Here is a 1055572-nt window from a genome sequence, read left to right as displayed (position 1 = left end):
AACGGGTTGCGTGAAGGAGGTGCCACCAAGAAAAGAGCCAACTAAGTGGCGAAAGGAGTATTTGATAAGCCCAATAAAAGCCGAATGAACGCATTCCCTTAAGTTCTGCAAAGTGTTTTAATTATGCTTTGAGGTTAGGAGCTTATAATCTGGTATGGAGTCTAGTGGACCTGGTGCTCTGAAGGGTACACACGTAAGTATTCCGAATTTATGTGGCTTTGCAATTTATGTGCTGTGTACTTTGCATGCTGGGAGCTTTAGTATTTTGTGTTTGGTTTTCGGACTGCGAGAAATGCATTTTATGAATTTTTTATGGCCTTTAATGTGCACACACACCTGCCACGTGGCCCTTTGCCAGCATGTGTGTGTGTATGTATTTAGAGAGGGACATAAAATGAAAGGGACAGGCGAAGCAACACCTTTTATGAGCGTGAGTGTGTTGTATGCCACGGCATGGCACATAAAGCTCGTGGCGAAAATCTGCTCACGCCCCAGGACAGTATTTCATCCCGACCTGGCCTAATCCGTCGCCATGTGGATTTTGGCCGCAGAGTCTTCGCTTGACATGATATATTCGCCGGGTTGGGCGCTGAAAAAGTTTCCACCTGATTTATCTCTTTGGCGCAGCATCGAAACTTAAAGCAGTGGAGTTTGGTGCGTGCAACAATTGCCCACGCCCGCTCATTAATTTTTGGCCCGGACCAATGGTGCACGTATGTACATATGTATGGATTCATTATTATGCAACGACTGAATTTTTAAAAATAATGATGTCTGCCGTCGCGCTGGAGATGGCGCTGCAATAATGCGACAGGAATGCAATGCAGATCTGAAGTGCAGTTCGAGTGGATTGACGGACGGGAAAAGCAGAGGAAAAAGCGAAAAGCCTATATTTGCAACCAAAGGTATTAATTTTCCGTTAGCAAGAAGGTCGTGTTCATTGCCATTCGTGACCAGCTGATATAAATTGTTTAATTCTTCATAGCAAGCTGTCTAAAAGTTTGTATCCATTCTAGAAGCTAATCTTTTTAGAAGTATTTTCATTTGGATAAGACTTCATCTTCGTTTCATATTGAGCTTGCGCCACATTCCAGGAATCGCCTTCAACAATTCGCTCGAGCGAAATGCCATTTTGTTGATTGAACATTTTCAATCGACATTTTTTGCTGCGCTTGTTGCCTTTCCATTATTTTTGTTCCCCTCGCCGTGTAGTTGTCATTCAGTGAGCTGCAAAGTCAGCAGCATTTAAATTTCGCTCACGATTGTCTCCGGATGAGCAGTGCAGCGGATGAGCAGTGGGCGGAGGAGCAAACAGGCGGGGAAACAGGCGTGGAAACTGGCATGGAAGGAATATCGCGGATTGAAAATCAACGGATACGGAACGGATGCACGGGCACTCAGTGCTTGGTCCTCCGAGCCGGGGCACAACTCTTTCGCCTGCGCCGTTTTGTTGCCGCTGCAGCTGTCAGTTGGTGGAAAAACTGTCACTGCAATCAGATGCAATTAGAGCTTCCGGTGCCCCATCGCGGAAAAAGGCAAGGGAGTGGGCTGTGGGCTGGAAGTGGGGCACAGAAACAGGGAAAGTGATTGAGAAAGTGGCAAACTCGTTAGCTAAGAGACTTGCTTTCTTTCTTGGCAATGACTCCTTTGGCAGGTGTAAAAGTGGGCCTCGCACATTAAATAATTGCACAAATGTAATCAAGTTTTTGGCCGCTTTTCCTTTGAAAAATAAATGCCTTTTAAGTCGGCTGTAAAATGTGAGCTCCATTTAATGATCATCCCGCACAGTGGGTACAATTATACAATTTGTAAACCAAATATGTACATGCACTACAATAGGTTTGCTTTTTCATATAGTGAATTTTTCCCATTTTCGATAAACTAAATTTTCACGAATTAGCCGGGATTGTGATAACCCGATAACCCGGGTTTGCAGAAACCACATTTTGTGGCATTTGTCGTGTTCTGCGGTTGGATTTGTTGATGCTGCTGCTGATGGTGATGCTCCTGCGTGCGGACATGGCATCAAAAATTGGAATTCCCGTGAATAAATGCGATGCGAACGGACAGAGGGGCAATTGTAGAGCCTATTTGGCTTATGTTGGTGTTTGCAAAAACATTAATTAAAATTCTTGGCCGGCAGAGAGGAAAAACAATGGCGCCAGTCCATATTCCACACTATAATCCCTTCAATCTCAGCTGGATAAATATTAAATGAGCCAGTTCGGACTGGAGACTTGACTTTGTTGCGGCTCAGCAAAAATGAAATGTTTGGCATAAAAAATGCATAAATTATGCAAACCATTTAAGGGGCAAACAAGAAGGAAAAATCGAAAATGCCTCAACATTTTTGCCTCGGTCAAGGCTTTGAAAAATTGATGCCTCGCCCGGCCAGCCGAAAAGTCCAATGTGGAATGCTCCACCTCGCAGTGTGTGCGTCTAAATGGACATCTGGGCAGAAAGAAGACCCAAAGTGAAAGTCTCTTAACAGGGCTTTTAAAACTGCTGCCGCCCACTTCGTCCTGCTTGTTTGGGCCTATAAAATATTCATGCGTTTCATATACTATACTATACTATATATGTATGGTGGGTGTGGCGAAAGGGGGGAGCTTAAGTGACTTGGGTAAGTTGCCAGGCCTATGTCACAATAAAAGTCAGCAGGCTTTTCCGTGCCGTAATTAATGTAAATCCTCCTTTTACTTTCCTATGCCATACACCCCTTTCACCAAACACACTGCAATTTGGTTGTGTTCAATTTTCTGCCAGGTTTGATTCGAACCATTTTTGAATGCCTTTCTCGCACGCAACTTGTATTTAATTGATTAATACCCATGTTTATAAGCCACACGCATTTACATAACTTGGGTGTGGAAACACTTATCAAAAAAAGTCCAGGAGTATGCAGCAAAAAATGTGATGCAAGTAGTTCGACTTTCCCAACTCCCTAGTTCACCGCCAGAGGGCGCCTGTCATCCCTGCTCTCACTTTTTGCAGCCAGTAATTGATTTTCTGTTTACGCATAGCTCCACATTTGGGGCGCAGATGGAGGTGGGCGTGGTCGGGCAGCAAAGTTCCCTAGTCTGATGCTTCCGGTTACTTCTTGTTATTATATTTCATTTGCCGACAACTTTGTTTTGATGCCTGATTCCAACATGTCGTGAATAACCCAGCAACGCAGGTCAAAACCGGAAGGATTTAAGGCAAGGCTAGCGGATTGAATACCCAGTGAGTTAGTTGGGGCTAAGTTCAAAGATCTATCTGTTTTCAGAAGTGAAAAATATATGTCTTAGGTTCAGCATAACATATGGGTATTCAGCAAAAATAGAAAAAGAAATTAAAGAGCTTCTGAGCTGAGTTAATCTTGTATATCCGACTCTTTGCTCTAGTAATGGGTATGCGAGAAGTTTGCACTGCAACTTTTGCGATATTTTTGCTCGGTGGAAAGCCAGAGCGGGGATGACTTCTGCAGAAGGCGCAGGAGGGGCAGGAAGTCCGGCGGAGAGGAGGCACATGCCAACACTTGTTTTCTGTTAAGTGATTTAGGCCAAACTTTTGCACCCTCCCCTCGCTGTGTGCCATTCGAGCTTTTGGCATTTCGGGCTTAGACGTAGACGAGGGGAGCCTGATGGGTTCTTTCCCCGATGTTGCAGGTCCTTGTGTTGCGGTTCCGCCGTGGCTCGGTTATTTTCTGAAGCATCTTTTGAGTGGCTCAAAGGAAATTGAAATTGTTAACTGTGTGCGGGAAACTAGAAAAAAGTGCCAAACTGGTTTACAGACTGTCACGCATTGATGTATTGCCATCTTCATGTTCCAGGATTTTGGATTGATGACTCTGATAATGACAATTAAACAATGGAAACAATCAGTAATATATTAAGCAACCTAAGGTATAGTATATACCCATGATTATGTGTTCAACGCAACGTTTTGACATCGTAATCGACATTACCTGCGCATATCTATCCCGTTTGGATTGCACATGATATTCCGCCGAATTCCCTGCGAGGCAACTGACAAGTTTAGTTACTTTGCTCCTATCTGACAGCATTAAAACTGTCTCCTCGAATTCTGACTTGCAGGAAGAATTTCCCGGCCAAAGTTTGTCTGGGTAACCATATTACATGGATAACACCCACAAAACACTAGCAACATCACCAGCAGAAGGAGCAAAAGGATCAGGAGGAGGAGCGGCCGGAGGAGGAGCAGCACGCGAGAAATGTTTCGTGACAAAGAATTCCAAGAGTTGAAAAATAAAATGAGGTAGGGAAAATAAAAATAAAATAAAACAGAGGGAAGCCGCTGAAAACGAAGAAAATTGAGCTGGGTAAGAAAAACGTTTGCGAGACATAGTAAAGCGTGGCAAGTAGGAGAAACTTTGAAGTTTTATTAAAAATACACACCGCAACATTCCTCAAGAACTTTCGCACACGAAAACGTGAGATAATTTACTAGAAGCGAGCCGGACGAGGCAGCTCCACTCCGTTCCCTTGCACGTGGAAATGTGGAAATGTAGGAAAAGTGGAAAAGCGCACCCGAAAACCGGCAGCGAAGTGTCAAGTAGTTTGGATAAACTTTTGTGACAGCTCAATTTGGAAGGGAAAATGTGTGTAAGTCGGCACTCCAGCCAAGCTGCTCCTTTTGCCAGCAGCAAAATATTAGAATATTAATAGCCAGCCAGCTTTGCAGGGACATCTAATGAGCGGAAGTCCTTCTTTGCCGCGCACCAAAGTCCAAAGAATCCTTGACATGGGTGCTCATACAAAACGGGGAACTTAAGTCGCAAACTTCGGTCAACAAATCAGAAAATGAAAGCAGCTCATTGCCTGGACGCTAATCTGTTTTATAAGCAGATATAGCGAAACTAGTCACTTTAATACTTAAATACTTTAATTAAAAGAGAGAGAACTTTCTCTCGAAGGGCAAGCAAGTCAGCGTTGATGAGATGTATTATTAATAATTTACATAGTATTATTAGGAGTGACCCAGATCAAGTCGTCTATATACCAACGTGCTGAGCACAATGGGGAAACACCTCCGTAGGTAAAGTTAAACACAGCTGCAGAACGCAAGGATCCACAAACATGCACTTAACTAACCAGTTCCGCCCAGCCTTCCGATTTCCATCGCTCCACTTTGCCGGGCAAATGAACAAGATGTTGTGGTTATGGAAATTAGCTCAGGAGGATGACAAACACTGTGCGTGCCGAGATTTATGCCCCGATGTTGCCCGAAACTACTTCAGATGCAACTACATCGGACACATCCTGCGAAACGGGAGCACCGATTCAGGACGACAGCAAAGACAGAGACACATGGCCTGTGGTGACAGGCACAGGATGATGTCAGCCGGAGAGCAAACCCTCTGGCTAATTGGTATTTATTGCTGCTTAAATGCCCAAAACTTGTTGATACTTTTCACCTCGTATTTCAGGCACTCATCCATCCAGCCACTCGAAGTGAAACGCCCCCAAGATGGAGGAATCACCCCGCCACCGCCGCAGGAGGAGCAGCAGCCAATCGGAGATCGCCGGGCTATAATTAGGCGCAGAATCGCTAGACTCGCTCGACGATCTCGGGCAGGCACATATATTCATATGTTTCGGATTGGATTCTTCTGGGGAATGGTGGATGGGGGATGGGGGATGGGCATGGGATCTGGCGGAGCACTCTTTCGATTTTGAGGCTAATTTCAGTGGGCACACGACTTTGGCACGGTTTAGTATCGTCGCGACAATTATCGTAATTAACTCGTTTATGTGTTGTGTGCTAATCCAATTACCAAGTTCGCACAGGATGCCCCCATTTGCGGCAGGCGAACATAACACAAATTAATTCAATCAATCGGACAAATGAAGAATTGAGTTTAAAATTCGAAAAAATCAATTCTATTACCTTGAGTTCAATTTGTTGCAAATTAAAGTTAAAGAGTTCAACCTTCAGCTAGAAGTCGCGACGGATTTCCTAAACATGCTAAACTACCAGCAGCAATTGCATTCGCTGCCCGTCGGCAATCCGGGAAATTTTTACTACGGACCGATGTACCCATCTCACCAATCGCTTAACCTGGAGTCCGAGGACAAACTGGAGGATCGGGAAGAAAGTGGCAGGAGCCTGGACAAAATGCACAGATTCTCCGTGGACAATATCATGGAAATGAAGCACGACGCCTATTCCAAGGGAAAAATGGCCATGGAACTCAGTAGCAATTTCGGTGAGTTCAAAAACAACAATCTTGTGTTACCGATAAATAAAAAGACCGAAATGTGAATCCTTGGAATAAAAGCAAAACAAATCAATCATTTTGCTTTGAATTAAAGATAGCTAGTGCCTATATTTACATTATAAAAACGAGAGAGAGTCGAGATAAACGACTATTACATACCCAATACTCAGCTCAGGAAAGTGCGTGTTAGATGGAATGTTACTGCATTTGCATTTATAGTCCAAGAATGGTTGAATTACACCTTAAAAACCAAAATGAATACTGTTTTTTATTATTTTCCCTTTCTCTATCAAAAATAGTCACCATTCTCGAAATGTAATTAATCTGGGTGGAGCACAGACTCATTTAATTTTAAAAGCCTCTTAAATGGCATAGTTCACAGATGTGCTCAATTATGTGCAACAGAATACGTAATGCCACAGGAGTTTAGTTACATCTGCATTTGAGTTCTTCAACTTTATGAGGCTTACTGTGCCTAATTCATTAATTATAGATTCGTGCGAGTTGCGAGCCAAGAGAACTTATGACGTTATGCGCACAGCTGCCATAACTTTAGATATGCACAAATAGGTGCTACCGTATATTTGCGGTGGGAGAATTCATATAAATGTGTGGGGGCCGTGGGGCAACTCATGGATGACAATTAGGTGCCAGATGTGGGCGACATTCGCTCATTTCGCTGCTCCCAATGCCGCTGCAATGTCATCTCCGTGCATTTTTCCTGTTGCGGTTGCGGCTTTAACCCCCCAGTGCCCCCCCGTTGGCGCATTAACCCACCGGGAGGAAGCTGTCAACATATTGCTACTGGTTGGCAGCTCTGGCATAATTGCAGCGCAATCCTTGCCGAAAACGAAGATCTCACCGAAAAACGCAGAAGAACCGAAACTCTAGCAGTTCGTGTAAAGTTTTCCCCGTGCTTATACTTTTTTTGGGATTTTTTTCCGTGGCAGAGGAAACATTTCCGAGCCGACAACACTTCAACATTGTCAACATGACAAAACGTAATCAAAGCTGACATGATATTCCCTCAGTGGCCGCATGCCTTTGAAGCATCCGAGGCAGCGACTAGCTGCCACGACTATAATTTCCAAGTGGAGCATATAAAACGCCAGTCCCACTGTAACCAGTCCCAGACGCACGCACTCCACTGCCACTACTCCCCTTCCCTCCTCTGCCCCTCCTCGTTTATTTTCGTCGCTCCATCGGATTGTAACATGTGCCAGTTGCATCCAGGCACTCCAAGAAAATCAGTCTACCTGCCACATCAAAAATCGAATGAATCTGTGTTTATAGCAAAGAGATTTTTGTTCACTTTAAATATGATAAAATAAATAAGATTTCTTGACACAGATATCAAGCAAATATTTATTTGTAGTAGGAAGAACTTTTACTCCTCCATCGATTTCTCGCAGTGCAACTGCTCAGTCATTCTTCACCCCTTGCCGTCGCCGCTGTGGAAATCTGATTGAGGTTTCCCTTTCGATTTGTTGGTTTTTTATTAAGCCGCAACTGTTTTTTATCGCTCGTTGGCAATTCAAATTAAAGATCTTCCCTTCACTCACTGCCCCAAACTCCCCCTCCACTCCCCTGGGACATCAGTTGCCGATGCAGTTGCTCCCGTTTCCCACTATTCCGTGTACTTGGAGTGCTCCGAGCTGATCTACGATGCAGTTCCCAACTCCGTGGACAGCTCGGCTGACAAATTGAGACAAATGGCGTGGGTAGGAGGATATCTGATGGCGATGGGGATACTCACGGCGATGGCCACCCTGAAATTCCAGCGGGCTGCACGGCGGAGAAATCAGAAGCAATTTATCGATACAACCCTAAAAACTGAAACTCGGAGGAGAGTGTAATAGTCACTACATCCCATGCAGCCATGCAAAATAGAACCATAGTATATACTAATATAATGATTTCATTGGAAACTTTAGTTTTTCCCTTCGGCTTTTAGCTGAAATGCTTAATTTTTTCCTGGCATTCCGTCCAATTAGTTTGAAAATAGATAAATTCGAGGGAAAACGGCTTAAGTCTTTTGTAAATCGGTTTCCAAGCCAATTCTATGGAAAATCAATTAATGGCCGCCTGAAGCAGGGAGCCCGCTTATGACCGCTTAATGTCACAATTTCACTTTAATTAATAGATCGTAAATGTGCTAGCTCATGTTTGTTGGGCGACGAAATTAGTAGACAGCTGTCCGCCGATGTCGTCAAAAGATATTTTATGGCTCATGCCATTTGTTTATGGCCACCCCCCACCCCAAAGTCCCCTCTCCACTGCCCCAGCCGAAGGATCAAACGGAATGCAAAATTTTATGTGTTCACGACAAGCCATAAAAGTAAATTTCTAGCTGGCTGCCAAATTAATTGATATCCGTTGGCTCTTATCGATTATTTACGAGCGTTTTCCCCCGCTGTCCGTCAAAGAGATTTTGCATTCGCCCCTCGGGAAGAGGAAAACGCAAAAGTAAAAGTGAAAGTGAAAATTCCCAATTTAATGGCTCCCTGATTGCAGGCCCCACTGGCGCAGGATGCGGTGGCGGAGATCGGGCAGCTCCCTGCTCCGGAAATCTGCCGGCGGGTGGTGGCCACCACTCGAGGAAGCCGCGCCGCAATCGCACCACCTTCAGCTCCGCCCAACTGACGGCCTTGGAGAAGGTCTTCGAACGCACCCACTATCCGGATGCCTTTGTTCGCGAGGAGCTGGCCACCAAGGTGCATCTGAGCGAGGCCAGAGTTCAGGTGCGTTTTAATTGCATTGGTTAGCTGCGATACCTGTTTAAATATTAAATGTTCACCTAAGAGAGAGCCACACAGTATCTCAGTGTGTTGCAGATACATTCCAGCAGCTATCTGCTAACTCAGTTAACAATCCATTGCAGCTAATTCCCTTATCAATTACTTGGACGCCCGTTTCAGGTCTGGTTTCAGAATCGGCGTGCGAAATTCCGGCGGAACGAGCGGAGCGTGGGCTCCAGGCCACTTCTGGACACGGCTCCTCAGTTGGTGCCGGCGCCGATTAGCAATAATATGCACAAATATGCCAATATGCCACACCCACACCCACCGCCGCCACCGCCACCCGGCGCGTACGCCCTCAACTTTGGGCCACTGGAGCTGCGCTCGTGCCAGAACTATACGAACTGCTACGGGGGATTCGGATCGAGTGGTGCCAGCAGCAGTGGCGTCTGCTCCTTCTTCGGGGCCACCAACTACTGTGTGGCCGCCAATTATGCGAAGAACGCCTATCCGCCGCTGTGATGGCGCGGCTAGCTTTAATGGGCCCCACGAGGTTACTTCATGCATATGTATTTCAATTAGCCAAATTGCATTAATGCTTAAAAACGTATTACCTGACTAATATTTATACTTATACTTATGCCGACACAGATGCAGACACATTCACAGATACAGATACAGACACAGACACAGATACAGATGTGACGCACTGAAGGAGAAAACCCAATAAATAACATTTTCTAAGAAAACACGGGCAGTGTGTGTTTGACTGGGAGCTGTGTTTATTTTTTGGAAAATCTACTGCGCTTAAGGGCCAATAAACTACAATTTGCTAGGGCACAAACTGAACTGAAGAAAGATTGAACATAATCACGTTTGGATAACTCTTTCGATTGGATTATCTTGCGAGACACAAGCAATTAGCTTCTCGTCAATATGTGAAAGTTTTCCATTTACGAAACTGTCACTCAGGCGCTTGGATATGACGTGGCTTATTTAATTATTGACTTAGTAATACGATTTAATTAAAAATTCATAACCCCGCCGCACACTGGCAAAGCAGCTCGAGGCTTCCATTTGCATCTGCGAGTGTGTGTTATTTCACCCGCATGTGTTAATTTGTATAATAAAACTTAATTAAAGCCAAAACAAATAAACAAACGGATAAACAGTGGAGTGGAGAAGAGGGGAGAGGAGAGGGGCACAAGCAAGGGAAAACTTTTGCTTAGCCGCAAATGTTGGAAAAGCGAAGCCGCAATCAAAGTGGATTAAGATTGTGGAAATCTCGGTTTTCTAGGGCAATTAAAAGTACAGATTGCCATTCGGGGCACAATAGAATGTGCAGCAGTGCTCTCAAACGCATTCCCAAAAACTCAAGGGGCAGTGGCCACAGAAGCATCTTCCCCGATACTCCAGATCCCGGATCCGGATATACGGATACGTACGGATCCAGTCTAGCAGCTGGGAGGCTAACAAGTATGTAATATATTTAAATGCAAATAAAAATTCCCCTTTTATCCGCAGGCTAAACGAGATGGGAGTGAACTGAGCAGCCGGACGAAATGCGAAATGCAAATTAACATTCGGAATGTGGAACGGTTTGTGCTGCTAATTTGCATAAAGCGTTGGCGCTCCGAGCGTAAAACATTTTTACAATATTTACGAAATTGCAATAATGTTTGAAAAGCAGAACGTCGGCGGCGATGGAAAAATGCGTTTTGTCCCCTCTCTTTTTTTTTTTTTTTTTGCGGTGCGGCAAATTGTTTGCCGGCAAACGGACGACATTCCTGCTGACAGGCGAACATGTTGCAGAAGTCCTCCCCGAAAGGGAAATACAAATTTATGGGCCAAACAACAGGCTCCTGTCAAATCAAATGGCAAACGGAAATGCCGGACCAAACGGGCTCCTTATGCCAGCCAAGTGCGCCGTTATGGAACGGTGTATTATCCTTTTCGAAGGACACGAAGCGCTCCTCTTTCCTCTCCACGGAAAGCAGCTGAAGTGGACAGTTCAAATTAATCAAGGATCTGCCTTGTGTGGAGCACGGAACTCGCTTGCTCGTAAGAAAAGTATAAATACAATTGGACAACTGATAAATAATTAATAAGAGTGCAAATTTCACCACCGTTAATCAGTGGATACAGCAAAGCTGCCAGGGAGACGGTTGGAATCCCCCATGACGGGCTCTATAATTAGGTGATAATTTCTGCCTCTGTTAAAAAGCAATTATTTATAAGAGGCCTAATGAACGAGGCCTCCTCGCAGATGGAGTCTCTAAGTTTTGAGTCGCCCCCATGTGGCATAAAGTAGATGACACGGGCTACATTGTCAGATGAAAGGGAAACGCAATGCAAAGATCTTGGATGATGCAGGGGAGGATTCCGGTGACAGCTCCTTAAGTTCCATGCCGCCACGGGCACAAGATTTGTGTACCATCAACATCTTTCGGTTTGAGCCTGTCCAAATATGTCACACGATGATGGATACATCACTCGGATCATAAAAAAGGGGCACCATTGAAATCGAGAAGGGGAAATTAAAACTGAGGTAATAATCACACATGAGAAATACTATAAAAACAAGATTAACAAAACACTTTCCTTTGTCAACAAATTGTGTTTAGTTTATTTTAAAGTTACTAACCATAAAAAAATCAAATAATCATAGTTGAATTACGGACATACAATTTTTATTTCAGCTGTCACTGGAAATTTTCCGATGATTTAGAAACGATTTCTCCAGATGATATAGAAATTGTTTCTAGATCTCGCAAAATTTCAAATCACAACTCAGACAAAGGCTGTCAGAATGAGCTGTTCGATTTGGAAGAATATTGATATTGATTGGAACAGGTCCGTACTTTGATATCTTCATTTCCTTGATAAAGACTGTGATCATCAGAGCTTCGAAATCAGAAGGTCTTAAAGCCTTGTACGGATGTCTAACAACCTGACAGAAGTTCCATATCCCAGTAATACTGGCACCTTATGTCAAAAGAACCATTTTCAAACGAAATTGACTAGGATTGACTTCGATTGACTTGGACTGACTTGCTGGCTCACAACCGAGATGCCTTCCATTGCAGAATGGCGAACATTAGAAACGAGATGATCAGGCAGATGACCAGAGGGGAAGTTCCGAGCAGAAGACAAGCAGTTGAGTTGGTCTGAATGACGTTGTTCTCGTTGTTCGTGTAGTAGTAGCCCGACTGCGTATTCTCGGCATAGTTCCTGGCGCCACAGTGCGCCTTAAGCTCCGAGGTCATGTTCATGGCAATGGTGTAGCACTTGCGGTAGCTATAGCCGAAGAACAACTTCGTCAATTCGCCGTCCTTAGTCTCGCAATTTATTTTGTGCACATCCATCATCCAGAGGGTTCGGCAATCGCGGATTTCCGGGAAGCGGAAGGCAATGAGATAGCTGGAGTTCCGGCTGTCCAGCTTGAAGATACTGTAGGGATCCTTGGCGTTGATCAGCCGATTGCGATACTTCTTGGTCAGCGACTCCGGGACGCGGGACGAGCAGACGTGGGTCATTGAGTCCGTAAAAAAATTCCTGCAAAGCGTTTGAAAATCATCGGCTACCATCATTTTTCGCTGTACGATCACAACGGAAATTTTGAATAAGTTTTAGTCTTCTTTTTTTCTGCTGTCTGTACAAGTCTACTTTATGAATTTCTGATTCACGGCAATGTGACCTGCTAGCCAGACTTGAATAGATCTTCAGAACCGGATTGAACTCCAGCTGGTGGGATGGAGGTCGATATAATTGTTTGTTTACAAAAAACTGTTGGACAAACGTTTAGCATAAGTCAAGGTTAATTGGTTGACTTAGTCATTCTTCTGTAAATAAACATATCGCACTTACGCAGGTTTTTACAACTCCTCAAATGGATTATTATACTCATCATAATTGAACTCAAATATAAAAAAAAAACATCATTAATTGTTTAAAGTACTGGTGACAGACAGTTGATGGTTTGAAGTAGGTTATCAAAAATGAAATCTTGAATCGCAAATAGGCTCTTCAAATAAAATATCCCCTCGGGCAATGGAAAAAAATCAATTTAGAAAAACATTTCTTTTTTTTGTTGTTTGATGCAAAAAAAAGCAGCGAATGGAAACCCATTAATGACGGGCTTGATTAGCATAATGTATATTAAATGGAATACAAACTGTTTGTGACTAAGCGAATGTGATAGCCGAAAAACAAAGTCCGGCGAAATTGTATACCTATAATTATTCGAAATTGATGTTTGTATTTTATTGTATTTCATTTTATGCTAATACGAACGCGATACTCTGGCCGAGTGATTCCCAAAATCCCACAATAGATGCGTGAGTGTGCGGAAAGGTTAACCCCAAACTCCAAAACTGGTCTTCCCGAGGGGATGGTGATGGTGATGGGGATATTGTGTTTTCGATGCTTTTCGCTGGTTTTCGATGGTAGCGATTTATTAGAGAGAATGGAACCGGCACGCCAACACTTGACACCCAATTCCGTCAGAACCAGATGAGCAGGTTGTTGAACCAGGCGAATCCGTTTATATAATAGGCTGCCAGGCCGAAATCGATCAACAGTCCGAAACGGAAAGATCTAAAGTAAACAAGCCATCCAAGATGCGAGCTGCCATCGTGTTCGTCGTTGTGATTTTCGCACTCCTCAGTGTCCTGGAGGCCGTGCCCGCTCCCCAGTTCGGATACGGTGGCTACGGCGGATACCCCGGCTACGGCGGATTCGGAGGCGGATACCCCGGCTATGGCGGCTTCGGTGGCGGATTCCCCGGTGGCTTCAGGCGCGGCGGATTCGGCGGAGCCAGTGCCTCGGCCTCGTCCTCGGCCTCCGCTGGCGGTTTCGGCGGTGGTTTCTACGGATAGGAAGTCCAGAAGATGATTAAGCTTAAGCCTGTTCGATTCAAATAAACCAAATCAATATTCTTGTGACTCCAATATCTGTGGTGTGGTTTTTATGGGTGAGCATAGCAAAGTTAGCATTTGAAGTCAATGTTTACGTCTACAGAACAGAACACAAATATGTACAAGGTTTACGGGTGTAAAATTTTGGTTTTTGGAAGGAGTACAGACCCACTTGTTGGTGTATTGAACACATTTGAAAAACCGAATTCTGTGCGGTCGACATTTTGCTGCTGCAACAAGCATTTAAACGTTTTAAGCAGAGAATGCAGGGAACTTTCCGGCCCAGAAACGAACTTTCACTTGGCCAAAATGTTCGATTCGGCACAGCTGTGGCTCACATTCGCCTGAGCCGCAAGTAAATCAATGCAGAGGCCCTCGTCCTTTCCCTTCGTCGATGCCAAAGGATGCCAAAGTCAGGTCAAATCCACAGAATGTGCATCGAACTTGGTTCAACGACTTTGCGGCATCATTAAAAACTTTTGCCCGGCATCTTGAGCAGTCCTCAGTCCTTAGTCCTTAGTCCTCAGCCGGGGCTTCACTGGCCTGACTCCGGCATTTTGGTCGCACACATCTGGAGGACATCTTCTTATATTGTTATTTTTCAAATTTATGTCCTTCGGCCGAGGGCACCACAGGATGGGAAAAGGCCAGAGAATGCAAGTTAAGCTGAATAGCTTCTTTGCCTGTTGACGTTCACTCAAAGTTGCATTGATGGACGCGGCAGTTTGGTCCAGCTCGGGCTTTTCACCCGATCCACCGCCGTCCATTCGACGTCGCGGCTCTGGCACTGATGTTCATCCATTGTGTCCTGTGTGCGAGCTGTGTGTCCTGCGAGACCGGCGACTCGGATGCCTCTGTGGGTCGTGTGGCCACTGCACAATGCCCCCTGTTCTCTATGGCCTCCATTCATTGGAGCCCTGCAAGTCATGGGCATTCAAAGGCATAATATAATAACGCGGTTATGTCCTCCCAGCGATTTTATGATGCCCCATTGCTGCAGCGGCCGAGTCAGAATAATGATGACCACAGGAGTCACCAGGATATGTGCCTCTCAGTTGTGTGAGTAATGACACAGTTGGATGGTTCGTAAAATGAGATCTTCATCGCAGCCTCTATGATAACATTTAGTTTTCTTATTCTCTAGAGAAACCGCTTAAAAAACACACAAATGCAAAGGACAAAGGACATTTTCTAGGGTTATATTTGTCATTGAATGTGCTTTTTTGAGTGATTGAAATGATGTTGCGACCAAAATCAAACGGCTGTCTAATCCCAGCCAATTTACATGTGTGTGTGGCAATGGCAATGGCAATGCAAATCAAGGATTCTTTTCGGCAACACGTAAAGGGCGGTTCCAAGGATTTTCGTGCTGGAGTGGGGGCGGTATGAAGTGCAAACTGTTCGCCTAAAATATGTCAATCGGAATGTAAATCATTGCGTAATTTGCATTTTGAGCAAATCAGCTCCAATTCAAATTGCCGATGCCCGGTGCGTCAGCCCCTCCTCCCCCTCCCGAATCCCCCGCGAGCCCCAAATCCTTTGCCTCTGTTGCTGGCAACACGTGAGTTATGGCAACGATTTTGACAATTGTCAAGCGACGGGCCACGCCCACCTACCGAACGGGGCAAGGGGCGTAGAGGCGACGCATCCGTTACGTGCGTCTATATGTTTGCCGCTCGATTGGGGCCACATAAATCTTGGCTCTTGTTATCCAACATAATTGCGTTGACGTGCCTCGATGCGAATTTAAATCATGTTAATATCTATATTTATAGGGAAAGCCGCCAGAAGTCGCCTCACTTTGAATGGGCTCAGTATGTAGTCATCATTTTGGTTTGAAATATAAAATGCGTTATTAAACCAGTTCTGTTTTCTACGTTTACTATAAAACGATGGCAACTAAGATTTTTACAAATTCTTATCGAAATAAATCTATGTTACTCGATTAGTTGAAAGAGAGACATTGTTTTTCTGTAGCTTAATTATTTGTAGTTCCATTTCGATTTGACTATTTTTAATAAAAGGATTGCACGATAAGCCGATTGTAAAGGAAAATGGTTTTAAATTCCAGAAATGAAACAGTGCACAACTTGGATGCACGTTTTGCGTGCAGAAGGAATTAGATTTACATTCGGCGTTTGGTAGCAACGAATTTATTGCGAAAATTATGCTTTGATTTATTTTATTTCGTTTTATTTATGCCTCCCTTAACTCTAAACTCACCGGATTCACCTGCTGCCATTTCCAGCATTTCGCCACTGTGTTGTGTGCCTGTGTTTATGACGCAACTTTCATCACGTACAACGTAGAGCAGATGTACATACGCCAAAAAGTATGCAACAGCAAAACGTGATTTCGTTTTAAATTTCAACAGCGAGTGCTGTCAAAGCTGAATTTATTTGCTGAACGCATTCATTTGGAAATTATCGAATAGGAAATTATTGGCTGCCGCAGAACAGAACGATTTTGTTGCCCGGAAGGGTTTAAAATTATTTCGGGCCAGAAAATAGTTTCTTACAAACGCTTAAGTGACGTTCTTTAGTTAAGAGTGGTTCTAGCAAGGTGCAAACTTCTGTACAGCAACTACAATCACTTTCCCATAACTAAATGAAATTGCAGTAGAACTAGAATGTAATACAACACGCTGCTGATCATGGCAAACCACATGCTGCGATTGGCTTGGAAAAGCCCACAAGACCAGAGTTGCAACTTCGAACTATTCGAATAGATCACATAGGAGCTTATCTGAAATGAAAGTAGTTGCATTAGCATCTCAACAAGGAATAGCACCGAATGCAGATACCTCTTTTGTCCAGCCAACTTCACTCCAGGAGTGCTTGGCTGAATCGTGGTACTCCACCGCCACATCGCACATGTTATCGATGAGATAGTAGTCCAAGGAGCGCACTTGGTATTGGACACTGCCGTAAACGACCCAAAAGAAGGGCGTGGTGAGGTCGAAGGTGAACACAGCTCCCCAATAAGCCTGGATCACACCGATTACAAAGTGATCGAAGCGGGAGGCCAACATCTGGGGGGCGTAGATTTTGTTTATGTTGAGCGCCGTCTTGGTGAGGCAGGCATGGAGTAGCCAGAGATGCTGCAGCTCCCTGTGATTCCTAGGCGATTTCGATTTCACAATTTGGTCCAGACGCCTGTTGACGCAATCGAAGCCACGAGCAATGTGCCACAGGGCGAGAAAGTAGCCCATGGGCACCATTTCCAGAATATTGTTGGTATTACACATGAAAAAAAACCTGACCAGGTTAACCAAGGTTATCGCATCGCTCGAGTAGAACAGAAACAAGACGTCTGTGACGCACAGCCAAGACAGCGTGATGAACTTCACAAACAGAAGAATCCTCAAGGACCTTCCTACACCGCCTATGCCCTTAAAGCCGCATCGCTTCTCTTCTCGGAAAAGTGTTAGCAGCAGTGGTTGCATCTCCTTAAACGCTGTGTCGCGAAATCCTCGCGACAGGACTGTGTACACTATGACCAGGAAGGACACCACTTCCCTCACATTATTGGTGATCAGAATGAGCTGCGGAAAGGACCTTTTCTGCTGGAAAACCAATCGAATCTGCCACATTACGATGGGCAACATGATAAGCGTCACGATGTTGGCGATTAGAGCATAAGTCCGAGAAAATAGGGTACTATAAAACTTTCGATTGGAAAATTGCTGTGAGGTTATTCCAATTGCCAGCGAGTAGCGGAAATACAATTTAATCATCCAGTAAACCATGACGACGTCCTTTGTGCACTAGTTTGTGGAATGAACTGATGGCAAGTGCTTTGCTAATGAGCCCGCGTGCCCGATTTGATTGAAAGTAAGATAGAAATGCGAAAATGATACTGATACGAAGAGCATTACCCAAATGAATGAACTACAATACAAAGCTTAATTACTGAAAATCAAAAGAAACTGCAGCAGGAGCATAAAGTGACACAGAATGCCCTCGGCCATGTGGAGAAAACTGGTTCGATTTGGCAGATACATTCCGCAGAGCTTCAGATTCAGCTCCATACTCCTTCCGTATATGATAAATGCACCGAGCTGCCAATGAAATTAAATCGAGGTGTCAAAAGGACACCCGTATCATTGATCTCAAACCCTTAGAATTACGTACCTCTTTGCACATTCTACCCTCGATGACGGCGTCCATGGGTTTACTATGATAAGTACTCATAGTTTCGAGAAGGTAATCGATTATGAAAATTTCCAGACTGCGAACGCAGCAAATGAAGCTCAGAAAGTAGGTTGCTGCATTTGGAGGAGACGCCCTTTGTGGAATAGCAATGACCACGAAACAAAGGATGATGCAGTGCAAAAAGTATTCGAGTCGCATGGCCAGCAGTTGGAGACCGCAACTCCTTTTTAACCTCATCGAAATCCTTTCAAGATGGGCGTGCAATGCCCACAGGTGATGAATTTCCCTTATCTGTCTTCTTGTGAGTGGTTCTATGGCCGGAAGTAGATCCTCGATTCGCAGGTTGATGAACTCGTAGCCTCGTGTGATGTTCCAGAAGTACAGAAAGTGCAAGTAGACTCCCCCGATCATTATATTGAAAGCTGTGTTAATGGCTAGGTCGGCGAGCAGTTGTATGAAATTATAACTTCGTATTCTGGCGAAGATCAGAGTAGACACAAAGTGGCCGACCGAAGTCACGGCGACTACACATGTTTTCAGAAGTAATACTCTGCATAACTTGCTGCTCGTGCATTTTCCTGATCGCTGCATCTTGCGATTTAACTGGCTGTTTAATTGATAAAGACCTTTAAGCATTCTTTCCTCCTTATATCTGGAGATCAAAATAGACAATGTTACCGCATAAGTCGCACTATGCAGAACGAAAGGCGACATTAATATGAAGCGAGGCAGCAGTTCCACGTTTGAAATCAAGGTGGCATCCACCCACATGAAGAAAGGCAGTACAGCCAGTAGTATAATATTCACAAGCAGTCCATATGACCGCATCATCCTCGTTTGATGGAGTCTGCCATCCACGAATCTGTAGGATGTCATGCCGATTATCAGGGCGTATACGTTATATGCGGCAGTCAGTCTTCTCATATCTAAAGTATCCGCTGTCGTGTGAAGTTCGACGTAGACTAACACAGTGTAACTAAAAAAGTGGTAAGTTTAGACTAATAAAATTAAGGTGTCTTGAAATTGACTTAAGTGTAAAGCTGATAGCATCGATGCAGTCGTATGGTACACAATCATGACAGTCTGACGTTTCCAGTTTGCAGAACATGTTTTGAATGTCATTTTTATCTGGCAATAATCTTAATAGCTCAAATAAGCAGCAGTGTTCTGAAATCACTCGACCCAAAGTGTGTAGTAAAAAACGTCGGACTTACGGACTGCAAATTCATTGATAGTTATTCGCGGTACTAAAGACCACCTCGCATGACGAGATGAAACTGGAACAGCATGCTGGAGTGGACGATGATGGAGCCCACCATTTGCAACCATTTCCGCTTGTTGGCGGGATAGAGTCCGCAGACCAACAGGTCCAGTCGCGTGCTGCTCTCATAAATCAAGTAAGAACTCAGCTGAAAATGGGAATTAACTTTAGAAGGAAAGTTTACTAAATAAGACTTCATCTCAAGCCACCTCGTGGGACATGCTGCTTTCGGGGGCGAAGAACTTTGGCTGGATTTGGTACTCGCTGACCAGATCGCAGATATAGTCGTTCAGAAAGAAATCGAAACTCCGTGTCCAGTAAATTAGGGATCCGAAAACCTTTTCAAACGAGGGCTCCTGGTCGGTGGTCGAGTAAATCGTGCCTATGCAACCGTTGATTATGGAGTATATGAAGTAATCAAATCGCAGGGCAAGCATTTGGGGACCGTAGTGCTTGTTTATCCTGCGGGCTGTATAACTAAGATTTCTGTGCAGAGCCCACAGGCTGCGGAGTTCTTTTGACTTCCTCTTCGAGTCTATCGATTGGGAGGCGACAACCTCTTTCAGCTGCTGGTTGACAAAGTCATATCCCTTGGCTACGTGCCACAGCGAGATGAAGTAGAAGAATGTGGTGACAACCAGGATAGTTAGGGAAATGTTAACCAAGAGTCCATTGCAAAGATTGGACCAGCTTTGAGCTCTCCACTGGTAAATGAAAACCGTCAGAATGGAGGACAAGCACGAGTAGGTCAGTGTAAATGTTTTCAAGAAAAACATCCGTCGAAGTAGCGAGTTCATTTTCTTTCCCGTGCGCAACATTTCCCGATTCACTTGCAGCACAATGCGTTGCAAGTCCATCAGCATGGCGTCCCTGTAGCATCGCGAGATCAGGGTGTAGGCAATGGCAGCATAGTTGGTTGTAAACATGATGAACGGAGTGACCCTCATGTACGAAGGCATCCAATCCGCCGCACTCAATAGCTTGGCCGATTTCCAGAAAGCCCTCGGCAGCAAAGTCAAGCAGGTGGCATTTATAAGCAAGCAATATATCCGAGTAATCCGCGACTGCCTGAATTTTCCACCCATTGCTTCGTATGACGTCATGTCGATGAACACGGCGTATACGTTATACGCTTGACCTATCCGCTTCATTGTTGGTAACCGAATGGACCGCATTCGAAGGGTTTCGCAGTGCAACTAAAGTTGTTAGCTCGTATTTTCCATCGCAAAAATGGTAATTAGGAAAAGTGTTATTCCGCAGGGCGATCCAAATCAGCATGGTTATGACAACCAGCTTTGATGACCAGTTTTCCATTAAGATTGTTCTATTTTTGTATTGAAAGGGAAGTAATATGCTACTTAAAAAGACTCTTTAACTGTATTTAATATTAAAAAAAAAAAACATTTTATTCTCTACATATTTTATTCCTATTACACTTATCTACTCAGTGTCAAATCAAACTGAAGCAGCAATATGGCGTTGCATGCAACAACTCCCATCATTTTAAGCCACCTGGCTTTACTGGGCAAGTAGAGTCCACATACCTTCAAGTAGAGTCTCATGCTGCTCTCGTAGATCAGATTGATAAGGCTTTTAAAAGTGAGGAGTGCTATTTTTAGCAACATAAATTTACTACCTTAGCGGTTTGGTTCCACTTTAATAAACCCTTTTTTCTGCGCAACGATGCCCGATTAGACATGTTTGCACAAGCTCGAAGTTCAAAGCCGTGTCAAAACAAAAGGATTTGTATTTATGACCTTGTTTACCAAACCTTGTTCTCACCAACCCTTTTTTGACCTTTTGACCCAATGACAGGTATTAACTTAGATGATTGGGGGGCTAAATTCTACCTGGTTACTATATAAATACGTTGGATATCGGGATCAGCATATCATTCGTTATCAGCACCTCAAGAAGTAAACATACAAGAATGGAAAGTTCTCTGTCGTTTCTCCAAGTGAATCCTGCTTGCCTCATTCTCCTTGTACTGGGAATTTCACTGGTGGATTTTATGGTCAACAATTGGTCCTGCCCAAAAGAAGATTCATCCTGGCATCCTTCGACTTCTACTGTTTCCTCCAAGAAGAACAAAAAGTGCGGGAACGAGACTCCTTTGATCAGAAATTATGGATTACGACATCGCGCAAAACTTCTGGCTAGCGTAAAACGTCGACTCGAGCATCAGTTTTAAGATAACCATGTTGTAGATATAAGAAATAAGCAATAAGATGTATCAAATATGACAATAAAAAAATTATTACACCATATAAACCTTACTTTGAACTTATCGATTTTTACGCGGGCACTCGATATTTTTTCTTACAAGCGAGGGGCTGCCAGATGGCTTAGTTCTGTGGCAGTCTGGCGACGCTGACATTTTCTCTATGTTTTTAGTCAGCTAATTTTAAATTTGGAAATAAAAACAACATTTCACTGGCTCTTTATTTTCAGCTTCAAATATAGTATTTGGTATTTTAAAATAAAATATAAGCGAGTTATAGCTAGTTTTGATTAGCTATTTCTGCGAGTTCGAGTAGTAGAGCATCTCTAAGAATCAACTGGTGCCATCACTGTGGACGGTGGTTATTTCGCCGGTTTTTATGTTGAGGAATTTTCTAAAGTCACGTTTCCTGGCACCGCGCGGCATGTCCTGCTTCTCGCAAGTGATGAACCCGATAACGGGGCAGAACTCCTGGCAGGAGCGCGGCGATGACTACGACTACCACCTGGAGGTGGCCAACGCGGGATTCGGCGACATGCTGCACGACTGGGAGCGGAATCAGAAGTACTTTGCCGCACTTAGGAAGACCATAGCCGGAATGCGGGAGGCGGGCAGGGAGGTGCACGTGCTGGACATCGGCACGGGCACGGGAATCCTGTCGATGATGGCCTTGGCGGCAGGAGCGGATTCGGTGACCGCTTGCGAGGCCTTCCTGCCGATGGCCAATTGCGCTGAGAAGATTCTGGCGGCCAACGGAGCTGGCGACAAAGTGCGACTCATCCGAAAGCGGTCCACGGAGATCCAAGTGGGCGAGGATATGCCGCGAAAGGCCAATCTGCTAGTGGCCGAGCTGCTGGATACAGAACTGATTGGCGAGGGCGCCATCGGCATCTACAACCATGCCCACGCCGAACTGCTGACCGAGGACGCCCTCTGCATTCCCGCCCGTGCCAGATGCTACGCCCAGGTGGCGCAATCTCCGCTAGCTGCGCAGTGGAACAGCCTGAAAACGATTGCCAACTTGGACGGCGAACCTTTGCTGCACCCACCGGAGCAGCTGAAGAGCTGCCAAGGAGAGGCTGCGCTGCACGACGTCCAGCTGTCGCAGCTGCCAAGCTCCGCCTTCCGCCCGCTCACCGATCCTGTCGAGATCTTCCAGTTCGATTTCCAGCGCAAGCAGGAGCGGGAGAAGCAGCGTGCGAACCTACTAAAGCTGCAGTCCAAGCAACCTGGAGCCGCTGAGCTGGTCTTCTACTGGTGGGACATTCAGATGGACGATGGCGGCGAGATACTGCTCAGCTGTGCTCCTTACTGGGCGCATCCACAGCTGAAGGAGCTGGCGGCCGAGAAGGAAAAGGATCACCCGCTGCCCAATGTGGTGCCCTGGCGGGATCACTGGATGCAGGCCATCTACTACATACCCAAGCCCCTGCAACTGCTCGAGGCTGGTAAATCCTTCCACCTCAGCTGCCACCACGATGAGTACTCCCTCTGGTTCGATGCTCGCGAAGAGGCGCCCACGAAGAGCGTGCGGCGTCATACCTGCACCTGCGACCTGCACATGACCTACTCACGCAGTAGGATTGGCCAGCTCAACCAGTCCCCGCGAAACAAGCGCTACCTACGCTACCTGGAGGAAAGCATAGAGGCGGAGAAGTCGAATGTCCTGGTCCTCGGAAACGGCTGCCTGCTGGGACTGGCTAGCTCTGCTTTGGGTGCTGCGTCTGTGCTGCTCCACGAACCCCATCGCTTCTCGCGTAGATTACTCGAGTCGATTGTTAAGCACAACCAGCTGAAGAACGTCCAGTTCTTGGACAAGGTGGAGGAACTGGAGGACTCTCAGCTAGCTGCGCTCACTCACATTTTCGCTGAGCCCTACTTCCTCAATGCGATTCTGCCCTGGGACAACTTCTACTTTGGCACGCTGCTTACCAAAATCAAGGACAAGCTGCCAGATGGGGTAAAGATTTCGCCGTGCTCGGCGCGCATCTACGCTCTTCCCGTGGAGTTTCTGGATCTGCACAAGATTCGAGCGCCCGTTGGCAGCTGCGAGGGATTTGATCTGCGTCTGTTTGATGAAATGGTGGAGGTACGTCTGCAATTCCATATTAACTTGTTGATCAAATTTTAAAATGTTGATTATTTTTTTACTATCTTGCAGAGATCAGCAGAGCAAGCAGTGTCCCTGGTGGAGGCGCAGCCCCTCTGGGAATACCCCTGCCGCGCACTCTCAGAACCCCAGGAAGTCCTTAGTGTGGATTTTAGTAACTTTGGCCAAGAGCACAGCCTAAAGGGGAGCATTGAGCTGAAGCAGTAAGTGATTCGGAAATGTTATGTTATGCAAAGATTCAATTCTCATTCCTTTTCAGCAGCGGAGTTTGCAACGGAGTGGCCTTATGGGTGGACTGGCAGTTGGTGGAGGACAACAGCCCCAGATCCATTGTTAGTAGTGGTCCCAGTGAACCTGTCGTGCCCGGCGAGTTCGTGAAGTGGGACATGTTTGTGCGACAGGGTGTGCACTTTCCACGGAAACCCAAAGACGCTGCTACGCATCTCGAATGGAGCATGGATTTCAAGCCCCTGCTGGGTGAACTGAACTTCAGCTTTGGCCAGAAGAAGCTTTAACATTATACCATTTATTCACAATAATTTGGACAAATTACAAAGTGCAACGAACGTCAGGGCAAATAGAATGATTAAGTGAGCAAGAGGCATAGTCGCAGTCTAGTCCTTGGGAATCTCGTTCTCCATGCGGGTGAGGGTTATGTTCCTGTCCGTCTGCGAGGCGTTGGCCACCTTGGAGCCGAACTCGCCGCCCCGGAGACGCATGCGCAGATCCAGGGCCCTGATGTCCGTCATCAGCGAGTGCTGCTTGTTCTCCAGATCCACGTCGATTCGCTTGCCGTGCTCCTCCAGCAGACTGAAGTTGGTCTTGCTCTCGTCGATCTTGGCCTGCAGTCGGCGTCGTATCTCCCGCAGCTTCTCCACCTCCAAGCAGAGCATGTCGTGCGCCTGGTCCATGCACAGTTCCATGCCCGACCTCTGGGCACGGTTCTCCAGGCGTGTCTCGGCCAGCTTCAGTGCATCCGTCTTGTCACGCAACGCATTCTCCGAGGTGCGGATCTCGCACATCGCCCTCTCCATCTCCTCCTTCATCTTGAGCTGCTGCCACTCCAGTTCGTTCCTGGCCCGCTGCGTCTCAAAGATCCGCTTGCGGATGGTGTGCTCCGCCCGCTCCTGCTGCGACTGCAGCATGTTGCGCGCCTTTTCGCGGCACACGAACAAAGCCTCCCGGATGGCGTACGTGTCTGCCAGCTCATTCTCCGCCAGCAGCTTTATGTTCTTCACGTTCTCCAGCCACGTCTCGTAGGAACAGGAACTAAGTGATTGGTTAGTTATCCTAATGAGCTAAGAGACATACCATGTGTGACTTACTTCTTGGGATTCCTCGTGGGATCCGGCTTGTATGAGATATTGGCCGAGTTGCGATCGAGCGCCAGTTGCGAGTTGTCCAGCTGCACCGCCTCCACCTTGAACTCGATCTCCAGGCCGATCTTGAAGCGCACTTCCTCCAGACGATTGAGCTTCTCCCACGCCTTCTGGCATCGATCGGCCAGCAGGCGCTGGTTGTTCTCCAGCACGACCAGTTCGTTCTTGATCTCGGTGTCGGCCTCATCGTAGGTGATCTCCGATCCGAGGCGACCGTCCCTTATGGTCAGGCACTCGGCTATCACGGAAATCGGACCTGCCAACGCCTCCAGCTCCCGTTCCGTGGCATTTTTCTCCTCCTGCAGCATGAAGATCTCGCGCTCGATCTTCTCGAAGGACTTGGAAATGATATCCCGCCAGCGATTCAACTCGGAGATGCTGATGTACAAATCATAGATTATAAGTCGGGATATTAATCCCAATCTCAGATATGGACACTCACCGATCGGTCAGAGCTTCATTTGTCTCGTAGTTGGCCCAGTCGCCCTCGATCCGCGTCTCGTTCCTCAGGGATCGGGATGAGTGGCGGATGGCGAAGGCATCGGCCCTCCTGGCATCCGCCACATTCCGCATCTGGTTCACCCGGGCGTACCAGTCCGTCAGCGAAATGTGCTGGAGCGGCTTCTCCATCGTAACCACCGAACGGAAGGCCATTGTGTTTGCAAAAGTTTAGGTAAAACAGCAGGATTTATGCGTTAACAATTTCAGAAAGTGTGTGCTCCCAACTAGAACTCCCAAAGCGGAATGGAACGTTTTTCTCAAACATCGATTTCAAGTGGCTGTTTGTTTGGTCAACGAACACTAGATCTCCAAGGCGCTGGGGTCATTGTCAAGGACTACGGGATTGTAATTCCTAATCACATACTTCCCTAGTTACAAAAATAAGATAAATAGAATATAATAATAATAATAATATAATTAAGATTTGAACAGTGATTACTTAACGGCTTAAAGATACAGGTGAGAAGTACATTATAAATTCAAAAACATTTTAAACAGTTCTTCAACCTTTGTACCACTGTGCACAATGGCCTCTCCGCCTGGTGTTGAACTCAGCTACATCCCCAGCCAAGTTTCCCACCAAACACCCACACTAAAATCATCCTCTTGGTATTTTTCCGTGCGTACTTCGGTATTTTATCCCTAAAATCACTGCTGCGGTCACACTCCCGCACACACGTGTTTTTCTTTTCAAGCGTTTTGGTTGCCGCGTGTTAACGGACTCAATCACATTTCGTCGAAAGTTGTATTAAAAAGTGCAAGTACAGCAGCATAAAATGGGCAAACCAGGTGCGTAAAAGCATGCTCTAACGATGCGAATCGAAGCAGGCGACGATTTTGCTTCTGAAAGTCTCAAACTTAACCTCTGATTCAAACGAATTTCAAATGCGGATCTTTTCTATTGCAGGATTTAGTCCACGCGGCGGTGGCGGCGGCGGCGGAGGAGGAGGAGGTGGATTCCGTGGTCGTGGTGGCGGCGGCGGCGGAGGAGGCGGCGGATTTGGAGGCGGCCGTGGACGCGGTGGCGGCGGCGATCGCGGTGGCCGTGGAGGATTCGGTGGTGGCCGTGGAGGAGGTGGTCGCGGTGGTGGTGGCGGTCGTGGTGCCTTCGGAGGACGTGGCGGCGGCGGTGGTCGCGGTGGCGGCGGCCGTGGAGGCGGCGGTCGCGGCGGAGGAGGACGTGGTGGTGGTGCTGGCGGCTTCAAGGGCGGCAAGACCGTCACCATCGAGCCGCATCGTCACGAGGGAGTGTTCATTGCCCGCGGCAAGGAGGACGCTCTGGTCACCAGGAACTTTGTACCCGGCTCCGAAGTCTACGGCGAGAAGCGCATCTCCGTTGAGGTTTGTTGTTCTCTTTATTCACTTACCTTCCCTATTCCTAGCTTATGATGAGGTTGTGCAGGGGTACAGAACATGGCATCATGTGGCCATGAGCATCCTTGGCGGCCACCTGTGGCTGTGTGCACTCCAGGTGCACGTGAAGCAGTCGCGGTGCTCCAAGGGCTGCTTAGAATAATGCACAACTGAGGCGAATTCCCATCTATCTATCTTTATATCCCAAAACAAACAGAACCCAAACAAGTCCACCATTTTGAAAAGTGATTTGAAGCTACCTGATCAATCCCAACTACTCTGTATTTCACTCAACTTACTTCTTGTTTTCTGCTTTAATTTATAAGAAAGATCAATGGACTTAAATCTATTCTTCCCTTTGCAGACCAATGGCGAGAAAATTGAGTACCGCGTGTGGAACCCCTTCCGCTCCAAGTTGGCTGCCGCCGTTCTGGGTGGCGTCGAGCAGATTCACATGCCGCCGGGCTCTAAGGTTCTCTACCTGGGCGCCGCCTCCGGAACGACAGTCTCGCATGTGTCCGATGTGGTGGGACCCGAGGGTCTGGTCTACGCCGTGGAGTTCTCACACCGATCCGGTCGCGATCTGATCAACGTGGCCAAGAAGCGCACCAACATCATACCCATCATCGAGGACGCTCGCCATCCGCACAAGTACCGCATGCTGGTGGGCATGGTGGACACCATCTTCGCCGACGTTGCCCAGCCGGATCAGGGCCGCATTGTGGCGCTGAATGCCCAGCACTTCCTGAAGAACGGCGGACACTTTGTCATCTCGATCAAGGCCTCCTGCATCGACTCGACGGCGCAGCCCGAGGCGGTATTCGCTGCCGAGGTGAAGAAGATGCAGGCGGACAAGCTAAAGCCGCAGGAGCAGCTCACGCTGGAGCCCTACGAGAGAGACCACGCCGTCGTCGTTGGCGTCTACCGACCACCGCCCAAGCAGTGAGAAATCGTCTTCTGCTGGGTTTAGTTTTAAGGCTATTGTACTAATACAGACGAGTTGTATTAAGTTTCTTTTAAATATAAAACCATAGTTGTAAAGATAAATCAAAATGCACACTATTTTTGTAGCAGACGTACAAAATATACACAAAAACCAAATGCCAGTGTTACCCAAATGCAGTTCCTATGCAAGCTGAAGATCTTTACAGTCAATTTTTGTACAAACGTGGTTTTTCCGAGAGGTATTTCGGAAAGTTGCTGGGCGGGGCTAAACAAGTTTGTTTTTATCTTGCCCTTTTAGTGGATTTAGTCTGCATGTTTTCAAAACTCTGCATTCAGTTTGCAAGGGAAACAATACTTTAGTTGTGTGTATAAGAAAACTCTCTTGAAGCCCAATGTAATGCTTAACAAATATTATTAAGGTCAGCTATTAGTACACGCTGCAGCAAATGCACAATAAATAAAATAAAACAAGTGCCAAAAATAAAGAAAAAAAAAAGACTCCTGCGCTGCGGACAGGATTCGAACCTGCGCGGGTAGAACCCAATGGATTTCAAGTCCATCTCCTTAACCACTCGGACACCGCAACTGCTTTGCCCCGGTGGCAAAGTTCTTATTTGGTATGAAGCATAGGTTTCCGCACCCCCCTCATCTATCATGCGCAGGGATGACGAACCAATTATACGGACACGAACCAAGAACTATTGTCGGGGTGGTGTCTAGGCTCAAGCCATTCTTAATGAAAATTGGAGTTTCGTTTACGTGGCTAATGGAATTCATAAACATTATTAGCTTAACAAATAAATAAATACATTTTTTTTGGTTCTATTACTATTAATCTATCTATTATTTTTACTCACTTAAGCTAATTGTTTTCATGAAGAAGTATAAGCAAATGTCATCAATTAACCTGAAAATTGTGGCTTGATATTGAACAAAAAAATGCAACTGCATATTTATTTCTGCATTCAAATATCTAGCGATTTACTGGCATCCGTTTGCAGAAATGCAGATGCTTATCAGCATAGAATTATGCAGGGAGAGATATCAGGAACAAATGGAGCGGACTTCGATAAGGCTGCGGTGTCCGAGTGGTTAAGGAGATGGACTTGAAATCCATTGGGTTCTACCCGCACAGGTTCAAGTCCTGTCCGCAGCGATGTGTGGTTGTAACACTTTTTTTTTCGAATCAAGTTTAACTAGAGATATTTTTTCAGACCTTTTAAGAAAATATTTTGTGCAAATACTTGATTGAAACACTCATTTAATGTGTTCGTATCATTTAAATTACTTTATTCAGCTGTTTTGCAGCGATCTCAAAATATATGTAACAATATAGAGGCGTAGTGCATTCTTCTCTCAGTTGATGAAATACGACTTTAAGCTTAGCCTAGGAATTTCCCGTGCGGGCTTTTGAAGATTCTGCCTCGCGAGAGACACACAGATCATAATCATTTAAAGAGGACATTGGTTTTACTTTGCTCGTTAATCTTTAGTTCTTAACAACTAGGGTAAAATCATAATCGCGTTGATTCTTGAATAAATGTATATCACTGAACTGATCAGCGGCTCCTCGCTAGGACACCTACAACTTGGCGCGCTTCGGCACGCCGATGGCCTCCAAGACACCGCAGGTCTCCAGATGCTGGAACAGCGTCTGCAGATACTCCTCGCGATGCCGTATGTAGTGGGCGGCGTGCTGGGACCGCTCCCAGCACTTGAACGTAACCTTGATGTTCGCACGCTCCCAGTCCTCGCGCACGGCGTGGTTGGAGGACGGCGGACCGATGGGATCGTTGTCCGACACGAAGAACAGCGCCGGGGCCTTAAGCAGCGTGGAGTGGAACATCTGGCTGGAGCGCATGTAGTGGATGGTGGCCTGGTTGTGGAATGTCTTCAGGTGGTACAGCGTATAGTTGCGCAGGGCGCTCTGCATGCGCTCGTTCCTCGGGAAGATGGACTTGGGCACGCCCACCGGGATCTCGGTGATGTCGGCGGCGCTGTCCCACACCTGGCACACGAAGCGGTCCAGAATGCTGCCATAGCGATCCATGTCGCGCGACATCTGCAGCATGATCTCGCCCAACTGGTAGGCGCCCACGGAGAAGCCATGCATTACGATGGGCTCGTACGACTTGTTGTTCTCCAGGAATCGAATGGTCTCGGCGGCCACCACCTGGTAAGCAGGAAATGGATGCATTAGTGTTTGAATGACTAAACTTGGAATGTAAACTTTGATTCAGAAGTGCGGCTATTACCTGGGTTCCCTTGACCGGCCAGAGTAGCTGCCACGGCGTGATGTGCACCACCACCACGTCGAATCCCATCTCAGTGTAGATCTGGGCGTACTTCTTCAGATGCTTCTGCTTGGCCATCAGCCAGGCCATCATGAGGACCAGTGGGTTGCCAGTGGGCTTCTTGAAGGCCAGCGTCTTGGGATCCACCTCGACTTGGGTCTTGGTGCTGGTGTACAGGGTCATGTTCTTGGTAATATCCTGCGAGGATAAGTACCGGCGATTGTTCGACGGCGCCATGGCACTCTGAGTTCGGGAGAGACGGGCTATTAGTCATGTTCGGGCACAGCTGATGCGGGATGGTTAGTGCGTTGGGTGGGTAAAATGAAACTTTCGGAACAACAAACAACTTGGAGTGCAAGGCATACGTTTAGAATTCAATAACTGGGCAAATATGCATACGACTTCGATTCTCTCCGCTCTTTAAATGTGCGACCAAGCGACTACACCTGCGCTATTCCATGAACTAATCGCACTGCGAGTCAAAGTTTGGATAGGTCCAGTCACTACCTGAGCAGCTAACTGATAAGATAGGAAAGCTTAAGTGGTTAATATGGTCCGATCGGTTAGAGTCTGGCGGCAGATTAGCGCGGGCACCCAAATCCATGCAAATTAGGGGGAATACTTATATGAAGTATAAGCTCTGATTTATCCTCGGCAACAGCTGCTGACCTTGAAACTCACTCAACACGTTACAATCACCAACAGCTGTTTGTGATAAGATAAGGCCAGGTGTGTGTGCATTTGCTTATTTTATATGGAATCATGTTACCGCGATTGATATTCAATTACCACGATCACATTTCGAACTCTCAAACACTGTGATTTATGGGGAAATCAGAAGGGATTGTCCCTTGAATGGAACTTTTCGTTAATCCTAAACTATATGCATACCGTTTTCAGTGGCGAGTTATCAGAGGTTGCTTGTAGCAAGCACGAAGGCAAGTGACCAAATGAAGGAGGTGCAAAGGTTTTAGGTTATTTTCCCGCATTTCAGCAAGGCTAAGCCGACTGATAGCATTCTAAGTTCGAAGATAGCCCTGGAAAGTCTGACGATAAGCAGTTGCAATTTAGATTAGTGAAACATCATTGTGACCTAACAGTTTCCGCACTATTGAGTTAAACGAGGCTCACATAATTGAGACAAAGCGTGACTTAATGAAAGCGTGGAAAGAGCTGGAGAACACTTTCACTTTGGCTTGACACTTTGAACTTGACCGACCCCCAATCGCATGGCCACTCACTCGTTTCGCGCGATGATAGATCTTCAGCAGTATAATTGCCAATATGACCAGTAGTGTTATTTCAATTAGGAAGTCCATATCGAAGATAAAACTAAGCAGGTGCAACGACTTTGACCGACTGACTGATCCACATTATATAGCATATAGTCCAGCGATCCAGTGGAACGATCACGGATAGTTGAGCGGAATTGAGGCGAGCTTACATTCCCATTTCCCATGGAAGGTACATAGTTATTTCAGCTGCTGTGTGTGTATATGGAGGAATATGTTTTTTCTACTCTTTGCGGCATTGGTTTAAATTACATTGCGGCACTGGAAGCCTCAGTCCCCTGTGCGAAAGGTGAACTCTTAGTCTCGACTATAAGATACCACTTGAAATTTAATTTACCAGCATTCTTTTTATATTAAGGAAGTATTGTGCCCTAGTTTGTTGATAGCTAACACTAACCTTTATAGATGAGTGTATAAATATCTTTGAATCCGAAATACCCGGACTTAAGTTTCTACTTGGGTATCAACTTGCCGCCTAAAAATAAACACAGAACACGAACATTTGGCGGATCGAGCGAAAGCTTGGCATTGGGGCGCCATTATGGTTTGAATCGTGAAAAAAGCTGTGCCCCAGCTCAATTGAGCTTGCTGAATGCGAGGGTGGATCCAAAAGTGCGTCCCAGGATAAGGGCAGTAGTTCAATGGAACTGAATTATTGATGATATCACGTGCAGTCGGTAATTGTGTGTTTAGTTCAAGCGGTTAATGAGCCCTCACTAATTGCAAAACAACGATTAGAATATGTACATATGTTCACAAATATATACAAAGTAAGCTAAGCTTATCTGTACAAATCACCATTGCAGAGGAGGCGAGGTTAGGAGAGATTGGAAACCGAATCATTTGCCGGGTACAAAGTGCAGGGACTACAGTTTACTCAAGCATGCAAATTTCCAAAGTCACCAACTATTAAGTGCTTAAAATGAAGAAGCGAATTGGAGGTAATTAAAGGTTCAACCACAGATCAACAGATGTTCAATACAAGTTTGGACAACTATATTTAATCTTAGGCGGTTCAGGTTTATCTTATCCTTTTGTAAAGTACATACATATATATTTTTAGAATTACTTGCGTCGTGGAGATAATTTTGCTTTAGAAGAAGTAACTCAAGAAATAATGTCTTAATGTGAAGATAGAGCTGATTCAACGAGTATCTGAACCATAAGATCAAAGTTCGCAATAAGTTGAAGTGTGGCAGTTGTGTTTGATTAATCATACGAATAAGTAATGCAAAAACTGAAGAGATAAGTTTTGAGAGTCAGAATTTGGAGTGCATTCTAATGGAAATCTAGTCGCTGGAATCCACGTAACCAGAATCGATGGAGAACCAGTACCAACCAATATGCTTACATTTGGAGCCGGCTGCTGCTGCTGGTGGTGGCCCGTCTGCAGGCTCGAGAAGTTCCGCATCAGCGGGGGCTGGATGTATCCGGTCTGGGGAATCCGCTGGAGCAGTCCCTGCATCTGGCAGCCCCCGAAGAAGCTGTCCGCGTAGGCATTCTCGTACGGCACGGCTGCCCGGCTATTTTGCGCTGCTCGGGTGCGTTGGTAGAGTGGGAGTGTGGCGATGGCGGTGGGGATGGTGGGCAATGCAAAAGTTATAAATAAGTCGGTGAGATGCGGGAGGGCAGGGATTTACCACCGAATGATAGGCCCACGGCTAGAGTTGCGGCTGTCCGGCCGGCGAAGGGCAGACTCATCGATTTTCTGGCCGCCGTTGCGTAAAATGCAGTGCGGAAAAAGTGCGCAGCCATTGTGATGCGAATGCGGATGCGGAAAATTGCAGAAAACACTTTCACGGGCGGGCGGGCGAATCAGAATACTTTCACACAAGCGATTTGGACACAGACTGAAAAATGATTGGCAGTGGTTTCTTGCTTTTTCTCCTCTCATTTGCGTACTGCACACTCACACACACACAGGCACACACGCCCGAACGCACGCACACAGGCACAGGCCAATGCACACGGACTGAACTTTGTACCCAGTGCAGACGAGTCTCAATTTGTATTGTCAAATGGCCAGAATGCTAAATTGATCAAATTGAGATTCTGGGCTCGAATCTTGTTCCCAGGCGGTGCGTGTGTGCGTGAGGGTGTGTGCGGCGTATCTGTGTGCAACATCGATGATATTTTAATTGGCCAGCAGCTGAGCTGAATCGATGGCCGTAACACTTACGCTAACGTCGGGCTCCCGTGTTTCGATTTTTGTTTGCAAATAAATTCAATTCCGCCCCCAACCGCTACACAGTGAGACCGTTCGCGTTGAGTGCCAACGGTAAACTGGTATTCTGGCTTCCGATGGTATTTCATTATTTTATTTGGTATATTCTACACAGCGAGAAAGCTATAGAGACCGTTATTAGTGTCTTCTCTTCAAACCAAAAATGAAATACATCGGACATTGGCCTGGTATAATTGGCCGTGAAAAGATGCTTCTCTTATTCAGGAGCGAGCTGGCAACTCGCGTAGCTTCTCGGTGCGGTCCTCGTGGGTAATGATGACCTCCACGGCGCGCATGTTGGGCGTCAGGAAGTTCTCCAGGATCTCGGAGCCGCGCCGCGGCTTGCGATCGAAGGGGAAGCCCATGGCCTTGCGATCCGGATAGAGGCGGTCGCGCAGGCCGCAATAGGAAGCGGCGATGCTGCAGCCGCAATCTGCGACCGTCTGCTCAACCTGCAGGAGGAAGGAGTATTGGGATCAGGAGGTATCCGTAGTATACCCTAAAGACACCTTACCTTATCCTCTTCGTAGTTGGAAACCATGACAAAGAGCTCGAAGCGCAGACCCTCTGGCCGACCCTTCGGAATCAGCATGTGCTGGGGCCAGCCGCAGCCGCACAAGAAGTTCTGCAGCTCCTCCAGCTTTTCCAGGTTGCGGAAGGTGCGCTCGAACGGAATGGTGACACTCGACTCCGTGGAGTTCCGGGTGATCGTATGGCTGCCGGGAGGCATGGTAACCACGAACTTGTCCAGCTCCACCATCATCAGGCGCTGCTGCTCCAGCAGCATGGGTGCATTGCGATCATCCAGCTTGGGCGCCAGGAAGATGCGCACGTAGCCATACCGCGTGGCCTCGCTGGAGTTCTCCACCTTGATGGTGTAGCTGAATGCGTGGTGCTGCAGATGAGTGAACCGAGCGAGGACATGGCCGCGCGGCACGAAGTCAAGGCCACGGGACATGTCCACATCGGACTCCTGCCAGAAGGTGGTTAGCTTGTTCACCTGACCCTGGCTCTCCACCTGGATGCTCTCGACGCGAACGTCCGGAAAACAGAGCTCCTGCTTCTCATAGGGGGAAAGCAGGCGCTTGTGCTCCTGGAACATGTTGTCGATGAAGGCGTGCCACTTGTAGAAGATAGGATCGCGCATCGCGGTGGAGGCGTCACCCATCACGCCAGCGTACTCCAGGTGCTTGTTGGTCGGATCGTGGGAGTACGCAATGAGTATGTGTCCCATGTTGTGGAAGTCGCCGTACTGCAGATGGAAATAGACATGGGATGGGGATCTAGAGATTATCACTTAGATTCCTTACCAGCGTACTGTTAGGCGTCAGATCGGAGGCCTCGATGATGTTGCCCAGGATGTCGATGCCCTTCGAGTCATCCAGGACGATCTTTTCATTGTTCGTCTAAAAAATAACCAATTAGATGTTAAATGCATGTACTCCTGTACTCCTACCCCCACTCACATCCAAAACGTAGCCCTGATGAATGGCCTCGTAGATGCGTTCGCGCCAGCGCTTCATGTCGTCGATGCCCACCCTTAACTGGTTATTGGGCCGGTCCACGTCGCTCAGCCGGGTGTTGTCGAAGCGCGGAGGATACGCCCTGCTGGCCACCAGCGAGTCCATCTTGGGGAAGTAGCCCTCGGCAATGGGCTCGTCCAGGTTGTTGAACGACTGCACACGGGACATGTGGTTGCTCAGCCGCTCGGCATTGTAGCGGGCAATGATCTGCTGATGCATATAGTAGAACAGCTCGCCACGACGATCCTTGTCTACGATGCTGCGGTCGGACGCCTCGATGGGATAGACCAGATGCCAGTGCCAGTGGTGCAGGTTGACGCCCAGGTCCTCGCGGAAGTACCACAGCCGGTGCTCCACGTCGAGATCGGAGGCGGTGTACTTGACCGAACTGACGACGGGCAGGCGGGCGGCGGAGCGCTCCACCACAAAAGACTCCTCGCGCATGCTGCGAAGCATCTGCGAGTCGATGAAGCGATCCGGAAAGATCTGCGCGAAGGCGGGCAGTTCCAGGTCCTTGGTGTCCGGACGGTGGAGCAGGGCCACCGACAGGGCGTAGTTGAAGAGCACCGGATTGACGCGATCCCTGGCGTACACCGCCACGCTCTGCAGCTCATCCACGGTGGGCATTTTGGTGAAGACCTCGATCAGGTGGCTGGCCATCTTGCGGTGAGACGTCAGGAAGAGCGAGAACTGCTCCGAGCGGCCCAGTCTCATGGGGCTACTGAGATCCGGTATGGCGATCTCCTTGACCAGGACGTTCTTCTCGGACGCGCTGCTCACGCGCCGCTGGACCTTCTTGCACACCTGGTTGTAGCGATCGGTCACGTAGGAGTCGGGCACGTCAAAAACGGTGCCATTGCCGCCCTTGTCCATGAACACGGGCTCCGTGGGATGATCGAACAGCAGGAGCAGATTCTTCTTGTCAGCCATTTTCGGTGGATTCGTGCCTTGGAGGACGGACCTTTAGGGAGCAGTTGTGGATTCTCAACTGAAAGTCCCACCCAACTATCATCTCCTTTTATACCCAGCGAGCCGAGGAGCTGCAACCGAAATGCCCTATGGTTACATGGCGAACATCTCAAGTTCGTCAACCCCAAAAAACAATCTAAAATATTACTAATACATGGCTTTGCAACTTAAGATATTTAAACTATTGCCAAGCATTGAATCACAGACTTCCGAAAAATACATTTTTAAACGATAAGATGCTTCTGATTCATCCTAGTTTGTTGGAAACTTAACGAACAATGTAAGTTTCGGAATGTATTTGTAAGTTTAAATCGTATAATAGTCGGTTAACTACGTAAATAAGGCTTTTTTAATTTAAGTAGGTGACGTAGAAACGAAATAACGAAACAAAAATTATAGTAATTTTTTTTTTGTTTATTTAGTTTTCATAGAACAAGTGTAACTATGTATTTAATTTGATTTGTGCATTGTATTAAATTCATTCAATCGTCAATTGTTTCCAGTGTACGTCAGAATTAAGCTTATCTAGCAAACAGTATTTTGCAGCTAAGCCCCTGCGGTCACACTTATTCGTGGAACATCAGGAGAACGTAAACAAATGGAGCACGAGGTGGCTGTTTCAGGAGGGGATTCCTCGCAGGAGGAGATCACTGGCAGTTCGCCACTCAAGCCCTCCAAGAACACGGCCATCAAGTGCCTAAAGTGCGACAAGGTGTACATATTTCCGACCGACAAAGACGACTGCCTGGCGCATTTGTATTTGGAGCACCGACTGGTCATCGCCGATGTGGAGGATATAGCACTTCTGGAGGACTACCTCCAGTACTGGGAGAAGGAGTTTCAGAGTATGAGAATCAGCAACCCTACCCTTACCATTTGAAAAAAATAATCTCCTTTCAGCCCACGAATTTGAGCAATATTGCACCACAATGTTCTTGGATCAACTGCCCGATGGCAAGTACGCCAAGAACGAAAAATACTACCTGCTGTGTGACATCCTGCCCCAGGACTACGAGCTGCGGCGAAGGTTGAAGGAGAAGCGACTAAGTGAAGCCCTGGAGCGACATCAGTTCGAGCTAACCGACCGCAACTTCTCCAAGGAGTGCCTTTTCTGCAGGACCATCATCAAGGGATTGAGGGCGGACTATCTGGACCACCTGTTTGACAAGCACTTTCTGTTGGTTGGCAAGCCCGAGAAGCTGGTGTATGTGGACGAGCTGCTGGATCAGCTGGAGGAGAACCTGAATCGGCTAATGTGCCTCTACTGCGAGAAGATCTTCAGGGATCGCCCCACGCTCAAGGAGCACATGCGCAAGAAGGGCCACAAGCGGATCAATCCGAACCGAAGGGAGTACGACAAGTACTTCCTTATCAACTACAATCGTGTACCAACGGACCCCACGCCCCGGAAACAGCACCACCAAAAGCGAAGACGGGAAATGGCATCCGTGTCCACAGTCGCTGATCCTGAAACCGGCAGCGTGGACTTCGACAAGCACTTTGCCCGCCCCGATTCGGATGGCGAACACGATTCGGACTGGTCGGATTGGGCGGCTAATGGTGAGCCTAGCTCCATTAAGTGCCTGTATTGTCATCACCTCGGAGACAGCTTCACTGCCCTCAAGGAGCACATGCACGAGGTCCATCGCTTAGATTTCGAAAAGGCCACCAGTTCCCTGAACTTCTACCAACGCGTCAAGGTGGTCAACTACCTGCGTCGCCAAATGTGCCTGCTGCGCTGCGTAACCTGCGACCTGCAGTTCGGCGAGGAGGAGCTGCTCGCAGAGCACATGACACAAGAGTCTCACCACGGGATCGGCGAGAAGGAGAGCTGGGACAAGCCTGAGTTCTTCTTTCCGTACATCGAGAACGATGGTCTGCTGTGTGTACTGGATGATTGTGGAGGCGATGACCCAGAGGTCGATACGGTGCGCATCATCTCCGAAGACAGTCTGGCGCAGATCAACAAGGATGCGGAGCGGTTGTCCCTCGAGAATTTTAAGCTGTTGTAACTGAGATTTTTGTATTGTACAGTTTACGTTTAGAGGAAACTAAGTAAATAGCAATGGAATTTAAGTGTTTATTATATTTATAGATATGGATGCACTAAAAGGTGTATTAATTTATGCAAATAACTTTAAGCAGAGGAGCTAAATACTTTTTAAAATAATATATTTTATAGCCGCATAAGGGTTAATTCAGTCTGCTTAGCGAATGCAAGAACCACACCACTCAGCTAACGTTGCCACCTTTTCGTTGGACATCGATTGTTTTGCAGACTGACATCATTCCCATCGAACCGAACAAAATAAAGAGAAATTCAGCGAAAAATGGAGGCACTGGACATTCTGGAGAAGCGCATCGATGCCCTGACACGAGTCCTGGGTCCGGGCCAGGACTCTGAGGTGGGCGAGGGCGTGGTCGACGCCCTGTGCTCGGCACATGCCCTCCTGGGCGAAGCAACCACAGGAAGTGCTGCACTTCAGCAGTGCGTAAAGAGATCCGACGAGCTGGAGAAGTACCTGGACCCCAACTTTCTGGAGGAGCACCAGCAGGTGCGCTCCAAGGAGGTGTACCTGCACGCCGTGGCCCCCGAACTGCACACGCAGGCGGAGCAGCTGGAGAGGATTAAGCAGCTGGAACCGGCCCTAGGCGCGGAGTACTTCCGTAGCATTCCCGCCGAGTGTCTGGAGCAGCTAAAGGGCATCACGCAGAACAACGGGGAGTACGCGCAGCAGAGCGAACTCATCGAGGAGAGTCTGGTCCTGGCCATGAAGCGATATGGCGAGATCCAGGCGGGACTGCTGAGCTCCCTGGATGCTATGAGCGAGCGGTTGGACCAGGTAGAGGAGCGCATGGAGCAGAGGAAGCGGGCAGAGCTGAGCAAGGATGTCCCGCCCAAGGATTGAGCGCATATCGATCCAAAGACTGCTGAAAGTATTTTATACGACCCCGTTTCCAAATGCGTTCCCCTGCGAATCTGGTTCCACTTAAGGTAAAGGCCATGGATGTAACCTAGGTTCTATTGTAAAGTGTAATCGTAGCTAAATCCCGATTTGATTGGAACTGATTGAGAATCCGGGATATTAGATTTTCTAACCACTCCAACGTAAAGTGGCGCATGATGCTCTTTCAATTGTAAGTTTCATTTTTGAAAACTATTTAACTAAGCACAATAAACTATATTACAAATCTAATGAAATCCAATCAAAATCCTATCTTACAGAAGGAAAATGCTATTATGTGATTCTAGCACAATAGGGATTGATCATTGGCAGAATTTTTATTATCTATACAATGTATACAATTCGATGTGAATGTAGAAGGAAATAGTTACAAAATAATAATTTACCCGCGGAAACGCTCTTTCAACAGTAAATTTCCAATGCTAATGTTTATATTGTCCGGACAATAAGAAACTTAGCCAGAATTAAAAGTAGTTGGCGCATCACAAGCTGAATCCAATGGATATCCTCTTCACCAACATACAAGGCACAGTCTTGACTTTTCTTCTTCCCAAGAACAAAGTCCGGCGCTCCTAGAATCGGAGCTCGTTTCTAACTATCCTCTCGTATACGGCCGGGGTGAGGGGAGCATACACGCCATCCGGTTGTGCGTAGAAGAGTTCATCGTCGATGATCTCCGGATTGAAGCCCTGCTGCTGATGCTCCACCTTGCGCAGCTTGAAGGTGCCCGTCAAGTCGATTTTGCGCAGGAATCTGAGGAATTGCGGCCTGGCGTAGTTGGGCAGGGATTTGGCCAGTTCCACGCCCAGCTGGCTGACGTTGACCTCCCGAGTGGGATCGTAGATGGCTGCCATTCCTGCTCTGCCCTCAGTGTTGGGTATGCTTACGCCGTACACTATCACATCCTTGTAGCCAGCCAGATTGCTCAGCTGCGCCTCCACCTCGCTGGTGGAGACATTCTCACCCTTCCAGCGGAATGTGTCGCCGGTGCGATCTCTGAAGTACAGATAGCCCCGCTCATCGGCCACCAGCAGATCGCCCGAGATGAAGGCCATGTCGCCCTTGGAGAAGACATCGTGGACCACCTTCTTGGAGGAGGCCTTCTGGTCAACGTAGCCGAGGAACTCCCGGCAGGGATTACCCCGCACAATCTTTCCGACGAAGACGCCTGGCTCATCCGCCTCGCATCTCTCACACAGTCCTTGGCTGTTCCTCAAAGGCTCTCCCGTATGTGGATCTGCTTTTATGATCGAGATTGGGTAGATCTGCGGCAGTATGCGGGATATGAATCCAATGGCGCCAACTGTGCTGTCATTGTTCATGATGTTGGCATTGCCCTCAGTGGCTCCGTAGAACTCGCCCACTTTTCGGATCCCGAAGCGCTCCACGAACTGCGGCCAAATCTGTGGACGCAGTCCATTGCCGAACACCATTCGCACTTGGTGGTTCCGATCGTGAGGAGCCGATGGTGTGGCCAAGATGTAGCGCGCCATCTCCCCAATGTACTGTCCCACCTGGCAGAAAAATAAGGCACATTAATACAACATATTGGATGATCCAATAGCCAGTTACCGTGCATTGGAAGCGGGCACAGTCCGAAAAGTATCCGGAGGCGCTGAATTTCTTCCTTATGACCACGGTGGAGCCGAAGAGCAAGGCCTGGCCCATGCTCATCACTCCGCCAGCGGTGTGATATAGGGGTAAGGGAGTGTAGAACACATCCTGATCCTTGAAGCCAAGCGTGTAGTGAATGCCAGCAGCTATGAAGAAGTACCTGAAAGTGTAGGAATCGATGTACAGGAGGAACTTACTGCAGCTAGTGGGAAATCTTACCGAGAATGCGTGATGACGGCTGCCTTGGGCAAGCCCGTGGTGCCCGAGGTGTAGATGTAGACCAGCTTGTCGTGATGATCCGCCCGAGAAGCGCCGGCGGCCACCTTATCCTTGGCCGCCGTCTCCAGAAGGCCGTTCAACTGCTGGGCCAGTCCCTGGCTGAGGCCCTCGGAAGCCACCACCTCCTGGTTGGACTCGTCGTTGAACTGATACAGTCCCACGTGGGCGGGCAGATCCTTGGCTATATCCATCACGGCCGACCGGAAACTGGCGCCGTAAATGAGCGCCGTGCACTGGCCCACCGTAATGCTGTGCTGCAGTGAGGCTCCACGGAGGTTCGTGTTGATCAGCGGCGTGATCACGCCGATCTTGGATAGCCCAAGCCAGGTGGCCACGAATTCGGCGCGATTCTCGAGCAGCAGACCCACCACGTCGCCCTTTTTGTAGCCGTGGCTGTGGAACACGTTGGCCACCCGGTTCGAGTGCTCGTTCAGCTGGCGGAAGGTCCACTGCTGGGACTCACTGACAATGGCCAGCTTATCCGGCTGCCGGGCCACATTCGCCTCGAAGATGTCTCCGATGTTCAGGTTCTTGCGCTCCTGGCGCTTAATGAAGAGCAGCACACGGATGTAGGCAAAGAGGGCTCTAAGAAAATACATTTTTAAAAAACTCTGGAATTAAATCCCTAATCCTTGTTACTTACACAGTATCCCTGGGTGTGGTAACTGCTGCAATGTAGAACCAGCGCCATCCTGGACGCACCAGCAGTGTGGTTATTAAGGTGGCGTATAGGGTGGCCACTCCATACCAAGGCCCTTGGTAGTAGAGGATCAGACCGGAAATGGCGGTCAGGACAGGTGCTAGGATCCACTGAAGATAACGGCGGAAGTTGGATTTGGCAGGTGGTTTCAGGTTTTCCGGTTCGTTCATGGAAATGGATACCTACAAAGTCACAATATTAGTATATAACTAAGATGCATGTGTTTAGATTGCCGACTGAGAGAAGGAGAACAACGAATGCATCACCCATACGCCGCGTTAGCCCTCATAAGCGATACGGGTCTTAGATAGCAAATAGAATAGAACCCCCCAACCTGACACCTCCAGATGAAGTTGATTCAAAGCTTTTCCTGATCTTCAGCTAATTGCTTGTTGTTTAATTTGCACTTTAGCTACAGTAGTTCCATAACCCAAACCGCATCAATCAATTAGCACTTTATTTAAGCAATTTGCAAACAAACAAACCAAAACTGTGGAAAGCAAACACACAGAAAATATATAGAGTGGTATGTGGACAAACAAGATCTAGTGGCCAAAGCGGTGACCATTCCGGGCGGATGAAAGTTCTCGGAAGTGCATCAAGGCCTTCTTCTCGGCATCGGAGGCCAATCGGTTCGACAATCTGACCAGCACGCAGATGGTCAGCGCCGAGATGAGTCCCAGCATAAAGAACGCAACCTAGTTATGTGGTGCGATATATAGCATATAGTTCTATGATCTCTCTCTGTGTGTCCGTGGTCTTCAGATTACCTTGTGCCAAATGGTCAGTCGGTGCTGGTTGGCTTTCAGCCCGCCCTCCTCCACCAACGGACTATCGTCGGTGCCCGTCATCATGGTATTCAAATCTCAAGCTTAACTCTTTTGACCCTTAGCGCCTCAATGGTTCGGCTGTTTGTTTTTTGGCTTTGTTTATTTTTTTGTTAAACTGACAGTTGGTTCGCAGAAGTAATGTAACATTGAATTTTTAAACGATCAGATTTCATTTCTTGTTCCTATAGTTCAATAAGTATTTTAAGGAATCTAGTTCTCTGAAGAAACTTTGATGCCTCTCGATTGATGACTGGTTACTTCGTTAATACTACCTTAAGCTTTATTAAATGATCTTTTGCACTGAAAACTATTAAAGATGTGCACCCCAGGAAAAACAGACTTAGCTTAAAATCAGATCTTTCAACTCGTTTTCCCTCCTCAAACGCCATTTATTTCAATAACCTCCATTGAAAACCATTCCAAGTCACCCTGATCTTGACTTTCAAATGGTTTCTGACCAACTCCGCCGCAAGACATAGTTTAGGCTGCACTAATCTTTTATATAAAACCTGATTATGAGCTCTATCCGCACAGATGACCGATCGCATAATACTCGAGACCCAGACCTAGTCCCGGTTAAATCGGCGGGCCAAAAGTAAACTGGTTTCGGTTTTCAGCGGTGTCGATGTTCGTCGATGTTTGTTTCTGATGGCAACGTGAGTATTATTTTGTCGTCAGATAAGGTTCAGTTTGGCAGCGAGGGGTGGGGCGGGGCAGGGCCGGGGGATCCACCCATGGAACAACAAAGCGAATCAAGCGCGAAACCCCAAAAAAATGTACATATGTTGACCACGCTCGTGCGAGTAGGTGAGCATTCTCGTATGTTATTTACCTGTGGGGGGTTCAAGGCCGTCGAACTTGGGGCGGGCGCAGCTCCACCATTATCCGCCGCATCAGCACCACCTGTAGTGGCCGCAGCACCACCATCAACCACGCCAGCGGTGCACATTTTGATTGATTTCGGACTTAACAGCACATCTACAGAGGCTGCAATCTGATGTTGAGCTCGGTTTGGACTTCAATTACTGCGCTGCTCAGGAGGCTTTTATTAAGATTTCTGGGCGGTTGCACAAAGAAAAAGACATTTAAGAATTAATTGAATGTTGTAGACTTTTATTAATGTTTTATATTTTATATTAATATATCTTATATGCTTTACATGTTTGACTAAACATATTTCACATATATATGCTGTTTGATATAAAATTGCTGTTAACTGGGGGCTACAGCGCTCTAGTTTTTCTCAGTGCACTTTCGCAGCGAAATGATGGGTAATTAGGCGACATGCAGCACTCGGAAGGGGCAGGCGACCGACAACAGACAGCAAACAAAAAGAGAAAAGGCGAAAAAGCTGAGAAAAAGCCGAGGTAACGATGTGGGGAATTCGCAATTGTAGTGCTCAGGTGACACCAGCAGATGAGATGGAGAAAAATTGCCTTTTTTGACGCGGCCTGAATGATGCTGCGACGTTTTTGAGTTCAGCTTTTCAGCTATTCAGCGATCGTGGTCTCAAGGTGAGTTTTGGGGTCTGCTGCGGTTGTTTATGCGCGACGAATGGCAAAAGCCAAGTTGAGCGGTGCTACAGGTGGCCCATAAAGGCGTTAATGTATTTTAAACTCAGTTAATGGAAGAGGCAATTAAAGTGAGTTTAGCGTTGAGGAAGTTATTCGCGGCTTGGAGGATGGATTTAAATGGGAAATGGGCATTTGTTTGCTTGAAACGCGGTTACAAGTGGTTGAAGTAAATGAAGAATTCAAGAATTTAAAAACAAGTAAACGAAGTGAGTGAATAATATAAACCCAACAGATACAGATAATATATACAGCTAAGCTAATTGGCTTCAATAGAAACCCTGTTAAGCTAATGGCTCTTGTGTCAAACAATAATTCATTAAAATGCGTTTAGCCCATTTCCCTTTCGGCTTGTTCGCTAATTTGCCAATGCATAAACATGGCTTTTACTCAGCCTGCGGCTGGCTCAAAACTTAAGTTTCAGTCCTCGTGTTGCAAATTATTTTTTACAACATTTCGCCCATGCAAACATTTAGTGTAGCTACTTCATCACTGTGGTTTCTTTTGTTTTTGTTTTAGTTTTTGTGGCACACATATAGACGAACACATAAGATCGGCAGAGATCATTAAGAGATGCGGATGTTGGCGACGCTTCATCACTTTCACTGAAATCTTCTTCTCCTTTCTTTTGTTAAATTGCTTTGCCTTTTGTGGGTCCCCGCATCCCAAGCTCGGAACTTTCAGAGGATGGGGATTAAGAGATTCGAGATGAGATGTGGGATGCGATCAAATTGCGGCTGAAATTGCTGTTCACTCTATTAACTTGATGGATATATTGCACGCACAACCAGAATCGAAACAATCTTGCTCTCGAAGGTCGTTTTTGAGGTATAGCGACTTTATTTAAAATACTTGTTGGGTTCCGAGCTTTTAGGCAATATCTTATCACTGTCTTTAGTAAGGGCGATCAACAGTCACAAAAAGAGAATTATACATAAGACGCACTTGAATAATAATTTCACAATTGTCAATAAAGGTGGAGTCCTTAATATAGAAATATAAAGTTTACACTATCCAAGTTTCACTGTTTGGTGGATATTTTTTATCATTTAATTGAATCACTTTCTCGGATGTTTTTAACCTATATTTGTATAGAATTTTACTTGATGTTTTTTGCAGTTTGGTGCGAGCTTAAGTCGGAGTTTAAGCCAGCGACGTCTTTCGGCCAACAGCTTCGTTCAGCAACTGGGCCCAAAAAGCTAACTGCCTCTGGATCCGTTGTTGCCGGAGCTCCGTCGCCGTCGACGTCGACGTCGGTGGCAACAGGTCGCCGTCGCGAACACAGATACACACTGGCACAAAAAGCCAAGCTTCGGGTCGAAGCTCTGCTGCTGAGCCAAGTTAACAAGGTGCTGCAGCTGTTCTTGTTGTTGCTGGCCGGCTGAAATTGTCGGTTGCGATTCTGCTGTGTTTGCACGTGATTATGCCGCATGCAACATGTGTATTGTTTCAATTGCCGTGCCTCTTAAGCGAGTTTCCTTTGTGGCCATTAACATGTCAACAACCACAGAGCGTCAAGAATGTGGCCATAATGGAGTGGTGGGGCTGCAAGGGGGGGTGGGCGGTTGCAGTGGGTGGGCGCGGAGGAAGGTCGCGCGGAGTGGAGCGCGAATTTAATTCAAAACACGTGTCTCGTATTCGTACTCTCTTTGTGGCTGTTGCCCTCGGCTTCTGCTTTGCGATTCTTTCCCTCGCCTTTCTTTCTATGCATAAGTGCACTGGGAGAAATCAGCTAACTCTTCACATGCATTGTTGTTAACCCAATTACAAAGGTTATTGAGGCATCTAGCCTGATTAAAGTAAAGCTTAGTTAAACCCATTCTATTGCGCCAATTAAAACAGCATTAAACTGATAATAGCAACCACTTGTGGGCTAGTAATTTGAAATGTGTTTTTCGCGTGTATCTACACAGTGCACAAGTACATGTATCTTTGTACGCGCAATCGATGCGTTACCCCTATACCAACTCCTGCCCCCTCCCGCCGCGAAGTTCCGAGGCAAGTGCAACGCAACCGTTTATTAAATATAATTTTGCATGCTCATTTCTTTGGCTCCGATCGGTAGCCATGACTGGGCTTAATTGTTATAAACAGTCTGTGAGATAGATCCGCAGTACTATAGCTAAGCAGTTTGGCTTGGATCATTGCAACTAGGTCAATTGTAGGTTGCCCAATACTTTTGGGTTTCCAGCTGAATGACAGCTCAAAATACTGAAAGGCACTTTTATTTGCCCAGAGCTACATTTATATCTAATACAACAAGCTTTCATATCGTCTAATCATATTACAACAAAGCTGAACTCACTTCACGAGATTATCGTTGTGGTTAATGGCGCTAATAATGCGGGTATACGAACTCAAAGCTCTACTAAGGCAGTAATTGTATGAACTTCGACCTAAAGAGTAATTGAATTGAATCACGAGAAGTATCGCAATATCAAGAACCGCTAGATAGATTGGTAAATTAGAGGTTTAATAGCAAATCCAGAAATTCCCTTTCATGAAATGATTTTTTTATGGCCTAAATTCTGGATCAAAATGAAGCACTATGCATTCATAGCTTTATGTCCTTTACAAACTTGCCTTGTCCTTCGTCGGAACCACAATTTCATTGCCCATTCGGCTACCTGTGAGCCATAATTCATATCTGTCAACAGAAAGTTTCAAATGGCATTACATGGCTGTGGGAGCCCTAACAATTTTTATAGTTCCCGCCAATCAACAGCTCGTAGATACGCCAAGATACCAATAGCACCAGGCTCCAAAGATATGCCCGACATTCGATGGTCTTTTTCACACGTTTCCCAGCAGACATAAAGTGTCTGTGCAAAAAAGGCAGCCGCACATTTGTGCAGTTTATATATATACTATGCATTTTTTTATATATAGCCTGGAATATATTTTACCCTTCGGGGGCTTGCCCTTCGCCCTTCGCCCTCCGCCTTTCCCTCTGCTCCCTCTGTTCAGTACTTGAGAAGGGAACTTCTGCCTGCGCTTGTGGATTTTGTCAAGTGGATTTCTGTCGAGTCTTTGAGATCATTAAAACAACATCGTTAGGGCGTCCATAATGAAGTACTAAAGAGGAACCCAAGAAGCAATCCCTCGACGACCAAAAGAAGCAAGTCCCCGAAATGAAGAATTCAATTTCAAGGCGATATTTTATGGGTCTAATGATTAGTTCTAGAGACGCACTGTCGCCTCCTTCGACTGCGACTAACGCAAATCCAGCAGATACTTTCTCATCCGACGCTATATGGCGTATTGTGTTACGCCGCGCTCTGCGCATTTCATGGATTTGATGGATGCGGCCGTGAAAAGCGCGGCGTGGAAAACTCTCGTTCCAGCATCGACATCGATGCTCGTATCCATCAGCGGTGGCATGCATCATTTTTCGCCACCCAACCATTTATAAAGGGTATATAGGATGGGCTAGTGGTTCAAATGGATAAAGAAAATATATACATATATTAATTTATATATTAAAAGTTAGAAGGAAAATCATGCAGCTTTACAATATGTAATTTACTTAAAATATATATAATTATAGCAAAAATTGCGCGATAAAATCTTTGAGTTTCTTATGATATTTGCGCATCCGTTCGCTCCTTATCTATTTACCTGCAGGGTATGTCCGTATTCGACTCCATCCCTTACAATTGGAATTTTGTGTGTTCTGCCGCCATCGAATCTTGTTCTTCTCCATCCAAATGCCTATGTGTATGGCCGCCTTTGGGGACGCTCCCGCGCTGTCAGAAATTAATCTTTCCCTTTCGCCAGATGTTGCCTTCTGCCGGCTGCGGTTGGCCAAAGGAGGGACGCGGAGGAGGCAGGATCTTGGCGCAAAGTGTCAAGCGTTTACATCAGAGATGATCGGGTTCCCAGAACAAGGAATTCACCATTATTAATCTTTTCATTTTCCAACTTCACTCCTTTGTTATGCTGGATATAGAAAAGTATCTGGATATCGTACTCTTTTAGAAAGGATCAAGTGATTTGATATAGGATAGCTAGGATCACCTGCTATACCTTTCAGTTAGCCAGCTTGATTGGCAATAAGCTATCATATCTAGAATATATTTTATTAATTTGAAAGCAATTTCTCATCTTCGAAGGGATTTCCTAAACAATTTTCCCTTTGAATGCGACCACATTGATCTTGGACACACATCGTTTTGATCTTTGATCGCGATTTTCCTCGGCGGTTGGGAAAGCGTTTTACTTACTTCCTGAATGGTTTAGGGACTGGTGAGGGGTGGGGGGAGTCAACAGTGCTGCCTGCGGGCCACGTCACTAAAATGTTTTTATGTAAATAAACAAAAGTTTGGCTTCGGTTTTCCCTCCTCCGCCTTTGTTGTTGCAGCCCGAGATGTTCCTTTTTGGATGTAGACCGCCGTCGTTGTTGGGCTTTTTTATGGATTGTTTTTTGTTTATGGACAACTACAGTCGGGGGTGTGTGTGTGTCTGTGAGCAAGTTGCTTTTTATGTGCTGTGCGCATCTTCGGCTGAAAAAATAAAAAAGCAAAATATTTATGCGACCGATGCGAGGCCCAGCCCGTCCGTCCGTCCCTCCGTCCGGAATCGGATCCATTCCGGGATGGCAACGGGGCGGATGAGTGAGCGAGATGCCCGTAGTAGCGATCGGCTTTGTGCTACCCCTTTTTTCACGCCTCCAGGCAATTACTTCGAGTCGCATACCCTGCAAGTTCCACTGAACTTGTATATATGTATTCTTATGGCTTTTCATAGTATTCAATTTTTCATTCACTAGCTAAGCAGATCGTAGTTATTGACCAATCATTATATTTATATCTTACTCTTATTATAAATACATTTTAAGTTCATTTGTCAATATAAATATCTCAATTTAATAATAAATATGTACATTGAGCTAAGTGCTATATTAGGAGATGCGATTTTAAAGGGTAACTCTTCGTCGAACAAGTTGATCTCAAATTTTATTCACTTGTCTTTTTATGAACTTCCACGCACACACACAGCTGGGCCATAAACAAACATTTACGTACACATTAATATATGTATCTTGTAGATGCACATTCACTACATTAGCTGGGCTTTTTGTTATTGTTGCTGATGGACAGATCGGCCGACTTCATCATCGGTGGCCATTAGTCAGCGCTGTTCCCCCGTCCCTCCCCCTTACCGATCCCCCCTGAGATCCACTCCCCCATGGCATCTATGAACTTTGATCGCTGATTGATTGGCCAAATGCACTCGAAAATGCAGGCATCACCTCCACGAAAGAAGGCGCGCAGATCGATGATTTTAATTACTTGAGCCGTTGAGCAGTTTGCATATCTGGTTGTTGGTGCAATCGTTGCGTGAACCAGATGTTTTTGCCCAGGAATGGGGGTGCCGAGATGGGTGTGGCAAGGGGGGTTGGGAAACTGGCCAGAGGATCCATTCAAAAGTGACAATTCCATTACTGAATTTCTGTTACTCATAGAATGGTAAGCAGAAAATAAATATCTTATATAGCCGAATGTTAAGCTTTGCGTACCCCTTTATTGCCGATTCTACGCCCATGGAAACAGGACTGGGGCTGCCAGCTTCCCACTGGCAATCAATCAGCGGGGCACAAATGAGTCTGCGAATGGGTCACAACAATGCACTGGGATCTCCAAGTGGCCGGCAAGCGCTTCCGTTTCGTTTCCTCTCGTCTGTCTGTCTGTCTGGCTTTACTTTGAAATCGGAAACGCTTCGTATAATTTTTGGACACACCGTTTTGACTTTAACATGGACACGGACACGGTCATCTGCCCGTCTGGGAATGGCTAGGGGATCTCGAATGGGTAAGAGAATTCGCGGCTAAAAGCGGGTAAATCACATTTCTCAATTTTGCAAGGCATTCATTGGAATGCTAAAAGTAGCTTTAATGAAGTGTATTTATTCACAATTTGATTCATCGTTCATATCATCATAACATATTCGATTTAAGATTTAATATGGCTTTCAAGTGGAATGACGTTCTCAATATGATTTGTTTTTATCAATAGTCTTATATTCCATTGAACCAAATCGTTTGTAGGTATTTTTCCGCCTAATGCACTTGCAACCTTCTTCAAAGATATATTTCCCCATGACATTGGACTAAAAACTCAACCAAAAGTGGGGGAATTTCGGCTTTATTAAAGTATTAGTTCCAGTAACTGCAATTACAGAGTAGAGTTTCCGCAGAACATTGTTTTTGTTCAGCCCCCAAAAGGAAGAAATAGGGATCATATATGAAGGGAAGCACCTTGAGGATCCAAGTGGAGAACTGAAGTGAGTAGGGACACACAGCTACCTAAAATTGGGAGACACAAAACTGTCAACGCCCCCTCGCCGACTCATTCGACTCATTGGACTCCTTCGACTCATTGGACTCCTCCACTCTCATTCTCTTTCGACTGCATGTAATTCCAGGGGTTTTTTAAGAAGTACTGGAAGAGCGGCTCAAATGACAGGGGTCATAAATCCAGCGGCTAAATTTAGAACGTGCGGAGGGTGGAAGGATCGCCGCAGGACGAGTGAGCTCTGTGCCAGGGCCGAGGATCAGGGACCTAGAGCCATTGGCATTGCCTCTTTATGTGTGATTTTAACTAACTTCTTTTTTCGCAAGGCTAATTCCCACACATGGTAATCAATGGCATGTGCTATGCGCCAAGGGACTGCAAATCTAGCTGCGCAGCAAAAAGGACCTCATGCCAAGGGACAAACCGTTTTTCGATTATTTTCCCAACATATGTGTGGGCGAGCGACTCGAGTCGACGCGCAAATGAATTGAAAACAATGCCAGGATGCGTGTCCGTGTCCTTTGCCACTATTTTCCCTGCCCTCGCTGACTCTCGGAGGGAATAGGCGCCGCCAGTCCAGAAGATGTGGAATCTACCATTTACTTCGGCCTCTGCCATTCCGATTCATTCATCAGACATTCGAAAATGGGCGTTCTGGCAATACTCGTATAAATCAATTGTTCTTCAAGCCCATCTCTCTCTATCTCTCTGTTCTCATGATTTCTCTTTCATTTGTGTATAGTTTTCCGCCTTAATTAGATGCGGAAATTCTTTGGAAATTCGGCGTTTGTTATACGACTATTGCCAGGAATATAAAATGGTGATTCGGGTTTATTGATCTGGGCGGCCAGCTAGCCATTCTCTTGATTAATGGATTATTTGGACAAACAAGAGTTGGAAAAACATACTGATTCTCAAGAGCGTGCATTTAGTAACTAATGTGTACAAGGTATTCTTGCGTATTACAATTGTGTTGAAAGATGCATTGATTAGAAATCGTAAGATATATAATTCAAATGACAAACGGATGTAATTGTATATATTTGATATATTTGTACATATATATTATTTAGTGTAATGAATACACTTGAAATCATGGCAAATTTTAAGTAGTATGTTTCCTAGAAAATTTAAATTCTTATTTCTCACCGTTTACAATTTTTGTGGTTCTGAGTAATTCGATTGGCTTGGAAATAAATCAAAGATTTGTATACAGCATGTGCCGAAGTGCGGAGTAATAGAAAGTGTTAAGTGGATCATATCCCCACTTTTCCTATCTCTAAATTCCTTTTCAAGTTTGTTGGCTCGAAACGCATTATAATCTTTGTGGTACTTACCCCTAATATGTTTTAACACTTTGAAATGAGCACGCCCCAACCACACGAACACGACAACCTGTCAACATGGATGCGATATGCCAATTTAAGCAGATCTAAACACAAATCTAAATTTGTATCTACAGATACGAATGTGTTTGCATCTTTGGGAATATCCGAAATAAGCAGTGTACAATGTATGTGGAGCGGAGAGCACTTTCGAGCACCGGGAGCTGTCATTTAAAAAGCAATTAAGTCAACAACTGTGAACGAGAGCGATCTTGGCGATTTGAGGCCTTTGATGAGGAGGAGTCCGGTTCCAGGCCCCCGAAAGACGGCGACTAAATTATCTGACTGAGCTAATTATGAGCATTTTAAGCACGCATTTTGGCGACATAAATACTTTGCTCAACTATATATTCCGCTGCCCTGGTATACTTTGTAAACAGTTTTTATGTTTTCGAACATAAATCAACCGGATGTGGATGTGTTGCTCCATCGCGGGCCCGCGTATATGTATCTGTGTATGTATCCGTATCTGTTCGCTTCTTCCCATGAACAGCGAGTATCTAGAGGATGCAGTGTGCGCGTATCTCGCAGATACATAAAGTCCGTCCGTCCGTCTGTCTGTCTGTCTGTTGGCGGAATGACGTTACGCTCTAAGTATGTCGACGTCGCTTCGATTGTCTCCGCTCCGAAAAACAAAAGTCCAGATCTCGAGGGGACCGACCCCCCCAGCGAAGACATTTTCGCGCCCAATTTAGTGGGCCCCTCCAATCGAAAAGCGCGGCGGAGTGGAGCGCGATGAAATGAATTGAAATGCAAAATGGCGTCTGGTTTTGTTCATGGCGTTTCTTTGTTTCTTGGCTTGTTGGCTTTTTACAATTAATTTAGTTTAGACTATGACATTAAATAGGCATTAACAGTAGGTTTTAGGCTTAGACATCTAATCATCTAGTCGACACGTATATATGGAAAGCGTGACAGAGAATTGAAGAGTGAGAGCGCCAGGGCTCTGGAATTCACACGATAGTTGCTGCTGGAAGCCCCTTCCGGACAGGACTATAGCTATAGTGTCCTGATCCGCCGCTATGCCTTCTGGTGCTGCGCGTCGCCCTCCATGCGCCACACCCCGAACAGATAACTCAGCTTCTCGGGCGGGATGATGGGTGCTCCGTTGGCCTTGCGCAGGCACTTCAGATCGGCCTCGGCTCCATTGGCGGCGGCACTCAGGAGGGAGCTGGCTGATCCGTAGGCCGAGGGCGATCCCTGGGCCTCCAAGGCCTTCAGCAGGGATATATCACTCGAGCTGAGCATGCGGCACAGGAAGTCGATGTATCTGCAAGTTGGTGAAACAGAGTTCGATTAATTACGAGTTTCAATTCAATTTATCTAATTATAATTAAAGGCTTTCAAGTATTACAAAGAAGAAAACTTGGTCTTAGAAAGACATATTACCTTGTGGCAAGTTTGAGGGTCTGGATCTTGCTGAGCTTGTCGCTGGGCAGCGTGGGGATGATCTGCTGCAGGGACTTGAAGGCGTCGTTGAGGCTCTGGGTGCGCTGGCGCTCCCTCACATTGGCCATCACCCGCTGGTTGCTGAATTCGTCCGTCTCCTCCGTCTTGCTGGGCTTCCGCTTCAGCCGGCGACGTGGCTTGCGGAAGGCCTTTCCGCCGGCGTCGGATCCGTCCAGCAAGCTGCCGGCACTGCCATCATCCGCCAAGCAGGCGGGCGACATGACTCCTCCGTTGAGATCGCTCACTGAGCTCAGGGCATTGTGGCGGGCGTACTCCATGTCATCCCGATCCGAGCTGGAGTAGGCACTGCCGTTCAGCGAGTTGGCCGGCTCGTAGCCATCGAAACTTTGTCTGTAGGCGTTTTGGAAGTGCATCTGGGCGTGGCTTTGCTGGTGTGGCTGCTGCTGTTGCTGCTGCTGCGACTGCTGCTGCTGGTTGTTGTAGAGTGGCAGGAACACCTGGGCCTTGTGCTCGGGCAGCTCCTCGTCGGGGAAGTCGAAGTGGGATTGCGGAGAGGTGCACGTGCTCTGGACGCCAGGACAAGACTGAGCCGAGGCCACCTCGTCCACGGTGGTGGGCAAGTAATCCACATAGATCTGTTGCTGGTGCTGTTGCTGCTGCTGCTGTTGCTGGTGAATTAGCTTCTTGTGCTCGGGCTGCATGACCAGTGATCCCCCGGTTTGGCAGTCGTAGTCGCCACTGCTCCTGGCCCTCTTGCCGTGCTCGTTCCAGGAGGATCCGCTGCTGGTCTGGCCATCGAAGCCACTCGGATTGTTGCCGGAGCTGGTGGTGTTGCTGCTAGTGTTGTTGTTGTTCAGCTCCAGACTGGCGCTCTGGGCACTCTGGTTGCTGCTGGTGCTCAGGACCTCGTTGCTGGGTATGTTGTAGTCAGTGTCCTCCAGTTCGGTAATGCCATAGGCGGCGTACTCCGAGGGCAGTGGGGCGTACTGGGTATGCTGCTGCTGATGGTGCTGCTGGTGGTGCTGGTGGGCGTGGAGGTGCTGCTGCTGGTGCTGCAGCTGGTACCCGGACTGCATGTAGGCCTGCTGCTCCACCTGGATCAGCTTGATCACATTGTTCTGCAGCTCCATGATGTTGGGCAGTGTGGGCTTGTAGCTAATGTCCAGCAGCACTTTGGGCGAAACCGAGCGAGTGCTCATCATTTGATGTGATATTGCTGGGCTTTTTAGCGCACTTCTTCGTTAGGATTTGTTATATCTAACAGTATATTCTTATTTCGGAACTGTATAACTCCGTGGATATTCTTCACGCCCGCGCTTTGCTGGATCGATCTGCTCGCACGCACTGACGGAACGCAACTGACGCAGGATCCTTCCGGCCATTGCTCAAATTGACATTTTGCGGCTGCTCGACGGCCATTCGCTGCCGCCGCTCTATCGTCGTCCCGCTCGCTCGCTTGTCTTGCCATCCCGCTTCCACTCAATGGCGGAAGCTGCGGCATCGGCAGGTATGACGTCAGGCGGCGGGGGATTTCGATTTTCTCGAGCGGCAGCGGCGGCTGCAAAACGAAATACAGCAAATGCAAAGCTAAATTGAAGAGAGCCTTGACTCGGCGCTCTGGATTTTTCTTTTTCTCTTGGGTTATTCTTTGGGTTTTCTCTCGATCTGGGAAAATGCCTGGGAAATATGCGTGTTGGGATGCGGGACGTGGAATACGAGGGGAATTGTCGGCAATTTTTGAAATATTTTACATGTTGATTCAAAAAGGGGATTGAGAATGTCTTTGGATCGGCGGGAATTCATAGGACAGAGTTTCTAAGTTTTGAAAAAGTGCATTCAGAGTAATGATATATTTTGGTTATAACATGAAACCATATTCTGAAAATTTCATTTTGTTCTGCAATTCCCAGTCGAATATTTTGTAAATTTCTCGGAAAATTGTTGTTTGCAGCGATCGCTTAAGTTTAAAAAACTTTGAAAAATATGGAAAGAAGTTATATTATTTTTGTAACAAAAATTAAAGGCTTTTCTAATGAATTTCTCTCCAATGAAATTTATTTAGATGTAAGTATGCATAAATCGATAATAAGTTATATCTATCTGATTGCATATTTACCCAATCAACTTTGCTGTGCGTGGATTTTCCATGTCTATATGTTTTGGGATCGCAGGACTTTCCCAGGAAACAAGCCGAAATGTTTAGACGCTTGCCCATCGAAATCATTCCGCTATTATATAATCATCAGTTAGTTGCCAACCATCGTAAAGCGTGCAAATCCACAACCCTAACCGAGGGGAACTCCACGGAAAAGGTTTCATTATGCCTAATTAGTGAATTCCCACACACACGTACCGAGAAAATCGCAGGCGAATGCCGCTCGGAGCTCCGAAAATCCAGAAAAATACGAGCGAAAAGTCAAATTTCCGGATATAATTATCTGCCTGCCTGCCGCGGCCAGCAAAAATACCCGATTAATGCAGAGCGCGAACTTCCGCTGGAAAAAACCACGATCGAGGATCTCCGATCGCAGATCGCCGATCAGCCGGCTTAGGTAATAGCAAAACCCAGGTCTCGAAACGGTCCCCTTAGAAAAACCACCAACAGGGTTTTGCCCTGTCCCAAAACTACCTGGAGTTAGGAGCTTGGACATGATGAGCAATATGATTTACTGCCCTCAGCGCATTTACTATTATTGTAATAAAACAGAAAGTAATATAAGCTTAAACTATTGGTGGGTAATTAATGCAGAAATATACTTAAGTATGAGATAATTTTAAAGGTAAGAGGGAATTTCGTGCTCTTATTGGTCAAAAAGACAAAATAAATGTGGCCAACTTTTTGGATATAGTGTATAAATACATTTAAAGAAAGTAAATCTTAAGGCGCGCCTGAAAGTATGCCTTAAAATGTGTGTTTTAAATGCAATTTTAGATCATGCCTTAAAATTAGACATCTGTGAAGTAGCTCACGTGAATATAACTTAAGATAACTTAAGGACATGTATTTCTTGTTTCACTGAAAATATAAATTATTTTAGTAAATATATCTTGCCTTTATTTTCCTTGGCAGATGGCGCCACAGTGAGTGCAGCAATGCTGTAGATACAACCATTCAAAATGATCTTAATGTTCAAATTGGACACGCTGCAGTCACGTAGTTTATTGATTTCAATTCCGTTTACGAGCCCAAATCAAACGAAAAAAAAAACCAAATGAGAGAGAAGCTGGAAAAGGTATTTTGCGTATTACTTTTTTTCACGGATGCTGCTTCTGTTTTTCATCTCTTGTCGTTTTTTGCGGCTCTGCGTGGTGCGATTGCCAAACGATTTCCAAGCGGACCAACTTTCCATTTTGACAATGCTCTAATCCTGCCATCGCAAAAACCATGTGTGTGGCAGTGTTTGCGGAGCGTGAGAAGAAACTTTTGGTGCACGTAAATCTCGCTCGACAATCAATTAAAATTAAAATATTTTTTGCCTGCCGAGCGCGCAGCGTTGTCTACATATTCGAATTGACTTTTGATGATGTATCACGATTTATTGTTACCAAAAATGGTCGTCAAAGCGCGTGGAAAAGTGGATCAGGTAGTCTGGCGACGTCTAACGGGTTGGGTGCTGGGATCAAACGGGGCGGCGAGCGGTCGGCGGGCAAACTCCCACAGCTTTTGATCTTACAGTGGAAATACCCTACATCGGATAGGAATTCCTGCATCTGATCATGAGCTCTTTTTCATGCAGTCTAAAAACTGTCGGCTTGAGTATATACCTATGGATCTTAGTTGTATCCTAATTTATCCAAATTTTAATCTAAAGCATTTTAGAAGATTAATTATAATAATTAATTATCCTTTGAGTTCTCTTTTGAGTTGTGTTCAGATGAAATAGGATTTGATTTGAAAGTTCATTTCCAATTTATTACCCAAAACTCATTTAAAATTATAAATAATTCTTAGAAAAGGTTATATGTACACAAATAGATAAACATTGATTGTACTGTTTCCACCCTATAGTATGCAGACAGTACGGTTGATTAGCGCATACTAACTAGATTTAGCGAATTTCGACTGTGCTAAGCTGGCAAAAATCGTGTGCGATGCAGCCTCTGCGATTAGGAATAAGCCGCTTGATGGAAGCCGCGGCTGCTGTCAGCAAGTGCTCCAAAAAGTATCTTGCGCTTGTGTTAATTGCTCCCACTCACCGCACACACATGACCCACCTGCCCCACCCCGCGTTCAAGGGACCGTCAGCCAATGAAATCGCTGGCGCCAAACACCTACACTTTGAGCTTGTCAAGCTTCTGTCTGCGTGTGTGTGCTGCATGTTAATTAACAGCCAGCGCAAACACACACACCTACACGAGTGGCAAAAGCGCTCACACACACGCACACACTGGCGAACATGGGTGGGGGCTCTCACACACACCGGCGCGCGAGTGTTGGCCACCCAATAACATAAGCGCCAACTTGTCATTTTAGCCTAGCTCCACCTTAACTAAACAAACAAACAAAGTGGTGCACACACACCAGCAGACGCGCGCGCGAATGTCAAATGCGTGTGCGAGGTGTGGTGAATAGCGAGCGCCAAAGCTCACCACGCTCGGGGAGCCAAAGTTGGCGGTTAAAATTCGAAGAGCTCAGAGCAAGTTTGCTCCGCGCCGCGTTCAAACGTGCTACGTGCGGGAAACGCTTATTTCTCCTCGCTTTTAGCTCACATTCATGCTCAGTTGAATGGGAACAATAACAAGAATAGAGAATACAAGATTATGATATGATAATAAAATATTAGTTGACATATTCACTGCGCGTTCCATTCCGTTTCGTTCCGCTGCGCTTTTCCAACCGGCGTTTCTGCGCATGCGTGCGTGCTTGCACTGCGTGCTGCAACTTAGTGTTTGTGTTGGTGCGACGCTTTAAATGGCGTTTTAAGTGAAATTAAAATGACGGATGTGCTGTAATTTGCACACTCACGCTCGCTCGATAAATACAACAACAACAGCAGCAGCAGCAGCAACAACAACGAATGAAACCAAGAATCCAGAGGAATAAATAATAGCAAACACAACACAACCAACACACGCCGTTTGGTGGGGCGTTGTGTCCGTAGCATGTGCCTCAGTTGATCGAATTAAGTGCGAGTTTTATAGCGCCCGCGGGACCGGGAACTGCAATTGACTGCCCAACCGGAAATGCAAGCCCCCAACAACAAGTGTAACACCCCCGCCCAGGAAGCGTCGGCAATAAGTGCTAATAAGTGAGCCGCAGACTATAGCTAAAACCGGATGCAGGGCCACTAGTAATTGCCAATTTCAGTTATCACCCTGCCTCGTTCAATTGGAAAAATCTGTTGGTTTTCGGTGCTCAGTTTAATTTTTATTTTTTTTTTAGTCATGCTTAGGCGGCTCATCACATATTTGCCTAAGTAGCTAAGCAACTAAGTAATTTCGTCACGCACTGCGCGCGCTGCATTCGTTACCCCACAAAATGCGGCTTTTGCTTCTGCTACGGTGGCCCCCCTCCCCGCAAAGGGTAGCCCCCCGCCACCGAAACGCATAAACAAGCTGCAAATAAAAAAAGATAAAAATAAAACTAAATAATACAAAGAAGCGCAGAAGGTTAAAAAAAAGGGTAGACAACAAAAACTCAAGGTGCGTTGCACTCGTTTTGTCATTGATTCCGCGGATGCGAAATAGCATGCGGCAGTTGCAGGCAGAAAAGAGCACGGGCAACAGCTGCTGCGACAAAAGCCAGGCCAAAAGCAAAAGCAACGGCCAAAACCAAAACAGCGATTATTTCAGGCATCCGCCTCCACCTTCCCACCACCCCCTCCCTTTGAAGCCCGGTAACAGAAAACAGAAACCCTTGCTGCTGCCTGTCTTTTGTAACGTGGCCAGAACGTTGCCGGGCAATTATTATTTTGTAAGACGTTTTACAATTTAATGGTTTTCATGGTAAGTACACCGATGCGAACGCCAACGCCATATGCCATGTGCTCCCCTTTCTCGGCCACCTCTGCGACCCTGTCAGCCGAAAGTTTGTTTTGGCGACTCGCGGGTTACGGGGTCACGAAGGGGTCAAAAGGGGATTGCAGGGGAGCCGAGGGCAGGGTGCTCTGGCCAACACCAACCTGTTGCAATTCGACGCGAGGAGGGGCATTGTACGAATCTTAATTCCCTGTTTCTGCTTCTCTTTGCAGAATGGACTTGGATCCGACCCTCTGTCAGCAAAGGAGGTGAGTTCCCAGATTAACTATGGCGGTGGAGATAAGATCCGGGCGACCAGGAGAGGTTCACAATATAGTTCTATATACATACATATATGTATTTATATATCCAATGGTCAAAATTAGAGATCTTCTGCAGTTTAATTGCAACTGCACCCGAGTTATTTCGACGCAATCTTTTCCGCACCTAACTAATTGTTATTGGCTGCAATTTGTCTTCAATTTCAGTCAAGTACAGCTCATTAGGGCCCATCGGTTTCATGAGCCACAATTACCACCGAAAAAAAGCGTCCATCAATTAAGAGCGAGAAGAGTGAAATATTTTCATGTTAGCGATACACTTCGGCCATTCGAAATGGCAATTGCGTAGGAATTCCCAGTGGGCCAATTCGTTTGGTTGCCCCATAAAACCCATCCCATCCCAGTCCGTCCCATCAGTCGCCTCAAAGGCAAAAGCCGTCAGCGGAAAACGGGGAGCAGAATACCACATACCAAGCGTAAGACAATCCATAAAATTGAGTTCCATCGGATCCACGCGACGCTGGGGGAAATCGGAGCCAACTAATGTCCCGGCCATTCCCGATCGTTCTATCAATTGCGGCGCCTATGAGAAATTTCAGCACGTCCCAACACAAATTAGCAGATCGGAGGCTGCAGCGCCCCATAACAATATCATAAAGCAGCGGGTTTGGGGCAAGACGGGTGGATCGGCATCGGAATCGGAATCGGAATCTATATAACTATAAATCAGCGCGGGCAATTAGAGGGTAAAGTGAATGGGGGCCAAGAAATATAAATATAAATACCTTTGGACAGGGGCCAACATCAGTCGCATATCAATTGCAATCTCCAGCGTCGATCGCCGTCTCCCGTCTCCCATCTCCCATCTCGAATTCGATCTCGATTTCGATCTCGATCTGGATCTGGATGGAGATCCAGATATCGATCTCCGCTGCCGGCCAATGAAGTTGTTGTTGTCAATGTTGCGGTCCATACAGCGGACTGGAAGGAAACCCAAAAATGCCCCTCGGCTGCCATTCGACACAATCGAAGACAAACTATCTAATCTAATGCTGGCAATGAGCATTTGTTTGTTTAAATAACTGCATGGCAGTAAGCGGCGACAGCGGTAAACAACTGCTCACATCGCGTGGCCAAGTTCTGGGTGCTACCCCAACCCGATCCCCCCAATTGGGGGACCCCTCTTGGCCACTCGAGCTTCTTTTCGCCCACTCGCCACTGACATTTTTTCATAATTTGCGCTACAAGCCTGACAATTGTCGTTGTTGCCCACTGGGCACACACTCTGCACTCTGCATCCATGGATGCTGACTTGGTTGTTCGCCGTCCTGGTTGTCGGTTGTCCCCGCTGGTTGTTGGTGTTGCCGACGTTGTTCGCGACCGTGTTGTTGGCATCAGGCTGCCTGTCTGCCTGGCTACCCTGCAAGTTGGGTTAACCACGTTGACTGGTCAAAAGGATAACTGAGAACTGAGGTTGTGACAACTTGTATAGCATTATTGGACTGGTTGCCCTTTGAGCAGATTTAGCCAATATTCAAATAGGCAAAGAGTGATCTTTAGTTTCATAACCAAGCGATTAGTCATGGTCGAAAACACCCTTAAAATATTGTAATAGAGTAAGCCTCATTTAAATAATACTGCAAAGTGTTGGCTCCGACACCCCATCCCCCGCAAAAAATGCATATGCAGTGCCAAATTAAAATTTATCCATTTTATAGCGCTGCGGGCAGCTCATAACTGTTTCTTTGTTATTTTTCGCCGCTTTTAACTTTGTTTTTTATGTTATTTTTTTTTTTTGGTTTTTATTGCCGTTAGTTTATTGGCTAAAGATTTCGTAAGCACATGAAATGCGCAACAATTGCGGTTTTTCGGTTTCTTCCCACTTATCTGGCCCGATCTCCCATATGGAGTAAGCCAGATATCGACGGAAGTCATTTGCGGTGGTTCCAGCTAGATGAATTCAATAAGCAAACAGCTCCCAAGCACGCACACTCCACTTTAGTCCACTCCACACATTTCCCTAAAACCCCCCAGTGAACTCCACATGTTCTCGACCATCCAACACTTTCGCCCATCAACAACATTTTGTCAAACTTGATTAGCACTTGATTGGCCCGAGCAGAGCTTATGACTCTATTGTTCGACTGCATACATAATGGGCTATACTATACTATACTATATTGAATCTCCCCCGCCGCCCGGCGATAAACAATATTGATGACGATGTCGATAATCTTTAATTTCTTTTCGATCCACAGGCAGAGGGCCCTCCGGTTCAGGTTGAACCAGTTGATCTGAGCTTACGTTCGCCGCGCGGTAAGTTGCTAATTATACGCTATCTAAGTTGACTCAACCTGAACTCGCATGCCGACTGGGCCAAAAACAATTAATCAATGGAATGGCCGCCACAAGTTGATCACTTGAAAACAAAATCAGGTCATCGCCAGTTAGAAAACACCGAATGTCTAGAAAAATGAGGTACAAGACCAATTTGCATTTCTTCTCTAATGAAGTTCGACTCTTTTTGGGCCTAAAGTGCTCAAAAGGTGATCCCGGGAATACCAATGGTGGGTGGAGTGAAAGGTGAAAACAGTAAACACATTTCAATTATGGGGATCTTGCTCTCTTTGTATTATTATTATAGCAGAGAAATGTAGTGCAAAACTTAATCTACCTAAAACTAAGATTTCTATCTATGAGCAATAAAACTCTAGATAATAGGGAACAAAATCAAATATTGGCCAAAATTAATAACAATAACAAATACCTCCGCTCTAATCTATGATATTTCATCGGATCGTAAAAGAGATATTCTTGATGAGCAACAAATGGTGAGCAAACAAAATCCAGTCGATAGGTAAGACCGCAGGTCGTTGGGAACGATACGGAGATGTATGTTAAAGATTTCTATCAGCATTTATATCAACCTATGATCACACTCCTCCCATCAAGAAGACAAAACACTGAATTCCTCAGATCTCCTACGGCTTCCCCACTCCCACCGCCCGTGGATCGGGGGCCGAGATTATCCGGCTATCTCGCAGACAAGCTCGAACAAAGGGGGAGACAAAACGTTAGTCATTGCCTAATGCTCATCAGGCGGAGCCATTCATACGTGAAAGCCTGATGAGTATCGCCGTGCGATCATCAGCAGATCGGTTGTGGGCCCATTAGGCTCATGCTGATTCCGCTGCGAGTACCGCTCTATATCCGACGCCCAGGAACCTAGGAACCTGACCCACAACAAGTGGCTGTACATTTGGTGGGGGTAAGTTCGTGTTGGTTTTAGCCACTTGACCGATCGAGCGATCGCCCGACCAGCCAACCACCAACTGTTTGACCATTTGACCTTTGCCAGCCTTTCTCTTTGCCTCGATGTGTGCGAGATATGTGTGTGTGAGTGTTCGAAGTTAACAGCAACGCCCCGAAAACCCGAAAAAGCCACAAAAAGTTGACTAGATAAATAGATGGTTAGTTATACGGCGATCCCAGCCGTAGGGTGCCCAGCGGTACACCTAATTTAATTAAGAAGCCAGAGAGCTTACCTTAAATGGCTATACAGTAAGATTAACAGCTAAAACCCGAGCTCCACTCCGTCCATTAAAGATATCCAAGCTAGAGAGCTGGGCACGAAGCCGGAGCTAAGGCTCGAGCCGAAAGTCAAAAAGTTGTTGTTTCGCCGCGCATATTAATCAATTAGGCATGATATTAGTGAGGGCATCATTAATTTTGTCAATGCGCTCACCTGGCCACAATAGCTATTTGAGAAGCGCATAGAGAGACGGCGACACCAATCTCTCATGCTAATGGTTTATGGCGTGCTACCAAAGCGTCCACAGGTCCCCAGTTCCCCAGGTCCGCCGGTCCGCGGGTCCAGCGATCCACAGATCCGTGGCGAATGTGTTAAATAGCGTTAAAATTTGTAAAACAAACGGCACATAATGGTCCGGGCTAATTTCCAACCTTAACGGTCATCACACAGAAACTAAAGCCATGCCACCCGAGCCGAGATTTTTCGGCAAACATAAATTATGGGCTTAAAATAATTATGCAATTAGCCAGCGCAGCGATAGATAGCCTCAAATTGCCAATGAATGGAGGGCAAAGCGGCCAAAAGGCCCCAGAACGCCGGAGACAGTGCCAAATTCCCACCAACTCTAATTGCAGTGCCCAGAAGAGGTGAGAGCTGGTGAGCTGGGAAGCTGGAGCTGGAGCTGGAGCTGAAGCTGCAACTACAACTTGATTTATTTAAGCTACCCAAACAGCCCATAAATAAAGCTGTTGAACTAGCCACCATTCCAGGAGTGGGCAGAAGGGTGGAGCCCCAAGATCGGGCTGGAGAGTCTCCGAGCCGAGCCTGGGACATCCACGGTGCCTTGCCCACAAAAAAAAAAGCTGGTAAAAACAAAAAACACAGCCCAACATCGTACAATCCCACACCACCGCCGGAGCCACTGCTCCACTGCCGCACCACCAAACCACCGATCCACCAAACCACCTAACCACCGAGCGATCGGCCTCTCGCCACTCAGGGGCATAGGCTTTCCAGGTTAAGTAGATGCGGCGACACGCGGGTCGATCCAGCGAGCGAACGACCTTAAGACGAAGATCCCAGCCCGAACTGGGCGGCGGCGGAGCGAGAGCGGGAACGGGAGGGGATCCGACCAGGCGACGATGTTGGAGCATCCACGGCATCCATCGAATGATATGCAACATTTAGTGAAGTGCTCGAGTACCAAGCATCTTGGGCTGGGGCATATTGATGGCAAGGTGAAAATGTGACGGGCAGGTGGGCGCATTGGAAGCATTGGGGAATGGGTTTAGGAGAAAATGGGAACCGTGATCAAAGCACTATTGGATCGGTTAAATTCAGTGAACTATTTAGTAATCATATCTAGACTAAAGTGACGGATACAGGGCGGTAAATCAACCGGAGACTACCGAATAATATTATCATAACTCATTCCATTGGGCTTGTAATCTGTGGATGAAGGTGCTTAAATGGTTGGAATCTCTTAAGTTCATACTGACTGCCTAATAGATGCTACGATGACTACATTATAGAGAAACCTACCGTCTAATCCCATGCAATGTGTTCCCAATGCTGCACTTCATCGATTGCGATTCGGGGGGAATCTGGCTGGGGCTGCTGATTTGGCAAATGCATCTGCTGCTCCCTCAGCGATAGTCAACTGAAGCCAGATCTCATAATCGCTGGCGGCTCCCAGCGACCTGGAGATTGGAGACTCCACCAGCAGGCCTCGCCCAGATCCACGAGATCCACAAGATGCCCCAATCCCAGATCCCGCACAATGCGATTCCGGAAGGAGAGAAGCGGGGGGAGCTGCAGATACCCACATCCAAGCGGATGGGCGTGTGGACGGTCGGCGGTGATTGTTTTTTAATTATGCCTCGGCTGACACCCGGGCGGGTTGACCATTCGAGATGGGCAGATGGTCTGGGGATCGCGGCCTGGAACCCCAGTGAAACTGGGTGGAGACGACGAGCCTCCGTGTCTCTGGGCCTGGTTAACATGGCGCGTATGTAGCGCATCGAGTTGACTTGACTTGACTTGACTGAGTGACTGTGACTGGCTTTTGAGGTTATGTGAAAGGTCAAGTTCGTGATCGCATTCAAACATTTTTGCCAACCACTCATCTCGCTGCGCAGATCGGGCCCAGACCCCATAGACTATAGACCAGGCCCAGACCGCGGCCGAGGGGCTGAGGAACCGGGTGATCGGGGAACTGAGCCCAAGACCCGGGAGTAGAGTGCAAGGAACACGAGTGTGAGTCGCCGCCGCCGCCGCCGCCGAAAAAAGCAAAAATGTACAGACGGCCAGAAAGAGAGAAATACTCGACCCAAGCGACGTCGCATCGTAGAAAAATTGAAGATGAGCGTGCCACCACCACGCCACGATTCTGCCATTCCCGTCTCTGTCTCTGCGGGCCCCATCTCCATCTCCATCTCCCGCCCCATCCCCCATCCACAGTTCCAGCCCCAGCCCTATCCCCCATCGTAATCCCCATCTGGCGGAGATCCCGCCGCCGTAGCCCGCCACCCTCGCCGGAACCGAATTGAGTGAATGTAAACTGTGGTTTACTTGTTTCCAGCGTTGTCATAGTAATTTTTCTGCACTATAACAACGGCCAGCGTCGCCTCCAACAACATTGAAGTATACAATGCGAGAAACACCTCATTAAATAGCTAATATGTGTGTCATATCAGGATTTGAATCAAGAGGAATGGACTGGCACAATCAATGATCTTTGAAGCCTGGAATTTATTTCCACATAAATAATATTGAACTGTGATATGCTTTTTGAAAGTTAGAAGTCTTCCTAAGAACCTACTTAACAGCACTTTCTCTCAGTGTACAAGCTTTGGGGTGCTCTCGGATGTTCGGTGGCAGCACTAACCCGAAAACATTGAAACAAGCGGAGAAAAATGGAGATGCTGATGACACTGGAGACACGTTGTCTCTGGCAATCGTGCAACTGACACACCACCACCACCACCGACGGCACCACCAGCACCGCCAGATCCACCAGTACCACCGGCAACAAAATGCTAGACAGCATATGCCACACGAAGTTTTGAAAAGATTACACTGGACAACAGGCGAATGGAATGGGGTGCGGCCAGATGGAATTTGTGGGAGGGGAAGATGATTTGGCAATTGGTAATTGAAAGTTTATGCAAACACTAATTTCCAAACCCTAGGAAGAGACTCTACACAGAAAAAGACATTAGACATTTAAAGTTGATACTTTATAGATTCGTAAAATCGTTAACTGATTTATAAGAATCAATCGTATTGAAAGTAATGTTACCCAAGAACACATCTGCCTCACCGGCTACATTTGCCGCAAACTTATACTGTGGGGCTTTCAGAGGGCACCTGCTCTGGAGTGGAACACCCCCGATTCTCCGGGACCCCGAGGCTAATCGAAAGCCACTCAAGAAGTCCCTCCTCGGCCCGTTAAGCCCGGTGCCCTGCATCTGGGCGAGCATAAATCAAAGTGCCAACCGGAGGAGGAATCCAAACCTGTTGCACAGTGTTCTCCCGCGTGCGCATCTTCTCAGACCGAGTCAAAAAATGAATAAAAAAAAGGGGGGAAGAAAGAGGATCATGCGAAGAGATCCGACCGAAAAATATACAGCGAACAAGGAGGCAACAACCACGCAGTCGCAACATAACACAACTTCCATACCACACCACACCAGACTACATCCAAAGTAGATCCACGCTTTCGTGAGCAAACAATTCGAAAGCTGACAACGACTTGCAGTACGGAGTACGGAGATCTCGGCGACGATCGATTCGTGTTAGTCATCACAGTCAACGTGGCCCACACGAATCATAATGAGGCAAAAGGCTGGCCGGGCTGCTCCTCAAAACAGTGCCAGTGCCATTTATCGGATCGATAAGCCCCAAACGATTGCATCTAAGGATCTCGGCCAGCTGGAGCGATCCGCTGATGCTGATCCGGAGTTTCCCAAGATCTTTTCGTGTAGCTCATTAGCCTGGCAAGCTAATTTCGCAAGCGGCAGACAATGCCTGCAGTAAAAAATATCAAAGCACAACAAAAAACCGAGAAACGGAGCCAGGCTGGCTGCATATTTATTGGTCATAAGTGCGGTAAGCTCGCCGAAAGACAAACAAATAAACAAAACGAAGCGAAACAAACAATTCAGCATGCAAAAAATATTTGAAAATTTGTCTCCGACTCGAGTTGCATAGCAATCGCATATTAGCAATTTGCATTGTCTACTGGAGCACACTTGGCCCGCCGAAAGAGCTGAAAATGCGGCACTGGTTTACTTAACTCTACCTTTCCAATAGGTGTATGTTTTGGAATCCCCCTCCCAGCAGCCAGCCAGCCATCCAGTCATCCGCCCCCTTGGATTTCTGTTCGGAGCTGTGAAAAAGAATTCTTCGAGCAGCGTCTACAAGTCGTGCAACGGCAGCAGCTCGCTCTTCGTGTTTGGCAAACAAAAAAATTTGACTCATGACTTCGGGAGCAGCCAAACGAAAAAATAAAGCAGTACAAAAAGGCTAAGCGAAGTGAGGCCATACAACCCAACCACCCACCACCATTCACATCCTTTTTTGGCCTGGTCCTGGCCTGCTACACTTTTGGATTTGCTCAAATTAGTCCGTGCATGCGGCGGGGAATGTTTCTACAAATTAACGCCAATTTCGTATCACGTTATTAATAGTTAACCATTAAATTGACCGCCCCCAACTCAGATCATTATCTGTATCTGCATTCGGCGGCTAAGGCTAACAAGGCTAACCACAACGGCAGCAACAACAAAGCCATCCAACCGACCGCACTGTGATTCCTTTTGGCCAAAATTGGTCTTGTGGTCCGGCGGTGGCCCGAGTGCAGCTGTTGCCTGCCTGACTTTGCCTTGGCCAGCCAAGTAGCCAAGCAGCCAACGAGCGTCTTGCCTTAATTATCTGAAGGAGCTGGAAAAAAGTTTATACAAATATCTACATATAGACTAAATGCAGGATGCCTGCGAATATCAAAAGATTTTTTTATTTCGACGCGAACAGCTGCGCAGCGGCCGCGTCACCTTTGTTTACCGTATCGAGCGATAAGCTTGTTAACTGTTAACCAAATCTGTAGCGGCCGCTGCAATAAACATTGAAGCTGCCTGCTCCAACTTGGCGAGCCAACACACATGGAGAACGCCCACCAACCAGGCCGGGCCATCAACCATGGCCATGTGCACCCGGCTAATTCCTCAATGAACCCCGAGCGGCTAATTAAGTCCCAGATTCTATTAGAGATGCCAAAGGCCACGCTATCTGCCGATCTCGATGTGAAGGTGGCCTATCCTGAGAACTTTGGCTCTTATCCCGGAACGCGGATTTTATCGGGGGAGTGGGAATCGGCCTCCTAAACAGCAGACAAATTGGAAGCCCACAGAAAACAATGGGCTACTTAAAGGTTTTTATTATAAGTATTACATGCCCAAAGTAACTTTTACTTTTACCACATTGTTCTTGAAGTCATGAGAGTGTTTCGAATCCTTTGAAAAACTAGAAATGTTGGAATAGCCTTACATGAATAGCACGTAGCTTATGTACCTATTCATTAGATCACTTGCATCTCAGTGGTTTCTTATCGCCAAGACATCATCATCGTGTAATTGATATAAACTTATGGATCGATCAAGTTTTGTTCTCGCGATACACCTCTGAATACCTTAATTCGAATCATGCCATCGATGCCGTGTCAAGTGTCCATCGCTAAGTCATGTGTAAACTACCAACCGACGGCGACCTGGGCTGCAGCGATGCATTAAGATAAACAAATGCGGATCGAAGTCGGATAATGTCATGTAGCCATGTCATATGTTAGGCCAGGCAAAAAGCGCCAAACTGGAGCACTAAGTCAAGCAAAAAACCGACCGACCTGACAAAAGACAAAAAGCAGCGAACGGAGAGCGCGGAAAGGAAAACATTCTTATCGATTACACCTGAGACCTCAATCAATAAATTGATTGTTAGCGATCAGTTTAAGGCAGGCAGGCCATGCGGAGCTCCATCGTTCCATCGCATGTGCTCAGCATACAAAAGAGTTTTTCCTCGTCGCCGGTTGTTCGGCGTTGCTGGTGTTTCTGGCCATGGTTGTTGGGACTTGGCTGCTGCTGCTGCTGCTGCTGCTGCTGGTCGGCTCTTAAGATAAGCCGCCTGGCCTGCTGGCTGCCGAACGCTCTCCGGCGGAGGCCTGTTCTTCAGATTCGGCCAGGGTCTTAGCCAGATCTCTAGTCGCAGCTTCAGCCTGAGACCAAGACTGAGCCTGAGCCTGAGCCCGAGATCGCTGCATTGCGATAGGCCAGAGCAGCGTTTGGACCAGGTCCAAACGGACCAGCCAGCCGGCGTTGTTAGGAAGTCGTCGATGTCGTTTGCTGGTCTGTTTGTTTGTTTGCTGAGAGCACTGGTCGAAAAATAGTTAAAAGTAATATATTTTAAACAATATATTTAATCTGCTTATTGTGTTTTATTAATAAATATGACTGAGGATAAAGATCTAAAATACTTTTTGTACTAGGATCGGAAGTATAATCTTCACATACGCCGACATTTCCTAATTTCATATGTGTTTATAAGTTTTTAGAAACCTACAATAATATTGCCATTCTTTCCAATTTCCATTGCAACCTATAAATTATTGCTCCTATAGAAATTGACCCTTTTTTCGCACTGTGTAGCTCAGTTTTCGTCCATCGTCGCACACTGTTGTTGTTTCATTTCATTGGAGGCATAAAGCAAGATTTGTGTAAATGTCAGGTGGTAATAGTGACACTGTGCGCCACTTGATTGGTTTTACTTTGGCCAAGAGCCACAGGAAGGCTCCTCGTCCTCCTCATCCTCCTCCCATCTCTCTCTAACCGCTCTTTCTATCTCCCTCTCGCCGTGTGTGTGCCAATTTTTCGTTGTTGCTGCTTTTATGGTCGCAAGGTTGTTACGGTTCTCGGCGGTTGTTAGCATTTCTTTAATTGGCTCATTTTCGCGGCACATGTTCAGAAAATAAACAGAAGTCCAGCAAAAATTTATTGCAAATAAATTAAAACTTATATAAAAACGGAGAACTCCGCGGCAATCGCATCGCAGCCATCAATTAAACATGTAAATAGACTTCAGCGCACTTCAAGTCCCATGTGGCGTATGAGTAATGTCCGTGTGTTTTCGGTTGACAGTTTGTCTCGCTGGTTAAACGTAAAGAATTTGGCCGCCGGATTGGATTGTCAGCTAGAAGAATGGACTTTTAATGGTATTTAAGATTCGTGTGTCTTTGGGGATCGTTTTAGGTAAACTATTTGAGGCAATTGCAACATATGAGTCCTAGGATTGCGGAGCTATTTTTATCGGCCTTAATTTCATGTGTTTAATGGTATAGTATGTCTAAGTAGGCTGCTATATATATAGTTTTCTTATTTAAAAAGAAAAAAACATTTCCTTTGCCCAGTGACCTAAATTCGGGCTCTAACTGCATTTCAAGGCTGGGCTACCTCTATCGTTAACAAACTCTTGCCAGAAATCTTCGACTAACGTTTGCTGCCAACAGCCGATGATGCAGTGGCCAAATGGATGAAAATAAAAAAATAATAAAAGCGATTTGAGAGACGCCCACAGTACGCAGTCCCAGCGGCAACACCCTCACACCCAGCAGCAACATCTGCAGCAACTGCAACAACTGCAACATCAGCAGCAGATCGATTCCAACAACTACACTGCAAGTGGAGCCTTGGCAGTCGAGTTGTATTTGTGAATTGAAAGCACACGCTGCGTCATCAAAGTCATTAAACTGTCGACTGCTTACGGAAGTTTCGTTGTTGCACTTGGGTGCCTGGGTGTTGTTCGCTGTGTTGCTGTTGCTGTTGCTTTTTGGGTGTGGATCGCTCTTCTGCGTTTTGTAACTGATATGCGACAAAGGCAGCAGCAACAACAAGCACAGCACAGCGGCATGTGGGAGCATCCAGTTGAACACTGAAACAAATTACAAATATTATGATATTCCCTCTTATATAAAAAAGTATGATGTCGACATATTGATATTTAGAAATGAAGTGTTTCTAGTGAGTTGGTTATTGGTACAATTAGACAATGTTTTTCTGTCAGTGCCTTTTTATGTCACTGGAGGTGTAGGCGTAGGTGTAGAATGTGGCAAGCCACTCACTCAGTTGTGGCAGTCGGAAAAAGACCTCATACTTCTCGTTTCCTCACTCGCACCCGCGATCTGAGTCTGCAATTGGAAGCCAGCTTCAAGTGATTTGGAAAGAAATAATAAATGGGGAAATCCGAGGGGCTTCGATGATCGAAAGTGGGCTATACTCTAACAAAGCTATATACATACAGAGGTGGTCAAAAGTATTTACACAACGAGCTTTTTTTTCAATTAGTTGACAATTGAAAAAAAAGCTCGTTGTGTAAATACTTTTGACCACCTCTGTATATAAAATAACGCTTATAGAGAGTTTGTAGCGTCTGAAATTCCTACCGACATATTCTTACGTTTAATCGCTGTAAGATATTATAATTCAGAAGCTGAGCTTCTAATGCCGCATCGATTTGAAATCGCCTCGCAATAGTTGTTTATCACTTCGGTGAAGGGTATGAGCTTTTAATAAATGCGGCAAATACCCAGAGCAGCTCCGGGTTTGGTTCGTCTCCGACTTGGTTGTTTCGCCTCCCTTCGAGATCGGGTGTGTCTCCCAGCGGCGACAATTTCGCAATCCGCCAGTCAAAGGTGTGTTCTGCCCCGCTTTGCACGCGGTAAGCAAAATCCCCGCTTTGAGCCCCCTGGTTCTTCAATTCATTCACTCATTGCAGTCGGTGCATTTCAAACGTAGTCGGCGTTTAATGACACGCGCAATTCACTTCGCCCGGCCAATTTGCCAATTTGTCACCGAAAAGTAAAACCGCATCGGGAATTGCCAAATTCTGGATGAACAGCGAAGACGCAGGAGGAGCAGGAGGAGGAGGTGGCCCTCAGCCGCAGATCGTCATTCATTCGATTCGGGGAGTGTGACTTTGCTCTAATCGTGACTTTCACAATCAACCTTCAGAAAGGTTTTCGAAGGCGAAGACGACGACGAGTAGCGTGTACCAGGCGCAAAATGGGTTGCAGACGGGCAGCAAATGTGGCGGAGCAGCCAACGGGGGGAATAAACTAACAACTTTTCAAAGCGTTTACTTTGGCGCTTCATCGAATAATATTTCTCACGTTCTATTTCTTTGTTGCTGCTGCCGAGGCTGTTCCTCAATTTTTCCCCCGATCTCTGTTTTTGTTTATCGTCTGCTGGCACTGGCAGATTGACTGGGTGCAGGGCATCAATAGACGACAGGCCAGGTCGGATTGGTTTAGTTTATAATTCGATCGCCCATCTGCTTTCTCAGTCTTTTTGTGCCGCAGTAATTTTGATCGGCCAGATATTTCGGGGGAACTTTTTCACGACCGGCAATGGAATATGAAGCAAGAAAATTGTATTTCATGCATCGATCTTGTCAAGATTGTCATCGGAAGTGAAGAAAATTCTGGCCATGATCGATTCCAAGAAGTCAGTTTCGGGCTGGCAATTGTTGTGATTTCTGTAATGGGTAAAGGTGTCTATAAAAAATAAGTGACTTAATTATTACGCATCTGTTAAAAACTCTTTATCAGAATAGTGAATAGTTTCATTATGTATGTACATTTATAGAGTTAAAGAATTATCTTTATAACTTTAACCCACTGATTCCGCCCAGGTTAGCTTTTATAACCAATAACTGCGTGTTCCGAGAATCCTAAGATACTTTTATGGCAAGGATAAAAATCAGCCAATTCTGCCAAACTCCTTTATCCACAATTATAATTAATGGTAATGGGACATAAAAGCAAAGAGAGGGGAGGGGCGGCACGGAATCCTAAATCAATTTCCTGTCAGCCATCAACGAGTTTCATTCAAATTCCTGTGTCCACGACTCCGTGGGGATTTGGCCATGGAACAGAGAAAAGGAACTATGTAAATGCCTGCAATCTCCATTTGGCATTGCCGTTTGGCCATTCCCATTCATTAGGTGGCCATTTCAATTAAGCCATAAAAGCCAAATCTGAACTGAAGACCAATTTTCCAAATCCATCCCATTCGCAGTCGAACTGTACCCATTCCACGCCCCTTTTCCGCCCACTTTTCCCCTGTTCCCATCGTTTTTCCAGGCACAATGTTATTGCCTTTGCATGTTGGAAATCATAAAAATGTTAAATGACAAGCGGGCGCATGTTCATTTTAGCGTTGTCCGTCTGTAGTTGCAGTTGCTGCTGTTGTTGTCGTTGTCGTTGCTGTTGTGTTTGTTCGCATTGTCAAATTGCGATCAAAAACGCAACAAACGAAACATGCCACACGGAGCCCGGCCAGTCGGCATCGCAGCCTCTCGGACCAGCAGCATCATGAATCAAAGCCAAAAGCCTAGCCACCATCAAACACTCCTAACTTTTAGTGAGCAGCAACAACTTCCCCCCAAAAACAACAGACACAACAACCCGCGACAACCAGAATCAGCTGAATGCGTTTTAACGGCTACTTGTCTTTAGCTATTTATTGAAAGGATTTTCAACACTCGCACGGGGAGCCAAGGAGATACCTGACTCAAGAGGTCTCGTGCACTGGTAAAAATGGATGTCAATGGTCAAGTTGAAAATTCGTTCGATTAAATACAATTAGATGGCAAGTTAATGTTAACCAATTCAAGGATGTAAACTAAAGGCCATAAAAAACCATAAAAATAAATACAATTAAGTTAGTTAAGTTATTTCGTATTCAAGACTATTTTTGCAATTCGAACATCTCTTTTACTAAGCTTATTGGCCAACATTAACTCTCAGTGGCTCACTCCACTCAATCTGCGTTCGCTGCCTAAGTCTTTCGTTTGCTGCCTGCCAGTTGCTAGCGTCAGTCATTCATGCATTCAATCATTTAATTCAATTTGAAATTGTACAACAAGACGCACATTTGCGCCTGCCACATGTCCACAACCCCGAGACGGAGCCTCCGCTCCGAGACAGATCCAGACTGCGACTTGGACCAGGATTGGGATTGCTGCGGTAGTGGGACTCGAAATGGGAGCTGTGTGAGCCGGGCTGCTGAGCATTGATGCCACAGTGGGGCCGGGAAAAGACACACATTTGATTATGAAAAGCCTGCGTCTGCGTCTGCAACTGCAACTTTAGCTGCGTCTTGTGGCTGCAACCAAATCGATAAAAATAATTGGTTGGCTGTAGCTCAGCTGACTGCGACTGCAGCATCGTCGGCGACTTCGACTGCAACGTCGACTTTGCGCCAGCGCTCGAATTCTGTTGAATTTTCAGTTTGACATGGATTGCTGCTGTTGATCGGTTGGTCCCGATCAGGGATCACGTGGGGGGCTCGGGGGGACGACGACCATTACAACATGGACAGCAGACGTTGGCGGTTTTCCCACGTTCGTGAAAATATTTTTTCGCAAATTATTGGTAAAATAAAATTGTGCACATTTTGGTCTAACGATTTGAATGTGCGCGCTCTCTTACAAGGAAATTAAGGCTGGCGAATGGAGTAATGGAGTAATCCTAATGAAGCAATCCCCACAACTAACTACACACGGACACCATATAAATACGGCTGATGGATTTGATTGTGCAATCGGTGTGAGAAAACTCACTGATATGATATCGTTTGGCACTATAAATTCTTGCGATGTTTACGGACGTTCGAAAGTAAAAGTACAGTGGGTATAAGAGGAAAGGAGTATATTTGATTCAGGATTTTCCCTAATAATTGTGAAAGGTTTCGTTGAAAGGATCACCCTATCACATATCATGTCAGTTTATTAGAATGATAAGCTCTCGCTAAGTTCTACACCATTAAAAGATCTTGACTTGGTACATGATTCCAACCTTACACAATCCGGCAATTAGTTTCCTTATCATTAAGCACCATTTAAGCCGGTTTTAGCCTCTCCGCCCAACGCAAGTTGCGTAACAAGTGGTTTGCCCTAAATCATCTTGCAAATCTGCAGGCAAGAGAAACGAGCGAAAATTCCTGCGCAAATTACGCAAAAGCTGGGAAAACAAATGTGAGCAAATTTTTATTTACTTAACGTGTGTAGCTGGTGACAGTTGTCACGGCCGGTAAGTAAGGAGTCGCACTCCAGCGGCTTGCACTTTAAAAAATTAATTGCCGAGATTTATGAGCCAGTTAGTGGATCGAATCGGGTCCGCGGGCCTCAGTTAAGTTGTATCTGCAGATGCTAGTCCAAGTCCAAGTCGAAGTTGGAGTCGGAGTCGGAGTCGGAGTGGGATTCAGCGTCTTAGTTGGACTTGGAGTCGGAGTGCGTGCTCAGTCCGTTAGGAGTTTAGAGTTGAGAGCCTTATAAGGCTGCCGCGCTTTATGCATAAGCTGAACCACATTTTCCAGCCACTTCACACTTTTATCAGTTTAAAATATGAAGCGGCAAGCTATGGGAAAATCTTTTATAGACCAACCTCCTCGGAAGACGGAGTTACCATCGGGGCACTCGAAAAGAGCCCCGCAGTAGAAAAGAGCCGACAGTCAATTGTGTGAGGAGAAAAGATTTGCGAGCTCCGATAAAGCCGAATGCAGTTGGATGCACTCGTGAGATGATGACGATGCCCATGAAGGAAATGGAGGTGGAGCTGGAAGTTGGGAGTTGGAGCTGGGGGCTCTGTCTGGCTCTGCAGTCGGTTCGTTGAGAGAGTCGTTTCCCCCACAGCGATTTTTGATATCTCACCCCGGCCGCCTTTGCGGTTTGTGCCCCACTCTCTATAATTAGACAGTAAACAATGCCACAGACAAAAGGCATTGGGTGCTCGTTTGGGGCGTGGCCAATAGCTCATACCTCATACAACGCCAGACACACACAAGCACCGGTTCAAGCCAATGGGCAATCAAAATCAGCGACAAATTGTGCATTTTGTGGTCACAAATTGAGTTAACGCTGCCAAATTAGCGGCATGAATTTATCGCTCGGCCAACGGCCAACAACAAAACCAACTGGCCAAACGCAAGAGCAAAGTCGGAGCGGGATTCGATTCGGGTTCGGATCCGGACTCGGACTCGCAGCCAAGCTTTAATTAAGTCTTTACCAGGCCAGCCACTCGGGCAGCGGCAGCCGTTGTTACCACACACTGCGAGAAATTGCCCCGTTCCGAATCGATCCCATCCGTGGACAATTTTTCGGAAACTCCGGCCATCGTTAACCACACGATTTTCCGCTTTGGGCCATTAAGAGCTTAGAGACCATGGAAAATCGGCTTTGACAGTGACTGAGTGAAGTATTATGGAAATTAAGATGGGGTTTTCAGTGAGCAATTAATTAAGTCCAAGATTTTATCAAATTAAGAATGAGGGAGGGAAAACTATTGATTGTTTAAATAAGTATCTTTTATAAAGTAAACAATAAGTTCTTCATCATACCAATGAATACAAATCGAAAATGAAAGATTTTCTTTCAGTGCACGTCTGGGATAGCCAGCTCCATTTGAAATTGGGTGCACCACGGCCAGGCTGCTCGCTTAAATAAATAAATCTGCTCGGGTTGCTGCTGCTGCAGCTCACTGTGGCCAGCAACAATTGGCGCTCGCCTCTTGCCACCAATAAAAGATCGCAGCTCGCTGATTTGACAGGTGAACAATTTTGGGGTTGGGCAGTTTTGGGTCCGAGCTGCTAGCTGCGAGCTCCGAGCTGCGGCATGTGTCGCTGCCCCTCGTTGTTGCCGCTGCTGCTGTTCAGGTGCTGCTCAGGTGCCCACCCACCTGGCTTCGATTGGCGGTAACATTTGTTTTGCTCGCCAGATTATTTCAACAAACTGGTGACAACAAATTAATTTAAAAGATTGCCCAGATATCGGCTCGGTTTGTATTTTACTTACTTTGTTAGCCTCCTTAGCAGCAGCATCGGTGGGTGGTTGTTAGCTCAATTGATAACTGCAGGAAGATAGCTGGCAGCAGGGAGCTGGGAACTGGCAGATATTTTATGAATACTTTATGCTGGACTGTGGGAATGGCGGAAGATGGCAGTCCTGAGATTGCATCTCAGGCGATTTATACATCCTTTCTCAGGGTGGGTGTATTTCAACTTTTAATTGGTACTTGGGTATTATTTAATGGGAATCATATAAATATGATACCTTAACACTCTTCATCGTCAACAACTAGTGAGACAGTCTTCCGAATCAATTACAGCTTCATTGAATTACTAATCCCTTATAAGCCTGATCATTTCAATTCAATCATTTCCGCTACGGAATAACTCATCCCTTCTGTCATTCGCTAAGTCTCAATAAGCAAACTGTTGTGTTGTTTTCAAAACCACAAAACCAAAATTGATTGCACACTTCAAATACCATTGAAAAGGCGCATGACGGATGCGATCGGATCGAGCGTAGAGACAGCCCCAAATAAATATGGTCTGGCCGGGCCATAAATAAAGCGGAGCCAGCGAAAAATGTGCCGAAATCGAACATTGAACATCGATTTTGCAAGGTCAAACGGAGGAATCGAAACTGGCTGTGGGATCGCCTGTCTTTTTGGCCGCATCGAAGCTCCCAGCCCGCTGCTAACTGCTAACTGCTGGCTGCCCGGGCCCTTAAACTTTTCAAAAGTCAACAGCAGTTTAAACTCGTTTGCAAAACACTAACGGGCAAAACGCCTCAGTGCCCCCCGCCGTGCTCTACACTCAATTTGTTTGCCCAGCGGCATTGAGAATTGGAGTGTCAAACTTTCAGCTTTCGATGCACGCCAGGATCCCGGGACCAGGCCAAAACCCATGGTCGCCAACTGAAACAGAAACGATGCCACCACTACACAGAGAAATACTTTGATTATTCACTTTGAAAATATCTTATTTATGCCATTATTGCCAAAATGATGGTTACATTTTAAAAAGGACTAACTTTTGTTGTCCTGGTTCCTTTAAGTTGATTGTTGCATTTAAAGTTTCATTTGTGTTATTTGAATGTTATTTGAAGCAGTGAGCATTATAGATATTTAATTTCAACTGTTGCTACTCATTTTTCTCAGTGCATTCACTCAGAGCAGGAGGTACTACAGCGGAGGCTGGCTGCGATGGCTTCTTGCTGGTTTTGTATTGACATTAAATGAAATAATCTGCGATGATTGTGCATTAGTTGCAGTCGGATGCTGTCCCATGGCCAGGGACTGGGGTAATAGTTCTAGACTGCTTGCTGCCTCATGCAGTGAGTTCCGCGAGGGGACTGGGGGCACTGGGGTGGCGATGGGAGGATGAGAGGACGGTAGGATGACTGCTCGTGGAGCATCGCTGGGTCGTGGTTCCCATGGCATGATTTTGCATGAAATAATGTGGCGCACGAGTGGGCGGGCAGATCCGTGCGGGGGGCCACTTGTCGTGGAGCAGTCGTTTTGGCATTGCCAAAGATACAAAGCACAGTGGGGCAAAGGTTTTATCAGCATCAATCAGTTCGGAAGATAAATTCTATGGTACTGTTAATGGGTAAGTGACTTGTATGGAAGGGTATGATACATTTTAACTGAGATAGCTAACTTAATGGGAATGCGAAAGCGATTTTTGAATCGTTAGTAGCCATTGATTCTCAGCCCGATTTCAAAGCTCCATTAAGTTATTGGCAGTCCTTTATATTCTCATTTTGTAGCATACTTTTTCAAGAAATCATTAGGGGGCAGAACTGCTTGGGAATTTTAGAGAAACAGAGAAACATTTATTCCTATTTGAATTAAATGGACTGTAGCAAGTAACAATAATCTCAATAATCTTATAATTTTAATGGATTTTCTAATTATTTTTTTAAGGACCTGTATTAGCTTTTAGATCCACAGTACCGCAGGCTAGTGTCGCGGATTCGCTGTTACTTTTTGGGAGCTTCATTCAGGCGCTTGTCTTTCGGTTTCTGTTTCTGTATTTCTGCTCCGTTCGGCTTGGGGTTTTCCGTTTTTCTGTTTCTGTTTTCAGCCGCCAAATTTGCGATGAAACAGGAACCGTTAACTGCGGCAATTTGTGCCTTCTCCCTCACTCGCTTTCCGTCTCCCTCTGCGAGGTGTCTCTCAGTTAGTTTCCCACGTTATAATTCGTTAGATTGCCAATGCTTTTTTCGGAGTAGTCGGACTCCAGCACTCGGATTGCTTTAGTTTTGGGAGGCCCCAGTTTGTAGTTCTACCGCTGATTGACGGGGCTGAATTTCCATTTTAGTGCAATGGGCTTAGTACAATCATCCAATGTCTTTACTTAAACCAAGAACCTCAATATAGATTTTTCTAAAATTTGAAATAGTAAGTTTTTACAGGGTATTTCAAGCTTAGGACCACAGTTTCCCTCTTTTTTTGGGTGTTTTTCGGGAGGTTCCTGGGATTCCCAGGACTTGGGTTGACACTAGGACTGGTGGCCAGTGGAGTGGGAATTGCGTGAGGAGAGGCCTTTCTCTTTTCACCTCTCTATTTCTCGTCGCCCGTCTCGCTCTTTCTCCAGCATCACGTGCAGGCAATTATTTTATCAATCATTTAGGCGCTGCCACAGGTAAATGTTGTAGTTGCAAGCTCCTCTTCGCCTGGCCAGTCGTCTGGGTTTTTTTTTCTTTTTTTTTTTGCGTGGTGCTGCGGATCTTCAGTGGTGGTAGTGGTGGTGGTGCTGCTGCTGCGGTGGTGCTGGTGGTGCTCAAACAGCGAAAACGCATTTAATGTCTGCTTAGTGTGATTACGACGCATTAATGCCGTGCTCTGCAGCCAAATGGCCAACAAACGTCCAGGCATCTCCACCTTGTCTATACGTTTTGTTGCTATTTTTTGTTCGTGTTGTTGCTGTAGTATTTTTACTGTTTTACAGTCACCGGCCTCGTCTTCAACTTCTGCTGCTGCTGTTGTTGTTGTTGTTGCTGTTGTTATATGTGTGTTAACTTTCAAATAAATTAAACATGAAGCCGGGATCATTTATTTCACTCGCTCCACCTAGCCAACGTGCTGCACAGTGAGAAAAGTGTGGCCCTAAGGTTTATAGGATTTATACAAATTAATTCAAGTATTTAAGCAAAAGGAAAAATTTAAAAAACTTCATATAAGCTTAGCATAATGTCATAACTTGAGAGGCTTCATATTTTTCATATCACGGTATCACATACTTTATTTTCATATATATTTTCGGCTGTGTAAAACTAGCCAATATTACTAGTCGCTTGTTTGGGGCAAGCAGCAAGCTCATAAATACACTCGCACACACACACACACGCTCGGCGCAATGTTTCTTCATTTTCACATTAAATGTGCAATCCCCGACATTTGTTTGAATTAACACGCGGCAATTACCGCTCACCAAGCCAAGCTCGAACTCAAACTTGGACTCCAACTCTACGGCCAGCCCCAAAAAGCTGGGAGCTCGGCGATCCAATTATCCAAGCGCCAACTTCGACTCAACCTCGAAGTGAGCCTTCCCAGAAGCGGCTGGCGAGGATCGGACCGAGCTCCATTTGGTGATTTGAGGGGTTGTAAAAGTCGGTGCTTAACTGCACAATCGATCAATCCGCCAATAATGACCCGGCTGATTGGGGGGTGCTAATTCCTAGATAAATAACATTAATTAATATCGTAAACTTGGTTTATTCGCCATAAACGTGATTAGGCGGCTACCTAATGGGCCATATGCGGTGGAGATCAGTCATTATGATAAATAATTAAAAGCACCATAAAGGAATTACAATATTGAATGGACTAAGGACATGGACGCTTTCCATCGGCATGAAAAAGAATCATAAAAGTTACATATTATGATTGATACTTAACACTTTTACATGCTATTTAAGTTAATAATTTTATCCCTCTCCATCATTCGATTCCCACACAAGCTATTTAGATATTTTGAGTAAGACTTGCATTAGGTCCGCGCCTGCCAGCCCATCGATTCCGTATGCGCATCAATAAATCAATGAAATGCTGCATAAAATGATCATTTAATGCACCATCCGATTCGATTCGAGCCCAATCAGAATTCCCGTCCACCGCGTTTCATATATACACAGATATGTATATATAGATATATGGTTAAGTTGTGCCGACGCAGTGCAGCCGTAGAAAAAACCACTTAAACTGCTTTGCCGCTGTTTATCTCAGCCGGCAGACAAAGAAATGCATAAATTATTTCTCGCAGGCATTTTAAAGCGCCTGTTAGCCCAGTCGATTGCCCAGTGCAACTAGCAACTTGCGACTAGCAACTTGCAACTGGCAACTTGCAACCGATGGCCGAGAGCGACTCTGCCTACTTACTGGCCATTTAGAAAGCCTTCGCCTTCGCGGCCGTGTCCACGCTTTTGTCCATATTTGTACACAATTAGCAATGACACAAAAAAATAAAAAACGAAAAGGCCAGGGGAAAAACAGAACCGCGGCGGGCAAGTGGGGGGAAAAAAAAAGAAATACAAAATGCATACGTTAAGGAAACAAACTTCACACACCATAAATCGATTATCATTGCACACACACCCGTACAGACATACCGACACCATGGCGGGACACGCACACATATATAGGCATTAAATCAAATTGTGCATTTTACGCCTCGTCTGGTTTGTGCATAAATTTATTTATCGGCTTGTCCATCGACATTGGCTGCCGTCGCGTTATCGCACACGCATCCATGCCATCATCATTACCATCGGAATAATCGTCATTATCGGCGCAGCGATCGTCATCATCGTGATCGGCATTTGGTCATCGGACATCGGAGGACGGACGACGCGCATTGCGTATACGCCATGTGCGCGCGATCTGCTTGTGTCCGCTGTGCATGCATAAAATGTATAACAAAATTGTCATTAGCGCAATGCATTTGTTAAGCACTCACAGATCGGGGCGATAAGTGAAGGAACGGGGGCTCCTTTATCCAGCTCCTGACCATCCAGCATCCAGCATCCAGCCAGCCAGTCATCCGACCATCCGTGCAACCAAGCATCCAACCATCCATCCATCCATCAACGCCAGGAGAGAGAACACGCGCTGACAATCAATGGCGACAAGCGAAGCTGCCTGAAACGGGTCCGGTTTTGGTTTGCAGGCAGGCCAGCTATTTCACACCTTCGCAGTGGTCTACACTTGCAAAAATTGGGACTTGATCCTCATAATAGCGAGCAAATCATAGTTGTGGGTGAATGAAATCTTTTGTGGCTTGACTGATTGGTCAGGATAGGATTAGATTTAAGATTTTTAGTTTATGATTATAGTTACTTGTCATATATGAGTAGATTTTTCTCTGTGTGCATAAGCAGCTCTGGGATCCTGGCTCTTTGGCTTTTTTGGCCTGAACTGGGGGCTTGGTGTAAAATGCCTGCATGATTGGCATTGCTTTTGTATCTTCGGCCATGTCCGTGTGTCGTCGCCGGCTTATTGACAATGCGTCAGGCGTTTGCTCCGCCGGCGGTGGTCAGCTTTGATGACTCCAGTTGGCCAGTTAGCCTGTTAGCCTGTTAGCCCGTCCGCCAGTTGGCCAGTCTGCCAGTCTGGCAGCTGAACAGAGAGATGGAGCTCAGCTGCGACGGAGCGGTCTAAAAACTAGTTGCGTTGACATACCAATTAACTTGACAAATACATAATTGGTAGCAAAAACAATTAAATGTCCGCTTTTTGCTGGCTTTCTGCTACCGCCTTTTGATCAAGAACTCCATGCGTGGCATGCCCCTAAACACACGACTCTGATCGACCATTTCGCTGTCAGCTTATGAGTCTCAGAAATTCATTTAAATTTATCTAGTTGTCAGCGTTTTTCTACCATTGCTCTAAGATATTTGCACAATTTGCTCATAAAAAAGAAATCAACAAAAGCCAAAAACCAGCAAAAAACCTGTGGGAGTCGGGAGGATGAGGGGCTCCATTGGCTTGGGGGTTACCTCGAACTGGGGACCCGGGAGAGGGAGCAACGCTAACGAAGCGCCGCCAACGTCTTGCGATGCTGTTTGCTGATTTTCTTGTGGGCAGCCCTCGCTGACTGAGAATACCCTTTGGGATGGGAGAGTATTACGAATATGTCTTTAAGGATGATAAAGTGTTTATAGCTTAAAGAGAATTGCTTGAACCATATTCCCGACTACACAGGACTCAATTCCAAATACAAAGTAAGGTAGGCCACCTTCCAGTTTCACAGTTTTGATTTTAATCACTATATCAAGTCATAGATCTGCCAAAGTAAAGGGCATTACAGATTCGCCAGCTCAGACTTTGTTGACTTTACTGGGCTTATTTGAGCTGGCTCCTTTGGCAGGTGCAGTTTGCATTCGCTGTGTTGTTGCTCATTAGTTTTTTCCCTGCTGCCACGGAGTCTACGTCTGTTACCATTTTGGGCTGGCTGGGAATCGGGCGCTGGATTAGCAGGTAAGGTAAGGTAAGGTAGGCTAGCCGCCAAAAGGAAAATCGAAATGTTTTGCAGTGTGCAGTGTGGGAAAACTTTTATTTCAAGGTTCAAAAGACGCCCGCAGAGTGTGAAAAATGGCTGAAACAAAAAGCCAAAGTGGCTGGCGGAGGGTACGCTATAATGGTGGCGATTCCGACCGATTTTGACCGACCGACCGACCGACGGACGACTGCCCCCACGGCGTATGCGCAATGCCATAAATCCAATGTGACTCGTCGGTGGCCCAAAACGTATCGGAGTCAAAGTTGGTCAACTGATGTGGCTGTGGCCCAGAAAGCGAACGGTTCATGTGTGAAAATTGCTGACTGCAAGAGATGCAGACACGGACACGGATACGCAGCCATGTTGTTTCATAATTATAACTTAAATACGACAGTTTCGTATAAAAATCAACTAGTAAATCAACGTAAGCTCGCCTGGCAATTAACTGGCTAGAAACGTAACACACGTTGGATGTTAGTGGTGCTCGGTGCTTGGTGCTTGGTGCTTGGTGCTTGGTGGTGCCTTCTGGTGCTCTGGTGGTGCTTGGCCAAGCACGTCGCCAAGTTGAGCCCGGAATCGGACTTGGAGCCAAGTTGAGCTGCGCTGCCCAAGCCAGCCAAGCGAACTGTCAATTATAACCAATCGCACACCAAGTGCACATTAAACCCTATCAACTGTTTTTGTAATTTATTGTTCGCCTGGGTTTTTCTCTCTCCCCGACGCTCCTCATTTCTAAACTTGCAACTCTTGCAGTCGCATTTGGTGCGAGATCCGCATTGCACACTGCACACACACCGCACACGCTGGCACAGTGGGCTACGCACAGTGGGCTCCGCACAGTGGGCTACCTATTGGAAATGGAGACTATAAATTGGCTTGAAAAAGCTCTTAAGATGGTGAAAATATATCAAGAAATCTATTTAATGTCATAAGTTTTTTATATGTTTCTTTATTGCGATGGCGGATTTGATGATGATTTATGATTTATTAGGAGTTTTAAATATTTTTACTTCACTCTTTTAATTAAAAGATCATAAAATATAACATTACATTTATCCTATAGTGATGATAGCCTATTACAATTTACTACAAATATTTCCTGGCAATTGCACACATAATAATGTGTTCACATAATCTCAGCTCTCGTTTAATAAAGTTTCAAGTCTCAGACTGGAAAATTAGTTACTCCCAGTTCTGAGAAATGATCGACTAAATGTGGTTCCCTTACCCACTTACTTTCCACCACGGTTCCCTCTCTCCGGCGATGACTACTTTTCTTGGCTTGGTCTGGGGACGATCTGGCCTCATCATAATTATCGCCGACTGCGGCTGGGGCGGCACGTTCGACTACGCACACTAACGGAGGGGGCGGTCCGAAGGGGTAGAGGGGTAGGCGGATGGGGCGGTGAAGATGGGGGTTACCGGCTGCTCAACGTAAATCTAGCTAAGTCAAATGAGCAGTTTATGGCCACAGCGACGACCATTTGAAGACGCGCCAAAGGAGCCCGAGATGGAGGAGCCTGTCTATATAGCATCGCATCGCTTTGGATCCCATCGCATCGCATCGCATCGGATCGGATCTGCCGGGTGCCACTTGGGGGCAACATTCACTTTTTTTATTGCACCACTTTGGCAATAGGCACAAGTGTGATTTCAAATCTCTGGGTCGCCCGGTGCTTGGTGTTTTGGAGTTAGCTGTTTGTGGCCTGTTGCCTGCTGCCTGCTGAATGTTCCCTGTTGCCAAAGCCAAATTGGCAGAAATATGAAGTCAGCGTGTGCATTTCGGTAAAAGCGGTGATTACACACACACACACACATTCGGATGTATGGTATACCCGCGATTGGACAGGAGAATGGCCATTTGGGAGACGAGAAATATATGACAGCCGGCGAGTTGGCACATAATGCGCATTAGCATACGCCACCGTAGCATCCAGTTCCCTTCTCTCTCAAATCTTCACCGCCACAACTACTGCTGCACCGAACTTCCCTTTCCAGCAATTGCAAATGGGGCAAGCGGAAAAGACACAGAAACTGCAAATGCAACAGCAACAGCAAACAGCACTGTGGGCTGACGTTGATGGCCAGTTCAATTAAATGCCATCAATTTTAATAACGCGCCTGCCTGGGCTAACGGACCTCAACCCGGGGCCACTCTACCTGCCTCCCTCGAAACTACAGTCCAACTTCGGGAACAATGCCTCCCTATGGTCGAAGGTCCAGGCTAGAAACATGGTTAATGAAATAATGGTATTTTTAAGTGTTATCTAGAAAATATCGATGTCTGTCATCGAGATAATACAGTTTTGAAATCTTCAAACCACATAGCCCAAGGATTCACTTCTAATTGTTTTTATTACATGCTTTTAAACACCTTTTTGGATGCTAAGTGATTTTATCACATTTTATCGTTTGTGCAACAAAAGAGGGACGGTGTTTCACTTAGCCAGGTCCTACTGTGAGTCCGCTACCTTGGGCACTGTAACCCGGTGCTGGTGAAACAAAACGCTCGCTGGCATGGAAATTACAAATGCATCAAGCCAGGGCACACATGTGTAGACAGTCGCAAACGCACTTGAGGCACTTGAGGCTAAGAAACCAGCGGACCAACGGACCCCATTCTCTGCTTGGCCGGTCAGTTTAGGCCTGGTTCGGATGGTCTGGTTGCTGTTGTTTCTGTTGTTGGCCATGTGGCCCTCGGTCATGTGGAGTTTGCAGGCTTGACAAAGCACTTAAACCTGGGTCACTTGTACAGATCGCCGCGATCCCCTTTCGCCTGCCTTTTGTTTTGGCCACTGACAAACGAGCTGCAACGCCGAGAAGAGTGAAAATTGAATGTGCTTAGCAGGCCAAAAAATCGCTGGCTGACTTGGGGCAACGGGAATAAGCTTTAAATACTTTTTCAGCCTGGACTTTGGTTTTAATTTGTCAAACTTTCTGTTAAACGCTAACTAGTGCTGTGATTTGTTGGTACTCTTACTTCCTTCATAGTTTTGTAATATTACAAATCTTTAAATTGAATATATACCTTATTTTCACCGCCATGCTGGCAACTGAAAACCCCTAGTTCAAAAATTCAGTTAGGAAAGAAGCCTCGCAAATCTTAAGCCGCGACAAGTGGCCAAGTGGAGTGGCAAGCCTGGGCAAACTTCTGCGAGATTTCGGTTTGCTCAGCCGCGTGGAGCACCCTTCAAGCCGAGGGGAAGGTGGGGCCTTTGGGGACCGACGGCAGCAGCAGCTGCAGTTTGGCGGCAATTGATGTTGATGTCGCGGGCGCCAAAATCGACACACTTGTCCCAACTGCAACTGCAACTGGAACTGCAAATGCAACTGCAACTGGCAGCCGAAAGTGGCAGCAGTCGTCGTCTGGAGCGCGGAGTACAGGTTAAATGGATCACGACTGCACGGATTCGCTGTCCGTCTGAGTCGGAATCCGCCTCTTGGACACTCGTCTCCATCTCCATCTCCGTCTCCTACTTCGACTTCGCCTCTTGGAGTCTCCGTCCGTCCGTCGGCGCTGTCTGCTGGCCATAAAATACGCGACATGCAAACGTTTTTGATGCAATGAGGCGGTCGAACGAAATTAGGAAATTGTGTAAAGACTCCCGACTGACAGGCAAAAGTTTTCCCGGCCAGCTGGTTCCCTTTTTCTGCTCTTCAATTGGCATTACGCCGCATTCTAGCTTAGATTAGCAAAATTCATATTTATTGGTTAATAAATTCGGTTATTGTAGACATTTGCATATATTTGCAATAAGCATTCCTATCCTTGCATTCTACATAAAATCCAAATTTCTCAACAGAATTGCAGTACTCAACATAAGGAGGGTATCTTGATATTCGGCTTATTAAATTAGTTAGCCTGCCTTGTTTTTTGGTTGGTAGCTTGGCTCAGTTTGCGGTTCATTTACGAGGCTCATTAGGCATTGGCGGCCATAAAGTTGGCCCCGCCATTTGGCCATTTTGTTCACCGAATCTCAATGGGTTTTCTCAAGCACTCTAACTCTGTTTCCCCCCATTTTTCGCCCCGCAGCGAGCACTTCGCATGGGAGCAGCAGTAGCAGCTACAAATTCTCGTCGGCCAACAAGGCAGTTGGCTATAGCAATGGCAAGCCGGGCGGATCCTCCGGCTCGTCCTCGTCCTCGGGCTTCGGAGCGGGCTCAGCCGGATCCTCGTCGTTGGGAGCTTTTGCTGCCCAGCAGCAGCAACAACTGTATGCCTCCTCCGGAGTGTCCAAGTTGCCATTCTCGCCGTTCTTCGCGGCCTCGCCATTCTTTTTCACCTATCGACGGATCAGCGGAAGCGGAAGTGGAAACGGCACCGGAATTGTCAGCGTCAAGCAGGAGGACAACAACAACAGCTGCAGCTACAACAACGGTAGCAGCAGCGGCGGCGCAGGATCTGCGGCGAACAGCATGCAGGACTACGAGAGCAAGTTCTCGCTGCTGAGCCTGTTCAAGAATCCCTACAAGTTCGCCGGCGGAGATGGTCAGGCCTCGCGCAAGACCTCGCCCACTGGCAGCTCCAGCAAGTCCCTGGCCTCCAACTCCTCGCCGAGCTGGAAGAGCTACGCCGGATCAGCATCGCCCCACGCCGCCCTAAATCCCGCCTTCGGGGGCATGGCTCGGGGGGCGACGCGCAAGGATAGCAGCAGCTTCAGTGGGATTAACTTTGGAGGCGGCAGCTCCGCCTTCGGATTCACCACCTCCTCCGATTCGATGGCCAACGGCGGCTACAATGATCTCTCCAAGAACCGCAAGGTGCACAAGTGCGACACCGAAGGATGCGACAAGGTGTACACAAAGAGTTCGCATCTCAAGGCGCACAAAAGGACGCATACAGGTGAGTTTCAGTTTGACCAAAGCCATTTATACTTTAACTTAGTCAGTATGTAACCAAACTGTATTTATTAGTTATTCGATAACCTATTGACTAGCCTAATGAACTCCTCATCTCCGCCAGGTGAGAAGCCGTACGTGTGCACGTGGGAGGGCTGCATCTGGCGCTTCGCCCGGTCGGATGAGCTGACCCGGCACTACCGGAAGCACACGGGCGTGAAGCCCTTCCGCTGCCAGCTGTGCACCCGGAGCTTCAGTCGCTCGGACCACCTGTCGCTGCACATGCGCCGCCACTGAGGATTTGGAACTGCCGATCTGGCCATACACATACTCGTACCCGAACTACTCACATCCGAGAATACTCATCTGAGATGCTGTCGCGGAGCAGCTCTTGATTATTTATATGCACTCGAATCACTTCCATTGATCATTCACTGAGACCAGATATTCCATGTCGCCTAAGTAGCTCAATTTAGACCTTAAGAGGGCTCAAAGCCCAACTTAGATGTAGTTAGAGTGTAGTTTCGTGGCGGAAAGATTTGTAAAATTTTTCACATTTTAAGCCCAGAGACAATTGCCTTCAGAAGCCAAGTTAACAAAGTGGATTTTTACCTACTATACATAGACATATCTGCATAGTTAAATATATTCATACTACGGATAGTTTTGGATTGGTGCTAGCAACTTGCGTGTACATAGTTCTAGATAAACATATACAGCCCCTAGAGCGGTAAGATGAAATTTAACTAATTTTAGATCAAATTTTTATTGGTTATTAAGTAGAAAATTGTATACAGAAAAATAACAAAAGAGGCAAAACAATCCGAAAGCAAAGCAATATTTATATACATATATAGAAATACTCTCATCTGCAGGGTGTTTTCATCATTTTGTACTATACGCATATGGAGTGATAGTTGATGAGGATTTTTACTTACAGGGGATCGATGAGGGAAGTGTTTGATAGCGTCTTTTGATAAAACATTGATAGTTCGAAGCCTAAAGATACGATGCTCTTATAAAAAAGCTAAACCATGGGTGCCTTTAATTCTATAACATATTTGATAAAACTAAGATATTATTTTTAATTTCTTCTTCTGTTAATCCTATAAGTACATTTTTCACCATGTAGAAATATCTACGCATACGCTTTAAGCTGCCTTATAGCCACGCAACGCACTGTATTCCCTGGCGAACCCCAATAGCAATTTGCCTCATACCAACTGTCATCATAGATTTTAGCACACTCATAGACCAACATACACACAAAAGCAAACAAATTGTATTATTTTTTGAGAAATAAAAGAAAAGCGAATACTTTTTTGTACCAAACGAAGCCTTGGCCGTGCTCATTACGGGATGGCTGGCCAAATCCGCACTCCGAATCCAAGTCCGCCGAGCATTTTCATTTGAATGAAAAATCAATTGGCGCACAATGGGGCTGCGGTTAGCCCACAAGTGTGCCCCTGGGTTCCCCACACCGCCGTGCCCCACCGATGGAGATGTGTGGCAAGTTGTCAGCGACTGCCGGCCGCCTTTTGCTCTTGCTTTGGCTTTTGCTGTGCTTTGTGGCACGGCACGCACTCCCCGCCAATTGCAATTGTCCAGGGGAGCATTGTCGTCGTTTGTCGTCTTTTGCAACTTTGCAACGTACGACTGCGCGTTGTTTGCAATAATAAAGATGACAAATTTCTCGTCATTTGTAATTTCAATGCGAGAAGCCGGAGCTTTGGAGCCGCGGAGCTCTGGAGCCATGGAAGCTGGATCTTGGGCCTGGCTAATACGCATAACTGGTTGGCTAGATGCCGTCGTTGGTGGATGACACCTGCAGCGGAAATCAGTGCATGAATAACGCTCTCGGCCATTAAGGCACAATTGTGAAATATTACGCATACGCCATGGCAATTTATTGGTAAATTAATAACCGAATACAAGGCACCCGACAGTAGCGACTACCACCACTGCTACTGCCGTTTATATTTTTCTTCAGCTCTTGGTGGTGCTGCTGCCGTCACCGCGTTTAGCATAAAGGTTAGACAAATATAACAGACCGGTTTTTTGGGTTAATTAATATGCCTTGGGTCAGGTCACTATTGCGGCGACTAGCGCCGCTGCGATGCTGGAGGATTGGACTCGGATTGGATGGGCTCGGGAGGTCAGGTTTAATGACCCACACACATATGCAAATGAGAAAAAGTAAATAAAGTGAGAAGGTGCCTTAATTAACACTGATCGACGCTGCAAATGCCCTGGAGCTACCCATTGGTCAACTCTTTTGTGCCGATGTAATGGGGATTTACCCATGGGAAAAGCGGTAATGATACCAAGCGAAGTTGGTCGGGAAGGTAGCAGTGAGGTGGTGAGTAATAAATCAGTACAAGTATATCTTTCGACTTAGGATCATTTACTTTCATATTTACGTTGTGCAAGCGGCTATTAATTTCCGTTTCGAATAGCAATTTTAAATTTATTCGATTATAAACTATGTGGTGCCATAAAAACATTATGGTTCGCATATATTTAATGGGTCATCGTGCATGATTTGATCACATCGCGAATACCCCATGCCACCCAGTGCACAAATAGCAATCGAATACATTTAGATAAGCATTGAAATCGCAGCGCTGCTCATTAAAAACCAATAAAGTCGCGTTGCGATGCAGCCACCAAGCGCTGTCCATCAACCGGAGGAGGACGCGGATGAAGTGGAGGATGGGAATGCTACAGTCCATCTGGGAGCGGGATCCACATTCGAGTATGTGTGGATCAGGCTGTCGGCAGCTGTCCATCAGGCAAAGAGCGCTCCAATAACCAAATCGCCCGGCCAGCAATTGAAGGAGTCTAAAGTTGGGGATTTTCAGTTTGCAGCATCCATATCCACATGCACCTTTACACAGAGAATAATTTCTAAGCCTAGCTGATAAAAATGAGTATGGTATTATGCGCTAAAACTACATGGGGATCTCATCTATAAACATATGAGTCGTATAAATGTTTTACAATTTATATGCTAGTAGTAAAGGATATTTCCTTATATGCTCTACTGAAAAGATCAACAAATATTTCCGGTGCAGCTAGCCATCGACATCAAATTTAATTTATTGTTATGCCTTTCTGCTGCCTTTTGGCTGCTGCAGATGCCGTTTGGAGTGGCAGGAGGAGATGGAGATGGAGCTGGAGATGGAGCTGGAGCTGGTGCTGCTGCTGGTCCTGGAGCTGGAGCAGTGGCTGTTTGGAGCTGCTGGTCGTCAGGTCATGTGCAATTTATGAAACGGCTTTGCATTGGCCGCGGCCTGATTTTTGAGACACATTTGGATTTGGATGACTGTCGCAACGGCGGCAACTGCGGCAACTGCGGGTTGCTGCTGCTTCTGTCCGTTTGATTTGTGATCGATTGTGTGTCGTTAGTTTGCGACATGGGGCATGAAATCTTTGACACCTAACGGTAAACGAACGGGCCGCGAGACCTCGGATCACAGCAGTGGGTGCCCCCCTTTTGGGCCCTCCCCCTGAGCCCCTTTAATACCAACATCCCCCAGCCCCCCGCCATTAAATTGGAACGATGATGCCGGGGCAGCAGTTGTCAGTTGGCCAAAGTGTTTGGCAGTTTTGCCATTTATTTTACAGGTGAGTGAGCATAATGGACAGTTGCCCGTCGCAGCAGTCGCAGCAGTTGCAAGTTGCTGGTTGCCGGTTGCAAGTTGCCAGTTGCCAGTTGCCGGCTGGCGGTACATGCTGTGCGCTTTGGCTCAATTAAAAATGGAATCGTCTGGAGGAGGTCGCCTCATTTGACAATTGCCCGGTTCCCAAATACAGGCAAATAACCGTTTGAGCCTGTCTTCGCTTGGCCTTCTTCCGCCAACCGCCTCCCCATTTCTCCTGCCGCCCATTTCTTGGCGCTCGTATCGCTTCTATCTGGCTGTCGCTCGCAGTCCCATGTTTAATTTTGTTAAGCAAAAATGCTGGAAATTAAAATTCCCATCACACCATAAAACCCATAAATCATCTTTTATCTAAGCGAGTCTATCGGCGCATGTGAGCGCGCGCCAACTTCGGTTCGGGTTCGTTCAGGAAAAACGGCAGAAAACGTCCAGCGAACGTGGCTATATGCCTATATATATATAGATGCTGCCTGGACGCGATTGGGAACCTGCTCGGACCTCTCCTGCCTTAATGAGAATTTAATATTTTTCAATAAAAATTTGTAAAAGGCGCGTTAGCTGCTTGTCCGGCCTCGGAAGACTCCTCTCACCGAAACCCCCATTTCGGTGGGGGCGGTGGGCGGTGTGGTGGTGCGGCGGTGGGGTGGTGCACATTTGCCATGTGTGTCTTGGCTATTAACGCACTTTTGTTTGTGGGTACGAACCAGTGGGTATTTGGTATTGGGCATTGGCCATGGCCTGGCTAAGACCGCGCCGCGAGTGAATCTCTGGCCCGAAACGATGATGGCCGGCAGATGAGGAGGCAGAGGCGTCGGATGCTGCAAAGGGGCGGTGTGGATGTGGTGGTCTTTAAGTGGGTTCCAACTACTTTTATGATCCTGTACATACGGTGTTGTAATTACGGATATTATGTTTATATTTATTGTTTGTTTTGCAGTCACTGAAAGGAGGTTCTCATTAATAAAATCGGTAGGCGCGGAACTTCAAAAGCACATTCATTTTAATGTACTTTTAAAAGTCTATTTCGAATGCGTGTTTAGTTACAAATTAATGAGGAATATAATAAATGTGATTGTATATTTATAATAAACAACAACTACTTCGATCTTTGATGTAATCGAAACACTCAATGCTGAAACTTTTGGAAACTAATGAATTTGTTTATGTATTTGATGCTATAAAGCAGTATACTCTTAACCCTTCTTAGTTTAAAAACTCAGCCTCTGATACCTTTGCCTTTCTATTCTATGGATTGTGTACAGTGTGTATCCAGACCTCTAAGCAGTTATAGGCCCATTTTTCTTCTCAGATCCCAGATCTTGGCCCCCGACCCTCCTTACCAGTTGCACTTTCAGGCCCATTTCTTATGCCCCCACCAAAGGAGAAGTCCCTGCCCTTTGTGAGGCACTTATGGAATACGAAATTGGTAGCTGGGGCACAACTGAGCGTACGAGTATAAGCCAGGAGTGGGACTCGGCCAAGAGTGTCAATTGTCAGTGGCTGTCGCCGTTTAGCCGTCTTGGCTGGGTCGAGGCCTTCTGGGCCATACCACATACATACATGCCACATACTGCAAGTGGGCCTAAAACTGAAAACCCAGCCCATCGTCGGCGGCGCGTGCAGACGGTGAGCCTGTTTTAATATGCCAACAATGACAATCAGCTGTCACCTCTGGTGCGCCATGTGTCTAGAGTCTGGAGTCTAGACGCCAGACTGCAACCAAAAGAAATTGCATGCAACAAGCTGAGCGATTGTGGCAACAGCAGCAACAAATAAATATGTCATTTGGCTCATTATAAAGATAGCAAAAGTCTCTTTCTTCCTGACCAGAACCGAACTGAACTGAACTGAGCTTGCAACCAGCGAACAGCAACTAGCAACATGCAACATGCAGCATGCGGCGTGCGGCGTGCCCCCAGAGCTGCTGCGTCACATTTAAACGTTTAATGATAATTTATGAATGTTGTTGTTTTTTATTGCAACAACAATGCCGTAAACCAATAAATCTTAAGGATCACATAAATCTTGGCGCTAACTGAGACGGCGACTGCAGCGCCAGCCACATCAAAATCAGCAGCAGTCGCAGCAGCGGCGGCAACAACGTCCGCAAAACAGAGCAACTTGCACTCACAACTTGCCACAAGTCGCGGAGAACCATTGACCAATTGGCCAAAACTGATATACCCTAATGACCGAAACGCGCGCACAATTAACATGGCCATCAGGGAAGTAAAAGTTGCAACCCTTCGCCAAAAGAGCAGGAAACAAATTAACTTTTACAGGTGCAAGTACGGTGTGTCGTAAAAAAGCTTGAGGTAATTGTTTGGGGGGAATCAGTGGAATAAAATAACGAGTTATGCAATCACTCTGGTTTGTAAAGGGTCACTGCGAGATAAAATGATAATATGGTTTTATTTTCAGTAGTAGTTGTTTCAGCCAATACAACCCACCTACATTCCAACCAAATTAGCGAAGAATTTGGTGGCAGAACCACGATAGTTTCTATCGCTCTGAGGAGCAAGTTGGATCGCTGTACCCAAGCTACCCCATCTCTCTGAAGGATATAAACAATAATTTGGTTCACTTGATCAAACGGCGGGAGTTGCTATTGACAGCTGCAAAACCTTGACGTTGCTGCCTGGCTGGTGGTGCGTGGTTGCAGCGGTGCGATGTGGATGTGGCAGTGGCAGTGGCAGGGGATACGGATGTGGATGGGGGGATACCGATGTGGATGTGGATGTGGTGCAGTGTTGCAGTGGTGCACTCCTGCGGTGCCGGGCTTTGTGGTCCTCTAATGTGTTAATAGGAACCGTACGCCGTACGCGATGCGGCGACTGCGACTGCGGCGCTGGGGGAGATTGCTCAATTGTTTTTGCTTTTTAGAAAGGCCTCTGGTGTAGTAGGCTAATTTTTTTGCCCGCTCGCGAGTATTGGATTTAATTTAATTTTTGTGCTTTTCATGCTTCGTTAACATATTTTGCTTATAAGGATTTCCCGCGCGCAGCAAAAAGAAATCACAACTGATCAGTGAACATGCCGCCAGGCAGCAAATGTGGCCGCTGCGGCTTCATTGTTGCTGCAGGTGCATGTTGCCCCAACAATGCCATAAATTGTGACATTGGTTTTTGCTCTCCCCCTCCTCGCACTCACCCCTGGATTCCCCCAACTCCCGCTCCTCAAGAAGATATATGCACACACACACACATAGATACTCTGATCTGGTGACCAAGAGCAAAAACTTAAGCCTGGCTAATTCTTTTTTGTAGCCCAGACCGCTGCAGGGGCAAAAAGCTTAGAACGAGTTTTGGCATTTACGACTCACTCACTCTGGGATCTGGGATCTGCACCACCCCCTCCAGTGGAGCAGCCCCCCTCAGCCCCTCCTCGCAATCTGCGGCAGTGGCCAACTGCCACCGCCGCTTTTTTCTGTTCTCGTTGTTGTCGCTTGCCGCTTGCCGCATTATGTTGCTGCTTAATTGGTTATAAATTAATTAAACGTCGATTAATAATCCGGCTTCTTGTCAGTTAAAGCCGCCGTCCTCGCCGTCGACGGTTGGTTAGTTGTAGGTTCTGGGCTTGGGAACAAGAACGCTGCAGTGGTAGCCAAGGAACACTGTAAATTATATTTTAAAAAACGGCATTTAAAAAGATTATACAAGAGATTCCTGTAAATTAAATGAAGCTAGCGAGTTAAGCTATTAAGTGTATAAGCTACGAATTCAAAGTATAATCATCAGATTAAAATATGACTTCGTTCGGTGGTACCAATATTTTCTATCCGTGTACCAACTCGAGCCTCACACACACTCACGTGATGAGTTGGCAATAATGAACTTGTTGTTGTCGCCGGCTTGAACTTTGTGTAGAAGCCAGAACAGCAGCAGCAACACAAACAGCAACAACTTGAGCCACAGCAGCAACAAGAACTCATTAATGGGGCTGGACACCGAGTTGGAGCCGGAGTATCTGAGTATCTAAGTATCTGAGCACCCGACTAGCCGAGTATCCGAGTATCGATGACCATTTGGGCGTTTGGGTTCAGCAACTGCTGTCAGCCGCTTGTCAACGTTTCTTTTGCTCTTTGGCGAGGGGCTAACAAAAGGTTATGGGCCAGCAGCCGAGGGGAAGTACGAGAGTTTGCAGCTACCAATTCAATAATTGGAAACACATCGATGCCATAACTGAAATGTTTGCTGTGAGTGCGCGAACGAAGGAATTAAAATAAATTAATTATTCAGTGAAAAGCTGAGCACGAACATGGACTGGCTGCACCACTAGTAGCTGAATTGTAAATGAGTCGTTAGAGGAACCAGGGCAGATGATGAAATGAGCGATGCATTTATTTATGAAACAATTTGTATAGAATCTTGTTGAATTAAATAGGCGCCAAATAAGCGGTGAAAAGCGGAGCAAGAAAAGCATTCGGTGTAATTTGGTATCTATGGGGGAAGAAGTGAGAATCAGATAGATACATTTTCCAATCCCAGTGCCGCACTGAGTTACTAGCTGTGGAGAAAAGACTTTCAATTAAAGCAGTTCGTCACGCAGAATAGCTTTTCAAAATCTGTTATTCGCACTTTTTGTCCCTTAACTTTAATAGATTTTAACAACCAATGATATGGATTTACTTTACTGGTTGTATGTTTGATACAAAATTCCAAATGTCAACACATAATGATTTTTTGATTTATCATTTTAAGAGGATCGTTAGCGATCGTTCACATCAGGCTACAATAGATCCACCTGCTGTTTTGACTCTCACTATCTGGTTGGCCTTCCCATTTGTGTTTCCCCTCGAAACCGGCCACTTCACCCAATTTTCCCCCATAAGCTTGGCAGTACCTTCTGTTCTGGGGCTGACCCCCACCTTTACGCCACCATCATCATCATCGCCATCACCTGAGGCGAGTGGACACTCTAATCTGACAGGTATTTGATTTGGTTTACCAAATAGAGAGGGACGGCGAGAGGCGCGCTAGAGGGAGAGAGAATGCAAATATTTACACCCTATTGTTACTAGGTGCTCCGTGTATTTGTAGTTCATTTCAGCACTTCACAGGCACAGCCACATCCACTTCCACTCGAGGCGACATCCAAGTGATGCCTTTTGTTGATCGAGTGCTTGCCACGCACTTCACTCTCTCCGTCTCTGTCTTCGTCGTTGGTTCCGTCTCTTTCGCGCCAACTGCCGGACAACGGCGAACTGCTACAGATATTCCAATGCTACTTTACCGCTCACGAAAAGTGTTTTTCGACTGTCTTTCCCTTTATTTTTTGGGGCTTCGGTTTTTTTTTTGACTATTTGTTGGGCAGTGGCGATTAAATCACGGTCCAGCCCCAAAGAAGGCCACCGAAGATTTGAACACTGAGAGAAAGCGAAGGTGCCTTTCAGATTCCTCGAATTAACAACTAGACTTTTTCAAAAGCAAAACGAAAGGATGAACCTGTTCGATGGGAATAACATCAAACAAGTAGCGAGACAAATTTAGTCCGCATTATCAATGCAGATATTTTCCGCAGTGTACCTTCGGGAGTCGCCACCTTCCCCCAGCGGAGTATCTTTTGTGTGGGCAAGTCAAGTGCCGAATGGCCGAATGCTCTTCAACTCATTGTTAGCCCATAGACGGGTCGCGTAATGATCCAGAAAACCGAAAAGTCGGCGGCAAAAGCTTCTTTCTCACGTTAAGCGCCTGGACCTAGGCAATGGCCAAGTCCCATTCCGGGCCAGGCCAACAAGTGCCGGCCGTTCGGCGTCGCGATCAGGAGAAAACACGAGCTGTAAAACGTCAAAATATACGAGCACAGAGCGATTTAAACTGTCAACGCAGCCGTAAACATTGTCAGTGGCTGGCAGGCCAGGGAAAAGGGGCCTCTGGCCAAAACTGGAACCATGGAGCGCTCAGTGCGGCTACTTGTTGCCTCAAATTTGCTTATGAGCAGGCCAAAACCGAACTCCCGCGTCCACTCGCCTCGACTTCGCTCCGAAGTCTGTGGCCTGGTCTAATGTGGCTCGTAAATCCTGGCCAAAACGGCCGAACGGACATCGTGGCTGCCAGTGGTTGGTGTGGACCCGTTTTTGGCCCGACCTGATGGATGTTGTGATGCGGCCTGGGCGGCACTTGGCCAGATTTACGCCCCGCAATTAACGTTCTAATCGCCTCAATTTGTTTGGAGTGGCGGGGAGCAGGGATCTGGACCACAAAGCAGGCAGATAATCAACCAACAACATCGTACAAGTCAATTGAGAGTGTCAACCTGCTGATAATGCCGGCGACGATGGGAAATCTAACAATTAATTCATTGCTATGCATGCAATTAGTTAAAATATCTCTTTGATCCTGCCTATAAAGTGCTGTTTCCTGGGATATAAATATAAAATAATGTAAGTAACATTTAAGCCTAATTAGCTTTGATTTTTTGTGATTTCAAATAAGGCCACAATCCATATTAAGAAAGTTTTGTTAATAATGTATATCAGTACATAAATTAACAAATTGTGTTTGAGTAAGTTAAGTATCAATTTAAAAAAATAATTCTTGAAGGGAAATGAACAACAGAAAATTTAATTTTTTCATTTCCCATTTAAATTTTACAGTGGCGCCTTCCAACGCAATAACGTTCGGGTTTGGTACTACACAAATAAAACTCTACATTAATTTTACATCCTACGCGTAATATACATATGCTTAGTGGCGCCACTGTGTTAGAACTTGTGTTGCTATTTGATTTATTTATATCTATATTTTTTAAAATATTTGAAATAATTTTGATGAATTGGATTCGGAAATAAAACAAATTTATTGTTATATTAGTGCAGATCAACTTACCTAGGAGCTCTCATCTTTTTCATGGCACGGTCGACTGTGGCTGCTGTCTACCGCAAATCTACTAAATTATAATTTTCCACATTTGTTAAGCTTAATTTAAAAGCATACTACCGCACGAGAAACAATTGCGAAACTAAAAAAAATATATTCGCTGTATATGCGAAAGTTTCACAGACCTTGGTTTCAAGAACTTCAAGTGAGTGTAGTGTTATTATCAGGCCTGAAAGAAGAAAGATTATTCAAAATATAGCCAAAGTACAAATTCAATTCTTTTGCACTAAATTTCGGTAACAGCGCATTAACAGTGCTGCCCAACTGCCCATTAATTTCGAAACTGCACTTTAGTGAACTCGTTGCCGTTAGACAAATAAAAGTAAACTAAGCGCAAATACTTAAGAGGAGAATAAATGCCACGAGAGGAGTGTGTCCTTTGTCCTGCGTCCACTAAAACGAAGTAGCTGCTCCCCCCGCCAACGAGAAACAATTGACCTTTCGCCGTTTTCTGTTCTGGCGGGTTTTCCCTTTTTTGGCCTACTTGCCTGCGTGTGTGTGTGTGTGGGTGGGTGTGCTAAACTTTAAATTGTCCAATGCTACGTGCCCCGCATGCGGAGTTCATAAATCCAAGCGCTAAATGTAAACATCAACAGTTGCCCAGCAGCAGCAACAACGAGCAGGCGAAACACCAACAATGATGGCAAAAACTTGCAAAGTTCAAACACAAACTAATGCAGCAGCAAAGGCAGGAACAAAAGCCAAGCGAGCCGCGCCCACCCACCCAACGCCCCCCTCCCTCCCTTTGCCGACCACTTTCTGTCCTTTTGGCCAAGCCACTTTCACCGTTGTTGTTATTGTTGCCATTCCCGCACTGGTTATTGTTGTTGCTGGTGCTCCTAATGCGCGATATCGTAGTGTTTTCATGCGTGTGTGTATGCACTGGAAAAAATTACCTAAATTAAAACTAAAATTAAACATTATAAATAATTTATTGATGGAGTGACAAAAATGCTATCTTTAATAACAGCGTATCTAAACAACTGGTCTTAATCTCATATTGCGTTGGCAACTGCCTTCTCTTTTGGCCAAGTGCATTTCCGGCGTGAGTTTGCCTCTGTGTGTGTGTGTAGGTGTTAGCCGGTTGGAAGGAGCGTGCTCCTCTGGCTGGTCCGGTCATGGGTGGCAAGTAGAATAAAACAAACTTGAGTTTTGTTTTCGTTTGTCGTATAAGCAATGGCTTAAGCTTTCCCCTTGGCTACCGTCCCTCATCCTTAACCCGTAACGCATGTGGCCAGTGGTAATGACCTACCAGCAAACACACACGCACACACACATACGAGGCAGGACTCGTTGCATTTGCCAAGGGTTAAGTTTCGATAATTATGAATGCAAAAGTGGAGCACTGAAAGGAAGCAAGAGCTGTAAATGTGTGGCATGCATCACTTAAAGTTGTTTGCCTATTTCACTGGCTGCTTATATTGCCATCTGAGTTAAAATTTAATTGGTATGTGAAAATAAAAGTAGATGGGATTAAGAAACATCGCTTGAAAAGATATCAGTGATTAAGACATTCTAAACTATGTTGTATGAACTTGGGTAAACTAAGCAAATTGTAAAGCGTAAATTAGCCAGACACAACTTCCAATTAAATCGACTATCAACGTGAATTTAGACTCTATCTAATCTGCACATGAGTGGGTTAGATGAGTCCCAGTTCTGAAGTGGCCAATTCAATGAATTACGACCTTATCTGATCTACAGATAGGCAGACAATTTAATCTACAAGTGCTTTAAATCAAGTTGAACCACCCGATTAGTTTATACAAATCGTATTAATTCGGAGTGCTAAACATTCACATCACCTGTTTGGTTTGCAGCTACAATATTGTATAGTTTGTTTATAGTAAAGGCAGAGCATGAAATTATTATAAATGTGCATTAAAATTGTTCAAAATGTATTCTGTTTCACACAGCTATCTTTAATTGGCCAGGTTCAATAAAGAATATTTATAGTTGCAACGTTCTGCTGAATTAATATGAATTCCTTGATAGCTTTGTGCAAATTCCATTTTAATTGCCTCCTGCCCTGCTTTCGCTTGCATTTTATTTTGCACTACAATCATTTCCCAATTGACTGCTGAACCTCATATATAAATATATATATATATAAATATTTCCTTTGACTTGCACTACAATCGAATAGCCAAGTTAACAGGTGTCCACTCCCTCGATAGTGTCTTCATTGTGGCCAACTATTTATGGTTTCTGTCTGCGACTCGGCCGGGGAAACTCCTCCCCTCCCCCACTGGAATGCCCCTCGGGCAAACAACTCAAGGACGGCGGTGAATGGAAATCTCCGCCTAATTTGGACAGTGTTTACAGTAAATATGCAAACAGACCGCCAAATTGGCATATAGCAAACAAATCTGGGCGGAGTTGGGAGGCCAAAACAAAGGCAAGGACACGCGTGTAAATCCGGTTGACTTGAGCACGGAGTTGATTGTTGTTGTCGTTGGTGTTACTGCTATTGGCACTGGGCAAACATCGGCAATCAAATATTTCTCAATGCGACAAAAATGATTGGCAAAGTGGGGAGGGTAGCAAAGAAGTGCGGCAAGTGTATGCTTGGCTTCCTTGGCCAAATAGATAATCTGCAATCTTATCAAGCCAGCCCACTTCCTTCTTATTAAATTAATTGAAAGGCAAAGTGGCTAAGTGGCTAAGGCTACGGATTGGGATTACTTTCTGCCCATCAGTCGATGGTCAGCTTATCAGTTGCACATGGCCAGCGGGAAATACCTGTTGTTGCAGCCATTGCCGCATGTTGCTAGCCCGCCGGCAACATGTTGCTAGCGTGCGCACTCGGCCCGTTTGGATACTAGGCGCTCGGATTTCAGCTCGGCTCCACTCGCCGTCGTCATCGCCATCGCCATCCCCAGTCGCTGGCCGAGTGGCGCCGCTGCTTCTGGCGTTCAGTACGCTTCTGTCACTCGGTCGGCCAACAACACGGCGCGCTTGCTCCGCTCAGGTCCGCTCCACCGCCTCGATCCCGATCCCGATCTCGATCGCCATACCGCCAAGCAGCCGCTCGTCGGACCGCCCGCTGCAGTTGTCATTCGAAAGCGCGTCGCTCTCGGCGGCTCCAGACCAAAGTAATCAACCGAATTAAGACCAAAAGCAGTGCGACCAATGTATAAATAAACAGGGCAGAAAACCGGCTCTTGGTTTTGAATTCGCACAGGGCGACGATCTTGGAACGCAAGATCGCCACCGAGAGGCTCGTCCGACTGCATTCTTGCATCACGTGCAGCCAGCGGCGGCACGCCCTCTCGCCGCCCCCTGCCACTTTCAAGGCAACTGTTGCACAGCGAAAAAAAGCGTGGTGCGATCGGTGCACTTACTTTTTAGTTCAAACAAAAGTAATTGAGCTGTAAAAGCTGTAGTTTTGGATATATTTGATATATAGCGTTGATATATCCAGAAAGTTGATCTCACTGATCATATAGTAATGTAGTAAAATTGTAGTAAATCCAAATACCCAGTTCCATGTCTAACTCTTTGATTGGAGTTCCCAAGCTAATTTAAACATAAAAATTTGAAAGTTGCACATGTTTTTCTCTCTGTTTTCGATTGAAATCTCTTTTGAAGATCCGCGAACTTACAGTTCTTTGGACAGCCTGTCCGTTTCGCTCTCGCTCCTCCGTTAAGTGTTTTGTTTTCGTTGTTCAATCAGGGAGGCCCCCATATCATATCATATCATATCATGCTCTCCATTCCGACTGAAAACAGCTGCGAAAGCCTCGCTTTTGCATATGCGGAAGTGCAAAAGCGCGAGAATTGGCGGCGATATCAGTCGAAAGAGGTGCAAGTAGTACAAGTGCATCCATTGCAACCTGCTGCTAATCAAGAGTGCAAAACTATGCACATGTTAAAGTTTGATGGCGCGCATTGGCCTCTTTCAGACACTCTTATGCAACACCATAGATGGCCAAGTGCTTGTGCGCCAGCGAAAACCTTTCCGCGTGTTTACCTTTTCATGGCTTTCATCTGGCACGAAACCCTGACCTGTGCCAATTCCATTCGAGTCACTCATATTTTTCTTCAATCATTCGGACATCAACAAATGCCGAGAAATCGTGGAGGAGAGGCTTTGAAAAGTGTTTGTGTTGTGTTTATTTGCGTATCGTTTATTTATGGGCTATAAATGCATCTGTCGGAGAACTGTGAATGCACAATAGCTATTTGTGTTTACTTATTGGCATAAAAACATAAATGCCCACAAAACATAATCAAAGGCACAAACACACATTTTACCTGGCCAAATGCATGAAAATCAACAGCAATTTGTATCAGTTTTTTTCACTTAATTTTGCAAAAGAAATGGGACAGTGCAGTTACACATTTTTTTGCGATGTTTGCGCTTTTTGTGCAGTTTAATATTTTAATAATTATTGAAAAAAAAATATTAATTTTATTACGAATCCATACGTCGTCTATCATAGCTGCACAAATAAAAGAAAAACGTTTTAATCAAAGATAGTACCCAGCTTAATCAAATAGTCTACTAATAGAACGGATACTGGCGTACAATTTCGCTTAATAAAAAGATGCTCTTTTTAAGTTGCCAAAATCTCGCTAGAGAGCTAGAATTTCTTCAAAATAATAATGTTACTGTTAGCACCTCAACTCTTGCTTATATTTAAATGAATTTTACAATGATTTTACAACATGGTGTTTCGCATAATATTTACCTAGTTGGCCCAGTGTTTTGGCCAAACCACTCAACCCACTCGCTGTTTTCGCAAACTATACTTTGACCTGTCCACGCCACATTTGCAACGATAATTGGCAAAAAGAAAAGCAGAGATAGAAGCACCCACCCACTGGCAAAAAAAATATTAGAAGGAACCCCCAGTGAAACAGAGTGAATCCTACCCGAAATGAAAACAAGACAACCTCTGACGTTTCGCTTTCGCTTTTCTCCTCATCGCAGACATCTAATTTATTTTTAGATCAATTTTTGTTTCGCTTGGTCGTGATTTTATTTTTTGCGCTTTATTTTGCAGCTTTTATTTGTCATAGCATAGATTTTCCTTTACTGCGACTCGATCGGTCCATTAATAAGAAAATACGAAAGTCGGCTGGCCGTGTATCAGGCTATGAAAACAGCCGAAGCCTATAATTTGTCATAAGCATTTGCATTCAATACTTGTCATGATTCCCCATTAATTTTCATTTTTTCCACCATTTTTTATTTTTTTTTTCTGTGATTTTTCAGCCAAACCAGTTACAAGCACTTAACTGCCCTTGCGGAAACAATTGCATTGTAAACAGCCAGCAGAAATGCATCAAATGTGGAACCGCAACTGGAGCTGGACTCTTCTGGTTTTCTCGGGTAAGTGCCGAGTATATCGAAATGTGAACGATAGGGATTGGGAACGATGGGTTATCTGAGGGCCAAAATCTGACCAGATATGCCGCTTAAGATGGACGGAGAAAAGTTGGTCGAAAAATTTATGAAATGCCAATTTCACTTACGTTTAACTTTATTACCCCTGACGCACATTTGCAACTTTGTTGCAACTGACTGGCTGAACGGAGCTGCTTCTGCTGGCCAAGAGTCTCGGATTGCCTTTTAGCTTTCAGCTGGAGCACTATTTCAATGTTTCTGTTTGTTTGTTTATTTGTCTCTCACCCGCGCCCACTCGCCGCCCACTCTGGTCTCGGATTTCCAGCCCTGCTACTCCTCTCGACGGAGGTGGCCAATTCGGAGGAATGCGGCCAGGAGGAGTTCACCAAGTGCGCCGAACCACTTGATATGCTGCATTTAACGTCGGACTTCTCGATTGGCCCGGCCAAGAAGGAGGAACTGGAAAAACTTTGTCAGTAAGTGGCTTCACGGGCAAAATTCCCCCGTCGATCCGGACTCACTGCATCCGAATCCCAATCGCAATGCTACAAATGTTTGCTGTGTTCTGATGATCGATTTGGGTGTTTTGTGCTGCAACTTATTCATGAAAAATGAACTAGAAACCTAGTAACCTTTCCCCGAATCACTTAATTTCGCATTTTTAATGCACAATAACATTTTTAATTTGTTTTATTGCAATAACAATCTGTTTGTCTGTTCCCAGTGAGCTGCGCAAGGGCGTGAGGTGCATCCAGAGCTACACCCGGCGTTGCATGGATCTGCAGCAGAGGAATCAGTTCAACAAGCTCTACCACGGCACCAACCAGTTCATCAGGGATCTGTGCAACAAGGGCGCCTTCCAGGACGAGTACCTCAAGCACGTTCCCTGCTCCGAAATGGCCAAGAAGGAGTTCGAGGTGTGCTCCAACCGCTACCGGGAGACCATGGTGTTCCTCAAGCCCAACAAGAACCAGGAAAGCTCCGAGAACGGCACCCTGAACGAGAACATCAAGACCATTTGCTGGTGAGTGGAACCAATAGCAACCTAGCCCAAATGCTTATCAAATGCCTTGCCATGCTCTCTAATGAATATTTAAATCGATGCAATGCAGTTTTAAACAGGGTTTGTTGTGCTTTCAGAATGAAACGAATGTAATTGGCATGGAACGCAATTGAAAATTGTAATTGAAATGTTATATTGTGTCGGAGAACTTGCATTCATTCGAATGAAAGAGGGAATGTTTTGGCAGAGCCAGTTTTATTACTATTAAAAATATTATTTTTGCAACATTTTCGGGATTTATTTGCAACTCTTTAAATATCTTGCATTCGCATATTACTCAAGCTCCATCAACGAACTTGTGGATTGCTCGGAGGATGCTGCACGCAAGATCTGCGGCAACGAGGCGGCAAAGTTCACGCGTCAACTGGTGGACAAATATGCCAACAGCCTGACCAAGGTACGCGGAAAGAATGGACTCTTCCAGAAGCAATTAGTAACCGAATCTATCTTACAGATCTACTGCGAGGACTTCACCCGAAATCCGGGCATCTGCAGGGATGGCGAGGGCAATGGCTCCAGCCGGGCAGCTGGCAGTAGTTTGGGCCTCCTGCTCACAGGGACATTGCTCACACTGCTGGTCAGCAGAGGCAACAGATAGATGGCAGAGGCACAGCTGAGTGCACAAATCTAGAACCAGTCTTACCAGAACGGAGTTTCGAGAGAGGAGGAGAAGGATAAATAGTTAAGGTTTCCCCCATCACACCGAAAGAAGAATTCCACACGCTGTTGCATACTTCTGGCAGTCAGTTTAGGCCACAGAATCCCCGAGAGGTCGAAGGAGTAAGCTATACAGTAAAGTACACGTTAAGTATGTTATGTATACCAGTATGCATATACCATATATCTATAGGGAATATGAGAGCAGAGTCAGGCATGGCTACGATCGTATATATATGCGGATATGTGTGTTACTATATAGTGGATATAGGCTAGCTAGTTAGAATCAGTGTTGAGTGTGGCAGGCAGGTTAGTTGTTGTTGGCCTTACTTTCCAGTCGTCGTCGATCGTGCAATACTAGAGTTTCGTTGAGTTTGTTGAAGTTGTCCAGGCTTTAAGTGTAGGCATATTTTAGAGAATACCCCTAAGTTTCACAAATCGTTGTTAGCTGAAGTTAGAGCGCGCCCCACCCCACCCACCTCTGTTTACCGTAACACCAGGCAATGTCAAAAATCGATTGATCAGCTGATCTCTTGGAAACGCAAAGTCAGTTTTCGTTACTCACACACACACACACAGCACTAAGCGCACAAGAAAATACCCCGAGTGGATTTGCTCACATATCGGCAATAACTTTAGATTAACTAAAAGTGCATTTCTATGAATCAGGATTTTTAAATTATTTATAAACCTATTTAGTGGATAGCGTATATTTATTTCCCACACTGTAAATACCTTTAAATATATTCAAAATCGGAAATACATATACGAATAAATATTAGTTTAACTTAAAAATACACTCACACACACACACCTACTTACAAAAACTGTGAATATATATTATGATTAAAGAGTAACATTTATTTTAAGTAAAACACACACATGCATATGCAAGGAAAAACAATAAAAAATGAGAAAATAAATTAATGCAAAAAAGTGTGAAAGAGTGGCAAAATAAAGGGGCATGCGGCCAGAGGGGGTTATATTTTTGGAAACCGAAACAAGTAATACACTACGAATCGTATTAAAGAATATTTTCAGAATGTATGCCGACTTATAAAAGGTATGGTATGGTATATCCATTTAAGAGTACCGCATTTATTTAGGTGCTTAAAAGTTGGCAAAATATTACTACAACATACTTTAAACACCTTTTCAAAGTGAAAAACACCTGACAGGGAATAAATATGGAAATAACTAAACTTATCACTGAATACAGGGACGACACACATGGTGAGGGTATAAGGAGCCAGCGAGTGCCGTGCCAAAAATGCTTTTTACTGCAGGATAAAACCGAGCGCAGCCAAAAAGTATGCAACGCGACCCGTCCGGCGCCCAAAAGTATGCTGCGCAAATATGCCGGCTCTGGTCGCAGTTTACGAGAGGGGCGAAGAGCTGGTTAAGTTGGGGCCACCAGAAGGGTCGCCACCGTGGCGAGGAGGGGCCGGGGCTGACCTGCAGCACTGGGGCTGGCCATAATTTATGTTTATGTGGTGCGTTCATTAGACTAGCGGCGGCGACGACGCCGACATCGGTTGACTTCTCGCCTGGCAGCTAATTTATAAGGTCGACGATTGTTCAAGGACATAGGTGGGGTGTGGGGTGGTGTTGGTGTTGGGTGCAATAATTACAGTTATCGTGCATAGCCAGCAGCTGAATGTACCTTTGACACTCGAAATCAGGGCCAGACATTGATTTCGAAGTGATTTGGCAATGAAATCGAACTGATAAACAGGATAAACGCGTCTATGAAGCTTGATCAGCAGCAAAAATTGGCATCATAGAATACATTATGGCTTATTAAAAGAGTTTTGTTTTGAAATATGCTTTATTCTTCTTGAATGAGTTAAAAGTGCCCAATACATTTCATTTCTAATCATTTCCTTGCAATTAAAGAGATTTTAGCTTAGCTCTTCTAATATTTTTGCTTTGTAATTTGGCCAAAAGGAATATTTCCTTTCTGACCTAAAACTCCCCCTTCGGAGAACTCACATTCAGTACCAATTTATAGACATCTTTTGCAATCACATCTCGAAGTCGCATTCTATAAGAGACTATGTGAGGCATTTTTGGACTCTGGCCGAAATGCTTAACCAATCAATAACTGAGTTAAAAGGGGAAGTGACTGAGTGACTGAGTGACTGGGAGCCAGGTAGCCGCATCTCGATTGCAGCTCAAATATTTACGTTTCCATTTAGAGTGGGCCCAGATCGGAGGCAGGAGGAGGCTCTCAGATGCCGGGGGTCATTTTCAGCTTCATTTGTTGTGCAAATAGGCGAAATGCATTGCCATCGAGCACCTCACTCTGCATTAATTTGAAGTCATATTTTGCAGCTTGAGCAAACGGCTCTGGAGCGAACGGTGCGGTGAAAGCCGTTTGGCCATTTGGCCATTTGGCCATTTGATTGGTTTTATGCCATTTCATTTTTAGTTCTTAATTAATCGAAAATATCTTTGGGGAGCGCTGTGGCAGCAGCAGCCGGAGTGGTAGGATGCCAAACAAATTGACAGCCAGTTGCACTTTGCATTCATACGGGAAGTGTCGAGTGGCCCTTCCGCTTGCCGCACCTCCACCCTCGTCCTGGCGCTCCCTTATCCAGCTTTCATTCATTCACTGCCGCCCACGCAGCCCTTCACCCTTTTCGGCAATCCCGGCAGCTCTTTCACTCATGTTTAATCCTCTTTAAGCGGCAACAGAACGATTACATTTTGCTTTTTTTCCCAGTTTTAGCCACTGCAGGATGCCTTTGCTTTTATTTGCACATTGCCGCCGCGACTAATCTGCAATTATGTTTTACATAAAAATCCTATCGCATCCCATACAACAACTGGGTGCGAGTGAAAAGTTTTCAACAACTTTGTCCAAGCTTGATTGTTTTGCCTGCTGAGATTGTCGGCCAACACAAATATTAAACAACAGCAACACCAGAGGCAACACAGCGAATTAGCGAAGCTTTGCTTGGGACAACGCTGCGTATGCGTATTAAATTTTCAGTTTGAAACACATCAATGCGGAAAATAATCACAAAGCGCTGAGATAATTTTATAACAAAAAGGCAATGCAATATCCAATTACTAACAAAAAAGCAGCAGTTTTACAGCAATTTGTGCTTAGCTCCGGCTTAAAAATGTTATGTTTTTACTTACTATGAAGTACAGCATTTAGAATATCAGCGCATTAACTAAAAACCTAAAATATACCCTTTAAAAAAACCAACAATTTATGAAAAATGAGCACTCCTAAAAGCTGAGATTATGTTTTTGTCGATTATTCAATGAAATAGCCAAAAGTAAAAAGTAAAAACAAACAATATATAATATATAGATACAAACTCTATTTAAATCGCATAAAGAAGCCGTTTTTTTTCTGTTAATTAAAACAAATTAATGCGTCGCAAAGCCATTACCCAGAAGCTCAGCAGCACAATTAATGAAATCTGTTTGATTAAAGTGAATCAAAAATCAACAAACATACGCTTGCTGCCTGATTATAACGTCCCATTGACCTAAACTGAAATCACAATAATTATGGCATATGAAATTATTAACAGGAGTGGGATTAAACTCCAGTTAAGCGTATTAACTGTTGAACCTTCGGCTTAGTCCGCTACCACTGTTCTGGCCAAATACTAATATTTAATAACTGAGGACGAGCTCAAGTGGCCGAACTGAGAATCCAACCCCTCTTTGAGTGTTCGATGCATTTGGAAGCATTTATGTTTTGCTGCTCCCACATCGTATTCACTTTGAGTTATTTTCGTTTCTATTTCAATTGCAAGTCACTTGGAGAGATTAAATGGGCAACTTGCCCCCAGAACATCCATGGCCAATCCTTGCCGGCCTGAACACCCCATCCTGATGGCCATAAATGCGCTTGTGGTTGATAGGTGGTTTCCGAAGAGCTGCTGCAGGTGGAGTGGAGTGAAGTGGAATGGAGATGGAGGTGGAGAACGAGGCCGGTTTTAGCCAGCTACGTCAGCTGTTGGCCAGCTGGCTCCGGTTTCGAATGCATTTCGTACATGATAATCATGTTGGTTGCTGCAAGTTGCAACTCGCCACTGCAGCATGCGTTGCATTTGCAATTCCTGGCCATAAGGCCATATCCAATGGTCTACGGTCGATGGTCGATGGGCCTGTCTAGCAAAGGCCTGCTGTGGCTTGTCGTGGTGTGGTTTATGGCAACATCTTGTCCAATTTATTACCACTTTCATTTGGTAGCATAATAGGCAATGCACTCGCACGCACACACAAATGCACTCGGAGAAACGGAGTGGATAGTTGGTATTTCAATAAAATGCTTTGCTTTCTTATGCATTCTAATGCTTTGCTTGTTCTGCTTATCCTTAATACCTTTGTTTAAGATCTTACAATTCAAGGTCTTACTTAATTTTTCCCTCAGTGTACCGAACGCACTTGTGGCAAACGCTGCCAGTCTGCCAGCATACACATAACACATATCTATAACACGTAGCACTCAAAAATACTCAAACATTGAAATTGGAGTTCTAGTTTTTGGTTCTCGTCTCGTTTCTGCTTCATCAGTTACATGCTTTGAATAATTCAAGCGTGTTTTAGGCCTTGCCAGGCAAAATGTTTTCCGCCTTGTCAATCCCTTCTTCGGCCCGCCTGCATCTGAGCAGACCCATTCTGTCTGGCCACAAAGTTATTAAATTATTTTAAAATCAAACCATCCATCCATTGCACTGCGCAGCCACAAAGGCAGGCCTTTTGGCTTAGAAACCCAACATACACTTATGTTAAAAAACTGCCATTATGGCATATTATGCTAATTCAGACCTAGGCCAGCTAGGTTCAGCAGCCTTCCCAGCCTTTCAGCGGCTCTCCCCTCGCATTACGTATACGCCCCTCTGCCACATATCACGTATACGCAGTGCTCGACGCCAGCCATTTGTGGTGCATATCCCCAGGCGCCGCTGGCGAGCAAAAGAGACGCGGCTGTGGCCGACTGCTAAAAAACAGAACTCAAGTGTTGGAACGCAGCCCCCTTTGTGTCTTTTGTGGCCTTTTGCTGTTTGTTTGTCAACAGCAGCGACTGCCAACACTTGAGGGGGCGTGTCAGGCGTGTAGGCGCTTTTTAATTGCACTGAAAACAAAACGCTAAACACTTGTTGGCCGCCTGGATGGCTAGATGGCTAGATGGCTAGATGGCTGGATGGCTGGATGGCTCGTTGCCTGATGGCTGATGGCTGGCTGCCTTCCAGCTAGTTGTCGCGTGGCAAGTGGCGGGGTGTCAACCGAACTCTGCAAACAGAAAAGGCCCTGCCGCCGAGCAATTTGTGTTGCAGTTGCCGCCGACGATGTTGCCACTTTGATTGTGCACCATAACTGCGAGGCAGCTTCCATTGTGGAGCTTTTCGTTCCCTTTTTTCTATGTTTGCCAGCACTGCTGAAGTTTTGCTTTGATCGCATTGTAACATTTTGCGACAGTTTTAGATTGTAATGGGCTCCATGGGAGAAATGAGAATAAGAACAACTCTGAATTGATTCCGAGATTGCAAGTATGACTGGTGCAGTACACAAATTGATAACGACTTCAAAAGAACCAGAAAATGTGGAACTCCAGAAGAAAGCAGAACAAAACTAATACTACACAAAACTATATGAAATAAAATAAAGTTGCCAGTTAACAATAGTGCTGTAGTGTCGCATGTATATTCATGACAAAAATCGTATTCAAATTGAACAATGTCTATAAAATGAATTTTTGGCAAACAATACACTTTTAAAGATATTTATTAAATCAAATGGCTTTGGCTAGCGGACATGGCTGACATTTATAGCGAGTTAACATTTATAAAATGCATAACTGCCTGTTTTTTGGAACTTGTAATGCCATTGTGGCCATTACTAGGCGTTTGATTGACCTGAATTGATTGCCACATTTAATTACCCCGTTCGATCAGATAATGCAGTTAATTTTCAATTTTCCTCTTTTTCGCCCGCTGAGTTCGATTTATTGTGCGCTTCGTGGGGACAACATGTTTAATTAACGAACACAATGAAGGAGAGGCGCAACAACAGGAGTTTGTCACCGACTTTCGGTGAAATTTCTGACTCTCTGGTGACATTTGAAAAGTTTAAAATAATATAATTTTCGACGCTATATGGCAAACTAACAAGTTCGACCCGGAAGCTCAGCGATGGGCGCTGGCAACTGAGCGATGTGGGTGTTTTCGGGGCGTTTGTCTTAGCTAACTTTCCGCCCGGGAAAGGAGAAACTTTTTCGGCTGCACTGTTGCACCCACCCACACACACACGCGCGCACACACCCACACACACCCTCACTCACACACACGAAGATCTATTGTAAAATATGTAAGAAAGTTTCCTTGGCCTGGGTGGGAAAACGCTGCGTTTTCGGAAAAGCAGCAGCAGCATCGACGTTGTCTTTGGGGAAATTAAACATTTTCTATTTGAAAACTTTGCCGTGTGGGGGGTGGCATTTGAAGCGGTGGATTTTCCAAAGGTTCAAGAGCAACAGTTGCCTTTTGAACTGTTTCGGGTCGGTCACACTTTGGCACTGCGCTGGATTCCCTTTGTTCCACCAACAATTGCGGAAGTCATAATTTCTCAGCCGGCCAAGTTTCTGGTTTTTTGACAAATTTAGCTGCAAATTGCTGGCAAAACTTTAGTGCGGGCATTCGCTCCAGCTTAAAACTGGAATGGGTCTCCAGTCCCGTGCCCTCGGATCTAAATGTCAAGCGGCTTGCTGTCATAGGTGTTGCATATTTAATGCGCCGCCGCCGATGGCAACACACGCGGCACAGCAGCGCGGAGGAGCAGCTGCAGCCCCAGCACGGCGATTCGGACAAGTGCACCCAGAGTGCATGCAAATATTTTTGTCAACGATTGTTTTGCCGGCTCCCTCGATTCCGAGTGGCGAGCTGTGACTGCGGGGGCGGGAAAAGCGCGGGAAAAGCGCGGGAAAAGCGCGGGAAAAGTCCGGGAAAAGCGGGTCAGGGAGAAGGGAGCGAGGACGAGGACAGTGGTGACCCATGTTTTTGTTGTTGCCAACGGTTTGAGTAATTGTCGCTGGTGTGAAAATTGGCAACGATGCCATCGAGCTGGAAAAGGATTTACTGGGTTATGTATGAGCCAAAGGCTGATTGAGATGGAGGAGCAGCTGGATCGAGCTGGAAATGGCCATCGATGGACGTCTATGGCGTTAGCGATGTTGCCAAAACTGAAACATTCATTAGGCAGCAAAAAACAAAACCAATTGAGGTCATTTGAAAATTGGCCTTGCTTAGCCAATCTGTTGAAAATTATAAAATGTTGAGAAAGGCACTCTTGCTTTTAACATAATTAATTATTTTTTTTGAACATAACAGTTTTACAAGAGATCATGAATAGAACGTGAATATATCCAATTAACTAAAATAATTAAAGCCCCATATAAAGCGAACAAGCTTTCCTGATTTTGCGTAAATAAAATCAATTAAATAGAGCTAAAAAAAAAGCACACCCAAACAATATTTGACTACAAAAAGAGCCTGGCAAATGGTTTTTTACCAAAAAAAAAACGTAGATCCAGGGGCAAATTGAAAACACGATTCAGTCCGCCGAAAAAAACCCAATAAAATGGTAATAAAAAACCCAGCAACCAAAAATGATTTTCACATTGATAAAAATTAAATGCGATTCGGGGCGAACGCAATGCGATGTGTTGCATCTGCTGGGACATTATCAAATAATTCAGTTGTAATCCATTTTAATCCGCCTGCCTGGCTGCGAAACCGACCCACTTGACATGGCGAATCGTCAAAATGTTTGTTTACTTGCCCCATGCCCCATGCCCCATGCCCCCTGCCACTTTCCTCCATGAAAGTATTTATTTCGACATTTTGCTAAACATTGCCCAGATTTAAATCTGCATTCATGTAAAATTGCATAAATACATGCAAATATCGCTTGATGGAAATGTCCAGCTATATTTCAGTCACTCACTTTTTTTTACTCCGCGGGAATTATTCAAATATTTAAGCGGCTTAGTGTAATGGCTGGTGAGTTTTGTCTCAAATCGGAGGACGGGTGCAAAGCCGTTCTAAGCGAAAAGAATCGATGCGGCTGCTTAAATTATACTTTATAATTTGGGCATATATATGGATTACCAATTGAACGTATAATAGTTCGGTTTTATATTCAATCGATTGGCCAGGACGTATTTATCATTCAAAATGTTTCGAATGCCAATATGGATTGTAATACATTGTAATGTATATTATACTATATACTATATATTCTTATACTCATACAATACTATATATTCTTATATCACAAAACAGATTCTTCGAAAGTTAGATAAGAAGAGTATTCCAAAGCTATTTAGTTTAATTAACAACGAATCCTATAAAAAGAGGAGCACGCCCTCTACGAAAGTCAGTTGAAGAGAATGTTAGCCCCACTAATCCTCCTGCAGATTGCGGCTCTGCCTTGGTTGGCTCTCGGAGATCAGCGGATCATAAACGGAAACACTGTCAACATTAAGGATGCCCCGTGGCATGCCTCCATCATAGTCGATTCGAAGCTTAAGTGCGGTGGCGTCATTATCTCGAAGAACTACATCCTGACTGCCGCCAAGTGTGTGGATGGCTACAGTGCCAGGAGCATACAAGTCAGGTTGGGAACCAGCAGTTGCGGCACTGGTGGATCGAATGTCGGAATCTGCGAGGTCAAAGTTCATAGCCAGTACTCCAGCTGGCGCTTCGACAATAACCTGGCTCTATTGAAAACCTGCGAGCTACTCAAAACCACCGATGAAATAAAGCCAATTGAGAGGGCCAACAAAAAACCAGAAGATAATTCCCGAGCCAATGTTACTGGCTGCGGCGGCAGATCGGGCCATTTCCTCGACCTTATCATAGACAAGAGGATTATCAGCGGGATAGAAGAGAAGTGCTTCCAGCTGCCTGTCCACTTGTACGGCACTCAAGTGCGGATCCTTAGCCAAAAGCAGTGCGCCGCCGACTGGAAAGTCATACCGTTTTACTTACTCAAGGGAATCTCAGACCTGACCATCTGCACCAAGTCGCCGGGCAAGGGAGCCTGCTCCACAGACAGGGGTGCGCCGCTGGTCATCGACAACAAGCTCGATGTCTACGCAAATATCCTGCGGCACACGAACTGGCTGGACTCGAATACGAAGGATTAATGTCTTGCTGTGAATAGTTGAGTTTAATGATAATATTACCTTGCCTTCTGTATATATTTACTTAAGTTGAATTTGTAAGGCACAGAATAAAGAACATTGGCTAAAAGTGAGAAAAATTATAACATACCGTAAAGTAAAACAAATTAATTTGCTAGGCTTGGTCTCAATACTATACAATTTAAACAGCCTGCTATATCCACATTTATTTGGCATAATGCTTCTGCGAGCTCTACCGCTTCTCCTTGCACTCTTTGTCCTTTCCAAAAGCGACACTGATGCAGGTGAAGATTCAGAGGAGGACGACAGCGAAGACTGCAACAGGACGACGATTGGTGGCCATCCGGTGGACATAAGCACAGCGCCATGGATTGCTTCCATTTCGATCAAGCAAAAGGCCAAGTGCGACGGAGCGATATACAAACTGAGTTACATTGTGACAGCCGGGAAATGCGTGGATGGATTCCTGAACAAGGCGATCCGGGTACGAGTGGGTAGCACTACGCGCAGCGATGGAGTCATCGAAGTCGAAGTCTGCAACATTACAGTTCACGAAAAGTTCACCGGCCAGACAGTACTTCACAATCTGGCCATATTGAAGTTGTGCGAACCGCTCGAGGCCTCCAAAAAGATCCAGGCAATCCAGTTGGCCAACCAGCTTCCGGCTAATGGGGCCAAGGTCACGGCCAACGGCTGGGCCTCCTTCAGGTGGTGGGCAATGTATTGGAAGAAGTGTCTGGACGATGAAGCCTACATGCTGCAGAAGGCCGAGGTTAAGCTCTTTGGCCCCAGGCAGTGCACAGATCTGTGGGCGCAAAACAATTGGTCCAAAAAGAACTTCACAGAGGACCTGTTCTGCACCGAGAAGTTCGCTAAGGAGGCCTGCTCCTTGGCGATGGGATCACCTGTGGTCCACAACGGCAAACTGCTCGGCATTATAACGAAAGGCGGCTGTTCCGAGTATCCAGAAGTGAACATCAATCTTATCAGGTACAAGGACTGGCTGAATAATCACACCAAGTAAACTTAAGCAAATGTACGATAAACTGCGTTCTCCCAATTAATTGTTAAAAAATATTTTGTCTTCGAGCTATGACTATGTGCAGATTAGTGCGCAATACTTCCTGTTTTGATAGAGCTTCAAAGTGAAGTAAAGCCATCACTCAATTTGAGGTATGACTTTGCAGATAAGGAGTTCTAGCCTTGAAGACTACCTAACTTTTCCTATAAAAAGAGTCGCACATGCAGCTCCAAAAATCAGTTTTTTATAATGACTTGGAGTGTGTTTCCATTTCTGTTGGCGGCTCTCTTACGGCCGGTTCGTGGAGATCTGGATGCCCAAAGCCGCATCATTGGAGGATATGCTGTGGACATTGAAGATGCCCCGTACCAGGCGGAAGTGATAATAGATGGCACTGCTATATGCAGTGGGGCCATCATCACATCAGACACCATTCTCACGGCAGCTTCGTGTGTCCAGTCCTACAGTTCAATTGAAGTACGCGTGGGCACCAGCTCCCGCGATTATGATGAAACTGGATTCCTGCTCGACGTCTGTGAAATAATTGATCACCCGCAGTACAATTGCTGGCGCTTCGATAACAACCTGGCACTGTTGAAGTTGTGCGATCCGCTCAAGACCTCCGATGGTATCCAGCCCATCAGCATAGCAGAGGATGAGCCGGACGATGGTTCCTGGTGCACTGTTTCCGGCTGGGGATCCACCAGTTGGTGGGGCAGCTGGTGGGACAGGTGCTTCGGCAGTCTGCCAGACTATCTGCAGATGGCATGGGTCAGCGTCTACAACCGGGAGCAGTGCGCCGCGGATCGGGGTGTTTGGTTCGACCTCTGGGACAATGGCATCTCGTACCTTACCCTCTGCACTCAGTATGGCGCCGGAGGATGCTCCTACGATACGGGAGCTCCCTTGGTGAAAGATGGACAACTAGTGGGCATTCTATCCGAAGGCGGCTGCACCACCAAGCCAGATGTCTTCGCCAACGTACCTTGGTTCACAGGTTGGATAGCCGCGAACACCGAAGACGAGGATACAACCGATTCGACAAGTACTTCTATTGCTAGTAGTACCACTGTTGCTAGAACTACAGCTGCTACTGTACCTAGTACTGAACCCAGCACAGTACCTGTTACAGAACCTAGTACTGAACCTTCCACCAGTACCGTATCCAGTACCATATCTAGTACCTTGCCTAGTACAGTATCTAGTACTGAAGACATTACTGTACCGAGTACTTTAGTCAGTGCTGTGCCTACTACTATACCTAGTGCGGCACCTAGTACTACTGCACCGAGTTCTGTACCTAGTGCCGAACCGAGTTCTGTACCTAGTACCGAACCGAGTTCTGTACCTAGTACTGAACCGAGTTCTGTACCTAGTACTGAACCGAGTTCTGTACCTAGTACTGAACCGAGTTCTGTACCTAGTACTGAACCGAGTTCTGTACCTAGTACTGAATCGAGTTCTGTACCTAGTACTGAACCGACTACCATACTTTCTGCTGTACCCAGTACTGTGACGAGTACTATAGCGAGTACTGAACCCAGTACAGTACCTGGCAATGCCCCCAGTACTTTAGCCAGTACAATATCTAGTACTCCCGTTACTACGTTGAGTCCTTCGCCTAGCGTAACAACTACGATTATGACGGAAACTGCACCAATATCCACTGAAAGCCCTGATCCCGAGGGATAATAAAGATAGCCTAGAATAGTTAATGCCTTTAAATGTTTAACTTTAAGCTAACTAATTAACACTCCTAAATAAAAGAAACTGTGACATCAGCTTTCATGTCGAGCTTAGCTCGTTTTACCCTCGTGTGTTTTCCGTTCTTTCTGTCACCGAAACCACAATCCTTGGACTGCACTTCGAGTGTCTAAGGCAGTGTCTATGGAAATGTCACCTAAAAAAGCCCCTGGACATTTGCATTATTCATGCTGGTCAAGTCAAACAGAAGCAGAATGGAAGCACCTAAGCGCGGTATGACAAAACCGAAATACCCTTTAACAAAAAAATACGATAAAATTTTCCAGAAATGACATGGCAGTTGCAGATGGTCAAGATATATAGAAGCAAATCAGATAACCTCTGGTTAAGCGCTCCACCTTGAGTTGTTCAAGATAGGATTAGAGCCAAATGAGCTTGATAGAATTGCTTAAGTTAATTAAAGTTTATTTTTTGGTCGGCCAGCAAAAAGCCAGCGACAAATCGAGGGAGAAAAAGTTGCAGACTTCCTGCGGTGGCAGCTCGTGATGAAGAGTCCCCTCAGGCTGACACCATTTATAAAGCCGCCTGGCAGCTGGCTGCATCCATTTGTGGCAAGTGCAACCGCGTTCAGGTTTAGTTCGCCACGTTCGGGCTGGCAAAATCAAGATCTGGGGACATGGGGCTTACTTGGGCCAGGTTGGCTTGGAACTCGGAAGGAAAGGAAAATACTTTTAGTGCAAATTGAAAAGTTCACTCTGCTTAGACAAATATCTGCAGGAGTGGGCAGCTGCTCCAGATCCAGTGCTGATGCTCCTGCCTCAAGGACATCGACACGAAAGCCGTTCTGACCATTTATCAGAATGTTATTGGCCCAAAGACAAAAAAAAGGGATTCGAAGGGGCAGAAACGAACGCAAGGACATTCAGGAGAACGGAGACAACTGCAATAAAATGCAATGTTTCTATTACAGCGATTTACGTGCACAAACCAACGCCGAAAGACAGTGAAAACTCAATAATGAGAACTAACTTATTTATGGGAACTAAGGAAAGCTACATGTTTAAAGTGATAGCATGGAAATTAGGTATGATTTTTTAACACTTGAGCTGTGACAGTAGCAACTCGATAACTGAAACTTCTTGTAATTGAGAAATCAAAAAACTGAGTATTTAATTATCAGAACTAACTAACTAACGAACTTACTCTCAACTTAACTATTTTCTTCGCCATTGAGTTTTGTCCTCTTTGCGTTGCTTTCACTGTACCTCACGCTCCGGTCCACCCATTTAGCATCACCCCGCCGCGTGTGCAACATTTTTATGGCTTCTTGGACGAGCGAAATGCTCCGTTTTGGCCAAAGCAAACTTTTCGTGGGATGGTGGAGTCCCTCGCGCGGCGACTTTCCGTAGTTGTTAGTTGTTGGCGATTTCGGGTTGTTTGTTAACTAGCAGCAACTAGAAGATAAGCAGCCGAAATGTTGCTCTTGCCGCTGGTCAGATGCATTTATTTCTTTCATTCTTGTCGGGTGCATCCTTCGCATTCGCCTTTATTATTTGATTTTCCCTTTCTGAAAGCCATTTTAATTGCTGTTGAACTTGGTGTTTGGCAATTGGCCGGCAACGAAACGAAACAAAAGCCATTACGGCAAAAAGAGCAGGGCGGCAAATCGAAGCAATATATTTGATTTAACTTGTTTGCACAAAATAGTTTTGTTGGCCTTTTTACTTTGCAGCGCACAAATAAATTTGTTGACGCGCTTTGAAAACTATTTTGGGAATTGCGGAGATTTGTGGCGGAAAGTAGAATTATTATGGCCAACATTGCAACAATTTATGGCCCAGAGTTTTCAACGCTTGCAAGTCGATCGAAGTGCTTAAGAACAAAGTTTAATTAGCTGGCTGAGTATATATAGATTGAATGCCTAAATTAGTGCACATAATGAAAGTGTTTAAATTGTGATATTTATTCCGAAATAATGCGCTCTTTTTGTTCCGCCGCACGCAGGCGATTAAATATTTAAGCGCTTTTTGTTGCGCCCATTTTTTACCTCATTCATATATTATTTTAACCGAATTTTCATTTTCCAATTAAGCATAATATGTTTTTAATTCATGCACTTGCCTATTTAATTGAATTTGTTATGCAAAAGCGGTGCTCCTTTCATTCCCTCGTTTTTTTTTTTGCACTTTCGGCGGAACAATTAAATTCCCCCCTTTATTCGAAAGCCAAAAACGGGGCGAAAACATTTAAATTAGGATTAGTTGCGTGTGTGCGTGAGCTTTTAAATCAAAACACATGCAGCGCGTTGCCTTTCTGGCCATTCGGCATATGTCCTTTCGCCGCTGGAATATTGATTCGTCCTGCCGGAGGGGGGCACACACATAAATTAACATCCTAACAACATTTGTAACTGAGCAGTCGCCCGCTGGCCATTGCCCGTGCCCGTGCTCCACCCGCTTTCCGCTCCGGCTCCACCCGACTCCGAATCCCCTCGACCCCAAAATCCCCCCGGCGACTCCGGATCCCCGGACAATCAGAGACATTTGGCGGCGGGCACGTCGTCGCGCGCATTTTCAAATTATATTATTTCTGAATGGCTTTTTAGAAATTAATAATTACATATGACAACCATGTGCGCTGGCTACTGGGTGTGCGTGTGTGTGTGTTTGTGAGGGGGCGGGTGTTGGAGTGGGCGTGGCGGGACGGACGTGGCACTTAATTTTTTGCATTATCCAACTGTCAGCAGCCAGCGGCTTTAATGACCCTTTAAATTGGCAGTCGAACACTAAAAGGAAAACTGTAAAATTAAATTTTCAAAAATTGAGTACTAAGCAAAAGTGAAGACAAAACAAACTAACACCAAAACTTTTTGAATTTAAAATAAAATTATTAATTTAAGTTTTGAAATATAAATATATTTCTTTTCGCGTGCTTTCGTACTTCATTTCTTTTGACCTTTGAATATTTATTGGCTTTCTCGATTTTTACACTGATTGCTGGCTTTGGAATCTTCCTTTAGTTTACTTTGGTTGCTTCGGTTCCACTACTTTCTACTTCTTTCCTCCTCTTGGTGGCATCTTTTTTAGGTCCCCATACGCAGGACGATCCGGCAGGGAAAGCCAGGGAATGTGGAAAAACTTTGGGTCCCCGACTCCCCCATTATTAATTGCTAACGTGCGCTGATTTCTTTGGTACGCTTTTTGCGGCTCTCCATCTTCCGGTTTGTTATTTGTTGCCGGTCCGCTTTTGGCCAATGTTCAGTGCCATTTAACCCTTTCGCTGGCTCTGGCCGTCCGCCTGCCACGCCGCTTGTCTTGTCCATTTGGCTCGGCAGTGACATTCATGCACCGGCGAGCAAACCGGCGCCCCAGCAGATGAGCGAGGTCCTTGGCCAAAAGGGAGTTGGACCTGGTAGCGGCGGCTCAGAATGGCAATAAATCAATGCATGCTGTTCGGTTCGGTTCGCATCGGTACGGGACGGTCCTTAAAGTCTCTGGATTTTTGCGGAATTTAATGCACTCTGCAGACTCCGCCGCACTAATGACAAAACCATGTCAATCGGAAGCCATGGCAATGCGGTTGAGCTCCGTTGGCCCGTAATTAGCTGCCTTTTTCTGCGCTGCATTCGGCTATTGTTTTACCTTTGACTTTGACGAGGTCACCTGCTATGCTGTGGCACATGTGAGGTTTTATACAAATAATGCAACAAAGTGGCCAATAATCACCACTATAAATTAAATTATTTCTGTAAGCAGATTTAACAAGTTTATAATTGCATTATCTTACAAATTCAGTATTCAAACAATATTGTCTCTCTATTTGCACTGCAGTTGTGTTGAAACAAATGCTACAAACAATAATACATTATAAATTCTTAGTGTAAATACAGTTGAACAATGCAACTCCTGCAGAGAATGCAACTGCATCGGCAACTTAGTTACTTTCAGCGGTTGGGCCGCCATCGAATGGCGGATTGTGGTGCCAAGGCCAACAATGGGCCATCTCCGAAATATATTGGAAAAAACTGAAAAAGCCCAATGGCAAACACACCGAAGCGGTATGCGTGAAAGGAGGTCCTTTTCCGGCTGCAATAAATCTGCAAGGGAAGAAAGGGGGCGGGGCAGGATAAGTGGTGTTGCCTTACAAGTTGCCATGACATTGTCATGCATATGAAGTGCACGTACGCATACACTAAAAACAAGTAATTATTAATGCAATAAAAAATGCACAACTCTCTACCAGCTGCAATTCAGTTATAAATTTAAATAAATGAATGCAACTTAATATTTTACTCATACAATAAGAATTTACGAATGATTCAGCACTAACGTTCTTTATCCAAATATTAATCGAACTAGTTGCTCGCATTTTCTCTCGGTACATCTGCACATGCAGCTGTGTGCACAGCATAAATGCACACTCACACAGATACTCACGCACACCCGTGCACTATCTGGCTGGCTTTTAATTGCAGTTACAGTCGCAGTTGCCTTGGCTTTCTGGCCCTGTGTGTGTTTACAAGCTGCGCCAATTTCGCACAGCTATTAAATATATTTCCCACTGACCCCGTCGTCATGCCCCCTTATCAGCGAATTTGCTGCACAATTTAAGCCGTGATTGTTGCGGCCGCTGCGCTGCCGGCGACTCATTTTAATTTAATTCCTATTTAAATTCATGTCATCTATGCGCGAACAAACTTTCCGCCAACAAATTTTACGGCCAACACTCAGCGCAGCTAGCTGCTCTGGGCTTAATTACCCCTTGCTTATCAAAACATCTCGAGGACGAAGAAGCCGACGACAGTCGAGTTGCCTTAATGAATTATTTAATCTGCGCCCCCGACACGCCCCCTTCCTGAACGCCCCACCCCACCGCGTCCGCCGTCTCGTCTGCCACTTGGCGAAAATTTCTCGGTTCGGCTAACCAACATTTTTTGCGCCCGACTTGTCAACCCCATCAGCAAATAGAAAAAACCTGGATTGGAAAACTTGCTCGAATGTAATTGGGCCACCGAACAAGTGTATACACTAGGTTAGCTAATAAAGAAAAGCTAGAAAGCTTAGCACTTAATCAAGTGGTTTAGTCGCCACTTAACAAAGAAACATTTCATGTTCATATTTAATTTATAAGCTAACTGTGTGCAGCTTAAATATTTCCTTTAGTAACTTCTACTACTACGATTTGAAAATCAATATTTTAATTTTTAAACAAATTATAAACTTAAGGTTAACCCGTCTGGCCGCCCCTCAGCTAATAATCCCCAATCTAAGGTAAAAGGGAAAAATGCTTTAGCTAATGCAAATAGGCCACAGGATCTGGCCAACTTGCGGCTGGGGCTGCCATGGAGCCAACGAGCCAAGAAGCCAAGGAGGCTAATAAGTTAAACGACACCGTGACACAGTTACGACGGCACATATTAATGCCAAGGCGGCGTGCTGCCCGCCAAACTGGGATAACAGGATGCCAGGATCTGTGGGGATGTGGGGCATGGAGGCGGAGCAGGTCCTGGTGGCTGGTGCGGCTGAGTGAGCGTATTTGTTCACCTATTTGCCGCACAAATGAAGTTGAAAATAACTGTGAAATGAAGATGAAGTGCTTTAGTCAACAGGAGACGGGCCAGAAGGACATCCCAGACAGGCCGGCGCCTAAATGGAATGTAAATATTTGAGCAGCGGCACACAGCAGCCGTAGCCTTAACGGCTCGTCCTGCGGAAAAGAGTGAAGGCGGTGGGCGGAACCAAGGGGCGAAGCCTTCACCGCTGACTTGTTGGCAACTTAAGTGTCCGCGTGTGAGTGCCACCGCACATCTACATCCGTGCACGTCAGCTTAGTATATGCACAGAGAGAAATACAGTCGCAATGCATTCTAAGGTGCTTCCAATTCTTATTAAGCGACTCATATATGAGTTCTCTTATACAATATACTTCGCACTGATTTCTAGAGTGTACATCCACTCCCATTTTCTCTGCGTGCACCGGGTAATGTGTGACTGTGTTTAACTTGGCAACCGTATGTTTATTTTAGCGCTCTCCCGCCTGACAGCTTCGCTCCCCAAAAAGGCCTTAAGCGGCAAAACAATGGCCAGGAGAAGCCATTGAAGGACGACGTGCTCGCCGGCTGCAGGATCTGTTTGGGTGTTGGAAATTAAAGCCAATTAAAAGGTTGGAGATGTGTCTGGATGTGTGTGAAAGTGTGTGCAGCTCGACTCCAAGCTATTTTTTGGCATAAATCAAAACGAGCAGCGACTAGAAGGACTCTTGGCAGCGGCATAAGTATGAGTAAGTTCAAGGCAGAGCACTAATGCAATGTGGGCCCAAAGGAGGGCAACACTTTTGAGGCTAAGCTAAGAGGGTCGAGAGTTCTGGCTTAAATGTGAATGGCGTCTCTAACTGAGACTGAATGTCTGCAAAACCCTTCCAGCCAAGAACTTAATTAGTCCTAGAATATTCTCTCTAAGCAAACAGACGTCAATGCTAAATGCATCAGCAGAAATTAAGGAACTACTTTAAATGGAGCAGTTCAAGGAAAGTTTCTGAAGAACTAAAGGAGCAAATACGCTAAAGACCGTTGAATGGGATTCAGATTTCGGTAGCGGAAGGAGTGTTTTAAAAATAAACAAAATAATAAGAACTTACGTTCTCTAGGTAAACAACATTTAAAGTCCGCTTTCTGATGGATTAAAAAGAAGAGGACGTATCAATTTATTACTATTGATGGCTGGAATTGATTGCACCACTTGAGCTTCTATTCGTCAATTGTGCCACAGCAAAGCGGTTTATTTATTTTGAATGAAGAGACACTCAGCTGCAGGCAGACCACCTGCCCCACAGAGGAGTAAATAACCCACTTCTCTTGCACTTGCCTTCGGATCCCAGCATAATCTGCTCAGAATCAACTGGCAGTCTGTTTGAGAATCTTTTCAAATCGGCTGGAAAATCGCTTATGGACAAAAGTCTTCTCCGAGCTGCAGCTCCTGACAGAGTTTTCATTTAGCCACATTTAACGTCAATTGTTTTATGACTACCAGCAGCAGCAGGAAAGTCGGGAAAAACAAAGTCGGATAAAAGGGAAAAGACTGACATGCCGAAAAAAATAGGATGATTTATTCAACGCGAAGCGGTTAAAGGAGCAAGGATGAAAAAAAATCTTAAAAAAGAAGTACTAACTAAAAACTTAGCAGAGAGCGCAAAATTCGCTAAAGTTGCGTTTTCCTTGGCTTTTCCGTTTGGCTTTCCTCCGGCGCCAGTCTTTTGTGGAGTTTATCTTGCGGCCGTGGTTGTACTGCATCCACCTGAATTGGACCATGGACGTTGGACGACGGACCGTGGAGCAGGTGGCGGCTATTCAGATGGAGCCTGCTGCTGTGGTCACGCTTTTCTAAGCGTTTTCTTATCGGCCAGGGGGAGTGGCAAAGGCAATGGGGGGCCACCACGTGACCGCACGCTTTTCCAGATTTTTCACCATTTTCACTAAGATTTGCAGCATTTCGGCTGCGGCCTTTTGTTGCAGTCGCCTTTTAGCCTTTTCGCACACAGAAAAGTGCGGTGCCTAATGGGCAACTGTGCGGCTGAGTGGTTTGGCTTAGCGCCGAGTCCTTGACAAGGCTCTCGCTTTGTTTGTAATTAATAACACTCGATGCTCTTTCGGCTCAGCCGCACATTTCCATAATTAAAAGCAGGCAAATCCACGACCACGCCACCGCTTAAAGACTCAAGATTGCAGAGCGAGAACGCCTGCATTCCTGCTCGTAAAACGGGTTTAATTTCATGCAACTCGAAAGTGGCAATAAAGACGGGCCCGAGAATTCCGACACGCGCACACATTGCAGGTGCTTTGGGTTGGCTTCAAGGATTCTCGATTTCCTGGATGCTGGAGCCTGCGAGTCACAGGCCATCAAATGGCAATGAAGATGTCCAGGCATACCGTAGCACACTCTGTGTTCGTGCAACAGTTTTGCCATAGAAATCTTTCAATTTGCCTTCAGCTTTTCAGCTGTTCAGCTGTTCAGCTGGCCCGAACGGATAATGTGCCCAAGTGTCGGGCGCAAAAAAATAAACACTCAGGCGAAGAAAAGTCGAGAGAAATCGGTCAAAAAAAAGGAGAAAAAACAATGCGGGATGGGGTGGCAGCTCAATTGCAGGACAATCAGCACAATTGATTTCCCCAAAGTGCCCGCTTCCGGGCCCCTCTGGCAGCCCAGCATTAAAAGGATTTAATGCCATTTAAGCCAAACAATGTGAAGACAGCAGCAGAAAGCAGAAAATGTCAAAAGAGTCGGCGAACGAACCGGCGAATCAGCGATTCCACCCACCCTGACTTACGCCCCCTTTTGCAGTCGGCAAAAAGTTTATCAATAAAATAACTTGTCGGCGAGCGGACTCGGCAAGTCTTGAGAGCCTCGACTCTTCGACTCCTTGAATCCCTGACTGCCTGGCTGCCTGACTGCCTGACTCCATGACGCCCTGACTCCCCGACTCGCCGCCAAGTCAAGTCGAAAATTGCAGCAACTTTCTGACACAGAGAGCTCTCCCCGTCTCGCTCCCACCAGGACAACTGCCCCCCTTCCCCATCCCACCCCCCTCTGGCTCTGGCCAAGGGACTGCGTGCTGGTTTGTCAACATCCAAAGGACAATTCAAGTGCTGCAATCCTCGAGAAGTAACTTCAATTGCACTCATAGTTTCGGTCGTCGCACAAAATTGCCATATGACGTATACGCCATGTATGACAACGGCAAACCAACCTGATGTCTGATACCATCCGAGCCCCTCTCGCAGCCAACTTTCCGAATCTCTCAATTAGTGCAGCTTGTCGGGGGGCGTGGCAGGCTCATCCCCAGATGAAAATGAGTCTTCAAATTGGGGAGGGTCTATCGAGGTACTACCAAACCACTTTTGACAACCAGACCAATACCATGAGAAGATTTATACGCAAGTGTGCTCGAAAAGCCCTTTAAAGGCAATAGCAACATAGGGATGTGAAATAGATTGCAGAGTCTATGATGGATTTTTAAAAACATACCTCTTCGTTATTTCATATGAAAAACACGAAGTTAAACTTTAAGTTTCGTAAGATAACTTTCACCCTACGAAGGCAACAAATCTCTCTTTATTTTGTCACACAAATCCAGGTGAAAGCGGTCCGATAAATTATTTAATAAACATGGCCACGTGACTCTGACTGTGACCTTTTGCCGGCCACTTAGGAAGAGCAGGTGAGAAGGCGAGGGCCACCAATCCGAATGCTAATGACCAGTTCCGGCAACGACAGCAAGGACGGAACCAAGTGTCAGCCAAGTCGGACTTTCGTTGCACTCCTGGCTTTGGATTGCCTCAAGATGTCTGTTCTTTTATGCACGAGGACGTGCAACATTTTGTAGGCCTTTTGCCCAATTTGAAAAGGAGAGTGGAGAAAGGGGTAGCAGCCTCGCTGGGCGTTTCGGCAATTTGCAAGTTGACTCTCCGCCGGGTAAGTGGCGAATGTGAAATTGTTTCGCTAGTGGCAATAAAAATGAAGGCAGAACAAAGGCTGCCTGACAGCCGGGAGACAGCAGACGAGATGGCTATAAATGGCCCGGCTTTTCCCGCTCGCTACCCAGCACTTTCCACTTTTCCACTCACATGGCTGACTTAAACAAATGACTTTGGGTAACGTCCTTTTGCTTGTTTATGCATAAATTCTAAATAATCCTGAAAAGTGAAATGCGCCAAAATGCGCTGTGCTCTTTGCCACATTTCCGTAATGTTTGCCAGCCGGATTAGTTGACTCCGAGTGGGTTGGAACCTCTGCACTGCTTATTTCCTCTATCCGTCTCTGCTTAGCGGCCACGCCCCCGGCGCCTCCCGCAGATACTAAATATCCGTGGCATATGCGTAATATTGCTGCGTTATCAATTTATCCTGGCTGCTTTCCATCTCGTCCCCCCTCCCCCACTGAAATTTCCATTTTTCTCGTTTCAAATTCGTTTTGTTTTTTTGTTTTCTGCGAAAAATTCAAATTACGTCAAAAATATCAAGTGAACCGCAATTTTCGTGCTACAGCCATTATCCTTATTTGGTCTGTATATTCTGCAAAACCTGGTTCACGGCAAATTTTCAATCAATTGCTACTCTTTCAATTTCATGCATGAGAGCTGCCTAAAAGGTAAAATGCTAGTTGACCAGCCACCAAGCTGCCACCACCCTCTTCACCTGCCACCTGCCCCCCTCCCACAACCATCCCTCACTCACTCTCATCAGCCTTCCAAAAACGGAACACAAAGGGGGGGAATCTCCGCCCATTGTTGCGGCAACAATTGAGGTATTCAAAAACTTTTACGGCCCAGACGGAGATTGCCTTGCATTCGCCACCCCGAAACCCACTCGAACCGTTTATTGTTTTAATTTTACTCACAGGCCAGGCAGCAAAGGCATTTGCACATTGTTTACCACTTCGGCATTTGGCTTAGAGTGCACATTCGATGGTCCAAAGGGGGCGGGGGGATGGGCTTGAATGGATGGGCATGGGCGATGGGTGAAGCTCGCATGCCATAAGTGAAATTGACTGACGCCTGTGCGTATGCAACACAAAATTGCACACCTCGATGGCGAGCAATTAGTATTTTGCTTGTGAGCTTCTACAACCTTAAATGACCGGATAATTATCCCAACAATAGCGTTTGTTATTAACTATATTGATCAATATATACTATTTTAAATAGACTGCAACTAACTAGTAGTGTCATTTATGAGTTTTGGTTGCCCAATTACGTGGAAAGTCTGACAAGAGGTCATCCAAAGAAGCAATATCTATGGTTCCTAAGTTCCAAAAGTTTCAAAGTTTCAAGTAGACATACAGTTTTTTACATGTAAATATCTATACTATATCTAAACTGCAAGCTTTTTACCTGATTGTTCCGCATTCACAAGAGCATTAAATCTTATCCGTCTCACAAATTCATTGGCCTTTAAGTGACCACCTTAAAGGCATTGGCCATCAAGCATACATGCTGGCTAAATGGAGCCGAACGCTTGCAGCTGCCACGCCCCCCGAACCGTGCCCCGCCCCCGAGTCAATGAAGCCAAGGGCTGCTAGGCGTCCATGGGAAACTGGTATATTTTAGAAAATTTAGTGGCTGCAACTACGGCGTGTGCAACAATTTCTGCATTTCTCTATCGCAACGGTCAAGAAGTGGCCCGCAGCAAACAAAACGGGCAAATGGCAGTGGCTACAGCAGAAAGTTGTTAATTTTTCCGTAATGGGAAAAGTTTTTAATCTGGCTGGAAAAACCCGAAACAAACACATGCGAGGGCCCAATAAAATCAGGCTTTATGGTAACTTTGGCAGCAAATAAAACCTCAAATGGAGCGTCGAGTTAGCCAAAACCAAACGCAGCTGCAGCTGCATTAACAGCACCAACAACCGATGGGTTTGAAATAAAAAATGAAATTTTTGTGGCCATTTACAATTAACAGGGGGAGCCGGGTCGAAAACTAATTTGGCCAGCAACCTCATAATTAGTTATGCAACCCCGAAATTCGATTGGCAACCCATAAATAGTTGCCGTTGTTATCGCCGGTGTCATCAATAAGTGATAAACTTCAAACAAATTTGTCAAAATTAACTGTCACAACATTTACAAATTGCGGTTGCATGTTTGTTGCAGCTGTTGCACGTTGGCCGCCTGCCAGCAACATGTTGCTAGGGCAAACCACTTGAATGCAACACGAAGTGGCTAGAGTGTCAGACTACCAAAATTATTGGTCGGCTTTAAAACCGATAATCACAATTAAGATAATTAAGCAGCATCACATTTTGGGCGAGGCAATAAAATCGGAGGCATATTTACAGGTCGATAACATGTTTTTGTTTCATATAAATCAATAATATTTGCAAAATGTGAGTATAGATAATACAAGCTTGATTAAATTGAAAATAAATTACATTGTAAAAGGTCAATCTTCTTTTTGACGATTTATTTATGAGGTCAGTGCTCAGCGATTATGATAAAACATTATTTGCAAATAATATCCATATGTTTACAGTAATACCAAAGTAATAAAGCCACGATTTGTGCACTTGCCATTTATAATGCGGCTCCAACTGTAACTGCATGGCATCGAAAGCGGCCAAAACATTTGGCCCACGCTGAAGCAACTTGTTTTCATGTATAAGCCAAAGCGACACATATCAGCCACAAAAACTAATCAGCACGCGCTGTTGAGCTCGCTTCGGTTCGAAAGCGAATTGGGGCTTGAGTTTGCCTTTTTTATTTGAAAACTTCTTGAGAGCATAAATTTCAATCCCGCGAGATATTTTCAGCAGCTGCAAAGTTGGCCAACAACAGCTCGAAATTAAGCTGTGACAGAGGAGCTGGCCAGAACTGAAGTTCCAGCTCTCGGGAGCCGGGATCCCTTCCTTCCTGGCCCCACGGCCCCATGGCGAGCATAGCTGGCAAAGTATTAAAAGTGTCCAAATGATGATTGTTTCGGTTATGGCCAAGCCCTCGGTTTCAGTTCCAGTTTCACACCCGGCTAAGACCATCGAGCTCACTGGGAATTGCGCTGTCTGCGGTGTCTCCCTGACAAATGTCTTTCGTCTGGTTCCAGTTCTACTCCTTTGGCTTGACCTGCCCAGGACCTGGATTTATTTCAATTTGCCAAATTTGCCAAGTTAAAGCCGGCGATTCCTGCATGCGACTTGAATTTCACCCGTTCTCTGATAATTATGCTCCATATCGATTTCCATGCCGCCACTCAAGTGAGTGCAGCCGCAAGCAGTTGTTAATCATGCACAATGCAGCGAGGGTCGTTCCAAAAGTATTGTCAAGGATGTTAGTTCGTTAAACCATTCCGCATTATCGATAGTATCCTTTCTATCGATGAAAAGGATAGCGGGCGCCCTTAAATTCTTGAATGTATTTATTATTGCTACCGGAATTTGTTTACTTTGCGAGAAACGCAAAAAATGTTTTCAACAACAATTGAGGAATTTTTTCCATGCCCCATATTTATGGAAGCTGGTCCACGTACCGCACCCATGAAGTCAACGGCATCAGAGACAAGCGAGCACACAAAAAGCCGCGGAAAGCAATTATGCTTAAATTAAAACTCATTCATTTGGGGGGCGGAAGGGGTCGAGAAAAAATGGCAGAACCCATAGGAGTATTGTTTGTTTTATGAGTAATACATGCAAATGCCCGTGCAGATGAATGATAAATATGTGCGAACATGAAAATTCAATGCCAATGCCGAAATAAGTGAAAAATATATGTAATTCTCATATTTGGCTGGAGTTTTTCTCATTTTCCCTCACCAGAAATTGCTCAAATTCAACGGAAGCCGCGGCTACATGCTGTTTGTTCTATCCATTCCAGCCATTGTAAGCCTATTTGAAAACCGGTCCTTGCCGAGCAACAAAATCAATGGCTACGTTCGCTTGGCTTGCACGGCGTATGCTTGATTTGTCGCACATTACGCATACGCAATGACTTTCCGATTGCAGCCAATTAGATGCTGAAAAGATGCCTTAAAGTTTTCAGGGTGCCCCCAGCCCCGCTATGTATCATACACAGAATTTTGATTTGAAGTTGGGGCCATCATTTTGCTAGCTTTGTGTTTTGTTTGGGGTTTGTGCTGTTTGTTCTGCTGCTTCTACTTATGTTTTCCCTCCTTTTATTCCATTCTTTATTATGCAGTAAACTTTCTCGGCAGCCGAGCAAAGTTTTCTTCAAAAACGAAAAAAAAGGAAAATAATTTGTGAAAAAAGAAAGTTTTTGGCGACCATATCCAGGAGAGAGTACGTGACGGGTACCTTAGTCTAAATTCAATTTCATTGTGTTCCAAGAGTCTGCTGCTTGAAAGGGGATTGTAATGCATACTGCGTTGCCTAGTTACGAACAGCCTGCTGGGTCTGACTTCGCCCAGAGTGAATCATTACGGAATTGGCCTAATTAAGCACGGGTCAAAGGTCTCCAGGATATGCAGATCCACCTGAGCACAATGGGAATAAAACAAACGGGGCGAGTGGACAGAGTGTACAAACCTTTTGCCTGTGCTGACACTCTCGCCTTGGGGCCAGCATTATGGCTATCATAACTCAGCCCGTCAAGTCCTTCATCTTCATCGCGGTCTAAGCTGCACTTTGCCAGTTACTTTCCGTCCTCTTTTGTGTGCCTTTCCTCGGCATTTTTATGGCCGTGTCAGGCGAGACTTGTTTGTTGCTGCTCAACTATTTAATAATGTTGGCCACCGTGGCATGCACCCTGCCCACAGAACATCCAACAATGGAACAGGTCTGCCACCGTTCCGGCCGGGCCAAAGTTCATTTGCAAGTGTCTGGATAATGGGACAGCATGAGGTGTCTCTGCGATATACCCCTCCTCTTTAGCCACTTTAACTTACACACTTTAATGTTTCAATTAAGGTTACAAATAACATTTGAGATTTTAAAACACATATATTTTTTTTCCAATCCTTTTGGGATTCTTGCACATGATTTTTTACTGGGTACATCGACAGTCCTTTTCATTCTCTATAAGCTGTGCGATTTTTTCAGCAGGATCCTGCTGCCTGCAGGAGCGCATCCCGACTGCAATCCACTTTTGCACTTAGCAGGGATAACGTGCGGCTTTTTGTCAGGACACCAAAGAGGCGAGGGGAGGGGGGGAGGATGTCAGTTTCAGACAAAGGAGGACTACAGGTTGTCGCAAATATCACACCAACTTGTCATGTCCGAACAGTTGATGGTCGTGTCAGGCTGTTCCCGAGCCTCCACCTCCTCGTTACTGTTTTTGTGGCTCCAATAAGAAAGAGAAGGGTTTTCAAAAAGGGATTTTACAATAAAAAGTAATTTAGTAATTTAAAGGATTATAGAACTTGATTTAACTCAAGCTTGCTTTCTCGATTGGCCAAGATCCGTTCAAGAATGTACAAGCAGCCACGATGGATGGGCGTTAAGTGAATTTCAATGATTTTTATGATGGCTCATATCAGTTTGGCTCTTGGCCATTTGCCATTTCACCGCTAACAAGCATTGCTAATTGCACACACACACACACACACACACACGCCACACGCACACACACAGGCATATAATGAGCCGGTGGCCACAGAGCAAATCCGGGAATGAGGAAGCAGAAGGACCCAGGACTCCGCAGGACTAATGGCTCTCCGCTTCCGATGCCGCATCAGTGCAGTGCGCAGCACAAAAATTTGCAGCTTCTTTCGGCGTTGGCAAAAATTTAATTTAGAGCCAAAAACGTAACGCAGTCTGCACCCCTCCATCCGTATCCTCGGCTCCGTTCCTCCCCATTCCGCCATTCCTGCTGCACGTTGCACTGCACCCAGAAGGATCCGAAATGGGTCCCAGACTGCCACGCCCCCCTTGCCTTGCCGCTCTGCCGACAACGTAATTTATGGCATTCCAGGACGGCCTTTGGACACTGTAACCGCATTTCTTGTTGCCACGACTCCGGCTCCAACTGCCCGATCTCCTCCTCCTCCTCCTTCACTTCCACTTCCATTTCCACGGCCCCTGGACCATTGCCGTGTTTAGAGTTGTCCAGCACCCAATCGGTAATGGCCCAGGAAGGGGGAGGAGGAGCGGGGGATCTAGGGAAAGCCAACCAACTCCAAGGAAGGAAGGGAAGATAGCGGGAAGAGGCGGGAGGGAGCGGGCAGCCCCCGAAAATGCTGTGAAATTAAAAAATGTGCTGGCCAAAATTAACGAAAATGGGCTAAGGATTTCACCGGCAGTACCAGCATCAGTACCATTCCGGCAATCCCCCACCAAATGGGGGCTAAAATCGAGGTTTCGGGGGCAAGTGGTAACTTTTATCGCTGCCAGCGTACAAATGAAAACGTTGCTCATAAATGAGTAATTGATATTAAAGGTGTTAGATGCGTGACTGCGATATGGTGTTAAGTTAAGAAATCTTTAGAAGTTCAAAAGGTAGTTTAAAGGCAGGTCGGAAAAAAGAAATAAGAAGAACCATCCCTATTCAGTCAATGAAATGCTTGATATTGATATAGAACTTAAGGAAAAACTAAAATGCATAACTTTTGCCAGCGAAAACTAATCAGTAGATAATTGGTTATACATATATCGAAACAAAATCAAAAAGCAGTTTGCCACTTTAATTGGCAAGCTGCAGCAACAATTCCAATTAAATCCGAATGGGAACCCAAAGGAACCGCAGGGGGCAGTCCAGAAATAACTTAATTCGTTGGCAATGAGAAGTGAGGGGGGAAGGGGGGTATATAGAAAGGGCTAAATCTCACACCTCAAGTTTATAATTATGTGCATTTGATTCTCGCTCGCAGAACAAGCGAAAGTTTCCACCGCACAGAGCACACGCTTTTCCACACAGTTGCGTTTATCTGCCCCCGGTTTTCCGCTTTTCCACTTTTCGCAAATGGAGAAAAAGTTTAAATGTTTATTTAGTTGTTTATTTGTTTGCTAAGCTATGCTCGGCTATTTGTTGTTCAGTTGAGTGTGCAGTATTTGCGCTGTTACCTTTTTCAAACGCTGCTGCCCAGCAGTAGTTCTCCCGCTCCGTCCATTTTCCCTAATTTTCATCTATCTTTTCTTTCCGCGGCTTATTTGTTGTTGTGCAGCGGGGCAAAAACTAATTTTGAAGTCAATTAGAACAGTTTTTACATTTTTCTGGAACGGAAGGGATAAAAAAACGAAATATAAACGCTTAGTTGGAGACAAGTGGCGGGAATGGAATTAATTTGATGGCCAACAGGACTTGCCTTTAGATCAACGATCAAAGTAGAGTTCTGACATGGGTTTGGCTTATAGCTGATTTATCTTTTAAGTAACCCTATATAGCCCTATGACTAACTCCGTTTTGCTTTATAATGTTTTTTCCATGAGGAAGTGAATTCATTTCCTTAGAATTGAGTGAGTGTCTTACAGGTATGTACTTATATTAAAAAGAACCTCTAAGTTATCTTTTCAATATCTTATTCATGTGCGGTATCTACGATCAGTTTGGAATACGTAGATACAGATACACGAACTGCCAATATGGCTTATATTTGATGTACTTTACCGTTCTGCTCATGCTGCCTTATTTCCTGTGCTTATTGTCGATTTCCCGCCTGCTTTTGCAGCTAGCTTTGGCTCTTCCGCGCAGTTTTCCGCAATATTTGCCAGCAGCATCAGTCGAGTTTTTAGCGATTTATGATCCGAGAATGCGAGCTCCCAGCCGGCAATTGCAACGGATATAAACATTTCTCGCTGAACTCATTTCAGCCACACATCCACATGGGGAGTCGCGCGGTAGGGATGAGGATGGAATTTGGTGGGGAATAGGGCTGGGCCAATGCTTATGCCACTGCCTCATGATGTGGCACGTGTCGCTCTATATGCCACATACATATACGAGATGTATGTTTTTTATTTCGTGCGTCTGACTTGCCAAAGTCGCTGCAATCCAGCGTGCTTATGTTTCACTTTTCACAACATAAATCCCCGGTAGAAGCTCTAGCAGCTAAAGCCGCAGCTCAGGTATGGGACTCCGTGGAATAGAGCTGGCATAGTCAAGTCAAGATGCTTTGGCCCAACTCAAAACTCGAGACAAACTTCAGTTTGCCGAGCTATTTATTTAGATACTTGGCCAGGACCCCGTCTACCCACCAGCCCATCGGGTGGGGCTTTGAGCTACTGTAAAGGAACCCGAGCCATGCATTATCCTTATTATTGCCAACTGAATATCGGATGGTAGGGGGTGGGCAAAGGCTTATGCTCGCTTCTGCTCAGTTAGCAGATAAATATGGATATGCCCCCATCTTGTGCCAAGTCAAACGACAAAATCATGAGTTTTGAATTTCCTGCTGAGCAAAAAAACCCCGGTTTAACCCCGCCCTCCGCCCGGCGACTAAAGTATTATTTAATTCTTCACCCACCACTTTCCTTTGAGTTCTGCCGTTTTTTATTCCGCATTTACAAAGTAATGGGCGCGCGGGCATATTAAAAATTTTCTATATACATATTTAAGTGCATCTAGACTTGGTCAGTGGATAGTGGCTGGCTGGAATGGTGGTACCGTCAGAAACTTCGGAAATTATTACTTTGCTTTGTTTTGTTTTTGCCAGTCGACTGCCCCTGGCCGTGGCTTTGGTAGTAAAAAAGCGTTAGCGAGTAAGCCAATGCCCTGTAGGCCCGATAAGTCGGGGTCCTTGAGCACCTGTTAAGTCGGGAGTTAGTTTTGTCTGCCCACCACATTCGTGGTTCAAATATCTACTTACTCTTCTATCTAAAAAAATATTAAAATAAACTTCCCATTTGTAGATTTCAGAATAATTAAACGAAATTTCGCAGTTACACAGCTTCATTTTGAACCTTTGGCTTACAGCAACCGCATGCTAGAAACCAAGTTGATTACTTTAACTACCTAATATTCGTACTAGAGATTCCGCAAATATAACGCAATTTTGTGAGCCAGCTCGGTGGCAGTGTTTGCGAGGAAATCCCTCCTCGATCCCTTGGCAACACCGCACTACAAGTCCCCTTTCACCGACCTCCATCTGTTTCTGTGGCCTGCATTTCTACTTTTGCTCATTAATAACGTACCAAAAGAAAATAAGATACTCGGCGGCCAAGCCGGAGCAAACAAGTTGCAACAGCCACGGTGGCAGCAAATAAGTTACAACTATATATATTTATATGTATTTAGGGCAACAACACCGAGTTGACTGGCCACAAAAAGTTGAGCGGAAAACCAACTCAAAATTGAATTATGAATATTTAAAATGTTTTTAAGCATTGCGGCTGAGACGGCCACATCTCATCTTCATCTTGGGCAGCTGATGGAAATCCAATATGAATGGGATCTTAGACGCTCTCTATGCAAGATTTAAAAAAGCAGTATACATTTCTTAGACACATTAATATTTAGACAAAATAAACAATTTGAAACCACTTTTTAGCCTTGAAGACCTGAAGCAAAACGTTTGACTTATTTGTTGAACAACTCAATTGGATTAAAATCTCTTGAGATTATCTAAAAATGATTTATAACGTTGGTCTTGAAGTACATGATTTTAGGTATTAACTGTACGGCTGCATTTTGTGCAGCGAAATCTGCGGAAAGTTCAACGCCAGAGCAATTAATACGAAATGCGCTGGAAAGTATGCTCTAAAAAATGCCCATGCAGAGCAAGTAGGCAAGGCAAAGGACAAGGCTCAGGGCTGAGAGCACGAGCTCAGGGCTTAGAGAGGCTCCTGGCCAAGTAAATGTCAAGTTGGCATAAATAATTCACTGCTGCATGCAGCGTCAGCCGCTGTGGCAACATCATCAACATGCACAAACACTCGCTGCAGGTTGCATTGTCCTTGCAGCATGCCTCATAAATTCCGGCAAATGTCTGTCAGTCGCACACTCACTCATTCAGTCAGTCAGCCAGTCAGCCATTCAGTCGACAGTCAGTCAGGTCCGCTCGAGGTGAAAATCTTAGCACTAATGGCGCTGTTTTACATAATTGCCGTGACATTGTACAAATTTATTCAACTGCGACCTGCAACCTGCCAACTGAAGGCGACCTACCTGTGTGGCATGTGTGACCTCGAATAGGGACTTATGCATGTATGCGATACAGGCATACCCTTCACTTGAAATAAAAAGAGGAGGCACAAGGGGCTTAAAGAAAAACAGACTTCGGTATAGACAACGCAAGAGCATTTCGGTATTATTAGATGGGAAAATGCCCCCTTTACGATACGTTCAGAGAACTTGTCCTCTTTACAATAACATGAATTTATAACGAACGAATCTCTAAGCCTATTTAGGTGAATATCTTACATAAAAGTTGCAGCAACAAGTATGGCAAGGTAAATATGGTAGTATCAAAACAAACAAAAATTATATGACAATTCTCAGATGTATACCAAATATTTAGACTATTCGAAAACCTGAGAATAGTATGGGGTGCAGGATGAAAGTCAGGCAGACACACTAACTGACTTTGGACTGCTGCAATCTTGGACACTAAAGGGGAGCAGGAGTGACAATCTGCACATCAGTGAAAGCAAATAGTGGGCGGAAAGCATGCGACTCGGGCCCCACCGCTCACCTTTGACCCTTGCGAGTTTTGAACAATGGAAACAGTCAGAAGAACAGCAGGCAGTAGACGGCTTTTGTTCTCCCTTAAAATATAATAAGTCAACAGCAACACCGACAAGCGGCAAGGGCAAACAAAAGGGGCAACAAAGCACACAAATCCGGCGAAAGAGACACACCATGACTTTCTGGCCCCGCTGCATCGTTGTCACCTTGAGCTCTGGGTTATTGGGTTTTCGCACTCTCGTCCTGCGTCCTTTTGCAACATCCTCGGCACTGCTGTGCTTCGGAAAATGCAGCCGCACCTGCAACAGCAGGGGGTATATTGCTAGTTACAGCAAAGTACTGAAAGGAAAATAAATATTTGTATATCCATGGTTGATATTTTTAGGAACGACTAGTTTTTAACAAGCCTTTCGCAATGCCCTCTAAATAATCTACAGCAACGGCTCAAATGTTTGGGTTCCAAAAGTTGCCAGTCCTACACCAGCTAATCACATATTTGTGCCACTATGAACTATATGTTGCTCGATACTACATATATACTACTGAATGCAGACACCTCTTCACCTTCACAGCACTCAGGGCCAAAGGACTTTTATGCCACCCATATAGCTGAGCAAACAACTTTGACTTTGAATTTCTTGCCCAGAAGACTGGCAAACAGCCCCATATCATGTCCATTACGTCGGACCATATCACTTTGCTTTCGGATGCAGAGAGCCAAAGGCCAGGAGAGCACAAAAGTTGATAAATATTTGCTTTGTCAAAATATTTGTGCACACTTTCGAGAGCCAGGAAAAGCAGTGGAAAACTGGGCTGGGTCCGGACTCCGGAGGTGGGAAAACACTTTCACGCCTCAGTGGGGCTTCCTCTTTTTTGTTGTTTAGTTTTAATTGGGCCAATGCGATGGTGTCCATTGCGCACTCTAGTGGCTTTGAACCTTGTCAAAGTTTGACCTCCCCCCCCACCCCACTTTTGGCCCGCTTTAGCACCCCTTTAAGCCGCACTTTTCATTGCCATAAGCCATGTTTGATATTAATGTGCAGCTGTGTGCGTGCCAAGAAACATGATCTGCCACTCACTTTTCCCCTCGTGACCGCCGCCAGTTTGCAGTTTTTAGCCAAACTACTTGACCATGCCATTTGACAGTGCAGCACCACCTCGTGCCACGCCCCCTTGCCAGCGGCCGCCTCCCGAGGTATCGCGTATTTATTGTGCACGGCACATGCGGCGCTCGCATGTTACATTTTATGTTTGCCCAGACTTATTTGTGTGAGTTGGGTGTGTGAGCTGGATGTACGAGTGTGTGAGTGAGCATAAATTGCTGCCGGATGCACTGGCAAAAAAGAAGGAGCTTGTCATGCTTCCAAGCAATAATAATGGATGAGATACACAGAATCAACCGATACAAGTTACTGAAGAAAACTTAGCGGGGTAAAAGAGTTTGTACATTAAGTTTTAAAAGCACAAAGATTTGCGCGCAGTGCACGCCGTCTGGTGATTCGTGGGGTCGTGTGTTTAGTTTTCGGCCACGTGCCCCGCATAATAATAAGCGGCATTCGAGCCGCTGCAGTTGCAGTTGTAGCTGCGATGCCACAATGCCACAAAAGCTGCTCGCAGGATGCTCCTGCTGCAGGTTAAAAGCGCATTACAGCTGAACTTCATAAATTGCAGCCGCATTGGTTGGGCTACAGTGCTCACATGCCAAGCAGTTGGTTAAGCATTCCGGCCCCCAGCCCCACCGATTCTCCTGGCCAGGAGTCATTCTCATTGCAAATTCCAACTGAGCCTGCGTCTCAGGCCAAATGCAAATGCAAATTCATGCTTACAAAGGACACGCTGGGGACCCGAGGAGCACATGTCAAAGGAGCATGACAAAAGCCAAAAGGTACCCAAAGCTCATTAGTCGAATCCGGGGGTTGGAGCAGAAGGAGGTGTGGAAATAGCATTAAGCATTAAAACAGTTGGCACAAATCGACTTTAGATGGTGTGTGCCAAAATTTCAGTCAGCTCAAAGAAGCTCAAAGGCCTCAAAGCCACACATGATATGCCATTCGAATTTGACACGAAGTAAATGTGCGTTAAATGAGCACTAAATGGGATATAAGTCTGGAAAGCGGTTGGGCTTGAAAGCACACGAACTTCAGTGGGCATCTGTCATATATCATTGAAATTTGAATGCTAAACGGATTACTATTGTATATATCATTAGTGGTAACTGATAACCTGCTTCACCTAATTCCACAACTTAAGCACCGACAACAGAGTTAGAATTTTGCAGCCTGCACAGAAGGCCACAAGGACCAAGCCGAAGTGAATGCGCTTTCTGGTTACAAAGTCAGGTTGCCACGGCAACTGTCAATCGTTGATTGAAATGCCGGAGGATCCATTGCAGTGACTGGCGTAGACACACGTTATCGCGGGAAGAAACCCGATTCGATTCTTCGGCATCTCCTGCTAATTGACAGCACATCCGCATTTCAGAACGCAACCATTTCAGCAGCCCGTCCATCAGTCTATTCAGTATCTAAAACAAAGACCGGCTCTCCATTGAATTTATAATCAAGTTGACATTGCACATACAGCCGTACATTCGGGTGCATAAGTACGCGTGCCACACGGCGACCGCCGGTGAAGTGCGGTTATACGAAAATTAAAACTCGAACCCCAAAAACGGCGGACAGGAGGCCTTTTGTTTATGCTAGCCCGAAACATTTTCCAGTTGAAAGAGCCCACAATTACGCGCACAATGACACGCCCTCACTTGCATAATTGCGGCCTGATGGCGAGCAGTTTGTAAATGGCGCCGGGCTAACTGCAGATTTGTTCCGACCATTTGGCATATTTCTGAAACTGAATCTGAATCTGAATTTGAATTTGAATCGATGGAATCGGTGGAATCGGTAAAGTCGGTTGCCAGCGATGCGCTAATTTGAAATGCCACAAAGGCATTTTCCCAGCTTCGCCGTCTGGCTGCCAACCATTGATTGCAATTATTTTCAGGGCTAGGTCCGTAGATGGACGTAATTGCGACTCAATTGAAACATTAATTCGGTAACGCAATTGATTGGGCCAGCGCAAATCGAATTAGAGTCGATTAGACATCGCAACTTGATGTCCTCAAAAATATGAAGTCGCCGCTGACTTGGTACAAAATCCCCAAACGATTTAAGTGTCAAGTCGAGCGACTGTGCATTGGCGATTACTTATGGCTCTGTTGAACTGGGCGCAAGTGAACAACTGAGCGGGTGAATCGAAAGGGTTCACCCAGCTTTTCACTTTTGTTCCATTAAATATATATTAGATATTAGTTTGTCCACATTTTCACTTTTGTAGCTAATTACATTCACGGTTTCCGAACTTTCACATAAGTAGCAAATGTATCGCGCATCGAAATATACCCTTTAAATCAGCAGATCCTGGGTATTTTATGCAGGTAGGAGCGGAGAGCCGAAACCGTTAAAACCTCAAAAACCAAAACCGGAAATGCACTCTCCCGCGCTCAACACGCGTGCACACGCTGAGAGAATGGGAGAGCCACACACACACACATGCCACTACCGTTAATTTGCCGTTACAGACACAGACGACAGTGGCGCCAAAATGAATGCAATTAATTAAATTAGTGTTAAACGGGCAACTGCAGTCGCGCCCCAAATTGGAAATGGAAAATGAAAAAGCGATAGAGGAAAGTGCGCTTCTACAGAGATCGACGCGGCTTGGAGGCCGAACTGCCGAGAGAGCAGGCATTTTTTTATATCTGTCACTAGTTTTACGAACTTCAGTTAAACATAACGTAACTTCAAAAACTTCAGTTAATACCTATACCACTTCAAATTTAAACATCTTACTCGCAAATGGATAGAGTCTACGTGACTTTGCGAAGCCGAACGGTGATTTATCACCATCCAAAGAAAAGGGCATATAGACGCAATACCGCGCGAAACCAAGCGAATGAACTCCAAATTACTGGTAGTCTTGACGGTAGCGGTACAGATAACTCCAGCGGAGACTCAACCAAGTTTTCAGTTGCAGTCCAATTATCTGAAAATCTTGACGGTAGCAGTACAGATAATTCCAGCGGAGACTCAACCAAGTTTTCAGTTGCAGTCCAATTATCTGAAAATCTTGACGGTGGTGTTGCACATGATACCAGCGGAGACTCAACAGGTGCTCCCGTCTTTTATTTCGGTTGCTGATTGGAGAAATTCCATTGAATCGTCGGATCAAGGGTGTATCTAGCACTGGACTTTGACGTCTTGGGGTGAGAGAAAAGAAGAAAAATTCCATTAACTCCAGGTATAATTGCTCTGCTCAGCGAACTCAATTATTAACTTTCATGAATGGAGGGCAAATTTTACAAAATGCCATCTGCTGCGGCTGCACTTACGTTTCACTTTTTGCCCGTTCAATTTTTATTTTTAATTCGCCATCCCTCACAGGACATCCCGCCGCTATTTGCTTCGATTTTTTGCTTTATCGTAAATTGTATTAAACGTATATAATTAAGTTGGCCAACTGGAGGTAATAAATTATGACCCCGACCAATCCGAACATTTTTCCCGATCGCCAGCCGCCATTTCTGTTGCGACAGACAAATCGAATTAGCGACAAATGTGTTCATTTTTTTTAATGTTGCCAATTTAAGCTCATTTAAGCCCCGATGAAGGGCTTAAATGGCCGACGGAACCCGTGTTAAATGCTAATCTCTAACAGCTGTTCCATAAGTCAAGTGAAATGTCATGTGAGTAGCCAGCGAAAAAAAGGTTTTTACAGTCGACGTTCATCATGGCATGAATTACGGGGCGTCAAACTGTCAAGCACCCAAAACCCCCCAACCGCTCTACTTTTTTTATTTTCGTACCACCCACTTCAAGCAAGACAGATGAACTAGGGCTCTTTTCCCATAGAACAGCCTATATTTTCAGTGACTATTGCTATTCATAAAAATTGCTCAATTCCGCTGCCGTTTGCTGGTTTGCCGGGTTACTGTTTTTATTCGTCGTACCGTTGGCAGAGATTTTTCATGCAAACAAGTGATATTTTTGTTGACAACTACAGCCCCCCACCCCCTTCCTTCTGTTCCAGATAGTCGGGGGATAAAAAAACATGTATGCCTAACATGTTGGGCTGAAAAAGAGCAGACAGCGCAGCCAAAATGGGTTGAGTGGGTTGTTTATACTGCAGCACACTCAAAAACACAACCACCCACTAGGCCGACAACTGCCGCTAGTTCGAAAAATTTATGCCTAAAATTATGCAATGTCATGTGTGTGGACCACCAAAAAAGTATCTAAAAAATATTCGCAAATTTTGCGCATTTGGCAGAAATTTCCCGGCCATAAATTACTATTTGATTACATTTTTAGCCAGCAAACATATGTAAGAGCGCCAAAAAAAATAAGACCAATATTTAGCTGCAACTGCAGCACCAATTTGTGCAACAGATGCAACTTTTAAAACGAGAAAGACAAGGCATCAATTTATTCCAGTCAAGGCATACAATTTTAACAACATTTAATCATTGAAAGAGAACTTTGCTTTAATTAGTTCTTTGTTTTCGAATATTTTCAGCATTGTTCTTTTAAAAGGGCAACCAGAAATGGAAGCTACACGAAACTCCCTATTAATTTATCCACAAAGCGGTAGGTATTATTAATTTTAAACCTTTTCCAATTATTAATATAAATAATCTTTGATTTTCATGCCCAAGGTTGATGCTACTTCGCTGCATCTCTTGATCAACAAATCGTGGTGCATATATGGTTTTGATCAGTGATTAATGCAAACAATACTCTTGTTCTTTTCATTTTTATTATTTGCATTAGTTCGCTATCCTGAAACAAAACAATTAATTGCCGTTGAAAGCATGGACTTAACTTTATAAATAACTAGGTGGCTGCCACATAAATTTAACAGAAAGTTGACCTCTCACCTCAGCGCCGCAATGTATTCAACAAGTATTTGCATTCGCACGCCGCCGCTTGAAGCTTGTGATGCGATCCCATAAATTAAACTGGCTAAAACCGGAGAAAAGGAAGGCAAACGTCACCGAAACAGGAGGAAAAAATGCAGGGGATGGCCAGAGCAAACTCAGTCCGCAGAAGCCGCAAACATGCAAACCAAAAAAAGAGGCCACATGGGCGTAGTGAGGGGGATTCATTCCGGATGCCAGGGGGAGAACGAATGCAGCTCCAACTAAGCACGTGTCAAGAGTGCGGCCCAAGTTTTAATTTGCCGGAGGCGTCCACTAACATCGCATGGCCCGCATCACCACTGGAAGAACTGAAATGGATCTTGTTGTTTTATATTTTTTATCCGAAACCATACACCTTACACATTACATATTTAAAAATTTAAAAAATTACTTGAGCTTTTGCTGTTCACAATCCAAATCTTTATATGTTGTATAATGTATATATCTTTATATGTCTTTATATGTTGTTACTTTCATGTTGTTACGAATACATTGTACCAAATTTTTTTTTAAGATTATAATTTGTTAAGCTATACATTGTTAAATTAAACTGTGTTATTGACTTATTTGTAAAATAATATTTAATTTCATTTTTCTATTTCCTCTGTGCAGCAGCTGAAGGATCCCAATGTCTGGCGCTGAGCAACTGTCATTCCCGTTAGTCCCTTCATAGCTGGAGAGCAGAGCCGCCCTGATGCCTGACAATGTCATCAGTTGCAGCTGACGCAGCAGCAGTAGCAGCAGCAGCAGCAGCATCAGCCATAGCTGCAGCAGATATAGCATCAGTAGAAATCAGCAGTGGCAGCAGCAATTGCAGCTGAGTTGCAGGCAGGCAGCTTGTGCCGTCGCGCACGCATCGTCCGCTTTTTTAGGGTCTCTTGTAAATCTTGTTGGTGGGAAACTAAGGGGTAGCAGGCGGCATATTAGCACTCCCATGTGCCCTTTACTCCTGAATTTATAATAAAGAAATTGCGTTTTCGATTTAATGTTAGTTACTTAACATTTTCCAAATCTTTCATATATTATTTTTTGTAAGTGACCTAGAATTCCTCCGAATGCTGGATCTGCTGTTTTTAGCAAAGTATCTTGTGCGGAATGCCAGTGTGGTGTCTATGACAAGTGGACAAGTGGGTGTGACTTTCCACCGCTCCCATTCACTACACCCCCCATCCGCGTGAAGTCCTGAAGGGGCGGATAAAGCCAGGCTCGGCTGGACTCTGTCAGTTGGCCAGTCAGTCAACCAGTCATCCAGCCAGCCAGTCAGTCACTCAGTCCTTCAGTCCTCGGGGTCCTCAGCACTTCAGTCAGTCAGTTAGTGGGGATCCATTCACTCCTCCACTGCCATTGGAGTCCTCCACCGATGTCATCCGCTGCGTGTTGAATTGTGTTTTCGTTTGAGCTTGGTGCGGCGCTGATTGCCGCATGCCTCAATGACATTTCATTTATTAAGTGGGCGAGCCTTTCGCCAGTTTGCCTTTCTCTTTACCGATTTGTGCAACTCATCGGCGGCACCAATTAACTATGCAACAACATGCTGACGTCACCGGGAGCGGTGTAACGTTACCGTTACTGCTACCCATGCCCATACTGATAGCGATCGGCGGGAAAACGGAAACGGGCGTCGGAAAATCCTGAGAGTCATGTCGCCCGCCTTTGATTTGTTTTGCAGGCGAGTGTGTGAATGAATGTGTTACCTATATCCGCTACAAAAGAGCATTTGCATATCAAATGAATTGTAACGAGCATGAAACAAGCAAAAATAACATAGGTTCGGCCATTCCCATTCGTCGCCCACCATCCATCCACACGATCCCTTTTAGCCAGCTGAAATATAAATGTTAATCCTGGCGGCGTCAATTGCAAAACGTTCAACGTTGTTGACAGCCAACGGATGCACACAACCCAAGACCAGGACCTGCACCAGGCGCAGGATTCGGCAAAAAGGACACAGGACGAGGCAAAAACTCAAACACAACGAGCTGCACGGCGACAACGCTATGGCAATATCCGGTTCCGGTTGAAATATCCACATGATCATCATACTTCATTATACTATAATTCAACTTACTTGTGTTCATCGGAAAGGGCGAAATGATATATTTAGGAAATGTTCTTCATATTATTATGCATGTCTTCTAAATAAAGATCTGAACCATAAAAATGATGTAAAAACATTCCGTACCGCTCATAACTGCCTACAAATTAGGTGCAAATTTTTCTCTGTGTGGTATACTTGGGTCGGGCCAGTGTGTCAACGGGTTTTTAATTGATTTTCATGGCTGCAGTTTTTGATTGTGCTGATTGACGCATCAAATGAAGTGACTTCGTCCGGGAAAGGACAACGGGGCAGCCAGCACCAAGGACCTACGGTCATGTGTCTGGGCCATATCAGTGACGAGACAAACAGCACTGAGTCCGTTGTCCGGAGTCCGGAGAAGAGCACAGGGCACCAATGCCCGGGCAGTAATTAAATTTGTCAGCCGGGCCAAACGTTCAGCACTTTTCGACCTACCAACTGCACAACGTTGCGTATGCGTGATGCGATGAGCTGCAAAGGAGTTTGTGTGTGCGGCAAGGTGATGGATGGATGGTGGGGCGGGATGCGGGGGGCTTATTGCATTTTAATCAGTGCATTCAGTAAACTCATTGTTTATCCTCACGGCTGCCTTCTCTATTTGTCGGCGAATATGAATAAATGAACGAATGACTCGATGTATCAATGATTCAGTGATTGAATGCACGACACAAATGAATGAGCTTTGGCCACTAATGACCAGCCTCTGACGTCATTACTGTTTACTGTCCAAAGTCGGCGGTAGAAAAGTCAGGAGGAAATCTCTGAAATCGGAGACTCAATTTAAAAATCATTATGAGCGCACATTAAGCGTAAAAAATTAATGAGCAAGTTGCGTCAACAATGAGCTAGGATATCCTGTAAGTATATATACGTGTGTGTGTGTGTGCTGCAGGGAATCCAAGGTGCGTCCTCTGCCAACTGCATCATCCTCTGTTCAGCCCGGCTTCAGTTTCATAATGGTGGGAAAAAAGGAACAGAATAAAAACGCACCCACCCACACACAAGGAACAGCCGGAAAATGAGGAAGGAAATCTCCAATAGAAGAAGCCAGGCCAGAAATCCAAGCAGCAGGAGCAGTTGAAAGGGAAGGGTGGGGCGGCAGGTGCCCCCGAAGGAGCAGCCGCCCTGATAGGATGTCGACTTGAATGGCCGCAATGGCATGGGGTTTCGGTTAACGGTAATAGACGTGAGCCACTCGCCCAGGTCCTTGGAAAAAGCACGCCGAAAGCAGAGACCTTCCACGCAAATTTCCACGGGGGGAAAATTGCGAGGGCGAATTCCAGCAGATGCGAAAATCGAGATGAGGGAATTAACAGGAACCTCTTCTTTTCTTATCCGTTGCTTCTTTGAGCTGTTTGGGATTCCTTAGAACATTTCCCAGAAACTCTTAATGTATTTATTTATATTTGCTCCTTTTCGATATGGGTATCAATTAGGAATACTCTTTAAAAAATTTGATAGTATTTTCTTAATCGCAATCCAAAGGGGCAGTTCTGTTTGTAAATAAGTTATTATTAGTAAAAACTAAAAGGGAAATAGAGCCATCAAGCCAATTTTATTAAAGCGTACATAATTTGCCATGATTCCTTTGCTCGGATATAAATTGTATACCCAAGACCCTTGCACCCCCCTGGCAAACGCCTCTGTCTTGGCAGCCTCCGTTGGCACAAAGTCTACAACGTCGTTTACTTTGCCTAACAATATTTAGTTTGGCAACAAAAGTCGCAGGCCCACACCCCAAAGGACCCACACTCGCAGTGCCGCCAGGTGGGTTGGGGAAACTTGGGCTCCCGCCTCCTTGCCACTCCTCTAACAACTCATTTGGCACTCATCAGTAGGTCAGGGCATTGTTAATGCGACATATCCTTGAAATCCAGGACGAGATCCGTTTAAATTGTGCAGCTTTCCTTCGGTCGCTTCTAGGTCTCCGCCTCCAACTCAGTCCCCATCTCCATCTCCGTCTCCGGCTTATTCCGCATGCTTGTCACGTTGTCCGGCGCTGAAAGGAGACACCAAACGGGGGCCAGGCCAGAAGTTTTTTCCCTGCGTGCCCGGTCGGATCGGGAGCTCCGGAGTGAAAGGATGTGAGGATGGGGCTCTGACTGGGGCTGCTGAATATCTGCGTGCGTGTCTCCTGCTCTTTGTTGGTAATTACCTCAAGTTGGTCATTTGATGATGCGCAAATCCCGTCGAGCTGGCCGGAGCATTGAGCTGTGATTGCGGACGCAGGTGGAGTGTCCACCCCCTCAGTGGCTATGGGAATGATGGGCTACGTCCTGAATCCACAGGTGTGTGTGTGGCCCCAAGGCTAATTGCCGTTAAGTGCCTGGGCAATCCTCAAACGTTTGATATTTTCAACATAAATAATCCCAGTCAGTTGGGTATTCGTCTGGGGATTCGATTCTCACAGAGCTTTAAAGCATTTGTTGCACAGCGAGAAATGAGAAATGGATCAGAATGATGACGAGTATGGGTAGATTTAGGTTACTCATCGGTTTACAAACGCCTAATAAGTCTAAGTAAGATCTCGTAAATACATCTTCCAAAATACAGAAGAAAATTAGGATAGTAAATGAAGTCTTTAATGAGAATACGTAGAGGTATTCATTTTCCATTTTCGTTGGTCTGCAGAAACTGAAGTACTCGTATATCGTGCGACTCCTGTGTAGAAGCGGTAAAATAGTGTGTGGATTGGAGGAAGCCCGTCGGGGATTTGGCCACCACCGCATGGTCAAAGTGCTTTCGGTCGCTTGGACCACTTAAGCACAGCGCTTTGGCCATGCTGGCTATGGTCACAGCCCCCGGAAAACCCAGCCCCCTTGGTCCGCCCCATTGGGGTTGCTTTTTTGGCGGCAGCACGTGCAGGTGGAGCAGAGGCAGAGCTCCTGGTGGCGCCGCTGCATCACGACGCCCTGACATGGATGCGGACTAGCTGAAATGCAGCTAACGAACCGCAATTGCGGTCACATTTCATGAGAGCGCGCACGCCGCCCGCTGGACACTAAAACTCGCCCCAGGCGAACTCACACACACACAGGCACTCGAATGGACGAAGGACGAAACACAGGACGACTGATTCAATTTGCAGCCAGCGACAGGCTTTTAGTGCTCTCTCCCCAGTGCAGCCAGTCTGCCAGTCCACCCATATCCTGACCGCCCATGCTCCTCCTCCTGCGCGTTGAGCGCCTGTGGATATCATCAAAAATTAGCTTGTTTGACGGGACGGCTACTGAGGTGGCATCACGGAGCTGTTGGCCGGGCTGGTCTCCCCAACTCAATGAGCTCATGTGGCATTTTAATGCATGTGCACGAACTTCCGCTGGAAAGGTCAGTCCTGGCAAAGTTCACGGAGCAACAGGTGCATGGCTCTCCAATTAACCCGACTGAATTTAAAATGAGCTCAATGAAGCACTGGCGAGCAAAATAAAGAATGTCCCAATTATCTGAAGAATGACTGTGTAAACTGCATGTGGGTCATTAGCTAATTAACACAGCTATTTTGTTGAACATCACGTAAGTTAGCCTTCCTTTTTATTTATTTAAAACAAACATACACAGGGCATATACCAGCAGTTTTAGCTTATGAATGTCCCATCAATCTTAAAATAAAATAATAATCAACTGTAAAAAAAACTCTTGTATTCCTTAAACTTGTAGCACAGTGAAACCAAATTTAATGTGGAGTTCCTCCTCTCGCCCGAATTTCCTTCTGTTTTTTATACTAACTGCCTCATCACACTAAACATAATGAGCAAATTAGGCGATGGTTGGCAGGAGGAGTCGGTGGAAACTATTTGGGAGGCACCTGAGAAGGACATCACATTCAAAAAGATGCTGCAATAATTATGCAAATTTCAATTTGCTCCGTCTAGCCGGGACACGAACCTGCACTAGCAGCAGTGACACCTTTGGATGGCCGAGAAAACAAGGACGCAAACGAGGCGTCAGGACACGGGGCTCGAGCTCAATTTGCAGACGGCGTCGCTCTTTGAGAAACGTGCGAAAGGACCAAGTCGTGACTCCGCACCTCCACTGACCCCTTGACCCGCACGCAACTGCCCCAAGCCAACGGATAGCCACCACCCACACAAACGTAAGCGCATTTTAATGATCTCATTTATGCTAATCTGCAACGCTTGAATCTGTTCACGCACACAGACAGACGAAACCACAAGGGGTGTCGGGTGGCTGCCACCGGCTGGTAATGCTAATGAAGTCTAATTGAATTTCGGACACTTGACACGTCCCACAATCTCTGATCTCTTGTTGACGCGCTGCCAAGGACATATGTTGCATGAAACACAGAGTTTAAACCAGCTATTAAATGACTGGAGAGCAACAAAGGAGAGAATTAGAACATAAATACACCGAAGGTTATCATAGTTTAGCTATTAAAAAGAGGTTTCATATTGCAGGTTTGCAGCTATACTCACTTCCTTGTAATTGAATCCATTGCCTACTTTTAGGCGTCTTCAAGCGCTTGTGGCTGGTCAGGAACATTTATTCACTACCGTGCTGGCTACAGTTGGTGATCGGAGTTAACAACATTGGCAATCCACTGAGTGTGTGCCATAACATTTGTGAAGACATCAATGTCATTGTGCGAATAACTCGAGATACCGAACAGGATGAGCACCTCCTTTCCCAAATACATCACCCTTAGACCCAAAATGCCGCCACGTGTTGCGTTTTCGTGGACCGTTTCGGGAGGAACTTGCACACAAACTTGATTTGATTCTATAGTTCTTAGAAGCCTGTTTGCACATATCCTGGGATCTGTAAGTGTAGCGTTATTACTTAAAACTTGTATGCGGTCTGCAGTTTGGACGTAGTCAAACGATATGGGCGCACTAGACTTGGCCATTTCCTGATGCCTTTCTTTCAACAGCATACAGATTGGCTTCAATTGGCCTGCAGAAGAGAAAACCAAATATGAAAGTGTCGGTTGGAAAGTTTAAGAATGACTTACCCATGGCCACTGGTTGATTAATTCTGAGCAATGCTATGTCATTTTTGTTATCTTTCGAAAACTCTGGGGAAGCCGGGCAGAGATTTTGAAATACGTTATTCTCTTTACCATATCCGAAGTATTTAAAGCAATGCAGATGGGGTATACAAAGTCTGCGAAGAACACTTTTCAATATCTTCTGTTGGGCGATACATTTGTTCACGTACCATTGTAATCGATGCTTTCTGAGAGCTTAAGCAGCCCTATATCACTTTGGAGATGTTTTCCGGACTGTGAGGGAATCACTATGTTGCTGACCGTATACCAATGGGGCGATTTCGTCATTGTATTATAATCTGACTTTCTATTAAGGAATTATTTCACAGGAAAATCAACATAGTTTTAAAACCTTTTCATATCGTCACTAAAGTTTGTATTGGCATGACTTCTAAGAGCTCCATAGCATATTTAACATTCAAAGATACTCTCTGTGGAAATATATACTTATATATAACCCGTTACTAAATATGGGTCATACGCAAATGTGTGCATATAACTGTTTGTTCACACCATTTAAAAGCTATCAAATATATTTACGCAAAACCCCATTTAAATCGGACTTAAAGCGATTCGTGAATCGACCCACTGAATGCATTCACGTGACCAGTATCCGTATCTGAACGAGTATCTCTATCTGTGCGGCTCCATCTCGACGGATTCCAGCTGCTGTCCGGCGGAGTCAACATTTGCGTTTTTGCGGCTGCGGCGAGCATAAAATTTCCTATGCATTCCGACCGCATTGAAATTTTCTCGTAATATTTGATTTGATTTTTAAACAAAACGCTGCCCACGCCCAGTTAGAGTGCGACAGTGGGCACTGTCAAGTGACGAACGCTCGTCGGGCTGACATATTGACAAGGGACTGGAGACTGAGGATTGGGGGCGCTGGGCTTGGGCATTCCGCTTTTATTAGCATGCCAGTGTAGCAACAACAAATCAGAATTATTTGACAACGCAGCTAATTTACATGAGCGTGCAAGGGGAATCAATGGGGGGTTCTGTAGGTTGGTCAGTGAGGAGCTGATGCTCGTATCTCACATCCCGACAGCATGCGGCTTGTGTCTGCGGCTTCTTTCTGCGGCGTGGTCAGGATGGGATCTGGACCTGAAACTGGTATTAAACTGGAACTGACTCTGTCCATGGCCTCGTTGCCGAATCGTCGAACAGGATTTTAAGTGGGCAAAAAGTTTAAACCGCTTTCGACTTGCGTTCAATTTTATTTAATTACTTTGACGTAAATTTCGAAACTTTATCACCGATGCGGGAGGAGTGCATGCACATTAGTGTTAACCCTCTGCCAGCCATTTACTGAATTTACCTTCAAGGCGGGAGTTTCAAATTTAAACCCCTTGTAAAAATAAGCGGAGTGATAAACAATGTTTTATTAATTATTGCTTCAAAACTTTATATTTACAAAAAATGCCACACATTTACATTTTTTCGCGTAAATATGAATATTTAACGAGGAAATAAACAATAGCCCCTACTCTCAATTTATTACTGTGTCTTGAAAGTGAAAAATTCTCCGTTATATGCAGCTCTAGTCAAGCTTAAAAGCTTTCTTATCATGCCTTTCAGTACACACAAAGAACCAAAGAGATGCTTCAAGATCAATAATAACATTATATGTGGTATTATATACAGATCTAAAGCAAGATGAAGATGTTAATTTTTTTGTCTAAAATGGAATCGAAAAGTAATTTATATTTTTCTGTGTGTATTATTGGATGAAGAAGAGACTCTAGTCTGTGGACGCATAATCAGCATCACCATTGGGTTCGGCTGGAACAAAAGAGAGAGTGATTGGGGCGAAGCGCCCGATCAGCGAAAGCGTGACAAAGAAAAGCCCCTCCAGACACGCGATAATAACATACAAATGTTCGTATATGCTGCGGGAGTTTACACAGTTCCGATATGGATCCGAGCATACATATATCTATGTGTATATGTACATATGTATGCAAATTGGACAACCGGCACAGATAGTGTTCGGCGATAACAGGGCTGATTCCTATCTAAACTGTAACAGGTGCCCAGCAGACTCGAGAAACGCGATCCCCGCTCGGTCCCGAGATAAAATTGATTGATAAGGGGGGTTTTGGGTGTGTGTGCGAGGAGGGGGTGGGGGAATGGGTCGGTGGTGGGGTTCGGGAAGAACACAAAGCTCAAAAAGAGAGCTTCATACGGTGCAGGAAAGCTTCGTCACACAGTCAGTTCTGTGGTTCTTGCTCTCTTCGCGGCTCGAGTTTCAATTTAGTCAATTTACCGTTACCGTTACAGTTGCACTCGATGAGCGCCGCCGAACGAACAGCTGAAGGGGATCGCGACTACGATCGGTGTCGGGAGCCATGGAGCAGCCGAAGCGGGAGCCGCAGCCGAGCGACCTCCATTGGATCATCCTGGCTGCACGACGAGCTTGTAAGTTGGGGGGCCTCAGTTGTGGCTGGACCGCCGGTCGCGATCGATCTCTCTCCCGCTCCCGTTAATCGTGCTTTCTCTCGCTGCTTCGATCAGCGGGAACTCTCCCCACCCACGCCATGTGTTTTTGTTGTGAATGAAATCCCCCGTTCACTGTTGTTATAACTGTTTCTTTCCACCCTCTATCACCCACTAACGCCCATCGTTCTTTGTCTGTCATGCATCGACATAATGCGGAGAGTTCTTTTTGTTTCATCAATCGCCTCAACGGGAATGCCAATGATGAACTGCAGCAGCCGGGAGAGCATGAGCCCACTTCCGCTCTGCTGGATTACTGCAAACGGAAGGTGGGTGTGGTGTCATCATTGATCACCGATTACCTTTCACTCATGTCGTGGGAACTGACCAACCAAACAACGTCTCGCCATACAGTTCCTCCGTCCATACGTGGCCATCCTGACCCTCGTGGGCCTCAATCCCATCTCCACGGACATGTCCAGCATCCGTGCCTGCTGCAGCTATGTCCAGGCGCTGATGGTGCTCTTCGTCCTGCTTGTAGGATACCTCTTGCGGTATATTTGCGGGTACAGGTGAGTGCGCTATAAAAAATAATGACAGTGATTCAATAAAAACGAAAACTTTCGAATAGTAATTTATTGCATCATGTAAACTTAATTGCATTCATATACACATATATATGTATGTTTTCTTATCAATTGGTTTATTTACGGGAAATCCATTCCCAGCGTTTTTTTTTTTTTTTGGTTTATTTTGTAAGATTTTTTTTATAGCCCACAACCTTTACTTTCAGGGGCGATCGAGGCTTCACCAGCTACCGGGATATTCGACCCATAACCAATGGGACAGATGGCGGAGCTACCACCCCGAACACCATAGGAGAACTTCTGTTTGGGTTCATAGTGCCCAGTGGCTTTAACCTCTTGGCCTTCGTGTCGGCAGTGTTGGTATGCAAGGTGATCGACCACGAGCAGCTGCAGAACCTCATCGAGAGGGTTTTCCTGATGTCCGCCAAGCCGAAACGGCTCTGCCGAATGCTGTGGCTTTTTCTGGCCATTGCACTGGCCCTGTTGATTTCGCTATTCGGCTACGCCTGCTGTGTGGTGATGATGCAGCCCAGCCAGATCGTCAAGGTGTCATGGCTAGCGGAAATCCTAAGCGACTGGGAGATGTGGTTGCGAGTGGGTCTCTTGTTCACCATACTGCTGCAGGATCTGGTGGAGATTATCATACTGAGCAACTACTACATCGAGTGTTATTTGCTGCGGATGCATCTGGAAACGCTGTCGCACAAGCTGCTTATGCACTCCATCGACTCGCTGGATTGGATGAGGGAAGTCCTCGAATTCCGCAAGCTGCTGGAGCGCTTAAATCAGCACGTGTCTATTCCAGTGTGCTTCCTGATTGTAATGAATCTGGCGTACGCATTCGCGGGATTGGTGTACCTATTTAAGGACTTTGATTTCCATTACTGCGCCCTGAAGCTCGTCCTGCTAAACATTGCCAACGTGATGCTGTGGCTATTTCTGGGATTGCTGCCCTTTTTCGTGGCATCATCAGTGACTCGAGTGTGCCAGAATGCTCAAGCTAATGGACACCAGATACGGGTTCGTCCATTTGTTTACCACAATACCTCAGCGGAAGATCTCAACTCGACGCTGCTGTTCGCCGCCTCGCTGGACATGTCCGCCAAACTGTTTCGAATGCCCATCCAGCCAAACTACTTGTGCTTCGCCATCCTTGTGGTGGTCATTGTGATTCTCACGCTGGGCATGTGCCTAAATCTCACAGCACTGGGAAAAATATAATATAACTCGTTGTCATTTGTCTATAATAATTAAGAATTATAGTATTGTCTAGATTACAACTTGGCGACCTGACTCTCTGGCTGCTAAGCTATTTATTTACAGTTTATGGCTGCCGTCTACGAATTAGCTACTTATTGTTACTCTAAAGTTTAGTCTCAGTTGCGGTCTCGACTTCTCAGCCTACGAGTATGCACTTTGGTTTCAGATCGTGTTTGTCTCTTCCACACGAGTCCTTTAAGCTGCCTGCAATCCGGTCACGTCACCAGCCCAGCCACGGCGGATGATTAATCTTAGAGGGCGGGGTGAAGGTGAGGTTGACCGGTATGTTGATCAGGGCGTGCACCCTCTTCAGCCGCTGCAGCGTCGACCGGATGATGACGCCGTTCTTCCCGAGAAGAAAGCCGGCCGGTATGTTGGCGTCCTGTTGGGAGTTGTCATGTATCATCTCGATGTAGTGCTCAAACTCTGGAGAGCTGGGATTGTACTCAGTGATGATTGCAGCCAATGCGCCAGCTGCCTCCGCTCGAAGTGTCTTAGTAAGGAAGGAGCACTCCCTGAAAAATGGTAGATTGTTAGTTTATGAAGACAAGAATCAATAATTTGCAGTAGTTTTAAAAAACCTGAATAACTGATATGAAATATCAATATCGCTTTTCAGATCCGTTCATCTGTATTCTTATTGTAAAGAAAGGTGTCATTGGTACCAAAGGAAACTTAAAAGCCACAAGATTCGCAAACTTGATGGATTTAGTTTAAAAGACTTTAAACTGACACTCCGGACGCACGTAACCGGGTTCTGACATTTCTGATAAGAAGCATGGAACTATGGCTAAAGTTACACCTAGCGTCTTGGTATAGGTTCGTCTAAGACCACTGATAAAAAGTGGCCGTGGCTATGACCATCTTTTAATAGCGAAGATAAGCTGCGTAGAGATTCTAAAGGCTCTCACCCTCGATCAATGAGTGCGACTCCCCCATTGAGATCTCTGGCGTTCCGGATCTCCTGGCAAGCGCTGGGGGGATCTGTGATCACCAGCGGCACACCCTCCAACCGCTCCGAGAAGGCGGATCCAAAGTCCTTGGCCGGGCGCAGCCGGTACGTGTATTCCAGTTCCGAGGGGGACAGGATTTCAAAAAACACGTCACCCGCTATTATGTCCTGCGTTGTGATCGGTATCGATATCGTGGTGCTGGCTCTGATGGATCGGCTCAAACTGGCGGCAAGCACTAACCAGGCGATTAGCATTTTGGCCACGCACGCATAACTAATATAAATGTTTGTTGCAAAAAAAACAAACTAATTCCTATGGCGTTAGGGATGAACCGGCGGCAGGCAGTGCCGCTCTGGCGATACTATCGACCTTTCACAATACTTATTGGTATCGATGCAGGCATTAAGAGTTATTTTATTAAATTAGTACATTAATACACAGTAAATTAAAATAGTAAATAAATAGTAAACTAAATTATTATGACCTTTCCTAGGTAATAGCTTTTGAGGTAAATATAATTCATTAGTTCTTTTCTCCCCAAATATTAATAAGCAGGAATACCCTCTTCATAAGGCATATCGATATCACATAGATTTCATAAGCTCGTGTTGTCCAATATTAGTGATAATATAACAATAATATAAGTGTACTCAGCGTATTATTTGTGAGTGTCTTTAAAAATGTACACCACTATGAAATATCGATTTTTTGACATAGCCTGGTTCTTTTGGTAAATCGTTATACATATATGCATATAAAATATTTTCTTAGTTGTTACGTAATTTGAGTGCTTTTCTATCATTAGAGTATTACGTTTTCTCTTATGAAGTCTTCAGTTAGCTATTTTTTGCTAAGCACCCCTAATGTGCCAATCGATATCAAATTCTGCTAATGGTCAATTTCAAAGAGGTGAACGTATGTTGTGTCCGAAAAAATAAAATTAAACTGTTATTTGAATGTACTTCCTTATAAATTTAAGGATATATATTTCGATAGCCCTTTGCCAGGGGTACTCCTAACGACTGAGCCGATAAGTTGGAGTCCATCACCATGGACACACTGGTTACGTGTGGTCAAAAAGTGGCAAAATCGAGTTCGCAAAATTGGGTTATGTAGTGCCACCTAAATATGGAGGACACGAGACTAGAGCTAAACACGGAAAATGGGAAAGTAAAATGGAAATGTAGATTCTGTGATACAAAGCACGCCGAGTGGAAGTAGTACGACGCCAGCGCACTACACAATTCGAGTCTAACATTTCGCCTCAGCATCGCTTATCCTCGAACCAATGTGCACCGCGTGGAGTGTCAGTGTTGTATTCAAGCGTAGCCGAAGCAACTCTGGTGAGTAGTCGATACCACAGCAAATCGGTACTCATTCGCTCAGCGGCAGCCATTTTAACTTTTGGCGTCGAAAATACGGCGAGGAAATCTGAGGAAGCCGGAGATCCTGTTGGTCTGTGTGATTTTTTCGCATCCAGCGCAAGCAGTGTGTAGTGCTCGAGGGCCCGTGGTTACCAGTGAGTGTGTGAGGAAGTTGAGAAGTTGAGTTTAAGAAGCGGAGTCGGATTTGCGGATTAGTAGTCTAACCAAAACCGAAGCAAAGATGTCGATGTCTGCCACGTGCTACAAGTGCAACCGGCCGGGCCACTTTGCCCGGGACTGCAGTCTCGGCGGCGGCGGAGGTCCGGGCGGCGTTGGAGGAGGCGGTGGTGGCGGCGGCGGCGGTATGCGCGGCAACGATGGCGGCGGCATGCGTCGCAACCGCGAGAAGTGCTACAAATGCAACCAATTCGGGCACTTCGCACGTGCCTGCCCCGAGGAGGCCGAGCGCTGCTACCGCTGCAACGGCATCGGGCACATCTCGAAGGACTGCACCCAGGCGGACAACCCGACCTGCTACCGGTGCAACAAGACCGGACACTGGGTGCGCAACTGCCCGGAGGCCGTCAACGAACGTGGACCGACCAATGTGTCGTGCTACAAGTGCAACCGCGCAGGACACATCTCCAAGAACTGCCCGGAGACTTTGAAGACTTGCTACGGCTGCGGCAAGAGCGGACATCTGAGGCGCGAGTGCGACGAGAAGGGCGGACGGAACTAGGCGCCACCACCCACCCGTGGCACCTCACAAATGTAATCATCGAAGGAGGAATATGAGTAATAATTCAACACACGAAGAACAACCAGAAGAAGATGAAAACGAAAAAAAAAATTAAAAAAACGAAAAATCAATTTGCTACAACATTCACAAAGCCAGCCAACAGCAACAACATCTAGAAGCGATAGCAGCAGCACCCAAGTCAAGATCAACCCCTTCAAAATAAAGAACCCACAACCACATCCACATCCCTCCATTAACACATGCAGCATATGAATCCATAATCCTGAACATCATCCAGTAACCATCGCTGATTCCAAAAGCCGAGCCTGCAGCGCGGTGCCAACGTCCCGAGAACTGAAAGAAGACAAGAAGTATTGGCTTTCCGAGGGAAAGCCGCCAGAAGAGGAATCACGGAGGAAGAGGGCAAAGGAACCTCGAGCAGGGGTCGGAGGAGCAGAACCAGAAGACGATAGCCAACGGCAGCTGTGCAGCCGAGAGAGCAGATGACACCGACGACGAGGAAGAGGATGAGGTAGAAGATGAGGAAGAAGACAAGACGACCCAATTTGTAAGATGAGACTAAACCACAACAGCAACAACAAAAGAATTCACCAAGCAAACCACTTTACTATAATTATACCTATATGATTATGATTATGCTGCAAGTGTTTGAATTTACTAATTACATTATAACGAATGGAATGAAACTATATAAGATTATATAAAGAAAAATACCTTAAAGAATACTATTTAAAGCAAATGATCCTATTAGGAGTTCCACAGCCAGAAACAACCGAAAGAAAAACGTAAATAAAAATTATAAAAACCAATGAAAAAGCGAAGAATCAGGCGGCTAGAAGATCAGGCCACGTTACCACTCGACTCCACTCAACTCCACTCCATCCAGCTGCTGCCGGCGAGCCTTGGGAATTATCCAGGATCTAAGACTGCCCATCCAGTAACCAGTATCCCACCCCTATACCATCAACTCCATCCACATCCATACCATACCACACACCCATCAGCCAAGACGCCCGGCAAGATCTCTCAAGCGGGGTAGCATGCTATGTAGCTCATAGCTGTGGAGCCAAAGGGGGCAGCAAACAAGAACAGAGAAGCAGACAAATAACAAGAAGAGAACATCAACAATGGTAGACATACACGACGACTTTGAAAACGGAACGCAACGCAACGCTGGAGAGGATGAGCTAAGCGGTTAAAGAAGCAGACAAGCCAGCGGCACTCAGAACACTCAGTGGGCAGATGAAGAAGACAACGGCACACACACACCTTCAGTTCAGTTCAGTTGGACGGACGGGACACAAAAGATGCGAGACCGAAACCTACGTACGATGAAGGAAATGAAAATTCAAATATCACTGTGATTGTTTTTTAATTGTAAATTAAAATGCTGGAGCTGCTGATTTGAGACAAAAAAAAAATAATCCCGCACCATGTGTTATGTCTTTGGGGTAATTCTTCTAGGGTCTTCCATGGTAACATCCTTCATTAGCCCCCCTGCCAATTTAAGGCATCTCCGCCCCTGAGCGGGAGAGAGCGATCACCCGCTTTCGCACTCTCTCCTTCTCGCTCGCGCAACCAGTTTACCGGCGATTTCCACAACTGCAGCTGCGGGAACACATGGCGCAGGCAGCTGATGGCGATGGCTGGATGGGAATATGGGGCTGGGGCTGGGGGCTCTCTTTTCGCTTATGTGCTCACGCCGCTTTCTTTGCTCTCCTGCCCTGTTCTGTACTGTGTGCAGTTCGCGTACCAGCACACACAAACACACACACACATGCATGCGTACATACGCGCGCGCTAAGTGAATACATACGTATGGTATGTATGTACGTACAGCGTGCTGCGAGGTACAGTCGCCGCTAATGGTGAAAACTGGCTGTGCGAAAAGGCAGGCAGAGAGCAAGAGGAAGAGAGAGAGTGGGCTCGGGGTGGGGTGGCAACTTCAACTTTGCCGGCTGCACTTGGCAACAAGTCTGCAAGCGACTGCGACTCCAATTGAGGGTCAAGGTCAGCGCTCGCGCATCAGCTGCTGCGCATGTGTGACGACCACGACGGCGGCCGCAACGCGACGGTGGCTCCGTGAAAGCTGCGCTCCGAGTTTCTGGAGCCGCATGCGGATGGGCAAGAAGCAGAGAGCGGTTGGCAAGCCGGTTTGGCCACTTTTTGCGCTTCTCCATACTTAAGTGCGGTGCGATCGCGGGGCGTCCAAGTAAACGCCGCATTTAGTTAGGCCTACGAGGGGCGCTACAATAGTACTGCGCAGCTTACACTCATCTGCATATGTTTGGTGACCATATGTACAAATGTAACTCAAATTTAGTCATACTAAATGATTTTGGAAACTTAAGTTCTTTAAGCTCTCTTTTGTAACAATGAAAATACCGAATATTACTAATTATAGTAGTCGCAATGCCTGACAACTTTCGGCATTTCAATTGTAAATTCAAACATTAAATAGATCTCATTCCCAAAGTTAGACAAAATTGCTGGAAGTATCTTAAAAATTCAAAAAAATGTCCAAAAGCAACTGCAGTGACTGCACATGCCGTTTGGCCAACGAGGTGGGCCAGCTAAAGGGTGACTACTTTCAGTTTAGACAGGAGTTCCCTGAGATCCCTCATAACACAGACCGCATCCTATAGCCATCGTGAATGCCCAGAGCAGGACGCTCGCCAAGCTGGTCCGCCAGATGAAGGAAGGCTGCAAGAAGGACGAGGAGGCCAAGGAATCCACTTTGTGCGGCCTGAATCCCTGCCTGAAGTGCCTGCAGCCTGACATACTCTACCACCTGGGCCTGAATACGGAGACCACGGACTTTCCCAAGGTTTTTGGGGATGTGAGGGTTAGTCCTGACCATTATCTAGTAGCTATAAGTATGCTAAGTGTATCTTCGCACAAAGTTTGTTTGCATGGGAGGCACTCCGGGTCGGATGGAAAACTTTGCCTACTACGTGATGCAGGAGATCGGGCTGAAGATAAACGCGGCTACCAAGCTACGGAACATATCGGAGGCCGGCCAGCGATTTTCCTTGTTCAAGGTGGGTCCCGTGCTCTGCGCCAGCCACGGAATGGGTTGTCCGTCGATCTCCATCCTGCTGCACGAACTCATCAAAATGATGTACCACGCCAAGTGCAAGGACCCCGTCTTCATCAGAATCGGCACCAGCGGCGGCATTGGCGTTGAACCCGGCACCGTGATCATCTCCTCCGAGGCGATTGATGGCCGCTTAAATCCCGCCCACGAGATCCTTGTGCACGGCGCCAGTGTCCAGCATGCCAGCCAGCTGGATGAGAGTCTGGCCGATGAAATCAAGATGTGCCATGATCCCTGCAAGGACAGCTATGAGGCTGTCATCGGCCGGACTCTGTGTGCCCATGACTTTTACGAGGGCCAGTCGCGCCTAGATGGAGCCTTTTGCGAGTACACGCCCGAAATGAAGAAGTCCTACTTGGAGACGCTGCAGAGCCAGCAGGTGAAGAACATCGAGATGGAGAGCTTGGCCTTTGCCGCACTCACCAGTAGGGCCAACATCAGGGGCGCGGTCGTCTGTGTGGCCATCCTGAATCGCCTAAATGGGGATCAAGTGAGTTCATTGCAGTCCATTATCATAATGCTACCAACTAAAACCCCTACTAAGATCAAAACGTCCCATGATGTTTTGTCCAAATGGGAGAAGAGACCACAGGAGCTGGTGGCCCGCTATATACGCAAGGTTCTTTACCATAACGACGATGACGATGAGTCGGAGCAGCCGGAGGACGAGGCCGAAGCAGGAGCAGGTGGGGCCGGGGACACCCAAAAGGCGCCTGCAGAAGAAGCCGAGTAAGAAGTCCTTCGTATCTAGGGAAACGAATCTGCATTATTATTCAAAGTTTTGATCATTAAAGACATCTCTGGTTGTTCAGTTCAATGGTATATATTCTTTTATTTAATGTTCAATTACAATATTAGGAATTTATGCTACACAATTGATAGGTTTCTTCGGGTTTCATTTTTGGTTAGTACAGCTGTTGCAGAACCTTTGGATAGAGGCTAGGAGACTCGCTTAACGCTAAACTAGTCACGAAATGAGTACCAGTGGAAACCAGGACGAACTGCGCCCGGAGCTCTAATAGAATCACAAACAAAGTACACAATGCATGCGCATATATAGCTAATATTATCATAATCTGTATCTGTATTAAGTTACAATTTAAACTAAAACATGAGGTTCTGGTTCTATGGATTCCACTGTCCGCCCACCGTCACCATCTAAATCAACATACTGACGAAGATGGGCAGCCTTAAACCGATGCTCCACTACTTCTCCGACTTGTTGCGCGTTTTCATCTGGCCAGTGGCAGTTCCACCCTGGGATCTCTCCGATTTCCGGCTGCTCGAGCGGGGCAAGGTGGTGCAGCTAGCAGACATGGATTTGTCCTGCAATAGATCAAGAAAGTAGATCAAAGATTAGAGTCTGTAATTCGATCGGAGCGTCTAAAACAACATGCTGCAAATCCTTAAATCTGGGGGTTAGTAACGCAACTGTACAGAAAGATAATGCCATATTGGGGGCCATGGAAGTTAAAGGCGGAGCAGAAGTCGCCCGGCGGTGAGCGAAACATAACACGGGGATGATGAGAGCTTCGAAAGCGGGCTTGCGGCTGGGCTTACTTCAAATCTGTGTCTCTTTGGCCGCCAGCTGCTCATCCTCGGGCTGCTGCTGGCTGGGATTAGCTATGTTACGCAGCACATTAGCTTTGATATTCTTGAACAGTTGTCCGATACCTGACTTGCGTTCCACGCTACCCGTCGATGTCTGGCTGATGGCGTCCGGTTGGGGACTCAATGAGTGCTTCTTGGGTGGCAAGGGCGGTGGTGGAGCTCGTCCCTTACCATGGTTGGCCTTGGGCCGCAATGAGGGTGATGGTGAGGCTGACACAGAGGGCTCTGGTTCCAGTTGGGCACGGAAACTGTGCTTAATCTCCTCAAGAGTCTCGCGCATTTCACGCGGCGACATTGGACGTGGCCGCTCGGGCAGAAAAGGATCTGGAGCAGATGCAGAAGCGCTTAGAACCAGCAAAAATGGGTCTATCGGTGGATGGACATAGGGTTTGCTTTGGAAAGGTGATCCTGAATCAGTAGTTTCAGCAGATCCATTCGGAGTCTGGTTTTGACTTCTATCCTGGCTTAAATCTTTGATATTCTTAGCATCCACTTCATCTGAGACACATTTCTTTGGTTCTTCAAACAATGCATCTTCAAACGGCTCCTCTTCTATGGAATTATGCTGCCGCTCTTGGGGCAACAACTTTTCCTCTCTTGCGTAGTTAGCCACCACTTCACTTATGTGCTCCTCTATCAAAGGCAAGGCTTCAAAAAAGGCCTCATCTTCTGCATCATCGTTCACCTCCTTCACCACCTTTTCCAACTCCTGGGACTGGATGCTTTCAGAACTCTCCACAATTTTCAGTTCATGAGCTCCTGGAACTGAGCTCTTCCCTCGCACACCTTGAAAATACAGCTGGTTGTCTAAGTAGACCTCGTCTCTCATCTCTTCCAGCAACTGCTAACCAACACCAATCTCTAAACGGATTAAGATAGTTCCAAAAAGAAGGACTGAAATGATTCCTACCTCATTGCGTTTGGACTTGGCTCGAGCCTTGGAAGCGTTTGTCATGGAGGAGGTGCGACTGAGACCACTGACAGGTTCGGCGCTCGAGTAGCCAGAGCTGATGTCATCTTGGCTGCGAATGTTGTAGCTGGGGTGGATACGAAATAATGTGATGAGATAGCTTTATCGAATTTGGCGAATTAAAAACTTGAAATCGACAAAGGGGATTTCCCAAATATTGAGTTTCTTGTGGTACTACTGAATAATGACTCACTTGAAATCGCCGGCATTCTTGGCGGTCACATCCACCTCCGTAAAATACATGCCCGTGGAGTGGCGTGTTCCGCTGCCGGATCTGCCCACGGGCGTCTGATTTCTTGGCCTCAGGAGACGTGCGCCAGTGGCTGTGGAACGCATGACCACCGCCGACGATGTCATCGAGGACATCATCACGTCGTCCAGCTCGTCCTGCGTGCGATGCATATCCGGTTCGCTGAGATCGCTAAGGCTGTAGCTCCGCTTGATCGTCTGCACCAGATTGCCGCCTCCCTTCAGTGGATCAATGTTGTTAAGTGGTAGATCGTGGATGATGGAGCAGAGCACAAGAGTTGCCATTTGAATAATTTAATATTAACCACAACTAATCGGAAACTTAGGTGTAAACATTATTGGAACAAAAATATAAATGCTAGTGGGCGACAGTGTTAATGTGATGAAGTGTAAGTGTCTCGCTGAGTGTGTAAAATTCAATTGTTCGCTGAGTATCTGTATGCTTGATGGTAGCCATCTTCAGTAGGTTTCCACATCCACATCGGGCGTGGGTTCGCGCAGCTTGCGGCGGGAGCGGATCACATTGATGGTGCTGCTGGAGCTCTTGGCTCCCTCCATATCGTTCTGTTTCTGGCCGCGTTTGCCTGCAGCCTTGGCAGTGCTAGCAGCACGACGTGGTTGTGCCTTCCGGACGGGCAAGTCCCGGATACGGGCTGCTCCGGCATCGCCCAGGGGCTCATCATCGAGCTCCGCCTCCTCGCTAACTTCTCGAATAATCAGTCGCCTGGTCTCGGTCCTCGGCTCGTAGATCGTCTCCGTGTAGCTCTCGATGCTGCTCAAGGAACTGGCCCGCGGCAGCCAATTGTCCGTGCTGTCCATTGTGTCCTGGCCCCGGAACAGCTCATCGGCCGAATGGGAGTTCTGCAGGCCGCGTCCATGGCCAGATGGTGCCGTGGTCAGCGCGTAGGTCTAGCGGTAAGCGGGTTAGTGGCAATCGAGCGGTGCAGGCAGGTGCGTTTAGTTGGGATTTTGAGTTTTGTTTGGTGGGTTAAATGCAAAGAAACATAAGTGAAGAAACGAAAACGTTAATTAAAATAGAGGCAACGCAAAAGTCTCAAATTGAAATGAATTGCAGCTGGGTCAAATGAAGCACATACACACGCGTTCAAGAGATGTCTCATGCCCGGCATCTATTTATATTTGTATGCCCTACCCTAGGAGGCGATTCGGAATTGGAATTAGAATTGTGCAACTATGCAACTGGGCAGCTGGGAAGGCGACAACGGCGATGGCCGAGTGGAAGTGGCGGAATGCAAATGTGGAAACAAGGAGTGCCAGACAGATGTCTTGGGTACCAGCTACGCACAAAAGACTCCCATGGAGAACACAAATATATACCGAAAGAAGAAGTACTTTTACAAACGAGTTTCTTTGTCTTGAAACAAAGAAATGAAGCTACTTGCATGCTGAATTTCGATGGGAAATACCCTGCATACATAATTAGTTCCTATTACCTTATGCGATTCCAGCTACTTAATCATCCACGCACTATAAATACTCTTTGCCCAGAAATCCGAAAAATTAGCTTACGTTCTATGTACAAACAATAGGTAAATAAAAATATATTTTTTCCCTTTCCTATCCTGCATTTGCACAGATGTCTTTGTCAGTCAACAAAGAAAGCTCAAGTGTTCCTCCAGTCATCAGATGATTGACTCAGATTCTTTGTTGAAAATCGTCTTGAGTTAACCACAAGGAATGTGCAACTGAACCTGCTAAACAGATCACTTGCACCTTTCATTCAATGTTTTCTCTATTCTTTGACCTACATCAAGGGGCATTTGTTACCGACTGCATTAGTTCATCATTTGGTGGCTGCATTTCAGATGCCTTAAAAACTGTTGCAGTCCACAAGTGACTTGGCCCACATCTGCATTGTTTACAAACAGTTGTGAATTGCGGCGAGTATCTGGCATCTTTGGCATGGGTTTGTTTCAGATATTGTTTTTATTACATTATTTCAACATGATGATTTATCTTTCAGCGTGTATCACGTATAGTATATATAGTGAACGGGCTACACAAAGAGAAACACACTACAAACTAATCCAAAACAAACACGCAAATGGCACAAAAGAGCATTCCATTCTAAACGTTTAGACTAAATAATAATAAAAGTAAATGTAAAGAGAAGGCGATCAAATGATGAAGGCGATGATGTTGATGATTCTCCGACGAGGAGCTCCCCGCACTCGGCTGCAGATTCGCTGGCCAGTTGGCGATGATCAAGATGAGCACGCGAGAGTGTTGCGCAAATTTTCGAATATAGAACAGCAGAAGCTGATGTCTGTTTGCTGCTCACTTTATGCAACGACGCTGGAGGCGATCGAAAATGGCCAAATGAATGTGGTTACCGACTCGAGTGAGTGTGCGAGATTGTGGGTGAGTGTGTCAGTGGGGGCAGTGTGTGGTGTGTGAGTTGCGAACTGTGTGTGGGGAGGATTACCTTGATGGCCGTCTGCATGAGGACATTGGTGGCATAGTTTACTCCCTTGGAGCCCAGCTGCAGCACCGCCGAATAGCCCCGCTCTTTGGCCTGATTCACGTACTCGTCGATCTCCTGCACAATGAGAAGAAATTATGATGTACTGAGCGATCTATATATACACTCGAGTTCTCTGGTCCCACCTGTTCGTGGCGCGTCAACATCGGATGCACGAATTTGCGATACAAAGTCGAACTGCCCTTTGTGGCCGGCGAGAGGAGCCAGAACACCAGGGCCACCTTCACCTCGTAGTAGAACGGCAGCCAGGAGATGAATATGTCCGTGAATGTTTCTATGCATGTGAAAAATGCAAAGACAATCCAGTACATCATCCATTTAACCTGGGGCGAGAGAAGAGTGGACATTATAAACGCTTAAATCATCATTTTCGAGCTCAGTTCGCTACGTTTTCAAAATACGTGTTCAGATACTCACATATTCCTTGACATCCTTGGTCCTGACGGCCTTGTAGGAGGCATAGGCCGGGTACAGGGTGCCGCAGAACAATCTGAAAGCGGGAAAGAGTAAACTCTGGGCACAAGTGCGCGGCGCAAGGAATATGACAATCAGTGAGCAGATGCAGGCCGTGTTGAAGGAGAGGCATGGCAGAGGACAGCGCTGCAGCAGCTCCAGCATTCGGCCCAACGCATTAAGGTTCTGGACAACTTTGGGAGTAGTTGCGTTGGGCAGCGGAACACGCTCCTCCACTATGTAGGCACCCCCGTACTCATTCTCGGGAAAATCACTGTCCAGCGAGCTCAGCGAGTCGCCCAGCTGATAGAGCGGATATGGGGCCCGTTGCTGCTGCTGCTGTTGTGGGGCGTAGATAAACTTGGGATACACGGGTATCACGTCCTCTGGCTGATCCTCGAGCGAGTAACTGCGTCCGTAGACTGTGCCCGGCGGATGACGTAGGCGGCGGAGATTAGCTGGCCGCTGGTAGAAGAGCGGCGGCTCCTGCTGATAGATTGGCCTCATGGCAACGGGGATGCATTGCCCGCAGCGCGGATCGCAGATAGTTCCTGGCCGCTAGAACGCCGAGCAGAGACTGCCGTAGCTCGGCGTCTAACGCTCAGGCGGGAGGTCTATTAATAAATCCACGATCGGGTCTAGAGAGAACCAGCAATATAGGAGCACTCAATGTTTACACGGAGGAATGCGCCGCAGTTCCGAAAGTTGCGACAGAGGCGTTCAAGAAAGTAGCACATCAATCTCAAGATATTTGAATCTTTAAATAAGGAAGGATACTTTAGCGAGTAATGGAAGAAATCGCCTCGATTTTGTTACTTAGATGTATAAACTATGTCTATGAAAGTAAAGTTTGATTCGAATTTAAGGTGTATTGAAATAATGGAAAATTCCAACGGCGGAGCTAGACACTTGGCCGCGACTGTGCCACATTATGGGCAAGCGTCGAGTTGCCAATTCGACCGCGATCTATAAATATTGACAACAATAGCGGAGTCACAGAGAGTCGCCGGGTCGCCGACAGACTATATCCACATGTTCTGCACCCAAATCGGGCGAGGCTAGTGCGTTAGCCTCGGAAACCCAGAGCTCGGAAAGTTGCAACTCCAAATTAGGAGTTCAATTGAGGGTTACACACATATGCTGCGCACACTCGTGCACAAGTGAACGGTACTTTGCGACAGCTGATTAATAAACAAACAATGCGGCAATTGGCGAATCGAGGAAATGTACAAAACTCAGAAATCAGAAGCGTGACGCCCACACAATTAGGAAACGACGACGGGCTTCGTAGGTGCTTTTCTCGCTTTCGAAGGCCGAGCTTGAAAATTTAGTTTTGTTTTTTGGGGGTCAGCAGCTGCAGCGCTCTCACTCGCACTCACACTCACCTGCGTGGGCTATGAAGTCGGGGTTTGCTATAGTAATCGGTTATTACTCACATTATAAGCCGCGAAAACAGGCTGCTGATCATCTTGAGCGTCGCCTGGCTGCTCTAGGGGAAAACTGTAGGCTATTCAATCAGAGTCCACTCCGCTATCCTGGCCTCCTTTTCAACCCCAATTTTCACCTGGAATTTCCTTGACTTTTCCGTAAATTATGGGGTTTGGCGATACTTTTTGGGCAATATCGAAATTAAATTCACAGACTGTTGTTTAAGTCGATTTAAATTCCATTTACTTTTTGGTAACTGCAATTGAATTCGAAGGACTTCGCGATTAATTGGCTACGCAATTTTAAGCACCTTGTTGCGTCGCCTGTGGATAATTGCGAATCGCATGCTCGACTTCAACTACATGGCTTTGTGCTCAGTCGAAACAGCCGCGTCTTTGTGCCCCGCTTTGCAACTGCATTCGCATTGCCCGCGAACAAATCGCTTTTGTTTAATTCTCAGCAAACAAAAAGAAACGCTTGTAGGACAGAGACAGACGAACAACAACAAGGCTGCTGCGCTAGCGATGTGCTGAAATTTTCGTTCTCGCGCATACTGCCCAAACAAAATACCGCCTGGAAAAATACCAACAAAATGCAAATGCCATACGGTTGACCATAAGACTAAGACTAGATTGGTGAATAGTCAATTCAATCCAAGTTGGTTTCTTTTAGTTAACAGTTCATCAGTTATAGGAGAAAACTATTTTCAAATCAGATTTTATCCCATTTTCCTTTTAAATCATCTTAAGTTGCATCTAAGAAAACTACTCTGAAATCCATATCAGATTGTATTGTATATTTGTTTGGATATGTTGGGTTAACTATGGTGAATTTCCTGAAAGTGACCGTACTGCAAGTGGCGCGCTTTTTGTTTGCCAACGTTTCCAACGATCTCTACTCGCAGCCACACCATCCACTCGATTGGGAAATTGACAAACCGCACATAATTTGGCGAAATAAGAGCGAAAACAGACGAAAATGGCGCAGATTGCACCAGACTGCAAGGACACGCAGGTAAGCACAATTGCATAGCACTGAGATGTCAAACATTCCATTGGTTTTGGTTGCAGGACTTTCAATTCAAACTGCACCACAAGGTTGTTGCGTTCAAAAAATGCGGTGAGCCCCGCAGCAATGTGAACCTGCTGGCGGTCTCCAGCAGCCGGGGATTACTCTTTGCCGGGAGTCCAACGCAGCCGGAACTCAAAGGTAATGTAACTTGAGTTAGCTGGGTTAAAAATATAGATTTAACCTGGTTCTCCTTGCAGTGATCATTGTAAAGGATTTGGTCAATGCGAAGAGCACAGGCCAACAGCCGCAGGCGCGTCTGGTGACACTGCCCAGTATTCCGAATTACATTGCTTGCAACTCCGATGGTAACCTGCTGGCCGTGAATTACACCCAAAACGGCACCAGCCTGCTCAGCATATATGCGGTGATATCGTTCATGACCCCTGATGTTCGTCCTGTTTCCAGTATTCGCTTGGCCGCCGAGGATCACGTGTACAGCGTCCAGCTGCTCTGGAATCCAGTGCTGCCCAACAGCCTGGCCGTTGTTTTGAGCAACGGAGCGCTTGCGATGTATGCCCTGAAGGAGGGGGGACACGTTGAAATGCACTCGCTGAACAAGGATCAACAAGTTAAGTGCGGCTGCTGGTCGCCCAAGGGCAAACAGATCGCTCTTGGTTTTTCCGGCGGCACGGTAAAGCAGTTCAAGCCGGATCTGACTCTGGCCAAGCAGCTTTTGTGTCCTCCGAATATACATGATGCCCCCTTTGACACCATCGCTATACAGTGGCTGTCGACATTTCAGTTTGCAGTGATCTTTCTCCAGCATGGCGAGGACTGTAGCCCCTCGCTGTACATCCTAAATGCTCCCAAGGATGGTGCGCCCAGATACATACAGTACTATGACATCTGCTACAGCATTAACGGCCCCAGGAACGATCAGTTCGTATTTTGCCATGTGCCCCAGTGGAATCTGCTGCTCGTAGTCTCGGCTAATGGCGTGGAAGTGGGCATTATGGGATCAACCGAGGCTGGCGATTCACCAGCTTGGCAGCAGCTTACATTGCTGGATGAGGCACGCATTGAAATGCCCCTAAGTGAAGACAAGGATGAGACTTTTCCGCTGGGCTTTGCTTTTGACACTTCTACAACGCACCAGCTGACGATAAATGAGCAGAAGCTGCAGACTATGCCCATGGTGCATGTTTTGAGTTCGGATGGAATATTGCTCTCATTCAACTTTCTTAATATGCTGCCGACGGCGGTGTCTGTTTGTTCACCACCTCCTCCAGTGGCCGATACTTCTGGGCAGTTCAAGCCGTTGAATACGCTGCTTGCTAGTGAGGAAGAAGAGCAGCCGGCTTGGGCAGCCAGTCCGCCCACCAAGGCTCCTGCTCTAACTCCTGCTGCTTCCTCGGACATATCTTTTGCATTCCCACCGAATACCGTTACTTCAACCCCAGCTCCCTCGAAGGATAAGCAACCATCATTGTTTTCTGGCTTTGGAGCAGCTGCAGCTAAGGCACCTGCTTCGCAGCTATCTTTTGGAACTGCTCCGACTTCTAGTCCACTTTCGTTTGGTGCTCCAGCTACCAATGCAACCAAGCCAACAACACCATTTGGTGCTCCAGCTACCAATGCAGCCACGCCAACAACACCGTTTGGTGGATTTGGCACGCAGGCAACGACTACTGCCATGGGTAGTATGTTTTCTGCTTCAGGAGCAAATGCCTTTGGGGGAATGGCATTGAACAAACCGGCTGTTGCCAGTGTGACACCCCGAACAGCGGCACCAGGGTCAACAGCTCCCACAACTCCTTCTGCTTCTGCTCCAGCAAACAAACCACTGTACACGGTTCCTTCAACATTCACACCAGTGGACACAAAACCAGACACTTCAGCTCCACCATCAATTGCAGATGAAAGTCTTAAGCCTGACGACATAGAGCCTATTATCAAGGACATGATTGCCCTACAAATCGAAGCCTTTAGCCAGGATATCCAAAAGCAAAAGGAACAGACGAAGGAACTCTTCAAAGGCGTAATTACTGTTGGTCTTACTCTGATTCCTGTATCAAAGTTGTTATTCCGCAGATTGCAGCACCATCTGCTTTGAGGGCATACGCAAAGAGACTGGATGATCTTCAGGAGCTCAATGACCAAGCCAAGGATGTGGAGTTCGAGTTGGATGTACAGGGATTGCGACAGGGTCTTAATGAGGCATATGCCATCGTAGCAGAGTGTCGCGGGAAGCTGGAGATTTATAGAAAACCAGAGTGGGTAAATGACTTTAAATATATAAGCTAGTTTAAATCCGTAATTTTCGTTTAGGATTACGCGTTTAATGAACTCGAGCTCCTGTGATCCCTCTGGCCGTCGCATGCTAGCTCGTCTTCAGAGCTACGTGGCTGCCAATGAGGCCCAGCTGCGTCTTGCCCAGCAGCATGTCGATGTGCAGTGGGAACAGTTTCAGGATGTTGTGCGGCGCAATTCGAAGTCTCGCATGCACATGCCTTGCCTAGAGGGAATCTATCAACGACTGACAAGACTTCAAAACCTCACTTCTAACCAGCGAATTCTACAGAACAACATAAAGGCCAAACTTAAGGAGCGCGGATTGCTGCAGGCCGCTCTGCTCGACCAGGAGAAAAGTCGCACCCGCACCAACGAAGCGTTAGTAGAAGTTATTGTGACCTCTCTCTTTATGCGACTATAACTTTTTTGTTTAGAGTGGATACATTGGCCGACTCCATTCTCAAGATGAGTCTTAGCCAGGTAGTGGACTCTAATGCAGCCAAGCTCTCTCGAGAAAGACTACAAAAAATCCGTAATGTTGTCCAGCTGCAGAAGATCAATGTCATTTGTCCCCAGCGACCAGATCGAGTGGGGCTCAAGTCGGAGGTTATTTTGGAAACGAAACGAAGGGCGGAGCAAATTAAAAAAGCAGCAGCCAAACCTGCAACAGCCAACAAATACACCCAATCAGCAGTCGCTCCGCCTCCCACACCAAATTTTGCATCCACGCCAGCTGTCGCACCCATGCCACAAGCAAGTGTCACAGTGGCTCCTCCACTGCCTAAACCAATGCCATCTATACCGTCCCTTGTGGAAAAGCCTGGAGTGCCCACACATCCCACAACTCCAGCGGCTACGTCATTTTCCTTCAGCCAAAGCAGCCCGTTTGTGAATACATCTACTGTGACGCCAACGACAAATACTATGACTCCTGGCGAAGCTGCCAAGCCGGGTCTATCCATTTTCGGCGGCAGTACTAGTTCCAGCTTTAGTTTCGGCGGTGGTGCTGCCAAGTCGACGCTCTCATTCGGAGCAGGATCGCCAGCCGTGGCAGCTCCTACCCCAAAACCAAACCCGTTGGCAGCGGTCGAAAAACCAACACCAGAGCCGACTAAGCCCAAAGAGCAGAACGCAGCTATGACTCCTGGCGAAACTGCCAATCCGGGTCTATCCATTTTTGGCGGCATTACTAGTTCCAGCTTTAGTTTTGGCGGTGGTGCTACCAAGTCGACGCTCTCTTTCGGAGCAGGATCGCCAGCCGTGGCAGCTCCTACCCCAAAACCAAACCCGTTGGCAGCGGTCGAAAAACCAACACCAGAGCCGACTAAGCCCAAAGAGCAGAACGCAGCTCTAGAACTCAAGGCGGTGCAACCCGAAACAGAAGAGTCAAAAGTACCCCAAAAACCAAAGGCAGAGACGGAAAACAAATCCTTTGGATTTGGAGGATTTACAGGAACTGGAGATACTGCCGGAAATACTTCCAGCTCCCCGTTCAGCTTTGGCGGGCTCGGTTCATCTCTAGGTTTCGGTGGAACAGCCGCGGCTGTGCCGAAATCTGAACCTTCCAGCACGGCATCCACTAATGTAGCCACATCAGCTTCAACTGCACCGTTTGGCATCTTCTCGGCAGCTTTGGCAAAACCATCCAACTCTGAACCGATCACCACAGTGACTAGCAGCACAACCACCATCACCAGCAAACCCACGAATGTAATAGCTTCTAGCAGCTCAACTGATGCTCCTTCCGCGACCAACAACTCGGCTCCTATTGGAGGCCTATTTAGCTCTGTGAACATCTGCAAGCCCAACACTCCTGCAGGTAAGCTATGGTTTCTTTTATTAATATACCTTACGCATAAATGAATAAACGGCTATATTTGTCTTTTACTTTCCAGATAACACCAAACCAGCCAACATTTTTGGAGGCGGTTCGTCCGCTGGTAGCTTTTCATTTGGCGGAACGACTGATGCCTCAAAGGGATTATTCGGCAGTATCAAGTCGGTGACATCAGCCACAACAGCTCCCACAAGTGTGACGGAGGCGAACAACAAAACTGATCCTATTTCAACCCCCGCATTAACCATTTCAACTACTACTACTACGACGGCTGTATCAAGTCCAGCAGTAGTTTCTGCGGCAGTCACCGCAGCAATTCCGGCATCATCGAGCACAACGGTAACATCTAGCACTGCTGTTCCTGGCAGCGCGTTCTCCTTCTCAAACGCATTTAGCACTCTAAGTGCGGGAGGTGCTGTAGCTCCAACTACCACCGCTCCACCTCCCTTAACTGCCAACAGCCCCAGCTCTACATCTACAGGCAGTAATTCGTCGAATTCAGTGTTTGGTGGTGGCTTTGCAGCAGCAACATCAACAGCGGCTCCAGTGGCTAATCCCTTTCAGTCAGCTGCAAAAAGTCCAGTTTCGAGTGGAAACATTTTTGGCAGTATACCTAAGCCGGAGACCAGCGTTTTCGGAGGGGTTGCAACTGCTCCATCAAACACCACGGCTGCGGCAACACCAGCTGCACCACCAGTGGGTCTCTTTGCATCGGCCGCGATTAGTAACCCTTCGCCGTTTGGTAGTCCCACGACTAGTGCACCAGCCTCTGGCGTCAACATTTTTGGTCAGGCTGTTAAGCCAAGTGTCTTTGGTCAACCAGCACAAGCAGGCGATAGCGGAGGATCAATTTTTGGTGGCGGATCCGCCAGTACACCTTTTGGATCCAGCTCAATTTTTGGAGGAGGTAATACGCAGAGCGCCCCGGCTGCAGGAAGTACTTCAATTTTTGGCCAAAAAGTGTTTGGTCAATCATCAGCGGCTGCACCGGCAGAAGGTGGAAATATATTCTCCAATCCCGTCGGCAGTCCGCAAGCTTCTCCTTTTGGTGGCGGAGGAAACTCCATTTTCGGATCACCAGCAACAGCTTCGCCCGCATCTGGCGGATCGATCTTTGGCGGTGGCAGCAGCTCTGGTGGATTTGGCTCCTTCACGCAGACAACACCAGCTCAGGGGGGCTTCGGTGGTGGATTTGGACAGAGCGGAGGAGGATCTGTGGCGCAGACTGGTTTTGGCTCACCTCAAACCGCGCAGCAACAAACGACGACACCAGGTGGGTTTGGAGCCAAGCCCGTTTTCGGTGGATCCCCGGCTTTTGGGGCTAGCCCCACGTTTGGGGGAGGTGCCACCTTTGGCAGTCCGAAGGGATTTGGTGGATTTGGCGGTGCCAGCCCAGTAGCCTCCCCTCCACCCTTTGGTGCTGCTGCAAAGCCGGCACAGGGAAACATCTTTGAAACGTTGGGGGGACAGGAATCGGGACTCTCTTTCGGAAATCTAGCACAGACTGGAAACTCAAATGCACAGAAGCCAGCGTTTGGCGGGTAAGTTCGACAGACATACATACATATGCGTACTTATTTAAGTATTTCCCAGAATGTATACGACTAACGCGATCTTAAATTTTCCTATTTCAGATCGAGCTTCATGAATTATCGTTGAGTTCATAATAAATATGTTGCATAACTCAATAGTTTTGCTTGCTAATGAAATAAATGATTATTAAAATGTACAAAAAGTGTATTTTTTTTACTTCACGCGAAGAATGTGTACTGAACTTGATGATAAGGGTTTCTTTTTGTATGAAATACTTGCTATGGTACTCATGCTAAGGTTTCTACTTATTTCATTCGAACATCTCATGAGATGCAGACACGTTTGGCTTGGATTGCCTTCGTTTTTTGGTTCCTCAGCGATGTGGCTGCTTCGATCTTCTTGGAACCGCGCTGTGGAAACCATATCGCACTCAAAATCAGTGGCGGGTATAATGCCGCATTTCATCATTCTGCCTGGATGGCAGCTGTAAACAATAAGACACATTTTATCTGCGGCGGCACGCTGATTCATAAGCGTTTGTACATTTCAACGGAACAAGATTAATTAATAATACAAATATTTCTTTCTTAGGATTCGTTTTAACAGCTGCGCATTGCATACATGGCCAGGACGTCCTGTGAGTATAATTTGATTTACTGTGAAATTAAGATAATTCTCATTCCCGTCGTAACAGATCGGTTGGTTTGGGTGCCTACCATAAGAGTCATCCTGAAGTTCGGAGAGACGTCATAGAAAAACTAATGTTCGGCGGGCGTTCTTCTTTTGAAAATGACATTGGCCTGCTCAAGCTGTCCAGCAACGTAATCTTTAATGGCACGTGATTGATTAATTCGACCGCCCAGGAAGTGTTATAAACCATACATTACTATTTCCAGCCCATATTCGTCCAATCTGCATCGTTTTGAACCAGAGTCTGGCCAACCAAATGCGCAACGTGTCGACCTTCAAAGCCTTTGGATGGGGATTCTTACGCGGACGCAAGGAAACCGATATTCTCCAGACCATCACCCTTAAAAATTTTGATCGAAAAGAGTGCGAAGTGGATTTGTCAGTTTATCTCAGTGAGAAACAGCTATGCGCTGGTGCACCTCTCGGAGACACCTGTGAAGGCGATTCTGGTGGTCCGCTGACAAACAATGTGAATATTCGCGAAGTCGGCGATCGGGAAGTTCAGTTCGGGATCATCAGCGCTGGCAAAAGTACCTGCGATGGACTGGGAGTGTATGTCGATGTGATGAGCTATGCGGACTGGATTAAGACGACAATAGAAAGGCATTATACCGAGGATGAACCACAGTCATCACCCGTCCCCAAAATTAAACCCCAGCAGCAAGATGTGTTTTTGTACAACGACTGTGGCGGCGCCAACATTGCTGCGAATTTGAAGGCAGATATTTATGGACTCAATTTTCGGGCTCAGGGCATCTTCATAACACACCGTGCGTATTTCTGCATTCTTAGAAAGCAAAATGTTTGGCAATAACGATAATAATATTTTCCAGAGTTCGTGTTAACCAATGCAGAACGCTTGCCAAGGAACCCATCAAACTTGTAGGTGCTCTCGGAATGGTGCACTTTAAATCGAAACTAACAATGTATTTGAGTTAACCAACAGGAGGGTATTTGTGAAGGGAAGGACGCATTTCTACGAGGTGTATAGTGTGCTCAGCGTCTTACCGAACGATCAAAATGATGTAGCGTTGCTTAAGCTTAATCGCCCCGTGGCGACCCGTGGAAGCCCAGGTAACTTTTGATATTCATAGTTTATGTCGATCACTAAACTCTGGCTTCGCAGCCGGAATGAAACCCATATGTATGCTGGCGAATGTAGTAGACCAACAGAGGGCCGCGTCTACTCCACCCTTCACCATGTTCTTCGATGCGCCCACTCATAGACGCATATATGATGTCAGTGTGGCCCTTGGAAACCCTCACCAATGCTCAGAAAGAATCCAGAGACGAATTGAGTGGAATAAACTGTGCGTCGAACCTCCTAACAGAATGAGCCGCATTGGAAGCGGTAGCTACATACTGGGGAAGAAGGTAACGAACTCGGGGAAGATAATGTTGGTTCTGTTTGGTATCGTCAGTGATTCTTCAAATGGTGTGTACGTCTTCACAAACGTTATGAAGTTATCGGAATGGATTGCAAATGCAATTAGGATTAACTAACTTTAGAGATCAACTCGATATGCGCTAGCCGAACATATAATCCAAAAATTATATAATTAATAAATGCGACAGTTCATTTTGGATGTACTTAACTTTATTTATATGTACTTAATGCGTATATTTAATTTGATTAAATACAGTGACTATGTTTCTTTGCACATTTACGATAAGACAATGCGAAAACATTATGTATGCACGTACCTAACTGCAAAGCTTGCTATATAATTTTTAATTTTGTGTGATTTGTGTGGCTTGGATTTGTTTCTCGTTCTCGTTGCAAGAGCATTAATGCCTATTCAAAATATTTACAATTCACTAAGTTGTGGAATCATGCGTTCTGCGTTTTGTGGTAAAGCTTGCGCACCTGGAAACGCAGCTGCAGCGCAACTGCGTTATGGCAAAATCGAAACTAAGGAGAGGGCTCATAATGGAAACAAGAGTGCACAGATAAGAGTCGAATCGAGGTCAATTGGCTGCTTTTTAAACAAGGGTCAGCTTGGAATAATTCATTTAAGCACATTATGTATGGAAAAACCAAACAATTTTTGTGATTATTTTTAAAACTGTTGAGCGTTACGCATCCTTATCTTTAATAGACCAACGATCCAATTGACAAACTTAATATTTTGTTTGTGTGGGACGAAACGGAGTGGGGGTAGAACTTAAGGCGAGCATTAAATAATCGGATGTGTGTTTTGAGCTTTAGTGCTTCGGATCCTTGTTGTAGTCCACATAGACGCGTACCACCTCCCCGGAATACTTGCGCTGCGAGGGCATGAAGTAGAAGTCGGGCGTATCGGATCCACCGTTTTGTCGCGGATCGTCACGCGACCGGTCGTAGCCAGAGTCCCGATCGCGGTCCTGGCGCTGGCGCCGCTCCTCCTCCCTCTCTCGCTCGCGCTCCCTATCCCGGCTTCCTTGGCGCGCGGCCCGCCTGTCGTGGGTGTAGTAACCCGAGGGCTGCATGCTGGCCGGGCTCTGCTGGTACTGATGCGCCTGCCGCGGCAGGGAGTAGGCTCGCTCCGCATAGGAGCTCCGGGAATAGGGTGCTCCTCCGACGCTGCTCTCCTGGGTGACACGTCCGTTGCTCCGACTGGCGTTGCCATTGGAGCTTTTGCCCTGGCCGTTCGGACTCTCGTAGTACATCTGTGACTTGCTGGTGGGCGAATGGGACATGGGAAGTGTCGTCTGCTGGCTGCTCGTGGTCGACTGATGGCGGTTGCGAGCCTTCTCCTTGCCCGAGCTGCTGTTCGTAATGTTCTTCTCCTCCGTTTCGCCATAAGGGTCAAAGGCATAGTTGGTGTTGGAGGCGAACTCCTTCCAGGGTGAGTTTTGGATAAGTTTCTCCTGCAAGTACAATGAGATTTTAGCGTGATTTAGTTGAAATTTCGGTGGGTTTCCATCAATTAACTCAGCCAGTCAGCAATTGGTGTGGGAATTTCGGAATCGTTGGGTGAACCATGTACAACGCAGACAACAACATTTTATCATGAAATCTTTATCGGAAAATAATAGGGGTTCTTAACTGTTCTGCAAAGGTGCCATCGCTTAATCCGAAAATAAAATCCTAAAACCAAGATGCAGGAGGAGATTCTTTCAAAACAGAGTGTATGGTTAATATACGGTGAAGTGTTCTAGGGATCTAGCAGAGGATTTAGAGAGCAGAGGGTTTCAAAGATTCCAATTGCCCAACATTTTTGGGGTCTTTCATAGCACATATCAAATGCTGACTGGTCAAGAGAACCCGCACACAAATGAAGGGAAATGCAAATAGATGTTAATTAGATAGAACTGGAAACACAGAAATGGGTTAAGTAACAGTCGCAGAAAGAGAAGCAGTTCTGAGATTACCGTCCAGAGAGGCGGGGTGGTGGGTTAGGTGACAAGGTTAATACAACAACAGATACCACAGAAAATAAATAGAGTTTCAAATTACCGATTTAGTTATTGAATTTTGATAAACGCGGCACCTACGCAGACGCAGATACAGTACATGATCAAGAGGTTTCCGGTACTTAAACTAACTACAAGATGGGTTCGGTTCGGATTAACACGTAAATGCGCTTAAGGTAGTTGTAGCTGACGCTCGGTTTACAGGTGGATCGGGCAGTAGGGCAGTATGTCTAGGGCGTACATGTGATCTGATCTGATCTGATCTGAATTTAATTTGTAGAGTGAGTCTTTTATAGATCGCTAGAGGGCTGATAGTAGCGCTGGTGCTGTCGCTGTTGGTACATGCGCCACTCTTCGGGAATCACGTAAACCAGCTTTGAACGACACGGTTTCAATGGGGAAAGATTAATAAGAAAGGAATGAAAGAAGCCAATTCGACACTGAGAAGTAAAATCTTAAACTTACTGTCCACAACTACCGATTTTCTCTGTGTCGAAGAGGCTTATGCTGACCTTTTATGATCACTCATCACACATATCACTCACCTTCGTGTTCTTGCTCTTTCGCGATGTCTTCCAAATGGTGCAGAAGGCCTGGATCAAAGCGATGAGCACCAGGGCCGCAATCAGTCCCAGGACGATGTACAAACGTGTCTCGGAAAGATCGAAGAAGGAGAGCAGTGTCTCCTTGGCATTGGGCTCGGAGGAGCTCTTGTCTACACGAGAAACATAGTAGGTTAGCTCATGGGAGCATTGTATTGCACGCTTCAGATCTTACATTCCAATGCCTCAAAGTCCAAGAACTGAGGATCCACCGTTAGAGAGCCCACTCGACCGGTGGCAACCTGATCCTTCAGAGCCGAACGAATCACATCGGCGTTCTTCTGTGCTGCTGCCTCGCTGGTTTTGTCCACCTCGTTGGTCTCTAAGGCGTGCTTCTTCTCCACATCCGCCTTGTCGAACATGGCCTGGACCTTGGCCACCATGGTGCTGCCCTCCCTGATAAAACGTAAACCAATTAATCAACTTCTACTTTATGTATTATATTGATAAAACTTACTTCTCAAAGCCCAGAATCTCTGTTTTATAGTAACCAGTCAACGGACTTAGAATACCATTGAACGAATCCGAAATAGTTGCCGCCAGATTGTTGAACTCCACGGTTCCCGGCTTTGGCGCCTCATAGGATTCGCCCAGGTTCATCAGCTTAACGGCCACGGCGTAAACAAGACGGCTTGGAGCCGGAGTGCTGGTGCCCACAAAGACGGACTCCAGTTCTATTGAAGATCAGAATTAGTATAGCCATCTTTGTATCTTAATTGATCCCTTACCCTTGCCACAGGACTTAATGCAGACGCGCTGAGAAGAGATTGGAGGAACCTGCTCGTGTTTGCGGATCTTCTTGTTCACCACATTGAATGCACCGCCCAGAACCGGGAAGAATAGATAGAGGCAGTGGTCGTCCGTGAAGGACAAGTCCTGTTCGTCATTGCTGACCCGCTTGCGATTGAACTCCAGAATGGTCACACCCTTCTCAATGCGTCCTGATGCATTGTAGATGTCCTGGCGATCATCGAGTTTCGGCGGAGCGTAGCCTAGCACCCAGGTGTCCATGAGGAAGGGTCTTCCGCTGCGTCCGTCCACCCAGCCAATGATCGCATCCGTCTGCGACATACGCTGATCATCGCTGAAACCGATTCCCGTCCAGGTCTGCGTGTTCGACGTTTCAATGTGCCAACGCATCTCGTCACCCTTTCCGACCGTCTCCCAACTGGCGTAGTACTCGCAGGTGTGCTCCTGGGGAGAGCAGTTGGACGGATACTTCCAATGACCATAGCAATCGTTATCCAGCACATTGGTGCCCAGATCGTTCCGGTCTGTGCTCGTGGCTGACTTTTCTTTTTCTGTTCAAACATGGGTACAAGTTAGAAAAGTTGCAATTATATCTTTGAAATTAATATATACATTTTGAAATCTTTTTAAAGCCGAAATTTGTAGATTACTTACCGAAGAAATTGATCTGGGTGACTCCTCGCTGCATTTGGTGTCCGTGGTATTTTAGTTCATCCTGCTGATAGAAGTTTTTGACAGTTGCGGTCTGCGTTTCCAGCCCAGAGGCTGGCACATGCACATATGCTTCCGGCTCCTGACCCTTGGCCCAAATCACATGGGTGAGCGCATCGTCTAGAGTGTGATCGGTGGGCTCATTCGCAACCAGTTTTTTGCGGAAGATTATCGTGGTCACGCCATTCTCCTCAAAGCCCGTTCCCAAGGCCAGGTTTGACTTGCCGCCGAAGAACTCGTCGTTGTGGGGCGTCGATCGATCACGGCTGTAGTAGTCACCCACTCTGCTGGCCATTCCTCGGGCTGCTCCGATCACGATGTCCGTGCAGTCCATTCCATTGAAATCATGTCGTGGTGTGTAGGGGTTTAGACGGTATTTGGGTGAGTCTGTAAATCAATGAAGGATAATAGATTAATAGAGATATCCGGAGATCATTGATATGTTCGATCCTTACCAGCTTCACGACGTTGGCGATCTGACTTGGTGCTAACGCGATATGAAACACTTGTAGAAACTGAAGAGACACCCTTTTTGGCAAAATCTCCTGCAACTCTCTTGGATTTTGAACTCTGGGCCTCCGGCTCAGACTTCGGTTCCGGTTCGCTCTTGGGTTCCGGCTCGCTTGTTGGTTCCGGTTCGCTTGTGGGTTCCGGTTCACTTGTTGGTTCAGGTTCGCTCTTGGGTTCTGGTCCACTCTTTGGTTCAGGCTCGCTTGTCGGCTCTGGTTCGCTCTTGGGTTCCGGTTCACTCTTGGGTTCTGGTTCACTTTTGGGTTCCGGTTCGCTCTTGGGCTCAGGTTCGCTCTTGGGTTCCGGTTCGCTCTTGGGCTCAGGCTCGCTCTTGGGTTCCGGTTCGCTCTTAGGCTCAGGCTCACTTTGTGGCTCTGGTGCGGCCCTAAGCTCGGCTAATCGCTTAGGCTGTGGTTCGCTCTTGGGCTCCGGCTCACTCTTAGGCTCCGGTTCACTTTTTGGTTCGGGCTCACTTTTAGGCTCCGGCTCGCTCTTAGGTTCTGGTTCGCTTTGAGGTTCGGGCTCACTCTTGGGCTCCGGTTCACTCTTGGGTTCGGGTTCACTCTTAGGCTCCGGCTCGCTCTTGGGCTCTGGTTCGCTCTTGGGTTCCGGTTCACTCTTCGGTTCAGGTTCGCTTTTAGGTTCAGGTTCACTTTTAGGTTCCGGTTCGCTCTTAGGTTCAGGTTCGCTTTTAGGTTCGGGTTCACTCTTGGGTTCCGGTTCGCTCTTGGGCTCCGGTTCGCTCTTGGGTTCCGGAGCAGAGGCCTCCAATGTTGTGGTCAGATCTCCGATGTCCCGTATCAGCGGGAAGTTCTTGCACTCCGGTGTCATTCCACGTGGTCTCCAGCCCAGGCCGACCCAAGATGTACCATTGACCTTAAGTACCATCTCGATCTCCTTCTGTTCTTCAAGCAGCCTCCAGTAGACGTGGTAGTCAGGTGAGAGCTCCTTTTTGGAATACGAGGAGAGGTCGAGGCTTGTGCTCTTGTATGGCGACCGTTTGCTGCATCCAATACCGAACCAGCCGAAGTTGCAGTAGCATTGTTTCTTAGGCAGCGAGGTTCCACCCAGTTCCACGCACTTGCCCTGGACGCCGCAATCGGAGTCGGCAGAGCACTCATCCTTGTATTGGCATTGCGGGCCATAGAAGTTCTTGTCGCACTTGCACCGCGAGGGGAAGTATTTGCCATTGCCTGAACAGGTCTCCTTGAAGTCCTTTCGCAGCTTGATGTCCACATCGGCGCAGGACCAGAAGCGATAGCTGGTGGTCCATTCATCTGCCTGACGAAGCAGCCGCAGAGTGCAGTTATAGCATTCAAAGTCGTTCGGAATCTTCACTTGGTAAGACTGGGCACTATAAAGAGGAAGGTCATCTAATATCCCATAATAAAAAGTCCTCCGGATAATACTTACGTGACATCAGTGCTCACAAACTCGGAGTTGTTTACATGTGGCGTTAGGTCCAGTACAGGTCGATCGAGGGCATCCAAAAGTTGCAAACGAAAACCGCCCTGGAAAAGTGGATGATAATTATTAATATGGTTGCGCCAAAACAATGACTGAGAACTTGTGATGCGGTGTCGTGCAGTCAGGCAAACATGGGAATCTCGAGTCTCGGGGCTTGACTTTGACTGCGTGCATGTGAGGCAATCGTTCGAGAATGAATTCTCGGCTAATTAGCCCTTGCAGATGGAATAGGCACCCCAAGGGGCGTGTCGGCTCCCATTGCCGCAGATCCATCTTACCTTGTGCGCATAGGCCAAATGCCAGGTGACGTTGAACTGCGTGCCGGAGAGCAGCGATGTGCGGATGGAGCCTGAAATTAGGAAACCAGAGCGTGTTCAGTGGGCCGGTGATTACATGTGACAGTCGTCGAGTCGTCCACGGCCATCTATTTGCCCAGATCCCGTCACATAGATAATTAAATCCACTCCCCCTGGTATCGAACTGGTTCTGCATTGAAAGGCATCGAGTACACCTGCATCTTGTGTACCCAAACTCCCTCAGCAAATTGTGCATGACAGCCCAGCTGACGAGCTGGAATGCCAGTATGCACCAGGTAGATATAAGCACCCATATGTGCATAGACCCAGCCCCAACATCTTTGTGAGCCTGCCCAGACAAATTTCATACTCGTCTGTTGCATAAGAGCCATGCGGTAATCTTCGCTGACCAGCTGTGAAAAAGTAGAGGATGAATGGGGCTCTTCAAGAGGGCCAGCATGCACTAGCAAAAAAAAATACTAGCCTAGAGTTTTTCATCCATAAAACCGAAGGAATATTAATGAAATTCAGTGCGCATTCCCGCAGTTTTCAATGGAACTCTTGAGGAAGAACTATCCTACAGAGAGCTATCCTACAGATGCCTTACTGACCAACTTCACAAACATTTTTCTCTGTGTCCAGATGGACATGAGGAGCTATCAATGCCCAGCTCGCACATCGTTTGGCAGCCAATACACGGCGATCGAGTCGCTAATTGAGGCCATTAAACGTTTATAGCGAAGCTCGATCTCTGAAAGCGAAAGGAGGAGTGTCACTTTTCCGATGTCCCCGCGTTTGTCTTGGCCAATAAGGAAGCTGAAAATTATGATTACTGCTGCTGGCACGAGATCGCGCAGCCAGGTTAGCCAAACTCAAGGAGGCTGGGAACATAAAAACGGCTGACCACTTGAATCACTCGATAGCTGTTCAATGGTCGTGCGACTGGCAGTTGGTCATCCCAATATGGGCATAAAACGACATCTGAAGCGATGGACATGACGCCAAGTGGTTTTGTCTAACCCACGACTTAAAGCTCCTCTGACAACCACATTTTCTGTGTTCCTTTTTCAGGGTATTGGATGGTTCTGACTCTACATCGAAACCAGCTAACGCCATTTGTGGGTCAGAAGCTCGTTCTTGGCAACAAAACTCTTGGTTTCTATTGCGCAACCAGCGGAGGAAATCAGCTCCACTCAGCTGGAAACCAACTGGGCTTCCCTTGTTGGTTTTCTGGGCCACTGGGAAATGCAAATCAGTTTGAATCGAATGCGGATCAGTGCATTCTCAACATTTGATTGCACCTGACGGGCCGCAGACCTCACACAGCTTCCCATAACTCAGCCCGATTTCGCTTTGTTTTGACTCGAAACGGAAAGCGGCCAAACCAGATCGAGAAATGGGTTAAGCGACTATCGGTGGATAAATCAAGTGTTCCCATTAATAAATCGAAACAACAGACAAATTATGCTCGAAAAGGGGCGGCAAGCCATAGCTGCTCGGACCTGTATCTGAATCCGAATCGGAATCGCATCTGAATCCATCCATGCACCAAATTAGCAGGTGTTTTTCGGTTACTTTTTTCGTTTCCCATGGTTCGAACCGATCGTTCGAAGCTGCCTGGTCAATATGTTGTACGCCTTTTCGTGTTTCGCTTCTACTTCGTCATATTTCCCATGAGCAGGCCCGCGAAAGTTGTTCACCTTTGCGTTTTGTTTTTGGAGGCTGTTCAAATTTTGTATCTGTGTGCTGGTTGAGCTTGAACTCGCCGGCGACGTCTGGCCATTTCGAAAGTCCGTCCCGCTCGGCCGCTGGATTCAAATCGGTCGGGGCCGCCTTGACTGACCGCCCCATCTCCGGCGGAGATGCGCGTGAAATCGGTTTATAATTGATTGGAAACTTGGCTAATTTGATCATAAACTGAATTCCATCGATCGACGGAGGGAGGGGCTGTCGGGCTTAGTGCTGATTGAATTTCGGTGGCCTAATAGTGGTGTTTTTATAGGAAATAATATAATCATCATATTTATATCTTACCACTAACGGTTGGCCAAATCCTTTGCTTAGATGTGCGCCAATATAGAGAGCTACAAAGAGCAGCAGTTTTCTGGAACTCATCACTCTGGACTTGGGTGGATTAGAGCCCGGTGGGTATTTTTTAATGGGTGGCATTACATCATGCTCTCCCCCATCCGCTTCCTAGCGCTGCTCCCCCCGCAAGGCAATTTGCTGTTGTTGATAGAAGAATGTTCGCTTGCATGCATTCTAATTGCATGGGGCCAACTACAGGAGCAAGTGAGCAGAAAAGAAGAAATCAACAGCCAAATATGGTCGCCGCCTCTCACGAAGCCGCAAACAAAGACTTCCGCCTTGCGGACACTGTACTGTACAGGGTGCACTGCGAAAGGTTGACAAATACACTGCCAGACAGCGTTTGCCTCGGCTAACGAAGCGTTGCGCTTGCGCCGCGGAGGGCCATAAATTTCAGCATTTCTTGCCGCCACAAAGGGGGAGGGGCGTGCGCGGTGGCATAAGTAACGTGCCATAAAATTCATTTCGCTTTGGCAACCCTACACAGGCAGTTGGTTGCCACCGTTCGACGGCCGCAAACAAACCTGACCAAGTGGCTGACGTCTATGGCAGCTCCTGCAGTTGCACGGAGCACAAAACCTAAGTCATACGGAATGTTGAATCCGGAATAGATTGATTCGATTTAAGTAAATGCAATCGTCCAAAATCCAATTATAAGCAGGCGTTTTTTTGCACTGTGCACCATTTGCATTCCCTGTGCTGTAGCTACTGCTACTGTGGTCAAGGAGTTTCGCTTTAGTTAATTGCTCGTGACGTTGTCTCGGCCAGCCCCTTAGGAGGCCTCCGACCGACCCGCTCCGATCCAGCCCAATCCAATCCATTGCGATCCGATCCACTGCTCCACACTTGGCCCCACAGTCCACTCCACTTGCCGGTTGGTATTTATGGCTCCACATGCACTGGGGTGCAGATACATTGCAGTGTGTGAGCTCGTTCTGTGCTCGTGGAGCTGGAGCTACTTGTGCATTCCCCAGCAATATTACGTATACGTAGCGATGTCCGTGTCGACGGCTTAAATGTCATTTATGACCGGCGCTCTCATTGATATTCTGAATGGTTCACAATGCGGCATTTCGCTGCAGGATTTAGCCTAAAATATGAGCTCGGCCGCAGTTTGCAGTGATAAATGGGCATCGGTTTCTGTCGCGAGTCGCGACAACTGCGAAGATAAATCTCTTTCGGAGCTTATTGAATGTTGCTCAAGTCGGTGGCTGCGGTTGCTGCGATTGCGGCTGACTAATTGACATTTGCATTGAGCTGATTGCTCTTCTAATTATCGGAACCGATGTTGTGTCAACTCCATTGGATGGCTAGATGGCTGGAGTGCCGGATTGCCTAACCAATGCTCGCTGGCTGGCATCTGCCGACATGTGACACAAGAGGCGACCACAACTTGACCTCCATTCCAGCGCACTCAGCACGCCAGCAGACAATTACAAGCCATGAAGAAGAAACATGAAAACAAAGCCAAACCAAAACAAATCGTGTGCCAGCAGACACTGAGACAAAGGCTGTGGAAAAGAGTGTCAAACACGAACAAATTGAGATGGATTAGATTTGAGAGGCTGCAATGGATTCGAGAGGGGCCGGCGCAATGCAAACAAGATGCAAGACGCTGCGCAGAGGTCAGCAGTCAGTCAGTCGGTCCCCATTCCAATCCCTGCGTTTTTGTAGGCCAGTGAAACAGTTGCCAGTCGCCGATGATGATGGTGATAGAAAGGGCAGCAGCAGCAAAACAACCTCAGCCCCATTTGGTTGTCACTGTCGGTTGCAGATACATCTGCATGCAGCGACCCATCTGCAGATAGATCGTGGAACTAGATGAACTAGGTTTTAAACATTTAAAGCAGTTGTATTTGGATACATTACTGTAAATTGCAAATTTGTTTGCTGATCCTTCCTTATGGAAAGTTATTCTATCTATCACCATAGATAAAGTTGTCAACATTTTCGTCATGCCGTAATCGCGGATGGTGGCCGGAATAAGTCGCCACTCGCCAATCAACACGCTCTGCCCCCGGCGACTTCTGTGTGCCGTAATGCACAAGTGAAAGTTTTTCACTTGCAGCATGTTGCATTCCACTTTGCCTCTCGTCGGCGCATACATCATCATCAAGGCGGCCAGTGAGCTGGAGCGGCCCAAGCCGCAGTTGCAGTTGCAGTTGCCATGGCTAAGACCTGCTTTTTGGCCAGCTCGAGACGCGTTTGGCAAGCTGCAGCAAACAGAAATCAGCGAACAGCAGCCGCAGGCGAAGGCAAAAGTTGTCATGCCCCAAAATGGGTTAAACGTGCCGCCGTTGCCCACGTTGCGTATACGCAATGTGTGCGCGTATATATAATTAAAAAAGCGGGCAAAACAAAGCGAAATGAAACTGCAAACGAAATTGAAAACGAAAACAAAAATATGGGCAAAAGAGCTGCGCACAAAAATGTCGCTCAACGGGTTGTACACTCTGCAGTACACAATGTATGCACATTATTCGAGTGTGTGAGCCATACTTTATGGACATATCCATGGAAATTGATTTGGCATTTTGATGCGGCACACGTGTTCCAGTCGCCAGTTGCCGCCAGTTGCCAGTTGCCAATTACCGACCAACTCAAGGCAATTGTCGGCTCCGAGTGTCTATAATTGATATGCAAACAGTATCATTGGGACTATCCCAAAAACACAGACACACCGAAAAAGAGAGAAGAAAAACCCCCAGCCCCCTTGAAATCAAAGGTGTTATTTTAATTTATTTTCGAAAGTGCATAAGAGCTCGAAGACCCAACGATCATATCATAATCGTAATGCTCATAATTTGTGTGACCCAATTTATTTGCCCGCTGCACAGTGGATCCCCACTCACCTGCGAGCAAGTGAATGGCGGTCGAGTTGCTTCTCCCCGCTCGCGATATGCAAATTAATTGGTAACACTTTGCAGCAGAGTTAACAATAACAACAGCCAGCTGCATTGAGCAACATGTATGGCATATAAGTATAAGTATAACAATAACAATAACAACGGAGCATAAGCATATGCATATGCACATTATGCAAGCGAGTGCAGAAGCAAAAGTTTTCAGTTTTCAGCCGCAAACTGCACGTCTCTGAATTATGAATACATTTAGCCAGCGTGCAGTGCGTTTCACAGCTGTAAGTCATTAGCAGCCTCGCTCGAGTGACATGAATCGATATCATTTCCATGGATTCAAGGCCTCAGCTCGTGGAGCACTGTGGTTTGATACCATCTTAACATGCATCCAGTTTTGGACAGATTTTTAGACAAAATTATGAACGATCAGCTCTATATATTGTCATTTAAGGCATATGCTGCACAGCATTTCCGATCCATATCTAAACTCTTACTTAAGCTTATGAAACGCACTGTTTTCCTACAGCTGTATGTGTGAATTGAACGTGCTTGACCAATTACAGTCGGCAAACAAAGCGCACATAACCAGCCGTAATAAGCCATAATATTATATTCAAAGCGTGCCTGGCAGACGAGCTAGTAAGCCAACAAAAGTTGGCCAACAATTGGCAATTGGGAAATGCACTTTCTGAGCATCTGGGCCCGATTCAGCTGCCTTATTTCCCACGAACTACATTTTAATCACTTTTTATCGAGCTCATATAAGTTACCTGTATTGCAGCTTTGATGAAGTGATAAATATTTGTGTTTCGAATTAATGAAATAATTTTCGTGCCACATTTCTATGAATTTAGCACGGATTAACACATTCCAACTTATTTTTAGATTTATTAGATTTGCAGTAACAGACAGTTCGACTTATCTAAAGTATAGTGTTATAAGAGCAAAGCTTTTTAAAACGAAATACCACCAATCTAAGTGGATTTTCAAATTATTTATCAGTGTACTTTTACCCCCTTTTAGGCTATTCAAAATTCAGCAAACAAAACTCCCCGGAAAACACTCACCTTTCGGCATGCCACATGGCGCCTTCGTTCGCGCATTGTCCAAAAAGTCCAGGTTGAATTTGCGGGCAGGTGGATAGGTGAGGGCCACATGGGCCTCCGATCCCAGGTATCCGAGGTAGCAGCACCAGGTGGCGAGCAGCAGCAGGGCTCTTGCGGTCCAGGCGAATGGCGAATGTCTTGTGCTTTGTATAGACATTTTGTATAATTTATTTCTTTACAATTTTCGGCGATTGTCGGGGAGTTTCCTTTCGCATTAGCACCGCTCGGCGTGTTTATTGAAGCGCTTCTCTTTCTCTTCTTTTGTGCAATTGATTTTTACGGGGATTTTGGCGGTGTTTTGGAAATTATATAATTAATTTCGCCACAAATTGGACGCACATCTCAGCCGGCAACGGTTGACTCTGAAGGAGGGAAATAAACAGATATAGACAGATATTTATTAGCCAAGAATTGCAAAACTTTTGGGGACTGGAGCTGGAGTATCTGGCAGATGAATCTGTGAAAATGATTTCTTGCATTGGCCCAAACAATGACAAGGAAATTTCCCACAGGCCCATTAAAGTTTCTTTTCGCCGAAAGTGTCGAAAGATGCATACGTTTCTCTTTTATTTTCTCGCAGATTTCCAGTGTGACAGGCAGATACATCGAAGTGATCCTCGTGAAGTGCGGTTCAATGCTCGATCGGAATTAATATGTGGATATGTGTGGCTGTCCGACGCCTTCGACAGCGAGTGAAATCGAAGGTCTTGCCGCGTTCAACAAACTAATCAAAGCCAATGACAGCTGCCCCCAAAGCCGAGCCGAGCTCCAAAACTATGAGATACTTCGATACTTAGCTGCTTGGGCATTGCTCTTGGCGTTTCTAGAGCCAAAGTCCGCCAAAAAAGCTTGTCTAATGAAACGACATAAATCAGGGGACCGAGCTACCTGCTGTGGGATTGGTTTTATTTTTTCCTCGTGTGGCCCCCGGACTAAACGACAACAAATGGCGTTGAAATGGGCGTAAAAATGTGGCACGCTGGGGCCAATTGTTTGGATATGGAAAATGGTGCCACAGTTTTGACAAGCAAATTGCATGCTGCATGAAATCTCTGTTTTCTTGCCCCAAGATAAATCAACGACAATTGGTGTTAGTTGGTCTCGGGGTCTGGCCGATTGGCGAATATCTCCACGAATCTCCGCAATTGGGAACGGACAGCCTCTCCAGCTCGACCACCGCTCCACTCCGTGCGCCGTGCTCCACTTTTCCCAGTGACATCTCAGTTCAGTTAAGCAGCGGTGGCACCCAGTAATCACCGACTCATTGTCCAATGCCAGACCCCCAGAAATATCTGCTCAAGATGTATACATCCATATATATATAAACATTTTTATAAGCCATAACGGTGCGGCAACGACTTCCGAGGCGGCAGCTGACGCTTTGGGTGACCGCCTCGTTTGGTTTTGATTACTCTAGACCAAGCGAACCTGGCCAACAACTGTCTGGCATTGAGAGCAGCGGCACAATGGTAACAACATCAGCAACATCGACTGTGACGACCACATGGCTTGACATTGAAGTCGCCAAGCAAAACAAAATCGAAAAGCATGTAAAAAATGTTAATTAAGACTCGGCGCACACGAGCAAATGGAGTCGCATAAGTCGAGTATCTGGAGCAGACTGTGCAACTGGGCTAGAACTATGCGTTGAAGTACTAATTGGTAATTCAATGTCACACATAAATCTTATTTCGTATATATCTGATGGGCAAGCCAATGTAATTATAGCTCCGATAAAAGTAAGTTAGGTAAAACATAGCTCTAAAACATAGTTACGATATAAAACTAAGTACTATCCGCACAGCTTAACTTTAATCTCATTTTAGTTCATTAGCTAATGATAAGTAATCTCCGCAATCAGAAATTTGTCATGACCGTCTTAAAGTTTGACCCGCTTGGTGTTGAAATCGATCCGGGCTCTTTGTGCAATCCAATCTTCCCACATTTGAGGCAAAAGCAGACCAGTAAGTAAACTAATGGCGCCCAGCTGGAGACGCCGCTGCCAAGAAAAGTGGGCAACTCCGGGCTGGAAAACTGCGTGATGCCGAGCCAACTGACGGCTGGCCGGGCTGTCATGAGTTGGCCAAATCCGAGGTTCGTTACCCAACTGACTAAGGGAAATCGCTTGAGCCTGGAGTGGAAGTTAGAGCCGACTTAAGGGGCTCAGGTGAGCAATTACTTTAATTGAATTGCCTCTCGAGTGCTTTGCATTTCCACTAATTAGAACTGAGATGTAATTAACGAGCCGCTCGGCCGCAGAGCAAATGCCAAAGCGAAACAGATTCGAATGCAATTCACACGCCATTAAATTGAAGTCTTCAACGCGACTCGAGGCGAGACACTTCGGATGAAAAGAACACTTGACTCGGTTTCTACGACATATCGATTATGGCCAACCGAGCTGCGGACATAAACATTTGGCCACGCTACTCATGTTCGATTCACGGCGACAGCGAGTGGAAAAAATGCAGTCCAACTGGTTACGAAATATTCGAAAAGCTCATTCATGTTGGTCTTTAGATACGATTTTCAAAATACGCCAGCCACCGACGTTTGTATCTGAGTGCTGTAAATGTATCTGTGACTGAGTCGCCGTTGGTGTGAGTGTAGCTGGGCACCGGAAACCGGTTGCTGGCCCCAAAACAAAATATAGTCAACTATTAATGGATCGGCGATAAGTCGACGCTATCGGACCCCGGCCAAAGTCGGACTCTGGGGCGGCAAGTGTATCGCCTATGGCCGCTCCCAATAGACCCGAAATTAGAGCCCCCGATCTGCGGCACACTCTTGGCCAAATTCACTCCACTCGAATTATGCGCGAGCGCTCCATTTCCAGCCAGCCAAATTAGAGAATAACATGGCAGCCAGCAATTCGGCTGGATAAGTACAAAATGGCTAAGTAAAAGAGCCGAAATTGATTTTAAATGGGACCGAGTTGGCCATTGGCGATTGTGTAACCACTTAACGGCCGAGGGAGGGGGTAACAAGGAAGACAACATCGCACAGATTCGACAAACACATAACAGGCAGTAACAATTAAGTCAAGAGAGCTTGTTCTCAAGAACACAATCTCAAAACACTTCACCCATAAACAACACATAAAAACTTAATATGCACTATAGTTATAATAGAACTAAAGAAATTAATTTGCTTTATAGTTATTGTTATCAATGTGAAATACTTGCAAATGTTATTGTTCAATAAAATGAGGAATCCATTCCGAAAATGATTAGCATTCTGACTTTCGAATCGGACCGCACCACCCGGCGTATGGGTGATGTGTGGATTTTGGCCAGCGGCTGCTAACGGTCCATGTGACTGGCTACTCGATGGGAGCCACTCAGATCTGGCGGCTGTACGTATGGTGCGAAAATCATCTCGTCATGATGCTTATGCGAGTGCTGTTTCTTGTGCTGTTTGAGTTAAACATATCGTGTTTGGATTTCTATTTGCGCGAAATTTCTCAACTTTAATGTCACGCACCACGAATTCGCCACCGAACTTGGACGAGGAGTCGTCGTCGATAATATGTGATTGACAAACATGTGTGCCAAGTTGGCTCATTGTAATTACTTGAGTGCACAGAGAGAAATATTTCGCTAAAAGTGGTGCTCATTGATAGCAAGTTACTCTATTAAATGGCTACATATATGCATATAAAGAGAAGCAGAGACTCCTGGTTTTAAATTAAAAGTGCTAATGCTCATTAATCAATTCCATTGGCGGTGACATCTTCGGTTCGCAGTGAAAGTTGATTTGGTCGAATCCAAGTTTTTCATTGACTTGTGTTTATTTTCTATTTCACCTTCGATTTCGACTCGGATGCCGCGGAATGCAACCGAAGAAAAGCAAACACAAGCACCGCGCAAGCAAACAAACAGTCAATTTCGATGGTTTTCTATCAATTATGAAAATTAAGCCATCACCAAGTTGACAAATGATACCATCTTTGGCTCTGTCAAATACATGTATACCATTTCAGACCCCCACATTTCCGATACGTTGACATCGCGCCCAATTTCCGCTGATTAGCATAGTGGAACCGTGTAATCCCGTCCAACTGGTGCAGCCAGTTTGTCTCCGAGGGTCTTTCGCTTTCGGCTTTCGGCATAAGTATATCCGAAATTAAAATAATTCCATAGTTGGGCTCTGGATTTCTTCGACTTTCACAAGAACGGGCTACACGGGTTCCGAGGATCGGGGTCACCTGTGGGGTCAGGGTGAATCCAAGGGTTAAGCCGCGGCCAACTAGCTAACAAACAAACAAACAAGCGTTTATTTGCTGTCGCTTTATGGCCATTAAACTTGATCTCTAAACTGGCGAGAGCCATCCAAAGTACTTGTATCCGCAGCCGTAGCAAACTTTGCCTATAAGATCGTATTTCAAACTGCCAGCACCGAGATTAAATGATGGCCGTTTCGGCTGAGTGGGCCTTTGTTATTAGAAGGCAGACGGGCCAAGAGGTGCAGGAAAATCGCTGACAGCTTTATTATGTTTGTTTTTGTTTGCCCCTCACTTAGGCGGATTTAGCCACAAAGCAATTCAGATCTAAATGATACTTATTAGACTCAATGATAATTTGTGTATAAAAAGAAGAATTTACAATTCCTACATCAAGTAGGTTTGAGCTTCTTTGTCGGGCTTTTTAACATATATAATATATTATATATATACTTCCCATATCATTATTACTTTTAGAGCTTCGCTACAGAATGTATGATATCAACAGCTGCTGGACAACTATTTATAATATTTTTTAATTAAAAGTTACTTTATTTGGTTGTAAAATGACATTAAATCGCTAAAGCGAGGAATTGCCTACCGACTGCCTTTTGCACTAGCTAAAATTAAATTCACGACTTTACGTGGGCCATCAAAATTGATTCGATCGACTCGTAAATCGTATTTATAAACATTAAATCATTCGCGGGGCATTCAGACCGCCCTTCTCGCGGCTTCACTTTTGTGCAAATTCATCGCAGCGATTGGCGTCAGACGATCGCAATGACATCCCCGATTCACAATCGCAGTCGCATCCACCTGTTAATTTATTAATGAGTTGCAGAAACCGGTTCGAGGTTTACATAAATACCCGTGTATAATCTTTACAAAATTTGCCCGCAAGTCGTTAACGGCAAATGCTTCAAAACTCTCTTTTCTTGCTGAATCGCGAGAATAACTTTCGCAAAAAATCGATACGAAAAATTAATTTTCAGCAGAGGCATTTGTGTGTCATTTGGGGCGTGCTGGCCGAGTTTTATGAGTGCGCGAGCAATTGGCCAGCATAAGAAATTAGCATTAAAATCTAAGGTCAGTCCGCGAACGCCTTACGCATTCCAAAGTCAATTAAAGCCAGCTGTATACGAGCCGTGTTTGTTTGATTTTGTTACGGTCATTTTGCGTAATCCGATGTGCTATTATGACCGTTTACACGGACTGCTTACAGAAATGCGCGGCATTGAACGGCGCGCGGCTCAACTGGCGATCCACATGGGCCCAATACAAAAGACTTAGGCAACGAACGCGCAGCATCTCGACAGCTGGGGCAGCGTAAACAAAATGATAAAAACAATAAAAAATTCAACTAACTGCCATTATAAACAATTTGGCAAATGAATGCGAAATATTCGTTATAAAACTGGCACACATATATGGATATGGTATATGGTATGGCCGAAAGTGTTCAGGTTCGTTTCGAACAAGTGTACAAATTACAAATTGGTTTTCGTCCGACTTTGACAGTTCAAATTACTTCTGAAGAGTCAAGATGCGCTCCAAGGTTCCCCCACCTGTGCCGTGTATATGTTGTTACCAACCAGTTTGTTTAGCCGAGTGGACCCCACCCACCTCCTCGCCATCGAAACGACCATTAGACAAACCTGCCCGACGTCAACGGCGGCGAATCAGATTCTGATTCTGGTTTCGTTTGCCCTCGCGCATTCTCACTTTTTGATTTTTCTTTCGGTTTTTTGTTTTGGCCGATGGTGTTTTTGTTTTAAGCTGTTACTTTTCGGGGCTTATTGGCATTTTTTGTTTATTGGGCGATGGAATTCGCAGCGTGTAAGTATGTTAATAATAGCGCTTGATCCAAGTGCCAGCATATACGCTTTTAATGCCCCCAAAAATAGTATGGGGGACGAGGCTCAGGGAGAACCTGCGTGGTGTGGGTAGCCTGCCACAATCTCACACAGACTTGGCCGGGCTCATGTGCCTGTGTTAGACGTTAGATGTTGGTGGATGCCATCCGGTTTTGGCCTTTGCAGCTGCCAATGCTGCTCGGCTGCATTCCGGGCATGACTAAGAGAGCCGCGAGTCGCGGGAGTTATTACCCTCAAGGTCACTTCTGGCTAGGCTTCTGTTTCTCCGGCGGTCCAATCTCGGCATGACACGGCACTGTGTGGTCAAATCGATAGTGCGCATAAAAAATAGTACTCAGCAAGGTGATCATCATGGTTGGATGTGTGAATGTCGAAGAGATTTATCTTAAACATGCGATAATTTCTAGGCTATGTACTTCCTTTAAAATATTCCAAGTTCTTGTGTTGATTGTTTGAGATCCCTTACCAGCATATCATACGTAGGTAATATGATCAGTGCTCAGCCAAGTAAAACCATACGATTTAACTAATAGAAACCAATAACACTGATTTTTCTCCATGTATAGTACACCCAGCTCTATGCCTGATTGGCTTAGAGGGTCAGCCATTAGCCGGGAACTTAGCTAAGCGGCTTAAATGGAATGGAGACAAACAGTTATCGAGGTGATGAAAACAAAGGAGAATTAATTAGATTCCGCTGCTGGATAAGGTAGACTAATGAAAGCTAAGAAGTCGAAGTCGCCAACGGAGTTTGGAATACAGGTGACTCAGAGCGAGTTCGACGTTTCTTTTTATTTGCCTGTGATTAATGGACTTACAGAACGTATACGCGATTTCTGCGTTCATGCCATTCTTGGCCGACTCGCCCGGAATTGTTTTTTAGAAGTGATCTCATCTGCCGCCGCAGCTTCGGTTCTGGCAACCCACATCGATCTCCGCGGAACAATCCCAAAAAGCAGCTGTCAGCTGCCAAATGCTAATATGCAATAAATTATGCCTGCCACAGTGTGTGCCTATCATATCGAATGGAATCGAGTGTGTCTATAATTACAAAGGCTTCGTGGCGAATTTCACTTTTTTCCCTTCTTCCGCTGCGACATGTGCAGGGAATTCCAAAATAAGCGCCCGTGTGCATTGCCAATTCAGCGAGCATTCCTGCTGCTTCTCTTTCTTGGTCTTCCTGCAAGGCACATATCCACATAATTACACGTCGAGAAATTGTTTACCACTTAATAGGTAAAGCTTAAAATATTAGCAAGGCTATATCATTTAAAGGATTGTTTCCAAAACAACATTGCCTATTATGAAGCATACATATGGCTTACTGATCCATCCTATATAATTTTTCAAAATATGCTTGTATAAATGCATTCGAGTTCGAGGAGGATGCATTCCAAGGAAACTCACCTGAAGGAGGAGAACGAACTGGCAAATGCCAGTTAAGATGTGGGCGGCGATAAGTTACGAAAAACGCAGGCGCACAGCACTGCAAGATCCCAATCCGAATCGGAATCCAAAGCTAATCAAAAGTTGCAACACGCACGCGCTGCGTCGAGGGGCAACGGGGCGGATGGCGGATGGCGGATGAGGGTGGTGGAGAGCACGACACACGATCAAAGTCAAAACAATGCAGCCGCGGCACTTTAAACTCTTTTTTATTTGGTTTGTTCAGCGTTCTCCGCTGGGGATGCACACCGCGCAGTTGCAATTCCAATTGCAGCGGATTGCACCTACAGGTAGGTACGAGTACTGAGTACTTTACACACGGCGTTTGCCTTTGTGTGGGAGGTGGAGGTGATGTGTTAATCAATCAACGAGCGCGCATCGAAGGTACACTATTTGCCACATTGATTTGCTTACTGCTGGCGGATTTGTTCGTCTGTTACGATGTGTTTTTGATTTCTCGTATTTTGTTGCAACGGCTGTACGTGACTGCCGCGCACTTGCACAACGACCACAAAAATCCAGGGGATCCACGCTCCGGAAGGCACGAAAAATGCGACGACACCGCAAAGCGCAGCAGGAAATCGCAGACTCAAGCGCACCACACGTCCGCACTCCAGTGCGTCTCGATCGAAACTGAGGATTGGATCGGATGGGAGCGGATTGCAGGTGAGCCCCGAGCTCAGCGCTCTCACCTGAATGGTATTTTTGTTGATTTGGTCTTTTTACATTGTGGAGATAATATTAAATAAAATAATGCTTGGACGAATATGAATAATCAATTACATGGTAGCTTAGTGTGTAAAATGTGATTTTAATTTACTTTCTTCAGAATATTGAATCTGGTATTTTTATTCTTGATTTTTTGATTAGATCTTGTTACATTTTGAATAATATTATAAATAAATTATGGTACATTATTAGTAATTAGACACAATTATAATATAGTCTTGTAATTGGAATCTAGACTTAGGCTTAGAAGAGCTCCAATTTCGAAAATTGATTTAAAAATGTATAGAAAAACAAGACCGCTTCATTTTTGTTTAAGAGCCTACAATTTTTTTTCACTCTGCACTGCGATCGTTTCTCACCAGATCTGGCAACGCCGTGATTTCAGGGCCCCAACGTCGCTGATATGCTTTGAAATCATAAACATTTCAAAGTAATTAGTGATTTATTTTAAATATTTTTATTTTTTAAACTATCCTTTTTTGTTATATTACGACTCCTGGCTGTCAATTGCCCCACACGATGCTTTCGATCCAGTCCGTGTAGAGGTGGACTTTGGTATAGACACTCGGAAGTCCTTGGGAGCCACAAACCAACCCATATGAGACAATACCGATGACCTGCTTCAGGCACGGATAGAGCGGATGCTGGACGAATATGGGTCCGCCGGAGTCGCCGTTGCAGGTGTCCGCTTGGCTGGACATGGAGCCGGCACAGAACTGGGTGCGTGTGTCGATGCTGAAGCGCAGGCGCTTCTGGCACACCTCGTTGCTGAATCGCTGGAGGTTGACCTTCAGCAGGTGCGAGGACTTCACACCGTCCGCAGTAAATCCCCAGCCGGCGGCTGTGACCTGCTGAACATCGTTGCCGCTGTCTGGCGGAAGGCAAACTGCCGCCACATGGTCGTTGAACTCAGCCTCCCGATCCAGTTCCACCAGGGCAATATCGTTTTTAAAGCCCTGCTCTTCGTCTTCGGTATCATATCCGGGGTGGACCACATAGTTGACAACCCGAAAGTCCTGAACCAGAGCATCATCGTTGGTGCTGTTGTAGTCCAGCTCCCCCAGGCGAACTACAAATTTGGGCGAATCAAAGTTTGGGTCCAGTCGCTCGGCCTTCGATCTGACAATTGGAAGTACACAGATGGAAGGAGTATCGCTCAAGGGAATCCCAAGCTTACTTACTCATCCGTCTCCAGGCAATGCGCCGCAGTCAGTACGAATTTGGGATGCACCACGGATCCACCACAATCCCAATTGATGTCCGACTTGGACTTGTTGGGCCGATGAGTGCCGATTAGGGCCATGAAGGGGAACTCTTTACCGGATGCCTTTGTGCCGCCCACGATGAAGGGCGTGGATTGGCAGGCGGATCTCACCTCGTTGTACTGCTTGCACTCTGAAAAAAGTGAATTTTCAAATGCCATCAATCGAAGGGAATCGATGCAGTCACTCCTCACGCTTCTCAAAGGGCCTCGTCTGTTCGCCTGGCTTTAGATTCTGGTGATCCAGCGGTATGGGACAGCAGACAATGTCGTTGAACTCGTCGCAGTACTTGACTTCGGCTCCGATGAGGTGCTGGTTGTAGAATATCACCGGGCAGTCGGAGGGAGTCAGCTCCTTGCACTCGCCCGTTCCATTGTCGCAGTACTCGGCCACCACGCTGACTGAAGCAATCAGCAACAGGCTCTGGATTCCGGAAAGCGCATACATCGCAGTGCTCTGCGATCACAACTGAGAACGCCGCTCGGGGTGGACAAGATCAACAACTACAGGTTATCTTCGAAGAGCTTTAAGCTGTGCTTATTAAGCCAAGCTTTTGATCGTAAAGCTGGAGGGAGGACTTGGGCCGACAGCTGTGAATCCCACTGATAACAGTCGCAGGTGGCTTACAAAAAGTTCACTTAGTTTCTTACTTAACATATCTGAGAGCTGCTTACACATTCAATGGAAAATGAATAATGCAATAAGCGGTAAAATATAAGATAATACTACTTTAAATTAGGATTATGTCTTTAGGCTATGTCCACATAGTCTAATTGTGCCGCATGTTTTGCATGTGCTGATGCTGCTGCATGTGCTGCATGTACATTTGTTGCTGCTGGTTGATTTGCTGCTGCTGCTGCAGGTTGCCACCGCTGCCCAGGGGAACGCTGGTTGTTTGCACTGCGTTGATTTGTTGCTGCTGCATCTGTTGTTGCTGCTGCTGTTGTTGTTGCTGATGTGGTTGCTGCGGCTGCTGATGTGTTTGCTGTTGTTGCTGATGTGGTTGCTGCGGCTGCTGCTGATGTTGCGTTTGCATTGGGGACTGCGTTTGGCTGGTTATTGCATTATTGCTAGTATTGTCGTTGCTGAAATTGGAAAAGTTCTGTTGAAACCGAACTTGAGTTTGCATAAAAATGCCCTTACATCTTTTCTGTGTGAATATCCTCCAAGTTAAGGTGGGTTATGAACCGAAGGCGCATTTGCAGTAGGGGTCGTAGCCGCTTAATGATGGCTTCCGATTCGTTCTTAATGATATTACCCACATGAATATACTTAATGTGATAACTGAAATGATACAAGTACATTTGATTAGTACCCTTTCATGCGATTTTGAGGATATGCTTACAGGAAATCGCAGATCTGGTCCATGTACTGCAGGGGCTTCGGACCATGTTGCTTGTCCACAATCTCGAGAATTTCGTAAAGTAACACGGCAATGCCAGCCACAGCGTTCGGTTTTTCCAACTCGATTCGTTGCAGGAAGGGTCCAAAGACGTGACACAGATACAGCAATTGTTGTTCGGTTCGCACGCACGGCTTTAGCTTTTCCTTGAGGTACCTGGTCATTGCCGCCAGCTTAAAGGCGCCCATGTGATGGAACACTGAATGAGCTACTGCCAACACCACGGCGTAGGTCTTTTCCAGCATCGCCTCGCGCACTGTCTTGAAGTTAAACAACTCGAAAGCATTGAATCTGTAGGTCCAATTCAGCATATTGGGTGTGTTGAGCATATCCTGTAGGCGATCGTATATGCCACTCCAGTAGGGCTCCGGTAAGGCAGCCAGAACAATGCCTACAGCATTGATGTAGCTGTGAATGTCCTTTTGCGGAATAACCGCATACCCGCTTACTATAACATCAATGAGATTGCTGGCCACCAGTGGCGGTGCAACCGGCAGACCCAGCAGCTCCACGCAGGTCACATAGAGCGCATGGGTTGGCGCATTCGGGAACTCGTTAAACCGCCAGTCCGTGGAGTAAAATACATTCTTCCCACTAATTGCTGCAAAATACAAGGGGTTACGCATGAATATAGGAACACATCATAGTCTTTTCCCAAATCCTAGCTTACTGTCGGCAAGTCTCCTGATCAAACTCATATAGTAGCTCAATTCGGGGGTCCACAGCGAGTCTTGGCTTTGCAAATACACCTTATACGGCTCACTAACACTCCAGTTGGGCGGCCGAATCTCACTAAAGGCGCTGGTAATAGCGCCAACCTGGAACAACCAGTATATTAGACAAGGGAATATAATATTCTTAACAGCTCTTACAAGTTTCTTCTTTAGCGCAGGGCGGTCTCGTAAGATTCGTTCATAATAATGGAGAGTGTTGTACAGATAAGTTATAGGTCGATCTGCGATTCAAAAGGTAATTTAAAGTTATGAAAATCTTGAAAGCCACATGTAACATACCGTGAAACTTGTAGAGTATGCTTAGATGATCCAAAATGAAGCCCAATATCTGGTGGACATTTGTAATGGTAAGTTCGATAAATCTGTGTACCACTACATCCAGTACGGGAAGGAATCGCAGACAGACATTGCTGAAGTACACGGGCAGCGGAATCTGCGAAGCAGACTCATCCAAGGCGAATTTCTCTGGATACTTTTGATGGAATGACAAGTGTTTGTCCTGCCTGAAAAATAATAACAACTATGCCTTTGTGCTCTTAACAAAATTAAGTGTTCAACTTACCAGTTGCTCTGCTTCCAGTGATCAGGATTATTGTCCTTGCAGAACTCCTGAACACGATTTCTCAACTCGCTGGCTTTTAGCAAGAGCAGCTGGATTATGAGAAAGCAGACTTGAGCCTCGTTACCCTCGTGCGTTCGCAGAGCCAGGCAAAGCACAACCCTATCGATGGTCACAACGTTGAACTTCCAGATCATGTTGTTAATCGTGTCGACGCACTTGTGAATAAAGTCGCGGCCATCCGATGAGCTAGCCACCTCAGCCACCAAGTAGTCACAAAACTTGCGCAGGTGAGTGGACAAGGCTCTCGCGCTTATACCCTCCAATATTCTAAAAGCAAGTTATGGTCAGATAAAACGATTGAGTTCAAATCAAAATCTTACGCACTTGTAAGCCACTGGGCTTATGTTCTCCGTCTCCCAAATTATTTTGAACAGAAGGCAAAGGAATAAAGGATTCGTAGTTGGACGCAGAAAGTGCGCGATTATGTCATTCTCGTTGGTCATCGAGGTCCAGGTTCGATATTCCTCTTCCACGGCCTTCTTAAGCTGCTGCTTGTTCTCCGGAGGTTGGTTGTTCTGCGTAAAGTACTCGTTTAAGGCGGGAGGAAAGCAGGCTAGGGAATGCATGGGCCATGAGTGCGGCGTGTGCTGAATGATGTTGGAAAGGAAGTCCTTGCACCATCCCTGCATTTCATCGCCGCCACCATGCACGTGCATGGATCGAGCTAGCGTAAGGATAAGGACTCTGTTTAGCTCTTCGCTCTCATTAGACGCCACTGCTCCGGGAGATTTGTCATTGAAGTAACGCGAAAACTGCGGCTGAAACTCGGCGGATCCAATGCTGGTGATCAGACGCAGAGCAGTAGATTCAAAACTAAACAAAGGGGAGAGCTTAGTAAGATTTCTATACTCGACAAACTTATAACTTACCAGAGATTGAGCTGCATCTTGTTTGTCTGCGGCACGGAGGACAGAGAATGGAGAAGAGAAAGCAATTGGACCCGGTAGTGCGTAGGCACATGATGCAGCCGGTACGAAAACATCTCCATCAAGGTGTGCAGCATGGCCCACGCATGGTTCTTAAACACGGTCGGCATCAGTTGACCTTTAGGGAATTGAAAAAAAATCATAAGCATATAGTTTAATCAATTCAACAGGCTGTACTTACTCAGGAATCCCTTTATGCCCAGCGACTCGATTTCTGTATAAACCAAAAGTCTGGCATAAGTCTCCAGTAGCGCAGCCGCTGGAACTTGGCCCTTGGTTTGGGCCTGCTTTAGCATCTGAGTTACGAAGCTGTGGATTAACGACATCTTACTGTGCACCGTCAGGCTGTCCAGAACCGTGACCGAAAAAGTTACGGCTGGGATTTGGCCACCGTTTGGAGATTTTGAAGTGCCATTTAGGGCATCCAGCAGCAGACCCATGGGACGACCGAAGTACTCCTGATTCGTCGAGTATGCATTGCAGATGAGAATGATGCGGAAGTCGTTTCCGAGCGTCATGTTCATCATGGTGTTAGCGGTGACCAGGTGCTGCAGAAAGCTGGGAATTAAGCGGTTAGTATCTAAGCACTAAAGGAAGGTAGAGGAATTACTCGTAATGGTTTTTCAGTGCAATGGGCAATGGTCTGGTGATGTTCATGTTCTCCACTCGTGCCTTCTTCATCAGGTGAATCCACACGCAAATTGGTGCCATATGGCGAACCATCGAGGATTTATTGATATCTGGCAGCTTAAGAGGCTCTAGCTCGGGATAGAGTAGGTCAAACAACCTGAACACAGGCAAGAAATTGGTGATCTGAAAATAAAAGCGATTAAAAATAAGATCGATCAGGTAGAGAACAGGATCTTACAGGATTTTTCTGTATGCTCCCGGATATAAACTGCAACAGAATCCACATCAGTTGATCACGACCCTTGCGAAGTTCCAACTTGGACAGCTATAGGTGAAAAGTAGTTAATTACAATAAGTATTAGTTTGATCCACCATGGACCTACCTTTTCGTGCAGCGCCAACACTATGTGCATAAAGCTTACGAACTGGAAGAGCACAAAGTAAATTAGTTGTGAAGAGAGATGCAGCCACATCCACTCGTAGGGCGTGATCTGCTCGTCTGAGGAGTTAAAGCCACTCCCCGCAGAGCCATCATTCGCCTCCGTCATCTCCATGGCCTGCACTATGAGATTAACCAGCTGCTCTTCCAGAGCATTGTAGCGCTGCTTCTGATGCTTTTGCAGGTTCAGCATTTGAGAGACCATTTCCCTCGAGTACGGCTGCTCCAAAACGTATCGGAGTAGGGGCTTCTGCTCCTCGAGCAGCTCTGGCTCGTAAGGCAGGCTGCCCTTAAAGTTGAACTTAAGGGTGTTGTGGTCCAGCCGCCAGGAGTTCATCATGTGATCGGCGTAGCCGAAATGCTCTACGATGGGAAGCATACTGGCATGTCCAATGATCGAAACCATTTGTGCCGTGGTGCGGAACTCCTCGACAAAGTCCGTCATCAGCCGGTTCAGTTTCCAGTGGTAAGGAAACGGACGCATAATCTCGTTGGCAATGAAGTAGGCGGGCAGCAGGCAATTGTTGCGATCAAAGATGAAGCGCAGGATATCTTCAACGGCCAGAAGCTGTGGCATGTAGGTCACGTTGACGTTCAGCGGAAACCACTGGGCCTTGTCGCGGCACACCTTCATGATCTCGCGCACACCCTTGTAGTCCACCTGGACGATCACGCGCTTGATCAGCCGGAAGCTCTCGATCCAGAAGGTCCTGTGCTCGAAGTCCAGTTTCTCGCACATCAGCACCTTGTCGCACAGCATCCTGGCGGTGATCACGTGTGCATCCACCAGCTTCACCAGTGCCGCCATCAGCACTTTGATGTGATATCCGGAGGCACCGGCAGCACGCAACAGGTAGAGCCGAAGCACCTGCTCCCGATTCTCCTGCGCCACGTTCCCAAAGGCGGTGACTGAAACAGATAGTTATTACCAAGTTTCAAGTTCCAGCAGACGGATTTACCTACCCAAATCATTGGCGAAGCGGGTGGCTCGTTCTTGCTCGCTGTTTGGCTTGAATACAATGACGCTAACGAACGCCTCGTCAAGGGAGTCCACCTTCTGCGAAATGGAGAGCGTGAATGAGTTGGTGAGTTTTTGGAGGTGCAGGGTTTCACTATTACCAGAAACTCGTTGACGGTGTCTATAACTTGCGTTTCCATATCCATTTAAATTATTTTTCGCATATCCGACATCGCATAAACAAAAACTACCTGGGCACAGTGTGACCAAAGCGGGCTTAGCAAAGAATCTAAATGTTGCTTTTGCTGATAAGAAGAACTAGCTAAAGGATTAGCTTAAAAACGCCAGACAGGCAGCACTCACTGACTAGCCGGCATTTGAAGCATATGGTCTCATTGAGCAGAAAATTTTTTTAGAAACAAGTTGTTGATTTGATTTGTTGAAACGCACAAAAAGCATGAAAAAAGTACTGGTCACAGGCGGAACTGGGCTGGTGGGCAAGGCTCTGGAGGCAGTGATCAAGGAGCAGTCCCCAGAGGACGAGCAATGGTTTTTTGCAGGCTCTAAAGATGCAGATTTAACGTAAGTCATAAAGAAACTCAATTGAACGTATTCGAAAACAAATATCTCTACAGAAATCTGGCCGCCACGCAGGCACTCTTCGCCCGGGAGAAGCCCACGCATGTCATCCACCTGGCTGCAATGGTCGGAGGCCTGTTCCACAACATGAACAACAACCTGGACTTCCTGGTGAGCTCTAAGCCGAAATGATGATTACAAGACCCATTTCATGCGAATCCATTTCAGCGCAAAAACCTGCTCATCAACGACAATGTCCTGCAAACGGCATACGAGCAGGGCTGCGTCAAGGTGGTGTCCTGCCTGTCCACCTGCATTTTTCCGGACAAAACCAGCTACCCTATAGATGAGACCATGGTGCACAACGGGCCGCCGCACCCCTCCAACTATGGCTACTCCTACGCAAAGCGACTGATAGACGTGCAGAACCACGCCTACCACGATAAAGATGGCCGGCTGTTCACCTCGGTCATTCCGTGCAACATATTTGGTCCTCACGACAACTTTAAGCCAGAGGTCAGCCACGTCATTCCGGGCATAATCTATAGGATGCACCAGCTGGTTACGGAGAAAACTGACGTCCCCGAGAGGGACAAGGTGTTTACCGTTTTCGGAAGCGGCATGCCACTACGGCAGTTTGTATACTCCCTAGACCTGGCGGAGCTGATGATCTGGGTGCTCAGGAACTACGAAAGTGTTGAGCCCATCATCCTAAGCGCGGACGAAGTGCAGGAGGTTACCATCTTCGAGGTGGCTCAGGCCGTTGCAAAAGCATTTAATTTTAATGTAGGTTAAAAAGCGAACTTTGTGACAAGGCAAGAGATTAACTTGATTTCTTCCAGGGAAGACTGGTCTGTGATACGAGCAAGTCGGATGGACAGTACAAAAAGACGGCGTCTAATGCCAAGTTTCGCTCCCTTCTGCCAGACTACGCATTTACGGACTTTGAAACGGCAATCAACGCCTCGGTTAAGTGGTACAAAGAAAACTACGAGCAGGCCAGAAAGTAATTTAATATTCCATCCCCAACAAATGTAAATAGATAACCTATTTCCACAGAACTTTATGCGCGTTTAATGTCCAACAAAATAACAATACCTAGTGTGTCAGCTTAATCAGTCCAGGAGTCGCCGTATTGGTTCTTTCTTCCAGCGGGTTCACTTCGTGTCTGCTCCACGGGTCGCTGTTGAACGGGAACTGGTGGTTCGTAAGGTCGCGAGTATGGGCTCTGCTGGTGCTTCGAGTACTCTTCTCGGTTCCTTCGTCGCAGGTCCTCGTAAGACTGGCCCGGCTTAGACGGCTCCAAGGGCAACTCCGCCTCCAGCATCGAACCAGCTGCTGGGAAGGAGAATGCACAGAATCATAATAGAGAATGAGAAGCATTAGATGAGCTTACAGTCCAGGGTGGGGCGGTAGATGTCGTCTAGGCCGGACAAAGTAGGGCGCGATTCCGTGTCCAGATTGAGAGCAGTACTCCTCCCAGGCTGATACGCCTCATCGCTGTACACGTCCGCCGAGCTCGGCGAGAAGGGTGCCAGAGTGAAGGCCCTGCCCAGATTCTCGTCCGGTGTGATGGAGCTGATGACCCCGCCGCCCTGTCTCCGCTGGCGCAGCAGCTCGCCCAGATGGGAGTTGGGTAGGCGCATGATCTTCTCGGCACACTTCTGCTGGTAACTGAACTTGCCCACAAAGTAGCCCAGAATGACGCCCATCACGACCTTGGGCACGGCGCCGTACTTGACGTGTCCCTGCAAATAGCCGTTCTTGACGCCGAAGTAGGCCAGCAGGCCCAGTCCAGTGCCGAAGGGCAGGCTGCGCTGGAAGAATGACTCCGTGTTGCACTCACGTAACGCCTTCACCTCCTCCGCGGAAAACTGATAGTCCGCCTAAAAAAGATGCAAGCATTTGGGTGGTGACAGTTTAAAGACCGCAGAGCACTCACCAGGGGATGGGGAGCGTGCGGCGGAGGATGTTGAGAGCCATCGTTCAGCGGGGAGTCCATGCTGATACAATTTAATGTGGAATTTGTGAAATGTATAACGGACCAACTACCGGCGCAGCCGATTTGCCAACCCTGGTCGCCGGCGAAACGGGCCAGTGAGATCTGCACATCTCCAGAACTAGTGATGGTCGATCTATACACAATAGTTTCGATAGTGAATCTTTGTCTACTCCCTAAACTCGTTAAAAACCTTTTTCTTTAAAAAGTTAAAACTTAAAGAAAAAATAACATTCATTTATAGCGGATAGACTGGAATTTGTTGTCAATAAAAGTAAAACTAGGAATAGATTTAATTTTATCCTAGTAGTAAACAAGTCACATTTTGTAGAATGAAAAGTTTGCTCTGATTATCATTCATTTAATTTATACAAAATTTTATATCTTTATGTAAGTTCACCAAAACTATCAGCAGCGTCGACTATACGAGAAGCAGTTTGGATATATAAACCAAATTAATAATCGAATAAAATCAAAACCACCAGTCTACAAACGAATACACTTTTCAAAATTGACAGTAATTGGAGAACGCGTGCTTTGATAAGAGGTGGAAAGTCGCGCACCACCAGAACCAGGGATGCAACGCGCACGACGCGACGAGATTATGACATTTTCGCTGTCAAGTAAAGTTACAGCTGTCTCGTCTGCTGGCCGCGATCCTGAGCCTGCCCTTGTAATTTATTGAAATTTGTAGTTTTGGCAATGTTTTCCACCACCACACACTCCGTGGTAAGTGCTGCCCGATGGCAATACATTCATCCGCCCACCTGACTGTTCCATTTCTTCAACCCAACACTTGGAATCGGGGAACTGCGTGTGATGTGACAGCCCTACCTGTACCTAGGCAACTTCAGCAGAAAGCCGCACTACTACTCCGTTAATCGAACCAAGCTGCACGGGAGCGCGGGAGCTGCCCGGTTGCCCAAGTCCACGTCCACGTCCAGCCGGAGTCATGACCTAGTGCTCGACCTGCGGAACCTACTGAGCCGTTCGAGCGCCAGCATACAGGGCATGGTGGAGAGGGCGGCTCGACTGAATGGCATTCTCGACCGGCGGCTGGTCGATGATATGCTGGCCAAGGTGACGAGCATTCTGCCCTCCATGCGCGACGTCCGAGTCACGTTGGAGGAGCCGGCCACACAGATCGGTCGTGGCCAGCTGCAAAATTATCAGTTCGAAGTTTCGCTAACCGGTGCAGCGGGTGCCCTGCCCACAGGCGCCAATGTGTACGTATTCCAAATTACTTTTTGGAGACTCTGGTTAATCCTGGTTAATGTTTTCAGCAAGGTGATTCCAACTATTACGCCAGGTCTTCTTCGTCCGCTCTTCTCACAACAACAGCTGTAGGTATACGGAACGAATCTTCGAACTATATCTAAAGTGTAGCCCTTTATAGAAAGCAGATACGTGGCTTTAAGACGGATCGTTCCATTGAGGCAGAACAAAAGCGCAATCCCACAATGACCTCCCGACTAAAGAATGCTCTGGCCAACTCGCCCCAGCGTCTGGATGGGGACACACCCCTTCAGGCCGAAAAACTGAGACGGCTGCTGGCCAAATCCGAAGAGAACGGATTTAATAAAGGCGTAGGACGACAGGGTCTCTCAATTGTTAGCCGTACTAATGTTTTGTATTCTAGGAGAGTCTGAAGATTGCCTTTGCAGAGGGCTACTTGGCCGCCGCCAACTCGGAGGACTCTCCAAAATCAGGGAAAACTATGAAATATCTGAAGGTACGAGTTTAAATTCATTCAAAGTGTATCTTGATTACTTTGAAAACCACAGAAGGCCCTTGTCTTCTTTAGTGTTAAAAATAAATTCTAGTAATTGTCACGCAGACTTTGCAGACTATCGTCGTAATCGTCGTGTTCTTGGGCATTTTCCTGAGCTTCTTTACAACCTCCAACGGATCCGTGTTTCGGTGAGCCTCCACGTTATTAGTTTTGCTTAACCCATCTGATATGCCTTTCTTTCAGCAGCATACAACTGGGCAACCAGGTCGAGGTGGACCCGGAGGAGATCAACGTCACTTTTGAGGATGTCAAGGGTTGCGACGAAGCCAAGCAGGAGCTCAAGGAGGTCGTTGAATTCCTGAAGAGTCCCGAAAAGTTCTCGAACTTGGGCGGAAAGCTTCCAAAGGGAGTGCTCCTGGTTGGCCCGCCGGGTACTGGCAAAACACTGCTGGCCCGTGCCGTCGCCGGTGAAGCCAAGGTTCCTTTCTTCCATGCTGCCGGACCAGAGTTCGACGAGGTGCTCGTAGGCCAAGGAGCCAGGCGAGTGCGGGATCTGTTCAGTAAGTGAATTATTCAATTACCCAAAGTTCTCAACTAAACAAGAAAATAATCTTGCAGAGGCAGCAAAGGCTCGTGCCCCTTGTGTGATCTTCATCGACGAAATCGACTCGGTGGGCGCCAAGCGAACCAACTCTGTGCTGCATCCTTACGCCAATCAGACCATCAATCAGCTGCTCTCCGAGATGGATGGCTTCCATCAGAACGCTGGCGTCATTGTTTTGGGAGCCACCAATCGTCGCGACGATTTGGATCAGGCTCTGCTGCGTCCCGGTCGATTTGATGTAGAAGTCATGGTGTCGACGCCCGATTTCACTGGGCGTAAGGAGATATTGTCTTTGTATCTGACGAAGATTTTGCACGATGAAATTGACTTGGACATGCTGGCGCGCGGCACCTCTGGTTTTACAGGAGCGGATCTGGAAAACATGATCAACCAAGCGGCGTTAAGGTAAGGAATAACTTGTGTGGATTTATTCAATCACAATCCTTAAGAGCGGTACTAATAATTCTAACATTTTGGCAGAGCTGCCATCGATGGAGCCGAAACGGTCAGCATGAAGCATTTGGAAACGGCACGAGACAAAGTACTTATGGGACCCGAGCGAAAGGCTCGTCTGCCGGACGAGGAGGCCAACACCATAACCGCTTACCACGAGGGCGGCCATGCGATTGTGGCCTTCTACACCAAGGAGTCGCATCCGCTGCACAAGGTGACCATCATGCCCCGCGGACCCTCCCTTGGACACACCGCCTACATACCGGAGAAGGAGCGTTACCATGTCACAAAGGCGCAGCTGCTGGCCATGATGGACACCATGATGGGCGGTCGTGCTGCTGAGGAACTGGTCTTCGGCACGGACAAGATTACGTCGGGAGCCAGCAGTGATCTCAAGCAGGCAACCTCGATCGCCACGCATATGGTCAGGGACTGGGGCATGTCCGACAAGGTCGGTCTTCGCACCATCGAGGCATCAAAGGGTCTGGGCACCGGCGACACCCTTGGCCCCAACACCATTGAAGCCGTGGACGCGGAGATCAAGCGCATCCTCAGCGACAGTTACGAGCGGGCGAAGGCTATCCTGCGAAAACACACCAGGGAGCACAAAGCGCTTGCGGAGGCGCTTCTCAAGTACGAGACTCTTGACGCCGACGACATCAAGGCAATACTGAATGAAAGTCAGACGTAGTTCCCCCATCGGTGTGGTTTGATGGTGTTCAAGGATCCAATTGGAAGGCCGGGTTGGTCTGCCGCCGGACATTCAGCTAAACTGCTAAATATTTTTAGTTACAATATACATATATAAAAAACCGGAGAAAAAACCAAGCAAGAGCGAGACGCAGACGGACAGTTAAGAAATAAAATGTTACACATATTCAGTTATGTTTTCCATCATTCACGTTAGAATTAAATATTAGTTTGAGTAATAAATTAATTTGAAGTGGAATCCAAATATTGTTTGCGCGCCCATATCGATGTGACCAGACTACTGCAAACTTAAATAGAGACAATTTTCTAGAACTTAAATAATATATATTTTCAACAGTAAAGAAATTAATAACAAATATAGTTTGGATCTCATTTTTTTGTGGAATCCATTCCCTGCTCATCCATGTTAGTATTTTCCAATGTATATTTGACGTTTGCGGTATATTTGAACGGCTGCGTTGTGGTCACACTTTCTAGCTGTCGAATTTCCAATTCATGTTTTATTTTTTGCCGAATAAATTGAGATAATATTCTGAGAAAATGTGCGACTACAAGGTCTCGGAGCGGGCGTACGCCAAGTTGATATTCCACGCGGCGAAGTATCCACACCAGGCGGTCAACGGACTGTTGCTGGCCGAGAAGACCTCGAAGGGCTCTCTGGTGGAAATCGTGGATGCGATTCCGCTTTTCCACCAGTGCCTGTATGTCACCCCCATGGCGGAGGTGGCCCTCATGCTGGTAATTGGCAATTGCCCTTCCTAAACTCACTCCACGAGGGGCTCGGTGAATTCTAATCCGGACAGTAATGTGGTGCGCCCAATCATGGAACTAACATGGCTTCAATTTGTATCTAGATCCTCGCACCCTAGTTAAACACTCCGCTATCCAAAAGATATATAACAATTCTAATCTATTGCGGCTGCATAGTTATCCAATATTGTGCCTAGAACGGAAATGTTTGTGTTCCAAGCGATCTTTATTCAGTAAAATGTACCTTGTACCCCACGATGGTATGTTAATATTAGCATATCAAATTCGAAAACTAGTGTCACATCACTTTTACCCTGTTAGAAGTTTATGAGGCAGATTAAACCAGCCGTCTTAAAGCATTGAAGTTGTGAAGCATAAGCCGATAAGGTTGTGTACTAGTTAGTACCATTATTATATTAAAAAAATTTATAAAATAGGGTTTATAATGGCATGCCTACGAAAATACCGATTATAAACCTACCTACACTTTCAGATCGATGCCCACGCCGAACGGGAGGGTTTGGTAATCGCCGGCTACTACGCAGCGCCGGAGAACTTCTACGACAACCAGGTCGACAAGACCCCAGCCGCCAAGATAGCGGACAAGATCCAGGAGAACTTCAAGAACGCCTGCTTCATGGTGGTGGACAACAAGCTGATGACGCTGCAGCACGACCGAGCCGCCATCCAGGTATTCAACTGCCCCGGAGACTCCGGAGCAAGGTGGTCAAAGGCCAAGTTTACGCTCTCACAGGCGTCCGACACATTGGAAGGCGTGTCGCTGCTGCTGAAGCGCGGAGCCATGCGGGATTTGGTTGACTTCGACAACCATCTAGATAATCCGGACAAAAACTGGACCAACGACTTCCTGAATCAGCCGCTCAACGATCTGCAGAAACTGTACTAGTCGCCCGTTTCAAACGTACGTTTGTTTTAGTCTAGCAAAATCGCATTCGAGGGAACATGCCGGAATTTCAACCTTGCAATTTAATTTATTGTAATTACATTTGGATTTCAGTAATCTTTAGAATAATGCATATAAGTTAAATAACATTCAACTAATTAATAAATAATCAATTCTTTCATCATGTTTGAGTCAAAAGTTGTCTGCAGTCCGAGTCCGTCTGTTGGTGCACGTATTGTAATATCCGGTCCGGTTCTGTTCTGTTTATTGTGTTGAGTAAACCTAAGCGCGTTACAATTATCGTTAATAAATACAGATGAATAATATGTATATAATTTTGCTCTTGGTTTGTCTGGCTTGTAAATTGAAATATTTTACAATAATATTGTAATATCGCGATTGCTGATTATACATAGGTATACATAATACGTACTTATGTGGATATATCGGAGATCGAAAGTATCGCAAAAACGTTTATTTATATAATTTCAGTGTATTGTATATTTCCATATTATCTGATCGAACGCATAACGAACTCTTTACACCGTACACTAAACGTATAGGGGGCCGGGACAACGAATCACTGATCACGGATCTCTGATCACCAACGGGATGCCATCGTGAGCACCTTACTCGTATTTGATTTGCCAGTTATATGCTATATGCTTCTGTAGTTCTGTGTATGAGGAGTACGCTTTCGGTTTGTATATAATATCTTTTGCTGGATTGAGTTATGTCTCTGTTGGTTATTCTTCACCCAGTGTCCGCTGGAAGGGATGGGCAGGTGTGGGTGTGGCTGTGGTCGTGGGCATGACATGGGGGAATCTGTTCTACGTGGGGCGCCTTTTGATTATATCCTAGCTATACAAGAGCGCCTGAACACGCAAGCATAATCAGTATGTAAGAGTATGAGGCATACTTTGCTCGGACTCTTTCTCAGTCCACATCGTGATATATCTGGGTTGGTGTGTCTTGTGTTCCGTCACCACATGCTATGTTAGTTGATCTATAAGAATGCAATAGAGAAGTCATGTATCAGTGGGATGCTGTGAGGGAATGGCGAGGGAAGAACACCCAAACGAAAGATGCACTGCAATTTGGAAAACTCTAGTAGTGTACGATTCTATATGGACGTGTGCGAGTCTAAGTCTGTGTGATGGGCATGGAGCTGTCTAGGTGGAGGTGTCGTGGGTGCAGCGGTACGGGACGTATCTGTGTGTGCTGGGGATCGTGTCTAGAGTCGGTCTCCTCTGATATTTACCATTCCCGCGGACAGAGAGTTGATGGCCTCTTCCACCGTCGGCTTGTGTCGATCGATTTTAGATGAGTTTATGGGCGAGAAGTTGTCTACGATTGCAAGCGTGAACGAATACACATATACAGATAGATATAGAAACACAAAAAGCGATTTCAAAGCAAATCTCAAGTGCCAATTACCGAGATCACCACTCGAACTGGAGTCCGTAAAACTTGGTGTGCCCTCTGTCCATGTGGGAGTGGAGCCCTCACCTGAAGCGGGCGGGGTCCAGGCCAATCCGCCGCGGGATCCATACTGGCTGCTCGACGAGGTGTCCACCGCCAGTAATGTATCCAGATGTACTTCCGATACGCTGGTTAAACAATAAATCAATTTGTTACAAATGGGTATTTCCACTCAACGGCGGGATAGCTTAGATGGGGCTAAGAAACAGAAGCATTACTACCTGACAATATCCTCCTTGTAGGAGCCTCGATAGGCGGGTCCAATGTTCATCTTGCGATCCAGATAGTAGGACTGCTGGTGCTGCTGCGACTGCTGGTGATGGTGGTGATGATGATGCGACCGGCGCCCTATCGACGAGCTGCTGTTCTTGTTCGAGCTGTCCTCGGAGATGTCGTCAAAGGCGGGGGGAGGAGTCGAGCTGCATGAGGGCGTTGTGCCTAGCAATACAATGAGCAGAGCAAAATATACAACGGAATGAGTGGCAGAAGTAGACAGTAGTAGTAGAAAGTAGGTAGCTGGGTAATGGTGTAGTGTGGCTGGGTAAGCGAGGTGCAAGCGAGTAGCTAATCCCGTCCCTGTCCGCGTCCAGTCGATCCCTGAGTGCCGTCGCTCTCGGGTATCGTGGAGGGCGCTGCCTTTGGCGCTCGTCTCTTGCCCCGTCTGATCTGCTGTCCAGGAGGACTCCTCGCAGGCTCTACGACCGGCTCGGGAAGCGTCAGCTTGGGTAGCGGTCTTCTAGGGCGCTGTGTCGCCTCCAGTTCCCGTTTGACCTCCAGAAAAGCACTGACCGACTGCAGCAGATTATCCTCCTCCGGCTGGTTCTCGCAATCCTCGCCACCGAGTGCCAAATCCACGTAGTGAAAGTAGCGCTTTCGCCTCTGATGTCGCTGCAGCTTCTCTTGAATCCCTCGCCTAGGAGAATGCTGGCTGTGAATACTGCCCGATGATCGGGAACGTCCCGTACGATAGCTCTCCGCTCTGATCGGCGGAAAGCTGCGAACTATGGAGCCCACCGATGACCGATCACTGCGCGCCACAAAGCTGTTCTTGCGCTGGAAGATGTCCACGTGGTTGAGAAGCCGTGGCTGCTGGCGCCGGAAGCTACTCTCTGATCGAGCCGTGGAGTAGGCGGAGTGGAGGGAATCCCGACGCCGCAGCGAAGAACTTCTCAGTAGAGTAACCGTTGGGTCTGCCAGAGGAGCAGGCGGAGCAGATGGACCATATGGACCACTGTTCGGAGCATCGAAGAGATCATGCAGCTCCAACCAATCCTGGACATTGCTAGGCGAACGGCGATCCCCGAATCGCGGAATGCCCTCGTTCGCTGGGACCTGAAGGGTGTGGGTATGTGCTGGTGCCGGGTTGGGATTATTGGTGTGCGGTTCTGTACCTGGTGTCGTCCGATCCTGGGCATCCTTGCGCCGTGGCGAGCCGCGTGGCGGTACTGGCGGTGGCACTCGCGTCTTGAGATTACTGGCCGCCGAAGTACGCTGCTTGACGGGCGGAGGTGCCCGTTCGCTGGCGCCACTGGTGGTTGCTGGACCTAGGGCAGTTGCTCCTCTTTCGGCTCCACCAGCCGCTCCCGCTGGCGTGGGCTCGGTGGTGGGCGGCTTGGCTGGCTGGTGAATCTTGACACTGCTGTGCGAGTGCGAGGCGTGAACCGCTGAAGAAATTAAAATAGTATATAGTATAGCTTAATTTTTAGGGTGATTAACTTACGCCTAGAGGCCATCTCGTTGTCGCTGTCAATGGAACGCTGAATGGCCTTGGAAAGGCTTTTTCTCTTAGAAGGCGAATGCTTAAGCGCTGCAAAAATTATGGAAATGGAGTAAATAATTGCGGAACACATAAATTTGTTTCGATCAAAAGAAAAGGTTCAAAAAGCATAGCACTTCCAAAGCAACTATGCGAAGCCAAGAGCAATACGGTTGCCAGGATGCCAAGGATGCCAAGGATGCCGAGGATGCCAGGGATGTGAGGTCAACTAACGTGAGATTGAGAGGCATGCTTTGGCGTCCGTTTCGAAATCATATAAAACCAAGTGGTGAATACAAATCATCGTTAATAAACACTATAAAATACTCGATAAGAAAGGTGTAAGTAAAACTCAAGTGAGAGATAATCAAAAGTTAAGGGACATCGACCATTCGTTTGTTTACCTATGTAGCTGGTCACCAAGGTACGAAATTTTCTGTGATTCCCCTTGATCTCTGGGAGATCCACTATATGCGTACGTAAGTGTGGGTGATTGCATTCGAGACATGGCCATAAAAGAAAGCAGAGAACAGAGCGGTTGGTTGGTGGATATTGATTCGATGTAGAGATATGTAGGTATCTCCTCAAATCGGCGTCTACTCAGGCCAAGTGTACCATATTGCATTTTTGCTGCACATCGATCGATTAACCAACATTAGCAAGCTACGAGTGTCTAAATGGTGTTCGGTGTGTTCAAATGTAAATGGTGTGAAAGTGTCTATGGCTAACTATCTACTCAAAAATGTCGGAAACCGGAACCGGAACCGGAACTGAGTGCTTGCATAACTCGGCCAACTGCACACAAAAATGCCTTACAGTACGAGTACTTAGCCCGACTTCCACGACCGGTCCACTTACGGGAGGGTATCTTGCGGAACACGGTCTTGGCCATAAAGTTTTGGAATCTTTGAGCATAGAACGAGGGCCGGCAGACCGATACGGTTTCCTGCAAGAGTACATATCAGTGGCAAGTCCTTGCTAGAATCATCAGCCTTACCCCATCGTGTATGATGCTTTTGAATGTGTGCTCCAGCTTCTTCTTCAGCCTGTAGGATTGCAGGATGTCGATAATGCCGATGTAGAGCAGCAGGCGCTCGCCCTTCTCACTCCTTGCTGGAATGCCACCAGGTCTGGAATTGGGTTAGGTCGTCGCATGTAAGCTCGGAAATATATGGAACTGAAATGGAAGCACTCACGGCACATCCTCCTCGTCGTCGATGGGTTCACTCTCCGCCTGAATGCTCTCCATGGCCGTGGAGTGGGCAACCAGCCGCTGGCGATTCACTGACCTGTATGCCGCACTGGGTTAGATCTTTAGATTGCCCGAAGGCTTGGCAGCAAGCTGAGATACTCACTTATTCCTGCTGATGCCTGTGGCCGCATCGCCATCAAGGGGATCATCTCCATCTACATCGGAGTCCTCGGCCAGCGGAGCCCTGAGCGGTTTTCTCTGCTCACTCTGCTTCTCCTTTAGCGCCACGTCCAGATTGTGGACGCCGAGGAGTAGGGAGTAGTCCATGATCTTAAAGGACTCCAGGACCGTGCAGTCGCGTTGAATGGTCTTGATCAGCGCGGCGTAGGTCTCGGCCTCCAGGAATATGCCGTTGGGATGCTGCTCCATGAAGTCGAGGTCCTTGTACGTGGGCGACTTCTTGGCACGCTCCGCCTTGTTGGCCTTGCGCTTGAACGTGGAGCCCTTGAGGTCGTACTTGAGGTGCATCTTTACGGACGAGGGCAGGAGATTGTTCATGACCACCAGGCGAATATTTTTGGCATTGCTCGTCTGCAGGCAGTACAATCCGAAGAACTTTGGCAATAGCGTGCGCGGATTTTGATTTAGATTCATATAGTAACTGAAATGCACATAACACTTTTTAAATAGGTCTTCTGGCAAGTGTTGTTTTGGTCACCCACCCAGGCAGTAGTTTCTGTAAGAATTCACCCTCCTTGTGTTGCACCGTCTTTATGATGAACTCGTCGTCGGTCGTCAGGTAGAATATAGAGCCGGAAGCACCAGGATTGGACAGTTCCCGCAGCGGGGACGTGCACATGGACATCTGGAAGTATGGACCATCAGTATCTGCCGACTTGTAACGGTCGCCCACTCACCATAAAATCATCTGGCTGGATGCCAAACAGATCCCGAAAGTAGCGAAACGCTATGGGCGCGTAGATCTTGTATCTGAACTCGCTGTAGTGGTGGGCAGGTGTAAGGCTAGAACCCTCTGGTGGAAAGGTGATGCTCTCGATTTCCCAGAAGTCCATCATAAGTAGATCACGCTTGGGCTTCGAGGCCAGACTGCCGACCTGCGAAGGATATTTCAAGATTACTAAGTAGCTGCGAAAGCCAAGATATAATTATGATTTGTTTGCATTTGTGGGATTAAGGGAAATAATATTCTCATGTATTTAAAGCTATGCATGTTTCTTACAGTGTGCTGGATTCCCAGTTGGATGGAGCCCATGATCTGCGACGTCTGGATCTTTTTGTACGTAATCTCGCCGCCCTCGCCGACCCGTCTGTGGCCAATCTTGCGCTCCTTGTCCGCCTTGCTGGACGCTCGGTTCGGTCGGTTGCCCAGCTGGACGGATGAATGGTTGGTTAGTTGGTTGGTTGGTAAGGAAAGTAATTGACCCGATTAGTTTGGATGGGAGTGACCTCGAGGCCAAGGCGGATGTACTTACGTCGGGCGATGAGTTTCCCACATGGTCGGTGGAGGCTAAAGAAAGACGGACAGAGTTCATTATTAGGAGTCATGTTTAATTCAGGCCATGACGCAGTCGCCTGGTCAATCACCGCAACTTGAACTTGGACAGGACACTCTCCCTCCAGTCGCGTGTGACTTTCTTTTGTTATCAATCCCAAAATATAAATAGGAGCCGATGGAAGTCCGTCTGACAAGTGCGGGGGTGGATTCACACTCACGCTTCTTCCCTTCGCGCGAGACACATGCGCCAGGGGCATTTCCATTCGACAGTCATTGATTTTTTTCACGCTGCGAAAAGTGACGGGGCCTGTGGATAATAGTTACCATTGCTGGGCTCGGCCAGTTTGGCCTGTGACGCCGAGGAGCTGTCCATGTCGATGGTGTTGATGGTGTCGCCATCGCCGGAGGCCATCGTGCAGCTCCTGCTCTGCTATCCTATTCTCTTCTCTTCTCTGCACTCTTCCCACGACTAGGACTTCACTAGGACATGCTGGCTGGCTGGGATTGTGGACTTGGACTATTCGAGGGCTGCTTTCACGTTTTTCGATCCTCGGCGATTATCCAATCGAGTGGGCTAACTGGGTGGCAGGAACCTTGGCTCTCGTCTAGCGCTGGCGTCAACGTTTCTGCTGTCTACGGTGATGGTGATGTTGATGGCTCCTCTGCCACTGCTGTCATTTTCACTGCATACTCATAGGCACACTGGAAGGCTGGAAGGTCGGCAGGGCTGGAAGGGTGTGCGCAGGAACAGGCGCAGGGTTGCATTCACAGTCAGACGGTAAAGCGGAGCATCCGCACTGCTGTAAAATCCGCAAAAAGCAATGTTTATAAAGCATATTAGCCTTTGACTAGTGGCCAAAATAATAAAAATTTATGTTAACAAATATACTGTGTGATTTGTAACTCCCACATGATTAAAACGATATTTTAAAAGAAAAGTTTTTTTGAACCAATCCATAGATGTCATAAGCAAAAGTAATTGTGCTTTAATTAGTCCTGCGGAGACTTTTTTTTTATTATATTACTTGAGTCCAAGGTCTACAGTGTAATTTTACAATAAAAATACAATTTAAAATTTGTTTAGTTTTTTAGCAAAGAAAAACGACGACGAAGGCGGTTGGTTTAATGCACTTTTAATGTTTCTTTTCGTATTTTTTATTAGCGTTTCTGTACTCAATTAGACCTATACATCGTATATAACTATCATATATATTTTATTTATGTGGTAAATATATGAATACAAGAATTTCTTGTTATGCTTTACTGTTGTCCTTTTTGTCTTTATGGGTTCGTTTGCTTACGCATTGTGGTGTTTGTTTTTGTTTTGTGTTTCGTTATCCTTACAAATACATGCATGTACAAAATAAGCGCTTTTTTTTAAAAATACCGCAAAAAATTACGTTTATCCGTTAAAAGTCTATTAAAAATTAAGGAGTATCAAAGTTCCTAGTCCAAACATAAAAACGAATGTAGCCTACATAAAAAGGACACTACCAAACTAACTGCTTAGAGCTAAGGATGCGATGGACATGACTACGGCGACCGTTGTCCACTTGCGTTGTATAGTTGAGGCCTTATCTGTAAAGTAGAAAATATTATAATGATAACTTTAAAACTAGATTTTCTATGAGTTTTCGAGGTGGACGGAGAAATGGACAGATGTATATAATTTCAAACAAATCTAGCTTACTACTTCGATGATATGATGCATGAATGAATAACTTGTCCTTATAAGCAAAGTGTATCCAGGCTTACCTGTACTTACCATAGAAAATAGTCTCCCGGCGCTTGGTGTAGTTGGTGCCAACTAGGATGAACGCACAGGTGATCGGGGTGGGGGACTCGAGTTGATCTCTAGGAATGCGGGTGCGAACGGTCATGCTGTAGAGGCCACTGGGGTCCTGGTCCAACTGCGTCAGCACCGAGTCCAGTATGTGGGTGTCAAACCTGCGGAGGGAACGATTAGTTCCGTGCGCTATTCGATTTCAACGGCCCCAATGGCCGTTGACAGTGGATCCTCTTACATGACAGACAGCATGGGTTGCGGGAAGACGTGCTGGACCGCACACATGATGTCCACGTCCATACGCGAGCCGCTCATCCGCGCTTCCAGCATGAAATCCGATTCAGGAACTGTCGCAATCGGAGCGGATTGGACGAAGGGAGTGTGGTGTAGCCGGCAGACAGGAGCCAAAAGACAAAAAGTCGTGAGAATTAATCAAGTGTCAAACTAAACAACGAAACAAAACAATACCAAGCAAAACAGTGTCCCAAAGAAAAGCACAAAACAGCACAAACAAGCCGTGGTTCCGGACACCGCAGAGACTGCCACATGACACGCATGCAAATATGAAAGCGAATCACACGTGCCACACAGACGGCGCCCAGCACCTGCACTGGCAAAAAAACTACTGACCCTAGCATTTATGAGGGGACCTCGATTGGGCACGCTCTGACTAAGCCAATTACAGGTGTCCTACAGCACTGAAAACAAACTCAGCTACTAACTAAGATTAAAATATTCGAGCCACAGTTATAGTCAGTACTCTAGCTAGGAAAGTTGCTTTAAAAAAAAATATAAGGTAATATTAAATGGTCTTCAACACATCTTGAAATATAATAGAATATATATATATCCAGTGCGTTTTTTTTAATTTTAAATTTTAAATTAGAATGGCTTCGGCACAAAATGATATTCGAGAGAATGAATGCTAATAGTGGGGCGAATAAAGGCCAGCGCATTAGAGTAAGGCTTTCTCGGCTTTTGTTAATGGCTTTAAAGTACATAAATCATAATTTTTGTCTCCCTGTGTAAACACCGACCCGAGAACACCTATGCAAACACCCTGGTGGCGGGGGCCAAGTCAAGATGGGGGCGGGTGAGGGCAAGTGGGCAGGTTACCCGGCAGAACCAGAGGCAGAACCACCACCTTAGACCTTTCGACCCCCACCAGCACCTGCAAAATCCCCTTCCCAACCTGCTACCCATTCCCATTCCCATCGCCACCGCACATCTTTCACCGCCGATCCTTTTTCTTTGCGCTGTGGTCGTGACACCCACCGATTATTTGCAGGCGGGCACTCCGCTTATCCGTGGACTCGAAGGTCTGCACCGCACAGGTGTACTCCCCCGTCATGTTCCAGTCGGGATTCTTTATCGATATAACACCGGGACTGCCCTCCATAGTGAATATTTTGGTGTCTATCTTCGACTTCATGAAGCCCTACAGGCGCAAGAACAAGAACAAATCGAAGACAAAGACAGGGTTCGATTAATCTTAATTAATTCGGTGCGACCAAAGACCCCGAGTGACTCACCATGGCGAACCCCTTGACCGATGGTATCCACTGGTAGATGGAGTGGTTGTTGAACAGCCACTTGAGGACGAATCCCTGCTCCCGCGGCCCGATCTCCACCTCGCAGTCGAGCACCAGAGGATCGGGTTCGTGGTCCCGGAACAGCGTGTAGGTGCGTGGCACCCGCAGGTTGGTGATGCGCACCGAGTGGGTGACTGTGCGGAATGGAGGCGGAGTAGGAGGAGTACAGGATTAGTTTGGAGGAACCCGAAAAGGATGTATGCGGGAACTGCTCACCCGAGAGTAACGCGAGCACGGCCAGCAGGGTGGCGCGTAGCCCTCGTCCTCGCCAGCCCGCCATGACGGCCGACTAGTTTGCCCCGGCGTCGCTGGGCACTCCAGATCCTGTCGCTCGTGATCCTCCCGTTCCGCGGGGACGCGCCGTCGTTGTGCGTGGCAGTGAATACTTCTGTGGTGGTTGGACGTTTCTACTTATCGTGGTGTTGTCTGTTTTCGGCTTGTGCTTTTATGTGGATACATGGGGGCCTTTGGTTGCACTCATTATCACCAATCTCATCACAGCAGCGGAATGGCAGGGGGATGCTTTTTTCTGGGGATACGGGCACTGACTGGCACAAACTTTTCTCGGCCCAACGAGCTCAGCACCGCGGACGCAGCAGCTCCTCGCAGGACATCTCCCACTGCAAGTCGCAACTATGGCAATCTCCTTTTATGGCCCGGGCCATTTAAAGTTTTGCCCACACAGGACAGGACACTTTTTGTTAGCGAAAAATCGACTTTTTGCAGCCCACATACACGAACATCTACGGCTGCGATAGTGTGTGCGTGCGGAATGGAGTCCGCGGGGGCGAACTGTGCCAAAAGTGGAGTTCGTACTCTCGGCGTAGCGCGTGAGTTCTGCTGGCGGATACCAATAGTTGGTGTTGGTATCTTCGGCGGCACACTGTTGTCCCCCGCTGCCAGGCGCAGCTTTTCATGTTTTAACACTGGAAGCCAACGGGACGCTCGTGGGAGAGCGGAGCTTTCGTTTGGTAGCGCCGAACTCCACGGCGTTCTATGGCGGCACAACTGCGTCCTGCGCCAAATCAGCTGAGCGATGGTCACTGCGCAGGCGCTAAAGCTGAACTGATTTCCAGGCAGGGGTGCCACACCTGGACAGGTTTGCTGGGCGGTAAATTCAAATAACTCGGGGTGTTTTATTGAAAACAAAAGGTAACAAAACGTCAAAAAGGGTTCCCTTTAAGGACATTATTACAAGGAAGTGAGTGGCCACATCTACATCAACACACCTCTATTATAATTATAAAAATAATACAATATTACAGGTATCAATAAGGTTAAAAATTAATATTTAGTTAACACGTATTTCAGTACCTACCAGTCAAACATGTATGCCTTATACGTGTAAACTATTATTATGTTGTTGTTTATTCAATTTTCAATAACATCAGCAAAATTCTTATTCTAATTTATAGTTAATAGTGTTCCTCTTGCTTGGATGTGTTACAGTTACACGCAGACGCACACGCACACACATACACATGATTAGTACTTGCATGGTAGATATAGGTCTAGAACCTGGAGGAATCCCGAGTCCAGACCCCAAGAATTCGCGTTAAAAGTATGCTATAGACGTGCGATGCTTCAGATTTACATAGATATTACGCGCAGATATATGTATAGTACGTAAGTGGACTGGCAACTATAGCGTTGACTTCGATTTGGTCGCATTTAAAAACTCGTGTGCTGGCTCCTACATCCTACGGATACATCTACTGATCACTACTTGCTGCTCGGATTGGATTCCTGGGGGGTGCTGGTGGTGGTGTTAGTGGAGTGTTAAAACGTGCTTAGATCGAAACTGAAATCACCGTTCAATGGACTGTACACAAGCCAATTGGTACACGCGAGTAGGTATCCCGCCTAGTCGCTGGCCTCCTCCTGGCTGCCACCGCGATGCAGGTGATGGCCAATCAGCGTCTCGATGCGGAAATCCTTGGCGCTGCTCTGTTTGCTGGTCCGCAGGACCAGGGGCTCGCTATCGAAGCGTCTCCTTGGACTGGAGTCGGACGCCTCGGCAGAAGCCTCAAAGATCAGCGCATCCGGCGGCGCATCCAGGCGATTTGTACAGGCGCTGTCCACCGAGTCCGAGATATGTGAGTCCTCCTGCTCATTGCCGCTCTCCACGTCGATCTTGTCCTCGCAGGAGTCGTCATCTCCCTCGGCTTCCGCATCGGCCTCTGTGTCCGCATCGTCGTTGTACACATTAAGATCCATGTAACCACCGCCGACGGACAGTCGTTCTGCGTAATCCCTGTGGCCGGGAATGCCCGCAGCACTGGCCACAGTCGCCACATCGAAGGCGTAGGGGCTTTTGTACTTGGAGCCACGGCTGCTCTCGGATCCCCCGCCTACTCCTCCTCCGGAGCCACTGCTGTGCGGTAAAGCATCCAGGGCATCCGCTCCTCGAGCACGATTCATGAAGGGCAGCCGGTCGAACTTGTCCCCCGACTGACTTCCCTGGTAGAAGGATGCCTCGGCATTCGCAAAGAAGTTGAACTTCTTGTCCGCGCGCAGCGCTGAGTCAAAGACATCCGCCGGATTGTGGACTACGTCGAAGTCCCTGCTCCCATTAAAGTTGGGCACATTGAAGTGCACTGGCACGAGGGGCACGGGCTTGCGGATCCAAAATGGAGACAGCGTGCCAAAGACCGCCGGAAACGAAAAGCGTTGCATGGTGGGAGCCCGTTTGTAGCGCTTCCGCCGGCGCAGGAAACTGCCGTTGTCGAACATGTCCTCAGCCAGCGGGTCCAGCGTCCAGAAGTTGCCCTTTCCGGGATTTCCCGGTTCGCGGGGCACCTTTATGAAGCAGTCGTTCAGGCTGAGATTGTGCCGGATGGAGTTCTGCCAGGCGGGGAATTTGTCCTTGTAGTATGGAAAGCTACAAGTAAATTGCACAAGTTATTTAACTTTTTTTTGATGATTTTTTTGGAAGAATTTGTAAGCTTGTCTAGATCACTTATATTGCAATAACTAAATAAAATATCACATTTTATAATTTATATTATTTGAAATTTGGTAAAAGCACTGAATGTCTCTTCTTTTCTTTGTTTTCAATTTAAATTTAAATTTTAAATTAAATAAGAATACTACAATCGTCTTTACAAATAACTCATTTCATGCTCCTTTTTTTCTGATGTTTACATAACTTTTTTTAACTTGTAAAAAGTCGAACTATTTGTTCTCCATTCAAGAATATTAACTTTCTGGTAACATATTGAAGCCTAATAGAAACACTCACCGCGACATGATGAAATCGCAGATCCCGCTGAGCGTGAGCTTCTTGTGCGGCGACTGGAGAATGGCCATAGTGATTAGGGCTATGTAGGAGTATGGTGGCTTTACCAGGGGACCACCCGAGGATCCCGAGCCGTCTCCGTTGCCGCCGGCGGCACCACTTCCGCCCATGGACGACGGCTCGATGTCGCTGTCGTCGCAGCCCATAGACATGGCATCTGCGGCGGCAGCCCGCGAGGAGGCACTGCATCCGAGTCCGTTGCCGCCGGAGGATCCGCCTCTGGAACTTTTGATGAGCGGCGGCGAGAGGGAGACGCTGTCGTGCAGAGTGTGCATGGGATCCGTGCTGGTGTGCATGTCTTAGCGGGTATACACTGTAGTCTATTTGAGTCCGCGAATCGAACTCACTTAATTTAGAGGACGCAACACTGTTATTTAACTATTTTGCTCAGGAACTGTGTTCGTTTTGGCGTTTCACTTGCTTCACTTGGCATTTGCATATGCTTTTCGATTCAACTTGGAATTTGATATTTTCTTTTTTGTTTCCGCTTCCGTTAACCGTTTGCTGTCACCGTCGTTTCCGGTTTAGCTGCCAGGATAAACTGTACATATGGCCAGCAGTGGTGTGGAAAGTGGAAAGTTGGCTAGCGCCTAGTCCGTCGTCGTGTCCGTTGAAGGCGGAATCCGCTGGCCAAATGTTAACTGAATCGCAACGAAAACGAAAATCTTCTCGCCCAAAATGTTTTTCTACATAACTCAAACATTTATTTATGAAAAACCGCTGCCATTGCCGCTGCCGCTGACGTTTCCCTGAGCTTTTGTGTCGCCGTTGCTGTGTTTTCGTATCTCGAATAACTGTGATTCTACTGCCGACGTCGCCGTCGGCGCGGGCAGAGCATCCTGACGGCATCCTGGCAGCATCCTGGCTGCGCCCCGACAGCATCGCAGCAGTGGAAGAGAGAGCAAGAGAGCCCGGCCAGACCTCTCTTTCTAGCGGGGGATGGGTTGATATGCTGCGAACCAATCTATGCGAACTCGCTCGTGCCATCCCTCTCCCACTCGCTGCGAGTCCTTACAAAATGGTGGAGAGCCCTGGCTGTAAATGCGATATTTGTGTTTTCCTCTCTCCAAGCGGCGGCAAATTGGCAGCGACTGCAGAAGCCAACGCACGCGGTGGTGCGGGGGGATAAACATTTTGCGCAAATTTAGATACCTTTTGCCGCTTTGACGTCGTGGCTCTTAATAATGTTTCATTATGTCAGCCACATGGAGGCAGGCGTCCTTTTCCCCCGCGACCCTCCCTCGTCCGCGCCCTCGCCTGGCCACCATCCACTCTGCTCCTCTGCCCCAAATGTTATGCTTCAAATGTTGGCATTTTTATGTGCGAATGTTTTTCTAACCGTATGTCGACGTTTCTTGGTTTCTCTCGGGCTCGCAATCTCATTCCCAGCCCTCTGCTCCTATGCACAGAAAGAAAAAAGGCATAGAATCTAATTATGTGTTTGATAAAAATTCTAAATTCCACATATACTACTTAAGTTAAGTAACGAAGTTATAGCGCCTTTTCTTTACAGTTAGATTAGTATAATGGATTTTTATTGGATACATTTAATTGGTTTTTTCGAAGAACGATTAAATTAAATATATAATAGTACATAATTAATACATCTTAAAAAACTAAAAATTCAATGAACAGTTATGTCATTTTAGCAATGCAAAAAAATACCGAAATAAAATATAAAGTTACACCAATACAGTACGTAATACGTATTATATAGAGAATATTGGGTTTCTTTCCGTATATTTTATTTGGGTGTGGAAGTGAGAGGGAATTGAAAGCGCCATTTTCGCCAACATCCTCAGAGCGCATTGGGGGCTACTAGAGTAAGAGAGAGAGAGCAGTAGAGTGGGTGGTGGGGAGGGGGCTGGACGTACATGTGTTTGCTGCATTTGTACTTGTATCCAAGTGAGTTTTGTACTATTTCTCTTTTTCATTTTCGCTGTTTTTGTTCTCCAGTTGTTAGACATTGTTGTTGTAGCCATTGTTGTTGTTCGGCATTCAGTGTTTGGAGCCTTCCCTTTTCAAATTAAACATTCAGTAGTCACTTTTATTTGTTGTACTTTGTTCAAATTAGTTTTCCAGTTTTGCGGAAGTTACCCACACACAGCCAAACACTCACTCACACACACAGATGCATGGAAACAGACACAAATACAATAAGGGCCGCCATCTTCGCATTCAGGACAATATTGATGTCGCTTCTTTCACTCTTGGCATCGTTTTCATTATTCTATTTTAGCTTTGCCACCCCCAAATCCCCATTTCCCAATTCCTTCCCCCTTTTACCCATTGTTACACTTACGAATCAATGATTTTTTGGCCAGATTTTTAGGGGCGTGGCATCGGCCATCGGTATGTATCTTTATCCCGCTTAGTAGTGTTGGTATTATCAGGGGGCATAAATAGAAGGGTGTATATACTTACATGGGGTCTTTTCCGCTCTGCCTGCTCCACAATTTCGAGGCGGAAAATTTATTGAGGCTTTTCCTTGTCTTTTTATGAGCAAACAGAACATTTCATTGCAGCCAAATGAAATTGGTCGGACACAAAATGTAATCAAGTTTTTCGAAGCTCACGCTTAAAATGTTTCGGAACTTTATAAACAGGTAAATCAAGCAAAAACGTACCCAATTACTGGAAAATGCTAATTGAAAATGAATATTTATTTCAAATATTTAAGTCTTTATTGCATGTATACTCTCTAGTAACAACAATTGGTAGTTAATTCCGACTAGAGTCAGCATTCATATATGTGTAACTGTATCGGTAGAATGGTTAACAACAATATAGCTCACCATGCATAGAGGATAATCTATCTATAGCACCCAGTGCTCCTCAAAAACTTTAGCCCACTTTATCCCCCGCGAGTTGCTTCTAGTATATCGAAAATATTTGCTCTTTCAATCCACTTTTCATTACTTATCCGCCTGCTCAATAGTTTCCATGGCAATTAAACGATTCCAACTAGGCACATCCGACCCCGCCTCCTGCAGCCACTATCCCGGGCCAATCCGTGGTCACAGCCGTATCCATGTTCCCTGTCAGACAACGGTTAATCGCCGCCTTAGCACGGCAGGAGTCCGGACGAAGGACTCGGGCGGCCAGTTGAGCGTAAGGATGCGGTGCATTGAAGCTTTCGCAGGGGAACAATTAACTTATGGCCAAACAATAACGCCGAGGAATGCACGCTGACAGGAACCAGCCACCAGGAGCACATCCTGCTCAGCCTCACCGCTAGCTCCATCTCCTTGCTCTATATATATCTACATGAATATCCTTCGTCCTCATCCCGCGCTGCAGCAACATGCAGCAACAGCGGCATGATCCAGCAATAATCCCTCTTTTGTCAGCAAATTTATTGCACACAAGCAAGCCGGCAAAGGATATGCCAAGCGGATGAAACGGAGCGCTCGGTGGGCAGGAGGGGGAAGGACTGCGGATACCGATTCGGGATTGGTCTCTGGCTTGGCTGAGCCCAGACTTTGACAATACAAATTTTTATTGCGAAATCTGCAAAAGGCAAATAAAAGATTTGACACTTGAATTGCTTTGACTGCAAGGATTCGGCAAGGACAATCGCCACTTTCGGCTCAAACAAAGGACACAGTTGCTAGCCACCATCGAGATGGTCCGCCTTCATTCTGCACTGGGAACAAAAACAGGTCGTAGGAGATCTAATATGCTTCATTTGATATTCAAGTAAATCAAAATGGCTAAGGCAGCATCTAATTATTATTATTTATTATATTAATATTATAATGCATTATCTATATATATCGAAATTAGTATATATTTCAGCACCTGTACGACATTTCCAATAATTCCTAATTTAAGAAAGTGTTTATGTCCTTCGGCAAGTGTACATCTGACGAAGGGGATCCCCACTAATTTGCGCTTGAGATGGCGCATCCTGTCGCATCCTGCATCGGTGGACGGCATCTGAGGGTCGGTGGCACCTGCTGGATCGCAAAGGCAAACACTTGAGGCCGCGTAAGAAGTTCGGGGACGCAGAGGGATGGCAGGTTTAATAGCTTCACTTCTTATGTGATTATTAAATCTTTGAAGTATCTGAGGCGCAGAAAACAAGTCAGGCTGGGGCTCTGGTCGTGGGAGATACACATACAGGCACTTGAATACTTGAGTGACGCTCAATTTGATGGACAAGGACGTCGAGAATCAGCGGGCAAGCCACCCCAGGATTGCCCAGGACAATGGGAAAAATCACAGCAGGCAGCGAGCAAATTGCACAACTGCAGCCGCAAATTCTGTTTCGGGATCTCCGTTCTCCAACCTGCCAACAAGTGGCAAGCACAACAATGGATTCGATTTAACCCTCCTCGCTGCCCCGCACCCGGATCGCAATCCTCCGGACGAGCTGGAATATTTCACTCTCGATTTATCCAGGCTTTTTTCTACCGGAGGGTTGGGACAAACAGCAAGTGCCACACACCAATGTTTCGTGGCTCATTTCATTCAGTTTTGTTCATTTGATGTGGATGATGATGACGATGATGATGGTGGTGGTGGCGGTGGTAGTGGTGGTGATGCCTGTGCCTAAGCCTCTTGTTTGGCGGCAATAAAAATCGAGCACCGTGTGCCTAAGCCTCCTCGGGAACCCAGTCCACTCCACTCCACTCCGCTCGGCAGAGGACGTCAATTTCTCAATTCATAAATAAAACCCAAAGCCCTTTCAATGTGTCAGCACAAGTGTGGAAATTACTGGGCGGGTGGAAAAGTGGGCATCGTGTGTTATTGTTGTTTATTTGCCGCTGGATCTGCTCGAGCCACCTATAACCGCAGCCAAAGGATTTCCCTGCTCTCCATTTTGAATGGCTTCGCATCCGCGAGGAACTCGACTGGGTACTTGGATCGCATTAAGTTGATTTATTATGCAGCGCAGAATTCAATTAAGTGGGATGATTGTCACTTGTCCGTATGCCACGAAAGCCAAACTCTCTGAATATGGGATTGGTTTCCCACTTTGGCTTTTGCTCTCTTAACTGTTGGGGCGTGGCAGCAATCTCCAGCAATTTGGACAGTTGGTAATAACCATTCAGAAGCCTTTCCCCCTTTCATCGTGGTCACGCACAAGCCGTGAAAGATAATCGTCTATTTGTTTTGGTTGCGAGGATTATGAAGTCAAAATGAGAAGGGATTTGCACAAATTGCTTGGGATGATTGAGCCTAGGACCCCATGTAGGCCAAATGAAATCGGCGTGGAAACTAAAACATCTGCTGCGGTTTTTTTTTTGCTTTGAAAATATGTGGTTTTAAAATATGAAGTAAGGTGTTTTTTAGGTAGCTCCTCTTTCAAAGATACTTCTTTTTGGTAAATATCTACTATAGTAGTTACAGTGCGTATGGGGAAAACCCCATCTCCTTCGCACCGTTTTCAATAAGTCCGGGATGCTGGAATTCTTTATTAGTTGCTCATCCGTAACCATGACAAACATCCGCAAAAGGGATAACAAATCACACAGAGCGACTCTTGAGCGAAACCAATTTAAATCAAACCAATTTAAATCAAATGGTGAAAAGTTGCAAGTGGAAAACTGAAGGATGGTGCAAGACACGGCTGCTCGGTTGTTTTCGGGGGCACGTGTGGCACGTGGATGAGTCCTCGATGGATCCGGGTGTCGGGTAATTTACACTTCCCACCAGGACACAGCTCGCAGGGGTGGATGAGGAGGTGCGGAATGTGGAATTTCATTAAACAATCGTTAGTGTAAATCAATTTGTTAGATCAAAGCCGTGTGGGCGACATGGCGACAAATGAGAAGAAAATACAGGGCACAATGCCCGGATATGGATATGGACACCCGGAATGGAGTCCCGTAGATATTACCAATTTGCGCTGCAAATAAAATGCGAACAACAAATATTTGCCTGCTCTGATGAGGACATCACAATCAAGTTAACACGTGGCCCACGGACCGCGAAGTGCGAACACGTGCGGAATGGCATCGCAGAGCTATCAGTGTCCAGAATCAACAATATTGAATATGCAATCTCCTTGCCAAGGAGCAGCAGCTGGGAAAGTTTGATTTGTTTACCCAAAACCGAGGCTATTCGGCCTTGTTTTATCTTTTACTGAATATATATCAAGTATAATAAGGAGAAGGATTAATTAGTTTATAGACGTTTCCATACCACATCATCATTCTTAGTCATACCTTGCAATAGATGTTGGGAAGAGTTCCCACTTTCCACTTTCTTCTTGGCCTGTCTCCACAGGCAGGCGGCAAATCTGTATTCCCATAATCGCATTAGGTCGCCAGCCGGATGAGCACTAAATCAAAATCGTCAGCCACTACCCACTCAATAAGAGCGCAGCACCCATTCAGCCATTTGATTGTCATTGTCCTTCAGCTGGAGTACAAGCGTTTGAAATTTAATTTAACGCATTTACATGCAGCTTAAGATCTACGGCCGGCCTCGGGCCATGGTAAACAAATCAGATGTATTTAGAGGAGTGAACCGAGCCCAACTCAAACAAAGGGAAGCGAATGGGATTTCGAGGTTGCGAGAAGCGGGAACCGGAGGAGGAGGAGGAGGGGTCGAAGGACTCAGAATCCAGCGCACATTTGCGGATCAGATCGGAGGGTGGTTCGGTTCGGGTTCAGGTCGCCCGCTTGGAGCGAGTTGAAAAACTCAATATTTGAATAACTTACTACCGTGTGGAGAGCAAACTTTCAAGTGAAGAACGAGGACACTGGCGGGTCGCAAAAGGACAATTATTTGCTTACGCGTTGTCATTCAAATTGAGTTTTAATGTTGGGCGGTGCGCGTAATCCAGTAAGTCCCGTTCCCCTGTTCTCGGATCGCCGGAACTGCAAGTGGTGGCTCGGTGTCCTGCAGTCCTGGCGGTCATGTGGGCACCATTATTTGCTCTATCACGTTCACGTACTAAAAGTTATGAGGACATTATATGTACAGCCGTAGTAAACACAAATATCTATAATCCCCGCCCCTGCGGGCATTCCGTGCGTCATTCCGGCCGAGTTGGAAGTTCGGAGTTCGGAGTTTGGTGTTCCGTGCTCTGAGTTCGAACTCGAGCTGGATACACATGTACGGGCGTAATTGTTTGCAGATGTCCTTAAATGTCGTGAGAATATTCAGTTGGTTTGCCTCTCCTGTCGGCTGGCCCCCTTTTTGTTTTGTGTATCTTAGCCGGAGGAGCACGCCTGTTGCGCCTCTCGATACCGATTATTAGTTCTCAGATACTTGGGATACGCAACTAGGCATTACCACCGATTACATCTTTGATAGATTGGTATATTTAAGGGAAAATTATATATTAATACAGAATCTATTAACTATATATTTAGGAATAAAGTCCCAATATCTATATAAGAGTTTCCTTTAATAATACTTTTTATGGAAGGGTAAAGGAAGAGAGAACTCTCTCGCCTATCAGTTAGCCGCTCAGCTCAGCTAGTGAAAATGCGATGGATATGAACGTATGCCAAATAGAAGCCTGGACGGACAGACAAACGTACGGATATGGCTAGATTAAATCGGCTAGAGGGCCTAATGAAGAATATATATACTTAATAGAATCCGAAACACTGCGTTCTACCTGTTACATACTTTTCAGGGAATATTAAATAACCTTTTACTTAACAAGTACAGTTATAATAAAAGGAAGTATGCATTAAAATTAAAACGTTTCCATACACAAGCGTTTCCACAAATTTGGATTTCTGTAACAAACATTTCAGAAGTGTATATTATTAATACGAATATATTGATACAATTGGTTAAAAATAATGTTTCCTTGTAAGCTTTTCGATATACATTATATTTATGGCCATTTTATTTATGTATATCTGGTTTATCCTGTGGATGAAAAAGGCCGCCATATATTAAATTTAATATACGCGTATGTAAAAGAAACCATTAGGAGGAGGCAGCTTCTATTATAGCCCTTAATTAGTGTTACCAATAGTTCCGTTCTGCGATGGAAGAGTTTTCCCCCCGGAAAGTCCGGTAATCCATTTTCAGTTGTGGTTTTGTGGCTTTCCTTATTACCCAGCTCCGCAGGTCCTGTGCAATTTCCATATTATTCCAAATCCGAATCGTTGCCTCAAGTGTTTTTGCGCAGAAAACTGTAATTTTTATTCATTTCCAGGACGCAGTCTGAAGTGCCTGCTAAACGATTATTAGCAATTTGATATAACTGCATGTAAGTACAACACGAGAACAAGTCAACAACGGATTCGCCTGCACACACACACACACAGACACGTGTGGCCACTTACATAAGGACGAGTGGGTGTATGTGTATGGGTGTGTTTGCCTGTGTGACAGCCAACAGTGGAAAATCACTTCAGTTAACTAAATCCCCGCAACAACCATGCGCCGACTGCGCCGCAGCAGCGCGACTTCTGCAGGAGCGGACAAAGAGAAAGAGAGAGAGAGAGAGAGCGAGAGAAACAGAGAGCAGAACAGCCGAAAAGGACACGGCACAAAGCAGCCATTGCAGGGGCGTGGCCTGCGGTCAGAGAGCCAATCGGAGCGCAAGCTCTGGCGAGCAGCGACGTCGGCAGCTGCAGAGGCCGCGAGGGACGGGGAGAGGGCGGGGCGGGGCTGGGGGGAGAGGGGGAAAAGGGGGCGGCAGCGTTAAGCTCATTGCCATATTTTCGCTGTGCTCTCTTTTGAATTTACTTTACTAACAAAACATGACTGTTGGGAGGCAAAAAGGAAATTGTTTTATCAAATGGGTTTCCTTACGCTTTTTTATTATGAAATTAATTTCCAACATCGTTTGGCAGTCGTTGACGTTCCACTCCCATCGCTCTCACTCCCACTCTCCGCTGGGTGGCCATTTTCCAGTTTAAACCCCATTTTGCGCCCAGCTCCTTTGAGCATGTGTTTACTCTAGTTTTCCTTTGGAGCTGCCTTAGCCATCCCACTGTCGTTTCATTCCGTTCGGGCATTTAATGGAAATGTTTGCATAGCCATCTCCTCCTTTCCCTGCCTCCCGTTTCCTTTTTTGCTCCGCTTTTTCCCCCGACAAAGGCATTAAAATGCAAATCTTGATTATGAATTTAAGCTCGGCAGACAAATTAAATTTATTTGCCACTCGAAAGACAAAAATCTTGAATGTTTTATTTGATTACCGCTTGTGTCTTCTTCAGAAGTTCCCCAGCAATCCTTACCAATTCTCATGAAACGCATTCAAATTGTTGCCTACTTTCTGGGGCTACATTATTGATATTGAAATATATACATATTTCATAAGCTATATTGATAAGCATCAAGCTTACATTTTATATTTATTTACACTTTATTCTTATGTATATTGTGCGTATTTTATTAACATATAATATATGTTTTAAATAATTTACCCCACAAATTTTTGTTATTTGCAGTGCCGATATAGAAGCTCTCGCCCAGGTAAAAGTGTGCGAGACATATGTTATTCAGTTGTAAGTGCAATGAAAGAAAAATATAAAATCGATGGGCATTGCTGGTCAACACTTGGTGGGCTTCTCCTGGCGGAGTGTTGAGTTCAGCACGGGCCAAATCGCACCAACAAATTAATAACTTGATAGGGCCAATAAAGGCACATGGGTATCCATTTTCCCCTAGCCTTCGCATCCGCGTTGGTAACCCATATAATGGCCGTCTTCAGGGAGCTGGGTGTTTTGTGAGTGGTGTCATAACAGACAGTGAAAGTTACTCAATTCAGTGGAGGAACCTCCTCCAAATCGATAGCACTGCACTGCAAAGTAATATTTTAATGGGTAATCTCAACATAAAAAACATGTTCATTATTATCAGTCGAAATTTTCTTCTATTGGAGCATTATTTAAAATGAAAATAACATTTTTTAAGCCAAATGTAGTTATCTGCATTCCAGATTAAATCCACTTGAATAAGAGATCTTATATATCAACTACATGCATCTGGTTCGCTTTGAGGTATTCTAAGTCCAACCCTGCTGACCAGTGTAATCGATACGAAAATCATACTCAAAATAGAATGGCCACTAAGTCAGTTAGCAAGAATGTTCGCCCGCTAATTGTAAAATCAGTTTAGGCGCACTTTTCAATGGACTCAAATCGGGCGCAGCCAACGCGGAATATTCACAAATAATAAATTAAGTGACAGCCCATAACAATAAATATTCGATAATACATTTGAGCTTAATTCGGTGCGCTTAATGTCCGGTCAGTGAGTCGCGAGTTTTGGCTAGGATTACGGAGCAGTCGATCTCAACCAGCGAAGATGGTTCAGTTCCTGGGGAAACAGGGCACCGCGGGTGGTCAGTGTCCATTGAGTGGTTTCATGACCAACTGCTAATCAAATTTGCAGCTAATCCCGAAAGAACTTGACCTTCCAGAGGTCACTCAGTACTCGTTTCGATTTTTATGAATCGAATTAAACAAAGTTTGAATAAAAGCCAAATCAATTGACTTTATTGATTCTTAAGAATCCTGTGAGAAAAATGTTTATGTAACGAACGTCAAATGTAATTTCATATAAAAGAACATAATTGGTGACCATTATTTTGCTAAAAGATAGCAACAAAACAAGGACCCCAATAACAATTTATTAGTTCACGTATTTTAACAATACGTTGTTAATTTTTTAATTTTGAATGCATAATCCTTTCCCAGAGCTCATTCACATGGTGACCCTGGACAAGACGGGCAAGAAGTCCTTCGGCATCTGCATAGTGCGCGGCGAGGTGAAGGATTCGCCCAACACCAAGACCACCGGCATTTTCATCAAGGGCATTGTGCCCGACAGTCCGGCGCATCTGTGTGGTCGCCTGAAGGTTGGCGATCGGATCCTCTCTCTCAATGGAAAGGATGTGCGCAACGCCACCGAACAGGCGGTCATCGATCTCATCAAGGAGGCGGACTTCAAGATCGAGCTGGAAATTCAGACCTTCGACAAGAGCGATGAGCAGCAGGCCAAGTCAGATCCGCGGAGCAATGGCTACATGCAGGCCAAGAACAAGTTCAACCAGGAGCAGACCACCAGCAATGCGAGCGGAGGGCAGGGAATGGGAATGGGGCAAGGTCAGGGTCAGGGTCAGGGAATGGCTGGTATGAACCGGCAACAATCGATGCAGAAGCGGAATACCACATTCACGGCCTCGATGCGTCAGAAGCATAGTAACTACGCCGACGAGGATGACGAGGACACCCGAGACATGACCGGTCGCATTCGCACGGAGGCGGGTTATGAGGTGGGTTAACCCAAGGCCACCTACCCATCGCTATACTAACTTGTAAGCCCCTTAGATCGATCGAGCCTCCGCCGGTAATTGCAAACTGAACAAGCAGGAGAAGGATCGCGACAAGGAGCAGGAAGATGAATTTGGCTACACAATGGGTAAGACTCCATTAAAGCCATTAAATCTCAGTCACACAGCACCTGAATGCCATTCCCAGCTAAGATCAACAAGCGGTACAACATGATGAAGGATCTGCGCAGGATCGAGGTCCAGAGGGACGCCAGCAAGCCACTGGGACTCGCTCTCGCTGGCCACAAGGACCGCCAGAAGATGGCCTGCTTTGTGGCCGGAGTGGATCCCAACGGAGCATTGGGCAGCGTGGACATCAAGCCGGGCGACGAGATCGTCGAGGTCAACGGCAATGTGCTGAAGAATCGCTGCCACTTGAACGCCTCCGCCGTGTTCAAGAACGTGGATGGGGATAAGCTCGTGATGATCACCTCGCGACGCAAGCCCAACGATGAGGGCATGTGCGTCAAGCCCATCAAGAAGTTCCCCACCGCGTCTGATGAGGTACGTCCTCTTCACTTCTCTTCGGATGGATCCTGCGATTAAATTTCCTTCCCTTCCATTCCAGACTAAGTTCATCTTTGACCAGTTTCCCAAGGCGCGCACGGTGCAGGTGCGCAAGGAGGGTTTCCTGGGCATCATGGTCATCTATGGCAAGCACGCTGAAGTGGGCAGTGGCATTTTCATCTCGGATCTGAGAGAGGGCTCCAATGCCGAGTTGGCGGGCGTGAAAGTGGGCGACATGCTGCTGGCCGTTAATCAGGATGTAACACTGGAATCCAACTACGATGATGTGAGTAGTCAGGAAGCCCTCCAACCACTTAGTTTATAACCATATCATATTCACTTCAGGCAACTGGACTGCTTAAACGTGCCGAGGGAGTAGTGACCATGATTCTATTGACTCTTAAGAGTGAGGAGGCGATAAAGGCCGAGAAGGCGGCGGAGGAGAAAAAGAAGGAGGGTAGGTATTGCGTCCAAGCAAGGTCAAAACTGACAACTTCATCCCGATAACCCCCAGAGGCCAAGAAAGAGGAGGAAAAGCCACAGGAACCCGCCACAGCCGAGATCAAGCCGAACAAAAAGATCCTCATTGAGTTAAAGGTGGAAAAGAAGCCAATGGGCGTCATCGTCTGCGGCGGCAAGAACAACCATGTCACGGTGGGCTATCTGAACTTTCTGTTTCTGCGACAAATGCCTTAAATAACAATTCCCTGACAGACTGGCTGTGTAATCACCCACGTGTATCCGGAGGGACAGGTGGCAGCCGACAAGCGCCTCAAGATCTTTGACCACATATGCGATATAAATGGTACGCCAATCCACGTGGGATCCATGACGACACTGAAGGTCCATCAGCTATTCCACACCACATACGAGAAGGCGGTCACCCTAACGGTCTTCCGCGCTGATCCTCCGGAGCTGGAAAAGTTTAACGTTGACCTTATGAAAAAAGCGGGCAAGGAGCTGGGCCTGTCGCTGTCTCCCAACGAAATTGGATGCACCATCGCGGACTTGGTAAGTGCATAAACCGCTGGTAGTGGTAGGAAGGCAGAGCCCTGAATAACAACATTCTCTGCAGATTCAAGGACAATACCCGGAGATTGACAGCAAACTGCAGCGCGGCGATATTATCACCAAATTCAATGGCGATGCCTTGGAGGGTCTTCCGTTCCAGGTGTGCTACGCCTTGTTCAAGGGAGCCAACGGCAAGGTATCGATGGAAGTGACACGACCCAAGCCCACTCTACGCACGGAGGCACCCAAGGCCTAGAGACAATTCTCATTCTCCTCCTCCGGTAGCGAAGCAGTGCAGCAATTCAATAAAAGATCCAACAATTCGAATTCAAAACAATCTGTTTTCCGTTATGGGTTTATTGAAAAGGAAACTCCTTAGGCTATAGAGCTTGCATTGGATGCAATACGGGGCCACAGATCGGCGCATTCCTTGGCCACCGGTCCAGTGATGGCCGAGCCCTTCATTTCGCCCTTGTTGTTTACTATTACCCCGGCATTGTCCTCAAAGTATATAAACACCCCGTCCCTCCTCCTGAACGGTTTGCGCTGCCGAATAACCACGGCAGGCATGACCTGGAAACAAATGAAAACAGTGGTTAGCAAAGTTGCTCAGCAATGTGCTACCTCCTCCAGAATCGGTTAGTTATGCAAAAGTGCGTTGTTATAGGTGGGTAAATTATGAGAAGTGTAATGAAATCGTTTTATCAACCTTCTGCACTACAATTTCAAATCTCCTATCAATAAACAAAAATATTAAAAACGCAAGTGGGTTGCGATAAGCTATCTTAGCCGGCACAAAACATGTGGGGAAGTTCGGGTGAAGTTACTCAAAGCGTACGGAGAAACCTTCATAACAGCCAATACAAATCTATCTATATTATCGTATTACTTTTTAATGAAATACTCTTCAATAATTGGTAAATATTAAAACTGCCAGTTTAAAACAAATGACAAATAGTGTGGCCTAAATACGATTATTAAGCTTAAGCAATTGAATGTAATAAGAGCTAGCTAATTCCAAATTGGATTCATTAAAACAAAAACAAGTTGAATTTCATTCAGGAAAGCGCACACAAACAAAGTGGAAAAAACGTGTTCGCTAGACGGGTTGCTAGCCCATGGGCACTTTTGGCACATGACCGATTCATCCGGAGCACTGGGCACCACACTTACCTTCTTCCTGAGCTCGGGCTTTCCCTTCTTCACGGTGGCCACGAACATGTCGCCGACGCCAGCGGCGGGCAGACGGTTGAGGCGACCGCGGATTCCGTGGACGGCGATCACGTACAGGTTCTTGGCTCCGGTGTTGTCGGCACAGTTCATCACGGCGCCCACGGGCAAACCGAGGGAGATGCGGAATTTGCCTCCCGCGGTACCTCCACGTCCTGGTTGAGACCGAAAAACAGAGGGTTATTAGTTTTGCGCACCACTACTTCGACACTCTCCACATCCGGCGCGTCACATTTCGCACGTTAGCGGCGCGCTTCGTTCGGATTTTTACCTCTCTTCGACATTTTGCTGCTCGCGGACTGGTTATTCCAAGATTTGTCGCTAGTTTACCAATGAGATGTTTCAATTATTAGCATTTAAAAAAACGTGGAGATTTTATTCTACTTACTTCGCCGGAAACGAAAACGAAAAGGAGGGAAATACGGTGTGGCCGCCGCTCTATCGTCGAAATATACCGCAAAATATCGAAAAAATAACCTAAATATAACCATGAATGAGCACGGATTGGTTTTGAACTTTGCTAAAACCCTAGCAGACACTCATACCATCGGAGTTTTACACCCACCTCGAGCAAGTTGGCAGGTCTGGCGAATCAGATGGCGTGTTCACACCGGAAATTCGCAAAAGCCTAATCAGCTACTTTTGTTGGAAAAGAAATTACGTGTGCTAGAAAGGGACGGGCCATTTGTGGTATATTTCGCTATATTTATTCCACAATATTAAAGTCGATTTTAAAACATGCTTGATTACATTAAATGATTTGAATAACTTAAAAACTTTACAATGGAACGTTGATAATTTAAACTTCCCGCTACAGGACAAAAGTTCCAAAAGCTTCGCGACAGCAATGAACGATTAGCACCTCATTTTCCATCTACTGATCAAAGCTTCGGATATTTTTAGGTAAAATGTGGCATGTGGAATTTGTGCGTCATTATTTACAGTAGTCACTGTACTTGCACTGGGAACTAGTTTAACAGATAAGGTTCCGCAGAAGAGGAAGCAGAACATACAGCTGTTTTCGCTATTATCAACTGTTGATTGCAACAAAGAGATGTGAAAAAGCCCGCAGAACATTCCAAGAACTCCGCCCACCAAGATGCATTCCGCCCAGACGCAGGCTCAGGCCCGCGACAAGATCTTCAAGAACTGGAGGGGCATTAGCGAGGTGACCATCATCAAGGAGGTGGCCACCAAGGGCGAGCACATCGACCTGTGCATGGAATACTGGGCGCAGAAGAGGAAGATTCCCGTCTCGGAGTACCGCCACTACTTCTACGACGTGGTGCAGGCCTATGTGCAGCGACTGCTCTCCGAGAGACTTGTCTGCAAGGCGGAGGACGTGATCCGGAACGTAGACAGAGATGTGAAGTGCTTCTTTTTTCAGTTCGCCTGCGAGTGCCAGGACGAGGAGTTAAGTGAGTTTGTGCTGGATCACCTGCGCAGTCGGGAGCCCCTTATGTACGAGCAGGAAGAGCCAGTACTGGCCTACCACTGGTCCTTGGTGCAGCAACTCCGGGAGTGCGAGGCCTTGGTGGCCAAGCATCGGACACAGCTGCCCCGTGTGCACATAGAAGCCATGATGACATTACCAGAGCAGGCACTGCAGTTGCTCCTCGTAGAACTGTACTTCGCCAATGGCAATGAATCTCTGTTGGGATCCCTGTCCAAAGACATGGTCTGGCAGCACCTCGTGGACAGTGATGAGCAAGCAAAGCTCCAGCGCTGGTGTCGCCTTCAGGAGGAGGGCTTTGAACCCCAGGAAACGCTTTCTCCCTTGGAACAGAGCTTCACCGCCTGGAAAATAGATGCCACCATGTACGAGTACGCCTTGGAGGAACTGCAGCAGCCCAGCGAAGTGCTGCGAAACTTCTTTGCCCGCGCGGGATACTTCTTCATGGACGAGTCCGGCGATATTCCTTCCCTGCTGCGTCGCCTTTGCACCATGGAGTGCTTGGGAAAGCACGCGGATCTCCTTAGCCGGCAGCCACTGGCTAAATACCTGCTGGACCGTGGCCAATACTCGCTGCTGCTCATGGAATGCGTGCCTGTCGCCTCGCTGGAACTGCTGGCGGGCACTGAAACGCACCAGGAGCCCCTGATTAATCTAATCGTCGACATAAAAACAAATTCATTGACCGAGAACGAGGGCTTCGAGTTGGTAAGTCAGAACAGATAATCATTCGCAATTATATTATTTTCTCTATATTTAAGTGTGTTAAGTGTATAATTATGCCAATTTATATGTATTTCAGATATCCAAGAGCGTTCAAGCATACTTGGAGAAAACTCACGACACAGTCGACTCCTTCGAAGGGCATCCCCTGCTCACCTTCTACGATTTTCTTGGTCAGGAGCCAAGTGTGCGCTCTTTAGAGGGATTCCTGACCTCTACCAACTTGGGTCGGGTTCCGTATCTCAAATCCCTGATTGCTCGCTTCGATCATGGACCGACGAGCTGCAATTTCGGCCTACCCACGGCACACGATCTCTTCATGAAGTTCAAACACGTGAATCTGACGCTCCTAGCAACTGCTGGACATGGTGAACTGGTATGCTTCTCAAACGCGCGTCTTAGTCAGCGATATGCCAGGAAATCTCAACTGAATTACACCCATTACCTAAAGCAACAGAGAAGCGCCTATGCTGTATACTACCTTATTACAGAGCAACTTCAGCTTTACGGTCAGATAACAAAGACGCAGCTGTTCCACGCCTGTGAGACTGTCACCCAGATAGCATTGCAGCACGCTGGCGATGATGAGTTGGTTACCCATTGCGTAGCCTGTTGCGAAATGCTTGGCTTCGATACCCAGCCACTAAGGAGTTTTCTGCTGCTGCAAAGGAAGCTACCTAAGTACGAAACCAGACAAAGTTACTCCGAGCTCCTAGCTGAATGGGATAGGGACTTGGTGGAAATGCTCGAGGCCAATCCCAGGGAATTTCCTTTGGAACTATATCAGTCCCTAATGCGTCTAGCTATAAGGGACACTCCAGGAAAACTTCCAATGGAATTGCTCAAACGATATGCCTCCAAAAATAATTGGTGGCACTTGCTGCTAGTCTTCCAATTCTTTGATCTTCCCTTAAACGAACTTAAGAAGCTCTTGCCGCACTTCAAGTCATCTCCAATCGGAGTGCATTTGCTACGAGCGTTGAGTTACGAATCGTCTGGAGATCGCCACCACAAAAGGACCTTACAGCGACCGACTCGTCGTAGCGGGGAAACGCAAACCAACTCCTCTCAGGAAACGATGACCAACTCCTCACATAGTTCGAATCAGGATTCCAGCATGCAGCAGCTTCAGAGGAATACGGAACAATCCCTTTGCACTCTGCTAACACACACAGCTCGCCAGGACGTATTTGCAATAATACTGTGCAGTACCAATAGTCTTCCAGATGAGCTTATTGCCACCACACCAAAGTTTTTGGAGATGATGGTTGGGAACAGTTCGCATTGCAGTAGCATAAACCTCTTAAGGCACTGCATCCGCCAGGAGCTGCCTATCTTGGCTGTACTGGCAGCCACAATCAGCGAGCAAAACCGGGATTGGTGCTGGATTGTTTGGCTTTCGGTGGCCAGCGGACAGTGGAGCCTGCAGCTCCAAGAGGCATCCAAGGTGCGCGATGAGAACCGATCGGATTGGGTGTGGTCAGTCATTAGAGGTGCTGTCGCTGGCGGACATCTGAATGCCCTGTTGCACAGCCTAGAAATCTTTCAGCCGGTAGGTATGAACAGTTATTTAGATGCTTTGTTTAATAACAGCCAATTTCTCTTTCAGGACTGCAAACTAACGCATCTGTGCCGATTTCTTCAACTGACTGGCCACCAGGAAGACTTTAGTGATGCAACAATTGTGGAGCTGCGACAGTTCTTTTTCAGCTGGAGCCAGGATTCGGTCGCTTTGCCTCTGTGTGGCCCCCTGCCCAGAAAGCAGATGATGCAGCGCTCCATTGGCCTGCTGCTCATCCAATTGCAGTCGAATTTTGACTGCATACTGCAGCAGCAGCGCTTCCTTGAGTGCATCTGTCGTTCGGATGTGGGCGATATTTGTGATCTTCTGGATTTCTGCCTTCTGCATAAAGTTTTCGGAGTCGCTGCTACCTGGCTAAGGGAACTATCCATTGATCTCGAACAGCTCGGGAGGAGGGATAGCCCCGAGTACAAGCGACTGGTAGATGCCCTGACTGAGGCACGAGCTTATGAGGAAGCTTTGCAATTGGCCACATTGCTACAGTTGCCGTTGACTGACATTGTGTATGGTAAATGGATGACGGAGCTGGAAGCCGGACAACTCAGACCCCACCAGGAGTACGAAAAGGACATTCAACAACACGCTTTGGCTCCCGCCATCTTGGTGAACTTCCTGCTGCAGGCAGCTTCCGCCGTTGGCCAAGTGAGCCTCCGGCGATATGAGCTGTTGCAAAGTACGCTGGGCGTCATCAAAAAGCATCACCTGTTCCCAAACGAATCCTTTGATCGCGATCAAATTGAGTACGACATGGTTTTGTGCTATTTGCAGCTGCCGGAAGAGCAGCTCTCTCAGTTATCCATTTACCACTCGGAGTATTTTGAGCAAATCATGCTTCAAGAGCGCTGTGTGCTTTATAAATCATTTTCGGAACTTAAAGAACTAGCAGGGATTGATGACCTCAGCATAGCTGATAAAACTGCGCTTACTTCGGAGATGGAAGACCGACTCAATACTTTACTAAACACCCTATTGGACAAGGGTGACATCGTGGAGGCACTGCGTCTTCAAGAGCTTTTCGAATTTCGTCCAAATGACCTTCGATTTATCGTATTTGCAATGGCATTGGCCGAAGGTATGACCAGCACTAGCAATCTGTCGAGCAAGGAACGCCAGCTGCTTGGAGAAATCGAGAAGAGTGCGTTTCCCAAGTTTAATCGGATCACCTTAAACCAAAATGTGATGACACGCTGGGGCAGTGACCTTTCTGATACCTGTTCGGACAGTGTGGCAATGGAGTTTGAAGAGATCCCCTCGAAAGAGAAACAGCAGACACTGGACACCTTGCTGGGCATTGGATCAAAGTTAAAATATGGCGTTGAGCTGGGACGACGTATTGTCCTTGCCTACAGGGCAGCCATGTATTTGGACAAAGAATATCTGGATGTGTTGCGAACCAAGGATGCTGGTATCCTTTTAAAAAGCGCCGCTGCTGAAGATTGTCTACAGCGACTACTGGTGGTCAGTGATATACAAATTTCCACGAGAATGACACCAAAAGAAGTAAGTACTTTATATTTCAAATGCGCAATCAGTTTGATAATAACATTAACTTCAACAGATTGCCGAATGTTTGGCCTTGGAGCTGACCACCTGCATCGTACGTCCCCGTTTTTATATATTCCATGCCAGAGAGCAGCCGCGAAATGCATTAAGGAACGCTGATCTCTGGGGCCACAGCATCGATCGGGATTTCCATCTGTTCCTAGAACTGGCCCCCAATTCCACTTTGCTGGGTAATTGTTTGCTGGAGTACTGTGACGCTCTTAAGACTTATCGCCGCTACCAGGAGGGCAAGCCTTTTGAGGAAACCGAAGCATTCGAAAATCTTTCAAAGATAATAATGCTCTACGGATTACCCACTCCTTCTCCGACGGGTACAGTGTCAGGCATTCCCCAGGTTTTGTCACACAAAAAACAAAATCAGATCTACGTGGAGCTGTTGATCAAAGCGCACCTGTGTTTCGTGCACGAGTGCTCCATGGAAGGCATTGTAAGCGTCCTACAGAAAGCTAAAGCACTTAATACCAAACTAGCCCAGGCCAAATCGTGGTCGCTGATTGTCCGTTTGCTGATTGGTATTGCTCGCTACCGCGAGATGTTCTACTGCTTTGATTCCCTGATTGAGAACGAGCAGTTCGAGTCCTTGTTGGGACAGTTCGATGAGGACCAGAAAGGTGGACTTCGACAGGCGATCCTTAGTTACCTCAGAGAGTACCAACCAAAGAATGGGAAGGAGCTCCTGCGCCTAGCGGCGCTGCACTTCCTCATGTACAAAGAGTTGGCGGAGATGTGGACTGCGGAGGCCCAGGAGATAGTAACCAAAATTCAAGCCTTTGCCGCGCAGTCCAATAAGCTAAAATGCTCCGCAGAGGTTCAAACACTGTTGCAACAGGCCTTGGAGAACTACACACATGCTACGGAGAACTATTTGTTGGACAACAAGCTTCTGCTCGCCCAGCAAAGTGTTTCTCGAGCCGAGCTGATGGCCATGCAACTGGATCTGTGCAACAAAGCACTCGAGAAAAGGCACAGCAATAACGCGAATCATTTGTGTGTCAGCGTTATTGGAGTGCGTTCTAGGGAACAGTTTCGGGAGCTAGTCAACGTCCATTTAAGGTATGCAACACCGTTTCATCAAAGGACTAACTATTTAAATAATTTGTTATTATCTTTTCATTCCAGCGTACCACAAGCTCTGATTCTGAGTCGCGCCTACGGTTATGATATTAACTGGAGCGAAGCCATCTTGTCTCAATTCGTTGTGCTTCAGGGAGCCAATTATCTTCAGGAATATCTGTGCCATCAGCGCATGAATGATGATGTAATCGAACAGATTGTAAAGGGGTAAGTGTTTGGCTGGCCTGACTTTATTTTCCTCCTTGTTATTGTTATATTTTTTCAGTTATTTGCTGCACATCCAAAGTAATGCCACGAACTCAAAACAGGAAGAGTCCATGGTGCATCTGGTGGAACTGATCAAGTCCGTGGTTCTCAAATACAAGCTGGCATCCATTTTGGGTTTCAAGTCCATCGTGATGTCCTTAATCAACGATTCCTCCGTTTATTATCTTAGAGATACAAATTTCGGTCGCAGCGATTTCCACACAGCTGGAGACACGTGACATAAATACCATTGTGATTTTAAACTGTTTTTATACAACAACATTAGCACTGATTACGTTATTACAAATATACATTTACAAATAGTTAAATCTCTCGACGGATATCGTTTCCTCCGCGGCTAAGGCAGGCGCTCGCTGGGGTTTTGGTGATGCTTCTGTTTCGGTCTCTTTGGATGGCGAATCATTCCAGGACTGGACGGCCATTTGACCAAAGATTAGGTACATCAAGTTGCCGAGGAACAGAATCACCGAAATGCCAAGGAAAACAGTTCGCCATTGCGAGCGATCCGACTGAAACAAAATAAAGTAAATAAATTTACTTAACTGGCCAAGTTACTTACCTCATCGGTTACGGTCAGCCCAATGACGATTGGGGATATGACACCAGCTGTAGACATCAGTGTGTTGCTGATCCCAAACAGGAGTCCAGCGAAGTTTGGCGACAAATCCACATGGTTAAGCGAACTGCCAATGGCCTGTCCGGAAATGGCAGCGGTGGCTGCGATCAGACAGAACATACTGCCCACCACATTCTGATCGCTGACGTAGGATAGGATCACAAGGGCCACAGCCGGGGTCCATGTGGCAAAGGTATTAATGGTCTTCCGTAGGATGGGTAAGGAAATGTCTCGACGACGGGTCAAGTATTCAGCCAGGAAAATGAATCCGTAGGAGGACATTAGCATGACCACAAAGGGCAGAGCTGAGAGCAGGGCATTCATCGCAATGCTGTAGTGGAATATGCCGTGAATGTAGCGCGGAATCTGCTGCATCAGCGTGAAGAAGCTGCATGCCTGGCTCATCTTGCAAAATGCCAGGACGATAAATGGACGAGAGGTGAGGATCTGGAGCCAGGGCACTGGAGGAGCTGCACCGCTAATCACCTGGTTCTGCTCCAGGGCCAGTTCAATGTGCTTTCGTTCCGCCAGAGAAATGAATTTCGATTCGGATGGACTGTTGGCGCCATATCGCAGGAAAATAAGACACCACACGATGCCCAGGTATCCTGAAATTGAAACCAACATTTTGTGTTCTATTTAATTTAGTATATAAGCTAAAACCTATGCCTAAACCTTACTTAATCAGTTATTGCTTTAGAGTTATGTCGTCGGTAGGTAAAATGATAAATACAGCTATTAAAGTGTCAACAGGTTTATTGCTAGTTTAACGTGTCTTTAGAAGAGTTCCGCAGTTTTTTCTGTTGCCCAATGCTGTCCAATGAGTAAATGATTATCTATATTGAACTCACCTGGCACGTAGAATGCGCTGGGCCACCCAAGTGGCGATGCAGAGAGTACGCCACTCAAAGCGAATCCCATTATTGTCCCACAATCCAAGCCAGTGGTCATGACGCCGCCCATGCGATTGGCCTCCTTTTTGGGGCACCACTTGGCCAGATGGGTGTACAGGCAGGGCCACATGCCACCCATGGCGATTCCCTGGACGAATCGCACCCAGAAGAGCATCTGCCAGCCGCCCCAGGCCAAGGCGAAGGGCGTGGCAATGCTGAGCAGAGCGGTGAGCAACATGATGGTCAGCAGCAGCAACTTGGCTCCAAAGCGACTAGATAGATAGCCACTCATCATCTGGGTGCAGCAGGAGCCCCAGAAGGGACTGCTGATGGTGTACGACTTCTGAGGCTCCGTCAGGCGATATTCCGGATAATTCGGGTTACTGCTATTGGCATTCGTAAAGGCCACAATGGCCACGCTCATGTTGAACCGCTGGGCCACGACCAAGGTGGCGCACAGGAAGAGGAACAGCACCTGCAGGTGGCGAACGCCCCACTTGGGACCTGCGAAAACAAATGACTCTTGCAGCGAACTTGGCACGGGCATCGAAGTACCAGCTCACCCTTTGCCACCAAGTTGAACGATTTTATCGTCATTGCGCAGCGCAACGACGACTGCGTCCACCTCAAGTCACCGAACTGCCTGTTTAAAAATTGGCAATGCCAGCTAATAAGCAGCTGTGACCAAACTGTGCTGCGAAACTAGTTTAAAGCCAAATCGTCAAACAGGCTCCTCAGAGACTTGAATTCTTGCCTCGTGCCGCTGGCAATGATGCAACCGAGTTCTAGGCATATATGTTGCATTCTTCAATAAAAATGATTTGGATAGGGCGGCATCGAAAGTGAATCTACATACTTGAGGCCGCGAAAGAGTTAATACTCTTACTGTTCCTCTAGTCTAAATCTAAATAAATTTTATTTTTAAGATTAGAATATATGTTAGCCTAAATTTTTTAAATCAATTACATAGGTAAATATTAAATAAAGCCACAAAAATAGGAATAAATAATAAAGGAATAAAATTATATTAAAAGCACAAATATTTAAATTTGAATTCCATCTTTCTTTAAGTATCCCATTCGTAGAATAGCACTTTAAAATTTTCTATATTTAAAATTTGAAATTTAAGAGATCGTTATTTTACTATAGCATACAGTCATAGCATACTTTAAGTCTGATCAATAAAAAACTATTATTCACTAATACTGCTCTTGAATTCTTATTTCTGTCATCGTTTTTTAAATATTTATATAAACTGTTTTTACTATTATTTATTAATTATTAAAAATGACGAAAAAATTGCACTTCTGTTATTTAGTAAAATATAAACATGTAGTTCAAAAACTAGAAGAGGAAGTTTTCGAAAACACATGAAATAACTTAATTTTCCAGCTGAAGGTGCTCATCTCATAAGCGGTAGTCAATCATAATGGCTTACTGACAGTTTTACGGCCGAATGGGAAGCCAAGCCAGTTAAATTGCTGACCCAATAACTCACAGCCTCGTGCGAGCAATAGTATAAATACAAACAATAACAATGACGGGTGCGAATCGTTTGCTCTTATCAGAGGCTAAATAAAGCGCCGGCAGTCGGCCAGGTACTTTATATCAATCGCCAGAGCCAATTACAATCACTTAGTTCCGGGCACTAGACTGCTATTTTATCAAATGACGAAGCGATCGTTAAGCGATAATTATGGGAGAATTAGCAGCTGATAAGATAAGGACAGGAGACCTTACTCAACTTAAGTAGCCTAGTCTCAGACGGGGATTCCACCATTTCGAGCTAGACTAGATGACGGCTTGCAGATAAGATCTTAAGTGGCAGCAGAATCAGCGAAATATCCCAGGTGCCAATAGTAAATAATGCGTATGAGCAGAAAGTTAGAATAACAATATATATACAAATATCTTGTGATAAGATCACAGTCATCAGCCAGCAGAGGAAAATGCGCAATTTGAATTCACAGATCTTAGGAGGGCCAAAAAGAGGCTGGTCTTATGGAGAGCATACAAACCTTTAACACGCCATGTGTCCCACTCAATAGAGACTTGATTCTCAGCCATCGAGAGCTAGTGCAAATAGAGCTAAGTACAAAGAACGGAGAAACAAGGCAACAGTTTATTCTAAGTATCACAATTTTGAACATTTTATACATTCACAAACAGCTGTGGCAAATGTTTTTGAACCCCTCGAGAAAGAGGGGCAGTGCAAAGCACTCAGAATTAGCCACAGCCATTGACAATTGGTCGCATGAGCCGCAATCCAATATAAATATGGTACTTATATACATTTATGAGATAAATTAACTGATTAGATTGCGCTGGACTGGCCTATCGGGCTCTTCCTTGATTCGAGTGCCGAAATCACAAGCGATTGGTAACAACAAAAGCGATTCAATTGCAAATAATTTACTTAAGCCTCGTGCTACGATCACGCCTTATAAATAGAATAAATATAAATTACAGCCTACTTATGGTTAATACTGATTAACAAAAGCAATTGTTCTCGGCGATCGGACACTTCCGCCACAAATCACTCGATGGCTTTGGCAGTATACCGCTCCGGCCAACTGATTTGCTGCTCCAGGACGGGATCAATGGGCGGCGCGACTTCTGCGGGCGTGATCTTGGGCTTCTCGCAGGCGGTCTCCGTGTCCTTGGGCTTCAGGAAGTCATCCGCATCCCAGGGCTGCGCCTTGGCCGTTCCCCAGATGATGAATACCACATTGCCCACGAAGAATATGACAGCTGCCAGTCCAAAGACGATCTGCCATTGGCCGCGATTGTGCTGCGAAATTGGGAAATATTTATAATTGTTTTCGATTTGGGATTTTCCATAACTTTTTTAGACGCTTGACTCACCTTATCAGCCACGATCTCTCCCGCAATCAGTGGTGTGAGGATGGGAATAACGTTCGCCACCGTATTGCTCAAGCCAATCAATATACCAGCGTGATTGGGTGACAGATCGATGGAGTTCAGGGAACTACCAATGGTGGCTCCACTGTTTACACCCACCGAGACGGTCATCAGCACGATGGCCAGATTCTTGTTCTCCTCGCTGAGGAATCCAATGCCGATCAGGGCGGCAGCCGGAATCCAAAAGGAGAGCGTGTTGAACAGCTTACGCACGGAGGTCAGCGACAGGATCTTCTTCTTGAGCAGCACATCGGCGGCAATCAGATAGACATAGGACAGCAGCCACATGGCCAAGAAGGGCAGCGATGAGAAGACGGCGTTGCTCTGGATCTCCATGTTGAGGACTCCGTTCATGTAGGAGGGAATTTCCGCCTGCAGGGTGCTCAGTCCGTAGGTTTCTGCACACCGGGTCACCAGCAGGGCCAGGAAGGGCACAGAAGTCCAGATCGCCCTCCAGGGAATTGGTATGGTGCGATCGTGGAAGTCCTCATTGTGCTCCAGCGAGGATTCGATATACTTGCACTCGGCCTCGCCAACAAATCGGGACTCAGTGGCGTTGTTGGAGGCGAATATCAGCCAGAGGAAGCACCAGGCGGCGCAGAGGGATCCAGACACATAGGATATGCCCGGCCAGCCCATCGCTCCCTTGGCAATCATGCCACTTATGAACATGGCCAGCACAGTGCCGCAATCTGTGCCCGTGTAGCTGAAGGCTCCCAGGCGGTTCCTCTCCTCCGGTGGCGACCACATGGCCAGGTGCTCTGTGACGCAGGGAAAGATCACGCCCTGGAACAAGCCCTGAAGAATGCGGATGGCGCAAAATACCTGCCATCCTCCCCAGGTGATGCACCACGGGGTCATCAGACTGAACACAGCAGTGCCACAACTGGCTATAAAGAGGACCACCTTGGCGCCGTAGCGACGACACAGGAAGCTGCCAGGACACAGGGTCAGGATGTAGCCCCAGTAGAAACTGGAGAGTATGTACGACTTTTGTTTCTCCGTCCATTCGTACTCCTGCGTGGGAAAGCGGCCACGTCAGCTATTTTGTACCGCAAGGAATATCACTTAAAACTCACCGGAAAGTTGGGATTCGTGGTGGCCGCGTTAGTCATGGCCACAATGGCCACACTGACATTCAGCCGGGCGATGTGCATCACGGTCAGGCCGAGAAAGAGCAGGAACGACTGCAGATGTCGCACGCCCAGACGAGGGCCCTTGCAAGGTTTATGGGTCATTATCGGCAAGTAAGTCCAGGAAGCAACTCCACTTGGAACACTTTTTGATCTTCGGTTTAGTTGCCGAGGTCTGCACTGTTAGATTGGCGGAATGGTTCTAAGCCCAGCCGCCATTGTATTGCCAACATTTATACGACAGCGGAAAGCTTTGAAAGCTTGGGCCAACCAGCTCGGCGATATCATTCACCCACATAGCTATTGGCCCGGGGACTCGCAGGTGAGTCCCCAGGGAGATGGTTCTGCGACAAACAAGATCGGCGATCGGAGACACTTTGACGCAACTCCTCGTTCCAGAAGCCAACTGACTGACGTAGCGAACCTATTGTAGTACGAGAAAGAATATGCATATGTTCCTACGTATTATCGGCAAATATTGATGAACTTACACAAAGTGGTGGCTAGAAAACAAGCACTCCCACCCAACACTCCACTTTGGCCAGAGACGTGTTTATTTGCCCAAAAGATTTATGGCACGATTATCAACAGAAGTTTTTGCTCGCCGGGCCTGAAGCCGTAGAAAAATTAAATCCGATCCCCTGAAAGCTTCAAACGGAAAGCGGAAAGAGGCAACTCTGCTCAGCACCAGCACTTTGGCCAACCGAAAGAGCCGCCATAAATGAATGAGTTTATTTATTTTTTGGCATAGTATTCTTTATGGCCGCAATCTGGTCGAAACAATGGAACGCAACTGATAAGCGATGCTACCAGTTAAATAAATAATCAACTAATCGATACTGCACAGAGCCGCCACACGGCCAAAGTATTTATAATGTTTCTGTCAATTTATTGAACTTTATTAATTTAAAGAAAACTCTAATCTCAGCCAATTCCTCGCCTGGCCATTACAATCTCGAGTGATTCCCCTTGCTTGAGTGGGTTATGAGCCAAAGCTGAGTAGGCTCCATTTGAGATTACCAGAAGAGCTTTAGTTATCTGCTCAGGGATACCAGAGCTTTGAAAGGTTCTCACAAATCTTGGCGGAAGAATTGGAAACTGGGTTTTCCTTCATTCTGAACGATGAGTCACTCAAAATGTGACAAATATAGGTCACGCCTTAAATTTTTGTTCAAGAGAAACCGTAAAGGTGTGTACCATTTAGTGATACTGTGGGCATTGCCAATTTTTTATCACAAATCATATGGCATAAAGTGCAATGACGAGATCGTTATACGTAAGATGATATTTATAGGTCTTTGCAAACTTAACAATGAACTGCAGAACTAAATGGTCTGTAATTCAGTCTACTAACAACGATAACTAAGAGAATTATAAACACAAGAATATGTCTATTTAGTTGAACAAGCAAAACACGAAAAGCTGACTAGCTCTTGAGACTGCGGACTTATAATTAAAAATATTAAGTGATGTCGCCCTCAATGGCCTCTTTAAAATCTCAAGAATAATTCAATTTGAGTGCCAGTTATAGATGAAATAATCGTTTGCTATCTTTCTACCAAGTTGTGATTTGTAGACCACCAAAGTGAACAAATATAACCCAAATGCTAAAATGTAAATTTGGTTTTCCAGACTAGTCTAAAAAATTAATGCGGGTTAAGAATTATTGGCTTTTACTATTCATTTTCTCTTTGGAATTTTCGTCAATTGGAAAGGATAACGCCTGCATAGGTGGTCCATTGGCAAGTTCCGGGTTCTGTGTCTGGAGATAGTCCTCGGCATCCCAGGGCTGAGTTACGGCCGTGCCAAACACCAAGTAAATGCAGTTGCCCACAAAGAAGATGACGGAGGCAATGATGAACACGATCTGCCATTGGGAGCGATCAGACTGAAAGGAAAGGATACGAAAAGCCATTAAAAATCTTTACTTCTAGCCAACTTTTGCAAGCACTCACATTTTCCTCTACAATCCATCCAACCACTAAAGGAGTGGCTATGGGCACAAAATTCGCAGCTGTATTAACAATTCCCATGAGAATGCTAGCGTGATTTTTCGACAGATCAATTGTGTTTAGAACACTGCCAATGGTTTGAGCACTATTCACTCCCACACTGATGGTCATCAGAGCAATTGCGAAGTTCTTTTGATCCTTGTCCAGGAAGCCAATGCCCACCAAAGTGGCTGCAGGTATCCAGAAGGCAATGGAGTTGTAGGTCTTCCTCAAAACCGTCAAGGAAACCGAGTTCTTGCCCAAGAGCACATCGGCTACGATAAGGTAAATATACGACATGCACCACATGGCCAAGAATGGGAGCGCCGAGAAGAACGCATTGCTCTTCATGTCCATGTCGAGGACTCCGTTCATGTAGGATGGAATCTCGGCCTGCAGAGTGCTCAGTCCCCAGTTCTCACAGCATCGTACTATGAGCAGGGCCAGGAATGGTGCTGACGTCCAAATTGCCTTCCAGGGAATGGGGATGATGGTAGCGTGGTATGACTCATTGTGCTTTAGAGACGACTCAATATAGAGCAGTTCGTTCTCTCCTATGAAACGAGATTCCGTGGGATGGTTGGCAGCGAAGACGAACCATAATGCACACCAGAAGAAGGCCACTCCAGCCGAGACATATGAGATTCCGGGCCATCCCAGGGAGCTCTTGGCTATCATTCCGCTCAGGAACATGGCACTCACATTGCCGCACTCGATTCCAGTGTGACTCAGAGCTCCCAACCGATTTCTTTCCTCCGGAGGTGACCATTTAGCCAGGTGCTGATGAATGCAGGGGAATACCACTCCCTGGGCCAATCCCATTAGCACTCGAATTCCACAGTAGGCCTGCCATTCTCCAAATTCGATGAAGAGTGGCGTCAAAGCACTGCAGACACCAGATCCAAAGACACCCCAAAACATTACACTCTTGACTCCAAAGCGCTTGCAGAGATAACCTCCAAGAAATTGGGTTAGGATGTAGCCCCAAAAGAAACTGGAGAGAATGTACGACTTCTCCGCCTCCGTCCAGTCGTATTCCTAGACGAGAAGCAGTGAGCTAAGGGGTATTTCCTTGATAGGATCCGTATTCTTACCGGAAAGTCCGGGTTCGTAGTTTCCGCATTGGTCATTGCCACCACAGAAACACCCACATTTAGGCGGCCTATGAATACGGTGGTTATGTTAAGGAAGATCAGTAGCGCCTGGACATGCCGCATTCCCAGAACGGGTCCTGCAAAACCAAAACGAACTGGTATTATCGCTGCTACTTCCTGTCTACAAACAGTTGGGTAAATAAATCTGAATTGCTCTTGAGATTCGGTTATCGCGCCATTATTGGAGTAATTTATGACCACTCAATGCGCGTGCGGAAAGCCCAGAACTCAATTTTTCAGACGGAGTACAAGGTCTGCTCCGTGAAGGGTTTTCCAACTGTGTCAAGTTCGTCTAGTGTCATTTCATTCACAAACTCTTATCCGAACCGAAAGATTTCCTTTCACACACCTTTGTTTGTCTCGGCCGTCATTTTTGATTTGGTCAACAAAACACTTCCTCACTTCTTTCAAACGACCGATCGGAATCACAGTGGGAAGTTAAGTGAGTGAGAACACGAACATAGAGTGGATTTAAATCCAAATTGAATTAGCCGATAAGCCAAATTTTGCTTATCTGATACGACGTCAGGTGATAAGGTCATTCAGCGGGCGAATTTAACCATTGAAAAAAAGCGTCATTAAAAAAAGGTTGCACCTTTACAAACGAGTTAATGTGTTATTTGTTCGGATGTTGTAAATCAATCAATAAATCATTATAAAAATATCAATTTCCACAATCCTCGTAAGGATTCTGGCACGATTCGGTAAAATATAGATGCCACATAAGCAACATGGCCTAAAATGTTAGCGCCAAAAAGAATGCATTGCTTTTTTATGGCCATAACGAGAAGTCCTTTTCGGATAGGTGTGGATTTCGGCCATCAGGCTACTTAGTAAAGAAAGTAGCCAAGGTTTTGGATCTTTAATTATTTCTTTTAGATATCTTGACGCAAATATCTTACCTGCAGTTCCTTTTCTACTGTTTAACGAGGTTGTTTGGAACAGCAGTGCCTGGACGTGTGGCGTTTCCAAATCTATTGGTATTATCAAGAGTAGTTCCTATCATACCATAATTGGAGTGATTTATGGCCACACCTTTGGTAATTTCTGACGACTTTTGATAAGGACATATCACATAAACACATATTTTTACTTATACGTTTAATAAAGAAACGAACTTTACTGACTTAGATCTTATATCTTATTTAATTTAATAATAACAATCTAAATGTTTTTGATGGTTTTGTTATTATAAATAGTTCCTATGCTTACTGGATGCGTAAATGCTGTCGATCTTTTATATTAAGGACTTCTCCGAAGGTCCATCAATACCTTTACCAACTTCATGGATAGCTGGAGATATAGCTAGCTCTGGTACCTTTACTGTGAGGTAATCTTCAGCATCCCAGGGTTGTGAAACAGCCGTTCCATAAAACAGGAACACACAGTTTCCGACAAAGAAAATTACTGCCGCAATAATAAACACTATCTGCCACTCAGCACGGTTTTTCTGAAAGAAAAATAGTATGATTACTTAATTATAAACCATAATAGTCTAAACTTACGTCTTCATGAACAATAACTCCAACTACCAGAGGGGTTACTATAGGCACTACATTCGCAGCCGTATTCACAATACCCATAAGAATACTCGCATGATTCGGGGATAGATCTATAGTGTTCAAGGAGCTTCCGATTGTTGCTCCACTGTTGAAACCTACACTGATGGTCATCAAAGCAATGGCAAGGTTCTTTTGTTCCTGATCCAGAAATCCGATTCCAATCAAAGTGGCACAAGGAATCCAGAAGGCCACCGAGTTGAAGGTCTTTCTGAGGGCCGTTAAACTCAGTCTGTTTCCGGCGAGCAGAACATCGGCGGTTATCAGGTACACATACGACATAATCCACATGGCCAGAAATGGTAACGCCGAAAAGAATGCATTGCTTTTCATGTCCATGTCCAGAACCCCGTTCATGTACGTTGGAATCTGGGCCTGCAGGGTGCTCAGACCCCAGGTCTCGCAGCAACGCGCTACCATAAGAGCAAAAAACGGTGCCGAGGTCCATATTGCCATCCAGGGAACGGGAATGACGGTTTTGTGATAGTTTTCATTGTGCGTCAGTGACGATTCGATATAGTGCAGTTCTTCTTGGGTTATGTAACGAGATTCCGCTGCATTGTCAGCAGCGAAAACGAACCAAAAGGCACACCAGGCGAAGGCTAATCCTGCAGAGACATACGATATTCCTGGCCAGCCAATGGCACTTTTGGCTATCATTCCACTGAAGAACATGGCACACACGTTGCCACACTCAATTCCAGTGTGACTGAGGGCTCCCAGGCGATTCCTTTCCGCGGGCGGTGACCATCTGGCCAAGTGCTGATGGATGCAGGGAAAGATCAGGCCCTGGGCACATCCCATCAGGACTCGAATGCCGCAGTAGGCTTGCCATCCACCAAATCCGATGAAAAGCGGGGTCAAAGCACTGAAGATACCCGATGCAAAGGAGCCCCAGAGCATGACACTCTTGACCCCATAGCGCTTGCACAAATATCCGCCCAGGAACTGGGTTATGATGTATCCCCAAAAGAAGCTGGATAATATATACGACTTCTGGGTCAAAGTCCAATCGTATTCCTGAGAAATAAAGTGATGAAAGTGATGATTGACTGAAGAGTGTATTTAAACTCTTACTGGAAAATCCGGATTAGTAGACTCGGCATTCGTCATCGCCACTACGGATACTCCCACATTCAGTCGACCGATGTACAAGCACGTGATGTTGAAGAAAATCAACAGGGTTTGAACGTGTCTCATTCCCAGTAGGGGTCCTGCAGTTAATACGAAAACTCGTTAGCTTTTGGTTCCAACTAGTCAACAGAAAAGTTAAACAAATCACATGGGGCTCCCTGTTTGCCAAGGGGTCAAAGGTTTGGTTTATTAATGGTCCTCCCCCAAGTACTACTGATTAAAGTCCATCTTTTACTTCGAACAGTTTACATTAAGCGACCGTTAAAAGAAAAAAGAAAAGCATGAACTTACCCGAATCCAAAAGAATATATTTTTGCCATACCTTTATTTATTTCAGCTGTCATCCTTGTAGTGTTGATGGAAAATTGAGCTTCTGCCTCCGAAATGGCAGAATAGAATGGAACTGAACTCGAGTCAACCGCACCCTACCGCGATTTCAATCGTACGAGTTGTTTATCAACTTCTGGCTAATCAGGCTGATTATCCTGTGATAAGGCTCAAACGCGTGCGTATTAACACAAAGAGTTCATGCGGATTCTTAAGAGAATGTGGCGCGCGATTAAGATCATGGCAAAAGCAGGAATGCCATTTGTTAGTCCAAGATTAGTAAATCAAATTTGTAGATAGACGAAATCCCCTACGACCCGTTGATATTTTTAATTCAACACACACTAATCACCAACTCATAATCAACGTTATAATCTTGTGAAAAACTGACCTAGCTCAATGTGGACGTTAGCTTGATTAGGTGGTATCTGTAGCTGTGGCATCTGGGAAAGCCCAGCGTCAAGTCTGAGTAGCTAGCCACCTCAAAGGTCATAATCATATTGTGCTATACTTTCACTGGCAACAATATTCCCACGTACTTATCAACAGAACACTTCATACGCCTTGCCCTCTTATCAGACATCAAATTAGTTGAAACTTCAATGGTAGTTGAAACACATGTCAAATTAATTGGAGAAGCGATCGATCTTATTTTTCCATAACACACACGTCAATTGCTTATTTACGATCAGTACTCCGAAGTTCTTATAGTAATCAGTGTGCATTGATAAACAGTTGACATGATGCCTTGGTGGGCCTGTTTCCGAAAGGTAAATCGACAAGGTCATGGGATTATTTACGTATATATATATTTACACCTTAAAGTACTCATTGGGAACACAATTGACTTATTTAAGCTACTTCGGACCAGCCGTGACTAAAATTCCTGGGTGATTTCGAGGTACAGAATAATTAGTTATCCTACGACATCAAATTTTGTCCTTGCTGCTCAGTTATCCTTGATACCCTCACTTTCATTGCGCTTCGCTTCTTCCACTTTCTCAATTCGCTGTGCTTCCAGAGCCTTGGAATGTCCCGCCTCTTGAAGATTGGAGGATCGTTGCTTATCCATAAAGTCAGGTGCGTCCCAGGGCTGATTAACCATCTGACCAAAAGCTAAGTAGACAATGTTGCCCACACAGAAGATGATGGCGGATATAATGAACACAATTTGCCACTGCTCTCGATCGTGCTGTTAACGAATAGATTAAATTTAATTATTTGCTTTGTTAGGGATCCCCATTTATACTCACATCATCCTTGACGATGATTCCCACAAGAAGGGGCGTCAAAATGGGCACAATGTTAGACGCAGTATTAATAATTCCCATAAGGATGCCAGCGTGATTGGGTGACAAGTCGATGGTGTTTATGGTACTACCAATGGTGGAACCAGCGTTGATTCCCACATTGGCGCACATCAGCACAACTGCCAGGGTCTTCTGGGTGCTGTCCAAGAAACTTACTCCGATCAGAGCTGCAGCGGGCACAAAGAACGCTATCGAATTCACACTCTTGCGAATGCCAGTGATGGACATGATGCCTCTGGTCAGCAGGATATCCGCGATGATTAGGTAGACAAAGGCCATAACCCAGGAGGTTAAATATGGCAGGGCAGAGTAAAGAGCATTGCTCTTCATGTCCATCAAAAGGACACCGTTCATGTAAGCTGGCATTTCGGTCTGGAGCGTGGAATATCCCCAGGACTGACAGCACCTAGTGACCATCAAGGCCCAGAAAGGAACTGAAGTCCAAATTGCCTTCCACGGCACAGGAATGGGTCCAGTGGCCTTTAGCTCTGCCTCCTCCGCCTTGCGGCTGGAGTTGATCGAAGTCTCAATGTAGTTTAGTTCCGCTTCGCTAATGAACTTGGATTCCCTGGGTTGGTTGGCTCCGAAAATCCACCAGACGATGCACCATAAAACGCCCACACCGCAGGAGACGTAGAAGATGCCGGGCCAGCCGATGCTCGAGGCTGCCAATAATCCACTCGCAAACATGGCCACCAAGGTGCCGCAATCAATACCCGTGTTGGCCAAGGCTCCCAGCCGGTTTCGCTCCTTCACAGGACACCAGTTCGCCAGGTGGGCGTGAATGCAGGGGAACAGAAAGCCCTGGAACAGACCCATGGACATCCGAATGCCACAATACGCTTGCCAGCCGCCCCAGGAAACACACCATGGGATCAGAACAACCAGCAGGGCTGACCCAATGGTGGACACGAACATCGTTATCCTTGCACCATAGCGCCGGCACAGCCACCCGCCCATAAACTGTGTCAGTATGTAGCCCCAAAAGAAGCTGGACAGGATGTAGGATCGCTCCATTTCGTTCCAATCGTACTCCTATAAAAATTAACGAAATCAGTTAAGAGATTTCGGAAGGTACCTCTTCAAACTTACTGGAAAGTTTGGGTTAGTATTCTCCGCATTCGTCATTGCCACAACCGCAACTCCAGCATTAAACTTGGCCATATAGTTAACCACAATCGACAGAAAGAGGAGGAAGGTCTGCAAATGACGTTGGCCGATCATCGGACCTATTAAGGCAGAAATAAATCGCATAAGTAACACACTTAAGTGGGCCTGGAACTCCCCACTACTGAACTTCTTTGTCCAAAACAATCCTTATCGGTCTGCTGTTTTGTTTTTCACTTCCTCCATATATTTGTCTGGTGAAAGTAGTCCACCTGCTCAGAACCCACTTAAATCAAAGACTTTATGATCTGATAAAGCTCTTAAAAGATTTTATAAATAGACTAAATGATTTCCACTTAAGAATATTTTATTGAGATTCAGTTACCACTTAGAATTGTAAGGAACTTAAGTGCTCAAAAGTATTTGTTTCATAATAAATAAGCAAATTAAAATAGGATTGTGATAGAAGTAAAATAACAAAAAAGACGCTTCAAGTTTCTTTCTTCAAGGATCAAAAGGATTATCTAAGGACCCTTCACTAACCCGTATTCGTTTCCGCCGTCATATCGCGCACTGCTTATATTGAACCGCACCCGCTAGAGATCAAAATTAAACTCAACTCCTAACCTGCAGCCAGCTCGGTTAACACCTCCCATTTCATTGGAGAGCTAATCGAACCCGCCGTCAGTTTTCAAGTGATACCCGTTTAATGGACACCAAATCAGGGCACTTTGCAAATACGATATTGATAAGGAAGAGGGCAACAATGAAAGCGCTATTTTGAATTGGAATGACGATAGCGGTTCCACTACGGACCACTGATAGTGTCAGTCGGTGGGTGGTGGGTGGTACAGCGCTTGAAATCCGGATGCGATACGCATGAAAAGGGAAGGGCCCCTCCAAGCAGTCACAGAACTTCGAAGACGTCATTGATTTCCAAGAGCCGACTGTTGTCAGTCAGTGGCGCGTTATCAGTTGAGCCTCTTCAGTGGCCGAGGCTTAAGTTATATCTTATCGTCGACCAATGGCAATGCCAATTATCTGGATCATGCTTGCCCGTGGGATCCTTCAGACTAGTGGCCCAGACTTTCAACCCCGTCCCCCCATGGAATCAGATAATAAAGTGTGAAGCACCTCGACTGATAGCGAAAGTGTTCCATTCAGCCTGGGCGCCATGAACAAGCACCTTATCGGAAACCTTTCCACACACTTGATCTTCAACGGATAGCGCCTATGTATATTGTGTATATTTCAATATCTGCCGTCGAACATGCCCGGAAATCCCAATCTGCATAGTGCCAAGCAGACTGGTTCAGCCATAACTTTTACAGAGTACAAGCAACTGTACAAGCGGATTTCTATATACTTGTACTTTATTGATCTATACTATACATATTGCTTAATCCGATCTCTCAACGGCTCTCCTCCTCCTCCTCCTGCAGGCGTAGTATGTCCGCTTTGTTGATGAAGTAATAGCTTGGCTGTCGTCCTTTGAGATCCTTGGCGGTTCGCTTGGCCCCGTTCTGAATCAGTATCCGACTTACACTCTCCAGCGCATTGGTGCCCATGGCGTAATGCAGAACAGTGCGTTCCAACTGGAAATTGGCCATGTTTAGATACTAAAGTTAAGGCATTAGTTTAGGTAAGGGTTCTTACGTTATCTGGGATTTTCAAGGCTTCGGGACAGATTTTCACCATGTGCTGAACCATTTCCTCGGACTCCTTCAGCACAGCTATGTGCAGGGCGGTTCGACCTGAAGTTTATTGGAATAAGTTCAAGAAAATCTTTCTAACTTTAAAAGTCCAATCTTACCATAATAATTCTTGGTTCTTATCAACCACTTGGCATTGGCAACATTGGTCAACTCAACCACTCGCTCCATATTGTTTTCCCTGATCATTTGATGCAGCTCTTCTCGAGTTTCCTCCAATCCCCTAAGGTTGGCCAGGAACTCTCCAAGAGCAGCGTTCTGTCGTGACTGCACCACATCTATTATAGACTGACCATTTTCATCTTCGATGTCCAGGATGTGATCGTAGCCTTGTAGAGCGAGTTGTTCAAAAGGTTCGACGTCGCCTGGTTTGGGAAAGAATGGCTTAGTTAGTTAGTTAAGAGGAAGGATAATGTTTGGTGTACCTACCAATAACTGCCTGTGCCATGACATATCGATCGATCTCGGCCGCATTGTTCGGCTGATTCGCTTGAAGTGAGACATCCCTAGCAGTTCGATATAGTTCATCCCGGTAGGTGATGTCAATACCCGACTCCTCAATCAGAGTGTAGAGAGCTCCTCTCCGATGGGAGCGGGCACATGCGAAGTGGAGCATACTTTGGCCGTGCTCATCCCGCTCCTCCATATGCTGCACAGCCAGAGCTCCTTCCGCATCCTCCTCCTCGGCTACGGATCGAGAATCCAGCTCGATGAGATCGGCATTGGTGGGACCAGGACCGTTGCGGGTGTTGCCCAATCTTTGGTTCGAGCTGGCATTCGACTTGGCCAATGCCAGGGTGGAGGTGGAACTGGTACTGGCCTTGCTGCTCCCCGAGTGAACTTGGACATCGGTCATTGGCTTGCGGTCGCCCATGAAGTGCTGCAGGTAGTTGGTCAGATAGGCAACGGGATCTCTGGGTCTCTTGTTGGCTATTTCAGTGAGGGCCTTGATCAAAGGATCTGCGAGAGCTGATTGTGAGAAAGAGTATTAATCAAGCGATGATCCTTTTTTATTAACTATTTAATAGATGAGCTTAACTAAACTTTAAATTGGTTGTAGACAAACCCTAAATACTTACAATCAGCCAGGTATTTTCCCTGCTCCGTCTTGAAGATGGGATTGGCCTGAAAGCTCACTGGCTGCGCCTGACCTGTGTGGAAAACAAGCTTAATTAGTCACTCCAATGGCCCAGGATATCTTCAGTCACACTCAGTGGATCGAGTCCCAGTAATCTATGTACACAAAGCGAGAGGGGAGCATTTTTTGGGCGGAAGGGGAGTAAACAAACGAAGATGAGGATGCCGATGGTTGAACTCAAGAGACTTTGCAAATCATATTGTAATCGTGACAAGTTCACAGTCTTCGGGCAAGACACGGATACGGATACGACTATGTAGGTGTAACTCAAAGCGGAACTTACGATTGCGGATTAACCTTAAACGCAGCGAAAGCGGAGGAGATTTGAGATGAGGGCTCGTGGCAGGTATCAGTCAAATTTAGCATATGTATTAGGGATTTAATGTGCGGAGGTATTGTTTTATTTGGTATGTACATTGAGCTGGAATCTAGTGCTTTCTTCTAGTTGCGATCCACGATGCTGTTCTTCTTGCGCTTGAAGATCTTTACCAGCATGGTGGCGATGTGCTTGGAGTTCGTCAGCGACATGTCCTTCTCTAGCGACAGGATATTGGTGACAGCAGTGCAGTAGTCCTGGAAAAGGACGTACTCCACCACGCCCATGCTCTGCATATTGACAAGGCGCACGGTGAGTTTTGAAAGCCGATTGGTCACCATACTCAATCCCCGCACCGAGCACAAGTGCCGCAGGTTGTCCATCTCCTTCATCAGATTGGTTAGCTTCACTATGGTGGTCATCTTGAGTCCGGTGCCCAAGTAACTGGGCCTGGACTGGAGGTAACCCAGGAGGTAGCTCTCCTTGAAATGCAGTTGGGTTTCCAGGTAGGTTATAGCTCTTCCCACTCTCGTGTAAGCAGCTCCCATATCCGCTGGCTCTTTGCTGCTGCTCGTGGAGATTATCCTCAAGTGCTCCTGGCAATTCAGCCACACAGCCAAATTGTTGGCTGAATTGACAAAGACACCCCTACCGTATGGCCAAAGAGCTCCATTGAAGGCTGTGGACTCGGCAGCCTGCACCAGATCCTTAGTATCTAAGAGAGGAATCATCAGACCGAGGCTACTGAGCATCATCGTCACCTCCGAGTCGGGTTCCAAGAGTTCGGTCATGGTGTAATAGTTTCCCGAATCCGTTTCGCCAATGGCATCCGCAAAGTGTGTGGTAAATATCTTACTCATCATCAGGCGTTCCGCTTGCTCCAATTGGCCAATGGTAAGGTTCAGGGGTAGCTCCAACTGATCCAGATTCCTGGAGACTTCCACCAAACATCGGGTGACCAGCAGCGACTCATCGTCGAATACGAAAGCCGCTGTGTTGAGCCTTTCCCCATTGTCCATGGGAAAATAGGCCAGTCGAGGCTGCGGCTTAAAATCAGCATCAATGCTCAGGCAATGCATATCCTTAAGCAACGGCACCAGGAACTCTTGGAACACCACAAACACATCAAAGTCTGGTGCTATGATCCCGCAGTTGATGTCCTCCTCCAAGTGGCGCGCCTTCGATGTTTTCCGCATGGCTGGCCACAGGACATCGAAGAGATTGTGATCGAGTCGGGTCTGCCGGCGCTTGATCTTGTCGTAGACCCCACGCTTGAGGAATCTACTCAGATAGCTGGTCACCGAAAGTTGCAGCGAGGATGCACTCAGTGGCTTTCGATGGGACAGAGCCGATGCCGTAGTGCCACTCAGCAATTTACCCGATTCCGAAATGACGCTAAAGCAGCGCTCCAAGGTCCTTGAGATCTCGCCATCCTGCAGCTCCCGCCGGGCACTGTGCAGATCGTCGGGAACTGCTCATGGTTATCCGGAGCAGCATAGATGATAATTTATTTGTTTTGGGTTGGACGGTTATCAATCAACACACACACAAACAGTAACACACCAAAGCGTAGACAGAGACACAGATGAATATACGAACACCGAGACCATGACGGATACGGATGAAAGGATTGCCGGGGTGGGTGATCAAGAAAAAAGGCGCTGGTGCTGGGCGAGATGGTGCGTTTTGCCTACATACCGAATATTTCATCAATATTGCCAATGATTTCGTTGAAAAATTCATTGCGATTTCCCTCCATTTCAAACGGGCAACCGAACACGGATATCCAACACGTATACGCAGTGTGTGCACGGTGCGACCGAAAATCGATGACTGACTTGGCCAAAGCTCGCGCCGAGTTCGGTTAGCCCCTGGGCCGCAGTTTATAGTCCCCGATTCCCCCCTCCACTCTCACTCCCTCCCACTCCCACTCCGACTGTTTGACTTGGCAAACAAATGTATTTAATTATTTCGGTTTACCCTCGGTGTGCGTGTGTGTTCGTGTGTGGGCAGCGAAAGCGAGTGTGAAAACAAAACGCCACTAAAGCCACGGGCAAAGCAAAGCGGCATGGCATAGCGCTATCTGGAGCGGGTGGCATGAGTGGGTGGGTGCTGGACTTGATGTGGTTGGTGGTGCCAGGTGAACGGTCAAGTTGGAGCGCTGGAACAGCTGCCGGTGGCTCACGGCCCCCGGTGTCCTTACCCTGGTCATTGAGCAACTGGTTCTCCAGCTCCTCCGCCCCGAAAATATTCAGCAGCTCGGTGTAGTTGAGAATGTTTTTCGCCTTGTCCTTGTCCAGGTAAAACTCGGCCGAGTGGCCCAGCTGCGTGTGTTTGGTTATTGAATTTTAAATCAAACTCCGTTCATTATTTACATCGGCCTAATCCCTTATGTATGGCATATTGATTCCCACTGCTGCAGACATTTGAAAGTCAAGAAGGCCAATCAGTTGGGCCTTGGCCCACTTTCGATTTCGGTTGTGGCAGTGGGCAGCAATTTTAAAACAATTTTCATTTGACATTTCTAATGCTATTGGCCGACTACAGCTGCACTTGTTCCCAGTAAACTCGAAACTGAACGGTGTTGCTTTTCTTGCTCCTAAGGTATTGTATTATATTTTTACGTTATTTATTATTATCGTAATTTGGGGAACTATTGAATTAATTGGGTAATTAGCACTTTCATGGAAAATATGTACATATATAAGAATTTAAGCTAACTTTAGAATACTACCAAAATAATAGGAGTAGTCTCAGATAAAATCTATATTTAACACAAATTTCCAATGATTATAGACATTATAGGACTGCTTGCCACAAAAATCAAATTACAGGATTTAAAATTCTTAGACAACTTTACAAGCGCGATTAAAGTAATTCCTGCAGCACCATCGTATGTGTCGCATACTCTTACACAAGCACCCCTCATCATTTTAACTTACCTTGTCCAGTGACTTGGGATTGGCGCCCAATTGCAGGAGCATGTTGTAGAAATGGCCGTTGTCCTTAATTGTGGCTGCGTAATGAAGCGGCGTGCGTCCGTCATTATCCGTAATTGTCATGGTCTCCGGAAAGCGGGACGCCAAGTACCGAACGATGTCTAAGTCGGGAATAGGGGTGAACCAATCATATAAATAGAATCCGGACGGAGTGGACGCGACTTACCCGTGTGGCCAAAGAGGACGGCCACGTGCAAGGGCGTGGAGCCATTGGGCGATATGTCGTTCTTTGCAATGGCAAACTTCCGGCGATCCAGAGCCTGCTGCAGTGCCAGCAAACCTCCGTCACGTGCCGCGTCGTGCACGCGATGTATTTTCTCCTGCCAGAGTGAAAACATGATGCAAGGCGTAATTAGTGCGCCTTCCTTCCTTTTCGAAAGGAACCTTTCGGCTCGCTTACCATATAGCTGGGCACGTTGTTGAGAAAGGCCTGTATTTCCGGTTCTGGCGACTTCAGGCCCACCAAGCTGCCGCCCTCGCCATTCAGCACAATCTCGGCCAGCTGCTCCAAGTCTCCGGACTCCACAATGCGCTTAATGCGCTCATCCTACGGAAAACAGTAAGCAGGTGTCCAATAAGAGGATGAACACGATTTTCTCGCCAAGACAACAAAGTGCATAATTGAAAGCGCTAAGGGTGATGGACTGGAATGGTTCTGGGTATATAAAGAACTCGATGGTTTGCTTTATGAGTGACTTAGGTGCGAACCCAAAAGAAGCCTGGTGAGCCAGCAACAAAGGGCGATAGATAGACAGATAGAAAGATAGGGATAGCATTGTATACTTCATCAACTGCAGTTTGAGACTGAACTGTATAATCCTCGGGTGCACCGTGCACGAAGCCCTCAATGGCCATTGCTGATGTGAGGGACTCACTGCCGTCGTCCTCCGGTGGCTGTGCTCCGCCTCCTGGTTGCTGACCCTCCTGCGGATTGCCTCCTTTGCTGTCCGAAGCTATTACATCCTGTTTAAAGTTATTTCACCACTTAAGATTTCATGTTTATATGGTTGTGACAGTGACATGGACATGGCTACAAAGTGCGAAGAGACATAAAAACATTAAACAGGATACGTTAATTTTTACAAGGACTAAGTGCTGCTACAGGTGACAATGCCAGTTCTGAGCCCATTAAATGTATACCTATAGTTAGGAATATTCCTACAATTATGCAATTTAAGCCCTTCAATCAGACCGAGCAATCCAAATTAACTTGTTTCATAGTCCACGTAGCGTATACGCAATATCACGCATACGCCACGTTTCCCCGTCTTTATTGAAATGCAGCTGGAAATAGTCATTATAGCTGCCATAAGAACCTCCCGCCACTAACTCAAGGGAATGCAACGATTATATATATAAGGTATATTTGCCATATATCACATATCACATATCTAATGCCTGCAACTGTTTTGACGTTTGCATGTTCAGTTCCCATTCGGATCCACCAACAACTGGATGCCTCTGACAGTTGAGAACCGACTCCGCACCCGACTCAACCTCAGAGTCTCCGTCCGATTCTCCGTCTCCCAGTCGAAATGTCGGCCGTTCGAAAGTGAAAACGACTGACTTGGCCTGCACATATGTACTATTTCGGTTCAAATGTACGGCGGTCTGAATGAGTGCATTATTATAAAGTCTATCTGTGGGTAAACAGCTGCTGATTTCAGGCAATCGATAAGCACAAATTGGGGGCAGACACTGGCATTGATTCGATCTAAGGCAATAACACACTGAAGTGAAACTGAAAGGGAAACAACGGATGCGGATGCGGAAGCGGAAATGGAAACAAACACACGGATTGTTGGGCAGGTCTCGGGTGCAATAGAAAAACGATAAACAAAAGACACAAGTTGCAGGTTTTGCTTTCCATTTTTAATTGGTTACTGTTACTATAATGCCTACGGCTAGATATATTGTTATTGGAAAGAAGAGAACATAACACTTGCTTTACAAAATATATATATGTATATGTATAGAGAAATATCAAGAATTTTTGCTTCGGTTTCGGTTATTTCATTATCTAAGCGGGCTTATGTTGAAGTTGATTGCTAAAGTTTCGCATTTTGCTGCTGATTGGGTTGCGGCTGAAGTTGTTGCTGTTGCTGTGGCTCTTGCAGTGGTAAAACAAATTGGAATGAATGGAATTTGAGTGCCTGGCTGCAGCAGATTGGTATATTACTTTTCAAATTCTGTTTTTTTTTTTGAGTTTTTTGCGTTTCATTTTAGGTTCACATTGAAGAGGGGTAAATGGGTTGAGCAAACGGCACACACAACAAACGTGAATAAACTACAAAACGTTTGAGGACACTTAGAGCACGCCCATCTGTACCTCATCGTCGTCATCGTTATCGTTCTCCGACTCTGGTTCTCTTTCTTCTACGGACATGGTGGCCACTTCCGGATCCGCTTCATCCTCAGCGTTGCTCTCCGGCTCATCCACTGTCTCCTGCTCCTCATAGGCCTCATGCTCGTCCTGCTCCGCCTGCACCACCTGCTCCACCTGTTCCACCGGCTCCTCTGGCTCCACTTCAGTCTTTTTGTTTCCATCAAGCTCACTCTCAGTAGCAGGCTCCTCGGGTTGTCCCACGTCCTCGGGCTCCGTTGGCTGATCCTCCTCCGGAGCCTCCTCGTGAACTCCGCCATTCTCCACAATTACCGCATCTCCTCCGCCTCCTTCGTCCTGCCCAACTCCGTTTTCCTCTGCCTCTCCGCCTCCATCCGCGCTTACAGCTCTTCGAATATTCTGTAAAAGTAAACAATTGTCGACTGATTGCTTTCGAAGTGATTCAACAGTTTCGCTCTACGGTCCTTCGATCTCAGCCTATATGTACAGCAGGAAATGGTTTATCTGGGCTCTAAACAAAAAGCGCAAGTGCCGACGGCGAGAGAATAGTGAAGGGAAAAGGCGGGAGCCGACAATGGCTTACTTTCACAGTGTCTCCAGCCCCCAAAAAGCTAATTAATTAGGTTGCTAACACCGAAAGCCATTCTCAAAGTGTGCAAGCAAGCCGCTAACCATCGAAAGCGATACGAAAAATATGAAAAATTATAAGGAAGGAGGCGGGGTGACTTACCTCGACCTCGCTGTCTTCGCCATCGCCTTCACCATTGATCGTGTTGAAGGTGGCCGGCGTTTCCGGTCGGCGCTGCAATGGCGAGGCGACTTCCGCTTCCGGCTGCGCATCCGCCTTGGACAGATCGTCATCCTCATTGGCACTCGTACTGCGGTTTCAAAATGCAAAAAATTCTCTCTCAAAGCCATGCCCCATACAAAACACACACCAGAAACACAAATCAAAAGGGCAGCGCAGCATTTTGCCAGCAAAAGGCAGGCAAGCGTAAGCCTAATCTTGGGGTCTAAGACCCACCAACCAAGCACCTAGCCACCCAGTCAACCATTCACCCACTTACCCGTCGTTGGGGTCCAGCTCTGAGGTGTTCTCAAGGCTGTCGTCCAGCGATTTGCGGCCATTCACAGACGGCGGCACCTTGATGTCCAGTTTCTAGTGGCGAAAGGAGAAGGAGCAGGTGGAAATGGGTTACCCATGGTAAAGAGACACCCACTCACCTTGGAGCTGGCATCGCCGCCCGTTCCGTTGTCCACTCCACCCTCATCGCACAAGGCCTCCCAATCGGTGGCGCTGTCGGGGGAGACGCGAGGTGCATCCGGCACATAAACCAGGAAGGCGCGCTCGATTTCGTGCGGCTTGTGGCGATAGTATGAGGGGGTCTTCATTTTCTGAAATTGCCCCAATGAATCATTTTAATTGCCGACCGACCACAAAGCAATATCTGCACCCACTCTTAAACTATATTCAGTGGATATTGTATATGTCAAAACCAAATTACGGCTATTACTGAGAAGTCAAATAGGATTAAACCTTACTTTCAAATTTAGCAGGATAACTGGGATATCTTTACAGGAAGCTACTACCAAATCAAGGGAACCTTCCCACAAACTCACATAATCGACGGCCTCCTCGTCGCAGCCCGCTTGGGTGAGCAGGGTGTAGCATCGCATGTTGTTCTTGGCACTGGCGGCCCAGTGGAGCGGCGTCTTTCCGGTGATGTCCGTCTCATGGGCGCCCTCGGGCCAAATGCCCACCAGGTACTCCAGCAGCTTGGTGTGGCCCAGTCCGGCGGCCTTGTGAATGATGTTCAAGCCATTGCCGTCCTTGCAGGTGACCAGCGCACTGGGCACCGGTGGCTCCAGCTGCGCCTGCACGGTCTCCAGATTGTTGTCGATGACCGCCTGGTGCAGATCTTTGATGGCATTCTGTGCGGAGGAACGGAAGTGAAACATGAGCCGGGGGTTACGCGGATGACTTCCTCACCATGACATGGGGAACGGCGGCCAGGAAGCGCTTCACTCGACCATTGTTGCTGGCCTGTTGGCACAGACGGTTGCCCTGGCCCCCCCACAAAATACGCGTCAACTTGCCGATGTCCTTCTCATGAATCCAGATCCTGATGGTGGATAACTTCACCGAGAAATCTATTAGTCGAGAAATGGAAATTGAAAACGTGGAAATTAATTTTCGCAGCCCCACCCCCGCGACCCGATTGCGATTTCCAATTCATTTTCGCCCTCGTTCGTGCTTGCATGCAATTTGCCGAAAAAGCAGCCAAGAAGCCGAAAAAGAACTGAAAACTAAATTAAAACGAAAATAAATGCAATGAGTGTTCAGGTTTGTGACTCCGACTTCGGCTCGCTTAAAGTGGCATTAGTGGAAACTTGAGACAATTTCCGCCGGCGAAAAGTTTTCGCCAACTTGAAATGCCCCAAGGTCGGCGCCAAACTTTTTCGCAGTGCAAAAGTGGGTAACGCCCCGCAGGTCGTCGTATCAGCATATTAGATCGCCCACCCGCTGAATGATTTAGTGGAGCAATCGTGGAAATCGAACACCTGGATGCGGAAATCGAAATGCTCCGCCATCGAAGTCCATTCAAATACGCACCTTCGTTGTCCCGACGCTTGCGTCCATTTTGGCCACCAGCCTGTCCATTCATGGGCATCACTGCAAAGGGATTAGACATCCTGGCTTTAGATTCGATTGCTTGACTCTCCGAAAGGTATTAAATTGTGAGTGTGACAATTGTAGTGACGCTACACTCCGTTGACTACTTTCTTCTGACTGCTTTCTAACCTGTTTGTACTTTTTGCGTCTGGCCAGCTTGAGCCACGTTGGCAAACTAATTCTTGGCCAGGTCGAAAGGTGTTGAATTCGGGTCTCTGTTGCTGTGGTCAAAAGCCAAGGGTCGCAAGGAGGAATAATTGCGTCCTGTTCGCGCACTTCCAACTTCTGACATGAATAAATAACCCAAAGTGTGTGTGTGTTTGTTTGGCTTATATAAAGCGAAAAGTCAACATTTTCATTAGAGTTCCAGCTAAGCAAATATGTGAAAATAGAATTTCCATTTGTCTGATTCAAACTTGATTAGCATTCCTTGGGGAAGAATTGCAAACAATTTCGTTACTACTGCTTAGTTTTTCTTCAGGAATTTTCCAATTCTATTTTCCTTTATTTTGTAGCCTTTGCGCCAAGGTCTTTTCATTATCTCTGACTAGATTTTCGTGAGAAAATTCGCTGCAATTTTTGTAGCATACTTTTTGGTTTACTCGCGAAAAATGCTCTTAGTCGTGGAAATACCTTAGTCCCTCCGTGAATTCAAAGCAATTTAAAAAAGAATACTTTCAGGATTTTCCATGAAAATGCTTTGTCTTGCTCTGAAAATTGTTAGCCGGAAAATTACCATATACTTGTTGGCCTTTTCACCCACATAATTGATGTGTCAAGGTCTTCTACTCCGACTATTTTTGGTCGGACACCTTGAGGAATTGTTCTACTACCTTTCCAGCAGTGACATGTGAATTAGTTGGCCGCGGTGAATCATTAAATTTCCATTCCATTTCCCAGGCCCACACACCAACGCACGCACACACACACTCGGCTTGAGTGGCAATAAAAACTGCTCGAAAGTGCCACGGAAATGGCGCATTAGTGGTTGCCACTTAATGTGGCAATCAACCGCACAGGATCCCGTGGCATTGTAACTTGTTGAGCTGACACCCTCAACGGCACGCAATATGCAAATTTTGGCCACAAAAACTACAGAAACTTCTCATCGCCTTCGGCTTGGCGTGTTGTCACCACAATTTCCCTCAATTAGGATGGACGCATATGAATATGTAAATGTATTCACTGCACACTCACCTTTGGGCGGCGATGAATGGTAGTAGAGTCCCTGGAATCTCCTTCGTCTCTTGGGAGGCATGTTTGTGTTTCTTGCAATACTCCTTGGGAATTTATTACTTAATTTCGGCTGGGGAATCACTAGAGTCCGCGACTCTGCACATCGCCCCAGTCGTGATTCATGGATTTAATGTATTCACTTGGCACTGCAAAGAGACCTCTTGTTTTGAAAATGGCACAGGCCGAGCACAGGATGAACCGCTGTCCTGTCGAGTTCAACGACGTCTGAGTGGACAACTGCACCTGCTCAGCTGGACAGCCGGTGAGCTGGTCAAATGGGGAGCTGGTGAGGTCCTTGCGTGTGTGAATATTGAATGGAAAGTCCGGGAAAAGGTGGGAAAATCGTGGCTTGGGGGCGTGCTTGCAGTCACAACCTGTGTTGCTCACATGTGAGTTTTATGGTTTATTTATTTGTTTTACAATTGGCCAGGACTTCTAATGCGCTCCACTTGCTGTGCACTCTGCCAGGACATTGCCTGCTGCAGGACTAGTGCCCAAAAAGAGCCGCGATGAAAACAAACCAATTAGCCGCGAATCGATTTTCCAATTCGAATGCCCATATTATCGAAATGGGCACAATCAAAAAGTTAGCCCCATTGTATGGAAAGGAGGCACAGGTCAGAGCGTCCTGCCCAAAGGTCCTTGAGGCAAAGACAGCACGTGCTCCCAAAGGATGAGTAATTCTACTCCTACGCACTTGCGTGTGGTCTAAATTTTAAGACCCACTTGACACAGTTTCCCCGGTGAGCTGCGTGAGTGGCTTTCAAGGTTTTTCGTCACTCCTGCGCCCCAAAAACGGGGAAGACGCTGACCCAAATTTTAATACTTCCCAAACGGGCTATGAAAATGTCAATGCCAATTAGTCGGGGTCTTAAACTAATTGCCTAGTTATATATATCTTCGACTTAACAGTCAGAATTGCACTTCACGTGGATTTAAAAACGATCTTTGCATTATTCATGGAATGTGCATAAAAGGCACTGCACCTGGGTACACTGAACTCGACAGGATGCGTCCTGAAGGATGTGTCTTGACCCTGCTGTGGGCCAAAGCACTAGTCAGCTTGAACTAAACACACACTTCGCTTTTCCGACGCTTTCCGCTTTTCCTTTTTCACCGTTTTCGGGGCTTTGTTTCCGTTTCGATTCGATTTACACGGCGCGCGCTTTCCCTGCAGACTGTGGCATATTCAGCGTTTCGTAGGTGTTTTATCTAATTTTTCCCTTCACGCACACCAGCGAAACTCGTGTTTTGTGTGTTGTATGAATGTTTGGCTGATTGCTGGTACCCTTTTTGGTATCGAGTATTGGTAATTGCTGCCATCGTTTGCATGCGAACCTCAAAAAAGTGAACCTACACAAATATTACCGATGGAAAATCGCTGGTGGGGGTGGAAAATGCCTCAAGTGTAGCCGATATTGAAAAGTGAATGCGGCTCCCCGCAAACGAATTTTCGATATCAATTTCACCACCATTTCATTGTTCATATTTTTTGCATTGCACTTTAATAGCCCTTTTGTGGCGGGAAGGCTCTAATTGCATTTTTACTAACAGCCTGAGTTTGAAATCATATTTTTTGTTATATTTTTTAGCATATGCAATTTTTAAAGAAGATTGAGATTTGGCATAAATAGACGTTGGTTGACCCATGTTGCCAGGCCTCACGAGCCGCCCAAAACTGACACAGTTTTGAACAATAATGTTGCAATTTTTCATTTTATTATACGAGTATACCAAAAAGAACTTTCTCGTTCACACGGCCACTAGCTGAGTAGCGGGTATCTGATAGTCGAGCAAATCGATTCTCTCTTGTATCAATGTGTTCTCCAGGCAGTTTCCTTTGAGCAGCCTGCAACTTAAGCTAGCTTAGAACTTAATCGACTAAGGGAATGGTGGCCAGGAAGCCATTGGGCTATCGGCTTTTGCTACTCAGTTCGTCTGCGGAGACGTGAATGGGTTGGGTGAATTCGATGTTTTCGGCGGAGATATCTGTGCAACAAGAAAAAGGGTTAAATGGCGCTAAAGTATTTACACTTCCACACCCACCTGAATGTGATGGTTTACTGAATATCTCCGTTACGTTGAACAAGTCATTGGAGGGCGAGCTCCTTTTCCGGCGCGTCCTCAGTTGACCCAAGCTAATGTGGGCCTTGTCCAGCGGCAGATCATCGTCGCCGAATTCCAGGCACCTGCCATACACGCAGTATCGTTTGCCCACCGGCGAGCAGCGAGTGCCTGGCGGGAAGTGTCCGTTCCGGCCGTTCACCAGGTAGTACCTGTACTTGATGAACTCATCCTGGCAGCCAACGCGGCAGCTGCGGTCCGGCTCATCGATGCTGGCCGAGATCTGGGCCCCGTGGCCGGACAGACCGCGCACCTTCTGGCGATACCTGGCGCAGGTCTGTTCCGCATACTCCGCCGCCGTCTGCAAACGCTCGCAGGGTTGAATGCGATAGGAGCACAGTTGGATGCTCTCCACACCGGTCAGTCGGGAGGTGACTCCCTGCACACCCTTCGAGTCTGTCATGCAGTTGGAGTGGCAGCCCGGATGCGCCACCCACTCCGATTCCGAGGACGAGCTACGATCAAGGGCGATCAGTGATGCAGAGGCAGGCGGTGGGGGTCGCGGAATCTCTGGAGGATATGGCTTGTGATAGTTCCTCCTCTTGTACGGCGATGCTGGCGCATTGATGTGGTTGCCTTGGCCATAGGAAGGTCGCTTAGCTACCTCTGTAGAGACGAAGAGCATTACTATAGCTCTAGCTTATTTAACTATAGTTTACCATTCTCGTAGTGATTCTTCAGTGGTTTTCCCTCCTGGCGCTCTGCATATCGCTGGCTGGGGGTCTGCTGCCTGCTCTCCTGATCTGAGGAATCCCTAGTGGGGCGCACTGATCTCGCCTCGCAGAAGCTGCTGTCCATCTTGAAGAAGTTGGAGGTGGAATTATCGCAGGAAAAGCGCTCACAGCGACCGGAAATGCAGTAGGTGATATCCTCGGGGTTGTGCTGCTTCGCTTTGCAGGTGGTGCCATCTGGGAATGTCCAGCGCCGGGACTTGGTGCCATTGGTCCGGGTACGGCAGAAGATCTTGCAGGACGCGTCCAGCGTGCTGGGCAGCTGCTGGCCCTCGCCGGTGAGTTCCGGATCCGACTTCCTCGCCTGCATGCACACTTGGGTGGCGAAGTCGTTGATCGTCTGGACGGGCACCTTGTGGCATTGCGGTGTGTTGCAGGTCACAAATCGCCGATCCCTGCCAATGCAACGCGACGGAAAGTTCAGGCAGCTTCTGTTTAATGTTCGGAGACCTGTGCTGCCCTCCAGGAGGCGGCGTGACTGCCCATAGAGGCAGCCGGACTCGCAGGCACTCGGCTCGCTCCACTCGCCCCAATTTGAGGGCGATCCTGGCAGCTCATTACCCATCGGATTGTAGTCGTGCAGCAGCGGGGGAATCCGGTTCGGCTCATGTCGGATAATCTTCTCGTGTGTGGCCTCGGGAACGTGTTCAGGAGGCCAGGATTTGAGGGCTGAGTAGCTACCCTGTTTGGAGGAACGAGCCTCACAGGTTCCACCTCGGCACCACTAAAGTTAAGGAATATGCTGTGATCTGAGCTAATGTTTTAAGCATATCGAGAGACTTACCATATTGGGCCCGCATTCGGTGCCCTCCAGCGCAGGATGCGAAGTCCAGGGCAGTCCATCCTGGCGACAGTGGAGATCCCGACAGATTTCCATCTTGCTCTGGCTGCTGGCCTGCATGAAGTTCTTTCCAAAGCGCAGCATGCACTGCTGATTGGCATTGAAGCGTTCGCCAGGCAGACGACCACCTGCCGTGTGATCCCAAGGACCCGCGAACGAGTCTCGATCGAATAGGCACTCCGCCTGGGGATCCCTAAAATAGATATTCCATTAAACTATTGTTAAGTGAAACTAGAGAAGCCGCCTACATTAGGAAATCCTCAAGATAGGTTCGCGAGCACTTGGACCAGGTGACCTTCCCACTGCCCAGCTTCGGGGACATGATGTGCATGGTGGGGTCGCAGCTAATCTCCTTGGCATCGTGTCGCATTCCCAAGCTAAATAAAGGACGATGAAGAATATTAATTCACAGGATAATATCTATCTTCTTACTTGTGTCCAATTTCGTGGGCCACCACAAAGACGCTCTCGAAGTGCTTGGCCTCGTTGATGGTGCAGGAGTAGATGGAGGTGCACATGCCCTTGACCGTCGCCATGCCCACCACCTGGCTATTGGCCTTGCCCTTCTCGTAGGTGACGAGGTCGAGACCAGTCAGCACCAGGGCGTGATCGTAGTGCAGGGGATCTGCGTCGGAGAAGGGATTCAGTTTCTCCTGCCACTTGCAGAAGCTGTTCAGGTAGTTCTCCACATCCCTGGAGCGAACCAGACCCGGTGGATCCCAAGACTTCCAGATTTCAAGGCGCTTCAGCACGAAATTGATGCGACGACCCAGAGTGGGGTGATGGTATAGCAGCTGGACACCATTGATCATGGCCAGCAGGAAACTGACCACCTTGCTCTCCGTGTTTGTGGGGAAGTTCTTCTGCATGTGAGCATAGAGATCGCTGTCCACAAAGATGGCCGTCTCAATGAAGAGTTCCTCTGGAATTTCCGACCAGCGGGAGCGCGGCGGATCTCCAATGTAGCGGCGTCTTCGCTGATGATGGTGCTGATGTGGGTGATGATGTCGTGGCTGGAAGCGCAATCTCAACGGGGACTGTAACTGACTCTGGGCCCGCAACCGCCTCCGTGGTTCGTTGAACTCCTCCGCATCGGGCTCGAACTGCAGCTGGCTGTCTAACGGCGACGCCGTTCGTCTTGACGACGCCTCACTGTAGTCGCCACCGTTCTTGTCCACCCTCGCTTGGTAGAGCACGTGCGTCCCGGTGCCAAAGCGCGCGGGGAGCGGATGGATCACCAGGTCACTGCCATTCTGCTGGAACACGCCGCGCTGCGGGATCGAGGCGTGAAGAATAAACAACCGGTCGGGATAAAGTAAACATATTTATGGAAGTGCGTTTAAATGCGGTGATCACCGAGTTCAATTAGTAACTAGATAATATTTAAACAAGATCGATTTATAAATTATAAATTTTCTAATGAAAGCCACCTTAAATAGGCTATAAATGTGAATTTTACTTCTGTACTCCCTTACCACATTGCCGGGCTCGCAGAGATCGAGAGCAGCCGCTGGACTCCGGTAGAAGCATCTGTCCAGGCGCTTGAGCAGCTGCGGCGAGTGCTCCACGAACTGGGTGCCGTTCTCGGTGCGTCGGATGAAGATGAAGGCGTCGTCGATCAGCTGCGGCGACTGCTGCAGCTGCAACCTCGCCTCCACATCTTCCCCAGCCTCCTGCTCCTTCTCCTCCGGCGGCAGTGGCCCATTACCATCTGGCGAATGCATTTGAATTAATTAAACTGTTCGCATAATGACCGCAACTGGAGCAGCACGATGTGCTCTCTGGATTTCGAGTTGGCTGTTTCACTCACCTTGCGCTGGCAGGCTGCGCCGCTGACGTCTCTGGTGAGGATTGCCCCCATGCTGCTCCGCCGCACCTGGCCGCTTCCCCTCCTCCAGCCGCTGCTGCTCCTCAGGTCGTTGTTGTGCCAAGTGCACGAGTTTGAATTCGGGCGCTGCCAGGTAAACAAACAACATAAATGCCTGCCATGGATCAATGCCAACAACTGCGCGGATTTCCGCGCTCCTTCCAAGACCCCGCCCACCTTAACCCACTCCTACCCGGCACCTTAGCCCACTACCTCTCCACCGCCCGCCAGTTAACAGTTCAAGTTTAGCGTTCATCGATTGCAGTGGCTGATGTTTGGGCTCCTGGCCTAATGACATGTTGCAGTTAGTTATAGGTCATGGCTAAAATACTTCACTCACTCAGAAAAAAAGACTCAAATTATAAGTTATTGAAAATGCACCCATGACATATCAAAATTATAGGTCATAAATATTCTAAGAAGAACGCCTTTTTAAAAATACTGACTTCCGATGGTGGTGAATGAGATGGATATGATTTACTTGAAATACTAGTTAATGGACGAAAAAGAAAGTCCCAGTTGTAGTCAGTGTAACTAAAATGGACGAATTTGTTTACAGAACTGTAATGGATTTTTCTGTGCACCGCCCCCCGTTCTACTTACTCCATCTTAAGTCCATGGCATATGGGTCAGAGTTAAGAATCTTTTCGATCCAGTGCCCGGGGCCAACACTTACCCTCTTCCGGAGATCGTGATCCGAAGATCAGGGCGCGCTCGTGCTCCCTCAGATGGCCCACCAGGTTGTTCTCATCCAGCTGCAGTGGTGGCATCGGTGGCATTGGTAGCATGGGAAAAAAGAGAAAGAGCAGCGAATGCGAATGAATGGGGCTTGATATGCAAAGCGGAAAGTGTAACATGGCCAGCAAAGCGTTAAACAGACCAAAACAGATGCGAGCACCCACGGAGAAGGGTTTTCTCAAGTCCCCCCAAAAAAAAAAAAACAACCGAAATACTTTCACTCCACACAATGGAAAATTTGTACCTCGAAAAGAAAACCCCAATTAGACAGCTCAAACAGCTGTGTTGGGGTCACCAGCTCATCGGGTGGAAAGGTTAGTGCAGCAGTTAAAATGTATGTCTTATTCCCAAACATACATATATACCATTTAGCATACATTCGCCGTATATTTTGTGGTGCGTGCGCCTGCTTTTCACGATTATTTAATTTAATTTGTTGTAACAGTTTTCATTCGGCTTTATTTTATTTGGCTGTTTGTGGAAAAGCGCGTTGCATTCGGCGGAGCGTGAAGAGCGTTTCGGCTCTTCGGATCGAAACTCCGCCTCCAGCGGGAGAAGGTGTTACAAATTGCCACTGTGGCGAATGTTTATTATCAAAATTGTAATGCTGCGCCAAAAGGGGGCGTGGCTGGTCGTTAACCGCCCATGGGTATCAGATTGTACTTAGATTAAACTGAAGATTCTACATTCTAAGGATGATTTATTATCATACATCCAATGTATTTCCGGGTTCCCCGAATATGGATCACATATAGATTAAACTAAGGTTACATAGTGTAATTTTTAATCAGTTTGGTATGAATGTAGATAACATTCCACTAATCCGCTATAAATTATGAATTATAAATTACTCTGAGGTTGGATAGTAGATTGTATTGCAACTAACAGATACCCCCTTTCCACCTCCGGTCTTACCTAACTCTTCGAAAATCTTTCCGCTGAACTTTAGGCAAAGACAAACAATGTTCAATGAAATGGACACTAATTGGCTGCAAGGGCAACAGCACAGAAAGAGCAAATCAGTCGGCGATTGCCGGAAAAGCCCCAAACAAACAGCAACAATAAGCGATGACAAAATCGGGGGAAAAGCGGAAAATGCAGGCATGCTCGCTGTAATCGCTAGCCAAGCTGATTATGTGATGAAATTTTGCGTGACCCGTGGGCAGAATAGCAAAAAAAAGGAAAGCATACACTCGTCTGCATGGAAAATAGGGCTAAAATGGCGAAAACTGGAAAACCAACACGTGGAAATTATATCACAGAAAATTGTCTTCGGGCCAATTTGAGAGTCTGAAAGGAGTGCGAATGTAGCAAAACAAATGAAAAGGGGGAAAATCACGTAATCAAGAGCGCAACCCAGCGAATGGATTCTTAAGTATGTGTTCACACATGAACACGAATATATTTAAAGACTTACAATTTTGGGCTCCGTTCATATCTTATGTAAATGAATCGAGAGCGATAAATTATATTTAGGATTTTGTTATCTAAGGCGACATGGGTGCATTGCTCAAAAACATGTAATTTAAGTGCACACTACATGAGTCAGTCACTTGAGATCGTTCCCCGCCTCCTAAAATAGTCCCTTAGTGGGAGACCACAGATAAGGTCCTCGCCGCTCAAGATAGGCAGATGTGCCCGAGCGTGGGACCTCGATAAGGCGGGGACTATTTACTTAGGCCTCTGCGTAGGCCATTTACTTTAAGATGCGATTCTCATGTCACCTATCTAAACCGAAGATATTTCCAAATAAAACCAGTTTCTTACAAAAACTCAACGAGTAAAGTCTTCTTATTTGGGATTTTACAGTATGACTTCAGAGGGTCAATAACTTGGCCAAAATTGGCAGCCAGAATCGCCTGTCTGTCACTCGAACTCGTTCCCAGTCTAAAAAATGCCTGGGAATCGTTCGCGATTTGGAGGCAGCTGCAACGGCCAGCTGGTGGCAAGATTGTTTGCAATTCCCTGTAATCGTGTGATGAGTTCCTAAAATACCGAAAGAGACTCTGCGACGCCAGCTCAAATTAAAGCCGCGAAGAGTCTGGGAAAAGTGGGGGAAATGGGAAAAACGAGTCGGTGTGTACACACATGTAATTCGACAAGTTGTCGCCTTGTTGGCCAGGGCTAATGTTTATTGGGTTAAAGCTCTCGAATTACCAAAACATATATCCCAACAAAGATATACTGCAGAGGTCATTCAACGCCTTGTCTATGCGACTGTGTACACGCTCAGGGCTCCCCATTTTCCCCCCGGAACTCGGCGACCAATTTCTGCTTAGCTTTTCAAACTCAAGTTGAGTCAGACATTATGTTTTTGGCTTTTGCTTTTTTTTTGCCGCGCACATGTTCTGTCTATACGGCGATTTTTTATGCTCTTTATTGGTCACTTGACGCATACGTAGATGGATGATCACCTGTGTTTGTAAATGGGTTAATCGTATGACATTCAAGAGCACTTACACTTGGAAAATATTGGTGCTTAAATGGAGTATACTTTTTTTATTAAATATTTAAAGGTAGTAACATACTTTTGCTGATCTAACAGCAAGGTGGAAATTTACCAATGTTTGAGATTTTTCCAAAACTTTAGTTTTCAGTGTGATGGTGTGAAGATATATCGCTTATCACCCGACTCTGAGGCCACTGCAATAGTTTGATTGATATCCTGACTCATCTCGTTCGTAACCTTTAAGCATAAATGCAATTGCCACATGATTCAAGCCTGACCTTAAGAATAAAACAACTAAAGACTAATACTTAAAGGCATTCCTTGTTGATAAGCCTTAAGTAGCAATGAAAGATGTTCTACTTTTGCAGTTCGCTGAGCAGCAACAAAGCCAAAGTGCCATTCATCGGGTGACAATGAGGCAGCATTGATGGATATCGGGACTCACCTCAATGCCATTGTAGTGCAAGCTCCTCTTGCGACGCAGCTCAATGCTGACGGATTTTGGATTGGTGGAGGAGGAGGATGGGGAGGATGAGGACGGGCTGGCCCCGATTAGCAGCCACAAGGTGGTCAAAACAATTAAAGCCAAACGACGGTGCCGATTAGATCCAATTGCTGCGACAGTCATAACGATGCGTTGATGATGACGGCTTCTCTGGGACTCCACAGGTGGCTATTGTAATGCTCCGAGTGCACTAATCGCTCTTTGTTGCGGCAACAACCACGCGACGATTGTTGCATAAATTGCAAATATATTATTCCTCAGGCTGCGCACCGATTTCGGGTTTTTTGCGTCATAATTTTCAGTGGTAGCGGAGTTACATTTTCCAGCGGCGAAAATCGAGGGTGGAAAACTTAGAGCCCGATTTCTCAAAGGGGAGAGAGCCAAGTGAAGGCGCGATCGTGTACGGGGCTCCAACTTTTACGGCTGTTAATTCAAATGTTTATGCACTAATTAATTGCCCAGGCATTGCATTACGAGTCATTTGTTGTGGGCCACTTTTTTCGCACTCTATCTTATTTGGGTTTCGTTTTATTTTAGTGGTTGTGTACTTCAGTTTGTTGCCTAAGTTCTTCCTTATGGATCGGCACTCGAGATAAGACCAAATGGTGCTTGAAAAATGCTATTTCAGCTCCAGCTCCAGTTCTGAATTGCCAATATACATATAATGCCAGTCTTTTGTTTTCACATTTAAACGCACTTGATTTTATTTAAACGCCAGCGCACAATTAAGCAGCCAGCAACAAACACACACGGCATATAGATCATCGGCTCTGGAGCATAACGATCTTCTGGTTTTATGTCCATAGCCGAAAAGCACTTTATATGTATATTTCAACTAAAATCGCTAAATCACGCCGAAATCTGACCGCTTTGGGGCATTTAAAATTTGAAATGATTTACTGGAGGTCAATGCGCGTTGGATCGATCGAAGGACTTTTTTCGGAGCTATGAAAGAGACGGCGACAAAAGCGCAAAAAGAGACGGCGAGAGCGAGGCAACCACTCGCGACGGCGGCACTTTTGCGAATGAAATGTGAAAATCACGGAAAACTCGAGCTCGCGATCGTCGGCGGCGCTCCATTCTCGTTCGGCTTTTCGGCTGGAGTTCGCAAAAGTACATTTGGAGCGCAAACAGACTCATAAATATATGCTAATGAGCCAGAGCGCCGGAAGAAGAGAAGAAGAATGCGCCAACCGTTAAGACGCAGCAAAGGGCCACAAAACAAAAAAACAGGAGAGTTTGGGGTACTAAACAAAAACAGAGGCAAAATTCTGAGGCGATGGCGATTGTTTTGTGGTCAAGTGCTTGAAAATGATGGAGCAGACGAAAACTTGACACTGATCATCAGCAAAAAAGGCTGCGGAGTGGCAAGAATTATGCTGCATTTCCGCCGCGGAGTTTCGATGTTCTGCGGCCTGTGGCAGCAGGAAATCTTAAATCAGCGAATGCAAATCAGGGGGGCACAAAAACAAACCGAACACAGCCAATTGAAGTGATCAACTTTTAATTGATGCAATCAATGGATGGTGCAACCGAGTGACGACTGGCAGTCAAAGCGATGGCTTTATTAAAATGGGGAACCTTAACAAACTTTTAAATTCAATCCATGATTTCATTTTTAAAATATGTATAAAATGGATTGGGCTCAAAGAGCTTGAATATCTATCAGAAATTTCAAACTGTAACGTTTTCTTTTTTGTGCTAATTTTAAATTTAAATTTGAAAATTATGGGCAGCACTGTTTCAGCCCTGTCATCGATAAGAGACGCACATGCACTGGTCACACTAAAACTATTGAAAATTATCGCACGTCTCGCATCTCTATTTTGCCTGCTCTGCTCTAATAAATCGATTATTCTCGAGCGCCACTGCGGCTTAAAAGGGAACTAAGTCCAGAAGTCGATATCGTCAAACTCATCGGCATTTATCATCGAGTTTACTTCCATCTCCATTCCCATTTTCAAATTCAAACGGCAGCTTGGGCTCGCTTCGTGCGCAAAAACTCGATCAGGTTTTCGGAGAATTGATAATCCCGCACTCGACTTGTAAATTATAAACTATTAGTAATCATACATTCGGACAACAAATTCAACAGCTAAACAAGCGTTCGGTCACAGAAACGCGATCAAAAGTCAACCAAATCAAGTGATAGCCAAGCGTCTGCCGTTCTTCGTGTTAATTGTGTTTGTACAGATAGAAAAGAAGCAATCAAAATGGTGGGCACGACACTGAAAATGCGTAGCGATGAGGTGAGTTGATCCCTAGAACATTAAGATTACCGTGGCATCCGCGAAAAGGTCATGGTAAAGTCACAAACTAGCGGGCTCGTCATCAGCGAGACGCCATTGCAGCGTGGGCAAGTACAGAGGGGCAAAGAGGACGCTGCGATAGTATGAAGAGAGGGGGAAGGGAGGGGTGAAAGAGTGCCGTTTGTCATGGGCGCTCATTGTTGTTGTTGTTGCAGTTGATTTGCTCACATTTTGGCGCAATTTTCTACCGGCGGTGCTTGCACCGTTAATTAGTACTCTCCACACCTTTCTTTCGCACCAAATCACAGAGGAGATAAATCGAGGATCAGTCTTGCGGTGCTTTTCCCAAAATGGCCGCCCTTGAAAAGGTGCATTTCATGATCATGCCAAACTGATCTTGGTTTAACAATTTAAAGCAATTGAAATCAGTGCTCAATAATTAAATATGTTAAAGAATAGGGTGCAAAGTGCAGATATGCAGTCAACTATATTTGTTGCACTTTTCCATTTTTTATCTACAACTAATTAAACAATATTCGATAGAACGCTTCGGAGAACTTCAAGCAAGTGCAATTGAAGAAATTGACGGTTCCTTCCATGGAGGCAACAACAAAACGCGCGGCCTTGGGCGATTTGCAGAATCGCGGCATAAGTCGTCCCATCGCAGCGAAGGATGCGGCACAGAAAGAGTAAGTGTTTGAGCCACGTCAAGTATTCCATTCGCAATCACATGTGGTTACTCCACCGAGCAGCTCCAAGGATCTCAAGCTCACAGACGCCCTGCGCAATGCCAAGGCTCGAGTGGATAGCCACTGGAAGAAACAGCCACTGGGCAGCACCAATGGCAATGGCAATGGCGCCGTTCCGCCCAAGGTCAACGAGGGGGGCGTGGCGGCGTTTTTGCGCTCGAATTCGGTGCGCAATCGCGTTCCGACCAAGACCACTGTAGAACCTACTAAAGGTAAGCTAAAGAGCGATCGGTTTAATCATCTACCATTTCCACATTTTAAATGGTTGCATCGTACTGAACAAATATCTTGAATCCCCAAAGTTACAGTCAAGTCCAGTTCTTCCGAGAACGTGAACGAGCCCACCTTGAAGCGCGAGGACAGCAATCTGTCGAAGAAGTCGCTGACCAAACTGCGTGCCGCTTTGGCCAAACCCGTGATGGGAGTTTCAGGAATTCGACGGGAACCAGTAGCTGTTTCCCGCAAAGAGGCAGAGACCAAGAAGGAACTGCCAGAAACCAAGAAGGACTCACTGGAAGTGAAAAAGGATGCGACCAGGATGCCCCTTATTAGGGGCAACAGTGCGGTCACTACGACCACATCCACGATGCCCACCACCATGTCCCTTTCCAGCAAGCGCTTGGCTGGAATCGAGGATATCGATGCCAATGACAAGGAGAACCTGGTACTGGTCTCCGAATATGTAAACGATATCTACGACTACTTGTATCAGGTGGAGCAGGACCAGCCCATTCACAAGGATCACCTGGCCGGGCAGAAGGAGGTGTCCCACAAGATGCGAGCCGTGCTGATCGATTGGATCAACGAAGTCCACCTGCAGTTCCATCTGGCTGCAGAGACCTTCCAGCTGGCGGTGGCTATCATTGATCGCTACCTGCAGGTGGTCAAGGACACTAAACGCACGTACTTGCAATTGGTGGGAGTGACAGCCCTCTTCATAGCAACCAAGTACGAGGAGCTGTTCCCGCCGGCAATCGGGGATTTCGTCTTCATCACGGACGACACCTACACTGCCCGGCAGATCCGACAGATGGAGCTGCAGATCTTCAAGGCCATCGACTGTAATCTGTCGCGTCCGCTGCCGATTCACTTCCTTCGACGCTACTCGAAGGCTGCTGGCGCCGAGGACGAGCACCATACGATGTCCAAGTACTTCATTGAGCTAGCTTCCGTGGACTACGAAATGGCCACTTACAGGCCATCGGAGGTGGGTTTCAATACACTATCCCCTTTTATTTAGTATAGGTATCTATAATATTTTTCGGCGCGCTTAGATTGCAGCTGCCTCACTGTTCCTGTCGCTGCACTTGCTCAACGGAAACTACCGGGCCGGTACAGGATTCAACGACCGTCACTGGACACCCACTCTGACCTTCTACTCGCGGTACTCGGCCGCGCACTTGCGTCCGATTACCCGGCTGATCGCGAAACTAGCCCGGGATGCTCCCCAGGCCAAACTGAAGGCCATCTACAACAAGTACCAGGGCAGCAAGTTCCAGAAGATCGCGCTGCGAACGGAGCTGACCGGTGCGCTGATGGACTCTATTGTGGACCAGAGCCAGAGGAAATAGTGCGGTCCAAGGCGGACTGGAAGACCCCGACTTACCTAGTTTAGTTTAATTTGTTTTCATTTTTAAATTTGTAGCGTATTTCATTTTCTGTTCGTTTCGTGTTCGTTAAAAAATGCGTATAGTTACCGTAGTAGTCGCATTGCCAACTATCTTTACCTGCATCACCCATCCCCCAGATATCGTAATCTGCTGGAGTCCCTTGAGCAGTTTTCGGCCACTGCCAAGAGCTGGCTCCGGCATCTTTGCCCCCGGAGCACAAGTTGCTCGCGAGCCGGCCGCTGGGAGTGAGTTCCTCCGGTAAGACTAGGAACCGAACTAAACTGGAGCCCGCCAGCTCCTTCCGCTGGGTCACCATCTCAGTGGGAGCGAGCGGCGGAGCAGTGGACACCGAGAGAGAGTGGGCAACGAGTTCATTTGCTGGCCGAACACATCGGCGTTGTCTCTCCAAGAATTATATTTTATAATTGTACCCGTGAAATCATTTCATCCCCTGCTTACCCCTACCACTAATTGTATTTGTCGTTAGATTTTAGTTTCGATGGGAATGAATAAATCCAAAAACTTGTGCAAAATTATTCCCAAAAATCGCATAAAAAGAGACCTAGACTATTTGTAATTTATATCATGCAATTCGCACATTCATACAAAAACAACCTATGCTAGTTATATTGTTTACCACTAAGCAACGATTAAAAACGTTTTAACTAACTGATGTTTCCCAAAAATGTCTCTGAACAATACATAGAAAATAAAGTTTTGTGTAATTTTATAAACAATATTCGTGTTTACCTTGCGTGCAATGTGCCGCCATGTGACTTCATTAGTTTTGAAATCTTTCCGACAGCTGATGAGTGTGAGAAATGTTCCACACCCCTGAAAAAACCAGACAGCCTGAGATGAACGCAGACCCTTTTTCCAAGGACAGAGGTCCTTTTGTCCTTCTTTCTTATCAATCCTGAATACACAATATTTGTACAGTGATATACCTCTGTACATGCTGCCTGCACCTATGTTCATACATACAAACGTATGTACAGGCGGCGCCCCTGGGGAAGGTCACCTTCCCGATCGCAGGTCAGTTACTTCTCTTCCGCTTCTCCCTTTCCTTCTTCCCTTTTTCACGCTTCTCTCTCCTTTTTTGGTACCATCGTTCCATGGGCAGCGGTAATTGCCGAGCACATTGCTCGCACATGGTTGCGCGTGTGTGTGTGTGTGGGTGTCTATCTCACTTTTCTCTTGTACAGTAGTTACTCGATACAAAGTCAAATAAAGGTAATCATATAGTTAGGTTCCTAAAAAACATATCAGCGATTTATCAGAATCAAAGGAATACTTCAAATAGCTATCGTTAGTAGCATAACAAGTTTGAGTTACAACATTTGTTCGCCTTTCAGAGCGCCCACTGTACACGGCCTGCTGACTTTGCTGTGCGCCTGTTCGAAATTTAAGTTTGACGGTTTTATGACTCTCATTAATTCTTGTTTACGGTCAAACAAATGTAGTAAAAAGAAAGTCATTTTTCTCGGCACCCCCGCTGCTCCTCCCTTTTGGCATATTTTATGTTGGCTGCCAGTGGCAATCGGCGTCATAAAAACTCCATGCCGTATAAATTGGGCTTACAGTTTTTGGGTCTTGGGCCCCTCTGTTTCTTCTTCTCTTTTTGGGAACTTCTTCCTCTCGCTTCTGGCTTGCTGTTACCCAAATATGCACAGCATGAACCACTTCGAACCACCGGGCTCGAGTTCCTTTCTGAATCCTGCGCCTTGGAGCAGGCAGGCAGTCGTTCAGGTAGTTCAAGGGGTGGCTAATTCGCACGGGGGTCAGGAGGTTACGGTTACGCAAAAGGACATCTGCTCGTTGTCTGGCGGATCAGCTGAGCGAAAGGACCAGGATTAGTTAGGAAAATCCATTTCGGCAAAACAGAACCTCAAGGAACCAAGCTTAAAAAAACCTATTAACAAAATATTCTCAAAGGTTTCTGGCAGGACATCTCGTTAACAGGGTATATACCTGACTAGCCAAATAGCTTAGAACATAACAATTTGTCAACAATTCTTTGAAATATATTACCAAAATTGGGAATTAAAATAAAAGCAAAAGGAAATAATTCATCAAACATTAATTACCAGCAAAGAAGAGTGAGCAGGACTCATTTAGAGTATAATTTAGTATCGTTTTTAATTCATCATCGTTTCACAATCATCCTCAGACATTATTTCGACTATTCTCGATTACAATATTTCAAATATTGATTACATATTTAAGGTAGAAGAACGGGGGATTATCTATCGTTTAGGAGGTTGGATGAACCGCAAGGATTTTTCGCTGAAACTCGAAAGTGCATCCGGCTGGGGCTCGCCGTCCAGTCCGTCGCCAGGGCCGGCTCTCTCTCTCCCAAGATTTTGCGGCATAATGGCACCGGACCACGGATTGAAGGCGATCCCGGTGGGATGCGCAGGAAAACATGAATGTGCAAAGGAGTTTTCTCTTGTTTTTGTTTTATAATTTCTGTTTATCTTAAGTTGTAGGTTGTTATTTGTTGTTGTTGATGGCGCGCAGGGATGGCAGCATTATTCGAGCCATCTATGATGTTAATTGCACGCATCGGCACTCCTATTCTTCGTTTGCTGCTGATGCTTAACCCTGGAAGGTGGACATGAACTTGGCAACAATGTCCTTCAGCTTGGCATCGGACGACTCCGAGATAGCACCGTCCTTGGCGATGGTGTCGAGCAGAGCCTGCTCGGAGGTCTTGATGTGCTGCAAGAACTCCTTCTCGAACTTGGTGATCTTGGCGGGATCCATCTTGTCCAGATGACCGCGCACACCGCAGTAGATAACGGCGACCTGGGAGATTTGACAATGCGTTAGAGGTTTGGTTTTACACAGAAATCGCAATATCCGCGTTGTCACTACGGATATAAGTTAGTTGCTAGGTCACTTATGGCATACACACCTGATCCTCAATGGCCATGGGCACGTACTGACCCTGCTTGAGCAGCTCAGTGAGGCGCACACCACGGTTCAGCAGCTGCTGGGTGGCGGCATCCAGATCGGAACCGAACTGGGCGAAGGCAGCGACCTCACGGTACTGGGCCAACTCCAGCTTCATGGAACCGGCAACCTGCTTCATGGCCTTGGTCTGGGCAGCGGAACCCACACGGGACACGGACAGACCGACGTTGATGGCAGGGCGGATACCCTTGTAGAACAACTCGGTCTCCAAGAAGATCTGTCCATCAGTAATCGAGATGACGTTGGTTGGAATGTAGGCGGACACATCGCCAGCCTGGGTCTCGATCACGGGCAGAGCAGTCAGGGAACCACCTCCCATGGCGGGGGACATCTTGGCGGCACGCTCCAGCAGACGCGAATGCAGGTAGAACACATCACCGGGGTAGGCCTCACGACCTGGGGGACGACGCAGCAGCAGGGACATCTGACGGTAAGCCACAGCCTGCTTGGACAAATCATCGTAGATGATCAGGGCGTGCTTGCCCTTGTCGCGGAAGTACTCTCCCATGGCGCATCCGGAGTAGGGGGCCAAGTACTGCAGGGGAGCAGCGTCGGAGGCGGTGGCCGACACGATCACGGAGTAGCCCATGGCGCCGGAGTCGGTCAGACGCTTCACGATCTGGGCGACGGTGGAACGCTTCTGGCCAATGGCAACGTAGATGCAGTACAGTTTCTTCGACTCGTCCTGGGCCTCGTTGAAGCGCTTCTGGTTGATGATGGTGTCGATGGCCAGAGCGGTCTTACTACATATTTAATACAAAATTTGTCGGTTAGATATTGCTTGCTAGTAATTAAGAAATGGTTTTCGTGGTTTGATTATCTCTAGAATCTTACCCAGTCTGACGATCGCCAATGATCAGCTCACGCTGACCACGACCGATGGGCACCAGAGAGTCGACGGCCTTGATACCGGTCTGCATAGGCTCGCGCACGGACACACGGGGGATGATGCCGGGGGCCTTGATTCCCACACGGAAACGGTCCTTGGTGTTGATGGCGCCCTTGCCATCGATGGCATTTCCTAGGGCATCGACGACGCGACCCAGCAGCTCATCACCGACGGGCACATCCACGATGGCACCGGTACGCTTGACGATATCGCCCTGCTTGATCAGCTTATCGTTACCGAAGACCACAACACCGACGTTGTCGGGCTCCAAGTTAAGGGCCATGCCCTTCAGTCCGGAGGAGAACTCCACCATCTCATCGGCCTGGATGTTGTTCAGACCGTAGACACGGGCGATACCGTCACCGATGCTCAGCACACGGCCGGTCTCCTCCAGATCAGCCTTGGGGGCGACGCCCAGGATGCGCTCCTCCAGGATGTTGGAGATCTCGGCGCTACGCTGCGTGCTGGCCACATGGAGCTTGCGGGCAGCAAGACTGGCGGCGGGATAGGCGGCTTTGCAGGCGACCTGCAAGAGAGTAGGTTAATCGATATGATTATGCGAGATTATGTAAGGCGTAGGTCCGTGTCGTTGGATAACCGCAGGGTACGATCGTTCAAATACTCCTCTCCAGTACTTTCTAGCTAGTTAAAAAAAATCCACTGCTTACAGGGTATATGGATGTCGGCACATCCCCACTTTGTATTCTTTCCACCTTCACCACTTGCTCGACAGCCGCATCTAACCTCAAACTTCTCGGGCACCGCATCTCACCCACGGCACAATTATGTAATGTCAGGACAAAAACAACGACATTGCAGCGTTTTTCGCACACTTTTACTGACAAAATAACCAAAAACTCTGTTTTGCTTGGCAAATTCTCGGTTTGCACTGATTATGTAACCCACAATTTCAGCGGCCGCCTTGCAATTCGCCGCATTGCGTAACATAAAATTCTTGTTGGAAAATGGGACAAAATCCCACCCGAATACTTGCTACGCATCCAGGAAGTCTTTATCCACAGTTCGATCGATCTTTAAAGCACCCGGATGCACTAATTTTCTGCAAAGTACCCCATCGATTCGGTTATGTATTACACTTTTTCGCCAACTCTTCGTCGGGTAATTTAATTGCTGGAATTCGGTGCGGTACCTGGTTGGCAGCCTTGGGCAGGTTACGGGCGACCGAAGACGCCAGGCGGGCGGAAAAAATCGACATTTTTAATGCTTTTTAACTGTTCGCCGCAGAAGTAATTGTACAATTCCTAAGCCAACTCCTCTCCACACTCGTAGTACTTTTCACAAGATGGTCGCTGGCCAGACGTTCGGTAAGGCAGTGCTGGGAAACGGCCGAAGTGCTGGCGATTGCGCGGTACGTGCACACTGGTCGCAAGTATGGTCACCCTCAGTGGTGGCAGCTTGCGCGACACAATACAATTTCCCAAATGTAATTAATACTCAAAACTAAAATGAAACCTAAAATGAATTTCATTATAACAGATAATTTTTATGCTTGTTTTTTAAAAATTCAACTTAAATATGTTGTCACGTTATGTCGTAATACGGGCACCCTTGGTGGTGACATTAATACATACGATGGTTGATGATGTGTTTACTTATAGAAATCTTATTAGAAAATTTTAAATCCATTCATGTGATTCATTCACACTAATTTGATAATACCAAGGGAATTACGTCGACTGACAAGAAGATCGTTAAAAACTGTTGCGATAACTTTATTTATATATAAACGCAGCCATAATTATGCTTTGAAGAGCTCTGGGCTAATTAATAAGCAGCCTACAAGCATGCTATGGTAATTAGAATGGCAGATTACATCCCTATTTACCTTAACAGAATTACATAGTGGATTTTGGAGTAAATGCTTATCGGAATGCGTTCGAAATATGGCCGAGTTATTAAAACGGTCTGTTCATTTTGGAGACTTTCAAGCGTTTCATTGTTGCGCAAAGAGAGCGGCGAGAAAGTCTACACGCCGAACACAAAGAGGAAGCAAAGGAAGCTGTGCGCGCGAGCGAACGAAAGCAAAAAGGACCGTTTTACTTTTTTTTTTTAGTATTAAAGCGTAAAAGCATCCAGCCGCTCGCTCACGCAGCTTCACTTCGTCGCTTCAGTCTGAGCTTGTGCGGTCCTGTGAACACAACGCGGCGGTAAAACGGAACGGTATAACGGTACATAACGGTACTGCGGGTGAAAGCTGGGTGCTAGGTGCCAAATGTAGGGGAAAATAGCATGTGCCATTAATGTGAGGATATTTGTGTGAGGATAAACCCACTGGATTTTCACCACCTCTCCTCCGAAAAAGTCCAGAAAGCTGCCTTCTGCGGGGCCAGAAAAGTCTTGAAATTTCTGGCCACGTGTTATCCGGTGTTCCGTTTCATTTTTCTTAATTTTCGGCAACAACGTTTATTATGCAAATTATCGCAACAAAGAATTGGACATCCAGCGTCCAATCTCCAAAAAACACATAAAAAAGAGGAACGAAAACTCTGAAACTGGAAGAGATACTCGGTTTTCTTTTTTTATATTTGGATGCTGCTCCTGCTGCTGCACACAGACAATGACAGAAATTTGTCATCACACACACACATATATAAGAACCGCACGCACAGAGAGCGTAGAACAAAGGCAACGGGGAAAAGATAAATAAGCTGAGGAGCACGGAGTGCGAGCGGGAGAGGAAGTGTGGAAGCAGGGGGGCGAGTGCGTCCTCCGTCCCACTCACTCACGCACTTGACTGAACATTAAACTCTCTAGTTTTTTGTGAAAAGATGGAGATTTTGGACCGTTATCGTCGCCGGCAGCCGCGTATCGGCGGCATCTACGTGCTCCAGCTACACATACAGCTGTAAAATCCGCATTCGCATCCGCCATTCGCCATCCGCCATCCGCAATTTTTGACAGCTGTCAGCGTGAAAGAACGCGTGTGTGCGTGTGTGCTGGCACAGATATTTCCACTTGGCGGCAAGGTCAGCGCGACATGCAAATTGAAAAGCGCCGCTCGGGCAAAAACAAAGGCCATAGAATGCCCAGCACCAACAACAACGACATCGGCTACGGGAGGAAAAACAACAACAACAAGCATAATAGCAAAAACAGCAACAGCAAGAACAACATCATCTAACGAAAATGTTTGAGAAATATGTCGCCACATATGTGCGCGCGTGTGAGCAAGTGAAATTAAAATTCCCGCATGCCTAATGAATTCGCCCGCTCGTCCGCCGTCCCTCTCCCACGACAACCGTTATGCGTGTGTGTGCCAGTGTGTGTGCGTGTGTGTCGCTGACTTCGGAATGACAACAAAAGCAACAACAACATTAGCAGCTACAACTAAAACAATGGCTTTCTAAGCTGTCTGAGTGAGTAAAAAAAAGAGGAGAAAAAGGAGAGCCAAAGAGATAGAGAGAGAAGGAGAGCGAGAGAACGACCAAGAGAGAGAGAGAGAGAGCGAGAGAGAAAGAGAGTTGAAGAAAGGACGAAAGCAAAAGTGAAACTTGCAGCTAAGAAAGGTGAGTTAATGGTCAGCAAGGCCCAAAAAGTATGCTACAAATTGCAATTTCCGCTGGTTAATTGCAGTATCAATATCTACTCGTATGCATGTACATATGTCCATACATATATATGTATATGTACATTATGTACATTATACATGTGTATATGTTTCATTTATTTGCCATTCTTCTCATTAAAAGCAAACTATAACATTATAGCTGTGTACATAAATTTCCTAAATGTACTTCCACAGTATCTACTTCAGATTATAATAACTTCACTGTTTGACTAAAAAAATATAAATTTGTTTGTACTTGTGATATTAAATTGAGTATTTTGGCAATTATATAACTTTGGGAAATAACCCAATTCACATAATTGCGGCAGCTCGTCTTCCCCACCTTCTATCTGCCAGCAACTGTTTTCCCATTCATCAAAACCAAAAGTTGCTAGTGCAAATCCACAAACAACACATATTCGCATTTATGTAAATTTGCCCAAATCAAATTGCAATTGCGGCTGCAGCACAAACACACTTGCAAAAGTTTAATAATATGAATAAATGGAGAATGCTATAGCATATTTGAGGGATGATTTAGGTTGTTCACCATCAGCATTCTGGTAAATTAATGTTGTTTGAGCTATTTCTATCTTGTTGACAAACTTAAAAATATTTTCGCCATTCACACAAACTGGTATCTAATCTCTCTTCTGTTTGATTTACCTCCGTATGTCCAATTTGCTTCCAAATTGATGACCAATTTTGTTGATATTTCTTGCTTACCCTTGGTCGATGGCAAGTTATGGTCTTATGGTTTTAGAACCCAGTGAATTCACAATATATAGAAATAAAGTCATTACCATCTGGGGTTGAGGGTCTGCGCAAAAGGAAAACCAATTAAAATTATTTGTGGCGTCAAAGGCAAATGGCAGGGAATGCGGCGAGGCGAAATGGAAACGAAACGAAACGAACAGGACAGAGCATAACAGCACAGAAATGAAATAAAATGAAATGAAATGAAATGGAGAGATGTGAATGGGCCCTCAGCTTCCTCGTAAATAATGCGGGCATTAGAAGCCGCTGGTAGGCCCCACCACCCACTATTCGAGACCCAGAACCCATCCCCCAACCGGTTTCAGTTTTTGAGCCAACTTCTTGTTGGTCCATTGCAGCGGGGCATAAAAATGTTAATTTATGTTCGCTGCGCCTCAGTTTGCATACTTTTTTTAATGCCACTGGTGCTCTTTTTCGTTTTGGGGAACATTTTCGTTGAACACATAAAAAAGATTTCTGTGCTCATCGTTTTTTTTTTTTCGCCTGTTTTTTCTTAATTTTTTGTTTGCTGTTTTCGGCAGATAAACTGTTTTTGTGCTGTTGCCACTGGTGCTTTGAATGGAAACGTGACCGTGTCCCGAAAAATGCGAAACAGTTGCCAGTTGGTCAGAGTTTTTTAACATTGCGCCCGATGCATATCGAGATCCAGAGCTGTATGGAGATGAATTCCAGCTGCAGCACAATTAACAAACTGGCATTAATGTGGAAAAAAGGATTCCGCCGATTTCATGCGATTCTCGGGGGCAAGATTGCAAGGCATGCGTGCGTGAACATTTAATTAAAGCGACTTATTAAGTATGTAAATTTCCGCAAATGATTAATTTGCATATTTATGAGACTAAAATGAGCAGGATAGGGTGTGTGTCTGACAACTAAAACAAAGCCAAGAGAACAGGACAGCTCTGAACAGAACAGAACATAACGGAACAGAAGACGTCGGCAACTGTCAATAATAATCAGGCAGGATCCTGAAGGGGGAGCTGAGGCGAAATGATGGGGGTGGGATGGGAGGCGATGGGACGGGACGGGCAAAACAACGACGGCTGTAATAACAATTTCAAATTGAAATTATGAATTTAACATGACAGCCAACGATGCGCGCAAGTTTTATGGCTTTTAACTGCAGCTTAAGGAGTTTACTTACGCTGGCTAATTATGCGTAAGACGAAACGCGACAAACGTCGAGAAAAGCTTCATTTCAGGGGGAATTCTCGCTGGAGACGATGGCTTTGTTTCGCTGCCGAGAATGCCGAGGCAATTAATTCCACACCTCTAGCCCTAAAGTAGATTGTAAAATCAATAATTTGATTGGGTTGCGAAAAATGGGAACAATTTATTATGGCACTTTAGAACACCTGAACTAAAGTGCTTTCGAATTGATTTTTGCCAACTTTTTTTCCAAAGGTATCAATCATCTGTGCGGACAGTTTTAGTTTTTCACCCCGTGTACTTCGCTATTTTGTCCGCAACCTTTCCGGTGACCACTAATTAATCATAGAGCAATGGCAACGCACTTGTCCTACACTCCGTGTCGTATTCCAATTAAGTGCATTTCTTCGTTTTCACCTGGGTCTTTGCACGTGTACACTGAGAAAAGAGTTAGGTGATAAGCTGACCGGTTTGGAAAACTGATCCATTAGCAAGTCTGGAGTCATTATCGAAATTTGGAAAAAAAAACGGATATCAAAGAAAGTTTCTCAAACAATTATCTGTAGACGAAAAGAACTTATGCAAATCTGCTGATTTTGTTATCGATATCGGGCGCTGCTTTTTTGCAGTGTTGGAGTGTGCTGCGACGTGCTCCAATTAGCGTGGATGGCCACGTTGGAGCCTTCTCAGCATCTCCATCTCTCCCATCAGCCACTGAAAAGCAGGTTCCCAGCGCCCTGGCCCTTTCACCCAATTTGCCCACGTCTGTGCCAAAAATTGCGGACCCGTGAAATACACACACAAAAACACACACGAACAAACGAACACACACACACACCTGAAAGCGTGGCCGCTTTTCGTGTCAATCAATGGCAATAAGGAAAACAGCAACAACTGGCTCTGTTTGACGCTCCTGTTGGCCTCTAATTCTTATTGGACGTCACACTCGACAGCATTTCACATTTTCCTATAGCAGTTTTTCTACCATTTTCGCACTTTAAGCCTCTTACGCAACCTTTCACTCTGTCTGTCTGCCTGTTTATGTGTGTGTGGGTGTGGGAGTGGGGTTGCCTAATTAAAATTCCCCCAACCTCATTTTCCGGTTCCTCTCCATCGGCCCCGTCATCATTCTGCGATTCTGTGAAAGTCAACAATTTTTAATTTGCCAAACAAACTGTATATAATTAATTAAAGTTTAACGTGGGCGTCACAAATGAAAAAGTAGCCTTATAAGTGCCCAAGTGCCCCGCCACCTCCCACCCACCATCTTTCAACAATGCCCCCGTTCTGTTGTTACCCGCTTCTGCATTCTCATTTGGTTTAATATGCAAAGTCAACAACATTCTGTGTCAGCCAAAGGGCAAAATCAACACAACTGCGCTACACAAGGAGTGCTGTACAAGGCAGTTGGGGCTGGACGAACCAGAATCAGTTGACTGCCCAGTGGCCGCATTAGCCAAAGGAGACGAAACGAGGCTCCGGAGGACGGATGTCAACTGGCCAACTGACCACTCTAATGGACCATCCTCGGTGTGTGCACTCAGCGAAACAATTGCACATGGTATACACTATTATTTGTTGCACGTACATATGTAGGTACATAGTATACAGCATGGAAATCCGATTGCAAGTTCATCAAGCTGCTTTGCATTGAAAATGGAAGTGTTTTTCATATATTTTTATATTTTGTATATAGTATGTAGAGTAAAATTTATTTTATTCCATGATAGTAATATTTGATACGATAGTAAGAACCTCCTCTTTATGTATTAAACTGAAAAGAAACCCATAGGATATGGTCAGTTATTATTTCTGGCAGTTTTTAACAATAGCTCATAAAAAACATGATAGAAATTGTGCTCTGTGTGAGTGTGTGCAGATCGACTAGAAACATGTGTGGGAAGATGCAATTGGCTAATAATAGATGCCAGCAGTAACTTTCAAGTTGCGTTGACAACTGAATTTTCGCACAATACATAGATAGGTGAAAATAGGCAATGGCACAATCCTCCAGCATTCTTAATAATCTTGGTATTCGCTTCTATATAATCAACATTGGTTTTAGTTTTAATTATTATTCTTTTTGTAGCTTTTTGTAGAACTAAAGTAATTAAAAATTCTCTGAATAAGACACCATAAAGTTTCTATTTGAGTTGTTTTGAGTTGCGATATTTGAGTTGTTTAAAAGGTTAAACCGAACTAAATTGAATTTAGCGAGCTTTTGAGTTATTGTGTTCCACACTTAACTAGAAATATTGATGTTTAATCAGTTAGTTTGACTTGCAGTTGCTCGCTAGTTAAGCGCAATATTAATGCATCAGTGCCAAGACACTTCTGAGATCCTTGAGGTAGCAACTCCTTGGGAAAGCCTTGCATTTCGTTAACGCCTTTTCCTGCTCAATTGCTTTGAATTGAAAATTGAATTTACCGCAATATTTGCTTAATCTCACATTCAAACTCACTTACGAAAATGGCAAATCCAATTGCCTATGAGTGTGGCTGTATGTGGCTGTTGTGTGGTCCTAGTGGTTCTGGAGGATCTGGTGGGTGGCCATAACGTACGCGTATGCGTATGCGTTTGGTTTTGTGTTCGTGCCATTGACAGTTTGTCGTCAATCAGTTGTCGTTGTCATGGTTGTTGTTGCTGGCGAGTCCCCAGCGATGCACCCATACATACATCTACATCTGTATGTGTGAGTGTATGAGTGTGTGTAATCGCATTCATTGTATCTGTATCTTCGACTGCATTATGACAAAGACAATATGTAAATATGCGTTTAATTGGTTTGTAATTATTATTGCTGCGGCTGTTGTTCTGTCGCTGTTGATTTCGAGTGGTTGTAGGTGTGGCAACCGCCTCGATGCTGGTTTTATAATTTGTGCATTAATTGCACTTAGCCAAATACGTCCAAATTTGCCGCAAAGTTGAAATAAACATGTGTTAGACAAAAACTCATCAGTACTAGAGAAAAATATCTATACATATACACATTCAATTTTATATTTTACTGTATATAGATGAGATGGGATAAATTGCCATCAACTGAATGGTTAATAAATAATTATGGTTTCAGAAGCTCACTTGATGGGATATATTTAATAGCAATAAATGCATCATATACTGGCTGTAACAAAAGTAATCGCTTGAAGTGCACAATTAATGTTTAAATTATTATATAATTTTAAGGAAAGCACCTCTCCGCGTTTATCGATAATTTCAGTGATAATTAATGGTACAACCATGTTCCAGTGCCAATCGCGGGGCGCATACTTTTTCGAAAGCTCGTTACGCAGTTTCGGTCATTAATTTCTCCCCACGCGCTTACACATAAATTTGCAATTAAATGGCACACAGCGGCTCAGAAAGCGATGAAAAAATCGTTGCCTACTTCTGCGGGCACTTATCAGCTTCGGTTTTTGGCTCAGATCTCGATTCGTTGTGCGACATTCGCCGCTTGCCGTTTGCCATTTGAATTTGTTTTGCGGTCGACGTGAGGCTCGTAAAAAGCAAGAACGCATAAAATGCAAAAAGGCAAAAGCTGCGTAAAATTGAGCTCCATACGGAGGGGAAAACAAATCAAAACCACGTGCAGTGGAAAGTTTGAAACTCGGCAAACATACAGATGTGGATGGTAGATAGAGAGCGCAAAATTGTGTGACGCACCACAACTTGGGACTCTTTCGTTGGCCTCGATGCAATCACAATAAAAACCGCACGCATACGCACAATTTTCATTATAATAAAACTGCGCATAAATATCTAAATGAGCAATAAAAGTGTTTTATGTGCAATGCGACGGCGACGATTCTACGACATCGACATCTCGACACCGCCGATGATGTGGGAGAAAGGCATAAAAGCAGCAGCTGCTGGATTCAAAGTAAAAGGATATGGAAGATAGCAAAGGACCCTAGCACACACACACACACCCACACACGACTGTGATTGGCAGACGGTTCCCAGATATCGAAAAACGAGAACACAAAACTTGACCTTACTCCAACTTTGCCTCTGACACTTTTCACTCGATATGCGCTCCGTAATTTACTACAAATATTTGAATACGCATTAGGGTGGCTCTGAATTCAAAACTAAAAGGAGATTTCGATTTTTAAATGAACTTTTGACGTTGAAAGGCAATTAAGATAGTACTGCTCCTTAATTTTCTAAAATAATCTTGGGAAATGTTGTGTTTACAACAAACTATTTTCATCTGCTGGTCCACCCTTGCTCACTTATTTTCATGAAAATACCAAAAAAACAAAAAACCCACAAGTGCCGTAAAGTTTTTAAAAGCAATGACAGTCAGAGCAAACTGACACAGTGAGCTTGGGTATCGATGAATATACTGGGGCATTACATGTGTCTGAATTATTTAAGAGCAAATGCGTGTCCGTTGTGTGTGCGAGTGCGACACTATAATAAAAACAAAATATTAAAATGTCAGAAAATGTTTTCTTTGAGCTGATATAAATATATGTTTTTGAGTTCTCATACTCATGCCGAAAACGATAAAATGCCACTCGAATTATTAAAAGGCAAATCGACAGGCCAACGATGAAATGGATGCCAACGGGCGTCACTCCAAATTAGACATAAAAAAGTCATGTGTGTGAATGAATTCACATGTCATGTGAATTATTTGGATTGCACTTTTAAAGATTTTAAAGAAATATTTGCACATTTGCATAAAGTGCAATGACAAACATAACGCTTTCCCATTTGCACTCCTTAAATGCTATTACTTAACGCATTCCTTTGTGAATACTTACGCCGGATGCGTCGTCAGTTAAAATTTTTGCCAACGCTTAATTTCCCAGCATGCGAAGTAAATTGCCAGGCGGTTGATTAATGCATTTTATGGACAGGTGCCTTGCAGCAGCCTCAGTTGAAACAGATTACTTAATGAGTACACGGCCGACCGGGCGTATACGCAATGTTAATGAAATTTCACCCAAGTGCGTGTGTATGCGCGCTCTGGAAAAATGTTAATTTGCATTGCAATAAGAAACTTGTAAGCTCGCAAGCAAACTGCACAACAATGCCAACAAATTGAGATGTCAGGGGGTTGCAGTGGCAGCGAAGGAGCGAAGGATGTGTTCTATAAAAACAATTTGCTCTTTGTACGGAACGAACGATGCGAGGGAAGGGGGCCGGTGGACACACTGCTGCGAGGCGCGCTAAAAAAAAGTGGAGAAGAAAATGCTGGCCTGTGGCAGTCGTCATAGGCAGTGCGACCTGTCAGTTGCAGGCGGCTTGTTGTCGCAGTTGTTGTTGCCCGGCGGGCATGTAAAAATATGGCACACGTTGCGTATACGTCACATACACGTACGTAGAGGACCGAGCAGATATATACACTGGAAAAATGTTGATGCATTAATTACCACATTTAAGATATATATTTTATACATACGTGTATTGGAGTGCCAATTTGCAATTTTGTAAAACATTTTATAAACAATTATTTTATAGAGAAACCTTTAAGTAAAATCTATATAAAGCTTTTGTTGGACATTGAATTTTTCTCAGTGCAGGCACAGCAGAGATGTGAAAAATGTTGGCAGCTCCGAGGAAAATTGAGAAACAGACGGGGGAACGAGCCTAGAGAATGAAAATGGAAAACAGGAGCAGCAGCACCAGAAGAGGAAATGTCGTGAGTGAATGAGTCTGTTTTGGGGGAGTGTGCTGTGTGTGTGTGTGTGTGCTGGTAAGCGCATGTGTGTGTGTGAGTGCGTGTATGCTTAAGTGTGCATGTGTTTGCGTGTTTGCGGAGAGGCGCGGGGGCAAGGTGGGGGCGTAGGTGGGCCAACGACATGAGCCGTGACGTTAGGCTCATTTATTTATTATTTCCTCAGATTGAAGCACTATCAATAACCAAGTGCAAACAAGGCGAGAAGAAAGAACCACACACAAGCACCCACACACGCACACCGATTTCTGTGGGGAGCATCTGGCTGGGGAGCGTATTTTGGGGCTTGGTCTTATCAACTTTACAGCCTCGCTGTATGGGCTTGTTTATAGATCCATTGCCGAAAAATCTGAGAGCATCTGGATGCGCATAAATATGGATACTCGCTTTACAACTTGATTGAGTTCCGTTTGCTTAAGGATCAATCTGCCGGGTTTCCCTTTAAAGTTGCCTCCTGGCTTTTATTAATTGGATTAGGTTCACACAGCACGGTATATTAAAAAAAAACGGGTTTAGTGGATTCCATACGCTGCTGCTGTATAAATATCTTTGTCTCACCATAACAACTTTATCATTCTGAACTGCTGCCATACAATACAAGCGGAAATAAATTGAGAATAACGCTCATTTACATTTCGGAGATCCCATCTCCGGATTTCCCGCTTTAAGATAGGTAATTTTCAGCGCAAGCCGTTTTTTGTTATCCCAGTGAATAGTAAACTGTTTGCATAAATCAAAACTCTTTACATTTTCCTGCCCAGCCCTCGTACAGCGTTTCCCATGTGTGCCATTCATTTGGTTGTGCATTCACTTTTTGTCATATTTTTTTTGGATGGCCAGAATCATGATTTAGTGCCGCCACTAGCTGCTCTTCGGGATGGTCTGGGCTTAATGATGTCAATCGGCGCGTGCCCTGGCTTTAAACTAGGGCCGCATATTTGCCAAGTTTATCTGGGCTGGAAAAGTGGGGGCACACTCATCATAAATGTGAATGAGCTGCGAGGATGCGGGGGTCTGTGGAGCGAAAGGTAACATGGAAAAGCAATCGCAGGGCCAGGGACGCATGTTCCATGACCCATCTCCAAAAAAACCAAAAAAGGTTCACAAGTGCGCTGATATGCAGGGAGATGCTTGCCAAAAAATTACACGGACCATTGGTCAGCAGCAGCAACAACACAAATGGGCCACCAGTCACCAGCATGATGGCCCGCAGCAACCCTTAAACAACCTGCACAGCCCCGCCCACTCTTCCGCCCACACACACACACACTCGTATATTCAAAGAGACAAAAACAAAAAAAACACCTTTGATGTATGTAATTTTGTTACCATTTTTTATGCCTCTCATTCCGATGTGTTGTTTCGTACACTTTTTGGCCATAATGTAGAGCGGTTATGTGTGTGCGTCAATACAACTGGGGTCAGAGTAATAGTCAAATACAGTATGGGTTCTTCAACATACATTTGTTTAGCTTTATTTCTTGAGGAATTTGCACATTTACTCGTAGAATAGTTTAACTGTGGCTTTTATTTTGTTTTTAAGTAACTACGTTTTCGGAAAGTTCAAAACCTACTTTTCATTTCATTAGTTAAAACTCTTGAAATTATAAGATGTTAGTTTTGTAAAACGATTTGCACTACCACTAGTATTTTGACCCCGTCTGTCTGCGTGTGTGTGTGCGCGCCCCTTTGCCAGTGTGTGTGACACAGAAAGCCAGTTGTGCGAGGTGCGAAGCTGTGACGTAAGCAGAGAGCCAAAGCAGCGGAGCACTGGCCATCAAATTGGGTTACCCGAAAAAAGAAACGACGGACGAGGAAAGGGGAGCATTTTTTCAGTGGCTTCTGCCGCCACAAGGGAAATGAGATTTGCGCCTCAGAGCAGCGTGTCAGTTTCAAAAGCGGAGGAAAAATAAGGTATCGCAGGCAGCGAGGTTAGCTGGGGAAATGGATATCAGACTTGCCTACATTTATAAAACGAAAAGTCTTGGCTGGTGATTGATTTCTCAGTCGGCTGGCGTTTGAAATTCATATAGGCCATAAACGCTTTAAAGGACTTTTGCAATTTCAGCCAACTAATTGGCCATCAAGAGAAAAGAAAGTTGAGAACTTTGTCGCTCCGATGAAACTTTAGACTAAGATGAAGTTGTTTATTGACTTTGTGCCGCAGAACGGCGAGGAATGTGCTCCAGACTAATGGAGTTACTGCAAAAATAGTCATCCACTTGAGTGTGTCGTGCAGTCATCGAATAATTATCTGGCAATGGGTAATCCTCAGCAGAAGACGACGGCCTTTGACCTTCACTCCCAAGGAGCGAGGGAGCAGCGGCTTAATTAAATCGAACCAAATTGCGAAGAGCGCACAGTGCGCTTAATAAGTATTCGTTCGGCGACAGCAGAAGCGCCGGCGATTGGCACAATTCCCACAAGCTGACAAACTCATCAAAAATTTCACAGCCACTTGGGAAGGCAGAAAAGCGCAAAATTTTTATTGTGTTTTCATTAGAGGCGCGCAAATGGTCACAGGAATGCACTTAAAACAAAGACGGAAAGTGTTCCCTATAGTATACATAGAAAAATCAAAGTATTTAATATGTAATAATTTGTATATTAGTCTTACAAAACATACTTTTACGGGTATACTTACCTTTTATGCAGTTTTTGTGGGTATACAGAAAGATGTATTATTTATTAGATTATTTATGCTATTTGCTTACAAGTTTGGTATCATTTCTCTGAGTGCACTGAGTGAAGCAAAGCAAGCCACCGACAGCTCAAAGAAGCTGGGTTCGGAAAAATCGAATTTTTGAAATTTAAAAGCTGGAATCGTTTGCCCATTTTTTGCCCATGTTTGCCCACCAATTAGTTTTTTTTGCCCACGTCCAGTTTTTGAGATATGGATTTTCGAAAAAGTTCGAAAATTTTCGAAGATCAAAAATTTCACTTTTTTCAAAATTTTTTTTTTTTAATCGCAATAACTTCGTTTGCCCACGTTTGCCCACCCTTTAGAATTTTGAAATTTTTGAAAATTTTCAAAGATCAAAAATTTCACTTTTTTCAATTTTTTTTTTTTAAATCGCAATAACATCGTTTGCCCACGTTTGCCCACCCTTTACAATTTTGAAAAAATTTATACTTTAGAAAATATAAGACATTCAAGTTTACCTAGGTGTCTTTGCCCATCCTTTGAAATTAATTTTTTTCGTTTGCCCACCCTTTAATATTACATTTTAACGTTTGCCCACCCTTCAAAATTATTTTTTTTCGTTTGCCCACTCTTAAAAATAAAAAATTTCGATTGCCCACCTCTTAAAACTAAATAATTTCGTTTGCCCATCCTTTAAAATTAATTTTTTCGTTAGCCCACCTCTTTAAAATAAACATTTTCAGTTAAAAACGTTTGCCCACCCCTTAAAAATGTTTTTTTTTTCGATTTTCTACTTATAAAACCAAATTTGTACATATTTATGTAATAACTGTAAGTTGTGCCGCCAATTCACATATGTATCTTAGGATCGGCGGACAGAATCACTAATATTATATGATTATGATGAACACACATATATATATATATATATACAAAAAACTATATATATACATATGTATGTTCATCAACACTTGCATGAAATTTATCAATGATTAAGAAAAATTTATAAATTGTAAGCGAATGATTAACATTATATAAATATTAAAGAAAAAACTGTGTAACGGGTTGCGATCTCCTTATGTACGTTCATCATAATCATATAATATTAGTGATTCTGTCCGCCGATCCTAAGATACATATGTGAATTGGCGGCACAACTTACAGTTATTACATAAATATGTACAAATTTGGTTTTATAAGTAGAAAATCGAAAAAAAAACATTTTTAAGGGGTGGGCAAACGTTTTTAACTGAAAATGTTTATTTTAAAGAGGTGGGCTAACGAAAAAATTAATTTTAAAGGATGGGCAAACGAAATTATTTAGTTTTAAGAGGTGGGCAATCGAAATTTTTTATTTTTAAGAGTGGGCAAACGAAAAAACTAATTTCGAAGGGTGGGCAAACGAAAAAAATTAATTTTAAAGGGTGGGCAAACGAAATAAACTAATTTTAAAGGATGGGCAAACGAAATTATTTAGTTTTAAGGGGTGGGCAATCGAAATTTTTTATTTTTAAGAGTGGGCAAACGAAAAAACTAATTTCGAAGGGTGGGCAAACGAAAAAAATTAATTTTAAAGGGTGGGCAAACGAAATAAACTAATTTTAAAGGATGGGCAAACGAAATTATTTAGTTTTAAGAGGTGGGCAATAGAAATTTTTTATTTTTAAGAGTGGGCAAACGAAAAAAACTAATTTCGAAGGGTGGGCAAACGAAAAAAATTAATTTTAAAGGGTGGGCAAACGAAATAAACTAATTTTAAAGGATGGGCAAACGAAATTATTTAGTTTTAAGAGGTGGGCAATCGAAATTTTTTATTTTTAAGAGTGGGCAAACGAAAAAACTAATTTCGAAGGGTGGGCAAACGAAAAAAATTAATTTTAAAGGGTGGGCAAACGAAATAAACTAATTTTAAAGGATGGGCAAACGAAATTTTTTAGTTTTAAGAGGTGGGCATTCGAAATTTTTTATTTTTAAGAGTGGGCAAACGAAAAAAAATAATTTTGAAGGGTGGGCAAACGTTAAAATGTAATATTAAAGGGTGGGCAAACGAAAAAAATTAATTTCAAAGGATGGGCAAAGACACCTAGGTAAACTTGAATGTCTTATATTTTCTAAAGTATAAATTTTTTCAAAATTGTAAAGGGTGGGCAAACGTGGGCAAACGATGTTATTGCGATTTAAAAAAAAAAAATTGAAAAAAGTGAAATTTTTGATCTTTGAAAATTTTCGAAAATTTCAAAATTCTAAAGGGTGGGCAAACGTGGGCAAACGAAGTTATTGCGATTAAAAAAAAAAAATTTTGAAAAAAGTGAAATTTTTGATCTTCGAAAATTTTCGAACTTTTTCGAAAATCCATATCTCAAAAACTGGACGTGGGCAAAAAAAACTAATTGGTGGGCAAACATGGGCAAAAAATGGGCAAACGATTCCAGCTTTTAAATTTCAAAAATTCGATTTTTCCGAACCCAGCTTCATTGAGCTGCCACCGACGCCTAGGACATTTTTAAGGGGCGTGACCGGACGGTAGGCGCTGGGTAGAATGGGTGTGGGTGTGGGTGTGGAAACTTTGAACAACTTTGACCAAACACCCAGACACGCGCGAGAATTGCGCCAAAGGAGCTCTCGGCCAAGAAGGACCGCGCAAAGGAACCTAATGAACAAATGAACAACGGACAGATATGTATCTGCGTTTGCATATACACGGTGTACATAGTTACGTACAGATGGCCGAACGCTTCTGCTGGGGGGGTGGTACGGATGGGTGGGGCAGGAGAAATACTTTAATCTCAAGGGCACGTTTCCGGAAATAAATAAATAAAGCTCCACGGCAGAAAGCAAGACAAGGCGAAATGTTCTTCTGCTCATAAAGCAGAAACTGAGAAGAAAAGCTCATCGGCATAGAAACTCTTGACGTGAGCTTGGGAAAAGAAATTCTTTTAAATTTTAATGATACAAAATATTTGCACAATTCCTCGTGCGCATATATTTTCATATATATTCCACAGACCATTTTCATCATCTTGAATTTTTTTTTGTTTTGCGGTCCGTCTCTCGACTTTTAATTAATAATTTAAAAACCTCACCCCAAAGAGGCGAATCAAAATTCATCTAGAATGGCCAATTAAAAATTAAATTTAATCAGAAATAACAAAAGTAGCAAAAGTTTATTGTAAATTCGACTAAATTCAGAATTCAAGCGAGTGCCATTTTTATGTTCGAGTAAAAATAATAGTAAACATAAGCGAAGTAAATGTTTGCTTGCTGTTATTTATAATTAGTTAAATGGTAAAAAATATGCGGAAAAACGCTAACCCAATTTGTTAATTATACGGAATGGCAATGAAAAACTCAATTTGGCGCGAGACCCAGCAGAGTCTGTAATTAAAAAGAAAACTTTGTTTTCCCAAGTCATCGATAAATCAAAGTGAAACAAGATCCGAACCCGGCTTTTCCTCTAATTTTGCTTATCCACAGAACCAAATCGCAGCTCGACAGCTGACGACAGCTGATTGATGATCCGCAAAATTACAAATTACACACAAATGCTATCCAGAGCCTGGAATTTGGCAGATAAAAATCGTAGACCCAATTCACTTAAGGCGTTGCACCTTATTTGTTTTCGCCCAAACGAATGAAGTTGATTGATTGTGTTTCATTACAGCCATGAATAGGGCCGCAATTAAAACAGGAATCAACAATATAAATGTGGTCATAATGACAAAATTTTAACATGCGAGATTGGGATTCCTTTTTTATGACAGTGGCGTCCAAAAGGTCATCAGATTCAGCTCCAATCGTGGGAAATTGAACAGCAGTTGCTACGCACATTACTTCCTACTTTCGCAGAGCAAACAGTGAAAATGCTTTTGAGGAATATCAAATTTCCGCTCCCATTGAACGCAGCTTGCGATGCCTGTCAAAACGCGGTGAAAATGGCCAGAAAAGCGTCTTTCATAGATGATAAGAATCTGGAAAGTTACTTTGTTACTTACAACCACCAAAACTCATTATCGGACATCGTATTTTGTGCGCTCAGAAGGCAAAGCATTCAAGGCATGCTATAAATAATATATATTATAATGGAAATGTCTCAGTAGTCCGTCGGAATAGTTAGAATTTGTTCGCTGCACCTTAAGCACATTGCATTACATATTGTAATCGTAGGAATGTGGCTCGAATTCGTAACGCTTAAGCCGCTCGTAATACTGGCCAAAGAAAAATCCTTCCAACTGGTAGGTCTTGTAGATGCGGAAATGTCCTTCGCTCATGTACCGATTGTTGAACGCCCAAATGCAATGGTTGGGAAAGGCGAATATGTAGCTCTGCCTGCCCCTGGTGTCCATGTCACATGGCGCGTGCATCGTGTTCAGGTCCATGGGCATTTCAGGCAATCCTCCTCCTCCGCGCTTTATGTGTTCAGGTTTTGAACTTGGGGCAGCAGCACCCTCTGCCGGCGCTTCACCCTCCCCAGTTCTAGCGACTGATCCTCTCGGCTGTTTCTTTTCCAGTGATCTGGCTACTATTTCCGGGATCTTAGGTTTACATGTGCTTAGCAAGACTTCAAGTTAACTAGTATCGGTAGACTTACCAGGATTCCGCATAAAATGAACAAAATTATTGAATATTTGGCTAACTGCATTCTGGATTTTGTGGTGTGTTGTGTAGAGATTTTGTAAGTGATGTAAGTGATTTCTAGAGCAAGGCCACCTTAAAAAGAATATTCATTCAGTTAGGTGGGCCATTGCACTCCAATAGCATAACCCTTTTAAAACTTTTTCTATTTTTGTTGTATGAGTAAATGTTTTAAGTAAGGTACTCGCATATATGCGATGAATTTCAAAGTATGAAAACTACAAAATCCTTGGCTCAGCATCCTCCGCTTGGAAGCGAGAGGAAATAACCGGACGCTGACAGCTGAAAGGATGTCGGGATATCAGAGAGGGAACGAGCAAGGACTCGCCGCATGTAAAGTGACAGCCAAGTGTCACATAATGGCCAGCGTTGATAATGACCAAGAACCGATGCCACATCGATTCACCCGGCGATTCGTGATGTACGAGCCAAGCCGGGCAGCTTTTCAAGTGTGAAAATAATACGACAGCAGTAATCAAGGCGCTGATGGCAGAACTAACCTCTCACACATGCTCCCCATATTGATTTCATGCTGAAAGGCTGCAGGAAATGGGCTAAAATATCTGGCGGAAATGTTGAACGGAGCAGGGAGGATGTTACCAGCCCAGAGGGTCGTTTGGGTAGCTGATTGTTAACACATGTCAATGGCTGATAATTGCAAGGGGTCTAAATCGAGGGAAGAGTTCAACTTCCAGCCACAACCCACGCCGAATGCATGACAATTGTTTTGACACACATGTTTTGACATTCGGAGCGAGACAGCGATAGGGACAGGAAACTGGCACTGGTAAGGACGAAACGAGAGTGAGCCATAGCTCCTAATGGGCGATTTGGTCCAAGGATATCAAGAGCACACGCTACGCAAGATAGCAGCTGCTTTTGTACGAAAGGGTAAAGGCGGGAACTTTTTCCAATGCTCAAATAAATCTGGCCATTAAATTTAGATGATTCTAGAAATAAAATATTCAGCAATTTTTCCAAGGCGAGAATAAACCCTCTCAAAACCCGTCCAAGAGTCTTGTTACCCGCCTGTTTTGTGGTTTCTGGCTTTCGGTTAACCCGGGCCAGTCAAGGAAGATGACTCCCAAGCCACACACTTCAGCTGTCATTTTCCTGGCAGCGCTAAATACCTTAACTGTTAATTTTGCATCCAATTAAGCTCGGCAATTTTCGAGGGTCCAAGAAGCCATTTCTGCTTATGACATCTCAAAAGCCACCTTATTCTCAACCGACCACAACCCCAAAATCCTGGCCTTCCTCTCGAGCAGCGCGGGCGTTTAGACTGCGAGTGGATGGATACATGGAATGCAAATATTTCCCCAGTGAATTGTGTGTACCTGCCGGAGATGCAATTCCTGGGCAAATGGGTCGCTTAATTAAAGCCAAGCACAAGGAGCCCAAGGAGCCTACTGGGTGCAGTGAGGGTCTGTCAGTCACTCAAAGGAGGCAGCGAAGGACGGCCGAAGGATTGACGATTGCCCAGGAGCACAGGTAGCTGATGAATGTGTCTGGCTGGCACCTTTGCAATGCCAAATCCCTATCGTATAGTGCTGGCCACAAAAGTAGTGATAATTTCTGATTATTAATGCCCCTAAAGTGTTATCTAACTAACAATGATTTATGAAGAATATGTAGATTGGCTCTGTCTTATTCTTCATATATCTTAATGGGTTTTTGGCAAACAATTCAGCTTAGCACATGTTCATAGATCATAACATATCGATTTTACCAATCCTATATTGAAAGCGCACCAATTATGGTCGAGACGCATAATTAATTGTGATGCTATCGCATATGTATGTGCGGCTGGCGGAGCATCCTTGGTGCATATGTATATGACAAGGATGCTTTTGGCCAGGATAAGTTCTGTGTTTCGCTGGCGATAAACCACGATACCGGCCCAAGTTGCATACCGGCTTGGCAATAACTCGTCGCTGTCACCTAGCCTCCTCCTGCATTCTGCAGCCTGCAGCCTGCATCCTGCTGCCTGCATTCCCATTTGCGACTACAAGCGCATTCCATCTTCGACTTTGCCAATAAAGTGAAATATCCTTCCACAATCTCTTCTTTCCCGACTGCACCCCACGTCGCCATCACATCGCTTTGTACTCCTTCGTGGCTGCTGTGCTGGCACATATTTTCGCCTGCTGTGCCAGCAAATTTGTTGCAGGACTCCAGTGCTACAAAAGCTACCGCTGCAGATACACTGAGAAAAAAGCTGTTAATTCTTAGGAATAAAATAAAATAAGGCTGTAGATTTGTAACATGAATGAAAAGTGTCAGGCATAGCACGTCCAGTTTTTTCAGCGTGCAACAATAACTGCCTCTGAGGCTGTAGCTTTAGCTGAAACTGCAACTGCAACTGAATGTGGAGCCACACACAAACCATGCATTTCTGTTTCCTTTCTTTGCACCAAGTTGTTTTTCATTTTCATTTAGTTTTTCCTTTTTTCGCTTTTTGCACGAAGCGCCGCGACCCTTTTGTTTATTTGCGCTCTGTCGAATCACAAAAACTGTAGCGCCATCCGCCATCAGTGTTGGTCTGGACCCAAAGGGTTGGATAAAGATGCGAGGGGCGATCGGGCAGAGCACTGGATGTGGATGTGGATGTGGATGAGGATGGTGGATGGATGGTGGATGTCGATGTGAAAGTGGATGTGGGCACCTTGCACAAAGGCGATGGCAGCTGCACGAGTAACAAAATGTTTTCATGCCACAGGGTGTGCAACAGAGATGGTAAGGATACTATTGCGGTACAAGAGTCCAGTCTATTACGTGGTTAGTATAGAAATGCGGCAATGCGGCTAATCAAAAACTTCGTATTAAAATAAATTTGATAACACTTGATTTTTATTTGCGGATTTTATCGCTATTATGATTTTGCTGTACCTCGCTAAGCTAACAAGTACCTAGATATGTTGCACGGTGGAATTGCAGCTCAAAGGAGCGAAGTTGGGTGCTCCCGTGGGTGGTGGTGCCACTGGCTTACTGCTCACGTATGTGCAGTTATAAATTGCACTTCGTGCACCACGATTGCCCGCTACAAAGATGCAGGGAAAGATCCAGTGCATCCGCAAAGAGAAGGCGGCACCGTGGATTTAATCTTGCCAGCTTTTGTTAGTGCCGCTTTGGCCCAAAGCCACGAGGGTTAAAGGAGTTCCAAAAGTTACGCAAAGGGGTTGCAAGCAAAATGTTGTAGTAATAGAATTACAAAAAATACCGAAAGCTTGGCTATAATTAAATATTTGCGCGGCCACACATTGAAACGCGAGTGAAAACAAAATTAAGCCACATTATACCCGTTTCAAAAAGGGCTAAATTCCGAATTAAATTGCTCAATTATACATTTGCGGCAACAAGGGTCGCCGGGCGATAATTGCAACAATAAAATGCACACAGCGAGGGGAAAAAAATTATAATTGATAAAAGCTTAAAGTGCAATAATAATACGCACATAAAAATAAAAGAATAACCCAGTGAAATCGCCGATTGCGTGGCCATTCTGTTTTTCTGCTTTTCCGGCAGAGGAGCATCGCATGCAGCTGCATTAATTTGCATGGAAAATGCAGCAACGGGGCTGAAATAATTGCACAAAGGGGGCGGGGCTGCATCGATGGTTGCGGGATATCGATGGCCCAGACATCTAGCCCAATGCAAATGGAGTATTATTGGCAAGCATTATTTACTTATGCATTAAATGCGATTTTCAACTTTATTTAACCTCGATTTTGAAACTGGCATGTTGTGTGCCATACAACATGTTGTCGCTTGACTTGTTTTGATTTCGGCCAATTTGGGAATGTAAAACAGGAAGTTCTCTGATTATTTTGCTTATCTGGTGTGGAATTGGGCAACATGGATAGGTGTTTGCACTAGGATTTAATTGATATTTTAAAATGAATCAAGAGCATGTTAAACAAACAATTTTTATGATATAAAACCCACTCAGTCAGCTTGTTAACAAATTTATATCTTTTTAAGTTGGAAAAAAAACAGCTAACAGGATAATTAAATGGTCTAGAAATGTATTGCCAATGCATTCATCACTCAAGTTTATCTCACCTTATTTAATTAGCGCTCTAGCCATGAATGAAGTTTCCTCGGTACGGATAAGTCTTGCTCCATCTGTGTTTTCCCATGTTTTCCGATTTTTTTCCATGTTTTCCCATGGAAGCGTGCAATTAGGGACGCGGATTGTGGTCAGCGTTTGCGTGGCGGGATCGTGTTCCATCAACTTGACCATGGCAACTTGTCAGCGCTTCCGTCGCATCACCCGCATCGTACTGTTCGTCCAGCTCGTCCTTTTGGTCCCGTCGTCCTCGATGCTGTCACATTCGTGTGACAAATGCGCACTTGGCTTAATCAGATGGAATATGCCCTGGCAGAGGGTATAATCACTTGGACAATCAGCTTCTTTTTCTGTGGCTGGCATTTTTCCTAGAGTAATTTCCTTTTTGTGTTGGCCAGGAATCGCGATTCTTGCCTCTAATTAGTAGCCTTTTTTCGCCGGTTCTCCGGTTTATCCTGCAAATGTTTTTGGACGAGTTCCGAGATTGATGGTGGTACATTTTTTATGCACGAAGCTGTCTGTCTTTTGCAATGTGATCTGGACAAATGGACGGGGTGGCAGTGGGATCTGGTTCTTGGCAATTATTTCAAAGGGATTGCATTAATTAGCTAAAAACAAAAGCTAGTTATTTTCTGCTGATGCTGCTGAAATGGCGCACAGAGGCCATTAAATGCTGTCAGCTCTGGCAAAAACAAGTTTGACACGAAAATTGGATTGCTATTTGTGCATTACATGCATTTTCAATTGTATTTGCCCACATGCATATTATATTTGTAAAGTCCGTGTGCATAGCATATGCAATTGTAAAAGTCAGTATTGGCTTAAATTCCAGTGAGACCCAGCGAATTGAGAATGATATGAAAATTGTTTTCCACCTTCGATTGCTGGAAATTACCATATTTTCACAGCAAATAGAAAAATAGAAAGCTGCGCATGAGGTGCAAAACCGGGGCAGAAGTGCAATTTTTACTCCGCATTTTGGGTTACTTTGCAGCCAAAGCTCGAAAAGATGCTAAAAATTGCAACGGAATTGCAAATGCTGTTGACACTTGCACAATGCAAACAATTGGCCCAGCCAGCGGCAGCTTTTCCCCCGCTTTCCTTAGTTTATTCTCGCTGTCACAAGATTTTCTCCCTTCTTGGGATTTGAAAGTTGTGAGTTCGGGTTTCTCAGGCAATTTTCATGTTTACGTAGGTTTGGGCAACACTTGATTGTCTTTTGGGCTTTGACCAAGGAAAATAGAACACTGTTTAGGTGGCAGGAAGTTTTCCACAATGTCATTCTAGTTACCTTTGCATAATCATGGAAAAGGTATGGGTAAGACGCACTCTCGTTAAGTTTTATATTAATACCCACTTCAATTTCTTGTAAACTAATTTCCGTTGGGAGTATGTCATCGAGTACTGCATAAATATCAACATACCTGATCCTTGGCGTGTGGCCATAATTTTGATCGCCTTTCCATAATCATGGGCTTGGAGCACAGGAACCGGATGTGAACTAAGTCGAGCGTAAGTTCTTATCCGATTTTTCTCATTTGTGTTTGTGCAACATCTGCAGTTGGTAGTCCGCCCCACATATACGATACGATTGGCTTGCAGACTGCGGCTCATAAATCATATTTGTATTTGGATCTCGTTCGCCTTTCCATCCCAATTTCCTCGGCGTTTCCCGCAGCGACGACAACATTCAATCAAAATGCTGCAAAATCCCACAAATTTGTTATTCGTCACGTATCCAAAAAGGGAAGTTGAATGTGTGTAACTGTGCTCTTTTTCCAGAGAGTGTGTGCGGCATTACGTATACGCCCAGTCAAAAGGCATTTACGAAAAGAGTTTAAAGCCAGCGCGGGCATTTAAAGTGGCATAATATGTAAATATGGGCATAGAATAATGTGCATTACCCACTCCGCGGCAAAAGGACTCCCTGCGAAGCCAACATATGCCCCATACGTTTGCCAGAGACACAACTTATCAAGTTTACACTCAACTGAATATTTAGAGTCGCTGTTGAGTCGAGTTTCCCCCATTTCATTGGGGCCTCTCGCACTTCCCTTCTGCGCATTGCTTATTAAACATTAAAATGATAAGGAAACGGAAAGGAAGGGTCTCCTTTTTTGGTTTTCGGTGTGTATGCATTGGGGTTTGTGTTCATGTCTATCATTCGGGTTTCCCCTTCTTTTCTTGAAAGCCTCTTTTTGCTGAATTCTAGAATAAACCAAACTGTCAATGAGTGCTTTCAGTCGGTCGACTGCTCCTCTGGCATATTCAAAAGGATTCATTAGCTAAAACTCAAATGGAAATCAAAATATAAGCTTAGGCTTTGCTTTGAGTAGTGTGTTGTAGCTATAACACAATTCTCCTGAGACGGAATTTTGCTCTATCATACTAAATCTGTTAAATGGACCAATTAAAAAGCAAATTTGTAGTAGTTTATTCCCATCGAGCAGATTGATTGGCGTTTAAATCAATACTAAACGCTCTTTTCAAGGGATTTTAGTTTCATGCTTAAGCCATTAATCGTTGCGACATTACCCTATACCCCTCATATGCTAATGCCTTCATTCATATTTTCCATGTCGCAATCATTTTGTGCGATGTTCTTTTTAGCAGCTCTGCTTTTTGGTGTGTTGTTCTGTGGCATTTCTGTAGCCTTGATTGCAAGCATTTGCATAATTTAAGAAGCCCTCCGTCTGCGTCGATGTCTTGAGCTGGCAAAGCATGAAAATGGAAATGAAAATGAAAATTCCAGGCCCTCTTCCAAGCACATCCCTCGCTGCTCGCTGTGCAGAAATTATCATATCTTTTGAAGCTCTGTTCTAAATTATTAACGAAATAAATAGCGAAGGCAGCCACGGCGAGCCAAGGCGCCCCAGCGCCATGGGAATATTGAAAAAGTTTCGCATTTCCATTCGCCATTTACGAGTCACCATTCGCCATTTACCATTCAACATTCACCATTCACCATTCTCCGCCTTCCATTGCCGTTGCAGGAGTGACCAGAGCGGAGGACACTGGGTGCTGGGAGCAGAAGGATCGGCGGCCAAGCGACGACAATCGTTGGTATGTCCACAGCCAAAAGGCTGGTGCTCTCGCTACGTGGACGCAAGAATTCGCAGGGCAACTCGGCGACCTCCTCCACCCGCCTGGTATCCGCCGGCACCTCGCCCGGCCATGAGCTGGATGAAATAGCCGTGGTCTCGGGCACAGGATCCAGCAGTCACCACTTCTCCTATGGCGGCTGCCTCGCCACCGGCGACGCGCCCTTGCCGCGCTACTCAACAGGTGAGTGCGCCCCAACTATCCACCATCCAACACCCACGTGTACAACTTTGGCCTCCAAATGCGAGAATCTAGCACCTGAAAGTCACCAAATGTAGACCCACCACCAATTACCAACCACCACCACCTGCAACACTACTGTGACCTTTGTGAAAACCCTAATGAACCCGCCTTGCATGCCGTTAGAAGTGTTCCATTTATGTAATTCACACTAGGGGACAAACCAAACTAGTAGCTGCTAAATCGGTTATTTAGAGATGAGAAAATTCTTCTTTGGGATTGCCGTTCCATCATAGATATTTGAAAATTTACTAAGATGTATAGCTAGTACTTCGTCTTTTCAGTTGCTACCTAATATATTTATTTCGCTTATTTTTAGATAGCATATTTCTTTTTGAGGATGTTTTGGTAAAATCCTTCCCTAAATGCTTTATAGGATCTGCAAAAATCTTTGAGATCTAAGAAGGCCAACAAGCGAGAGTAGATTTGGTACTGGTAGTCTGCTAAAATATGGAAATCTGCCGCCTAATGAAAGCGATGGAGATTTGATTTGAGAAAAGCGCCTTAGCGGAAGGGCATGATGCGAGCGGCGAGGACAGAACAAACAAATAACAAACAATCTTGGCCAACCTAATGGCAGCTGTTGTTGGCCCTGCGGAATAAATCAATCAAATGACAAATATGCTTAGGCAATTGTCAAGCCAAGTGGCTGCCTGGGTTTTGGCCTAATTTCATTCGGAGCGGAGCGGCGACTGCGGTTGTCTGTTGTTTTAGCCAAAGCCACATGAGCGTCGAGTCCTTCGTTAGTTTTCTTGTCACATTTTATAGGGCGCATATGTGGCAGCGCTTTTTCCCCTGCTGGCAGCACGTTTCTCGTCCTGGCTTACAGTTAATTTTGAGTGAAATTCAATTTATCATTGAGCGGGGCATAAATCCGCATTTGGGCCACTTTGGCTCGTTACGGACACAGAGCACAGAGACTCAGGACTCGCAGCTTAGATTTATTTCGGGCGATCCTGTTTGGTTGTTTGCCTGTCGCATCGCATTTCCCACGACATTAGCAAACTGCCTTCAATTTGTCAGCAATGAAACTTTGGCTCGCCTACTTACTATCGCACTGTATTCGCCATGCATTTAATGGCCCAATGTTGTGCAGCACATCGAGAATTTAGTGGAAGTTGCCTTGTTTATTGGCCAGAACTGTAATCGACATTTATCGCCTCTTTCATGGCAAAGACTTGGCTTTAATGTCTGCCCACGCTTTAACGCTCTCATGGAGCGGGGATGAAAAAACAGAAGTACATAGTATGTAGATGGGTCCAACCTACGAGCGTACGAGACATGGGCAAAAAGTTCGTTTGCAACTTTTGCCATATTTTTCCACAGTCCCGAATGCTTTCGACAATTTTTAGTACATTGCTCCTTCCTAGCATCCCCTTGATTTTACATATATTTTTGTGTGTGACAAAGGCAATTTTCGGCACAGCTTTGATCAAAGTTTCGGGACCATAGCATCAGTAAATTAAATTTGACTTACACACAAAATTCGGCATAGAATAGGAAGCAAGTAAATAAATAAATCCACAGCATAAATTTGAGCTATATGTCACTCGCTTAAATCGATATGCGCAGCTCTTAAAAGCTGGGAAAATTGAATTTGCCCGAACAATTTCGTTGCCTACTTTTGTGGGCAAATCGATCAATGGACCTGAATACCATTTATATATCCATTAGGTGGCCAGATAAAACGGTTTCCAATACCCAACTCCATCTGGTGCGCTGTGTGTGTGCGGGTATTTTTGATTTTTTGCCGAGGAATGCCATTGTTCAAGTCACGTTTAACTGGAAAAGCCAAAGGATATAGCCATCAACAGTGGCCGGACGGACTACTACGGCTCTTTGTCTCTCCGGCTGTTTCTCTTTTGTCTCTTGTTTTGTATCCTGCAATAATTGAGCTTAGAGGGTCTTATGGCAGCTGCATCATTGATTTGCCACCCCACAATTTTTCCAGCGCCCCTCGCCGCCCCTTTCAAGTTTTTGCCAAAGTTTCTCGGTTCGTTTTTCTTTCCATTTTATTTCGTCGGATTTTTGCTTTTAGCCCAAACTCAAACCCGAAAAAGACTTCACTGCCAGACATAGTTGAGTTGCAGCAAAACTTTTTCCATTTGCCAGCACAGAGTTCACTTTTGGAGCGAGCGAGAGCGAGCACACGACAATTTTAAAGGCTTGCCGCCTCACTCTCGCTCTCGCTCTCGCTCACTCGCTCACTCACCCTCTCACTCTCGCACTTGCACCAGGGAAAATTGCGCATGTATAATTAGTTTTATTTACCACCTGGCACACAATTTTTAATTAGAATTTATGCGTCCTTCTCCAGTGGCCTCCTCCGCTCGCTCCCGCCACTAATCCTTCCTCCCCCGGCTCCCCTGGCTGCAACTTCTTCTTTGTCTTCTAAGCCGTCTTTGGCTGTAAGGAATTTCCTGCTGGCCAAGCGATTTATCTTCAGCTATTTCGCTGTGCACTGGAAGTTTATGGGACACTTAGCCTTTAGTATTTCCATTAAATATTTCCTCCTGCACTCGTGCCATAAATAATATTAGATAATGATATCTCTAATAAAATCTATTAGTGCCTAAAGTGCGTACGATTCTACCCACTTTTCACAGTGTAGTCCGTCTTTCGCCCAGCTGAACTGTAGTTGCTGGCCATATGTAATACGAGTATTTCAATTATAAAAGCAATTTACTGAAGGATGGGCACGTTTCGATTACAATAAGCGTATTAGCTTACCAATTACCATGCTGAGAAACGAAGTGATGTCCCAAGACACGATAGAAAAAGGGGTATAGATTACTATTCACCTGGCTGTGGAGTGTGCCTCGAATTCGGCAGCACAGAGAATGCAAAAATAGTTGCCCGCACTTCAGGACGCCACAGTGTTGCAGGGCTTGACATTTTAATTGCCTTGCATCTGCGAGGGTATGCCATCAGCCACGTTGCGTATACGCCGCGTTGAGTTGTCCACATTGTTGCCGCGAAGTGCCGCGGATAACTTCAGCAGCGGAGACTGCGTGCAGCACAAAGGACCACTTAAAGTTGCCACACAGGCGCTCTCACAAAAGGGGATTTGCTTTGAACGAACGGGAACGCAACGAGAATGCGAATGAGATGGCGGCTGGCGGAGATGGAGGAGCTTAAAGGTCGGCGCCAATGCTGAAGTCTGTAATGCAATTACAAATGCAGGTGGAGTAGCTCCAGCAGCTTTAGCAGCTTCAGCTGGAGCGGCATTGGCGGCATTAGTTGGCATCCAGCCAGGTGTCACCGAAGGGGCGCTGGAGTCCGGCTCCGGTGGACTCCCACTTTTGTCTCCCTTTCGCTCATCTGAAATGGTTGACTTATCAACTAAAGTGCCGCATTAAAAGGAGCAAAAACTAAAAAAAAAATAGTCAAGCGCTTTGCCCTTTGCACATTTGTAGGGCCATTGAGCTCTTCTTGCGACTCTCTTGTGCCCGCCTCCTCCTTATTTTCAAGTCCTTTGAGTGGTCATGATGCAGACAAAGGGCATTAGAAATGGTCAGATAAGAAGATATGTAAATTATCTGCAGCTGGGAGCGTGTGCGACTTAAGTTGAGTGCCTAGCCATTTGGGACACAGTTTATGCTGCAGTGATTAAATGTTATCTATTTTTTGCAAGCTGTTTATAGGATTTATAATCTACAATCAGTTTAAGCATACTGGGCAACGGTGCGTATGATTATTCTTCTTTGTAACAATATCACTCATACGCACAGTTACCATACATATGGTAAAAAGTGCCTGAATATGCTTTAACAGAAAGATTGCTAAACTTTTGTTCCAAGTCCTTTTGAATGCAAATGAAAGTGTTCGACCGACCACACACATGAAAACACTGACAAACGCAGAGTGGCAGACATCAAACATTAAGCACTTAAGGCCATGAATTCGATTCTGGTCAAGAGGGCAGAGGTCAGGGGGCGGCAGTTGTGGGCGGTGAGCGGTGGGCTGAGGGTAAAACCGAGCTGCAGGGACAGAGATCATGCGGCGACATGTCGGGCATATCAATCACTTCCCCTCCGCCGTCTCGCAGAGCATAAACCTATTATTTTTCAACCGCAACTCTCCCCCCTCTCGGGTTTCCTAAGCCTGCGGCAGCTCTACTCATGTTTTTGCCAACTCCACAGCAGCGATGATAATTCGGTCAGTTCGGTCTGTCCCGACTTGGTCGTATGTCGGTATGTCGGCCAGTTGGCAGGATTAACTTGCCGGGGATTAACAGCGCCAGTGACCGCAGACAGAAGCGGAGGCGGAGACGGAAGTGGCGGAGGAGGAGGCGGCGGAGGCAGCGGAGTCGACTGGGCCAAAAGCAGAATTAGGGACAGAATGCGCTGCAAGGAGCCAAGCCAGAAATCTCTTTAATGTTTGACCTTTACGCCAAATATGCTTTTTGCTGCTCTTAGTCAGCAGTGTGTCAATGCACAGAAAGGAATATGTTGTGCCTTATTTGTTAATATATTATTATTAATTTGAATATTTATATAAATTGTTTTACTAAATTATTAGTGGTTATAATTTAAATCAGCGAACAGAGATAAAATGTAAAATTTATCTATAATTGTGTGCTCTTTATAATGGATCCATCAAGCATAAAGTATTTTTGCATACATCCACTCACTTTCGTATATGATTTTATATATGTACATACATATATAATGTGCCTAACAAACTCAATTTCTGTAAGTCCTTAGATCCTTTTCCTCTGAGTGCAAGTGCGATGTGCCCCTCACAGCTTGAGGCTGTGGCAAACTTTTTTTAAAGAAGCAATTTGCTGCTGAATTTATGTGGTAATTACCACAACGGTCGCGCTGCAGCAAATTAAGTTTTGCCAGCTGGCAGCGAGGAGCTCGACACGAGACATTTTGCTGGCCAACTAAGCGGATTACTATTTTATACTTGGCTCCCGCTTGAATTTTTGTTTTTTGGGGGTTTTGGTCTGCGGCAAAATTTGCCTTTTTATTACAATGCGATAAGCGCAATTTAGGAGCCAACCGAATAACAAAAACTAAGTGGGTGCGGAAGACGCCGAATCGTGACCATTTTGATCACGTAGTGCCTTAAAGCTGAATTTGGCCATGGGAATGGGGAAAAATAACTTCTTGGTTGGACTGCAGCCTAATCACATTTCTGCTGCCAATCAGAAGAATTTGTGCCAGGCCAATGGAAAGCGTGGAAAGTGCTCGGAAGCTGCTGAGCATGCTAACTGACCCACTCCTAGCCATGCATGATATGATTTTCACGTTTCCCGGTCAACGATTATGGCCACAATCCAGTTGCCAGGCAAATGAACTGCTGGTTTCTTACTTAACAGCCACCAAAGTCGGGGGAAAGTTTGCGCCAAGAGAAAATTATGAAATGAAAATTACCAAATGAAGTCGGTTTTTATGTTGTCTGCCTGCGAATTGAACAATAAAAAGTTCAAAGTACTTTGATGATCCTTTTGAGAAGGAATTTCTTTATAAACCAATATGCCAGCCAAGCTGGAGCGGAAATTGCTTGACATTAAATTCAATGCGATTAGGTCAGACTGAACACTTGGGGGAAATTGAAACATGAAGAAACATAAAGTATTGGGGCGAGGGGCTACTATTGATTGATAACATTCGCAGCCATCCTCTGATGTGTGTGCACTTAAATTTGATATCCTTTGTGAGGAGAATAGCTCGGCAGGACTCTGCCTCGAGTGCTGGCAATGCTCTGCTCCGGCTTCTGCCCTTATTATACGTTCGTTAAGCTTTTTGCGCTTTGTCCTGTCGCCTCGTCGCCCAGTCTCGTCCTGCTGGCCATTAATGCACAGGCCCAGGACTCAGGATGCGGGACGCAGGACTCGGAGCAAGTAGCATGGAGCATGGATCTCCTCCATGTGACCCAAATAGGTTTCGTTTTAGGACTTAATGGCATAATGACGGCAGCACTGCTGCAACAACACCAAGAACTCGAGTCAAAGCAAACATGCGACCAAAAAAATGTGGAACAATTTCGCAGTGGCTAAAGCACCACCCACTCACCACTCCACCGCCCGGCTTGTCCCCTTTCCTTTCGTCCTTCAATCGACCACTTTAAAAAGTTGCCGCAAAATGAAATTGAAAAGTCAATACAATGTAATTGTTGTCCTCTCCCTCGGAAACTGTGTTGTCCTTTTGCCGCAGCCAGCGACGATGTTCATTCAATTTATTTGTAATTTTTTAACAATTTAACAGTTAAAAAACAAACCAAAACAGGAGAAAAAGTGAAGAAAAAGTCGAAAATAAACTTTTGCACCCGGCAAACACACAGCGTGTATAAATATATAAACTCAAACCGCAAAAAGGGGCAACCTGGGGTGCGACGGAGATAGCACGAGAGTGGTGGCCCAAAGCAAATACAATTATGCCGACCAACAACAACAACAAAAGTGCTAAGCAAATACTTGCCACGCCACGCCCCCCGCCGTCCAAAAGCCCCTCCCCCCCTCAAAAAGCCGCGTGCTTAGAATGTGTAATTCATTTGAAAGTTTTTGCACCACTCACTGGTGATGCTCTGTCGACAGAAATTAATTTAACTTTCGGCTCGGCCAGGAAGTGGTTCCCAACCACTGGTACCGCCAACCCCTCCGCCTCCCCTCTCGCCCCTGAAGCACCATCCGCGAAAGGGGTCAGCAAGGTCAGGGGCCAGGGCTTAAAGTGTTGGATGTGCATTTCAATCAATTAACATTTCCACGAGCGGCTCACAGGTTCCTTAACACGATTATTGCACGAAATTCACTTAGGCGAAGGTTCCTCAAGGAGCCAAATTGAAAGTACACGTTAAAAAAATCCATTAAAATTCAGTATTTTGTTGTTTTGTATAGTTCATAAATATATGCAACATGGTGCATGTTATTATATTGTTACTGATTCTAAACGTGAATGCTAAGCATAAAAACATCACACTTTTTGCGAAGTATTTTTCTGTGGATGCACTGACTCTCCATTTGCGGCCGTCTGTTTGCTTGGCAAAAGTTTTAATTATAGTTGCTGGATCTGTTGTTGCACGGAATGCTCATATCCTCCAGCCAAGATGCTGTGTCGGAAATTGCAACTTTAAGCGGTTTTAGCTTAATTTGACTTGCAGAGCACACATACGAGTACACACACACACGCATGCACTCGTGTCCTGGGAGCCGGGCTGCACAGACACTGGCAAACACTTGGTAATCAGAGCGTGGCTGAGAGCCAAAACATTTTTGGCATAAACGCCCAGAACTGTCGAAACAATGAAGTACGACCAGTAGCACCGCCTTCCAGGAGCTCGCAAAACTATTTGCGGCACGCTGAAAGCAAATGAATGCAACGCCAGAGCTCGTGCAACGTTCAACATTCAATGTGCAATGTGCACTGCTTATGCCGCAGTAATAATAGTAGTAGCCGTAACAACAGAATAACAACTGTGTTTGCAAATTTTCGGAAAAAATATCGGAAAGCTCCAAGTATGCAAAGCGAGTTGCTGTGCCAACTCTTAGAATACACAAGGATTTTTATTTTAGGATCTGAAGTTTTACGACAAAATTGATAAAGTTCGGAAATATATTTGATTTTACGATTCACTGAGCTATGAGCAGAAGAGTTTTTTACATTCGTTGTTTTATGTCGAAAATTTTAATATTAAAGTGAAATTTCGCAAACAAATCCAGAGAAATGTATAGCTATCATATAGCTATGGTATAAAAACTTCTTATATTTTAATATTGAGTTATTTTATATACGGTTTAATTACACAACTTTAGCTCAAGAATTGTTTTTAAAGTTAACTCGAGTGCAACGCATACATATGCACATTATGGCCGCTCGATTCGTTTGCTATCGGATGGAAAACCAAGAAAATGTCAGTTGGCTTTTCCCTATTTTTCCCATGTGGTTTTCCCCCACACCGCAAACAGCAGCATTCTGCTGAGGAACGAGGGAAACCTTAACGGCTGCATTTCGGTGAATTATTGATTTGTGGCTGTGGTGAAAGATAAAGAGCTGCGCCATCTGGCGGTGCAAAAGTGGAGCTAATTGAGGTATTGCGGGCAGAGCTTGAGTCCGAAAGTGCCCGAGTGGCAGACGTGCCTCCCGGACCGAGTTTCCCGCTCAGATTTCGACGGATAGTAGCAATTATTCCGTTGCAGGAGTCCAAATTGAATCTGGCCCATTTCGACTCCCCAACTCCCCCCTTCATTTGCATAATCGGCTGGGGAAATTGTTCATTGCATACGCACGGCGGCAGAAAGAGGAATAAATTTGTTGATGCACATTACGCATACGCCTAGTTGGCGCAAATTGGCCCATTGGCTTCTGTTTTATCGCTGGCAAAAATTAAAATCTAAGCTCAAAGTTTTCCCCCGCCCTTACCAGAGTGTTTGTGTCTGCGGCTTTGTCCTAATCACATCACGTGCGACTGTCTTGTCTTACATTACACACATCCCTGTTTGGTCTACACTGGGGGAAAATGTGTTTGCAAAAAGAATTAAGGAAATTCGAAAATTAAAATCGGTTTTTAAAGTAAGACAAAATAAATAACTGATTAAAATGAGCTTAATGTAATCTATAAATAGTTGTTTTGAGACATTGTTTTTTTATCATATTATAGCTTATTATCAGATGATTTGCCAAAATACATAACTCGTTTTGCCAAGTGCACATATATACATACATACATATGTATATGCAACCAACTTTGTGGCCAAAATTACAGGCCATGTGCTGAGCTGAGCCGGGCTGTTGGCCCGTCGTTGTCTGCTTTTGGCATTTGTCGCAATTGCCGTTAACTGCCAGCGCGTGTTGCCTGCCAACGTTTCATTATCAAAGCCGAGTTTGCCACTAAGCACGTCGTAAACAATAAGCTGGTCCCCTCAGTTTTCGCTTTTGGCCCTGGTGGCCCACCCTTATTACTTTCGCCCCATTACGGGGACACGGTCACAGGACATGGTACATGGGACACGGAGCAGGACAACGGCCCCTGGACAGCTTTATGACATGCATGCGCATATGGACGTACATATAAATATAAATTCAGCTTGAAATCGTTTAATATGCCGCATTGTCCTGCCTGCGAGAAGCGAGACCTAAATAATTACCATCGCAATTTCAATTTGCTCACTCTTTTTGATGTTTGCGAGCAAAGCCTGCGGGCATAGAGCTGATTTCTGAATATTTCACAAAGCGGACGAAAACCGAGAAGTTCTTGGCAGTAGTCTCTATATGCTAGCTAGACAAACTAACTTTCTATTTAGCAGAGCTTTACTGTGCAGTGTGCAATTGACATTTTACTCGCAACTGACTGCTAAGTGCTCGCACTCTAATTTAAATTAAACTAATTTGTAAATCTTTAACGCACACGCACACAATCAGAGCTTTCTTTTGGTGTTTCTTTGTGTGTGTGTGTGTGTGTGTATCTGTTTGCCCTCCATGTGCCCTTGTGTATATTTTTAACCCAAATCCATTAGAGAAGTTACTCAAGAATCCTTTAGATATTTATGTGCTGTGAGCGCTGTCTTAACCCCAGCGCACACACACACAGTGGCAACTGCAGATGCAGATACATTCGCAGATTCAGATACAGATACAGATGCGCACACAGATGCAATAGCAGTTGCTTAGCGAAGAGATTGCGAGCGGACAAGCTGAGCACAGCAGAGGTCACATCAAGTAAATAGCAACGTCGTCGAGGCAAACAAATACGCAAACATTTATAAGACTGCTAAGCTCATAACGAAATGCACTTACACTCGAGTACAAGCAGACTAGCACACACATATGTAGGTGACCACCATTCCGCCATTCCCTCTTGGATTTTTGCCATGCTAAACACGCGTACACTGAACCAAATACGAATGTATATGTTCTTGAAAAATATGTGTAATTTTAAGGGTCAATATCATTTGGTATTACTTTTCAATTTCCTGCAACACATATAGATGATATGCACATCTGATTGAAATGAGCAAATATCATGATCCAATCCCAGTTCTCTCCGTGCATCAAGTATACGCCAAGTGGGACGAGCGAAAAGCAAGCGCAGGAGCTCATCTCATATTCATGCCGATGTCCTGGGACAATGTCAATGGAACCGCGAGGCACAGTCGCTTTTCAGCTGGCTTAGCCACCGCTCAGCGGTGCGCTAATGGTCCCAATCGCGGGATCGGGATCGGGATCAGGCCAAAAATATGCTGAGCCGATTGTGCAGCTGGCCAAAATGTAATTAACTGCATATTCCCTGGGAAATAAAGATATTCGGATGCGGGCAGCCGCCAGCGCTTGTCACTCAATTTCACTGTTGCACCCGCATTGCACACACACACACACACAACACTTGAACTGTAAATTCGCATAGCACGAACTTGCACTCTTTCCTCGCCTCGTGCTCGCATCCTTTTGCCCTCATGTCCGCGCATATTAAAAGTTTAATGTAAATGTAATGAGTGCCAGCGCATGCAAATGAACAGTTTGGCTTTGGCCCCTGAGCCACGCCCCCCGCCCCGCGCCCCGAGCCGCCCATCAGCCCAACGCCTTTATTGCTTTTGCGGTTGCAGCAGCTGTGCGGTATCCACGTTGGCCCACTGCTAATGAGTTGAGTCACTTAAATACATTGAAAGCCGTGCAAAATTTAAAGTACATTTAGCGCAGTTCGTCGAACGGAATGTTCCCTGAGTTTATTTCTTAAATGGATTTCCCATAACTTTAAAATAAACTAGGGACACAATCTATACTGATCTTTATAGAAAGTGGTCGAAACGCGGAGAATATCCTGCTTATGCGCCATCGCGACTTTTTCGATGACAAACGGAAGTCGCTTGCTTGACCATCTGCCACTTCCGGCGTCAGGAATTCCACAATTTCGAGAGATTATTTCGTTGTCAGCTTGGGCCGGCGAGCGTTAATTGAATTGGCTTCTTCGCCGGCGAGCTTGTCACATCTGCTCCATTTGCTCCATTTGGGCCAGATGTTACACCTGGCCACGCCCACATATACATTCCTACGCACACACACACACCCGCACTGGCGCACACTTATATAGATTCGCATCGCATCGCTTACACGCACGTGCGCACTACTACATAGGCAGTGGCACGCCCTCTATCACACCTTAATACGCATTCATGCATACCAAACGTTGAGCACGAGCGCCAGGACGAGATCCTTAACCATTTCGGTAGGGGGATGCGGATGAGGATGGGCAAATGCTGGCAATGAGTCCCAATGAGTCGCAATGATGATGGTGCCTTACACACTTTCTCAGTTTCCCAGTTTCGCAGTTTCCTTTGCTGTCAGGCCAAAAAGGGCGTTTAATTAAATGAAGTCGTTTGCATTAATGTTGTCATTACGCATTTGCCTACGGAGCTCTTCGGAAAAACAAAAAAAAAAATGCGAAATAGGGCAAGATGCACAAAATTCATTACGCAAATGAGGAGCAGGTGCCTGGCCTTTGTTACCTGCTAAGAAACATAAGCTGAATTCGTGTATCCATTGCCATTTGGGTCCAATCTGAATGCCATGCTCGGGAATGAAGAATCTGGTGGAGAGCAGACTCCCCTTCCATTCAAATTAAATTCTCGCTCGCATCAACCGTTTCCACTTACTGTGGCCAGCCCAGCATCGAATTTTCCAGCTCTGAAAAAGAGATTTTGAGTGCTTTATTGCCCTTCTAGTGGCAGAGTGTGTGGGCAATGTCAATTAAAGCCACATGCACATGGACGCGGTTCCGCGCTTTGCGCCCATTAAGAGCTGTGCCCATCGAGTTACCAGGTTGCCCATGTCACAAGTTCAACGCATTTGGTACCCTAGTCTAGTTCCTAACCAGAGGACATTGCATATATTATTAGTTTATTTTCTGAAATTTTCAAATGCGATGTAAGCAGCTATGAAGTACATACAACAGTATGAACATGAGAGTTGGATTTGTCTTAGTGATGCTGGCCCAGTCATATGCCGTTTGCCTGATCCACCTTAAGCCGCTAAATACGTCAGTATAGATGGACGGAATATTGGTGCAACCGCAGCCAATCGGATAGGCAACTATGCCGACAACCACCTTTCCGGCTAGTAATGGGGATCCAATGTCGCCGCTGCACGGTTCCGCGTCTATTGTCCAATTATTGTTCCCAGCACACATCATTCCATCACCGTAGTGTCGGAAGTACGTCTTGCACACCGCGTTGTCCATGAGAACCACGTCCAATTGATATATGTGCACTGCCAAAGGTCCGCCCTGGAAGCATAGTAGCATAGATTAAAGTGTTAGTCATGAAATTTTGAGTAGCCGTACAAAATACATCCTTCCCCAGCCGAGGACTGTGTGCCTGATCCCGATTTTCGGTGCCTCTTTCGGCAGATGAAGGAATCCGATTCGTGGGTCATTCGAGGGCATTTTCTCCTGAAGCTTCATTAGAGCCATGTTGTAGGTGTTGTGCATGGTGAAGTTCTTTGGGACGTACAGACTGGACACTGGCGAACAGACCGATTTTCCGGGGATATAGCGCAGTCTATGCGGGGATCCGGCCACCACCAGCAGCCATCGAGCCTTGTACATGATCTTGGATTGTCTAAAGGATCGAGGATTTAAGATCCAGTGACCGATTACTGGGGTAACTACCTACCCCATGACGCAATGGGCGGCAGTTATCACCCATTGGTTGGATAGTAGCCCTCCTCCGCAGTAGTGATTGTCGCCAAAAAATTTGTTTGGGGTTCTCGATCTGATGGACACCACGTACTTGGCCAACTCGAGGGTGTCTTCTCCATGAAATTCGGGCGTGGATAAACGCTTCATCCGATGGGCTCCACTAAGGATTGCCATCAGTGTCATTAAAATGGCTACATATTGGTGTTTGTTTGCCATATACAAGACGAAACTAACAAATTAAGCGAATAACTGAGTTAATTTGAATTTAAATTCAATTTGTTGATTGATACGAGTATGGTATTATGTTTATGTATTAATCCTGAGTTAAGCAATTTATTCCTATCTATATATATATATTTATCCAAGTTAATCCAAACTTATGAGCGATTACAATAACCGACGCTAGGTGGAGTACATGTGCAATCTAGAAAACAGTCGCTCTGCTGCTGAGTAAACGTGTATCTTAAGTCAATTACTTTCAAATTTTAGCGAATTTGTTCTATGTACATATTAAGTACGCCTCGCTGCGGTTCATCTGGCAGCTGAGTGTGCTGTTTTTGCTTGGTCCTCGCCTGGAGGCGTTTAAAGTTGGTTTCTGGTAATGCTTTTATGGCTTGACTTCCTTTTTGTGTCCTTTAAGTTTCCATTTCCACTTTGAGCCGTGCTCTGGTCCACTTTTCCCTTTTCGCTTCTCGGCCGCGTGTTTGTGTAAGGCTCAAGTATGTTTAAGTAAAGTTTGCTCGCCAACTTTTGTCAAAGTATTTCGTGTTCTCAAATATTTTCATTTGCCGAGCCAGCTGCACCAAATAATTGAGGTTTAGTTTTTGCCCGAAATGCCGCTTTTTCTCCGAATGCCACTTATTTTTTTTGGGTTTCGGTTCTGGCTGAGGGACAGAGGGCAACCGAAGCCGAACCAACTTGTGATGATTTGCGGCAGGCAAATTTATTGACAATTCATGGCTCATGGTTGCCCAGAAGCCCGTCCTCCCCCTCCCCATCCCCTTCCCATCCCTTCCCTTCCCTTGTTCTGTGTGAGTGAGGCCGTTCAAGCGTTTTGTTGAACTTTTGCGCAAGTTTGTCGCAAGTTTCCGTTTCCGGCTGGCAGGCCATGACAAAGTGCCGCACATTAAGCTGAAGATTTTTAATTTTTCTCCGCTCTATCTCACTCAGTCGCCTGCCCGCCATCCCGCTCCGTTTTTCCTCCTCGCAGTGCCTGTTTTTGTTATCACCGAGGCCGCAGCCAAGACAAACCGAAAAGCGCAAAAGTTTAAATTAATGACACTCAACTATTAGCAAAATTAAATAGTGCTAAGATTATGTCTGCAAACTTGGAATGCGGTCAGGGACAGGGCTGTGTTTCCATCTCTCGGTCTTCAGCTTTTCCGCTTTTCCGTTCTCAATATGTCTGCGACTTGGGCCATGGAACGGCCCAATTTGCGGTGACAGCGCCTGAAAGTAGGCAACAGGCTTGTAAATTGCTAATGACGCAATACTAGTACATTGAATTTGTTTACGTGTAGTCCGAACTTTCACCAGACATTGAAATGCACTCTGGCAAACTTAGTTTGTGCGGAACAACGAAATTTACACAAGTGAATTTATCGACCAAGAACTACACTCAACTCTCACTTTAACTCACTTTAGGTCACTTAGTAAAGGGGATTTGCTTATATGTAATAACATGGGATACCTATTATTCTATGATCTTTAAGTTAGTTTAATCTGATTTGATTCTAATTTAAGCTCTTAATCCCTTAAAAATAAAATTACAACTGCAAATATAGGTCTATATGTATGTACTATTCTTAATTGTTTGCTGACAAAATGTACTTGCTCTTATGCCTGGTTTTGTAACACAAATTATATATTCCCGAAAGAGGATTAAAAACAGTATATAAGCTGGACAAACTTCACGTGTATCCACTTTCAACGCCAGGGGGTGTGATGAAGGCTCTGGAATTTATTAATAATGCACACGGAGCTAAATAACATTTATTTTTTCCGGCCACCGACCGCAAAAGTATCTCACGAAGGGCGTGGATGACGTAGAATTAGTTAATAAATAAACGCGGTCAAGTTGATTTGTATGTTGCCATTAAGCGCGAATTAATTAGAAATTATTGCCCAGCGAGGAAAGTGCAAATTCGTGTTCGAGGACCTGTGGAAAGGAGGCGTGGTAGGTGGCAGGTAGCAGGTGGGCCAAAGTAATTGACAATTTTTGCATTTGACTCGCGACTCGTGGAATCGACTCCACTCCACTCCACTCCACTGACACTCGACTCTAGCCAATCTATTCAGTATCATTGTTTGGTGGCCTAATTGAATTACGCTGGCCAGAAGCTGAGCAATAATTAAAAGCGGTCTGCCAATAATCAATGGCCAGGCACCCACCCAGCTGGAGGCAGGTATCTTCGTCCTGGCGGAGCAGCGAGCAACAGGCGGAGGACTCGAATGGCTCGTAATAGAAATAAATTGGCGCCACACGCAGTTCGCTGGCGACACTGTCGATACAGATACAGATACAGATACAAACATCTGAAAGCCAGCAGTCGTGGCCATTGTCTGGCTGTTCGACAGTCAAGTGGCACTTGAGCCAGTCCTTTGGCCAGGAGCTCTGGGCAATCTGTACGGACCCCTTGCGTGTGGCAGCTCATGAATTTCCAAGTGCCAGTTGCCAGGCAGCTGGTTAAAAGTAATGAAGCTCCCTTGGCGTGTGGGCTCATCTGCTCATATATGTTTTTTTCCTTTTGTTGCATGCTCCATTTAGGCGCACGTAATTAAATCTAACTTTATTAGCACATTTCTGGGCCCCCCAAGTGAAGATAGAGCTACTTTGGTGCGAAGCTACTTGGCGGCCATCACCTTACAGTCGAAAAATAAGCAATGCATGCAAGTCTTACACTGAAAAAAAAAACCACTTTTACCAGTTAGGAAATTAATATCGAGCAGGTGATTCGTACCCTTGCAAACTAATAGCACATAAGATATATATTAGTTAATATAGCATATTTTCTCTGTGTATCCGTCAAGTTCCGGTAAGAGTTAATTAGAACCCGACCCACATACATTCAAGTCCCAGCTGTTCGAATACCTATGTTCTTGTAAATCTCGTTGTTGTTTCTTGTTGAATGCTGTTGCTATTTGATAACGTTACTGCAGTTGAGTTGTTGCTCAAGACCAACACTTTCAACACCACCACCACCAACCAGCAAACCACCTGTAGCCACCAAAAACCACCACTAAACCACCAAACCAATCCTCTCTCACTCGTTCTTATTGTGATTTATTCGCTCATTTCTGTGTGTGCCTTAAACCCCTTCCACTCGCTCTAGAAAAAAGCAAAAAACAAAAAAAAAATGTTATTAATGGAAAATTTGCAATTAATTATACTCTATACTCTGATCACATTTCTCGTGCTCTTTCCATTCGAACATAAATCAATGCGATACCAAAATCAAATTAAACCGCGAAACAATGATGGCAATTGCAGCTGCCACGCCCAGTTTGAGGCGAGCAACGGCCATAGATGGTGATGCAGAAGCAGATGCAGATGCGGACGCAGACGCAGATGGTAATGACAACGAAAACCATGTCGATGGTTATAGCGATGATGATGACGATGATGAACGATGGCTGAGAGCTCCGAGGGCTCAGAAGGTTCAGAAGGCTCAAACTCAGGCTTATGCCGCTCACAATGACAGGCCGCAGACCAAAACAACAGTCGCAATACGTCAAAACAACGGCAGCAACAAGAGCAACAGCAAGTGCAATAGCAACAGCAAGTGCAACAGCAGCAGCAACAACAACTTTAAATCAGCAACAACATCTCAGTCAAACATAAACCATAGATTAGCGCCGAGGGCTAGCTTTCCGGAGATAATGCAGCCACGCCTGTCGCTCAATGGGCTGCTCAACCCCTCGCTAATGCCCTCGCCCCGCCCCCTTTATCGCGATCACAGCTCGAGGTCAATCAACCCGCTGACCGCCTATGAGCAGCAAATGGCGGAGCTGGACGGCAGCTTCTATGCGAGCAACGCCGGTTACTTGGGCGCCGGAATGGGCGGCAGTGCTGGCGGTGGCACCACCTGTACAAATCTCACGGTGGGCGGTGGTTCGACTGGTGGCGGTGCAATGGCGGGTGGTGGTGGTACTGCAGCCCAAGTGGGTGGCGGTGGCGGTGGAGGTGGTGGCGGTGGTGCTGCCATACACACAACCGAACTTTCGATCACACCCACAATGGCCGGCGATGAGCAGTTCATCGATCTGGGGAGCCTGCGACGCTTCTCGATAGATCGCCAGAGCTTTCTCGGTAAGGCCACGTGATCCCTAAAAACTTTACCGAAAGAAAGAGTCCAGTTAGGAAACCTTAAACAATATTTTTTAAATTACATATTGATATTTTATTAAATTTTTTTATTATTTGATTTAACTATACAAGTACAACCTTCTTCACATAAGCAAAACTCCATCTTACAACAAAGATTTCTGTACAATATCAAAAAGATTTCGATAGGATTTTTATTCGTAACGGGATAATTTCCATAGATTTTCACAACCGACAGCTCAATAGGTTATTCTATGATCCCCAATCCTGCACATTTAAAGAGTCAATAGTCGGATTGCTTCAATAACGAATTATTTCCTCTTAACTTTCCAATCATCCGCAGATCTAGGACCAAAGTTTGGTATGACCCAGCCGAAATTCGGGCAGAGTGTCTCGCAACAAGGTTTCTTCACTTCGCACGACAGCCTGGCCACACCATGCGCCTCCAGGGCCTCCAACTCGCACATGGCCACCGTAAGCACTGCCTCAGAAATGGATCTTCTGCACAACAAGCAACGCAACAAGTCGCGGGGTCGCCTGAAAACGGCTGCCAGCGGCGATCAGCCGCTCCTGGGCACATGGAATCGATCCACGGGACGCGGTTCGCAGGATAACACACTGGCCGGCGGCGGAGCCACCAGTTTGGCCATGGGCGGCCACAATCAGTACGGTGGCAACTACTGCAACGGCACAGATCGGTGGGTACTAGTAATATTAGTAACTAACTAAGGTGCTGTCTAAAAGCATGCATAAATAATATGAGAGTCTAGTTCAAGTATACTGGCCTGACATTATCTTTATTTGTACTCCCGATTCTATAGCTACCCGCGCTCCCGATCGCAGCAGCAGGGGCAACACAATGCCGCCCAGCAGGCGCACCACCCCTACCAGCTGCAGCACTCGGCCTCCACGGTGTCGCACCACCCGCACGCACACGGTCCACCCTCGCAGGGTGGCCCTGGTGGGCCGGGACCACCCCACGGCGGCCATCCGCATCACACGCACCACGGTGGCGCCGGCAGTGGAGGAGGTAGTGGACCAGGCTCTCATGGCGGCCAGCCGCACCATCAGAAACCACGACGAACGGCCTCGCAGCGGATTCGAGCAGCAACGGCGGCCAGGAAACTGCACTTCGTCTTTGATCCGGCGGGGCGACTGTGCTACTACTGGTCCATGGTGGTGTCCATGGCCTTCCTGTACAACTTCTGGGTGATAATCTACCGCTTCGCCTTCCAGGAGATCAACCGGCGAACGATCGCCATCTGGTTCTGTCTGGACTACCTGTCCGACTTCCTGTATCTGATCGATATACTGTTCCACTTTCGCACCGGATACCTGGAGGACGGGGTGCTGCAGACGGACGCTTTGAAGCTGCGCACCCACTACATGAACTCGACGATCTTCTACATCGACTGCCTGTGCCTGCTGCCGCTGGACTTCCTCTATTTGTCCATCGGCTTCAACTCGATCCTGCGCAGCTTCCGGCTGGTGAAGATCTACCGGTTCTGGGCCTTCATGGATCGCACCGAGCGGCACACCAACTACCCGAACCTGTTCCGGAGCACGGCCCTCATCCACTACCTGCTTGTGATATTCCATTGGAACGGCTGCCTCTACCACATCATCCACAAGAACAATGGGTTCGGATCGCGCAACTGGGTCTACCACGACTCGGAGTCGGCGGACGTGGTCAAGCAGTATCTGCAGAGCTACTACTGGTGCACCCTGGCGCTGACCACCATCGGGGATCTGCCCAAGCCGCGCTCCAAGGGCGAGTACGTCTTTGTTATCCTGCAGCTGCTCTTTGGCCTGATGCTCTTCGCCACGGTGCTGGGGCACGTGGCCAACATTGTGACGTCAGTGAGTGCAGCGCGCAAGGAGTTTCAAGGTGAGTCCAACCTACCTTTAAAATGTATATATATATGTACATATATTGCAAATATGACGACTTTCATATACATAAGTAAAGTCGGCGGGGAAGCTGATTTCAATATCATATGCAACCAAAACAAAAAAACCCATTTCGTTATTCATAGCGAATTTATGACAGTTTGTGATGAAAAAAAGATAAATAATCCAGAAATAGAACAAAAAGAATTTTTTCATTAAAAAGCACAACATGTTTTCTTAAACAATAAATTTTCCTGCATACTAACGAAAGTACTTAGCCTGATTAATTATTGTTTTTGTTTTATGAAAAGAATGGAAACAGCTGTGATTGATGGCACAGGACCTAAAGTCCTCGTTTGTATACTGTAGTTCTATTTTAGCACAATAAATTGGCATATAAATAAAGCTGATAGCATGATAAAAGAAAGACAATTTTCAAGGATGAGCTTGGGAAATATTAAATGTGCCATCCAACTTATCACTGAAATTCCGGCTTTGAGTTTCCCTGAGGAAACCCGTATTAATGCAAATGAGAAATGTGGACGTCAACACAATAGCGCTGAAGGTATTTTCCAGAGCGTCTCGAGAATTCCTACCAAAACTGACCGAACTTGTTGCTTGAAGTTGTCCTGACAACTGGAAAAGGACCTCGCAGCATATGAATGCGGATAAAGAAGAAAGGCAACAGGATAACAATGGGCAAATACTTTCGTACTTATCCTTAAGCTGCGTTTTCAGCAGAAGGGGAATGTGTAATATTGTGCGGGCTGAAAGCTGTGCCAATTTTATGCAAAATATTGAAATCTGGCGGTGCCATGGCAATGATGATGTGGCAGCAGGACAGCCCAGTAATGCCCATTGTGGCATACAAAGAGGACTCGAAGGACCCGAAGGACTCGTGGAGAATTCTCTCGTAGGCTCAGTTGGGCGTGCGGCCATTAGCTAAATGAACTCGTTTACCCGGCCGGGCCATAAATAACTGGACGAAATGCAAGAGCAATCCAAGTCAGCTAAGTGGAAAATGCCAAGTGAAAGGCATAGCAGGACTAGACCAGCGTACACTCAGAAAAAAGAAGTGGGATGAAATGCATTTGTGTGTAGTTCCAGATGGATACCACAGATATGGCAATCGAAAAGCAAGCAATTAGATATATCTAGGCACACATTGAACCATTTTCTTGTATACCTTTAAAAATGAATTGGGACTCCTAATTTGTTTCGAGTGCACTGAGCTAGCGGAAAACGCATTAGAGGAAGCGGAAACGAGAATAAGATGCGACAGCGCTGGGCATCATTTCTTGCTTTCATTAAGAGCAGCGTCAGCTGAAAAATATTAAAGCCACTCACGACGACAATGGGTCAAGGTGGTTCGGTCAGCTCCTGCCAGCGGGGAGCAAACAAAGCACAATTGGACGCCGGTGGGCGGCTCCAAAAGGGGGCGTGGCACCTTGATTTCCGCTGAACGTTCCTTCTGGCTAAGCTCCTTCTTCGTCTTCTAGCTCTTCCCCCACTGTGAGCTCCGCCTGCAGCGCCCAGCCAACTGGCAGCTGACTTGTTTACACAACACTTTGCATGTGTGTTTGTGTGTGTGCGGCCATTGCACATGTGTCCATGTCCATGTCCTGCAGGGGGAGTGGCAGGGGCGACGGCGAAAGGATGGCAAAGTCAGCAAGCAAAGCTCTGGCGGCTTAATGGACGAAACGTGCTGTTGAATTAATTTCTGGCTTTATGCTCTCAATTTTTTCCTTCCGTTGTTCATTTAGCCTCCTTCGTTTTTTTGCCAGCGGGCAGAAATTTCTATGTATTGAATTTCAATTTTTAAGTACTTCAAACATAAAGCCCTGCTAAAAACAAAATAAAATACATTTTGAATTAAACAAAAACCATTATAAACTTAAATCCATGAATAACTATGAAAACAATAATTTTTATATTTATATACAATAGAGAGATACATTCAGTTCAAATGGGGCTGTGCATAAAGCCTATGAAATCGCGCAGGCTAATGCGACCATCGCCATCCACATCGACTGCTTGGCAGATATCCTTAATATCGTCATCGGTTACGACTTCGCCCAGGACGACCATGATGGCACGCACATCCTGGACGGTGACGTAGCCGTCGCGATCGCGGTCAATCATGTTGAAGGTCCGGAATAGACTTTGATCACTATCCACATGGGCCATTCGGGGCGCCATCATGCGTATGAATTTTTTCAAGTCCAGCCTCTCCTCGTCTCTCACAGCCACCGAATGGATGAGATCGTACAGCTCCGCCTCAGTGATTTCGTAACCCACTGATATCAGAGCCAGGCGCACCTCGTGGGCTGATAGAGTGCCATTCGAGTCCAGATCATACCTTTCAAAGGCATCCCTCAGTTCGTCGATCTGCTCATTCGTCACCTCATTGCCGGAAAAAGAAGGCATGGCATGGCACTAGCACTAGCCAATAAAACCCTAAGTAGTTCAGGAAAATGGGGTACAAAAAAAAAAGCAGAAATGGGAAAAAACCGATGTGTATGAAAACTGACAATCAACTCAACTCAGCCGAACGCAAACTCTGTTCTCGATGGCTAATAAAACACTTAGGCAAGCAATTGTTGTTGTTGCGGTCACAAACTTTTCCGGAATAATAATGCATCATATACTCGTACAAGGGGCATAAAGGGAAAAAATAAGGAAAGCAGAGATGCTGAAGCATGCAACGTTTGGAGAACCATCCATCAATTTGTCAATTCAGCGCTTGCCTTTGAGTGGCCGTCCATGGGACAGGAATGATGTTAGATGACGATGATGATGATGATGATGGGCAGTAGTTGTGCTGGAGTGCTGGCCATAAAAAATCAAGCAAGCAAATAAATTGAACGAACGCTCTCGTACTAGCTGAAAGGATTTTTTGTAATCCCTGTCCTGTTTCAAGTAATTATATTGAATAAAAGTTATAGAAGCTATAAAGGTTGTGTAATCTCAGATGGACTTTTAAATTTCAAACAAACTGTGGAATACAATGCTAATTTCAGACTGCTGTAATTCTAACAAATAAGAAAACATTTATTTAACCATACCTTGTTTCTTATGCTTCTACCTCCGCCTCCGAATCCCTTCACTCGCAGAGGACGCGAAGCCACTGACTTGTCGGGGATTTCTAGGCTTAGAAATAAGTTTTCCGACAGCCCATTTGATTCATTCAACTTTGAGGCCTGCTCTTGTTGCGTTCATTCCCCCAAAGACTTTGAGCCGGATGATAAGCAAATGAAATGTTGTCGCCGTCCCACATGACGAATGATTAATGACACGAATGATACATTTCTCCCGGGGGCAAAAACCACGCGCCACGGCCAGTCAAAAGTTTAAACCCAACTTTAACCGAGGCAGGCACTTTTTCACTCGGTGTCACGGTGCCTGGCTGCAAATTTCGCTAGTCAGAGCTTAGTGGGGGATACTGTTTGCAAAGTGACTGAGTCCCGAGTCTTCTTCTGCTACATTAGCCCACTTCCTCCGCTCTACAAGCTACAGCCCACTCAGGATTCCACTGATGCTGCAACAACTTGTGCTTGTGTATTTGCTTAAGCCGAGCTCGCTTTCCTGTTTCCTTCCGCTGCTTTTCCACTTTTCCACTTTCCCCCGCTGCCTGGAAAGGGAAGGGGGATGGGGGCGCATTGGCGCAGGGGCGGGGTCTCAGGAAAATTGATTTTGAAATAGTTGGTCTGCCTTTTTAAATTTGATTGACGTTATTACATTACATAACATCGCACACTAAGAGGAAAGGCGAAGCAGCTGGCTTAAGTTATTCATCCATTTAGCCCCACTTAGGTGCGGGGGGTGGTGGGCAGCTGGGGGCAGCTGGGGGCGGCGGGTGATTGTGACGGGCAACAACAAGTGGAAAACTGTCATTATATTTGAGTTATTGATGGTTTTTTTTTTACAAAATCATTTTGCAACAATGTTGCTGCTACCCGACCGCACCGACACACACACACAGCAACACACTTCAGCCACACGCTGACAGGATCTACTCCCCAACACCCGCCACCCCCTTACCCTTCCACACACACACACTGTTACATTCACGCTTAGTTAAACGCATGGCTGTGGCTTGTTAACGCCGACAAGCGCAAAAGTTTGCCGTTCGCCAAATGCTTGCGATAATCGACAAGCTCTCACATACTCAGCCGAATGCACTCAGAAAAAATGCGAGAGAATTCTGATGAATAGCAGCTAATAAGTTGAGAATATATATATATATAAATGCTGTCTCGACTTAAGCTCATTTTCTCGCAGTGCGCAGCACTCACACACTGCCAGGCAACCTGCTCGCATTCAGGACATTCACTGTGCGAGCAAATGTGTATTGAATTTTGCCCTGTTTTGGCAACTGTCCAAACATCATTTCAAAAACTGACATTTAAAATTATGGAAATTCAGCCTCATAACATACATACATATCTGCGCCCATCCCTCAGGTCCCATTATGTAATTGTTATTGTAAATAGTTTTATGCAAATTTTCCCGCTGTCAGCAAAACTGTCAACGGACCTTGATTGATGTATGCGGACAGTTTGCATATGAATCATCGTTCCCAGTCGTGAGTGTGGGCAAGTGTGTTCCTGTGCATTTATTCAATTGAATTTCTTGGCTTACTTAGTTTTCAAACATTTATGCCATTTTCCTCCGCCCGCTGCTCAGTCTTCATTTACAATTAACGTCTGTTTGGCTTGGCTTGGCCCGACCTGGACGGACTTGGCTTTTGGCCCCGCAATTAAAACAATTTACGCGCTCAATTTAAGCCAGCACAAGCAAACACGAATCCTGGCCCAAAGGAGCTGGGCGGAAGCTTCGCCGAGCTGAGCGCCGAGCAGAAGATTTGTAGTGCTTTAGCCACCAAGCGTTTTCGACTTGGTAAATGCATAATGGCCAGAGTGTTGTTGCGCGCTCTTGTTTTTGTTGCTGCTGCCACTGCTGCTCCTGCTGCTGCTGCTGCTGCCCCACAATGGTGGCACTAAAAATAGCAACGAGGCGAAGTGACGAAAAGCAAACGAACTCAGAAACGCGTCAGCCATTCGACATTGGAACGAACACACTGTGGGAATCCAAGGATTTCGAGCTTGATTTAACATTCCCTTTACATCTCGAAAGTTGTGCATTCCGAAAAATATGTATTATCAAAAAAATAATGGCAAATATATGAAAATTTCAACTGAGATATTTAACAAGAAGTACTCTGAGTGTACAATCCTTTTGATATCACCAATTAGGAATAGAAATAGAATCCTAATGATTTTAACACAATTTTTTTTCAGTGCTGCGAATAAAAGATAAAATAGCGCTATCCTTCTCAAAGAAGACATCTCCCGAATAAATCTGTCAAAGGACGTTTACCATACCTTTCCAGGGTATCGTTTTCTTCGATTGCGCCAGATCCTTTTGGCCGTACCTCTTTCCATCTTCTCTGCCTCTTTTTTAAGAGGGGATGTGAGCGAAAAAGTGGGGATGCAGCGACGTCCATTATCCACTTTAAGTTGCCAGCCCTTGCTGTGTGTGTGTGTGTGCGTGTGAGTGTGTGTGTGAGTGAGTGTCCTGGTCTCCCCTCAGCATGGGTATATGTGTTCAGCTTGGTTTGTGTTTGTTGTTCGTTTCGCTGTTTGCTTTTGCTTGCCACAGCAATGTCCTGTGTTTGTGTGAGTTTATGTTTGCTTCTGGTTATGCCCCACAGTTGTAACCCGGTGTGTGTGTGTGTGTGTGTGGGAATATATGTATATATATATATATGCGGATTCCAATCAATATCGTAGACGCAGTCGCCGCTGGTGGCCGCTTTTGCCCATTAAGCTGCATGTACACCAACTTACTGTCGTATTTTTAGAACACGCCAGTTGTTGTTCTTGTTCCTCTCGGTTTTTTCCCCTTTTTTGCTGTTGTATTACGGCATGTAGCTGCTCTTTAAGGGCAAAGTATTCCATTATCCTTGAATGGCGAATTCCCAAGGATTTCAGCATTCGGCTTTCAGCTACCAATGCAGCTGGCATGCGCATTGTTATTGCAAACTGGTGGCGCTGCGAGGTGCTCGCCGCATATATTTTTAGTTACCGCCTGAATAAATCCATCCACAGCACTTCATCCGACCATCAGCCGTGCTCAGCTCGGCTTCAGCTGCTCCTGCCACATGGCGTCCATTGTTTGTTGCCCCAGTCCAGCCAGCAGAGTGGCAGGATCGACGGCGGAGGTAAATGCATAATTAAGGTGCAAAAATCAGAGGCCGAATGCATTTGCTTGAAATTGAATCTGCACTATTCAATGGTAAGCCGTATATATCCCGCTGTTGGTTGTAGCATTTCCGCAGGGGAGGAGCGACTTCGAAAACATTTAGAGCAACACAAATGAAACAAGCAAAAAAGATGTCGGATTAAATCGATGTTTGCATAGCTTTCTATTTGATGACTTAACATATTTTCAAGTGTTTGAGTACTTGAGGAAGGAAGAGCAGCAAGCGGAAAGAATCGTAGATGTAGACAAGTTTTAAAAAGTTAAATTAAAATACTTCTAATTAGAAAAGTATGCAAGGAATTGCTTGTTCAGGATGTGAATAGATTTGTGCATACAGCATTGTACATTAGAAACACCATTTTTGGCTAATTCAAATTAATAGGTGTTCGTAAGCCATTATCCTGCGCACATGCCCACACTTCCGTGGCAAATCCATGATATTTGTTTTTCCGTATTTGAAAGAAATCCAGTTGAGATGGCAGGTGGCGAAAGCGCAGACCATTACTTCTCCTTCACTTTGAATTGCGCCAAGGACTCTCTGCACTCGGGTGATAATCGCAGACAATTCCTTCGATTCCTGTGCGCATTTAGTAAATGCCAGACCGTTCTCCCTGCACCATTGCACCCATTGCCCCCTTCCTGCAGCTCAACTCCCATCAGCGACCATTGTTCTGCCTCCAAAGGAGGAGCTCCTGGGCCCCGAGCACAACTTCCGTCTTTGGCATAACACATCAGCTTGACTCTTAAGTGGTTTCTAGTTAGTTTGCAATTTTCACTTGGCTAGAACGCCCCACAATCCAGCGTTTTTATTTTCCTCTTTATTTTTCTTCATCTTTTCGCATGCATGTATTTGTCTGTGTGTGTGTGTGTGGCGGTTTATGAAAAGACTGGCACAGGAAGAGCAAGTTTTTGTCACGCATATTTACTGTTTGCATGTGATCCCCCCTTTTGTTCGCTCGGAAACTTGCTGCTGCAGTTGGGGGCGAGACAATGGCCTGAACTTTGCACCCAGATTTCTTTCGCACACATCCGCACGACACACACACACACACGGGCACACGTGTCAGCCACTGAAGTACACCCATCACCGCCTCCTTTTCACCAATATGAAGCGACTTTTTTGCCTGCAGTTGATCCTTCGGCGGCGATTGTCCTCGCCTGTCAGTCGAGAGACAAAAGTCGAGTCAAAACAGTAAATGTAATTATTGGGAAAGGCACCGCTTAGTTTGAGGTGACACCGCCATCTGGTGGGAAAAAAGAAAAGCAGGCGCAGTGGCAGCGCCGCCTAAAAATTGCAACAGAAGCAGATCAAAGGTCGCCGGGGGCAACTGTAGGCGAAGCAGAGCATAAAATGAAAAATAAATAAGAAATAAGCTGAATGTGAAGCCAAATGCACTTTCTTCTCTTTTTGGACAAACGCTGCCAAGTGACTTGGGGGCAAAAAATGGCAAATTAAATTTTGCTCGCAAAATGCAACGAAATGGAAGAGGATTGCGGAGGAGAGTGGAGTGGTGGGAAGGGGCCAGGAAACAGGACGAAACGTAGCCAAACGAAACAGGACGGAAGATACAGGATAAGCTCGGTTCAGCCGCAGAGCAAGCAAAGGAATTAAAGCTCGAGTAATTTCTAAAAACACCAAAAACCATCAGGAGACAGGGAAACGACGGCAGGACGAGAGTCTATCGAAAGCAACCGCAATTACTGAGCCAACCGCACAGTACTGCAAAATACCCGCCCGAAAGCTGAAGGACTCACTGTTCTATTTGTTTATTTTTGCCGGCTGCCATGGAATATGCAATTAATATTTAGATTGATTTTCAATTGTAACAAAACCCCGCAAAGATCGTGCCAACAACGCAGCACGAAAGGCGGGAAAACTGGGTGTTGGACAAGTGTGTGTGTGGAAAATTGAATGGGATGGTGGGTTGGCTGGGTGGGTGTCGAATGCATTCAAGCAGCGCCACAATAAAAATCGTTGTAATTTTTCATGGCTCTCGTATCACTGAAATGTTGGATATGTTGAATAGAAAATGGAGGCTGCAGGATCGAAGGGAAATGGGAAAAGGTGGAGGAGACATTTCCATCGCTATCCATATCCGATATGTGTAATGGCTGCCAAGAGGCAGACACTGCCGTTGGCAAATCTTTCACTTCGCCGACAAAGTCTGGCCAACAAATGCCATTCGAAAGTAGGACACGAGCACGAGTATCCAAGCGGAAAACTTAATCAGAAGCACGAATAAAGAGCCTAATTCGGGATTATTTGCGTTTTAAATTAAATTTGATTGCAGATTACTTTGGCTTTCGGGTAAAACAAATTTTTGTTTAAATTGAAACTGCAAGTAACATCGTTTGGATTCAACGTTAAACTCAATGCAGATTAAATCGATTTGCAGCCAATTCTATTCGATTTGTCAAGTTTGCTAGTGAAGTGACACAAAAAACACAAATTCAATTCATTCATGTTCCCTACATAACTGGGATTGTTTAATTTATTTAGAATCGGATAGAAGTGACACAAACTATTTTGACGGACTTTAATACAGTTATTCATTTATATTTAAAAACTGCAATTTCCATTAGGCCCCATACCATGGATGACCGAACTCCAATCTTATTAGTCGAGCGAGCTGAAATTTGAGTTCGACAACAAAAGACATTTGACAATTGAGGGATGACAAATGACCAACGGGGAAAACTTGAGCTTCCAGCTGACGATTGACGATTGATTGCATTATAGATGATGTCGTCTGGTCGCTGGCCACGCCCCCTGGACTTTTAGCCCGGTAACTGGGTATTTATTTGTATTCAATCTGTTTGCCTGTTTGTCAGTTGGTTTTCAAATGTTTGCACGAGCAAACACAAAAGACGCAGCACTCAGTTGAGTCCCACCTGCCGCCCCTTCCATTTGGCCCGCCCACTCGCCAATTTCATTCCCCTTTGGCAAGCGCCGACAAATTGTGTCAATATTTGTTACCACTGACGAGCCAAGAGATTTAATTTCCTCTTATCGACTGGGGATGACTCGCCGTGGAGTGGTGCTGTGGGAAACTAAAAACAAAAGCCAGTTGTCATCAATATTGCTCAAACAGTGTCCTGTTCCTGTGTCCATTGTCCCGTGTCCCATGTCCCATGTCCCATGTCCCATGTCCCTGTCCCTGCCAATGCCAGCAGAGTGGTCACATGGAATGTCCCCTGTCCAATATCCCCTCAGATATAGCCAATCGAGCGAACATCCCTCATTGTTGAGCTGCAACTGCACCATCGACCCAACAGGCCACCAACATAGCTATTACTATCCACTGGTTAGTTCCTTTGTGCGTGCTCCTCGACCAGAACGGATTGTTAATTGCCGGCTAAACACAAAATGGGTTCACTTGGAAGACAGTTCCTAAGATGCAGTAATCAATATCAAGCATACGCCAGGTGGGCCAGAAGAGCTTAAGCCAGCTGGACAGCCAAAAGCCTTATATTACAAATTTATGCAGACCGGCTTGATTGAACGATTAGAGAGTAAAGCCCGTGTACCATGGTACGAATATTATTAGTCTGTGGTGAAGATGAAATATTAAGTTAGAAAGTCCTGTGGAGTTAGATAGATGGAATTTGAACAGAAATTTTATATAATTTTCTAAAAATAAAGCTGAAATGATTGCTGTCTCTTGACAAGGTGGGTCATATTAAGCTACAAGTGAGGTATCCTGTTTACCTGTACAATACTCACAACATTTGCTGACCATCGGCGATTCTAAATACCATTGTACAACACCCTAATTTCCAGGAACTTTGTATGCCTGTCGCGTATCAATTTCCAGGAAATCCTCAGCAAATACAAATAAAACATTTTCCTTTTCTTGTTTCTCCCATTCCATTGGTGCTCGCTCCTTCGTATTTTGGGCCTGGTTTTCTGTATCTCAGCCAAGCTGGATGGCGTGAAGACGTACATGCGGATGCGACGTGTGCCGAATCATCTGCAGGTGAAGGTCATCAAATGGTTCGATTACCTGTGGCTTACGCAAAAATGCTCGGACGAGGAGCGCGCCGTGTCCTGTCTTCCTGATAAATTAAAGGTAAGTACACGGGGGCGTCTTAGGCCCCGGAACACGATTTGTCCATTACTAAAGGCGAAATCTCTCCTTCGTTCCCCCGGCTATTTCAGGCTGAAATAGCAATTAACGTCCATTTAGATACGCTCAAGCGGGTGGAGATTTTCCAAAACACAGAGGCCGGTTTCCTATGCGAACTGGTGCTGCGCCTGAGGCCCGTGCTCTTCTCGCCCGGCGACTACATCTGCAGAAAGGGTGAGTCCCATGGTCCTGGCCAATCCCTTTGATATCGCCACACGCTCAATGCTTTTTGTTTCCATCCGATTCTGATACTGATTTTGATACCGATTCCGATTCCTATTCCTATTCCGATTCAGGCGAGGTGGGCAAGGAGATGTACATTGTGAACCGAGGACGATTGCAGGTGGTGGCCGACAATGGAAAGACGGTGATGGCCTCCCTGAAGGCTGGTTCCTATTTTGGCGAGATTAGTATACTCAATATGGGCACCGCAGGTAAAGAACTTGGTAAATATCCCGTTTTAGTGCGACAGGCGGAACAATAACGATAACGTAACTACTACAACAACCTTCCCAACCCAAACGCCCAGAAAAATAAATGAAATAAAATAAAAACCGAAAAAGAACCCATTAATCAACAGACACACTCACACACCATAAAAAGCATACTACGTAACCGTGTCTATGTGTGGAATGTAATTGTCTATAATTGTGCAACCAAGTGTTAACCGGATTCCCCCGATCCCAGCGAGCAAAACGTATAGTTTAGAGATTGGTCCCGCCCCCCGAATCCCCCAGCACATACATATGTAACCAACTAGTCGAGCACAAGAATCAAATTCAATAGAATTTACGTTTCATATCATAAATACTCGTACCATATGGGGAGCACCATTTTGTTCATTTTCCCATCATTTTTTGCCAGTTTATATTGTTTTTTTTTGTTTGTTTATTTGGCCAGCCCTTAGAGTATGCAACGTATTTTTATTGCTCACCTCTCGACAGGGCTGAAAAATTAATGAATGTCAAATGCAATTATTGCACCTGCATGCACTCACACGGGTCTCTCGATTTCATTGTTCTCGACATTTTTATTCTGGGCAAATGAAAGCGAATGCAATAATTGTGGTCGCGCCTCGGAAAAAACACACAATTTACTGAACTTTGCGCTGCTTTTAAAGCGTGTAATAGTTGGCCAGCCAAGTGTGAAGTCGATTCATGGGGAAAATGGAGCAGCTAGCAGCCAGCAGCCAGCAGCTCTGTTCATTATAATTAACAGGATTGTGTTCCATCCAAATGCATGTGCGATATCTATTCGTTGCATACTCGAAGGCGCATCATCGGAGCCATGTGCCACCTAATTGAGTTTGCGAAAGAGCAAGAGTGGCGAGAGCAACTCAATTTGCAGACAAAAGTTAAGGAGGTGGCCCCAAAGTTTTGCACCACCCCACGACCCACGACCCACCATCCCCCGTTTGGCACCTCCTTTTCCCCAAGCAATTAGAGACGGTAAAATCGAATTGTTTAAAGTTCCTTGTGTTTCTGCATGATTTAAGCATTATTCCGGTTTGGTTCCATTCGTGGGCGCTCAACGGTGAGAATTGCCTACAGGATCTTAGCACCGAAAAGCCATTCCTTACGCTAGTTAGTCGCTCCATCTTTGTCTTTGTCTCTATTTTAATCTCTCTCTGTCTCTCTCTATCTCTATATATTTGTCTCCTAACTCGGTGTTGTTGTTGTATTGCTTTGCCTGGACGTAATTTAAACGTTTCCCTACACGTAATTGCATTGCGAGTTGTGTGTAATTTCAATTAAGTATACGACCCGTGTACACAAGCCACTCTCACAAACGATTCTTCTTGTCGCCACAAGTGCACATACCAAATTTTGGATAAGCGAGTATTAAGATTTTAATCAAAATCCGTCTTCCGTTAATCCTATTCAATATTTACCTCCTTTTTTTTCGAACATCCATATTGTGTGGCATGCAATTTTAATGTCATTGTGCGCCCAAGCCAACAAGAAGAATCGACAGACACAATGACTCGAGCACACACAAATACACACGCAGAGCATCTCCGGGAAATGCTTTTTTGCAAGACCATTAAACTTTTCTCTTTGCGTTGGCAAACATTTGCTTTGCCAACTTTCCCGATGCGAAACAAAAACAGGCAACCGACGTACAGCCAGCGTTCGCTCAGTGGGATACAGCGACCTCTTCGTCCTGAGCAAGAAGGACATGTGGGACGTGCTGAAGGAGTATCCGGCGGCGCGTGTTCGTCTGGAGTCGATAGCCGTCAAGCGATTGGAGAAGTACAAGAAGGCCCCGCTGGAGAAAGGTAAGGCACTTGTCTTATTTGCTGCCACCCCACTCCGCTATCCGGTTCGCCAGAACCACAGCACAGCTCAGCCCAGCCCAGCCCATCCTCCCAATTCAACCACCACATCCAGCCACACAACATCCAGCAAAGCCACCAGAATCCCCGCCCAAACAAATACCACTCGAAATTCAAAGATACCCATACGAATACGAATACGATTGCCCCAGAATAACACGATTCGATTGTTTTCGCCTTCCGTTCCGTCTTTCCTTCCTTTTCGTTATCGATTTCATTTGCGTCCGTTTCCGTTTGTGAACGATTTTGATTTAAAACACAGTCAAATACTTTAATGTAGTTGCCATGGGCCGCTGCCAATCGACACCGGGCTTAGTCGAGAGCTGTGGCCGCACGTCTCTGGAGGAGATGTGGCTGCCACCGGCGACGGCTGTCGCATCCTCGCTGATGCACCACCACCAGGCGCTCCAGCAGCAGCATCAGGCATCCCAGCAGCAGCCGCATCGACAGGAGTCCACACAAACCTCCTCCCAAACACATGGGTACAGGTGAGCTTAATGTCCTATTGTGAAAGCGGCCAAAAAAAAGATGACTTTTGCAATTGTTTTGACCGCATATCAATCATCTCTAAGCTATCCAACCTAACACCAAAATTTTTGTAGTCCCCGCAGCTATGCCGATCGTTTGGCCCGTGCCACGGACTCCCCCAGGTCGGTTAGCCCCAGTGCCCATGGATCCGAGGAACGACCACGTAGTCGAACGACTTCGCATCACTCAATAAGGCCACAATCCCAACCCAGCCACACAGGTAAGCACACAGAAATATGGAATCCCATGGCAGGATACTGTATGTCCCACGTAATCCCTCCTTTTAGGTCACATTTGCGACTCCAGTTCGCAGCTGGAGTGTTATGGAGCTGGTGTGGGCGGAGCTGGTGGTGGAACCACGCCCCTCTTGGGCTCCCACGAAGTTCTCGAGGACGAGATCAAGCGGCTGAGGGAACGCCTGCACACGGTGGAATCGGAGAACCAGGCCCTGAACACAAAACTCTCGCAGCAGCAGTGGGATCTGGAGAATCGACTGGCCGAGATCGAGATGCAAATCTGCGGAGTGTCGTCGACGTCCAGCGTGGATCCAGAGAATGAGACGGAGGAGCTGGAACGGAACAGAGAGAGTATCATATAACACGGGAGCGTGCTGCCCCATCAGGCGATCGGTATGGTGTACATATCATGTTCCTCATGACTCCACGATCATCATTGATCATCCAACTGACAACTGACTGCATCCGGCGATCGGGCGATTTGGATCATTACACCGCATCATATCGCATCTAACTCTCGCTTCCCAAACCTCCCACTCTCTATCTGTCTCGTATTTGTGTTTCTCCCTCTCTCTCACCCACTAACTGTGCTTTGTATTTGTGTGTATGTGTGTGATGCATGCATTCCAAATTGCCTTACTAACGAAAAACCAAAAAACATAAACATAACCAGGAGCAGCAGCAGCTATACAGCAGCAGGAGGATCGCAGGGATCGGGAGAGGAAGGCTCAAAGGCGACCAATCGAGAGCGAGACGGGAACTCAGTCCTGTGCCAAGTACTTCTCGCTTTAGAGATCCACACAGAGAGAGAGATAGAGAGGGGAGGACAGGGCGCCAGATAATCCTAATCCCCAAGATGTGCAATTAATGTCTCTTATGATCATACACGCTACACCAAGAGTAAAATGAAGCCGAAAATGGCACTGCCAAAGAAAATTGTCTGTACATAGGTATGAAGGAAATTCAGATCAAAATATAAGCAAAACGATCGTAATTGGTTAAGCTATGCACGACGGATCGGATCGGAAAGCTTTAATAGATTATCCGAGAGAACTTTTTCCAGAACCCCTACAACTTGTTACCCAACACTTACACCTTTTCCATACTAAGCTCAGAAATAGATTGAGATTTACATAGATATATCATTAGGCCTAGACGCTCTTCGCTCCTTTTACTGGTTACTAAGCCAAATCGAAACGGGTACTCGAATTCCCATTGTAAATAAATTCGCTCTAGGAAATCAATTAGCATTATGGTCAATGACATAAGTATGGAATCATCTGAATAAATAACTAAAGATTACTTTAACTCATGAGTGTAACAAATGAATCGTATATCTATTGTAATATTTGCTAACTGTAATTTGAAAAATTAAATTTACTAGATGTGTATATGGGAAACGATTTACTTTACAACTGAAAATAATGCATAAACAATTTATGGACAACTAAGTGAATATTTGCAAAATATTTATACTATTGGAAAAGAACTGCCAGAGCATACACCACACACTCGAAAAACTATATTAATATAATAATAATAATAATAAACAAAAAACTTAAAAGAAAGCGCTATAGACATTTAACTATTGATAAAACCAATATTAATGGGTAAATATGTCAAAAAGAAAACACTTTTAATGCAATATTAAATTGTACTACTGTCGTATATAGTATCTACATTATACATGATCTAAATTATACTTGATATGGTAACAATTTAAAGGTCTAAATGTATTTAACTTTAGTTAGTTGCCCCAAGAGCCAAACCAATGCTGAAGATTGTAGTTGAGAAAAAACCAAGATTAATTTAGGCAAGAAGGTTCTGTAGCAGAACGCAGAACGCAGAACGCAGTTCGAGAATCCCCATAATATGGGGGCTGCGATAATGAAGAATAATTAATTTAGCTGTAACTCTAGTTATACCTAGTTATACCATTAGATGTGTACCAGAGAAGACCAAAAAAAGATCGAGTCTCGATCGAATATGAAAATTGTTCAGTGTCACCTCCCGGAATATTGAAAAAGGCAAACTGAGTTGATAAGGAAACCTAATAATTATATAGCTAACTCGATTAAGAACCATACATTTACAGAATGAGCCGGCGTTTGAGCCAGGATACGTTTGAGTATCTGCCGAGAAAACGGAAACTGGAACGAATCTCATTTCATGCCAACAATGATAGGCCAAAAACTGAAGCTCAAATTTTGTTACGGTTTTTCTTAGATTTTTGTCAAAGAGCTAAACTTATTTTCTATTTTCTAGAGAACAAATAGATGAAGAATTCTTTTTCATATTTTTCAACCTAATTACTTTTCGGAATATCATATAATGGATTAAAAATTAATTAATAATTACAATAAACATTAAATGGGGTTTCATCTAAGACAAAGCTTATAACAAACTAAGAAAAGTGTTAAACGAAAGCTAACGAAAACTTGTAAAAGTCAGTCGTAGTTTTCGATTCCTTAGTTAGCCAATTATTGCCAAAGTTAAAGTTGAATAATATAACTTAATTACATTACATTTTTATGGCTTTTAGCACGCTTATCACGGGGCAAAGGCTCCGGCCCTTGTTAGAATTATCCCTTCTGATTTCTTCAATGTTTTTTCGTTAGAGCGCGTATAGACATATATCTATTTGTTATTGAACGTAAAATACAAGGAACTACATCGATTCGGTTGTGTTGTTGTCGCCAGGTGCAGGGGGTGAATTGGGAAGCTGGCGAGCTTAAATGGCTTAAATAATAATTTATTAAATTATTTGGTGCATGAGATCTATGAAACAAAGAAAAGAAAGCAAAAGAAGAGCATTCATAGCTTTATTTTTACTATATTTAATTAATTAATTTATAAGAACTAAACGTAAATTAATTCAGCATTGACTTCATAGCAAACACAGAGGAACAACATAGTTCTCAGATCATCGGGCAAGAAAAGGCATTTTTTAATCGGTCACTAAATCAGATAAATCAGATCAGATCAAACAAGGCCCCGATTTGCAGCAGGTAAATCGAGCTTATCGTGCGATAGTTTCAAAGCCGTTTACGTTGCTAAACCACTCTGGAAAATCTGAAAAGGGTAAAGCAAACACAAAAGCAAACCAAACAAAACAAAACCAAATTGAATTATAAAGTAAAGCGACAACAAAACCAGAAAGAAAAACTGAAATACAAATAAAATCAAAAACAAAACAAAAAAATTCTTAATACATGAAAATCGTGCGTTTCGTTTGCTTCGGGGGGTTAATACCATCATATACCAATATCCATCGACTCATCCATCCACTTAGCCAACAATCGGTGGGTCGATCGATCGAATGCAACTGCATGTCGTAATCAATGGGATCTGAGGAAAAGCCGCAAAATTGTTCAATTACAGAGGCCGAAACCACACGCTCATCGGATTGCCGACGCCTGCAATTAACAAGCTGGTTGAGCAGTCGAGTCCATTAGGCCAACACTCCGACACTCCAACACTCGAATCGAGAACCAACTAACCGCTTTGCTAAGCGGAAACGTGGCACCTGAGCGAATTGGGGGCCCAAAACAAAAGCGCCAACAAAGCGGGCAAGCAAAACAAGCCGAGATCGGGCCAAAACCGATGACGTAGCTGGATTCCAACGCGAGACTTCCAGTGGAGAGCGAATGGGGAGCGGAGCTTTTGGCCCGATCGTAAGTCTAATTTCTGCTGCCAATTTCAGTCGTTGTGAGCAACTCGTGCGCGCTGGACGTGTTTTTCAATTGAAACGCTTTTCTGCTTTTTTACCCCGCGCAGGCGAATCCGAAGTGTAAGCAACAAGTGCCAAAAGGGAAACAAACACTCATCTCCATGTGTGTGTACCCACACATATTTGTGACTTACTGTGCTTTGTGTGTGTTACTCCCCCCCGACTTTTTAATAACTTCTGATGCCGTCGTCTAACGTTAAAGTTAACTACACATAGTTTTCATGGATCTTCATGTGTCTCGCCGTTCGCCTTGTGTTTGGTTTTGAGTCTGTTTTTCTTTTTTTCGCTTTGCGTGCCGAGCGTTGTTCTAATTTTAAGCTGCTGCTTAAATTAGAGGGGATATACATATATGTATATATGTATTGTATCTATACAATTTCGTGCGGAATTTGTGCTAAACACGTGAACGGGCCTCGAGGCGTGTGAATCGGAAGAAAAACCAACAAAACAGACTTGGCCGCCAGCATAAATACCAAAAGTCGCAGTTATAAGATATTCAGATTTAGATATCTGGCCTAGCCCATTGCATAATAGGCGAATGCGAGGGGAAGCGAAACAAAAACAAAACTTTAACTAAAGCCAAAACCGAAAGCGAATCTGAATCTGAGCCCGAGTCTGGGCTCGCGTCTGAATCTGAATCTGGTTTTTCCGCTGGCGCTGTTCGATTGGTTTTAAGTGCTGGCTAAAAGGCATTTTCAATTGTAATTGCTGCGGCTTTTAGGCGAATAAACGAGGCAGAGTAATGAGCAAAAATTAAAAAACAAAAGAACACACACACACTCATTCATACGAACCAAGAAGGTTTGGCTTGGCTGCGCTTTGGCGACGCCTAACGGCATTAATCAAAAGACTGAAGACACAAACTTGGCAGTGCCTCAAAAAGAGCAGGGAACACATATGTACATATGTACGTCTGTGCGTATGTGAGCACATCGCTTGAAGTGTTTTCTATTTATGACGAACCGCCATAAAAATGATGCCAAAAATAAACTCTTACTCGCTATAGAAGCGTACGCTAATAGGCCATCATTCAACTGTGAGGCGTGGCAAGTGTTACAATCGCATTTGGCCAACAGGAAGTCGAATATGTAATACCAACAGACAAACGAACAGCCCACCCCTAGTCGTTAAAGTTCATTCGCTCTGAAAAGGAAATAGCACTGAATCTACTTATAATAATCTTGGAAAGGATGCCAATGTCGTATCAAACTTTCAAATCGCATTATATGCTTTTGGCAGGGAATCCAAGCAACAATTGGCTTGTGTCCAACTGAGTAGTAAAGCTAAGTCTGCCTCTTAATATTGTAACTGATAAAAAAAAAGGGTTTAAGAAACCTATTTGATGAAATAACTCAATAGTCATTTATTTTCAAAAGTTCATCTCTAGAACAGCTTTTCGTAGTAAATTCCGTAACCATCCATCACCATAATTATGGGCTTCACCTCCACTCCAGTTAATCTCATATATTTCAAAGTTAATGACGTTGTCATAGAACATCTAACCAAATATATTCCCACAGCTCGGATCCAAACAGAGTTGTAGCTAGGCCGACACTACAGAATCATTGAGAAATCAATGGCCATTTGGTACACGGTTTTGGCACAAATCAAACTTGAAATCGCACCCACGTCTAGAACGAGGCGTTGAACCAACCAACCATGTGGGTGGCTGTCCCGATGACGACGACTACGAGATTTGGCTGGCCGTGTGGGTTGGCAAAAAGCGAAATATGTATATACGAATGTGTATTCGGACAGCAAACAAATCGAAAAGTGTAAAAAATGCCAGACACCTACGTGCACATCGCATTCTGTGATATAGATACACCGATTTGTAGCCAACGATACGTACACTTTTGCCCATTCAAAGTCGGAAATTTTGGCCATTACGTAATGCCCTAAACTAGGTGTGCTAGCTGGCCCTCTTCTGCCATTTAAAGTCACGACAACACTTTCGATATTTACCTGCTGACCAACTGAGTAAACTAGGGAGCGGATTGGTCATTCCCATTACCATTACCATTCCCATTCCCCTGGCCAATAGCACCACCAATACCATTATCATGACCATTCCCATGACCTTGCCGCCAGCTGAATCCATAGAACTCGCCGAGGAGTGGGGCTCATTCCACTCCGCTGGCGAGTGCAACTAATTAGGTTCATTGCCAATGTCAAGTGTCAGTAAATGACATCAGCCACGGGATCACTCATAAGTCCGAGGAGCAATTCATTAATTTCCACTTTTTGCTGTCCCCGCTGGTTAATTTATTTCATCCAAGCCACGCAGTTTTGTCTCTGAGACAAAAACACAACAATGACTTCTCTGCTAAAAATAAATGAAGGTACAAATTAGTTTACAGCAAAGCTGGGTATTAAATAGTTAATTGATGTTTTAAGGGGAATTCCTTTGAAGAGTTACTAGATTAGCTACGTCAGCTGTCTGTTGTAATATTAGTCAGCAATATTTTCTCGCACTGTATTCTCCTGGTGGGGCGTTAAAAAAGTGCTCAAGCCACAACTCATCGCTGCTGTGCCGAGCAAGTGATGAGTGATGTCATCCCAGAGTTGTTTACCTCTCCGAAAAGTGTTTGTCAATAAATAGTATTTGTATTCGAAATCTGCATACCAGCCTCGCTCAGAACTGGACGTGCTATGATATATGCGAGCTGTGGCAACTGACTTGTTGGAAACGCAACCGGATTTCCTATAATTAAGTTGGTTAGACGGTCATTTGACGCCTCGTTGTCTTCGCGACGCCGTGTGGAAAAATGCCAAAAAGGCCATTCAGACGGCCAACTTTCGGTTTGAACAAATTGTTTGGGTAAAAGTGCGACAAGTGAAAACGGGCGAACAATTGACAATTGATCGTGGCAGATTTCATTGCTGTGATTACGGCCATTATCTTCTGGGTTGGCTCCCACGTTTACACACATGTTGGCCTTCTAACGTTTGTGAAAGACTTGCCCAAACGACATCCACTGGCATCCACAGTACTGCCCACCAGATCTGCTCGCTTTTTGCCTGCTGTTGCCGCGGCGAAATTCCAAACTAAGTGATTTCTGTTATTTTACAGACTCTTTTTTTTTTATGTATTATTTTCGCCTTTTTGTTATTTTTGTATTCAATTTTCCTTTTCGCTCGCTTCGTTTTGGCTTGGAAGCGACGAAACCAGTTTTGCCTTATAGCCAGATTCAGAGATATTCGCACACACACATTCGCTGGCGAAACCCCCCGCATTTTTTTATGAGTTCTCCTGCTGCTCTCTGGAGCTTTGAGCTTTGGCCATGACGTCATCGTTTGTTTTGGCCAGGCCAAGAGAGCAGAGCCGCCCAGATCGACCAGCTAAGCGCAGTTCCAGTTCGCTTCGGGCCGCGAGCGCGTGCAAACGAAACTAAAACTGATACTGAAACCGAAATCGAAACCGAAACTGAATAGCATAGCTACAACTAGCACCGATCAGAAGTATCTCATTTGCCCATTTCTCCCGATCAGTGTTTCGAACGCGAGTTACATCTGTACATACATATGTGCGAGTCGCAGGTGAAGTGCAGTGACGTGCAGTGAAGATGGACGTCAAGGACATAAAAGGCGCCAAGGTGACGCATGCGGGGCTGCTCAAGCACAACTCCGATGGCACCACCGAGACGCAGAAGATTACCCACGCCGGTCTGGTGGCCCGGAGTCCCGAGGGCACCGCCGCCAAGGGTATGAACATCCGGGGCAACGAGGACCTCTGGGTGGAGATCCAGGCGAACACATTCCGCAACTGGGTCAACGAGCATTTGCGCGAGACGGGAATGCAGGTGAGTTAAGCCATAGATGTAGATATAGATACATTCCGATTATGCAACACTTTCTAACCGACTGAGTAATGCCCGCCGACTGAATATCTGATCGATCAAGCGCAAAAAACAATTACCCAATCAATGGGCCGGCTCCGTTGAATGCGGAATTCGTAGAACTATCGATGAAACAGGGCCTGAGAATCGTTGAGTGAAATACAAAACGTTTAGAACTGGAATTTTAGCCAGGAAATGATTTGCGAAGGCAGTTGCACATAGGAAAAGTGGCATGTGTTAAAACTGCTTAATAAAGTGTAAATAGGAATAAAAAAGCAAAATAGGGGTATGTGAGCCAACCCAAAAGTAGAGTTCATTTCCAATTAAAATGCATGATTGTTATGTATTACATATATCACATAAGTCAAGGCTTTTGAAGTTCATATACCTATCCCATTTAAGCTAAATATAATCGCATAACGAGCACATTGACTGGTGACAGAACCCGTAAAAGTACAAATCTCCATCATAAACTGGGGCCTCCAGCTCTTCCGCGAGTTTCCCTAAAAGGCCGGGCTCATAAAACTCGGCTCAATCGCCCACGCAGATCTTGAACTCCAATGGCAGCATCGACAATTACATTAACAATGATGCCAAGTGTACTCACACGGACTTATGTGTACTGCCAACAATGCATTTCATTTGTCCAGGGACTTTTGAACTGTCACTCTGTTCCGACGGATTTTCTCACACGCACCGCACTGAACGACCTGAACCGACCATATTTGGCCAGTTGAATGCCAAGGCCAACGCATCGAGTTCCCATTAGCAGTTACAATACACAAAACAAGCTAAAGCTTTTGTGCGCGATCTTGCCCGCTTTCGAGTATAAAATTCGGGGTTTTATTTATTATTTTTTTTACTTTTTCGGTTGGGCCAAAAACGTATATACATGTATGTGATGAGCAAGGCTGAAGACCCCTTAGTATACAGCGCTAATTGTGACCTGGCTGGCGTCTATTTGGGTCACCAAACCAAAACGAGTCATCCAAGTTTGCGTTTTTTACGCTGTTTACAATTCTAGTTCATGCGTATGCGACAAATAATATTGCAATCCACTTTGTATGACAAATGCATGCGCAAACAAAGGGAAATGCTTTGATGGGAGCAGATACACGGAGAGAAATATTCAAAGTGACTGCATTGTATGACCTTAGCTATTAAATGCAGTGCAACAACAGTTGGCGCAGGTAGAAATGATCTCAAAATGATTGCTGTCGTATTAGAATGACTAGACATTTTCTGACACAGAGCAAACCTTTATATGCAAATAAAAGTACATTTATTTTGTCAGGTGAAAACGCAACTGCCAACGAAACTTGAGTTCATATCGTAAAAGCAGAGGAATCTTAAAAATTTAAGGGCGGAATAACAGCAGCGACAAATAACAACCCGCGGCAGCTTGTTAGAGAGCCATGGAGCAACTATGTGCGATGTGAGATTTTTATGGCATCCAATGAATATTTTCCTAGGCACAAACAAACAGCAACAGACACGCGATTGTCTCCGTACCCAGTTCTCCAGTTTTTTGTCGTATTTTATTTGTTGAGCTGAGTGGAGTGGAGTTCCCCCAGTCGAATGCCGACAGCCGCCAGATAAAAAGCTTTATGTCAAATGCTTAAAATCGCGCACAATTGGTTGCACCCGGGCGGAGAAAGCCGCTCAGTTTGGAGCAGCGAACCTGTTGGGTTCCCAAGCCCAAGCTCGAGCTCCATGTGCCATGCTCCGAGATCTGGTCTCCATGCTCCAAGTTCCGAGCAAGCGGTTTACCTTGCAAAGTGGGCCACCAGTTTGCGGAAGGGGCGTTGATTGCTCATTAGGAAGGCTGCCAGTCAAGCGACCTTCTTGCATTTGCGCAGACATGGTAGGCGTTTCGCACATTTGCTAATCTCCATTGGGAATTATGTACATATGTACCACAGCAAGTCTAGTAATCTCAACTAATACGTAGCTGTAAAGAAAATGCTGCTAGAGTCATTAAATAAAGATTAAAAATCTCTTCTTTCGAACATTTTGTGTTAGCATGCTCTTTAAAATTAAATTTATATAGAATGGAAAATTAAAAACAACCCCCCACTTAATAGACCGTAAAAAGCTAATTTCATAATAAATCCAATTATAATTAAATAAACCAATTATGGAATGCACTCCCATCTCTTACTTGCCACATTACTTGCGTTGCTAAACGAAACGTATTCCAGCAGTAATCTAATTATTTGCCACAAACTTTCCCATTACTGTTTCTAATGATACGGAGAAGTTAATGCAAATTTCCATTGTCTCTCAGGTGCATGACTGGGCCACCGATTTCTGCGATGGCACTTGTCTGTGCGCCCTTGTGGAGAACCTGCAGACGCGTCCACTGAAACCCTCGTGGAATCGCCGACCCGCCAACCAGCATCATTATCTGGAGAACGCCACCACGGCGCTGAAGTCCATCGAGGCGGACCACATCAAGCTGGTGAACATCGGCAACGTGGACATCGTGAATGGGAACATAAAGCTGATTCTGGGACTGATCTGGTCCCTCATCGTGCGCTACCAGATCGGAAGGAGCAAGTTCCCGCCGCGCAAGCTGATGCTGGCCTGGCTGCAGGCCGCTCTGCCGGACTGCAGGATCACCAATCTGACCACCGATTGGAATAGTGGCGTCAATCTGGCGGCGCTCCTGGACTACTGCCAGCCGGGCTTGTTCCCGCACTGGCGGAGTCTCGATCCCAGCCAGAGTGTGCGCAACTGCACCCAGGCCATGGACTTGGCCCAGCGCGAGTTTGGAGTGCCCAAGGTTCTGGAGCCGGAGTACCTGGCCTCGCCCTGGTTGGATGAGCTGTCCGGCATGACGTACCTCTCGTACTTCATGAAGCCCGGTGGTCCTGGTTACAATGCCACCATGCGATGGGTGAATACGCAGGTCAAGGACCCTGTGAAGAACTTTACGGTAAGTTAACATCTATAATCATATATCAGTTAAATTCAGTTACAAAGCCGCCTTCTTTTTTAATAAACTTTTATGGCTCTACAATAAAACACGCTCTTTCACCGCATTTAAATATGACCTTTTAATCCGTTGAACAAAAGTTAATGTACATCTGCAACAATTGCATTAAAAAGAACATAAATACTTATTAATTCTCGTATTTTTCCAACCAATACACTTTCATTTCGCAGACCGACTGGAACGATGGACGCGTTATGTGCGAAATTATTAAGGGACTGGGTGGCTCGGCGCCCGCTCCGGAAAAGCTCAGCACCGATCCCTTCCACTACGAGAACAACATTCGGAAGGCGGTGGACGCGGGCGCCCGGCTGGGCGTGCAGCCCATCCTGACGGCCAAGGACATGGCCAACCCGGAAGTGGAGCACCTGGGCATCATGGCCTACGCGGCCCACCTGCAGTGGGTGCCGCCGAGGCCTCCGCTGTCCGACCTGGTCAGCGTCTACCTGGAGAGCACATCCGGTCGGGTGGGCGAACCGGTGAGTGAACCATATATGTATGCATGTACAGCTGGTGGCAAAATAATAGGGCACTCATGACTAGATAAAAATATATATTATTTCTAAACACAAATCCGATCAGTGTTGCTTACTTACAAGATAACTAAAAAGATAGCTCCCAATGCTAAAATTAAACAAATATTTTTACTAGTCAGCTCATTTATTTTACCCATCACTGTGCTCATATACACATATCACACTGCAGTCTGTCAAGTGCAGAGCGTAAATGTTTAATGTCCGATTCACACGCAGACCCACTTCCGCATCGACGTAATGTCCCGGGACATAAGCCTCAGCTCAGTACGCTGCCACGTGGTTCCTCCGTCCGGACAACCGGGACAGCCCGTGCGGCTCAATGCCCACGGCGAAGGAGTCTTTGTGCCGGAGCGCTATGGGATGCACGAGATTGTGGTGGAGATCGGCGAGGACAGCCTGGGCGGACACTTCTTCCGAGCCCTGCCGCGTTTGCTGCAGGTGGCTCCGCCGGGAATGGCGCCCTGTGCCTTGGGCAGTCTCGTCGAGGTGCTGGTCAATGCCACCGGTGCGCCCAAGACGGAGGACATCCTGGTCACGGCGGTCTCGCCCACGGGCATCTCGCACAATTGCCCGCTGAAGAAGATCGACGAGGGACACAGTGCCATATTCAAGCCGGACGAGGCAGGTATCTGGGAGATAGCCATCACCTACCAGGGTCGCCACATCCAAGGAGGACCCTTCACCTGTGCCGTGTTTGATGCATCCGGAGTCTCGGTCCATGGGTTGGATGGAGCCATGCCGCTGAGGGCACACACCTTCGAAGTGGATGCCCGTGGAGTGGGTGTTTCGGGCGAGCTGCACGTGGACATTGTCCACGACAAGCATTCGCTGGTCTGCTCGGTGGAGAAGATCGTGGAGAACAAGTACCGGGTGACTTTTATGCCCAGGCAGAATGGAAAGTACCGGGTGTACATCTACTTCAATGGCTACGATGTCAAAGGTTCGCCCTTCATGTGAGTGCATCCACCTGGCTTAAAGATTAAATTTTTAATCGTGATTATGTCGAATTCCAGCATGCGTGTGGGCACCAAGGGAAGATCTGGCAAAACGCGCAGCAGTCCGCTGCACGACAGCAAGCACCGCTCGGAGAGTCCCTCGATGCACTTCGTCTCCACAACGAACACGCGGCACAATGATTACCGAAACTCCTCGCTTTCGAGGCACAACACAGCCGAGAGGACAAACAGCTACTCGCCCCAGTACTCGCCCAAGACCCAAGACACCACTGACTATCACAGTTCGAGTTCCAGGTACTATAAGCGGGAGAGCGAGGTAAGTTGAAGTCAGGGGAGCAGGCATGCGGCATGGGATATTCCTCCTCCTCATCACCCGAACCCATCAAAATTGTATGTTTTGGCTAACACACACACACACCCACATGTCCACTCCTCCATCCTTGGTCCGGTCCCCAAACACACACACTGAAACCTACCTTTGACAGGAGAACCAAGCAACTCCGCCACCAGCTCCACCACCAGCTAGTGGTTCCCCCACGGTCAAGTACCTAAACTCCGCCGATCTGTACACGGAAACTTTGAACGGACGACGGGATTCGAAGACCTCGAACAGCAGCTCCACGAAGAACGACTACTACTACGACAAGGAGAACGAGCTGTACAGCCAGAGGCGTGCGGTGACCAAGCCCAAGTTGACGCCACCGCGCGAGGAGCGCGAGCTGACCAGCACCACCAACACCAGCAGCAGCAGCAGCTTCCAGCAGCGCCACCAGCAGCTGGCCACCAGTACCCTGACCAGATCGCTTAGTCCAATACCTAGTCCCACACTCAATGTAACTAAATTTTTGTTGTTTCGATTTGCTTATCCCGAAAAGAAAGTTATCCAACGATTAACTCTTGCCTGCTTTGTGTGATTCACTTATTGCGATCATTTGCTAACCCTCGTTTTGCTTTCGACAGACTCGATCAAGCGAAGTGCACACCCACAGTCCGTTGACCATCAAGACGTCCAATCAGTACGAGAGTTCCACGCGGAATATCACCAGCAGTCCGCGGCACGCCTCTGTTTCGCCCGTGCAACGTTATTCGCCCAATAGCGCCTATATAACCACGGCCACTCACCGCATGGGAAGTCCCTTAACCAGTCCCGTTAGTAAGGTAGAGTAAACAGTTCTCAGAAAAATAACCCTTTAAGCCTTTAAACGCCTAAACTAATTCTTTCTTCGATTTTCAGAATGGTTACGAGTCGTCGCGTACCGTAGAAAAGTCATCGACCTACAAGTCCACCTCGAACTACGTCACCGATTCGAATATTCGTGCCAGTCCCTCGCTTTACGGAACTGCCGAGCGACTACGTCGGACCGGATCCCCCGAGCCCCGCATCGACCACTCCTCCAATGTGAGGGTGTCCTCGAAGAAGCCGGCTTCCGCCAGGCGGGATAGCTGGGACGTCATCAACAAGACGAAGCACATGCTCTCGCACAATTCGCTCGAATCGCTGGCGAACATGACCGAGAAGCAGCTGAACACGGAACTGCAATACAACCGCCCGGATTTGGACCACGAGACGCACCGGAACACCCAGTACAACAAGTTCGCCCTGCACAAGCAGCAGCAGCAGCAGCAGTCGGACTATCGTCGGGATTCCCCCGATGATGGAGAGCGCTACAAGTGAGTACAAACAATCTTGCTGCTTAGTATTTATATTAAATTATTAATTAAATTGCAGACCCAGTGCCATTACAGTCAAGTCACATTCGAACAATACCTATACGGACAAGTCCGGTGGATATACGAAAACCGTTAAGGAGTCCAGCGAGCATGTGGTTACCGAGAGCAATGGCCATGGCCCCTCCCCGGGCTATGGATACAGCTCCCTCTCTAGATTTCGACCCATAGACGGCAATGCCACTGGTGCCAGGGCCATTCGAGTGCAGGATATTCCGAATGGCTCTATTGGACGACCCGTCGAGTTCGAGATCGATGGCTCGAGGGCGGGCTCCGGCAATCTGGAGATCCTGGTCAACGGCGGGCGTGTCACCTCCTCGGTGCGCTCGCTGGGAGGTCAGAGGTTCATAGCCAGCTTCACGCCCCACGAACATGGAACGCACACGGTGCAGATCACCTTCAATGGCGAAACAGTTCCAGGTGAGTCCGAGTTCGCTTATTTACCGATATGTGGGGGTGTATTATAAGTGGTTTAGTTACTTATAAGGTCATCTCACTTGAGACCACACATTTTGGCCATAATCTTAGATAGGAACAGCTTACTGGTTCTTCCATTGTTAAACTAGAAATACTATACTATACCGATATAGTCGACTTCCTTGACTAGGCTAGTAGTCCTGATCTAGAGTATATATACTATATAGGGTCGAAAACGCATCCTTCTCCCTTTTACATACTTTTCGACGAGTCAAAATATATATGTATGATAATAGCAATATGTAATGAGATATTCTGAAGAACTATCTGCCCACTGTGCGGCGAATTCGCGTCGTGTAAGTCGCTCTCTGAGTTTCCCACTCCCGCACACTCTCACTGGCTCTCAGTTGAGCTCAGCTGTGCTCACCTGCCGCAATCTACGGGCGGCTTATGCTCCGGCTCGCTCTGCGATCGGATTTACCTGCTCGACGGGTTTGCGAGCTGAGGGCGCTCCCAGCGAGAGTCGCGTTGGCAGTCGAAGATCGCGCTCCAAACGAAACTGACACGTCGGCGGCTTCGCGGTTCGCAAAACGCCTGGAAAATTGGCAAGAAAAACGCACCGAATTTGTGATTGTGGCTAGCGGAGAATCCGATAAAAGTGAAGAACTGTGTGTTAAACACGAAAAAATAACCCCACGCGTAAATACAAACAAAAAAATATTAAAGAACGATTTATTGGACTGCCGGAATGTGAAGCGAATCGAAAAGATTCCGTGTCTGAGATTTCTAAGCCATAGAAATATGCTAATATGCGCCCCTCCACTCTCTGTTTTTTTTCGGGGTCTCTTGTGCGAACAAAAACCAGTTTAATGAACCTTTAAGCTGGAAATATTTCGACTCCACGGCGAACTCGCAGCGTTTTTGTTTGCACGAGGCTGAGTGTTTTGGCTCAGCCGAATCAATAATGCAATGAAAACTGTCTCCGCATTGCAAGGCATTTTCATTAGCCATTTTCCGCTGTGACAAAGGGGGCAGCCATCTTGGTTTGCCAACTGCAACTTGCACTCTTGGCCAAGATACAGATACACAGATACATCCGCGGCACAGCGTTGTTGTTGTTGTATGTGGTTCAAGGCGCACTTGTTGCATGCCAGTGCATTGTGTGTACACATATATATCTATATATCTGTCGGCTCGGGCGGAAATGAAATATCTGCTCCTGCTGCAGCCGAAAACCCGTTGGGATAGGTTGTCAGTCAGGTGTGCAGGTCCGATGGTATGGTGTGGCATGGAGGGCGCGACAGGTATGCGCCAGATCTCCGGGCCAGATTGCGATTTCTTGGCCACGTCCACCACTTTCCACCGATTTTGAAGCTCACGAAATATATGCATACCTTACCTACCTATAGCCAAAGTTTAGGCATCGTGAGCAAACATTTCGATTTCGTTTGGCCGCATTTCGTTTCGTTTCTTTTTTTATGCTTAACAATGAGCGTCGGCCACACCTCTCTCCAACTCCATCTCATCGGAATTAGCCTCCTTTAGCCGCTTTTACCCGCCGCTTTTGGCCATTTCCGCTCAGCATATTGGCACACATTCCCACTTCCAGCTCCGAGCGGCTGTTTGGGATTTTTATGAGCCACCGCCATTCAAAGTGAAACTGCCAGCCCGCCTGGCTTGTGCATAATTTAATAACGAAAATTGTCGAAAGGCAGCAGCAGCAGCATTAACTGGTTTTCGACGCGCCCCTTTAACCCTGTATACCCCATTTAACCCCCAAAAAGCACAGAGAGCTGGAGTTCAACTCAAGTGATTATAAATACTGATAAAACGAAAGAAAAACTAAAGTGTCGTGTGGTAAAAACGCGATTAAAACGTGCGCCGAATCGTGGTCGTGCCGCGATGTCATTTTGTGCAACGCTCCGCAAATTCTTATAAGCGTTTTCGCTTAATCGTTGTTGTCTTGTTGAAATTCAGATTGCAGCTCCGAAAAAAATGCTCACATAAATAAATAATTTACAACCCGCTGACATAATCGCTACACGAAATAATCTTCACCTCTTTCAAGTTCAGACGTGCCGCCAGCGATTGTGATTTGATTGTTGATTCTACAGCTCGCAACGGCAAAAGAATAAAGGTCTTCGGAATTTGATTACCCAGCCATCTTGCACCGTCGACAGCATCGCTCCTCAGTCTCCAGCCACCAAAACGTAAATCCTTCTTTGTAACATTCGGAAAATAGTTTGGTGTAACGGTCAGGTTCAGTTTGGGTTTTAGTTTGGGGTTCAGCATCGGGAATCGGAGAATCCGAATTAAAATGAGAATCAGATTCAGACCTCTGCGACAGCTGCAGGCCATCTAACGGGCTTTTGCGGCGAGTCACGTAACCGCAGGCAAAAAGTAACACACAAGTGTATGCACTGAAAGAAAACCCCATACCTATTCAAATTTGTGAAATCATGGACTATGTTTTTCTAAGATAACAGACATTCTTTATGTTTATCTTTTAGTTTAGTTGTATGAAATTAAATTCAAACAAATTGAAGAGTAGGGAACTTTCTTTCTATAGGGCTTTCTTCAAAGGCTTTTGTTTGAGTGTAGCTCCACAGTGGATGCCTATGCAGATTGAATAACAGCGTTAGATGCCGCATACCTGCACTTGTTCTCCGACCGCCGGGCAACCATTCAGCGCTGCGATTAGCACTCCAGCTGGGAAACCGGCCAGAAAAGCGGCAAAAAGGCAGCTTTTCATTTGGCCGAATTGCAGTTGCTCTAGCCACTTGCTATTTGTTACCAACAATTTACAACTTGCCTCGCAGCAACCGTGCGACTTGCGAGGAAGACGACCAAGTTTTGCCGGGTGCGTCGGACTCGACTCTTTGGATCGGCGGTCGCCTAACTGTATCTTTTTGCATAGCCGCTGGCCATGCGCAGAGTTATGAGAGTGCGATAACTGATTAATGATGGCCTCAATTGGTAGAATACCGAAAACAAACAACACAGACAGCAAGAGCAACAGTCAGAAACAGTTACGAAAAGTGTTTGGGCCAAAGTGCTAGGATGGCAAGTGTCTTCCACTATGAGATTTTCACAGCTCGGGCAAATAAAAAAGTGTTTGTTTTCTTTTTCTATTTGAGTTTTTGTGATTGAGCAGAAGTTTCCCAGGGAAAGAAAAGCCGCGCCAGCTGAGAACCCAAAACGAAGCAAGTTTGAGCTATGACAGTGCTGCAACTCGACTTTTTTCCATCGAACTGGCGCGACTGACCGTTTCAGCGATTTTCATGGAAAGCCATAAAATACAGCAATACAGCAGCAAGTGCAAACGAGCACTAAAAGGAAAAGTGCAACAATTGCTAAAAGAGAAATGCATGGAAAGTTGCAAACAAAAGTAAATTTGAGCGCCAGGCAGCAAACACTAAAAAATGGGGAAAAAAGACGACCGTGTCCAATAAAAATGCTGTGAGTTGTGAGATTCGAGTGCCAACAAATAAGCGAGCGTTTAACGAGCCAATTGCCAATCTGCCCCACCATCGCAAATTGGCTTTGGAGCCACTCGATTGCGGCTCCTCAAAACGATTTAATGATGCTTTCGGGCTCATTTCGAAACATTCCTGGACTAGTCGCACTAAACGTAAACTACGATACCAACTAGCGATACCAAAGCCACTCTGAGGAAAGTCGAGGCACAGATACGCAGCTCCAGATTCACATTCAGATTCAGATACAGATACAAAGATTCAGAGCCACAGATACGCACTTGTCGCCGGCAACCAGGCGGCACAGATTGAGATTGCGACAATTATAATGAGACGCAGCGAGAAACAATGCAAAGTCGCAGCGGAAACCTTGTCAACTGAAGAATGCGAGGTTGGGTCGTAAAGTTGTGGCCGGGTCGTTTTACCAAGTCTCTTTCGATGCTTAGTTATAAATAGATAGAAGCCAATTTTAATGTATCAGAGCAGAGCTACTTTAGCATTTAAGTACATTATTTCGAAAGTAGAGCTAAGCTTTACTTTACGTATTTGACCCACCCACTGGGATAATGCCAATGTGGCATCCATCTCAATTACCTGAGTTGCATATACACACCGTACTTTTGGGGTCAAATATGGCTACAATCTACTCGGGTCGTTAAGTTAGCTGCTTAAAATGCAATTTGCAGAGCAATCTTTATTGTTTTCCAGATACTAATCGATTGGTTCATTTGCTTTCCGCACCTACAGGTTCACCGTGGCACGCTGAAATCATGTCCTCACCCGGCCTTACCGCTCTGGGCGAATCCACGCGCCTGGTACCCGCCAATACGCCGGCGGTTTTTGAGATACTGCCGCCTCCTGGACAAAGCCTGAGTAAGGGCGAGTGCGTGGCGACGGTTTTGACTCCTAGCAAGTCAAAGCTGAACGCCAGAGTCACCCACGAGGCGGCAAATGGTGCTGCTCGCATCGAGTTCGTGCCCACCGAGGTGGGCACCCACGTGATCGATGCGTCCATCAACGGCACGAAGATCGCTGGCGGCCCGCTGATCGCCAAGGTCTACGACTCCAGCCTGATCCAGGTGACGGAGGTGAATGGCGGCGTGGTCGGCCAGCCGTGCCAGTTCCGTGTGGATGCCAGCGCCGCCGGCGAGGGCCAGCTGGAGATATCCATCAACGAGGGCGAGGTGCCCAATCATGTCCAGGTGGTGGGCGGCGGTCGCTGCCTGGTCTCCTTCACGCCGGAGCAGGCCAAGTCGCATCTGATTGACATCAAATTTAACGGAGAAACGGTGCGCGGCTGTCCCTTTGTCTGCGCCGTGGCGGACACCTCGCGAGTGCTCCTGAATCTCTCCAATCTGGAGCTAATCCCAGTCAACCGGCCCTCCTCCTTTCACATCACCGTGAGCGGAGGTGGAGCTGCCGAGCTGGCTGTCAGCGTGCGCGGTCCCCAGGGCGAGTTGCCTGTCCGGGTGACCGGAGATATCCACGCTGGCTTCACGGCCGAGTTCACGCCCACCACCGTTGGCGGCCACTCGATTAACGTGGAGTACAACGGATTCGCCGTGCAGGGAACCCCCTTCCTGGCCAAGTCATACGATGCCAGCAAGGTGGTGGTGGGCAGTGTCTCGCGGGGAACCATGGGACGCCCGGTGCAGTTCACCGTGGATGCGGGCGATGCCGGTGAGGGCAATCTGGAGATCACGATTTCGGCCAAGGGACAGAACATTCCCACGCAGGTGCATCCGCAAGGCAGTGCAAGGTGAGTCCAATGCTTTCAATTGACTAAATGTGTTTGTGGCAATTTAAACTTTCATTTATTTGCTAATAGAGCACAATTATTTTCATGTCTGATGAAGATAATTTGTTTAGTTTTCTTTTTTATTGCGCTTCTTTTTTCCTATTACTATAATTGCTTGAATCACAATAAGTACTAAATTTTCTATTCAATTATCAAAATTACACTCATCTATCAAAAGTTCTCTACATTTGGAACTTTTTTTCTTGTAATTGTATCTTGTATCTCGTATTAAACTACCTTTAAATGTTGTGGTTGCAATTTAACATTTTGTATCTTTTCTCTTTTGCAGATTTTCGGTATCGTTTGTGCCCACGGAGTCGTGCGAGCACACGATTAACGTGTCATTCAACAAAATGCCCGTTCCCGGCTGTCCGATAACGGTCAGCATCAGTGGGGGCGTGGCCGGGCCCCAGGTGTCCCTGGGCGGCCCAGGACCCGTGCACCAGACCAATTCTTTTGTAATCAATCACAATGGCGGCCGTTTGGAGGACATCGAGGTGAACGTGGAAGGTATGTAGGCACCGGTGGCCAGTGGAGTGCTCCTTGGGCCCAAATCCCACCTCTGCTAACCAAAAGTCATCTGTTTGTGTGGGGCTATCTGCCCCGATGGTCCCCTTCATTCCCCTTATATGTGTCTTGTGCATCGGTTTTAGTCGTAAGGCTCGTAATTTAATTGCTCGATTGGCTTATTGTTTGTGTCTGCTAAGCGTTCTATTCGATGGGATCCATTTGCATAAACATATCCGTATCTGGTAGCAGTAACCGTATCTGTAACTGTATCTGTAACTCGTATCTGCAACTCGTATCTGTAGCTGTATCTGTATCCGCATCGCACCCACTCTCACACACCTCACGCACAAAAACTTGTACAGGCAATTTGTATGAGCGGAAATCGTTGTGGAAACTCCCAAGCATGCCACACCCCACTTTTCACCGCCCCCATTCACCAGACCCACATGTGGTTGATGTCTCCAGCAGAATCCCAGGGCCCAAAGACAAGGTGCTGCACTTAGAGACTGGATTTATGAGATGCGCAGCCTAGTCGTGTAGTTTCTGCGTGCTTTTGTAATTATGTTGCACATACATCATTTGCTTTTACAGTCGAACTTCGTATAAAGAGCTTCAGTGTAATACATCTTTATTTTCATGTGTAGCATAGCATGTTTTCCTAATTATATAAAAATTCAAGAAAAAGAAGATCCCACAGGATATTTATTTATTGATAGAAAAATATACCCAAATACTTTTCTGAGCTATGGTTTCCTAGGAAAGTTCGACTGTAATCCAATGCGTGCGGGCTTACGGGTTCTGTTTTGGGTATTATGAAGTAGTAGGATGTATGCAAATATGCCAAAGGGCCAGATATGGAATCTTAGTACCCATAGATACCATATATAGTTGCTATTACTCATGTAGTTCCAGCTTACTAGTCTCCTGTGTGTTTTGTGTGCATTTATGATTGTGTCTTACCTTTGTTTGTAATTATATGTCCTTTTGTAATAATGTTGCTCACTTTTGTATCTGTATTATATTTCAGGACGGCGAAATCTTTTGTACTAGAATATATATAAATCTATGCATATACTTATATTACCTATACTATTAAACGAGGGAGTAGTCTCCGCGCTCTCCCCTACAAATATATATACTATCCTCCAGGTGTATATATACTTGCTAACAGTCCGAACCACAAAATAACCCCAGATTGAGTCTCCGAATGAGTCGAGAGTCCATGCCAACACAATAACAAACAAAGTATTTACTAATGTCCGATTGTTTACTAATTTGTTTCATACTGATTAATGTGTAGAATTACTCGAACAAAAATAAAGAAAATGGTTTAAAACAAACTCAATAGGTTGTATATCCAGCAGGCTCGTTCATAGTGCTCTGTATGCAGTGTACAGATCCACTTGGGATTGCTCTACTTATATCTATATTATCTATACAGTATTGTCTCTGACCCTTACCCCACATGCCCGTTTACTAACCGTTTCTGGCACACTCAATACAATAATCAATCAAAACTAACCGCACTCCAAGTAAATGACTCGAACTAATCTAAAACACGATTGATCACAATCAACTCCCCCCGACTATCCAAACATTTTAAAGATTAAAATGACTAATCAATTGAACATTTTTCCAAATTTTTCGCCTCATCCGCGATTGAAAACTGAAACTAAACACTAACCCAACAACACACATCTGACCCAACTGAATCGTTGCCCAATTATCGAATTTCAACAAAACAAACAAACGAAATCAATCTCAAACTCGTTTCCGGCCGCGTCGCAACCGAAAATCAAAATCAAATCAAACACGCAATAATTAATCAATACTAAAATCCAATCGAAATGATAAACAAACAAAAACCAACGCAAAATCGCTGGCCAAATCAGGACCTGCTGGCCAATCGGTTCCGGCGCAAGTGCATCAGTCCGCAGATGGCGTCTTCAAGGCGGAGTTCGTGCCCAGAGTCGTGGGCGAGCACCGGGTTAATGTCACGGTCAACGGATTACCCACCGCCGGAAGTCCATATGCAGCCAAAGTGAGTACAGAAACTTATCTTATTAACTTCAAGTGTATGTCACACCTTTAATGAATTTCGATCTGAAATCCAAATGCCATTAAAATGTTACTTCATTCAGGTCTACGATGTCAGCGCCATTAAGGTGAAGAATGTGAGTAGCGGCACTGTGGGCAAGGCTGTCACATTCCTCGTGGAGACATCCCAGGCTGGACCCGGTAACCTGGAGGTGACCGTCAACGGAGGCAGGGTTCCAACTTCAGCCCAAGCCCAGGGTCAGCACACCTATGCCATCAGCTTCACGCCCCGCGAGGCTGAGAGTCACACGGTGGAGCTGCGCTTCAATAGCCAGGATGTTCCGGGATCCCCGTTCACTTGCCGTGTGGCTGCTGCCGCTCGTATCCAATCGCCGGAGACCATGGACAAGGTCAGCGTCGGACGACTGTTCGAGTTCGTGGTGGAGTCGGACACAAAGCCAACGGTTGAGGTACTCGGTCCTGCCAGGCGTAGTGTGCCCGTGAAGATCGACGCATTGGGTTCCTCCACCCTGGGCTACAATGTCAAGTTCGAGCCCATGGAAGTAGGCGATCACTCGGTGGAGGTTCGTCTGCCCGGCGGTGGTCACGTGGAGGGCAGTCCGTTCCTACTGAAGGCCTACTCCGCCGAGAAGGTTATAGTCACGGATATCCGTGCTGGCGTGGTCAACAAGAGTGTGAGCTTCGGGATCAATGCCTCGCAAGCAGGAGCCGGCAACCTGGAGATAATTGTGGCCGTCAATGGCAAGAACGTGCCAAACTTTGTCCAGTCTGAGGGCAATGCTCGGTTCAAGGTGAACTTCAAGCCCACGGAGGCGGCCACCCACTCGCTGTCGGTACGATTCAATGGACATCCGGTGCCGGGCTCACCATTTAGCTGTCACATCGCCGCTGCTGCGTCTTCGCCCTCGATGGGATTGCCACGGGCCATGGCCATGGGAGAATGCCTGAAGCAAGCTGCCGTCAAGATGGACAACACCTTTGAGCTCGAAGGCTTTGAGGGCGTGGAGCCTCAGATCTTTGTGACCTCGCCATCAGGGGACAATGAGCACTGCCAGTTGAGTCAGCACGACGGAGGTAGTTACTCCGCTTCGTTCCGACCCACCACTGTGGGTCGCCACCTGATCAGTGTAACAGCCAACGATCAGCACATCAACGGATCACCCTTCAGTTGCAACGTGTTCGACGTCTCCAGGGTGAGCATCAGTGGACTGGAGCAGCAGTATGGGCCAGCCAACCTGGGCGTTCCAGTTACCTTCAGCGTTGACGCCGCAGGAGCTGGTGAAGGAACCCTGGAGCTGGTGGTTTCCACGGACAGCAGCACCGTTAAGGCAGAGGTGGTGGCCTGTGCCCGCGGTCTGTACGATGTGACCTTCGTGCCCCAGAGCACCGAACCCCACTACGTGAACATCACTTTCAACGAGGTGGCCGTGGACGGAAGCCCCTTCCGCGTGGACATCCAGCAGCACACGCAGCATATTCAAATCGGTAGTTTGGCGGCCATTGATTTCCCAGCGGACGATCAGATCGTTGAGATATTCTCGCCGGATCAGAAGTCTGTTCCGTATTCGATTAACCGGCAGACAGCCGAGTTCCGGACCCACATGACCGGGAACTACACTTTGCGTTTCATTGATCGCGAGACCCGTCAGCACATTGGATCCCGAACGTTGTGCGTCTTTGATCCCACGCTGGTGAAGATCACCGAGGTGAGCGAGGCATTCTGTCATCGTCCAGCCAGCATTGGAGTGTCCTTAAACGAAGCTGGGCAGGGAGACCTTTCGGCTTTGGTGCGTTGTGGCGCCACCGAAGTACCCCACACCATTCGCGGACCTAGCAAGACGGGAGTATATGAAATAGTTTACCAGCCCACGCGTGTTGCTCCTCACAAGATCAGCATCCTCTTCAACGAAGTGCCCATTTCCCTGAAACCCCTGGAGATCAATGTCCTGCCCGCCAGCGCTGGCAAAGAAATCAGTGTCAGTGGTCTGGGATTGTACCAGTCGCGAGTGGGAAAGACCACTTCTTTTGCCATCGATACAGTCAAGAGGCCAGCTAGGGAGTTCGATGTGGTGGTCTCCGGACCAGGAGGACAAGCTCTTCCGGTCAGATGTTATCAGACAAAGAACGGACACCTGCAGGCGGAGTTCACCATCAACAAGCCGGGGCAGTGTGTCATTGGTAAGTGGAAGAGTTAACATAATTCAGACTGAGAATCTAATCCGCATGCTCTCTTTACAGAGGTACTCCACCAATCGAAGCCTCTGCCCGGAAGCCCATTTACGTGCGAATCCTTTGACAGCAGCAAAGTCAGCACACAAGGGGTCACTAAGGAACCACTGGCCCTTCACAGTCCAAACAGTTTCACAGTACGCACGGATAATGCCGGAACCGCCGAACTGGAGGCATTCGCCATATCGCCAAGCAATCAGAGCATTCCCGTTCTAATTAGCGAGCAATCTGATGGAGTCTACAACGTGGAGTTTGTGCCCTCGCAGCCGGGCAACTACAAGTTGACCCTCATGTACGGAGGCGAGACGATTCCTAGTTCACCACTGACCTTTACCGCCTCGTCCAGTGGCGTAAGGAATGATGCCCGTGCCGCCGGACACGGACTGGAGGTGTGCCACCGGAACAAGGAAGCATCCTTCGTTGTCTACTGCCCCATTGCCCCGAACGTCCAGATCGAACGATTGGATGAGTATGGCGAGCGGATAGAGCCCAAGATCAAGGCTCTGGGCAACAATGAGTGGCGAATCTCCTACACAATTCTGTCCGTGGGCAAATACGAGATCAGAGCTAGCTGTCCAAACAGGGGAAGCTTACCGGGATCGCCGTGGCACATCAGTTGCGTGGAGTCCAACAAGGTTACACCCGTGGGTGGCTGGGGTACTCTCGTAGATCACGATGGCCGTCTGATTCTGCCGGCTCGAATTATTTTCGACGTGGAAAATGCGGGGCCGGGAAAACTTGTTTGCAGCATCGATGGCATCGAAATACCGGTGGACAAGTTGGTCGACGGCAAGATGTGTCTGAACATCACCGGCGAGAACCTGGCTGCCGGCGAGCATGACTTGGATTTGACTTGGAGCGGCTTAACCATAACACAGTGCCCCAGGAGTGCCTTCGTCACAGGTCAACAGGCGGCGGATAAGGTTCAGCTCATGGGTCGGGGTCTGGCTGCAGCTCAAGCTGGAGAGGCAGCGCACTTCACAATCGATGCCTCCAATGCGCCTGCTGGCAGACCGGAGGTGATCCTCACCAGTCAGGACAACACGTCGCTGCCAGTAAGCCTGGCGCAACCGAGGCCAAGTGAAAACATCTGGCTAGCCTCCTACACTCCACTGAAATCCACAACTGGCACTCTAAATCTCTCTGTAAAGTGGAACGGTCGTTTGGTCAAGGGATGTCCGCTAACGGTGGCAGTGGGCTCTTCAATGGATGCCTCAAAGGTGATAGTCTCCGGTGAGGGACTGCGTCACGGTATTGTGGGCAAGGACATTAAGTCTTGGATAGACACCAGGAGAGCAGGACCCGGCGAACTCACCGCCCATTGTGCTGGTGTACGGAAAGTTGCCTACTGCGAACTATACGATCATGGAGATGCAACTTTCACCCTGAACATCAAGCCCCAGGAATCAGGTCGCCATATCCTGACCATCAAGTACGGAGGACAAAATGTTCCCGGCTCGCCATTCGCACTGAAAGTGGCCGGTGCACCGGATGCCAGTAAGGTGGGTTCACATACAGTTCTCCCCATAATCGATGCTTTAGCTAAAACCCATCTCTAATCTCACAGGTCCGCGTTTATGGGCCTGGAATCGAGCATGGCGTGCTGGCCACCTTCCAGTCGCGCTTCATCTGCGACACTCGCGGAGCGGGAGCTGGTCAACTGACAGTTAGGGTCCGTGGACCCAAAGGAGCTTTCCGCGTGGAGATGCAGCGAGAGAGTCAGAAAGATCGCACCATACTGTGCAAGGTAAGATCAGCTATATCTCGATCGAGCCACAGATATCTATAATAACTATTCTCCCAACAATCTCTAGTACGATCCAACCGAACCGGGCGACTATCGAGTGGAGGTCAAATGGGCAGGCGAATTCGTGCCAGGGTCGCCGTTCCCCGTCATGATCTTCGACACTGAGGAGGAGTTACGAAGGTACTTACAGGGCATATGAGGCCAGCTCAACCACCATGTCATTGTCTTCCCCAGTGGCCTTAGTCCACTACCCATTAGGCGCGATCAATCCCGACGCCGTCCCTCCACTTGTTCTCCCCTCTAGAATCCCGTGAAACCTTGTAGTATACTATGTATGTGTAATTAAGCTAACAACGAGACCTAAAGAGTAACATGTTATACTAATCGAGCTAGCTAACTTAAAAACAGAATGAACCGAATAACAAAATTTTTAGGCTAATCCCAAATGAAAGCTTTCGCTTTTGATTATTTATAGTTTTAATATGTTGAGCAATGTAAAAACTTGCAATTGGTTTAATTATTTAGCATTGTATGCAATACAAAATACACATATAAATAAAAATCTGAGTTCAATATTATTATATATACATTTCGTAGTATTTATGTATGGTACATCTAAGTTCATCCCGCTCATAGATTAAAGACACCCCAATCCTCCGGCAGCGCAAATTCGTGAGTGAAATCCTTTCGATAGGTTCGCACAAAATCGATCACGTTTTCCTCCAGCTTTAGCCTCTGCGTGTTTTCCAGACTGTTCCTGGGATTATTGGTATCCTTGTTGTTCATCAGCAGCATTGAGAGCAGAAGTCTGCGGTTCTTTAACTGCAGATCCTCGAACCTGTCGTGCATCAGGAGCTCTGTCCAGGGTTGTTGAAAGAAATCCAGGAAGTTCTGAATCCAGCCTGATTGGAAGCGACCACGCAGATCATTGAGTAGCATAGCGTGCTTGCCACAAAAGTACTCCATAAAGTAAAGTCTCTTAGGCTAGAAAAATGCAATAAATTATCTGTAGAATAGAGACTACGTACTGTTTACCTTCTTGGTGACGCAGACAATTTCTATGACAATCAGTTTATTGTTAAGTCGAATGCGGCAAAAGTCGCCATCATCATAGGTAGTCAAGGTCTCAGAGAAGTCGATCGGTAGTTGACCTATAAGCAGGGGCTTTGGTTGAGTGATCTTGATGATCTGATAGCCCATTGGCAGGATTCCCGTAAACATGTACGGCCTGGAGTATCGCGACTGCATCACAACCTTAATCATGTTCAATTCGTAGGCCAGCTAACGAAGCTAAATTTGTATATATGTACTACTTAACTTTAGATGAACACTCACTTTTTCAGCCATTTCTTGCGGACTGCCATAGGTATACTGAAAGTTTGGCTTCGGTATCATGATTACGTTTATACCAGCGGCGAATATGTTGCGATCATTGGTGCAATATCGTGAATTGACCACTATCCTCCTTTCACTTATCTCAATTCCTGCTTCGGAGAGAACTGGGAAAGAACAAAGAATATATTATATGTAAATAATTGTTATTCTGATCTGTCTTACCGTTCTCCATGCCCGTACTTATGGTATTGTCGTTGTAGTTGACAAAGAGTTCGCAGGGCAGCACGATCTTCTTCTTAGATGGATGCATGATCAGCTCTACCTTCTCAATGTTCATGTAATCTTGACTCAGAATAAACTGGCTGTAGTTGGTCGATAGGTATATAGTAACTCCCAAGTCAGCTATCATTTCCAGGATGATCGGATCTAGCCGAGAATCCTTTTCGGGAATGCCCAGGTCCTCCATTACCATCGGCACGTGAGGCTGCACATATGTGATGTTCTGGGCCTTGCAACCATGTGTGACCAAAAAGTGAATGCATTCGTATATACACAGATTGTATCCGTAGACTATGATGTTGTATGACTCCATTAGCTCAACCATCTCACACACTTTGTGGTAAAAGATAATCCTGTCCAGGCGAGTATTGTTGACCACATAGTTCAAGGGAATCGGATGCCCCTTAAATTCCTTGTCCTCAAACCCGTACCTTGTGGCACCCATCAGCACCAGCTTATCGTAGTACAGATGACAGCCATCCGACAGCTCCACCACCTTTTCTTGTCTAACAAGGGGAATATGTGGATGAAACTTTAAAACTTAGAACTATATTTAGTCACGCACCTCTTTATACTTTTCATTTCTCCGGAAACGAAACGCACCCAATGCCTCACATCCATCCGCTGCATTGTATCCCTCACAAAGGGATTCACGTTTCCGGTGTCCACATAGCAGTTCCTGCCGTTCGCGCAGTAGTTGCACGAGAAGTCACAATCATATGCCGATTCTATAATTCCGTGACCGACCAGGACCGTGATGTCCACCATGGGCAGGCAGTTGTACTTTTTATAATTAATCAAACTGTTAGGCATTGCATGAGTCAGTATGCTTTCGTGGGTACCACGGTTATGTCATCTTACTCCTTTGAATTCCAAGCGAAGATCACGGTCCGCAGAAAGGCCATACACGTGCTCGAAAAGCCCACGATAAGCAGGGAATTCTTGCCGCCCATGTGCATTGTGGGCTGAAGATTGTGGCAAAAGAGCCGCATGCGGCTGGTGCAGATATCAACGCTGGCATTTACTGACATCTTTCCCTTCGTTACACGGCGCCTAAAGGAAACGCACTTGTAGTCGAACAGATTCTTCTTCATGCGGCGAGGCTCAACGGGCATCATGTTGTACATTAGGTCATTGGGCAGCGAGATACCCTAGAAGTCAAAGGAACCTTTTCAAATACGTTCAAACATTGTGCAACTAATAGATAACCCACACTAAAGTAGTGTATGTAGTACAGTTCTCGGTAATTATCGCATAAGGCAACGGTGCGAAGGATCGTCTTGCACCACATCTGGAAAAATGGATGCAGCCTAAACATGACAATCTCGCCACGTTTGTGCGTCAGCGAAAACTGGTCTCTTGGCATCATGAATATCTTGCTTATATCGTCATATACCAAAAAGGGACTAAAAGGAAACATTTATGCTAGTTATATATTTTAGACAGTTATTATTCCCACCTCAGGATTATAAAGCCAACCAACGGGCAGTCGGTATGCTTCTTCGATTGACCACAGCGAATGGTGAAACAGGTCAGATCACACATGGGATCCTCGAGGATTTCCTTGATGATATCCTCAAATATGGACAGAACGTCCTCTGTGTAATTGTCTATCCCCTTACCATCCTCAGATTCATCTTCCGACAAGCTTTCCCTTTTGCGGGCCTGTTTGCTTATCAAGGTTCTGATTTCATCGATCTCCTGGCTTTCGAATCGATGTACGCGGAGTTCCCCAAACAGCGTACTTCGATGTGCGACGAACAAGTTTTCGGAAACGGTGCTGCTCGGACGATGGGCAACTGGCTAAAGGATAACGCTGAAGGAAATTCCAGCGGAATTTCAAATCCCATATTCACTCACCAGAAAGAAGCGGAGCAGCTCCCGCTGGCAAGGACTCGTGGACACGTTGCCCGGCACCAGCGTCACACAGTAATCATGGTCCGGAAAGGCGCTGAACATGGCCGACAAGGAGTAAAATGTGTACTCATAGCGGACCAGTGGATGCAACTGGAACATCTTCAGCAGGAAACCATTGGAGGCCTTTGCCAAGTATTGCAGCCGATTCTCGCTGGTCGATTTCTCGCCATCTGGCAAATCGAAAGAGATCTCCAGTTTGTCCTGATGCGCTGTTATATAGTACGCTCCCTCGCGAAGTTCTAGAAATATTAATGACTATAATAGGGAAAGCCTCGTTACCTTTTTACTCACCCTCATATAGGTGCTTGTACTTTTTGAATAAAATATTCCTCGTTTCATCCTGACCATCTGTGTTAATCCTACTCACGTGCGACCTATACCTTTCTTCCATTTGTTTCCTTGTGAACAATTCCTTATACGACTTCAGCTCTACTGAGCTAAATAAAAATGTAACATTAAACATTTCCAATGGAGTGCATGAATCACCTACATCACTTCGAATCCCACATGGGCGTGCGAACAACCCGGTGTGTGCCGTACCAAGTTGCCCAAACGTTCCAAGTGATAGTTGGTGGCCAGCATCTCAATATCAAGGGACTGGGATAGCCACATTAGGCCAGCTCCCTTGACGTTATCGGCAATCTCCTCCTCGAACTGCAACATTTCATTAAAGTCAGTTTCGGGGCAAGGAACACACACTTACGCACCTCAGCAATTATGATCTTATCGTTATGATCGGAGTCGGAACCTTCCGCATTCAATAGGTGCTCTGCGATGTAAAAGTCGCCGTGCTTTTTCCGCAGTTCCGGATCCTCGGAATCTATCATTTCGACAATATCGTCATTGTCCTCGGGTCTGGTAATGAGGTAATGAAAAGGAGGAGCGTGGATTAAGATTTCTGGGCACAACTTACAGCGCCTTGCGAAAGGACAGAACTGGCATGGTGCTGCGCCGTTGGATCACGATGACCGCTGGCAGATGCTTCTGCTCCGAGACTTTTGAGTACTTTGGGTAGTAGGTCGTGCCAAAGGCCTGAACGGCATCGTATTGGCCTGGCGGGCAATCTGGCGGCTTAACCACCAGCACATAGTTGACCAAGTGCTCGGTGTAGAAGACCTCCATGATGACCTTTTTGAGCATTTGGCTGTGGCCATCCTTGCAGATGAAGAAGTTAAAAAATATTGCATTGAGCAGCGTTATGGGAAGATCAACGCTATTGGGGAAGATACATCAGTGAGCCTAGAGCTTAAATACAGATTCATCCAAAAGTGACATACCAAAAGCGAACATTCAGCCAGTGGAGCCACAGATCGTTTGCTAGCACCGGAATATTTGGATGGTTGGCAAACTCACTGTAGGCCAGCAACAGGTGATACTCCTGTTTATTGTAGACTATCAGTCGCTGCGCCTGGTTTTTAAAGAAAAGTGTGTCCAGTGGTGGCGTTTCCTTCTCCCCAAAGTGCCAAGTGCTTTTGGCGTCATAGAGGTCTTCTATGCGCCGCTGATCCCGAAATCCTGCTGTGGCGATTAATATATTATCATTGCTGCTGGTCATTATATTTTTTATTTTAAATTAGTAAAATGTGTATTTGTATCTGAGCACTGCACATGAAAATCGGAAAGTACACAACCAGACTGCTTTGCATTTGAAAACTATGTTTCACTGAAGTCCGACGACGAATCATTTTCCTCCGTATCCATGTATCTCTCGTAGTCAGCCAGGTCCAATTTGAGAAAGTCTTCGGGCAGGGCGAACTTGTGACGAAAGTCTCTTCGATGCTCCCTCAGGAAGGACAGTAGCTTGAGCTCGATGTAGCGCTTGTTCAGGGTGAAGAAATCCATGTCCGTCAATTCGCCCAAGGCTCCACGACCTGGACGCTGTAAAGGATCAAATAGCAAGTAGAAAAAATTGAGAGAACCTCAATCAACCAACTGATAGTGCCGAAATGGCCATGGGGCTGAGCAGTTCCTTATTCTCCGCCTGGAGCTCCTCAAAGTCATCGTGCATGATCAACTCTGTCCAGGGCTCCTGGAAGAACTTCAAAAAGCAGTGAATCAAATTAGCTCTATAGCGTGACTTTAGCTTGTTCAGGAGCAACTCGTGCTTGCCACAAAAGTACAGCAAGAAGTCCAAGTTGCACTCCTAAAGTGACAACATTTATTGGAATTTATTTATTGGAATAGCTCAAAATAGTCTTACTTTTTTTGTTACAACCACGATCTCATCCACCATCATTCGCGTAGATAGCCCCACACGACAGAAGGTTTTGTTCTTATACGTGGTCAAATTGCAATTTACTATGACTGGCAATTGGGAAAGGAGGTATCTCCGAGGCATGGTCACCTTTGTGATGAAGTACCGCAGCGGAAGAATGGCCTGGAAGAGCACAGGCTCAGCGAATCGATCCTCGAAATTCTTGTCCGTAACAATGCCCAGATGATGTAAGATCTAATAGTAATTGGTATCTGAATTGGACAGTATAAAATTAATTAAGCGACGACAATCTCACCTTGCGTGCCAACTCTCTTTCACTCACAAATTTATATTGGTAGTTGGGTGTGATCCGCATTTTGATGAAGCTACCAGCTGCATAGACATCTGGATCATTGGTCTGGTAGCGCTCGTTTACCAGGATTTCATTACCGTCGAGCTCGATGCCAGAATTTTCTAGCCCTAAGAAGTTCCACCTTTTACACATGATTTTAGCCATTGAGCATACTCACATTGCTTGTGCCGTTGGTGGAGGTGTCCCTCCTGGAAGGAGATAAAGAGGTCGCATTCGAAGGTCATCTGTTTTTGAGTGGGGAAATGCTGAAATATCACCTCCATTATGAAGTCTGTTGACTTATGCAAATTGTAATGGTGAAAGTCGTAGTCCGTGAAGATATTGACTCCCTTCTCCACTAGGATGTCGTCCATGATCATCTGCAGGTTTTTGTCCCAATAAGGACACTTTTCCTTCATGTCCGCATCCCTTCCAGTGATGCGATGTGGCTGGACGAACACCATCCGCGAACAATCCACACCGTGGCCGATCAGAAAGGCAATGCACTCGTAGGTGTGCAAGTTGTTGCCATACACCAGGACCAGATACGTTCGCGGCATATCCTCCAGGAGTGCTCGAACCTTGTAGAAGAGCAGGAACTTGTTCAGGCGGAAGTTAATCTCGACGAGGTTGCAAGGTCGTCGCGAATACACCGGCACATCTATACAACGGAGTACGAACAGGCGGTCGCACATTAGCAATAGCTTGTCATAGTAAATTTCGCAGGAATCAAGCTTCACAAACTTTTTATCTCTATGCATTTTGAAGGCACTGTTAATCACTAGGTTCCATAAGTTAATGACTACCCTACCTATCGACCTTTTCGACCTTTCCTGGCACAAAGTGCACCCAGCTTCGCAAATCAATCCGCATGCAACAATCTCTCACGTAGCACGACTCATTTCGGTACGAAAGATAGCATCCTTGGCTATTAGTGCAATAAGGACACTTGAATAGGCTGTCATAGTCCGCCTCTACAATACCCGCCCTGCAAATCACAGTCACTTGAAGCCTAGTCAAGCAGGTGAAGTTTTCCGAGTTCTTGTGGCTAATGAGAAGTTTCAAACATATTAAAAAAACGGAAAGAATCCGACTTGTAGGCTCATATTTCAAATGGCAATCATAAAAGTAGCCAAACATTGTTATCCCATTGTAGCTAATATACAGTAAGCCCCATACTTACTCCTTGCTATTCCATTGAAACACGAGCTGTCGCAGAAAGGCTTTCGTCACTGCACTGAATCCAATGATGACCAGTTTTTGGCTATTGGTAAACCACTTAACCGGGTTGAGTTTGTGGCGATAGATGATCATATTATCCCTGGAGAAGTTTGGTGGGGGTAGATTCAGCTTTTTCCTCGGCTTTTTATGATCCGCCTGGACCCTAGTAAATACCGGAACCTTTTTAATGGGCTTCGGCTCTACGACCATCATCATTTTTTTCAAGTCGTTGCTGTACTTATAGCCCTATAGAGTAATTTTATTAAAAGTAAATACTCATTCCCAGCTCACTTTTCACTTACGTCGACAGAATGAATGAAATAATAGTCGTAAAAGCTTGTCTTCCTGGCCAAATCCCTAAATATCAGACCGGCACTGACCAAGAAAAGAGGGTGCAATCGCAGTGATATGATCTCGGCCCTTCGTCGATTCAACTGATATTCTTGCCTGGGAAGATGGTAGTGTTCAAAGAGCTTGTCATGGCTGTGGAACTCTCGCACGATCACAAAACCAATCGCCGTGTTTTCCCTAACGGATCTCGTGGAGATCCCACACCGTATCGTAAACACCGCGAACTCACTAAACTCGTTCTCCAGCACATCCTTCATGATCGCATCGAGCACATGGAGCTCGTGCTCCAGCTCCTCCCGCTCGTTCACCTTGGAGCAGTACGAGAAGCTGCTGCTGCTTGAATTAGGAGTTTGTGTGTTACTGGGCAAGTTCCCAAGGGCCAAGTTGTGCACATGTGCCACGTCCTCCTTTTCCAGTTTGTACAGACTTATCTCCCCAAAGATGGTGCTGCGATGTGTTATGAATACATCGTCCAGGCTGGACAGACTACTTGGCCGTGATGCCACTGGCTGTGGTTTGATAATTATACTATTTCGTTGGCTCAAATGAAGTCTGGCCTACCATGAAGTACTGCATCACCTCCAGATAGCTCTTGCTCGCCCTGTACTTCACGGACATCAGCATCATGCAGTAATCCCTGTCCGGATAGGCGCTAAAAATCGCCACCATTGCATTGAAGAGGCGTGGCAGTGGGAAATCCTGCCGTGCCACAATGCACCTGAGAAGGAAAACGTTCGATGCCGCCGCCATGGCCGCCGGACCCGCGGGCTCTGTTCCGGCCGGATATATGAAATTAATCACGCTTTGTTCGTGCCGCAGATAGTAATCGGTGCTGTGGAGTTCTAGGTGATAAACCAATGTTATGTACCGAGCATCCGGCATTCGCGATACAACTCACTCTCAAGAATGTACTTGAACTTGGAGTAAAGGCATTCGCGCATGTAGAACTTATTTTCATTCGCCACGTTAGTATCCACAATTGTGCCGCCAATGGAGCTGACCTTCATCTTACCCAGGCTGGCCACGCTGTTGAGAAATATTAATCAGTGTGGATATTTGCCTTACAAATTAATATATAATCACACCTCATACCGCTGTCAACCTTCTGCAGTCCTCCCAGAATCGTCACCGCATCCAGATCTTCCAGGGCATCCGCGGTGAACATGCTGGCCTCCGCCCTTCGCTGCACCGATCTGCAGGACACTCGGTAAGGAATTACTCTTTCCGCACGCAAAGCCATCACTTACGACACCGTCATCGTCTCGTAGTGGAAGGACCTTCCATCGGCCGGCTTCACCAGATTGCCGAATTGTTCCATCTGGTAGTTGCGCACATAGAACATAATGTCTATATCCGAGGATAGCCATAGGAAGATGGCCATTTCTGACTGCTCGGACTGGTTGATTGTTTCGGCCACAACCAGCATACTCTTCGGATTCTGTCCCATTACCTCCTCGGCAATGTAGTAGTCGCCAAGCTCCTCTCGCATTTCTGGGTTCTCGACCTCTTGCATTGCTATAATATCGTCGTTATCTTCGGCCCTTCATGGGAAATATTTAAAACAAAACAAGAATGTTATTGCTTAAAACTATCTATTATTTAAAAAACCTTAGTAGGCGATATCAATTTCAGACAATCTGATTAGTCTGCTGCCTTTTAAGAGGCACTTGAATATCAAAATTTCAAATGCTATTTTAGATACTTCAAAGAAACAAGGAGCATAACAGAACAGAGCTTACAGTGCCTTTCGGTAAGAAATCCTCGGCAGAAGGACGAACCTGTCCACAATGTACAGGGACTGTGTGTTGTTATTCTTATCCATGCTATATTCCAGCGGATAAAAGACCTTGGATATTTTTTCCAAATCATCAAAGGTTTCCACAAAGTGGATGGGTTGTGGCATGTACGGAATCCTAACAGCGATCAGAAACCAGACCCTGCTCTCCCTGTAGAGCACATCCTTTATGATCTCAACCAGAACCGTGGAGTGTTCGCTCTTATAGATGCAAAAGTTGAAGAACAACGCATTCAGCCAGCTAATGGACATGGATAAGCTAAAGGATATTTGTGAAATAGATGATATGTTTAAAATTTTTAGGGCCTTCTATCAGTACCAGTATCTGGTGGACAACCATTCCAACCAGCAATCCGTGGGCAAAGCGGCGATGGAGGGATAGTTGCGGAACTCAGCATAGGCCACCAATGCGGAGGACTCTGTGCAAAGAGCCAATATCCTGTAGGTCTGATAGGAATGGAACAGGGAGTCCTTGCCACGAAATTTCGGACGGATATTGCCGAACCACTTGACACCTGGCGATCGAATCAGCTTGTTGAGCCCATCCTGGTCTCCCGCTTGAGCCAAGCGAATCTGAAACTGATTCATCAGTGCGAATAATTTATGTTTGGTGTGTGATTAAAACTAAAAAACATACTGCGTTTATGAGCTTAATTTTATTATATGACATTTTTTAGTTTATTTATTTCCGAAATTTTAGGCAGGACTCTTTGTGGGCAGTGTAATGCCATCTATTTGATAGCATTCGGCTTTCGCATTTTCGCACAGATCCTTAGTTCCTTCCTTGGCAGTGCCCTCCCACCGGAAGTAGGGACACTCGTGCTTCTGATGGTAGTCGCTGATGCACATGAATACCATCAACAGGTAGGGGCGACATGCTCCTTTCAGGAGCACCTTGGCCCCAGGACTGGCCTTCAGAAGGTTGTAGACCCCGACTGCATCCTTGCGACAGAACTCGAACATGGCAATGTGATAATCCTTCTCCTTGGGCCGATCCACAAAAGTCTTTTCTGCATCCAGCTTGACCATCTTCATGTTGATGGTGTCGCTCTTGCCGATGTACTTCTTTTGCTTATACAGACACTCCACAAAGCACTGAAGATACAAATATTCATATTATAATGGAGATATAAGTTTTTAGTTACCTACCGATAGAAACCTTAGGGTCTTGCCCATGTCAGCGTCTCCATCCACTGGCAACTTGGGTGAGTGTATAACGAAGCATTTGACCAGGTCGTCCTCTTCCCCTATATAAAGCTCAGAACAGCAGCCAGCTCTCTAAATTGAATTTTTAAACTTAATACGTTTGCTGTTCGGTTTTAAAGTAAGCTCACCGATGTGTTACACTTATCCCCAGTCAAATCACCTGAAGATGTGGCAACTGCAGTAGTTTCCTCATTATCCTGAGCCTTTGAAACGGCCACCAGAATTAGGAACGCCCAATAACAAACAATGTTGACCATTGCTTTTCGAATGGGATTAATTTACCATGGTCATAACATTTATAAAACCATGCGTGCTCATCATTTGGATAAATGAATTTAAGCCCAAATTGGATTGCTTAATTAAATGTAACAAATGTATTGTAATGACTGGAATTAAATGAGCGGAAAAAGAAACATTTGCAGACAGTCTGATGGCTCGACATTTGGCAAATTGGCAGCGATTTCCTGTTTAAATGTAAATGATATGTGGGTAACTATATAAGCAGTCGAAGTGGGCTGATTTTGGTATAAACGGCGGAGCAATGAAGTGCACCATTTTATTGAGTTTTTTCAGCCTGATTTGGGTGAGTTCTTGCAATGGAATTCCCACTGTTCATATATAATCAAATACCTGATTTAGTTTGCTAGTGGAATCAAAATTGATTGCGAGAATACGGAGGCCATTAACGAGGAGCACATCCACTACTGCTGCAAGCATCCCGATGGGCACAATGATCTAATCGAAGGATGTGCCAGGGAGACCAACTTCACGCTGCCCAATCAAAACGAGGAGGCACTGGTGGACATCACGGCGGACCGCGCCATCCGAGGCACTTGTTTTGGCAAATGCGTCTTCAGCAAGCTGAACCTGATGAAGGACAACACCCTGGACATGGATGCCGTGAGAAGTTTGTTCACCGAAAGATTCCCCGACGATCCGGAATATGTCAAGGAAATGATCAACGCCTTTGATCACTGTCACGGCAAAAGTACGGAGTAGTTATTTCAGCAAGGACTTCTTGGCTAACTGATATTTTTCTCCAAAGGTGAGGAGAACACTTCCATGTTCCTGTCGAAGCCCCTCTTCAAGCAAATGTCCAAGCAGTTCTGCGATCCGAAGTCCAGTGTCGTCCTGGCCTGCGTCATCCGCCAGTTCTTCCACAACTGTCCGGCGGATCGCTGGTCCAAGACCAAGGAGTGCGAGGACACCCTGGCCTTCAGCAAGAAGTGCCAGGACTCGCTGGCTACTTTGTGAATAATGAAAATACCATTCTACTGCAATAAAGAACATTAAATTTACAATTTACGAGATTCGTATTATTTTGCTTAGACAGAAAAAATAAAATGCATTCAGAACTATTCTGTATATAACGATGTGTTAATGGTAAACAAATACTGCCCACTTGATATTAGTTAATAACGTATCTTTGGAGATGGTTGGATAACAATAAATCCATTTAATTAAATTAATTGTTGATTTAGCATGTAATCACCCACCATTACTTATGAACCATGAAAACACATGTGTTGAGAGCCATTGTTTTGCTTTAATCATTGGAAAATCATTTCGTTTTTCCAATTATAATGTATTTCCTGGGGGCAGGACTTGAAAGTGCTTACATAGTAGTCAGCACATCCTTGCACTTCCTAGCGAAGGCCAAGGTTTCCACGCACTCGGTGGTATTTGACCAGCGACTCGCTGGACAATTGTGGAAGAAGTTGTAGATGACGCAGGACATGATGATGCTCGAGGTCGGCTTACAGAACTTGGCGGTGGAGAAGGCCCTAACAATTGGAAGTGAAAGGAACTTCTCGGTGGCCTCTTCAGCTAAAATTTGGGAGTGAAAAACTAAGTTTTAAACTATGTCGATAGTGATGTTGTATGAGCTCACATTGTGTGTGGCATTTTTCGTAGGCATTCAGCATTTCAGTCGCGTACTCAGGATCTGTTTGATGGTACCGCTTGTAGTACGAGCGCACCTTGACCATATCCAGGGTGTTGTTCTCCATCAGATTGTAGTGATCGAAGACGCACTTGGCCCAGCAGGTGCCGACCATCGCCTGGTCCACGGTCACATCCACGATGGCCTTCTCAGTGGGACTGGGCAAATGGAAGTTGGTCTGCTTGGCGCAAGTTTCCGTCACTTCGTCGCGGCCATCCTGATGTTTGCAGCAGTGGTGAATGTTCTCCTCGTGAATGCGCTCCATGTGCCGGCAGTGAACTCGAACAGCCTCGAGTCCATTCTGGATAGAAACATGCACATAGGATTTAAAAGGAGCTCGAATACGGATCCCCGATTGACCTTGCTTATTATGTAAATCCGAACTAGTGCAGATAATCCAATAAAACCACCCTCAAACATTACCCAATCCGGAACAAATTGAAAACGGTGTTATGAGTACGTACCAAGAGCAGTGATATAATCACACAAATCACGAAGCCAGTTCTCAGCATGATGACAGCTTTCCAGCGGTTCGGCCTCAGTTTTATATGTCAAATGGTTCCCCTTTGATGGACAGCCCTAATGGCGTTTTGCACTGTTCGGCATTAATTTAATTCGCATCCATTATTATGGCAACAAACCTGGCGACGGAAAGCGAAATTATATGGAGTGGGACTGGATGTGGGTGTGGGTGGGCTAGTGAATCTTGCCATGGCAACGCCGGCAGTCAATTTGTTATTTATTTTCCGAGGCGGCTCTTTGCTCGCCTAATTAGTCCGAGATTGGCCTTTGAAATTTGATAAGCTGATTTTTGGTAGCCGAAAAAGAAAACTAAATCATGGGCAAAAAGGGTAAAGGAAAAGGCAACAAATTGGCCAAAATGTCCGAGGAGGAGCGGGCCAGGTATTTGCAAATGAGGGCCGACATGGAGGAAGAGACGAGACGCCGGAAAATGCAGCTCATTTCCATGTACATGAAGGTAACACGCCACGAATTTGCAGTAAATCAAAATCCCTATAGTTGGCTTTTCCCATTAAAATAGAACAAATTGAAAAGGGAGGATGCTTTTGGCCGACTCAATATGGCTAAAATCAACCAGGAGTGGCGCAGCATTTTGCGCCAGGTGAAAATCCAGGAGCTACGCCGCGAAATCGTCGATGTGGAGTCCTTCTTTCAGGAGGCTCTTAAGCGCAAGGATCAGGTGATCCATCGCCTCATTGCTCACATAGAATCCACCGAGGATATGTACGCCAATTTGCAGCAGTCACACATGGAGAACATCACCAGGATAGTTGGTACGATTGGGATAACCTCTTTGAAAATCACATTTACCATATTTGACATCTTTAATGATTGTTATCTTATTCCTTTACAATATTTAATATTTCTTATCCTCAAAACTAATGGATTTCCCAAACATATTATGCTTTCGTTAATGATACCATTGAAATATACGGAAATCCAAAAATTATTGGAGTATTTTGATGTACATAATATATACAATAAGAATTGTAAAGATAAAATTAAAATAGTCACAAACCATAAAACGCAACTAGGCCTCATTTCGAACCCATTTCTTTCTTATCCTTTACCCAGATACCCATAGAGATCGCATCGAGTTCTTTCGGACGATCTACGAGGACGACAAGCAGGCGGTGCTGAGCCAGTGGGAGCAGGACTCCGCCGCGTTCAAGGAGATGCATGCCCAGAAGCAGCAGCAGCTGGAGTGCGTCTTCTATCAGCTGGAGGAGAACACCGATGGCGGGATCCGGGACAACCACGAGCGCTTCTTGGACCGCTGCGAGGACCTAAAAAGTGGGGTAAGTTTACTCCTAGTTGAAGAGCATGTTGCCGTGCTCCTCCCAATCCTCGCACTGAGCCTTCGCGTACTCCGACATGCACTTGACCAGTTCCCGGGCCGCCGAGCACTTGTGGTGCCGGCCCCTTCCGTTGCTCTCCAGATAGCGGAAGCACTGCTGCACGGTGTCCGTGAAAAAGTTGCGCAGCTCCCGGTCCCGAAGGTCCTTGGTCAGGAGATAGCTCACCTTGCGCCGATCGGGCATCCCATTGCCATCCACCTGTGGTTGAGAATCGAGAGGGATAAGCTCCTGCTTCTCTGAAGGATTTCGACTTCGATGGTGGCTTTGAAAGAAATCTCTTGGAGCACCTACCATATTCATCTCCTCGAAAAAGCACTGGGCCACACACTGACCTCCATCGTTGCTGGTATGGTTCCTGCCATCCGATTGCCTTAGTCCTCGCTGCCTTCGATTGCCATAGCCGCCCCTGTTGCCGGGATTCCTGTCCTGCTCTTCCTGATCCTGATCCATTCCGTAACCGTACTCATAGCCATTTCCTTGCCGGCCCTGTCCACCTCGTCCTCGATCGTCGTCCTCGTCCTGGCGATGCATACAGTTGCGCACAGTTCGCTTGAGCTCCGCTTCACTTAGTCCTTCCTGGGATCTGCATTTCAGTGCGTAAATGGAGCAGGTGCTGCAGCTCAAACAAATTAACAGCAAAATCAACTGTTTCATCTTGGGAACTGAATGGATGAGCAGCTATGCCCACTTTATTTATAGTTCTGGGGAATGGCATCCAAATTACAGAGTGACTGACGCACAATGAACCAAGTCACATATCAATCTTCATTTTGCAATTGCGTGCAATGCTTTTCCATGTTTATATTTTAGTTTAAAGGTTATTAATAGTTTTTGAAAACATTTTAATCTGAAGACCACTTCCAGATGCAATTACAGCTGGAGCAGATCACCTCCAGAGGTGAAGCTCGGCTGGAGAAGCTATGGCAGGAGTATCAGGGTGTTCTGGCGGGCTACTGTCAGCACATCGAGGGCTTTTACTCGGAGTACGTGGATCTGAAGCAGAGGGATGAGGAGGCAGCCCTCCAGATTAGCCAGCAGACCCACGAAATCGAGCACCTGGTGGACCAACTGGCCAATTTGCGTCTGGTCTCCGAGGAGTTCTACATCAAGCAACAGGGCCAACTGGAGCAGCGGCAAGCCATCAAACAGCAGTTGACCGATCGACTGAGGGAGCTGCGCACCTGTGTGGAACAGGAGGTGTCTAGGGATCACCAGTTGTTCAAGCTGATGTCTGTGGAGAGCTACCATGCCTTGGAATTCCTCCAGGAAACTGTGGCCAAGGGCGAGACCTTGGCACAGCTGTCTGCGGTCTGTGCCAAGATGGAAACCCAGCGGGAGCGGATGTTTCAGTTGCCGGAAATATCCAAGGAGATTATCGAGATTCGAGATGTAGAGGATCAGGGTAATGGTTCCTTGACTGACCCAGCAACTGACCTTCTTAAGGTGTGTAAAAGCCAAGTAGGTAATTTACTTATTTAACATTTGTTTAACGTACCAGGACGAGGTGGCCGTGGTACCCCAAATGGAGTCCTTCTGGCGACGCGTCAACAACGTGGCCGTGGACGTGGCCTGCCTGAAGCAACAGAAGCGTCGCCTGGAGGCGGAGAACAGCCAGCTGAAGGCGCAGCTCCAGGACTATCTGGTCAATTTGAACATTGCCCACGGCTCCAATAGCCACGTCCACAGCTATCTGGCCCGGCGGCCCAAGAGCATGTCCGTGGACAGAGTGTCGCGCCTGCAGCTCCAGCCCAAGCTGGTGAAGAGTGCCCAGCCGACTGGTCGTCGCCCACCGGCGCCCACTCCACCCACATTCCACTTGCATCCGGGACGCAGCCGAGCGCCTGCCTTCGAAGCCAACCTCTCCAACGTGGTTCGTTCGAGGACTTTGGCTAGGGGAAAGATGAACCTGGCTAAAATGGAATAATATGCTGGACACTGTAATTATTTGATTATCGCAGGGAAACTATATTAAACAAACCACTCTAAATTTGTGTGGGAATTATTCTCTACCATAACAATCTATATATTTTGATAGTATTTTACAAATGGGATTACCTTCAAAATTAATTTTAATATATAAGTATTTAAGCAATCATATACAATTTATATAGATATTCAGAATAAAACTGAATTTTTTAATAACCATTCAAAATTACAATGCATACTTGTATTTAAATATTTATATTTTATAAATATCTTTAAACATAGTTGATATATCATTCGTTTTCAATTTCAATACAATAGAAAAAAATTATAGATTCAAATAGTTACTTTACGCGGCGTTACCAGATCAACTGATAAATGTGTCCTCTGGTATTTTCGAGTACTCCTTTTTGGTACACCCCAAAATATATCGATATATCGATTCCGGGCGTTGCGCTCTCAGATTTCCACAGACACGACCCACGTCCAATTGTGAGTTTTCGCTGCGCCGTGAATCGCACTAAAGAGCAGGAAAATAGTTAATTTCCAACAGTTAAATTGGAGTAAGTGTGCCCCCAAGAAAGTCCGATCCAACCGCCAAGCTTCCATTCGAAGTAGATACTCGTTTTCGGAGATTACAAAGTGCAGCTGCTGCGGATGTAAAGCAAATATTACAAGGAGTTATAGATACAACACTCTGTTATAGATATAGATACAACAACAAGGGGGGAAGTCCCAGGAACGGCAGGCGGTGCGAGCGAGAGGCAGCTAGAAGGGCAGTAAGTGCGAGTGAGAGGGGTGGCGGGGCAGTTCTTGTTCTTGTAATTTTACCAAAAAGAAATTTCGTTCGGGAAATGTGGAAAATGTGCGCGAGGAGAGATGATGGAGAAAACAACCCCGAAAAGCGAGCAATCGTCGAATAAATACCAACAAAAACTTACACTGCGCGGCTGATTAATAAAATCCATAAAAATAAAAACCAAATCAACGAACGATACAAAAAAGCGTTAGAAAGAAAGTGTGAGAACGTGAAATCAAAACTCCGAATCAGAATTTGGATTGTAAATTTTCGGGTCGGTGCGACTGAGACTGAGAGATAAACACAAAGGCAGATAAATACGGAAATAAAATTAATGGAAAACCAGCATAGACACATGTGTGTGGGTGTGTGAGTGTCCAAGTGTGCGTGAGTGTGCGTGTGTGTGCTTATCGCATGGAAATGCAAGCGTAAGTGGAGCAGGCGAGAAATAATTTCGAGTTTTGGACAGATAAAAACCAAAAAGCAAAAAGCAAGTAAAGCCCATAAATGCCTAGCCATAATGCCGCCACGCCTACATATGTAACAGCTGCCCACATTTCGTTAACCCACATACTATCACCTATCATGAATCGCAGGACCCAAAAACAACGCCAAAATGATCGCCGCTGCATTGGGTCATCTGTAGAGTCGTCATTGCAACAGCACCTCCACCATAAAATGCATCCCATGCATCCCGAAATCCACGCCATCGCCCGGAGCACGAGCACCACTAATAACCCATTTCGCAGTCGGAGCAGCAGGATGTGGCTCCTGCCTGCCTGGCTGCTCCTCGTCCTGGTGGCCAGCAATGGCCTGCCAGCAGTGAGAGGTAAACCCATCCTGGGTAATCCTCCCCAGGCGCAGTGGCTAATCCACATTCTCCCTACTCCTTTCAGGCCAGTACCAATCGCCGCGCATCATCGAGCATCCCACGGATCTGGTCGTCAAGAAGAATGAACCCGCCACGCTCAACTGCAAAGTGGAGGGCAAGCCGGAACCCACCATCGAGTGGTTTAAGGTACCCACCAAATAATACTTTTCTAACTTGAATCACCATTACACTGACAGAAGAGGGCTTTAATTTTATGTTTTCATATAAATATTGTACAATTATTAATCTTTAATTTTCAAAACAAAAATGAATTCAAAAGATATGAGTTATACAAAATATAAGTAGTTTTGAGTAGTTGTTTTTTTCCGTGTATCCTTCGAAACCGAATCAAATCGTAACTCAACCACCCCCTCTTCTTTCCGCTCTCAGGATGGCGAACCCGTCAGCACCAACGAAAAGAAATCGCACCGCGTCCAGTTCAAGGACGGCGCCCTCTTCTTCTACAGGACAATGCAGGGCAAAAAGGAGCAGGACGGCGGAGAGTACTGGTGCGTGGCCAAGAACCGAGTGGGCCAGGCCGTTAGTCGCCATGCCTCGCTGCAGATAGCTGGTAAGTTAGTCCGCCACTCCAGTCTGCAACTTGTCTGCCCACACGCCCAGCTTTGTCTCCGATTATAATGTGCTTTTTTGATATTTTTGCAATGTTTCTTCGCCAGTTTTGCGCGACGATTTTCGCGTGGAGCCCAAAGACACGCGAGTGGCCAAAGGCGAGACGGCTCTGCTGGAGTGTGGGCCGCCCAAAGGCATTCCAGAGCCAACGCTGATTTGGATAAAGGTGGGTTTTGAAAACCAGACTGCGAAAGTCAGTTGGCTAAACCGCTTTTTGTGCTCTTAGGACGGCGTTCCCTTGGACGACCTGAAAGCCATGTCGTTTGGCGCCAGCTCCCGCGTTCGAATTGTGGACGGTGGCAACCTGCTGATCAGCAATGTGGAGCCCATTGATGAGGGCAACTACAAGTGCATTGCCCAGAATCTGGTGGGCACCCGCGAGAGCAGCTATGCCAAGCTGATTGTCCAGGTCAAGCCATACTTTATGAAGGAGCCAAAGGATCAGGTGATGCTATACGGCCAGACTGCCACTTTCCACTGCTCAGTGGGCGGTGATCCGCCTCCGAAAGTGTTGTGGAAAAAGGAGGAGGGCAATATTCCAGTGTCCAGAGCGCGAATCCTTCACGACGAGAAAAGTTTAGAGATATCCAACATAACGCCTACCGATGAGGGCACCTATGTCTGCGAGGCACACAACAATGTCGGTCAGATCAGCGCTAGGGCTTCCCTTATAGTCCATGGTAAGATTAAATTCCATTAGCAAAGAATCACGTTTTAATCTTTAATTGTTTTCATTAAAGCTCCTCCGAACTTTTCGAAAAGACCCAGTAACAAGAAAGTGGGACTAAATGGCGTTGTCCAACTACCTTGCATGGCCTCCGGAAACCCTCCGCCGTCTGTTTTTTGGACCAAGGAAGGAGTATCCACTCTCATGTTCCCAAATAGTTCGCACGGGAGGCAGCATGTGGCTGCCGATGGAACTCTGCAGATTACGGATGTGCGGCAGGAAGACGAGGGCTACTATGTGTGTTCCGCTTTCAGTGTCGTCGATTCCTCTACAGTACGAGTGTTCCTGCAAGTAAGCTCGGTAGACGAGCGTCCACCTCCGATTATTCAAATCGGACCTGCCAATCAGACACTGCCGAAGGGATCAGTTGCTACTTTACCCTGTCGGGCCACCGGAAATCCCAGTCCCCGTATTAAGTGGTTCCACAATGGACATGCCGTACAAGCGGGCAATCGATACAGTATCATCCAAGGAAGCTCACTGAGAGTCGATGGTAAGTTGGCGATAAAATTCCTCGTTTCCATTTATTACAATATCATTTTCCCTTTAGACCTTCAACTTAGTGACTCTGGTACCTACACCTGCACTGCATCTGGCGAACGAGGAGAAACTTCCTGGGCTGCCACACTAACGGTGGGTTTGAGGGTTAATCCCCTAAACCATATGCAAAACTAACCAATCAATTACTGTCACTTTAGGTCGAAAAAGCCGGTTCTACATCTCTTCACCGGGCGGCTGATCCTAGCACTTATCCTGCTCCTCCAGGAACACCTAAAGTCCTGAATGTCAGCCGCACCAGCATTAGTCTTCGCTGGGCTAAAAGCCAAGAGAAACCTGGAGCTGTGGGCCCAATCATTGGGTGAGTGAACGCGGCGCACCCATTTAATGAGATCATCAATAAATTTGATTTTGTATTGCAGATACACTGTAGAGTACTTCAGTCCGGATCTGCAAACTGGTTGGATTGTGGCTGCCCATCGAGTCGGCGACACTCAAGTCACTGTAAGACAAGCGTTGAATATTTAAGTTTCCTCATGACTCACATCCTGCTATTTTTATATAGATCTCGGGTCTCACTCCTGGCACTTCGTATGTGTTCCTAGTTAGAGCTGAGAATACTCAGGGCATTTCAGTGCCCTCCGGCTTGTCAAATACAATTAAAACCATTGAGGCGGATTTCGATGCAGCTTCTGCCAATGATTTGTCAGCAGCTCGAACTTTGCTGACAGGAAAGGTAAGCTAACATAATCAATCACTAAAAGCGAAATTCGAAAACTAAATCATGTGTTTAAACAGTCTGTGGAGCTAATAGATGCCTCGGCTATCAATGCTAGCGCCGTTAGACTTGAGTGGATGCTCCACGTGAGCGCTGATGAGAAATACGTAGAGGTAAGTCCATCCTCTATTGTTTATAAACAAACCAAGCTTATATTTTCCATACCTTTTCGTCTAGGGTCTGCGCATACACTATAAGGACGCCAGTGTACCTTCCGCACAGTATCACTCGATCACTGTCATGGATGCGTCTGCAGAATCGTATGTGGTGGGAAACCTTAAGAAGTACACCAAGTATGAGTTCTTTCTAACACCCTTCTTTGAGACCATTGAAGGACAGCCAAGTAACTCCAAGACAGCCCTCACCTATGAAGATGGTAACAACGAGAAAGCTAAGTTAAGTGCTGGGTATTTATATTCTCTCGATTGTAGTTCCCTCCGCACCACCGGATAACATTCAGATTGGCATGTACAACCAAACAGCCGGTTGGGTGCGTTGGACTCCGCCACCCTCCCAGCACCACAATGGTAATTTGTATGGCTACAAGATTGAGGTCAGCGCAGGAAACACCATGAAGGTGCTGGCCAATATGACTCTTAACGCCACCACCACATCTGTGCTCCTAAACAACCTAACCACCGGAGCTGTGTACAGCGTGAGGTTGAACTCCTTTACCAAGGCAGGAGATGGACCTTACTCCAAACCGGTAAGTTCATAGACATTTTATTTGAATCATTTTATATCTTCTTATTATTCGGCAGATATCACTATTCATGGACCCCACCCATCATGTGCATCCGCCACGGGCACATCCAAGCGGCACCCATGATGGCCGACATGAGGGACAAGATCTCACGTATCATAACAATGGCAACATACCACCTGGCGACATTAATCCCACCACTCACAAAAAGACCACTGACTACCTATCTGGACCGTGGCTAATGGTGCTAGTCTGCATCGTTCTTCTAGTCCTGGTTATTTCGGCGGCTATTTCGATGGTCTACTTCAAGCGCAAGCATCAAATGACCAAGGAATTGGGTCACTTAAGTGGTTAGTGTTGTCTTTAACTAACTTATTTTCAATACAATATAACAAATTACTTTCTTTTCTAGTGGTCAGTGACAACGAAATAACCGCATTGAACATTAATAGCAAAGAGAGCCTGTGGATAGACCATCATCGTGGCTGGCGAACTGCAGATACTGACAAAGACTCAGGATTGAGCGAATCAAAGCTACTATCCCACGTAAACAGCAGCCAATCCAACTACAATAACTCAGATGGAGGAACCGATTATGCAGAAGTGGACACCCGTAACCTTACCACCTTCTACAATTGTCGCAAGGTGAGGATCGTATAAATTACGCCATAACACAATTACTTACAAAAAATATTCTTTCAGAGCCCCGATAATCCCACGCCATACGCCACCACTATGATCATTGGTACCTCTTCCAGCGAGACCTGTACCAAGACAACATCTTTAAGCGCCGATAAGGACTCGGGAACTCATTCGCCCTATTCTGACGCATTTGCCTGTCAGGTTCCAGCGGTTCCTGTTGTCAAATCCAACTATCTTCAGTATCCGGTTGAGCCGATCAACTGGTCAGAGTTCCTACCCCCTCCGCCAGAACACCCACCTCCGTCTTCTACCTATGGATACGCACAAGGATCTCCTGAATCTTCGCGGAAGAGCTCCAAAAGCGCAGGTTCCGGCATTTCTACAAATCAAAGGTACATTAATATATTCAACTAAATCATACTAAAGTTATTCTTTAAATAGTAGTTATTGCCTTTGTGTTCTGTGACTTACACTTTAATACCCTTGCAGCATTCTGAACGCCTCCATACACAGCAGCTCCTCGGGCGGCTTTTCCGCTTGGGGAGTTTCGCCCCAATATGCTGTCGCCTGTCCACCGGAAAACGTTTATAGCAATCCGCTGTCGGCAGTGGCTGGCGGCACCCAGAACCGCTATCAGATAACGCCCACAAACCAACATCCGCCACAGTTACCGGCCTACTTTGCCACCACGGGTCCAGGAGGAGCTGTACCACCCAACCACCTGCCATTTGCCACGCAGCGTCATGCAGCCAGCGAGTACCAGGCTGGACTCAATGCAGCGCGATGTGCCCAGAGCCGCGCCTGTAACAGCTGCGATGCCTTGGCCACACCCTCGCCCATGCAACCCCCACCGCCAGTTCCCGTACCCGAGGGCTGGTACCAACCGGTGCATCCCAACAGCCACCCGATGCACCCGACCTCCTCCAACCACCAGATCTACCAGTGCTCCTCCGAGTGCTCGGATCACTCGAGGAGCTCGCAGAGTCACAAGCGGCAGCTGCAGCTCGAGGAGCACGGCAGCAGTGCCAAACAGCGCGGAGGACACCACCGTCGACGAGCCCCGGTGGTGCAGCCGTGCATGGAGAGCGAGAACGAGAACATGCTGGCGGAGTACGAGCAGCGCCAGTACACCAGCGACTGCTGCAATAGCTCCCGCGAGGGGGACACCTGCTCCTGCAGCGAGGGATCCTGTCTTTACGCCGAGGCGGGCGAGCCGGCGCCTCGTCAAATGACTGCTAAGAACACCTAAGGATGAAGTATTTGGGACTCCCCGAATAGGGGGATTAGGATTAAAGATAGCATCTAGTCTAACTCTTCATTCATATCGAACTGGAAATCAGTCTAGGAACTGAGTGAACTCAAAGTTTCTGCATCAGTTATCAAATAGAATAATTGATGCCTGGAGTCCACTACGACATGCGTCTTGTCTGAAAACTGATGCTACCAGATAAAGAGAAACCATGTTGCAGTGGAATCTTCGGTACTACACTCAGATACACAAAACCACACTTGTCACAATCATGGGGGCATTGTGCAGCTTTAGCAATTACGAATTTTTCCATTATCACATCTACCAGCGTAGAGACTCATAGACAGGCACAGTGCCCCCCCATCCATGCACCACAGAAATGTTTCCCCAATGGGAAACGAGAACCTTTGTACTTAAGAGACGCGAGTGCTGTACGATAGATATTGCTTCATGAGCGCGAGGAGATAGTAATCACTACATAGCAGGGATCTGTGTCCCAGCAGAACTTCATTAAAATACGTACTCAAAGGAACTTATAGCAGATGATAAACCAGATCAGGCCATAGCAAGTACACACAAGACGGTGGTTACTCACGACGAATGTAGTTAGAACCAAAGTACACCATTTGTACAGCATGTTTTGGGGCTTTCGAATCGGTCCTAGTCAATAGGCTTGATAGCGATACAATACGATACGGATTACGATACTTGTATGCAAACTCTTTCATATCTACGATCACAATCGAGCACTTGTCTCCGACTCGAACTGTGGGGAGTTGAGTGGAGTTTGGAGCGACAAGTGAAACGGCAGTTGCAATGTTTAATGGTTAGTGCTTTTCTATAACAAGGAATAATATACTTCATTGACCCAGTGAATATATATATATACATACTAAACGACACACCACACTACTACTTACATACATAGCATTTAGACGAGTTGAGGAGCTGCACATGGCCAGCCGAACCAACCCCAGTTGTCCGTTCCGTTGTCCTGTCCCTGTGCAGATCCCTCCAAGACACAATGTTTTCTACAATCTTGCATTTTGAAAAGTCTAAAATGTACCTGTGATATAACCCCATTATACATTATAGTATTTTAATAATTTTTATATTTATGGTTTCCTAATTTTGAGTCGCGTTTTTTGTTCATTCTGTTCGATCAACGAGGAATGTTTGTTAGAAGTCCCCACACAGACGGATTTTTTTGGGCGAGTATATAGCATAATTTAGAACTTAGGCACGTACCACATTAGAAATGCAAAATGGATATATCATCAAATCAAATCGAATCGAATCGAGGTGGAGGAGAGAAACGCTCAGATAGTTCGGATCGCCGAAGAGGCCCAGCCACTTTTCCACTAAACCCCGGATCGTGAGTTGAATTGGAAAAAAAGGGGGCTCGGGAGAAGAAGTGGTTGGGCGTACGAGCTGTGGATATACGAAGTATCCAGGGGGACTAGAGTCAACGAATCGTTTAAACAATACTAAACACATATGCATTACACTTACCTATATAGAGATCATATAGCACCTAGAACCGCGCATGTATCAAATCAAATCAAAATATGCTTTGGCATACACTCACACAAATCCACTTCCTTGCTAGCCGCCCAGATCGGCCGGCATGTACATATATATATTATATATATACATACAACATACTCCTAACCCCAGTATCGAATCCAACTTGCTTGAGTTGAACTGCCCTTCCGTAGCCATATACATATAGAGAAAGCATAGTTGGGTCTGGGTTTTAATAATTAGCAACTAGATTCTAGCGTTGTGTAACGGGAGTATTTTAAAGTCATAGCGTAAACGAATTTTAAGAACGAAACGAACCCTTTAACGAAGCGGACATTTAATTTTTAGTGCGTAATGCCATAAACGAACTTTTTCAAAAGCAAAAATAATAACTGACATTTACTTACGATATAAATACTATATCTAGATATATACATATAGCATTTAAAATTACATAAACAATAAAGGAACATTTTACATATATGTGGAAATTAAGCCGTTTGTTTTGTATATCTGAAGTTGAAGTTCTTTAAAAGTTAGTTCCTAAAATGTACTCATTTTTAGGATGCCCTTCCTTTATCCTAAGTGCACACTTATTTTCGCATTTCCTGGTACCACTTCAGTTTATATTTGACCGATTCCTTGGCAGTAACGGTCTCCGATCGCCTGGCGGATATCAACACATGTACTTCTCCAGAATTCCTCTTCAGCTGCAGCGGAACTTTGCACTTGAGACGCCGACAACCCTTAGGATTATACCATGACCCCTCAATCCAGTTTCAGTTTACGTCGGTCTACCGTTCATGTGAATCTGGATGTGTAAGTCGCTCCACAGGCTGGACAAGTGTTAATTCCCAACGGGACTCTATAAACTCATGTATTCTCTTTTCAAATGAGTCCACTTCAAGCTGCAGGACACGCCCTAGGATCGGAAATTGGCTGCTTTCGTCGAAGAGGGGGACTTATGCAGATCGTTTTAAGATCCGAGATTAGATTGTGGGTGAAGGATGTTGAAGTGTGTTACCAAGCTGAGGGTTTCATATTTAAACTTATGTGGAAAAATTAGCCAAGAAGAACTTTTATTGACATTGAACTCCAAATCTGTTATCGATTTAAGGGTGATTTCCGGATAGCATTCAACACATGTTTGTGTGCGATCAAAGGCAAATTATGTGATGTACTGAAACAAATATGTCACAGCTTGACGGTAGTTTCTGATGCCGGTGTCCAAAATCCCGCTACCAGCACCCATCCAATGGATCACACCCTTTTGCCAGGCAAGAGGTCAGAGCCACGAAGCGATGTGAGCTGGAAGAGATGCGGGCAGGCCACAAATTGGTCAGAGCTGGCGATAGCATCAATTGGACTTCATGGCGGCGCCTTTTGTGTTGTTTATCCCACTCTGGGCTGGCACACTGGATCAACCGGCTCAATCTGGATGCATCTGAATCTGCATTTGGGTGGTGCAGCGAAGTGCTGTGGGATTTTTCAGCCCTTATCGATTGGGTCATTTCAGATCATAATAGCTAGGATATATAGAATAGGATTAACATGAAGTGAATTTAGATCACCAGCTCGATATCCTGGCAACTTAATGGAGAGGCATTTCAATAACTACACTCTCAATACATATATGTACGCATAGAGTGGCAGCTGTAAAACTTCATTTGATCTTTACCTGACTTCGATAATGTTCTGAAGTAAACTTAATCAATTATTTGGGGTAAGTGTGGAGTTGAGACATCAATTGGCAGGTGTGCACATTTGCGGCTGCGTATTGCATATGCAGATTAATCCGTATCTTGTATCTGCTGGCCGCAGATAAGACAAGTAGCTATGCACTTCGAATTCGCTGGGCTGGCCCATACATCGGTATATCTGCGTGGGCCATTTCCCTCATCCTCAGCTGCCTCATCTGCCCACGGAGATTGCATTTGGCCCGTTGCACAGCGACTGCGTGTTGCACCTTTTCCGCTGGCTTTTGCGTCTACCTGTGATGCCCCAGCGGCAGCTTTAATGATCGTGATCATAGTACGCAACGCGCAAAAAGGAGGAAAGGACGGGCCAAGATGACGAGGAAGAGCCAGCCGAAAACCAATCGATTATTATATGTGCCGCACTATATTTCAGAGTCGGAGTCGCCGACGGAGGACTGTGGCCGATGCAGAGTTCCAGCGAAGAGATTATTTCTGTTTTCGATGGCCGCCTTGACACGTCCAAAAGACTGATAGAGGGAGAGATTGGCCCTTTTTGGCCAAACCGGTTTGACAGGTAGCAGGAGCAAGAGACAAGATGCGGTGGAGGGGGGCAGGAAGGTCGGAGGTACGCACGCCTTGCTCTTCTGCTCGGCAGGATAATGACTGTACGACTGCAAGGGTCCTCGGCAGGAGGGCCGAGAAATCCTCGCAGGCTCTTTTCCCTGCACTCAAAGAAATCTTTGGTTCATTTGCCAAACTTTTAGCAGTACGTAAAACAATTTAATAGTTAGTAAAAAATCGTTTATACATATGTATATGTATGTAAACTATTTTAAACGTATACCAAGTACTTAACCTGGTTAAGCATGTGTAGATACTTTGTACCTGCAAAGTAGATTGGAATACAGATACATTATCTTTAGATGTTACAAAGTATTTATATATAATGCAATTCTAAATAATCTAAGTATGAAGAAATTAATATAAATTTAGTAACTGGCGACAGCCTGACTGTAGTTTTAATAGCTGCTACTTGACTCATTTTCTTTATGTAGTATGCTATTTTCTTAGTGTAGCATGCCTCTTCAAATACAGGATGCTGATATCAGTACATGTTTGATGGTGCGGGTGTGAGCGTTTTGGGGTCAGGTAGAGACTCAGATTTTCCCAGGTCCTAGGTCCCTTTCTCGATTTCGATCCTCGTCCCTTTTCTGTTATTTTTTTAGAAGGCAAAGAAGACGGCGGCGTTTTCCTTTTTTAGTGGGCAAATGCAACAGAGAGGGATAGATGGAAAGTGCATGGCTTTCCTAGTATCAATAACAATGCCAGTTCGCTATTGTTGTTCCATCCGCTGGATTTGTGCATCCCAATCTGTTTTCTGAGTTTCTGTGTGTGCGGCAACGTAGTTTCTGCTTTTTTGGAGTTATCGTTAATATTTTCCTGGAAACCGGGATTGTGTTGTTGCTGCTCTTGCGTTCGCAGGTAGCGAGCAGCGATCGCACTCACACAGATGCGATAGAGAGAGGGACGGCGAGGGAGGCGAGAAAGACAGGTACCTGCTCGACTTCGGAATGCAGCGGCAGCAGAAACAACAAATGCGTCGGAGTTTGGCATTGAGTTTGGCTCGACGGGTAAAGAATAACCTGAAACATGGAGCTGGGGTCCAAAACCGAAAAACCCGAAAGATAAATCCAAGCCTGGTCTTATAACCAGTGTTAGTGATGAGAGAGCTGGTGAGAAGGGAAATATGGTGATGCCTCTCTTATCATAAGATGCAGGAGATCCTAAGTAGAACGCAACTAATGTCGAGACTCAAAAAATATATATGATAAATAATAAAAGCAATGGGCCACAGATGAGTTGAAAAAGGTCTTCAAGCTTTAAGTTTCAGCAATTTTTAATGCTGCTTACGAGCAGTAGAGCTTATGTCTGAACCCAAATCATTTATGTATATAGATCCACCCGCGCCAAATATTTAGACTTAAACAAACCAAGCTGGCTAAAAATAGACTTCACCGCAGAACTTTTGATAAAGGATACCTTTTAATAAGAACTTTTGCCGAAATTCGCAAAAAAACCACGCGTTGCAATGATTCTAATAAAAATGCCGCAAAAAGTCAATTCCAAGTGCAATCGCAATGAAAGAACGACCGAACCGCACACACGGGAAATACAACACACTGAACGGACGAATACCTACTCGCTACTCTCTACTCGCTCGAGAGAGCGGTGAGAGCGCTGAATACGCTCAGATAAAAATATGACCAATACCAACACAAACCCTCCGTATCTGTATCTGCATCTGTATTTCAGGCTAAAAGCAAGGCGCTTTGCCGCTGCGAGTTCAGTTTTTCTTTATCATCCGGTTCGTGCACATCGCGTCTCGGCCGCAAGAACAAAGAACACACAAATAGAACTTGGACTTCCAACTACACACAGTGCTCGAGTTAAGTGCAGTGAATAACCACAGTGAACCCTACTAGTCTTCAACTAAGCATAAAAACAGTAAAATGCAGCTCATATAGGATAGCCAATCCAACAGTTAATTCCAAAAGTAGCAGTCAAGCGACAAGCCAAGTGTAAAAGCAAGAGTAGGAGATGGCCACCAACACGGAGCTGCTGCCCTTCCATCATCAAACAATCGCGGTGTTAAACAATCTGAATAGCCACTGTGGCGGATCCGGGAGCAACGGAGCGGCCACCAGTGGCGGCTCGGTGATTGGCGGAGCAGGAGCCGGAGGAGCGCCCAGCTGGGCAATGGACGAACTCTATCAACAGACTGAGCTGCCCGGTCTGACGCGAACCGGAGCCACCACCACCCACCACCACCTGCTGCGCTTCACGCCCTACGCCCTGCACCACCGACCGCCGCACCACCAGCTGCAGACCTTGCCGCCGGCCCTCTACTTGCAGCATGCTGCAGCAGCTGCGGCGGCAGCGGCAGCAGCAGCGGCCCACGCCCAGCATCATCATCACCATCACCACCATCTCCCGCACAGACCAGCATCTCCGGAGAGCCCGCCGCCGGTGGAGGGCACCCACATAAGCAACCTGTTCCCAGAACTCCTCGAGCAGATATTCGAGCACCTACCAGTGAGGGATTTGGGTCGGGCAGCCCAGGTTTGCACTGCATGGCGGGATGCGGCCTATGCCAAGAGCGTTTGGAAGGGAGTCGAGGCCAAGCTGCACCTTAAGCGCTCCAGTCCGAGCCTGTTCAACTGCCTGGTCAAGCGCGGCATCAAGAAGGTGCAGATCCTATCGCTGCGACGCTCGCTCAAGGATTTGGTCCTTGGAGTTCCGGCTCTGACCTCTCTAAACCTGAGCGGCTGCTTCAACGTGGCGGACATGAACCTGGGCCATGCCTTTAGCGTGGATCTGCCAAACCTCAAGACACTGGACCTCTCCCTCTGCAAACAAATCACGGACACGAGTCTGGGGCGGATCGCCCAGCACCTGAGGAATCTGGAGACCCTGGAACTGGGCGGATGTTGCAACATCACGAACACAGGACTGCTGCTCATTGCGTGGGGCCTGAAGAAGCTGAAGCACCTCAATCTGCGCTCCTGCTGGCACATCAGCGACCAGGGAATCGGACACCTGGCGGGATTCTCGCGGGAAACGGCCGAAGGCAACCTGCAGCTGGAGTACTTGGGTCTGCAGGATTGCCAGCGGCTGAGCGACGAGGCTTTGGGCCACATTGCCCAGGGCCTGACCTCGCTGAAGTCGATCAACCTGAGCTTCTGCGTCTCGGTGACGGACAGCGGACTAAAGCACCTGGCCCGGATGCCCAAGCTCGAGCAGCTGAACCTGCGCTCCTGCGACAACATCTCGGATATCGGAATGGCCTACCTCACGGAAGGCGGCAGCGGGATCAACTCGCTGGACGTCAGTTTCTGCGACAAGATCAGCGACCAGGCCCTGACACACATAGCCCAGGGACTCTACAGACTGAGATCGCTGTCCCTCAATCAGTGCCAGATCACCGATCACGGCATGCTAAAGATCGCCAAGGCATTGCACGAGTTGGAGAACCTCAATATCGGACAGTGCAGCCGGATAACGGACAAGGGCCTCCAAACGCTGGCGGAGGATCTGACTAATCTCAAGACCATCGATCTCTACGGCTGCACGCAACTCAGTTCCAAGGGCATCGACATCATCATGAAGCTGCCCAAGCTGCAGAAGCTCAACCTGGGCCTCTGGCTGGTCAGGTGATGCGTCCACCACGACTGCAACGCCTGTGCGGCGAAGGAGGCCGCTCGCGGCTCTTATAATTCCCAACCATAGATTCCGGGCGGGAAAGAGAGGGCAGACAAGATACACTGAAAACTCATAGCTTTCGTTTGCCATACCACACGCTGTACTACATTTTTTTCGTACGAATCGAGAAACGAGCAGAGAGGCACAAAACAACGCAGCAACAACAAAAAGCAAACAATGAGGCACACACACAACACGCACACACACTGGCAAGCAGGCAAGCATGTCGAGCGGGCGGAGTTGGGGCAAAAGGGACAGAGACAGACGACGTCGGGGGATAGTGCTGCCAGCTCAGCGGGTTTAGTGATGTTTTCGTTGTTAGAAACATGTTTTTTCTCGAGAATAGGTTTTGAAATGAGAAAATATCCTAAACCTATATTCTTTTTATAGTCGTACTTCCGTAACCTTCCATGTACAAGTTTTTATTTGAGAACATTCGGTCCTCCAAAGTTAGGTAAAGCCCCTTTTACACGACCTGAAGTTTCGTTGCAGTTTCTATGCTTAGAAAACATAGCTTTTGTAAAAGGGACTTTTGCAAATGTATACTAGTAATACTCACACAATAGAATTACTTACAAACAATTTTGACTTAACATAACTCTTCATAGCCAGAACTAGCTTTTTTCCCGCTGAGACCGGTCAGCGCTGCCCATGGAGCTCGCTCTGCTGCGTTGTTGTGTAGTGTTGTGTTCCTAGGGGGCCAGAGCGAGAGGGGAGATGCCGCTGGCGTCGGCTTACACGCACGCAGCGATAAAAAACGAAACAGAGAGAAAAAGAAAAAAGCAGGCAACAACAACAACTGCAGCTATGGCCGACAGCAACAAAGTGCATGGCGATGGAGACGCGCGATAAGCAGCAGGAGAGGGGCGGGGGACAACGCAGGGAGCAATGCGAGGAGAGTGGGCAGCACACACACACACAGACAGCATAAACACACCCAAACACGCATGTGTGTGTGTGCAATGCAGGCCGCAGTTAAGCAGATGCAAATAAATTTAAATAGTTTATTTTAATTCACGCTTCGGCTACAAAAGCCAGCGTCCTCCATTGCCACAGCAACAACAAAAGCAACAGCGATAAAACAACAAAATGAGAAAAGAAAAAAGAGAGGGAGTAGCTCCGCTCCGCTCTTTTCTCGCTCTCCACCGCATTTTTCTTGCCTTGTGCTGTGTGCTCCCTTTTTGTATCTTTGTATCTTAGTATCTTTTTGTTTTTGTGCCTCGGCGTTTTCTTCCCGACTTCGTTGCGAATTTGTTTAGTACAGCGTCGTTAGTAATGCCGTTTAATTTAGTTGATTAAAACGTAAACGTAAAATGTAACGAAAACTTAAGCGACAACAATGTTAATAGTAGACACTTAATGAAAATGCGTAAACTTAATTCTTAGTTCTTAACATTTGTCAAGCCACAATTAGTCAAATAACGAAAAGGGGAGAATAACCATTAACACAAGTTATAAAAACATGAAAAAACAACCTTGTTTAATAGCAAAAACTACACAAAACACACAAGAAAACACAAACGTTAAAGAAATTCTGTACATTTTTTATTGTTTAATTTATAAGTAAGCAAGCAAAAAAGAGAAGGTAACGATTGAAAAGAATACGCGAATTAATTCTTTTTTCTATTGTGATATAAAATGTATTGTATAAAAAAGAACACATAAGCAAGCAGCAACAAAATATTGCTAAACAATTACGTAATATTATTTAAGCAGCGAGGATTAAATTAAATAAATTAAAATTAAATCAATATGTACAATGTTATGTTAAGTCAGGATTATTCCTCCGATTCTCTGTTTTTCGATTAGTTAAATGAGCCCGAATTCGATGACCTTTTGTTGAACTGCAATATACTGAATGCCTTAATTCCATTTGCAAACTATATATTATACTTAACTATGTTGATTCTGAAAAACCCTTGAGTTTCGATTGCGAGTTTTCCCTAGATCTAAGTTATTTCGACAATTGATATTTCTGTTTTAGGAGGCGCAACCCCCAAAAAATTTGAGCGATACGATGTGGAAGGAGGAACGAAGAGAAAATAAATTAAATATGTATAAAAATTACAAAAAAAACCTGTCTGTGATTTTATTGATTGCACTGGGATGCTGCTGTTTATCTCGCTCGGCAAATGCGTAAATGTTTTGTGGGAAATTTATTTTATTCGGCACTACGTAAATGTGTGCGTGTGTGGGTTTCTGCATTTTGTAATGAACAAAGGGCCCAGCACTAATGCAATTGCAATGAAATGTGCAGCCAGCCAGAGATGCAGATGCCGATATATAAACATATGTGTATATACACACGCACACCAACACAAATGTGCGTGTGGAGCGTATGCGGTTGTGCAACGGACACACGCACACTCGCCCGCCTATGTACTGCAATTATTTATATTGCCTGCATTATGTATAGGCATCGATGCATTTACAAACACTTGCATTTATATACAAACACACACACACGCACGCACGCACACAGGCACACGTAGGCGCAGCTTCATATCCCTGTGTACACATAACGGTTTTACTTGCTTGCTAACTGCTTAAATTTGCATTAAATGTGCGTATGCAACAAGAGCTGTGTGTGCGTGATTATGTACACAACGCACACTGCCGCAAAGGTATAAGCATGTATATATGTACATATGTACTGGTGGGGAAACCACCCAATCGGAAATTTTATTCAATCGCCGGACCCCAAAATTAAAGCTTTAAATATCCCCAGGCATATTTGTCCCGAGCTGAAAACTCGGATTCGCCATTTGACGCAACGATCCGATTTGCCAAGAGGCTTAACCGATGATGGTCCCTCAGTCCAGGGAAGTGCAGAGCAGAGGTCGAGAATTGCAAAGGACTTTTATTTCATGTAAATCCATCGCAGCATAAGGGTTATCTTCTTACAAGATCAGATATTCAGGCAGCTTAGCTTGGTAACCTATAATAAAGCGCTTAGATTCAGATCGAGGCTTTAAAACTTCTGGTGTGCTATTTATTCATATTCTAAGTAAATTAAGAACTTGAATATTCTATAAAAATCTATTTATTATATTTACTTCTTTTTAAAAGTAAGAGTGCAAGTTATCATCTTAATTCTATTCAATTGTATAAGGTTTTGATCGGATTTGGTTAGGATCAGATTTCAGTTTTGAAAAGTTTCCACGTTCGGGGGCTTTACATCAAACTCTTCCAAGATTGTTAATTCCAAACCTGCAAGTACAATGACTTGTTCTAATACGTTAAATAAATTCCAATTTGGAAATTTCCTTTCAGCGTTTGGACTCCCTTCTATAGTACGTTGTAAGGTAAATCCCGGCATAAGGTTGGGTATTTCTAGTGCTACCAGCTGAACGGAGCTGAGCGGCCCGTTTAAGTTAGTTTTACTTAAAATTCAACTCACAAAACCTGACTTAAGCTCTCGCCGACCGCCCCATTCCTCCAGTGCTTCCTAGTCGAGACCTGAATCGGTGTGGTCTCCAGTCTCAGTCGCAGTCGCAGTCTCAGTCTGTGTTTCTGTTTCTGTTTCTGTTTCTATTTCTGTGTCTGGTACTGTTTGTGCCCCAGCTGCGAGTGGAAAATGCGACTGGAGCTGGGAGAGCGGTCGTGTGCCGGGCAAAATATTGTTTAACCAACATTTGCATTCTATGAATTTTGAATTTTCTGAAACGCAGCCGTAAGAAAGCGTCGAGTCACGACAGCAACACGACTACAGGCTCTGGGCTATGGGGCTATTGGCTACCGGCTATCGGCTATAGCCCCCCTTTTTCCACGCTTCTGGGGTCCATTTGCCTGATGTCAGACAGCCCGACTCTCCGCCCTAGGGCTATCGCTTATCTTATCAATGCGTCGACATGGGCAGGCAAACGGAGTCACCCCCCAACGGGCAACCACCCACCGAACGGGCCTCGTCACTTATCGGTCACGATGGGTGTGAGATGGTGGGCGGTGGGGGGTGTTGGTTACGATTTTCAGGGGAGCTGCAATTGCATTTGCGCCGTGCAGAGGGGACAGCTGCAATTGTTACACGTAGAAAAGCAAAACAATGCCGTATCAGTTGGAAATGTTGTTTTAACTTAACTCGTTAGGCTTTTTTAATAAAGTTTACCAACATTTTTCGTCAGTTTTAGACTTAAACTTTGATATAGAGGTTATGCCAGAGGTTAACTCTCAACGCTGCTAACCTTTATATGAGTTTTGCTTAGAACAAGAAAAACTATGTACATGAAAGATGATACCCAACTAGTTTTGTCAAATGACATTCCAATTAACCCAATGGTTAAGAGGTCATGACTCAAAACTGGCATTAGAAAACAGTCAAAGATTCAAAAGTATCAAACATAGACTAAGTAAAAAATAATACAAACAAAGTAGATGAACAATTTGTGATATATTTTTATAGAGTTCAGATCTGTGTGGTGCATTCTCCCTGTGCGTGGGGCCTTCTTGGGGGGTGTCTCATTAGCATGGCCGTGGCAGTGAAAGCCATCGAGGGGGATCCTGTGTGTCGTATCCGGGTCTAACTCCCATTTATCAGCATTTTCCACACACTCGCCATGAGACGAATTCCAAAATCGATTCCATGTTGCTGCTGCTGCTGCTTACACTTGGCCGTAATGTCGCACAGGGAGTTTGAGTTTGAGTTTGAGTTTGGGCTGGTGACTCGACGGCAGTCTGGCATCCAAATGTGTTCCTTCCACACAGATACACACGCACACACACTGTGTTGAGGGGAGGGTACGAGGACGAGGACGAGGACGTCGAGCAACCCTTCGCACATTTCCATTCCATTCCCTTTCGCTGCGATTCGTTCGGTCTAGCGCTTTGAATTCAAACCCCCGTTTTTTCAAAGGACTAACTTCAAATGCCGAAAATAAATGCCCAACTCCCCCCGCCCTCCCCCTCTGTCCATGCTCCCTCTTCGCCAAGGGAAATGCATTCTACGTACGTAAAAAAGTAGAAGGAACGAAGAAATTTTAATCCACAACGGACCCGTATGTGTGTCCCCTGGATACCCGGTCGCGTGTGTGTGAGTGTGCGTGTCATGGATACACATTTCGTGAATGCCGCCCAAGGTGACCAAGGAAGGATATGCGAGGCACCACCATTAGCCACAGCTAGAGCTGTAGCTGTAGCTGTAGCACCACCGAAACACAACGCAGCACCACCATCTGCAATCGCAGCAAGGTTATCACAGCAGCCACACACACACCCGAATCTACCTGCCTTCCTTCGAATGGATGCGGATGTTGCATGCCAGGGATCGTTGGGCGTGGAATGTGGAAACAGGTGTCCTTGAATCCCTCGACCGAGAGCAGGAAGCATTCGATGACTAATCGCGACGCTGAGAGGGGGAGTCTCCCTGGGAATCTCAGTCAAGTGGTATGCTCTTGGAGTTATGTGGCAGTATTTCAGATAAAAGTATTTATTCTAGATGTATCCTGATCCAAAGTGCATAATAAAAACCTAAATTTATCTTGTACAGTTATCTAGAAGCTAAGTATTGAGTTTTTAAGCGATATGTTCAAGGACTCTGGATAAGTCCATTATATTATAAAATGGAATGTTTTGTTGTAAACTAGAATAGCTATACATTGGTTGTCAAGCCATTTAATTACAAATAGATACTTCGAACTTCTATAAATCGCAGGAAAGTGAAAGTTATGACTAATAGACTTTTGTGAAATATAGCTAGAAACTCCAGTTTCCTTTGGTATTAAAGAGTTTCGACTTCAATCCCACTTCTTCCTTAGAACAAAAGGGAAAATTGTAAAAATATCGCAGACAGTGGAATGTGAGCAAAACGGCAATATCAAAATCAGCAGCGAATGTGAAACAAGCGCTGAGATACAGATACAAAACACTTATTTTTAATTTCGATGAATCACCATCGGTTTGGTTCAGTTCGCTTTGGGTTCAGTTCGGTTTTGGTTTTGGCTTTGGTGTTTTGGTTTGGTTCAGTTTGGCTGAAACGAAATTCAGCGACGTCGTCGATGACTGCATGCCTCGCACTGAAGACTGAAGACAGAAGACGGGAGAACGGAGAATTCGGGGAGCGGAGAACGGAGAACGGAAAGCCGAGAACAGAGACGACGCAAAACAAACTGAAAGAATGCACAAAGAGCAGACGACGATCAAAGCCAAAACGTAAGGAAAAACGTTACAAAAAAAGTTCTGGGGGAATAATACACACACAGGCACGAATGTATCTCCAGTCGAGGGCCCCAACCCCTCCGACATTCCACAGACCCTACGGCAGTTGACAGAGATAAGGGGTTATCGTAGCCCTCAAAGTTTACTTGGAGGTAGGTTTTGCGTTCCTGTTGTTCCCCAAAAACTTATCTACCGATTGCTTCGTATTCTACGGATTGGCAAAGGAAGTAATGTGGTAAGCTTGGTACTCAAAAGATTCAAGCTACCTAAAATATTTAAATCTATATAAAAGCTACATTCAATTGTACTGAAATTCATTCCTTAATTTTTAGGTACGCAGCTTTAAAATGTCCGTACACTGCGAGAATAATTAACAATACAGCTGAATCTTGCAAATTCAAAGATACAAAGCTACTACCTACGCCACAATCCATACAGATCGAAGTTCTTTCAACTCCATACAGATACAAATAGAACCTATTATTTTTTCGAGTGCCCGCCTTTGAGGAACGTCGCAGGCGGCCTGTCAGCATCCTTTTGTGCGCAGGAGAATAGAGCAGCGGCGGAAGTGCTTTGTCGCCATTGATGTGACAACGACTTCCGCTGTCTCAGCCTGACCTGGGCAGTCCGGCTCTTTCGTCGGCCTGGACTGCTCGCAAATATTGATTATTCGAGATTGCGTGCCATATGGGCTACGGCAAGGTGAGGAGTGGAGCGGGGGCGGCGGCGAAGCAGCGTTGTGAGAGGGTGGCTAAGTCACCGACAACGGCGCACATCAAAGGCTTCGTCAAAGTTCTCATTCTGGCGTTGTTGCTGTCGTCATTTGCATTTTGGCGGGTTCCCATTGAGAAGCGAGCGAAGGTCTCTCAAATTGATTGTGAGCCGCAAAACCTGGGAAAGACCTTTGCATATGCATGTCAAGAGTTGTCCGGTGTTCGGTGCTCGGTGCTCGGTGCTCAGTGCTCCATTGTTGTTGCAAGCTGGTGCTGTTGTTGTTGTGGTCGCATGTTGCTGCTGTTGCCAATATTGCTGCTCAGCCTGTTGCTTGGCTTCGCCTGGAAGCCGGGTTTCTGTGTCAGCCACCTGCCTGCCTGCCAGCCTGCCAGCCTGATCCGCCTTAGGATCTTTGCGACTCGTTTCAGCACCCTGCCCGCCCCCCTTGTGCTCCCCAACCCGCTCCTGTTAATTGCTAAGGCTGACCGATGCCACGCCCCGAAATGAATATTAAAATGTGTTGCAACAAATACGAAGAGCACATGAATAAGTAAAAACCGTTGACCACTGCAGCCGGGAGCCAGGATAGCACTTCCTTCTGACCACAGCATTATCATCGAAGAGGGAGCAACTGGAGCTACAGAGTCTAAGTGAAATTTTAGATGCTCTGTAGGCATAACAAACTGTGACCGTTTAAATAAATATACAAATACAATAAAGCAATTGAATTTGAGGTGATTTAAAAATATTTGTGCTTCGTTTTTGGAAACCCATTTCGTTTTCAATAAAAGCTTTTGAACAAAGTGACGTGATAAATTAGTCGTCATCCTGTCGCAGGTTAGATTAGGGTATGGCTTTTGCATAAAAATGGGCACCCAAATCAAATGTAACCAAATCATTATCCGCAGCCACACAAAAATGACGTGCGTGCAACAAAAATGCAATCCGAATCGGAATTGCTGATGCACTGTGGCGATTGTGTTGTTGCTGCTGCTGCTGCCGCCGCTGCTGTTGCGCCTCAATGTCGCTGCAGTGTGCTGTTGATGGAGTTGCAGCTATTGCTGCTGCAGTTTGTTCAGTACATGGTCGGAATATATTGTATATGCTTAATGGTGGGCGGTGGGGCGTGTGCGTGTCTGCCTTTGGGGGTGGCGCTGCTTTGGGGTTGCATTTGGTGGACAGGAAACTTGATAAGTTGCCCAGTACAAAGGAAATGCATGAAATGTGCATGGAATGCATCGTGTCTGTGGTTACTGTGTGTGCGTGTGTGGCTGTGCAGATAATTGCAATGTTTGATTATCTCATGCCTGCCCCGGAATGTAGGCAATAAATAATGAATGCAGTATTTTAAGTGTTTTTTTGACCGCCTCTAAAGTTCCAAAATTATTTGAATTTTTCAGCAATGCATTTTTTTCTTGTTTTATTAAACTTTTACATCGGTCCACAAGCCCTTTGAGCTGCTTAACTTAAGCACGACCGTTGCGTTTTCAAAACGTATTTCAAGCTCATTCAGCAACTGAGAGATACATTCAGCAGTCCAAACACAGATACTGCTCACCAATACCCTTACTGGAAAGAGAAAAGTCGCTCTGTCGTTCTCTCTCTCTCACAGAATGGAGGGGGGTGCACAAAATAGGGGGGGACAAATCCGCCCCAGAAAGTATCTCAATCGTTCGGCCCGCCTGCATCCACTCGATTTTCTCGATTCTTGCCGGGACGATCGGCGCCAGCAAGTTGGGAATTCGTTGCCAATGCCGCATTCAGCCACATTTATACGGAACATTTTGGTGGCGGACGCACCATAAAGTAGCGGATACTTTTATCTGCCGCCTGCCTGCGTTGAATTTCATCGATTTTCAGATACTTTTCGGGGCGGCGCGCCAGCAAGTATGGGGAAATGTCAAACGCTCGACGGCGTGGCGGCGAATTCGCTACTTGATGGCTGCCTCAAATGGGCGCTGCGCCCCCCGCACCGCTCCCTCGCAGCCGTAGATGTTGTAGCTGTAGCTGTAGATGTATCCGTAGCTATAGCCATACAGCTATTGCTGGAGCTTGCCGTCTTGCCTGGCCGCCTTGCCTTTCGCCTCCATTTTGCTCCACTCTGCCAGGGCTGCAGTTGCCATATTCTATATATTAGTTTTTTAAATATATTAAATAAACTTTAAGCTGGATAGTAACTATTGGAACTCCAAGTGTATAGTAAGCACAACTTGCAAGCTAGAACTTAAAGCAAATTACAAGATCTTTTAGCTAAGAAATAAATCTTTTTATCCTAAAAAATAACTTAGCTGTTTGATTATCAAATCAATTAGATTTTTAATTAGACCTAAATTAAAATGTATTATTTATTACTCACTGCCGAACCCGAAAACTCCAAGCCATACGCTATAATCTGTAGTTCTCTTAAATATAGTCCTATCTACCTTTGTACTTTGTTCTCCCCCGGGAGTTACATACGCTTTTCTAGGGAGGGAGGGCACACATTCTTATCAGGCCTCCGTCAGCTGTACAAACCGAAAATATCATTTAATTTTCGGTGTTCCCCGATAAGGAAGCAAACTTGGGCTTCGATCGCAGATAGCGTTTTCCGAATGACCCATTTCGAAAGAAAGATGGTCCCGAAATAGTGAAGTTTGTAAATGGGGTGTGATGGGGATGGATATACTGATGGGTAATCTAAAAAATGTTACATATATTTTCATTTTCAATACACTAAATTAAATATCTGGTTTATAAACAGGGTATGTAAGCTTACAATATTCATGCGTTTCCGGGAAATTCAACTGGTTAGCTTGACCAGGGGGATTCCCCACGATGTTTAAAAAAACAAAGCCCCCCGACTGAGTATGTTCAGCATTTGCTGTTGTCAATGCTATAGAGTGTGGCTCCAATATCTGTTCGGATATTTCGGAAGTGCTGCAGCCCTGGAACCTTTGGCCGTTTGTGCTGCGCTGTCGCCTGGCAAGTATTTTTCTTTCTTGGACTTGGACACATAGCGTTCGTCCGTGAATTTTCTTCCCCGTCAGCAGCTGCAAATACAGGGTGCCCCACCGATCGCGTACCGCCACCCTTGCCCCCCACAACCCCCTCCCCGACGGAAACAAGCAGACGAACTTCGCCCCAAGGCTGGGCCTCCGTTGCTCCACGTCTCTGGTTTCTCGTCACGCAGCGGGAAAAGGCAACAAAAATATTGTTTTTTCTCTCGAGTTGCTCGTGGCCCTGTATCCCCCAATATATGTATGTACGTGTGAGTGTGTGTGTGGGGCAGCTGAGCGTGTGTGCGTGCAAGTGTGCGAGAGTTTAAGCTTAAAGCTATTGTACACTTGGTGTGTCGTGTCTGCCTCCTCCCCCTGCTTCGCTCCCCTCACCTACGCCTTCTCAACCGCCCCAGCTCTTCTTCTTCGGCCTCTCCTTCGTCCTCGTCCTCGGCGGCCTGTCGCTGTCCTTTCAGCCAGAGCCAGCGAGCAGCCAGGCAGGATGGAGCTGCTTACTGGCCATTGGGATGACCAACGAAGGGATACTCTTTCCCTAAGAGTATATGCTATATAAGGAATCTTTATTTAACCGACATATTATTATTTATTGAATTTAAATAGTATACTTTGGATATTTAGTTATATGCATATTCGGTTCATTCCAATCAGCAAAGTTGTGTTACCCACTTGGACTAGGGTGTTCCACTAACGTTGCCTTTGCTGTTGCCAGTGTCGCCATCACCATCGCAGTCATCGCAGCCAGCTGCCTCGGCCCTGCCACGCCCCCTGCACAGCTCCAGCTTCAGCTCCCCCCGCACCCGCTCCCAAATTCCATTTGGTGTCTCTGGTTCTTCTGTCCCTGGTCGGTCCTACGCTTTTGCCAACGCATTTTTGTTTTGTTTAGAGCGCAAGTTATGCGGGCGCCAAGGAGGAGAAATCGAGAGCCGAGAGCCGGGAGACGGAACAAGATGCAGATGGGCTGGGTGTGCAGATGGGGAATACCTCTTGGTACTCGACACATGCCGACAGGTATCGAAAATGTTGCCCAAAATGCAGCTCAGCGCGTTTGCCGGGGACAAAAAGTGAGGGAAACACCCGAGCTACGGCAGAATTGAAGCTGGCGGCAAAAGTTCGTAGGCAAAGTTGTTCTTTAAGCTGACTTCACCTGACGTCAGACAGCACGCCGGAAGAGCCCGCCGAGCAATCACACCACCCCAAAAACGCCCTCGGTGGCAGCCCAGCAGAGTACACCCCCCTAAGGCCGACACCATCACCATTCCCATCCCCATCCCCATCCCCTGCGATTTTCCCGGCACACGCACCTTTACACATTTTTCCACTTCCCTTTCATTCCTCCGGCGAGTCCGGGACTCCTTCGCTGCTCCGGCTCTGGGGCCAAATGAAAAATTGCACACGCGGGAATTTGATTTTAACATGAGAAATAAACACAATGAAGCTGACGGCCCAAGCGGGCAGGGCCAGGGGCGTTGAGGAGGGCTTGGGCGTTGGGGTCCGAGGGGCTCTCAAAGGACCCGAGGGGGTGATGGTGACACTGCGATTGTCGTACGGTCTTCGCTCCACGAGAAACTTTAATTTCCAACTTTAATTAAATCCAGCAGCGTATGCCCATTGCTTCTCCATTTATGGGTCAGGTTATTGATGGTACAAAAAACTAGTACAAGTTTCTAAGCCAGTTCATATTGGCCAATTGACAAAGAGGTAAGGATAATTCCTTAACTCATATGTAACACTTTTGAATTTAAGTATTGTTTCTGAGGGGTTTTTAAGGATTTCAGCCAAAGCTGTCATATATCATTTAAAATTTAAATCTATAGTCGATATATTCTGCAAAAACTATATATACTTGTGACCAGCTGTCTCTCGTATTTAGGATATAGTTTTAATTATTCGGAGCATCTGATATATTTGACAGACTTCAATGGGTGACGAGCAATAATTTCTTGGTGCATGAAATTCGACGTGCTGTGGCACATTAGAAACAGATAAGCGACAGCAAATTTTCGTATCCCAGCCCAGTTGTCCTCCGTCTTTCGAGCTCCGCCCCCACCCCGTTTGGAAATCCCTTTGGCAGCCACCCCTTTCGGATAGATTGTGTTTTACGTTGCTCGCATTCCTAGCCTAATGCTGGAATTTCAATTTTAAAGACTAACTTGATTACCAGGGGAGGGGTGGGGCGGCGCAAGGAGGAGGGTAGTTCCCCATTGTCTCTCGCATGAGTTGGCCCAAAGTTGCTCGCAAGGATCAAAGTGACATAAGTTTGCCGTTCGCTGCCGACTTCGGCTACATATTTGGCTTTGGCTTTGGATTCATCTTCGGCTCCAATTTATCTAATGCCTGCAAAAGTTTTTAACTTTTTTTTTTTTTAACTTATCTATCAGATATCGCAGCTTTAAGGGGATTCCCCCACGCGGCATTGGTTATCTAGCACACACACGTACAGATTTAGACACACACGTGCGCGCTGTGCCATAAAGTGCTCAAGTTACTTGCGAGGATTACCAGTCGCACCCCAGAAGGCGCCGCCCATCCAACTTGCCAGGCGATCCTCAAGCTGGACAACGCGGCGTATGCGTCATGCGAAAGCAATGCCCGGCAGCAGCAAGGAGTTTTTACATTTTCCAAATGCTGCAACGTTTATTTTGCCTTTTTTTCGCTCCTTCGAGCAAAACGAGAATTTCCCACTACACACAAGGACGCAGGACGAGGGCGGAGGGATCCAGGACGAAGGACCCAGGACCGGTTGGGTGGCACAGGATGTGCGGACGGTCGCACAGATGAGGCGGAAGCACGGACAAACAAACGGATAAGAAGGCGGAGGGCCACGAAGGACGAAGGACGAGGAGCTGTAGCTGGAGCCCAAGAACGAAGCGCACATGGAAGATAAGCGCACAGAGTGTGGCGCTGATAACGCAGGTCCTGCTGCCGCCTGTGGGCCGCAACTAGAGGGATGGAAATCGGGGGGTGACATGCCGGGAGGTCCTGTGAATTTTAACATTTTAGAGAAAATACGAACGACGAGAGCTTCGAGCGCCGAGCTAGAAGTCTGAAGCGAATTGCGCGAACTACGGGTGTGGGATGTGGATGAAATCGGGTGTGTATGTATGTAAGTACAGTCAAGCCTCGTTCAGTGCATCCTTGTGAGATAATTCAAGGAAAAAAGACGTATAAACTTTTGCTCTTTTGCCAAGAAATAAATTAATATTGCCATTTTATTTTGCAGGTAAGCGGAAAAGAACTAAGAAGAAACCAAAACATAATTTAAAGAAATAAAATTGTTTTGCCATTTATAACAAGTTTTACAATTAGAGAACAGCGGATGTTTAATTGGTATCCAAAGCTGTTTAATGTTAGGATAGTTTGACTGTGCCAGCATAGCTGGAACGAAACAATTTGTAATTTATTTGCGAAGCGTGCGATGTGCTCCGGCTCTGTGCGAAAAGTTGAGGCAGCTGCCAAAGGCGTAGCCATCGACCAGAGACAGTGGCTCCAGCTCCGGCTCCGGCTCCAGCCCGAGCTCGAGCACCATCTCCTGTACCCGTTTTCCGTGCATCTGAAACCGAAACTCTGGCAGGAGCGCTGCTCTGATCTGAGGCCCGAAAACTGGAGGCCGGGAGCACGCGTAAGCAGATACTCAGATACAGATACAGATGGTGCTCGGGCTGCCCCCCTCCGGAACACAGAGCTCGGCGCACTCACACACAGTGGCATGGGGTGGGAGAAGGGAGGATGGGGGAAAGGCGACGCGTGGGTGGTCCTGGGTCCTGGGGAAACGGTGGATGTACTGGCATCCAGCCGGGGTGGTTCTCGCTGCTGCCTTGCTCTTTAAAGACCTTTAAAGTTTAAGCCGAATGTCAGCCATAAAAAGAATCAAAAATAAAACTTGGCAACAAAAGTTTAGCAAGTTGGATAAGCCCAAATAAAAAATATTAAACTGAACTCTTGGGGCGGGAGAGAAGACAACGACTCTTTGGAATAGCATTTTCGAAATTTATTTAATGTATTTTATAATGCTTTAAAAGTTGACGCTTTACAATTGGAATTCAAGTTTTAACTATCCGTGTGGTCGTGTGAGTGCGGCTTTAATTGCGTTTGCTTAAGTTTTGTCTTTGTCTTTGTCGTTGCTGTTGATTAATGCTCAACTGGCCAAGCATTTGGAATACAAACTGTTCATATTAATTGTAAATGGTTACGATAATCCAAATTTAAGTTTGTCTATTGGAAGTTGTTTCTTGACTACAGTCGGCAGTTTCGAGGAGTGTGTGTGTGTGTGTTAGTGTTCATGTGTGGCTAAATAATCTATCTCAAAATACAAATATCAAGCACTTTATAAACCATTAAATCCGTTATCCAATATTAAATACAATCGTTCATATCAAAATTCATGGTTTTCATTGTTTGCTAAGTAATTATTGCTATGGTGGAAGAGCGTTTAAGCTCTGCTAAGTACAAAATTCTCTTTTTGCGAGTTCGAGTATTCGTCTATTGTTTGCTGGGAGGCTATCTCGGGTGTGAACCAAAAGGAAAATCGGATTCGGGCTGGGTGCGTGTGCGGACCTCTCTATATCTGGTTGGTAACGCTTAATCAGTCTTGTATACAAACAAATTAAAATTAGCAAATTGTCTACAACCAAGCTACGTGGCTCTCTCCTCGCTACACTTCGTTGTCAAGCAGCATTTTCTAGTCAAAAAAAAGGACAGTTTATAATAGTTACACAAACCATGGGGGATGGGCGCTGCTAGTGGAACATTGAGATTAACTTGTACTTAGTTAAACCATATTTTAATTCGACACTTACAAAACAAATGATATCTTTGTTGAACATGTACACGGCGGTTATACATAGTTACCTTTGCATCAATAAATTAGGAATTAGAGTAGCAGAATTAAATTACAACTAAAATTACGATACGAGACAGAGATATTCAGGGAACTCATGCATCGCTATTTACAGGGTCTAGCGCATTTTAAAATGGGGATTGGAGAGCGTCGTGTAAATGCAATCGACTCGCCGTCGCTTCGCTTTGCTTTGCCATCTTGGCCTGGGCTGGAAGTCATGAACTAGTGGGGGCTTGGCTTTCGGGGCTTTAAACGTGGCCTAATACTTGGTAACTTAAATGGATTTCGATTTACAATTGTTATCGCCAGGGGCCTAACACTTAGAATTTACAACTTGTAACAGGGGAGCGGGAACCGTGGCGTAGAATATTGGGGAGCTGGGGGCGAGGAGGCCTGGTATCCCTCCTCTAACTCCGGCTGTCGTTGCTCTCGCTGAAGCTCTGCTCACTGGACTCCCGTCGGCTGCTCACCGGCTTGGCCTTGTACTCTGTGATGAACACGGTCACCGAGTTGACCGTCACCTCTCTCGTCTGTGCCGTCGATCGGTCCACGTTTTTCAACCGTGCCGGGTACCGCTTGTGCCTCTGCCGGTCGTGCCCACTGCCATGCCGTGATCCGGAGGCGGACTTCCCGTTGGGCATGTTGGCACTGGCTCCCGGCAAAGTGGCGGCCTGCTGGGCGACTAGCGCTGAGTTCAGGCGTGGCTTTCGCGTGGAGGTTCCTAAAAAACAAGGGTTATAGTGTTATTGAGTGCACCAAAAATAGTATATAAATATTTTGAAATTGTTTCAATTATACTAGCATGCTTAAAATCGTTTTAAGAAGTATTCACTGTTTCTGCGCAATGCGAATTCATTTATTCTACGTAAGCAAATCGATACCATCGTTGGCCATCTAATGTGGTCAACAGTCTTTGTTTGACTATTAATATCTATTGACTACAGTTCAGCCAGATATATTCCAATATTGTTGATACTGATTTATGTGCATCCTTGTAGAAGGATAAACAAATCGCTCCATGACACATGATCGAGAATGCGAAAACCGGAACACGGCTGGCAATCTGGGCAATCTTGGGACTCGGAAGCAAAAACGAAGCAAAATCGGGGTCACTCACCTTTCCGCACGTCGCACATGCGACACTTGAAGGCCTCCGCCGAGTTTCTATATGTGCAGACGCTGCAGTCCCAGAAGTTCTCCTCGATCACCTTCGCCTGCCGCTTTTGTCGTCGCACCGGCGAGGATTTCTTGTCCATAATACAGGAGGAGAGGAGGAACGCCTGGGCGCCGCTGGAGTAACCGCAATCCAATCGAATCGGACCAAAACGAATCCAATGAAAATGCCCGACTTTTCCCTCTGCCGCCGCCTCTGCCTCTGCCCGCCCCTCTGCTGCACCGCTGCTGCTGCTGGCCGTGTTCCTGTGATGTTTGGTTGCTCTGCCCGCACCTTTGCCACGCACACGCACACACGGTGGCCTCAGTGGAGATTCGCTGCGCTTTTGGAACGCATTTGTTGCTTAATTCGAGCGTTTTCGGTGGCTTTTTGTTGTGAAAAAAACTTTCTGCAATTGTCTTTTTGGCTGCGGCAACATTGCCATATCGTAAATATGCTGAATGCCAGGCTATCGATAGCTCGATAGTAGCGCGCAGCCAGTGTTGGCAAGCGTTTGGTGCTGATCTGGCAGCTCGCTTTCCGATTGAGCGCCAAACTACCTTTATTTTGAAATGTGGCTTGTCATTGCTTTTTGTTTGCATTTTATTACGAAGCTTCCGCCCACGCTTTTATTTTTTTTAGCAAGCCAAAGGCCAGCTTCTTCAGCAACAATGGGAAGGTAAGCGGTTTTGCTTATGTTTACTCTAGTGCTTATGGGTAAAGCAAAATTATGGAAAAATCAAATTTGTTTAAGCTACCTCACATATGCTTAAGTGACCAATGATGCTTCTTTTTGACGCTTTGCGCTCTAGCCAATGGCCCATGTATATACAACCTTAATTAAGCCGCTGGCAAACATCAGCTGCTTTGTGTTTGCTTATAACTTGTATCTGTTCTATCTGTCTAGCCCCCAGATCACTTTATCTTGGCAGTCTTATCATCGGTTCATCCCCTTTGGATTGTAGGCTCCCAGGAAGGTGTTACACTTGCGACAATAGTGGTTTCCAGTGCGGCAACTGTTCATGCAATAGGGAACAAAACAGGCACAACAGCAGAATCTTTAAAGAGGAAGTGACAAGAAATATTAGTTTAAGATAAATCAATAAGCAGATAAATTCTATTCCTCTTTATAAGAAACTCAACTTACCCGACCAAACAGAGGAGACCTGCCACCATATGGGTCCTGGAGTTAGCCGTATGTGTCATCCTGGTGGTTTTGTTGGCTCCACAGGCGGGGCAGAGAACCCTACTTCGATTTGGACCCAAGTGTAGAGTATCTGCAACAAAAGGGAGTGACGTCAGTAGAGCTTCTCAGAGGAACTATAAATATGTGCAAGCTACACACCTGTTGGAACCACTGTGGGTGGTTGTGGGGCTGGCTGCTCCACGACAACCACTGGCGGTGGTCGTGCTGGGGCAATTGCTGGTGCGGAAACCGCTGGAACCACCGGAACAGACACCGCCACATCGTACGATGGAGGAGCCTCAATGGGCAGGCCGTTGGCGATGGGATTGCCCAACTCTCTCGTTGGCGTCGGCGAGGGGGCCGTCGGGGTGTTGAAATCAACTTGCGGATAAAGCATGGCTCGCTTCTGATCCATGGTTAACGCACTATAAAACCCTTGCTCTAGTTCGAAGTTCGGGTATGGTTTCGGCTTATTAAAATGACTAAGAGATTCCGGTTCTCGCTAAGCGAAAATAAAGTTGTTTACTTTGCGTATTTACAACTAGACGGCGTCTTTTGCACTTCGAACGTCGCTCGCAACTGCCGCAGATTTGGATTCAGGTAGAGATTCAGTTTCTGAATCGCATTCAAGTTTTTCGGCTCAGATCGGAGCGAGCTTGGAAAAGCTCCCATCCAGTTGAGCAATCAGTTTGGGGCTGTTGCAAAACCGAAAGTATCTCTCGAGTACTGTTTACCGAGCTTTATCTAGTGCACACAGTGATCTTCATTGTTTATCGAACTTATCTCAGGTACGAGAATAGGATGTCCGATAAAGATACAGATAGCCACTTCAGCATAGTCAGTAATTAGTTAAGCTTTTGGCAAATAAAAGAGATATATAGGCGTCCAAGGGCGTAATAATCAGCAGAGTATAATTTAACATTAAGCAAAAAGCTTTTAGCAATTAAATCGAAAAAATTACTCAAAAATAATAACTTAAATTAGAATGATATTATAAAAGGAGTTTACTTTGGTTCTTTTAAAGGCATATTTATAATTAAATATATATGGTTACCAATAATATTATACTTATTTGAAAACTGGGTTAATTTCCCTAACACAAAATAGTATTTATATGCCACTTTAAAGCTCTTAAAGCGTCACTTGTAATGACGAAATACTTCGCTTTAGTTCAGTTTGCGTGCTGCAGTCCATTTATTAACTAATTACTTGAAGAAAATGTGTACACATGAACGGTCGCCCCCGAAACTTTTTGGTTGCTCATTTGCGATCGTAGGTGCCCAAATAACGATCGCACATGCCACAGTAGTGATTGGTGCTCATGCAACTGGAAATGCAGTACGGCAGACACACACAGCAGTACAACCTGTAGGAAATAAAAGAAAAGGAAGTGAGTCACCGACCAGTGGATTATACACCCAACAGCTAAGGTCTATTCTGTGCGATTATTGCTATGCTTTGATGGCATATATAGCCTTTGTTTCTGTTCCTTTCTTTGCTTAGGTACCAAACAGATATATATCATATATCTTATCATAGATATGAAATAAAATCAAAAATATATATACAAGAAGTATAAAAGAGTGCTCTCTGGTAAGGAATGGAAGTTATCTATTCTATGTTATTCTTTTTCCGAACAAATTGAGCTTTTTCTGTTTCGAGTACCCAAAGTGGGCTACCAGTTGGGCCTAACTGGCCCACACACAGTGTTATCTATTTCGGGTACTCACTGGAACAGGCACAATATCAAGGCTATCAGATGGGTGCGCGAGTTGGGCTTGAAGGAGACCCGTGTCCGGGCGTAATTATGGCAGTACGGGCACTGCACGTCCATGGGCTCCGGTCCGTAGGGCGAACCGGGCACCACGACGACCGTGTGCTGTGTGGTGGAGGTGGTCGCTGGAGCTGGAGCTGGTCCCGTGGTTTCGGCCGGAGTGGTCGTGGCCTGGTCGTAACTGGGTGGAGCCGGTGGCAGAAGGTGCTGTTGCTCAGGGGCCGACTGCAGCTCGGCGGATCCCTTGGGCGCCTCCAAGGGTGCAGCTGGATAGATGGGTTCCATGGTGTTTGTCCAATTGGGTGTGTGAATCGCTGGAAAATGACTCAAGGGAGCGCCGTGGAAAAAAGTGTCTCGCGTATCGCGTATTCTTATCAAGTAAAGCCAAAAGCTTGGCGGCCCGATTGTTTACCCCATTGGGGGAATTTCATCGTACAGCTGTCGGTCTGTCGACACCTGGCCAAAAATGTTCGCATTCGTGGATGATTTGTGAGTGGGTGTGTTGAGGTTGTGATCGTTGTGAGCGTTGATCGGTGATCGGTGATCGGTTCGATTGGGTTGGGTTCGTTTGGTTCTGTTTACTCGGCTGGTAGTACTAATCGCTGTTGTAGACGCCGACGAACTTATTGCAATTGCCGCAGAAGTGATTGGCGTTCATGCAGCTGGTGGCGCAGTAAGGCAGGCAGGCACAACACCAGAGGCTGTTTGTGATTTTCCACCAGAGATTAGATAAGATGGGAGCACAGGGCTGGTGGGAATCTGCAGATCTTACCCAACGATGCAGAGAATGGCGGCCATGCAGTGCGTTTTCACGCTGGGCGAGTACTCCACGCGGGTCAGTTTCTGGACGTGGCAATGCGGGCAGGTGATGAAGGTGGGATCCGGACCCACCGGCAATACAGTTTGATCTGCAAGTCATGGTCAATCATAATCTTATTTGTGTCATATTGAGAGAAAACCCACGGTGTATGATCACCACGGGCGGAGGTGCTGCCGTGTGGTGAACCACCCGAACTGGCGCCTGCACGTGCACCACCTGCTCGTAGCTCGGTGGGGGCATCTGGTGGGGATAGCCCGGCGCTCCCGCCGGCTGCTGATTGTACTGCATCTTCGTTTGGTTGGTAGTCACGAACTAAAGCCGAGTCCCCCGAGTCTCGCGTTTCACTACTCTTGCGGCTGCTGTTGCGCAACATTGTTGCTGGCAAAAGCTCTTTGAAGTAGCTTTGTATCTTGTTTGCATAGCGTTTGAGCGCAAACGAAGTCAAGTCAGTATTAAGTACTGGACCTTTAAATCATGTTTCTTTCAATCCCCCGAGCTTTTATAATAATTAATTAATAAAAATCCAGGTTAAAACTAGATGGGCTAATATAATTAGATTGCATTCCTAAATAAATATACAATTGACAATTTTGTCGTGTGCTGTGCAATAATGTCAATACAGATAAGAATGATTAGCTGAGAGCAGTACCGCACTTTATTTAATCATTTTATTAATAATGTTCTACATGCATTACATTTAATCAATTTAATAGATCAGCAGTCTTTAGAATTTGCATTACTCGTCCAAATTATCACCAACATTTTTATTTGTCGGTTGTCCGCAGCAACAAAAGGACCTAAAATAAGACAATCTTGAAACTGTATTTCATCTGCACAAAGGCAATCTTAGCTCTTGATCCAAACCGCATATTAAACCAAAATCTTTGGCTCCAAGACAGCTTGAAGTCCTCGGAATGCAGACATACTTGGGACGTATCTTTCGCTCCAGCACTCGGACTGGTATCCTTTGGTTCGGATAAACTTCTGTAAACCTCCGAGGACCGTCCTTTGAATGCTGGTGTGCTCTTGGGCAACATCTTTTCAGAACTAAGCTCAACCAATCGACTATTTATTGAGCCTCAAAACTTTACTCCCGAATTCTAGGAACAAGTCCAAGCTGAACTGATAAGGCCCCACTGTTATCAACAAGCTTCTCCCAAGTGCATTTCTCGTACATCGTATAATTCAAGATGACGACAATGAAATCACTTAAGCATTATTTGTATCTTAAATTATTTTTATAAACCGAGCTCATTCATTTTTGGATTTACAATTAGGCGGCCTCCATTAAGTATTTTGGGTGTAAATTATGATTGTTATTGTAATTTATAATTATTTCTAAATCATTAAAACGTGAACTTTAATATGGATACATGACTTTAGGAAGCGAAATAATTATAAGAAATTTTTATAAGAAATCTCCCAGACATCTGGGAAAATAAATACGTATTTAATTTTTTAGAACTTATTCCACTGCTTTGGAATTTTGTAAAGTGCATTTCAAAAGCTCGAAAGCTTTTGTATATATTGCATTTTCACTTTGTGGTAAACAGAAATGCAACAGCTGACTATAAATTTCATTGAAATCGATTTACTTTTTATTTCTGAATGAGATTCGTATGCCATGTTAGTGGGATCGGTTAGGATCGCCTTTCCAGCCACAGGAACTGCATTTGTAGTAGTATTCGTAAATGCCGACTCCACAATATCGACGACCGCAGCACAGGGCACTAGCAAATAGAAACATTTCAGTTGAAGTTGAAGTAGTATCTTCTCATGTGCACTAAAGTACCTTAAATCCATCTTAATCTTCTTGAATCGGGAGATAGCCAGGCGATTCCTCCTCACCATGGAATGCGAATCGCAGTTGGGACAGCTGGAATCTGTCGACATTTCACTGGGAGCTCCAAGCTTCAACTATCTATTCGCGGTGCAATTCAGTTCGACTGCCGGTTGCATGTTGCAGTTGGGTGACTCATGGAATTCTCTTGAAGTCAACGCAACATACACATAATCAGAGCAATTCAAAATTACTACATATATACACTTATACACTCCTTTATCAGTTTTAAACTGCAACACAGTTTGCATTCGAATGAATTTAATAATGTGATAACTGCGTACATTTCAAATATCAGTTTTTATGTTTTTTGCTCCATCGTTTCGACTTTGCAGCGAATTTTGAGCGAACATTCTTCGCTGGAATATAATTGCGATATTAGTTAGTTACTATCGTACATTGTGAGCAGCATTATTTACCAGTATCTTATGACACATCCTCTATCGGCAATCCATCTCTGGTAGTCCTTCATAACTCAAAGAACGCTGGGCGTCTTTCTTCCGACACTTGTGGCAATTTGCACGACTCACAAACTGTCGAGGGAAGACTGAGCTATCTGCGATGTTTGTGGAATAGGAGGAGGAGTTGGAATTCTGTGGTTTTTACCCTAATAGTCGCTTTCCGCTGGGTTTTCCATTTTAAGCTGACGTCTAGAGCGCAGCTCAATCGTCTCTTAACTGAACTCGCTTTCAATTTCAAATTCCCTGAACTGCAATGATAATACTGACTGCTGAGTCAGCGAAGCTGATGAAATATGATGAAAGACTGTAGCGAATCAGTAGAGAGGACTATTTAAATCTTGGCAAATATGCAATCCGCTTGCTTGAATAAGAACTTAATGTCAATAATATTGCACATCGATAATCTGAATTATGAGCCTAGGATTCTAGTAAACAACACTTTCCAAAGTTCATGAAATAAACTAAATATTGTTAACCAACTTTTTTATTGGTATTATTGTACTATCACACCGCCCAGAAAAAGTAATAATCAAAATAACGGATAAGCTATCAAATTACCTTGTTTAGGCGGCATTTTCCCTATTCCTTTGTTTAGTGGCTTAGTGTTAAAAGAGAGGAAATATAAAATCTAGATATTGAATTCAAACCTTTGTCCATTGTTCATCGGCATAAGTTGTTTAATTTCCCCATTTCCAGTCTCAAGAAGCGGCAGCGATAAGTTCGTTTCGATGCAAATAAAAAGCGCAATATGGATAATAATGTCATACATATGCGATAAAAACAGGTTCTCCCCCTCAGAAACTTCCGGGAAATATTATTATATACGAAAGTGACGACGTTAGCCTTAAATTTGCACTTAAGAGATTAAGGTTTATATTTAATTTAACTGAAATGGCTAGAGATACTTTAAATGTGCCTTCCGATTCCCACATTCATATAGCACCAACAATTTGTGTGATTATAAATTTATTTTGAAGAGTAAACCAATGCGAAAAGGATATTCAATTAAGTTGTATTTTGTAAATATTCGTGCCAAATCTGATACCATCAATAAGATATACAAAGTGGGATCTGTCCATTCCTGTGATATTTGGCGTTGAGACCGCACTCCTAGTTCTTGTAGGTGCCCACGAAGGCTCCGCAGCTGCTGCAGGTGTGTTTGGCCGACTGGCAGGAGTCGGTGCAGTACGGAATGCAGCAGCAGCAAATGCCCCTGAAAATGGCCATTAGTCCTGCGGGCAGGAGCAAACGGGCTGAACTTACCCCAGCATGCAGATGAGGAGGGCCATCAGGTGGGTCTTGGTGTTGGGCTCGAACTCCACCTTCGTCTCCCTGCGGACGCCGCAGCTCGGACAAGTGGCCATGGATGGACATTGGCCCAGGACATTGGGAGAAGCTGAAATAGGCACGATTGGGTTTTGTATAATATGTGACTACCAACAGATTTTTGTTTGCATTTCACAGAGGATCGCGTGGCTCTAAGAAATTGGCCATTATTTGCGATTGATTCATAGTTCTCTGTATTCACCCTGCAATATAACTCCCTGTCCCTGATGGAGCTGAGGATAAGCCTGCGGCGGGGCGGTATCATAACTGGGCGGTGCCTGGAAACCCGGAGCCTGAGACTGCATATTCTCGTATTGAAAGTTCTTCTCCATTCTAATTATTCCGACCGACGTGTGCTACGCGCTTGAATTCCAAACAGCAACTGAAACTGAAGCGAGCTCCTCCAACTCAGTCAGGCCCTTTGCTCGGCGAACTTTCCGGATGCGGGGGCGGTGCGAATTTTATTCTAAGCGATTTCCGTTAAATATTTTGTGGCTATCAGAAAAGTGGCTTTTTTACGAGTATGTGTTCTTTTTTTCAGGAGCAGCGTTAGTAACAAATTGCTCAGCCATGAATCAATTAATATCAAAAACTACCAATAAAACAGAAATTAGTAGGGTATTCCACTTTCAGATAATCAAACAAGTAGCTTTTAGGCTTCCACGTATATAAAATGAATTTGCATATTTATTGAAGACATTTGAAATGCTCAACTCTGCTCAAGAATTGCGTTGTCTCCAAATCAAATCAACCCCCAGGTAAAATACACTCGTTTCTTCCTTGAACCCTTTTATTGGTGTGCTGAGGATACAGAGTCACTACAATGTTTTTCGTGTTATCAAAATATTGCGTAGTAATAAATGTGGGAGAGTTAACAACAGATCAAGTGAGATATGTCATGGGCTGCATTTCGGCACGGCTCCTGGCTGCAGTCCAGGGAAAAACGACAACTTCCGGCGGAAGTTGCTCAGCGCTCGTAGGTGCCAATGTAGGCGTTGCAAGATGGACAGTGGTGGTCGGAGTTCCGGGCGCATTCGGTGCAGTACAGGCAGCAAGCACAGGGCCAAAGGCTGCATGAAAGAGATCACTCAATGAGAATGTACCCAGTATGTTAGGAAATCAGTATCGAACATGGCTTACAAGGTAAGGCACATAATCAGTGCTATCAGGTGAGTCTTGGTGGTGGCTTTCGGCTCCACACGAGTGGTAACCTGTTGACGACAACTGGGGCAGACCACGTTGCACGGTTCTGGGCCGACGGAAGTGGACATTTCGCTGGCTGAGCTGCAGAAAGAAAGCACAGGAAGCTCTAATAACTCTCAAATTGATTGCAGCGCAGACCTTGAAAACTTGAAAGCGTCGCGTGCCGCTGGTGCATGAGCATTAAGTTGGCTGGTTAATGGCGATTTTAATTGCACACCCGCCATGCAAAACAAGCTGTGATCAGCCTTATCTCCCGTCGATGGCACCACGGGGCTGCGCAATCCCCCCTGGCGCCGTGAGGTCATCCCCGTGGGCCACGGAATCTCTTGTGCCATGTGGCAAGCTTCGTGCCGATGCCGTCATCGTACAACGTCGTGTGTCTGAGCCCCGCTCAACCCCCATTACATCCATCATCTCTGCTCGTCGGTTGGTGCAAGTGCTCAACTAACTTCAACTTGCTTGCGCGGTCTGGCCCTGTCCAAAATCAACACAATCTATTTTGGTATGTTCTCACTAGCGAGAACCACCTAGCAAAATATCCTTATTTATCAGCGGGTGTGTCTGGCGCCAGTGATTAACTCGTAACCCCGGTATCCTCCTGTTGTCCTGCGTGTCTTTGTTGAGTTCTCCCCGAGCAAAAGTAAATTTTGGGGAGCGGCAAAGCAGCGGTAATCATGTTGAAGGCGTTGTCCTCTCTACCCAGCCAAACATACATATGTATAATTTAACCAGATATTTTAATGATTGCTCATGTTGCTCATGTTTGAACCAATCATAGGCCTTCATAATATATCTCTCCTGGCATACTTACAATCTGTATGGGTACGTTGCCAAAATAAATAAAGTGGAATTCCGATTTCACAGAAAGGCAAAAAGTTAATGCGCACTGTTTGAGCTGTCGAAGTGTTGTGCGGTCAGAAGTTTAGGGCGCGAAGCGGGAGACTACACTTCCAAAAGTATTTCCGTTAGCAACATTATGTTGCTTAACCGGGAAGTGATATTTATATACATCCTTAAAATTAATTAGAGCGTATCCCAAGGCTAAATTAAATTAAAATGCTTTATCCCATTACTTAAGAATTAAACATTTAGCACAAATTCAAATATTTCAATAAATATTCAGTTATAATGCAAAGTACTTCATTTGACAGCATCAACTTAAACCGTGTCAACACGCCGGTTCGTCCCAGCAACATTGACCGGTTCAAAAATGTTTCATATCAACATTTATTGCCGGAAACAAAAGAGTTGTGCTACGAATAAGTTTCGGGAAAAGACCGCCAAAAATTACAAAAAAACAAAACAAAAACGTATGTACAATTAAGTTTCACATCTGGCAACAATTTTGCCAGATACGCAAAAGCAGAAATTAAAGACAATTCCATTCGACTCAAAATCTATTTGTTTATTTTTTCGCTGTCAGCTAAGCACTGCTTACTAAGCAGAGTCCCTTGAGGAATGTATTTATGTATATATACATATTTGTATGTATGTGTAGTGTTAGTGATAAAGACAACATTTTGACGCCGTCTATACATGATACATATATAGTTGGTTATGTACCTCTAAAATGTGTGTGGATATGAAATCGGTGAGTGTTTTCGGCTGCGTCTTCAAAACGAACCCAAGCAGGCTTTGCAGTTGGGGCAGTACTGGGAGGTCTTGTAGAAACAGTTGCAGCAGCAAGGGGCGCAGACGCAGGGCCAGCAGCTGGTGGATAGAGAGGGAAAATACAGTATATAGCTTACAAGGCACGATCAGCAATTACTCATAGCTTCTCCAGGAAGAAGCAAAACCATTGCGGCCACTTATATAGCAGACTAGTAAAAGCATTTTTTTTTATTCGTTCACTTGGTGCTTACATATCTATGTATGTACATAATTTTATATACATATGTACATATACCTTTGTTGCTATAATTGTGACCATAAATGCGATAGCTCCATCTACTTACAAGAATATGCAGAGCAACGCGGCCATGCAGTAAGTTGATCCGGTGGGATGGTGCTCCACGCGAAGGCGAACCCGGGCGTTGCAGTGGGGACAGATCATTCCCTGGCCGGGTGTGTCCACCAGCACTGTTGTCTGGTTTTGCACCACGCTTACGGGCTGCAACACCGGCATGGTTTGGGCCATCACGGGAATCAGCGGATAGGGATGTGCGGGCGACGCCAGGTTCTGCTGCATGTCGGCCTCCGCAGGGGGAGCGGTGGCGAAGTCATCCGAGTAGGGCGGCGGGGAGTCCACGCGCTTGTAATCATGCATACTTTTCTATACTCTTAAAATCACACTGGAAAGATCAGCCAGCTGTTTACCTCTGCGAACGAGCACTTCTGATACAACACTGAAAGCTCCCGAAATGCATTTGCTTCGCTTCGGTTCGGCTGTAAACTTTACGCAGTGCGTCGGAGCGGGACAACCAGAGGAGCTGGTGTTATCGATTGTCGATAAAGGAATTTGCTATGTACATATATCAATGATAGTTCCATATAGCTGCCTTTAATAGATTCGTGATTGAGATTATCGCTTTCCCCATATTCTGGGTATTTAGTATAACCAATATAAAATCTATCTAAAGGCACACTAGGTGAGGAAAGTATGGACCAGAAAAGATTACTTCATATGTGTTGGGCGTAGATATTGTGGTCAATGTGCAGTGGGACTACTAGAAACCATCCATCATTAACAAAAAGAACTAAACTTTAAAACATTATTATTTATTGCATCTATATATAAGTCTTGACATGAAATCGATTTTTGGCAGGGCAGAGACACAGCACTTGATCAAATGCTATAGCTCCCAATGTGGCATCCACAGTTGGGACAGTAGTGCTGGACACTCTTGCAGTAGTTGATGAAGTAGGGAAGGCAGATGAAGGGCCAGCAGCTGGAGAATCAGGTTAGCAAAGTTAGTATTCCCGGTGGTATCCTGACGCCCCACTCACCAGCAGATATACAAGGTCAGAGCGCACAGGTGGGTCTTGCGGGTGGGGGACGTGACCAGACTGGTGGTGACCTCGCCCCTGCAGGACGGACACCTCACCCTCATCGGCTTGGAGCCCACAGCCAGCGGAAGTGCGCCCGCCCCCACTCCGTTTAGGGTGTAGACGGGTATCTGGGTCACCACCACCCCATAGTCTGGCTGCGTGGTTACGGTCACCATTTCCATGTCGACCGGTTCTGGAGCTCTGCCCACCCATGTGCAGCTCATGTTTGCGGCGGGGCATGCACTGAAATAGCCCGCCATTTAATGACAACACTGCTCTATCGCAATCGTTATCTTTTCTGACTAATCGACAAGTACTTTTTAGGTGAAACCTACTATGACTATGACGATATGGAGGGGTACAAGAGGAGTCGGCAAGTGCAGTACCTAATCGATAGACATTCGGTTCCAGTAACTCTGTGCCATTTTGGAATTTCCAGTTTTTGGCTTGAATGGGTGCCAGAAGGGTTTCTGTTTCCAAGACAACAATTGTATATTGTTTTTGATACAGTCTTAGCTAATAGCTATTTATGATCCATTTTACTGATTACGGTTTTTGAGCGATAGTAAAAAGATTGTTCTAAAATGGTCATTAAACTGTTGGCGTTGGTTTCTCGTAATGATCGATCGAACATGTTAGTACTCGTACAAAATTTAGTACAAAATATTAAGTAATGGCAACATTATCATGGACATTTCTGAAAATATGAAATTACTTTATAATCCAGTCAGCGGAAAGAGTTCCTTGTCCCAAGATATCTTGTCGCATTTCCGTTTCCTGTGTGAGTCTTATGAGTTTAATGTGTGACGTCCGTACATGTGTATTTACAGTTCAATTTCTCTGGGTTATGACGCTAGTGCTTAGGGTTCTCTATAGGTATATATGCATAAATAGGCGTTAGATAGTTAGTTCTCGTAGGTGCCGATGTAGGCGCTGCAGTTGGGGCAGTAGTGGTTGGCATTCTGGCAGGAGTCCATGCAGTACGGAAGACACACGCACGGCCAGCAGCTGTGGATAGAGTGGAAAACAAGTCGATTAGATATGTTCGGGGAATTAAACTATTAGTCAGAGCACTAATTCCGAATTGGCCTTTACGACGTCTACAGCCCGATATCAGTCAGTTTGCTTGCTTTCACCCCCTTTCCAGTCGGATTCGTTATCTGACTCAACTCCAGTTCCAGTTGAGATAACAATGTTTTCACATATTACCACTACACAGTCGCAATACCTGTAGAAACCTATTGTTTTTTCCAGGCGATAAGGGGCCGCAAGTGGTTCATGGGCGTAGGTTTTTGACAGTTAACCGAGCTATTGTAACGAGTTGGCAATAAAAAGGTTATAAAAAATTGCGTAAAATGGAGTAGACAATTTTTAAAAACAATACAAATCGGATAAAAAGGTGTAAGTCATTTGACTGGATTAATGAAGCACTAAGTCCCCCCTAAGATACTTTCTTTGGGCCAAAGCTCCTGACACCAATCTACATATGGTGGCAAGCAGTGACTTCAGATCAGATGACTAGTGACTAGAGACTCACATGAACAGGCACAGGATGAGGGCCCAGCAGTGCGTCCTGCCGGAGGGAGTGGCCTTCACGGTGGTCAGTACTTCGGCGTGACAGGAGGGGCAGCGGATCCGGGTGGGTCCACTGCCGATGGGCACCAGGTTGGAGGTTGTGGTGGTCTGGATGATCACCGTTGAGGACTGCGGTGGCTGCGGCATCGGTGGGTACAGAGGTGGCTGGGTGGGGCCACCGGGCTGATAGGTTTGTGCGGGAGTGTATCCGGACTGTTCACTGTACGGTGGAGGCTGCTTGCTGTCCATAGTTACGGATTATGTTTCTTCTTAATGCAGACTCTGGATTTCCGACCGAACTGAACCGATCGCTTTGCTGGCTGGCGTTGCACTGAGGAACTAACTTAAACTTTAGCTCCGGCAATACCTCAACGATTGGCTACTATCTTATCGCCCAGAGGTGATAGCTTCCATACAAATGGGGGTTTCTGTCGAACTAATAATCGGATACCTCTTTTATTGTGCACTTGATTTAGTGAGCTACAGCGATGCTTCTCCTCCAAATAGGCGACAGATGAGTCACTTGTTTGATAACACCTTTATTGCACATAAAGGCAATGAATAGGGCCAAAATATACATATGTAACATTTAGTACGTGTATTTTGCGAGGAGAGAGTATAAACAAACACAGGTTGTCGACTCGAGTGCTCTCGCCATAATACATTTTTGTAATTTAGCAAATGCGTGACCGGTTTATATATATGTTTATACGATTCTTTACCAGTTATAGCATCATCATTCCATTTGTGAAGCCTATATTTTTTTAATTATTTTGGAAATTTGATATTAATTTGTAATTTGCTTAATTTGTGCTTAAAAATAAATCTATATGTTCCGGCTCATAGAGGATGTTCGATACTATATCCTGAAAAATCTTATTAAATGGCTTGATTATTCAAGTCAAATTAATAACAGACTTCGATCATCAATGGGTTAATGTAACTGTGTATATTTTTTATAAAAAAAGCTCGATTTACCACCCACTCGCCGGGAGCTTTATGGAAGCTTTCCTCATGGGATCTACGTTCAAGTGCAGCCGTTAACATCGCAGCCATGAAAATAGTGTTAGGCAAATACGGGGGCTTGACAAACAGATGAACAACTGGTTTGTCTAACGCCCCCCTCAGCCCCAAAAATAAAATAATAAATCCCCCTTGCCACCCCAACTGGGCAAGCGTTAACTGTTTGACTTATGTTTCTTATGTTTCAATTGTAAAATAACCCAATTTATAGGCAAATAGAAAACCCGAGTCGAGTCAGTTCAACAACATGAGCCGTCAGCTGAAGTTCCACCTGCAAGCTCCCGACGACGAGGAGTTCCCAGCGGATCTGGTGGAGATTAACCTGAACCCCAACTGCGGCCAGGTCAAGCAGAAGTCGGCTCAGGCCCTGGACCAGCTGCTCCTGGCCACGCCCCCACACAGAGGCTATCCCTACGGCTATGCCGAGGACTCCGAGCCGGAGACCTACTTCTGCCGGAAGAGCAACTCCACGGGCCAGCTGGCCGAGAAGGTATCGCCTCCGCCACCCGCGGCCACCAACATCAGTTGCCTCCGCCAGATGTACTGTCCGGAGTGCCACGAGCGATTGCACGAGCAGGGAGTGCGCCTGGAGCGACTCCTTACCATGTGGTGAGTGCAGGGCCAGGACATTTGTATAAAGTAAATCCTTAGGATATTTATATAATTATTAAAGTCATATTGTTTTCGGGACGAAACCGTAATATAGGGCTATTAGGATAATAACAAAGATTGGAAGTATTTCTATTTTTAATTCAGATTGTTTCCTTATTCATTTCCAGCTGCTTCGCCCTGCTGCCAATCTATCCCTGCTGCCCGAGGCGCTTCACCAACGATTGCAAGGTCATCTGCGGCAAGTGTGGATACCTCTTGGGGGCATGGAAAAGACAGTGACGGTGGGAATGGGGGCGTGGGTTGGGGCAAGCGGAGAGGGTGCTCCGCTTATAATTGTTTGTTTTGTTTAGTTTTTAAGCACTTTTTGTTGACCTTGCGGCGAGTGATGAGCGCTGAGACTGAAGAGCCAAGTGCCAAAAAATTGTTGATTTCTGCATGATTCTCTCAGTGGTTTCTCTTCAATTAGATCTCTTTGGTCAGGTAGATCTCTTTTTCGACTTTCACTGCCTCGGGATTCGCCAAAATGTTTAGCATTTGACGACGGCCAGTCACAATGTCTCGGGGGAACGACTTGGATGCGGATCTGGAGGTGGATCTCCAGGAGGGGGACAGGGATAGCCAGTCGGCGGCCACCACAGTCACGCTGGAGGAGCGCCCTGGCAAGCCCCAGGTGCGATTCTTCAGCATCGGACCCAGCAGCTACCAGGTGCGGTGTCCATTGTGCCAGCAGAATTCGAAAACGGAAACCGTGGAGATGACAGGAGCACTGGGCCAGCTCAGCTGCCTCTTGTCCACTTTGTCCTGGTAGGAAACTCAGGAATTCGAAAAGGAATCTAAGTCCATGGATTAACTTTCGTTTAAATCTCCTTCCAGTTGCTTTCCCATCTTTGCTTTGACGTTCGTCTACTCCTGTCTGCAGAGTCGCCTGAAATCGAAGCGTGTGTTCTGCAGCCGATGCGGTGGTCACCTGGGCTTCCACTGGCGTCCCACTTAGTGCGCTTGCCACTTAGATGGCTCTCTGAAATCCACGCAAATGATCTATAAATAAACCGGCAGCTGTTGTCAAATTTTTTAATAAGTTACTTGAATTTATTCGATCATCACTCAGGCGGTGCCTCCAAAATGTATGTATTCATCTCTCCCACTCTCTGGCACGCTCTTAGATATTTTGATTGCGATGTGGGCACTAATGCAGATACAGATACATTATGCGAACGTTCTTGGCTCTTCGGTCAGTTGCTCTGTCGCTTCGAAATGGCCAGCACCGAGAGTCTGGATGGCAGTGCCTTCGAGGGGGACATCTCGTCCATTCCGCAGGTGGGCCACCTGACCACTGAGCCCCAGGAGTTGGAGTGTCCAGCCTGCGAGCAGTTGCAGACTACCCACGTGAAGTCGGAGGCAGTGACCGTTCTGCAGAAGATTGCCTGCTCTCTAAATGTGCTTCTCTGCTGGTGAAGTAACATGAATAAAGAAGCCTTCATGGTTCTGACAGTTTGATCCGAGCCCAAAAACATAATCTGTCCCTTATCCTCTAGTAACCCCATTCGCTGGAAGGGCCGTCATGATGTCAATCACTACTGCAGCTCCTGTGGCTGCTTCATTGGACGCGACATCACTCTGAGTTGGTACAAGAGGACCCTCTTCCGGCTGCAACGAGGCGAGGTGGAGGACAACGGACGCTGGCAGAGATTCCGCAAGGTGGAGAAGGAGCAGCTGGATGAGAAAAAACTGGGCAGACAGCGCAAGGCCATCGAATCGAAGCGTTCCAATGAGAATTATTAAATAAATTTAAGCAACATTACGCTCCAGTCCCAAGAACCATATTCTATTTGGGGTCAACATTTTGAAAGCATAATGATATGCTGTTGATATCATATACCTTTGAAATTAGTTGTGCATTTCTGTTATTGGCTCAACAGGTAGTCTCTTTGCTTTTTGCCGCCCTGCTCCCTGAAGAGTCGAAAGCTTTTTCCAGCTGAGAAGTCACTTCTTGATTTGCTGGAAGAGCAGCAGAGTCCAGAGAAAAAGACCCGGGTGTTTGTAGCGCTTATCGCGGGTTCTACGTCTATATAAGACCGACGCTCATGCAGTCGAATTGTACAGTTTGGGAGGTGTGCATCGAGTAGTTCGCCAATATTTCACCACTTTTAGAAATTGTAGATTTTCAATACCAAAAGTTATTCTCAACATGTGGGCCATTCTCCTGACGATCCTATCCGTGGGTCTGCTGTACAGATATGTGAGGCGGCACTACACTCACTGGCAGCGATTGGGAGTCGATGAGGAGCCGGCTAAGATACCCTTTGGCGTAATGGATACGGTAATGAAGCAGGAACGAAGTTTGGGCATGGCTCTGGGTGATATATACGCCCGGCACGAGGGCAAAATCGTTGGAATATACATGATGAACAAGCGAAGTATCCTGATCCGAGATGCCCAATTGGCTCGCCAAATCATGACCAGCGATTTCGCCAGTTTCCACGATCGCGGGGTGTACGTGGACGAGGATAAGGATCCGTTGTCGGCCAACCTTTTTAATCTAAGAGGTGCTTCATGGCGAAATCTACGCCAGAAACTTACTCCTTCGTTCTCCTCCGGCAAAATTAAGGGCATGTTCGGCACCATCGACGATGTGGGCGATAAGTTGGTGCAGCATTTGGAGGGGGCCCTTGACCAAAGCGACGAAGTGGAGATCAAGGATGTGATGACCACCTATGCGGTGGACATCATTGGGTCGGTCATTTTTGGTTTGGAGATAGACAGCTTCAGTAATCCAAAAAACGAGTTCCGCGAGATCAGCAGCTCTACGTCCAGGGATGAATCTCTGCTGCTGAAGATTCACAATATGTCCATGTTCATTTGCCCACCGGGAGTTCAAAAATTATCAGAGTATACATTTGGGAATCTTTATTTATATATTTATAGCTAGATTTTTCAATTTATGTAAGACCTTTATCCTTCTTCACAGGATTGCTAAGCTGATGAACCGCTTGGGCTATGAGAGCCGTATCCTGACATCCCTGCGAGACATGATGAAGCGCACAATCGAGTTCCGGGAGGAGCACAACGTGGTACGAAAGGACATGCTGCAGCTGCTGATCCGACTCCGAAATACGGGCAAGATTGGCGAGGACGACGACCAGGTGTGGGACATGGAAACTGCACAGAAGCAGCTGAAGTCGATGTCGATCGAGAAGATTGCCGCCCAGGCATTCCTGTTTTACGTGGCGGGCTCGGAATCCACAGCTGCGGCGTCTGCCTTCACTCTCTACGAGCTGTCCATGTACCCGGAACTGCTGAAGGAGGCGCGAGAAGAAGTGGATGCAGTGCTGATGAAGCACAATCTGAAGCCCAAGGATAGGTTCACCTACGAGGCGGTGCAGGACCTGAAGTTTCTGGACACCTGCATCATGGGTGGGTTTCATAGCATTACGTTTCTACGATCTTTACTTAAATGTATGTTCGCAGAAACCATACGCAAATACCCCGGGCTACCATTTCTCAATCGAGAGTGCACCGAAGATTATCCAGTACCTGGAACTAATCACATCATAGCCAAGGGAACACCCATTCTTATCTCGCTCCTTGGCATCCAGCGTGATCCCGTCTATTTTCCCAATCCCAATGGCTACGATCCCCATCGCTTCGATTCAGATACCATGAACTACGATCAGGCAGCTTATATGCCCTTTGGAGAGGGTCCTAGGCACTGCATAGGTAAGGATTTGTACCAGTGGTCCTGTTCCTCTTAATCCTGTTCTCCCAATTCCCTTCCCTTAGCTCTTCGCATGGGAAAAGTCAACTCCAAGGTGGCGGTGGCTAAGACTTTGGCCAATTTCGATCTGATTCAATCTCCACGCAAGGAGGTGGAGTTCCGTTTCGATGCCGCCCCTGTTTTAGTGACCAAGGAACCGTTGAAGCTGCGCATGACCAAGAGAAATTAAATCAAAAATATCTGGTATGGGTTTTATTGAACATCTGAATTCGAAAGAAACAACAAACAAAGCGAGAACAAGAAATTGCAATATTTTTTGGAATGTCGGTAGAAATTGAAAAGAAAATAATTAAATTGTGGGCAATAGAGTGGGCGTGGGATATGGTTCATTAATAGCATCATTTTGAATGCTGCTTTCTTCTTGGTTAAAGTATTTTCAATGTGCTCCCAGCATGGATTTTATAACGCAAGCATTGTCCTTTGTTTTCTTGTATAGCGGGGTGCGACAAAATCAACCGGAGCACTATTATTTATAAACTTTTTAAGTATTGTATGCGAATTGGGTTTATAGGACTTGATGGGCGGTTCGCGCATACGATTCATGTCAGTCGGATACGGATATGGACGTTTAAATGGCGCAGCCTTTGTCGCTATTATTGATGGACGTGCTATAAAATTGATTGATAATTATTTGTATTAATTTATGCGCGTTTGTAATTAACAAATAAGTAAATTGATGTATATTTTAATCATTTTAGTGTATTATATAGTTTGATTCACTGTTATTCGTTTTGATAGTATAATATAATCTAAATCACACGATTCCCTTCAAAGGTGCATCTCATAAAACTATCTTATGTAATAGACCCCGACACTACCAAATACTTACGTATGATGTTCTCATAGCCCACAGACGGACGACTGGGGGGCATACGATGTTCATCATAATCATAGGCCACCTCCTCCATATCGGCGACTCTATAAAGATCAAAATGTTAGTTGCTGGCTCAACGCATGTTGGCTAGGATTCAAGGAACTACTGGGACGCGGGGACTCCTGGTGGGGTCATTAAATGATAACTTACTCGGGCGGATTTTCCTTATCTCGCTTAATCAGGTTGTTGTACTTGGGAACCCCAGTTCTGTTGCCTCCAAATGTCTCGTCGAAGACAGATCTGCAAAATAACAATAGATTTTTACCTGGTGGTATAGTCATTAAATGATAACTTACTTGGGCGGATTTTCCTTATCTCGCTTAATCAGTTTGTTGTACTTGGCAACCCCAGTTCTTTTGCCTCCAATCATCTTTTCAAAGACAGATCTGCAAAATGATAGATTTATAGATTTTTACCCTTGGCCCAATGGCAATCAGCTGTATACCACATGCTTTACTTGCTTGTCAAGTAAGTCAAGTTGCATCGGTATGCAGAGAGTATAAGATCCCCATTACCTAAAGGCAGGCAGATTGAGTCCTTTAGTGTTTTTGGCCAACTCGGGATTCATTTCCATCAGCTCGCGCTGCTGCTCGTGCCAAACCTCGTCGTTATCGTCTGGAATAAGATACTTTCGGATCTCGGCCAGGGCGTAGGCTATGCGGGCATAGCACTCCGCCGGAGGGGCCACCGTGCTGACCTCCAGAAAGAGATTCTTCTCAAGATGGGCATATCTCCGGTCGCCGGAGCTGCGCAGCTGCTCCTCTTTGTTACGATCGCGGATCGAACTGCGACCCTTAATGGCAATCTTGCACTGGCTCTCCTCCTGAAGGCGACGCAGTGAGTTCCCCTTGGGCCCGAGGATCTTGCCAACGAAGTTGAACTGTGTTGGGGTACGGATTTATTTTGCGGACGGAGGGGACAGCTAATTGTATAAAACCCACCTTGGGAAACTGATTAACGGGCACGAAGACCTTTTGGGTAATCTTCATCGGCTTCTGCTGGTACACGTCTGAAAAGCGCTCCTTGCCGGGAATATGACCAGTGCCGTAGACACGGTCCACAGCTGCAATGTGGGATTAGTACCATTAAAATACCCTGTAAAGGGCGCAATTGATTTTACCCTCGTCTATTAGCAGTGCGCAAAGTGGAAACTCCGCGGACAATCGCTTGCGCTCCTCGTCCAAATCGGCGAGAAACTTTTGGACTACCTCGTTCACACGCGGCAGGTGGGTAGGTTGCTCCTTGGCAGGTTGCTCCTTGCTAGGTTGCTCCTGGGTAGGTTGTTCCTTGCTAGGTTGCTCCTGGGTAGGTTGGTCTTGGTTGGGTGGCTGTTTCTCGTCCAAATCGCCGAGAAACTTTTGGGCCATCTCGATCACACGCGGCAGGTGGGTAGGTTGCTCCTGGATAGGTGGCTGTTTCTCAGTAAACTCGTTTGGGTTTTCCATTTTTATCACAACGAACTTTACCGAAAAAATCACAATTAAAATTGATGTAGACTGAACAACGTTCTGTATAACACCGAAAAAATCACAATTAAAATTGATGTAGACTGAACAACGTTCTGTATAACACCGAAAAAATCACAATTAAAATAGATGTAGACTGAACAACGTTCTGTATATCACTGAACTGAAATGGTGGCGGAGCTGCCAAACGTATGAAGTTTGAGGCTGTCAACTTTTTCAGTGCTATAGTGATTGTGCTCCTAGTCCCAACATTCTATCAAAATTATACTTAATTAAGAACATTTTTAATATTAATATATACTTAATATAAATATTATATATCAAGAATATACGTAATATGGTCGGAAACGCTTTCTTCTACATTTAACGGGTATACAAAACATAAACAAATAGAAAAACATAAACTCCTTCGTTCTCCTCCGGCAAAATTAAGGGCATGTTCGGCACCATCGACGATGTGGGCGATAAGTTGGTGCAGCATTTGGAGGGGGCCCTTGACCAACGCGACGAAGTGGAGATCAAGGATGTGATGACCACCTATGCGGTGGACATCATTGGGTCGGTCATTTTTGGTTTGGAGATAGACAGCTTCAGTAATCCAAAAAACGAGTTCCGCGAGATCAGCAGCTCTACGTCCAGGGATGAATCTCTGCTGCTGAAGATTCACAATATGTCCATGTTCATTTGCCCACCGTGAGTTCAAAAATTATCAGAGTATACATTTGGGAATCTTTATTTATATATTTATAGCTAGATTTTTCAATTTATGTAAGACCTTTATCCTTCTTCACAGGATTGCTAAGCTGATGAACCGCTTGGGCTATGAGAGCCGTATCCTGACATCCCTGCGAGACATGATGAAGCGCACAATCGAGTTCCGGGAGGAGCACAACGTGGTACGAAAGGACATGCTGCAGCTGCTGATCCGACTCCGAAATACGGGCAAGATTGGCGAGGACGACGACCAGGTGTGGGACATGGAAACTGCACAGAAGCAGCTGAAGTCGATGTCGATCGAGAAGATTGCCGCCCAGGCATTCCTGTTTTACGTGGCGGGCTCGGAATCCACAGCTGCGGCGTCTGCCTTCACTCTCTACGAGCTGTCCATGTACCCGGAACTGCTGAAGGAGGCGCGAGAAGAAGTGGATGCAGTGCTGATGAAGCACAATCTGAAGCCCAAGGATAGGTTCACCTACGAGGCGGTGTAGGACCTGAAGTTTCTGGACACCTGCATCATGGGTGGGTTTCATAGCATTACGTTTCTACGATCTTTATGTTCGCAGAAACCATACGCAAATACCCCGGGCTACCATTTCTCAATCGAGAGTGCACCGAAGATTATCCAGTACCTGGAACTAATCACATCATAGCCAAGGGAACACCCATTCTTATCTCGCTCCTTGGCATCCAGCGTGATCCCGTCTGTTTTCCCAATCCCAATGGCTACGATCCCCATCGCTTCGATTCAGATACCATGAACTACGATCAGGCAGCTTATATGCCCTTTGGAGAGGGTCCTAGGCACTGCATAGGTAAGGATTTGTACCAGTGGTCCTGTTCCTCTTAATCCTGTTCTCCCAATTCCCTTCCCTTAGCTCTTCGCATGGGAAAAGTCAACTCCAAGGTGGCGGTGGCTAAGATTTTGGCCAATTTCGATCTGATTCAATCTCCACGCAAGGAGGTGGAGTTCCGTTTCGATGCCGCCCCTGTTTTAGTGACCAAGGAACCGTTGAAGCTGCGCATGACCAAGAGAAATTAAATCAAAAATATCTGGCATGGGTTTTATTGAACATCTGAATTCGAAAGAAACAACAAACAAAGCGAGAACAAGAAATTGCAATATTTTTTGGAATGTCGGTAGAAATTGAAAAGAAAATAATTAAATTGTGGGCAATAGAGTGGGCGTGGGATATGGTTCATTGATAGCATCATTTTGAATGCTACTTTCTTCTTGATTAAAGTATTTTCAATGTGCTCCCAGCATGGATTTTATAACGCAAGCATTGTCCTTTGTTTTCTTGTATAGCGGGGTGCGACAAAATCAACCGGAGCACTATTATTTATAAACTTTTTAAGTATTGTATGCGAATTGGGTTTATAGGACTTGATGGGCGGTTCGCGCATACGATTCATGTCAGTCGGATACGGATATGGACGTTTAAATGGCGCAGCCTTTGTCGCTATTATTGATGGACGTGCTATAAAATTGATTGATAATTATTTGTATTAATTTATGCGCGTTTGTAATTAACAAATAAGTAAATTGATGTATATTTTAATCATTTTAGTGTATTATATAGTTTGATTCACTGTTATTCGTTTTGATAGTATAATATAATCTAAATCACACGATTCCCTTCAAAGGTGCATCTCATAAAACTATCTTATGTAATAGACCCCGACACTACCAAATACTTACGTATGATGTTCTCATAGCCCACAGACGGACGACTGGGGGGCATACGATGTTCATCATAATCATAGGCCACCTCCTCCATATCGGCGACTCTATAAAGATCAAAATGTTAGTTGCTGGCTCAACGCATGTTGGCTAGGATTCAAGGAACTACTGGGACGCGGGGACTCCTGGTGGGGTCATTAAATGATAACTTACTCGGGCGGATTTTCCTTATCTCGCTTAATCAGTTTGTTGTACTTGGGAACCCCAGTTCTGTTGCCTCCAATCATCTTTTCAAAGACAGATCTGCAAAATGATAGATTTATAGATTTTTACCCTTGGCCCAATGGCAATCAGCTGTATACCACATGCTTTACTTGCTTGTCAAATAAGTCAAGTTGCATCGGTTTGCAGAGAGTATAAGATCCCCATTACCTGTAGGCAGGCAGATTGAGTCCTTTAGTGTTTTTGGCCAACTCGGGATTCATTTCCATCAGCTCGCGCTGCTGCTCGTGCCAAACCTCGTCGTTATCGTCTGGAATAAGATACTTTCGGATCTCGGCCAGGGCGTAGGCTATGCGGGCATAGCACTCCGCCGGAGGGGCCACCGTGCTGACCTCCAGAAAGAGATTCTTCTCAAGATGGGCATATCTCCGGTCGCCGGAGCTGCGCAGCTGCTCCTCTTTGTTACGATCGCGGATCGAACTGCGACCCTTAATGGCAATCTTGCACTGGCTCTCCTCCTGAAGGCGACGCAGTGAGTTCCCCTTGGGCCCGAGGATCTTGCCAACGAAGTTGAACTGCGCAAGGGTACGGATTTATTTTGCGGACGGAGGGGACAGCTAATTGTATAAAACCCACCTTGGGAAACTGATTAACGGGCACGAAGACCTTTTGGGTAATCTTCATCGGCTTCTGCTGGTACACGTCTGAAAAGCGCTCCTTGCCGGGAATATGACCAGTGCCGTAGACACGGTCCACAGCTGCAATGTGGGATTAGTACCATTAAAATACCCTGTAAAGGGCGCAATTGATTTTACCCTCGTCTATTAGCAGTGCGCAAAGTGGAAACTCCGCGGACAATCGCTTGCGCTCCTCGTCCAAATCGGCGAGAAACTTTTGGACTACCTCGTTCACACGCGGCAGGTGGGTAGGTTGCTCCTTGGCAGGTTGCTCCTTGCTAGGTTGCTCCTGGGTAGGTTGCTCCTTGGTAGGTTGCTCCTTGGTAGGTTGCTCCTTGGTAGGTTGCTCCTTGGTAGGTTGCTCCTTGGTAGGTTGCTCCTTGGCAGGTTGCTCCTTGGTAGGTTGCTCCTGGGTAGGTTGATCTTGGCTGGGTGGCTGTTTCTCGTCCAAATCGGCGAGAAACTTTTGGGCCACCTCGTTCACACGCGGCAGGTGGGTAGGTTGCTCCTTGGTAGGTTGCTCCTTGGTAGGTTGTTCCTTGCTAGGTTGCTCCTGGGTAGGTTTGTCTTGGTTGGGTGGCTGTTTCTTGTCCAAATCGGCGAGAAACTTTTGGGCCACCTCGTTCACGCGCGGCAGGTGGGTAGGTTGCTCCTTGGTAGGTTGCTCCTTGGTAGATTGCTCCTTGGCAGGTTGCTCCTTGGTAGGTTGCTCCTGGGTAGGTTGGTCTTGGTTGGGTGGCTGTTTCTTGTCCAAATCGGCGAGAAACTTTTGGGCCACCTCGTTCACACCCGGCAGGTGGGAAGGTTGCTCCTTGGTAGGTTGCTCCTTGGTAGGTTGCTCCTTGGTAGGTTGCTCCTTGGCAGGTTGCTCCTGGGTAGGTTGGTCTTGGTTGGGTGGCTGTTTCTCGTCCAAATCGGCGATAAACTTTTGGGCCACCTCGTTCACACCCGGCAGGTGGGTAGGTGGCTGTTTCTCAGTAAACTCGCTTGGGTTTTCCATTTTTATCACAACGAACTTTACCGAAAAAATCACAATTAAAATTGATGTAGACTGAACAACGTTCTGTATAACACCGAAAAAATCACGATTAAAATAGATGTAGACTGAACAACGTTCTGTATATCACTGAACTGAAATGGTGGCGGAGCTGCCAAACGTATGAAGTTTGAGGCTGTCAACTTTTTCAGTGCTATAGTGATTGTGCTCCTAGTCCCAACATTCTATCAAAATTATACTTAATTAAGAACATTTTTAATATTAATATATACTTAATATAAATATTATATATCAAGAATATACGTAATATGGTCGGAAACGCTTTCTTCTACATTTAACGGGTATACAAAACATAAACAAATAGAAAAACATAAACTCCTTCGTTCTCCTCCGGCAAAATTAAGGGCATGTTCGGCACCATCGACGATGTGGGCGATAAGTTGGTGCAGCATTTGGAGGGGGCCCTTGACCAACGCGACGAAGTGGAGATCAAGGATGTGATGACCACCTATGCGGTGGACATCATTGGGTCGGTCATTTTTGGTTTGGAGATAGACAGCTTCAGTAATCCAAAAAACGAGTTCCGCGAGATCAGCAGCTCTACGTCCAGGGATGAATCTCTGCTGCTGAAGATTCACAATATGTCCATGTTCATTTGCCCACCGTGAGTTCAAAAATTATCAGAGTATACATTTGGGAATCTTTATTTATATATTTATAGCTAGATTTTTCAATTTATGTAAGACCTTTATCCTTCTTCACAGGATTGCTAAGCTGATGAACCGCTTGGGCTATGAGAGCCGTATCCTGACATCCTTGCGAGACATGATGAAGCGCACAATCGAGTTCCGGGAGGAGCACAACGTGGTACGAAAGGACATGCTGCAGCTGCTGATCCGACTCCGAAATACGGGCAAGATTGGATGAGGAGGATGACGACCAGGTGTGGGACATGGAAACTGCACAGAAGCAGCTGAAGTCGATGTCGATCGAGAAGATTGCCGCCCAGGCATTCCTGTTTTACGTGGCGGGCTCGGAATCCACAGCTGCGGCGTCTGCCTTCACTCTCTACGAGCTGTCCATGTACCCGGAACTGCTGAAGGAGGCGCGAGAAGAAGTGGATGCAGTGCTGATGAAGCACAATCTGAAGCCCAAGGATAGGTTCACCTACGAGGCGGTGTAGGACCTGAAGTTTCTGGACACCTGCATCATGGGTGGGTTTCATAGCATTACGTTTCTACGATCTTTATGTTCGCAGAAACCATACGCAAATACCCCGGGCTACCATTTCTCAATCGAGAGTGCACCGAAGATTATCCAGTACCTGGAACTAATCACATCATAGCCAAGGGAACACCCATTCTTATCTCGCTCCTTGGCATCCAGCGTGATCCCGTCTGTTTTCCCAATCCCAATGGCTACGATCCCCATCGCTTCGATTCAGATACCATGAACTACGATCAGGCAGCTTATATGCCCTTTGGAGAGGGTCCTAGGCACTGCATAGGTAAGGATTTGTACCAGTGGTCCTGTTCCTCTTAATCCTGTTCTCCCAATTCCCTTCCCTTAGCTCTTCGCATGGGAAAAGTCAACTCCAAGGTGGCGGTGGCTAAGATTTTGGCCAATTTCGATCTGATTCAATCTCCACGCAAGGAGGTGGAGTTCCGTTTCGATGCCGCCCCTGTTTTAGTGACCAAGGAACCGTTGAAGCTGCGCATGACCAAGAGAAATTAAATCAAAAATATCTGGCATGGGTTTTATTGAACATCTGAATTCGAAAGAAACAACAAACAAAGCGAGAACAAGAAATTGCAATATTTTTTGGAATGTCGGTAGAAATTGAAAAGAAAATAATTAAATTGTGGGCAATAGAGTGGGCGTGGGATATGGTTCATTGATAGCATCATTTTGAATGCTACTTTCTTCTTGATTAAAGTATTTTCAATGTGCTCCCAGCATGGATTTTATAACGCAAGCATTGTCCTTTGTTTTCTTGTATAGCGGGGTGCGACAAAATCAACCGGAGCACTATTATTTATAAACTTTTTAAGTATTGTATGCGGATTGGGTTTATAGGACTTGATGGGCGGTTCGCGCATACGATTCATGTCAGTCGGATACGGATATGGACGTTTAAATGGCGCAGCCTTTGTCGCTATTATTGATGGACGTGCTATAAAATTGATTGATAATTATTTGTATTAATTTATGCGCGTTTGTAATTAACAAATAAGTAAATTGATGTATATTTTAATCATTTTAGTGTATTATATAGTTTGATTCACTGTTATTCGTTTTGATAGTATAATATAATCTAAATCACACCATTCCCTTCAAAGGTGCATCTCATAAAACTATCTTATGTAATAGACCCCGACACTACCAAATACTTACGTATGATGTTCTCATAGCCCACAGACGGACGACTGGGGGGCATACGATGTTCATCATAATCATAGGCCACCTCCTCCATATCGGCGACTCTATAAAGATCAAAATGTTAGTTGCTGGCTCAACGCATGTTGGCTAGGATTCAAGGAACTACTGGGACGCGGGGACTCCTGGTGGGGTCATTAAATGATAACTTACTCGGGCGGATTTTCCTTATCTCGCTTAATCAGTTTGTTGTACTTGGGAACCCCAGTTCTGTTGCCTCCAATCATCTTTTCAAAGACAGATCTGCAAAATGATAGATTTATAGATTTTTACCCTTGGCCCAATGGCAATCAGCTGTATACCACATGCTTTACTTGCTTGTCAAATAAGTCAAGTTGCATCGGTTTGCAGAGAGTATAAGATCCCCATTACCTGTAGGCAGGCAGATTGAGTCCTTTAGTGTTTTTGGCCAACTCGGGATTCATTTCCATCAGCTCGCGCTGCTGCTCGTGCCAAACCTCGTCGTTATCGTCTGGAATAAGATACTTTCGGATCTCGGCCAGGGCGTAGGCTATGCGGGCATAGCACTCCGCCGGAGGGGCCACCGTGCTGACCTCCAGAAAGAGATTCTTCTCAAGATGGGCATATCTCCGGTCGCCGGAGCTGCGCAGCTGCTCCTCTTTGTTACGATCGCGGATCGAACTGCGACCCTTAATGGCAATCTTGCACTGGCTCTCCTCCTGAAGGCGACGCAGTGAGTTCCCCTTGGGCCCGAGGATCTTGCCAACGAAGTTGAACTGTGTTGGGGTACGGATTTATTTTGCGGACGGAGGGGACAGCTAATTGTATAAAACCCACCTTGGGAAACTGATTAACGGGCACGAAGACCTTTTGGGTAATCTTCATCGGCTTCTGCTGGTACACGTCTGAAAAGCGCTCCTTGCCGGGAATATGACCAGTGCCGTAGACACGGTCCACAGCTGCAATGTGGGATTAGTACCATTAAAATACCCTGTAAAGGGCGCAATTGATTTTACCCTCGTCTATTAGCAGTGCGCAAAGTGGAAACTCCGCGGACAATCGCTTGCGCTCCTCGTCCAAATCGGCGAGAAACTTTTGGACTACCTCGTTCACACGCGGCAGGTGGGTAGGTTGCTCCTTGGCAGGTTGCTCCTTGGTAGGTTGCTCCTTGCTAGGTTGCTCCTGGGTAGGTTGGTCTTGGTTGGGTGGCTGTTTCTCATCCAAATCGGCGAGAAACTCTTGGGCCACCTCGTTCACACGCGGCAGGTGGGTAGGTTGCTCCTTGGTAGGTTGCTCCTTGCTAGGTTGCTCCTGGGTAGGTTGGTCTTGGTTGGGTGGCTGTTTCTCGTCCAAATCGGCGATAAACTTTTGGGCCACCTCGTTCACACCCGGCAGGTGGGTAGGTGGCTGTTTCTCAGTAAACTCGCTTGGGTTTTCCATTTTTATCACAACGAACTTTACCGAAAAAATCACAATTAAAATTGATGTAGACTGAACAACGTTCTGTATAACACCGAAAAAATCACAATTAAAATTGATGTAGACTGAACAACGTTCTGTATAACACCGAAAAAATCACGATTAAAATAGATGTAGACTGAACAACGTTCTGTATATCACTGAACTGAAATGGTGGCGGAGCTGCCAAACGTATGAAGTTTAAGGCTGTCAACTTTTTCAGTGCTATAGTGATTGTGCTACTAGTCCCAACATTCAATCAAAATTATACTTAATTAAGAACATTTTTTTTATTAATATATACTTAATATAAATATTATATATCAAGAATATACGTAATATGGTCGGAAACGCTTTCTTCTACATTTAACGTGTATACAAAACATAAACAAATAGAAAAACATAAACAGTCGTAGTTATCAGCTGTTTTTGCCGGTTAAACGTGTTTTTATTTACTATAGTGGCACACTGAGAATAATCATTAAATGGTACGCTATATATAAATTGGTTTTTGTTCCTCTTCATAAAGTATTAAAATATGTCCATTAATAAATGCATTTAAAATATCCCTCACAAAAATATTCCTGAAAGAATTTTGAAACGTTTTCCATGTGGTTTGGGTGCGACTGCTCTATATATTGGGTAAACAAATATTCGACGCATGCTTGGCTGTGTCGATCTGGTTCTGGTTGAGTGGCCACACCGAATGAATAACCACCGAATAGCTGCTGATGACATCATAGCTCCAGGGTCGTGTTCGTATTCTTCTATAGAATCTCTCTTTAAAATACTCTTTAGACTGGCTGATTGGCTCTCGCTTGAGATTCGCTTGTTCTGGCGGAGATCAGATAGTCAGTTACCATGGAGCAGCAGGTGGAGAGGTTACGGGTGAGATTGGTGCCCGCCGGAACGGCGGAGGAACGTGCCAGGAATATTATTGCCAATGTGGTCCTGGAGGATGGTCTGGTGCCCTTCATCGATGATCACGCGGCGGAGAAGGTGACCCTGATCCCCCAGCAGTCAGCTGCTCCACTTTCCTCCGCCCACCAGGAACCACCCATCCGATACTACTCTGTTGGACCCTCCACCTACAAGCTGTTGTGTCCACTCTGCCGCGAGAGGAGCCAGGCGGCTGTGATGAGAGCAGCCAGCTGCAAGGACGCCAGTTTCTGCCTCAGCCTGCTTTCCTGGTAAGGCGACATCTACTGTCTAGGATCTCGATCCTTGCACCAACTATTCCATTACATTTTCCAGCATCTTTCCGCTCTTCTGGATCTGCTGCGTGTGCACCTGGTGCGGATGCAATCGGGAGTGGACCACCAAGGGCGTTTACTGCAGCTCGTGTGGCGGCAAAGTGGGGATCCAGCGCAAGGCCAAGTAGCCCATTCCGCGGACCAATTAAATCGAAATTAATGCCAAATATTTATCATATCTGTTCTATAATTCTATTACGCGTCTAACTCAATTAAATACACAGTGTAAATCAATTCCGCCGATGCTCTTTCTATGCTCTTTCAAAAATCATACTCATACTCTTTGCCAGAGTTGGAAAATGCACATAAAGAAATAAACCGTGCACTTCTTTAACAATTATCTATTTTTTTATTTTCTTAACTGTTGCAATTTTTTACATGTTTAGCCAATAAAATCTAAATTTTCTTTTTTCAAAAACTCAAGCTTATCGCAAGGACATTTTCCATAAGTTGAGCTAAACGAGTCACAATGCTAAGATAAATACTGTTTTGTCCACCTTATTAAGCAAACTAACGACCCAAAATACTTTTTAGTTTGATTTCAAAAATTTTAATTTTTTAAAATTTTTGCATTTTTATAAGAGGTTACATCATGATATTTTGCAAAAAACGGCAAAAATTTAAAAATGTAAGGCTTTAACACCAGTCGATAGAAAATTTTAGTACGAATTCAACGATGTAACCCATTCAATATTTGGACCGTTATTTTTAAATTTTTGACCAAAAAACTGTGAAAACCGGAGAAAATGTTTGCCACAAATTCCATATTTTCCTAAGGTGTTGTGTTGAGCAACTTAATTTTCTTGGGCATGGTCTCTATGATTTCTCTCTGTGCACTCCCGTTCTCTTTTGAATTTGGAAACAGGTTGCCAGCGTGCTTGGCAGCGTTTCGCTTTCAGTTCGATTGTTGAGCGATCATGACGACGACGCTGCCGGAGAAGGAAGCGGAAACGCAGCAGGAGATCAGGGAGCGGGAGGCCAAGGCTTTGGAGGACCGGAAGGAGCGCAAGATCTACGAGAACTTTGCCACGCCCCTGGCAGGCACTTTCCTCAACCTGCCACGCGAGCCCGTGGAGATCAAGTGCCCCGCCTGCGGAATCAAGGATCTGAGTGTGGTGCAGAATGATCTGAAGTGGTGGGCCAGTGAACTTAACCGCATCGTGGGTTGTCTTTTTGTGTAGGTTGCCTACTTTCTCATATTTCTTGGGAACGTACACTTATAGAATCCCTTTTCAGGACCTTCTGCTGCTGCTGCTGCTTTAATTACTATGTGCCGTGCAAACAAACCGATCGAAGTCATTACTGCGGCAATTGCGGCTGTTACTTTGGACGTTCCATGAAGAGGAGGCAACCACTCAAATTGAAGGCAACCACCGCCTAGGCAGCATTGTTCATATTTATATTTATTAAAATTCGTCTAAACACTCAAATTCCCACCCACTGCAATACCATCGATACAAAAATAAAACCAAAAATATCACATTCTCTCTTTTGGATCTAATTTTTCTCTTTGCATTTGATTCCAACATTTTATTCCTACAATTTCTCTTTGCTTGCCTCAGTCTGCGTTTGTTTTTGAAGCAGTCAACACATCTTTCGGTGCGAAATGGCTCAGGATCCGAAACCACTTTACTTTGCCGTGGGCCCCGGCCCCAACGACATCACGTGTCCTTATTGCAGGACCAAGGCCAAGACCCGTGTGGTGCGATCCTGGCTGCGTTGCTGCACCAAGAGGCATCACTGTGGTGCCTGCGGGGAGTACCTGGGCGTATACCGCCGTCCACAACTTTAGATACCCACCGAAGATGTCATCGGACCGGAATTATTATAACACAATGAACAAATGTAGATCAGTTTTGTCATTTAATTTATATTCAATAATATATACTGCTGTTTCAAACGAATAAAATTTGCTATCTAATGTGTAATGTTCAAAATGTATACAATATTTCTTACACTGTACATCCAATGGCATTTGTAACGCAGAGAGAATAACTCATTTGATTTCCATGCGCTGAGTTAATTACCAGACCAACGCCTCGGTTAAGAGAAATCGGGAGAGTGATTCTGATTTTGATTTTCCCTCCCATGATCTCTCCAAATTTGATCTATCTTTCAGTCACCGATCGTTCTCGCTGGAACTCGCATCATGACCGTAGACGAACCGCAGATTGTGGCCATCAGTGTCAGCCACAAGCCACAAGTGGGATACCTGAAGGAGGAGCCCACCTGGATCCGTTGTCCTTCGTGTGAGAAGTCTGGAACCAGTTTGGTGCAACTGGAGTTGGTCACTTGCCTGCAGAGATTTCTGGGATTCACAAAACTTTGGTTGGCCATCTGCATGAAGCTTTCCAACTCATTCGTAATGTTCAATTTATTTCAGTAAAAAATGGTCTGGCCGCCAGGACATCAATCACTATTGTTCACACTGCGGTTGCTTCATTGGAAGATTTGTGCCTATCAGCTGCATGGAACGTTGCATTTCGAGATCAGCCCGTAAACAGGCGGCCGTGGATGATATGACCCTAAAGACACGACCCAAGGATTGCGCTGAAAGGGCCCAGAAATCCAGGGAGAAAGTTCTGGCCAGCAGGGAGAAGAAGAGAGCAGAGAAAGCAGCCAAGGATCTGGACAAATCTCAAACGCAAATAGCAGTACACCAATAAAAAAAAGATTATTTACATACTTTTCAACGAATCTAGTACATATACCCTTTTATTCTTCGAGTAACGTGAAAACATTTAATACTCTCAAATTGTTTTTGTGCTTATTGAAAATGGTTAGATCATAATAATTCACTTGTACGTGAATCTCTTAGCTCAATGAATTGATTATCTACAGACAACTTTCCTTGGTGAAAACCAAGAAACCCATTTGACACATTTTAAATACTTAGAAAAACAATGATTTGTTTCACATTAAAGTAACTGTAAGAAGCCACATATCAATGTTTCAAATGTATTTCTACTACTAGTGTAATTCTCCTTCATTGGAAACAATGCAATTCTGCGGTATTTTAGATTATTCCAATCATATTTCTGGGAAGAAATATAGTAAAATGAAATCTATACATGCAATTATGCAATTTGTCTTGAGACATTGAGGGGCTATATAAACGCAGCCATCAGTCAACATAGTTAATTAGAGTTTTGATAGGCAGACAATATGCAATACATTATAGGGCTCCTGCTTTTTGGGCTTGCTTGGCAAAACATCCTCGCCATGAATATCGTAAGTAATTTTATTCCCGAAACATGATAAAATGCCGCCTATATTCAACTCTAAATTACAGCACCCGAACTTATATGCCTATGAAGGTGATTCTGATGTTTCTGATGATACTAATGAAAGTATGATATCATTTCGGTTGGAAAAACTGGAAAATCTATTAATGAAAATGTCAAAGAATATTGATCGAAATAGCGATTTGTATGGAGAGTTTCTCCCAAAGAACATCGTTAGGGAACCGCAAAATTCTTTATTTGGAGAGAATGCTTTGCCGTCAAGCGAAATTGCAGGAAGTGAAAATGCGTTTTTCCCGGAAGTCCGCATCTATAACGGAGTAAGCAGATTCATACAGATTGAAGCGAAGTCTTACTATATCGAGAACGCAAAGAAGCAAAGCTGGTCGGGAGCCGATGACAAATGCAGGCTGATGGGCGGTGTCCTGTTTAGTCCTCGAAACGCAGGGGCTTGGGAAACTCTAAGAATGAACCTGGAGCAAAACAAGAATTACTGGACGGACATCCGCGTGAACGTCTCCTTCGTATTAGGCAGCAGCGATGAGAAGGCCCAATTTCTGGATTTTGATCCGTATACTCCAAACCGCGATACGTGCATAGAAATTGGATATAAGTCGTATCATTTAATGAACGAGGTGCACTGCAACACTAAAAACTATTATGTATGTAAATTGGGCTAGTATTAAAAACTATACCAATAAAGTCAACTCTTAAGATATCAAACTTGCTGTACGAAAACCTTAACTAATGCTCTTGGCGTATTAACTATTATAATTTTTTTTTTACAAAAAAGTAGTGCTGTCATTGAATTTACGTGATCTTATAAATTGCAATTTGAATTTCCCGCCCGAATGTGTGAACAACGAATGGTCACACTTAAGCATCGATATTTGGACAAGAACATAGAAAAAGATGAAAGACATCGATTGGCGATGCAACAAAGTTTTCTTACATCACTAACAGAAACCGAAAATTCAATCGTGAAATATCCATTGGCGACGTCGTTTGGGGAATAAACTTAAGCGCTGGGAATCTTTAGAACGATGAAGCTGTTTTTATCCGTGTTCGTGGTAGCCCTGGTGGCCGGCGTCGTTGTTGCCGACGATAGCAAGGGTCCCAAAGTGACTGAGAAGGTGCGTGCTCCATGGACTTTCGTCCTTACATTCTGCATACACCAATCACGTACATACACACACACACATTTGCTGCGCCATAAATCAAGTGAGATGACTTGTTAATAATAAACCGCTTCCGATTGCGTAGGTTTTCTTTGACATCACCATTGGCGGCGAGCCCGCTGGCCGCATCGAGATCGGTCTGTTCGGCAAGACGGTGCCCAAGACGGTGGAGAACTTCAAGGAGCTGGCGCTGAAGCCGCAGGGCGAGGGGTGAGTAGGGTACCTGAGTACCGAAAATAATAAAGTAGGGTGCCAGGTACCGCTACGCCAGCAAAAGATGCCGCTAATCAGCGGCACTTTGTAGGTTATAGCGGGGCTCTCAGATTGAAGCAATTACGTGGCGTTTGAGCGGCCAATCGCATTCATCAGTTGACAAAGCGGCACTAATGGGTTAACAAAGAACGCCAACTGGTATTAAGTCTATCGTACTATAAAAGTGCAGTTCTTGAGATTATTTTATTTTTTCTCTGAATTTATACGTATGCGTGTTCCTTTTTTGGTTAGGTTCCGAGTTCTAAACCAAGTTTTGCATAGTTTTTTTTTTAATTTGAATTCCCATGCTGACAAAACTGACCACCATACATCGCTCTTACACCCCGCAGCTACAAGGGCAGCAAGTTCCACCGCATCATCAAGGACTTCATGATCCAGGGCGGCGACTTCACCAAGGGCGACGGCACCGGCGGACGCTCCATCTATGGCGAGCGCTTCGAGGATGAGAACTTCAAGCTGAAGCACTACGGCGCCGGCTGGCTGAGCATGGCCAACGCTGGCAAGGACACCAACGGATCGCAGTTCTTCATCACCACCAAGCAGACCAGCTGGCTGGATGGACGCCACGTCGTCTTCGGCAAGATCCTGTCGGGCATGAATGTGGTGCGCCAGATCGAGAACTCGGCCACCGATGCCCGCGACCGTCCCGTCAAGGATGTGGTCATCGCCAACAGCGGCACCCTGCCCGTTTCGGAGGCCTTCTCCGTGGCCAAGTCCGATGCCACCGACTAAAGTGTTTGGGGAGCAGCCCTGTCATCCATCAGCAACATAACCGATTTGAATTAAGCATAAACGCATAATCGATTTTTCCAGACATTTGCATTTACCATAGCTCGCCATGTTTATTTACATTTCGTTCCGTAAGCAAGTAATTGTGCTCAACTAAAAACAGAAATGGCAAAAATAAAGAATGATTTGTGTGTGATAAAGAGCTGGAATCGTTCTGTGTGTCTATACCATGATGCCGGTGGTGTGCAGGTTCAATGAACCGGTTTTGGAACCCCTTCCATGGCTTTCTTTCTGACTTCCCTTAGTGGCAACCGGTTTGTGCCTTCTTCGCCAATTTGTTTGCCTTTGTATGTTGTGCCGTTCTCGATTTAGATTGCCCATGTTCTGCTTTTCCCTTTGTTGTTGATAAACAACGCTCGGTTCGTCACATTTTTCTGATTTACACACTTGCGACAATTTAAAGAACACACAGACGAGTTCGTTTATATTTATTCAGTTTGTTTGGGTCTGCTGGGAAATAATTGGATATTATTGAATGAACAGGTGCAGGTCTGTCTCTGCAAAAGTTAATTGGGTCGATTAATACTTATGTGGCTCATCTTTCGATCCAGTATCCTGTTCCTTATAGAGATTCCCTTCACAATCATTGGACTAAATACAGATTACTATAGACATACCATGCTATAAACTATCCCATGTATATAGGGGTGAAAGCCCGAAACCAGACCTCTAGTAACTAATTATATATAGCACTATTTTTCAGACCTCAGACGCTGATGAGTTGGCAACTTTAACAATTAGCGAATGCACTCAAATGCAACAACATTGTCTAGAAATGCATATGTCTGCCAATCCTTAGACTTCACGTCCCCCAATCTTTTGTTTAGAGCGAGAGAAACCAAGAACTGAAGAGACGATCTCATATCGCTCAAATGTGGGGAATCGTATATGTATGTATATAAGAATACGTACATATGTGCAATTGTACCCCTTTCACAGACCCCACAATCGCTGTGTATACATTAATGAAAGCAATAGGATCTGTATGGTAGGCATGTGTATTGGGGTCTGGTGGCAATCTCATGTGCCACACATGTTCCAGTGACCACAGAAATTCTGGACGTACTTCTAAGATTATATTCCCGAGAGCAATCAGTTGAGTGTTATGTTTTTGTGGGGAGTCAAGGCGCAGGGAGCAATAAGTTCAGTCTGTTTCGTAAACTCAATACAACCGGAAGAGTTTACCGGCGAATGCAATTGCAATACGGCCGGAACTTGAGTATAATCCCAAGCTGATCGTTGATAACACGGAAGGAATATGGTTGGTAAACGGATGCAAGAAGTTCAAGAAAAAGTGTAATCTAAATAGTTTCGAAGCTACTGGAAGACTGATAAGAAGAGATCGTCTTTAATTCGATGATGTGTACTTTCGGAAATGACCTAATTAGTTTTGTGTATGCTCAACCATAGGAATCTCAATGGAATCGTTGGATCGTGCTGGCTATTTTGGGACTAGCTCTGGGCCAGATTTCACAGGCAGCCAAGATCCTGGTACTGTTTCCCCATGTCAACGAGGGTCACTTTGCGGTGATGCGGACTCTGGTCACCGAGTTGGCCAATCGCGAGCACACAGTAAGTGGAAGTGCTGTCGTTTAAAACTTGTAGAAATCAAAGGAAAGTTATTTGAAATAGATTGAAGTATATACCGGTCATGGCTTGGGAGAATCCCTGGATAATGTTACCGAAACGGTCACAGCGGAGTTTCCCTTTTGGAGCGAATGTAAGTAAGCGTCTGGAGAAGATTGTTCACGAAGTATATCTATATCTACATACAGTGCAAAAACAGGCTGCTCCCAAAGGAAACCTTGCTGATCTTGGTCGCCTACCCATTGAAAAACTCCGCCAGTCATTGGCCAGCGTTGGAGCGCGCGCTTTAGACCACTTCCTCGCCCAAGAGCCCATCCAAAAGCTGCTGAAGATGTCCTATCTTGAATTCGATTTCGATGTGATCCTAGTGGACTACTTCTACACAGAGGCTTTGTTGGCACTGGGAGCTCTCCATCAGCGGCCAGTTGTAGGGATTATTTCTACGGACTTCGGCAACTACATGGATGCCGTACAGGAGGCACTGGTACCAGCCGCTTGTTCACCCATCGACTTTGAGCGGGATCAACCCGAAATGGGCTTCTCCGAGCGATTGGGAAATATCCGGACATGTATTGCTCGCCGTAAGCAGTTCATCAAGGATCACTACGGCGGTCAGGAGCAGTTGGTGGCCAAGTACTTCCAGCTGCAGAGCTCTATTCCCGAGCTGCAGGCCAGCCAGCTATCCGTGCTGCTGCTCAATAGTCATGTGCCATTGATAACTCCCAAAGTTAGTATCCAACAGATAGTTCCCGCTGGTGGACTTCACATCCGTGGTCCCAAGGAGCTGCCCTGGAATGTGAAGCGCTTCCTGGAGGAGGCGCGTCCTGGAGCCATCTACGTTCAACTGGGCAATGAGCAGGCTTGTGGCCAGCTACCCAAGGAGAAACTCGACACTCTGTTTGCCTTCTTCTCCTCCAGAAAGCAGAGCATAATCTGGACCTGTCACGACGTGAAGACCCTGGAGGGACTGCCAAAGAATGTTATGATCCAGCATGCGGTGCCACAGATAGACATCCTGGCGCATCCGAGAGTCAAGGCTTTCCTAACCAATGGAGACCTCCTCAACCTGCAGGAGGGCATCATGCGGAATGTGCCCATTCTGGGATTGCCCCTATTCCAGCACGAAGTTCGGAACATGGAGCTAGCCGTGCGATTAGGAGTGGGCCTACAGCTGGAGGAGGGCAATGTGACTACTGAGTCACTAAACTGGGCAGTGGACAGGCTACTCCTCGAGTCACACTTCCAGTTGACCATCCGGGATGTGTCTCTGGAGTTCAGGGACCGTCCTCTTGGTGCTCTGGCCAGCGCTCTCTTCTGGGTGAACTACGTGGCCCGGCACAAGGGAGGATCGGCTCTGAGGACCCGAGGCATTGGAATCTCATCCTGCCAGCTGCACCTGTTCGACCTCTTCGTGTTCTATGCCGGAATAGCTACTCTAGTCGTAACCTTACTGGCGGCCCTGAGTTTCGTCGGCTTTTATATTTGGAATAAGAAAAACAACTCCAAGTCGACCAAAGTAAATTAGGTTTAATGTTAAAATAAAGTGCATTCTGTGCAGTTTTTGATTAAATAAAAGAAAGCATTCCCAAGAACATGAATGAAATATAAGCTGAATCATCAGAACGTTGGTTGCTGCCATTCAAAAAAGTCAAGATTTGTTGACTTCTTTTTCGTACAAAATAATAATTATAATGCGTTTATAAAACATCCAATAAATAATTGTTTTAAACCTAGACTTTAATCAAATTGTACAATTTAAGTTTATCTATTTTTAAAGTCGGAGTCATGGTGATTAAGGTGATTAAGGTGATTATCATGTTGTAATTCCCAAATGTTTTCAGATTACCATAACTTACTTAGGATTTTTGTATTATTCAAATATACGCGACGATCTGGCAACAACGTTGGGCGAAAAATACTGGTGATGCCATATTTCTGGAAATATCGATAGTATCGAATCATCGCCATTTCTTCCATCTCTGAAACGGCCATCTTCCTTTCTAATAAATCGCGTTCGCAAAACGACGTGTTTAAAACCTTTTCAAGTGTTTTAAAAGGTAACTAACTCTCAGAACTGTCAAAAATGCAGGCAATGACCGCCAGCAAAGTGCTCATAGCTCCGTGATTGAGCGCAGGGTCCGTGGGCGGCGAATGAGCCCAGAAACATGTCACACGTGGAGACATGGAGCACCCACGGCCAGTGAGGTTATGTTGTGTCGCTCAAAAGCGACAAAAACAATCCGGACTGGCGAGCATTTTGTTTGAATGAAAGGCCCAAGCTAATCCACTACCCTCCTATTGCAGCTCCGTCAAAATGTCCGGTACAACCGCTACCATCCGCACCCGCAAGTTCATGACCAACCGCCTGCTCGCCAGGAAACAGATGGTCTGCGATGTCCTCCACCCAGGATTGTCGTCGGTGAACAAGACCGAGATCCGCGAGAAGCTCGCCGCCATGTACAAGGTCACCCCCGATGTGGTCTTCGCCTTCGGATTCCGCACCAACTTCGGTGGCGGCCGCTCCACCGGCTTTGCCCTCATCTACGACACCCTGGACTTCGCCAAGAAGTTTGAGCCCAAGTACCGCCTGGCCCGTCACGGCCTCTTCGAACAGAAGAAGCAGACCCGCAAGCAGCGCAAGGAGCGTCGCAACAGGATGAAGAAGGTGCGCGGAACTGCCAAGGCCAAGATCGGCACTGGCAAGAAGTAAGCCTGATGGAGGAAAGCACGTCTGCGGGCATCGCCTGCTATTCCCAAAAGCTGCTGGTTATGCGTTAGTCAAACTTCTTTACCAACCAATCAACAACCGACAAAACAAAATCAGTGTTTACTTTTGGAGCGGCTTTTGTTTGTAAACTAAGGAAATAAAACTCTAAAAGTAGACAAGTTCCTGTGGTTCATTGTCTGGGAAAGGCGCGAGTGCAATTGTTTTCTTGAAGTGTTTCTGGACCAATTTTATATGCAGAACTACTGGCAGAGTGGCGATAATCACAGATTGTTGTCAATAACTTTTGTTGCTATATTGTACTCCTCTTTGAGTGCCCTATTTTTACTAGGAAAATGTTTTGAGCTTAGAAACCTTCGATATAGGTTTCCGATTTATAGCAAATAAGTGATAGCTGGAATTCAGTTGAATTGAAATTAAATTCCAAAACAAATTTTGGAGTACCCCAAATAAAATTTGAATGACCTATCGAATGTTGCATCGGAAGCCAGACTATCGATAAGAGTATCGATGTTTTGACCACTTTATTTCGTACCGTATACAGAATATAATATTGGTAAAAAAAACTCTTTTAAATGCTGCTCCTGAGGCCTGAGGAGGATCACTTGGACGCCCATTAGCAATATCCTTAGGCAGAGGACGCAGCCAAGGCCTAGGCATGTCCAGTTCAAATGGAGGCGTGGCATCAGGGGCCGCGGGAAGCAGCGGCGTCGCTTCGCCTGGCGATTGGATTTGCCCAGATTACGAGTGAGTGCCCGTAAAGATGCAGTGATAGCGGCCAAGTGAGGAGTCCTGCGAGTCTCACACTTCCCTCGATTTTGCAGCTGTCGCCATCTGAACTTCGCCCGCCGTTTGCAGTGCAACAAATGCGACCGGGACCGCGATGGCAGTGATAAGCCGGAGCGCGACAGGGATCGAGACCGGGAGCGGGAACGCGGCAACGGCAGCAGCAGCAGTAGCAGCAGCTCAAGCAAGAAGAAGCTGGGCACTGAGATTGGCAAGGCGGCGGCCGACAAGTCGCGGGGCTTGTTCAGCGCCGAGGACTGGCAGTGCAGCAAGTGCGCAAATGTGAACTGGGCCCGTCGCCAAACCTGCAATATGTGCAACGCTCCAAAGTTCTCGGATGTGGAGGAGCGGACTGGTGAGTCCGTAGAAGTCTATCCGCTTCAAAACCCACTTAACCAGTTTTTTTGAAGGCTTTGGCGGTGGATACAATGATCGCGGCGTGGTAGAGTATAAGGATCGTCAGGATTCGGATAGTGAGTACGATGAGTTCGGTCGTCGCAAGAAGCGAAAGCACGGCGAGCATCGAGAGGACTCCAAGAGGCCCAGAAGGTCTAGCCGAGATGAGCATCGGAATGATGAGGAAGAAGATGAGGACGACGACGAGGGAGACGACGAGGATCTATCAAAATACGATCTCTGGGGCGACGAAGAAGTCACATCCACGGATGTCAAGAGCAAAGAGGCCACTGGCAATGGCGACAAGGAGCGCAAGCGTACGTCACGCGACTCTACCTCTTCCGTGTCCTCCTCGTCGTCGTCCAGTTCGTCCAGCTCCAGCGACTCTTCGTCAAGCAGCTCGAGTAGCTCCAGCAGCGGCGGCAGGCGGAAAACCTCCTCGTCCGGCAGACGTTAGCTGCAAACCGTACCCTTTAGGAACTTCTCCTTAAATGCATCTGTTTTTACACATTTTTCTAAGGCAATCATGCTTGCCTTCTTATTTATTTGCCAGTATGCGCTCAGATGATCATGACATAGGGTACGATGTCCAGTCTAACTCTTAAAGTATAATAAAACATATAATTTAAGAACACCAGCATTTACATTTATTGTAAGACACCGTAACATTAAAGAATCGGGCCTAATTGAAGCCATCCTCGTTTTGTTTCTTGCTGCTGGCGGCTGCCTCCGCCTGCTGCAGCTCCTTTAGCATTTCCAGCTGCCTTTTTGAGTCGGCGATCTTCTCTTCTGTCACGGTCACGGGGACATCGCAGGAAATCTGCTCCTGCCGCACGAACTGCATCTTCTTGATGGCCTCCTCAAGGAAGGGTATTTGCTCGGCCTGCAGCTGCTTGTGGTAAGCCTCCAGCCGCTCTTCCTTTAGGTTTTCGCAGTATGTGTCGGTCAATTTTTGCAGGGACTCCTTGCGGGTGATCCAGTGGAAATGTGTGGGCGGTGGCTTGTACACCAGGTCGAGTTTCTCGAGAATCCACTCGAAGCGGGGATAATCCCAACGTCTCAAGTACTTGAGAAACTTCTTGCGTTTGTCGATGAGCTCCTTGAGTCGCACCTTGATCATCTTGTCGCGCGGGTTCTTGTCCATGTGCTCCTGGTAGCGGCGGATCACTGCAGTCATTTTTGCCACTGAAAGGAGGGTAAATTTGGGGGCAATTGCTATATGTGCACTCTGCAAAGGTACATACATTTGGCCTCCATTGAGCCGAAATCCTGGGCATGCCTTTGCACCTCCTTGACCATCTCATCGCGATAAAATTTTGTGGTCAGATAACTGGCATTGTTGCTCAGTTTGAACAAGGACTTAACTGACTCGTCGGCTCTACAAAATGTTGATATGATATTAATAAACTATTATATTTAGCGAATTCTGCAACATACCTATCCAGCTCCTTGCAGTCCCTGAATTCCGGCAGCAGTTCGTCGGCTTTCAGAGGAGGCAGCTTGGCCAGATCACCGCTCTTCTCGGGCTTATAGCACGCGATCTTCTCGGGGCGCACCCATTTGATTTTCAGGTCCGACTTGAATGCATATTCCCGGACAAACTGCCGCTGCCCTGCCTGGGCTATATTCAACAGTTTATTCATTAATTCGGCTTTTATTTGTTGGACAAATTTTGGCTTGGTTATATCACTTGGCCAGTGTATACCAACAATCGAAAAGTGATTACTACCCAGCTGTTTGACCTATCGATTTCTTATCGATAGGGCTTGGCAGTGTGTGCACACCGGTATTAGTTTAGTCAACAGCTGTAGAAACACAAATTGTTTCCGATTTCTTTCTTTTCGACGGTCGGCCTCTCGCGAAACTGTGATTGTGAAAACTGTACAAATAGAGGCAAATTTAACCATGGCGCACATGTCCCACATGCTCCAGCAGCCTTCGGGGTCGACGCCCTCCAACGTGGGCTCCAGCTCGTCGCGCACGATGTCCCTGATGGAGAAACAAAAGTACATCGAGGACTACGACTTTCCCTACTGCGACGAGAGCAACAAATACGAAAAGGTGGCGAAAATTGGCCAAGGCACCTTCGGGTATGTCTCCAAATTGGTTAAAACTAACTTTGAACTAAACCATACGATCTCTTTGATTACAGAGAGGTTTTTAAGGCTCGCGAGAAAAAGGGCAACAAGAAGTTTGTGGCCATGAAGAAGGTGCTGATGGACAACGAAAAGGAGGGCGTGCGTGAAAAGCAACATCTTAAGAGACGAATTCCTTATTTATATATGTGCTCCCCTAGTTTCCCATCACCGCTCTGCGAGAGATCCGCATCCTGCAGCTGCTGAAGCACGAGAACGTGGTGAATCTGATCGAGATCTGCCGCACCAAGGCCACCGCCACGAATGGTTACAGATCCACCTTCTATTTGGTCTTTGATTTCTGCGAACACGATTTGGCAGGTCTTCTGTCCAACATGAACGTCAAGTTCAGTCTAGGCGAGATTAAGAAGGTTATGCAGCAGCTGTTAAATGGTTTGTACTACATCCACAGCAACAAGGTCAGTCATGACATAAAGTTTTGGTTTTGTATTGTATGTATCTGTGTTCATTTGCATTACTAGATCCTGCACCGAGACATGAAAGCTGCCAATGTGCTGATTACCAAGCATGGCATCCTAAAATTGGCTGATTTCGGCTTGGCCCGTGCTTTTAGCATTCCAAAGAACGAGAGTAAGAATCGCTATACCAACCGCGTAGTAACGTTGTGGTACCGGCCGCCTGAGCTGCTACTTGGTGACCGGAACTACGGTCCGCCCGTGGACATGTGGGGAGCCGGCTGCATAATGGCCGAGATGTGGACTCGCTCGCCCATAATGCAAGGAAATACGGAGCAGCAGCAGCTAACCTTTATCTCGCAGCTATGCGGCTCCTTTACGCCGGACGTGTGGCCGGGAGTGGAGGAGCTGGAGCTGTACAAATCCATCGAGCTGCCAAAGAACCAGAAGCGTAGAGTCAAGGAGCGCCTGCGTCCGTATGTCAAGGATCAAACCGGCTGTGATCTATTGGACAAATTGCTGACCCTTGATCCCAAGAAACGCATCGATGCGGACACAGCTCTGAACCACGACTTCTTCTGGACGGATCCAATGCCCAGCGACTTGAGCAAGATGCTGTCCCAGCACCTGCAGAGCATGTTCGAGTACCTGGCGCAGCCACGCCGCAGCAACCAGATGCGCAACTATCACCAGCAACTGACCACCATGAACCAGAAGCCCCAGGACAACAGTATGATTGACCGGGTTTGGTAGACTGCCAGAGGTGTACGCACCCGATATTGTACTAATAGTTTCTCACCTTCAACTAGTGTTAGGTTATTAGGTTAGTGTACAATAAAAATATTGGCATTTGCATTAGCGCTTGCTCCAATTATACCTACAACATTTTGTTTCTCTGCTTCTTATTCACCTTTATTCAAAGTTTCTACAATTACTTAAAGTTGCATGTAAGGGTATTCACAAATCGACCTATTTAGAAATAAAAACATTGAAAAGGGGTGTACACACTGGCCGCGAGATGCACGTTGAGGAAACGCAGCAAAAGGTAAACAAGGCCAAAAAGGCGGATAAAAAGCAGCGAAGATGTCTGGCAATCATCAAAAGTGACTGCGAGGTGTCCCCAAGCGCTGAACCCACCACTTTCCTGGCGATTCTCAACGTGGGACTCAGCAATGGACTCACGGAGGAGTGTCTGCTCACGGAGGCTGCCGCGACCGGTGGAAAAGTTATCCAAGTGGTCATGTTGCCGGGCAAATCGTACTGTTTTTTGATCTGCGCCAACTTGGAAGACTCCCAGCTCATATATGAGGGGATGCACAATATATCGACCATTGGACAACAGGGAGCTGTAGCCTACCTTAGCTATGTAAAGCAATTACCGGCCCTTGTGGGAAAAAGTGAGTGGAACAAGCCTCTTCCCGGAGGCCTTCACATAATAGCTGACTTTGTCACCGAAGAGGAGGAGTCAACGCTGTTGAGGGCCATTGGCGAGGATGGCAGAACCTCCGAAGGCACGGGAACTTTAAAGCATCGAAACGTCAAGCACTTTGGCTTTGAGTTTCTTTACGGCAGCAATAATGTGGATCCCTCGAAGCCTCTGGAACAGCCGATACCATCAGCATGTGATATTCTGTGGCCACGACTAAATAGCTTCGCTTCCACCTGGGATTGGAGTTCTCCTGACCAGCTGACAGTGAATGAATATGAACCCGGTCATGGAATTCCCCCGCATGTGGACACACATAGTGCTTTCTTGGATCCCATTCTTTCGCTGTCCCTGCAATCCGACGTGGTAATGGATTTCCGTCGAGGAGATGACCAGGTACAAGTCAGACTTCCGCGCCGATCCTTGCTGATAATGTCGGGTGAAGCTCGTTACGATTGGACGCACGGCATCAAACCGAAGCACATTGATGTGGTACCCAGTGCATCTGGCGGTTTGACAACTCAAGCCCGCGGCAAAAGAACTTCATTGACTTTTCGACGCCTACGAAAAGGTCCCTGCGACTGTTCGTACCCCGCGCTTTGCGACACACAGCAAACCAAGGTACCACAGGAGTTGCACGCATCACTAGCTGCGCAGGCTGTCACTCTGGAGCAACAGAACGTCCACGAGGTGTACGATAAAATTGCGGATCACTTTAGCGAAACGCGACACACGCCTTGGCCACAAGTAGCTGAATTTCTGGACTCCTTTGAGCCCCAATCTGTGGTGCTGGACATTGGTTGCGGCAATGGCAAGTATCTGGGCTGCAACCCGCTGCTCCTGGCCGTTGGTTGCGACAGAGCGCAAGGACTACTTGCTGTAGGTCGTCGGAAGGGACAAAACGTGTTTCGATGTGACTGTCTCGCTGTGCCCGTTCGGTCGTCCAGCATCGATGGCTGCATCAGTATAGCGGTTATTCATCACCTGGCCACCAAGGAGCGGCGATTGGCCGCCTTGCAGGAGATGGCACGTGTCCTCCGACCTGGAGGGCGTGCTTTGGTTTACGTTTGGGCCAAGGATCAGCGAAAGAATGATAAGAAGTCGACTTATCTACGTCAAAATAAGGCAGTGAACAAGGAGCGTACCACTGAGCAACAGCAGCGTCAGAAGCAACATCAGGAACTCGAGCAGAATCCGCCCAATAATAACCCACTTCCTATTCACACTAATCGCACAGAGTTCCAGCAGCAAGATGTCCTGGTGCCGTGGAAAACCAAGGATGAGCAGAAGACCACGTATCTGCGATACTACCATGTTTTCGAGGAAGAGGAACTGGAAAACCTAGTGTCCCAACTTCATGAGGTACAATTAATCAAAAGCTACTACGACCAGGGCAATCATTGCGCGATTTTCGAGAAAATATCCAATAACTCTTTATGAAAAGATTACATTTATGTAATTCATTTATTTGATTTCAAAAATACACATTCACACAGTTTTACTTTTGTTTTGTGTTAGCGAATTGAACGTAAACTAGAACTTAGTTAAGCTTACTGCTGACCCATCCAAATGATGTTCTATTTATTGTAGCTTTGGACCATAAATTGACAATTCCTTAATAATAACGTTTGTGTTCCACTGAAGAGATTTTCAGTTGATGTAGGTACAAGTGCATGTGTATTTACATTTGTTGTATTTTATTCTTGAAACGAACTGGATAGGATAGATTTGAGGTGTCTAACGAGAAGGTGGATAGATAAATTTGGAGTATCATAACTAAAATGTAAAGAGACTACCTAAACCAGTGAGCGGGAGCAAATGGGCTTGGTGCCATCGATTCCTATAGTATCGTATCGTTCCTATATAAACTTCTATAAATCCACCAATAAGTTCGCCTAACATAAGACATACTCTTTTGTATAGTACGCGCTACAGAAACATCTACACGGAATACACGTAAGAGTCTGGTTTCAAAAACACTCAGAAGTCGTCCAGGGCACTTACTTTGCAAAAATTTCTACGTCTAGTTAATAGTCATTTAAATAGGTTGCTTAAAGCTAATTATGGACTAGTTACAGTTTCAAACGTTTCGCTTTGGTCGTGGGTAGAGTAGAGAATTTGATATGTTAGCATGTAACATTTCGACTATGTGATTTCATTCTCTTAAAACTAGGAGCTAAGTGTATAGCATGTGTCCGAAAACCTTTGGCGGTACGAAGAAGAGCCTGGCATGAATCACACTGTTTCCCAGGATTCTTAGAGGATCTTGAACTGAAACCCTGTTGATCCGTGCGAGGCTCTTCAGGCACACACAACTAATTTTACTGGGTGTATAAATATATATATATAGATGTATATATTTGGTAAATCTATATAGATCTAGATCGCGTGTATAACAGTGGTGGTGCCCGAGTGTTCTGTGTTCGTTTTGGCTATATGTATAGGAGAAGAATTAAGGAGAATCGATTTATTAGTTTCAACAGCTAGGTGAGTCTACGGACTAGGTTAAACCAGAAATTCATCATCGTCGTAATATTAAAGCCTGATAGTTTACTCGTTTGTTGTTAAAGCTGATTTATCAGTTAATAGGTATGCATACACACATACTCGTACACAATAATCGACTTATAAAGTTCTACAGGTTACCATTGGTTTCGTTTATAATGTACTACACATATGTGGTATACGTCAGTCGTTGTTGAATATACAAAGCTTTCCTTGCCTGGTGATGACCACTGGTACAATATCCTCATTTTCTATCCTATTACTACTTGTCTCGTCCTTGCACTTCCTTGTTGCAATCTACTTGTTAAAGCCTCTCACCGAAACACTTATTTGAGCAGCTGGCATACTTTCTCCGTCTCAACTACATATCTCGTCTTAGATTATTGAAAGAGGATTTGGATGGGTACTCTGTCTGCGGCTTTGGGTACTCTTGGGGGCTATCCGGGTTCCAGGGTCCAGTTGCCTTCAGTGCGAGCTTAGATAAATGTTTCGGCTGCCATTTGTTACAAGCACTCGGCCAGCGGCGGCTTCTCAATGGGCGGCGAGGGTCCGGAGACGGAAACCATTGGCACGGCACTGATCTTGGGCTTGACGATCTTCAGTCCCAGGCTGCCCAGGTTCTTGGGGCTGCTGTGCGGCGACGAGGAGGCGGTCGAGGATCGCTGGTGCACCAGGACGCGCGGCTTGGCCTCAATGGCAATGCTGGGCGAGGATGAGGCCGAAACGCTGGCCGTGGCAGTGGCACTGGCCAGTAGCGGCACATGGACCAGCTCCTCCACCGTCTCCGCCGAGTCCTGCGACTCGTGTACCACGGCAGCTGCATCGCTGTGGATGAGTGCCGCCGTGGACAGCGTATCGCCCTCGTCGTCCTGCATGTAAGGTGGTGGTGCCTCCAGCGAAATGCTGCCCACAATCATGTTGGCTGTGGTTATGGCCGCCGATCGCGCTAGCAGACTGGTCACGGCCGTGGGCGTCTGCTTGCCATCGTGGATGACCGGCAGCCGGAGCAGCTCTCCTCCACCGCCGCCGCACTCCTTCAGCTCGATGTCGTTGCTGTCCTGCGAGAGGTGCTGCTGCTTGCAGGATTCATCGTCGGTGCGCCACGGCCGCAGGCTCTTCTGCAAATGGTATTCATTGGTTAGCGTTTATAAAATGAGCTACAATCATAGTTTAATTCTAGCTTACCCTTCTTCCGTTATCCGTGATGTTCTCGGCACTCTTGGCCTTCCTGCAGAGGACACTCTGGGAGCCGTGGCGCCGCAGGAACTCTATGGAGTCGAAGCCTCGCCCCTCCGAGGACACGAATATGGCCGAGTTGATGCGGCTGCGGGTGCAGCGTTCCGAAATGGAGGTGGAGTGCTCCTCGGCCAGCATGTGGATGTGCTGCAATGAAAAGTAGGTCAGTAAGGATCTCCGCTGGGTGTTTGCCGCATCCTCCGGCCAGTTGCTTACGCGGCTATTGCAGTGCAACGGTGGGTGGGCACATTCACTGCTGTCGAACTGCGTTCCGCAAAAGGAGCAGAGCAAGAGAGAGGGAAGAGAGATAGAAAGAGATAGAGAGGAGACGGTAGAGCGGACAGTTCCCAGGGGGATTCACACGCAAAACACACACATAAGCCCGCATCAAGGACCTCCCGCCACACTGGAGCAAGGACCAACAAGAACAGGGACAAGCGACAAGCGATGGACAATCTACAACCTGGCTACACACTACTGCAGTACAGGACACGAAGCCGGGACTCAAGCGGATGCGGATTGCGATTTGTGATTTTGCTGTGAGCGAGAAGTGAGCGGGTGCGGGCCATTTCCATCCAGTGGGGTTAGCTGCTAATCTGTACAAGGTGATTGATATTGATGGGTGAGTGGTGCGATTTGGTGCTCCGGTCTGCAATCTGAAGTGGAACTCGAACTCGAAATCGAACAGGAACTCGAACTCCAGGCAAAACCATGTGAACGTGCTCCACAAGCTGCAAGTGCTGAGGTCTAGTGTTGGGAACATTCTGCTCACTTTGTTGGACAAAGTCAGTGGCTCTACCCTTGGCGAGGAAACCAAAGCTAACCAATTTTTTCTGAGTATAAAATAACTTGTGTGGCCAATAAAAAGGTAAAAAAGGCGTACATGAAATTAGCAAATTTTGTTAAAAGAGGTCAACAGTGCGTATGAGTAATAAGGGTTAACAACACTTTTTAAATACTTAAGTACTTATATTTCAAAACGCTAAATAAACAGCCCAGAAGCGTGTAAAAACCAATTGGCCAAATGTGGATTCAACTTAAGTTTGTCCCAAGTGACCACGTCCTGTTCCCTCGCCAAAGGGAGCCAACCTGTTTTGAGGTCGTTCCACCCAACACTAGCTGGCTGACTTACGCTGGCCGGCTCGCTGTAGTTGCTGTGGTTGAGCACCGAGGATTCCGTGTGGATGGTGTCGCTGGCCACCATGCTATGGTACTTCTGCAGCTGGAGCTGCATCGTCGACGAGCCGCGACTGTCACGCGATCCCTCCCGCGATCTATCCGCGCAGGAGTACTGCCTTCGGTACTGACGCCTCCTTCGCCCGGCACTGGCGGAGGGATTCGCATCCGTGATGGCGCCCAGCTGGTGATCAACGCATCCCAGCGCTCGAGGCGGCAACGGAGGCGGGCGAAAGTAGCTGGGATCGTAGCTGAATTGCCGCCTCCGCCACTGGTCGTACTGCCTATAGTGGCTGAACAGGCGGCGACGGCGCAGAATGAGCTGCTTCTTGGCTTCCAGCACCTCGTCCTCCTCGACGAAGGTGCGCTCCTGGGAGTTCTTCAAGATGCCGCGCTGCTGTGCGAACTTGCGCTGCTTCATGGCACCAGCCGCCTGCAGTGGCAGTATGCGATGAACGGGCTCCTTGGCGCGCTGCAGCAGCTGCTGATCCTCCCTATCCTTGTCCGCAACGTCTTCACCCTCCACCTCGATGTTGTCGTCCCCATTGGCCTCGCCTGCGTCCAGGCTGTCCACATTCTCCAGCACATTGGCGCCCACAATGGACTGATTATCGACGCTGGGGCCGCGCACATAGGTGTTCACCGGAGTGCCATGGCTGTGGCCATGTCCGTGACTGGACGCCGCACTCACGGCCGCCGAGGAGGCTTCGCGGTGCGCTGGTTGCTAGCTCTCCACATCCGCCTTGTGCAGCAGGGCAAACTGGCAGCCGCAGTCGCGCTCCAGCTCCCTCCGCGGATACTGGAAGCAACGGTCGAAGATACCACAGCCCTCGCACCGCGGCAAGCACTGTTTTTTTGCGGGGGGCAGGGCCAACCAATAACCAAAGATCGGAAGCGGGAACAGTAAGAGCGGCAAGAGCGGGATCAGGAGCGCAGGAGCAAGATCAGCAGGCGAGAGCGAAGTGAAAGTAGGGAATGTTTCGTCAGTGAGATCTTGGGAAAGCGCCCACCTGAACAGCAAAGCTCAAAACCAAAACCGCTAAATGCATTTAGGATACAGACGAACTTCTTCTTCAACTGAATAAAGGATTAAGATTTAATTTACAATATAGGATGTTCAATCACAAAAGCTATTGTGTTTCAACTTTAATTTTGTTATTCATTTATTAATCAATAATTACAGTGCTAGAAAAGTTCGTTCCGTATATCTATGGAATGTGGATAGTACGAGTTATAAATTAGAAGTGCTCTCATATGCATAGCGCATCCTGAGCTCCTAGAATCTAGGTGGAATCGCTAGTTGACATAATCGGCGAACCGATGACCACATACTCTTCAGAAAGGTATCAAGTGAAATCCGGAGAGTATGCCCCAAAACTAGTGCCATAAGCCTACGGAAAAGAAAGCTAATATAAATGCGAAATGCACGTGCTACCTTGGCAAGCAAATCAAAAGTTGTAACAGTCGAAAAAATATTTGTTCTACAGGAGAAAGGTATAAAAACATTGCACTGATCATTATACTTAAATCAGGATCCCCAACTTAGTTATTCATAAGCGGACCACTAGATTTCTTCTGGGAAGAAGTAGTCAATTGATGGGAAAGCATTCTCAATACAATTCTGGAACACTAAACTTTCGGAAAATATTGAACATGGTTTTCCGTCTGTACTTGGGGGATTGGTCAGGGTTGTGCACGGATTAAAAAGGAAATAGTGATTGTACTTTGTTCAAAAAGAGTCGAATATTTACTTAAATTGATGCATAGAAAAAAAGCGAGTAAAATGCAGAGATATTTTTGTTTGTTTCGTAATATAAGTAATTGGAAGAATTTGTTATTTTTGAATACCTTGACAAAGAAATCGGGGTGTAGGTTCTAAAAATGAAGCATAACAAAAACGAAACAGAGATAAGTTCCTTCGCGAATATCCAAACGCTCAGCGCTCCGAGTAATCTTAGAAACCCGCACAACCATCATCCCCACCTCCCCGTTCGGGATCGGCATTGGGATAGGAATAGAAACCACCTCGCCGGAACTCACCTGGTGCGAGTGCTGTCCATTGCATCCGCTGGCGCTGCACACGCCCGTGCCCGGCACCTTCAGCTGCTCGTGCTTGTAGTCCGGCTGGTAGGGCAGCAGCATCCGGATCTTGCCCCACCGGTTGAAGAACAGGGCGATGGCTCCGGCCCAGACCATCAGTACGATCAGAACGATGCCGATCTCCACGCCGCGGATCTGCAAAAGGAAGTTAGCAAAAGTGATCTTAGACAGGCTTAAAACTCGTGACCATGTAGTTTAAGTAAATATCAAAACAACAATATGCCCAAATTCACATTCTGAACTTCAGCTCATAATCAACTTATTGAGAAAATAGCTTTTAAATCCAATAATCAAAATTCAATTATCCCCATTGCCAATTAATAGCGAATTAATTGGATATCATTGATTCTCACCGTGGGCAATTCCCTGGTTGTGCCATGGGTCAGGGTGTTGGTGGCCGTGGAGGTCACGTCGTCGCCAAAGATGCTGGCATTGTTGGTGCCATTGCGAGCACCGTTGCTGCCATTGCCGTAGATGCCCGGCGGAAAGTCCTGCTGCGAGGTGTTCTTGGGCAGATCTTGGATAGAAAACGGGTGATGGGGATGGAGAACAAAATCTGTAGGATGCAACTCACCAAGCGTTTTGAACTTGATCTGGCCGCGGCTGCGGTACTTCTTGCCCTGCCAGATGGCCGTCACAACGAGGGAGTACTGAGTGCTGGGCAGCAGGCGATCCAGGACAATGGCCTCGCTGCTGCCGGCGACGTCCTGTACAACCCTGTAACTTAAATTAATTCAATTACCACTCTCGAACGGCAGCTAAGGGGCGGTGTTGGGGGGTGGGGGCAAGTGGGTTGAGTGTGTGGGTGGTTCCAGGATTGTGCAATCGCAAGTGTGCGTGTGTGTTGTGTGTGCATGTGTGTGTGTGTGCTAATTGAACAAACTTTCAGTCGTGAAATATGAGGCCGGTCCGTGTTGGTAATTACAGCATTGGCCAATATTTCACTTTGTCACTTTCTCACAGCGCTGCGCAGCTACCAAACATGTCCTAGATTTGCCAATTGAGCTCACATTACCCACCCCCACCTCCCAAAGATCCTGCTCCCCGTTCCGAATTGCCGGATTGCCGGATTGTCGGTGTCGCGCTGCCCAGTGGGCGAATACCCCGTGCGTGGGGCAATGACAAAAGTGGCCCGGACTCCTGGCCTTTTGTGCACCGGCTTCTATTGCTGCGACTGTAACAACTACAAGCGCCTGACAAATGATTCATTATTCATACGTGTAACAAACGCAGACCCACCACCACCGCCATGCGAGCCACCCAATGGCCCCCAGTGGCTACCGAACAGAAACAGAAGTGTCCCCCATTTCGCCAGCAGACGCAGCAAAAACACCGCCAAACAAGCAATCGTAAATGTTGGAAAAACAAAACACAGGTAAACAATGTCGCCTGGTCGCTCTAATGATGCCCTGTTTACAGCGGAATGCATTTTACAAAAATACTTGGAATTTCACAAAGTCCACTTTTTCGTTGGCGTTCAATGAATGCTCTTTAATGTAAAATAGGATTATTTTATAAATATATATTTCTAGCATTGTTTCTCACTTTTTTATTCGCTTACACGATTATAATTGCTGATCTAATCAATATGCGCGTAAGCAGAAATAATTATATTGTATGGCGCAACCCATTCTGTGAAAAGGTCAATAGATTCTTGTTACTTTTCTGTCGGAAAAATGAATCGGATTAAGTGAGCGATAAGTATTCTTGCTAATTAGATGCATATATATATGTATATATATAGGTAGAATAAGAAGGTCATACAGGTAAGTAAGAGATAGGCTTTTAGAGCAGGAAATCCAGCAGATGTCCTTTGAGTAACACTGCCAATTGATGCGAATTAAGGACATAAGCGGCCTGTTACGGCGCATTGTGAATTCACATCTGGCTGGTCCGCAAAAAGTGCTCTCGATTCGCCCGCGCCGACGGCTAAATAATTGATTAGCCACATGTGTCGCATCCATTTGCATACAGCCAATAGACCCGCTGGGCCGCAGGGTAACTGAAATTGGGCCGACTTGGGCAAACAGCGGCCATCCCATCCGATCCGATCCTATTCCAGCCTATCCTGTCCGCCACATGTGACAGCAGCAGGCGCTGTCTAAAGTTTCGCCGTTAAAGTTTTCATCATCGTGTGGCGACGCTGGGGGGAAATCAAATTTCAACTTCCCCCCTTTTTTCTGGCTTTTTGGCATTAAATTCGGCGAGGCAGCCGCTTATTATACACAATTTAAACTCACGCCATGGCTCCAGTTTTACTGGCATTTTTCTGGGTGGATCCCTTGGCCTTTTGGCTGGCCACGAGAAATGCAAGCGAATTTCCTTCGGAAAAGGAAAACGGAAGGAAGGAAGTTTCTAATTTTCTCGTCGGTTTTTCCTTTCCCTTTACGGCCTGATTGCGGGCTCTGAAATACATTTGATATTCACAAATATGGCTGGATATGCATTTCGGCCGGCTTTTCCTTTTTTTAATGTCCCCTTTTGTGAGCGGTATCCGGTTCATTCCGGCTTGATAAATAAACAATTAGCTTACAGGGCGGCAGAACAACTTTCGCATTCGTTACTCAAACTTCGCAGTATGCATACAACATGTCGCACAAAATATACAAATGTGTACTCGCACGAAGGGCAACAGGGCTTTCTGCTGTTATTTAATAACTTATAGCGTTCATGAGGCTGGTTTAGAAAAAGAAACCACTCGAATGTACCCAGTCATTTTTAGTTTGTTTTTTACTCTGTGACAATCGTACTGCACCTTTGCATCAACTTAAAAATTCAATTAAAAATACGCATACGCCCCTTTGGCCGGCTCCATCAATGTTCAATGAAGGATTTTCGGGGCAGGACAGATAACTTCCAAGGAGAAATCGACCGCAAGCACACGAATTCCTTGGCAACAGCGCACAAAGCCAGCTTATTTGGCTACACATATGCCAAATCAAAACAGGTATAGATTATGTTGCCATAGTGTTCTCGTTTCCATTTCCTGTTACTGCGGCCTGTGCACTTTTATGGCTTATACTGGAGAATTTATGTCGTCATCGCAGCTGGAAGCACACTCAAATCTCATCCGCTTAGCCATTACACAGCAACTATAGGTATATATGTTTGGATATATATATATATATGCATACACTTCAGTGGGGCCTTGGCATTTCAATTTCAATTTTAATAATGTCAAATTGGCTCTAAAAACACCGATAAGAATGGTGAATAAAATCCAGCACATGGCTACCTATTGATCGGGACTTTCCATCTATTCCGCCTTTGTCCTGCACATGTCCTGCCCACACCACTCCGCCCTGCCCCGCCCCTTTTTACGCCTTGTGCCACTGTTCCACCTCCGCGGGGACAGTAATTGTTATTAATTATTATTGTTATTGATGGTGCTTGACATGCTTGGACGTATTGAACTCCAACCCCCTACATCAGGCACTCATTGTTCGTCAAGAATTTCATAAATCCACTTAGTAATTTGGAGCATGCATGGTACACTGGCAGAAAATTTACAAGTTACAAGTTTCCATTTAAAGTGGATTTTTATGGGTAATTGCTACCTACATTTACAATCAAGATCCCCCTATAATAATTATTAACTTTCAATAATTTATCAAAATAAGTAGTCCCAGCTAGCTGTAGATTTTCTCGCAGTGCACGGCCAAGTGCATATCGATGTGTGTGGGCCCGTATCTGTTGTATACCTGTCTGAAACGTCTAGGACAAAAGTCCATTTCACTTGGGGGCTCGAGCCCAAGGCGAAGCCCAAGCTAATGCCAAAGCCAAAGGCAAACGCAAAGCTCGAGCCGACTCACCGTCAACGTGTCTATGTACAAATCATACATTATTCAGGGACACAATTTACTCGAAAAACGGCAGGAAGATAGAACAGAGTGAAGCCGCTGCCAACCAGCGACCCACCAACCGCCACCCACCATAATGACTGGCGGTCGGAAGTATGTAATACAACAAAAATCGATAGGAAAGTAACACAAAAATTAAAAACAAACTGACTAATAAATAATGACCGAGCGAACGGAGCAACTACCAAAAAACACAGACCACCACTAGGGGGTCTAAGTTTTGTAATAAAATTTTTGACATAGGCGTGAACTTTATAGAAGAACGGGCGCAAAGCGACTGTTCGGTGCTGGAATGGCGGGCAGTAAAAGACAAAACACGCTCATGCAGCCAAAAGCCAAAAGAAGAAGGCCAACACTCACACACACACACACACACACACACACGCACGCAAGTCGGGCCATTAAATTGAAAAACACCTTGGCCAAAACGGACTGCAGTCGAAAGGCACAGAAGCCCAAAAGCCGAGCACTTAACTTATTACACGGACGGCATTCCGTGGCAGCGAACGGGCTAAAATGCCCGGTCCAAGCCAAGCTGCCACTTGGAGTCCGACTTGGCCAACATGGAGCGGAAGTGCTTAGTTTGTTGGCGAAATATGCAAGCTATTCGCTACATCGCACCACCATCGTTCAGTGCACTGAGAGAGGTAAGCTCTTAAGATAAACTTAAATTATAAATTAATTTTAAGTAAGAGATATCTGTATCGATATATCAATTTGAAAGAGATGTCATCGGAACAAGCTTGCAACTGCAAAAACCCATTGGGTGGTAGTAATTTCTCCCAGTGCAGGGGATAGTTGCTGCTCTTCCGGTTGCCACGCAGCAAACACGGGCGATGAGCAACAGCAATCAGCGAGAACGGGACGTGTGGAGGTGGCAATGCAAATGGGAATGGAAAATGCTATGGCATAGTATGCTGAATTGCAGGCAAGTCAGCTGCAGCTGGGCTGCATTATTCGGTAAATCATCAAGAAAATTGCCAAGGGAGTTATCTGCAAATGGCACGGTCGCAAAGTCCCTGACATATGTGTGCACATGAGCTCGCTCTGCTCATGAATATGGCTCCAAAGCCATATACGCTGGCAAACTTGGCCAACTCGAAGTTTTCCCAGCTCAAGTTCCTCGCAAATCGAAGCTAATTGATTGGCAATAAAGTTCAGCGTTCTCAACTTACAGCCACCTACAAAAAATGGCATTTTTCACACGCTGAGAGGCTGATAGAGAGAGTGGTAGCATTCTTTAATTAACTATGCTTTAGTTTCTTTGCATCATTTAATTAGTCATATTCAGCAAAAACTAAACTGTTTGAGTTTAACTTGTGCTGGACTTTCTTTAAAGAGATTATACAAATAAATGTCAAAAGCAGCAATTAAGAAACTTAAGTTGATTTCGCTTTGAAACATTATGTGCATGCCAATAAAACTCATGAAAAGCTTAAGTGTTTTATCTACTAAATCCTCATCTCAGTTAGTTTCTTGGTCAGCATTTCTGCAACGCGAACGTGAAAAAGCTGAAGAGATCCGGCATAGTTGGAATTTTTATGAGCCAGCTGGTTGTTCGAGCTAGCGAAATTGAGTTGTAATTCCTTAGAAGTTGGCCAAGCTTTGTGTACGAAACTCGCACTTTTGCCTTTTGTTTCAAATAACTTGACTACAAATACACGGCGCTTTTGTTTTTCTTTTGGCCTGCACTCGCGGTCAACTTGGCCCCAAGCCCCCCACCACCGCCCCTTACTTGTGGCCATTCCCACCCACTCCCTTGGTTTACTTTAACTTGGGCCGTTATTTAGCTCATGGACAAGCAAACACACTCGCAGCCGCACACCCACACAGGCACAGACGCACACACACACACACAGACTGGGCTCTTGACTGACCGCTGCCACGCCCATCCGCCCCCAACCCCCTCAGATCCCCAAACCTCACTCCATGGGCAGTCAATTGCAGGCAGAGTTATTCTTTTGTCCACTTTTACTCTGCATAAATGCAATTGCATTTGAAATACACGGCGAGAAAATGGGAGCGAGTTACTTCTGCATGCCACTCAATAATTCTGTCTGTACTAACAGTGAATGAATGCCTTGTCTTTAAAGAATATAATTTAGAAACATTTGAGTAGCCAACTAATCAGCATGTAATTTTATACATTATTAATGAATCGAATGAATACTTCCAGTTAACAAAATGTGGCCAATGCTATTGGCCGTGCAGTCGGTACCCGTCGGAACCTCAAAGCCCCTTTAAGTCCGTCAGCTGAATGGTAAGTGAGTGTGCTTTGCCGTCATTTGGACAGTCAAGTGGCCCGGCGGATTGAGTTCTAGCTTTGTTAGTGGTACCTACCTGTCGTCCGTCGGCTTGTACGTCACGATGTACTTCTCGATGGGATGTGCCTTCAGATCGATTTGCGTCTGCCACGACACCCGGACCGCCGTGGGCGTGAGGAACGTAACGGTTATGTTCTCCGGCGTGGCCGGAATGGTGCCTATTATAACGATAATTGCTTGTTATTATGCCATTATTGTGCTGTGCTGCAAATGCCAGTGCTACGCATATGCATAGTGCTAGCAGGCACTAGCCAAGTTTATGCGTCTGGGGATTTATTGGATTTGGTTGGAGCCGTCTCGTAAAGACGTCAGCCCTTAAGTTGGGTCATAAAATTAGGAGCTTTGCGAATATTCTGCACCTTATCTCTCGGATTACAGAGGATTCAAGCTGTCAATCTTTTATCAATTGACCATCAGGGGCTTCTATTCATTTTGTATACTCCTTAGACAGTTATTTATTGGATCTTATTTAAGCGTTTGGAAGCATGCTACCAAATACTTTAAAATAAGCTGGTGGAACTTAAACGTGTGTTTAAATAAGGATAAAGTTTATAATTTATTTAGAAGCTTAACTAAATGTATAAATTCCAAAACTGGTCACATTATCATAATTAATGGTTATATTTGCCATGAAATTTGACCTCAATTCATTTCCACCATTGGGCAATAAACAAAGTTTTGGTAAACACATTTTAAATTTGAAACCTAGCTAGTATTTAAAAGTATTTTGGCTAACTGATTAGGTAACAAGTAAGAGAAAACATTTCCAATAGGAAATAAAAAAGGACTGACCTGAATTTCTTTTTATACTTTGCTGCATATCTAAAACAATAAATACGGAGTACTTGGTAGACATTGCTAAATATAAACCCAAGTGGAACTGGACGCCCTCGAGGAGCCTTATAAAGAGGTGGTAACCGACCTAAAGTCGTTGGGAAAACGAATAATCGCTGATGGAGCACTATTCTGAGCCAAGCAAAGGGTGTTGTTAGTGTCAACAGCTTGAGCTGCTTGGGGTTAAGGTATCGCAGGACATGACATTGTTGCTCCAAATTATTACGACTTCTTCGGGAGGATTTAGGACCCTAAATTCTGGGACTTGGGATCTGCTTTTCGTACTTACCCGCTAGGCAAGCGTTAACAAACAGCACAGCTATGAGCACAAACATGCTTTCGAATGGATCCGGCTTGCTTTTGTTGGTAGGTTGCTTTTGTTTTTCCTGCTTTGCTGTTTTCCTGCTTTTCCCGCTTTGTTGGGGCTTTCCCTATGTTCTCTGTGGGCGGTTTACCTCCTTGCTACGGTTTCCGCTTGGCTAATTCGTTGTTGCAGTTTCGGGTTTTTCCCCACAAAATAGTTGCTCTCCCTTATTTTTTGGGGGGATTTTATTGTTAAAATAATCTAACTAAACTTAAAATCAGTCTTGCTTTTTGTCCCGCACTTCCGTTTCGTGTTTTGTGATGCCCTTAAACGAGTTTTCAATTTCAATTGTGCAGCTGCAGCGCTTCCGTTTCCTGCTAATTGACTTTGTCAATGACATTTGCATGAAAGGTTCTCCCCGTGTTTTTATGTCCTTGGGGGGTTGGGGGAATTTATGCGTGTATATTTTTATAACACATTTTTATGGGGCTCCGTGTGCGTCCGTCTCTCCGGTGTCTCCGCTTAGAATCGTCATCGAATCCAATCGAATCGAGTCGAATCGCATTTGATGAACGTTCCGATAGTGTGCTATATTATATAGTTGGGGATCTGGACAGGCGGGGGCACTGGGAGTGGTGGGGTGAGTGGGGATATAGCAGCAGTTTTTCCGTTTCGTGCTCGCCTCTGTGTTCAACTGGGGAATTATTCACATTGCGTTCGCTTTTTGTTTTTATTCTTTTTATTTTTATTTTGCTTCTGCCTCTGCGGCTTGTGTTATTATTCCTTGCTGTTCATTGCTTTTTGGCTTTATAAAAATCAATAAAAAGCGACTTTTTGTCTGACAGCCGTTGATTTGGATGGCAGCCTAAGTGAGTTTTTGTTCTGCTTCCGTTTGTGTTTCTATTGAGGTTTCAATTTGGGCTAGGGTTGGGGGTTTTGGGTTTTTCAGCTCTGTTGCTTTCGGGCCAACGAAGGGTGTGATTTTCGGCCCCCACTAAATATATATATATAGATTTACGAAATGAATTCAAGGAGAAAAGGCCCCAACAGCGACCACCTGTCGTCGCCTGTCCCTTCGGTCCTTTTGTAATTCCTGCGGTTTCCTGCTGTCGATTTTATTTAGTCTGATACACTTTTTATTTTGTTACCAATTTTGGCATAATTGCCAAAGCACTCGGCCCGCATTTTCTGCGTCCACTGCTTTTGCTGCACAGTTACTGATTTTTCTGATTCAATTTCGGTATTTGTTTTTCCTCGGCGCTGCTTTCGGCATGCGGTTAATTATGGCCCAATGTTTTTGGCTGAGAGGAGGCTGCAATAAATCAGAATGGCATTAATGGCTTGCGGCAAAATATGCGCATACATTTGTGCAAAAACTATACCACTAACAGAGTGTGTCTGTGTGTGTGTGTTTCTCTGCAGCATTTACATTAATTATAATGAGCTGTGTTCTCAACTCAATCACAATTAAGCGAACACGACTCATTCGTTATTCATTAACCAGATCGAAGCAAAGAAAACAGAAACGAAACGCAATTACATTATGTGCTGCATACTTTTCGGGGCTCTGCCTTCGACTTTAATTGGCATTGCGCATACGCCATGTGGGCAACCTTAGCTTAGAAATACACACACAAACTACACACACATACCACACACGTATGCCTAATGTGCCATACGTAATCCCGCACTCAATCCATGTTTCATCTGCATCAGACAATTCAATTTGTGGATTGCCCCGATCATGCGTGTGTTTTGTGGAAAATTTGCCTTTGTGTTTTCAGATTTTCGATTAGCATGCACGGCTGGAAACTATGTGGTCAACATGTGCGGTCCGTGTTTTTGCGTTTGCTATTCCTTTTTTTTGGTTTTCTACCCCCGCAACCTGTTGATGGTGTGGTTTTTTAACTCGTTTAGTGGCCCAGTTTACTCTGATTTGGCGCTTTTCACGAAAGTAAAGCAATAACATGTTACATTTCCTTTCACTGGCATTCCAAAGAAATAACGAAACCCAGCGGACTTTTACCGATTTCACTTGCTGGGAAAACCAATTGGGGGAACTGCCATCAAATGTCTGTAAAAAAAGGGACCGATGTTTTATGGCCAATATTGAAGAGGAAAAGTCCTGATGGGACTTGCAATTGATGTTGGCTACGAATCTCTTCTATTACTTTAAACATATAAAGTTCGGGCAAATAGGCGACATAAAGTTGGACAAAGTTAAACTTCTTAAATTTATTGTGTGCTAAGTAAACAAATGGTATAGCACTTCGTAGCGACTATGGCCCATAAAAGTCGTTAAAACTTGATTTGCCTCAGCTTATTGCCCTCGAGTATTAGGCTAAGTGAGTGATAATCTCTTAATTGCTGTCGAGTGCCATTCAACTTTTCGCCGTATCTCAAAAAAAATGACTGTTTGCACTTAAGTAAATAACTCTAGTTAGCAGCTGTCATTGTCCAAGGATAATTGGGATTACTCTCGCTGACTGGACAGTCTTATCTTGAGGTCAGGAACCCACCACGCCCACCGCCTCCATTCCCGCCCCTTGACCAGCGACGGCCAACCGCTCGATACTCATTAAATTTATGCATTTATGTCTCATTTTTGTCGGTCGAGAGACCCTTAAAAGTTTTATGAACTTTTGGCATACACTTTGGCATGCTTGAGGCTTTCGGGACAAGATAGCTGCAGCCATGAGAGAATGTGTAATGAGTGAGCGCACACGCTTTGCAATTTAAATGATAATTTTTAAACGCAAAACGAAGTAAGTAAGGAATAAAACTTAAAAACTCCAAAGCGAAGTGTTTCATTCGGTGGGAAACGGAATATCGGGAAGTGCATAAAAGGAACACGACAGCTTTCTGAATAAAAAATTAAATTTACAAAATTCCGAAGAAAAGAATTTCATTAGGGCGTTGAAAGAAAACCAAGCAAGATGACATGCAAACTGCATGAATATTTAAGGGGAAGTTAATGGGTCTTATGACTGCTTGAGTGTTGTAAAGGGTGTGGAAATACAAATTAAATTTACATGCTGACATTTATTATTTAAATAAGAATAAAAGAAGCAATTATGAGGCTGGAAAATGTAGCTGCTCATATGTGTAGTTTTGGTTTAATCATTGAGAAAACGAATGGAAAGATGTGTGAAACTGTGTTGACGCGGCGAAGCGAAAATACGAAATTAAATTTAAAAATTCAAAAAGAATGTTGCTAATTGAACGGGGGAATAATAAAACAGAGCCCCAAAGAGCTGACGCATCGTCGGTGGGCAGACAGGTGGCGATGGTGGTGGGTGGTGAAAATGGGTTGCCTGGTGCTGGAATTCTGTGAAAATTAGGGAGCGAGTGCATGCATTCCCGCAGTGGAAAATAAGTAGGTGAAAGCAGTTATCGTTAAACGAAAATGGCGGCTAGTACGCGCTGTCGCTTTCGCTTTCGCCAACGCTCTTAATTATAGCGACGTCACATGCACAAAGCCACGCTCTCTGTCTCACACACACACACACACACGAAAACAAACAAACTCACACACGTCAGTTGATAATTTTCTGGTTTTTTATTGCATACTCGGCGGCGCAGGGACTCCTTTGGCATTTGGCGCGTCTGTTTGGCTTAGCTGCCAACTGGCGGACTCAGGATTGTCAGCCGGGCAGACAATAAATCAATCAGCTGTGCCAACATCCAATTCCTGCGCAGACAATGCTCCAATGCTCCAATGACCCCCACCTCGCCATATATTCCCAGCCCGGCATATTGGTAGTCGCGTGTGGCGCGGTGTGTGAGCGCTATTAACAAAAAGGTCAACTTGGCCGCTACAATTGAAGCCCGAAAGCCGAGAGCCAGGCCAAAAGGAAAGGAATGGAATGGAGAGGAAAGGAAAGGAAAGGGCTAGGGGAAAATGGGAAATACCGGGCAAAGGCTTGTGTGTGCTGCGCTCCAGCTTTTACACCGGTGCACACTGCTCAAAAGTCAACATTTGACCTGGAACTAATGACTAAACTGGCAAGCCAACATGGCGGATGAGCAATAATGCCAGTCCAAGAGCCACATAAAGCCTATCTATGCAACTGCAACTTAAAATGAGTTTATTACTAAAATTTATGTTTTTTGCATATTAGGAATACAATTTTCAATTTATTTTTAAGCTAGGATACTTGAATTTTAAACCCAGCACGTCATGATCTATAATTTAGTGGAGCGTGAATTTGAATAGAGCATTGTGGTGAAGCATAAGAAATTTTTCCCAGTGCAGAGTGTATATTTGTACAAGTGCGAGCACTGGTGTGTGTAAGTGAAACGTTTCGGAGCAAAAGAGAGGGCCAAAGAAAGGGCGGGCGCATGCTATTATGTCCTGGCGGTAAAACAAAAAACGAAAGGCTAGAGAAAATAAGGGAAAACACTTGACTCCAATTTCGGCGAGATTTTCCACAGCTATGCTGGGAACAGAAGATGTGGGTAAGGTCGCTGATGAAGGAAGGGCTGGGAAGGGATGGGGGAAGTCCGGGAAACAGGCTGCCAAGGATGATGATAAAAAATTAAGCGCGAGATGGGAGGCTAAAGTTTGCTTTAATTGAGTACTACTTTCAGCTTAAAGCTCGCGAGGATGGGAGCTGATAAAAAAATAATTGCAACAATGAAAGTTCAACATGGTACCATTTCAGATTCTCTGCCGGATTTTGCTTTTTCTGCAATGCGCAGTTGAGTGTGAAAAGTTTGAAAGTGAAAATACAAAGTCTCCGAAAAATATAAACTTTTTAGCATAGTAAAATAGTAAAAAAAAATACATTAGCAAGATAAATAGTTTATGCTTCTCGCATTTAAAATGCCAATTAGATAACCCCAGTTCTAATGGCTAAATTACCTGTATACATTTTATTCCAAATTATATTTTTATGATCGTGTAAAGAAAGAATTTTTGATTTTTTTATGGGATAATCAAAATAATAGCTTTCGATGTACACACTTCAGCTTATTATGGGATAACTTCACGTTGTTCTTTAGACTTTTTGATGGATTTCTTCATGCTGTTTTTATTTATGCGTAAACTCATTCCGTTACGGTGAAACTTTGTTTATTTACAGATCGCTAATGAGCACAAACAACTTTCAGCGATGAAGAAATTTCCATTTTTAATCGGTCAAACTTTGCGGCATTTTGCTCGACTTCGTGCGAGTCCACAAATACGGGGAGCGAGTCGTGTTAATATATATATGCAAACATATATAGAATCGGTGCATATATCTAGATGTACTGCCACATGGTGGAGCAATGCACGCAATGCGGCGACTGTGGTTGCGACGGATTTAAATTTAAACGAACATTTACGTTTTCCGGGCATTTTGCCGCCGATCCGATTTTCATTTGACCTGTTCTAGTTGCGGTGAATGTGCGGATATCGGTATACATATGCATATACATACATATGCGATTCTTTGTGAAAACCGATTTGTTTATAATAAGCTACTACGTGCGACTCGCTACGGTTCGAATGGCCAAATTAAACAGGGGAAATTGAGCGATGAAAAAGATTTACAGCAGTGCAAGGGCGAGGTATTAACCCACACAAAAATTCAAAAACACACAGGTTAATTGTGAATTCGCTGCCTGTTTTCGCAAAACAAACGAAACAGGAGCATTAAAATTACTTTTTAATTGCCACAGCTGTGCTGCTTTTCAGGTTGAGTTGCTGGCTGACAGAGTCCATTAGGCCATTTTCCATTCCATTTCATTTGCGTTTTCATCGCGCATTTTCCGTTCCCTTTTCCCAGTTCCGACTCTGATTTGCGCAATTTAATTGGCTTAAAATGCAGCCGCCTCCTTGAGAACAGCCGCAAAGGACTCAGGACTCAGAAGTTCTCACTGTTAATTGAGCGACTGTCACAGAATCACAAACACACCTACTTATGTACACACAGAAAAGAAGTTCGGAGATCCGATGGCTTTCACATTTGTAAGAACTGTGGCACGAAGTTATTTTTAAACCTAAGAAGCATTGATGGTTTCAAAATAGTATTCAAATCATTCGAGAACAACCAGACAAGTATTCGGTCAAGTCGTAAATCGATAGAGAACAATAAAAGTGCTATTAGGCCTCTTAATAGTTTTTCTAGATCAATAATATTATTAATTACAATGTAACTTTGAGTATAAACTAGCCTCCAACTATCTGTTATATATGAATAGGAAAAATATTGCTTCAGATAAATGATAACTGTGTGGAAATTGTCTCGTCCAGTGGACAAACAAAAGTTTTAACAGCTCGCGGCACGCTTGAAATCTGCAAAACACACACAGTCCAGCCCTCAAAGGCTATGTACACTGTCACACAATTTACAAGTTCTTTTTTTATTTACTTTTTGCCGTCGGACTCTGGTTAACCGGCTCGGCCACCTGCTAGTGACACGCCTCCGGCTCGCCGCCTCCTCCGTGCGGGTCGCGAGTCTAGATACAATTCTTATTCTGGATCCGATGTGTATGCGGATGCGAGTGCGGATGAGGATTCGGAATCCCAGTCCCTGGCCCGATCCCTACTCGCAATCGGAGGTGGAAAGGCGTGCATCCACTGATAACGGCGAAAACAAACACTTCACTGCGCTCAGTTCTCAGTTGACTGTTGTCTGCACTCGGCTCTCTGCCCGATTAACTGTGCTTTGAAGCCACTGTGCTTTCACTTCCGTTTCCGGTTTCCGTTTGCTCGTTGTGCTGCGGCCGACGCGAAAACTACTACTGAAATGGACAGCGGAAAATGAAAACGAAACTGAACCGATAAAGCCGAGAGAGCGAAAGCTTTGCACGCCAGCGGTGCACGGAATGGAGATGCTTATTCGACTATTTTATGGCTAATTCGATGGGTTGTACTTGATGGAAACCTTTAATGAACTTCAGAAGAATTTGTAATTGTTTTTGAATTTGTATATTGTTAAAAATTAATTATTTCTGATATGTCTTTTCTAATTCTAATAATCATAAATCACAAAAGTACCCCCAAGGTCACTCAAACGTAGTTGTGTTTGAAATTATTCCATTAGACAATACTGCTATTAAATACTTTATACGCATGGAAATTGTGTTGTTTGAAAGGAAAACCATTAATCAAGCCAATTCCCCACCCAATTTATTTCCCCAACTGGGAGAGCTCAAACCATTTTTGGCATATCCAACTTGTAGGATTGTGGACACAAAAGCTTTCCCCCTTTCCCAATACTTTCCCAGCTGAAGAGAGGCCGAGCAGCTTTTCTTTAACTAACAATTTCTTGCGTTAGGTCGTGTCCGCAGTGCCAAGGAGACGATAGCCGCCAACTACTTGTGGGGATTTTGGGGGATGGCACAATGTTTGGAGACGCAACTGACTGACGGGCTGGCTGTCTGACTGACGGGCTGATTGACTGACTGACAGAGTGACACAGTGACAGACAGACCCATATTCAGCGGAAAGCGCATTGACAGAGTTCAAGTGCGACGGTGGGGCTGTTGCTATTGTTGGCCAGGAAACGAGCGCCGGTTTCGCCGGAAATTTCAATGTTGTTTTTATCAAGCGCTTAGCTTTCATCACAGCCCCCTCCCTTGTCACTCGAGGGTTTAAATTAAAAGCATACTTAGCGGCGCTTAATTACTTATTCATGGACGCTCGCGGCTCCGTTCAGATTGGAATAGACCCAGCGCCTGGTGTTGTTAGGCTCTCGCTTTCACTTGCCATGGATGCCATGGAGTTTGCTGTCGCTGGCAGGACTCCCTAACGATTTGCCCCAGGTTGTTTGATCGAATTTCAGTTCCTCCAATTTGTCTGTCTGCCAGCTAAAATTGTAATCCCCGGTCCAAGTGCATATATTTTGTATAAAACTCAGCGAGGATGGACGAAGCCAACAAGGAAGATGTGAAGCGAGCCTCTCTGTCCAACAGCACGGTGACGATAAGGCCACGACTCATCTACGGACTGCGGTCGGATGTCATTGGCAACATCCACTTTAACCTGACCAAGGAGGTCATTTATCCGGTAGAGGGAGTCCTAGCGTTCCACGACTACGTCCAAAACAAGCAGAGGTTTCTCAGGTGGGTAGTTTACGTTTTATAAGTGCCAAGGATTATCTCAACCTTCGTTATCCTGTAGGCTGCCGGAAGATACGCGACCCGAGGTGATATCCATAAGTTCGCATCGCAAACTGCTGGCGGTGGTGGAAAGGCACTCCAAAAAGTAAGAGCTTCATTTCAGATGCTATTTATTTCATATAACCAAACCTAACAGTTCAAATGACTCTTTGACTGAATGGACTCTTTTTAACTTCCTATTAGTGGTCGGTATATATCCATTTATGAGTTGGCCACTCTGAAGAAGAGACGCCACTTGGAGCTGCCGAGCAACCATCGCAATGCTGAGATCCAGCAGATGATCTTCACCAATGACTCCAGATCGGTGGCCCTGATCACCCGCCCGCCGGAGGAAACCCTTATTATGTTGGTGCTGGACAAGACCAGTACAGTGATCGAGGGCAGGGCCACGATCCCAGGATCTCATGGCGGCGCCGAGTGCATCGCTGGCAATCCAAACGATTGCAATTTTATGGCGGTCGGAGGCGAGCGCACGTTGTTGCTGATGAGTAAATCGGAGCGAGGATTTAGTATCAGCAATAATTTGAAGGTGAAGTATAGGGTCACCTCGATGGCTTTTCTATCGCTGGACCTGCTGATGATTGGTACATCGGATGATCAGTTGATCTTGGTGGAGAACGGCGAGCAGAAGTTGGCTCAAAAGGCGAGCGATGCGGACACAGTGGACTTGATGATCGATCAAGAGGTGTTCGATCGGGACAAGGAGTTGCAGGAACAGCGTTTCCTGCCCACGCAGGCTGTTAGTCTTCCTGACAGGAGAGTCCTCTGCATGACCGCCTTCCCCAAGGGATTCGCCTACATCATCTTCAATCGGGCCTTCGTCTTCGAGCGCGTTTCCAAGTTCAAGTTCGAGAGAAAAACCATCCTTACGGTGCCCACGAATCTGTATGCGGAACATATGTACCAGATTCTTAATCTGGCCATCGACCACAAACAGGAAACGGTGATAGTGACCACATCCCATTGCCAGATTTACGTGGGCATTCTCATTGTTCCCGAGACCCTGAAGACCAAGCAGCTGAAGTTCGAACCGCTGGGAGTCCTCATCCACACTGGAGAAATCATCGCCATGTCTGTGTGCGCCTGGAAACCCATCATCATGACTGCCTGTGGGTAGAATATCCATCTTCCATCTTGATCAGATTTTAATATTATCCTGCAGCTAGGGATCAGACCATCCGGATCTGGAACTATGAGACCGCCTTGGTGGAGCTGGTTCGCAAATTCCAGGTGGATGTTAACATTGTGGAGCTCAGCTTAACGGGACAGATGGCGGCCATCGGCTTCTCGGATCAGCTGCGTATCACCCAGATCTTCATGGACGATCTAAACGTTAGTTTACTCCTTCACCTTTTTTTACCATTATTGTATTACCTTTTACCTTAGATTGTCAAGACGTACAACTTTCCGCACTGCAACGCGGTGAGGTATTCCAATTTTGGTCACATGATGGCCGCCGCCTATGACAACAACATAGCCATTACCTCAGTGTACAAGCTGGATGTTCTGATCAATCTGAAAGGCCACAATGGCACTGTGCTTTCCGTGGCTTGGTCGAGGACGGATAAGTTTCTGATCTCGGGCGGAGCAGAGGGTGCCATCTATCTGTGGGACATTGAGACGGGCGCCAGACTGCAGGAGATCGTCCAGAAGGGCACTGAATACGTGACCATCTCCTGCAGCACCAACGATCCGCTGACGATCTACGCGGGAACCAGTATCGGAACTATCCGCGAGTTCCAGGACTCCACGCTGGTGAGGGAGATAACCATTCCATCGAGGACCAAGGGATCCGTATCCGATGTTTGCCTGGCCAGATCGGACCTGATTATGTTCGTGGCTGATCATGAGGGTAACCTTTTCAATATGCAACTGCCGTTCCTGGAGGCCGGAGGAGGAACCTTCACCAATTTTCGGTTCTTTGATGGACCAGTCAACAAACTGCGCTTCTCCTACGATGGCACTCTGCTCTTTGCGATATCCAGCAAGGGAACCCTGGCCATTTGGGCCATGGACAACATCGAGGGCAAGGTGCCCTACATGGATCAGGATCTAATGCGCAGCCAGGAGGTGCTCATACCGCGCAGTCAACTCAACGACAAAATCGAGCAGATTGCTAACCTGGAGTTGCGGTTGAAGCAGCAGGCGGAGGAGTTCCAGTACCAGTTGAGCCAGAACGAGATCTTTGACGGCCAGCAGCTGCAGGAGGTGCACAGGAGCTACTGCTCGGCGCTGGAGGAGCTGAAGGAGTTGAACAACGAGATCGAGGCCAGGCACACGGAGGAGATGAATCACATTACGTTCCAAATCAACTCGATACGGGAGGATCACCGTATCCAGCTGGACACTCTGGCCACTCAGTACTCGGAAAGGATGCTGATAGAGTACCAGAAGTTCACCAATCTGCGCGAGAATATGCTGGAGCTGCGCGAAAGCTACGAGGACAAGCTGAAGAACTCCACGGGCACGCTGCAGGATACGGTGGAGGCCCTGGAGAACAACTATAAGCAGCAGCTGAACGAGCGCAAGGAGCTCATCCGCGACCTGATGAAGGAGATGCAGGATAAGAAGGCCGAGTTCATTGAGTACTGCCGCGAGGTGGAGCTGGAGAATGATCGCAACATGGTCTCCACGCAAACGGAGTACGAGAACAAGTTGACCACTGAGCGAAATGAAACCCAAATGTGGCGAGGCAAGGCGGGAGTATTGCAGAAGAAGTTCGAGTCGCAGAGCCGAGAGATTGACAATCTCCTGGAGGAAGTTGAGATCCTAAAGGAGGAGCACCACAAGTCGCAGCGCAACATCCAGAAACAGATGCGGAACATCGAGGATCTACAGAAGGACATTGCCGATCGCGACTACGCCATCAACGGTAAGGAAAAACGCATTCAGGACCTGCTGCACAAGAACCAGGAGCTGGACAAGTACAAGCAGGTGCTGGGCCACAAGATCGCCGAGCTCAAGGCGCAGATTGAGCCGCGTGAGTTTCAGATCAACGACAAGCGCAAGCACATCATCGAAATGGAAGCGGAGCTGGAGGGTCTCAATCAGAACAACGTGCAGTTGGAGCTGCAGTTAAAGGAGATGCGGGATAAATACCTCAGTAATGTGGCCGAACTTCGGACGGAGCGACATCGGGCGAAGGCTTCTCGGGAGTGTCTGCACTCCATCTGCTCGGACATTTACTATGTGGCCGGTGAGATCAACTCGGCCGAGGCCCTCAAGAAGGCGGTGAAGGAACTGTTCCGCAAACACGCCTCCGACGACGAGCTAAAGCGATTCGTCACTCTGGACGCGGAGGTCAGGGACGAGTTTATGCGGCAGCGCAAGCAGATCGAGAATGTTCTGGACCGATACAAGTCGGTGGCCGAGGACAAATCCGTGCAGAAGAAGTACGACAAGCTGTTCAAGGAGAACGTGATCCTGATTGAGGAGATCGAGAAGCTGAACGAGACCAATAAGATGCTGCGCAGCAAGGTGAAGGAGGACCTGCGTCGATCAACAAAGACAATACACAAGTAGACAGGCGAGTCTATGTGTTCTTTAGTCAAGCATAATCTATTAAAATATGTATTTCACATTGGACTTATCGAGAAATTTAGTTGAACGACATATATACATACAAAATGGCATTGGTTTCGTTTTACTATAGGTTCTATGCCTCCACCAGAACTTTCTTGGGTTTGCTGCTGGTTGCTTTGGTCTTTTCCGGCTCCTCGACGGACTCGATCTCTGCGGGAATGGGCAGATCTTCGGTGGGCACATCCGGCAGCTGTACACCCTTCTGCCGCTCTTCCTCCGCCTCCAGGGCATTCAGCTCGGCCAAGACATCCTCCTCGTCCTGCGTGGTCAGCACATCCGTCAGTATGGCGTCTATTTCCTGCTGCTTTTCGATGCCCTCGCGGGTCTCGTCCATGATTCGCTCCACTTCGTCGATGTCCAACATTTCGTGCACCTTCTTCAGGGCAGCATTGCCCGCCTTGAGGCCGTCCAGCACCTTCATCTCCACCTGGGCGAACTCAATGTCCGCCGCCAGCTTCTCGAGGTTTTCCAGCTGTTTGTCGGCATTGGTCAGCAGGCTCTCCTGGTACTTCTTCTTGCGCAGCAGCAGCTTGGCCCGGCTAAAATGAAAGCAATCGGTTTAGTTGACCATATATAGATCACATATGGGTATGACACATACTCCTTGCGACCTTGCTGTAGGCACTTCCTGGCCAGGACGCGATCATTCTCCAACTGCGTTTCGATGCGTTTTTGGTACTGCTTCAGACGATCCCTCTGTTGCTTCAATTGCTGCATTTGGGAAGTGGCTAAGTGTTTGGGCGAACTTTCTGGCTACTCAGTGACCACCAACTTACCAGCACCGCCTTGTCCTGGTCGGTGATCCGACTAGGAGCCGTCTTTTTGCTGGTTTTTCCAAACAAAGCCCCCATGACTAACTACGTGGCAGTGCAGGCAACTCAGCTACTTTGTAGCTAGCAGTGGGAAATTTGAGGAAATCTGAAGTCGAAAAAATTAGCAAAGGAATAAAATATGAATTTACAAAATATATATATAAGTATATAAAATGACTTATATGAAAAAAATAACTTGTAGAATTTAAAATGTTCAAATAAACATTTGGTAGATATTATTAACCCGGAATTTAGCAATACATTTTGAAAAACAAACGCTGGCTGCATTACAGAGTGGACGTTGGCGGAGTACTGAAATAAGTCCCGCTAATAAAATACCAAGAAATAATACCATAAATACCACCACACAGTGATAGTTCTTAGCAGAGACGCAAACCTAGCGAACATTGTTGAATAATTTTCAAATATTATTCTTCCCAAGATAAGATTCTCATATTTTGCACTTTTCCAAGCCCGTCAACAATTTAAAAACTATAAAATTATGTTCTCATGCTGAATATCTTCTAATTCAATAAATACTAATTTTTCGTAAGCCCAATTCTTCTGGTACCCACGTATAGATCAAAACCAATCGTTTGTACAGTTAATTATTCCGTTTTATTCGCACGTGCGTGCAAACCATTTTCAAATTGTAAAAAATAACTCTAATCCAAATTGAAAACCAGACAGAGTAGTTTAACGGTACGACTTCTGGTAGCGAGCACGGGCACCTGGACCGCCGAACTTCTTGGGCTCGCAGCGACGCGGATCGCCGACCAGCAGGGTTCTGTCGTACTGCACCAGAATGTCCTTGATCTCCTTCTTGGAGGCCTCATCGACGTCTGCAAGAAAGAAGTTTCAAACAATTAGCAATCTACAATACAGATACAGTTAATAGAAAATAACTAAAGTTTATCAAAGTGTCGTTGAAGCCTCAAATAGCAATGGTCAAATCTGCCAAGGCTCTCTTTGATTGCGACATGCACTTAATCTCCCTGCTCGAGTCTTTTCCTGGAAACGGCTATAAGTTCCAACAAAAATCTGGGAGAAGGTGCTAGAAGTTCTAGAAAGCGTATAAATGTGCCTGAAGCATCACCCAATTTGCACAATAACAATACAACTTGGTTGGTATATGCTCATATATTAATCTGCCTTTCAATAATGATTCGGAGGAAAAGGGATAACAATTCCAACAAAAATCTGGAAAAAGGGGACTGCGTTTCCTACTGTTCCTGAAGCATCACCCAATTTGCACAATAACCTTGCAACTTGGTTGGTATATGCTCATAATCAAGTTTACTCTGCCTTTCAATAATGATTCGAAGGAAAAGGGTTAACAATTCCAACAAACATCTGAAAAAAGGGTCTTAAATTCCAAGTGTTTCTGAAGCATCACCCAATCTACACATCTATAGTGTAGCTTGGTTGGTATATGCTCATCATTTAATCTGCCTTTCAATAATGATTCGAAGGAAAAGGGATAACAATTCCAACAAAAATCTGGAAAAAGGCGTTGTGCTGCTGCTTTCGATTCTGAGCTTTACTTACATTTCTGGTAGAAGGCAACGAGAGCCTTGGAAATGGCCTGGCGGATGGCGTAGATCTGGGCTACATGACCACCACCGCTAACGCGCACGCGGATGTCGACGCCGGCGAATTTCTCCTGCAAGATACAGAATTGTTTTCGGGTTAATAGACTCACAAGAGGTTGTGCATACACACTGGTGTTTAGTTTGATCAGAATAAAAAATTAGTCTCATTTGGCTTCAAATTCGGGATAAAGGTTATCATCATGTTGGTACTACAAGCCAGGCTTCCGTTTCAATTTTCACTGCACAAAACGGCGGCTTTGATGGCATGTAACATATTTCAATATGCCCTATTTGTGATTCCAAAACATATTGCCGTGCCAGCGGTTTTGAAGCGGAAGCCTTGGCTTTCTGAGCTGCTCCGTCCGTCGTACTCACCTTGCCGAGCAACAGAAGGGGCTCCTGCAGTTTGTATTGCAGGACCTTAGGTTCAATCTGCTCCAGAGGACGACCGTTCACCTTCAGGAGGCCGTTGCCACGCTTGCAGTAAGCGACGGCGGTGGCGGTTTTCTACAATAATAAAGACACCGGTTATTAATTGCTCAGTTACACACTGAATCCATTTAAAATCAAAATTCCATGCTAAAATCCTCGCGCACACACACAAACATAACCTCTGCGTTGAGGCGGCCGCAGCTACGAATTTTTTGCCGCCGCCGATTGACGCGAGTTTTTCGCCTGCACGTGTCGCACGATTATTTTAGTGGATTTCAGGAGCTCAATTCACACACACCTTGCGTCCGAAGACCTGGACAGCCTGCACGGGTTCTCTGCGCTGCAAAATACAAATATTCGCAACATTTTAGGCATTAGTTAGACACGAATTCTCTGTTTTTTCACGGGCACAAATACCTTCTGCTGCATTTTGCTCCGCGAGTTGGGTAGGAAAAGAGCGGAAGTCGCGTTGACAGTTAGGGTGACCGCATTTCGGTATTCTCGCAGCTGTCAGTGGGAAAATACCAGAAAGCGACACCTGCCGGCCAGTGCTGCAAAACGAAGGGCTATCGGAAAAGTCTGTTTAAGTCTTAAGTATTAATTCACTTGCAACAAAGAATAAAAACAAACATAGTAGTTTAAATTGACAAATATATATAAGCAAGCGTTTACTTAAATTCCAAAAAATAAGAAGCACCATAATATAGTCTGGAGTGTTTCCCGTTACTGGCAAAAAATAAAAAACTATACTTCGCGACTTAAAGTAATCTGCGTGAACTTGATCTCATATTTTAGGAATTTGTATAAAGAAAGCGAAACAATTTCCCTGTCTAAGCTTCGAAATACTGCGATGTGGTATTTTTTTTAGGATATCGCAATCTATCGATAGACTACTATCTCAAGCATAAAGCAATAAAAAAAAGAGTAATTGTAGTGTATTAGTCTCAGTAAATATCGGAAAAACAGCATAAAGTGCTTGATTCCGCGAGCCAAAAATGGTTGTTTCAACAGCCACAATGCCTCCGGAAATACGGCAAGTGCCCGCGATAAAAAAAGAGCACTCGGAGCTGCTGGAAAACCCTGCGAACTCTAAACCTTGTGATCCTGACGAAACAGTAGAGGAGGGAGATGTCGAGGAGGATCGTGAGGAGGGCGAGATTGTAGACGAATTCGAGGTAATCATTTCATCCGAGGATGACGAGTTCAAGTTGCGCGCTCGGATCCAGCAGCTGGAGGAGAACAACAAGGATGTGGAGCGCATGGACCTGCTATCCGCCAATTTGGCACATCAATACAGTAAGTAACACGTTCGGTTCTACCCATTTATATAAAGGGGGTTTACTTATAGGTCTTTAAACTATTGCATATTGCCATTGCAGATTACGCGAAGCCTGGACCGCGTTTACCGCCTCAGCAGCAAAAGTCTTCCGTTTACATTTTGTCGGATGTGTCGACCCAGTCTGAGGATGAATTCGAGGCCCAGCGAAAATATCGCAAACACAAGGTGCGCCGCCTGGAGATGGGCAAAAGGCATAATAATTCATTGTCCAGTGACTTCCGGCGGAATCCCTTTGTCAGGCGTCATAAGCGCTGTTCGCCACCTTCTCCGGTCACCACACAGCGCCGGCGGCAGGACTATCATCATAATCAGCCACCCAATCGCTACCAGCGTCGACACCAACAACACTATGAGCTTGAAGATTCCCTGGAGAGCGACGGCGAGCTGGGTGAGTACGACATAGCCTGTGACAACGATGACGACGAGTTAGACATGCAAAAGCTTAGACTGAGCAGGGATAAGTTGCGCGTGGCTTTGGCGCGGGAGGAGCGAGAGGAATTCGTGAGTCAATACAAAAACAGCCTGAGAGAGCGACTTCAGTACCGCGTGAACAAATCGCCTAGCCCCAAGCACAGCAAGGAGTACCAACAAGAAGAGGAGGAACTGCCACTTCCGCCAATACAGATATTATCGGATGGCGGCGAGGACGAACCTCAGGAACAGAATGTGCCGCAAAGGGAAGATCCTGCCGAGCTTAAGCTTCGACTGATAGCCCTTAAATCTGCCATACTTAAAAAGCATTTAGCGCGAAAGAAACGGGACGCGGAGCGGGCTTACTCGCCCACTGATATGATCAATCGCGTGCATCCCGTCATTTCCAATGACGACGACATCGATGACTTAATGGAGATCAGCCCAGCCGCATCGCCAGATCGAGTACAAAGTCCGCCGAGATACTCTACTGATTATGCCGTGGACACAAAGCCTGTGGACATGGATCTAGCCGAAACGGACAGCGATGATCAGCAAAAAGAAATCTGGAATTCGTGGTCCAACAACTGGAACTCCATTGATAACGCAGGTGGCAGTTGGCGCTGTTTTTTACCCAACAATTTGCCGCCTGTGTCGGTTCCCATTGTGATAGACGAAGATGATGAGGTAGATTTAAATACGGATAATCGGATAATGAGAGAAAATATAGTTTACGATGACGACGAAGTACCGCCGCCACCGCCGCCCTTTCACATTCCAAAAATTCATCTGGAGGACGAGGATGCCAGGGATGCCATGCACCTAGTCGATCAGCATTCTAATCATAGCTATAACTCGGAGTTGCAGACCGTTTCCATGGAAAACTCGCAGACGCATATAAATCCATTAGACCAATTCCAGCCAAATTCGAGTGACGATGAGGCAGGAGCTTTGCGAGCTATTCTGCTATCCAATTTGCGGGCAAATAGACCCCCACCACCACCTCCAAGAACGCCACCACCTGTTGATTGTGAGTTTAAAACTGCCCCGGCTCAGGTCCACGTTCCGGAATCTATTGCAGTCCCTGTGCTCGCTCCTGTACCTGTTGCCGATCCAGTGCCTTCTTTCGTACCTGGCCCCGTGACTCAACTCAAGGAAGATTCAACGCAAGACAATGATTCAGATGATCCAGAAGAGCTGCGTTTATTGCTCCTTTCCAGCATAGCGACCAAAAAAGGGACCAACCCAAAGTCCGATTTAAGACCAGAGATACTCAAGAATGCTTTAAAACGTTTCCAGCCCTCGGATCTGGCAATAAAAGATGAACGGTCTCAGGATCAACATTCAATTCTAGATGAAAGTAATGTACTGAAAGCAGAAAAGGAGATAGAAAATGAAACTGCAGTTGACGCAGTTGCATTAGAAACTGCGCCCATTAACGTGGAATCTTTGGAGGTGCCTCAACCGCGGGTCAAGCTTGAAGTGCAGGAACATACACCATCGTTCTCCCCCACAAAAATTATAAAAATTGTAAAGCCCAACAAAGTGATAAACAAAAAGACAACTACTAAACGGAAATTGACCGCGATTGAAAATTCAGGGTTGAGCATGAAACGGCCGAATGTGTTAATGATTAAGGAACCCAGCGCTCCACTGCGTAGTCAGGAAGTGATTGCATCCAGCACTCGCCTGATCACCACCGTAGATCCAGCCAGCATCAAAGTAAATAAGATGATCATTAGCTTAGCAGAGGAGTCGCCCGCCAGTGATGATGACCTAGAGCTGAGTTCGTGCTTCGCCTATGGAAACACAGACATTGCCAGCCCCTTGAGTTTGGCCATGGGCAGCTTCAGTGGTTCAACCACCAGATCAAATACTCCCATATCCGAGATTGCCGAAACGGTTCCCAATGTCAATATCAATCTCAGACGTACTTTGATTAACGATTACTTTGAGAAGAAGATCGACGACTTTCTGAAGCAAGCCAGATCCAAAGCTCCCACAACCAACTCACCAGAGGCAGCGACAGAAAAGACGTCTGAGAAACCTCAGGTTAAGGAAAAACCTCCAAAAAGTGTAACTTCTCCTAAGACACAGCCGCCTCCAAAGACAACGCCGGTGGTATGTTTCCATCTCATTCGAGTATATGTTTTTTATAATATATTATTTCTTTCTCAGGCTGTTCGACATTTACCAGTTGCATCGCAGAAGGAATACCTCCGTTTGGTCGAGCGTATGCAAATGCTGGAACAAAAGAAGGTTCGAGCGGCCAAGACTGCTGCTCCTGTTGCCAAAAGCAAGGCGCCTACTGTTGATAAGCCAACGCCGAAGAACAATTCATCGCCAAGCTCAGCGAATATTGTAAACAACCCAGCCAAAGAAGTCCTAGGCAGTAAAAAAAGTTCCCCTATTACAAACGCTAAAGCTACCTCAGCAGTTCAGAAACCACAAGTCAAAACTGTGACTTTAAAATCGGCAAAAACAAAAGCTATGCAAAATCACCAGATTTCCAAGGAGAGTCGACTGAAGGCATTTGAGACTTCATTTGTTAAGATTGGGTATAAATTTGAGTAAATAGGGCCTTCAGTTACTATTTTCTGATTATAATTACTATTTTCAGGGGGAGCATGCTAGTCAATCTAGACAAATCGCTGCAAATGGTGGAAGAAGCCAAGAAGTCAAAGGCAATACGTTTACGATGCTCACAGCGTCTCAAGGAACTCTATGCCGAAATGCAGACATTAAGGCAGGCGGTTAAACAGGAGGAACTTAAGCTGTCGAAGATTCAGCCCGAGATTCAGGCCAGCCATGAGATCATCATATCACTCAAGCAGAAACGACATAAACTTCATGCGGCGGCTATGGACTTGGGCCGTGGATTAAGGGGCGATGACTACAGGTACTAACCATCATCAACCACAACAGCAACCAGAACGACGTGGGAAATCTGGAACAAAACGATTACAGAAACCAAATCAACGACTTGGGAACGGGAGGAGCTCTATGCTACTATAGATTTGATTTACTTACAGGTTAATCGACGAGGGAAAGGCTGCCATCACCACAAAATCAACACAGCTTACCAAGGAGATACGCCTGTACAATTCTATAGTAAACTACGCTGACCTTGTGAAACTGTCTGATGCGGAGATTAGTCAGCCAAACGCTGTAATGCCAACGGAATCCAAAACGGTTCAACATGAGGAGTCAAGGGAGAATTTTGAGTCGAATTCTCAGAAATCGGCAGCTTTACAACCCACTGAACCTTTAACGGATCCTCAGATTAAAAATCAAAGTGAAACGACGGAGACAGAGCCTGCGATTGGAAAACAACTTGAAACGGAGACTGACCCTCCAGATGTGCGTGGATTTCGATTTGTACAAATTGCTTCAAAAACTATTGCTAAGAAACTCATTCAAGGCGACTTGTTATTCGCTGTTATTCTTCAGTGTATTATTACACTGTCATTTCGATCTCTTTGCCACAAGCCCGCATTAACAATATGGTTGAGTTTATTTACAGGATCAGGCGCAGGAAAAAACTGTGGAAGTCGCCGTCACAACTACAGCCCCCTATACGGTTAGCATAATGCGGGAACTGCGCGAGGAGAAGTCCGACGAGCATCATAGGGAAAGCTATCTAAGTGCCTATCACACGCCCATGTGTAGGAACTACAATAGGTTAGTATTACTAGCGTGAGCGGTTGCTTGTGGAAATGTATTTGCTATGTACTCTCTTTCCTAAGCCACCTCGATGTCCACGCCACAATCTGCCCGTTTGATCTGATGGGTCGCTGTGAGGATGCGGACTGCTCCTACCTGCACTTAGCCCGCCCCGACTCCCAAAACGAACTGCCAAAGACAAGCCCTCTCTCAATAACTAACAAATAACAAACTCACTAAAACACTAAAAGCATACATAACCCGAAAAATAACGAAAAAGTGTAAAAGCGTGCTTGAATTCTGGTAAGTTGAACTCTTCACGCGACTTAATATTTAAATGTTGCTTTCAGTCAACGTTAAAAAGAAAGAAACCCACAAATCACACGTCCAGCAGACGCAGAGAAGCATCCGCCGGCGTAGCGAGTGCTAAACCATAAAAAGAGAAAATTAACAAAGAAAAACAATCGTTACTAGGTTGTACCTTGTTTGTTATATACATTTATATATATATCGTGTAGTGCGAGTTCCACGTCTCTGTCGCTCGAGGACGAGTTTCTTTCGGGCTAAAGTTTGAACGGATGTGCATCCTTATTTTCGCTTATAGTTTTTTACCTTATTATTTAAACAAACGAAGGCAGGAGTTATATAAGCTTAAATATTTGATTGATTTGAATGCGCGATGATTATTATTTATGCATTCGTTTGCCAATTAAACATTTTCGAAATCACTTATTGATATCCGTATCCGATCAAAAAAGTTTAATTATTATAAAGTTTTCTAAAAATGCAAAAAATGAATTTACAAACAAAATTCGGCAAAAAAATGAAGAGAAATAAATAAAAGAACGTACAAAATGAAATGAGGAGTGTTTTTCAGTGGGAAAGGGTAAAGACCGCAAATACGCTAATTTAGCCTTGTTTATTCCTAAATATAATTTAAATAAATACAGTGGGTTTATCACAGCCAATCCATGCAGGAGCGCGAACCAATTTACACAGCTTTCATCGCCTCCTGCCCTCCATTCCGGATCTACTCGTTGCCGAAGTACACGTACTCCCTGCACCAGTCCTTGATGCCATCTTCGTTGCCGCAGCACATGGGATAGACGAACTCCGACTTGGTCACCTTGGCGCACCGCATGCACAGCTCCATCGTGTTGGTGTCCTTCTCGCACTGCTGCACTTTCAGCACCGTTTCCACCGACAGATTGCCGTGGTATTCGCTGGGATCCACGTTCGTGTCACCACCACCACCACCCGTGGAGGAGGGTCGTGCTTCGACATCCGTACTGAGTACAAGTAGGGTCACCACCAATATATTGCTGAACATCTGCAATCAGTCGAGAGTTGAGGAATTCGTTAATTCAATTTTCGGCTATGAGACACAATCGAGCGACGAGGAGCATTAGAGGCGCCTCAATCTGGTTTCGGCTCAGCAATCATAATCTGAGCCAGATTGAACGAGTTCGATGGACTTTTTAGTCTTTATACTCTTTCAACAAAAGGACTATGTGTATGTCGGCTTCCGCTTGTGCCATTTTTAAGTAATTGAAAAAATCTCTTTCACTTCTGTAGATTAGTCCCATTTATTAGTTCAATTCACTTGGAGTGTTTTTCTTTTGGCACCTGTCCTATAAATCATTTTCAAGTGTAATTGCTTTATTTGCAAAGTACATTTCGATGGCTGATTAGCACTTCACATAATCTTCGGAAGTTTTACTAGACTTTGGAATAGAGCAATCGAATTCAGGGACAGATGGTGCTGTTTGTGCTTACTTTCTTAGACATTTTTTGTTGCTCCACTAACACTTTATCCACTCCACGCGGCCAATTCGCTAAGTACCCGACGACGTGATATTTCCTTCGGACGATCTGATCGCAACTGGAAGCCAGAGGGGCTCGAGCATTACTTTTTATACTTGGCCCACGCTTACGAACAGATCGTGCTGAGATCGTGCAGCATTCGTGACACATTATTCCTGATAGGCCAATATCAGGTAATACCTACTATCTCGACGAACGTGCCATTTCGATGGCAAGGAGTTGGCTTTTCCCGCGAAGTAATCACTCTGGCCGAAATTTACAATGGGCTTTGGCAATCGCACATTCTTCTGGCATCCACGAGTTAATAGGCAGCCACCTCACGCATGAGTGTGCCATTATGTTTAAATCTATGTATGCGTAGTTTTTCAACACTATCTTTTGCTCAGTGATTAATCTATTTATAACTAAAATAATGCTATATTTTGGAAACCATTTTGTAAATAAATTATATTTTTAGGCAGCGTAGGTGTTTGCTAGTGTTTGCTAATGTTTGCAGCATATTACATATTACATATTACTCATACGCAACGTTGCCCTTCATTTGTAATTCAAATAATATTTATGTATCGATAATGATTTTCTAGCATCTGACATTACTTTTGTTTGCTCCAAACTAATAATTTTCTTAAAAAAAACTATATAAGTGCAAAAACTGCTGCCAAACGGGCTGTCGCATCCATTGAAACTGTTGCATTGTAATCCAACTCAACGCATTTCATTCCTATAACGATCGAATTAATATATGTACATATATGATTGCATAGTGCACATTAATGTTGCGTATACACAGTCAATTAGTGAAACATCATGTTGCTGATAAGGGGATTTCATGGGCGCCTAACTGATTAAAGCTGTTCATTCTGATCCCAATCGCGCTTTGCAATTCCATTGTGCAATGTCGCGGACAGTGTTTACTTCCGGCAATAATGCGGGTTCTCTGGAAGCGAAATCCGAAAGGTGGTTTCATCACACATCTGCGAATGACATCACCGACTATCTACATAGCCCTTCTAAGACCCATTTACGCGTGTGATCGAGTGCATTCATTCCATCTGCGCACAACTAATAAATGATTCGTCGCAAACTGAAATTGCATTTCGAATTCTGGGAATGGACATCGGGTTTTCCCCGAATTATCCACATGTAAATTGTGAAGGTGTATACTTTTAATTACTTTATTTTGCCACATTGCAGGGTACATTTTACTGCCGAAGGTCATGGATGGTAAAAGGGGGTTTTAATTAGTGTAATAGCTTACGAGTGCAGGACGGAATGCATTGGGGTTTTCGAAAGGCCCGTCTAGAAGTTGAGTAAATCTCACCCTTTAGGCCAACCCTGATCCCAAACGATAACCCTTAATAGAGTGTAAGCGAAATCAATTTCCTCAAACTAATCCGCACTGTAATCCATTCACAACTAATCAAGTAAGTAAACTAGTGAAGGGGAATTTCGGAACGAGCAAGTTGTATTAGGATTACATGATGCGTAGTCTAAGGGGAAATTCAGAAACTAAAGCATCTCGATGTGGAAAATGGCTAACCTTAGGTCCGGAAAAAGTTGCTCGGCGAGGGAAGGCGATTAACCGATTGATGAGTCCATCTTGATTTGTATATATTTGAAGACCTAGTTTGAAGTATACTAAACAAACAAACAATGCAGCGCTGATTAGGCTAATCACATCATCGGAATCGTTATTGATTCAATAACTCGAATTGCGCCAAAGCTCTTTCATATATTTTTAGCAAGTTAAACCTTTGCTTAAATCAAATTCGTGGTGTATTGACCCTGCATATGTTTAAATATCCAGGGCAGTGGCATTGAATGTTTCTATGTATGTATATAGAACCAATAATAAACAATGAACCTTGGAGCTGAAGATTAACGCAATCAGACGAAATTCCTGTTGATTTCTTTCGGCTTTGAGTTAATTAGTCCAATCGAACGGACAGGGAAACGCTCCCTCCATATAGTATTTCGCCAGACAAATGATTTCGGTAATCAGATCGACACGGATCTGGGTACATAAACCGCGACAATTACTGAGCGATTTTTTATGAAATCATGGTGTATTACGACGGGTGATTTACTACTGGTGAATGGGTATCGATCGTAGACGCTGTTGCCAAGTGGATGGATCTCCCTTGCACACGGAAATTGTCTTTCTGTATTTATAGTGCGGGTGCAATGCAGATTGCCGATCGCCAGCTATAAATACAATCCATAATGTTTACAATACGGTGGCCGAGACTCGCTTATCAGAGGGAGGTCACCCACCGCCATTGTTTGTTTGTCTCCGGCTCGATCCTAGATGAGTAATGTCATCAGCCGAATTGTTTGGCCCCCACCTTGCCCGATCCCAATAAATAATGCCCAACTTTCCACCCACACTGTCTGCGAATGACTTCGCCATGTCCAAAGTCCATAGCGATAGTCTCGATTGCGTTTTACGATCCATGTGGCATGTGGCTGAAGTGTGCCACCGATCGAAGGATATAAATCGCGTAATTATTGACTGATTATCGGTCACGAAGGCGCCGTTAAAGTTTATTGATCCACTTTCGTTTTTTCTATAGGGTCTCTCGATTTCACACTGAAGCAAACCCCGTAGGTTCGCACAAAACAAGATTTCTTAGAAGAGATCTTAAAGATTTAACTATATGTATCTAACATATATTTTTTAACATAACTTGTCGTATGCATGTTTAAATTGTAGTTGTATTTTTTGCAACTACTTTTCAATTTATGACTGAATATTAATTTATATATAATTTAATTTTTTCGTTGGGTTTTATTTTACTTTTACATTTTTCTTACGTTACATACTTTGATTTGACATTGTATTTTACACATGAAATCTCTTCGGTTAAAGAATAAATTAAATTACTTATAAGCTTTCGTGTCGACTCAGCATAAGTTACAGAGTAAGAATTTAAAAGATATTGTTAGATTGGATTGCAATGCGTTTTATTTTATTAGTTTTTTATAATTCATAGAAAGTTAATGTTTATTCATTGATGGCTTCATTTTGAATGCTGATTTCTTCTTGTTTTAAGTATTTTTTATGTGCTCCCACGGATTGTATAACCTAAGTCCATATTGGGTTGGGTTTATAGGACTTGATGGGCGGTTCGCGCATACGATTCACGTCAGTCGGATACGGATATGGACGTTTAAGTGGCGCAGCGTTTGTGGTTTTTATTGATGGTCGTGCTATAAAATTGATTGATAATTATTTGTATTAATTTATGCGTTTTTAATTAACAAAGAAGTAAATTGATGTATAATTTTAATCATTCTAGTGTATTATATAGTTTGATTCACTGTTATTCGTTTTGATAGTATAATATAATCTAAATCACCCTTCAAAGGTGCATCTCATAAAACTATCTTATGTAATAGACCCCGATACTACCAAACACTTACGTATTCTGTTCTCATAGCGCATAGACGGACGACTGGGGAGCATACGATGTATATAGGCCACCTCCTCCATATCGGCGACTCTATAAAGATCAAAATGTTAGTTGCTGGCTCAACGCATGTTGGCTAGGATTCAAGGAACTACTGGGACGCGGGGACTCCTGGTGGGGTCATTAAATGATAACTTACTCGGGCGGATTTTCCTTATCTCGCTTAATCAGTTTGTTGTACTTGGGAACCCCAGTTCTGTTGCCTCCAAATGTCTCGTCGAAGACAGATCTGCAAAATAACAATAGATTTTTACCTGGTGGTAGAGTCATTAAATGATAACTTACTTGGGCGGATTTTCCTTATATCGCTTAATCAGGTTGTTGTACTTGGCAACCCCAGTTCTGTTGCCTCCAATCATCTTTTCAAAGACAGATCTGCAAAATGATAGATTTATAGATTTTTACCCTTGGCCCAATGGCAATCAGCTGTATACCACATGCTTTACTTGCTTGTCAAGTAAGTCAAGTTGCATCGGTATGCAGAGAGTATAAGATCCCCATTACCTGTAGGCAGGCAGATTGAGTCCTTTAGTGTTTTTGGCCAACTCGGGATTCATTTCCATCAGCTCGCGCTGCTGCTCGTGCCAAACCTCGTCGTTATCGTCTGGGATAAGATACTTTCGGATCTCGGCCAGGGCGTAGGCTATGCGGGCATAGCACTCCGCCGGAGGGGCCACCGTGCTGACCTCCAGAAAGAGATTCTTCTCAAGATGGGCATATCTCCGGTCGCCGGAGCTGCGCAGCTGCTCCTCTTTGTTACGATCGCGGATCGAACTGCGACCCTTAATGGCAATCTTGCACTGGCTCTCCTCCTGAAGGCGACGCAGTGAGTTCCCCTTGGGCCCGAGGATCTTGCCAACGAAGTTGAACTGCGCAAGGGTACGGATTTATTTTGCGGACGGAGGGGACAGCTAATTGTATAAAACCCACCTTGGGAAACTGATTAACGGGCACGAAGACCTTTTGGGTAATCTTCATCGGCTTCTGCTGGTACACGTCTGCAAAGCGCTCCTTGCCGGGAATATGACCAGTGCCGTAGACACGGTCCACAGCTGCAATGTGGGATTAGTACCATTAAAATACCCTGTAAAGGGCGCAATTGATTTTACCCTCGTCTATTAGCAGTGCGCAAAGTGGAAACTCCGCGGACAATCGCTTGCGCTCCTCGTCCAAATCGGCGAGAAACTTTTGGACCTCGTTCACACGCCGCAGGTGGGTAGGTTGCTCCTTGGTAGGTTGCTCCTTGCTAGGTTGCTCCTGGGTAGGTTGGTCTTGGTTGGGTGGCTGTTTCTCATCCAAATCGGCGAGAAACTCTTGGGCCACCTCGTTCACACGCGGCAGGTGGGTAGGTTGCTCCTTGCTAGGTTGCTCCTGGGTAGGTTCATCTTGGTTGGGTGGCTGTTTCTCGTCCAAATTGGCGAGAAACTTTTGGGCCACCTCGTTCACACCCGGCAGGTGGGTAGGTTGCTCCTGGGTAGGTGGCTGTTTCTCAGTAAACTCGTTTGGGTTTTCCATTTTTATCACAACGAACTTTACCGAAAAAATCACAATTAAAATTGATGTAGACTGAACAACGTTCTGTATAACACCGAAAAAATCACAATTAAAATAGATGTAGACTGAACAACGTTCTGTATAACACTGAACTGAAATGGTTTCGGAGCTGCCAAACATATGAAGTTTGAGGCTGTCAACTTTTTCAGTGCTATAGTGATTGCTCAAATGTCGGGTTTCCCATTATGTTTGTGGGCTTTAGAGTGGGCGTGGTTCAACAAACGCTGCGTCTATGTCTCATTGTAAAATAATATTCTATTTCAGCCCAAACAATGTGACACATTTTGTGCATATTTAAGCTACACAGACATAATCCAACTTGAATGGCCAAATGCAGCTAAATAAACTGTTTAGCCACTGATTACCCGAATGTTTGCCCAACAACTAATTAAATTGGCAGCCGGAATGCAGTCGACATTTTGCTATTGCGAACGGCGGATATCCCAGGAGACGCCAGATTTGCATAGTTTATGGCAGAAGTTGTACAAATGCCATTCCGATGTTGGGGTCTGCCCAGCCAGGCCCCATTATCCCCCATTCAATCATTGTCCGTTGTCAATTGCCGATGGCCATTGCAGTGATATTGATTTCTGTACCGAAACCCCTGTTGGGAACGCATTACGAGTGCACACTATTTATTGCATAGTAGGCTATTGCTATAGCCAAGGTCGCCTTTAGACCGCGCCAACCCCATTATTGGGGGATTTGGGGGAAACGTGACCCGGCTGGCCGTTCGGCTCCATTCAGTGCCACCTGGTTCACCTTTGTCACCTGACCTACAAAACCTACCCCAAACATATGGGGGGTAAATAACACGACTTTGTGCTGATTGTGCTGACTTATGCAAGTCACTTTACATTTGGAAGCTGAAGGCATTTTCATAGAATTTCTTAGTGTTCCTTAAGTCAACTATCTAATATAATTCGCTTGTTGTCAAGATCATTTGCTTTGTTCGTGTAGTTTTTCATCTTAATGTAGCCACCTTATAACTTTGATTTTTAAGTAGATCGAAAGCTTTCAGTTGCATGACATCCATCACGTAAGCAAAAAATAAACACGCGGCGATCTCCATATGACCTCCATGGGGGTCATTCGATCTAGCCTGACAAAATGAACTAATTTTAGAAACAGTGCAGCCATCGAGGTTACTGCAAGATACTCACATCCTTTGGCTACATCCCCTGCAGGTCGGGAGAACAAAAACAGCTGAGGCCGGAATAAAGCGGTAAGCCAGAAACAGAAACAGCAGCATGTCACTAAGAAAAGGAAGAGAAAAGATATCTGCACATGCGCCACAGCGCATTCGTTCAACCATTTACCTGCATTTCAACTTCAATGCGGCGAGCAGGAGCAGAAATCTGAGAACAAAAGCCCCATGGCTGAAAACAAATGAGGTTGAATGAAATATACAGTAACATCTGGCTATAACTAACTCTTAGGCCCCGCAGTGAATAGGCCAGTCTATTAATATGCGTTGAGGAAAATATTTCAACAAAGTCGATTGATTGTACATAATTAATGCCATTGACTCTGAATTATTTATAAGATTTAGTATGGTTAACAATTAATTACAATATTTCATAATTAATTAATTATAATTAATAAGTAACAGTGTCAAGGAATGCTGCACACTTCAGAAATTTCTATGATCTAAATATATTTTAAAAGTCTCTTAGTCTATGTCTACAATATCAAAAGTGTTGCCAAGTGGATGGATCTCCCTTGCACACGGAAATTGTCTTTCTGTATTTATAGTGCGGGTGCAATGCAGATTGCCGATCGCCAGCTATAAATACAATCCATAATGTTTACAATACGGTGGCCGAGACTCGCTTATCAGAGGGAGGTCACCCACCGCCATTGTTTGTTTGTCTCCGGCTCGATCCTAGATGAGTAATGTCATCAGCCGAATTGTTTGGCCCCCACCTTGCCCGATCCCAATAAATAATGCCCAACTTTCCACCCACACTGTCTGCGAATGACTTCGCCATGTCCAAAGTCCATAGCGATAGTCTCGATTGCGTTTTACGATCCATGTGGCATGTGGCTGAAGTGTGCCACCGATCGAAGGATATAAATCGCGTAATTATTGACTGATTATCGGTCACGAAGGCGCCGTTAAAGTTTATTGATCCACTTTCGTTTTTTCTATAGGGTCTCTCGATTTCACACTGAAGCAAACCCCGTAGGTTCGCACAAAACAAGATTTCTTAGAAGAGATCTTAAAGATTTAACTATATGTATCTAACATATATTTTTTAACATAACTTGTCGTATGCATGTTTAAATTGTAGTTGTATTTTTTGCAACTACTTTTCAATTTATGACTGAATATTAATTTATATATAATTTAATTTTTTCGTTGGGTTTTATTTTACTTTTACATTTTTCTTACGTTACATACTTTGATTTGACATTGTATTTTACACATGAAATCTCTTCGGTTAAAGAATAAATTAAATTACTTATAAGCTTTCGTGTCGACTCAGCATAAGTTACAGAGTAAGAATTTAAAAGATATTGTTAGATTGGATTGCAATGCGTTTTATTTTATTAGTTTTTTATAATTCATAGAAAGTTAATGTTTATTCATTGATGGCTTCATTTTGAATGCTGATTTCTTCTTGTTTTAAGTATTTTTTATGTGCTCCCACGGATTGTATAACCTAAGTCCATATTGGGTTGGGTTTATAGGACTTGATGGGCGGTTCGCGCATACGATTCACGTCAGTCGGATACGGATATGGACGTTTAAGTGGCGCAGCGTTTGTGGTTCTTATTGATGGTCGTGCTATAAAATTGATTGATAATTATTTGTATTAATTTATGCGTTTTTAATTAACAAAGAAGTAAATTGATGTATAATTTTAATCATTCTAGTGTATTATATAGTTTGATTCACTGTTATTCGTTTTGATAGTATAATATAATCTAAATCACCCTTCAAAGGTGCATCTCATAAAACTATCTTATGTAATAGACCCCGATACTACCAAACACTTACGTATTCTGTTCTCATAGCGCATAGACGGACGACTGGGGAGCATACGATGTTTATAGGCCACCTCCTCCATATCGGCGACTCTATAAAGATCAAAATGTTAGTTGCTGGCTCAACGCATGTTGGCTAGGATTCAAGGAACTACTGGGACGCGGGGACTCCTGGTGGGGTCATTAAATGATAACTTACTCGGGCGGATTTTCCTTATCTCGCTTAATCAGTTTGTTGTACTTGGGAACCCCAGTTCTGTTGCCTCCAAATGTCTCGTCGAAGACAGATCTGCAAAATAACAATAGATTTTTACCTGGTGGTAGAGTCATTAAATGATAACTTACTCGGGCGGATTTTCCTTATCTCGCTTAATCAGTTTGTTGTACTTGGGAACCCCAGTTCTGTTGCCTCCAAATGTCTCGTCGAAGACAGATCTGCAAAATAACAATAGATTTTTACCTGGTGGTAGAGTCATTAAATGATAACTTACTTGGGCGGATTTTCCTTATATCGCTTAATCAGGTTGTTGTACTTGACAACCCCAGTTCTGTTGCCTCCAATCATCTTTTCAAAGACAGATCTGCAAAATGATAGATTTATAGATTTTTACCCTTGGCCCAATGGCAATCAGCTGTATACCACATGCTTTACTTGCTTGTCAAGTAAGTCAAGTTGCATCGGTATGCAGAGAGTATAAGATCCCCATTACCTGTAGGCAGGCAGATTGAGTCCTTTAGTGTTTTTGGCCAACTCGGGATTCATTTCCATCAGCTCGCGCTGCTGCTCGTGCCAAACCTCGTCGTTATCGTCTGGAATAAGATACTTTCGGATCTCGGCCAGGGCGTAGGCTATGCGGGCATAGCACTCCGCCGGAGGGGCCACCGTGCTGACCTCCAGAAAGAGATTCTTCTCAAGATGGGCATATCTCCGGTCGCCGGAGCTGCGCAGCTGCTCCTCTTTGTTACGATCGCGGATCGAACTGCGACCCTTAATGGCAATCTTGCACTGGCTCTCCTCCTGAAGGCGACGCAGTGAGTTCCCCTTGGGCCCGAGGATCTTGCCAACGAAGTTGAACTGCGCAAGGGTACGGATTTATTTTGCGGACGGAGGGGACAGCTAATTGTATAAAACCCACCTTGGGAAACTGATTAACGGGCACGAAGACCTTTTGGGTAATCTTCATCGGCTTCTGCTGGTACACGTCTGAAAAGCGCTCCTTGCCGGGAATATGACCAGTGCCGTAGACACGGTCCACAGCTGCAATGTGGGATTAGTACCATTAAAATACCCTGTAAAGGGCGCAATTGATTTTACCCTCGTCTATTAGCAGTGCGCAAAGTGGAAACTCCGCGGACAATCGCTTGCGCTCCTCGTCCAAATCGGCGAGAAACTTTTGGACCTCGTTCACACGCGGCAGGTGGGTAGGTTGCTCCTTGGTAGGTTGCTCCTTGCTAGGTTGCTCCTGGGTAGGTTGGTCTTGGTTGGGTGGCTGTTTCTCATCCAAATCGGCGAGAAACTCTTGGGCCACCTCGTTCACACGCGGCAGGTGGGTAGGTTGCTCCTTGGTAGGTTGCTCCTTGGTAGGTTGCTCCTTGCTAGGTTGCTCCTGGGTAGGTTGGTCTTGGTTGGGTGGCTGTTTCTCGTCCAAATCGGCGAGAAACTCTTGGGCCACCTCGTTCACACGCGGCAGGTGGGTAGGTTGCTCCTTGGTAGGTTGCTCCTTGGTAGGTTGCTCCTTGGCAGGTTGCTCCTGGGTAGGTTGGTCTTGGTTGGGTGGCTGTTTCTCGTCCAAATCGGCGAGAAACTTTTGGGCCACCTCTTTCACACCCGGCAGGTGGGTAGGTTGCTCCTTGGTAGGTTGCTCCTTGCTAGGTTGCTCCTGGGTAGGTTGGTCTTGGTTGGGTGGCTGTTTCTCGTCCAAATCGGCGAGAAACTCTTGGGCCACCTCGTTCACACGCGGCAGGTGGGTAGGTTGCTCCTTGGTAGGTTGCTCCTTGGTAGGTTGCTCCTTGGCAGGTTGCTCCTGGGTAGGTTGGTCTTGGTTGGGTGGCTGTTTCTCGTCCAAATCGGCGAGAAACTTTTGGGCCACCTCTTTCACACCCGGCAGGTGGGTAGGTTGCTCCTTGGTAGGTTGCTCCTTGCTAGGTTGCTCCTGGGTAGGTTGCTCCTGGGTAGGTGGCTGTTTCTCAGTAAACTCGTTTGGGTTTTCCATTTTTATCACAACGAACTTTACCGAAAAAATCACAATTAAAATTGATGTAGACTGAACAACGTTCTGTATAACACCGAAAAAATCACAATTAAAATAGATGTAGACTGAACAACGTTCTGTATAACACTGAACTGAAATGGTTTCGGAGCTGCCAAACATATGAAGTTTGAGGCTGTCAACTTTTTCAGTGCTATAGTGATTGCTCAAATGTCGGGTTTCCCATTATGTTTGTGGGCTTTAGAGTGGGCGTGGTTCAACAAACGCTGCGTCTATGTCTCATTGTAAAATAATATTCTATTTCAGCCCAAACAATGTGACACATTTTGTGCATATTTAAGCTGAACAGACAGACATAATCAAACTTGAATGTCCAAATGCAGCTAAATAAACTGTTTAGCCACTGATTACCCGAATGTTTGCCCAACAACTAATTAAATTGGCAGCCGGAATGCAGTCGACATTTTGCTATTGCGAACGGCGGATATCCCAGGAGACGCCAGATTTGCATAGTTTATGGCAGAAGTTGTACAAATGCCATTCCGATGTTGGGGTCTGCCCAGCCAGGCCCCATTATCCCCCATTCAATCATTGTCCGTTGTCAATTGCCGATGGCCATTGCAGTGATATTGATTTCTGTACCGAAACCCCTGTTGGGAACGCATTACGAGTGCACACTATTTATTGCATAGTAGGCTATTGCTATAGCCAAGGTCGCCTTTAGACCGCGCCAACCCCATTATTGGGGGATTTGGGGGAAACGTGACCCGGCTGGCCGTTCGGCTCCATTCAGTGCCACCTGGTTCACCTTTGTCACCTGACCTACAAAACCTACCCCAAACATATGGGGGGTAAATAACACGACTTTGTGCTGATTGTGCTGACTTATGCAAGTCACTTTACATTTGGAAGCTGAAGGCATTTTCATAGAATTTCTTAGTGTTCCTTAAGTCAACTATCTAATATAATTCGCTTGTTGTCAAGATCATTTGCTTTGTTCGTGTAGTTTTTCATCTTAATGTAGCCACCTTATAACTTTGATTTTTAAGTAGATCGAAAGCTTTCAGTTGCATGACATCCATCACGTAAGCAAAAAATAAACACGCGGCGATCTCCATATGACCTCCATGGGGGTCATTCGATCTAGCCTGACAAAATGAACTAATTTTAGAAACAGTGCAGCCATCGAGGTTACTGCAAGATACTCACATCCTTTGGCTACATCCCCTGCAGGTCGGGAGAACAAAAACAGCTGAGGCCGGAATAAAGCGGTAAGCCAGAAACAGAAACAGCAGCATGTCACTAAGAAAAGGAAGAGAAAAGATATCTGCACATGCGCCACAGCGCATTCGTTCAACCATTTACCTGCATTTCAACTTCAATGCGGCGAGCAGGAGCAGAAATCTGAGAACAAAAGCCCCATGGCTGAAAACAAATGAGGTTGAATGAAATATACAGTAACATCTGGCTATAACTAACTCTTAGGCCCCGCAGTGAATAGGCCAGTCTATTAATATGCGTTGAGGAAAATATTTCAACAAAGTCTGATTGATTGTACATAATTAATGCCATTGACTCTGAATTATTTATAAGATTTAGTATGGTTAACAATTAATTACAATATTTCATAATTAATTAATTATAATTAATAAGTAACAGTGTCAAGGAATGCTGCACACTTCAGAAATTTCTATGATCTAAATATATTTTAAAAGTCTCTTAGTCTATGTCTACAATATCAAAATCAAATACTAAATTCAAAATAAAGCCTCTTAAGTTCAAATCAAGAGAAGTGAATTTGGTTCTCTTTCAATAAAACTCTCATTGACGGGCACGTAAGGGAGAGTTTAAGAGAGCGCGCAAATACGAATTGTTACTACTTAAGCAACACGCAGCGCTCACATTTATTCATTCTATGTTTGGCAGCGCTGTGTTAAACACCGAAAACTCTGAAACAAAAACAACAAGGATATCCGTGAAATCGCCGGGAAAAATATATATCACGAAGTAATATTTTATTTTTGCACAAATATTTGCAATTGCATACAAACTTCAACGCGTTTTGCAACAACAAACAAGCTGAAATCAAATTGGAGAAACCAACAACTGTAGCAACAATCAAAAAAGTTTACGTGAAAATCGAGCGTGCGTTCGTTGCCGCTTAATAAAAATGTGTACAAAATTCCAAAAGTGCAAATATATTTAAATTACCCCGCAGTGCTCAACGTTCAAAGTTAACAAACAAAAACAAGTCACATAATTGAAAATAAAATTAAAACAGTTACCCAGACTGGAGCGAAAAACGCGGTGCAACCTGTAGCGCTTCAATTCCGATTGTGATTTTGAATACACACGGCTTTTGTGCAAACAAGCCGGAAGCAAATCCCAAATGCAATTGTTTTGAACCGCAGCTGAGCGGAGCATTTACCTGTTGGACAAGAAATCAAACGGCGGCGTTAGCACACAAAAGGCCAAAACATGTGGTGCATTGTCAACCTGCCCAACGGCACCCAACAAGCCGTCAAGTGGGATCCCAAAGCCAATGGTCAGGAGTGTCTGGAGAAGGTGAGTTCATCGGTTCTCGTAGAGATACATATATGTACATATGTAGGTACAACAGTTGCTGGTAGTTTTCCACTGAAATCGCTTGGTAGTTGAGTGGAAAGTGCACCATTATAACTCCTTTCCCTTTTAACTTACGCAATATTACCAACTATACCTCAAAAGTTTCATTACACTTATGACATAACAATGTTGATCCTTAGCTCATTTCATATAGAAAGTTCATTCTGGATAACTACAGTTCTTGTAATGAAACTCAATAATACTAGATAAGAATCCGTACCGTATGAAGTATTTATAGCAGGCAGTACATCCATCTTGATAAAGTTCAAATGGTGAACTAAGTAGCAACCATATATAAAACGATATCTTAGCGCGTAGTTACACTTGCCCTTGATTTTGATTCCATCTTCTTGATAGAACCCATATGTGTTATTCAACCGAAAACAACAGGCTTTTCCTTACTTAACTCCAAGTATGTGTTGTGAGCCATTAAACCAGCCACATTTCTACGCATTGCCTTACCCGCATTCAAGGGCACCAGCCTCGGGTATTCTGCAACTCAAGGGAAAGTCATCAGCTCCACTTCACGGAGGTTACAAAATTATCCAGGCGAGAGCTCCTTGCCTTGGAATTACTTCATAGCTTATCGATCCTCGACCGCAGTTTATGCAATTTGGTGGTCACACGTGTGTGATATGTGTACATATGTACCCACTGGATTACGTATCCTCTATAGGAGGATATTACGAGGTAGCACTAAAGGGCCTGCCGTCGAATCACTTGAGGTTATAGAGATTGGTTGGTTTTATCTTTGGAAATAAATAACTAAAAAATGATTACTTTTTTATGACCAACGTGCACAGTTGTTCACGACGGCATACCAACAAAAATGTTCTCATTTCATTTTAATGACGGCCTTTTTTCATGGCGAATTTCGTTACGGCTAATACCAGAGCGGCTTACTATAAAAAGTGTTATAAAAGAATCTTCATTTAAAGGCACTCGACATTCAGTCAAAAGCGAAGCACTTGATTCCATTTCAATTAACATTTTTCGTGGGAGGTCTGGACCCGATTGTGTGATTGTGTGTATTGCATGCTTATCAGTGGCAAAAGCGAGTGTGTGTTTTCCATTTCGATCCGCATTTCGTTATCAGCTCGGGGGGGCCATGTCCAATTTCAGTGACTTGTTGTTTACTAGTTTTGCACTAATTCGTTTTAAATGCCAGATACCCTTGACTCGAGCTGCTCCCGCGATAGAACCGCAAGGTGTTTCAAAGAGTAGAACAGAAAATAGGGGGTACCAATGTTTCAGAGGCTTGGTTGACTTGCCTTTCACCCTTTAAATAGTTTATTTTTCCGTGTACTTAACATTTCGCTCGTGAGTTCAATGTCCAAGTGGACGCCACTTGAGGCGATTAGTGCAAACACTTGACCACTTCGCTTCTGTTCAGCGGAGCTCTGTTACTACGGGCGATATACATACGATTATGCTCCACCCCACAATATAGACAGAGCCCCATTTCACCAACCCCAAAGATTAAAGCCAATTCGGCAATTCGCCTTGTTTGTCAGGCTAATTAAGTCTTTGGCTTATTTGCGAACCGTACATTAGTGTGCCTGTGCAATCTAATCGGGCAAACTTATCAAATGGATGGCTCGCACACACAGAGACATTAATATTCAGGTGAATACGAATGTACACGGGTTCGTTGCCAACTTTATTATCTTCGGTGGAACAAGAAAATATGCTTCTTCAACTTGTGCTTATCTTATCGAACACGCCTATCCGTATCACAATAACTCATTTGCTATCAATGTTTACGGCTGTGAACTAGCGTTAAGATCGTCGAATTGGGGCAGAACGCAAATGCTTTTTATTGGGGGCTTAGCACTAATCGTTGCAAAGGTTACGATGCCAGTTAGTGCGCCAGTTCTGTTGATTACTAATTGCATTCTATTTTTGGAGTCGCACTATATAACACACAAGTGGTCTTAAGGGCACGACCAACTACTGATCAGCTGCATATAGCGCAGTGCTGTAAATCAAACGAACTTTGTGGCGGATAATGCATTTTATAATGAATTTACAGTTGTGGGAACTTGATAATCTGCCCTGTTATATATGGATAATACAACCGCAGCGAGATAACCAGTTTATTGGCCAGCTTTAATTGGACTGTTTGCATATATAGAAACAACGAGCCTTTGTTCCCATTGTCATGATAGTCGTTTTCTTCTTCCCGCTGCAACACTTGCATTATCCCCCAATGACATTGAATCTCAATCTGAATCCGAATCGGGGCGTTATCAATTTCACATGTTTCCACTCACGTATGCTCCATGCATGGATTTATGTACTATTTATGATGCACAGTCCAATGTTCAATTACGCTCTGTATCAGCCACTTTGATCTGGGAAAACATCTGGCAAAGTGTTTAAGTGCTATGTACATATATCACTCATATAGCCACCATATGTGACTCGCTGTGGATTAATCGAATTCATATTTTTACGGCTGTGATTTAACTTTGAGCCGTGCGTCAGCCTAATCTATGAATACCAATGCCCATTGATTCCGCAGCAGCTTATCATTTGCAAGAATGACGCGCCGCCTGTAAGCGTCGATAAGGTGTGTTACAAATTCGTCATCGTTTTTTGTCGGCGTGACTGCGAGAAATCCTTGACTATTAATAAAGTATGATGGGAAATTAATTAATTATCTGCACGGGAATGAGTCAAAAGAAGCCCCTCCAATGTCACCTGGCTGGCGGAACCTTGAGTGATAGCGCTATTTCGAGGGCTATGACAACGACAAGGTCCAAGTTTCAGCGGCTCTTAATCGCGGCTTAGTGATAAGCCTGCTTGGGGTGTAAACGAGACACTTGGCTGATAAGAGGGGTTTACATAACTTCGAGCACTGGCTAATGAACTCTGGGGGTTGGGGGCTGGGGGCATTACTACGGAGATGTGGTGCGGAGGCCCGGCACAGTTGCACATTTTAATTACGGCCTGCCAAGCTGACTCGAACCCGGACCGGAGCAACTCTGTACAATCGCAATCCGAAAAAGTTTAGCCCTGACGTCAGTGGGACGACGCTTTCGACGAGTTTGCATGTCAAAGGAGAATTACATTTTTGTTACCTCGATTTAACAATCATACACATATGCATGCAAATATGCCCCCTCTTTCCCATTTTGGGTGTGTCTGCCCAGCGAGTCGGAGTCAGTCAGGCAATTTCCCATTTTCCATATCCCATATCCCATTTGCCATTTTCCATCTGCCGAAATACCATTTCTCCTCAAGGACGCCCTTTGGGGAACGGCGGGAACTGTGGGCCATGTGCAACAGTTTTATGCTCGATAATAGTTACTTGCAATTACCAGCTACTTGTAATTGTAATTGCATTTAAAATTGCCATTTTCGTGGCTCGTTTGTCGTCAGAGCCGAGTTTTGAGTGCCCATTTGAGTTGTTTTTGATTGCTTGCTTGCGTTCTCCACATGGATCGAGTGGTGCTCCACTGGGCTTGGCATTTCGAGCATTTAGCAAAGGGCCCGCTGTTACATGACAAAGTCCACAGAACCAGGAAAAGGAAAACAAGCGCCGTTTGACGACTCATGGTAGAGGAAAACTTTCAAATCGTGGTCTCCATGCCGATGAAACGTGATCGCAGTACTGACCTAGGCAGTACGAGTAATAACTCCCCAAGTAGTAGTAGTGAGTAGTTTAATGCGTATTTCGCCCACTGTGCATTAAAGTCCCTCCATTGATTGTGATTCCTTATCGGATTGCCTGTCAACAGGCTGCGTTAATCAGATCCTTCTGCTACGCCAAAATGACATCCATTTTCTAGGTGTAATTATATTTGCGAACACTGCTGTTGCTTTCCCTTCGTTAAAGCTTTCTCCCGATGGGCGGCCAAATGGGCTTGGAAATGGGGCGGAGACAGGGGCGGACAGGAAGAGGGACAGGGAGGATTAGAAGGCAGCTGGATGGATGATGAGTTCTTTCAACACCCTTGAAGTGTGGGATTACGAGCTGGGTGTGGCAATAAAGGGCGGTGGGCGAGTGAGCGCTGCTCGAGTGTGCGACTTGCAACAATTGAAAGATGTGCAACGAGGCAAGTTTCCAGGCAAGATTTGATGAGGCAGCTCAAGTGGCAGAGGGGGGCGTCGGAGAGGCAGAAGAAGCAGAGAGGCGCAGGAGGGGTAGGCGGGTCAAGTGCAGCAGCCGCTGGCCAATTTGCGTGTCTCTCGTGTCACGACAAAAGGCCAATTCAAGCTGCGAAATTTGAATAAAAATCAGACATTTATACCGTAGTCAAGGGACTGCAAGGATATTGCAGAAATCCTATTTATAGCAGGTCCTCAAAGAAATGTTTCTACGCAGTTTGTCAATAAAATGAGTAAACAATATTCTCAAAAAGTCTCGTTCTATATGTTCCCATAGGTGGAAAGATAAAAGCTCCCACAAAATCAGGTCCAAAAACCACATTTCTTGGCCTTAGGTAAACAAGCGATCTGTCCAGATGTTTGCATATACATTTAGCAGAAAGCACAGAACATATACTTATCGTTTTGTGTCTCTCTTTTTATCAGCTTCTTCTGATAAGCTTGAGAATTTCGTATATTAATACCCGATGTCAACAACGCAGAACAGACTGATAAAGGGGAGCGTTGGGGAAACAGAGAGAGCCACAGAAACAGAAGACAGAAACAGAAGACAGGTAGAAGCAGTCGAGTAAGATATGGGAGCAATCAAGGCGTAAATGATAAATAAGCATTAATAATTTCGTTCTCGATTATTTTTGTCCGTAAAACGCAATTTCCGAGCTTCTTGCGCTTTTCACTCTTTTTTCTTTTGTTTTGTATGCCATTTGTTTAGCGCTCAACAGATGTTTAATTAAAATTGAAATTTCCCCACAAAAACACCTTGTGCTTTGTTTAACGTAAAGTTAATGATTAATATTAAGCATACGCCCCGTATGCTGGCCCTAAATCCTTGGGCAGAATGCGGTTTTTGGCCCTAACAGCAGGGAGTTCTTTCTTTTTGGCCAGAAGAGCGCACACACGTGCTTCTACAGAAGGAATAACTTATAAGCAAAAGTATCTGTATCTGAGTATCTTGTGGTTGTTTTCGCCTCGTATTTGTGTTTTTCTCCGTTTTAGTTTGTCTCGCTGTTTATTTCTTTTTTATTTTGTTGTCTGTGTGGGGCCAAGCCCATGCGAATAATAAAAAAATATAAAGCGCAAAAGGCACAAAACGAGATTTACCTATTTTTCGTATTTTTGTCAAGTTTCATTTTTCGCCGCAGATACATATACATATGTACATATACGTACATTTGTATGTAAATTTGTTATTTTATTTCGACGCTCCGCTTTTTGCTCCGATTCGCGCTGCTTTTATTTGTTGCAGTCGACAGTTATTAACAATTTAAGCAAACAAGCGAAGATAAATACAAATATATTTAAGGCGGGTCCGCCGAGTTTTCAGTTCCATTTGGCACCTCGGAGAGCGAATGTGCCAGTTTTCCTCGTTGTTTGGCCCCCGAAAGATACAACGCAATAGAGTTCATTTAAATTGGGCAACTAAGATGATTAAAATTAAATGTCTTTATTTAAACGGCAAACTAATCTATTTTCGTACTAGACGAGCCTTATCAAACAAGCACATTACGTGTTTTTATATGTTCTCTCAGCGAATTACTCAGATAAATCGAAACCTGGTCACTAAATAGCTTCGATTAGTTTCGTACATCTATTATTATGTTCTATAAACATTTGCCAAAGTAATTTATGGCTTCATTTTAGTTATGAAATCTTTTGATGTCATTTCCCATGCGAGTGTATATCGAAAAGCATTCTTGACCAGCACAAATATGCCATCAATTTTTAAAGTTCGCACAAGCAGCCTAAAAACAAGCGAGTTGGCTTTATGCGCACATCCGTACAATGTGAATACTGTATGGCCGTATATAATTTATTTTTGCCCCACTATTCGAATGGGTTTTGGGTTTTTACACACAGCAGTTGAAAGTTCTGAAAAAAGCGAGGCAAGAGGCCGGCAAAAGTTATTTAAATAGCAGGCATACATATTCAGTGGCCGTTGATATTGTTTAATTGTTGTTTACCGCTTAATTAGTGAGGCCCTGGAACCAGAAGTCAACTGAAACTTTACTCATCGGTGGTAAATATCCGGCTAGAACGTAACAAACAAATCCCATATTTGCATTCGCATTTGCATTGATTGCCTGCACATAAAATATACGCATGCACACATGTTTATTATGCACTATCAATAAATATTCGGTCCAACGCCGAAACGAAACGAAAACGAAGTAATCTGCCCGGAATTTATTTATTTATGCAGCCTCTATGCAAATGATTCTTGTGCCCAGAAGTGCCAGTGGTAAATCTGCAAAATTGGTCAAAGCAAGAATTAATTTTCCAAACAATTAAATCCGAACGGAGCAGCCACCTAGCTCCCCTCCCTCACCTTTCGCCTGCCCAACGTTGTTGGCCAATTTGGGAATTAATTGCCACCGGCCGAAGCCGAAACCCAAGCCCAAAACATAAAACCCACACCCAAGCGCAATGCATTTACACTCCCCCCTCCCATACACACACACACATTTCCCCGCATTTTCCGGCAGCCCAAACGCCATCACTTTTATGTCGCTTCGGGTGCAGGATGACGTTTGTCATGTTCGCTGGACATTTGCGCTTGTGTCCGAAAATGCAAAATGCACCGCAGGCTGTGCCCAACCTGGGGCAGCCCACACGGCCAGGGTTGCCAGGCGCATATCGCATCTTAGAAGTTATTAAATAATTGTGTAAGTTTGCTAAACTTTATCGCAGTAGGTATAGAAAAAGCCTTGCGAGCTGCAGACTTTTAAAACTTTTTTAATAATCCAGTTGGCAAGCTTATGCCTTTCACTTTAGCAGATAGAAATAGTAGCTCAAACTATTTAGCAAATTAAGAAGATTAAAGATGGTTCCGGGTAAAAACGGGATTTATTTAAAGTTTTTGGAGCTGAAACTAGGGAATTGTAAAGTTAGCTATTCGTGTGGCATGAAAGTTTCACAGGTGGAAAAGCCACAAGTAATTTGTACAAACAAGCTGATTTAAGTTCAGAGTTCACATGCCTCCACACTTACTTCCTGAAGTCCTGACTTCGGGTGAATCGACAACCCTGGCGAGCATACATCATGTGCCCAGTCCTGAAGTTCGGAGCTGCGAGGGTCACACCGCGAAGGCTCCGTGGTGCGTGCGCCATCCTGTCTGCGTCCTTGCCCCAGTCGAGCCACTCCCATTCCCACTGCCTACTCCCTCCCCCTTTTCCAGCTTTCCTGTGTGTGTTTGTGTGCTTGCGCGTCCTTGGCAGCGCAATTTATGTTTACACCGTGTGCTGGCAGTGCGCCCGCAAATCTATCTGGAGAATCGCTCCCAGCTAGTCGCCGAATGAAGTCGAGCCGAGGCGCGCCCAATCAAAAGGAAATTATATTCGCGTGCCAAAGCACACAATACTATACAAGGAAAAAAAGGAAGAGTGGCCAAACTACAGCAGAGATTCGCTAGCTGCAACTTTCCTGAAGTGAAACTTATTGCAACTCCAATGAAACAAGGGGGAATTGAATAAATCAGCGCGTTTATAAGAAAAGTTTTCCACTCTCGATAAAACAAGCACGTGACATTTAGTTGTCCTTTCAAGTAGAACTAAAACATTAATCCGAAACTAATTCCATTTTGCACTGATCCAGTTACAACAACCCAACCCAATCTACAGACCCCTTAAATGTGTGGACGTGAATTATATATAGGTCTGATGGTGGTTCTATAAATGGAAAAGGAACTGTACGGCGAAATTGAGTGGGTGCTCTTCAATGGGGAGGAGTGCAAACGAATGAAGTCAGCGGCCGTCACGTGCAATGCGAACTCGACTTGATTCGCCACTCTCGATGCGAAAACTCCTCGCACATATCGATTAAATGGTTCAAGTCGAGCGCACTGCTCCTCTTAGTGCTTGTAGTTCGCGGAGCTCAGACCATTCTCCGGCTAATTGGAAGCCGTTTTGCGGGGGACAAGTGGTTGGATTGGTCATCCAGTGGAGGTCTAACACTAATCCAACGACAATGACAAGGCTGCCAGCGAACGCGAAGTGAAACCAGGAAACGGGGAAGGCGGGGGGAAAGTGTCGTCTGCTTTTAAGCCCCCATTTAATGCAATTACCGCTTGCAGAGTCAGGGGCATTCTGTCTTTTAGCACCAGGCACTGAAAATACTACTAAAAAGTGATGGTTACAACATTAACCGAGTGCCCATTCACTTAGAAATAATTCAAGAAAACATGAAGTATGGACAACATTCAGAAACCAGAAACTAGAGTGGCCAAATTGAAATATAAAGCGTGTCTACTTGTGAGCATAAGGTTACACTAGCGCTTATTACAGAGTTCGGTCACTCTACGACTTAATTCACAAGACTTTTATTTCCAAGGTTACATAAGCATGCCCCCCGGTTTTTCCCAGTGTTCGCTGAGCACTTTGACGATGATGCAGAAATCGTGCCTGCACATGACAATGACGAAATTTGAGCAAAATCAATGTTGCCGGCAAATGATAATGTCATTTGCTAAGCAGGCGCCTCCACGATTTTGCAGCAAATCCTCTTGAGGTCTAGTGCTATCTATTGTTTCCATGGTTTTTGCATATTATCCTTGAACTGCTTTCGCCCATTTCGCCAAAGGTTGGCGGCAAATCGTGAGGAGAAAGGCGGGAAAAACCATAGAAACGTGAATGCACAACAACCAAGCGGAAATATGGCCAAGCAAACCACCTCCAACCCACCCACTTCCCCAAAGCCACCTGCAAATAAAGCTTACTCTAGCCCAAGCCAACATATATGTGTATGTACATATAGCTTAGAACAATATTAAACAATAAAAAAATGGCGAATTTCTACAGGAAACAGGAGAAAGCGAGTAAAAGCAGTGGTGAAGAGGAGAAGAGGAGCGAGCGTGAACAATAAATTGCGTGAAAATGCAACCGAAAAAATGCAAGCCGCAAAACAAACCGCAGAAACAGGGGAATGCATTGAATGCTTTTTCCATTGTATTCGAATATAGTTTTGTGAAAAAGCCGACAAGCCAGATCCTCCACCCCACATACCGCCCCTTATGGAGGGGGGTTCAACCCCTCCACCCCAACCCCTGACGCCATGCTGAGTGCCATTTTGATGTGTCTCTAATGGCAAGGCTTTTGTTTCGCCCTTTCTTTATTTTCTTTGCCTTACTTTTATTGCCCCGAACCGAAGCAAACCGAAGCGAGTCCTGTGTGGCTTTCACTATTATTTTCTTTGGCCTTTCTCCTCCGTGCACGATTTTCCCACCTACTCAAGAGCAGGCAGGGGGGACCTTGTGAGGACGACAGAGGTCCTTGCGAAACAAAGGGGGCCAATAAAAGCTTATAAAATTGTGATGGGAAATGAACTCGCGCAGCAAATCCGATCAGCAATCGGATCACGATATGATTTACACAGCACAGAACGAAATTCGGATTAAAAGTAAGCCATAATTCAGGAAGGTGCTGTAAAGTATGCAACTACTATATACAAAAGGACACTTATTTCACTTTTGCATGTGATAAAACAGCTTTATTGAGCGCTTATGACTGCAATGATAAATCATATTAAATATTTTTTTCCACCTTGCATGTCGTTTGGAAAGCCTTTCCGCCCAATTTCCATTTTAAATTCGGAATCAAATTGATTTGCAATTTGTTTGCGCTGGGCGACGGGCTTTTCATTCGCGATTTTCCCCGTTTCAATTAGCGCACGAAAGTGTTCCCACTCTGCGTGGAAATAATCGTCCTTCGGAGGTCTTAATTAAATGCTTTTACTTTAATTTTACTGCCCAAAGATGTACAGTGTCCTGCGGCGGTCATGTCCTGTTTGCATTGTTCGTAGTCCCGCCCCAAACCGCCTTTGTTATTCGCCAGCCTCCTCCGCCCCCAACCCCCACAAGAAAACCACAATCCGCAGCAGGATAATGCCGTTTTAATTGAGCCTCTTAAAGGGTCCTTTCATTGCCTGGACCAAAATTAATTAAGGCCTGGGAAAACAAGGTTTTCGCGGCGCGTTTTAATTGCGATTTAATTTAAATTGAACAGACATGTGATTTATTTATTCTATTGTAATTGGATTTAGAAACCGGGCTGTGTGGGGGTAGCGGATTGCGTTCGCATTTCAATTTTACATACTATTATATGCATATTGCAATGGAAAATGGCCCGGGGTCACGAAATGATAATTGCGGGAATTACCGCGTGTATTAATGCATTTTTTATTTGCACGCTTTCCTCTTTGCAATGCGAGTAGAGCGTTCTGGAGTAATCAAATCGGACCCCCTAATCATTTCTAATCAGAGTGCTGGCAGACCTGCAGTCTGGTGCAGGTGCCGAGTCCCACCAAGTCACTAGTCCCCGTTTTCCCGGCCGTCGTCATCCACTTAGCCTGTATCCGCTACCCGAGCCTTCCTTTCGCCGGCATCAAAAGCATTTTCCGCTACTAAATTGCTTGAAAAGAAAATTCTACAATTTTAACGAAGTGAAAATTGCCATTTGGCATATGGTGGGTGTGGAGCTCGGTGGTCGTTCGCCATCAAATGTCCATCAAAGCTTCCGAACTTGGCCAAGGAGTGGGTGTTTGCGTAGTGAGAGGGAGCCTAAAGCCAGGCATCATTAACTGCAATGACTAAAGTCATTTGAATGGAAGGCAGGAATGGCAGGGGGTGGGAATACAGTCAGGGAAATTGTCATCCAAATTACTTTCATTGGATTAAGTCATACAAATCTTGAATATGCCACTTTCCTCACAATTTGGTCCTTCAAGCCGGATTTTTCGTATTTTGTGGTTTCAGAATGAGCCGTAGTAGCACAACAAAATTTCTCGCAGTGCATTTGAGGTCAGCGGTTGAACGGGGGCCGAACCATTGGACCATTGTAGTATTCGCTTAGGTTAAGCTTGTCACGCGCGATTTCCGATACCGTGGCGAAAACGAAAAGGACTCAAGGACGAATGCAATTTACAATTAGAATAAATGAGCCTAGGCACGGAAGGTTCGCAGGAAACGGTGACCAGAGGACACAATTTTTAAGTGAGCGAACAACTTTAAATGATATATTATTATGTGCTTTGGCAGCCAGAGCCCATTTGCATGGCAAATTCCCGTCCGCCCGACCAGAATTATCAAGTGCAAACGTGGAATTGCTTCGGGGGGATGAGAAGAGCAGACTTTTGGCCAAAAAGAAAATCAATACGAGGCAGACAAGAGCCAAGTTGGCACCTGGCAACAGGCATCGGTATACGGTATACGGTACATACGTACGTACACCAACCTATATATAAAAAATATACATTTTTTGGTAACTGACAGATACAAACCGGCTAGCTGGGTGAGCATAGTATGTAGGTATTTGATAACTTAATTGAAATACATTGGAGAGCGGCCAAAAGCGAGAGCGAGTAAGGTAAACTTGTAAGCCTGCCTTGTGGATTTATGGGTAAACAAGTTCATAGCCGGGGTTATAAAAGTGGGCGGTGGGTGGAGGGAGCTCTGTGGGCGGAGCAGCGGATAAATCATCAAAGCAGCTGCAGCACGAGGTCCTTAAAGGGACCGACAAGCCGGCGCTTTGTGTAAACTTTCGCAGGCCCCGAGAGCCGAAAACCGATTTGCTGATATCTCTGTTATTATATTTTGGAACTGTGCCATCCCTGCCATGTGCCCCACTATACTTTATGCCGCATAATGCTGCCCCATTATGCATCCTTTTCCCGCGCGGACACAAAGTCCGCCATCCGGAAGAAATTTCTTTTTATTATTATGTTCCCTTTTTTTTTTTGGCCAAGCTCGGCATCTTAAACATTCGACAATTGTCCAAGTTCTGTGGTCGACCCTGACCTTTGGGCCCATATATCCCCGCCCCATTTGCCGTGGAATGCATCTCCGGCAAACATTTCGTCATCTCAGGATTCCTCAACATTTCCATTTCTGGCTCTCGCATGTGCACTTGACATTCTTTTGGCCAAGTTTCGCCTTCTTTGTTGGCCAGAAAAGTTTAGCCTCTTCCAGCAGACATTTCATTTGGGCGCAATGTAATTTATCAAGTTGCAAATGCGATTCAAAGTCTGGGAAAATGGTATGGAAATCAAATGAATGTTTTTGTGCAAACAGTATTTCTTTCCGCCCGATGAGGGAAGTGATCACTGCAAGAGCTCTGGTTTCTAAGCCAACTTTTTGCGGCGCAAACTTTCAGTTGTTGCGACTTCAAGTTTGCTAAATTGCCTGCGGCGATAATATAGTGGAAAGAAATTGTAATTAAAATAAGTGACATAATGACATTATCATCTGGTTGAAAACCCATCGCAAGAAAGGCTGGAATTCTGTTCTCAGCAAATATAGAACTTTAAAGACTAATGAGTTGGAAAATCTCCTTGAATTTGATGGCGTTTAAACTCATTATTTGCTGCTCGAATACTTGCAGCTCTTAAAAGTTGGCCACAAAGTTAAGCCAGCAATAATCTGGCATCACGTCGTGGCAATTGGGAATGCAGTGCCATGCTAATTAGGGCCAGCACTGGCGAACTGAAACTGGAAACCCCTTCGTTTTTCCCGCTCGCATAATTTCTGGAGCTGCTGCTCCTACAATGTAATGCATTTGCATGCTTATTTGGTGCGCCGTTGTTGTGGGGGCTTGTTTGGACTGCATCGTCAACTCCCAGGGGGCGAGGAAGGAAAACACAACGAGGAAGTAAAAGGGTAGCAGCGGCGGCAGCGGTGTAGTTGTAGTTGTACTCGTACCATGGGACCCTGCGGCTTTTCCGCATTTTCGCGCAACGCACGCAAAAAGTGGCAGCCACTGAAAATGACGCATACTTAACGAAACCAAAACAACAGAGGCGAATGAAAAAAAAGAAGGGAAAAACACTACAAAAAAGTCAAATGAAAAGCGTGGAAAAGCGCGCGGAGAGAAGCAGGAGCGGGGAAAAATTATGGCAACAGCCAGGACACACATTCCTGCATAAATATGCACAGGACACATATATTTTCATTTGGGTGCCCTGATTTTCCGTACACAACCACAAACAAACATCCAACATCAGCATGATTTTTGTTCAAGACTGCAGCTTCCTCAGTCGTTTGCAATTGACGTTGGCTTTTAGCCGTTGACGCAACCGTTTTTGGCCCACTGCGAGTGCGAAGGCGAGTGCCGAGTGCCAAGAGTCACGTACAACTGGCCAAAACAGCTAAATACGGTCGAGAAACCGGCATCCCTCGCTGCCCGCCGAACAGCATTTTCATTAATAATGCAGCAAGACAGCCCCGCTGGATCACTCAGCGAATTGGGGCCACCCATATCATTGCCAAAAAAGAAAAGGAGCACGAGCCGCCACCAGGGGGATGAGGATGAGGATGGGAGTTTTATGGCTCTGGCTCCATAAACTTGGCTCTTACCCGACTCCGAAAGATGTGTCAACAGTTGAGGAGGCAGAGCGAAACGACCGGCTTTCACTTAGGAGTTCGCGAAATATGAGATCACCGCAAGGACAAGCGATGCACTGGAAATAATAAGGGGGTTTTTTCGTAAAGGATTCAGCATGTGTACTCAGACCTACTTTTATTGCAGTTGAGCTGGAGTTTCTTGAAAACTATTATCATTACGATTACGTATATCACTGTAACGACCTTCCACATAGTGACGAAGCGCGTCTGCAGCGGATAAAAGTATCTCGAACAAAAAGCATTTCCACAATTGCTGAGTATAATTAATAGTTCATTTTTATAGCACTTTTTCTGGGCGCCATTTCAAAAGCAGAAACATTCAGCTCCGAGGACATGCTACTCCACCATTTCGATTAGCTTTTTAATTGCACTTATGAAATGGCATTAAACATTCGTTCCGTCCGCTGCAATTGTTCTTCCCATTCTTCGCTGCCTTCTTGCTCCTATTGCATTTTTAGTGTGCACTTTGAATGCAGCACTTTTGTTGTTTCTTGTTTTTAGCTTTTAGTTTCTTCTAGCATTTGTTTCGTTTTTGCTATAAAATTTATGGCCAACGATCAAAGTCCAATGTTCAGTCGGTCGCTGCCGCTGCCGCCGTCGACGTCGCTGCCACTGCACTGCTGCAGAAATGAAATGCATTCGCTCCCCATCTCTTTCACTTGCACGCGAGCAGAGAGCGCGAGCGAGAGAGACGGAACACACGTGCTTACATTCTAATGCTAAGAACTAAGTGGCGTTTTATTTTCATTCCAATCCGACTTATATTGAACGGAAAAGCAAAATGCCAGGGGGCCTGATTATATAGATTGGGCATATGTAAGTAAAAATGCCCGATTAGTAACAAAAGTGGCGCTTCTCTGTGCCATTTTGCTGCCGCATTGAAAGGGAAATTCAATAATAGGGCGCAATCACAAAGTATCGAGGTGCCGAAGGTTGCTCCTGAAGGTTGAAACTGAAACACTTGTTGATAGTTTGCATTACTAATTAGACGTCGAGATTGTCGCTATTACAACATTTGCTCATCTTTTTGCCATTCGAAATTTGCTGAGTAATGTGAGCTCGATTGTAAGTGCTGTTTTGACGATTAAGGGAAAGGTACTTGTAGGTCATACGAACAACATAAAACTAGTTCATTGTAAGCTATTAATAATCTCAGTATCAGTTAAGCAAAACCCTATCATGTTATTATTCTCAGCTACAACTTCAGAGACATTAGCAAGCTAATATTGCCATTTGGCAAATATTTAGGTAGCTTGATGACAAATCGATTGGAAATACCGAACTTTTGCTGCCTTACCAGAGGCGTGCTTCGTCACCACGTTCTGCTCAGCTCGAAATGAAACCAACCAGGTTGCATCAGTGGCGGCTCAAACGCTCTCGCACCTTGACATTTCGATCTCTAGCCTGCGATAATTGCTGCGCCCGGTGGTCCAGACTTTCCCTCAATTAATTTGCACTCGCTGGCGCTTTTCGCTTTCCATATTTCATGTGCTCCGCATACCGGGTGTATATTTCCATTTTCGCAATTTGTCAGATAAATTCTGCCATTCGTCCGCTTCTCACGTCAGCAATTAAAAGAGGCGCAAGGGGGGCGGGGGATCGGGCTGTGCTACAGCTGCTACAGACAGGTCCGACTTATAAGGTGGCGCACATGGCGGGCACGTGATTCGCATCCCCCTCCCCCCGCCATTCACGACCCTTGCCGCGGTGCATAGGTAATTAAGTGCAATTTATGGCCAATTTCCATGCATCGAACCTGTTTCAGTGCACTTTAGTTCCCATGGACAGGAAGAAAAAGCTACTGATGGAATGGAATTGTGCCTTTTAAAATTTGCGTTAAATATTACAATTTTATGCAATTCTTAAAATTATCTCGATTGCATGATAAGCTCATTGATATTTCAATTCAACTACCTACTTTTTTCAGTGCATCAATAGGTGCAGCTGCTGCCACCCCTTTTCCCCTCTCTCATTCTTCTCATGAGACTCATCTGTCATCGGTGGGAGATGGGTTGGTGAGGGGGCTGCGGGCGGTTGGGGGTTGTGGTGATCACTCGATAAGCACATGACCTGCAAAATAGAGCGCAAAAAGACCGTTTATGGATTCGAATCTCCAACTGCCTTTGTTTATCTCGCTTGAGCGAAGAGGATGAAATCAGCACTGCCTTGATCACTCTCTCCGCCTCACTCTCTTCCTGACGCCCCCGCGTTTCACTCTTTTGCACGTGTGCTCCTCAAATTGCATTTAATTATCAGCTGCACTCTCTTTTCTTGCATTTCTCTTCGCTGGCACAGGGGGGTTCAAAGTACAAAAGTCGGCGCTCCACTGACGTCATGAGCTTCAGTCTCCATTACAGTTACAGTTTCGGTTTCGGCTGGCCATTAAACCAAGCAAATACGAAAGACGAAAAATACACGGCGATCGCTGATACAAACATATATGTAGGCACACGAATACACGCAAATTATAAACAACGGAGAGCACACAACAAATAACAGCACAGCAACAAAGCAAAAGCAACAAGACAACAAAACAACACTCACTAGGCGAGTGCCAGTCCAAAGTCCAATTGGCATTTCGAAGACTCGGGTCCAAAGTCCAATTTGGTCGGGTTTTCTGCTCCCAGCCAGTCATAGTCTCCCCCCACGAAGAGCCCCCCTCGGCCGCACTCCACGCCCCGCGTGCTCACAATTGGTGTCTGTAGCGAGAAGAAGAGAGCGCAACGTACTCTTTTCACTCTCGCGCTGCCCATCTTCCACATGCACTTTCGGCTCCACATTGTTTACCTTTGGAGCACTCCCTTAAGCGCGCTCTTGAGACGCTCTTAAGCGGAGGTAAAGTAGAGAACAAGTGTAGATTCACTCTACACGTGCTCATTAAGAGATGTTGTTTAACTGCCGAAAAAACAAACACATTGTAAACCATTATTGGTTCTTAGTCAAGGTAGAGATCTAAGAATTAGCCAAGTAATAAGCAAATGCCTTGAAATGACCCCCTTAATTTAGTACAAATAACTATAAATAGTCTCAATGCAACTGCAGTTTCCCCATTAAATTGCTCGATGCGAAAATGTAAACCTATCCCAAGACTCATCATAAAAAACTGAAATAAAAGCACGTGCAAATATGGGCGTAATTTTGGTCAGTGATTTTACGAGCCATAGTAAAAACCCCAATATGGTCAGCAAATAACCCATAATATGTATGTACATATGTATATATTTTTCGCGATATTATGAAATGCATTATGGCATACAATCAAGAAGGGTACTTTTGTCATCTTTTTTCATTTATTTATTTTTTTTTTTGCTGCGGGGGAGACTCGCAAATTTGTATGGGAATTACGAAAGTCTCGGTTATGTCAGATTTAGTGGAGCTTGGCGCTTGGAGCTCGACTTCCCGGCTTATTTGCCATTGTGGGTCTGAAAGTAAGTTCACGTTTCGCATTTAGCAGGCGGCGGCGATTTCGTGTTTTATTTAATTTTAGCGAAATCCACAAAAGTGGACTTTGCACTTGACAGCGACGATTTTCTGTATTTCAGCTGGTATTTTCGTCGGATTTTTTTTAATTTTCTGCGGTGAATGAATGTTTGCGCTTCTGTTCCGCCTGTTGCCACGTTTTGCTCTCCAACCCCGAAATAAATCGAAAAAGTCTACTGAATTATTTTGGTGAGCACAACTTGTTGAATTGAATGTGCTGCCTCTGAATTATATTTGTGGCTATAGGAAACTGGTTAGAATTAAGTGTATCTACATTGCCCCCTAAAAATCACTCGAATTTCGAATTAGTTGCAAAAACCAAGCAGTTGCAACATTGCGCACATAATAACGAAAATAACGTGCTCAATTGGCTGTTTGCTTGCATAAGCAACATTATTCAACAATAATAGGCTTTTGTTTATTGATTTTGCAAAGACGGAACATGGGTTCGAAAACCAAATCAATTTCTCGCTCCACAGTTATTTGTTTATTTACGTCGCACAGTTGTTTGAAAACTTTATGCGTACAACGACCCTGAAAATGCTTAAATATTTCTGAATATTTCGAAATCTAATTGATGCGGCAAAAGGCATACGCATTTATGCGCCATCTGGCCATTCCCAATTTCTGATTCTGCTAAGCGCTCGGCTCGCGGAAAATGCGTGGCACGAGATTCGAGCTATTACGCCGGGCAAAGGAAAAGCTCTCGAGAGGCTTCATTAGATTCGCTCTTTGGCGGCTGTCAATGGCAACCCACCACCACATTGCCCAACTCAAGACCCCACTTTCAGTCCCATCCATCCATCCATCCATTCCCCGGATTCCCCCATTTGGGCGACGAATCCAAGGGCTTCGGCTTCCGTTCCCAGGGCTGAACATCGAATTCTCTGTCGGCTGTCTGGCAACCGTTGCTAAGCTGCCACGCCTCCTGCCCCCGAATCGAGTGGCATGTAAATTGATCTGCGCACTTGATTAATTAATTGCGTTCGACTTGGAGCTGGTGGAGCAGTGCAAACCGCAACTGCCGTTGGACTAATTAAGACGACAGATGCTGGCTGTCGTCTTAATTAGTCCAACGTGTTCTTCGAGTGGCTTCGCTCTGCGAATCCAGTTTCATTGAGAGGATGTCCTTTGCTCAAGGCGAAACTTGCAGGGCTTCCAGGACACTTCATTGCCAAGGCAGCGCTTTGTCATTTACGTGCATCTTAAAGAAGCAATAACCGATAAAAAAGGTATACAAAATGAAGAGGAACGCTAAACACCCACCAGCGCCTAGAAGTGTGCCATAATAGTCTTCTATCTTAGTTTAACTTAAACACCAAAAACATGGTAATTTGTAAACCCTAATGGACACCAAGCTGGCCAAACAGAAGCGAAAAACATAACAAATTGACTCAAATTTCACTTTAATGGCTAATAATTCTCACTCATAAATTTAAACATCCCTCCCGCATTTTCCGCGGGTTTTTCCTTTCCCGCGGTTTCGTCTAATTGGAAATGGGGGAAAAGCGTAAAAATGTGCGAAGGCGTTGATGCGTGAGCAACTTGTTGCCTTGGCTAACCCAGACACTCGGAAATGCGGATACCTCATTATGCAAAGTGCTGCAGGATGTGTATACATACATATGAACATGTATGTATATGCGTATGTACTTGGGGGAATTGGGAGTGTATATAAAGGCGGCCCCCCAAAGCCAGGATGTTCACAAAATACGGGCTTTTCGTCTTCTTTTGTTTTGAGGTTTGCAAATTTCATTTCATCGGCGACAGGCAGCGACAGCCAATGCAACTTGCCTTTGGGGGATTTGGGGAATCGCAATTGGTATTGGTATTGGTATTGGCATTGGCTGGGAAAGTATGGTGTTGTGCCTTGTTAAGGCCAACAACCGACGGACAAGCAACCAACATCGTCATCGTCATCGGCAGTGGCATTATTATGGAGCACATAAGGATGTTGTTTTGCCAAGAGATGCGCTGCCAGCATTTGAGCTCGTTCCATTCGAAATGATGTGCTCGTTGCATAAGCAAAAATTTCTGAAAACCACGGCATCGGTAAGGCGATTGCCGCCCGTCCGCCCACTTTACACCCACTTTACAGCCACATGCGCAGTCACCCACCCACATCTCCCAATCCATCCACTTGCCACTGGCAGTTGTTGCTGCTGCCGCTGCTGCTGTTGCTGCTGCGGATGTTGCCGCTGTCATGGCGAAATGTTGGCAGATAGTCATGCCACACAGGACATGCTTTTGGCTCGGGCTCTGGCTCGGGCTCTGCTGGTTCAGGCCGCGTGTCGCTGACAGGCTCTGTCAAGCTGAATTGATAAGTCGCTGATCCAGAATAGATTGAAAAACATTTAGATTAAGCTTTAATTCGCCGCAGTTGCGAGACAATGGAAAGTCATTTAGCGCAGACAATGAGTAGGGAAGTGCCCAACTGACCCACATTATAGATATTTCTAATGGTAATGGTAAACCCCATAACTACATGACTAACCACCCATATCCTTTGCTTGCAGGTCTGTCGCGCGATGAACATCATCTGCGAGATGGAGTACTTCGGCCTGGAGCACTGGACGCCCAACCAGAAGGAGTCACAGACGCGCCAGTGGATCAATCTGCGCAACCGGCTATCCGGCGACAGTGGCAGCAGTGGCAGCGGCATCCAGCTGATGCTGGCGCTGCGGGTCAAGTTCTGGGTGCCGGTGCACTTCATCCTGCAGGAGAGCGTGCGCAATCTGTTCTACATGCAGGCCAGGCGGGATCTGCTCGAGGGCCGGCTCACTGCGCCGGACTGGAGTGGAGCGGCCAAGTTGGCGGCGCTGCTCTGCCAGGCGGATGGGCTGCGATTTAATGAGTCGTCGCTGAAGGCCGACTGTCCGATGCGGATGAGGCGGGAGTTGGCGCAGCAACAGCAGCAACAACAGCAGCAGGCGCAGCAGCATAGGTTGGAGCAGCAGCGCAAGGAGAAGGAGCACGTGCTGAGCTTCAAGAAGCGCCGCCTGTCCAAGCAGAAGTCCATGGAGCACATCGAGGTCTGCACGCTGCCAGCGGCAAGCACCACCAGCTGCAGTCTCCAGCCCTCGCCATCTGCATCCGCATCTGCATCCGCCTCAGCATCCGCATCCGCCTCCACATCCGCCTGCTCGCAAACGCACTCGAACAGCAGCTCCAGCAGCCCCAGCAACAGCAGCAGCCAGACGGGGCTGGACGAGCGACTGGCAAGCAATCCGCTGCGCGTCTACGAGGAGTACTTCATGCAGCCGAGCTGCGAGGGTGAGCCGCCGGCGGACTACCTGCGCCAAATAGCCGTGGAGCACGGCAAGCTGGCCAAGCTGCAGATGAGCCTCAAGACGGCCAAGTACTGGCTGCTCAAGTCCATCCAGGATCTCGAGGGCTACGGCGAGGAGCTCTTCAGCGGCGTGACCACCAACGAGAGTGCCACGCGCTGCGACATCGCGGTGGGCGCCCATGGCATCACCGTCTGCCGGGGGGGCGAGAAACAGAGGTGAGTTGCAGGACGCCAAGGATACGATCGATCCTTCAGCTCGAACTTTCCATAACCGAAAGTAGCAAACTCACAAGGCACTTTTACCATAACTATGAGCTTAAAGAGAGATTTATAATAGACTCATTCAGAATTTTTGCTTATCCCCCTTCTAACTTACCTAATTCATATTTTAACTAAAAACCAAATTGAGTAATTTCGTATTCATAAAAAAAAGTCAAGGTGAGAGGCCTTAAAAAAGTTGCTCAAAACGAAAACATCATTCTTATAAGTAGATGGATGGTACATTAACCTGAATAATTAAATGGCATTTTTATAGTCGTTTCTTGACAATATTTTTTCGAAATGATTTTGGCTTCAAGTTAATGTAGCGCAAAATTAGCGTCAAAGGTAACATTTTTAATAGAACTCACTTTATGCGTTATAAACCTAGATGATTAATAATCAAATATGTAGTTAACATTTGATTTGAAAGTGCCTTGGAAATGAATAGAGCTTGCAAATCAATTAACTTCCTTTTTTTAAAACTAATGGATTTGTGTCTCTTTTTGTTTAGCATCCCCTTTGGCGCCATCGCTGCTGCCAAGTCGCTGCGTCGCACTTTCAAGTTGGAGTACGTGGACGACCACAACGATCGCAAGGAGCTGGAGATCAAGCTTCCCAAGCAGCCGATCGCCGCGGGCCTGTACCGCTCCATCACGGAGCGCCACGCCTTCTACGTGTGCGACAAGGTGCGTGGAGTGGTGACCAATCAGTTTACCCGGGATCTCAAGGGCACCATCGCCTCCATGTTCATGGAGAACACGGAGCTGGGCAAGCGCTACGTCTTCGACATCCAGCACACGTGCCGCGAGGTGCACGACCAGGCGAGGAGGACCCTCCACGAGCGGGGCGGCGATCTGGTGGCGGAGGGAGCCGAGGGATGCTCTGCTGTCGCTGGAGGATTGGGCGCCTCTGCCGGCGGCGAGCCGGGCGTCAGCCCGTGGGCCATGGCCCTGACGACTGGTGCCGGCGGCTCCATGGCCGGCAAGATAGATTTGGCCATACGCGAGAAGGAGGCGCGTGAGGCGGCGATTGAGCGTTGCGTGGACACGCGCATCTCGGAGGCCATGCAGTGCAAGATCTGCATGGACCGCGCCATCAACACAGTGTTCAATCCGTGCTGTCACGTCATCGCCTGCGCCCAGTGCGCTGCAAGGTGAGTTGTCTCTGCAGCCTTGTGCCCCCTGTGCATCCTTACTTACTTCTGGTATTCCGCCTTGCAGATGCAGCAACTGTCCCAACTGTCGGGTGAAGATAACCAGCGTGGTCAAAATCTATCTGCCGCCGGAGCTGCGCACCAGCCAAACCGGCAGCGGCGCCACAACCACCAGCAGCAGCAGCATGGGCGACGGCCAGGTGGAGGAGCAGCTGCTCCAGCAGCAGCTGGACGAGATCTCGGCGGCACCCGCATCCTTGGAGGCGGGCGCAGACGCAGGAGTGGGCGTGGCAGTGGGAGCAGGAGCAGGAGCAACCGGACCTGGCGGGCAGCCGAAGGTCACGACGGCCGCCTAGAATTGGTTGTGCTCGCTGCTGTTCCGGCTGATGGAATGGGTGTGCGTGCCGATTGTCTGAGAAGCAACATGATTCACTAGTGCTCTATGAGCACAACCTAAATGGGAACAAACCGACAAAGCAAACAAGCAACTGGCAGCGTGCAACATGCCACGTGCAACGTGCAACATGCAACGTGCGAAATGGGTTTGAAATCGATTCGAAGCGGCGTAGTCAGTCTGTCAACAATCTTAGCTCTATCTTTACTCAAGTATTCTAGCGACATAAGCAACTGAAACTTTAACTCTAACTCTAGCTGTAACTCTAATCTACAGAGTAGCCATATACACGATATATATACCTAGGTATATATATACATATATTTACTATTTATAGATGTACGGACTTCGAGAAAGTGCTATTTAAACTCGTCTAAGACTTCACTGCATAGCCTATGCCTAGAATCTATAACTGCAGATTGTTTCATATTCATATACACACTGTATACTGTATACACATAGATATATTTACGATCGTTATAGATCAGCGATACCTTATACGATGTAGCCCTTGAATGTACAACATAGTTACTTACTAAATGTTAGCAATTTTACCAACTAAACTCGAGATGTATTTATTAACGCCTAAACTCTTTAGTATTCCAACCTACCCAAAGGAACCTATATAAGAAGCCCCCAATTCTCATATATCTACCCATGGATACCTATTATAGAACTATATGTTATAGCGTGTGTATATAGGACAAGCGTACAATAATCGCAAACCCAAGGAGCAAAGTAGTACTAAGTACCTGCAAAACAAACAAAAAACAGAAACCGAAACTGAAACAGAACACGAAACACGAAAAGTATCTCTGCAGCGGATATTACATAGTCAATAGTAAATGTTAACAATGTTATACTATATATACATACATCTATATATATATATACATATAAAAGAAACCAATGAAAAAACCTTAAATGTACCTTGTTATCTGTTGTTTATTATTTGGAGAGCAAATCTTCGTTTCTTGCCGTCTTTAGTTGAAAGCTTTCTGTGGCTTATTTCTTTTGAATTCTTCTATCATTTATCAGTTTTAGTACTTCATTTCTTTTCTCCTTTGGCCTCGTTGAAAACTGAATTCGAAATAAATGCTCTTGACCAAAAAATCTCATCAAGTTCCTCTCATTTGAAATCATCAAAACCTCATCGTCTTCTCCTTTCATTTTCTTATTTATGAGCGCGTTGGAATTCTTCACAGCTGGAAAATGTATCAAAAAAGAACATACGCCTATGAAAGGAGTCCAATCCATCTGGCAATGGTCTCGATAAGAAACCTCATTGTCTGGACATAATCCATTTCTGAACTGTTCTTGGAGTTCTGAGAATTCTTGCTGTAAATGTTCGGGTTTCTCTTTCCCGGGATCTCCCTGTCCACATTTGCAACGAGATGTTTTATGAAGTGCGGAATATTGTGAAGACCAAAGGGAATATTTTCGTTCTCCAACAAAAATTCTTCGGTTTTGATAGTAACAGAATTATTTGGCACTGCCATTTTCCCACATAAATCATTGGGAAAAGGTGCTCCGAGTGTGATTCCTAAGCCCGCAAGGAAAATTCATTAGTGGAATTCCTTTTATATGTATGCATTACCAATTGCTTACCGAAGAAAAGGAGTGGAATAAAAATCACTATTGAGTTCATTTTTCACAGCAAATTATTTCTGTTACAATGGATTTTGGGTTGAGTTATGAGGCCAACGTATGCTGCTTGGAATGCTTAATCAGAACAATAGATGTTAAAGATTCAAATTTAATTTAAATTTAAATATTTGAAATTTATAAATCCCGTTATGTTACATTTTTGAATTGCGCGCCCAAATCTTCCACAAACGCGTTAGCACATAACTCAATTTGAGCCGCCTGTGAGTAACAGCTGATCCGCTGTGCTTCTTCTTTCAACCCAGACAATCACAGCACGAAATCCAGCGATGTGGCAACACCGCCGGCCAGGTGGCAATTCTGCGTCGCAGTGTGCACACACTGGCCGCCACTGCTGGTTGGCTCTTCTTCTTGCCACTGCTGCAATTATATATCGCTGTTCCGTCGTCTCCGCCGATCCAACTCCGCGCAAAAAACCGCACATATATCGCTCAACGGCCCGCGAATAATCCTTAAATATTGCAATTGCACGGTGGGCGCAGAAAACACGCCAAAATAAAAGGCCCAACACAAAACAAACGGAAACACACACGGACACACGCACACACATGCAGGCGAGCAGCTGACGCCGGCAGAGGCAGTGCAGCAGCAGCGGCAGAGCAGCGACAGCAGCAACAAGCAACAAAAGCAAAAGGCAAACAATTGGATAAGCGCTATTAAGGTGTTAAAACGGCAGCCAACTTAACAGTCCAAGAGTTCAGCTTGAAAAGCTAACGGTTCCAAGGTCGCAGCGCGAGAAAATCGAAAAAAAAACACTGGCTATTTAGCCGTCTTGTTGTTGTTTTCGCTGCTGCAACAGTTGCAGCGTATGCGTATGTGTATGTGTGTTGTGTGATTGTGCGATCGCCATCGTTCGTCTCTCTCGCACTTGCTGCAAATAGTCGCCGGTGAAATGGTGTCGCCTTTCGCTGCTGACGCCGACGTCGCTGCCGACGACGGCGCAGAGACCACCACTGTGGCAATGAAACGCAATTTGTTGTTCTTGTTTCTGTAAAAATGTTTACAATGCGATCAAAATGCACTGGCAGAAATAGAGAGTGATCAGCATCAAATTAAGCGCATTTAAATTTGATATTCTTAAAAGCGTTGTGACAAAGTTTATAAACACACCTTAAAGTTTGAAACACATAATAATAAAATATAATCTTACTCGCGCAAAATTCATTTTCTTATTTTAAACGTGTAACAGTGACCGAAAATTTTGAAATTCTTTTTAGATTGTTCACTGAAACATAAAATCGAAACCCTATTTTTATCAGCTCAACATGGGTAAAGTGAACTTCATAGGAAAACCATGAATAATACCGTAAATGCTAAATTTAAAATTTGAAAATCCACTAGTGCTCTTAATAGCTTCAAAAGCAAGTGAAGAAATTTAGAATAAAGAGTGTGATAACCGAAAGAAACACCGAGAAACGGCGAGGAAAGTCTAGAAAAGTGCCTGAAACCAAATGTGTTTGTCCCGAAGTTAAATCCCTTCAATCCGCCCAAATCGGCTTTAATTCCCGTAAATCCCCTCTTCCGCCCAATAATTCCGCCACAAAAACAGGCACATGAGTTGGATTAATCGGAGTCAACTGGAATAGGCCGAAGCACCCGGAGCACAGGTCAGTATCGGAACAATCAGGCCATATCGACTGACATCAATCAGTTGAAACATAAAAATACCGTTTGCTCAATTGAACGGTTCGCCTTGAATCGGTTGAAACCGGTTGCCGGTTACCGGTTCGCTTCAAAATTCAATTAATTTAAATCAATTCAGACCAGACAGTTGGGTTTCGTTTGGTTTCCTTTGGTTTCCATCACAAATATCCGCCGCGACCTAACTATTTCTAAAAAAAAGATACAATAAAAGATTGCACAATTCCTGGAAAACGCGGAATTTCAAGTGCTGTACAGAAAATCTGACTGATATTTACGCTTTTTAACTGAGGGCATGACGAAAGTAACACGTTTTTTATGGATGACAACTAACAAAATGCGATAGCAACTGGAGCTACTCCAGATATAAGATTCTACTCATGTTTTGATACGGAAAATCTCAATAGAATCTAGCTTAAATCACAGATACGTGAAATTTAAAAGTCTTTAATGATTCATGCGATTTTAAATCCAAATGCCAATGTCTGCCATCGAACGTAATTACAGAATCCTAAGATATTATCATTGACAACTGATTGGGCTGCAACGATAAAATATAAATTATATATTCAATTATTTTATTTGTCCAACGAAATTAAATAATCATTTAAATGGTAATTTAATGAGGCGCTCGCCTTTTGCAGAAAACAAAAGCAAACCTCATGGTGAATAAAACAAAAATCGAAATAAAAGCGATGATTTATACATACAATAATTAAATATGCATTTCGCACAGGCACACACACACATACACATGCAGATAGCATTTGGCTTGAACTTTAAAGAGCGACTACGGTTATTAATTTAACCTTTTTATTTGGCTTCACTTGGTTTCATTTGTGTCCAGCAGGTCCCAAAAACCTGAATGCGCTGATGGCCAGCTCCGCAAATCCCTGAGCCCCTCTTAGCTGTCCGGTTTTTTTTTTTATTTTTGGGCGCCCTTAATGGAAAAAATGTTGAGCGGTCTTTTTGCGATTCTCCTGTCTGTTTAATCCCCTTTTTTGGATACCCTAGCAGTAGGACTTATAACTTCGATAAAAGGGTGAAATACTCTAAATATACATATGTACATATATGAACTTATTGAAGTGGATTAAGTATTTGATTTCATACTCCAGTTAAGGTGATTTAAAACCCTTTGTTTTTGGAACTTCATAAGGTGTTCCTTATTCCTTGTTTGTTTCGATTCCATGGCACATCCGTAGATGATTGATACTGTGCGTATTCGATAGGGTATTCTTAATTCCGATCCCTACATATACCATTTTATACTCGTTCCCCATTGTTTTTGCGTCTGTTTACGTTGAACTGGGGGCCACTGAAATGGAATGGAGGAGGAGGGTGCCCAAAAGGAAAACGACGTCCTGCCATAAAATTGCATGTCCAAGTTGTTTTATTTGATTATGCGATCGTGTGTGTGTGTGTGTATTTTTGTTGCTGTGCTCGTTTTTTGCTGCAAGAGTTTATTGCGCGGAATGCTATTTAATAAATTCCATTTTCTCTGTCATTCTGCCGTGTTTTTGTTTTTGCATCGCGGGCAGGATTTATGTTCTTGCTTTTGTTAGCGCTGTTTCCGCTTTCCATCTTGTTTGTTTGCCCAATGCAAATTTAAAAAATTCAATTTCCCTGGTAACTCCAATTGCGTCAAAGGCCAGCCAAAAGTTGCGGAAATGTGAATTATGAGCATCCGTTGCAATATGCACAGCGTGCTTCTTGGCTGGCTGCGATTTCATATTTCACTGCTGGATTTATTACTAATTTTGACTCCCCATTTTTGCCCCTTTAATGCAGTTTACTTCCCGCGGCGCTCGCTTTTGCTTGGGGAAAAACTAGCACAGGAATACTGGAATAGATAAAAAAGCGACGAACAATAAAGACGGCAAAACTTAAGCACCTTAACTCACTTTTGCCAGCTCTCAACTCCACAGCAGAAACTCGCAGAAAAGAACTCGACATATAATCGAGAGGAGAGCGAACGAAAAGAATTTCAAACTACGCTAAAAACTTTCCCGAACAACGCAACTTTTTCTTGCCCCACCCACCACCACCCCGCTTCGAAAACTTTTCCAATGTTCCTGCACTCGTTTTGTTATTGTTATTGTATGCAACTTCCGCCACAGCTATAACTATAACTATGGAATAGAAAAGTCGAAAAAAAATACAAAAAATACAGCCAAGAACATCGATGATAAGCGGGAGTTCAATGGTTAAAGCTGGGCATTTTCCGCATTTGGGGGAAAACTTTAAAAACTGGTTCGCTGCGTTTTCTATTTCACTTGTTCTCGGGCTGCTGCCACGCCCTCAAAAAAAAACAGAAGCAAGGACATGGGGGCCATAAAAATGTTCCTTCGGGCTGCTGGGAGGAGGAAAACAAAAACTTTTAAAAACAACTGCACGGGGAGGAAAAACAGGCGCAGGTGGACGGCAACAAAAGCAACAATGTTCAAGTGCAGGCACTGGGAAAACTCGGGAAAACACACTCGAGGTCAGCTCAATAGGACCGGCTTTTTGAATAATAATAATAATAATATGTATTCTCATAACAACATCTGTAAGAAAATATGTATTATGATGTATGATGGTATAGCATATAATATTCAACTTATTCATTTGAAGTTAAGTAAGTCAAGCAACACAATTATTTTAACCACAACTGTGTGTCCAACATACTGGAAAACAAACAAAAACTCGGCTAACAACTCTTAAAAGCTGGCACCAGGAAAAATGAGGGGAAAATACAAAATATGAGCGCTCCAAACTGCATTTTCCCACAACAACAATTGCATGGCCCTGCAGCAAATGCAACCGAGTCAAAAAAATCAATATAATGCGCATAAATAAATTAAAAATAATTGCAATACGAGGAGAAAAACTTCCGTTTTGCACGCCTTTGTTGTTTACATTATGCAACTTTATTATGGCCACTCGAAATTACTGCTGGCGAATTGCACGCATTTTTGTAAATAAATAATACAACATTTAATTAGTGGGGTAAATATTATGATTGCATAATTTGGATTAAAAAACAATCCAGTTGCAAAATAGCGCTGATGGGAATCGCTAAACGAGGGCAGCACAAAATTGTTTAGCGAATCTATACTATAGTATACTGCGGTATAGTATGTACTTGATAAAGCGAATTAGCACCACTCGGATCTGGTCCGTGGCATAAACAAATAACCGATATATTTAGCCAGGCGTCCGACCGGATATATCTGGAACTCCGAAGTGCAAAAAAGTTCGTAAATCGCGGGGCTTTCCTCCCCCCGCCGATTTTCATTTCTTTCCGTTCCGCTCGTTATCGTTAGGCCTCTATGTACATATGTATAAATATACTCTGCTGATCTTTCGAGTGGCCGACTTGCGTCACATGTCTGCAATTTACATACACATTAATGAAAACAAATGCGAGCGGCGGAGTAAATCGAATCAAATAAAATCACGGCGACTCAGAAACAAGAAGCAACGTCCGACAAATCGTCGCATCACTTTAACATGCAAATCACACATCCTCCTCCTCCTCCTCCTCCTCCCACTTCCATCGAAGCAGAAATATACACTTCCCACATTGATGCCCACTGGGCTCAGAGATCATGATCGCAGAGCGATGCGGGTTATCGCGGGACCCCAGCTCAAATAGGCTATCACCAGCGGCAATCGCTCGATTAACGAGCATCCAACTTTCAATCACCAACTGGAGGCGGGTCTCCCAGAAATTCGAAGGAATTAAGGGTCAATAGAAGTCTATGTGGCGTATTCTGAACACAGCATTAAAATCCTCTCAACTTAAAGTACTTTCATTCCCATAACTGTGTTATTTAAGAGATCTTTTAAACAAGATCCTATAATTAAGTTAAGGGGTCTTAAAGATTGCGGTCTGATATGTATCCAACTAATAATACCCTTCTAATAATACCCTTTCTTCCGATTACAGCTGCTAGTACTATGGAAAAGGCGAAGGCGTACATCAAAAATGAACTTCGCGGTGGCAGCCAGCAATCCGAGCCAGCAACCACGCCAAACCCGACCTCTCCGGCCTCGGCGCCTGGAACACTCCAAGCGACCAGGCAGTCCTATCCGCCCGTGGAGCTGATGCCCTCACCCGGAGCGGCAGCCCATCGGAACTCCCGGACTCCGGGCGAGCAGTACCACTTCGGCTATCAGCCGCATCCCGCTCAGCATTACCATCCGGGCGCCAAGTCGACGGGCAGAGCCTCGGCCCCACCCGACAACCATCATGTGTCCATGACCATATGCTTTGTGTGCGGCGGACATGGCAGCTTTGAGCCGCAGCCCCTGAGGATTCGCCACAATGCAGAGCGGCCTTCAGAGTCGTATTTCCCCTTTCTGGAGCGCCACGAGCCTCCGAATGGGGTGCCTGGTGTGGTGCCGGGCCAGGAGTACGTGTGGGCCTGCATGCTCTGCTTTCGATCCTTGAACGAGCAATGGGATGCCTACGAGCGACAGAAGAAGCCCCTGCTGCAGCGCATCTACCACATGAAGCGGGTGGACGGCAAGGGCTACATAGGAGCCGATGTGGCCACCCAAAGCGAGTACGCCGCCCAGGTGCTGGGCCTGAGTGCCGAGCATCTTACCCAGAATGGCCTGGTGGAGGGGCACGGCGATCCCTACGCGCTGGCACGCCACTACTCGCCGCAGCAGCCGTCACACCACCACCACAGTACCTCTAGGAATGCCTCACCCTCGCCAAATCCCAGTGCGGCCGGTGGTGGTGGTGGGGAATTCTATCCCAGAAATTCGACGCCGTCGAGCAACCACAACAGATACCTGAGCAGGCCGCAATCGCGGGACATGCCCGTGGCCTCGCCCACATCACGACCGCCCAGCGAACCACCGGCCATGAAGTCCGCCGGCTATGCGCAGCAGAAGTTCAAGCTGAGCCCGGCACCGCCGGCTGGCTATCAAGGCCAGGCGCCGTATCATCCCGCCCAGTACCAGCAGTTGCAGCAGCAGACGGCTGCCTATCACCTGCTGCAGCAGCAGGTGAACGCTGGCGGCGGAGCAGCGGAGTCTGCTCACTACAAGGGCAATCCCTACGGTGCGTTGCCCTCGCCTGGCAGCGGTCCACTGGGCCCTCGTGCTCCGTCAACGCTCGAAGATGACAATGCCACCGTGCTGGATCTGCGGAACTCCTCCAATTCCAGTGCTCCGCCGGCACCGCGACATGTTGGCAGCACTGCGTCCGTCTCCCAGCCAAGTCAGCCGCAGTCGGAGGTGGGTATACTGGACTTGTCCATGCCGGACAAGAACTCCATCACCGAGGTGTGCTACGTGTGCGGCGATGAGCAGCGCCGAGGCAGCCTCATCGAGCTGAGCACCGTGAAGCCCAGGGAAACGGGTAGACCCGGACCATCTGTGCCGTACTTCCCACTCTTCAACGAGCAGCATCCGCGGCCAGCACGTTCGCGTCCCAAGGATCCCCGCGGCATGATCCAGGCCTGTCTGCCCTGCTACGAGGACCTCATGCAGCAGTGGAATGTCCACCAGGTGAGTTTGCAATGCAAATACTCGGCTTCCTCATTGGCATACATGCATATGGAGCAGATTCATCCGGTGTCGCCAGCGGGCAACCAAATCCAATTGATATTTCGCCTCGCAATGGGTGGGCATGTGATTCCAGTTAAGGGATTTAAGATGTCGCAGCTCGATGGTTGTTAACTTGCGATGCATGAAACCTAAATGAAGTATTGAAAATCATCCATACTGCATTTAGTTTTCACACTTATCGTGTTAACAGCGATGGAGATATAGTTTATATTCAACAAAATGGTCAAACTAAAGTCCTGTGGACTCCGAAACCCAGACAAGCATCTCATCCCAGAAGCATTCCATGGGGTTAACTCCCCGAATGTTCGTATGTACCATGTACACGCCCATGAAATGTATGAATATGCAAATAGAAATGTTTATGGATGCTGGCAAATACGTGCATACCAGAGCTTTTCAAAATATTTTGTGAAAATTTCAATATTGTTCACTCTGGCATAAATAATGGAATTCAATAAAAATGGTTTGGTTGAAAGGGGCGGGGTGGGCACACGCTGCGTAGAAAGGAAGTGGAAATGCAAAAGCAAACATTGGCAACAAAATAACAAAAAAAATGAAATACAAGAGGCGAAACAAATTTACGAGAGCAGTTTCAGTTTTTCGCGTCGCACGAATCAAAATAAACAAAAATATGGCCACGGCATCCAGTGCGGATGAGGATGATGACGGTGGGGATGGGTCCATAACGATGATCATCATGATGTTGGCGCCATGCAGATTGACCCGGGAGTAAGGCGCTCCACTGTGCGAACGATTAATCAGTGGGGTCGTCGTCGTCGTCGCAGCCTCCACTCGCATATATATATATATATTTATATGTACTCCATGGAGCATCCCCCTTGCTCCCCTCGTAAAGGGGGCATTATCATCATCCTCGGACGCTCCACACCAGCGGTTTGGGGATCGGGGCGGGGTCACTGGGGTGAGCAGACGCAGCTCGTAAAGGCGGCGAATGTTGTGGGAATTTTGACCGCAGGGTCGCTTGTGTTTCTGATTAAATTTTAATAGCTTTCCGCGATTATTTCGCTTCTTTCGTTTTGTTTCGCATTTCGCTGTCGCGTTTTTTTCTTTTTTTGTCGCTTTTTCTCTTATTTATTTGTCTTTCGATTTTATTTCTGAATGCGAAAATGTATTTATAAATTTGAGACATCGCCCTGGTTTCGCGCTCATTGATGATAGTGCTCGGTGGAGCATGCGGCTTGGGGACTGGGGCACGAAAGTTGGTATCAGTGGGCATCTTAGTATTCCTCGAATGATTCACGATTGGCGCTCATTTAGCGGGGAGTTCTGCCAGAAACACACTTTTACTTAAGTTGCCTGAATTCATTTAAATAACTTACAAAATAAGTTAATGGGTAAATTCATTGTATAAGTTATATGAAGTAGATTTTCATGCAGGCATACGTTTGTAGCTCAAAAGTAACACAAGTAGCTTAATTTTATGAAATTCTGGGTCCACCTTCTTTTTTAAAAAATACGCCTGCTCCACACGCAACCAAACCCGCAAATGGAAATTAATTTGTTAAGTTTGAGTGCACACACAATCGCCACCCACAATCAACCATCACCACCCACCGCAATCGCCTGCCCGCGGCACGGAACCAAAACAATTTGAATTTTAAATTCAGAGCCGAGCCGAGAAATTTGCAACATGCTATAAAAATGCAAAATTCACAGCTGGTGAGACGCTGCCCCCTTTGTTGGTGCGCGGGGGGAATGCAATGTGTAAAATGCCGGATAAATAATTAAATGCCATTAATTGGAATTGTGTAAATTTCGCAGGAAAAAGTAAAGCCCAAACGAAAATAAGCGATGGAAAAAATGAATGCCCGCGAAACAATAAATAAATAAATAAAGGCAAATAAAATGGCAAATGCTGCAATGCGGCGAGGAGCGTGAGAGGTGCGCCACGTCCAGTGTCCACTGTACGCTGTCCAGTGTCCAGGGACCAGCCTATTCAGGGAAATGCTGGATGAATAAATAATCAAACTGGGAAAATCATACTGGGCCGGGGCGACGAGACAAATTAATTAAATTTAACCCAGTAAACCATGGAAACTCTCTGTTGGCTGGCTGCCAGAAAAGCTGGCCAAAGCAAAACGAGCCTACGCACCAACCGCCCCATTTTCCATTTTCCGCCACTCCCCCCACATTCTCCATTCAGCGAAAAGTGCGAAAAGCAATTTAAATATTTATGCTCAAAATGTATGTATTTAAAGCAGCGCCAGTGAAGCCAAACAAAATCAAATAATGAACGAAATAAGAAAATTTCAATCGATCCGTTGGTCTGGCGCGCTGCCAGAACCGAAATAAACTAAAGCCATAAACTATATCTAGATAAGCTATAAACAATTGTACAAACAAATCGATTTCGATACCCTCTAAAATCGAAAAATGCACAGGGCCTATATGCGAATTGCTTATGGTTAACAACATATTCAAATTTGTTTTGAAATAAACATTTATATCAGGCTAAAGATATCGGAAAGGGAAATTTCATTTCCGTTTCATAAAAACCAATATATATATATTTTTTTTACCAGTGCTAATTAACCTGATTCGGTTGCCTAAAAGTATAAATCAAATTTATGTTTGCCATGGCATTCGAAAAAACACACACAAAAGTTTTCAATTCCTGTGAATGGCCATCAAAAATGGCAATATTCCTTGAAATTTAATTGTTATTTAAACATTTCATAAATTTATGACCTCGTAAATGGGCTGAAAAAATAGAAGAGAACCGCAAAAGCGAAGGAATTATAAGATTGACAACAATGACCTGCGGAATTCCCTTGGCTCCCAAGAAATTCCTGGCATTTTGCCCAAAAGTCAATAAAAGAAACGCAAACACGACCCAGACACTAGATCCAGTTAAAACGGGCTGCGAAATCAATTCCGGCCGAAAAACGTTGTCACAAAAAAGAAATAAAATGCATGAGCATAAATTAAGCAAATAATTTGTGGTATGGGATTCTTTTATAGGTCAATTCGTGTGTCATATTTAAAAAAAAAACAAATGCTTTGCGCTTTAAGCAGATGATATCAGACGATGATTAAACTGCGTAGCATATGGTTACAATTTTTCCGTAGTTTAACTAATAGAATGTATTTATTAGGCTAGTAAATGTTAAGTTTGAAGTTTCACAGATGCAAACACAAATTCATATAAATTCATATAAAGCTAACAACAGATTTCCCAAACACACAGATTCCAAAGTCTACTTAGTAGAGACTTTCCCTGGTGTAAAAACTATCCCAGACAACAAACTGTTTGCTCTCCGGCAGCGGAATGAACTCCAGGCCATCGGCAATGTTGAGGCAGTTTTCCACGCCACCCGGACGCAGTGGATCCCACTTGACGGGAGCGATAATCTCGCAGTTGGGATCGCCGGTGGTGGCGAAAGAGGTCCACATGCCCACCAGTCGCTCAATGGTGCGGTACTCGGGCGAATTCTTGTCCAGCTTACTGGAGAGTATGCCGTAGAACATGTAGGAAATGTCATCTGCGTGGCACACACCCCTCACCTTTTTGCCGCACTTCAAGATGCGATAGTGATTAAAGTGTGGCGAATCCATATCGAATCGGTAGAGATACGTGGGCAAGTTGGTGGCATAGGCCAGGCGAGCCAGCAAAGTGCGATGGATATCGTGCCAGAAGTTCTTGATGCTCAGAATGTGGAGGCACTCGTAGAGCTCCATGCTGGCCCGGTCGGGATCGTCGAAGTAGGACTTCTTCAGCCTCCTCACCATCTCCGCCAGCTCATCCTTGTCGATGGCGTCGCGAACGTGCTTGGGAATTATGGCCTCGAAGGCACTCAGCATGTAAAGCGGATCATCCAGGGTGGTGCGATAAGAGAAGAGTCCTTCGAAAGAGGTTCCGCCTATGATCATGGGAATGGAATTGCCCCAGGCGCTGGACAGCTGCTCTTGCTGCGATTTTGGGATCACGCAATCATCGCCAACATATGGCTCGATTACCGGGGCAAAGGCCAAGATCTCGTAGTCGCGCTGCTCCTCCTGCGTTACGATTGAATTACAGTACTGGGCCAACTTGCTGGCCGGGATCTGCTGGAAGAACTCCAACAGTTCCTTCTCGCTCTCCAAGTTGCCGGCATAGCCCAGTTCCTTGCCCAATCTCTGTGGCCACTTTCGATCCGGTTGCGTGGCCCAGGCGCACAAAGCTGAACCGGACTGAACGATGGCGCGGTGGAAGAGTCCTCTGGCCTGCTCCGTTTGCATGAGGATATGCGTGGAAGCTCCGCCAGCCGATTCGCCGAATACGGTTATGTTCTCGGGATCGCCATTGAAACTGGCTATGTTCTCCTTGACCCAACGCAGTGCCTGAATCTGGTCCTTCAGACCCGCATTTCCAGGTATCTTGAGCTCCTTGTCCTTGAGACTCAGAAAGCCCAGCACACCCACCCGATAGTTGATGGTGACCAGCAGGATATCGTGCTTCATAAAGTAATCCGGTCCATAGAGTTCCCGCGAGGCACCGCCTACTTGAAAACCCCCGCCGAAGATCCAGACCATAACGGGCAGTGGTTTCGGGGACTCCAGCTTCTTGGCGTAGACATTGAGGTAGAGGCAATCCTCGGAACCTTCGGCGGCGTTGGTGACGCAGTTCACCCACGGGCGGCTGGGCAAAGGGAATGCCCTCGAAGGAGTAGTAGAGTTCGCCATCGTAGAGTGTCCTGCGCTGCTGACCCTTCAGCTGGCCATACTTGGTGGCCAACTCCTTGGTCTGACCCGTGCCCAGCTTGTACTGAACCACCTTATGGCCAATAACCCTGAAAGAGAAGAGCAGTCATGATGACTCATCGGTTCGGCCAGCGTCTGAACATCGCACTCACTTGGCGCCCAGTTTCAGCTTGTCACTAAAGCTCACGCGCAAATCCATTGCTTCCTAATCTCAACTGTGGTACTTACTAAGTATTATATTAATAATATTATGTATACGCACTACCAGCTACTTTGGCCGCAATCCTCTCTGGCACTTCCAACGCGCTCGAACGCCACACAGAGACTGAATACGGTTCTCGCTGCTCCAGTTGATGATAAAATTGTTTAGATAGTCCCATAGCCGCGCCCTCAAGTGGGGGCCAGTGGGGCGACCATAATAATTACCACTGTTCGGGATTCACTCAGCCGGTGGGTTGTGCAAATGCGTCGTCCATATGCGGATCAGTAGATAGTAAGCACCGAACCTCATGGAAAAGCCTAATTCAGTTCGAACACAGCTATATTTGGGTAGGAGAACTGATAAGATTCGACTAATCGATTGGGCTGGAATCACATATTTTGGTAAATACTGCCACACGGAGATTAAAAAGTGCAGTTAATCACAAGTATCATATACCTGGAATACTGTCAAGGTTAATGGACAGATAAATGTAAGATGGGTTTAGGGAACCTGCCTAATGGAATTTTTATCATAGGTAATGGAATGAATATTTTAATGATTTCAGTCAATAACTTAAAATGCGATACTTCGCATACTTGCTTTCAGACACTTCTGTTAGAGATAATAATTTTATTAGTGTAGTTAATCCATATCGTATGTATGAGTATTATTACATACTATTGATGTTATGTTCGCCATGCAAATGATATCTTATAGATACAAATGGCCTGAAGTATTTACAGCTCAGTGGATACTGCATACCGTATGTTCATCCTGTTTAACCCAAATAGTGCCTAAAATACCAGATGATTGTCAACGATCCGACGGATGCAGAGTGTATAATTGAATTCCACAGAACGGGCGAAGGAGCAAAGAAAACGTGGCAGTCATTAATTAGGTATTACAATGCTCCTTCGAGTCGCTGCCTTTGCATTTGAGCAGCTTTTGCCTCGGCAATTCACTCTTTACATTTGCGCCAAACAACGATGACGCTGGTGATGACTTAAGAGGCTGAGTGGGCGGTTGGGTGAAAGGTGGCTGGAGTGGTTGGAGTGGGTGGAGTGGCTGGAGTGGGTGGTTTCCCTGACAACGGGCACCATTCCGAAGGAGAGTCGAGTCTCCTGCGGCTTTCGTCTGTCTGGTCGCCTTGGTTGGTTGGCTGGTTGGCTGGTTGGCCTCCCTCGTTGTTTGTGCATTAGTTAATGTGATTATTTCACACTTCGTCTGTTCTGAACTAACATTTAATTTGGCTCCAACTCCTCTTGCTCTCCTTTCGCTCTTTTGTTTGTTTCCCTTGGCTTGGCCAGTATCATTTGTTTGTTTGGCCGCCAGTGCTGATGTGTGTGGGTTTACTTAACTTTTGTTATCACTTAAGATGCGTTTAGTACCATTCTACTCGTGCTGCATCTACTTATGGCCCTGAAACGGAGACGGCATTCATTCGAAATATGTACTAAGAACTGAGACTTTCCTTAAGTCAATTGCTTAAAGCCTTTATGCTTCCTGCCTCTGAATTAGATCTTGGCTTAAAACATTCAACCCCATTTTGGGCACAATTAAATTTCGTTAGCTATTTCGCCTACATTGTTTCCGCATTTGCTGTTGCCAGGTGGATTATTGGGTCTCCGAGTGTGTCTGAGTGCATTCCCCCACACACTCGCATTCCGGCCCCCAAAGTACCCACATTGTGCAAATTCGTGCTGCACTGTTGGTGTTGCCATCGACTAAATAAATAAACATTGCAATCTATGTTGGAGAGCGTTTGTGTTTGGCTGTGTTGCTGTTTTCTTATTTGCTCCGCTTTTCAGCTCGGCGCCATTGCAATTGCAAACAGGCTACGCATTTGTCTATATCCATCCACAGTGGACACCAGCTGGCTTGAACTTATTAGCAATACAATAAAAAAATTCAGTGGGGCCTTAGTTTCTTGCATGTTTGGGTTGGCTCAACTTGCGTTCGTGCTACATAGGTTTCACTGTATCTCTGTGTGAACTCCATCCACGAGTTATTCGCTCTTGGCATGACGACCTCCAAGTGCTTGCGTCTGCTTCAGTGCCTCCTCCGCGCCGTCCCCTCTTTCACTGCATCTTCATCGCCTCCTTCTCTTTACGGCAGTGTTTACATGAAGTTGGCAGCGCCTACTTGGCAGAGGTGACGACCCCCGACCTCCGACCCATTGCCCCTCGCCTTGTCCCACTTCTCTTTTTGCCACTGTTTTTCCTCATCACTTTTTTTATTGTTTGTGCTTCTGTTTTTCCCCGTTTTTGGCGTTTTTTCTTTTTTGCCAAACACTCGCTTTTTACTTGATTTCACGGGTTTTTCGCCTCGTTTTTCAGGGTTGCCGTCATCGAAGAATTTTGAGGCAATAAAACTTAATTCCGAGTGCAGTTATGTGGGGTCAAATTGGAATTCAATTCAATTAGAAAAGTATGTGCGCTTAAATACGAAAACCAAAAATAAATTAATCAATTTTGTTTGTAAATAAATAAGTTTTCAATGGTCTAACACTCTTTTCGTATGAATTAAAGTTGATTTGCATGAAAATTGGTATACCTTCTGCTATTTGCTAGTGTTTTATTATGGCATTATTATAAATAATTTGAATGCTATTTTAATTGACTTTTTTAGCAGCGCCAAATTTGGTATTTCAAGCGTGCATTGTAAACATTGTACAGAAAATATTAGCACTCCAAATTGTCGGATAAATTAAATTTATTATTGTGCACTGACAGAACCTTCGCAAATATCTTTAATTCTATTGAAAATGTTTTTATTTTCAATATTCAATTAAGTTTCCCGATTTGAAAACGGATTGTGTACTAATTGTTGCATACTTTTTGGGGCACAAACCCTTATAATAATAATACTAATTGCGTTGCTCGGTCTGCGAATTAAAAGACCAATTTACTCTTAAATTGATAGCAGAATTTCATGATTAAATGGAAATTTAGTATAACTAACTGATTAGCGCTTAAGTTAGTTTAGATAACACAACTGATTAGCGAACTAGCTGCTGAGCATTCTAAACTAAAACCCATTCACTAACCAACTAATTCCACGCGTCTAACTGACTGATTACCAAACTAGTTACTTTTCGTACTTCGTTACTAGTTGCTTTAGTTAAGTTTTGCTAGTTAGTTACTAGTTCTTGCCGCCAAGTGACTGATTACCCAACCGTCTCAGCTCTTTAGCTCTTTGCGGCTTTTCGGTCTCCCCAATCCGCAATCGCCGCTCCAGTTGAATGCGAATGTGGTTCACTTCATTTCGTCGCTCCATTTTGGCTTTTCGATTCGTGGCTACGTGTGTGTGTGTGGGTGTAAGCGTGTTTACTTTGAGTGCGACTCTGTGTCTGTGTGAGTGTGTGTGAGCTCCCCATGAGCTGCGCTGCCGACGTCGCTGCGACTGCGTCGCTTGTTTTGTTTGTTTGCGTTTGTTTTAGCTGCTTTGCTGTGCGCTGCCTTTGCCATTGCCTTCTGCTTTTTGCTTTTTGCCCCTTGCTTTGTTTTTCTTGCGGGCACAAGAACAAACGAACGAGGGCAGCAACAACAATGCGTCGCAGGGCTCCACTGCTGATAGAGCAAACTCGCCGCCGCCGTCGCAGCTGGCGTCGCTGGCAGCGTCGGCGTCGACAGCGGGCGCTCGATCCGTTCTTGCCGCCGCAGTCGCTCTCTTCAGTCGTCGTCGTCGGCCGTCGCTGGCATCATTATACCGTTCCATCGTCGCGCGATTTTCAATCTCAATTCGCAATTGTTTATTGCTCAAATAATATATATATATATGTAAATATGAATGTGTGTCTGTGTGTGGTTGTTATCAACAAAAATGCCAGCATGTGTGCCAAATCAAAATTGATAAATGCACAATATAAAGTGTGACAGCAACAACAAGAACAACAACAGCGGCATGTAGCAGGAGCCAAATGAGTGTATTAATAATAACAGCAAACAAAAGTTCAATGTCTGTGGTCGCCGGCAACGGTGGCAGTGCCCCAAAACTGGTTTCCGAAATGAAGTTAAAAGGAAAATGTATAACCAGCAACTTAACGACGCCGCGTCTGCTGAAAAAGCAACAAAAAAAAACAGCAAACATAACGACCAACTTTGTGCCCTTTTCCAGTTAGTTAATCGCCGGCTATCATCTTCAAGGGTTAACTTAAAGGTGTCAGTCGTTGGAGATGTGCGCGTGCTCTCAACTCGGCGATGAGTCACCGCACTTTGGCTCAGTGTATCGATAATCAAATTGCTGGCAGGCAGTTCAATGATTTCCATGCGGGAACTATTAAAGCGGGCAATTAATTCAATTTAAAGCAGTTAAAGCTGTGCACTTGGCATACCGTTGCAAGTGTCACTATAACAAATTAATGGAGATGCAGGAATTACCAATTGAATGGATTTAAATGCGACACCAATGCGCGCAATTAACGATATATTACAAGGCTTACATATAGATGAAAAAGAGTATTGAGAAATGAGAAAATCTACAGTTTTCGGCCAAATAAACCAATAATCAAATCTGCTTAGTCAAACTGACTAGCAATTTGTATCTCTAGTTTAAAAAAGTTAAGCACTCTCTCCTTTCGTTTGCTTATAGAAAGTTGTGATCTTTAAAAACAAGCATATTCGAATTTAGATAAAGATATTTTGAATATATTTGTAGTACCATAATATTTTTGAAGTTTTTATATTTCGCATCTCGAGAAATGCCATCTCTAAGGCCAAGCGGGCCAAGTTTTTCTTTTTTTGGTTATAATGCAGTGTATCTTAACCTGTCAACGCGGTGGCAGCGCCATTAGCACTGCGCCTGTGTGAGTGCGTATCTGTGTGGCGCGAGTTGAAGTACAAGTACAAGTACACGACTTGAGCAAGCGAGGCGGCGCGAGTCAAGAACACCAACTACCGTTTCACTTTGCGCGCTTTAAACACGCGCATTTTTTGCCCTTTTCCGCGTGTTTGTTTGCGTGTACCGTTCTAAAAATAAAGCCACCGTTCCATGTGCAAGCCCCCTTGCTAGATTGTGTCTACAATATACATGCATACATATGGACATACTTCTTCCACATTTCTCCTTGGCGGAAAGCAAAAGATTGCTGCCCGTGTATTTCTTTTATCGGTTATTTAATGTGATTTATTTGCGTGCGAATGTTGATTTATATCGCCCCGAAACCAGTAACAGCCGAAACTATAACAACAATATCAACTCCCAGGGTTTATCACGCACATGGGCACTTAAGTGGGTCAAAAAATAATTGCCACGCCCCCTGTGGCGCCTTCGCCACACACACTCACACACTGAACTGTTTACTGCTTGTCCTTGTCCTCCCACATTGACCCACTTGGGTGGGCGTGGCTCGACTTCGAGTTGGGGCTTTAGTTTCGGTGTTGTTGTTTTGTTTTGTTTCGCTTTGTTTTAGCCAAGGCCAAGCAGCTCACTCCCGTTACCAATTTGCAATTACCACACAACGCCACTCACAATTGACTTCTGTTTACAGACAATCCAAACAATCGGTTCGCTTGGAGTTCAGATCCCTATCTCAACTAACTAACTCATGTTAAATAGGTACTTTGAATACTTGGATACTCGAAGGGTTCCTATCGATTTGCTCGCCGCTAATTGAAGTCAATTAAGTTTTCGGAATAATTGATTCATTAGCCGCAATCTTTTTGTATGCATTTCCTATGCATTATAATTAATTAGCAGCAGTACTGAGCTTAAACGATAAGCTGAAATAATATATGTGTTTCAGTTAGGTACTTATAATTAGTTTGCTAGTTACTTTTAGTTACTGAGAAGCGTAGAATGTTTAAATCAAAACTCAATCTAAAGTTGGCCAAGTATTGGGGAAATCCCTCAACCTTTCGCTCCCCACGTTTTGCATTTACTTTCGCTCGAGTGCGAAGCTTATTATCCAACTTGTGCAGAGCAGTTTCCACCCCACTGTCTGTTGTTATGGTTATCAACTGCCACGCCTTTCGCACGAGCTCCATTTGATTGTCCGGGGCGGAGATGAAGGGGAGTGGACAGAGCGATGAGGGAAGGTCCCAGTACTCGTATCCACGCGATACTCATTCGCATCGTGTGGAGCATTTGTGGCTTGTTGTGGATGCATTTTTGGGAAGCAACAGGTGGTGCTGTGGAGAGAAGTGTGTTAGAACAGATAGCTCATTGGCATAATTGTAATACTACTGATCATAAATCATTGAGTCACTGTTGTGTTTAATTATTCTATTTATATGAACGGATAAATTAGGTTATAAGCAAACAAAAGGCGAGTTTTAACAAAAAACTAAATTCATTAAAAGTGGAACTAAAAAGTAATGATTATCTTGTGTGCGGTTTAATGTACGCTACTGCTGCGCCTCCATTAGGCCTGGCATGTTGCATGTAATGCATAATTAGTTACCTCTTAATCGCGTGTGTTTGCGGAATTTCGCAGCACCCCGGGAACGGATACGGATGCATCATTATCATGCTCATCACCATCACCACTACCATCATCATTATGAGCATTATCATGGCGAGCGTCATCCGTCGTCGCGTTCGCGTTTTATCCACGCCCAAGTGCACACCGCAAACATAAACAGAAGGAGAGCAAGAACGTTTATATCGGTTTCAATTAAATTTAATTTGTATCGTGTTGTAATTAAGGTGCCGCACACACAGTCAGACGCCGAGAAATCTCTAATTAATCTGCCAGAGAAAACACAACAAAACACATGAAGTGATTCATTCAATCTCAATTGAATACAATTGAGCAATTGAAATGCTGTGAAAAATGATCCACATTAGTGGAACAAAAAATACAAAGTATTTGAGTGCTCAGTGAACCAGTGATTTTCCCCCAGCTCAAAATGGCTCAAAACTTGACCATGTTGGTGGCCGAAAGCAACAACAGTAACAATAGTACAACCAACAGCAATGAAAACAACAATAGTAGCAACACGCCAGTCAATTTCAAGCCAAAGGACACGAATGGCTGGAAGGATTACAAGAAACTAAAGACATATCTCATCCTAAAGGATCAGCAAAGCGAAAAGGTAACATGGCTAAGGTTACTCAATCGATGGTAACTGATAAGCTATCGATAAGCTATCGATTTATTCGATAATTCTGATTAAATCCAATACTGATAGTTTTATAAAAGAATATACCTTGATTAGCTCAAATTTTATGAATGATGAATGGTAGTAGTTTTATGATGTTCAGTTACTCGTAATTTTTTAAGCTGCCGGATGTGACCTAAAAAAATCGATAGCCAACTCAAACACAACACAATCGAAAGTTTTTGCTATCGGTGATAGTTACGATTCCATATTGTAGATAATAGTGCCAATCGCGCATTGTAGAAAGCGTTCTTCGGGGTATTCAATATGACCGTGCAATTAATCAATATTGACCCAAATTATAGACTGAACAAACAATTAATAATAAACCATAAAGATAAAAACTTAAGCTGACACAATTCTGAGTGTTTTATAATCCTCAGAAAAGGAAACAAGTCCATTAATTAGTAAAAGTTACTGACTCTGGGGGAACTACTTATTTATTTCTAGCTGAAAAAGTGGCTGAAAAGTTGTGAACAACTTTTTTTTACATCAAACAAAAATGTTGCCGACTGCAATCCAGATTTCCTCCCACTTTGTTTTATAATTAACAGAACAAACGCCACAAAAGTTATGAAAGAACGGAAAAAGTTGCCCATAAAAAGTTATTAAACGGTCATGACCCCCATTTCGAAATGCTTATCAGCAGCGTGAAAAGCAAATACAAACAGAAATGGGGTCTAAAAGAGTTTTTTTTCTCTTTTTTGTTTTTGTTTTATGGGGGGTTTGCAGACTAGAAGTGAAGTCAACGAGGGAGCATGGAAAGCGGACATAAAAAATGAACAGCAGAAAGAACATCTATAAAAACGAATGACGAACTTGTTCTTCCACAAAGCCAACTGTCAGACGTCGGCTTGTAAGTGAGCGCTCAAGGGGGAGGGGCTGGCAGGAAAAGGAAAAGGAGGTGGCGGTGGAGGAGACGCCACCGAGCCATTGGATCAATAAATATAGATGACATGGCACTGTCCAGATTGATGCGATATGTGTGTGCGAGCCGCATGACAAAGCAAACAAACGAAATGGAAGCAGATACAGATACAAATACACTCGCACACCCGTACATACATAAATACTGTGCTCCCTGTAGGTATGGATACTTTTGTATCTGGAAGTTACCCATGATGTGCCCGTTGTGCAATCAAAATGCGCGCCTATCACTGTCAGAGAATCTGACACAATGAAATACGGAAAGTAAACAAACAATTAAATTTACTTAGTGCCTAATAAAATATATGAATGCTCTGACCTCAGGCTCGCCGGTGTTTTTTAATCTGAGTGGACAGCTGCCCAGATACACAAGGCGATCAAGATACATAGATACACGAATTCTGGCGGTTGTGAAAAAAGTTTAGCAGGCGCCGTCAAGAAATTGCATAAAGTTATTCAATGGAACCCAGAGCATCCACTCGGTCGTATACGTAATATGGAGCTCTTCATTCTATTTGACAGTTTATGTTTTTCTTTTCGGGGATGCGTTTGCACGTGCGTTAATTAATTTGTATAAACACAGATGACGTCTGGTTACGGATTCCCGTGGGCTGGGCTGTGGGTGGCTGACAGGTCGTATACGTAACGCACGTTTGCTTATGACAGCAAGGGAGCGGAAAATTGTTGTTTGCAGTCGCGATTCACCGTGTCAAACTTGATAATACTAATTAATCAAATTTTGAAAGTGTGTCATGCTCATACATATGTGACAATTGTTTTGGCTATATAACTTTTGGTTCATTGAAACGCATTTTGGGTCACGGATAGTCCTCGAGATTCTAGAAATAATTCTATTGCTAATCGTACGGACCAACAAATCTGAAAATCTTCCAATTATATTAAGCTCTTTTATTAAATGCTCGCTGCTGGTTGCATCACGAAATGTTTTATTCATGCGTTTCAATCCATCAATCAACTTAAATGTAATCTATCAATGTCGTTTCTATGTCGGCATGTTGAACAATTATGAGCATCAAAGACGGTTTGCGATCTCGAAGTGTTGGAAAACTTAAATCCAGCCAATTATTGCCTCGCGCTTGCTGGATAACTAAATATATGATTTTTATTTTCGGTTTTGCACATTTGTTTCATTGCATTATTCACATGGCGTAAAGGTCGTTACTATGAATAAGACTTAGCAGTTGCTTGCTAAAAATTCCGGGTTTGTTAATCGATTTTAAATAGAACCATATTTGTGAGTTTCACACCTCCGATGTGGTTGCTTTCACAACTCCGCTAAATGAATCTGTCAATTTTCGGATGAGGTCTTTTGATTTTGCTTTGGCCAATGACTAACACAATCTTATTTGGACTTTTCCAGGCATCTCATAAACCGGAGTCGGAGCGATCTTATCTGCTGCGGAAACGCTCCACGCCCGTGGCCGAGAGAACCACTTTCGTTTGCTACACCTGTGGCACGGACACGCCCTCCTCGCAACTTCGCCTTGTCTACTGCTGCCCGAATGCCGAAAGGGAGCCCTATTATCCATTCATCAAGACCATGAAGGTCTACAAAAACGCTAGTCCAATTAGCCCGCAAGGTAAGTGCGTTGAGTACCAGTCGCGTCATCTCAACTAAGGCAATTATCTCTTGGCTTTCAGGCATGGTCCAGGTCTGCTCCACCTGCAATGAGAAGCACTCCGGCTTGGCGGAGGGCGGTCCACCTCCAGCTTCATCCAGCACCCACTCCGCAGTGGGTGGAGGTTCGCCCAGTGCTGGCCACTCGCTGGAATCGAACTCGGCCATGTACAGCACCAGTGGAGCGATAACCGGAAATAGTGGGGCACAATTCGGGGGTCGTAACTCACCATCCGAGAAATCCCTGGCCAATTCGGACTCCATGAGTAATGTGCGATTTAGGGTAAGGAATTCGCCGATAACTGGTAGAACGATAGGGTCGGATTTGGTTCTCCTCACTAAAGTAGTTGCTGCGTAAAAGGAAATGTTGTCATCATGACAATTAACAAAAATCCATAAAGAATAGTTTAGTATTGTATCTGAAACAAACCCGTTCGTGTTGGTTATAATAGGAAATGGTCTCGGCTGAAACTAATTCTTCCTAGTTCGCTTGAGAAGAATCGGTTATTTCATAGATGACGCAGTTGAATGAATAGATTGTCAATAATAATTTGTGAGCTTTACTCGAGTGAGATTCTCATTTGCCTGCATTATAAATAAACCATCATGTATGTGCGTGTATTCACAGAGTATCTGTTAAGTGCGCAAACATGGAAATTTACTAGAGAGTGCGCGGGAGATAATAGTTATGGTGTACCAATATAGGAATAACAATGATTGCACTTATTACAGCAACTGGTGGGAGACTGAGAGGATCGGATCGGATGGGATCGCCTGGGTCAGTAGCAGTGGCACCCGCAGCAGCGATAACCATGCTCACATTTCCAGCGATTAGCCGCACTCACTTGCCCCCTCTGCGGTATGCGATAACCCAGCTGATCCGGGACCCATTAAAGTGCCAGGCGTCTGGGAGTGGGCATACAGTCGTCAGATAGACGGCGGAGGATGGTTCACGACCTGGAATTGTTGAGTAATTCATTTGTAGCCAGAAGGCCGTCGGCTAGGGAAGGCTTATCAGGCTCGGGAGTGTGTTCCCCCCTGCCTTTTGGAGCTAAGTCTAAAATAAATTCGATCGTCAGCATGCTGGCCAATTTGAGACAACAAATGGCCAGATTAGATAGCCGGAACCCCTGTTCATTGCCCACGGCAACCGTGCATGTGCCTCCTCTGCTCCTCTGCTCCTCCGGAGAAGAGCAAACAAATATAGAGCAAGTGCGAGTGTGGCAGAGGAGGGACCCAAACGAAATTATCGTCTAAACAAGACGGCACATATGCGGGGGCAATAAAAACTGGGTAAACTTGGTCGAGTCGAGTCGGTTTTTTTGTGTCAGCTTAAGGCATCTGCCTCGAACCGGTTTACTTGTCTGCTTTTTGCTTAATTCTACTTAAACGCTTTTTATTTATAGCCGGCTGTTGTTGTTCTTCTTGTTGCTCTCGAAGCGCCTTAGTTTTGTTTATTTTGTTTTTAGTTCTGCTGTCGCATTCTTCTCTTTCTCCCCCAATTCTAATTTGAAATCTTTGCGCGTTTCGCAGCAGACAATTGAAAGACTTGTCGTCGCCTGGCTCATAAATTATTACCATCTTCTTAAATTTACTCTTCATATTCGCATGCGTTTATTCTTGGGATTTATGTTTATTTTATACGATCGTGTATAGTGAAATACTTTTGTTTAATCTGCCAGTGTTTGTTGACTATTTGTATGGCTTAATTTGTCTTAAAGTTTTTTCTGCTTGATTTACGGTTTCGTTTTGCTGGTTTTAGTTTTGTTAGATTGTTTCCTGTGTGGCCCCTAGTCATTATTTATATTGGCCAAACAGCATTGTGTCAAAAGCTTCTTTCTACATACATTATACTTATTTTTTGAGAATTCAGGCATGTCTGCAGCCTTGACAGAGTTGATTGACTTGAATACACGAATAATACACGAAATGATCTCTATGTTTCTAAGCAATTGCGAAATGTTTCTTCATGTGTCGGTTTCGGCTTTGATTAAACAGTAGTCATCTGTTTGTTAAGCATGTGGTTCGGAAAAATGGGAAAAATTCCAACACAATAATTTATCTTTGAACAGGTGTCTGGCATTTGCTCTATTTTCCATATCTGTATGTACGAATTCAAAATGCGTGTACCCATCATATACGAAAGCCCGCGTTTATTCTGGGTTTATTCAGGTCATTGCACAATCGAGCAGAGTTTTCGAAACTCGTTTTCTTGCATAAAGAAACAGTAAACTGAAGCACAAAATACGAAATTAAATATAGATAAATGCAAATATTTATCAATACGCCAGCGACAATAAAAACAACACCAACAGTAACTCGATATTTAAACAATTCATTCCGAATTGTTTACATTTGCATTGTCTTATTTGTTGATTTCGGTTTTCATTTTCATGGGACTCCACTCGGCATTATTTGCATTACGGTCTCTGGGCTTTGAATTGCAAATGTTTGGCTTGGCAACACACGATAGAAGTAGGATCCATATCTGATGACTATCATTGCCGTCCTTCCTCAGATAGTACAATTTTAAAGGTTGTAAATGTATTAAGCAAACAACTGCCGTCTCGCTGAGCCGAGTCATTCAACTTTCTGGAGTAGTAAATATCAATAAAGGCTGATAAATGCCGAATGTCCAAATACGCTTTTAAAATTTCCGAATAATCAGTTCGTCGATGGCAAAACCATAATGTTTGATTTAACCAATATAATTAACCTCTTTGTTTGCTGTTCTACCCACAATTGATTCAAGTGATCACGACCCCATAATTTTCGAAGACCAGAGAACAGAAGAGAATTCCTGTTCGACTTGAAGGGCCCTTGAAAAGCAAATTATATTCAAATACGGACATTGTTGACATACATCATCTAATTGGTGCCAAGTCATGTTCGGCATAAGTGAACAAATAAAAAAACCCAATAGGCTTCAACTCTGAACTGCAGTAATGATTGATATCAGTAGTTGTAACCCCAAACCATTTAATTAGTCCTAAACGGACTGCGATAAGAAAGCCTATGGTTTTGGAGCGGTATTCGCTCTCGCCCTCGAAATATAAGTCGCAAAACGAAGGGAGATAAGTGATACCCACACGGTTCGAACTGGATCGAGTCGGTTTTTACGGCAAAAGCCGAAAGCAAAACCAGTCGATCGCCAGTCATAGTCGAGTGACTACTCCTTGAATAGCAAATCAATTGTAAAAAAATATTTAATAAAATTTGGTTGGACTTTAGCTGATTAGATAGGTTCGAAGTTAGTCTTTGCGGATCGCCAAGGCAGCTGGCATTCGCTGAGGACAATCGCGTGTGCCTGATATTCTTAGAACGAACACACAAATAGCTAATACAATCTGTATGTTTTCATTTTCATTCCATTATTGATAGCCCTACGAGACGAACTCGAACAATTCCAACTCTAACACGGCACGCGACCTCAAACAAATTCGTCGCAGCGATTCGCGTCCCAATTCGCCGAGTTCCAGCCAAGGAGCCATCGAAAATGGACACGGCCAGTATCCGTAAGTAAATTATTACTATTAATACACCTATATCTAATGCTAGCGTTTTCTTCTTGCAGTTGCTCCATTTGCAAAGTGTTGTGCCCGTCAAACAAAATGGATTGGCTGTCCACTAGTGCCGAGCATATGAACTCCCACGCCATGCACTTTCCCTGTCTCAAGGCCAACGCCGTAACCAACAACAACAATAATAACAATACCAATAACAACAATAATAACAACAACAACGAACTTAACAGCAATCGCGTGCTGGCCTGTAAGGACTGCAAGGATTACTTGGCCAGCCAGTGGGAGACCATGGATGCAGAACGGGTTCCCCTCGAGCACAGAAGGTTATCCATATTATTGTCATTGATGTGTACGTGTACGTTTCTAACTGGTGCTCTCCACTTGCAGATACAACATTCCCTCGCCCATGCTGACCTCCAGTTCACCAAACGGATCTCGTCACGGCGCCATGAGTATCAACACTCCGCCCTCCACACCATCCATATCATCCTCGACGCCTGCCAGCACATCAATCTACTGCTATCTTTGCGGCCTGCACTCGGACCTAACGTTAGCCAGAGTGCTCTATGCCAGTAAAGAGGTACCTTCATCGAGGAGGGCTATAGAGATAAGATAGTTAAGAAGGATGCTTAAAGAGCGTTGCACTTAGTCATATAAGTTATGTGGGAATGATATAGGATAGGATGCAAAGACTCATCTACTAGACATATCTCAGGAGTTTAAAATGTATAACTATAGAAACCAGCTAGGGTATTAATGTTTTATTTCAGTTCGTACGTCATCCAAACAATTTAAGACTCATTGTATTTACGCTATTTGTTATGTATAGTAATCTCTTACCGTACGTATAATTTGCTGATAAGCAAAGCCCTTTTCCAATTTTATATGAATATTACTCCATATAAATACAGTTGGTTTTAGATAACGTTCATATAATAGATACAAAACAGAAATATGTTTCTGCGAGCAATGATTAACAAATTAACCTTTTTAATAGAGTATTAAGATTTGTTTTGGTGTACTTGGGTGATAGTCAGATTTCAACAGGAAAATAGATCGAAATGTCGAATGTTTTTATAGTTCCAAACAGATGTGTAACCTGACTCTCTTTATTATTCAGGGTTCGCGTCCTTATTTCCCACTGTTGCTCAAACACAATTCACTTCCCAATGCGGAGCAGTTAAGAAACAATTCGGCGTTGGTTTGCACCTTTTGTTACCATTCCATGTTGAATCAGTGGCGAAAGTAAGTTTACAGTCTGTAATACCAAATAATGAAATAGTCATTAATGTGCTCCACTTTTTCGCAGGTATGAGGCGCAAAGTCCCAGCGTGAACCCAGCGGATCGTAAATACAATTGGCACGATTACAACTGTCACCTGTGCGGCATTACCACTTATCGGAAAAGAGTTCGGGCGTTACCCGTCAACGAGTTTCCCTTTGTGAAGCACCAGAAGAGCGATGACGGCCTGCTGCTGGAAAACGGAGAATACGCGGTCGTCTGTCTGGACTGCTACGAGAGCTTAAGGTGGGAAACTCAACAGAAAGCAGGGCTCCACTTGTAACTTCTAAAAAAGATACTGCATACTTTAGTTGGTACCTATACAATTCAGGAAAGCAATAGTTTAGTTAGTCTAGATCAAAAGCTTCTTAAAACAAACTTATCTGTAAGGTACAGGTGTTTGCAAAAGTCTACTTTTTACACATATTAGTCTTATATGTTATAAAGACAGTGTTAATTGTGTTCTTTAGATTAGTATTGTTAAAGTAAACTAAATATTGTTGAATCAGTAGGAGAATCATGTTGATATCAGGAAAAGGCAGTTCTGTTTGGATATATACTGGTTAGCATCACTGATAAAAGAAGTGGGTAATTGCTTACCATAAAAGTTGTCATAAACCTTATATTCGTCTTGAAAGTGAAAACAAACTCGCACTTGTTAGATGCTTATCTTAATAATTATATGTATTCTTTATAGACAACAAGCCTCACAGCACGATCGCTTTGGAGTGCCCATATCCAGGCGGGCCTACAACTGGGTGCCCCAACCGCCTCCGCCGGAGGACAGTCCCGAGTCCGCAGTGGCCCGCTTGCCCTGCGGCGAGCGCTCCGATCGCATTGTGAGTATCTGTGTATTCCAGTAGCTGGACAATGCAATCTGACCCCTGTCCATGTGCCAATTCTCGCCCCCAGCACATCAACAATGCCTTGCGGCCCGTGCCAGGAAAGAAGACCACATCGCCCAAGCAGTACGACAAGTCAAAAGAAGGTAAGTGACTCCTCTTTCGGCGGGGGAAGCCGATCCGATTTCGCTCCGACTTCGGTATTCTGGTAATGCGAAACGTCAAGCCAGCGCCCCGGGGTTAGCAGGTTCAAGTGAAACCCAATTCGCGTCAATAAATTTCAATTGGTTTCACTTAACTTTGAGTGTTCGGCGTTGGCCGCTTTGCTCGGACAGTCCAATAATAGCCTGAGCCGGGCTTGGTTAGCCATCCAGAGAAGAACATTGGTCAATGGTTCGGGTGGCGAAGGCACTTGCCCGGTTCGGAGATTATTTGCATTTTTGCTCAAAGAGAGTTGAGCATTTGTGGGGAATCTGTGTTATGGCTTTCTGTTTTTGCATTTAAACTGATTTCACAGTGCTCTGCATATGCGAAATTGCACGAAGGTAGCCATACCAAAGCACTTTATGTGGAATTCTTAAAAATGCTGCTTCATCATTTCTTTATCACCTCCGTCACATGGATTAATACCCACATGCATCGTGTTAAGAAGTTTAAATTTTTGGTTTCGAACTCTTTTATGCTGATTTAATTTGAGGACATTTATGGAAATATGGAAACATTTTTGTTACTCAAAGAAAGGCATATTTTTCAAGCTTGTCCATTGTACATTCAAACACATTTGTGTTTTCCTCAAATTCAATTTTTTGGTATATATCATATATCGCCACTGGCACTCGAGTGTCCTTAATTCCACATGAATACCCACCGCACACTCGGAAAAATCTCAGCAAAAGCTTCTCTAATTGCATTTCCCCAATTCGAATGGAGAGGAAACTTCAACCTGAATAAGAAATCAACTGATTAAATGCCCAATAACAAGCTGGGACCACAAGGAGGTTTCCATGTACTAGCTGTTGTAATAAATATTGATTTTTTATGAATTGCAATGGGGCTGGGGGTGTGGAAGCGAGTGCTTTCGCCCTCTTTCCTCGCTTATTTATGCAGCAGCAATGGCGTCGGTAAACTTCTTCAATAAAATGCCAAAAAGGAAACATCATAAAAATAAATAAACAGAGAAACCACAAGCTCACAGACGGTCTCCTTGTGTACTAGAGTGTGTGGGTGTGGGTGTATAACATTGCACACGAATTTTTATGCAGCCCACCCACCATTCCAAGTGAACCACGAGCCACCCACTGAAAACCACCTACAAATGCCACTTCCGACAACAGCAATCCCCCGAAGGAAAAGGAGCATGAGGACGAAAACGAAAACGAACGACCGAGCAACCGAGCGAGCGAGCGAGCAAGCACAAATAATAAAAGCAACAGCATAAAGTATTTCGAATTGAATTACTCCGTGTTATCCTGTCAACCATACGAAAACACTCAAGACCATTCAACATGCCACACGCTTCCTGTGCCCATGTACACCCACTGTAGCCGGTTTCCCCAGGGATACCCGCCTCACCACCGCACACACCGTTTAAGGAGTTGGCATCGATTTGCAAAAAGTATATTACCGCCCGGAAAGAGGGGAGAACTTGAAGCCACCGCCCCTCTCTACTCCGCTCCACATAGACCTCCACGGGCAACCCGACCAACCCGCCCCTGGGCTGCCAATAAAACGAAGTTATGCCCCATGGTGGTTGGGTGGTTGAGGAGTTGAATAAGTAAACATAAAACCACTGAATTTACGCTTATTGCACCCGCAAACATTTTGTTTAACACAACAACAGACGTCGTCGCACTCTCCCTCTCCCGCTCACATCCTCTATGGCCGTCTCGCTCTGCACAGTGGGTTGTGTGGGTGTCATTTCCGGCCTCAATTTCAAAAGAAGCTCAAATTTCCACACAATTTTCCGGCTTCGCTCTTTGGCACTTTGGCTCGTCTCGTTTCGTTGCGTTTCGTTTCGTATCGTATCGTTCGCTCTCGGAATGGTGTTTTACTCCACCAAATTGGGTTGGGTTTTCCACTCCACCTACAGCGCAGGGGCCCACCCCCCAGTATTTTCCCTTCCTCCTTCGTTTGACTGACAGCCGTTTCCTCGCTGCCACTTGTTCAGTCAGTCACTCAGCAAGGATCCAGCTTGGCTACGGCAACCCCACTCGGGCCACAGTTCTGTTTTTGCCGCCTTTGGTTGTGCTTTTTACTTTAGCCACATCTTGTTGTTGCCCAAGTTGCCACCTTTGCCACAAAAATATTTCAAGCACTTGCCACCGCACCGCAGCCCACCCCAAGCCAACCTCAACCCATCCCCTTCGCCCGCCTTCGTTTCCGTTTTGCGTAGAATAACAGTTACATTATCCTTTTTATTGCCACACTTTCCAGACACGAATGCCAGGGCGAGACTGAAAGAAAAGTGTGAACGAGACAGCGTAGTGGGCAGGGGTGTGGTTTGAGGAGGGTGTTCGGGGTTCGGAGTTGAAAACCAGGCCCAGACACAGACATATTTGGCTTGTGGCAAGCTACGACCTAAGCCCCGACCCTTCCTGCGCCTTTTCACTTTATTGTGCTCGCCCCCTGGAACCCAGAAGCCGCCCACCCCCCTCTTTCACAAGCTTGAAACTTCCAGGAAATTGTGGGCAAAAAATGTGCACTGCATTTATTTTTGCTACAGCTCTGCTGACTCGAGTCGCAGTAAATTGTGGTAAACACGAAGCCAAGTGTTTGGAGAGTATTTACTCGGTTTGGGCCCACAGTGGCGGCACAGTGGGTCGCATCGTCATTTGCATAATTGGCAAACATGATTGCAGACAGCGGAGCTGATGTGCAGAAGAATGGGACGTGCATGATGTACATTCGAGGGGAGTTATGTAAAGTAAAATTGACTTCTAGTCCTAGATTATGGTGATTTTCCTACTCCTTGAATATTCAATATACGGTCGGTGGATTTTCGCTTTGAATTCCTGCGCAGTTTGTCAAATTGGAGGAAAATTGCTCAGTCTTTTTACGTATTTTCCTTTTTTGTTCTATTTGCAATAAATTGACGTTCAAAATAAGGAATACTTAAAATATCCCTGCTTTAAACAGCTACAAATTCTGGCAATTGCGTTGCGTGTTAAAACGGTTTACTGTCTTGCCCATTTCGACAGGACATTTTCCATTTCGAGCAACACGCTTTACATCTTTGTTGGCAGCGCAGTCTTACAACTTCATCCCTTTGTAATCATCATCATCTGCTAGCAGCAGCTGATTTATCCCACACACCCACTCCATCCGCCCCATCCGAAAGATATATGCATATGGTGGTGCTCGTGGCTGTCAGCACATAACCTCAACTCACTTAGGGGGGATTCCTTTGTGCCATTCCTCCTTCGTCCGTGCAGCTCACATAAAGCGCTGATGTGGCATGAAAAAAGATATAAATTCTGCCAATCGATGAAGATAAAATACATTTTGTAATACGTTAGCCCGCCACCCGATTTCCCCCCGCTCCCTTACCGGGTCGGGCGCATGGGCGGGCGGACGTCTGAGGTCAACCGTTTGAGTGTGGGCGTCTTTTGGGAGTCAACGAAGTGTGCAACGTCAACTCGCACGCACACAGTCGCACATAAAGGCATTCCGTGTGGGTGTAAGTGAAATTTCAAGTGGCGCTACCAAGGCAAACTTCGGCATTGACTCTTAGTGCCCCACCCAGCACATGGGCTAGTGTGTACAGTGAAGCTTCTGTAACTAAAACCATTTTAATTGGCCTTGTAAGTAGTTAGTTCCAGAGTTAGTCAATCACATTGAATTAATGTATTCTCTCATTTCTTAAAAATGAAATATCTCTTATTTATTTTAATTAATTTGTATATTTTTAGTTCAGGCTAGAGTATTTGTCCTGTTTATGTGCTGCTGAGTGTATGGAAACCCTTTAAAAGCTTGTTGTTGCCAGACACATAAACGTTTAGCCCATAAACCCTTGATGTATGGAACATAAACACCACACTTGCAAGTGCCACTCATTCGGTGGTTTCTGGGGATCCGGACGCCGGGTGCGAGGTATCGTGGGTCTTGTGGCCCTTGTGTCACTGGTTAGTGGTGGTGGCGGTGGTTGCTTGCCAGCTAACTGCTAACTGAAATCCAATGTGTGTCCGGATACGGGTAGAAGCACGGGCACGGGTTTGAGATTGGGCTTGGTCCTGGTCCTGGTCCTGGTTCTGGGTGTGGGTGTGGGATCTGGGTTTTGGGTTTCGGGTTCTCGGTCCGGCAACCGCAATGTCAATAAATATGTTACGCCTGACTCGTCCTTTTTTCAGCCCTTCAAGGGGGCTGTTGTCGGTTAGCAATTTGGTTAAACATATTTATTTGAGGCTACTGGCCGGTAGTTCATTCCCATTGGCACCCACTGTGCTTTTCTTTTGTTCGATTTCGGCCGGAACATCGAGTTAGCCGTAACAATTTCTGTATTTTCCCATTCAATTTGCATCGATTTATTTCCGACAATTGCAGAGCAGTAAAAATATTTTCATTTGCCTCAATTCGATAAAAATGAAATGCATTTATTTGCACAAAGTTTTCCAGATTGAAATTGCATATTTTGCTGCCGCATAAATTGCACAAGGTTTCTATTAGCCGGGCTTACGAGATCTCTCCATTGACTGGCAAAAAGCTGATGCCAAAAGATAATCTTATTGTTGACTCCCTTTTCCCAGTCACTTGCTATACGAAAACTTTTTGGGTTCCCCAGCTAGTTGTTCGTTACTTTATTGTTGCACAAACTGCAGTCCCAAATTTAATTAAAAACTTGACAACAACTAAGGACCCGACTTGCAGTTTTATCAACCCCCCAGGTGCAATGGGGGCAGTGGAAAGAGACGGGGGGAAAGCTCCAAGACACGAACTGCGCGATTTTCTTGTTTCACTTTTGTTGCTCCTTGTTGTTGCCTCTGTCGCCGCCATATTTACTTTGTATTTGTTTACGTTTTTATTGTGTGCCTTAGCGCACGAATTTAAATATTTGCCAGTTGCTCCTTGCTGCGAAACGGCAACAGAAACAGACGTACAATAACATTTGTGAAGCACGAGGTGCACAGGGAAAAAAAGGGGTGTTTCTAAATTCACTTTATAATTCACTAATATTTCATTAATAAAGGTGTTTGAAAGTATGCATCGATATATATGGAACTCCCTAAGAACTACACAAATTTTATTAAGTTGCCTTTTTATTAATACAATATTATTATTCAATGAAAAGCAAAGTTTTCTTTACCCATACATATTCTTAATTATATCTTTTTGCAAACTTTTCCAATAAAGAATTTTACTTGATGAGTTATTTTCTTGGAGTGTACCGTTGTTGCTTCTTTTATTGCACTTTTCACTTGCTCCGCCTCGCCCCCTCTTTCTTTTCGCGTCTGTTTGTGTATGTGTGCCAGCGCCAAAGTGATTTACTGTTATAAATATTTGCTTGTGAGCTTTTTAAGTACTTTTTCTCTTCGCTTCCTTTGGCGTACTTTGGTTTTTTTTTCGGTTTCGGTTTTGTATTTCTCGGTGCTGTATGTTGTTTTGCACTTTCTTTTTCGCCACGTTTGCTTTGGCATTCATTTCCAGTTTACTCAGTTCTTCGTCAGCGCCTAGTAACTGTTTGCTTTATGAGCTCAGACCGGCTATCGAGCGCCACCACCCATCCACCCACTCGCCTTTCACTTTGTTTGCTTGTTTCTGTTGCATACTTTTCAGCGTAATTTTATTGAATCGTGTTTACCCTTATGTCGACTCGGGTTTTGTTTGTGTTTTCCTTTACTCATTTTTATTACCCGCCCCTTTGTGCCGTATATTTTAGGTTGTTTTGCTACACGGCAATAAATGTTAGTTTTACGGTTCGTTGGAAACTTGAAACTTTTATTAAACAGACATATACTTTAAGAAGCTTACCAATTATAATTTAATAACTATAAGTTTTATTATATTTATATACTGCAATTTGCTCTAAGACGCTGGTAACACTGTATTTCCTTGTAGGCAGTCTCTACTGTGCGGTTGCACTCCTGATTCCCCCTCACCTCTCCCCGGGGGAATCATTTTGCATTAACTGAGCAAATAAACCAACTTTGTTATACTTTCGTTCATTTCATTTCGTTTGCCTTGGCCGTAGGTAAAGAATGTAGCACGGGGAGAGGGGTCGGGGAGAAGCAGAGGCGTCTAAAGCTGTGGACCTTGTTTGCTGTTGATATTTCTGCTTCTGGTTCTGCTTTGGTTTCTGTTTCTGGGCTTTTGTTCTGCTTGGATGGGTATTTACCCTGTTTCGCAGTTGTTTGCTCGTGCACCCCCCTCTCATTTGCGCCACCTCATCCCACCTTTGTGTGTGTGTGTGAGAAATTGAATGCTCAATTGAGCACTTAATTAGCAAAAACAGTTTTTAATGACGACACGAAAGCTTTTATGCTTTCAATTCTTTGTGCAGTGGGGTCCATTTTGAGCACACTGAGAGAAACGCAACAGAGTAGATCCGAAAGTCTTAAGGAAAACATCTCAACAATTCTTATGTTCCATGTTTCTGCTCAACGAATACTTTCAGTTATTTAAATGAATTTTTAATTAATTCAAGGCAACTTTTTTAAGCCCCTTCGTATTTTTATGTGCTACGCTGGGAATAAGTTATTTGTATGGTGGTTGGTTTTCTTGTTAATTGTCCGTACTTAACATCAGCGCTTTTGGGGGACTTGGGGAATCCCCGTTTATTTTTGAGCACGTGTCGGCTCCTTTTCTTCACTCTCCCATTCTATCAGTTGTATCCACTTCGCCTCTTGTTCGCTCACGCACACAAATGCCTGCATGAGTCCGCAATAATTGTCGATGTGATTAATGTGTTTTTAAGTGCATCATTTTGAGCATATTACGAGTTTATAGGGGTTAATTTCGCTCCCCTGAGCACTTTGCATGCCAACGAGGCCCCTTTGGCATTTTAATTGAATTGTTGCCATTGCTTTGCCCGCTCACGTTGTTTCCGATTGTTGTTGCTGTTTTCTGCATGGTATTTATGACCGCTTCCTTTACTTTTCCTTTGTGCTGCGCCGCGCCGCCTCACGATTTTTTAATTAACGCTCATCTGCTTAAGCGGAAAAGTGTTAAAATTGTTTCGCGGTGTGGTAAAATGCACAGAAAAACATAATTCCCTTGAACAAATGATTCTGAAATTGAAAGAAATTAAAACACCACCAGCATTCATTGCTTAATACTTAATTTGTATAATTGACTGCTCATAAATAACGTAATTTCCTAATATCTTTAAGGTAGATTATCATATCTTTATCGACTAGCTTGGATTGATCTTCTAAAGAATAGTATTTGTGGTTCAGTGTAAGGAAACCAGAAGAGACTTCTGAGAGCCTGAAGATACAAATAGTTCTGTATTCCTTTGCGTATTCTTTTCCTGCCTGTATTGGCAAGTATTTCAACCCCCAAACTTGAATCTCGAACTGCGTAAATCCGCTTCCTTGAATCCGTTGCCTTTGCTCCGATACCGAAAGACAAACATCAAGTGGCATTGGGCATTGGGATACATCATAAAATACTTCAGTTAGCTGATGATGATGATAATGATGCGGATCCTGCTCCTGGGCATTCATGGGCCCTTCATGCATCAGTGGGCAACAACAACATTTGCAAATTCAATTGAATTGATACACGCACCACTTGTTAACCAATTCGGCCAGAACGAGCCCTCCCATGGACTAGCCGCCATCAGCCCATCCAGGAATATGACCCATCCTGCCATCCGGCCATCCTACCATCCTGCCATCCGGCCATGCTGTTATCCAACCGTCCATCCATCCAATCATCCTTCTAGCCTTCTGCAACCACCTAGTTCCCTGGCCCCGGTGCGGTCGTCTTATTATTGGTTTTACATACACATCCGTTCCTCAAATATCATTAGAAGGATACGCATACGCCTCCCATGAATCCAGGATTGCAAGTCAGTCAACAATGTGGATATGTGGGGGGTGGACAGATTGACAGGGGGTGGTGTGCCAGTAGGAATTGGTGGCTTGGCACGCCGGGTTATTTGAACAATGGCTTAAGGGCCTATAAAATCACACAAGGGGTTATAAATCCATTTGCAAAACCAAAATCCGAAAATATCCCAAAGCCAAACAAGGGGCTTACCGCCTGCCCTGCTCCCTCCACCAAGTTCCAGCCCCCACCCCCGAAATAGAGGCCTATTTTCATGGTTTGGTGACATCCACTTGGTTGTATCCTCATGTACATACCCTTATATATGCATGTAGGCATTTGCCCCGGGCTTAAACCGAAAAAAAGTTCATGTAAAATGGGCACTGAGTTCGTGACTTGCATGATTGATCTGCAGCACTGGAGAAATTGAGCGAAGAGTTTGATTAACAGCGGTTGGGTGGCTCAATCACAAATTGCCCCGCAATGTATGCTACGATTTTGGAAAATCCTTCCGCACGAGATTTTGCTTTACTTTGTACTTTTTTAATAAGACCTTTAATTTTTTAATTTGAAATAGAACCCTGAGTTACCCTGTAAGCATTTTTAATGTGGTACACTTAAACTTTATCTGGAGATAATTTTTAAATGGCAGTCTTCTCGTTGCCTTCCAGATTCTGTCAATCAAGCTGCACACCGTTATGAAAAATAATCGTTCATTGTCAGACACAGTGTTGTTTTTCCTTTTTTCTTGGGCTTTAAAAACTTTTCAGAATGTCGGAAGTGGATGGAATGGTGGCGTTGCCATGGATGACACAAAAGCCGGTTATGTGCTGGTATGGGGATCTGGGAAACTCCCGCTGCATCAGCGCCCTTTTGACGACTTTCTCGCTTATCCGACCCTGCACCTGAGCTATTTGTGCACTTTTCACATTTGCACCGAACACTCAACCCCTTTCACCCGTTCTTACCCCTTTTTTGCGCTGCGTTTTGATGGAGCGCGTAGTTTGGCCATAAAAGTTTCGCAGCTTGCCAACAGCAGCAGCAGTAGCAGCAGATTTTATTAGTTTTTCACGTTCTGCATTTTCCGCGCGCGCTTTTCACATGCCGCTGAAATGCCGGAGCCAGCCGAAGCTCGGTTTATTGTTATGGCAACATCGTAAAAATTTATCATGCTCTCGTAGTTGGCAAAACGACAACACCCCAGCCACAGGAACAACACGAATTCCGTAAGAGGAAAAAACGAGGAAGAGGGGCGAAGCACACACAAAAAAAGAAAACAATAAAACAATAGCAACAACAGCAACAACAGCAACAATAATAACCACACCCCAGAACAACACAAAGCAAAGTTATCGCATTTTTATGACAATTTGACGACGACTTTCATTGCAATTTTTAAGGTGGCAAGCCATTTCCTTCGAGCACCAAAAAGACCCAAGTAGCGCACAAAAAATGGTTTATATCTATATCTTCATACATTCGCGGACTAATAGTCTGGGAGTTGTGATTTGTGCAGCTTGGCAGCTGAAAGTTGTTCCTCTGGGTGCCTCATGCACAATGAATGTTTTATCATAACGAAAACTGACGATGTACACAGAGGGAAGCATAGCTGAACATGAATTGCTCGACAGCAGATGGATGAAGTTTTTACAGCGTGCTTTTTAAGTGTTTCGAAATTATTTGAGAAGCATTTTAATAACAAAATTTTATTTGAATACGCATATATATTTAAAGTATCCATTGTTTGGGATATTAAAAGTGGTATTTAAGTGATGAGCAGCTTTATTCAATAACATTTTCAAATTGTTTTCCAACCTGGAATTTTCCAAACAGTGCAATATTCGAGCTGCAAAAAATGCCCGGAAAATACTTCCGACACGCTCTATTAGTTAGAAAATAACCCAAAGTTGGCTGGCATCTGAAAAATTAACACCAAAGCAGCACAGAGAAAGGAAAAGGGACAGGTGTACGAAGTAGGGCGGAAAAGGGGAAGGAAAATTTGAAAATATTCTCACATTTGAACTTCGAGCAGGAAACACTAAAATGCAATGCCAAAAGCGACGGGAGCAACAAAAACAAGGTTACCAACCGACTGGTGAAATGTAGAGAGTATTTTCCCCCATTTCTCCCAATTGGAAAGCTCCCGTTCTCTCCCACCCTCTACGATTCTCCATTTTTCTCCCTTTCCCACTGTTATTACCAAGCCAAATCTCTCGTAGCGCCACGTAGAGCGGAGCACACATCTCTCGATTTCTCTCCGGGATTCCCTCTCTATTGGCCTCTCCGTTTCTCTCTGGGATCGGGACTCGCCACCATGGCCATCCTGGCCACCCTGGCCACCTGTCTAATCGGTGTTTGTTAGTATATAAATCTAAAAGCTAATCCGCTTGTATTTCCGCTTGGGCGCTGTGAGGTTAGACCGGAAATTCCGCTCTACATGCAGAATGCAGCGGCAGAAACAGCAGGATTCGAGGGGGCGGCGCAAACCCACTCGCAAGGACGAAAACGAGGAGAATCCGAGGACGATGTCGAGGACGAGGACGAGTCTAGGAATATTGACGCTGGGTGTCGACGTCGGAAGTTGTGTTGTGCGCCGGTTGTTGTTGCTTGTTTAGGGATTTGTTGTGGCAGCCGCCATACACTTGCTCACCCTAAATGGCTCCCGCTCGTGCTCCTCTCCTGCGAATATTTTTTACAGCCGAGGGTTCCTTCTGCATGTGTGTGTGTGTTTGGGTGAGTGTGTGTGTTGCTGTCCGTGTGAGTGCACCAGTTCCCAAAGCTCTGACGCCTGTGTCAAGGTATCGATGGAAAGCCGAATTCAGGAAATGTTGATTTTTTTCGCCAGCCTTTGGCGCACTGAAAGAAATTTCATACTATTATAATTATATATATTTAAGAACACAACTTTAGTTTGATTTTAAGTATCTTTTGGAAAAGTAAGCATTAGAGTATAATGTACATTTATTGAGCAATATTGTTTACTCAGATTGTTAGAAACAGAATCAAAGAATCTTTGTCTCCTATTCAACGTTATCCCGATTACTTTCTCTCAGTGTAACTATCTGTGTATCGCCGAATGCTTCGCTGGCATAGCTGCCGTTGCTGCTGCTGCTGTTTGCTCTTGCTGCTGCTGTTGCACATTGCATGTTGCTGCTGTGGCACGGCACCTATCCACATAGCTAGAGCACTCGCTCCGCAGCTGTCTCTTTTCCACAATCGTTCTGCGTCACTCTGTTTCTCTCAGCATAAGGATACAATGGCTTCGTATCCTGGCCACACGATTCGTGTGTGTTTGGTTCGGCTGGAAGATGGCCTGCCAGTTGCTCCTTGAGCCCGGAACTGCAACCAAAAGGGGGTCTGGCCGTTCTCGTTGGGGCTTGGGTGGCGCTCGTTTTGGTTATGGTGCTATGGGGTGGTGCATTCACCGAGAGCAGGAGACCCATCCACGGAGAACCGAGAGCGAGAACTTGAAAAGTGAAAAACTTTTGACTGTGGCTGCTCTCCAGTCGGGAAATGGCATGGTGCAGTGGGTGATAGGCGGTTCGCTGGGTGGTTCTCTAGGTGGTTTAGTGGGTGGTTTCAAGTGCGGTGACTGTGGGTCAGGTGCGGAGCTGTGCTGTCAGTTTAGCACAAAGCCATATCCGTTATGAGCGGGCGAAAAGAGCAACAAACTGAGCGCTCAGCCCGGATTTGTACGTCGGTTCAAAAGGGCAAGTGGGGCAAAAAAGGGGAGCACACAACCACAGAAGCGCATACACACACTCCAGGATGCCAGATAGAGACAGGTAGGGAGGTCAGAGAGAGAGGGACTGCTTTTGACCAGTGGCCAAGTCCGAAGCGAGGGCTCGTAACTAATAACCAAGTAAATTGATACGTGACCCTGCATTTAAATGCCATTATTGCCTACGCCCCCAGACAACCTATCGCTGCCCCCGATCCCCTGACAGTGTCCAACCGGGGGTCAGTCAAGTGAGTGGAGGTCCTGCTCTTGGGCCTGCGCTTGACTTGCGCCCACCTCGCAGCCTCACGGACTCGCAATTTCGCAGGAAGTGTGGGAAATCAAGCGAGGAAAGTGGGGAGCCAAATCGGAAGGGGGATGCGGATACGGAGCGGGAGCTCCGGGAAAGCTGTGGGTAGGGGCCGACTCTCGACTCTCTGCCAATTTGTGATTGGAATTTTTGATGAGCCCAACTGACGTATTGATTGACTGACTGTGCACACAGGACAGGACCGTAGCATCCTGCTAGCATGCAAAAATTCAGTTCTCCATCTCATCTTTTGCCAGCCCCTAGATCCCTGCCTCACGCCCCCGTGACGTCTGTCAGCGGCAGAGGAAGTCGGCAAAAAGTTATCCGAATAGTCCGGAAGCCGATGCAACCACAGTGGGACTCCGTCATGTTAACTACGGATGTAGCCAAATGTATTAAATATTTACAACGAACTTGGAGCTTAGGAGATGGTAGTATCTACATGTGTGGTCGATTTCACAGAAGATCTCTTTTAATGTGTTCGGCTTCTCAATGTTGTACTGTAATATAGGGAGGTGCACTGACTAGCTTAACTTTCTGGCTGGATCCTTTTTCTTTTGGGGCAAGTGAGAGAAGTAATCGCTACATGTGTATGCTGTGCATCCAGCCACTTTTCAACGCCCGTCCACCCGCTGACCTCAAGTGGAAGTTTGTCTGCAAGTCCTTTTCGTCCTTAGAACAACAATTGTGCGAGGCCAAGCGACTTGGCGAATTTCCTTCCACTGCTCCTGCTGCTGCTGCTTCCTTTCGGACAGCTATTGTGCTACTGTGAATGTGTGTGTCTGTGAGTGTGCCGAAGGAAATGGCTGCGGAAATGAGCACGGAAAATTGTACACACGACCGGAAACTTGGAAAAGTTTCGTTGTATTCTCAGACAGTTGCAAACGGACCTCCCCCGTGCCCCATTTCCCATTTCCCGCTTGGCTGCTGCGACTGCCCGCGGGTATGATTAAAGTTTTCCTTTTAATTTCTAACAATTGTGTTTCGGTTTAGATTTGGGTTCTCGCTTTCCTTCCTCATCCTCTGCATCTGCGGTTCTCGACTCGTTTGCCCTACGAACCGAAGAAGTGAGCATATTGATTTCTGGGGAATACTATATAGAATTAGTAAACTGCAAACTGTAATTGAGTGGGACATGGCAATTATTTCAGCATTCACTGAATTTCGAACTTTTGAGTTCAGTTCGTTAGCTGCAATTGCATTACTTTGGTATCAGTGGTAAATTTTGTGATGTACTTTGTACTTAAAGACGAATAGAAAAACTAAAATTCAAAAAGGAAAGAACATGATCGTTCGACAAGATCACTTAATGATCATTCCCTTAAACGTTTTCTGGTGTAATAATATAATAAGGAATTTTAAATATTTCACATTTAGTGAATATTTAGTCTTATTCACGCGTCCCCTTGGACATGTCGTCATGGAATCACGTGGCTTTCGTAATCAGCAGTCGGTGTCCAAGGAACGGATTCAGCAATTGCCACCGAAAACCGCTCACTCGTCAAGTCATCTGCGGTCGCCTGTCGGAATGCCAGGCATTTGGCACTGGCAAAAAAGGGTATTTAGACATTTACCGTCTACTTAACATCGTCGTCCTTTCTCGTCGTCCTTCCTCTTTTCCCCCTCTAGCTCTGGCATTTGCCTTGGAGCTTTTCCAGTCCGCGAATTCCTCGCACTTCCGTGGGGTTTCGTGCCATTTTGAAGTCCTGAAGTCCTCACTTCCCCTTCCCCTCACCATCGCACTCGTTTGCTCCGTCTCTTTCCTGCAGTGAATCGTCGGTCTCTTTCGCTGTTTGCCCGCCTGTCTTCGCAAACTTGTCGCTATGTGGTGTGAAAAATATTTAAGCGTGAAGTTTTAGCAGCGGTTTTCCCTCGAAGGCTCATTGTCGTTGTCCTCGGCCTTCTCTTAACCCCCTGTTGCCCATAATGCTCCTCTTGCGCCACCTCGTGCCCTCTTTCCACTGACGAACATCGTGTTTCCGCATCATTTTTAACGCCACTTTTGTGTAAGCTTTGCGTTTATTCTACTCTGCTTTCGAGTTTGCTATTTGTGTGTGTGTGAGTTTGACTTGTGTCTGTGTGCTGTGTGTGTGTGTGATCTTGCGATGGTGTTGGTGCATCCTCTGGTATCCGTGTCGGTATTTTTGTGGATTTGTTTTGTGTCTGAGGGTGTTTTTCTAAATGGCTTTTAAAATCTCATCGCCAGCGTTTTGTCCTCGACGATGGCAGAAGTGTCTCGAGGCTGCCCACAGGGATTGGAAAGAGAGTGGTGGAGTTCAGGGAGTGCAAAAGGGCTCATGCGGTTCCCCCTTCTCCAAAAAGGGCGATGGATGGTGACGATGCTATGGAGGTGGGTGGTTTTGGTCGAGTTTTGTGTGGCTGGCAGTCTATTGTGTTATTGGTTTTGGCGATGACTTTGCTTTGCTTTGGCGTTCCTGATTGTTGCTTCCCGTTCCCTGTCCTCCGTTTCCGTTTCCCTGCATTACTTATCGTCCTTTTTGGAATGTGTTCGCCACTAGAGATTTGAACTGTAATTGGTTTTGAACAAGTTCCCATATTTTTTGGACAGTTTGTATAAAGTTTGATGGGTGGTATGGAGCTAGAGTAATGGAAAATCAATAATTTTGAAAAATATGCAAAAATCAAACATTTGTTTTAAAATTGCATGGCCACACTGTTTTGTATCCCGATATGGTCACACTTCTTCACAAGAAAACTTCTAGAATTCCTCTATGTACCTAATTTGCTAACACACAAAGTCCTTTAATGGCTACTCCTGCCTAGCGTAACCACTTAATTCACTGAGATCGAATGCATCCAATGCATCCCAGTCATCGAACGTTTATCGTCCCTACCATAGTATAACCCCAACAACCTGCCAAAGCCCCGTCACCCACCCGCAAAGAACCGGCAATATCCTGGTCATACTCATCCGATTTGGCCTGCTTCACACTGAACAAGGCAATAATTTCTGCTCCTAAGCCCTATTAACCATTGCTAACCGAATGGTGCAAGCAGCCAACTGAAAAGGGGGCGGGTTGTGGTCGTCGGAAAATGGGAAAAGTGGGAGTGTGGGAGGCGTGGCAGGATTGCGTTGACTGAGCGAGCAATTGAATAAGCGGCAGAGGCGCACAAAGAATTCGAGGACGGGCGAAGGGGTGCAGGGCGACGGCCCAAAGGCAGGACCCAGAAGCCAGGACACCGAGTCCCCGGACCATTCTATCCAATTTTCGTCGGCCCAATGATGATGGCAATGGGCGACTAGCAACTGGCAACTGCCGGCAAAGGCCGTGCAAATCCGGAACGAACGAACATATTGACAAATTATCCTTTTTACACGCATCGCCTGCTGAGTTGGCCTCTCTCCTCGTCGCCTCACTGCACCGCCTATTCGACTGCCTGCCATACATAGGAGTGCACAGCTGCGGGCAACTTAATAGCATCTAATTTGTGCAGCTTATCCTTTCTGTCCGTATATGTGCTTAGACATGAAATTATTAGGAATTTAAACTTCTATGTGGAGATCAATTTATATAAAAATTCTAATAAACAGCAGTGTGCGAACTAGAAAGTGAAGGGCATTTTTGGACAGGCACATATTTTACTACAACTTTGCGTATATCCTGCTGTCCTCTGCTGTACACACATATATAAGGCATTGTTAAATGTGCCAATGTGCACAGTTGTTCCGCTGTCGATGATGCCGCCTGCTGCTCTGCCGCCGTCACAGCGACGTCGTTATCGTAATCGTTGCTCCGTGTGCAAGTGTGTGTGCACACAAACAGAGCCTGAAATAACAACAACAGCAGCAAAAAGGAGTCAGAACGAAGAATCGGCAGCAGGACGAAGAAGGAATGAGGAGGGGAACCAGAAGCAGCGCATGAGAATGAAGCTGCATACCAGCCAAATGCTCATCCGAGGATATCATGAAGGCTGCCTTTGTTCCGGCACTCAAACTCACACACACGTCGGTGAGAGTCCTTTTTTATGTACCCGAATCCTTGGCACCTCTTTGTTGTTTGAGGTTAGGTAATGCTTTTCTGAATAGGGGATCGCAGATCGCATCCTCTTTCCACCCCTGAGGCCCAATTTATGCTCAATTTATTTGCAATCAATTTGGGTTCGAGGATTACTGGTTGGCAACCCGCTCAAAACGATCTTCAGACCCGGCGTTTTGAAAGGGATCGCCTAATTGAGCATGACATATACATGTTCACGGTTGAACAAAGAGTAACATTATCAATTGGTTTTTGTTGCGTATTATTTTGCAGCTTTGTATTTTGTTATTCAGACTTAAATAATACGAAATATGATCAGTTTGTATATTTGTGGTATACTATAGACAAACTAAATAGCATACTGTATTTTAATCCACCCACTGAGTCGATTAACACACGCCGTGCAATCAAAACACAATCTTTTAGCTGGCTCAAACCATTCCGGCCACCACCACTTTTGCACCACCAATTAGACGCCCCGCCACTCTGTGGCTTTGCACTTTACAACCCACATTCGACTTTTATGCGGAGACGTGTTTGTTTGTGTTTTGCAATAATTAACTCAACTTAAGCTCTCAACGCCGCCGCCCCAAAAGGTAGGCAACAATATTTCTACGGCACCCACCCACCCACTTGGCGCCCACTTGGAATAACTGGACCCGAATCGGGATGCTTCTGTTGGCCAGCGACTGCGCTGCTGCAGTTCTGCCAAGGTGTTGAACACACGAACCGCAGGTTTTGTTTACAGCACTCACTTGTTGTAGCTGTTGTTGCTGTTGTTTTTGGTGTTGCTGCAACAAAGGAGCTAACAACAAAAACAACCAGGGACAAACCTCAACGATGTGCCTCTGTTGTTGCTTTTGTTTCGCAGTTTTGTTGTTGTTGCGGTGGCCACCATTTTGCGTCTTCACCGGTTCTCTCTTCTGCTTTCTCGTGCTCTCTCTCCGCCGTCGTTGCCCCCCAAAAATTGCAGCAAGCACACATCAACATACATATCCACCCCAAAAAAGTGCAGCAGAATGAGCGGGAGTGTGCAGTTCAGCAGTTCAGAGTGCACACGAATCGAAATTGCTCCACACAACAACAGCAACAACAACTGCTGCGTATGCAGTCTACGTACTTTCTCCGGCTCTCTGCCTCTCCTCTCATGCTCCCGCTCTTTCTCTTACTCTCTCCGCCACTCGCTCACTCACACGCCGACGCCGTCGCTGAGTTCCGCTCACTCACCATTTCTAAGCAGCGGGCGTGCACTGTAGAAAAAGATGGTGTGCGTCTAGGATTGTGGCAAAGTTATTATGAGCTTTCAAGAAAATGTTCTGATGTTCAAAAAGCTTGTTTTTGTCTGCAATAAGATCATACATAAAACAATTTATTATGTCAACTTCATTCCCTGTAGTAACTTGGAAACAAAGATAGTTATTTGCTAAATTTATCATCTAAAGTAACAACAAGACATTAACAAGTACATGAACTTGTGGAAGGCCAACAAAAAAATCGTATTTTTCCCCAGTGTACGCTCTCTCGCTGTTCTGGCTAGAGAGCGGGCAGAGAGTATGAGTGTGAGTGCGGTGGTGCTCGAGTGTTTGAGTGTGCGGCGGACGTCTTACCCATTTTGGAGTCGAGCGGCCGTCCGCCGTTTAGTCCTTTCGCAAACGTCGCCAGTGGCGTGTCTTCGGCTTTTGGTTTCTCGGCTTGCTGGCCAACGCTCTCTCTCCTGGCCAATTCGCACATTTTTTGGATTGCGCGATTAGCGGTTGCCAATTAAGGCGCGTGGTGCTCGAGTCTCGTGCTTGCGATTGTGAATGTGATTTTCGGTGCGTTACTGAGGGAGTGCTTGTGTGGGTGTCTCACCGTTTCAGTGTTGCGTGTGTTTGAGTGCGAAGGCGGCCGAGCGAATTGAATTACAATTACAGTTGTGATTACGATTACGAGATTGCAGTAATTATGGCCGCCACTTGAGGCGTGAGAATCGTGTGGGCGCCCGCAGAATTCGGCTGTCTAAAAGCCCTCGCCCTCGTCCATTTGCATTTCTTGGTGGCACAAGTGCAGCAGCAGAAGCAGCAGCTCCAGCAAGCGTTAACCCCTCTGAACCCGAAATAAAACGAAAAGCGGCAAAGTTTGAACCACCCCCCCATAAACCCCCCAAACAACCTCCAACCCCCCACCCAACACACTTGGAAGGCAAAAGTTTTCGGCGTGGAATTTAAATTGGAAAAGTAAAATGAAAAGAAAAGCGCTCGAGTAAAAGTTAAACAAAGTGCAAAGTAAATATTAAATTAAGAAAGCGAATAAGAAATACCAAAAAAAATATATATAGCAAAGAAGAACAGGCGACGGCGAATTTTCGGTGCAGTGCAACAAAAGAAAAAGAAAATCCAGGAAGGAAGTGAAGTGGAGTGCAGCGAGCGGAAGAGAAAGGAGAAAGCAGCGAGGAGAACGCGTCGGCGGGTAGAGAAAACAACTTCCGCTTGCATCCTTCGTCTTGTGCCTCTTCTTCCTTTCATTAATGCCTTTCTCGCGAAAATCTGAACCTTTTGCACGCAGGTCGAGGCATCGTTTATAAAGTCCCCGCCCCCCAGCTGCCTGTTTTATTATTCCGTTTCCTTGGATTAACTCAATTTGTTGTCCCGCGACGTAGTAAAAAAAAGGGAAAACATCGCAGGGGAACCAGAAAATAAAAGAAATCGAAGTACGAGTGGGGGAAAAAACAAAAGGATCCGAACTGAGATCCTGGAGCCAGGATTACGCGAACGCAAAGTGCAATCCAGTGCAGCCCAATACACACACTCTGCGGAAGAAAGAGAGCGCGTGAGTGTGCGAGAGAGACAGCCAGTGGCACCTTGCTCGGATTATAGCCCATAATAAATGATGGAATGGCTACCAAGAGGATTACCCAGCATCCATGCTCCGATACCGATTTGTGGTGAGTCCTTGGTAAAGTCCTTCCAAAAAGTAGCCCTCCTTTATGGGATTTGGATCCAGTTACTCGCTGAGGATCGTTTTACAGTGGCTTAAGGCAAGGGGTTCTATACTAATATTCTATTCTAATATTGTGCATACGCGTATGAAAGAAGAAAACAGCTTGGTTAAACAGCTGGTTTTATAGGGAACCCCCTTCAATAACAGTTTGTCAACACCTATTATTCGCGTGTTTATAACCCATTGGAATTTGAGGAAAACATGCAAGCCAAGAGCTTGAAAATGTTATGAATTTATGGCACTTGAAATACAAAATTGTAGGTTAAAAGAACACTATAAAAGAGCCAGTGTTGTGCACTACTCGAAAATAATTTACAATATTAAGTTAAATCATTGAAATCTCTTATAAATTATTTATATGTGGTTGCACTTTTAAACAAATTACCCCTTGACATGGTTGCCTTTTGAGTTGGTTTTAATCTTCTAATTTTTTATAATGCCTTTGTGGTCGCAATTTGATCATAAAATGTCCGCATTGCAACAAAGAATTCTGCATGGCTATTAACTTAAACAGTTGTCAAGCACATAAATTGAACTGCGCCCTTAAAACTCTCTCTAAAAAACCATAAACTTTTCACCCGTCGACCGTAATCCCCCGCCACCTTGAACACCAATAAAATTTCAATTTCAGCGCTAAAAGTGCTTTGGCATTAATTGTCTCTGATGTTTCGAGTAGTGCGTGTTTCCGAAAATATCTCAGCCCCCCATCATCTATGCCGACCAATATAGAATTCCATAAAAATAGTGAGAGATGAAGCGGGACGGCGGTTGCTCAACAACCAATAGGTTCGTTTAATTTTCATCTATTTATTTTGACATCGAGGCTCTAGGCCGGCAATTAAATGTCAACACGCACAGCAAAGTCGTTCCCCGGGGGGAAAGATCTTTTCGGGGGATTACCGCTGCGGAGGAAATGGAAGTGGAAAATGGGAAATGAAAATGGGATCGCGTCACTTAGGAGCGGGAAAACAAACATAAACACGAAGCGATCGGAATTGATTAATTTGCTGACACGCACAGCTGATAGCTGATAGTTGATAGCTGATGGCTGTTGGTCGATGGTGGAAATGTCAGATCAAAGTTATTTGTTTTGGCTGCCACGGCAGCTGTTGCAGCTCCTCTGTTTGTTTTTCCAACGATCTTGGGTGTTGTTTTAGCGCTGCCGTGGGGAAATTATCACCTTGTAAATTGTCTTTCACGAACAGCAACAAATCCCACACACCGAGAATCGAGAACTCTCAACACGTTTTCCAAATCCGACGAGGATGGAGGAAGGTGCAAGGAAAATGGGCGGTGGTGGAGGGGGGGAAATTCGAAGCATTCGACCAGTAAATATTCATGGAATTGCTCTCGCCTGCATTTGCATGAATATTCATTTAATTATGGACTTAGCCTTAACAGAGTTAATTAAACTTTAAATAAGCCGCATTCATTTGATATTGCACAACTGCAGAGGCATTATTACGCCCCCCATGTTCATATTGCCGTGTCAAATACACAAATTTTGTAATTCATTTGTCCGTCAGTGTAAATAAGCCACATGAGAGATGCCAATGGCAAAACACAAAATTAATTTTGCAGTTATTTTTGTGCTATTTTTGTGGCAAATTGAATTAGAGGCGAACAAATAAACGTTGTCGAACGCATTATTAATTCCCAAAAATAATACACAATTGACTTGTTGGTCAAATGTCAGTCGTCGAATCGAATTGTTGGTCTGCTCTGTCCCTTATCGTCTGTCTGATTGCGTTCTGTTTCTGTGTTTTGTCTTGTCCGGGGCCAAAATCAATATTTGCCCAGCAACGGCAATAAACGCATTGAAAATCGCATTGAAATGATAATAATTTGTGTAAACAGTGGCCGGAACATGTGTGCTTTACTTTTGAAAAAGCATCTTCATCCCCCAACGAACCACCGAAGGAAATGTTTCGGTGAAGGCTATAAAATTAAAATAACAAACAAATGTTGAGGCACTATACAATTCTATTCTTCTGCTGTTGAGGAAATGTCGGCATTAGAGGAAAGGGCCCCCCAACTAAGTAGCGATTACAATAAACTCTTCGCACTTTGAGAATTACCCAAACACTCGAGCAATTTGTATCTGTATCTGTACAAGGCAGCCCGCAACCCGCACATAAAAGTATCTCTTGCTCACACGCACAGACATTCAATTAAAATGTCAGCCTGGCAGCTGTGCGTTTGAGTGTTGCAACATGGATTTTCGGGGGATTGGAAATTAATGTACAAACTCCGGCCAGAGAGGAGCAGCTAAATGACAAGGCAATCCTGCGAAGGACAGACATTAACGAGCCACCTCGGGGAGTTTTGAAGAGGGGATTCGAATGGGGGAATGGGTATCCGACCGGGTGAGTGAGTAAATTTGTATGCCAATTACTTAAGCAGCTCAGACAAGACAAGACATGAAGTGACCAGACGCACCCATAGGATCCTCCAGCTCCTGTTTTTGGGTTTCCCTTCCTCGCCTTCATCCTCGTGCCCGTGCTCGTGCTCGTCCTTGTCCTCAGGCAAAGGGGTCAGAGTCATTAACATGCTGTTGTCGTTTGGCAGCATTTAGGACGACATCTGCACCTTTTTCGGGCACAACCTCCTCTATAACTCCTGCCCTGCTCGGTGCCCCGGGCAGCTTGTGTGGCACTGGAGACACGGCAGGGCGACAGCTTTTGACACTAAAAAGCCAGCCGCAGAAGGACACGCCCACCACCATCAGGACGACCACAGGACGTGTTTGTGTTCAAGAAGCACACTTAACCACACACAGTCGCACACACACGCACTCGGTTTGGGACCAAAAAGAAAGGACATGCTGCACAAATTTTAATACGGCAAAAGTATTTGCCAAAAATCGTTTGTTTGCTTATGGAGATTTCCGTCTCACAGGCTCACAGTTTCTCTGTCTCTGTATGAAAGTTTTGTGGAAAAACTTTTCATTTTGTGGCCTGCAGGCACGCCCCCATTGACCCGTAACCTCTTAACCCATGTCGGCCGCCCATCAGTGCGAGTTCGTTTCGCTTAACCTTTCTGCTACGCCCCGGGGTGGAAACGGCCACATTCATCCTGCCAAGAATATGTCGCCGCAAAGTTTTCCTCGCCTCACTTCACAATCTTCTTTGAAACTTTTCGGTTATTCTGGTGTTAAGGGAAGTTGCTGCCAAGGAGTTTTCAATAGTCTGCCATTATTTGCCTTCCTCTTGGTTAAAAGCAATCTAATCTAATTTGCGAGAAGTTTTCGAGTCCAGCAATTGGAGTTAGTGTTGCAGTATGCAAAGCCCTAATGATTTATAACACACACCAAATGTATAAACGATTTGTAAGTGAGCCGAAATTTGCCAAAGTTTCATTTACCGTATTTTTTTAAGAGATGTACATACATAATCCACATACTTAGAAAGCCAGGAATTAATTTCTGTTGACCACAACTCTAAACAACGAGATGTCCGCTTTGTCCCGTTTTGGCTAATCAGCTTTTCTTCTTATAATGCGATTTTCCAGCGCTGAGCTCAGCTGAGCTTGCACTTCATTTCGTCCTGCTCATCCTGCGGCTAAGTCCTGTCTAATGTGTTGAGCAGTAAAACACCGCTCACTGCTGACTGCTCAAACTCTTCTATAATTGAAGCTGTTTGCGGTCCTGCTGTGTTTGTCTGGGCCCAGAAAAATGGCAAGAGCTAAAGCGGACTCACTGCGGCTCAGTATGAATATTAAAACTTAATTTAAAATCCATGCCACACACAAAAAGGCTCCTCGGGCTATGGCGAATTCAGAAAACGGGGAAAAGCTGGCTGAAAGAAAGGGATAAAGCCAAGCCAAGGCGCACTTGCTGCAAGGCGTCGCCCGCTTCGCGCAACTGTACAAACAGCGGCGGAAATAATGAAGGAGCAAAGGAGCAGAAAGGAGCAAGGGGCTTTTGTGGGCGGCATCCTGCAGGAGCAGCAGCTCCGGGGCAGGGCACTGTGAAGAGCGAAAAACACATTTTTGCACTTTTATAGCGCAACATCTTTTGTGCACAGACATCCTTCGTCCTTCGTCCTGCGTCCTTCGCCACCTCCCAAGGCCCCACTCATCCTTGATCCGAACTCGCACATAAAGTCAGATGGGAGGGATGGGGTATACAGGGGGACAGGGATCGGGGGGCTGTTCTACGGGCATGCGGGCGTGGGGAGCGTGCCTTTAATAAACCCACTTTATTGTTTAGAGCCCAAATAAAATAATCCCCTTAAATGATGCCTTCGCATAATAGACGCCTTGCCAGCCATTCTGCCTGCTTCTTATTTTACGGCTGCCTCGGCCCCGCCCCCGACCCAGACGTCTCCTCTTCCGACGTCCTTGGCCATTCCAGCAGTGCTTCTGCTTTGTTGCCTCTCGGCACAGTGGGCAGTTAATCAATTTTTGTAAATAAAAATACACACAATCACTGAAGTAATTACAAACACTTTTCTCGACTAATTGCAAGCATTGGTTTTGGATTTTATAAAACATTTGCATTGCAAGACAATAAAGAGAACAATAAGAGAATGAATACGAAACAAGTGTGTAGCTAAGTTTAAAACGAAACTTGAATAGCTTTAGGTTAACAAATTAAATTCTTATTCCAACATTATAAACCCATTCGAGCCATTCAATAGAATCTTTTGTATAGTCCCTGTCTTTCGGATTCCTATTTAGAAATTGTTATAATACGTTAACAATTGTTCTACCTGAGCCACTGTGCCGAAAACGGGGCTCCGAGGGCCAGATCCTGCGACTGAGCCGGAGCATTTGCGTTAGCGTCACTAATGATGATGATTTTGTGGTAAAACGTTGTGTTTGTGCTAATCGGGACAATATTATGCGGCAGTAAAAAGTAAATGACTCAAGACGGCGGACGGAGGATAAAGGAGGATAAGACCCGTAGCCCGTAGAAGAGTGAGGGCGAGGGATTGAGAGGCCAACGGGGGGTCAGACAGGCAGGAGGATGGGCGGTCCAGGGACAGCTGGCGGAGGCGAGGCCCCGGCAGGGCCTTTCCCTGGAACGATTGAGGATTGGACTTGGGATGGAAGGGAAGGAAAGTGCAGAAAAGGGAGAGGAGACAGAAGCCGGGAGCAAGGAGCAACAAAGGCGGAGGACACAGCTAAGCCAAGAAAAGGCGGCCACAACATGGTTGCTCTATGGCAGCAACACAAAACACGCTGTGGAAAAAAGGGAAAATGCGAAATAAAAGGATCAACTGCGAGGGCAAGGGTGCAAAAGGGCGAGGCGTGCAAAATGCGGGGGGTTGGCCTGGCGTGGCCCATAAAGGACAAGAGCCCACAAAGGCAGCAAACGGACAACATCCCTTAGCCGAGAATCAGACTGAAACGCAGACGGAGACGGTGATGGAGACGGAGACGGAGACGGAGACTGGAACTCAATCCCTAAATCCGTCCGCCATCCGTCTCGACTCGGCCAAAAGCTGACTGCTTGGCTGACTAATGCGAAAAATACGTAATTGCGCATAAATACGGGATTAACAAAGTGCTCGTCGTCAGTTGTCGCCTTTGCTGGTCTGAATGGGATTGCCCGGATTGTTTGGGCTGGAATGGGATGGCTTGGATTTTGGTGCGGGGCCTCCGGCTCTTGCAACCCCATTTTCATATCGCTTACGACCAAAATTAGGCATTTCAATGCATCACAAAAGAGACTGCTGCTGGGTTGGAATGGAATGGGTTGGGTTCGGATGAGGGGATGAGTGTGGCCGTGAAAAGGGAAACCAATTCAAGTCGTCGGAAATCCTGTGAAACAGTTGCCAGGACTTTGCGGAATTAGTTGCGGGACTTAATCAGAGTGAATTCCCTTTTATGATGATGATGCTGCTAATCCATCAGTTACGCTACCCAGATTCACCAGGGACAACTTAACTTGAACTTAACTACTTTTTCTGTCACATTTTTTGTGGCATGTTGTATGGGAAACTACAGTGTCTTTAATATTCATTTTTCACCTATTACTATAATAGTTATCTTAAATATAAACAGTAATATATTTAACTAATTATAGAGTTTAATCATATGCAAAACCAACCAACTAATATTTTTCCTCTATTTTGTTTCTTGCAGGTGAGTGATCCGAACAATTCAATTTGCAGTACGATTAGTTAGTTCGCATTGACCAAATGTCGTTTACTGTAAGTATTATCCGAGCCGCAGGCAGGCAAAGGACTAATTGGGGTCTGTACACGGCTAGCAGTTCGCCTGGCACTTGTGCCTTTGAGCCACGACGAGGCACTCGTAGGACACTCCCCTGAAAAGGACTCGCGGGTGAGGACGTGAGGTGGGCTCAACTCGAATGAGTTGACTCGGCACAAGAGGATGTGTGTATCACCCACACTCGCAGTCAAGTGTCTTTGCTCCGTCTCCTTTGAGGCATGTCCTTTCTGCAGACACGCACACACATGGACATATGTAGATGCATCCTTATTCATTTCCTGGCCCCTTTCTTGGCTGTGTCCTCGGCATATGGCTGCCATTTCTGCCACTTGAGCCGTCTGTCGCCCAGAACTTCGTCTCTTGCAGAGCGATTTGAGAGATTTAATTGGAAATGCTTTTCAAGGGATGTGTTTTAGCATCTATTTTTTTCTGTACTTCTCGAGAATCCTGGCGATTTCAGGCGAACGATAATCCCGCCCGAACTGGAGTAACTAAATGTGGGATCTATTGCACCTGCTGCGAGCGCCTCGATTTGCCTGCTGCCCGCCGAGTGTGGATGGAATTTCATTTATGACCGCCTTGAATGCGTTCTGCACTTGGAATGCTATGGAGTTGTGCATTTCTTGCGCGCGTGCTGGGAATTTCCAGTGTGCAATTCCTTCATTCTGGCCATGCCTTCAGACATTGTTCTCCAGCTCCTGGCAACAGCAGACGCAGGGCAGGACAATTTCTTGCATTGCCAAGGCGGGAACGGGATGAGGATGTGGATGTGGAAGTGGAAGTGGAAGTGGCTCCTGCTGCTGGCATTCTCCTTTGTGTTCGTGATTCCCGGCACTTGTTTATGGTCCGCATAAGGGAGCTGAAGCCGGAGTGTGTGCTTTCGGGCCGGAATGTGACTGCGAACTATTTAAATTGTGTACGAATGCGAACCGAAAAGTTTGCAAACATTTTTCTTGCCCGGTGCAGGCTCCTGCATCCTGCGCCGTATCCGTATCCGGTTCCGGTGCCTCCGCCCCGGCCGTTTACCTCCGTGTCCTGGCATCCTGGCATCCTGGCACTCAGCCACCCAGTGTCCTACGTCCTCCGGCGGCCAAAAGAACTGACTGTGCGTGCCGGAATGCTGTGAGGCGATATTTGCCGTCTTGTAGACAAAATTGCTGAAATGCTTTTGCTTTTCCAATTAATTAAAATGAGCTCTGTGTTGGGTACACAGCTAGAAAAGTGGGAAATGTGACACAAATTGAAGTTCATTTAGTTCCCCAGCATTAAGGAGGACTTTAAACGACAGCTTGTAATTGGTCGCATGATTTTAATGATTCATTCAATTTTTTTAAGCTTGTCTCTATAATTAGGGAGAACTTTAGAGTCCGAGCAACAGAGCAACAAATATAATTGGAATTGAAACGGAAGAAGTCTCCAGTTAAAAACCAGTGAGGTGGTTTATAATTATGTATGCCCATTTGGTAAATGAAATTCGATTCTTTAGGATTCCCGTAACCGTCAGCAGGATATATAGATGATATTTGGACGTGTGTGCTCGGTGCTGTTCAAACAGGAACTGCAACTGCCCGATGATGCATGGAATTATGATGCATATTTATAGTTGCTTTGTTTGCTTAATAATATTGTTGGTTCAGTACACATCCCGCTCCCGTTCACCATCGATATCGAATTTTGGCCCAAATCATATTACATGCCCGCCTAGATAGGTAGTTTTCGTCGGTTTAATGGAGGCGTGACCGCAGCCATTCACAACGCTCTCCCGTTTGGGAAGGAGAAATTACTGGCTCCACGTCCGCATCCTGAAACTGAGCTCCTTTGCCTGTGTATCCATGGTGTCCAGGCTAGGCTTTTGTGGCTGCACCTCCACTGGGAAACTCCGACCGCAACAGACCAGCAATAATTAATGCATGAGCTGCTGCTACTGCTGCTGCTCCAGCTGCCAACTAACTAAACTCGCAGGCATCGGACTCCTCTGCCCCCCATCCCAGAACCCTCCTCCAGCTTCCGGCCACTTCTACGGCTTGAGTGGGCGCCGAGGTCCGGAGCCCACCGCCCGCCCATCCGCTTTTCAGTGTGGCCCCGGGAAAAGGGCCGTGTCCCCTGGACGATGCGATGCTCGGGATCCAGGAGCTGTCGAGGAGCAACGGCAAATAATTGCATATGAAACCGCAGGAACAGTTGACGGCCTCCTTTGCTGCAGTGCGCCAGCAGGACGGTAGCCGCAGGACATGAACAGGACGCAGGATGCAGGACGCAGGATGGGGCGACTGAAATGGAATCAAACTTAATTTATAATTCATTTGTGCACCACACGTTGGGCTTCAAGCCGACGCTTCCTGAGCAAATTGAGAAAGTAAATTAAGCTCGAAGATTCCGATTTTCTAAGGGACCGGTGATTGTTGCCAGGATTTCAATATGGCCTGGGGTTAAAAGGTTAAGGCTCAACGATTTATACTGGGCAAACAAAAATCGACTTTAAGCTGAAATCGCACAGAAATAAGAAAGGCACAAATAGGTCATATGTTTTAACTGTTTTCAAAAGGTTCGTTTTTAAACTCTAGAAGATAATGGAGAGAAATATGTATCTTTAGTAGGGTTTTCACCAATTTAGAGATATACCTAAAGAATTTTCTAGTAAAAGTTCCATTCCCAACCACCGTATCATTCATTATCTATAACTTGGATCCCCGTTTGGCTCATTATACTTGCTTCTCACCCTCGTCCATCGAAAGCTCAACCAAACGGCGGAATAAAAGGCAAAGTGGGGGAGCCACAATTTTCGCATTTGATTTAATTGTGAATGTATTTATTAAATAAATTATTCATGGCCAGGGTGAGTGCACTTCGCCATGCGAATGTGCTGTGGCTGACCTAAACATGTCCTGGCCGCAGGAGCACCATCACTGTTGCACAGCAGGATGTGTGGGGGAATTTAGGCGGAGTGGCCGATGGTGGCGGAGGAGGAGGAGTAGAAGGTCCTGTGTTCCGTTTGCCACTGTAATTAGTTGTGGTGGAATAATCGCATGCGACCGGCGACATTTCTCTGTGGCAAGGAATGTTCGGTGGTTTCGGCTACTCCACTCCACTCTTTGTGTGTGCGTCCATCGCACGGCGTGGAGCGGAATGAGGAAGTGGGGGTCAAAGGACGGCGAACTGGGGGCAGTGGGAAATGGCATAAATTCGGAATGAGCCCCTACGAATTTACCATAATATCGGGGGTATGGGCAGGAATATGAGGATGGGGATGGGTAGCGCGACGAGGATGTGGATGGAAACATGTGTTTATGTGTACAATAATGGGCTGCGGGCGGGATAGGCAGGCAGCGTGGGCGGGGCACCACTTGCGGTTGGGTGGTGCGGGCAGTTGGTGGTGCTTGCATTTTCGCCTTTCTCGGAATCGGTGACATTTTAATTTACCGAAGCGAGAAAACCAATTTTGCTGCAATGAACCGAACTGCGAAATGTGACAAATGCCACAGTAGCACAGCAACAAAAACAATGAGTATATAGAGTGTAGAGCATTGTTTCTGTGCATAATTTATTCAACATTTATTTATTGGCAGTTATGATTTGCATTATGTGGCTGTCAAGGGCTTTTCGGGGCAGCGACCAAACGGATGGACTCCTGCACTCTGAGGTTCATTTAATTGACTTTACAAAATTACATTTGCATCTGACCAAATTAACTGAAATGAATAAGCCTCCCAAACATTTCCTACCCCGCATCCAGATTGCAGCTAATAAATGAGTTATAAATCAATGGATGCGAGATTTGCAGTTGGAATCCCTGGCCGAGCAGATCGGAACTCGATTGTGTGTGGGAATGAACAGGACCGAAAGGTGGTTTTATAATAATAATTAGCTGTGGAGAATTGTCTGTTCACTGCAGGATTTGGGGTTTTTAGGTCGATTTAAATTAGAAATCGTAGAATCCAGACAACCCCCATTGGGAATTCTTTATTTATTCAATTGTAAATTATTAAAAAAATACAGTTTCTATCCATTTTACAAAGTCTGCGTATTCCATTTTGCCACTGGCAGAGGCGTATCCCAAAAACCGGAGAGAGTTTAGGGGATAGTTACACTTTCAGTTCCGGCTGGCCGGCCATTCCCCCATGCCTCGGATCGGATCCGGTTCCGCGTGACGGACCGTTGCACATTCCTGGGCGCTTTAAGAGGCACTATCATGGCGAAAAAAGCTCGCCATGGGATATATCCGCACTTCGGATGGAAACGGGAGTCGAGTCTTGTGGTGCTCTCGTGTCAGTGCGCTGATTAAATTCGGCAAATAACGCTGATGCCTGCAAATCGCCGCTCAATGCGAATGCAGTATCTCCACATGTGTGTGTGTGTGCCTGCGCGTCAGTATGTGTGAGTGTGTGGGTGCTTGCTGCAGGGTGTGGCATCTGAGTCAGGTTTGGAACTAAAACTGGGCTCTGGGGTTGGGATCTGGGGTCTGGGACCATGTTGAAGTACACAAAACCCAGGCAAACAAACAGGCATTTCATGGCAAACAACACTGCGTCGTGATGAGGGGTGGAGGGGGAATCGAAAAGGGTAGAGGCCGAGGGACTCTACTCTAGTTTTCCCTACACTGCATACACTGCATACTCCGCTACATTTCCATACCACCCTACCAATATAACCCATCCGAACCATCACCATCTCCCATCTCCCCTGTTTTGGCTGAGCCCACAGGCTGAGTTGGGCAAACTGGCAAATACGGCCAGCCACGTCAACGTTGGCATCATCGTCATCGGCATCGAGGAGCTTTGTTTGGTTTGTCCGGGGGGTTGGGTTCCGGGTTTTAGGTATGGACGCTGATATGGGCATGGGAGATTCCAGCCTACCCGCCCACACCCTGCTCTGCTCCCAACTCATTCGCATTCGCAGTCGTCGGCATTTTATTGTTCTAGTCGTCGACATCGATGTTGGTACTGCAGTTTCGGGCATTATTTCGGTTTAGTTTGGTAAATACACATGCTGCAGCAGCAGCAGCAGCCAGCGCATGCACATGCACATTTTCACTCCCATTTCCATGTCCCGGCCAACTACATAGTTCCCCAGATCCCAGATCCCAGCTTCCACAACCCAACCTCCACTCACCCCATTTTCATAAACGACACAAAACGCTCTAAACCATGAGCTTATGCAGCAGACGTTATCATGATGTTCTACTGGGAAAAGCTGTTGATGGTGATGGTGGTGATGATGATGATAATGATGATGATGGTGACGATGATGACGAAGCCAGTGATGCATCTGCATTCTTCGTTGCATTTTTCCTTCATTTAATAAAAGCTCTCGAAGAGGACTGCTGCCTGCCTGCCTGCCTGCCAGATTCCGCTCGGATGGAAAGCCAGTAAATAAATAAAACCCAAAGCAGAACTAAGGCTACCGAGGTGATAATATTTACCCAACCACAAAAGTTGTTCTCTAATTTTGTTGAATTGTTGATTTTCACAAAAATCCGAAATATGTGCAGCTCCAAGCTCTCGAAGCGAAACAGTATCCAGCATGTAGTTCACCACCTACACCCTACCGCCTACCGTCACCGTGTATCGCCCCTGGAAAAACCACTTCCAATGCGAGCTTCCATTTGAGACCGAGTAGCTTTAAGGTCCACAAAGGACCAGGCAGCCAGCGAAATGGTTTTCCAAATACATGCCGTGCCGGCCTCATAACATCGTTGTCCTCGATGTCGTTGCAAATTCCATTCGGCATTGAATGCGAGCGGAGATGGTGGTGCTGCAGGAACAGCAGGAGCGGCAGAAGCAGCAGGATGACTGGCCAGGAGTTCTCTCCTGGTTCGGCGACCTGAAAGGGGCGGTCTCGGGGGTGTGGCTGTCATATCTGAAAGCAATTTCGGAGCGGGCAACCCGAAAACGAGTAACAAGAATCGATAAATTCGTTGGGCGTGCAATTTGCGCCGTGCGGAGGAGCCTCAAAGGAAAAGTGGTGGGCACCGAAAGCAGGCGGACAGAGGTGGTGGTACTGCGTAGTCGGAATCGTACGCCCTCATCCCCACTTTCGATTCGCATGGCTGAGTGGACCATGTCCGAAATTCAAGTTTCGAGCCTTCGCCATTTGCATTCAACCAGCGTCAACCTGCTGGCGATGGAGTGACTGCTCTTGTTCTGGCTTCTGCTCCTCCTGATGGCCATTGGGATGGCGGTGGCACCCTTCGCCCGTCACCCAGCACACGTCACCCGGGATCCACCTTGTCGCCTACGTATGCAAATTGCCGCAAATGCAACGAGGCGTATGCGCAATTTTTGCCCGTCGCACAACTCGCGGACATCAATCAGATATTAGCAGTGGAAATTCGAACGAACTCAGTCTGCCCTCATCCCCTAGGAAACCTGGTTCTGTTTCGAATTACAGTGACAGAGGACCGTAAAATCGGATGCCTCGATTCCTACTGAGCTTATGCAGAGTGCATTTGGCGAAGAGCATTTCTTGAAACTCTTCTTTTTGCTTCACATTCTTTTATTCCTGTTAAGAGCCTAACAGAGTTATCTCTCGATTTGGATTTATTCCTTAATCATATTGTTGTAAAACCTCTAAGTGAATACTATAGAAATAGATTATAAACAAATAATAAGTTTTGTATAATCTAATTAATCGTTTTCCTTTGCAGTGCCGCCAAAGGCTGGACAGAAGCGGCCAGCCACCAGCCCAGCACCGCACATTCCCGTGCCGCACCACCTGCAAACTCCGCCTGGCGGCGGCGCCGGCGGCTTGCCGGGATCTTCCGTGGCCAACAGCCCGATTCCATCGTCCGCCGGCGGCAACGCCCTGTTGAACCACGCCCTGCCCAGCAATCACATTGGCACCCCGTCGCCACAGCAGCAGCATCAGCACCAGCAACATCAACAGCAACAGCAGCAACACCAAGCTCAACAACAGGCACAACAGCAGGCGGTGGCGGCTGCAGTGCAGCAGCAACTGGCAGCCGGAGTGGGCTTGCCTCCAGGAGCTATTGGTGCCGCTTCGGCCAGTAGTCGAGGCTCCTTTGCCGCCGCCCTGCGAACGCTGGCCAAGCAAGCGGACATCAAGGAGGAGGATGTCGGTGGAGACAGAAGTGTGCCAACATCGGGAGCCGGAGGACCACCGCCGTCTTCAAGTGGCCCAGGATCGCTGAATTCGGTGGCAGGCCGCGTGGGATCTGAGCGACCTGGCGAGGATAGAGTGTCCAGTAACAAGAAGCGATCACCTCCGTCGCCACAGCCGCCGGAGAAGATCGCCCGTCTGAGTCACACACCACAAACAGCATCGCTGCAACCGGAACTCTTAGCCAGGAGTGGTTTCCAGCCGTACAGATCGGACGAGCGATTGATGCATCCGGCAGGTGCCTTTCCGCTGGAGGCGTACTCCCACTTCGCCGGATTGCCAGGTATTCCGCCAGGTAAGCAAAATGATTTACGCTGATAATGGAATAGTAACATATATCACATTTAATGGTTTAGATTTTATATCTAAATTTAACATTAATGTATATGTTAAGATCCGATTCACGGCAATTATTTCACTGAATATTTTCTAATCACCATACTTATTTCAGCTTTTCTGAATCCCGCTGGACTACCGTATACGGAGCAGCTCTACTTGGAGCATAGATACCAACTGTTTCGGGCCGCCGGCGCACATCCCTCTCATCCGCATGCGGCTGCCCTGTATCCCCAAATGGCCTCGCCGTACTCCCACCTCTACTCTATGATGCCGGGAGCAGCGTTGGGTATCTCGCCAGCGATGCACGACCGGATAAAGCTGGAGGAGGAGCACCGGGCGCGATTGGCGAGGGAGGAGGAACGCGAACGAGAGATTCAACGCGAAAAAGAGCGTGAGTTGCGGGAGCAGCGCGAAAAGGAGCAGCGGGAAAAGGAGCAAAGGGAAAAGGAGCAGCGTGAGCGGGAGCAACGTGAAAAGGAACAGCGCGAGAAGGAGGCACGGGAACGAAAGCTGCGGGACGAGGAACGTGAGCGCGAACGGGAGCGACAGCAACTGTTGACTGCCTCGCACCATTACTCGAACCAGTTGTACTCCCCACTAAACCGAAATCTATTGGGTTCCATGATTCCACATCTGAATATGAGTTTACGAGGACCCCCAGGTGCACTTCATGGCCTTCCTGGAATGTCGCACTATCATGCAGCGGCGGCAAATGCCCAGCGGCAGAGTCCCCACGGAGCCATGGGTCTTAATCTTGGCATGGCTGGCCTCCCAGGCGTTCCCCCACTCGGTGGTCACGGGCCTAATCTGCAGCACCACCTGCAGCAGGCGGCCATGGGTTTGGCTCATCCGGGAGCCGCTGGCCTTACGCATCCTGGCTTCTCAGCCGCTGCCCTCGGACTCGGTGCGCATCCGCACAGCCTGAACCTCAGCCATCCGCATATGTCGCCCCACCATCCCGCCTCCCTGGCTCACCAATTGCCACCGCATACCTCTTCAGCCGGCGGAGGGGGGCTAAGCAACTCCATACCCGTCACAGCTAGCTCCAGTTTGTCTGCGTCCTCACCACACACCAGCCTAAACCTGACATCATCTGTAAAGCTAAGCGCGGATCAGGTACCCACATCGACGCCCAGCGGTGGTGTCGGCGGCAGTGGAATGCCTCCCACTACCTCTAGTTCCCACATTCCCAACATGGGCCACTATTACCACCACGGGCATTTGGCGGCCATGCATGCGGCTGCAGCGGCGGCAAGCGGAATGACTCCGACCGCTGCCCACCAACAGCAGCCCCTGTCGCTGCCCAGCTCACCCAAAATCACGCCACCGATCACTCCATCTTCCTCGGCCAACGGAGGCAGAGCGGGCGGCAGTCCACATGCCATGAGGCATCATATTGCGGCAGCGGTGGCTGCTGCAGCCCAACAATCGGCGATGATCGACAAGGCAGCCACGCCCGTGACCCATGAGCCCACCACCTTGGATTTGACCGGGTCAAATTCAAATTCGAGCAACCAGGCGCCATCTAACGCAAGCAGTGGCCAGCCTACAAACCACGAAGTGAATGGAGCCGAATCCAATGGAGCATCGCAGACAGAAAGCAAGGAGCACTTGGCAATCAAAGAGGATGGCCACAAAAGTTCTCCGCCGCCGGTGCCGCTTGAAAAGAAGCCAGCCACGCCGAATGCAGCTGCAGACAAACCCATCCATCCGGACAGCTCCCCGGAAAACTCTTCCCGGCGCAGTGCCAGTCCCCAATCGGACGCGAACAACTCGCTGCCTGCGGTCAGTGTTACCGCAGCAGCATCAGGTAAATGCAAAGAGGAGACCCCAAAGATTCTAGACTCGGACACGACTGCCACAACCAAGACAGACATAGATGAGGAGAAACAGCGGGCCAGGCTATCGGTATCGCCGACACCGACTCCTCCAAAGATCATGGTCGCCTCACCAGACACAGTGTCTACCTCGGGCGGGGTGACCTCCACAACCAGTGGCACCACCCCGCCGCCGGTTGTCAGCAGCAGCACCAGCAGTGCCAGCAAAGCGCCGGCCCTGACCAGCGACGAGGTGTCCACCAGTGCCGCCACGTCCGCTGCCGAGCCCACCAGATGATGAATGGTCCCCTGGCGGGAGTGGGTCGATTAGTAAAGCGTATGTTCGCTTAAATTTAAGTTTTGAAAGTCGCATCGGATCGGAACTAGTTAACATCTACCTTCAGTAACATTATACTAAGCGATAATTTAGTTCTTAGTCGAGCCTCTTAATTTATACAAGAAATTGTAATGTATTGCCAGCGCCGCTTAGATCCAATTCTAAACGTTATAATCCTTAGTTATTATTATTATTTCCTATTTAATGTGAAGCGTATACTTTTAGAAATGGCCTGAATAAATAATTTTTGTTTACAATTATTTGAGTTCCACCTATTATTTTCTTTGGTTTTATTGGTCTTACGATCCCTGAAAGGTAAACTTCCAAGTTCGGCTTAAACTACCAACTAAAGCAGTCCAACTCCGTGTATTTCAGATGACAGCAAGCCACAGCTGGGCGCACTGGGTCGCAGCAACAGTGCGGAGGAGGCTACAGCCTTATGACACCAACTCTTCAGTAATTCCAATAACTAACTAATGAAAAGCTACAGCGACATTGGGATGTACTTGCTGTCGGAGCGAGCTCTTCACCAGCAGCGCAAGCGGATGCTGGACGAGTTCCTGAAGCTATAGAATTTTCCTGAGTTAACCAGGAACGATTGGCCAGAAAAAGGCATGAGGCCACTATAAATAATACAATGTAAATTCCACAACAGATATCAGATATTTGTTTTTTCTCGGTGTTACAATCTAATGTTTACCCAACCAGTTGAATACAATTCTACCACAATTAGACATTTTGAATTGGTGTAAAAATCGTAACTGCATAAAATGTAAAATAATGTGACATATTCCAAGCGAAGTAATTACTCTCAAACGAAACGTTAGCTGTAAGAGATTTAGGTACGTACTTGCATGGAACTCTGGATGTAGTTTTCGTGTGGCAATGTTCACGGCCCGAAAATATTAATGATAGTTGTAAAGTTAGTCTAAATTCTGATAAGAAATTTATATATACACAACAGAAACAGAAATTATACAAACATACTGGGTAGCTATATTTTATTCTTAAATTGCTAATTGCTAATAATTGTGATTTGGAGAGTACGAATAAAACTGGAAAACGTATGAACAAGTAACTCGAATACAAAGTGGGGAAAACGGAACTGAAATTTAGATAACAAATCAAATCAAAAACCTAGGGAGATATTCTGGAATGGATTAGAAGTGAACAGCGAAAGGCCGAAATTATTTTTCGAAATTAAATACCTTTTGTATGCAACCCTTTAGCACTTAAAACTCTTTATTTTATTGTTGTTATTTTAAATATTTTGTACGCAGAACTTAGAGTGCCGAAATCGGAAAACGCATTCGCCACAATCTTCAGAAACACAATTCCAAACACAAGCTAGCAAATGGAGACGTACTATTGAACAAGAGTACTATGTATCCGCACTATAATTGATGTTTATAGTAAGTAGTTAATACCCTAAAAACAAGCAAACTCTCAAAGATATAGACCTAGTTTTCATTCCCGTTTCTCAACTTTGCCCCTCTATTATGCCTTCTTCTCCTTTTTTGTGTTTGAGATTGCCTAACATTTGACGGTACGCAAAGTAACGGTTTACATATATTTTAATGCATAAATCTCGAGCAATCTGTGATATTATAAAAACAAAAAATGAAAAACCAAACCAAAACTCAAAAATCATTGCGTATGAGCCACATTCGAGGCCCTGTACTGTAAGATTTAACTCGTTTTCGAAGCAGGACCCACCAGAAAGTTAGGAGTCCTTGCCGAATATGGACACCGATACGCTTCGACACTTTTGAACAATTTTCGCCATATGCAAGTCGACTTTTCCTTTTGACAAAACTATGTGTATGTACCAGTAAAACTGAAAATGAATATATTTTAATAACTAATCATAATAGATTCTTGAATGAAAAACATAACTGAAATCGATTGGCGCGCATCTAGTAACGTAACCACAAATGCCATGCGATAGCAAATTAACTACTGCAAAATAGTTTCAAATACAACCTTAACAAAAGAAAACAACTCGATCGTAAATTAATTGTATTGTAACTCCCCCTCAATCTTCGTTGTGTGTGTAACAGAATACAAAGTGTAAAACATTAAACTGTAAGCTAATCGAAACAAAATCGAAACCAAAAACCAAATACAACAGCTACCGAAACAATAGCAATAGACATAAAGAGGAACGCTCCAGTCTGTCCGGAAACTGATCTTACAGCCGAATTCAGAATTTAACACACCTCAAAGTCCTGAGCTACCTATTCCCCATCGGATTAAGATCAAGAACTCGACAGTCGGACGCTCCTTTCTCGGATCTTCACACGACCACACCATATAGTTGGGTATATATCAACACAATCGCGCAGCAGAATAGATATGTACGGATGTTCAACCATGTGGCAAACGATATGCGAAACAAACATTTAAACAATATTGTGCAATTTTACATAAGGCATTTATGATTTTATGAAATAAACTCTACTTAAGGATGTACTTTGCAAGTTTTTTTTTGGCTTGGGACTCTGCGATACTTTATATAGTCAAGTATAAGGAAGTTCAAATATTACATACATTTTTACAAACATTATGTATTCATAATCGCACCTAGGCTTTTGCTACCTCCGCTTTTTTAACGTATTTAAGAATCCTTACAATTGTCGAAGGAGTCACTCCTTGTATTCTACTAGCCGCCGCAATTGTCTGTGGCTGGATGAGCGTCAGCTTCTGTCGCTCCTCGTTGGACAAGCTCAGGGACTTTGAGAAGTAATCAATGTCGGCGGGAATGGACAGGCGCTCCTCCCGACGAACATCCTCCACATCTCGTTGCTGTTCATCGACAAAGAACGAGTACAGTGCCTCGATTTTCAGCCTTTCGGCTAGATTCCGCTCGCCTTTCAGCCAGCTCAGTTCGTTGGGATGAAGCTGGATTAGCTTCTCAATAGTGATGTTATCCGCCGGAATTCCCAGCATGTCGAAAGCCGTTTTTTCTACCGAAGCTTTGGCCTTGGGCAGATTGAGTGCTTGTCGCCAGTAGTGAGTGTGCTTCCGTAATCGCCGCAAGGAATCAATGGCCGATTGCAGTCTCGCCTCGGTTTGCTGGAATTGCTGGTAGCGATCTGAAGATACAAGTCCAAATTCGTAGCCCTTTTGGGTGAGACGCATGTCGGCATTGTCCGGACGTAGTGACAACCGAAACTCTGCCCGACTAGTAAACATGCGGTAGGGTTCATTAGTGCCTAACGAAGTCAGGTCATCGATCAACACTCCTATGTAGCCCTCAGTTCGACTTATAGTTAGTTGCCTTCCATCCATGTGCCTGGTTTTTCCAGCTGCATTGGCTCCAGCTATGATGCCCTGTGCGGCTGCTTCTTCATAGCCCGTAGTTCCATTTATCTGGCCAGCAAAGAAGAGTCCTGGCACTCGTTTCGTCTCCAGTGTGGGATACAACTCACGGGGGTCTATGAAGTCGTACTCCACGCCATAGCCGGGCTGGACAACTACCGCCTTTTCCAGACCTTGAATGGCATGGACCAGCTCCACTTGCTGATCGTGGGGCAGCGTGCAGGAGATTCCTTGGGGATACACTAAGTTACTGTCCAGACCTTCTGGCTCTAACCACACCTGATGAACCTTCGCGCCGAACCTCAGTATCTTTGACTCAATCGAGGGGCAGTAGCGTGGGCCGGTAATCTCCTCGGTGACATGGCGATTTACATGAAGATTGTCGCGCACAATGTCGCTGACTTTTGGTGTGGTGTAGGTAAGGTAGCAGGGTAGTTGGTCCTTGGCGGGTAACCAAACGTCTTTGTTAAGAAAGGAGAAAGGCATAGGCGGATCATCACCGTCGTGCCTTTGGAGTTGTGAGAAATCCACACTGTCCTTGGCTATTCTAGGTGGAGTTCCAGTTTTCAGCCTCCCCATGCGAAAACCTAATCTGTCGATCGCCTCGCCCAGTGCTTTGGCTGGATCGTCTCCAATTCGGCCGGCCGGTCGCACCTCGAGTCCGATGTTTATGTGTGCCCGCAGGAATGTTCCCGTGGTGAGCACCACGGATCGACTGCGCACCACTTCCCCGTTGGCCAACAGGACGCCGGAACAGCGGCGGGCTTGGGTATCCTGTTCATCCTCTATCAGCAGGTTGTCCACAGCGGCTGCTCGAATCTCCAGATTGGGGGTGCTGTGCAGTTCCTGCTGCACAGCCTTTTTGTACAGCTGGCGATCGATCTGCGCCCTGGGTCCCCAAACAGCTGGACCGCGCCGTCTATTGAGCACCTTGTAGTGTACTCCGGAAACATCGCAGCAGCGGGCACATACGCCATCCAGGGCATCCACCTCGCGCATCAGGTGACCCTTGCCAATGCCACCGAACGACGGGTTGCAGGACATTTCGCCAATAGTCTCCAGTTTGTGGGTTAGCAGCAAGGTGCGTGATCCCATGCGAGCAGCTGCCGCCGAGGCCTCTGTGCCGGCATGTCCGCCTCCAATGACCACCACGTCGTAGATCTCGGCACCGGCACTGTGGGCACTTCTCGATGGGGGCCTAATCCTCCTAGCCAGACCGTGCACCACGGCATTTCGTAGCTGCTGCATTTTCAAAATACCCCACAATAACAACAACTGGAGTTGCACAACACATGTTCTAGCGGTGTAATCGGTAGTCGATATATCGATAGGGTGGTTGTGCAATGAATCGAAAGCTGGCGGCAAATTTTAAACAATCTATTATGCTCCGCATTAAATGAGCTCCATTAGAAATCAGCTGGCTTTCATTTTCTTATTGCTTTTCAGAATATAATCCAATAAGATATTGCAAAAAGTCATGTATTTATTTCACTTTGCTTATGTAACAATATTTGTTATATTTCCATTCTACTTAGAAATAAACTTAGATTAAAGCAGACCGACTAACTATTTAAAATCCATCCATCTCCGCTTTTCGTTTGCGCTTTTTCAGCTTTTGTTTTATGTCCGGCGCTTTGCCCCGTACAACAGCCGCCTTTAGACGCTTCGCCGCCTTCTTCCGCTCCTGCATGCCAGCCTTTCGCTTGGCCGCCCGTTCAGGATCGTGAATCTTTTCTTGAGCCACAACCTTGCGACGCTCTGCACGGCGAGCCATCAGCTTGGTCTGCACCGCATTTCTTAGTTTGTCGTATACTTCGGTTCCGATGCGCTTCCTCAGGCGACTGCCTACACGGAGAGCTTGCTGGCGGAGTTCCGCATCCACGTTCTGATCCTCCTCAGACATTTCACGAACCAGCGCCTGAAGAAGAGAGGGTGCCAGTCGGGTCACGGACTCCACACTGAGTAGCGTGGACAGAGCCTCTATAAGCGTAAACATAGCCGTTCTCTAAAATTTAAATATGTTCAAATTAGCGAATAATCTTGAGTTTAAACGTGGTCATACGTACTATGCTGATGTCGTGAGGCGCCTTTGCGACTTCCTTGTTAATGAGGAAGCGAATATTGCGAACCAGCCAGGTGAGACTTATTTTGTTGACCGGCTCTCGCTCCTCTTCGTCATCGTTCTTCTCCTGTTTCAGACTAAACGGAACGTCCCTCAGCATATGTCCAACGAATAACAGAATCTTCGACAGCTCGTCAATCATCTCCTGCGCAGTCTCGCCCGGCGTGACCTGAGCACACAGATCTAGCACCAAAGATTTGATATCCTCTGCAGGCTGCGCATAAATAAAGTTCAGTTCCTTCTTGGCTCCTACTTCTAGTTTAATTCCAGACAACTGCTGGCCGATATAGGCGAAGTCGTAGTGGGCCACGATGTGTGTCAGGAGTTTGGCAGCATTGCAGCGCACCCAGTTGTGGTCGTGATTGAGTAGTCTCTGAGAGCCATAGGCCAAATCATCGACGGTATCAGAAAGTTGTGGATTGCTGAGCAATGACTCTCCGCAATGTTCGTAGATCTTCAGCAGGCAATACTGCAGTTGGATGAGCTGATGGTCAGCTTTGCGTTGCTGCAGCTCCAAAACTGATTCATTGTCTAGACCAGCTAGCAGTAAATCTTCATCCGGTAAGGTTTCGAATTTCTATAAAATTAAATTTATAAGTTTGAGCGTGAATTAGATTTACAAACTGTTATTACCTTTCGCTTGTTCTTTTTGTGAAGATCACGTTCATCTGCCTCTGTTGCGAGATGTCCTGGAGCCCGCACATATCTACCTCCTGCCTCCGCATCTCCCAAAGTCAGAACGTTGACCAGAGTAGGCAGAACCAGTGGTAGCCTTTCCGCAAATCCAGCTTTCTCAGCCTCCACGAATCGTGACAGAAGAGCAGCGGCCATTTCTCGGACTCCCGGTTTCTGGCTGGACTGTGGTGCGGTGAAAAACAGTAGCGTTAAATCCAGCAAGGGCTGCCGTTCCAGTTTGGTGAGACGTCCGATCAGAGCTTCCAGAGCAGCGGCAACACTGCGTCGGCATGACGGATCCTCATCGTTGACCAGTCGAGTGCCCAGGGATAGGTATAAAAACTCGGACTGTTTGACTAGCATAAGTTGTGGGAACTTGTTGATGATGGAGTGCATAAACTGAATAGCCGACTGACGGCCAGCGGTTTGGCTGTAGCACAACTGAACCGACATGAACTTCACAATCTGCTCAACCTTCTGGCGCAGTGTATACTCCATAATGTAGGTGAGTAGAACGCCACGACATTCATCGCGCACATAATCCGATGAAGAGATAATAGATAGGTCTCCCAATCGCTTCATTAGATCGTGCAGGGATCGGGAGTCCACCTTCCGACCCACAAGCGCCTTCAGCAGGGTAAATACCATGTTTTGGCTGCTACATTCGCCCTCTTGCAGTTCCTGTTCGATGTGTAGAAGTAGCTGCTCGATCTGTTCATTGGTCAGCTGGTAGTCCTCGCATTTGCGCAGCAGGGCCACCACTGCTTTGAAGCTCGCTCTGACCAGCTGAGCGTTCTCCTCTTGCCTGGTTGCTCCAAATGTTGAAAAATTCTTAAGGATCTGAAACATGCGTGCAACCACTGGTTGGAGTGCCTCACGGTTCAGATCGGACAGTTCGTACTCCCCCAACCAAATGGCTGTATAGCACTTGAGGGCGTAGGTGGTGGTTCTGGCATGGTTGCTGCTCAAAGAATCTTTCAGAAGTGGCAAAAGGGGATGTAGGAAGGGCTGGTAATCCAGATCCGTTAGCTTCTTTCGTTTTAGCACGAAATGTAGGAGCTCCAAACCGAATTCAACCAAAATGTGGGCATTGACCTGTGCGTTGGACTTAACTTGCTTGTTGCCGGTAGCCACACTTCGTCTTCCCGGCGCCGGCTGTAGGATTAGGCAATCAGGGCGAGTCCTCTTCATCAGAGCTTGTTCTTTTTCGGTAAGCTGACGCTTTTTGGTTCCTGGAAGGAGGTCACTGATGCTCTCCGACATCGTGCCGTATATAAAGATCAGCAGGCTCTCCCTTGCGATGTGTGTGTTCTCCACCAAACCAGCCACAATTTTGGCAAAACACTCTTGAATCTTCTGCGTGACCTTTCGGGAGTGAGATCGTGCCAAGTGCTCCTTGAACGGCAAAAGCAGGTCCAGGAGGCAGTTGTCCCGAATATGACGGGCGGCTATGTTCAGTGTTAGGTAGCTCTTCGCGCTTGGCTTTGCTTCCGGCGTGTGAGCCACAATTTTCTCCACCTCCTTCTCGGCGTTCACATCGCCGAATATATCATTGAGAGCCACTTCCAGCAGATTTTGCAGGCAATTTTCAATGTGTTCTGGTTTCAGGTCGCTTTTCAGAGCATCTAAAACACCGTGGAGAGTTACAGAGAGAACGTGCACCTGGAATCCCCGCGTGAGCAGAGATTGCAACTGCTCCAACAGCATTCCCAAGTAGCTGCCTCCCAAGGTGATCATAATCTTTTTAAGAATGTCACGGGTTAGCATTCGGACGGATTTCAAAGGCGATCGAAGAAATGTGCAGACCTTCATGAAGATGCCTGGATAAAATAAATAAGGAAATAGTGACTTCCATTAAAAAGGACTTAAGCGTTTACATACCAGGTAAACTGTTCTCCAATAATTCCAAAGGAAGCTTCTGCAGCAGCTTAACCATAGCCAGTGCAATGGGCACCCGTTGGATCTCCTCTTCCTCACGCTCGTAGCTCAATCGGCGACGGTTTACTTTGTGCTTGGTGTCATAGTTGGTTTTTTCAGTGATTGATCGGTTGAGGGTTGGCAGCAACACTGTTGTAATGGTGGTCATGACCTTTTTGGCAGCGTTGGGAGCGAGCAGTTGAGTGCGCTGCTGTTCCACCACCCGTTCGTTCGGATCTTCTTCCTCGAAGTCAATAAATTCTGAGTGATCGTCCTCCTTTTTTACGGGTACCTCATCGGCATCAGCATCCTCTTCCGCCTTAACTTCATCAGATTCCTCAGCTGGATCCTTAGCCTCTACTACCTCTGATAGCTTTTCCTTGAGCTTGGCGAGTGAAACTAAATCCGTTTGCGCCTGGGTCAAGTCAAAATGAAAGGCGTCCAGGATGCGCACCACAAGTCTGACGCACTGCTTCTGTTGACTATGGACGTGCCTCAACTTTTGGAGGTAGTAGCGGAGTACTGCTTGGTATTGCGTCCAGGGCAGGAATTCACTCATCACACCAACTGCCTCGATGGCGGCATCCACAAGCGTGTGTTTGCCCGAATGCCTTTCGCTCATAAGATACCGGGTGGCTAGTGGAAGGAGGAACTGCGTGAGGGTACGGGCGCATGGTGGAACAGTTCGCCAACTGCCTCCCGAGATATTAACCAAGCGCTGCAGGGCGCGTCCGTGCCGCTGAGTCTGCAGGTGAAGCATGTTCTCAAAGAAGTCCACCTCCAGGTCGTGTTTATCTGTTAGTGGTGAGAGGTCCTTCAGGATCTCGTGGGCAGCAGGACATTGGCGTGCTAGTTCACCAAGTAAGCCAATGGCCTCACTCCTGGCGTGCTCATGCTTTTCATCTCTCATACAGCGTTGCAGCAAAGGCAACACCGTGTCTTCCATCCAGAAGTGCGAATCCTCCTTATCTTCTAGTTGAAGAGTTATTAGAGGTAGCAGGGGCTTCAATAGTTCTCCGATGTTTACTCGCATGCCCAAATCCGAATCGTTGCGTAGCATATAAAAGCAGTTGTACACAACAAGGACTCCAAGTTGCAGGTCAATCTTCTTGTCCTTCTTCTCCACCAACTGCTTAAGTTCAGATAGAGCTTCGAGACGCTTATCGTAGTCCGGCTGCTCTAGCCATCTTTTGTCCCAGGCGTTCAACAGAAGCACAATCCTTACCCACTCCCGCAAGGACGCGGCGATGGGGGAGAGTTCGGGGTTTTGTTTCGCCTCCTTGTGCAGTCGTTTTGCCATGTCTCCCAAGAGATCGCAAAGTAGCTTTCTAGCAGGCAGCGCACTAACTTGTTCGAACAGTGGTGCCAACTGGCGAAGATAATTTTGCGGTTTGGGGACACGTTTTAAAAGATTTCCCAGCGTGGTGACTAATTGAATCACTGTCTCTGGTGCAGCTGAAGCCGATTGTTTGGTGAATATGGGCAGCAGAACTTGTACTAGTAGTTCACAAGTATCTGGCTCCTTAACATGGGATGTTATAAGAGTTAAAATATTGAGTTCCCTCTTGTCGAGCGTTTGCCTGCCAGCCTTCTTGTGACGCCAGCTGTTCTGCAGTTGTTGAAGGATCGTTGGAATGTGGGGATTTACAATAGACAAGGCCTCGGCTCCGTACTCCTCTGTGGCTGCCGATTCCAGCAGATGTTCCACCACCTGCAAAAGTGCACGCTTCACATTCGCCTTGGCTTTTTCGTTTAGTAGCAGAGCCATTAGATGGTGCATTATGGGAAGTTTATCCGCAGGAGGACTCTTTTTCAACCATTTCTGAAAGCGGGGCTCTCCGCCCCACAAGAGAAGCAACTTCAGCATGGGGGTGGGTGTGTGAATGGAATCCTGCGAGAGGCGAGCAATACCTGGCCATAGGTAGACCTCGCAAATAGCATTCATCTGTGGCTCCTGCCACAGCTCCTCCATGTCCACCAGTTGCCCGAAGTAGTTGACCAGAGTCTGCAGACCCGAGTGCTTCACATTCTTGTAGGCAGCTACAAGTTTTCCTTCTCCATTGATGACTTCCTGCGCTACGCTGCCCAGGAGCAGAAGTAATTTGAGAACGTAACATTGGAAGTCAGACGTCAGCTTGCCGGCGAACTCCTTGCGAATAAGTTCTAGTAGATTGACGATCCTCTGCAATTGCTTGGCTGCAATAACCGCGTACGGATCATAGGATTCTCGAACATATTTTGCCACTTCGTTCACGGGCTTATCTGTGTAGGCAGAAAACCTTCCGAATGCCATTTGTAGAAAATCCATAATCTCTGACTCCTCCAACTGGCCCAGGAAGCGCAGGATCAGCGTCTTTCGCAGCTGGGCACTTAGTTGCTTTTGGACACCCTTGGTGAGCATTTTGCCATATAGCACTCGCAGCATAAAGGGAATCAACTCTGATCTTTGCTGAGCCGTAATGCTCGACAGTTCGAAACCACTGAGCGTTGTCTTGAATTTTTCTTCATCAATGAGGCCCGATAACTGAGCCTTTTGTTGCACCAGAGCTGCTGGTTGCTTGTAGGCCGCGAGGCAATCCAAAGCCAATTGTTGCAACTGGGAGTTAGGACCGGCTAGAAGCTCCAGATAAAAGTCATGCATCTCCGCCTGACGATGCAATGCCTTGGGATTGGGCTGGGATACAAAGCAGGCCAGTTTTAACTGAAGCGTTTGCAGAATAAACTTTGTATGGGCATTTTGGGTTCTCCTCTTTTGACGGCCTCGGGGCTCGGGTTTGGTTTCATTGTTTTCATTTTCATCATCCTCCTCAACATCGATATCCGCAGCTAAAATAAAGGGAGCGGCTTTATAAGATTGATTAGTGGATATTCATTTATTTAACTTACCCGTCGCCTCGTTCACATTCCAAGTGTGTTCCGATTTCTCCAATTGTGCGCGATATTCATTATCCACGAACTGCAGAAACAATCGCACCAAATCTGCATTCTTTACCTCAGAAAGAGTGCCCAATTTGGGAACGGTTTGCCATAAAAGTTGGCGGTAGTTGAGGGCCTGCTGAAGGGTCAATTGTTGCTCTCCAGGCAAAGGAAGGAGCATGGTTAGTGCTGCCGATTGGTAGTCCCTTTGATATGGCACCTGCAAAGTTGTAACTTCCTTCTTGTAGTCAATGCAGGAAACAGTATCAACTAACTTGGCCTTAAATAATGTCCAGAACTCATCCACCGTCATGGTCTTGACGTAGGCAGCCAGGAGCTGTTGAACCGGAGCCCACACAAACTTGAAATTATTGTATAAAAGACCAAGTAAGAGGCTAACGGCGTGCTCCTTGAAATGGGGCAACTGGGAGAACTGTTTGAACTGAGCAGACGCCGGTTCCAATTGCTGAAGTTGGAGGAGTAGCTCGCGGTAATTGTGGACGGTGGGCTCGATGCAGGCGGCGGCATAAAAATGTGAATACGGATTCGGTTTGCTCGAGGAGTTGAGCACATCCAAACAATGCGCAGCTATGCGTCTGTATAGCGATACAGGCTGGCTTAGAAGACCTCCAATTGCGAAAAGTAATTCATCTGAAGTGGATAGCTTGTTCTTGGGCCCTTGTAAAAGAACCACTTGCAAGCAAGCCAAAGCTCGAATGTCCTTTCCCAGTTCAGGAATAAGGTAACCATTAAGAGCAGATAGCAAACTCTTAGGTAAGTTAAATTTGAGCAGTGCGTGAGTTTGAAGTAGCAGGAGCAGTTGTGTAAAATCCTTTTCGTTATCGCTTATGAGCTTTTCAATAACTGATTGCAATCCTTGTTCAATGTGCTGCTTGTTAAAACCCCTCAAATGGGGAACCAGGATGATTAATAGTAGGTGTTCCTCTTTGGTCAGGTCTAGGTGCAGAAGTTCTTGTTCCACGAATTTAATAGTGTTATTTTGTTTCAATTGGAGGGGATATGCCACCCATTGGGCTAGTGAGTTACCATCGACTTGTAGCGGCCGTTTGTGTTGAACGATGCGAGCCAGGAGCTCCAGCGCGCTTAATTGCCTCTGTTCTTCAAAGTACCCAATAACGTTGGGGAGAACAAGAATCTCAAACTGTGAATAGTCCAGAAGCTGCAGAATTGCGTCTTCGTACACGGTCACTTGTTTTCGGCTTATGCTTAAAAGCTTTTGCAGCAGACGGCTGGCATCCAACTGGGTAAGTTGAGTGTGCTGAGCCTTCAACAAACTGGTGACCAATGTTGTTAAGGGCTGAAGAGGATCCAGATCGCGGCCCAAAAGCTTAAGCAGAGTTCCAACTACCAGCGGAAGCTCGGAGACATATCGCCCATCCTTGTGGGTGACCAGTGGAAGCATTAGGCCGATAACCCTTTGTTCATCCACATTTTCACTGCCTGCAGCCGAACACAGTTTCTGCCACAGGATGTTGCTTTGGTCTGAGCGCAGAAAGTTGAGTAACAGACCCAAAGAATACTCCACGATATCTCCCAAAAGTTCTGTTTGGTCTTTGGTGTGAGCGGAATCCTTGTTGACAAGCACCTCCAGGACGAGGGCAAATATTTCGGCCGCCGAGTTGTGCAGCTGTCCGTTGACGCCGCGCAGAATTTCGTAGATGAGTCGTCCGCAGCCGTGAACACTCTCCACCTGCTCACGCAACACAGTCTTCAGCACATAGGTCAGGAATCGCGGAAAATCACGGACATCACGAGCAATGTAGGCAAAGCATTCTACCGCAAAGTTGGTCACATGCTCGGCATAGTGCTGTTCGTCCAGAAGCGGTAGAATTGCATTGAAGACAACACCGATGTTGCGCTTCAAATAAGGCTTGAGGGTCTTGAACAGATGCGCCAGGCAAATGAGCGTCCATTCCAGTTGCTCGGAGTCTTGGGTGTTCAGCAGGCAGATAAGTCGGTCCAGGACTCGCTGGAAGTACGGGTAGAACTCCTCGCGGAGATCCCTGGCCAGGACATAGAGCAGTTCCAGCAGCGGCTGCTGGGACAAATTCGTGGCGGTGGAAAGACGTTCCAGCAGCAGGTCTACAACAAAGTCCTTTTGGTGCAGCAGCTGCGGCAGAGTGACTATCTTGCGACAGCGCTTGCTGAAGTAGTTGTACTCCTCGGTGAGATTGAGCACGTTCCATTTCTGAATCGTCTGCTGGAAGTAGGTGGTATTCTCCTCTTCGTCGAGCTCCTCGTTCCGATGGCCGATGTGGTAGAGGGCCAAGTGCCGCAGGTCGATTTCATTCACCCGATCTCCGAAAGATTTGAACTGCGGGAGAAAAATGTGTAAGGCGGTTGGTCACCAAAACAGTTGAAACTCCTGTGGACACTCACCCGAAAGGTATTAGTATCCTTTGTTTTTTCCGCTAAGGATGCCATGTTTCGACAGTTTACACTTGATTACCATTCACTTCATTTGCACTGGGCTGCTTAATTTACGGAAAAACTCTTTTGTTTACGGAAACTTTTCTTTCAAATGCAACACGTGCGAAACATATTTACGCACTGTTATCGATAGACAGTTGGCGATTGCACTTACTGAAAACATATGTTCGCTTGAAAATATCGATAGTACTGCATACCGTCCCAATTGGCGCACTTTTTAAAATGGTCGTTGAAATAATTTAACTTTATGGAATCTTCTTTAACTTCTTAACATTACTAACATTATTTGAATATATGTTATAGAGTGGTAATATATATATTTTAAAAGCATTTTAGATGCAATTTTCCAGTTTCCACAGTTTTCCTCAGTCTAATATGCGCCATTCAGCTTGTTCTTATGATAAGGTCTTTTAAATAAAATAACTCAAAGTGTTTCAAACGTCAAGGGACATTTATTAATATGGCACATATAATAGCAAAATTAAAACTTTGCTTAGGCAGACTCCTGGCACTGAAGATAATTAAAGACAGTGCCACGTTCCACGTATCGTTTGCTGGTTTCCTGATTCAAGGATTCACCGGACTTGGAAAAGTCTTCAATAGGTCCATACCCGCCCCCGCCGGGAGTTTTCATGGCAAAGGTGTCCTGAAAAGGATGGATAAGTAGTTAGTAATGTTACAAATAAATGTATATAAAAGTGTACCCCAGCTTCCACATCAATGCAGGTTTTTCCTGCCAGAGCGATCACTCGACCATCCCGTTTCACCACCAAATTGCGTCCACTCTTGCCCGATTCTCCACCAGCGAGACCGTAGGGCTGCAGAGTTCGTCGCTCTGTCAAGACGGACAGGGTAACTGGCTTACGGAAGAGCAGATCCCGCTCCACACCCTCGCCTCCGTTAAACTGGCCTCTTCCGCCGGAGCCATCTGTGCGAAGGCAGAATCTCTTCAGGATCATGGGATAGCGCAGTTCAAGGATTTCCGGATCAGTGATGCGAGTGTTCGTCATGTGGGTATGTACTCCGCCGGCTCCATGCCAACCGGGTCCGGCACCAGCTCCTCCGGCCACGGTCTCATAGTAACCCCAAGACTCATCCCCAATAGTTATATTGTTCATGCATCCTTGCGAGGCGGCACAAACTCCGAAAGCCTTCAGAACCGTGTCCACGATGCGCTGCGATGTCTGCACATTGCCGCCGACCACAGCTGCTCCCTCGGAGGGATCCAGGATGGAGTTTTTCGGAATGATCACCTGGATGGGTGCCAGGCAGCCCTGGTTGAGTGGCACATCGTGGCCCACCATGCAGCGCAGGCAGTAGATTAGGGCGGACAACGTGATAGCCCGCGGAGCATTACAGTTGCCCCAAACTTCCACTCCCGATCCGGTGAAGTCGCAAAGAGCCGATCCCTGCTCCGCATCGATGGTCACCTTGAGGGCGATGGGTGAGCCGTCGTCCATGAACTCCTTCGCCTCTAGCACTGTCGATCCAGTGCGCTCCAAAGTATCCCGGCCAATCTGACGCAGCATATCACGAACCGCCAGTTCGGCGTTCTTCTGGATGTGCGACATGTAGGCCTGGACCACATCTAATCCATAGCTGCCGATCAGCTCCGCCACCAGCTGGATGCCCTTGTGGTTGGCGGCGATCTGAGCCTTCAGATCTGATAGGTTGTCGCTCAAGTTCCGGGTTCCCACAGCTCCCTTTGCGGCCGTGGGCGTGGTCAGCTGCTCGATGATCTGCTGCTCCTGGAACAGGCCATTCTCTACAATCAGGAAGGACTTGAAGGCGGCACCCTCCTGGGCCAACGAGGTGGAGTGCGGCGGCATAGATCCAGGAGTAATTCCACCAATATCCGCATGGTGACCACGGGAGGCCACAAAGAAAACGGGTCGCGGATGAGTTCTGAAAGAATATAATATATAATATAACAAATTTTGACGAAAAACCACCAAAACTTTTATAACACTCACTCATAAAAGACCGGCGTGATGACAGTTAAATCGGGCAAGTGAGATCCTCCTGCCGATGGATGGTTGGCCAGGATGACATCGCCGTTCTTGAGGGTCTCTCCGCGCACCCTGAGTTGATACTGGACGGTTTCTTGCATGGCACCCAGGTGAACTGGAATGTGGGGAGCATTGCTAACCAAACCACCATCTGGTCCGAAAAGGGCACAAGAGAAGTCCAGACGCTCCTTGATGTTGGTGGAAATCGAAGTGCGCTGGAGCACCCTTCCCATCTGCTCGGCGATACTCATGAACCGATGGCTAAAGATGCTCAGATGCACAGGATCCAAGTCCGCATTGATGCCATGCTTGCCACCCGTTTTCACGTCCATGATAAGGTCTCCAAACTGAGTAACTTGGATACTACACTCTGGTTCGACGACGATGGTCGAGAGCTGGTCAATGAGCACCGCAGGCCCGCTGATCCTATGTCCGGCCAGTAGGTTCTTGGTCAGGTAAATCGGAGCATCGAAAGCGCCCTGGTCAAAGTAAAGTCGAGTATTCGCCTCCGCTGGTGGCTTCACTTCGGCGGCAGCCTGAACTTTCGACTCCGGTGGGGTTTCGTTCTTGCCCAATCCTCGAATGCGAATGTCGTCGACAATAATCCGTCTGTTTTGCAATACGAATCCAAACTCAGTGCGATAGCGCTCCAGGAAGGTGGCATGGAAATCTCCGTAGGCCGCTAATAGGGGATTTGAATCGGATGACTGCTTTCCAGTTGAAGGAGCAACCATTAAGGCGCCATCGGTGCCTTCGTATCGCAAGTGAAGGAAGGGCTCCAGCTCAATGCGCTTGAATCCCTGCTCAGACAACTTGTCGTGACATTGCTTGGACAAGGCGTCCAAACGCTCCTTCAGTTGCTGGGCATTCGCATCGCTGAACTCCAGGCCATTCGGTTCTTGGAATTCTTGCACCACATCCGCCAGAGCCATTCCATAGGCAGACAGAATTCCGGCGTACTTGTGGACGACTACCTTCGCAATTCCCAGATTTCGGGCAATGGAACAGGCGTGCTGGCCACCGGCTCCTCCAAAGCAGGAGAGCACATGGTTGGCCGTATCCAATCCTCGTGATTGGGTCAAGGCACGAATCGGACGGCACATGGTTTCATTGGCCACCCGAATGAAACCGAGGGCCACATCCTCGACGCTTAAGACTCTATTGTCTCCGGAACTCTTCAAATAGTTGTTGATCTCGGCCTGGAGCTCCACAAACTTACTCCTTGCGATCTCATGATCCAGCGGTTCGTTCTCCCGCGGACCAAAGATCTTCGGGAAGTATTGTGGCAGAATGCGTCCTAGCACTAGATTGGCATCAGTGACTGTCAGTGGCCCGCCCTTCTTGTAGCAAGCAGGTCCAGGATGAGATCCTGCCGATTCTGGACCCACCACAAATATGCCAGATCGGAAGAAAAGACGGGATCCACCGCCTGCAGCAACAGTATTGATATCCAACTGCGGAGCCTGGATCGTTACACCTGCTGTGGTGCTTTCGATCACGTGCTCGTAGGTTCCGGCATACCGGGACACATCCGTAGAGGTGCCGCCCATGTCGAAACCGATCAGTGGCAGTTCCGTTTCCCGGGCTCCTGTCAGAGCGTATCCTACAACTCCTCCAGCTGGACCCGAGAGAATTGCCCGAGCTCCACGGAAGTTCTCCATATTGGTCAGACCTCCATCAGATTGCATAAAGAGCACATCCACACCCTCCAACTGCTTGTCGAAACCGGATTTGAAGCTACGGATAGGAAAATTACAGATAAATGACTGTTCTCTTTTTTTTTAGCCCCCACTGTGTTAATAACGTCGTGTTTTTGTTTGAATACCCTCAAGATCTGAGGAAAATTGGGTATACTGTGATTAGATAGCTCATATGAAACGCAAGAAGCAAATAACCTCTTTAAGAACAACTAAAGCACACCTAATAAATCAATACTATGCTACTATCTCACCTATATTAACATTAGACAAATATTAAAAAGTTACTATCAAGACTTTATGATATCTATGAGATCTTTTAGATTTTTTAAGTTTTTACATCATTAAAAGGTACTGTCGCGTCGAGCCACACATAATATTTGTATCATTTTATATTCTTGATTTGTTTACTTTACGTAACCCCATCTCAGCTGTGAATGTGTGGTTGTTTAGCTTGGACTTTTTCGCTTTCAGTCTGACTCCGACCTTATCTATATGGTGGCTCTCTAAAAAACATGTTTGGCACCGAAAAGAGCTGGGTCATTCGGCAAATTTACAAACCAGAGATTAGATGCACTCACCTGGCCAAGTAACGGTCTACGTGGGGAGTCAGGTAGGCCTCCGCGCAGGCCGTATAACCACGGGCCACCACCCGACACATGGGCATGGCCTGGTGGGACAGCGTCACATGGCTGAAGCCGAGCTCCCGGGCAATGGCTCCCACTCGGAGCTCGTGCTTCGGGCAGGCGTAGCTGTGGGCCAAGACCACGGACACGGATGAGACACCCTGATCACGGGCAGCTGAGAGGGCTTGTCGTACTGCCACCTCATCAACGGGATGCACCTCCAGATACTTGGTGCCGGCCACACCCTCCAGCTCCTTCCAGCTGTGATCTGTGTGGATATATTACATAAAATCTGGGTGGGTATTATATATCACCTCAACTTACTGAGCTCACAGCGGTCCGCCTGCTTTGGAATTATGCGGCAGTCCACCTCGACTACGGACTTGTATAGATTCGCTGGCTTGCGAATGTTCAGATCGAAGATCTTCGGCCTGGCCTGGTTGCCAATGTAGAGCAGGTCACGGAAGCCACTGTTCACCACCAGGACCACTGGGTCTCCCTTGCGTTCCAAGAGAGCATTGGTGGCCACCGTAGTGCCCATGCGAACCCAACCGATCTTCGAGGTATCCACCAAGCCGCTCGCGGCCAGGTCCTCACCGGTCTCCTCCTTAAGTATCCGGCGGATGCCCTCCCGTGGCGCATCGCTGTACCGCTCTGGATCCTCGGAGAGCAACTTCATGGTTCGCACTTTGCCACCCGGACAAATGCACAGCACGTCCGTGAAAGTGCCACCGCGATCGATTGCGAAACAGTATTTAGTGCCCGACATTGTGTTTTTTGTTCGATCCGGATAAGTGGAACATTAAGACTGAGCGGACACCGTGTGTTACAGGCCGTATATATACAGGTGCTGATAATGTATATACATATGTGATCATATGCTGTTCTCTATTCTCCCCAAAGCACGAAAAAGCTTTCTAAGACGTGATCAGCTGTTGTTCTATGGGAACACCCACTGCTGGACACCGAACTTGGAACACTCAACCTTTTCACCATATTTTTCTAGTTCTACAAAGCATCTAAAGATGATTTTTGTTTATAAAGTACTTCTGTTAATGCCATTTTTAATAAAAGATATTACTAACTACCTAAGTGTGCAAATTATTAAATTATTATAAATGTATTATAAAAATGGAAATAGGTATTGAAAATTTTCCGTTTCTTCGAATGTCAGCTTTGAAGTTAGCTTCTCTGTTTTTTCTACATGGACGCCTGTATCGCATTTTGTATCTACACAATAAGTTATTAAATATGTTAATACAATATTTATCACTCCTAATAAAAATAGTCTTTACGATTTTAAAGCTGAAGCTTGTCTGCCAATATAGTAATTGCAATCTAATTAAACGCACTCTTCGAATTTGCAGCATTTTAATGCCGCTTTTATGCTGCCACAAAGGAACCCATTGACCTCCAATAATGGCACATATCATCCGGCAGTATAGTTTGCTCCAATTCGAACTTATTGAGCGCAAACGCTGGAATTTCTCGTTTCATTGATGGCCTCGCAACGCATAAATATATGCAAATGCATGTTTTATCTCTTTTTTTACACGACATCAATGAAATTTGATGACTTATTAAACGGGGCCATAAAGAGCGCATTCCGTCCGCTTGTAAATACGGCGTATGGAGCATGGAACATGCCAGTGTCAATATCACGGAATCGGCCTTTGGGCGCAATTGTTTGCAGAAGGGCGCCGTATCAATTCGAGTCGATTTGCGAGTTCGATTGCGACTCCCAGCGGAACCGTTGAGATTGTTCCGCTGTTTCTCGGCTTCGTTATGACCCCTAATGTCCGTGACCCCTGACCCTGGGGCGGCTGAAGTGACAGTGGGAGTTGCGATGCTGGTTTACGAGAAAACATTGATGGCCCTTTTACGAGCCATTTTGCCAGTTCTACGCTCCTGAAATACTGCTACACAAATTGCCTAGAGTTTTCCGTAAACATGGTGCTCTGCTTCAAACGGATCTCGAAATGGAGAGGCAGGTGGCGTCGCAGCAGGAGAAAGAAAGAGGAACGGGAGTCACTGCAACAGACGGAGAACGAGTTGTGGCTGGAGTACTTTAGCCCATATCTGCACATCTGGCCGTTTCACGAGCTCTGCACCAGATTGGAGGCGAATGTGTCCCAGGTGAGATCGGGCAAATCAAGCTAATCTCAATTATATCCGAGGCACCATCCACAGGGTCTAACCTCGGAGGCAGCTGGTAGAAAGCTGGCCAGGAATGGAAAGAATATTCTGCCACTACCGACCAAACAGGATTTGCGGCCTTGGAAATTCCTGAAGAGCTGCTTCAGCGTCTTGGGCATCATCATACTGCTGAGTTCCATAGCTAGTTTCGCGATGTATTACCTATTTGCAACTGAAACGTCAGACAATGGAAAAGTGGATCCGGAGTTCTTGGTAGCGGGCATAATCCTGCTCTGCACCTTCTTTCTCGCAGGCCTAATGGCACAAATGCAAGGAGATGATGACGAAGACATGCTCATAGCTTTCGATGAGCTGATGCCCATGTATTGCACTGTGATAAGAGACGGGGAAAAGGAGGTCATCCTCACCCAGGACCTAGTGGCGGGGGATACCCTTCCCATTAAGTATGGACAGCGGCTTCCTGCCGATATCCGATTCTTCAGCACCACAGGCCTGGAGCTGAATAACGTGGCTCTGACAGGACACTCGAAACCCATGCACATCACTCCTTTGGCGAGCGAGGGGCGACAGAGATACTCCCGGATTGAGTACATAAAGGATTAAATTGGTTTCTTATTGGCAAATGTATTATTTCTTATTGTATATTCTATAAACTTGCTTACTTTACCAAAGACATAAAGACACTGCTGTAATAAGTGCATTCTGTTTCTCGAGCCATCGCTTTAGGGATGATCACTCATACGTACTGTTGGCTGTGTTCAACTAGAAGTTGGTGGCATAGAACGAATTGCTATCATCCAAGACATCTGTTGCCATAGTGACACTTCATTCATTTAAATTAAATAGCTTCGGAATGAGTTCCAAACCCTTATCGAAATGGAGTTCCAGCAATATGGGACTAGCCTGCACCCATGCGATCAGTGGCATTGGTTTCGCAGTCGCCCTTGCCTGTGGAAGGCACACTGAAGTGGGAACGATGACGGACCTTTGCTTCAAGGAGCGATCTTTCAGTCGTTCGCAGAAGCATCAGAAGCAAGTAAGCAGTGCCAAAGCATCCTAGAATATAAATATCTAAGCCAATTATACTTTTAGATTTCTTACTATATGCTCTTGGTGGCCGTAGTTTGTTTCATTCTGCTATTCATTACCACCGGTTTCGAGCACGGCCATATTGTGTATGAAGTCAATCTCTCACTGCTGATTGGTCTGACACCTGTCTACTTGCCCCTCATCCTCTACTGGAGCTCGAGGCGGACGAGAAAGGAAATGGGGAGAAAGCAGTGCCATGTGAGGAACCTACGGGCTACTTGCACACTGGGACTCTCAACTGTTATTGTGTCCGATTTGGTTGGGACGATGACCAAGCGGCGCATGCGCGTATCGGAGATCTTCGTGGACATGGCACTATTGAGTGTCGATAATATGGACGTTAGTGCTCAGAGTCCTCGATTTATCGAGCTGATCCGGGCCTCAGTTCTCTGCAACGATGCTGTCATCTGTCCTGGTAACATTGGAGTGCCCAAGATGCAGAAGGACATGTACGGCAATATCCTGGACATAGCGCTGCTCAAGTTTGGTCTGATGATCCTGCCGAGCATTGATCTGCTCCGTCACGACCACGAGAAGGTGGCCAACAAGCATTACACTAGTGAGGACAAAGTCCAGGTGACGGTGCACCGGACTCGCGATGCCGATGGCCACCTGAAACTCATCCTGCTGATGAAAGGCCACTGCGAAGTGGTGATCCGCCGGTGCTCAACCTTTGCTATTCGGGACGAGGAACTGCCCCTGGACGAACAGCTGCAGGAAATTATTCTCAGTCTGGCGGATGGGCTACTCGAGGCAGGCCGCCATGTCCGTGCCTTTGCCTACAAGGAGTTGAGCGACGAACTGGAGTTTCGCCGCTTTTCACAGGTAAACACAGGATTTGAGGGCATGGAATATAAGTACCGCGATTACCTGGCAGTGGACACCTACTCATTGAGGTTCCTGGGTATGATTGCCACCTACAATCCGCCGAGAAGCACTATTCCCAAAGCGGTGGATCGCTGCAGAGCGGCGGGCATCAAGTTGATCGTGGTCACCCAACGCAAACCCAAAATGGCCAAGGCTCTGGCCGTTGATGTGGGCATCCTACCGGCTCCGTTGGACACTTTTCAGGCTGTCAGCCTGAAGCGGATGCCACCCACCGCGGAAGTAGTTGACATGTCACAGTACGCTGACGAGAAGGCGCAACACCAGCGTCGGCACATCGAGCAGCTCATCCTGAACCAGCAGGATTTGGTATGTGCCGCTACGAGCACGGATCAGCTCCACTGGATTGCGGATGCCTGTCGCCGGTTGGGAGCCGTGGTCTCCGTCATTGGGGGAACTCTCCATGACACGCCTGCCATGAGGAGCAGCCATGTGGGAGTGGCCAAGTACGGAAGTGCGGTCATGTGCGAGGCCAGTGCAGACCTCATCCTGCTGGACAGCTCATTTGCCACATTGGTCAGTGTGGTCGGCGATAGCCGTCTGCTGTTTGAGAATTTAAAGAAGGCTCTGGCCTATTGCCTGGCCACCAACATATGCAATATACTGGTGTACTTCTTTTTCTTCCTGCTCGGGATTCCCCTGTACATCCACATCATGGATGAGCTCATACTCGCCTTCCTGGTGAACTTGGTGAGTGTGGGGGAGGAACCTATAAAGTGTGCTTTGAAGAGTACTGAAACCGAGTCCAATTTTTCCATAGGTCCCAGCTCTGACTTTGATTTATGAGCCTCCAGAGGAGAATCTGATGCTGCAGATGCCCAAAGTGTACGACGACTTTCTGCTTAATAGTCGGTAAGTTAGTACTCATTCACAAATTGTTGGTACAACATAACTAAAGGAGCGTAAGCAGAGGTCCTTATGATTCCTCAAACAATATTTATTATCATTTTGGTACAGGAGTTTTAAAGGCAAAAACTGTTTGTACTTTAGATAGCAATGGCTTATGGGAAAAATATTTCTAAATTCGTTTCTTTATTATTCGATGTTTTTCCAAAACGTATCCTGTAGACTTTTCTTTGTGTCCCACATCCTTGTGGGAACCATCGAAGCTGCAGCTGTTTTTATGACCTACTTCGTGTTCATGGCTGACAAGGGATTCCTGCCGAGGACACTGGTGGCTCTGAACATCGCGTGGCACGACGACATGCTCGACGACATCACCGACTCTTTCGGCCAGGAGTGGGTAGGGATAACCATGTATATCTGTATATCTGCAGGAAGTAAGCCAAGCTGAACTATGACTTTCCCGCAGAGCAGTGAGGCCCGCCGGCAGCTGGAGTGCCAAGTGTCCTCTCTCTGCCTGATGAGCCTCGCCGCGATGCAGTGCACCAACCTGGTGCTGACCAAGACCGGACGTGCCAATCTGCTGGCCCACGGATTCCGCAACTGGCTCCTCAGTCTGGCAGTCCTCTTTCTGATCTGTCTGTGCGTGCTGCTGTGCATAATGGACTCCACGGTGTGCCTGCGCCTGGAAGGAACCAACGAGCTACAGTGGGTGTTCCTGTTCGCAATGAGTACCACGCCATGACATTTGTCCGCTTCCTTCTTTCAGCTTAGGCCACTTCCTCTTGACCAACAGTCCGTTCATGATACTGCTGGTCTTCCTCGAAACAACTCGCAGATACTTTATTCGCCTGTTTCCCGATAGTTGGCTCGAGCTGGCCACTATGTATTGAGCACTTGTAGTTGCACTTGGAACCTAGTGAGTGATACCAATAATTGGGCTCTAGGTAGAAGTGACGAGAAGTATGAGCAATATTAACTGAAAATGTTTCTGGTTTTATGTGTACAAATGAAAGGATTTGCTTTTCCCTAAGGATGCATCAAATTTATTGCCCCATATCTTTCTTACCTGAGCTACTCCGAGCACCGTAAAGAGGAGCACATAAAACTCAGCCGGGGAAGGAATCATCTGGATGAATTCTGAAACTGAAACTGAATTCCCGGGACTATAAGTTTTAAGGGACATAGCTTGCCGAGAGTGCATTTCCGTATTATTTTTTATGGAAGCAGTGAGCATAAACTTCTGGAAAACTGCACTTTCGCTGGCCACTTTTTATTTAAAGAAGAGCAGTAAAACACTTTAAATGGTATTTTTAAAATATTGCATTTATTTGTGACTAGCTCGAAGCTGTGTTGGTGGTGGTGGCGGTTGGTGTGGTTTTTGGTGGTTGGGTGGAATTTTGCTGAAGTTTTTCACATTTAAGACTGGTTTAATTATTTAGTTTGTTTTGCATATTTGAGATCTACATTTAATGACATGAGTAGGACCATTCACGGACTTGCTTTCTTTGAACATCAATATTTTGCATTAACTTTACTTTTAATTTACGCTGTAAATATTCGTTTGGTTTTTTAAATTTGTTTTTTGTTTGGTTTTTTTGTTTTGTTTTTTGATTAAACTTTCTGTGAACATTAATTGAGTAATGTTGTTATTGTATATTGGTTAACGCTATTTAAGAACTATGTGGATTGTGCACAGTCAACAAAGTAACTGGGTAGCTAAAGTGAACTCTCGACTCGAATCATCGAGTCGGAATTATCTGCTGGAATTATGGAATTATCGGTACAGTGTAGCCGACTCGCTAACTCTGAGATCAAATTCCTATAGTTTCAATATCAATTCAAACACTAATCGAAGCATCGCGGCGAAGTGGAGCGGATGGAACATCCACCCATTCCCAGACCAAGGACCTTGCAACACATTATCCTCGGATGCGTGTATATACCATATATATAGTATATATGTACATAATCTGAACGAAAAATATAACTCTGTAGGCGATCGCTGCTTTCGATGTTCTGAAACTTTCTATTCTGAAACTGAAACCGAACTATCATATCTATCAGCTGTGGCTTTGGATCCGAGGGGACTCAAATTGGAATCAATCAGGCAACGCAAGCTGAAGGCGGTGGGATCTCTCTGATCGGGGGTTCTACCTCAACTGTCTACATCCTTTCTACTTTCTCTCTTTTCCCTTCTATGCGGTACGACTTTGTCTTCGTTCTGTGGCTGTTAAAATACGTTAAAATTATTGTATTATCTCATTAGTTTAGTAGTTTCGTTTGGTTTAATCTTAAGTTTATGTAGATTTAAGTACACACATATTTATATTTGTTTATTTGCTTGTATACGTGTTCGTATGTATTGTATATATATCTTTTGTGGTACTCGTGTTCGGTATCTGCATTCGCATTCGCATTCGCATTCGCATACGCATTCGTATTGTGTGTATATTTATTTAAAGTAATTTTTTTAAAGTAATTGCGTTTACATTTATTCTATTGAAGTTGCTCTCGTTTTAATTTGACACTAAGTTTAGGTTTCAATTTTGTTAAGGGTTTAAACTCTGTTCCATTAGATCGAACATTTCGATTTGGTTTGCCTAGGCTTGCATCTGTGGAAATAAAACATCGCATTGCAAATAGACGCTCCGTTTATTCTCTGTAAAAAATAAAATCGTGTAGCACGAGCTCGAGATTCGCTCGGATAAGTTCACAGTTAGTCCCTAAAGATCGGTATAGCCTTACTACGGGGAGAGTACAAGTACAAGTACGCATCAACTACGCAAACATCGCCTAGAAATATTCGCTAATCTCCTCGAGACTCTCGCTGATCCTCCCAAGCGTGAGGCGGGGCAGGTGGTATTCGGTCAGATTGGTCTATCTGGGCAGCCGCAGGTGGAGCAGCTCACTGGGTTAGACGCCCTGCGCGAGGCTCTCCTTCGACAGCGCCAGGATCGGCTGTTCCACCGCCCGGTGCGGAATGATGAACGGCGAGGCCAGCATCTGCAAGGGTCTAAAAAAAACGAAATCATTAAGTTCCCGCTTCCCCCTGATTAATCCATTGAATCGGAGTACGTGGTGGCTCGTTTCCGTGCGGGCAACTCACTCAGCGAAACTGGTGGCCGTCACCATCGGCTGGCGGACCGAGTGCAGCGCCTGCGAGTTCTTGGCCCTGGCCAGCAGGCTCATCACCGTGCGCTTGGTGGGATTCATTCCGGAGCGGGGAACACCCAGCAGTGGACGCTTCCTTCCCAGGCCGCCACCTGGCGCACAGAAAGAAAATTATACCAAGATGTAGTCCAATATACAAAACATTGTATCTGTCTTTTAAAAGTAGCTCGCACTTTTTTTTTATCAGTGAGCAACTAAGACTTGCTGTGGATAGCAGGCCTTACCAATGTTGATGGTCTTGACGTTGCGCAGAGCGGGATGCAGGAGTGCGGTGCCCGGTGGCTCCAGCAGCGTGAGCGTCGATCCGGATGACTCCCCGTCGCCGGGCAACTGAAGTGCGGCGGCTCCCGCCTGGGTGGTGGGCAGCCCGGCCATGGTGGCCCCCACTCCGGTGGCCGGCTTCAGAAGTCCTCCGATTCCTGCAGCTGTCAGCTGATGCTGGAGTGCCACTGCCATGGCTGTGGTGTGCACTGCAGGAGATTTAAGGCGTACAAAGGAAGAGAACGGAATGAGTGGCAGCTGGAGGATTGCTTTGCAAATGGTTTGGGTAACAGAAAGGACTTTGGTAACCGAAGCATTCAATGCACTATCAGATTAATTATCCCTGTAGCATTTGCCAAGTTTCTCTAAGATATATCCTATTTTAAGCTGAAATACTGTTTGAAATTTTAAAGCCACATTTCGAAGCTACTTTGATTTTTAACCACAGAGTTCTCATATCATGTATATATCAAGCAAATATTCGGCCTTTAATGTCGAGTCCCTTACGAAATCACATGTATCCTGTGAAAGTGTGCCTAAGCTTGAAATTAACTTGACTTCCGACTGGAGCTGGATTATGTTCATTGGCCTATTCATGCTCTGCATCAATGGCAGCCGTAAATTCCAATTAATAGTCGAGCCCAGGCGGGCTTTGGCAAAGCCACTACGGCCGGAGTACACTTACGTGCCGCCGCCGTCGCCGGAGTCGCCTGTCCGGAGAGATGCTCCCCGCAGGCAGCCGCTGCGGCACTGGCTCCTCCGTGAGCCTGCTGCAGGAGCTGGTGGAAGTGCGCCTGGTGGCTGTGGTGGTGCTGGACCTGCTGTTGCTGCTGCTGCTGGTTTCCATGGGCGTGTGCTGGGTGCAGGTGGGCGTGGTGCTGTTGGTGCTGCTGGTGCTGCTGGTGGTGCTGGTGCGGATGCGGATGCTCTGAGCTGGTGGTGCTGATGGTGGTGATGCCACTGATGCCCAGACTGGCGCAGCTGGACGAGCAGTCAAGCTTGTCGACTGCCGACAGGCACTCCATGCCGCTGGCGTCGTCCGATTTGTCATCGTTGGACGTGTCCATGTCGGCCAGTCCGCCGCCCAGGCCACGCCCACTGGCCCCATTGGAGGAGGAGTTGGTGGCGCCGCCCACCTGGCTGCTGCTGTTGATGGTGGGGCTGTGCGAATCCTCCAGCGAGTGGGCACCCAGTGCGGGCGTGGACGTCAGCGCCTGCATCTCCCACATTTGCTCCTGGCGGATGTCATCGTGGTAGTCCTGCGGGCAAGAGATGAGTGATTCAGTGATGGGAATGGCAACACATTGTGTCCACTGGGTATACAGAAGGCGTGGTGCAGAATAATATGTATCATAATAGTGTGTTCAACAATAATGTGGAGTACTTCAAGCTAGTGGTATTACATTCAGAGTGGTTTTCGTGTTAAAGTACCAACTTTTCCGTTTTATCTCGCCGGGGATATATATATACTTTCAGTTTGTGGCGGCACCTTGCCACGTAATGCAGTTCTGCGGGCCCAAGATACTGTCCATCCCTGGCGGGATTAGTAGTGGAACCACAGGAACACCTCAGTCGAGCAATTAAATTTAATTCACGTTTCCCTGGCGGCCGTCGCTGGCAATAAATGCGAATTTTATTGGATGTCAATTAAAAGTTTGTGCGCAGCCACGTTTCATGTGTCGCCGGCGGAGCACCCTTTGAGCAGAATCCATTCCTGCCCCAGGATACTCATATATGTATCGGTCGCACATACACATGGATGTGTATCTGAGTATCTGTGAGTGCTTAATGCAATTATGTGGGTGGCAATGGAGTGGGCGTGGATGTGGGAGTGGGAGTGGAGTGGGAATCGGAGTGTTTGTGGGTTCTGGGCGACAAATGGGCCTGGATGCGATGGATACACGCACGCAGGAAACTCCAGCCCGGTGGATACACATTTCATCAACCCCATTAACCAACTAACTCGTTTATGAATATATCTCTGAATTTGCACAACATATGTGAGCGGCACTCCCGGTTTCCTACATTTGTACTACTACCTCTACTACAGTCACACAAGTGCTCCTTTTTATGGCACTCGCTGGCGAACATAAATCGAGATTGCAGATGCCATAAACAATTTCCCGCCAGGTGGGTGAGGCTTAAATATGTCGCAGATGAGATTCACAGAGACTGCCGCCGGGCAAAGGAATGAGGAGAAAACCCACACACGCACTCCAGGTAACCCCAGCAATTTATCTAAATTGAAACAGTTTCTTCTTTCATCGCCTTTGTCTTTGCCTCGTGTTGGGGATATCATATAATTTCTATGCAAATTTTCGTCGTGTGTAATCAGATCGGAATAACTCAGGGGGAAAAGTCTGAACCAGCGGCCAGGAGGGAGTTTCAATGTTGCCAGCATCTGCCAGTCAAAGGTCGGCCAGGATGTCAATATATTGGATTACCCGACCCCATGTTCAGACCCAAGCGCATCCTCTCCAGCTTAAGCTGGTCATAATGTGGGAAGACTTTGGAGCACCGACGGTTACGGGGTAGGTGAGAATTGAATTTTGTGGAAAATTATAGATCAAAGCCCGGCTCTGGTCCCGGGGTATAATTTGCAATAAGCTGGATATATGGCGCTCATTTGTAATTCTCTCGGATCCACCAACTGCTCCGTACACATTCTATATGTATGGCTGGCTACCCCGGATAGATGGCCCCGGCATGCCGTTTAAATTGCTCCATGTCCACTCCCCACATTTCTGGCTGCAACTTAACGGAGATGTATAAATAAAGTATACCGGCGCCGGGCAAGTGAGGATGATGCCCAGGACGTGCTGCCTCCAGGACTTCTCACAATCTGCCTGCGTCCCTGTCTGCAGGCTGCAGATAGTATACGCTTAACGTTTGTGTCTCTCGTGGAGGCGGGCCCAGGAATGGCCCCATTCCGCCCACACACACTCCTTGGCTCCGGAAGATGGCAATGGCGTTGGCCATGGCGATGGCGATGGTGATGGCGATGGCGTGTCGAGCACAGCACAATGGCCAAAAGGAAGATGCAAGCCAAGTTCCCCCGCTTCGCGGCCAAAAGGAGTGGGGCCAAGTGGAATGGGCGGGTGGCGAGTCGAGTGCCGTGGGGTGGCAAATGTAATTACAGCACAATGCAATTTAGTCAGCGAGCTCGGGGAGCAGGAGCAGGAGACCCGCTGCATGCCACGCGAACACAAGCAACACGGAAGCCGAAGTCGATAACGAGCACATCCTTGGAGCAGTTGGAGCAGTTCGAGGAGCAGAGCTCCGGCTCCAGTCCTCTTGAACTACACTTCCCAAACTATTCGCCATGACTTTCGCAAATTTGACTTTAATTAAAGTCGTCAGCGAGTTCGGAAACTTTCATCAAAACAGCCAACCAACCTTTGGCCCTAAAGCTTAGGTATTATGAACAGGTTTTCAGCTGGAATTGCCTAGACTATTAATAATTTAATTTAACCGCCTCACAGAATGAAATGTCTACCGATTCGGTTGACTGCCTTTAAATGTTCCAAAAGCCTTTTTCGACATTGAAGTACACTTTTTGTCCAAGTGCACTCCACGCGGCCATAACTTTAAGACCCTTGTTCGGGCCAACTTTAAGATGCTCATTTGCCTGCCCATGGCGCGGACAAAACTTAAATCATTAATGGGTATTAAACACAAACAATGCCGAGGGAGCTGCCCCAAAAATGATGGCTCGTTGACTCGACTCACCGGAACCAGAAAGCGGCGCACTTCCGCCAGCGCGTAGGCTATCCGGGCATGGGCCTCCGCCGGAGCGGCGAAGGTCGAGATCTCGACGTGCAGGTCCTCGAAGAGATGGGCGTAGCGACTGTCGCCACTGCCCCGCAGCTCCTCCTCCTTCCGCCGGTCCCGCATCGATCCGCGTCCCAGAACGGCCATCTTGCACATGGTGTCCTCCTGCAGGCGCTTCATCGAGTTGCCCTTGGGTCCGAGCAGTTTGCCCACGAAATTGAACTGTTGCGGCGGCACAAAGGGAATGCAATGAAAATGTTTACCCTCCGTTAACGGGTTTCCAGAACCGCCCTGCCCCTGCTGTCCTCCTCCATATCCGCCTACATACCTTTGGGTGATCCCGCACAGGAACGGCCACTTTGACGGCCACCTTCACCGGCTTGTCGCGTGTGATGTCCAGCATTTTAAGTTTCTCTGCGGGATGGGAAACAGAAAAATGCATTCAGCTTAATGTGCGTGTAATTAAACGTGTAATTCAACTTTATGGTGGCACTTTATACGATACGAGTGGATAACGAGTTAAATATTTAATGGGATACACCAGGGTTTCATATTTCGGCAACTAATTCCTTACGTCCGTAATAATTACAGTAATTAATGAAAACTTGTTTCGTGTGTATGTGGTTTGGTTTCTCTATCAAATTCTCGTAGTAATAAATCCTTTCAATATATGTGGCTTTATTTGTTGATTAAATGGTTTAATTGGGAAACGTCAAAGTCATAATCAATCCCCTTACTATAGTAACACAAAAAAGTCAAATTTATTTTATATTTCTTAGTTAATACCCAACAGTAAGCCATTTAATTAAATCCCTTAGCAAAAAGTTTGACTAGCAGTAATTTAATAAATGAAGAGTTCGTTATTTTGACGAGGGAAAGCCGAAAGTATTAAGTACCACCCTTACTTATTTTAATACTTTTGTGCAGAGAAGGGAAACGAGAAACAAGTGCAAGTAATAAATAGTTTTTCAAGTGCACTCATCAAGTAGATACTTTCGGTCAGTTTACTGTTACTTAACTTATAAATATAGCAAATACAGAGGTGGTCAAAAGTATTTACACAACGAGCTTTTTTTTCAATTGTCAACTAATTGAAAAAAAAGCTCGTTGTGTAAATACTTTTGACCACCTCTGTATATTAAACATTAGTTTTGGGCTTTAAGCTCTTTAAAGATCCATACTAAAGCTTCCTTAAATTATTCCCATTTAATTAAATTAAACATTAATTGGGCCTAATTATAAAAACATGGAAATAATGCGGAATGAAACTATTAAATGGGCGAGCATTTTAATAAATCATAAAGTCAAAACTGTCAGAAAGACCATATCATAATTCCATTTGCAAATTGAACAAGGACCCTAATAAATGCCTGTATGATTGATTGCATTTTTGCATTCGCTTTTTTGATCTAGCTTTGTACTTTGTAAAAACAAACAGGTGAATGATAAATGTATTTACATTGAAATAAACAAATATTTCTTGCGTGTTCCATTTCACACTCAATTTTATTTACATGATTCAGCGAAAGTTAATTTAATTGCGGTGCTACGCGTCTGGAAATTGCGTGAAGAAATTCAAGATTGTTCCACTCATTTTGTGGATGCTGCCGAGTGAATAATGTCTTCATTGCGCACTATTCACACTGTGAATTTCACACCACCAGCCGCCCTCATAAGTATGCTACAGACGCCGAGTTCATCGGATTATCTCGAGCTGACTTGTGTCACCTGCCCACACATCCGCATCCGCATCTCGGCATCCTCACAGCCCTGCACCTCCATATGTATCTAGTATCTCCGATCTGTTATCTGTGTCCCTGTATCTTTATCTGCCCGCAGCAGACGCTGCGACATTTGTAAACATTTGGCGGAGCCTTAAAGACAGCTATGGATACGAGTCCTTTCTACCTTCTGCTCCGCCTCTCCTTCCTCGAGGCTCTCTCCCCCTCTCTCTCTCTCTCTCTCTCAGTTTCGGCTGTTTGTAACTAATTAAGCAAAATGCTTCTGCACACACACACACAAACATATACAAAACCGAAAATAAGTAGGGGAGGGGCGGGGGCAGGTTGGATAAATCTGTTGACAGGCCCAAACATGAAAACATTTTTGTTTGCTCTTCAGCTCGGGCTCAAGTCCTGGCAAGGACTCACGGGGACACACAAACAGAAGCACCCAGGGGCTGTCGGCGGGGGATGGGGAAAGGGATCGAGGAGAGTGTACACACACACTAGCCCACACCTTGGCGCACACACACACTCAGAGGCATCGTCACTCATTAGCAGGCGAAATGGCTTTCTTAACACCTTTTGTCGTTGCCTTTTGCACGGAATGCAACATTTGCCTGCAATAGTGCTGGCACATTAGCTATTTTATAGCCAGCTATTCACGGATTCATTTTGGACGGAAATTCGTGAAAGGCGGTTCAATTTTTAATAATTTGGGTATTGGGCAAAATATCCGAAGAAAATCAAAATTCCATAGAAATTTGAATTTTTGGGTTGGTTTTTAAGCTGTAAGTGAGCTAAAAAAGTTCATATAACGAGGAGAACTATTTTTTTGTGCAGCTAACAGCCTAAACTAACGATTTGAATCACTTTTTGTTGATCAGGGAAAATTTAATTTTTTTTGAATTTTGACATTTTTGATAAGGGGTAACATCATGATTTTTTGCGAAAAATGGCAAAAATTTCAAGTTTCAATTTATGAGTACCAATGGATTGCAAATTTCCAGACGAGTCTAACGATATATGACATTCCACTCTTGGACAAATATTTTTTTCAGTTTTGGCCAAGAAACTGAATTTTTTGGATGAAATCTCATTAGCTGTAAATCAGATATAGGCAAAGACTCATAGCCAAATGAGCGCTGCTTTTGAGCAGCTGACAGCCAACCCTATCGATTGAACGAATTCTAATCATTCTCCGATTTCTTTATGCCCTTTCTATGTGTTGTCTGCTGTTGACATCACTGGCCCACCGCTTCTTTTTTACCTGCTTAACGCCCACTTGCGCCCACCACCACCCACTACCGCCCACCTCCTTGCAGACGGCCTTTCTGTCTCTCCGGCTGCTGCTTGTCAGTGGCAGCAACATGCATAAGTAGCTGGCAGTTGTCAGCGGAGAGCACTCTGATGGGCTTCAGGTGGGCCAGCTGGAACAGGTGGGCCAAGTGGGTGGTGGTGAAAGGTGGTGAGGCCGTTGCTATTTCAGGCGGAGGCTGAAATGCAAGTAGGTGAAAGCGTAAGATCTGTGTTAATTGTTTGGCATTGGCGGACCTGCCGTCATAATATTTATGCTGGCTCCAATCTCGAATACAAAGCAGCAGACTCAGCCCCTCGGGAAATCAGTATTCATGCTTCGGCTTGATTAATTACGCTCATCAGTCCGAGGTGGAATATCCTAAAAGGATATCCGTGTTCTCCTTCTGGCCGCTTGTCCCACAGAAATTAGATTCATTTCCATTTCATTCGGCATTGTTTGCAATGCTCGCTGGAGGATAAGACCAGGAAAGTTGTGTTGTTTTCCCTCGGCACGGACTTTTCAATTAGCGCCATTTCGCCAGCAATTAGGTTCGGCTGACATAACTTTTAACTCTCGGTCGTATTTAAAGTAATCTATGCATATTTGCTTTAATTAAACGATATTTTCGCAATTGTCGCACGGATCGATTCATTTGCGGGCAGCGGAAAAATACCTTTGTCCGTCTTGTATTTAAAGCGGCATTAATTGCCCTTTTGCACAATGATTATGTAAATTTATTGATTTACCAGCGCTGCTCGAAACAGCAATAATAGTAATAATTACTTTTCGCTCGCAGCCATGGACAATAATTATTTCACCCGCCCGCATCGCACGTTGCGAAACTTTCTGCTCAGTTTCTGCCCACTTTCCAGTTCAATTTGGCAGAGCTTCGGTTCTGGCCAGGATGCCGCCGCCTAATCTCCACTAATTTATGGCCAGCACGGCCATTAACGTAATTAGGTATGCATTTCAGGCCACCAGGTGGCGCTGCCCACAAGGATTTGGCCGCGAGAGTGCAGCGGTCGGCGTCCTGGCGGCGCTCCACGACCCGAGGAGGCGGAGGAGGTGGTGGGTGGACCGCTACCACTTGACTACACGCTTGATGGTGTAAATCAGATTTAAATATCAACTTGCCGCAGTCACAGACTTTAGAAACTAGCATTTTCCGCTTGTTTCCTTGGCCGCCGACGCGAATCCCTCGGGGCAGGTTGCTAAACATTTGCTCAGTCACTGCAATTGTTTCCGTTGCCACTTTCTGTTGCCTATTCCCTGTGTTTTGTTTGCCGCCCGTGCGCTGCCATATTTTCCACATTTTCCTTTTACGAGCCGCCTTCGTTCGGCCTTTCCGGGTCATTTGCTCGTCCGGAAAAGCGGAAAACACTGTGCTGGCCTGCCTGTTCTGTCCTGCTGCCTACTACGAAGTCGCAGTCCGTAGTGCGGAATCCTTCATCCGTGTCCCTCGTTTTCCATAGTCGCTGCCCTGGGGGCAGGCACTTGAGCCAACACCCCCAACAGCAGACCGACTCCCAACCTCCTAGCCCGGACCCAAGGAAAATGCCTGGAAAAACCCTCTTCAGAGCGATGACGTTGTCTTGGGCATGATATATAACCCTTTCGTTTCCCCGGCCTCTGGCACCTGCCTGCACGGTGAGAAACCAAATCTCAGCAAACAACTTCTGCGACAGAAGTCTACAGAGTTTTTAGAAGAAAAGTTTTGCGTTCATTAGGTATGACATTATACACTTATGGCATTTTGGCTGCCTCCCCTGAAAAGTTTTGGGTCTCACTGAGTCGTCTAATCTAAAATCAGCAAATAATAAGCAAGGACTATAAACAAGAAGTTGAAAATATAGAAGATTCAAATCTTGTCTATAAGACATGTGAAATTTGTACATAAATTTTATCGCTAACATTAAATTCTGCGGTATATAATATGTATGTCTCAGGCAAATAAGTAATTTTATGTCGATTTCTTGCCAAAAACGATATAAGCTATATGTGTGTAGACAAAGAAAGCTTAAATACATACAATAAAATATGTACAGATATATGCGCCATAAAATCAGACAGTTTCGCTCCGTGTGGCCTTGGGCAAAGGTCATGTGGGAGTCAAGTGTATGAATGTTTATGCGCAAATTATGCAATTTCGAAGAGGAGAGATTTTCGCAGCCCTGTTTGACCGTTGGCCATTTCAATATGGCCCGAAGGACCTGCCAGTTTAATCAACATTTCGTCAGTGTTAATGTCCTTGGCAATTTCTCGGCTCGTGGCCGAACCATTGATGGTCCATTTAAGCGATTTTCGACAGGACACCAGTGATACCTTCTCATCTCTCCTCGCCACTTCAATCCTCGTCTGCTGCGGAGTCTCCCCGTTGGTTTAACATTTCCCCGGGGACGGATTACCACGGAATGCGTCTCGTTAGCCGAAACAAAAGTAAAAATAATCATAAAAAGGAAACAAGAGTCGGCGGCAGGACGGAAAAAAAGCAAAAAGTTAGAAGCTTACATGTCCTGGGGGCGGGGCCTAAACATCCTTTCTCTGCTTGTTTATCGTATCCCCCCTTTCGTGCTCGTTTCGCTTTTCCTCCCCGGCGACAATCTGTAATCCAATGGAGCCGTTTTTTCCCTTTTTTGTTTAAATTTCCAGTATTGCTGGGATTAGACTCAAAAAAAGGAGCTACAGAAGTCAACTTTGATGGATATATCGTCTCGTTTTTCTCTTTCCTCCAATGCTTTTTTTTTTGTCGCATTTCTTTGTATTATTTTGCTTCAAAGCTAAGCTCGTCTTGTTCCCTGATTGAATAGAATTTTAAGTTCAAATGAAAGGCAAGGACGCCAAATAGTTTTGTTTTTCGCTCATGACGTAATCGACTGCTGTGTGTTTATGATTAAATTTACCCCCAGCCAAGCGTTTGCTATCGGTATCAGCCAGTGTGACGACGACAGTTTTTACGACGGATGCCAGGATGCCGGGATGCCGGGATGCCGGGATGCTGGGATGCCCGCTCGCTTTTATGTCCTTCCTTAACTTTTGCGTAAACAAGTCGAAAGTCGAAAAGGTGGAATAGCAGAAAAAATTCACATTTCCCCCATCCAGCCGAGCGGAGCCGGGAAACTCAGTGTGCGGGCTTTTCTAAACGCCCACAGAGCATATATGAAGGTGGCTGGTGGGTTGGTGGGCTGACTGGTTAAACACAACGCTGCTGGTGGTGGCTTCTCCACTTTGTTTGCGTTTCCTTCGGATTCGATTCCAAACTATGCGGGGATATACACTGTCCTGCGGAACTATCGGACAGCTGAGGGGACTCTCGGAGATTCGGTGGAGTAAAAAACGAATAGATTCAATCGTTTTATCACAGCTTGAATCTGCCGATAAGCTGCTTGACTGACTCCTCAACGAATTGGACAAACCTGTTTTCCATAAGACGATTGATGGTGTCGAACTAGATGGTATACCATTGATATTGCAATTCTCAATCAGTTTCTGAGACTGATTTAGCATAATATTCAAATGTATCTATAGATATCAAATATATAAAGATACATAACCTTCTTCTAAAAGTACAGTTGCTTCTGGAACATAAAATTTCGATATAAGTCAGCTAAATATTAAATTCATTAACCATTAAATCTTGTAGGCACAATTGGAGATTTACTTTCTAACTTCCGCTCTGCTAGCACTCTTCACCCAATTTAATAAACCCCCAAATTCGAACCGCACTGTATGCCCCAGACAATTTGTGTCATCGACTGTGCCAAATTCTCGGCATTTGTTGGCAATTATATAATCCACATACCTGAACCCTTCAGGGACCTTTCCTCCAGCGCACTTAAGCCAGCTTTAGTTTCCATCCTTTGTTGCTTTTCTTGCGGTGACTGCAAAGTGAAAGAATGTGAATAATCTATATGAGCATGTAATAATAGTTTGAGGCCAAAGGGATTTCGTCCCTTTCAAGTTTTCAGCTAAGCCAACCCTCCCCGCCCCAGTAACATAAACCCCCCCCCCCCCTCGCAGCATGCCCCTGATCGGCCAACATTTTGCAGTAAGCCCGTGTAAAAAGCTTAAGGAAAACTTTCGAAAATTTTTATCATAATGCAGCTGACAAAAACGCCCCAACATGGTAAATACTTAAGAAAGTTGTGGGAGGTGGGTGGTAAGTGGTAGGTGGTAGGTAGTAGATAGTAGGAGGTGAATGGCTCGGGGTGCGGGAAATTTGGTTTGAAATCTGTTGATAAGTTCCATAATGAAATAAGCCCGGGCAAAGTTGGTAGCGATTCCTACGCATATCCCCAAAAGACAATCGAAAGTTTTTCTAACCCCGTGGAGTGAACTTTGCCGAATCTTTATGAATATTGATTGCAGCTGCCGGTGATCCCTGGCCCCATCTAGTCCTATGTTTGAGGATTGGGTTTCAGTGGCGTCAGAGATTGACTCTCATCCCGTGTCCTCCATCCGTCCATCCATCCATCCATCCATCCATCCATCCAGCCATTCATCCATCTGTGGAAACCAAACATTTGCCCCACTTCGAGTGTCAAGTATCGGTTTCCCCAGTCAGCAAATATGTATGGCTGACAGAAGAGAGGCTCCTACTCGAAAGTAAAATCGCAATTCAACTCATATCATTCCCTGATGAGAAGTACGTAGCTGTACACTTGTGCACCCATGGGAGCGTAATAGGTGACCCCGATTTCTGTGTGTCAGGGGATAATTGGCCAGTGCGCCCCATTAACTTCTGGATAGCATCAGCCATTCAAGATTCTGAGCATAAAATCATAAAGCCGAAAGAGTCGTATAATTTTCATGGCCATAAAACACTCAGTCACGCTACTTAATTGCCTTCAGGATGATTTGAACTATTTGTATCGCGATATTCGTGGACCCTCGACAATTTTAAATTAAAGCCAGTCTACCTGGAAAATTGATGGACGCTCGATAACGAGCGGAAGTGGGCTAAAGTTCTTAAAATTAATGACAGTTCAAGCGCCCCAAAATCTCAAAATCTCCGCCAATGTTTGAGTTTTAGTCCTTTTTCAGCTGCTACTGCTACTGTCTCCTTCCTTGCCCTGCTTTCTCTGAGCTCCTTTCTTTTTCCCCGTTTTCGCAACTAAGTTTGACGGATTTGTGCACAGTTTCAGATTAATGCTGCGATTATTGTTTACCGTTGGAATTACGCACAGTGGGTCGGAGTAAAGTTTGTTTTTCAGGTAAGTAAATGTTATTTTTCAGACGACGAGGCTAAATAAACAATTCAACTGCTCTGCCTTTAAAGTAACGTGCCACAACATAAAGATATATGACTCTTATTACAAAATTGCTCGCTGAACAGGGAAAATGTGCAATTATGATTGGGCAAACGCTAAGCTTGCACCCATGTATCCTATTGTCTTTCTTGCAACATTAAAAATTATTTACACCTTTGTTTAGTGGCATGCAGATGCAGTGAAACATGTTGTTTCTGTACCAACGTACTCCACTTTTTCGTCCTGTTTCCACTGTGCCAGGACAACGACGGCCGTGCGTTTCTTATGCAAAATTTAACCCAGTGTAGAGTAGGTCGGCTCACTCAGTCAGTCGGTCGGTCGGACGGTCGGTGGGTGAGTTGGGTCTCCGGATCGGTGGGTTCGCTTTATTCATCCCGCTCCTCGGGCTCCGGTCGCCCCTCTCGCTCCCACTCGTTTGTCATTGTGCAGCTCGGCACGCACGATTTAAGGATAACGAGGATGGAATGCAGGAAGCGAGGCAAATATTTACACAGTTGGATGATTTAGATAAAGAAGACATGAACATGAACCATAAAGCGAACGAAGAAGGCGACAGTGACTGGAAAAGCAGGAGCGAAGGGTGCTGGAAGGGGGGGCGAGGGTGCGGGAAACCCCAGGACATTGTGGAAACTGGGGCGGAGATGGCGGGGGATAGAGAAATTCGAATACAATGAAGGGGATTTCGGCGACGGTCGTGATTGCCAAGTGCCATTCCGTGGAACAAGGAATATTAATCCAAATTAATGGCGTTATCCTGCAGGAAGTGCCGCCTTCCCCCGGCAATACAAAAATTACACAATTGGCAAACAGCTGCAATTGAAGACAATTAAGTTACCAAACAACCTTTGATTTAAAGGCCGATACGGCGCATTCTGCCCGCTCAGTATGCAGAGCAATGCTCACCTGGATAATTTATTCAAGCGAATATTGCAGTCACAGTAACATCGGGAAAATGAAAAATGAAAACCAAATGGAAATGCAAATACACACAACACAAACAAACTCGCACATGCATGCCATGGGTGGAAAACTCCATATTCTCAACCATATTTGCACACACACACACGCCAGCCGCATCCACCATCTCTTTCGTCCTGCAGCCATTGCTCATCCTGCGAAACGGGCCCACTTGAATTTTGTATCTGTATCTGCATTTCACCAGCTACGTGTCAAATCCGTCTAAAAGCCGAAGGGCTCGCATCTGCATGTAAATGAATGTGTAGCATATTTCAGCAGATTCGCACAACATTTGAATTATTTGGGCATTGTGTCAACATTCCGGATCCCATAAATCCCAAACAGCCGATGCATAGATGATCGAGTGCAGGGCGCCATCAACCTTTCATCTTTCTTTCAAAGCCCAGCTTCCTTTATTTGCTTGCTTCGCATTTATTTGACCAGTTGGTCAATATGAGAATCCAAAAATGAAATATTCAAAATGCCTCGACGAACGAAGCCCCATCCATCCCCACTTAAAACACAAAACCCAACCCACCAATCCACCGGCCGACCAGCCACCCCTTTCGACCGTGTTTGCCTTCTAAATGCTAGAGGAATTCCTGACCGGAAATTGTTTCACAAGCGTTGGCCAATTAATTTCAAAAAATAATGGAACCATTTTTTTTTAGCTCTGCAACACTGAAAGAATGAATCCATCGTTTTAGATTTCTTCTTTAAAGGCTCACGATGCAACATTGTAATATTCCTCCCAAATATAACTATCTCGTATGAAATAACAAATTCATGAAATTATTTCCATGACAGCCAACGCTTAAGCCAATAGTTAATGGCATTGCTGTCATTATAAATTATGGCACCTGGATCGAAAATAAAAATCTATATTGCAGTATCAATTTCTTTGTAGATAACAGTATCGAATGATCTTTAGAATTTTATCAGTGCAGGAAAGTATAGAAATATTGTTCCACTTAAAATAACCAAGAAGAGTGAAAATGGCAGGAATTTGTTTATTTAATCGACTGCGGGAAATACTCAATCAGGAGCATCGAGCTCGGAACTGATTTGCTACAAAGTCCGTGGACTGTGGCGTCCAAAATCGGCAGATAGCCATTAAAGTGTCGTTGATTAATCGATGTGGCTATCAAAGCCGCATAATCGGATATCCCGCAGCAGTGCACCGTGCCAATGCATTTCAGAAATTGATTTATGTGGGTGTGCATTTTAAATCGGCCAGAGATGGAACGTTACGGAATGGTAGGATTTACCATTAATCATATACAAGCTAATCTCGAATTCATGACTTTTCCCCCTTCTAATGAAGCACAAAATAGTTACTCTCTGGCCATGTCTCCTGCGGGAATTTCGGGGTCCTGACCCACGAAAGTTTGGCTTTTTTAAGCCGGGTGAAAAGCAAATTCATAGACGTGTCCTTCGCAGCATGCATCCAAATGTACGAGTGAGTATAAATGTATAATTCAGCCGCAAAAAGTAAAACTTTTCCCTTTATTCTCGAATAAGTTGGCCGCAAACCCGAAAAGGGCAATGCCAAAGGTCTTTTCCCCCTCGCAGGCATTCCTTCATAAATAATTTCATGATTCCAAATTCCATTTCCCTTTTTTTTGTGTTCAACCAAAGAAAGGTTCTGGGGTTTGGGCTGAACGCTTAGTGCGGGGGATTCGATTCACCTACATAGAGCTCCCAAGCGAGGCCGACTTAATAAATTAGTCTTCATCAATAATCATCTGTGTAATAATTTATCAGAATTAGTTATATTTTTTCCAGGTCCGAGCGGAAATCACCAAATAAATGGCTTTCCACTCTTTTGGCGTTGAGAGTGAGATAAATCAAAAGCAATTACATTCATTCATTCTCGTTTATATGACTGCCGGCACTGCCCGCCCCAGAACTCCATCCGATTCGGGCTGCCTCGGGGGGAATTAGTCCTGTTGGTCCTGCAGATTTCGGGCGCTGGACAACACACACTTTGCCCCCCGGCTATTTGTACTTCTGCTTTGGCAAACACACTGCCACTGCCATCGAGCCACTCAAGCCGCATTCCAGGTGAATAATTCAGTTACTTTGGCCGGCCGTAATTAAGTTGTAACAGGTGTGAAAGCGTCCCACATTTCATACACTGCCGAACGCGACCCAATATTTACCTAGTTAAGAAGAAATTATGCCCGGATTGCCGGGATTGCCGGGTTAGCTTGGTCCTTCCTTGCTTCAATACTCGACTGCCGATGCACAACACATTTGTCTCAATTTTCACAGTCACTTCAATTTTCACTTTGCCAAATGACAAATGCCCGTGAGCGCTTATTTCATTGCTTATTCATAGGCCGTAAACATTTCGCGCGGAAATTCATTGGGGCCTGATTAAAGATGCATGCCTAAAGGTGCGACGCCTTGCTCCGCTTTTAATTCCGACTCACTCGGCACCATTCCACTCGAATCTACGCGACTCTACTCCACTACACTCGACTCAACTCCTCGAGGAACCACCGCGTCCCGTGGCAGATAATGTCATCCGATTTCGGGCGCCCGAAACCGCAAGGATCCAACTGAATTCGGTTAGCCTGGCAGCCGCAGTACAAAACGCCACCGGAGTGGCTAGATGTTTGGATAGCTGAATGGCTGGATGGCTGTATGGCGACAACAAACTTTCACTGGAGTTGAAGCTAAAGTGGGTGTTGGCCAAAGGGGTGGCCATACACCACTTGACACAAGATAAACAATTTGTCTCTCTGGGGCAACTTGGCGCCAAACACCTGACTGTGGATGCTGGCTGTTTGTGTGTCCACTGGCTACTGCTAGCACTCCTCCGATCTCGAGAGCAGCCGCATGCCGAAGTTCTCGAACCGTTCCGTTTAGGGCCCGACGCGCAACTGATGGGTCCAGAATGTGGCCAACTTGCTGGAGGCCCCAGAGAACTGAGAACTGACAACTGTGGAAGCTGGATGCTGAATGCTGATTCTGCGCAATGCCAGCGGAGGAATCTATTCCATAGTGGGAACAGTTCTGCGAGGATGCAGGCCAAATGATGTCCTGTGCGTCGGCATTTCCGTTATGCTTTGAAATGCACATGGCCGTAATTACTTTCGGCTCGGCTTTGCCATGCGATTAGCCAGGTGAATTGCTGAAAACTGGCTCGGATTGGCTTTCACCAGTGCAGCAAACTTGGCTGCATTCCCAGATTATTCCGGCTGGAGTGACGGGAGTCTTAAATATTAATCATCTCATTTGGGGTACAGATGCTTTTGCTGATGACTATACTTTGAGCTTGCAAGATTCCACAATCTAAAGAAGGAAACACTACAAAAAGTATAGATAAAAACAAACAGTTTGGATGCAATAGTGGACAGAAAAATCCATGGCGTTTCCTAGTAATCCCCGAAAACGTAGTTGAAAATCAGACTTGTTCGCCGCGGGAGCGCGATGAATTTTCATGGAAAGCGAGTTGCATAACTCCCAAAAAAGAAGAAACGCTCCGACCACATGCAAGAATCTCATTTCGACCAAATCGATCGATCTGCGAGCGGAAAATGGGCGGTTTACATTGTGTTTCTGTGGCTGGCTTCGACCGAAGCCAAAGCAAATTTACATTCAAGTTTTCGGCAGCGTTCTCCAACCACACCGAAAAAAAAGAAGCAGAAACGAATGTCAGAGAGAAAGAAGAACTGCTGGAACTACATGGTGTATGTAGATATATATTGGAGGAACCGTGGTCCTGGCCCCCGAAAAATGCATCCTTGTTTATCGTGGCCCCAGTGTCCTGCACCTCTGCCTGCCGCCACCCCCTGTCGTTTTGCCGTTCCCCCGTTACCAATTTAGCCGAATACAAAACGCTTTAGGGCCCTATTTGGATACCGTTCAATGCACCAGGGACTCGCCCCATGTATGACAAACAAACATAAACATTGTGGCCGAAACGGAGACCCAAAGTATCGCATCCTTGGTGGCGACTCTGTAGGCTATATGTATGTGCCAGGATATGTTTGCGTGGCGCACTCTAATTAAAATTTGTGCCGCCGGCCCAACTGCAATGCTTGCTAACTGTTTAACGAGGTTACGGCCAAAAAAATGAAAAAGGTCCCCCAGTTTCGAGAAAAATGTGCTGAAAAAATGCTAAACACGAACACAAACTAAACAATGTCCGAGGGCTTGAGGAAATTTAATAAACTCGTGCCCCCGGCGATTTGTACCCGTAATGCCTGAATGAGCTGCGAATTTGTTAAAAGCGAAAGGAGGAATCAGCTAGAGGTGAGCATTCCACTGAATTTTCATTCGAAACTCGTGATTATATTCGTTTTCAAGTATTTGCTATAATAGTTATCCTTGAACGAGGCTTAAAAACTATCTATATGTATATCATCAAGTTCTTTTTCATAGTCAAAATTAAATATACTAGAAGACCATTCGATAGAACAGCAATATTAAGACAAGAATTTCCTCAAATGCCATACCAACCCAATACATCACCCACATGCTCTGGTTTAATCCTAATAAATTTAATAATGAAGAAACTGCTGCGATATAAAACCAAGCAGCGACCATCCCTAGCCCAAACCCACTTTGCTACCCATTGAAGTGCATAATTCATACCCATTACTCTGCAATCCTTGCGCATTAATTGTGCATTCCATGACGTTTAATTGCAGTTAACTGTCGGATGCTCGGCATGCGATGACATTTGTTTGATGTGCCCGGCATACACGGAACACACATAGGAACATGTCCGGAGTCCGGGATGCGATCCGCTTCGGGGATAGAAGTCGACTCCGACGGAGTAGTCGGTCTAGGTCCCATGACAAGATGCAAAGTTTTAATTGATTTCCTGGCCTGGAGAAGCTGGCCGAGCCGAGTCCTGCTCTTTAGGACCACGACTATGGCACACCGAAATGGAGACACTTTGCCAGGCCGGGCAGAAAATCATAATTCAACAAGCGAATGGGAGCGGAGCAAACATGTCGGCAGCAATTTTATGCCCGAGTTGGGGAACTGGAGCCCCCAAAGTCAGTTCGGTTCACTTTAGTCCGTGTTTCGGCTTAGAAGTTTCCGCTTTTGGGGCCGACGGAGCAACTAAATGCCAGCCGTAAACTTTGGCTTTAGTGCACTGCATTCCACTTGCCAAATAAAAGGCTACAAAGTGTTTTGTGTTTACCAGTGCCACACTGTGGTACCACTCTATACATACATGCATGTTGCATGCAAGACTGTGACATCTCACATAAAACTTTTTGGCAAGGAGCTCGACCTCCCGGGATTCTCGCTTGTTGGAACCGAAGGATCTGACGGAGTGGCTACAGCTATAGCCATAGGCATAGGCATAGGCATCGGCGTCGCCACCGCCGTCATTGGCATCCGGTTGCAACTGCTGGGGAAAGCCAAATGTGCCATTTATAATTTAAGCGGGATTAAAGTTTCCTACAATGGCGCTACTTGCCGCAGAACATGCCGCGCTTCGGTAAACTTTTTTTATGCCCGAAAGGAGCGTGGGGCATGGAGCACGGAGTTGCCTGCAAATTTGACATCCGCGCCCCAGACATGGCAAAGCGGATTAGGCAAGTGGCCCCGAGACAAGCTCCACCAAGTGCGACACTTCCCGAGTTCGCTTTCTTCGGAAATCTGCTCCACTTTGGGGCAGCACTTCTGGATTGGCGAACAAACTTTCGGCAGGCGTCGATGGCGGGATTTTGCCAACCAGCTTATTTCTAATTAAGTGCTTCTTCATTTGGGTAGTTGGATACAACTAGTAAAATTAGTAGAGCCTAACTTAAACCTAGATTATAATCTCCTTTTTAGATTGTATGTTAGTCAACTGCTTTGGGAAAATACCAGTTGTCTTACCTGTAGAGAAATTGAAAACCGGATCTCGAAGTTGTATCAAATAAAGTGTGAAAATGCAGTGAGTCAAATGAAATTATCCTGGAAATTCGAACTCACCGGACACCTCAAGGCGAAACAATTTCCAAAAGTTCGTCCCCGGAGTTTTCGCACGTGAAACTGAAAACCGGAAAGCGACCGGGCGACTGTTTTTCCATCGGTGCGTCCAAGCTGCATTTCCCTTTCGGCAAAGCGCTGGAGATTTTTGAGCAACTGCTGCAGCGCCCACTTTTCTCGCTTTTTGCACGGACGGGAATGAGAATGCGAATGGCAAAAACAAAGGCAGCGAATTGAAAGCGGGAAAAGCTGGGAGGAAAAGCAGAAGCAGAAACAGAAACAGAGAGCGGGCGGCTGTGCAGCGCAGCAATTTCGCAAATTGTCTTGGAAAATGGCGAAAATGCTTTTCCAGCAGTTGGCCGCACACACCGCAAGCTGGGTGGCATAAGCGCTGGGAAACGCCGGCGGCAGTTTTCGGATTAATTATGAAAAGTCCCCAGCACCACCCCTGCAGACCAAAAAAAGGGTTGGCTTGAGATTCCGAGGGCTGGGAGTTGGGAAATGCCAGCCACCTGGCTGGATGCTTCACATTGTTTTCTGGGGGTCAGCAGCTTAATTGTCTGCTGAGTGTCACAGAGCACACGAAAAGTGTGCGGACAGCCCAGTCGCCCAGCTGTAGTTGGATGTCCTGCATCCTGACACGTGCCACCTGCCACCTGCCAGCACCCGTTCTGCCTTTGGGCCAATTTGACAAGGTAGTGCGACCTGGACACTACTGCACTACTGCACTGCACTGCACTGGAGCCCCATAAACAAAAGCACTTTTGACTAATCAAACTTATTGAAAACGGGACAGGCCTTTCGCTCAATGACCACTCCAGAGCTCCAAGTTGCCAACTCAAACACCGCATCTCTCGGCCAGACGAACCGTAAATCGCCTTTGAGACGGGACCCCGACAATTGCCACTAAGCCAGGCCCACAGCTCGGCGGAGAGCACTCCGGAACAGTTGGCAGCGGAGAGTGGGGAGTGTGCGGAGTGGACACTCGGGAGTTCCAGTCCGACTTCAAAACTCAGTGGCTTTGATTTTCAATTACCTTTACTTGATTCATATGCAATGAAAGCCTGCCACTGCCAACTGTCCAACTGACGTGCACACTCACATCCATATCCTCTTTTACACACATTCCCGCACCGCCACACAAGCACACTTGAAGAAAAAAGGTGTCATTGTGAAAAATCTGAATCCATATGTGTGATGAATTTTACTCGAAAAGTTGCGCTTTGCAACCAAGGGTGCAATACTCTCCACTGAAAATCAGAAAGTGATAAGAACTGATATGTGATCCACATCCTGTGCGATTTCTCGCAGTGCACTTGTCGTACTGGCCCATTGATGTGTGTACGTGGCTGGATGAAAGGCTGGCTGAAAGGAAAAAAGGATGGGCTTCGGGCCGTGCCGTTTCGGCCTTGGGCAAATATTACATCCTGCCTCGGACATGAATGATGTGCGCTTTGTGGAAAGCGCTGTAAAACACTTAACGGAACGAAGGCAGCAGTGCAGTGATAAGGGAGGTGGGTGGTGGGTGGTTGGTAGTTGGGTGTTTGGCCAAGTAAGTCGAGCTGGGGGGGTGGCCATTGATGAAGTGCTGGGGCGGCTGCTGCGGTGGCCAGCGCGAATAATACACTCCATTGAGTCCGGGCCAAAAACACTTCACACTCTTCTCCAAATTACCGAAGCCTTGATTAACTCAGCACGTTGGGTGGAGGTGGGTGTGGGGGTAGTGCTGCAAATTTATGGGGAATGTTAAATTGGAATGCATTCCCAGCTGGCCATAAGCAGATCCCACGGAATCAGAAGCGGTACTTTTAGTGCCTGCTCAATGGAGCATTCGAAAGTGGTTTTCCTTGCTCCGGCCGGCTTGCTTGCCTTTTTTTTATTAATTAAATGCCACAAAAGGTGGCAATGTGCTTTGTGCGGGTTTGTTATCAAAGTTCTGTGCTCAGTCATAAAAAAAGATCGGATCAGAGCTGTTCATTAGCTAATGGCCCGGAATTGCCCTTAAATAAATGCGCGCGGAAACCCTTTGCCCGTTTTCGGATTTTCACCGAACAACTGTTACCGCAAAGCCTCAATTTTCAATTCAACTCTGACTCTGCAGCCAAAGGATTTCCCACATTTATTATGATTGTTTCGCTTTTATGATTGTTATGCCCGCCGAATTGCCCTAACTTTGGGTATTTACATTTCTACACAGAACGAGGGTGGCCCGTTTTTGGGAAAATATTGCCTTTTCCCCAGGGTCCTAAAACGAGTAACGCTGTTTGCTCTAACTACACGTTAAAAAATAAGCCAAAAGTGCTCACATTTCCTTTTTTAACTTTGTTATTTTTTAACAAACAAAATGGTATTAGATCAAATTCATTATTTGCTCGGTTGAAACCAACTTGTTGCTGGAATTGGAATCTATATATTTTTCAGATTTCCTTGGCAGAGCATGTGATTATTGTGTTTGCTTCGATTTCGTGTTCTTCATTCACGTTTTCCCTGGGTATTTGCTTTTGCTATTTGAACGTACATTTTTCGCGAAATGTTCAGACTTTCTGTCCATTTTGCCCCGTTTTTCTCCATACTACTCCAGAACGTGGCACCTACATATATATGCACATAAACCGACCTCGGAGCCTTTCATTCTGCGGGAATTTTAAATCCCAAACAAAAGAAAGCGAGATAAATAGAAAACCGACGAGGCACAAAAGAGCAGTGAAGCCAATTTTTTTGTCGGAATCGGCCGGCATTTATTCAATGGCCGACTTTGAATCGGAAATAATAAACCACTTGACTGGCAGAAGGCCTGAATAAGCAGGTTTTAGTCCGGCCAAATGGAATGACATTTTTGCACTTTCGGGTGGCAAAACCCAGTGAGCTGCAAACGACATAAAATGTATTTGCTAAATAAATAAACCGAAATTACCATTCGATTATCCCCAAGCGCATCGGTACTGTAATTAAACTAATTAAATTGTCAAAGACTTTGTGTGTGTGTGCAAAGGGAGTTGGAATCGATTTCACACAGAGCCTGCAATAATAATGCACATGGAGATATTGCGCATACGTAACGTTGACCCGGGGCCAGTGCAAATTTTGCTTGGCCATGGAATTGCTGTCGAGTTGAGGGCTTATAGGCTTACGCCGCCGCTCTGATGCTCGAATGCAATCTAATCAATTACCTGAATTCAAGTCCCTTTTGGGCTCACCACAACGATTGCCTTGGCTCATTAATTTCCCCAGCAGCCAGCAGCCAGCAGCCAGCAGCCAGCAGTGCCGCCATTGAACCATTGAGCCGTTCCATTCATTCATCAATATTGTGCTGAAGTTACATTACAAATTCCCTCGGCTGAAGCTCCCACAGCGCCGTTTGCACTGTGTGGATGTCAATTAAAATTGTGGCAAACTCAAGTGTCACTCAAACCACGCTCCACTGTTTTGTTGCCGCCCCCAAAAAAGAGGCGTGTGCAGCAGCAGCAGGCGGCAGATGTTGCAGCGCACACAGCGGCCACATCAGCTGCAGCAGCAGCAGCAGCAGCAGCAGCAGCAACATCAAGTGGCATTCGCATGAATGTGCATATGTAATTGCGGCCAGGCGGGCGGTCTCGCTATCTCTCTCCTGTTCGCCCAGCCGTCTCGCTCGCACGCTTTCGCCGTTTGCCATTCATCAATAATTCAAGCATTTTCACACTCGAAGCGGCGGTTTGTGGTCAGCATGCGGGGTCAGAGTGCAACTGACATGTCCGTCGATGATTGCGGTCCGAGGTGTTCGACATCCAGCATTGGGTCATCGGAAAAAGTCATTACTATAAGATAAATATTGACCGACGGCTCTTTGTGCAGCTATACACAATTTATAATTGTTTGCTTATTAATTAAGTGCATGGAACGGAGAGAAGGGTAAATATGTATATTCGCGCCACCAACAAAGATGTGATTTAAAACAGGCGGCTTGAAAAACGAAAACTAATTAAGATAAAGCTGTTTTTAGAACACCGATGCACTGTGGTTTTTTATGCGTTTTTTTTGGCAGAAAGTCAAAAAAATTTTTGAACGGAATAAAAAAATTTTTATTTTTTTTATATTTAGGATAGTCTAATTAGATAAAAAAAAGTCGATTTTTACTTTTTTATGCAACACTGCCTTATTGCCCACCTCTCAAAGACAGCTGATTGTCGATAACATGCGTAAGACAAAATTGGCGGCAAATCATTGTGCAACATTTGTGGTTAATATTTCCTCAGAGAATTAAAAATTTTAAGGTGGTGTCATGGAAAACAGTAGGCCAGGTATGTAGATTTGTAGTTCAGTAAAATTTTTGTGTATGTTATATGTTTTTGTGTAGTTGTATCGTGTTTTGTTTATGTACCTTTTTTACAGTCAACTTAACAAATGTAGCTGTGTTTCGTGGAATATAACTTTTGTATGGCAAACCACTGCAAAAGAATTTAAACGGCAAGTTATTAACTAACATGTGTATAATATTATACAACTGGTTTCATTTGCACCTTTTTGTTCCTTTTTGAAAAAATTACGTTTTTGTAGATGAATACTGGTTTGGGCATGCAGAGCTGCTAGACATTTGGAGCAACAATAGTCGCTCTGAGGATGCAGTTAGACAGCATATATTAAAAAAAATTGGTCAGAATAATTTAAATGAATGTTGTATTTCATTGATAAATAAAAAAGTTAAGTCCTTCTTTGATTACATAAGGAAACATTTGCCAGGTTGCAATAGATCGTTGGATCTCAAATGGGTCTCAATGTGGACAAGCCGTTACCGAATGGAAGCGGAAATTCAAATGATGGCAATACAGCCAGAAGGGCATTTTCTAATACAGCCTTACTGTCGTCAATATTAAATATTGATTACGACATTCTTTATAGCTTTTATATTATTTTAATAACGATTTCCTCAGAATACGAAATTGACTCGGAAAAATTTAAAACATTTTGTAAAAATGTTTTTTTGGCCTATCACAACAAATATCCTTGGTATCCTATGTCACCTACTGTTCACAAGGTGTTAGTTCATGGGCATCAAATTATAGATAATTGTTTGGTGCCTGTTGGCTGTCTTGGTGAGCATGCGTCCGAATCGAGGAACAAATTTTATAAGAGCGATCGGAGAAGACATGCAAGAAAATGCAGTCGCCTAGATACTATGACCGATATTTTTAACAGAGCTCTAGATACGTCTGATCCTTTGTTGTCTAGTATTTATCTAAAAGAAAGACAAAGGAAAAATAAAAACAAAAATATGCCGCAAGAGGTAATTTCTCTACTTAAATCACCATGCGTTGGAAGCGATCATGATGATCATGGTGATTGCCAGGACATCGACGAGGGTGAGGAGGACGATGAAAGAGAACTTCTACAGCAAGATCATGAACTTGATGTAATAGCCTCAGACGAAGAGTTTTTTTAAATTAATAAATAATAAGTTTAATTTTTTTGTAAGTATAATAGCATAACAATGACATATGATAAATTTATTTTTAAATTTCATGACAAACTGCTTTGGACCATCACATACATCTTAATATGATTTTATTTTATTTAATTTTCTGTATATAATATCATAATATAATATAATTAAAAATAGATACAATTTTTTTTTTTTGGTAATGTAAATATTTTTATGGCATATCGGCCAGATCGTTTATATGGCAGCTATATGAAAGTTGACCAAATCACTTGAAACTTTGTGAATCATCTTGGGGGAACTAAAGAGTATCACAAACCAAATTTGGTGAAGATAGGTCATCATTTCGAATTTCTGCCAAAAAAAACGCAAAAAAAACCATAGTGCGATGGCCCGAAAAGTTAAATAACTTTTAATGTGCTCTTAACGATGATTGCGGTTGAATTTGTCATTAAAGTCAATCAATTATTTATAGGCATCAGTCAATTGCGTCCCTTCAATGAACTACATTTACAAGGTTAAAAAAAAGACTGATTGATTCAATAAAGGTTTTAAATTGATATTTAAATTTGGCATGTAATTTAAGCTAAGCAGATTGCACAAAAATATGGCAGATTTGCCTAAACTGATAGCACTTTTTATATTTAATGTAAGTCGAGCTCTTCAGCTCAGAAAGCACATCAAGAATGCTAGTTATTTAATACATCTTGATGATTCCTGAGTAACAAGGACTTAAGCTACAACAGAATATAGTTGCCGAGAGGCAAGGGAAAATGTGTTTTATGTTATAGAGTTTTATTTGAGTTCATGTTTGCACGTTTCGCTTTGGAAAATTCGAAATTAAATTGTTGAAATAGCTAGCTGGCACTCCTGCCAAACGGAGAACTTTATCCGGGATTACCGCAGAAATTGGCTTGCCAAAATTTAGAAAATAAACCGAATGGCTTGCATCAATTAGCCGAGCCATTCGAGGGAGCCCAAACAAACAGGGCAACTTTTTTCGGCTTTTTACAAAGTTTGTTCTCTTTGCCAACTAAATCATGGCTTGACACTTAACGATTACCGACGCCGAGGTGAAAGGCGGAAGGAGAAAGGCGAAAGGTGCGGAAGAGAGCCCCGCCATTGATCGGTGGCATTGTGAAGTGACTTTTTAATGCAATTGAATTGATTGTGGCAAAGTCGCAACTGAACTACCGCCCCATCAGCCGATGAAAGCTGATGAAAGGCGATTGAAGCCAGCGACAATCGAATAAATGAATGAGAATGAGGGAAATCGAATGAATAGGACGAAGGGGGGAAACACGAATGCTCAATGTTGCTGCATTTAACAAGGAAAATTCAGCTGCAAAAAAAAGGACGAGGAAGGACGACTCTCACTCACTCTCTTCCTGGTCTTCCCATTGCCGGAAAAGTCTTTGTTCGCCCGGTTGCGTGAGACTTTCAATAGGTTGACTGTTTAATCGTGTGGCAGCAGCACGAACTGTCTGCGCTTCCCTCATCCCGCTGCTTCACTAGCCACGTCCCGCCACCCACTATCCACCACCCACTCCAAATCCCCAAGCCCGCAAACACCAATCCTCACACTCCGACGTTGGCGGTGTCAAAAGTTAATGCTAACGCGGCGATTTCCATTTGACCTCGTTACCCGACACGCAACTCGCTTTTTGGAGGAAAGGGCGATCAACCGGCGGATGGGCGTATCCGTGGTGGATTTGCAATCTATGACAGGAGCATTTAGGATTTCATTGTTGTCATACTCTCACGTGCAATATGCATTTTCTGGCATATACCTATGCAATTTGATGAACTCTGAACACTGAAACTACTTATGAAATGCTATCCCCATACTTGAGATTCATTTATATACGAATTAAGTAAACTTGCAGAGTATTTAGCAGTCGTTTCAGTGCCTTAATTACGACATTTCCGCTCTTTAATTGTATTGTTTGAGTTGGAAAATGTTATTTGCACTTTTTTGTGACACCTCCGACAATTGATAGGAAGTCGGAGCATAAATGCTTGCATATGTGGGTGGATGTGTGCTTAGGATAAATGGGGTCGAATGGGGTCAACGGGTGGGTGCGGCTGGCAGGTTGGCCATGCATTCAAGCTCGGAGTCAAAATCTGCCCCCGAGAAAAGCGCTCCTTGCCAACCCTGCTGCCAAATCCAACCACCTCTGCAGTTGGCATTTGCATAAATTTTGCTCTACAAAAAGCATTTAAGCATTTGTTTGGGAGGGGAAGCTGGGATCCCCGAGTCCTGAAATGACATGTGATGTCGACACATGACAAGCTGGCGTACATATATGTATGTGTGTGTACCTTAAATGTATACTTTCGCGTTTGTGAGCATTTCAAGTCAGCGAGCAAAGCGAAACCAAAGTGAAAGGGAACGTAACGTATACGCACCGTTGCACAGCGAAAAATCGCTGACACTGATGGGATGGTTACCAAAGGAAATGAATGGGAAGCCGCAAGACAAATCCCCGCGATCTGCAATTTGTAATTCAAATTGCCAACCGACCAATGTGGGCTTATGGACTTTGTTTGTCGCCCCGTCTAATTACAGAAATACAATGGAAAATCACCCATTCCCAGCACCCAGCCCACGATGTAATGGCTTTTCGACTCGATTGCGCGGACGGCAGGTCATCAGGATGGGAGTTTTCCAAATTGCCATTTGCCATACATATTACCTGATGCCTCCATTCCGAATTATTTGCATTCGCCCGACGCCTGCCATCAAACTGAAATTTATCTCGTTAGCTACCGTCGCTGGCAGCTGTCACCGATGCGAAGTCCTTTGGGGACATTTTCTGAGGGGGATGAGGTGGCTGGAGCACATCAGCTTGGCAAAATGCTGGGAAATCTGCAGCATCCGCCTGCTTCAAGATGCCGTGGCAGCACTTGGCGACAATTTCACAAGCAAACTCAAAATTATGAACCCATGGAGACGGAGAAGGAGCTGGAGCTGAGGATGGAGATGGAGATGGAGGTGGAGATGGGGGCCCTCAGACTTTCGGGAATCGATACGATGATGAGCATGATGATGCCACCTACTGGCAGATGCTTCGCTCCGTTTAATGAAATCAATTAAATTATTTATTTTTGCCTTTTTATTCGCCTGCTCATTTGCATATTTATTAAAATGTTGCTCGGCACATTTAGTGTTCGGAAATTTGATGGCTTTCAAGTTTTTTTATTTGCCTGAACTCTGCTCTGGGTATACCAAAAAATAGTATTTGCTTCGTTATTCAATAGAAATTTGTTTAATTTTATATTTGTATTCTAGGATACTGAACAATGGTTACAAATCTAAGGTACTTTTTAAATTGGGATGGTAGAAACATTACATTATATTGGCATGCCAATAACCATTACTTTTGGTTCGCACAATGTGTAATAGAAGTTTTACTCCATTCGACTTACCTGTGTGTTATTATTTTCACTTTTCCTTAGACATCCCTAAGCCATGGTCAGTACATTTATCGAAAAATGTGGTAGTAGCCTCACAATGGAGTCTTTCTGTTTCGCTTGTGATTAACTTTCGAATCAATTTCCTTGTGAATGCAATTTGCGGAATGGGTTTTCTTTCATCACTTCTCCCCGCTCACTTGCCGGTTGTGGAAAACCCACTTTCGCCGCACCCACGCCCTGGACATTCTCCCATTTTCCTGGTCCATTGTAGTGCATTTTTTATGAGTTATGTTTGCCCTTTCAACGAGTGAGGGAGCCGGAAACGATGGGAATTTTACGAGGAATTCCTGTAAGCGATTCTGCGACTTATTTTTTAATGAAGCTAAAACAGCAATTATAACAATACAAAGGTACGCAAAGCTGACACGACTGCACACAGGTGGCTGGGTGGATGGAGTGGGATGGGATGAAAGAGGGAAGGGAAGGTGCCTGATGGACAGGTGGGCGGAGCAATATTTTATGTATTTCCATTGTTGTCCTCACCTTTCGACGAAGGCTTTTGTGGGCTTCGTCAGCCAAATTGCTTGTGCTGCTGCTTCTGTTCCAGCTTTCTCTTTTTTCTCCGCTTTCCAGGTGACAAGTTGCCTGTCTCCAGGCTTTTGCTTAGTATCCTGCGAGTCCTGCCGCACACTGCTGTCTGTGTAATATATATTGCCGAAATTAAATTTTAATTATTCATGTATGTGTTGGTAAAGTTTAATTAAATGTTTTTATTTGCCTGCCCGACTGGATTCTGGATTCTTTATTCTGGATGCTGGATGCTGGATTCCGGATGCTCCGCCCAGCCGGGAAAGTCACCCCGGGGAAACCTGCGGGCCAGGCTAAAACCGGAGCTTATTGTGTTTGCCATAACGCGACTTTCGGGCCAAGGATTATGCCGGCATGTGCATAATAATTACATGAAAATATTTATTCACCTACACAGTCTATTTGCGTGCGCGAGTTTAAATCTAGACAGAGTAAACAAATTCCTTTGGCGGGCTAAAAAACTGATTAATTGACTAAAAACACAAATTGAATTGCGCCATCAAAGAGAAAAGTGTGTGTGCGCTGAGCTTAAATTTATTGAAATTGCATTTTAAATCGAGTCTTTATCTCTTTAATTTATTTCGCTTAAAGTTAATGAATATCAGAAGTGAATTGCAGCAAATATGGGAACAAATTTATTGTCAGCACTAGAAGTAGGATAAATGTTTTGACTAAAAATTAATATAAAGATATAATTTAAAATTTTTAAACAGATGCCAATTTATTTAAATTAATTTGTAACATCATTCTTTTTGAATTTGCAAAACCGAACTTTGACCGCTGGGTCCATTGAAATCCGGATAGTTGCAACGTAAAGTGGCACTTAACTATTGGGAAGCCCTTCGGCGGGATAATCCAAGGACAATTAACAAAGCGTTCGTTTGTTCATTTGTCACGCTCCGCAAATCCTCAAAGAGCTCCTCCTGTCACCTGCAAATTTGGCTTCCAGCGAATTGTCCAGCTGGAGCGGTGCTCTCTTTGGCCGAGATTGCATCGCCATCGTCTGGATGGGACAATTAGCTTAACTATTCCACAATGTGCCAGCATGTTGAGACCATCCCGCCACCCATCCAAACACCCAGCCGCCAACCACGAACCCCTACCCATTGTGCAATTTTCAATTTTCCGCCAGCACTTTTCCGGCGCTTCTTTGGCCGCCATGCATGCAAGGGAAGCATAAAAAATAATTGGATTCAACTAAATTTGCAGCTCGCCACCGTTCGGCGATAGATTTCCATCTCCATCTTCATCTCGGCGAATGGACCCGCAGATGGGTGGAAAATGAAGAGCTAGGCATCCATTAAATCTCAATTAGGCCGCTTTAGATAGAAAAAAGGGCAAACGTTGATGTCATTATAATGAATTGGTAGCTGAATTCGGCTTTGAACCTTTTCCCAAATAATTTCAACTTATGGAGTTTCCGCTCGACTGGCCAACTGCCTCTCTGGGCAGGATGTGGCCGGAAAAGGGGGGGGGCGTGGCCGGAGCCGCAGACGAAGCCGGAGCCGGGAGCCATAACCAGAACCAGAATCAGAAGCAAAGCCAAGACGTGTGCGCAAGTTTTTCTAAAATAACACAGTCAGCGAAGAACAACGAACGGAACCACCCTGGAAAAACCAGGCAGAAGAAAAGTTTCCCTTTGTGTGTAACTTTGGCATTTGTTTTGTGTGTTTTAATAGAGGCAAACTTGATGGCGGCACTGCCAATTTATTGTGCTCCCTCTTTTCCGATGCCGGATCCCCATAGGTGAGGTTTTTTTGGGGGATAAGCCTTTTATTTGGGCAATTCGGCTAGGCCCGGTAGACTGAACTCATAAATATCAATTTTATTGCTCCTAATTTCGACAGAATGGTGCCCTGTTAACGTCCATCAAATGGCCGCACATTATTCATTGTTCGATTCCACCTAATGCACTCCACTCCCATTCAGCATATGTGCATGGCTCTGTGTGGACTTAGCTGGCCGGAAAGTGCCCAATTACGTAACTTGTTTTCATTGGATTCCGTGTTTGCCTCCGAAAACAACTCCATAAATAACAGAGATTCTTTTTTCCAAAAAAAAATGAAAGAAGAAAGGGGAAACTTCGCTGCATTCCGCCGACGGAGATAGGGAAATGTGTCAGTGATGCTCTACTTAAACTTTCTTTCTGGCGACCTTGCAAAGTGCCATCAAAAGTGCCAAACTAATGCACTCGCTTACGGCTATCACAGCTTCCAAAAGGCGAGCTAAGTACATCCTTAAGATCCTTTAAGATTTAATGAAATTAGAAATCTCATTGGGCAACGAAAACAATTCACTTTGGAGAAACATGCTGCTTTCAAACTAATTGAATACTGATACATAATTGGATGGTGCTCAAAGATAACTATGTTATTTTATTAAATTTATCTCCATTCAGAAATATATCTTTTTAGAAAAACACAATATACGAAGAAGAAATTATACTATTTCCCCACATGCTGTATATGTATATTAAGACATCAGGACTACTATTAACCTCCAAATACAAACAATTATCTTGATTTTACTGGTTAAGCAAACCTATTTGTTTTACGCACGACTGAATTAATTACAATAATCAAGAGTCGCCACCAGACCTTCGTCAGCAGTGATGTGCCAATCCTGTGCCAATCCCCATTTCCTGACAGTTTCCAGTTGCCAGACAAAAACTGCTTACCTCACCACCATCATCAAGTGGGGCTCTGGAATGAAAAAATGTGTTTAGCCAAAATAAGAAATAACAAAATTGAATAACCAAGAGGCTGTGTGGGTGCCGTTGCCTGGGCATATCCATCAGGACACGCGCACAGTGAGAAAAATGTTGCATGCCACTTGGCCATTTAATGGTGCTCAATTCAAACACAACACACAAATTCGAATGGGGCACACAGGAGGTATGGGCATACGTGAGAAATCAAAAATGTTCAACATTTGCGAGGGGAACTGGAACTCAGCCCGTGGAGTATGGAATTGCTGCTGGGAACAGGATGGCGGGATTATCGAGCACGTACGAAAAATCGAATCGCAACGAATCGGATCGAATCGAATCGCATCGCATCGAATGGAATGGAATCGCAAGCAGAGGAAACGAATCGAGCAACTTCAAATTTAGATTGAAGTGTGCGCCGCCAAGGAAGGCAAAAAAAAGCGGCGGGAAAAAATGGCTTGCAAGGAGGCAAGGGCTTCACCTTGTTAGCGGCTTGTTTGCTTTTCAATTTCGACTGCTGAAGCCGAAAACGGCAATAAATCCATCCACACAAGTGGCTCGAAAGGGGCCGCCAGGGTGTGAAGTATCCTTGACTGGAGCAGCTAGTGCAAGTGGAGCAGGACGGAGAACGCAGGACGAAGGACGAAGGACCTGCATGAATTAAGAGGGAGTGTGATGGTGCATTCCATATTTTGCATTCTGCAACGCCGACCCTCCAGAACATCCGAGCATCCTTTCAACCCGACATACAGTTGGTGCCACATTAAAGGGGTCCTTTGGCCATATGGGGCCTCCAGTATTGGCCTGCCAAAAAATCGATGGCAACACAAAGTAAACGGACTGCAAGCGGGGGGCTTCGCTTCCAGCTCCTCGCAGCATGTTTATTGGCCTGCAGCGGTGTTAACTTTTCCACGTTCCCCGAAGATTTGGGCCGGGCTCCTCCCCCAATCCCCGAATCACCCGGCTTGCTTCTGGCTAGCTGTGGCAGACAAACTATTGTCAGTGCAAATAAATCAACAGCGTTTTTTCCCCCTCAATTTATACAGACATCTGCTGTATTGAAACTAATATATCAATGCCCAAAAAAGTGCGCTACACTTTTTCAGCCAAAGATTTTTGCGTTTATCCGTGCTGAAACAATTGTGGTTACAGTTTTTACTCATATTTTTGAGAATTATTTAAATGCATATTTGTATATTAATTGTGTTGCTTACTAAAGCAAATCAAGTTGGTGTTTTTTGACAGCACGCAAAATTACTGAATAATTTAAATGCATACTAAACCTGCCAAAAGGTAGCATAGTAAAAACTGAAACGCATCAATAAAAAGTATTTCTCAATTAACGCTTTTGTTTAAATATGCAAATGTTAGGTCCTTGTGGAATTCTAATGCACCAAATGTATTTACAATTTAATTAAGCTTTAGCTATGCTAATATTTAATGCACTCTTTATATATTTTTATAACCCAGCTGGTCACCTCAAGTGTTGCCCACTGTACTTGACACTTTGCCATCGAAACCACTCTTTCAACGAGCCATTTGGTCCTTATTGATCGACCGATTTAGTATTCATCGATTCGTAAAGGAGCGCTGTTTACACTCTACCCACAGTAAAGTCAATTTACACTGCCTACATTCTATGACTTGAGCCGGGCCAAGGTAGTAATTTCGTTGATTCAGGAACAAAGAACGGGGACCGAAAAAAAGGCGGCTCATTTGCATAGACTTCATGGATGATAGTAAAAGCGTACTCGAGCACGTGGAGTTCATCAATTTGGGAAGCGGATCGCTGCAGATATCTGGGTGGAATGTATATGCTTGGAAATACCTTTGCGCCTCGCGCGATAAATATTGCAGGTGCAATTTGTATGCCGGACAACGTGACTGGCCAAGGAAGGAGAGAGAAATGCGAGGACCAGGACCAGGAGCAGGAGCGGGAGCAGGGCCTGGACCAGGATCAGGACACCCCAGACAAAATAATGCGATGCAAATTTCATGTAATCATATGCAAAGTCAGCCGGGCGACAGAAGGCAGGACTGGAGAACTTTACGTTCTCGGCAGGCGTGTCAAGGGTTTATTACGAGGTCACTGGGATGTGAAGTGCGAGCTGCGAGATGCGCTGGCGAAGATGATGTTGATGGAGCCGGAGTTGGCACGCAATTTGCATGCCAGAAACTGTAATGTATTTATGCGAGCATAAATATTCATCCGCCCAGTCAGCCAGAGTAATCAAATTAGAGCAAAAACCGCAATGGAGCTGCATGCAACTGCACAAGCTGGGCGACACGACACAGCCGGCTGCCTGGACGGATGGATCTTCGCTTAACCCGGGGACTCCCCGAAAATTACCAACTACTGCATCTCATTAAAACGTAATTCCACAGCCCCCATGCCAGTGCCTCGCCCCCATCACATCTCATCACCGAAACGCCAAAGTGGGTCAGGGCCAAAGATGTCACCGCCAAGACACTTGCTCGTGCTCCTCCGAGAAATCATGGGTGGTGGTGGTGGCTGATGTGGTGGATCCATCGCGTCTTCACTTAGCTCGTTATGAACATTTCATGCACATTAGGCGACTTAATGAATTGCAATCAGACGAATTTGTGCTTTCAATTAGTGGCCCCGAATCGGGAGCTCTAAATTTGGATTAAATAAATGGCGTCAACGCAATTAGGTCGCTGACTGCAGTTAATTGATGTTCAGCTGAGCAAATACTTGGTGGGGCAATCACCCACCGCAGCTGCAACTGCCAGTGCCACTGCAACTGCAACTGAAATTGCAGCTGCAACACCCTGGAAAACAACAAACGCCAGAAGCACGAACTGCGAACCACAAGAGCAGAAAGCCGCAACACAAATCTTTAATGCCGATTCCACCGCAGTTTGCACTTAAACAGTGGTTGCAAAACGATTTGGTTGGCACGCCTTCAGATTCAATTACCAAGTGTCGTGTTGGTAATTAAATTAGTGGGGAGAATTAATAAATTTATTAATTTATTTATTTAACCAGCAAAATGTCATATTCTATATTGGTATTTCAAAATATTGGTAAGCAATTCCTTTAAAACTTGGACAATTTTCTAATAATTAATACACTCAAACCACTGTGCATCCCCTTTAAGCAGCCACAAAAAAGTACCTAATTAGGATTAAAAAATATTATTTGAAAACTACGCAATATTTGGCATGATTTAATTAATTTCTAATAGCCAACAGCAGTGCATTCTGCACAAAGCTGGCTATTAAATTAAGTCAGCCATATGCATTAGTACTACTAAAATATTTAATGGTACTTGTAGTTCGGCTACAGTTTCCAGTGCTTTGGCTCCACTGTGCCCAGGCGAGCAATTGAAGAGGAGCGAATGAGAGGTGTATAGCAATTGGGCGACGACCGCAAAACTGTATTGAAATTTGCGGTCAATGCAAAACAAATCTCAACTCCATTGCTCGACTGGGCAAACAGGTTGTGGATCGGGGGGGTGGAAAATAGTGGGGCCAAGAGGGTGGGTCGCAAAGTGGTAGACGACGGCTGGGGAAAAGGGAAAGCACTTCTCGGTCGGTGAAAGGCAATTGTGTTTTCAATTGATTTGCTCGGAATTGCATTTGGCATTGCATTGGCAAATAGGTTGCTTTGGGCCCCCTAGGAGCAGCAGGATTCGGAGACGGATTCGGTGGGCGGGGCAGGAGGCGAAGGGCCCTCGGCGGCATCCTTGTTAATCAAAGAGTGGCTGAAGTCCCGACTCCAAGCTAACAGCACCCAGCACCCGGCGCCCGAAGTAAGTGAAAGGCACTTAACGAATGTTGGAGGACAGGAACGGAGCATGCCTAATTTATGGGCAACATGGCATTAAGTTAATTATTTATGCCCGGCCAGACACGAGGAGCCGGGACTTGGATGGCCCCCGCGTCCCTGGACAAATCCCGTTTCCCGGACGAGGGCAAAAAATCGGTTGGACAACGGGGACAACGCCCAAGTGTTGTTCTTTAATTTCAAAGTGATAAAAAATTAACACGACAGACTGAGTGGAAGTCCAAGGACGCAGGACCCACAAAACTGTGGGCGGGGGATGAGCAATGGTCCTTCTATTCGGCGAGGCGACTCTGTGCCATTAGTGCGTCTCCACTTCCGCCACTCTGCTGGCCACTTCCTTTCCCCAGCCACTTTGCCACCCACTTCCACTTCCACTTTCGCCACCGCAGTATCACTTGAGGTGTGAATGGAGGAGCTCACCCGGAGTGAGACACATTGGATTCGGAGGTCTAGGGATCCGGAGGTCTGGCTGGGTCTGCTGGCGGTCGTGCTCGGGCTGTCAGCGAAATGATTTATTTTTGTTATTAAATTTTGGCTCGGCATTTGAATGCGGACTCTAACATGCTGATTGCCATTATTTGACGACAGAATGAAGCCGTTGGGGAAAAGTTGCTGGCAGGCCCCCCGGGCTGAGCCATAAATTGAAACATATGGAACGTTTCAGCAGTCCGATTGCGAAATGGAAATGGAAAATTTTCAAGCATTCACCATTCACCATAATGACGGGCTCTTTAAACTGGCTTTCGGTTGTTTGAATGCTATGGGACGGGCGGTGGAGAAGGAATTTCCAATGTCCGTATATCAATCAATTGCTTATCCACATCTGTCGGCTGTCTGGGGCAATTTTTTGCGATGCCTACAGATGCCATCTATCATTTGGCCGGACACAACGAAAGACAACTGGCTCTGGCCTCTGAGCCTTGTTTATTTACTCGAAAATATATTTCTTGGCTTATTTTTATAGGTACATGTTCTTTTGATTGTTTATCGTGGCCCATTCACCTGGACCGCTTTAAGTGGGCCACCGTGTGGTATACTTGATGTGTGGCATTTAAGCGTTGCGAGCAGAGAGATGGAACTGCTTGAAACGGAAGTGGATGTGGTAGGTGAAACTGAAGGGTCTATACTAACCGAGCTAAGCATTCTAATATGCACACATTTCACACTGTTCCTTATTGTTTTTTTTATGGCTCCCCTGGCACCAGGGCGCATAAAAGACCAATGGAGACGGAGTCGGGGGCGTGGCAGATCTCGGGGGCATACAGATGAGCAGTGCGCTCGGATGGGATGTGTGCTATGCTAATCAGGCAGTCCCGAAAGCAAAGGGAACTATTCCTCTACACTAGTTCGCATGCATTTTGGACTTTGCTTGGGCAAATCGCAATTATTTAACCGCTTCCGACAGCTCGGCAATCCAATCAAATTCGTTGAAAGGCAATTGGAATGCAAATCGTAATCAAATAACAAATCATAACTGAAGGCATGTCTAGCTTTTTATGCCCATTTTACGGCCCTCGGTCTCCGTGGCCTCTTTCACAGCACTTCACACCTGAGCTGCCAGCCAGGTAGCCAGGTAAAAAAAAGAAGAAATTTGGAAAGAAAGAAAAAACCAACCTCCCAGGACACCGTGCCGCAGGGTTAAACGGTACCCGTTATTTGCTTTGGTTGTGGCAACAGAAACAACAACCCAACCGAACCACCAAAAGGGCACAAGGGAGGTATTACCAAAAATACGTAGGGCGGAAAAAATCGCGGAAGAAATGGCTCTGCGGCAGACCTTGAAGGCTGGAGAAAATCAAATTGGTTACCGGACGGGAAATCAGGCTTTAACACATAATTTTACAAAGACACAAAGTTTTAAGTTTCTTTAAAGTGCCGAAAAGAGAATCATTGGGCCAGAGACTCGTAACAAGCCAAATGAATAATAATTAAAGCCATGTATAGTTGTCTAAATGACTTTGCAAGTAAGTCAGCAAATAGAAATCATGCGCATTAATCAGTTTCATAAGAAAATTATAATCCCAAGAGTAAAAGCATTATACAAACGCATTAATTATCTAGCCAAAAGTGTATTTAGTTAGATTTGACCACATCAAAGGCTTACTTCAAAACTCAAAGCTCAAAACTAAGCCCTGATTTTAAATAAATGCGGCTGCTACCGAATCACATTTACATAACACTTTTGAAAATAATGGCTCAGATGGAATATTTGCAAAATGGGGTTAAGTAAATCTCAAGTAAATTGCTGAACCGAAGCATTAAACATGGAAAACTTAAATAAAGTTCTCAGACCCAACAACGAATCGAAAATAACCATTTTTCATGCCAGCACGAGGCCAACGTGGCTTAATCTACACGTGGCAGCGCCTTCGAACCACTGCGATTCCGAGGATGCAGTGCAGCATGCGCTGCAGATAACTCGATAGCGGCACTTAAAAAATAATTTAGCAATTTCCAATATCTAGTTGCGGATACCGACACGGCTATCATCCGCAGACAGCTGTCAACATTAGCGCCATTTCCTAGAAGCCACCGCCTCTTTTTTTATTGGATGCGTAAGTTGGTGGCGTCCATGGCGTGGTATAAAGCGAAAATCCCGACATGAGCACGTGCAATCGCTCAAACCAAAAAACAAACTGGGAACGGGCGGAAAAAAAACATGGGAGAGGAAAAATGGAAAAGTTGGCAAACATGCACATACAGCGGATATAAGTAATGTACTAAGTGGCCAGAGGGCAGAATCTGGTATATGTTATATGATGCCCTGGCTTCGATGTCTTGGGCAATTTCCGACAGATGCGGAGCACACATCCACAAAAAGTGCAATCGCATGATGTAACCATTTTTGCCACAGTGCCCACAATCAGTGGGAGTGAGTCAGAAGCTGACGATCAATTTCTGATTACCAGTCCACTCGAATGTGAACACCCCGTGGCACTGGAGGGCACTGAAATAAAGAAACAGCAGCCAGCAGCCAGCAGCTAGCAGCAGTGACAATTCAGGAAGCCAGGGTCCTGGAACCAGGCAGCTCAAATGTGCAACCATGCCGTAATTACCCAACTAACTGAAGCACTCGCACATGCCATTGTGGCCCGACTGGGTGGATTTTTGCATAGCAGTCCGGAGTCCGGAGACCGGAGCTGTGGAAAACAGTTTAGTCGACAAAGTCATTCACTCATTGCCATGTGATGACACGGGCCGGAGCTGCTCGAGTGCCAAAGAGGACTCGGCGGAGGACTCGGAATGGGGCTGGGCCGGATCCGGAGGAAGACAGGGCTGGCATTTACACAGTCGGATGATTTAGATAAACAAGACATGAGCTGTCACGCAAAGGAAACAGAGAAAAAAAGCTGAAACACTAAAGGAGGGTAGAACAAAGCGGGCCGAGATAGCGAGCCAAGTCCTTAAGGAAAAGCCCCTGAAAGTAGTTATTATTACGCAGGATAAAGCCAGGAGATTAGGAAAAGCTGCGATTCGCATTACCCGCCGCACTGACGATCGCACTGACTTTTCTCTCTTTCCTCCTCTGTGTCCCTTTGCAGAACAGGACATCCAGGACATTCGGAACAAACAGGAGGCGGTAAAATGAATGGCCAACGATTTATTTGCAACTGAGCTTTATTTGTCGTTTAATTAGCGCTTAGTTGCATCAAATTCGAAATGAATGCGAAAATCATAGGGATATATAGGGCGTGGGCCAAGTTCATCAAATCAGTTAATAAATAAATGCAAAATTTATCAATTCGCGCACTGTCACATTCATTTGACTGCCCAACGAATTATATTGCAAAACCACTGGAAGCTTGGGTTTTGGTTAAATACCCGCTGCACTCAGGAAAATTTGTTACTATCCCTACAAATTATGAGTATCAGTTCTTTATATCCAACTAGAAAAACCACAAAGCAATTATTACAATTTTGAAGTTTTTTCATAAATGTAACACATAAACAATACTATGATTAAAAATCAAATTATTATCCATTTTGACAGACAATTTTTGCATGTGTCATGTGATATGGTAGGCATAAAATGGATTTTAAATGGAATTTCTAGATCAATTAAAACCAATTGTGCAGCAAATGAAACCCGAACTGCCAACAGGGCGTATGAGTGGCTTTTGTTAATGGAAAGTCGAAATAAATAGCTGAATAGCATTGTTGAAGTATCAATTTGTACAGCATCATCAGGCCTAATTCCATTTATCAAATTTTCGTTGTTTTCGTTTTGGTTTCAGGATATCGTAGTCCCCCAAAAAGGGGGCCGCTGCTCAACTGTTGTGGCCGACCATCTGTGGAGGACTGAAGCTGAAGTTGGCTTAATTGTGGATGCTGTCCCCCTTTTTGGGGATTCTGCGCACTGAGTGCTCCTGAGAAAACTGGGAACACTTTGCGTTCAAAACAAAACACTTGAATAACAATCACTCTGCTGGCTCTTTTCAGGAAGCGATTTCTGAAAACTCACTTTCCATATTTTAAAATACAATTATTAAGCATATATGATATTTATATAGATGTTCGCAGGCTCCACCCGCCGATTACATATTCACAAAGGCATACTTGTGCGGATTAGTAAAATAAAGGACACAGTGGGAAAGTCCTTGTGGCGGCGCCGCAATGGATTTAAAATGTTAAGCCGCCTGTCGGCAAGCGTGAAAAGTCAACTCTTAAAAATGAAATATTGTTTAGCGCACGAGGGCAAATTGCGGTGCGGTTAAGCCCACTTTCACTGCCCCTCGCACTCCGATCCCTTGGTTGTCCGTGGCGCCCCGCCTTAACCCATGTTTTTGTGTGTGTCCGGCCGTGCGCAATTGTACGATTAGCCTAATGAGGTGTACAGGGCTCGGAGTCCTGATTGATGGTCCTGATTATTCAGCCTGACGGGGTTATCCCTCATTCCTGGACCCTCGACCGCCGGAACACCCGCACCCGCTCAAACATTTGACGCCCACTGCCGTGAATTCTATCTGTCCGATGCAAAAGCCAAAATGCATTTTTAAGCCCAGAATGTCGCCTGTGGCGCTGCATGTGTAAAATTACCCAATTCCAAATGCATTTCGGTGCATTAGGCAGGTGGGGCATTGGAATTTGCATATTTGCAACGAGTTTTCAGCTCCGCCGCCGGCAGACCCTCAAATATGAGCAGTGTGATATGGGATACACATAGGTGATTGCCATTATGGCAGCGGCAGAAGCTAGATGCTATTGCTGCAGGGTTCCATTAGCCGAAATATTATAACAGACTTGCACGTTGCGGGGGTAAATATGGCTTTCGAAGTGCCAGACGTCAAAACGCTATGAGAACATATCGATGCACTTTGTGTTGTGGGGGCGAAAATGCCTTCACTCCCTTCGAAATGCCACATTTCATATTCCCATATACTCGGAGCGCCAATTTAACTTGCCATAAATTATGCAATCAAATGCTGCCGAATATAAAGGTCAGCTCGAAAGTTTAAAGTTTTGTTTACGATTTCCGTTTTCCTACGAAGTTGCTTCACTTTGGCCTTCAGTCGTCTGCCTGTCCAATGGGGCGGATGTGTGATATTTTATACATTACTCTTTTAACCCCAATGACGGCTTGTTGCATGCAGCGCAAGGATGCTGATGCGGATGGGCAGGCGGCGGAGGAGAAGAAACGAATCAGCAGCGACAACACTTCTTGGTGACACATTCATAATCCAGCTTTCTACACGAAAACATCATAAAATATGAACAAACACTTCCGAGACACTGACAAGAAGTTTTAATTGCTTTTCCGCATGCAACTACCACTTCTCTCTGGGGAGTGTGTGTAATTTTGCAGAGCTTCCTCGACATTCGATCGGATTCTTCCCCCCACCGTGCTGCAGCCGTGCAGCTATATATATTGCCACAGAGTAGGGTATAGTACCGATTTATACCTTCATCACCATGCCACACGGCATCTTGGCGCACGTGCAGCATTTACGCAGACGATTTCGAGACTACGTTTTGATGAATCCACTTCATGCATAACTGAGCCGTGCGGTGCGACGGGCAGCGGAAGCCCTAAAGTTGACAATAGTTGGGAGCTGTCGCACTTGCTGGAACCCTTCATCCGAACAACCCGACAGCCCGTCGGCCCATCAGCCCACACTAGAATCAAATATTTATACCTTAATCAGGTGGCTGCGCCTCGAGGAAAGATGGAGTTAGTGGCAAAACTTTATTGTCAACTTGATAACTTTGGCACCAAAATTTGCTGTTAATTACTCGTGTGCGCAGCGCTCCTTCCCCCCGAAACTTTTGCACCGAAAACTAACCAGCGCCAGGGCTTTAAGGATTATTTGTGGTTCGGATTCAGAATCAGCGTTTTAATGGCATAATTTTTCATTCAGTGCCAAAGTTTCGCCAGCATCCACGGGGAGAATTGGCTCGTTAACACGGCCATAAAGAATTGAATCCGGTTCTGCACTTGACATTTACGAAGCTCCTGCTCGGGCTTGTCTAGGGTTACATCTGTAAAAAGGGGGAATCTCCCCCACCCTCCACAAGTCTAAATAGATACACAGTGCGCCAGGGAGCATGTCGTAATCATTTGCACCAGTTGTCTTATCGCCTGAAAGATGGTCGAGCGCAAAGCTTTTTGTACTCGGTTTTAGATGGCAAACCCCACGTCCGCCGCAACCTACAGTGCATTCCGAAATTGTCGGACATTTGTACGCAAATAAAAGATTGGCCAAAAGTAATCTCATAAGCTGACGTAGATAAACAGCGGTTCGGAGGGCAAACAGCTTTAACCTGGCCACTACTGAATAAGCAGACTAGGGGAATCCATTAAATTCTCCAGTGAGATATCCGCTGAATCGAACGACTTATGGCCATGGCGCGCACTGTTGGCCGACCAGCAGCACATTGTTGACTTGCCGTAAAAACACCAGATGGAATGCACGTGAAAACATCAAGAGCGATGCAATTTCGCAAATTGTCTTCAACTGTGCGAATGCATTTCATTCCATTTTTGCTGCTGCCGCCATTGCTGCTTAGGCACCATCCCTCCCACTCGTCCTCCTCCTACGGCTGTTTAAGACCTCCATCCCACCCAGGTGGAGGACCATGACGGATGGCAGAGGATGCTGCAGAGGAAACTGTGCCGCAGAATTCATACAGTTATGCAGGACGAGCTGTACCGGGGCCGTGCGAAATTAGTCGCTTTATGTGCAGGTTGAGGTCAGCAATTAACGCTCAGAAACCGGAGCACGATGTACCGGCCAAAGGAATTTCCGCCAGAAGTGCAAGACGACGCAGAAATGTGCCATCTTCAAGTGCTCTAGAGGATGTGGACGTGGAAGGCCGGGCGGTTTGGGGTGGTTCGAAGCTATTCTTGTTTTACTGCCGGAATACGTACAATGTACTGCTGGCATATAAGAACTTACCCACCCGCATTTAGGCTCGGACTGACTGGCTGCCTTGGCCAAAAGTAATTTCGGCCAAAATGCTCTTATTGGCATAAAATATATGGCATTAACACAAACTAACGCAAAAACTAACGCAAGGGCTGTCCCCATAGCCGGGAAACTTGGTTAATTGCATTAGGCGCTAGGGTATTCCATTACCGACCTTCACTCGGGCACATCTGCTCCAGCTGCGGGAGTTCCTTTGGGGAAAAGTTGATGGGGCAGTGAAGGAGTTCGCATGTGCTCATGTGCATATCAAACTTTCCACTTTAAGACCGTTTAACCGAGTCAAAAAGTTCACCTCTCCCTCTCGGAATTTAATCGAGTCTTTAACACCGCGCTGTAACTTACTTTTAAGAAAGTTAAGTTTAGTTCAATAACTGGTAATTATTGAACATCCTGCAGGATATTAATTGTTTATTTCTCACTTTAAATTAATCTGCTCACAAATGAGTGAGAATGTTTTGTTCCAAATGCAGTACTTAAATATAAATCGCTTTCAGTTCCCATTTAAATCAATTATTCCGGCCTTTGTTGCTGATAAAATGAAATTGAAAACCATAAACTAGCTTCCAGTCATAATGTTTTTCCCTTTTATTTCATTACTGGCATTGACAGATTACATTTGTTTTCCTACTCCGGATTACATACACATAATTTCTCGTCTGTGGGGCTTATTGGTAATTTAATCCTTTCGTACTTATTGCATTTTCGTATGCTCTTAGGGAAACACCTTTGGGATACAGCTCTTTTGAGTACCAAAAACTGGGGTTTTCTGAAGATTGGCCTTGTTCAATACCGAAGGCATTGTGTTTGAGGCTCTTTTCTGAGTCCACATGAGATGACCTCTTCCAAACGAAAAGCTCCGCGAGGGGTTTTAGGATCAAGAAGTATAGGATCTCGGCCAGGGAGATGACACTGAAACCCATGAACAAACCCATTACACCACCGACATTTGCTGAAATGATAGAACTAGTCACTAAATCTAATTGATTGATAAATTTGAGCCCATTGAGTTCGGTTCCTGTAACTTGAAAATAGTATTTACTCACACAAGAACTCTGTCAATCCCACGTAGGCATTCTTGGTATTTCCATAGTAGACCGACTCCCGGAAATACACGTTTATCACGGCAATATTCTCGCTGAGATAGGACTTGTTGAAGCTCTCCACCAGCGCGTTGGCCACCTGGAAGTTGTTTGAGGCCAGCGGAAAGGAGAAGCCACTGGCCAAGTAGTTTAGATCGAAGCAGCTGGGCAGACACTGCTGGCGGCACTTGGCCCAACCAGGTCGATTGGACGCCCGCTGGGCCCGTCGCACACAGGACGTGTCCCCCATGGAGCAGATGCTGGCGTTGCTGTAGATGAGCGGATGGTCGAACGGAATGCAGGAGCAGGTGTCGTAGAGGAAGGCGGCCAGGCACTCGTTCTCGCAGTTGGCCCGCGTGTAGATCCGATAGAAGATCAGCTCCTTCTCGTTCTTGAACAGGCACTGCCGGCCATCGCGGGATATCGATCGAATGGCCGGAACCGCCTCGGCGCGAATCATCTCAATCCGGTAGTTGGTCTCGTAGCCAATGGCTGAGATGAGGCCCGCCTCCTTCACCTTGGGAACTTCGACGGGATTGTGAAAGTAAACCTGAAAATAGCGGGTCTTAAAGGCACTATGTATGTTAAAGGCTTACTTTAAAACCAGGTCCATTGGTTGAAGAGCAGTAGTATTCGCCCATCTCAGCATCAAGCACGGCAGTAAATCCCAAGGTGATTCCAGTGCCTATAGTACATATTTTAAGTACTCTATTTACTAACGTTTATCTGATATTTTACCACTAGCGGTGGCTGGATAGAATTTGGGGGGCAATTTTTCCGGATATCCTGACTCCGGATCCCACATAACACTTTCGAACCCATCTGTATTCGTCAAGTTCCGATTGTTATCTGCACTATCAAAACAGAATATCAACTATTGTACTTTAATGAACCCATCCTAGTTACAATGGCTTGTAGAGATACTCCGGTGGCTGAAAATTGAAGACGCAACACAGGCCCTCATCGGTCAGGATCTGCTGAAACAGTTGCGAGCAGTTCCGCTCCACGGCACTGAATCTGCAGAAGAGCAACATTCTCTCGCAGGACTGCGAGTGGTTTGAAACAAATTCGGATATCTTCAGGTTGTTCGTGGCAAAATTCGAAGCGGAGAACTCCTCATCAGTCTCACTGGATTCCCAGCTATCCGATTCACATAATAGCTTCAGAAGGGCACTCTCATTGGAGCCCCTGGAACATAATTTAATTTCAAAATGATGGATGGACGCTTGCGTTAGAGGAAAGCCAAACTTACTCTCTGTAATTGGCCACCAGACTCCTCTGCACCTGGTTCATATTGCATATGGTTATTGCCGGAAAAGGTACCTTCAAAATGGAGGTGGCCTGTGGGCTGATGCCGATTATAACCGGCGTGCTATCCCACTTCACATAGATGTTCGATATGAGGTGCACTGTGATGATGAGGGCGGTGACAAAGGAGCCAAGGAAAAACGATCTGAAACGGGTTAGCAACTGTAGCACAAAAACCGCACTTGGAAGTGCTCCTATCCCACCTCTCCCAGCTGCTGAGGCCGGAATCGCCCACAAACTTGAGTCCATGCAGACTAGTCTGGTTGAGGAACTGCCGCAGACTCCTGGCGAAGCTCTTCAGCAGAAACAACGAGGATCCCTGCCTTTCTGGCCCGGCTGACGGCGACGGTTCCATGGCGAACTGTTTACTTAATGACCCTTGACACCTGCATAAATACTTGATATCGCAAGCAATCAGGTGTCGGCACACTTATTAAAGAGCCATGTAATTAAGGTTTTACCCCGATTACGGCGGCATTCGAAGGAGTGAATCCTTTCAAGTTAATTAAATTCTCATTGGCTTGCCGTTGGCGTTTAAATGTATATGTATTCATGGTACACGCCATCAAGCATACGACGTGTGGCCCGCCTTGATAACATGTATAAGTGCATTGCCGCAGTTTTACGCCACCCCGCGCTTGATATCAAACTTTAATTCGGTTAGCTTTGGAGTTTATCAAATTATATTGAACTCGGGTTCACTGAATCACATTCAATCGCACTGAACGCAAACTTTTCGCCGCGAAAACATAGAAAGCGAGCTTTTTACCGGCGACCCATTAGCTTTGGCCTCGAAAGCTTGATAAAATAAAGCTCAACCGCACGTGATGTCACAGCAACCGGTTATCAAGTTAGTTCTCTTTCTGACATATCGGAGATCGGTGCCTATTTGTTTACCTTAGTCGCACAGATCATGAGAATCCGGAGCAACCCAATGCCTAGCCGGCTGGTGGACATCTTGTGCTTCCTCATCATTGGGGTCTTTCTCCCGGTGGTGTTTATGTTCGAGATTGTGGTGGTGCTGCCCGCCTTCCATGAACCGGGTGGCTTCTTCCACACTTTCACCTTTCTTATGGCCATGTTCCTGGTGTTTAATATCAAGGGAAACATGATTGCCTGCATGATGATTGACACAAGTGTGAATGGTAGGTCGCAGCAGGTCTTATCATAAGTCCGATAAAATTCATATCCCATTTCCAGTGAAAAAGGTGGACCCCCCATCGGATCAGTTGAACTGGCGGGAGTGCGGCGAGTGCCAGAAGCTAGCACCACCCAGATCTTGGCACTGCAAGACCTGCAAGGTGTGCATTCTGAAGCGGGATCACCACTGCATTTACACCGGCTGCTGCATTGGACTCAGAAACCACCGCTTCTTCATGGGCTTCATATTCTATCTCTTTGTGGGATCAGTCTACGCACTGGTGTACAACTCCATATACATGTGGGTCATCCACGGCCACATCTACAGCAACTGGCTGACGGTGCTTAAACTCGCCTGCCCCATGTTACACATGGTAACGGGCAGTTTTTGGAGCAACATGTACCTGGTCTTCTACAGCTTAAATATTTTAGCTCTGGCTTATGGAGTCCTCCTCCTGGCCTACCATGTGCCCATTGTTTTAAGGGGCGGTGTTTCCGCCGATCGCACTAAGGAGAGCAAAGAAAAGTACGACAGAGGAGTGTATCAAAACCTAAGGAGCGTTTTTGGAAGCCGCATGCACTTAGCGTGGCTGTCCCCACTGATTCGCAGCGATCTGCCGGATGACGGATACCACTGGAATGTCCCTACTAACAAACAAGACTAAGACTGATTAGGATCTAGGATATATATCTGCAATGCAGCTCCTACCTGGGGATCCCGAAAATGACTACTGTGACTTTGGCAACCTCTGGCGGGTTAAGTGTTAGTCTTAGGATAGTGAAGTTGTAACCAATTCCGCCGGACAGAACGGACGCCTGGCCTTTCCATTCCATTTCACTTTCATCGACGACCAATATCATGTTAATATGAAAGCACATGCTACCCTGTACAAAAATTCCTAAGAGATCTTCCACTTTATTTAAAGTAATATATTTAAAATACCTTTTGTTTGTACTTCACGTCTACGAAATCCACAAACTCAGTGGTGAATATTTCAGCTTCATATATAGGAACAGCTAGAAAGTGCAGTATGCCAAATTGTACGGAGTGGCATGCAACTTCTGCATAAGCAAGGATTGCCAGCAGCAAAAGACCACACGAGTTGGCCATTTCTAAAAACTAAACCCATCATTCTTTGATACCACACCTGTGCGGCCAATCGCCCCCGTCTATAATTGATTTGATGACTAGACAAGCAAACATAGATTGATAAAAAAAAATAATATTGTTTATTGATCTATCAAAGTTTTCTTTGATGGACCGGCCTCCACTCTCCGTATAACCGACTTGCACTCCTCGTTGCGGAAGACCCGATGGTAGGAGGTTATCTTGCCCAGCGACGAAACGAAATTCTCGTCGTGAGTGATGATGATGAGCATAAAGTTGGACTGGCTTTGGCGCTCCTCCACGATGCAATTGAGGGCTTCACATAGCGAGTTTATATTGGCGCGATCCAAGTTCGTGGTGGGCTCATCCAAAGCTAGGACACCACAATTACTGCTGAAGGTCTCGGCCAGTGCCAAGCGGATAATGAGGGAGGCCAGGACGCGCTGGCCAGCACTACAGCGTCCCCGCATCTCGATCTCTGAGTAGTTCTTCGACTGGACCACTCTGTAGTTGTATGTCTTTCGCCGATCCGCCGAAGCATCCGAGCTTACCTCATCAGTCTTCACCTGAATGTAGTCAATGTCATTTCCGCGATATATCTTACGCCAGTACTCGCGGATCAGACGGTTAATCATCTCCATTTTTTCAGAATGAAACTGGATGAGTGCCCACTCCAACGCTAAACGATATTGGCCCAAGTCCTCAATGCAGAGGCGTGTCACCTCTATCTCGTAATTAGCCCTCCGGAAGTTTTTCAAAGACTCCTTAAATCTTGGCTCGTCGATTTCGCGCTGCAACTTGTTCACCTGGCTGTTAATCTCGCCCAGCTGGCCCAGCAGTTCGCCCTTACGCACTGTGGCCTTATCCCTTTGCTTAGTTAGATTCACTTTCTCCTTGCTGACACTATGAAAGTCAAGGTTACCCAGCTGCTTGTCCAGCATCTGGCAACTTTCTTTTAGCTTGGCTTCTTTATCTTCGAGCTGTTTCAGCTCGCGGTTATCCTTCAAATCCCGTTCGACGGTCTGCTGATTGGAGCACTCTGTTTTAATTGTTTCCAGCTCATCAGTTTTCGAAGAGATTTCGACTTCCTAAGTGAAGAGAATTGATATAGCTTTTATTTCTATGGTATTAATTTAAGTACTTGCCAGTTTCCTTAAGTGATCTTTGGAGGCCTTTATGATTTCATCAAGTTTTTTGATTTCATTTCGAAGATCCAATTTGGCGTAGTCCTCAGCTTCTTTGTTCAATCTAAACAATATGTTAAGATGGAGTAGTGTTTAAAGACTTAGTTGATGTACTTTTACCTTTGTATGTCCTGATCTGTGCTTTTGTAAGAATTGTACTTGGAATTCAGCTGAGCTAACTTTTCACTTTCGCTTTTCTTCAAGCGCTCTTTTTCTTCTATGGCTGCTCGTAAATTCAGCTTAAGAGGCTGGATTTTGGCCTTCAGTTCGCTGATTTCAGAGGCTACTGTTGTTAGAAAACTATTTAGCTTCTCCAAACGTTCCTTCAACTGTGGCAAGCTTTGAAGACCCTCTCGAAGATGTATCTGCCTGTCTTTTAAACTGAAAATAAACAATATGAGTAAATTTTAGGAAATAATAATGATAATTGCAATACCTATTCTTCTTTTCCCGCAAACGATTAAGGGCATCCATTTGCTGCTGGACTGCATTCTGAGCAGATTCTAACTCCTTCCTTTCCGTCTCCAACTCTCTTGAAACCTTACTCTTCTCCGCCTGCAGATCATCCATAGACACACTCGAATCATAGGAAGCGGGTAACTGTCCCTGAAAATGATGATGATGATGATGATGATTAATTAAGTCAGATAAAAGGGATACTCCATACCTTTTGCAGATCCAGATCTTTTGTGAGGCGCGCCGAATCTTTTAAAGCCTCATCTAATAGGGACATATCACCCATCATTGAATTCGCCAACTCCATATTATGCGTTGGCTCCCCAATAAGGGCAATTAATGTTTCATACTCGCTGACGCTGTCTCCTAGCAGCTCCTCCACCTTTTTAAGTTCCTCCTTCTTTTGTGGCAAGGAATCCTTAAGCTCCTTGACCTTAAGAATGGTGGGTTTAATTTGCAATAAGTTCTCATATTTTATCTGCTCCGCCTTTAGGGCTTTCTCAGCTCTAGTGATATTATCGGGCAACTTTTGGATCTCATCCGTTAGCTCGCTAGTCAAGTCGCACGCCTCATCACTAGTCATGTTGTGGTGGCATAATGGGCAACTGGGCTCTTCATCCATTTTCTGGATATACCTAGAGGTAAACGTATGTTAGTTCAGCAGATTAAAACCATTTCTCAGCAAACTTACTTCTTATAAAGGGCCTCGGACGATTTAAGTGCGCCATGGTCGAACTGTAATTTGGAAATAGTCGTCTTACTTCGCTCCAGCAGATCATCATACGGAGTTGACCGGCACTTTTGATATATTAACTCCTCACTGTCCTTTAGCTCCTTTTCCATTCGCGAAATATCACTAATGAGGTTTTTACGCTTGATTTCGTATGACTGTTCTTTTAGTTTCTGAGAGTTTGCCTTCTCGTTAAGATCTTGGATCTCGCGACGAAGTTTTTCGTAGACTACCTGCATCGATCGGCGATAATTGCAGGTAATGGGTTCCTTGAAGAGCTTCCCGAAATGATCAGAGTGTCGGCTGCGTACGCGATGTACCTCTTGGTTCTTTTTATCGAGCTCCTTTTGCTTCAGGGAACACTCGGCAACTAGCTTAGCCATGGAGCCTAGGAATGTCAATTGTTCGTCCAGCTTCTTAAACTGAATCTGATTCTCGGCAATACTGGCTTTCTTTCTGGCAATGGCATCTTTTATAGCCTGCTGGTCAATGCTTTTGTTAGCGCTCTCATATAACTCATTAACCTCGTTTATCTCTTTCTCAAGCTTCTTCAGGTCTTGCATGGATGTTTCGATTTTCTTTATCTCCACTCCAAGAGTTTCACTCTCTCGCTTGCTGGACTCCCGTTGCTTCTCCTGCGCGGTTACGCTTTGCTCCGACTTGGTCAGGTCAATGCGAAGCTCGTCGATCTTGACTTGCCGGCTCCGATCGGCCTTCTCGTTTTGCTCGACTATCTCTGTGATTTCGCAGTGTTTGGTTATTATCATCGCCTCGATATCCTGAAGGACTTCTCCCATCTTCTCGGGCTGCTCCACAAGATCACAATCGATGGTTATATGGAGTTCCCGGCAGAACTCCTTAACCCGCTTCAGAAGCTGTGCCCGACAAGCCAGCTCGCTCTGATGCCGTTGTTTAGCCAGGCAATGCTTCCGGTCCTGTGTGCCCAACTTTTCTTGCTCAGCGACACTGGACCTCTTAATCTGCGACAAATCCCCCTCCACTTCGGTGCGTTTCTGGCGCATCTCTTGCATGCGCTGATCAAAGTTACTGATCTCTTGATCCAATTCATCTAGAGTACCTCTAAAGGGATTCTTGATCTTCAGGGTTAGAGTGGATATCTGATCCTTACAGTTTTTGTGCCTATTAAGCAGTTAGATGTTATATTTTTGCAGGTGATATGAGGTAATGAAACTTACTTGGTGTCCATTTCGACTTTCTGCGCTTGATACTTCCCAATTTCGAACTCTACATTTCGGATTTCCACCAGCCTGGCCTCAATCGGCTTCATTTCCTCCTCGCACTCACTGCACTGCGCCTTAATTGCGTCGCATTTCCTCTGCGCCTTTTGCAGGTTCAATGTTTTAACCTCCATTTCCTGCTTGAGGTAGGCCACATGCTTCATGTTGGCCTCTGTGGAAGACCCATATTGATCTGATAAAGTATACTTGAGCCGTGAATAGCTTACCCTTTATTTTGAGCTCTTCCATGGCCTCCTTGCGAAGCTTTATGATTTTATCCAGCGCCTTATTGTACTCGGTGATGCCAAATATGGCATCGAACTTTTCCTTTAACTTTTTTGATTCGTCCAGCGGCCAACTGGAGTCTTCTTGATGGCAAAACAGGACATTGTTGATAATAGCCTTGGAGACACCCATGAAGTCCGAGATGGCAACGTCGATATCCACGGAGCGGCCGCTTAGCGAGTCCTGCTTTTCGCGCTTCGACTGTCCAGCGCCGGTCAGGAAGTTGATGGTGGAGTCCATTGTTTCGAAGGACATTTTGTTGCGCTTCTTGGACACCTTCATTGTGCGGCAGATGGACACTTGGGCACCCCTCCTGTCCCGCACCTGCATCTTGATCTGCGCCAGCACCTCGTTCAGCCCAAAGATCTTGGGGTCGTGGACAAAACTCTTGCCCCGATCACTGCCCGGCGGACACTCGCCGGTCAAGGCGTACTTGAGACACTCTACCACGGTCGTCTTTCCGCATCCGTTCTCGCCCAGAATCAGGGTAACCGGCGAGGAAAACTTTATACTCTGAAGATCGTCGGCATAGGTGCCGAAACTTCGGATTCCCTGGATGGACAGCGATTCAATTGACGACATCTCGCAATCCCATCCTATTTAATACAATTTCATCAAAGGCGCAATTTGCCGGGCTGCAGGGATGCAGTAAAACTTCATTCAATCTATCGAAACCTATCGATTGTTAAGTCGGCTAATTTTACTATGCTTATAGTAGGGGGATTCACGATTCTACAATCCGTTATTATTCTCTACAAATTAAATATATATATAGAACGATACTCAACTAAATGAAGCTAAGCTTAATTTTGTGATTGATATTTTTATATAAATTAATAAATAAATTATAATGCACAATATGTCTGCATCAAGTAAAATTCTTTAAAATATTGAGTCAGGAATATCCGCTTTGATTTAAGAATCATTTCGCGTCGTTTTCATTTCAGTGTTTGTAGAGTGATGTCATTTACAAGCGCTCTTGAATGATTATTTTTTAATGTGATTATAATTATTATTAGTATACAGAAAATGGAAATGCGCCGCCTTATTATGTCTCTCCCGCCTTATGCCATTGCAATGTGAAATCATTGAATATGAATATATTAATGTAAAATAATTTATTAATTTATTTATAATATGAAATCTTTATAATTTGTTATTTTAAATCTTGATTATTGGCTTATATTATTAAACCTTGACAATTTGTTTATAATACAAAATTTTTAAAAATTCCTTATATCTGCCGATTATTTGTGAATGAGGGGCGATTTACTGCCATCGCCGGCTCGTTATCGATAGTCGCCAAGTGCCGATATCCATCAGGTCGCAGGTTCCAGGTCTTATTTAACAAGCTTTCAGCGATTTCTCAATGAAAATGATTCGGAATCGCTTTGGCAGCCTGTCGCATGTCTCCGCCCAGCTGCAGCGCCATGTCCAGCAAATGTCCACGAACGCCGCAGCCTCGCCGGCGGAGGGAGCGACGATCAGTGAGTTCCGTACGGCGGTATCCAATCCCGGCGAGCATTCAGCGATGCAGGTGGCCAAGTTCTACACCATTCCCGCGGAGCAGAAAAAGCAAATCTTCAGCGGCGGCGGCCTGCCTAAACAGTACGAGCAGCAGATCAAGACGTTCACCGAAGCCTGCCTGATGGTCCGGAACCCGGCCCTGGAACTGCTGCAGTACATCAAAGACGGAGACCTGACCAAGCCGGTAGTTCGTTATGTGCTGTACGGAGAGAACGGCACAGGCAAGACGCTGACCATGGCTCATGTGTTGCACTACGGTGCCCTCAACGACTTCCTGCTGGTCCACGTGCCCTGGGCTCCCAACTGGATGAAGCGGCCCAAGGAGGCGTCCAATGCCGCCGGCCAGGAGGGCATGATTGACCTGCCATTTGACGCTGCTGCCTGGCTGGTGCACTTCAAGGCTCAGAATGGCCCGCTGCTCCAGCGGTTGCAGCTGAAAACCAGCAAGGAGTACGTGTGGAGCAAGCGCGAGAGCACGCCGGCGGGTTCCTCGCTAATTGAGCTAGTTGAGCATGGAATAGCACGCATCAAGTACGCCTCGGAGACCACGGCGGCGCTAATTGCGGAACTGAAACAACTCTCCACCGCTGGCCAGTGCAAAGTAATGGTGGCCATTGATGGCTTCAATGCCTTCTTCCATCCGGTTACTCGCATTTTCTCCGACAACAAGCAGCTCGTGACTCCGGATCGGGTCACGCTCACACAGCCCTTCCTCGACATCACCAACTACGACTGGACAAACGGAGTGTGCGTCCTGTCCGTGGACAAGATCGCAATGACCGAGGGCTACATGGACTCCTATATGCCTCGCTATCTGCTCGGCAAGGAGGGCTTCGAGCATCTAGATCCCTTTGTGCCCATCCATGTGGAGAACTACACGGACAAGGAATTCCACAGCTACATCAGCTACTATCTCGACCGCCACTGGATCAACAAGACGCCGCAGGGATTCGAGGAGCAGCTCAAGTTTATGAGCAACAAGAACCCCTACTCGCTCATGCAGCTCGTGAGGGCCTTGTAGAGAGCGAATGTCCTATGTTTGTTAGCCAATAAAGTTAAATGATTTGTTATTAACCAGAACGATGCCGATTGCTTGCTCTACGCTCACAATTCGATTTGTAATAATGAGTCTGGCAAATTCAAATTGGAAATTTATTTAACGATAATCAGCAATACATAATGATGCACAGTACTTTCGTACGTTTACATATATGTGTATGGGGTTTACATGCAGTGTGTTCAATGCTCGAAATCAATACAAATCGGGCTGTGTTCAAGTTTAGTGTGTCTTGTGGCTTCAGAAGCATCGTCAACAAGGTCTAGATCTAGGCCTAGTCCGTGCGGATCTGCTGGCTGCGCTCTCTCTCTATTTAAGACTATATCTTAGGTTCCGTTCCGATGTCGGTGTGAATGAACAAAATAATAACTAGGCTGCAATTAACATTTGTCGTCATATTCGTATGTATATTTGCATAATTTCTATTACAATTTTAGTTGCTTTTAACAACAATAACAATTATGTATGTATGTATGTGTTTGCATATTTTCTCTGATCGGATGTGGTTTGCTATGTCCGCTACATTAGCATTATCGTAGGCGAAATCGGTCTCCTGCTCCGATCTGTGTGTGTTTTAGATTCTCGTTTGCGTTTCTAATGTTCATTTGGTTTAAACTTTACGGCTTTAGGTGAATATGCTGATGCTTTGAATATGCGTACGCGCGTATGATCGTGTGGTGTTGCATATGCACTATGTGTTATAAATCATACCGCTTGTATATACTTGTTATATATTATTCATGATCGTTTGCAGTTGCTTTCTCTGTCCTGGCGACGTAACAAATAAAAATAAAAAGCCTCCTCTTCTAAACGTAAACATAATACAAAAGGCATTACAACAAAAAATGGGATAAACTTAAACGCAGAGTTGGAAAAGCAATAGAGTTAAGCGACTGCGAGAAGGATACGTATGAGAGTAAGCATAAGGAGATATATATATTCATTTATATAAATTACAAATTGATGACATCTTCGCATGCGTCAGTGGTAAAATTAAAATGTTAATAATATGCGACAAAACAAAACAAGGACATTTGGCTCGACTGGGACCATCCTTGAATGCGTCCATTCGATTCGGCCCGATCCATCGAGGCGTTCTCCACCTCCTCCTCGTTCTCCTTCTTCAATTCTTCTCTTCCAAATGCTCGCAGGGCCCAACACACGGATTCCAAAGTCTTAGATCGCAGACCCTCGTGATCCTTCGAACCCAATCCTCGAGAAGAGGTTGCGTGCGTGTGGGGTGGTGGGTGTTTGTCTGGTCGGTTAGTTTTGGTTTTGGTTGGGTGGCTGAGGTGTTCGTCTGTTCCTCGGAGCATTTGTCTACTTAGGCTAGTTTTCTTAAACATAGATTTACTCATTCGTTTCGTTTTGGTTTCCACCCTGCCGAAATCTTGATGAAATCAATGCATGACAAGTTTCCAATGTTCTCATAGTTACTACATCTACCTTTGGAGCTGTGTGTGGCTGTGGGTGTTTGGATGGGTATGACAGATGGGCGTGAATACTTCCGGATGAGGCATCAATGATGGTGAGGAATAGTTGAACAAACAGCGAACGGCAGCGGGCGGTGCATCCTCCCATCTGTATTATTTCTTGACAAACTGATAGGGGGCAGCGGGACGGTAGCGCATGTTGGGTGGCACAGCGCCACCGATGCCACCGCCAGTGGTGGCCACGATGCTATTGGCCATGATTCCGCCACCGCCGGCATTACCCAGCCCGGCGTTTCGGCCATTGAAGCTGGCCGCACTGACGACCATTCCGGGCGGTGAGGCTCGCACAATTGCTTGCGGTGGCAAGGTTGTGTGCATGGCATTGCCCCTCTGGGCGGCTGCAAAAGCGAACATAGAATCTATGGTGTATGGACCAGGAGAGCCCAGACTTACCTGGCACATAGGGTTTTGGCTGGTGGTACGCATTGTTGTGTGAGCGAAAATAGACAGTCTCCTCGTTGTGGCGATAGTGTGATTGTTGCTGAAACTTTTGTCTGTAAGAAACATGGAAGTTTAGCTAGACTCGAGGCTCGTACAGGACATTGATCTGCAACCCACCTGTAGTTGCCGCCGGAGCGCTGGTTCCCATTGGCATTGTTGTTGCCGGATCCAGCTGCACCGCCATTTCCGTTTCCGCCTCCACCACCGCCTCCTCCTCCTGCACCACTACCTGCCGCATTCGACTGCTGTTGCAGCTGGCGAAGCGTCAGCTTCTTGGCCGCCTCCGGATCCTCCATGAGTTCGCGGTACTGCTCTTGGCGGATGTCATCGTGCTTGTCCGGCGTGAGGTACCGCCGAATCTCAGCCAGGGCATACGCCACACGAGCGTACGCCTCGGCGGGCGGAGCAATGGTGGACACCTCGACGTGCAGCGGAAGATTCAGGTGGGCGTACTTTGCGTCCGCGGAGTTGCGCAGCTCCTCCTCACGGGCGCGATCCTTCATTGAGAAGCGACCAAGTATGACGATCTTGCACTGCGTCTCCTCCTGCAGGCGACGCAGTGAGTTGCCCTTGGGCCCCAGTAGCTTGCCCACATAGTTGAACTTCTTGTCCTTGATGGGCACGTGCACTTTTTGGGACAGCTTGATGGTGCGCTGCTGGTAGACATCGGCGTACTGGTCTCTCGTGGGAATGCGTCCGTTTAGCTGCACACGCTCCAGAGCTGAAAAAACAGAGGGAAATCAAAGTAATTACCATGAAGTGCCCCGGACAAATCAATTTACCTTCGTCAATTAGCTTCACCGCCAGGGGGAAGTGGTTTTCCATGCGCGATCGCTCCGTCATGAGCTCCTGCATGTACTTCTGGACCGCCGGCGCCGGCTGGGCCTTCTCGCCGTCTGCATTGGCGTTGTGTTCGTTCTCATGCTCCCCGTTGCTCGTCCCGCCGCTGCCGCCGGTGGGCACCACTCCTGTCCCGGCCCCCGCAGTTCCCGCTGCTGATCCACCGCCGACTCCCGTCGCAGTGGAAGCCACCGCAGAGGCCACCGCGGATGACCCTGGCACGCGCAGTCCGTTCTCCGCCATTTGTCGTCCTGCCTTCGGGATCGCTGTCGCTCTATCGTCCTGCTAAGTTGCCGAGTCTCGGATTTTCCGTGCGCAGATTGCGGGCGATCGCTTTTGCTGTCGATTCGGTATGATTGCTAGCTTAGCACACTTCAGCCTTCCCAATGGCCCTAATTTTTCTCTCTTTTTCCAAGTGTGTATTTTATTCGGACATTTACTATGTCAGCGGCTCGGTCCGGCAACTCCGGTCTCTCGCGCTGTCTCTCGTGCTTCTGCAGCGTGCTGTTGGCTGCCAATCGGCGGTGCTGTTAAGGGCGCATAGTTGTTATCGGTTTGTAGACACTGCCTAACGCTACACATTAACAGAGATGCGTCAGGTGCATGGCAATAATTTTAAATAAGCACTTAGGATTTTTAAATTACAAATATAATTTAAATTCCTTATGCGAATGGTTTTAATGAAATTGATAAGATACAACCTGCGGCTGCACATGATGGCGGGGTGTTATCGGCACTAACCGATAAAACGCTATCGAATCGGTGATGCCGATCTACCTATCGATGTCCTACCACATACATATTTTTTCAGCCAACTAATTCTGCAATAGCAGAATTTTGTATTCAAGAGTGGGAGTTTTAGAATTCACAAATCCTCCAGACCAGAAATCCCCCAAAACGCAATGCCGCGCGACTACGACAGAGACTACAACGAGGACGCCGCCGACTACAAGCGGAAGCGACGCGACGAGGAGCCAGCGGCTACCGGTGCTCCAGAGACCCCTGAGGCGGATGGCGGCGGACACACCACCAGCCATGCCGCCCTGCGGGACACGCCCCAGCTGAATGAGAAGACCAACGCGTACCTGCAGGAGTGCCTGCTGGAAAAGAAGACGCTCGAGAAGAAGCACATCATCACCAAGCGCTTGCTTGACGACGGTGAGTTCGGCGCTGCGACATGTAAGCTATAGTGGATCTAATTGCAATTTTTCATGGCCACGCAGAGGTGGAGAAGATCTTGGTCAGCGGCCGCATACCAAAGCCCGAGATATATGCCAACGTGTACAGCGAAAAACCCATCCGCGTGGCCCAGAAAGTCTTGTTCCCCATCAAGGAGTACCCCAAGTTTAATTTCGTTGGCAAGATCCTGGGACCCAAGGGCAACACACTGCGGCAGCTGCAGGAAGAGACTATGTGCAAAATGGTGGTGATGGGGCGCAACTCGATGCGCGACCACGGTAAGGAGGAGGAGCTTCGCAGCTCCGGAAATCCAAAGTACGCCCATCTCAGCCGCGATTTGCACGTGGAGATATCCACGGTGGCCCCTCCAGCGGAGGCCTATCACAGGATCAGCTATGCGCTTGGCGAGATCCGCAAGTTTATGATACCCGACGCCAACGACGACATTCGGTTGGAGCAACTACGCGAGATGGATGGCAAGGAGCGCATGTACAAGAAGTCTCACCACTATTCCAAATCCTATGGCGACCATGGCGCCTATAGTTCCCGGTAGGCTTGTCAATTTTCTTTGCATTTTAAATGGTTACTGAGGAATTCCTCTCGTCACAGCACCCCGCCTCCTGCTTCTTCAAAGCCCAAAGTCTATTCGATTCTGGAGAAGGCTCGATATGTGATGGACGATCCCAACTATGGGATTGTAAAGACGCACAGGTTAGATAAGTTCAATAGCGTTAGTGATGCCTTTAGAAAGCCGGTATATGAAAAGCTTCTGAATGCTTCGCTTCAAATGACTTTCTTATGCTTTAAATAGTGGGCATCTAGGGTATCAAGCATTGTTAGAAAACCATTATTTAATCCTCTACTTTTTCAACAGATCACGGGACCACGAGCTATATGACCACCATGGAGAATATGATCGCTATGCCACACCGCCGCCCCAAACATCAAAGCACTCGACCCACCACGCCCAGTATGACAGTAGCTCCTACGAGCGCGACTATCGGCGTGAGTATCACCCCCACTCGTCCTCCTCTTCCTACGCGGCGGCCTATCCAGGTAAGATATCTAGGTTCTAGACCAATAATCTCTTCCCCTCAGCAGGCATGTAAAAATAAACAAAATGAAGAAAAGAAAAAGAATACGACAAATAGCAATGTAAACGTTTAAACTTAACTCGCGCAAATCAAAAAAAAAAAAAACTCGAAAACAAAACAAAATCTATCCAACTAAGCGACGATAAATTGAAAACGCAGAAAAAAAAACAGAAACCTAAAAAGAAAAAGAAACAAGGCCGCGTACCAAAATTATGAAAACGGCAACCCATCCCATTTTAACAAGATTTTAAATGCACTATGCCTGAACAGAGGCCAAATCAACTAAACCGAACAGCGACCAGTAAATCATCTTCATTAATTGGACGACTACTAACATACTCACAAGAAGCCAGAGCCAAAATATTAAAACAATCGATCAAACAATCAAATTCCTTAAATTCACACTTTGAAAACAAAACCATAAAACTTCATGGCAAGAAACCCAAAAATATTTGAACATGCTTAAACTATTAAATCCAAACTGAAAGGTTTGTGGAACAATTTTTTTGAAACGTGATGAAACAAAATGCATTTTACTCAAAACAATAACGTTTCGTAGGGTGTAGTGCATTCAAAACCGGTTAAACAATACATTTTTCTTTTTTTACAATGTATATATGCTAAGCAAAGAAAATCCAAAAACCAAAAACAGCACCACAGAGAACAGAACAAGAAACAATTTAAAGTCTAAACAACAAATAAAATTCTTTTCAAAATAGCAAAACCAAGCAACGGTCGTTCATCATCGTCATATCGACCAACCACCTCGGGCTCGGGATCACATTCATCTGCTCACTACGAAACTGGATCCCGATCTCGTGAAAGCGTGCGATATCGCTCGGCTCCATATCCGAAAATACGTTAACCCATCGATTTTCCAAAACCCCAAGAAACCAACCCCAACAACAACTACAACAACAACAACCACAACTAAACAAAGTTAAGCGTAAAGATTAAAATATATTCCAACGAATTATCAAAATGTTTGAAGTCAACAATCCAACTATGCACACCTATTAAATATAATATATAAACGAAAATCAAATAAAAAACGTAAATTTTTATTGCAATTGTTGTCCGATATTCAAATTGTGTTTAAAATTAAAACAAGAAACCATTAATGCAACAAATTTTATCCTCGAAAAGATTGTAAAAAAAAAGACATACTTCAATCAACCTAATACTAGTTAAAGCCAATACGAAAAAAGATCTAAACACAAGCGAAAACCCCCCAAAACAATTAATTTATCAAAGCATAATGTTAGACTAAGCTTGAAAATATTGTTTCATAAGATAAAGGAGATAAAACCAACATAAAAAGCAAAATAAAAACTACAAATGTATGTGCCCAACGACAAAGTAAGTATCGCCTGCGGACAGAGTATGAATAACAAACAACAAACCACACTATTCAGCAGTTAAATAAATTAACCAAATGCCGGCTTCGTTACAAATTCCGAATAGCAAAGAGTATTGTGAAACGTTAAACGTTGTCGTTTATAATTATGATTTCTTTTTTGTTTGTTTTCTTTGCGAATCAACAATTGTTTTATAACTTAAATATTATTTTTAACATAAAACCATAAGGACGTTTAGAACTGAATTTGTTTGCCGCTGAATATCCCTAAATAAAGTATAAAAGTATAATCGACGAATCCAGTTTAATTCGTGGGGGTGTTCAAAAGTTCATGGCTCCATCAAGGAATAGCAAACTGTCCACAGCAGAAATGGCCATATCCACGTCCCTCTTTTGTATGGTTTTCTTTTTGGACTGCGCCGTGTAGGTATATGACTCCCGGGACAACGAGGCTATGAATAGTTCCACTGCCTTCGCCACTATAAACACGGCCTCATTGTTGGCCATATGCAGATCCGGATCCAGTTTCATTATGTTCCGTATCCTGGCCAACGGCAGTTGTGTCATCTTGGCTTCGTTATCAGCAGGGCCCTTGTTGCCATTCGTCACTGGAAGGAAAGCAGCAGTAGGAGAAATCCTATCTGAGTGCATCTAACTTACCTGGTTTTTCTGCCAATTGTTCTGTTGTAGATTCCGCCTCAGGATTTTCCGGCGATTCCTCGGTGATATCCAAAGCCTCCTCTGTTTCCGCTAGCTCCGCCGCCTCGGTCTCCATGGGCTGCTGACGCTCCAAGTCCTGTTCTTCCGAGAATTCAGCCTCAAATAGTTCCTCGCTGGCCATTGCGCACGATAAAAATTGAAAACAAACCAAACCAAGGCAATCCAAATACCATATTTTTAGAGATGAGTATCAAAGCTGCCGCCAAAAATATCGATATTGCACCATGTATGAAATCGAAATGGTGGCAGCTCCGCTATCTTCTCGTCAAAGCTCCTTAATAAATTGATTTAACTTTTTAAAATTAACTATAGTAATTATAATCCTTCTAATTTTCAAACACGACGTTTTGTACGTAATTAAAGAAGTCGACATTATTGATTGCTTACAGTATTGTACTGAGAAAGTTGGCAGCCCCAAAACTTCATACGGTTGACAGCTCTGGCACCATTTTAGTTCATTGATATACATACTGTTTTTCAGTCTACGTGCATTTTAATTGTAATTTTTCGGTAAAGATTGATATGATAAAAATGGAAACCCCAAGCGAGTTTGCTGAGAAGCAGCCTCCTACCCACGACCACCAGCCGCGTTTGAACGAGGTGGCCCAAAAGTTTCTGGCCGATTTGGACGAGGAGCGCCAGCGATTGTCCGCGGACTTTCCACTTTGCGCACTGCTAATCGACGAGGGTAAAATCAATTCGGCTCTTTACAGGGTATTTTAATGGTACTAATCCCACATTGCAGCTGTGGACCGCGTCTACTGCACTGGTCGTATTCCCGGCAAGGAGTTCTACGCAGACGTGTACAAGCAGAAGCCGATGAAGATTACCCAAAAGGTATTCGTGCCCGTAAAGCAGTATCCCAAGGTGGGTTTTATACAATTAACTGTCCCCTCCGTCCGCAAAATAAATCCGTATCCTTGCGCAGTTCAACTTCACTGGCAAGATCCTGGGGCCCAAGGGCAACTCGCTGCGTCGCCTTCAGGAGGAGACCCAGTGCAAGATTGCCATTAAGGGTCGCAGTTCGATCCGCGATCGTAACAAAGAGGAGCAGCTGCGCAGCACAGGCGATCCGAGATATGCCCATCTTCAGAAGGATCTCTTCTTGGAGGTCAGCACGGTGGCCACTCCGGCGGAGTGCTATGCCCGCATAGCCTACGCCCTGGCCGAGATCCGTAAGTATCTTATTCCAGACAAGAACGACGAGGTTTCGCACGAGCAGCTGCGCGAGCTGATGGAAATGGATCCCGAGTCGGCCAAAAACATTCACGGACCCAATCTGGAGGCTTACAGGTAAGGGGGATCTTTTACCCTATGCATACCGATGCGGTTTGCCTTTGGGCATAAGAATAAAAATGTATTATTTTGCAGATCTGTCTTCGACAAGAAGTTTGGAGGCAACAGCAATGGGGCTCCCAAGTACATCAACCTGATTAAGCGAGCTGCGGAAAATCCGCCCGAGTAAGTTACTTGTAAAGTATAATTTTGTATAATTTAATGACCCCACCAGGAGTAATGGACCTGAGAGTCCTCGCGTGATAGTAGTGCCTTGGATCCTAGCCAACATGTGTTAACCCAGCAACTAACATTTCAATCTTTATAGAGTCGACGATGTGGAGGAGGTGGCCTATGAGTATGAACATCGTATGCCCCCCAAGCGTCCTCCTACGGGCTATGAGTACAGCAAACGTAAGTTGATCCCAAGCATGCATTCTTTATTTGGGTAGTGCCGGGGACTATAAACATAAGATAGATTTCCCCCTAAATGCACTCCGCCAGTTTTTGGGGATGCACCTTTGACAGGAACTTTGGGTTATAGATTAGATCATACTATCAAAACCAATAACAGTGATCGAGCAAGCTCTCAGATCAAACTATATAATACACTGGAATGATTAATATTATGCAACGATTCACTTCTTTATAGTAATTACATACACGCATAAATAACTACAAATAATAATCAACCAATTTTATAGCACGTCCATCAATAATACCGACAAACGCTGCGGCATATAAACGTCCATATCCGACTGACATGAAACGTATGCGCGAACCGCCCATCAAGTCCTATAAGCCCAATCCGTATACAATACTTAAAAAATATAAATAATAGAGCTCCGGTTGATTTCGTCGCACACCGCTATAAATGAAAACAAAGGACAATGCTTACGTTATAAAATCCATGCTGGGAGCACATTGAAAATACTTTAATCAAGATGAAAGCAGCATTCAAAATGATGCTATCAATAAATAAACATTAACATTTATAAAACGCGCACTTGCGCTATCAATTTCCACAAACAATATTAACCTTAAATTCTTATTCCCATAAATATGTTAAACTGTTGGCATGCCTTTTCTGGACCATTTCAACAGATAATAAGTCAAATAATTCCTATTATGTTTAAATTATGATTTCCTGAGTTCGTAATTTCTTATGAATTAAAAAAATGTAATAAAAGGATACGCATTAAATGAATTTAATAAATTCTCAGCAATCAGATCTAACTATGCCCGATTCTTTTAAATGACTCGACCCCCTCATTTATAATGAATATGCATTACGTAATTAAACAATTGTCTCACTAGCAGTAGAATCAAGAGTTATATATCTAATAAAATAAAACGGTACGAACTTATCACATTGTTTAATCAAAAAAAAAAAAAAAAAAACGAAATGAAGATTACATCAAGACATTTAAGTGCGTCTAAAAATAAGTTAATAAACAATTATAAATTTATAAATGAGCAAAAAAAGAACATTGAATAAACATATAAAGAGTTTGCATAACTAAAATATTTCAGGTTTTTTCAAGAAAAGTATTTATTTTTTAAATCTGATGGGTAAGTAGCTTAAGTGTAACTTTTAATGTCTAAAATAAGGATGAGTTTAATAAAGGCTTAAAACAAATGTCTGTTTATCTTTGGATATATTTGCTATCAGGGTTTTCTTTTCACGGGGTTTTATTTAGTATCTTTAACAAAGGATTTGGAGCGTTGTTCAACTAACATTGATATTGCAAGGGCCTCCCAGTAAAGCTGGCTATCCAGAACTTCTTCCTCATCTCATTTTCATTAGCTTCTGTGGAGCGTTTATGTTCCTGGGTTTGTAATCTTAGGAGGATTCTCTGATAGACCTCATACGCAGTTTGGGGCTGTCCACAACGACTGTGGCCGCACTGCTCAGAGAACTGCGGCTCCTCGACGTAAGTATCCTCGATCGAAAAAGGATTCTCGCTGTGCGGTATCATCTGAATGATATGGATGTTGCAGGCCAGATTCTTGACACAACTGATAGGCGAGCACTCACCTTTGCTTGTTTCACTGGCGCTGATTTACTTCGCTGACTAGATGTGTGTCCTGGCCGCTAAGCAGTTGACAACTGATCCGGAAGGCAAAGCAGTTGCTTGAGGCTTGTGCCACCACCATTAGTACCACCCCTACAAGCCACCATATGGTTGCCAGGCCCTGCGCACGTTGCGGAATTCCTCCTCCCACTCCTGCGCCGCGTTGCAGCTGCAGTGAGCTCCTACAAGGACCTCAGCGCTTTGTTGTCCTGGTCGCGCGTGTGTTTTCCCCCGGCCACTCTCAAAAAGCATGCCCCGAATCCTGCCGGTCTGGATGTGTGTGCGTGTGTATATAGGGGTGGATTTCGTTGAATGGATTCAGCTGGGTCTATAGCAGCTCTAGTTTATTTCAGTTTTACATCCGACAAAATTGCATACATTGTTTTTATGTACTCATAATCTGTTCACATATATATAGTTTCCTTCACAATGATTCGGTAAGCCACTTGGTATCGCATTTTGTTCCGCTAAGTTAAAATCAATTATGGTACTAATCTCTCGATTAAGCGCAATACTAAAGCAATCACACTAGGCTAATTCGATCCTATAGGTAGCGTATCTAAGTTCAAGTAATGGTTCACAAACAATTTTACTTCAAAGGAGTCTAAAACATCGATATTGGAAGTAGAGGAAGCTGAGTTGGAAGTGTAAAATTTAAATAACCTATAGCTCTGGGAAGTTCGCTTCCCTGGAAAATCGCTTTCCCATATAATACAGTAACAAAGCAACACCTATCGCCAATTTGCCAGGCCATCGACGTTATCCGAGGGCTACATCCCAATGTCAAGCTCATCTGTTGCGGTGCGCATCTCCAAACGTAATCACGTAATGCCGGTGGTGCAGATTTTTGGAGTGGTCTTGAACTCAAACTGCTTCAGAACCGGAAGGTCACTGCCAACTGGAGCGGGGCCAGAAAGAGGCCCAGCAGCCAGAGGCTAATGTTCCGTCCGTGAGCCGCCGAGTCCTTGCCGGAGGAGGAGGTGTCCGCCGGGGCCGGAAGCAGAGATGGAGCCGGGGTGCTTGGCTCCGGGCCAAAGCGAATGGTAGCCATGTGTCGCACTTTGTTCGGCAGTACCTCGCACTCGTAGCGCTCCTCGGTGGCATTGGATGCCAGGGGAACGGTCAGGGAGAACTGATCGTCCAGGGCGTAGATGTGGTTGAATATATTCATTCCGCTGGATACCTGTACCTTCTCCTTGTACCAGAGAACCACGTGGTGTGCAGCTTGAAGAGAGGTGGAAAATCAATACTTGGCATGCACTTTTTGGCAATTGTTTTGTTATCATAGTTAAGGGTGGCCAGACATATAATCATACCTTAATTCTTCTCATGACTTTTTCCAAAACAAAAAGCATGATTTACCGACTCACCATTATAATTTTTAACTGGGCACTCCAACTTGGTGCTGGTCGCGTTCTGCGGCACATAGATATCCACATCGCTGTGCTCGAAGTATGGCTCTGGGACTTTGGGATCAGCGGTGGACTTGGCCAGGTTACCCGGAGCCCGCTGCTGGTCCTCCTCGTAGTCGTAGTCCTTGCTGGTGTCTCCAGTCGACGGGGCAGTGACTGCTCCCCCGGCTCCCCCTCCGTTTCCGCCTCCAGCGGCCGATGAAGATTTGGCTGGGAGTGCCTCCGGCAAGGTCAGCACACCTGGAACAAATGGTAATTAGACCGGGCTTCCGAACACACGCAGATTAAGCTACACGGATAAAAATGAGCTTGGTATCTGTTTGTGTTGTATCTATTTCTCGGATAAATATCAAAATCGATACATCGATGCAAGTGCTTCCGGCTAAAAGGGTAATTTTTGTGTCTGCTGCAGTTCTTTTTGCTGATATAGTATTAGTTCTACAGGTATAAACTGAATATATTATTTTTATTAATATTAATTTTTCTACTGTGTACTCATTGAAAAGCACTCGAAACGCTGCCAGCCCAGATTTCCGTGTCTGGCGATAGTTTCCAAGCCTAAGCCCCAAAGACGCGGAAGGCAGCATAAAACCATTAACGAAATACGGAACATGCCGCGCGGCCAAGCCCCTTTTCCATACGAAATTTCCCAGGGAGCGTGTCAACGCCCATTCTGGAGTGATATGATGGTTACAACTCCAGTTGGAGGTCAGGTCACGGAATGGAATCCGAATCGGGAATACTCGGCATATGCAAGCCACACGTTAGCGGCTATCCGTTTGTATCTGGATTTGGCTCAAGGATGTGGGTACAGCGCTCTGGTTGCGTCATTTGCACATTCGGCGCACTGCTTAATGGCTGCGAAAATGGCCAATTTGCCATATAATATTCGTGGGTTTATGAGTTCGGCGGGAGGGGGTGTGTGTGCCAAAGTTATTAGTTTTGTTTGCACTCTCGTTAGGAAAAATTGAAAGACATTGGCAGACAAGTCGGGACACCTTTCTTAGCCTTGGCTCAGTTGTCCGTACAAGACGGGACGGTTCTTGTTTGCCCGGAAAATGCGATTTGGGTCAGCGGAAAATGGGGATGATTCTATCTTCCCAAATTATGAAGGCAGTATGGATCAAGTTGAATTTATTGCCAGCGGCTCGGTGGGTGTCTTTGGGAATTTTCGGTGCCCAAAAGTATGCTATTAAAACATTGAAGTTCCTGAATTCAAGATATAGGGGAGTTCCCATATGATTTCAATTCACTTGGGAATTTGCCAACTCTTGAACGTTTTGCAATACTTCCACCATTCTAACGATTTTTGATAACACTTCAAGAGGAGGTCAAGATATTTGTGTATTCAGGGTCAAGTGTAGAAAGTTACTGGTCATCCGTTTATGGGAATCTGTCAACTCATGTGGCAAGCCCGTCCAATCACACGCTTCTGTTGTCCTCCCCGTATAATTAATATCGATAAGCCGGACTCAAAGCCGTGGAACGCACGCATGATACGGCAATTACCTCGCCACATTCTCATCCCTTTGACAGCTCATCATCATCCATAGCCCCATGTACCAGAGATCCACTCCGGACCCACTCCCAGTTGCTTAATTATTCAAGAGCCACTTTAATCATGTTGATATTTTTAACAATGTGCTCATTCCAACCCATACCCCCGCACCCCGGCCACCCATTTCATTTACTGTTCCACTAATTTCTCTATTCGGAAGCACTGAACAATGCTCATACACGGGCAGAAAAGTTGGCATACAAGTAAAACGGAAGGATGAAATCCATCCAACTTATTTAAGTATTAAAGCTAATACTAAAGAGAGAAGTTGCATATATAAAGAATATCATTTTTCCTTAAAATGGGTTGTAGTTTTTCTTTCTGTGTATACTCATCGCGCGTTGGGAAGACATGCCCTGCTTACAAGTGGTTCCCAAATTGTCGTCAATTCAATGAATGACACACGTTCTTTCAGGCAACTTTTCCCTCCCTCTGCCCCTCTGCCTCTCTCCCACTTTATCCCCCCATCCCGCCCCCTTCTATAACTCCCAGCCACCGTTTAAGGAAAACTTTGCCATAAAGAGTGTCGACCCTATGAAGCACTTCGGCTTTGATAGTTTCGGTTGGCAGACAAGTGTTTTATGGAGTTTGGAGCCAGCTCCATTTGCGGATGGCGAAAATGCAACCTCCGGTGAATATCTAACCATTTGATTGATATTGATATGTGTGATGAGGCAATCCCTATATCAAGTCAATATATATTCATAATGAGTAGCTATGAGTAATATCTTTGCATGACTTAACATTTGGGGGACTTTTGTGGGGATACTTATTCCGTATAACTAATTCCCAAACATCTCAGTGATTCATTGCAGTTCTTTTACTGCCAATGAATCCATTCATTAAGTCTTGTGAATAACGCGAATGATGCCAGTAGCATATGTTTTATTTAACAGTCGCACACACTTTTGTTAAAGTTTTGCCCTATTGGGTCAGTGGAAACACGGGGTAAGTGCAGTGTAATCCATCGATTACTTAAGCGCCCACAACCACCCATACACAAGCACTGGGAAAATGTCTATCCAGGATTATAATCTCTAGATTATGCAAATTAGCGCGGATGAGTGGGTTACGAGTAGCAGCAGACAAACAAGAAATTCACAAGTATTTCTTTGTGGCTGAATGATGTAAAGCCCATGGAGGGCCCTCCATTTCTTCCATGGAAGAACCCGCATATGTAAATGGTGCCGAAAAATCCACTGCCCATAAAGATTACAAATTGAATCGAAATTAATTTGTCTTTCCTAATGGAACACTGTATGCGGCAAAAGATGAGAGCGATGCACCGATTTTACCTGGGAACTGGACAGATCCGCAGGCGATAAGAAGGAGCAGCCAGAGATGCCTCATTTCAGTCGCTTGTTTATGATTGAGGGTATGCCAATATCCACTCCTCGAAATCCTTTGCACTTTTTCAAATTTTCGTATGTGGTTTCCAAACCAGTTTGCTTTTTGCCACCTTTGAGGATAAACGGCGGCCGAGACACTGAACTTTGTTTTGTCACCAGGGTTTTCGTGGGTTCTGAGCTCTTTTGCGTGGGCTGTCGTTATCGTTTCTGTTGTTCGCCGAGGACTGCCAGTAAGGAATATGGACTGCGATTGCGAATGCCGATGGAGGGATATTCAGGTACAGTGGGGTGTCGAAAAATGAACACGAATCTTCAAGTCAAGACTAGTGGCTGAGAACCAGTTGAGTTCATAAACAGTTTTACAGGTTCTCTAGCCGAAATAATTCAAAATATAAGTTTTAAGCAATAAAAGTCTTATAATGGACGTAGTTTATAAATTATAACAAACACTTTTAAATAAAATATTTACAAAAGTTTCTCAAATAGCTTACCAAAAAACAATTTAATAGTTGTTCAACATGAGTCTTCCAAGTTAGCGAAGTTCTCCTGTGTATTTTTGTGCTTCAAAAGCATAATAACCGAATGCGAATCCGAGTACGAATAACTGAACAACCGAAGGCGGCGAAGGAGAGCAGATGAGTCATGTTGCACAGTCGCAGGAGGAGTGCCCAATTGGAAACGCGGAAAAGCGTCGCATTCGCTGCACAACAAACTACCAATTTCCCACTTGGCAAGAGAGAGAGAGAGGAAGAGAGAGACAACCTAGGTCAATTCCACTTCCAATTTCCAGCATTCCCTTGCAGTTGGTGCATTCTACCCATCCCACTCCCACCCACAGCAGCTGGCCGCGTTGCCAACCACCAGTCGCATAAGAGAGCGGAAAAACTCTAAGCGCTTGCTCTTAAGTTGCCAACGCAGGGATTCTGCGCGCCTCTTGGAACATTTCAATTTTCTGAGCTATTCCACCAGAATTCTCACATTTCCCTGCTGTCAGCATTCTATTCTTCCAGTCTTCTGCTGGCTTTTAGCTTTGTTGTTGTCGCCCTTGTTGTTTGATTAATTTGTTTTCAAAAGAAACGAATTCTCGGAAATTCTACGAATGCATTCCAGTGTGTTGGCTCTGGTGTGTGCATGTAAATATAAATATTTGATTAATATCCACGCCCATCCAATCCCGCTCCACTATCAGTCTGCTCCACAGAATCCGAATCCGAACCCGAATCTGATTGTGGATCTGGATCTGAATCCCCTTGGAAGCGTTCTAAATTTGCGGATGTTTACAAGCTTGGCACCCAAAAAAGAAGACAACGCAAACATCGCACCATTCTAGCACTGAAAATAAAATTAACCATATTCTAATTTAATACCTTCATGTAAAAGCACATCTAGCGCAAAACTTAAAGACTTGTAATCAATATCTATAATATAGAATCCCGAAAATCAGTAATAATTTTATTTAAATCTTACCTTCTAGATAGCAACCACATTTTTGCGCTGTGTAGCGCACACACAGTCTCAAAGAGATCTATCTGTGCAAGATACATAATGCAATGCACTTTGTTTTATGCTCGTAGATTAATTTTAATTGTTTGTTTGTTTGTACAGTGCAAATGTTGCATGTATCTACATTTTATGCGGTCGCTGTCGCACCCATAAATCGTATCTGCATCTGTTGCGCCAAGCATCCAAGTATCCGTATCTCAACCGATGTAGGCGTCATCATCAGAGGCAGGAAAAAAAATTGGAGCGGGGATATTACCCCTTGGAAATCGAGGAAATCACGGCTTCCCAGGCCGACTGTATTGGAGCCCTGAGAAAATGGCGCAATTGCATCAAGCAAATTGTCTCCGGGGGATGCAAATAAATTTCCGCGAATCTTGGACCGCAACTTGAAGACTGTTCTTCGGGTCTTGGATTCTTCGTTTCGTCGTGAAGAAAGGGAGAGGGAAAGGAGCGACATGTGCTGTTTGCAATGGCTGGAATTTAGCCCGAGCATGTGGCATAATAAAATTGTATTTCGCAACTTCATTTTAACTTAATTGGGTCTTGTTAATTTGGATTTTACAAAATGTTTTGTTCAATTTTTTGTGCACAATCCACATGGCCAACGGTCCACATCCGTTAATTCATATTAATGGCCAGGAAATGCTTTCTTTCTATAAATACAACCCCTTTCGAAAAGAATGTTTTTAAATAAAATTATTTCGCGCCACATAATTCACGCTCTCTTAGCGCTCTCTTCGCGCTCTCTTTGCCTTTCTCTTCGCTGGCAGACAAGACAATCCAACCATAAAACCTGAAAACCAAAATCCGCTGCCCATTTCTCGTTTGGCTGTTGCCTCGAATGGACGGTTAACGGAAGGTTACAGTTTACCAATATCTATAAAGTTGAAAGAAATAGGGAATACCAAAATATATCAGAACCCAAAGCAATTCGTCTTGTGTGTGCAAGTTGATGGATAAAAGAATTGAAAAGTGCTGACAGTGCTACCCGGAAATTGGAACACCAAAACGTCAACATAATTACGCGGCAATAATTTTCGAAAACCCAAAAAGATCACACCAGCAATCAATCGGTCCCGTGTGACACAGATTGCGGCGGGTCGAGCAAAAGCGAAAAGTGCTGCCCATTGGATACCTATTTAAACACCGAGCGTCGGGAAGTGCACTTCGCATACAGGAAAACAGCATTATGATGTCCAGAAGAGATCTTCTAATCGCCGGACTCCTACTGATCGTGGGCAGTGCCGCTGGTAAGTTACGATGGGGTTAACCTGATGCAATACGGGGCTCCACAATCTAATCGAAATGGGAGGGCGACCCCAGACATTCAGGTCTCGTCTCTCCACTAATCGCAGTGCATCAGATTCGGACTCGGATTTGGATTCGGATTTGAAGTGCAGGAATTTACTATAAATCGATGTGATTGTTGGGCGTGAGCCCAATGTGTTCAAACTCATTCTGACCTACATTTGTCCCAGTGATCATGCACGGAAAGAAATTCTAGTATTAGTCCATTCAAAAATTGGTTCATATGTGTTGAATAACTTGGAATCCCAACGAGGATGGTGGGTATCTTAGCTTCAACGCCATGATTCATTGCTGATCTTTCGATTCGCTGACATTTTGCAAATGGTCAAGATTTCCGCATTATTCAAATGAATTTTTATGGATGGTGTTTCGCTAATGTTTTTATTACTCGCGTAATTTTTGCACTTTTTACAGTGAGCTGAACAGTAAAGTTGATAATTTATTGTCCAAAGCCCGTCACATTAATTCAGTTATTTATCACGATCGATGAATGGCCGCAGCCTGAATGCATTCGAGTTTTCCCCGCTCATTCAATTCACTCGACGGATCGGTAGGAAGTATCTATGTGCATCTGAAGAGGGGAGTGCTCTTTGCCATTTGCTGTTTGCTGTTTGCCATTTGTGATTCCGAATCGGTTACGGCTGTTAATTATTCCAGACTTCACCCATTGTCCGCGGCCCAGGAAATGAGCAAAAACAATCCGCTGATCAATGGGAGAAGCCCAAACAGCAGGAGGGTTGGGTGAGGATCGGTATCGGATTCGAGGCCATCGGATCCGGGGTCCTGTATACCATAATTAGCCCCTTCGATTCACCGCAATTCTAGGTAGGAGCCATTCCACTAAAGAAGCGTGGCGAAGCAGCGTGAGAACATTGGCGCATTGGTGGTGGTGTGATCAAAGATCACCCTCCTCTGATCACCTGGAACCCTTCCGCTGACGTGTTTGCTTACCCCAATCCGAAGACAATGAGATTATCATCAAATTGATTGGATTGCGAAATCGCTTGGCGGTATGTGCATAGAAGAGCCGCTTCCTCCGACCGATCTGCTGACATGTTTCGCCAGGAATTTATGTTTGCTCAGTCCGTATTTACCATATTTACTTAATATTCCATAGTTGTCCGACTGGGCTTGACATGGGTAAACAACAAGCCTAACTGATGATCATTGGGATCACTGCGAGAAAAAATGGCAAGTGTAGTAAGAGCATCATTTTGTTTTTTAACTTTGAAGAATATTGGTTGTACTTTTTTCAAATTAATTTACAATGGAGATACTGATTCTCATACACTAAACAAGTCCACAAAGTGTGGAATTGGTTGATTTGAAAATCCCGGGACTCATCACTTTTTTCGAGATACTTTTTACTGAAGAATTCGAGCTGTCTTCATTTCGGGACATGTTTCTCCTTGTGCAGAACTCTGGCGTTTTTCCTTTTTTATCGCCGCTCTGTGGATTGAATTTCATGGCATTTTGTGTGTAGCCTGCTTGGTGCGAATTGAAATGGCCGGGCTGAGAAAACGAAGAAGCGAAGGCATCAAATGACCGCGAATGCTTCGAGAACCGCGAGGCATAAAAAAAGATTTGCCTGTGCTCGAAATGCGAGGGAGTCGAGGGCTGAAAAGTGGGAGTGGCCGGGTGCGAGGGCCCTGCCCTTGTCTGTGCAGAAATTCCTGGCCATTGGAGGCGGAGGCCCGGGGGTATTTATTTTGGACCCAGATGACTCACTCTTGCTCTTGTCTGCTCGCCATGGCCTGGTATTCGTATTCATGTATTCACTCGCGATGCCAATGATTTTCATTCTTTGCTCGATTCTTTGCTTGCATTCATACGTATATGCATGTATGTATGTATGCATACACTGCAAAATATGGGGGCTTTGTGGACGGGGGTGGTGGCTCGGCGGGCAAAAGCGAGTTAAGCCAACTGGTAACCAATTCTCGGCAATTAAAGAATCAATTTACTTAACGTCGCTGGCGAATCGCCCGCCGCTGAATGAGTTGTCGTCCGCGGAGTGCGGGTTTTCCAAAGGGGGTGCAGCGGGGTGGGGCTCGGTGCAGCACCACTCAAGTGGGGCACGATTATATGTACGATACAGACTGTACATAACAAACATAACCCCTCCTCCGCCAATGCACACATAAAGCGCTGATGATCGACACGATAATGGAGAACCCAACTGCTGATTCAGCGGCAGGCAGAAGTCAAAGTCAAAGCGAATCCAACCAAAAAGCCGCAGATGCTGCGGCTTGGTGGAAATATTTCCAGAATTTACGAGCCGCACATAGGAAGTTGGATGGGCAATAATGCCGGGAATACGTACTGGGAGGGATCCCATCTACACAGCTATGTTGGCTATTTGGAATGCCTGGATTTCGGATAATTCCCCAGAATTTTTGAGATTTTTATTGGTATTGAAGAAGGTATGGAATAGCAAATCATTGAAATGCATATTAAACAAATAGTAAAAGATATTATAGAATTTATTCAGATGGTTGTAAATATAAATACCAACACTAAGCAACTTCATTATTTAATACTTAGCTCACAGCATTGCGAAAAACATTCTTACATATCTTTAGATTTTTTTAAAACTTAGCACTGACTAGCATGCATACCATGTCAAACGTAATTAGATATTCATCTCTTGCGTTTTTTTAAGCCTGAAAGCACAACGATTTGTTTATGCAAAAATAAATAAATTCTTTTGTTTTCTGCCGCCGAAAGGTACTTAGAATTTCCTAGCGACATTCCTAAAGTTCTGGTGTGTCAAATTTTTGAATATAACTACGACTGCGTGCTAAAATTTCAATTGAAGATTCGACTGCGGCTCCGAGTCCAAATAGAGGTCTCTAAGCAAATGGCAATAAATAACCCAAATCGAAGCGAGCCCAAATAGTTACAGGGGAAAAGGGCGAATATAATATGGGGAAGAGCCAGAAAGGAGTGCCGCATATTAATTAGAAGCCACTCGGAAAACACGAGCCCTGCCCCAGAGCGCTTTGTACTTAGTATGCGCTAGGCGTAGCCAAAGTCGCGCCTCAACTATATGGCATACTATATGGACGTCTTTAGCCCCCGTTGGCAGTGCGCCCGCACAATTTGGAACCCAAAATCCGAGGCACTTGCCACAGACACGTGCAACCACATTTCCCAGTACTTTTTCGAGGGGGGCAACGAAAAGAAAAGAATCGAAACGAATGAAATTTGTATACGACGATCGGGGGCGCAATGTAAAATCGTTTAAGTGAAATCAATGTTCTCTATTTGGAGAGGCATATGCATAAGGAAAGTGCCTCCAGAATCCAAATGTTTTGGGATCATGGAAAATCGAAATTTATGGCGTCCACTTGATGCCATAGCTGCTCGCCCATCTGGGGGATCAAGCAAATGGAAATTGAAATAAATCGATTTGGATAATGGAGGCCGAAATGATTGGAACATGCGCGCATATATTTGCATATTTTTTAGTTTTAAAGTACTCGCTTAGTTCGGCATCTGTCGAATGGATTTCAGACTAGACCTTCGCCCAATCCCTTTACCATTGCCAGGCACACGCTTGCGAATAATTTTGCTATTTTCGGCATCTGTCAATGGTGCACATCTGCCCCTGCATCTGGGCCCTCGACTCCCACCCCTTGTCCCTCAGCCCTCTCGAATAATGATGCAGCTCCTGGCCAATTCCAAAGTGCCCGGTGCGTAGGTAGTCACTTTATGAGGTTCTCTCCTCTCGGTTCGTGGCCGTAACCTGATCGCTTTCACAGAACCCGAATGCCATTATCATTATCCGCTTCGCTCATGTCTCTATCTGCCACACACTAGCGCACAATGCCCAATACACACTGTACAGGAACGGAGCCGAACAATTTTCGGCTCATATAACGCAGCCCGTCCCTCAGCCAGGTCTTTCTTTCTCGCCTTCTGCGACTGGCCAGTCACGTAGTGCACTGAGAGAAATGCTACTTACTTGGCAACATAAATCTATCAAATTCAATTCAACTCGGTGCAGGAAAAAGGTGCTTTACAGGACATTTTTCAATATCAAAGTAGTAGCAAACTAGTTGAAAATTAAAATTAGACTGTTACCAAATTGCGCTCAGTGCAGTGAGTGCAGGGGGGAGGGACTTGGACAGACCCGGCTGGACAAACCTGAAAACACTGGGAAAGGAGATCAAAGATCAGAGAGCTCGCTCCCTGCGCGACCGGCTCTTAATTTCCTCGGGGCCTTATCACAGGTAGTAAAACCAACAGCAAAAGTGCTGCACTTGAATGATTCCCGGCCAGAGGGGGATATATACAAATATATACATATATATTGTATAGAACCCACGTATATACGGAGGTCGTGGAAGTGACTGGCACTAATGCTGACTTAACTTTGGCCCGCGGCTCTGGGTTATTAGCTGAAATGCATTTTCCCTGCCCTTTATTATTTGGAATCATGGTTATGATAAATTGTTGTCGGTCTAATTCTGAGTAGCAATTAAAACGGGCGGGAAACAAGGGTTCGAAAACTTTTATCTATGGAGATAAAAAAACATGCATCCCGGGTTAAGATAATTTCGGAGGATGTGAAAAGAAATTAGAGGTTAAAGGGCGGCTTGGAAATTAATGGTATTATAAACGCTGCACTTTAATGTTTTAATCCACTGCTCTCCTTCTGGGAAACCCTCGAATATTGTGCGCTTCGTCACTACGTAAACTTCCGTACACTGCGATTCAGTGAAAGGTGTGCAATTCCTTTCATCCTCTTGCTTCTCTTCCTTGGAACTTTATCATATCATATCATATTTTGCAGATAGCATAAATAAATTGGGGCCTCTCGTTTGTTTCCTTAAGGATTAAAGTTCTTAAGAAAAATGTAATTCTGTGAGCACATATTTCCTGTGCCCCAAAAAAGTATCCCAACTTCCTTATCGAAATATTTGTATCGGAAGCACCCAACCTCCCAAAAAACAAATTTCTGCAAATAAACTTTCATTGCAATTGTTGTTCCTTATTCCACGCTTATCTTCCCGATTGAATGGCTGTTTTTTTTTTTGGTTTTTGGGGCGGGAAGCGAGCAACATAAATTCAGATGGCTTCAGTGTCTTTTTCGTTCAATGTAAATACGAGAATAAATTTCTTTTATGGCTTAAGTTTACGACAAAGAGCGAATGCGTGAGTGAATGTGCATTTTTTGTGGAACTGGAAGGGGGCACCAGGAGGCCACGAGGAATGCGAGGAAAGCAGGGAAACGATCGCCTCGATTTCGTTGCACTCGGTTTTGGCAGGAATTCGAATTTCAGTTGGAAGGCCCAGCGAGAATTGCTGTTTGTTTTTATTGAAGTTTTTCTTTTAACACGCTACGCTGAGCAAACGATGAAAAACTGGCCAAAATACTCATAGAAACAAGCGACCAAAGCAAATGGACAAAATGTAAATTTAAACTTTTCACAATCACCCAACCAAATTGTCCCTTTTTTCGAGGGTGTGTGCAGAGTTTTACTTTTTTTACACGGTGAAAAATGGGGGATGCGCGCTATTTGGGTAAAGCTCATTAACTTGACACAAGTAATTTTGGGTAAATAAATATATTATATCATTGATCTTTATTTTGTATTTGTCACGTCACTTCACGTTGTTAAATAGCAAAAAGAGCCAATTATGTTTCTAGATATCAGTCAACCTGGTCGGAATTTCTCTCAGTGCACATTTGTTAGAGTGTGCGTGTTGCAGTTGGCACTATGAAAATGGACATTGTTGTGAAATGCTTTCAGTTCGAGTTCGGTGTGTCCATCGGCGACACCACCGAAAAACAAAAAGTGGCTCAATGAGCTGCCGTTCTTCTGGCCGCCGTAGTTGTTTTTGGATTTCCGTCAGCACGTCACATGTGGGTGCGGCGATCGGCCAAGGGGGTGGGGGCGTGGAAAGGCGGAAAAGCGAGGGGACGGACGGAACGATTGCGACTGCGACTGCGACTACTAGGGGGAGTGTTGGGTTAGGCACTCTTGTTTTCTCTTTCCACTCGCTCATTTTAATTTTCGTTTTTCATGTGACCCCATTTCACCGAAATGTTTTCCACCAAATGTGTTTGTACACATGCACAAAATGCAGTGGCGTACGCAGGATCTTGTGAAGGGGGTCTTGGATATTTATATTTAATGAGCGATTTAAACGAACATAAGTAGCACCATCAATACAAAATCATTGAAAATTGTTTACTTATAGACTTAACAAAAGAACCAAAGAAGTTCTAACCCCTTTCTACGCCACTGGTTAATTGTTGGTTATTATGTAGGGGATCGAAAAACAAAAAGGAAACGCGTGAATGCGAATTGCCAGCCTTTAATTTAACCCATCATCGGTGCAGCTGTCCCCTTAACACCCCCTGATGAATTTGAGCTGCGAAAATGGAAATGATAAAGATAAACACAAACGCAGCCCGTTATGATGACCTACTGCAGACTGCTGCATAGATCAACAAAAACATTGGTCTGCGTTGGTTTCGATTTCCATTTAATTTCCTTTAATTAACCCACCGACTAATGCGGTGGCTGATGTGACCCCCGCGGGCAACCGCTATAAACAATGCCATGGGCTATAATTACAGACGATCTTCTTAATCTGCCACACTTAGCACTCGATTTATGGGTCATCGGAATGCAGCAAAAGAGAATTTTTACTTTCGAAAGAGGTTTCTTTGATCTTCATTTAAAAATAAATAAATAGAATATTTCATAGAAGTAAATAATTCTCGATAATTAATAATACCATCTCCATTTCAGTGTTCTCCTACCCACAATCCTCGATGGACGATGACCAAATGCAGGCCGATGATGACTTCGACTACGGAGGCGAGGACCAGAGTGCGCCCAGTCCGCAGACGAAGTCCTCCAATCCCATTGCCAGCGAAAAGATCAACAAGACCCTCAGTGTAACGGGAATCCGTGGCGAGGATGTGGTGCTCAAGTGCGATGTGGGAAGCAATCGTGAGTACAGCAAATGCCTCCCAAGGAAACCAACTAATAAACCAACCAATAATTTCAGTGCACAGCTCAGACGGTGTGGTCCTGTGGTACTTCGGCGATAATGTCATTTCCAATGGCAAGAACCTGGTGCAGCCCAACTTCAAACTGGACGCCAACTACGACCTGACCATCCTGAAGGCGAGTCCCCAGGTGGCTGGCAGCTATCTCTGCAAGGTTCTGCCCTCCGGATCCGTGGTCAACACGAAGGTGACCATCGCCGAGCATTCCCTGGACGCCATTGCCCCGGAGAGCTCCACATCCGCGGCGGGATCTGCGAGCAGTTTTCTGGGCTGCACAGTCCTGGCATCGACCGTGTTGCTCCTCCTGGGGATGGGCACACATTAGCTTAGTTTAGTATAACGCTGGTGGAGCACTGCCACCTCTTCTACACTCTCCACTCTTCTCACAGGAATTGAGCATTTGAAGTCTTTGTTGATTGTAAATTTTTGTATTTGTAAAGACGCAAAATCAACTTTATTTATTAAATAAAAAAGGAACCAAAGTAAACTTAGCCACAACGATCGCTCACTGCCCCCTGGAAAAGCACAGATTGAATCCGTTTAGTTTATTTTATTTGCTTACTTATCATGGACTCAACGAAAATTACAATATTCATGTAAGACACTGGCTTTAAGTATATTTTTTTAATACCATATATATGATTCGGTGTATATATATGTATATGCTTCAAGGTCGGCTTTCGAAATCAGGTCCTCGTCAAAACTTTGCTTATGGAACTTTATTTTTGTGGCGTTTTTGATTTGATTTAGCGAGCAATCAATCAGTTTCGGTTGATTGCTTCGATTGGCACGTTTATTGATCAGCTCTAATGTTATGATTCTTAAATAAAACATTTATAAAATATATTCCTACACTCACAATCTGATTACTCATACGTACAGTACAGTACAGCGTACATGGTCAGCATGTTATGGCGATATTCCTCAGGTATTGTAGCAGAATCAAGGACAGGAGTAAAGCCAAACCCGGATTATCAATCGATTATCAATCAGTTAGAGTGTATATTATACCTAGATGTATATGGCTTTCCTCGACTTCTTCGGTTTCTCCTAGGCATAGGTACATATGCGTTCTAGCTTTTGATTTGTATATTTTGAATCGTTCTGTTCCATTGAGTGTTGATGTGGCGTAGTTCCGTAAAAATAAGTTTCATATGTATGGTGTGTGGTAGGTACACATATGTATGTCTAAGCTTTGGTCTAGTTTATAAAATAATTAGCATGCCATTCGATAAGTCCCCCCAGCTTCCCCTCCGCTTCAGTTAGCCTAATGTTCGTAAGTACGTTTGCATGTACAAAAATATGGTGCGTATTGCAAGTCCTATAAAGTCCCTTGAACTTAAACCACTTTTCGCTATACCATGCCATCGGGGATTGTATGGTATATGGGATCGCTCCCAATTTTGCGTCGTATTAGTATTCGTTTTCGGTTCGGGCTCCTCCTCAGAAGTGCCAACAACACGCACATGCAGACAGAAAAAAACAAATAAATATTATAGCTAAGGTTAATCAAAATGTTGCTCTTTTCGGTTAAACCGATCGTCGCAGTTGCTCTGCCCTCGTCGCTTGTGCAGCTTTAACTTTAACTAAACTAAATTAACTTTAGTCCTCGCCGATCTCCCAGTCACTTCCTTGCTTGGCACTAATGTTTCGTTTCAGTGATCGCTCCAGCGTGTTCTATAGCATAACATTAACATTGACCCAAGCCAGCGGTCGCGCATTAGCATTTGTATAATTAGAATACTTTAGTTTCGGTTCCTATGTGCGTTTCGCTATCGCTCCGATAGCCTCGATAGCTGAGTAATCCGGAAATACGTATGTACACATCTCGGTCTGGTTGGGTGGCACCCCTTAGAGGCGGACACGCAGCAGGAGCGCTGCCAGCAGGATCACTCCCACGTTCAGGCGCTGCATCGATGACGCAGCTCCTTTGCTCATGGGCATGATTCCAGCCCTCACGATCTCATCCGGGGGCAGTTCCACTTCTGTCGAATAAACATGATCACCATTTGATCGTATCAGTGGTGCTCCGTACTCACCTTCATCTTTGTCGACCTCGGAGTACTCCGGGATCTCGAAGACGTGGTCGTTCGAAAAGTGGGACCATCCTTTGGTGTTCTTCGTCTTGACGCGCGCATGCCATACTCCACGGCTCAGCTCCAGTTGGTGGGTGATCTTCCAGATGTTATCCGTGTTGTTGTGGCGATGTGTCTCCAGCACCTGGACAGTGCTCCAAGTGTACGACTGATGATTGAAAGATTCGATCGGTTTAGGAAAGTCCAATCCTACTAATTTGTGGAGCAACTCACCCCAGTTAGCTGGTAGTCCAACATGGCCTCCGAAAGGAGCTGGTGACTCCTGACCAGCCAGTGCAGCGTGACCTTGTTGCCCTCCACGGTCATGTCCTCGAACTGCGGGGTCTCCGGATTGTAGCTGACGTGCACCTTCACCTCGTTGGATCCAATGGCGTTCTCCACCTGGCACAGATACTCGCCCAGATCGCTGTCGGTCACCTCCCTGACAAGCAGGGTGGTGCGATTGTGGCCATTGTGAACCGAGTCCTTGAGGGAGTACTTGTCTGAGAGCTGAAGGGTCTTGCCGTCCTTGATGAAGTAGCTCCTGCCAATGGGTTTCGCCCGATAGTTGCAGTACAGCTCGGCGGTGGCGCCCTTCTCGGTGTTCAAATTATGCCGATGGGTGGACACGATGGGGCTGTACTGGACATCGATGTGAACGGTGCCATGGGGAGGATGGCGACTGCCATCGTCGGCCAAGCACTGGTAGTCGCCGGCGTTCTTCTCATCCACATTGTCGAGGATAATCACGCCGTTCTGGTTGTCCACGGCGGAGGGCTGTCCGTTCAGATCCTGAAAGAAAATCGTGTGGGAAAATGGGTGGCGGATGCCAGCGATAGGAACTGAGTGATAGTGCGGGGATACGATTAGAAAAACATACATTAAAGGACCACTTGATAGTGGCATTGTCGGGCAGATAGGTTCGACACTCGAGCTTGTGGTGGTCGCCCTGCCTGAACGTCTGCGATCGATCCGTGATGTCGCGATCGTCGCAGAGGATCGACAGCCGGGCGCCCACCCGCAGTGCCGTGTGCTGTCGAACCCTCTGGGGCAGGATTTCGCAGTAGTAGTCATCCGAGTCCTCCGGCGACACGTTCCTAAGGAGTATCGAGTTGTTCAGCATGCACTGCACCCGCTGGCTAATGGGATTCTGTCCGTTGGCTATGATTATCCGGTTCTTGTACCACATCACCGCGTTGCTAACTGTACGGATTGATTGTTAGGGATTTCAAATTGGTTTTACTAGGTTATGGGAATAGCTTACGCTGGAAATTCCGCGCATCGCAGTTGAGGACCACATCATCGCCCGGCTTGGCTTCGACCCTTAGGTCCATAACCTCAAAATACGGCGGCGCTTCCTGCTCAGCATGGTTTTTTGTCACATCGAAGATTTGGGTGTCACCATCATCGCCATCGTCGCCGTACTCATATTCGTCGTCCTGATAATCTGTACCCTTGTCATCCGCGTCTATGGGCGATCCTGAACAACTCACTGAAAGGCCAAAAGGAGAAATTTACTTATTCGATGCTTTTAGATGTTTGCCACTTTGATCCTTAACAGCCCACAATAATTAGTCATAGTAATTAGTAATCAGGAAATTGAAGTTATTAAATAGAGATTTACGAAGCGAGTATTCCTGAGATCATTGCGTCATGTTAGTTGCTATAGGCAAGGTGCTGCAGTGAGTCATCAGACTGGATCCCTGAGTATTTCCAGACTTAATTGGAATTGATAAGAATCACACGACATCCCCAGCAACTGCTGCTTCCAATCAAAAGGGTCGACGTACAGAGAACTCGTTTATAAAAGTGCAGTTCTGCAACGGAAGTGAGTTTTCACCAAGAACGAGGGGAGATTCGATTCATATTTGCAGAGACTAATATTTATTACTAACATGTTTGATATTAGTCTGTACAAGAAACCCCCTAAAAGTATACAACCACTAACATTCGTGGCCATCTGCGAAGAACATTTCCATCTGTAGAGTACTAAATTCGCAGGTAAACAACGTGCTAGATATGAAAGATATATCTTAAGTTCTAGGTAAACTACCGCAGGCCATAAAGTCAGGTTCAGTCAAAGAGATTTTTTTGGAAATCTTCATGACTGTCTCTATTTGCATAGTGCCGAAAGGTATGAGTTTATGCAAATTGAATGAGTAATTTCTGTTCAACCGCAATTTCGTATGTATTAGCCATAACAATTTGCCTGCCATATTCGGCATGTAACTCAATTGTCATCTAACGGCCGAAAGCCGAATGACTCGTGACTCATGGCCAACTTCATCATGGCCAACGCATAAGGTTATGATGGATATTGTCGGGATTACGCAAGTGGCTCAAACTCGTTATCAATGGTCGATAAACGCTCTTTAAGGTGGGCACACTCGATCCAAAGACGGAGCCAGTTATCTTATCCAATGGCCTCTCCTTATAACCGCAGTCAGACGCCCCTTTTATGGTCTGGGCCACTTTGATGGAAGGAGAAAACGAAAAGACAACACACACTTGGCCAGCCAGAGCAGCTGGGGACCTTCAGCGATCTGGTTTGGATGGGCGACTCGGGATGCTGGCCTGGCCAATGCTGACAACTGCAATCCTCGGCCGGTGTCAAGGTTACGGGCACATGGAAACAGTGGCTTCCCGAGAGCGGACTCCACGCAATTGTTTGCATGCAACTAGGTCAGCGCCAAAAGTCAGTCGAGAAGCTGGGAGCTGGGAGCTCGGGTGCCCAAGTGCCCAAGTGCGTCATCCAACCCCCTGGGCGAGCATTGTCCTTGGATCGATGATGGTGTTGGGTTGGCGGGGGGTGGCAAATAAAAAACTGCTCCCCGGCAACAACATCAACAACCACTCGGCTTAAGTTCATCCGTATGGATGATGATGTCCCTAGACCCCATCCCCCCCCTCCCACACACCGCACGCCCTCCGGCTGGCAGTGCATGCGTTGTAAGTGGAACAATGGCGTCAGGATGTCGCGGCGCCAGCTTCTCTTCCAGACTCTCCCCCACTCGTCCTGCCACTCCTTTTCCGTCTCTAAACTCGAGTTCAATGTTATACACAATCGCCATTTGTGGCCTGCATTGGCACTGGGACGTCCTGGAGAATTTGTCGCAATCCACTCAGTTCTTGAGGGCAACTTTGATGACTCTGCATTCGCCGGCAGATGAAGTCATGTTTAAAATTCTAGGGAAAACAGCCAGTTAGCTTGCGATGGCTTTAAGTGCTGTGAATATTCTCATGGCTTTCATTTCATACTTGGCCAAAATGTTGGACTCTGGAATGCTTTATCGTGACACCAATAATACTTGGCTATGACAAAAGAATACTTTAAGAGGTCTAAAGGACTTAAGACGGTCAGTCTTAAATTATAACTAAAACGCTTAGTTAAAAAAAGGTTTGGTGAGGTTAATTGTTCCATAGAATTTGCAACTGTATTCCCTTGGGTATGCAATAATAAATTTCATTACTTTGCCCCAGATACCGCGTAAATATTTTCGCATATTTAGTAAGTACGAATGTCACGTATATATGATATATGGTATGCTCCACTCGTATCAGGAAGGTTGGACAGGTCTGTAGTCTCGGCCGACCATTGATAACTCCCATTGAAGATTCAGTTCAAGATTTGCGACTGGAAAATGGTTGATTGCCATTTCATTATCACACTGCTCTATAGTCAGTGGATCGCAAACAGACGTGGATGAGTTATGAGGTCAATAAGTAAACAAATCCACAATGGCCCACATCGACATCCTCGCCCAAGTCTGCTGACTCAATGAAATGTGTATAAATAAATGATGCCAACTACTCGCCGCTCGCCAAGCCTAAATGCACAAAATTTTCGAAATCTCGAAAAGGAAACATCGCCCAGATTTCGCCGAGTCGTCAGGAAAGGGGGGAAACATTCTTTAATCGACATGTCATGTCTAAGTCGATGGAGCAGTCAGATTGTGATGGGGGTCGTAAAAGTTCCCAAAACTGGGTGAGATTCAAATGCTCGACAGGGGAATCTTGATAGATGCACATGCCATTTCGTCTTATGAAAATGTATTCCATTTTATTGCAAAAATTCTCGGAAAAATTATATGCGATTTGTTTTTTAATTTCATTACATATTTTAGAATTTATTAGCATTTGTTTAATTCGTTTGTAATTAATTCGTAATGTAATGTAATTAATTTTTATTTTTCCAATGCGTCTAGTACCACTGTGGGTATATAAATTTAAATTTCCATAGAGACACAAAAATCACCATTAAACAGCCGCCAAAAAACAAACACATAATAAATGGTAAATTAAACGAAATCAATTGAAATGGCAAATCGACTTCCCGCTTTCGGGAACTTTTGGGTGGGGTCTCTTCGTTCCACACCCATGTGGAGCATTTTGATTGATCCAATCATTGATTTATTATGCGATCTTTATTTTTGGAAAACGTATGTTTCAGATGCCTGCGAATGCGTAATTTGATCATTTTCGGTTTCATTCCATTCGGCATTACCAACCGAAAGTCAGCCAAGCACTTATGCATATTGCATGGGTATGTAAAAGCAAACACTTAATCGCCAATTCCAGGAACACTATTTTATTGTACTGAAACGGCGAGACCTTGACTCGTTGTTTTCTGTATAAACATAAGCCGAATTTCCATTAGGAACAGGTCTTTATCAACTTCAGTTCTGCAATAACTGAAGGGTGAACTAATTTTATGCTCATGCAGACAAACAAATATTGTTGTTTGCTAGATGGGAGTATTATGAAATACAGTACAAATTGACTCTGCTTGTTTTTGTAGGCCAAACAAGCTAGAGTATTCTTCAGCACCTAGAATTTTGATATATGAGAAGGCAAAGTTCCAAATTCCCCGGGGCCCGTGGCTTTTAGTTTGTTTTTAATGGTATTTTCGGTCATAGGCCTTATCTCATGGCTAAAATTGGACGAATTTAACTTTTAATTAAAAAACGAACAATATATGCGTACCAATATCGAAAAACGTATATGCATACATATGTATGTATGTATGAGACTGTGCCCTGGGACGTACATATGATTACATCTGGAGCATGGGGGCGTTTTCACGTTCCCAACGAAGTTTACGAGCAAATATTCAATATTAAAATGGCATTCTTTGCACAGCATTCGTGTATGGCAAATATTTATTCAACTCGCTGGGCGATATTCACTTTTTATTCGTATTCCAGAACACATGGCACCCGGGAAAGGGACGGAGGAACGTTTTGGGTACTGGGTTGGTTGGCTCCTCTTTTCCGAGCCAAGATACATACGTGTAGTGGAATGTGGAGCGTTATCAGCAATTTGCGCCATAATTCCAAAAGCGAATGAAACTTAACTTTCAGAGCGGAGGTAACTGTTTGACGCTCTCTCGAACGATAAGATATACTTGTTTTTTTCCAACTGGCACCAACATTTCACCCGGTGTGGGTTCAGTTTACGCAAAAGATAAGGCCATACGCACGTGGCTCACACCTATACCTATATACCTATTGACTATAACCGAGCGTATCTGGAGCTTTCTGGCGAGTACGAATGGGTAGAATATGTTGTACGTGGACGTGAGGGCTCGTATCTGGGGTGCTCATACTTATTTCTGAACGAACCGCAGTTATTCATAATATCTGGAAATTACGTAAACTCATTGAGGCGTGGAAAACTCTTTAAACTGACATGGTTTTAATCAAATTTTCATTCGAGTACTGCAAACCAGATGGGGTATATAAGCTTGATATAATGCAGATATTTAATATATTCTTGCTGGGTAATATTATTTAAAAATATTGAATGTTATCAACCCAATGACCTAGTTTTCAAACAGCAGTTTGATGTTCAACTAGGCTTCTTCTGCCGCACTTTCGAATCTTCCTATCTCTACAAGTAGTCGTAAAAATATTACACATCCATTACAACTCTCTCCAACTTTCTACTCCTAGATTTTCCGGGAGATTCCCACTTCGATTGAAACTCTGTGGTGTTAATCTAATCGTATCGTGCTGTTCCGAATTAGTTCTTTGTTTTTATAGGCCATTAGATTGGGTCCTTGACTTACCGTACAGTTGTCCAATCAGCAGACTAATGAGCAGCAGCCTCATCGAATCTCTCGCCTTGATCATGGTGATTGGTGTTTGCCTGGCTTGGTTTTGGTGAGTTCGTTTTATCGATTGGAATTTGGTTCGGAGCTGTCGGAGGTAGGTCGTTAACTGCAATTAATATGGTTGGTTGGTACTTAATTAATTTGCTAGAGCCATTATGTTGCTCCCCGATCGGGAACCGCAAAAACCGCCGAAATACGTTTACAATTTACTTTTCGGCTTTATGATTATTTAATTTCGCTTATCGTTTATTCCGTGCATTTTGTATGCGAGTCGCGACGCGGACCGGAAATTTCTAATTGGCTTGGACAAAATGCATGGAAAAGCGCCAACTACAAACGAATTTTTCGCAAAAGAAAAAAAAATGAAAAAACATATGGCAGCGTAAAGAAAATATTGGACCGATCTGTAAACATTGCTCACTCGCTTTGGCCGCATTATATTATGCAAGCCGCCAGTTGTATCTGGTGGCAATTTGCTCTCCGTCGATAAGTTGTATCTTGAAGATATTATGATCTCTACGCGAAAAATGGCCATTTGCTAGTTTAGCTACTAATTTGCAGCTCACAACAGCGCCTCTCGCGAGGTACAGTGCGAATTCCTTAGAAAAACATGGATTTTCTTTAAGTTTAAGCTCTTAGTTAGGTTTCAGAATGTATTGTCTAGTAAAAAGGTTATTTTGAAACTTTTATTTGATATTATCTATAATATTGCACAGTCAACAATCAAATAATGTAGTTGTATTAAAACATTCTGTAAATTTAGCGTAAACAGCTGTGTGATTAATATTCATTTTTCGCTGAATAACTTTGAGTATTACTTTTTGAAATGATAACTTTAGAAACACATGCATCTCTTGCCGATTTCGTTTAGTAGGCTTAAGGAAGTTCGACTGTATATTTCTCTTTGGGGCTGACTCAATGCCAGCCGGCCAGTAAAGTGGGTCGAAGTGGGGGCTTTGGGGGCGCTGTTGGGTCAGGGTGTGCCAAGTCGAATAGCATGCAAATGTTTATGCATATAAATAAATTAATGTGCAAATGCGAAAAAATTGTACAGCACGGAAAGTCGATGCAAAAACCAAAAACAAAAAAATTACACAAAATTCGGGCTGTTGATATAAAAGCTGTTTTGCAAATGGCGGGCACAGCTCACCCATACAAACAAACAATTTGCATGTGCACATATGTGCACTTAGTTGTTTATATGCTCCACTCATAAAACAAACAATTTTGCAATGCCTGATGATGATCATAATCCATCGCTGATGCATTTGCAAAAAATTTTGAACATTTCGCAAGATTTGGCGGGCAAATAAATAGTCGACTTATTGATTCTCTTTTTAGCATAAGATTGATAGAAAGATTTCACACTTCTAAGTAAATAGAAAACGAATCCGATATGTTTAAGAAACTTTAGAAGGTAGTAAAGTAGTAAATGAGTTGAAGACATTTTGAATATAAGTAAGTACCATATAAATATATATTCATTTCAATGGTTTTTTTTTGCTTGGAAAACTCAATGCGTCTTCCTGCCATCTGCTGCTGTTTGTAAATATTTCCCTTCTAACATAAGCATCGCTGAACAAAAGCTCCCTGATGAGTGAGAATTTCCGCACTCACTTGTGTTGCTGAGTTTTCCCATCCAGTATTTTATGGGTTGTCACCTGAATAGACGACACCTCAGATACAGATAAACGGTGTGTACTGAAGCTCGTTGGCACCTCCTCCATGCGGCAACTACCTCTAAACGGAATTTACGCCCCTCCAGTCTGTTTATCAATTATAAAAATCAAAGGTGGGAGAAGGTGCAACTAGGTTGTTTTCTACTTGATACCCTTTAATGGGGTATTTTAATTTACAAACCTGATGCATAGAAAAATTCTAAGCTAAGCGACTTCAATCATTTTTGACATGTTAATTGGCCATATAATTAAATATAATTTCTGTGATGAAAGCCACCTGGGTAGTTATCTAATACACTTTAATTTTCTGTTTAATGTTACTTTGTAATTTACCAAATAGCAGAATAGTTTTTCAATTTACAAAAAATTAAGTTTGACCAAGCTTTTCAGGGTATTTAAGCTTCGGCTAGTTTTGTCCAACTTTATTCCCGTTTTTTGTGAGTTCTTTTACTAGGGTTCCCTTTAAATCAATGCCTTGATTGTTGTTGTTTTTGTCTTTGGCGCTTTGTTTATTTACATTGCGCTCAAAGTTAACACACACAGGCGCACACACTCGGTGTGCACTTGTGTGAGTGGAGGGAGGCACAGATGCAGCTGTCTTGCATCCGTAGAATGCTTTTTGGGGGATCCCAATTGGAATTGAAAACTTTTCTGTTGTTTCTTCCCGTTTTTGCCTACTCCCAATGTAAATAAAAACACGTATAGAAAATTTGTTTTCCATTCAGCGTTTCTGTAAGCATTTCCCTTTTTCTTTCCGCTCCCAGCAGCTGGTCCCTAATGCCACCCCCACCTTCTTTTTCACAGCCTGCGCTACAACTGGCTGCTTTACTCTTGCATTTTCGCTTTCATTTGACCATTTTCCTTTGCCATTTATTCTGTTGTTTGGCGTATTTCTGGTGCCGGCACAACGGCAGCTATTTTACATATTTCTACATATTTATAGAATGTGCAGCAAAGAATCTGCCAGCGAAGAAAGAGGCCAAGAATTGCAACTGAAACCGAATTTGAATTTGAATCTCTGCCAAATGGGCTCCCGAGGAGCAGGATAAAAGTGAAGATATGGAGCATATCTGCTGGCCATTCTGGCCATATCGTAGGCCATTTTCATGAATCATCGCCTGTCGTTTTGGCCCGAAGACGAAATCACAAAGTCTTTTGGGTTTCGGCACGGCTTCTCAGGGCCGCCAGAGTTACAGAATGGATGCGGTGCGCTGCGTTCGAGATTGTTATTTTGTTTCGTATTTATTTTGCCCGGAGAGCCTAGAGGAGGAAAACTGGTTTCTGGTCCCCAGATACCGACGCGAGATGAGTTGAAATTCGGCCGAAGCGGTACAAAAGTGGTTTCTTCCTCTTCACCCTTTTGTTTTTCCCGATTTTGGTACGAATTACGTTTAAAGCACTCGCGCGTTTGTAACGCTTTCGCCCGCACGACGTTTCCCAAGCGATTTGTACACGTTTTAGCCAGGTCGAATGCAAACGTTTACGTTTACAGCTGTCGGTAATTGGCCATAAGCCTACGGTTTTTGCGGGGCACTAGGCGCTAGGCAATGGGTATTGGTTCAGTTGGAGCTGTGGATGGAAACCTTTTTATCTGCGCTGGGGCTGCGTGGAGAACCGAACGCGAAGCTGTTCAAACGAGAACTAAAAGTCGAGCGCGTGCTGATGCCAAAAGCACTTCGAAACGATTGGCAAGCGGAACAGCTCGAAATCTCTCTCCATATCTCTCTACACTTAGTGCTTCGCTCTCCAATGCATTGGGGCCTTTGGATAACAGTCCATTTGCAGAGAGAGAGTTCGGGTAGAGAGAGAGAGAGAGATGGAGAGAGGGATGGAGAGAGGAGAGCGGGAGTCTTTGGGTCTTGGGGCCTGAAAGATGCGTTAGCTGTCCGCAATGTCACTGCCAATTGAAGTTCAAAGAGGAAGCCCTATACTGAAAAAATACCCTCGAAGTTGTTTGCTGGGGCTTATGGGTTCACAAATGCAGAGATTTTCTTCTTAAATTTACCAAGTCTCCAGTTAAACATATTACACATACGCACTGGAGACCGCCTTTTTTAACACCTTGTAAGTTTGATAGTGATTCTTAGGCTTCTTTTGATTATATATCTATTTATGTTGTCTTTTGAATCACTAAAATTATAAAAAATAACATTAGTTTATTAAATTTATTTTAAAAAGGAAATGTCATCGCTTTACTTATGTGTATTTCATTGCAGTCAATGATAAATATAGTATCATAGTCACAAGCATTATCACTTTACTATGATACACTGTTCAGAAAAATGTTATCTCACCTTTTTTACGGAAGTATTATTCAGCAGAAGCAATCTCAATATGAATCATATATGCGCTAACGCATCACTCAGCATTGAATGTTTATTTATTCGAATTAGAGTAGTATATTTTAAGATTAGATCTAACTTATTAATCGTAATATATTTATAAGACATAAGGAATATATAAAGGCACTGATTCCGCGCCCATTAACTGAGCCCGAGTTGAACATCATGCTGGCCGAAAGAACCTCAGATCTCTGGGTGATTTCATTGTGGAAGTCCTCTTCGGTCAAATCGTCCTGAAGCTCCGATTCAGTTGAATAGTTGGGTAGTTCAACTTTAGAAGTAAGAGGGAACTAAATCAATTAATTCATTGTAATCTGCATTAACTCACCTTCTCCACCTGTGGCAAAACGCACTATCTTGCTATTGTCGCTCCAACCAAAACTATTTCTGGCCAAAACGGAAACTTCGTAGAGACTAGCGGGCTGGAGGCCATGTAGAGTGTATGTGGTTATATAGATGAGTCCTAGATGATACGTTATAAACATGAATAGAAAATGTAAGGGTAAAGGCTTAAGGGTATCCTTACCATTTGTGGCCTGAGCCGGAATCGTGAGCTCTGTCCAGTTGGTTCTAACCTGGCGAGTGACATTTTTCGAGGGGATCTGTCGGAATTTGAGCTTGAACTCCATGATGGGCAGCAGGCTCTCGGTCTGCCAAACGAGGACATGCGATGTGGAGCTCTGGGTGCCCGGGTTAATCTTGAAGAGGCAGGGCATCGGGCGGCCGGTCAGCTCAACACTTCCGCTTTTCACGGATATCTGATTGCTGGCGCGGCACTCGTATTGCCCCATATCCGCGTTCCTCACGCTCTTCACCACCAGCATGTGACGCACGGCGTTCACGTAGTGATCCACCGACCGGTTCGTCTGCAACTCCGACTCGTGAGTGGTGGAGTGGGCTCCCAGTGCCACCGGCAGTCCGTGGTGGAACCACTTAACCGTGGCCGCCGGTGCCGCCTCCACAATGCACTCAAGATGGGCACGGGAGCCCAGTTTGGTGTACACCACGGGTTGGGGTATGCTCACCTCGGGTGAAACTGTCGATTCGAGAAGGTCAGTAAGTTAAAGTTAATTGCTCAAGTTGTCTTGAAAGTTAATTACTCACATAGCACATGGAGGTAGACATTGGCCACCGCTGGCTCACCCACTCCATTGCTGGCCACGCATTCTATGAGGCCCGCCTGGTTCCTCGACTTGATATCCAGGATTAGGCTTTGCCGATTCCCCGTGTTACTCTGTGGCTGGATGACATTGCCATTCAACCGCCAGGTGATGACCGGCTGGGGCACTCCCTGGGCCTCGCACACCACTTCGAAGGTGGCACCTATCCGCTGCTCCGTGAGATCCGATGGTTCAATCAACACCTGTGGAGCCAATTGCACTTCGATGGCGTGCTGCTGGACCACATGACCCGAGTCCGAGTTCATTTCGCAGTAGTAGTCCCCGGTGTCACTGGACTGCACGTTGGCCACCTGCAGGCTGCCATTTGGCCAGAGCATTATGCGATCCGGCGGCGGGAGCTCCGGGTGTCTGGAGTCCACCAGAGCCACATCGTCACGATGCCAGCGGACGTAGCGGAAGGGAGCTGGGTATACAGTTTATGATCATGAATATGTGTTTTTATTTTTATGTTTTATGGGGCATTCGCGAATTCCATTTTTATCTACCAAATATTCAAGAGAACAGAACGGAATTCACCAGAATTGTATCTCGAATCTTAACAGTTATCTGGCGCTTATCTCACTGCCAAGATAAATGAGAATAAACAATAGCATCCGCTCGAAGCCCAAATTGTTTGCATTGACCATCGATATATGAAAAATAAAAAGTATCCGATGTATCTCAAAGATGTTTTAGCTAACGGAAATTTCAATAAACTAAGCAGATCTAGGTAAAATGTTATTGCTTCAAAAAGAGAAATATACTTTATAAATCCAGGATTTTTTATGATTATATACTATATTACTTAAAAATGTAAGTAATAACTTATATGCCAGAACTATTGTAAATAACTTATATTGGCATGTCAAAGTGAAAGGCTTAGTTAAATATTTCTTCATGGGGTGGATTTTGACGACTCTGTAGGGCTTCCCGCACACACGCTAATTTGTAAGTTTGTGTAATCTTGTAACCCTTTGAAAGTGTAATTGCTTCTGTCAATAATCCTTTAATTGGCAATTTAACAATATGTCGCGGGAGGGTCTTGCACGGCGACTTGAATGCGCCGCTAAGTGTGTTAAGCGTTCAATTAATAGAATCCGCTTCTGGACTTTCTCCGCCGGAGCTCTATTATTGTCGGATAATACCTCCATTTGTGGCATTGTGAGTTCATTTCTTCAATCGAATTAAATCTCATTGTTATGGCCAATTGCTGCTGGTGGCCGACTCAAGGCCCCAAAAGCGGGGCTAATCGCCAGAAATACCCACAATGTGCACTAAGATTAGTACCGCATTTAGTTAATCACTTACTGTTTAAGGTGCAAGGAAGCTGCACTGTGTCGTTCTCATAGGTTTTCACTGTGGTTGGTATGCTCTTGAACTTTTGACTGTTTTCGAGATCGTTGTTAAAGTCCAGTTCGGCTTGCACTTGGCCAAGGATCAGGGCCACAAACAAACACCTCAAAACTGAGCACATATGGGGTGTCATTTTATTTTCTTATTAGTTTTATATTATTATTTATTATTAGTTTTTTTTTAGCTATATTTCTTTAAATTAAATTAAACTGTTATTTGGTAATTCTATAATTCACGGTCGCGTGTCGGAATTAGAACGGTCCGCTCTGGTCCGCGACGAAGTCAACTTTGAACTGATCGCTTGAGCTGAAGCCACAGTTGGCGTCCCCTGAGCCGCACACACTGCACCACCACACACGCACATGTACAGTGGAGCCCCGAGGGGCGGACAATGGAAGATGCTCGAGTCCGGGGTGACGATGAAGAAGCCGCTGCCGCTGGACAGCACCCAGCACTTGTGTATAAGGCATGCCGATGCCGGTTGATTAGTCGCCGTCAAGGGGATTCTCCCACATGGGTACACAGAAAGAAAAAGGGGGAGCACTACTAGAAATCTCTATACAATGCTATAAGATATAGTTCCAGTTGAGCTTCCATAACAAATACTTTCCCTGCTCGAACTTACTTGATAACGGATGATAGCTATCTTTATAGGCGAGTTGAAGTAGCTGACTATATCGGAGATTTCACGTATTGATACAATTTTTCGCGGTGCATTGATGGGAGATGTGTGTGTGTAAGTGACTGTGGGATGCACCCACACCGATGTCGCTGCAAGAACATTTGCATGGGCCACGCATCGGTAGTTTTCGGATTCAGAATCGAGATTCCGTCGCTGATCTATTACACTCTCCGCTTCAGAGAACGTGCTGCTGTTGCATATTCCGAGATAAAATGTCATTGTGCCACAATGGTGCCCCCATCCAAGTCGTCATCATTGTGATCGGATCAGTCACATTCACCATTTGGGAACAATATGTTCGGCACAGCGAGGTTCCCAAAAAGACAGAACGAACCAACTTGGAAAATATTCGAGCGGAAGTGCATTATAGAGCGATCAATTCAAGTTTATTTCAAATTAGCATCCTATTTAGCATGTATTTCGATCGATTGCATCGGAGCAGGATGTGGATTTCATTATGACGAATCTAATATGTCTTTCAAATATTGACCGTTAAAGTCTCTTTATATATTTGCAGATCTTGAAAAACGTTTTTCCCTCTGACGAAACGCGATCGTTTTCAATTAAAAGACAATTTCATCGAATTAATTGAATTAATTTGGTGAGAACATGAAGGGAGTCAGCCAGCTGCGCAAACAGACTGCAAACCAATTAAGAGGAGCGAACTGGGGCGATCTTAAGCTAAGCCAGTCCAGAATGGTGACCATAAGTTTACTTTTCATTGCTGTTTATGAGGGAAAAGGCGCCAAGAATAGAAGATAACAAATCCTATACAGCTCGTATCCCAACACTAGATGCTATGTAGTGATCAATAACATTATTTAAGTCTTTTGCTTTATTATAAATAATATTTATGTGTATATTTAAGTATATGAAAGCTGTTGCTACAACTGATGAATTTCGCCTAAATCTAATACAGCATTGAACGGTTACAACCAACGGATACATACTCGCTTGATCATCCTCTTTATAATTGTCCATGGAATATCCTTCAAATTTGCCTGAGTAAACAATTAAGTCTTCGCTGAAAACTAGTTCCGTATAAATTATGTGAGTTGTTAATTTATTGAACAAATCGTTGGAAATGATTAGGCTGGATGGGGTCTTACTATTTTCGTTATAACATTTTTAGCTTAAAACTATAAAAAGTTCAAAATATATACTTAAATAAGTTCGTTATCAGCATAGGCATTCCAAATGTTCGAAATTACTGTTCATTCTTAAGTGTTGCTTGCATAATTTTTCTAAAAATTATATCATAATAGTGAAACAAAACAAACACATACAGGGAAAATATCCTCGATTGGGATATTCAATTCTTCGCCTCGCCCGATCTATCTAAAACTTTCTGTGTCAACCTTATTATATATATGTGAACTGTAACTATAAGCCGAGCTGATTGCTCATCGTTTCTTTGTTGCTCTTTAAGTTGGTTGAGTCGTTGAAGCAAACAATCGCTGTAGTCATTTGGGCACTACACTAAACTAGGACGTAAACATGTGACGCTTTGTCTATATGAATGGACCAGCGAAATCATTTTCTAGATAAGACCGCGCTTTTTTTTGTAATCCTCTAGATTCAGCGAACGTTTGGAGACTGTTTCAGCTGGTTTGCTAGCCGGCTTGGGCACTGAATTCGTATTAACTAAAAAAGAAAATGGTTATGTCCATTGCTTAACTGCAGAAAATGTTAGTTACATACCTGGTAGCGGAACATCTAGGTCAATGTCAAAGTCATGCAGTGAGTAGAGACTGTAATCCTTGGAGTCCGTGGGCCTGACGCTTGCACTCGAAGTTCCTGCTTCGTTGGGCCTCTTTTTTCCTGGGGGTGGCGGTGGCAGAGGTGCCAACTGCATGTCATCCTCGTCCTTCTTGGCACCCTTGAAGCCCATGCGCGGTTGAGTAATGCGACGTGTAAAGGGATCCGAGATCTTGAGGCCTTTGTTGGCCCGAGCCTCCTCTAAAATTGCCTTCTCAGCGTCCTCCACATTCTTCTTCCTGTTCCTGTCGTTTATGTAGGAGATCAGATTGAGGGTATGGGATCTTCTTTTGTCGAGCTCAGAGGCTCGGTTCTCCAGCTCGTCGATTTGTTGTCCCAGATCCTGTGCAATGTCGTAGTCACCCCGCAGCATTGCTGCATCTCGCTCCTTCATCAGGCAGGTTTTTTTCATCGCATAATTGGTGGGTCGGTTCCGGAAGCGGTTCTTCTCCTCCACGATCTTGTCCACGTCCTCGTCCTTGAACTCGTAGTTCAGTGCTTTCTTGATGTCGTTCTGCTTGATCGCTATTAGATCAATCGTTGGCATCTGGACGTGCGACTGCTGGCAGACCTCGTTCCACTTGTTGAACTCGTTCTCCGTAAACTCCTGGTTCGAAATGAACTCGAGTCGGAAGACCCGCTCATGGGTTCCGTGCTTAAGTCTCAATCCACGATTGGTTCGTGTAGTGCCCAGACTGTAGATCTTCCCCGTCTCAACCACTCCCACAATTTCGGCCACTCGATACACGGGTTTCTGGCCATTGTTTCCGATGCTTATCCGGACAAAGCAGTTGAGTACAGTGCTCTCAAAGATTGGCAAGTTCACAAATCGCTCCATTTTGTAGCGAGATAGACGCAATTTGTTAAGATCCTCGCGTGTGGTTATAAAAACGGGCCGCTGAGGCGCCTTTTCTTCGTCCTCGGATTCGCTGGAGGCCTTGCTGCTGTTGGAGCGTGAACGTTTGCCCGCGGGCTTTTCTTCTTCATCCCAATCGCTGCTGCCTGAGTCGTCAGAGTATATTTCCGAGGCTTTCAGTTTCACGGCCGATTTACAACCAGATACGCTATCGAGTTCCTCCTTGTCGTCATCACGATCTTTTTCTGCCAGGCGTTTGGCTTCCTCCTCCTCTGTAAGGAGAATGGAAAAAAAAAAACACGTTAGAGTCGTATGACGATTATGAACTATTGTTGCTTACCTCTTTTGGCCTTGCCCTCTCTTTTGGCTTTTAATAAGGCCATGGCATTGCTCCTCTTGTCGTCCGTCTTGTTGGCCTCCACGTTCTTCTTACGCTCCTTGGAACGTTCCTTGTGATCAAAGTAATCAGAGACGCCAGCGGAGGAAGCTGCATCGTCGGGCATAATACTGGCCACTGCCGCTGAAGTGGAAGCCGCATCTCGGTTAAGGGCGGGCGTGGACAACGGACTCGCTGACCGTACTTCGTTGCTGGGCTTGGGTTCCACATCTAAGAGTGTGGATGTGGAAGCTTGAGTTGGCAAGGGCGCCTGGGCTTCCCTGGCCTTCCTCGCCTTCTTCTCGCGCTTCTCCTTCTTCTTCTTGGCCCGTTCTCCTTTGTTCTTGGACTTCTCTTGGTTTTTCTCGCCGCGCCTCGCCAGCTTCAGTTTACGTTCGATTTCCCAACGTGTTCGCATAATCTCTCGCTGCTCAATGCGCTTGTAAATTTCAGTTTCACGCTCCTTCTCGGACAAACCATTGAGACGCCTTCGATCCTCATCATCGCCCATGAGGTCATCATCGAAACCGTCGTCGAATTCCGAGTCAGAGCTGGAGGAAGAACTAGAGGAGTCGGAGCCGGATGAGGAGGAGTTGGACTTGGACTTGTCGGAATCGCTATCGGATACCTCCCCCTCCTCCTGCTCGCTGAGCTGGGCGGCCTGGGAGGCCTGCTCCGGGGGCTTGTGCTCCTGTTGCGCCTGTGCAGGACTCTGCCTCGCTGGCTGCCTCTCATCCTGACTGTCGTCATCCCAGTTGGACTCCGAGGAGCTGGAGTCTCTGCTGGGCTTCTGGCGCTTCTTCTTCTTGGAGGAGGGAGCTCCAGCTTTGTTGTTGGCCCAGTCGGAATCGGAGTCAGAGCGTGAACTCGACTTGGTCGTCGTTTGGGGCTTCTTCCGCTTCTTGGCAAGTGACATCAGGTCCTGGGGATTACATATAAGGTGTATTTTCAGTATTTATATTGATTTTCGTTACATCGCAATATGGAGAAAGGGGCGCGGATGAGGCATTTGATCTATTCTATAGCCACTCACCGATTCCAGGTTGGTCTCGGACTCGCTGTCGCTATCGCTGGAGTTGGAGTCGATCAGGGATTGCGTCCGCCGTTTGCCCATTTCTGATCGCTTCCTGGCCTTACTTACAAATAAAATTTAACCAAACCAGAACGAAAATTTTTTAGTGCGTGCCGTTGGAGATGGCAACGAGTGTGATATGGCCTATCGGGGCTTTGTCTGTCCTCGCTACGTGCTATCGATATACTAGGGCTGGCAACGGTAATCGAGCTGTCAGCTGTAAGCGCGGGAAAACTATTTGATCCCAGGGAACACATTGAGTGGGAACAGTTGCAAAAGGGCTAATGGGGAATCACCGACTTATATATATTTTTTTATAAACAAACAACATATTGTTTTTTTTAAATTCAATTGCAGTTGGAGTGAAATTACCCAGTTGGATGCAGCTTCTTTTGTATAAGCAAGTTGTTCTAGCATAATAGTAATAATAATAATAACGAATATAAACAATATTATATCTTTATATCCTACACAACTATCGTCGAACTCGTTTTGTTTGTAAAAATGTTAAAAAAAAACCCAACTTAAAACGAAGAGTAGGCCCTTTGATTGATTCATTTTAAAATATCAGACTCTCCTTTTTAAGTAATTTAGAACCCTTGTATGTCATGTGGCACCCTTAAATAATAGCTTATTTTGAACTCGAGCCCAATTCCTTTTGGAGTTTTTTAAGCTCGGACAGGACGCGACAGGACCTACCACCCACCACTGCTTACATTCACTGCGGGGAAATACCTTGCGGCTGGTGCAGCACGTGCACATTTTGCCGCGCTGTCGAGCGCAACACTGAATCACACTTAAAGCAGAGTTGAAAAAATACGGCGAAGCTGTTCGAGCAAGGTAAACATAAGGGGTGGGGTGGGGACGTGGTTGGAGGTGCAGGGGAATGGAAATGCCGGCGACGGCAGAATTGAAATGCAAATTTCGGCATCCCCATTATCCCTATCCCAGCCCCCTTCAATTTGCATGATGATACCGAATGGCTGGGCGGGAATGCTGACTTTGTGTACCCTGTAATAGGCAAACATTTGTCTGCACGCTGGTAAGTGGGTTATGTACTTGTTTGTGCCCCACGCAAAAACATTTTGAAAACTAAATTAAAGCCACACCTGCTGCCTCCTTTCCTCTCTCGGAAAATAACTTACAATCAATATTAATTAAAATGCAGGCGTTTTGCAGGTCCCTCGAGCGCGCTTTCCCTAAGTTCAGTCTGCCAGCGGGGGCGAAAGGGGTGGTTTTTTTTGGGGCGGAGGGTGGAACACGCACCCACATTCATAATTCGCCTTAAATGCTGCGGGGCAATTTGCAGTAGCAGCAGTTGTAGCAACAATAACAGCGCCATGAGGAAGCCCATTGCACATTCAACAAAGTGCACATTCTGCAGCAACAACGACTACGACTAGAACAGCAGCAATGCGACAGCTCATGAAAACAACCCACCCGATGCCATCGCCCACCCGAAAAAGCATATTTCAAAACAGTGAGTTCTCAACGTGATGAACAAATAAATTACTTCTTCTGTTACTATAAATCTCTCTTAAAAATTGTTCGTTGCACTTCAAAGATGCCTTCAATAAGAGCCTTCAAAACATAATAAACAATATATTTTCTCATTAATTTGTTGATCTGCGGATTCTGTAATACAAGGCCATTTCGCAGCGACCCCTGTAGATGGATTTCGCATTAACCACCCAACCCCCGACGATCCACCCCCGAAATGCCGAGCTCGGAGCTTTGAAGCTCAGCTTTGGAGCATGCGCAGCAGAGCGAGAGAGTATGGGCGGTAGAGAGAGAGAGAGCAAACGAGAGCTGCGAACGCCCAAGGGGGTTGTCCATGGCCCCCGCTTTGTTTTTGCCATTTTTGGGTTGAAAGCTCTTGTCCGGCGGCGCTGTTGCGTTGGCGTTGCGTTTTTGTTGCGCCGGCTGTTTTGCCAAAAGTGGTAAGAAAGAGTGAGAGGGAGTGGAAAAAACCATTCTCTCGAGAGAGCGAGAGCGGCCATTAAAGCTCGGCTCACCTAGCTGTAAAAACTAGCAAAGTTTGCTGGTGAATTTGACTGCGTTTTTTTCTTTTTCGCCAGTTCAACGAAAGAAGCTCGCGAGTGTGGAGCGAATAACGGTAAACGCCAGTTCCAATAACGGTCCATCGCAGCATAGTGTAGTGTAGTAGTGTAGTGCTTTGGCGACCGTGTAGCGTAGTGTTTTCAAGTGAAGTGCAGACGGGGGTGGTTGCAAACAAAAAGCCCATAAAATACTAAACGCAAATAGGCAAAGAAAGAAAAAATATTTAACACAAGTGTGTCGGTTCAGTGTTTTGTGGTGCGAAAATCTCACGAAAATAGAAAAAAGAAAACAAGAGGAAAAATCCAATAAAAACATGGCCCGCTGAGCGTTGAGCCTCACATAACGGAAAAGGTGAGGATGGGGTGGATGCACTGAAACTTCAGCTTGGACTTAACTTAAAACCTAAATTTTATCTATGTATATGCATATCAGAATATTGTTATTAATGTACAAATACATCATTATAATTCCAAAATCGCTTTATTTAATTATATAGATTTGATGTCCGAATATTAAATTTACTTTACTTTTTTCTAAGTGTGTTTCGGTCTGCTTGAATAAACTCTTTCTTCCCAAGACCACATTTTTTGTTGTTAAAACAAATCTCACAGAGCAGCAAGTGACAGAGTTTTAGTTTTCCGCACTTTTTCAATATTTTTTGTGGCCAAGCCGCGGGCGTGGCTTTCCCCCTATATTTTCCTTTATTTTTTTTTTTTGGAAGGATGCGGCATTTCGTTTTCAGTTTTTGTTGGCCCTTTGTGCTACCCGTCTCTTTCGGGGCCCGCCTGGCTGTCTCTTTCTGGCTGTTAATTTGTCGTGCATTTGCAGCTGGAGAAACAACGTCAACAGCTAACTGGGGAATTACAAAAACCCGCGCGTCCAAAAAAAAGTGAATAAACTATAAAGAAAAACAAGCGCGGAAAGTTGCTCGCTAAATAAAGGATTTTCCACCCAGCTGAAAAGTGTTGAGCGGGTGAGTTTGGGCCAAATGAATATTAATTGGCCTGGTTCGGTGCTGCTGACTGAAATGAATGGCTGCCAACTATCTCGGTCAGCAGAGAATACAAATTAGGAAATTACTCCAAATAATTTGCGCAATTAGTGGTCGAGTTTTGGCGAGTAATTTGATTTGGAAGCTGTGCATTTTAATTTTGAAAATCGGACCAAGCTACAAAATATGTTGGATGTCCATATACACAGTTCTCATAAAGTTGGCTTACATACTCCGCTTAAGTCGAACATAATAAGTTTTTCCCTTGGAAACCATTTTCAGATTCATTTTAAAGTTGTGCTTACTTTGATTTAAGACCTTAGCTCAATTTTAACATATTTTAAGCTCACGTTTTAGTTAACCCCGAGTGGTTTGTTTGCCGGTTTCAAAACCCATTGCTCTATTTTCTGCAACTATTGTAGGCTATTGTCTTAACAAATTAGATAAATTTGAGCTGGAAAAGACTGTTGGCAAAGCATTCATCTGGACGTGTGGAGGCCTTTAGACTCTTTTAATTATAAAATCTAGTCAGTGTTGGCCTTTCCAATTTCCCAGAGCCACTCCTCAAATATTTCGATTATACGTCCTCGTTCTGGGCCATAAAGAACCCGTTCAAAAGGTTAGGCACACGCACGCAGGCAAAACAGAAGCTATACACCTAAGGGTTTGGGCTGAATAAACAATGCCTGTGGAGTGACCGCTGGACAAAGGCTGATCCTGCTGGCCACTTGGGCTCCAACCGGGAAAAGGACTCCATTGCCCAGCCTGCTGTGCCCTGCGCACATTTCCAATGCAAATTTAGCCGGCAGAAAACTCAAATCAGAGGGAAACACACTCACATGTGTCGGCTAAACAAAAGAAAATACGACGAGGAGAACTCTGAAGTGCTTAAAATGCGTTTTGTCAACATTAAACCGAAATGGCCGGACGGCAGATAAGCGAGTCAGTTGCTTTTAGGGTTCTGGGGGCATCAGGATGGGGGATGGGGCTAGGGGCTGGGGTTTGATTAATGCTGCAGAAATTGCTTTCGGATTTGCCAGTGTGCAACAGCTATAATGGCCTTTTCTGACAGCAGGATTACGGATTTCACTGAGCAAAAAAAAAAATTTAAAAAAAACTAGCCATTAAAATGGGGTTTATTTGCATAAACTTGCTTTTATCCGTTGTCTGATCTCATCATGGAAATATTTTATATTTGCATTTACTTTAACAGGAAAAAAATCGCATTTATTTATTTAAAGTAGCTGGTGGATGAATGTATTTAAATAAATACTAACAAAACGGAATTCTACATTATATTAAAAATCTAAACAAATACCACAGAGTATGGTTGTTTACTCCTCTGCTGGAATCTATACACTTAATTCAAACGAAATAACTAGTTTATTTTTCCCGGTACATCCAAAACTGCGAAATGCACAAAGCCAAAGACGTTCCCCCTTTTCCTGTGAGTGGGGGGTGGTTGGTGGGCGGGTTGGGAGGCTGGTAAGCTGGGAGAATGGCCGGGAGGGTTGCCCGGGCCAACCCTCAAGGATGCTGCAACCCTTGGGCGAGGACTCGCCTCTCGGAGGGCAGAGCAACAAGAAGCGACAAAAGGCATGAATAATTCAGCCGGGGAATGCAGCTTGAAGATGCACAGAGCAACGACTGACGGAATAACGAGCATAAATCCCGGCGAGGAGCTCCGGCTCTCGAAATAATTGCTTTGAGCTGCACCGCTTGCCATGGAAATTCAGCGCCGAACTGTGACACACCGAGTTTTCCTGGACAAAGAATTATCGAAGTGCCCGGGCTGCTTTAAAGCCATTTCCCACATCGGATTAGGAAGCTTAATACATTAGGCGAATTATAACCACTGCCGGAAAGTAACCCCTTTTCAGGCCACTCGAACTTTGGGGCGTGGCCTGGCCCCAATTTTTCCGCATTTCCATGTTTCCATCCTCCCATTTCCCATTTCACCATTGCCAAGCTTAGCACGTATTTCGCCAGCTAAATTAGATTGCGTGTGGCATGTGGCAGAGGTAACAAAGGCGGCAGAGGTCGAAGCAGCGCCAGGTGCAAACTGCGCTGTCGACAGCTTTGGCAACAAACCAACCAAACCCAGCATTTATTACCATTTCCCACGTTGCGTGATAGCCACCCCATTCCCGCCAAAGAATACGAAAACTAAATGCAAGTTTCGCCGCTAAGAGATGACTAAAATGTATGCACGGCTCGTAATCTCCTCTCTGTAAATTAATAATGTTGCGACAAAACCAACAAAATCACGAAAAACACACAGCTTAGCTTAGCGAAAAGGTAAAACAGATGGAAAACTTATATCTCAACTTTATCCCAAACTGGGTAGTGAAACAATAGGAAACAAACTCAATGTCTCATTATTTCTTACTTTTCCTATCGAATTAATGAGACACTCGAGATGCAGTTGTAACTTATTGATTTAGAATGCAACAAGCGATGTCTGATTTCTTGCACTTCAATTATTACATAGAAATAAGATATTTTAAAAGAATTGGAAACTTAAAATTTTACGATTGCGGACCTTTTAAGCTTCAGATCAATTAACTTTTACAAGTTTCCAAGTAGTTAAAATTCGTGCAAGTGTGACTAACTAATGAGTTTCCCGAAAAATATTACGATTCATTTCAACTACAGTAGTAAATTCTAGTTTAAGCCTCAACCAAATTCCAAAATACGTTTATGCACGCAAATTAGTTTGTATCTTTGATTCATTCATCAGAATTGTTCATTACAAAAATTTTAAGAATGGGTTTTGTACATTTTTTTAACATGTTAAGATAGTTACAATTGTTTTTCTAAGCAAGGTACCACACAAGTGCACTTGAGATAAACTAAATATTCGATGCTCTAGAAAATCTGCCAGAAATTTGATTTTAAATTGTTATAAAACATTCATTGCCCAAGTTACGCCAATTGCTTGCGGGCCAATTAAACTTTAATTGAATTACAACTTTCTGAATTCCTTGGCACTCAGCCAAACGCACAAGCGTGAGTGTGAGTTCAATGTCAGTCCCTCGTTGGTCGCCAGTGGGTTAATGATGCACGACCGAGCCGAACGAAAGCAAAAGGAAGACGCTAGTGCCATCCCATTCAGTTCCAAGCCGGAGCTCCAAGTTGGAGCCACCGGAGCAACCAGAGCAAGAAATCACAGCCCACGCGAATCGGCGAAGCGTCAAGAGAAATCATTTCATTATAGGGCAAGAGACTCAGACTCTATAAGATGCCCCCGCTCGAAAACACCACATGCTCCACCATCCGAGCGGCCTAAGTGAATGAAAATGAAAAAGTGCTGGTGGCACACACAAGTTACGTGATCAGAATGATAAACCCGGGCTCAGCAGGCATCGGACATATGGGAGGTGGGTATACGAGTATACTATATGTATGTGGGTGGGTGGTTCGGTGGTGACCGGTGGGTGACTGACTGGCTGACTGATGGTGGGTGGCTGGCACTTGAATCGAATAAATTTTCATTGTATTCGCGCTCCGGCGGATTCCGTTTCTATCATTCCGGCTTTTGTTTGATGGACTCGAGGCTCGAATTAATTAAATCGTCACCGATTGTTGTGCTGTCCAGCGGGGAAATGACCGAATCCAAATCGGAATTGGAATCCAAATCCCAATCCGAATCGCCATCAAAACGAAATTAGTGGTCAAAAAATGCTGCGATAGTCGCTGCTGGCATTTTGAAATCCGCATTGCCTTAATGGGCCTGGCAGATGTCACGGAGTTCATGGCTGCCAAATCCGGCGCTGTACAGAAATGTAATTAAACTTTTAATTAAATGAATTAAAATACCATCTCGATGACATCTGTGGGGAAATTGTCATAACCCCCATGACAACGCGGATGTTGTTGGCTATAAAAAACATCAAATGCTTACAGATTTGGGCTACACGGAAAATTCACTTTTGTAATTTAGAATTTTATCTAAAAATATGAATTATAAAGATAAATGTCAGCAGAGCGAGGGCATTTTAAAAACTTGATTACTTGTCATAAAGTTGGGATGGTTTTTTTCCCCAGTGTACCTGGCTTTGCTTGAGTTTCTTTGAACTGCCTGCTTTTAATTGCAGACAAAGCAGGACAAATGGAGGCCAGCTCCGTAAATGCGGTCAGCAAATGGGCGACCACGCCCACTGCTCGCCCCCATTTATTAGTTGGCCTGCGGAGCGAAAGAGAGCCCCACAAAGGCGATGGGGCAGAAGAGGAGGGCGAATGTGTAACCATAAACCACCCAGTTAACCACAAAAACGATTTTGGTTCACCTCCGTATATCCATGTTAATGCCAGGTGGGTGGTGACGATTCGGGGTGCAGGTGGTCGGGCTCATTGTGGGTCATGCACATTCAACCCCGGTTATCCTTGCAACAGGACCCACAGGTAATTGTTCATCAGAAAAAGGGCCAAAAACTAAAGCCAATGGGCTCAATTGAGCAGCAAGAAAACGAAGAAGGTACAAAGTGATGCAGATGTTCCTGCTATATAAGATTTTACATTTCTAATCCCATATATAATATTTATTTCTATTTAAAATAACGCCTCTTATCCAGTTTATCTTATTAACTTGCGACATAAATAAACTTAAATAACGTGCCACATTTCGTGCATCAAATTAGATTAGAAATATATTTTTGTGTGCGTAATTATACAGAGTATCCTTTTCAAAGCTGTGGCTTCCAAATGAAGACTGGGATATGTGGAGCCAAGAAGACAGAGGGAAAAGTACCCACACGAAAAGTGCTAAAGCAACAGTCTGCTAAACATGGCCCACTTGGCAGGGTTGTCAGGTTTTCGTTTCTGTTCCACTTCCCTGCTCCCCCCAACTACCGGTTTCATGTTCATTTTTCGGTAGTTTTATTTGCTCATCGTCGAGTGACATTTTGGCTGACGTTGGCGGACTTCCTTCCCCGCGGTACCGCCCCGCCCCCCCACCTTTTCCCGCCCACAACCCACAATTTGCCCACGGGGCGGATGACACGTGCTGTTGGCAGACGACGTGTTCAGCTCACCCCTTCCTCGCCAGAAATGCCCCCCTTTCGGTTTGTTTGGTCGCAGTCAGGAGTTTGTTCATTATTCTGAGACCCGGCTACTGTGGTCTAAAGTCACGAAAACAATGATCGTTTGCTACATATTAGTTTTCCATCTGCTAACAGAAGAAAAATTCGAACATATTTGTATTCACTAAGTCGCATAGTCGTAGAAAACACATTCAATCCGAAGTTGTGCACCGAGTTTATATTGATTTAAACAAATATGTGGAAATTTAATTAAACAAACTTCACCATTATATTGACGCTTATATGCATATCCACAATAAGCCAATGGAAGAGGAATTGAGAAAAAAGTTATTCCAAACAATGTGGCGGGAAAATAATTAAACAGATTTTTCTGGCATAAAACTAACAAAGAAAAAGTATGAAAAAATGAATAATTCTACAAGTCTATGCAAAAACAATTCTAGAACACAAAGACTTTAATTTTAATCTTTAATTTGACCGAAACAAAGCTGGGTTGAATAATTAATTTGTTGTGGATGCCACAAGAAACTTTTTTCCAATTAATGTTAATGCGTTGTAATGTATGGTAATATAGTTAAAGTATAAATTAATATGTTTCAATTGGCTGGGTTTTGTGTCGCTGTGCAATAGAAATCTCTAAAAAGTTGTATTTTTGCACAACTAAAATCAAATAAAGCAAAGCTGCGGTGTTTTTTGGAAACTTCGATTTATTTTATGACAACATTGTTTCGATTGATTTACGTTTTCTATTTCATCGGTGCTTTTCCACTGTTTTCCCTGGGGTCGATTGTGTTTTTAATTTCTTTTGATGTATTAACCCCCGACACCTCGCCGTTTTTCCACCCTCTTCGCAATCCAATATCACCCCGACACTTCTGACTACCTTGACAGTGGCCATCGTAAATTGTTATTGGCTTTTTATCTGGTCCAAACGCTTTAAATGCAGATTTATGCAATTCCCGTTTGATGGGGAATATTATTTGTGGACCGATCCCAAAGACCATTGAATTCAATCGAAAAAGGGAATACTGTTTATCCGACCAGGAATACCAAACATCCATCCGTTCATCCATTCATTCATTCATTATTATTGACAAATACCCATAAACAACACGGAAGCGGCTGAAAAACTGTGGGAAATTTTTTAAATATTTCTGTTTTCCATTGCTGCTGGGTTGGCTGCTGAAAAATTGCGTTGTGTCGAAAACCCCCTGGCTTAAGCCCTCTTGGACCATAAAAATTCCATCAGCATTGAAGCAATTCCATTAGCACGAAATGATTTGATGCGGTTTTAGCTCCTGTTATCTGCGGTCGAAGGGGGTGTTTTTTTAGGGGTTATTTAGGGGCTGTTCCAGACATGGAGCAGGAAGCACAAGTGGATTGAAAAGTCATAAAGTCATCCTCTGCCCTGCCCCACTCCACATTTCTCTTTCGCTTTGACTGTACGCTTCCTTTCAGTGAGATTTTTTTTGTGTCTCCAGCACTCGCAATTTTAAAGCACTTTCCTTGGGGTTCGACATGTTGTTTTCACCCGAAGTTTTTGGAAAAATTTTACAACTCTCCGTCGTTATCGGTGGCGCAGACACATGCCCATATAGTCCAAAACGTCTGGTCAGTGTAATCACCTAATCCCTCCTGGCGCACAGCACCTGGTTCCACCGAAATGCTGTTCTCTAATTGAAATATATTGTGGAGTGGTCCGAAATCCTATTATATACGATTTTCAGGCCCCAGGGGTGCCATTTCCCATCCCCGTTTGCGGGCTAATGTGCAGTTCCAAGCGGATTGGACTGAAATTGTGCCTCATATATAAGGAGGAATTACGATGGGTTATCTTTGGATGATCGCCATTTGTACGGAATTAGAAGGTTGATATATCTATTATGATAGATGTGTAGTGTCACTTCTCTTAAGTATTAAACTTTGTATATAACTAAAAATATAAATTATTATATTTCCCGAAGTGTTAAAAACATTGCAACCCTGTCTCATAGCAAATGTGAAAAACTTTTCTTCAAGCCAAATCCCATCGGAGCCTAAGGTTTATCGTGTGCACTTTTTCTCTGTGCATCAGTAGTGTCAGGATAATGCGAAACGTATACCTTCGTGAGCCAGGCGACAACTGCTCCTGGTGAGGAATTTAAGCACACATCCAGGGGCGGAGAAGTGGGCGGCAAATGCAGATGCAGCCACAGCAGCAGCCACAAAATGCCAGGAACGCATAAAATGCCGACATTACCGCCATCAGGGGGGCAATACGGAATTTTTGACGGGAGTTTCAGGGGGCTTGATAAGCGACGGCAGCTGGAAAAGCGCCGCATGTGTGGACCGAAAGCTTCTGCTTGGGAAAGGGCGAGGAGTTGGCCGTCGGAAAATGGAAAAGGAAATTGAGTGTGTGTAATGCGTACTTATGGCGCACATTTTAAATGAAATTTTCGCTGCGACTACGCTTCCTGTCGCCTGTCTCCCTGCTCTGCCATCTTCCCCATATCCAGTATCCCCTATATCCTGTATCCCCGATATCCTGTATCCCTAGCTTCCGCTAAGCAATTTCGAATGCATTGAAGTGCGGCATGCGAGCAACAGGTGGCGCTGCTGGAGGACACACCTCGAGTGGGCTGCATATTTTCCCTGCTTCCGCTCGTATGTTTCACATATTTGCCTGCTTCCTTCCTTTCTTTCTGCCTGCTTTAGGATTATATACACCTTCCATATATATTATCCTTGCCTGTCCCCTCCCATTTTATTAAATTCGTGCCTGTCTGCCTGGGCAAGTCGAGGTCCTGGCCAGGAGCTTATTCCCGCCAGTGGGAGCTCGCCTTTCTTCCAACCTTGGCCCCCTGCAGGCACAATTCATTTTTCATGTAGTCTCGAGGAAAAACACACGGAAATAAAGAAGAAGAGGATGTGGCAGGAGACACATAGCCGGAGCTGCATCTTGGTCAAATGCATTATTAATTGGTTTAGACTGCAAACAATTGTGCTAGGAATAAGAGAAAGAGAAAACACGAGAAATTCGCTGAATAAATTGCTTTGTGACTAAATTAAAACGCGAATAACTATGTTTTTGTTTAAAAAAATCCAAGGAATTGTAATACCTATCACCACCATGTTGCCTTTAGGTATATTCCGCAAAACTATATCAATAAGGTACTAAAAAAAGTTTAGCCTTTGTTAATTTAATTTACGCAATTTTTTATTCAATTAAGTCAATTTCGTACCTCCCTCTTACTCACTGGAATGTGACAAAAAGTGAGCCAGCATTAAATGTTGTTTACTTGCGAATTTGATTAGTTTTTGCCGCGTTTTCCGCAGTGTTTTTGTGTCAGATACATTGTGTCAGATACATAGCGAGATACAAACTGCGAGTTGCGAATTCCAGTACTGCACTCCATCTTTCACTGGCCATGTTTGTGGTGTTCCTTGTGCTCATTTGCACTCGAGTCGCGTTCTGGCGGCTGCCATCGCCATGGATAATAAATTTGTCAACTTGCAGTTGCATTCGCAATGCTGTAGTAGCACAGTAGTTTTGTAGTTCTGTAGTTTTGCCTCCGCTCGGAAAACCACGAAAAAAGAGCAACGTGAGCTTCATCTGTTCGCCAGTTTGTTAGCTTTTCGCCGTCAGCGGCTATTACACATTTCATTTTATTGTCACGTACGCAGCACGTCTCTTTATGGCACATACGCCCCCCCATCCGTCCGATTTCCACATATATCTATGGACTAGGAGCCATATATAGAGCGTTTACAGTTGTCTCGCCGGCCAGAATCGAACATCGAAGGCTGTCAACTATTGCTGGGTGTGGCCACTGAATTTCAATCGTATTTTACTACAGCTGTAAAGCTGCGTTTTCTTGTACGGAATTATCTTACATTCATACGAATTTTCAGCAGACTTACGTCACTTAATTGATGGCCAGTAGGCAAGCTTTTAATTATATCAATGGGCGTGCGTATTAAATATCAATTAGGTAATTTCCAAGTGCAGCTCATTGAGAAACTAAATATTGACTCGAAGGTTCAAGTGTCAATTTGTCAGCCTATTAAGTAATTAATTAACAGGCGAGCTCTTCAGCCTTTTGTGGTTAAGCAGTGAAAAGTTATGAGATTTGTGAACTTAAGTTATAAAAAAATTTTGAAGTTCATGCACGTATGTAAGGTAGAGCTGAACTAAACTTTTTTTTTAATGCCACTTAAAAGTAATTGCTCCAGAAACTCTTATAAAAACTAGACAATTAATAATCCCTTTGCACAATGAACTTTAAGCAGAAAGATACAGAAATGCCATCTCGTAGATTTAACTACTAGTTGGCCTTAAGGAAAGACTCGGCAAATCTCCAGCTGCATTTAACTGCAAATTATTTATTCGGTACCTTATGGCTATCTAGTGGAGATCTACAGAAACGCCGCATTTAAATTACAAATGCAGCGGGGAAAACATTCTTAGTTTAAGAAAAACTACTCATTTTCAGCTGCTCTTAAGTACCGCTGCTCATGCATTCTGAATGGCGATGACGGAAAAACTTTGTCATTTAATTCCGTCATTCGTTTTAGAAAAAAATAAGTTCCAAAAGTTGGTCGAGGGAAGACGCGAAAAGAAGGCAGCGAAAACATTTGCTCTTTGTTACCAACAATTGGAAAACACCTGAAAAAAGTTAACTTCTGTTTAAACTTTGTGTTCGGCAAGAAGCCAATTAAAATTCTATGGAACGAATTAGAGTGCAGGCGGCATTTCCATTCCCAATCCCATTCCTACTCGCCTCGCACTAATTCACTTTGCAGTTTCATCTCTTAGTTACTTATGCCATCTCTGCCATCCGTGGAAAATAGTTTTCCTGCACTTTCCGCGTCCTTTTTCGGTGGCGGATTACACGGATCTGTGCAAAGTCAGGTGCAGGCGAGCCGGAAAATATATATATAGACGGATAGATGGATACCATATATATGGAGGGCAGAAAAGGAGCAGACTTATTGCATTACTTACGCTAAATAACCACTTACAAAGTGGCATTAGACGAGGAGATGAACTGATCCAGATGGGGTAATGAAGACGGCTGCGATGATTCCGTCTCTGCCGGTGAACTTCTCATTAAAGAAATGCCATAAGCATTCACGACAAAATGCCAACAGGTAAGGACAGCTGAGGTGGAGCAGGACTTAAGTGAAAATGTTCGTGGAGAATGCAAATGGAATGCGCCGAAGGACGGGCAAGAGTGCTCGAAATATGCATTTCAATACACAAATGTATCTGTATCTGTATCTGTATATGCATCTGCATCTGCATCTACATCTGCATCTGCGTCGTGGTTAAGCAGGCGTACGAAAAACGCACGGAGAGGGAAACATCTCGACGTGGAAAGCCCGGAAAAATCCTCCTCAGTGAGTTGGTAGTCTGGTTGTCATGCCTTTGATTGAGTTTGCACTGCCTGAAATTCACATTCAGGGAATTGTTTGCCATGCTGCGTGTTCAAAAAATTTAAAGTCCGTTTATCCGTCTGATTTTTGTTTGTTTTTCCAGCTTAAAGAGCTTTCAGCTGGAATGTTTGCACGCAAGTGTACGTAAATTAAAACAAGAGCCGCAATCAAGTGTTCATGGCTGGAAATGTGAATACTTCCATAAATGAATAGCAAGACGGGTTCTTTGTTTGTCGATTGTTTGGGTTCTCAAGGCATTCAATTGCCCGTTTTACTATGCAAATAAGATATTTTCTTCTCAATAATTCAACAATTGGCTTTGAATTTTAAATAAATCTTGAGTGTACTTAATGTATTAAGCTGCTTGTACAAAAGCCCGATAAGTTGCTTGCGATTTAGGGTTTAACATTTAAGGTGTTGCCATAATTATCGCCTATACATTATAATGCGTAACATGAAATTAGAGAACGACTGCTAATTTAGGCCACACAAACAGTGAATACTAGTGTTGCGCTATCCTGCCTCACTATTTCCATTTTGTCGATTTGCATTTGACTTCACTGCGAATCAGCCGGCGAGCAAGTGAGGCTCTGAAATCTAATATGGCAGAAAACCCAATTAAAACGCTGCACAAAACAGGATCCTGGATCCTGGGTCCTGGGTCCTGCAGCTGGAGGAGCAGGAGGAGCAACAAAGGCGGCGGCAGCCACGAATAATTTCTGGGCTGTGGCCCGACAAGTTTAATCTCTTTGCCCGATGCAGGCAGCTGTGCTCAGTCGACTCGACTTGGATTTGGTCTTGGTTTGGCATGGGGCTGGCTCCTTGGGGTATGCAATATATTTTTGAAATGGCCGAAACGGATGTAAACTGCCGCACCGAGAAACAAGAGTTCTGAAAATGCCAGCTAACGCATAGCTTTAATTTATTGAAACAGTCTACTTAGCTTTGTACCATTTTAGAAATTGGAGAACTACTATATCCATATCTCATTCCTGATTTTCTTATTTCATTTCAGAGAGTGTCACTAATTGAATGCGAATTGCTGGCCTGGTAAGTTTATTGAACACCACGGGGGCGTGGGGGACCCATTTGCGAAGGAGTTCGCAAGGGTGTGTTAGCATATGGGTTACTGGTTCAAGCGGGCTGACAAATACTTGGTCAAGTGCTTAGTAAATGCAGGCAATTCTTTTGTGGGAAAGGAAAGCTTTTAGTGAAAGTGGATGGGAAGGCAGTATGGAAATGCCAGCTTGAACTTTGATCAATATCAGCAAAGTAGCCCCACCCAGTTCCCAGTTCGCAGTTCTCCCTGCTTCCTTGGGTCATAAAGTGCGAGAAGAATGAACTAATCGCTGGTCAGCCATGAAAGGGGTAAAAGGGCGTGGCGGTATGGTGAAAAGTTATGTCCGCCATATAAAAAGGATGGTGTGTCGCTGGATGCCACAGTAAGGAGAGGATGGTCACACCACACATGTGGCTTTCGCTGCACTTTTGTGTGACATCTTAAGTGCATATGGCTGCAGGTCGCTGCTCCTGCGGATCCTCCGGATGATGCTAAGCCACCGCTTACCGGACTCGCTTTTACGGCTGCAATTTGCCAGAGACAAAGCCATCGGAAATCTTTCCCAGTGGGTTTCGCAACGTACTCGCGTTTTTTCGTGGTTTACGGCGGCGGAGAGTTTACATTGTTACGTTCCGCAGGGCAAAGTATTCATAAAGATTAAACGACGACAAGGAAGCTGCGGGTTAGCTTGTACTACTTACTGGAGAGCGGAGCTTAAAGAGGCCTTAAATTTCTCAGGGAACAGCTAAAATAAAAGTACATTAGACGGAGTCAACACCTTGATTCAATTAAAATAGTTGGCTAAATAAAAAAAACGACTTCATATATAGTAAAAGTGAATTGGATAAGTGTACTTGCAACAATTATTTTTAAAATAATAATAATTGAGCAAATAAGCGGGGATTTTATCATTTCTCCTTTATACCTCCTTTATATTTGGTAATCGTCAAATCAATCTTGTGGCCTTTTCTATTTTAAGTCCTGCGAAAGTTTTCCTTAAGCGATTATGTTCGCAACAAGAGACTCCAATTAAATGAGAAATTTCTCCGATGTATAAAACCAACATCATGGAATGGCTCCATCACACAACTAGTTTTTCCATCTTGATCTCTCTGCGTTTTGTTCTCTCCGGCGAAGCGTGTTTTTCCAACTCCGTTTTTCCTCCTGAAGTTATTTGGCCCTGCCTCGACTAGTATGACAAAAGTAGCTTAACTTGTTTTCGTTTTTTATTATTTTTTACTTCCGAAGAAGATTTATCGATGGCCGTGCCAACTCATACATAAACTGTTCAAGGGAGCACGTCCCTTTGCCATAAAAATACGAATATGAGCGAAATATTCTGGCATGAATAAAAAAGAAGGGAACTGAAAAAGATGGTGGCCTGCTTGCGATATTCCAGTTGATTTGAGGCCATGTTGGGTAGTGCACATAAACACAAAATTGAAACTCCAATTGTCATACATATCAAAATAAAATATCAAACTTATAATATTTTATCTGATGCACAACTATCGAAGAAATAATCATAATCAAATGTTGATGTTACAGAAAGCATCAAAATCATATTTTATTAAAGAACTCTTACACCGTTTCTCTACAAGCATGTGTGAAATTTTAAATATCAAATTATATTAATGCAAACAGAAAGCGATTTACCAGTAAGCAATTTCATGCAACTGCTGCACGCAATTCAAGGACAATGTGAACGAAAACCCGAGGGTCCTTTGAGTATTTGGCAAATTCGCCAGCGTTAATTGGTGGGCGTGGCCAGGTGGCCATCTGAAATTGAAATTGAAACTGGCGCTGATTATCTGGTCGACCGCCGCTGGAACACGTCCGTCTGCCACCCACTTGGCATGAGTTGGGGCAATAAAAACTTATTAAGCGATGCTGAGGACGCGGCACTCGCAACTTGCCATAAAACCCGGACAACATGGGGAAGCCCCAAAAAGCGGGGGCCAAAATGGGGAAAGGGAATCCTGATGGGAGGTCCAAAAGGATAAATGGAGAAACATTTGGCAGAAATGTGTCGTTGCCTTGGGGCAGGACCGTAATAAAAACGGAGGAATAAAACGAAATAAAAAATATAAAAAATGCGCATACGCCGCATTGGCTTCGCCTGCCTTATAATAGACATTAATAATATATCGCCGTTTCCGCTTCAGACTCCTTCTCATCCGATTGCAGTGGGAAGTGCGATAAACCGTTTAGCAACATCCGGAAACGGAAAGAGAGAGAGCAAGATAGAGCGCTATGGTCGAGTGTCGCGACTATTGGATACCCGTTAATCAGATAGATCAGAGGATGGAGATATTAAATCAGTAAGGCAGAAACTATATACATAGTCTTAATAGTCCGATTTTTGCAATGACATTCTTTTCAAAGAATCGATCATAACCTTTTACTCCACAAGTAACGGGTATAGAATAAGGAAGTAGTGTAAAGCTCACTCCTAGCGAAATTGTGAAATTGCTGCCCTGACCATCCACTCTCTATCTCTGGACATTTACATACTAATTCGATTCATTACTGTCCCCTGGCTGGGATCTTAATTGAGGTAATCAATGCATCTGTAAGCTGATTTAGGTTGAGTGGTTTCTTTGGACCCCAATCGGCTTAAAATTCAATGCATTTTCAATTTGGCATATTCGCATCTGGCCATCCTTGAACTCCGATCGAATTCAATAACAAGAATTGTAAAAGATGTACACGCAAATATTTTGCCATGAGATATTTGCTCATATGCACACAATGGTCGGGCAGCAACAAAGGCTTCAAAAAGTATTGGGAAAACTTTGGCGACGGCTCCCACCCACAGCAGCCCACTGCCTCCACTTTCCATCTGCTAACTTTTTGCAGTGCCATCTGCGGAAAAGTTTATTGCGATAAATGAAAATAGGAAGCGCACAACGAACAGTTACAACAAGATGTTGAAATAAGTTGTCAAGCCAACGCATCCGGCTGTTTTATGTATTTTCTACTCCCATTTTTTCTCTGCTTTCTGGGCGTGTATAGTTTTCCACTTGTCTGACTGCGGCGGCTGTCGGCGATAAGCGCAAGGCATTGATAAACATCCCCATTCTACGCGGCACCGCAACTCCATTTCTTTCGCAGCTCTTCCGCCTCATGTCCTCCACCCTTTTAGGTGGGGATGGAGTGGATGTCAGGCAGCGACAATGGCTATGCCGTCCCCACAATTGGTTGGCTTGACAAAACGATGGCCGGGACTTGTAATACACCTCAAAAAAGTAAGGGTGTCTTGAAGTATGGAACACTATCTTTACTCCAACGTTTCATTCATTCAAAATGTGTGGAATCTGCTATGATATGTTGAGATCCCACACTTCGATCTTGATATCATATTATTTCGAAGCTAGTAGAGATTATTCGTTAGTTGCTCCTAATGCATCTTAGATTCTTCTCTCACTGCATTGAAATCGCTCAATTCTTAAGGTTGAGGTCGTCGTAGTTGATTTTCCGCAGCTCTGCAGGCGGCAGGTCGGAAAAGTGGGCAGGGGGAAATGGGAAAGCGGGTAGATGGAGGGAAATGGGTTGGTTGCTGGGGGCGACGACTGTCAGTGGGACACTTTGCTGTCAATGGCAGTTGAGTTACGACAAAGGGAAGAATTGCATGGCAGAGGCGCTTCCTTCGGCTTCCATGGCTTGTGGAATTTTTCACGCGTCACCTGTGGCAGATAGTGGTGCTCCCGCCGCCTCTTCTCGGCGGGAAGTCTTCTGTCTTGGCTTTGTCGAGGGAGTCGGAGTTCTGTCATATGGTATATCCTAGGCCTTTTCCGATGGAGGAGCCGGGTTGAATGAACTAGCACCGTAATCGATGCGCCTCCGTGTGTGCGTTTGTTCTGCCGCCATTGTTCGGGATATCAGATACACATATCCTGGCACCGATGGCGGCGTCTGCCAGGACAGCCACAAAAAAGGCATCAGGATGGGCCCAGCAGCCGCTCGACATTCATTTGATAACATTTTATTAGCATCAGATGATGGCGGTTATCTCATGGCTGCACTTCACATTTCCGCAGGCAGACAGATGGCAACCACAATGATTGTCAGTCAAAATAAAGACAAACAGTGCCCGTGTCCATGAGTTTGCGGGTGCGAAGGGTTCGAAGGGTGTGGCGGGGTATGGCAGGAGCATATAGGATATATCGGACCGATTCAGTCAGGTGCAAAGCCCTCTACGTGGCTGCGGCTAGTCACGTCTGCCACTTGTGCTTATGAATGACACTACACTCTCTGGTACGGAGAGGTAAGGGGATTTAGCCGGTTCAAGTCCTGTGAGCACAGGATAATGTACTGCAATGGCTCTCACTCGGATTACTCCGCCCATACACGTTGATATGGCAATCGAATCCGCTTTGGATTGCATAGTTGTGATGCGGGAAAATAGGTTTGTTTATCGGGCCAATCGAAAGGTAGTAATTGAAAGGATTGCAGTAGAGGCAAAAAATAACTCTTACATATGAAACTCAGCAAGGAATCAAAGTTTCCAGCTAAATGTAAATGCAAATATCTGAATCAGAAAGCCATTTTTATCACAGCTGTCAGAATTGTTAAGCCCTTCCAAACTCAATTAAACCATTTAGACTTTAAATGAAAATACCATTTTCGTTACAATCACATTGAGAGAACAATAATATCAATTTTCATAGATGAGGCGATGCGATTTCTTTGACTGAAATATTTTGCACGTGTTCATTAAATCTTTTCACAATAATTTGAGCATTTGCTGTCGGGATCATATTATACATTTTCAGCTTTGAGTGCAATACTCACATACTTTCGATTCCTTTGTCAATTTTTGACGCAAATGATAGTGTTCAGTCAGATTGTTTTACAATTAGGAGGAAAGCATGCAGACTGCAGTTGTCGTTGGCAACCTCAAAGTGCGCAACATCCCCACATTTACCCACTCCAACCTCTTTTATTGTTTTGGGGCTTTTCATATTTTGAAATAGTAACTCCCCCCATTCTGTCGCAAACAGTTGCAACCAACCACTGACATTTTTGGTCTTGAGATATTTCATTAGAGTAAAATCGGGCTGTGTGGCCCAACCACACAGTCTGCAAATTGTTTCTGCCATGTTAAATTGCGGGGAAAATGTATTGTGGCGTCCAAACAAAGTACAATTTATTTTGCTGATTAATTGAAAACGGAGGTGGTGTCGTTGCGATTCACAGCCAGAGGTTGACCTTCGTTTTGGGAGCAACAAGGATTCGAAAGGATTCTTGCGGGACGTTCGGATGGAAAACGTAAACAAACACTTGTCCAAGGCAAGGCTAGGTCGGGTTTTCGAGAGATCCCTGGTGGGTATTTCTCCAGCGATTGCGAGCTTTCGCCAATGCGCAGGAGCGCTCTCGTATCCTTTTTCCCATCTCGCTGTGCCTCAGCTTTCGTGACGTCACAGGGACGCCGCCAAAACGGCACTCGAGCCAAATGCCAAGGACTCGAGCTCAGTGCCATTCGAGAGATTCGCCAAGTGAGACGTTCCAAGCGCCAGAATTGAATTATTCCCCACATATCTTTCGGTCTCGCTCTCGTTCTCTCTTTCTGTCCTGCTCTCTTCGCGGAGAGTGTGTGCTTGTGTGCGTGTGTGCTTCAATAAAATCAACAAGAGCATAGCCGAAAAAACTTTCAACCAAAGCGTGTCTAACAAATTAGAAAGCCAGAAAAACCAAATAAAAAAAAGGAAAATAAAAGAACCAACATTGACTTCAACTGTTGGCCACGTGGTATGTGGCCTTCTTGTTTTTCCAGTCAGAATCCGAGGTAAATTTTTCGAAAACAAACAGACAGACACAGCATCGCCGAAAACAAGAAAAACAGTGCGGAAAACAATCGAATTTTCGGGGGGAAAACCACCGCCAGTGAAATTCGGTCAATATTTGTGCGAGTGAGTGTGCGTGGAGCAGGGAAATTTTTTGGAACTTGTGTGTCACTCTGTTTGTTGTTGTTTCTGTGCGCAAATATAAAGGAAAGCCAGCGAGCAGGCGAATAGGGAAAAATCTGTGTCAGTCGCGAATTACGCACTATCTCATTGGGGAATTTAGGGCCGCTTGGGTTTTGTGAATGAATAATCAAAGTGTTTGCACGCATTTTTAAACCGATTTGCGCCTGTGCAAATCTTTATTAATTTCCGAGTGGTGTTCTTACTAATGACAACACCAGTAATTGTTGCCAGACACGACAGTCATATTTACCTGCACAGAGAGAAAATGCAGAAACCATTTCGTAAACAAAATAGGCTTACTTCTGACATATATCAAAGGAGCTGTGACTGCACTTTGAGTAATAGCTTTAACTTGCTGGTGTTGCGTGGTGGTTTTGAGTTTTCAAGAAATCAAAGCCATATGGGTCAAAAGTATGCCACCTGGCTGAATAAATCAAATGGAAGCGGCGGAAAACCGCGGGCGGTAAATGTTGCATATTACGTGAGTTTTTACCACGACCATACGTTACGCATACGCCATGTGGGCCCACCAAAGGCAGCAAAGGCTACCAACAGTGCGTCGCGTAATAAATCGCACGACAATAACTCACGGCGCCCCGGAAGGGGGTTGAAATGGTGATGGGGATTTGGGACAAAAGAAGGGGTAAGCGACCAGAATCGGGTCGGGTTGTGACCAGGAAAGTCGCAAACTGAAAGCTATTAAGCCGAAAGACTTAAAGACTTTTGCCACCCACCTCCGGGCACGGTCTACTCCCGCATCCCTCACCATTTCCCCTCTCTCTTCAAGCCAAACCACGCACACACACACACAGACACACACATCCGTTTCCTGTGACAAGGAGCAACAACGAAAACTCACTTAGCCATGCTGCCTCAGCCTCTGTGTTCGCCAGACTCACTTGACATGCTCTTAATACCAAATAAAAAACAAGAGCTCAAGGACGCTGAGGAAACACTCCGTTCCACTTTTGCACTGCGAGTAAGGCCAAAACACCCCACCGCCCCGGCCACTCCGTCATGTGTAAATTTTTAATGTTACCAAGACCCCAAATGTAGGTTATCAAATTGTGTTCAAGTTGTCTTCGCCGAAAGCGCCGTAGAAAAAGTTTTAGCGCTCGCCGTTTCCCCGGTTGGAAAACATTTTAAATGATTTTGTTGTCGGCGGTTGGTTGTTTTTCGTCGTTTTTCCCTTCAGACGCCCCGTGCCAATTGGGTCAAGCATTTACATTTCACGCCTAGCGAAAAACTCAGTCAGAACTATGCTACTACATCCGCCGTGTTGTGCAAGCTCTCCAGCGTTCGGTAGTGGTGCATCTATTTAGTCAAATTAAAAACACAAATTCAACTCTGCTCTGCCGGCTGCCACTAATTAATTGCAAACTAAATGAGTTTCTCGGCATAAAACTTTATCCACAGCAAAGCTGATTCCTGTCAGTTTTGCGGCCGAAGGAGGAGCAGCATTCTGCTGGCGATGTAGATCGCTTGGCAAACAACAGGGGCGGAGATGGTTTATGTGGCTCCCCATTTTCGAGGAGGAGCCCTGGCTCAAATTGTAATTTGTGCAGCTCCCACACATTCCATTCTCGCTCCATTGAAGTTTTCTGGCTGAGAAAGGGGGGCGAAACCATCGAGTCATACAGGAAATTAGGGCTAAAAGCAAGTGTAAAACGGTCAGCGCACTGAAAACTTTCTAACCCAAAAGCGGAAAAATATTGGAAAAAATTCAAACTTTGGTGTCTAAAGTTCAGAAGTATATGTGGATGGAATTACTCAGCATTCTAATTTAACTGCATACGTTTAGACACCTCTTTATGATAAGTAATATTATACTAAAATTGCGTTTTTAAATAAATACTTGAAGGGGTTTTTAAAGGAGGTCAATGCAATTTCGCTCTCTGACATTCCCCTCAAGTGGATGGCTGGGTTAGTCATCACGTTATGAGTCACACAGCAGGATATGTACGGTCAATGAAGTTAGCCTTTCGGAAATAAAGTGTTCGCTTGCAGGTAATCGAATTGAATGCTGGCTAGCAGTCGGCATCCAGGCTCAGCCAGCTGAGCCAGCTCAGCCAGCTGAGCCAGTCGAGTTGAGATGGGCAGGACCTTAATGATGGATGTCAGGACGGACAGGATGACCAGTCACTCACTCATTTGGCATTGAGGGCACTGAGCCATTAAATTCCCACTTGGCGTGTGCGGCGGATTGGATTTCGATGGCTGCCCGCGGCGTGAATCTGTTAATTTAACTTATTAATTTTCATTGAATTTCTCCCGGTCGCCACTGTCACAGTCACTGTCACTGCCAATGTCAATTGTCACCGAGTTGTGGCGCCCTAGGGCGGCCATCGACATTATGGCACTTTGGGGCGTGCTCGTTGGTCTGTGGTTTGTGCAATCAAGTCGCTTCGAATGGTTTTGCTCAGCACAAATACTGCATTAATTTGCATGCATTTTGTAGGCCGAGTTTCAATCGATATGCCAAAACTTATTGGCCATTTGTTCGGCCAATTCATTTAAATCTTTTCCATCTCAAGCCTCTGATTTATTTAGAGCCTGAGCTCCGGCTCATGGAATGATAAATTAATAAATGTGTGTATTGAATCAAAGGCAACGGCAATAAATTTCAAATATTTTACCTCCCATTTTAAGAACGAAAGCCACAGACGCACACACATGGGACCCCAATAAAAACCAATTTATGAAGCATGCTTCTCAGGGCAATCGCCTGCCCCCAAAACACACAGAGACACACATTGAAAGCCCAAGAGCTTAATTGAATGCGAAGGCAACTGCATAAGGAGCGTCACCAGCAGGCCACAAATCAAATAAGTTGGGCGAAAACAGGTCAAGTGCTCAGCCTGAACTTCAAGTTTGATGCTGGAAGCTGGGAACTGGGAGCTGGGAGCTGCTTACTGGGCGCAAGATGCTTCTGGACAAAGGGAAAGCACTTAGTTGGCCACCAGCAACACGCTCCTTTGACTCGTGATTTGAGATGTGTGTGTAGCCAAACAAATATATGTATGTACACACGCTCCTGTTGACTTGCAGTTGAGTGCACATAATCGGGATTTGGCTTTCAGGACGAAGAAGGAGCGAGAAGGCAGAAAACTCTACGAAATCCTTTCAAATCGCCACCCACTTTCTACTTGACGAGTCCCCCGGGCGGCGGCTAATTTGTTCTGCTTCGACACAAATTGTAACTAATTTTACGTACTCAACTTTCTGCTTTCATTCCAATGCAAATTGCCGGACAACCTGGACAAACTTAAAGCCCTAAAAGTTAACTATAAAAACGCAGCATGGGCATGTTGGAAAGTTGACAAGCGATTTTCTGCAACTATGTCGATGGCAGACTTGGTCGAAAAGTGGAAGTTCGACAAGCGCTGCGACAGGCAAACTTTCTAAGCGGAAAATGGTGTCTTCCATACACAAAGGAAAATGTCTGAAGCAGAAAAGATTACCCAATAGATAATAACCAACTTATCCGTGCAATATATTTAAAAGCCGCACGCTTAATTATTGCTTCTGAATCGACTGCCAATTTTATTTACTGTGATTTATAGCCTACTTGTGAATTTTGCCCCAAAATCGCGAAATAGTGCTGGCGTTCTGCGCCTCGTAGAGATGGGTCAGTTTTCGGAGGAGCTTCTCCTGCTTGGCCTCGTCCTTGCGCACCTGAACCATGTGATTGTGATCGCTGAGGTTTCTCAAACGTTTCGAGATCTCTGCGGTCCGCTTGCGCACATGTTCGTCCATGTCGCGAGTAATGCGATCTTGGGAGTCCAGCCAACTCTGGGTGGTCTGGCGATGGTGGCGATCCGTGATCAGCGCTACTCGCGCCAGACGGACGGACAGTTGCTCCACCTTTTGCTCACCCAGCCGATTGCGTCGCTCCTCCGCCTCCTCCAGACGCTCCTCCTGGGGACGTGTCGGAAATGGGCGGTACTTGCGGTGCAGTCCACTGGGGGGATCACTCTGCACAGGATCCTCCAAGTGCACGTAAAAGGCCGATGGGTTCCTCATAATTTGGGAAAAATATAGGAACGAGTACCAAAAGTAATGTACACAAATTCAAGGGCTAACTGTGAGATTTATTGAAATGTAATGCAATGTTTAGATATTTTAAAATAATACATGATATAATCTGAAAAGCCTTAAATAATAACTTTAATAAGTACACAAGAAGAAATAAACGTACATTTTAATTACCTCTCTGTCGGCATAATCCAGCAACAAACCCATAAAAACGGGCAGCAATAGTTTTTCATACGTAAAAGCAGTGAAATTTGAACACAGACAGTTTAAAATGCATGTTAGCAGTATATTCCATAGACCCCTTTGGGTTCTCCCCAGCCAGGAGGACCTCATCTATCTGCGGCCTGTGCTGTCAGTGTGCAACATAAATACCCATTCAGTCCGCCAACAACAGGGCAACTTTGGCCAACTTCATCTGTGTTCGTGGCACGGATGTAACGCAAAAGTTGCTTGTTATTATTATGATTAAAGTTTGCGCTACTAGTGTGGCCCACACCACATTAGTGTGGCTGCCACGCCCCCAGCCGCCAGTCTCCGCCCCCTGTTTTACCACCTGGCTTTGCTGCTTTAATATAAATGTTTGTGGTTTCGTCGTCAAGGTGCTCTGGAATCGGCTTTAACTGTGGGGTCGGTCGCTTCTGTTGGCCTAAGCCCGGCATACAAGCATACATGTAGATACATATGTATATTCGTAAACATTCACATGTGAGCTGAGGGGTTCTATCGCTCGACCCCAAGCATCCATTCCGATCATGGTTTTCAGGGAGATAGCAAGAAAAAACATAAAGCCAAAACATGACCGCAACATATTTTGCTGGTCATCCTTCGTTGTAGTGGTCTTAAAGCGGATTAAACTTAAAGTATTTGCGTGAAATGGGGCTTGTTTCTTTTTTGGTGTCAGCGGGAAGCCGAAAGATCATATGGCAACTATACTTTAACACTAGTGCTTAAACCCACTTCATAAGGGCTCAATAGTATGCAACCGTATGAGTTTGAATGTCCTTTAACTTCTAGTTACATCACACTTTTCGACGTGTCAATAAGTAATTTCAGGTCTCTAGTTCCCTTCCAGTACCTTTCATGTCTGCTCAGTGAACTTTTGCTTTTATTTCGGTATGATTTCGACACTATGCCCCTTGCTGCACTGCGTTATTTGTTGGTCAAACTGAAAAGTGCATGTCATGTCACCTTTGCTTTCCAACCAGTTGAAGTTACGAGTACCTCGTGGGGTTGTTTTGCGCCCGGTGTCACATGCTTCATGCCCAGTTAACAGCTGTCACTCCGCCCCACTGAGAATCCACTCCGAGTTGCGAGCTTGAGTCCTGTAATTTAACTTTTTCCTTAGGAACAGCTGCCGGCAGTGACAACTGGAGCAGGAGAACTGTGAACTGCAAACTGCAAACTGCAAACTGCGAATAGCAAACTGCGAACTGAGCGTTGGCATGCAATGGCGGTGGAAAAAAGCAGTCCAAATGGAGGTTTATGGCTGGTGTTGGCCTACATGCAAACAGCTAAGCCCGACCGGGGATTCTCAGTTTTTATGGCCATTTTGTGGGCAGACCCAAATTAGTTGGGCTGCCAGCGGAAATCGCTGCACATCCACAAGGCGTTGACTAATACAAATTTCCATTTCTGTTTACTTGCAGGACAACTCGTAATTGAATGGCAGATTGAACGGCGAAGAAGTTACAGCGACAGCCAGCTTAGAGTACGTATTGTACCGCGTTTTTAGGGCTTAAACCAGAGAATATGACCAACATTAGCCTAGAGAACTTATTGGTTTATACAGCAGAAGTCTTTTCTTCAAAAAAAAACTCGCTTAGAAATGTATTGAGTATGATAGTGTGTAAAAAAGTGTGTAAATTTTAAATGGTGATTAACAAACCAAGTACCATTTAGGCACCATTTAATGTGCTTTCAAATTCAGAGTGACTAGCTCAGAGGTTAAAGTTTGAATAGCAAGTTAAAACTAACTTTGTTTAACTTTTTCTCTGTGTAGGAGGGATTAGTCAGAATGTTTGAGTGTCGATTCGTTCAGAGTGGTGGCAGTTGAGGCGCCCAGAGAAAGCCCCACAACGTCCTTCCCGCCCACTCGCACGCCCCTTTTGCCGGTGGGTTGGTGTGTGTGCCAGATAGAGCCAGAGTGGTGCCTCAGTGAGTGTGAGTGTGTGTGCGATAGGTGCTTGCGTTGGTGGTGGTTAGCATGCAAATCAACGGTCTAGCTGCCGGACCCACGATGGCAGCCTCCGAGCCACCAGAGCCGCCGCCGCGCAATCCGGACCGCATAAACGCCTCGCTGCACAAGTTGGGCGAATCCGTAAGTACAATCCGAATGCACCACCCCGCCCCCTCGCTCTCCTTGAACCCCCTGCTAGCCATCCCAGATAACAGATTTAAAACCCAACCACCCGCACCACCAAACAAGAAATTCACTTGATGTTTAACCTAATTGGGCCTCATTCATTGCTTGGGAACAGCCTGCATGCCACGGGGTCCACTTTTACCCACCCAATCCCCACTTTTTTGGCGCACCACTTCATCTCGTTCCAGTGCTCTTGATCAAAAACAAACTGAAATCTCGAATAATTACCCATTCTGCATCCCTCATTGACTTGTTGACAACTTCGGGCTCTATATTGTATGTGTAGACATCTCTTTTGCTATCTTCCCTTGCTATCTGATTCTTGCTATTGCTAGGCTATATGTTTTAAGCATCTCTTCTTGCCGATTTTGCAAAATCGAATTTCCTAAATTTATTCAGATTTGGCTACTAAAATATGCTTATCTCAAGCTTAAGCTTAAGCAAAAGCTTTGCTGATAAATAATTGATATTTTATTACTCTTATGAAATAAAAAACAACTATTCTTCGATAAAATAAGATTAAATTATTATCTCAAAGGATTAAATAAAGTTTGAAAGGATTTTGCAAAGTGGGCTTGGCATAAGCACACGATTTTCTATTTTCTCTTAGCAAACGTTTCTCTTAATTAGAATCTGAATACTTTGAGTGTTTAAGCATGTGTTGAAACGCTTTAAAACCCTTGCAGAAGATAGCCAAATCCCTGGATACTTCGGTGACGACGGGACTGAAGGAGAAAGCCGCTTCCGTGAACAACAACAAGCCCATAAGACCGCTCTTATCGCTTGACAGCTCGGTGACGGCTTCGACATCCTCGGGAGCAGCAGGAGCAACAGGATCTGGTGGCGGAGGTGCGCCAGCCAAGCCATCACCTTTGGTCTTGGCCTCCAAACGAGACCTCACGCCCAGCAACGAGAGCAGCTCATCGCCGTCCAGTTCGAATGGCAGCAACCAGACCCTCACCCCACCCATGACCGCTGATAATCAGCCGCTCCAGCAGCAGTTACAGCACCACCAGCACCGGAGTCCTGCGTATCCTGGCAAGCCAGCAGAAGCCGCAGGAGGAGTGCCTCAGCAGCAGCAGCAATTGCCGAATGGCATCGGCAGCAGCCACTGCAACAGCAACAGCAACAGCAACGGCAGCAGCAGCAGCACTTCCAACTCCGGCACAGCCATGATCCATGCGAATAACTCGAATTTAATTGCCGCTGGTCACTTGGCACAGGCAGCCGGCCCCGCCCACAACGCCCCCTCCAGCGGCAGTGCACTCAATGCCGGTAAGTGTGCGGGGGATAGCGGGGAATTCTGTTGCAAGGGTGTGTGTACACCGGAAAAAAACAGTATCTTAAAAAAGTTAATTTTTTTGGGGACAGTTATTGCTGGTAATGATCCTAAACGATCAGCCAAGGAGCATTTTTCTCTTGATTTGAATTTATACAATTTTATTTTAACAGCTAGTAAAGTAAACTTAACTTCTTAATTACTGTTGGCTTTTCGCTCAGTGTATGCAAATGCATTTGTAATGTGTAAACGTGCAGCGCGGGGTGTGAGCGGAGGGAGCAATCAGCAGATTGCTGCGGGCAAAGAAAGGAGTTTCCTGGGGCAAGGGCGGTTGGGTGGAGTCCTGTGGCATAAGGCAAGGATCTTTGCGGCATGAATGAACAAATGCTGGCCACTGTGGGAATGCCAAATGGGAGCCGGCCAGAAAGGAATTAAATCAGCGTTCCTGATTGAATCCTTTCAACCTGCACGCTGATTTAATTCCATCTGCCGGCTGCGTAAAATATTGAATCCCATTTGTTTTGTTTTAATGCAATTGCTAAAGTATTTGGCGGCCCAAAAGGGGCAACAAATTAAATGTTGTCCTGTGGCCAGGCAGATTGCAAGCTACCAGTGGCAACCGAGGGTAAGAGCCACAAGCCACAGCAGGACAAAACAACTAGGTCCGCAGGACGAGGATGCAGTGGTGGCTTAGGTGTTTCCAGGGATGTGGAACGGGCAGAGTGCCTTTTTTGCTCATGGTCTTTTGGCTTGGCCAACGCATCAGATTATATCAGAATGGCAAAGTGATGCACACTTCAAAAATCTGACAAATGGATGGTAATGGCCTTCGTCCGTTCGTTGGAGATACAAGCACCATCTCCCCCATTTGCCCATCATCTGCCCATCTGTCCCTCTGTCCGTCCAGGAGCTCCGACCCATCGCTTTTAGTGCTGCAGTTGAAAAGTCAACGAAGCAGATAGGCGGGGTCATTCCGGAGAAGGTGAAAAAGTCGGTGGATCCCAAAGTGGTTGCGGTCGAGTTGGGCTTTCGAAACTTAAACGCTGAAAATTTAACGGGGAGCGGGTGATTCAGCCACTTTAGTTTTTGGACTTGAATGAAAGTTAACTCTTCAATTTGGTAGTTTTTATTTGGTAAACAGTTGAGAGCATCCGACCTCAATTCCTATATGCATTTTTGTTGCCTTTTATAATGATTTCATGCCGCGCATTAAGTACTAATTAAATTTTCATTTAAATCCTTGGCCGTAAAATAAATCCGTGTTGACAATCAATAAGCAAAAAAGCTGAAAAAGATGGCATAATGCCTATCCACAGGGGAATTTGTATGTGAATAACGATTATCCTGGCGGTGTGTGTGCAATCAATTTGGGTTCATCATCAGTCATTCACATGGATGAATTTGTGACCGGGGCTTTCGAATCGAGGCTGGGGGAATAACTGGGTAATCACAATGTGCATCTCGCAAATGCGTTCCTCTGAACCCATTGTTATCGCCATCACTTGCTGACTCGTTTGCATTTAGATTAATGTGCCGACAATCAATATTAATTCATTTCCATGTTCGACTGCAATAATTGTTGTTTATTTACTTTTCAATCCTATTTGTCCGTTTTCGATGAGAGAAAATCTAATTTCGAGCCCTGCACGACCCCGTTTTCCCAACACCCCCTTTCCAACTGGCCGGATAATAATACCTGTATACATATATCCGTCAGTCCGTACCAACATCGAGCCACTCATGCATACCCACCAGCCCCATTACCATTATCCCCATTTGTTGGCATTGTTCTTATACTTGTTGTTGTTGTCGTGGTCGTTGTTTGCCATTGCTGTTTATTTGTTTTATTTGGAACTACTTATTGGGTCAACCCGAATATGTTTGCCTGCCCCCAAACACCCAAACACCCAAAAACCCGAAGCCCCAAGTCCCCCAAAAACCATCTATATCTGTGTATCTGTATCTGAACAATGCCCCGTATCCAGTCGACAAGCGAAATGCCAACCTATCGGAGCCGGATCAGGACCTGCCCCCAAATCTGAATGTAAATCTCAGCCCGAATCCATCGCTGGCCCTGGGAGCCCCGCACTCTCCCACGTCCGCCGCGTCGGCGGCCTTGCTCCTCCTCGAATCCTGCGATGGAAATCGCAACGACGAGTCAAGGTTCCACCACCTGCATTCCGCTCCCCGCCCAGGTAAGTCGATCAATCTATTTGCCCCGCCCCCTTTCGCTTTCATCTCAATTTCCGCTCTGTATTTTTAATTGAAGCAGCAGCAATCACAATTAAACCGCATCCCCAGCAACCCCAAAAAGCCCAGCACACCCAGCAACCCCACTTGTTCCACCCGTAAAGTAGTTGCACTTGATCCCCATTCATCCGCTTAGTGCCTGCCGATTCATTGCCCTGGCCTGGTTAAGTTATAATTGCACTGGATTTTAGTTCGCCTGCAAAACTTTGAATGCGTTTTCAGTTCTCAGTTCTCGTTTTGCATATTATCATAAATGCCAGCACTCTGGAACCAGCTGGTTGACCAGAGTTTCCCTCAGTTTCTTCAGTTCCAGTTAATATTATTTTTTCTGTGCTAAAGAATCTGGGCGGGGGAAACGTGTGTAAAAATTTCTCGGGAATTGGAAGTGGTAGTGGGCGGCTAGAGGATGACATTATTGCTAATTATGAGTAGAATATCGATTGGCAGGCATGCAAGTCAGTAGTTTGCCTACAAATGCTACCCAAGGGTTGTGTATCTGTACAATAAAAAAGGTGTACTTAACAATTAAAAGTTCAACAAACAATCAATTGAAAATCATTTTAACATATAGTAGCTTTTTAAGAAGCACTTGTAATAAACATGAGTGGTTATGGAATCCCACCAATAGCTCGGCAAGAGCACTTTCCGCATTCAGCTTTGGTATCTCCACCTAGTATATACATTCTGACTGTAATTGTTGCAATTTTATGAGTGCTTAAAGGATATATAAGCTTGTAATCCTGGCTTGCATTCCTGCTACGATCACCGCTTGTACGCAGCTTGGTAGCTGTAGATCAAAACCTATGGAAAAGTGTCTGCTCCTTCAGCCATCTAAATAGAATCCTAATTTTACAGAAGCCACCATGAAGCTGCGCGAGGAGAACGATCGTCTCAATGCCGAACTGCTTCGACTGAGACGCCTCCTCGAGCTGTCCACAGATGGAGCAGTGGGTGGTGTGGATACCGCTCCCGAAATGGATGCAGTCGCATCCGGCGAAGGATCAGCTGCCAAGGAGCGCATCGAACGCCTGGAGTCGGAGCTCAGGTCGGTGAAGAATCAGCTGCTGACCATGCGGCTGGAGCGGAAAAAGCTGCGAACAGACAAGTCCGATCTGCTGGGCCAGGTGAAACAACTGTGTGCCTCGCTGCAGGAGAAGGAGCAGGAACTGCGCGACTTCATACGCAACTATCAGGAGCGGGTGCGAGAAACGGAGACAACGAACGCCAAGATCTCCGGGGATCGGGATCGGGAGCGCTTCCAGCTGCTCAAGCAGGCACGCGATGAGGCGGAGCGTTCGCTGGCCTTGGCCCAACAGCTGTCAGCCAGGGATCTGCAGCTGCAGAGGCTGCAGGAGCAACTGCAGGAGGCACGCCGCCAGTTGACGGGATGTCTGTCGGATCAGGAGAGTCTGCACTCCTTTGCCCCACTCACTCCTCCGTCGGCTGCTTCGGGAATGCTCAGTCAGATGGCCGCTGCATCGGGAATGGGCGGTGGCTTGGCTGGCATGCGCGGCACCACTGAGGACAGTGGGCGTGGCAACTCGTTGTCCGCCTTCAGCGGCAGCTTAAGCGGAGGATCCGGCGCCACGGCGGGCGATCGCAATTCCTGCTCCAATGACTCGGGGCTAAGGAACAGCAGCGATCGGGAGAGCACCGGCGGCGAACTGAACTTCAGCGACGGAACCTGCGACAATGGACCCTGCATCACGGTCGATCCGGACAGCATCTCCCTCGTGTCCAGCCAGAACATGTACCAATGTAAGTATACCCACATGTTGCCCCTCGAAATCCTCGCTAGCCATGTTTTTCTTTCAGTTGGCACACCCAAGGAACGAAGCCCCACATTGTCTCCCCTGAATTCGGCGGCCTACTCAAGGTATGATATAATACTAAACCTAATTATGGTTCACATATTGTAAGGCAACTTTAAGTTAAAGAACTTTTAAAGCCTAACAAATATAATAAATTATGAATTTATTCATACGGAAACATTGTCATTGCACAGTGTTTAATGAAATATGTTATTTGCATTGGCATCAACTTGTTTACAAATATTTAACATGATGTGTTCACTTTAATCTGCGCGTTCACGGCTTTAATTAATTACATGTCGACAGCAAATGAAGAAACTAAACAAATTGATAAATGGCCACTAAAATTACATTACACGCCTATTATAATTTTTGCTCAAGCACTCATTTGCATTTAGGGATTTCTAAATTTCAACATTGATAAATTTCTATTTAGCACAATTGCTAGCTAAAAACATAAAAAAAATGGTGGGATTCATTTGCATTGTATATTATATTACACGATTTTTCACAATTCCACTAGATCCGTGGAACAGTTGGGCTCCCCGGTGGACCCCGAGGGACCAGGTAATGGAGCTATCAGCCGGAAGTTCGCCAACGCCAGCAAAAGTGGTCCGCTCGGTGCTCGCAATGGACGCGGCGGAACCTGGGGAAGTATATCACGAGTGTTTGCTCGCTCCAGGAATAAAAACAAGGCTCTTTCCGCTGATGGAGTGACTGAATGTGAGTGCACACGTTTTAAATGTTTAATAATAATCAGGTTTTTTAGATCAAATATAAGTTACAAAAGCTTATACAATATGTGTTTAATAAATTCCATTCAGATGCCGACTACTCGTGGAATCCGTTGACAGAGGAGGGCTACGCAGAGAAGCTGCGTCTGCTGCGGGAGGCCTCCCAGCTGCCCATCGACCGCTGGCGGGCCACCCAGGTGCTCGCCTGGCTGGAGGTGGCCCTGGGAATGCCCCAGTACAGCGCCAGGTGCGCGGAGAACGTGAAGAGCGGCAAGGTGCTGCTGGAGCTGAACGACGTGGAGCTGGAGGCGGGCCTGGGCCTGGCCCATCCGATGCACCGCAAGAAATTGCGGCTGGCCATCGAGGAGCAACGGCGTCCGGAGATGGTGCGCTATCCGCTGATCACGCAGCTGGGTCACACCTGGGTGGCCACCGAGTGGCTGCCGGACATCGGACTGCCCCAGTATGCGGAACCCTTTGTGCAGTCCCTGGTCGATGCTCGCATGCTGGACACGCTCTCCAAGAAGGAGCTCGAGAAGTTCCTGGGCGTCACGCGGAAGTTCCACCAGGCCAGCATTGTGCACGGTAAGATGCTTGGGTTTTTCTAATTTATTTGGAACCTTAAAATAGTAATCATAACAACCAGAGCTTAAGCTTTTTTAATAATCGGGTATGTTTCCCGCTAAACCTTATTAAATGCCAATCCCTTTGGCTTCTTTTCGCAGGAATCCACGTGTTGCGCATCGTCAAGTACGACCGACAAACTCTGGCCATGCGGCGGGTGCAATCCGAGACGGTGGACACGGACCCCATTGTGTGGACGAACCAGCGCTTCATCCGCTGGGTGCGATCCATCGACCTGGGCGAGTACGCGGACAATCTGAAGGGTGCGTGTGGCATATCGATTGCCCTTTGATTATGCCATTCAGTGCAGCAATTAGAAGGGCTCCTCTGACCCACTCTAATCCCGTTTCCACCCACCTGCAGATAGCGGCGTTCATGGCGGCCTTGTGGTGCTGGAACCATCCTTCTCTGGTGACACCATGGCCACCGCCTTGGGCATTCCCCCCTCGAAGAACATAATACGGCGACATCTCAACACGGAATTCGATGCCCTCATTTTGCCCGCACGGTAAGTTTTTTGAGGGCTTACCAGCCCCACGGAGCCCATCTAGATATCTCAGTGTGTGTGTGTGTGCGTGCGTGTGTGTTTGTGTGCGCCCTGTGTGTGAGTGTCCTTTGTGTAGCCCCTCGGGTTTGACATGTGAATTGTGGAAACGTAAATATGTAGCGTAACACAGCGTTTTGATTAGAGTTGTCTTTGTTTTGATTGAGTTATTGCCGTTTTGTATTACCATTACCACCCCGAGTTTATATAACTTCCTGTTAACGGTCTTCGTTGTGCGTTTGAGTTTGAGTTTATGTTTATTTCTGCACCTTCGTTAAGACCATATCGTTTACAGCGTTTTGTTTTTGGTTCAAGTTTGCTAGCAGGAAGTATTTCGTACTTCGTCACTGGGAGCTCTTCAGATCTCATTTCATCATCTGCTTCATCATCGCCACACGAAACATACACCCCACATTATTCAGTCATATTCACATCATCTCTGGCTATTTAATATATTTAGTGCTTTGATCATTCGTTTATAAGCTGCTTCTTATGTGCATACCATCCATCTATCTTCTTCCACATCACCAATGAAATAATGACTGCAGAAATGCCAACTTCTCGACTCATTAGATGTCATATCATGCGATGTCATATCTGTATCTAACTCTGTCTACTCGTGCATAAGTATGTAAAGGTCCTCCAGCCTGTATATTTAGATAGTAATTCTGTACTTTGTTTCGTTGTTGATCATGTGAACGTGTCTTAGACGATCTGTTAAGCAAAATAAAACCGCCCAAAAGCGAATCGCACTAATGGCGGCCCTCGTGGCCATGTTTCTCTCTCTTTTCTTTCCTACAAAATATCTCGAACCATGTTTATTTGTATCTTCTATATTCGAAATGCAGATACCTTATTTACTGTCAAATGGAAGAATTTCAAATGGAAGCCTCCAGACAATTGGCCAAATTGCAGGGCCACTAAACAATCCGCACGAACCAAAGAACTCGAAAACGAAAATGAATAATAATCAAAAGTCAAACGGGATTCATACTGATTTGTTGTTTAGCCAAGCTGATAAAGATGATACGATAATAACTATAGGGAGAGAACAATAACTGGAGCACAGCGCTAGTCATTTCGTCATTACGAATAGTTGATAGATCCACCCCAGGATAGTCACACATCCGAGTAGTAGCCGTACATGTAATCATACCACAATATTATAAAGTGCTTTAGGCATCGAACTAGGAACGCACACGTCAAAAACAAAACCAGTGTCCAAGCTTTGCATATCCGATATCGAAATTATAACGATACTCTCCGCGAGGAGCGCTTAACGTTGCATTTACTTAGGTTGATTTACAAGTCGAATCGAGCATTTAATGTAGTAGAAATCTAGGCTTTACGTGAATGTAATCGAGGAGGGAATTGAAATATGTATGTATTTCAGATATAATCAATTGTTACGCCTAAGATAGAGCATTGCAAATGCCCGAACACACACCCTTCCACATGAGCGTCTTTCGTCACTAGGCCGAAACACACAAGTTCCCTGTGATACTGAAGCTGTTTTCTGAGCTCGGTTAGACAGCCACTGAACGCACAATGGAACCCTAAAGACCAATTACATAACCACACACTCGCACACAGGTCCATGAACGAACACATACACATCTACATTTCCGTGGTTAGATGATATAGTTCATGTTTGGTGTTGCATACTGTGAAGCGTTTTGATTGAGTTTCGCCCTGCGGTATCGAGTCTGCCATGGCCAAGGTTCCAAAGAGTATGCTCCTAAAAATGAAATTTTGTTGACATGGCTTGCTTATTGCGTATGGCTGTATCAAATATTTGCTTGCATATTTCTGGGCAACAAAAATGCGGAATCGAGAATTCTGGAGCTGGAGATTTGACCGCAGGGCTGTAGCTCCTCTAAGTTAATTTCTTTAAGAAGTCGTTTGTTTGGTTTTGCAATTTTGCAACTACAGTGTCAATTGTAAGTAAAACTTGCTTACTAAGTAGACTATCTCTCTCTATTTCTCAAACACACACACACATACTCGAAAACATACGCAGACAACCGAAAACCAGTTCTATGTATGTGTTATCAATGTTTTTAAGTAGCTTGAACTAGTCTAATCGTTGTCAACTTAATAAGTACCACTGCATACAAATACCTTAACGATACTACATACATATGTGTGATTGGAATTGTAAGGCTTAAACAAAAACGACAATTTTTATGGCTGCTGGTTTCGTGTCTGTTAGCAATGCTATTCTTTTTTCAAGTTACTTTTACTTTCTAGTTCCTATTCTTTCGGGGGTTTTTCACTCACCATAGATCTTTGATTTCATTGTTGTTTTACGCTACGTGTAGTTAATTGTGCCATGGCGAATACAAATCAAAATAAAAGTAACTCTCTAACATTGATTAATCAAATTCTTTCGTCTTTGTCCCGTTTCTTTTTCCATATTTCCTATACTCGATCCACTCTCTTTTGCTTTCACCTCCGTATGTTTCCCTTCAATTTCGTAATTTGGTAATCGAATCGACGGCTTGTTGTTGTTGCTAACTCTGCTTGATTGTCTAACACGATTACCAACACAACAACAACCAAACCGACAACAACTCAACAACACAATCAACAACAACTCAACAACACGAATATGAAACCACTTTCTGTGTGTGTATGTGTGCCTGCCTTGCCTGCTTTCTCTCTCTCTGTCTCTGTATCGCTATCTCCGCCGCTCTGCCTGACCGCCCGCACTCCATGTACTCCAATTTGAAATCTTTAAAACTCCACACTCCCGTTATCTGCCGTCTGTGTCCTGTCTTCAATGTGCTGCCTGCCTGCCTGCCCATGAAAATCGAAAACACATGCACATCCAAACCCATCCACAACATGATATATGCGCCCGTGAACCCACAACACCCACCCACACACACACACACGCATACGACCTATGCAAAAATTCGCAAATCGAAATTGCCATGTTTGTTGTGTAGAGCGACTCTGGGTCAGGGCATCCGTTCCGGTTGCGGCGTAGTGCCTCTAACGGGACCCGGCGGACTGCAGCACTATGCCACAACAGATCGCCGCTCGAGCGGCAACCTCAGGGTAAGTACTTCAAACTAATAACATAGCTAGTTATAGCCAATTATGTCTTGAATACAATAATCGTCTGCCAGTCGACAAACAACTATTGCTGTATCCCTAGCCTGAATTGACGTGAAGCTTTTGTTGTCGCTCGGTGTCTGTGTCATAAATTATTTAAATCCCTAAGAGGTGGCTTCAGCAAGTGTTCTCATATCACTGGGAGCATGTTTTCACAGGCTTTCATCCAAATTGAAAATTCAATTTATGATGGGTTGCCTTCGCAGCCTGTATTGACTATAATTTACACTCCAAGGTGTCTACAAGTATGTGATAAATTCTGAGTTGAGATAAAGGACATTCAAGGATGTTACAATATGTAATAGAAAATTCAATGGCTATCCAAAGATGGCTTTGTATTGACATTTTCAGACAAAAATATGTTAAATGGATATGTTAAATATTTAAGCTCTACTCATCACAATTAAATAATAAATATGTCTATAATAATACAAATATTTCATATATCAGACAACCTTAGCATGCATTATGTATAATTACTGACTTGGAAAATATTTATAGTTCCTAACAGAGAACTGCAGCCCGCCACTCGCACTCTACGTCCACCCGATAAACACTCGGTACTCTAGGCACCCCGTGTTTTTTGACACCCTACTTGCGGCAACACAAAATACTCGAGTGTTTTACCAACGTGGTGTTATTGTTACGAGTAAAAAAACCACCCGAGGCCTGCTGCGCAATAACCATTTGGGTGAGTGGACGCACAGTCAACGATCGGCCGCACGTCATTTTTTGTATGCGGGCTGCAGTTCTCTGGTCATTTTTTGTACGCCTAAAATTTGTATGGGAGGAAGCGTGACGGGTATAAGAAATGAAGGGTAAAAGGGAATACCCAAGAAAATTTTTGTGCTCATGTCTTTGCTCTTTGATGGACTCAATGGGTGCCACCCGTTTCGAACGGGCTTATTAATTTTTCAAACGTCGCTAGCTGAATACTCTAATGATAAATATTCTTACATAAAGTCTTTTTTGAAATGAATTTTGTGACATTATGTACATAGATTCGGCTATTAGCATTATTACTATTACTATTATTTTTACTATAATTTATATTTAAATAATAATAACGTTAATAATATATAATAATATTTAATAAAATATATATAAGATATAATAATATATATATATAATAATTAAATTACGTATATATATATATATATTAATAATATATAATATAATAAAATATAATATAATATATATAATTATAATAATATATAATAATAAGATGAAGGGCATATTTTACAAAGTATTCGACAAAGTCTAGAGCCACGCCGAAAGTATAGTGTGTAAACGTATGGAGTGTAAAACGTATGGAGTTACGCATCTTGTCTGTGACTCGACTACCTACGAGACCACTCGAGTATTTTTGGAAACACCCGAGTATTTTTGGAAACACCCATGTGTTTAACGGTAAACCCATAAGTGTTTTTCTCACTCATCCCTTTTTAGGCAGTGTGTGATCGGCACCCGCGACGCAGAGCACCGTATTGATTCGGGTGCGCGCACAACGGGGTGTCTTGTCTGCATGTTCAGATTTATACTGTGTGTTTGTAAGTACCCGCGATGTGCGTGGCGGGTAGCACCCGCACACAAAATTGTAGGGTGTGAGTCGAGTGGTAAAAAAGTGCCACCCTTGCAGTTCTCTGGTTCCTAAGTCACCTAACAACAGGAAAAGTTTCATGACAGTTCCAAAGTGTTCCCGTTGTCGGCAAAAGTTTAGGATTTGAAACAAGTACTCTTGCACAAATTAAAACTATTAATATTTTGTTCTTTTCATTTATTTTACTAAACAGATTTCGGCATGGAAAGGATCTCAGGTGAGTTGGCACTTCATTCACTCAAGGAGCACATTTCAATATTTGTATTTCCGTTTCCAGAGCTCCCTCTCTAAAGCCTTTCGGTTTAACAGCAAACCACATCGCACCGGGGACCGCAGCTCCTTTGGGAACTCCACCTCCCCAACGCCTTCGTACAGCAGCAGCGAGGGTGGCGGAGGAATATACGCAACCATAGGCCACCAGTATCCGAATCCGCACACCAATCTCCAGCAGCAGCAGCACTACCATCACTTCCTGCCGCCGCCGACGACGGCCCCACCGCCGATTCCCTCGGCTGGGGGCATCTATAGTCATGGTCCGCCGCCTGGTCATCGGGTGAGCGCCCCGCCAGTTGGAGGGGTACTGGATGCGGTGTCCACCGACCCACAAATGCTCTATGAGCAGAGTCGACGGCGCGTGAAGAGCATCAGCGATATTGGGGCCTCGACGAGTGCGGGCAGTGTGGGAGCCTGCAGTCTGGGTGGCATATCGGCCTCATCGGAGTCCCCTGAATAAGAGTGAAAAGCTAGCTAGATAGGATTACAACTACCACTACCAAAGATACTCAGCTGTACTCCCGCATGAAAACTCCTTCCACCCCCCATAACCCATTTACCCTTCCAGTTGCATTTGAGCTTAGAATCTACAAGCAAACTCAATTATATTCAAGTCAGTGTCAGACCCACCTACAAGATACAAGCATTCAGCAGATACAGATACATATGCGCCAAGTAATACAAGATAAGCGAGTAATCATTTGATCAAATCAGATAGAACTTCGAACTATATGCTAAACGTAAATAACAACATAATATATTGTGTAGACTAAGCCCCAATCGCAGGCAAGAGAAGTGAGGATCGAATCGAATCAAATCGAATCAAACACTCCACCCCAACTCAAACCAACTGCATTAGTCTAATCAATCGCATATATGTAATTCTAATTGTAATTGTAACTGTAAAGATAGCTCTAAACCGATTTAAAAGTGAGAGGCAGATTGCGTTAAGCTAATATACTCACTGAATTATAAGCCGATGTAGGCACTGGAGATGCGATTGCAATTTAGATAAATTGAAATTATTTTGTAACCGAAACTATCGTAGCTAAGCAAATGGAAACGGAAACTATTGAATTAAATTTGATAAGCCGCAACATGCGGCACTTTGTAAATTATGATAAGCCCTAAGCAACGTTCAATATCGCATGGTAATGGTAAAATCCGAAACAGAATCAAATATATGGTAAACACAAACGCACTCCCCGAAAAACCCTCGCACAACCAAAGAAAGTCAGTCAGCCTGCTTTATCCGCCAATCAATCAGTATCGAAGAATCCCCGAGAGCGTCAGGGTATCATTAAGCTGACCAATTTAACTGTAGACCTATGACGAAGAAAACTATCGAATAAACCCATGATCAAAACTCTGTTGTAAACGGAAGAGTCTTTATTGTGTACGGGAAGATGCCGCTCGCTAGATGAGCAGCACCTCAACATATTGCATTCTCTCGACTCCAAAACATTTCACCTTCACCGAGAGTCGCTGTGCCTCCTGTGTCCTTTGTGGTTCGGTGCATGTGCGGGGAGATTTCGTGGGTTTTTCCATCTCCTCCAGCCGCTCGGATTGCTAGCGTCGATCGTTGTCGTTATCGTTCCGAGGACGTCGCGTTGTGTGCGGACGACCCTTGGGCTCCGGATTGGGTTCCGCCAGGGCAAAAGTGCCCAGACTGCCGATCAGTCCGAGAATGCCAAAGACCAGGAACAAACTAAGCCACTTCATCTCGCGATCGCGGTGTCGAGTTATCACCAGTTAAACACAAACTGCTGAACGATCCGCCTGGAATCGAACGTTTTATGGCCTGGCGCCCAGAAGATCGGCGACGATCTGCATGCTAATGAGGGAAACTGCCGTCAGCATCGTTTACCATTGCCAGTAGTTTATGTTCGCAGATCGGCCAGATATCGCCGCAAATTGAGTTGTAAATCCAGCGCGAAAAATGGGCGGACATACATTTAGGTAATTAGCTCCACCGAACAATTGTTCCCATTACAATTGAATCGCAGTCACATCTTACTGTGGGACCCATAATTAAAAACGAATGGGTATTCGAACGATTGCGAATCGAAAATATATTTCTATATATTTTTGGGGTAAGTATTTGACAAATTTCGAGTTTCCCTCGTTCTTCTTGTATACATTATGTGCAATAGAAGGCAAATTTTTGCCATTTTTAGATCTAGGACAACCATATGCGATTGGTACAAATTGATTACTTGGTAGAGTGACAAAACAAAGCGAGTTTTCACGAAAGCAAACATTTGAATACACGGACAAATTGACTTCAAGAAACTATGTATACGATGACCTCGCAAGGTTGGTAGTTACAATATAAAATAATCGAGCACTTATCAAAAGTGCATTCACGATGTCCCACTTATGTGGCGAACGAACTGCTAAAACTATAATTTACAAATATCACAATAAGCTGGCTCTTGGGAGGTCCAGTCAGAATCTCCATCTATCCGCGATGACCGGCGGACTCATGCTCAAGTTTTGCTGGAAAACCTGGCAGAGCTCATTCATCTCCCGCTCCCTTTGCAACTCCTCGCGCACTTGATGCCACATGGACTCGAATCCATTGTCGTAGGACGCCATCGAGGCATCGCCCTCGCAGGAGCTGTCTTCAAAAATAAAGGAGTACTCCATCTGGTAGTCGCACATTTTCGGGTCTTGTAGTTCAAAGCTGCAAGAAAGAGAATTTCAAATTGTTAGCTATCGATTGGGAAGTGCTGTCTTTTGGCGCCAGCTATCGATTCGGCGGGTTCTTATCAAACGAAAGACCAGACCAGCTGATTTCATTTATATACAGAATGTCGCGGAAGAATGTCTTAAGTTTGATCAACACGATCGTGGCCAACTCGTAAGTTAAAATTGACATTTTACAACTGATTTCAAGAGATTTAAATAAAGTATGTTCTGATAGCTGCAAGTGCCCCGCCCACTCGCATAACTATGGCTCAGCAGCTCCAACCGCCTCCCAAACGGGTCGCATGGAATACGCCTTCGAGGTAAGTAGCAAAACCTTGGACTTTGGAGCACATCCAGATAGTAGATTCTGATCTTCAGACAGGTGGTCATACCCTGGACCAGATAATACTATCTTAATATACTTAATCATCCCAATAGAAGTCTATAAGATTTGGTGAATACCATTAACTTTAAATTTTTCTTATGGTAAATATTTTTGGTATATAACAAATTCTAATTCAAATTTGATCAAATGTATTGAAAAACAGATGTCAGCCTCGACTGTTCGATTCGGACCTGGAGTAAGTGCCGAGGTGGGAGCCGATCTTCGCAACTTGGGAGCTCGGAAGGTTTGTTTGGTCACGGATAAAAATGTGGCGCAGTTGCCCTCCGTGAAAGTGGCCTTGGATTCTCTGGCTCGTAATGGCATCAACTACGAAATCTATGATGAAACCCGGGTGGAGCCCACGGATGGGAGCATGTGGCATGCCGTGGAGTTTGCGCGCGGCAAGGAATTCGATGCATTTCTGGCCATCGGAGGAGGATCTGCCATGGATACAGCCAAGGCAGCTAATCTCTTTAGTAGTGATCCGAAAGCAGAGTTTTTGGATTATGTGAACTGCCCAATTGGCAGAGGCAAGGAGGTGAGGTCTACGTTTTATCAGGTGTACAAGTATGAAATGTCGTTTTTTTTTTAATCAAAAACACGTTAAATTTTGTGGAAAAAGAAAAAATCATTTATTCAAAGTATTTGCCGTCGCTAGCTACACATTTTTCCCATCTCTCGGGCAATTTGTGGATTCCACGCCAGTAGAACTCATCGTCTTTTGCGGCGAACCATTCATCGAGCCATTTTTTCACACTTTCGTAAGAATCGAAGCGCTGCTCAGCGAGTGCGTGTCCCATCGAAGCGAATAGGTGGTAATCGGATGGGGCCAGGTCTGGTGAGTAAGCCGCATGCGGAAGCACTTCCCAATTGAGTGTTTCCAACGTGTCGCGAACCGCTCTTGCCGTATGTGATGGAGCGTTGTCATGGAGAAAAATGACCCTGTGTTGTCTTTTTTGATATTCCGGTCGTTTTCTCTGAAGCGCACGGTTCAAATTGATCAATTGTTGTTGGTAGCGTGCCGTATTCACCGTTTCGCCGGGTTTCAAGAGCTCATAGTAAATGACACCGCTCTGATCCCACCAAACACAGAGCATCGTCTTCTTGCCAAAGCGATTCGGTCGAGCAGTCGATGTGGCCGGTTGTCCAGGATCAACGTATGACTTTTTACGTTTAGGATTAACAAAAAAGATCCATTTTTCATCGCCAGTAACGATACGATGCAAAAACGACTTCCTTTTGTATCGTGAAAGCAAAATTTCGCATGTGTTTTTGCGCCTCTCCATCTGCCTCTCGTTCAACTCATGTGGCACCCATCTACCGACCTTCTGAATCTTTCCCATCTCTCGCAAGCGATTGGAAACTGCTTGTTGACTTACTTCCAACTGCTCTGCGAGTTGTTTTTGCGTTTGAGCATCGTCTTCATCCAATAATGCTTGCAGTTCGGCGTCTTCGTACCTTTTTGGCGGTTTTCCGTGCTCTTTGTCGTCGACGTCAAAATCACCACTTTTGAAGCGTTGAAACCACCGTTCACACTTTTTCACAGTTGGTACTTGTTCGCCAAAGGCTTCAACAAGCATTCGGTGCGATTCCGCAGCTGTTTTCTTCAAATGAAAACAGAAAATTAATACTGTCCGCGTTTGCTCTTTATTCGGCACGAAACTCGACATGTTGACTGCACTGAGAGAAAACAATTATGACGCTCAATTTGCGCCAAACTATGGTGGTTCGACAGTCAAGGTTGACACTTCACAAGGTCAAAGTTTTATGACAATCGGTAAATATTTACGTTTGCGAGACATCTATATGTTCGAACCGACATTCCCTACTTGTACACCTGGTAAAATTAGTACCTTTAATACCACTTTAATTCCATTTAGATATCCGTAAAACTGAAGCCCCTGATTGCGATGCCCACCACTTCGGGAACTGGTTCCGAAACCACTGGAGTAGCTATATTTGATTACAGGAAGTTGCATGCCAAAACTGGGATTTCCAGCAAGTTCCTCAAACCTACTTTGGGTAAAAAACTTAACTCCTTTAAGTAATTTATGCACCTAATATCGCACTATCTTATCCCAGCTGTGATTGATCCTCTGCATACCCTATCCCAGCCGGAACGTGTAATGGCTTTCGCTGGCTTTGATGTGTTCTGTCATGCCCTGGAGAGTTTCACGGCGGTGGATTACAGGGAACGCGGTCCGGCGCCCAGTGATCCCAGCTTGAGACCCACCTACCAGGGCAGGAACCCAGTGTCGGATGTGTGGGCACGATTCGCCTTGGAGACGATAAGGAAAAACTTTGTGAACGCCATTTACCAGCCTGATAACCTGGAAGCCCGATCCCAGATGCACCTGGCTTCCACGATGGCTGGCGTGGGATTTGGTAATGCCGGAGTGCACCTGTGTCATGGCCTTTCCTACCCTATTTCTGGAAATGTGAGGGACTACAAGCCAAAGGGCTACTCCGCGGATCACTCTCTTATTCCACACGGCCTATCCGTGGTGATCAGTGCTCCGGCGGTCTTTGAGTTCACTGCTCCAGCTTGTCCGGATCGGCATTTGGAGGCTGCCCAGTTGCTGGGCGCAGAAGTGCGAGGTGTCCAAAAAACAGACGCCGGTCGTCTTTTGGCGGACACTGTACGCGGTTTTATGCAACGCGCGGGCATAGAAAATGGCCTCCGAGAGCTGGGATTCTCTAGCCGCGATATACCCGCCTTGGTGGAGGGAACCCTGCCCCAGGAAAGGATCACTAAGCTAGCACCCAGGGCCCAGACGCATGAAAACCTGTCGCAACTCTTCGAGAACTCCATGGAGGTCTATTAATTTGAAGCCAAAACTTACCCACGCTCAACTTGTTCTCTTGAAGAAAAAATGTTAAACTAACGGATCTTCGTTTAATATCTGACCGTACTTGAGCTTTCAAAATTCCAATTTTTTTAAAGCGCATAAATAGCTTAGAGTGGACCACTTACTTTTGGGTGGACATATATACATATATACATATATACGAAAAATACCATTAAAAAAAATATACAGAATCACTGGAAATTTGATGCCCTACATGATTTTTGTTTACTTTATGGTATGTTCTTTGGCGCAATGGATCTTATGTATATTCAGCATTATTTTGTGGCCTCTTCTTTGGCCTGCTCTTCGTTTGAGAGTCATCTACTCAGTTTGATTTCCCAATTTGCAGGAAGAAGACCGACGCTGGGATCAAAAATACTATAATATAAGATATTAATATTATATCATAAAAATCATATATAAAATCGTACAGAATAGATGCTCCAAACAAAGCTTCTAATATTTGAAATTATAATATATTGTAGACTTAAACATGTTCAACTTTAAGTTTGAGTACTCCTTCATGTTCGAATCCTCCGGATGTGAGGGTAAATTCCTAGGGATGCCCTACGACGGGGAGTTCGAGGCAATGTGGCAGCAGATCGGCGATGAACTCCGTTCCAGACATAATCGGTTCTTGGGCATGCCGTTCGATAGTGGATTTGAACGGATGTGGCGGCAGGTCAGAGAGGAACTGAAACGGGATCGGGAAGATAACAAACTCGCACTCTGTTTCCAGCGGAATTTGAGAATCTACGTAAAGGAGGAAGGGGATGTCGGCCAACTTGAGTCTTTTTTTGAACGCAGATAAAATATATTCAATTTTATTGAAAGGCATGTTATTGTTTAAAGTACGTATGCATGTATGTAGTATGTCTATTAAGTATGCATTGTAAAGATTACGATCGGTTTGGTTAAAATAATTTATTGTTTTCGGAATTGGTTTCAATGTCGAATAGGTCAAGCGGTTACTTGCCTTCGATTGGAAAAAAGATAATAAAAAAGTCTTAACATAGTTTATGCATTAATTATTTCTCTCATCTCTTGATCAGATTAAAAATCAGACGTCATTCTAGGGAGTCTCCTAGCCGTTTGCTACACAGACCCACATCTAAAACTCTTACTACTTTCTGTTCCTCGCTTCTCGTTTCTTGTTCCTGACTTGATGCTCAGTTTAGAAACCTTAATGTGTTTAAGTAATTTTCGCTCGGTTTGAATTTTGGCAAAATGGCACTAAATCTTCAAGTTGTTCCCGGATATGGATTAATTGGATATGGGTTGTGGACAGAGGTTTGATAAATTGCAAGGCCGTTGCTTTCGAAACGGTTGCTAATCAAACGCGTTCTCTGAAAACCCACCTCTGCTGTTGCCAAGGACCTTTGACTGGTCTTAACAGTATTAGATGGTACAGGTTATTTCAAGGATAAAGGATTTTGTCAAAGATTTATTCTCTCTCTTTCAATCTCTTATTTGGATTCAAGTATTTTTTAGTTGTTGCTTTGTTTCCTCGCACTTTCGCTAATACTTTTAACTGCCACCTACTGTTCCTCCTCCTATTTCTTACATTCTTGTGCTTGTGTGTAGTCAATTGTCTGATGTGATTTTCCACTTTTTCAACTATCAATATACTTATAAATTAGAAAAACAGCGCAACTCGTTCGACTTCCGTGGCCACGGGCCCGGAACTGCTGATTCTAGGTGGACTTAGACCTGATTGATGGGCGCGTATCGGTGCACCTTTGGCTGCTTCAGATGCTTGGGCTCCTTCTGCTCCTTGCTGGTCGGCTTCACGATGTCCTCGCTCAACTTCTGGTATACGAATGAGTTCTTTGAGGCCAGCAGCGCCATGCGATAGCGCTCGCCGCGCTTGCGCAGCACCACGTAGATCACTCGGGCGATGGACAGCACGATCATCAGCAGGCAGAAGGATACGACGATCAGTGGGACCACCAGGTCGTAGGATAGTTCGCCGTGGAAGATCATCTTCTCGGTGTACTCATCCGACTCCTCGCTTTCGCTGTCGAAGCCCAGTTTCTCTGAGGAGGTAAAACATACGATTGGTACACATTCCATCAACGAATTATTGGCTGAAACTTACCCAGCAGGAATTTATCACGTTTCTCCTGAGACATGTCTACTTCCTCCGCGCGGATAATATCGGTCCACACGACTGGCTTCGATTCTTTGTTCACGAACGTGTTAGCATCGGCCTTGGCCTTGGCATTCTTCTTGGCCTCCTCGAAGCGATCATCATCGTTGTTGTCGTCATCATCGTCCTCATCATCGTCATCATCCTCCTCACTGTCATAGTCACTGCTGTCCTCCTCCTTATCCTCGCCGCCATTGTTCAGGTTCTCCTCGTCAGCATCTTCCTCAGGCTTCGCGGTTTCAGTGTTGACCGATCCCTGCATGATCTGCTGCATGCTGCTCAGCCTGCTCTTGTCCAGCACACTCTTGTCCAGGACACTCAGCAATTTAGCCTCATCCTCGTCCAGTTTCTTCTCGCTTTCCTTCAGACGCTTCTCTAGTTTGGCTTCGGCACTGTCGGCCTTCTTTTCGTCCAAGAGATCTGATCCTTCGGCATGCTTGCACACCTCGTGGGCCAAAGACGACCAACCGGCCTGAGCCTGAGTCTCCAGCTGGAGAATGGTGGCATCGTCCTCCAGATTAGCCAGCACGGGCAGACGCCTGGGAGTCATCTGCATCTGCAGAGTGACGTAGCTGATGAACTCCTGGAAGTCGCGAGTGCACTTCAGCGGATTGTTGGTGATATCCAGGGAACGCAGGTTCTTGAAGCTCTTCACATCCTCCGAAGAGATCTTCTTGATCAAATTTCCAGAGGCGTTGAAGCTGCGCAGGCTGTCAAAGATTTTGTAACCCACACCCAAGTCGCGATCGGAGAGCAGGGTGGTAAGCTCGCAATCATTGACGTCCAGGGATCGAAGTTGGTGCAGCGGCAGGAAGAGGCGGACGGACAAGCGGCTAATGGGATTTCCAGCCAGACTGAGCTTAGTCAGCTCTCCGTTGTCCATGAAGATCAGATCGTCCATGCGGGTGATCAGGTTGTTGCTCAGATCCAAGTCAATCAGCTTGTGCAGTCCAGTGAAAATCTCGCGAGGCAGATGATTAATGTTATTCCAGGCCAACTTCAAGGTGGTCAAATGCGGCATCGTAGAGAAGGCCTTATGTCCCAGTGGACCGATGGCGCAATTGGAAATATCCAGGTAGTAGACGGTGAACTCACCACTGTAGCTCAGGAAGCCATCGGTGGGCAACTGACTCAGGCGAGGATTGTCGTTCAAACGGATCACATCCAACTCAGAGTTCTTAAAGAACAGCATTCCCGAGATCTGGTCCAGATCGTTGATCGACAAATCGATGTGGCGCAGGTTCTTCAAAGTAAGGAACGAGTCCGGTTGAATCTTCTTAATGCCATTGCCCTTGAGGTTCAGGTTGGTCAGACCGGGCATCTTGTCGAACATGCTGTGGTGCACTTGGACAATCGAGTTAAAGCTCAAGTCCAGCTGCTGCAGATCCTTGGTGCCAAAGTGCAGATCCCCATTGAAGGTATTGTACTTCAGGTGCAGTATGGACAGGGTGGTGCCATTGAAGATATCGCGGGGCAGTTCAGTCAGCGAGTTGTAAGACAGATCCAATTCTTCCAGAAGGGTAACCTTCTCGAAGGCCTTCTCGGGCAGTTTCTTGAGACTGTTCTGGCTCAAGTTGATGTAGACGACATTGGATAGCTGGGAGAAGGCCTTGGGATTCAACTCCATAAGATTGTTGCGCGAGAAGTCCAGCTCCTCAATGCTGGAAGACTGCAAAATTATAATTGATTAGCTGGATTTCAAGGTAAAGGTTTTTGTATTCACTCACCTTCAGAAGATAGTGAATGCTGGACATCACACTCAAGTCGTTACCCGAAATGGTCAGCATACGCAGTTTCTTGTTTCCAACAAAGGTATCGGGATTGATGATGGCCAAACCAACATCCGTCAAGTTAACAGCGTACAGCTCGTTCAGTCCGTGGAAGGCCTCGGCGTGCAGGTACTCCAAGGTGCAGTTGGCGATCTTGATGGAAGCCACGTTCTTAAGACCCAGATTCTGGAAGAAGTTGGGTCCCATCAGGATGGGGTACTTAGGACCCACATTGGTCACAACCAAATCCGTAATGTCAGAGCCAAACTTCTGGATGCCCATGTCAAGTCTGCTGCAGGTGGCCACCAGATAGCTATTAACATTCCGGGCACACTGGCAGAATCTAGGACAAGGCACGTCCTCGCTGAAGACGACTTCCTCATCATCGGTCAAAAGGTCGTCAGCGTCATCGTCCTCGTCATCATCATCATCCAGGTTCTCGTCGTAATCATATTGAGAGTCGCTGTCGATATCGTTAGTGCTCTCTTTGGTCTTTTGGTCGTTGGACTTGCTCTGTAAAGTACGAAAACGTAATTATTTGAATTTAAGGATGATAGGGGAAGTATACCTTGAACTTCGAGATGGTGGCATCCACAATGGGCTGTAGCTTGGGGTTGCTCTTTGCCTTCTTGGGACTGCTGGAGGTCGTCTCTGTCTCCTCATCGAAATAGTTGTAATCATCATCGTAGGCATAGTATTCGCTATCGTCGGTATCGGTGGAGTTCTTCTCCCCGGCGGTGACGGTGGTATTGAGCATCTTGTTGAAGTGCGGATCATCAGCCAAAGCCTGGCTGTGCTTGGCCGCCTCCATCAGATCCTTGAGGGCCTCCTCGCTCAGGGACTTCTCGGTGCCGGCGGACGTTGTTTTCTTTGTGGGGCTCTTGGTGGTCGTTTCCACGGGTAAATCCTTTACCTTGGGGGTGGAGATCTTGGGCAGACTCTCGGCCGGGCTCACATCCTCTCCGGAGTTCAGCTCGTTTTCCGTCAGATCGTCATGAATGAAGTGGATCTTGGGGCCCACGGTATTTGAGTGGCTGGCGTGGATGAGTGCCAGGGTAAAGGCCAGCAGCAGGACTAGCCTGCAAGTCGACTGGCGACTCATTTTCCTGTAGATGGGCAAACTGAAATGGTCCAAGAAAGTCAGTGTTGTACAGTTTTAGCCACTTATGAGAAAATGAAACAACAGACGACTCACACCTTATCGCCTTATCTTATCGCTAATTGCTGGAGCCAGATAAGTATATATGCGTTTATTGAATCAACAACATTCTGGGGAAGTGGCCGAGCTCATGGCTGGCCTCAGAATACGCACGCTGTGCCACCTATTTCCTCCAAAATCACCGATCTGCATGACGAAATGGTAAGCCATGTTGACTGCCCCAATTAGCACTTTGGCACCCGGAGAGTTGACATCATTTCGCATGCTAATTTAGTAGGTACACCACAGTCGAATCCACGAATTTCCAAATGTTTGCTTATCGTTTAATGGCATTTGTTTTGCACCCCATATGAATCGCATGCGTATTTTGAACTCGTTACTCAGAATCCGGTGAAAGCACAATTCGCACTACGGTATCCGCAAAGTACTTCCCTTATTGGTTAGTACTGTATACATCATTTAATAGTTATGCCGATGCAGAAAGTGGTTGCCTTACTCGATCAAGTAGAGAATCGCTGACTCTTAATCTCGTTTCGAGTTGGTCTGTCATCAGCTGGAGCTTGTTTATTTGAGTTTCAGTTTGCTTGCCCTTTGATTGCACGCGACTGGTTTGGATACCCTAACTTAACGATTGGGTAATCACATTGGGCTTTTTGGAATCGATTCGATCTGGGGGAATCCCCACGGAGCGTTTCTTGACGCCAATTAAGAACTCGTTTGCCAGCTCGCTGGTTCTAAGAAATTCTCATAACCAGACTGAAAACTCGATGCTGTCCAGGTCTCTTATGCAATTTATGTCGTTTTGGAATGCATTTTCCAACCATTCGATGCGGATTCCATGGCGGATGGCCCTATTGAAAGACCGCCTGTGTTTGCCTTCGTTTTCATGGCACAGCAAACACATAATTCGAGACCGTGGCTCGCCGAGTGGTAAACAAAGAGCTTTGGGTATTATTGCTTTTCGTAACCAGGCAAACGACCCGGGATCGCGAGAGATCCGACTCCGCCAGCAAAGTGTAAAATGCAAAATGCGCAGTTAAGGCGGCCAGAATAGATCGCATTTATCCAGCCAATACACAGTATGGCGGCTATGGGAACATATGTGCGCACATATCGTATGTTAGAGCGTTTCATTAGACCCCACAGCAAACCGCTTAGCCAGCTCCGCGTTGCGAGTGGGTGTCAGGTTGACTGGGAGCTTGCCACAAGCGCGAAGGGAAAACTGCAGTCTCGAGATCGCATTAAACGTGTTTAGGTCGCTCGGCTAACACATTTCATCGAGTCACGAAAGACAGCGGTTTTTGGCTCGCTTGAAATTGGCTTTGGCTTTAGCTTTGGCCAAGGCGCCGCCGACACTCCGACCATAATTAATTCCATTTCTGTCATTGCAGCGATATATGTATATATAGATATACATATGTATGTCTGTATACACAGATGTCCGCTTGAACTGGGCTATACGAGGGTAGACTCTGTTCAAGTTTAGAGAGAAACCGGTAACTGGCACTGGCACTGGCCATACTTGTACATGTATGCAAATACGTTTTCCACTCGGAAATTCGTGAGTCAGCCAATTCATCATATTGCTGCGGCTATCTACAGCTGTAAAGATTAGACTAGTCGCGGGATATATCCTATCGGTAGGCCCCATCCCTCCATTGATCTGTCTCCCCCGCCAGTAAATAAAAATCTATAACTGAGTGCTTTGTAGTGTCGTGCATCTAATTAACGTCAAGCTAATGGGGAAATGCTTTCCTGAAACTGTTTCTAGAACACTTTGACATTCGATCGAGATAAACCCTGATCTGGCCCTGTCATACTTAATGGCCCCGTACTTAACGTAACCCGATACGGAAACACTTTGGATCGTTTCGTTTAAAGGCACACTTCCCCAGAGTATCAGAGTATCGCCTAACAAACTGATTTCGAGTTTTGATACAAGCCACGATTTGGTTAAACGTAAACCTCTATTCAATTTATTAGTATATTTTGATTTGGCTCCATTGGTTGTCTTTCGGTGTTTATCAACTGGTTCACAGACGGTTGGCATGTGGTCGGTTTTGTCAACAGATTAGAATTATAAACGCTTCCCATGAGACCTGCCAACCCACATTTACGTATCAAGTTACCCAGAAATGTCATGTGGATTGGAGAGCAGATGGGGCCCGGTTATCAAATTGTGCATGGGTGCGTCGCCGATCGGAAATTGGAAACTGGGTGCGACCCTTGGCCAGTCGATATACAAAGTATATGCCCGAAAAAGATCTGCATTCCTCTGGGTAGAGAGATCCCGTTGATTAGCAAGGTTGGCTAATGAACCTCGAACTCAGGTAGTTTCGCCTTGATTCCGTCTTACGATCAACACAAATGTGTCTCTGGCAAATACCAAGAAATACCCAAAATAATGCGATCATGAGTCTGTGTGCGTGGGCAGATAATGATTAAGATGTCTGGGTAAAAATAGCTGGCGTTAACAGGAAGTGAAACGAGAGAAACGGACGTGTAGGTAGAATATTGCATTTTTTCGGGAACTCATGTATTTTCTTTAAAGGATATCGATTCATGGGAAGAGTGGAGGGACAGGCGAAACGGAAATGACTCAGCTGATGCCTTCATTAGGGTGGCTCAAGCCAATTTCATCCGGCTTCAAATCTGCGGATCACGACATCGTCAAATTTGTTGACCGATTCATTAGCATCACGAGTTGCTGGTGATTTTGACGATTTACGATTGTTATTTCTGCTAGAAAATACACCACTGGCAACTGCTCAGGTATAAAATTTCCATCTATATATCAAAGTGTATCCCACTCGGTTGAAGCCATTTCGGAATATAATTTCTGCAACGTTAATTTTTTGCAGCCAAGCAGCCGGTACAATGGACAAAATTGCCCAAGGCGTGCACATAAAAAATAAACACAAAAGTATAAAAAATGCCGACATTTGACCACACAGACTAACACGCAGTTGGCACAAAAGGTTGGTACAAAAAGGGGGAAACTGTTGGCTCAGAAAGATGGCCGGACTGGTTTTTGGCTGGAAACTGCCACTCGAACTCGCAGCAGATGTGTGAGCCAAGTTAGCCCGGTGGCAGCCAAAAGTCAGGCAGATGACTTTACCAGTTACGAAAAATTCTCGCTAAAAGCCATTTCAATTCGCTCAAACTCAAACATTTCGAGAGGGAATTTCTAAATAATAACCGATGGTGTCACGTTCGAGTTGCTTGAACTCTGCGCACCGAATGTGCTCTATTACAATCAAAATAAAGTCGTTAATGTTTACGTAAATAGTTTAATCGCAATGACACTTTGTAGTGTCTAGTCAGTACATATTGTCCGTAATTCTATTTGTTGTATATAGTGAGAAGTGTCATAATCAATTAAAATTGCTATTCGACTATAGGAAATCGATTAGCTTATCTAAGAAGGTCACTGGAGCTTAAAAGAGTAGTGTACTTGCCAAGTCGGCAAACTAATTACACTTCAGGGTGATATTTTGCAGCAGCTGCAAGTTCTTCTGAGCGAAACGACATTTCTCAGTTAAGACCTTTTCAAAATTTATCGCGAAGTAATGCCTTCTGATCGATCGGAATTAAAAGTGCACCTTGTCCGCTGAATTTTAGCCGATAAAGTGCACTGGCTGTTATCTGAGGAAATTCCCTGCATGGGAATTCAGTGATTAAAACTCCATAAACTGATTTCAGCCATTCGGATCCGAGTTTTATGCCTGCTTCCTTGCCTTGCCTGCAATTGCCCTTTGTTTGGATCGATCGCTGCTCCGTATATATAGCCCTGAATCTGAAGCAGGAAGCGTTCCATAAATTAAAACTTAAGGAGGCGGTGCAAATGAGAAACCGGCTTTCACCTGGCGGGGGCGGTTCATTAGCGATATCTGTATCGGATTTCGATCACAGCTTCCGACTTTTAGAGTGCCGGATAACTCGATTCTAGAAGTCTGGCTGTGGCACGACTTTCTGCCCCCAGCTGACAAGCTGGAAAGCGCTTTTCATTGTGCTTAGTCGACGGAAACCTGATTTGTTTACCCAGCCGAGTGTGATTTAAAAAAATAAAACCGACCTTTTTGCACTAAACTTTGCACTCGAACGAGGCTTTGTTTCCAATAACAAAAGCGTTCCGCCATCACGTATTGGTTATCGGTCGAACGAGCGTTTCCAGAGACAAATGCCTGGAATTGTCAACCCGTTGAGCCATCTATATATTTATTAAGTGTCGAGTGTTAAGCGGCTAGAACTCGACACAGAGTGTTGAAAGGCACTGATCGCGACTGTCAAAAGGCCTGCAATCAGCGCTTACACTCATCAAGTTAAAGGAATTAACAAAGAACAGTTTTGCTTGCCATTGGTAAGACTACAATGAAAATACACTCTAGGTGGGGATAAAGGAAAGCTCAAAAGTGTCCACTTCTGTTACCTGTTAAACAATTTGACCAACAGCGTGCCTTTCTAATTATACATTTGTTGGTTCTACATAATATTTACGTTTGGTTTTGGTTTTTTTGCAGCATTTATCGCTTAAATTAAGGGCTGCAATGACTGCATTTGGGCCTCCACCAACGTAGTTGGCCACGTTCCATGTGGCAGGCCGCATTCCGAGCCTCAAAACGGCTTGCACAGCACGTAAGCACACTCCTCTGAGTCACTTTTAGCCAAGTCTCTCTGCATTTCATTAGCCCGGGCACATGGGCATATGTGTAGCCAAGTCCAATGCGAGACCCTGAACCCAAACTTTGAGGCTGTGAAATCGGCTTAAGATCTGGAGATCTTGAGTTATGGTCAGGCCAAAGCAGATCAAGGCAATCCCGTAAAGAGGTTCAGCGTCCAACGCCCCAAATGCTGGGTTCCAATGTACAATTGCAGAAGTGGAGAAAGTTGCAGTCGCGCAGAATAGGGCCACAACATTTACTCAGTTGTCAGCTGGTTTCGTTTGGTTTGGTACCATCGATGACTAATGTTTTATGGCAGGAATTGATTAATGCTTATGCCACTTCATGTCTGACTGTCAGGCTTGATCGATTAGATTCAGGGTTAAGGTAAAAAGTCAACGCAATGTGGGTGCGAAATATGCGAGCCGAGCGTCACGCTCAATTGATCAGTGAACAAGCGCCGATAGAGAATTGCATTTGGCTTTCCCTCGGCGGCATAGGCATCCAAATCCCATTCATATGACATCATTGTTGGCCAAAGCTGTTAAAATACAACAACCTGGATCGTTAAATCACTCTCGAAATAGTTTACCCAGCGCTGTTTTCGTATGGCAATCATGTGCCAAATAAAAACTTCTAAGTGAGCCAGAGCAAAGCGGAGACATTGCGCATACGCCACATGTGCCGACACTTAAGTTCTGTGTAAGACACGGCTCTAAACCAAGTTTACCCACACACCCAGTTGATCGCAAATGTTTGGCTGGCCACTTAAGCCCAGCTCCAACTCAAACTACGGCTGTCCATAAAAGATGTGCTTAAGTATTCATAATTCGCCCTCCACGGCGTAGACGTAGATCCATAGAGCCATACGTCCAAAACCCGTACTCCGACCAATTACCAGCCATGAAACCAGAAACAGCTAAAGCAGAGAGTGCTGTGACCTCATTAACTCTCAACTGGCCCGTGTTTGCTTTGGGCACTTTATCTGTATAATACGGAGGTACGGAGCTATGGAGCTATGGAGCTATGGTGGTTCCTATGGGCGGCCGGCTTATGTAGCGATTAGATAATGCCTGAGTGAATTCATCAGACATCAGCTAGCAGCCAACTGGCGACAGCTTGACATACTACACACCACTGCCGATCCTGCCACAGATCGAAAGCCCTGCCCAAGAACCAAGTCGCAGTCAAGTCGAGCTGGGGCGAAAATTAGCATTCGAAATCGTTTTCCAGGAATTCACAGTGCACTCCTCCGAACTGGTTGATTACGTCTGGAAAACCGAGTCGCACCTCAAAATCAAATGAACGCGTGTGTTTATTGCCCAGATCTTGGTAAATTATTTGTGTGCGATGTACATTTCATTTAAATTCCAGCTTCGTGCTCTGCTCGCCCAGCCAACGGAGATGGTTATAAAAGCGGCGAGCATTAAAATTGAAAATCGTTTGGAACTGGTTCTGAATTATGCATAGAAATAAATAATTTATATTTAAAGAATATTTCGTAGTTTTCGTCTTTGATTAATTGGGCGATACTACAGGAAGCTTTCAAAGCCGTTTAAAAACAAGTTGTTATGCCCTTTAGACGGGCAGATCGGTACCAACCGGGTTTATGGCTTAAACCAATACTCTGTTTGCCCATCGCCCGCCGTAAAGTGTGTGGTATATGCAAACTACGATCATGGTCGAACCTAAACTATATAGATTTATCACTCCGACTGTGACAGTTGAGCGTGTTGTGTTTTTGCAGCAGAGCGTTGAGTTTGTTATGAAGGTGACTTCTTTTTTGAGCAAATGCATTACCGGTTTTTCAGCCCCTTTCCCTCTCGTTTTTCCCCTGATCACTTATACTTACTTATACTAATGCGCACGAATACATACACAGGTGTAATCTTATCTACCTGGTGACTCTTGTTGTTGTTGTGAAAAGCAAACGCGTTAACTGTTTTTTTCCCCGACTGTTTGGCTTTCCCAGTGCATTTGCCTTAACTTGGCTTAAACGCTTTCGGTTTTTCGGAGTATTTGGGGCAGGGAAGTTAATTTGGCTCGACTGATAAGCCAGTAGTAGGTGAGCCGAAAATATGATCGCTTTGCTTGCAGAATTTATCGAGATAATTGCGACTCGGGTTTTAAATTTATATGTCACCACGGCACAGCACCCATACACTCGCACACACAACACACACATACAGGAGCAGCTGCAGTTGGCGTATCTGTGTGTGAGAGTTTCGGTATGTTTTCTGAGATACAGATACGCCAGGTAAAACATTCTCAGGTAGCAGATACGCTCATACACACACACTTGCAGCGACGGAAAGATACGCTCAGAGAGCGAGACAACTGCTGGACTGCAGGGGGGTCACTAGCGTTATCCCACTCCCACTCACTCACTGAGTGACGAAATATTAACCCTCGCTTGCACTGCACTTTTTTTTCCAGTGAAACCCCCTCCCCTTCAAAAACACCAAAACTCCGACTCTCGGACTAAAGATACGATCCGATGCCCGAAATCCAGATCGGCACGAGTGGAAACTCACCTTATGAGCGGTCTGCTTGCAGACAACTTTTCTCAAAGTGAAGCGGGGTAATCCAAATATTGGTTTTTGATCGCTGGAAGAAACACACAAACTTTATTGGATTTGGCCGACACTGCGATTGCTATAATCAATTCGGCACTATTCTATGCTTTACGACTTGGGACGCTAATCACGTGCTCGTCTGTTGATTTCGATGGCTTGTTTTGCTTTACCGAGTCGATTGATCGTGGGATCGCTTTTTAGTCTAGCGCGTATTCAACACCTGTTGAAGTTCAAAACTCAACTGAGAGTTCCCACTTGTTGAACATAGTGATGTTAGTCAGTATCGATACATGAGGCATCGACGTTTTCAACGATACTCATCGAAGTTGTTGTTATATCGATGTGTCAGCGAGTTTTCATAGTGCGGAGACTTCAATTAATTATAAAACAATAAAACTGCTCTAGGCTTTCAGTAGAAACATATATTTTTCTGCTTCCGTTAAAATAGCATTTTTGAAAAATCAACTGAAAATACAAATTATAATATAGATAATATAACGTACTTTGAGAACAATAGTCCGTATTTTACAGCTGCCATCCCGAATTATACACCAGAATCTGTAAATGGTACTGTAAGTAACCGATAGATGTCGCCACAAAAGCCTAATTAAGTAAATTGTGTAGATAGAATGTAATGTAAAATAAATGTCACCGAATTAAGAATTAACAACTTTCTGTTGCCTATCCAAAAGGCGTTTGTAATTTACGCATAAAACAAAGCATTACATCAAAACTTTATTTAAAATCTTTGAATTGCTTATTTGTTCACAGTTGTGTTAGACTTAATAAATAAGCCAATTTAAAAACGTGTTTCATCGCCATTTTCTAGTGTAGTAAGCTTAATATATATATAGTATTTTCGCGTATGATTGATATTATCATAACAAAACGAGACTGGATATATGCGTTAACATTTTCTCTCGGGAGCTAAGGAGATGTGCGATGTTCCCTTTTGAACGAGCGATCCCAAACTGCCAAAATCGAATCGCGAATAAATGAAAGTCCGCTGCCAAAATTGGTAACTGGTCAACACGGCGTCTGGATGCAGTTATTGTAGCAGTTGTGGCATTTGTAGTTGTTACTGTTGCTGCTGTCACGAAAACGTCAGAGTTTTCAGCCTCGGCCTCCGAATGTCTGACTGTCTTTTGTATCTTTTTGCCAGTTGACAAAACATGCGCCTGCGCAGTTTTCGCCTTCACATTGAATATTTTCTTGTGAAAAATCTCAGCTTTGTGTTCAGTGGGCTCGCTGTTTTTGTTGTCCCAGAAGCGTAGTGAAAAGGATATCCCGGTGAACTTGATATGAAAATGTATATAAATATAGCACAAATTTAATAAATTGTTATGTCTTTCAGATATGAGCTTATAAAAGCTTATGAAACTCCTCTTTCGTACGTAACCCCATTGGATTCCGCCACTGGATTGGGCATGCATAATATCGCAGCAAATCGAAAACGAAATTCAATGAGGAACGCAGTTTGCGATGCCAACACCAAATGCAGCAATCCGCCGCCACTTGGGCGCTGATCGATCTGCGCAGCATTGGAGCTCCAGAGGATCGGCTTGGATGGATGCGAAGACCAGTCGATGATGATGGCGTTGAATGGCGACCATTTGATTTGTGCGTGCCTGGCATCGCAAGAAGATTGACGCCGTGATGGAGACCCACAATGGCAGCGATCCTTTAGGTGGATTCTGCCAACTGGTATAGGCCAGGAACTCCCATCGCCGAAGGTGACCTTGACCCAGCTAAACGCTGCAACGGTAAAGTCTGGCTAGATGCCTAGACAATGAGCTGAAGTTCCGACAAACCTGTTTTGCACATAGAAAAATATAAATATAATTGTGAGTTTTATGATTTTAACGACTCATTAGAACCACTGTAGCCATTGGACTTAAGTTTATAGATTTTTAAAATTGTGGGATAACAAATTTAAATTATTTGTATAACCTAGAGATATCATTCTAGCTGGGTAATGTTTTCTCTGTACGATCCAGAGGGAGCACTGCGTCCAATTTGGTTGGAGCGGCCTTCGTTGAATCCCACCTCGTCGAGCATTCCCATTTCCGATTCCCGCTGAAAACTTGGCCAGAACTTGGTGGCCTGATTACCATGAAGCTGAGGCTGAAGCTGCATCTGCGTAGCCTAACGAGCTTGTTGCAAGTTGATTACGTTGATTAGCGACCACCTGCGAATGCCATTTCCCATTGCACTTGCAACGGCGGGCTTAGTCTGAAAAATCTTTATCGTTTATCGAGGCAACATCATGATTAACTTTGGAGAGAGTCTTTGCGTAATGAATCAGGGTTATGCGCATTTGTCAAAATATCCAGGAGGCTTACACTGGGGATTCTGGCTTTCGAAGATTACTCTCATCGAGATTAAATTTATGTTTCTTTGAGCATTTCATTTAATTTATTCTCATTGTTAATTAATGTTTCTCCCATTTTTAATTCATAGTTTCACTACCTCTACAATCGCTCCAATCGAAAAGCTCTCGAGTGGCCAAAACGTCAGTCACGTACAAGTGCCAGCTTTACTCATCCAATCCCGTTCCCATTCCATTCTAGGAATGGGCCGAGCCGAAAAAGTGAAACTACAGTTATCTATATATTTAAGCCCAACCGCATTTACATGATATCATAAAGATATTTGTAGAGAGAGGGAGGTGGAGGCTACACATGTCCCGACTCCAATGAACTCTCCCAGTCAGCGTAACTGTAATCGCCGCGACCCCAAATAAAGGCGCCCAGTTTGATCCAACCCGAGCCGAAAGGGTGATCACGTTGCCACCAGATTATAATATAGTAATAATTTTGGCCAACAGCCAGCCGAACAAGCCTTTGTAGAACAACACGTAGAAACAATTAAAATACCCAGCCGCCTCAGTTCGCTGTGTAAATGTTGTTTATCCAAATACCCGAGGGCCAAAGAAGGCATCTGAAAATTACACCTAGGCTGAAAATAAATGTCCAGCGCCCAATGAGCCGGAACGTGCGATTTCCATATACGATTTTGATTTGGATACCGAATCCGAGTACTGCACCCCTGTGGATGGAGTCGGCTCCAAATGCAGATGCAGTTGGTTATGAAACACGGCCGAGTGAGGGGATTGACGGTTAATTGTGAATTTCCGGTTCATTGCAGCTCATTTGCCTGCCCCCCTGCCTGCTAGCCCCTCCTCAGTCCCCGGAAAGCATAGCTGGAGCCACTCGATCGACGATCCACTGTGGGACACTCGCCCAGTAAGTCACTCAGTCACTCAGTCAGTGAGTCAATGAAAGCGAAACCCACGGAGTCCGTATCTCATGAATATGGGTCAGGCCGGCAAATGGCTGGCATTACTTTGCATTTGATGAGATTTCCCATCTAATTTGCTATTTTGCTCGCAAACTTTTCCACTTCTCCAGTTGTATAACCTCTGCATTTGGAGTCTAATTAATTGTTACTGCACACAGGCCAGCTACCACGAAGATATCGTATCAATATTTACCCAAAAATTAACTTTAATCGCATTGTCAAAGCTGTCGCTACGCAAAGCCCGCAGAAGCAAAATTAGTCAGGTGCTCTAATCAATTAAGTCAACCAGTGCTACCGCGAAAAGGAAACCAGCAACAGTCTTCCCCATGTGGCATAAACCCGAGATCCGGGAATTCAGTTCAGCTGCAGGGGTATTTTCACGGAAGGGCCAACGCCTTAACCTTGAGGCACCAGGTTTCCCCCACTGGACAAACAAACAATCTTTTCGATTCTGGAAATTGCATAACTCCACGCCAGTTGCCAGCTGATTGCTCGATTGTCGGAGGTGAGAAGTGATATATTTGTCAGTCGAGAGGGCTAATGTTATTAATAAATATCACGACTATCTAATCGAGAACAGAGCCGATTTTCGTCAAGTGTTTCCATCGTGCATACGGCAGCCAAATCAATGAATTGCATGACGCATGGGCCCCTTTTTGAAGTGAAGGGTTTCACTGCTGGAAGCGCCTGAATATGTAATATAATTAGTTGGTAAATAGACCGCTGGCCAAACAACAATTTGAGACACACAAAGCGATAGAACAAGGCGCCGCGAAACTGAAACCCCTCTATTAGCTCAGCTTTCGGTTCTGATCGATCCACAGACTGTAAGTATTATATGCAACTCAATAGCCGCTCCATATTCGACGCTCGCCCACGATCCCCTGGGCTACTACAGATATGTCCCAGTCTGACGTCAACCTTAGGCGTGTCCCTCTCCGAAAATCGCCAAGGCTGGCCCGATTTGCAATTAAGATTTTGGCCATAGCCAAAAGCCGAATTCATTCAGACTTCTCACACATTTTATCAGTTCGCCAGTTGGGGCGTTGGACACTTCCGATCGATTGACGTACGCATGAGCTGGAGAGGATCGGCGGCGTCGTTTGGGCAGGTGGGTCGTCGGGTGAGATAAACAATAGACCGACACCCGTGAAATTTAGCCGCCTTTTTATCCGTTCTCTATAAACAGGCGGATATTTTTTCGATCACCCGGGTACCGAGTAAACAAATGTTGTATAGCAAAAGAAAAATAAATTATTACTTTGATACATTATACTCCAAGTATACGTTCACTAGTAAAAGTATTTTCAATGAACGAGCCAATTTGATCGAAAAAAAACCATTTTTAATACGAAAATCAAGCACAGAATTTTTACAATGGTAATAAATTTATAAACAAATATTACTTAGATATTAACAAAAAGCAACTCATAGTTAGTCTGTTGTGTGTACTTTATAATTTCTATGAAACCCGTACCTGTTCAATTGTCATAAATATTAATGATAAGCTAAGAACTATAATAATGATATACATAGAATATTTGTAGGGTAGACACCAGTCTATAACTGTTATCTCGATTAAGAGGTGAGCAAACAAGCAGCCATTTCGCTGGTTGGCGTTCAATTTTGAACGATTAAAGAAAAGTTTTGCGGGTGCGAGTGCGAATATTTTAATGGTGAGATAATGATGTTGTTGTGCTCATCTCACCTACCTACAAAAATGGGAATCCTTTAAAATAGAGTCTAAGGGAGCTAAGGGTTTGGGCACAAGTGGGTCTTGAGAACTGAAACTGGTGATATCACCCGAAAACTCATCGAGAACAAACAAGGCGAATGTGAGAGCCCAAAAAGCGATAAGATAATATCAAGTCCAAATATTTAACATTGGTATTAACACAAGTTTTGCCACTCAGCTGCCGCATACATGGCGCACACATGAGTACTCATAGAAACTCGTAGTTGCGATAGTGGGCTGCCTGAAGTTCACTCGATTCATTCACGAATGAACATTAACTTTGACCCACAAACCCAATAAAACGTAAACAAACCCACCCACGCATTAACCTGGAGTTGAAGTAGCTGAGGTTTTATTGGGAGTTGAGTTAACCTGAAGTCACAATCATTAGCTGTTGCCCAAAAAGAGAGTGTATATTTATCGAATGGCGGAAAGAATATGGCAGGCGATAAGATAAGCCAGAGCTTTTGATAAAAAGTAGCAGAATATCATTTCGAGACCTGTGCATTTTGCGTACATTTACAGCAGGAAGTGAAAAATGCAAACCGTGTAAAGCAAGCAAAATAAGTGGGGGCTATATTTTTAGACTAAAACGCCGAGTATCATCAATTGATAAGGCCTGGGCTTGGTGATAAGCTTTTGCGCGCTCTCGCACTATAATTTTTGCAAATCGAGAAGCTTTTTCGATGGATTTCATAACCCAAACAAAGTTCTGTGCGTTCTATAGCGCGTGTGCCGCCGATTATCCACGTGTTCTCCAGCTCTATATAGGTACAGATACAGATACAGATACATTTACAGTGTATCTACGGGTTTGGCACTCTCCCTCTCTCTATTTGCCTTCGAATACCCATAACCAGTAGCTTTCGCCATGTGCTTTGCTCTTTCCGAGCGCGTATCTGTATCTCTCGCTCCGTTGAAGTTTTGTAGCTTCTCGCAATCGGGGGTTCCAATAGCGGTTCATTCGTTGCTAAGCTCTCCCCGCGAACGGTCGTGTGCGATCTCCGATCTCCGATCCCCGATTTTCGGTTCACGTTCTATACGGTACTCGATTTTCGCAGGTATCGAGCTTTGTTCAGTTGGGGCAACTCCAAAGTCGAGACGTGTCGTCGGGTGCGTGTGCGCGAATCTGAACAAAAAGCGAAAAAAGTGCCGATCCGAAAAGGCAGCGTTACGAGTTCCACCTCTCCAACCGTCTAGGTAATTAAAAATTATATAGTTTCCGTTGCCACACACGCTCGCCAACTAGCTAGTGCCAAGCTAAATAATGGTACATAAAAAGATGCATAAAAATCTTTCGGATACAGGGCGCAAATCGAAACAAAACCGCCAGATATCTGACAGATATCAAGATACTTGCATTGGGCGATTTACGAGTCTAAATTGCTTGTGTGACGTGCTGCTGCTCTGTTGTTTTTGCCTTCATTGTCATCCCTCTCGGCGTTTTTGGGCGCTCTCCCCTTCTGAGATTCGAATTTTTGTATCTTTTCTCGTTTTATTTTCCTGATCTTATGCTTTTTTTTGGCGGCTGCGACACATTCTGTGATAGCAGGCAGTCTGAGAAATCTCGGCGGATGCGATCTTCGCCAGTCTCTGGCCGCCAGTTCAAACCGAAAGACACTGCGATCGCATCGAGTGCTGAAGGACTCTACCCAGAACAAAAGACAAATACAGTGCTAGCAGCGAATAATACGTACTCACGCATAAAAAACACATATCTGATTGAACAAAAGTGCTCTCTGTATGAAAATATAAAGACCTCAAAATAAAAAAGTGAAAAGCGAAAAGTTTTAGTGTACTGTGAGTTGGGCTTTGATAACCCGTAGTAAAAGCCTCGCTGTCTGCGGATTGTGATAAGAAATAGCCAAAAATATAGCGCTACTGCGTGTGTGTGTGTGATCTCGATTCGCAAGGGATTGGATTAATCTCGATGCGAATGTAAAAGGCCAGGGTTCGGGGTTTTTGGAACTGAAGCAAGTGACTGGCCGAACCGCTTCACCATTTATTACTCACATATGCATTTGCGGTTGGGTTTCAGTGGCAAACTTGACCCTATTTCCCAATCCATCCGAGTTATATAATTGCCAAAAAGCAAGTATGAAAGAGGGATGAGTAAACTATAATAAAACGGTTACTCTCTTAACCCTCGGGCATGGGCACTTAAACCGATTGCAAACTTATTACGAGAGACAGAAGCAGCACGCATTCATGTGAAATCTCCGCCAGACACTTCGCTACCTACGCGACTTGGCTTACAGCCACCCCAAGCCTCCAGCTGGTCGGGTACGATCCGATCCGTCTGGCCATACATGATGTATATGTGATGTACATATACACATGAGAGTTAAAACGTAAACCCACCCAAGCACCTCTAGATGTGAGCTTTTAGCGCCCTGCAATTCGGAATCGTTTACGTAAAGCCATTGGAAACCGCACTCGGCAGGCAGTTGATTCATTCAGATACGGATAGGTTAGCGATCGGGGCTATATTCTTTCCAATTTTGTTGTGTTTTCCCCCGTGTTTGTGGTTGCCCATGGACTGCCACCCACTTCAACGCAGGGTGAATCACTTGCACACGAAATGGGGTATAAAAAGAAATCCTAATAATACATGGCGCTGTTTGTCAGGTCTAAAAGCGAAGAGTCATGCAACATCATCGCGTAATGAGATTATCAATCAACATGGAGATAGAGATGTGATCCCGAGTTGCGAAAACTGCGAAGGTCTATCGTCCAGCTCCGCGTGGAGCTGTAAACTCCAGCTCTTGCGTAATACTCCTCCGACTTTTGCTCCACCACCTCCGAGCCAAGGTGCTAATTTCCAGCGCATAATTCACAGAGGTGTGCGACTGCGAACTCGAAACTGTTTCCAGGCAATTTCCAGAAATCGGCTTTATGGCCAACAGTTCGCAGCCCAGTCAGTCAGCCGGCCAGTCCAAGTTGGTGGGTGTCCGCCCGTGTGTATATAGTATCTGTGAGTGGCGCAGACACACTTATCTATACCCTGAAGTTCGGCAATTTATCGGAAATATGTACATACATCGTTTCCTGTAATGTACACATCTCCGAAAAACATATCTAGAACGGAAACATAAAGTTCTTCCAATGGTATTTTGACTTGAATTTCAAGTTCAAGTCATTTTGACTCAACTTGCTGGCGAATTGGCGCCTTGCGTCTGGGCTCTCGATTTTCGAGGTGTTATGTTTCGTCTCGATCCAAGGCAATACGAGATCGAATGCAGTATAGGAATGAATAGCACTCACACCCACCAACGCCATGGAAACATTTCACGGAGTGCACTTCATGGTCCCATTTTCGGTGGATGTGTCAACCTTGTCCCCATTAGATACACAGCTAGAGTTGTATTCCAAGGGGGATGAGCAACAAATGTGTTTCGATAAGGCGAAACAAGCTGTTATCGGGGCGCAATCAAAACAATATCATTGGGCAACCCCTCGCATAGAGTGAAACTTGGAGTGCATTCTAGAAAATGGAAAGAGAAGTGTTCCGCAATTTTGTCAAACGCAAATGAGAGTCACAAATCCCGGGGCTCAAGTGCACATGACTGTGTTTCGTGGTTGTTTTTTTTTGGGTTGGACCCTATCTATAATTAGCAAATGTAGCAAGATAAGATAAAGAGCGGCCGCAGAGAGAAGATAGTGTGAAAAGCTCGCTGAAATGAAAGGAATTCCGGCTAGGGCATATGGAGAGTTCCTCAACGGCATGGGATTTGTGACGCAGAATGGGCCAACAGATTGTTTATCCGCTGGGAATTTTCGAAAAGTAAACATTTCAGGGAAATAGTTCGCTTCTGCGAACAATTCAAGTTTAACAGACAAGAGTTTGCCAAGATCTCGACATCTGTTCTGCTGATCTCTGGACCGCTGGACCGTTGGCCACCTGCGCAAGATTCCAAAGATCACGAGCTGACCAGTTCATCAATGGCTGTTAATTTGCATGTTTTGATGAGTTCCGACCTCGTCGATTAGGCCGAACCATTCCAGTCCATTCCATTCCATTCACAAGCCAAGTGGCACAAACAATTCTGTGGGAGTTTGCGGATTACGTGACAGTATTTTCGGTCACGTCCGTCGCATAACAATCAGGCAACAGGTTGTTGGCTCTTCGAATCTAACAATGGATGAGCAACGCCCTGAGAATCGACGGGCTATGGTGATTCAGGCCTTAATTGTCAAAGTTATGCTGCTTTCAAATAACAGAAACTATATGTTTTCCAGCCTTGAAGCCTGAACTCGATTGACCTTTCGACAGTTTTAGTTTCATTTTTATTTCAAAGGATAGTCTTTATTGTTGGGCAGTGCTTTCACTATTCACTATTCAGCGGCGCGAAGGATTAGCTTAATAACCCCAAAGGCAGCTGCAGCTGAATGACAGTCTATTGGCGAAGCAAAGTTCGTTAAAAATTAATTTAGACGGGCCGGCAATTAAGACTTTAATTGCGCCCACTTAAAATCAAAGCCAAGAAATAATTGCGCAGATAAATAGAAATAGAAAACTCCCCAATGCAAGTCACTCCAATGTGCACTCTCGAACGTTTGATATAAAACTGTCATTTTAACCGCTTTAATATTTCATTTTTACAGATCTGGCCTGAGGATCCGTGGATATCGACGTATGCATGTCTTATAGAAGGTACGGATTGAGTTGTGCAAACATCAAATGGGCATTCCCCAAGCAGAAACAAAAACAAAGTGAAGATCATGGCGCGGAAAGGGGATATTTATTTGGGAGCTCTTAACTGGGCTTGCGAGTCATCGGCGAAAACCGAAACCAGTTCAGTTGCTTTTGGCCGCGTTTGTTGTTTTTAGCCAGTCCGTGGGTGCCGGCCGGCTTTGCTTCGCTTTGCTTTTGCTTTTACTGTGCTTTGGCTTTGTGCTGCTGTTGCGAACTGCTGCCAACTGGCCTAGCCGTTTTTGGCTCTAAAAATAAAGCAAGTGGTCATAACTGTCAAATGCCGCTCTCCGCTTTATCGGCTCCTCCATCTTCTGGCCAGTGGCAATGGCCAAGATGCGATGCTGGGGCCACTTAAATGGCCGGCAAACGTGCGTGCTCTTAACGTGTCAACTGCCAAACGAAGCCATGAAAAACGGCTGTACGATCATGCGATCTTCGAATGCATCCACAGCTAACCGCAGGCTAATTTGTCTGGAGGAGTGTCCATATCGTGCACTGGAAAAAACACAATCCGAAGGATCATACTCGTATATGTTGAGAATTACTTTTCAGTTCTAGCTCAAGTGCAAATAAACCATATATTTCGTGCTTTAAAATATTTTTTATAAATGCCTTTCGACCAGTGTACATTGTAGTGCTTTTTTCGCACAGAATTAAGATTTTTCAGACCAAAATATTGTCTTAACGAAACGTTCAAGGCCAAAGAAATGTGTTTATACTCACCGTGTTTGTGCCAATATTATTATCTGCAAATCTTATGTACTTATTTATTTCTTGAGGTGCATAATCAGATGGTATGAACTGATGGGCTCTTTTATCCAGACGCTCGCCTTCTGTGCAACAACAGCAGCCAGCGGGAATGTGAATGGGTTAGTGGCTATAATTACACTGCACTACACGGCTAACTCCCGGGAAGGTCAGCACTTGCTCTTGAAACTGGCCCCCGGGCCAAACTCGATACTGCCGTGATATCTGGTTTAAAGGAAGCTAACAAAACGAAGCTGGGGAAATCCAAGTTAAAGCCAATTTCCAGATCGCATTTGGCAATCGATGACGCAGTCTCTCAATTGGCCTTTCCATTTTTGGGTTTTTGTTTTTGCCCAAAAATCGACTGACTCTCCTGACGTCATTTGGCGTTAATAATTTCGCAAATTTTAAAATCATTGTTATGACATCAGCCAGCCAGCTGAGTCAGTTCCCCTGTCGAACACCTTTGAGTAAAGTGGCGTTTACTTTTCCTGGAATTCCATTCGCACAGATTGACAAATAATGACATATAGCAATTAAATGTAGTTTATTACTAGACTAAAGTATTCGCCGCTTAGGATTCCTTTGAAAGTGATCATCAGTAAGCACCACCGTCGCTAGGCAAACAGCATAATTGAATTTGCTGGCTGTGCCTGAACTTGAACTCGCGATGAGCAGTGTAAATAAGCCAGCGGCTGAGAGATCGGCGGATAATAGGGGGGGATATGGCAGTCGGAGGCATGAATTTCGCAGGTGCAGATTGGCACATAATTTCTCGCAAGAGTCAGGCGTCGTCTTGGCATCTATATGGCATGCTGTGTACAAATGCCTTTCGGCTAGCCACAAAATGCCTGGGCTAAAGACCGATTCGGGCCACAGCGAATAGTTAGGATCATTCAATTGATATTTTATGGCGCAAGCTGGAGATCTATTGTCAATGTTTAACGGCGAATAGATTTAAAACTCACCCCGAGCAGTGTGTAGGTAATTTTTACTTCAAAGTACGCCTGAGTTTCGTTTTCAGTTTAATCGGAAGCAGTCGTCGATGTGTTAATGGGATGCAATTCACTTGGGGGAAGGTCGGCGCACGAATCTATTTCAAAAGCTACACCGATTCCGATTCCAATTCGGATTCCGAAAAGCGCAGCCCACACAGCTGCGTTAATTTGGTCAAATAACTAGCCAAGTACGAAATTTTGCCAATTGCATCATCCGATGCCGAAAACGAAAAGCGAAACCGAAACTCATGACTATCCAAGTTCTGCGGCAGAACGATCTGCATGCCTTTTTCGTTCGTTTTTTTCCAATTAACGAGAGTGTGGATATTTATTTAACTCGACTATTAGTATGCACAGACAGCAGGATAGATGTATTCGTATCTGTATCTACAAGTAACATTGTAGCTCGAGTTGGCTAATTATGGCTACGTGGCGCGACTTCCAGCTGAGCGGATTTGATCTCTGGGATATAAGCCGTATAGAACTTGTTATTGATAAACTTCAGACAATTACGAGGCATTGATCAGTCTACATTAACGTGTTTCTAATTGAATGCCAGAAAAGTTCAATGAAAAGTCAACCCCAGTCGTCAGAGCGTTTCCTTTTCGATGAGCGGAGAACTTTCCACCCGTATAACTCGACATACATAGCAATTACGGATTAATCACTAAACTTTTGAACGGTAGTTAATTGGTTTTTCAATAGAATCATGTAGCAAGAGAAGCCGCAGCAAAACGACTTTATCGCCAGACTAATATAATATATTTGCGCCTAAAATATGTTTATACATAGACAAATGAAATTTGTAGGTAATATAATATATTGAATCAAAATATATTTAATATTTTGAATAAATATGTACATCATTTTTATTAGCACCACTTGGCAAGGCAACAATGTTTAATGACCAGAAATAATCTGCTCTGAATAAGAAAACTTGTCAAAGAAATACTGAGTTTGCTGGGGTTTTACCATTCAAATTCCGATCCCATAGCATTCCCAGAAAACACTCATTTGAAATGGCGTTTGGCACTAATCAGAATCAACACCCGTTGACATCCGAGTCCATCATCAATTGTATCTGGGTGCCTTCTTATTCCTACACTCTCAATGGCAAAGATTTAGGTTCTGTGGGCCGAGTGTGGGTGTGAAATGTTTGCATAGATTGCAAGAGGCAGCCCCAAAATAGAAAGAAAAACAAGAGAGGTGTATTTTTAAGGCTGCTTTCCGCCTGCCTTTCTCTTTTGCCGGTGATTTTTTGTGGTTTTTGTTTATTTTGAGTGTTTCCTGCACTACTTAGTTTTGAATTCAATCGAGAGGGAGAGTCGAGCATTATGTGAATGTCAAGATTTTCGGCAGCAAACATTTTCTGGCCGCCTGCCCGAAATCAGCGAAAATCAGCCCATTTGTTGATAGCCGCTGATTTCGTAGGTCAAGTTCAAATTGTGCGTTGTATTTCGAGATTATCTCCGCGGGTACAGAATCTGGCCACTTGTCGTATACGCAATATGGCTCTGCCCGTTTTAATGACCATTATGCGGTACATTGACTTTGCCTTTCTGCTTTTGGCCAACACGTTTTGCATAATTCACATAATTTCAGCTTACGCCCTGCACTTTTTGCCCGTCTCTTTGGCTTTTATGTGGTATTTTGGCCACCGCTCGCCACTCACATATTCATATTTCGGTTATGCATGCCCCGGTGATTGGTTTTCTCCCGATTCGTGGAAATCAATTAAACACTGCTCGGCAAAAGCAAAAGCGAAGTGAACCCAAGCCAAAAGTAGATTCCAAAGAGAACGGGAACGCGCCTTAATATGGGAAAGAGTTTTTCAGGTTACGCCTGAGTTTAGGCTCATTTGCACTTGATTGAACAGTTGAATTGCAAAAAGCTTAAATGGCATTTTATTGATAATGTTGACGGCGTACTCCGCCGTCAATGTGGGTCATTATATATGGCACTGCACACATATACCACATATTGCCAGCCGATCTGTCAACCATCGGAGTCGGTTGGAAATTAGAATATGCTAATTTGTCTATCCATTGCCGCCGCTCGCTGCTCGTTTTGAATGAATACTGTGAATGACTGAATGAATGAGTGAGTGTCTGTGCTGGCTTGGCCAAATCCAAATCCAGCATATTGACTCACAGCCCATAGTTAGACGTCATCTCTTATGACTTTGGCGGTACTTTTTGCCTCCTTTTGCTCGTCGTTTTGCCGTCTTAATGCGGTCAACACATTAGCGTTTGCGGCAGCCTCAGCTTGGCTTTTTCTGCGCCAGGTAAAATACCCGAATCACCTGATGTTTTAATTGCCCGGCGTCATCAGTTTGTTGCTCTTTTTTCCCGCCAGCGAAAGAGAAAATACTGCGAATTCGATAGAAAAGTATATGTCAGTGCCAGCGGAAAAGAAAAGAAAAGAAATGAAATGCGAAGAATTGAATTTTAAACGAGTGGCCCAGAAGATCTAAGTCTATTTGCATAAACCCGTATATATTTATTTATATGGCCAAACAAAAGCCCAACTAAACACTTTTCATTTTATCATTGTGGCCGCCGAGCTGCGCTAATTGAAATGTATAAAAAAGATTTGCACAATTCTAAAAATACACATATATAACAATTTATTTTGCCAGCGATCGCAGCATGACGTGATTTAATTTTTTGTGGTCTTCCACATACGTTTTTGTTCGAGTGTGAAAGAACGAGTTGTGGAGAACAGCATTTCTTTCCAGTTGAACTCGAAGACAGAAACTCGAGATTGTTCTCTGCTGGATTTTTTTCTCTGTCAAGGTTGAACATTTGTCATCGTTTAAGATTTTTCGCCGTTGTCAGCCGCTGATTTCTCTCAATTTGCAAACGGTTTATTCTAAGTTGGTCTCGTTTTCGCCATTAAGTGGCATTTGGTGGATGTGTTAAGGCCTTTATATTCATCAGACTCAGACTACATAGCCTGCCTGTGCAGCCCTCTCTAATTTCGGCTTCCTGTCGCCGCCAACATCAAAGTGCAAGGGGTACGATAGTCGTCTGGAGTAATTAACTAAGCCTCGTGATCGAATTATGATATCAGAGCTGCGCAGATCGCAGATAGCTGATGGTGCAGAAGATCTTAGCGAAATGCAATTAACCGCATTGATTGCATTTGGCGCGAACAGGTGGCAGCTGCAAATTACGAATTCAGCAATTGACAGATTTTGATAAATGTCTGCCCCCCTTGCGTTAGCGGGCAGCAACCAGGAGAAAGTTCCGTTTATGCATCCAACTCTGGGCAATTTGTCAACACCAAAGGCAATCGGAGACACGTTTAGCCAAAAGAAGTGACACAATTGCTGGGAAACCACTTTTCATGTGTCTCCTCTCTTTTCGGACGAATGCCCGCATAATGACACTGACCTTGGATTCCCCCTTCGGAATCGCGGATGGCGGATGGCAGATCGCAGATCGGCCAGATTCCGTGCAGATTTATTTTTGCATGCTCGTGTGACGCCTCATTTCCACTTGGTATTTTCTGGTTCGCGGGAGGGGGGATCCCTCAATCATTTGCCCAGCGGCAGCTGCATGTATGTGACCATTTCCGAGGGCAGCCAGCCCGCTGGCACGGGGTGGGAAAAGGGAATCCCCCGCCGGGAGACACGTGCAGGGGGTGGGGCAACCCTTACGGCAGCTCATTTCAGCTTGCTACTCGCATGTAAATATAGTCGTCCAACTGCTGAATAATTCAAGTCCGCGCCACAAATTGCAAATTGAGCTGGCTCTGCGACTGCAACTCAGACCACTCAGTCACTCAGACAACCCGGCATCTTTTCTAGATCTCGTCTATCTGTTGATTAGGATTGGCCATCGCCACTGCGACACACTGCGGGAAAACCCGATTGCAAGTGCGAGAACTGCAAGTAATCGAAATCTTACCCATTACACCATATATAAATCAATCTGAAAGATACTTTGTATAGTAGTTTGCCATATGCATCGAATGTTTAAGTCTAGCTTAAAGATACCTAATATATAAGTTTAGAATGTCTTACATACTTTTGTGATTTTCTTGTGACAACAAAATTGATATATTGAAAGTATTTGAAATTGGTTATTTTAAAAAAAGTGAATATTAATTAAATGAGCATAGAATTTTCTACAAAGCTCGTGCCATGTTGGGCTTAATTGTATAATTTAAACCCATGGAATTTTCTTCAGTGTGCGAGCGTTTCAGCTTTTGCGGTCAGAGGCTCAGGGCTTATCAATGCGGAGGGGGTTTCGGTGGGAGGTCGATCCAAACGAGCGCCAGTTGCACTTAAATTGCATCCACGAGACAGCCGTCAATCAGTTTGCGTGGCTCGTGGAAAGCGAGCAATAAACAGAAGATGCGGATTAAAAGCGGGCCGCTGACAATCTGCTCTGATTAAGCGAGTGCAACAGCCCAAGGCCCACACCTCCTCAGATCCCCCATGATTAGTACATATCGCAATCGCTTTGAGTCACTCTTAAGTGGCTATTTTTCATTTTTGGGCATCTAGGGCAAGCTGGTGGGTCAGGTGCTTCTTGCTGATGTCACGGAGCGTTTGGCGGAAAGCGAACGAGTGAAATATTAATTACCCTTCGCGAAGATAGCGTCAAATACTGGGGCTTGAACAGCGGCGATAAGCGAATCTAACACCGATAACGTCTGTCGATAGGGTTTGGCTGGTTCGCGAGAAGGAGAAGTTGTAGAAAGGAAGATCGTGGAAGTTGGTAGAATCGGGAATGACGCAACCAGTGACGAAGACAGGTTGCCAAGCAAAGATAGCTCCAAAGCTCTGTTAGTTTCCGTTCAAAGGTGGTGCCAATAGGATCGAACTTCAGCGAAATCGACTCATACTCAGTAAATTTCAATGAATTTTTCTTAACACATAAGGTAATTTCCCTGTTTTCTTTACTTCAGCGAATACTTATTTAGCTTGTGAGTAAATTCTATACATATTTGGTTTTATAGGTGGAGAGCGAAGTGCATGATTTTTGCAGAACAGGTGATTCATACTGTTTTTCAATTCGCATTTCTCATTCCTAGAAAAATTAAAAAGTAATAATATAAAAATAAATAAATTGGTGTTTCGTGTTTCAAAAAATATTAGCAGACAATGTATTTAGCATAATTTTTCTCTTTTGCTTATCTGTTTCATTTTATGGGTATTTAGATGGGAGTGCTCTGGTTTGTGTTATCTAATAAACAAGCAAGATTCTAATCACTTTTTCATTCCTTTCCAGATAAGACGCCAAGAGAGGAAGCTAGAAGGATCCACTGCCAGCGCACCATCCACAAATCATCCACACAGCCATGGAACGCGTCCACCTGACCGCCTGGTTGGCCCTGTTCCTCATCGTGGTCGCCGCCGCCACGCCCACTCCCGCTCGCCCGCCCACGGACTGCCCGGCGGACTGCACCTGCAGCTTGTCCGAGCACACGCACAAGCCACTGTACCACCTCAAGTGCAACAGCACCCGTGGTCTGAGGCTGGCCGAGAAGACCTTCCAGTCGACGGTGCCGGTGCACTCCATCGATCTGTCCCACCTGAACCTCACCCGCTTGAGCCATTTGCTGGACAAGCTGCCGGAGCTTACCTCCGCCGATTTGTCGCACAACGAGCTGAAGGATCTGGGTCACCTGGGCAAGGGCCTCAAGCGACTGAACCTGAAGCATAATCAGCTCATCTCGGACAAGCTGAGGAAACTGCCGAAGCATCTTCAGGTGCTCAACCTGCAGCACAACAACATCACCCACCTGCCGCTGGAGCTGACCCACATGCACCAGTTGCAACAGTTGGAGCTTAGCCACAACGCCATCAACTGCTCCTGCCAGACGCTGGAGGTGCGCAACTGGTTGGTGGAGCGAATCGTCTACATGGAACACCCCGTTGTCTGCTCCTATCCCCTGGAGTTCAGGGGTCGCTCTTGGCTGCAGTTGAAGCAGGATGAGATCTGCAAGAAGGAGAAGTACCAATGGTTCGATACCGAGGAGAACGAGTTAATGATGGGCGACCAGCCGGCTGCTGCTTCTGCTGAACGCGAGGATGAGGAGGAACTGGGAAAGGACTTTCTGCCCATCGTTGGAAATCCCGCAGCCACTGCTAAGAAGGTTCGCTCCCCTCAGATCCCGCTTCCATCTGACCAGGTGGAGGGATCCGGAGACCTCAGCGAAACCAATATGGAGCTTAAATTGCCCGAAGAGGTTGTTCCAGAGCCTGAAGCTGCGGAATCTCAGTTAGTCGATGCTGCGGCCTCCCCCAGTGTCCTCCAGGAGCACATCGTAAAGGACGAGGACGAAGATGACGAGGGTTCTGGCAGCGGCGGTGGTCTGCTCATCATTCCCGATCCCTCTAAAGTTAAGATTACTTCCGAGGACGACGTAGATAGCGATGGTAAGCCAGAGGAGAGCGATGTTAGACCTCTTGAGAATCCAGAGAATTCGGAGAATCCAGACACTGTCTTCTCCAATAAAATTGGTATCTACGAAGGTGACCAGGAGGAAAAGAAGCCCGTGGAAGAAGATAATATCGTGCCCGTGGTGATGACCAATTTGGACACTGGTCTGGAGTCCGATGTGGTGACTGATGGGCCACTCGACAACAGCAAGGAGTCCGAGGACATCCTCACCGCCAAGATAGGCAAGCCAAAGGACGACAGCAGCGCCATCTACTACCTGCTGGCCGTGATTGGACTAATTGTAGTGGGCCTGGTCCTCTTTGTGGCCATCAAGCGTTGCAAGTACGACAGCAATGCGGCCGCCCGAGATGCAGAGGCCCAGCGGCAGACGGAACTCCTGGACATGGACAAGAAGCAGCTGGGCAAGCCGCTGCACAAGAATGGCCATGGCAACGGCCAGGAGCACTCTCCACTGATCGGAGAGAAGACCAAGTTGGACGAGGCACAGATTGTCAAGAAGCCCTACGAGAACGGCGAGGCCAAGGACGGGGCTGGTCAGCAGCCCCTGCTGAATGGCAACGGTTCTGCCAATGGGGGTGCCAAGGAGGCACCCGAAAGCGGAGAGCCCGCCGCCCATGAATACTACCCCATCAGCCCTCGCTACCCCACTCCGCAATCCCCCAGGGCATCCAAGTACGCACAGCAACAGCAGCTCGCCGAGCAGAACAACAACGAACCAGATGGCGCCTACCTGCCCTCGTCGCCCAAGTCCGGAAGATACTCACCCGTCTACTCTCCGGAGACGGGTCGCGTCAAGATCAAGCTGACGGAGACCCCGAAGCCCAAGACCCCCATGCTGGTGACGCGCAGCAAGTCCAATGCCGGGGACATCATCACCACGCCCGTCAGACCCATCGAACCCACCCACCAGGTGATCAATGGCCACTGATTTGAGCTAGCCATCCACTCTCGACACAGCCCGACCTTTCCGACTCGCCCCCACTTAGTTACCCATTGCAATCCGATCGCATTTGACAGAAGAACTGTGTTTAATACGCAAACATGAGATTCATTCTGTAGATGAGAGATTTTATCCACTAATCAATTTAGCCGAATGCAATCTGATTGTGCAACTGGGAACCGGGGTGTATTCCCTCCTCAGCTTCATCACCAGCAACATAGGGCAGCAAAATGTGCAGCAGCAACACGTGCAGCACATGCAACATCTGCTGCAGCAGCATCTAGAATAAAGCAGAAGCCAAGGCGACGAAAACAGCAAACTATTCGAGTTAAGCACCCAACTCCCCTCTTAAGTGTGACCGACAAGTAGTGTTTTAGCAATAAGTAAATTAATTACTCCTAAGCGTAAATCTAGTTTAATACCAAAGTTAAAAAAATATATGCGTTTAAACAATGAAATCAGTCGTCGAGTGCAAAATATCAATGAGCCGGGGAAAACGGAAAGGAGTTAACTCTTTTGCATGATAAATGCTATCAATCTGCATCTGCATGTGATGTTCACACCATACTTACTGTATATGTACTTTTATAACCTACCTATATACTGTAAACTACTTAAGCTGCGTTCTCTTGTGAAATTAAAACGTGTGAGTTCATTAAATGCAAGCGAACTTTAATAATAAATCACATGGTGTTTTTAATTTATCAGAAATGGTGGCAAAATGGTATAAACCAGCATCTTCGATAGAGAAGTTATGATTGTAAAACCAAAAGAAAAGGTATAGAAAATATTCATACATTGTTTTCTGTAATTGCTATTATCTTTTCTTTTTTTCAGTCGTATTGTTTTCAACCCTTTATTTAAATGATATTGGCAGAGCTTTCGACCGAACATATTCTTGAAATGTAGATGGCGCCACATAGGTATGCCAGTCTTTCCATGTTTCAAACCATCTTGGAGTTTTAAAGCTTATGTTGGGTGATCGAGCTTTCACTCAAGTCTTTATTTTTCACTCAAACTCCAAAATATTTTCAAACTAATGCTAATCGATTAGCAATTGATTATATTTAAATTGAATTAGTAATGGTTTTAGTTAAAAAGAAATGGTCATGAAGTCAGTATGATAACACAATAAGTCAAAATGCGATATTATCAAAGACGTTTATCATCATAACTTGGTCAAAACGTGTCTCAAACAGTTAAGAATGACTGTTTTATGCAGCTTATGATCCTAACTAACGATCCCTATCACAATGAGGCCGATCTGCAAAAATCAGTTTTTGACCAATTTTCGCATTTTTTATAAGGGGTTACATCATTAAAATTTGCAAAAAATTTGAAAAAATTAAAATTGTCAGGGGTGAATTCTAATTGATTATTAATGTGATTACAAGCTTAATGAGACAGTACATTCGGGATTTTGATAAAAAAATCGATATTTTCGGCTGTTTTTGGGGAAAAACTGGGTAAAGAAGAACTTTCAGTGCCAATTCGAGTATGTAAAAAACACCTTTCCCACAAAACGACCAAAAAACGAATATTTTTGTGTTGGTAAGTACTTACTTTCAAGAAAATGTTATTGTGTATTTCAAGGTGCGTTTAAATAATATTATGCGAAGTCTAACATGTTGGGAATGTATAACAATATGGTATGTGCTGTGTGGCCTAAAACAAAGTCTCCCTCATGGGCTTGTGAACCAGGGCATTGAGCTCGGAGTCGCTGGAGGAACTTTCGGCGGCATTGGCTGCCGTGAAGCTACCGCTCACCCGACGACTTGTCGAGTTCTTGCGCTTCTTGCGCTTGCCACGCTCCACATCCTGCTCCACGTCCGATCGGGAGATCGTACTTGATCGATTGTCATCCGGCAGGGACTTCAATTCGGGCTCATCCAGCTCCTGGAAGTCGCTGGCAATGGTGGACGAAGAGGGCTGCTTTCTGGCCGCACTGAAGTAATCCTCGATGGCGGGATCCAGTTCCAAAACCGGACTCTGCTGCACTGTGTAGACCTGGGCACTGACTTTCATGGTGGGCGGTGTAAGAGCTGGTGGCTTTGGCTTCCTTTTCGCAAACGGGCTTCCGTGCTTGCTGCCCACTTCGTCATACTCCGGATCAGTGAGGAACTCCACGCTGTCGGCCATCATATTCACCCTCTTGAATGGCGGAATCTCGGCGATTTTTGGCTTGCGCTTTGTGTAAGGACTGTTCTCATAACTCTGGAAGTTTCCGATCTGTTCGGCACTCTGAAGATTCTGGGTCTTCAAGTGGGCGGCGGGGAAGCGGGAGTCCTCGATGCTAAAGCGTCGACTGCCCGACTGATTGTACTCCATATAACCAGTGCGCCTGTACGGTCCGTATTGGGCGGTTCTCTCCTTGTCCCGGTTCGAGAGCATCTCCACGCTACGGAATCGCTGGCGAGAGTCCAGCTGCAGTCCGTCCTCCGCCTCCGACTGGGATCCATCACCATCGGCATGGGTCTGCGATCGTCTGAGCTTCCGGGAGTTGCGGGCTCTTTCGGGTCCCGAGAGATCCATCATTGACTTCACCGGCCTGACTAGTTTCGGCATGCGCAGGGCATCTTCGTAGGAGGGCAGCAGGCTGATCTCCTGGGTATGTTGCAGGCTTGGCGTGGCATCCTCCAACAGAATGCGGTTGTTGAGATCTCGTCTATATATCAAAATACTTATTAGAATTCTATTTTATGGAATTAGGTATACTCCTCACATGCGTCGTAGCTCATCATCGTTCTCCTCGTACTCCCTGTCGCTCTGTCGGACTTTTCGCTTCCTCAGATACTTCTGCAGACAGGCATAGCCCAAAACCAGAGCACCCAATCCAAGGAGAGTCAGCATTATGATGGACCAGGCCTTCTCGCCAGTACTGCTCGTCCTGGCATTCAAAATCCACACATCCGCACAGGCAAACTCCCAAAGCTTTCCATAGAAAATGGCTGGCGCAGCGCAACGCAAGTGATTTCTATCTTTTATCTATAGAAGTGAAATGAAAGTCATAAATTGTAATCCATTCGCTTAGAAACGAAACGAACCTTAGCTGGTTTAGCTGTCAGATAGTCGTAGAACTCAACGAAGAGCGGACTGTGGCAGTCGCAAATCCAGGGATTATCGCCCAACCACAGCTGATCCAAGAACTTATTGCCTCCGAAATAATTGGGCGGAATGGGACTCGTTAAACGGTTGCCATTCAGATGGAGATCCGCCAGTTCGGGGAACTCTCTGAAGGTGTTGTTCCTTACAGTAGTCAGCCTGAAGAAAAAACACCATTTACCACTATAATACTAGTCGACTGTTATTTGCCTAATGCTCACCTGCAGTTGGCTAGGTTTAGTTGCTGTAGGGTTGCCGATCTCATAAAGGTGGGCATATCAGTGATAAGATTGTTGGATAAGTCCAACTTTTGAATGACCGAAAGACTCGAGAGTGCAGTGCTTTCAATAGAGGTGATTTCACACCAACTCATGTTTATGGTGCGCAACGAATTGGACACGATTTTCGTCAGCTTCTGCAGCACATTTCTACTGAGATTGAGCTCAACCAGCACGTCATTGTTGCGAATGAAGTTTCTGTCCAGTCGGGCTATTTCATTGAAAGCCAGATTCAGCTCCTTAAGACGCTTCAGCTTGGCAAAGGCATCTTGGCCAATGAGTCGCAGCACATTCTGGGAAAGATCAACCACCTCCAGCATGGAGTTGTTGGCAAACGTATTGGCATCCACTACTCTCAGAAGATTTCCCTGCAATCGCACCTCAGTGAGCTGTGGCAATCCACTCAGTTCTATAGAATCCAAGTTGCAATATGAAACATCCAACTTGCTCAACATATAGGTCAGAATGGGATCTTCTGACAGGCTATCAAACTGGAGTTCCGTATTCCGGGACAAGTTTAGGGCCTCCAGATTTTGCATGGCGTCCAAAAAGAATCCGGACAAATTCTTAATGCTGCAGTTACTCAGATCGAGAACCCTCAGGGTTCGCGATGGCAAAGCCGCTATTTGAGCCAATTGATTGTTGGCCAGATTAAGGCGTTCCAGATTTGGCAGCTGATTAATCATCTGATCTCCACCGATGCTGGAAATTTCACATGAAGAAAGGCCCAAATCGGTCAGGGATGAGCTGGTCAGCAGTTCGAAGCTCTCTCCATTGCCAAAACTGCCCAATCGATTGCCATCGAGACCCAAACGCTTCAGACTTGGAGCATATTTGAAGGCCTCATTGGGACTGAGTGACTCCCAGGAATCTATGGAGTTGTTGGCCAGCAGCAGAGTCCTCAGAGAAGTGAATCCAATCAGAGTCTTTGTACCAATGCTTGAGATATAGTTGTTGGACAAGTCCAAGTATATCAAGGAGTCTATGTCCGCATATTGGGTGGGAAACTCCAAAAACTTATTTCCCGACAGATCCAAATGCTCTACGGGAATGCCGTCGAAGTTCGGATATGTCTGCAGACTCCTCCTGGAGCAATCCGCGTACAAGCTGTCCACCACCCACGTGCAACGACATGGCCAAGGACAGTTGACTGCCCGGCATGAGGAGATGACCGCCAAGACCAGGAGTGCAAGCTCCAAAACGATCCTCATCTCTGCAATATAGATGGTTGTTACTCGTGTTGTGCATCCGTTTTATTGCGCATGCATTTTCATTAGACCCTTATCAACGTTTTGTCCCTTGCTTTTTGCTTTTGCTTGAACGCAATTTGAATTTGCGACGGTTTTTAGGCGTTAGTGACGTCACAACTAGGCCGTTCTTATTCACCTGTTGATTTATTATGGCTCGTATTTCCCCTGCGTGCTGCACTCCGCTTATCTTATCTCCCACAAAACTAGAGCACCCAAACAGAAAACCGGGATGAAAGCAAAAAAACACGAAACTGACGGAGAACTTTAATATCCGATTTTAGAATCTAACTGCCACTCCGATGCAGCCACGCCCTCAGCATTTTTCACTTTGTGGTTAAATATTTTCGGAATTCTTGTGCGATTTTTTGGTGTTTTCAAGAAGGTTTCCGCGCAACTGCAGGTCTAATACTGCCCGGCCGAGGAAAATTACTCACCTGCTGGTCGCTGGCATCGTTCAATGGGCTTCCGACTGATAAGATAAGCCGCTGATAAGAAAACCGTTTGCATGGAGCACTTCACCAGTGTGGCAACGTGCTCGAATAGTGTGCATTCCCGGATCGATTGTCTGGGTTACGGGTGTCGGAAAATACCAGATCTCTTTAGTGGGTATTCAAACCGTAATTGTCAACTGGAATTTAACCGATTTTAACGGAATTCACGACAATAAAAATGAATTTGGCAAGTCTTCTGCTAGCAAATCATGATCTGGTCTAGTGATTATAAATTACAAGTATTGCCATCGAATTGGTAACTTACTAACGATTTTATTAACTTTGAGCTGAACTATTGTATCCCCTTACTTGCCACTTTAAATTGATTTTGAAAATTTGCTAAGTACTTTTCCAGCATATGTCAACAAATCAACCGTGAGTCTTATGAGATGGCAACAAATGGAGTCGTTTAAGACTGAATAAACTTGTCACCCGGCGAAGTGCAACCGTTCAGATGGAGAATCCGGGACAACAGCCAGACGACTCCTTTTTCGTCTCCGGCAGCCGCTGATAGGGCATTAAAATTACCCATTCCCTTCGGAGGATTCTGTGCAGTTGGGTCCTGCAGACACCCGTAACCGGATTTATTGTAATGAAGCGTGAGCAAAACAGAAACGACGCCTCAGACGACAGCGCGATAAAGATGCAGCGCGAAATGAAAAGTAAGACGAACCCATTCCCGTTCCCATTCCCATTCCCACTTTCATTCCCAGGGAGCAAATAAAAAACAGGACTTCCACCACTGACGTGTTGACAGCAACATATTTGTGGCTTGATTACGGTGAAGAGCGCTAAGGCAACAGGAAACATTCGAATCTCAGAAATAGCTAAGAGCAAAAAACGAATTTAATGTACACTTCGATGGAAAATTAAATTTCCGAATTTAGAATGTAGATGTTAAAGCAAAACAAACGTGTCAAAAATATGGAACAGTAATTTTGTTTCGAAAAAACCTTTTGCATCATGGTAAGTTTAATCAAAACCCTATTAATACTATTTATATAAACTTGTATCTTAAAAAAAAAACATCTTTATTTTAAAGATTGGATATTCCAATTCCATTCAAGCATCCACAGAAACTTAGAGTATTAAAAGCAAACGATTTTAAATGGTTAGCGACGATACAAATAGCTATAAGTTGATGCCCTGCTCCGGGGGTTGGGGGAAGTTCTGGAGCAGCGGCCAACAAAGACATCCACGGAGAATGCAGAAGTCAGCGTAATGCCGCGACTGATAAGCTCGTCAGGATACGACCCCGAACCCCTCCACTCCCGCCACCCCTCATGGGGTTTCTCAAACTGCTCTCGATTGGAAACGATTGTGGGCCAGATATTTAAATTCGGTTGCCACGGATAAGTGCATGGGATAATGAGCAGGGATGCGCAGCGCCGCTCCGGCACTCACTTTTCGCGTGTCCTTGCCGTTTTAATGAAGCGCAACGGCTTTGTTGCCGAGACGCCTTTTGTCCTGGACCGCCCCCTCACCCTTCCCCGTCCTGCTGGCCCACTTGCCATGGGATAATTAGCGGACGCTGCGATGCAAAGTCATCGCCGGCGTTGGGAACTCGCGCAGTTGAAATCACAAGTTAATGCCGCACGGTCCAAGGACTTGGTCCTTTGTGTGCTTTTGTTAATGGATTGATTTTGATTTTGAATTTCTCCCGTCTAATCTGGGCTGACTTAGAGCGCTCGCCGCCTCCGCTACGTTTTATTGGGCAGTTTCCAGCGATTTTTTAATAAGAAATGAAGTGCTTTTTATTTATTTTCGGAGCGTTAAGTCGTGGCGCAGGGAACTTGGCATCGGGATGCCGGCGATTGCCACCCGCAGTGCAGTCAAAGCAAAAGTTAAGTTGAATGACAGCTGCGGTGTCGAGAGATAAGCACACCACCCACTCGAACGCCCAACTGTCCATCTGCCGGAGGCACCAAGAAGTGAGGATCTGATAAAGTGGAATGCGAATTCAGGTAGAGCCAGGATGGCCGGAAGTCCTGGCGAATGGGAAATGGACATAGACATCCTGCTAGCTTGCTAGCTTAGCATTTCCGCAGATGTCATAAAGATATCCCTGCCATTACGACTCTTCTAATCGGAGTCATCAGCGAAATGTGGGCCACACACTCTCGCATTCCGGCCTTTGATTATATTTTTATGCTTAAGATTCCTCTTTTTTATTGTCACGGGGTTGGAGAGAAACAATTTGCTTCTATCTGCAGGACGATACGTCACAAGGAGCAGCATTTTTGATACACAAATATTACATAAATGGGGGAGGGGGCGATAAAGCAAGGGAGTATGCCCCGCAATTTGCATATTCTTAGCCCTGGAATGCCTTATAGACAATTATATTTATTATTCAGTTATGCCGCAAACGAGCTGGGTGGGTGTAAATAAGTCGAACCAAAGACATTCCCATTTAATGCTTGCCATTCTAGATTTCAGCCGGAGTCAAAGGAAACGTTGCCGGGCAAATATCTTGAATAGCAATAAATTTCGATTTTCGTCCACTTAAATGCTTTATGAATTATAAGCTTAAGACGCGCCAACCGAAACCACCCACTCACACCCTGGTCTCCTCGAAAGGGGTACAAGATGAAGGGAAGGGGCAGGAACAGGAGCAGAGGCAGGAGTACACCTTCAGCCGAAAACTTTCTTCCTCTGACAGCAGGCAAAGATTTAGACAAAGACCAACTCCAGAGCAAATGCCAGCTACTGATAGCAACTCCTGGGGGGTTGGGCTGAGATTTAAAAAGCCAGGCTGGAATGCCATCTTCCTGGGAGCGGGGCCAGAAAAAACCAGGACCAAGAAGAGCCCAAGCCTTTCGCCAGGCCGGCAAAGAATGCCATAAATCAATTCGTATTAGTTTTATGAAATTTATACCTGCGGCGCACCACCAGCCAGCCGACAGCCAAGGAGAAAAACCAGAGGGGCGGTGGTGGGGGGAGAAAGCCAGAAAGTCCTTCGGCGGTTTAATGAGCAAATCTTTTTTGGCAACGCCATCTCGGCATCAGCAGAAAGCGTTTGGCGCCAAGCGTTTCCAATTAAAAGCATAATTCATTCACTGGGCTTAGGTTCAGAGAAGAAGTGACGCTGCGGATGCCCTGAGGAAAATTCCGAGTATGTTAAACCTTTAAACAATAAATATATCAATACCATAAGTATATTAACCATATATTATAAATATCTTAGCAAACTCGTATTCAGTATTACATTGGGAATACAGTAATCTTCGTTAGTTTTTACTCAAAATTACTTAAAAATGGCAAAAACTTAGGAAAGTCACAAAAAAAAAGGTCAGAGATATTCAAGCCCTCTTCAAGAAGATTTAGGGAAAACTCTGTGAATATTTATTGAAATATTTTTCACCTTTTGGTCGTTGATCGTTGGACGTTGCCCAGTGGCCCAAATGAATGGGCGCCTTTGAATTATCGCCTGACAATGGGATTATCATTTTTACATTTTTGTGCCTGCCCAGTGGACGTGGGAGGTGGACTGTGGGTGGGATGTGGGCCATCCAGCAGTCGGCCTTGGCTTAGCCTCCCTGGGGGGTAATTCACAGTTGCCATAATTATCATCGTAAATTATGGGCGAGTAAAAGTTTTGGATTTTATGAAAATGAATTGAGATTGAGCTGGAGCTCGAGCTCGGGCTTGGCTGTCTGTGTAAAGTATGAACTGGCAAAGCCAATTGATTTAAATAGTCCTAACTGCCGAGACGGTAAATCAGCCAGTCGGCAATCTAACTTGTGCATCTTACAACCACCACCCATCCATCCGCCCACTTGCTCCTAGAGCAACAATTTTTTGGGGCAATAATCTGGCGAGCCAAAGCCGAGAGTGTCATAAATAATAATTAAACAACTCGCGTTGTTAAGTCTTTTTATTACGCGCCCAAGACAAACGACAGTTGACAGCGGGGCAGGAGGAGGGCCAGGAGCAGGAGCAGGAGCAGGAGAAGGATGCAGCCAAAAGGATAAGGTGCCAAAAAGACAAGACAAGACAAGGGAAGGCTTAGAGTGGTAGCATGTGCGCCAAGCACACACACACATACACAAAAGGGGCACAATTTTCCGCGCAAATACTTTCTCCGCAGGTCCTGCGGAATAGCACATGAGCCAGGACACGGGATTTCCAACGGCAGGGGCTGTCTGCCCTCCTCTTCTCCTAGGCAGGTGCTTGTCCCGCTTCACAGGGGATTTTAAGACGTAATTAAGATAATAAATAATAATCGCCCAATGCAGGCAGTCTCAGGATGGGTGGAGTGCGAGGGTGTCCTGAGCCATGTCCTGCCGCTCCGTTCCCGCCCCCCTGTCATATTCTTACGCAAAATCAAGATATGCCAGAAGTATAGTGCCGCTGACCCGGACCAAAGTGGGTTCTTAAACAGCCCCCAGAAAACCGAATGGCCCACTTCTGGGCCATGAAAAAGAAATCCCATTTGATGATGCTTAGCCCAGGCTTAATTAAAAGTCCGCTTTTAAGAAGAAATTTAGTTTTTAAACATACTTAATAGGGCTAGTATTTTTACTTAATTTTATACCTAGTTACATTAAGTTATTTCAAAATATATTTGCGGCAAAATAGTTTATTTAATTTATTAGTCTGCTCAAATCAAAATCGACTTTGCTGTGAGCCCAAAATGCCTTTATAAGCTTTCTAATCGACCAGGACAATTTATTACTCATCTCAATAGCTCTCCTTTGTTTTTCCTTTTCCAAAGGTCCTCATTAACTAATTTGGCCAAGATGAAGATGTCTAGCTGAAAGCAGGACCATTCCTTTCCTTATTTTTCCGGCGATTCTCCCCTCGACTTCCGTGTAAAGAGAATGTCACAAATCAAAGCGGAATTATTATTACTTATGACCATTTAATTGGACTTGCGTTATATTCATTTGACTTTCGTTACGGTTTGTTTGCGCACTCAATTTGCCAAATGAATCGCCACCACCAGCCGAGTGGGTGGTGGGTGGATGGCAAGGGCAAACCACCGGCGAACCAACCACCGAAACCAAACCACTGTCAACTATTTTGGCTCGCACGCTCATTAGTTTTATTGCCCCGCGTATCAGTCAAAGCCACAAAACTATTTATGTCCCACCCCTTTGCCGCGTACTCCCTTCCCCCTTCCGTTGTCCGTTGTCCTTTTTGGCAGTGCGAGAGTCCTTTTTGTTCAGTGCGCTCTAATTGCCGCCAAGAAATCTGTCCTTTGATGGCTAATGGTTCCCCTTGGCGGGCAGTGATCTCCGTCTGAATTCCGATAGATATTTCAAAATCTTCTCAGTGGGCTGAGCAGCACTTAATTATGATTGCATTATTTAGATTTATTCGCCATTTGGCGTCATTAAGGGCATATGAAAAAGTTTGGAAAAGCAAGATTTATGCTGCCATTGGCACTCCACGGAGGACCACCTTTGAGCCACCTCGAAAGTTGGCCAACAGCCGCAAGTGCGGCGTAGTTAACTATGTAAATGTTTTCTTTTTCGCTCCTGTTTTCGCCTCCTGTTTATGTATATTTACATTTTATGCCCCTCGCCAAACCGAGCCACCCCCGCCCCCCTCATTTGACCTGCAGTTGGAGCTATAGAGTGAGTGGGCGTGGCTGTAATTTCATTCGCCAACCACACAGAGCGGTGCAAAAGTGCTGGGAATTTTAATTAATGGATAAAGTTATGCGGAGTTTTGTATGGTACATCCCACTGCTCGAGAGGACTTCCCAGTTGGCAGGATCTCCTTGGCTGAGAATTAAATATTTCGGGTAAATATTTATGTTTGCGTAAAGGGAAATTCTGAAGTCTAAAATATCCGGAATGATTTACATCGCTCCAGAGCTTCCTGTATCCTCAAATGCACGGGAGATCTCGTTACTTCAATTTAGCCCAGAAGTATGCAACAGTTTTGCACTCTATTACGATATCCATAAATAAGCAGCTAGTTTAATATGCTGCGGCCCAGAGATATGCCATAAATTCGAACCGCTTCACTCCTTCCCACAATTTTAATTTAAAAGTTTGCGATAACAAATGATGCACATCCCCTCCACACACGTGTATTTTAAATGTGAAATAATGTTGTGCTGATTTAGTAACCGCAAGGAACCCACCCAACCCCCAAGCCAAAAGAAACCAACCATCGTATCTAGGAATGACTGCGGGATGTAACAAAGGCGAGCGAAATAAAGAAATGAAAATAAGTAAACTTTGGCGCTAATAAATTGTTTCATATCTGCGGCCGAGATGTGGGTGGGCGGCAGATAACTCATACGCCCCGTGCCACAACTCATGCTCGAAACGAAGCTAAATGTGCTGCTCATATTGCCATTTTTTCTTCGTTTCCCGTACATATGCATATTTATTTCCCGCGCTGCTTATCAGTGCTTACCAAAATGAGAAAAAAAGTGAAAAGAACCCAAAGAAATAAAGCAAAGATCTGGCACATATGAGAAATTGCCAAACACATTACGACTGCAGCAGCACATTAGCCCACGGCGTCTCAGGAAAATGAGGAGCAGGAACCGTTCCCATCCTTTCGACCAGCAATGCATTCCCTGAAAATTTATGAACTCCTTAATGAGGTGCCCAGAATTTTGGGAGTACCCATCAAAAAGGTATTCTTACGACAAATTTGAGAAGGACAACTTTTGACCACGGCAGTAAACTTAAGTTTTCCCCAGCCCTTTTATTCCAGAACAGCCTTTCAATTTATTCTGCTAAGAATATTAGCAAAATTCAAATTATACTTCGTTTGGTTTATAGCTAAAAATCTAAAAAATATTAGTTCAAGAAGACCCAAGTCAATGGTCAACGATTTTATCCCCTGTATTATCAAAACCCCTTCCTTTTTGCATTAAAAACTCTCAGCTTGAATTTGACATTTAAAATTGTATTTATTTAATCATTTAATAATTGCTGGGGAATATATTTCTATTTATATTATATATAAAGATGTGTGGATGTTTTCACTGTGTGTCTGTCTGTGTTACTTGTGTGTATGTGTGTGTGTGTTGGCGTACTGATGCTTGCAATAAATTACAATATTATTTGAATTAAGTTTATTATCTATGCGAAGGCTTACGAAACTAATGGAACAATTTGTAAAACGTTTTATTTCAGTGTGTAGATTTAGTTACGTGTTTGTATCGAAACGCTCAAAGTGGAGTTAGCAACGAAAGGTTCCAATCGCATCGAAGCTGATTGGTGGCTAGATTTCGGGGGTTGGTATTAGATACCAAGACTTCGAAAGCAACGAATGGTATGTTATACATTCTATATGCGGTATCCGTGTGCTTGGATCGAAAGGGATATGTGCTAGGCGAGGGAGGGGCTCTCAAATAAGGCAGGGCAACTAAACGTACTGGTACTGGTACAACTCAAACTTAAGGGTAACTTAGTCTGCAGATACAAATGCAACTGAGGCCGAAACAAATTCACAATGCTCAAAGAATGCGTACCTATGATAACATACATTATATACAGATCGCAGATCGCTTCTACGTCTACGGTTCTCGAAACTTGGCTTTCTTTGGTTTGCTTATGCTTAACGAGCTGTCGCCCACTTTCTATATCAATGGCTAAGAACTAGGTAGAAGTAGAAATAGAGAGTTGTATACTGGATAGGGTAGAATCCCTGGGGCTCTCCCCACACCTACAAATTAGTCATACTGGTTCATGCATATCGTATTACTCATATGGTAAAGTGGCTTTATCTATTTGCTCTAATTTCGCTAGATGCTCCTGGGCAAATCCTGGGTAACGCGTAACTGGGTTAGTTCTCGTTCTATAATACTTAGAGTTCACTAGTCTAGGGGATTACATATTATGAGCTATCGTATATGGTATAGTATTTGTCATAGCTGCAGCGGCGTTTTGGAGCCGCCTAAATGGGGTTCTGTGTGTGTGTGTCTCTCGTTCAACTATTTACAAGAAGAAATGCTGCTAATTTTGATTTCAAACTCCTGGCGGGGCTTTCTCCTGCTCCTTCTCCGCCGGCCTAGTCCCGCTCCTCGTACTTGGGCACAAAGGAGCCGAGTCCACCCAGCTGGGCGCACTGATTGCTGTCGTACAGCGACATCTTGAGGCGCTTGCACTTGGCCCGTCGATTCTTGAACCAGAACTGCACGTTTTTGCTCTCCAAGCGCGGGAACTTTTGCCTAGAAACAAACATAGAAATAGGGGAAAAGTTAGTCCTAAGGTTTTTTTGAAGTCGAAAAATAGGAAATCAGAATTTATAAGGGTTCTTATATATGGTTCAGAAAAGAATCAGATGCTCACCTATATGGCATGGTGTTCAAGTCCTCGGTGTACTTGAGGATGAGGTTGTGCGAGGGATGCGTGTTCATGGCGAACCACTGCTCCAGCTTGGGCACCTCCGTCACCGGGTCTATGAAGGTGCGGTTCCGCTTCCGTCGCTCCTCGTTCGAGATGCTCGACAGGTTGAGGCCGCCGCCGCCCATGAGGGCGTTGGGCTGGATTCCGGCAGCTGCCGCTGCAGCGGCAGCATGGTGATGCGGATGTCCGGCGGCCGCTTGACCGAATGCCGGGATGTAGTGGCTCATGTACATGAAGGACTGCGAAAACATGGAGTTGGGGACCATGGGAAAGGGCAGCTGGTCCTTGTGGGGCACAACTCCACCTGCTAGATCCGGCGAGGGCGAGCGAAACTCATCCAAATGGCTAGCATCGTTCTCGTTGTCCTCCTCATCCTCGTCCATGTCCAAGTCGTCGTCCTCCTCCTTGGGCGTGGAGCGCTTGGGTGTGGAGTCCACCTCCTGCTCATTGTGCAAGCTGCTGTTGTTGTGGTTATTGTTGAGGTTGGAACTGGCCTCCATCTGGGCGTCTGCATCCTGATGACGGTCCTCCCCGTTGGAGTTCTCCTTATCGTTGTCCTGCAGTTCATCGCGCGACTTTTCCTGCCGGTCCTCATCCTTAACACTGCCATTCATTCCGTCGCTTTTGGCCTCCTGTGCCTGCTGCTGCTCCCCCGCCTCCTCCTCGTCATCGTCCATCAGCGGCGAGCTGCGATGCCGCTCGTGGGTGGTCAGCGAAAGGGGCAGTTGTGGCGTGTTCGGTCTGCTCTGCTCCTCGTCCATGTCGTCCGAGTGCTGCGACATGGTGTCAATGTCCTCCGACTTCAGGCTGAGCGGACTCTTTAGGTAGTCGTGCGACATGGACAGGTTGCCCATGCTCATGGGCTGGCTACCAGCACTGCTGCTGGAATTCTGGCCCAAAGGGGCGTGCTGACTCAGATAGCCGTTCATGGCGGCATGACCCAGGGCACTGATCGCACTGCCCAGGCTACCACCCCGCATCTCTGCCCTTTTTTGTGCCGCCCGAGCGTTCTTGAACCAGTAGACCACGTTGTTCACATCCAGGGGCTTCCTTCCCCGGCGAGACTCCAGGGCATTCAGCTGCACCACATACGTCTGGATCTGTTGGCGCGAAGGATGCGGATTATCGGCAAACCACTTCTGCAGCTTGGGCAGCTCCATCTCCGGATCGAAGCTGGTGCGCATGCGAGTCTTCTGATTGGGATACGGAGGACCGTGTCCACCGCCGCCGCCATGATGGTGATGGTGGTGCATGGACGCGTGCATCGGATGCACCAGCATGCTGCCGTGATGTCCTGGCCCCGGAGCCTGTCCAGCGCCCGCATGGTGAGCAGCCTCGTTGGCCAGCAACAGACTCTCGCGACTGCCCATGGAGCCCAAGGGATTGCCACCCGCTGCTCCGCCGGCAGCAGCGGCATGGGCCGCCGCAGCGGCCGCCGCCGCCATGGCCGTGCCTACCGGAAAGTCCATCTCGCCGGGCACTGCCACTGGAACCGGAACCGCCGAAGGACCCGTCATGAACGGCAGCATCTTGGGCGTCATGGCGGCCGCTTGGGGAGAGAGCTGATTGGACCACCACTGGTCGAACTTGCGGCGCAGTTCGTCGGAGATCTCACCTCCTGGCAGGGCGTAGGTGTTCTGGTGGGAACTCCGGCAGATCTGGGATAGCGTCACCTGGAAATGAGGAATAAGAATACTACATTTAGAAACCCACACGCAAGGGATATTCTTATCAGCTACAAATTTATAGGCTCATTAACATTATTCTATCAAAAGTAAACAACTTTGTAGAAAGATTACGCTATTGAATACGAATTGCTGCATAATCATAGATTCTATTTGGCAAGAGCGTGATTCACAGGCACGAAAATTAATGGAAACATTTCGGGTACCCCAATTCGCTGATTGTTTAATTAAGAACACCTATTTTAAGTGCTGCCACGCTCTGCAGTCATATGATGGTTATGTGGAAAATCAGCGATTTGATCATCACTTCAAAAGTGGTGTGTTCCGCGTGGAAATCAGGGGGAACTGCATGGGATTAGTGGGGGTGAGGACAACCTTGGACTGGGGTTTGCGTTCGCACTGAGCGACTGTCAACAGGAGCTGCACTAAGACCCCAAAGTCCGCCGGTCACTAAGCGGCTGTCATAAAAATCACAGTCGCCGGGGTTTTGCTTGTAGTTGTAGCCTGTTGTAGCTGGTGCTGTAGCTGTTGGCCGGCGTACTCAAGTGGCGGGATTTACTTAGCCATAAAATAAATGTGCGAGTGCGAGTGGCAGTCGAAAATTGCCTATTACGATATACGCAGACCACGGCGGCGACTGATACCTGAGCAATGCGGTATCGCCGGGCTGATATTAACAGACAACAGAGCCGCAGTGGCCCGCTCGAATCGAATCGAAGGCGATAAATAGATAGTCCCTGATACCTGATAGGCAGCGACACATCAGCTTATGGCGATTAAAATTGAATTTACCCAACAGAAATAGAATCGAAATGCGATGAGTTGGCCAAAGGGTAGATTGCTATGGCGTATTAAATGCTCAAAGATACTGCTTTGTCTCCCAACTGCTGGCAAAGATAATGTCTGGCTCCTCTTTCGGTGGTTCTAGTTCTGCTTCTGATTTTGATTCTAGTTCGGTCTGTGGTACTGTCACTGGTTTTTCTAGCGTCGTGGTGGTGCTATCAGCTAAGGAGGCGCCCCAAATCACTTAAGCTGCTCAGAACACAAGCGAACTGGAGGGTGGCTGGTTTAGGTGGGTTAGGTGGCCAGGTGGGTAGGTGGGCGGGCTGGCGGGGTAGACACCTAATTGTAAATAAAATGGGTTGACGCTTCTTACGTGGCCGGGTATTATTAAATTGATTTTCCTATCGCCGCACCCCAAAGCAAAGCTCCTCAGCGGACAGTGGAGAGCCACCGCGATGGGCTGGAGGTGTCAGACAGCGAATGTGGAAATTATGGTAAATGCTTATCATGTGATTAGGTGCCTTGCCTTGCTTTGCTTTGCTAATATTAATCGAGGGGGAGGGAATGGAGCAGCACTGGAGGGGGGCCAGGCCAATAAAGTCGCAATATCAATTGAAGGGTATTTCTGGCCGTGATTTCGTGCTGTTCATCGCCGGCGATAGTGTACGGCCCAATGATTTATGGCCTTAATGCACCGATATCGCCCCCCGCCCACGGAACTGGGTCATGTGAGCCATGCACTGGGAGCCCCGCCCGCTGCAGGATTCCCAACTAAGCCTTCTAAACCGATTTCAATAAGGAAAACAAAAGCCACACACACACTCGTGCACATACTTCGGCGTCCTGGAGACAGGAGAGCAGGCAGCGTAAAGCTGATTAAAATGAAAACTATTGCAAAAAGGATTAGTTAAGTGAACCAAATAAATGAACTCGGCTTAACAAAATTTCTTTGTAGTAGCTATCAAAACATTTTCAATGAGTTAAATATTCCGCAAGCAGACAGGACATGCAAAAGTTATAAGTATCTCTTTCTGTGTGTGTGTGTGTACTTGAGTGTGTGTGTTCATGCCTCACATCACGCAAATTAGCGTCGCCACTTCTCATCCGGAGACATTTTTCGGCAAGTTTTAGCAACTCCAAGACGGATAAGAGCTCTGGGGGGAGTTCGCCGTAAACCGCTTATGAATCATTATAGAATTTCGTCGTCTTAGTGCAGAATTTTAAGTGAAAGTTCAAAGTGAATGTCTAATTGGCAGCAGGCGGCTGGGGGTCGGAAACTCACCTCATCCAGCGGACATCCTGTGGAACGGAGCACCGCATGCGACTGCAGCACCAGCAGCTTGAGCAGCTTGTCCTTGATCTCCCCGAACGGCGATGTCTTGGGCCGCAGGATCACGATCCTCAGCGTGATCACGGAAGTCAATTCACCCACAATATCGCTCACGGGCACCGCTGGGTTGTCCGATATCTGCTCCAGGGGTATGGGTTTCCAATGTTTGATTATTAATGAGCCTGCGGGAAGATAAATGTGAATGCAAAATATGTATTAATGTGTTGCTGACACTGAATGTGACGAGTAGTATATCTTTGCACTTGATACCACATTATAAGCTAGGATGGAGCTCTCACCTCTGGCTGTGTTGGCCACCTCCTGGGAGTAGCCGAGCCTCTGGAGCGCCGTCTGGACAATCTCGCTCCAGGGCGTGGCCGCGGCGATGATCACGTAGCTGTCGGTCTCGATGTTGGGCCGCCTCTTCCAGGGCTGGCGTGTGTCGATGGTCAGGGAGGCGTGCAGGGAGTGCACCGACTCCACCACACAGTGAAGTGGAAGTGATTTGGCTGAAGGGAGGAGAAGGGGAGGGGCGGTTAGAAATATACTAATAATATTATTAATAATAGCTGGCTGCCACACTCGAGTGGTGTTTAATAATCGGTTTAGTTCAGTCTAGTTCCAAGTGCAAATCATCGACAAATTAAAATAAGCAATTAAAACATATTCGAAATGGGGCATTTTATGCAGATTGGCTCCACACCTCCGCACGCACAATGGTATTAAAATAAATTATTGCATGTTGCGGTTAGCCGCAAATGGTTTTAGCCGATTAAATTGCCGCCCATTACGCAGCCCGCTGCGGGCGGCCTAAACTGGCGAAATAAACTTGAAATTTGGAAAAAACGTTTTTGAAATTATGAATTATGCTCTTTCTTTCGATATCGCTCGCCCAAAAACTAACCGCCGCACCTCCCGACCAATTATTGAAGGCTTAAAAATAAAATGGCAAAATTCAGGGCATAGAAGTTATAGACATTATTCCCTGCCGCTGCAAGTGGGCGTGGCCAGGAGCAGCTGAAGGGCTGATGGGCACACTGCAAATAGGCTTAACGCCCCAGGTCCGGCCGACATAATGGTATTATTAATTATTCCAATTATAAAAATTGTAAGCAGCCAGAGATTGGCGAACGATTGGCATTTGCCGGGTCCGGTCCAGCTGGAAGCGTTTTAAAGAACATCGGTTTGGCTGGCAGGTTGACTGGTTGATGGGTTGAGGGGTTTGGAGGTGCGGAAAATCGAGGAAAATCGCATAAAATCGGACCAACAGAAAGTTCAGCCCAATTACGTGCGATTTCCATGCCATATTTTTGTGGGCGGCGCGTGTTTGTGTGTGTGCCACGCAAATCTTTTAATTGCCATGAAAACCTCATTGGGGGCCATCGGCATTAAAAATAAATACATCAGCCGCTGCGTCGGCTGTGCCGAGTTGAAAAGGAATAAAGAATTCAACTATAATGCATTGTTTGTCTCCTAGAACTTTAAGTGATGGGAAAGGTGTAATAATAATCCCATTAAATTCAATAAATTCGAAATGTTCACCCGAAATATATGCGCGCAATGAAAAAATTTGGCCAGCATTAAATTAGCCAGCTGCTCTAAACGCATTGTTTTGGGCCCCAAAACACTATGTTCTCGCCCCATGATGGCCATGATGGTCATGATGGCCCAAAACTGGTCATTAGTGCGGCGGTCTGGTTCCATGGATGAAAACTCGTTGTGCGGCCTGTGCAGCCGAATTATAAACTTAATATATCCATTATCCATGGAGCCATGATTTGATGGGGCTAAAACAAAAGCGGATTTCGTCCACCTGCATATGTGTGTGTGTGTGCGTATGTGTGTGGGCTTGTGTGGCGTTCAGTGGGTGGCAGTTGCGTTTAGTGTGTGGTGGTCTTAGCGGGTGGATGCCCAGACCACCGAGCACCCACTAATTGTTGCATCTGAACTGGCATTTCAACAACCACTGGCCGGGTCGGAATCAGCAGCTTTAAGTCACCCGGGCCAACGATGGCAGACAGAGCTTATCCTTATTAGCATTATCAGTGCGACTGGCAGGAGGCAAATAAAGGAAAGGAGAAAATCTGAAAAAATGGTAAGTAATCGAGACAGTCGAAGCGGGCCAAAACAAATTGAATTAAGCGCGCAGGGAAAACTGTTTGAGGGCATTAAATCTTGGCGCGGCAGGCAGACGACTCCGGCAACATCTACTACTTGGCTCCCCCGTAAGTAAGCCGACAAACGATTTGTAAATGAACTCTACTTTTCCAGGGGGCGGGCTAAGACGGTATCCATCCCCTCGTTGGCATCGAATTCCGCGAACCGCCACGCGGCTTAAGATTTATTAACCTGCATCGATGGCAGCAGAAATAATCAAGTTCAGTCATCGCAATCAACCGAAATTGGAAAATTCCCAGCTCACGAAGGATGGCAGGTAACTGCCAGGAGCAGTTTTCCCCTCTGGATCTCTGCGACCCCCCAATAAGGACTTATAATCTTTTGAAAAGTTTCCAGAAACATCTCATGTGCATAAAGTATCCAAATTACCGGGCTGAGGGGAAAAGGGAGTGGAAACGTTTTATCCACTCGACTTTCTTCTAAGAAATTGACCAATTGGCTGACCACAGGCCGACGCAAACAAATAATTATAAATTGCCCTGGCAAGGACATCAAAACGATTTAATCCTTACATGCACACACACACACACGCACGGGTAGAAACTTTAGGCGACTTTTTTCTCGACTTTTTCGATGGAATAAATTGTGTGATTGTTTATTTATAGGCCGACTGCTCATAATTTACTTATTAAAATGATTTTGAGTGATTTGGGTATTTAGGAAAATTAAAATTTCAACAGACCAAAAGTTTTAATAACCAGAACGGACACGTGGATAGAAAGGGTTCGTCTTAAGCCAAGTGAACTGTGGGGGAATTTGCTTATCATTGCTTGACCAGTGCAAAAAATCTCAAGGATTTCAAGGGACTTAAGTAGGCTTCTCAGGGCCATAGTGTGTGTGTGTGTGTGTATGTGTGCGTGTGTTCATGGGTGTTTTTGTGGGTGTGCTTGGGACGATGTTCGCAAGGAAGAGTGACCGGAAATTAAGCAATAGTCTTAAGGAAATTGCCACAAGTTTTTCCTTCACTTCACGCCAGAAAACAAATTTTCCGCATCCCAAGGGATCCTGTACAAACATATGTGTGTGTGTGTGCATTTTTATTTACACTTCAACTTAAGTCCTACTTAATTGCAAACTGTTTTTTAGTAGAATTTTTAATGCGTGCATTTTAATTTATAATGCCTCCGACAGCTTCAGCAGCATTCGAAGCGACTTAAGAACTTTCCCCAGCACACCCACACACCCGCACACAAACTGGCACAAAGGAAAGCCTTTCACTTGGCTGGCATCTCACACCTCTGGCTTCCTGCACATATCCTTGCCTTAGTCCCTGCGCTTTTCCTGATTTCCCTGCCCCTCCCCGCTCTTGCTGGCCTGCTGCACTCGCAAAAGAAAAACAAACATATTAAGCAGGACAATAAAATGAAAATCGGTTTGCGTCTTGCCCCGGGTGTTTTTTGGTCCTTGCCGCAGGACACAAGCGAAGTAAGCTGCCTAACAACTGCCTTTGCCTTGTGGAATAATGAATACCTAGGAAATGAAGATTAGCTATTGAAAAGCGACGCGGGGTGGCGGTGGTAAATTGCCAGATTGCCGGGGTATCGAAGTGGGATTGCCAATTAGTTTAGATCATTTATTTGAAGGGCGAGATTGGGTATACTGAACTAACAAAGAATTGAACATAATAAAAAACGTTTTTACGAACTGTTAATCGCTGTTAATATAATGAAAAAAAAAAAAAATTTCTATTTGTAAAGAAATATATGGAAGAAATTAAGAGGGATAAAGATACAATTGCACGAAACAATCTCAACCTATGCTCTCCGTGAGCACCCATAACCGTTGTGTCCCTTACAAGGATTACGAGTCCTTCTGTAAGTCGAGGACTTTCGAGCCACCGCTTGAACTGATCTTTCACCCCCGAGAATACTTCTGTTTCGAATCAGAGTCAATGCTCTTTGGCACTTTGAGTTCCACTTGTGCACATGCGAAAAATCTGCACTTTGCATTTGAGTTGGCCCTCTTCCGCTGCTTCTTGGCCTTTTGCTCTGAGTCAGAGGCGTATTTTGAGATTTGTACGCCTCTTTTTTGCCACCGTATTTGTATTCGTGTTCTTTTTTTTTTTTGAATATGGCTTTTGGGGGGCTGGGAAAACATGTTGAAACTTTTAAGCGGATTATAATTAATGCCGTGAGGCATTTTCTTTCTTTTTATCGCTGACTGTTCGCGTTTAGCGCCCTCATCGGCGAACCAATCGAAATCCGCCCAGTCGGATACAACCGGAAATCAGGTATCCTTTGACTCCAGGACTCTCCTGCCACCCAACGCACTCCTCCAAGTATTGCGCAAAGGACCCTGCCGGTGGGAGAGCCGTAAATGTTAGTCAAAAATAATCCTAATGAAATAAGTATGGCCCGTAGCGGTAATTTATTTGAATCCTTTACCCAACCCCCCACTTTTTTGGCCCATCTCAGCTGCTAAATTGGCCTCGGCCTCTCGGGTTAGGCTTTGGAATTGTCTCAAGTTGTGTTTTTGTTGCGCAATAAATTCATTTTTTGTCCTTAGACATGTAAAACTATGCAAAAGGAGCATGTGTGTGTGTGTGTCTTGGACTTAATCCTTTTTGTTGTTTGCTTCATATGTTGATTTGGGACCATCATCAGGTGAGCTTTCTTTTGCCGGCAAAAACGACAGGGTCCAAACCTCAGACGTAGCGTTCGAAAATCTTTGCAGGACACTCACACACATACCCCCGACGGCAGGATGGCCAGGACTCTAGTTAGTTTCAGGTTGTGAATGGATTTTCTTAAGTGGTTCTAAGCTTTGTCTGTGAAGCAAACCAGAAAACATGCTTATACATGCGGCCAAGTGGCTGAAGAGTTCAAGAGTCCAGGAGACCAGGAGCTCTGGAGGGGAGTACGGAAAAAGGACTCTAGTGGCATTAGCAGGCTGCTCAAGGAGCTGCAGCACTTCATTAGTTTTGCGAATTTGCGGACAGGGACCCTGAGACAATGGCCAACTGCGAGGCCAAACGATAATTGAATGCACAGGGGGTTGGGCTGGCTTGGGTTTGGGTTGGTTTTGGTTGGGTTGAGTTGGCGAAGCCATGTGCCAGGGACAAATCCTTACAAAAGGATTATAATGTGTATTTTTCGGCCAAATGACTCTCGACTCTCGGGCAAACCAATGCGAAGTTATGCAATCGAAGAGAGCAATGCCAAATTGATGGCAGTGGGATTAAAACGAGTCCAAGAAGTGAATAATTAAAGCGCAAAGAATGCCGAGTGCTCAAGGACTCGCCAGGATCTCAGCAACTCGGCAGCTTGGCGATGCAAATAAGCAGACATTTTTGTGGAACCGGATTAAAATTATGAAGTGCAGGATAAGGCCATGCGTGCACACAAGGACAACCGCTCGCCACAAAAGGATTTTCAATTTGTCAAATTCTATCAAGTGCCCGGGAAAAGGACGCCCAGGCATCAGCCACAAATAAGGGATTTAAATGTCGATAATGTCTGCAAACAAGCGCAGCCGAGATAGAACTCAGAAGGGGTTTCCGTTTCCTTCCCGGGGTTGCATGTCCAAAAATCAACCAGAAACCAGTTGAACCATACATAATCACTGGCGCAGCTGGGGAAAAAAAAGGGCCAAGCCAAAATGGCAACCAAGAAATCACTCATGCTTTCCCATAAACCTGCTCAGAATGCGTTTGTTTTAACCATTCCGAATTGACCAAGTGGGCCACCCACTCGGCTGTGGGATCCATACGTGAGTTCCAGCAGACAGTTCCAAAGACAAAGCCATACAGCCATACTCAGAGGGGCGGGCTGAGGGGCAGTGCAACTGCAGCAGACCCAAAGGCAACCTTAATCACTTTAGTTATCAATATTACTTATTTACGTTGCTTCTACTTAGCGCTTAAGACGCTTTGACTGTGTGACTGAATTATAGGCATGCTCATATATGTATATATATATACATATATGCACACATAAATGCATAAATATGCTAAGGGAATCGGCTAGCATTACGTTTAAATCTTCCTGCTTAAAGCCAAACAAAGTCTCTGGTCGGCGGAGGCAAAGGAGCACAACATGCGATCTGTGCCATTGATTCAATTAAAGCGGGCAAAAGAACTCGAAGCGGCTCCGAACCGAGAAAGCAAGGCGACTATCTGATACCTAATGTATTTTTTTTGCTGCGGATTTTAATTGATACAAAAAATATATATATGATACGGAGCTCATTTTTTAAGACATGACACTTTATGACACTAAAAACTTAAAAAGTTAATTGCTTCCCCCTTTATTTACAAAATTCATACACCTGTTAAAAGATTGCACAGCCTTAATATTAATTTAAATGAATTCAGTAAGACCTCCACTTTCCGGAGAAAGTAGCTCTTAAGGCGGAGTAAAATAAGTATACGCCTAGTGGCTGTCGGTCTGATTTAAACCTTCTCGCAGGCGAATCAGGCAAATGAGGAGGAGGCGGCGGAGGAGGAAGTCGGGAGCCGTAAGGAGCAAGGCTGAACAAAGGCCATATATATCACTGTATTGATTAATATAATCCGCTTGAAGACGCTGGCAGCCACACGGCGAATTAAGTTACATTCAGCGGGGGCACGGCGGCGGTACCGACCCCCTTGTTTCGCATGGTCCGCTCCCCGGCTCAACCACCTGCCACAGTTTTAAGTACAAGTTAATGGTGCTTATGCATATTACCCTTCCGCCTCCGCCCCTGCCACCGTCCCGTCCCCTTCAGCGCTTATTAATACCCACAACTGATTTTTCTTCTCTGTCCCGCTTATTTTCCTTGCCGCTGAAGTATTTTAAATCGATCCAATGGCAAAAGCGTCTTTTGTATTTGCTGCCTCTGCGAATGCGCGCCGGCTTAATCCGCTGCCAATGAACTGCAAACTGGTGGCGGAGGAGGCGGCCCGAAGGAGCCGCCAGATGAGCGGCTTTACAGAGGCGGCGGATGGGGGGCAGCAACGGCTCGGGTTTATTAGTGGCCCACAGACGTCGACGATGTCCTACTCAGGAGGAAGCAGAAAGGATGTCGACGATGTCGCCATATCGCATTGGTATTTTGGCATTTGGGCTTTGTCTGGCCGAGGGACGCGGGGATCCAAGGGGATTCGAGGGGATCCGAGGGGAGCAGCTGAGGGGTCGCCCTCAGAGGAGGATGAAATTTGATCCGGCTGCGGTGAGCGCGTAGCATTGTATTTGCATTAAGCGTAACCTCGCCTCGGAATCGGAATCGGTATGGGATGGGATGGGTGTGGGATTGCGATGGGGAGGGCAATGGGAGTTGGGATGAAGGGTGCGAGACGTCGATACGCGAGGCTGGCAAGGAGCTTAATTTGAAGGGGATTTACGCGGTGCCATTATAAGTCGCAGCTCCTTCGCGTCCCCTTATTATTTTCCAGCCTTTTGTCGGATCCGCTGCAGGGATCCCTGAACTCTGGCCGGGATTAGGTTAAATTTCTCAACAGATTTCTTCACTAGTTGCGGATTAGGTGGAGGGGCAGGGCAGATTCCCTAAGCCTCGGCCACAAAAGCCAAACCGCAAACATAGTAACACATACTGACGGCTTAGGTCCGAGAACGGAGCTGGAGCTGCAGCTCTCTGCCCCGGCCTCTTGCAACTTAAAATCTTAAACATTTAGCCGCGCGTATTATGTGGCAACTCCGGCTAATTGCCGCAAACACGAGCCACGAAACACACACACTTGTTTGTTTGCCGCTTGTTTGCTATGTTGGCTTTTCGCCTAACAATCTCTGCGATGTCCAAATGCCCAGTTAACTTTTGTGATTCAGTTTCAGTTGCTATTTCTGTTTCTGTTCCTTTTGGCCTTTATCAGCCATGTGAACTAACCAAACAGCAACAGAAGCACAACGACAATAGCAACACCATCTGCGGCATTCAATTTAAGGGGATTAACTGCTAATTTTTTGCGATTTCACCCAATGCCAGCGGCATTCCAGTTGATTTTTTTCCAGCTCCACACCATACACTCCGTACACTCCATACACTGCATATACCATATGCATGAGCACTCGAATGTGGGAGCAATGCCGTGGGGCTTTTACAGCTAAATCTTTGGGGATTCCAGACACACACATACACTCACATGACACCCAACCGCCTGTGGAGCCAGTGACGGCAGCAAAAAAATTGCAGCAGTTAGCCCATTTAAAGGGTTAGGGGTCCTATGACTATGAATACCAAATCAGATAATCAAATTAGTCAAAAGTTCGCTATAATCTCTAAGCGGTTTGGGTAGAACTACCCGGATTGCTGGGCGGGCACGAAGGGATGAAGTCGGTGAGTTTGTTTTTAATCCGAGGCGGAATTCGCTTTTTGGGCATAATGAGCGAAACCACGCTACCAAATCACCAGCGAGCACGCACGAACAGTCGCTCCTGGTTATATAATCTGATATGACAGAGTAGTCCAGCCAGGGGCTGGGTAATTAAATGCCTCCCGAGTACTATTGTAATGAGTAGATCCCGAGTGCCTAATCTCAGATTTGCAATGGAAAAGCTTTGTCTGGGGTTGAACTTGCCTTCGTCATATGCTCGGATATTTCTAAGACCAGAATCAAAGAGGAAAGGACTTGCAGATCGAAATCAAAGCGAAACTATACTTCAATACGCAATTTGAAAGGCGTGCAGCGCCATAGTGATCCTAAGCCGATTATGCTTAGCAACGTCGATTCAAATGGCAAATCGATTACTCTTTGTATCACAATGATCTAACATTTTACTATTCCTCTATAGTTGTTTGCCAATAAAATCGAATATGGTTATGTAGGACTGATAGTTTGACCAATAAGAACTCCCAACTCGTTGGGATCAATCGCAATAATGGAATACATAAGAGTATAACTTTGATTGGTTCTACTGGGAAACTGCCTTTCGAAGACTAGCACTACCGACATTCATACATACATGGATGATCCCGTCTAGACCCCTAGCTCAAGTCCCCTTCGCAGTTATCCTTCTCTAGGGCTTTATTTTATTTTCACAGCCTTGCTGCTTGCTTGTTTTTGCTCTGGCTTTTATTTTTGCGGGTGTTGGGCAGTGGGCGGTGGGCTGTGGGTGGTTTCGGGTGAGCGTGGCTTAGGTCAGTGGGCGGATGGGATGTGGGGGCTTGCCCAGCTCCAACTTGCTCCCATGGGCACTGGAAGGATGACGGTGGGTATGGGGATGAGGATGAGCTCTGCCCGACGGCTCAGTTCGGTTTAAGTGCCAAAGCGCGCCGTGCATTGTTGTTGCTCTTGTTGGCAGCTCTCCCTTGCCAGCTTTACTTCGCATTTGTGTGAGTGTGTATCTGTGGGAGTGCTTATGTGTATTGGTGAACTGGTGTCTGCCACTGTTGAACTGGAACAACAACAGCAACAAAGCAAAATCTAGTGAACTTCATAGGGATTAGCCTGCACGAAAGCAACAGATTTAAAAGCTTTCGCTCTGCTTTTTAAGTTCATTTGAGCGCTTTGTGTGTTTGTTTGCTGTGTGTTGTTTGCCAGTGTGCTGGTGTACTGGTGTACTTGTGTACCGGTGTGTGAGTGTGCGGCTGTAGCCTTTGTTGACAAATGCGACTTGACAGTGGTGTGGCAAATCTGGTCTGCAGACTCAAAACACACGAGCACCCAGCTGTCAGGGTGTTAAAAGGGGAACTCAACTCAATGGCGGGATCTATTGTGTGTGCAAGTGTCCTTGTCCCCGGTGTACGTTCCTCAGTTCCTGAGCTCCCACTTCCCACCACAGGTCACTCACTCACAGGTCGCAGGACACAATTCACAGGGCTAGATTTATTTTAGGCTGAGACAAACACACACACACAGAGAGAGAGAGTCAGGTTCATAATCCGCAGTCTCAAACATAATCCAATTGCTGGCCAGGCCATTAAACATAAACAACAAACTGCAAACAGCAATAACCGGCGCGAACGGAACGAAAACACACAGAAAACACTGGGCACAGCAAAAAGCAGTTACACCAACCTTCTTCCAGCATGTTTGGCACGATACTGAAGCGGAAACCGAAAACTCAGCTGCGAGAGTCGAGAGTTCTGGCCCACACACACACAGGCGCATATACGGGGGCAAAGGCACAGATACAGATGCAGATACATATACACGCACACAAATGGATAGCAACATGTGGCTCTGGGCTCTCTCTCTCTGCCGCTCTCGCTATCGCCACTCACATACACAGACACACACACACCCCCAGCCCCTCTCTCAATCGTGCTCCCTCTCGCTCTCTCTGCCTCGCACCATCTCGCTTGCTCTGCCGTTAAGCCCTGGCCCCGCATTACGCTTATCAAAGTATATCTCTGGGATTATACGAAATGAATGGAATTAAGGATTAATTTCCAAGGGATGTCATTTCGTTTTGGGATAATGCCCCAGCTGTACGTGTGTGTGCGTCTGTATCTGGGTGTTGGTGTTGGCAGCAGCTTAAGCTATAATGGATTCGGGTTCACAGTTTCCCGTCGCCGAGCGCTGTAGCTGAAGCTGTCGCAGGCGATGCTAAGGTTTGGTTATAAAAATACACCGGAGTTTATAATGCCAAAGCGGGTTATAGAGCAGTGGCGTGCTAACCTCGAATAAAGGTGCTCAGCATTTGGGATAAGTACGGTGCATGGTGGATGGGGGGTGGATTATAATAGTGGAGAACATGAACTGCATTACAAAACCTATAGCTACAATGTAACCACAATGTATTTTTATGAGATCGCTATTTGGGATACTACTTCTAGCTAATATTTCAATGAAATTAAATTATCTGATACAACGACAAACATATCTGCAGTTCATATTATCTAGAATAGGGATTACCTCTTTGATGTTTCTAGAAAATAATCCAACAAATTATTGATATTTTTTCGAATGTGTAAATATGTATCTCAGCTGACCCGACCCCCCTTATGCGCCCATGGCCAGCCGGCGACGCCGCTGTTCATTATAATGCCAAGCGATCCATAAAACGAAGAGTTAAATCCGAAATAATAATCCCGCACGAAATTAAATCCCTCGCCCACACGGCCACCAAAAGCAAACGCAAACGCAAAATCCCAGCCCCCACAGCCGATACCCTCCTCCCCCCCGGCCGCTCTGGCCGTTCCGATCCCCCCTAAACCCCGCCACACCGTCACTGTTTGCATGGAAAAAAGTTAATCTCCCAACAGCAGCAGCAGCCGTCGCCATCGACTCATCCGCAAACCGAGTCTCGGAGGGCGGGCGACGAAAGGGGGTGGGCTGTCACTGCGTGGGGCCCCCGACCTCCGCCGCCCGCTGGACTGCCACCCCCCGCCCCAAAAAACCACCGCACGCCCTTCGAAAACTCCAACTCATGGCATGCTTTTGGGCCTTTTTCGGTTGCAGTTGGCAGCGACGTCAACGCGGGCAGCTTTAGCTCTGCCGGTTTAAGGATTAACACAGACACACTCACGCACACACACACAGATGCAGATATAAACAGGCGCACACACAGATACACTTACACTGGGACGTGGCTGGCACCAATACACGGACAAATAAAGCACACGCAATGCCCAGAGCACAAAATCGTTGGGATTAATGCGGGATCTACTTTATTGCGAAAATATGCTCGACCCAACGAAAACGGGCGGTTGAATGGTCGCTAGGCGGTGGGGGGAGGAGTGGATACGATTTGGCATTGGACAGTGCGAGAGAGAGTGTGTGTGTGTGTGCGAGTGTGCGCTGCTATCCGTGTGGATGCGTTGCGGCATCGCCTGGGCATCCATGGATTGTCAGTGACTTAAACGAATTGGGATTACGTTGCGTATGATTCATATGGAGGCTAAAACAACAAAGCACCAGACAGCCACTGGCTTTAAACAACAGCAACAACAACAATGTGTTCAGTGCATATATGTATATGCATGAATATAGATGTATCCGCACTTGTAGGCAGCACTGGTCGGGCATTCGAACGGATTACAGGCCCATCTCGACCCCCACACCCACACCCACACCCACAGCCATACCCAAACCCAAGGCCCTTCCATTTCGACGTGGTCCTTACCCCATCCCGAATCGCTGGTGGAGCACAAATTGAAAATGGACAATCGCCTGCCCGACTGCCAGGCTGCCAATATGCCAGCGCCCTGGATAATCCCCTGCGCGATCAATAAGCCCTGCCAGCACACCGAGAGAAATTGTCTGTCTGCTTTGGATTCAACAAACCGTTCAAAACTGATCACATGGAGGAAAGAGTATTATTTGGCATCTGAATTATCTCAGCATTTCTATATTGATTATTAAAAGTATTTCTCTAACTATGCATTCTACTCACATTTAGATGCATCTTTAGTTTCAGTGACTCTGGATTACTCACATCTAATGCAAATCCGCGCATTGCCGTTTCTCGCAGTACATCGCCTGGAGCTGGGAAGTGCGGCAAGCGAGGTTGTGAGTTGTCTGCCGGCAGTTTGGCAGGATTGCCAGTCGTATTGGGATTAGCATCCCCAAAGACTCGACCTCGACTCGCTCCCAAAACTGGCAACTGTCTGGGCCGCCGTCTAACCCACCTGGCTCATAAACACACACACTCACTGAGTGGCTCACGCATACCGTTGCAGACGAAAGGACACGCACACAGACACAGACACGGGCACGGGCACGGGCACGGGCACAAGGACGCATTAGCTGGCGGCCTAATCCCGACGTCGTTGCCATTGCCAAAGCACTTCAAAAGCAAAAGCAAAGGCAATGGCAAGGACAGGGAACTGCGAGCTGAGAACAGAAACAGGAACAAAAACAAAAGCTTAAGGAGCTGGAAACTCGAAACGTGAAACTTCTCTTCATTTGTGTCTGATGGGATTAGGGCTAAAGCCAGATAAAGGGATAAGAGATTCCCAAATAATGTCGTGCCCTCGGCTCAAGCAACTCGGGCTGAAACTCGAAAGTTTTTGGCGCCAAGTTCGCATGCAAAGCAGGCAGACGAAAGAGATGGCTAGATGCGGATAGAGAGAGAGAGAGGAGGGCTTTACGTTCTCTACCCTTTTTCGGCTGGATGTTCGTTCACCGGGTTCAGGAGGCTTAGGTCGCAGGATAAGTCGCAAACTTGATGCTTTCGCCTAATGTCCTTGGGTGGTGGCTCCTGCTTTCGCTCCTGTTCCTGCTGGTGCTCCCGCTCCTTTTCACTATGATGATGATGATGATTTTGTTTTCGCTTTTGGATTATGAGACGCCCAGTTGCATTCGCATTAGTTGCTCTCGCTCGCCTGCTGATTTTCCTAATTCCCTTAATACCCCGTGTGTGTGTGTATGTGAAAATAGAGTTAAAGTGGAATATTGAATGTGTGCCACAGAGTGGGTGAAATTCAATATGAAGTGACAGGAAATAAACGGTTTAGCAGCGGCATTAATTGGCACTCCGGCACTTGTTTGGAGTCTAATGGGATGCCTGTACGGCAGGCAGAAACTCAAGAAAGTGTATGTCCTTCGAGCGGAGGGCTTATGGCAAATCCCGATTGCAGCTGTTCTTGCCAAAATGGAAAATTACCGAATCTTATAATATTCATAATCGAACCCCTTGGCCAGACCTGGTCCTTGACTAATTACAAATGCGCTCCCAGCATAATCCCACTTGTGTATTAATAGATACACGCACTACCACATATATTTACTCGCACAAAAGCGCTCAAAGTTAATGCTGGTGATTTATACTTGCAGTTCCTGCTGCCAGTGCCACTGCCACTGCCACTGCTGCTGTGGCTGCTGTATAATACGTACTTCTGTTTTGATAATCACACGGCACACAGGGAGTATATATTCGATTATAAACCGAAAACGCACAGGGAGCCTTAAGCGGCTCGAATCGAGCTTCAAGCTGCTCCACTGACGTTGCACGTTGCCGGTTGCAAGTTGTAAGTTGCACGTTGCCGGTGGGAAGTGGATGGTGGGCGCTCGGGCTCATCCGGGCCCGTTGTGGTGGCAGCTCCGAGAGTTCGATTCGTTCACCTCTACCAACATTTAAATCCTTAAAATTTGTAGTTCTCTTTGTGTGAGGGATAAAGGGACTAACTGAAGCTGGAGCAGCAGAAAATCTTCGCCCGCATTGTACGAAAAAATTATATCTTTGTGCCTTCTAATTTAATTTATTATTTAATTTATCATTATAAAAATGTATGATTGCTAATATATATTTATTCTATAGAACTGTAATCGAATGCATTTCGTTGTGTTAACTATCCCCCACTTTAAATGTATCTCTAAGATAAACTCTGTGCATTTTGCAGTGCACTCGATGATGGTGGCTTAACTCAATCAGCATCACCTGCAGCACATGCCTTTAGCTCCTGGCGATGTCCTGGCTAAATGTATTCCAATGTGTGTGAGCGTATGTGTGTTTATGTGTGGCTGGTTGGCAACAACCGGCTTTTATTCTGCAGTTGTTGTTGTTGTTGCTGCTGCCGCACGGGCCAATCCCTTTTTGCTTATAATTTGGAAACGTTGCCTCCTGTTGCGTTTGGCATTTATTCGAATTTGTATCTCAATCTGAGGCTGTATCTGTATCCGCATCTGCATCTATGCTCTATGCGCTAGCACATATGCTCGAATGGGGCTTGGGCTTTAGATAGGTGATTGGGGGATTGGAGATTGGTAGTGAGAGTGGGAGTGGGCAGTGGGTTTTCGGGAACCGGCTTAGGTGAGTGGTATCATTCAGCTCCGCACTGGCCACTGTGCATAACGCTTAACACTTAAGCTCTTACCGCTCAACCACCGCCCAACGCCCCCAGTCGCCCCAGCGGATCCATCGGCCCAGGGCTTAGCCACTCCTCTCACAGGTGAGAGTCAGGCGATTCGGGTGAACGAGGAGTCGTAGCTAGTTTTGCGTGTGATTGCGAAACCGGCTGCTCCCACTACCGCTTTGAGTTGAGTTCAGTATCTCTTATCCTGCAGCTGGAGCTGTGCAATGCTTTTGTGTCGCCTGATTACCAGTAGCACTCGGAAACCGAGTAAGTGGAGCTGCAGCTGGAGCTGGAGATGGAGCTGGAACTGAAGCCGAAGCTCGAGCAATATGCTCTGCAAAGTTACTGACCGGCTTTGCCGACACTTGTGTGTCCATCAGGGCTTATCGGGTGCTCCTCCGTCCAGCCCACAGGCTAGAGTCCACCATCTCATTATACAATCCCGCCTCATGACATCTGCATAATAGCCGATCGAATGGGTGCCCATTTTTTGAATCCTTGAGCGCGTGCTTATGTCCACAGGACGCTCATAGTCCTGTATGCATGGTGCCGCCTGGCTTATGACACATGCATATGCGGATGCGGATGCAGCTCCTGCTGCCGCTGGTGCTCCACTTTTGGTGGCCAAATGCAACAATGATTCAATAGCAGGGTCAAGTGGGTGGGGCTGGCGTAGCCTGGTTCGTTTTCCCGAATGCGTTGATCCACAAACGTGTCGTTAACTAAGGCGCAGTGATTTTCAATTGCAGAACGCGCCGCCTGCATGGGTGTATGTGTTTGCATAGGCTTATAGGTGCCAACAGTGTGGCAACTGCAGGACCAAGGGGGTTGGGCAACTGGTGGGCGGTGGGCGGTGGCACGTCGTGCATATTGACAAGTGCAGCCGGGTGGGGATTTATTAAGGCTAACGTATGAAAATGTTGCATACTAAACTCTGCATAAATCGAAACGCAGCAGAGACAGGCGAGAATCCCGAAAACAGGAGCATAAAAATAGCCCCGAAATGGAAAAGCCCAGCTGCCGAGTGGGCGGTGGGTGGTGCGGCAGGATAAATATCGTGTTGCGTCGCTGAGCAGCTTAGGCGCAATAAACACGCACACACACTCGCATTCAGAAATGTGCACAACAAAACGCATCGAAACAAAACAGATTTACATATGAACCCACACTGCAGCTGTTCGAAATGTTGGAAATGGCAATGTTAAATGACAATAATAACAAAAACAGCAATGGCAATGCCAAATGACGGCAACAATAAGCAAACAAAAAGCGTAGGATGGTCGTAGGATTCGGCATCCATGGGATCCCGTCCCCATCTTCACCTCGTTTTGTTGTGCAAATCCTCAAAATATGCTACAAAGCACATTACACAGATACGCATCCATACACACAAACACACACAGACTTACACAACAGCAGGATTCACAAATTCACAGCAACAAAATTCAAATCAAATCCTCTCCCTGTTGCAGTTGGCAGTTGGTTTAAGTTTTTGCGAACATCGTTTCTTCCCGAAGGCTTAAAGTATCCGGTATCCTAAAATATTAACAGTCATATTTATCGCTAAAGTCAATTGTTTGCCCAACTATTTGCAAGGACGAAGCCACAATTTGGTCCTCGTCCTCACATAGCCACCTGCCACCTGTTGATCCATCGCACACGTGCTCCCACATCCTGCCAGATTGCGTATACGCAGTGAGTGCCCGAGAGACGAGCGACTGAAGCCATAACAAACAAAAGCAAGGCACGCTTCCTGGCCTCCTGCATCCTCCTCGGCGATTCACTCCACAAGTGGGTGCTCACTTAGCACCCACCGAGCCACCCAGCCACGCCGCCACCCAGCCAACCGCCCACCCAGTGAAACCACCCACATCCTAAACCAGAAGCGAATGTTTGCTCGCACACACGGACATTCCGTAGACACACACATACACATCCGTACACAAAATAAACGTTATGAATGCTTCATATGCTTAATCCAGGGGATTTCGATCCATATACGAGTGTTGTGCGTCTGTGTCTATGTCTGTTTCTGTTTCTCTATCTGTAAATGGGTCCGTGTGCGTGGCTGAATGGAGCGAAGGAAATGATATCGTTGGTATGCAAAAGGCTTCACAGTTTCCATTTATATCCGACAGATACTCGATGTATGCATCCGCAACGAGGTGGCACAGGTTCACTTCTGGCCAGGGCTAAACTATTGATGAACCAAACAAGATTACCATGGCCATTGCTCAAGGAAAGCAACGCACATATGTGTGCGTGTGCTTCCACTGAGTTTCTGTGGGATACGTGCTTAATGCCTTGTGAGCAAATCAAATGAACTTTTCATGGATTAGGCCGGCTGCGTTGGGGCAGAGGAAATCCCTGGCCATTTCCATTTGCCATCAACCAGCAGCATCTGGCCTGATTAAAGTTGTATCTTTAAAGGGGGCGGTGAGTTTTCCCCGCACCTATATTCAACCTCCCACACAGACACAGACCCTTTAATTACGCACATAATCACGAACTGGATTATGAATAATATTAAATTCCATTATTTATGCACCGCAACTCGATGACTACGAATTTGAAATTTTGAAAACATATCATCAATCTGGAACAAGCTTTAACTATCTGATAATCTCGCTTCCCTACTATAATTGTCAACTATTAATTAGAAAACTATACCCATACATTACAATAAGAATGTATTTAATATTCTTAAGCAAGCCTTCACGTTAAAATTTAGTGAATGAATTGATATATAAAGCTGCCTTTACTCACGATTCACTTTGCTGACGTCGAACTCCCGTCGCGAATCCAAGGCCGGATGGCTGAGCAGCTTCTCCTGCTGCTGGGCCTGCTGGACGCCAACGGCCATTCCAAGGGCGGCTGGTGGGAGGCAGGATATGCTGCCCCGCTCCACGCGCTCCTCCCGATCCCTCTCCCGCTCACGCTCCCTTTCCCGATCGCTCTTGGGGGTGGCATTCTGACTAGATGAGGCTGTGGAGGAGGAGAGCGCCTGTCCCTCGCAGTTCGTTGGGGGATGGGCGGTGGGTGGTGTGCCCTCGGAGGATCTGCGTCCAGCCAGGTCACCACCGCCCACTCCAGCGCCTGCCTGCTGTGCTTGCTGTTGATGATGATGATGTTGCTGTTGCTGCTGCTGCTGGTGCTGCTGCTGTTGTTGCTGGTGGTGCTGCTGCTGCATCTGCAGCTGGGTGAGCTTCTCCTGCACACCCTGCAACGAGGATCTGCGGTGCTGATCCTCGCCAGCCACGCCCACACCCACGCCCACCACACTGTGGGGCGGCGAGAGGGAGTGCTCTTTCTTGACGGCCAGATCCGCCAGGCTGGCCGAGGCGGAGGAGGAGGCATTGGGGGATTTGGCATTGGCCGCGGCCACAACGGCGGCCGCGTTGGCAGCTCTGGTTAAGGCCAAGGCTTGACTCTGAAAAGAGAATGGAGAAAAAAAGGGGAGAAAACACAATGAGTTACTGGAGTCAGAGATTTTTCATTTGTCGCTTGTTTGCTCGGCTAAATGATCCGGTGAAACTTCCACTGCCACTCCGAAATAGAAAACAACCCAAATTCGCTTTATTGATTAAGTCAACAATGGCCCTGAGAATCGGCGTCTCAGCCCTGACAGGCGTTGATTTCTATTGATTTGTGAGCAACAGCCAGTGTTTGCTTTCTATAATTTAGCAAGTAATTTGCTGCACAAATCGTGGCGAATCACGAAATTGTCTTTAATGACGCGCAGATCTCCGACTCGAGATCGTTGTCGAAGCGTAACTAAATTAATGTGGCTCTCGTCTCCAGTCCATTAAAGAGCAGAAAGCTCTTTCACATACTGAAAGAAGACGGGGCCCAGGTCCACGTCGAACCCAAGGCCCAAGTCCGAGCCCCCACAAAGCGGCAATTGATGATGGAATCGGAGCCAGAAACTCGATCCCAAACCCAGTGAAATCAGTGATGGCACTCTGCCCTTGCCGAGTGGTGACCGAATTCCAAATTGGTCAGTTAGAGATCTATAATTCGCTTTGCATTGATTGCAAGCGCTGGATAGAAACTGATGTACTAATCCAAAATGAAAGACATCGGGTATAGATACATAGATAGCCACATAAGGTTTAAGTCTAAGCATTCAAGTTCTCCAGAACTAGCGCACGAGTGATATAAACTCATCCGTCTGCTTATTTTCCCACTAGCCATCCCGATTTGAAACCAATAATTATAGCGTCTCGCTGTGGCTACCGTTTTTACCGTTTATGCCGGCTGGGCACGCACGGAATTCCAGCAGCTTCTAAGTCCCAGGGATTCCAGCCCGCCGGTTTTTTAGTCCCGTTCCGTGCGTGCGGATTGGAAAAAAATTATGGCATTGGCATTCGCGCTGGCTTTTCGGCTTTTTGGCTTTTTGGCGCTGATCGTGCGGATAAACTTAAATCGAAGCCGAGGCATCGGGACTCTGATCCCGGCCAGGTCGAGCGTCGCCCCTGGCTAGTTTGTCAAATGAGGGCATAAAAACAGCGGCAGCCGCTGCCCAAGGAGATCCTTTTCGAAAACATGTTCGGAAACTTAATGAGGGCAGAGGGGCTTGCCTTTGGATTGGGCTCCATCGCGGAGATGGAGCAGGAGCTGGAGCTGATGCGGCGTCTCTGCTTTCCACAGTAGCCGCATCGAGTTAGCGATCAGCGACAAGCAGCAATCGATCTTGTGTTATAATCATCGCCAGCTCCCCACCTATTCCTCTTGGCCATCAGCGGCGATTTAGGCCCGCAAAAATTCATTTACGCTTTAATCAATTTCATTCACTATGCAGAGGCAGCCGATGAAGCAGAGGAAGTGGGAAGTGCAGAGAGAGAAATTAGATATTTCAATCCTTAAAATCGTGAAGATATCCTACAGCTCAGCTTCACAAGATCCTTAAGCTCATTATTCTACAGCTGTGGGTATTCCTTTCGGCTAACAAAGTTTCTTTCAGTGCCGTGGAGTATGGAAAGGAACCCGCAGACAGAGCAATTTTCGCCTAAGGCCTCCAGCCGACAATTTCAGCTTACATTGATCTCGTCTTGTCCCGATTCCTCTGCCCGTCCTCCTTCTACCCTTCTGCGGAGTGGCTACTTGGCTTCTGTTCCTGGCCACATGTCAAGAAATTGACGAAAATTCGATCAAAATTTTAATTGATCGCCCTGCAGTGATTTGGGTTCCCGAAAAATTGATCTACCCATGCCGCACATCCCCGGATACATACATATATATGTATATTCTTCGCGCTTGCACTTGGCGTAATTTTCGGTTGAGATCGACGGACGACCGACTCGTGTTGTGATTATGTTAATAGAGGTGCTGCCCCCCGGATTCCTGTTCTGCTCTGCCCTGAGCCGCCTCCCTCCTCCCCAATCCCTGGATGCCTGTTTCCGCATCCCGCCCGAGGGGGAGGACGGCGCTCACCTCAGCCGGAAACTGCAGTGCCAGCGGGCACAAATTGCGAAATAATCAAACATTTCGAGGGCTGCCACCAAATGCATGGCATTAAGACTGATCGAAGAATGCCAGAAGTTACGGATCAGCCCCCTGAATGAGTCATCATCGGGTGGCTTCGAGTTGAAGGCAAAATCTATAAGCGTTATAAGGTTCTATGCAATATTTCAAACCAGAAAGTGGCCCCAAGTAATCCCTTTTGTTCGCACCACAATGTCTTCCATCCGCTTATTAATAGCTATCCAAGTCATTAATCATTCCGGTTCGCTCCTGATCTTGCAGCCGATCATCCTCGCTGAATGCTACCAATCAAGAGGCCCCTTGCCTTCGCCCAACCATCGGGCTGAACATTTTAATATTAACCTGTCAAAGGCCATAATTGACAACGATTAACTTTGTCTTTTGTCTCGCGAAAATTTACATTTTTATGGTTCAATAAAATAAATCAAAGAGGGGGAAAAAACCCGAATATGAAGAGGCAGCCGCAGCAAAGAAGAAACCCCAAGCACAGTGGCAGCGGAAAGTAATTGCAGCACATAATAATCTCGCATTTAATAATCCTCATTAAAGCGCAAAATCACGTCGGTACGCTGGGGAAGAACAAGAGGAGCGGCCAATCGACTGGGCTGATGGACAGTTTACACTAACAAATATCACCACCTTGACGAACGGGGGCCACAAGAACTCTGCAAACTCGGATCTGCACAAAATTAGAGGCCCAACATTGGACGTGTTTTTTTCCATTCCTTTCTTTTCCTACCCTCTCGAAATTCCAGAACAAGCAGAGGGCTTCTGTTTCGGATCCCGAAAATATGCACGGGGCCCCCAAAAAAGGGAGGATCTGGAGAGGTTCGGATGCGAGAGGAGGCAATGCGCATCAATCGATGATATGATGAGCTGACGTTTCGGGTTGACGTTTGCTTGTCGTCAATACGTCGCCTAATAACACGTCGCAACAGGTAGTCCCCGAACATCAAGCGATCGTACGGACAGTCAGACGGACATGCGGACATACGGACAGATGTACGGACAGTCGGGGATTCTGATTGCGATACAGATACAGATGGGGCTGATGGAGCTGAAGATGAATCTGCTGGCCGAGAACGGAGTCTCGCTTTTCGGGAGCTCGATGGAATTTCATCAATTGCATGAAAAATATGAAATTAGTTTGGGCTCCAGTCCCGAGAAAGGCGACCAAAAACCGAAAAACCCCATTCCATACCAGTACCTGGCTACTGGCTACTGGATTTTTAATGTGTTTTAATCATCGACAGCAGATACTCCTTGCTGGCTAAATTGTTTTTGCTCCTCTGATCCTGCCACTGATGTATGGCACATTCCACTTGGGCTATAAATCGTGGTTGCGCCTGGCACCATGGCGCTGTCTTGTCCTTGGCCAAATATCATTTGATTCCTCAGCCAGGCATTAATTGTTTTTGCCCGAGTGCTGCGTGATGGGAATGAATGATCAACTGGAGGATGGATAGGGCTTGGGATAGGGATCGGGATCGGGCTGATCGACTGATTGCTGGTGAGAATGAGATGAAAATGATTGTGCCGTATTCGATGGGAATTTTGGAGCAGCTGTGGATTAGCTCCTCTATCGCCAGACTCTTGTCATACCCCTTGTTCTTGTCATGTTCCCTGTCAGTTTGCTTAGCCAACACACGCATTCTGTAAGTGTTGATCACTGTGCTGTGATCTTAATCGTCGGAGAACTAAAACTGAGAACCATGAGCTTATACACTCAGAAAGAAGATGTATAACAAAATGTAAATATTTATGATCACAAGTAATTCTATTCTGTGCAGATAATGAACCTGGAATATTCACATTCCAGTTTTAAGTAAATGGTTTTATACATTTTGGTTAGTATGGCCATTTCCCAAACCTGATGACTAGGTATACATATGTTTTCCTTCAAGTGCACCCGCAGATTGACATTCTCCACCGTCTGAGATTATGTGCGACTGGTCTGTCTTCTTTTTTGCTTATCGGGAGGAGCCTCGCTCCGATCCGCGACATTACCATTTCCATTGGCCGAGACTCTGGGTTTTTTTCTGGCCGTACGATTGGGTGTTTGGCAGCGTTTTTATGCTCTTTTCTGGGGCCGGGCCACTGTTATTAATTATCATCGTCAGCGGGAGGCGATCAGCGGCCGGCCAGAGATTCGCATTTCGCGTTTCGTGTTCGCCAAATTCCCTAGCGAGGGAACTGAATGCGATCATTCGGAATTCGGCGCGTAGAAATATCATTTTCGTGTCTCTGCGCTTTGTGATTTCTCTGGTTTTGGTTTTGGTTTTTGGTTTTTGGGCTTTCGGTTTTATTTTTGTTTTTGACTCCGCGCCTTTTGCTCTTCGTAATTTGTATGAGATTTTTGAAATTTTCCCTGAGTTTTGCCATTTATGTGTGTCCCTGCTGTCTGCCCGCATGCCTTGTGTCCTTAACGAAATTGTGATTAAGTGTTTCAATATCGAAGTGACGAAAGGCAGCAGAGAGGCAGACATGGCCAGCTACCATCTCAACGATGGCGAACATCGTTGCGACGTGCAAAATAATTAAAAATCAGCGAACGTTTTGCCAAGGAGGCCCCCCTTTGGCCCCCTTTGGGCCCCCCTTTGGCCAACGGCAAGATCGACGCCCGCATCGAGTTGGCGAGTGCGAAAAAACGCCATTTAAAGATGCCACAAAGCCGCAGATAAGCAGAGACAAAGTGGGAAAGGGACGGCTGGCTCGATGGCTGGACGGCTGGATGGCCAAAACCGGTTGACAAAATACGCCGGACTTGGTATGCGATCAGTTTGAGCGATAGCCAGATCCAGACTGAAACTCAACTTCAGCCGAGCCGAGATCGCGGAAGAATTTCTGGCCAAATTACGAGACGGGCAACAGCTACCCAGCTACGCGGACATTTAATTATATTTCATTTCATTTTATTTTAGTGCCTCGCGGAGAGCTTTTTCGGTAATGCTCGCTGCACTCGACGCATTAATGATGACTTTGCCCTGAATTGCAGAGGCCTACACTCAATAATAACAATAATCATAAAGGGCAGAAGCTGATGCAGCACAGGCAAAGGCAAATCGCCAATTGGCAATGGCAATGGCATGTCCGAGCCATCGCGGAGCAGGTCCATGTCCATATCGTCCAAGTCCATGTCCATGTCCATGTCTCCATGCCTTGATTATGCGCGCGTTCCTTGCAGATCCTCCATCCTCCGCTCACTCCTCGCCCTCCCCGCAAGGTCCTCATTATTTCTACTCGGCCAACATCAATTTGAGATCATTGCTACTGGTGCTACTGGTGGTGGTACGGCTACTGGAGAACCGAGCTCGGACCGCGAGTAAACTGGTAGTGCAACTGCTACTGGGGAGAGAAGGTGTCGAGTGCTTGAAATGTTTTAAATACAAAAATTAATAAAGCTCTCTCGTGCTTACAATGTGTGTTGGCATTTTCCATTCTTTCAATTACCTGCCCAGAGTATTTCCCCCCGAGTGAGCTGGGCAAATTATTAACTTAACACTTGATGCCCACTTAAATTGAATGGCAGGGGAATAAAAAGCAGCAGTATTTATCGGCTTTTAGTGTAGAAAAAGTATCAATGCTATGGCTTTTCAAATATTTTCAAAAACCATTCAAGCAATAAAGTACTTTCCTAATCGAATTAAAATTCGAAAATTTCGATAGGCATCTTAAGCAGAGGCAATGTCCATAAATACATCAACTTGGTATGTGTGTTTAGCCAGCAGTTCTCGTTAATCCTTTAATTGCAGTGGGAGCACCTTAGCTACCTGCCGGTTCACAAAGTTGGCATTTCCAATAGCCCAAGGTGGTGGATAATTTCAATGTGTCATTTACCATCGATCAAGTAACAGCTGACAAAGTTCCTGGAGGACCAGAAACAGTTAACGGAAGAGTAAACTGCAGTGACAACCCCGCGTTTAATGCCTCTTCGGACAACATCATGGCCTATGTAGGTGCCCTTGCCAATGCCAAATGCCGGGTTCCGAATGCCAAATTACAATTTCAAGTTCAACATGCCGGGGCGGCATAATTTCCTCGATGCCAGCCCCTTTTCCTTTTCCCTGCGGCTGGAAAACTCGTTCATGTGTGACCTGGCTCTTCTCTCTCTCTCACTGTCCATCTATCTCCCGATGCTAACTGTTTCTCATGATCCTTTGTTTTCGCCCCTTTGAGTCCGTGTTGCGCTTGAGGAATTCCTTGCTCAACAAATTATTACCTACACATATGTCTGGCCGGGGTATTTGCCTGTGTGGGTCACTCCAATTATAAGTCAATTAAATAGGTTAAAAGTTAGAAGTAAAAAAGGCAGAGGAAACGGAGTTAGGGGACACAATTTTGTCACGGCCAAATGAGCAGGAAGCAATTTATGGGCAAGCAGTTCCGAATTTGTAGAAGGAAGAGGATCCTGGTATCTGGTATTTCACTCCCTCCCCAACTTATGCAATCGCCGCCTGATGCTGGGCAAATGTGTTTTATTTATCAATCAATAAACAACGCCATGCTCCGCGCTCCAATGCCGAGATTCATGCAAATTCTAAACTGATTCTCGCGGACAATTGGCCCATTGATCAATCATTTAAGCGACCAAGAGCAAAGCAATCAAGTGATCTGTGAGCCTAATCGACACCGAAAGAAACCGATTCACACAGCAGGCTTCAAGTGGCAGCAAACGATTTTAATTCAATCGCACCAATTAGGCCAGAGGCGCCCCCAAAACGTATAGCCACCGATGCTGCTCTATGTATGCCACATGCTCAATTAACCGAACTATCTGTAGATGTAAATAATCGCACTGCGGCTTGACAATTTGCGTCACAATGCGACGCGGCTGGGGTTTGGGAGCCACTGGATGGATCGGATCCATGGAGCTCGAGCCAAGGAATGCTCGAAAGCAAAGTTCAACATTTCGTTCGCCTCGCTCACTAATCTGTCGGGGTCAATCGATGTTAAGTAGAATCACGAATACCAAATTAATTGATGCCGTTGATATGCGCTGCTCCCAGTCTTCGAGTATTTCCAGTCCCGAGCTCCCAGCTCCAAGAAGAACTCTCTGCCTGATGATCCATCCCATTCCATCCATCTTCTGCGGTAGAAGGGTGATGGGAGCTACCGATCGAGAGATGTGTGTCAATCTGAGTGAGTGCTTCTCACATACGCGTCCACTTCTAGCGAGTGTCAAATGGGTAAATAATACTCGGTTCATGTTTTGAATTAATTTTAATTGAGATTCATTTGTAAGCAATCAGTTAGATTGTTCAGTTCAGCTCTGCCAGCTTACAGATTCTGCGCAGAAGACAATCGCGCACGTATGTATCTGATGATGAGATTTCATCGATTCAGATACAGATACTTTCAAGGTACATGCGTACGAGTAATCTTAAGTTAAAGGAATATTGCTTCTTTTTCGTTACTCCTGCCAGTTAATTGATACTTATTGAGAGCCTAATCCATTTTGATCGGCTAACTGCTTTGCTATTTCAGATTTTGCCAGCCAATTAAACATTAGGAACACCCCTAACCGCTCCCTCGCTAAACGCTGGACTAAATGCTGTCTATCGCTTGATGGTTGTAATTAATAAGACACGCCAGCAATCATAATTGAAAACATGTCTCTTAGCGCCGAAAGCCTCGTAACAGCAACACGTTGCAAGTTGCTGCGGGCACCACGACTGAGGGGGCAGCCGAGGGGGGAGGCTTAGATGGGGATGGGGACCCAGACCTCTGTGCCTATATCAAACAATCTTAAACTTAACAAGCCACAGAACACAAAACACTCCCCCTATTTGTGGCCAGCCCACCGCCCAGCCACTTCTCCCCGCTCCACTCATCGTGCCCCATCGACAATTGTTTGACTTTGCAGCAATGTTGCAAGCTGCAAACTGCACTTGTGTCATGCGTGTGTGTGTATGTTTGTACGTGTGTCTATTAGCAAAGACAGCTAGGAAAATACCAGTTGCCGTGGCAAGTAGCCACTTGCTGATGTTGGCAGTTGCCAGTAGCTGTGCTGCAGGTTGCACGTTGCACGTGAGACGAGGCGAAGATAAACAACTACTGCGGCCGGAACGTGCGGCCAGCCAAATGCAATTAAGCTAAAAATGTGAAAAATATCCCCCAGCGTTACTGCAGCAAAAGTGGACGGATAGACACATCCACAGTCTGGGAGATACGGCAGCCATGTCTGCGCCTGGAAATGCTAGACCCTCGATAAATAAAAATGTAAATTATGTCTGCTCTGCTTTAAATTGATAAAACTGGTGCATCTGGGGCGGAGTTGCATCCGAAATGGGGGAGGTCGTACACAATATAGAGTTTTAATTGGCCTAAGTCGATGGGCTGTATGTGGAGTGGATTAATTGAAGATAGGTAAATGTTAATCACGCTGGCTGCGATAGCAAATTACATGGTGAAATTGATTTTACTAACAAGCTGCAGATCCCAGAGCAAACCAGTTTCTAATCCCTAAACTCCCTTCTCCAAGGGACTTGACTCCATGCGATGATCCCCGGATTCTCTAATCCCGGGGTAAATAAAAGAAGAATGATGAACAACAAAACCCTAGGTACACATTTCAATTGCCCAATTTGGACAGCTGTGCGCAGAGGCAGCCGAGCAGGACCTTCTCCTCGAGGAGAAGGATCCTCCTTCCTGTAACTGCAGTTGCGTCGGCGTTTGCTTTGACATTTGGCCCAGTGCAAGTGGCAGCTTGAGGGATCCTGTAAGCGAGGGAAGAACAGGAAGCGGCCTGAAACTGCGACAGGCCACGGCAGATAGCCGAGAGCCCTACTTAGATAACAATTGCAGAAAGTGCATTCGCAATGTAAGTGCAGCTGAGGCGTACTCGAGTGGAAAAGGATGCCCCTGGTTATGTGTGTCAAGGGCAGGCGCCAAGGAAGCGTTCAAGAAGCACCAAACTTGAGGGGAGAAAGCCAGAGCCGAGGAGACCTTCCCTCCACAGCTGTCGCGGAGTTTCGAGTCGGGGTCACACCCACCGCCACAGGACAATCAGCAATAAAACAGAACGAACGGCGGCCAACGAAAGGGAAATGCGACAGAAAACCGCAAGCCAAATTGACCGGAAGCTCTTATTAATTTGCTATTAGCCATAGACAGACAGGAAGTTAACTTAATTTGTGTGGCTTTGGCCTAAACAGACTGGGCAGCCACCGAAAAAAACGAGAATAAATGTGGCAGCACTCAGAGCAGACAGTCGAAAGAAAACAAAACCGTTTCTAAACAGGATGTGAGCAGGACATGTGAGCTTCAAACGGACCTGCACTGCAGGAGTGGTAAAAATGCAAGTGAGCTTTTACCGTTAGCGGTAACGAAGCCTGATTAGATCAGTCAGGACAAAGCACACAGGCCAAAGGACCAAAGGATATGCGGCTCAGACTTCTCCCCATCGGGGTCAATTAAAATGTTTGCTCCAATTGCGTTAGGTCACTTTCTATCTCCCCCGCTTTCACTTTTCAGCGATATCCAGGGATGCGGATAAAGAACCCCAGACTTCAGATCTTCAGTGCGCGATATATGGTGGTTTGGGAAATAAAAAGAACAAAAGTCGTTAATGATAAGAGACCAAATGACGTACAGCCCCTCTTTTTCGCTCTTTTCCAGGGGGGAAAACGATTAGGCATTCAGAAACACACACTCGCACACCACACAAGGTTCACCTTGGACTCGAGTGGAAGTATTCCCGTTTTTATTGCCACATCGAGACAGGAAGCACTCGGCATCGGCACACAATGCATTGGGGGAAGACCTCTAGACAATTGCTGTTCCACAAATGAGGTGCGAGCTCTCGATGGCGAGATTATCATATCAGGGCACACATCGGATGTGGAGAGCCCTGGCTGCAGCACCCTCATTTGTATAGGAAACAGCAGTGTCCTACTTCTCCAAGTCCTGCCGCTGTCACTGCTCCTGCTGCTGCGGCTACTCCTGCTCCTGCTTCAGATGCAGATCCAGAAAGTGAAACCTGAGGTCTGACAGGAAGCCGCCAGATGAGCGTGTGCCAACTGCATTCTGGTTTTCACATGCAGCACGTGCTGTTTCAAAAAAAATGAGTAAGCAGCACTCGCCAAAAGATACAATATCATACAGTTATCTATGAGGTTCGAGGAAATAAAGGGATAGCTCCAGAGAACCATCTATAGCTATGCTAGTACTGTTTCAATCCCATTAATTAAGCTAAAAAAAATCAGCATTTATGTGTAAAAGTTCTGTGGCGATAAAATAAGTCAAACATCCTGATCCCATAAACGCAGTCCAAGGGCTGATGATTTTTTTTAGTTCCCCGGCAATTGCGAATAATGATTTTACGCATCCGATGACAGTTCTCCGGCAGGCGCAAACTTTTGTTTGGCCTGATCGGCTTAATTATTCGTAGACAAATGGCTGTTGCCATTCAGAGAGGCAAACGTAAAAAAGTCAATTAAAAGAGGGGGCTAATGCCGCGGGGGGTGGCGGAGGATATGGCCAACTGTCGGCGGACACGCGCCACCATGGAGTTGCAATTTCCGAGTTATGCGTGCGAAAATGTGGCATGGCCAAGTGGAAACTCCGAGTGGCAAGTGGCAAGTGGGAAATGGCAAGCGGGAAAGCAGAGGATGGCGAATGGAAAATGCGGCACCTTGCTCCGTCTGGCGTCGCTTTTAATGCTTTTCTTGGTGTGAATTAATTTTATTGCCTAATTGTCTCTCCACGCCACATGTTGAAACTATTAAGCGCATTTTAAACAGGCCCAACTATGTAAGTTTATGGGTCCTCCTCTTCGCCAGGATCCGCCCCCTTTTCGAGGCCCTAACGCTCCGACTTTACGATTCCGTTTGCTGGGTAATGTGTTTTCCGAATATATTTACCGCTCGCCAAACAGTTTTTGGCGACAGTTCTGCTCTAAACGCTGGAATATGTCTTTATTTTTAAGCGGAAAACGTTTTCCGTGCCCGAAAATCGGCAAACAGGAAATGCTCTCTGGGAAATGTAAGTATTTCACAGAATTTTTAAGGGAAATTCTGTAAGGTGTATTTAAGAAAAAACTATTAAATACTTTTGCACTTCCGTTTAGCTCGACAATTAGTTAAATTTTTGCAAGCTATATCTTTTAGAATAGTCTCATCTTTATGACTAGAAAAGTACCTTAACTATAAAAATATACCCAATTGCTAAATTCAAGTTACAAAACAGTATGGACTGATTTCGAGCTGACGATACAAACGTTTTCAGCTATTAAGATTGCAATCATGGGACTCCCGTTTACCGGCGATCACTCCGAAACTTTTTCGTTAATTGGCTGCAGTAGATACAGTTTGCATCCAGCAGATACGTATCTCTCGCATCGCCTGGGCGTCGTTTCAGCTGTTCCCAGCTGACTGCAAAGTTGTCTAGGACAAGTAATTCACCCTCACCTGTTTGCATTGCCATAGCTACGGGGATCTGGCAGCGAGGTGCCTCAGTACCTCATTTTTCCTATGGCCAGTTTGTCGTTTCCCTCACTTTTTTTACTTTTATTAATTGCACGTGGGGGGACCTTTGGTGGTTGTCTTCTAGTTTTTTCCCAGTTGTTCCTATTCTCCCTTCCAGTTCCTTCCCTTTTGACCGGTAGTGCTGTTTTCGTTTTTTCTCTTTACAAATATATATATATATATATATATATATATACTTTTCTGACTTTCCTCATCGCGTTTTTCCTTAGCGCTTCCCGCTCATTTTTTTCCTTCCTTGGCACAATGGGCTGACCCACACACACACACGCACATCTGATCACTTCCCCGACGGCGTTCGTTTAGCTCGATTACGCTTCCGGTTCCCTACTTTTGCTCTGTTCTCCTCCGTTTTTTAAAGGCCTCCCGATCCTGCAATCGAGTGACACAATTTCTGTTTTGTCATCTGCCCGAGAACGCTTCCTCTGGCCATTGTCATTAGCCTCCTTTCTATACTGTTTACTATACTATATCGTATGGCCATAGCTACCTCTGATGATCGTGGCAATTAGGTGAGCTCCGGTGTGAGTTCTTGTGCGCTGGAAAGGCAAATCCATTGTCTGGCCAGGGCACAGCTCACATAAATTATGGGATAATCCGACATAAGCGTATTTCCATGATCTTCACGAGGCCCTCGGGTTTACTGCGACCGAACGAACGAATGAATGAATGAATGAGCGAATGAATGTGCAACTGACTGAATGAGTGATTGAGTAACTGGTGACAACTTCCTGCTGGAGGGGTGAAGAAAAGTGATGGGGAATCGCTGCAAGCCCCACTCTCCCTGATTAGTGATTTGTGCAATTGCTGCCTCGTTTTGCCCTGCAGATTAGCTGACATTCACAGAATATCACATGGTAGTGGTCCAAAAAGCCCAGTCCCTCGTTTAGCCTGGATTAGGTTTGGCTAACACGCAAAGTTTAGCCAGGTTTAGATGCATTGCATCCGGCGTGTGGGGAACAAAATACGATGACACCGATAAGCGGCTACCGCCGTCTGACATGCGAGCCACCCACTTTCCAGGTGATTTTCCACCTGCAACCGCTTTCAATTTGCACAGGAATTGATTTGTATTTCTTCCACCTTTTTTGGAGGGGGTTGGTTGGTGTCGAGCACGCAAGCAATGGGATTTGGCATGGGTCATCGCCAGTCGACACTCGTCTTTGACCCCCAAAAGATGCAGCTGCAGGCGTGAAATGGGTGTGAATCAGCCACCCTGCCCCCATTTGTGTTTCAAAATCAAATGTGATTGCCTTAATTGTGTGTCTAATCAATCAATTTCTGTTTACTTAGCTCCGACTGGAAATTTTGGGGGCGCTTCATTATATGATAGCACTGGGTATTTATCGAATTTGGTTCTCGGACTTGCGGCGGTTATCTTCCCGAAACGGTCGCATAATTCCCCAGATTAGATTAACTCGGCGACATTCGATACATGTGTTCGCATAACGCTGGTCAGGCTTTGGCTTTCGGGTCCCAGGGACCCTTGGCCAGTTGAAAGGCCTCCGATAAAAGGCAAACACACCAATTTACACATTTAGATATTAGCCTTTGGCCACAAGTACGGGCGAAAGGGGAAGTGGTATTGCCAGAATAGATTAGATTTGGATAAAAGGCGGCTGGTGACCCATTGTATAGATTAAACTGGTTAATGATCGCCTTTATGACGCCGATTAAAAGTGGGCATATGGTATGATTTCTGAGACCGAAAGGAAGGAAGTCTTGCGGGAAGCGGAGGGGCTGTCCAGATGCAGACTGATAAGTGGATTAGTTGATCACGGTAGCTAGGCTGGCGATCGCCAATAAATCGCTGGTAATTTGAAGCGATCGACGGCCGGGGAGCAAGTGCAACTGGCTTATTTTCCCGCACTCGCATTCGCATTCCGTCTTGGCCGGCAAACTCGAACTAATCCCCTGTAAGATGTCCACACACGAGGCACTTCCTCTCGCCATTAGGCATCGCCCATTGCCCATCATGGAGCTGACCATTGCCCATTAGCAGAAGGAGCCGGTGGATGGACAGGGGCTGGGACAGGGGCAGAGGCAGATCACCACTTCCTGGGACACCAAGCTGGGCGCGATCGTCGTCGCTGTTAATGTGTGACTTTTGCTGTGTTTTTCAACGACATTAATTTTGTGTGTTGGATCTTAAGCCGGATTTAGTTAAGCAGCTCAGCGATCGGGCACTGAATGCGATTCCAGACGGCATGGGCATACCCATACCCATGCCCAGTCGCTCCAGCTTTGGTCACATTTTGTTGGGACCGCTTAGGAAATATAATCCCTTTTGTCGATGCCAGGCATGATCGCCGCTTATTTTACTCACTGTGCCGGCGATCACCTGTTTTTTTGGTTTTGGTTTCGGTTTCGGTTTGGGTTTTGGTATCGGTATTGGTATTGGTCGCGTCTCGTCGCGGATCGCTCTTTATAATGTGTCGCACATTAGTTAGCAGTTAATACTTTAAATAAGACGAGGTTACCGACTCTTTGACACCGGGCTTCAAGAAAAATATGCTCGGAAGCCGATTGTCGCTGTGACTTGTAGAAATCACCGGCTGCTGTGGCGGCTTATGATTTTCAACGGGGCGTATTAGTGATAACTAATAAATCTTCAGCACCGAAAATACCTTCATGTAAGTCCCACATCATAGTCATCGTGATCAGAACCAAAGTTTATAATCACTGAATTGCCAGCCTATATATACACAACTTTATATATACTTATTGTACATGCCATCCACATATTCATTTCATTTCCACTTGTCTCCAACCCACTTGTCATAATTCTCAAAACATTCGGAAATTTATGTCCACCCGAGCGGGGGAAAACGGATTTGGGCGTCCCATATAAAAATAGTTGCAGAGGGGCTGAAAATTCAGAATTCAGAACTCGATCTCGTATATCTACGGGGAACAAGCTAAATCCACTAATTAAGAATGAAAAAGGTGACAATGGGGGAGGCAGCATTCGGCGGAGATGATGACTTTCGAAATGCGTAAATTGTATAAAATTCGATTCTTTTGCCGTGTTTTGTCACAGCCTGTGCATTCCGATTAAGCTGAATGACAAATGCCCAAGCAAATACTCAAAGACGCACTCCTCCTTCCTGCCGCCCTACAAATTAATTACCCAAAGTTGTCATTATCATTCGAACTTTTCCGTTTTTTTTTTCTTTCTGTTCGGCTTGTATTTTTATCAGCTTTCGGTTCGCCTTAAGCTACAAAGCCTGAACCGCTTTTATCGCAATGTCTTACAAATCGTTTTATCAAGGTGTCATTAGCTATGAAAGAACAACAACAATAACCAAAACGGAAAGGTGTTCGTTCTATGATAAGTGCAGAAAGGAAAACCTCGACAAGTCGAACACGTTTTGTTGATTATCTGAGGAGCTGAGAGGAGGAGGAGAGAGCTGCCCGAGCGGCGCCTTTGAAAGCGATTCCGAGTGGGGAATCGAAATGCCATGAACATGAGCACCCCAAAAAAGCGATCGGGAAATAGTGGGGAATTGATTTAAGGCCGCTCCGCAAGTGCCAAAATAATAACGAAAATGAAGAAATAGAAATGCTATGACATCGTGTAATTAACTTAAAGCGTTTTCGCTGTTCCACAAGTACGTGGGTACTTGTCACAGCTTTCAGACTGATTGGAGCGAAACTCTGGCAGTGCGGACAACAATCGAAATCGAGTCACGATTCGAATCTGTATCTGAATCTGAATCTGTATCTGAATCTGTATTTGAAGCTGTATCTGAATCTGAGGCCAAGTCCGCCGACTTATGATAATAATCATTATAAATTATTATAATCCAATCGGCTTTGAATAATTAATAAATACGTTTATATCGCCTATATGCGAACTCAGCGAAGGCGCATAATCGGGCCGTAAAAAGCCCCAAAGCCGCTCAACTGACAGCAGATCGCAAAAGCGGAGTGAGAGCCCGCTGTCGAATGAATGCTAAAAATGTGTTACAATCAGGTAGCACTAGCAGCCAAGCGGCTAAAGAGATCAGGAGAAACTGTACGGGGCTCCTCGGGGGGAGAGGAGCATGCCTAAGCCGTCAGAAGAATTGAACAAGGTGCTAGGTAGTAGTAGTAGTGGTGAAACCATGCCCAAGGAAGAAAAGAAAGCCAGAAGTCAGGAGGCGGCGGCCACAACAGCGACAACAACAACAGGGCCACAAAGATGACAAACAGTTTGGACATTTATGAGCGGCATTTAATGGACATTTGACTACCGGAATTTAACGAAACCGAAAACGTGGGAAGGCAGACGGGGAAGCCGGCAGAGGGGCAGGCGGGCAGGGCCAGAAGAAAGGGCGAAGAATGCATTTGATTGGAGCTGCGATTCGATGCGCGGCCGGATTAACCCCGATTACCATTAGTCTTGGTGCGAGAGATCGCTGGGGAAAACGAGGCAGAGGAAATGAAACGACTATTCGATGATCACGGGCACGGTGAGCAGGAAGCAGCGGCGAAGAAGATTTCAATTAATAAATATTCCATTATCTGACTCCAAAGGCTGCCCCGCCCATCCCACCTCACAACAGACTAACACTTTCAGATTAGACAAAATCGAACCATTTATAATTTATAAGACGGCCTATCTGGCTGCTCAAAAGGCGGCCAGGTGATCTAACCGGGTGTGAAGAGACGGCATTATCTGTTGCCCGCATTCGGTTCCGATATTACGCCCTTAGAAAAACCCCGAAATGAAATTATCACAACAATAAAGCTAAATGCTTTATAATTAGTTTGGCCAGGCCAACAAAAAATTCGACTCACACTCGCACAATATGATTTGCCATAGTTTTGAAAGAATTCACATTTATTTATGCCCCTTCTGACCATTCTGGTTTATTATCTGACTCCCGAGCAACTTACGCCGCCTTATCTTAATCCCATTCACTAAGCATATGCGTCGACACATAAAACTGTCAAAAAATAAAAAAGCAAGCGAATGGTGCTAAAGCCGAAGTTTCCAATGCTCTAGCCAAGATCGATTCTGATCTAATCGATATAAAATATTTCAAAACTATTGCATCATCGCATTCGTCGTGGTAAACTTAGAGGAAACTACTTTTATCAGAAACATGCAAAGAATTTAAAAACACCAAAGCCACGTGGACGTACTTAGCAAAAAAGCAATCCCTGAGGATCTATTTAAATTGCTGAAAGCAATGCTAGGTTCTATAAATATGCTAATCTCAATCGATCTCCTAAAAAAATGTAAGTATTCCCAATGGCTAGGGTATACGAAATAACTCCAAGCTATTTGTTTTCGAAGCCATCACAGATTTGGCCAGTACAATAATTCTTGTGGCATGATTTCGGCTTAAAGACAATGGCGGTGAGATTGGGATTTGTTTAATATACAACATAGAGACGTTTTCGAAACCGACTGGAAATGAAATCCATAAATTCTTGGATTAGTCACCCCCCGTTTTCGGCGTTTGGTTAACCGATTCCAATGGGTTGAGCGGCAAAGGCAGAAGTCAGACCGCAGAGCCAGATAAATAATAATTACACTCACACAACATAATCAATTATGTCTGCTAATAAACCACACACACACATGCAGGCACACACCCAGATATCTGGACATGTGTATGAGTGATCCCCCACTTTTTCCAGAGAGGGAGTTGGGCTGGACTAATCACGCCAGCATGTTCATAATCAATTTTATCGCACTTATTTGGATTAATTGCGATATCAGTGACAGGGGCGCTCGATTCCGATAAAAAGCAGAGCGGCGCACAACGATGACGCGACATGCACTCTATGAGGTGGGGGCGCTAACGCTCCCCACCGCCAGTTTATCGATATCTAAGTTCGTCATCGCCTTATGCCGAATTTACCAGCGTTTGTCAAAATTACCGTCGGGATTATCTTATCTGGCTGGCAAAAGCTCTCGCGGAGAACCCAGAACTCGGAACTTAGCCCCAGTTTTCCGCTTGGGATCGGCTTTACAATGCAATTAGTGGGCACACCGAACGGGGAAAGGTAAACAGTTGGGTGCGCGGTGCTGGCGGGCTTATCGCAGCACCGATCTCGAAAATCTCAGCCGATAAGGATTATCTTAATCTGCATAAATAGCGAAACGAGCGCATATCTACACGGCCCTTATCACTACAGCTTGGCCATATGTCGTTTGGCCGATTTTGTTTGCACTCAACTGATTCATTTGGCAATGGGCAGGCTGTAAAAGTGGGGGAAAGCCAGGGATCTGACTAATGGCTGTGTGGAAGTGCCGCCGGCAAAGCGATCTCGCGGGCGATGATGAAATTTCTCCGTATGACGAAATCTTCGGGATGCGGATGCTATCTCTGCAGATTTGAAGGCTCAACTCACCTGCTGACCGGCATTGGCTGCCACCCAGGCCTCGGCAAAGGTTTCCATGGCGCTCTGGAAGTCCATCTCGCTGGCGATTCAAAGTTCTAATCACTGAGTCTGCAGTTCACGTATTTTATTTATGGCCAGATGCAGGCGCTTTGGCATTAATTGCAATTTGGATGGTTCGCTGTGATTTTTGTTTGATTGCAATTTGTCACCGCGATAAGGGGAGCTCGATTTCGAATTCGATCGGGGGAAGGTGTAATTCTTGATTCGATTTGATTTGATTTAATTTGATGTGATTTTTCTATTTATTTCTTTTTTGAGTAGCGCGGATACGCAAATTAGACACAGGCACACACACGCGCGCAACCGCACACACGCTCAGGTGAAACGCGCGTTTCCTTTGTGGAACGGATTCGATGACGCTAGTTCCAGATGCTGCACTTCCAGTTGCTCCAGTGGCTCTTGTTGTGGCTGTGGTTGTTTTTGCTGTTGGGGGCGACGCGACATCATTAGTGCCATGAAATCGGGAGCTGATCGCGTCGCTGCGTCACCAGGATTGGCAGCGTATCGAATTTGGCGAATGCGGCAATCGCAAATCCAGCCAAGCGTTGAGATTGAGTCGTTCAGGCTGTTTGGCTGTCTGGCTTCTCCGGCAGATGGCGTGCCGAGTCCTTGGGCTCTTGCTCCTGACTGACTGATCTGGCTCTCTGGACTCTCTTCGCAGGGTATCGCAGTGTGTTGGTAAGCGGACGCGCGTCAAGACATCCTCTCTTGGCCAAAGTTGTCGCACAACTGACGGCATTCTTTCGCCTTCGCACATTCGCCGGTGTGCCGGTGCTCGGTGTTTGGCATTCGGTCTCTTTCGGCCGACGGTCTTCGGTCTCGTTCTCGCCCTCCCCCAGCCAGCACCCACCCCCCGTTCGACCGTGGTCCTCTCACGCGGCTCCATTTGCCGCCAGTCCATGTGCACTGGTGTGAGTCAAAGAGACAACGAGCGCGCTCTCCCACTTGTATTTGTATTTGTGTGAGTGCGGAGAGAGAACGTAACAAAAAGTAGTAGGCTCTAAAAAGGTAGTAAAACTATGAGTTAGCTGAGCTCTTTCGATTGGGGGGCTCTAATTAAAGGGATTAGATGAAAAACACATATAAGTGATCTGAATATATTTATAATATTAAATATTAAAATATAAATGCTATAAATTTATATTTGCTATAAAAGTGACCCACTTTGAGAAATTTTATTTTGTATTTTACAAATTGTAATGAGTATTTTTTCCCATGGATGGAACAAGTGTTGCTTTTCTAATAATTACAAATAAAAAATCTTAAAAATAGCAAACTATTTTAAATTTACCTTATATGTCACGTTATTATCTTCAAAATGTAAATTTCTTTAGAACTGATAAAAATTTTTACTTACTATCACTTTCCCACAGTAGTCTTGTTAAAATATTGAAATTATGCCGAAGCGTAGTAGAAATACTGCGAAATTTTCGTTCTGGTAAGCGAGGCAAACAAACAGTTTTGCGTGTGTGCGTCAGTGAGTGACCAAAACAAAGCACACGCACAGGGACAGAGAGAGAAAAGAGAGTAGCATGGCGGAGAGCGACTTTCTCTCACACACACTCAGGAACAGTGGGTAAACCTGTTCAGGCGCACAATTGCACTTGTCGTCGCCGCAGCCGTCGCCCAACCCGCCTGAAACCCCCTCCCCCGACAAACACTTGCTCATTCGGCTGCGCGTTTTCTTTTATTTTTTGTGCGCTGTGGCGAAACTGAATGGATTTGCTGCAAATTCGGGTGGAATTATGCCGCACACACACAGCCACATATCCCTACACCGTGTAGAGTGGGCGTGGGCGTGAGCTACGGCGGTGCGAGTGCGAGCAGTGCGGCAATAGGTTCGGGCATTCGGGATGAAAGAGTAAATCGGCATTGCTTATTCCTCTCGGTGGGCGGTGGGTGGTCGGGGGGCTACACCCACTCGGCATTTAGCACCTCCGTGAATGGCGACGGCCTTCGTTGAGGATTCGTGAGTTCACGGCACGAAGTGGATTTCGCCGTGGGGCGGTATGGGTGGTTCCCCCGGAAAACAAGAGATAAGAGCGCAGATAATGCGCGCGCATTACATGTGATTAGGTGTCCGGGCTGCAGGATTTAGCCAACCGCGTCCAAGTATATGGTAAATAGTATTTCTGTGTAGCAGAACTAGTAGGAGAAACACTGCGCCGAGAAAAAGATCCAAGTAGGGTGGAGTTACAGTGGGTTTGTTAATTAGTACAGGATTCCATATCCGTTTTCAGAAAACTCAACCGAAAGAGACTGCCTCTTATTTTTCCTTAAAGTTTCTAATAACAGAAATGAATAATTTTAAATATTCAATAAATATAGATAAACTGTTATATATCACAAATTTCAGATATATAAAAATCCTTTATCTGGATATGTTTATCCCACGATTTCCTCGGTTTTCCTCCAGTTCCTGAATGCGCAAGCTCTCCCTTTCTCCCTCTTGGCGCTTGCTCTCTCGCTCGCTCTCTCCCTCGGCAGCTCTCTCACCAAACACACACAAACGCTCTCTCTCTCCCTCTCTGTCACTCCAATGGAATCGTGCCAGAGCGAGATAACCCATCGAAAAAATTAGAGCAAAGAGAGATGAGCAAGGCGAAAAACGCCAAAGAAACGAGATACGAAAAAAGAGGAAAAACACGAAATCAACATAAAAAGCGCCGGCAAACCAGTTCGGGTTAGACTCCGCCCCCGCCGCTCGCTGATTGGCTAAGCAGCCGCTTTGCCCGGAGACTTCATCTTGTTCTTTTTCGCCTTCCTATATTATTTTTCCCAGAGGCTCCGACTGCGGTTTTATCACCCCCCTCCAGACCAACTTCCCTTTTTCGGCGTCGACGTTATTTGCGGAGCTTTACCAAATTTCGGGGCTCAAAATCTTTTGCTGCTCTTAGTATTTTAGACGAACCCCCTCACCAACACACACACACACACTCGCACCTCCTTTTATGTGCCACACAGATACACATCTTTGCGGCTTGTAATTTCAGCTTCCAAATAGAAGAACTTAATTAATTCCCCAGCACAAGTCAAGTTAATAACCCAACTACAAAGTAGAAATTGAGCCAGGGTTCCGTTAAAGGGATATGGTATTAACTTGAAAAGGCAACATGATAAGCAATATTTGTCTCTGAAATTTATAGAAATAAGTAAAACCTATATTATATTGACCATTGTTTCGAATATAAGCTATTTGTTACTTTAACCAAAAACAATGCGTTCCAACACATTTCTAAGGACTTTTGCACACACTTTGAATTTCCGGTTCGTCGACATCTTTTTGGCCACCGAACGCGTTGCGAAATTGTCCACCTGCCAAAAATAAATTCATGTGTCTGGCTGGCCGCCCATACTTCGAACGTAAATTATATTTACTTTTAGCCAACTCATCATTGACTCCCATTCACCGAGCCCCAGCTTCCGGTTCGTCTATATGTGGAGCTGAAAAATATTTAAATAAGACCAACACATGCTGAGAGAGAGTTTTTTGAGGTGGGGAAGGACCAGGAGGTCTGCTCGCGGAACGCGGAAAATCAATAATTCTATTAAAGCTACAGTTTCCGCGCTTGAACTTTTCATTTTTTGGTTCCTGTTCCGGCACTGAGAAAAGGACTGCTGAAAATCATACAATATTTTACCATATAGCATACTCCTACTTCGATGTCCTAGTTCCATGTGCATAAAACATTTGTATTCAATGTTATTGACACGGTTTAAAAAGGAACATAAATGAGATTATGGTTCCTTTAGAAGTTAGTATTAATGTTAGAAATATAGTTTACGTATTCATATTGTTCCCAATTATGCCACTGATAAATTACTCCCAAGCCGAATTCATTATTTTCAACGTTGGATGCGAGCAGTGCAAGGCAGACATCGTGGCGCTATAACGACTGGGGAAGTGACTCAAGTTGCCGGGTGGAACTGGTCGGTGGACGCGACGGTGGGCGGTCAGTGGGCCATTTAGCTCCGGCCATGCCCTGTTACCGCTATTACGGAATGTGGCAGCCATCAGCCGCGCTAAGAGCCCTCTTTGCCGTCATTGCCCCATCAACATCATCGCACTCATCATCCCGGACACGGCGGACACTGCGGCACGGACACGGATGCCGTAACGGTCTACGGCGGAGTGGGGCAGCTACCCGTCATCATCATCATCGCCATAATCATCAGCGGCCGGCAGGGAACAGTCCCAGCCCCGAACAAAACCTCCTTCGGTGTCATTGTCGGCGTAACGACAAAAGGACATTCATTAAGTTTTTGATTTCTGATTTTATTGTTGATTAAACGCATCACAGCCCCTTTTTTCAGCGCCCGGAGACTGGGTAATGCCGAGAAGGATACAGAGCGCTGGTATCGTTGGCATTGTCCTGTTTTCTATCTCCCAGCCCTCGGCTCTGAGCACTGAGCACTTCCGGCGAGAGCGTCAACTTGACATTTCCGCTCTGCTTGGGCGTCCTGATTTTTTGGGTGGTCCTGGCAGCAGCCTGGCTTATCAACCCACTCGAGCACTCAAGGATACACTCGACAGCCAGGACATCGGTCCCTTGCGGAACTTATGTACAGAAGTATTTACAGAAGCAGGCGTTCTGCCTGCCGACTGCTGGCCAACCAATTCGAGTTGGCCCGATTAGGGAAGCTTCGGTATTATCCTGCCGCCAGGATGTGTGTGCCACTGCAGTGCTGCCATTCGCCTGGCTCAAGTATCGACGTGCCAGGAGGTGGGAGTGGGGTGGAGCAGGAATATCCACGGCTGGCGGTGCCATTGGAGCTCAGCAACATTCTGCGGAAGTGCGCCTGCGCCAGTTTAGGGTTTTCCTTTATTTTTTCCCCCAATTTATATACCAAGGCGGATACGTACATACATATATGAGCTCCTTACATAGGCGATTATGTACTTGACGCGCTATTTACTTGCTTGAACCGCAAAATGGGATCTCGAGCGGAAATAGCGCTGGGAAAAATCGAGGAACAGGATTACGCGGTACAACGTTGAACTTGGAGAGCGCTTGAAATAGATTGCTAAAAATAGTTAACATCCTTTATAGTCAACTTTTCTTTAAAAGCGCAAATAGCAGCTATACGTATATTCATATTTTGTTATCTCAATAATATTTATAGACTTATTTCGTTAAGTTCTGTAACCAAGTTATATGACATTCCTAATATTTTCTTTCGATAGTAATATAGAGGACATTTTTGAGAAAATGTTTCTCTGCTGGGTTTTCTTGAGAAGTACACAGCAATTCCCCGAATTTACCAAATAGAACATACCAACTGTTCGATTAAGATGTAATCATTTTTGAATCAGTTTCTTTATCATCCCGCCGACATTTTCAAAGGGCTAACCTTGCTCGGGGAAGGCACGTCAATTAGTTGAAGAAGTTGAAAGGTATGAGACATAGACATTAGCCAAACAATGTACGAGCTTTGTTGGACCAGTCGCACCTTATGATTAAATGGAATAACCACATTTACCACTTGAGGTAATTGAAAGCGGAGGGGGTGGTGGGTGCTGGGTGCTTATGGGCGATGGGTGGTAGTTATGGGTGGTGTTGCACACACCCAAACCCAAGTGACACTGGTAAGCGTGTTGCGATCGGCAAAACTTCCACTTGAAAGCCTTAATTGATTTAACTGATACCGAGATACCGGAGAAAAAAGTCTCAAGTCAATAGATAAATTCGATGACTTTGTATCTGTATCAGTGTTTGTATCTGCAGCTGGGGAATCGGATGTGGCAGTGATTGCGGTTACCGTTTGGCCGGCATCATCAAAAGCTCCCACCGAACAAGATATCGATTTGTAAATTTCGCCCGGCGATAAGGAGCTCGACTTTGGTGGCTTGACAATGAAACCGGCAGATCGGAGACCAAAATGGAGTCGCCACAGTGTCCACAAGCAAGCAGATTGTTTTCCCCGCTTTGTGGATGCCGCCTAACAATGTTTGACGAGTGTGTGTTTGCTTATCGATCGATAGATCGATAGGCAATTGCTATCGGCCTTGTTTGCCTGTTGTCTTTGATGCTTGACATTGTGGCCCGGCTCGCCCGCTCAAATCCCTAATTAAAAAGATACTTAGATACTCGATAGGCCGCTTATCGCCCTTGCAAATATTGACCTCTCGCCTTAGCCAAAAGTCGAGAGTCGCCTGTTGACCAAACAATCGCATCTGCATCCGCATCTGCCAGACTACCTGGCTGCCTAGCCAGTCATTCGGGTTCCTCTTCCCGCTTTCCACGTGCCCGTCTCCACTTGACTTTGTTTGCCCTGCCATCGAGGTCTCGGTCTCGTCTGCTAGTCCGCAAAAAAGGGCAGCCTGCCACACCCAACTCCAGCCACCTTTCTGCCCGGGGACCTTGCGCGATTTGCTCATTTCAGTAATGGTTTATTTTTAAATGGTCTACAAAATTAACGCAAGTAAACATGTGGAGTGCCGGCGAATATACTCTGATCTATGGAACTCTAGAAGGGGAGGCTTGAACGAGTTTTACAATAAATATTACCTATATGGATATACTTGCACTTTAATTTGAAAAATCATATTCAACATTCAGCTAGATATGGAGCATTTATACAATATATATTGAAACCATGAAAAGTTCACTCTAAATGTAAGAACTGAGTTAATTATCAGCTCACGGAGAGGTAACGTTATTTAACCATATTAATATTAGAACCACTCTGAACCCATTTTAAGTTGTTCCAAAAACTGCATCTGCAACCCATTTGAGGCTTTCATGGAGAGTTTACCGCAATTTTCTAGTTCCACAAATTGCATCAATGGTCCAGCAGGAAATGTGGTTAAACTCTAGAGCGGACTGAACTCAATTTCAGAACATTTCAAACATTTTCCGCTAAAAGCAGCTCATTTCGGGTGCGGGGGCCAGTGGAGCCGGCTGACCAAAGGATAGTTTGATGTGACCACATAATTAAATTAATTGCACAGCAGGCAACTGGGGGCTGGAAAACGCAAAGAGCCAAATCATTTGTGGGTGGGGCGCTGAAGGCCGGGCGCAACATTTTGTGTGGGCGGCGACTGGGGGCGGTAAATATTGGTTAAAAACTGAGAGCCGGCTCGTGTTCGTGGCCTAAACAAACAGTGGACTCTGCTGAATCGAATTGAATCGAATCGAGGTAGAAAATCGAAAATCAAACAAAACAAATCACTCGCTTTGATCGCTCGAAATTCGAATTCAGTTGGAGTACTCCACTTTTCAGGGGGCTTATCTCGAATGGGAAATCTTTTAAAGCGGGTAAGGTCGATCGAGTGGACAGTATGCTTCTAAACACCTAGTACACCGTATACGAACGCTTGTTTTATACCCAGTCGAGATCGATAAGTTCATTTGGTTTTGCGATTTGATTAATATTGACTTAAGAACGATTCTGTTTGCTTAGCTATTGTGTTCAACTGTTACCCGTTGATTAATTTGAGGCGATAAAGCTTAATTGGATTTCGCTTAGATAACTCGACCGATAGACAGATAGATCGCCTCGAGTGCTGTTCAAAATCGCGGCTAATCAGTGTCGCCGCAGTAAACAGTCTTCTTGAAGGGAAAAAGGTTGAAGTTGCTAAGCAGTTCGGTTAGCCATTGGAAAGCCGGGCATTCTACGCAATTCGTTGCTATCTCCGGCAAACAGAGGACGAGCTCCTTTTCGCTACCGCAACCTTAAGTCTAACACTCTAACTAAGATGCCCACTTAGGTGAAATAAATTTCTACTTATGCGCAACATTTCATCGAATGAGAATCCTTCCATGGAGAAGGGTGACACGCCATGCAATATATACTTATACTCGTACTTATGCTCACAATCCTCCTAAAAGGCAATAAAGTTTATCATGCAATTAAGAACGAATTACGCTGCTAATAGAATAATTAATGCAATTTCCCACAACATTAGGCACGAGCACAGACACACGGACTCAGTCGCAGACGGAGCAAAAAGGCCGAAGGATCCAAGGAGCACAGCAGCACACAGCGAAATCAAGATGAGAAGCTCTCTATCGGACTCGCCATCCATCCCGTCCTCGGAAACCACCCCATCCCCGCCAGAACCCACTCCATCGCCACCACTCGATTCAGTGACAACTGTCGACGTGGACCGGCAGTGTATTCTTGGCACTGCGAACCCCCGGGAACTAAGCCGTTCCAAATGGGGTTTATGTGCGTGATCTGTGGGCTCACCAACAGGATGTGGGATGGGGCCTTGAATTGGTGAAAGGATACTGCCAATTGCTTGGCCACCATGCATGTGTCCACTGTACCCTGGATGTAGTAATTAACGATCTTTGGCAGTGGAAGATAACAAAGACTTAATGGGCGTACAAGATTTCCTCAATGCCATTGAAGCTCAGTGATCAATATCCAAATAATTTATTATATATGATGTATGAGGCATCGTACTTTATTTACTAGAAAGTTGAGTGCTCAGCCACAAGGCTGTCAACTCCGTGCTGTTTCAAAAGCAATCCTTACTATTTTTATTCCTGGCCGAAACCGCAGGCAAAACTCAGCCACGGGTGAGCCCTCCTCTATCAGAGTGGTGTTCCTGCAGCTTTCCAATCGCAGTTCTCAGCTCCCAATTCCTTTCCCATTCCTGCTCCTTTGCCGACTGGCAGACTGGCAAAGTGTTTTGTGGCTGTGGCTGTGTCGCACTAATGAAAATGTCAAGTAAATTCCTGCTTTCGGACGGAAACTGCTGCCGCATCTACTCTACTGCTCCGATATCGAGACAACTATCTCTGGGATGGCTTTTTATGGGTAAGTGGTGATGGTTGGTGGTCTGGATGGAAAATGCATTTTCGTACCGGCTTCCAGTGGGCTTCCGTTTGGTGTCTCGCGCGTTGATGGCAATTGTGTTTGGCTTTGCTGGGCCCCTTCCAATGGCATTATAAACTCAATGAAATGTGATGAGGCAGAATCAGAATCAGAAGCAGAAACAGTAGCTGAAATAATTTGCGCTGCCAACCCATTTCAGTGGCTCCCTTTTTTCAGCAGTTTTCAGTTTTCCGAGTTGAGGCTTGCTTCAATTTATCTACGGTGGAAATTGCATGTCAACCGGAAAGTAGTTGTCAAGATTGCTAAGTCCTTATTTCTTTCAGAGTCCGCCGAGAGCTAATAGCTGGAGCTGGGCGAAGGTGTCCTGGCAACGCATCCTTCGAGTGTTCTTAAGCAGTTTGGGTAAGGTAAAGGAAACTGCTTCCGCTCCCGGTAAAACCCATGTTCTTCTGCTGCTGCGAGCAACGTGCAAATTTAGTTTTACATTTTATATTCGAAACCGAATGCTCACAGTGGGCTGCAAAATGTAAATATCTAAAAGTTTGCCCACAACTTTGACAATTCAGTCGGCGTTCCACGGTAAAGAAGCTTTCAGACGTCTTAAAATTTTAAATGCAAATACTCAATGAAAGACACAAAACTACGAGCATACATGGGGGTATTACCCAAAGATTTATTTTGTGGTCTCCCCTAAAACCCGGCCGTTCGTTTCCTATGCACTGTTTTTCCACAACCTTTTTGATTGCTAATTAAGTGCGCTGCCTGAAAGTATGCAACAAAAGAAAACTATACGGTGAAAGGGTTGGGTTGGTACAGGACTCGCTTTATGGGGCTTAAATGGGCTGGGGATTGAAAAGACTTCTTAGCGCTGTCAACTTGATTGTGCCCGCTTTCATTAGGCCCCATCCCTGTTTCTGGAAGCTCTTCTTACGCCTTTCTTATACAATTACGCCTAAATCCCTTCTACACGCCGAGCATATTTCACGCTACTTTGCGAAGCACTTCGCTTTCGTGGCGCAGAAATTTATGAAAATTTGATTAATCTTATCAAGATGCTCTGAGGCAAGTCGCTCAATCAAAGGGTTGCTGATGGAAAAATGAATTATCAAGCATTTTTGCCCTGCCTTGCTGGCTGCCTTTGAGCTAATTGAGTTACAGCCAAGTTGTGAGCAGAGATGTTCTATTCACTATCGAAATACATACACTTTATTGTCCATTCGACATAGTGGGCAAGGGTCGAGGGGCAAGTAGTCATCCCCAAAGTCACAAAGTCAGCTTACAATCGTTGGGCAATTATGGGGGTTTTTCGCCCTTAAACATATTCATAAGGTAATTTGCCTGGACACTGGGTAAAGTTCTTGATAAGAACCAATTGATTCGAATGCGTATTAGTATATATTTTTTATTTGACCGGGCATCGACTTATTTTGTATTTGTCCAGGGGCCACATCCTTTCAACCTAAGCTGCTTGTATCAATAAAAATTCGATTATACACACACATGCAATTCGCTAGCCGGACCCTTGCGACGATTTATCATTGTGTTGACTTTATCGGCCAGGGCACACATAAAAAATAAGAGAGAGAGAGGGAGTTGGGGTAAGTAAGTGCTCGACTTATAGTTGAGGACGAACACACACATGCACCACACACATCACGCATACGCCTAGTTGGACTGACAATATCAGCTTAGTCTGCCGGGACAGGACGCTTCTTTTATGGCAGCTTTTTCATATTTTTATAAATATTTTAAGCAGCATTCGGGATGAAATCTACAGCATTCAAGTAGCTTATCAGTTTTCCTCTTTCGAATAGCCCGTAAGCGTATCAAGTAGCAAATGCCAAACAAGTCAACAAATTGTCAAAATCGTTGTTTTCATAAGCAGAAGACTGGGGGCTAAGGGCTGAGGGCACCCAAAAATCTTGTCCGACATTTGGCCAGTTAAGTAGTCGACTGGGTTTGTTTTTGTATTCCGCCAGCGTAATCGACTTCGATTTTGTGTGCCCCATTTGCCGGCTAAAGTTTTGCGGTGACTTCGTTGGCAGGACAGTAGAAAAGCGGGAGACTTAATTGCTTATGTAATTGTTGGCATTAAGTGATTTCTTGTTTATTTCACAGCTGGTTGCATTTGATTTTAACTGAAATTAGATGGTGGCTAGCAAGGAGAAAGGAGTGAGTTTGCGTATTAAGTTAGCATGCTTTGGCGGGCGGCAACTCACTTTTTCTTTCGATTTTCCCAAGAATTATACATTTCATCAACCAAGTATTGGAAGCATTCACCTGCGAAACGCTAATTAAACAGAAAATAAGCTTAAGTTGGCCTAGGTAAATACTAAGAAAAAAGCCCTGCATGGAAATGGAAAAGAAAAGTTTCGAACATCAAAGAAAAACTTACGCAAAATTAAATAGGCAGATTAAAAAACAGAAGCAAATATAAAAAGAAGCGCCGAAGAATTAAAATGCATTTGTCAATGGAAAAAAGTTGGTAATTAAACAAACACAAAACGGAATTTTCAATAACTTCGGAAAAGCAGAAATAAAATACGATTTCTTCTTGTGAAAAAAGGACACCGATAATCGCGTCTTTCATATATTTTTTTCGCCCCGTGATTTCCTTAATGAAACAAAGCTCTCTAAGGGATGGGAATGAATCCCAAGTTGTGTAAAATCCCGTCATTAAATGTATACTGTTTCTGGAACCAATGTCCAATGGCCGTAGATTCAAGCAGAACCGCGCCAGTTTGCCTCTAATCCAATAAGTCCGTGCAACTGACACAGCGGCATTTCCATTTCCAATTTTTAACCCTTTTTTCTCGGGGTATTACACATCGAAAAGGAAACGCATCGCTGGTCCTGGCCAAGAAACACTCGTTATCCTGGCCCAGGACAATAATAAAATCACAGGACAGCGAGCAAGTCGCGGCGCACTTAATTAGAAAACGTTTAATGCCCCCAGTGATATCCTTGTGGCATTCGGCTCCCTCAACCGGAAGCCATTTCGGGATTCTGTCCAAGAGGAGAGTTGGCATTGGTATGCGAAAGCTGCTGCATGTCCTTGTTAGTGGAGCGAAGAGAATTCCAAGGGACAATCTAATTTTCCAACTAATTTAGTTAGAGTGCTCAATAGTTGAATTATGTATTTGGCGCAGTTCATTGATTAGAAATAAAGTTTTGACAGGACCTCGAAGGTCAATTACGATAAGTTGCAATCATATTTTTAATGAAATTAAAAATAAACTTCTAAAAGTTCCGTTCATGCGAACAGAAGAAAGACACTTTCTGCACAAATGAATACATTTAAAAAGTTAAATGCAAATTGAACTTTTCTAACGGCAAAAATACCTTAATACATTCAATCGGGCAGAAACTTCCCCTCATCATACCAAAAAATAAAACCGAATCTGATGAAATCTGGGAAATCGGAACAGAACAAGCGTGTCAAACCGCAAAAAAACCAGCGCATGAATATATTAACGATATGAAATGCCGGAAAGATGCTGGTTGGGGGATTCAGATACAGATACAGATACATTAAGTGGCAACAATACCCAGCGCAGGGAAAATTAAAAGGGTCACTTTACAAGGACTTAGAGTACAAAAAAGCATCTGAGGAGGCAAAAACAACACAAAGAGAAATGAGATGAAAAGTATGGAAAATAAATTCATATTTGAGACCAGCGAGGGTTGGGTCACCCACCCCCAACCCAACAGGATGTTTGTCGATGATAAAGAGACTTTGCTTGTCTTTCGGTTTGCTCATTGGACACAGAATCTGGAAAGGTTTTTCCTGGCTTGGGGTGGCTCGGAAAATATTTACAAACATAATCGCTGAAAAATTAAGTTTCTGAAATTGCTTTTTTTCTGCTTATTACAGCATATTGCCTGAAATTTATCAATGGCGGCGAGCTTACATCCAAGATATCTTTGTGGCTTATTTTAAGAAAATGTTTGAGACAAAAACGGCATGAAACACAATTAAAACCGAACACAAAACGTGATCGAAAGAGGTCAAAACCCAGAGCAAGATTAAGCTGTGAGCTTAGCATACTTAAGTGGTCACGGTTCTGGGCTCAAAAAAAAACATCGTAGAAAAGAAAATACCGTGCCCGGTTAAGCCCAGTATCCCGAAAAAGGAGGGAAAAGGACTCTAATTGCGTAAACGCGGGCGGAAAAAACGGGAATTAAAATCGGAAAAACGACAGATATAACGAGAAGCACACACACAATGGGAAAAGGAAAATTGGAAAGGGCGTGGTGGCCAGGCAGCGGTTTGTTTTCCATTCCTAAGCTCATTTTCCAGAGCGGCTTTCGCCGAAGTGGCATAAGATGCATCAACAACGGGCCAAAAGGAATCAAAATATAAAAAGCAAAGGAATTAAAAATGTGAATGGTTGAGGAGACGGAAAACAATGGCACCGGGGAACACTAAAAATGCTGGCCAGCTTTAGGACCTTAATCCTTTTGGCAGCCGGGAGCTCCAGCTCATTATGCACGCCCAGTGGCCGGGTCGCTTTTAATGACCCAAATCCGGCAGAGTTACTCGGCTGCCCCAAAAGCGGACGGGACAGCTTGAGCTTCCATTTTTTGATTAATTATGTGCCGAGAGTGAATGAGTTTGCAGCGCCTGGGTAATTCAGGTAATCTGTGCATTGTCTATTTTGACATTTGCCGAGGGGTTTCCATTTCTTTCATTTTTCCAAAATGCTAGCTCAAGGTGTGCGCCTCACCCTTCGGTTTATGGTAAATTTATCAAATGCGTAATGAGCGCACGTGAGCTGCATGCCATATGCCAATTTTCACCCACGACTCCGAATATTCTTTTCTTTTTTTTGGGGGTTTTTCGGCCACTATTTGGCGAGAGGGGGTTTGGCGATGGGCGAGGGGAGAAGCGGGAGCAGCGGGAGCAGCCTTCGGTCTGTTAATTACAACTTAAATTGACAGCAAAAATTGGACTGGAAAATTGTGGGTTTTCCATGCGGTCGGCATATTAAGCGCTTACTTCGCAGGAGTAGCATAATTTCCCCGGCACGAGTAGACAAATGAAGACTTAAGACCTACTTAAGGCCAAGAGCACTGGGCCGTACTCCATTCAAAACTCCTAAGCTGCCGGGAAAGCATTCCGTAACAAAAGCGACGCATAAAAATCCAAGCAAAAAACAACAAATTAGCTAAGAAGACAGGGGAAGGCTGGGTGGGGTGGCTGCGTGGATGGAGGGGGAAGCATTTAACCCTAATTTGACACACACGCAACCTTGACGAACGGCAAAGGAGGCGGTAAGGGGTGTGGATGCTACAGGGGGTGCGGCGTCAGGCGGCAAGTCACAAATAAATACATTTACGCTTATCAAGGGTTACGAGGAACACACTAAAAAGAGTTGGCAATGTTCTCGCTTGAAATTTTCAATACCCTGTAATGCTCAGTGAAAATAAAACTAAATTAAGGAGGACAGTATTTTTTAAGTTTGACGATCAAATAAGGAATTGTAGGTCTACCCAACTAATTTAAAGAAACTATGATTAGCCCAACACCATAAATTAAATGTTATTTGTTAACTTTTATGTTTTATTTTATACATTGAATACAAGGAATATTACTACCCTTTGCAAGCTCAAGGATAATTCAATCGCAAGTTAAACGTATGTTAACTGCCGTTAAATGCGAATGCAAGGAAGACAACAATATCAATAAACACACACTCACACATGCGGCGAAAGGGTGAACACATGGTAGGATGGGGAGTGATGGGGTGGCGAGGATGAGGCGACAGCGGAAACGGAAATCACAACAAAGTGCTGACATGTGCCGCGGTTGGTGGGTGGGAAGGGGGCGTATTTGGGCCTATGCGGTCGCCCACACACAGACACACACAAGCACACACACACGGCCGTGTGGGTGTCAAGTTCCTTTTCACGCGCAAATTGAGTGCTTAAGCGGTTTAGTTGGCACGTCGCTCTCTGCCACTTCCCCTCCGCCCCCCGCTTTGCCACCGGAAGCGGAAACTCCGCATGGGAATGAATTCGAATTCGCATTCGCTGTGTTTGCCGTGGCGTCGGTAAGCCGTCTCAGCATTCATCTTTCAGTAGACTTCAGACTGGGGATTCCAGAACTGAGTTGGAGGCGCCCACTTTCCATATCCTGGCGATAAGCAAGTTTCGCATTGGCGTTTATAATTCATGACGATTCACTTGGAGAACAAAAAATTATTATTTATTGTCAACGCGAGCGGCCTCATCTTCCGTTTGTTTATGTGCGTCCCAGCGATAAGAAAGGGGCGGGGAAAATTGGCAAAGGCAAGAGGCCGCGGGCGGGGGGCGGGGCAGTACACATTTGCATACGTTTTGGCCGGAAATAAAATCGCAAACCGAACGCGTGCCGACGGCATAAAGAAAGTAGCTCGAACTCGCCCATATATATAGCATACTTACGGGCGGGCCGCAGCAACAAAGATAAAGATGCTACACTGTGCGGCTCTCTTTCTCGCGCATTGGCTCATTTGTTGTTATTTATGCTGAGCCCTTGTGGTATATGGAAATCCCCCATAAGAGCCGCGGTCACATTTGCTCCTGTTTTCCGCCTTCCTTGCTCCGTTTTGCATACACACGCAGCTAGAAGTAGAGCGGAAGGCAGCTGGTGCTGGGAAAATGGAAAATAATAATAAAAAATAATAATAAACATGCTTGGGCTGGCGTTTTATTGCCGCTCAATTGATATCATGAAATTATGCCTTTGATTTTTATTGCCCTCGCGAAACATATGATGTTCCCTTTAAGGATATGTATAGTACGTGTATGTTTTTCCGGAAGTCATGTCTTGGGATTATTTTTAAGCCACCATTGCTTCCCACATATGTGGTCGCTGTAATTGCACTTTGAGTTCAATTTAATGATGTTGGGCAAAACATTGGCATAGTGCAGCTTATAGCTTATTGCTTATCGTTTACGATCTAAAAAATAAGTGGGAGCTTTCTCGGAAATCCGATACCCCCCACCCTGGACATCTTCATATCTTGGGGGATGGATTGATGCCGCTGGCAACCGCAGTCCCCAGCTATCTATATATAGTATAATACCACAAATTGGCAACTGTTTAGCTGGAGCTGTCGATTTGCTTCCTCGTGGAAATGCTTCATCAAAAGCATTTTGCTCTGTTTTAGTTGATTCCTTGGCTGTTTAAAATTCCGCCCAATATTTATATTTGAAATGGGTAGCTGAAATTTATGGAAAATGTAATTTTTTCTGTCGCTCTATTGACTTTTCTTCTCACTACGCAGCGCCGAAAACGATCTGAATATGAAACGTATGCCCTTTGTAAATGCCCATAATTACCCAACGGTTTCACTTTCATTCACTGTCATTCAGACGCCGATTCGAATGTGAGTACGAGTGGCCAATTTAGAAGAGTGAATATTTTGCTTTGACGGTAGCTACACAAAAAGAACTCGGATACATGTGGATGTCAACTATTTTGATGGTGAATTGATGTCAGTGACACAGTCAAAATGCGAAGCTCAAGAACCCCAATCCGAACCCGAATCCAAATCCGAGTCCAAGTCGGAGCTGAAGCCAAGCTTTCTGAGTGGGGAAATCTTCCTAAGATGAGCGAGCATTTCGCGGAGCAACCACAACACGCTGCGTTTAGATTAGTTTAGTTTAGTTCGTTTACGGTCTTGTCCGAATTGAGATCGTCTTGCAGCCAGCGTCTTGGGAAAATCGAGAGGCGCGATCGAAACAAAACAAATCAAATTAATAGTGCCTACTAGTAAGTTATGCAAGGGCAAATAAATTACAAACATTAGCCCGAACTGTGTGTGAAAACAGCGAATAAAGTTCAAGGGGCGAAGTTGTGATACAAAGTTCCTATTCAAATACTTATCAAGAACAGCGCAATCAAGATAAAGTTCAAGTGATAAGCTGCGCATAAATTTAAATATGCTAAGTGAATTGTGGCGACACATAAGCTCCAGCCACACACACTCACACTCGCTTGGGGGTATACATTAAATAATAGAGCACAAGTTGGGGGATCGCGACAGATTCGGCGGGGGTGTGAAGAAAATCCCATTCGGGACTGACTGACTGACAATAAAAAACGAATTCGCTCACCAGCTCTCTGACTAAACTAATTTGGCGCGCTCGTCAAAAGAGATAGCAATAGTAACTGAACTAAGTACATCCCATTGATACCGTCCTTAATCCGCAACAAAAACAATGAGCATGCAGATCTAGTGTTTAACTAGTGGGGGGTGGTGTATGTATACAGCTCGCAGTTCCTCGAAAGTCTCAGGCAATGACTCTGCTGAGATTTACGTGCTCATCAATGTGCAAACCCACCGAAACGCTGGCGCTCTAAGATAAGTGCCATCCGCTGCACATCTTCCGTCTGGAGCCGCCTTATCACACACTTTAGCTGTCTATTTTATAATTTTAATAGCCGAACTCAGGCCAACGCAAAGAAATTGTAAATTTTGCAGGCGTCAACAGAAGCAGCATGAGCGGACCTCAACGTGCCTCGCGAACCGACCAAGATTAGCTTAATGGCCCGAGGAGAGTGATAAGCCGGGAGCGAGATAATATTTTGATAAAATATTTGCCACAAACTGTCGGAACGTCGTTATTTTGGGCCAAATCTTTCGAGAGTCTGCCGGGATCCGGCTGTCCGTCGATACAGTTAAGATCAGCGGCTGCAGAGCCACATCATGCCACTCGATCCGCTTCCATCCATGTGCCAGGTTGTCTTTTAGATCTCCGGATACCACCACGAAGCCAGCTAATTGCCCGCGAAAGATCTGGCGAAAATTAAGAAATACAATCTAAGAGACTCTGCTACCGAACTTGTGTGTGTGTGTGTGCGTGTATATGTGTGAGTTCGGTACCCAAAACCGGAAGAAACCAATGTGCCAAGTGAGATCGCAGTACGAGTCAATCCGCAACTAGTATGGTGCAGAGCGAGAATCCCAGTCTGGGAGCCGAGAGGCAGGACTTGGAGCACGGAAGGCGGGAGTCCCGGGATGATTCCGACGTCGAGTCCAGACTTCTGAACAATGGAAAGATCTACGACAAAGAAAAGGAGGCGGGCATCAATCTGGACGGTGAAGAGGCCGCACCAAAGACAGGAAAATCAAAGAAGAAGAAACAGAAATCCGAGCAGGATCGTCTCATGACCGCGGAAATTAACAAGCTGCTGGCGGAATCTCCGCTGGAGAAGAATGTTACCTGCGGCTTCTGGATATTCAAGGGAACGTTTTACCAAAGGTAAGTAGGCTCCAGTGTTAAGTTCCATTCAAGCTCGAGGAAAGTGAAAGTGACTATTAAGAACAATTTAAGAACGAAAGCATATATATTACAACATTATCCTTGATTCATTTGTAACCGTGTAGATTTGCGAATCAAACTGCTTACGTTTTACTTTACGGAATCGTGGGCTGCATCTTTTCAATGACATATGCCTACTTTAACGGCACGATCACCACAATAGAGAAGCGCTTTAAGATACCCTCGAAGAATACAGGCATTATCTCGGTGGGAAACGATATAAGTCAGACCTTGGTGTCGGCGGTTTTGGCCTACTATGCGGGAAAGGGTCATCGTCCAAGATGGATTGGTTTTGGTAAGATATATTAAAAGATACAAACGAGTCCCGGAAGTGAGGTAAATGGGCCCTTTATTACTCTTCAGGTCTTCTTACCATCGTCTTTTTCTGCATTCTGACCACCGCACCGCACTTTCTCTACGGTCCCGGCGAGGATGCACTTGCTCTGACCTCGGAGTTCGGCGGGATGCCCGATGAAAATGCCACAATGGAGGCCATTGAGGAGCAGCGATCCAAGACCCTCTGCCGCTTGAATGGAGGAGGAGCGGAGTGCGAGGTTGGCGAAGGAAACTTTGCCCCCCAACTCCTGCTCTTCGTGGCACAGTTCATATCTGGAATTGGAGGATCCCTGTACTACACCTTGGGAGTGTCCTACATGGACGATAATACTAAAAAGTCCAAGACTCCGGCTCTGTTGAGTGAGTAGCGCTAAATCAATATTAACCAACCGGAATAGGAACTTACAAAACAATTATAGAACAGGCGGCTAATCCCCTATATCTAAACGGTTTTCGCCTTTTAGTGTTTACTGTGATAACTTATAGTTTTCCTAATCATCCGGGAATTGCCGAATCATGAAGGCTGACTCCGGTTCTTATGCATTGTGAGGTATAATAAAAGGTATCGAGGGAATATTCAAAAACGATGCATTGTTAGATACTTATATACATATGCACCTCCTCTCTTAAACATTATTATCACTTAGGCTTTTTTACTTCAATAGAGGTCTATGTTTAACATCAGATAATAGTATAATCTGTTTACAGGCTTCGAAAAAATATTTTATTAGCGCCAGACAAACTAATGATGTATTTTTAACCTCAAAGATACGCTTATCTCAAAGAAGATGGCCATAATTCAATCACACATGAAAACGACTTCAGTAGAAGCTTTGAAAATTGCAATATTCTTTGCATATATTTTAAGGTCTTTCGTACTTCCTGCGCATGTTGGGTCCTGCCATTGGATACGCCCTGGCATCCTTCTGCCTGCGCCTGTACATCGCACCACAGATGCATCCGGTGATCAACAACAAGGATCCCCGCTGGCTGGGTGCCTGGTGGTTGGGCTGGCTGGTGATGGGCGGCCTACTCTCCTGCTCCGGGGTTTTCCTCTCCATGTTTCCCAAAGAATTGCCCAGAGCTGTGGCCCGCCGGAAGGTGGAGGAGAATCGACGCCGCGAAAAGGAGCGACTGTCGGTGAAGAGTACGGAGAAGGAACGCCTCACTGCGGAACTGGATCAGAAGACTACTGCGGAAGCGAAGGCCTCTTTCCAGGACATGCTGAAAACCTTCCGCCGCCTGATCACCAACAAGACCTACATGTGCAATACACTCTCGAGCATTTTCTACCTAGTGGGCTATACGCCGTACTGGATATTCACACCCAAGTACATCGAGGTTCAGTATCGCCAGTCGGCGGCCACTTCATCCATGGTCACCGGCACAGTGGCCCTGGCCTTCTCCGCCGTGGGAGTGCTGCTCTCCGGTTTTATCATCTCCCGCTATAAGCCGAGGGCTCGCTATATGGCCGCTTGGAACGTGATCGTGGGCTTCCTCACTGTGGCCGGAATCCTGGCCTACGCCTTCATCGGCTGTCCGGGAAATGAGAGTTCCGTTATCGTCAATATTCACGACAGCTCCTTGGCTGGCAACACCACCACCTGCAATTCGGCCTGCTCCTGCGACTACGTCCGCTATTCCCCGGTCTGCGGGGAGAACAACATGACCTACATCTCCGCCTGCCACGCCGGGTGCAAAAAGTTGCTCGTCAACTCCGAAGGAAAAAAGGTAAGTAATTACTTTGCTTAGCAAATTTTAGAAAAATTGAGCAGGCAATTTCTTTGGCAGATCTTCTACGATTGCTCCTGCATTCCTAGCGATGAAACTGGTAATTCCACGAGCCAATTTAAGCGCCTAACCAGCTTTGATTTGAGTAACGATGAGCTTAGCCAGAATACCTCGGTTCATAGCCAGTTGGAGGCTCTAGCGAATGGACAGGCGATGCCCGGGGCATGTCCCGTAAATTGTTGGACACAATTCGTGGCCTTCTTGGCCGTGATGTGTTGCCTGAAGTTCGTGGGAGCCAGCGGCAGGGCCTCCAACTTCCTGGTCTCCGTGCGCTGTGTGCCGGAAAAGGACAAGACGGCGGCCATGGGATTCGGAATGACACTGTGCTCGATGCTGGCCTTTATTCCTAGTCCTATATTCTTCGGCTGGGTCTTCGACAGGGTCTGTTTGGTGTGGGGCAAGACTTGCACAAACAAGGGAAACTGCTGGCTTTACGATCCGCTTTCCATGAGGTGAGCTTTAATATATATTGCTTTAATATTTATATATAAAACTTCTATCTGTAGGTACACTCTGAACTTCACCGCAGCTGTCTTTATTGCCATTGGGGCCATTTTCGATCTGGGGGTCTGGTACTACGCCAAGGATCTGAAAATCTTCGACGAGGACGTCAAGGAGGTGGAGATGAAGATCGTCCAGCACGAGGAGGAGGCCAACAACGAGAAGAATACAGAGATTTAGTCCTAAGTTATTACTAAGTGCTGTGTGAGTGAGAGTCTTGGTGCCTTGATTTGTCAATATCCATGTGTGATTTCCAACGTAGAGTCCAGTACCATAATAAACGGTATTGCAACAGTAGAGCTCTGTGTACTCATATGGTAATTGCTGACAATTAACGACCAGATCCCGATTAGTAAGATAAAGCTCAGACGGACTTAGCTATAAACATGAAGGCCGCCATCCGCTATCTAGAAGCTTATTTTGTTTACCCCCAGAGGCAAGTTGATTGTATGCAGCTTGCGGCTGAGTTTGGGATTCAGTCTTTGGCAGTAGTTCGACTGTGGACGACCAACATGGCCAGTGAAGAGATCGAAGCCTCCAGGTTTTTGAAGGATAAAGAAGCCGCCATAAGTGTATCTGATGATGAGAAGAGACTGAATTCTTCGGATACCACATGTGGTTTCTCAATTTTCAGGGGCCCCGCCTTACAAAGGTATATCATTCAGCGCTCTTTCCAGTTTTTTGTAATACCGCCTAGATCTTTAGATTTGCGACTGCTCACATGTTCGTGATTGTGTACGGGATAGCTAGTTGCTTTCTGGCCATGTCCTTTACCTATTTCACTGGAACCATCACGACGATGGAGAAGCGCTTTAATATACCCACCAAGATATCGGGTCTCATTACGGTGGGCAATGATATAAGCACTGTCTTCACGTCCGCCTTTCTGAGTTACTACGCTAGTCGAGGACATCGTCCTCGCTGGGTTGCATTGGGTAACACACCTGAAATCGCCTAATCTACTTCAGATAGCCAATCCCTTGCACTGTTTTAGGCCTCATCATTATTGCCATTTTCTGCCTGCTGATGTTGACCCCTCACTTTTTCTACGGACCCGGCGAAGAAGCTCTGCGACTGACAGAAGAATACGGAATGTCCGAATCCTTTGATGCTTCTCTAAATATCACCGAAAATAACGACTCACTGTGCCATGAAAAAAACTCGAATTGTGTAGAAGGAGCTGGGGACTACACGCCCATAGTGCTGTTCTTCATTGCCCAGATAATAGGTGGAATCGGATGTTCCCTCTTTTATGCGCCAGGTCTCTCCTACATGGATGATAACTCGGCGAGTTCCAAGACACCAGCTATGCTAAGTATGGGATGGGTATGGGGATCTTTATTTCATTCTCACTTCCATTGTATATTGTAAAGGCTGGAGCTCCTTTCTGCGTATGCTGGGTCCTGCTATGGGCTTCTCCATGGTATCCTTGTGCCTCCGGCTGTATATCGATCCCTTCAAGAAGCCTCTGATTACCACAAACGATCCGCGCTGGATGGGCGCTTGGTGGATAGGTTGGATTCTCCTCGCATTCATCCTGATTATCTCAGCAGTGTTCGTGGGCATGTTCCCCAAAGAAATGCCAAGGGCCAAGGCCAGACGCTTGAAAGCAGATGGCGAGGAGGATATTCCGCTGGCGGAGCGCTCCTTTCAGGACATGCTGGACTCGCTGAAGCGACTGACCTCAAACAAGGTGTATGTCTATAACATGCTGGCCTCGATTCTGTACTTCTTTGGCTACATGCCGTACTGGATATTCACGCCGAAATACATTGAGATCCAGTACAGGCAATCGGCATCAACTTCCACATTGGCCACAGGAACCTGGGCGTTGGGATTCTCGGCCGCAGGAATTTTGATCTCTGGATATGTGATCTCCAAGTATAAACCAAGTGCCCGGGCAATGGCGGCCTGGAACTTCGTGGTGGATTACTTGACAGTAGCCGGAATGCTGTGTTATGTACTGGTGGGCTGCGACGAGAGTGATCGGGCCAATTCCCTGTCCATCGTGCCCACCGATGACAGCTGCAGTGCCTCATGTGACTGCGAGTATGTGTACTACGCTCCGGTTTGCAGTCCGGAAAATATTACCTTCATATCTGCCTGCCACGCGGGATGCACCGATAAGGCCATAAATGAGCTGGGAAAGACTATATACACAGGTTGTCGTTGCATGGGCAACCTTTCAAGCATAATCTCACTGTCCAATGTGACGTCTCTAGCATCCCAGTCCCAGATCGCCATGGATGGAGCCTGTCCGGTGGACTGCGGCAAACAGTTCCTTATTTTCCTGGCCGTCATGTGCTTCCTAAAGTTCGTGGGCGCCACTGGTAGATCGAGTAATCTGCTATTAGCCCTGAGATGTGTTCCCTCGAGGGACAAGACCTTCTCCTTGGGCTTTAGCAGCATGGTGTACGCCGTGCTGACCTTTATTCCTAGTCCGATTGTGTTTGGTTGGATGCTAGACAGCTATTGCCTTGTATGGGGAAAGACCTGCAGCTCCAAGGGCAACTGCTGGATATACGACACGAAGTCTCTGAGGTGAGTGGATCCCTAATGGATGAATGCAAAACAAGTTAAAGCCTTCTTTCCTTCAGATACACCATGAACCTCGTGTGCGCCTCTCTGATTTTCCTGGGCAGCTTCTGGAACATTGGGGTCTGGTATCATGCGAAGGACATGAAAGTCTTCGATGAAGACGAAGAAACGGTGCGGGCCAAGCAGATTGAAGAAATGGAGCTGAAGGAAAAGCCAACTTACGTTGTTACTAAAAAGAAATAAAAGCTTTCATAAAAATGTATTTTTATTTTTATCTATGTACAAATGTACGTGGTACGTGGCCCACAGGTGGTGAAAAGTTTGAGCGAAATTTCGAACGTTTCCGAAGTAGATACGAGAGAGTGATAAGGAATCCCGTCAATTAAAAGTTCTTAAAGTTTATTTTCCATGTGTGGTATATAAATGTCGCTCGTCTGATCCCCACTGTCTAATCTGACAGACTTGATAAGATCTAAGGCTGTTTACCCATGCGATGCAGTTGGGTATATTGTTGAGCGATTTGATTAAGAGCGAGTCAGTGTGTTCGAGTTGTTCGGCGGTAAAAGTTGAGACATGACAGAGGAGCGAGGAAAGGAAGACTTGGAGAAGAGTGAAACTTTGCCCTTTATTGAAAAGCCATTTGCAATATCGGATAAGGAAAGTAAATCTGCTCCTGAGAATGAAACGGACGGAGAAGATGGCGGAAGAGACACTTACTGTGGCTTCTGGATATTCAAGGGCCCCTCCATGCAGAGGTAAAATCTGAGGTACTCTGCAACTACCTTCATGCTTAGGAATCACTCTCTCCAGATTTGCCACTGAGCAGATGTACGTTATTCTATATGGACTAGCTGGCTGTGTAATGACAATGACCTTTTCGTACTTTAATGGGACTATAACGACCTTGGAGAAGCGCTATAAGATACCAACAAAGGTATCCGGAATTATCTCAGTTGGTAACGATATCAGTACCATGCTAACGGCCGCCATCCTGGGTTATTATGCCGGCCATGGGCATCGACCTCGCTGGATGGGAATAGGTGAGTCGAGATCTGGGTCACGTGATTCCCAATGCATATAATAGTGTCCCATTTAGGGTTGCTTACCATCGTGGCCTTTTGCCTGCTTACAAGCTCCCTGCATTTCATTTATGGAGCTGGCGAAGATGCCCTCAAGCTAACCCGAGAATTCGGACAGGTTAACGAAACCATGGCCAAGCAGGAGCGGGATAAGAAGTTGTGCCAACCAACTGGAGGAGGATGTGTGCAGGAGGAGGTTGGTCTGTGGGTGCCCCAAGTCTTTCTCTTTGCGGCTCAACTAATCTCGGGAGTGGGTCAGGCTCTGTTCTATACCCTGGGCATAGCCTACATGGACGACAATACCAGCAAGGCCAAGACACCTGCCATGCTGAGTAAGTGAAGCACTGTACAAGTATGAATTTCTTGAGGTATCCAAGCATTGTCACTTCACCAGGCATGTCTACCTTCCTGAGGATGCTGGGTCCAGCCATTGGTTACTCCCTAGCTGCCGTCTGCCTGCGCCTATACATTGAGCCCACCTTGGAGCCACTGATTGGGCAGGAGGATCCACGCTGGTTGGGCGCCTGGTGGCTGGGCTGGCTGGTTCTGGCTGCAATTACCTTGGTCTCCGCCATTCTGCTGTTTATGTTCCCCAAGCAGCTGCCCAGTGCCAGGAAGAGACGCCTTCAACAGAAACAGGATGAAAGGAAGCAGTCACTGCCACTGAATGAGCGATCATTTGCCGACATGATGAAGACAGTCAAGAAACTCTCGAAAAACAAGGTGTATATCTACAACACAATGGCATCCATACTCTACTTCTTTGGATACATGGTCTACTGGATATTTACTCCCAAGTACATCGAAACCCAGTATAGACAATCAGCGGCCATGGCAACCATGGCAACGGGAACAGTTGCTTTGGGATTCTCTGCCGCAGGAATCCTCATCTCGGGATACGTGATCTCCAAGTACAAGCCTAGTGCCAGGGCAATGGCTGCCTGGAACGCCATTGTGGACTTTGTGACGGTGGCAGGAATCCTGTGCTATGTGGCGATCGGATGTGAGGGTAGCGACAGGTTGAATACCCTAACCACCCTGTCCGCCGGGAACAGCTGCAGTGCGTCCTGTCACTGCGACTACGTGCACTATGCTCCCGTTTGCAGTGCGGACAACATCACCTTTATCTCCGCCTGCCATGCGGGATGTTCCGAAAGGACGAAGGATGCATTGGGAAGGACCATTTACACAGGTTGCCAGTGCCTGCGCTCTTCAAGTTTGAACTCTGAACCAGAGGTGGGAGACTCTAACCATTGGATATTCCTTTTAAATACATATGATTCCTTACTTTCAGTCCCAATTTGCTGTGGACGGAACCTGTCCAGTCGACTGCTTCAATGAGTTCCTTATCTTTCTGGGTGTAATGTGCTTTCTTAAACTCGTGGGCGCATCTAGTAAATCGACGAACCTGCTCCTCGCCCTGCGCTGCATGCCTCCAGATGAGAAGACCTTCGCCCTGGGATTGGGTTCCATGGCGGCTTCTCTGCTGGGCTTCATTCCCAGTCCGATTTTCTTCGGCTGGCTGATAGACAACTACTGTTTGGTGTGGGGCAAGACCTGCTCCAACAAGGGAAACTGTTGGCTCTATGACACAAAATCAATGAGGTGCGTCAGCATATAGACTCTAATCTAAAAATTCTTATTAATCCAATTTTCTTTTCAGATATGCTTTAAATCTTTCGGCTGCATTTTTCATATTTTTGGGCGGTTTCTTGAATATTGCAGTGTGGTATCACGCAAAGAATCTCAAAATTTTTGATGAAGAGGAGTCACCCAAAGACAGTTTAAAAAACAAGGAGGTTGAAATGAAAACAATCGATTCAAACCCCGAGGAGAATTAATATGAAATTATTTGTTAAGCAAAATAAACGAGCTTAGAGTAAAGCTTCAATTTATCAGATTGTTCCATGTCATTCCCAAATTACTCGTTTTCCGGCTAAACAAAACGTGGCCTTCAAAATGTCCGTTCCGGAGAACAGTTGTAGGCGGTTGATACAAAAAAATTGGGTTGACGGTCCATGCAGGAAGTGCTTCGAATCCACCTGCGGGCCATGCGTCGACTACAAGGTATCAATGCCGGCAGCAGACGTGGCTGATCCCCAAGCGGATGTTGTTAAGGCGGTCATTGAACCAGATGGACCTGTGCGTCAGGAGATCAACATCCGGGCGGAGTGCAGCAAGGGACGTCCGCTCCTCGAATCCGACAAGGACAAGCTGCGATGCTGCACCATGTGCGTGGCCCAGGAGCAGAACCTGCACCCTAATCTTTGCTCGGCGCAATGCCGACCACTCAAAACCTATTTGCACCTGAATGAGGTCTGTGGAAATTAAAGCATAAAAAATTCCTTACTTAAATCCTTCTTCCCACAGTGGACCAAGCGACCACTTCCCAAGCCCACATACAAACATTCTGTTATCCTGGACAATAACACCATAGTAGGTCGGTGCTTCCCGATGAAATTCCAGCTGAGACGCTTCAAAAGGAATTGCCTGGACTGCGGAAATGAACTCTACTACCGGTATCCCATCACAAACAACAGCGACCTGCTGCTGATCAAGAACTGCTGCGAAGTGGAGGTCTACCCCGCCAAGAAAGTGGAAAATATGAACAACGTGAGGGTGACCAAGATATCTGGAGTCAAGAAGTTCGCCAACAGTCTGCTGAAGGAGCACTCCGAGTGCCGGTTGTTCACCTTGGCCAGTCAACTTGAGAAGCAGAAACCACCATTGGCGCTGGACGCTAGAATAAGTCGGATGAGCCGGAAAAGCCGGAAGAGCAGGAAGAGCAGCAGAAAGAGTTCTAAGTTCGGCAAGATGGGTAAAAAATGATAGCAAAAACAACATCGAAGACTAACTAAGCACATCCTATCTGAATAACACCGAAATCAAGGAAGACAGATTTGAATATAGCTCGTACACTCACTAAAAATTAATAAACTCGGCTCAAAAACCAATCGAAATACTGAAACTTGAGTGAAAGCTTCTCCTTAAAGCACTCAATCCGAGCTTTTATATGAGCTTCTCCAAAGCTTTAAGCACAAGACCCCATTCACAAGCTTGCGGCCCTCAGTCGAAAAGTAAGTTGAATAGTGTAGTTGTATATCTAGTGTAAATTTAATTCAAATTCAGTCGCATAAGCATACATACATAGCATAATCCTAGAATATAATTTATGATTCAGCTTACAAAGTTAATCGAGAATCGAGTGAGAATCAAAAGGAACGGGATCGGGGACGGGGAGTATCTATCTTCGTTCTTACTTAAGACTTTTGCGTTCGATTGATGTGCTGCGGTTGGTTACGAGATACAGATTGCGAATACTTGATGCTGTTCACGCGGGGCTAATACAAGGTTTAAAACTTAGGATCTAACCGATGAGCCGATCTGCTTAGGCGGTCTTTGATCAATAATTGCTTGACTTGCGGCGCTATACATTTAGAATTGTTACTGTTTCTGCATTTCATCGGGTCGTTTGGGCTAGTTTTTGGAAAACTGTTGGAACACTTGGCCACTGAAATGCGTCTGGTTTGTCAGTTAGTCAGTTGCTAGATTTAAAGTTAGTTTTATAGTTATGGTATAGCTACCGGTATCGCTATCGCTAGGGCTTTAGCTATAGCTACTGTATATCGTTAACGTTCTGCGCAAGGCGTTGTATTGCAGTTACACCGATCATTTTGAGTGATTTCGAATGTCACAACTATAGTAATTATACTTCGAGTAGTCGACTACACTCTATGCTACGTTCTCTAGTCTATATGCACTTGATTATTAGTTTAATTTAAAAATTAGCTACACGTCGTTGGGCCTACTGCTAGATGGATACATGTAAATATGTGTATAATTTAATTTAAATAAGCGTCTCTATACTGTCGCGTCACGTCGACCTGTCAGCAGTCAATCAAAGAGTTTTTGTGCTAAACAAGACAGGCTGTCCGTTCTGGTGGCCCTGGAAGCTCGACGGTTGCCTATGCGTCCACTGGGAAGAAGTCTTTCAGTAGCGTGGTGCGCCGCTTTTCAGCGATGTCCATTTGATTCTCGAGATCACCCAGGTCCGTTGTCTCTGCGCGCTCTATCTTCCACGACAGGTTCTCGATTTCGGCCTCCAGTTGTGCCTGCAAGGAATTAATACATTATTGGTCAACCAATTGAAGAATAGCCGTGCTGCGACTCACCTGCTGGTACTCGAAGAGATTCTTTCGCGAACCGGCCTCCATGTAGTAGGCGTACGGATAGGTGTACTGCAGCGTGTATCGACACTTGGCCAGCAGTGCCGCTGCGTTGAAGAGGTATTGCCAGTCGATCCAGGTGCCGCTGCCGTTCATCACCTTCGAGTTGATCCGCTGGCGCAGCCGGTCGATCGTCTGCTGCTCGAGTTTCAGGGACTTGGAGTGGTTCTCCCAGCGCTCGTAGTAGTGCAGGTACTTCTTTAGCGCCTCGCGCGCCTGCACGTGCACCGACTCGTTGGCAATGTTGGGGTTGTCCTTGTAGCGAGAGCACTCGTAGTACTCGGAGCCGTGCGTCTTCCAGTCGCCCAGGCACATCCAGCAGAAGTCGTGCTTGCAGTTGAAGCACTGCATGTGGTTACAGCCGCCGTTCTTCTCGATGCAGATGTGACACTTGGGGCAGTCTTTGGTGTGGGCGCTGATGTAGTTTGCCGTTTCGCTGTCGTCGGCGCACTTGGTCAGCCACTTCTTGATCACCTGGCAGTCGGTGGGCGCGTGGTAGTCCATGCCGCACCGGAAGCAGAAGCCCGTGTGGCAAGCCTTGCAAATGGCACGTTTGGCGGAGATCTCCGATGATTGCACAATTATCTGGCAGTTGGGCCCGGGGCAGAAGCGCAGTTCCGGGTGTGACTTGACGTAGTCCTTAAACGCAAACTGCTGGTACTTGTCCCGCATCACGGGTCGTGTGACCAGCGTCAGCACCAAGTCCTCGGGTACTCTTACATTACACATCTGAGCCATGCAGCCGATCTGCGTGGAGATTCCCTGGAAGATCTGCGTCTCGAAGTATATGGTCCAGCAGTCCTTGCAAAACGAGTGCCCACACGCCAGGCTGTAGAACTTGTCGCCCAGCTGCGAGCTGGCACAAACGGGACACATCTGGCTGCGGTACTGTGGTGTCGCCGATGCCGTCGTCTTGTACCCGCTGCTCCCCAGTCGCAGCAGTTGGGCACTGGCCGCCGCTGCACTCGTCGAAGCCGTATCCGTCACTGCCACCGATGGCGGCTTGATTCGCGCCGTCACCAGCAGCGCATTGGCGTCCTGGCGGTACTTTTCAACGACGGCCACATTGTTCCACTGGTGCTCCAGCAGCAGCACCTTGGCCAGCGAGGGTGTGATCTGCAGGATGGTGTTCAGCTTCTCCACGCGCTCGTTCAGCAGCTTCTCTATGTCCTCGACGGTTAGGCACTCGTACTCAAAGTACTCCGGGTCGGCCCGCTTCGGATCCAGGCGCTCTACATCGCAGTCCTCGCCTGAAGAAGAAAAGGATATTAGTATTATAAAATAATTGAACTTTATAACTTTTATAAAGCATAAACCTATTATGCTTTGATAGGATAGTTTCCTCTTTTGGTTATTTAAGCTAACTGATTGTATTTTAAACCAAAATCAGACTTTGCTTACTGAAAGACGGCAAGGGTGGATTTCAAACGAACCTTGAACGTTGCAGTTATATACAATAGGGCACTTTTAATCCCTTATTGTACAAAACTGGTTCCAGAGTTACAGAGGTTGAGTTTTTGTAAGTTGAGTAATGGCTGACTTACGATGATCGGTTGAAACCGACGAAACATTATTACTTTGGAAATAGCTAGTATGTTAATCTGACATTTACGGATCAAAAGGGATTACAGTGCATGCAGCTGGTAATCATGTTTGCATTTTGTTAGTCACATTGGCTAATTCGAGAAAACAACCGCACGACAAGGCTGCCATAGAAGTGCTCGACGTTACGATGTTACCGATATGAGGTATCCGATTGAAGGTTGAGTTAGGGGGCGTCTTGGCCAGGTCGGAACAATAAGGGACAGGTCAAGAAGCGGAGACCGAGTTGACGGAACAGCGGCACACAACAGAATGCAACTGCGTACTTGAGCACGCACCTGAGCTGGTGTGTGTGGTGTGTGTGCTCGTGTGTGCTTGTGTGGGTTGTGGAGCTACGAAGAGCGTGAGCAGAGTGGCGGGCAATAATGAAGCCAGCCACAAAACACAAGCCTCGCAATCAGTCCCAACTCGCAACTACCAATTGTACTTGCCCATGCACTGAGAGAAATCCAGTCTTTAGTAATATTATTGTGTTATTTTGCTCCTTTTGAGTCAATATTGATTTCCATTTCCACATAGCCCTATAGCATTAAAATAATATACAATGCTGATCAGAAAATTTTCTAAAAAAAATTGAAATAGAAAATCATCATTATAATTGCTATGGGAAATGTACCAAACCTAATTATTTAGTTTGGCCTAGATTTGACAGTTTAAACTAAAGATTGATCCTATTACAGAGTGCCATTTTCAAAACAGCTACACTTTTTCTCGCGGTGCAGCTACGTGCGTGTGTTTGTTTCAAGTTCAATTCCATAATTTAAGCTTCATGGTCAGCGAAGAAGGGTGGAGATCGAATGGGGGGCGTGGGGCTTGGTCATGGAACCCAAGGCGAATGTCAAGTGCTGAATGCAAATTCCCTGGTCTTGCGGGCCTCCTTCCAAAAAGGTGAATAACCAAACCGAGACCTCGACATGTGTGTGTGTGTGTTTGTACTTCCTCACAGATACACTTGTACCCCTAATTTGGCCTCAGTTAAATCGATGGCCGATTGTTGTCAGGGGGAAGTGCCCCTCTAGATCAGGTACTAGTTTCCACTCACCTGTGTTGTAGTAGTCGTAGTCGTCGTCGTACTCCCCGTCGTTGTCCGATTCCATATCCATTTCGATGTCCGAGTCCATTCCGGCGGATTGGCGCTTAAGATTTGGGCCTCCGATTCGGGATGTTAGGATGTTTCGAGTTTCTGGCGAGGACACTCTCTGCGTGCGTGTGTGTGTGTGTGTGCCTGTGATTGCGTATGAGTGTGAGTGCGGGGTGTCTTCTCTCTTGCTCTTTTGTAACAGTTGTTGTAAGGGCGCTGGTGGTTGCTGTTGTTGTTTTCGCAGGAGGTGGATGAAGGACCCAGGGAGCGGGAGGGGCGGTGGATGCGGATAATGGAAAGTGGCCGATTTAGCGCGATGCAGTACCACCGATTCTGGTTAGGGTGATGAACTTTGCGGGGTGGCTATTCTACGGCGGGGGGCGGTCCCTTGTTTTATTTTCGTTTATCCACATGCATGTGTACACACACACGAGCGCACTCTCGCTCTCACGCACACACACTCGCACAGCCGTTGCACTCAGCTCAAGGTGTTTTTTTTATTTCGCCTGCAGTTTATTTTCATTTTTCGCTATTTATAGAAAAATCTTATGCGCCACTGACAATGCACTAGATGCACTGACTTTTTGCGTTTTTAAACGAGCACAGCTTTTGCAGAGAACATTTTGTTCTTTGTCTTGTCCGAACCTATCGGGGCCTATCGTTCTTCGATAGTTCGATATCTTATCACTCTTCTTCTTTCAGTGCGACCACGAAGAAATCAAATCAAATACCAAAAATATACCAACAACATGTATTTTTTTTTATTGCACTAATTCAACACTTTTCTTCGAGATTATGGAAGCAAACATTTTAGTTTCTAAAGAAAATTGGCAATTTGCTTTACTATTTTAGATTACAAATTTTAAAACTAAAATATTACAAACATACCGGTAGCACTGACTCGCGACTTGTGCTAAAAGATAAAATACCGAAATAATTTAGCACAGAGTGATGATAAACAAAACAGCTGTTCAGCTTTGTGGCGCCTTAGTTTGAATTTTGAAGATGATCTAAGATACTTTTTGGTCAACTGGGTATGTTTTTTGGATATGGAAATCCCTTTTCTTGACAGACTTCACCTAAATGCATAAATATTCCCCAAAAGGAGCAAGGCTGGGGAGAAAAGCATCTGGAACGAGTTTCATTTTCTTCTCATCTCCCTCTTTTTTAATTTTCTCGGCTTTTTCGATCGCTCCGTTATCGCAGCCGACCAATAAGGATTGGAAATTACATATACTAGCAAATAAAATGTCTGATTTAAGCCTAAAGGAAAAAGAATAAAGTATGATCCTTTATAAAACTAATCATTGAACTTACGAATTTCCAATGACAAGCGTCTTTTCGGGCTTTATTTCGCCAGACTTCATCAACTTGCCTAAAATCCGCTGATTCGGCTTGCCCAAAACGGTAGGCTTGCGTTGTACAATTATCTCGATGGCAGAGGCCAGAGATCCGGCATCTGGGATCCTCTTTTTCCCAAATGGCTGGAATCCATCAATGCAAGTGGTAAGGAACAAGACTTTGGGATTTTGAAGATAGTTGCAGGCCACAAGCAACTCGTTCGCTATCATGTTGTCGTCTCTGGCCACCAACACAGCTCCCACATCCGGATCAAGAACTAAGCTCCTGACGAAGTCGATTTTTTTCTGGTCATTTGGTTGTAGATCGTTCACTACGGAACAGAATCCGGCCTCTTTCAGGTCTTTGCGGATACCGTCACCACCCAAAACGATGACTTTCTTCTTAAACTTCCGGTCGCTAAGGTAACTCGCAATGGCACCCGACGAGCTGAAGATGTCCTGCTCCTTGACATTGAAGCCCAGGCACTTGGCCTTCTGGAACAGATCCTTTTTTGTTAGGCAGCACTCGTTAGTGGCTATGAGACATCGCTTTCCCTTTGAAATTATGGCATTGAACGCCTCTACGGAGCCCTCAATGGGGGTATTCTCCTGCCACAACACACCATCCGTGCTGCATATAATGGTGTCGATCCCGGCCAGCCACTCGACCACCTTCGCCTTCGGCAGCTTGTCCAGATGGCTTAGACTGCGCCTTAACATTATACAATTTAGATTTAATTTAGAATGCGAAATATAAAAATGTTTAGTCCTTTATGACATTATTTTCAAAGATTGAAAATTTTAAAAGTTTATTTGCCAAAAGTAAACTGATACTATTTAAAAATGTTTTCTTCATAATAAAATCTTCGGCCACGAGATGCTGTCGAAAATACCACCCAGAGTGAAAGCGCAAAAATGCTGTGATAAGTAAGTTACACGTTCTCCTAAGATTAGGATCATAATACTCTCAAAGATCTTTATAACCCCAAACGTGACTGAAATGGTTTAGAATGCTCGGTAAGTTCTTTGCACAGGTGAGTCTACCATTTTGGGAATCATGAGCAAGACAAATGGACAGCGTATTTGTAGCTTTTGACGTAACGAAGGTCAAATTATGGATCCCAACGAACCAAAAGATACACTGGGTATGATAGTGGAATAGCTTATACCCTTTCTTTGCCTACCTTACCGCCATGCTAGACAGAGCTGATTTGATGAAAGATACGACATTCCAGACGAGATATGCCCAGAGGACCATAAACCTAAATTTAGGCAACTTTGTCTGGAAGCACAGTAATCCGCCGCACACGCATTTTGGTAAGCTATATAAGTCCGTACTTTTCGGTAAATTCAGTGTAGTAAGTGATATTTCATCAGCAGCAGAGCAATTAGATATGGGTTCCTCCCAGCGGCAGTTAGTACTCCCATTCCTGCTCCTTCTGGCCTTGGCCGGAACAGCACTGAGTGGTGTACAGGAGGTGCACAACGTTCTGGAGTTGACAGGACGGGCAGTGAATAAGCTGAGGTTTTCCACGGATGTGGCTTCGGACAAGTACACTCCACCGGAGGAGATGGATCCCCAGTACTGGTACAACATCGCCGACGAGGAGATCACCAAGAGGCTGGAACTACCACAACCCAATTCCCAGAAGGCCAAGAACATCATTATGTTCCTCGGAGATGGCATGCCACTCGCCACCGTTGCAGCTGCTCGCATCCTGAAAGGACAACGCCAAGGAAACACAGGTGAGGAGTCCTCCCTGAGCTTCGAGCGATTCCCCTACACCGGTTTGAGCAGGGTGAGTTGTGGTTAACTAACTCTTAAATATAAACTAACTGCAATGAAACATTATCCTTGCAGACCTACTGCTCCAATTCCCAAGTGCCCGACTCCGCCTGCACTGCCACGGCGTATTTGTGCGGCGTTAAGACCAACATCGTCAATATCGGAGTAAGTGCAGCAGTGGAATACAATAACTGCAGCGCCAGCCAGGATCCCGCGAACCGCCTGACCTCCATCGCCGAGTGGGCCCAAAACGCTGGAAAGTCCACGGGTATTGTGACCACCACCACACTGACCCATGCCAGTCCCTCGGGAGCATATGCAAAAACAGCCAACCGCATGTGGGAGTGCGACACAGATGTGACCAACTATGGTGTGGATGCCAGCTCCTGCATCGACATGGCCACCCAGCTGGTTACCCAGACGCCCGGCAAAAACTTCGAGGTTATGTTCGGCGGAGGAATGGGCAAGTTCCTCCCCAACTCCATCGTTGATTCTCACGGAAAGCCTGGTGAGCGATCTGACGGAGTGAATCTGCTCTCCCGCTGGCAGGGGCTCCACGATGGAGGCGTCTTGGTCACCAATCGCAATCAGCTGCTTAATTTGAACGTGTCAGCAGTGTCCAGTGTCATAGGTCTCTTCCAATCCCAGCTGATGAACTTCCACTTGGAGGCTGATGACACCTATCAGCCCACCCTCTCAGAACTCACTGAGGTGACCATCAAGAAGCTCAGCCAAAACAATGAAAACGGATTCTTTGCGTTCATTGAAGGTGGGTTTTTCACTAAATAATAATGGTATTAAGTATTTATATTCCGAAATATTTTTAGGTGGTCTCATTGACTATGGCAACCACTACACCAAAGCTGGCTATGCTTTGGATGAGACTTTGGAATTCGAGAAGGCCATTCAGTTGGCCCGTGACATGACGGACATCGAGGACACTTTGATTGTGGTGACCGCTGATCACGGACACGCCGTCAGCATAGCCGGCTATCCTGGCAGAGGAACACCCATCCTGGGAATCAATCAACATGACACCGACATCAACGGAGTGAAGTACTCGGTTCTCAACTATGCAGCTGGACCCAATCAGTATCTGGATGAGACCGGCCAGCGCATTCCTCTGGACGATATCCTTGGCTCGGACGACGCCATCACCCCCAGCTACATTTCCAAGGATCAGGGCGTGCACTCCGGCGAGGACGTGGGCATATTCGCCTCCGGCCCGCAGAGTCACCTCTTCACCGGAGTGATGCAGCAGAGCACCATTCCTCACCTGATGGCATATGCCGCGTGCATTGGAAGCGGAAAGCAGGTGTGCGACAACTGAGATGGCAGATGTGACAATAAAGAAGACAACCGCCGCAGGAAAATCTGCTTTCAAAGTTCTATAATAAAAACGTACCAAGCAAAAGCAATTCAATGAATATGCGTATGTTATCATTTCATTAATTCAAGATATTAGTATGGGTAAGCCTGGACCATATAAATAGGTTTTAATCAACATTGCCAATGAATCCATATAAGTATAACCCCAAAATATAACCTTGAGATCTTTGAGCGTGGGTTCAAACACTAAAATATGGCTAATGTTGCCTCAGGCTTTTGAACTGGTAGCCAGTCTATTGGCAGAATTGCCCCTTATAACCATAAACCTTAATGACTTAAAGATTGTCTAAATATAAACTGAGATTTGCTGGAGACAGTTAAGCTATCTGGGAATATGCCACGAAGACACGACAGTTAAGATAAGATGTATCTTATAGGGGTCTACATTTAGACGCGTGTAAAACGGCGGTATCGGTAAATCGTTTTATGCAATCTGAACTATATCCAATATGTTGAATAATATTTTCACTAATTTCATGAACCGGTAGAAAGGATTATAATGTAATATGATATATTATAATAGAAACTTTTGGATTCGGGTTCTGGGCTCTAAATTGTTGTTCTTTATAGTGTATAAGATATAAATGTGCAACCATTTCAACAACAAGTTAGTCACGCGACAAGTTTCCTGTAGATTAGGCTCGTGAGAGTTGGATCATGGTCAATATCTTTACGACCGCAAACGTGACTAAACTAATTCAGATAGCTGAAATAATCATTTGCACAGGTGATCTCAGCACTTTAGGGATAATAAGCTCAGCAAACGGCCAAACGAAAGTCGAGTGATCTCAAAACCCACTACTATTACAACGGGTAGTGGTTTTATATAGGGATGGTCATGTCACTTACAGCTGATCTTCCTAGTGCCAGCAGAGATAAGTCAAAGGGGTATAAAGTGGGAATAAACCTAATTTTAGGTATTCCTTGTTTGGAATGCAATAATCCGGGGCAGGGCATATAAGACCTGGAAATTAGACGGGATCGCTATAGTTAGTTGGATATCACTGCAGTTGTAAGATGCATTTCTCCCAGAGGCGCTGGCTTCACCCGATCGTTCTGTTCCTGCTGGCCTTTGTTGGCACAGCACTCAGTAGAGTCCAGGAAGTGCACAATGTGTTGGAGTTGACGGGCCAGAAAGCCAGCAAGCTGAGGTTCTCCACGGACGTGGCCACCGGCAAGTACACTCCGCCGGAGGAGATGGATCCCCAATTCTGGTACAAGCTCGCCGACGAGGAGATCGTCAAAAGGCTTCAGCTACCACAGCCCAACTCTGACAAGGCCAAAAACGTGATTATGTTCCTCGGGGATGGTATGCCACTTAGCACAGTCACAGCTGCTCGCATCCTGAAAGGACAACGGCAAGGAAACACTGGGGAGGAGTCTTCGCTGAGCTTTGAGAAATTCCCCTATTCGGGACTAAGCAGAGTAAGTGTTTGCATAGTACCAGTAGTAATGATAACAAAAACAAACCCTAACTGTTTTCTTTATCATGGTGAAGTTCAAAGCGTGTGCCAGGACCATAAAATCCAGTGCTTTATTCAAACACAAATCTAATCTTTACAGACCTACTGCGCCAACGCCCAGGTTCCCGACTCAGCCTGCACTGCTACCGCTTATCTGTGCGGCGTTAAAACCAACATCATTAGTATCGGAGTAAGTGCAGCAGTAAATTTTAACAACTGCACCGCCAGCCAGGATCCCGCGAACCGCCTGACCTCCATTGCGGAATGGTCCCAGAATGCCGGAAAGTCCACGGGATTTGTGACCACCACCACACTGACCCATGCCAGTCCTTCCGGAGCATATGCCAAGACGGCCAATCGAATGTGGCAGTGTGACACGGATGTGACCAGCTATGGAGTGGATGCCAGCACCTGCATCGACATGGCCACTCAACTAGTGACCCAGACGCCCGGCAAGAACTTCGAGGTCATGTTCGGCGGCGGAATGGGCAAGTTCCTTCCCAAAACCATAAAGGATAGTCACGGGAAAGCTGGCGAGCGATCCGATGGCGTAAATCTGCTGTCCCGGTGGCAAGGGCTCCACGATAAAGGTGTCTTGGTCACCAATCGCAAGCAGCTGCTCAACCTAGACGTTTCGGCTGCCTCCAGCATAATTGGTACCTTCCAATCGGGCTTGATGGACTTTCACATGGACGCCGATCCCACTTATCAGCCCACTCTCTCGGAACTCACCGAGGTGGCCATCAAGAAGCTTAGCCATAATGAAAAAGGATACTTTGTGTTCATCGAGGGTAGGTTCTTCTTTAACAGTATATACCTCTTTAATATATACACTAACTACAAGTTTAAATGCCTTTTAGGAGGCCTCATTGACTACGGCAACCACTATACCCAGGCGGGCTACGCCTTGGATGAGGCCCTGGAGTTCGAGAAGGCCATTCAGTTGGCTCGTGAAATGACCAACATCAGTGACACTTTGATTGTGGTGACCGCCGATCACGGACACGCCATGAGCATAGCCGGATATCCTGGAAGGGGGACACCTATCCTTGGACTCAATCAACATGACACAGATATCAACGGAGTGAAATACTCGGTGCTCAACTACGCAGCTGGACCCAATCAGTATCTGGATGAGCATGGCCAGCGCATTCCTTTGGATGATATCCTTGGCCCCGATGACGCCATATCCCCCAGCTACATCGACAAAGAAATTGGAGTGCACTCCGGGGAGGACGTGGGTATTTGGGCTTCTGGGCCACAGAGTCACCTTTTCACCGGAGTGATGCAGCAGAGCACCATTCCCCACCTGATGGCATATGCCGCGTGCATTGGAAGCGGAAAGCAGGTCTGCGAGAGCTCACGTCGGAAAACCTGAAAGTCACCATAGAATATAATACTATAAATATAGGAGATTAGAAGTGATCGTAAAGACACCGGATGGATGTCCTTTCTTTAGTATTAGGCATTTAACATTTTAATAAACCTTGTACTTATACTAATAATACTTTTAAGATTATTCTTCTACCCACGAGTTATCACGATCTTTTCGGTAATCTTTATATCTTTTAGTAATCACAGTTATGGTCTTAAACTCATGTGGCACTTGGACGCAGCTGGTTCCATTAGCTAGCTCACCTTGAGTGTGGGATAGGGTCAGTTCGCATGGTTCAAACTCTTGGTGCCGTGCCCACTTTTGGAAGCCACGGGTATGTGCTCGCAACACATTGGTCTACAATTTTGGATGGTAGCTAGGTCTATTGACTCAAAGGCCGTAAAATATTCATAAACTCTAAAGACCCAAAGACCAAGTAAATATGAAACCATAAAGTGAGATTTTTGGGCGCGTTTTCACTGCAGGATTATGCCATGGATATATGACTACTTAGATAACATGATCTGGAGGGGTTAATAAATAGCCGTTGCAAGAGCGTGGCAGTAGTTCAATCAGTTGCTCTGAGCGAACCTCATCTTTCTGAAAATGAAGACGTTTGTAGCCATTATCCTGGTGTTGAGCGCCCTGGTGGCCACCTCCTGGGCTGCTTCCATAGACAGTGAGTGCAGCAGTTAGACCCTGAACCCTGGAGATATACCACTGAATTCCATTTCCAGTGTCCGAGATCCATAATCAGTTCCAGCTGGTGGGAGAATCGGTGAGCGCAGCTAAAACCCGGGAAGGAAACCTCATCGACCCCAATGCCATGGCCAAGGGAAAGGCCGGACCTGAGGAGGAGAAGAACGCGCAGTTCTGGTACGATCTTGCCTACGAGGAGATCGCCAAGCGCCTGGAACAGCCACAATTGGACAAGAGGAAGGCCAAGAATGTAATCCTGTTCCTCGGAGACGGCATGTCCCTGTCCACGGTGGCAGCCGCCCGCATCCACAAGGGTCAGCTTAAGGGCAATACCGGCGAGGAGGACTCTCTGAGCTTCGAGAAGTTCCCCTACACCGGTCTGAGCAGGGTGAGTGTTATGCTCGAGGTTCGGATTTGGCTGGGATAATTATTTAAATCTATCTTTTCCGAAGACCTACTGCTCCAATGCCCAGGTTCCCGACTCCGCCTGCACTGCAACCGCTTACTTGTGCGGTGTAAAGACCAATATCGTGGCCTTGGGAATTACGGCAGCCGTGAGCTTCAACAACTGCAGTGGCAGCGAGGATCCGGCCAACCAGGTGGACTCCATCGCAGCCTGGGCCCAAGCTGCCGGGAAGGCCACTGGCATCGTGACCACCACCACTCTGACCCACGCCAGTCCATCAGGTGCCTATGCCAAGACCACCAACCGATTCTTCGAGAGCGACACGGATATTCTGACCTATGGCGAGGGACAGAACGATCCGGCCACCTGCACGGACATTGCCACCCAACTGATTACCCAGGCTCCCGGAAAGAACTTCGACGTGATGCTGGGCGGCGGAATTGGCAAGTTCCTGCCCAACACGATCACGGATCCGTTCAACAAGAAGGGCGAGCGTTCCGACGGAGTAAACCTGCTGTCCCGCTGGCAGGGACTGCATCCAGGCGGTGTTTTAGCCTACAATCGTAACCAGCTGCTGAGCGTGAATGCCTCTAAGATCACCAACCTGATTGGTACCTTCCGCTCGGGAGTGATGAGCTTCAATAAGATGGCCGATCCCAAGGAGGAGCCCACACTGGCGGAAATGACGCGCAAAGCAATCGAGATGGTCAGCAAACGCGGAGGTGGCTACTTCCTGTTCGTCGAGGGTGGACTCATCGATTATGGCAACCACTTCAACTCCCCAACCTATTCGCTCTCAGAGACCCTTCAGCTCGAGCAGGCTGTTCAGGAGGCTCTGGATATAACCGATCCCGAAGAGACTCTGATTGTAGTCACCTCCGATCACGCCCATCCACTGACCATCTCTGGTTATCCTGGCAGAGGAACCCCTATCCTGGGACTCAATCAGGATGACACCGATGTGAATGGAGTTAAGTATGCCACTCTCAACTATGCAGTTGGAACCAATCAGTACTTGGATGAGCATGGTCAGCGCATCGATCTTACCGATCAAATTGGCGCGGAAGGTAAGTGAATTCTACTTTTGGGCGCCTTGATGAGTGATAAGCGAACCAATCTGCTTTTCTTCTAGACTTCATCCACCCCAGCTACATCCATGGCACTATTGGCGTGCATGCTGGCGATGATGTGGGAATCTTCGCCACTGGTCCGCAAAGTCATCTCTTCACCGGCGTGATGCAGCAGAGCACCATTCCCCATCTGATGGCCTATGCCTCGTGCATTGGCAATGGACCCACTCTCTGTGACAACGAGGAATAGAATTGCAATGAATCCATAGAGTATTTGGAAAGCATCCTACTCTCACTTTGATTTGGTTCTGGGGGAACACTTTGCAGAAATCAATAATCAAATTGGCCCGACTCCCGTAATTTATTGCACGAGTCCGCCGAATTGACTTCAATTTAAAACGCATCAGCGGAAAGACAGACACTCGCAGATGCAGATACAGATACAAACAAAGATTTAGATAGATTGAACGATCGCATCGATTTGTTGCCAGTCGATGGCTGTCACTTGTGTGGGGGAAAAAATATGAATTCGCTGAATGTCAGGTTCAAGCATTGGCATTGCCGGCACTTGGGGATACGCCGATACACAGATATAGATATGTAGATGCACAGATGTAGATATATTGACTCCCACACGCATCTGGAGCAGCTCCTTCACTCGCTCTGACTTTGACTTGTAATTGTTTGCTTGTTTATGGGTTGCTCATTCAACAGAATTTATTTAAATGCGCTTGACATGAAGTGAGTCGAGATGAAGGCGCAGCTCCAGACAATTAAGCTTAATGTTTGCTCGTTTCTTACGCAATTAAGGATCGCTTTGGCCAAGGCGGTGTCCTCGCTCCCCAACGACTTCAATAACTCAATTAGTCGTCTGCACACACAGAAAATATTTCAGTTTGTATATCGAAATATTTAAATTGCCAAAAAAGTATTGCTTAAATATGTTTATTGTAGCATTCATGATGAATACGATGATGAGCATCTATACGACTTTACATTCTCCTTTTTTTTTTAGCATTAAATGGTTTGTATTTTGTAGTAAAGTTGTTAGTAAAAATGATATTTTAAAGTAAGTTCATTTCAGCTCATTTTCGCTCGTGCCTTGTCCTTGTTTCGGGTTACTTTGAATCTTCATTTTGGGTCTTTTTGTTGTTTAAAAGTTCTGAAAAATTCGCTTGTTCAACGATTCGCTGGCTCAGCGAAAAGTGGAAGCCAGGGAGCCAGGGGTTCGTTTACGTAGTGTTGTGGTCGCAAAACGCAAATCGCTTGTCGGCAGCAGCTTGTCGGCTTTTAAAGTCGCGTCGTTTCCCCATTCGCAGTCCTCAGATCGCAGTTCAGTTTGCAGCTCAGCTTGGTCTGCTAACTTGGCTCAGTCTCAGTCTCAGTTTGGGTTCCAAATCTGTCGCGTGCGGATCAGATCAGTCTTTACAGTTTAGGCCCGATTTGACGCTAATTTCAGCTGACTTTTCGCCTGGCTGGCTAATAGTGCGCGAGTGTATCTTTAGCGTTTGAATCTCAGTTTCGGCGATTACCACCTGAATTGTGTGTGACAGGTGAGAATTTGAGGTAGATAAACTTACAGATAAACCGAATCCAGTTCGAATTGCAACGCAGAGCAAGTGTTGAAATTGTAATTGAATGCGTGGCTCGGCGGGAAATCAATATCAGATGGATTGTCTCCGGATTTGCGGTTGACGAACAGACATTCGAGTCGGAAAACAACAACAGGAGGATCTCGTTCTGTGAGCTATATCAGTTGGCACTTGCTAATTTGCTAATTAATCAGACTAAGCAAACAGCCCGATCCCGAGTTATGACCTTAAATATTTGCTCTACTTTGAGCGCTTAAGCCGCGCAATCCGTTTAGATAAAGAGCTATCCCATTTAGCCCAACTTTTACCCCTTTCGCCAGCGCCAGCTGGAAATTTGGACGGCAAACACAAACATTTATCAGAAATCTGAGCAAACTTGCATTTTTCACGGGACGCACCGCTAGAAAGTCTGGAAGATGCTTGTGCCACTTTGGGCCAAGATCGAGTCTGGCCAAAAGCGCTGATGGCGGTTCGTGGGTGAACAGCAGATGCAGATGCAGATGCATTCACCAGATACGGACGCTAAATCCGCCAGAGTCACGCTATTTATAACAGCAAAAAAAAAACAAAATAAAGAAATCTCCACCGACACGACTGCAATCGATCATCGCAGAGGAAAGCGGTGGGCTTTTGGCTCCGAATTTTTACCTAAAACCAAATAGACAACCTGGGGATTGCGTCTTATTTTCGATGTGCAGCTGGAATTCCTCCGGCGATGTTTACATTGGGCATTAGCTTTTGCTGCCGTCAGGCGAACATGTTATTCTAGTTCTGTGTATTTTGCTCCACTGACCGTGAACTTGAACAAATGGAAATGCAAATGCAGCCCATGCAAACATGTGAATGCACTATCCTTTGGATTTGAGACTGGAGTTTGGGCACGTAGGTGCTAGGGTAACCCCTGAGAAGGGTCAGGTATCAGTGGGAAAAATGTGACAATTCAGCTTTACAATCATGGATATATGTAAATATGGCTGGTCTCTAAGGTTAACCAGAATTCGGGCAGGAAGCGAATGGCTCGAGCAATCTGTAACGAAACAACATTAACAATACAAACCAGAGCAGCCAAATATTCCATATTATATAGTATCGCAACTAATCCCATAAATTTGTTAGTTTTCATCTTTGAGCGGACAAAGCAAACACGCAATCCGGTCCAGTTCCGGCACCTCCCCCCACCGCAGCCCCTACAAAAACAAATAACAAAAACCAAAAACAAACCGAAAGCAAGCACACCTGACAAAGGTGAGTGAGCAAAAACCCAGAGACATGGGGCTACTGGTCTTGTCCAGGTGATGTCATATTTATCTCTGTTCGCGGGATGGCTGGCGCTTCTGGGGCTGGGGATCTTGAACTGTGTAGCATAATGGCAGCTCCGAAATGAATTCCACCTCCCTGCCATAGTTACGATCTTAACGTCGGCGATCCAATTTGCTTTTACATAATTCTCAGAGACTTTACGACTCGTTAAGTATGTGCCACAACCCTCAGGCCTATTTGATTACCTTTGTGGAATTTGCATAATCAATGATTCGAATAGCTCAGATTTGAGAGCGACGAAATCTCGTCGAGAAATGGGGGAAGTGCTAGTGGGGGCCCACTGTAGACTGCAGGGGGGAACGTGACGATGTCATTAGGCAAAGCGCCATTTAAATGGATTGGCCTGGGCAACAGAACACAGCTCAGCTAGAAAATCGGCAATTAAAATGTAAATTGCATCACAAGCAGTTTACATTCTGCCGTCGATTGCTCCGTCATCGTTTTGATATATGGCTCATACGCACCGTTGGCCGACTGCAGCTCGGCGGTTAAGGTTATTTGTGAATAGTGAGTAAATATGTTAAATGCACACATTTATTTATTCAATCGCAATTGACACGCTTCGGGGGTTTGGGCCCGATCTTAGCATATTTTCGTAATTGATTCGAATCTTTATTATGGCTATTACGATTACTACAATGTGGTTATGAGTCGCCGAGGGGCTTGCATGCGATTAATGGACACCCACACCTCTCGACACTGAACTTTAACCTTTCCCAGGTGATGGAATGTACATATCGGTATTTTTATTTATTTTACCTCCTATTTTTATTCGCCATTTGACGAGAAGTACGATCTGGTGTTGTCACAGTGCTTGCCACCGCCGTCGAATTTGATTTACGGCACGTATCGACTCCCATTCAATCAGTGATTCAATGGCGCTAAATGGAAAATGCATTTAGCTATCACTTGGCTGTCAGCGGGTTGACAAATGACGTCACCGATGATTATCGTACGCTCCATTGCCAATTGCAAATACGGATCTACGTGACGTCACGGCCCACCTGCACTGCAGCGCTAGGCTTTTCGGCCCGGTTGTTATTTGGCCAAGAAACATGGCCTATTTGCTTTTCCCAGTCGATATTTGTGGCCCATTAGCAGTTCACACCTTGGCGAGCGCTAAAGTGGCGCCCTGCGATCGAAAACAGGGGACCTGTTGGCACTTTCAATTATGCAACCCGTGCTAATTGAACTTGGCCAAAGTGAAACCCCAGTCCAGAAAGTGACAGCCAGTCAGATCGAAAGATAGAGCGAATAAAGCCATAATAGTTCATAAATGAGTAGTGGACGTCGCCTAAAGTGGGAATTGTTTATCCATCAGATAGTTCATTCAGACGCCTTTAACAACAAAGATACAGAACTAGAAGTGTTGATTACTGTCAAGTTATTAATTCATATTTTTTATACTCAGCTTAGGAGAAATATTATAATATTTTCAGTCCGTTCAATTTTCCCTACTGTATTTGTTGATAAAAATGCGGCAATTCTTTTAAGCAGAAAGCTCTCCTTTACTCTGCTGGCTTTATTATTATTTTTTGGCGACAATTAATTTATGTGATATTTTGTTTAGGCACTCTTTTTACCATCAGTTGTGTTTATTATTCGAGGGCAATTAATTTATGATGACATATCGCCCATTACCATCACACAAAGTTCTTGGGCTAACTGCGCATAATAATGGAATGATATGTAACTAAACAACAATTGGGGCGACATTGTTGGACAGTTGACGGGCGTGAAAGAGGTAGGCAAATATAATTTTTGGGGGTTCGGTTGGAGGCACGTCATATTCACAAATAGCGGAATACGTATTCAAACAGCTCTCTGCAATGATTCAACCAAATAGCATTTCTTGGTCAACACAAAACACATTAAACACGATGAGCGAATGCGTTGTCATCTTCGTGCAGACATTGACACTGACTTCTGAGCTGAGTGTCACTGACATTGGTTGGGGCCGCAATAAAATACACACAGCTCGTACATGAGTCCGCAAACATATTCAGATACAGATACAGACACAGATAGAGATACAGATAGAGCTGTATCTATCGCACGCCAAATGATTCGCACTTGGCATTGACATTGGCATTCTGGCCGCAACAATGGCACAAACATCCGCGAAAGCGACAATAGTCCCCAACTCGCACGTCAAGTGATCACTTTGGGTTTTGGGGGTTTGGGGATTTCGGTTAGCTCATTAACCCATTTAACCCGTTCAAGATTATGGGGCATGTTACGCAGCGATCTAAAAATAGACACTACAATTGAATTTTAGCTCTAAAATTTTTACTTACCTATAAGTATTAACTAAATCTCCATCTAGAAGACGTGGATTACAAAATATTAAGTATGAGCACCTTGAAGTCAAGAATGATAAAGTGAAATAAAAAGTAATTAAAATAACTTTCATTCCTCGTTGTAGTATTAAATACGTTTATTATCCCCGTGTTTTTCTTCGAATGCAGGCACTTAAATTGTCATTCCCTGTCGAAAAGTAAAAGTAATTGCTTGGCCACCCAAATTCAACCATCTGTTTGAAATTAAATTTTTGGCAGAACCTGAAACATTCGCTTGTGGATGTTAGTTCACGGTTCGCCCAATATTCGGCATAGCATCGCAAATAGGTAGAAATAAATTTCGAGAGGGTAATTTCAAATGAATTTGCTTTAGGCCGTACTTCGCTACTTTTGCGGTTGATTGGCGTACAGAAGAAAGTGCCCAGAAAAGATTCGTCATGCGAATCAGAGGCAAAATCGCAATCAAGTCGGCTATGAATAGAACAGCGAGTGACACCAACGCTCCAGACAGACAAACCGCTTGTATAACATTCGGATTTGGATTCGGGTTCAGATAGGGGCTCAGATATATATGTAAGCTATGCAAATCGGAGGGCGGGGCCGCTGCCGAGATCGCGGATACCAGACTTGTCCCACTGGCCTGCTCCAAGTGGAGACCCATGAGACCGTAGGCGTTGGAATATGGGACAAGCCGTATCGAAAGCACTGCTCTCAATATAATTAAAACATTTGTCGCGATCGCATATGCTGGGCAATTAATAATAAGTACGATTGAGCCACTGCAAATACCGAATAATTGAGGGGAGTCGAAGTCTGGAACTCCCTGATAGCACACTTTATCGACGAATATTACTAAAGGCGGACCAAAATTCCATCTACAATCTATTTTATAATCAATGATTGACGGGTTACATAAAATAAGAAACAAAGTTCTATAGAATCACCGAAATTCTGTGTACTCCACTTCCTTTGCTTGACGAAAAAATCAAGGAAATACTCGAGCTATTATAAGAGTCCATATTAGTTTGTTTAACACTAAGTAATTGCACATTCAGCACATACTTGCCCAAATTGACGTCACTAACATGTGGGGGAGTAAACCGCTTAGTTTCGATTATATTAGCCCCAAAACTATAACGAGAGCCGACTTGTAAACACATCGAGTTGTCTATTTTGGCCGCCGTTTTATGAGCCCCACAGTTTATTTTGGTTCCCTTGGCTGCAGCAATCTAGAAACTTGATGGCAAGGCATTTAGCTTAAGTGCTAGCACCACCGCAAATTAAACGGCTGACAAAGCGACCGCTATAAACACAGAACTCAAGAAATCCACCCAGTTTCATAATAAAAGCGACAAGCGCAGCGCCCATTAAAATTCGTCCAGTGGAGCTCAACAGCGCTGTTAGAGTAACAGAGCCCCGTAACATTGCTGTTGTGCTATCAACCAAACATTCCACCACCACACGGTGCCTATAATTCCCAACCAGTTTTGGCCCTTTATGAGCGGTACGAGGCTCATTTCTCGTGCAATTTTTGCGAGAGGTGACGATTGGGTTCGGTCTCGCTATAAAATGCTTGAGGGCCTTGTTCTCCCAACCAATATGTTACGACTTACGGGACAGCCTTGAAAACATCTGATCTCGCCTTTGTTTCTGAATGCATATGAAGTATTATACAACTGGGGGGGATGAGTTTAAGGAGATATGATGTCGGATCTCGGTTATGATGATTGACGAACTGCCCAATTTGGGGAGTAGCAGCTGAGTGACTGACACATACGATAATTACTAATCAACTGCAAACAGGCCAAAAAAAAAATAGCAACAGTTTTTCAAGTTGTGTGGGGGCACTTGAGTGCAATTTCCGAGAGTTATACACCTGCCCTGCTACTAGATCTATGGGTTTAGCTCTAAATATAGAAGCTTACACACACCTCCAGCACCTCGCTCGATGAGCGAAATATTAATTATCAACAACAACATTTGAGAAAAACAAAAATCAATTCCACTGCTCGTGTTTGGAGAACACCAGAAGCATTCAGCTTTGCTTTAATTATTTTTATTAGTTAGAAAATGTACACAGGGAAATGATTTTGCGCGATTAATAAACAGGTGATTTTCTCTTAATTCAACGACAAAAGGTAATATCTTAATTCAATGCCAAGGATTCTAACGAAGCCATAAAGAAATCTAGTGGAAGGCCGAAATGTTCTATTTTGAAATTTCCACGTAATGGTTTAGTCTACGATTAGCCAAAATATACGTAAATATTCTCCAGCCAGCCGTAAATAATCCAAACTCATTAAACAATGACGTCGGTCTGAAGTGTTTGCAAATGTTTTAAAATTAGCCGCTTGGCTGCTTCGATTGCTTTCCAATCTTGTGTGAAATAACTCTTATAAATAGCCAAAAAGTTGGCTGATTTTATTTTGCGATAAGGCGTAGATCGCAAAATGTAACTTCAAGCAATGGAAATGCTGAATAAATTGGCCATCTGTGGTGGGGTGTGTAGTGTAAAGGTGTGGGGTTTTGCACCCGGAAACAATATTGAAACCGAAGCCGATCAATAAATTGGCTATCAAGCAGCTGGCCGATAGAAATAATAAACCAATTGTCAAACTGTCAAATTCGCAGCACTTTTTCTGCACTCGCATAAATAAAATACTTTGGCGCACCAACAATTCGCGCATTTAATATGCCTGACACCTCTGTCTTCGCATTGTTGTATCTTTTATTCTGTTTGCCTAATTGTTAATATAATAATTCTCGTTCAATGTCAGACAGGCGAACAACAGAAAGTATGTAAATTGCATAAAAGCTAGTAGAGTCTAGTGCCTGCACTCGATGCCCCACAAGTGGAGTGTAATTGAAACGAATCGACAATTTGAGACATTAAACACAAATATGCCAAAAAAAAGTGACCTCCATTGGGTCGTGTTCTCTTCTCGTTTGTGGCTGCCGACCGAGGAATGGTCCCAATTGACAAGTGAAATTAATTCAATTCGTTGGTATTTCGTCACTACTTGACCAACATTCCACCGAAATGGAACTGATGCGAATATTGCGTGCCAAACTGGGTGACCTCGACCTTGAAGACACATATCTCACTTCGATTTATTCAATATACAAATTCCTGGCATACCTAGACGAAAGTTCTCGGAAACTGTAATTGTAATTAAAATTGTGAAAGACCCAATCAAAACAAATATACCCATACGCACTGCAATCATGCCGAAATTCTCACCCAATCGAACCGCCCAAGGTTGCAGTTTCGGTTCCAGCTGGTGACCCCGAATGCCAAGGAGAAAGCCGAAATTCCTGCTGGTTTATACTTCATTAATTGCTTGATCAACAAGTTCAAAATTCTCATTCGCAATTGCACATAAACAAAGACAGACCGTTAAAAAATTGAGCAAATAAATACTCTTTTTAATGATCAGTAAATTGATTATGGATGCTTGCAAATGCCTTGGCAACTCTCAATGAATGCTGGCAGATATTTATGAATTCTTTGTTGAATTTGCCTTGCCTTGCAGCGGAAACGATTAGCCACAGTTATTAATTTCTGAAAATAGCCTGTTTGGAATTCGAAAAAATTCCTTTCGAATTTCGAGAGCTGGGCAGAGCTGATTAAAATTCCGTCCACAACTTCCTAGACAATAAAGAGGCATTCATTTAGAGGGGAATCTCTCGATTTATGACCAAAGTTTCCCCACTTTTATGTCGCCCAGCCAAGCTAACTTATCAGTTGGCGCTATGACGAAATACCATGAATCTGTCCACAAAATTGAACAATGTAAATCGTGCCGATAACATCCGCGATAAGGAAGTAACATGTCAGGTGGGATTGCCAATGGATTGGCTCGTTCTTGAACTAGTTTTGGGTATCGAAAATACTTCCCTTCCGCCTATTCCCGCTCCAGGTACTTGTGTCCAACAATTTAGCACAGCAATATGACTTCAGTGCCATGGAATGCCACCAATCTATACGGCCGGAATACCAATAAAATGCCATACCACCATAGCATAGCCACTCAAAATAATGCTAATCAGGGGGCCAATTAAATAATGGCATAATTATGTTTGTATAAATACCCGCTAATTGATTGCCCAGTTTTAGTCAGCAATTCGCGATGATAAGGCAGTCAGTCAGTCGACGACACATTAATGACTTCATTTACCCGCCAGATTGTCATCAATCCCTCACGTTGATGCATAGACATAGTTCGCTTTAATTGCATTCCGAATTCAACGACGTTGTCGTGTTGTCAGCGATTAGCTTTCGGCACTACTGAAACTGAGACACGTACATAAAGCTTCAGGAATTACTCATGGCTTACGTGAAGGTCAGGGGAAACAAAGTTGGCATTGCAAACAAGATAATTTTATTTAGTTCTTTAAACTTATTTGCTCTGGGTGTAAACTCATCCATGTGGTGAATGCACGGGGAGAAAGGAACATTACCCCGCCGGTTTTTTAACTTGGCCATTAGACGAATCATTCGCTTCGGTCTCCATTAATCTCTTCGAGGTTTCATGTCCGCTTTCGGCCACAGATCGTAATTTGGCCGGCAGTTTTCGGACAGATATCGCTCATAAAACCGAAGTTAATGTCATGCAAATCGCGTCGGGCGACAGACCGACTTAATGTCGTCTGATGGCTTTATTTCACACATTGGGGTCTGATTTGTGTTGCCCATTCGGCGGTGGAGACATGCTTTTAATTAGCTTTCCTATTTTTTCCAGCTTTCATAGTTTATCGAGGGGAAATTTATGATTCACTCTATCGTTCCCAATCAAAAGGGAAATATTTTCATTACTATTGGTGATTCAATTCATTTTACTTCCGGCTAAGAGGGACTCATCGAACAGTAAATAAAGGTTGACGGCATAGTTTGTTTTGCTTTCAGCGTAAGTCGTAATCGGATCATCCCCTAGATGACGAAGCCCAGTTAACTGAGATCTATATGGCACTGCAAGTGCTCTTAATGATAATTACTCGTATGCAAAGAGCAGAAGCTCCAGATCGAAGTTAAGTGAAGTGGCAGACACATTGGCGATGATCGCATACCCAAAAGGCAGAAAGTGAGATATGAAATCTATAAAATACAAAATTGCTCAAAATGTAGATGGTATGCAAATTCCGCACTGATTTGGAAAAAAAAAGACATGGCCCAATTAAGTTTATTTGATTACTGGCCAAAGGCCTTGAACTCAAATTGGGTTCAATTATCACATATTTATATATCTTATCAAAGGCGGAACCAGATAAGTGCAAACAAAAACAAAATAATATTAACTGCGCACAAAAATCCGCCGAGGAATTTGCACATGAAGTGGGTGGCTCTTACTGATCTTTGACCTTATAGGTGGGCTGCATACCAAACATACCAATTATCCGCCCATTCCCGTGCCAATTGCGTTTGCCAAAATCGGGCAAACATTTTGCCCACCGAGAAACCTTGGGATGCGCTCTGTTAACCCATCAGATACAAATGACGTATACGCCACAGTGGCAGTAACAGCAGGACGGCTGCCTCACTCTCACTCTCTCTCTCTCTCTCCCTTTCGCTCTGCCAAGCAGACCACCTACGCTATACGCCACAAGCCATAAGCTGTAAGCTATATAGCCTATAGGTCCCGAGATCGGGCGGCAGAGCAGCGCTGCCAGCAGCAATATTAACAGAAGCAGCAGCAGCAGCAGCAGCAACCTTATGTGGTGGCCCATAATTCTAACTGAATTCAGTCAGCAAGCAGCCGCGATCGGAGTAAGAACACCGCGCGACAAGGAAATCGAAATCGAGTGTATTAAATCGGCCACAAAGTGCGGGCATTTGACTTGAATTGTGCAAACTTACGAAATGTTAGTATTCCGCACGGTAACTGGAAGAGTAAACGGTGCCCGAAACCCATTCTGTTTACCAGACTGCTGTGTCAGCAAACGACGCGATTGTTTGGAGTTCAATTTAATGCCTGGTATTCAGAATATCTGTGGCTCCATCGGGCATAAACATCGTCGAAATGTGTCAACAATCTTGGCCCATCTGCGAAGAAGTTGATTATCCTCCCCGCTGTTTACTGGGTTTCTAATAATAGAGCCCTCGTCACGGCTCAAACTACAATTCAATTTGATTCTTTTCGGCGCGTCGTATTCGTGCCAAAACTTTATTGCCAATTGACTGGGTCATTAATTACCAACACGAACTTTCAAATTAATTATCACTAAATTAAAAACGGGTTCAGCATTAGCGAACAATCGATAAAAAAAATATGTATATTCGCATATTAAACCGTGGGGTGGGGTGTGTGTTTGAACACCTTCGAAACTTTTGTTTGGCCAGCAGCACTCGTGAATCAGAAGATTTCTAGATATATTAGACGGTGGGACGCTCGACAAAAATGCTTAGCCAGCAGGCGAAACAGGAAAAATCTATTTGCAATTTGCATTTATTTATGAAACTTTGGGCTCGCGTCGTATTCTCATTCTCAAAGATAAACGAGTTTAATCTTCGTCTTTACCTCCAGAATTATCAGCGGAAAAGAAATATTTGAAAGCGCGAAAACAACAACATGGAATAAAGGGGCGCTTCGAGGAGTGACTTTGTTGGATTTTTCGATTGGTGTGCGCAAATTTGAATTCGCTGCCGAATCAAAGAGACCAAAACGGAGCCAGCAAAAAGTGGGGAAAAAGAAACGTTTTTGTTTAGACCGCGGATCGCCAAACCAGCTGGCGTCATCAGAATATATTTGGTGGAGCTAACTGTTAACTGCTTGGCTGTGCGCGGCCAGCGAATTTCTGATGAGGAGCTGCCCGTATCCAAGAGATACACCAATTAATTAACCCACCCAGACCGGACGGGTTTCTCAGTGCCTGACTAATTTTTCGATTGCGTTCCACGGGTCGTATGAGCGATATGCGAAGTAGTCGTGTATTCGCCACGCTAATTGTTGACAAATTGCAAGATGCTTATCTGGCTTTTGATCTAAGCGATAAGATAGTATTTTAGCCATATACGCAAAATTAAAAATTCCGCACATTTCCCGATACAGTTGCAGATTAGAGGTCGTCCGAGGAGCCATGTCCATCAAGTGCGTCCACCTGGTGGGCCTTCTGGTCCTGCTAATGGGCGGGGCCATCGCCCTTTTCGATCCCACACTGAAGAGGGACTTCCCAGGTCCTTACTGCGCCCGGGAGAACACCTGCTGCAAGGATCGGCACGACGGCTGCTCGGTGCCCATCTCCAGTATGTATAGTTTTATACAATATTACACTTAAAATTAATAATCAAACTGGTTGTGTGTCCTGTATATTTAATGTATTATCTAACCCTTTTTTACAGACACTCTCTGCTACTGCGATGAGTTCTGCGATCGGGACGACTCCAGCGACTGCTGTCCCGACTACCGCTCCTTCTGCATTGGCGAAGCCGACCCAATCATCTCCTGCGAGCACAACGGCGTCTACTTCAGCAAGTACAATACCACGTGGGACAACTGCAATGAGTGCCGCTGTTTGGAGGGCGGCAGCGTGCAGTGCGACCAGGATCTGTGCCTCACCGACGATGCGATCGTGCACAGCGTGAACTCCATTAACAGACTCGGTTGGTCCGCCCGCAAGTATGACCAGTGGTGGGGTCGCAAGTACTCCGAGGGACTGAAGCTGCGTCTGGGCACCAAGGAGCCCACGTACCGCGTGAAGGCGATGACGCGTCTAAGGAATCCCACCGATGGCCTGCCCAGCTCCTTCAACGCACTGGACAAGTGGTCCAGCTACATCTCCGAGGTGCCCGACCAGGGTTGGTGCGGTGCCTCATGGGTGCTGTCCACCACCTCGGTGGCCAGCGATCGCTTCGCCATCCAGAGCAAGGGCAAGGAGGCCGTCCAGCTGTCTGCCCAGAACATCCTCTCCTGCACGCGCCGCCAGCAGGGCTGCGAAGGTGGCCACTTGGACGCCGCCTGGCGCTACTTGCACAAGAAGGGCGTGGTCGACGAGAACTGCTATCCTTACACCCAGCACCGCGACACCTGCAAGATCCGCCACAACAGTCGCTCTCTGAGGGCCAATGGCTGCCAAACGCCGGTCAATGTGGACAGGGACACCCTCTACACGGTGGGTCCGGCCTACAGCTTGAACCGGGAAGCCGACATTATGGCCGAGATCTTCCACTCCGGTCCCGTACAGGCCACCATGCGGGTTAACAGGGACTTCTTCGCCTACTCAGGCGGTGTTTACCGCGAGACAGCAGCCAACCGAAAGGCGCCCACTGGGTTCCACTCGGTGAAGTTGGTGGGCTGGGGAGAGGAGCACAATGGTGAAAAGTATTGGGTAAGTGTCGCCTTATCTTAATTATTGCGCCAGAGCCACAACCCTGCATGTCATTGACCTTTTCTCATCCTTTAAACAGATCGCAGCGAACTCGTGGGGATCTTGGTGGGGCGAGCATGGCTACTTCCGCATCCTGCGAGGCTCCAACGAGTGCGGCATCGAGGAGTACGTGCTGGCCTCGTGGCCCTACGTCTACAACTACTACAATGTGAAGTCGGCTTAAGGGGAATCAGAGGGCCTACACCTCGCACCGAGCAATCTCGAGCTATGCAGAAACGAAAACAAATTTATCTCATGCTTCAAAATTTTCCATTTGCTGCTATATGGCACTGAAAGTGAATTAGGCGCTTCTATCTGTAATGTTTATGCTTAGAACCTAGTGACTAAAAATATTAGCTTTAAGTTGCGCATACGCACCAAGTTAACTGCCCGCAGTACCAGGCCTGTCCCTAACCACTCTTCTCACCCACTAACTGGTCTCGAAGCAACACGAAACTGCCACCCAACATCGCTCCATCCCCCGAATACTGCCACACCAACCAGAGGAACCGGAAGGACACGAACATCCAGCACCCTTGTAGCGCATGTGATTGATGGAAGGACGAATAAGGACGAGGAGCTAGATTCGATCGGCGAGAGTCTGTAGGATATGTACGAGTGCGAACTCATCGTGTATTGTAAATGGAAGCTAAGTTAACTGATTGATAGACCGATGGAAATTAGTCGGCTTATATATTTTTAATAAACGAATTACTTTACATGTTTATCGCTGACGAGTTTTGATTCACTGTAGTCCAGGCCACACATACAGGCGCATTGTTTTGCGAAAACAATTTGGTCTTAACTTTATTTGTAATACATATTTATACGTAGCGCGTGGCGATTCGTGAACCAATTCGATAATGGTATGCAAGATTGTATAATTTTTGTTTAACAATATTTTCACATTATTTTTTAGGGAAGGTTAGGAGATTAAATATGGTAAATTAAAAATCCTCTGGGGTAAATATACGCATAGCTATCATACTAAATAAATCGGGGAAATAATCAAGAATGTTTTTACTTTGCACTTACGATTACGATCGAAATCAAATTGACAAATCAAAAGTTGGTCGAAGGCCCACAACTTTCCTAACCATGGAATTTCGTTTCACACACAAGCAATTTGAATACTCTCGCAGAGCTTTGAATAAGTCTAAACGGTCTACGAGCGAGCTGATAACTAGCTGTATAAAAACGGGCCTGACCGATCGTCCTGCAGGCCTTTAGTAGCGCTTGGATGCTTGCCAGGGGTATCCAAAGTGGGTGCGCTGGGCTAATTGAGAGTTATGCCCGCAAAGGAGACCTCCAGCGACGAGTCATTTGATTCCATCCGACTGCGGATATGGGCCAGCGTGTTCTTGTAATGGCTCTCGATCTGTTTGGTCTCCTCGCTGGGCTCCAGGTTGGGCAGCTCCTCATTCACCTTGGCAATTAGCTGTAATATTGAAATTCTATTTAGTTAAAGGCACTTTTCATTTTCAATGAGCTATCGTAACCTGGTTGAGCATAGCCACAGTGATAAGCGAGTTGCCGCGTTCGAAGTAAAACAGATAGTGATTCAGCAGCTCCACATACAATTGAACTTGCACTCCGGTATCCAAGCACTGCGATGCTATGCGAGCACCCTTCTTTAAGCAGTCCAAAGTTCGCTTCTCGTCACGCATCTCCTCGCCGTTTTGCCTGGTGGCGAATAAAGTCATATCAGTAAAAATTCAATCAAGAAAGTGCTAGACAACTTACTTTCCACTCCAGAAAAGCGCCGCACAGGCCACAACTCCGCGACATTGATCCGGTTTTTTCAGCAATTTTGAAGCAGCCAGCGCACAATTCGTCCTAAGCGGCTCAGCGTTCTCCTCGCCGAAGCAGGACATTTGTTCGAAAGTGGACATGATGAGCGTTATGGCTGCAAGCTGGGCCTTTGAGTCGGAAATCTCGTCTTCGTAGAGCGAGAAAGCCTGGGTCATGAATTCGTATGCCACCGTTTCGTGATTCGTATAACCGATCTCCCCAATGACCAGGGCACCTTGCAGGTATAGACGCAGAGCTAGGTCTGCGAGATCGGCTTTGGCCAGCGCACTGATGGTACTGTGGCAGTATTGCACGATTTTTTGACACTTCTTGTCCCAGTTCTCATCCTGCTCGGCGATCGCCTTGTACTTGAAGGCCAGCTGGTAGGCGGCGAAGACAAGCGGAGGTAGGACATGCTTTAGCCTTTGCCCGCCCCCATTTCCCAGATGCTTTCGTGCGGTCTGTAGCATTTTATACTGCATGTCCGGTTCATCGGAGCGCATGAGGTGAATAAATCTTAAAAAGGAAATTGATTTAGAAATGTTTAGTGAAAAGGAAATAACACATACCGTGCCACAACCCCCTGCTCTTCGGCAAACTCCTCGGCATCCGGAGTCGTGTTTCCTGCTACCGCGCCGTTTTCCTTGCTCGTATCATCATCCTTAATCAACGGCGTAATGATGGTCAGCAGACTATCCGCCTGATCAGCTGTTGGAACTAGGGTTTCGTTGTCCAAGATATTCATAACTAGGTACAGGGCCAGCGATTTACGGGATGTGTAGTCAAACTTTTCGAGCAGCGGGCAAAAGTTTTGAAGTTGAATTATGGTCAAGGCGTTGTTGTAGAAGTCAATACAGATGCGCAGAAGGCGGGATAACTCCTGGTTTACAGATAGCAGATGGGAGATGCTGCAAGAAATGAATATGTAGCAAACTTGATGCTCCCCTATTAGAGTTCAACCTACTTGTTCATGTTCATGCGCTGCAGAATTTGAGCGGTTGTGCCCAGCACCTTATCTACATAGTCAACTCGATCAGGATACACCTTCTGAGCCAGGCTCAGCAGAGCAACCTGCAGCGATATGGTGTCCTCCAACGGCATGTCCATTCGGGTCTGCACGATGTTTGCCACTTGGACACTGAAAACTTCAAACAATTCCACCTCGGCGGGTATGATGGCATCGATGGCATTGCCACTTGTCTAAAATAAAAGTAGTTTAGATATTATCTTAGCGCTGGAAGCGACGGGGGGCTTACCTTGCCACTTCGCTGGTTATAGGCAGCCAGTCGTTCGATCAGCGATATTATGATGTTTTTCACATTAACACCGGTCTCCAGCTGAGCGCAGGACTTTAGGAAGGGGTCAAGTGTCTTTAGGTGGAACTCGTCGGGGAACACCTGGATGATGCACTCCATTAGGTACTCCTGTGCAATTGCATCCCGACAGCTGACCACCTGCTCCAGGATGCCGGGTAGAATGAGTCGCTGGTAGGTCTCCAAAGTGGCCGACTCCAGCTGGGACAACCGCACTAGATTGGTGCCTACCAGGATCTTTAGTTCCTCACGCTCCTTCTCGCGACGCGTCTTTTCGCTGGAGTGTCCCTGGTGCTGCATGCGCACCCACAGCTTGTTCATCTCGGCAAAGTTGGTCAGCACGAAGTCGATGGCATCATAGACATTGCCCTCGTGCTCGTTCTCCTCAACCAACACATCGGGTAGGATGTTGCGGGTGCACTGCAGCAGGTAGTTGCGCAGGAAGAGGCCTCGCAGCGGATGCTGGACACCGCGGCACATCTCGACCAGGTCCTTCAGAATGCTGCGCTTTAGCGTAGGGTCATTCTTGATATACACAATGCCCACTGTTATGAGGAGGTACAACCGCGGCACAATAGTGTGCGAGTACTGAACGAGCTCGTACAAATCCGTTTTCTTGTCGATTTTCTCGCTGAGGTACAGCTCCAGGTGGCACAGTTCGTTGGTGACGGCCATGTCTGCGGTTCAATTAACGCGATTAGATCGGGAGTTGAATAGAGACGCTTTGCCTTTACTCACACAGCTCGTAGTAACTTTTTGGGGAGAGGACGGAGGTCCGCAGCTCACCCAGCATGGTGCTGGCGCACTTGAGCGAGTCCAGCATACGCTCCTTGTCCAGAAAGTGGTTCATCTGAAAGGCCTGCTTCCTCGCTGATCCAATGGCCTCAGCGAGCAGCTTCTCCTGGTCATCCAAACCATTCGGCATGGTCTGAAAGGACAGATGGTAGTCAATATTATTGGTTAGGGAATACATGAAATTTATTTTAAGCTCGAGATAAGCCGACTTGGCTCAATCCCGGAAGTAGTCCGGAAGTTGAGATGTAGGATTGCCGAAATTGAAGATAAGTGGGTTAGAGATTACACATATCCAAGATTCGCAATCTGGGATTGGCGGAGTATTTACCCGGGCGTTGGCGGCACTGGGAATCTGGCCGCCGTACGAGGAGGAGCTCCAGGGATACATGGACGTGGGTTTTGGACCGGGGGGCGTTGCTTCTCACCACAGGCAGACCTTTTTTGACGTCGACAGGGGCGCAGTCAGCACTCGGTTTAGCCTGGACCTGGGGCACTCGGTTCTCTAGGAATTCCGACTTCTGGCGACTACAGGTTGCACTTCGATACACTTACCATTACTGCAGCGTTGGGGCGAAGTGAAATAAGCCAATTATTCTGAAAATATCTATTTGCAGAGGAGATATCGATTGCCCACAGCCGACAGACACATTGGACGTCCTGATATCGATTGACATACTAGTGATGCAAGTTCTTCGATATGTTGTTGTTGTTAATATCAAACCGTTAGCAAATACAGCAACCACAATTCATGGATACGGTTAAAAAAATATTTTTTCATTCAAATAAATTTAGTTTTGAAATAGTGAATATAATTTGACTTCTCTCTTGCTTATGGTTTCTGAACTAGCACGAGGGCAAAGAAGAAATATATTTAGTATATTCAATTTCTTGACTTCACTAATATTGTTTTCAATCATTTACTTTTATTTGAAGCTTAAATCATACTTAAGAACTAAGTCATTGCCCACATAGATTTACTAGTGAACCTGCTTCCAGAAGCCCCCACAGTGGCAGTGCAGCCACTTACTAAACCACGCCTTGAGGGCCGACGTCTTGGCCACCTTGCTGGCGTTATTCACGAACACGAATCCGCAGCGTGCGCATCTCCGGATGTGGCTGGGTCGGGCGCCCAGTTGGAGATTGCTCACGCCATCCTTCACGGAGCTGGCGAAGACCACCTCCTCCGTCTCCATGTCCTGCAAGCAAGTTGGCTCCTCCAGGGAGGTGAACTGCAGCTGTCCCGACTTTACGGCGGCGAATCCTTGAGCACTCAGCAACGTCGTGGGATTGAACTTGGTGGGCTGGGGAATCAGGAGCTGCTTGGACAGCAGGCTGCACTCGTCCAGCAGCATTTCGTCCGGCTCCGCAGGATTCTGGGCCAGGCGAGTAAGCAAACGAAAGAGGATCACTAGCACATCGATGTTGTCCATCGTCTTTGTGTAGACGGGCAGGCACTGGGTGTTTAGCAGGCCCCAAATGCGGATCATAACCAGCAGCTCGCGGAGACTGCTGATGGCCACGATGTCTCGGCTGATGTCGTAGCTTGGCCGCTTTCCGGAGAGCTTGGTCTTCATTACCTCCTCGGGCAGACGATGCAGCATGTTGAGCGCAAGGTCGGTGACCCACTGAATCAGTTGCTGTAGACTTTGCAGCATCACCGGCTCCACTGTAAAGTCCTTGGCGTCCAGGTTCAGCATCACGGTGTCCACATCCGGAATGGATTCGGCCAGCTTGATGGCCAAGTTATCGGCAGGTCCTTTATCCTGGAAACCCAGATCAGAGGGCCGCAGGAGGCTCTTGAATGTGGTGGATATTGCGTGTAGGATAATGAGATTGTCAAACTCCTGCTGCTGCACGCGGCATATGTTGGACTTGAGGGCCAGAAAATTAGCATAGTAAAAGTGCCGCACGAAGGAAGGTTGCCGCGTAAAGTTGTCGGTTAGCTTCTCCACTAGAGCCTCCAGGTTGCCTAGATTAAGGAGTAGCACATCGCTGGCATCGCAACCTGTAACGATGCAATATTCCAGCAGCAGCAAACCAGATCCTCCTTGCTTCAGCAGAGGTGCCTGCATGGCATAAAGTTGTGCATGGCTATCAAAGATTAGGAGCATTTGGCTGCTAGGTGTCAAGTCGCCGCTAACGAACTTTATTCCTCCACTGGCGCCGGATAACTTATCAAACTGGGTGTGATTAAGCTGCTTCATCGAGTTGGGCTCCAGCACCTGGACGCTGTTGTCCTGCAGAATGGCGTACACTTGGCAAAAGTCCGGCGTTGATACTGATAGTCGTGTGACGCTGATATCCGCCAAGGATGCATTTAGTTGTACCTTGCCAACCTGTTCCCAGCTTTCCGATTGCACGAACTCATTTGGCTTGTTGTTGGCACCTCCGCCACCCTGGAGCAGGGCGTGGACACTTTGGTGACGGCGTGTCAATGTCCATTGCTCCAGTTGGCTGCCAGCACCATCTGGACAAGCGTAGGCTATAAAAATCACATCCTCATTGGCTATTCGCGTCCATTTTAGGTGACTGATCCGCCTTCCGTCAAGAGGACCCAGAAATATGCTGGTCTGGGACTCGGATTTGATGGCCAAGTGCTGCTCCAGACCCAGTTCTCCCTCCAACGAAAGCGAGACCTTAAAGCATTGCACCAACTGTTGCTGCCAGCCGCAACTGAAAGCGATACTAAGGGCTCCCGATGGACTTGGCGTCATGCTGCAGTGTTCGATGAAGCTGCGCGATATGCCGATGCTGTGGAGCGCAGGTGTCAGCTCGACGACCTCGTGGGCGGGGCCATCAGCTGTTCCTCCTGCGGCGGATGTCTTTTGGATTGCGGGGAGACTGAAGGCGGCCAGCAGGCCTGAGGAAGTGAGTAGCACGCATCCCTCGCTGGCCACTCCGCCAAATCCGCTGAGAGTGGGCCTCTGCTGCTCCACCCGCTCGAACTTCTCCGCATAGTAGGTGTGATCTTTTTTCAGCGCATTGAAGATCACGCCTTTGCCGTTGTGAAAGAACTGTGCCTCGATTATGTCCTCGCTGGGCACGGTGGCGTAGTACTGCAGCACCCACAGGTTAATGGACTGGTTCCTCGGCTGCCAGATCTCGACGCGACCGCCGACGTATCCAAGCAACAGTTGCTCCCCGTTGGGACTCCACTGGAGCACACTGATCAGCGACTTGGAGGAGCACACTTTGTAGTATTCCCACGGCGTCACGATGTCGCACACGTACACATGGCTGTTGCTCGCGCCTACGCCCAAACCAGCTCCCGGCAAGGATCCATCGCCGGCATCTCCTCCGTGGGACGCCGGAAATATGGCGCTCTGCAGGGCGCTAAACGCAACGATGTTCCGTGCGGAGACTGAGCAGAGGACGTTCTTGTGCGGAAATACGCTGTCCTTGCTGAACTCCTTGCCCTCCACTTTGTACAAAATCGTCATTTTTGCAGCGTAAACAAAAACCAAAGCGGACTATTATTGTTTTGCACCCGGCGTTTGCCAACACTACTCTGTCTAGAACTTTACAGCACTTTTGCGCGGGTATCTAGCGTTTTTCCACTGCATATTTGATTCCATTGTTACTGTAAATATTTTGTTTAGATTTAAGGTAACGCTTATAAATATTTTAATTTTGAACATCAAATAAAGCTGTTACAGTAAATAAAAATTAGGTTATTAAATAGCCAGTTCCTCTGTGTTCATTATTTTACGGTCGCCCTAATTTACCCAAGAATTATTATGACCAGTTGGTCACACTGTCCCTCGTTCAATTTCGCTTTGTTTACATCTGACGATTATATTATAGTTTATTGTTTTACCGATGTTAGCTGTTGTTTCGCCGACGCAGGTGTCTTGATCTGTAGCCGCAACAACAGGTGAGATAAGTTTCCGTATTCAAAGCCGGAACGCCGTTCCCCGATCGAGTTCGACGTTCATTCGCCAAACAAAAACGGCTGCAAACCGGCTTTTTCCATTTATCAGCAGACGTCTTGTGTTTGAAGCGATATTACTCACAGTTTATTGAACTCTGAGGCAGCGTACATTAACTTAGGGCAATAAATACATACACGTCTTACGGACTAACTAATTAGGATATCGCGGGTGGAGCGACTACACCAGGTTGGCATAGCGCAGTCCCTTGACGAGACTTCCGCTGAAGCTGTCCTCGTCGGTGAAGCGGATTCCGTCCGCCTGGCAGGACTGCAGGCTGCACGGATACTCGGCGCCGTAAGCACTGCTGTCCCAGCGGATCTGAAGCTCATAGGTCAGCTCCGGATTGAGCACACAGGCCTCTTCGCGCCGCCAGCCAAGATGCAGGTTGCAGTTGTACTTCGTATTCTGGCCCTGGACAACGTGACTCCACACGGGCGCCGTGGCCGGACCATCGCTTTCAGCGGGCACCTCGCATAGGTCCAGGCGCAGCGATTCGCGGTACTCCAGCTGCTGGACGTGACCCAATAGGTTGGGAGTCATCCTGCTGTTCAGGACCAAGCCCATCAAGGAGATAAATCTAGAGCACTTTAGACGCAAGCGAAACAGCGGAGATTCTGCATCCACTGTAAAGGGCCTGCAGGCCTTGTAATAGCAACGCTCCACTAAAACCACCGGAGCTAGGGCTGGTGATTCCAAATCACTAGCACCCGAAGCCACTGGCCAATCGCTTGATTTGCCACCCAAGTCGTGCACTACTAAGTCGGCATCGCTGGGACCCAGGCCCAACTGCTCGCACTCCTGGCGTGTCCACTCATAAACATACCAGATGAGCAGCTTGTGCGGCTCCTTGCACGCCGCTATGATTGCCTTCACACACTCCTTGGACACGTGCACATAGTGCTCCTTAAGGTGGCTCATATACTGTCCATTATTAACGCAGCATCGCATGAAGAAGGTCATGCAGACCTCCAGCAGTCCGTCGAGGCCCATGCAAACACTTAGCTCCAGAGCGGGCAAGATATTGGCGAAGCGTAGCTTGCGGGTGATGGCCATTAGCGTGTCGGCGATCAACTCCTCCAGCAGATACTTCTCAGCCGCGTAGTACAGCTCTATGCAGGCCACCAGCTCCAGACTATTGTAGTCAACGACGCCCGTGTAGATGTACTCCACCAGCACCTTGAAGATAGCTGAGCTTATGTCGTGGATTTCGATTTCCGGCTCGGGCTCGTTGTTTTGCATGGGACCAAAGAACATTGCCTCGAAAACGGGACTGGCGGAGCTCAGGATAAGCTTGTGGCACTTCACCAGCTCCTCGCACACGTGGAACACGCAATCTGTGTACTTGGCTCCACGGAGCAGCTGCCCGTATCGCCTACCCAGACCGCTGCTCACACTGGCCTGCTCTTTGCGGTCCACCGCCGAGATGCTCATCTGCGAAAGGGGCAGAGAAAGGTGGTAGATATTAATGAGCCATTCGAAAACCCGTTTCCAATTTGCCCGTGTCATGGGCGGCCATCAATCATTTGAAGTATAATAGAAACTATTCAGGCGCGGGCGAATAGAAAGCGATACGAGATGTAAATTCAAAAGAACTAGCTAAAGTTTTGTTTGTGCGCAAACTAGCGATTTCGGTTGAAATGAAAAGATGTTTGGCCAAAACAGGTCTTTGCTACGTTTAATAAGTTCTTAGTTTATTCAGATAGTAACTCTTTTCAGTAAGTTATAAAGAGCTATAGAGAGCTGGAAGAGTCGTAACACTTGATATTTGAAGAAATCAAATTTCACGCTTCCAATTTCGCTTGCTATTTTATGGCTATTAATTAAAAGGGCGTGTGCCACAAAGCTAAAAGTTTAAATGTCCGATAACGCAATCCCCTTGAAAAATAATACATATGTAGTCAAGGGGGTTCGAGTGCCTGCAGTCAACGTGACGTAATTCGATTTGAATATTATCACTTAAGCGACATGCATCAGATTTCCTTGGTCATGGCCAAGAATGCAGATATATAAACACATTTGTATATATATAGACAATCGCACACATGACAGGCTTTTGTTTATCAATAAACCAAAATAATAATACGACGCGATTGTTTACCAGCCAGCTGGTTGGTTGGTTGCTTGGTTATTCATCTATTGCCGGCTTGGGTTCGCTATTTGTTTTCCCAGCGGGTACTATATGTGTATAACCGGTTTAAAGTGTTTGTACAGATCTCAGTTGGACAAGTGGGGCTCCGGCTAACGCGACTTATATGGGGGCCTCTCGAAATCAGCGAGGAGCACATGTCGGTGTTATCTAATGTGCAATTTATGGGTAGCTAGCACGGTGGTTTATGTGCCCTCCTCCAATTACTGACAAGCTAAATAACCCTCAATAATATATACACCTATAGTACTTGGATATGGGCTGCATCCAGACAACATGTGGCCCGAAAATAAGGTGAGTGTTAATTCCCTGTCTCTGAAAATTTCGAGCTCATGCAAATATTTATATTTTATTGCAAAGTCAATCAATATTCTGGACTTCTGCTGCGCACTTTGTTGACTGTTGACTCGCCTCGAATCGCGAGCTGCTCTGTTTTCAGTTGCGTAAAGGGAGGCTAGCCCAGGTGGTGAAGGGTTCACGTGCGACCTTAGGGCTAATTTATGGCTTTTTAGAACATTGGAATAGTTTACGAGCTAAGTGGACATTTCCAAGAAGAACACACACACCTTTTGGCACTGTGACAAATTCCTTTTCAAACAAGCACACGCGAGAATCGTAACAAAAGCGATTTGTGTATGTGAAAATCGAGTTGGGGAAATTTAAAAGTGAATTTCACGCGCCCTCACGGCGAGGCTAATTGAGTGATCGCCGCGTCGTCGTCTTCCTCGTCTGAACTTGACCGATATCGCGTCTTTATGCGCCAGGCCAGACCAGACTACCCAGCTGTTCCAAGAGTTCGGAGAACTTGAGCGAGAACCAGAATAGCGACAACCGTCGAGCGCAACGCGCCACCTTCAACTGATCTTACTCGGTTTGGGGAAACGTTCTCCAAGCGATTTCGATTTCAGGTCTCACCTCCTCTGCTGCGTCTCCCAATCTCTCGGTGCGTTCTCAGCGATCTTCGGTCTTTTTTCGCACGAGTACACTTGGTAGCCGATTTCATCGAGTTTCCTCTTATCCCGAAAGGTTTCCATATCGTTCTGACGAACACTTTCAGCCAGCTTTAGGTAGGGGCTCCGTTGCTTCTCATCCATGGAGTCCCAGATGCGTTTCCCCGAAATTAGTCGCTGGGACTTCAACACATCCAGGTAGTTGAGACCGACCAAGCCCACTTCTCGAATCCGCTGGGCGAGCAGGAAGTTAAAAAAGGCATTTGTGGAGCCCAACTGTTCCAGTTGGTTGAGTTGGAGTTTTCGTATGGTGCTGCGGCTAAATCCCACACGGGATTTTCTTTTGATAGTCTGAGGCACTGGCGAAGTCGTGGGCAATGGTGCTGAATCTTTAGCCGAGTCATTATCCTCCTCGTCGTAGTTAAAGAATGAGCACCATAGCCCCAACGTCTTCTCCCAGAGCCAGTCCATTCTGGGCACACTTAATTTTGAAGTATAGGGCAAGGCGAGAGGTAGTGCGTCTTGGAGGATGCGACTGGTATCTCCATAATGGCTGCTCTCCCACCTCTGCAGAGATTACAAATTAAGCGTCTGCCTCGCTTCTTGCTCCCAGCGATTGATGGCCAACCTTGAACCCATTGAATTGGCTCTTCTTCAGAACCAAAGTTATTTCTGTAAGTCCCCCCGACGGCATACTCTTCGGACCTTGTGGGGTAACCATTTCGACATGAGCCCTTAAGTTGGTGTGATAAAAGCGATAGTGGTGTTCATAATCTAATCAGTTGTCATTATGACTAAATTAAAGATCGATAACATAGAACGTGCTTAAAAGATAGAATAGAATAAATGAAAGAATTTTATATTACTTTGGGGAACTAGTAAAAAAGGGAAATCACAGTCTTCCCAGTCTATTAATACTTGAAATACATGCTTAGCAAATTTAACTAAATGTAGCGAAAGAGTATAGACGCTTCGTTCAGCGGCCATAACCATCTGCCTCTTTGGCTCGGTGCTTAGGTTCGCTTTTGGCGTGTAGCTGCCAAACAGGTAATGTGACCAGTGGACTGGAGGCTGGGCCCTCACGCACATTTCTTCGGATACACACACATGTGGCTTCTTCTGTTGTTTGGCAAGCCCCTTCATTTGTTTCCCTTCCGTCTCTTTGCAGCTCCCTGTGATGCACCTGTCATACGGCCAACTGAAAGTGGTGCTCATTTTGGCCCTGCTGCAGGAGCTGCAGGTGAAGCCGCAGCGGGAGGTGTTCCAGGAGCTTTTCGAGAAGGATCTGCGCTTGTGTCCAGACTGTTTCGTTGGACAGAAAGAGCAGTGCGGTGAAATCTTCCAGAAAATTGCAGAGCCCTCGGATTGGAGTAGACTTGTGAAAGCCATTTCGTTGCTCGTTGATCGTCGAGCGATTCACTATCTAAGGCTAAAAGACCAGGATCAGGAAGTCCAGCTGGTGGCCAAAAGAAAGATCATTGATGCGCATAGCTATCAGATGAAAAATGTGAAAAGAGCTTTCTATGAACTAGAGGAGCGACCTGGTGGTTTTCATCTCTGCCGAACTCAGGCAAGGGAACCCCGTTTCGTTTCGTATTTGGAGCAGCGTGGACATGCCGCCGCCAGTGTGTGGTTCTACATGATGCACTACGTCAGTCCGCTGCTCATGCAGGAACTGCATCTGCAGGGCTTTCCAGTGCCTACCCCATACGCCTCCTGCGGACTGACACATTTTCAATCATACGCTGGACGCACATTAGCTCATTACGTCGATGCCGAAGAAGGTTTGCGTGTGGAACTGGCCCTCCAGTTAATCCAGCTCTCCCTCAAGCTGACTTTTGGCTTCGCGGACTTTCGCATTATTTTAACCGATTTCACGGCCGATAATTTGGCTTACGACGAAGAAACCAAGAAGGTGTACCTCATTGATTTGGACTCCGTGGTCCTGGTGGACGCTTCAACCGCAGCAGGACAAGCCGAAAAGTACGAACCGCTTCCCGGCGAGGGCTTCACATTTGATGTCTCGGCATTCTGCTCTGGCCACCATCTGGATGCCAATATCTACCAGGCGTGCCTTTTGCTAAGGGATTCCTTGCTTAAGAATTTGGACAACGAAAAGCTGCAGCTGCTCCTGGAGCAGTGTGTAGCATGCCAAGATGACTTCTGTGATATGCGTTTTCAACATGCTTACGACCTAATAAAAGTGCTGGAAAGCAAAAATTAAAGCCAATCGTTGGAGATCCACTAGTAAATAATCGTTTATAATCATAAAACATATTCTTCATTACACTCAATTTAATGCCTAAATGAACCTCTAACGCCGAACTTTGAGGGATTTGGGAAGTGGGTTTACCAGCAACAGAGTGCTATCCGAGTAACTTTGGACTAGGACGGGCGTCGGTTCAGAGCTTAGATAATATCACGTGGCACACTCAGGAAGTGTATGGAATTGGACACATGGTGTGTGATGTCCGTTAGTGTCTCCTTGTGCACGCCCCCGAAGAGGATGAGCTCGCCGTTGCCAGCAATGAGGCTCGAGAGGATTAGCCGATCCGGAGCACCCTTGAGCACTCCGAAGTTTTTGTATTCCACCCACTCGAGGGCGGGTTCGCTGCTGTCCAAAATGCCGGAGATGTCACAAACGAACAGGGATTGCACATTGCAGCGCAATCGTTTGGGAGAGGGTGCGCGTAGCGGTTGTGGTTCCACTTGGGCGGCCGCCGGTGCGCTGCGTCGCGAATTGCGAATGGCGTTCATCTTCTCCTCCATACGTCGTATCCGCTCGTTGTGATCCCGCGAAGCACTCCGCGATCGTGTGGGCACATTGAAGGCGGCCATTCGAAAGGGATCCTTTTGAAACAGAAAATAAGTTAGAGGTCCACAATACGCGCACTTAAAAACACTCACCTCATAGAGCTCATCGAAACGTTTTGGTAGCCTAGGTTCATTATCACGACACCTTAGAGCTAAATTTCTTTGCAAGCGCTGTGCGGCGTCCACATCGCCGTCGGCAGGAGATGGCGGAGCATTTGGTCGCACTGGCGGGGATGGAGGAGAAGCAGCTGCAGCCGGAGCTGGCGGGGCATGCAGATCACTCAATCTTCCCGAGCGCGGTTGGTAATTATTGTTATTATTGTTCACATTGCTGTTGTGCAGGAATTGCTGAGCTTGCTGCATGTGTTGATTAAGAATTGCTCTTCGGTTGGCCAAATACTGTTCTTGAGGACCCAGTGCTGCTGCTGCACCTCCCACTCCAGGACGGATGTTTCCTCCACGATTTTGGCCAGGTCCACCCAGTCCTCCACCTAGTCGACGATCCGGAACTGGTATCCGGTATCCCCTTGGAGGTACATTTTGAAGAGGATTCGGCGGCGGAGGTCCACGTCCTCCAACGACTGGGACTCTGCTTTGCTTCATCATTTGGAAGTCCTGCGGCATATTGGGCGATGGGCCCACGACCACCAGGTAGTTGTTGACCTTGCAACCGGGATTGCACCACATGTGGACGGCTCCAAAACGCTTGTTGCGCACAGCAATAGACTTCCAGCTCCATACATCCCTGGTCATGTCCAGCAGCCAGGCATCAGTGTACACCCGATTGGCACCGCCACATCCTCCCACGATCAGCAGGTGATTCTTTCCCAACTCTACCTGGATTTGTCCGTATCGCGGACTGGGCCGCGTGTTGCCCACAAAGAGTGGCTGCCACCAGCGCTGCTCCGGCAGATCCAGTACCCATGTGTCGTTCGAGTTCACATTGAAATCGTCTTTGATCTGGTAACCGCCAAAAACTACCATCCGATCGCCATGTACCGTGGCCGAGTGTCCAGCCATCGGTGGTGGGGAAGATAGGGAGCTTCGCAGCAGCCAGCGGTTCTTTCCCAGATCGTAGTAGTGCAGCTCGTCAAATAAACACCATGGTTGGTAGGGCGGATGTAGCGAGGGGTATCGCCATCCGCCAAAGAGTATCAGCTGGTCCCGCCACGCCACCATTGATGCACTGCCCTTGGGCGAGGGATATGTTCCTGTGGCCACTGGCCGCGCCCACCGCATGTGCGTCAAATCAAAGCGCCACAGATCGTTGAAGGTGGTGTCCGACGAGGAGCCGCCGCCGAACACGTACATGGAGTTGTCTTGCCGCACAGCCGAGTGAGCAAATCGTCCGGCAATAAAGGATAATGGTGCTCCAGCCCCGCCATTGACTGTCTGCTGGGAAAACACCTCCCAGCGCAGTCGAAAGTCGATAAGGCCCTTCTCCAGATTGTGCTTGGAACGGCGCACAAGGTCTGCAAAGGATAAGAAGATAGTTAAGTTGTATTATGTTCGCTCTTTCCAGATACCCACTCTTCACAATGGCGTGCCATCGCTTGCACACCAGGCTGCAGTGCTCCAAGTCGCCGTAGGGTGGCAGGTAGGTGAATATGAACTCCAGTATCTCATCGGGAAGGACATTCAGATTTACAGCGGCCAAGGTCGCCCCGCAATTGTCGTTCTCGCCATCGACCTTGTAACTGCTCGCGTCCATCCTTTGTGATGTCCTTGCTGCCCCCTTTCTTCGTGGCGTTCTTGGTGTGCTTCACCCGCGGATGCTGCACCACAGAAGCAGCAAAAGGCAGCGAAAGATTTTAAGTCGCTTAACTTATATGCTGGCTTGAACTCCAGATGATTTTCGTGTTTTTATACAACCAAAATAAATTATAACATAAACAGTGGCTGCGAACAGTGTGACCGTGCTGAAGTCAGAAACATACAAATGGTCACAATAAAAATACCAAAATTACAAGCTGATCAGTTTCTTTCTTTAAAAGATTATTAAATAAAGGTTTTATTCTTCAAGATACCTGAAAAATTGTAGTTTCGCCTACTGAATTGCTTAAATTGCTAAACTGCTTTCTCATACAACAAACAACATGCAACATCCAGTGGATATGCGCTATTAGCAAAGCTTGCTCATGTCTATGTGCGCGTTTCGTTGCGAATGCTAAGAAGAATTTCACGTGTTGCTTTTATATTGTTTATGTCTCATAAACCTCCATAATGAGTGCAACAAAAGACAAAAAAGTTGTAATAAACAAACGATTAAAAGGCTTAAGCCGAGAGGCTCTCGAAAAACTGACCCAAACCGAGCTGATCGATAAGGTTGTCCAACTGGAGGCCTATAACTTTCAGTTGCGGAATCTACTGCAGAAAAAGTTAAGCGAGCATGATAAACATGATAAGGAATACTCTGGATTATTTGGCGGAGAAGCGGATGGCAAAGTTAGCCAGGTGGCCAAGACATCCAACAAAGTGCAGAAGATACGTATGTTCGATTGGAGCAGGTATGTTGTGGAACCATTTCCAGATTAGATCAAGTTCCATGATTCAATTTTTTCAGTGCACACAAGCGTCATGTCTTGCTAAAGATTACCTACTTTGGTTGGGACTATCAAGGATTTGCCTGCCAGGAGGATTCCAATGATACCATCGGTAGGTCCTTAACACAGCTCTAACACATGTTTGCTAAATCTTTTGCTTTGCCACAGAATCCAACTTGTTCCGCGCACTGACTCGTACCTGCCTCATCGAATCTCGCGCCACTTCCAATTATCACCGCTGTGGACGCACAGACAAGGAGGTGAGCGCCTTCTGCCAGGTCATCTCCATAGATCTGCGCAGCAAGCATCCACCCGAATCTCAGCTGGATCCCACATCGCTTTCCTCCGAGATCGACTACTGTGGACTCCTGAATCGAGTGCTGCCCAAGAACATTCAGTGCGTGGCTTGGATGCCACTGCGCAGTACGGTTTATAACGCTCGATTTGATTGCGTTTCTCGCAGCTATCGTTACTACTTTCCTAAGGGTGACCTGGACATTGCTGCCATGCGTAAAGCCTGTGATCTCCTAGTGCGTCACGCCGACTTTCGCAATTTCTGCAAAATGGACGTGCACAACGGAGTAACCAACTACATGAGAAACTTGCAATCAGCCAGGGTGGAAGCTTGTTATGAAAATCATACAAATTCCGGTTTGTTCCTGAGCAAAAGCTTTAGTTATATAAGATTTTAAAGCGCAATTTTCCGCAGGCTACGACATGTACTACCTGGAGATTCAAGCAAATGCCTTCCTCTGGCACCAAATCCGTTGCATTATGGCGGTGCTTTTACTTGTGGGCCAAAAAAAGGAAAAACCGGCCGTAATAAGTGACCTGCTTGATGTGGAGTCTAATCCCTGCAAGCCTCAGTACACCCCCGCCATTGGCTTACCTTTAAATCTGTTTCGTTGCGATTTTCGAGACCATACAACAAGAAGTGTAAACCATTCAGGCAGCGGTGATGCAAATGAAGAGGCCATGGATACAGTCGCCGACGAATCAGATGACTTAAATGCTCCCGAGCACGTGGAGCGTGATCTTACGGCGTGGATTTACAATGAGGAAAATCTACAAAAGCTTATCGAAAACACCCAGTGTGAGTGGACGCAATTTAGCGTTAAGAGCACCATGATACGCAATGTGCTGCAACAACTGGAATCCTTATTTGAAGAGAACTTTAAGCCAAAAGAGAAGGTACTGGCTCAGGTAACGCTGTTGCAGGATTCCGTCAATCCACGTCAATATCAGCCTCTTTTAGAACGCAAACGATGTGGTATGTATTAAATGCACACTTTCTTTTGGTTTACTCTAATCAATCAGTTTTTGCAGAGAGCTTGGAGAACCGGATTGAGCATTTTGTAAAAAAGCAACGACTGATTGTGAAGAATGAAACGGAAACAGAGTGATTTATTTTAATATAATGTTATTGAAACAAAACGTATATTGCTTTTCAGGTAAATATATTAAGGTTGTATGTAAATAGAACTTGTACAACGTTTCGAACCTTAGCCTAGTCTAGAATGGGTAAATAATTTAAAATTGTAACTCCATACAATTCTTTACATACTATTTGGGATTCTAGTTTCTAAATAGAGTCTGTATAAGTATAGTTCTAGCAAGGGGCTTTGTACGATTACGAAAAAGGCTTCACTTAATTAACGAAGCTAACATTTAACTTGGTTAAACGATGTAGGTTGTCCATAATTATGTATTACCATGGGAATAAGTCAATTACGGGCATTAACTAGCAACCCATCGATTTAGCTTTCTGTAATCTGCAAATAAAAGTGAAACATTAGTTTTCAATTAAAAAAAATAGTTTTCTAGATGTACTTACTTTCTTCTTAAGATTTTTAGCACAATGGTGCCCTCTCTTACGTTCTTAAAAAGTCCTATGGTTTCGGCATGACTCATGCCATGCACAGAGTTTCCATTGATCTCCACAATCTCATCGCCTGTTTGGAATGTATTTTAGTTATGGCTGTAGATATCGAAATGACTTTAAAAAACTTACCCGCTTGCAGTGTGCCATCATCGGCTGCCTGACCTGAAGGAAATACGGTCTTCACAAAGATTCCCATGTTGCCCTTGGGCGAATCTCGACCTCCCACTATGCTGAAGCCCAGCGATTTCAGTCCAGGTCCCTTAAAGAAGGTTATAGTCTTCGGGGTGCAACGTCCACTACCTATAATTTGCAACAAGTGTTTAGTATTTGACACGGGAAATGAGTTGATTTCTTCTTGTAAGCAATTTAGTTGATTATTGGATTACTGAATCTCACCCTCGCTCATCGACGCACGGATGACCTCCGCCATTTCCTCGTCGCGTATTGTTAGCTTGGCCACCGGAAGCGATGGCCTGTGATGCATTAGGGCAGCGGCTGGCGGAGCCAGGGAGGAGCCGGCTCCCGCTGATGTGGATGCCGAAGCTGGTGAGGATGAGGCGTTAACATAGGGATTAGGCGAGAACAATGAGACGCTCTTTGGCGAGTGCTTGATGTACAGTGATTGGTGTGTCTGTTGCTGGTTTTGCTGCTGTTGCTGCTGGTTAGTGAGATCAGTGGTTGTGGTAGCTGTAGAGGATGGGGTATTAGCGACTCCCTCTCCGACGGTTAGACTGTTAGGAGGCGCCTGCATGAACAGACTAAGGCGCGACGAACTCAACCGCGAGTGGGCAAATCGGAGCGAGCGGTAGTGCGAGTTGGCCAGATTGATGGAGTTTCTGGCGTAGTGAGTACGCTGGCCAAATTGCTGCGGGTTCGGTGTAGCGGATAGGGCGGAACCCTCCGAGCAGCGCTTCCGGGCCAGTAACTGCCACTTTTCATCGTCCGCCAGGGAGGAGGCCACGCACACGCTTGCCGCCCGATTTGCATACACTGGCGTATAGGAATCGGTGTCGTTAGCAGGGTCGTTCTCGTTATCCAGCAACCGGTGGTTAGGGGAGGAGGAGCAGCTGTTGCTGCCGCTGGCAAAGAGTGGGGTCGGTGTTAGAGCCAAGCTGCGCTGACCTGAGGAGCTGCGCGCCCGCCTCCTGAGGAGCTCATGCTCCGGCGCACCGACATCCAGTGAGTGCCTGGGCGTGGAGCTCCGGCGATGCTGCATCAGCGGCATCGGAGTGGGCATTGTGCTGACGCTGGCCATTGAACGCGCATCGCACTGATCCTCGCCCTGGGCCTCCTGCTCCTGTTCCGTATTGTGACCCTGAATCCTCTCCTGCTGCAGCTGCAGACTCTGCATGCTGCTCAGACTGTCTGTGCTCTGTGTGCGCTGAACATAACTCAGCCGGTGGCGCTGCGTGCTCATCCCATCGATACGGATTTTGGTGTAGAAATCAGTTACCGTGGTCACCTCATCGTGAGCAATCACCAGGTCGATGCAGTTGTCCACAAAGCTGCTCAACAGGCGCTGAACCTCTGCAAAGGATTGAATGCCTCGCAGGTGTTTTCCATTTACGTTGACAATCTCGTCACCCAGGCGAAGACGGCCATCCCTAGAAAAGAGAAGTTAAAAGTTAAGAAATTAATCATTTTATAATTTTCCAATACTCACTTTTGGGCCATGCCATAGGGTTCCAGTTCCACGATGAGATACCTGTACTGCTGCTCATTGCTATTGGTCATCACCGTTTTGGGCGACAGGACAATTCCGATGTAGTCCTCTTGACACTTGCGCTCCAGCTTTACCTGCCTGAATCGTCGCCGTATCGTCTCCGTCTCATAGTCGTAGTTGTAGCCACCCAGCGACACGGGAGCACTGCAGATGCTGCTGTTCCTCGTCGATGGGGCACCCAGTCCCAGACTCAGACCCATGCCCATTCCAACGCCCTCCGAAGAGCTGAGGGAGATGAGCGAGTTACGCTTGAGTGTGCCCGAGGCAATAGATTCGGTATCTCCGCCGGAGATGCTCAGATTATTGCCCAGTCGGGCTCCCGTCGCACCCCCATCGCTGTCGTAGCCGGACTCGTTTGAACTTAGACAACTACTTAATCTTTGGTAAAGTGGTTCCCAGTCCTTGGAGGTGATGCTGTCGTTGCGTGACACATTGTTCAGCATCGCCTGTTCGGGGGATCGGCGCTGGGGAAGGGGCGACGATGTCTGCTCCTGCTGCAGAAGATCCCTCTGATGCTGCTGGTGCTGCTCCCGCTGCCGCTGTATTTGTTGCTTCAGGTGTCCTGGTACATTTCCGTGGTTCTCCTCGGGCAAAACGGAGAGACGTGATCGCAGGAAGGCGTAAGGAAAGGCGCCACGACGCGAGGGATCGTGTTGGCCACTGTTGTTGGATGCAGTTCCGCCTCCACCAGCTGCTGCACTACTTGGAGGAGAGCCCAAGCTGACTGCGGCGCTGCCACTACTTGTGCTGGCCGTCAGGCAACTGCTCACCTTGGCTATGTCATCGCAGCTACTGGACTTCAGGCTGGCGATCCGCGGAAGACGCTGTTCCCGCTGCTCCCTCTGAAGATTCAGACCCTCGGTGGGATCGTCGCACTTCACGTAGGAGCTGCTGGACAGCTGGCTGGTAGAGCTGCTCCTATACAATGTGGTGGCTGCCGGGGTGGCCTGTTGAGCCGCCTCCGAAGCCTTAAGGAGATTGTGGGAGCGATGGTTCAGCATGCCGGTGGACCCGATCCTATGGAAGAAGTTCTTTAGCGCTTTCTGTGGGCGGGCGGCCGCCTGGAACTGATGCGTGGGCGTGGACTGAGCACTCTGGCTCTGTCCCGTGCCCACATCCTGGACCGATTGCTGCTGCTGCTGCTGGTGTCGCTGCTTGATGGTCTCGATGGGTCCCGACTTGCACTTCTTGAGGGTGCTGGTCGTGGAGCCGGAGCTGTTCTGATGGCCGCCAGTGGGTGAGGGCGATGCCTTCGCCGAACTGGGTCCGCTGGATCCACCGGATCCACTCTTGTGGTGCGTTGGCGAGTGGAACAGACTCCTCAAATCCGAATGCGATTTGTGGGCGGCGGCGGGCGAGTCACTCCGCTTCAGCAAATCCAGTTTGCGACTCATTCGCTTGCCCCAGGTGAAAACTGCAGGGAGAGAAGGGAAGATTTGCAATCAGAAAGCGATTTCTAACTTAATTATAACACTTCAATAAATCTTAACGCCTGGCCACAAGTCGGCACAGTTGCCGGGACAGATGAGAAATGTCCAGGGTTCCACATGGACTTGATCTTGGACATGGCCAATGACAATCTACCGCTCCAGCTGCATGCGGTCAGCCGGCTGCCACGTGCCTGTGAAAAGGCATCCGATTTCGAGGCATTTGCGGTTGGAGTTCCCCCACAAAAAGGCACAAAAGAAGTGGTCGGCCTTAAAGATCTTTCGACCTTAACTGACGTTGAAGGCTTTTGACAAGAAAGGATGCAGGCGGCTTTACTCAGATAGTCATAATTTATAGAGAAGACAACCTGGTAAGCTAATTTGCCCCTTCGTAAGGTTGGCACTGCTTATTGTTCTTTTGGGATATTCCCTAATCTTGTAATGACGTGAATATACCCATAAATGATTGTAAAAAGGTGTGTTTGTATATTCTATTGATTTTGAGCATTAGCAGCCCATCTCCTGGTCATCGAGAGATCGCTGTTCTGCACAGTTATTGAGCAATAAACACACCTCAATTACTAATAGAGCATAACCAATCATTATATGGACTCGAACTGCCCATCGTCCAGTGGAAATCTAATAACATCGTAAAATACTTTAACGATCCGGCCTTAACAGCAATTGCAAACACTTAAAAATGGAAAGAGACCCCTCTTCGAGTCTGGTTAATAAACAAATTTATGCGCTTGTTCCATATTTATCGCCAGAAGATGAGGTGCCGAGCCAGCGGGACGGGGCATTTACGAACAATTAGCATAAAACATGCACATCCAATGATTCGGGGGATCAGGAAGGCGACGCATTGCCATTGACTTCAAAGCGCATTATACGGCTTCGCCTATAAAATTTCCAAAACTATTTTCATCAAATCGAAGTGGCGGATTGAGACCCCAAAACCGTGATCAGTGATGCGAGGCGATGACTCAGGTGACTGACTAACCCACTGAAGAAAGTGCCTAAGATTTAATGAGCTAACGATGCAGTGATGCAAATTCATGTAAAAGTGGTCATCGAGATTCTAAACCATATCGTAAATTGATTTATATTTAAAAGTAATATTTGCTAAAGATGTCCAAGACTCAGGTGAGTCACTGCACCCAAGCGGTAATCAGTGATCACTGGGGATAGTGTGAGCCATCACTGGCTTCCTCCAGCTTCTTTCGCTGACTCGTGCCAAAGTTGTTTAATAGCCACAGCCCAGCCACGGGCTTTGGTCCGTTCAAATTGCCCTGGCTCAGGCCATGTGTGGGCGCAGTGGCTTGGAAGCCGGGATGCGGATACGGATGACGATGATGATGGTGCTGATGATGATGAGGAGGCGTTCGAGGGGTGGCCAGATCCAGAGCCAATGCAGGTTGACAGCCGCTCGAAACGGCGAAACTCCACCCAAGGCCTGACCGAGTTCGCCTTTGATTAAAGTTTTCACCATTGCAATCACACAGCCGACGGAAATGAGGGGCAGGATTGGTCGGTGGGGGCTGGCGGAGCTGCCGCGCGAGTGTTAAACAATAATAGGAAACGGCGCGCGGGCATCAATTATATGACAACCTCAGCCACACTCCAAGAGGCTCTCCCCATCTCTGGGTCTCCCGGTCCACAGCTCCAGCTCCATCTGCAGTCACCGCCGGCCACATGCCACAAATTCTACACCCACTTAACTTTCAAGACGGTGTCAAATGCCCGCCAGCCCAAGAGGCCCGTTTCCCCCATTTCCACTATTCCACCCCTCAAAAGACGCTGGTCGGAGATGGCTTTGTTGCATTTTTGCCGGCTGACATGCAAGCGATGTTGAGGCAAAACCATTCGAGACCCAGAGAGCTGGAGCTCCATCTTAGAACTGAACATTTGAAGTGTTGCAGAGGAGGAAAAGGCATGGTTCTTGGCGGATGAAGTGCAGTTCTCCAGAGTTGCCAGAGAAAGGAATAGATATCTGTAGTGCTTTTCCAAACTATAATTACTTTACGTAATCAAGGAATCTAATATTTTTCGTATATATGTTATTAGCTGAAGAAGTTTCTTAGGATGTCCATTACTAAGAAATCACATAAGAACCCATAACAATAACAAATTAATATGCATCAGAAAAGCCCCACTTAAAAGTGTAAAACGGTCGAAAAGTTCAATAACCAAAAAGCCATGGGAAAGGCGTATTCATGTATGCAAATGTGAACTCAAAAGTCGCGATTTTGTGCCACTTTCAGATCAAACGGAATCAACATCAAAATCAACATCGGAATCGAAATCAGTTTGGGAATCGCGGAGAAACCAAGACCAAGTGCACATGGCATGCAATAATATCTCACGTACAAATGCGAATTGCTGGCGGAGAATTCTTCTCAGAAGACTTGGCCATAACGGCATGGAGTTGAAGTTTCAGTTGGAGCTGGAGCTGGAAATGGAGTTGGCGGGCAATGAGAGATCGATAATCGGTTTTGAAATCAAGTCAGGGGAACATGTAATAAGCGATAATCCACAATAAATGCGCATGCGTGCAGCGCCATTGGAGAAATAAAGAAGTAGAAGGTGAAACCATCCAGAAACCTCAACTGGATCGAAAATTATAGCATTTATGCTGAGAGTGAGGCCTAAAGATTATTGATTTCTCATCGTTTTTCCTTCGATGAAAGCCATTTACCAATGTGCAAACGAAAATATTTACTCAGCTATATCTTAATACAAACTGAAATTGACCTTGGGCCGGCACACTTGGCAAAACCTTAATTAAAACCAATTAAGTGCGGCATTAGAGGCGGCAAAAGCTCAACGAACTTAGAATGTGACTTTGGCATGCAATGGCGATGGCGATGGCTATGGCTATGGCTTTGGAGTGACTTTGTCTTTGGTCCCAAGATGAATGAGTCTCGTGGAGCAACAGCTGCAGATTTCCGCGCCACCTGATAAAACCTGCCATATCTTTCCAGCCCGACTTGCAGCTGTTTGGCCGCTTTTGTCGGCCGGCATCTCAGAATGCAATCATCAAACGTTTTGCGGTTGCCGCAGAGGGGCTGGAAAACATTATTTGAATTGCCGTTTGCTAGAACTCGCGGCTTATAATGATGGCCTGCGGTTGGCCAGCCGAGGAAAAGTGAAAATCGCTTGCACATAGATACTTGTACGGTATTGATTCTGGCTTTCTTTCGGCACTCATATTTTCCCATGTTTTTATTTGCCAATCACTTCATCAGCCATTTCCTGCCCTCAATTCCTCGCTTATCTAACTAGCCGCTCTAATAGCCACATCTATTACTCACAACTCCACCCATCTATACAACCGAAAACCTCAATCACATATCACATAACCGGGCAAAAAAAAAAGTAAATGATGTGCTCTTTGTGCAAATCATTACAACTAACTGAACTCAACCAAAGTAAAGTGAACTCAGCTGAACTGCATTGAATGACATATAATGCCCAGCTTTGTCACACTTGGTCGGCTGTTGGCTGGGAGATATTCTACACTGAAAGAATCGGATGGCAGCAACGTGTATTTCAGATAATATAGGAAGGATCTGTGTTGTCTATAATCATTTATAAAGAAAGGTGTTTATAACAAGCAAGTTTATGACTTATTCCCAAGTTACCAAGAAAGGGTTTCTCCCTGTGTAGTTTAGGCTTTTAGGGTGGGCTCCTCCTCAAAATCGAGACCACAGCCTGCTCTCCGCAGCACCAACTCGTGCCGGGCTGAAAACAATACAAATTCCAGTTGCAGACATGGGATCGCATTACAGCGACGATGTTGGCGGCGCGCATTGATGCGAAATCGGGTCAATACGGTATTTTGGAGTAGAGTATGTGCCATGCGGCACAATACGCATCGTATCGATGACAATTGGCAACTGATTGGCGATGATTTTGCCTCCGCTAAACACGGAAGCACTGGGAGTGCTGCTTCCTATGTTTAGCCATGGAAAATTAATTGTTTCAATTAAAATGTGCTCCAAATTGAGCTCTTAATACCTGGCTGACAACACACCCTCTGCCGCTCCACAATTTATGGGCTCATTTTCCCCCTCACCATTGACCCAACACTCTCGGTTGAATGTGCCCCAAAATAAAATATACTCCACGGGGAAAACAAACCCTCGAGGCGCCGCCACTTGAAGGGAAAATCAATTTCCAGGCATTTGCCCGGATTTCCATTCTATTTTTGGCCAAAGTACTTACCATTTCTCGTGGTGCTGGCCAAAGAAGTGGAGCTGCCCGAATGCGAGTTGCTGTTGCTGACGTCAAGGCTGTTGCTGTTGCTGCTGCCGTTCATGTTGCTGCTGCTGTTGCTGTTGCGACCCGCTTCAGTGGCCGGCAATGAATTGGATTTGTGTTCATCGTCCAGGACAACAACTGGCACCGCTGTCACCAACTTGTAGTCGGGCAAGTGACCTGTGGGAACAGGAATTGGTATCACTTGGGTTTAAGGAAATGAAAACCAGGGCGTTGGCCCCACTGAATATCAAGGAATTATGAAAAAACCAGCGATAAGCGCCAAATACCCGGAAATCCCACGGAGCAAACTGAACAAATAGGGAATCTATAGATCAGTTTGAATAAGATTTTCCATCGCTATGGTCGTTTACATTGCGCTCAAAATACTTTTGGGCTTAAGCTCGCTACTAAACCCAGTTCAGGCGGTAATTAAAGACGATATCTATGGACTGATTGGACTTGTGCCTACACAATTAAATGGAAGCCCTTTGGATTTCGATAAGTGGACTAAAGACATCAGTTTGTCACTGAATGAAGAGCAGCAACAGCGCGTGGCATGGAATATTCCCTGGTCGGATATTTTAGAGACACAAAAATCACCGCAAGATCTGCAAAGCCATATCAATACCGGAAATCCCTTCAAGCTGAAGCTTTGGATGAGCTTTTATTGGCACCTTAGACGTTTCCGTCTTCTGAACGAGATTCTTCTCTCTAACTTTGCCCTGGAATTGAGGAACCTCAAGAGTAATCATCCAGATCAGTGGAACAATAATCTCCAAAACATGTTGCAGAGTTTACCAAGACCTCTGAGGCTTCTGGTGAAAACCAGTCGCTTGTGTCTCGAACACAAGAAGGAACTTTTCTATATAACTGCTGGAAATCAACTGGAATTGGGCGCCAATAGTAACTGCAGCATTTGGGAGGTTAAGGAGGAGAACAAGGAACACTGGCTGAGGCTCGTGAATGTCTGCGATGATAAGAGCTATTTCTTCATCACCATGTTATCACAAGGTGCATCACATGTCCTGTTTAGTGCGCCTAACTATGTGGCAAAAGCTTTTTGTGTGCTAAAGGGTATGACTTACTTTGAAAATGCGTTAAATACGGAAAGTAACTGCCATTGGCAGCTTAATGATTGCAGGTTTTTACCCATGATATTATCAGCCAATAAGAAAAACTAATATATGAAAGCACAAATCCTCTAGATTTTGATATTACAAGCACAATCCTGGGCTACCATTAGTAATATGATGATTCTACTTCACTTTATAGTAAAGTACTTACCATTTGGGGTCAGGGATCGACTGCTTTTGTTGCTGGCCGCCCCCCCGCTGGCATTCGTCCCCTTCTCGTACAAACAACTGCTGGAAGCGGCGTGCAGTCGCTGTGCTACATACTGCTGGTACTGGGCGGCATGTTGCTGCTGCTGCTGTTGCAGGTTGGCGATGCTGCTGGTGCTGCCGTAGCTGAGCAACAGAGTGGCCGAGCTGTTGCCAGTGTTGACATTGCTGCCAAGTTTCGTGGGCACCGGCACGTAGATGGTGGGTGGCTGGTGTGACTGCTGCTGCTGGCGGTGCAGACTGGTGGCCTCTTGGAGCGACATCACCGATATGGCCGATGGCGTCTGACGGCCACTCAGCAGACACGTGGGCGTGGCCGTGCGTAACGGCTGCTGCTGCTGGTGTTGCAGATGCTGCTGTTGTTGCTGCTGCAGCGAGCCGGCAGATGTTGCTGCTGTGCCGGTGGCTGTTGCTGTGACCGCTGCCGTGGCGGTGGCTCCATTGCTGGCCAGGGTGGTGCAGCTGAGGATCATGACGGGCGACTTGTCATGCAGATCAGGCAGCGATGACGATATGCTGGTGCTGCTCACAATGCTCTTGTTCAGTCTGTTGCTGCATGTTGCCGGTGTGTGACTCTTGTTGCTGCTGCTGTTGCTGCTGTGGGAAATGTTGCTGCCTTCCGCTTGATGTTGCTTCTGCTGTTGCTGTTGCTGCGCGGCTAGTGTGCTGTAGGTATCCGTGGATTTGCGCGTTTTGAAGAGACGCATACTATGTTGGTGTTTCTGCAATTGGAGGAAAATTGTGGGTTAATTTTCGGGAAAAGCGAAAACAAAGTAGAGCTTTGTATGGCCTAAATTTGTCTGCAATCTCGATCGACATTCCCTATTTGTTCGCTGCTGTTGTTTTTTTCGTCCAACGGAGCGTATAATTAACGCAAATTGCAGCAAATTTTGAAGTGTTGCTGTTGCCGCTGCCACAGTAACTTCAACGAACAGCATGGCCAATGGTTAACTATCGATTTCCTACTTTCTTGGCTTTGATTTTATTGTACTACTCCAGATTACAGTTCCGAGGCAGTGATTGCGCTTTACAGCTCATTGTGTTTAATTGAGGAGGAGTTATTATGAATGTCTGATGGCATTATTTATAGAGTAGTTAATGTCTATAAATAAGTGCTTATCAACTGGTCGACACTTCCCCATATGCGAATGGATCTTTTCTTATCGGTTCAACAAACGGATCAGAGGTGATTATCAGACAGTAATAAAAAACAACCGAAAACACGCTCAGCACACAGCCTGATGTGTGTGCTTATATAATATTTGCTCTGTTGCTGTGACTTTTGTTTTTACCCACAGCTGGTATCGCAATATTTGCTCGACATTTTCCGACTGATACGTGTAGAAATCAAGGAAAGTCAACGTCAGGCGGCGAAGGTCAGCGAACAGCTGTCGAGTGGGTGGCCGGGGGGCCATTGAACCACTCAACCACGGCGTAAACACAACTGGAGATGGCCAATTCGCCCAACTGCCTCTTACTTTTCAAATTAGCCAACCTAGTCAAAGCTAATTTGATGTTTTATGAGTCTGCTAACCAGCTAGCTCAAGTTAGCCAACTTAGCCAAGCCAGCTGCAATCGCCACATCTTGTGGCCCTCGGTGCGGCTAATTGATGTGACACTTGCCTGTGCATCGACCGACGCATAATGTACACAGAAAGAAATCTTCACAAGTGATGAATCAGCGCAGATAACTATCAAAGCAGTCTTAAAAAAGTTGTAGTAAGAAAATAACTATAGAACAAGTCTTTAAATATTACCTCCCACAGATGGCGCTTTGGTATTAGGGCAAACCCTTTATTTCCAATAAATAAACTGCAGCTTGTATAATAACTATATATATCCCAAAATACATAGGGCTACTCTCCGGCTACTGTTCAGTAATAATTTTGCAAATTTATTCAGAAGCTTGAACCTTGCCTCGCTGATTTTTATTGATGCTTTTAAGCAGGGGTCTGCGGTTTAGAACTGAGCAGCAGGCTGTCGTAATGTGCATTTAATTGGTCTGCGAGAGGTCATTGCCATAAATTTCCTGTGCGTTGTCTAATTAATAGTGCAAAATTTTAATGGCCACCAGATGGGAATCTGAGGATCACAGTCATAGTTTCTAGCCGCATTATGGACCCGACTCAGATATCCAGGCAAATGGCCGCCTTGTTTATGGGGCGAAACCAGTTTCAAGGACGCGCCGCTGGCGCAATTCCAAGAACCTCACTTGGCTCATTACCGCATGACGACGATGTGGAGTGGATGGAGTGGCAGCGGATCGGGATCGAGATGGGGATCGGGATCGGAATTGGGATCCAAGGAGTGGGCAGCGAGAACGTGACTCTCTGTCCGCGGGGCTGACGATTGCTAAACTATTTTTTAAACGGCCTTTCAGTCGGACAAGGACAAGGCTAAGCCGATGGCCTTTCCGCCCCCTGGCTCCACTTGGATACCCCGTTTCGCGTATCTCCCACATTTTTTTCTGCACTTAATTTTATTTTAATTTGCCCTCGCTCCGTGATTTTTTTCCTTAATAAGCAATAACAACATTTTCTCTTCATCCTTTTAGCCCGACCCGCTGAAGGAGCCGGCTGCATAGTTGTAAAATTCCTGTAAACAAGCCGGACTGCCACAGCTGTGGCATGCGGCATGTGGCAACTGCAACTGGCAACACACACACTCCCTGGCCAACGCACACTGATTCAAATGATCCCGCCAACAATTGCGGCACTAAACTGGCTGCACGGGTTGCCGAAGGAATTCATCTCGAAACAGTTTTTGAATGCCACAAAATTTGTTCTAATTTTTAGAAAGCTTTTACAAAACACTTTTAAATAAATAAAAGCATTGTAAAAAAATGTTGAGAAATTTATTAAATTTTAAGAAGCCATTTGGAAACTTCTTGACCACCCCACTTGGTGGCTTTATCACGGGGCAGCTTGAGAGTTGTTACCTTTTGTTGCCACAAACTTTTTGAGTTATTTTTCCCGTGCATGCCGTACATATAGAAGGCGCTCGTATATATATCTTCGATGTGGCCTATCTACCATGCGCCTACATATCGCAGTGTGTGTGCGAGTGAGTGTGTCTACTACTGGCAAGTCCGCATTCTTTTAAAGGTTGCCAAGTTGGCCAGGCCGAAACCGAAAAAGAAACAGAAACCGACGCGCAGACGCAGACGGATCAGGGCAGGGAGTTCGGCACCGGAGTTTTGGGCCCAAGACGGAGCGGACCAGTTCAAGCGAAACATAAACCAAAGCCGAAATCCAAAAACCAAAAACATTTGCCCAGCGGCTGCCTTGAGTGGTGCGTCGGCGACTTTGGCGCATGCGTTCAGTTTTCATTTTCGTTTTAAATGGCCGCGCCAATCTGTTTTGTCAGAACTTTCAGCATTTTTCGGGCTTCAATCAGAACTTTAATTGCTTCGCACTGCGAAATCAGCGCCGCATGGCAGATACTATTAAGCCAGCTACTAGAAACCGGCAATCCGGCTGCTGCGATTGGAAAAGCGGCTGACCTTCAGGTGGCACCTGTTTGCCCAGTGCAGGAGGATTATCGGAAACAGCCAGCTAGCCAGTCAGCCGGCCAGTTAGGCAGTGGTCGCTGTTGCAGCTAATTAGGCATATCAATGTGATTATCCCCATGTCGCAGAAGCGGCGCAGCAAGTGTTGCTCCTGCTGCTGTCGCTTCTGCTGCAGTGACTCATGGCTGGAATGTTGCCGACGCTGATGCCGCATCGCATGGCTATAAATAGTTAACCTAATCAAAATGCACGCGTGTAAGCAAACCATTTGCATAGTTGTTGATGTGGATGTTGCTGTTGTCGTTGTTATGCTTATGCTGCTGCTGCTGCTGCGGCTGTTGCATGTTGCTCGCTGGCAATTAACTGCGGCATGCGCAGACATTGGTCTAAATGTCAAGGTAAATTATGATGCATTCAGCTATTACGTCTAATAGTCCGAAATTCATGCACGTGTGCAACTATTTATAGTTGTGGCTGCAGTGGTTAAGCCATTTGCCGGCAATGACAGATCACTGAAACCTGCTGTAGCTCCTCCTCCTCGTGATGTTGCTGCTGCTGCAGTCATTTGATGCATGTCTTTGGCCGGGCCCTTTTCCACCTTAATTAAGCTGCGACTTGGACATGGAAACAAGTTCAGCCCAGGAGTTTTATCTCCAAAGTAATGCTGTGCATTTTTCATAAATGACATGTTGCTGCAAATTAGAGCTTGAAAAAAATCGATGTTGTTGATAGCTTCCCGATAAACAGTGAAGTTATCAATGGTTATAGAACAACATATCCCTTGCAATGTCTCTATGTTGTAAGCAACATTCAATCGTTTGACTCAACAAAGTATGAAGGCAATTAAGAATGGCCACAAAAATGAATCCCCTTCTTTGCTTATGATTTTCTGCCCACTGCACTTTAGATAATTAAATATTTGGTGTCTCTTCTGTGGAAAATTGCTAGCATGTGCGCCAAACTGAGGAGCACACATGCGCTGGCATAAAACGAAAAGTGAAGCAAAGGAGGCTGGCGGAAAAATTCTAATCAATGCTATTAGGAACTCGGATCGGTGATGCCGATGCTGCCTCGCTGCGGACTGGCATCAACTTTGTCGTCGCTGCAGCACGTACATGTAATTTTTTTAATTGCTGGTAAACAACATTTTTCAACAGTAGCTGGAGCAACAGCAAACCTGAGTTTGCAGTTATGATGGCAGATTTTGATGAGAGCAGCAGGACAACCACACACCCACAACGAGATCAAGCTCCGAAAATATCCGATCAATTATGGAGGAAGAACAACTGTTGCCGTAAGCCAATACTTTCGCTGCTGTTGCTGCTGCTGCTGTTGCACTAGCGCCAGCAGCATGTGTTGCTGCTGACAAGCAGTGACAGGATGCCACATCCTTGCGGGCTTCGCCACTCGCAACTCGACACCAGCAACATGTGATGCAATAAAAACGAGCAACAGCCATGTGATGCTTCACTTAATCAGGTGTTGCGACTGATCCGCCACGACAATTACACACGAGTGCTGCCAATGTTGCTGCTTGTAGCAATTATGCCTTGAACTTGTTCTGACTGCACAACAGCAAATGCAGCTAGTTGCTGCAACAGCAACAGCAATGGCAACTGCAACTCCACCAGCAACGCTCTGAAATGACAATTTCATTTGGTGCCCAGTGGGCCGGCTGCTGAGGTTGTTCAACCCATTTGGCCATAGTTTCATGGCTTGTCATTAGCTAATGCATGACGGCAGTGGAAAAGGAGTGCTCAGAATGCGGCTGAACCTCAATTATGAGGGCACATGTGCACTCGGGGAATGTGCTGCATGTTGCAGCTGTGCTCTGGACGATGCCACTCTGCTTCCAAGGTGTCAGGTCCAAGGAGTACCCAGGTTGAAAAGTGAAAGGTAAACAAGAGGGCACATTCCCCGCCATTATCCCTGCGGATTAGCACATCCAAGTTTACTTTGTGTCGGATCTCTGTCAACATCTTTACGCCAATGGCCGCTGAGTGTGTCCAGGTTTATGGCCGCAATTCGGGCCCTCGGTTAGGAAACAAGCAGATATATGTGGGCTCGTAGATGTTGTCGCTTACTTTTGACACCTCAATGATTTTGTGTGTCAGGTAAACAACACAACACTCCAGCCAGCTACAAATTCCACGACACTAAAACAATAAATACGTATTTACGAGCCTTGTCACTTTTCACTTTTGTTCGTTTCGGTTCGGTTGGATGCAGTGCGAATAGTGTGCTGCTCTTGTGGCCATAATTTATTGGACATTTCTTTGATAGCTGCTCATTAGCTAAGAACACAAATCACTGGCATTGGGTAACAAGCAAAAATAAGTCTCCAAAGACCGCTCGAGGAACATCATCAGCCAGAACAACAGCAGCAGACCCAGCGGCAGTACACGCACCAGCACTCGGGGCGAAAGCAATTTCCTTGGAAAATTGCTGGCTGCAATCTCTCAGGATGCTGGGACAGGCCAAAGTTTTGCCTCCGAGAAGAGCGCTTCATCAATTTTTATATCGATGAAGACCCATTTGGTTGATAACTCCATTTGTGGCAAATGTTGCGCACGCGCGTTTTAGTTGCTCAGTCCGCTGCTGATGATGTTGCTGTTGTTAATGTTGTTGCTCCTGTGCCGTTGCCGTTAGTAAATTTCGCGCGAAAAACTTCAAAGCTGCCTGGCCAAGCACCTTTCGATATTGATGTTGTTGCTGCCGCTGCTGCGGCTGTTGCTACTGCTGCTGCTGCTGCTGCAAAAGGCAAACGCACGTGTTGCTATGCTCGCTATGAGGATGTTACTGCCGTAACAGTTGCAATTGTTGTTGTCGCCGGACTGTCACTGGCCGTTTAGGCCAAACTTGGTAAATTGTTTTGTTGAGCACTGAGCGTTGGCCTTTCTTTTCAGTCCGCTTATATGGCCAACAGTTGCGGCCGCTGTCGCCGAGTGAGAGTTGCATACTAATGCCCACTGCCCGCTCCTTTTGCTGCCCAGCGATTTTAATTACCACATTCGGCAGCAAGGCTAAGAGCCAGGCATTGATTTGGCACAATTTACATATCAAAGCGAGCGAGTCCAACTTCCTGTTGCACACCCAAATACAAGAGCAACCAGCAGCAGCAACTGCAGCAAGAGTAGCAGCAGCACCACCACCAGCAATCGCAGCAGATGTTGGCCATGGGTCAAGCCCGAGTTGTTGGCCATTTACAGCAGCCAGTGACTTGGTTGTGATGTTGATGCGACTGCTGCTGCGAGTCCATTGGCCCTCATGCTGTTTACTTGCACCACTTTTTGTTGTTTCGCTTTTTTTTCTGTTTGCCACATTACGTGTTTGCTGCTCCTCGTTTTGATGCGGCTGCTGCTGCTGCTGCTTCGGATGTTGCTGCTGCAAGTGATGCTGCTGGTGTGCGAGTGCTCATTGCACTGGGCAAGTTCTTTCTGTGGGTATTAAAATTACTTGGCATGTAATTAGTTTGGCTTTTTTGTCCCCAGTTGCCTCTTGTCGATCGCTGCGTGTGGCCCCCCTCCGAAAACGAAAAGGTTCCCCAATGATGGATGCCACTTTGTCTTCGGCTGTTGCTGCAGCTGGAGGTGTTATTTTTATGGCTTTATAATGTGAGTCAGACGGGCTCTTCCTTGGTTCTTGCCCCGTTACGTGGCATGTCAATCACCTGGACATGGCTTTATAATTTGCACAATGGCCAGGAGTGAAAAGAAGTCGACTTGAAAAGATACGAACTGTCTTATCGAGAACGAAAGCTTCAACTTCAATCGACACTGCTCTATGAAGAGATTGGGTGAAATTTTCAGAGAAGAAGATGAAAAGCATTCTTTATTTTCAATCAATTGCAAGGAAGAAAACACGATTTTCTATAGCTCCAGTTCGTAAATGTTTAAAATTTCACTTAGATAAATAATATATAAACAACCGTTCGGCGGAGCTTCCAAATTTTTTTCTGTACAAGAGCTATACTTTGCATCGTTTAATTTTAAAGCCCCCGTTCACTTCTTCTAACTGAAAGAACTGAAGAGCTAAAGAGTGGAGAAAGTAACGCTGGGGAAATCGAAATGAGTGAATAATTCTCGGGCTGGCTTGTAGCTTCTTATGGATACTAAACCGTCATTAGTGGCAGCCATCGCCTTGGATTTGCCTGTACAATCGCTTTTCTTTCTCAGTTCGGTTCTTCAGTTCGTCCAGACCATCCATCAACAATTTGAGGCATCGATCCGTACCGCTTCCCCTTGCCTCTGATCTCTAGTTTTTATGGCACATTCTCCGGCACATACTGAGGTTTGGTCTCGTTGTTTCCGTTTGTGCCACTTGTGTCCAGTTGAGTTGAAAATTATTGTGATTATGGTAAACTTGTTGCTCTCTCACATGCTGCTGATCCCCAGCTGCGCACCTGTTGCTTTTGTGGTTCAGACTCGGATTCCTTTGCAGTTTTGCAGCTCGCTTACTGGTGTATGTGTATGCATATTTGCACTCATGCTGTTTTATGGCCGCAGTTTCCATTGTTAGACTCGTTTGGCCGCTTAATTGCCGCTTTGGATTCGGATTTGAATTCTGTTTGCTCGGCTCTTTTACACCATCATGCCAAGCACTCGGGATGTGCAGCTGCAGCATCTGGAGCTCTAAAAGGCGTGACTAATCAATCGAGGGCTCCAAATCTCCGGCTCTTCCCTAGTAAATCGAGAAATTCCGATTTACTCAACGTTTATGAGCCCTGTTTTCCCTTGATTGGCACTCCAATGTCGAATTCATCATTGGCTCCATCTTTAGGCATCTTTTTCTCAGTTTTGGGTTTACGGCTCAGTCGCACCCAACTCTAAAGGCAGAGGCGTTGAAGAGCGGGGAAACTGCGTGCCACAGCAACATTTGTTTTCTTGAACATTGCACTTGAGTGGGGGGAAAATTTGAGGGCGTTCACAATGTATATCGACATAAATAGACAAGATCTGATTTGAGTAACCATAAATATTGCTGCCTTATAGCAAATGCAGCATAAAAGTCAAAAGTTATGTTTTTTGGAAACCTAATAAAAATATTTCTAAGCATTAAGTTATGCTCAATTCAAAATCGGTGTCAATATAAAACAGAAAATATAGAATTTAAATGCAATGCCCAGTGTAATAGATAAATCTCTTACATAAAAGTATCTCTTTTTTCCCGTCCCAGATCTGAACAACCAAAATTTGATGCTAATAAACAACGTTTTCGACTCCGGCGAGACTTTCCCAAAAAACCTACACCGCGCTCTGTCTGACCTTCAAATTCTGTTGCTCTTGATTACTGTCGTTGCTTCTCCTGCCCCCGATCACGCCCAGCTAACGAAAAAAGTGGCTGCCATTTCACTCAGCCGAGTTTGAAGTCGAAGTTGAAGTTGAGTTCTTCACGACAGACGTGCAATCCATCAAAGCTGTGGCTGCCACCCCGCAGCAGCAGTAGCCGCATGGGCAACATGGCGAAAAAGCATAATACATAATAATATTTGTGCAAAGTGTTAAGGCAACAAAACAGCAGACAGTAGCAGACATAGTCAGACAGCCAGGAGGAGCAATCGCAATCCAGAAGCCGGAGCAGGAGTAGAAACTCTAAGCAACAGGTATAAACGGGGACTGCGATGGGATGGGATGGCGTGGGGATGGCATGGGCATGGGCATGGGATGGGGCAGGATCAGTGGCGAGGCCCGAGGAACACTTTTAGGAGGAGGAGACGACGACAACGTTTTGTTTTAATTTACTCGACGCCGCCAACGACATTGTGGTTGCTTTTGTTGTTGCTTTTGCAGGCGATGTTGCTACTGCCCGTTGATGTGTTGCTGTTGGGTTTCCTGTTTAGATAGCTTTTTGTGATTTTATGCGATACACCTTCCATGTACAACTGTTAGGCAGGGAAGTCAGGGGCTAGTCCACTTTGATGTACGTACACTTTGAAATGTTGTTGATGAGTACGCGAGATTTTTAAAAGATTGCAACGCAGCGCAACGGCTGCGACGGCGGCAGATGAAGCTGCGACTGCAAAGGCGACTCTGTTGGCTTATATAATAAATTTTAATGCACGCCCGCCCTGGACATTCCGCCCGGTTGGATGGACTTGGTACGGATAGAGCTGCCAGCTAGCAAACTGGCTCACAGTGACTTCAAACTGTTTTAAAATGGGACTAACTCGAATTTTTTCAATAATGAAGTAAAATTATGTAATTAGTAAACTAAATATATAAATATATAGCTTGCTTCAAAAAAAAAGAACGAATATATTAAGTGTATGCTGATAACTGTATGTCTAGTTTTGTACAACTCAATTAGTAGTGCACATTTTATAACTCCACTGTGCAGCAACTGTGTCAAAACAAAACTGCTCTTCACCCGATGTCGGCTGTTAGCTGGCCGGTGTTTTGGTTCTTCACTCTCGGCGGATATATGTGTTTGTCTTGTGTTAGACTGACACTTGACTAACCAACTAAGAGATAATCATTAGCTCGGTGTAATTTATGTAGAACCAGCGGCAGTTGACGGCCAAAACAAAAGACTTAGGACACGAACTTAACGTGACGAACGTCAGGCATGCAGCAAAGTAAGCCAAAGTTAAACTGCAGAATTATATCAATTAGGTAAGGGCCTTAGGAGAAGGTAGGCGCAATGAAGACAGCAATTTTGGAGGCTGGACTGGGAGACGCCCAAAAACTCCAAGTCACTGCCAACTCCGCACCGCCAGCGGCAATTATAGAGCATAAAACATCGATAATCATAATAATTAAGGATGACTAGGCAGAACAGAGGCCGCAGGAGCTGGCTGTGACAACGCACAGTAGCCACCAGATTACAGCCTCCAAAGGAGATATGAATCCCTCGCCGATGCGAGGATGATGCATCAAGTTGGTGCTGCTGCCACTGCCACTGCGCACATAAATTGTTAATTAAAGCCTATTTAGGAGTTTCGGAGCCCGAAATGTTTATTCTACGGCGTGGAATTCTTTACCCACTGCCATGATTTGTGCATTTAGAAAGTATTCTGCCGACCGATTCCCCTTCCTTTGTTCGGGAAAGTCGTTTAACTGGAAAAGAACCCGAGTATAGAACCCCTGAATAGAGAATTCCTTTCATAGCTCTCAATCAAGAATCTTTGCTGGCCAGAAAATTGAAAGCTTTTGACTGGGGAATCTATAAATTTCAATGCTCTCAAAAGGCTTAGTTCTGTTTGAGACCAAAACAATGCGGGGGGACCCAAAACTAAATCGCCGAAACTGTAACAAATTATTTATGAACTCCGGAGCACAGTTTGCGTGTCTTTTGTTTGCCCAAAAATCGTTTTTTTTTTTTTGCCTTTGATAAATAATTCAATTTTGTTTTGTTTGGGAATTAGCAATACTGACAAAGCGACAACAATTGGCAATTTGCTTTGAGTTGTGTTGACACAATAAGGAAACCGAATACTGAAGTGCGAGGCGAAGAGAACGCCAAAATAAAGACGATAGATGTGCGAAGTTTGGCTGCAAGCCAAATTCAAGATAAATATCTAATTAAACAGCGCTAATGAGTCGCACAACATTGTTGTGGAAAATGAGTTCGATTTTTGGCCAAGATACAAATGATTCATGGCAATCGGAAGAGTATAACCAACAAAAAAACAGTAAACTTGACCCAAAAAGATCATGAATCACTTTTCTTTTGGCTTAAAAAACAAGAGAAATATACGATAACATAAAAATTATATGACTAAGTAAAAAAAAGAGACAAAAACGGTCCGGGTCAAGAAATAAATGCCCAAAATTGTGCATGATTTATTCGTTAAGAAAAAAAAAGCCGTCAAGGAACTTGGCCCCCACTTACAGGCCTAAAACCCTCATTTTATAACCCATTAAAGGCATGATCGCAAACTTTACTCAACCAAAACCAAAAGAGCCAGTTTCAGTTTCACTTTGGCACCCCTTTTCATGCATGAATTGCTAGGGAAAATAAGCCACAATTTGAGTAATTTTCATTTTGCGTTTGTACGATTTTATTTTCTCAGCTTTTCACTTTTCCCCTGCAACAAAATATTTGACATTTTTTTGTCATTCGTGAAGGTTTCTCTGACGTTTTGATTAACAAAACCCAAACTGGTTGTGCAGCTAAGCAAAACCATAAAACGCAGCAGAATAAAGACGAATCGGTTTGTTGTGGTGGAAAGGTGCCCAAAGATCTCCAACAAAACACTCATAACTGGAGCATGAATGCTTATTTAAGCGGGGATTTTATGATGATTTTTTCAGTTCTTTTGGCAGCCTATCTATCGACCAGACATTAATGATGGTTGGCAGTAAACAGACAGCTTAAATGCTTGACAAATACCACGAATTGTTAAATATTTTTACGTTTTTAGCACTTACCACTTAATGGGTTTCCAGTCTTAGAAGTGAGCTGCCCAGAATCTGCAAGGCGAAAGAGTAAAAGATTCCAATTAGATTTTCCAAATCGATTTTTGAAAACCACTTCCTGTGGGCAACTGGCGACAGGCTCATAAGCACATAAATCAGCAAACTTCATTAACACGACTGCCAAAATCTACGAATATAAATCTAAGCGCTGCGCTAGCAACGTGCAACGTGCAACTTGCAACTAGCAGCGTGCAACAGGTTGCAACTGCCACACTGAGTACGTGACCGTTCGGTGCAGGAATAAATAACTCAATTTGGGATCGGCAAAAAAGTGTTAACTTGAAATCTGGCAATAAATCAATGGCCAGGGGACCCGTTGAAGGCAGCTTGTGATTAGCACTCGCCCGATGGCTTATCTACGTGGAAAGTAATACCCAACCCGCCATCCGCGATTCCAGAAAAGAGTTCTTTCAATAATCAGCGGCACCAGGACCATGGAAGCCCCAAAAAACCAAACGAAACGAAATGAGAAACCCGAGATTGGGCAGCCGTCACTTCGCCTGACAGGCAATAACTTTGGCAATCTTTTCGACCGCTTTTTCTTGCTGGTCAAAAGCGTTGAGTTGTTTATTATAAATATTACAGAGTCGCGGCAATTTTGCATGTTTCACGCTTGTCTCGCCCGCAGATCTCAATCAAGCCGCAATCAAATTGAAATTAGGCTGTGATCCGTTTGGACACTGCCTTAAATTAAATTATTTTGGTTTAAATTGTAAAATTAATTGCCAAAAGGTTGCAGAGATTACAAGCTAAGGCAGAAAAGCTGTGGCGACTTTATTCTGGGTCTGACTACAGTTCTTTTTGAACAGTTCTTAAATCCAACCGGTTCTGATATGATTATTATTATGCTCGAACCGGTTTGCAAGGCAAACATTTTAATTTTATTCGGTTTTATTTTGCATTGTTCCTTAACGTTGGTCAAATTTTTCGATGGATTTCTGTTGGTGCTTTTTTGTGTTGAATTTTTAAACGTATTTGACACACACGCCGCTTTTTGGCCCATCTCGATTTAACTGTAAAAACTTGGCTTATTTGGGTGAAGCTTCCGATTTAATTTTTGAGTTTCTTTTCGCTTGTCTTTGGTTCGTTTACATAATGTTGGCATAAAATAAACTGCGATACGGTCAAAGATAATGGAGTTTTGTCTATCGGTGGACTTATTAGGATTGTTTTTGAACTTAATCAGTGGTTTTGTTGTCTTTGTGCCAAAAGCTAGTTGTATTTATTATCATTCAAATGGCACTTCAGGCGAATGGCTTTCTTACAAGCTGCGGTTATACTTCCTTCACATTCGATTATATCTTCCGCATGTGAAGAAATTAAATTATGCTTACCGCAACTGAAAATGGCCCCCACACACAAAACAGTTTAATTTATTACCCCGGAAAACTCAAGGTTAACTCCACTTGACGGCTTTTCCTCAATGACGCGCAGTTTCCCCGCCAAACCGCCCAGCTTTTCTGCACTGCACCCCAATCATTTCCCATGCGAAAACATTTGCGAAAAACGCAAGACAAAGGAAAATCATTAAAATCCTACATACGAATGTGCAACTGTTGGGCAAAAACGGGCAGAAAGACCACACTATATATATAGCCATATATAATCGGGAGAAAGAAGCGGCAGCATCTGCGACTGTGTTAATTATGTGCATTTAATGCTTTAATTAATGTTTTCTATTGAGAGATGAGACAGCGACGCTGCAGTGAAAGTTATAAACACTTAACGGCAATGAAAGAGCGAAATATTTTGCTCGTAAATATAATTCAAATGTTAATTGATAAACTTGTTAACTTGTTGTGCGTGTGTTTTTTTCGAGTGGGCAGTGGCCAAACGTATTTGATTACGGCCTTAAATTGAAATTGAAGCGGGTGAAATTTTAGCCCATTGAGATCATCGTGGGTTGTGGAGAGAATAATGAGATATATATGGTTAAATGGATTAAAGAAAGTAATCTCAGCGATACAAAAATCTTCCCAAATTTGGCAAGTTTATAAAAGAAGAGGTCTGTGTATTGTTTTTCAGTAAAAAGCTGAAAAGTTTCAAAAGACGTCTAAAAATACGCACAAAGTTCTGCCTTCTGTTAGAAAACTATAGACTATAAATAGTACCAATAATTCCTTTATTAACCGCAAAATTGATTTTGTGATGACTTTAAAAAAGATATCAAAAGATAGCTCGCATCGGCAATCAAACGGTAGTTTTGTAGCTAAACCTTTGTCTACGAAACGTATAATACAAATATTGTGTGCGATTATAAATCAATCCAATTTATGGTTTTGTTTGAATACAAATACCAAACCATAGACAGTCAGGGCCAGTCACTAATTCAAGCTGATGTTTTATTTATAAACTCGATTCTGGAAAGCGTTGACACGCAGAATCGCCGGGTAAAACGGACAGTTTGCTCTGGGGTTTATCTGGCTGTAACAATGGGACTTGTATCTTTGGTCCGTTGCCGCAGATATTTCTACATCCAGGCGGCACCTGCTTATTAGTTTCTGGTCCCATTATCCACACAGGCAGATAAAGACGGAGAGAAATTTGCAATTTTAATGAAGTTCGGTAAGGTTTTGCCGAACCGCAACCTTATGTAACCCGTGGAGTGCTAGTGCGAAAAGAAACCTCTCCGCCGCCCTGGCCAAGTTAGCTCATAATGGCAGGCCACAGTTTATGGCCCAAACCGAACGTGCACTTGGCTGGAGTCTCGAACCGCGGCTTTTGCTTTTCCTCGGCCATAAACCGAGCAACAAGAAATTTCAATTTCAAATTTAAAGCGTCTAACTTTCGCTTTCCTCCGCAAGGAGATGCGGAGATTTCTCGTTTCTCGCCGAGAATCCCGCCAGCGCTGCAGTTACCGCATTTTCCGACTTGGCCAACTCCAATTAGCGACTAGGCCCCGACAATCCGCACCAACAATAAATCAAAATCTAATAAAAATAATACGAAAATTTGTTGCATGTGCTGTTGTTGCACGCTGTTGTTGCACGCTGTTGCACTAATGCAACCGGTTGCAGTCGCAGTCCGCAGTCCAGCGGAAAACGAAAAACAAAAAACAAACTCAAAATGAAACCGAAAAACATGGAAAAAGAAAACCCCAACGAAACCCCCAAAACAAAACTGCAAACGACAACCAGACGACGACTTTCCATTTTCAAATGTGTTTGCAAGTGTGTGTCTATATTTCGCTGGGTCCGCAGCCTTCTGTTGGCCAAAAGATACGCCGCCAACTGACCACTGCAGCAGCAGCAGCAACATCGACACAACAGCAACAACTTTTCATTTCGTTTTTCACGCGGCGCATGCCAAAAAAAAAGAAGCAACCAAACTGCAAAGCTAGCCAAAGATTATGATAGGGAATCGAATCCGAGAAATCGGTACAAGAACTATGGCATGTGGTTCGTGATCAATAATGGCTAAATTAGTTATTCACTTCCAATTGGTACTGAACTTTGGCGTTAGCTACACCTACATGCATTTCAAAAGTTGTACGTCGACATGTATCTATAAGTGTTCAAACTGCTTTCGTTTGCCCGCTTCCCGGTAATTTCCCGACAATTTCCACGTCAGGGTAGCGTAGGCAGAGTTCGACTATATCGCAGCTCTATTGACGTTTGTCTGAGCTCTGTCTACGCAGCTGGATGCCTGTTAACCCCTCCGAGGCCCCACGAATCCACGAGACTACGAAACTCTGGGGACTTGTAGGCAAAGTTGTGTGGCAAGTGGCTGGCTGGCTGGCTGGCTGTGTTGACAATTTCCAAGTTGACCGGTCTTTGCCTTTCGTGTTGGCAAATAAAACGAAGAAGTTGCCACCGGAGAGTGCCGCTGTCCCTTTTAGCCATCGACTGGGTTATTAGTGGGCGCAATTTAAGTGCAGTGTATTGCACTTGTTGCCTTTCCTTTCCTCTACACTTACACTCACACTCAATAGCAATAATTGTCGAATGCCTTTTTTGGCCAAGAGCAGCGGAAACGACGCGGTTGCTATTGCTGTTGCCACTGCAATTGCAGTTGATTGTGCACTTGCCACAGAAAACCGCCGACTACAGGTGGCCGCTTTGGATTTCTAATAGTTTCGACCGCCGTAGCGGTGGTTCTCTGTTCGAAAACGGAAGCAAAGCCCAAACAAAAAATGAAAATAAACACCAAACTCACAGCCAAAGCCGCCAGCAAAGTTGCTGTCGATGGATGACTCAAACATTAAATTCTAAAGGGTCTTTACACTTTGTCTGCGGGTCTTTGATTATGCGAACCAACGCGAGTCGTGAGTGTACTTCCGTTGAAGTCGACTTTGTCGGATCTTTCCTATATGTACACCTTATAAGTTTACCCTCTAAGGTTCAGAAGTGGAGGAGGAAGTCTGAGTGCAGCGGAAGCTGGTTAGGTGTTGAAGTATCAAGCAGCGTCAAAATTCCCCTTAAAAGTTATGTCTCTTATCCATAATCTTTCCGCGCGTAAAAATATCAATTAAACTGGAGACGACAGGGTTTAATGATGTTCTACCTGCATATTGCCTTTGGCTAAATATATATGAGCATTCGTGTTTGTTCAATCATTTATCATTTGGGACGGACGCGTGGGCCAAGCAGGTGAAGAAACAAACAAAGAAACAGAACTATAATTCTTACACTCAACAAAAATAAAGAAAGCAAGAAGAGCTTTAGAATACAACACAGTTCATGGAAGTATCTTAACCATTACATTTTTTTGCGGTGTACCCTTTAGGCTTAGCTGCAGTTTTTTGACCTCTTTGCAGCATTAACTAATTAACCGTTAGCATAACCAAGTACCAACTACTATTTCCACTGCCAACCTGCAGACAAATTTCCTTACGAACCGTTCAAGTCTGACAAGTTGACGCCTTGGAAATTGTCAACGTCATCTAAGCCAAGTTAATGTTTATTGCCGCTGCTGTGGGGCACATTTTTTACCGTTTGTAAACTGTCATATTTCTTGTGGCAGCCACGGCAGCCGAGGCAGTTAATTTGTTATTATTTTGACATTAATTTGTTGATGATTTTCGAATGGTTTTTGTGCTTCTGCCAGTTCAGTTCTTCGAAATGTATTCAGCTATTTAAATAACAAAACTGGAAATTTTATTTCCCCAAGCTATGCTTAAATGAGCTTGGAGCCAACTAATGAATATTTGGGGGAAAAGTTTTCATTTCATGGAGCCTCAATCCTTAATGACATATAAATATTCAAAGAACTAATTTACAAGCAATTTTTAATTAATATAATTTAGTTTAGAAAAATTATATCGAAAGATTCATTCGTACCTCTAAGTTTTATACACATTTTGATTAATGTTTGTTCTGTCAACGATCCAAAAACACCAGGAAAACTGGAAACAATGCTTTTATTTTTAGCTTACGTTCACCTGTCGAAGGTTAACTAAATTTATGCAATAGCTAACCAATTTATGTACCACCAAAAATGCACGCAATTTCCTGTCTCGGCTTTCAGCTGCCCCAGAAATGCGAGCATTTTGTGTGGCATGCGACAGCGAAACGTTTTCGTTTTGGCCAACGCGAAATATTTCTGGCTAATTACGCCATTCGCTATCATTAACACATTTCTTAGTCATCGTTCTTGGCCAGTCTTCCCCCAGATCGCCGCTTAAGTTGACCCAATTTTCCTGACAAATAAAATAACAGTAGCTGTCTGTTCGGCTCACGATCCACGGTCCATTGTGTCCACGGCGGAGCAACTGAATCGGGGCGACTTTTACCCGCGCAATGAAATTAACATTTTTTGCTGCATTTTTTCGGCTTGCTGACAGTCGCAAGGCGAAATTGCAACTGCAACTGCATTTTCCCGCCGCCGAGCACTGCAATTAAATGTGAGACTAATTTGTGGATCAGCAACTTGCCGATGCCCAGCGGCCATTCGGCGGAAAATGCAAGTGGATAATACCAGAAAATGAGGGTTTTCAAGTGGGTTAAGAAGTGAAAATTGAATGGTCAGTGGACTTTTTGGGTACAACATTTATTTAAATTGTGAAAAGCTAAGTCTGAAAAATCCAATTCGTGGGTCTAAAAGTTTACTACGAAGTAGGGAAAGAAATTCGGAAACAGCAGAGTAAGTGCGGAAAAGTATATTTTTTCCTGCTCTGTGAGCGAAAATCTCAGCGGAAATCATTAGGGGAAATGGAAATGGCGGAGAAAAACCGCCTTCAACTTTAGGCCGGTAAAAACGGCCCAATCGACTTGCAGCTGGGAAAAGCGAAGGCCAGGGAAAAGTGTCGCCAAGTGTGGCTTATTGTCTGGTTCGACACGTTAGCACTGGGTTCACACGCTTTTTATGGTGGCCACATTAACGTGGCCAGCAAATGTTGCAAATGTTTCTTGGACTGCGGATTTGGCAGATCATCTTCATCATTATCTTCATCAGAAGCAGCAGGCGGCAATTAAAACTCGCGCGAAAGTAAAACGTTTTACAGTTAACAAAAGGAAAATAAAAGATATATCTGTATATATACTCGTATAGCCATGAAGAAGCAGAAGACTGGGGGACCCAAGCAACAACAGCAAATTGCGTATTCAAAAGTCATTAACAAATGGTTTTTATTGCACTCGTTACCTCAGTTGCTCGCTTTTGTTTGCTTTCGCTGGACAGCAAACGTTTCTCGAGCTGCATTTGCGAAATAAAATTCAGTGAAAATAATACATATTTGGTTTTCCAATTATACGCAATTAAATGCAAATCAGCCGCATGCTCGGTACCCCATGCCAATCTCAATTAATCTACCGTTCGCATAAAAAAAAGATGAAATATTGAACAGTGTCAGGGGCTTTAATTACTTTATTACCCGAGATTCCACAATCTGAAGAATGGATGAAAGCAAAAAAAAAACAGGATCGAGGGCGGTGGCCTTAGCGGTTTTTCAACTTAAGGGGCCGACAAAAAATTAACCGAAAGACAAATCGCTTACGCCCCCTCTGCCATTTTGATGTTCCGAGCGTCTTTCTTCAGCAGACATAACCGACATAACAATTTAGTGTAACGATATCCGTACAGCACATGGGCACATAAATACCAAAGAGATATATGCACGCGAAAAATAATTTAATTTATAACAAAGCTCAGTTGCAGGACATGCACAGTGGTGCCAGGTGGTGAAAAAAGAAGCCAGCTTGGACTGCTCAACCCTTAAGTTATATAATAATATTAATATAATGTGGGCAATGGAAGGTAAGAACTTTCCTTTGCATCTATTATTACACACATATTCTACTCTCCCATCTGAAGCATTTTCGGATTATTTCCATGGCTTTGCCCCACTGTCTCGTGTTTCAATGCGAAATTTGACGATGGCCACACAACAAATACGCTGGAGAATCTGGACAGAAGGCCCCCTCGCAACCGGAGGCCACACAGAAGAGGCGGATCCGAAAGCCCCGAATTGGAGCCCGAAAAAATGAGAATTAATATGAAATGCTCTTGGGCTGGTAGAGCTCTGAGCTCGGCTCAGAAATAAAAGAGGGAAAAGCTGAGGCTCAGCTGTCAGGCTGGGTCAATGGAAAATTAATTAAAAACCCAGCCCATGCGGCCAACGAGGAAAGTAACTAGAGAAATGGCTCATTACAATAATTACGAATATGAGTGTATATACAAATGGGAATACCGAATGCGAGGAGGAGTGACTCAATCTACGTGCACTGCACAACAATATCGAGGAGTCCGCGAAGAAGGCCTAGAACAAGTCCCACAAATTGATTGCCCAGAGTGGAGCATGGAGAATTGACCCACTGTGGCCGAGACGGCCATGGAGAATTGGTATAACTGCGCTTTGCTCGGCTAACTGTGGCAAGACCTCAATCCAGATACAAAACGCCGCTTGGCACGCTCGCACCTCTCCGTTCTTCACTCTCGGATCTCGATTCTTGGCTCTCAATTCTCCAGCTTCGATTAGCAGCGATTCAATTTGTTGAAAAGGCACCCGGAGGCAGCTCAAAGCCAAATAGCCACTTGGCCAATTTGTTTATTTACTGTAACGCTTAACAAGTGAGAGTTCCAATTAGATTTGGCAGGGCGCTTTCCCCGTCAATGAACTGAAAATTCATTGTAAGAGAACTTAAGCAGAGGGGAAAATAAGAAAAAAGAATGGATTCTAAGAGCTGAAAGATACAGTAGGTTTAGTTATTACAAAGTATGCTAAACGAAAGATTATTCTATATTTATACTACACCATAAATAAAAGGTAGGTTTACAATCTTAAGGTTGTAAATGGTGCTGTAAATCTTATCACAGCCTCAGAATCCGGCCACTGATGCAAATATTTACATGCAAGGCCCGATAAGACACGATATAGAGAAACTCGGTTGTAAACGCATAAAAACGATAAATGTAAGATAAATGCTTTGTCTTAAGCAGAGCAAATGGAAATCCGAGGGGATTTTCATGAAAATGTGTTCCAGTTACTTTGGAATTTCCACGGTCTTAAGCTGCTCCATCCCATTTCCATGGGCAACGCCCCTGCCCGGAAGCTTTCATCTGGCGGTGTTGCAACTGGGTAAATGCAGCTACTTTTACTTTAGACCAATCTCCAGCTCTTTTTTTTATTTCGAGCTCTGCTTGCATAAGATACTTGTACCAGGCTGGATGGGGTACGGGCATAGATGCATGGATACACGCCCCAAATAAACCACTAAACCGGTGACACTGCGCCACTCCGCCTCCGCAGCACTGCTCCCCATGTCCAAGTAGCTCCGTAGGCTCCATCCACTCCAATCTGAGGCAAGTTGAGGCCCGCGAGCCGCTAATTCAAACAAATTGCAGCATAAATGCATTATAAAAGGCAGAGGAGCTGCATCGGGCGACACAGTGTGACAGTAATAATGTCACTCGCAGTCAGAAACGGACGTTGGGGAGGGGTTTGGCTCGGGGTCTGATATGGATATGGATATAGGTGGAATAGGGAATACCGAAGCGTGAATGCCAGTGATAAATTAGCTAGCTTCAGCGGGCTGGCCATGTGTGGGCATCGCACAGTGGTAAGCGGGAAATTCGTGGATTTCTTATTAGGAAGTAAAGAATATAAAGATGGTAAGATAACTAGCGCTGTTATGAGTGCTTTCAGCTTAGCCTCTTTTCCTAAAAGAATCCATCAGATCCAACTTAACTAATGCATCACGCTTCAGCGTGAAAGAGATTTACAACATGTTTAGAAATGCAATTAGACCCCATGACGTATTGGAAAACCCCTTCCATTATCGAATAGGATTCACGCTGTTTTCGGATCGCTCCATCGGGTCAGTGAACCGCAATGAACCAGAATTTGCCGTGCCCCTTACAGTTAATTGATTGTTCTACTCCATTTGATAAGCTCTCGGCAATTGCTCATTTGTGGCACAATCGGAGCACTCATGTTAATAGTTAATTACAGCGCCGATCTGGCCCACTGTGCCGCATTGCCACTTGGAAGATGCAACTGCAACGCGGTGGCAGACAAGCAAGTGTTTTGTTGTAGTGGCTGCTGGTGCTGCAGCTAATTTGATTAATGATAAGCCTGGCTTAACTGACGACGATTGTGATTCATTATGTGCGCACAAGCCGGCACACTTAGCACAGCAGATACAAATGCAGATACATCGCTGGGCAAACGCTTTATATCTATCTATCTATCGGTAGCGAATTTTCATTAAATAGATTAGGGGGCTGCCAAACCAAGCCGACGCGAATCGGAGAAAGAACCTCACTTTATTGCGACGAACAACAAGTGGTCGTTGTTATGCGAGCATTTGACGCGTAATGGAAGCCACAATTGAATTCACTCTATGTGTATGCTATCTACGAGATACAATTTTGCTGCCTTTGATTACATGCAATGAGCCATTTCCTCTACTACAGCCCACTGAGTGCCCGACTGACTCTAAATGCATACAACATACGTATATGGAGACGGTCTTCGGGCCATCCAGCATTTTGTTATTGCACCTCATTTGGGCCGAAACAGAACGCTGGCTTTATTGCACCAGAAATGCCAGCATGTGGCAAGTTAAGTAGTCTATAAAGTGGCAGAATCCAAATATATAATTAAACTCTGCCAGGCATCTGGGCTGGTCATGATTAAAACTTGAGTGCCTCAAGTCTAGTTAAGTTAAGAAAGCTATTGCTTCTATGAGGTAAACAGTAATACATTAAAATTAAAAGGAAACAAACAATCTTCTCCAAAGATTCCTACCAATAAAAAAAATGCGAATTATCTAATGCAGATCTCAGGCCAACAGCAACCAATTTGGATTTTTTATTGAACTTGCACGATTAAAGAATTTTCCAAGCCCTTGTGGTGTTACTGCTGGCAAAGTAAATTAAATTGGAGCATAAGAGCATACTAGCCGGCCTTTCTGGCCTCCTTCTCGGCCTTTTCCTTTTCCTTTTGCTTCTCCTTCTCAGCCTTTTCACGTTCCTTGCGCGCCTTTTCGCGGGCTTTCTCGCGCTCCGCCTCCTCCTTCTCGAGCTGCGCCTCCTTCTCCTTCCGCTTCTTTTCGCGCTCCTTGTCCCTTTCGGCCTTGACCTTGGCCTTCTCCTTACGAATCTTCTCGCGCTCCTTCTCCTGCTCCTCGAGCCGCTTCAGTTCGTCCTTCTCCCACAGCTCGAAGGCCTCGCGCTCGGCGGCCAGGCGCTGCAGTTCATCCAACTCGGCGTCTGTGATGCCGCCATCCATGTCGCGTTGCATCAGATCCACCTCCCTCTCCATGGCCTCCTTGGCCCGGCGGCGACGTATGCTCAGCTCCCTGGCCTCCACTGCGTCCTGGTGGCGCTCCTCGCGCGCCTCCTTCTCCTCCCGTCGGCGTTCCTCTTCGATCTCAAATTCCTCCATCTCATCCTCGTTGTAGGGATACTCGGGAATGGTCCAATTTAGACAGAGGACACCTGAGATTAAATGGTACAGTAAGCAGAAAAAACAAGGGCCAAAGTATATTTTGATCCATCGTAGTTGCAATTGAAACTCAAAGAATTGCTATACGATATAATATGCTATTCCTACCTGACGACAAGGCAAAGCCCAACGTTCCCCCTGCTGCCAGGAAACCAGTGATAAGGATAAGGTTATAGCGGCTGTTCTTGGCTGACCAGGCCTTCATAAAGTCGCCCTCTGGCTTTGGGCAATCACTGAGCACCGCGTGCTGACCACCACTGGCAAAGTAGCCCGGCTTCCGCTTCATATTCTTGTCGCCTCCAGGACATTTTGGTGGCGGCTTGGTGGACGGGGGTGGTGGTGGAGTGGCCTTGACCGCCTTAGGAGGCGTGGCCTTAGCGGCTATTTTCTGAGAAACCGTATTATGGATCAACATCTGGCCAAAGCGCACTGGGGGTTCAGGAAGGTTTAATTCTACGTTGAAGCGAGAAACTTCTGGACATAATTCTTTCACTCACATCCCCTCTGGAGACGCTCTTTGGTAGCTATCAAAAATCGGGACATGGTACTTGCTCTTTACTTCCCTTCTCTGGACCTGTGTGGTCTTGGGAAACCTTTGATTTTCTTAGCCAAGTGTTTGCCTAGTAAAATATAAAATTTTTTTCGCGTCACAAACTTAAAAATCTCAATTTGATGTCAATATCAAATGTTTCTGTTTTATACCACTTTTCTACGAGTGTGTTCTATAGATTCGTAAAAAATACGATTCTGTAGAACTACTTCTGCATAAGAAATCGTACGGCCTCTCGGGTGGCATAATGATTTTAAAAGACCATCCATGTTGGAAATTTAGAATATTTCCCAAGTATTGTCAAATCAGTTAACCCGAGTTCCCGAAAAAATGAGTAAATGCAGTGAACCAGCTTTCAGCAGACTGCACTTGGTTGGTGATAACAAGCCAGATACACAAGCGTACAACTAGAAAATCGTGTACGATAATTTACACAACGGTTTTCGTGTAAGACACAAAAGCTCGGTCGATAAGAACAAGATACATAACCCCGGAGTAGACTAGACTAGGGCATAGAGGTGAGTGGGGGGCACCCAGAGTGACCCAGAATAACCAGAACTGGGAACCCACACTCCCCCATTCCCATTAGCATGTTTCGGAAAGAGAATTTCACGGAAATTTATGATGCCCCAAAGAGAACACACCTCGGAGAAGGTGTCACGTGCGGCTGTCAAAAATCGGTTGGTCGAGACGAATGCATAATGCGGAGTGGACAGTCGCCCAGACTCGAAATCGAAAAGTGGCTTGCTTGGTGATAAAGAAGTTAAGGCTAATCGCAGAATGCGGTCAACAAACTGGTTCTTTCGATCTGAACCAACAAGTGGGTGGACGTCGCTGAGTGGGTGAAATGCAATTGGAACCATGAAAATAAATTGTTTATTCAATAACCAATCATGGAGCATACAAATCAACGACGGAACCGCAAGTGACCGGGACCCCGCTTGTAGAGTCGCTTCCTCCTCTTGTTATCCCGACGAATGGCCACTATCGCAATGAAGACGAATCCCAGATAGAAGACGGCGGCCACAAAGCAACGGGTGGACACGTCCTGGTAGGCCTCGTCCGCCTGCTCCTTGAATGCCTCCTGACTGTGGAAGTGGTGGGGCAAGGGCAGGGACTCCAGGAGCATCAGTGACTGGACGTAGAAGAAGACACCCAGCAGATTCAGCATCAAGAAGCCCCAGGCGCTCATGAACAGGCAGAACAGACAGCACTTGCGACCACAAAACATTTTCAGCTCGATTCAATTCTATACGAACTTTGTGCGACAGTGTAGGCGAGTGTTGCTCTGACCGCAACAGGTGCCAAGTTTGAGCCGACTTCGAAAGCGAAACCGAGACCGAAATCGAAATCGGAATGTATTGGACCACATACTAAACTATACTATCCATCTACATACGCTCGTACACAAGTACAACCTTGTGCGATTTCAGCGGCATTAGATCAGAGTGGTCGGATTATGGAGTTCACGTACCCGTGCCTCTCGCTTTCGGCGGCGTTGCGATTGGGTTTGTTCAACTCGAAATGGCTTAGATTCGATCTTAGCCAATGATGGACAGCTGACAGAGCCGGTCTTCTATATCATTTGCACACATATGAGTATGATATAGTGGCAGCTCAACTTGCGGTCACAATATTAACACTTGAAAAGCACGTTAAGAAAATGATGTATACTAAATTCTTCTAAATGTCAAACTTATGCAGAACTAATACCTGCTATATTTGTATATGATATTTCAATTCATCGCCTGCATTTAGTTCTGCGTATTTATATCAGCAATGATTTTTAGAGAACTGAATGTAGGCCGTGCCAACCAAGCAGCTGATTCATTAAAGGGCAGCCTCTGATATGAATTTCCCTTGTGAATCATGCTAAAGAAATTGCAATCAAAATAGCCAACTAAATAATTAAGCAATAATTAGCACAACTTACCGTGAGTGAGTGGTTGATGTTCTCGATAAATCCGCAGAGCCACAAAATTTTTGCCACACTTGCAAAGAAGAAGCAGCAGAAGAATTCACAATAAAGTTTTTACCAGTTTCTTGAAACTCCGTTACAAAACATCAACATGTTGTGAAAATTCGTAAGTCGTTTTCGCGGTTGCTAAACCTTTTTTACACTCTGTTGTTTTACTAACGTTTCCTTTATTATGTTTGTTTATGCGAATTGTCGTTAGTTTTATGGGTTACTAGACACGATTAGAGAGAAATCAAGAATTAGGAGAATTAAACTTAATCGATAAAATATTTTTGACTTTTTCAGCACATGTTGCAACTTGAGACAAAAGGCCTCAGCCCTAATTGAGTAAATATGTTTTTCTGGCAACTTAAGCTGCGGATTTCGTACAGCCACTGAAAATGGGGGTCAAGTCCATTAGGCTAAAACCCGATCCCCAAGCGAAAGACCTTGACATTAGGGCGGTTGCTCACTGAACTTGGTAATATCTTAAGTGTCTCGAATTCCCTTTGCGCAAATCAATCAACTTGTCCTATGAGAGCACGGAGAAAATGAAAATAAGATCACTACATGTTTATTTAAATGATATTTCATGGCTTATTTATATATATGTAAAGAGTATCAACCTAAAGTTTGATCTTATATTTCAAGAGGGAGGATGTCAAAATATTTTTCTTCTCTGATTATTTTCCCAGTGTGGAATTTCAGTTACAGTTATATGGTTGTTATTTGCCTTATTTGCTTAGCACATTCTTCATTGCAATCACACAGACACTTGCTTTGATTTGTGTATTCCGTTTTTGTTGTAAGCGCAATTATCAGTAAAAACATTTATATAAAAAAACTGCACTTTCATCAAAAAATAGTGTTTAGCTTTCAGTTTAACTTTTAGCTTGAATTTGTTAGTGTCTTCACTGAATTTTATTTGTGCTTTATGAAAATATAATGTACACACTGATAAGAGAGTAATTAATTTTATGCTATAATAATTCACTTTATATATTTATTGTTTCTCTCACGTTTGTGATTCGCTTTGGATATTTGTTGTTAAATTGGTTTGTTTCGCACTTTGGGACACTTCTCGATATATAAACATAACATGTTTTTACGAATTCTCTTCTCGGAAACCGGTATGCAAATCCAAAAATCAGCGCAATATATTCAAAACTATTCAATTGTATTTATCGAATTCTGCGTGCACCTTCACTTCGAGTTCTCGACTCCGATGCGACCGCCGCGCTACGAAAACAAAGATTGAACACGAGTTGAGTGGCGATGTGGCTTAAATAGTTCGCTTCTCTCACTCGCGTCGCTCAACGAGAGGCGAGAACGAGTCTCTCCAAAACTCAAACTTTAAGAGAAGAGCACCAAAGCATAAAATCTGAAAAGAGAAAAGTAAAATATGAAACTCTTCTTATTCTCTCTCTTTTGTTCACTAATTGCATATAATATTTAACTTACTTATAATAAGAATTAATATATAATTAAAAATATATTAATAATTATTATTATATTATTATTGTAATTAATTGTATTTTAATTATAATTATTACAGTTATAATTATTAACAATAAGAAAGAACTTTAATTAATCTGCATTCTTGTTTTTCTCTTTTTTTTCATTCACTCGAAGTTTCCACTCATCATCATATAAAACCACTTGTTTTTAATTTTCATACGTATATTACATTCTCTTTAAATATTATTTCACGGTCTACGGTAATTATTTCAATTATGACTTAAATTGCATGCATTATGAGTGCACTTAGTAAACATATAGGACAGTAAATACATTGACCAAGTGCCTTAATCGAGTCAGTCACTCAATTTGCTTCGCTTAATGTCATAGGTAAAGGTAAGCGGGCATGTGAAGGACAACTACTGCCCACTGGCGCACCACCCACTGGAAAACCACCCACTAGAAAAACACCCACCCATTGTTTCGGGTGGATACTTCTGAATGCAGTCCGTTTGGCATTCAAATTTAGTGCAAAAGGGCAAAGTGTTTTCACTCTTATCTTTCAATGTCAGGTGAAAAACTTTACAATGTATACGGCAGCAAAACGAAAATAGAACTAGAAATCAATAAATTAAGATTATATTTTCAATATATAAATGAAAGTACTTAATCTATAGTAATTTGCCAAACCAAACATGAATAAGACACATCAAAGATACATACATACAAGTACTCGTGATTCCTAGCAGTGTAACTACCAAAGTCTATTCATATTCTGGCTCTTTGGGCAAAAACACTTTCCTTAGTTAATGCTTCCCACTCGTCGGCCAATTAAAGCCTCACTTTTATGGCGAATTAATCGTGCTCGCTCAGAGCTATTTAAGCCTTATTAAAAGCAGATCTCCGAGCGATTCTGTTCCAATCTGTCCGCTACCGAATTGGCCAAATCCGCTTAATAGTTGGCTCTAAAAGGCCGGCGTTTGATGTGGGATCGAAGCGAACTATCGATTACCAGATTGGGCTAACAAAAGTTTTCGTTTTCGCATCGCGGATTTCCGCTCCCAAGCTACTAGAGTTTCCATACTATCCCCAATCGATCACCAAGTGGCGTCTCAGATCAGAAGAAGGTCATTCGACACCGCCACCGCCGCCAGGATGGGAAAAGGGGTTAGCCCCTGAGTCTGGCGATTAGCATGTTAGGCCAACGGTTCGCGGCGGCTGTTTAAGGTCCATAATTAAGCGACATAAACTTGGGTATTAGGCGCTAAATACACAGAGAAACAAAAAAAGTAAAGTAAACCCCTCGAGTGATAAAGCAGGGGGCGGGCCGGCGGAGGGGGAGGAGGTGCGCCTCTTCTCGATTTGCATAACTGTTCGTTTAGGCCCAGAAGTCGGGAGCTATGGATATGCCTTGGGTCTGGGTTTGGGCAAAGACACTAGAATAACAAGATGCGTAACGGCCATACAAATTTTTGGCACGCGATTTTTTGGCCGTGGCTCTAGAGGTGGCTCCAGGCTCTCTTGAGTTTTTGTTCGAGAGAGAAAGAGCGGAGAGCGCTACAGCAAACAGCTCTTTTCTACGCATACAGTGATAGCATACAACTGTATGTGTGCACACGTATGCTCATGTATTGTAAATTTGACAAAATATGCCCTTTACCTTAGAAGTTCGTTGACTTTAAATCTATATTATTTTTTATCAATTGGCACCATGCGAAAAATTCTTGTTTTGCATTGCCTCAACGTTATTATTATTTAAATAAAGCTTAGAAATAGTAATAGACATAATAATATGTACATCACAAAATAAATTTCGAAAATGACTTTATATTAGAATACTTGTCATTAGGGTATTCAGCTTGCGGCGTGAGAAAAATTAATAAGGCAATGATTGTTGAGTGCTTGTGTCCGCACTTCGTGCCTGACGATATGACTTTTGCAACGAACTGTTTTCATATTTTTATTTATTTTATTAATTTTTATTTTCTACTACGTATTATTATTTTTTATGAAATATTATTATGAAATATTATTATTTTTATTATTTATTAATAAAATTATTATTTTTATTATTTATTAATAAAATTATTATTTTTTTATGAAATTAAAAAATAATTATTATTTTTATGAAATATTTATTTCTCAATGTTATGTCTTCTTTTTGGAAAATTTATGTTTCAAATTACAGTAGTATAATAATTTCCTTTGTATTGCTTTAATTATTATTATAATAATTATTATAATAGTCAGGGAATTTTTATTTTATTTCATCATATTGCTACGAAATTGGCCACAACTCCAAATATGTAAATTCGTTTCTTCGATCAGAATTGATTTCGGCCCGAAAATCGTCTTCTAGCACAGCACGCACACATATACGCGTTCTCGTCTCTTGTTTTTACTCACGCAAGCAAGCAAATTCTATTTTTATATTTCTTACGCTCTCAACGTGAGCGAGCGGAAAGAGAGCAAATTTGGCCTTCACCAAAAAAGTGGCTGCATAGTGCCAAACGAATGTATGGCCGTTACGCATCTTGTTATTCTAGTGTCTTTGGTTTGGGCCTGGTTATGGGAGTTGGCATGGCATGGGTATTGGTATTGCTATCGGTATGGGCTGCATTCGAAAAACAGACGGACGGCATATGAAAACGGAGGCAAACACACGCACACATCTGAATTTACCTGGCCACTGCACCTGTCCACATAAGCGACCTCATCGTTGGGCTTTCATTTGCTGCTAGGAAAGAGTAAATAGCGCGCGTTACTACTTAACCGCAGAAAGTAGTAGTAGTAGAGTATTATGAAACAAAGTAATAGCAATTAATCTAGAATACTAATAAGTAACAGATAGTTCTTACTTGCCCAAAAGTGTTGTCTTCTTGCTTAAAATCATGCAAAGGTTATAATATATATGTAGATATTAAGAGCATTTGAAATTCGTCTGTTGCCGCGCTAAGTTTTACTTTCTTCATTCCGTTTGCCCCCCGTAGAAACACAAAAGAATTTCCATCAATAATGTCAATAGTGGTGCTACAACAACAACATTAACACCGCCATAACAACAAAAGCAATGGCAACAACACCAAAGACACTCCTCTTGGCTTTTGCCTTCGGATTCTTCCAACTCTTCTTCCACCACAGACGAATTATGGCCATTAAAGCTGCTTGGGGTTTTAAGTTATTAGGCAACTTGAATTTCAAACTGCACTTGACAAACGCACAAATAAAGAAAAACAATCTCAAATGCGCAGTCAGTCAAATGCAACTGCAATGGACTTAATCAGTTAATAATCTAGGCTTAAAGGTTAATTTAATAGCTGCGAAACTGGAAAAGGGGAGCAATCTTCAACAAACCGTGCTTAAAATTGGATTTAAGGTCAGTGTTCAGCGAAGTCCAATCATAAGCCACAAACATACATGCCGTGTAGGTATTCAACCCACTTGCTCACCTGTTGAATTCTAAGGGGAGCATTTAACCCCTTTAAATCGCCGACACCCCAATGCTGTGTTCGTGCATTGCTCATACGTCATTAACTTCAGTGACTTTGATCTATATTTATTTGAGTCTCTGGGTCTTTTTCTATGGAAATGCTGCCAAAGGCAATCGATAAAAGAAAGAAGAGTTGTATTGAATGATAAACTTATATTGCTCATTCAATAGGATTCGATTCCATTCCATGTAGATGTTAAATGTTTTTATATATATATTTTAAAAAGGTTCTTTATAATAGTATTAATCCAGCCAATTTTATTATTTTTCTGCAAATTTTAGCGTATAAATTAAAAGTATTTAATTTAAAAATTTTAAGTATTTAATTTCTTAAGCATTTTTATTTTATTTGTGTGTATGCAATTTTAATTTAAAATAAAAAAGTAAATTACATAAAATATACATGACAGCCGTCCTTAGTTACGCCATCTGTTGGGCATGAAAATTAAGCAAGCCATCTGTTAGATGGCGCCACTAAGCCAAGTTTGTCTTTAAGCTGAGACAGCATAAAAGCTAGTTTTAAATAAAAGCTTACATCAAACTCGTTTCACCTTAACGCAAACATTAAAAAATAATACATTTTAATATTTTGTATTTTATTAAATATTATTTATAATGACACCATTTAACATGCACAAATATCCATAGACAGGATCGTTATAGGCTGTTTTCCTCTATTTAATCAGCCCACTTTATCTTGACCATTACCATGGCAATAATCATTTCACAACCGACCGCCTCGATGCTGTCATCCCATAAATACACCACTTACCGGCAATTCCTGTTGACGAAAAACAAACAAGAAGGCGACAAAATGGCCAGCAGTCCATGGAGTAAATACTGTCATTGGTTTGCAGTCAGTTGGGATTGCTAAATGCAAAATGGACTCGGAATACACAAAAAAAAAAATTAATTCAGTCCTTACCACATATCATCACATGAAATTTTTTTTTCTGCTAGCTTAAAATATTATCCAAATCGTACTCTTTTTTAAGGAAATCATACAGTTCAAAACAAATTCACCAAAGTTTTTGCGGTGCATTTCAAAAACTTGCAGTCACGTCAGCAGCGAGGCTCTAAGTTTGTCAGCTCCCAAAGCCGAACTACAAATCCATTTCCATGTCCACCACGATTCATTCATTAATTCAGGCAAAGCGTCATAAATGCCACGCGGTTTTTATTTGGTTTTTCAGGCTGGTTGATTTCGTCGTTTGTTTTTGATTTCATTAAGCGACGTTTTTCCGTTTTGCAATGTTTTTCTCGGCCGTTCCGCGCAGCATTTGCAAGTCAAATGCAGTGGCGTTAATTAATTGAATGGATCGAAAAATAACGCATACGCAACGTGCGCCGCGAAGAATTCTGCGCTTGCAGATCCATTGAGCAATCGCTTTGAATTCTCTCATCCATTCTGTGGCCAGTGGCTAATTAGGCCCGTCATCCAAAATTCGCGGCATTTTGCACCCAGTTTGGAGCACACTCCGCCCGATCGTCAAATCCAAATGCGGCTAAAGACTCGCCTCTCGATCGAAGCCATAAAAACCAAGACGGGGATCGATCGGCTGATCGCCTTAAATCGGCATTTAGTATGTGGCAATTTGGCATTCGAGCTTGCCACCCTTCTGATCCACCGACCGATTGCTGGAAAATTGCTTTCCACCTGGCCAAAATGTGGGGCAGTGGCTGGGAAATCTTTTATTTATGAAGCCCGGCGACACACCGACCACAGCACACAACACCGATCTGTCCGCATCTGTCCGCATCGAATTGGACATGGAACACTTGTTTGGCAGTCGCCGACCACTGGCAACAATTGCTCCTATTGACTTAATATTTGCTAATAGATTTCACATAAATCACATTCCACTGGCATGATTTATGCATGAACTGCGATCGCAGGTGACTCTCTGTCTCTTTTACGGCGTCTCGTGCTGTCCTTTTCTCATTGTGCTTAGTTTTTTTCGAGTTTTTTTCGAGATTTCGGCGTTCAAGTGGTGTTTTCGAGACCTCTTGAGAGGAACTCCACTGAAGTGCTGCAAGTTGCATGCGCTAATCTGAGACATTATGTGTTTTCCAAGCTTTAGTTTCTTAACCCTAATATATAAAACAAGTATTTAAACTAAGAATACCTTATTGACTCAAAAAGTTATGTAAAGTCCGCAAAATATACATCATTTAACCTATGAATTCCTACATCATATCTATATTTAAAGCGAATAAATGATAAAATCTCTATTCAAGCCACGACTAATCCGAGATAAGGATGTTGTAATCTCGATGAGCATCAAACAATGTAGCATTATTAATTTTGTGATGACCCAATGTCACACCTCCGCACCCCCGCACATCCCGTGGGATTAATCAAGGCGGCCATAAAAAATCCCACGAACTGCCAGATGCTGAACCGGCAATTTTAGCCGGCAAAGTCGATGGATCGATGGCGAGTTGAAGCTGGAGCTGGCGAACTGGGGCCTCCACTCGATCCAATCCCCCTCGCCACGCACGAGTGTCCTCGAGACGAGAAGGCGTGGCTGCGACTGAAATCACCCATCCAATATGGTCAAATGTGGCACGCAGCGGCATTCGAGGCACGATAAAGATAAATATGAAGCTCGCCTAGATATTTCGGCCAGAGGGGATTGCTGCTTGGTGTTTGGTTTTGGCGTTTGCCGATTTGCCGATTTGGCAAGCGTTCATTATGCAATTTGGAGAGAATTTCCCAGCGCCACGCCGAGAATTGTTTCGAGAATACTCAAACATAGCATCGAAAACAATTAGACGGCATTCTCCGTTGGCTAATTAAGTTGTTAGTGGCAAGGCTGCGTGTTTTCGAGGGGCGTGTCACCTGGCGCGGTGCCCAAATTGGCCAGCTAATCAGCGATTTCAATTAGCGCGCGCTTTCCAAATGCGAGCCACAATGGCACCCCCAGTGGAAAGACCGCCTTTCCTGCGCCGACTCCTTAGCCGGCAAGTGGTCTGCCTTCGGATCGGAGCTCCCAACTCCCAGCTCCCAGCTCCAGTTCAGGTTGCGTCATCCGCGTTTGGGGGCTCTCCAATCCGAGCTGCGTCTACGAGAATTGCAGTTTCACTGCAGCCGAGATACTTCACAAATTGGTGCTGCTTGGCCCGCTTTGTTGACTGCTGTCTGCTGACTGTTTGTCCGTCCGAGGCTCAGATCGAAATCTAGTCAAGATCTGTCCGCTCGACCACCTGTCCTCCGTTCCGCAGTCCGCTCGAGAGTGCGAGTGCGTGGTCTGCTGTCGAGGGGTATAAAAGTAACGCAATGCACACGTCCACTTACAGTTGCAATTCTCCCTCCAAGCCAAGTGATTCGTTATCCAGCGCTAGCATGAAACTTCTGGTGAGTGAAAAGGGTTGGAAAGGATACGGCTTAGGATCAGGATTAGACTGACTGGCTCCGAAAGGATATCTTCATACAAGGATTACCACAATCTTATACTGATTCACTAGATCAAAAAGATTAACATCAAAGTTTGGTTTTCCATTTACTCCACCAGATCCTCACCTCTCTGCTGGCTGTGGCCACTGCTGCTCCTGGACTCCTTGATTATGGACACTCGGCTCCGGACTACAGCTACGCCCATGCTGCTCCTGCCATAACATATGCAGCTGCAGCTCCAGTCATCAAATCCTACGCTGCCCCAGCCATCACCTATGCGGCTCCAGCTCCGGTAATCAAGTCCTACGCCTCCCCAGCCATCAGCTACGCCCATGCCGCTCCTGCCATCAGCTACGCCGCGCCCACAGTGGTCAAGTCCTATGCTGCTCCTGTGGCGGTCAAGGTGGCAGCCCCCGCCACCAGCTACTCGCACTTCAGCTCGGTAAGATCGGTATCTGTAAGAGGCAACACTATTATCTGGATATACTCTGATATTTTCCCATTTAATCTTACAATCTCCTGCGCATTCACAGGTTGTTTCCCATGCCACGCCCATTGTTAAGTCGTACGCTGCACCCGCCATCGCCTATGCTGCTCCAGCTCCGGTGATCAAGTCCTATGCCGCCCCAGCAATTAGCTACGCCCATGCCGCTCCAGCCATCAGCTACGCTGCTCCCACGGTGGTCAAGTCATATGCGGCTCCAGCCATCAGCTACGCAGCTCCTGCCCTGGTGAAGTCATACGCTGCACCGGCCCTGTCCCTGGGTGGATACGGTTACCACTAAGCTCCGATACCAAAACACTCCAAATCCAAATCGATCCCGGATCGGAGTTGGAGCAATGGCAGCAATTGACTGCGAGGAGTCGCAACAGCCGAGCACGCTCTCCCACTTTTCCAACCTGTAGTCGCAAAATCTTCACAATCTTCTCTGTTTACTTCTTATTTATTTAAGAACCATTAATATTCTCTCAATTGCACAATAAAGAAAAATTCTGTTTTTCAAAACCCACTCGTAATATCTACGATGGCAAAGGTTATAATGGTCACGACTGAACTCAGGTTGTTCAGCATCTTGGCCATATGGTGCCAGGGATTCTCCTGAATGTCGCAATAGTCGCTAGACTGCAGGAATATTGTTAATTATTATATTAATATTACTTATGTGAGTAGTTAACTCACATCCGAAAATCTCAATCCGAGAACACATCGCAGAACGTTGGAGTTAATCAACGTAACCAGCCAGCCAGGAGCCTTCGATCTGGGTGGATATAGATCCAGCCATATGATGCAGATGTGCAGAATGTAGCAATAGGTGGTGGCCATCATGATGACTTTATAAGCAGTCACTGGGGAAAAAGTGTAAATGAATATGAAAAAAAACGGAATGAGATTTAATTAATTGATTTAAAACTTACTCATGGGCGGCACATAGTGCGGGGAGGCGTGGCGGGTCATGTACATTAAACCCCAGGCGGCAATCAACAAGGCGATGAGGATGAGGGAACTCCTACGAGTAGAACGCAGTACAAAGGACAAAATCACGAACATCTGGCAGGCTGAAAGAATATAGTTATATGTTATTCCACAGTATAAAAGTCATGATACAATATAACAATCAAAAACAATTTACCAATCAACGGCAAATAGAAGACGGTCATGTAGAAGTTCCGATTCCTTTGCAGCGTGAACTCAATGGCCACATCGCCGGTCATTTTCTGCATCATTCCCTTGGGGCTGTACCGCCTCTGCGAGTCGTTCTCCACCAGCACCACGGACATTTGCGTGAACGACCAGCCGGATGGCGTGTTCACGTGCTCATTGGGCGCAATCGGCTTGCGCTGATCATCGTAGATTAGCGCCACATTCTCCTGCCCCTCCTGGCCAATGAGGCCCAGCTCGATGTCGCAAGTCACCCGCTCGCTTGGCCAGTTTCGAGCACTGTCCACACACCAACTGGCCAGCTGGAGGTTTTGAGCGTACAGGGTGATGCTTCCGTTGGCGTAGACCATCAGCTCGTAGGATTGGAGGACCTGACCCACGGATTGCAGGGCACCGTTGAGGACGTTCATGCGCGGCTTCCATATACGAAGGTCAGGATGCTCGAAGGATTCCAGAGAGCCAAAATCCTCGGGTTTCCAGCCAAGTCGACTGTCCCTCCAGTGCTGCATGGATAGTCGAATGTATCTTTACCGTTCCAAACTAAATATTTGCATTTCGCGCTTATCTTTCATTACCATCATCATGTGCATGCGGGTCTGAAGCAAGGAACTAGTTTGCTCGTAGGCGAGGGATCGCGTTTGAAAGTGGAACGATATGGAGCTGAGATTGGCCGGCATGCTGGCATTTTCCGCCTGGATATTCAGCTGGCTTAGCAGTTTTTCCGTTTTCGTTTCCTCCTTCACTATCGGTGCAATTTCCGACCCTGAAATGGATCAGTGTTAGAACATACTTACATATATAGGCTTATAGTTTACTATATATCATCCTCACCATAACCATCGAAGCCACAATCGAAGAACCACCGCGCCGTATTGGACCCAAAGGAGCTGAAACTCAGATAGTTGATGACCAGCGGTGCTTCATCGATGAAGTGGAGCAGGGGCTCCTTCTTGAAGCCGGGTATGTAAACAAACAGCTCGCCATCTGGAAATATACGTTGCAGGGCAGGGAATACCCGATAAGATGGGAGAACTCACTCTGGTTTTGGACAATCTCAATTGGCGTCGGGTCGTACAGCGATACCAAGTTCGGCTCTTGACTCGTGGCCACCCGCCTCATTCCCATGGCATTCCGGATTGCGGAAAACGTATTTCCGCCGGCGCCTATCACTGCAAGCGGAATAAAGATATCAATGGAATTATTAGGCAGGGGTTCCACTGGACAGATCTCATTGAAATGTTGGAATCAAAACTCAATATTATTGACTACACCCACCGATCTCGTAAACGCGATCATTTGGGCGCGGGTGATTCGTCACCGAGAGTAGGATGTGCGCATCCATGGCGGTCAGGACGTAGAATTTCAAGTGCAGTCGCTCTCCGGCCTTCCTGTTGTTGTTGCTCAGCTCGCGCAACATGTAGAACCTCCGGTAGCCATAGCCCGTATTCGACACCGAGTAAGTTTCGCAGGAATCCAGCTGGGCGAAGCTCACGTTGAATCTGGTTGACAGTTGTGCCGATTCCGCTGGGTCATTCAGTACCAGTAGCAGGCACAGGCAGCAGTATGTCGCCAAGGAGCCCTTGATAAGGTTGTTCATCGTATGGACCTGGACTTCTATTCCTCACAGCGGCTTAACTACGACTGAATTATGAAGCCGACTTAAGTGAAGTGATAAGAAACAATGAACTAATGGTAGTTCGATAAATAATACTGTTTATGTAGAGAGTATATATCAAAACCTCCTCGCATGAACGTTTATGCTTCTGTTTGTTTAATTCTACATATGGACGGTTAAGGTTAATCTCTGTTTATTAAAAACGGATACGTTTACGTATTCGATTTTAAAAATAGCCAAAAAAGCTGAAAATGCGCGCCAATATATAACTGTGCTTTCCCTTCCGCCTAGTGTTACCGTTCACGCGGCATTTTGGCACTGAACGCGTACGGTCCTACTCAACTTCAGACCTGTTATCAACATTCAGAATTTGCCACTTTTTCTTAGCTTAATTTATATATTTGGCTCGCCTTCCGAACCGAGCTTACTCCAGGTGTGGCAAAGGTGCCGCTGCTGACCCCGAAGGACATGCCCGATGACACGCAGGATGCTAAGGCTCAGAAGTTGGCCGCAGCAAGGAAAAAGGTGCGACAACCAGTGCCACACACAATTGTTTTGCTCTTGTGACGTGGACACATATTGGCCGACTAATAATGATTTTGTTTAACACGCTTCTGTGGACACAGCTGAAGGAGTACCAGCAGCGCGCCAGCAACAACAATGGGCAGCCTGGAACTGAGGAGACGGTGTCCGCCACCACGCAATCGCACTCGTCCACTGTGAGCATATCCAGCAATCTGTCGGAACGCTCGGACAGCGAGATAAATGTGAACGGAGGAGGAGCAGGTGGGACTCAGCCGCCGGAGCAGTCTGTCCTGCCCACACCCGCTTCTTATTTTGCCCAAAACGAGTCGGAACACAATGGCGGACTGGCAGATGCCTCTAGCTTGCAGGCCATCCAGGTGATCATCGCTGAAAAGGCCCAGCTCAATGCGGAGCTGACCAAGGTTCGCCTGTCTTGCCGGGAACGTGAGCTAGAGCTGGAGGAGCTTCGCACCCTTAAGGATCAGAATCAATTGCGTCTGGAGCAGCTACAACAGCACTGCCAGGATCAACAGTCGACCGGCGAGCAGCAGCGACAGCAGTACGCGCAACTCCAGGCACAACTGCTACAATCGCAAGCACAAATCAAGGACCAACAGTCGCATCTCAACGAACTGGAGGCCCAGCTGAAGCAGAGCAACCAGCGGCACGAGGAACTGCAGCAACAGCTTTCCCAAAAATCGAACGAACTCGAGATGGCCCAGCTGAAGCTGCGGCAGCTCTCAGACGAGTCTAGCGTCACCACAGACAACCGAGTGGAGTCGCTGGTGCAAACACAATACATGTACGAGCAACAAATACGCGACCTCCAAGCGATGGTGGGTCAACTAACGCAGGACAAGGAGCAGGCAGCTGGTCAGTATCAAAACTATGTGCAGCATCAGAGCGGCGAAATCGCCAAGCTCAACGAACGAAACACGGAACTCTCAGAGGAACTGAACTCACTAAGGGAGCGGGAAAGCCAGCTGGTGGAGCACGTGGGCGCCCTGGAGCGGGACATACAAAAGAATATCAGCCTGCAGGCCCAATTTAAAGAGGCCAGTCAGGTGCAGCCATCCAACGAAGAAACCAGCGAGCAGGTAAGTAAGCTGGAAAAACGTGGAAAACCTGTTTAATCTCCTATTTCAATTTCAGAAAGCCTTGAAAGATGAACTGGCTGTCTTGAAAGAGCGGATCGAAAACTTCGAGTTTGAGCGCCACGAATTCCAGCTGAAGATCAAGTCGCAGGACGATCAGCTGCAGCTAAAGGACTCGGCTTTAGACGATTTGGAAAAGCAACTCGAACGCTTGCAATCTGAGCAGCCCGATCAGTCCAAGCTGTTGGCCACCATGGAGTCGGACAAAGTGGCCGCATCGCGTGCCCTGACCCAGAACGTAGAGATGAAAAACCAGTTGGACGAACTGCAGCAACGATTTGTCCAGTTGACAAACGACAAAGCCGAGCTGGTCATCCGCTTGGATTCAGAAGAGTTTGCCAACCGAGAAATCCGCCAGAACTACAACAGCATGGAGCAAAGGCTACACGCAAATGAGGAGCGCTTTAAGTTTAAGGATGAGGAAATGATTAGACTATCGCACGAGAACGTGGAACTACAACGTCAGCAGTTAATGTTGCAACAGCAGCTGGATCGTCTCCGGCATTATGAGGTGAGTTGGACTAGGATTAAAATATAACTGTCTTTATATATTAAAAGTCCCATTATCTTTTCTTTCAGGCCAAAGCGTATCACGCCAGTGAGGAAAACGAAAAAGGGAATGGAGCAGATGCACCAGAAAACGAAGCGGAGGAAGCGAAGGAAGTTGGTCTTTTGCATAATCATTCGCACGATCACTCTCATGAGCATTCCGACGGCCATTGTCATGATAATGACCACGATCATTCCCATGATCATAGCCATCATAATACTGATGATCATGGTCATCCACATGATCATCCGCATGATCATCCACACGATCACACACATGATCATTCACATAGCCATCCACACGATCATCAGCATGATCATCCACATGATCACGGCCAGAACCACGACCGCAGACAAGCAGCTGAAACGCTGCCCACCGCAGAGGCCGTGGAACGCTTGCAATCGCGTTTCACCACACTGATCAGCCAGGTCGCCGACTTGACGGAGGAGAAGCACAGCCTGGAGCATCTGGTGCTCCAGCTGCAGAGCGAAACCGAAACGATTGGGGAGTACATTGCCCTCTATCAAACGCAGCGACGCATGCTAAAGCAGCGTGAGTACGAGAAGGCCGCCCAAATGCGTCTCCTGCAAGCGGAGCGAGAGCAGCTGCGCGAGAAGATTGAGGCACTGAACAAGCTGGTGGTCAGTTTGGGCGTGGAGCTACCCGCAGATGCCGCCCAGGCAAAGCAACCAGAAGCGGCCGCAAGTACCGAACACACTCCTAGCGAAGGTGAAAACTCGCAACAGATCATCAACAAGATACAGGACATTATCAGCGAGATCAAGGAGAACACGGAGCAGCCGAGCCACAACCATGCAGGCGACCATCTCAACTGTTGTCTGGGCAAGTTCGAGGTAGTCTAAAAGAAGTGCAATTATCGCCTGCTTACGTATAATCATTACCCTTTTGCTACTGTATTTAATTGTAATTGTACTTTGTTCTTCAGAGTCTTTTGTAAATGTTTCCAACAACTTTGTGCGAATAAACTTAGTTTGCATTTAAGAGGAATCTATAAAAATAGTCCCCCTAAAGCGTATTAAAAACAAATCAATTGAAACGTTGTTTTATTCACAAATGAACATGTAAGAATTAGACGTACTTTTAAATTCCTATTGGCATCTTTGGGTGATGATGATGATGGATTGTCTTCCTTCCGATAGCTGCATGAACTGAGTATGCCCTCGTTTGCAGGCAAAAAGTAATCCGAAGTCAGCTTTTAGTCTATAAATTAAACTTATCAGGGCCTGGCGATCTAAAAACATTATGCCTATATTAAATGGTAAAAATGGTAATTGAAAACCGATGAAATTACAGAAACAAAATTAAAACCTATTAAAATATCCGTCAATCTACTTTTTGGCCTTGGCCTTGCCTTTCGAGCCATTGCGCATCTTGTTCTTCAGACTTGGCTCCACCAAACTGGTGGGCCTGCAGCTTCTACTCGGCCTTGCGCTGTTGTTGCAAAAGGAACTGGACATATCCGTATTTTCTGATTTCTTATTAGCGGTAGTTCGGCTTCTAGTTCTCATAGATGGCATTTCCTCGACGAGAAAGGATTTCGGAGTGCTGGTGCTCCCGGCCAATTTGCCTATACCGTTGAACAGGCTTCTTCGCGGCGTTAGACCGTTGACATCAGGAAAGATTCCAGACGATTGACTAGGCCTGGTGACTGCCAGTCGCGGGCACTGTATGCTTGGCTCCTGTGGAGAATCTTCCACAGCGACGGAAATTGCCAACCATGATCCCTTCGCGGACTCTTTTCCCCGACTGAGGGACACTGCTACTGGGACATTGGTATCCACTTCCCGGAGAGCCCGACCACTGGGCGTGACGGTGACTTGGGCGTTTGGCGGACTACTTTCAACCGTTGTGTCGCAGTAGATGGCTTCGCATGATGATGACGAGTCTGCGGACTCCCCTTCACTGCCATTTTCCTCTATAATGCTAAACAGACGATTGTTCTCCTCATTTTGCTCAGTCTGTGTCTCCTCCACGGGGCTTACGGCTTCGTCGAAATCATCGTCCGAGTCGTCCTCATCAAACACTAATTCCGCTGGTCTTCGTGGCGGTGGTGTAGGCTGTACGCACGCCGATAAGGAAGCGTTAGCAAGAGAATATTTCAATTCAAATATTAGTTACCTTGTCGGCTCTCCTATCCTCTGGCATCCTAGTGGCCACCACCTCGGACTGCACTTCTGCGCTGGAGCGGCGACTAGAGGACGAAACCGTACTGGTCACTGAGGAAGATCTTCTTGGCGAGATGGGTCTGGTGGTGCGGGCCAACACACACGTCCGTCGCATGTCCTTGCAGATTTCCCTGGAGCTGCGACGCGGGCCGCTTGGTCTGTTTATCTGAGCTGCCTGAGCGGGCTCTTGACGCACCGCCAGGGAATCAGAGTCCACGTTCAGGCTCAGCATCAGGCTGCGTACGATACTGATGTTCTCCATGCGCTGGCGATGGTTTTGCAGGACGTGCTCCTCCCGAATGTCCATGATCTCGCGCTCCAACGATATCACCCGCTTCCTGTACTCGCCGATCTCCAAGCGCTGCTTCTGCACCTGGTCCATTAGCTCCGCATTCAGCAGCTTGTACTGCTGCTCCACTTTAGATCCCATTTGCTTCTTCTGATCTAGTTATTCCATTCACAAAATCCAGACAGACGACGCCAATAGCTTGTTTTGAATTTTGAAATAGAGTGACCGTTGTTGTGCAATTGGAATATACACTGGCTTGGAGAAAAACTTTTTGAAAGTATGGCAACGCCGACCCTACTCTTAAATTAAATGAAATACTTTAATTTTAGGCCATATATATAAGAAACAATACAATTCGATGTGAATATAATATATTTTAGATAATTATAAACGACAAGAATTAGGAACTGTTGGGTTAATGCTCAAATTCGCATATGCGTTACCAAGAGTTATCTTCCATTTACAATCTACACGTTTGCCACAATGCTAAAATTTTGCTTAGTGGAGGCTGTGTATATTGCAGGACATCGATATCGATAGGCACAAACCATCGAGAGACATCGATACGTCTATGTTTCTCTTACACCTTTAAGTTGCTGCACAATAAATTCATTGTTTTCTCGACCGATTGCAAGGAAAATCTGGATATCCGTGGTAGATAAACAATGCTGCAGCGCTAGAACCCGAAATCGAAGTGAATAGGCGATTCGTGAAGTTGTAGATACACCTTGCAGAACGCGAAAATCGCACTGAATCAGAAGTCAGCCCACCTTGCAGTGTGTGCGTGCGTGTACGTGAGTGAGAGTGTGCTGTCGCAGTGTGCGTGTGTTTGTGTAAAAATGAAAATCAGTTGGATTTGTATCGTCGTTGTACGTCTTTTAGGGATTTAGCCAGGCTTTTACACATTTCTACAATTCTTACCAACAGTGGGAGGGACTTTCCCCCCGCACTCACAGGACACGATACACATCACATACAACACCTGTGCACTCGAAAAACGATCTACGGATCTAGCGCGCGGATTAACTTAATAGGGACACGGATACGGATACAATAGTTTCGGAAAAATACATAAGGGAACCGCTTGCTATGCTGTTTCATCTCCGCCAGAGATCCACGACAGTCACCTGCTGAAACCCCGAACACAGCCAGCAGCCCAGAGAACCGAGAATTTCATTCACAGAAGCTACGGCCGCAGTCGAAAACCGAAACCCGCTTCAAGGTGAGTCTGTTTGTAAATCCAACCCGTTTGGCTTTGTGCCCATTAAGTCGATTCAGTGCATCACTCAGCACTCCAAATCCGAAGTGATACAGACTTATCGAGCGGCCTTATCAATCCTATTTCGCATGGCGCCCAGAAATTTGGTAATTTATGGCAAATTCAGGAACCTCTTCGGTACCCGTTCCATGTAGGCAATTATCTTATCGCGCCCTCCGACAATTTCGCCACGATATTTGCGACTAATGGTTGTGTGCTGTGTGTATGTAAAGTTGCATTTTCCAAGATATGGGTCTATATCTTATGGCCTCGAGATACACAATAAACGAACACATACCAGCGTTTGTAGGCAGCTGTATTTAGACTTTTTATAATATTTATTCATATGTTCATATTCCAATTTAATCACCATTATTTGCATATATTCTAAGTATAGCCGACAGCCCATGTCTTGCCCGATTTAATTTAATATTTGAGCATGCATGAAATTTATTTTTTCCTGTGTCGGAGAACACGAAAAGCCCTTTGCCACCGTCTAACCGGCTAAAAGGGGTGCAACAAACTCGGGTCGCTTTGATTTTCTCCTGTTCCGTCAGCGAATGCACTTTGTTTTGGTTTGTTGTCGCTTTGTCTTAATCACATTAAGCAAAACGCCCGGGCACGCGACGCATGACGACACCAAGTGCTGCAACACCAGCGAAGACCCATGGAGCATGTGGCCACCCATGCCACCCCATAACTGACCTACAAAGAGTGCATTGCTCGACGGCCGACGAAAACTAAATTCGCTGACTAGGGGTTGATTCATTCGCTTGGCTCCATTCAGCGTTGTGAGTGCGAATTGTGGCGGTTGAACTTCGATGGTATGACATAATCTGGGCTCTTACTATAGCCATTTGGCGAGTCCAGTAATCACAACCACGCATAGTGATACGATTGATAAAAATGATTGTCTTTACAATAGATTATTATACGCGTTACTTGTAGAGTAGGCGGGTATAGTATATTCGTTGCCTTTATTTATCAGATTCTCTAGTTATATCTGATAGTCGAGTAACGTCTTGTTTATATTCTCATTTCTAAAATGCTTTGCCACTCTGCGATGGTGGAAAACAGATATCAAAACATTGAAATACGAGATGATAGACGTTGTAACTTTGGAAGTAATTTCTTTTCTCTGTACCCAAAATAACCCTCTTGGCCAATTTAGTGCGCTCTTTAAAACATCCCCAAGTGTGAATGGGCTTGGAGCTCCTTTCCGTAATGCTATGCATGGCACAAAGGGTCGCCCCAGTCGCCGGGTTCAATGTCATTGGCGTGGCGTAGGCCATGGCAGCGGCGGGCACATGGCACCAACCCATCCCAACGTCCCATTCCATCGCATCCCGTCCAGGAGTCTGCCTGCTGCCAGTCTATTGTCGAGGCTGTTGTGCATCCCCCACTGCAAGTACACACAGAATTATCGAGTGTTGTCGCAGTGACACACGCAAAGACTAGGGATTGAAGGGAGCGTGGAGGTTGAGGTGTGGATATGGGTTTTTATGGCCACGGGGAGTGGGCACTTGTCGGCCTTGTGTGCGGCCATTTGTCAGTCGAATTGGCTGTCGTGCATTTTTCGAGCACTGCATCACACGAGGTCTGATTGGCACGTAGTGGAGAGAGTCGGTCGTTTCTGTCAGCCTTTATGCCGTTGAATTATGCTGCACTTCCTTGTGCAACCTGGAACTGAATCATAAAACTACAGTGAGCTCTCCAGCGCACCGATTTCTGGCTACAGTTTCGAGCCCCATGCCGAGGGCTTTCGCTTCCTCGGTGCCTCGGTGATTCATAGTTTGTGTTTGACTTGTGTTCACATCACATTTGCAGTTGCACTGCGAACAAATCTCTGTTTCATTGTGCTTTTAGCACTAAAGACATTTTTGGAAAGTGATTCAATGTTCAGAGAGGAAGATCAACTTCCCATTTCAAATCGTATCCGACCAAAAAATTAATTGGAACATGAGGATGTGGAACTGAGTATTTATTTCTTGCGCACTTAAAATGACCGGGTTGTTGTTTCTTAGAGTGACTGTTAGTGACTCTTTTCTCCATGTGTTGTGTATGCAAACCAGCGAACCCAACACCGTTGTTGTCATTGAGTTCATCGTTGTCTCGTCTCGGCTCTCATGATGTGTTTGCATTAGTTATTTAAGCATTGTGCGACGGTGCTGAAAACCGCATTTTAATAGACCCGCCGGCAACAACGGGCTTAGCAACTGAAACAGCCACATCAAGTGCAACAATGCAATATTTATCTGTAAGCGAATATGGGCCTTACATCACACACGCGCAGCAAGCGATGATGAGGTAGCCGATGTGGCAAAGGCAGAAGCTTCAATTACAAAATGCAAATGCAAATGCAAAATGATGCATGGTGAAACGCTTAGATCAGAAGTAACCCGAAACGCAGTGTTTAGGCTCATAAAAGGCCGTTCAATGCGATGTATTCACTCACATGTGGGGTATGCACTCGCAAATGAATCAATACAAGGTTTTTAAGGAAGGTTGGGAGTAACCTTTGAGAATAACAATAAATATGTCAAGCTATTCAAGTTTTTGAAAATCATCTTATTTTGTATCTAGCGTTTAATATGACTAATATTACTATAAACCAGTTCTGACGCTATTGCTGATCAAATGTTGAGGCTTAACTGCTTATGAGTCATTTCAGCGATCTGAGATCTGTCAAGAATAAATTGAAAATGTGTTTTTGATAGAGAAATTCGGAATTTGCATGCTAAATTGTTTTTATTAGATCTCTGACCTTTTCCGCAGTAATGTTTTCGGCATAACAAAATCTGCCACTGGAGCAAAGCCACTTTGTGTATCTCCTGAATTGGATTCACCTCAAAACATTCGCCACAAAACGTTTTTACGTCAGCGGGCCTCTAGTATAAAAACGGTCATTCACAAAAAAAAAACTTATAAACAAAATCGAGTTGGATGATCTATAAAAACATTGGCATAAGAAATGCTTTCGGAGCGTGTTGTCTTTTGCATTTGTTGCTCCGCGTGATTAGCACTGCGGTCACATATTATTATCGTACCGCGTGGCTTTTGGAATTTCAATGATTTGATGAGCAGCTTCCCCTGCCTCGAAAATCATGAAAAGGCACAGCTGGCACGACTTGCAATTGAAATGTAAATGTTAATTGTTAGTCCAACGGTTTTGGCTTTGTGTAATTGGAACTTGGCCACAGCTAAACGACAAAAATAAATTAAAGAAATTGAAAGCGAAAGTCTGGGCACTTGTGAGGCAAATTAAATTGCAAGACTGTGTGCATCATGTAAACGGGTTTTTTGCTTAAGAATCAAGTGCAGCAGAACTGCAATGAGTCACAGTCACTATACAATTAGCAAATAGACAAACTAATTAACTGGCGCACTAGAAGTCATTTTAAGTAGGTAACCACCATTCAAAATCTCTTTTTAGAACTGCCTTTGCCAAAACCAGTCTGAAAACCTGAAACGCAATGAAACACTTGTGCAAATTGCCAAGTAAACAAAGCGATGAGCCAAACGAATGGAAAGCGACACAAAGAAAACCTACGTTAAATGAAGAAAAACCTCAGCAAAATTACCATCATTAGGAGAACTGGGCGCTTGCTAAACCAAACTGTCCCGGCAGAAATCCAAACTGGGGGACACTTTGCGGCCTGTCTTATGAGACTTGCGCAATCTCCTGCGGTTACCGGGTGTTGGTTGGCGTATCGGGTATTGTCTCACGAAGCGTTTCCAATGGGCGTGCTGAACATTTAACACCCAATATTTGACTTACATAATGGCCGGCGGTGGAAATGAATTTTGACAGTCGGGCGATTTGTTTGCGGCGTGGATGGAATGGGAGTTGAAATGGTGGATGGAAAGGGACAGGAGGTTTGATTTCCGCGCTTTGATTCAATTCGATTCGATGTCGCCCCATCCCAGTCCTTCCCTCGGAACATAACACGCCCTTGTTTATATGTCCATTTGGGGCAATTAACTTGATGACAGTTTATTGGGGCAATCCGAAAGCGTTTTGCCGGGCATTCGAGTTCCTGGGGGTGGAGATAAAAGTGGCGACACACCTCGAAAACGTTAATTGAATGTAATCCGAGGATAGGAGCAGGAACTAAAACCAGGACGCGCAATCGAGCCAAATTTTAGAAACCCCAACCTGGAATTGTTTAGGGCGAATGACTCACAATCCATATCAGCCAAGAAATTGCTGAGAGCCATCGGTTTCAATTAATCGATTTACTGTCGTTGAACCTTTCATATCAATAGCGGTTTAAATGTAGCGAATTTATATGAAAGTATAATGGAATTAACAGTGCGCGACACAGTCATACGGCCAAAGCTGATAATGCACATCTAAGAATGGTGCCAAGATCAAGCTTAATCGGAAACTGAATCACTCGTATCCCGAATTCCCAACTAGAACCTTTTCTTTATAATTTTGAGTCAAGATTATACTTTATACCAAATACTACCATATGGTTTTAAGACTTAGGAAACTTACTGCCGTCAAGTATTGCCCCTTGAAATTTGCTTTTAAACATGTATGTTCATTCGTTAAGTTCTTGAATAAATACTTTTATTTTTTCGCGCTGTCTGTCCGTCAGTAATTCTTGATAAGATATAGAAATTTTATAAATACCTGGGTCTTATGCTTCAAATTTCTAACGAACTCGCCTGCCCATGAATCATCGTTTGGAGCAAACATTTGATTTAACTCCCAAGATATTTGCCAATGGTCAGACAAACTGGAGGAAGTCAATCTAAGGAAACTATTGCGTCTCTTTAACGAGAATTCAAAAAAAATTTAAAATTTAAATTTAGAAGGAAATTTGAATGAGTAAAAGGAAGTCGGTCCAAAATTATCAAATCTTAGCCAGAGCATTCTAATTTGAAGATGCAAAAAATTCAAATTGAAAAATTCTTTAATGTTTGATGATAAATGCATTGCTTAATACAGATGGTAATACTATTTTCACTTCCGTGCAACGCTGACCAATTTTCCCAGCGCCGCAGCAGCTGTTCAATTAAGCGACAATCCGTCTGGATGAATCAAGCGATTGAGTTGAGTGAATCATCTGTCGTCTGTGCTGGAGGCCGGCGAAGGGGATCACAGTGGACAGCAATTAAGGAGCTGCCGGTTTCCAGCAGATCTGTTCCACTGTGCCACATTAATGAGTCAAGACAGCCCAGTCGGGTTTTTCACACGTTTTACGGTTTAGCATTTCTCCTGCGGATCTGCAGATTCTCCTCATCATCATCAGTGCAACTGATGACAAGTGTGGTCTGCGTCTGCAATCGTGGTCTCCCTTTGTCTGGACTTCTGGTCTTTGTCGCAGTCACTCATTTCCATGGAGCTCCATGGAGCTCCCAGCTGTGACGTCAGACCCCCGCGAATATATTTTTATCAATGTGTTCACTTCGCTCCCCCCGGATATTTCTCATTCCCCGAGTCTCTTTCTCGCTGGAGACTCTCCCCGGTTTCTCTGTTTGAATTTTATCGCTGGGGCATGCGCGACCGTTGGAGCTCCTCAGTTGGAATTCAACTTGCGAACTGAGCGCAACGCGCGCGTTCCACTCGAAAACCTCGACGAGAAACAAAGACTATTCGCAAAAGCAGAAAACAATTTGTTTACGTGCGCGTGTAGAAGAGCAGCGTTGAAAAAAAAATATCAACTAATAATACAACAAACAAATCAGCGGGAAACGGTTATTATCAAATTGTAAATAAAAGCCCCAAAATGTTGATAGTGTTTATCAAGAAATAAAGTGATTTCCCTTCGATTTTCGGTATGGAATTCAATGGGCGTTTAAGGCATTTTGCATGCCCTGCCTTCGTAGGTTGTTGGAGCACTTGGGTCTGATCATCATTTGTACGAATTTGTAGCCGTAGTCGTAGCCACGCCAGGTCATCCAGGTGATTCCGCGACCCGACATCTTCGGCTCGAATCGACCTCCCTCCAAATATTGGCCATTGAGGTTGCTAACGAAGACAATTGTTTGACTTTCATTGGAAGATAACAACGTTTTCTTACCTCCTCTGGCACTGATCGTACCACCAGGCCCCCACATAAATCCTGGCGCATCCGTGACCCGTATCATCGTGATCGAATGTGGAGAAGGGCATTCCCTTGTGGTACCTCAACGAATCACCGGCGTCTCCCGAGTATTTACCCAAAACAGATAGCGCATAAGACGCTGATCCATTCCCAATGGCAAAATCCTCGTATCGGGCATCATGTACCATTCCATCGAAGTCTTCTATATGGACATACAGCTCGTAGGGCTCCGCGGATGTTAGGAAGTGTAGCTTTTCCAGACCCATAAAGAACTCTCCGCTAAGCTCACCGAATCCTTGGCTATACTCCTCCCAACAGCGATAGAAGTTTTCACTGCCATCCTGTCGTCGCTGAATTACAGTCCATCCAGATCCTGCCAGCCGAGTGTCACAATAAACAGGAAAAGGTTCCAGACCCGGAACTTCAATAACATGGATGCCATTACTGTTGATTCCGGCAGCTAGACAGGATGAGGGATTAATTGCGGCTAGATTTTGATTAGATTTAATTAGTACAATCTTAGTAAAAGGAAAGCCAAATAAGCTGGAGCTTACTCTCATGAGTCCCTTTTTGTTCTGTGATCTCCTTGTAGCTCTGTTTTAGCTCTTCCAGCTGGATCTTTAAACTGAAAAATACATAGTTTAAACTTGAAAGTTCCACAATGTTTCGTATCACAAACCTGGAAACCATGCTTTCAGCTTTCTTATAGATTAGATCCAACTTACTGCTTTGAGCACTAGAAAAGAGGCTGCCACAGCTTAATAATAAAACACACCACACATAAAGCTTCATGATCTTGTTCCGTGCCTCGTTCCAACCCATCTAGATTATATAGATTTGTATAGCTTGAAAATCAATTTCGATACTATATAGTTCGATTGACTTATCAATTGCATTGACAAATCGTAGGTCAAGTTCGCCTTGAGCGGTAGTACATCAGGAAGTTGAGAAAACTAAACATGTGAATTACAGTATATTTCGCAGTTCTAATTGAGATTCTGATTAATGTGCTCGGCAAAAATGCGATGATTCAATGGAACAGCCTTTGCATATTAATCAAGTACATAACAAATTGTTTTCACGTTCTTGAAGCCATTGAAACCAAAAGGGAGTGAACAGCTAATAATAATAACAATATTCGTGAAACCGCCTTGCCAAAATTCACCGATGAGTCACTGGTATCGTTCGGCACTTGGGTCTTATCATCATTTGGGTTACCCTGTATCCGTAGTTGTGGCCACGCCAAGATCGCCAGCACATTCCTCTGGCGAACAAGCTCTCCTCGTACTTCCCACCCGGCATATACTGACCATTAAGGTTGCTTAAATAATTACGAAGATGTGAGATTATGTTCGAGAAAGTTTATCCGACAGCAATCTCACCTGTCCAGACATGCGTTGTACCACCATCCTCCCAGATAGTAAAATGCACAGTTCTTGTTAAACTCACGATCGTTATCCCGATCATATGTGGAGAACTTCATTTTGCGGTGTGAGCGGAGGGAGTCTCCAGCAGTGCCCGAATATTTTCCCAGTGTATTCATGGCGTAGTCGTCATCTTCGTTTCCAATGGCAAATTCATCGAATTTCGCATGCTTAATTGTATCATCGAAATCCTCCAGGTGTACATACAACTCATGCGGCTCCAGGGCAGTCAAGGCACGAATCTTTTCGAGGCCTAGGAAGTACTCGTCCATTAGATTGCCGAATCCGCTCTTGTACTCCTTCCAATTGCGAAAGAAGCTCAGATTTCCACTGAACCTCTTTTGAATGACGATCCAACCGGGTCCAGCTAACTGATTTTCGCAGTAAACTTGAAAGGGACTCAAGCCTGGGACTTTCAGGGTGTGCAAGCCATTTTCAAGCTTCCCAGAAGTCAGACAGGAAGTTGGATAAATCACATCAGGGGATGTGCTTAGAGTGCCATTGGTTTCAAGTTGCAAAAGTGATTCTTGTAAACTGGAGAGTAAAACAGTAAGCTTAGGTTTATTTTCCTCCTTTGAAACTTACGTTGAGAGTGCATCTTCTGCCTGCTCATAAATAGCCTCCAAGTTTCCAAGCAAGTTCAGCGTCTGTCGAGGGTTTTGTTTATTTCGGTTAGGTATTAGTTACTTTTTGAGCGCCCATTTAACTTACCTCCGCATGACAAAGAATCATCACATTAAGTGCAATGCAAACGGAAAAAACTGGGACGCCGGAGAACATGATTTTGTCAGCTAATCGATGAGAATATAATGAGATTGGCTCTTTTCTAAACATTTTATTGCACACAAAGGGGAAATAATTGTTGGCTTTGTTTTTGTGCCGTTTCTTATCAGTTGCCTTTAAAATAACTTGATTATGATTTCTTGATAATTATTTGGAGCCATTTCCATTCACGGAACTCTTACTGCGAATTTGATGCGATTTTGAAAGGTGGCTCGAAATATAGCTAAAGAAATTTAAATTGGAAACAGCCATAAATGTGATAAAAACAAAGGCAACACATTCACAACATTTAAGATTTGCTCGGATCACGTGGGATAGCCTAGTTTTCAAGTGGGTTGCCCCAGTGAAGCTAAAACTGTGTTGCTTGAAATTTTCCATTGTGGCTTCAACCATAGGGGCATAATAAATATTACTAGTTTTATTGGGATAAGGGTAAATGTTGAAAATATATAAAATATTGAATTATCGCTCAATGGATTTGTATCTTTGGTAAACATTAGCTCATATCTTAGGCCAATTAGGAATGTGAAATCCATAAACCGAGCTTTGAGTTGTAGAAACTAGAGAATTTCAGGCTTCGGTGCCTCCACATCCATTTGGTATCTTTATCGAGGCGTCAATCTGAAGACAACAGAAAACAAGACATAAATAATAAGTATAGAAATTGTATTATAAACACACAGCATGTGTGAGTGTTATGGTGTGTGGGTGGTGACAGCGGTCTCGGCTTTGGAAGCCGCTTGATCGATGCAAAAGTGTTAGCCAGTCTTAAGCCAAAGCTTCGCAGAGGCGGACGCAGAACTGGCAATTTCTTAGGGCCCTAAGATTCGTATCCATCGAAAATGAGATTGAAGCGAAGTTCAAAGCAAAAAGTACTTGAGAAAGAGATATAGCTACCAAACATATAGACAAATATCCTTTTCTTTTTGTCCCAGTTCAATAATAATATCTGTCTTCCCTTTCAGATGGCTATTCCGCCACCGCCGGGACCACCACCGCCGCCAGGACCTCCACCGCCTCCGGCGATGGGTGGTCTTAAATTGGGCGGCTCAGGAGGAGCAGACGCCCGATCTGCTCTGCTCAGTTCGATCCAGAAGGGAACAAAACTGAAGAAGACCACCACGGTGGACAAAAGTGGGCCAGCGCTGTCCGGCAAGGTATGCGGAGGAGATGGAGGAGCAGGTATAGGAGCCAAGCGAACCCTCAACAACAACACCAGCACCAGCAATCACAACAACAGCAGCAGTAGCAGCAATGGCCTTGGCAATGGAACCCCCAAATTGGGAGGCCTGTTCGAAGGCCTCTCGCAAATGCCAAAACTGAAGCCCGTGAACGGCATTCGCGGTAGGTCTACTACGTTTTGTATTCAGATTAATATCGTTGCTCAACCGATTTCCGTTTTCCGCCCACGCAGCAACGCCATCCACCGGCTCGGCAGCAACAACGACATCGAAGTCCACAACGAACTCATCCGCTCAGCAGCGGAGCAACAGCCCCCCAGCCGCGGCGAGCGCCTCGAATGCCAGCAACGGACCCATGGACTTTAACACGGAGCTCACCAAGCACTTGACGTTGAAGCGCCAAAAACAGCAGCAACAGCAACAACCACAGCCGCCGACCAACAACACACATATCAATGCAACAGAAGCCAATCTGAGAACAAATCGGGGACCACCACCGCAACCGCCAAAGGTGAGAACTGGACCCATGGCGAGAAAGATGGATGAGGTCCGCTATTAATAGACATTCTGGGGGTGTTCAAGACATTCGAACTTAAATTATGCTTCCAGTTGACTCTTTAGTGGATTTTAGAGTATTCTGTAAAGACTTTTTGTTTAATTAGTCCAGCTTACACGGTGCGTAATGCTTTTATCAGCGACTCATTCGTTATAAACACACAAGTGTTATAAGCAATATTGGCGAACTCATTTAAGACAAACAACGATAGCTTTAGGAAAACAGTTGAGCAGAAAGTGCCGCACGCAATCCCATTGTCAACGCCACTAATCCATCCATTCTTCTCCGTTTCTGTGCCATCGCAGTCAGCCAACTCAAGTGATTCGATCTTGGAGCGCATGAACATCCCCCGCACAGCGCCGACCCCTCCCTTCGGCTCCAGTTCGAGTGTCAAAGCGGCATCGCCCACGCTCTCGGACAGCGGCAGCAACAGCAGTGGGAGTGGAGGTGGAAGTGGAAGTGTCAAGAGCAAGGCGGCCAACCTAAAGTAAGTGTCGTCTTCCAGCCACGAGCAGCGCACATGATTGGGTTATGGTTAGTTGGGATCTACAGTTGTTGGAATTTATTCCGTTTAAGTGTTAATTTATTAGATTTTTTATTTGGTATTCCTTAAGAGGTTTTAAAACAAAGCATAATCAACGTCAGATTATAGTTTTAAGACTTATGGTTTTTGGAATACACCGAGTATATATACTATTTAAATTCCAATTAAACTGTAGAGACCCCTTAATCAAACACAGCCTGCTGTTTGGAACGGTTACATTTTGGTTTTTCATTTGTAAATTATTCGTTAAAATGTATCTTAATTTTCTTGTTTATTTTCGGATTACTTTGACGGGACTTTGTGGTTATCCTCGCACACCAAACACACACACACTGTATCTAAATCCACCCACAGCATCTCGTTAGGCAATAGTTTTGTAAATAGTTCAAAATCAACCGTGAGTGCCTCGACCGCGTCCTTAAACAGCAGTTTAACCTCCTCGACGGGATCAATACGCAATCTGGCGCCAAATAAGTCCACTCTATTTGGTGGCAGCAGTGGCTCTAGTTCCGGGCTGAGTTCTGGTGGTGGTTATGCAACTGTGCATAAATCCTCGCCGCCCTCAACGGCCGATAGCACGCCGTCGGTGACGCCCACACCGCCACCGCATCAGCTGCCAATGAAGCCGGCCATCAGCTTTGGCAAGCCCAATTTTGCTCCGAAGCCACCGGGCTTAAATCAACTGGCGATGGCCAACGGACAGCAGCGTCCGGCGGTGACCAGGCACCACAGCATGAAGTCGCCAAGGTATACCGATAAAGATTTAGCTACAAGCTTCAGTAACTTCCTAACCAAGCACCGCAGCGAACGCTTATCAACGCTTTTATCAAACTCCGTTTGGGGTTTGCTTACGCTTTTGCTTTCTTTTTGGCTTGCAAATTGGATTTAACAATCGAGGACCTAAAATGAATTCATCTAATCTGGGGATGTTCCTTTTACAGATCTCCGCCTGCGGCCGGCAGCGTCAACGGCCCCGTGTTCCCCACCCAGCAGCATTTAGGCACTCTGCGCGGTCCACTGCAGTTCCATAGCAGCGAATCCAGCAGCCCCAACACCAGCGCCGGCAGCATGAGATGTGCCCCTAACCCGCCAAAGTGTAAGAGTCCTTTCCTTGGTAATTTCAAAGTTCAAACTATAAATGAATGGTTTTACCTTTTTGTTACCCATACGGCAATCTTAATCTTTTAACGAATTCAAAATTGTATATTTTACTGACGATATTGAAATTTTATTTACGCTAGTTCTAATTGTTCAACATACATTTACAGCCCGCCCATCGGTAAAACCACCACCGCCACCTACGCCGGCTCGCAGTTTCTCCAACACCAATCTGAACAACATCGGTGGATCGACGATGTTCAGTGCGGTAAACACAGCTCTTATCCAGAGCTCGGCCATCAGTTCTCAGGCTCCCTCACCGCCAATTACCCAGCCGCCATCATCGTCGAGCAGCAGCAACAGCGTGGCTGCCTTGCGCGACCAATTCCGTGGAGGCGCCGGAATGTCTAACGGAGCACCATCGCCGCCACTGCCGCCGACGCCCGCACCCTCATCCAATCCATCCTCAGCAAGCGCCAGTCCCAAATCGTTGCTGCGAGACAATGTCAAACCTATTATCCTGAATGGAGGTCCTCTAAATCCGCCAGCGCCGCCACCACACCGCAGCTGCCCACCTCCGCCGCCTCCACAGCGACAGTCGAGCAATGTAAGTAGCCAACGGACAGCAATAACACCATCGCAGAACAACAGGTTGGCCCGAATGTCAGAGGTGAACTTTAATGGACTGCGAAGCCTTGGGTGTTTACCTTGGGCGTTTTGCCTATGTTTAGAGCAGATGAGGGGACGAATTCAGAGATATACATATATTTTAAGTAAATTAAGACTGACCTTACTGGGAACGTAAATTAAAACTATACTTAGTCATTCGAAATGCTCTTAAAGATAAACCAGATAAATAATATAATAGGTGAGCCAAAGTATATTTGCTCGTCACTTATCCTTAAGTAATCATCTAGTTTTGCGCAGTGCATTTGTTGCTTGCTTGAACTCGGGCCACCCTTTTCACCCTATCTGTCATTGTTTAAATTAAGATTCTCACTGCGCCTGCGCAGTCTCACCTGTTTGTAAGCGCTCCTGGCTGCGCACTGCCTGTTCATATCAGTCCAAGCTAGTGTTCCGTTTATAACTCACCTATTTTCGTGTCGAGCGGGGTGGATTGATTTTCCAAAACGAAACGTGACCAAAACACTGGGCTTTTACACACAACCCATTGCCTTAAGAGTATTCCGTGGCCCAGTGGCCCGCATTCATGTGCTCCTCCAGCAGGACCGAGTGAAGTACTGGATAGAAAAGACGGTGTACTCCTTTAAGAAGATACTCCCTATAAATCCCAAAGGGAGGCACGGTGGCGAGTCAGTCAAGGTTATCAAAATGCTTAACAGCAAGCGCAACGTAACTACAGGCTATGACAGCCCCAAAAAACACAGTTGAACCAAGCTAAGTGACTTCTCGTTTCTTACAGGGTGGCTCCGGATCGGGATCAGCGCCAGTTCCGCCGCAGCGTCACTCATCCATTCGGCCCAACGCCCCATCGACGCCACCAACGCACATGGCCAATGCCTCGCATCAGTTTGGCAGCAGCTCGGGTTTGTCATCAGGCTCGGGAGCAGGAGCTGCAGCTAGCGTGGGTCGCCTGGTCAACGACTTGGAGACCAAGTTCGGGAAGCGATTCCACAACGTCACTGAGTTCCCCAAGCCGCCGCCGTTTCTAAATATACAAAAAGTCTATCCTAGTCGCACGTTTAAGGCCACCAATGGTATGTAGTCGAGTGTGTGAGCGAGTGTGTTTGTTTTGTGAGTGTTTTATTTAAGTACATAAACATTTAGATGCATTGTAACTGCGATTATTGTTATATACAGACACCACACACACACACGGAATGCTGTTATATAATTAGTTTTCTTTTAAGGCACACGCTCTGGCATTTTAGTTTCGAACTACAACGATTCTTATCTCTAAATAATTATAATTTTAAAAGTGTATTACTACCAGTATAGATTATTATTGTATAGGAAGGAAAGCCCAGGCTTGCAATCCACGGCACACACATAAATATGTTAAAATCCCGCAGAGTTTAGTAATCTTTTTGATTATTGTTGTTTATTTTACTGTTAACAAGCAATGAAATGATTGCGTAAAGCGTAGCGCAGGAATGTTATTTTGTATATTGATTGCATAACACTAAAGTTGAATAGCTTTATCCAAACATTATATATTTTATAAATTTTAATGTTATCTTTTGTTACATTTCAAAAGGGAAGGAACATGGAAGCTTCCCCTCGCGATATTACCACTAAGCACACACAATATTATTACGCATAGTTATATTTTACCTAATCTATACTATATACTTTATATGTACGTGTATATGTAAACAGAAGCCAACCCATTTTGCATTGTATTTCCCTGCGCCCCCATTTACATTTCTCGTACATGTAGCGCATGCTTTTACTTGTACCCGGCTATCATTTTATATATATTGTACCTACCAACGTCTATATATATATATATATATATATATATGCATATATATTATACCCGATGAATATTTAATTTTTAGTATGCAACAGGCACATTACGAGTAATTGTTTGTTTTAGTTTCGAAGTTATCTTTTGAAGAAACAATAAACCAAAATTCATTTGGATAAAATACATGAACATATTTCATTTGTTTCATTTTGTGTTTAAGTTTACTCCAGTTTTTGGGCTGCCTCGACGGCACATTTCTTCGCTTGGTTATTGGTTCAAATTCATTTGTCCGTTTCGGAAGGTTTAAATATTCGATTATTACTTCAATTATTTTCCAATCTATATAATTTAGATTTTTATGAATTATTTTTGAAGTTTTATTACAGAATTTCAAGGCACATTGTGCACTCGCTCACTTCTGCCGCATATTGCACTGAAAGTGTTCTTACCATTTGTATTTCGTTTTCGCTTGCATCATAGCAGCTCCTTTTGACTTAGTTTGCCACACAGATCGATCTTCGCTATTCTATCTATCTATCCATGTTTGTACATATATCTTTCTCCCCGCTCCTCCAATTCTTCCACAAACAGCGCCCGGAAACAGCATTGTTAACAACAACAACAACGCGGTGGCCAGCAACAATAATACGACCGCGAATCCCAATCCCGTCGGGTTCGGAGGAGGATTAGCTCCAGTGCTAAAGCCGGCGCACGCTCCACTGAAGAAGCATCGGGCACCGGCTCCACCTCCTCAAGCTGGCGTGGCAGCCGCCACGGTGTCAGTCATCCGGCAATCAAGCTTTCTTTACGGCGGAGCAGCAGGTGGTTCCAGTGGCTCCACCAGCATAAGGCCACAGTCCCAGCCACCCGGAATCGGACCACGGAACTCCACCGTCTACTGAACTTAGGGCTTGATCTGTATATACTTAAGTGTGTGCATGTGGTGGAGTGTGTGTTTGTGGCTCGTTGTTGATGTATGTTGTAAGCGGGAGTGTTTTGTGCCACAGGCAAAAGTTCAAAAGTCAATGAAAAGTGCAATAAACCAAATACAATGGAACACTGAAACACCCAACAGAGAACTTGAAGAAAGGGCAGGCCCAAGCTTAGAAATCCCCGATAATTCGTTCGCGTCTTCCCAGGCTGCACTTAAATGGCTAAAGCAGAGAACAAAATAAGCCGCACTAAAATTTGTATATAGAATTAGCACCGAGTTAGTGAAATTAATTACCCAGCTCCATCTATACCTTTTATAGGCGGGTGTAAATGATTGTATGTACATTTAGGAGCGCGCCTCTTTGCATAAATATCTTACTAGACTGAACATGTTAAAACCCAACAGCAACAAATAATTAATGTAATTATATACATACGATATTTAGAATCGACTATTGTACGACTTAATCCCCTAGAGCAATACACACACACAAGAGAAATATGTTAACAATGAAATACTGAAGCACAACCGAGGGCATTTCAACGAAACTCGCCACATTCCATTTCAAAATTCTTTAGTTCAATGTGCAATACGAGAGTACGTGTGATAATCTCGAAAGTATTTAGGTATTATCTATCATCTGTGGTTTTCGGTAAACGTTTGTTAAACTCCTTATTGGGCGATAATTATTGGAAGGAAGTGAACATGATGCATATTTATATTATTATCCTTATTATTAACTCAATCATTGTTGTTGGACTTGGTGTCATTAGAAGTATTATTCAGCAATTGCATAACATTTTATTCCGAATCAAAATCATTGCAGTTATAAATAAAATTACGAAGTCATTCAAAAACTGAGCAATAAGTGGTTTCATTGAGTCAACAAAATTGGTAACCATTTCTGCAAAGCCGTGTTATCTATGCTATATATTTGAGTACGTGTAAATGCTTTTAAGCCATAACAATTTTTGTCTTAAGCCTAGCTTAAATGTAAAGTAAAGCCTTTTCTTGGTTACGTGTAATAACAAATCGCACTTGCTCAACCTAAAATCTAAATATGGCCGATTTTAGGCAACATCATTCTTCTGTTTGAGACATTGCACCGCCTCCTGGAGACCCTGATCCTCGCGCTTACGTATTCGTTCACATTTGGGACATGGCTGCTTCTCATTCAAACACTCTGCGTGGAATACGGCTCCACAGGCCAGGCACTGTAAGAAGAAGTGAGTGCCAGTATGAAAATATCTGTCATCGTTCAATTCCATGATAGTTCGACTCACTCTGAATGTAGTGCTGATGTGAAAGGGATACAGCACCCTTGGACTCTGGCAGATCTCGCAGATGAATCCTTTTAGGTGGCACAGTCTGCATTTTAAGACATGTGCTTCGCCCAGTTTGAAGGCTTTCTGCAGCTGCTGACACAGCACACCTCGCTGAATAAGAGCCAAATCTGCTATGGAGTACAGGTGAATGTGCTCGTACAGGTACTCCCTACCAGCAAACTGATTCTGGAGAAGCTCTATGCTGCTCGGAGCACAGGTATACAAATAAGCCCTAATGAAGTTTAGTCGGATACGCAGGGATTGCAATTCAGCCATGGCATCGGAAGCAAAATATATTCTCGGGTTCAGCAACTGCATGTCCAGGAACGGATGCGATCGGAATTCGGCTAGGAAAGTTGCTGCCCGCTTGCTGACGCTGTACTTTCGGAAATCCCAATTGTAAATGATGCGAGCGGGTATCAATTGCATCTCAACATCCATGCAGCTATTGCAGTAGTAGCTACCACTAAAGGCGCAAACTCTAAGGGGAGATAAGCATGTTAGTTCCATTTAGGAGCATAACGATGTACTCACTGAAAGTTGGAGTAGCCAATGCCCAACGGATGCTGACAGCTCTTGCACAGGAATCCCTGGGCATCCAGACCCGGCTCTCGAGCTAGTTGACACAACTGGGCCACCATTTGCTGCAGCTCCACCATGTCAAACTCTGAGGTAAGCAGCTCAAACTCCGAGTAGGTCTATAATAGGATAGTATATTAATTTCTAATACTCTTTGTTCCTAACCTAACCGACTTACGTCCAGTGACTGCAGATCACTTAGGTCTTCTGAAATGGGCGGATCGGTATCTCGCTGAGGCTGAGCCACATTGAGGTTGGAGGCACTGGCCCGAAATTTCTCCCAGATCTCCGACCATCCGGCTCCACTTTCCCGGTTGCTCTCATGCTTCCGCAGCAGAGCATTGTAGCTGCATCTGTCCGTAGTTGGAGAACGCAGACTGACGGCACTACTGACGCTCACAGATCGCTGGAAAAACCTAGATCCCGTCAGTTCCTCGGTGGGTGATGTGGGCGTTGCTTCCAGGTCACCAGACCATGACGTTTGCATTAGATTGGACAATGAATTACTGCCCTGGGGCAGAAGAGAGGGCGCTTCAAGATCCAGATCGGCGAAGGAGCTGCTGTCTATTTGACGTTTGGAATTTTTCCGCGACCTCGCCTTACTGCCAGATGGAGCTTCCTGCTCCGCTGTTTCATTCACTCCCGCTTTATCGCCACCTGTTTGCTCCTCGTTAATCACATCCATTTCATCAAACTTTTGTATCAGCAGGTCCAGGTTCTCTCGCTGGCTAAGTTCGGGAACACCAAAGTTGCTATTCCTTCCAAAGGGGCTATTCGAAATGGACTCCGAGAACAACTCATTGGTCTGCAGGGGCTGTGGCGTCGGTATGGCAATGATATCGGATCCAAGCGAGCTGGCCACATCAACTCCGCTGCTAATCTGCAATAGTATACTCAAATAAGTCCACTTGTAGCGATAAAGACCAGGAAAGGCCCTCTTATCAAAGGAATTCCAAGTTTTAGAGCTATGCGAAATGGCACGGGTGAAAATTGTCGGAGGGATACAAGATCATACCGGGCAGGACTTGAGAGCAGGTGTCCAGAGATCAGATAGCTGCAGGGAGTAGTCGGGCCAGTGGTTCAACAGGCTGGAGTTCACTGGCAGATCGAATTGCACATAGGCCTCCAAGCTCTCCATAATCTTGGCGGCCGTCTCCAGACCCTCGGAGTCCCGGATAAGGGCGTTCCGCTTGTAGTACTGCGACAGGGCCGATCCGTTCTTGCGCATGTTGTTCAGATAGGAGGAGAACACCGACTCGTTGAGCGACTGGCGCACCCAGGCGCGGCACTGCCCCGTCTCCGAGGTGATCTGGCTGAGGCCCAGCACCTGCTCGATCACTTGCTTGTGCATGAAGACCATGCAGGGCGACCAGAAGCTGGGCTCGGGCCTGCGTTCCACATCGCCAGCGATGACATTGAAGGTGGCGGACAGGAAGGAGTCCTTCAGCCCGTGCAGGAACAGGGCCTCCAGGGTGGTGCACAGGGCACTGGTCTGCTCACATATTCCCAGGACCTCTGCAGTACGAGAATGTATATGAATCAATGGCCATTTCCGGGGGAGTACCCAGAACTCACCCAAACTCTTCTGCTTCACCTCGAACTCTATCTCACGCGCATTTTCGTTCAGTGTATTTATGAGAGCTTCCTTCACGACATTCTCCCGTTTCGATGAAAAGTGGTTCAGGCTGCGGAACAGGGAGCTCATTTGGATGTCGATCCGCACCTTTTGTTGTGGTTTTCCGAGGGTCTTAGGAAATTAGCATTAAAGAAATCATCCCCAAAGTGTGACCGTATGCCAGCCCCAAAACAACAAAGAAAAATATACCAGAGAGCAGTGAGTGCAGTTATGAAATGCAATTCGGATTTCTAAATGTTTACAAAAAACGTGCGTCCTTAATTAAAGCGTATATAGTTTTATACTAGCCTAATGTAATAAATTTAAAGAACAATCCAAGTTTTGTAGATTTGTAAGAGCCCGCGTTCTTCACAAGTTATCGATAGACAATACTTTTTGAAAACCTCAAGCTGCATGGTCACCCTGGAGATTACACTGGTCAAGTCTGACGTCATTTTGAAACGGTTCTTAACCGATTTCATTTAAATTCAAAATAAATTAAATTTTTAAATCCGCCAGCCAATCAAACTGTGTCCATTAAAATCTGCAAAGGTGCGCGCCAAGGCAAGCGAAAAGGTCAGATCTTTGAGACTTCAGCGGACTAAGCCACTCAAACCAGTTCTGGTTATTCTTGACTTTCTTCTCAGATCAAATCTCAAATCTCGGCTTATGTGTGAATGCTCGATTATGAGGAAAAAAACCCCACGCAGGCTAGCAAAAAGTCACAGCGAAACCGTCAACGAGACAGAATATTAATTGATCTCGCTTGGTTCTTTCCTATCCCCAGCTTGTCACTGTCTTGTTATTGTGTTTTGGGTATTTTCGGGTTTTGTTTCAATGAACCGCCATATATTCCGCGACCAAATGACTCATGCTGATCTCTTGGCCGCCAAGGAATTTTATTAATGAAAGACCATCCCGACTTGGGGGAACCAGAAAAAACCCCATGCACGTAGTCAGTTGATATAATACTAAAATCAAAATTTGTGTTAAGGTCACGGTGACCAACAAAGGCGACTTTATGTATACACATGCTTGTTGTTGTTGTTGTTGTTGTCAACGCATTTTTCAATATTTTTGCAATAAAAACGTTGTTGTTTTTACAGAAGATGCGCCGCTCTTGTCGTTGTGAACCAACTGGTTCAGCATTCAAAATGCAAACTGGTCTCAGCCGCCAATTTGTTTGACTTTTCGACTGTTTTCGGCTTGTTGTGTTGTTTTTCAAAAACACATTTTCCATGTGGGCTGCATTCAGCAAATTGCATTTTATTGAATTTTATCGATACGAAACGGGTTGCCAAATCATTAATAACATAAACAATTTGGCAAATCAGCAATTGCGAGAGTTGTTTCGCTTATTGATGGCATTCTTTTGGAATGATGTGTTGTCGTTTTACTCAATACTCGCCGTGAATTTTAAAATAGTATTTCAAACCTGCAAAACATTGAGTGTATCGGTTGAAGTTAGCATTTAGTGTTAATTAAACTTGTTAAAAATAATCAGATTGAATATATGAATACAAAATGTTATCTTGAGATCTCTTCATGAAAGTTGGTTGTTGCAAAAAAACCACCAAAACAGAGCACTTAAGTTTGAAATTTACATGCTTATATACTCGGGCTTCCCCAATCCAAACTATATATATATATAAGTCGGATTTCGCATGGTGAAAAACCGTTGGAGTTTGTTGTGCGACATTAATGACGATAAACAATTAATAAGGCGCTTTGGGTGAAGGGTCGCGGCGACATTTCCCAACTGAGCCGACTCTATTAAAGTAAATAATATGTGGCGCTTTGTTGCCGCTCTTAGCTGACTGTGCAGTTTCCGAGATGCCAGCGTGTTGCCATTGTTGTGGCCAAAAAGCCGAAAAGCCAAAAGAAACCAAGCCAAACCAAACGAAACAAAACGAGACGAAGCGGTCTGAAATGTATAAAAACGTTTGTTTTCGTAATACAATTTTGATTACTTCTTCGACGCCAGCCGCCCATTGATGGGCATTGTCTCAGCTGGGCCCCTTTGTGCGTCCCTAAGCGATTTGATTTATGGGCGGAGGAGCTGGGCGCCCAATGCTCCACTCCACCAGCGCTACCGTTGGCCATTTGCCGGGATCGCGGCCCATTTGGCAATAGCTTTGTTGTAATTGTTACAATAATAACAGCCGTGATTCCCGACACCACTGCCCCCCATCAACTGGGCAATCACTGACATCGCAGAGGCATGGTTTTGGGGGCTATTCCAAATAGATATCATTGAGAGATAGTATTATTCTCAGGAATAATCTTTTATGCAGATAATAGAATATGATACTATTATATACTGCTACAATTTATGCGAACCCCTTTCCTCAAACTACGCCCATTTGGACCAACTGATGGGGTAGGAAACTCTTTTGAAGCTCGATTGTCGAAAGCCAAATGCCGGTACAAATGCTCAAATGCGGAACCAATAAGCTGACATAATTTTTTGTGATGGGCGCTGAAAAAAAGAAGATTTGCTCGGGCCAAATGATAATTACATTCCAGAGACATCCGAAGTTATGGTCACGGTTGGCTTTCGAATGCGATCATTAACGCACTTAAGTTTAAAGACCATCGAAGATGGTTATTCAAGGACGTAACAGAAATATATCGTTGATACTAAAGTACGAGATTATTGAACTACCTTCTATATGCAAAATATGAAAAGAACTTCATATGGGAGGCGATCATAAAGGTGATGAGTTATGATCACGAGGTGCGATGATCTAATCACCGGTCGCGTCAATAGCCGGGCGGGCCGAAATGCCAAAAGTTCATCGATCACTGACACCGCCGACCAACTCAACGCATCTTTGCTGATCTCTGATCTGCCAAAAGTCTGATCGATCGATCGGTTCTCTGACTCAGTCCCGTCAAGAACCCGATGCACTGCGCCAGACTGAAACAGACAAGCTTGAAATGTGTTTATGTCAACGCCGCGATTGGCAAATATTGTATTAATGAATTGAGATGGAGTCGAGAACAAGAACTCGCTGGGGGAACAGGATCTGGCGAATCTGTGACACATGGAAGGCATAACTTATGCATTGTTAGCATAATACTTTTTCGAAAATCAAGCCAAACCTGTCAAAATAAACAAACCGAACGGAGCACATTCGTTTTCAATATCCATTTGCATTTCGTGTGTGTTTAATTTATGCGAAAGTTGTGTCTATTTGTGAGGCGATTTAGCTATTGTCTTGTAAATCATTTGGCGAATAACACTAATGTTAGGCGACTGTTAGCTGAATGTTAATATTAACACCTTATCGAAATGAGCGAGTAAATTGTAATTATTTATGCTTCCTTCGTTTGAATATATATATATTATATATTATCTTGTTCGTAGTACATACTAATCTCCTAAAGATCCTAGAAATATTCGTCCTATAGTCGCATTTTTAAGCTAATACCAAAGTTGGCTTACAGGGGTTAATATCTGAATTCGATCATGTTGCTCGGCTGACCTTGAACGTCATTGGCAGTGCGTCAAAGTGTGGCGAGAAACCAGTATGCAAAAAAAAAACTGATCACCCGGGGCAATTAAAACAATTATTTTGCACTCTTTTCCGGTGGACAGTAGTACACACACACCTGCAGATCAGAAGGGGTGGAAAATTCGGGGGAGGCTGAGAATGGCTCTTGCATAGATAACGCTTCGCACGATCGAAATTCCCATTTTTCCCAACTTACTTACCTGACACTCTGCCGCCGTCGCAGTCGGCGTCGCTGGCGGCGGCGCGGCTTCAGCCAAGTCGAGCTTGGAGCAGCGGCTCTTGGCCAAGTTTATTGAAAGCGCAGAATCCGTGAGCTACGGACGTGTTTCGCTCGAGCGCATCGCGCATCTCCCAGATACGACCTACGATCTTCACCTCGCTCGCTCGCACCCGCCCTCCGCGCATAGCACCCTCTCGCTCGCGCACCGAAGTGATCGTGATATCGTGCCGCGGATTTTATTCCGATTGAGAAAAGGCGGTGAAAATATTACACATTATAGTTGTCGGCTTCGATTGCGTCGCCAGCGATTTTGTCATCGCGATCATTGTTGGCCGGATCGACGGCTCCTACGCGATATAATTGTATTCCCGCCGATCTTGCTGCTATCCCCTTTGGGCAATGCCCAATTCCAAATTGTTAATTGCGTGACAAATTCGAAAAGGGGTTAATATATTTAGAAAATAAATACGAGCAGTAAGCCAAAACGCGAAGCTCCGGCTCACCCACGAGATAATGCAGTTCGATCCGAAGCCACGATGCGGTGGCAGCGTGGTTAGCTTTACCGTTATGCTGCTGCTGATCACCGGCGCCGATTTCGCCGCTGGAAGGCCTGGTATTAAATTAAAGCAGCCTATATAGATATTAACTAAGGCGATTGCAATTGCGATTGCGATTGCGCTATCGGATCGCATATCCAATTCGCACCAGCATGCGAATCGGATTTTTGAATCGGCGATCCTCTTTACCTCTTTCCTCTTTACCTCTTTCCTATTTGCGGTTTACGTTTTAAATGTTATGTGTGCTTATTGCGTTATTTCTGGAAGAAGCTACAAGTTTATGGGTGACATACAAAGTTATGGATATTATAAATATATGGCATAAATATTATGCCAGTCAAACCTGCTTGAGTAACATTACCATCTATGAATATTCTATAACTTGTGTTGTCCTACATGACTTTCAGCTTCTTCTTGACGTTGTTATCTGTAACTAATTTTACGATTTTATCTCGATCCTACTAAGATTTATTCTGAACTGATCCCGAGTCCCCTTCCCCCTCCCTCTGTCTATGAATATCTGTTAGAAGTTCCAATTCTTCACTCACTTTTTGCATTTACAATCTCACCTCACCCACATTTGCATTTCCAAAACTCACCGGTGCACAAGTTCGATCTCACCCCACAGTAAACTTCGATCGTGATCGTGATCATGACCCACATCGGTGGGTCTATCCCCAAGCTAACAACTAATGACAGTTGCACCAATAGAAAACTCACTGGGTCTGAAATCAATTGAAATATCGGCTAATTTGTATTCAGGATGTAAAGATGGTTATATTGACCACTTTGTTTATGGATGTACACATGGAATATGGATGTTTATGGAAGGCTTATGCATGCAATTAGCCTTCGCCGTTGAAGAGCCTTTATAAATGCAGCCTTAAGCTGTTTTTGTTTGACAAACAAACTGAAGAACTGGGCGCCGATCATTAAGTTTTTTGGACTGAAAGCGAAATCAGGTAGCCGCCGCAAAAACAAACAGCGAGGTTCCCAAAGGCAAAGCCGTAAGAAAAACGAAATTCGAGAAGAGCCGATGTGAAGAGGCCCCCAAGAAAACCCAAAACCAAAGCCAAAACTCCAACCCAATCTCGAGACGAAACTGAAACCCAGAGCTCCAGCCAGTGGGGTTACGTAAGCTGAAGATAACGTGACTGGCAAGGCTTCGGCGAAGTTGTTGTCGATCCGTCTTCCTCTTGGCGCTTGGGGGGTTAACGGAGGGGTTAAACGACCTCTGGAATGGACTCCCTTGGGGGGTAGTCCATGTAGTTCATAAATTTAGCGACGCTTTTGTCAAGACGATCAAGACTTGTAGCGATAAAGACCAGGAAAGGCCCTCTTATCAAAGGAATTCCAAGTTTTAGAGCTATGCGAAATGGCACGGGTGAAAATTGTCGGAGGGATACAAGATCATACCGGGCAGGACTTGAGAGCAGGTGTCCAGAGATCAGATAGCTGCAGGGAGTAGTCGGGCCAGTGGTTCAACAGGCTGGAGTTCACTGGCAGATCGAATTGCACATAGGCCTCCAAGCTCTCCATAATCTTGGCGGCCGTCTCCAGACCCTCGGAGTCCCGGATAAGGGCGTTCCGCTTGTAGTACTGCGACAGGGCCGATCCGTTCTTGCGCATGTTGTTCAGATAGGAGGAGAACACCGACTCGTTGAGCGACTGGCGCACCCAGGCGCGGCACTGCCCCGTCTCCGAGGTGATCTGGCTGAGGCCCAGCACCTGCTCGATCACTTGCTTGTGCATGAAGACCATGCAGGGCGACCAGAAGCTGGGCTCGGGCCTGCGTTCCACATCGCCAGCGATGACATTGAAGGTGGCGGACAGGAAGGAGTCCTTCAGCCCGTGCAGGAACAGGGCCTCCAGGGTGGTGCACAGGGCACTGGTCTGCTCACATATTCCCAGGACCTCTGCAGTACGAGAATGTATATGAATCAATGGCCATTTCCGGGGGAGTACCCAGAACTCACCCAAACTCTTCTGCTTCACCTCGAACTCTATCTCACGCGCATTTTCGTTCAGTGTATTTATGAGAGCTTCCTTCACGACATTCTCCCGTTTCGATGAAAAGTGGTTCAGGCTGCGGAACAGGGAGCTCATTTGGATGTCGATCCGCACCTTTTGTTGTGGTTTTCCGAGGGTCTTAGGAAATTAGCATTAAAGAAATCATCCCCAAAGTGTGACCGTATGCCAGCCCCAAAACAACAAAGAAAAATATACCAGAGAGCAGTGAGTGCAGTTATGAAATGCAATTCGGATTTCTAAATGTTTACAAAAAACGTGCGTCCTTAATTAAAGCGTATATAGTTTTATACTAGCCTAATGTAATAAATTTAAAGAACAATCCAAGTTTTGTAGATTTGTAAGAGCCCGCGTTCTTCACAAGTTATCGATAGACAATACTTTTTGAAAACCTCAAGCTGCATGGTCACCCTGGAGATTACACTGGTCAAGTCTGACGTCATTTTGAAACGGTTCTTAACCGATTTCATTTAAATTCAAAATAAATTAAATTTTTAAATCCGCCAGCCAATCAAACTGTGTCCATTAAAATCTGCAAAGGTGCGCGCCAAGGCAAGCGAAAAGGTCAGATCTTTGAGACTTCAGCGGACTAAGCCACTCAAACCAGTTCTGGTTATTCTTGACTTTCTTCTCAGATCAAATCTCAAATCTCGGCTTATGTGTGAATGCTCGATTATGAGGAAAAAAACCCCACGCAGGCTATCAAAAAGTCACAGCGAAACCGTCAACGAGACAGAATATTAATTGATCTCGCTTGGTTCTTTCCTATCCCCAGCTTGTCACTGTCTTGTTATTGTGTTTTGGGTATTTTCGGGTTTTGTTTCAATGAACCGCCATATATTCCGCGACCAAATGACTCATGCTGATCTCTTGGCCGCCAAGGAATTTTATTAATGAAAGACCATCCCGACTTGGGGGAACCAGAAAAAACCCCATGCACGTAGTCAGTTGATATAATACTAAAATCAAAATTTGTGTTAAGGTCACGGTGACCAACAAAGGCGACTTTATGTATACACATGCTTGTTGTTGTTGTTGTTGTTGTCAACGCATTTTTCAATATTTTTGCAATAAAAACGTTGTTGTTTTTACAGAAGATGCGCCGCTCTTGTCGTTGTGAACCAACTGGTTCAGCATTCAAAATGCAAACTGGTCTCAGCCGCCAATTTGTTTGACTTTTCGACTGTTTTCGGCTTGTTGTGTTGTTTTTCAAAAACACATTTTCCATGTGGGCTGCATTCAGCAAATTGCATTTTATTGAATTTTATCGATACGAAACGGGTTGCCAAATCATTAATAACATAAACAATTTGGCAAATCAGCAATTGCGAGAGTTGTTTCGCTTATTGATGGCATTCTTTTGGAATGATGTGTTGTCGTTTTACTCAATACTCGCCGTGAATTTTAAAATAGTATTTCAAACCTGCAAAACATTGAGTGTATCGGTTGAAGTTAGCATTTAGTGTTAATTAAACTTGTTAAAAATAATCAGATTGAATATATGAATACAAAATGTTATCTTGAGATCTCTTCATGAAAGTTGGTTGTTGCAAAAAAACCACCAAAACAGAGCACTTAAGTTTGAAATTTACATGCTTATATACTCGGGCTTCCCCAATCCAAACTATATATATATATAAGTCGGATTTCGCATGGTGAAAAACCGTTGGAGTTTGTTGTGCGACATTAATGACGATAAACAATTAATAAGGCGCTTTGGGTGAAGGGTCGCGGCGACATTTCCCAACTGAGCCGACTCTATTAAAGTAAATAATATGTGGCGCTTTGTTGCCGCTCTTAGCTGACTGTGCAGTTTCCGAGATGCCAGCGTGTTGCCATTGTTGTGGCCAAAAAGCCGAAAAGCCAAAAGAAACCAAGCCAAACCAAACGAAACAAAACGAGACGAAGCGGTCTGAAATGTATAAAAACGTTTGTTTTCGTAATACAATTTTGATTACTTCTTCGACGCCAGCCGCCCATTGATGGGCATTGTCTCAGCTGGGCCCCTTTGTGCGTCCCTAAGCGATTTGATTTATGGGCGGAGGAGCTGGGCGCCCAATGCTCCACTCCACCAGCGCTACCGTTGGCCATTTGCCGGGATCGCGGCCCATTTGGCAATAGCTTTGTTGTAATTGTTACAATAATAACAGCCGTGATTCCCGACACCACTGCCCCCCATCAACTGGGCAATCACTGACATCGCAGAGGCATGGTTTTGGGGGCTATTCCAAATAGATATCATTGAGAGATAGTATTATTCTCAGGAATAATCTTTTATGCAGATAATAGAATATGATACTATTATATACTGCTACAATTTATGCGAACCCCTTTCCTCAAACTACGCCCATTTGGACCAACTGATGGGGTAGGAAACTCTTTTGAAGCTCGATTGTCGAAAGCCAAATGCCGGTACAAATGCTCAAATGCGGAACCAATAAGCTGACATAATTTTTTGTGATGGGCGCTGAAAAAAAGAAGATTTGCTCGGGCCAAATGATAATTACATTCCAGAGACATCCGAAGTTATGGTCACGGTTGGCTTTCGAATGCGATCATTAACGCACTTAAGTTTAAAGACCATCGAAGATGGTTATTCAAGGACGTAACAGAAATATATCGTTGATACTAAAGTACGAGATTATTGAACTACCTTCTATATGCAAAATATGAAAAGAACTTCATATGGGAGGCGATCATAAAGGTGATGAGTTATGATCACGAGGTGCGATGATCTAATCACCGGTCGCGTCAATAGCCGGGCGGGCCGAAATGCCAAAAGTTCATCGATCACTGACACCGCCGACCAACTCAACGCATCTTTGCTGATCTCTGATCTGCCAAAAGTCTGATCGATCGATCGGTTCTCTGACTCAGTCCCGTCAAGAACCCGATGCACTGCGCCAGACTGAAACAGACAAGCTTGAAATGTGTTTATGTCAACGCCGCGATTGGCAAATATTGTATTAATGAATTGAGATGGAGTCGAGAACAAGAACTCGCTGGGGGAACAGGATCTGGCGAATCTGTGACACATGGAAGGCATAACTTATGCATTGTTAGCATAATACTTTTTCGAAAATCAAGCCAAACCTGTCAAAATAAACAAACCGAACGGAGCACATTCGTTTTCAATATCCATTTGCATTTCGTGTGTGTTTAATTTATGCGAAAGTTGTGTCTATTTGTGAGGCGATTTAGCTATTGTCTTGTAAATCATTTGGCGAATAACACTAATGTTAGGCGACTGTTAGCTGAATGTTAATATTAACACCTTATCGAAATGAGCGAGTAAATTGTAATTATTTATGCTTCCTTCGTTTGAATATATATATATTATATATTATCTTGTTCGTAGTACATACTAATCTCCTAAAGATCCTAGAAATATTCGTCCTATAGTCGCATTTTTAAGCTAATACCAAAGTTGGCTTACAGGGGTTAATATCTGAATTCGATCATGTTGCTCGGCTGACCTTGAACGTCATTGGCAGTGCGTCAAAGTGTGGCGAGAAACCAGTATGCAAAAAAAAAACTGATCACCCGGGGCAATTAAAACAATTATTTTGCACTCTTTTCCGGTGGACAGTAGTACACACACACCTGCAGATCAGAAGGGGTGGAAAATTCGGGGGAGGCTGAGAATGGCTCTTGCATAGATAACGCTTCGCACGATCGAAATTCCCATTTTTCCCAACTTACTTACCTGACACTCTGCCGCCGTCGCAGTCGGCGTCGCTGGCGGCGGCGCGGCTTCAGCCAAGTCGAGCTTGGAGCAGCGGCTCTTGGCCAAGTTTATTGAAAGCGCAGAATCCGTGAGCTACGGACGTGTTTCGCTCGAGCGCATCGCGCATCTCCCAGATACGACCTACGATCTTCACCTCGCTCGCTCGCACCCGCCCTCCGCGCATAGCACCCTCTCGCTCGCGCACCGAAGTGATCGTGATATCGTGCCGCGGATTTTATTCCGATTGAGAAAAGGCGGTGAAAATATTACACATTATAGTTGTCGGCTTCGATTGCGTCGCCAGCGATTTTGTCATCGCGATCATTGTTGGCCGGATCGACGGCTCCTACGCGATATAATTGTATTCCCGCCGATCTTGCTGCTATCCCCTTTGGGCAATGCCCAATTCCAAATTGTTAATTGCGTGACAAATTCGAAAAGGGGTTAATATATTTAGAAAATAAATACGAGCAGTAAGCCAAAACGCGAAGCTCCGGCTCACCCACGAGATAATGCAGTTCGATCCGAAGCCACGATGCGGTGGCAGCGTGGTTAGCTTTACCGTTATGCTGCTGCTGATCACCGGCGCCGATTTCGCCGCTGGAAGGCCTGGTATTAAATTAAAGCAGCCTATATAGATATTAACTAAGGCGATTGCAATTGCGATTGCGATTGCGCTATCGGATCGCATATCCAATTCGCACCAGCATGCGAATCGGATTTTTGAATCGGCGATCCTCTTTACCTCTTTCCTCTTTACCTCTTTCCTATTTGCGGTTTACGTTTTAAATGTTATGTGTGCTTATTGCGTTATTTCTGGAAGAAGCTACAAGTTTATGGGTGACATACAAAGTTATGGATATTATAAATATATGGCATAAATATTATGCCAGTCAAACCTGCTTGAGTAACATTACCATCTATGAATATTCTATAACTTGTGTTGTCCTACATGACTTTCAGCTTCTTCTTGACGTTGTTATCTGTAACTAATTTTACGATTTTATCTCGATCCTACTAAGATTTATTCTGAACTGATCCCGAGTCCCCTTCCCCCTCCCTCTGTCTATGAATATCTGTTAGAAGTTCCAATTCTTCACTCACTTTTTGCATTTACAATCTCACCTCACCCACATTTGCATTTCCAAAACTCACCGGTGCACAAGTTCGATCTCACCCCACAGTAAACTTCGATCGTGATCGTGATCATGACCCACATCGGTGGGTCTATCCCCAAGCTAACAACTAATGACAGTTGCACCAATAGAAAACTCACTGGGTCTGAAATCAATTGAAATATCGGCTAATTTGTATTCAGGATGTAAAGATGGTTATATTGACCACTTTGTTTATGGATGTACACATGGAATATGGATGTTTATGGAAGGCTTATGCATGCAATTAGCCTTCGCCGTTGAAGAGCCTTTATAAATGCAGCCTTAAGCTGTTTTTGTTTGACAAACAAACTGAAGAACTGGGCGCCGATCATTAAGTTTTTTGGACTGAAAGCGAAATCAGGTAGCCGCCGCAAAAACAAACAGCGAGGTTCCCAAAGGCAAAGCCGTAAGAAAAACGAAATTCGAGAAGAGCCGATGTGAAGAGGCCCCCAAGAAAACCCAAAACCAAAGCCAAAACTCCAACCCAATCTCGAGACGAAACTGAAACCCAGAGCTCCAGCCAGTGGGGTTACGTAAGCTGAAGATAACGTGACTGGCAAGGCTTCGGCGAAGTTGTTGTCGATCCGTCTTCCTCTTGGCGCTTGGGGGGTTAACGGAGGGGTTAAACGACCTCTGGAATGGACTCCCTTGGGGGGTAGTCCATGTAGTTCATAAATTTAGCGACGCTTTTGTCAAGACGATCTGTTAACTAAGTTGTTTACACCAACTAGAGACTAATGTTGTGGCGCTCTTTGTGGGTCATGGGGCCACAAACAAGAAGCTGTGACAAGAAACTGAGGATTTCGAGAATGAATGTACCAGTAAACGGTTTTAAGACTTGGGCAAAACCCATTGACCAACTAGCCAAGTTAATTGGCTACTAACAATTAAAACCAATCCATAAACTTAGAGCTCATTCAAAGCACCCATGATGGAAATATCATTGGAGCCTAATGGTTTCTTTTTTGGCACGAAATTGTTATATTTCGGCCGCGGTTTTCATATTCGGCAATCAATGAACCCATCATAATGAATGGACCCGTACGTGATAATTAGCGAATTCGCACGGATCTGAAATGGGTAATCGTGCCTCACTTTCGCGTGCCTTGATTTATGATTCAGTCGCAGATTATCGTAATTAAAACACAATAGGATATCAACCAGTTATGGATATAGATGAAGATATGTAGACACATGAGTTGCGGCAGTTTGATTTCGACATAGCCGAACTATTGCCAATTTATCAAAGACAGCCGACACATTCCAATCTATATAGAATTGATTCTGGGGCCATTCTAAGCCGCAAATATTTATTCATTTATGGGAGAGTTCGGTTTCCGTTTTAGTCAACTTGCCCCTTGACATTTTTGAGCCAATCACAATGAAATCATATTTCATCTGGCGATTTCAAGTGCAATAAACACATTTCGTTTCTCATCGAAGTATAATTTACAAGTTGGGATTGTGTTTCGAAGATTTGGCACGGCATTTGACACATTTCGTTAGCCGTTTCTGTGTGGGATGACAGCCCAATATGTCGATAACTCCAAGGCCTGCGAGATGATATAAACGAAGATTAATAAAAATCCATTACAATTTTTGTTCGCTGATTCCGGCGAAGGTTGGCCAGGCACAGAAACATGTCAAAATCAAGAAGATGGTAAACAAACTGTAAAATTGGCAAGTGCAAAATGTTTTCAACAGAAATACCCATTGTCTCTAGGTGGGTGCAGATGTCGTGAAGCCGTCAATCAATTAAAAATTTAATTCAATAAACATAAACAGTCAGGGAGATGGCGATGGCGATGGTGATGGAGATGTCGATGCGAATGAAGATTTCGCTGGAGACAAGCAAAATTAATTGGCCTGAACTTGAGCAGCGTTTGCGGCGGAAGTGCGGGGAATTTCGATTATTTCGGCATAATCCGCGAGATACGAGAAATAACACTTTCGGCCGCCAGCCGTGATGCAAATCATCTTCACTATCTCTGAGCATTCAAGTTAATGAGGGGCCGAGCTGCAGGCGAAAGTTCAGGGCTTCCTGATAGACGGCCAAGCCCGTCCGTCCCAAAATGCAAATGAATCCCAATTGCTCGTGGCCATAGAATTGAGATATGCACATGTGCTTAGCAGCCGGAACTGACTTGGCTGGCAAATTCGAAGCAACGCCCACCGCGATCTGGCTTAGTCACATTCAAGTTGACCGCAGAGCAGAAACAGCATTTCCAGAATTCCCCAACGCCAGCCTAATTAAAATATTCTACATATACAGTATAGACACAATTTATTCAGTTATTCCGCTGCAAACAGGAATCGAGGCGCATATCAGAAATCAGAAGCTGGCTGAGAATCTTTCAGATATCCAAGGAAATTATTATTAATTATACGAGCATGGCACGAGCGCCGCACAATACCCACAGCGAAAATAACAAAATCGTTGTCAGTGCAATCATTAGCCATTAATTCGGTTGTTGTTGCTGTCAAAGCCAGCTGTCACATGGATTCCCCGATTCCCAGACTCCCAGCGACAAAACAATGAGTGTTCATTTGATAAAACCCATTCAACAATCGCACAGTGCGTTTCAAGAGTGTTAGGCTACGTTTCGGATTGACCCTTTGCCGTCGAATTGCTCAGAAAGAAACACTAATGTGTGTTAATTATTTACTTATCTTTTTCACGAAGTAGACTTCTCATAAAGTGTAAACAATAGGATTTTCAAGCAACGATTTGTTATATAAGATATTTAATAGGCGAATTGTCGCTTAAAGGTTGAATTATCTACTAGTTTTCCATGTTCGGACGACACGAAACGCACAGTATGCCATAAAGCCCTTTTGCTTGATTCCAGTGACCAGCTGAAACGAAAGACTTAGGCAACGAACTTGATGGTTGCACACCTGTCACACCCACACAATCACGCACACACGTACATTGACTAACCTGCCTGGGTAACTTTTAAAATTGAATTTTATCTGGTGGCGGACCTTTGTGTAACTAACAGTAACCACCGCACACCAGCCACACATCACAACAACCGCAGCAGCATCCAGCAAATGTATGGCCCATCTCAGTCAATGTCAATCAATCAGCCGCCGCGGCAGCCAAATTGCCCAAGAGCCGCCCACAGCTGCCTCATCTGTCACCCAACCACCAGCATAGCCACCGAAAATGCTCCTCACCCACCATTCAGCATGCACCCAATGGGAATGCGAGTTCGACTTTAACTTGAAGAGAGCCCTTTGGCTAGATACATTTTTATTAATTGCTATATTTATTTTGAAATTAAATATATTCTTTTTCGGAAATGAATCAAAACATTTTACTTCTAGATTTCATACATTGAGTGCATTCCTTTTTTTATCCAATGTCATTAGATAAACACAAGTTTAAAGTTTGAAAAGTACTGTTTCCGAGGTGTCATTTATCGTCTTCATTCAATCTCTCACTGTGCCACTCTGTCATATTCCCACTTGCTATCTCCACTTGCCACTTCCACGCTTATCCAACGCTCCAAAGAAGCAGCCGCAGCCACAACGAGACCCACCACATTCTGCTCCCCCTCCAACAGATGTGCGCGAGTCGCCCTTCGCCCTCAATCTGCAGCCTCCGCTGCTGCAGTCGGACGTAACCTTCAGCTCAGGCCAGGGGGGTGGTGCCGGGCCGAAGGCCATCGACAGCTACGGCAACCCCATCGACGCCCTGCGACCCATCGACACGCCCGACGGGCGCAAGGTGGTCAGCGCCCAGGGCGTTCAGTTTGAGATACCCACGTACGCCTCGGGAATAACGGAGATCCGGCGGCCGGCCGATGATCTTTTGCCGCCACACATTGGTGAGTTGACCTCCACGCGAGCAGCGGCTGCCAGCGGTGCCACCAGCAGAACGGAAACGGAAATGAGGACCAGGACGTTACACGAAACTAAAACTAAAACCGAAAACAATGCCTCGACAGCACCGCACACAACCAGTAGTCGTAGAAATAGTATAAATAGCACTAGCACCCGCACCGCACTAGCCGCACCCATTAGCACCACTAACAAGCTGGCCAAGCGTGAATCGCTGGGCGTCCAGTTCCCCATTGCACCACCCAGTAACCGCCACGCCCCACCCCCCTTCTCACTGATCAAACTGAATCCCTTTGCCGCCCTGGACTCTCCAATCACCCAGATCGGTACCCACTCGAGTCCAAGTCCACTTCCCAGTCTTTGTCCCAGTCCCAAGCACAGTCCTATTGCCAGTTCCCTAGCCACAGCCACAGTCCCAACCAACGCGAATTGCTCGAAATACTCAATTCCGAATCCTCTCCAATCAGATGCCATCGCTGTGGGCCTGGAACCCAGCACCGATCAGAAACCGAATCCGAACTCATTCACTGGCACAGCATCAGCATCTGCACCAGCACCACTTCCAGCCACATCACTAACACCGCCCCTCCATGATCCAATATCACCCGACACGACGACCACCGCGGATGTGGAGGTGGAGCAGGCGCATCTGGTGCCGCTCCCACAAGAGGAAAAGGAGGTGGAATCTCTGCCCGATTATATCCGGGAGCTGCAGCGCGAGGATGCAAACATTGGCGGTCCTGTGGAGTGGAAACCAGCTGCCGATGGAGCTCCGCTCAGTGTGATTGCCTGGGATCTGTTGCCACCGCATCGAAACCAGGATAATAAAGATCAGGCTCAGGAGCCAACTATCATTACTGAGGCGCAGCAGCAGCCTGCTAAGAAGGTCCAGGGTATTGTGGATCCAATTAGCCACAACATTCGCATCAGTCTGAGCAGTGGCAATGCTTTAAGCCCAGTGGCACCAACTGAGCAACTACAGGCACAGCCGCAGGACAACCTCCACAACGATGGACCGGCCGATCATGGCACCAATGCCCATGTGGGCACAACCACACCCAGCAATCCGGGTCGTTTCCCAAATCGCCAGAGAGGCACAGCTCACTACAGCACCACCAGGAGCAGTAGTACTACCCTAAGACCGCGCATCAGCACCACAACCACTAAGGCCACAACAACCACAGCTAGGACCACAACAACTACACCTAGGACCACTACAACCACACCTAGGACCACCACAACCACTAGGGGGACTACAACAACTACCACCACTACAGCGAAACCCGAAACGCGCACTGCCAACCCGGTAGCCAGTACTATTGGCACGACCGAGGATCCATCCACCTTTTATCGCTTGGAGAACGAGGAGGCCTATGCCTATACCCTGCCCACGTGGCTGCAGGAGGTCACCGATCCGGATCTGGATGTGGCCGTCACCTTCGAAGTGCCCACCGATAATGATCAGTATAACCACACGCTGGCCAACGATTTGGAGCCACCATTTGAGCCCTTCGTAGATCTGGGAAATATTCAGCTGACACCACCACCCACTGACAGGCCAACCACCACAAGCACAACAACCACGACAACCACCACCACCACGCCGGCACCAACAACGACAACTACAACCACAACAACAACGCCACGAACAACGACAACCACAACCACTCGTCGTCCGAGCACGCAGCGAACTACCAAAGCACCCATACCACCCACTCACAGCACCCAAGAGCACCCAGAACCACCGCCAGTGAAACTGACCACAATCACCACCCACCACGCAGATAACACGCCGGAGGATTCGAGCAGCAGTGGCAGCAGCAGCACCACCACTTTCGTCAACACCACTCCAATCCCGTTGGATGCTGGCAACCCATTCGATTCGGCCACCATTCCCGCCTGGCTGCGTGACTTCGACTATCCGGATGTCGGCCCGGGCGTGCCCTTTGACCCGGACAACTTTGGAACAGCGTCAGCCAGCAGCACCCGTAACCCCACCAATCCGCCACGTCCCCCCACCGTCCCGCCCGTCTCCTCCGCTTTTCCATCCAAAGTCACGCTTCCGCTTCCAGGCAGCAGCATCAGTAGCAGTAGCAGTAGCAGTGAGGAACCGCAGCTGGTACTCGTTCCGCCCGCTGACCGCTCGGAGGCCGCTTCTGGTTCCGACTCCCACTTCGGCCCCAATCCTGGACAACTGACCCATCCCACTTCCAACTCTGTCACGCCTTTTGCAGCCCGCTTTGAGCCATCGGCCAGCAGCTCCAGCTCCCAGAGCGTTGAACCCTTCCCGCCCAGCAAGGTGGAGTACACCAAGAGCGACGAGGGCAAGGTCATTAGCACGCCGGTCACCAACAATCAGCGAAAAAGTGAGTACATCTACAACGATCTACTTGCCTCAGGTAAATGAAATATTACTAAACATATGTTTTGTTTAACAGCGGAGACTGTTGCACCTCCAGCTAGCAACACCGGGAAGTACACGGGAGGATTTGGTGCACCGCCGGGCCTACTACGCCCACAGTCGACCAATCCTTCGGGCTCCAATTCCAATCCGAGGCCCGGCTCCGACATCTATGTGGCGGGCAATCAACACGAGTTCAGCAGTGTTTTGAAGGCGAACAAGGCGCGACCCACCGTGAATCCGGGTCGCTACAACGGCGGATTCGGGGCGCCCACGGGAGTTCTTTCGCCTCAATCGCAGGCAGAGCCACGTCCCTTCCAGCCAATTAACCAGCGAACAGAGCACAGGGAACAGTCATCCGGTGGCAACAGGAGGACGGAGAGCCGTTTTGGTGGACCACCCGGCATTCTCGTGCCCTTCGACAACGTGCAGCGAACTGGGGGGCAGTAGAAGGCAGCCCAGGAGTCCGCAAATACTTTAAATTATTTATAGCCCATGTACATGTACCTATGCTAGAGCTAAGTAAAGTAACTGACCCGCGGGTCACTACAGTACTTGCACAATAAAAAGTCTCGGAACTATACATATAGTCGAATCCTACGTAACTCTATTTGCCTCCATAGATATATACGTGGTTGACCGGATAAAACAGAACAAGTACGGGAATAGAGCCAATAATCTTATATTTAGAGGAGTGGAGGGAATCGCCCGGTTTTATCCCGGAATTCTCTGAACGTAGTACACTACGTCCTTTTAAAGTATTTAAAATAATGTTTTTTGGAATGATTTCGTCTTTCGAAGGCCTAAAATTTAATAGACCCTCAAAACTTGATCCCATTTTGAACTAAGATAGCCAAGTTGCCCCAATCCATTTCGCATTCAACAGGTAGGTTGGTAGGTTGGTGCCTTGCATGCGGGCTGCTCCAATCTTGGAATCGAAGCCATTACAATCGGAGGTCGTGTCTGTTCAATTGGAGTTGTCGTAAACGCGAATCGGCATTAAGGTCTTGCCTCCGCCGAGGGGAGCAACTTGAGCCAATGCAAATATCATAATTTCCGACAGCACATCTGCAAGGTATCAGGCGGAGGGGAGCAGGCCACAAATAGAGCCCCACCTCCGGATCCACCTCCGGATCCACCTCCGGATCCACCTCCAGATCCACCTCCACTTGCAGAGTCCAGGCCACCGTTACGAGGGCAGGACAAATAAAATTGTTTCGTCACGCCACCGCGAAGGTTGCCAGTCGCTGTCGGAATGAGGCTGGCGCACGCAAGACCAGGCCAACCGCCAACCGCCTGGAACCACCCACACCCAGCCACGAATCCATACATCCACCAGCCCTAACCCACTTTCCCTCACGTGCTCCACCTTTACGACCTGCTCAAACATCAAGCTTATTTATTTACTCTAAAAACAATACCGGAAAATTAATAGCAATTTGTTGGGGTTCATAAATTTGTCGAAATAAATGTCCTTAACTGGCGAATGTACTTCCCCTCACTACCGCACCACCCAAATGGGTGAAGCCCCTTTCGGTGGTGGTGCTGCCAAATGGGTTTCACCTGCTGCAAATCGATTGTCTGACTCCTTCTCCGTTGGCCTTCTCTTATCAGCCGGGCTCGGGTGCGTGACTCTCCGTCCGGAGTTGGGTTTTAATTTTGATGACTTCAATTAACTGCGTGTAAATGCGGTGAATCCGCCTTTTCAGCGATCCCCAGCCTACACAGAAAAAAGGGATTATGTAAAAAACAATTGTTTGTTTTATATTTAATAAGAGTTTTATTATTGTTAAAGTGAAATGGAGTTCATGTAACATGTATCATTGAAACTGCAAATTATGTGATCTAATCACCATAAACGAATAATTTTCTGTGATTAAAGTCACAGCTGATGACACAATGAATATGCTAGTAGATCTTTCATAAGAAAAACTTATATTTTGCGGTATCCAAAGGATATTGTGGCTTTTCACAAGGCTCAGAAGGGTTTGTTGAGATATTAATGAAACTTTATTGAAGTTTATTGCCGCTTGTCAGCGCATGTAAACTCGTATACAAAGTAAAGAAAAGCCGAAACCACTGAGTTTCAGCTTGTGATGGGGTGCCTTTCCATGGGTTGGGGGTCTAGAAGCGAGCCAAGTTGGGTCAAATGCAAAGTGAAGGCACATAATTCAGTTGCTCAACGACAACCGTCGCGTTCAGACGTCAATTTTTGACTACGGAGTGAAGAAGTCACAGACTTGAAGGGTGCAAAATGTGAAACTACTGCGATACACTATCTCAATAGCCCCCTATAACTACTTAATAATACCGAATTTAAAATGCCGCGCAAGAAACCGAAGGTGGATACTCTCGAGGAGATCGAGACCAATATTAAGCTGCTATGCGATCAATCCAATAACCACATGAAGGTTCGGGCCTACGAGAAGGCTCTGTTTGGCTACAATCAGGTGTGTTGGGAAACTTACTAGCCACAGTATCATATTCTGGAACACTATTGAAGTTATAATAGTTAAGGCTAGGCAGATTATAAGAAAACAACAAAATTTGAATTCTATGAAGAAATATTTACATCAAATAATCAATTGCACTTAGGAAACATCTTGAAAATGTACTATTAAAAAAGTTTCATAAACTTTAGACCATATGAATCCTTTAAATTGGACAAAGTTGAAGATATTTGAAACGGTTTTTATCGCATTCAAAAAATAAATAAATTATGTGTTTCCTTTTCACTTTTAAACATTTAAAGCTTGGTCCCTGAAGAAGTATACTCACTTAGCGGGAAAGGACATCCGCTAAAAGCTCCTGAAAGCTTCGCACAGGTTCTAGTTCACAACAAAGGAGCACAGTTTGACATTCTCAACTTCATTGTACACGCACCTGTAGAGCAACGCCATGTAACGCAAAGAAAGGCACATTTTTATAGCGAAGGTTATTTAAGAGTTTAATAATTAGTCTTAGTTTGCAATAAGGTTTTCTTTTAATTTTTTTTAGATTTTTTGAGTAGCATATACCCCAATTATTACTCATACGACACGTATGCCAATTTACTTAACAATTCCTCTCTGATAGCAAACAAAAAATTAAGAAAAGATACCGTTGATATTGTTAACTTTATAAAGGAGTTACTTTAAAATAGGTAGTTTTAACGAAATTAATAGTCGCCCTCAAAACATATGTATTATAAAAGTTACTCATACGCCGCGTTAGCCAGTCGTGGTTAACAAAACCCAAGATTTAATTCCTTAAGTGTCAACAAACAAGTTTAAAATATGATCATCTCAAGGACCACTGAGAAAAGAAGATAAGTCCGAAATGAATATACATATTGACCTCCTAATAGGGCGTTCCCAAGGTCATGACCCACATGGAGGCCATTGTTCTTGGCATTCACACCGCCAAACGACACGACACCTAGTGCCTGACACCTGATATGTAGCACCTGGAACAGCACGAGTGGTTGTTTTGTTATCGATTGCTAACCCATTTGGAGGCGCCAGTTTCCTGGCAACAGCCCATTATAGCGCCAATCAATCGGCGAGCGATTTGGTCAGAAGTTAGGATTTCGAACATTTCTCCCATCGTCGGACGTTGAAGATTCTTCCCAGCGATTACCAAGGGTATTGTAAGGATATGTCAAACGTGCTGAACACCATCCTTGCTGTGGACAAGGAGCAGGAATTGCTGCAAAGCTTCATACGAACCGGAGCAGCGGCGGAGGAGGAGTCGCAGGACGAGACCAATCGGCGGTCCAAGGGTCGCTCCCACAAGCCTCCCATCTGGGAGAGGCGTGAGTCCACGGATCGGGGCGGACGCGGTGCTGGACGGGATGGAAAGCAGGGGGATGACGGAGGAGCTGGAGGAGGAGCAGGAGGCGACGCTGCGGGCGGCAAGCGTGGCAATCGCATTGAGGCCGAACTCAGGGCCGCACGCAAAAAGATCGAGGAGCAGATCGCCAAGAAGAAGAAGCCCAAGGAGAACTTCGTCGACTTCTACACGGACAAGGATCGGGCGGCAGCGGTCAGCGCTGGAGCATTTGACATCAAGCAGAGTCTCCAGATCAAGCAGAAGCAGGACCGCAACGAGGCACTGCTTATCCCGGACGAGGCGGACATCAGTTCGGTGATCGCACTGGGGCTCAAGGAGATCAAGAATGCCAATCCCGAGAACGCCATACACTTTTTTTGCAAGGTGCTCCTTAGATTTCAGGGTCATCTATCATAGTTAAGCAGGTTTTCTCTTTTTAATAGAATCTGTCACGCTGTCCTTCTCGTTTAGTTTTCTAGGATCTGCCATAATATTTTGAGAACTAGCTAACAAAACCCTAATATTTCAGGCACTCGAGCTGAATAGCACCGACATCAACGCTTTGATATCGCGTAGCAAGTGCTACTTGTTGCTGGGCGAGGCTTCCAAGGCGCTGCAGGATGCGGAGACGGCTCTGGGGGAGGACAGGAACAACATTCGAGCCATCTACCAGAAGGCTGAGTCGCTGTACTACCTCGGGCAGTTCGAGCAGAGCCTGATGTTCTTCCATCGCGGGCTGAGGGCTCGCCCGGAACTGGCTTTGTTTCGCTTGGGCGTGCAGAAAACGCAGGAGGCCATCGAGAACACCATCGGCAGCAAGCCGGGTCCACCAGGACCAACAGCATCTGTTCCCAAGAGCGGAAAGTCGCGGAAGTCCGGCGAGGATACACCAAAATCCCAGGCGGCGGGAGCAACGGGAACCAGTGCCAGGACGCGCCAGAAACCCAGTCGAGCGGATCTGGAACGACGCAACGCCCGCAAGCTGCTGGGCGAACTGTGCGTGGACAAGGAGTACCTGGAGAAGTTGCTACTCCATCCGGATTTGGTCCGCGCGGACACACACACGGAGAGCATCTCCGTCTACGCCCGCGAGGCGGTGGAGTTCCTCAACAAACGGCAGGAGTTCTGGCGCCAACAGCGTCCCTGCACGGCGCTGCCCAATCATAAGAACCTGCCCCATGACGCTCTGCCCAAGTGGTTCTAGTGGTTCCAGCTGCCCAATACTACTGACTTGTTCAGCTTCCGGTGTTAAGTTTCTGTTTGAATTGAGTTGGCTTGATAAGCTGGTATTGAATAAATAAATCAATTAATTACGAAAACTCTCAGGTACTTTTACATTTTTCTTTGACTTTTGTATAGTTTTATTAATTTATCGCTTTTTTCGAATATTCATGTGGAGCAGCGACTACGGCGGTCCAACTCTTTTATTTTGTTGTATGCTACTTGGTTAATCTTAGGCGTAACTTCAACTTTTGAACAGAGCAATTGGAATTTCTCAATTACATTGATATATATATGTAGTCAACTGAAACAGAAATCCGGATGTAGCCTCAAATTGACGGAATACAACGATAGTTTAACAATGTGGAATAATATGTAATTTATCTCAATAGTTGTTCAATAACAATGGATACATGTGTTTGGGTACGTCGCTCGAATTGGAATCTTTTACATTGCTGTAATTTGGATTGCTGCTTCAGTGTTTTAATAATTTTATTTCATTATTTGACTAGTACGGCTATAATTCAATTAAACATTACATTTATGCAGAATAGTGCAATACTTTGTCGCCCATATACTTCATTATTTCCAATCTTCGTCCTCGGCAAATCCAGTGCAATTGGGTTGAGTACGTCTGGCCAGCAAGTAAAAAAAAAGATAGTATCGGTGTGGGGTCGTTTGGGCTTTAGCTATATGGAACTTATTAGTTTACTTTAAATTCAGTTTGATTTCGGCTAGAAACCATCGAAACAAACAAACAGGTAATACACTAGTAACATAGATTCCATGCGAAGTGCGGATATTGCCAGGAGTTCTCCTCCAGGGTGGCCCAATATATTCGAGTATATATAACATTAAATACAGCGATTCGGAATGCAATCGGAGTGCAAGACAGCGAGCTGTAAATATAGCCATTATAAGTTAAGTTGCGGATGAGGCTTGATATTTTTTGGATTCTTAACCAACCCCGTGTGCGTAGCCTGCAGCTCAGTTGTTGGCGGGTCGCGTGGGCAGCGGTGGAGCATTGCCGCTCCTATTTGGTATGGGTGGTGGGCCCCTGCGATTCGGTAGCGGTGGCGGCGGGCCCATCGGTGCTCCTATCACTGGCGGCGGTCCAGCCGGTGGCGGATGGCGTGGCGCAGGCACATCCTCCTGGATCTCCTCGTAAATATTACTGGCGGTTTCGTAGGCGGTATCAGGTGGAATCTGATCCTTGGGCGAACCGACTTGGCGCGTAGGCGTCGAGACGGGTGTGGCCTGCTTGCTCTGCATTTGGCGCGGCGGTGTCGGCGGACCGGAGAGCACAGCTGGAGCCGTGGGCGAAGTCTTTCCCGAGGAGGACGTCGAAGAACTAGCGGACACAAGTTCCGTTGGCGATTGCGATTTGGAGGATGGCGTGGTGTCCATTGCCGGCGGACGAGGCGGCGCCGCCTGTGGCTGAAGCGGCGACGGAATAAGAGGTTGAGATTGCGGTTGCGGTGGCATCGGTGGCTTAGCCGGCTTGGGCACAATGCTGATGACCCCGACGTGGGGCATGTGGCGTGGTGAGTTCTTTGGCGACATAGGCATTGGGGGGCGGGCTGGGGGACGTGTGGGCGGCTGCTTGGGCCGCTGGGGCAACTCCGGCGTAATGGCCTGCAGGAGTTGTGCATGCTCTAGAGGATTAGCGCACAGCGGTATGGTGTTCGTGGTGCATAGCTCTATCTCGCTGTCCACCAGATGCTGCCAGTCCTTTGACTTCAGCTCCAGGATAAGATCCAATCCGCATACTTGAATACTTTTTTTAGAAGACGCATTTAAAGCCGATTCTCCATCCCGAAATGTGACCCACATAGTGTCCTCCACATAGCGCACCAAAGTGACCTCTCCCATCTTGGACAGCTCGGTAATCAGGGCTGACATCACATTCTCGTCGTAGATGGTTGGTCCATCCTCATCTCCAGTTGTCGAAGACTCCAACACATGTACCACAATCGTGGAGTCCGGCGGACCCAGATCTCGGATAACCTGCTCGAACACAGCACGTCTCCGCTGCTGATCGATCTCCATTATCTCAGCATCAATAATAGCAATCACGGGTCTATGATCACTCTGCTTTAGTTCCGAGCGTCCGTAGTGAATCAGTTTACCGGGATTCCAGGCTGAGGCAGCAAAGTCGCCCTCGGCCAGCGCCTTCCTCCGACGCCAGAGAACGCGATCTGTCCAGGCGGGCGCACGCTGTTTCTCCGAGGTGTCGTAGTCGTCGCTGAACAAATCATACTTGTACGTCGGGTCGAATGTGATCTCTCCCTCGAGAAATTCGCCAAACACATTGCCCGCCTCCTGCTCCTTGCGCAATTGATCGAACTCAAGGACGGTTGAGAGATCTCCATTACGTACGCACTCCTTTAATTCGTCCTTCTCCATGTCGATGCGATAGTTGAAGTCGCCGCACCAAAATACCCAGTCGTGTGATTTTAGCGTCCTGCCCATCGGGAAGGCCAGCTTCCGGGTGATCTCCGCGTAGTCAGCGTTCCTTTCAGTCACCTGTGACTGCCCGGCTGCAAAGTGGGCACACACGAAGCACATGGAAGTGCCATGAAGCACAAATCGAATGGCACAGGCACCCTTATTGCCAGTGGCACCACCCAATCCTGTCTTAACACAGTCGATGGCCACGTCCCGGATGTGCGGCGCGTGCTCCGGTCGGATGTAGATGTATAGGCACACGCCCACCAGTTGCTGGTATGTGAGCAGCACGTAGTCATTGTCCCGCGAGATCGTTTTCTGCAGCTCCTCGGCCCACAACTTGGCATTGTCGGTGCTGGCCGCCATTATGTTGGAAGCATTCAGATCCACAATTTCCTCGAAACCAATGGCGTAGATATCCACCGGATGATCGACGTTCTCCGACGGATTGTTCACATCTACAAGCGCCTTGGAGCGGGCAAGGGCATGGCAGTCGAGCAGCCAATCGGCCAGCGAATCCTTGAACACAATGCTGCGGAAGTGCTTGCCGCCGTTGACGTTATAAGTACCAACGGCTACACGTGCCATTCGAGGACGCACATATTCAGTGTAGCGCTTGCATAGCTCTCTCAACACAGTGGTAGGTGCATGCAACATGTTGGAGGGCAGTAGGATGCGAGCCCGATCCGCAAGCTCCGAGCTAAGCGTGGACCCGACTAGCAGCACATCAATGGCTTCCTAAATATGGAAAAACGGGAGTAATGTAAATAATACGTTTAATTTTTAATTGATAACCACAACGTACCTGCTTTGAGTTGTCCAGTAGGTTATTTTGAATTGTCCTTGCTGCAGATCGTGCACCATCCATTAATTTTGATCCTCCCTGGATTGCCCCGGTGCCGGCGTAGATCTTGCTGACCTCATTTCCGTTGTTGATCCACATCTGTCGGAAGATCTCCTCAAACCGCGAAATGTTCTGCTGCTTGCCGCCCATTTTCAAAGCCTCTAGCTGGATACCGAGCGTGTCAAGCCCGAGATACGTCTGCACACAGTTTGTCCTGTCCAAACAGTCTAGGCAATTCGTGCGCACGACACCGAACTGCTCGCGCAACACCTGACCATTGGACGCGTGGAAGACGCCGTAGTTAGCCCCGCAGGCCACGATCCGTTCCTTGAGCTTGGCCAGTGCCGAGAAATTGCCGCCGCGACACTCCTGATGATAGTCAAACACCACATGCGGCACATCCTTGTGGGCCGACATGCCGTGATGACGCTGGAACTCATTGCTCAGCATGGCCTCGCCCTCCTTGCTGCCGACAAGTGAGCTGCCGAGCAGATTCACCACCGTCTGGTAGCCGTAACGTTGCCTCATCATGCTCATGTGTCGATCAAAGGCAGCGGCCGATGTCTCGAATCCTCGTGATAGCTTCACCTTGTGCGAGCCAACCTGGACGCCAGGCTGTTCCCAGAAGAGCGGCACCGATCCCCGCGTCTGCACGTAACTAGTAACATCGCCGTCCACGTAGATCACTTGCTCGGTTTCCACGAAGTTAGCCACATAGCCCTCATCGTTGGTACCGCGGACATTGAAACGAGTGCCAGCCCGTTCGCAGCTCAGCCGGGAGATGATGGCGGCACGCGCCTGTTTGGCACCGATGTAGACGGTGCGCACCTCTACAGAGCCGCACATGGCTTGCAACAACCAGGACTGGCAATCGATACCGAAGCGCATCAGGTGGATGTGCATCATGCGGTTCCAGAAGAAACGGTTGTCCGTCTCCTGCGTTTGCTGTCGTCGCTGGGCGCAAAGCGTAATATCGAACCGATACGACGACGCTCCGGATGCCGATGCACTGGCATTGGTGTGGGCAAAGTAGAAGGTGCCCGAGTTGAGCAGCTTGCGCACCTCGCTGATCTTGTCCTCGTTGGGCGCTGCATTTTGTAGCGAGACGAAAGTGGTTTGTGTGATCCGGAAGATCTCGATGTCGCCGATCTTGCCCATGGACACACAGCCGGTTACCAGCACCAGGAACAGCACGGTGCTCTCGCCGGCGTTTAGCTGGAGGGCACCCAGACATCCGTAGGCGTCGCAGACCTTGGTGTACTGCTTCCGGATCACATCCGTCTCCTGCTGGGTCAGCAGGGCCACCGCATGGGACTCGAACAGGATGCTGTCGCTCTTGTTCCGATGCTCCAGTAATACGCTGTGCGGCGAGGGGGCAATGGACTTCTCCAGCACACGGATCACCTTGGACATGGCCATCTTGCTGGGATCTCTCTTCCTTGTGTGTTCTTTTGAGTCGAGTAGTGTGATTTCGTCCTTTACTGTCTGCAGTTCAAATATTGCGTCCAGCAGCGCAAAGCTAAGACATCTGTGGGTGGGGAAACATCATTTAATTGTGGGTGTATTTCACAAGTTAAGTTTTTAAAGGGTGTATCAGTTACATAATAGAGATCTATTATTTTGATGAGAATAGTACTCCTTTTTTAAGGTGTGGGTAGAATATTGAGATTCGTCTTTTGCAATGCTACAATTTTAGGACTCATTCGATTTTAATTTATGAGCAACACTTTTAAAACTAATTTATCGTAATATTTTCTGTACTAAGTAAAATGTTCTTATCACCTACACTACATTACTGGTTTATTTTTTTAGTTTTAGAATATATTTTGGTGAGTGTTTTGCTTGTTCAGCTAATTTATTTTGTGATAAACTTTAACTCGCACTTAGTAATAGCTCAAATGAGCTTACATTTGGAGTTAATTTTTTTCTACCAAGTTTTCGATTCCTTGAATTTTAAGATTTGCACGAGGTGAGTGAAAATGGGAAAGTTCAACTAGTACAACAGACACTTTGAACCGAAATGGCACTAAAATTTCGGGCGCCTGTTAAAAATCAATAGGCAACTCTTAAACATAAACAAACCGAAAAGCGGAGGAATTTTTCCAATATCTTCCGCCTCCCACTCAAGTTCACCCACACACGCACGCACGCACACACAGCACTCACATGCACCGGCGACAGCTGTGCTCTCTCTCGCTCTCTCCCACTCTCTGCTGGCGCGTGCGTGTGTGTGTGAGTGACTGATAAACATTTTTTGAGCATTCTATGGATTTTTCACTAGGAATTTGCACAGGCATTCAACTGTTTTTTAGGCAGCCAATGATCGGCGTGCTTGGTGTCTATTTAAAAGGGGAAACACTACAATTCGCAAAGGTGCCTTTGGCACCTCAAATTACTTTTTTACGTCTTTTAATACTCCTAATACCTTTGTTTGCGATTTTATTGCAAAATTCTAGAGAGCTTTGGGCGGTATGACCGTATTTGGTAAGCCGGAAAACGACGGCATTCTATATCGCATCGATAATTATCGAGCTGTTGACTGAGATCTGCGCGCCGTACTAAAGATTCGAATTTAAATTGTGTACTAAAACATCAAAGTCAAGTGTATTGACCACTTTTCAAGATTACCGCGGACACTTGACGATAGCCCGAGGCTAGAGGCTTCGCGCAATGGCCTGAAGTACCTTAACCATTTTTCCATTTAACTGGGACAAATATAGTCTTAATCTCGTTCCCAAAATTACAAACTTTTCAAACTATATGATAAGAAAAGACCAAAAAAGTTGGCCATATTTCCGTTGCTAAGATTACTCTGGCGCTTCTTTTGGCAAACAGGAAGCAACACAATGCTACTTGAAGATAATTAGGTCTCAGAAACAACATACAATGGAGGTTAGTCACTAAATACTACATAATACAATAGAATGTAGAACGCCTAATCGCCTAGTGCTTGCAGTCGTCCCAGTTATCAATTATGCACATATGGAATGTAATGATTATTTATTCATTGTTTCACTCTGCCCTGAGTTTTTGGCACTTCTCACGTGCGCACCATGCTCCTCCAAGTCGATTAGATAGCCCCATTGCGGCCATTTTGAGTAATCTCAATGGTCGCAACAAAACCTCTAATTGTAAATCACAGACAATCGGGTGATTCATTCCAATCCGCCTTATCAGAAACCGGAGGACGCAAATAAATTTGCATTGCATCGCCTTCTTTGTGAACCAGAAAAGTAAACAAAGTCGGATTTATATTGGTCATGCTTCTCAGTTTATTCGGTAAGTATGTTTGACTAGTTGTAGGCTTAGAATACGAATTGATTTAAAAAATACACACTAATTACTCATATACTCGCACATTATTCCCATAGTTCGGCTTACATATGTAGCTCTTGGCCAGCGAAGCAACAAATTCTAGTCGAAGGGTTTTCGCGTTCCCCCTACGTTATCTAATCGCTTAACTGAAATTCAAGTGGATCGCCGTGCCTTGGGTACTGATAACGATTGATTAATTTACATAATTCCAGCAAGATATGGCCGCTTTCGGAATTTTTAGCACTCCCCCCCAAGTACGTCATTTCGTTTAAATTGCATTTTCGCCCATTTTAGGCAGGGCGGCTGTGCAAAAAAATATCAGCAGTCGTTAATAGTGTATGGCCACCAAATATATCATCTACCCCGCGCCTGGTTCATTAGAATGCGTCTGCGCCTAATTGTTATATTGTTATAACCTAATGCGTAAGCTAAAGGCGTCGGCCTAGGTTGGTTCCGGACCTGCATCGAAGGTCCAGCCACATATGTATGTATAGTCGCTCTCCCTTAGCCGCTGATATGCCTGCTTCTCGTATCTGTTAGTCGTTTAATTCATAAATATGTTTTTGTGTCGCTCGCTACTCATGGCTTAAGTTCATTAAGATAAGGCGCTGGCTGTGTGGAAAGAAATCGAAAGAATTCCCCCCACCCCAGACCAATCCCCTGCGATCATTTGACTGGAAGGTTCTACGAGCAGCATCTAAAGTACGCTATAATGGTCGCCGCCAGCCTGACCCATCACCTCCCACATAACTCAGACACACACAGGGGCGCGATCGCCGCTAGACCCGCGTTAGTAGCGTAGGGTCGAGTCAAGTGAGTGCGGTGATAATTACGCTGAAACCGAGTGTAGTCGATGGTGTGACTCAGCCAAACATTTCCCACCTATTTGGCCAAAAGGCCCCTGAGTCAGCTAACTGATAAGAGGGGGTAAGAGGATCTATGAGAAACGATACCGCAAATAAACATCAATCAGAACCTAATGGGTTTTCATTCTCACGATCGCTTCGATTCGATTCGATTTGATTTCATTTATTCAATGGCATTCCCTTTTGGCGCCTATGTACAGCAGCTGGGACAAACAGAAAACAACACAAACAACTTAACTAAAAGTAATCATAAGTATAGGCTTAGCGATAACAGTATACCTAGTGTGCTTGGCCAAAATAAATAATTACAACTCAATAAAGCAACAAAAGAAGCGGGGAGAACTAACTAACGCAATCATAATGCTAACTAGGGCTTACGTCTCTGTACAGGCTGGCTACAAAATATGTACGCTATATATATACACAAAGCATCATCATTAACCAGTTTCCATGAAGCCACCAAAATGCGCCCGGGTCGATCTGCTCGAACGCCTACATCTAAATCTCTGGCGAGCGATCGCAGCGATACGCTCGTCGTCTAAACAGTGTCTCTAAACTAATCTAGGTCCGCCTGCCGCGCTTCACGTCCAGGAGTGCGTGGATGCCACTCCGCATTCGCCTTTTTTACAGCTTTAAGTCTAGACTTACGTAGTGACTAAGGTTCAGCTAATAATACTACTACCAGACGCTAGACGCCGCCCGCCAGTCGCTTGCAGTCCGCTGAGTTCGTTTGCTCACCAGTACAAAATAACAAACTTAACTATTAGGTGCTACGACACCAGCAGTCGCTGCTTGGCGCCCGTGCAGATCAGCGTGTCCCCCGTTGTTCCAGCGTTGACTACCGCAGGCTCTAACGTGGGTGCGGGCTGTGGCTGTGGCGCCAGCGGGTCGTTGGCAGCATCGGTGGCGGGGCTGTTCAGTTCGTAGGCCACTCCGCCCCAGTGAAGCTTGTAGGTGCGGGCGCGCCAGCGGATGGCCGGATTCCAGAGGGCGTGCAGGAACAGATAGGGTCCGGTCAGCTCCCTGAACAGCCAGCCGACGACGAACTCGAACTTGTGGAACGGCATCGAGCCGTGCTGGACAATGGAGAGCAGCAGCCAGTCGGACAGGAACCAACAGAGCACGTGCACCAGGTAGAACACCAGCGGATCCCAGCTGAACAGCACGGATGCCGACCAGGCGGCTATGGCGCCAAGGATCATGCACTCGGATAGCGGCTCCAGCAGTATGGTGGTGGGGACCATGGCCACGCGCAGCTTGGCCCATCGAATGAGCCGCGCCTGGAAGCTTCCGATGTCACAGAGACCGCTGTTCTGCAGCGCCGGCTGATTGGAGATGCGCATCTTCCAGCCCAGTCGCGTTACACTGCGCGCGATGAAGAAATCCTCAGCCAAGTAGCAGCCAAATGCTCGCAGGCCGCCCAGCTGGTCGATGACAGCCTTGCGCAGCAGACAAGACATGCCCGTGTGGCAATTGATGCCCAGCACATCCGCCGATAGATAGATTCTGCTCTGCACCGTGCCGAAGAAGACCTTCTCGAAGGTGGCCGCAAATCCGTCTCGGTCGCTGGTGAAGGGCATCTGGTGGACCAGGGCGTGCTTCTCAGACATGTTCTGCACCATGTCTAGCAGCGTGTCGTCCTTCATCTTGATGCCGCTGTCTGAGATCATCACAAAGTCGTACTTGGCGGCCATATAACCTGGATGGATGTTATTGATCTTGGGGTTGACGCCCACGTCGGAGCCACCTACAAAGAGGGTGGCGTCCACCAGCGGGTACTTGGCCAGCAGTTTCTCCACCAGCTGTATGGCCGGGTCCTCCTTGTCCTCGACGCAGAAGAGCAGCTCGTACAGCGGATAGTCCATGGTGAAGAAGGTCTCCAGGTTGTGCTGCAGGTTGGGATCGACGCCCATAAGGGGCTTGAGAATGGAGACACCTGGCAGCGGTTGTGCCTCCGTGGGCAGCTTGCAGGACTTCTTGTGCAGCTTATAGCGCCCGTAGCAAATGGCTATCACATGCACCATCCAGGTGCCCAGCCAGAAAACCATGAAGAATGCCGCGAAGCCATAAAGCGGCAATGGTAGGTGTGACATCGTTGCGGGTGTGAGTGTGTGTGTGGCTGGTGGGGTGTGCGGTGTGTGTTTGCGTGTGCGGTTGGTGCTCCAAGGGTCCGCGCGAGTGTGTGCGTGTGTGGTGACTCCGAGTCCAAACTCAAATCCAAATCCCCGTTCGTTTGCCTGTGTGGGTGGGCGTTTCTATTCACGATGGCATTTGCTGCGGTTGCCCTGCGGTTTTGCGCTGCCCGATTGCGAGACCAGATCGGATCGAACAGATCAATCGAGGTGCACTCACTGGTTGGCCGTTCCTCGCGCTTTAAACATTTTGCAGACCTCGCGTCGCGTTCGTTTGCCAAATATAACTGCAATAAAGGGGCAGTGTTGGCAGCGCCATGAATCAGATGCGGAAGCAAAAAGGGGCTAAAAAAGGCATCGCGCTTTCACAATTTGCAGCACTGTTCGTAAGACAGCTGATTACAGATTCTGATGATTTTTCAATACTACTTATGTAAAAAATATGTAAAATATTTAATAATATGTATATATCTAAAACCCTTTAGATGCTTTTATGTTTACGTTATTAACTACGTAACAGCGTATTTGTATTTCAAATTTAATTTTCACATATAAATACATACAAACACATACATATGTATTTATTAAATCAAAATAATTTAAAATCAATATTTTGCTTGTATTTAAATAGCGAAGTTCAAAAAATTATAAGCTAAAACAACTTAAACATATAATTGATAACCACGACACTAACGTCCTATAATATTCATAAAATTTTTTTTGACATGCTAAAACTTTTTCGTTAAATAAAAGTAGAAAATTCAAGCTGTTCTGAATCAACTGAATATCATTTCTTGAAAAGTTGTAGCATATTAATTAAAAAAACAATAAATACCCCATTCTTTTTTGTAAATTGCATTTCCTTAAGCAACTAAATATTTTTCATGAAAAGTTTTATCTGTTAAATTAAAATTTATTAAGTAAGTAAGAAAAAAATGCACATTCGCGCATAAGCATAACAAATCAAATTCACAAACTGTCCTGCGCATAAGCGCAGTGTGACGTACGTTACCCAGCACTAAACAGATTGTGGCTTTGAAAAATCAGTCAAAATCAGGTAAATTCTGCTATAATGCACTCGTAAACGCACAAAAATCACAGACAAAAAAGAAAAGATGGAATCCTCATCGAAGGACCCTTCCTCGGAAGGCGAACTGCCCGAGGACGAAGGCAAAACGGACTCAGAACCCATCAAAATATCGCGGCTGTTGCGAACGGAATTCGATGCCAAATACCAGATCGTGAACCTGCAGACTCCTCTCAATGCCTTTATGTCGGGCCATTACAAGCAGAGCTTTGCCTTCTTCACACTCCGGAGTCGGCTGCCCGTGATCCTGACCAACGTGATAGACACGCTGACCCGGGACAAATCCGAGCTGGTAGCCCAATTCGGTAGGGTAATCCCTGCAAGCGTTTTTTGGGATCTCCATTGACTTTTTCTTCTTCCAGCCTCAAATGAATTTTCACAGGCTGCCCGCGAGGAGCTAAAGATCATTATTGGATTGATCTCCAAGCTAAAGTACGAGCTGCAAACGGACAAATCGTTTCAAAACTTTACAGGCGAAGGTTAGTTCCTGGGTTCTTAAAATTCTCAAGAGGATTATAAGCCTTGTTTCCCTAGAACCCGATCGAGAAGTTTGGAACAACTTTATCAGCAACCTGCCCGATGGCGAACGCAGCTTCTACAAAGCCAGCTCCCTCCATGCCGAGTGCTATCTCCACCGCAAACTCCACTCCTTTCTGGAGAACAGCGTATTTCTGAAGTCCTACGATTTCTTTGCCAAAGTCAAGGAGCAGGCGCTCACGGACAGCATTGATGATATACTGGCCCTGACGAAGTACACACGACGATCAGAGAACAGCGTGGAGGTGTTCGACGAGCTTGTAAGAATCAACATGTGGAGCAACTGCAATGATGTGGCGACCGACACAGAGACAGTCAAGCAATCAAACCGCCAGGTGCTTGAGAAAGTGGCAAACACCGATGAGCGCGTACTGGTTAACCAGGCCGCGGAGATCTGGAGGTGCTTGGAAAACCCTAAACTGAAGAAGCATAAGCAGGTGGACTTCATACTGGACAATGCAGGCTACGAACTCTTTAGTGACTTTATCCTGGCTGAGTTCATGATTGAGAAGGGACTGGCCGAAAAGGTGCGGTTCCATGTGAAGGCGCACCCTTGGTTTGTCACCGATGTGACGGAGCGCGACTTCAAGTGGACGCTGGAGTACTTGAGTGAGCATGCGGACTACATTATAAGTCTGATAGGAAAGAAGTTCCTACAATTCATCGATGAGGGAAAGTTCGAACTGGCGCCAATCTCGCATTTCTGGACATCACCGCATTCGTTTTACAGGTTTGCATTCCGGATATGACTGTATGTTCAATGCCTAATTGCATCTTTGCCTATTACAGCATGGCGCAAATGGATCCAGATTTGTATAGTTCCCTGCAGCTATCCAAGCTGGTGGTCTTCAAAGGGGAGCTCAACTATCGCAAGCTGCTGCAGGACGTCTGCTGGGACCCCACCCAGGAACTGAGCACCTGCCTCCGTGGCTTCCTTCCGAGCAACATTTGTGTGCTGCGGCGGGTCAAGAGCGAAGTTATCTCCGGCCTGCCCGAGGGCGTTGGCCAGGCGCTGAGTGGGAAGGATCCGCGCTGGATGGTCTCGGGCAGTTATGGGGTCATTCAGTTCGTTGACGGAACTCGTGAATTTGGCTATTAATCTTGTACAGTCTGGACAGTTTAAATTATTGGTAATAAATAGGCGTTACATATCTAGAAGCCAAAGACGTTTTAAATATATACTTACATATATGTACGTTTTTGCTATGAAACAATAAAAACTTGAAACATAAGTAACGCATTTTTAAAATTCAAAATAAGTATCGCCTGGTTAATAATCGGCAGGTTCCAATTCCGGTATTTTCCATCACCGCCAAGGCGGTCACACTACGCGCCACTTTATCAAGTTTATAAACTTTCCGCAGCAGTACAATTCCGTAAACATATTCGGCTGGAGCAACAGACAGATCCTCGAAATGGCCAGCGATACGGATTTTGACGCGAAGAATGGAATCGTGGACGGACCAACCCCGCCGCACACCGAGCTGGCGGCCCTCTATAAGCAGTGAGTAGGGCTAAATATAGCGCCTACTATAGATGGTGTCTAAATGGCCCGCGCATATGTAACAAACACGCCGACCCATCGTTACCCACACATCCAAGCTGTGGAATTGAGTTATGATTATTACTTAAAAGGCATTTATTGCAGGAGCTTTGCCTACTACACCTTTCGTGTGCGCCTGCCCTCGACCTTGGCCACCATCGCGGATTCCCTAGTCAAGGACAAGGACGTCTTGCTGGCCACATATGGCGAGGTAGGTAGTTGTGTGCACTTTCCCCTGACCTTGAGCTTGAACCTTTGATATCAAATTGCATTCCAGGCAGCGAAAGCCGATATTGAACAAACTACAAAGGAGGTTAGACAGCTGCGGGATGACATCCTGAGCAATGGTCCTTTACTGCCCTTTGGTGAAAATGGTAGGTATTTGGAGGGTCATGGGTTGGCAATGCAATGGCATGCAATGATTCCAATTCGAATGCTTAAGTATTGGAGCGTTGACTTAATCCGTCTTATTTTGTTGTAATAGCATTGAACTCATAATTGATTGCGTTGCATATATTATTTCATTTACCCTGTGCAAAATGAATTTCCTTGATAAGAATAAGAAAACCGTGTGTTTCAGATTCCGACTCTAAAGTGTGGAATGCATTCCTGGAAAAACTGCCCAAGGAGAAGAGTAACTACTTTTCCACATGCTGGCTGTACGCTGAGTGCTACATGTACCGCAAAATCTCATCTATTTTCCGGGCCACAGCCCATCTGGCCGCCTACGACTACTTTAGCCAGCAGAAACAGACGGCGACCAAACTGAGCGTGGACGCCATGCTGGCGGTGGCCAAGGCTACGCGGCACAATGAACGAAACTCGGACACCTTCCGCCAGTTGATCAAACTCAATTTGTGGGGCAATCGGTGCGACCTGTCCATAACCTCCGGCAAACAGGTGAAGCCCACTGGCAATGCCTTTGACCAGGTTACGGACTTGGAGGAGAAGCTACTGATCGACGGCACCGCGGAGGTATGGAAAGCACTGGACGGAGCCTCCGGAGAGGGCATTGTGGACATCATTTTCGACAACGCCGGCTATGAGCTGTACACGGATCTCATCCTGGCTGAGTACATTATCGACAAGGGACTGGCTGCCAAGGTGCGCTTCAATCCCAAGGCCATTCCCTGGTTCATTTCGGACGTGATGGAGCACGACTACCACTGGACACTGCAATTTCTGGCCGACCATCCGGATCCGGTGCTGAGTGAGGTCGGAAAGAAATGGCAGCGTTTGACGACCGAGGGCAAGTTCGAGCTTTCGCCACTGGAACACTTTTGGACGAGTCCCTACGAATTCTATCGCATGCCAGAGGTAAATCAGCCACTGTACGACCGCCTGAAGGAGGCGCAACTGGTTATCTTCAAGGGTGACCTGAATTATCGCAAGTTGTTAGGCGACTTCTCCTGGGACAGCACGGAGTCCTTTGAGACTTGCTTGAGGGGTGAGTCTATCTTGTCAGAAATTCTTCCAGTACTTACACGTTTTATATCCCTGTTAAGGTTTTCGTCCTTCCAATCTCTGCACTCTGCGCACGATTAAAGCGGATCTGATCTGCGGATTGGGTGCAGGCGTGGCGGACCAACTGTTTGCCAAGGATAAGGAGTGGATGTTGACTGGCGAATATGGCGTAATACAGTTTGCTAGCAAGTAGAGAAAGAAGGAAATCGGGACAGGGAACAGCAAACTAGTTGAATTGTTTTAGTCGTTATAAGCTTAGCTTAATTGTTGAAATTCATAGTGACCTATGCGAGATCCAAAAACGAAATTATACTCAATTTACTCATCAACACTGCAACCATAAATAATTTAGTTTTTATAAAATGATTTAAAACACATTTAATACGTTTGCATTGCCTTTAGCAATAGTTGTACTCTAAATCCTTTTGCATTGTTTAGTAAGCACAGACAGACACTCATATGAACGTCAGTTGTCCAGAGGGCTATTAAAGTTTAGATCAATATTAATTTGGAATCGAAACATTTTCCTGGCAAAGGGGGCTTCGAAATTCTACGTTTTAGGCAAAATGTATAGTGCTGAATTTGGTAGCCGCACCGATGTCACGGAAACCACCAATCTTGCCGCCATTGAGCAGTTGAAGGAACAGCGGTTCAACGAGAAGAATCTGATCATATACAATCCGCCCGGAGAGAATGATGAACTGTCCGCCAGATTCCTGCGCAGCCTGGCTTTTGCCACCTTCAAGCGAAGATCGCCCGCATTTTTGCGGGATTTGATCATATTCCTGCAGGATCGTGAGACGGAAATCATTGAGCAGTGCGGGGAGTATGCCCATTTCGATTTGAAGCGCACCATCTGGAGCCTGGAGCTGCTGCGCGATGATATAATCAACAACAGGGATTTCCAGATATTTCGCGTCAAGGCGCCTGACACTGACAGCTGGAACTCGTTCCTCAAAGGTCTTGGAGAGGACAGAAGGCAGTGGTTCTCGGCGGTTTGGCTGCATGCGGATTGCTACATGTACCGCCGCATCTGGTCGATCTTCCAGCGATCCGAAACCCTGAAAAATTATGATTACTTTGGTGATCAAAAGACGTCCATTGTCACCAATGTGGCGCCGCTGATGAGGGACATCCTAGTCTCCACCAAAGGCATAAGGCGCAGTCAGGAGGACTTTCAGTATCTACTGAAACTATCTGCGTGGTCCAATCACGGTGACCTAAACATCACAAGAAGGGGTGCGCATGACAAAATCTATAAGCAGATTGCCAAATACGACATTGATTTGCTGGCCGATCAGTCGTCCGATGTTTGGCAGGATCTCATCGAGGCCAGTGCGCCCGTCTACGTGGACATCGTGTGCGACAATGCGGGATTTGAGCTCTTTGCGGATCTGCTGCTGGGCGAGTACATCATAGAATCGGGCTTGGCCAGTCGGGTGCGGTTCCATGTGAAGGCTATACCGTGGTTCATCTCCGATTGCACGCACAAGGACTTCAACTGGCTGCTGAAGTTCCTACGCAAACACGAGTTCCAGGAATTGAATGCCTTTGGTAAGCGGATACGGGCCTACATCAGGGATCGTTCCTTTATCTTGTGCGACAAAAGCTACTTCTGGACAAGTGGCCACGACTGCAGCCAGATGAAGCGCGTGCAGCCTTGCTTGTATGTCTACATCAGCCAGGCATCCCTGGTGATCTTTAAAGGAGATCTCAACTACCGGAAACTGCTCGGCGACATCAACTACAAGCCCACTACCCAGTTTTCCGACTGCCTGCGCGGCTTTCAACCCGCCAGCGTCTGTGCCCTTCGCGTCATTAAGTCGGATATCTATTGTGGACTGCCCCTCTGCACGGTGGAGAAGCTAAGCGAGCAGAATCCGGAGTGGATGGTCACTGGCGACAAGGCAGTCGTACAAGTGGCCATCAAGCATCGACTCTCGAGCGACATTATCGTTTGAACACAAGAAATGATAGTCGATCTCATTCGATTTCCCAATTAACAGCCCATATTTATATGTAGCTATTGTCGTTTTATTAATTTATTTCCTAAATGGTAGGCGGTGTAAGTCGTTAAGATAAGTATTGCATTCCGTATTATAGACTATAACTAAGCATTATCAAGTATGAATGGTAGAAAAATATGTATGCTCTAAGCCATATTTATAGCTATTTATAAATTTATTTGTATGATCGCTGCGATACTTCGAATTGTTCAAGTCTTATCAATTGCCGTTACAATAAAATCAGGGCAAAAAAATGAAGAAATTTAAATTTTCGTGCATGTTCTCTTTAGTTAGTCATCATCTATCTATCTCCATACCAATCCTTTCATTGCGTTTTATATTAATATTTAAATAAAATCCAGTAACTAAATGGATATTCTGCGTTCTGTTTCAAGTTTTGGAGGGATTGCTGGCCGCTGGAACTCACAACGCGATGTTGGGATTGAGCTGCTGATATGGCGTCAGATCTTTGGTGATCGAGAATAGCGCCCCGTCGCGCATCATCTTGCACATGAGGGCGCCCAGATTCTTGGCATCGTCGATCCCGGAGTGGGCCCTGCCCTCGAATGCCAGACCCACGTGCGACAGGGCATCCGTGAAGTTGCACGGGCGGTACTTGTACCACGACCGATAAATGGCCCTCACGTCGATCCACTGATTAAAGTAGGGCGGCTTGCGTATCCCTTTCCGGTTGCACTCCTTGGCCAAGCAGATGCCGAAGTCCCAGTCCGTCCAGGTGACGAATGCACAGTTACCCAGTATGTTTGACTTGTTCGACTTGGGCAAGGTGAGGTTCCTGGTGCGCACCTCATGGCGCAGCCACTCGTTAAACATGGTAATCGCCGTCTGCAGCGGTATTCCGCTGTCCACAGTCTTCTGCTGGATGCCCGTCAGCTCCGTGCAGTAGGTGCTCAAGCGCGGCGACTCGATGGGAAGGATGTACTGGTGGAACTCCGACTCGATCTTTCCTGTCTTAAGGTTTACGAGCACTGCTGGGAATTCTAAAAAGTACGAGGTTCCATTATAGCATTGGCAACAAATCGAGGTTGCTATTTTAATATCTTACCAATTATCTCCGCTTCTCGCCAATGTGGTGGAGCCTGATTTTCCCAGCAGGTCGCCTCAAAGTCCACGGCAATCACATACGAGTAGGGCTGCATGGCTAGACGCTTGGACTTCCTTGACTTCTTGCTTTTGCCGGGCACTGTGTTGGCCTCTGTGACCTCGTTGAACAACTCCTCGGGATCGTTATTTGGATCTGGGCGAGCTCCGTCGACGTATATGGTATCGATCAGGCCCAGTTGCCTGCAAAACGGACAGAAATTGAAAAATATAAGCGTTATCTTACAGTTAGAAAGCTTTTTAAATTTTTTAAAAATATTTTTTTCTAATTTTGTACAAAATAGGTATATTTTCCATAACCTCTACTCCAGCTGATCTGAGTATAAGATCAAACCAGTTTGACGTCTTATAAAACTGCTACTGTTTGGGAAACCGATTTGAAAACAGAAAATCTACGAAATCCTAACCTTCTCCCACATCTCTTGACTGCTCCTATTGCTGTTTGCCGTAGCAGACGATCATGGGTTTGTCGTGCCACAAAAGTCCATTGGTTTCGTTTAGCGCCTGGGCTATAATCTCCGGATTGTTGGCATCGAGGAAGGTCACGAAAGCCTGCCCTTTCATGCGACCCTGCTGCATGACCTTGATGTCCAAATTACTCGCTGCAGTGTACTTGGCATACAGATCCCTCAGCTGCTGTTCATCCACGGTCTTCGCCAGGTTCTTAATGTACAATTTGTTGCTGGGATCGCCGGTCTTGTAGTTCTTATAGACCGGCAGAGCTTCGAGCTGACTGGTGGACAGACGCCTCTCTGACTTTGAAGTGGATGCACCACTTTCTGGCTGTGATATAGATTCACGTCTTTCTGGGTTTATCGAAGGTGGTACTAGGGTTTCGGGCAGTTTTATGTCGATTTTGGGTGCGTCAAACGAGGGTTTTTGAACAGTCAGTTTGGGCTTAGCGTGACTAGCTAGATGGGCAGCTTGCTGTAGCATTTGGCGTGCCCGTTTGAGAGTCTTGGCACGGGCTTCTTCGCTCGCAGGAGCTAGAAGCAGTCGCTGCCTTTTGGCCAACTTTTGCTCCCCATCGTCGCTCTCCAACTCGCTTTCCGATTCGCTGGGTATCAGCTCGGTTTGAGTGCCCACGTGCTGGAGACGCATCTGAACCATCAGTCCATTGGGTCGCTTTTCAAAGGGTGGCTCCAGATTCATGCGATTCATTAGGTGCAAAACTTGGTTATAGAAGTGGGGATTTGTCTGCAGACTCTGACCGATCCTGGCTAGGATCTCCCCGTTAATGGGTGGATAGCTGTAGCTGAGATATGGCGGCGGCGGCTGTGTGAAGTCGCACTGATTATTGCAGGCGTAAAGCCTTCGAACGTACTTGTCGATATCCGGAAGGCCAGAAACAGCGCCTCCATTTCCAGCTGCCTTCGTCTGCGTGGATTTGCTGCTGGCACTGGGGGCTCCTGAAGTGGGCCGCGGTCCAAAGACACTGATGCACAGCGGCTTGTCCAGCGATTCGCTGAGAACCTGCAGTTGCTCCAGCGCTTTTGCCGCCTCCTCCGGGTCGCTATACTCGAGGAGCACCCTTTTTCGGCCGTAGGTGTTCAGTGAGCGCGGCAGGATGAGCTTGCACTCACGGATCAGCTGCGCCAGTTCTTCCAGCGAGCAGGGCATCCGTTTCAGGAGCAGTTTACTGCTAAGCGCGCTCATTTTCGGCACAATTTCCAGCGAGCTTCAGGAATTTCAACGCCGCACGCTATTTGCGAAAACAAGAAAACATGCCGCCGCGGCGTTGCCACCTAGTCGCATTTCGGTATTGCGTTTGACAACACTGAATTTTGGCGGGATTTTTAAAAGAAAGCTGCTGAGGCAGCCGTCTTGTTTGGTCGATAAAATGAAGTTGCATAAAGCAAATGCCGGCGACTCTGACTTTCACTAATTGAACTGGTTACCTCGCAATCAGATTGCTGCACCTATTTTTGTCGGCCGACGAAAAGCGAAGGAAATAAAATGTATCGATTAAATGCTAGACGAATTGATCCTTTAAAGTATATTTTCCCATTTAAAACTAGGGAATTCGCTAATTAGAGATTGTTTATTGATTTGTTGTTGGAGGAAACCCCTGTAAAATGTCAGAAAAAACTTCGACGACTTCCTTTGGGTTGAAGCAAAAGTAACAAAGAAAGTTGAGTTAAAGAAGATATCTGCCTGCATTGGGGACCAAGTAGTCACCGACAAATGAACGAATCGCGTGCCATCGCATTGCATATAGTATGCATTGCAATACATTAACTCTCCGTTGGGGGTCTTATTAGATCTTTGTTATGGGTGTACTTCCCCCAATTCGATTAGACTAATTTTTCTATTTTTCAGACGCATCAGGCCAGCCAAATGCAGCGCATCAGCCTTCGGAGTCAATGCACTTTTGGCGCACGCTACGCGCATTTAATCAAATTGAATTACATATGAAAAATGCGCGACATGATCTGCTTTTTGATATATGGCACACACAAAGTGCTTATAAAAAGATCAGCACACACACACACACACTGGTGGCCGTTGGCAGATTGCATAAAATTTGCAATGATTAAATGGACAGCGAGGAGGGGCAAATGCAGGCGGCCCCAGTCGCACTTTCGCTTTTCACTGGATTTTGGGGCGGCCAAAGGGGGCGCAACGATGGTGGACCATATGCGGAAGTCGACTTTGGCACAAACAACGCGAAATTGGATGAATGAACTCTGTGCAGCTGGCGCAGGCTGAGCGGAAAAAAAGGAAAACCACTTTTAAATTCACTTTTACTTGCGCCAATTGAAACGAGTCCGCGCTGTCGGCTTTGCATTCTAAGTGACTTTAATGGGTTGGGCTATATTTAGAAAATTGCAACCAATTGCCTAGTAGGCGGTTTGCCACTGGGGCACATCAATTTCCACGCGGAAAAGAGGTTAATTACAGGATCAATTTTATCGGTAGAAGTTTCTGCCACCAACTCCGTTGAAGGGAATGGGATTACATGACCAGATGGAAACAAAAACCATTCAATTATAAAGCCAATATTGCTATTATGCGTTGCAATGAGTTTTCTTAAACATTAGGTGCACTTTTCAGTGAGCTTTCCACACGAATTTTCCACACCCACTGAGCGTTTCACTTGAAAGAGCACTGAGTCAGCAACAGGTTTTCCAACTGGTCACCGCCGTCGCCGGTTGATGACAAGCCCCTTTTTACACATTCCATTAATTGGCCAGCGAAATTGGCATTAAAGTGCGATTTTCTTTGTCGCCAAACAATGTAGTTGTAGTAATTACACGTAACACTTCTGAAAAGCGCCATTAATTAGCCATATATTTCCCAGGGACCGCTCAGCAGTTAGCCTAATTGTGGGGGCTATAATGAATTGGCCAAATGAGAAGCGTGCCTGGACACAATGTACAGAAAAATCGAAAAAACCAAAGCCTAAAAATAAACCTCGTGATGTTGAGCATAGTGCAATCGCGTTAAATGACCATTAGGTATAAATAACAATCAAACAATTGAGCAGAGTTCAATTCTAAAATAAAGAATTGATGATGCATTTTAGTAAATTGAAATTAATTAAAATGCATATTATGTTTTATGGGATCATCAGTGGGAATCTCACGTGGCAGCTCAGCCTTTTCAAACATTATCATGCACGGCAATTGACTCTAGCTAATTGCCACATTCAAAGGTAGGGGTATTTATTTACGGATGATTACCATCAAGGTCCTGTGGATGAGTCGACTTGAGGCTGGGTTTATTGCAATTGATGGAAATTAGCAAGTGGGCTCCAAATGATATATATTTATTGCGCATACGCCCCGCATGCCGCGTTCGCAACGGAGGCGCGTGCATTCGAATTTACCATACCGTAGCCGGGCCCAAAAAAGTACGGCGGCCTTCTCCGATTCTATCCGTTTCCATATTTCAATGGAGGCTCTCCGCCGTAGCCCCCAATCTGTGGAGCTCCCCTCCGGGTCTCCTGATTTACGGACGGCATTCGTTCGAATGCAATATTGAGTTGCAGCACTATTGCTTCGGCTGCTTTTCGACCAGAATCGTAGTCGTGGTGCTGGCGACGTGGTCGGAATGCAATTGTATCGGTAGCTGTAGCGACTGTATCCGTGAGTTTCGTGTGCGCCATGCTCTTGACTTTGGATAAGTTTGGTGAAAACTGCTTTCAGCCGGATTTCCCGCACTCTGGTTGCCATCTGAAAACCAGACGCCGATTGCCGGCCAATGTCTGGGCATCGAGTTGCGCTCAGCGTTCATTGGTCAGCAGCGTGCCGGAATCTTCTAGAGAATCGTCCAGAGACCACCCTGAGATCGGTCAAAAGGTAGCCGCATGTCAATTTGGTTCCCTCCCATAAATCTCACTTCTTTTGCCCGTAGTGTATGCCAAGTTCGTTGTGGGTTTTCCGCGACCAATTGCTCTGTTTGATCTTTAATTTGTGCGCTGCAAATTTACGGCTGGCACTCCACATATGTACATTCGTTTGGTTTGATTCAATTGTTGCAAATAATAAGCTATAAACCGAGCAATAATAATAAGTATATTTCATTTCTGCTACTGCCACTGAGACAGTTCGCACAGCTTTGTTTACGATCTTAAACTGGCCGTAAAGGCGGATACGTTTTAAGCCATTTAGATAGTTAATAACAGCCAGTTTGTAAATAGAATTACATTCCACAGAGCAATTTATATGAGATATATTTTGTGAACCACCCAAATTCGTATCTTATATGTACACTCAAACCGATCTTAAGCGCATTCAAGCACATTAGCTCATTTGTTTGTTGGTTTTTTAAACGGGTTTTCGTGTGGGAATGAGAACTAGAATTCGATGAGCGACCAGCTTGGAAATTGCGCAACTTTACAGAGTTAGCTGAGTCTACTCACGAGTGGATGGCCAAGACCTCCCATTGATCGATCAGGTGCATTTTGGCCAAGACAAAGGAGGAAGTCCTGCTTATCAGTCGAAGATCTACGACTTGGCTGCAGTGGCGTGACAAATCGAACTGACACCATTTGGAGTTAAGATTGGCAAAAGTATAAAGCACAGATCTTGATTGGAAGCTTTCATTTGATGCCCCATGCGCTTTGTTATTGCGGCCGCAAGGTTTCCATTTATAGAATACTACGCATTTCAATTAATGAAATAGTCATAATTAAATTAAAGAGTCGCCAGCACGAGTCGTATAACAATAGGGTATTCAAACAGTCCGAGATTACGCAGATACATTATGTACGTATGTAGTATGTAAATACGCTCCATGTGCGCAGGGTGCTATTTACAGAGTAACTCGAGACCATGTCGTCATATAGATTACTCGCTTTATCAATGCAGCCTCCCGTTTTAGTTTTATTGCATTCTCATTGTAGTCCACAAAAGTTTCCACTGCACAGCCATATAAATACATATGACCATATATATATAGATTTATAAACATGCATATGAGTTGGTGGTACTTGTATATACACAGCGTATGTTTCATGTGCAAATTGAACTAGCAGGTCAGGCGAGGACATATTGGGGCCATCGGGCCGCGATACAGACACATTCTTTGTGGATGCAATCTGCTGCACTTTTGCAGCTTCCACTGGGCCCGTCTGTCATCCGTCATCTGGCCAGCGAGATCTGGGGATTGGAGTGAGAGGCCTCGTGTTCACTTCCAATTACACTCAATTACCGAAGTCCGTGTCCCAGCAACTCTGATCTCAATTGCTGAATGGCTGGGAGTTATTTTTGGACCACCCCATCCCTCCCAGGGAATGGGTCAGGTGAATCACTGCTCCAACTATGGGCAGACCATTTGCCAGAGCAGCTCGGATCCTCCGGGCAAAGTGCATGCGGCATATAGTTTATAGTAAGTAGTCCGTGGCGTGTGGGATAGTCCCAATTCTGATTGCTGAGCACGCGGCCAATCAGTCAGCGGGCCATCAATCAACTGATCGCGTACTTAACGCCTGTGCGCCGCTTGATTAATTTAATCATGTGTGATTTGCGACTGTTTGGTTTACTTGGCGAGCGCAAACAGCATATAAATAAATATCGGAGTCTATAGTGAATGAATAGTGGATAATGCCGCTGGAAATTCGATAGCCAGATATTGCTTATTTGTCTAGTGGTTGTACATGCTGGGGAAAAGTCAACAAACGAAATCGAGAAGGTAAACAAATACATTGTTAGTTGTTAGACAATAACAGAATTAATTGCACAGACCTCTCGTAAGATTTCCTATTATTAGCAGTTCATTTGAAATTCAGATTATCATAATCCTACGTTCGCTGTATTCTTAAGTTTATGAATTGATCTTGTTTAATTCGATTGAAAATGTAGTTTAATCTGGTTGCGAAACTGGTATTATGAAGATTTTGAAAATATTTCATGCGAAATGAATTTGGATCTAAGCACAAGGATGTTTATTTTTGTAACTTACGAAATGTAAATGTACTGCTATTAAGTATAATATATAATCTTACAATTTAAATACATGAATATAATTGCAGGTATATCTACGATTCCGCAATATGCGTAATTATTGTTATCAGTGCCTGATTACACTTAGCTATATTTTAAGTGCGTTTCAGGGGCGCCAAAGTGCATTGACCAACTTCAATATCAACAACTCGTTGCTGGGAAATAAATATTTGCCCGAAAGTTATTACACGGCCTCAAGCGCTTTGCTGTTGACCAAGAGGCAACAAAAGAAAAAAAAGGCCAGGGCCGGATTTTCCAGGCTGCGGACTTTGTTATTTCGTCGGAAAATTGAAATGAAAAATGGGGTCAGTTCAGGTCAGCACGACAGGATGACGGGGCCACAGAAAATCAATTTACGCGGGCAAGAGCCGGAAAAACCCCCTTTCGTTGGAAACTCCGCCCCTGGCCAACTTAATTGCGGTTTGTTAAGTGGAAAAGCAAAGAAAGAGAAGGTGGACTACAACTTTCAACGGGAAAATTCCTATACACATACTTTATGGGTAATATTAGCGAGGAAACAGAATAAAAACTCACCTTGCTAGTTTTATCAAGGCCATTTCTGACTGACTGACGTTTCTCTGATTTTATACTTTTTTTTTTTTTGGCAGGACCTACTATTTATGCTATTCGAAATTCGTGGGCTTATTTATTTAACTCCCTATTCCCCTTTTTTTTTGCGATATTGGCAGTGCAAGAAACGGTAAACTAGGAAGAAGATGAACGAGCCGAGTTCCTTTTGTTGTCTGCTCACTCACACGCACACGCCGAAACACAAAAACACGCGCGCACACACAAGCGAAGTTTCAGCCGGCACAACAAAAACACTGCGCTTTTTCGATACTTTCGTTACGTTCTGCTTTCCTTCTTATTTTGATTTAGCTATTTATTTAACTCGTTTTTTTTACATATTCCCGCACGCACACTGGGTTTTTTCTCTTTGTCTTTTTGTACAACCTTTCAGTCAAGTGCATTTGGCGATTGATGCAATTGCAGCTGTAAATGAACTATCCGCCCAGCCGAGTATTTAACCGGTTAATAGAGATGCACTCCTGGTATTTGCATTTTTGCGTGCCTGTCGGTATATTCTCGTATAGCTGCGCTAGCAATTCGCATCTAATATTCGGTTGTAACTCGCTCGGCGCCCGTTCACAAATGCAGCGGCATTAAATCGGCGAAATATATCAACCGTATTGCGATATATCGATTTCCGGCGTCGAACAGCTGTTGCATCCGCGCTCCGAACCTTTTCATAATATTCAACACGCAGTTGAGCTTCCAACCAATTGAGTTCCGTTCTCAGCCGCAATGGCGTTTTACAGTACAGAAACATAGTTTTCCTTACAGAACTGTTAAGTTCAAACGTGATAAAAGTTGATTTTTGAAAAAAGTTCTGGCATTTGACACGTATTGTATTTTCTCACAGCTGTTTCCATTATAATAACAACAAACCATTGAACCAAAATGTGGGAGCAGCTAGCGAGATATCGCAATCACTTTCTGCAACACGAAATCAAGGATGTGATGAAGCCGACCTCCATCAACAGCTTACAGACTACGGGTAATTTACTTATATATATAATCAGCGAAGGATAATCTTAAAAAATGGATTATAGAGTGGATGCACAATATGGAGAAACGGAATATTTGCAGGTGCATTCCGTACTGCTGCAATTCGACCTCGACGCACCTGGCGGATCGTGCTGACCTGGCCTACGGCTGGTTTGCACTGCCCAAATTGCTCAAAGAACTGGATAGTGATGTCAGGCTGACCCATTGGAAGGCAGTCGTTTCGTTGTCGGAATTCGTTCTAAATCCACTGAATGCCCAGAGAGCTATCATTGAAATGGACCTTGTTAGAAAGTGGGTTGTCTGCCTCGAGGAGTTTTCTTCATCTCATCCACTTTTAATCCTCCAATAGGTTGAAAAATGCCTTTATGCGAATGAGATTGAAGCAGCACAAGGAGGAGCACAGGGAAGTGGAGATGTATCTAAGGATTTATAGTAAGTTTAGGGACTTGTGAATTCTTTGGATAAACTTCTATTTGTTAAAGATATACTCTCACGCAATTTGGATGGAGCCGAAAATATAGCCAACCGCAAGTGCTTAAGGGTGGAGTTCTATAAAATCATTAAGAACCAAGAGCCTATTAAGGATGATTTGGCTTCAGAGATATTGCGAAATTTGACGTGCAAGCCCAAAGGTGAGCTGTTATTAGCATTCATTAGATTTTAATGTGTTATATTTTCTCCTAGTTCTGGGTATATTCCTGGAGGATCCAGAAAACTTTTCCGCCTTGGCCGAGATCTTCAGGCAGGATCCATGCCGTCCGCACTATCCTTCGCATTTGTGGCACCATCTGTGCGACATGCTGGAAGTGGCGCCCGATCGGGGCATCGAGCTGGGCTTCTTTGAGCTGCTGCACTCGAGGATCCTAAACCGCTTGTCCAACTTCTGGGACATGAGCACCAAGGCATTTGCGCTGCTCCTCTGCTGTGCTGAAGGTCAGCGGCGTTTCGATGCCGTGGATGGTGTTAAGTTGCTTTTCGACGTCTTTGCCCAGCCCGATGAGAATCCGCGGATGTTGCTGCCCCGCCAGAAGGTGGAAAACTGGGAATATACGGCTTTGGCACTGCTCAATGGCCTCCATAGCAAGCGTGCCTTGTGGCGCAGCAGGGAGTTCACCCAACTGCCGTGTTATGTGGGTCGTCTCATGGTTTCCACGACTGATAATCCCCGCCTGCAACTTTATTGCCTTAAAGTGTTTCGTGAGATGGGTGTTATGCCCTGCATTAAGCGCTACATCATTGGGAACTGGCTGCAGGACATCTGCAAGTTGTTCTGCCTGGATGCTGATGCGGAATGCGCCCGGAATGCTCTGGTCGATTGGCTGCGTCGGGATATTGCCGATAGTAGTTAAATCTCCCGGTTGTAGTTACATTCATTTGAACCTGATTGTTTGTTACATGGAAAACATCGCTTTTCCCCACTTTCAACCGCTCAGATAAATCCAAACCGTTTCAAAAGCACCCCTGCTGATGTCCCAAAGAGAAACCGGTTAACAGAGGGGCAAAAATGGTAAAGAGAGGGAGAGTGAGAGAGAGAGAGAGAGAGCTTTGCCGTTTAGCAAAACATTGTAAATTGTAGTAAATATTTAGCAACTCTCGAATTTCGTTTGATGTTTATAAATCTCTTAAAAATAAATGCATCCTGTTCTTGACCCTGTCAACTTAAAATATTATATACGTATTTATATCAATTTAATATAATCTATGGCTGCATTGAATATTCATAGAACGTGTGAGCGAAAGTGTGGAATGTCACGAACGCAGGAAACTTTTCCAATTTCCGATGCCTGGACATTGCCGACAATAATGAGCAGTGGCACTCTGGAAGGCCAAAAGGATATGAGGATGCAAGGATGCAAGGATGCGGTGCTGGCAGGACAAGCACCGCAAAAATAACAACAAGAGTGCAAAAGTAACGACCACTGACCAGAGAAGCCACAGTGACCGCAGTTTGCGGTTCCTTTCAAGCCTCCACTGCGCTGTTTTTTCACATCTACATATTTTAATATCTAACTCTATATATATTATATATGTATATACAGAGCATTTTTTCCGTATTATTTTTCTGCGGTGACAAACTTGGCAACGAGTCGCAGTTCCTTTTTAATTTATTTGAATTGGCAATGGGTAGGAGTCCGTCCGGCTGCCCGGGCCACATTTCGCATTCAATCGGCAAGTTTTGCGCCTTGTCATCGGCGGGATTCTTCTTGGTAGCAATTTTCCAAAGTCCCTGGTGCCCGACCGACTCTTTTGTGAACTTTTTAATTACCGCTGCGAGTTTTGCCTTGCTTTCTTTTCGGACTTCCCCCGCCCCAGTCGCTGGCTGCATAGCATAGCTTTTTCCATTTTTCAAGTTGTTTATGAAATATTTTATGGAAATTATGCAAAACTTGTTTACCAGACTTCACATCCAGCACCCGCCGCCGCTCGCCATCAGCCATTTCTCCATTTGGCGCCTTCAAACCAAGTTCCTCACTTTTTGCCACTCAAATTAATTGCGTAACAAATTGTGTTGATGAAGTGCAAGAATTCCGGAGTACATCTAACTGAAATGTTCTTGGCCATGAAGCCATCGAGGACGCTTTTGTTTTCCGGCTAATGTACACAGTCGGTTGCCATGGCCCCTCATCAAGTTCTCATTTTCAGCGCACTTGCAGCAAGTGTTTATTGCGAAAAAGAATAGAATATGAAAAGCACATCGAGAAAACCTAAGAGCACATTTTTTAATAATGCTTATATCAAACTATAAAAATTGCTACTGTCCATTTCAGTGCCATATAGCTAATTGGTGGACATCAGAAGATCATTATGGCGGCATTACGCACCTAACGATGGCCATTCTATTGGGAAACAGTCGTATCCTTTCGCGGCATTCAGTCGGTAGATCCATTTCATCGATGGCCCCGTGGCATTCGCTTCGCCTGAGCAACCGTTACATCAGCAGGCACGTGCTCCTCCTGCTGCGCTTCTACCTGGCGCAGTTCTATTACCTGGGATTGATGCGCCTTCGCTACGATGAGTCCTACAACGAGCTGCGATTGACGTACTACAGCGTCACGGTGTCAAGGATGATTGGGCTTTGGTGCGCCTTCTTCTTCACGCTGGCACTCCTGGATCCCTATACCCTGATGCTGCATCTCCAGCTAGTGGGATTCTCCTGCTGGCTGTTAATCCAGCCAAGAGAAGTCATAGAGGAGCGAAGACGGGTGATAAACCGAATCCTTCGACTTTCGCCACAGCTCCATCGACTCTGCAGGCGAAAAGTGGAGCTGTCCTGGTTTGTGGCCTTCCAGTTGGTGCTCAAGCTGCTGGTCTTTCGGTTGTTCTACAAGGGACTGCTGGGCCCTACAAACGCCGCCTGGAAAGCGCTCTTCATTGTGCTCTTCGTGGTGCCTATTTCACTGGCCATTTGGGTGATAGACGTCACCTCGCATCTGATTAGCATTGTGCTCGCCCTGCTGCTGAAGTCCTTCGAGCTGGTGAACAGTGAAATGGCGGCCATTGACGAGAGGCTCTGTTTGGAGATCCTGCGATCGGATTACCGAGCGGTCAGAAGGCTACAGAGACGCCAGATTTCGCTGCAGCGGTTGCATCGATCCTATGTGAAGGTCACCCGGCAATGTTTAGATTGCCTGAGCCCCCAGTTGGTTCTCATCATCCTCTACAACCTGAGCTCCATCTACACTTTTTCCAGTGGCGTATGGCGGCGCATCTTCCAGATCGCGGTCATCGTCAACACGCTGCGCTCTCTGCTGCACACCCTCGACGAGCTGGTGGCCACTACTGGTGCTCCGCAGGACACCTCCTGGATGCATGTGGCGCGATTGCTTCAGTTCGAGGAGGTCCTGGCCACGCATGGATGGTTGCAGCGGAAGGACTTTCGCTGGAAGCTGCAGGATACCGACAGTTTTGGTCAGAGCGTAAGGAGCAGCTGCTTCCAAAGAAGGATTTTAGTCCTGGGATTGGTTACTCCCAACAAACGACTTCTGTTTCGCATTGCCTTCGCGTTCTGTTGTCTCCTGCATCTGCATTATATGCTCAAGAAATCTGCTTTGGTTACCGAGAAGGAAATCTTTATCGGTTCGGAAGTGATCACAAAACCCAAGCATTAGGCACTTTTAGTTTGTAGAAAGTTTTCAATTTGCATTCGAGATTTGGGTAAATAATAAATTAATACATATGTTAAATATTCATTGATTGTTCAGCAATGAACTTAATTAAAACAAAACAAATGGGTTCTTAGCAGTACATTAGCTCGGAAGTTTAGAGAAGTAGTTATGGGGTTAAGAGCAAGTTGCAACTAAGCACCCAGTCGCTTATAAAGGTTAAGAATGCAGGAAAATATTTTAAGTCATGATTAATGTAGCCGAGTCGCACTTTGTTTATTAAACACCGAGCAAAGTTGCTCCTCTTCGCGACGGTAAACCCCGCCAACTATGCAGTTCCTTTGCCAGGATGAGCCCATTTCTCAAACGCTTTGATTAACTTTCTGCAGGAGCTCTCGGGTCGCCTTTAAGACATTTATCATCTATTTATTGCACTCCAAATAATATTTGTTCAATATAACACGCACTTTACAAGACGGAGTCTGCTCCACGGGACCTGAAGAGCCTTCTGCCGCTGCCGGGTAATTTTAAATAATTTATGCATTCGCCCCTTCTGTAACATGCACAAAAATAACAAGGGAAGCCTCTATATTCTCCGGCCAACGGGCCACCCCGCAGTGAGTTCCCATTCCCAGACCCATTCCCATTCCTTGATATATGTAATTGCATGGCTGGCCGAGCACTTGAGGTGCCGGGTCCTGAATCGGCTCCTTGAACTCCCCTCCGATCCTCACACATGCCCATGCTTCCTGCCGCCCTGCTTTCGTCCTTGCTCCTTCCTGGCGAGATGGGGATGCGGATCCATAAATCATTTTTAAAACATTACCTCAACGAATGCGACTACGTAGAAGTATTTTATGTATACAATTTTGCACCTCCTAAAGCGGCACAAGATTTATAGTTAAGTGGCTCCAGGGACGACCAACCCACCTGCAAATCCTCTCCAGGATTGTCACAACAAGGTTGATTAAATTTTTCAACTGACTTTGGCACAGTTTTGCCAACCGATTTATAGCCACAGTTCGCTTTCGTTTTTCGCCATCTAATGGTGTTTATTTCTTTTACTTCCATTGCCGAACAAACATTGAAAGTCAATTAAACTTTTATGCACGCAAAGGCAAAGAGTCGGTCAAAATAAAGGAGCATTAGAGCAATTTCAATTTATTTTGGCTGAGTGATAAAATAAAACATTCTAGCGAAGCATTGACTTTGATTTAAGTTTTAAGTTTTGATTGTTTCGGGAGCACTTCACCCTCTTATCCGATATCTTTTATCTGTCTTGCGTTCCTTGGGGTTCATGCTCAACAGAAGACAATGGAGTGTGACAAGTGTCGGGAGAAAGGGGGAAAACTTATCCCATTGCTCTTGTTATTCAAAGAATTTACACTCTGGTGAAAAGCCAATGATTTCCCTTCGTCCAGTGTGAACTAATGTTTCTTATGCCAACCAAGAAATTGGGCGGCTGGCGGGTAGAAAAGCAGCCAAATCTATATATACATATATATTTGTTGGGAAAATATATGGTTGAGCGGAAAATAAGGGAGCAGAGCCACGGGCAAACGGCTTTTGTATAAATCTCTTTAATTTATTAGATTTCATTAGACATTTTGGCGTTGAGTTTGGCCCGGGGGGTTGGCAAAATGCCGTGGTTCCACCGCAATTTTTATATTAACAAGCTCGAAACATGACTTTCCCTTGTGCCGTCATAAAAAGTAATAATGTGGCCCTAAAATCGTTAGCCGAGGGCCAAGAAGACGGCGAAGATAAGACAGCGTGATGGAGGTGGAATGCGAACGAAAGTGTAGCATACTTTTCTGGGCTCGCCTCTTTGCTTTGTGTTTTCATATAAAATCAACGTATTTTCGTAAGATGTTTAAAATGTAAATTTATAAATATATTTATGCCTTGTGTTCTGCATAATATTATTTGGTAGTTATTGTTTGCTTATTAGCTGCCACTATTCCTTGAAACACACAATAATCAGTGCCAAACTGGGTCAAGTTGTTTCAAAATGTAAGCCCAAATTAAAATACACTCTTGCCATATCTCTGGCCATATCTTTGGCAGTTACGCAAGGCACATGCATGTATAATTTAGGATCACTCCAAATAAATTACACACTCAACGATGTCAACCCACACACACGCAAACACACACACACACACTGAAAGCAGAAAGGCAACAACGTTGTAATCAACAAAATTACACTAAAATACAAAGCAAAAAAAAAAAAACGAGAGGAGAAATAAATTTGACACGAATGCGTCGACGAGGATGACACAAAAGCGGCACCAACCCAAAAACCCACACCGACCCTCGAACGGGTTCACCCCTCCCCTAACTTTCACCCCCCTTTCCAACCTTTATTTTTACGTACCCCCTTTCTCCGTGAAAGCCAAAGTAAAAATGGCACAACGCTCGAAGCCAGACAATGTAAAACTTGCTGCCAGGACATGACGAGGCGAACAAGTGGCATGCTCCTGTAGGTGTACAACTCAGCCAGTGCACTGAGAGAAATGGATGAAATAATCCGTCTAGAGATTTAACTCTCAACGATTTTGCATATGTTCATAAACTTTTTATTTTGGTGATTGCACTACAATCATTTCTCAGATAAGTAACTTTTTATTAAGTCTAAATTTTAACAATTTTAACTTTAATTTCTTTAAAAAATATTACAGCAAATGCTGTTATTAAAAGTGGTTTTAATTTTTTAGTTTTAATAAAAAATTGTTAAAAACATCGACCAATGTTTGGTTTGAATAAACAAAATGTTAATATATATGTGATTTAACAGGTCACTTTTTTTTAAGAGCCAAAAGGTGCTGTGCATTTGGACGAGAGTGTTTGCGTTTGCGGGTGTGAGTGAGTGTGTGTCATGTGCGACACTTTGTAACATATTTTTTCTCATTTGTTTTCGCGCTTCTCCGTCTGCGTGTGAGTGTTTGCCTCTTTTTCGGCGTCACTCGTCAGTGTCGCCCACTCCCTCGCCCCTCTTTTATTCACTTCACCCTAATGTCCCTCCACCTGCGTGCGATTGTATATATGTGTGTGTGTGTTTGTCACGCAACACACACTCACTCACACTCGCACACATTGAGACCCACTTGTACGTGTGACCTACAACCCACCACCCCGCGCGTATCAATCAGTTAAAAATATTTTACGCTGACAAAGGTGGCAAGCAAAAAACAGGGGGCTCCACCTTTGTTTTTGTTGTAATTTTTATGGCTACATTTATAACATTTATTTTGTATTTTTACGAGCTGAATTGTCTTCTGGTGCTTTATTATTATGTCTCACTTCGGGCTTTTATGAGGTTTTCCTGCTCCCAAACGACAACAAAGCGACAAAAAAAGGAAAACCTTTGCACACAGTAACCAAAAACCAAATTGCCAGGCAGTTTAATGACATTCTAAGTGTGCCCCTGGGGGAAAAAGGGAAAAGGGGTTTGGAATATCAGGAACAGCCTTCATAAAGTTTAAACCATAATTTGGTAATATCTTGCCGCAGGTAACTGAACTACATTTAAAATGTATTGTTACCTTTGAGGTTTTGAAAATATAATTTGAAAATATAATTTTCAAATCTTTTAAAAAGATTCAGCTTATGTCAATGACACCATTGCCCAGTATCAAATTTCCCACTTTAACTGCATTATTCAGCTCGCTTGGACAAAAGTTGTCCAGCAGTCGGAGTTTCTCACTTATCCAGCTCCATTTTTCTCACCCTCCGGGGGCTTTTTAGAAAATGTGCCAGGCCCAGAAAAAATCGCCAACAAAGCGGAGCATTTTATAATAGATTTTCAACAATGGAATGCTTTGTTTTCACTTTGATTAAAATATTTTTTCCTTCCCCACATATATAATATGCACAATATACAGCAAAGATAAAATGGGTATCATAGACAGAGAGAGATAGAGAGAGAGTGAGAGAGCTGCTATGGGGGAGCCGAACCTAGTTATAAAACAAATTATGCATTATTAAAAACACAAGAGACGCGGCAGGGAGAAGGGGAATGGAATGGATGGGGAACGTAATGCAATGGCAGTTGGAAGAAATGGAGAAGAACCAGGACATGGAGGAACTGACAATGAAGCCGCAAAAACTTGGCACAACCAACAGAAAAAGGATATATAAACTAAACAAAAAAAAATAAAGTCCATGGAACGAAGAACAGAATGTTAAATTTTATAAATAGAGCATGGAACAACAGAGAGTGAAGGGAGGGGGCAGGATGGAGGCCATAGAGATTGAAGTGCCAGCAAATTTATGGAATACGAACATTTCCTATTTTTCCTATTTTCCTCTCCCCTTTTTTTTTGTTGATTTACTTTTGCTCTGCGCAAATTGAATCAAATGCAATGGAAAAGGGGGACGACTGAAGGGATGGGGGGCTGGTGAAAGGCTGTCAAGGATTTGGTTGCCGAGTTGAAAGGCAAACGAAGTTTTGTTCCAGCGACAATTTGTCGTCTAGTTCCTGCAGCCAAAGCCAAAGCCGAACCTGGATCTGAACCTGACAAGATGTGAAATATTTTATCATATATAGGTGGGGCACAGGCCAACTGACAATGAACAAGGCAAATACAAACAGAGCTGACAATCCGAATCAGAATCAGTGAATGTCAAGCATACTTTAATAAGTTTAGTTAACACAAAGTCAACTAAAAAGGACAACTGAAAAACGACAGGGTCTGAAAACGAGAAACGGATAAAGGAATTTCCGAAGTGAGTAGCTGGGTAACTAAGTCAACTTGGGCGAAATATAATAATGTTTACTATCGCGAGTGGAGAGGGAAATTGTTAGAAATTTAAAGTCAAAACTGAGCTATAAAATCAAATTAGCTGTCATATATTGTTAAGATTTTTAAACTGATGCTTTTCCTATTATTATAAGTGTTGAACAACGATTTTACTATTAGCTATCGCCCTACTTAAATCACTTTCTCGTCTAAATATTCTTCAGCCGCAAATTTGATACCCACGAATACACCGAATCATTTTGTATTTATTTGCGTCGGGAGATTACCGTAATTTTCCCCAATTGTATCGTTGCCGTATAGCCCGTATAAAACATGAAAATTTCGTCATGAACGCCAGCTTATATGTATAACAATTCCCTGTCCATTCAACCGTTCAAACAAAAACCTGTAACAATATAGATGCGGCATTTAAATGTTAATTCTCGTTTAGCGTTGCACGCCGCGTATACGTAATATCGCGCAAACTGATTTTTAGTTGTGTGCGCTGTTGGCGTTGATGCACCACACACACACACACACACACTAATGTGTATACACACTGCTGACCGACCACATTTTGAAGCGAGTTGATTTTGCAGTTCATTCAGCATGTTGACCAAAATTGGCGTGGTTTTAATGTCCCCCATCGCCGTGTTCCCCGCTCGACACCCTTTGATATGAAATAAGTTTTAGCTGCTATTTTGGCTATTTTCTTTCTTCCCCATTTGGCAATTTTCGCTTCAGTCCAGAGTCCACAGCTCGAAACAATGTGCGGACTATTAGCCAAAATGTTAAATGACACGTTGAATGGTGAATGGTGGGTGGTGTGGGGTGAACTAGTTTAGTTTTTGGGGTTTTGTTAGTACATGATTGGGGTTTTAACTCTTTTGCAGGATTGCTGTGGTCGCTTAACTGGTAAATAAAACAGGGTACAGTTGTGCCCGGCTAGGCAGTCAATTAATTTCAAAGGATTTTTGCCAGAATCTGTTTCACATGCCCCAAATCACTCCGCTTCCCAATCAGATCACAAAATCCGCCAGGAATTCCTTTTCAATCTCTCGCCCAGAAATTAAATAGAATTTATCATGGCGTTGCCGTCGAGCGTCTCCAAGGAGCTGCAGCTGCTGGAGGTCCTGGCTGCAGGACCTCGCCTGCAACCGGACCAAATGGATTATTAAATTTTCATGCTTCAGCTTGGCTGATAATCCGGCGAAACAAACGAAAATTGAAGTGCAACTGGCAGCCCCAGGAGCAGGAAAATAGAAGGATTCCGGCGAAGGATAGGGTCGAATCCCCAGCCAATCTCCAGCACATGTCCCTAGGGACAACAGATTTGCTGCTTATAATGATCTGTATCTGTGTCTCACTTTGTAAGTACACTTAGAGTAAGGTATCCAATACAAAAGATAAAAGAACAGACCTGAGTAGAAGATGCTTCTTTTCATTTATTACAAAGTAGCTTCTTTTCATGTGTTCCACTTCAAAAACCTGGTCTAAAACCATTTTAGAACCTATATTAAATCCCTGGCCTTCATATTTCTTTCGAGTGTACGCACAGTGCAGCATATATATCTTCTTATGTGCGAGGCGACAATCCCAGCAAGAATTGCAA

General features: G+C 45.6%; 178 protein-coding genes, 2 long non-coding RNA genes and 2 other non-coding genes across 276 annotated transcripts in view; 86 read left to right on the top strand and 96 right to left on the bottom strand.

Annotated features, from left to right (window-relative positions):
• The window catches only part of LOC117136677 (probable 60S ribosomal protein L37-B), a 417-nt gene extending 315 nt beyond the window's left edge, over positions 1–102 (top strand). The window contains exon 1 of the mRNA XM_033297684.1: positions 1–102. This exon is cut by the window's left edge and continues 315 nt beyond it. Within this exon, the coding sequence (XP_033153575.1) occupies positions 1–45 (45 nt within the window). The 3' untranslated portion in view covers positions 46–102.
• Positions 103–5070: 4968 nt separating this feature from the next.
• Positions 5071–5504, top strand: LOC117137915. Its single transcript, XM_033299661.1, has 2 exons — positions 5071–5373; positions 5432–5504. Exons 1-2 carry the CDS (start codon positions 5082–5084, stop codon positions 5458–5460), a joined length of 321 nt encoding a protein of 106 aa, XP_033155552.1. The 5' UTR covers positions 5071–5081; the 3' UTR covers positions 5461–5504.
• A 463-nt stretch (positions 5505–5967) lies between these two features.
• On the top strand, positions 5968–9538 carry LOC117136976 (paired mesoderm homeobox protein 2). Its single transcript, XM_033298151.1, has 3 exons — positions 5968–6211; positions 8738–8964; positions 9142–9538. Exons 1-3 carry the CDS (start codon positions 5968–5970, stop codon positions 9481–9483), a joined length of 813 nt encoding a protein of 270 aa, XP_033154042.1. The 3' UTR covers positions 9484–9538.
• Positions 9539–11634: 2096 nt separating this feature from the next.
• Positions 11635–12655, bottom strand: LOC117136988. The gene has a single exon (XM_033298162.1). It carries the CDS (start codon positions 12549–12551, stop codon positions 12021–12023), a length of 531 nt encoding a protein of 176 aa, XP_033154053.1. The 5' UTR covers positions 12552–12655; the 3' UTR covers positions 11635–12020.
• Positions 12656–13547: 892 nt separating this feature from the next.
• LOC117137127 (neuropeptide-like protein 29) lies at positions 13548–13912 on the top strand. Its single transcript, XM_033298426.1, has one exon. It carries the CDS (start codon positions 13581–13583, stop codon positions 13836–13838), a length of 258 nt encoding a protein of 85 aa, XP_033154317.1. The 5' UTR covers positions 13548–13580; the 3' UTR covers positions 13839–13912.
• Positions 13913–16466: 2554 nt separating this feature from the next.
• LOC117138531 (putative gustatory receptor 59b) lies at positions 16467–17625 on the bottom strand. Its single transcript, XM_033300668.1, has 2 exons — positions 16681–17625; positions 16467–16622 (listed from the first exon to the last, which is right to left on the bottom strand). Exons 1-2 carry the CDS (start codon positions 17623–17625, stop codon positions 16467–16469), a joined length of 1101 nt encoding a protein of 366 aa, XP_033156559.1.
• A 156-nt stretch (positions 17626–17781) lies between these two features.
• LOC117138621 (putative gustatory receptor 59b) lies at positions 17782–18442 on the bottom strand. The gene is made up of 2 exons (XM_033300831.1): positions 18011–18442; positions 17782–17937 (listed from the first exon to the last, which is right to left on the bottom strand). Exons 1-2 carry the CDS (start codon positions 18440–18442, stop codon positions 17782–17784), a joined length of 588 nt encoding a protein of 195 aa, XP_033156722.1.
• An 836-nt stretch (positions 18443–19278) lies between these two features.
• Positions 19279–20443, bottom strand: LOC117138532 (putative gustatory receptor 59b). The gene is made up of 2 exons (XM_033300669.1): positions 19502–20443; positions 19279–19440 (listed from the first exon to the last, which is right to left on the bottom strand). Exons 1-2 carry the CDS (start codon positions 20441–20443, stop codon positions 19279–19281), a joined length of 1104 nt encoding a protein of 367 aa, XP_033156560.1.
• A 731-nt stretch (positions 20444–21174) lies between these two features.
• LOC117137520 lies at positions 21175–21551 on the top strand. Its single transcript, XM_033299004.1, has one exon. It carries the CDS (start codon positions 21223–21225, stop codon positions 21481–21483), a length of 261 nt encoding a protein of 86 aa, XP_033154895.1. The 5' UTR covers positions 21175–21222; the 3' UTR covers positions 21484–21551.
• Positions 21552–21850: 299 nt separating this feature from the next.
• Positions 21851–24223, top strand: LOC117136949 (protein arginine N-methyltransferase 7). Of its 2 annotated transcripts, none has more exons than XM_033298099.1 (3): positions 21851–23602; positions 23675–23826; positions 23886–24223. In XM_033298099.1, the coding sequence occupies exons 1-3, from the start codon at positions 21893–21895 to the stop codon at positions 24136–24138; spliced, it is 2115 nt and encodes a 704-aa protein (XP_033153990.1). In that variant the 5' UTR covers positions 21851–21892; the 3' UTR covers positions 24139–24223. The 2 variants fall into 2 exon arrangements, with proteins under 2 accessions (XP_033153990.1, XP_033153989.1); XM_033298098.1 differs by having other exon boundaries at positions 23883–24223.
• LOC117136950 (tektin-B1) lies at positions 24134–25762 on the bottom strand. The gene is made up of 3 exons (XM_033298100.1): positions 25445–25762; positions 24949–25380; positions 24134–24892 (listed from the first exon to the last, which is right to left on the bottom strand). Exons 1-3 carry the CDS (start codon positions 25654–25656, stop codon positions 24238–24240), a joined length of 1299 nt encoding a protein of 432 aa, XP_033153991.1. The 5' UTR covers positions 25657–25762; the 3' UTR covers positions 24134–24237.
• Positions 25763–26183: 421 nt separating this feature from the next.
• On the top strand, positions 26184–27957 carry LOC117137505 (rRNA 2'-O-methyltransferase fibrillarin). The gene is made up of 3 exons (XM_033298985.1): positions 26184–26292; positions 26411–26844; positions 27221–27957. Exons 1-3 carry the CDS (start codon positions 26280–26282, stop codon positions 27800–27802), a joined length of 1029 nt encoding a protein of 342 aa, XP_033154876.1. The 5' UTR covers positions 26184–26279; the 3' UTR covers positions 27803–27957.
• A 348-nt stretch (positions 27958–28305) lies between these two features.
• On the bottom strand, positions 28306–28387 carry Trnas-uga. The gene has a single exon. It is a non-coding gene; the product is annotated as a tRNA-Ser (tRNA).
• Positions 28388–28875: 488 nt separating this feature from the next.
• On the top strand, positions 28876–28957 carry Trnas-uga. Its single transcript has one exon. It is a non-coding gene; the product is annotated as a tRNA-Ser (tRNA).
• A 104-nt stretch (positions 28958–29061) lies between these two features.
• On the bottom strand, positions 29062–33658 carry LOC117135881. Of its 3 annotated transcripts, none has more exons than XM_033296424.1 (5): positions 33567–33658; positions 33028–33237; positions 32739–32920; positions 30057–30338; positions 29062–29974 (listed from the first exon to the last, which is right to left on the bottom strand). In XM_033296424.1, the coding sequence occupies exons 2-5, from the start codon at positions 33140–33142 to the stop codon at positions 29384–29386; spliced, it is 1170 nt and encodes a 389-aa protein (XP_033152315.1). In that variant the 5' UTR covers positions 33143–33237; positions 33567–33658; the 3' UTR covers positions 29062–29383. The 3 variants fall into 3 exon arrangements, with proteins under 3 accessions (XP_033152315.1, XP_033152316.1, XP_033152318.1); XM_033296425.1 differs by having other exon boundaries at positions 33031–33237; XM_033296427.1 differs by lacking the exons at positions 32739–32920; positions 33028–33237; positions 33567–33658 and adding an exon at positions 31337–31429.
• Positions 33659–33771: 113 nt separating this feature from the next.
• Positions 33772–36144, bottom strand: LOC117135879 (phenoloxidase 3). The gene is made up of 4 exons (XM_033296422.1): positions 35078–36144; positions 34922–35017; positions 34126–34863; positions 33772–34063 (listed from the first exon to the last, which is right to left on the bottom strand). The coding sequence occupies exons 1-4, from the start codon at positions 36062–36064 to the stop codon at positions 33833–33835; spliced, it is 2052 nt and encodes a 683-aa protein (XP_033152313.1). The 5' UTR covers positions 36065–36144; the 3' UTR covers positions 33772–33832.
• Positions 36145–36609: 465 nt separating this feature from the next.
• LOC117135880 (zinc finger protein 277) lies at positions 36610–38179 on the top strand. The gene is made up of 2 exons (XM_033296423.1): positions 36610–36948; positions 37004–38179. The coding sequence occupies exons 1-2, from the start codon at positions 36702–36704 to the stop codon at positions 38113–38115; spliced, it is 1359 nt and encodes a 452-aa protein (XP_033152314.1). The 5' UTR covers positions 36610–36701; the 3' UTR covers positions 38116–38179.
• Positions 38180–38355: 176 nt separating this feature from the next.
• Positions 38356–39305, top strand: LOC117136727. Its single transcript, XM_033297757.1, has one exon. It carries the CDS (start codon positions 38434–38436, stop codon positions 39010–39012), a length of 579 nt encoding a protein of 192 aa, XP_033153648.1. The 5' UTR covers positions 38356–38433; the 3' UTR covers positions 39013–39305.
• Positions 39306–39347: 42 nt separating this feature from the next.
• Positions 39348–45269, bottom strand: LOC117136726 (long-chain fatty acid transport protein 1). 3 transcript variants are annotated; one of them, XM_033297752.1, is made up of 6 exons: positions 45167–45269; positions 43325–43549; positions 41606–41844; positions 40903–41547; positions 40642–40843; positions 39348–40583 (listed from the first exon to the last, which is right to left on the bottom strand). In XM_033297752.1, the coding sequence occupies exons 2-6, from the start codon at positions 43439–43441 to the stop codon at positions 39642–39644; spliced, it is 2145 nt and encodes a 714-aa protein (XP_033153643.1). In that variant the 5' UTR covers positions 43442–43549; positions 45167–45269; the 3' UTR covers positions 39348–39641. The 3 variants fall into 3 exon arrangements, with proteins under 3 accessions (XP_033153643.1, XP_033153647.1, XP_033153644.1); XM_033297756.1 differs by lacking the exons at positions 43325–43549; positions 45167–45269 and adding an exon at positions 42433–42549; XM_033297753.1 differs by lacking the exons at positions 39348–40583; positions 40642–40843; positions 40903–41547; ... (1 more) ...; positions 43325–43549; positions 45167–45269 and adding exons at positions 42103–42360; positions 42433–42584.
• A 7235-nt stretch (positions 45270–52504) lies between these two features.
• Positions 52505–54499, bottom strand: LOC117137627 (protein twist). The gene is made up of 2 exons (XM_033299158.1): positions 53131–54499; positions 52505–53011 (listed from the first exon to the last, which is right to left on the bottom strand). Exons 1-2 carry the CDS (start codon positions 54351–54353, stop codon positions 52762–52764), a joined length of 1473 nt encoding a protein of 490 aa, XP_033155049.1. The 5' UTR covers positions 54354–54499; the 3' UTR covers positions 52505–52761.
• Positions 54500–57798: 3299 nt separating this feature from the next.
• On the top strand, positions 57799–89487 carry LOC117136876 (Krueppel-like factor 6). Of its 3 annotated transcripts, none has more exons than XM_033297981.1 (6): positions 57799–58400; positions 58535–59097; positions 59343–59378; positions 61649–61706; positions 87346–88155; positions 88276–89487. In XM_033297981.1, exons 2-6 carry the CDS (start codon positions 59086–59088, stop codon positions 88446–88448), a joined length of 1089 nt encoding a protein of 362 aa, XP_033153872.1. In that variant the 5' UTR covers positions 57799–58400; positions 58535–59085; the 3' UTR covers positions 88449–89487. The 3 variants fall into 3 exon arrangements, with proteins under 3 accessions (XP_033153872.1, XP_033153871.1, XP_033153870.1); XM_033297980.1 differs by having other exon boundaries at positions 57799–58442; XM_033297979.1 differs by having other exon boundaries at positions 57799–59097.
• Positions 89488–101603: 12116 nt separating this feature from the next.
• Positions 101604–106658, top strand: LOC117137352. Its single transcript, XM_033298750.1, has 6 exons — positions 101604–101786; positions 103913–104029; positions 104370–104520; positions 104769–105068; positions 105390–105504; positions 105562–106658. The coding sequence occupies exons 2-6, from the start codon at positions 103978–103980 to the stop codon at positions 105703–105705; spliced, it is 762 nt and encodes a 253-aa protein (XP_033154641.1). The 5' UTR covers positions 101604–101786; positions 103913–103977; the 3' UTR covers positions 105706–106658.
• A 7519-nt stretch (positions 106659–114177) lies between these two features.
• Positions 114178–115060, top strand: LOC117137973 (trypsin delta). Its single transcript, XM_033299745.1, has one exon. It carries the CDS (start codon positions 114178–114180, stop codon positions 114934–114936), a length of 759 nt encoding a protein of 252 aa, XP_033155636.1. The 3' UTR covers positions 114937–115060.
• Positions 115061–115143: 83 nt separating this feature from the next.
• On the top strand, positions 115144–116174 carry LOC117137972 (trypsin delta). Its single transcript, XM_033299744.1, has one exon. The coding sequence runs from the start codon at positions 115151–115153 to the stop codon at positions 115955–115957; it is 807 nt and encodes a 268-aa protein (XP_033155635.1). The 5' UTR covers positions 115144–115150; the 3' UTR covers positions 115958–116174.
• Positions 116175–116197: 23 nt separating this feature from the next.
• On the top strand, positions 116198–117741 carry LOC117137971 (transmembrane protease serine 9). The gene has a single exon (XM_033299743.1). It carries the CDS (start codon positions 116204–116206, stop codon positions 117644–117646), a length of 1443 nt encoding a protein of 480 aa, XP_033155634.1. The 5' UTR covers positions 116198–116203; the 3' UTR covers positions 117647–117741.
• Positions 117742–141927: 24186 nt separating this feature from the next.
• On the top strand, positions 141928–144213 carry LOC117135548. 2 transcript variants are annotated; one of them, XR_004459037.1, is made up of 3 exons: positions 141928–142006; positions 143282–143352; positions 143421–144213. It is a non-coding gene; the product is annotated as an uncharacterized LOC117135548 (long non-coding RNA). The 2 variants fall into 2 exon arrangements; XR_004459036.1 differs by having other exon boundaries at positions 141944–141971.
• A 3084-nt stretch (positions 144214–147297) lies between these two features.
• LOC117135544 lies at positions 147298–152265 on the bottom strand. 6 transcript variants are annotated; one of them, XR_004459033.1, is made up of 4 exons: positions 150937–152265; positions 150731–150882; positions 149647–150672; positions 147298–149566 (listed from the first exon to the last, which is right to left on the bottom strand). XR_004459033.1 is itself a non-coding variant. In XM_033295838.1 (3 exons), exons 1-3 carry the CDS (start codon positions 151052–151054, stop codon positions 150281–150283), a joined length of 612 nt encoding a protein of 203 aa, XP_033151729.1. In that variant the 5' UTR covers positions 151055–152262; the 3' UTR covers positions 147298–150280. The 6 variants fall into 6 exon arrangements, 1 of the variants encoding a protein (XP_033151729.1); XR_004459034.1 differs by having other exon boundaries at positions 147298–150672; positions 150937–151073; positions 152088–152263; XR_004459032.1 differs by having other exon boundaries at positions 147298–150089; positions 150195–150672; positions 150937–152258.
• Positions 152266–153043: 778 nt separating this feature from the next.
• Positions 153044–155069, top strand: LOC117135542. The gene is made up of 4 exons (XM_033295834.1): positions 153044–153187; positions 153481–153534; positions 153620–153777; positions 153999–155069. The coding sequence occupies exons 1-4, from the start codon at positions 153059–153061 to the stop codon at positions 155011–155013; spliced, it is 1356 nt and encodes a 451-aa protein (XP_033151725.1). The 5' UTR covers positions 153044–153058; the 3' UTR covers positions 155014–155069.
• On the bottom strand, positions 155063–156349 carry LOC117135546 (PRADC1-like protein). Its single transcript, XM_033295839.1, has 2 exons — positions 155964–156349; positions 155063–155567 (listed from the first exon to the last, which is right to left on the bottom strand). Exons 1-2 carry the CDS (start codon positions 156257–156259, stop codon positions 155273–155275), a joined length of 591 nt encoding a protein of 196 aa, XP_033151730.1. The 5' UTR covers positions 156260–156349; the 3' UTR covers positions 155063–155272.
• Positions 156350–157388: 1039 nt separating this feature from the next.
• Positions 157389–159212, top strand: LOC117135547 (CCHC-type zinc finger protein CG3800). Its single transcript, XM_033295840.1, has one exon. The coding sequence runs from the start codon at positions 157611–157613 to the stop codon at positions 158106–158108; it is 498 nt and encodes a 165-aa protein (XP_033151731.1). The 5' UTR covers positions 157389–157610; the 3' UTR covers positions 158109–159212.
• Positions 159213–160060: 848 nt separating this feature from the next.
• On the top strand, positions 160061–162043 carry LOC117135543 (uridine phosphorylase 1). Of its 3 annotated transcripts, none has more exons than XM_033295836.1 (4): positions 160061–160693; positions 160775–160974; positions 161033–161716; positions 161771–162043. In XM_033295836.1, exons 1-4 carry the CDS (start codon positions 160675–160677, stop codon positions 161957–161959), a joined length of 1092 nt encoding a protein of 363 aa, XP_033151727.1. In that variant the 5' UTR covers positions 160061–160674; the 3' UTR covers positions 161960–162043. The 3 variants fall into 3 exon arrangements, with proteins under 3 accessions (XP_033151727.1, XP_033151726.1, XP_033151728.1); XM_033295835.1 differs by having other exon boundaries at positions 160061–160709; XM_033295837.1 differs by having other exon boundaries at positions 160063–160437; positions 160724–160974.
• On the bottom strand, positions 162031–168969 carry LOC117135540 (receptor expression-enhancing protein 1). 14 transcript variants are annotated; one of them, XM_033295820.1, is made up of 9 exons: positions 168687–168969; positions 168449–168621; positions 166977–167769; positions 166685–166882; positions 166503–166616; positions 164001–164275; positions 163748–163874; positions 162787–163681; positions 162460–162552 (listed from the first exon to the last, which is right to left on the bottom strand). In XM_033295820.1, the coding sequence occupies exons 3-8, from the start codon at positions 167517–167519 to the stop codon at positions 162788–162790; spliced, it is 2151 nt and encodes a 716-aa protein (XP_033151711.1). In that variant the 5' UTR covers positions 167520–167769; positions 168449–168621; positions 168687–168969; the 3' UTR covers positions 162460–162552; position 162787. The 14 variants fall into 14 exon arrangements, with proteins under 14 accessions (XP_033151718.1, XP_033151721.1, XP_033151713.1 ...); XM_033295822.1 differs by having other exon boundaries at positions 162433–162552; positions 162901–163681; positions 168449–168969; XM_033295823.1 differs by having other exon boundaries at positions 162433–162552; positions 162901–163678; positions 168449–168968.
• A 354-nt stretch (positions 168970–169323) lies between these two features.
• LOC117135539 (nuclear pore complex protein Nup214) lies at positions 169324–175305 on the top strand. The gene is made up of 8 exons (XM_033295818.1): positions 169324–169454; positions 169511–169649; positions 169709–171489; positions 171543–171724; positions 171780–172121; positions 172178–173562; positions 173639–175121; positions 175215–175305. Exons 1-8 carry the CDS (start codon positions 169419–169421, stop codon positions 175237–175239), a joined length of 5373 nt encoding a protein of 1790 aa, XP_033151709.1. The 5' UTR covers positions 169324–169418; the 3' UTR covers positions 175240–175305.
• A 134-nt stretch (positions 175306–175439) lies between these two features.
• LOC117135910 (prostasin) lies at positions 175440–177413 on the top strand. The gene is made up of 7 exons (XM_033296477.1): positions 175440–175648; positions 175705–175750; positions 175808–175947; positions 176010–176573; positions 176637–176685; positions 176750–176877; positions 176930–177413. Exons 1-7 carry the CDS (start codon positions 175444–175446, stop codon positions 177304–177306), a joined length of 1509 nt encoding a protein of 502 aa, XP_033152368.1. The 5' UTR covers positions 175440–175443; the 3' UTR covers positions 177307–177413.
• LOC117135909 lies at positions 177379–197753 on the bottom strand. 2 transcript variants are annotated; one of them, XR_004459066.1, is made up of 12 exons: positions 197094–197753; positions 189549–189949; positions 183518–183588; positions 183186–183283; positions 181718–183126; positions 181206–181649; positions 180530–181102; positions 180259–180475; positions 179977–180197; positions 179745–179914; positions 179243–179573; positions 178567–178653 (listed from the first exon to the last, which is right to left on the bottom strand). XR_004459066.1 is itself a non-coding variant. In XM_033296475.1 (11 exons), exons 2-11 carry the CDS (start codon positions 189742–189744, stop codon positions 178009–178011), a joined length of 4044 nt encoding a protein of 1347 aa, XP_033152366.1. In that variant the 5' UTR covers positions 189745–189949; positions 197094–197753; the 3' UTR covers positions 177379–178008. The 2 variants fall into 2 exon arrangements, 1 of the variants encoding a protein (XP_033152366.1); XM_033296475.1 differs by lacking the exon at positions 179243–179573 and having other exon boundaries at positions 177379–178653.
• A 531-nt stretch (positions 197754–198284) lies between these two features.
• LOC117136057 (serine protease snake) lies at positions 198285–199597 on the bottom strand. The gene is made up of 3 exons (XM_033296704.1): positions 199318–199597; positions 199043–199256; positions 198285–198980 (listed from the first exon to the last, which is right to left on the bottom strand). The coding sequence occupies exons 1-3, from the start codon at positions 199568–199570 to the stop codon at positions 198365–198367; spliced, it is 1083 nt and encodes a 360-aa protein (XP_033152595.1). The 5' UTR covers positions 199571–199597; the 3' UTR covers positions 198285–198364.
• Positions 199598–199765: 168 nt separating this feature from the next.
• On the bottom strand, positions 199766–205105 carry LOC117136056 (mediator of RNA polymerase II transcription subunit 23). Its single transcript, XM_033296703.1, has 15 exons — positions 204996–205105; positions 204840–204933; positions 203821–204785; positions 203676–203762; positions 203418–203620; positions 202989–203365; positions 202751–202925; positions 202206–202694; positions 201822–202148; positions 201539–201762; positions 201398–201480; positions 201196–201343; positions 200469–201126; positions 200267–200407; positions 199766–200208 (listed from the first exon to the last, which is right to left on the bottom strand). Exons 1-15 carry the CDS (start codon positions 205038–205040, stop codon positions 199893–199895), a joined length of 4332 nt encoding a protein of 1443 aa, XP_033152594.1. The 5' UTR covers positions 205041–205105; the 3' UTR covers positions 199766–199892.
• Positions 205106–205202: 97 nt separating this feature from the next.
• LOC117135430 (probable GDP-L-fucose synthase) lies at positions 205203–206474 on the top strand. Its single transcript, XM_033295592.1, has 4 exons — positions 205203–205416; positions 205470–205584; positions 205642–206199; positions 206256–206474. Exons 1-4 carry the CDS (start codon positions 205292–205294, stop codon positions 206421–206423), a joined length of 966 nt encoding a protein of 321 aa, XP_033151483.1. The 5' UTR covers positions 205203–205291; the 3' UTR covers positions 206424–206474.
• On the bottom strand, positions 206464–207512 carry LOC117135431 (OCIA domain-containing protein 1). 2 transcript variants are annotated; one of them, XM_033295594.1, is made up of 3 exons: positions 207356–207512; positions 206810–207299; positions 206464–206748 (listed from the first exon to the last, which is right to left on the bottom strand). In XM_033295594.1, exons 1-3 carry the CDS (start codon positions 207413–207415, stop codon positions 206525–206527), a joined length of 774 nt encoding a protein of 257 aa, XP_033151485.1. In that variant the 5' UTR covers positions 207416–207512; the 3' UTR covers positions 206464–206524. The 2 variants fall into 2 exon arrangements, with proteins under 2 accessions (XP_033151485.1, XP_033151484.1); XM_033295593.1 differs by having other exon boundaries at positions 206464–206751; positions 207356–207511.
• Positions 207513–207827: 315 nt separating this feature from the next.
• Positions 207828–211078, top strand: LOC117135428 (ATP-dependent zinc metalloprotease YME1L). 4 transcript variants are annotated; one of them, XM_033295588.1, is made up of 9 exons: positions 207828–208141; positions 208241–208638; positions 208696–208755; positions 208809–208998; positions 209052–209144; positions 209250–209332; positions 209388–209704; positions 209763–210153; positions 210229–211078. In XM_033295588.1, exons 1-9 carry the CDS (start codon positions 208115–208117, stop codon positions 210890–210892), a joined length of 2223 nt encoding a protein of 740 aa, XP_033151479.1. In that variant the 5' UTR covers positions 207828–208114; the 3' UTR covers positions 210893–211078. The 4 variants fall into 4 exon arrangements, with proteins under 4 accessions (XP_033151479.1, XP_033151480.1, XP_033151481.1 ...); XM_033295589.1 differs by having other exon boundaries at positions 207829–208141; positions 209391–209704; XM_033295590.1 differs by having other exon boundaries at positions 207830–208141; positions 209259–209332.
• A 282-nt stretch (positions 211079–211360) lies between these two features.
• LOC117135433 (ER membrane protein complex subunit 8/9 homolog) lies at positions 211361–212750 on the top strand. Its single transcript, XM_033295595.1, has 2 exons — positions 211361–211650; positions 212156–212750. The coding sequence occupies exons 1-2, from the start codon at positions 211453–211455 to the stop codon at positions 212567–212569; spliced, it is 612 nt and encodes a 203-aa protein (XP_033151486.1). The 5' UTR covers positions 211361–211452; the 3' UTR covers positions 212570–212750.
• LOC117135427 (phosphatidylinositol 4-phosphate 5-kinase type-1 alpha) lies at positions 212639–219274 on the bottom strand. 6 transcript variants are annotated; one of them, XM_033295582.1, is made up of 16 exons: positions 218837–219269; positions 218490–218524; positions 218237–218386; positions 217914–218111; positions 217719–217861; positions 217160–217657; positions 217001–217093; positions 216802–216934; positions 216663–216750; positions 216209–216271; positions 215769–215855; positions 215440–215712; positions 214270–214486; positions 214004–214176; positions 213828–213913; positions 212639–213572 (listed from the first exon to the last, which is right to left on the bottom strand). In XM_033295582.1, exons 1-16 carry the CDS (start codon positions 218922–218924, stop codon positions 213564–213566), a joined length of 2334 nt encoding a protein of 777 aa, XP_033151473.1. In that variant the 5' UTR covers positions 218925–219269; the 3' UTR covers positions 212639–213563. The 6 variants fall into 6 exon arrangements, with proteins under 6 accessions (XP_033151473.1, XP_033151472.1, XP_033151474.1 ...); XM_033295581.1 differs by having other exon boundaries at positions 217001–217105; positions 218837–219268; XM_033295583.1 differs by lacking the exon at positions 216209–216271 and having other exon boundaries at positions 216621–216750; positions 217001–217105; positions 218837–219274.
• A 359-nt stretch (positions 219275–219633) lies between these two features.
• Positions 219634–222894, bottom strand: LOC117137747. Its single transcript, XM_033299331.1, has 6 exons — positions 222107–222894; positions 221831–222024; positions 221574–221736; positions 220537–220645; positions 220278–220459; positions 219634–220090 (listed from the first exon to the last, which is right to left on the bottom strand). The coding sequence occupies exons 1-6, from the start codon at positions 222168–222170 to the stop codon at positions 220011–220013; spliced, it is 792 nt and encodes a 263-aa protein (XP_033155222.1). The 5' UTR covers positions 222171–222894; the 3' UTR covers positions 219634–220010.
• A 366-nt stretch (positions 222895–223260) lies between these two features.
• On the bottom strand, positions 223261–225919 carry LOC117136380 (fork head domain-containing protein FD3). Its single transcript, XM_033297271.1, has 2 exons — positions 225132–225919; positions 223261–224771 (listed from the first exon to the last, which is right to left on the bottom strand). Exons 1-2 carry the CDS (start codon positions 225482–225484, stop codon positions 223754–223756), a joined length of 1371 nt encoding a protein of 456 aa, XP_033153162.1. The 5' UTR covers positions 225485–225919; the 3' UTR covers positions 223261–223753.
• Positions 225920–235225: 9306 nt separating this feature from the next.
• LOC117137252 (inactivation-no-after-potential D protein) lies at positions 235226–238482 on the top strand. The gene is made up of 9 exons (XM_033298615.1): positions 235226–235458; positions 235814–236391; positions 236447–236537; positions 236597–236952; positions 237017–237241; positions 237301–237412; positions 237470–237609; positions 237670–237966; positions 238031–238482. The coding sequence occupies exons 1-9, from the start codon at positions 235422–235424 to the stop codon at positions 238220–238222; spliced, it is 2028 nt and encodes a 675-aa protein (XP_033154506.1). The 5' UTR covers positions 235226–235421; the 3' UTR covers positions 238223–238482.
• On the bottom strand, positions 238294–239618 carry LOC117137253 (60S ribosomal protein L23). The gene is made up of 4 exons (XM_033298616.1): positions 239585–239618; positions 239468–239517; positions 239140–239351; positions 238294–238539 (listed from the first exon to the last, which is right to left on the bottom strand). Exons 2-4 carry the CDS (start codon positions 239478–239480, stop codon positions 238342–238344), a joined length of 423 nt encoding a protein of 140 aa, XP_033154507.1. The 5' UTR covers positions 239481–239517; positions 239585–239618; the 3' UTR covers positions 238294–238341.
• Positions 239619–240155: 537 nt separating this feature from the next.
• Positions 240156–246166, top strand: LOC117136128 (spatacsin). Its single transcript, XM_033296831.1, has 6 exons — positions 240156–241357; positions 241452–242924; positions 242982–244454; positions 244513–245570; positions 245637–245798; positions 245857–246166. Exons 1-6 carry the CDS (start codon positions 240296–240298, stop codon positions 246074–246076), a joined length of 5448 nt encoding a protein of 1815 aa, XP_033152722.1. The 5' UTR covers positions 240156–240295; the 3' UTR covers positions 246077–246166.
• On the bottom strand, positions 246129–248064 carry LOC117136129 (putative inorganic phosphate cotransporter). Its single transcript, XM_033296832.1, has 4 exons — positions 247931–248064; positions 247326–247871; positions 246418–247082; positions 246129–246367 (listed from the first exon to the last, which is right to left on the bottom strand). Exons 1-4 carry the CDS (start codon positions 247962–247964, stop codon positions 246152–246154), a joined length of 1461 nt encoding a protein of 486 aa, XP_033152723.1. The 5' UTR covers positions 247965–248064; the 3' UTR covers positions 246129–246151.
• A 1561-nt stretch (positions 248065–249625) lies between these two features.
• LOC117136716 (putative inorganic phosphate cotransporter) lies at positions 249626–251610 on the bottom strand. Its single transcript, XM_033297739.1, has 3 exons — positions 251369–251610; positions 250233–251306; positions 249626–250158 (listed from the first exon to the last, which is right to left on the bottom strand). Exons 1-3 carry the CDS (start codon positions 251525–251527, stop codon positions 249904–249906), a joined length of 1488 nt encoding a protein of 495 aa, XP_033153630.1. The 5' UTR covers positions 251528–251610; the 3' UTR covers positions 249626–249903.
• A 1475-nt stretch (positions 251611–253085) lies between these two features.
• On the bottom strand, positions 253086–254938 carry LOC117137426 (putative inorganic phosphate cotransporter). Its single transcript, XM_033298856.1, has 4 exons — positions 254917–254938; positions 254508–254644; positions 253378–254451; positions 253086–253310 (listed from the first exon to the last, which is right to left on the bottom strand). Exons 1-4 carry the CDS (start codon positions 254936–254938, stop codon positions 253086–253088), a joined length of 1458 nt encoding a protein of 485 aa, XP_033154747.1.
• An 866-nt stretch (positions 254939–255804) lies between these two features.
• On the bottom strand, positions 255805–257624 carry LOC117137307 (putative inorganic phosphate cotransporter). Its single transcript, XM_033298687.1, has 4 exons — positions 257583–257624; positions 257204–257340; positions 256073–257146; positions 255805–256017 (listed from the first exon to the last, which is right to left on the bottom strand). The coding sequence occupies exons 1-4, from the start codon at positions 257602–257604 to the stop codon at positions 255805–255807; spliced, it is 1446 nt and encodes a 481-aa protein (XP_033154578.1). The 5' UTR covers positions 257605–257624.
• A 912-nt stretch (positions 257625–258536) lies between these two features.
• Positions 258537–260569, bottom strand: LOC117137341 (putative inorganic phosphate cotransporter). The gene is made up of 4 exons (XM_033298736.1): positions 260548–260569; positions 259990–260126; positions 258841–259932; positions 258537–258779 (listed from the first exon to the last, which is right to left on the bottom strand). The coding sequence occupies exons 1-4, from the start codon at positions 260567–260569 to the stop codon at positions 258537–258539; spliced, it is 1494 nt and encodes a 497-aa protein (XP_033154627.1).
• An 845-nt stretch (positions 260570–261414) lies between these two features.
• Positions 261415–272479, bottom strand: LOC117137856. Of its 3 annotated transcripts, XM_033299569.1 has the most exons (18): positions 272385–272479; positions 271128–271187; positions 270504–270664; positions 270134–270445; positions 269738–269908; positions 269581–269672; positions 269244–269391; positions 268499–268912; positions 266953–267132; positions 266570–266716; positions 266336–266489; positions 266113–266270; positions 265374–265494; positions 262796–262867; positions 262146–262685; positions 261818–262081; positions 261661–261758; positions 261415–261599 (listed from the first exon to the last, which is right to left on the bottom strand). In XM_033299569.1, the coding sequence occupies exons 1-18, from the start codon at positions 272443–272445 to the stop codon at positions 261417–261419; spliced, it is 3336 nt and encodes a 1111-aa protein (XP_033155460.1). In that variant the 5' UTR covers positions 272446–272479; the 3' UTR covers positions 261415–261416. The 3 variants fall into 3 exon arrangements, with proteins under 3 accessions (XP_033155460.1, XP_033155458.1, XP_033155459.1); XM_033299568.1 differs by lacking the exons at positions 261415–261599; positions 261661–261758; positions 261818–262081; ... (6 more) ...; positions 266953–267132; positions 269244–269391 and having other exon boundaries at positions 268812–268912; positions 272385–272460; XM_033299567.1 differs by lacking the exons at positions 265374–265494; positions 266113–266270; positions 266336–266489; ... (8 more) ...; positions 271128–271187; positions 272385–272479 and adding an exon at positions 264869–264985.
• Positions 272480–274120: 1641 nt separating this feature from the next.
• LOC117137355 (A disintegrin and metalloproteinase with thrombospondin motifs 16) lies at positions 274121–282689 on the bottom strand. Its single transcript, XM_033298754.1, has 10 exons — positions 281619–282689; positions 278663–278741; positions 277930–278073; positions 277595–277830; positions 276552–277390; positions 276368–276496; positions 276063–276312; positions 275207–276002; positions 274470–275153; positions 274121–274412 (listed from the first exon to the last, which is right to left on the bottom strand). The coding sequence occupies exons 1-10, from the start codon at positions 281799–281801 to the stop codon at positions 274336–274338; spliced, it is 3417 nt and encodes a 1138-aa protein (XP_033154645.1). The 5' UTR covers positions 281802–282689; the 3' UTR covers positions 274121–274335.
• Positions 282690–283621: 932 nt separating this feature from the next.
• On the top strand, positions 283622–286955 carry LOC117136586 (G2/mitotic-specific cyclin-B). Its single transcript, XM_033297558.1, has 5 exons — positions 283622–283927; positions 284471–284616; positions 284680–284888; positions 284979–285883; positions 285951–286955. The coding sequence occupies exons 1-5, from the start codon at positions 283892–283894 to the stop codon at positions 286245–286247; spliced, it is 1593 nt and encodes a 530-aa protein (XP_033153449.1). The 5' UTR covers positions 283622–283891; the 3' UTR covers positions 286248–286955.
• A 1444-nt stretch (positions 286956–288399) lies between these two features.
• Positions 288400–291469, bottom strand: LOC117136601 (ATP synthase subunit alpha, mitochondrial). The gene is made up of 4 exons (XM_033297584.1): positions 291302–291469; positions 290097–290677; positions 289204–290005; positions 288400–289094 (listed from the first exon to the last, which is right to left on the bottom strand). The coding sequence occupies exons 1-4, from the start codon at positions 291365–291367 to the stop codon at positions 288885–288887; spliced, it is 1659 nt and encodes a 552-aa protein (XP_033153475.1). The 5' UTR covers positions 291368–291469; the 3' UTR covers positions 288400–288884.
• Positions 291470–292265: 796 nt separating this feature from the next.
• On the top strand, positions 292266–351507 carry LOC117136869. 2 transcript variants are annotated; one of them, XM_033297970.1, is made up of 13 exons: positions 292266–293678; positions 315674–315965; positions 332149–332967; positions 333326–333680; positions 333804–334870; positions 345055–345206; positions 345296–345437; positions 345560–345697; positions 347374–347541; positions 347861–348086; positions 348201–348346; positions 348414–348755; positions 349036–351507. In XM_033297970.1, the coding sequence occupies exons 2-12, from the start codon at positions 315746–315748 to the stop codon at positions 348722–348724; spliced, it is 3744 nt and encodes a 1247-aa protein (XP_033153861.1). In that variant the 5' UTR covers positions 292266–293678; positions 315674–315745; the 3' UTR covers positions 348725–348755; positions 349036–351507. The 2 variants fall into 2 exon arrangements, with proteins under 2 accessions (XP_033153861.1, XP_033153862.1); XM_033297971.1 differs by having other exon boundaries at positions 345560–345709; positions 347879–348086; positions 348414–351507.
• LOC117136872 lies at positions 307981–308672 on the bottom strand. Its single transcript, XM_033297974.1, has 2 exons — positions 308568–308672; positions 307981–308511 (listed from the first exon to the last, which is right to left on the bottom strand). Exons 1-2 carry the CDS (start codon positions 308616–308618, stop codon positions 308125–308127), a joined length of 438 nt encoding a protein of 145 aa, XP_033153865.1. The 5' UTR covers positions 308619–308672; the 3' UTR covers positions 307981–308124.
• Positions 327844–328962, bottom strand: LOC117136870 (hypodermin-B). The gene is made up of 3 exons (XM_033297972.1): positions 328633–328962; positions 328302–328578; positions 327844–328244 (listed from the first exon to the last, which is right to left on the bottom strand). The coding sequence occupies exons 1-3, from the start codon at positions 328872–328874 to the stop codon at positions 327876–327878; spliced, it is 888 nt and encodes a 295-aa protein (XP_033153863.1). The 5' UTR covers positions 328875–328962; the 3' UTR covers positions 327844–327875.
• On the bottom strand, positions 336822–337425 carry LOC117136871 (calmodulin). The gene has a single exon (XM_033297973.1). The coding sequence runs from the start codon at positions 337297–337299 to the stop codon at positions 336835–336837; it is 465 nt and encodes a 154-aa protein (XP_033153864.1). The 5' UTR covers positions 337300–337425; the 3' UTR covers positions 336822–336834.
• A 564-nt stretch (positions 351508–352071) lies between the features above and the next one.
• On the top strand, positions 352072–374966 carry LOC117137839 (filamin-C). 5 transcript variants are annotated; one of them, XM_033299531.1, is made up of 17 exons: positions 352072–352152; positions 355585–355895; positions 358219–358869; positions 359100–359405; positions 359679–360415; positions 360476–360734; positions 360904–361251; positions 361379–361576; positions 361653–362089; positions 362148–362566; positions 366787–367798; positions 368127–368347; positions 370240–370388; positions 370489–372583; positions 372644–374136; positions 374202–374381; positions 374449–374966. In XM_033299531.1, exons 2-17 carry the CDS (start codon positions 355659–355661, stop codon positions 374578–374580), a joined length of 8874 nt encoding a protein of 2957 aa, XP_033155422.1. In that variant the 5' UTR covers positions 352072–352152; positions 355585–355658; the 3' UTR covers positions 374581–374966. The 5 variants fall into 5 exon arrangements, with proteins under 5 accessions (XP_033155422.1, XP_033155423.1, XP_033155426.1 ...); XM_033299532.1 differs by lacking the exon at positions 360904–361251; XM_033299535.1 differs by lacking the exons at positions 370240–370388; positions 370489–372583; positions 372644–374136; positions 374202–374381; positions 374449–374966 and adding an exon at positions 369375–369692.
• A 4-nt stretch (positions 374967–374970) lies between these two features.
• On the bottom strand, positions 374971–379478 carry LOC117137841 (cilia- and flagella-associated protein 61). Its single transcript, XM_033299541.1, has 14 exons — positions 379190–379478; positions 378826–379125; positions 378620–378767; positions 378403–378566; positions 378204–378349; positions 377856–378151; positions 377455–377798; positions 377209–377401; positions 376857–377146; positions 376561–376797; positions 375939–376501; positions 375717–375880; positions 375417–375662; positions 374971–375365 (listed from the first exon to the last, which is right to left on the bottom strand). The coding sequence occupies exons 1-14, from the start codon at positions 379465–379467 to the stop codon at positions 375012–375014; spliced, it is 3723 nt and encodes a 1240-aa protein (XP_033155432.1). The 5' UTR covers positions 379468–379478; the 3' UTR covers positions 374971–375011.
• Positions 379479–379520: 42 nt separating this feature from the next.
• LOC117137840 (cilia- and flagella-associated protein 61) lies at positions 379521–384413 on the bottom strand. 4 transcript variants are annotated; one of them, XM_033299537.1, is made up of 14 exons: positions 384145–384413; positions 383770–384084; positions 383278–383571; positions 383116–383223; positions 382929–383056; positions 382592–382872; positions 381982–382539; positions 381642–381925; positions 381270–381506; positions 380637–381211; positions 380423–380586; positions 380113–380361; positions 379846–380055; positions 379521–379790 (listed from the first exon to the last, which is right to left on the bottom strand). In XM_033299537.1, exons 1-14 carry the CDS (start codon positions 384411–384413, stop codon positions 379566–379568), a joined length of 3897 nt encoding a protein of 1298 aa, XP_033155428.1. In that variant the 3' UTR covers positions 379521–379565. The 4 variants fall into 4 exon arrangements, with proteins under 4 accessions (XP_033155428.1, XP_033155430.1, XP_033155429.1 ...); XM_033299538.1 differs by lacking the exons at positions 379521–379790; positions 379846–380055 and having other exon boundaries at positions 380168–380378; XM_033299539.1 differs by lacking the exons at positions 383278–383571; positions 383770–384084; positions 384145–384413 and having other exon boundaries at positions 383123–383213.
• Positions 384414–384517: 104 nt separating this feature from the next.
• Positions 384518–385288, bottom strand: LOC117138033. The gene is made up of 3 exons (XM_033299843.1): positions 385160–385288; positions 384975–385103; positions 384518–384920 (listed from the first exon to the last, which is right to left on the bottom strand). The coding sequence occupies exons 1-3, from the start codon at positions 385286–385288 to the stop codon at positions 384522–384524; spliced, it is 657 nt and encodes a 218-aa protein (XP_033155734.1). The 3' UTR covers positions 384518–384521.
• A 284-nt stretch (positions 385289–385572) lies between these two features.
• LOC117137031 (general odorant-binding protein 68) lies at positions 385573–386315 on the top strand. Its single transcript, XM_033298236.1, has 3 exons — positions 385573–385614; positions 385671–386019; positions 386077–386315. The coding sequence occupies exons 1-3, from the start codon at positions 385573–385575 to the stop codon at positions 386283–386285; spliced, it is 600 nt and encodes a 199-aa protein (XP_033154127.1). The 3' UTR covers positions 386286–386315.
• Positions 386316–386628: 313 nt separating this feature from the next.
• On the bottom strand, positions 386629–387505 carry LOC117137492. The gene is made up of 3 exons (XM_033298971.1): positions 387438–387505; positions 386923–387274; positions 386629–386858 (listed from the first exon to the last, which is right to left on the bottom strand). The coding sequence occupies exons 1-3, from the start codon at positions 387483–387485 to the stop codon at positions 386647–386649; spliced, it is 612 nt and encodes a 203-aa protein (XP_033154862.1). The 5' UTR covers positions 387486–387505; the 3' UTR covers positions 386629–386646.
• A 306-nt stretch (positions 387506–387811) lies between these two features.
• LOC117136522 (dynein regulatory complex subunit 2) lies at positions 387812–390777 on the top strand. The gene is made up of 5 exons (XM_033297467.1): positions 387812–387952; positions 388016–388268; positions 388570–388793; positions 389718–390296; positions 390352–390777. The coding sequence occupies exons 1-5, from the start codon at positions 387812–387814 to the stop codon at positions 390775–390777; spliced, it is 1623 nt and encodes a 540-aa protein (XP_033153358.1).
• On the bottom strand, positions 388780–389507 carry LOC117136523 (odorant-binding protein 59a). Its single transcript, XM_033297468.1, has 2 exons — positions 389145–389507; positions 388780–389051 (listed from the first exon to the last, which is right to left on the bottom strand). Exons 1-2 carry the CDS (start codon positions 389505–389507, stop codon positions 388806–388808), a joined length of 609 nt encoding a protein of 202 aa, XP_033153359.1. The 3' UTR covers positions 388780–388805.
• Positions 390778–391236: 459 nt separating the features above from the next.
• LOC117138197 (protein sax-3) lies at positions 391237–399692 on the top strand. Its single transcript, XM_033300125.1, has 18 exons — positions 391237–391339; positions 392172–392404; positions 392472–392593; positions 392837–393017; positions 393124–393242; positions 393303–393756; positions 393817–394296; positions 394354–394436; positions 394502–394662; positions 394724–394805; positions 394867–395037; positions 395100–395192; positions 395257–395455; positions 395511–395785; positions 395841–396132; positions 396195–396427; positions 396485–396816; positions 396914–399692. Exons 2-18 carry the CDS (start codon positions 392254–392256, stop codon positions 397671–397673), a joined length of 4188 nt encoding a protein of 1395 aa, XP_033156016.1. The 5' UTR covers positions 391237–391339; positions 392172–392253; the 3' UTR covers positions 397674–399692.
• A 3542-nt stretch (positions 399693–403234) lies between these two features.
• On the top strand, positions 403235–407218 carry LOC117138198 (F-box/LRR-repeat protein 14). Its single transcript, XM_033300126.1, has one exon. It carries the CDS (start codon positions 403493–403495, stop codon positions 405107–405109), a length of 1617 nt encoding a protein of 538 aa, XP_033156017.1. The 5' UTR covers positions 403235–403492; the 3' UTR covers positions 405110–407218.
• Positions 407219–418987: 11769 nt separating this feature from the next.
• On the bottom strand, positions 418988–421468 carry LOC117136007 (RING1 and YY1-binding protein A). Its single transcript, XM_033296623.1, has 2 exons — positions 420969–421468; positions 418988–420572 (listed from the first exon to the last, which is right to left on the bottom strand). Exons 1-2 carry the CDS (start codon positions 421105–421107, stop codon positions 420259–420261), a joined length of 453 nt encoding a protein of 150 aa, XP_033152514.1. The 5' UTR covers positions 421108–421468; the 3' UTR covers positions 418988–420258.
• A 121-nt stretch (positions 421469–421589) lies between these two features.
• On the bottom strand, positions 421590–422845 carry LOC117136000 (lipopolysaccharide-induced tumor necrosis factor-alpha factor homolog). The gene is made up of 3 exons (XM_033296615.1): positions 422350–422845; positions 422152–422281; positions 421590–422062 (listed from the first exon to the last, which is right to left on the bottom strand). Exons 1-3 carry the CDS (start codon positions 422603–422605, stop codon positions 421942–421944), a joined length of 507 nt encoding a protein of 168 aa, XP_033152506.1. The 5' UTR covers positions 422606–422845; the 3' UTR covers positions 421590–421941.
• Positions 422846–422876: 31 nt separating this feature from the next.
• On the top strand, positions 422877–436103 carry LOC117136002. 2 transcript variants are annotated; one of them, XM_033296616.1, is made up of 3 exons: positions 422877–422978; positions 435412–435809; positions 435980–436103. In XM_033296616.1, the coding sequence occupies exons 2-3, from the start codon at positions 435448–435450 to the stop codon at positions 436089–436091; spliced, it is 474 nt and encodes a 157-aa protein (XP_033152507.1). In that variant the 5' UTR covers positions 422877–422978; positions 435412–435447; the 3' UTR covers positions 436092–436103. The 2 variants fall into 2 exon arrangements, with proteins under 2 accessions (XP_033152507.1, XP_033152508.1); XM_033296617.1 differs by lacking the exon at positions 422877–422978 and adding an exon at positions 423514–423580.
• On the bottom strand, positions 423425–424286 carry LOC117136028 (lipopolysaccharide-induced tumor necrosis factor-alpha factor homolog). Its single transcript, XM_033296646.1, has 2 exons — positions 423921–424286; positions 423425–423556 (listed from the first exon to the last, which is right to left on the bottom strand). Exons 1-2 carry the CDS (start codon positions 424247–424249, stop codon positions 423451–423453), a joined length of 435 nt encoding a protein of 144 aa, XP_033152537.1. The 5' UTR covers positions 424250–424286; the 3' UTR covers positions 423425–423450.
• Positions 424389–425083, bottom strand: LOC117136016 (lipopolysaccharide-induced tumor necrosis factor-alpha factor homolog). Its single transcript, XM_033296633.1, has 3 exons — positions 424928–425083; positions 424737–424872; positions 424389–424665 (listed from the first exon to the last, which is right to left on the bottom strand). The coding sequence occupies exons 1-3, from the start codon at positions 425070–425072 to the stop codon at positions 424560–424562; spliced, it is 387 nt and encodes a 128-aa protein (XP_033152524.1). The 5' UTR covers positions 425073–425083; the 3' UTR covers positions 424389–424559.
• LOC117136024 lies at positions 426004–427330 on the bottom strand. Its single transcript, XM_033296641.1, has 3 exons — positions 427044–427330; positions 426577–426983; positions 426004–426514 (listed from the first exon to the last, which is right to left on the bottom strand). The coding sequence occupies exons 2-3, from the start codon at positions 426675–426677 to the stop codon at positions 426412–426414; spliced, it is 204 nt and encodes a 67-aa protein (XP_033152532.1). The 5' UTR covers positions 426678–426983; positions 427044–427330; the 3' UTR covers positions 426004–426411.
• Positions 428035–428802, bottom strand: LOC117136018 (lipopolysaccharide-induced tumor necrosis factor-alpha factor homolog). Its single transcript, XM_033296635.1, has 3 exons — positions 428614–428802; positions 428349–428481; positions 428035–428298 (listed from the first exon to the last, which is right to left on the bottom strand). The coding sequence occupies exons 1-3, from the start codon at positions 428741–428743 to the stop codon at positions 428196–428198; spliced, it is 366 nt and encodes a 121-aa protein (XP_033152526.1). The 5' UTR covers positions 428744–428802; the 3' UTR covers positions 428035–428195.
• Positions 429188–430530, bottom strand: LOC117136023 (lipopolysaccharide-induced tumor necrosis factor-alpha factor homolog). Its single transcript, XM_033296640.1, has 3 exons — positions 430426–430530; positions 429552–429695; positions 429188–429481 (listed from the first exon to the last, which is right to left on the bottom strand). Exons 2-3 carry the CDS (start codon positions 429680–429682, stop codon positions 429379–429381), a joined length of 234 nt encoding a protein of 77 aa, XP_033152531.1. The 5' UTR covers positions 429683–429695; positions 430426–430530; the 3' UTR covers positions 429188–429378.
• LOC117136010 (lipopolysaccharide-induced tumor necrosis factor-alpha factor homolog) lies at positions 430994–431970 on the bottom strand. Its single transcript, XM_033296626.1, has 2 exons — positions 431570–431970; positions 430994–431324 (listed from the first exon to the last, which is right to left on the bottom strand). Exons 1-2 carry the CDS (start codon positions 431878–431880, stop codon positions 431228–431230), a joined length of 408 nt encoding a protein of 135 aa, XP_033152517.1. The 5' UTR covers positions 431881–431970; the 3' UTR covers positions 430994–431227.
• On the bottom strand, positions 432323–433308 carry LOC117136013 (lipopolysaccharide-induced tumor necrosis factor-alpha factor homolog). Its single transcript, XM_033296629.1, has 2 exons — positions 432561–433308; positions 432323–432502 (listed from the first exon to the last, which is right to left on the bottom strand). The coding sequence occupies exons 1-2, from the start codon at positions 432860–432862 to the stop codon at positions 432400–432402; spliced, it is 405 nt and encodes a 134-aa protein (XP_033152520.1). The 5' UTR covers positions 432863–433308; the 3' UTR covers positions 432323–432399.
• LOC117136015 (lipopolysaccharide-induced tumor necrosis factor-alpha factor homolog) lies at positions 433407–434517 on the bottom strand. The gene is made up of 2 exons (XM_033296632.1): positions 434140–434517; positions 433407–433610 (listed from the first exon to the last, which is right to left on the bottom strand). The coding sequence occupies exons 1-2, from the start codon at positions 434424–434426 to the stop codon at positions 433508–433510; spliced, it is 390 nt and encodes a 129-aa protein (XP_033152523.1). The 5' UTR covers positions 434427–434517; the 3' UTR covers positions 433407–433507.
• A 242-nt stretch (positions 436104–436345) lies between the features above and the next one.
• On the top strand, positions 436346–436890 carry LOC117136017. Its single transcript, XM_033296634.1, has 2 exons — positions 436346–436616; positions 436686–436890. The coding sequence occupies exons 1-2, from the start codon at positions 436366–436368 to the stop codon at positions 436804–436806; spliced, it is 372 nt and encodes a 123-aa protein (XP_033152525.1). The 5' UTR covers positions 436346–436365; the 3' UTR covers positions 436807–436890.
• A 143-nt stretch (positions 436891–437033) lies between these two features.
• On the top strand, positions 437034–437630 carry LOC117136009. Its single transcript, XM_033296625.1, has 2 exons — positions 437034–437263; positions 437348–437630. The coding sequence occupies exons 1-2, from the start codon at positions 437067–437069 to the stop codon at positions 437592–437594; spliced, it is 444 nt and encodes a 147-aa protein (XP_033152516.1). The 5' UTR covers positions 437034–437066; the 3' UTR covers positions 437595–437630.
• A 280-nt stretch (positions 437631–437910) lies between these two features.
• Positions 437911–443754, top strand: LOC117138620 (probable cytochrome P450 6d2). Its single transcript, XM_033300830.1, is given in 8 exon segments — positions 437911–438680; positions 438781–439226; positions 439281–439529; positions 439593–439753; positions 442331–442620; positions 442721–443166; positions 443211–443459; positions 443523–443754. Coding segments are annotated over 8 exon segments (2685 nt in total). The 5' UTR covers positions 437911–438000; the 3' UTR covers positions 443687–443754.
• LOC117135987 (KH domain-containing, RNA-binding, signal transduction-associated protein 1-like) lies at positions 439922–441843 on the bottom strand. The gene is made up of 7 exons (XM_033296602.1): positions 441582–441843; positions 441403–441524; positions 440977–441341; positions 440758–440847; positions 440612–440701; positions 440417–440505; positions 439922–440195 (listed from the first exon to the last, which is right to left on the bottom strand). The coding sequence occupies exons 1-7, from the start codon at positions 441826–441828 to the stop codon at positions 439987–439989; spliced, it is 1212 nt and encodes a 403-aa protein (XP_033152493.1). The 5' UTR covers positions 441829–441843; the 3' UTR covers positions 439922–439986.
• A 97-nt stretch (positions 443755–443851) lies between the features above and the next one.
• On the bottom strand, positions 443852–446295 carry LOC117135974 (RNA polymerase II degradation factor 1-like). The gene is made up of 6 exons (XM_033296582.1): positions 445366–446295; positions 445187–445308; positions 444761–445125; positions 444542–444631; positions 444347–444435; positions 443852–444125 (listed from the first exon to the last, which is right to left on the bottom strand). Exons 1-6 carry the CDS (start codon positions 446225–446227, stop codon positions 443917–443919), a joined length of 1737 nt encoding a protein of 578 aa, XP_033152473.1. The 5' UTR covers positions 446228–446295; the 3' UTR covers positions 443852–443916.
• Positions 446296–446569: 274 nt separating this feature from the next.
• Positions 446570–448031, top strand: LOC117135990 (probable cytochrome P450 6d2). The gene is given in 5 exon segments (XM_033296605.1): positions 446570–446888; positions 446989–447148; positions 447150–447438; positions 447483–447731; positions 447795–448031. Coding segments are annotated over 5 exon segments (1119 nt in total). The 5' UTR covers positions 446570–446631; the 3' UTR covers positions 447959–448031.
• A 92-nt stretch (positions 448032–448123) lies between these two features.
• LOC117135984 (KH domain-containing, RNA-binding, signal transduction-associated protein 3) lies at positions 448124–450077 on the bottom strand. Of its 2 annotated transcripts, XM_033296599.1 has the most exons (7): positions 449987–450064; positions 449638–449713; positions 449459–449580; positions 449033–449397; positions 448814–448903; positions 448619–448707; positions 448124–448397 (listed from the first exon to the last, which is right to left on the bottom strand). In XM_033296599.1, exons 1-7 carry the CDS (start codon positions 450059–450061, stop codon positions 448189–448191), a joined length of 1026 nt encoding a protein of 341 aa, XP_033152490.1. In that variant the 5' UTR covers positions 450062–450064; the 3' UTR covers positions 448124–448188. The 2 variants fall into 2 exon arrangements, with proteins under 2 accessions (XP_033152490.1, XP_033152488.1); XM_033296597.1 differs by having other exon boundaries at positions 449638–450077.
• Positions 450078–450654: 577 nt separating this feature from the next.
• Positions 450655–451566, top strand: LOC117136006. The gene is made up of 2 exons (XM_033296622.1): positions 450655–451269; positions 451334–451566. The coding sequence occupies exons 1-2, from the start codon at positions 450941–450943 to the stop codon at positions 451458–451460; spliced, it is 456 nt and encodes a 151-aa protein (XP_033152513.1). The 5' UTR covers positions 450655–450940; the 3' UTR covers positions 451461–451566.
• A 679-nt stretch (positions 451567–452245) lies between these two features.
• On the top strand, positions 452246–452812 carry LOC117136012. Of its 2 annotated transcripts, none has more exons than XM_033296627.1 (2): positions 452246–452509; positions 452569–452812. In XM_033296627.1, the coding sequence occupies exons 1-2, from the start codon at positions 452250–452252 to the stop codon at positions 452711–452713; spliced, it is 405 nt and encodes a 134-aa protein (XP_033152518.1). In that variant the 5' UTR covers positions 452246–452249; the 3' UTR covers positions 452714–452812. The 2 variants fall into 2 exon arrangements, with proteins under 2 accessions (XP_033152518.1, XP_033152519.1); XM_033296628.1 differs by having other exon boundaries at positions 452246–452513; positions 452569–452659.
• Positions 452813–452885: 73 nt separating this feature from the next.
• Positions 452886–453273, top strand: LOC117136025. Its single transcript, XM_033296643.1, has one exon. The coding sequence runs from the start codon at positions 452939–452941 to the stop codon at positions 453122–453124; it is 186 nt and encodes a 61-aa protein (XP_033152534.1). The 5' UTR covers positions 452886–452938; the 3' UTR covers positions 453125–453273.
• Positions 453274–453426: 153 nt separating this feature from the next.
• LOC117136004 lies at positions 453427–454029 on the top strand. The gene is made up of 2 exons (XM_033296620.1): positions 453427–453660; positions 453716–454029. Exons 1-2 carry the CDS (start codon positions 453482–453484, stop codon positions 453996–453998), a joined length of 462 nt encoding a protein of 153 aa, XP_033152511.1. The 5' UTR covers positions 453427–453481; the 3' UTR covers positions 453999–454029.
• A 78-nt stretch (positions 454030–454107) lies between these two features.
• On the top strand, positions 454108–455317 carry LOC117135995 (macrophage mannose receptor 1-like). Its single transcript, XM_033296610.1, has 2 exons — positions 454108–454563; positions 454625–455317. Exons 1-2 carry the CDS (start codon positions 454498–454500, stop codon positions 455252–455254), a joined length of 696 nt encoding a protein of 231 aa, XP_033152501.1. The 5' UTR covers positions 454108–454497; the 3' UTR covers positions 455255–455317.
• A 222-nt stretch (positions 455318–455539) lies between these two features.
• LOC117135998 (peptidyl-prolyl cis-trans isomerase 6) lies at positions 455540–456956 on the top strand. Its single transcript, XM_033296613.1, has 3 exons — positions 455540–455707; positions 455838–455962; positions 456355–456956. The coding sequence occupies exons 1-3, from the start codon at positions 455618–455620 to the stop codon at positions 456755–456757; spliced, it is 618 nt and encodes a 205-aa protein (XP_033152504.1). The 5' UTR covers positions 455540–455617; the 3' UTR covers positions 456758–456956.
• Positions 456957–457843: 887 nt separating this feature from the next.
• LOC117135978 (UDP-glucuronosyltransferase) lies at positions 457844–459993 on the top strand. The gene is made up of 4 exons (XM_033296591.1): positions 457844–458075; positions 458225–458386; positions 458447–458534; positions 458590–459993. The coding sequence occupies exons 1-4, from the start codon at positions 458073–458075 to the stop codon at positions 459924–459926; spliced, it is 1590 nt and encodes a 529-aa protein (XP_033152482.1). The 5' UTR covers positions 457844–458072; the 3' UTR covers positions 459927–459993.
• A 356-nt stretch (positions 459994–460349) lies between these two features.
• On the top strand, positions 460350–461287 carry LOC117136014 (40S ribosomal protein S24). The gene is made up of 2 exons (XM_033296631.1): positions 460350–460458; positions 460706–461287. Exon 2 carries the CDS (start codon positions 460716–460718, stop codon positions 461109–461111), a length of 396 nt encoding a protein of 131 aa, XP_033152522.1. The 5' UTR covers positions 460350–460458; positions 460706–460715; the 3' UTR covers positions 461112–461287.
• A 344-nt stretch (positions 461288–461631) lies between these two features.
• On the top strand, positions 461632–462999 carry LOC117135992 (zinc finger Ran-binding domain-containing protein 2). The gene is made up of 3 exons (XM_033296607.1): positions 461632–461873; positions 461951–462267; positions 462323–462999. The coding sequence occupies exons 1-3, from the start codon at positions 461785–461787 to the stop codon at positions 462763–462765; spliced, it is 849 nt and encodes a 282-aa protein (XP_033152498.1). The 5' UTR covers positions 461632–461784; the 3' UTR covers positions 462766–462999.
• Positions 462933–464029, bottom strand: LOC117135993 (28S ribosomal protein S15, mitochondrial). Its single transcript, XM_033296608.1, has 3 exons — positions 463746–464029; positions 463553–463686; positions 462933–463493 (listed from the first exon to the last, which is right to left on the bottom strand). The coding sequence occupies exons 1-3, from the start codon at positions 463949–463951 to the stop codon at positions 462991–462993; spliced, it is 843 nt and encodes a 280-aa protein (XP_033152499.1). The 5' UTR covers positions 463952–464029; the 3' UTR covers positions 462933–462990.
• Positions 464030–464096: 67 nt separating this feature from the next.
• Positions 464097–465742, top strand: LOC117135986 (cyclin-dependent kinase 9). Its single transcript, XM_033296601.1, has 4 exons — positions 464097–464398; positions 464461–464545; positions 464605–464862; positions 464926–465742. Exons 1-4 carry the CDS (start codon positions 464214–464216, stop codon positions 465610–465612), a joined length of 1215 nt encoding a protein of 404 aa, XP_033152492.1. The 5' UTR covers positions 464097–464213; the 3' UTR covers positions 465613–465742.
• Positions 465743–465866: 124 nt separating this feature from the next.
• On the top strand, positions 465867–467783 carry LOC117135973 (alkylated DNA repair protein alkB homolog 8). Its single transcript, XM_033296581.1, has one exon. It carries the CDS (start codon positions 465878–465880, stop codon positions 467723–467725), a length of 1848 nt encoding a protein of 615 aa, XP_033152472.1. The 5' UTR covers positions 465867–465877; the 3' UTR covers positions 467726–467783.
• A 101-nt stretch (positions 467784–467884) lies between these two features.
• Positions 467885–487342, bottom strand: LOC117135976. Of its 5 annotated transcripts, XM_033296589.1 has the most exons (10): positions 486981–487342; positions 480610–481936; positions 479503–479644; positions 473877–474019; positions 473656–473819; positions 473243–473437; positions 472881–472925; positions 471159–471884; positions 469976–470173; positions 467885–469908 (listed from the first exon to the last, which is right to left on the bottom strand). In XM_033296589.1, exons 2-10 carry the CDS (start codon positions 480653–480655, stop codon positions 469294–469296), a joined length of 2274 nt encoding a protein of 757 aa, XP_033152480.1. In that variant the 5' UTR covers positions 480656–481936; positions 486981–487342; the 3' UTR covers positions 467885–469293. The 5 variants fall into 5 exon arrangements, with proteins under 5 accessions (XP_033152480.1, XP_033152477.1, XP_033152478.1 ...); XM_033296586.1 differs by lacking the exons at positions 471159–471884; positions 472881–472925 and adding an exon at positions 470243–470290 and having other exon boundaries at positions 473877–474025; XM_033296587.1 differs by lacking the exons at positions 471159–471884; positions 472881–472925 and adding an exon at positions 470243–470290.
• Positions 487343–488423: 1081 nt separating this feature from the next.
• Positions 488424–492268, top strand: LOC117135966 (cilia- and flagella-associated protein 57). Its single transcript, XM_033296568.1, has 5 exons — positions 488424–488676; positions 488735–488818; positions 488917–489842; positions 489896–490065; positions 490120–492268. The coding sequence occupies exons 1-5, from the start codon at positions 488477–488479 to the stop codon at positions 492253–492255; spliced, it is 3516 nt and encodes a 1171-aa protein (XP_033152459.1). The 5' UTR covers positions 488424–488476; the 3' UTR covers positions 492256–492268.
• Positions 492269–492272: 4 nt separating this feature from the next.
• Positions 492273–493212, bottom strand: LOC117135997 (charged multivesicular body protein 6-A). The gene is made up of 3 exons (XM_033296612.1): positions 493092–493212; positions 492917–493026; positions 492273–492854 (listed from the first exon to the last, which is right to left on the bottom strand). The coding sequence occupies exons 1-3, from the start codon at positions 493164–493166 to the stop codon at positions 492389–492391; spliced, it is 651 nt and encodes a 216-aa protein (XP_033152503.1). The 5' UTR covers positions 493167–493212; the 3' UTR covers positions 492273–492388.
• A 510-nt stretch (positions 493213–493722) lies between these two features.
• Positions 493723–495664, bottom strand: LOC117136008 (40S ribosomal protein S16). The gene is made up of 5 exons (XM_033296624.1): positions 495569–495664; positions 495450–495491; positions 495095–495226; positions 494676–494790; positions 493723–493969 (listed from the first exon to the last, which is right to left on the bottom strand). Exons 1-5 carry the CDS (start codon positions 495578–495580, stop codon positions 493824–493826), a joined length of 447 nt encoding a protein of 148 aa, XP_033152515.1. The 5' UTR covers positions 495581–495664; the 3' UTR covers positions 493723–493823.
• Positions 495665–496041: 377 nt separating this feature from the next.
• LOC117135963 lies at positions 496042–501175 on the top strand. Its single transcript, XM_033296565.1, has 7 exons — positions 496042–496447; positions 496531–499022; positions 499080–499459; positions 499522–499800; positions 499934–500261; positions 500425–500582; positions 500648–501175. Exons 1-7 carry the CDS (start codon positions 496147–496149, stop codon positions 500790–500792), a joined length of 4083 nt encoding a protein of 1360 aa, XP_033152456.1. The 5' UTR covers positions 496042–496146; the 3' UTR covers positions 500793–501175.
• Positions 501036–502455, bottom strand: LOC117136020. The gene is made up of 2 exons (XM_033296637.1): positions 502341–502455; positions 501036–501894 (listed from the first exon to the last, which is right to left on the bottom strand). Exons 1-2 carry the CDS (start codon positions 502350–502352, stop codon positions 501595–501597), a joined length of 312 nt encoding a protein of 103 aa, XP_033152528.1. The 5' UTR covers positions 502353–502455; the 3' UTR covers positions 501036–501594.
• Positions 502456–505335: 2880 nt separating this feature from the next.
• Positions 505336–508963, bottom strand: LOC117135983. The gene is made up of 8 exons (XM_033296596.1): positions 508576–508963; positions 506968–508514; positions 506789–506910; positions 506363–506727; positions 506144–506233; positions 505998–506087; positions 505812–505891; positions 505336–505598 (listed from the first exon to the last, which is right to left on the bottom strand). Exons 2-8 carry the CDS (start codon positions 507530–507532, stop codon positions 505474–505476), a joined length of 1437 nt encoding a protein of 478 aa, XP_033152487.1. The 5' UTR covers positions 507533–508514; positions 508576–508963; the 3' UTR covers positions 505336–505473.
• Positions 508964–509940: 977 nt separating this feature from the next.
• On the bottom strand, positions 509941–512940 carry LOC117135970 (ATP-dependent RNA helicase ddx46). 2 transcript variants are annotated; one of them, XM_033296576.1, is made up of 8 exons: positions 511719–512939; positions 511540–511661; positions 511114–511478; positions 510895–510984; positions 510749–510838; positions 510603–510692; positions 510417–510496; positions 509941–510203 (listed from the first exon to the last, which is right to left on the bottom strand). In XM_033296576.1, the coding sequence occupies exons 1-8, from the start codon at positions 512773–512775 to the stop codon at positions 510079–510081; spliced, it is 2019 nt and encodes a 672-aa protein (XP_033152467.1). In that variant the 5' UTR covers positions 512776–512939; the 3' UTR covers positions 509941–510078. The 2 variants fall into 2 exon arrangements, with proteins under 2 accessions (XP_033152467.1, XP_033152469.1); XM_033296578.1 differs by lacking the exon at positions 510603–510692 and having other exon boundaries at positions 511719–512940.
• Positions 512941–514517: 1577 nt separating this feature from the next.
• Positions 514518–538245, top strand: LOC117135971 (E3 ubiquitin-protein ligase MYLIP-A). Its single transcript, XM_033296579.1, has 4 exons — positions 514518–515178; positions 534736–535724; positions 536281–536922; positions 536990–538245. Exons 1-4 carry the CDS (start codon positions 515092–515094, stop codon positions 537276–537278), a joined length of 2007 nt encoding a protein of 668 aa, XP_033152470.1. The 5' UTR covers positions 514518–515091; the 3' UTR covers positions 537279–538245.
• A 63-nt stretch (positions 538246–538308) lies between these two features.
• LOC117136019 lies at positions 538309–539281 on the bottom strand. The gene is made up of 3 exons (XM_033296636.1): positions 539120–539281; positions 538925–539038; positions 538309–538859 (listed from the first exon to the last, which is right to left on the bottom strand). Exons 2-3 carry the CDS (start codon positions 538962–538964, stop codon positions 538552–538554), a joined length of 348 nt encoding a protein of 115 aa, XP_033152527.1. The 5' UTR covers positions 538965–539038; positions 539120–539281; the 3' UTR covers positions 538309–538551.
• A 52-nt stretch (positions 539282–539333) lies between these two features.
• LOC117135962 (zinc finger CCCH domain-containing protein 18) lies at positions 539334–603656 on the top strand. 4 transcript variants are annotated; one of them, XM_033296561.1, is made up of 15 exons: positions 539334–539453; positions 540199–540588; positions 544557–546130; positions 560502–560721; positions 560783–561042; positions 564141–564274; positions 564334–564606; positions 564671–564863; positions 565404–565528; positions 565593–565811; positions 566263–566404; positions 566478–566553; positions 598219–598986; positions 599143–600840; positions 601560–603656. In XM_033296561.1, exons 3-15 carry the CDS (start codon positions 544568–544570, stop codon positions 601625–601627), a joined length of 5739 nt encoding a protein of 1912 aa, XP_033152452.1. In that variant the 5' UTR covers positions 539334–539453; positions 540199–540588; positions 544557–544567; the 3' UTR covers positions 601628–603656. The 4 variants fall into 4 exon arrangements, with proteins under 4 accessions (XP_033152452.1, XP_033152451.1, XP_033152453.1 ...); XM_033296560.1 differs by lacking the exon at positions 601560–603656 and having other exon boundaries at positions 539336–539453; positions 599143–601441; XM_033296562.1 differs by lacking the exons at positions 539334–539453; positions 540199–540588; positions 544557–546130; positions 601560–603656 and adding exons at positions 554803–554872; positions 557739–558127 and having other exon boundaries at positions 599143–601441.
• LOC117135977 (esterase B1) lies at positions 549288–551410 on the bottom strand. Its single transcript, XM_033296590.1, is given in 4 exon segments — positions 549288–550808; positions 550810–550980; positions 551044–551096; positions 551154–551410. Coding segments are annotated over 3 exon segments (1614 nt in total). The 5' UTR covers positions 551091–551096; positions 551154–551410; the 3' UTR covers positions 549288–549412.
• LOC117135972 (protein MTO1 homolog, mitochondrial) lies at positions 603600–605786 on the bottom strand. Its single transcript, XM_033296580.1, has one exon. It carries the CDS (start codon positions 605751–605753, stop codon positions 603768–603770), a length of 1986 nt encoding a protein of 661 aa, XP_033152471.1. The 5' UTR covers positions 605754–605786; the 3' UTR covers positions 603600–603767.
• A 182-nt stretch (positions 605787–605968) lies between these two features.
• On the bottom strand, positions 605969–614695 carry LOC117135961 (small subunit processome component 20 homolog). The gene is made up of 6 exons (XM_033296558.1): positions 614536–614695; positions 612106–614470; positions 609184–612045; positions 607261–609122; positions 606572–607204; positions 605969–606510 (listed from the first exon to the last, which is right to left on the bottom strand). The coding sequence occupies exons 1-6, from the start codon at positions 614578–614580 to the stop codon at positions 606076–606078; spliced, it is 8202 nt and encodes a 2733-aa protein (XP_033152449.1). The 5' UTR covers positions 614581–614695; the 3' UTR covers positions 605969–606075.
• A 321-nt stretch (positions 614696–615016) lies between these two features.
• LOC117135965 (5-oxoprolinase) lies at positions 615017–619753 on the bottom strand. Its single transcript, XM_033296567.1, has 5 exons — positions 619243–619753; positions 618874–619186; positions 616560–618332; positions 615291–616491; positions 615017–615232 (listed from the first exon to the last, which is right to left on the bottom strand). The coding sequence occupies exons 1-5, from the start codon at positions 619685–619687 to the stop codon at positions 615080–615082; spliced, it is 3885 nt and encodes a 1294-aa protein (XP_033152458.1). The 5' UTR covers positions 619688–619753; the 3' UTR covers positions 615017–615079.
• Positions 619754–620850: 1097 nt separating this feature from the next.
• Positions 620851–621741, top strand: LOC117136026 (sodium/potassium-transporting ATPase subunit alpha-A). The gene is made up of 2 exons (XM_033296644.1): positions 620851–621054; positions 621109–621741. The coding sequence occupies exons 1-2, from the start codon at positions 620869–620871 to the stop codon at positions 621676–621678; spliced, it is 756 nt and encodes a 251-aa protein (XP_033152535.1). The 5' UTR covers positions 620851–620868; the 3' UTR covers positions 621679–621741.
• A 187-nt stretch (positions 621742–621928) lies between these two features.
• LOC117136029 (sodium/potassium-transporting ATPase subunit alpha) lies at positions 621929–625150 on the top strand. Its single transcript, XM_033296647.1, has 6 exons — positions 621929–622111; positions 622168–623739; positions 623810–623901; positions 624118–624292; positions 624362–624600; positions 624662–625150. The coding sequence occupies exons 1-6, from the start codon at positions 621929–621931 to the stop codon at positions 624783–624785; spliced, it is 2385 nt and encodes a 794-aa protein (XP_033152538.1). The 3' UTR covers positions 624786–625150.
• A 73-nt stretch (positions 625151–625223) lies between these two features.
• LOC117135982 (RNA-binding protein asd-2) lies at positions 625224–643206 on the bottom strand. The gene is made up of 8 exons (XM_033296595.1): positions 642506–643206; positions 637919–637997; positions 631427–631512; positions 631057–631320; positions 628013–628586; positions 627291–627536; positions 627002–627158; positions 625224–626908 (listed from the first exon to the last, which is right to left on the bottom strand). Exons 2-8 carry the CDS (start codon positions 637971–637973, stop codon positions 626809–626811), a joined length of 1482 nt encoding a protein of 493 aa, XP_033152486.1. The 5' UTR covers positions 637974–637997; positions 642506–643206; the 3' UTR covers positions 625224–626808.
• A 27001-nt stretch (positions 643207–670207) lies between these two features.
• Positions 670208–672748, bottom strand: LOC117135975 (pickpocket protein 28). Its single transcript, XM_033296583.1, has 7 exons — positions 672237–672748; positions 671978–672178; positions 671632–671913; positions 671464–671579; positions 671322–671410; positions 670690–671275; positions 670208–670595 (listed from the first exon to the last, which is right to left on the bottom strand). The coding sequence occupies exons 1-7, from the start codon at positions 672386–672388 to the stop codon at positions 670312–670314; spliced, it is 1710 nt and encodes a 569-aa protein (XP_033152474.1). The 5' UTR covers positions 672389–672748; the 3' UTR covers positions 670208–670311.
• Positions 672749–672946: 198 nt separating this feature from the next.
• LOC117135994 (probable palmitoyltransferase ZDHHC24) lies at positions 672947–674103 on the top strand. The gene is made up of 2 exons (XM_033296609.1): positions 672947–673178; positions 673234–674103. Exons 1-2 carry the CDS (start codon positions 672947–672949, stop codon positions 673836–673838), a joined length of 837 nt encoding a protein of 278 aa, XP_033152500.1. The 3' UTR covers positions 673839–674103.
• Positions 674104–674380: 277 nt separating this feature from the next.
• LOC117135964 (DNA repair protein RAD50) lies at positions 674381–678756 on the bottom strand. The gene is made up of 8 exons (XM_033296566.1): positions 678117–678756; positions 677848–678061; positions 676613–677791; positions 676133–676556; positions 675902–676071; positions 675586–675846; positions 675427–675529; positions 674381–675369 (listed from the first exon to the last, which is right to left on the bottom strand). The coding sequence occupies exons 1-8, from the start codon at positions 678754–678756 to the stop codon at positions 674404–674406; spliced, it is 3957 nt and encodes a 1318-aa protein (XP_033152457.1). The 3' UTR covers positions 674381–674403.
• A 711-nt stretch (positions 678757–679467) lies between these two features.
• LOC117135989 (28S ribosomal protein S29, mitochondrial) lies at positions 679468–680781 on the top strand. The gene has a single exon (XM_033296604.1). The coding sequence runs from the start codon at positions 679544–679546 to the stop codon at positions 680720–680722; it is 1179 nt and encodes a 392-aa protein (XP_033152495.1). The 5' UTR covers positions 679468–679543; the 3' UTR covers positions 680723–680781.
• Positions 680782–681138: 357 nt separating this feature from the next.
• LOC117135985 (KH domain-containing, RNA-binding, signal transduction-associated protein 2) lies at positions 681139–684014 on the bottom strand. Of its 2 annotated transcripts, XR_004459067.1 has the most exons (5): positions 683475–684014; positions 682810–683413; positions 682645–682745; positions 682205–682589; positions 681139–682148 (listed from the first exon to the last, which is right to left on the bottom strand). XR_004459067.1 is itself a non-coding variant. In XM_033296600.1 (4 exons), exons 1-4 carry the CDS (start codon positions 683773–683775, stop codon positions 682345–682347), a joined length of 1251 nt encoding a protein of 416 aa, XP_033152491.1. In that variant the 5' UTR covers positions 683776–684014; the 3' UTR covers positions 681139–682344. The 2 variants fall into 2 exon arrangements, 1 of the variants encoding a protein (XP_033152491.1); XM_033296600.1 differs by having other exon boundaries at positions 681139–682589.
• Positions 684015–684316: 302 nt separating this feature from the next.
• Positions 684317–687456, top strand: LOC117135988 (KH domain-containing, RNA-binding, signal transduction-associated protein 2). The gene is made up of 5 exons (XM_033296603.1): positions 684317–684690; positions 684756–685260; positions 685321–685422; positions 685586–685767; positions 686525–687456. Exons 1-5 carry the CDS (start codon positions 684435–684437, stop codon positions 686668–686670), a joined length of 1191 nt encoding a protein of 396 aa, XP_033152494.1. The 5' UTR covers positions 684317–684434; the 3' UTR covers positions 686671–687456.
• A 3-nt stretch (positions 687457–687459) lies between these two features.
• LOC117136003 (DNA polymerase epsilon subunit 4) lies at positions 687460–688063 on the bottom strand. Its single transcript, XM_033296618.1, has 2 exons — positions 687823–688063; positions 687460–687770 (listed from the first exon to the last, which is right to left on the bottom strand). Exons 1-2 carry the CDS (start codon positions 688001–688003, stop codon positions 687484–687486), a joined length of 468 nt encoding a protein of 155 aa, XP_033152509.1. The 5' UTR covers positions 688004–688063; the 3' UTR covers positions 687460–687483.
• A 264-nt stretch (positions 688064–688327) lies between these two features.
• On the top strand, positions 688328–690558 carry LOC117135991 (KH domain-containing, RNA-binding, signal transduction-associated protein 2). Its single transcript, XM_033296606.1, has 6 exons — positions 688328–688570; positions 688628–688749; positions 688811–689175; positions 689254–689343; positions 689486–689571; positions 689862–690558. Exons 1-6 carry the CDS (start codon positions 688405–688407, stop codon positions 689993–689995), a joined length of 963 nt encoding a protein of 320 aa, XP_033152497.1. The 5' UTR covers positions 688328–688404; the 3' UTR covers positions 689996–690558.
• Positions 690559–690798: 240 nt separating this feature from the next.
• On the bottom strand, positions 690799–691435 carry LOC117136022 (ventrally expressed gene D protein). Its single transcript, XM_033296639.1, has 2 exons — positions 691196–691435; positions 690799–691136 (listed from the first exon to the last, which is right to left on the bottom strand). The coding sequence occupies exon 2, from the start codon at positions 691134–691136 to the stop codon at positions 690891–690893; it is 246 nt and encodes an 81-aa protein (XP_033152530.1). The 5' UTR covers positions 691196–691435; the 3' UTR covers positions 690799–690890.
• A 100-nt stretch (positions 691436–691535) lies between these two features.
• LOC117135996 lies at positions 691536–695785 on the bottom strand. The gene is made up of 3 exons (XM_033296611.1): positions 695498–695785; positions 692603–692884; positions 691536–692456 (listed from the first exon to the last, which is right to left on the bottom strand). Exons 1-3 carry the CDS (start codon positions 695550–695552, stop codon positions 692107–692109), a joined length of 687 nt encoding a protein of 228 aa, XP_033152502.1. The 5' UTR covers positions 695553–695785; the 3' UTR covers positions 691536–692106.
• A 709-nt stretch (positions 695786–696494) lies between these two features.
• LOC117136030 lies at positions 696495–696994 on the top strand. The gene is made up of 2 exons (XR_004459068.1): positions 696495–696684; positions 696741–696994. It is a non-coding gene; the product is annotated as an uncharacterized LOC117136030 (long non-coding RNA).
• Positions 696995–697876: 882 nt separating this feature from the next.
• On the top strand, positions 697877–705883 carry LOC117135999. Its single transcript, XM_033296614.1, has 3 exons — positions 697877–698304; positions 705130–705333; positions 705392–705883. Exons 1-3 carry the CDS (start codon positions 698244–698246, stop codon positions 705715–705717), a joined length of 591 nt encoding a protein of 196 aa, XP_033152505.1. The 5' UTR covers positions 697877–698243; the 3' UTR covers positions 705718–705883.
• A 141-nt stretch (positions 705884–706024) lies between these two features.
• Positions 706025–716923, bottom strand: LOC117135979 (inactive tyrosine-protein kinase 7). 2 transcript variants are annotated; one of them, XM_033296593.1, is made up of 7 exons: positions 716842–716923; positions 713535–713664; positions 708732–708959; positions 708348–708670; positions 707702–708259; positions 707432–707636; positions 706025–707377 (listed from the first exon to the last, which is right to left on the bottom strand). In XM_033296593.1, exons 2-7 carry the CDS (start codon positions 713596–713598, stop codon positions 707244–707246), a joined length of 1512 nt encoding a protein of 503 aa, XP_033152484.1. In that variant the 5' UTR covers positions 713599–713664; positions 716842–716923; the 3' UTR covers positions 706025–707243. The 2 variants fall into 2 exon arrangements, with proteins under 2 accessions (XP_033152484.1, XP_033152483.1); XM_033296592.1 differs by having other exon boundaries at positions 713535–713685; positions 716842–716900.
• Positions 716924–717601: 678 nt separating this feature from the next.
• On the bottom strand, positions 717602–720389 carry LOC117135980 (neurotrimin). Its single transcript, XM_033296594.1, has 5 exons — positions 720069–720389; positions 718705–719184; positions 718127–718636; positions 717929–718063; positions 717602–717871 (listed from the first exon to the last, which is right to left on the bottom strand). Exons 1-5 carry the CDS (start codon positions 720244–720246, stop codon positions 717675–717677), a joined length of 1500 nt encoding a protein of 499 aa, XP_033152485.1. The 5' UTR covers positions 720247–720389; the 3' UTR covers positions 717602–717674.
• Positions 720390–721837: 1448 nt separating this feature from the next.
• LOC117135969 (RNA polymerase-associated protein Rtf1) lies at positions 721838–725001 on the bottom strand. Its single transcript, XM_033296575.1, has 4 exons — positions 724819–725001; positions 723750–724707; positions 722497–723681; positions 721838–722439 (listed from the first exon to the last, which is right to left on the bottom strand). Exons 1-4 carry the CDS (start codon positions 724897–724899, stop codon positions 722336–722338), a joined length of 2328 nt encoding a protein of 775 aa, XP_033152466.1. The 5' UTR covers positions 724900–725001; the 3' UTR covers positions 721838–722335.
• Positions 725002–726928: 1927 nt separating this feature from the next.
• On the top strand, positions 726929–765405 carry LOC117135967 (kazrin). 6 transcript variants are annotated; one of them, XM_033296569.1, is made up of 15 exons: positions 726930–727269; positions 739382–739416; positions 751077–751138; positions 751430–751747; positions 752479–753067; positions 755057–755266; positions 756177–757079; positions 757137–757197; positions 757656–757855; positions 757957–758451; positions 758592–758753; positions 758854–758998; positions 761986–762097; positions 763948–763971; positions 764032–765405. In XM_033296569.1, exons 4-15 carry the CDS (start codon positions 751634–751636, stop codon positions 764485–764487), a joined length of 3471 nt encoding a protein of 1156 aa, XP_033152460.1. In that variant the 5' UTR covers positions 726930–727269; positions 739382–739416; positions 751077–751138; positions 751430–751633; the 3' UTR covers positions 764488–765405. The 6 variants fall into 6 exon arrangements, with proteins under 6 accessions (XP_033152465.1, XP_033152460.1, XP_033152463.1 ...); XM_033296572.1 differs by lacking the exon at positions 755057–755266; XM_033296570.1 differs by lacking the exons at positions 726930–727269; positions 739382–739416 and adding an exon at positions 744928–745214.
• Positions 748904–749478, bottom strand: LOC117136005. Its single transcript, XM_033296621.1, has one exon. The coding sequence runs from the start codon at positions 749416–749418 to the stop codon at positions 748960–748962; it is 459 nt and encodes a 152-aa protein (XP_033152512.1). The 5' UTR covers positions 749419–749478; the 3' UTR covers positions 748904–748959.
• On the bottom strand, positions 765402–765807 carry LOC117136027. The gene has a single exon (XM_033296645.1). The coding sequence runs from the start codon at positions 765747–765749 to the stop codon at positions 765597–765599; it is 153 nt and encodes a 50-aa protein (XP_033152536.1). The 5' UTR covers positions 765750–765807; the 3' UTR covers positions 765402–765596.
• Positions 765808–766094: 287 nt separating this feature from the next.
• On the bottom strand, positions 766095–770026 carry LOC117138380. The gene is made up of 2 exons (XM_033300449.1): positions 769947–770026; positions 766095–766713 (listed from the first exon to the last, which is right to left on the bottom strand). Exon 2 carries the CDS (start codon positions 766689–766691, stop codon positions 766476–766478), a length of 216 nt encoding a protein of 71 aa, XP_033156340.1. The 5' UTR covers positions 766692–766713; positions 769947–770026; the 3' UTR covers positions 766095–766475.
• On the top strand, positions 766801–770165 carry LOC117138378 (probable hydroxyacid-oxoacid transhydrogenase, mitochondrial). The gene is made up of 5 exons (XM_033300447.1): positions 766801–766890; positions 766954–767038; positions 767267–767641; positions 768984–769125; positions 769186–770165. Exons 1-5 carry the CDS (start codon positions 766841–766843, stop codon positions 769926–769928), a joined length of 1395 nt encoding a protein of 464 aa, XP_033156338.1. The 5' UTR covers positions 766801–766840; the 3' UTR covers positions 769929–770165.
• Positions 770166–770242: 77 nt separating this feature from the next.
• On the top strand, positions 770243–770946 carry LOC117138379. Its single transcript, XM_033300448.1, has one exon. The coding sequence runs from the start codon at positions 770446–770448 to the stop codon at positions 770761–770763; it is 318 nt and encodes a 105-aa protein (XP_033156339.1). The 5' UTR covers positions 770243–770445; the 3' UTR covers positions 770764–770946.
• LOC117138377 (protein scribble homolog) lies at positions 770862–782538 on the bottom strand. The gene is made up of 6 exons (XM_033300445.1): positions 782437–782538; positions 782225–782297; positions 774439–774991; positions 773829–774383; positions 772051–773770; positions 770862–771988 (listed from the first exon to the last, which is right to left on the bottom strand). The coding sequence occupies exons 3-6, from the start codon at positions 774970–774972 to the stop codon at positions 771657–771659; spliced, it is 3141 nt and encodes a 1046-aa protein (XP_033156336.1). The 5' UTR covers positions 774973–774991; positions 782225–782297; positions 782437–782538; the 3' UTR covers positions 770862–771656.
• A 5734-nt stretch (positions 782539–788272) lies between these two features.
• On the top strand, positions 788273–801781 carry LOC117136278 (protein windpipe). Of its 2 annotated transcripts, none has more exons than XM_033297110.1 (3): positions 788273–788501; positions 791907–791955; positions 798983–801781. In XM_033297110.1, exon 3 carries the CDS (start codon positions 799053–799055, stop codon positions 801084–801086), a length of 2034 nt encoding a protein of 677 aa, XP_033153001.1. In that variant the 5' UTR covers positions 788273–788501; positions 791907–791955; positions 798983–799052; the 3' UTR covers positions 801087–801781. The 2 variants fall into 2 exon arrangements, with proteins under 2 accessions (XP_033153001.1, XP_033153002.1); XM_033297111.1 differs by lacking the exon at positions 788273–788501 and adding an exon at positions 789085–789101.
• An 855-nt stretch (positions 801782–802636) lies between these two features.
• Positions 802637–806246, bottom strand: LOC117137888. Of its 2 annotated transcripts, none has more exons than XM_033299619.1 (5): positions 806163–806246; positions 804422–805691; positions 804143–804359; positions 803821–804083; positions 802637–803763 (listed from the first exon to the last, which is right to left on the bottom strand). In XM_033299619.1, exons 1-5 carry the CDS (start codon positions 806233–806235, stop codon positions 802764–802766), a joined length of 2823 nt encoding a protein of 940 aa, XP_033155510.1. In that variant the 5' UTR covers positions 806236–806246; the 3' UTR covers positions 802637–802763. The 2 variants fall into 2 exon arrangements, with proteins under 2 accessions (XP_033155510.1, XP_033155511.1); XM_033299620.1 differs by lacking the exon at positions 806163–806246 and adding an exon at positions 805865–806125.
• A 7502-nt stretch (positions 806247–813748) lies between these two features.
• Positions 813749–855270, bottom strand: LOC117136817. The gene is made up of 6 exons (XM_033297886.1): positions 854503–855270; positions 835955–836618; positions 818638–818847; positions 818291–818520; positions 814484–816213; positions 813749–814362 (listed from the first exon to the last, which is right to left on the bottom strand). Exons 1-6 carry the CDS (start codon positions 854566–854568, stop codon positions 814203–814205), a joined length of 3060 nt encoding a protein of 1019 aa, XP_033153777.1. The 5' UTR covers positions 854569–855270; the 3' UTR covers positions 813749–814202.
• A 16580-nt stretch (positions 855271–871850) lies between these two features.
• On the top strand, positions 871851–875577 carry LOC117137857 (solute carrier organic anion transporter family member 74D). Its single transcript, XM_033299570.1, has 6 exons — positions 871851–872592; positions 872718–872947; positions 873016–873348; positions 873857–874719; positions 874780–875231; positions 875286–875577. Exons 1-6 carry the CDS (start codon positions 872276–872278, stop codon positions 875458–875460), a joined length of 2370 nt encoding a protein of 789 aa, XP_033155461.1. The 5' UTR covers positions 871851–872275; the 3' UTR covers positions 875461–875577.
• Positions 875578–875765: 188 nt separating this feature from the next.
• Positions 875766–878080, top strand: LOC117138129 (solute carrier organic anion transporter family member 74D). Its single transcript, XM_033299994.1, has 5 exons — positions 875766–875932; positions 875986–876215; positions 876275–876595; positions 876654–877821; positions 877878–878080. The coding sequence occupies exons 1-5, from the start codon at positions 875793–875795 to the stop codon at positions 878059–878061; spliced, it is 2043 nt and encodes a 680-aa protein (XP_033155885.1). The 5' UTR covers positions 875766–875792; the 3' UTR covers positions 878062–878080.
• A 297-nt stretch (positions 878081–878377) lies between these two features.
• LOC117136355 (solute carrier organic anion transporter family member 74D) lies at positions 878378–880773 on the top strand. 2 transcript variants are annotated; one of them, XM_033297221.1, is made up of 6 exons: positions 878378–878573; positions 878629–878858; positions 878915–879229; positions 879292–880133; positions 880192–880502; positions 880561–880773. In XM_033297221.1, the coding sequence occupies exons 1-6, from the start codon at positions 878392–878394 to the stop codon at positions 880736–880738; spliced, it is 2058 nt and encodes a 685-aa protein (XP_033153112.1). In that variant the 5' UTR covers positions 878378–878391; the 3' UTR covers positions 880739–880773. The 2 variants fall into 2 exon arrangements, with proteins under 2 accessions (XP_033153112.1, XP_033153111.1); XM_033297220.1 differs by having other exon boundaries at positions 878903–879229.
• A 62-nt stretch (positions 880774–880835) lies between these two features.
• LOC117136358 lies at positions 880836–881851 on the top strand. Its single transcript, XM_033297225.1, has 2 exons — positions 880836–881213; positions 881268–881851. The coding sequence occupies exons 1-2, from the start codon at positions 880857–880859 to the stop codon at positions 881724–881726; spliced, it is 816 nt and encodes a 271-aa protein (XP_033153116.1). The 5' UTR covers positions 880836–880856; the 3' UTR covers positions 881727–881851.
• Positions 881852–881989: 138 nt separating this feature from the next.
• On the bottom strand, positions 881990–886485 carry LOC117136356 (potential E3 ubiquitin-protein ligase ariadne-2). Its single transcript, XM_033297223.1, has 3 exons — positions 885768–886485; positions 883070–884373; positions 881990–883009 (listed from the first exon to the last, which is right to left on the bottom strand). Exons 1-3 carry the CDS (start codon positions 885844–885846, stop codon positions 882863–882865), a joined length of 1530 nt encoding a protein of 509 aa, XP_033153114.1. The 5' UTR covers positions 885847–886485; the 3' UTR covers positions 881990–882862.
• Positions 886486–886556: 71 nt separating this feature from the next.
• On the bottom strand, positions 886557–887914 carry LOC117136357 (glycerol-3-phosphate phosphatase). The gene is made up of 2 exons (XM_033297224.1): positions 887124–887914; positions 886557–887069 (listed from the first exon to the last, which is right to left on the bottom strand). The coding sequence occupies exons 1-2, from the start codon at positions 887864–887866 to the stop codon at positions 886886–886888; spliced, it is 927 nt and encodes a 308-aa protein (XP_033153115.1). The 5' UTR covers positions 887867–887914; the 3' UTR covers positions 886557–886885.
• A 626-nt stretch (positions 887915–888540) lies between these two features.
• LOC117136971 (membrane-bound alkaline phosphatase-like) lies at positions 888541–890262 on the top strand. The gene is made up of 3 exons (XM_033298140.1): positions 888541–888945; positions 889008–889701; positions 889760–890262. Exons 1-3 carry the CDS (start codon positions 888541–888543, stop codon positions 890260–890262), a joined length of 1602 nt encoding a protein of 533 aa, XP_033154031.1.
• A 1060-nt stretch (positions 890263–891322) lies between these two features.
• Positions 891323–893291, top strand: LOC117138099 (membrane-bound alkaline phosphatase-like). The gene is made up of 3 exons (XM_033299956.1): positions 891323–891746; positions 891885–892575; positions 892645–893291. The coding sequence occupies exons 1-3, from the start codon at positions 891339–891341 to the stop codon at positions 893160–893162; spliced, it is 1617 nt and encodes a 538-aa protein (XP_033155847.1). The 5' UTR covers positions 891323–891338; the 3' UTR covers positions 893163–893291.
• Positions 893292–893765: 474 nt separating this feature from the next.
• On the top strand, positions 893766–895584 carry LOC117137525 (membrane-bound alkaline phosphatase). Its single transcript, XM_033299013.1, has 4 exons — positions 893766–893838; positions 893897–894246; positions 894311–895331; positions 895397–895584. Exons 1-4 carry the CDS (start codon positions 893766–893768, stop codon positions 895582–895584), a joined length of 1632 nt encoding a protein of 543 aa, XP_033154904.1.
• A 1129-nt stretch (positions 895585–896713) lies between these two features.
• LOC117135866 (tubulointerstitial nephritis antigen-like) lies at positions 896714–909634 on the top strand. Of its 2 annotated transcripts, none has more exons than XM_033296397.1 (4): positions 896714–896887; positions 907593–907786; positions 907883–908868; positions 908948–909634. In XM_033296397.1, the coding sequence occupies exons 2-4, from the start codon at positions 907621–907623 to the stop codon at positions 909089–909091; spliced, it is 1296 nt and encodes a 431-aa protein (XP_033152288.1). In that variant the 5' UTR covers positions 896714–896887; positions 907593–907620; the 3' UTR covers positions 909092–909634. The 2 variants fall into 2 exon arrangements, with proteins under 2 accessions (XP_033152288.1, XP_033152286.1); XM_033296395.1 differs by lacking the exon at positions 896714–896887 and adding an exon at positions 906284–906405.
• LOC117135865 (vacuolar protein sorting-associated protein 35) lies at positions 909584–913326 on the bottom strand. The gene is made up of 8 exons (XM_033296394.1): positions 913135–913326; positions 912750–912939; positions 911955–912688; positions 911663–911898; positions 911268–911606; positions 910651–911214; positions 910407–910590; positions 909584–910345 (listed from the first exon to the last, which is right to left on the bottom strand). The coding sequence occupies exons 1-8, from the start codon at positions 913192–913194 to the stop codon at positions 910184–910186; spliced, it is 2469 nt and encodes an 822-aa protein (XP_033152285.1). The 5' UTR covers positions 913195–913326; the 3' UTR covers positions 909584–910183.
• A 381-nt stretch (positions 913327–913707) lies between these two features.
• LOC117138625 (mediator of RNA polymerase II transcription subunit 16) lies at positions 913708–916326 on the bottom strand. The gene has a single exon (XM_033300836.1). The coding sequence runs from the start codon at positions 916244–916246 to the stop codon at positions 913784–913786; it is 2463 nt and encodes an 820-aa protein (XP_033156727.1). The 5' UTR covers positions 916247–916326; the 3' UTR covers positions 913708–913783.
• Positions 916327–916569: 243 nt separating this feature from the next.
• Positions 916570–922064, top strand: LOC117138628. 2 transcript variants are annotated; one of them, XM_033300840.1, is made up of 2 exons: positions 916570–916680; positions 921003–922064. In XM_033300840.1, exon 2 carries the CDS (start codon positions 921012–921014, stop codon positions 922056–922058), a length of 1047 nt encoding a protein of 348 aa, XP_033156731.1. In that variant the 5' UTR covers positions 916570–916680; positions 921003–921011; the 3' UTR covers positions 922059–922064. The 2 variants fall into 2 exon arrangements, with proteins under 2 accessions (XP_033156731.1, XP_033156732.1); XM_033300841.1 differs by lacking the exon at positions 916570–916680 and adding an exon at positions 920357–920508.
• Positions 916795–919869, bottom strand: LOC117138627. Of its 2 annotated transcripts, none has more exons than XM_033300839.1 (2): positions 919800–919869; positions 916795–918169 (listed from the first exon to the last, which is right to left on the bottom strand). In XM_033300839.1, the coding sequence occupies exon 2, from the start codon at positions 918167–918169 to the stop codon at positions 916916–916918; it is 1254 nt and encodes a 417-aa protein (XP_033156730.1). In that variant the 5' UTR covers positions 919800–919869; the 3' UTR covers positions 916795–916915. The 2 variants fall into 2 exon arrangements, with proteins under 2 accessions (XP_033156730.1, XP_033156729.1); XM_033300838.1 differs by lacking the exon at positions 919800–919869 and adding an exon at positions 919451–919752.
• Positions 922065–922067: 3 nt separating the features above from the next.
• LOC117138626 (F-box only protein 42) lies at positions 922068–924574 on the bottom strand. The gene is made up of 3 exons (XM_033300837.1): positions 924179–924574; positions 922742–924120; positions 922068–922684 (listed from the first exon to the last, which is right to left on the bottom strand). Exons 1-3 carry the CDS (start codon positions 924357–924359, stop codon positions 922244–922246), a joined length of 2001 nt encoding a protein of 666 aa, XP_033156728.1. The 5' UTR covers positions 924360–924574; the 3' UTR covers positions 922068–922243.
• A 235-nt stretch (positions 924575–924809) lies between these two features.
• On the top strand, positions 924810–926673 carry LOC117135453 (tRNA pseudouridine(38/39) synthase). Its single transcript, XM_033295639.1, has 5 exons — positions 924810–925155; positions 925212–925303; positions 925360–925842; positions 925901–926461; positions 926518–926673. Exons 1-5 carry the CDS (start codon positions 924872–924874, stop codon positions 926592–926594), a joined length of 1497 nt encoding a protein of 498 aa, XP_033151530.1. The 5' UTR covers positions 924810–924871; the 3' UTR covers positions 926595–926673.
• On the bottom strand, positions 926632–962413 carry LOC117135452. 3 transcript variants are annotated; one of them, XM_033295636.1, is made up of 10 exons: positions 962345–962413; positions 961120–961375; positions 947704–947745; positions 935771–936548; positions 934451–934663; positions 928737–930210; positions 927470–928677; positions 927203–927373; positions 927026–927143; positions 926632–926963 (listed from the first exon to the last, which is right to left on the bottom strand). In XM_033295636.1, the coding sequence occupies exons 4-10, from the start codon at positions 936531–936533 to the stop codon at positions 926933–926935; spliced, it is 3978 nt and encodes a 1325-aa protein (XP_033151527.1). In that variant the 5' UTR covers positions 936534–936548; positions 947704–947745; positions 961120–961375; positions 962345–962413; the 3' UTR covers positions 926632–926932. The 3 variants fall into 3 exon arrangements, with proteins under 3 accessions (XP_033151527.1, XP_033151528.1, XP_033151529.1); XM_033295637.1 differs by having other exon boundaries at positions 962163–962385; XM_033295638.1 differs by lacking the exon at positions 947704–947745.
• On the top strand, positions 934838–938658 carry LOC117135455. Its single transcript, XM_033295641.1, has 2 exons — positions 934838–935560; positions 938381–938658. Exons 1-2 carry the CDS (start codon positions 934846–934848, stop codon positions 938425–938427), a joined length of 762 nt encoding a protein of 253 aa, XP_033151532.1. The 5' UTR covers positions 934838–934845; the 3' UTR covers positions 938428–938658.
• LOC117135454 (histone-lysine N-methyltransferase, H3 lysine-79 specific) lies at positions 957955–959320 on the bottom strand. The gene is made up of 3 exons (XM_033295640.1): positions 959134–959320; positions 958745–959065; positions 957955–958629 (listed from the first exon to the last, which is right to left on the bottom strand). Exons 1-3 carry the CDS (start codon positions 959177–959179, stop codon positions 958088–958090), a joined length of 909 nt encoding a protein of 302 aa, XP_033151531.1. The 5' UTR covers positions 959180–959320; the 3' UTR covers positions 957955–958087.
• LOC117135456 (ribonuclease kappa-A) lies at positions 959982–960509 on the bottom strand. The gene has a single exon (XM_033295642.1). It carries the CDS (start codon positions 960415–960417, stop codon positions 960094–960096), a length of 324 nt encoding a protein of 107 aa, XP_033151533.1. The 5' UTR covers positions 960418–960509; the 3' UTR covers positions 959982–960093.
• Positions 962414–969336: 6923 nt separating the features above from the next.
• On the top strand, positions 969337–970438 carry LOC117137728 (cuticle protein 16.5). The gene is made up of 3 exons (XM_033299304.1): positions 969337–969449; positions 969607–969930; positions 970022–970438. The coding sequence occupies exons 1-3, from the start codon at positions 969372–969374 to the stop codon at positions 970271–970273; spliced, it is 654 nt and encodes a 217-aa protein (XP_033155195.1). The 5' UTR covers positions 969337–969371; the 3' UTR covers positions 970274–970438.
• On the bottom strand, positions 970417–972745 carry LOC117137727 (acetylcholine receptor subunit beta). Its single transcript, XM_033299302.1, has 8 exons — positions 972424–972745; positions 972186–972317; positions 971980–972132; positions 971724–971911; positions 971120–971651; positions 970905–971045; positions 970669–970835; positions 970417–970611 (listed from the first exon to the last, which is right to left on the bottom strand). Exons 1-8 carry the CDS (start codon positions 972743–972745, stop codon positions 970489–970491), a joined length of 1758 nt encoding a protein of 585 aa, XP_033155193.1. The 3' UTR covers positions 970417–970488.
• Positions 972746–973093: 348 nt separating this feature from the next.
• LOC117135903 (golgin subfamily A member 2) lies at positions 973094–976043 on the top strand. Its single transcript, XM_033296465.1, has 4 exons — positions 973094–973288; positions 973390–974385; positions 974441–974953; positions 975022–976043. The coding sequence occupies exons 1-4, from the start codon at positions 973232–973234 to the stop codon at positions 975853–975855; spliced, it is 2400 nt and encodes a 799-aa protein (XP_033152356.1). The 5' UTR covers positions 973094–973231; the 3' UTR covers positions 975856–976043.
• On the bottom strand, positions 976040–977722 carry LOC117135905 (shugoshin). 4 transcript variants are annotated; one of them, XM_033296470.1, is made up of 3 exons: positions 977132–977722; positions 976305–977070; positions 976040–976244 (listed from the first exon to the last, which is right to left on the bottom strand). In XM_033296470.1, exons 1-2 carry the CDS (start codon positions 977606–977608, stop codon positions 976342–976344), a joined length of 1206 nt encoding a protein of 401 aa, XP_033152361.1. In that variant the 5' UTR covers positions 977609–977722; the 3' UTR covers positions 976040–976244; positions 976305–976341. The 4 variants fall into 4 exon arrangements, with proteins under 4 accessions (XP_033152361.1, XP_033152360.1, XP_033152362.1 ...); XM_033296469.1 differs by having other exon boundaries at positions 976040–976259; positions 976322–977070; XM_033296471.1 differs by having other exon boundaries at positions 976322–977070.
• A 289-nt stretch (positions 977723–978011) lies between these two features.
• On the top strand, positions 978012–993863 carry LOC117135902 (WAS/WASL-interacting protein family member 2). 9 transcript variants are annotated; one of them, XM_033296461.1, is made up of 10 exons: positions 978012–978689; positions 987954–988332; positions 988403–988680; positions 989031–989212; positions 989624–990016; positions 990211–990383; positions 990538–990974; positions 991592–991720; positions 991791–992085; positions 993390–993863. In XM_033296461.1, the coding sequence occupies exons 2-10, from the start codon at positions 987954–987956 to the stop codon at positions 993698–993700; spliced, it is 2577 nt and encodes an 858-aa protein (XP_033152352.1). In that variant the 5' UTR covers positions 978012–978689; the 3' UTR covers positions 993701–993863. The 9 variants fall into 9 exon arrangements, with proteins under 9 accessions (XP_033152352.1, XP_033152354.1, XP_033152346.1 ...); XM_033296455.1 differs by lacking the exon at positions 978012–978689 and adding an exon at positions 984266–984431; XM_033296462.1 differs by lacking the exon at positions 978012–978689 and adding an exon at positions 984266–984445.
• Positions 984452–985696, bottom strand: LOC117135907 (fibrinogen C domain-containing protein 1). The gene is made up of 4 exons (XM_033296473.1): positions 985461–985696; positions 985336–985406; positions 984758–985268; positions 984452–984705 (listed from the first exon to the last, which is right to left on the bottom strand). Exons 1-4 carry the CDS (start codon positions 985601–985603, stop codon positions 984522–984524), a joined length of 909 nt encoding a protein of 302 aa, XP_033152364.1. The 5' UTR covers positions 985604–985696; the 3' UTR covers positions 984452–984521.
• On the bottom strand, positions 985759–987158 carry LOC117135906 (ficolin-1). The gene is made up of 4 exons (XM_033296472.1): positions 986917–987158; positions 986791–986852; positions 986164–986739; positions 985759–986102 (listed from the first exon to the last, which is right to left on the bottom strand). The coding sequence occupies exons 1-4, from the start codon at positions 987037–987039 to the stop codon at positions 985943–985945; spliced, it is 921 nt and encodes a 306-aa protein (XP_033152363.1). The 5' UTR covers positions 987040–987158; the 3' UTR covers positions 985759–985942.
• A 650-nt stretch (positions 993864–994513) lies between the features above and the next one.
• LOC117135904 lies at positions 994514–997440 on the bottom strand. Its single transcript, XM_033296466.1, has 6 exons — positions 997212–997440; positions 996652–997151; positions 995815–996516; positions 995592–995755; positions 995016–995538; positions 994514–994946 (listed from the first exon to the last, which is right to left on the bottom strand). Exons 1-6 carry the CDS (start codon positions 997339–997341, stop codon positions 994803–994805), a joined length of 2163 nt encoding a protein of 720 aa, XP_033152357.1. The 5' UTR covers positions 997342–997440; the 3' UTR covers positions 994514–994802.
• A 1103-nt stretch (positions 997441–998543) lies between these two features.
• On the bottom strand, positions 998544–1003747 carry LOC117135908 (pleckstrin homology domain-containing family M member 1-like). Its single transcript, XM_033296474.1, has 3 exons — positions 1003523–1003747; positions 1002963–1003462; positions 998544–998686 (listed from the first exon to the last, which is right to left on the bottom strand). The coding sequence occupies exons 1-3, from the start codon at positions 1003650–1003652 to the stop codon at positions 998681–998683; spliced, it is 636 nt and encodes a 211-aa protein (XP_033152365.1). The 5' UTR covers positions 1003653–1003747; the 3' UTR covers positions 998544–998680.
• Positions 1003748–1007363: 3616 nt separating this feature from the next.
• LOC117135901 (mucin-5AC) lies at positions 1007364–1015305 on the top strand. 5 transcript variants are annotated; one of them, XM_033296451.1, is made up of 4 exons: positions 1007365–1007913; positions 1012028–1012291; positions 1012772–1014670; positions 1014743–1015305. In XM_033296451.1, the coding sequence occupies exons 1-4, from the start codon at positions 1007814–1007816 to the stop codon at positions 1015153–1015155; spliced, it is 2676 nt and encodes an 891-aa protein (XP_033152342.1). In that variant the 5' UTR covers positions 1007365–1007813; the 3' UTR covers positions 1015156–1015305. The 5 variants fall into 5 exon arrangements, with proteins under 5 accessions (XP_033152341.1, XP_033152342.1, XP_033152343.1 ...); XM_033296453.1 differs by having other exon boundaries at positions 1007367–1007913; positions 1014089–1014670; XM_033296454.1 differs by having other exon boundaries at positions 1007368–1007913; positions 1014539–1014670.
• A 1589-nt stretch (positions 1015306–1016894) lies between these two features.
• Positions 1016895–1019782, top strand: LOC117136667 (tetratricopeptide repeat protein 25). Of its 2 annotated transcripts, none has more exons than XM_033297669.1 (2): positions 1016895–1017155; positions 1019045–1019782. In XM_033297669.1, the coding sequence occupies exons 1-2, from the start codon at positions 1017027–1017029 to the stop codon at positions 1019717–1019719; spliced, it is 804 nt and encodes a 267-aa protein (XP_033153560.1). In that variant the 5' UTR covers positions 1016895–1017026; the 3' UTR covers positions 1019720–1019782. The 2 variants fall into 2 exon arrangements, with proteins under 2 accessions (XP_033153560.1, XP_033153558.1); XM_033297667.1 differs by lacking the exon at positions 1016895–1017155 and adding an exon at positions 1018342–1018899.
• Positions 1019783–1019864: 82 nt separating this feature from the next.
• LOC117135674 (synaptojanin-1) lies at positions 1019865–1025537 on the bottom strand. 2 transcript variants are annotated; one of them, XM_033296070.1, is made up of 4 exons: positions 1025454–1025537; positions 1022990–1024556; positions 1020703–1022922; positions 1019865–1020635 (listed from the first exon to the last, which is right to left on the bottom strand). In XM_033296070.1, exons 2-3 carry the CDS (start codon positions 1024445–1024447, stop codon positions 1020724–1020726), a joined length of 3657 nt encoding a protein of 1218 aa, XP_033151961.1. In that variant the 5' UTR covers positions 1024448–1024556; positions 1025454–1025537; the 3' UTR covers positions 1019865–1020635; positions 1020703–1020723. The 2 variants fall into 2 exon arrangements, with proteins under 2 accessions (XP_033151961.1, XP_033151962.1); XM_033296071.1 differs by having other exon boundaries at positions 1025425–1025499.
• A 739-nt stretch (positions 1025538–1026276) lies between these two features.
• On the bottom strand, positions 1026277–1029644 carry LOC117135675 (ceramide glucosyltransferase). The gene has a single exon (XM_033296072.1). The coding sequence runs from the start codon at positions 1029300–1029302 to the stop codon at positions 1027980–1027982; it is 1323 nt and encodes a 440-aa protein (XP_033151963.1). The 5' UTR covers positions 1029303–1029644; the 3' UTR covers positions 1026277–1027979.
• Positions 1029645–1030350: 706 nt separating this feature from the next.
• LOC117138643 (damage-control phosphatase ARMT1) lies at positions 1030351–1032120 on the top strand. Its single transcript, XM_033300858.1, has 4 exons — positions 1030351–1030733; positions 1030791–1030907; positions 1030963–1031695; positions 1031755–1032120. The coding sequence occupies exons 1-4, from the start codon at positions 1030457–1030459 to the stop codon at positions 1032062–1032064; spliced, it is 1437 nt and encodes a 478-aa protein (XP_033156749.1). The 5' UTR covers positions 1030351–1030456; the 3' UTR covers positions 1032065–1032120.
• A 158-nt stretch (positions 1032121–1032278) lies between these two features.
• Positions 1032279–1034309, top strand: LOC117138647 (damage-control phosphatase ARMT1). Its single transcript, XM_033300866.1, has 5 exons — positions 1032279–1032469; positions 1032614–1032719; positions 1032786–1032882; positions 1033089–1033955; positions 1034014–1034309. Exons 1-5 carry the CDS (start codon positions 1032381–1032383, stop codon positions 1034163–1034165), a joined length of 1311 nt encoding a protein of 436 aa, XP_033156757.1. The 5' UTR covers positions 1032279–1032380; the 3' UTR covers positions 1034166–1034309.
• A 139-nt stretch (positions 1034310–1034448) lies between these two features.
• LOC117138644 (damage-control phosphatase ARMT1) lies at positions 1034449–1035994 on the top strand. The gene has a single exon (XM_033300859.1). The coding sequence runs from the start codon at positions 1034539–1034541 to the stop codon at positions 1035931–1035933; it is 1395 nt and encodes a 464-aa protein (XP_033156750.1). The 5' UTR covers positions 1034449–1034538; the 3' UTR covers positions 1035934–1035994.
• A 124-nt stretch (positions 1035995–1036118) lies between these two features.
• LOC117138646 (ERI1 exoribonuclease 2-like) lies at positions 1036119–1044717 on the bottom strand. Of its 3 annotated transcripts, none has more exons than XM_033300865.1 (3): positions 1044081–1044717; positions 1037045–1037283; positions 1036119–1036979 (listed from the first exon to the last, which is right to left on the bottom strand). In XM_033300865.1, the coding sequence occupies exons 1-3, from the start codon at positions 1044101–1044103 to the stop codon at positions 1036402–1036404; spliced, it is 840 nt and encodes a 279-aa protein (XP_033156756.1). In that variant the 5' UTR covers positions 1044104–1044717; the 3' UTR covers positions 1036119–1036401. The 3 variants fall into 3 exon arrangements, with proteins under 3 accessions (XP_033156756.1, XP_033156755.1, XP_033156754.1); XM_033300864.1 differs by lacking the exon at positions 1044081–1044717 and adding an exon at positions 1038425–1038821; XM_033300863.1 differs by lacking the exons at positions 1036119–1036979; positions 1044081–1044717 and adding an exon at positions 1037508–1040631 and having other exon boundaries at positions 1037210–1037283.
• Positions 1042638–1046762, top strand: LOC117138645. 2 transcript variants are annotated; one of them, XM_033300862.1, is made up of 6 exons: positions 1042638–1043235; positions 1044970–1045104; positions 1045160–1045406; positions 1045465–1045547; positions 1045598–1045747; positions 1045800–1046762. In XM_033300862.1, exons 2-6 carry the CDS (start codon positions 1045008–1045010, stop codon positions 1046462–1046464), a joined length of 1242 nt encoding a protein of 413 aa, XP_033156753.1. In that variant the 5' UTR covers positions 1042638–1043235; positions 1044970–1045007; the 3' UTR covers positions 1046465–1046762. The 2 variants fall into 2 exon arrangements, with proteins under 2 accessions (XP_033156753.1, XP_033156752.1); XM_033300861.1 differs by lacking the exon at positions 1042638–1043235 and having other exon boundaries at positions 1044939–1045104.
• A 1247-nt stretch (positions 1046763–1048009) lies between these two features.
• On the top strand, positions 1048010–1049224 carry LOC117138608. Its single transcript, XM_033300817.1, has one exon. The coding sequence runs from the start codon at positions 1048010–1048012 to the stop codon at positions 1049222–1049224; it is 1215 nt and encodes a 404-aa protein (XP_033156708.1).
• Positions 1049225–1055572: the final 6348 nt, after the last annotated feature.

This window comes from Drosophila mauritiana, chromosome 2R (genome assembly GCF_004382145.1).
Source record: "Drosophila mauritiana strain mau12 chromosome 2R, ASM438214v1, whole genome shotgun sequence".
NCBI lineage: Eukaryota > Metazoa > Arthropoda > Insecta > Diptera > Drosophilidae > Drosophila > Drosophila mauritiana.
This window is presented reverse-complemented; position numbering and strand designations above follow the sequence as displayed.

Bases quoted from the DNA above. Each gene is read 5' to 3' on its own strand.
- LOC117137915 (XM_033299661.1), top strand. From the start codon at position 5,082: ATGCACTTAACTAACCAGTTCCGCCCAGCCTTCCGATTTCCATCGCTC. The intron at 5,374-5,431 runs GTATTTATTGCT...CTCGTATTTCAG, and splicing joins GCAAACCCTCTGGCTAATTG to GCACTCATCCATCCAGCCAC.
- LOC117136976 (XM_033298151.1), top strand. From the start codon at position 5,968: ATGCTAAACTACCAGCAGCAATTGCATTCGCTGCCCGTCGGCAATCCG. The intron at 6,212-8,737 runs GTGAGTTCAAAA...CCCTGATTGCAG, and splicing joins GGAACTCAGTAGCAATTTCG to GCCCCACTGGCGCAGGATGC. The intron at 8,965-9,141 runs GTGCGTTTTAAT...CGCCCGTTTCAG, and splicing joins TGAGCGAGGCCAGAGTTCAG to GTCTGGTTTCAGAATCGGCG.
- LOC117136988 (XM_033298162.1), bottom strand. From the start codon at position 12,551: ATGATGGTAGCCGATGATTTTCAAACGCTTTGCAGGAATTTTTTTACG.
- LOC117137127 (XM_033298426.1), top strand. From the start codon at position 13,581: ATGCGAGCTGCCATCGTGTTCGTCGTTGTGATTTTCGCACTCCTCAGT.
- LOC117138531 (XM_033300668.1), bottom strand. From the start codon at position 17,625: ATGGTTTACTGGATGATTAAATTGTATTTCCGCTACTCGCTGGCAATT. The intron at 16,623-16,680 runs GTATCTGCATTC...CTTTCATTTCAG, and splicing joins AAGTTGGCTGGACAAAAGAG to ATAAGCTCCTATGTGATCTA.
- LOC117138621 (XM_033300831.1), bottom strand. From the start codon at position 18,442: ATGATCGGGGGAGTCTACTTGCACTTTCTGTACTTCTGGAACATCACA. The intron at 17,938-18,010 runs GTACGTAATTCT...TTTCATTGGCAG, and splicing joins AGGGTAGAATGTGCAAAGAG to CTCGGTGCATTTATCATATA.
- LOC117138532 (XM_033300669.1), bottom strand. From the start codon at position 20,443: ATGAAGCGGATAGGTCAAGCGTATAACGTATACGCCGTGTTCATCGAC. The intron at 19,441-19,501 runs GTGGCTTGAGAT...TCCCATTTTCAG, and splicing joins AAAGCAGCATGTCCCACGAG to CTGAGTTCTTACTTGATTTA.
- LOC117137520 (XM_033299004.1), top strand. From the start codon at position 21,223: ATGGAAAGTTCTCTGTCGTTTCTCCAAGTGAATCCTGCTTGCCTCATT.
- LOC117136949 (XM_033298098.1), top strand. From the start codon at position 21,893: ATGTTGAGGAATTTTCTAAAGTCACGTTTCCTGGCACCGCGCGGCATG. The intron at 23,603-23,674 runs GTACGTCTGCAA...ACTATCTTGCAG, and splicing joins TGTTTGATGAAATGGTGGAG to AGATCAGCAGAGCAAGCAGT. The intron at 23,827-23,882 runs GTAAGTGATTCG...ATTCCTTTTCAG, and splicing joins GGGAGCATTGAGCTGAAGCA to CAGCGGAGTTTGCAACGGAG.
- LOC117136950 (XM_033298100.1), bottom strand. From the start codon at position 25,656: ATGGCCTTCCGTTCGGTGGTTACGATGGAGAAGCCGCTCCAGCACATT. The intron at 25,381-25,444 runs GTGAGTGTCCAT...TTTGTACATCAG, and splicing joins AATGAAGCTCTGACCGATCG to CATCTCCGAGTTGAATCGCT. The intron at 24,893-24,948 runs GTAAGTCACACA...CCAATCACTTAG, and splicing joins CCCACGAGGAATCCCAAGAA to TTCCTGTTCCTACGAGACGT.
- LOC117137505 (XM_033298985.1), top strand. The intron at 26,845-27,220 runs GTTTGTTGTTCT...TTCCCTTTGCAG, and splicing joins AGAAGCGCATCTCCGTTGAG to ACCAATGGCGAGAAAATTGA.
- LOC117135881 (XM_033296424.1), bottom strand. From the start codon at position 33,142: ATGGCTGCGCACTTTTTCCGCACTGCATTTTACGCAACGGCGGCCAGA. The intron at 30,339-32,738 runs GTAAGCATATTG...TCCCGAACTCAG, and splicing joins AGCAGCAGCCGGCTCCAAAT to AGTGCCATGGCGCCGTCGAA. The intron at 29,975-30,056 runs GTAATAGCCGCA...CCTGCTTACCAG, and splicing joins GGCCGGTCAAGGGAACCCAG to GTGGTGGCCGCCGAGACCAT.
- LOC117135879 (XM_033296422.1), bottom strand. From the start codon at position 36,064: ATGGCTGACAAGAAGAATCTGCTCCTGCTGTTCGATCATCCCACGGAG. The intron at 35,018-35,077 runs GTGAGTGGGGGT...GTTATTTTTTAG, and splicing joins ATCAGGGCTACGTTTTGGAT to ACGAACAATGAAAAGATCGT. The intron at 34,864-34,921 runs GTAAGGAATCTA...TTCCATCTGCAG, and splicing joins TGACGCCTAACAGTACGCTG to TACGGCGACTTCCACAACAT.
- LOC117135880 (XM_033296423.1), top strand. From the start codon at position 36,702: ATGGAGCACGAGGTGGCTGTTTCAGGAGGGGATTCCTCGCAGGAGGAG. The intron at 36,949-37,003 runs GTATGAGAATCA...ATCTCCTTTCAG, and splicing joins CTGGGAGAAGGAGTTTCAGA to CCCACGAATTTGAGCAATAT.
- LOC117136727 (XM_033297757.1), top strand. From the start codon at position 38,434: ATGGAGGCACTGGACATTCTGGAGAAGCGCATCGATGCCCTGACACGA.
- LOC117136726 (XM_033297752.1), bottom strand. From the start codon at position 43,441: ATGTGCACCGCTGGCGTGGTTGATGGTGGTGCTGCGGCCACTACAGGT. The intron at 41,548-41,605 runs GTAAGTAACAAG...GTATTTTCTTAG, and splicing joins ACCACACCCAGGGATACTGT to AGCCCTCTTTGCCTACATCC. The intron at 40,584-40,641 runs GTAACTGGCTAT...TTTTTCTGCCAG, and splicing joins GTGCCCGCTTCCAATGCACG to GTGGGACAGTACATTGGGGA.
- LOC117137627 (XM_033299158.1), bottom strand. From the start codon at position 54,353: ATGATGAGCACTCGCTCGGTTTCGCCCAAAGTGCTGCTGGACATTAGC. The intron at 53,012-53,130 runs GTAATATGTCTT...ACCAACTTGCAG, and splicing joins ACCCTCAAACTTGCCACAAG to ATACATCGACTTCCTGTGCC.
- LOC117136876 (XM_033297981.1), top strand. The intron at 59,379-61,648 runs GTGAGTTCCCAG...TTCGATCCACAG, and splicing joins ACCCTCTGTCAGCAAAGGAG to GCAGAGGGCCCTCCGGTTCA. The intron at 61,707-87,345 runs GTAAGTTGCTAA...TTCGCCCCGCAG, and splicing joins GAGCTTACGTTCGCCGCGCG to CGAGCACTTCGCATGGGAGC.
- LOC117137352 (XM_033298750.1), top strand. From the start codon at position 103,978: ATGCATCAAATGTGGAACCGCAACTGGAGCTGGACTCTTCTGGTTTTC. The intron at 104,521-104,768 runs GTAAGTGGCTTC...GTCTGTTCCCAG, and splicing joins GAACTGGAAAAACTTTGTCA to TGAGCTGCGCAAGGGCGTGA. The intron at 105,505-105,561 runs GTACGCGGAAAG...TCTATCTTACAG, and splicing joins ATGCCAACAGCCTGACCAAG to ATCTACTGCGAGGACTTCAC.
- LOC117137973 (XM_033299745.1), top strand. From the start codon at position 114,178: ATGTTAGCCCCACTAATCCTCCTGCAGATTGCGGCTCTGCCTTGGTTG.
- LOC117137972 (XM_033299744.1), top strand. From the start codon at position 115,151: ATGCTTCTGCGAGCTCTACCGCTTCTCCTTGCACTCTTTGTCCTTTCC.
- LOC117137971 (XM_033299743.1), top strand. From the start codon at position 116,204: ATGACTTGGAGTGTGTTTCCATTTCTGTTGGCGGCTCTCTTACGGCCG.
- LOC117135544 (XM_033295838.1), bottom strand. From the start codon at position 151,054: ATGACGAAATCGCCCCATTGGTATACGGTCAGCAACATAGTGATTCCC. The intron at 150,833-150,936 runs GTACGTGAACAA...GATATGGTAAAG, and splicing joins AGAAAGCATCGATTACAATG to AGAATAACGTATTTCAAAAT. The intron at 150,673-150,730 runs GTAAGTCATTCT...TCTCTTCTGCAG, and splicing joins TAATCAACCAGTGGCCATGG to GCCAATTGAAGCCAATCTGT.
- LOC117135542 (XM_033295834.1), top strand. From the start codon at position 153,059: ATGAGCGCCGCCGAACGAACAGCTGAAGGGGATCGCGACTACGATCGG. The intron at 153,535-153,619 runs GTGGGTGTGGTG...CTCGCCATACAG, and splicing joins TGGATTACTGCAAACGGAAG to TTCCTCCGTCCATACGTGGC. The intron at 153,778-153,998 runs GTGAGTGCGCTA...CTTTACTTTCAG, and splicing joins CGGTATATTTGCGGGTACAG to GGGCGATCGAGGCTTCACCA.
- LOC117135546 (XM_033295839.1), bottom strand. From the start codon at position 156,259: ATGCTAATCGCCTGGTTAGTGCTTGCCGCCAGTTTGAGCCGATCCATC. The intron at 155,568-155,963 runs GTGAGAGCCTTT...ACCATTTTTCAG, and splicing joins GTCGCACTCATTGATCGAGG to GGAGTGCTCCTTCCTTACTA.
- LOC117135547 (XM_033295840.1), top strand. From the start codon at position 157,611: ATGTCGATGTCTGCCACGTGCTACAAGTGCAACCGGCCGGGCCACTTT.
- LOC117135543 (XM_033295835.1), top strand. From the start codon at position 160,646: ATGTCCAAAAGCAACTGCAGTGACTGCACATGCCGTTTGGCCAACGAG. The intron at 160,710-160,774 runs GTGACTACTTTC...CGCATCCTATAG, and splicing joins CGAGGTGGGCCAGCTAAAGG to CCATCGTGAATGCCCAGAGC. The intron at 160,975-161,032 runs GTTAGTCCTGAC...CTTCGCACAAAG, and splicing joins AGGTTTTTGGGGATGTGAGG to TTTGTTTGCATGGGAGGCAC.
- LOC117135540 (XM_033295819.1), bottom strand. From the start codon at position 167,519: ATGAGGCCAATCTATCAGCAGGAGCCGCCGCTCTTCTACCAGCGGCCA. The intron at 166,883-166,976 runs GTGAGTATCTGA...CTCTCGCCCCAG, and splicing joins CCAAGGATGTCAAGGAATAT to GTTAAATGGATGATGTACTG. The intron at 163,875-164,000 runs GTGAGTCATTAT...TATCCACCCCAG, and splicing joins AAGAATGCCGGCGATTTCAA to CTACAACATTCGCAGCCAAG.
- LOC117135539 (XM_033295818.1), top strand. From the start codon at position 169,419: ATGGCGCAGATTGCACCAGACTGCAAGGACACGCAG. The intron at 171,490-171,542 runs GTAATTACTGTT...GTTATTCCGCAG, and splicing joins CGAAGGAACTCTTCAAAGGC to ATTGCAGCACCATCTGCTTT. The intron at 173,563-173,638 runs GTAAGCTATGGT...TTTACTTTCCAG, and splicing joins CAAGCCCAACACTCCTGCAG to ATAACACCAAACCAGCCAAC.
- LOC117135910 (XM_033296477.1), top strand. From the start codon at position 175,444: ATGCAGACACGTTTGGCTTGGATTGCCTTCGTTTTTTGGTTCCTCAGC. The intron at 175,948-176,009 runs GCACGTGATTGA...TACTATTTCCAG, and splicing joins CAGCAACGTAATCTTTAATG to CCCATATTCGTCCAATCTGC. The intron at 176,878-176,929 runs GTAACTTTTGAT...CTGGCTTCGCAG, and splicing joins GGCGACCCGTGGAAGCCCAG to CCGGAATGAAACCCATATGT.
- LOC117135909 (XM_033296475.1), bottom strand. From the start codon at position 189,744: ATGTCTATACAAAGCACAAGACATTCGCCATTCGCCTGGACCGCAAGA. The intron at 180,476-180,529 runs GTAAGGGATCAA...GATCTTCAATAG, and splicing joins CATTAAGTCCTGTGGCAAGG to AACTGGAGTCCGTCTTTGTG. The intron at 180,198-180,258 runs GTAAGTTTTATC...ACGTTTTATCAG, and splicing joins GAGATTCTGGGCTTTGAGAA to GGAGGGCAGCACCATGGTGG.
- LOC117136057 (XM_033296704.1), bottom strand. From the start codon at position 199,570: ATGTATGCGCTTTCCGGAATCCAGAGCCTGTTGCTGATTGCTTCAGTC. The intron at 199,257-199,317 runs GTGAGGAGTGAC...CACTTTTTTCAG, and splicing joins GACGAGGCCCTTTGAGAAGC to AGTGCAAGCAGTACAACGAG. The intron at 198,981-199,042 runs GTAAGTAAGCTT...TCCAATTGTCAG, and splicing joins CATTGCCTGGAGACGGATGA to ATCGAAGGCCGAGCGACTGG.
- LOC117136056 (XM_033296703.1), bottom strand. From the start codon at position 205,040: ATGGATATGGAAACGCAAGTTATAGACACCGTCAACGAGTTTCTG. The intron at 204,786-204,839 runs GTAGGTAAATCC...TATCTGTTTCAG, and splicing joins CCGCTTCGCCAATGATTTGG to TCACCGCCTTTGGGAACGTG. The intron at 203,366-203,417 runs GTAATTCCTCTA...CTTAATTCCCAG, and splicing joins GCACTGAAAAACCATTACGA to CTTTCTGCAGCACCTGGTCA.
- LOC117135430 (XM_033295592.1), top strand. From the start codon at position 205,292: ATGAAAAAAGTACTGGTCACAGGCGGAACTGGGCTGGTGGGCAAGGCT. The intron at 205,417-205,469 runs GTAAGTCATAAA...ATATCTCTACAG, and splicing joins TCTAAAGATGCAGATTTAAC to AAATCTGGCCGCCACGCAGG. The intron at 205,585-205,641 runs GTGAGCTCTAAG...AATCCATTTCAG, and splicing joins ACAACAACCTGGACTTCCTG to CGCAAAAACCTGCTCATCAA.
- LOC117135431 (XM_033295593.1), bottom strand. From the start codon at position 207,415: ATGGACTCCCCGCTGAACGATGGCTCTCAACATCCTCCGCCGCACGCT. The intron at 207,300-207,355 runs GTGAGTGCTCTG...CATCTTTTTTAG, and splicing joins CGCACGCTCCCCATCCCCTG to GCGGACTATCAGTTTTCCGC. The intron at 206,752-206,809 runs GTAAGCTCATCT...TCTCCTTCCCAG, and splicing joins CTACCGCCCCACCCTGGACT to CAGCTGGTTCGATGCTGGAG.
- LOC117135428 (XM_033295588.1), top strand. From the start codon at position 208,115: ATGTTTTCCACCACCACACACTCCGTG. The intron at 208,639-208,695 runs GTACGTATTCCA...TAATGTTTTCAG, and splicing joins CTGCCCACAGGCGCCAATGT to CAAGGTGATTCCAACTATTA. The intron at 209,705-209,762 runs GTAAGTGAATTA...ATAATCTTGCAG, and splicing joins GCGAGTGCGGGATCTGTTCA to AGGCAGCAAAGGCTCGTGCC.
- LOC117135433 (XM_033295595.1), top strand. From the start codon at position 211,453: ATGTGCGACTACAAGGTCTCGGAGCGGGCGTACGCCAAGTTGATATTC. The intron at 211,651-212,155 runs GTAATTGGCAAT...CTACACTTTCAG, and splicing joins CGGAGGTGGCCCTCATGCTG to ATCGATGCCCACGCCGAACG.
- LOC117135427 (XM_033295581.1), bottom strand. From the start codon at position 218,924: ATGGCCTCCGGCGATGGCGACACCATCAACACCATCGACATGGACAGC. The intron at 216,935-217,000 runs GTGAGTGCTTCC...ACCCAATTCCAG, and splicing joins GACGACGAGGAGGATGTGCC to ACCTGGTGGCATTCCAGCAA. The intron at 215,713-215,768 runs GTAAGTTAATCA...TAATTTCTTCAG, and splicing joins CAACGAGATGGCCTCTAGGC to CGGTTCACGCCTCGCACTCG.
- LOC117137747 (XM_033299331.1), bottom strand. From the start codon at position 222,170: ATGGCGGGCTGGCGAGGACGAGGGCTACGCGCCACCCTGCTGGCCGTG. The intron at 221,737-221,830 runs GTGAGTCACTCG...TTGCGCCTGTAG, and splicing joins CGGTCAAGGGGTTCGCCATG to GGCTTCATGAAGTCGAAGAT. The intron at 220,460-220,536 runs GTAAGAGGATCC...TTCCCTCCGCAG, and splicing joins CAACCCATGCTGTCTGTCAT to GTTTGACACCCACATACTGG.
- LOC117136380 (XM_033297271.1), bottom strand. From the start codon at position 225,484: ATGCACACCAGCACGGATCCCATGCACACTCTGCACGACAGCGTCTCC. The intron at 224,772-225,131 runs GTGAGTGTTTCT...ATTTACTTGTAG, and splicing joins TGCGATTTCATCATGTCGCG to CTTTCCATACTACAAGGACA.
- LOC117137252 (XM_033298615.1), top strand. From the start codon at position 235,422: ATGGTTCAGTTCCTGGGGAAACAGGGCACCGCGGGTG. The intron at 236,392-236,446 runs GTGGGTTAACCC...TAAGCCCCTTAG, and splicing joins GCACGGAGGCGGGTTATGAG to ATCGATCGAGCCTCCGCCGG. The intron at 237,242-237,300 runs GTGAGTAGTCAG...TATTCACTTCAG, and splicing joins TGGAATCCAACTACGATGAT to GCAACTGGACTGCTTAAACG.
- LOC117137253 (XM_033298616.1), bottom strand. The intron at 238,540-239,139 runs GTAAGTGTGGTG...ATTTGTTTCCAG, and splicing joins AGCCCGAGCTCAGGAAGAAG to GTCATGCCTGCCGTGGTTAT.
- LOC117136128 (XM_033296831.1), top strand. From the start codon at position 240,296: ATGCATTCCGCCCAGACGCAGGCTCAGGCCCGCGACAAGATCTTCAAG. The intron at 244,455-244,512 runs GTAAGTACTTTA...TAACTTCAACAG, and splicing joins CGAGAATGACACCAAAAGAA to ATTGCCGAATGTTTGGCCTT. The intron at 245,799-245,856 runs GTAAGTGTTTGG...ATATTTTTTCAG, and splicing joins ATCGAACAGATTGTAAAGGG to TTATTTGCTGCACATCCAAA.
- LOC117136129 (XM_033296832.1), bottom strand. From the start codon at position 247,964: ATGACGATAAAATCGTTCAACTTGGTGGCAAAGG. The intron at 247,872-247,930 runs GTGAGCTGGTAC...TTGTTTTCGCAG, and splicing joins GTTCAACTTGGTGGCAAAGG to GTCCCAAGTGGGGCGTTCGC. The intron at 246,368-246,417 runs GTAAGTAACTTG...ATTTTGTTTCAG, and splicing joins GGCTGACCGTAACCGATGAG to TCGGATCGCTCGCAATGGCG.
- LOC117136716 (XM_033297739.1), bottom strand. From the start codon at position 251,527: ATGACCCATAAACCTTGCAAGGGCCCTCGTCTGGGCGTGCGACATCTG. The intron at 251,307-251,368 runs GTGAGTTTTAAG...TTTCCCACGCAG, and splicing joins CCACGAATCCCAACTTTCCG to GAGTACGAATGGACGGAGAA. The intron at 250,159-250,232 runs GTGAGTCAAGCG...CCAATTTCGCAG, and splicing joins GAGAGATCGTGGCTGATAAG to CACAATCGCGGCCAATGGCA.
- LOC117137426 (XM_033298856.1), bottom strand. From the start codon at position 254,938: ATGACGGCCGAGACAAACAAAG. The intron at 254,645-254,916 runs GTGTGTGAAAGG...TTGGTTTTGCAG, and splicing joins GACGGCCGAGACAAACAAAG to GACCCGTTCTGGGAATGCGG. The intron at 254,452-254,507 runs GTAAGAATACGG...CTTCTCGTCTAG, and splicing joins CTACGAACCCGGACTTTCCG to GAATACGACTGGACGGAGGC.
- LOC117137307 (XM_033298687.1), bottom strand. From the start codon at position 257,604: ATGACAGCTGAAATAAATAAAG. The intron at 257,341-257,582 runs GTATGGCAAAAA...TATTAACTGCAG, and splicing joins GACAGCTGAAATAAATAAAG to GACCCCTACTGGGAATGAGA. The intron at 257,147-257,203 runs GTAAGAGTTTAA...TTTATTTCTCAG, and splicing joins CTACTAATCCGGATTTTCCA to GAATACGATTGGACTTTGAC.
- LOC117137341 (XM_033298736.1), bottom strand. From the start codon at position 260,569: ATGACGGCGGAAACGAATACGG. The intron at 259,933-259,989 runs GTAAGTTTGAAG...TAATTTTTATAG, and splicing joins ATACTAACCCAAACTTTCCA to GAGTACGATTGGAACGAAAT. The intron at 258,780-258,840 runs GTGAGTATAAAT...ATTCGTTAACAG, and splicing joins GAATCATCGTCAAGGATGAT to CACGATCGAGAGCAGTGGCA.
- LOC117137856 (XM_033299569.1), bottom strand. From the start codon at position 272,445: ATGCCTCCCAAGAGACGAAGGAGATTCCAGGGACTCTACTACCATTCA. The intron at 265,495-266,112 runs GTAAGTTAAAAT...AAACACACGCAG, and splicing joins ATCCCAAGTCACTGGACAAG to CTGGGCCACTCGGCCGAGTT. The intron at 262,868-265,373 runs GTAAGGACACCG...TTTTCCACACAG, and splicing joins CCAGTTGCTCAATGACCAGG to GTCAGGCGCAGCCAGTGAGC.
- LOC117137355 (XM_033298754.1), bottom strand. From the start codon at position 281,801: ATGACTGTCGCAGCAATTGGATCTAATCGGCACCGTCGTTTGGCTTTA. The intron at 277,391-277,594 runs GTAAGGGAGTAC...TCGATCCCGCAG, and splicing joins TCTGCGAGCCCGGCAATGTG to CGCGGCGTGTTCCAGCAGAA. The intron at 275,154-275,206 runs GTAAACTATAGT...TCGTCTCTACAG, and splicing joins GAAGAATCACTACGAGAATG to AGGTAGCTAAGCGACCTTCC.
- LOC117136586 (XM_033297558.1), top strand. From the start codon at position 283,892: ATGGTGGGCACGACACTGAAAATGCGTAGCGATGAG. The intron at 284,889-284,978 runs GTAAGCTAAAGA...GAATCCCCAAAG, and splicing joins CACTGTAGAACCTACTAAAG to TTACAGTCAAGTCCAGTTCT. The intron at 285,884-285,950 runs GTGGGTTTCAAT...CGGCGCGCTTAG, and splicing joins CCACTTACAGGCCATCGGAG to ATTGCAGCTGCCTCACTGTT.
- LOC117136601 (XM_033297584.1), bottom strand. From the start codon at position 291,367: ATGTCGATTTTTTCCGCCCGCCTGGCGTCTTCGGTCGCCCGTAACCTG. The intron at 290,678-291,301 runs GTACCGCACCGA...ACTCTCTTGCAG, and splicing joins TGCCCAAGGCTGCCAACCAG to GTCGCCTGCAAAGCCGCCTA. The intron at 289,095-289,203 runs GTGTGTATGCCA...CAAATCTCCCAG, and splicing joins CCATGGCCATTGAGGATCAG to GTCGCCGTTATCTACTGCGG.
- LOC117136872 (XM_033297974.1), bottom strand. From the start codon at position 308,618: ATGCAGTTAGCCAAATATTCAATAATTTTGTTCATTTTATGCGGAATC. The intron at 308,512-308,567 runs GTAAGTCTACCG...TGTAAACCTAAG, and splicing joins TCATTTTATGCGGAATCCTG to ATCCCGGAAATAGTAGCCAG.
- LOC117136869 (XM_033297970.1), top strand. From the start codon at position 315,746: ATGTCCACAGCCAAAAGGCTGGTGCTCTCGCTACGTGGACGCAAGAAT. The intron at 315,966-332,148 runs GTGAGTGCGCCC...TGGCAATTGCAG, and splicing joins CTTGCCGCGCTACTCAACAG to CTGCCACGCCCAGTTTGAGG. The intron at 345,207-345,295 runs GTAAGTACACGG...CGGCTATTTCAG, and splicing joins GTCTTCCTGATAAATTAAAG to GCTGAAATAGCAATTAACGT.
- LOC117136870 (XM_033297972.1), bottom strand. From the start codon at position 328,874: ATGGCAAACAAACACCAATATGTAGCCATTTTAATGACACTGATGGCA. The intron at 328,579-328,632 runs GTAGGTAGTTAC...TCGATCCTTTAG, and splicing joins GCCGCCCATTGCGTCATGGG to ACAATCCAAGATCATGTACA. The intron at 328,245-328,301 runs GTACGGCTACTC...CTATGCTTCCAG, and splicing joins GCTGGGGAAGGATGTATTTT to GGCGGACCTTTGGCAGTGCA.
- LOC117136871 (XM_033297973.1), bottom strand. From the start codon at position 337,299: ATGCCTTCTTTTTCCGGCAATGAGGTGACGAATGAGCAGATCGACGAA.
- LOC117137839 (XM_033299531.1), top strand. From the start codon at position 355,659: ATGGACGTCAAGGACATAAAAGGCGCCAAGGTGACGCATGCGGGGCTG. The intron at 370,389-370,488 runs GTGAGTACAGAA...TACTTCATTCAG, and splicing joins GAAGTCCATATGCAGCCAAA to GTCTACGATGTCAGCGCCAT. The intron at 374,382-374,448 runs GTAAGATCAGCT...AACAATCTCTAG, and splicing joins ATCGCACCATACTGTGCAAG to TACGATCCAACCGAACCGGG.
- LOC117137841 (XM_033299541.1), bottom strand. From the start codon at position 379,467: ATGACCAGCAGCAATGATAATATATTAATCGCCACAGCAGGATTTCGG. The intron at 377,799-377,855 runs GTGAGTGAATAT...GTTATCCTTTAG, and splicing joins AGCTGCTCCGCTTCTTTCTG to CCAGTTGCCCATCGTCCGAG. The intron at 376,798-376,856 runs GTAAGATGACAT...AATGCCTAACAG, and splicing joins TTCGCTTGGAATTCAAAGGA to TTTGATTAATTATAAAAAGT.
- LOC117137840 (XM_033299537.1), bottom strand. From the start codon at position 384,413: ATGAATCAGTTTCAGATTCGCTTGGCTCAAGCGGGAGACCAGGATGGG. The intron at 384,085-384,144 runs GTACTGATAGAA...AATATCCTTTAG, and splicing joins TGGTTGTCCACCAGATACTG to CTTATCCATGTCCATTAGCT. The intron at 383,057-383,115 runs GTGTGATTATAT...ATTTCTCAACAG, and splicing joins AAGGTTGACAGCGGTATGAG to CGTGGCCAGCCTGGGTAAGA.
- LOC117138033 (XM_033299843.1), bottom strand. From the start codon at position 385,288: ATGGTCAACATTGTTTGTTATTGGGCGTTCCTAATTCTGGTGGCCGTT. The intron at 385,104-385,159 runs GTGAGCTTACTT...AATTCAATTTAG, and splicing joins GGGATAAGTGTAACACATCG to AGAGCTGGCTGCTGTTCTGA. The intron at 384,921-384,974 runs GTAGGTAACTAA...TTGTATCTTCAG, and splicing joins AGACCCTAAGGTTTCTATCG to TGCTTTGTGGAGTGTCTGTA.
- LOC117137031 (XM_033298236.1), top strand. From the start codon at position 385,573: ATGAAGTGCACCATTTTATTGAGTTTTTTCAGCCTGATTTGG. The intron at 385,615-385,670 runs GTGAGTTCTTGC...TACCTGATTTAG, and splicing joins GTTTTTTCAGCCTGATTTGG to TTTGCTAGTGGAATCAAAAT. The intron at 386,020-386,076 runs GTACGGAGTAGT...TTTTCTCCAAAG, and splicing joins TGATCACTGTCACGGCAAAA to GTGAGGAGAACACTTCCATG.
- LOC117137492 (XM_033298971.1), bottom strand. From the start codon at position 387,485: ATGCTGAGAACTGGCTTCGTGATTTGTGTGATTATATCACTGCTCTTG. The intron at 387,275-387,437 runs GTACGTACTCAT...GTTTCTATCCAG, and splicing joins TGATTATATCACTGCTCTTG to AATGGACTCGAGGCTGTTCG. The intron at 386,859-386,922 runs GTGAGCTCATAC...CCCAAATTTTAG, and splicing joins CGAAAAATGCCACACACAAT to CTGAAGAGGCCACCGAGAAG.
- LOC117136522 (XM_033297467.1), top strand. From the start codon at position 387,812: ATGGGCAAAAAGGGTAAAGGAAAAGGCAACAAATTGGCCAAAATGTCC. The intron at 387,953-388,015 runs GTAACACGCCAC...CCATTAAAATAG, and splicing joins TCATTTCCATGTACATGAAG to AACAAATTGAAAAGGGAGGA. The intron at 390,297-390,351 runs GTGTGTAAAAGC...TTAACGTACCAG, and splicing joins CAGCAACTGACCTTCTTAAG to GACGAGGTGGCCGTGGTACC.
- LOC117136523 (XM_033297468.1), bottom strand. From the start codon at position 389,507: ATGAAACAGTTGATTTTGCTGTTAATTTGTTTGAGCTGCAGCACCTGC. The intron at 389,052-389,144 runs GTAGGTGCTCCA...TCTCAACCACAG, and splicing joins TTTTCGAGGAGATGAATATG to GTGGATGGCAATGGGATGCC.
- LOC117138197 (XM_033300125.1), top strand. From the start codon at position 392,254: ATGCATCCCATGCATCCCGAAATCCACGCCATCGCCCGGAGCACGAGC. The intron at 394,437-394,501 runs GTGGGTTTGAGG...CTGTCACTTTAG, and splicing joins CCTGGGCTGCCACACTAACG to GTCGAAAAAGCCGGTTCTAC. The intron at 395,786-395,840 runs GTAAGTTCATAG...ATTATTCGGCAG, and splicing joins ATGGACCTTACTCCAAACCG to ATATCACTATTCATGGACCC.
- LOC117138198 (XM_033300126.1), top strand. From the start codon at position 403,493: ATGGCCACCAACACGGAGCTGCTGCCCTTCCATCATCAAACAATCGCG.
- LOC117136007 (XM_033296623.1), bottom strand. From the start codon at position 421,107: ATGGACAAGAAATCCTCGCCGGTGCGACGACAAAAGCGGCAGGCGAAG. The intron at 420,573-420,968 runs GTGAGTGACCCC...CTTGTTTTTTAG, and splicing joins CATGTGCGACGTGCGGAAAG to GAACCTCCACGCGAAAGCCA.
- LOC117136000 (XM_033296615.1), bottom strand. From the start codon at position 422,605: ATGGATCAGAAGCGAGCCATGCTTTATCCGCAAGTTGATTTCAACACC. The intron at 422,282-422,349 runs GTGTGTAGCTTG...CTTTTGTTGCAG, and splicing joins ACCCACAGTGGTTCCAACAG to ATACTCTACACTTGGGTCCA. The intron at 422,063-422,151 runs GTAAGTTGAGTT...TCCTCTTTAAAG, and splicing joins GGTCTCCTCTGTTTGGTCGG to ATTCTGCTGTTGTGCCTGTT.
- LOC117136028 (XM_033296646.1), bottom strand. From the start codon at position 424,249: ATGGAACCCATCTATCCAGCTGCACCCTTGGAGGCGCCCAAGGGATCC. The intron at 423,557-423,920 runs GTGAGTACCCGA...TATTTCCTACAG, and splicing joins TTGATATTGTGCCTGTTCCA to GTTGTACTGCTGTGTGTGTC.
- LOC117136016 (XM_033296633.1), bottom strand. From the start codon at position 425,072: ATGCAGTACAATCAGCAGCCGGCGGGAGCGCCGGGCTATCCCCACCAG. The intron at 424,873-424,927 runs GTGGGTTTTCTC...CATGACTTGCAG, and splicing joins GCCCGTGGTGATCATACACC to ATCAAACTGTATTGCCGGTG. The intron at 424,666-424,736 runs GTAAGATCTGCA...AATCACAAACAG, and splicing joins GCCATTCTCTGCATCGTTGG to CCTCTGGTGTTGTGCCTGCC.
- LOC117136024 (XM_033296641.1), bottom strand. From the start codon at position 426,677: ATGTCGACAGATTCCAGCTGTCCCAACTGCGATTCGCATTCCATGGTG. The intron at 426,515-426,576 runs GTACTTTAGTGC...TCTATTTGCTAG, and splicing joins AAGATTAAGATGGATTTAAG to TGCCCTGTGCTGCGGTCGTC.
- LOC117136018 (XM_033296635.1), bottom strand. From the start codon at position 428,743: ATGGAGAAGAACTTTCAATACGAGAATATGCAGTCTCAGGCTCCGGGT. The intron at 428,482-428,613 runs GTGAATACAGAG...TGCCTATTTCAG, and splicing joins ACAGGGAGTTATATTGCAGG to CTTCTCCCAATGTCCTGGGC. The intron at 428,299-428,348 runs GTAAGTTCAGCC...GGCCATTTTCAG, and splicing joins CTCCTCATCTGCATGCTGGG to GGGCATTTGCTGCTGCTGCA.
- LOC117136023 (XM_033296640.1), bottom strand. From the start codon at position 429,682: ATGTCCACTTCCGTCGGCCCAGAACCGTGCAACGTGGTCTGCCCCAGT. The intron at 429,482-429,551 runs GTAAGCCATGTT...TCTTTCATGCAG, and splicing joins CTGATTATGTGCCTTACCTT to CCTTTGGCCCTGTGCTTGCT.
- LOC117136010 (XM_033296626.1), bottom strand. From the start codon at position 431,880: ATGCATGATTACAAGCGCGTGGACTCCCCGCCGCCCTACTCGGATGAC. The intron at 431,325-431,569 runs GTAAGTAGATGG...TCTATCCACCAG, and splicing joins GCGTTGCTCTGCATATTCTT to CTGCTGGCCCTGCGTCTGCG.
- LOC117136013 (XM_033296629.1), bottom strand. From the start codon at position 432,862: ATGGCGGGCTATTTCAGTGCATGCCCCGCCGCAAACATGAGCTGCACA. The intron at 432,503-432,560 runs GTGAGTGGGGCG...CTGATTCTCCAG, and splicing joins CTGACCTTGTATATCTGCTG to CTGCTGGCCCTTCATCTGCC.
- LOC117136015 (XM_033296632.1), bottom strand. From the start codon at position 434,426: ATGGACAGCAAGCAGCCTCCACCGTACAGTGAACAGTCCGGATACACT. The intron at 433,611-434,139 runs GTGAGTCTCTAG...CTCTATCCACAG, and splicing joins CTCATCCTGTGCCTGTTCAT to CTGCTGGCCGTGCGTGTGTC.
- LOC117136002 (XM_033296616.1), top strand. From the start codon at position 435,448: ATGAGCCGTCAGCTGAAGTTCCACCTGCAAGCTCCCGACGACGAGGAG. The intron at 435,810-435,979 runs GTGAGTGCAGGG...ATTCATTTCCAG, and splicing joins GAGCGACTCCTTACCATGTG to CTGCTTCGCCCTGCTGCCAA.
- LOC117136017 (XM_033296634.1), top strand. From the start codon at position 436,366: ATGTCTCGGGGGAACGACTTGGATGCGGATCTGGAGGTGGATCTCCAG. The intron at 436,617-436,685 runs GTAGGAAACTCA...ATCTCCTTCCAG, and splicing joins CTCTTGTCCACTTTGTCCTG to TTGCTTTCCCATCTTTGCTT.
- LOC117136009 (XM_033296625.1), top strand. From the start codon at position 437,067: ATGGCCAGCACCGAGAGTCTGGATGGCAGTGCCTTCGAGGGGGACATC. The intron at 437,264-437,347 runs GTGAAGTAACAT...CTTATCCTCTAG, and splicing joins CTAAATGTGCTTCTCTGCTG to TAACCCCATTCGCTGGAAGG.
- LOC117135987 (XM_033296602.1), bottom strand. From the start codon at position 441,828: ATGGCCCAAAAGTTTCTCGGCGATTTGGACGAGAAACAGCCACCCAAC. The intron at 441,342-441,402 runs GTGGGTTTTATA...ACCCCAACACAG, and splicing joins CCGTTAATCAGTTTCCCAAG to TTCAACTTCGTTGGCAAGAT. The intron at 440,506-440,611 runs GTAAGTTATCAT...TGATCTTTATAG, and splicing joins GATAAGGAAAATCCGCCCGA to AGTCGCCGATATGGAGGAGG.
- LOC117135974 (XM_033296582.1), bottom strand. From the start codon at position 446,227: ATGGAAAACCCAAGCGAGTTTACTGAGAAACAGCCACCTACCCACCTG. The intron at 445,126-445,186 runs GTGGGTTTTATA...ACCCTTGCGCAG, and splicing joins CCGTTAATCAGTTTCCCAAG to TTCAACTTCGTTGGCAAGAT. The intron at 444,126-444,346 runs GTAAGTATTTGG...TCAATTTTATAG, and splicing joins GGGCTATGAGAACATCATAC to CACGTCCATCAATAATAGCG.
- LOC117135984 (XM_033296597.1), bottom strand. From the start codon at position 450,061: ATGGAAAACCCAAGCGAGTTTACTGAGAAACAGCCACCTACCCACCTG. The intron at 449,581-449,637 runs GTAAAATCAATT...CCCACATTGCAG, and splicing joins CGCACTGCTAATAGACGAGG to CTGTGGACCGTGTCTACGGC. The intron at 448,904-449,032 runs GTAATGGGGATC...ATCATTTTGCAG, and splicing joins CTCAATCTGCCTGCCTACAG to ATCTGTCTTTGAAAAGATGA.
- LOC117136006 (XM_033296622.1), top strand. From the start codon at position 450,941: ATGGAGCAGCAGGTGGAGAGGTTACGGGTGAGATTGGTGCCCGCCGGA. The intron at 451,270-451,333 runs GTAAGGCGACAT...TACATTTTCCAG, and splicing joins TGCCTCAGCCTGCTTTCCTG to CATCTTTCCGCTCTTCTGGA.
- LOC117136012 (XM_033296627.1), top strand. From the start codon at position 452,250: ATGACGACGACGCTGCCGGAGAAGGAAGCGGAAACGCAGCAGGAGATC. The intron at 452,510-452,568 runs GTAGGTTGCCTA...ATCCCTTTTCAG, and splicing joins ATCGTGGGTTGTCTTTTTGT to GACCTTCTGCTGCTGCTGCT.
- LOC117136025 (XM_033296643.1), top strand. From the start codon at position 452,939: ATGGCTCAGGATCCGAAACCACTTTACTTTGCCGTGGGCCCCGGCCCC.
- LOC117136004 (XM_033296620.1), top strand. From the start codon at position 453,482: ATGACCGTAGACGAACCGCAGATTGTGGCCATCAGTGTCAGCCACAAG. The intron at 453,661-453,715 runs GTTGGCCATCTG...AATTTATTTCAG, and splicing joins CTGGGATTCACAAAACTTTG to TAAAAAATGGTCTGGCCGCC.
- LOC117135995 (XM_033296610.1), top strand. From the start codon at position 454,498: ATGCAATACATTATAGGGCTCCTGCTTTTTGGGCTTGCTTGGCAAAAC. The intron at 454,564-454,624 runs GTAAGTAATTTT...TCTAAATTACAG, and splicing joins ACATCCTCGCCATGAATATC to CACCCGAACTTATATGCCTA.
- LOC117135998 (XM_033296613.1), top strand. From the start codon at position 455,618: ATGAAGCTGTTTTTATCCGTGTTCGTGGTAGCCCTGGTGGCCGGCGTC. The intron at 455,708-455,837 runs GTGCGTGCTCCA...CCGATTGCGTAG, and splicing joins GTCCCAAAGTGACTGAGAAG to GTTTTCTTTGACATCACCAT. The intron at 455,963-456,354 runs GTGAGTAGGGTA...TACACCCCGCAG, and splicing joins CTGAAGCCGCAGGGCGAGGG to CTACAAGGGCAGCAAGTTCC.
- LOC117135978 (XM_033296591.1), top strand. The intron at 458,387-458,446 runs GTAAGTGGAAGT...TATTTGAAATAG, and splicing joins TGGCCAATCGCGAGCACACA to ATTGAAGTATATACCGGTCA. The intron at 458,535-458,589 runs GTAAGTAAGCGT...ATCTACATACAG, and splicing joins GTTTCCCTTTTGGAGCGAAT to TGCAAAAACAGGCTGCTCCC.
- LOC117136014 (XM_033296631.1), top strand. From the start codon at position 460,716: ATGTCCGGTACAACCGCTACCATCCGCACCCGCAAGTTCATGACCAAC.
- LOC117135992 (XM_033296607.1), top strand. From the start codon at position 461,785: ATGTCCAGTTCAAATGGAGGCGTGGCATCAGGGGCCGCGGGAAGCAGC. The intron at 461,874-461,950 runs GTGAGTGCCCGT...TCGATTTTGCAG, and splicing joins TGGATTTGCCCAGATTACGA to CTGTCGCCATCTGAACTTCG. The intron at 462,268-462,322 runs GTGAGTCCGTAG...GTTTTTTTGAAG, and splicing joins GGATGTGGAGGAGCGGACTG to GCTTTGGCGGTGGATACAAT.
- LOC117135993 (XM_033296608.1), bottom strand. From the start codon at position 463,951: ATGAATAAACTGTTGAATATAGCCCAGGCAGGGCAGCGGCAGTTTGTC. The intron at 463,687-463,745 runs GTATGTTGCAGA...AACATTTTGTAG, and splicing joins GACTGCAAGGAGCTGGATAG to AGCCGACGAGTCAGTTAAGT. The intron at 463,494-463,552 runs GTATGTACCTTT...CCCTCCTTTCAG, and splicing joins CGGCTCAATGGAGGCCAAAT to TGGCAAAAATGACTGCAGTG.
- LOC117135986 (XM_033296601.1), top strand. From the start codon at position 464,214: ATGGCGCACATGTCCCACATGCTCCAGCAGCCTTCGGGGTCGACGCCC. The intron at 464,546-464,604 runs GTGCGTGAAAAG...GTGCTCCCCTAG, and splicing joins TGGACAACGAAAAGGAGGGC to TTTCCCATCACCGCTCTGCG. The intron at 464,863-464,925 runs GTCAGTCATGAC...TTGCATTACTAG, and splicing joins ACTACATCCACAGCAACAAG to ATCCTGCACCGAGACATGAA.
- LOC117135973 (XM_033296581.1), top strand. From the start codon at position 465,878: ATGCACGTTGAGGAAACGCAGCAAAAGGTAAACAAGGCCAAAAAGGCG.
- LOC117135976 (XM_033296589.1), bottom strand. From the start codon at position 480,655: ATGTTTGTGCTCATAGCTGTGCTGTTTGTTAACGCTTGCCTAGCGG. The intron at 474,020-479,502 runs GTAGGTACCACT...TTTAAGTTACAG, and splicing joins TACAAGCCGACGGACGACAG to GGTTGTACAGGACGTCGCCG. The intron at 473,438-473,655 runs GTGAGAATCAAT...TTCCTTTTGCAG, and splicing joins CAACCAGGGAATTGCCCACG to ATCCGCGGCGTGGAGATCGG.
- LOC117135966 (XM_033296568.1), top strand. From the start codon at position 488,477: ATGGACGAAGCCAACAAGGAAGATGTGAAGCGAGCCTCTCTGTCCAAC. The intron at 488,677-488,734 runs GTGGGTAGTTTA...GTTATCCTGTAG, and splicing joins AACAAGCAGAGGTTTCTCAG to GCTGCCGGAAGATACGCGAC. The intron at 490,066-490,119 runs GTTAGTTTACTC...CTTTTACCTTAG, and splicing joins TCTTCATGGACGATCTAAAC to ATTGTCAAGACGTACAACTT.
- LOC117135997 (XM_033296612.1), bottom strand. From the start codon at position 493,166: ATGGGGGCTTTGTTTGGAAAAACCAGCAAAAAGACGGCTCCTAGTCGG. The intron at 493,027-493,091 runs GTAAGTTGGTGG...TCCCAAATGCAG, and splicing joins ACCAGGACAAGGCGGTGCTG to CAATTGAAGCAACAGAGGGA. The intron at 492,855-492,916 runs GTATGTGTCATA...CTTTCATTTTAG, and splicing joins CTACAGCAAGGTCGCAAGGA to CCGGGCCAAGCTGCTGCTGC.
- LOC117136008 (XM_033296624.1), bottom strand. The intron at 494,791-495,094 runs GTGAGTACGACG...TGTATCTTGCAG, and splicing joins CCCTTCTGTTGCTCGGCAAG to GAGAAATTCGCCGGCGTCGA. The intron at 493,970-494,675 runs GTAAGTAAAGCT...TCTTTCTTGCAG, and splicing joins CGTTGCCTTCTACCAGAAAT to ACGTCGATGAGGCCTCCAAG.
- LOC117135963 (XM_033296565.1), top strand. From the start codon at position 496,147: ATGGTTGTTTCAACAGCCACAATGCCTCCGGAAATACGGCAAGTGCCC. The intron at 499,023-499,079 runs GTATGTTTCCAT...TTTCTTTCTCAG, and splicing joins CTCCAAAGACAACGCCGGTG to GCTGTTCGACATTTACCAGT. The intron at 499,801-499,933 runs GTACTAACCATC...ATTTACTTACAG, and splicing joins TTAAGGGGCGATGACTACAG to GTTAATCGACGAGGGAAAGG.
- LOC117135983 (XM_033296596.1), bottom strand. From the start codon at position 507,532: ATGTTTGGCAGCTCCGAAACCATTTCAGTTCAGTGTTATACAGAACGT. The intron at 506,728-506,788 runs GTGGGTTTTATA...ACCCTTGCGCAG, and splicing joins CCGTTAATCAGTTTCCCAAG to TTCAACTTCGTTGGCAAGAT. The intron at 505,892-505,997 runs GTAAGTTATCAT...TGATCTTTATAG, and splicing joins GATAAGGAAAATCCGCCCGA to AGTCGCCGATATGGAGGAGG.
- LOC117135970 (XM_033296576.1), bottom strand. From the start codon at position 512,775: ATGTTTGGCAGCTCCGAAACCATTTCAGTTCAGTGTTATACAGAACGT. The intron at 510,985-511,113 runs GTAATGGGGATC...ATCATTTTGCAG, and splicing joins CTCAATCTGCCTGCCTACAG to ATCTGTCTTTGAAAAGATGA. The intron at 510,497-510,602 runs GTAAGTTATCAT...TGATCTTTATAG, and splicing joins GATAAGGAAAATCCGCCCGA to AGTCGCCGATATGGAGGAGG.
- LOC117135971 (XM_033296579.1), top strand. From the start codon at position 515,092: ATGTGGTGCATTGTCAACCTGCCCAACGGCACCCAACAAGCCGTCAAG. The intron at 515,179-534,735 runs GTGAGTTCATCG...CTTTGCTTGCAG, and splicing joins GTCAGGAGTGTCTGGAGAAG to GTCTGTCGCGCGATGAACAT. The intron at 535,725-536,280 runs GTGAGTTGCAGG...CTTTTTGTTTAG, and splicing joins CGGGGGGGCGAGAAACAGAG to CATCCCCTTTGGCGCCATCG.
- LOC117136019 (XM_033296636.1), bottom strand. From the start codon at position 538,964: ATGAACTCAATAGTGATTTTTATTCCACTCCTTTTCTTCG. The intron at 538,860-538,924 runs GTAAGCAATTGG...TTGCGGGCTTAG, and splicing joins TATTCCACTCCTTTTCTTCG to GAATCACACTCGGAGCACCT.
- LOC117135962 (XM_033296560.1), top strand. From the start codon at position 544,568: ATGGAAAAGGCGAAGGCGTACATCAAAAATGAACTTCGCGGTGGCAGC. The intron at 565,529-565,592 runs GTAAGTTTACAG...ACTTTTTCGCAG, and splicing joins ATGTTGAATCAGTGGCGAAA to GTATGAGGCGCAAAGTCCCA. The intron at 566,405-566,477 runs GTGAGTATCTGT...TCTCGCCCCCAG, and splicing joins GCGAGCGCTCCGATCGCATT to CACATCAACAATGCCTTGCG.
- LOC117135972 (XM_033296580.1), bottom strand. From the start codon at position 605,753: ATGCAGCAGCTACGAAATGCCGTGGTGCACGGTCTGGCTAGGAGGATT.
- LOC117135961 (XM_033296558.1), bottom strand. From the start codon at position 614,580: ATGGCATCCTTAGCGGAAAAAACAAAGGATACTAATACCTTTCGG. The intron at 607,205-607,260 runs GTAATAACAGTT...TTAATTTTATAG, and splicing joins ACAAAAAGAACAAGCGAAAG to AAATTCGAAACCTTACCGGA. The intron at 606,511-606,571 runs GTACGTATGACC...TTTAAATTTTAG, and splicing joins CGCCTCACGACATCAGCATA to AGAACGGCTATGTTTACGCT.
- LOC117135965 (XM_033296567.1), bottom strand. From the start codon at position 619,687: ATGTCGGGCACTAAATACTGTTTCGCAATCGATCGCGGTGGCACTTTC. The intron at 619,187-619,242 runs GTAAGTTGAGGT...ATATCCACACAG, and splicing joins GGCGGACCGCTGTGAGCTCA to ATCACAGCTGGAAGGAGCTG. The intron at 616,492-616,559 runs GTGAGTGTTATA...ATATTCTTTCAG, and splicing joins ATCACGCCGGTCTTTTATGA to AACTCATCCGCGACCCGTTT.
- LOC117136026 (XM_033296644.1), top strand. From the start codon at position 620,869: ATGGTGCTCTGCTTCAAACGGATCTCGAAATGGAGAGGCAGGTGGCGT. The intron at 621,055-621,108 runs GTGAGATCGGGC...CACCATCCACAG, and splicing joins TGGAGGCGAATGTGTCCCAG to GGTCTAACCTCGGAGGCAGC.
- LOC117136029 (XM_033296647.1), top strand. From the start codon at position 621,929: ATGAGTTCCAAACCCTTATCGAAATGGAGTTCCAGCAATATGGGACTA. The intron at 622,112-622,167 runs GTAAGCAGTGCC...TTATACTTTTAG, and splicing joins CGCAGAAGCATCAGAAGCAA to ATTTCTTACTATATGCTCTT. The intron at 623,902-624,117 runs GTAAGTTAGTAC...CGTATCCTGTAG, and splicing joins GACTTTCTGCTTAATAGTCG to ACTTTTCTTTGTGTCCCACA.
- LOC117135982 (XM_033296595.1), bottom strand. From the start codon at position 637,973: ATGGAAACTAAAGCTGGCTTAAGTGCGCTGGAGGAAAGGTCCCTGAAG. The intron at 631,321-631,426 runs GTATGTAGGCGG...CCGCCGCAACAG, and splicing joins CTGTGCGGGATCACCCAAAG to TTCAATTTCGTGGGCAAACT. The intron at 628,587-631,056 runs GTGAGTCGAGTC...TCTTGCCCGCAG, and splicing joins TGCGCCGCTTTCTGGTTCCG to GACTACCACGATGACATCCG.
- LOC117135975 (XM_033296583.1), bottom strand. From the start codon at position 672,388: ATGGAACCGTCGCCGTCAGCCGGGCCAGAAAGGCAGGGATCCTCGTTG. The intron at 671,914-671,977 runs GTAAGTTTGGCT...ATTATGTTCCAG, and splicing joins CTGGTGGCCAATTACAGAGA to GGGCTCCAATGAGAGTGCCC. The intron at 671,580-671,631 runs GTAACTAGGATG...CTGTTTTGATAG, and splicing joins GAGTATCTCTACAAGCCATT to TGCAGATAACAATCGGAACT.
- LOC117135994 (XM_033296609.1), top strand. From the start codon at position 672,947: ATGAGAATCCGGAGCAACCCAATGCCTAGCCGGCTGGTGGACATCTTG. The intron at 673,179-673,233 runs GTAGGTCGCAGC...TCCCATTTCCAG, and splicing joins GATTGACACAAGTGTGAATG to TGAAAAAGGTGGACCCCCCA.
- LOC117135964 (XM_033296566.1), bottom strand. From the start codon at position 678,756: ATGTCGTCAATTGAATCGCTGTCCATCCAGGGAATCCGAAGTTTCGGC. The intron at 676,557-676,612 runs GTAAGTTTGCTG...GTTTACCTCTAG, and splicing joins TCCGAGGCCCTTTATAAGAA to GTATATCCAGAAAATGGATG. The intron at 675,530-675,585 runs GTAAAAGTACAT...CATATTGTTTAG, and splicing joins ACAGATCAGGACATACAAAG to ATTGAACAAAGAAGCTGAGG.
- LOC117135989 (XM_033296604.1), top strand. From the start codon at position 679,544: ATGAAAATGATTCGGAATCGCTTTGGCAGCCTGTCGCATGTCTCCGCC.
- LOC117135985 (XM_033296600.1), bottom strand. From the start codon at position 683,775: ATGGCGGAGAACGGACTGCGCGTGCCAGGGTCATCCGCGGTGGCCTCT. The intron at 682,746-682,809 runs GTGGGTTGCAGA...TGTTTCTTACAG, and splicing joins CGCTCCGGCGGCAACTACAG to ACAAAAGTTTCAGCAACAAT. The intron at 682,590-682,644 runs GTAAGTCTGGGC...TCGCTTTTGCAG, and splicing joins GCCAAAACCCTATGTGCCAG to CCGCCCAGAGGGGCAATGCC.
- LOC117135988 (XM_033296603.1), top strand. From the start codon at position 684,435: ATGCCGCGCGACTACGACAGAGACTACAACGAGGACGCCGCCGACTAC. The intron at 684,691-684,755 runs GTGAGTTCGGCG...ATGGCCACGCAG, and splicing joins CAAGCGCTTGCTTGACGACG to AGGTGGAGAAGATCTTGGTC. The intron at 685,768-686,524 runs GTAAGATATCTA...TTTTCAAAATAG, and splicing joins CTACGCGGCGGCCTATCCAG to CAAAACCAAGCAACGGTCGT.
- LOC117136003 (XM_033296618.1), bottom strand. From the start codon at position 688,003: ATGGCCAGCGAGGAACTATTTGAGGCTGAATTCTCGGAAGAACAGGAC. The intron at 687,771-687,822 runs GTAAGTTAGATG...CTTTCCTTCCAG, and splicing joins ACAATTGGCAGAAAAACCAG to TGACGAATGGCAACAAGGGC.
- LOC117135991 (XM_033296606.1), top strand. From the start codon at position 688,405: ATGATAAAAATGGAAACCCCAAGCGAGTTTGCTGAGAAGCAGCCTCCT. The intron at 689,344-689,485 runs GTAAGTTACTTG...CAATCTTTATAG, and splicing joins GCTGCGGAAAATCCGCCCGA to AGTCGACGATGTGGAGGAGG. The intron at 689,572-689,861 runs GTAAGTTGATCC...CCAATTTTATAG, and splicing joins GGGCTATGAGTACAGCAAAC to CACGTCCATCAATAATACCG.
- LOC117136022 (XM_033296639.1), bottom strand. From the start codon at position 691,136: ATGATACCGCACAGCGAGAATCCTTTTTCGATCGAGGATACTTACGTC.
- LOC117135996 (XM_033296611.1), bottom strand. From the start codon at position 695,552: ATGAGGCATCTCTGGCTGCTCCTTCTTATCGCCTGCGGATCTGTCCAG. The intron at 692,885-695,497 runs GTAAAATCGGTG...CATTTGTTCCAG, and splicing joins CGGATCTGTCCAGTTCCCAG to GTGTGCTGACCTTGCCGGAG. The intron at 692,457-692,602 runs GTGAGTCGGTAA...CCTCTCTTCAAG, and splicing joins CCCAGTTAAAAATTATAATG to CTGCACACCACGTGGTTCTC.
- LOC117135999 (XM_033296614.1), top strand. From the start codon at position 698,244: ATGATGTCCAGAAGAGATCTTCTAATCGCCGGACTCCTACTGATCGTG. The intron at 698,305-705,129 runs GTAAGTTACGAT...TCTCCATTTCAG, and splicing joins GATCGTGGGCAGTGCCGCTG to TGTTCTCCTACCCACAATCC. The intron at 705,334-705,391 runs GTGAGTACAGCA...CAATAATTTCAG, and splicing joins GTGCGATGTGGGAAGCAATC to TGCACAGCTCAGACGGTGTG.
- LOC117135979 (XM_033296593.1), bottom strand. From the start codon at position 713,598: ATGATCAAGGCGAGAGATTCGATGAGGCTGCTGCTCATTAGTCTGCTG. The intron at 708,960-713,534 runs GTAAGTCAAGGA...TTGGCCTTTCAG, and splicing joins GCTGATTGGACAACTGTACG to TGAGTTGTTCAGGATCGCCC. The intron at 708,260-708,347 runs GTATGTTTTTCT...ATTTTCTTTCAG, and splicing joins CTATCAAGTGGTCCTTTAAT to GATCTGAACGGACAGCCCTC.
- LOC117135980 (XM_033296594.1), bottom strand. From the start codon at position 720,246: ATGACACCCCATATGTGCTCAGTTTTGAGGTGTTTGTTTGTGGCCCTG. The intron at 719,185-720,068 runs GTAAGTGATTAA...CTGTATACCCAG, and splicing joins GCTTCCTTGCACCTTAAACA to CTCCCTTCCGCTACGTCCGC. The intron at 718,637-718,704 runs GTGAGTAATTAA...TCGAATCGACAG, and splicing joins TGTCTACCTCCATGTGCTAT to TTTCACCCGAGGTGAGCATA.
- LOC117135969 (XM_033296575.1), bottom strand. From the start codon at position 724,899: ATGGGCAAACGGCGGACGCAATCCCTGATCGACTCCAACTCCAGCGAT. The intron at 724,708-724,818 runs GTGAGTGGCTAT...TGTAATCCCCAG, and splicing joins CCGAGACCAACCTGGAATCG to GACCTGATGTCACTTGCCAA. The intron at 723,682-723,749 runs GTAAGCAACAAT...TTCTCCTTACAG, and splicing joins AGAGGGCAAGGCCAAAAGAG to AGGAGGAGGAAGCCAAACGC.
- LOC117136005 (XM_033296621.1), bottom strand. From the start codon at position 749,418: ATGAGGAACCCATCGGCCTTTTACGTGCACTTGGAGGATCCTGTGCAG.
- LOC117135967 (XM_033296569.1), top strand. From the start codon at position 751,634: ATGCAAATCAACGGTCTAGCTGCCGGACCCACGATGGCAGCCTCCGAG. The intron at 755,267-756,176 runs GTAAGTCGATCA...CTAATTTTACAG, and splicing joins GCATTCCGCTCCCCGCCCAG to AAGCCACCATGAAGCTGCGC. The intron at 763,972-764,031 runs GTGAGTTGGCAC...TTCCGTTTCCAG, and splicing joins CGGCATGGAAAGGATCTCAG to AGCTCCCTCTCTAAAGCCTT.
- LOC117136027 (XM_033296645.1), bottom strand. From the start codon at position 765,749: ATGAAGTGGCTTAGTTTGTTCCTGGTCTTTGGCATTCTCGGACTGATC.
- LOC117138380 (XM_033300449.1), bottom strand. From the start codon at position 766,691: ATGTGCGACTACCAGATGGAGTACTCCTTTATTTTTGAAGACAGCTCC.
- LOC117138378 (XM_033300447.1), top strand. From the start codon at position 766,841: ATGTCGCGGAAGAATGTCTTAAGTTTGATCAACACGATCGTGGCCAAC. The intron at 767,642-768,983 runs GTGAGGTCTACG...AATTCCATTTAG, and splicing joins CAATTGGCAGAGGCAAGGAG to ATATCCGTAAAACTGAAGCC. The intron at 769,126-769,185 runs GTAAAAAACTTA...ATCTTATCCCAG, and splicing joins GTTCCTCAAACCTACTTTGG to CTGTGATTGATCCTCTGCAT.
- LOC117138379 (XM_033300448.1), top strand. From the start codon at position 770,446: ATGTTCAACTTTAAGTTTGAGTACTCCTTCATGTTCGAATCCTCCGGA.
- LOC117138377 (XM_033300445.1), bottom strand. From the start codon at position 774,972: ATGAGTCGCCAGTCGACTTGCAGGCTAGTCCTGCTGCTGGCCTTTACC. The intron at 774,384-774,438 runs GTATACTTCCCC...CGTACTTTACAG, and splicing joins CCACCATCTCGAAGTTCAAG to AGCAAGTCCAACGACCAAAA. The intron at 773,771-773,828 runs GTGAGTGAATAC...ATAATTTTGCAG, and splicing joins GCATTCACTATCTTCTGAAG to TCTTCCAGCATTGAGGAGCT.
- LOC117136278 (XM_033297110.1), top strand. From the start codon at position 799,053: ATGGAACGCGTCCACCTGACCGCCTGGTTGGCCCTGTTCCTCATCGTG.
- LOC117137888 (XM_033299619.1), bottom strand. From the start codon at position 806,235: ATGCAAACGGTTTTCTTATCAGCGGCTTATCTTATCAGTCGGAAGCCC. The intron at 804,360-804,421 runs GTGAGCATTAGG...TTTTTTCTTCAG, and splicing joins CTAAACCTAGCCAACTGCAG to GCTGACTACTGTAAGGAACA. The intron at 803,764-803,820 runs GTGAGGAGTATA...TTTGATATATAG, and splicing joins GATGATGAGCTACGACGCAT to ACGAGATCTCAACAACCGCA.
- LOC117136817 (XM_033297886.1), bottom strand. From the start codon at position 854,568: ATGGACTTCCAGAGCGCCATGGAAACCTTTGCCGAGGCCTGGGTGGCA. The intron at 836,619-854,502 runs GTGAGTTGAGCC...TTCTCTTTTCAG, and splicing joins CAGCCAATGCCGGTCAGCAG to AGTCAAGCCTTGGCCTTAAC. The intron at 816,214-818,290 runs GTGAGTTTCCGA...CCTCATTTCCAG, and splicing joins CAGGATGTCCGCTGGATGAG to GTGACGCTATCCCAGATCTG.
- LOC117137857 (XM_033299570.1), top strand. From the start codon at position 872,276: ATGGTGCAGAGCGAGAATCCCAGTCTGGGAGCCGAGAGGCAGGACTTG. The intron at 872,948-873,015 runs GTAAGATATATT...ATTACTCTTCAG, and splicing joins TCCAAGATGGATTGGTTTTG to GTCTTCTTACCATCGTCTTT. The intron at 874,720-874,779 runs GTAAGTAATTAC...TTTCTTTGGCAG, and splicing joins TCAACTCCGAAGGAAAAAAG to ATCTTCTACGATTGCTCCTG.
- LOC117138129 (XM_033299994.1), top strand. From the start codon at position 875,793: ATGGCCAGTGAAGAGATCGAAGCCTCCAGGTTTTTGAAGGATAAAGAA. The intron at 875,933-875,985 runs GTATATCATTCA...CTAGATCTTTAG, and splicing joins AGGGGCCCCGCCTTACAAAG to ATTTGCGACTGCTCACATGT. The intron at 876,216-876,274 runs GTAACACACCTG...GCACTGTTTTAG, and splicing joins TCCTCGCTGGGTTGCATTGG to GCCTCATCATTATTGCCATT.
- LOC117136355 (XM_033297220.1), top strand. From the start codon at position 878,392: ATGACAGAGGAGCGAGGAAAGGAAGACTTGGAGAAGAGTGAAACTTTG. The intron at 878,859-878,902 runs GTGAGTCGAGAT...TGCATATAATAG, and splicing joins ACCTCGCTGGATGGGAATAG to TGTCCCATTTAGGGTTGCTT. The intron at 880,134-880,191 runs GTGGGAGACTCT...CCTTACTTTCAG, and splicing joins GTTTGAACTCTGAACCAGAG to TCCCAATTTGCTGTGGACGG.
- LOC117136358 (XM_033297225.1), top strand. From the start codon at position 880,857: ATGTCCGTTCCGGAGAACAGTTGTAGGCGGTTGATACAAAAAAATTGG. The intron at 881,214-881,267 runs GTCTGTGGAAAT...TTCTTCCCACAG, and splicing joins CCTATTTGCACCTGAATGAG to TGGACCAAGCGACCACTTCC.
- LOC117136356 (XM_033297223.1), bottom strand. From the start codon at position 885,846: ATGGACTCGGACATCGAAATGGATATGGAATCGGACAACGACGGGGAG. The intron at 884,374-885,767 runs GTGAGTGGAAAC...TTTCTTCTTCAG, and splicing joins CTACGACTACTACAACACAG to GCGAGGACTGCGATGTAGAG. The intron at 883,010-883,069 runs GTGAGTCGCAGC...AATTCCTTGCAG, and splicing joins ATCTCTTCGAGTACCAGCAG to GCACAACTGGAGGCCGAAAT.
- LOC117136357 (XM_033297224.1), bottom strand. From the start codon at position 887,866: ATGTTAAGGCGCAGTCTAAGCCATCTGGACAAGCTGCCGAAGGCGAAG. The intron at 887,070-887,123 runs GTAAGTTCAATG...TTTTTCCTTTAG, and splicing joins ACGCTTGTCATTGGAAATTC to GCTTAAATCAGACATTTTAT.
- LOC117136971 (XM_033298140.1), top strand. From the start codon at position 888,541: ATGGGTTCCTCCCAGCGGCAGTTAGTACTCCCATTCCTGCTCCTTCTG. The intron at 888,946-889,007 runs GTGAGTTGTGGT...TTATCCTTGCAG, and splicing joins CCTACACCGGTTTGAGCAGG to ACCTACTGCTCCAATTCCCA. The intron at 889,702-889,759 runs GTGGGTTTTTCA...AAATATTTTTAG, and splicing joins ATTCTTTGCGTTCATTGAAG to GTGGTCTCATTGACTATGGC.
- LOC117138099 (XM_033299956.1), top strand. From the start codon at position 891,339: ATGCATTTCTCCCAGAGGCGCTGGCTTCACCCGATCGTTCTGTTCCTG. The intron at 891,747-891,884 runs GTAAGTGTTTGC...TAATCTTTACAG, and splicing joins CCTATTCGGGACTAAGCAGA to ACCTACTGCGCCAACGCCCA. The intron at 892,576-892,644 runs GTAGGTTCTTCT...AATGCCTTTTAG, and splicing joins ATACTTTGTGTTCATCGAGG to GAGGCCTCATTGACTACGGC.
- LOC117137525 (XM_033299013.1), top strand. From the start codon at position 893,766: ATGAAGACGTTTGTAGCCATTATCCTGGTGTTGAGCGCCCTGGTGGCC. The intron at 894,247-894,310 runs GTGAGTGTTATG...TCTTTTCCGAAG, and splicing joins CCTACACCGGTCTGAGCAGG to ACCTACTGCTCCAATGCCCA. The intron at 895,332-895,396 runs GTAAGTGAATTC...CTTTTCTTCTAG, and splicing joins CGATCAAATTGGCGCGGAAG to ACTTCATCCACCCCAGCTAC.
- LOC117135866 (XM_033296397.1), top strand. From the start codon at position 907,621: ATGTCCATCAAGTGCGTCCACCTGGTGGGCCTTCTGGTCCTGCTAATG. The intron at 907,787-907,882 runs GTATGTATAGTT...CCTTTTTTACAG, and splicing joins CTGCTCGGTGCCCATCTCCA to ACACTCTCTGCTACTGCGAT. The intron at 908,869-908,947 runs GTAAGTGTCGCC...TCCTTTAAACAG, and splicing joins ACAATGGTGAAAAGTATTGG to ATCGCAGCGAACTCGTGGGG.
- LOC117135865 (XM_033296394.1), bottom strand. From the start codon at position 913,194: ATGTATCCCTGGAGCTCCTCCTCGTACGGCGGCCAGATTCCCAGTGCC. The intron at 912,940-913,134 runs GTAAATACTCCG...CTGTCCTTTCAG, and splicing joins CCAGTGCCGCCAACGCCCGG to ACCATGCCGAATGGTTTGGA. The intron at 910,591-910,650 runs GTAAGTTGTCTA...ATTCGCCACCAG, and splicing joins GCGCTTTTCTGGAGTGGAAA to GCAAAACGGCGAGGAGATGC.
- LOC117138625 (XM_033300836.1), bottom strand. From the start codon at position 916,246: ATGACGATTTTGTACAAAGTGGAGGGCAAGGAGTTCAGCAAGGACAGC.
- LOC117138627 (XM_033300839.1), bottom strand. From the start codon at position 918,169: ATGAGCATCTCGGCGGTGGACCGCAAAGAGCAGGCCAGTGTGAGCAGC.
- LOC117138628 (XM_033300840.1), top strand. From the start codon at position 921,012: ATGCACCTGTCATACGGCCAACTGAAAGTGGTGCTCATTTTGGCCCTG.
- LOC117138626 (XM_033300837.1), bottom strand. From the start codon at position 924,359: ATGGACGCGAGCAGTTACAAGGTCGATGGCGAGAACGACAATTGCGGG. The intron at 924,121-924,178 runs GTGGGTATCTGG...TATCCTTTGCAG, and splicing joins ATGGCACGCCATTGTGAAGA to ACCTTGTGCGCCGTTCCAAG. The intron at 922,685-922,741 runs GTGAGTGTTTTT...CTGTTTCAAAAG, and splicing joins GTTTCGATGAGCTCTATGAG to GATCCCTTTCGAATGGCCGC.
- LOC117135453 (XM_033295639.1), top strand. From the start codon at position 924,872: ATGAGTGCAACAAAAGACAAAAAAGTTGTAATAAACAAACGATTAAAA. The intron at 925,304-925,359 runs GTAGGTCCTTAA...GCTTTGCCACAG, and splicing joins GGATTCCAATGATACCATCG to AATCCAACTTGTTCCGCGCA. The intron at 925,843-925,900 runs GTTTGTTCCTGA...AATTTTCCGCAG, and splicing joins TGAAAATCATACAAATTCCG to GCTACGACATGTACTACCTG.
- LOC117135455 (XM_033295641.1), top strand. From the start codon at position 934,846: ATGGTCGTTTACATTGCGCTCAAAATACTTTTGGGCTTAAGCTCGCTA. The intron at 935,561-938,380 runs GTATGACTTACT...TCATCCTTTTAG, and splicing joins AGCTTTTTGTGTGCTAAAGG to CCCGACCCGCTGAAGGAGCC.
- LOC117135452 (XM_033295636.1), bottom strand. From the start codon at position 936,533: ATGCGTCTCTTCAAAACGCGCAAATCCACGGATACCTACAGCACACTA. The intron at 930,211-934,450 runs GTAAGTACTTTG...CTCTCCCTGCAG, and splicing joins GGCCAGCACCACGAGAAATG to TTTTCACCTGGGGCAAGCGA. The intron at 928,678-928,736 runs GTGAGTATTGGA...TCTCTTTTCTAG, and splicing joins CCCTATGGCATGGCCCAAAA to GGATGGCCGTCTTCGCCTGG.
- LOC117135454 (XM_033295640.1), bottom strand. From the start codon at position 959,179: ATGTCCCGATTTTTGATAGCTACCAAAGAGCGTCTCCAGAGGGGAT. The intron at 959,066-959,133 runs GTGAGTGAAAGA...CTGAACCCCCAG, and splicing joins AGAGCGTCTCCAGAGGGGAT to TGCGCTTTGGCCAGATGTTG. The intron at 958,630-958,744 runs GTAGGAATAGCA...ATTTAATCTCAG, and splicing joins GGGCTTTGCCTTGTCGTCAG to GTGTCCTCTGTCTAAATTGG.
- LOC117135456 (XM_033295642.1), bottom strand. From the start codon at position 960,417: ATGTTTTGTGGTCGCAAGTGCTGTCTGTTCTGCCTGTTCATGAGCGCC.
- LOC117137728 (XM_033299304.1), top strand. From the start codon at position 969,372: ATGCACACGTCCACTTACAGTTGCAATTCTCCCTCCAAGCCAAGTGAT. The intron at 969,450-969,606 runs GTGAGTGAAAAG...TTACTCCACCAG, and splicing joins GCGCTAGCATGAAACTTCTG to ATCCTCACCTCTCTGCTGGC. The intron at 969,931-970,021 runs GTAAGATCGGTA...GCGCATTCACAG, and splicing joins GCTACTCGCACTTCAGCTCG to GTTGTTTCCCATGCCACGCC.
- LOC117137727 (XM_033299302.1), bottom strand. From the start codon at position 972,745: ATGAACAACCTTATCAAGGGCTCCTTGGCGACATACTGCTGCCTGTGC. The intron at 971,046-971,119 runs GTAAATTGTTTT...ATATTCTTTCAG, and splicing joins CTTCTATTTGCCGTTGATTG to CCTGCCAGATGTTCGTGATT. The intron at 970,836-970,904 runs GTAAGTTTTAAA...CTTTTTCCCCAG, and splicing joins GCACTATGTGCCGCCCATGA to TGACTGCTTATAAAGTCATC.
- LOC117135903 (XM_033296465.1), top strand. From the start codon at position 973,232: ATGCCCGATGACACGCAGGATGCTAAGGCTCAGAAGTTGGCCGCAGCA. The intron at 973,289-973,389 runs GTGCGACAACCA...CTGTGGACACAG, and splicing joins TGGCCGCAGCAAGGAAAAAG to CTGAAGGAGTACCAGCAGCG. The intron at 974,386-974,440 runs GTAAGTAAGCTG...TTTCAATTTCAG, and splicing joins ACGAAGAAACCAGCGAGCAG to AAAGCCTTGAAAGATGAACT.
- LOC117135905 (XM_033296470.1), bottom strand. From the start codon at position 977,608: ATGGGATCTAAAGTGGAGCAGCAGTACAAGCTGCTGAATGCGGAGCTA. The intron at 977,071-977,131 runs GTAACTAATATT...GCGTGCGTACAG, and splicing joins AGGATAGGAGAGCCGACAAG to CCTACACCACCGCCACGAAG.
- LOC117135907 (XM_033296473.1), bottom strand. From the start codon at position 985,603: ATGGGTTGGAACGAGGCACGGAACAAGATCATGAAGCTTTATGTGTGG. The intron at 985,407-985,460 runs GTTTGTGATACG...TGTATTTTTCAG, and splicing joins GCTGAAAGCATGGTTTCCAG to TTTAAAGATCCAGCTGGAAG. The intron at 985,269-985,335 runs GTAAGCTCCAGC...ATCAAAATCTAG, and splicing joins ACAAAAAGGGACTCATGAGA to CCGCAATTAATCCCTCATCC.
- LOC117135906 (XM_033296472.1), bottom strand. From the start codon at position 987,039: ATGTTTAGAAAAGAGCCAATCTCATTATATTCTCATCGATTAGCTGAC. The intron at 986,740-986,790 runs GTAAGTTTCAAA...TTTACTCTCCAG, and splicing joins GCAGAAGATGCACTCTCAAC to TTTACAAGAATCACTTTTGC. The intron at 986,103-986,163 runs GTGAGATTGCTG...TAATTATTTAAG, and splicing joins TACAACGCATGTCTGGACAG to CAACCTTAATGGTCAGTATA.
- LOC117135902 (XM_033296461.1), top strand. From the start codon at position 987,954: ATGGCTATTCCGCCACCGCCGGGACCACCACCGCCGCCAGGACCTCCA. The intron at 989,213-989,623 runs GTAAGTGTCGTC...ATCCACCCACAG, and splicing joins AGCAAGGCGGCCAACCTAAA to CATCTCGTTAGGCAATAGTT. The intron at 990,017-990,210 runs GTATACCGATAA...TTCCTTTTACAG, and splicing joins CACAGCATGAAGTCGCCAAG to ATCTCCGCCTGCGGCCGGCA.
- LOC117135904 (XM_033296466.1), bottom strand. From the start codon at position 997,341: ATGAGCTCCCTGTTCCGCAGCCTGAACCACTTTTCATCGAAACGGGAG. The intron at 996,517-996,651 runs GTATGATCTTGT...ATACTATTGCAG, and splicing joins CTGCTCTCAAGTCCTGCCCG to ATTAGCAGCGGAGTTGATGT. The intron at 995,539-995,591 runs GTGAGTACATCG...ATCTCCCCTTAG, and splicing joins ATTGGCTACTCCAACTTTCA to AGTTTGCGCCTTTAGTGGTA.
- LOC117135908 (XM_033296474.1), bottom strand. From the start codon at position 1,003,652: ATGAGCTCCCTGTTCCGCAGCCTGAACCACTTTTCATCGAAACGGGAG. The intron at 1,003,463-1,003,522 runs GTGAGTTCTGGG...CTCGTACTGCAG, and splicing joins GGTGAAGCAGAAGAGTTTGG to AGGTCCTGGGAATATGTGAG.
- LOC117135901 (XM_033296450.1), top strand. From the start codon at position 1,007,814: ATGCAGTTCGATCCGAAGCCACGATGCGGTGGCAGCGTGGTTAGCTTT. The intron at 1,007,914-1,012,027 runs GTATTAAATTAA...CCCCTCCAACAG, and splicing joins TTTCGCCGCTGGAAGGCCTG to ATGTGCGCGAGTCGCCCTTC. The intron at 1,014,671-1,014,742 runs GTGAGTACATCT...TTTGTTTAACAG, and splicing joins CACCAACAATCAGCGAAAAA to CGGAGACTGTTGCACCTCCA.
- LOC117136667 (XM_033297667.1), top strand. From the start codon at position 1,018,342: ATGTCAAACGTGCTGAACACCATCCTTGCTGTGGACAAGGAGCAGGAA. The intron at 1,018,900-1,019,044 runs GTGCTCCTTAGA...CTAATATTTCAG, and splicing joins CCATACACTTTTTTTGCAAG to GCACTCGAGCTGAATAGCAC.
- LOC117135674 (XM_033296070.1), bottom strand. From the start codon at position 1,024,447: ATGGCCATGTCCAAGGTGATCCGTGTGCTGGAGAAGTCCATTGCCCCC. The intron at 1,022,923-1,022,989 runs GTACGTTGTGGT...TTCCATATTTAG, and splicing joins TACTGGACAACTCAAAGCAG to GAAGCCATTGATGTGCTGCT.
- LOC117135675 (XM_033296072.1), bottom strand. From the start codon at position 1,029,302: ATGTCACACCTACCATTGCCGCTTTATGGCTTCGCGGCATTCTTCATG.
- LOC117138643 (XM_033300858.1), top strand. From the start codon at position 1,030,457: ATGGAATCCTCATCGAAGGACCCTTCCTCGGAAGGCGAACTGCCCGAG. The intron at 1,030,734-1,030,790 runs GTAGGGTAATCC...TTCTTCTTCCAG, and splicing joins CGAGCTGGTAGCCCAATTCG to CCTCAAATGAATTTTCACAG. The intron at 1,031,696-1,031,754 runs GTTTGCATTCCG...TGCCTATTACAG, and splicing joins TCACCGCATTCGTTTTACAG to CATGGCGCAAATGGATCCAG.
- LOC117138647 (XM_033300866.1), top strand. From the start codon at position 1,032,381: ATGGCCAGCGATACGGATTTTGACGCGAAGAATGGAATCGTGGACGGA. The intron at 1,032,470-1,032,613 runs GTGAGTAGGGCT...CATTTATTGCAG, and splicing joins CTGGCGGCCCTCTATAAGCA to GAGCTTTGCCTACTACACCT. The intron at 1,033,956-1,034,013 runs GTGAGTCTATCT...ATCCCTGTTAAG, and splicing joins CTTTGAGACTTGCTTGAGGG to GTTTTCGTCCTTCCAATCTC.
- LOC117138644 (XM_033300859.1), top strand. From the start codon at position 1,034,539: ATGTATAGTGCTGAATTTGGTAGCCGCACCGATGTCACGGAAACCACC.
- LOC117138646 (XM_033300863.1), bottom strand. From the start codon at position 1,038,756: ATGAGCGCGCTTAGCAGTAAACTGCTCCTGAAACGGATGCCCTGCTCG.
- LOC117138645 (XM_033300862.1), top strand. From the start codon at position 1,045,008: ATGTGGGAGCAGCTAGCGAGATATCGCAATCACTTTCTGCAACACGAA. The intron at 1,045,548-1,045,597 runs GTAAGTTTAGGG...TATTTGTTAAAG, and splicing joins GATGTATCTAAGGATTTATA to ATATACTCTCACGCAATTTG. The intron at 1,045,748-1,045,799 runs GTGAGCTGTTAT...ATTTTCTCCTAG, and splicing joins TTTGACGTGCAAGCCCAAAG to TTCTGGGTATATTCCTGGAG.
- LOC117138608 (XM_033300817.1), top strand. From the start codon at position 1,048,010: ATGGCCCCGTGGCATTCGCTTCGCCTGAGCAACCGTTACATCAGCAGG.